Source organism: Martes martes, assembly GCF_963455335.1.
Source record: "Martes martes genome assembly, chromosome: 7".
NCBI classification, from domain to species: domain Eukaryota; kingdom Metazoa; phylum Chordata; class Mammalia; order Carnivora; family Mustelidae; genus Martes; species Martes martes.
This window is the reverse complement of record NC_137894.1, coordinates 52,876,696-53,968,947: the sequence shown is the minus strand read 5'-3', so window position 1 is coordinate 53,968,947 and position 1,092,252 is coordinate 52,876,696. Positions and strand designations below refer to the sequence as shown.

Sequence of the window (1,092,252 nt, the reverse complement as noted above, 5' to 3'; positions counted from 1 at the left end):
TCTTGATAGAATGAACAGAATGGATTATTTTGATGCTCGAAGGTTTCCCAGATACCATTTTTTGGAATTACTCTTTGATACCCTTTAGGGTTTGTTTTTTTTTTTTTATTTTAATTTTAATTTTTAATTTCTTTTCAGTGTTCCAAAATTCATTGTTTATGCACCACACCCAGTGCCCATGCATTATGTGCCCTCCACAATACCCACTACTGGTTTCACCCAACCTCCCACTCCCCTCCCCTCCAAAACCCTCAGTTAGTTCCTCAGAGTCCACAGTCTCTCATGGTTGTCTCCCCCTCCAATTTCCCCCAACCCCCTTCCCTCTCCATCTTCCCATGTTCTCCGTGTGATACCCTGTAGGTTTTTACACTTGAGGAAGGTACAACGAGATTTAGAATAGGTAACACTTAAAGCCTTTCCTTTAAAAATTGGGTGAAATAAATAAGTAAAATCTTTAAAAACTGGGTGAAAAGTACTCATTTAAGAGTACTCATGAAAGCTGAGAATCTGGAAAGTAATTTGCTCAAAATTACCTAACCCCCACTATACTCCTTAGAACATCCTTCTATGACCCCCAGTTTGAAGACTGCTGATCCAAACTGACTGGGTATCTTGTGAAAAAAGGCAGATTCATGGGGTACCAGATATCTGAATTAGTAGGTTCCCCAGACCATCCTCCCCACCCCACCCCCCCACACACTTAAGATGGAGGAAGAGTAAATTGGGGGACAAAACAAAACACATAAAATGTTAAACAATACTAAGATTTGAAAACTCAACAATAAAAGACCTATCATAAGCAGTACCTGGCGGCCAAGGAATTCAGAAAGGCTCCCAAGAGTGAGAGTCAAAGGCTTTCTGAAGGAAGCAACACTCACTGTGGGGGGTGGGGGGACCCACGGAGACATGACAGAGGTAGAATTTGAAAGACAAAAAGGTGGAGTTAAACAGTTTACCAATTTTGAAAGCTATGATAGCTGTGATATGGATTTTGTTGGCAAGGAAGGAGCAGTTGATGTTCTCAGAAGATAAGTGGCTAATTATAGAGACCCCGGTGGTATGGCAGTGGGTTATTTTGTCTGAGTGTTGCAATCATGACAATTGCTTACTGTTTAAAATAGAAATAGATTGTTGAGAATATTAATTTAGGTAAATTGGTTTTACGCAACTGAATTTACATGAGTTGGTTTCAGGCAAATTGACCTAGAGCTGAACATATTTTATCTACAAACTGGGTAATCTATAAATATAATAAAGATTACTATATGTCACTGTTAAGTCCCACATTCATTCAAGGCTGGAAAAAGATTTTAATTCAGATTATCTCATTTTATTCTTTAAGTAGCCCTGGAAATAAGTTTACAAGAGGTATAAGTCATCACTTAAAATGAAACCAAAGGGTCTACTGATTTTTATTAACTCTGATTCCTTATCACTATGTCACAAATAAAGATTTTTTTCAATGTATCCCTTCACAAGAAGATAGAAATCTATGATTGCCTTTATCATCCATTCTCTGGACCATTACAAGGAACTCCAAACTGGTCTTCCTACTTCCCCTTAGCAACCACTCACTTCCATCCCAGCTTCATAATTATCCTCACTACCTCTAGAGCAGTCTTACAGAACCCACATTTGGTCCTGTTTTTCCCCTGCCTAAAACCTTTCAGTGGCTCCTCCCATAATCAACAGACCAGGTTGCTACATAATTTCTCACCCCCAAAAATCTAGCCTCCAAGTCCATAGGCTTAACAATCCTGCATATCATTTCCTTTGTCTTATCTATCAGTCATAATAAACTACTTGCAATTCTTCAGACAAACCCTGCTCTACCTTTCCTTTGCATGTTTGGTCTACCTTGCCTGCACTGACTTATCCAACCTACTCTTCCAAATCTGCTCAGGAGGCCTGTCCTAATTACTCTAGGTAGGATTGATCATACTTTTCTATGTGGTCTACTATAAGCATTATAAATACATAATATATTGTACATACATAATGTATGTGTTTATATTCCTCAGTAAGAGCATAGAAGATTATAACAATCTTACAAATTGTTGTACTCATTTGTTTACATTTCCCCTCTCTACTACCCCGCTCTGTCACCTACCTTCTGCCCCTCCACCAGAAAAGGGAAAAAAAAAAAAAAAAAAAAAAAAAGAAGAACCATGAGTTGATTGAAAGCAAGGATCTTGTCTTATTCACCTTTGTATTCTAAACACTTATCATATTTACCAGTACATGGTAGATGCTCAGTAAACATTTGCTAAATGAATAAACATATTATTATTTGTACTTGTGCAATTAATAACACTGATGAATTCAACACTAATAATGTGCTCGATGTTGCTAAATATGAGTTAGATATAATCTAAGAGCATCAGTAACTCTGATGTCACTGCCATTTACCTGCACCTTCTAAGATTACAACACAAGATGGAATATGTGTTCTAACTAAGTCAAGAGAAATCCCCTAGGAGTCATCCTAGCCATGCCATGTACCTCAACACACAATAGCAGCTTTTTTCAAAGTTCCCTTCTACTTACCTTGATTGGTGGTACACTGAAGAAGAAATCCTAACATTTAGGAAAAGATAGCATCAGAATAAAACAAGGGGCAGGTCATCTGAAAATCATTTGGTTGTTATTTCTATTGTAACAAATCTAGAGCTTTGCTGCAGTCACCATATACTTTGTTGTTTAAAATGTAGGAAATGTCTCCAGAGTTCCCTTTAGTTTTCCTTATCACGATTTCACAGAATTCATTATTTTTGGTTATGACATTCTTATTTAAAAAAACCAGCAAACCAGCAAACCAAGTAACAAAACAGGATAATCTTAAGAATACTGAAATAGTTCCACACTAACAAATCTAAAATGTAATCACTAGATAAAGAAACTCACACAAATCAAATGTTCGTTTCAATAAATATGCCCCCGAATTTAAACAGCAAATTCAAATCACTGTTTGTGATATTAACTTAGAAACCCCAGTCTATAAAGAATGTTCCTTAACTTGATAAAGGTTATTGACCAAAAATCTGTGACAAACATAATGCTTAATTGTAAACATTAGAAGGAAGCCTATAAAATCAGGAATAATACAACAATGCCTACTATTCACTACTTATCCAGCTTTGTTTTGGAGGTCATAGACAGTAGAAAATGACCAGGAAAAAAGTTAGGTAACAACCTGTGTTTTATTTTCTACTGTTAAAACCTGATTGAAAATGGGCAGGGGATTTGAGTGGACATTTCCCCAAAGAAGAGACACAAGTGACTAGTTGATACAGGAAGACTCTGATCATTAGAGAAATGCAAATCAAAACTACAGTGAGATACTACTTCACACCAATCAGAGTGGCTACTATTAAAAAACAAGGAAAAAACCCAGATGATAGCAAGTGCTGGCAAGAATGTGGGGAAACCAGAACCCCTGTGTACTGTTGGAAGACATGCAGAGCAATGCAACAGTTGTGGAAAATAGTATGGAGGTTCCGCAAAAAATAACAGAATTACCATATCATCCAGCAATTCCACTTCTGGGTATATTCCCAAAAGAATTGAAACCAGGATCTCAAGAAGATATTTGTACACCCATGGTCATAACAGTATTATTCACAAGAGCCAAAAAGTGGAAGCAACCCAATTGCCCATCAATGTATGAATGATCAACAAAATGTGGTATGTACATACAAGGGACTATTATTCAGCCCTAAAAAGGAAACTCTGATACGTGTTACAACATAGATGAATCTTGAGAACATTATGCTAAGTTAAAAAAGCTAGTCACAAAAGACACATACTGTATGGTTGCACCTACGGGGTACTTAGTCAAATTCATAAAAACGGAAAGTAGAATGGTGGCTGCCAGAGTCTGAGGGAAGGGGGGAAATAGGGAGTGGTGTTGTGGGTATAGTTTCAGTTTTGCAGGGTGAAAAAGCTCTCGAGATCCACTGTGCAACATGAATATACTTAACACTATTGAACTCTACTTAAAAATGGTTAATGCCTATATATCTATTATGCAAACCATTATATGCTACAGATATAAAGTGTGAATAAATCCTTTTGAAGGAATAAAATGATAAGAAGTTTTTAGTGGATAAGATAGTAAATTTTATGTTATGTATGTTTTACAATTAAAAAAAACACAAATTGTCATGATTTGTCTATCAAAAAAAAAAAAATTTAAGGCTCTCAACCAAAAAACTAGGAGATCCAAGACAAGTATAAAGTTAGAATTAGAAACATGGAAATCACTTTGTTACACCAACAAAACCAATTTTAAAATGTAATGAAAAATAGAACCCGCTTATTACCAAATACACAGAAATTTCATGTGCACAAGCTATAAGAAAACTGTACGACTTTACTGATGAAAATAAAAGAAATCCTGAATAGGATCAAGAGATACAGTGTGTTCCTGGGTAGGAAGCCTATTATCAAGCGCCCTAATATTGATCTATACTGGAATATAATTAAACATAATAATGTAATATAAAATTCCAATTGGACCATTTCATAGATCTTGAGAAACTGACTTTCCAGGTCACATACAAGAGTGTATGTATACAAGTACCCAAACAAAATTTAGATGGAAAAAAAAAAAGAATTAAGGTGATTTGAAATTGCTAGTAATTAAATAACTTTAAAACTACGCCAACTGTAAAGACATAAAAATTGGCACAAGGACTAGATAAGCAAAATAACAAAAAATATTAAAGGATTAGAAATAGGTGACTATACAGAAAGGAATTTACATATGTGAGAGCGGGCACTCCACATCCGCAGAACAGTAACTATTTATTAAATGGTATTGGAGCAAGTAATTATCAATCTGGAAAAAACAAAACTAAAAGCAGCTTATATTTTGGCTTTACAATGTGCCAGGCATCGTGCTACGGTCTTTTTTTTTTTTTTAAGATTTTATTTATTTATTTATTTATTTATTTGATAGAGAGAGCACAAGTGCATAAGCAGGGGGAATAGCAGAGGAAGAGGGAAAAGCTGTCTCCCCGCCAAGCAGGGAGCCTGAAGCAGGGCTTGAACTCAGGACCCTGGGATCATGACCTGAGCCAAAGGCAGATATTTAACTGACTGAGCCACCCAGGTGCCCTGAAAAAAAATTTTTAAAGTGATCTCTACAACCCAATGTAGGGTTTAAACTCTTGACCTCGAGATCAAGAGTAGTGTGCTCCACTGACTCCACCCTTAGGGGTGGTCACACCTAAGGTCTTTAAATGCATTAGTTCACTGGGGCACCTGAGTAGCTCAGCTGGTTAAGCATCTGCCTTTGGCTTAGGTCATGACTCAGGGTCCTGGATGGAGCCCTTCCTCAGGCTCCCTGCTTGGCAGTGAATCTGCTTCTCCCTCTCCTTCTTCCTCTCTGATCTTTCTTGCTCTCTCTCAAATAAACAAATAAAATCTTAAAAAAACAAAAACAAAAACAAAAAAACCTTTCTCTAAATGCATTAGTTCATTGACTACTAAACAGTTTATAAAACACACACACAAACAAAGACACTAAGGCATAAATAGGTAATTGGCTTGCCCAGTTTGCCCAGTAAAGGTAATTAACTTGCTTCAATAATTGCTAAAGCCTAAAATTCAACCCCATGACACTAGATTCCACAGCCCAAGCTTCCTAATCATTACAGCACATGGCCAGGCTGGACACAAAAACAAATTCTAGGTTTAAATATATATATCAACATATATGTATGTTAGCTAAAGTATACATATTGTTACAGTTTAGGTTACTGAAGTCTTCCTTAAAACCATCACCAACAACAAATCCAGAAGAGAGATGACTGTAACTACATAAAACATAAAATTTCCATATAACAAAAGATGACACAAGGCAAACAATGTGGCATCCTGGAAACTGTGACTGCAATACATACAACAGTCAAGAGACTAATTCCTTTAATATATAAAAAGAGCTCCTACAAACCAGTAAGAATAAAGACCAATCACCCAATTTACAAGAGGGAAAAAAAGAGCAGAAAGTCACAAAAGATACAATGAAAAGATATCCAGCTATTCTAGTATTAGAGAAATACAAATTAAAAACAATACTATGCATTTTTTAAAGATTTTTACAATTTATTTGACAAAGAGAGAGAGAGAGAGAGAGAGAGAGAGAGACAGCGAGAGAGGGAACACTAGCAGTGGGAGTGGAGAGGGAGAAGCAGACTTCCGCTGTGCAGGGAGCCTGATGCGGGGCTCGATCCCAGGACCCTGAGATCATGCCCTAAGCCGAAGACAGATGTTTAACGACTGAGTCACCCAGGCGCCCCAATACTATGCATTTTTAACACCAGGTTGGCAAAAATTAAATGAATATTGGTAAAGTGTGAATAATGGACATTCTTATTTAATTATTTATTTAATTAATATTTATTTGATTATTTAAATATTATTAAATACATTAATATGTAAATACTTAAATTATTTAAGTATTTATATATAAATATATTAAATACTTACATTATTTAATTAGTATTTTATTAGTATTATGTTAATTAGTATTTAATTGGTATTTAATTTATTTAATTAGTATTAATTGGTTCAATATTTTATGAGGGCAATTGCATCCTACCTACCAATGTTCGAAAGGTGAGACTCTGACACAGCAATTCTACTTCTATCCTATCAAAGCACTCACGGGTGTGCACAACATAGATGCAAAGGAAGCCTTCATGAAATTGTTGTACAACAGTGAAAGATTCTAATAAAAAGATCAGGAGGAGAATAGTTCACTAAGTTACAATTTTACTGACTACTCTGTAGCCATTAAAAGAAAATGAGGTAGAATGAAAACGGCTCTGTATGTACTATCATGGAAAGATCTCTTTATTTTTCCAAAATAAAAACAGCCACGTGGTAGCAAGTTAGCAAGATACAAAGTTGAATACAAGGTCAATGAGTGAGAGAGTTTCTAACAAAAAAGTCAGAAAGTGGAATTTTTTAAAACATATACTCAACTGCATCAAAAAATTGAGAATACTTAGGAATAAATTTGAGTTTAAATGAAATTGTGTAAAACCCCTACAAGTAAAACTGTATCACTGAGAGAAATTAGAGAAGTCTGTATTCAAGTACATATTTTTATCATGGAAAGAGATTTATGGAATTAAAAACTCAGTATTGGAAAGAGGTCAATGTCATCAAAATCACATCAAATTTGATAACATTCTAAAATGCATATGGAAATACAAAGAGCTGAGAATGACCAAAGTAAGAGGACATACCAGCAGATCATCACTTATTACAAATTTATAGTCATTAACACAGTGTTCGACTGTTACAAGGTAAGATAAGCTTAGGGAATGGTGGAACAGAATAAAGAGTTGGTGTGGTCGGGCAAGGTGGGTTTTTCAGGAAAACCTTTAAGATAATTTGGGTATGGAAAAAACAGACTTGATGCCCCTCCTTCAACACATACACAAAAATTCATGCCCAGAATATTGTAGGTCTAAATGACAAATGGAGAGCACTACAGTCTTTCAAAGATTACTTAAGAGAATATTTTCGTGACAGAGTTAGGGAAAGATTACTTTAAGGTGGCTCAAAATGCCCTAACCGTAAGGACAAGACTGAACTAAAACTGAGAATCTCTATTTGAAAAAGGCTCCATTAAGAAAGGGAAAAGATTACCTACAAAGTGGAAGAAAACACTTCCAACACAATTAACCAAAGAACTCACATGCAGCATATAAAAAGAGCTTCTTTAAAACATAATAAAAGACGGACAATTTATTAGAGTCGGACATGTGATTGAACAGTGAATACCCAATGGGCCAAAAAGCATCTCAGAGAATGCTTGATCAGGAAACACAAATTAAAATCAGAATGGCTCAAATTAGAAAGACCAACCACACCAACTGTTGGCAAAGATATGGAGCAACCAGAACTGTGTTGTTCCGGTGGCTGGAGTGTGAATTGTTACCATGATGAAAACAAATACAAGAAAATAATCTTGGAAGCCTTAAAAAACGAACAATTCAATCAAAAAAGAAAATCACTGAGAATAAGGTGATGTCATTGTAGAACAGGATCCATAGTGAGTCAATAAGTATGACTATATGTAAATACAGCTTTGGGAATGATAGCAGACAGCATTTGATTAAAGAATATTTTTAAAATCAATTTATAAGGGTATAACATGATGCTCAACTTTAAGTGTGTAGTTCAACTCAAAGTTTGCAAGAATCTGCAAACCAGAGCATTGTTTTTTTTTTTTAAGCAGCATTTTTATTTGCTTGCAATAGCTTCACTAAGCCTTGGCAGCATTAAAAAAAAAAAAAAATTACAACTCCCCTTTTTAAATGTTTAGGAGTCAAAAAGCCAACATGAAATGACCTAGTCAAGTTTTGTGGCTGTGAGCTGGTATGGGACACCTATGATCTCCTTTATTATTTGGACTGACTCAGTCGGCCCCATCTTTTATTTTTTTGAATAGCCATCCTAATTCTTTTTTTTTTTTTTTAAAGATTTTATTTATTTACTTGACAGAGAGAGAGATCACAAGTAGGCAGAGAGTCAGGCAGAGAGAGAGGGGGAAGCAGGCTCTCTGCTCAACAGGGATGCTGAGGCAGTTGCGGGGGCTCCATCTCAGGACCCTGAGATCATGACCTGAGCCAAACGAAGGCAGCGGCTTAATCCACTGAGCCACCCAGGCGCCCCAATAGCCATCCTAATTCTTTTTTTTTTTTTTTTAAGATTTTATTTATTTATTTGGCAGACAGAGATCACAAGCAAGCAGAGCAGCAGGCAGAGAGAGAGAGGAGGAAGCAGGGTCCCTGCTGAGCAGAGAGCCCGATGTAGGACTCGATCCCAGGACCCTGGGATCATGACCTGAGCCGAAGGCAGTGGCTTTAACCCACTGAGCCACTCAGGTGCCCCTAGCCATCCTAATTCTTAAGTGCTGCTGCTCCCCATGTGTTTCTCTTACTGGATCTTTAAACCTCAGTGCATTGGCAGGAGAAAAAAAAAATCCATCATGCTCCAGCCCCTCCCTGATTTGAAGAGGCTATTCCTCTCTTACCCTTATAATTCCAGCTCTTATTATCTTTATCTTTCAGGAAGTCACAACCTCTCATATGTAAAATGAATACGATCAACTCAATGATTTCTAAAATGTTTGCAGCTGTCAGTTTTTAATGTAAAATTTCAGGTTCTATATTTTAATCTCTCCCTTTTACTCCTCCTGAGCCAAAGACCTTTACTCATATTTCCTGGAGCACAACATGAAATTCCCAAGACGCTGGCCCACATTTTGGGATTCCCTCTGCTTCATATCAAGCTTTAGCTCTTATTTGTGTTGGAAGAGTCCAGCTCCCTCCCCACAGCTCCCAGCTGTGAGCAAGTAGAAGCCTAACACACACACATTCCGATCCCCTCTCATTTCCCAGTACACCCTATTTCTATGGCAACAAAATTTAAGACTCTCCTGTTTTTTAGTCTGTACAGCTTCCAGTTTTCTGAATTATCACTGTAACTCCATGCAAGTGATGGTGACATGTCACAAAGCCCTAGAGAGTACACAATGAGCAAACCTATTGCCTATACCATGAAAGGAGACACTTGCAATCATTTATCCAGAAACAGGACATTAAAGGAAAAATCTAGTCATAGCTAATACAGCGTGCTAGCTATGAATGGAGAAGTTTTTTTTAAAGTACAGTAAGGCCAATAAAATATTCAATGATATTTATAGCTCTCCCTTGCTGATGAGGCAAGGATGTCTGACTCACCAGGAGGGACAGTGAGCAGCTCTATCCTTTATAACCAAGGGAACCCAAATAAGAAACAAACCAGAAAGTAGGCTGATTAAGTTGAGGGATGGGTTGTTTTCCTATCTGAACCAGAATATTCTAAGGAGGGATGTTCCCAAGCTCTGCTAAGGTTCTGAATGGTGTGAGTAAGCCCCAGGAAATGCCACATGTGGCAACAGCTTGCTCACTCCCAATAACCACGCTGCCATGCTGGGTTGGCTCTCTTTTCTACAAAAGCCATGGTGCTCACTCTCAGCAGGGCAGCCCATAGGCCTTCCCTCAGTCCCAGGCTGGGTCTGAGCTGCAGCCAGTGGAGGGAAGAGCTTTTCCAGATGAATATGGGAAGAGAAACCAAAACAGCATAGTTCATTTTATTTCAGAAAAAATAAGTGCTTTTCTTCTGTGTATTTTCTCCATGGGTAATTAAGTCACTGCCATTTCCCAAATAGTACCATTTTAATGTGCAATACCATTTGAATGTAAAACTCACAATTGTTAATTTCATTTCCTCTCAGGATGCTGAGGCACAAGCCATGATGATATGTTTCACATTTCTTAATAAATAATTAGGTGTTTCAGGTCCTCCTTCATAATGTAAAACAGGAGATGAGCAGGAAAACCCAGCTCTGGGCTGAGCTTCTGTATCCAAGGTTCATCTAGACCTGGGAACCTGAGGGGTGGGGGAGGACAGGAGAAGGAGGGAGGGCTAAGATGGCAGTGAGGTAGGGGGAGGAGAGTCTAAAATGTATGCAAAATTAACTGCAGTGTCTTCTTCCATAGCTTTCTATCTTCATTGGGTTTTTAAAGGAGCCTCAGAATGTTCAGAATCACTAACCAGAGTGAAAACAAAAGTAATTTTCCCCTGCTATTAGGCAGTCAGTCAGTCAGTCCAAAATATGACCTTCACTCAGTCCAGCCCTGGCCTCGGACCTGGTGTTATTTGAGCCACTAGATTTTTAGGAATGCGTCTGACTTTTAGAAAAAATGAATCATGAGATACAAATTCATATCATGCTTTTTTTTTTTTAAATAACATGCCTAGGAATATATTTAGAAAAAATTCAGACAATATTTTTACTGAGTCAAAAAAGAAAATTTGAATAGTTTTAGAAGAGGTGTTCTCAAATAGATACTAAGCATTTTCAAAATCTCAATTCTCATTTCTGCCTTTACATTAATTCACAAATTAATGCAATTTCAGTGAAAAACCCAAACAGATCCTTTGGAAACCAAGGTAAACTAAGGTTTTCTGGAAGAATAAACAAGCCAAAAACATTTTCTTTAATTGCATAAAAACTTGAACAGATCCTGACATGTATCTTAATGCTGAAATAATTAAGATAGCTATACAAAATGGAAACATAAAGACCACAGAAAGTCCTCAACAGTCCCACTCTTAGCATAGAGAGTAACTAAGCAAGAAGCCTGCTATAAGTTAGCACCTTGGTGGGGAAAGAGTGGTCTTAGAATTCTACCTCAAGCTATGCACCAAACTCAGTTTTTGATATAAAATGGAAGAAAAGAAGGAAAAGTTAGGAAAAAAAACCACTTAAGCAATTTGAAAATATAGGAAAAAAAACCACTTAAGCAATTTGAAAATATAGGAAAGTTCTTAAGCAGAAAAAAAAAAGTTATATATTAAAATGAAAATAGATTTGACTATATATAAATATTTAAAATGTTTTCACATTGGACAAGACAAGTAGAATTAAAGATGAATGATAAAGATGGAAAGTTTTCTCATTGTTTTAAAAGTACTGTTTTCAGGGTGTCTGGGTGGCTCAGTTGGTTAAGTGTCTGCCTTCAGCTCAGGTTGCAATCCCAGGGCCCAGGGATTGAGACCCATGTGAGGCTCCCTGTCCAGTGGGGAATCTGTTTCTCCCTCCTCCCACACAACCCCAACCCCCATTTGTGCTCTCTCTTGCTCTCTTTCTAATAAATAAAAATCTTTAAAAAAAAAAAAAAAGTACTGTTTCCATACTGAATATATTTACATAAAAATTAACTTTGGCAATAAATATATATTGAATACATTAAGGCTTATACCCTTTCATTTAGCAATTCCATCACAAGAAATTTATCCTAATTAAACATTTATGAACAAAAATATTTACAGAATTGTTATTTCCACTTTTATATTATAATACCTTGAAAAACTAAATCTCTATAAATATAATCATGGTTAAAATGTAGTCAATAAAAAATACAGTCACATTTTCAAGTGTGAAAAGCAGCTCTATACAAGATGATCAAAAAGCTTTTAAGTATTCAACTCACATAGGCCTTTCATAATTCAAAATGTTGGCAATGGTTTCCCTATGAAACAGAATTACAGGAAGTTTCTTTTGCTTTGTGGTATTTCTGGCTATTTCCAAAATTCATTATTTTATTTTATAAGATAAGGAAACATTTAAAACTTAGAGAAAAATTTCTGAGATCAGTAAACAAACTCTCTATATTAAGGTGATGAAGGTATTCACAGAGCAAGGCTCTGAATGATGGCCACTATATTTCCTATGAACCCATTAAAGCAGAAGACATAAAACTTCCACAGGATAAAGAACAGGCCTTTTTCTCATGCCATTGTGTTAAAGCCTGTGTGGTCAGGTGTGATGGAGTTAAATGTGCGCCAGTCCTCTGTGCAGACTAAGAGACATACGCCCCTCGTTGACATAGAGTCTGCTGCGAGTGTAACTGTGCTGGGTATCCTGGGTTTGCTAATCCAGATCTACCTTTTCCCTTTCGGGGCCCTATTCTGGGCCCTGTTGTCCTAACAGAATGGCAGAGAGTGGCTCCCAGTCCTTGGACTTGTCTTTGGATTTGGCCATGGGAGTGATGGTGGGAGACAAGACAAAGAAGAGAGTCAGACTATTTATTTCCTAGCTCTTTTCCTGTCGAGTCACTGGGGATCGGCTGCATCCCTCTACTGAGGGCCACAACTCCTGCTGGGCAGCCCTCACCATACAACTCAGCCTCCCTCTGAAATTTTGGGTTTCCCCAGTGGCTTCTCCTACCCTTGCCCCTTAAGTCTAGGGCTTTCAAAGTTTCTGTCCATAGAGCCAGATGCTGCTCCAGCTCTTAGCGCTTTCCCTAAACCCTCCCCACGCCTTCGGAAAGAGTTCTAAATAACTCTCAATCCAATCAGCCAGTTTGAGTCCTTCACCTGATTTCTGAAAGCACCCTGGTTGGTATATTAATATGTGTAATTTTTTTAAAAATAAGGCTAAGTGCAGTTATCCTTCACAAACCAAAAAGAAGACAAAAGTGACATAATGTGGCTTAGATAAATTTTTTCATGTTTGAGATAAAAAGAAGTTCAACCCTGTGTTAATGCTATGATTCAATGATTCTATGATACCAAGGTTCTTGTGCCTTATGGTTTTGTTTTGTTTTGTTTTGCAAGTTTCTAAACCTTGTATCACCTCGCCATGTACAGAACAGCATATTAGAAGAGAAACAGCAGAGGGAGACCACCGGTTATCTGTTTCTCACGAGACGAATTGCTTCGTCATCAATACAAAGGCAGACATTTTTCTTAGGTACCCCCTTGTATGTTTCATGACACACCATTTCACTTTGTTGTGATGGAGTTTTACTTTGCCCTAAGCTTCAAAAGCTAATCAAGTTTACTGCATCCAGATGATTCTGGTCTTGCAGCAGTAAAGGGACTGGACTCAACAGAAGTTGATTAGCCATTTAAGGATATGAGAAGCCCACTGAAAGAGATTCCTCCTTAAAAAAACAAGATCATCCTACAAGGTTGTTTCAAGACCAACTCCTACACCCAGGGAAGGAAAAGACAATTCTGAGAAGAATATGGGTTCTGTCAAACGGATTGTTCCAATCTCATTCCCCAGGACTGGGGAGAGGAGTAGTGCTCTTTTCCGTCCAAATTATCCTGAGGCATCCCAAACACAAAGCAGAACTGCACAGATAAGAGTGTAAGAAAGCAGAGCAAGAGGGACGCCTGGGTGGCTCAGTTGGTTAAGCAGCTGCCTTCGGCTCAGGTCATGATCCCAGCGTCCTGGGATCGAGTCCCACATCGGGCTCCTTGCTCAGCAGTGAGCCTGCTTCTCCCTCTGCCTCTGCCTGCCACTCTATCTGCCTGTGCTCTCTCTCTCTGACAAATAAATAAATAAAATCTTAAAAAAAAAAAAAAAAAAGAAAGCAGAGCAAGAGACGGGAGAGAGTAATGCACTCTCATTTGAGGAGAGAAGTTCAGGCTCAGTAAATTAACACTGGGGCCCTTTACTGAGGAGAAGAGGTCAACTTCAGCACCAACACCAAGTCCTGTGTGCGATGGCTCTGATGGGGGCTAGTGATTCACTTGGCTGACACATCACCAAAGTTCCAAGTGCTCCTATCTTCATGGTGAACACAGAGTGATCAGAATGGCACTGAAAGCTCTGGTGGGCCAAAGGATTTACCCGCCAAGGGAGGCTGTTACCATATCAGCAGCTACAGATGATGCTGATGCTTTGGAAGTGGCACAGAGAGCCTCCTTAACAGTGGGCACCAGCAGCGGCGGGCAGTTACCCTCAAATGACTAAGAGAACTTTGGAAGCCTTAGTTTAAAGGGACAGGTTCTCTGATATCAGTTTTCTTTTTATCTGTGAACAAAATGGTGAGTTTATAGTATTGGGTGATCTCCTAAGCCTGCAGGGAGGGCTGGGGGGGGGGGTGGACACTGAGTGACAAACTGTTTATAAAGGAAACTCCAAGCACTGGCAAGTCTGAAGTGGCTAAGGCCAGCATAAGGACACCGGGGAACTCCTGATGACAAAGACAATCTTGTTCCCTGCTCTGCCAAGGATTGAGCTTAAATGCCGATACAGAACTCCAACAACACACTTGAAATAGGAATGCTACATTCTTGTATACCCTAGGAAAAAATAAAGAGCATTGCAGATGTAAAAGCCCAAGACTTCAAACACCTTGAAATATGTCTCATCTAATTTCACTGTCTCTGTGATCTCTTCAGAATGACAAATTTCATATGTCTCCCTAAAGGCAGGGAAACCAAAGGAAATATCACAAAATGCTTGAAATAATAAACCAACAGTTTTCTCGACAAAAGCTTAAGGAAATCACAAAGAAAGTGTTAACTTCCTCAAAATCAGCAATAAATGATAAGGCAGCCCTACACTGGTATCAAGTGATGGGGTAAAAAGAAGTTTACTGCAGGCACAGTGGCATCTTATTCTTCTTTGATACTCACCAAGAGGAGAGCAGCTCCTAGAAGGTGCTCAGGAACTGAGCACTAGCCTGGGAGCATAATAAGGAAGCATTGCCACTGTGGGAACTGGCTGGGGACTTGGAGGTCTTCAGACCACCGTCAGCCCTCTCGGTCACTGTGCTATCACAGCTCACCCAGCAGCCCTATCATTATCTGTCCTCCCCTCCCCCATCTCATCCAAGGCCTTAGAAATCTCTGAGAATACAGATTATGACAAGCAAAGACTGGGAAAGCCACCGATGAGGTCAACCACAGTGTTCCTCTGAGCTTCTGGAAATGGACTAAGGAATGTCTGCAGAGATATAAATGCCCCCCAAACACTACTTGAAGTGGATTGAAAACCCATTTACGGTATTGAGTTAACTTCTCTACCTGGCAAATGCTCATCATGACAAGGAAGACTGCAGTGATCTACTGATAGGAACAGGACTTGGAGCACCAATATTAACTAGGAATAAGAAACACACAAGCATTGTGGTTTTTCATTAAAGTAAACTTCAGTACTTTTAAGTGTGCAAACTGTGCCAGATCATGACAAAGAATTTGGTGGCTGGTTCATTGACTGTAACCACAAGCACTACAATTTTGGAAAAATCAACTGTAGGTAAAAAGACTGGAACAGAAATATATATATCTCTCTATATATACATATATAGTTTTTTTCACTAAAGCCAAGATACTTTTCATTCTAGAAGTCAAACACTGCAGGAAAAAAAAAAAATGCTATGGAGTAGCTGATGTCTGGGGATAGTCAGAAATCTGCAGTTGGGTAAATGGAGGCTAAAAGCCATCGGGCTGTAAACTGAGGTTTCATTTGCCAACTCAAAATGCATCTGTGTTCTTAGTCACTGAAGTAACTTATGATACTGCAGAAAAACCACGAATTACTAGCCCACCCCTAATTTGATCCATTTCCGTCTATTAGTGAATAGGAACAGAAAGCGTTTTTCTCTCTGATGGAAAGACTGATCCTCATATACACACACACCCTAAGACAACCAGAAAAAATAGAAGCCTGCATAGGTAATCTTCCAAGGAAGAAGACAAAGACCCTTCACCAGAGATGCACAGACACATCTATTCATTTAAGATACACCGTCTTCTAAATCTTTTTTTTTTTTAATTTCATGTGAACTTTTCAGTTACAGTAAAAATATCTAAATGGCCCATTCCGTTTTAATATATTCAAGCAATGTTCCCGGGAAGGTTTCCAGAAAGTTAGGTTGCTTTAAAATTGGCCATGCATTAAGTAAAGCTTTGTCTCACCAAAGGGAAAAAGTAACTGATACAGTCTCTGTGCATTCACTCCACACGAGGTTCTTGGAGTTCCAAGGCGTTTTCAAAGGGAGACGAATCAGACTGCAGCTCTGGAGGCACAGACGAGGCCTCTTTGAGCAACCCTGCCAGCTCCCAACAATATGAGAGCCCACCACCTGCTTCCTGAGGAATGTGAAATCGACCTGCTCTGCTGGCTCCCCAAAGGTTCTCCTGCTTTCTGCACCGGCTGCCCTTCACTCATTCCCTGGTCTTCACCTTTCATCTCGAGGAGATGCAGTAATGATAACTGTGCAAATGTTCCCTTGAACAGCGCAACCAAAAAGAAAAGCCTTCAGCCTTACATTTTGCAGGGAAACAAAAACTCAAATTCTGGGAGGACCAAACTAGCACTAAAAGCCACGGCCGTGAAGGATTCATTCCACGGGTACCTGGCTTCTTTTCACATTACCTGCTTCGGTGTACTTCAATCCCACTTTTTCTTCTGTGTCTTTTGTCTTCGGGGGTGGCCAGACAGCTTGGAGTCTGCCCGGAGTCCTATCGTCCTGCTCGGTAGGGCTATGGTCAGGCTGTTGAAAAAGCAGGTAAAGAAAAGGACACGTTACATGAAATGTGGCCACGGTGAATTAACCCCTGAAGACATGCTGCCTCTAACTCCAAAATTAATTTTAATGGCCAGTTGCATGTTGTGCTCATTCACTATAATTGAAACATCTCCCTACAGAGTGACCCTTTTCCAGAAAGGTAGAATGATCAGTAAGGGTGGAAAAAACAACAAAAAACAAAACAAAAACAAACAAACAAAACCCTCAAGGCCAAGTATGATACAAACATTAATAGATGATATTCATCATATAACTTTTTTTTAAATCACCAAAATTGAGCTGAAGATACAGTTATAAATGCACTATACATAGGCACATATATAGGGGTGATTATACATGTATCCCAAACCACTCCAGGGTATTTTATAATATAAAGACTAGTTTTGCATTTTCCATAAACACCAGTTGTATATGGGTCAAGAAACATTTCTCTACGCCCTTGACATTGCTGATTTCCATTCCTTTTTCTCTCCTTTAAATAAATGTCAAGGCCTTCATATTGAAGCCATTTTTATAGGGGTTGATTTTTACTACTCAGAGAATGCCATATTGTGTTCAATTTTCAACTACATCCTAAGAATGTTTCCAGAATATTTTTAAATTTTTATTGCCTCAACTGATCAACTATAAAAGAGGGAATGATAATTAAAGGCTGAGAGATACTAAAATTCTATTGTTCTTACGAACATTTAAGATCTACTGGACAGGGGTTTGCTAGTCTTTATAGATTACCTGAATTAATCTCCTTAATAGTAATACTAGCTCACTAATTAGATGGTTACCATGGGCTAACTTCACTTACTCTTCACAACTACCGCATGAGGTAAGGGTTATTTTCTTCATCTTGCCGGATGAGGGGATGGAGGCTCTGGGTGATTGAGATCACCTGACCAGTAAATGGTGAGTTAGAATTAAATGATTAAACCCAGTGATCAGGATGCCTTGTAACGAACATGGAACATTTTAATCATATCATAAACACATACTTCGCCAAATGACAGACTTTCAAAGTTAAAACAGAGTTTTTGCAGAGGTCTAACTAAGAGGTGAGGAAATGTGGGCTCTCTCTACAGCATCACTTCCTCGTGCTGCTTTATTTTTTATAAGAACATCTACTATCGGGGTGCCTGGGTGGCTCAGTCAGTTAAACATCTGCCTTCAGCTCAGGTCCTGATTCCAGGGTCCTGGGATCGAGCCCCGGTTTGGGCTCCCTGATCAGCGGGCAGCCTGCTTCTCCCTCTCTACCGCTTGTGTTCTCTCATGTTCTCTCTCTCTCAAATAAATAAATAAAATCTTAAAAAAGAAAAGAACATCTATTAACGCTTAGAGTGACAGTTTCCCCTTTCTGCCCACACATCTTTATGTATATCCCTCTTAGGACCCTCCAGAAAAATAAAAGAAAGACAGAAATCCCTAGTTTAACTCCATACTCCTTGCAGGGGCGATTTGATCGTAATCCCCTTTCACCTAGAAAAGAGTCACTAACAATAGGTAACTGGGACTCACTTTGACAGGAAAGATGAAAAAGAAATACAGCAGCATTGCATCTTATGACAAAACCCCAAACCCAATTCTACATACGCTTTTGGACTCAGAGGGGCCATCGCCCGGCCTTGACCTCGATCTTTCAAACACAGCTCTTAGGGACTCCTTCTCATGCTTCATCTTGCGCTTGAGGGCTTCCAGCTCAGATGTGTCAGCTGTGGTCCCCCTTCTGGGGGGACGGACAAATATGGCTTTAAAGGCCTCAAGGGCTGTCTCTGGGGGCTTTGGCTTGACCTCTCCACCCTGGGTCTGGGCTCCGCTAGGGCCTCCCTGGCTCTCCTGGGCAGCACTGCAGCCCATCTCCTCCTTCCTGGGCTGCTCAGGATCTTCTGCCTTCACCTCTGCTTTGGGCATGTCAAGGACGAAGAGCTGAGAGAGCTGCTCCAGGAGAGTGGGAGTGGCCTTCGGGTCCGTCGTCTTCTCCCCAGCCTTCACGGTCTGAGGCCCTGCCTGCGCTAAGGACTTCTGAACGGGCTGTGTCAGTTTGAGCAAAGCCAGGTCGCCATCCTTTGGTTTAATTTCAGTGATGGTCTTCCCTCCCTCACCTGTGGCCCCCTTCTTCAGCACACGAAGCCCGCTGAAAAAGGCCGGAAGCTGGAACGACTTCTCTCCGGTGACTTCTTTGTTAGACGAGGCATCCTCGGTGACACCGACACTCACGTTCTGGTCTGTTACCACGGGGAGGACTGGGGAACTTTCTTCGGCAGCTTGTCCTTGCGTGGGGCCGTGCTCTGTCTGGAGGCCACCATTGTCAGGTTGCGGTTTGCTACTTATCTCAGGTGGAGTCCTTTGAGGCCCTTCTGTACAGAGCTCTGCATCATCCCTTTCCCCAGGGGTGCTATTTTCCCTACAATCACGTGGCTTTTCTTTAGGATCCTGAGATGGCTCAGATAAAACACTGGGGGACTGTGGGCGGCTGGCGTGGCTCCCCTCTTCTGGCTGCTGGCCACCGTCATCAGAGTCGGAATCGCTGGTGGTGTTCACAAGAGTCCCACGAACCAAAATGACATTGTCTCTCTTCACACTCTGAGCACTGAGGGGAAGTGGCTCTTGACCAGGAAGAGAAATCCCTGCCTCTTCTATTCCCTGATTTCCCTCTGACTCCGTCTCCACCCCTGCAGTCTTGCTATCATTTCCAAGGTCAGGTGGAACCTGAGCCTCTGCCTCCGGCGGCTGCTCCGAGCCCTTGCTGGGATCACCCAGCTGAGGTAAACTGTGGAATGCCTTCAGCACTGCGGCTTCCTCGTCGGGCTTCACAGAGTCCAACTTACTTGTAAACCCAAACAAAGTTTTCATAGAGAACTTGCTCAGGATCGACTGAGCCACTTCAAGTCTGGCTTCAGGTTTTTCTGGTTCTGAGACATCATCACTGCCATTCAGAGGGTCTCCAGCGTCCTCCATGTCTAGGCAATGCCCTCCGTGCACGTCCTGACTTTTGTCACGTTTCCCTGCTCCCTCAATTTATCCGCACCATCGGCTCTGAACTTACAGGACAGAGAGCAACAGGACCCGGCAGCCTCTCAGGCGCGGAGCAAGCACGCTTGGTCTCTTTCAGGTCACTTACTGGGCCCTCCTTCCGGGGTGTGTGCGAGGATGGAACGCCCAGGGCCAGCTGTGAGAAGCCCGTGGAGCTTTCTGCCCAGACGCAGCAGAGGCTGCACACCTTACTACACACGAACTGGGGAGGCTGCTCCTCTGGGACTTCCGTATTTATTTCCGCGGACAAAAGGGTTTTTGTCATAGGGAAAGTCAGCCTGCCCCCAGTCATCCCGGCCCAGGACTTCACTGTGAGCTCCGCCCCAGAGCCTCCCTGTAGCTTTCAACTTCCTCATTGGTGAGCAAGGGAGGCTCCAGAACGTGCTGAGCCGGCAAGCAGATCCTGACAGCCCTTGACCCCCCATCCCCCCGCCCCCCCCCCCAGCAGCCCAAGAAATTCAAAAGTGAATCAGCAGAAATTGACGGAAACGCTTTTGAGAGGCTCCCTCTTGCCATCTAAATTCTGGTCAGAAGCCTGTGCTCCATCCAGGCCAAAAAACCTAGCAGCACACACGGATCAACCGTCACTTACAAAACCCAAAGCAAAGAAATGCAAGTAAAGGAATAGATGATCTCAAAATGCCCAGAACTCCCCCAAAACAGTAAATTACTGCTCTTGAAATTTTTTTTGTTTTGTTTTGTTTTGTTTTTTGTTTTTGTTTTAATGCTTTCTTCTGTTTCCCTGCAGGTTTCATGTGGAATGCAGATTTCAGCTGCTGGGGCTGGGGGTGGGGGAGTGGGTGACCAACAGGACTGGTTTCAGATTACTGCTGTTTTAACTCTGCCCATGTGTCTCACTGTTCCACAAACAGGTACTTAGGCAAGCACGCCCACCACGCCCAGTGTCTACCAGCCTTAGGCGGGCAGAGTAAACAGCCCCAGCCCGCCCGGATGATTACGCTCTGTGCCAACCTCAGGCTTCTGCTCAGCAGCTCTAACTTCCTGGTTTCCTTAGGAATCCTGGTGGCCGAAGGGCACCCCTCTCTGCTTCAGAGATCCAACCAAGTGAAACCTGGCATGCTACAAGGTAACACACAACCTGCCTTGTTAGGCAAAGCGATTCAGCCAAGATCCCCAAGGAGCCACATTCCCCTAAAGGGCAAAACATCTGAAACGTCTCGGTCAGTCAAGTTTCTATCACAGACCCAATTTGCCTAAAACAAGAACAGGACGGATGAAATCACCACCAAACATCAGCTCAAGGTAGTTTCCAACACTCTGTATGCTGAGAACACAGCAACCAAGGACGTGGAAAAATTGCAGCTGTTTCCTAGCAGCATAGCTAGCTGCCTCTTGGGACAGCTTCCTGTCGTACCTTAAGGTCTCAGTGTTTTTCAAATCTGGTCCAGCCAGGAGGCATTTAGCAAGCACCTGTGATGGCCAAGTTCCTGCGCTGGATCAGGACAGTCAAACTGGCTGAAAACTAACCACCAGGTCTCTGACCAAAGCTGCAAGAAAACTGAGCCCAAGTGTTCAACGCAAACAGCAATTTATTCTGCAAAATAAAAGCTGTAGCCATAAGCAAAACAGCACTGTTATTGGATGTGCATCAGGGAGCAGCTGTGAATAGCACACCGAAGACTTGAATCATGTTCCCCCGAAAGCATTAAGACTGGGAAATTCTGATTGCAACACATTTCTAGCAATGCCTTCAATGTCTTCTTCACACAGAAGAGTGAATATTAGACTATCCCACCAACCCCTCTGGGAAAGTTAAGACATCACTTCCGGGTCTCTGATTTGGCCTTGAGTCCAAATGGAGACTTTCCCACTTGTTCCTGATGCTAGTAGGTTTGGGATGACTCATTACAGCATGCTTAATCAAAAGGCCACCACAACACACAGAAATTTATCAGCACCATTTACGTCTTAGAACAGCTTCCTGTGCAGAGGAAATGCCCCTCGATAAAAATCAGACTTCTGCTTCTTCAAGATGGAGGAGAAAAGGAATCCTCACACCACATCATAAGTCTGTCTTCTTCTTCTTTTTTTTTTTAATTTATTTGACAGACAGAGATCACAAGTAGGCAGAGAGGCAGGCAGAGAGAGAGAGAGAGGAGGAAGCAGGCTCCTCGCTGAGCAGAGAGCCAGATGCGGGCCTTGATCCCAGGACCCTGAGATCATGACCAGAGCCGAAGGCAGAGGCTTTAACCCACTGAGCCACCCAGGCGCCCCAGATCTGTCTTCTTAAGAACTACACAGACCATCCAACACAGGAGTGTGGGAAGAGACATGACATCTATTTTGTGTTGTCCTTTTTAACTGAAAGACTCCATTTTCTCGGACCTAACTAATTATTGATTTCCAGAATAAGTTTCTGAGCTGGCTTGTGTACTAGTCCCAGAAAAGACACAGGAGTCTGTGTCAGGATTCTGTGACACAGTAAGAGGCTCTCCCCATACAATTCCCCTCCATTTATGAAGCATAATTCTATTACAAAGATGTATTCATCCAACCACCGCTTTTAAGCACCAACTGTGTACAAGGCTCTGGGGGTATACAGACAAAGGAAACTCTAGCCCTCTACGTTCGTGAAACATGAAGTTTAATAGGGGAAATCCGCCAAGAAAAAGGTGACACTTTGTTCTTACACTGTAAGTACTTCGCACTCTAAATTCAGTCTGACTCACAAGAGGTGAACCTAAAACAACTCTGAATGAAAGCAAGCAGTGACCTCTAAATAGGAGGATAAGAAAGAAAGAGCAGCATGGTGATTCAAACACGTCTTCGACTACAGACTCTCTTGTACTATGAGAAACGTGACTATTGCTGGTCATTGAAGGAACTGAAAAATGCTGGCCCATGATGTTCAAATAAGAAGCCTGCAAATTTTTTTAAACCATTTTACTTTATTTTTCATCATGATAAGTGTGCTCTTTAATCCCCATCCACTGTATCCCCCCATCCTCTTACCCACCTCCCCAATAGTTTATTCTCTATAGTTAAGAGGCTGTTTCTTGGTTTATTTTGTCTGTCTGTGTCTCTTTTTCCTTTGTTGATTCGTTTTGTTTCTTAAATGCCATGAGTCAAATCATATGGTATTTGTCTTATTTTGCTTAGCATTATACTCTCTAGCTCAAACCATGTTGTTGCAAATGGCAGGATTTCATGCTTTTCTACAGCTGAGAAATACTGTTACATATAACAGAATATTTATGTTTATATGTTAGACCACATATATGTGGTGTATATATCACAAATATATATTTTACAGGTAAATATCTATACCACATATATATATGGTTAATTATATATATAATTACATATAGATATGTATCTATATATAGGTATATTATTATACATAATAATTATATATATGATTAATGGATAAAGTATATATATTTATAAATGAATATACATATATATATATATACACACACCACTTCTTTATCCATTAACCTATCAATGGACACTAGGACTTCTTTCATATTTTGGCTACTGTAAATAATGCTGTGATAAACATAGGAGTGCCTGTATACCTTTGAGTTAGTATTTTTGTGTTTGGGAAGGAATACCCTGTAGTGCAATTCTTAGATTATAAGGCAGTTCTATTTTTAACTTTTTGGGGAACCTCCATACTGTTTTCTGCAATGGTTACACCAATTTGCATGCCCACCAACAGTGCATGAGGGCTTCTTTTCTCCACATCCTCGCCAACACTTCTTGTTTCTTGTGTTGTTGATGTTAGCCATTCTGACAGGTGTGAGGTGATATCTCATTGTACTTTTGATTTGCATTTCCTGGCTGATGAGTGACGTTGAGCTTCTTTTGGTGTGTCCATTGGCCATCTGTATGTTTTCTTTGGAGAAATGCCTGTTCATGTGTTCTGCCCATTTTTAATCAGATTATTTGGTTCCCTTGGGTATTGAGTTGTAGCCGTGCTTTATATGTTTTGGATATCAACCCTTTATTGGATATGTAATTTGCAAGTATCTCCTCCCATTCAGTAGGTTGTCTCTTAGTTCTGTTGTTTCTTTCACTGTGCAGATGCATTTTATTTTAACATAGTCCCAATAGTCTATTTTTGCTTTTATTTCCCTTGCCTCAGGAGACATATCTAGAAATATACTGTTACAGCCAACATCAGAGACATTACTGCCTATGCTCTCTTCTAGGATTTTTAAGAAGCCTACAAATGTGATCTTAGTTGATTGGTTTTGAAAAACGAACCTACTTAATGCTTTAACATTTTCAGGGGGAAAAATAATCACTTCTGGACATCATTTATCTGTGTCTTATTCTGTGATGCACACTTTTTAAATGCCTACTACACAAAACCAGTACCAGCCAAGACTTTTTCCTTTACAACCTCCCCTGAATCTCTTTTGTTTTTTACTGGTCAACGGCAGGTCACCCCAAGATGGACCACTATGGCATGAAGGTTATTTTGTGTTGAAGGCAACTGAGACTTGGCAGGCTCAAGAGAAACTTTTGCTCCTCCCTTAACTACACACAGAAGAATCTAAATTGGAGGTCTTTCTCAGAATAATGGTTATTCCCAGAGATAAATTTTACCTGAGTGACCCATCTGTATGGCAGGACAAACATCTAGTTACCAAAAATCTGCTCTTGTTGCCCTGTAAATTGCCTGCCTTCCCTTTGGAGTCCCAGACCCCATCCCCCTTCTCCTTAGTTTAGGGCAACATATATACCTCATTTTGCCTACCTTTGGAATTATATCTTTCTGGCTTCCCTGTATGTACAAAATTAAATTTGATTTTCTCCTGTTAATCTGTCTCCTGTCCATCTGATTCTTAGTCCAGCTAGAAGGGACAGGAAACTCATGCTCCTTGACAGTTCTAACCTCAAGACCCTTAAACCCTATAATAGCTATTCATGTGCAAGAGGCCAGATAAAGTGGCCCAACTTAGACAGCTAAGTTAAAATAGCATTTGACCCTTGTGATGTTCTTTGTAACTATTTGTTAAAAACAGTAAGTACCGATTGTTAAAGCTCAGGATATCAGATATCGATTATAAATATATATACTTTATTCATTAACTGATTTGTTATAAATAATCAGGGGCACCGGGGCAGCTCAGTCAGTTAAGCATCTGCCTTTGGCTCTGGTCATGATCTCAGGGTCCTGGGATCAAGTCCCACATTGGGCTCCCTGGTTAGCAGGGAGCGTGCTTCTCCCTCTGTCTGCTGCTCCCCCTTGCTCATGCTCACTCTCTCTCAAATAAATAAATAAAATCTTAAAAAAAAAAAAAAAAAGAAAGAAAGAAAACCATTGGTACCCAGCTACTTGAAAACTGGACACATATTTGTGTGGAGAATTTACTAGAAGTGAGTTCTCCATGTTTCTCCCATCTCACCAACCTCTCAGACTGAGGCAAAAGGCAACTGTTCTTCATGATAAGAACATCAGTCCAACAAATTGATACCTGGTGAAATAAGTCTTCAAGAGTGATTGCAACGAAAAAGGCCTGTTGCTCCAGAGCCGTCAGTAGAACCCAGCTTCTTGGCTCTCGTAAGATTAGAGGAATCACCATTAACAAGTCTTGTTTAAGTCAATGTGCAGAAATTGGACATCGCCTAAAAGAAAAACCTCCTAAACTCCTCCCAACTTCTACTCTTTGCAGCCCTCCCCCACATCATTCTGTTTAGATAATTCCTCCCCCAAGTCTCATGAAACCCCAGAAAGGCCAGGGAAAAGTAAAGCAAGTGAGGTTAATTTCAGTGTTAGGTAGCCCGATTCTCCTCCTATTTCTCTTACTCAATTTACTTCAAGTTCTGGGCCTGTTTTTAATGACTACTTGCTTGCAGCTTCTAAATGGTTCAACTAACTTCATGTGATGATTGTTTGAGAAAAGTAGAAAGAAGTTAAAATTACTAAGGGTAAGTAAGGGTGTAGAAACTATTTCTGTGGAAGACATGTTTAGATCAGTGGACTGGGAAGAGTATGTAAACTATGGATAAAAATGTGTGTGGGATAATGGGTGGAAATGGGTTTTGGGGTTTCAGAAGGGTGTTTTACTTAGTACGTGAAGTCTGGTATAAATGGTGAGATCTGAGGAAATTAGGACATCACAAGCCCTCAAAAAAGACACTTGTTAAATGAACGACATCCTAAGAAAGGAGCTTAGGATTCTGGAAGAATGTGGGTAGAATTAAAGTGCTGGGAAGCTGAATGGGACTTCAGAAATATTAGTAATCAACTACTTCAACATTCTTGTTTTAAAAATGAACCCATTTGAAGTCAAGCAAAGCTAAAGAACTGGTACGAGTTCACACTACTTAAGTGCAGCAACAGGATAGGAAACAAGGTACCCTAACTCCTGTTCACCTCCCCCCTCCCCACTGCCCCTGGCCTGTGAGCTTACCTTCTTCCCAAACAGCACCCTCCTTATGTTTGTTCTCCACATCTTCGAAATGGGGTCATGAGACCAAATAAAAGACAAATCTAGAGACCTCCTGAAGCTTCCCTTTCTGTTTCGGGTTTGTAACATCTTCCCTCCCTTCATGGTGGAGCTCCTCCCTGCGTACTAGCACAACACTTACAACAGCCCCTCTAGGTCAGCCTAGGAGAAGCCAGCAACTACTCTTACTAATTGTTCTTAAAAAAGAACAACAGCAACAGGCTGCACCTGCCCCTCACTGACAGTGAGGGAAGGGAAGGTGTCAGTGATTAAGGCTTTTTTCCACTGAGCAGTCCTACTGTAAAATGTTTTTAAGACTGGTTCCATGGAGCAGCATCAAATCTTCACGGGAAATGGGCCGAATGCTGGTAACAAACTAAAAGACTGTGAAAGTTAAAAAGGAGAGGCCGGGGCATCCTTGTGAGGATGTAAGCAAATAAGATAGCAGTGTGTCTGTGGTCTTTCAGTGATCAGGAACCCCCGGGCAGTGTGCACTGTTAAGCTCCTGGCTGTGGGTCTTGGGCTCACATCCTACTCTGCTCCTTCAAGAAGCTTGACATTGGGCAAGCAGTCTCTGCTTCGCCTTCCTCACCAGGATCCCGGGAATAAGAAGAGTACCTACTTACTGGGTTGTTAAGAGCATTAAGTGAGCTAATATATTCGGTACTCTCATCAGTGCCTGTACATAGTAGGCACTATATGGGTATGAAACACTTTCTTAGCAAAGCAACAACCTTCTTAGAGCCATCAACCAGCATCTAAGAGATTTTTTTTTAACCTTATCAGTATGAAACAAGTATTTACTGATGATCTGATGGGCCAAGCAGGAAACCACCCCTCTCAATTCCTTCCACAAATGCACTTGGGTCCTTTGGTTTGAATGGGATTATTTGTTATGGAGAGGCCTACTGAATACAACACCTAACCATGCTGCAGCTGTGCCAAGAGTGAATGGAGCGTCGAAGGAAATCCTTTCAAGGGATCCCTTTGGGGGTGCCTGGGTAGCTTAGTCATTAAGCCTCTGCCTTCAGCCCAGGTCAGGATCCCACGGTCCTGGGATTGAGCCCTGCATTGGGTTCCCTGCTTGTTGAGAAGCCCGCTTCTCCCTCTCTCTTTCCCCCTGCCTGTGTTCCCTCTTTCCCTGTCTCTGTCAAATAAATAAATAATCTTAAAAAAAAAAATCCCTTTGGGTGTCTTTGGGCCAAGACTCTTTGGATTGTTTTGTCCATCTGTATCACCTAAAGGGAGTAAATTACTCTAAAATTCTCCCAGATGGCCACTGTAGGAGACAAAGTTCATCATGTTATTTATTACTTTTCCTGTACTCCAAGATGATCTTTTTTAGATTTTATTTATTTATTTATGAGAGACTATGAGAACACCAATGTGCACATTCAGTTTGTAGGAGGGGCAGAGGGAGAGAATCCCAAGCAGACTCCCCACTGAGCATGGAGCCCAACCTGGGACCCAGTATCTCACAACCCTAAGATCATGACCTAAGCTGAAACCAAGTCTGATGCCACTCAGGCGCTCCCTCCAAGAGGATTTTTTTTAATAAAGGTTTTATTTGTTTATGTGACAGAGAGTGAGACAACAAGAGAGGAAATACAAGCAGAGGGAGAGGGAGAAGCAGGCTTCCTGCCAATCAGGGAGCCCGATGTGGGCCTCCATTCCAGGACCCTGGGATCATGACCTGAGCCGAAGGCAGACGCTCAATGACTGAGCCCCCGAAGTGCCCCTCCAAGATGAGTTTTAAACCAACTCAATCATTTCAGGAAAAAAAAAAAATCCATGAATTTGGATTTTCTCAAGAAAATCCTTTTCTTAGGGCACCTTGGGTGGCTCAGTCAGTTAAGTGTCTGTCTGCCTTCGGCTCAGGTCATGATCCCAGGATTCTGGATTGAGTCCCACATCAGGCTCCTTGCTCATTGGGGAGCCTGCTTCTCTCTCTCCCTCTCCCAGCTTGGGCTCTGTCTCTCTCTCTCTGACACATAACTAACTAACTAACTAACTAACTAAATAAATAAATAAACAGACACATAAATAAATAAATAAGAAAATCCTTTTCTCAAGAGTCTACTGACACATGGGGCTGCTGAAACTCAGGGTGTGTATCCTTAGTGCTGTGACTTTCCCCACTGTGGGGAAGGGGTGCTCCCAGACAGTGGCTGGCCTGGAAAGTGCCCAGGTCAGCAACAGCAGAGTACTGACCATTCTCTTGTTTTGTTTTTAGGCCAACTCATTAGGCATCAAAGGTGTTAGTTCATTTAAAATTTCCTTACTCTTACAAATACAAAAATCAAGCCTGAAAATAGTTATTACATTAGTGGTTAGGGTCTTAGGATCAAATATTTCAGAGATTAATTCTAGCAAACAGTACCCAAAGTTCTCTGGAAATGGATTAAATGTCCATGGCAAAATAAAATAATGTAAGGGCAAGAAGGAAAGGCTGAGACTCAGTTGTGAAGCTGGAGGGGAATGGGGGTAGAAAAGGAGCATTCTTTAAGGTTCAGAATGTTTTGGAACATGTTTCTGAAGGTCTTTGAGCTTTTCTAAAATAAATAGTATTTATGCTCCATGTGGACAATCACTCCAGAAAGTATGGAGTCCATAACAAAAGCATTTCATTGTGGTTAAAGTTTTAGATAAAGATCTGGAATCTAATAAACCATAGATTCCTCTTGCTGCCTCTACTCTCCTTCTTCCAGAAGAATAAAACCAGACAGCCATTGGCTATGCTTTAACTGCATATCGTCTTTCCTTACTTCCTTAATTTCTTTTAGGTAAAAGTTATCTTGAGACTATCAGTTCCAACACCAAGGGTCCAGGTATTATTTTAAAGTATATATTTTATATACTTAAAAGAGACACTTGAAAAATTAGGGAAGGTATGGATTTACCTAAAACAAAATGGAGGTAGATGAGAAGAACATGCCTGAGGGAAGAAGGGGGAGAGAATGAGCATTTTGTAGGGAGTCACTGTTGTCCCAAGTGGGCACCATGCTAGGTTTTTGGTTTTTTTTTTTAAAGATTTTATTTTATTATTTATTTGACAGAGAGAGGCAGAGAGGCAGGCAGGGGCGGGGGGGAGGGTAGGAAGCAGGCTCCCTGCTGAGCAGAGAGCCCAATGTGGGGCTCGATCCCAGGACCCTGGGACCATGACCTGAGCTGAAGGCAGAGGCTTTAACCCACTGAGCCACCCAGGCGCCCCCACGCTAGGTTTTTTTATGGGAGTTTTCTCTTGCCTTCCCTAACCCCCCCATAACTCTATGAAAAGCCATCAATAACCCCATTTTGTAGATAAATGCTGCTCAATGCCAGTTTCCTCAGTGATGGAAACGATCTCTATCTGTGTCTCCAATACACTTGAAACTAGCTACGGGTGGCCTCTGCACACTCAAAATGTGGCTCATGTGACTGAGAAACTAATTTTTTTTTTTTTTTTAATTTGAGAGAGAGAGAGAGAGAGAGCGAGAGCGAACACGAGCAGGGGGAAGAATAGAGGGAGAAGCAAACCCTGCTGAGCAAGGAGCCTGATGCTGGCTGGATCCCAGGACCCTGGGGTCGTGACCTGAGCCAAAGGTAGATGCTTAACTGACTGAGCCACCCAGGTGCCCTGAGAAAGTAAATATTAAATTTTATTTAACTTTAATTAATAGCCACATATGTGGAGGCACCTGGTTGGCTCAGTCAGTACAGCATGAGTCTTGACCTTGGGGTTGTGAGTTCGAGCTCCATGTCAACTGTAGACATTACTTAAAAATAAAACCTTTAAAAATAAATAAAATCTTAAAAAGAAAATAGCCACATACGGCTAGTGACCGTACCGGGCACTGCTATAGATGTTAATACTGAGGTTCATAGAAATTAGTCCAGTTCTATGATTACACAACCAATGAGTGGCAAAGCCAGGATTTGAACTAAATCACTCTGATTCTAAATGTTCATTCTTTTCATTACCATAAAGTCAAATGAAGATGGCATTTTTTGTAACAGTTCTCCCTCACATTGCAAAACACATCACCTGACTACTGGAACCAAATGGCTACTGAAGCTAGAAGAAATTTGCTGAGGATAGAAAGGAAACAAAGATTAAGAGCCCAGATTTGATCAGCAATGATTCCTTTAAGTTAATACTCACAATTTAGTCAGATTAAGAGAAAAATATGGAGGGCACCTGGGTGGCTCAGTGGGTTAAAGCCTCTGCCTTCAGCTCAGGTCATGATCTCAGGGTCCTGGGATCGAGCCCCACATCGGGCTCTCTGCTCAGCGGGGAGCCTGCTTCCTCCTCTCTCTCTGCCTGCCTCTCTCCCTACTTGTGATCTTTTTCTGCGTGTCAAATAAATAAATAAATAAATAAAATCTTTTAAAAAAAAGAGAGAGAAAAAAATATGGAAACAAATGTAAATGCATTAAAATTCAAAGGAGAAAGGTAGGCATTGTCACAGCTCTGATCTTATTCTTGAACACAGTTAAAGGGAGGGCAAAGAGGGGCGCCTGGGTGGCTCAGTGGGTTAAGCCTCTGCCTTCCGCTCAGGTCATGATCTCAGGGTCCTGGGATCGAGCCCCAGGTCAGGCTCCCTGCTCAGTGGGGAGACTGCTTCCCCCTCTCTCTGCCTGCCTCTCTGCCTACTTGTGATCTCTCTCTCTGTCAAATAAACATATAAAATCTTTTAAAAAGAGAGAGAGAGAGAGGGCAAAGAGAGGAGCGGACAAGAGCTATGGTTTTGAAATGGGACATATTTAGGTTTAAAAGGAAATATTACTTATGGGTCACATACTAGCTGTGTCACTTAGGCAAGTTCCTTAACTTCTATGAACCAGTACATACATTTGTAAAATAGGGAAAATAACATTTAACTCATAGGACTGTTCTAAGAATTAAATGTGCTAATTTTCTTAACCCAGTGCTTCCTTGAGCACCAAAGACACTTAATAAATAGGGGCTCATCGTAGAGTGAGGTTAGTGGTAGAGATCAGTGGGTAAGAGAATCACATTTCCATAGTTTTGAAATATAGTCAATATTGCCTCCACTTTGTACATCCTTTTAATTGGGGATTTAAACAAAAGTATATATAGCACTACTGTCACTTTCAACACTTTAAAAAGTATCATGAAATATTCTAAAGGAATGTTTTAACAGTTCTTAGAATCAAGGTCATTTACTTTCGATAGGTGGAGAGGGAAGTTTTACGATATAGGTTATCACAGGACATTTATGGAATAGCTGCAATTCTTAAAGCAATTTAGAAATAACAATAATAATAAATCAACATGGCTTAATTGAAGTCTATAAAAATCTAAAGGCAAGAGAAAAATAACTAGGCCATTCAGCCAGAATATCATGTTAACGCTCCCTCAACATTCTCTAGCCAAAGACTACTGCATTTAAAATTCTAAATGGGTCATATGGGATTGTCTTTTTAACCACGAATGTCCATGTATATCCTGGAGAGATAAGGAAAACACTTTCCTGAAATACACACACAGAACATAGATGATACACGTAGAATCCAGAGACCAAGGTCTAAAGATACCAGGTGACGTTCCCAAAACACTCAGTCCAATGAGCATATACAGAGCTGTGGTTTTTAAGGCAGAAAAGGCAGGCTGAGAAAGTGAAACTTGTTCAAAGGGGGCAAAAAGCAATGATCTGAATTTTAGGGAAACCAAATAAAATACTTCAGCAGCAATGTACCAGTGCATTTAAATAAATTTCCTAGGCAAATTCCTCATTATTTTCATAAAACTCAGTTCTATTCTATGTTCTCACAGGCTTTAAAAGCGTAATACGTGGCTGGGGCGCCTGGGTGGCTCAGTGGGTTAAAGCCTCTGCCTTCGGCTCAGGTCATGATCCCGGGGTCCTGGGATCGAGTCCCGCATCGGGCTCTCTGCTCGGCATGGAGCGTGCTTCCTCCTCTCTCTCTGCCTGCCTCTCTGCCTACTTGTGATCTCTCTCTGTCAAATAAATAAATAAAATCCTTTTAAAAAAAATAAATAAATAAAAGCATAATACATGGGTGCCAGGGTGGCTCAGTTGGTTAAGCATCTGCCTTTGGCTCGGGTCATGATTCCAGAGTCCTGGCTGGAGCTCAAAGTCAGTCACCCTGCTCAGTGGGGTAGCTGCTTCTCCCTTGGCCCCTTCCCCCGACTCATATACTCTCTCTCAAATAAATAAAATCCTTTAAAAAAGCATAATACAAAGTTTTCTCTGTATACTCTCAAGAGTCCAAATTTTATATGCACAGCTATTATAGTGCATGTCGGAAGAGACAAAAAGGAAATAAAGACACTGTTATCAAGATCAAAGAAAAGCCAATTTCACAATTCCATTAACCATTAATGTGGTTCAATGGGTAAGCCAAGTTCTTTTCATTTTAAAAAGAAATGCGAGAGGTTACTAGATTTGTCATTATCTTGCAGTACATACAGAGGACAGGAGAATGTCAAGGGGGGTGTGGGAAATGGCATAAGAAATGAACTTGATGACTGACAGTAAGGAGGATTTCTATTTAAATATGATAACCTTCCACACCAATTTCAAAATTAGAACTAATTTGAGAGATAAACTGGTTAAATTTCACGGGGCTTAGGAGTAAAATCAAATAACCCTTTTTTTAGCTGCTTTATCATGATTTAAAGTGATATGGCATTTGTAAGAAAAAATAAAGGCAATTTTCCAATTCAACCCATAATGCGTCACTTTCACCTCTTCTCTTTACCTGGATCACTTTTTTTTTGGATCATTCGTCCTACAGCCAACAGGCACATGTTCTCTGTCTTGCTCTCTCTCTGTGTTTCTCACTCTTTCTTTCACACACACATATGCTCACATATAAAAATAAACATACTCCTCGGGTAACAAACTACCCTGATATATGCAAATAGAGGCCCACTGTCATGGAGATGCTACTGATTTGGGTGAGTCAACATGTTGCTTTTAGCTTTAAGTGGTAGGCTCTCATCGGCTACCCAGAAAACAAGACAAGGATGTGTGACCTTTTCCTGGGACTACAAAGGCACCCTGCATTCTTTGTTGTTGAATCTAAATTATGTTTTGGAGTCTGCCATTTAGGAGTGAGGTCCAGGGAATGGCATCATCTCAGGTTCCTCTCAGCACTTCCCCTTTAATTCTAGAAAACAAGGTGTTAAAGGCCAAGGCATCTGGTCTCCCCTGTTAGCAGCTGCAGAATCTTCACTAGATGAAATTCTGTGGGCTGGTTTTGACTGCGGTTCTAGCTTTGAATGCTGAGCCTCATTCTCATTCCTTCTCACTGATGATGGGAGCTAACTTATAGCCATTAAATGACTTCCTTTGTTTCTTAAGTTAAAAACAAAACAGAAAACAAACAAACAAAGAAGCAGCCAAAGTAGTGGAGAAGTAGAAGAGTTTAATGTTTAAGCACTTAGGTCTAGGGTCAGGCAGACCTGAGTTCCAATCCTTTCCCCTGACTCGGCTAAACCTCTCTCCTTATTGTACACTATTATTAATATACTTCAAAGGATGGTGCCTGCCATTTCAGAGGTGATCAATCCATGCAAGTTTTGTTATGGCTTAGATACTTAAAGTGGGGTATGGCCTTGGTAATTATATCTTTCCATTCTTAAGATGCTTCCATTCTTAAGATGCTGGGAGCTGATACTGGGTCCTCTCCCGCTAATGAAGCCAATTCAGTAGGGAGAATTCCAGGCCACACAGATGAGAAGGTGATTGAGATGATCCTTGGAGACTAAAATCACTAAGAAGAGTTCAGTTTGTATTTTCTTTCTCTTTTCCTTCCTTCCTTCCTTTCTTTCTTTCTTTCACAGATTTTATTTATTTATTTGTTTGACACAGAGAGAGAGAGCACAAGCAGGGGGCAGGGGCAGAGGGAAAAGGAGAAGCAGGCTCCCTGCTGAGCAGAGAGCCCAATGCAGGGCTTGATCCTGGACCCCAGCATTATGACCTGAGTGGAAGGCAGATGCTTAACCCAATGAGCCACCCAGGCATCCCCAGTTTGTATTTTCAAAGTGAGTGTGCAAAATCCTACTCTCAGAATTCATGCAACCAAGATATGACCCTGATGACTGCTTACATTTTTTTTTTTCATATCTCTTTTTCAATCTCAGGCCACACTTCTTTTAGTGTTTTTCTACCCCCACCTGGTCCCATGCTTACAGACATTTTATAAAACCATCCCCTGTGGTAAACATTCCTCTCAAAGGAAATCTTTAAGAAATTGTACTTATAAGAATTTAGGCCCCACTTGCTCCCTGGTTTGTCAATAATCAGTTGCCTTTGACACATCTCTTTCAAGGTCTACCAGAAACTAAGGAACATGGCTAATGATAGCTCCTACTTTGGTGGAATTAAGATACTGCCCTTTGAAGTTGACTCTGTAATGTTAATACTCTAAACGAGCACTCTGGGGAGACTGAGGGTTTATCATATATAGAGGCTACCTGAGGACAAGTCACACATTTGATGCCTTTGGATGCTGCCCCCAAATTGATACATAGACATGCTAGATTTCATAAATAAAATTGAGGAAAACCAGTTAAATTAGAATTTCAGACAAACAACAAATACTTTTTTCATTGGAAGTATGTCTTGTGCACTAGTTAGCAATCCCCTGACCCAGAAGTGGAACTGATGACACACTGAATTTAGTCTCTCAGGAGTTTTGTAGATCAACCAGAAGGGCCCACGGAATTTGTTTGAGGAGGATAAGAAGATAGTTACCCCAACAGTACCTCTCTGCACAGCAGTCTGGCTGACATTGAGCCAAGTGATGCTAAGAGAGCAGCACTGGTTGCTTAAACATTGAAATGCATACTGGTTGGAAAGTAGATGGTACCCGGAGCCTGCCTCCCATCTCCACTACACCAGCCTTATCTCCCGCCATTCTCCAAAGGAACCTCTGTATCTTCTCACAGTTCAGTAACTAACTAAAGATGAATATGTCTTGTGACAATATGGATGGACCTGGACAGCATTATGCTAAATGAGATAAGACAGAGAAAGACAAATACCTTATGTTCTCACTTATATGTGGAATCTAAAAAAAAACCCCGACCTCACAGAAACAGATTGGTGGTTGCCAGAGGCAGGGAACACGGAGTAGGGGAAATGGGTGGAAGTGGTCAAAAGGTACAGACTTCCAGTTAAAAGACTGATAAGGTCTGCTGATGGAATATGCAGCATGGTGATTAAAGTCGACAACACTATATTGCATATTTCAAAGTTGCAAAGAGAGTAGACCTTAAAGTTTTCGTCACAAGAAAAAAATGTGAACTATGTGAGGTGCTAGATGTTAACTAAACTTGTTACAGAAATCATCTCATTATATATGCATACATCAAATCATTATGTTGTACGCTGGAAACTTGTACAATATTATATGTCAGGGTACCTCAAGAAAACTGGGGGAGGAGGGAAGGATATCATTGGAGAGACAGAAAGTTGTATGAGCCTTCCAACAGTGTTAGGAGACAAATTTTGGCCTTGTGATCAGAGTTGTGACATGGTTCGTCACATTAGGATAAAGATTTCACGTTGTGATATTAAGTTCTATTTGTTTTCTTTAAATAATTCCCATTCCCCATATATTAACATTGCTTGGGCTGCCTTATGCTCTTATAATAGAACCAGGAAATTTGATATTATAGCACTTTGTTTCATCTGTTCCTGCTCCTCTCCATTCTGTCAAAACACAGTTGATAAAGAAACTGAAGGTAAGCAAGTGCCCACAGACCCATAGCTCATCAGCGGCTGAGCTGAGAAAATGAAGGAGATCTCATCTCTTGGTCTACAGCAGAGGTTGGCAAACTGCAAATCTGGCCCATGGCCTGTATTTGAATGACTCGTAAACTAAGAATGATCTTTACATTTTTACATGGTGGGGGAAAAAAATCAAAAGGTGACTATTTCTTGATATGTGAAAATGAGATGAAATTCAAATTTCAGTATGTATAAACTTTTACTGGAGCACAAGCTCATTCATTCATGTATGCATTCTCCATGGCTGTTTTCTTTTTTGTTTGTTGTTGTTTTAGATTTTATTTGATTATTGGAGAGAGAGACAGAGATAGCGAAAGAGAGAAAGCGAACAGGAGCAGGGAAGAAAGGGATAAGCAGGCTCCCCACTGAGCAGGGAGCCTGAACTAGGGCTCCATCCCAGGACCATGGAATCATGACCCAAGCCAAAGGCCAATGCCCAACCAACTGAGCCACCCATGTGCTCCTCTATGGCTGTTTTTATCACCAGAGTTGAGTAGTTACAACATAGACTAATGGGCCCCAAGGTCTAAAATATTTCTTTTTGGTTTTATTAAAAAACAAAAAAAACCCCAAAACTAAACTAAAATTAATGCACAGCTAAATTAGAGAACTTAATAGCAGCCCCAGCTGAATGCCAGTGACCATTCTGATTTCTGGGTGTCAAATTCCCACTAATTCTTAAATGTTTAAGCTATCACCCCTGCATACTAATGAGAAGCAGCATATCTATAGAAAATGGCTGAGGAAAGTACCTTCCTGATAATGATGCTGCAAATCAGGTCCAGAACTGAAAACACAGCAGTCCTGTCTAACATTTAAAACTAATCAAAATATCACACAGCAGTACATGCCTCCCTGACCTTACTATTCAAACCACAGTCCCTCCCCTCCCCACCCCCGTGGGTGTTGTGATCCAAACTTTTACTAAATGATTAGAACCCATTCAAATGGATATCTTACTTATAATATCAATATTTAAAACACAGGAGTTAAATTGTACTGTCCGAAGACAGCAAAGGACTTGGAGATGAGGATTCTCATGGCTCAAAGTGTAAAAACAACTGATGTAGAAAATAATCTAAAGAAACTATCCCAAGTCCCCTGGGTGGCTTAGTCAGTTAAGCATCTGCCTTTGGGATTGGGATCGAGGTGTCAGACTCCCTGCTCAGTGGAGGGGTCTGCTTGTCCCTCTCCCTCTGCCCCTCTTCCTGCTTGTTCTTTCTCTCTCTCAAATAAATATAATCTTTAAAAAGATAAACTATCCCAATTTTTAAAAATTATAATTAATGGAAAACTAAGAAACATAAATATTTATCTATTTTATTACATATTCACATAATTATTTTATATATAAATATAATTTATATAACATATATAATAAATAAGTATTATAAATATATAAATCTATAAACCAATAAGTGCTGATTCAGAAAACAGACCTTTTTAGTGATACGTATCAAAAGCCTAAATATATTTATAGACAGTAATCCCAAGTTTATCTTAAAGAAATAGTCCTAAATATTGGGGGTATGGGGGAGGGGCACAGGAAAAATTATATGCTTGGTAGTGCTATTTATTTCCAAATTGTGGACTATTCCAAAATTGAAAACAAAATCAACATCAAATAATAGAGAAATGATTTTAAAAATTTTTGAGATACAATTATACATCCACTTAGGTATATGCTATGGTGAGTGCTGTGAAGTGTGTAAACCTGGCGATACACAGACCTGTATCCCTTGGGGCTAATAATACATTATATATTAATAAAAAAATAAAAACATTAATTAAAAAAAAACACATCTAGAGGGGTTCCTGAGTGGCTCAGTCAGTTAAATGTCTGCCTTCGGCTTGGGCAATGATCTCAGGGTCTTGGAATGGAGACCCAAATCGGGCTCCCAGCTCAGCAGGGAGCTTGCTTCTCCCTCTGCCTCTTCTCCCTCGCTTGTGGTCTCTCTCTCAATCTCCCTCATAAGTAAATAAATCTTAAAAAAAAAAAAACAACACATCTAGAAAGAATGCATAACAACATGGATAAGCAATGTAAAAGTAATTGGTAAAGAAAAAAAGAAAAAAGAGGGAAACATATAAAATCTATGTTTATATGTTAAAACAATCCCTCATTTAAAAGAAGTCACATATGGTGAAAAATACAAAGGAAATTTATCAAATTAACAGTTGCCATTGGCTGCTGAAAGTTATTTCTTTTCTCTCAATTTTACTACATATTTCAAATTTTATAAAAGGATTGTTATGATTTTTATAATTGAAATAAATAAAAATAAGAGATAATTTCACTCACAGGGGAGAATGAAAACCAAAAATACATAGTTTAGCCAAAGTGTTTAAAAAAAACACACACACAATAAACACAATTTTTTAAAAACACAGAAGAAAAAGAAAGTACTCTTTCAAAATCCATTTCAGGGGCGCCTGGCTGGCTCAGTGGGAGGAGCATGTGACTCTTGGTCTCAGGATCATGAGTCTGAGCCTCATGTTGGTTATAGAGGTTATGTAAATAAATAAAAACTTAAAAAAAAAAAGTCAAAAGCAAGAAAAGGAAAACTCCCCTTCAACACTTTCAGACCCCAAGTCGCCTGTTGCAGCAAACAGAACTTAAAGTAATCTGACCAACAGATGTCACTGTTACACTTCTTTCACTGACCACATCTTAAGATGCACAGCCTAACTTTGGAGGTAGGGGGACAGAAACAAATATTACAAGTTTCCATTTCATCTCACAAAGGGCTTTAGATTTGGCATCTTTCAGCTTCATTCCAAACCTCCTTTTACAAGGGATGTCGAATGCTTTTCTAAAAGGACATCCCATGATGATGTCATGATGGTTACGAAAAGTGCAAGGTTCATTTGGTCTGGGTTGCTTGAGAAAATCTCTACTCACATAAACATTACATATCTAACCAAGTTCATCAAAGACATACCTCTGAGCCTGAAAGTGATGAATTGGAAGGTATCGGAAGGAATCAAGGACACAAGATTGTCAATGAACATTAAAGTTAATGGCAAAGAAGAGAAAGCGGTGTGGGGGGGGGGAGTGGGTTGGGGGAAGAAAAGAAAAAAGAGGAAGGAAGGAAGAAAGAAAAGGAGGAAAAAAGAAGGAAAGAAAGACAGAAAAAGCCTTCTTGGATTCCTAATGCTTACCCTCATCTCTGAAAAGAAACGGAGAGGTGGAGAGGGGTGGTGAAAATGACAACAGTCTGGTCAATCTATCAGGCCATCTACAATGTGGACGTATACAACTCAGCCCACCATTTTGTATAGTGGAGTTGACGGTTCTGTGTCAATGAATACTTGGATGAAAGAGGAGGGAGAAAGTTGTTTTCTAAACGGGTCATCTTGTATTTTCAGATTTCCTGCCAACCTGCTCACCTGTCATTTGAGCAGCTGGACAGACCGAAAGGTTTGGGGACATGTGAGGGAGACAGGCTATTTAGATGACTCTGGAGAATGCTCTCAAACGTATGTTTTCAAATTTTCAGAAAACTGATATTAAGAGGTGACAAGCAGCAAAGAGTCACTCCCACCCCAGGGTCTAGGCAGTAAAGCTGACGTGGGGAGAGCACCCTGAAAGCAGTCAGGCAAACCATAAACAGAGTCACGTCCCAGCACACACATTTCAGACCACTGAGGTGTCTCCTTACTCTGCCAGCCGACTGATTTTTAGATAATGACCCCCACACAAAATGCAGCTTTGACAGTTTTACGAATGCAATTTGCATAAAACGCATCTCTGTTGACTACAAAGAATTACAGCTCAAGCACAAACATTTCTACTTACATGGAGATCCAAGTACAGTTCACTTTTGTTTGGCTTCTCTCTCTCCTCGTGGAGCAGAAATGGACAGGCCGGTCCTGCTCGATAGCCCAGGAACCAGGCACCTCCATCCCTGGGGGGAAGGTCTTTAGTTGCTGTCTGCTCACTGACACAGTCCCGGGGGAGGCCCTCGGAGGAGATGCCTAGACAGAAGAAGAGAAGACCATCGGTGACACAGCAGCTAGAAAAACATCAAGCCAGCCATATCTGGGGACTCCTACGTGGGCCATGTCATACTACCGCTTCTCTTCCTTTCTAGATTGTATTTTTAGAGTTTGCTCTCTTCCAAAAGTGCTTGTCTAGATTATTCTTTCTGGATTGCACTAACAAAGAATTTAAAACATTTGCCCTCATACCCAGTTTAAAAAGAGAAGTCTATTAGCTATACTCTGTGTTCACTATCCTTGCTTACCAATGCAGGCTATACAGAACATTCTCTTTCAGGACAGAATCAGAGGAGGACCTGGAGGACAGAAGTCAGGAGGGCTGAGCTGTTGGATTCACTGCTAAAAGGTGTTGCCTGAGCCAAGTCACTAGTCACACGTGTGTGTGTCCTTCCAGAGCAGGAAATGCAGCATGGTCACCTTCATTTCTGGGGGCAGAATGATCACGTGTGGTCCATATTGGCACTGGGTCACTTGGTTGAACGAGTGACACTGCATGAGTGAAATGTGTGGGACTGCCTTTTCTCATTGCCGGAATGAGGGTATTATGTCCGTTTTTACCTAAACTAGGTTGGGATGGTAATAGTCAAGGATGTGCCAGGCGCTGTGCTCAGCCCTGTTCCTTAATTTGTAAGAGAGCTCTATGGGAAGGCCTCCTTAGTGCTCCCATTTTAGATGGGGAAGCTGAAGCCCAAAAAGCTTAGACAATTTGCTCCAGATCATAAAGTCAATACATGGGAAAGCCAGGAATTGAGGCCAGGCAGTTAAACACTAGAGGCCACGATCTTAATAACTAGATGAGGTGGCCTGTGCCTGGCATTCTTGAAATGGCAATACGTGTTGTACAGCAAAAGACTTCATGGTCAAATAAATGTGAGATAAGCTATAAAGGTGAGAAAAGCTGTGTGCTGTACCCCTTAGAGCCACGATTCACATTAGTGTAATTAAGACTTGGAAACCCCCTTTAGGAAAGCAGCTTAGCTCTGCATAATAGTGTTTTCCAAACTTGTTGAACCACAGAATCCATTTAAAGGATCCCTGTGAAACATGTTGGAAGCTATTAGTGTTCTACTGGAACAAAGCTTGGAAAATTCTAGATTAGATCACCTTTTTAAAGTCCCACATAACTTTCAAGTTCCTAGGCCTCTTTTCATTCCTGGTAAGCAGCCTTGGCAAAATATTAAGCAACCAGGCAGAAGGATTTAGGCTCAGTGCACTTTGCCATAGAGATCACTGTTGGATATACGATAGGGCATTTATTACACATAATCCTGTGATGGTGTCTCTTTGATAGTAGCCCAAAGCTAGCCAACAACTTTTGCCATACTGAAAACCTGATGTACCAAGTTACTTGAGCTGAGATAAGTCAGCTAGCAAAAGGACTGTGGGATAACATTCTTCTCCTTTAGATTAGAGTAGAATTAAAAAAAAAATAGATTAGAATAGAATTTTAGAAGAAAGAAAATTTGAAAACAGCCAAGGTTTTACTTTGTGCTTTCTTGTTTGGTTGGTTGGTTTCCAATTACACCTCAAAGTGAAAGGTGATACAGGTCACAGTGTCTCTACAGTTGGCCTCTGGGAGGCTGTCGACAAAACACTATTCTGTAGACATTGAGAAAATAAGGATCCAAGACCTCAGGTGTCTCCTCTGCAGAGACATAGGGTATCTGGAAAGTTATAACCAGGCTCTTCCTTCATTTAAGCCAGATGTCTTAGAATGAGGACCTTTTTATTCACCTGGTCTCACCCTTTCCTGCCCTTTTGCTACCTACTCTCTTGAAACAGACCATCCCCTGGGCTTTTGCTTAGGACTTCATGTGCTGCAGAGTGTGCCCAGTCCTGCTCTGAAGACACAGGAAAGGGCTAGTGCCTTAATAAACCTCAAAGAAATAAATAAAATCTTTTAAAAAAAATTCTTTAAAAAAAAAAAAAAAAGAACCTCAGAGAGGAACACTTTGCTAAGCCCCTCCCCTTTATTCTCATGGTGACCCTGAGATCACCGGTGACACCTTCACTACTGGAAGGTAGTGCCGGCTGGGCATGCTGTTAATAGATGGAGAGATTAAAGCTCAGGGTCGGTTTAACTTCCATTTATAAGGCTCATCTCCCTCCTAAAATACTTCTGTTTATATCTGGCAAGAAAGAGGAAATCAACCTGTTTAAATTTATGGCATCCCCTCCCTTTGCTACCTCATCTTCAGAAATGTGTGACTTACTAACCCCATGCCTCTTTTTAAATCCCTCCACTTTTTATTTTGATCTTGGGGGAGTGGCTGACTCTAGGTAAAGTTTACACAGAAAGAAAACAACATAAAACATAGTCTGTATATCACAAACAACATAATGTACAACACCTAAGGCAAGACATCTAGAGCATCATAGGGACATCGTCTGGTGACCGGAAGCTCATCATTCTGGTGGAAGAAAGTGAGAAATTCCCACAGTAACAAGGATCTGGCATCCTTGGATAAAACGCAGGTGCCCACGCCAACACACTCACACACCCTACAGTGGCTATCCAACACTTCACTGGTAAGGTGTACAGCATGATCCAATTTACTCTTTATGCAGAGGAAAGAGCACCAAGTTGAAGCACAACCAAAGAGAAGTAACTTCATTTTGGAGATCATTTTCATGTTAAAGAGCCAATTTCTAACATCTTACATTTAACCAGACAATATCCCTGTGAAGGAAATACACAAGGTATAATGGTGACACGTAGTCGTTTTGGTAAAGATCATCAGGACAGGAAAGGACCAAGGGTAGAAATAAGTAACAAAATGGTTATTCTCGAAAGTCTGACAAATAGGCGCAAATGACAAATTCACCATTAGAAAGGACATAACCAGCTTACAAAGTAAGTCTTTGAATGGAGAGTTTTAATAATACAAACACAAGCTTTTCGAACAGCCAAAAGTAAAGCACATGCCCATCTTGATTAGCCTAGATAGTGGCCACACTATTCTCTTCAACGGAATAAATTTTAATAAAGAGAAAAAAAAGTTACCTGAAATTAGGTAAGTATATTCTGTCAAATAGTCAGATATCATCTAATTTTATGACACAAAGAGATTTTGAGGTGTTATATTTTCATTGAACATTGTTGCAAAAAGCGGAGAACGGTCTCCTCAGTTTAATCATGTTTTTCCCTTCTTAGAAGTCCATTTTCTGCTCCATATTTATTGGTTATTTTGTTTCTCAAAGATGTGGCAAAGACATTTCAATAGCTTGATGAACCACACGTGCACACAGGTTAATGCTACAGCTGACCACTGTTAATACAACATATAGCACGGACACAGCACAGGAAGGGCCACTTACCTTGGGACCACTTTGAAAGTCTGTGCTTTTCCCAACCATTCAAATGATGAGCTGCACTTCCTGATGCTAACCTACAACATCAGACTGGGATTTTGCCGTCAATGATCAATACAAGAGAAGCAGACAGAAAGGAAAGGTAACATGCCGTTTAAAACCGGAAGCAATCTCCATAGCTTGTCTTTCTGAAACGGAATACCCGAGGATCACTGTTTCCACTTCTTTACTTCCTGCCTGCATTATGATTATGCACCCAAGGCCTTTCCAGTTGCATCTGGAGCTCTGCCCCTTGGCATAGATGCTGTGTATTTCCCCTGGTCCATGGATGTTGGACCTTGGCCTTGTGTCTTGCTGTAGCCTGCTGAATGTGGGCAATGTGACAGGATGCCAATTCTGAGTCCAGGCCTTAAGAGGCATTTTGTGGTTTTCCGCCTGCTTTGTGTTTCTGCCATCACCATGTGACAAGCATGTGCTAGGGAGCCCAAATGAGACACACAGAGAAGACCCCAGACATAGTCCCGCTGCCTGGAAGGAACCCAGATCACATCAAGTGAATGACAGCCAACCAACCCTTACGACGATGGATGAGAACAATAAATATTTGCTGCGAGCCACTGAGATTTGGGGTTTATTTGTCAAAATAGCTGCCTAATGGATCATCATCTGTCCCCATCAGAAGCACTGGGTCTATTAAAAACTTGAAACCATTTCAGCTGAGAATGACTACAATATATATATTTCTGTAATTCCTACTAAAAATAATTATTTGATATATCCGGTTTTGGAAAATCAAGCAAAAACTCATCACATACCCATTTCCTCACTCATACTAAGATTCACACACAAACTACATTTCATTAGAAAAATTAATCTTATTTAGCAGGCACGGTCTTTAATTATCTAAAGAATATCTATATACCTATATCTATGTACCTATTTATATAGATATAGATATAGAGAGAAATATATAGGTATATAGATATACACACATACAAAACATATGTATAAATCCATTTCCAAAGAAAAGTTTGCAAACACACCAAATAATCAGATCTAGACAAAAGTCCCCAAGGAACAAAATTACAGTGCCTTTCAGCTCTCCTCCTTCAATTTTCCTGTTACACTGAGCTTTCCCTTGACAGCAATGATGAAGTGCTTATGCTTCCAAAAGGAGAAGGGGGGGCGGAAACCTTAGCTTGAGACTCTCTTGAGTTTTTCCTCCTATCCTGTAGTTCCCAAGGCCATTCATCATATTGACTTAAAATAAATCCAAAGAGGTAAAGTTTTCTCAACCGTGAATATCAGAACTGATATGTAAAGGTAGACAGGTTGTCTTCCATTATGTTATTCAAACATCTACTTACAAGCAAGAGAGACAGCAATCTAGATGTGTAGCTAATGGAAAGTGACATTGTTAAGTACTTGTAAAGAGGGTATGTGCCTGTGTGTAATTATTCATGTCTTTATCCAGGGAGACAGAGCTTTGGTAAAAGTAGCCTCATGGCTCGTAACAGTCCATTTCAGATCTACACTTGCCAATCCCCTTGCTGCATTTCATTCCTTATGATGTTAAGTGATACAATGTCACTAAGCAGATAGGTAACTGTAATTCGGAGACTGCACCTTACCTATCCACCCCAGCTTCTAACTCCTTGAGAGAAGTACACCAAGGGAGAATTTATGAGCAAGGACAGACTGATGGCAGTGGAAGGTGTACAGAGGTAGGGGAAGGCTTTGGGGAGATCAGGAAGTAGGAAGGAATGGGGAGCAGAATATGTCAATTTCAGAATCTATGAATAAAGAATCCACATCCATCAAACAAATGCAATGCTCGAATTTCTAAAGTTATGCTTAAATTCAAATGAAATGAAATAAAATTTAGAATTAGAAGGGATCTTGTATATCTCCTATCTGCTCATTTTATATTTGATGAAACTGAACCCCAGGAAGGTTGTGATATCTCCAACATGTCCACCTAGTGGCAAAAGCAAACTAACATCCAGGTTCCAGGGAAATCTTTTATGTTATTTAGAGAAGGACATGACTGTCAATCCATACATGAGAGAACACTTAAGTCTGAGTAAGAAGTAGAAGTGAATGGGTTGACAGGTGGGATTCCTGTCAATTCCTGACTATGACCTTTACTAATTGTTTAAACTTAGTGGAATTACTAAACTTCTCTGAATCTTTATTTCCTCATTAATAAAATGAAAATAATATACCCCCCCCCCGGGGTGGCTCAGTCAGTTAAGCATCTGCCTTCAGCTCAGGTGATGATCTCAGGGTCCTGGGTTGGAGCCTGCTCAGCAGGGAGTCTGCTTGTCCCTCTGCCCCTCCCCCCTACTCATACTCACTCTCTCTCTTTCAAATAAACAAATAAAATCTTTTAAAAAAGAAAATAATAAAAATATGCCTGATAGTGAGCTGTGTTCAAAATTGTTTTTCTTCCAGGAAACTTTACCTGGGCTGGGGGTGACAGATTGGTGGGGGATGCAAACAAATCCCCATTTTAAATAAGAAACCTGTATACAATAAGGGCATACTAAACATCATACACGCATGTTAAGGACTACTTTTTGTCCAGGAAGATAAAGAGAAAAAAATTAAGCTCATAAGAATTCACAGTAGCCTTCCACTGCAGCAGATCCCAAATCTGCTTAAGTCCTAAAAATAGAATTCACGTCATCAAATGCAAGAGCTCCAAGTAAGTGGCTGATCATCTCCCAAAAGAGCAGCTCCTCAGGGCATTTCCTTAGAAATGACATTCAATGACACATCTTCCTTAAAGGTCAAACACTTGAGCCTCGGGCCATGAATAAAACTCTTTATAGGCCTAGCTTTAAGATGAAATAGCTTTTTAAGGAGGTACATAAATATATATTTCTATGATCATTATTATTATTACATTAACTGCTTCCCGTGTTCTTTTCCTGCAAAGAATACATATGTTAAATGAGAGACAAATATTGCTCAAGTCAGGAAACTTATTTGTGGCTAGAGTCATACTGAATATTTTAACACCTGAAAAACAGGGGCACGTATTTAGAGGAGCATAAGTGATGCTGAGTCACTCTGCTTTCGAATGGATGGAAGGTAGGAGCAGATGCTTCTAAGTAAGGTTTGTTGCAGAAAAGATCATGAAAAGATCGAGTTTGGAAGGTTGTAGGGTGCCCTGAGGTGTTAACAACCTCTATCCATTCTCAGACAGGCAATGATAAGGAAATCAGGTGTTGGTACTTCAAATGCCTATTATCAAAAAATGTTGGTATGTTTGATGATAAGCAATATACTTGCTTATTAACAAAAATATTATTGAAGTGAAGAACAAGAATACAGAAAACATTTCTTATCGTATTCACTCTAAATAAATTTGAATCACATTTTTCCGTTTTATGTCACATTGTTCCAGTTATCACGGGAATAGTTATACCCATGGGGAACCCAACTCTTGAAGAGATATGACATAATTACTAATGTCTTAATAGCTAAGGAGGTATAGTAAAGAAAAAAAAAAACTATAAGATATAAAGTCTTGGATTATAAGATATATAATAAATATTTTTAAAAAAATCTTTTTCCAAAAAGAAATGATCTTCAGAGAGTCACAAAATATAAATATGCATAACAAGATTGAGACAAAGGAAGAAAGAAGGCACATATGCCAATATTAAGGATAAATACTTAAAAGATTAAGAACACAATATGACTTTGAGTGTCTTGGCAAACAAAGCAAGAAGGAAAAAGCATTCAGTTAGTTCACTTCCATTACCAAAAGGAAGAGGGGCCCGTGGGTGGTGCAGTTGGTTAAGCATCTGACTCTTGGTTTCCTCTAAGGCTCTGATCTCAGGGTCCAAGGGGTAGAACCTGGTGTAGACCCCCACGCGGAGCCCCACGTCCTCAGGCATGTCCCTCTCCCTCTGCTCCTCTCCTCATGCTCTCCATCTTCCTTTCAAATAAACAAATAAAATCTTAAAAAAATAATAAAAAAGAGGAAACATACTGATCCTTCAAAGCTGATCAAGATTTTTCTGATGTTTAATTCTGAGAGACACAGCTACATAACACAGACAATTCCCACCCTAGCCTTAGTTCCATCTAGGCTGTTCTGACCAACAGCTGACCTCACAGAGCTAATGGTACTGACTTAGTTGTCTACCAATAGCCTTTGTCCCTTTAACCAGAGAGGTTTGGAAATTATCTTGACCACCCAGGGATTTGAAACTAAAGTGAGGAGTTCTCCAAGAGCGCTACTAACTAGTGGCTACCCAAATGGCACCCTTTTGCCAAGTGTCTTAGGCATTAGAGTTTTTCTACCTCCCTTCCTCCACCGGCCATAAGTACTAAGGAGCAGCCCTGCACTTGATCCCAACAACCTCAGCCAAGGCCTGATTTATCACCCTCTCTCCCCACAAACTGATTTTCTTAAGGGTGAGTAATGTCCTTCATGTGGGACATTTACTATGTGTCACACACTTTATATACATTAATTGTTATTGAGAATCTTCACAATAATCCTATAAGGTTGATATAAAGTAATCCTGTTTTTAAGATGACAAAAGTAATGAAATAGAGAATTTAACTTGACCCAGAGTCAGTATGTAGGTGAATGGGTCCTGAACCCAGAGCCTAGAATTAACCTCCTGCCATAAACAACTAGAAACTAAACAAAATATAGGAAACAACTATTTTTAGGTATTTGATAGTAGGCAGTGCCATAATATAATCCTCGATAGAGGTTCAACAAATAAAGTGGGCCTCGTAATTTCCTGACCTTACAGCAAAGATATACAGCAAAGAGATGATTTCTAGGCTAAAAATAATAGGGCCCAGTGACCAATGGGAAGATATCAAGCAATCTAACATATGTAAAATTAGAAGCAGGGCTTTGTCTAGGGGAGACAGAAAAATATCTAAAGAAATACTGGCTAAAATTTTCCCAATTTAATAAAAAGTATAAACCCACAGATCATAAGAAGCTCTATGAATCTTAAAGAGGATCAACATAAAGAAAATTATAAATGAAGTTATAGAAAACCAGTGATAAAAAAGAATATTATAAAAACAGCAAGAGACAAGAATATTATATAGGAAACCGAAGAAAAGAATAATAATTAAAGACTTCTTGTCTGGACATGCATGCTGGAAGGCATTGGAATGACAACTCAAAGTACTAAAAGGTAAGAGTCAATCTAGAGTGTGACTTACAGTAAAAATACCTTCCAAACTGAAAGGAAAACAAAGATTTCTTTGTTTTCTTTGTTTTAAAAGCCAGACAATTCATCTTCAGCTGACTTAGACCACAGGAAGTCATATTTTTTTTTTTTTTTCTTCTGGCAAAGGGGAAAAAAAATCAGAAGAGGGGCACCTGGGTGGCTCAGTCGGTTGAGTGTTAGACTCTTGGTTTCAGCTCAGGTCACGATCTCAGGGTCCTGAGATTGAGCCCCACATCTGGCTCTGTGCTCAGTGTGAAGTTGGCTTGAGTCTTTTTCTCCTTCTGCCCCTCCCCCTATGCACTCTAAAACAAATAAATAAATCTTTTTTGAAAATTTGGAAAATACCAAAAATTATAAAAATGTAAGCTAATACACAGGACATTTTTCTTATAATTGAAGTTATTAAAAATATAATTAACTGAAATAAAAATAATATATTGTGTGGTTTATAACACATGTGGTTAAGAGATGCTGATAACAATAGCAGCACATCCAAGAAGTAGAAATGAAAATATTCTGTGGGAAGAGTCAGACATTTATGTGAAGTAGTATAATTTAAAAGAGACTGTAATAAATTAAAGTTGCAAATTATAAACTATAGAGTTAACAGTTTTTAAAAATGGTATCTCCAATGGTGGATATAATATGGAGTCCTAGAAAGTAATTAATCTAAAAGAAGATAGAAAATTATGTAAAAGGGAACAAAAACAAAAGCAAGGTGGATAAAACTCAACTACATTAATAGTTACATTAAATATAAATCATCTAAAAACTCCAATTTAAAGTCAGAGTTTATCAGACTGGGTGAAAAAGCAAGACTCAACTATATGCTATCCACCAGAAACTCATTTTATACATACAATTATAAATAAGTGAACAGTAGAAGGATGGAAAAAGCTATATATAAAAACACTAATTATAGAAAGCTTGAGTGGCTATATTAATATCAGATAAAAATAAACTTTGAAATGAAATATGTTACCAGGGATAAAGAGAGAAGTTTCATAATGATAAGCAGTCAACTTATCAGAAAAAAATAGCAATCCTAAACTCATTTGTACCTGGTAACAGAACTTCAAAATACATAAGCAAAACTATCATAACTGGTCTGGATAAATATATGTATTCACAACTATATTTGGAGATTTCAATACTCCTGCCACAGTAGTTAATAGGACAGGTTGACAGGAAATCAGTAGGAATATAGAAGAACTAAACAACATTAGTATCAATTTTACCTAATTGATATTTATAAGATACATTATCCAATAACTACAGAATACATATTCTTTTCAAGTGCATATGGAATTTATTAAAATCATCAACATACTGTGTCATTAATAAATCTGAAAGGATCAACATCATAAAAAATATGTTCACTGACAGATGGAATTAAATTCAGATACCAATAACTGAAAACTAGAAAATTCCAAATATTTGGAAATTAACACCACACTTCAAAGGTAAATTCATAGGTTAAAAAAAAAATCATACGGGAAATTAGAAAATATTTGAGCTATAGCTAAAGTGGTAATCAGAGGAAAATTTATAGCCTTACTTAATTAACACTGAGCAATGGCCCCTGTTCCACAATGGTCAACATTTTAACATTTATTCCCTAGACTAGGGGATATCAGGCATGGTTGATGCATGGTAAACTCATAGAAAACGGAGGATTCAGTAACCATTTTCTTTTGAATCCTAAATGCTAAGGTCTTAGCTTTTGTTGCCCCACTAGGCTTCCAGACCACTTTTAGTCTCTAGGGTAGGCAGGTACTGGGATATTATTCTGGGAGAAACAGGACTAGCTCGAGACATTGACTCTGCCTCCAGATCCTCCATAAACTGCTGTTCCATCTCACCCTACAGTGAATCTCAAATCCAATACCCTTTCACAGGCACTCAGAGCTTCCACTCAGCTTTTTAGTCCCCAGACTATAAGCATGTACAACCAGTGATCACAAGTCAGCTGAGAACAATGTCTAACATAAAAAGCAAGAAAGAAGAAAGAGGTTTGTCACCCTATACCTACTGGATCAAGATTTTGGTGGTGGTTACTTTCTTCGGCAACCCTGTCTCTGGCTACCTAACCCTCTTCTGTGCTCCAGTTCTTACCAGCTTCCTGTAATACTGCTCCATCCCTCCCCTGCTTCAGGCTTAGGGCTCGGTAATGGCTTTTTGCTGTTGCTAGTTTCTGGGAAACTCACAAGCCCAAGCCAGTTTTCTTAATGGGTCTGGACATAATCTCTTCATTAAGTTATTTTCAGTTTAAAACCTTTTGAATGTACCATCTATTTTCAGGCAGGACTCCGACTGACAGAGTGATTGGGATCATGATGTTTATTTCTTACCCCGTAGCATGTTTGTATATTACTAAAGCATCTAGGGTGCTTTCTACCTGATGCTCTCCATACCCAGTCAGAATAATAGCAGCAATGTAAGGGGCCAGTGTAATCTTTTGAGAGAAATTAAAATGATCAAACTCCTTTCAGATTATATTATGATAGAGAAAAGGTAAATTGTCATAGCCCTAAAGGAAGACAATGATGGTATACTGCTGTCCCTTGCAGATGAAGATGAATTGATTGGCATGAAAATAAAGCATTTTCTAAATCAATAAATGCACACTAGCTCCCAGAGGCTATGTTGATATACTCAGTAAGTATACCATATCTGAAACAGCACTTGCAAATTGCATCCCATGTAATTAAATTTGTAAGAATCCAGTCATTCTCCAAAAGCCATCTGTTTTCTCACTAGCCAAAAGAGAATTTAAATGGTAGTATGGTATAAATCACCATCCCTACATCTTTCAAGTCTTCGATGGTGGGACGAATCTATGCAATCACCCCAAGAATGTAGTATATGCTTTCAATTAGTAGGAAAAATATGATGCCATTCCTCTCAGAACACACAAGCCTGAGAGCCAAAAGTAGAGTAGTCCTTCACAATACTATACTTAATAAATCACTTGCATAATTTTTGCCTCCTATCCTTGCAACCTTGGGCTTGGATCTTAGTGACCCAAGGAGGACTGTTTCTACTCGGGAATATAGTCTTGGTTTCATTAGACAGGAAGCTAAGAGTACAACTTGGTCGTTTCAAGTTCTCATACATTAGAGATACATGTATTTTATTTCAGTGCCTAACAAAATCAATGTCTTTCATAGAATATTTTGAATGGGACCTAGAGTATTAAACTCCTATAGTCCAAAAAAACCCACCCAGTAATAAATGTAAAGCTACATATTTTGGAAAAATAGTATAGAACAAATACTATAGAACAAATGTCCTCATATTAATATTAAAGCAATACAAGGAAGCTACTGTGAAACAGATTCTCTCCAAGATTCCCGGTAGAAGAGAAAATTGGAATATATCCTTGCAGAACTATTTGGGAATCTACACCTGACACAGGGGTTAATTGTTGTGGCCCAGTGGCCGAATACAACACACAGGCTATTTTTGTATAGCCTATGAGCTAAGAATGGGTTTTACATTTTTTCATTTTTAAAGGAGGGGAAGGAGAAAGGAAAGGAGGAGGGAGTGAGAATGGGAGAGGAGGGGGAAGAAAAGCAACGACAGGGCCCTTGGGGACTGCAAAGTCAAAAATATTTACTATTGGGCTCTTTACACCAAAAGTTTGCTGACTTCCATTCTAAAAAGTTACATGTGTTCCATCCTTTAACTAAAAAAAATTGGCTTTTGTGCCTCTGTCCTAGCAGAATAATCATTTCCTTATTCAAGATCAATTACAAAGAGATATTAGGGATGCCTGGGTGGATCAACTGGCTAAGCGTCCAACTCTTGATTTTGGCTCAGGTCGTGTCCTTGTGGTCGTGAGATCGAGCCCCATGTCAGGCTCCATTCTCAGCTTCTTTCAACTTATGAAAGAAAATGGTGAGAAACTAAATGCCATAAACACCATAGACACCCTTTACTGTTAAAAATTATTCCGCCTGCTTTGGTGATGAGTTAGACACTGTGGACAGCCAAAAGGAGGAAAGGCATAGAACATTTCTCCAAAGGGTTTGCTTTCAAGTTCAAATGAATGGTTTATATTCTACTGTGTTCATTTTTAAATAGTTTTGCTGTTTCTCATTCACCCTTCAAAATATAATATGCCCCAAATGACACAAAAAACAACAATAAAAAACCTAAACCACCAAAATGAGTTTCATGTTTTCACACAGAATATTAGAAGAATCAGGATCTTTTCAGAATGTTTGGTTTAGCTAAATTACAATATTTTATGTTCCTTTTTACTGTGAACCTATTTGGTCAAACATAAAATTTACCCTAATCATCTTCAATTTAGGAACTTGTTTTTCACATTTTATCACTATCTGGAAATTGCCTTTTATCATGAGGGGATTGCTATTATCTCGAATGTGATTTTACTATGTCCAGGGCTACTGTCCTACCAGAAAACACAGCTCTAATTTAAAATGCATGTCAGTAGAAAAATCAATTTACTAAAAAGAAAATTAACTTCATAGGCCAATCTTTCAGGAAAGCAACTGATCCATAAACTGAGCGAAATTTATACTAAGAACAGAAGTGAATTCATTATATACTTTTCAGTCAAGAAGAACTTATCACTATATTCAATTCATGATAAACTTTCTCTGGAATGATTCCACTAAACAAATAATAGAATAGAAACTTTTGAGTCCAGCATTTTGGGGAAATTATAAATAAGCACAAGATTGTCAATAAATGGCTTCTGAAGAGCAAAGAAGACTGACTGAATTGTATTGAACTAACAAGTATTTCAGGAGTAGGATTTTTACTGGGGGTTTACATAGAAGTGGACTTCCTTGCCAAATTTTCACATTCTGTCGTTTAAAATAAGAGTACGAGCCACTGCAGTGACTTGCTGCTAATGAATGGGAGCACCAAATAATTCATTTTCTGTTCCTTTATTTGAAATGACAGTCCTATCTATCAGTGAGAAGGATGTAGAAAATTCCTAGGGAAAGCCACAACCACGCTGGTACAAGGTTAGGGTCTGTCTCCTGTTTTAATTGTGCTGAATATTCTTTCAATAATACTATTTACTTCCTATTCTTCTTCTAGTCATTTAGTTTACATCAATGCTTCACAAACACGAAAAGACTAAGCAACAAGAGTACCAAAAATTTCATTTGGCAATGCTTCTGTGACTTAAACCAAAAAGTTGTGTGTTGGGGGGAGAGCTCTGTTTAACACGTACTTAATTTTAGAAAAATGTCCAAATCTCATTATCTGAATCTATTAGCCTTCAAAGGAGTCTTGAATGGTACGGAAGCATCCCCAGATTCTCTATCTTACCAATTCCAGGGGCTAAGTCTCAGCCATTGTCCCATGGAACCTCTCAGTAGCATCAGGCAGAGTAGAACACACTTTCATTTTCCTTGAAATTCCTTTCTAGAAACCACATCCTTAACACTCCTGAAGTGTTTCTCCTTGTTCACTGCTCACTCCTCAGTCACCTTAGGGGCTCCTCATCCTCCCTACATCTAAATCAGGGTTCTTAAACTCAGTACTGCTGACAGACCCTGGGGCTAGATAATTCTTCGTTGTGGAAGGATGTTCTGTGCACTGTAGGCTGTCAGTCAACATCTCTGGCCTCCACCCACTGCTCACCAGGAGCACCTCCTCCTCCTCCCCAATCAGCGATGACAACTAAAAATGTCTCCACACCTTGCTAAATGTTACCTAGCTGAGAACCAGGGTTCTAAATGCTTCCCTCAAATCTCCTGTGCCCCCTTCCCCTCTCCATCTTCACTCATTCCTTGGTCATCCCATTCAATCTCAAAGTTTTAAAGACCATCTGAATTCTAGTAACTTGCCCATTAATACATCTACCCCGACCTCTTTCCTGTCTCACACAGGCACTCACTGCTCACTACACGACTATTTTGTATCCCAAACCCCTGGTTTTCCTCTGGACCTTGCCCCTTCCTCAGTCTTTCATCAATATTCACTCTATTTCTAAGATTTAAAATGTGCTTCATCCTTGGGTCCTCTCTTACTCTAGCATTCCACACACATCTTATGAATAAGACCTGTTTGTTCTACCACCAAAGAGTATCCCAAACCTGACCATTTGGCACATTACTAGCACCCAGACTAAGCACTGTCTAATCTCATCTGACCAACCGAAGTAATCTCCCAGTTCTTCTCCCTTCTTCCATGCCTATCCCCTATAATGTTCTCCAAAAACATCTGTGGGATCTTGTAAAAATCCTACACTGACCCTCAGATCAAAATCCTGCTATGGCTTTCCATCCCAGTTAAAAGAAGAAAGAAAAAAGAAAGAAAAAGGTAATTCCTGGCCTTAAAGAAATTCCTTACCTAATCTGACCTCGTCTAACTCTTTCTCTCCATCTCCTACCCTCTCCCTTACTCCATGCATTCCTGCCACCTCAACTTTCTGGATGTTCCAGAGTAAGACAACTTTACTCCAGGCTCTGGTATCTACATGGGTATTTCCTCTGCTGGGATTCTGTCTCCTCAATCATCAACTGACTGATTTCTTCATATTGCTCAGGTTTCTGCTAAAACATCCTTCCAGCAAAGAAGGCTTCTCTCTTCACTGCCCTTCTTCCAACATTTTCTTTCTGAAGTATTTTATCTGTAATACCATTACCTGAAATTATGTATTTAATTAGTCTCAGATGAAACTAGGTTTAAATAGAAATAAATAGATTTCAGTTTGGATGCCATGTTACTGGGATTCCATGGCTTGAATACCACAGTGGCAAGAAATCTAAGGCCATGTTCAGGCTCAATGGAAGAGAGTTTTGTGATTGATTAGCAATGCCTCCCCTAACATAGGAGAGAAGAGTGGTAGGGTGTGTGCCATGTTTTTGTCATCCTTTAACAAAGTCCTCCAATTTTTCTTTTGTCTGCTCATTCTTTGGCAGCTCTTACTCACTGGTATCTTCATCAATGTAATAAGAAAACAGAAGAGGTATGAAACTCAATCAGATAACAACTAAATAGTTGCTGCTTTTGTAGAAATTTTGATGGAGGGGGAAAACCACATAAGGCTAAAAGATATGCTGAAATCATAAATAAGTGTGAATCATCTGTGTATCTCTTATCTCCCACAAGTAAAGAAAGGAGATAATTCTGTATAAGAGAGAAGGAAATGACCTCAAAGATCTGTTTATAAGAGAGTGAGATTATCCTTCTTTCTTTGCTCTTCAAGAAAAGAACCTGAATGATGAAATTAAGAGATTACCACTCAGAAGACACTTGAAGAGTCTTTGTCATTAATAAAACATTACTTTTATTTTTGAATTCCCCAACCCTGCTATGGAATGGTTAAGCAAGGACAGGCCTAGAGATACTAAAGATAGAGAGAAAAAGAAAATAAGGTGAAAGGATAAAAAAGGTCTCTATATAACAAAACCTTCCCAACCACCCAAATTCCTCTCCCACTCTTTAAGAAAGGTCAACTGATAGCCCTTGGCTCCTGACATGTAACTATATCCTGTTCCTCTTTTGATGTTCTCACTGAGAGGGATTTAACTGCCCTTTCCTTGATTCATTAGATGGTCACTTCAAAGAGACTCCAAAGAGGCAACATTTGCCCAAACAACTCCCTTGTCTTAGTAAATTCAAGCGAACCCAAAAAGCAATTCATCCTAAATTTCACACATTATTGTCTTTCGCCCCTGTCAGTGACCTCAGTCTACAATATTGATTACCACTCTGCCTCCCAATATGAGTCCTTCAGACAATCAATCCTTCCCCAGAAAAGGGAAAGAGTTATCCAGTCTAATGCCCTGAGACCTATGATTAAGCCTAAGCAGAAACCAAACAATCTAGCAAACTTGTCATAACTTTCAATCATCTACAACCCATTTCCTACCCCAAAGTCAGGGAGGAAAATATTCTACAGACAGTCTAGAGTATTCCTCAAGACTTCATTCAAGAAAAAGATGGGTACTCAGTTTAGTAACAAATGTCCTAACACATTTTATTAAATTATCAAATGTCTCTGAGTACTCTAACACGCAAATCAGATTTGTGAGATCCCCATGAAGTGCTGACATACACATCCATGACAGTTTCCATATTTTTCTAAGACTTTAGTAGATGAGTGGGCAAAAGGCAAGTAAGATAAATGACCAATGAGTATGAAGAAATGTTCAACATCACGAGTAAGGAGAGATATGCAAGTCAAAAGAGCAATAAGATACAACATTTTCTCATCAAATCAGAAAGATTAAACCTTGAAACTATGCAATGTTGGTAAAAGAGCAGGAAAATAGGCACTCCACTCTAAAAAAGCTGGACAGTACCTATTACTAAGATAGCCACAGCACTTCATATGGTACCTGGACATAGCAAGTTCCCACTAAATATTTGCTGAATAAATAAATGAATAAATAAATAAAATCAGTGCATGGATACCCTGCTGATGGGAGTATGCTGAATAAAATTTAAAGGAATAATTTCATAATACTAAAATACAGATAGTAGTCATACTTTTGACACTGTAATTCTTCTAGGAATCCACTATAAACAAATTCTTTACAACCACAAAATACTATGCAAAAACGTTTGTTACATTATTAAAACACTAAAAAATTATTAACAAGCCAAGTGTCCAAAATTAGGTAAATGATAGTAAATGGATGGATAGTTCTCCAGACAGAATATTTCATAGTAATTAAAATAATATTTATAAAATGTCATAAGATATGGGGAAAGGTTTATAACCTGTTAAGCCAAAAATTATGTATTTACATGGGTATAACATTTCAGTTAAGCATAGTAAAATGTATAATTTAATGGTAATTTTTCTATGGGTCGTGATAATAGAAAGTTTTCTGTTTTTTCTATCTTTCTAAATCTCTCCATATTTTTCTATAGTGATCATAGAATATTTTTATAATTAAAGAAAGGTAAAATTCTGTATTAATAAAATAGCAAGGTTACTTTTTGAGGAGGGTTATTCTGTCACACCCCCCAAATAACATCAGTAAGATATGAACATAGCCCTTTATGTAGGGTCTTCTCTCCTCTTTTTGATTTTCATGTTTAAATATATTCAGGGTAGATTTCCTTAAATGCAAATCAAGAGTCACAATAAAAGACTCTAACAAGTCTTTTATTTTAAAATTATTAAATCTTGGGCATCTGGGTGGCTCAGTTGTTAAACATCTGCCTTCGGCTCAGGTCATGATCCCAGGGTCATGGGATAGAGCCCCATATTGGGCTCCCTACTTGGCGGGAGGCCTGCTTCTCCCTCTCCCACTCCCCCTGCTTGTGTTCCCTCTCTCGCTGTGTGTCTCTCTCTGTCAAATAAATAAGTAAAATCTTTTTAAAAATAATATAAAATAAAATAATTAAATCTTAATTAAAATCCTTCTGCTACTCCTTTAGCCATTTTCTATTTGCTATCAGTGAAGACAGAAACAACTTGTCAGTATTTTCAGTCAGCTAAAATTTTCTACATTAAAAAAATTTTTTAATGCCTCACAGTATATTTTTATTAATCTTAATGAAGTTCTAGAAACAACTTTTTTATATTTTCTTGACGCTGTCTTTGTATAGCACCTAAAATAATAATTATTCAGAGTAAATGAGATAATACATGTGAATAAGTTCTAGGTAATTATAAACTGCTATTCAAATGTTAGTTTTAAATTTTTCATGGTATATCATTTCTTACCTTGTATTTATTTCTGATGGCATATTTCCCTCCTATTCTATGAACTGTTTCATTTCTGTGATTTCCATGGTGCTTTGCACATGCCCTCTATGAATTACAATGATTTTTTTAAATGTTTTTGTAAAATGTTTTCAATCCTATACAGGTAATTTAAAATATGAAAAAAATTTAAAGGGCCTGCAAAATGCAAACCAAAACCACAATGAAATACCACTTCGTATCTACTAAGATGGCTAAAATCAAAAAGGCAGAAAATAACAAATGTTGACAAAGAGGTGGAGAAATTAGAACTCTTATACATTGGGGTGCCTGGGTGGCTCAGTGGGTTAAAGCCTCTGCTTTCGGCTCGGGTCGTGATCCCGGGGTTCTGGGATAGAGCCCCGCATCGGGCTCTCTGCTCAGCGGGGAGCCTGCTTCCTCCTCTCTCTCTGCCTGCCTCTCCACCTACTTGTGATCTCTGCCTGTCAAATAAATGAATAAAATCTTCAAAAAAAAAAAAAAGAACTCTTATACATTGCTGGTGGGGGTGTAAAATGGTACAACAGCTTTGGAACACAATCAAGTGTTTCCTCAAAAGGTTAAATATAGAATTACAATATGACCCAGGCAGTTCCACTCCGAGGTATATATCCAAGAGAAATGAAACCATATGTCCACATCAAAACTTGTACACAAATGTACAAACCAGCATTATCCATAATAGCCAAAAGTAGCAACAACCCAGATGTCCATCTACTTATGACTAGATCAACAAAATGTGTTATATGTACACAATGGAATATTATTTGGCAACGAGAAGGATAAAACTTGAAAACACTATGCTAAGTGAAAGAAGCCAGTTACAAAAACCATCAATTGAATGACTACATTTTTATGGAAATGTCCAGACAGGCAAATCTACAGAGACAGAAAATAATGTAATGGTTACCTAGGGCTGGAGAGAATTAGGAAATGGTGAGTGATTGCTAATGAGAGTGGTGTTTTTAAGGAGGATAATGAAATATTCAAAAATTGATTGTGGAGATAGTTGAACATCTCAGAATATGGCAGGAACTGTTGGATTATACAATTTCTTTAAATTTTTTAAGAAATAATTTATTCATTTATTTGACAGAGTGAGAGAGAGCGCACAAAAGCAGGGGGAGTGGCAGACAGAGGGAGAGGGAGAGGGGGAAGCAAGCTTCCCGCTGAGCAGGAAGCCCTATGTGGGACTTGATCCCAGGACCCTGGGATCATGACCTGAGCCGAAGACAGAGGCTTAACTGACTGAGCCACCCAGGTGCCCCTGGATAGTACATTTTTAAATGGGTGAATTATATGGCATGTGTATTGCATTTCCATAAAGCTGTTTAGTTTGTTTGTTTGTTTGTTTGTTTTTTTAAAGACCCTGAGTGTTAACCATTTCATGTAAGTTGGTAGTATTACATACTGGTGTAATTTTTTGAAAAAAAAAAAAAACAGCACAGGCAAAATATTCACATCTTTTTACTTCTTGTATTTCTACACGTTTAGAGAAATTATTTAATAGGAACAAAAAGCTTTGTGAATAAAGACACCAACCACAGTATTTTTTATTAGTTTCAACTTGGAAACAATTTAAATGCTTAACAATGGACTTAATATTTTGATTCATCTACATTTCAGAAGATTATCACCCATTAAAATTATAAAACTGTGGTTAGTAAGGTCATATAGAAATATGAAAAGTAGGGGTGCCTGGGTGGCTCAGTGGGTTAAAGCCTCTGCCTTCGGCTCGGGTCATGATCTCAGGGTCCTGGAATCGAGCCCCACATGGGGCTTTCTGTTCAGCAGGGAGCCTGCTTCCCTTCCTCTCTCTCTGCCTGCCTCTCTCCTTACTTGTGATCTCTGTCTGTCAAATAAATAAATTAAAAAAAATATGAAAAGTTTTTTTTAAAGATTTTATTTATTTATTTGATAAAGAGAGATCACAGGTAGGCAGCGAGGCAGGCAGAGAGGGAGGAGGAAGCAGGCTCCCCGCTGAGCAGAGAGCCCAATGCGGGGCTCGATCCCAGGACCCTGAGATCATGACCCCAACCGAAGGCAGAGGCTTAACCCACTGAGCCCCCAGGCACCTCAGAAATAGAAAAAGTTTGAAAAAATGCTAGGTAGGTATGGAAGTATATAAAATCTAAGATAAATAACCTTAATCATTTAAAACACCTATATCTATGAAAAGATTATGCCTGGATTATGGATTATGGAAGATTTTTATTGCCATCTTTTTTATTTTCTGTAGTAGTTTTCTTATAAGATCCTTTTAACTTAAAAAAAATGTTATTTGTTATTGCTTCGTTAAACCAGTGGTAAGCACAGCAATCCAATAAAATAAAAAGGTTCCCTGGAGATGCCTAATGAAAGCATTGGGTACATGTGGTGAAGAATTTCAGGCACCAGTGTTGATGCAAACGCCATCACAAGAAGCACTCTGATGACAGCAGAGGCAACAAGGTGGTCACAAAAACTCCATTCGTTAAACGACAGGCAGGTGTTCTACCTGTACATCTGGTACTGCCCTCCCCAGTACTGATCAAGTCCATGGTAACTCACAGTCACTGCTGCTCCATCAATACAAGCTTAAGTTATTGTCCTATTCTCCTAGAGCTCCTACCCAAAAGTTAAGTAACACATAGTCTTTAATTAATACTTAAGTCATAGGCGTATCCAGACAGATGCAACTGATGTGGTTTGCTGGGAAGTGATGAGTGACGATGGCAAGAAATGAAAGGGCATTCAGGGCAGAGCTCTACAGAAGCTAAGGGCTCCAGCTACTGTGTTCACACTGTCAGAAAGATGTAGCCTCCACAATTCAGCTGCCCTCAGCAGGGCAGGGGGGCAAGAAATGCATTAAAGGCAGAGAGGTGCTAATAGGCACTTTGACAGGAGAGATTATGTCTTTATTTTTTCACAGTGCCTCAGCATGTACAGGGGATGAGGAAACAAAATCCTTACAGGTAAAGTAAAATCCAAATGTCTAACACCCCCAACATACATACCTCTAAATATATTATGCTTCAAATGCTCTGGTGTAACTTGGATGCCTCACTCCCAAAGCTTCACGTGTGTATTGTGTCCTCATTTGTTACTGGATTACTTACTTTCTGGCACAGGCTTCCCTGAGGGGACAGCTGGCTCCTTGACCTGGATTCAATCAGCTTCCATGTAGGAGATAAACAAAATGCATATCCCCGGGTATTTGTGGCTTCCGTCTGTTACAAAGTTTGAATCATCTGTTGTTTTGAACTATCCGAGCATCTTATCCTTTAGTTAGTAGTTAATAAAAATGAAGCAAAACTGTGAAGCTGGTGAAATTTATTTTAAGATCCCTCCAATCTACCCTTTTAAAAGTTTGTCATTTTACATTAATTCAAAAAGACATAGACACCTCTATGTTCACTGCAGTGTCATTTACAATAGCCAAGATATGAAAGCAACCTGTCTACCGATAGATGGATGAATAAAGAAGATGTGGTACATGTACACAGGAGAATATTACTCAGTCATGAAAAAGAGTGAAGTTTCGCCATCTATGACAACATGGATGCACCCAGAGGGTATCGTGCTAAGTGAAATAAGACAGACAGAGAAAGGTAAATACCATATGATTTCACATTTATGTGAAATCCAAAAAACAAACCAAATGAACAAACCAACCAACCAACAACCAAACAACAGCAAAAAAAAGAAAGAAACGGGCTCATAATACAGAGAACAAACATAACTGCCAGAGAAAAGTGGGGTGGGAGGACAGGTAGAACAGTGAAGGGGATTAAGAAGTAAAAATTTCTGCTTATAAAATAAATCACAGGGATAAAAAGTGCAGCATAGGGACTATAATCAATAATGTAATAACTTTGTATGGTGACATTTATTTATTTATTTACAGTGAGCACATAGTAATGTCTATAAATGTCAAATCACTATGTTGTACACCTGAAACTAACATAATACTATATGTCAACTATATTTCGATTAAAAATGAGTAAGTAAAAATATTCTCAAGTTAAAAAATTGTTTTATTATTCATTATTTCTTAAAATATCTTATTTATTTACTTTTCAGAGAGAGAGAGGGAGATGGAGAGCACAAGCAGGGGAGCGACAGACAGAGGGAGAAGCAGGCTCCCTGCTCTCTCGATGCAGCCCTTGATCCCAGGACCCTGGGGCCATGACCTGAGCTGGAGGCAGTTGCTTAACCAACTGAGCCACCCAGGTGCCCCTTATTCTTCACTATTAAGTTAGAATTTGCTTATATTGAAGATTTTGAAAATATTTATGAGTAGAAGAAAAAATAGTCAGCTATAGCCCCCCTATTCAGGGATGACTATTACACTGCTTTAGTGGATTTTGTTCTAGTCTTTCCTTCTTGACACAAATTTTGTTACCAGACCATACCTGGGCTCCTGCAGAAAATGGAAACAGCACCATGCATCAATACACTGAGGTATCTTCTTCTGCAACCCACCTTACACCCTAATTTAAATAGTGCCTCTCCCTACACTGTTATCATCCTTCCCCTTCTAGACAGGAGCCCTCGGGAAGATACTACCGGCAACAATCAAGCACAGATTTACCATAACACTCTGACCACTGTGTATGTGATTTTTGGCGCTCTCTCGCAAAGCCAGCTCCAAGGCCAGGTCGGTTCCTCCAGCCCTGATTTCTTCCGGACCATCCCGTTAGACTTCAGGTCCCTGAGGTACCACCATATGTCAAAGCAGAACTTGCTTTAACAATAAAACCCTAACTGTAAACTCCCTTTAATTATTCTCCTTACGCTTTTACCCACAAGCGTGGCTAACCAGATAAAACAGCCAACTGCCGGCTCCTTAGTTCAGCAATTGCTCCAGGTTTGGCAATTCCAAATCCGAGTCAAGCTCCTCCCTTGTCAGCTCTCCATGGATGGCATTCTAAACTGGTTTCCTGCCTCTTTCCTACCTTCCTGCTCTCTACATAGTCTTGCGCAGAAAGTCAACCCGGTTTCCCTCTGAAACTGCGCTGACTCGGAGATCCTACAGGACACCACTGCTCTTATCGGGCCTTCATCTGGATGCTCTACAGGTGAGGACAGGAGGCTCCGTACCCTCGGCCCAGTCCAGGCCTGGAGGGTGTTACCCCTGCGAGCCCCTTCTTGTCCAAAGAGCCAGAATCAAGCAGCCCAGGACCCTAAGCAAAGTATCCTAAGAAACTAACTTCGGGGCAGTGCGACAAGAAGAAATAATTAGACTTTCACTTCCTGAACTTAAATATAAATACACAGAAATAAAGATCTGAATGTTTGCCAAGACATTTTCACAAAAGCGTTGAATGTGTCACGTGCCGTCCGTGGATTCTCAGAAGCCCGTCTCTGTCACATCTGTTCCGTTTCTGGAACAAGTCAACTGTTGGTTCAACCGTTTGAATCACCCAGCAGCTTGTTCATGTACACCACAAGAATACTAGGCAAATGTGAATCTCTCCTTGCCTCATGACCAAAGCACTTAAGATTTCCTCCCCCTGCCACATGATCAACAATGCTCCTTTCTTGGGTACAGCCAGTAAATAAAAAGAAATGGTTGCTGGCGTGTCTCACTTGAACTAGAAAGGCCGTACTCATCACCTGAATGAATGAACGCACAGCCGAAATGCCCATAAAGTATTATAATTAAAAAGAAAGAAAACGATCCTACTTTACCTGATTAACGTTAAGATCTCTGACTTCAGGAAATTATCTTCTGTTTCTCCCTTACGTCACCTCTCCCATGTTTGGCTGCAAAGACGTAAAAATCTCTACAGTTAATTTTCAACCAGTCACTGAAGAGTTCAGGGTTCAGATCCCTGAACATACCTCAGGAGGTAGGTGACCTGTCATATTGTCATTGATTTAACCAGTCATATTTACATGGTCATCAAAATTTCATTTAGCCATTCAGTCAAAATACTGATTAAGCCCCTAATGCGCCAGGCACTGAATCATGTAATACAAAGGTAACCAAGACAAGTCCTTGCCTTGAAGGGGTCCAGCATCCCCTAGGGAAAATGAAGAAATAAATAAATTTCTTAGACTGTAAGTGTACAAAGGAGAGTAGTAAGGGAATAGAGCATGGCCACCTAAGGCAGTCCCGAGGGGAGGGTTTGGGGTGAGGGTCCGGGATGGGATACCCCGAGGATAAATAAGACTTGATACTAGAAGAATGGATAAGACTTAAGTCAGCAAATCAGAAGGGATGTGTACACATAAAAGAATGTGTGTGCTCAACAGATGGCACACATGTTTCGATAGGACTGGAATGTGGGCTGCTTATGGAAAAGATAGGGAGGGCCAGGTGGTTAAGGACGTGTAAACCGCCCTGCTAAGACTGGATTTCATCCTCAAGTCACAGAAATATTTTCATCAGGAAGAGACTTGAGGTCTTGCCAGCCCTCCCAACCTCCTCGCCCCTGCCTTTTCAATGCAAATGATTCTCCCACAAGCCAGCCTGCACCGAGCACCTGAGGCCCAGCTGTGGACAGCGCCCGCATCAGGTGTTTATCTGCCAGTGTTTGCCAGTTTTCTCTGCACCTGTTGTTCTTCCTTACTCTTGCCTCTCAAGTCCCTATATTATCCCCAGCTTCACGTGGCTGCTTCTGGTCATGTTTTTAGTTACCACTTAGGAGTTCCCTTTCTGTATTGCTGCTTGGTTCTTTACTCTTTGTGATCGGGTGATTTTATGTTTTTATGTATGTCTTTATGTATTTATGTATTTATTCATGTATTTATGTATATATTTAGTATGCCCAGCGTGGAGCCCAACTCGGGGCTTGAACTCATGACTCTGAGATTAAGGCCTAAGCTGAAATCAAGAGCCAGATGCTTAACCCACTGAGCCATCTAGGCACCCCAGATCTGGTGATTTTATAGACCTTTTTTGTAAAGATTTTATTTATTTATTTGACACAGAAAGAGAGACTGCGAGAGAAAGAGAACACAAACTGGGGGAGTGGGAGAGGGAGAAGCAGGCTTCCCTCGGAGCAGGGAGCTCGATGCGGGGCTTGATCCCAGGACCCTGGGATCATTACCTGAGCTGGGGCAGACGCTCAACCAACTGAGCGTCCCAGGCACCTCGGTCTTATAGACCTTAATTTCAGGTTACAATGACCTCTACCAGCAGACTCATTTGGATTGCTATTCATTTCAACTAGAGTCTCTCACAGAGGTGTTTGCAATAATAGTAACACTAAGTTTTTCTGGTGGTTCTGGGCTGTGTGTTCATTTTCTTAAACGCATATACAGGAAGACTATAGATCTAATCATAAAAAAGGGGATCCCAAATTTTAGGGATGTCCCTGGTGTTTCGTTAGACCTATGATCTTCCTTAGCCCTCGTCACTTGAATCCCCATTTTATGGAATAAAACCAATGGAGACCTAGATTAACTTTTTTACTGGAGTTTACCTACAGACTAGGAAGCCAAATTTTCTCTTTCCATCTGGTTGGAAAAACCCTCTAGCTATTTCAAAGTATCCTTGGCTCACATTAATTCTTGTTTCACCCAAGGACAAAACACAGAAAAAATCTACATCTGCATTCAACCTCCCACAATTAAATTACTTCTGCTCACTCTTTGGCACTCTATTCCAACCCCTCCCAGCAGAACTGCCTGTGATAAAGCAGTCGTAGGGGGGAGAATTCATACTGCAGCCCAAACATGGTTATAAGCTGCAAAGATAAATAATACCGGGTATGAATTTTTCTTTTTTCTCACAGAAGATATGCAACAGTGGGAAATGTATAAGCCTTGGAGATTCAGAATAGGTACTCAATATTCCTTTGAGCAGATTCTTGATCTATTAAATAGAGCTACTAGAGAGTCCCCAAGAGTTTTGTGATTAAAATACATGAAATACTTAAGGTACTTTACAGAGCACTCAACAAATGCTTATTAATACTTTTATTGCCACCAACACTACTGCTATTACTTTTACTATCACAATCAATGAAATACGGCACTGAAGTGAATGACCCACTTCTAAGCTGAGCTAATGAATGATCCTGCCGATATTCAAACATATTCTACTTGAAATTAGAGTTAGTCTCAGATCCAGGCATGTCACATACATATCAGGAGGAAGGGGGTAAGTATAGCGTACGAAGAAAATGAAAGATCTAATTAGGAGAAGATTCCAGTCGTCAAAGGGGACAGGTCTTTACCAGTAGAGTTTCCGGGTGATTACTACAGGAAAAACTGTTTTAACTACTAAGTGTTGGCAAAGAACATTCTCTTAATGCCCTCTACCAGCATCAAGCACCTTGCAGCCCCCACTCCGAAAGACAGAATGAAAACATACACAGGTGCCACCGCTAGAAGCTACCCGCCCTCAGATTCTGGCAATAACAACAAAAGCATTTGGAATTTCCTGCTCTAAAGAAGGCAATGCAGAAATCTTGCATTGATGTAAGAGTAACTTAAATCTGGAAGTTAGAGAAACCATAGCTGCATTTTGATAACTGGTATTTTGAGAAATACAGGAGCCAGGAGACTTACAAGTTACATTCATTGCTGGAAGTATTCTTACTTAACGAGGATATGCTACCGAACAGCTTCTCCTCCCCCACCAGAATTATTTAACCTTGACAGCTGTGGCTGGAAGATCTCAACTATGGATTCAACTCCATGTTTGTTCCTTGCACCTCGATAAATTTGTTGAGTCCACTTTGAAGATAAAAACTAACAGCTACAGAAAAATTAATAGATATGCAGAATGAGAAATTAAAGTTAATAATCTGCTGTGATGCCAATAAGTAAACAACATTAATTTCTCATCTGATTCACCTACATCTACTAAAGAGATGGTTCTCATAGGGCAAAGAGCATTTTTGTACCTTTTGGATGAGACAGAAAGGGCACACTTTTTCTCCTTAAAGGAAGAATTACTATAGCAAACAGTGGTGGTAAAATATACTCAGGGTCATATAACAAATGAGTATTAGAATTAGGAATAAAATTCAGATTTACCCTGTACTCAGATGCCTCTTTTTCACCTACACTAGGTTATCGGTGATGAGATGGGTAGTAGGGAAGGGGAAACACACCCGCCTCTATGTTCCTAGAAAGAAAATCTTTGTTTCCTCAAATCGAAATAATGATATGACGTGTTGTGAATTCAGACAGACTTTTTCCAAACTGATTCTGATTTTGTCATAAGATGAAATCATGAATTCTGAGCAAATGTGAATACATACACATGTGTCTCCTTAAGAAATGTTTTTCAATCTAAAAAAAATAGCTTACAAACTTAAAATTATTTGACTCGTTGCCTAATATCCTTCATGGGAAACTTTAGCATCTTCTGTTTTAATTACTAGTTCCCACTAAGCAATTATAACTTAAGGAATTCTCTCATTTGCTTTATTAATAACTTTCATCACACCGTAATATCCACTCTGTGTGGAACTATTGATGATACCCTCTCCAAACAAAGAGATTCTCAAGGGCATACTAAGAAGCCCATCTAAAAGATTAAAACAAAGTAGAAAAAGAGAGTATAGCTTCAAATGAGCACCAGCAAATACAAAGAAGTGGAAGAGTAAAAAAAGTCAATGTCTCCCTTACGGCTGTAATTAATTTATTTTATAGAACTTACTTTTTTAGGCAATTTATCTAATTTGAATATAAAGTTACAAGGTGTTTAACTCCTTGCCACAAAAACTTGCTTTTTAAAAAAAATAGATTTATTTATTTATTTATTTGAGAGAGAGAGAGAGAGAGAGAGAGCATACACAAAGGGGCAGAGGGAGAGATAGATGGGGGTGGGGTGGGGGAAGCAGACTCCCTGCTAAGTAGGGAGCCCAACACCAGGGGGCTCATCTCAGGACCCTGAGATCATGACCAGAGCTAAAACCAAGAGTCAGAGGCTTAACTGACTGAGCCACCCAGGTGCCCCACAAAAACTTGTTTAATAGGAATGAGGGACAATTCTTGTAGGGAAGAAGAAATCAGATAATCGTTTTTTCTTGCATCCCAGTAATGTCCATATTAGCTATTAAATCCAAAGAGTATTATTTAAATAATGTCCATACCAAAAATTAGATACAAAGTGTTTTCACCCACTTTGGCTAAATAATAAAGGTTAAATTTTTGTTGATATTGATATAGCATTTTATTACATCAACCTATCTTTAAAGAACTGCACCGAATCTGTATTTAGAAAATAGTTAGTCACACTCATACTCCAAAGTCCCTACAATGAAAATATCTCTTTAATGAAGATTATTCCTAAGACTTTCTTTACCAAAAAAACAAAGAAAACAAAAACAAAGAATAAATACACTAATCCTTCGGGGTTTTTCAACATAAGCGTATAAATACATTAATATTCAGACAGTGTGATTTTTAAAATTTGAGAGCACCAGACCTGCAACTTACAGTGGGAGGACACCTGAACAAACTTGTCATGTGCCAAAATAGGACCTTTCACCAAGAATTCTGCTTCCGTGGCTCAGCCCTTAGAAACCCAGCAAAAGGATGGGCTTTGGCTTTCAAGCTTACCTTCCTCGGGGACTACTGACCTCCTGTGTCGGCACTTCCAAATCTTGGGAACTGACACTGGTTGTCCATGTCTCAGCTTATAGTAGTAGCATGCACCCATGGTGCCAAAGGGTGGGGAGCCTGCGGCAAACATGATGGATTCTCAGGACAGCTTGAGAAGAAGGAACGTGTGGAGGACGTATTTCCCCGGCTCCATCACAGGAGCCAAGTGGTACAGTGCCACCTGGGAAGAGACTCCACCACGCATTAATGAGTCAACCTTCCGGAAGCACAGTGGGCCAGACAGGTTTCACCACTTTACAGTCCTATGAATGTCAACGCTTTGGAAAAAAAGACACAATATTCTGTAAGAGCTTCTTTCATTGTCTTCTTCTTTCAGGGAATGGGAAAAGTGATCACTTTGCTTCAAAAGATGTTATCCATTAAATATAGAAACGTAAACATTTTTTTTTGACTTTCATGTTTTGAATCATCTCTCAAAACCATGTCCTCCCATTCTAAAAACTAATGATTCTAGTATATCCGTCTTCAAAATGTGTTCAGGGAGTGGGGGTGGTGTGTGCCTGGGTGGCTCAGTTGTTAAGCATTAAGAGTCTGCCTTCCCAGGGTCCTGGGATCAAGCCCCACTTCAGGCTCCCACCTCAGCGGGGAGCCTTCTTCTGCCTCTCCCACTCCCCTTGTTTGTGTTCCCTCTCTCACTGTATCTCTCTGTGTTGAATAAATAAATCAAATATTTTAAAAAAATGTGTTAGGGTATTTTGTTTCCAGATTTTGAAAGCCAATTTTCTTCCTTACCCTTACAAGATGACCTCCATCACTATATTCATTCTTGGATATAAACTTGGACGATGAAAAAGCCACTGCATAATTATCTTAATGAGACTTTGTGTTTACATTACATCTTTTATCTAAAGAGCTTGAAGCATTTTGCTAACATGGTCTTATTAAGCTTCACAACACCCCACTCAAGAATGTGATGGTAAGGGTTATTACTATCAATTTTAATAGGTGGGGAAACTGAGAGATTAGCGATTAAATGACTCAATTTGAGGTCACAATGCTAGCTGAAGGCACATTTTGATTCAGGACTCTGACCTCTCTTTCCAAGGACATATCCAACTGATCAACAGAGAGGTGCATGCTGAAATGGGACTTTGTTTTCAACTTCTCAGAAAAAAAAAAAATCCATTCTTTGGCTCTAAGGCTTCAAAAATTAAAACCAGGGAAATAAAAATTATTTTATGTTCTCAAACTATGGCACATGTGCTGAGGACAGCAGATGTGTTCACTCAAGTCACATTAACCCCCTCCTTACTCTTTCCAAAGGCCACCACTATCTACCCATCAATGGATCAGGCCAGATGGTGTTCACGCTGTCCATATTAGAACGGCTAGCCAGTGCGATTTTTCCCATGCAACAGGAGGAAAGAGAGGTTTACTGCTGGTAATCTTACGCATGTTCGTTGTGAGATAGTCAAACAATATGGAAGTGTACAGTGCAAAAGTGAAAAAAAAAAACACCTCCTGTCACCACGCCTTGAGGTGACCACTGTTACATGTAGGGATGTATGAATGCACACATGTAGTGACATCAAACAATATTTTACAGCTTAATCTGATTGCCTTTTCCTTTTCCAATATTTTTTGGTCAGTACCCCTTGTCAGTTCATATACATCTATATCTACATCTATCTGTCTAACTATCTATCTATATACAGCATTCTTTTAACTGATTACATACCCATTTTTATGGATATGTGCATAAGAATATACAGAAATTTATTTTACCCAATCCCCTTTCAAGGCCATTTCCTTTCCCCCCCCCTTACGAACTGCAGTAAATATCCTTGTATGTTTAGCTTTATGTGTTTTTCTAATATTTCTTTTGGATCCACTTCTCATTTTTTACATACTCTAAGACACCTGCTTATGGAAATCTACCTGTTAATCTATGAACTGAGCCGCTGATTGAATTGTGAGCCAACAGCTCTGGATAGAAAATCAGTTCCCCTCTTTCTTCCTATCACTGCCTGGCAGAGGCTTTGGATTTACGCGCAGGATACTAGCCTGCCTTTATCCGTATGGCCCACAAATGTGAACTGGAAAGCACTCCGCATGGGACACAGGAAAGATGGCTGAATGATGTGATAAATCAATAGCCACCAATGACACATAGCCCAATTTCCCCAATGCCTTATTTCAACAGAAAAATTAAATCTTGGCCTTTTACCAATAGCCAGAATGATAAGTCCAAGTTTTGGAGCAAAAAGTGTTTTACGAGTAAGACTTTGACCATATGCCTAAGTCTGAGTTCGAGGATCGTCATGACTGACTACTTTGCACCTCTGCCTCCTGAGACCCCTTGGGAGACTCAGTGTCATAGTCAGTGCAACGGCATTATCCTTTACGGTTTTTTGGACCGCGTATAAATTGAGAGCCCCAAAGGAGTGCCTTCTTCTCTCACTTTTAGTGGGCTTTGCTCTCGTGTCACATTTATGTTCACATGGATGCCCTGTGTTGATTACCTTACTTCACACTAAAGTACGTGGTTGAAAAGCGTTGCTTTTCTACTTTAAAAACTAAAGAAGGGAAAGAAGGCCAGACTCGGAGCCACAACAGAAGGCTAGACATAACCAGCTCCCATTGCTGCTGTTTCTATTAATTCATCCATTTGCTCTCTTACCAGATATGTACTGCAAGCAAACAAGGTGAATACCGTACAGTTCTTGCTTCCAGGGGCTGACAGCACAGTCAGAGCCACAGACAAAAAAAAATAGGCAAATGAAGAATGATAATCTGGAAGTGTAGGAAAGGGTTCCTGGAGACTTTTATAGCTAATTATATAGAGAAACGAACAGAGGAAAGCAAACACCTTGCCAACAGAATGAAGTGCAATGCTTTTGGCCATGGGACACCTAAAAGACTTTGAAAACCTTCACCAAAAAAGCAAATAAGTTGAGAAGACTTATTCTTAATCGTTCTTGACACATCCCAATTCTCTTTGTTTCTATCCCATCTTAAAACATTATGTTTGCTAAGTTCAAGTAACCAAGTCCCTGTGTTCTTCCAGAGGAAAGTTTTTTTTTTTTTTAAGATTTTATTTATTTATTTGACAGACAGAGATCACAAGTAGGCAGAGAGGCAGGCAGAGAGAGAGGAGGAAGCAGGCTCCCTGTTGAGCAGAGAGCCCCATGCGGGGCTCAATCCCAGGTTCATGACCTGAGCCGAAGGCAGAGGCTTTAACCCACTGAGCCACCCAGGTGCCCCCAGAAGAAAGATTGTTTAAGTTCAGTTATTTGTTAACAATTTTCTTCCAAAAAAGTGCACACCATAGTGGGAAGGTAAGGTAGTTCAGAATAGGTTTTATATTCATTTTAGACTATGCACATTAGGTTCATTCTTTAAATGCTATCTCACAGCAAGTTTCATGTATGCCTTCTAGGCATTCTGAGAGTATAAAACACAGCAGGATAAACAGTAGGATATGTCCTGACATCACCTTCTAATATTAGAATCTAACAGTTACTGATGACATATACAATGTGAGAAAGAGAAACCTTAATGTCTATGTCAAATCCTTAAGTGCTAAACTGACCCACGCTGGCCTGTCCCACTCTAAGTATGCCCCTCTAAAGAGTGAAAAATTAAGGTCTTTGTTCTGATGGCTGCCATCATCTTGCTATGTAATCTAAAAGGAGGAGGAATTTATTATATCTTATTTCCTATGGGTGGGGATGATAGAAGGGTGGTATAGTATAGGTTATCCTTATGAAAGGAAACTAACATTTATTTAGCATATGCTATGTGCCAGACATGAACCAAAGCTTTACAGATGTTGCTCAAAACACCCTCTTGAATAGTTACTATTAATGTCACTTCCAAGTGATAAGATAGGCCAGGAGATGTTAAATAACCTTCTTGTGTTCATACAACTAAATGGATTTGTAGCATCTCCATCGGCTTTCAACTAAGACTCAAATTTTGGAATCATCTAGGATCCCTCTCTTTCTCTTAACGCCACATGGTTAAGCCTTGTGGATCTATGTGTACAATGTTTTCTATGTCCACCCTTTTCTTTCCAGCCCCAATTTGAGTTCTCACCAATTTCAGTCATTATCAATTGACCTTCCTTCTTCTAATCTCTCACCACCATTCATTCAACCATCTGGTTGGTCTTTCTGCAACATGGCTAGGATCATATCACTCCTCTGCTCAAAGGTCTTCCATGGCTTTTCATGGTCGATTAAATTAGGTAAACACTCCTTCACCTGGCATTCAAGGCACCCTACACTGTACAGCATACAGATTTGATTCAATCCAAGTTCCTTGAGTGAATACATGACATAAAACTAATGCTCACTCTATGTGGCAAGGGGTCCCCAAAGCAGTGTCATAGCATATTAAGTACTGAACATGTCTTCAAGAGATAAATAATAAGGTCTAGAATCTGTCTATCCCAGAAGTAAAAAAATTAGATCTAATATACCTGAGCTGGAGATATGGTGAGGGTAGTTGGTCAAACAAAGGTAGCTATTCGATGGGATGTGTGCTTTAACACAGACTTAGATATCCAAGACCAATATGGCCCTTCTATGGCTCTCTACCCCATTATCAACTTATTTCTTCCTCCAGTTGGCCTTTGGCCCCACTGAGTTGTAGTTAGAACTCCTTATGTGCAAGTGACAGAAATCCAGCCAAACTGGCTTAAGCAAAATGGAAATTATTAGCTCATATAACCAAAAAGTCCAAGGTGTAGGCATGGCTAGGTACTCAAATGATAGAAGGAATCCCTCCACATCTTTCAATTATGCTTTCCCCTTATAAAGTCAAGGTGGTCCAGTATAGCTTCAGAAATATGCCCTTTGACATTTGTAATCATAGTTACTAAGAAATTATCCCCACTGTTCTAGTAAAAGACCCAGGAACCACTCTCCATAGAATAATTTGGAAATGTGGCCCTCCCTGAACTGACCACAGCTGCCAGGTGCTCTGCAATCCTATTGCCCAGTCCTGGATCACATGACCACCTCTAGATCCAGGAGATCATCTATACCCTTACCATATAAAATGAGAAAGTGAGAAGTGGTTACTCAAAGGAAAAATGGGATACTATTACCAGACAAAGGGACAAATAATTCCATGTGGTTTGAAAAAGCACTGAAGCCCACCGTTAAAAAGTTCTGATACATAGAAATAAGATGGAGGTGTTCAGCGGGGTGCCTGGGTGGCTCAGTGGGTTAAGCCTCTGACTCTTGATTTCAGCTCAGGTCATGACCTCAGGGTTGTGAGATCGAATCCCTTGTCATTGGGCTCCGTGGGTTGGATGGAAAGGAAGAAGAAGGACCCCGTGAGCAGGGGGTCTGACAGAGGAGCGCAGGGTACTCAGAAATAATGCAGAGCCTTGAGACGCAGAGTTTATGCAGGGAACTAGAGGGTGAGATGAAGCTAGAAAGGAAGCTGGGTAGGGACAGTAGAGAATCAATGCCTTCCATGTCCGATATTTTTTCAAGACAGGCCAACTCTACATCTGTTCTCATCTGCTGGGTATTTATATGATTTGTATTCAATGTTATCCTTTATCAACCTCCAAAACCCATTGGGAAAGTCCCACAGATTTAGCTGAGGCTTCTTACACTTGTGCTCCTCCTACAGTAGGCCAGAGAGGGAAAGGAAAGAGGCCGGGCATAGGCTGAGGAGAGAGAGCTGAAAAGTTTGGCGGCATGCCCGGGAGTGGGAGGCAGCCTAGCAGACAGGAAGACAGGGCGGAAAAGCAGCTGTGTAGGCTGCAGGCAGGTTAGAGCAGAAACCAGAGAAAGAGAGGAAGACAAATTACTAGAAACGCCAATTTGCAGGGCCGTGAAACCTGAACCCTTCTGGATGCGCCATCCTGGTGACTCCCTGGCTCCGAAACTTTGGGAAGGAAAACTGATACCCATAAATAACTGCGGCCGTGTAACTGCAAGGTGGGATAAATGCTTCGTTTTGATTAAAGGCGAAGTGGTTTTCCTGACCAAGAAAAACTGTGGCCGGCTACTTCGCAGAGAGGTCTCACGCATGGTTACAGGCACGAGGCTGAGGAAAGGGCAAGATACAGGCTGCAGAAAGACACACGGAGCGTTAGGAGCTGGGTGGGGAGAGGCAGACAGTGCTGTCCACGAGCAGCAAGGAGGCAATTTCCCATCCTTCCTTCCCTCAAACACACAGGAGGTCGGGCTGGACCTGTTTTCCTTTATGCCTATGGTCTCAAAATGAACCAAATGGCTAGTGGATCATCCTTACCCAACCACAGACATCCACAGATTTTTGGGAATGCCATGGTTAGTGGTCCTCTGCGTTCAACCTTGACCCTAAGACCCTCAGACCCTCTTACAAACTCGATTTGTCTTCCCACGGACCATCCACTTAACAACAGTCTTAAGGAATGGATCGGAAGAACTAATGAGTTGGGTTAATAAATAGATCCAAATCTAACTGTAAACAAAACAACAAAAACAGATCACTATTGCTTATTAAATGAAATCCAAGGGTAACTGTCTTTATGAAACTGAATAAAGATTTTTTAAAACACTAGTGAGTCTTTTAAAATAGAAGCCAAGCGACGCCTGGATGGCTCAGTAGGTTAAGTGTCTGCCTTTGGCTCAGATCAGGATCTCAGGGTCCTGGGATTAAGCCGTATGCTTAAGCTCCATGATCAGCGGGAGTCTGCTTCTCCCCCACCCTCTGCCACTCCCCCGGCTTGTGCACATACTCTCTCTCAAATAAATTTTAAAAATCTTAAAAAAAAAAAAAGAAGAAGCAAGCGTGCAAGTGTCCTAAAGCTACTCAACCAGCATAAAAGTTGAAATGAAAATATTTTCCACCCAGCTCCACTCCAACCAAAGTTTCCTTCTCATATATTTGATCAAAAGAGCACTCTCTGCCACCCTCCACGTCACCCCCCCACCTCCACAGTGAAACTTCCTCCTCTGGTGGAGGCTCTCCAGAGCCCAGGCGATGACCTCAGAAAGGTTTTGTTGTAGTGATGCCTATGAGGTTACCAGTGCCACATCCACTAACCCTGTCTGTGGAGAAGTAGGTGCAACACATCCAGGACCCTATCCCCGGGTATCCCTGAAGGGTAGCAAGGACCAGACAGTGGCTGTGCCACAGAGGAATCCTGCCCCTCCGCTCATTCTAGAGGAGACCTGGAGACAGAACGGGGAGAGGCAGCAACAGGATAGGAGATAGACAGAGAAAATGGGAGACAGAGAAGCAGGTCATGGCAGGATGCCCAGACATGGAGGCGGGTCTGGAGACGGGAAGTAAAGACAATAAGTGAGATGTAGGCTATAGGCTTGTTAGAACAGAAACCCGGAATAAGGCAGGAGGAAGAAAGAAGAGGAGACCATGGGGATGGGACCAGAGGGGAGACCTAACTGAAGCACGATGGGGAAACAGAGAAAGCAAACAACTTGACCTGGAAAAAGAGAGTGAAAAGCCGATTTGTAAATGAACAAAGACCATAATTTTTAACATCCTTAGGGAGAGGCAATGAGAGGCTGATCACCTGAACACTGGGCCATGACCGGTGCTTAGGCAAGACCAGCAACGAGGGCTCTGATTCCTGAAGGACCCTAAAGATTCGCTGGCCTCTATCTGTGTTCCCACGGCTTGCCATGTGTTCGCCAAGTGAAAATATGTTTTCCAAATCCTAGCAGGAGAATTTATATTCATGTGACATTTCAAGGTCCAGGTATAAGACGCCTCACAGAAGTTATCATGGTCAATACCCTGAGACATCATATTTTATGCAAAGACATATTTTAAAGCTAATTTAACACAACTCCCAGTGAAAAGAGCAGTTAGGCAATACCCCAATGTGATTAGCTACCAGGACTTTGGAGGATGAAGTGAAATCACTCAGGGAAATCTGGAAATTGTAGGTTTTAAATAAATGCCTTAAATCTAAATAATCTGTCACTGGGGCACCTCGGTGGCTCAGTTGGTTAAGCATCCGCTTTTGGCTCAGGTCCTGATCCCAGGGTTCTAGGATCGAGCCCCGCATTGGACTCCTTGTTTGTAGGAAGCCTGCTTGTCCCTCTCCTCCCTGTTCATGCTCTTTCGCTCTTTCTCAAATAAATAAATAAAATCTTTAAAATAAATAATCTGTCCTTTTTTCCCCCCAAACAAACAAAAGATTAGTACACCGCTAATCTTAACTGAGCTGAAATAAATCTGAGGCTGAGTAGTAGTGTGTATAAAGAACCACGGGGAGATGTCCGAGCTTTGTCAGCACCTGTGCCCTCCCTCATCGCTAAAGTGAAATGTTTCTTATTTCCGACATACCTTCCAGCTGACAGGTTAAACCGGCATTTTCTGATGTCTGCTTCCTGGCACGCATTATGCCAGACACCCCCGTAGGCATGACCTCATCTAGTGTCACAACCATCGGCTGCAATAGGTGTTATTATCCCAATTTTACGGACAAGGAGACTGATGCCAGGGGTGATCACACAGCTGGGAACTGGCAGAGCCAGGATATAGACCCTGGGCTCCTGACTCCCAGTCTGGCGCACATTTTGTGAGATACTGGACTGCCTCTGCTGTTCAGATCTCTGACTGGAAAAGAGTGGGCTAGTATTCAAAAGGTAGGATGCCAGAATGTAAATGTTATTTTCTTATTCATCTACAAGCATGGCAAACACTTCACAATAAAAATATGTAGAGAGTCCGTGTGATGGACTGAATTATGTCGCTCCAAAATTCGTATGTTGAAGCCTTTAGCCCCATTCCCTCAGAATGTGACTGCATTTGGAGACTGGGCCTTTAAAGAAGTGATTAAGTTCATTTTTTTTTAAGTTTATCTATTTATAAACTTATTTTTATATATAAGCTGGTCTGAACAATTATATATTTATAAACTTATTTCTATATATAAACTGCCCTGAACAATATAAATATACATATTTATTTATAAATAAATAAACTTATTATTTAAGTCAACTCTAAGCCCAATGTGGGGCTCGAACTCACAATGCTGAGATGAAGAGTCACATGCTCCTCTGACTGAACCAGCCGGGCACCCCAAGAAGTGATTATGTTTAAATGAGGCCATTTGGATGGACCCTAATCCATCTGGCTGGTGTTCTTATAAAAAGAGATTAGGACACACCAGGAGTACACAAGTGTGCAAAGAGGTGGTCATATGAAGAGGCAACAAGAGGGCGGCCATCTGAGCCGAGAAGAGAAGCCTCGGAGGAAACCGATCCTGCCAGCACCTTGATCTTAAACTTCCAGCCTCTAGAACTCTGAGAAGAATAATGTCTGTTGGTTAAGCCACCCAATCTGCGGTATTTCCTTATGGTAACTCGAGCAGACTAAGGCAAGTCCCTACAACGTGCCAGGTACTGGGCTGAGGGCAAGAATGTTATAGTAAGTGAGACAGGGCCCCTTCTCTCAAGAGTTGGCAGTTTTGTAGGAGAGAGTTGGAAGAAACCAGGCAATTAGAATATGGCATTCGTAAGTGCTACAAAAAAGTAAGTGCAGAGCTCTGTGGGACACATGGGAAGAGAAGGCCGTGTAATCTGATATTTGCTAGGTGCCTGAGAGAGAACGTCTAGCAAAACCTTTAAGGGAGGACGCCTGGGTGGCTCAGTTGGTTGAGCAACCGCCTTCGGCTCAGGTCATGATCCCGGACTTCCAGGATCGAGTCCCACATCCGGCTCCCAGCTCCTTGGGAGTCTGCTTCTCCCTCTGACCTTCTCCTCTCTCATGCTCTCTCTCACTCATTCCCCCTCAAATAAATAAATGAAATCTTTAAAAGAAAAAAAAAATCAAACTTGCTGACTACAAACAGCACAGAATTTACCTTTAAAAAAAAAAAAAAAAAAAAAAACCTTTAAGGAAGTAATGTCTGGCCTGAGATCTAAAAAGATTCCTCCCATACCCTTGCAAGAACCTCCAGTTTCCACTGACCATGTATCTTTTATATTCTTGATCCCAGTTCACCCAAATTCAGAAAACTCCTCCTGGGCCAGCCAGCTACTACCCTGCCGGCATTTTGTTTCTCTTCAAAAACTGAACAGATAAACACTTTATTAAATGCTTAAGTCAAGGAATTGAAACTATGGCCTATGAAACTATTGAGAAATTAAAAAAAAAAAAAAACCTAGATGCCAAGTTCTGTGCTGCACCTGTTTCTCAGAGCAAGAAAGGACACAACCTAAGACTACCAGAAAGAAGTCACTTTAAAAAAATCACAGAGTATTTATTCAATGGGAGATGTGCAAATATAAATGCTGATTTAAGAATAGTTCATGGCACAGGAAAAATGCTGTCATAAAATATAAAGCAGTAATCATTCTGTTAATTATTTATTAATTATATTATAATAATACAGTTTCAAAAGCTCAAAATCTATTTCGTGATTATTTTAGGCTTGGAGGATTGGGTAGTTTTTACTTAGCAGTTTTTAAAACAAGTCATGTGCTTCCAGAGTTTTCTATAATGATATATACATGTAAAATTTTTATAAATGTATCTCTCTCTCTCTCTCTCTCTCTATATATATATATATATATATATATATATATATATATCTCAAGTGAATTTTTTTTAATAAGAGAAAAAATATTTGTTCCAGAAGGCTTGGGAAGTTATCTGTTTCTTCCCAGCACACTGCAGTTCTTTCAGTAGTTCCAACGCCGGTTGGTAGGAAGATCAAATAAGATGTCTATGAAGGTACTGCAAATTATAAGGAGCTGTAATTTGATGAAGATGAGGACGGTTATTGTTTTTATTGATTTACGTGGTGCTCTTTCTGAACAAATCAATGTTGCTGAAGTTGGAAATAGGTTTTGAAAAATCTCTGATCGTAACTGGCCATCAATATATTTGCTCCCTGGGGGTCATATGCGGGTCGGCTCCTGGGGGCAGGGATCACATCACTGTATATTGCACGTGATTTCTCAGAGATTGTGAACAGACTATGCGACCCCAAGGCCTGACCTCCAGAAATACCCTTCACAGAGCCAACTACCAGCATGAGTTTGATACGGGCAGGTGCTAATATCACTGTGGGCTACCGCCCCAAGGCAACCGCCTGAGCAGGCCCTTGGGGAGTAGAGGAGAGTGGCAGGGCAGAACATGGAAAAGGAGGGGAAACACAGTCATCACTTACTAGATTAAGGCCCTGTAGGGGTCCCCCGCTCCCCCCCGCCGAGTGACAGAAATGTCTCTTACCATCTACAAAACGTTACTTAAATAGATGTGAGAAAAGCGCTTTCAGATCCTGGGAGAAAGATACTGATCAGATGAAGCCTCTTATCAAGACTTTCCCACGCCTGTCTGTACCCTCTCTACAAAGAAAGAACAGAGATAAAGACATCCAGGTCCTAGGAAAGTGCCCTAAAATGACCTATGCCACCCAGAGCAATCGTTCAGACCAGTTAGGCAAGGGACCTGAAATAATCTTTTCCAGGAGAAAAAGTCAAGAATTTTATTTTTCTTCCTTTCTTCATCCCCACCACCAACTCTATCTCCTAAACTTGTCCCTCCTTTCTTACTTTGCTATCCTTCCCTCCTTTCCTGGTTATATATGCTTTTCTCAATTCCCATAGTCCAAAATATGACCAGCTGGATATTTTCAATAAAGCAGCACTTCTCCAAAATAATTCTATAGCTTCCACTTCTCTAGTTAAAACTATCACAAAATTTTCCTTCCTGTGCTTCCATTAACTGTACAGAAGAAATGGGCATTTCATTTTTTCTTGGGACTCTATTGTGATCCACTGTGGTCTAGGACATTAACTGAAAATGAAAGAGTCTCCTGCTCTTTCCCAGACCTCAGCATGTAGGCTTCGTGTAGGCAGAAGTCACCTGTGTGCAGTGGAGTGCCCAAAGGAGATGTTACATTTCTTCCTAATGTAGTCCACATTATGCCATTTGGAAAATGAGCCCTAGACTGGGGCTGGCATGACATTATGCTATATGACACCCAGGCTACTCATCAATACCTAACAGTAGAGGGTAAAATTGCAACAGGAACATCCAAACCTACAGCTTCCCAGACTATCATTCTCCTTGGTGTGGCATCAACTTAAACAGAGTTGCTGGGGCCCCAGTGATCTGTCTCCCAGGAATACCTTCAATTTCCTCTGCTGATTCCAAGCAGGCCAGCCACCTCAGCTCTTCCACCACCATCTCCAGCTCCTCCCACATGCCATCTTGCTCAGACTCACACCTCTTTCGCTACACCCTCTGTGGGTCTCTGCGATCATCCAACCTGGAGGAGGACCCAGGGGGCTGCTGGTCTGTGAGCACACAACCCCCTCTACTGGACAAAACACAAAGAAACATACCCGTCCGGGAAAGAACCAAGAATTCTCCATCAGGAACATCTAATACATAGCCCTCACTTTGTATATGAGAGAGCTGAGCTTGCGGATAGACCATGAGTCAACAGAATCATAAAGGAACTGGAGGCAGAACACTGTGTCCCTCTGCCTCCTGGGTTAGGTGCCATCATCATGCAGATCTACTTGCATCCTTCAGAAGTACAGATCATAAGAGGATTATGCAACTGAGTTCATGGAAGTCCTTAGGTTCCAAGTTAAAACACTCTCCAAGGCACAGCCATCATTGGAGAAGTAGGGTGTTAGTTGAAAAGCTTCAGGTGGGGAGTCACAGGACCTGGTCTCCAGTCCCAGTTCCAAGACCTAACAACCTGTGAGCGTGGGCAACATACTTAGAGTCTCCTGGCTTCCTGTGCTCACGTATGAAGTGAAAGACTTGGAAGATGATTTCTACGGGGGCCAACCTCTCACAGTATGGACCTATGAGGTCTAGAGTTCTAAACTAGTTGGTGAAAGAGTACACACAAGGTCACAGAGAGCAATATGAAGGAAAGTGCGTTGATAGGAATGCTGGAGACCTTGTCCTAATCCTGGCTCTGGTACCAACTAGCTACTTGACCTTAGAAAAGTCATTTGATCTCTCTGGAACTCTGTCCTAGGAATGCAGATGAAGCTAATGATCTTTTTGGTAGGAAGATTATACCTTCCCAATCCCTAATTTTCCACAATTATGAGTAATGATAACTGTGAGTATTGATGCCTTCTTCAAAGGATCTTAAAGCCACGGGGCGTGTTCACACATCTTTGAGACAAAGAAAGGAGGCATTAACCTTTCCACATATTTTCTAATAAATATAACTAAGGGTACATGCACCAGACAATTTCCTCGGTCCAGAAGAACACATGTAGATATGTTTACTCCCAACCTATGCAGTGGACAAGACATTAGTTCAAGGGACCACCATCAAACCACAAAGCTATTGTGAACTATACAACAAAACAGCCAGGAAAGCAGTGTTTTTTATGAAATAATAAGGAAACCTAAGAAATCTCCAAGTTTGATCATTAATTCCACTAATTTTAAATGGTTGCAGGAATTGACAAAAAGTTTAAAGGAGACAAACTGAACCATAGAAAGGTTGTTTCCTAAAGCTCAAGGATGGCTCTGGAAGCAGTGCAGGGGGGAATCACTGAATTAGTTAAGTCCAGCTCAGCTCACCCCAAACTACCCATTATATGACAATGTTTATCTAAAAAGTGTGCTTGCCATGAAAACACTGTTTCAAAACAAGTTCTCCAACTGCACTGCGACCCCACCTTGCACCTGGCTGTCTGGATCTGCTGTAGACATTAGGAAAGGAGCAGTGGATTGTGACACGTTCATAACCAACTGTTGGACTGTCAGCCACAAGATTAAATGGAAAGGCACCAAAAGGAAAAAGAAAACTATGACCCTGGAAGAGTTGCTTAACCTTCCTGACATTCGGTTATCTTGCCTTTTCTTAAAAAAAAAAAAAAAAAAAAAAAAAAAAAAGTCTTTAAACAAATGAATTTGAGTCACAGAGTTTTGCAGTGAAAAGAAAGCCTACATTTGAAATTTGAAATAATGTGTTTACTGGGTTTCTCCCTTCAAATTACCATCCAATGCCCCTCCTTCTTTTTTGGTTCCCCAGGGAAATTTTTTGAAAGTATTAAAATTCCAGTCATGTGCTGTTTGACCCGCACACGACAAGACAAATAAGCATTCAAGGCGTTAGACCACTGTTTGGGAGCCTTGTCCCAGAAGTCAGTCTACATATTTTTCTTCAAAAGGCCAGTGTAAAATGTTGAGAGTCTTTGGAATCTCACCCCCTCTTTTGTAAAGATGTGTCCCTGCAAGTAAAGAGAATACTGACTTTAAATGTTGGTACAAACTGAACAACAGTAGGAAGATCTCACAGTGAGATAAGCCAGGGCACAGAATAACCCAGTTAGAGAAGAGAATGTCTGCTCTGTCTGTCAGCCTTCCCTAGTGCTGCTTCTTGTTGGCATCAAGGAGGAAAGATCCCTTTCACACCTGACATAAGTATGCACTGTCCTTCTGAAATGTGAGATGAGCAACCCCTGAAGGACAAGGAGGCCTCTTGGCAGGAGTAAAGCTAGAGAAACCAGAAGCCTAGCTGGCAAGGGCTATGGTAAGAAGTGACTCTCCATGGAATGCTTTTGGAATCAGTTAGGTTACTTCCTCAGGGTTATGCAACATTATTAAAAATCTATTACTTAAGACTGGATAGAATTATCCTTGTACCTTATAGACAAATACGAAGATTTTCATTCTATGGACTATAAAACCATGGACCAGACTCTGGCTTTCCCCAGCCTGCTTTGTTTCTCCCCATATGCCCAGGTAACACAGTATAAAATTTACAGATTATTTTATATTTTGGTCCCCACCCCTCTAGAATGGATAAGAGTTCCGTGAGAACAATGATCAGCTTTTTTTTTTTTTTTTTTTTTTGGTTTGGCCCACTGCTGTGTCCACTATACCTTGAACAGTGCTGAATACACGACAGGTACTCGATAAATATTGCTGAAGGCATGAATGATTTCTGAGTGTCTTGCAGAGGTAAACACAAATGATCACAATGTCAGCTATGTTCACAGTCACAGGATAGAGAGGATGGTTCCACGGCCACAGGGGATGTGGCAATGTGGTAAAACGGGGAGGACAGGTAGTTCAACATCAAAGTCTTCTGTCTGCTATTTTCCTAGTGAGTCACCCTCCTGGCCTCCCAGCTCCGCCCTCAGTCACATGGAGATGGATGCCCTGCTTCAACGACAGGACTGTTAGGAATCACAGATGAAGCAAATGGTCTTGAAAAGGTTTATATCTTTTGGGAGAATATGAAAACTACACATTTACCCACATACACAGCAAACCCAGAGAGAGAGAAATACAAGCCTAAACACAGATGAACGGGTTTGGGAACAATTTCAAATAGGAACAATGTTGGAGGTCATCAAGAGGACGTGACCACAAGTTGTGGGGCAATCAGGGGCTCCTTATCCCTTCCCCCAACTCTACATCCCACTATTGCCACATTGGCAGCCATTTCAAGGACACAACCTTGGGAAAGCAATGTGTTGTTCAGAACATCTCAACGGTACACATGACTAAGCCCAGTTAAGGGCCCTATATAAACTTTTAAGATTCAGGTGGGCAGGCGTGCCAATCTGCCTGTCTTGAGGCTATGAAGACAAGTCTTGTACCTAAGTTCCTTTGCTTGTTAAACTTGCCATCTACCAACCTGCGGTGTCCTGACTCTTCACTCTCTCCCTCCCCTCCGTGTACGGGGTCCAGTTTCAGATTTCACCCAGGGAACTCCCAAGGTTTCAAACCGACAGACAGAAAGTACAAGATAGTTCTTAAACTCCTATTTCCTAATTTTTTAGAACAACGAGATTTCAGGATCAAAGTGTCTAAGCAAGTGATTTCCTTGTTGAACAATGTTATTAATAATGTCCTCCTGAAAACAGCAAGGATCATGTTGAAGGTTCCATAGTATTTTGGATCCAAAATTTGTTCAGATCAATTCAACCCTATCAAAAGAATGTTTTCTCTCAAATCCTTATCTTCTATTTTAATAATTGTATTTTATGTGCTATATTGAATGCCAAGTCCCTCAAATCCTTTCTGGAACAAGATAGGACAGAAACCAAATAAATTTTTTTTTTAAAGGGAGAATTTGCAATGACATGGATGGAACTAGAGGGTATTATGCTGAGCGAAATAAGTCAATCAGAAAAGACAATTATCATATGATCTCACTGATTTGAGGAATCTGAGATTCCTCAAAGGCAGAGGATCATAGGGGAAGGGAGGGAAAAATGAAACAAGACAAAACCAGAGAAGGAGACAAACCATAAGAGACTCTTAATCTCAGTAAACAAACTGAGGGTTGCTGGAGGGGAGGGGGATGGGAGAGATGAAGTGGCTGGCTGATGGACACTGGGGAGGGTATGTGCTATGGTGAGTGCTATGAATTGTGTAAGACTGACGAATCACAGACCTGTACCTCTGAAACAAATAATACATTATATGTTAATTTAAAAAATGAAAAAAAAAAAAGGCAGAGAGAAAATATATCCACCCACCTCATGGGGATTTTTGTCAGGATCTAATGATAATACACATGGAAGTTCTATATAAGCAACAATGTATATCCATAGATGTCATTGGAGTTGGTGGTTCTTTTTGGCACTATTTTTTAAATTAGGTATAATTGACATACAATATTATATTAGTTTCAGCTGAACAATAGAGTGAGTCAAATTTGTGTACGTTGCAAAATGGTCACCACAGTAAGCCTAGTTACCACTGTCACCACACAAAATTAATACAATATTAGTGACCATATTCCCTATGCTATCCATTATATCCCCATGACTTATTTTATAAGTTTGTATTACAAAAACCTGTATTATAAAAACTCTGAAGTTTGTACTTCTTGATCCCCTTTACCTATCGTACCCTCACCCAACCCCCTCTCCTCTGACAACCAACAATCTGTTCTCTGTGTCTATGAATCTGGGTTTTATTTTATTTTGTTTGTTCATTTTGTTATTTAGATTCCACATATAAGTGAGATCATGGGATATTTACCTTTCTCTGTCTGAATTATTTTACTTAACATAATACCCTGAAGGCTCATCAGTGTTGTTGCAAACACCAAGATTTCCTTCTTTATGGCTGAGTAATATTCCATTGTGTAGACATACCACATCTTCATCCATTTATCTATCAGTAGACATTTAGGTTGTTTCCATATCCTTGCTGTTGTAAATAATGCCGCAATAAACATAGGGGTGTATATATCTTTTCAAATTAGTGCTTTTTGTATTCTTTGGATATATACCTAGAAATGGAATTGCTAGATCATATGGTAGTTCTTTTTTGAAATTTTTGAGGTACCTCCACATTCCCACCAGTAGTGCCTGAGGGTTTTTTTTTTCTCTACATCCTGGACAACCCTTGTTTTTCCTATCTTTTTGATACTAGCCATTCTAACTGGTATGAGGTGATAGATCATTGTGGTTTTGATTTGCATGGCCTAGCTGATTAGTGATGTTGAACATCTTTTCATTGGCCTGTGTATGTCTTCTTTGGAAAAATTTCTATTCAGAGCTTCTGCCCATTTTCTAACCATTTTGGGTTAAATTTATTCCTCTTTTATTCTTTTTGATGTGATTGTAAATAGGATTTTTCTCTTAAGCTTATTTATTTAAGTACTCTCTATACCCATTTGTGGTTCAAACTCATGACCCCCAGATCAAGGGTCACATTCTCTTCGACTTAGCCAGGCAGGTGCTCCAAGATTATTTACTTGATTTCTCATTCTGATCATTTATTAGTGTATAGAAATGCAACAACCTATAACAACTTTATATCCTGCAACTTTACAGAATTCATTTATTAATTTTAACAGTTACTGGTAGAATCTTTAGGGTTTTCTATGTATAGTATCATGTCATCTTCAAATAGGGACAGTTTTACTTCTTCCTTTCCAATGTGGATGGTTTTATTTCTTTTATTTGTCTAATTGCTGTGGCTCGGACTACAAATACCATGTAGAATAGAAGTGGCGAGAGTGAAGATCCTTGTCTGGTTCCTGATCTTACAGGAAAAGCTTTTATCTCTTCATCACTGAGGATGATATTAACTGGGTTTGTCATATACGGCTTTTATTATATGGAAGTACATTCCTCCTATACTCACTTGATTGGGAGTTTTTATCATTGACAATATTGATTGATATGTGGGGCATATCATATTGATTGATTTGTGGATGTTGAAACACTCTTGCCTCTCTGGAATAAATCCCACTTAATCACGGTACTTGATCCTTCTAACATATTGTCAAATTTGGCTTACTATTATTTTGTTGAGGATTTTTGCATTATATGTTCATCATGGATATTGAACTGTAATTTCTTTTTTGTGATGTCCTTGTCTTTAAGGTTTTGTTGTCAGGTGATGTTAGCCTTGCAAAAGGTTTGCAAGCATTCCCTCCTCCTTAAATTTTGGAAAAGTTTGAGAAGGATAGGTATTAAATCTTCTTTAAACTGTTTGGTAGATAGGGCGGTTGGGTAGCTCGGTCAGTTGAGCCTCTGTTTCGGCTCAGGTCATGATCTCGGGGTCCCGAAATGGAGCCTGCATCAGGCTCCCTGCTCAGCGGGGAGTCTGCTTCTCCCTCTCCCTCTGCCCCTACCCCTTCCACCTGTGCCCACCCCTCTCTCTCTCAAATAAATACATAAATCTTAAAAAAAAAATAAATTAAATGTTTGGTAGAATTCACTGGGGATGCCATCTGGTTCTGGTCTTTTGTTTGTTGGGAAGTTCTTGATTACCGATTCAATCTTGCTGGTCACTGATCTATTCAGATTTTCTTTTCATGATTGTCTTTTTTTTTTTTTTTTTAGGGATAGAGAAAGTGAAAGAGAGAGCACATGATCAGGGCCAGAGGGAGAAGGAGAAGCAGGATTCTCCACTGAGAAGGGAGCCCAATGTAAAGCTCAATCCCAGGACCCTGGGTTCATGACCTGAGCTGAAGGCAGATCCTTAAATGACTGAGCCACTCAGGTTCCCCTCATGATTCAGTCTTGAAAGATTGTAAATTTCTAGGAATTTCTTCTAGGTTAGTCAATTTGTTCATGTATAATTGATCATAGTGGTCTCTTATGATTCCTTGTATTTCTGTAGTATTAGCTGTAACTTTTTTTTTCCACTTTCAATTTTATTTATTTAAGCCGTCTCTTTCTTGGTGAGTTTAGTTAAAGGTTTGTCTATTTATCTATCTTTTCAGAGAAATAGCTCTTAGTATCACTGATACTCTCTTTTGTCTTTTTAGACAAAACCCTCTTTTTCATTTATTTCATTTATTTCCACTTTAAACTCTCTATTTCATTTATTTCCTTTCTGACCTTCGTCATTCCCTTTCTTCTACTAACTTTAGCTTTCACTTGTTCTTTTTCCAGTTCCTTTAGGTGTAAATTGTTTGAGATTTCTCTTATTTCTTGAGGTAGGTCTGTAATCTTACGAACCTCCCTCTTAGAACCACTTTTCCTGTGTCTCACAGATTTAGGGATGCTGTATTTCTCTTTTCATTTATCTCCAGGTAGGGTTTTTTTTTTTTTTAATTTCTCCTTTGATTTGTTCTATGATACAGTAGTTGTCAGTAACATGTTGTTTAGTCTCCATATATTTGTAGTTTTTGGAGTGGTGTTCTTATAACTGATTTTTACTTTCATACCACTGTGATCAGAAAAGGTGCTTGATATGATTTCAGTTTTCTTGAATTTACTGAGACTTGTTTTGTGGTCCAACATATGATCATAAAACATATGATCTATCTTGGAGAATGTTGCACATACATTTGAGAAGAATGTGCATTCTACTGTTCGGGGATGGAATGTTCTGTATAAATATATTAAGCCCATCTAGTCTAATGTGTCATTTTAAGAGCAAAGTTTCCTTATCAGTTTTCTGTCTGGATAACCTATCCATTGATGTAAATGGTGCAGTTGGTGGTTCTTACCCACAGCTTCTTTAGCCTATGCCACCCTTGCCTCCCCCCGTTTCCTGTTACAGTGAGACCCTTCGCTATTGCTACACTACTCTGCACCTACACCACTCCACTACATTTGCCTCTGATAGCTGAGAGGTAGAGACATGCAAGGTAGGAGTTTTAGAAGCATCTGGAATTCTACCTTCTTTCTCTCTGCCTGCTTTGAATGAGAAGGGTAGCTATGTACTTCGAAGAAGAAAAAAGAAACCTATTTGACTCTGAACTCAGGTAGTCCCCAAAGAGCGAGTAGGACTTGAGTAATCAGGAAAAGCCCCATTTAATGAGCTTCAGGGGTGGTGTTTAATGGTATCACTAAGGAAGTATTCTGGAATCCATATTTCTTCCTAAGATTCTGATTTTTGTTCCTATTCCACTCAAGAAATTAACTTTCCTACTAAAAGTAAACAATATATTTCTTTTCAAAATGCTATGTGGAATGTTTGCATGTGTCTTTATACTGGGGAATGACCTCTCTCTGTGTATATGGGATTTGGGCAATGAGGGGAGCTCCACGTACTGCAGCCTCCTGGAGTGCTCTCGAACACGTGGCCCACTCTGGACAGATTGCCCTACCTCTCTCGTTCCATGAAAAGAAGGCACAATAATGAGGTGCAGAGACGAGAGACAATAGTTGAAGTTGGTCACACCTGGGTTTAACTCTAGGTTCTGCCACTCAGTTGATGAGTGACCTGGCAACTTCTCTTCTCTGACTTTCTGTTCTTCATCTGTAAAATGGGAGAATAACCATTGTATAATAGATTGTGGTTTGAATGAACACTATTTCTCAAGTGTTCAGTTCAGTGCCTGGTACTTGGTGCTCCATAAACAACTACTGTTACAGCTGTTGGTTTCTTCTTTGCACAGTGGCCAGAGGCATAACCTGTTTGCTGTGAGGCAGACGGGGCTGAAGTCAATACAGGAAAATGAAAGGAATGGGGGAACACAAGAAGAGAAAATCAGCAAGTGCCAACCCCAGGAAAAGGCCTCCAGGAACTGCTGTGTCGGTGGGAACATGATCACTGATTGTCTGTACTTTTGTGGGAATTAGATTTCTATCAGGTAATCAAAAGAGTTGGTTGAAGCGGCATCACCCCCTCCTGGCTGCTGGACTGGGCAGATATCGTTCCTTATCCTCACTAGCTTCCTCCTGTTTCCCTTTCCTTCCCTCTTGCCAATGCCATATGTCGCTTGTGCACACACCGTGTTCCCATGTTCCCATCATTTTCTCCTTGCACATCCCCTCCCCAGGAACAACTTGGTATGGTCCCCAAAGCCTTCCCCAGGGAGATCAGGGAGATACAGCCCTCCTCTTCTGTAGCCCCTCAACATGAACACACAGAAGCTTGAATTAGCCAAGTCATTCTGCATTTTCAGGGCTTCCTAGATAACCTAATTCCTCCCAACAGTGAGGCTACCACTGCTGTCTGTTAAACGTGGTACACAGCTTTGATTATCCTCATGAATGGGATTCTTGAAGTATGAGAGCTATGAAGTAGGGCTCCCAAACCCACTCAGAGTTTATACCATTACGCTGTCTCTCCGTTTGTGAGGAGGTGACGGCCATAGCAATGGTGGAGGCAAGAGAAAGGGCGCAGGGCAAATGCCAGGAGCAACAGGTCCTAAACTCTACTAAGGCTTTCAGTGTCTCTGACCTAACCTAAAGGTCGCCTTATATTTCAAGTCCCTGGAGATCTTCTTCAAGCTATTTCATACCTTATCTACTGTCAAAGGGGGATGTGCCTGGGCCTCAGTCGTCCCAGAGAAGGTTGCTGTTCTCTGAGGTGCAAAATAGATGTAGAGCCAAAGAGAGAAAAACAGAGACGGAAAGAGAATGAGAACGAGGGAGAGGAAGAGTGGGGGAGAGGGAGTGAGAAGGCAGGCATGCTGGAGAGAGCACTCCTCCACAAGTCATCCTCCAGACTTGAGAAATGTTGCTGAGGGGCCTGACCACTCACCTGAATGCTCATGGTACCGAGAACAGCAGGCTAGAAAGAACCTTCACAACAGACCACACACTGAAGCTCCTTTATCTCACAGGTAAGAACGACGAGGTTCCTGGGGAACTGACTTATCAGGAGTGCCCAGTAAAGTGATTATGGCAAAGCAAAGACTAAAACCCAGTTTGCTGGGCAAGATGGAAGCTTTTATAAAATTTAAAATCAAGTTTTTGCTTGTTTGTTTTCTCTGAGAAGGATGTCTCCTGTGTGTGTGTGTACGTGGTAAAGTTACCCCCCCAAATTTCTAAGGAATATTTCCAAATTACACAAAGAGAGAGAACCACATAAGGCAGCCACACAAATGCATTATTACCCCAGAAAAACAACTATCAAGATTTTGCCACACTTGCTTCATGAAATCCTTACTTTTATTTTTAAGTATCGTGAAAGCATTCCCACACCTTATATCATTTCTCCCCTATATACCCCAGTATGCACCTGTTTTAAAATATGGATATATTCTTACATCAGTGATTCTCATATTTTTGCTGGGTCCCACCCCCAGAGTTTCTTACTCAGTAGGTTCGGGGTGGGGCTGAGAATTTTCATTACCAGAATATTCTTAGGTGATGCTGGCAATGTTAGTCAAGGCCACACATCTAGAACCATGGCCTTACATACGATGCCATTTTCATATTGAACAAATTTCACAGCAATTCCTCAGTATTATCAAAATCTAGTTTGTATTCAATTTTCCTGATTTTCATAAAAATGTCCTTTTTATAGATGGTTTACTTTAGTTAATTTCAAAGTCCACCCATTGTATTTGGTTGCTAGGTCTGTTACATTTATTTTATATATTTGCCAGGCCAATCAGTCTTCTCTCCCCCCACCCCCAATCTGTCTCTTGTTTACTGCCTTATAAAACTTAAAGTTGCTAAGAGACCAGATTTTTTGTTTGTATGTGTGTATGTGTGTTTTAAGAATTTATTTATTCACTTGCCAGAGAGAGAGAGAGCACGAGCATGGAGGGAAGCAGGCAGAGTGAGAGGGAAAAGCAGGCTCCCCGCTGAGCAGGGAGCCCAAAACAGGACTTGTTCCCAGGACCCCGGGATTATGACCCGAGCCGAAGGCAGCCACCCAACCAACTGAGCCACCCAGGCATCCCGCTAGGAGACCAGATCTTAATTGTTCTCACCACAAAAAAGAAATGATAATTACATGATGTGATAAAGGCGCTAGGTAATGCTATAGTGGTAATCATACAGTAATATATAAATGTATCAAATCAACACCTTAAACTTACACAGTGTTATTTGCCAATTGTATTTCAATTAAAAAAACACACAGTACAGTTCCATGTACGGACTTATCTGTTTGCTTGCTCATGGTTTTGCTGAAGTTATCCCTCTGGCTTCTGTTTCCTATGAATGTAAGTTAGCCCTGGATGTCTCATTCCCCATAGATTCAGCACTTTGGCGAGAAGGTGGGGCTGCGTGGTAACACCAAGGTTTAAATATTAAACTCAGTTCTGGGACACATATTTTCATATGTTTGGAACATACATTTAAAAATATTACCTTACTGGGGCGCCTGGGTGGCTCAGTGGATTAAATCCCAGGGCCCTGGGATCAAATCCCGCATTGGGCTCTCTGCTCAGCAGGAAGCCTGCCCCCCGTCCCTCGCCTTTGCCTACCTCTCTGCCTACTTGTGATCTCTGTCTGTCAAATAAATAAATAAAATCTTTTAAAAAATATATTACTTACTTCTTTTAAACCATTTTAAATTAATCCATGTCCTTTATACTAAAACATACATTCCCCAATTGAAGCTTCATGGATCCCTCTATTTCCATAAGAAAAGAAAGCAGATTCTTCAGTAAGCCACACATAGGGGACCCAGTTCTTGCTCACACCAGTCAGTTCACACACTCAACCCACATATAATAAAAACACTGCATAAGCTAACATTTATATCAGGAAATGTCTGCAACCTCATGACGAAAATGGTTTCGTTTCTCAACAGCCAAGGCTGCTATTTGTAGCTACTGCTGTCTTGCAAACCACCTCTCAGCAGCTAGGATCCCAGCAGAAAAGTGCGCTAGCAAACACCACACAGGGGCCTGTCTCTCAAACGAGCTCTCCAACCATTCCCCAAGTGGGCAGGGTGCTGTTCACATGGTACCTGTGAGCTGAGGAGCAACAAAACAAGCTGTTCGGGGATGAATCGGGACCCAACAGATGAGAGTGACAAGAATGAGATAGCAAGGAGGATTCTCACCGAGAATAAACTCTAGTTCCTAAAATCAAAACATGCACAGATGGTATTTAAGTCATTTTGGGAGATTGGACTTTAATCAAAGTTGTTTACAATGGCAAAATGACCTTCTCGGTCATAACAGAGCACTTACCTAATTGAGGATTTTTTTTTTTTTAATTCAAAGGATAAATACCCAGAAGCCAGACTGCGCTGTGCCAGAGCCCTCCTTCAGCTAATCGCGTTTTCCTTCCTCCACCCTCACAGACGTGAGATGGTGAGAAAGGCATCAACTCCTCCGGGTGAAATGAAATCCCATGTACTTGGCCTAGCACAACTGGGGACGCTGTAACCAATGTTAAATCCCCATGTCTTATTCAGTCTCTGTTATGATCCTTATTATTGGCTGTTCTAGGAATCTATATGGCCAGGGAAGGGAGAAAGGGAGAGCTGGGTTCTGGCAGTCAGTGGGTTAATGATGAAGGGATTCCTCTAATCCCTTCTCCCCTTGAAATGGAGGAATAGGGGAGCATGAGAGGACACACTGTAAGCAGAGATCAGGTCAACTGTGTACAATGGAGAACATTTCCACAGTCATCAAAAGAAAAAAAACAACAACTTTGGGTTGAAATAATTGATGAGCAGCCATGGGGCATTGATCAAAAACTCAATTTTAGGTAAGGATTTTTACAGACAGGAATGAAATGCTTCAGGAATGCAAAGTCATATTTGTTGAACCGGTAGACACTACTGCTAGAGAAAAATTATTTTGTTATTAGCAGTTTTTAATATTCTTTTACTCATAAAAAAAGAATTGGTACCAGTGTAATGCCTAACACACCTAGTTAGAAATGATCCTTGCGAAAGCAGCATTCTGTAAATTACCTTGTCCTGGGCATCGGAATATTTACAATAATTAGGCAAGGTCTTTTAATCTGTTATAACATTACCTAGGGCAGGGGCTATTCTTTAAGTTGCGACTCTATGGTGAGAATAAAAGAATTAACACTGAAGAACTATGTGCAATTCAGTGCACATTAACCTAAGCATAAATACAGTCAATAAATTGTAAATGGTAAACAATACAGTGAGTTTTGATAAAAAGTGCTAGATCCATTTTATGAAAAGCCTATGGAAACCTCGTTGTCAGTATGTCTATGAGGACAGTGTCAGTTGAGGTCAAGCCTGGTATGGAATCTTCTTCATTCATTGCTCGGGTACTGGGAACATTCCTTGCTTGGTCCCATGCAGCCTTCACTGGTTTGGTGGCTCCTTTATGAGAAACGTTATGAATATGGGCAGAAAATTATTATTTTCTGCTTATGAAATTGATTAAAGTTCCTTTTAAGTACCAAATCTTTATCATGAGAATTTGGAAGGAGGTTTTCTCTCTCCCATAGGCTCTATAAACTGTTCACGGATGGATTTATTCATGCCAGTTAGGTGCTGGGGATGAAAAAGAAACTTCAACTAAAGAAATTCACCATCTACTGATTCCAGTTTCTCAGGAATATGCCTGTTGGTCTTTTCGAAACACTTTTGTAGAAATCCAGCAACCCTTTTTGTGATGCTGTTTCTACAGAGTAGAGTGATGGGGAAAGGAAGCGCAGGAATTTGTTGTGGAATCAGAAACATGTACTCCTATTTTCACTGGCAAATTATGACCTACTGTTTTGAACACATGATCAAAAAGCAAGTTTTTTTTTAACCCACACTATAGGACAAGAACAGCAAAGTATTTAAGACTTCTATGAGATCAAGAAGACAACTATATGTCAGCACCACAAAGGAAACTTCTACTGACAGTTGTGTTACCAAATGACCTGCCACAGCTCCTAACTCAGGAAACAAACAGGTGAGCCCTGGTGTGCTGCTGGGGCCAAGCGCTCTGTCCTGTGTACCCTGAGGGGACTGGACAAAGGTAGGGCATCACTCCTGACTGGGTATGCCAATACTGTTGCCACAGATAAAGCTGTCACAAAAGAACGGAATAACTCAAGAGATGAGGGTTTGGAAAAGAGAAAGGGAGACAGTCATTTCAGGTGTGGGCAGTCGTGGGAGGTGGCAGGCTCAAACCTTTACAACTGACCTCTTCACTTGCAAGACAGACGTCTAGAGTTTTTTTCTTTCTTTCTTTTTCTTCTAAAGATTTATTAACCCATTTGGTGGGGAGGAAAGGACAGGGGGAGAAGGAGAGAGAGAATCTCAAGCAGACTCCCTGCTGAGGATGGAGTCCAAGGCCAGGTTCTATCCCATGACTATGACCTGAGCCAAAATCAAGAGTTGGGTGTTCAATGGACTGAGCCACCCAGGCACCACTGTCTTGTCTATTTCTGGTCTTAACTGCTGGGGTCTATAAGTGGAGCCAGAGGTTTGCTGATAGCTGCAGCTGCATTTGGTACACAGTGTGCCCAACTCTGTGTTTGGGATCTTATTCACCCTTCTTAAGAACCCTAGGAAGAAAAAAAAAAAAAAAAAAAAGAACCCTAGGAAGTACATTGTGTTATTCACATTGGAGAGAGAGAAAACTGAGACTAAGAGAGGTACAGTGACTTGCATTAACCCATCGCAGCAGAATTCAGATTCAAACATTGGTATAACTACCTGTGTTTTCCCCTTTCAAACTTTACATCATCCAATCAACTACAGAGAAGCCACATGGTTGGAACACCTAAATAACTGATTTAGTTTCAATAAATCATAGTCTACCAAATAAATGAAGGACAAAAAACACATATATGGAGATGAATGAGTGAGATTCCAGGGAACCTTTCAGAAAAACAAGACAGCATTTTAGTCATAGATCACTTTTCAAAAAAAGAAGAAGAAGAAGAAGAAGAAGAAGAAAAAGAAGAAGAAAAACTTCTTTTGTTAAAAAAATACTTAAAGGATCAGTTAACATTGCAAGACAAGCAAAATCTGGGTGAATCCTGTTATTATAATCACAGAATCAAAATATTTAGAAGGACAAGATCCTCAAAGATTTATTGTCCTCAGATTTATTCTAAGTTACTCATTTCACCAAGGAGAAAATTGAAGTCCAAGGATATTACTAATTTTATTTCAATTATCACATAAAATTCTTATACTTAGAATCTTTATCATAATTTGCTTAATTAATGAGCAAGTAAATTTTTAATCTATTTTTCAAATCTTTACCTCTTACTCCATATTCATCATGTGCCCAAATAATTATACTGGTCTGGAATGCAGCTGTTCTATCCCCTAGATTTTAGGTGCTAATGAAAGCTAGTTATTAATGGTACAAAGGCCAACAGGCACTTGCTTATTGGGGAAATTTCAGTGGCTTCGAAGTAAATACCTAAGTACCTATTACTGTAACTCAAAGTCCCTGAAAATCCAAGTAAGTTTCTTGCTACCTTCAAATTGGTGGTGGGCACAGTATAAGGAGAAAAGGAAAGAACAAAAATTGAACGTAGGAGATCTGGACAATTCTGTCACTAAGTAGTTACGACATCATATCAACTGGAACCTTACTTTCATTACCTGTACCATGAAGGCACTGGGCCAAAGATCCCTCCTAGCTTTAACATTTTATAATCACAGTAGGAGATGAGAAGTCCCAACTAAATCATATGCTCCCATCTGGAGTTTGTAGAACTGCTGTTGGCTTTTTAAAAAGAGATTAGAAAGTTTTCAAATGCCTTGAGGGTGTAGGTTCCCAAAGACTTAGATTTCCTGAGGGAAATCTTTTATTTTTTTAAATATGTCAACATATTTTATCTCTCTAGGCAAAGTATACTTCTTTCATTTTGTCAGGATTAAAAATAAATCCTGAAGGTACCACCGAGCAGCAATAGGGCTGGAAGGGAAGAAAAACAAAGAATAACAAAGAGAAACAATGCTTACTTTGTCCCTCTGCAACTTTCCACCTATGTTAAGAAAAGCCAGCTTTCTGCATATCCTCTCTACTTTAATGGAGGGTGAAGACCACGTTTAACCACATGCTCCACTGGGGCGATAAGAAATTAAAAACACTTTTCAGGGGCACCTGGGTGGCTCAGTGGGTTAAAGCCTCTGCCTTCGGCCCAGGACCCTGGGATCAAGCCCCACATGGGGCTCTCTGCTCAGCAGGGAGCCTGCTTCCCCCTCCCTCTGCCTGCCTCTCTGCCTACTTGTGATCTCTGTCTGTCAAATAAATAAATAAAATCTTAAAAAAAAAACAACACACTTTTCAAAGGTGGAGTTTATCTTGAACAAATTTTAGAGGACGCCTCAAAAAAGTAAACAAAGTACAAGTGCAGAGCATTTGACTTTTCATCCCTCTGTTTCGAAGGGGTCTGATCTTACGGAGAAGCCACTGAGGCAGGGAACTGGTTCGTTCACCCATCCAATATATATTTCCTAGTTAATGCCAGGCGCCATGATGAATGCCAGAAGTGCACCGAGAGACGTGATTCCTGCCATCTAGACTCTCATTATCTAGTTAGTGTCAGCGACTCACGTGCAAGCAAAAATCACGACAACGTGTAATGTTCTAAAATGGAAGAAGCTCAACGTGTTATATGGAACATAGAAGGGGACAATCTTAACTCTGAAGAGGAAGGTGAGGAGAACTTCATGGAAAAGATGACTTTGCACCTGGTCTTGACAGACTGAAAAGGACACATGGAAATAGTGGGCACAGAGGCACAGAAGCAGAGAAAGGAAGGGAGAGGGAAGGAAGGAAAAAAAAGGAAAGTGTTATAAAAAAATTTTTTAATTCATTTCCCGAATCTGATGTGTATGACCTAGGATCTTATTTTCATTGTCATTTCCCTAATTGCTTGTGAGGCACATACTCATTCATCAGCCAGACTTTCTCTTAAGCAGAGTGACTATTATCCTCTTTGCCTATTCTTTTTTCCTCCTGGGCAGCTTTGCTTTCCTTTATGAATGTATATGAATTCTTTATCTCTTTTCAGTGCTTATTCTGTATTAGTCGTAAGTGCTACAAATATTCTTCCCAGCGTTTCCTACTTTTAAAAAAATAATATCATTTGTCATACTCAAGTGATTTTTATCTCAATTTAAATTTGATGTTATTTTAATATAGACAAACTCACCAATCTCCTTCATGGTTTGTATTTTTAAGAAACCCTCTCATAATCCTTGCCTTTCTACTAAATCCTTTCTCCAAAAAGCTGTAAAGTTTTGCTTTTCGTATTTCAGTTCTAAATCCACGTGAAATAGATTTTGCCCATGAGGTAGTTCTGACTTCATTTTCTCTTTCCACGTGGATAACCGATTGTCCCGGCATCATTTAACGAATACCGTAGCCTATCCCAGTCTTTGTAGTGTCAGCTGTTACAGATAGGATTCCCTGGAAAACAGCTGGAGCAGAGAATCCCATTGAGGAGGTTTAGTGGCGAGGGCTTTCCAGAACAACCCTGGGATAGTGAGGGAGACAGGACCCAGCAGGGAATGCAGGGGCAAACAGAGGCCTCAGCTGATCACACGCAGGTTCTGAAGCTGGGATGGTCCTTCAGAGTGGTCCTGCGACAGGTGACAGAACAGTGCCACGGTCACACACAGAGCAGGCACTGGGTGGGGCTGCTCCTGAAGAGTGGGCGGAAACTCTGGCAAGGCCGCTCCCTTGGAGAAAAGGTTGGGCTTCCGGAGCCCCTCAGCTGTAAGCCATCAGCCAGCAATGCTCCCAGCAGCTAAGAAAACCAAGGTCTTGACCCAAATAGGGGGATCTGGGTGGCCCACAAGACACCCACTACCGGGCCTCTGTCATGTGTCCTGTTTCTAATTTTATTGGCTACTATTCCTTTGGACTCTTTCTCCTACGATATAATTTCCAGACAGGTCTCCTTCCGGTGCCCTGCATATAATGCAATTGGTCAATGAGCCCCCTTCAGATACATAGCTGTAACTACACCAAAAACTCCAGATTTGTCAGACTCTATGCAGTACAGTGATGCATCTTCTCCCTTGATAGGAATACCTATTACTAAAGGAGCCTCGCTTTTTGTGTGAATCAGCCACATGACTCAACTAGCTCAGAATCAGTATGTCGTCAACTAAAGCTGAAACAGAAATCTCTTGGGTGCTTTACTTGTAGGTGGATATTTTAATCTAACTGCAGGATGTTTTCAGTATCCTCTTGACTTTAATCTTGTTACATTTTGCTTAGGAAGAACTTAAGAGGCTTTAATTCTGTCATCTAACACCTCTTTCCATGTCAGGTTTTCTCTGAAGTTGGTTGGGAATGCCAACAAGATACTGAAAAGAAAAGATCCGAAGAGGACAAGGGTCAGGGATGAGTCTTGGGACGTGCCAAGGACACCCTGCTACAGTTCCATCCAAGTCCCTTAATCAAATGGTCACCTGGATGCAGACCCAGCCTGTTTTAATACAGTGCTTGTCTTCCTAGTTGCCTGGGGCAGGAAACGTCCAGTAATCCGTGACCCTTTTCTCTATCAACTGAAAACCCAATCAGATTCGTCTAGCTTTGAGCCCACAGTGATTTGGAATCTATCCCTTGTTACCACTAACACCAACACCAAAACAGACCTGTTTGATTCTTAACCACCTTTTTCAACCCATCACATTCTCACCCTTGCCAAACCTACTTTTCTTGAAACACAAAGTTGATAAAGTTGCTGACCCTTTCCAGTTCCACACCTAGAAGAGGTGACAGTAAATAGTGCCTCTGGGGGATGAGAGCATCAGTGCAGCCTCCCAGTCGTCTGCAGAGAATGTCCACTTAGCCTTGGACCTCTGGCTTAGAGGCAATTAGGCTCAGTAAGGATAATTCACAAATGATCTTTTTAAGGCTGCCATTTGCAATCACTGAAAGAGTGTTGTTACTAACCTGTTGCTAAGTCTAAGAGTTGGAGAAGTGGTGCCTTACTCCTGGACACATAGCTAGTGACTGACAGTAGCAGGGTATGAATCTGGGTTTACTGATTTCAAGGCAGGGACTTCTTCCCCAATCCCACTCAACTAAACGGGTGTGTAAGGAATGGTCTGTTTCACATAAAAAGGGGGGAAAAAAACCACAATGAAAGGCATGTGAGTTCTCAAAGGGCATGCTCCACATCTCTGAAAGGAAAACACTTCCCAAAGGACACAAGGAAGTGATTTTGGGGGTTATCTAGGTAGCAGAGTCAATTGAGTGCTGGACTCTTGGTTTCAGCTCAGGTCGTGGGATCCAACCCTGTTCTGGGGTCCACAATAAGCATAGAGACTGCTTGGGTTTCTTTCTCTCCCTCGGCACCCCGCCCACCCTGCTCTCTCCCCCACCAAAATAAATAAATAAATAAATAAATAAATAAATAATCAAAAGTTATCTTTCTCCAATAACACAGAGGCTAACATTCGACTACTTCTGCAGCAAAGAGGCAAACACTTTCTTGACTCAGGCTCTTTGTGAGATTAGCCATACGTTATCGTATGATTTTCCAAGACATTTGCTCTTAAAGGAATTAGAAAGATAATAACAAAACAGTAGCACAGCTCTTTAGAATAAAGCTGCAGATGCATGATTGCAATATCTTAATTACTTCGCGGATGAAATCCTGTAACCCCACCAATATTTGCTGAGAACATAAAACTGGTTATAGAAGCTACATCCCAAAAGCTTAATGGAAGCTTAAATCCAATTTGGAGAAGTAGCTTCTTAGAGTATGTGGCTGCAGTAGGAGCTTGGCAGGCACTGACAGATATTTGAAGACATGTGTATTGAGGCCAGAAAGGTTAATACTACTATTAATGGTAAAAAAAAAAAAAAAAAAAAAAAAAGTTGTGATCACAGCAACAAATGTCAGACAGGAAAATAGTCAAGAATAGCACTCTCCTTTCCTGTATTAAAGCCGTGCATAAGGGGACACCTGGGTGGCTCAGTAGGTTAAGCTGCTGCCTTAAGCTCAGGTCATGATCCTAGGGTCCTGGGATCGAGTCCCACATCGGGCTCCTTGCTCAGCGGGGAGCCTGCTTCTTTCTCTGCCTCTGCCTGCCGCTCTACCTGCTTGTGTTCCTCTCTCTCTCTGTCTCTCTGACAAATACATAAATAAATAAAATCTTTAAAAAAAATAAATAAAGCGGTGCATAAGGAAACTTTAAAACGTGCTCATGTTTACAAGCATCTAGTTCCCTATATCTGATAAGTTCTATAATATTGAAAATCTTTACAAAAATGGCTAAGTGGAAATTCAAAGATTTCTTAAGAATAATTTATCTACATCATTTCCCTCTAATAAATATTTCAAAGTTTTGGTTTTAAAGACTCTGCATCCATTTAATATAGTTTTACATTCATATAATTATTTATGTTTTCAATCTTGGTTTCCACGAAAGTGATTAAGCACAGACAGCTTGTCCCCTTTCCCCAGAATTTCTGATTCCATAGATCCAGGGGATGGAGCTTGAGAAACAGCATTTTAGCAACTCTCCAGATGTGGCTAATAATGGTGCTTGTCTCAGGGTCACACTGTGAAAACCCCTGTTCGGTCCCACCCTGGCCCTCCCACTGCTTCCCATAATCACATATCATTTGGTCATTGGTGGATCTCTGTGCACAAAAAATAAAGTCATTCAACAATTAATTATTGAGCCAGCACTTACATAACATATGCTGTTACTACATCAGATGCAATGCCATATATCAAAGCTACAAAGATGAATAAAGCTTAGTATCTGCATCCATGGACTTTATATTCCAGACAGACATGTAAACAAATAGTCATGATGCAATGGGATAAGCCTCAGGTGTAATGGAAATGTTCATTCTACAATGAGGGGGAATCAAAAGCCTTTATGATGATGGAGATAACACTTTAAACTTTTTAAAAAACTGTTTATTTTGAAATAATTTTAGATTTACAGAAACGTTAAAAAATCGAGTTCCCCTATATACCCTAAAGTCAGCTCAACATTAAATAGATGCTGACATTTTGCACACGCAAGGTTAGGATGGATTTTGAAGGGGGTACAGGAATTTATCAGGGTATCCCATGTAGAGAAATAATACATGAATAAAACCACTGAGACAGGATATACTACTAATAATATCTAAGTATTTTTGGAGAATTGTGTGCTAGACATTGTGCCAAGCCCTTTAAGCATTTTTATCACTTATTCCTTACAAAAACTCCTAAGTAGTTAATATATTACCTACTACCTGGATACTACTATCACTCTCCTTTCAATGAGGACATTGAGGTAAGTGCCAATCTTCTTAGTAGGTAGCAGAACTGAGATTTGACAATAAAATGTTCAACTTTGTCACACACATTCTTTTTTTTTTTTTAAGATTTTATTTATTTATTTGACAGACAGAGATCACAAGTAGGCAGAGAAACAGGCAGAGAGAAGAGGACGCAGGCTCCCCGCTGAGCAGAGAGTCCGATGTGGGGCTCCATCCCACGACCCTGGGATCATGACCTGAGCCGAAGGCAGAGGCTTTAACCCACTGAGCCACCCAGGCGCCCCAAGGCACACACATTCTTAACCAGTACAGTATGACTCAGAAATGGAGATGTCCCCTGTGTATTCAGATTAAGTTACATTAGGGAAAGTTGTAGGGACAGAGTTCTGATAATGGAAGCAGAAGACCAGAAAAGGAATGGAAAATGGTAGACAATACTGTGGTAGGCAGAATTCTAAAATAGTCTCCTAGGATGGGTGGGGGGTGAGGGGTGGTGCAGGAATAAAATAAATTAAAATAAAATAAGTCTACTAGATTCCTGTCCCCTGGGGGCCATACCTAGAATAATCCCCTCTCCTTGGGTAAGGAGGGCAGACCCTGGTGACTATGATGGCATATCACTTCCAATGATTCAGTTACGTTATATGACAAAGGCAAAGGAATTTTACAGATGTAATTAAGGTCCCTTATGTAACCATACTGCTGCACTGGTTTGGGGTCTCAAATTCTCAGGTCATTTTCCATGTCTGCTTATTCCTTTTCTGACCCTGACTGCTGCTTTCACTCTTAGAACCCCGTCCCACGGCCCATTCTTTAAGGATCCTGCTCTGCTAGGTAATAACAGGAGCTTTATGAGCAAATTAACATGGCTTAGTTTGTGTGTAGCTTTTGGAAATCAATCACATAGCCTCAGCTTTTACTGGTATTATACACAACTGTTCCAGCAACAGTGCTTTCTTTCGCACAGGGAAACTTCAGTGGTGGGCATCAGGCACCCAGCAAATGGGCCATGTAGGAGCCTCTGAATCACAGCCTACAAGAGTAATAAGCACCTGCCAGGCCTTCTATTCCACCAGCATGTTGGGTCATAAAGTGTACATTGGCGCAAATAGGCTGGGCTTTGTCCATGCCTAATGCAACATGGTTAATCTGTGACCAACAGAACGCAGGAAACAGTAAGCTGCCTCTGGTTTCCATTTCAAGTTTGATCACTTGACTCCCCCTCAGTGACTGGCTTTGAGAATAAAGTTGAGTCTCATTTTAAGATTCAAAAAAGTTCTGTTCTGGTAAAATCAAGCATTTTGTAAAGTTATTCTAATTAAAAGAACACTTTCTTTGTTCACAAAAATACTTGGCTTTGAGGACCCATGTTCCATTTAACTTCATTCCCACCCTCTTGGTACCTTCAGATTCCTAAACCTATGCAGAGATTAATAGTTTTAAGGTTGCTTATAAATAAAACATCAACTACCAAAATAATATGATAGTAATCACACAATATGGCATGAAACCATTTTCATTCTGTTTAATATAAGACAAACAGGAAAAATTTGCCCATTACCAGTTTGCAAACCATGTTTTCTCATCATTCATCCACCCATTCATTCGTTCATTCATTCACAAAAACATTCACTGAATACATGCCATGTGTCAGTTACTAAACCAAATTCCAGGTAAATAAGATGAATATGACACCATTCCTGACTTTGGAGAGGCCTTTTTTTTTTTTTTTAATAAAAATAAGGGCACACCTGATTCAATTCAAATCACCAGCAGAAACAGGTTCCATATGAAGATGATGAGACACCAAGAACTCGGCCAGAACAAACCCTCTGCTCTCTGCTGAATGGCATACTATTTGAAGGTATATTCTGTTTAATACCATTCTGTTTGACTAACCCTGCGCCAGTCTGTCACTCCCAGTTACTGCCCTGTCACCTGTAAATTGGAGGGCTGTTTTTAATCAAAGTCAACAACCACAAAAATCTAATTAGGCCAATACAAATTGACTATTTTGTGACATACTACTCAAGAAATAGCAAATCATCCATCCAAAGTATAAGATAGGGATCTACATCTAAAAGCTTCATGGGAATTCAAGACTGACATACAAAACAACGAGAAATTATTATTAAAATATAAATAGAATAAAATGTATTAAAATACAAGGTTATTAAAATTGTAATAATTAGAAGTATTATTATGCATACTAACATAAGAAGATCCCAACAATAGAGATCCAAAAAGGACAAAAAAGGATATGGAAATCAGAAAAGACAAGATAACTTTTAGCTGTAGAAACTAAAAAAGCTTTGTAAAGGGAAGGTAGGATGTCAGGTGGTTCAGAAATAAGTGGTAGGAAGAAATGAGACCTTTGTTTTTCTTTTCTTTTGCTCTATCATTCTTTAATTCATGATTTCATATTAGAAAGGCATTAGTATTAGAAATACAATACTGATTTCTTTGTTAATTAATTTAAAATTCCCGTGGTTAAATTAAAAAACTATGGGGTGAACCAGTAGTAAGCTACACTCAGTGGAGAGTGCATCGAAGGTAGCATGTACGATCCAGTGACACCTTCAAAACAGTAAGAGACCACTGAAGATTTAAGTGACTTAAACAGAAGTGACTGAAAAAAAAAACAAGCAACTGAAAAAACAAGCAAATGTAGAAGCTCTGGTTGCGAGCAAATCAAGAAATCTACATAGGATAACTAGCTGTAAATTATTATTTGTAGCCTCATTCATCACTGGAAAACACCAAAAATAGTAGATTATTAAAACCATTTCTGCTGGGGTGCCTGGGTAGTTCAGTTGGTTAAGCATCTGCCTTCAGCTCAGGTCATGATCCCAGCTTCCTGGGATGAAGCCTCACTTCAGGCTCCCTGCTAGAGCCTGTTTCTCCCTCTCCCTCTACCCCCGGCTTGTTGTGCTCTCTTTTGCTATCTCTCTTAAATAAATATAATCTTAAAAAAAAAATCATTTCTGACTCTTTGAGCCAATGATGTGTAACTGTAATAAGCTAATATTTTCTAATGTTTTATGAAGTATCATTTCATTTGATGCTCAAAAGAACCCTATGGTTTGATATTATTCCTTCTAGTAAATGCAGTCATCAGAGTAACAACAGGGTGCAAAATCAGTATTTCTCTGGCTCTACCAATTTTGGGGCTCCCCTGCCCTCCTCACAATTTCTCCTAATCATTCTAGGAATCACACGTGTTCAGGCATGCAGTCCTCCCCGTCACCACTGTTGTCCCTTCTCTTCTGATGGCTTCAGGTGCTCTTGACACTGCTAGAATTGTCACCAGGGCTGCTGCAGCTAACGTGCCCGAGGTGCCGCCCAAGGCACTACTGCTGACGTCTCCCGCTTCTCCACTGCTCCTAAGGACGAGGTAAAATCTGGTTCATTCCAGTATGTTCCCTATCTCGCTGCGCTCCAAGATGACCTGGAGTTGGGACTCTTCGTCCACAAGTTTGTCACCCTCCATTAACGCAGGCTCTGCCTTCAATATATTCAGAAAATTTTAGTAAAATTTCTCTTTAAATTTTCACACGGCTTGTTTGGTGCAGTTCCCTCTCCCTCTGAGCCAGGTGGGAGTCCAGGGGGCTGTGTCAGCAGAGAATCTGGAGGCCATACATTACGCTATTTTCAGCGTTGTCCCTCCCCCGCGCTCTCCTGGGCCTCAAATCCCGCTTTCCTTGGGAGGAGCCCCGCCCTGTGGCCATCCTCTGAGCACTCGAGCAAAAACCTCTTGACAGCTCTAACCATCTAATTATCCAGACATGCCTAGACTTGTGTCTGAATCCTAGAGAGACTATGCTCACGCTCCAGTGGCGCGTTACTTGCTCCCTCCACCATTCCTCGGGGCTAACTTGGAAACCTACAGCTTTAATCAACCACAAGATTATTTTTGGGTTCTCCCTCCAAATGCAAAATTCAACCTCAAAACCTTAACATGGATTTGAAACAAAAAAGGAAAAACTCTACATCATAACATTTTAGGAAAAATACGTGACACCTAGATGATCCAACTGTCTTTCATGGATGAAATTGTGTTACGTTAAGTCACGGAAATCTGAATCTCAAGTTCTAAAGCCCCCACTCACTTGCTCAGCATGAAGTCTGGTTTTTTTCCTCAGGTCCTTCCTCCCCAGCTCTGTCCTCCAGGGGTCCCACCAGGTTTCCGTGCTCAGGGGCCAGGCTGCCGTTGACACCCTCTGTTCTGTTGCTCTATCCCTCTTTGCCCTTGGGTTTCTAACAACTCTATTCTCGACTACTGAAGCTGGCTTGGTAAGAAAGTTCCTGCTTCTCCACATGCACCCCAATGTTTATAGCAGCAATGTCCCCAGTAGCCAAACTATGGAGAGTCAAGATGTCTATTGACAGATGAATGGGTAAGGAAGATGTGGCAGATACATGCAATGGAATATTACTCAATCATTAGAAAGAATGAAATCTTACCATTTACATCGATGTGAATGGAACTGGAGGGTATTATGCTGGGTGACATAAGTCAATCAGAAAAGACAATTATCATACAGTTTTGCTCATATGTGGAGTATAAGAAACAGCACAGGGGTGCCTGGGTGGCTCATTGGGTTAAAGCCTCTGCTTTCGGCTCAGATCATGATCCCTGGGTCCTGGGATCGAACCCCGCATCGGGCTCTCTGCTTGGTGGGGAGCTTGTTTCCTCCTCTCTCTGCCTGCCTCTCTGCCTACTTGTGATCTCTGTCTGTCAAATAAATAAAATCTTAAAAAAAAAAAAAGAAATAGCACAGAAGATCATAGGGGAAGAGAGAGAAAACTGAATGGGAAGTCATCAGAGAGGGAGACAAACTATAAGACTCTTTACTATAGGAAAAAAACAGGGTTGCTACAGGGGAGGTGGGTAGGGGGATGGGGTAACAGGGTGATGGGCATTAAGGAAGGCACATGATGTGATGAGCACTGGGTGTGAAATACAACTGATGAATTACTGAAATCTACATCCTAAGATAATGATATACTACATGTTGGCTAATTAAATTTAAATTAAAAAAAGAAAGTTCCTTCCTCTCTTGAACAGCTCCTCTATACTGCAAGATTCCTGGGCTTCTGATGACAAAGTTACTCCTTCCCTTCATGCCAGAGCCCCTTCCCCCCAGTGTCTAGGGTCACTCGTAGGAAGATGAGGAAACATCTGTGAACAGACTTTTGGCCCAGACTTATTCCCTCATGATACTTCTCCTTCCACTGTCCATCATTCTTCCCTGTGGGTCAATATCCTTTAAGGACCCCACACTCCCTCTACATCCTATACATGTCTGAATCCTAATTCTAACCTAGTTTCAAGGTCTTTCCTATAAGGCTCTGGGCCATCTAGAAAGCATCTGATTCAATGTACTCAAACAATCCACGACTGTGGAAAAAACTCATAGGGCCTTCTGTTAAGAGTCCAGAAACTCTATAACATGCTCTGGCAGGGGGCTGAGGTACCTGGGCACACAGCAAAACTCTAGGGGGGGATGGTATGGCCTAATATCACAGCCCGGAGGCCCCCAAAATGTACGAAGTAATATGGGTTGATTTGCGTTTAAGAACTATCTAACAGGAGCTACTGTCCTTGTAAATGATCAGAAAGCAGATAAAATAAAATAGGCGGTAGCAATCATTTACCCAACAAGAGCTATCAAGAGGAAGAAAGTAGACCCAGGGGGTATCCACTGGTTTCAAAAGGCAACCTCTCCCAGAAGAGTCCATGAGGAATAAAACAAAACATGTACCTTCCAAATCAGTACTCCTTTGATACAATTACCACATTAAAAGCTTACTTTTTTATGCCTCAACCTGTAATGCTATGAGGCAGAAGGTGAAAAACTATGTGTCTATTTATTTAAAAAATTGTTTTCTCTTTGAGATTTTTCAGTGGCTATGACTTGGAATCACAGTGTTAATTCTGTCATTTCTGTATATCTTTAAAATTACTTTAGACAGATGTGTGAGACCTGGGATTGCAGACTGCACCCTTGCTTTAAATCTTGTGCCCTGAACCCATGAATAGAAAAGAAGCAAGGGAAAAACAATTCAACAGAAGGTGTGATCCTCAAAGCACAACTGGATATTGATCTGGGAAAAAAAATTCATATACATAGAGCTGGCTCTGGATTTTAAAACATCAGATTCTGGTCATGGTCCTACCTTTGGAAATGTATTATCTGTTGTAAACCAGATTTTGAATGAGAGAAACACCCATCATTTATTCTACATGGAAACTGACTTTAAAATACAAATCGTCCATTGGTAGAAAATCTCACTCATATTTCATGTGGTAATTTGCAGTGATTGAGAAAGGTATTTTAAAATTCTTTTTGTGATTTTTACGAAAAGCAACTGAACATAATGTGATAGCAATCATGGTTAAAAAGGAGAGCTTTGTTTTTAAAGACCAGCTAATTTTTTCTAAGTCCATGGAGAGAAAACTATCACAAGATCTTCCATTTCTTTTGCTGCCTCCATTTTTGAACTTTCAACAGTAAGAGACAGTCAATCTATTTAAATTTAAAGGCCTACAGGTCACATGACAAGAAATGAAATGGCACAACTATCATTTATTATCAAGATAACCGCTGTTCTGTAGCAAAACAGCCACCACACATTCTCCTTTACCTTGTTGTTCATTTAAAACACCATTCTGTCTTCCTCCATTTCTTGGTCTTGCCCCATCTGCATCATCTTGTCCTCCATTTGTCCCTCCAGATCCACTCTCCATCCTTTTCCACCCTACCCTTGGCCCTGGAAGACTGACCTTGAAGACCACATCTGCCTTACACCCTGCCCTGTAGTGGGTTCGGTTAGAGGTTTCTGGGCAGAAGATCAAAGGAGAGAGATGCCAGGATCTTCAGCCCAACAAGCTTGGCCACAGGCCACCGCTGCTGCCATGTGGCCCCTCTCAGTAAAGCTCCCCTGTCTGGGTTCCAGTGACCGCGGCTTCTCTTATTCCTTCAGGCCAAAGGGTGTCCATTTCCTGTCAGGACCTTGTCTATCGGGAGCCTATAATTTATAAAGCTGCTTCTTCTCTTGGTTTTTGGATAATGCTCTATCCCCATCCAATCCTCACTGTCTGACTAGTTCTCCACGGGCTCTGCTTTCCCAGCTTTCTAGCAAACGCATTTGCCCGAATAACAGTCTCAGAGCTGAGCTTCTCACCCCATTAAAGGACATGGGGAAAAACACAGGAAAGGGCAGTTTAGCTGTAATCCCAACACACACACTAACTGCTCTAGGTTCATTTGTTTTTTTACTTAAAAAGTCATTAAATCACTCATTAAAAGGAGGAAGGGATATGGATGAGGGATGCCTAAGTGGCTCAGTGGGTTAAGCTGCTGCCTTCGGCTCAGGTCATGATCCTAGGTCCTGGGATTGAGTCCCATATCAGGCTCCTTGCTTGGCGGGGAGCCTGCTTCTCTCTCTACCTCTGCCTGCCACTCTACCTGCTTGTGTGCACACTCTCTCTCTCTCTCTCAGTCTGATAAATAAATAAATAAAATCTTAAAAAAAAAAAAAAAAAGGAGGTAGGGATATAGATGAAATAGGTGAAGGGGATTAAGACACACAAACTTGGGCCCCTGGGTGGCTCAGTGTGTTAAGCCTCTGCCTTTGGCTCAGGTCATGATCCCAGGGTCCTGGGATCGAGCCCTGCATCGGGCTCTCTGCTCAGCAGGGAGCCTGCTTCCCCCTCTCTCTCTGCCTGCCTCTCTGCCTACTTGTGATCTCTCTCTGTCAAATAAATAAATAAAATCTTTAAAAAAAAGTGGAAAAAATATAAAAAAAAAGACACACAAACTTCCAGTGATAACATAAATAAGCATGGGGATAAAAAGTATCACATAGGGGATACAGTCAATAATACTGTAATAATGTTGTAGGGCAGCAGATGGTAACTATACTTATTCTGGCAAGTAGTGCATAATGTCTTGGATTCTCGAATTACTGTGTTATACACCTGAAACTAATATAACATTTATGTCAACTACACTTCAATAAACAAGGGATAACCATTAAGAAAAGGTAGTTAAATCACTCTTAAAAATCATAAAAGTGACACATATACTGCGACCAGTGACATACTATAAAAACATAGAGGGAAGAAGTTAATGCTCTTCCCTAATGTTTCTGGATTCTTCCCCTTCACCTCGTGCCCCATCTTTACCCTGCTTTGCATGCAGGTAAGGAATGTGAACAGGCTGGTTAGTCTTTTTCTACACCTGTCTCCATGATATTCAAGCCCATACCAAACAGACATACACTCATATATGAAGAGGAGTGATACCTGTCTTGCAAAAACTTCAAGGATGCTATACATCACCTTGCCACTTGCTAGGTACAGATCTAGTTCAATACTTTGAACAGCCTCATGGTATTATATAGTAGAAATGTACCATAACTTATTTAATCATTTCTCTACTGTAGGACCTTCAAATTTTCTCAGCTACTTTTGCCACTACAAACAATGCTAGAGTAAACACCCTTATGCATATATGTTTATTATTGCATCTATTTTTGTAAACTAAATTCCAAAAAGTAGGGTTGCTAGGTCAAAGTTCCATATAGTTTCAACTGCCACCCTCTTACTTTCTTCCAAGTGTATAGCAATGTATTCCTTAATTTAATTCTTATATTTGTTTTATATGGGTATGATATGGCTTAGGCAATTGCTGAAACTTATTTTCTCTCTTAACATGAATTACAGAGAACTTTCTATGTACTATGTACTTTCTGTAGTAATCTTAAATGGCTGCATATGTCCATTAATGTTATGAAGCTTCTTTAAATTTTTATTGGGCTTGTAGCAAACCTCAGTATTGTTGTGGGAAGAATTTCTATCTACTCTCTGCAATACATGCTTAGAGAAATAAGTTTTGACCATTGCATTGGATACTAAAAAATCTATTCAAAGTGTGCATCTCAACTCTTAATCAGTTGACATGAACTACATCTTTTGATGGCCCTTGCAACTGATCAAGTGACTCAAAATATCAAGAAGAACTACACCCAGGGCAACTGCTTCTACCACAGCCTCCGTGGCTTCAATCAGAGGACAAAGATCATGAGATTGCTGAGGAGCACACAGAAACTCTGGGCATTTTCCTAAGTGTGGTGAGCCAAATTCCATGTGATTCTTCTGGCATTAAGAGGGTCTATTTCAGATCAAAGGTAAAAAGAAAGCCATCAGAACAGGAAAGAATCTCAGCCCTCAGGACACCGCTGTGCAGGTTAGCACCACTAGAGTCCTTCAGGCTGAGAAAATACCACATTCCACAAAGGCTTGGGAACATTCTACAGTAGTTTCCATGCCAAAATAAAATATTATAAAACCAGTTCCAAAGGGAGAGGGCGGGAGAAGGTAGTGTGTACTGGGGGGAAGGCATGGGCATGAGATGACAAATCTGGCCACCATTCCCTGTTAGTATATTCTCTATTTGATCATATCACCACCAGACAAGAAATACCTGTGTGTAGTCCTTAGAATGAATACTCAAATAAGGAATTACGAAAATGTCAAAGCCAGCAGGAGGTGGACCAATAGCCTCTGTGCTGCCTTTATACTATTTCCTGTGTGGATAATCATATGGGCCTTAACTCTCAGTCCTGTGAGAAGGAGAAGGGGATTTCACTCTTTCCTGGGAATTACTACATGTCCATAACACTCCAGAGTCTTCCAACTGGAAACAGATCTGATTACTTTTGCCAGACTTAATCTCTTACTTGAGCAGTTAATGAGAGCTTTCAATAATCTTAATCACATCACTTCAATAAAATGCCTCGGTGTTATTTCCACAGGAAATAAATGTCCACAGACCATAAACTCAACCTGGTTAATAGCTAACATTGGAGATAGGTGGGAGTTGGATCCAGATAAAGGGCCACTGTGCAGTGATAGTCAATGAATTATGCCCCTCTATCCCCTCCACCCGCCATCAGGGCTGCTGGACATTCTCTGGGGCCTCTGCCGGGAAGGGGTGAGAAGGGAAATGAAGGGTAAGACAGGCAACTAGAAGCAGGAAAATTCTCCCATACATACGGACCCACCGGCGGCAGGAAGTCACTGAAGAATCCAGAATATGAAGAGAAATCAGACTATGGAAAAGGGGAATAAGCGGGGACAAGAACGCAGGAACACAGGATGTAAACCAAGACCCACTATTTGAAGAACACCCTCCCTTCATGCTTTTCAGAGGGACAGTGACAAGAGACCATGTTTGGATGTCCTGGAGGAAGGTCTCAGCAAAAGACAAGTCATCCACACCAGAAGAAAAATTCTCTCCCACTCCTTTTCTCCTTCTTTCCAATTCCTTCCTTTATCAGGTTAGAAGCACACGGTCATGATTCTAAGGACTGGCTCCCGAAAGTGATATGGAGGGCTGGGGCCAAAGGAAGGGAAATGGTTCTGAGCAATTGTGTCCTGAGTTCAAGGGAGAGCGTGACCACCCACTGAACTTACCACTCAGTGGGCTCATAGTCAGTCACCAAAGAAACTCAATGTCCTCTGTGTGCCTGCCTTGACTCAGATACAATGGAGCTTTTATAATATTTTTTACATCGAAAAAGGGCAACAAAATAAAAAGATAGTTCTAAATTAGGAAAAAATAAGACTTACTGAAGCTCAATATATTTAATGCCCAGTTTCTGAATGAGAGACACACACAATCCCAGAAATTGGTGTGGTTTCTAAAAAAGAAACTTTAGAGTTGAAGGAGCTAGTCCATGCCTGAGCTTCTAGAAGTCTCTCATCTCACAGCTGCACAGACCTCCCTTTTGAAGAATTTCAATGGCTCCAGCAGCATCCATAGGGAGTATTTTCATCACTAGGGTTCTATAACACATGACACAAAATCTGTAATTCTCTGACTTTCCTGGTGAAGCAAATGGGTTATGTGATGAAAGCAGCAAGTCTCCTCAAACTAAGATCAATATATTGCAAAAATAAGATCAAAAGCATTTACCACATTTTTAAAGAACCATGCCTGGATCAATGATTTAGAGAAATTCTGAAAATGGCAAGAGTCAAAATGAATAGAAAGCTGTTGAAATTCCTCTTTCCTAGATAGAGATTTTTATCACAGAAATTGTGTGTGATGTCTTCTCTAACCTTTAAGAGACCGTATATCATATTACGACCCATTCCCTAGATAAAGCGTTGACCACATGCTGTGGGAGTTACCCTGGAAAAGAACCCATCGCCTGCACAGCGGCATACGAAACCTTGAGCCCCTGGCCACATCAGCCTGGAAAACGTAAGGAATACCAGAGGGGCACCTTTTAGACACTGCCTTTCTGGCTCTTACTGAACCCACTTATAGGACCCCCAAAATTGTTTTCATGTAAAATTTTGTATCACATTAAACACATAAGCCAAATCAACTCTGGAGCACCCATAAGTAAAACAGTAACAGTAAAATAGACCATAAATAAAAACAGAATAAATGTTACTTCATGCTCGTCTGGGAAATAAAGAGTCCAAAAAGAGAAAGAAAGAAAAGCTGAACCGAGTTTCTTCTAGTGAGACTAAATTCATCCCTTTTCTAGTAAAAAAAAAAAAAAAAAAGGAACATTCTTGTTGTAAAGCAATGACACTTGGGAAAGTGATTATTAAAAAAACCAAAATGAAAACCCTCTTACAACAGACATATGAGCAAAGACACATGAGGCTTTTGCTCTTCTGCTTAGAGAACCCCAACGAACCCGAGCTACTCGGGCAGCATGAACAGCAGAATTTAGGTCAAGGGGCCAATTATCCAACGACAGAATCTAAGGCAGAGACAAGTTGCTACTTCTTTCTGCTCATTCCTGTTTCCTTTGAGAGTCCTGAGTTAAGGAAGCACGGAGGCAGCTTTAGGGTACGCTGAAGTAAAATATTTGTAAAAGACATTTGCAAAGAATTGCTTCTTGGAAGCAACTACACCCCGGAGCCTGGGAGTCAGTACCAGCTACTGACGAACTGACTGGTGAACTGACGAACAGGCCCAGGAGTTTGGGTTCATTGTTCAGTGGCGAGTTTCTGAACAGCGCAAGCAGATGACTGTTAGCTGCCCCGGAACAGATGTGAAGTATCTTACACAGGGACTTACCCGGAGGTGACTGGTACTGGGGCCGAGCCTCGGTCTTCCCGGGCCCCAGGCTCTTCTCCGAAGATACTCCAGGCACCAACCGAGGTTGGCCTGCTCTGAGGAAGGTCGAGCCGGCTCCTTTGGTCTCCGTGACCTTTGCAGAGGATGGTGGCTCCAAGGTGTCAGCAGAGGAGGACCCAGAGAAAGCACTACTCTTTTGGCCGACAGAGTCATCAGGAGCCACTTCCCACGCACCCGGCAGTGGAGGGAGCTGCAGGACCCCGTGATGCTGCTCAGGGCCGGGGAGCCTTGGAGAGAGAGGCAAGGGAACAGGTGCCATCCGTCTGTGCGTGCTGGACTGGGAGGATGAATTATTCAGTAGCATGCTGAGCACTGCCGGGGCTGGGGGGGACAGCTTCTTCTCATGGCCTCCGGGCTGTGGCCAGTCAGGGCCGCTGTGGTGGGGCAGATCCAGAAACGAGGTGTGATCCCTCAGAGGCAGCCCAGCCTTCCGCTTGCCTCTGGCTTCTGGGAGGGTGTGGGTGGCTGGTGTGCTTGGGGGGAAGCCCAGCCTTTTCCCCTCAGTGGCCTCATCTAACTTCTCACTCTCTATCACCTTCAGCAGGACCTTGTTCACCGCCCCCTCGGCGCTGGCTGGAATGCGTTCCCCATCCGACAGCTGCCATGGCCTGTCGCCCAGCTGCTCCTGGCCCTGCCACCTGGAACCAGGAGTCCCAGCTTCAGCCCCTGGGAGGGTGAGCCAGTCTGCTCTGGGTATAAACTCAGCTTGGGCCGCTGGGCAGACGGCAATGCTTTCCTCACCCTCCGGACCCGTTCTCACTACTCTTTGCACCTGAGTAGACAGATCCTGGACCTTGGCCACCACTTTGGAAATAGGCTTCTTCCTGCATGTATGCTCCGTAGACTTCTCCCTCTGGCCCTTCTTGGCCTCTGGATGCTTCTCAGAGTCCTCACGACTTTCAGACCAAGCTGTCTGCTGGTGCGGCAGCCTGAGAGGGCCCCTCTCCGGCTTTCCAGCACCATCGTCTCCTGGCTCTGTGGAGCTGCAGTCAGGGGGCAGCCCTCTGCGTCCAAGCCCCGTGTCCTCAGAAGCCTTCCTGAAGTTCCCAAAGCCACGGTTGGGATCCAGTGTCCTGGGGGTCTCTGGGGGGCAGCTCTCTCTCCACTGTGAGGAGGAAGTAAATGCCGCTCTTGAGAGAGAGCTGCCTCTCTCCTCTAGAAGCCAAAGATTAGGCCTTGTTCGAGAAAGAGAAAGAGATTTGCTGGAACAGATCTGGTCCTTCCCCATCTGAAGAGCCGACTGCCGGCCCCCACGCCCTTTCCTTCTCGTCCTCTTCTGTGGAAGCCCCTCAAAGCTTCCTCTCCTTCCACCAAACCTCCGCAGCTTGCGGTTCCCATGGGCACTCCTCTTATTGAGACAGCCCACAGGGGGCTCCCCTGGCCAGTCACCAGCACTCTGGAAAGAGTCGTCCTCGGGGGCCAGGCTCACGGACAGCTCCAGCAGCTTCCCCTCCTGGTTCCCCATCGTAATCCCCAGGATGTGGTCTGAGCTCAGCAGATTGGCCAGAAGTCTCTCCCTCTCAGCTGTAAGTTTGTACAGCTCAGTTAAAATGTCTTTTGTGGGAGTTTGCTTGAAAAATATGTCGCCTGGATGTTCATTTGGCTGCAGGCTGAGGCTGATGACGTCTGACCCCTCCCTGACTTGGTAGCAGTTATGAAACCCTTTATTGGCTCTGTCTAGAGTTACAGTGCCCTTGTATGAAAATCCTCTGACTTCCCCCCTTGGAAGATAGAAGCTGATGTAGCAGACTTCAGTAATGGGCTTACGCAATTGGAGGGTGCAGTGAGTGCCTTCCATTATGCCTACCTAATTATTCATGCCTTGGAGATGCTGGTCTGTGGTCAGGCTTCCCAGGCTCCGGTGGTGGGGCATGTGATGGTGGCTAGGCAGGGAAAGCAGCTGACAGTCATCTCCAGCAACAAGACTGTCTGGTAGAAGAAGAAGGAAAGAAAGCAGCTTATCTAACTGAGTGCATAAATCACACACCAACATAAATGAAAGCATAGCCATGATTTATCCTTCCTCTCTGGCTGATCTCAACCAAATCAACCCAGACCAACCAGAGGCTGACTGCAACCTCTTCCCAACTCTCATCCGTCCACTGGACCAGAGCTTTTCTACAGCTGAGAGATGGCAGAGTGCCCCAAGACAAAAGCTCCTTTCCCCACAAGGGAACTCACCTTATACCCTAGAGCAGGTCTGTCAACTTTTTCAGGCTTCAGTTTGTATTTTCCTATTAAACACAGCAATAAATCTCCCAGAAATCCCGAGGAAAGGGGACTTTGGGATCCTGAGAAAACATAGTCATTTTAATAACTCATTTTTGGAATATTACTGTGCCAAAAAAATGAGTGGAGTTCTTTTCCTCTCCAAAAAGCATCTTCTAGGCTTTGAGATTAATTTTCTATTTAACTTAAAGAAGTCTTGGGCAAAAGTATTGGGTCACCAATTTGGAACCTTTTCTGAATACAAGTTATGTATTTTGCCAAAAGAGCTAAAAGTGAAAATTTTTAAGTTTGAAATTTAAATAAGTAATTCAGGACTTTTAGTCAAGGTTGTTTGGGTTTTTCTGTCCCCTACTTCTTGCCTATTTAAGGCCAGAATGGCAGAGAAAAAGTAAACACCTGTAAGTCATTGCTGGCCCTGTGTGGATTCCCCATTTCTTTACCAATGAAGCAGCTGAAATGTCACATAAGCAGGGAGGGTAGCTGTGTTTCTCTCTTAAGTTTTGAGGAACCCCAGGAATATTTTTGTGGCTAACATCCCCACTCCCCACAGACCAAGCATGGAGCTTAGAATTCTATATTACAACACTTCATTTCTTAAGTTAAAGAAATTTCTTAAATTCCCAGTCTTCAAGACTTCCATGCCTAAAAGAAAATCCCCCAGGAAGGGTAACACAATAACCATTTACTAACCACTGAGATCTTATTTTCCTCAGGTATTTTATACTCATTCTATATAACAAAAAATTTACATAAAAATACATCTTGAGTGGCAGAAGAGAGAAAGGAGGAAAAGCTTAGTAATGGAAACTTCTTGAGGAAGACAGAAAAAGGTGATAAAAATGAAGGTTAAGAAAAAATACATACATCTGCTGGTCAACCCACAAGTGCCAGGAGAACTCAGAGTACTCAGAGAAAGGGAAAGTAGAACACCATTTTAAAGTGTTTAGAGAAAAGATGTGTTAACCCATAATTTTATATCCAGTGAAAATACTCTTCAAAAATGATGGTGAAATAAAGTCATTCTCAGATGAAGATAGAGAAAGAGTTGCCAGCAGACCTACTCTAAAGAAATTTGCTAAAGGAGGCTCTTCAGAGAAAATGAAAAAAATAAACTTGTAACATCAAGAATGAAGAAAAAGCAATAGAAATGGTAATGTCTCTGTAAACATGGTATTATTCCTCCCTTGAGTTCTTTAAAAGATGTTTGACAGTTGAAAACAAAACAAAACAAAACAAAATAATATTGTTTGGTGGGGTTGCAATGTATGTACATATAATATACATGATAGCTACAACATTAAGGGGGTGGGAAAGGGACCTCTATGATGGCAAAGTATAATAGCAATTTATTTCTGCCTACCCTGTAAAGAGTAAGGCATGCATAGTTACTCCCCAGAGCAAACACTAAAAGAGATATAATGAAAAATACAATTGATATATTAAAATGGAAGAATTAAAAAAAATTCAAATGACTCAAAAGAAAACAAGAAAGGGAAAATGAAAGAGAGGAACAAAAAAATAGAGGCAACAAACACAAGTAAATAATAAAATGGTAAATCTAAAGCTAAAGATATCAATACTTACATTAAATGTAAATGGTCTACACACAAAATTAAGAGACAAACATTGTCAGACATGTCTAATAGGCAGTTAAAGTCACTGACTTGGATGAGGTTAATCAAGAAGAATGCACAGACCAAAAAATTCAAACGTTGTAGAACAGAGTACTGGGAATACAGGTATTTAAGGGACAAATGGAGGGAAAAGAGGCTTTAAATGAGACTGAAAAAGAACGTGTATTAAGATAATTCTCAATATTTTGTAGCTAAAGACATTAGGATTCAGTGGTCTAACTTCTTACTGTGCTTTTAGTATAGGTCTGTAAACCCTAGCCCTAACATGCTTCAATCAGCACTGCCCAAATGAGACCAGAACCCATGTCTCAGAAACTAGTGTTAGATTAAATCAGAGGGCTTCCATAATATAAGCAAGTCTTTCTTCCTCCCGTGACAATAACAGGAGTCACACACCCAGTTATATCTTAAAATTCTTAGCTTTAGCCTCATCCATCATCTTTTCTTAAATACCTGTTGCATTTTCTCTCTATTGATACACTTTCTTTTGCAGAAGAATGTATAAAAATAGCGAAAGTGATAACCATGATGTTGTATGATGTCGAAGACCTTTCAACTAGGGATCGAGTGAAAGGCTGTAGAAGATAAAAGGAATGACCTTGGAGTTGTAGATCTCAACGTTGGCCACGTAGTTTGTGGCAGGATACATGTCAAAGATAAGTCCCTACTAATTGTAAAAGAAAAATATCCCATTCTTGGAATTCTAAAATTTAAAAAAATATTGCAAAGTTTTACCTTGCTTTCAAGATAAAATACTCTTCTTCCACATTTGGGAGGTCCAAATCCAGGTGTGAAATGGTTTCTTCATGCCATGTGTTCATAATTTCTGAGTTTCTAATGATCATGTAAGCAAGTAGGGAAGATATTCCTAGTGTCTCTCTCTCTCTAGGCCTTATCATTTAACAAAAAGTTCAAACAAAAGGCATTATCTGTAATGAAATATAGGGATTGAAAAGTGAATTTTTTTAAAGTGGAGTTGCTTGAAAACAACAAGTTTCCTCCTCTGAATGAACAAGACCACAGGTACTAACATATCAGTGGCACAAAGATAATCTACTTTGCCTGAATTAAGCATTTTAGAGGGCATTTTAGAGGAAATATATGGAAGAAAAAAATTATTTCATATTTTCTGGTCTCAGGATGAGTTTCAGAATTAGCTTTGCTATAATTTTGAACATCCAAAGTCCAAATAACTTAAGACAAAGAGCATGAACAAATCTTTTTCAAATACCCCATTCTCTTCCATAGTTTGACATTATAGTTTCTCTTCCATAGTTTGACATCAAACTTTTTATGTACATCCTCCACTATCATCAATGAATAGTTACAGGGCTGTCTCTGGAGGATAGAAGAACTATCCACACTTTTTCCCAATCTCTCTCAACCAAAGAAAATACTCTCAGGATTCAGCTATCAGCCTAGCATCCCTGCCAGTGCCTGGATAAATGCCCCTCATGTGTTTTCTTCTTTCCTTTGTGAAATGAGAAATTTAGTCTCTAAGTTTCTAATTCATTACCTCAAAATATTATTTGGTGACACCTACTAGCTAGAGAAAGAACTACAAAACTCTTCCTCCTTGAAGAAAAGCATATGCCCTGAGTAAAGGAACTTCAACCTCAGCACTCCAGTGGGTACCATGTCAAAGGCAGGCCTCTAGGCAGGGCGAACACTTCTCTGCAACAAGCCATGAGCAAGTCAGAGTCCAGTGTTGAATCATAACACATAGTTTCCATCTGAGAAACCAGAGGAAAAACACTATAAGTCTTGGGAGAAAAAAGGCAAAATAACAAGGAAAGCAACATGGAGTGGGGTTAAATACACCAGCACTATAATCCATGCTGAGTTCACAGGACTATTTCAAGCAGCATTGCCTCATTCTGCTTTGACTAAAATACAGCAGCTCTGCAGGCTCTACACACTAAATTATACATCTTAATTTGGCCTTCAAAGTAACCTTCTCTGGTTATGCTCAGTGTAAAACCACTTTGTTTCTTAAGGAGACTTCATGTCATCCATTTCCTCTGGCAAACTCCAGGCTGTCTCTCCAAGACAACACTGCTGCGGTGATTTCTTCCCTGACTCTTTTTCCAATAAGCAAGTACATGATTTCACTCCACCCAAAATGGAAATATCTGTTGTATCTCATCATAATAGAATATTATTGCCTTTTTAGCAGATGCTAGTCAATGCTCGTGGCATATTTCACCAATGCCTAAAATAAGATCCAAGAATTAGCCCCAGTCACGCTGTCTGCTTACTGTCCATTTCCTAATTGATTCTGGCCCTAAAAGACCAAGGCGAAGCTTTATTTGCTTAGCGATTGGCAGAGTAATGCTGCGTGACTCCATCTGAGCCCAATACTGATAAGACAGATTATCTGTAAGTTCCATTATTAAACTAGAAACTGTCCATTCAGATTCAGGATCTCTCCTCTACACACCTCTCTAAACACCAGGAGGCTCATTGAACAAGCTCCTTGGCACTCTGGCTTCTACTGGGTTTAGACATTGGGAATTATTAGCAGCAGATGGGAGAGCAGAATGGAAGAAGGTTCATATTTATTCCCTGGCTCCCTCCCTCCTACGTATGGTTTTGTAGTAGGTATATTCTCTAATGAAGACCACGGCTCCTTTTGGGCAGTCCTCCTCCAGGTATAGCTACATTCTCTGGGTACCAGTTGTGACTTCCTCGCATTGCTTATCCAGGCCTAGTTAGCTTTGAATTCTGCCACTTGTATGTGATTTTGGAAAAGTTAGTGTCTGCCTCTCTCCTTCCCTCCCATCCTTGGATGGAATGCAGTACTACTGATGTTCAAATAGAAGATACAAAAATAAAGGTAGGTCTGCAATAGCTTTCTAGCTCTTTTCCTTCCGAGGTATTTTTTCCCCAAAGAATCTACACACTGTAAAAATAGGAGAATAGAAGCAATACTTAACTTACCGCAATGCAAAGCAGAAAGAGACTTATTCGACAAGACATCAAAGAAAAGATTAGAGGAGGTTAAAGAAAGGAAAGACACATCATGTTTGTCAAATCAGAAAATCCTTCAAAAAGAAGAAAACATTTGGAATAGCTCCATACTAAAGGATACGATTTTGACAGATGTGATTTTAAAAAGAGAATTCTGGGAGGAGAGACATCACAGGAGACCAAGAAATTTGATAACATGTACAAAGGGAAGAAGTACTCTCTTTGTCTGTTTTTTTTTTTTTTTAAAACAAATGTTAGAAGAGATAAGTCAAGAAAGAGTGATAGCACATTGTAAAAAGATTTGAATACAGACTGGTGGGAAATTAATGCTAACTTCATAAACAAATGGGAAGCCATGGATAGGTTTTGATCAGAGTTGTTTGTTCAGTACTAAATTTAAGGAAGATGAGCTTAGCCGTAATGTCAAAATAGAACTGAGTAGAAAGAGATCAGACAGAGAGTCAAGAATGTGGAGCTCTGGTAAACATCAAATTTTGTCTAGAGGTTGAAAAAGAAACAAATTGGAAGGGGAAATTACAGGCCAAGTTTTAGATAGTGATTTTAGTAGAGTAAGAAGAAACCAAATTATATTGCAAAGAGCAAAAGAGAGAGGCTGATGGATAAGAGAAGAAAATAAGAAGAATAGCCCATGCCGGTATTGAGTGTTGTCTTTCTTGCTACTTTTAATTTGTTTTTGTTTTTGTTTTGTTTTGTTTTGTTTTGTTTTTTTCCAGTGGAGGACACATAGGAAGAGTAAGCCTTGACAAGAAGGAGGTTGTTTCATCGTTAAAGACTGGGGCTAAATAAAAGGGAGAAGATGATTATGAGATAGAAAACAGTGAAATTGAAAGAGTACATATTACCTCAGTGATTTTTGTTTTCCTCATAAAATTCTATAATTTTATGATTTTCTCTGCATTCTTACAATGTCACAAGAAAGCACTAAATCAGTCTATACTGCAAAAGCAAAATCTCTAGCTTTGAAACTCTGATTTGACTATGACACCACCAATACTCTGAGCTAGGCATTATTATAACATACTGGCAAATCTTTATGAAAATAATATAGAAGCCAAATAGAATTATCTTTGGTCAATAAATTTCTATCCATAGCCAGAGATGGTTCTCAAAGGATAAGAAAAAGGGCTTCTTCGTGATCCCAGGGTCCTGGGATGGAGCCCTGAATTGGGCTCTCTGCTCAGCAGGGAGCCTGCTTCCTCCTCTCTTTCTCTCTGCCTGCCTCTCTGCCTGCTTATGATCTCTGTCAAAACAAAAAACAAACAAACAAAAAAAAACCTTAAAAAAAAAAAGAAAAGAAAAAGGGCTTCTTTTTGTGTTTGTAAACCATAATCCATAAACCAACCCACTCGGATACCTAATTATGCCATAAGGTGTGAGTGTTGAAGATTCCCCCAAACACCAAGAGAATCCTTTCTTCACCTCTCCTGTACCTCTTCAAAGCTTCAGATATAAAGATAAACAAATATCAGCTGTCTGTGTGATCTTCATGAGAATATAAGATATTGAGATCTTCAAAACACCTCTGGCTCATGTCGTTATCTGGTTTATGTCATCATCTGTGGGAGACAGATGAGTGTACTGAGGAAATAAACCCCTTCCCCATGATTTAAAAAAGAATCTGAACATATGAAATTCTTACTCACTGAATGCTCAAGGTCCAATGGCCAATGTTTGACTGCACAGTATCTCACAAAAGTGAGATTTGGTACATTCTTTGTAAAACAAAGATAGATCCCTTTTTTTAAAATTAGGAGTATCTTTTTAAATATACAAACCCATTCTGTAGAGTTTGTTTTTCTGAGAACTTTACATGAGGATCATTGCATATATTGATTTGTATTTCCAAATTAAGGAAGCTGCTTTTAAACAATAACTTTTCAATTAGAATGAATAAGGGATTAAAATAGGCTTTTCTATTCAATGGACCATGTCTGCCCATTTTATAGAGGTGTAAGGACTCAGGCAGTGTGCTTTGAGGGCACTCTTGTTTAAAGGTCGGCCACATACACATTCTCCAGAATAGGTCACATATTAAGCCACAAAACAATTCTCAACAAAATCAAAAAGATCAAAGTCATACCATGTATCTTTTCTGACCAAGACACTATGAAATTAGAAATCGACCGCAAAGAAAAAAATCTGCAAAGAGCACAAATACATGGAGGTTAAATAACATGCTGCTCAATGAATAGGTCAACCAAGAAATCAAAGAAGTCAAAAATTACATGGAGAGAAATGAAAAATCAAAACACAATGGCCCCAAATCTTTGGGATGAAGCAAAAGTGGCTCTAAAAGGGATATTTATAGCCAGCCAGGCCTACCCTGAGAAGCAAGAAAAATCACAAATAAACAACCTAACCTTACACTTAAAGGAGCTAGAAAAACAACAAATAAAACCCAAACTAGCAGAAGGAAGGAAGTAATAAAGATTAGAGCAGAAATAAATGATATAGAAACTAAAAAACAACAGAAAAAGATCAATGAAGCCAGGAGCTGATTCTTTAAAAACATCAACAAAACTGATAAACCTTCAGCTAGACTCAACAAAAGAGAGAGAGAGAGAGAGAGAGAGAAGGGATGCTAACAAAATCACAAATGAAAGAGGAAAAATAATGAAGAACACAGAAATACAAATGACAAATTGGACAACCTAGAAGAAATGGATAAATTCCTAGAAACATATAACCTGTCAAAACTGAAGCAGGAAGAAATAGAAAATTTGAACAGACTGATTACCAGCAAGGAAATTGAATTAGTAACCAAAAAACTCCCAATGAAAGAAAGTCCAGGACCAGAAGGCTTCACAGGTAAATCCTACCAAACATTTAAAGAAGAGTTAATACCTATTCTTCTCAAACTACTCCAAAAAATAGAAGAGGAAGGAAAAATTCCAAATTCATTCTATAAAGCCAGCATTACCCAGGTACCAAAACCAGATAAAGACATCAATAAAAAAGAGAACAATAGGCCAATATCACTGATGAACACAAATGCAAAAATCTTCATTAAAACACAAGTAAACCAAATTTAAAAACACATAAAAAATCATTTACCGTAATCAAGTGGGATTTATTCCTGGGTTTCCAGGGTGGTTCAATATTCACCAATCAATCAACATGATACATCACATCAATAAATAAAAGACAAGAACAACATGATCATTTCAATTGATGCCGAAAAAGCATTTGACAAAGTACAATGTCCATTCACGATAAAAACTCTCAATGAAATAGGTGTAGCAGGAACATACCTCAACAGAATAAAGGTCACATATGAAAATCCATGGCTAACATCCTCAATTGGGAAAAAACTGAGAGCTTTCCCTCTAAGGTCAAGAATAAGGCAAGGATGGCCACTCTCACCACTTCTCTTCCACATAGCTCTGGAAGTCCTAGCCACAGCTACCAGGCAACGAAAAGAAATAAAAGGCATCCAAATTGGTAAGGAAGAAGTAAAACGTTTACTATCTCTAGATGGCACGATACTAGATAGAGAAAACCCAAACGAATCCACCAAAAAACTGCTAGAACTGATCAACAAATCCAGTAAAGTCACAGGATACAAAATCAGTGTACAGAAATGTGTTGTATTTCTACACACAAATAATGAAGCAGCTGAAATAGAAATTAAGGAAACAATCCCATTTATAATTATATCAAAAATTGTAAGATACCTAGGAATAAACCTAACGAAAGAGGTAAAAAACGTGTACTCTGAAAACTATAAAACACTGATGAAAGAAACTGAAGAGGATGCAAAGAAATGGAAAGACATTCCATGCTCGAGGGCTGAAAGAACAAATATTGTTAAAATGTCTATACTCTCCAAAGCAATCTACACATTTAAAGCAATGCCTATCAAAATACCAACAGCATTTTTCACAGAAGCAGAACAAACAATCCTAAAATTTGTATGGTACCATAAAAGATACCAAATACACAAAGCAATCTTGAAAAAGAAAAAAAAAACACCACCAACAACAAAAAAGATGCATCACAATTTCAGACTTCAAGTTATATTACAAAGCTATAGTAGTCAAAACAACATGGTACTGGCATAAAAATAGACACATAGATCAAGGGAACAGAATAGAAAGCCCAGAAATAGAAAGCCCAGAAATCTTTGAAATCTTCAACAAAGGTGGCTAAAATATGCAATGAAAAAAGGAGAGTCTCAATCAGTCAATCAATCAACAATCAATGTCTGCCAGGGAGCATAGTCCTCAAGGAGGAAGGGAGGAACTCAGGGACTCAGAAATAAAGCTACTCTGCCATCTCTCTCATTTCCCCTGCAGCCCTGATGTTGAAAGAAAACCCACTGTCTCATATTGTGTGTGTTCATTTTTATAAAATGGCCCAAATATTTTCATACATCATAATAATGGACATTTGTACAAAACTTTCATAAGACAAGTTGTGTGGACTGATAAATCACTGAGCTCTATCTCTGAAACTAATAATACACTATATGTTAATTAATTGCATTTAAGATAGATAGATGGATAGACGGAAGTTGTGTGGCATGAATTTCTATCTGAGCCCTACAATTACTCTGTGAAGCAGATGTGACAGATGCTGTCATTGTCAGAGCACACACAGGGAGGCTAAAGGAGGTTGGAAAGTTTAAAGTTACTTGCCCCTGATCCCATAACTAGGGAGAAGTATAAGTAGGACTCAAACCCAGGTTTCTGACTCTCAGTTCAGTGCTCTTCTACTACCTCACTATAGCTAAGTCATTGTTTAAATAAAGAAGAAAACTAAAGAAAAAAATGCCATAGCAACAATTACAGTTGGATAGAAATTTACATGCAATGTAGTACTATACGGAGTAAAGCGAGTGGGCTCAAAGTCATACCTTGGTAAAGGTCTCTCACTTAAATATGATTTTTAGAAGATTTCTATGTCTGATTAAATATTCAGGATCCTACATGGGACTATAATTTTTAGGCAGTGGTTCTGTACTGCTTCCTCTTTGCTTGGCTGTTCTTGCTGAGGGAGACCACATTGGTGTTAGATATTCACAAACTCACATTTACCATGGGGACCAAAGAAGGCCCTACTCATCTTAATTGAGGGTCAGTTCGTAAAATCTGCCATAAAAGTTAGTCATCTTGAGATGTTTTTTGCACAGTACTAGTAACTCCAAATACAGCGATGCTTGAACAAGGCTCTCCCAAGAAAAGGATAGAGTAGCTCAGCCCTGTGTTTCAATCCGGTGTTCATGTCTATTCCAGCACAGATAGCTGGGATCACCACTTTGTCTGGCACACTCCTTTTCCTTAGTTGACCAATGACAAGGCAGGAAGGTAAACAATTTGGGGACTGTCAAAATCCGTAAAAGTTAAAGACAGAGGTGTGCTAATAAAACAGGTGGATTCATACCTGATTAAGAAGGAGGAAGAGGAAGAATGGGAACAGGAGGTGGAAGTGGATGTTGGCCGACATCTTAATCAGTTCTTAATCAGTGCTAGGCTCTAGGCTGAGATGGGCACTAGTAATTTTCCCATTTTACCTGTAAGAACCATATAAGCTCAAAGAGGTTAAGTAGCTTGTCCAAAGTCACAAAGCTATCAAGTCACAGAACTGTATTTGAATCCAAGTCTGTCTTAAAAGTCCGCATGTCAAAGCTACAAAACACTGCATTTCCTAAAACTTTAGAGAGAGATCATGGATCCATTATGGGAGACCCTCAAGAGACCTCTAACATCTCGACATAAGGATTATATATCTTCCCTTCAGAAAAAAATGGTTAACAGATTATGGTTGTTAAGCAAGTAATATCATGATCTGGGTACCCTTTAGCCAGAATTTAAATTATCCATTTGGCAGCAAAGAAAAAGAAGATAAAATTCTTGGAAAATTCCCGCTAAGAGTTCTTCTTTGTCCTGAAAGAACACTAGTGCTCATGGCTTAGTATTTCTGTTAGGACCTAAAGAAAGACTTGTGCCACAAATACCCCAGAAGAGAGAAGAAAAGTTAAAATTGGACATTAGCATTAAATTTGCCTCAAGTTAAGTAAGAATTATGATTGAATGTCAGTAAGTTTCTACCTCAGGAGATGTAATAACAAGTGTCAATCCTCTCCGTCCCCCCACCCTGACTTGGAGGCAGTTCCCACTGTGATCAGGAGCTAGGCTGCGGGTATGGACCCTTTGAACCCTGTTTGCTCAGACATTTAAACTAGTCCCACCTTGGGAGGAAGGCTGGAAGCTATAAAGAGAAATTCTAAACAACATCTAACTAGTCTCTATCTTTTGACATCTGAATTTAAAAGAAAGTCTCAGCCACAGAGCATAATTATTTTATCCCTAATTTCAGCAGCTTTTAAGACACAGAGCCTTTATACCATAGTGGTTGCAGCCAGACCCAAAGCAAAGGAAACCTTGGGCTCAATACACAACTTTCTTTAATAAACTGAGCTGCCCTGAGAATCCCCCATAAGATTGCCACTTGCAGTTTCACTACTTTATGCAATGATATCACATCCATAATTTCCACAGCTTGATATGTCACACAGAGGATGTTTAACAGTTCTTTCATACCATTTACATAAGATTTTAAAAGCATTTCTGATGATTTCACAAGCTCATTCTCAACAATCTATTAATTGATCTCAACTAAAAGGCAAAAACATAAAAAAGGTTATTACTGTATCAGAAATAAAAAATCGCAGCTAGCCATATGGCAGGCTTGGAAAGAATAAAGGTGAAGGTAAGTATGTGCATTTATGAAACCAACGGAAAAGCCAAAGTTTTTAGTTGCAGATGGTTGCCCTGGATAACTTGTTATAGCAGCCTCATGTTGCTTCTTAAACTCTCTTATGTTCCCAGGATACAAAACATCTAAAAAAATTCCTTTGGAAAGCATAAACAATTAAAAAAAAAACACTTCAGAATTTGAGATTGCTAAAACTGCTAGGTAGACAGAAGGAAAATACGCACAATAAAAAATTGAAAATGAATTCGGAGGCAAATGGCTGTTGTTTTGATTCCTAAAGTAAAGAATGGTAGGTCTCTCCCTCTTGGAAGCACACAAGGGAACCTCTGGGAACTAAAGGACTCAGCACAGTTCTGACATTGGGAAAATTTTACATTGCCTGTGGCAAGTTTTGAGGATAGCTTGAGAGAGAAGAAAGTAAATATTAAATACAGCAAATAGATCCGTGATGGTAGAATGCAGAATGAGAAGGAAACTAAGGTCTGGGTTTCCATAACTTTTTATAGCCTTTTATGAAAAGTTGGAATTGGCACAAATTTGTGTCTCTCAAGTAGCAAAGTAAATCTGTGAGTCAGATGAGGCCACTAGGGAACACCCTGTCAGGCTCACCTGTCATCAGATTAAGTAACTATGTTCCCTAAAGTGAATTTGAACTGCATGATATATGGGAGGAATCTGAGTGATTAAGAGATTGGGATTCACCAAGAAAATCCTTTTTTTTTTTTTTTTGTTAAGAGAGGGAGGTGGAGGGCAGGGCAAGGGGGGAGAGGGAGAGAAAGAGTCATAAGCAGGCTTCACACCCAGTACGGAGCCCAGCAGAGGGCTCAATCTCACGACCCTGAGATCATGACCTGAGGCGAAATCAAGAGTTGGACACTTAACTGACTGAGCCACCTTGGATGCCCCACCAAGAAAATCCTTCTTAAAAGGCCCTGACGTCATCAGAAGAAACATTGTTTGGTTGTGTTGGGGGTCTATTCGAGCCAAAAAAATCTATAGCATTCAAATCACTCTTCTAAAAAGAATGTTTTGAAATATTAAATATTTGAGTAAATAACAATATTTCATAACATAAATAATTTCAAGGCATGCAAATTTAGTTCAACCAATGGTTCTTAGAATTTAATTATTCATGGAGGAAAAATGATCCATGGGGTTTTCTTAAATCTTGGTGTTGGGAAATAGGATACAACATTTCCCCATTACTTCTATTCAGTCTCAATTGCTTTGCCAGACCCAAAATATTACAAATATAGCCATATCCATAGCTAGTTACTATTCAATCCTAAAACATTTCAGTAAAAGGTACACAATGAATACTGAGTTAAATGTGGTTGTTCATACAAGTGTGTGTTAATATCACTAGATGCCATCATGATGCATTAGTGTGTAAAACATAATCATTCCGGGGCTCCTGGGTGGTTCCGTCAGTTAAGTATCTGCCTTCAGCTCAAGCCATGATCCCAGGGTGTTGGGATCAAGCCCCACATCAGGCTTCCTACTTGGTGGGGGTCTGCTTGTCTTTTTCTCCCTCAGCCCCTCCTCCAACTCAAGCTATTTCTCTCTTTCTCTCTCAAATAAATAAATTAAATCTTTAAAAAAACCCACACACACACAATGATTCAAATGGGAGACCTGTATTCTACATCTAAGATATTCACAGATTTTATAGTTCTTAGTGAAGATCTGACACCATTACAAAGAAGTACAAAGAGGTAGAACATGAGGATTTACTACTAAATGGCCAACCCTCATACAAACTCAAGGTTCCATGATGAACTTGATGCAAAGGCCACTGGTAATCTGCATGACCTGGAAGAAGGATGGGCAGATTAGCTAGAAGAAAGCCAGCAAATGATTTTCATAAGGCTGGAGAAAATATAAAGGATGGAGAATTAAAGAATGTGACCTTGAAGAGAAAGAAAATAGGATGGAGGTGGCGAGTCATATCAGTGAAATAATTCAGTAAGTGTGAGGAGGAGCCTGCCAGAGCTTTTCTGATAAAAGAGCAACATCACGTAACCCACAGAAAAATGATGGAGCAGCTGAAGTAACAGTAATCGAAAGCTGTTGTACAGCAGAGTGACCCACCTGATCCCAGCCTGGAATAGCCACTCCACCTCTATGTGAAACTGATGGACAAGAAGCTTATTATATGAGTAAGCATACAGGGGGTAGCTTCAGGGATTGGAGAGCCAATAAGAAGGAAGGGGACTTAGTTAGTTACGAAAATCTAGAGAGAGGAGGGAATCTGGGGGTAGGGGACAAGAGGAGAGAGAGAGATGGGGACAAGGGAGCAAAAGGGATAACATCTGACCCAGAGAGAGGAAAGAAGGTAGGAAATTTCTTTGTGTTCATAAAAGACTTTGTAAGATTATGAAACCAAGCAACCCTTGCTTCAGGACCCAGATGAGAAGGCATGACCAGGATTGGAAGAGAGGCTGTTCTTCTCCAGACCCCATTTCTTTCAGGGCCCTAAGAGCTCAAAAAGGTGCATGACAGAAGCCTGCTAGGCTCAGCAGAGTGTCATGTAAATGGTGGGGCGGGCACCAGCTGCAGAGGCCAGGACAAGGTACAGGGAAGCTGAGGCTGGAGGGTAGTAGGACTAGTCAGATTGTTGCGCAGATGCTACACTCTAGGAAATAACTGGAGTGGTGGGGTTCAGTGGTAGATGAAGTCCCATGTGAAAAGGAAAAAACTTAAGATTTACCCCAGTAAGGGGCTACTATCAATGTGGTTTCCCTGGAACGCATAAACAAGTGACTACTGGGTTATTAAATTCACGCAGGGTGAAGAAGAAGCAAGTGACACGGAAAAGGGTAAGGAAGAGAAGAAACTCAATGATAATAAATATGTCTCTCATTCCAAAGAAGGAAAAATCAGAGTGCTCCAGTGGAATGGACTTCTTTGGAAGGCTGGCTCCAGCTGGACATTTCCAAGTGCGTGTTGACTACTGCTCAATAGATTCTGAGAAAATCATTATCCATCCAGTTCCACAGACCTATCAGGTCTCCCTACAACCTCCTCACTCTCATTACCAGGTGCCCTTAACCTAGCCAGGTGTTTGAATGGACTGGCCTGGGAACTACTTCCATCCTGAGGTGGTGTTATTTTTTGTATATGTTTTGGTACCTATTCTTCTCGGAAAGGAAAAGGCTCTTTGCTCTTTTAAGTTCTTCTGCATAATATCCCACATTATTAAACTTTCATTTAAAAAAAAAACAGTAGATTCCAAAAATCACGAACATTTTTTGATTTGGTTACTTAGACCATTTAATTCCACAATACCCAGAATTTGGTCTACTGATACTTAAGAGATCAGACAAGGGTATCTAGGCCAACAGTAGCCCCTAGCTTCTTGGGAGCACAGGGTCAAATGAGCAAATATCATATAGTTTTTCACGTTCCCAACTCCCATATTGTGTGAATGTTACTAATGATGGGACTGCGAGTAGGACTGACTTTCCCTTATTTGGACTTATAGAATAGTTGGGCAATCAGATATATATATCAGATATATTCCACATTATACACTTTGGGGTTTCCAAAGGCAAAGAGTCATCATTCAATTGCATCATGATTTGTTTCAAAAGCAGAGTGCTGACCCACGGGGCTAAATGGGAAAACTGCGACACTGATGAGAACTTCCAGATGGAATTATTTCTACTATACATTTGCTTTAATTAATAAAACTAGATTCCTTTCAGAGAAAGGAATTATTCTTAAAGAGCTAGGATCTCCATCACAGGTAATTCCTGCAGAAGTTCTAGGGAGGGAAACTGACATTCTGGAAGAAAACACCCTCTGTCTCCTAAGTGTCTTTCTTACCATCTGTTTTCTCCTTTCATTACTTCTCTTTTATAAGAAATTCAGGAAGGCAGGAAGCCCCTATCTTTCCATATCCCTTCCCCTTTGTTTTGCTTTTAAACAAAGAAGTGAGTCCTCAAAAGCCTAGCTTGGGTCATTTCACACAATGCTGGCTATATATCTGCTGGTCTGGAAACCAAAAACCAAAAGCTAGTTATGGCCCCACTGAGGTCCAAATTTAGTACACATCAAAGCAGAGAAACCCTGAAAATACCGATCTCACCCTCTCCCCCACAGACACTTGGCACTCCCCTCTCAGGGATGCTGAAAGCATCAAGAAAGCCTCATCCATATATATCATCTGCCTCAAAGGAGAGGCTCAGTCCTGTTTGGAATATATACTACTGTCAAAATTGAGCTGAAGCTACAATGCCATGAAATTCCACAATGCCTTCTGCTTTCTGAAGGAATCTCATATGTGTAATTTTATTTAAACAAGCAGTTTATCTGAAGGTTGTAGAAGATCAGCATCTGAGACACAGTGGACTTTGCTGAAGGAGGCTTGAGAGAAATAAACCTGGTTGGGGTGCCAAAGCCACCGGCACATTTTCCATTTAAAAACCACTCCGTTTATGGGTGCCTAGGTGGCTCAGTTGATTAAGCATCCAACTCCTGATTTCAGCTCAGGCCGTGATCTTAGGGTCCTGAGATAGAGCCCCACGTCAGGCTCCACACTGGGTGTGGAGCCTGCTTAAGATCTTTTTCTCTCCCTCTCCCTCTGCACACTCCCAAATAAATAAATAAATAAATAAATCATTTTAAAAGATTTTTTAAATTTATTTATTTGACAGAGACATTGAGAGAGGGAACACAAGCGGGGGAATGGGAGAAGGAGAAGCCGGCTTCCCGCCCAGCAGGAAGCCCAATATGGGGCTCGATCCCAGGACCCTGGGATCAAGATCTGAGCCAAAGGCAGATGCTTAACCACTGAGCAACCCAGGCACCCCAATAAATAAATCTTTTTTTTTTTAAAGACTTTATTTATTTATTTGACAGAGAGAGAGAGATCACAAGCAGCCAGAGAGGCAGGCAGAGAGAGAGAGGAGGAAGCAGGCTCCCCGCAAGCAGAGAGCCCGATGCGGGGCTCGATCCCAGGACCCCGAGATCATGACCTGAGCCGCAGGCAGAGGTTTAACCCACTGAGCCACCCAGGCGCCCCCCAATAAATAAATCTTTTTAAAACACCATTCCATTTAAAAATCCAAATGTATGTTAGACATTTTTCTCCACACTCTACGTGGATCATTTCTCTCTGGCATTTCCAAAAGCTTCTTTGTGCTTCCCTTCCTCTTACTTGTAATGCATTCTCTTCCCTGTCCTTCAAAAAATTCACTTTTGAAATATGACCGGATAGAAGTCATTGAGCTTTTGACTACATATGTTAGTCATCCCAGGAGTATTTTCACTTTCAGGGTTACCCTGTTGAAGGGAATGAGCTGTGGAGTCAGTTTACTTTATGCCAGTTTCACTTAAATAGAAGAAGTATTGGTAGGGTCAGAGGTCTTCCTAGCACTGACAGAATCCTAATGCTTCTGCCTGCAGCTAACACATGACTCACGAGTAGCGAGAGTGTTTCTAAGTAGTCTGTCTTTAAATAGTTCAGGTAATTACTATTATTTAGTGATCACTCACTATATGCTGGGCGGTCTCCTCAAGGCTTTACCTGTTTCAACACATTCACTTTCACGTGCGCACATGCACACACATACACACACACACACACACACGTCTATGAGGTAGATACTATAATTATTCCCATTCTACCATAAGGAAACTGAGGTACAGAGAGGATAAAGTAATTTGCCTGGGTTCTCACAACTAGTAAGTGGCCAAGCCGGGATCTGAGCCCAGATGGTTTGCCCCCAGAGCCCAGACTCTGAAAATCCTCTAAAGGACTGACCAAAGACACTGAGTCTCATTCAGAAGACACGCCCATTCATTTACTAATTTCTCTACTTTAAGTCAAACAAGATGGAGCACTCACCCTCTGGTGTAACTGGTCCAGGTCCGGTCAGTCTTCACAGGAGAGGGCTTCCCCACCAGGCAGTACAGACCAAGGAAAACACAATGAATGCAGAGTGAGAAGGCTTGGACTCAAGCCCAGCTCTGCCAGTCACCAACAGGGATCTCTCGAAAGCCACTCAACCTCTCTGTACCTCTGTGTCCTCATCCATAAGACAGTTTTTGATTCTCCCTATTTACAGTGCAATTCCACAGTCCCTCCTGTGGAGAAATGGAGCCCACTTTCCAAATTCCTTTTCTAGGTAGACAGTGAATTCAGAGCACAACGTGGCATCAGAACTCAGACTCCTGAAGCCAAAAGACACCATGGGAAAGGGGTGGAAGCAGGCAAAGAAAATGGTATAAGAAACTCATAAATAGGGAGACAAAACCCAACTTTCATCAGTAATACAAGAACTAGAAGGAAAGCAAGTGAAGTGTTGAAGTAACACCGAATGTAAAATTAGCATGGGTGAAAAAGCAATGCATTAATCAGAGCTTATTATTTCCACCTCTATTGTAAAAGAAAATTCATGATTAGCTTGAGAGAGACCCAGGGCACAGTGGGGCAAAGCCTTTTCTCCCTTTGATCCAAACCAAACCCTTTATTTGGAACCTAACTTTGGTAGTTTAATCACTCCTTCCTGGCCCATGCTCAAAGGCAAACGTCTTCAACTCAAGGCTTTTCTCAGGCTCTTACCAGTCTAAACCAGTCTATGATGTCTCCACGCCCTGCTCTGGGTCTCAAATCTATTTAGCCTTGTCTGTCAGATATTCCACTCTGTCCTAATTGGGCCCATGATCTGTTTTCACATATGCTGGGGCTCCATGCCTCACAGTCTTGAGGGCCAAAGGGTCCCTCCCTCCTACCCCTTAGCACAGCTTTAAGAAATACACTGCCTAGGTTCAAATCCTAGCTCTTCCACTCAGCATGGTAACCTGAGATGACTATGTATCCTCAATGTGCCTCAATTTCTCACGCCTCAGATATAGGCAATAATGAGAGCTGACAGACCTATACATAGTACATATATACTTAGGGGTTCTATCAGTAATTAGCATTATGTGTTTCAGATCCATATCATCCAGGAATAGAATCTCCATACACCTATTTCCTACCACCAATTATCTTTCTGTGGTGTATTTTTCCTGCTGGATCAAAAGAGCCTACGCAAAAGGATTATCATCATCATCACCATCTCTGTATTCCCTACAGTACATGTCCTAAAGATGGAAGATATTCAGTATATAGTGTGCTGAAGTACCATTATCTGAAGCTCTAAATCGGACCTGTACCTCTGTCTGAAAATTCAAGCACATTATTATTTGTAGTCGGCAGTAAGGTTTAACGATGGCTTGAGTTTACTTTCTAACAAACACAACAACTAAAGCAGACAAAAACTTATTATCAGGAACAAAATTGGCTTTCCATCACTAAAACATGTATCAAGGACAGAAAAAGATGAAAAATACGAAAGTCAGTTTATGCCTAAACTGAATAGCAAAATTTCCATTAAAGATCAGATGAAAGTGACAGAAGGGAATGTGAAAAGTGAAGGAAAGAAAGGTTTTTAAATATTCCAAGATACTAAATAAGGGAAAAATGGATTTATAAAACTTTGAATAATGCCCGAGAGAAAAATTAAAGATGTGTTTCCAAGATTCCACCATCAGCCAAATACATAAATATATATATTTGCTTTTCCCTTTGCCTGAACCACTCTCAGAATCTTGATGACTTAGTCTCTGGCCACCTTCAGGTGTCTGCTCAAATGAGGCCTCATGAAAAGTCTTCCTTGGTGACTCAGTATGAAAGAGTGCCCACAGCAAATATCACTCTCCAGGCCTTAGCCTGAACTTGTCACCTGCCACTTTATATATATATATATATTTATCTTCTGGTTTCTTGGTCTCTCTCCAAACACTGAAGAACATAACCACCTTAAAAGAAGGAGCTTCGATCCAGGCTGTGTCCTGTACTTGAGAAATTAACTAGAAAACGATGGATGTTCCATAAAAGTCTGCTTATGTATAATTCATTTAATATAAATGTTAGTAAATATGCATGTACCGTGTTAGAAGTCGTGCCTGGCACAGAGGGGGCCCAGTGAGCTATTTCCAGGAAGAGGAGTGGTATTCCTCAATTCTTTTTTTTTTTTTTTAATATTTTATTTATTTATTTGACAGAGAGAGATCACAAGTAGGCAGAGAGGCAGGCAGAGAGAGAGAGAGAGGAGGAAGCAGGTGCCCTGCTGAGTAGAGAACTTGATGCGGGGCTTGATCCCAGGATCCTGAGATCATGACCTGAGCGGAAGGCAGAGGCTTTAACCCACTCAGCCACCCAGGCGCCCCTCCTCAATTCTTTTTGATGGTTTAGTAACAAAGGTCTTCTTTCTTGGGGGCTGGCTAAAGTGGGAAGAATTAGATAAGGGGGTACAGGACACAGTTCTGAAATCTAGGAGTGACAATGTTTACTTTATTGGGGGGGGCACTGAGAGCTCCTGAAGTGCCCTGTAATACAGCAGGGTCAAAAAGCAAGCTTTCGTGGCCCTGGGGGCAGTGGGGAGGCTAAAGGCATGGAAAGGAAAGCAAGGCTGGGACCAGGATAGTGGGGATAGAGAGACTGCATGGGAGCCCAGGCTCAGGGTGTGTCTCGACAGTGAGCAGAAGTACAAGGTACGGCAATGACTTAGTCCACCTTCTTACCTAAATCAACCTTCACTTTGGCAGGCTCCAGGATCTGAGATGTCAAAAACATGATGCCACCAGGCCTGTATAGAAAAAATAATCCAGGCTTACCTGAAGCAATTGCACATTAAGGTGTGTGTGTGTGCGTGTGTGTGTGCATTCCGTGTGGTCTGTATTATTTGGGGGAAGCCAATTCTAAGGGGCTTTTGTAGAAAAAGAATCATGATGTTGATCCTCTTACTTCTGATGGGAGTCGAGGGACGAGAAGATCCTGCGTCTTTCTTAAGACAACTATAACCTCTCACCTGAACGACTGCAGAGGACGGGACGACCAGCCGCGTGGGCATGCCCATGACTGAGGGGCTTCCAGGAGGCAGGCCTTTCAGTGTTAGCTAAAATCAGCACAGGTTAGCTGCCCTACCAGCTTGGCGCCCTCCAAATGGGTCTGTGTTCTTTCACCTGCCGTTCACACGGCCACCAGAGCAATCGTTTCAATATTTATTTATTTGACAGAGATCACAAGTAGGCAGAGAGGCAGGCAGAGAGAGAGAGGAGGAAGCAGGCTCCCCGCGGAGCAGAGAGCCCGATGTGGGACTCGATCCCAGGACCCTGAGATCATGACCTGAGCCGAAGACAGAGGCCCAACCCACTGAGCCACCCAGGCGCCCCCAGAGTAATCGTTTCAAAACAAAAACTTGACCTTATCACCCCTGACGCCCAGTCACATAGTCAAAACCACTCAGTGGCTCTCTTGCTCTTCAAGCAGATTTTAGCCCTCAGCTGGGCCTAAAAGGGTTGTGGGGTTGGGGTGGGGTTGGACCTCCACCTTTTCCCCCAGGGGTTATGGGGTTGGGCCTCCACCTTTTCCCCCAGCTTCATTTCAGACTCTTGCCACAGTGATCTGTCAGCGGCTCACATGCAGGCCCCTGTCCCCCTGCGGGGCTCCACACCTGCTACCCACCCCCCTTTAGGCATAGAAGTGACTCCCGCCCTCCTTTGCATGGTTCTCTCATGCCTTAGCTCCGTCATCATCCTTTTTCAGGGGAGTCTTTCCAAACTCCCCTCTTCTGAGCCTTCCCGGGGTCACAGCCACCACTGCCAGTGCCCACCCTGTCCTCTCAGTGGTGATCAGCACACCCCGAGAGCTATTCCCTGCAGACACCTGTGACTTTCTGTGCATTGGCTTTGGTTGATGCACGGGAGGCACTCCCCTACACACAGGCTGGGACTGGAGGAGGGGGGCAGCAGATGGGAGCCAGCTCAGGTAGGCTTTGGGTCCATGACCGAGAGTCCAGATGTGATTCTAAGCTCAAAGGGAACCTGGGGAGAGGCAGGAGCTGATTACATTTGTCAGAGGTTACTCGGGCTGCTATATGGAACCTAGACTGTGAAAGGGCAGGCGTGGAAGCAAAGAGAGACCGGGACCAGATGAGAAGTGAGGGCAGTAGGAAGGAACCACGGTGGAAGTGGCTGTTAGCACAATAGTTAGAGACTTCAAGTGTCGGTCCGCTCCAGAACAGCGGCTCACCTGAGAAGGCCCCCTGAAGCCTGCTTCATTCCAGATGGTTCTTAGGAGAGGATTAAAAATCTACTCTGTGTGTGTGTCTGTGTGTGTGTGTGTGTGTGTGTGTGTGTGAAGTAGGGATAAACATAGAGTACATAACAGATACACAGTTTATCTGTAGTACTAACATGTCACGATGGGGAGGCAATTAGGGAAAAGTCTAAAGGAGAGGGACAATGAGAAAAAGTTTGAGGAACACTGTTCTAGAATGTCAGACAGACTGCAGGCTCCTTCTTCAGACCATCAGGTGGCTCTTAAGCTGGCCTGGGATGGCCCCTGGCCTCTTGGACCAATAGTCCTAAAGCTGCCCTGTCCCCTTACATTTCCTTGGAGCCGTACAGACACTGACTAATTCACCTTCTCACTGGGAAGATGGTCTAGTAAGATACGATGGTCTATTTGCAAGTCGGCCTTTCTAAACACAGATCCTCCTGTTCGGACACTCCGGAGACAAGCAAGCAAAGGAAGGAAGGTTTGGGAGTTAATGAGGGGAATGCATATACGGTGCATCTCGGCGAGATCTTCGGTCTTATGATTCACATTCCTCTTTCGGCCAAGACTCCGTCTACCTCTCACCTGATGAATTCAAATGCGTCTAGCAGAGCCCAAGCACAAGTGTCCAGGGGACAAAGAACTCCTTCCTTTGAGCATTCGGAGCACCATGCAAAAACACGAGTCATGTCTACTCTTTCCTGAGCACTTGCGGCAGGCATTATGCTTACCTGAGTTTCTTTACTTAATCTTCCCTCTGTTAGTCCCATTTTATAGATAGAAAACTGAGGCTCAGAGAAGAGAAGGAGCTCACTGGATGTCAGAAAGCAGCAAAATCACAGAGTGGAGGCGCCACACCCAGCAACCCTCTAGCCTCAGACTATACATACACTTTTGTATTACTCACTCAAGTATTATAAGCAATAGTTCACGTGCCCCTTTCCTCCGTCACTCCCAGCATAAATTTATGACCCAGGCTGGGGGGCTCATGAAACAGGAATGAGCTTTACTGTGAAATCCTGTTGTATAACTTTGGGATATTCTTTACTGAGACTCAGTTTCTCAACTCTAAGCAGAGAAAATAAATGCCTACCTCATAGGTTTGTTGTCGAGATAAAATGAGATATAACTTTTAATGCACTTACCACGGTGTCTGGCACATAAGTGCCCTTAATTAAACAAGTATGGATCGAGGGTCTGTGAGATACCAGACCTTAGGATGGACACAGGATAAGGAAATAATAAAACAGCTCTCATGGAGCTAGCACACTAGGAATTTAATATATTTTGGTTGCTTTCACTTCTGGAGGGCAGGGATTCTAGGTTACTTAGCACCACTTTTTTAGAGTTCAACCATGGCTAGCACCAAATAGGCACTCAACAGTTTTTTCGTGATGAATGATGGTGGTTTACAGAGTTTTGTATTAGAGATCATGAATGACTGTGTCAAGTTAGTGGATTATCGTTTCTCAAATCACTGAAAGTAGAGCACAAGGATACCACACCCAGAGTTGTACGCATTCGATTCATTTAAGCATAGGGCTACCACTAAAGGACTCTGAAAATACATTTACATAGCAAAAAGGGACACTATAACCTGAACAATGCAATCGCGCTACTGGGTATTTACCCCCAAGATACAAATGTAGTGATCCGAAGGGGCACGTGCAACCGAATGTTTATAGCAACAATGTCCACAATAGCCAAACTATGGAAAGAGCCCAGATGTCCATCAACAGATGAATGGATAAAGAAGACATGGTATATGTGTGTGTGTGTGTGTGTGTGTGTGTGTGTGTGTGTGTATATTACGCAGCCATCAAAAGAAATGAAATCTTGCCATTTGCGACGAAGTGGATGGAACTAGAGGGTATTATGCTGAGGGAAATAAATCAATCAGAGAAAAACAATTATCATATGATCTCCCTGATACGACGAATTTGAGAGGCAGGGTGAGGGGTTTGCGGGATAGGGAAAGAAAAAAATGAAACAATATGGGATCGGGAGGGAGACAAACCATAACAGACTCAATCTCACAAAACAAACTGAGGACTGCTGGGGGGAGGGGAGATGGAGAAGGTGGTTGGGTTATGGGTTTTGGGAAGGGTATGAGCTATGGTGAGTGCTGTGAAGTGTGTAAGCCTGACGATTCACAGACCTGTACCCCTTGGGTAAATAATGTATTATATGTTAATAAAAATATTTTTTTAAAAAAGCAATAAAATATCTAATAATATTCAGGAAGTGGGAAAAGGAAACAGGGAAGAAGTTTCAAAGCTGTTAATCTTTCAGAAAAAGGAAGCCAATTGATGCTGTCTAAAGAAGAAAGTTCATAAAAATCGCACAATTAATGACAGTGACTCCAGCTTTCTAATACTTCTCATGATATTTTAGCCATAAAGAGACATTTTTAAAGAAACAATGTTTCTTGAAACAAGGTACATTTATTTGAAGTTTGGCTATTCTTTAGTTTCAGCTCAGTTTTTCAAATTGCCTAAAAAATTTAAGAAATTATTTTAGTTATAAATAGCATCTCTATTTATTTTTATAAAAGTATTTCTATCTAAATATCCACCCAGATAGACAGATACATAGGAAAAATGGATAGATGTCTGAAATTACGTTATCTAAGGTTAAAGGGAACTGTAGTATTTGAGATGATTTTTAAAAAATTCTCATCTTTGTAATTTTTTACCTTATTTGAATCTTGACAATCAACATACATGATTTTTTTTTTCAAAGATTATTTATTTATTTATTTTGGAGAGAGAGAGCACAGAGGGAGAGGAAGAGGGAGAAGCAGACTTGCCACTGAGTGGGGAGCCAGATGCGGAACTCAATCCCAGGACCCCGGGATCATGACCTGAGCCAAAGGCAGACAGTTAATGACTGAGCCACCTCGGTGCCCCAACATAGGTGATTTGTTTAAAGTCCATTTTCCAAAAGTAGAGAGAATATGGAATACAAAGTATGATGGGAATATGGATCATTGTTATTTTCTTCTTTGTACTTTTTTTATTTTTCACATTTCTAAAATGATTTTTAAAATGGCTTTACAGTCACAGATTCTACAGACCCTACATTCACGATTGTTTCTTTCCTTTTAAGCTAGACTCCAAAATAGATAGAAAATATGTTTTTTACTTATGTTGCTGATGGGGTCTTTAACATGACTTGAGAACCCAATTTGCAAAGCAGAAAAGACTGGATTCTTTTGAATGCTCTTTATAAAAGTAATAACAAACAGAGAACTAATAAATGGTTATATATATGCTTGCATTTTTTAAGGTTTTTACAAGAAGAGTGAGAGATTATGAAAGGGATTACAAAAATTGTCATGTTGGACTACGTCTGATGGAGTCTTTAAGGCCAGGATTTCAAACTAAGTGGTTTTCCTTGTCCATTCTTGTTTAAGACATGATTAATGAATGTCAACATCTGCTTGCTGTGATAAATGACAAACTAGAATAATCCAGTTCTTACCCTCTAATTAAGAATAATAATCTAAAATACACAAATGGTTACATAGCTATAAAAAGGGATGAACCGATGTGAGATGTTTTGGGGAGTGGTGAATAAAACATCTGAGCTACCTGTTCAGGTCTCACAATAGGTAACATGGTAACATCTTTTTCCTTTATAAAAGTTTGGGAAAAGAGTGGGATTCTGATTTCCTCCATAAAGTAACTCAAGAAGCCTATTTAATTTCATGTAGCCTTGAAATTTAGACAGTAGAATTCAGCGTCCCCTGGGTTTGCATGCTTATGTTAATATTACAGAAAGTTTTTTTCAATTCAGTGAACCACCTGGATGTGAAATGTTTAATCATTGTCAATAAGAGTTTAGAGAATAGAAAGTAAATTTTTGTTTCTCTCTGTGAAAATATCTTCTCTCAATGATAAGTTATAGCCTATGGGTGTGGTTTTTTCATATAAAGGAAGAAAAATATTATAAAATCATTATTTGTGAAGTGTTTTAACTTCTATTGCATTCTGTCAAGATGTGGGTTAGCATTTTTCTAGTCTAGGACTGGACAAAATTCATAGAGAAAATGATGGGATCTTAGATTTAAAGAAAACTTTGAAATTATCCATTCCATTCCAATTGTGGATTCTCTCTTTCACTAGAACTTTTGTGAATGACCATCCAGTCTCTACTCAAACTCTTAAATGGCAAACTGTTCTCTAGCCCACAAGGAAACCTCATGGCCTTCAGACAACTATAAATGTAAAAAGATAAATATAGAAAAATTCGCTTAATTCCAGGCAAAATTCATTTCCATTGATACCTTCCCACTGGTACTTGTCCTCACTTGCAGAACTTGTAAACCCCACTCCCCTCCTGTCCGAGGGTCCTTTAAACACTGGAGACATCGTCTCATCCTGACCCCAGTCTCTTCAGCAAGCCCTCAGATGGAAGCACTTCCATCACCTGACTATTCATTAGGGCATCAAAACCTTATTACAAAGCAATGCCTGCACTTAAAGAAGAGTTCCTCAAAAAAATGCCAGAAGTTGTTCCAGGATCACAAAACAATTCTTGCAATGGTCACTTTAAATCCTTAGATGAACACCTCTCAAATGGCTAGATTCTATCTTACTACCTCTTCGTCTATCTTTGAGTGTCAGTTTCCTCTTCACCGTGTTTTTCTGCCTTTGCAATTTTAAAGACCATTCTTTTATTACTTTTGGTGGCCAGCCCCTGAAACTGATTTGGGCTATCTCAACAAAAATAGAGGTATCTCCAATTTCATGAAATTCATGGATTTCTGATTTCATGAATCAGAGTAAGGGTGGAAAAGCCAAGAGCAGGAGGCGGAGCCTTCCAATGGCTTCTGGGGCAGGACACAAAGGCCCTTCCCTGGAGTACTTCCCTAACTGCCACTTAACTCTACTGACTCTTAGTTACTGCCATCCTTCAGTCCTAAACTCTCGTTCTTGGGGAGGGGAATCCAACTGGCCCAGCTTGGGTCAGATTGCTATCCTTAGTTAAGTAACCCTGACCAGGGACATGGTCTTTGGTATATGAAGCCCATACTTAAATATTGGGGTCATTTTCAGAGAAAGGAAAATGGATGTGAAGACAGATACCCAAAACCATTGTACTTCTAAAAAAGGAAAGTAATGTTCAAAGATAATTAATCTGCTTCTTTTTATTTCTCCCTGTGTTTTCCTCAGATATCAGAATTGGTGTTCATTGCATCAGAAAAGGTCAAAGGCAAGGGAGGGAAAAAGAGAAATAGCCTGAGAATATTTCTGGGTTTTATTTTCCAAAATCCCAAATGCTTAGAAGAACATAGAGAATTTCTCGAAGGCGGTAATAAAAAAGGAATGAAATGTATGGACATGCAGAGCCCTGGAGCGACATGAAGAATTATCTCCTTCCTGCTGTTGGAAAAGGAGGGAGGGAGGGAGGGAGGAGCAGGCCTTGTTTCCTGGCACTGTCCCCAGGGAGGCCATAACCTGTGTGGGTGGGGGGGACATCTAGGGTGAAGGAACCATAAGAAATGTCACCAAAATATTTTTGTGGCCCAAGGATGACCTGGACATCTGTAGCCCAGTGAGTTATGTGAGCAGAAATACAGCACCATAGTGTTAACCTGTGTGATCAGATACCTCAGTGACCAGAGGGTCCCCTCCACCAGGGCTGCTGCACTGTGCCAGCACCCTGGAACCTGAGACACCGTGGGGGGACGCTGGGACCTTACGCAGTGCTGAGGGTAAGTCTGCTACCTTTCCAGAAGGAAGAGCCTTGAGGCAAAAATGAATCTAATTTGAAAAAAAGTTAAGAGATGAGATACTTCTTATATACCTGCGTTCCTAGAGGGAAATTCTCACCTGCTATGCTTGCAGAGAAAAGATAGGAACAAAATAAGAATGAAGGCATTCTGCTTCCTCTCTCTCTGTAAATCTGTCCTCGTCCTTTTCAAGTAGCAGCATTTGTGCATCATACACTGCTTGTAGTACTGAAAGCCCTCTTCTATAAACATCAGCTTAATTTTTTCTAATCCTCTTATTTATGACCTTAATTTTCCTGATGTGATTCCCCCGGGTCCACACCATACCCCTCTATAAGTGTAGTCTCAGACTATCTACCCTTCTCCCCTCTCCTGTGTCTTCCGTTCTTGTTGGATGGGTTTGAGCACAAGATCCTCCCTATGCAACCAACTTGGAGCCTTCAGCCACCTTTCCCTTTCACTGTGTCATTTGCCCAGTTTGTGATCATGATATCGGCATCATGCTATCTGTTTTAAAATTATTTATTTTCTTATATTATTTACTTCGCATGAGATCTATCCTCTTAATAAATGAAGTGTACAATACAATACTATTGACCACAGATACAGAATGTTGTTCTTCTTAACAAATTCTGCTTCAGTTAAGGTCTTAAATCTAGCTAATAGTGAGCAATGTGGCAGCTATTAATATGTTTTAACCAAAAATGGGGGAAAAAAATGTAAGAAGACCAAGGCCCAAAAACCTGAGTCTGAGAGTGGTGTCCTGTCCTTTCATTTTTGTAGCTGGCAGGGCTGTTCCTTCCTGAAGAGAAGTTGAATGATGTCATAAACAAAGCCCAGGGAGTCGGGTGACCTGGATCTATTCTTGGCTCTGCCACTGATGGTGAGTGACCTTGGGCAAGCCACTTTCTTACTCCCCATCTCAGTTTTCTCCACTGTACAACTAAAAAATAATAATAATAATAATAATATATCTTGTCACCTACCTAGAGAATAATTAGGGTACAAGAAACTATAGAGTAAGAAATTGGGTAATGCTTGAGAAAACAGTAAGGTTTTGTCTTAGTTTTTCAATCTGCCACAGTTTCCCTTATGACACTAGGGTTATCAGAGAGTTTCAGTTCTTCAAATAATCATGAAAATTAGAATTGATCTATGTTTTCAGAGCTTAAAAGGAACCAGCTTAAAACAAAGCAGAAAGGGACTCTAACATAAGGACAATGCTCACCATTACGTGTGGCATGTTCTATTCACATTTACTTCAATGGGGATTAGGTGGGTCAGAAAGAAGGCAGTTGGGCTCCAGTAGGTAGAAAGCAGAGGATGCCATGGCAGAGACAGAGATAAAAGGAGATGAGGACATTGGTAAATGGGGACAGGACAGATGCCAATTCTGTAGATGAATTCCATTTTGTGCAGACCTGTGGGCTTTTAAAAAATTATTTGCAAAGCTTTCCAAATATGAGCTAGGCCTAGAAAATTTTCTAAAGTGGCTGTCTTTATCCAAAAAGAGAAAGAGTAATCATGGTAATGCCTAAAAAAAGCAACTCTTGCTTTTCACTAAATGCATACCCAGAATACTGCACTATATTTATGGTTTATACTGCTTTGAAAGTTTAACAAATTTCAAAGCCAGGAATGTTCTCTGTGGCTTACTAGGGCAGACAGAAGGTGGAATGCAATCCCAACAGGTAGCATAAATTTACCCAGATTCCATTTAGAGCCATACCTTTACGAAAACATATGAACCTCTCTGAGCCCTGAATTGCTCATCTATACCACAGATAAAACCCAACTCCCCCACTGCACAGAGGTACCTACCGACGGATTAGATAACTGAGGGAGGGAGCTCATTTCTCCTGCATTAAGCACAGGAGAGGAAATTTACCTGCCCTTTCGAATAGACTTGGAGGACACTTGTCTCTAACTAGAACACCACCAACTTACAGGGACTCCATGGCGTGACGATGAAAAATAGGCTTTAATAGTACTTGCAGGGCTAAGCCCCCAGGGAGGGGCTTCCAACCAGTGAACAGATCAAAGCAGCAACACATCCTTTGGAAAGGGCAATGAAGATTGTAGTCACTGCCTCCTGGGGACTGAACACATCTAACATGACAACGTTTGCCCAGTGGAATCTCACACAGGAGAAAGATCATTAATTGCTATGACAGCAACTGTCACTCCAAAATACTTTCCCCATCCTAGCTCAGCCATCTTTACAACACTGAAGAGCAGAAAAGCTGCTCTGGAGTACTAGAAGAAATGGGGACGCTGGAAAGAGCACTCGGGAAGCAGGAGACAGCACGGGGACCACCCACCTGCTTCTCAGGAGGGTCTGCTCCTAGCCACAGATGATGTGATTCCTCCAGAGAATTTCGTTGGAACTTCGTTTGTCCAAATGTCAAGGTTTGGGAAACTTTATGGTTTCCCCTAATGACCATGGTGGGCAGATCACCAGAGGGAGCCACTCTTCCTAAGTGGACAGGTTCCCCACCCTCCATGCCCCACCTCTCTGAAACATCTGTATTTTTCCTTCCACATTTCACAGGGGAAATCACACAGAAAGTCTCTGAGCTGGCATGAGTGTGGACATCTGGGCAAAAACAAGGCAAGCATACCTGAGAAGAGCAGCCACCCACTGCCGTGTTGGGCAGCTTACTAGAGACTGGGACTCAGGTCATCATCACCTGGTCTCTGCTGCTGCTTTCATAGAAACATGCTCTGGAACACTCCTCCTGGCATGATAGCACTAGTCCCTTCACGCTAGCCACATAGTGGTGCTTCCTGCCCTACCCTTTGGCCTTATCTATACTCCCCACTCCACTTCTGGGGGATCTGCTACTTGTCCGTGAATGCCCAGAGGCTGATGACCAACATGAATATGAAAGTCTTGCCTATCCAACCTTTGTTGCTGTATAAGGCCACTCAGAAGGTTTATTGCAACACCAATGCCATCACCAGGGACATTCAAACTGTGCCCCAGGAAATTCATCAGACTGCCACTATCTGTCCTAACACCACCATCTAGGACACTGTAAGCCCAACATTTGGAAACCTTATCAACCAACTGTTCTCTGGACTCAAAAACTGGGTGTATAGTTAGTTCTAATCATTAGAAATGGGTTCTGTCTCCATAGAAATCCCCCCCCCCAAATGCCTGATTGCTTACACCACAGAGAGGCCATGTAGATTGCTGAGCTAGGCGCCTTACTCCCACCTTTATCACTGTCTCCTGAAATAACTGTTTAACTAGACTGGCTGAGTCCCAGGACCAAGACACTGATTTAATGAGATGGGGCAATGTGTTTAAATTTGTCCTTTTCTGTTTTCTCATCCCTGTTCCTTTTCTCTCTCTTTCTCTTCCCACCTCCCCCTTTGTAGATCTCTTGCCTTGCAAACCTGAATCTCTCTAGAGCTATATATCAACTTGGCTTTTGATAAAAGAAACTTCTTGGGGAAAAACATGAAGTTTCAAAGGACAGAATGAGGCATATCAGACTATGCTACCCGCCCCCTCATGCTTCTTTGGCATATGTATTAGTATGAGCTAATGGCCATTGAGATCCAGGAAGATGCAGTAGAAGCTATAAAAGAAAAGTGCATAAGCTTTCCTTTTGTAAATGAAATGTACATTATAAAGGAAATTTCCACTTGTAAAAAGTGTCTCCTTCTCCCATGCCAAGAAGAGGAGCATTCTTAATAACTCTTATTAATAGAGAAGGCACAGACTTCAATCTGTATAGTAAACTTTACTAAGCAACTCTGGTTTAACCATACTTTTCTTGGGCACCTTCTCATAAGTTGCCTCCCCCACCCAGAAGCCCCAAACTCCCTTCCTTTGGCCTAAGATGATGTTTAAGCCCATATTCTCACCACCCTTTAGAGCTACTCACGTCTGGGTACATGTTAATAAACTCTGGTTTTTTTGTGTTAAAAAAGAAAGTCCTACCTACCTCCAAAATATCCCCCACCATAGCCTGGGACTCAGAAGACCAAGGTAAAAAAAGTGTTTAATTTGAAAGATGTTGGTCTTAGGATCTATGACACTGCAGAAAGGAGAAATAGGCAGAGCCCTAATAAGAGGGAACATAATACAGGTCCGTTTTGCTTAAGGTAAGGAAACAGATGAATTGCCTTTAAAAAAAGCAAAAACAAAAACAAGATTAAAAAAAAAAAAAAGCCTACCCAGTTACCTGCTTCCTGTAGAGCTGAATTACAGACGTCATTTCAAGGTAATGGTGAGGTGAGGTAAGGCCCAAAGGGAAGACCAGCTCCTTATCCCCTGCCCCCCAGACCCATATACTATGGCATCATATCACCAAAGCCTAAAGATATACAGAAATACACATTATACAGGGGCATGCTTTACATGTAGCCAGAGAACTTGAGAAATGTAAGTGGGAGGGAATGGCCCATTTCCTAAGAGCTTTGGTTTTATATGTTGACAAGGTAAGGGAGTTTGTAGCCTTCTTTCCATCTTTCTACTTTAGGTAATTATTATGTTACAAGCATACAGATGACTGCTTTGTCAGCACTTCCGCTCAGATGCTAAACACAGGGATGTTCCAATTCCCTCACAAGACCAGCCTGTTGGTGCAAGCTCTCATTTACTCCATGAGGATACAATTCCCATGGTTTAGCATCTCTACAAGATCAAGCAAATCAGATTAATGGCTGTAACTCTGTCAACACACAGGCTGAGACCTGCTGAGAATAAAGCTGATTTTTAACACAGAGACTATAAGCCTCTGAAAATAATGGCTCCTGTTAAGACAAAGTCCCAACAAGAGAGTATGAGTAACCCCTAGACATGATATACCAAGACTGGAATCACCATATATTATTAAGTATTGCTGGTGAATTTTCACAATTATACAAGTAAAGGTTGAATTAAAGAAACCATTAAAGGCAAAAACCATCTAAAACACACCGATGCTTGAGATCACATGCTCTGAGTCCCAAGCTTTAACAAAAAACTGTCTTAAGAAGACACTGAGAGGACAAGGTCTATGATAAGAAATAACAAGACTAAAAAAAAAAAAAAAAAAAAAAAAAAAAGAAATAACAAGACTAAGAAAGAGAAAGAGCAGATATTAAAAAATGGAAGGAGATAGAGACAAAGAGACAGAAATCAAGCTGGCAAACCAGAAAGTCTTCTGCATCTCAGGACCAGCTTCCTTGGGAAGATATTACAGTGTGGTCATGGCTCAGTTATGCCAGTCAAAAATGCTCATTTTTGCTTATGACTGTTTCTGCTGGGTTTCCATCCCATATGACCAAAAGGTTCCTAACTGATACAATTGACGGGATCCTCTAAGTTCCAAAGTATCCCCGGAGAGCTGATAAGACTGTTCACCTCTCTTTCTAAATGGGAAAACAGAATCACATCAATAATGCTTGCTGTTTTCTACACTGGCAAAGAGAAATATATTATTCTTAGAGAAGAAAAATATTGTAAAACACAAGTTCTTCCGTGCTGGCAAGTTAAATTTTCTTCAGTTCCCAGGGATATTTGAAGAAAAGCAGTTTTGCTTCTCCTGGGCAGAAGCCAGTGCATTCACTAGTGATTCTGGAAAAAGCACAATTTACCAAGTCAGAGCATTGAACAGCCAAGGAGAAAGGAGCAGCCTAGGACAGGCCCAGAGGCCCAGAAATCTTCTCTAAAGCTGCATTTTTAATGCATCTGAAAAGAGCTTGCTAAGCACTTGTGCAGCCTGGTGAGAGAAATGTCTATCCAAACACAGCTGGCTTCAATCAGTGCTACTCCTCCAAGATGGAGTCCTATGAGAACCTCAGGACTTGCCATCCCCCCGTGAGCACTTCCATGAACATCAGTTTTAAGACCTAAGAGGGAAGGAGAAAGACAACAGGAGGGCAGAATGCACATTTAGGGACAGAACACTAGCCTTCATTATCTTTGTTGGCAAGTATTATCAAGAACAATTACCATTCATTCCCCACTTACTATGTACCAGGAACTACTAATCACTTAACTATATTCTTTTAATCCTTCCAACTTCCCTCATGAGGCAGGTAATAGTATCCTTATTTTATAAATAAGAAACTAAAGTGCAAGAGAGTAAATGACATGCCAAAATCACTCAGCTAGTAAGGGGTTCATCCAGGATTTGAATTCATGTGATAGGTTTTGGGTTTAGCCATTATGACAGAGTGTCTCCCAATTATTATCCATTGTTTCCCTCCAGCGAGGCCACTCCTCCTTCATCCCTGCAGTATATCTAAAGGCATTGTATTCACTGGTCCACCATTGGGAAAAAGGAGACTAATGGTTAGGTATGTCTCGCCAAGACCTGAAACCTCTAAATACTTTTAAAGCAGTATCTTCCACAATGATAGTTAATCTGGTATGCAACTCTCCACTGTACTGTTTTCCCCTCCTGAAAAGAGGTTAATAAATCTGAAACTCAAGTGATCTTGTAGTAAGCCCTAGGAACAGCTAAGCAATGGCTGCTGAATTCCAGTCCTGTGCTCAACGCTACCCGCAATAAGACAACCCAACACAAGTCTCTCTCCCAGGGACTTGGATGCCCCAAGGTGACAGGGCCCACGATGCTCATGCAAACATGGATTGTGCTTTAGTACAGCTGGAGCTACTGTGGAAGAAAGTCAGATGCTAAGCTAGTTCACCTGGTCCTCTTAAAGGCTTGGGTCTGGACATTCCCCTCTCTGCAGGGCTGAATCACCCATACTGCACAGGCCTGGATCACAGGTCCTGGACTCTGCATTCAGCTCATCGGAGAGTGGGACTGGCTGCCAATGTCAAACTCTCTCTAGTCCGCCAACAGCAGTGTGAATGATGAAAGGAAAGGGGTTCCTGTGGCGAACACAACTGCAAATAGGGATAAGGAAACTCTCCCCATTCACACCCCACTCCCAGCTCCTTGGCCTTGAGTAACACGAGGAATTGGCTCTGTCCGCCTTAGGGGACAAGGGCACTGCGTGTTATTTGGGGGAGTCAGCACTTACATGCCTGAATAGAGTTTGCCTTTGCAGAACTTGAAGAGCTCTGATGGAAGAAGAGAAATGGTGATGGTGATGGTCGTGGTGAAGATGTTGATGAAAGAAGAAAACGGTGATGGTGAATGTCACCTACAAATATAAGCACAAAGCAGCAATAGATATCCTTCTAGTTATTGCCAATCCCCATCACGAAGCAGCTTCCGTTCCCAAAACAACCCCACTAAGGTACTTTCCCTGTGAACTAAACACGTCCAGCGTCAAAATGAAGCACTGCATCCCTCCCTTCCCCGCCCGCCCCTCCACCCTTCCTGTGCCAAGCTGGGAAGGAGACTGCACTGGCAGGTCACGGGCGCTGGGACCTGAGAGTTAACGACAGTTCTGTAGTGAGGAGCGTTAGGGTGACCCGGGAAGCCCCATTAACGCACTTCGGAACCGCTTGGTTGGGGAGCTTGAGGAACAGACGCCGAAGGGGAAGAAGGTAAGGTATAGCGGGGCAAAACAGATTTGGTGCCTCCTTCCGAGAGCCCCGAGGCCCCCAGAGGCGGAGCAGGCAGCCTGTGGTCGGAGGGAGAAGAGGCGGAGCAGACCGCCGGCAGGACAGACAAGGCTCGCTTTACCTGACCAAGTGCAGCAGCCAGCCGTAGCGGCTGCAGCGAGGATGCTGCGCTGGAGTCCAGAGCCAGAGCCCAAAGCCACCGCTGCGCCGGCTTCGCCGAGACCCCACCCCTTCCCCACCTCCTTCCCCGCCCCTTGCACCGAGACCCCGCCTCCCCAGCACGCGCCCGCCCGGCAGGCTGTTTGGGGGAGGTGAGCCGTGGATTGATCGGCAGGGCCAACGACCAATGGAAACGTGCAGCGGCTCCGGGGGCGGACAGATGGCAAGGAGGAGCGGGAAGGGACGGCGCCCAATCAGCAGCGGAGCCGCTGGGCCTGGCTAGGGCGCCGTGAGGTTATTGGGCAACTCTAGCCCCGGCTGCTGGGACTGAGGCTGCGTTCGTTAGGCTAGGTCGAAGGTGGACAGCCAGGGCAACAGCCAATCTCCAGTTCGGTGCCCCGAGCTCCCCGGGCCCCGGGCCCTCAGCGCATGCTCTGGAGTGGTTCGAAGCTGTGGTGGGGAAGGGAGCAGGTCTGTTCCCACGGTTCCCGAGGTTCCCACGCCTTGGAGACCCCGCAGGGCTATGCCGCTCCAGTGGTCGGGTCAGCGCCCCCTGCCCCTGCACCCCCAGTAGCCATTCTCGGTAATAAGTGCTTAAAGGAACAAAGCAGGAAAACTCAAGAAACAGAATCCTCTCGTAAATCCAAACCCTTCTGTTAGTTTCTCCCACGCCCCAACGTGGCCTCCAAATAACTCTTTAACCAGACTCACTGGCAGATAAATTACTTTCTTGTAGTTATGAGCTGAAACTTTGGGCAAAAGAAAATGAGGTCAGGGCCTCGGCGATTCGGGGAAAGGAGGACTCAGTCTGGCTGTCAGGAGAGTGGGCCTCACAATGAAGGCTACCTGCTCGCTGGAAAACCACAGCTCAAGATCATGTTGCCACTTTCTGTGACGGTGAGTCAGTGTACAGTTGTTGCCAAGGTAAACTATTTTGCCCCCAAATAAGCATCTAATCATTACTGGGAAGAACTGCCTCCAAACCTTTCATAAGAGGATTTGAGGTCTTAATGATGTGGTTATTTGGTCTGTGATTTGAGTGGCATTTCCATCTGTCCCAAGTAGGTAGGCAAGAAAGGGCATTGCCTCTAATCTGCTCCCTGCTAAGTGCAAATTTTGTCTATCCAGAAAAGAAATCTATCCTGAACAGATTCTGGTTTCAGATAATAAATAAGAAAAAAATAGGAAGCTATTTTAAAGTAATTTTTCCCTCACTTTTTTTTTTCTAGAAATAGTAGCTGATGGGAACTCTGATTTATTCCTACTTATAATATTACCAAAACATTGGTAGGCACTTTATATGTAATTATCTCATTCAATCCATGTATCTACCTTGTGTAAGTTACACCTTATTGATTAGAAAACAGAGGCTCAGAGAGGTCAAGTAGTTGTCCAGGGTCACATAATTGGGAGCAGAATCAGCACTCGGTCAATATTTCTGTTTAAAGCCCATCATTATCAATTAAAAGAAGAACAGGGGCGCCTGAGTGGCTCAGTGGGTTAAAGCCTCTGCCTTCAGCTCAGGTCATGATCTCAGGGTCCGGGGATCGAGCCCCGCTCTCTCTGCTTGGTTGGGAGCCTGCTTCCCCCTTTCTCTCTCTCTGCCTGCCTCTCTGCCTACTTGTGATCTCTGTCAAATAAATTTAAAAATCTTAAAAAGAAGAAGAAGAAGAAGAAGAACAACAACAACAACAACAACAACAACAAGCAGCAATAACACAACTCTGCTTTGAAGTTTTGTTCGTTTGTTTCTCACCTGAAAAACTATCCTAGAGGGACCCAGTTCCCACGATACTGACTACTTAAAACTGTGGTTTCAGAAAGCACTTCTAAGAGTGAAGCATCACTTCTGCAATGTGTTAAGAGCAATTGCAAGTCAGTTTTGTTCATGCAGAGGAGCTGTAATTTGATATTGATGGGAAGTAAGTACATTTTTTCCAGGGCATGAGTCTAACTAGTTTTTAATTGGTGTTGGAATCTTTTAAAGTAAATGAACAAAATAATACCATGGCCATAAGAGCTTAGTCCTAGCGAGAAAAAGAATAATAACTCGATTTGCACCGTTAAGAAAAAGTCTTCATCCCAAATCCTTCTGACTCCGAAGCCCCCATTTTTGCAGTCCACTGTGCTGCCTTCCCAAGGGGAGAAGCTATCTCTTGTAATCTAAACAGAAATGCACCCCTCTTAAAATATACAACACAGTGCCTGTGAATTTTAAAATACTGAATTCAGTCTACCTGTTTATCAAAGTACCCTACTTTGAAATGGAACCAAGAAAATACAAAAGATAGTTCTGGCCATCAACTATGGTTTACCTTTTCACCCTTGCACTTTCACTGCCTTGCATATGTAAGTGATCTGCTTTGGTTAATTGAAAATCTGTCCTTCCCTGAGGTGAGTGATTTCAACATGTGACCCAAAAATTCAGATGTATTTAAAAATGAAGGAGAGAAACCAGGCACAGAAGGAAACAAAAGAAAACAAAACAAAACACAAACATTTGGTAGTTCCATTTGGAAGAATTCCAATCCAGGCAGGGAAAAAAGATAGGATGTGGCAGGTGGCATCATCTGTGGCAGCAGAGTCCCACCTTCCCATTATGCGACCAGTCAGAAGCAAGGAGTTTCTTTGACCCAAGAGCTGATGCCAGGGAACAGCATTCTGGAGACATCCGGTATGGATATCAGGGAGATACCAGCTGGAGTTAAACATGGAGACTAGACACTCAAAGTGAATTCTGGGAGTGTCAAGGGAACACAGATAGGAAGAGCACCCCAGTGAGCATTCCCAGGGGAATGGACTTTGCTCTCCCACAGAGAAGGACTATGCTCTGACAGGATCTGACCACATAACAAATAATTCTAGAAAGGGCCCAAAAGTTCATCTCACTAACTAGTTCTGTCCCCAGCCCAAATCACCTTAACCAATCTGGACCTCAGTGTATTATCTATCACGGACACAGGATAACAAAGTTATCCCAGAATGCCTGCCACAGGACCACTACTGTTCATGTTGTTCTTTGTTCCCACTGAGCTAAATGTATACATGCAGCATTCTCCGGGATAGATTTTGTATTTATTTCAACCCCAAAACAAACAATCTGTGGGAGAGAAACGCTGTCCACAGGAGGCAATTCAACAGGAAACCAATGATCACATCCCTCTGAAATGTAGGACACTGGGAGCAAACCTAATCTCAAAGATGTTTCCACCTCATTTGCCCTCAGCTGTATAATCAGCTTTTCATCTCAATGACAGATGACTGCAACTTGCCTGCTGCCACATTTGTCCTAATATAGATGCTGTCCTATCAATCAATAGCTTCTCGTCACCCACAAATTTCCTGAAAATACTTAATGGCAAAATTCTGATCTCTTCAGCATATCCGGGGATCTAAGCCACAGAAAAACCAGGCTTTGTGCCGCGACTTTGTCACTTTGTCACTTATGTGGGCTCACCGCCTGAGAAGCGATAAATCAGGCCATGGAAAAGTCAGAGCTTGAGGAACAATAGGAAAATACCTAGTCAAGTCACCAGAACGAGACTTCTTCAGAGGGAGCGGGGCTCGGTCTCTTCTGAAGCACATCCTTATTTATTTATTCCCAACTCATTCCAAAAAGGTTTTTGAAATGACAGATTATCCTTGTAACACTGCAGTGTGTAGGTGAACATTGTGGAGGCTGGTAAAATGTTTGCAGACTGACAAGATTTTTTTTCAACTTGCCTACAGAAGTATTAAAAATATCTTAAAGGCCACCTGAAGCACCATATGGAGGAATTACTCTCACTTAGCTACAACCATAACCACATTTATGCCATCAGTTTATAGGAAGAAAGCAAGTACTTGAGTCTCAAGCTGAAACCCTTCAATCTCTCATTAATTCCTTGAAGGAGCTGAGGTCCAGCTCAACAGGAAAAGTCGTTAACGACTATAGTTCTCTTTATATAGGGGAGCGGAGGGGAATCATGTGTGAGAGTTCCAGGCCATGAAAGATCTCCTCAGACACTACAGCAGAACTCGCACTCAGGAAAATCCCACTGTCTTGTCACTAGCTGGCAAGGCAGGCTGGTATGCAGCTTTGTTAGAGGGTCTTTTGCTGAAGACCACCCCAGACTGAACCCCCCCTCCCCGAGGGCAGGAAGGAGATAATAGCAGGAGTCAAGCACCTGCTTTGTGGCCAGTAACCCAAATGTGATGGGCAGGGAAGTTATCCCATCTGGGGCAGAATTGCAGACAATGAAGCCTAATCACATTGCATGGTATAAGCTGGTCTCTGAAGGTAGCAGTCGGAAGGATCAGTGCCAAAGACAGCAGGCTCTGCAGAGAACAGCTGGAGCCTCAAAGGAAAGGAAAAGCTTTTTTTTTTTTTTATGATTTTCTTTTATTATAAGAGCATCACATGACTGTGGCAAAGTGAAAAAGACGAGGAGGCACAGAGGAGAAAATAAAAATTGACGGTAATCTCACCATTCATTTATTTAATCAGCAAGTATTTCTTGAGCCTCGCCTACATACCAGGCCCTTTTTTAGGCACTGGGGTTGGAAAGATGAACACAAATCTGCTCTCTTGGAGCTCCCAGTGCACAAAGGGGGACAGTTGAATATTAGAATCACACAAGGGAGAATATCATGACAGTCAGAGTGTCTTAGAGGAAGTATACATGCGTATATGTGTTGTCTGCAACTCACTGAAATGCGTAAAAATTAAAATGACTGATGGGTGATGGGTAGAGGGATCGATAGGTGGATAAATATAAGATAAAGCAAAGAAGCTAAATGTTTCCTGTAGGAACTAGCTGATGAATATATGAGCATTTGTTGTAGAAGTCTTTCTTCCTTTCTATACGTTTAAAATTTTTTAGGAATGCCTGGGTGCTTCAGTTGGTTAAGTCTCTGCCTTTGGCTCAAGTCATGATCCCAGGGTCTTGGGATCAAGTCCTGCTTCGGGCTTCTTGCTCAGTGGGAAGCCTGCTTCTCCCTCTGCATGCTGCGCCCCCTGATTTTAAAAAAAGATTTTTAAAAAATCTTTTAAAAATTTTAATAAAATGTTGTCAAGGGAAGTCTAGTCTGCTGAAAATCAGGAAGTGAATAAAATCCAGATTTTTGTCTTTTGGAAATCCGAATTCTGGTAATACTGAACCTACATGCCAACAAGTGGTTGGGGCTAAGTAGCAGGTGCCTTTTCAAGGGGCATGAGACCATTAGGTCTCCACATCCCTATCATCTCCCGTTCTATTGCCATAGGTGCCCCTTGAGTAACTCATTTAGGTTTCCTGCCTCACTCTCACAGACATTTGAGTTGCAAGCCCTGTTGTAAATATACATGTGTCAGTGGATTGATTATGGAATGATTCACTCTGTAAAAGTATTCTCAAATACCTTATCCAGAGAATTTCGACACGAGGCTTTTAAGGTTCTCCTTCAGATCTGTAAATCTCCTAAAATTATATGTACAGGAAAAATATTGTGCCTGTGTCCTTATGCTTATTTTTCTGGAAAGATAGGCCGTAGCTTATTTTTTTTTAAGTAGGCTTCACACCCAGCATGGAACCTAATGCGGGACTTGAACCCTGAGATAGAGACCCGAGCTGAGATCAAGAGTCAGATGCTTAACCTCTGAGCCACCCAGGCACCCCTAAAAAATTTTAAATGTATAGAAAGGAAGAAAGACTTCCTTTCTCAAAGATATCAGAGAGGTTCCTAAAGAGGTCAATGATTCAAAATAATTAAGAACATTAAGAACAAATATAAGTTAAGGAGCTATACTAATGTATTTTAAATTATTCAAATTTTTAAAAATTCCATATACATATAACCAATCAGGTACACTGTTACCTTGAAACTCACGTTATCCTAGAAGATAAGGGATCTGAGTACCTCTTCATGAACCAGAACCGCTCAGGGCTCTGTGTGTGTAAGTGAGCAAGTAAATGTGTGTCTAGAAGGTAATGCAAGATTCACTGGCCATGAGGGACCAGCACGTACAGAGTTCCCAAATGCTGTCTGTGATCCCAGCATTAGAAATTTACTTCATAAAAAAGAAAAAAGATATTTACTTCTTGTGTGTACATAATTGGATTGGATCTCCAGGAAGGTCCAATAGAACAAAGTGATTTGGTGAATTATATCTTGGGTGCTAACAGTTTCTTTCTTTTTTTAAAATTTTTTATTTTTTTAATTTCTTTTCAGTGTACCAGAATTCATTGTTTATGCACCACATCCAGTGCTCCGTGCAATACATGCCCTCCATAATACCCACCACCAGGCTCACACACCTTCCCACCTGCTGCCCCTTCAAAACCCTCAGATTGTTTTTTGGAGTCCATAGTCTCTCATGGTTCATCTCCCCCTCCAATTTCCCTCAACTCCCTTCTCCTCTCCATCTCCCCATGTCCTCCATGTTATTTCTTATGCCCCACAAATAAGGAAGATGTGGTCCATATACACTATGGAGTATTGTGCCTCCATCAGAAAGGACGAATACCCAACTTTTGTATCAACATGGACGGGACTGGAAGAGATTATGCTGAGTGAAATAAGTCAAGCAGAGAGAGTCAATTATCATATGGTCTCACTTATTTGTGGGTGCTAACAGTTTCAATACCATCTCCCTCTTCACTTAAGTCCTGTATCTAAGAATGGCCAGTAGTATCATGCTTCTTTCCAAACCTTGACCCTGGGATTTCCTAGACCTGTATAGATAGCGACAGCTTATTATTCTAAGGCAGTGCTTACTCACTTGACTTTCCCATCCTTCAAGAGTGTGAGAGGATAATGATTAAATATAGATAACCTTTCTTTTTTATAGGCAATAGTTTTGCCACCAGTTTGTCTGGTTTTCCATAATTTTGAGTGAACACAAAGTTAGAAATGGATTTAATTCAATAAATGTGTTCTGAGAGCCTACCTTGTTTTATGCAATGTGTTCATCTCTGGGGCTACAAAATATGACTCGGTCCCTACATTCAAGGAATATTTGTTACAGACACTGTTGACTTGCTATTGGTATAAGTGACCCAGAAACGCCCTTAAGATCATATAATTTTAGAAAGCAACGTTTTTCCTGGGAGTTCTCATATGGATTAGGAAAACTTAATTTACTGGCCCTGAGATTTTTGCCTTTCGGAACTCTTCCTAATCTCTTTTCTCCAAGGTTGACCACACTGAACTTGGTGTCAGGGATATCACTCTCAGGCAACAGGGTGTTCAGGCAGCTGTGACCATTAGAGTTTGTCTGAGCCTGGGCGTGGGGAGTGTGGGGATGTGGGGGAGACAAGGCACTGAACAAGGGCCATTTCCGGGGGAAAGCAAACATCAGAGCCAACTAGAGGTCTCTTCGGGGCTCCAGTCAAAGTCCTGGGCAAGAAGGTAGAAAGTGGTAAGAAATCAACAGCAGGATGTAAAGTAGAGGTACCTGGGTGGAGGGCTAAGTAGAGATCAAGAGAGATTCTGTTTGGTACTTCAGAAGCTTCTCATGAGGAAAAGGCAACTGTTAGGATTTGTGGCACATTTACATGTGGACCTCTTGTATAGACAATTCTCTAGACCTTCAGGTACCCACAATCACTTAATCATGAATATTTGCCATCTCTTCATTTCTGGGGGGTGAGTGCTTTAATATTACATCATTTAATCTTTATCAACTCTTTAAAACTCAGAGAGAAAAATCTGAGATAAGACCACAACAACTAAGACTAGAGCAGAAGTCTTTCATTCCAAGATCAGGGTTCTATCCGCCATACCCCAGCTACCCCCAAACAAGTACCAACATGCTGGACCAAGGTTCTTCGGATTTTTCTCTTCAGTTCTAATCCTGCTTTTTTAGGGACCAGAATACACATTAGAGTCCTTCCAGATTGCTCTCTTCTTGATTGTGCTTACTGCTTTAGGAACTCAGCTTCACCTCAGATAACCCCATTCACTCATCAACAGACACCACTCCTACTGACTGGATTTTTGGATGGATTTCACAACAGGCCTTCCTCAGGCCAAGCTGTTCAGCTGAGTTTTTCCCATCTACCACAGAAGCATCTAATGCCTGGCTACCGGAGTCATGTGAGGTGTGAGGATGCGCCTGGCCAGAGAGAAGACGATGCTAACTACTGAGCTGGAGCTTATGATTCCCTGTGGAAAAGGGAAAACAGGAGCAAGAGCAAGGCTCACCTAGTGGGAATCTGATTCTCCTGCCCGTGCACACTTGTCACAGGGCACTGCCACTTCAAAGCCAGCGGGTGGCTTCGCTTTCTCTTGCAGAGTGTGTTCCTCTCATACGGACAGGCCAGCTGTTTTACTAAATGTGATTATTAACAGAAATGCAATTATTTTGTGGCACCATCTCTTAAGTATTATGCCTCAAAGGATTAAAACAAAACCAAGTGAATTCACACCTGGAGTGGAGGTAGGAGGTAGTGACCAGATGTCTCTGCTAGTCACTGGATTTTTTAATCTTCTCTGGTCTGCCCATCTGACACCTGTGCTGGCAGAGAGACTCACTGGCTCCTGGCCAGGGGGCACATGAAGTGAATAACACTATCTTAAACAATTCTGGAGTATGAGAGGAGGAGAAGAGATTAATCCATAGGAAGATAGTCTTCACCCTTGGAATTTCCTTTCCTTTATCTTAGGGATTTTCATATCATTTTTAAGGTAGCTTTCTGCAATTCATTTTATATAAAACAAGGATAAGGACTTAAGACCCTATCTTGATATAAATATATTTACAATTAAAAAACAAAACAAAACAGGGGGCGCCTGGGTGGCTCAGTGGGTTAAAGCCTCTGCCTTCGGCTCAGGTCATGATCTCAGGGTCCTGGGATCGAGCCCCGCATCCGGCTCTCTGCTCCGCAGGGAGCCTGCTTCCTCCTCTCTCTCTGCCTGCCTCTCTGCCTAGTTGTGATTTCTCTCTGTCAAATACATAAAATAAAAAAAAATAAAAAAAAAAAAAACAAGAGAGGTGGAGAGGTTTATTTGTTTCTCAAAGGAAGCTCCTTGTTTTATTTTTGTTTTCAGCAATTTCCCTCAATAAGCTAATTAGCTTATCTTTGGCAAATTAAAGAGATTAAGCAAACATAAAAAGAGTTCTTATAATCTGAGTTCTTGGAAGAAATGACTGGGGAGGCTTATTAATTTTTAAAAAACCCACATCAACAAATGGTCTCTGAAAAACAATCTGAGGGTTTTGGAGGGGCAGAGGGTGGGAGATTGGGTGAGCCTAGTGGGGGGTATTATGGAGGGCAGGTATTGCATGGAGCACTGCATGTGGTGCATAAACAATGAATTCTGGAACACTGAAAAGAAATTTTAAAAATAAATAAAAATTTTTTATAAGTGGCCTTTATATAAAGTTAATAGCAGGCTGAAATTTCCTAAAAATAAGCCTCTCATATATGTCTAAGATACAAAGTCTCACCATTGAACTTTTACCAATAGGTAAAAGATTTCATTCTAATTTAAAATTTTTTAACTTATTTTTTTTAATTTTTTATTTAAATTCAATTTAGTTAATATATAAGATATTATTAGCTTCAGGGATAAAATTTAGTGATTCATCAGTTGCATATAACACCCAGTGTTCATTACATCAAGTGCCTTCCTTAATTGCCACAACCCAGTTACTCCATCCCCCCACTCACCTCCCCTCCAGCAACCCTCAGTTAACTTATTTTTTTAAGATCTTAGCTCGCACTTAGAATCCTAAGACCTAGAGTCACGTACTCTACCAACTGAGCCACCCAGGCACCCCTCAAAAGTTTTTATCTTGATAGTCAGGATCACTCCATCTTCCTCTCCCTTTGTCCTCATAATGATGTCTCTAGGAGAAGATGCTGCTTTGTTTTTTAACTCTCAGGAACCTGGGATCTGCCTGGAGATAAATCTGGTAAAATTGTCCCTCCAGCCCTAAAGCCTAGGGCACCTGACCACACCCTCAATCCATGTCCCAGCTGAGGTAGCAAATCCAGTTGAAATTTAAGTCAGGTGTCCCACATCCTTCACAGACCAGATTCTGGAGATGGCCCCAACTTGCTAATCTGAAATAAAGTCACTTAGGCCAGAATGAGAAACTTAAGGGAACAGTTGTGCCACAATTTGACTCAACTGAGTGGAGCTAGGCTCAAGTCTGTGTTGTTTTTGTGCTTTGTTTCTTTCTTTTTGAAAAATGGTCTTTCAATTGTAGTTAAAAAGAAAAACCCTGAGTAACTTTAGATCAGTAATTATGGACTGCACTAAGGTATAGACCCTGAATATTTGCTTGAGATGGAGGGAGGATTAGGGAGGGACAATTTTACAGTGTTAAAAAACCCATTTCCCAGTACCTCCAGAACCAATGTTCTCATCCAAAGAGCCTGAGAAAATGGCCCCTCAATTAAGATTAATATGGCGTGCCTAGGTGACTCAGTCGTTAAGCCTCTGCCTTTGGCTCAGTTCATGATCCCAGGGTCCTGGGATCAAGCCCCACATCAGGCTCCCTGCTCATCGGGAGGCCTGCTTCTCCCTCTCCCACTCCCCTGCTTGTGTTTCCTCTCTCGCTGTGTCTCTGTCAAATAAATAAATAAAATCTTTAAAAAAGATTAACATCAGAGCACATAAAAGATAATGGTTTCATTGAATATTTAACTGTAAGGAAGCTCTTCTCTGGTTGAGAACACCTTCTCAATCTCATAAGATACTGACCTTAGTAAGGGACAAGAAAAAGTACAAGGCCAATTTATAATAGCAGAGTAGAGAGGATCCTTACTATCTTGTGAAGCTGGAGAGGAAATCCAAGAAAAAGGAGCTACTGGTTGGGTTTAAAAGTGGTGTGTCTGTTTTTATAAAACCTTCAAATTAGATCATAGATCATAAAAGATCTTATTTTAGTTGTCCAGGGAAGTCATTTGTGTCCCTTCCCTTGACTTTGGAATCATTCTGGAAGATTTTTCTCTAGTTTTGCATATCCAGTTGTCTCCCTTTGACTTTTTAAGTAAGTGCTATATGATGATTTACCTTCTTAGCCACATTTGTAGATTTTTCTCTGCACCTCACACTCACTCATTCTGTTTTCAGAAATGGGACCATATTTTGGTTTCCTTGAGCCATTTCATCCTGTGTTCTACAGTTAGCAAGCCCTCTTGCTCAACTCTAGACATGAAAAATTAAAATCAGGAATAGATAAGGCTACCTAACTCATGCTCTAGCTAAAACCCGTTGTGCTCATTTCTTACTGCACTTTCTTGAGGCATTGACAAAGATGTTTTGCAATGATCAGAACATTCTGACCCCCAGACCAGAAAAGCCCTTTTGGCAACAGAATGCCTAGAACACCATCCCCACACGTCTCATTCCCTGCCCATGATCATGGCCTGAACACACACCGACCCCCCCTACCAGTGATCACGTGCTCCCTGCCTACTCACTTGTACGTGCTCCCTGAACCTCTCTTGTAAAACTCTGTGTGTCCATCTTGCCAGTGGAGATGTTGGTTGTGCCACCTCCCCCAGCTGCTGGCACTGGAAATAAATTTCTCCCTTTCTTTCTTCCAAACCGACATCTGTTGATTTATTGGCTGCTTTTGCAATGAGTTTACCCAAGTTCATTCGGTAACAGTGTTGGCACGCCCAACCAGTAGCTATGCTCTCAATTTGTCCAGCTCCCTCCAGGTTTCTGGGATGGAGCAGTTGGCCTTGGCATTGCCAGGGCTCACCCGCTCATTTCCTGAGTTAGCAGCTGTGATAGCTCATCCCATAACACCACTTCCATATTTCGTATTTAGGCAATATTAAAAAGAATAATTTTCTATAAAAATTTTATTCAAAGACTTCTAGTTCTTATTTTCTTTGCATCTTATCTATAAATAAGTCATACACTCCAGAGTTTTCATTTTGCTGGATATCAAGTCTCTTAGTGCTAGTGAGATACCTGTGTCCCTGACTGTAGATCTTTGACTCCACCATTTACCTTCCCAGAATTTCAACTAGGATTCAACTTAATCATGAATCATGATCATCAATTGTGGCTAATATTTGTTGAAAATCCACTATCTGCCAGACACTCTGCTTGTTGGAAGAGGCAATCTGCCAGTGTGCCAGGCAGTCTGCTCTGTCTGTACATGCCTGTGGGTTCTTGCGAAGAATGTAAGGTTCTGACCCCTCTTTAGACAGGCCATTTCAGAGTCGTGTTAGCAGCTAGTAACCTTGAGGTATGAGCAATGTCTTCCCCCTGGACAAACAGCAGGCTTGCTTCTGCTTACAAGAAAGTGATAAATCCCCACACTTAGTGTTCCTCTCCTGTAATTCAACCTCATGTGTATGTGGGTGTCTATCACAGGCCTTGTATTGCCCCCATGAGACTTGGGGGACGTAGAGAACCAGTGCAAATGAGCATGAGACTCTGGCTACTGCTTTTGCTGTGAGTCCTGAAGTTCTTTGTTTCTGGCCCGGGAGCCCATGTCTTCTGCCAGCATCCTGTGGCAGGCTAACTTGTTAGCTCATAAGTAGAGTACAGTTACAGACCCAGTGTGCAGAGTTCCTGACAAAGTTTTATATGTTGACTACCACCTTTAATCCTCACAAAGCCCCTATGAAATCCTTATCCTCTCCTTTTCTGGTTATCACACTATCCTTCATCACTAAATCTGGATCCCTCTGTCCATTCTCTTGTCAGTACCTCTACTCCTTATGCTTTCCCTGCAACCACCAGGTAAGACCCACAAAGCCAGATCAATCCCACCTTCCGTTCTATACCTGTTCTTCTCTACACCTGTTCTATAGAACGCAGCCCCTTCATTCGTGTTCACTTCGATTCACAACACACAGTCTTAGCTGAGCCATCTAAGACCTGTCTTTGCTTGTCCCTGGCAACTTCACCTCCCATTCACCTCAGAGGCCAAACTTCATTCTTTTTCCTCAAAGTGCCTCCTCTATCTCCTTGACTTTAGCATCCTCTTTCCTAGAAAGCATAGAAATTCCCAGGAATAACTCCATCAACTCCCCTACACACGGACACTTAATGGTGTTTTTATGAACATGGTCCCCATAACATCTTTCCTTAAAAACCCCAGATGTTCAAGTCAAAGGCATCCCTTCCCAACCCATGCCTTTGATAGTCTCTGTCTATCTACAAGCAGTCCAATTATGCTTGTATTCCCCTCAGCCATAAACATTCTCGAATCTGTAGCCAGAAAACCAAAACCTTTCCTCAAGACTCCCCCAGGATGTTGTACACCTGAAACTAATGTAACACTGTGTTTCAACTAGACTTCAATTCTGGGGGGGGGGGAGATTTCATTTATTTATTTGAGAGAGAGAGCACAAGCAGGGGGAGCAGCAGGCAGAGGGAGAGGGAGAAGCAGGCTCCCCGCGGGGCAGGAACCCCGATATGGGGCTTGATCCCAGGAAACTGGGATCACGACCAGAGCTGAAGGCGGATGTTTAACCAACTGAGCCACCCAGGTGCCCCAACTACACTTTAATTAAAAAAAAAAAAAAGACTCCCCTGGAATCTCTTCCTCTCTTTCCTTTCCATGGCCAACAGTGCCCCCCACTTCTACTCCTCCTCTGGGCTTCCCTTCCACTGCGTCACAGAAATGCTCTGGCAAAATTCAGCTAAGATCTGCTAACTGCTCAGTTCAGTGGATCACTTCCTTCTCCACACATCTAAGTCAGAGGCAGAAGTTGACCAGGACCAGGGAAGAGCAGGGCTGGGTGGTTCTGTCCTGGTTGAGGGACAGCTGGGTGAAGGTAACCTCTCAGAGAGCGGCCATGAGAATCACTACCCTGTTCTCACATTCCTCTCTCCTTATCTGGTGCAGGTGCTCCACATTGGCTGGTCCTGTCTGAAAACAGGGGAGCTCTACGGATGCACTTCCTACAAGCCCCGCTCCAGAGCAGGTAGGAATGAGTGATGGTTGGCTGAGAGGCCTGGGGGAGAGCAAACAGTACAATCTCGCACAGTGCACTGTTTGAGAAGATTGTCACAATAGTTTTTCAAATCTTTAGTAAACAACCTAAATTCTTGTCCTGGGGACAAGAAAAGAGAAGGCAGAAAATATGGCAATTAAAACACAGCACAGAACCTACAATTACAGATGAAATCAATTAGATTTTCTCCACGAACACGGGCAAAAGCACCACTTACATTTTCAGACATTTTCAAATCATGCAATAGTAGTGTTATTCTTAAATGATCGTAAGAAGCCAAGGTTAACCTGGTTGGAGGTGACATTTGAAGAGGCCAGTGAATTAATAGGTTATTTGTAATTTATGACTATCAGACAGGATTTGTTGGAGAATTTGCTATGTAGGGAAGAATAGAGCAAAATCTTCTTTTCGGTTTGAGGTTAACTCACTTGGGTCATTTGGGGATATTTTCATTGCGTGCTTGTGTATCCTGGGGTGCTGTATAGACAGCATTGAAATCACCATTTTAATTTTCTTAAAAACTTAGATATTTATCTTAAGTGTAAGAATCAGATATTCCTTGGCTCCATGACTTCCCTTGGCTGTACTCCGCACTCAGTCATTTGGCAACCCCTTTCCCCATGATGTCGGCCAAGGACAGACACCAAATATAAGAGTGGAAAGGACCTTGATGATCACTGAGTTTGACACCAAGATTTTACAGATGAAACTAAGATCCAGAGATGCCACAGGAATGACACAAGGCCAAGCAGCAATTGTTAAGAGAGATTAAACAAGAATTCAAGTCCCAGTAACACTTAATAATACATTTGCTGTCATTACTGTCTCCAGCTTTACATGAGGTCACTCAAAATACGGAGCAGATCTTCCCTGAAATGCTGATCCATTGCCCAGAGGCTCATTCAGCTAGAAGCATTAGAGAGGGGCACACTGTGCAGTGCTGAGCATTCAGGCACCTGTGTCAGAACTGGTCTCTGAACCAATAGCATGTGAACCCTTGGGCAAGCCCTTTATTCCATCTGGGCCTGAATTTTCCCTTCTCAGAAAAAAAGTGGTGGGGTGGGGAGGGAAAGAGGAAAGCTAGAACAAAAGATTCCCAAAATCTCATTCATATCTAATTTTGTATGCATGCATAAACTAAAACTTGGGTGACTGCTATGGAGATTTGCTTTATGAAAATAATGATGTGGTTGTGTTATACCTGGAGGACATTTTAAATCTCTCTGCAGATATTCAAGATTTCTAAGAATTACAATTTATATCTAGGTAGATTGCATTCTTATTTCTAAAAGAGGGACATGTACTAGACTTTAAAAACCTCAGATTGGGATCACCAAAGATACATCTACTTCCAAAATAAACATTTTCACTCAGATTTTAGTGACACCCCCCGCCCAGGTCTAAGAGAGAAGGAACTGGCTCTGAATTAATTATATCTGTCTTCCCATTTAAAATATTTGGAGGAGGAATATGGTAGAAAGAATTGTGTGTCCAAGTCCTCCAAGAAGCAGACACTAAGATGTGATTAAACATGCAAAAGTATTATTAGGTAAAATGCCTATGAGAGAAAATGAGGAGGTAGCCAGAAAAGTCTGGGAGAACAATCAGCCTATGATGCCAGTTTGACCACAGCTAAAGGAATAGGGAAGGAAAGTTGGGTGAAAGGATCCTAGACTGCCAGGCAGCCCAAGGGGGGGTCTGCAAGGACATCCGGAGTCCTTGAGCCAACCTTGGCTATCAGAATAGTCCTGTCTCCAGGAACATACTTGCTTTAGTATTCCTCTTATGAGCAGGAAAAGGGGATAGAGTATGGAAATCCGTTCAGAACTTGGGTCCTTGATTTATTACGTTCCCTTAATTAATGTCTTTGAGGCACATTCTCAAGGCCTCCACAGATTTTTATTCCTTTCACTTTACAGTATCTCAGGGAGTGTTGGCTTTGGGTCCCAGTCATTTTTCCTGGCCTTCTACAGGTGTGCCATGAAAAAAATATGAATTCTAATTCTATAATTTCCACTTAACCTTCTGGAATTAACTTTTTCCATGTGTAATATTGGCTTTCCTCATTGGTCTATTTTTTTTTTAATTACTGTAACACATGATTGAAAGAACTTTGTAGAAAAATTTTTAAGAATGGGTGATATTACAGAAATTGTCACAAATATATTCTTGTTTATTTGGTGAGTTAGAAGGGAGTGAGTATGAAGATAGTATTTTCCTTCATGTCTTGGAGAGCTGGGCCTGGTCTGATATTTGCTCACAGCCCCAAATTCTAGGAGCATAGACTCCTGGGAATGGTTGGAAAGAACACGGTCCATACTTCCGGAACTCTTCACAGGTCCACACTTCTGCCCATCCCTCCTAAGTGTTGGTTCCAGTTCTCTTCATAATAGAAGCCTTTTTGAAAGGGTGTTAGAGCCTCTTATCTAGACTTTTGTTCTCATGCCATATCCCTTTCCATTCTGGGATGGTCTTTCCCTCATACTGGAGAGCTTATTGCCAATTGCAGGAAATGTGCATATTCTCATGCAGTTAGCCATGTTCAAATTTGAAATCTAGAATCCTCATCTGTCTTTCGAGAAGGTTGATTTCACCCAATTGTTCTCTGTTAAATGCCTACTGTCAGTTTTTTGTCACTAGGGAAATGTGTTGCAAATGGATATAAGCCAATTTAGTCATGCAAACTCTCTTAGGTTCTTTTTCACAACAGCAACAGCAAAAATAGTAGTCACTAAAATGTTGGAGGTGGCCATGGATTAGCAATCCTCAGTGGCTATAAAAGGAATGAAGTCTTGAGTTCCATGCATAAGTTACAGCCTACATACCTCATTGAATTCTTAGACTCTCTGTTCATGCATGAATAGGGAGTAGATTAAAAATATTTTGGCCATTCTGCAAAATTGCATACTCTTAATTTCACCAGTAAGAGCCAGCTTCCTAATTTTCAAATATATTAATAACTAGCCATGAATTTTATAGATAAAACTCATTTTGAAGTTCATTTCATTAAAAAAATTCATTTCATTACCCAAACTTCTGGTATTGATTAATAGATAAGAGAAGTGCATGTAATTGTTGCCTTTAGAACATACGCTTTCTGATTCAATGCTACCTGACTCTCCAGGCCAGCTGCATTCATATTTTGGGCTGCAGCTTAACCTAATCTATACAGTCACCTATCACACTACCCGTGCTGAAGTGTCTCAAGGATATTTACAGACACGGTAATCCGATGATTTCTCTTTCTCTTTATGGGATCCTAGGGCTCTTCTTTCTGTTAGAGCCTCTGCGTGCTACAGGGATGTGAACTGGCCCTTAATACACTCCAGCTGTTGACCAGAAATGCTGCCCCTCCCTGGCCACCCCATCTACCCCCCTCTCTCTCTTCCTTCCAGTACCACTCTTCGCAAAGCCAGGGATTTCCACCTCAAGGCCTTTGCCCTTAATCTTCTCTCTTCTTGGAATGCTTTTCCCTTGGCTCCTTGCTTGCCTAGCTCTGTCTCATCCTTTAGTTCTCAATTTGAATGTCACCCCAGCAGAGCAACATTTCCAGTGTACCCCATCTAATTCAGCTGACCCTTCTACCCTGTTACATTTTATAACATCATGTGTAGTGTTTCCTGGGTATCACCCTTCGTATCTGTTTTAAATTTTTGGTTCTCCGTTGTATTGTTACTAGTTTGTTGTTCTGGTTTTTTATTCATTGTCTTGTTTTAAGGGTGAGCAGGTCAAGTACTGCCTGGTTTACCACTGTCTCCTTGGTGACTAGAGTAGTCCTTGCACATAGTAGATGATCATTAAACGTCTGTTGAAAGAACATATATGGCCTTACCCCTGGGCAGGGGAGATGGGCTGTATGATCTTTCTCCTATAACACTGTTAAACACTTTGGCCTACCAGAGCCAGAGTTCTCCTATTCGTTCATTTCAGGTCACAAAGGCACCTTTGGGGGTCTTCAAAAAAACAACCATTCCTTTACATATCACTGGATCCTTCAACCTTTAGTTCTAACAACCTCCTTCCCTCCCTGCGTGCGTGCGTAAGGTCGCTCAGCCTGGCGTGCGGTGGTTCGTGCAGGTCTTACTCCACCGTCCATTGGGTTTTTGTGCCACTTACAGGTGATTGACTCTGGGCTTCAAATTCATCCTTTCTGCCTGCTTTGTGAAAATAGATCATGGATCCTCAAATATTTTTTCTCTGCCAGTCCCAAGTGTTAATCTCTGTTAACTGAGGACACCGGAGAGACATTGCAGGAGGAAAGGATTTTGGTTTGGTATGCACAGATTCACTAGACCCAAGTAACCTTGTAGAATGTCTATTTATCCCAAGGCTGTAGGCAGGAGCCACTGGATAAATATTATAGCAGAATAGCACTGAGTTCCTAGTCTTAAATCCTATCACGGAACTGCAGCACCCCAGTAGGACTGTCTTGTCTGAGTGACCTTGTGCCAAATTATTTGCTAACAGTTACTTCTAACTTGTCAAAATCTATTGATTTTATGGCAGGGAATGTGTGCTCCTGGTTCTTCTAAAAATTGTCCAATTTGTAAATAGCTCAGAGAAGCACAATTCATTAAAAGGGATCTATTGAGAGCCCCTATGTCATAAGTCTTCCAATAGACACAACAAAAGAAAATGAGATAAATCAGAGCTAAAGCTCTTCATCAAAAGTAGAACAATTATAAGTAACACAGCAAGTGCAAAGTGGCATACTGCATCACTGAGCAGATAAATGGATAAACAGAATGAGGTTTAAACATAGGATGAAATATTATTCATCCTTAAAAAGGAATGAATGAACTCAAAGACATTGTGTTAAGTGAAATAAGTCAGACACATGTGTGATTCCACTTATATGAGATATCTAGAGTAGTCAAATTCATAGAGACAAAAAGTAGAAGGATGGTTATGAGCGGCTAGCAGGAGAGAGTGGGGAATTCTTTAATGGGTACAGCGTTTCAATTGGGGAAAATGAAGACGTTCTGGAAATGAATAGGGTTATGGTTGCACAACACTGTGGATACACGTGATACCACCGAATTATACACTTAAAAATGGTTAAAATAGTAAACTTTATGTTATATCCATTTTACCACAATAAAAAATTAAAAAGTGTCATACCTAAATGTGCATCTTGCCCTGACCCCTTCCTCTTCCAACAACACAAACACACGCATCCCCCCCTGCCTGAATCTTGTAGATTTTGTGCACAACATCCTTTCTGCTTTGAAAAAGCACAAAATAGCTCTGTAACTCCAGAAATGTACTGCTTTACCTAATAGGCAGATTACCCACATGCTTTAAGGCAATGCTGTCCAATAGCAATAGAATGTGAGTCACATAGGTAATTTTTAATCTTCAGAAATCACATTAAAAAGTAAAAAGAAGGGGCACCTACTAAAGCTTCACAGGAGAATGAAGCTTTAAGGTCCCCAAAGAGGAATTTTTTAAGGTAAAACAGGTTTTAAAGAATTTAACACTTGATTTTTTTACAAAACAATGTAGCAGTTATCACATGGAAGATCATATCTCATTTATTTTCTGATTTTTTTTAAATAGAACTAGAAATTGTGTGTGTTAATGACACATGGTTTAATGAACTTTTTTTTTCCTAGTGGAACCTAATATAATGATGCATCTAATAATTAGTGACCTTTTAGATTCTTCTTCCTTTTTTTTTTTTTTTTTTTTTAAGATTTGTGTATTTATTTTCGAGGGTGTGAGTGAGGGACAGAAGGAGAGGGAGAATCTTAAGCAGACTCCGGGCTGAGTGTGGAGGCCCAACTTGGAGCTCGATCTCACGCCCGTGAAATCATGACCTGAGCTGAAACCAAGAATCAGAGGCTTAACTGACTATGCCACTCAGGGGCCCCAGGACATTTTAGATTCTAAGAAATACCAGTCTTAACCCTCAGAGTCTTTGATTCTTCGTCCATAAAAGGGGCAACAAAAGACCTATAGAACACGGTTTGTTGGGAGGATTAAGTAGGATAATGTGTTTAAAAAAATGGGGCGCCCAGGTGGCTCAGTGGGCTAAAGCCTCTGCCTTCGGCTCAGGTCGGCTCAGGTCATGATCTCAGGGTCCTGGGATCGAGCCCCACATCGGGCTCTCTGCTCAGCAGGGACCCTGCTTCCCCCTCCTCCTCTCTGACTGCTTCTCTGCTTACTTGTGATCTGTCAAATAAATTAATAAAATCTTTTTAAAAAAAATATCCAGCAGTTTTTAGAGGCTGCATGCATTTCTTGGCTCATGGCCTCCTTCCATCTTCCGTTGCTTTGACCTCTGCCTCTGTCTTCATATCTCCTCCAGCTGACCCTCTTCCTTTCTTCCTTCGCTTGTAACAGTCCTGAGTGCTGGGCACACTCAGAAAATACAAGATAATCCTCCATCTCAAGATCCTTAATCACATCTGCAGAGTCTCCTGTGAAGTACATATTTACAGGCTCCAGAGGAGAGGATATGGATATCTTGGTGAGGCCATTATCCTTCCTCCCACATCTGGAAAGGGGCACGTTGCCGCTTTATCCTAATCGCTATCCTCTTTCCGTGGACGACAAAGGACCCAACATGTAAGAGAGTTTTCTTATCAAGGCAAGGGAGGTGAGAGCAAATGGAAACCCAACGATTTGGAAATTTGCCAAAGCAGCTATAAATATGAAGAAATAACGATCAGAATAGGTGCCTTCATACTGAAGTGAACTCTCTTCCTGCATAGAAATGTCTGTCTCCGTCTCTTCTCCCTTATTTTCCCAATTTGGAAATAAGCTCTCCCTGCCACTCTCTCACCTTTGCCCAAGGAGTCTGGAGGTTACTCTAAACACTTTCAGAGCAGCAATTCTCAGCCTAGGCTGTGTATTGGAATCACCTGCAATGGGGGGTTGGTGGGAACAGGGGCTTTTCAAAAATATCAGTGACCCTAAGTGAAATCAATCTGGCGTTGGGGCAGCAAGATCTTGAAATATCCTTAGGTGATTCTAATGTATTACTAAGGTTGAGACTCTCTGGGGTAAAGGAAATAAGTAGCTGCTTCTTCCTTAGGCGCACAAAATATTCTTTCTCTTTTTCTTTTCTTTACTGTGTTTCTTTCACTTTGGTCTCGGTATTTCTGGGAATCAGCGGCCTTGAAGTTTTAAGAATTTAGGAAGTTTCACCTGGGAGCGTGCTGGAAGAGGTCATTGAGAGAACATGACCACTAGATGACCCATGAGGTCCACTGGGTGATTGGTGGCTCCTCACACCCTGTCCTTGGAATGTGCTTTCCACCTGCTTTCCCTATACTAGAAGCTGCCTCAAGAAGAACATAGAGTTGAGAGCGTTATGTGTTGTTGAGATCATCCGGATGGAATACTTCACAGAACCTAGCTAAGTTCTCTAGCAGCTGAAGAGATCTACTCATTTTGCAACCACCCAAGACAAATGTCATACCTGAGTTCCCTTGCTTATTAAACTAGCCCCCTACCAACCTAGAGGGGCCTGACTCTTTCCTCCATCTTTCCTTGCCTTCTGTGTATGGCGGCCAGTTTGCAAACCAATAGACGGACCTCACCATTATCTGGTACATTCCTCTCGCCCTAATCCCATCAATATCCAATCCACTGGAGACGCAAGTTTATTGAATCCATTTTGAACTATTTCTTGCATGCCAAATATGAGTGAATAATTAATAATGTCTCTTGAACAATTAGTAATCAAGTAAACTGCTGTTAAGATTTCTCTCCTTGGAGAATTTTCTTTCAAAATTCAAAGGATAGTGTAGCTCTATGCTCTCCCTGGGAAGTTTAGATAGGTCTATTTAAAAGCTTGGGGGAGGGGCGCCTGGGTGGCTCAGTGGGTTAAGGCCTCTGCCTTCAGCTCCGGTCATGATGATCCCAGAGTCCTGGGATCTGGGATCGAGCCCCATATCGGGCTCTCTACTCAGCAGGGAGCCTGCTTCTCCCTTTCTCTCTCTGCCTGCCTCTCTGCCTACTGTGATCTCTATCTGTCAAATAAGTAAATAAAATCTTTAAAATAAATAAATAAATAAAAGCTTGGGGGAGTTTTTGGATTATCATTCCTCCCCTCCCCTCAGTTAGGAAGCTCTTCCTTCTCCATCTTCATGGATTGAAATACTACCTATCAACGTTTACATCAAATGACACGTTCCCCATTAGCTCTGTCCTGTTCTTGATGTAATCTTTTTCTTTCTTTCTTTTCCTTCCTTCCTTCCTTCCTTCCTCTCTTTCTCTCTTTTCCTTCCTTTCTTCCTTTTTTTTCTTTCTTTTCTTTCTCTTCTTGAGCCTCTCTGACACTCTGTATTCTCTTCCTGGTACTCCATTCTTCCTTGCATATACAGTTACTGAGTACTTTCTTTTTTCCTTGCCAATAGATTATAAACTATTTCAACTCTTTCAAGGTAGGCATTATATAATAAAATACACAGTCCTGTTGGGCGTGTTTTCCCCAGAACAGTAGTGCAGGTAGGAGGGACATTAAAATTCGGTGAACTGCATTTTTTTTCTTGTAAGGTTGTTCAATGGTAATCTTCTCAGTTGGACAAAACCTTGCAGAAAAGTAGGTTTCCTCTTTCCTAGGAAGTCACTGGTACATTAGGCTCCAGGCTTATGTTGACTCATCAGTTTCCTAGATAAGAGATACTCAACACCCTGCCTGGAGAGGCTGGCAGACCTTTCACCATTTAGTCTCAGATTTACCTCTTATTTCCAGAAGGCAGTACTGATGTGATTTTGTTTAAAGTTGAATGCAAATATAGTTCCAGGTTAACCTGGCCTCGAAGGTAAAGAATCTCATAACCACCTGTATTTGCAGCAGGAAAATCCGAGCGAAAGAAAGGATCTGTGGCCAGGAAATCCATTCCCTTTCCCATCAGACCCTCTTGGACTTTCTCCTTCTGCCATGCTGCCCTGTCGTCCTTCACTGCTATTTTTGATCCACTCATCTCACCACCCCCAAATTGTCATTCTCCTCATAACTGCCAAAAATCACTGCTTTTTCATTTTTCTGTGACTTAGCTCGGGGGGGCTGAGAAATTCAGGATCCAAAAAGCTTCCAGTTAGACCCAGGCTTCACCACCTGCCAACAAACCTCCCAGAAGAAAAAGAAACCCCAGCTCCAAGCAGGGGGTCAGGCTCCTACGGACTGCTGGCTGCACGTGAGGACAGCTTTGCCAGCTGAGAGCCAGGAGGAGAGCGGCAGGGAAAGCCTTCCTCCGGCTCAAGCAAGTGGAGGGAGCAGCGCCTGCCCATTCATGGGCTCTGCCACGGAGCCAGCAGCTCCTGAGCTCGGGGACCGTACGTAAAGCCTTTCAGGATTCAAACTCACCGAACTCCCAGAGGGACCAACTAATGCTGTTCTTTCAAACTGGCACCCCCACACAGCGAGTGCGGACCATGGCTCCGAGGCAGGGATTTCAGTACATGGAGTGTGGGGGGAAAGACCCACCATGAGCATTTCAACTGAGTTTTGCAAAAGAGCAGCCTGGCAGGGGACAGTGGCACCCTGGGATGGGTTGGATTCCCTCTAAGTCCAATTTTGTAATACTAACAGCTGTGACATGTCACTCTCATGTGTGAGAACCAAAGGTTTTTATATGGGCTCCTCAAGAGCCACTCCAGGCAAAGCTGCCCTTGGGGGAGTCACCCTCAATTCAACACCCTCACCCACCTGCAGGTGGCTGTGGCCTTAATACTGCTTTCAGCTCCCCCCAGTAAAATCCAGTTCTCCCACCTTGTATTCAGACTAAGGTATGGATGGGCCATGGTGTCTTAATAAAGCATTAACCAAGGCATTTTTAATTTTAATCATTAAACTAGAGCTATAATCGAGCTCCAAAGTGAAATTTAACACAGTGACTGGAATGATACTGGATCTCTGTAGTAACTTTAAACAAATCATAAAAGAGAGAGGGAAATAAGTACCTGATTCCAATGACGGATTCAGTAGTTCTACTAATTAGCGGACTGATAGTGGAGTTGAAGAGGACCTCGTGAAACATGAAAGGCAACTGTCCTGGGGGAGTCAGAGGTGGCCCATGATCCTGGTCCTGCCATTTGCTAACTGGATAATCTCAGGCAATTCACCAAACTATGAAATGGAGACCTTATGGTAGTATCCAGCACGATGTCTGCAGTACAGTAGATGATCAATAAATGTGCTTTTGATAGTTCTGAGCCCCCAATTAAGCCTACATTTATACACCAGAGACGCTTTGGAGTAACCTGTAACCTTGATATTGAGTGTTGGAATCTGTTACCAGTTCAAGAGTCTTTGAGAGCATGGTTTATTGCTTATTTCTTGAGCTAGTGCCCCTTTCTTCCCCTCTGCCTTCCAGTACATTCGCTGTGCAGTGAATGATCTTAGAAGTGCCCAGAAATCAACCTTGGGCCCCGAAAGTAAAATCAGAGAAGTAGCACAAAATCTGGAACCAGGGTCTAAGGCTTGACTCCTTATTCAGTGTTTTGGTGTTTTTTGTTTTTGAGATTTATTTGTTTATTTATTTGACAGAGAGAGAAAGATCACAAGCAGGCAGAGAGGCAGGCAGAGAGAGAGGGGGAAGCAGGCTCCCCACTAAGCAGAGAGCCCGATGCAGGGCTCAATCCCAGGACCCCGAGATCTCGCCCTGAGCCAAAGGCAGAGGCTTAACCCACTGAGCCACCCAGGCGCCCCTTCAGTGCTTTTTTTCAAGACAACACTGAGGCTGGCAAAAGGTATTATAAAATGCATTTTTTAAAAGAGGCATTTCCGGGGCGCCTGGGTGGCTCAGTTGGTTAAGTAACTGCCTTCAGCTCGGGTCATGATCCTGGAGTCCCGGGATCGAGTCCCACATCGGGCTCCCTGCTAAGCAGGAAGTCTGCTTCTCCCGCTGACCTCTCTTCTCTCATGCTCTCTCTCTTTCATTGTCTTTCTCTGCTTCTCAAATAAATAAATAAAATACTAAAAAAAACCCACAAAAAACAAATTCATCTAAAAGAGGCATTTCCAATGCTGTGTTTGGAACAGGAGAAATGAAAGAGACCACTCCGTGGAGCTTGGGGTATAATGTTCCTAGATAAGGGTCCTATTTCACCTCACCATTCCCTATCAAGGAAATTGATCTTTTGCATGATAAAAAAGATAGTCTGAAATAGTTAACAGGTAATTAAGTTTTAAGATAGGTGAGAAGATGTAAGGAGAGTACCTAATCCATTTAATTGAATTCAAGCCTCCAGACCCAAAGAAATTCCATTTCAGAGTACTGAAAGAATGCGCAGCTGTTGTAACAGGCTCCTGGGGGAGAGAATGATTAGTCACCTTAAAGGAAAGGTTAATCAGCTGCCTCGGGTCAACAATGATTGCAAGGCCAAAGGAGCTTGCACACCCAAGCCTCCGTGCTCCAGCAGTTTCTACCCTACCAGGAGTCTCTCTGTGAACAGACTAGTTCAGTCCTTCATAGAATTAGGGTTTTGCATGATTGCAATAGGCTAACGTGAAGCAAACAAACCAACAAAATGAAATTTAATGAGACACATAGTAAATCCTGTACTTAGTATTATCTTTTAATCTGCACAAATACAAAGCAGAGGAGATGTAGAATAAGATGATTCATGTTCTAAAAGGTTAAGGATCCTGATGGATTCCTGTCTCACGTTGAGGTCTTTTATCCATTTCGAGTTTATCTTTGTGTACGGTGTAAGAGAATGGTCAAGTTTCATTCTTCTACATATAGCTGTCCAGTTTTCCCAGCACCATTTATTGAAGAGACTGTCTTTTTTCCACTGGATATTTTTTCCTGTTTTGTCAAAGATTATTTGACCATAGAGTTGAGGGTCCATATCTGGGCTCTCTACTCTGTTCCACTGGTCCATGTGTCTGTTTTTATGCCAGTACCATGCTGTCTTGGTGATCACAGCTTTGTAGTAAAGCTTGAAATCAGGTAACGTGATGCCACCAGTTTTATTTTTGTTTTTCAACATTTCCTTAGCAATTCGGGGTCTCTTCTGATTCCATACAAATTTTAGTATTATTTGCTCCAGCTCTTTGAAAAATACTGGTGGAATTTTGATTGGAATGGCATTAACAGTATAGATTGCTCTGGGCAGTATAGACATTTTAACGATGTTTATTCTTCCCATCCAAGAGCATGGAATGGTCTTCCATCTTTTTGTGTCTTCTTCAATTTCTTTTAGGAGTGTTCTGTAGTTCCTCGAGTACAGATCTTTAACCTCTTTGGTTAGGTTTATTCCGAGGTATCTTATGGTTTTTGGTGCTATAGTAAATGGAATCGATTCTCTAATTTGCCTTTCTGTATTTTCATTGTTAGTGTATAAGAAAGCCACTGATTTCTGGACATTGACTTTGTATCCTGCTACATTACTGAATTGCTGTATGAGTTCTAGTAGTTTGGAGGTGGAGTCTTTCGGGTTTTCCATATAAAGAATCATGTCATCTGCGAAGAGAGAGAGTTTGACTTCTTCCTTGCCAATCTGGATACCTTTTATTTCTCTTTGTTGTCTGATTGCTGTTGCTAGGACTTCTAATACTATGTTGAACAAGAGTGGTGAGAGTGGGCATCCTTGTCGTGTTCCTGATCTCAATGGGAAGGCTGCAAGCTTTTTCCCATTGAGGATGATATTTGCTGTGGGTTTTTCATAGATAGAATCCTCGAGGAGAACATAGGGAGTAACCTCTTTGATATCAGCCACAGCAACTTCTTTCAAGATATGTCTCCAAAGGCGAAGGAAACAAAGGCAAAGATGAACTTCTGGGACTTCATCAAGATCAAAAGCTTCTGCACAGCAAAAGAAACAGTCATCAAAACAAAGAGGCAACCCACGGAATGGGAGAAGATATTTGCAAATGACAGTACAGATAAAAGGTTGATATCCAGGATCTATAAAGAACTCCTCAAACTCAACACACACAAAACAGATAATCATATTAAAAAATGGGCAGAAGATATGAACAGACACTTCTCCAAGGAAGACATACAAATGGCTACCAGACACATGAAAAAATGTTCATCATCACTAGCCATCAGGGAGATTCAAATCAAAACCACATTGAGATACCACCTTACACCAGTTAGAATGGCCAAAATTAGCAAGACAGGAAACAACGTGTGTTGGAGAGGATGTGGAGAAAGGGGAACCCTCTTACACTGTTGGTGGGAATGCAAACTGGTGCAGCCACTTTGGAGAACAGTGTGGAGATTCCTCAGGAAATTAAAAATAGATCTTCCCTATGACCCTGCAATTGCACTGCTGGGTATTTACCCCAAAGATACAGATGTAGTGAAAAGAAGGGCCATCTGTACCCCAATGTTTATAGCAGCAATGGCCACGGTCGCCAAACTGTGGAAAGAACCAAGATGCCCTTCAACGGATGAATGGATAAGGAAGATGTGGTCCATATACACTATGGAGTATTATGCCTCCATCAGAAAGGACGAATACCCAACTTTTGTAGCAACATGGACAGGACTGGAAGAGATTATGCTGAGTGAAATAAGTCAAACAGAGAAAGTCAAGTATCATATGGTTTCACTTATTGGTGGAGCATAACAAATAATATAGAGGACAAGGGTAGATGGAGAGGAGAAGGGAGTTGAGGGAAATTGGAAGGGGAGGTGAACCATGAGAGACTATGGACTCTGAAAAACAACCTGAGGGTTTTGAAGGGGCGGGGTGGGAGGGTAGGGGAACCAGGTGGTGGGTATTAGGGAGGGCACAGATTGCATGGAGCACTGGGTGTGGTGAAAAAACAATGAATACTGTTACGCTGAAAATAAATAAAAAATTAAAAAAAAATAAAAAAATAAAAGGTTAAGGATCTCGGCTGGGGGGCACCTGGGTCTTGAAGTCGGCTAAGCGACTGACTCTTGGGTTCAGTTCAGGTCATGGTCTCGGGGTCGTGGGAGTGAGCCCCATGTCGAGCTCCCAACACTCAGCACAGCACAGAATCTGCTTCAGGTTCGCACTCTCCCTCTCCTGCCCCCGCCACCCCCGAGCTCGGGAGAGAATGAGAAGAGAGCTACTGTACTTTGTCAGTCAGACCTCATCTGTCCTATTCTGTTCAGCTCGGTAGGAGTCCAGGGAAGGGTAAATAAGATAATACAATTCTAGAAACCATGTCATGTGAAAGCTTAAAGGCCTGCGGAATGTTCATTTGGAGAACAGAAGGCTGTTCAGTTTTAGTGACTAAAATGTGACAGAAGCTGTTATTTTACTGTGTGGCTTTATGAGACAGAACTAGATACTAGATAAAGGCAAACTTTTATCTCCTGTAAGGGAATGGAAACTCATGGCGGTTGAATACCCACCAAGGACCTGCGGTTGTGCTAGGTGCTTTGTATGAGTTTGTTCAAATCTTTCAGAAACTGATGGATTTGGGGTGGGGGGTGGTAAGCTCCCCATTGCTGGAACTCAGATGTCCAGCTTAGCCCTGCTCCCATAAGGCAACAGCGGCCCCTCTTCTGCTTCCCAGACTTGGGAGTGCCATCCAGGCCCCTTTGGAGGCAGGCTCTCTGGGTGGCAGAAAAGACCATGTGTGCTTCGTAACATGGATTTCCAACACATCTTCAAGCTTCCAAGTCTCTGCTGGATCACTGACTGCAAGCATGGGGCTACCGTATCCTTATTTTCCTGAGCTCGTATTTCTTAGCCAGTCTTGAATGTTGGGATGCTCCCATGTCTACCTGGGAAGGGCTGGGCAGAGGAGAACCTGGGAGTTCCAGGAACTTATGAGGGGTTACGTGACCGGAGATGGCACAGGAAGTAATACTCTGAGTATAAGCTTCTTGGCCGGTTGCAGCCATTTTCTTCTCATATACCTATAGCCTTAGAATCACTCCAGTGCTGAAACCCTCCAGCCTAAGGAATGCTTCTCCGGGTCAGGATCAGCCAAGGGCCTGGCGGGAACCAGAATTCAACTTGGAGGATTCCAGTAAAGAATTTAATGAAGAGACTGTTATACATGAGCATGGAATCCGCAGAGGAACTTCAAATGCATTAGGCACACTCCAAGGCCAAGGCTATGTACTTGCTGTCTCCCTATCAGCTGCACCACCACCTCCCCACCCCCAAAGCCCCGGCCATCCACATGGCTTTCTCATCTCATTCAGGTCTTGGCTATCATGTTACCTTTTCAAGTGAGCATTGTGGCTGCTGCTTCTCATTATTCCCTTCCTCCTCCCCCACCTAACTTTTTATACCACCCAATATCATCTGGTATTTCTATATGCCTCTACTCACTAGAATCTGGGCAGAGATTTTTGTGTGTTTTGTTCATTGCTGTAATCCCAGTGCCAAAATCCCTATATGGTCCAAGGAAGAGTCTCAGTTGTTGAATTGATGGAATATTATTTTACTTATTAAAAGTCACAAAGGGAATTGTCCAAAAATGACAATTGATACCTCTTTTTGCTTCAACTGACTGATCACTTTCCTGCCCTTTCGGGGGAAGCCCGCTGAAACGCAAGAGCTTTTGTATGGCCACAAGAGGGCGCTGTTGACCAGTTTTTGTTTTTGTTTTTGTTTAATTTTTAAGGCGTCATCCTGAGACCCTTCACCATCTCCTCCCCAGACCCCAAAAGAAAAGGTAGAGCAGGGTCATGTCTACAGCCAAAGCAAACATAGGGTGTGCCGCCGCCTTTCCGGCGTTACCGTGCAAATGAAGTGCAGTTAAAACCTGTGCCAAGGATGGTCTCGAAAGGACAAAAGGTCATCAGAAAGCGAGAGCCTAAGCAATGTGTAGGAGGAAGGAGATGCCAAAGGTGCAAGGGGCATTTGGAAGACGCAAGTGAAGCTACCTCAGGTCCGGAGGGGTCGGAGGAGACATTATGGGGGAGATGGCATTTGAGTTAGGATTTGAAGGATGGGAATGATAGTTAGGTGCAAAATCGTGTTTTGCTGATCTTATGCACTATATTTCATATGTCACTTGAATTTTAGGGTAATTTTCTTCTCCGTTGAGAATCGGTAACCATCTGTGTACATTAAAAAAAGGGTTAACTTTTTAGGACATACCCTCCTATAATACATAGTGAAATATAAAAATAAAAAACTTCAAGGAGGACAGTGGGTTGTTAAAATATTGACTGAAAGCAAGCCTTATATCCACCTCATGATTCTTCCACTGAATAACTTATATCTAGCCCAGAGGAAGTGGAGAATGTTACAAATGAAGACGGGATTTTTTCTCTACTCTTTCTTCAGTATGGAGCAAAGCATGGAAGTCCTGGGGGAAGTTGTCTCAAGGCAGGTAGAAACTGTGAATGTCTAATGAGGCCCCAGGACTCAGACCAAATTTATAGACCAACACAGTGAACACTGGTCAAACATAGTCTTTATTTAAAAGAGAGCCATTGCAAAGGGACAGCAAGGGACTAGAATGAAATGGAGAGGTCAGATGTCCAAGTCACGGCTCCCACTTCCTTCTTGGCCCATCCCCGACTCAGGGCTACAGCCATGTCTCCCTTCTTCACTGGGTGCCATGTGGAGCCCCCCACATTACTTCAGACTAATGTGGTAGAACTTCTTCCACCTCTAGAGTGAGGAGGGGAGATAAGACTTTCCTCAGCCTCTTCAAGGTGTCCCTGCTCATTACCATGGGTAGGGTATCCACAAGGAGGTCTGGATTTATGTACTGCAGGTGGAAAAGCACATAGCCCAGCAGCCTAATGAAGATCATGATCATGAAGACAAGACACCTGAAATGTCTGCAAAGAGACATTCTTGGTTAGCATGGGGGACAAGGACAGCCCAGGATCCAGCTGTAGGAGGGGAAGCTCGCACTCATAAATAACTGAATTGCTTTCTTCAGACAAAACTGATAGGGGGGTGGAGACCCAAAGGATGAGGGTAGGGGATAGGTGATAGCAGAAGAAGATCAATGTAGTGGTTAGGAATTGCACATGGCTCTCCTGACATATAAGCCCTCTGACAGAATAGATGTCCCTATAGAAAAAAGTTAGAGGTGCCAAAGGAGATTTTTCCAGGTACTACATAAGGGGCAGGACTTTTGGGGGCTGCCAGAAAATGTTTAGGACTGTCACACCTATGAGTCTCATGACCAGGGGTCCTCTTCTGGTCTAGTATAGCAAGGAGTTCTAGAATTTGAAATAATATTGGGACATCTCTGACATGAACATCCAGGCAAAATCATTAGGATAGGTTTTTTCTAAACATCAAGTGTCAAAAGAGACCAAGTTAAACAATAAAATGTGTGGGTGTGTGGGTGTGGGTGTGTTTTCTAGTGTGCTCCCAAGAAAATTTCACACTGAAATCTGGTCTAAGGCCTTCAGTCATTAATAATATTGAAATGTCATAAATTGAAGCTCTTCATTCAAGTGCCACATGGAGCATTTCAGAGTTAGTCCCCTTGTTGAAAAAATTAAGACAGAAAAGGCATAGAGAGTTTAGGTGATTTTTGTTTTCTAAAGTGTTACAGCCTACTATAAAAGAACTGAGAAAATGAATGAGCCCTGAACCATCTCCCCAGCAAAGAGTATAGCAGAGATGATTAGGTTCAGGATCTGAAAAATAGAAACGGGTCATACCAAGAACCATAAGAATGGAAATGCAAAGTACAATGCGACCTGCAGCCTTCATCTTGGAGAAAGAGCTACTTTTTCCAGCCACCAACTTCCACATAACTCCGGTGTTCAGGAAAGGAAGGAAAGAAGGGTTGGGAGAAATCTGGGGCTGCCTGATATTTTCTGGCTGGTGGGTGTATTCATCCTTATTCCTTGTGCCCTTACCAAGTCACTCGCTCCTACAGAGTGAACATGGTCCACACTGGGTAGAAACCAAGATTCTACCACTTACCTGTACCAAAAGATTCTCTTCTGTTTCTTAATGATGGTCTTCTCCTATGGGAAATGAGAAAAGCCACAGCTGTGCCTGTCCGTGTGATCAACGAGAGGCCATGTAGCAGGGGAGCCAGGAGCCACCCAGGAGTCAGGAGTCTGGCTACCTGGGTTTCAATCCTGACTCTGCCACTTCCTAGTGGCCATAGTGTGGAACAAGGTACTGAACTTCATTATGTCCTAATTCTAGGTTTATTACAATGGGGAGGGGGATGCGGAGAGAAGGAGAGAGAAGCCGGGGAGGAAGGAATAAAGGGAAACTCCAGTGTGGGACAAGGAAGACTTACCATGTTGCTTTGGATGGTTTCTACCAGAATTGATCCAGGTTTCACTATTTGCAAAGAGTTGTTCTGGGCTTTGAATCTGGGTGAAAAAATCAGATCCCAGAATATATAACATAATGGGGGGGGGTGCTGATGAAAGGTGCTTTTCTAAGTCATGCAACATCGATGATTTATTTTCCAGATTCTTGATAGCATTCACTGTTCAACATTCAAAACTCATAACTGTTCAACATACAGAGATACCAGGAAAATGTGGTCCATTCTCAAGGAAAAAGACAATCAATGAAGAAAAATCCTGACATCAACCTGATATTGGGTTGAAACTGCAGAAAGTCTCACACATGTATGGTCACCTGACTTATAAAACAAGGCACCACTGAAAAATGCACGTTCTCTTAAATAAACGGCACTGGGTCGATAGGCTCTCCACACAGAAAACCATGATCTTGATCTTTAACCTCACACCATAGATGAAACACATTCCAGATGAATGCAAATCTAAGTGTAGACAGTAACGTAATAAAAAAAAAATTGTAGGGGAAAGCATGAGAGAATAGTTTTATCACTTAAAGAAAGGACTACCAAAAAAAAAAAAAAATCAAAAACCCCAGAAAAAAACAAAAACCAGTCTGAGAAGCACTGCACCCTCCCAAGACGGCCAAGAGACTGTCATTGCCCTCTGTCAGGGACATCATTTGTCCAAACTTACACTTCTTTTTCAAGAAGCAGCACCTCTTTTTCTTTTTCCATCTTTCTCAGAATTCCCTGGTATTTCTTCCCATGGAAACAACAAAAAAAATTGTTATAATGAAGAATTTCCCCATATTTTCATTACAATATCATTGATGATTCTCCTTAAGACTAACCCTAATACTCCAAATGGTGCATGCATGATTGTGCACACATGAGTAGGGAAATGTTCTAATAAAATTGGGAGATATTGGACTAGACGGATATATATGCAAAGAAAAAAAAAAGACTTCTTGCTTTGGATTCTGCTTGTATTCAAATCCTAGCTCTGATGCTTACTGTTGCTTTCCCAGAGCAAATTCTCTAACTCCCCTAAACCCCAGTGTCCTCTTGATTTATAACAGTATCATCCCCATAGTTTTACTGGGCAAATTAATGTAGAAACATACTGCATGTGGAGAGCTTAAAAGCACCATACATGCCATCACCTGGCACAAGGTAAATCCTTAACATATATCTGTTTTGTTGTTGCTGCTATATAAAAGCCATTTTCCCCAATGGCAGATTTTAGCCTAATGAGAAACCAAGGAACCCATGGCTTTGGAGAAATTCTGCCTCTTCTCTGAATTGCCCCTACAGGTAAAATACCTTTATGTAGTGGGCCTGGTCCTTACAGAGCTGGTGCAAAGATTGGTAGTCACTTTCTATCTAAAAAGAAGAGAAAATTAACTAAGTCTCACCAGAACCAAGCCTGGGCTGCTCCTGGGGACCCTAACTGGTGCGTTGGACATTTGGCTGGTTACCTAGCAACTTCTGATTTTAAGGGGAAACAGTATATCACAAAGCAGTGATCTTGTCATTCATGGGCACGGTATAATTTTGAGGCAAACCAAAATTGTTTGCCCCGGTTGTCATTTGCTTGTCAGGTGAAACATCAGGAGAGGTTATCGGGGCACTTAGGTTTGGGATTCAGCAATAGTATTTTGAATATTAAGGGTAAAAGCGTGTTTAAGCAATGGTAAAACCAGTACTTGTAATGTAAGTTTTCGTACCCCCTTCACTTGCATGTGAATCAGAAACTCCTCTGCCAGATGTTCTGTTCCCCCCTCCCATGCCTTCAGTGGTCCTGTTTCTAAGACTTTGGGGTGCTCTCCCATTTACATCCTGGACAGACCCTCAGTGAGGAGACACTGCCTCTACCTGGAGCAGTTCCTTCTCTTCCTTTGTGCAGGATTCTATTGACTTTTGTAGTCTCCCCTGGAAGACAGCAGAAAGTTAATAGCATTCTTTTGTGGAAGGCAAATGGGTAATGATCACCCTCTCTCCAGACCAGTAAAGAACATGATAAAAATGGCTATCATGTATTGAGGGATTGAGGACACGTTTTCACCCTCGGGTGGGCACACTCATTAGCCCTACATGATAGATGAGGAGACAAAGGCAAGAAGTTAAGCATTTAACTTCTTTAAAGGTCACATGGTGGCAGAGCTGACATTTAAGCCTTGGTCATTTGACTGCCTTTTCTCTGAGCCTTACCATCTCCTCCTTCTAGCCCAGCTGACCAAAGCTCACAGGCCTCTTTCTCCTTCTTATCTCCCTGAGGGTGCACTCATGTAATTTTGCACAAAGTTTCCCAGCAGGGTTTCTGTCCTCTATGGGGCATCCAGTTCATTCATTGACTCAACAAATATTGAGCGTTCACTATTGCCAGGCACTGTTCCAGGCACTGGGGAAATAGGAGTGACCAACATAGACAAAATCTCTCATCCTCATTGGATCTATCTTCTCATAGAAGAAAAAGATAAACTGCATTTTAAAAAATAGAACTATTTTTGGACTAGAAGCCATGGGTTTGGAAAATGAGGTAAGCTTATTGACACATCTCTGTGTAATTATGGAAGTTCGTGTTCTCATCCTACCTGAATATCCGCATTGTGTCATTCAGACCCTAAGCTTCTTGGTGGGTCCTGATGTGCCTTCAGCATGTGTGTTCTAGTGACTGATGGGTGATGAGGTCTTGAGCAATCCCCTCTACTTTGATGACATTGAAGTGACCTCTGCGGTTACTCGACTTGTCATGTTATGAGTGCCCCACAGGCCATGAGGTAAAGGAGAGGCAACAAAAGACATTGGCTCTCCTCTGAGAAGCACACAGACATACCTCACCTGGGAGAGCCCTTGAAAGCAGTTCCCCCTGAACTTAGACTTGACACACATCTCATAGAAAATCTCTAGTTTTGCTCTTCCACTCACCTTCAGTTCTGCCAACATCAGCTTCAGGGTTTCTTTATTAAGGTCATCCTTCTTATGTCTCCTTGAAATCTGAAATCCCCAAAACCGTGAACTAAGTGAGGCACAGAGACATAAAAAGCTACGATCGTGGCAGAATTTGGGTTTGCAGGGCTGTGGAATGGTGGTGGTTAATGAACTTAGATCCCAGGTAGAAACTTGATAGAAAAGTGTCTTCTTCTTGCTCATGGGAGCTGCCTGGCTCTGGGCTGGTTGGATAGGTCTTTTTGCTCCTATAGGCCATGAAAACAACTGCCCAGGGAGCAAGGAGGAAGGCACAGAACGGCTGGGGCAGGAAGGGAAAAATCTTTTCTCCCATAGTCAGTCCCTTAGCTCTCCCAGTAGATCTGCAATCCCAGGAAACAAATGGGGTGTTCATCCTAATAGACGCAGTAGGTGGCAGAGGGGACAGAGTACATCTGGTTAGCCAGTTGCTCCTTCTTGGGTCTTTCTTTTTTTAAATATTTTTTTGGTTTTTAAAGATTTTATTTATTTATTTATTTATTTGAGAGAGAGAGAGAGAGAGAGAGAGAGAACAAGTAGGGGGAGAGGCAGACAGAAGGAGAGGGAGAAGCAGGTTCCCCACGCAGCAGGGGGCCTGATGTGGGGCTCGATCCCAGGACCCTAGAATCATGACCCGAGCTGAAGGCAAATGCCTAACCGACTGAGCCACCCAGGCACCCCCTTCTTGGGTCTTTCTGACTAGAGAGTTCAGGAGTTCAGATGACTTTGTCAAGAGTCCTAAGAAATGAGCCTTCAACAAAGATGGCCCCCTTACCTTCTTCTGAAGCTCTACCACATTCCTGCTCAGAATCTTGTTACTTTTTTCCTGTGGAAAAGAAGAAGTAAAGGGGATACAGCTGCTCTGCTTCTGTACTTTCCCTCTCCCTGGGTCTCTAAAATATGGTCTGTGGATAAGTGTGCTGAGGGGAAGAAGGACACTCTGGCCCCACACAGAGGAAATGGAAGGAAATGGAAATAGGCCCCCAGGCATGGGTCCCCCAGGACAAGAGCTTCTTTCTCAGAGCACTCTCATCTGATTTCTCCAGACATAGCAAGGACCATGGATGATGATCCCTAGGGAATGAGAAAGCAGCAGCAGACTGAAGCCAAATGCATCACACAGTCCTTTTCTAGACACCTTCTTACCAACTTTACTGTCTCTGATTCCAGGTTCCTCAAGGTCTCCTCCTCCTCAGATTCAATATGGTTCAACTCCTCCCTCTCGCTGGCTCGTCCTAGTGACAGGACAATCTCTCCTTCCAGACTGAAAAATACAGACACCCAGATGTGGATTAGTCATAAGGAAGCTGCCAGTGCCCCAGCTTAGGAAGCCAAGGTCTTGGGGGGCCAGACTGAGTCCCAAATGCATTGGCAATACAATGTCAGCCTCGTGGAAATTTAATGCCAAAATCTATACATAAAGCCTCTGGGGGCATCACAGTTCATGCTTCAGAATTTCATACACCAAGATTTATCAACAAAAAAGGAAACCTTCCTCCCACCTTCTCTTTATTCCAAAGGGCATTCTGTTGAGGAGAAGCCCTTCCCTCACCAACTGCAAAGGCTGACCTTTGAATAGCTTCTTCCTTCTCTTGAATTTTTCTGAGAAGAACTTGATTTGCCTCATCCAGTCTCTGCAGGTCCTTTTCAAGGTCTGAGTTCAGGTAGTCAAGGTTTTGTTTTGTGACTTCTAATTTCGGTATTTCCATCATCTCCTGCCTACAGGAAAATCATCTTTCTTACTGAGCTCAGGACAGGAAAGCAGGGGAGCCCTAAGAAGATTTCCACTGGTAATCTCATTCATTCCCCCATCTTCTGCTATTACTATGTCTAAGCAGCCCTATGTTATAATTTGCCATGATAAATTGATTTCTGTAGTGTTTTGCATGGAATAAATTCCTGGAGTCAAGTCACATTTTTAAAAAAAATTTTTAAAGATTTTATTACTTATTTATTTGAGATGTAGAGAGAGAGCAATCAAGAGAGCAGGAGCAGGGGAGCAGAGGGAGAGAAGCAGACTCCCTGCTGTGCAGGGAGCCTAATGAGGGACTTGATCCCAGAACCCTGGGATCACAACCTGAGCTGAAGGCAGCCGCTTGACTGATATTGAGCTAGCCAGGTGCCCCTCAAATCACACTTTAATTTTAAATATTATAAATGGAACCCATTAAAACACGAACCTTTTATAAAGCAGAAGAATTTTTTTTTCATAAGAACAATTATGCTCCAAGTTATTTATTTTTTTAAAAATATTTTAGGGAGTATATAGAATCCAAGCTACAGCTATGAAGCATTTAAAGATCTGCCAGGGTGAGGGGATATCTCTAGTCCCTTCTGTTACAGTCTCCTGAGGAGTTTATGCTGCGTGTTTTCTATGCTAGTCAAGTTTGTCTACCGGCTGGATGGGGACCAGGGGAGGGAGTGGATATTTTCTCCAAATAAGAGTGACTTGCTTTTTGAGGTCTTAGCTATTTCTGAAAACCCCACCATGCTTGGTATGAGGAAGTCCAAAGATCTGAAACTAGGGTCTTTTCTCTGCAGGAAGGGTACTGGGACATGGGGAGATAATGTCCTGCATCATGGAGGTTCTCTTCCTTATGGATTGGGGCAGAACTTTCACATAGCAGCTCCTCTACTGAACTTTATCATCCTCATTTCTTACACATTATCCAGTGGGTCCCGTCCAGCTCCTTCCATTGTGGGTTTCCTAAAATGTTAACACACACGTTTATTATGGAAACGTCGCCCCTAATGTCCAACGTAGTAACATTGCCCTACACTGGCCCAGGAGGGAGCAGGCAAAAGTTTGACCAGGAAAGACAGAGCCAAGATGAGACCCATGCCTCCTAAACCCTTCTGCTTTCCAGCATCAACTGCAGTGTTTTACTAAATTCCAGTAATCCAGATTGTGTTTTAACTTAAAATTGCATAAGTGAATCCCACTGGAGTACAAAAATCTTGTTTTCACAGTTTTTCACACTTTGGCTACCTTTCCCATTCCTGGGCTGCCATTTGTCTGGTCACAGGTGATACGCCAAGGGCACTCAAGCTTATGTCTATTGGCAAATGCACTGAGAGTTCATTTCTAACCCAGATCTCCAGGGAAACTTAGGGAAAAAAAATAATAGAGAAGAGCCAGAGGGTCCCATAAAGCTGGCTGCCTGATTTCTAGGTCTATTGCCATCAGTGTTCTAACAAGCTCTAGATGTCACAGGCTGAGTCGATTCTAAAATAGCAGCAAAAACAGCGGGGTGGAGAGCAGGATACAACTACCAGCAGGAAAAAACAAATGTTGGGCTCCCAGGGACGGTGTCTCCTAATCATTGCCCCAAAACTGAAGTTCAGAACCGAAACTAATCTAAGAAAAGTAGAGTTCCACACTCCCCTCTCCTTTCATGTTTCAGCTTCTCTCCTTTTTCTCTTTCCTCTAAAGCTTTTTGGCTTTCCCTTTTTAATTCCTTCTCATACCTCCTTCCCCTTTCATCGCTCCCCTGCATTTTTCCTATTCTGTTTACACACAAGGCATCCCAGCTTTTGATGATGGCCTCTGAACTCACCCTTCTCTTCCCAACTGAGATTTCTTCGGTTTCCACTGAGATTTCCAACCGATTGTCAGAACTTTCAGAAAACATTATCTCCTTGCTGACTGAGTTCTCCACATACCGCCAGACCTGTCCTCTCCGGCAGGGCGGGGCAGCATGTCACAGTGGGTAGGGGTGGGGGGTGGCAACAGCTCCACCTCATCCCTGTAGGCAGCATGGGAGCAGAGTTCAGAACTTCCGGGCAGTTTAAATCTCTTCCTACACAGCAGTAAGATCTGTGGGACCCATTTCCAGACACAGGGCAAGTCCCTTCTGAGATGGCAGTCAGCTCTGTGGAGCACGTTTCTTCATGTCCCCAAAGGCCCCAGGCCTAGTGGCAGTTGAGGTCACTCTCCTTTCTCTTCCTTCTTCGACTGTTTGTGGTACATGTGCAGGTTGTCGCACCCAAATCCAAATTATGCATTTCTCTTGAAGGCATCGGAGAGCTGTGGGGCATGGCGTAGAAATGCTCGAGAGCAGGCCAAAGGAGTCAGAGATGTCTTATCTATGGGCCAAGCACGCCCTCCTCCTCTCCAAGTTGGACTCTTGGAGCTACAAAACTAACTCGTTTATTTCCCCAAACTGGCACTGCCAAGACATTGGGAGGGAAAGGTCTGGTGTTTCAAAGATGGAGTGAATGGGAGGTGGAACCGGGAGGAGGAAAGAGGAGTGTTAGGTCCTGAAACCTGATTCCACTGCCTCCTCCTTCAAAATTCCTCCTAATTTTCTGAGGCCTTAAGTTACTGGAGCACTAGATGGGACTTCACACGTCAGTGTCACTCTGCCAAGCAGTTCTGGATTCCCTGATTAAGAAGATGAGGCAGACAAAGAACTGGAGAGATATCAGTCAAGGTGTGTACTTGGATTTCAGGTCTGTCCATTGCTGTCCCTTAAACTGAATTCATTCCTCCATGATGTCACTAGTGTGACCTTTTCCAGCAGAATTGTGCTAATCTCAAGTCCTTGGAAAGGCCTTACAGAACATCCCGCTGTCTCTCCAAGAAAGTATCTCTCCCACACCATAATATCTGTTGTAATTGTAGCCATCCTTCTGAGCTCAGTTCAAACGCTGATGCTTCTACACCTTCCCAGATGCCATGCCTTCAATCCCAACAGAATGAATCCCCCAACCTCTGTTCTCCTCTTTTGGTATTTTATATTGTTTTTAGGAAATGTGCACACACTTGTCTTTATTCTACAATCAGGCTAAAAACCCCTTGAGAGTGTGTGCTTTCATCAAAGCCATTTTGATTTCCCTCCCCAGTTGAGGTCCAGGAGAACCATTTACATAGAATTAAATGGGAATGTTGCACCCTGGAGTTGTTCAAGAGGGAGGGGGTTGTCTTTGAAAATGGAGAGTGGAAATAGGCTGGGTAGGGACAGACAGCACCTGACTGGCACTCCATCCTGGCATTTCAGAGTTGTGTTACCTTGGGCAAGTTACTTGATCTCTCTGAGCTCAAGTCTTCTGACCTGTGAGATGGGCATTATTCCTACTTCACAAACTTGTGGTGTAGATGAAATGAAATAACATATGCGAAGCTCTTAACACAGTGTGTGGCACACGGACACACTGAATTCTCATCCATTCTGCAACACAACACGTGCTCTACTTTTCTTTTATTACCTTCTCACATGGCGTTATGCTGAATGTTTTTAGAAGAAACGAATGAATAAATGACTCCTGCCACTCCCTTTATCTAGAACAGGTGTTATCCTCCCTTTCCTTCTTACACCTGAGAGGCTCTCCCTGTGCACCCAATTAGCAGCACAGCAGCCATAGCAGAATTCTTGACAGAGATCCACCATCCTCCAGAGGCGGGTCCACGGCCATCTGGGATACAGTGTGAAAGCTTCTGCCCAAAGTCCCAGAGCAGCAGCTGCCTCTGCTTGAGAATCACCAATGAAGAACATATCCTCTGCACCAAACTGCCTCTCTCTTTTCCATGAAGACATTGCACAAGTTCAACCTCTCCATGAACTCTTCTGAAATGAACCTTTCTTAGCTTATTGCCCCAGGTAGACAACGTGCACTTTGAAATGATCGTGTTTTCCTCTTTTCTTTGACGCTGAGAAGCAAAAACACCACATTTGAAGCTCCAGTCGTGACTGTACAGACACTGTGGCCTGTATATCTTTCCCTCAGTCCTATTCATTTTTCATGTGGTTCTGATTGTTTAGTTATTTTCCACTATTTTGTATTAAATAGATAGTTCCAGGTGACACAGCTATAGGTAAGTATAAATATGGACATAGAGTTATAAATAATAGCAAATAGATAAAGATCTGAGAGGGGTAGTGTGTTCAGGTGTCACGGATAAGAACATTGGCTATTGAAGCAGACCACACTGACTTTGAATACCTGCCCCAGCCCTTCCCAAAGGTGAGGTCTTGGACAAGTTCTTCCACCCCTTGGACTTGAGGTTTCTCATTAGTAAACTGTATTTGGATCATTCTATGGCATATAAGGTACTTTGAAAGTGTGCATCCCATAGATATAAACTTTTTTCTTTTCTCCCCCACTCCTTAATAAAAACTTGGGTGACTAGGGACCGTGTGTTCTTTTTCCTTGGTCTATCTCCGTGCAGTGTATAATCTGTGGATATGAAACCCTCACTGTGAGTACATACTGAAATACTTTCTTTCTTCATATAGTTCCATTCATGTCATCCTAGCAAATAGGAAGAATGATATCCGGGCACCAGGGTGGCTCTGTCCCTTAAGCGTCTGCCTTTGGCTCAGGTCATGATCCCAGCCCCACACTGGGCTCCTTGCTCAACAGGGAGCCTGCTTCTCCCTCTTCCTCTGTGACCCCCTCCCCCGCGCTGTGCTCCCTATCTCTCTCACTCTCACTGTCAAATAAATGAACAAAATCTCTCTCTAAAAAAAGAGAATGATATCATGTATATCAAGATGTCCAAGACTTTTTGACTCCTCTGTTTTTAAAAAATCAGTCTAAACAATAGCTGGTTAGATTTCCTGTGGTCCTTCCTGCACCTAGCACTTTCACTGGTGATGACTCACTGGGGAGCTCGGAGCTTCAGCAGCTTAGGAAAACAAAGATTTGATGGCTCCTATGTACTGTTTTGAGTTCTGATTTTTATTCTCAACAGCTTGGTTTTATTGAGAACAGCTCCTGTTTTGTTCCAGGACCCTGGGGCCACAGAGGAGGCCTGTGCTTATTTGCATGGTTGCAGAATTCAATTTTAACCTTTTTGTTAGAAATCCCCCAAGTCAGAAGGGTTTGTGTCATTATGCTATTTTAGTTCTCTACAAATATCACATCATGGCAAGACAAATTGTTGCAGTGTCAGGAATTAACTTTTCTGATTAAGGAGAATTACTTTTCAGATTGTATACCTGGAAGAAGATCAAAAATTTGATTTAATATGGTTTTGAAGACCTTAATATTCCCTGCTTTCCATACAAATATTTTTAAATGTTCATCTTTTGAGATTTAGAAAAGATACACTTATTTTGCATTTTGTATAACTTTTCATAACATGAATATTAAGTTGTCAATCAAAACTAAGAGAATAAAATAAAAATTTCCTATATCCATAAGAGGGAGTTGTTTAGAAGGTAACAATGGAACTGTACAGTTGGTTATCAAAGTTTATAATACCAGGATGGAAATAGAATGAATGGCATCAGCACCAAAAAAGAAAAAATATCCTGTCCAACTCATCATAATAAAAAAATTTCTCCTGATATTCTTAATATCTGAAAGGGATCTACCTGCTAAGATTTCCTGGATTATTTTTAGGACACTGGGTCACTTAAGATAAAAAATAATGACAACAGTAGATTCCTAAAAGCTCTAAAATTTGGCTTCTACTCTGTAATGCAACCTATAATAGAGTGTTTGGAAAATTTTGCTGGTGTCCTGCCTTTCCTATTAGGTGGATTCGTTGAAAGAATGAAAAATTCATTTAGACAATTTCTGGTAATATTTTATGTTCAGCAACAAGACTTTTTAACAACAAAATAATTTTTGTGTAAGCAATAACTTCTTTGCTGTCAGTGGGATGTAAATTGACACAATAACCATGGAAAACAATTTAGAGCAATCATCTCCTTTGGCCAAACCATTTTTGGAAAACTGTAAATGGCAAAACAGAACATGCACCTGCTCTATTCCAGAGGAAAGGCAGCCGGGCTTGGGTTCTTGATGTCTGAGGTCCCTGTTCCTCCAGAGGATGTACAGGAGGTAGAGTTCACAGTTCTCAGCTGAAAGAAAAAGGAAGAGCTCTTCCACAAAAGGCAATCTCCAAATAGACATTTTCCCATAGTCCCAATCTAGTGCAAGCCGGTTGGAACTCCAGATTTGCCATGATGGCTTTAAACAGAAGTAGGAAGGAGCCCATTTCCAGTGAGGGGGACTTGGTTCTGAAGCTTAAAATTTGCAGACTGCCAGTGTGGGGGCTCCTATTGGCCATGGACATGTTAGGTTTGACCCATAACGTGTTAGTAATTTTTAGTTGTCATCAACTTTAAAACAGGAGAATTTGGGTGAAAGTTTTGAATTTCAGTTCCTCTTGAAAGATCCAATATGATAGCATTGGATCCATATTTGGACAGAATATTCACTCCCCAGTCAGCGCTGTCCCCATCAGTCCCTATTGGCTTACACTCGGGTTGTTCATTAAATTCATCCAGCTCTGAAGGCATGTGCAACACCTGACTTGTGGATTCTGTGAGGGGTGTAAAAATATGGTCCTTCTGCTTCTAGTTTTCCTGCTAGAAGATGGGCGTGGCAGAGGTCAAAGTAATGCCCACGGAGGCGGGGCACTAAGTCACGTGGTTCCCGGAAGCAGCTGTGAAGGCCCTTGGGGCCAGCAGCAGGGATCTGGCAGGGAGGGGCTGGGGTCAGTAGGCGTGGCCAGTGGGAACCCCCGTGGCTGCTCCTCAGGCCTCACAGCAGCCTGTACGGAGAGACTATCAGTAGGGTAAGGACCAAAGGGGAATACTTCCTGCTTTTTTCTGGATGACAAGCTCAAGATCCTGGTATAACACGAAGAGGGATGAATGGCAAGGGGAGAAAGTCACAGAAATGAATGGATACTGGGCATCTCATTGCTCTTGAAGAGGAGAGCTCAGGAACAGATTTGACTTGATAAAGAAAAGGAAATATCTTTTTTGCATTTTGATTATGGCGAAACATTCATTCCTGCCTTTTATGTGGTGTTTTACAACTACCAATTTTGATGGGAGTGAAAAAAAAAATTAGCATGTAAGTAAGTCCAGCATCTTTCGTTCCTCCCATTCAAAACAGTGACTCTTGCGTTTGCTAATTTTTTTCCTTGCTGTTTCTCACCTCCCATTTCTTTCCCCATAACAGCCTCTGTCCTTGCCGGGGCCAGAGCAGAATCAGAAATGGGCTGGGGAAACAGCTCAAAGGTTGGGTAGCAGGAGGTGGGGGGGGGGGGAGAAAAAAAAACAAACTGAGCTACATAACAAACTGCTGGGAGAGGGAAGAACAGGAAAAGCGCCTGGGGGGAGGGGGTCGGCAGGGAGGCAGCAGAACAGGTGGAGTCAGTTCAGCCCAGGATGGAACCAAGGGTGAGCAAGAACATTGTGAAGGACAGAAGGGCAGAAAGGTAGCAAGCAGCAGGGGGTGCTTGTCATGAAAGAAGTAGGACGCCCATCATATTTAAATTTTTTAATGTTTATGACAGGATGAGATTGGAATTGTTATTGGGTAGATAAAGGAGGTACTGTTTGAAATCTTCTTTTCTGAACCTAATGCTGATACTGAGAGGAAAAAGGACAATGAGGATCTAGGACTCAGGGTTACTCGGTAGCAGGGACTCTAGAGGGAAGGGGGGACTTCATTTAGGAGGGAGAGCCTTGTCCAACTTTACACCTTGGCAGATGGAGGAGTGGGTTGTGATGAAACTGACAAGACTTGGCCCAAGGCCTGAATCCAAAAGGGGTCAGCAAGGATGCTCATTTCTATACTGTGGGCAGGGCTATGAGACTGACCTTGTTGGGAAGGCGGTCAGATGAAGACAGGGAAACCATGCACTTGGTTGCTGTTGAGATCACTAAAAGGTCCTCACTATTTTAGGGAGGTTATTTGGTTAAACATTTTCCATTTATTTTCCTAACCTGACCATGCCTCACTGCTGATTGGTGTGGATTTATTTATTTGAGATAAAAACAAATGTTGATTTTTATGATTGCCATAATGTTGATCAAGCCACTCTAAGTTTTGGAATTCAAATACATTCAAATTAAACTCATTTAAATTCAACACATATTTGCATAATGCCTGTTGTTTCTATAGTATTTGAATTTTGCCAATGTGCCAACAGTGTTCTCTATAGCATTTTTCCTAGACCCAGGATCCCATCCAGGATCACACACTGCATTTAATTGTCATAGTCCTCTTTTGCATGAAACAGTTCTGCCTTTTTTTGTCTTTCATAATATCAACATTCTAAAAAGTATAGACCAATTGTTGCATAGAATGTTCCTCACAGTACATAATATACACTCTATATATAATCTTGCTAAGGGTAAGAAAGATACAGAGAGAGAATCTTAGTGCTCAAGGGACCTGTGAAATTATTCCCATGATGCTTAATTATAAAGATAAGTAAACTAGTCTACAAGCTAATTTAAAATTAATTTTAAATGAGTACCTCAGACATTACATTTTTTTAGGCAGTTGGAACATACATAATGGTTTGGTGGGGGCTGAAGTGTATTCAAAAGGTTCCATGAAAGAATCAGGAGCCTGAAGTCTGGTACAACTTGGATAGAGAGAACACAGGATGTCGAGTACCTTATGAACAAGGTACCTCTGAGTGACAAATTAAATTTTCCAAAGATGACCATAACAATAGCTCTTTCTAGGATCTGGCCACCCCTTTGTCAAGTGAGGAGTCCAAGTCTCCCCTTCCTTGAATTTGGCTGAACTTGTGACTCTTTCCATAAATAGAATGCAGTGAAAGTGACACTGAGTATCTTCCCAGGCTAGGTTAGAAAAGTCCACATGGTTTCTGCCTGGTTCCTTGGAATTCAGCCACCATGCTTTGAGGAAGCCCAAGCAGCCTATGGAAACAAATCAAAACATTGGGCCCATATGCCTGGCTGAGCTCCTTGACAACAGCCGCTACCAACTTTCCAGCTACATGAGAAAGAAATCTTGAACGTGAGTCCTTTGGCCTCCAGTGGAATAGCCCCAGTTAACACTATATAAAACAGAATAGCTGTTCCCACTGGGCCCTACCCAAGTTGTAGATTTGTGTGAAAAAAAAAAAATGTATGTATTGTAACTGTTTGAAGCATCTAAGTTTGGGATGTAGTTTGTGGTTACATAGCTGTTGATAATCAGAATACTGTCTGTCAGTTGTCATATGAGAAAAAAGCAAGAAACTGGGAGTGAGGGGCTCAGAATCCTTTTAGATACAAATCAAAAACTGTGTTCCTGTTCATGGATACTACAACTGAAAGGACCCTATCAAAAGAGGTTGAATGGAGGTCTCTTTACATGTGCTGGATGGACCTCCTAAGCAAAGAAAGAACAATCACACCTGAAAGGTTCCAGCTTTAAAAAGTTCATTGAGGGCTCTAAGCATGGCCCCAAAAAGTTTTGCTGGATCATCCCTTCAACCTCCTGCACTCCATCTGTGTTCTTCCCAGTAAAGACCATATCCTATCTTTGTCCTGCTCTCTGCTTTACAGTAATAGTCTTCCAGCCCCTCCCTGCCTCACCTTAAGGGCTTAACTCCAGGTCATTAAAACCAGGACCTTTGAAAAGTGAAGCAGGTGCTTCAACACTATAGACCCAAAGTCAACCAAGGCAGTCATAGCCATTGTGCTTAAAACCAACCCAACTCCACAAGAGTCACTGAACCAGGAAACCAGATCCTGGATCTATCTCAGGAAAATAAGAGCTACTATATGATGAAGACTTCCCAAAGGTAGGTTAGGATTTTCTCCCATAGGTTAATAGTTGTCCCTTGACAGCCATAGAACGAGCCCTCAATCTTTTCTAAAATTTGTTAGCAACTCTTTTTCCTTTTCTCAAGTTCATCTAGGGTATAGTTGGAAGACTTAATTGCAATTGATAAGCTGTAATTAGGGTCTTACGGTTTCCCTAGAGTTTAGGGCCAACAGCAATAGAATCTTATTAGAAAATTTAACTAAATTATTTCCTTTACATTTTCATTTACTGGGGGAAACCAGAACAGTGATGAAAGGATTTATATAGAAGTGAAAAAAGTTAGGTAAATTACCATTTTTAAGCCTCATTACAATAGAAAAAACACTCTTTTAACAAAATCTTATTCAGTTGAATGAGTAAAAATGCTTCTCTGCACTTTTTCTAAAATTCCTTTTCCTGTTCCTAGGTTTAAAACAAATTAAGACTCAAAAAGATATTCCAGCTTCCAGTGAAATCAGTTCATCATGGACTGGGAAAAATATAATCTTGATTATAAAGGGCAAATGGAACAAAGATTACCACGGCCAAGAGACAACATTAATGTCTGATTACTCAAAGGAGGAAAAATATCTCCTACAATTGTGTCCATTATATTATAATAGACATTACTGTACTAAAATATATCTCCATCAATCTACCAAAAGAACTAAAATTCCACAAATAAAAATTCATTAATTTTCAATAAGCCTTTTTGCATTAGAATCAATCTGTTAAAATATTATTTCTGGAGAGAGTACTATATCACTTATGATCAGTTATTAAAGTTTTATCTTGGACTTTTTGAAATAAAGAATTGTTGCCTTGGAAAGCTATAACAAATGTCCTGGGTGAAAAATGATGGCAGGATAGATCTATTTTGATGTGAAAAGGAGTTTAATAGTTTTACAGGAGAGCCAGTCTTTATGGGAGGAAATGGATGCATTAAGTTGAAGTTGAAGTGCAGTCTTCCATTATTTTTCAGGGTTGACCTTTATCTTTGGTAATAGAAGTAGGTAGAGTAGACTGTTATGATTTCTTAATAATTGCTGAGTTTAACATAATGAAAATTCACCCCCTCCATGTCTTGCCTCTCTATCTGAAAGTCCTTCTATACCTCTTTGTCTGGCAAACATCTAGTCTTATCTTAAGTTTAGCTCCTATGTGAAGTAACCCTCCAACCTCTAGAGCAATCAGTTACCCCATCTTTTATCTCACAACATTTTGTATATACCTCCTTATAACTGTACATAAGCTCCTAGAATTTTGACAGTGCCTGAACAGAAGGGTGTGTAAAGGTTAAGAGATGAAAGATTTGTCGCAACTCTAATTTCTGTGCAATGGGAGAATTCTTTACCAATTCAAATGCAACCCATATGTTATTTTTCCTACCGAGGCTTCAGGAATATTCAGAATAGGGAGAGATAGAAAGCATCAGCAATATGCAAATCAAGAAACTATTCCTAGTTAATGAGTATATATTGGCAAGAATTTTGCTAAACTTAACAAAGCAAATCTAAGAAATAAAATTGGTGGGGACCCTATTACATAACATCTGACCTATATATTGGCAAATCAAAAGACAGAATCTCAGAAATTGGCGACAAGTGCCTTGATACAAGGAAATAGCTGGTTAAGGTCAGACTAGCATGGAGTAAGAATAGCTCTCACTAGAATCTGAGTGAGGAAAAAAGGACTCCAGACCTAAGGAGCAATAATTTACTAATTTACTAATTTGTAGTAAGTATAGATTGAAAATTAATCCCCAAACACCCTGATACAGCATTTTAACATTATCTATCTCTTTACCGATCAACTCTTAAGCCATACTTAACTGAATGGTGAAGTATTTTCTCGTTCATCAGTGTGAATTCAGGCAGTCTCAATACTTACTTTTACAAAATTAATTTTACAGAAAGTAGAAATAGGGGCGCCTGGGTGACTCACTCAGTAAGCATCTGACTCCTGATTTTGGCTCAGGTCATTATCTCAGAGCTGTGAGACCGAGCCCCTCCTAGGGCTCCGTGCTGGGTGTGGAGCCCGCTTAAGATTCTCTCTCTCCCCTTCCCTGTATCCCTCCCCCTACTCTCTCTCTCTATTAATAATCATCATCATCATCATCTTTTCTCAAATATAGCCATGGATAGCTGAGTCAATTCAACCTATTTAAAATTGCAAAGGTAATCAATATTCTGGTACTCAGAATAAGTCCACCAGGTAAATATTTTTCCTTACAGAATTTTTTCCTAACAAGGCATATTTTTGAGTGTGCTGTATACCTTCCAGGCATCCATTCTCCCTAATTTCATATTCTCAGTTACTAGTACCATGACTAACATACAGTAGGCATTCAGTAAATATTTGTCATATGAGTAAGTGGAAAAGGGGTGGCCATAGATCTGTTCAGTTAAATCCCTAAGGCAAAATATTTGAATTTTTTAATGGTGGGTACAAAATCTGTATTGCTGTTGATAATAAATGTTGTAAGTAAAACAAAAATGACTTCTCTTAAATGAAAGTGGGAGTACTTTTTGTGTTTCTTTTTGCCTTTTATTTTGCTTGTGTCTTCCCATTAGTATGCGAACCAACAATTAATGGGAGTACTGTTTTCTTTCTTTCTTTCTTTCTTTCTTTCTTTCTTTCTTTCTTTCTTTCTTTCTTTCTCCTTTAATAGTGATTGGATTTCTATAATTTTTTAAATGTTCTTTGAGATGGATCTGTCAGCTAAATTCTGAAATCTATTTCCTTACTTCCAAATTAGCTTGACATCCAGAAAATAGATGGTAATGAAGAGAAAGGACATGGATTTTCAGTTTGATCCAAAAGAACATTCTTCCCCAGAGATACATCAGGTCAAGTTGACACACCTTGTTTATAAAAATTACAATTCTGTATATCTAGACCCAAGTGAGCCATAAAAAAACCTTTTTCAAATCACATTCAGGTTGATTTGGGTCAACATCTCAAAACTAGAATCTGAATGGGGGTTCATAGTGTCAGAGTTTAGTTAGGCTGCTTCAAACTGTGAAATACCATCTTTCCTCATGTAGCCTTCCAAAAACAGAAAAGTAGGTATTTCCTTCTGATAAAGACATATGCCAAAGTCATAATTACTACGTGAAACAGGGAAGATGGTAGAAAATTTATTTTAATTAACGCTTGGCAGATATGTGTGGTTACACATATTTTTGATTAAAGTATTTCAAACTAGACTGAATATCCACAGTTAGTAGCTGTCACCATTTGTATTGACACATCAAGGTAAAATTGTGACCCTGGGATCAAGGAAAAGAAGTGAATAGGGACAGAAAAGAAAATAATTTTATTAATGGGTAAATTGAGTTGTGCACAGAAACCTCTCCTCAAATTAGAATAAGAGAAGCGGTTCATGCAAACATGATCACCTTGAAGGACTAAAATGCGAAATATCCCAGTTCTCTTCACCTTGATTAAAATAGCCTCTTCGGGGCACCTGTGTGGCTCAGTTGCTTAACATCTGCCTTCAGCTCAGGTTATGATCCTGGGGTCCTGGATTGAGCCCTGAATCAGGCTCCCTTCTCAGCAGGAAGACTGCTCCTCCCTCTCCCTCTGCCTTCTACTCCCTTACTGCTCACCTTGCTGTGCTCTCTTGCTCTTTCAAATAAATAGAGGAAATATTTTTTTAAAAATAGCCTCTTTCATTTTTTTAAAAAAAGGTCCCAGTCTCTACAACCATATTTGTCATTCTGATGCAATGCTTTTTGGCAGTGATGCCACTTAATAAAACATTTCTTTTTTTTAATAAATTTTTTTCAAGATTTTATTTATTTGATAGAGAGAGAGAGAGGTCACAAGTAGGCAGAGAGGCAGGCAGAGAGAGAAGGGGAAGCAGGCTCCCTGCTGAGCAGAGGGCCCAACGCGGGGCTTGATCCCAGGACCCTGAGATCATGACCTGAGCTGAAGGTAAAGGCTTTAACCCACTGAGCCACCCAGGCGCCCCTTAACAAAACATTTGAGCTAGAACCAGAAGCATGCTAGCTTGTGGGAAGCCTAATTGGATTCAGTCCAAAAGGCAGGAGGGCCCAGAATGGCCTGGTAGATGTAGATGGAACTCTTACCTATGCCATACTATCTGACCAGCAGAGAGAGGGCTGGGTTAGACTTGAATTATATCACTGGGTTAATTTAGACTCTTTTTATTACATGGAATGAAGGCTCCGATATGGAGTTAGGAAGACTAAGGCGAATCATAAGGATACACAGAGATAAACCCTTGAAGATCTTCAGAATCTCCTTGCTTTTTACTTTCAGCTAGTGAGGTCTGGCTTTACTGAGCATACCTGTTTCATCAGACTATTAGCCAATTTGTCGATGAAGAGACTGGTGCCATGGCACAGGGCTAGCATAGGGATTAATGGATTAATGCAAGCACTGAGAGAAAAGTTGCATTGCTTCCATCCGTCCATTCTTACTCTCTCCTCAGTGTGCTTCCCTTTCTAGAAACCTCCCACACTCCTGCCATCGTCACTGTCAGCTGACGACTTGCCTCATCATTCAGTGTGAATCCAAAAGCAATCAGGAGAGAGTATCCACACACACCTCCCACCACCTCAGCTCCAGTCATCAACACTGGTGCCTCCCCTTCTGGTACCATGGACATCTGTCTGCACCGTCCTCTCTCTTCTACACGAGGATACCACACCAGGATTGTTCCTCATCCTTTCCTGGGTCATCATTTCTCTAAAGCATCATGCCCCCTCAGCATACAAACTGAGATTACTCCTACCATGAAAAAGTAAAAAGGCCCTCTCTTGACTCCACATCGATCTTTGGCTACTACCCCATTCATCTCTTTACCTTTAGAGCAAAACTTGCAGAAATAATTATCTATTATGTTTTCCGTTCCTCTTCTCCCTTACTTTTTTTTTGAAGATTTTATTTATTTATTTGGCAGAGAATGAGGGAGGGGGGGAGAGAGAGAGAGAGAGAGCGCACATACAAGCAAGGGGAGCAGCAGGCGGAGGGAGAAGGAGAAAAAGGCTCCCCACCGAGCAGGACCCTGGGATCATGATCTGAGCCAAGTGCGGACACTTAACCACAGAGCCACTATGGCAACGCTCTCCCTTACTATCTTGAAACCATTCCCATCAAGCTTCCAGCCCCCCAGCTCCCCACCAAAGCAGCTGTCCACAATTTTCCTGGTGCCAAACCCTTTCCCGTGGCCTAGGTACTGTATCTGGCATGGTTGAGACCCCGTCTTCCTGATGAAGTTTTAGACTCTAAGTGAGGTTCGGTGGGGTGAAGTCTGGAGCCAATGACCAAGAAAGAATTCTTGAGACATCTTTGGTTCAAAATGGTGATTTATGAAAGCTCGGGGACAGAGCTGCTGCACTGGGGTTGTGAGGGGTGGCTGATTATACACTATGGGGTTGGGGGAGGTAAGGAAAAAAGGAGGGTTTGAAAGAAGAAGACACACAGGATAATGGAGGCTTTTCTATTTGTCAAGTTGAGGCTGTTTTTCCTTTTAATAAGGCATTAACAGTAAGATAGTTGAGAGCTTCCTGGAGGAATGTCACACTCCTATCCCAGGTTCTTATCAATGAGCTTTAGGTTTAGAAGAAATTTAACTTTATTTACATTTCCCTCTGCCTCAGCCTCCCTCAATTTTAGGGAGGGGAGGATGATGTTAGGGCTTTAGGGACTGAGTTATGGGTCTCTGGAAGTTAAGCTCTTGATAAGAAAGCTTCTTCCTTGTGAATCACTAGGACATTTGTAAACTGAGGGAGACTCAGGTCTCGCAGGATCGTGATCTCTACAAGTTCACTATTTGTTTTTCCTTTAGGGCAGCCAGGAGGGCCTGAGGAATGTCATACATGTTACAAGGGGTGGGGGGGGAGTAGTGTAGGGTGCCAGCTTCTGCTTTGTCCTCAGCTAGTTTTTTGTTCCCTCATCACTCCTTCAGCTTGGTGTTCCACTCCTGGATTTGCTCTGCCTCGATGGGTTCTCATGCCAGTTTCAAAGGCAGGATTTCCTTCATCTCCCAGATCTCGTAGCAAAGTGACCCAGGGGTAGAGCTTGGGCCTTTTTCCTGCTCTCTCCCCTTTCTCCCTAGGTGACCTCCTTCCATCCTACATGCTGGCCCTTGTCCCATGTATGCCGGCAGGACTGTTCTCTCCACTTCTGTAGCCAGTAGGCACCCCAGATTTAATACCTCCAAACTGAACCCCCATCTTCATTACCTGCTTCTCCCACAGTCTTCCTTGTCACAGGAAAGGGCGATTTTATCCTTCTGCTTGCTCTATCAGCCTTGACGCCTCTCTTTCTCTGAACCCCACTTCCAGTCTCTCAGCAAATCCTGACAGCTCTGTTTTTAAAACGCAGCTCAAACTTCCCAACCACGCTTCACAATTTCCATTACTACTGCCTTGGTCGGAACCGCCACTGTCTCTAACCTAGAGTCTGGCATTAGGTTCCCGTCTGCCAGGGGCCCCTACTGCCTGAGCCAGAGGCATCTTTTTGAAGGAAAATCAGAATATATCACTCTTTTACTTCCCATACCCAGTGGCTTCCCATTCACCACAGAATAAAAACTAAAGTCATCCACTGGCCTGTGAAAAAGGGTCCAACATGAACTGGCCCTACTCTCTACGCATTAACCTCCAACCTCATCTCCAGCCCTCGTCCTTACTTCCACACTCCACTCCAGTCATTGCGGCTGCTCAGGGCCTTGACACTTGCTATTTCCTCCGCCCAGAATGCTCCCTCCACAGGGCTCACTTCCTGACTTTCCTATGATATTTATTCAAATGTCCCCTTCAGCCAAGAGGCCTTCCTGGCCATTGTATGCATGTATGTGTGTATGTATGACCGTATGCATGTATGTTTGTACACATGTATTTATTTATTGGCATTTTTTTTCATTTTATTTTATTTTATTTCTTTTCAGTGTTCCAAAATTCATTGTTTATGCACCACACCCAGTGCTCCATGCAATACGTGCCCTCCATAATACCTACCACTAGGTTCACCCAACCCCCCCACTCCCCTCCCCTCCAAAACCCTCAGTTTATTTCTCAGAGTCCACAGTCTCTCATGGTTCATCTCCCCCTCCAATGTCCCCCAGTTCACTTTTCCTTTCCTTCTCCTTATGTCCTCCCTGTTATTCCTTATGCTCCACAAGTAAGTGAAACCACATGATAATTGACTCTCTCTGCTTGACTTATTTCATTCAGCATCATCTCCTCCAGTCCCGTCCATGTTGATACAAAAGTTGGGTATTCATCCTTTCTGATGGAGACATAATACTCCATAGTGTATATGGACCACATCTTCCTTATCTATTTGTCCATTGAAGGGCATCTTGGTTCTTTCCACAGTTGGGAGACTGTGGCTTATTGCTGCTATGAACATTGGGGTACAGATGGCCCTTCTTTTCACTACATCTGTATCTTTGGGGTCAATACCCAGTAGTGCAATTGCAGGGTCATAGGGTAGTTCTATTTTTAATTTTTTGAGGAATCTCCACACTGTTTTCCAAAGTGGCTGCACCAACTTGCATTCCCACCAACAGTGTAGGAGGGTTCCCCTTTCTCCACATTCTCTCCAACACATGTTGTTTACTGTCTTGTTAATTTTGGCCATTCTAACTGGTGTAAGGTGGTATCTCAATGTGCTTTTGATTCGAATCGCCCTGATAGCTAATGATGATGAGCATTTTTTATGTGTCTGTTAGCCATTTGTATGTCTTCTTTGGAGAAGTGTCTGTTCATGTCTTCTGCCTATTTTTTGACATGATTATCTGTTTTGTGTGTGTTGAGTTTGAGGTGTTCTTTATAGATCCTGGATATCAGCCCTTTGTATGTAGTGTCATTTTCAAATATTTTCTCCCATTCCGTGGGTTGCCTCTTTGTTTTGTTGACTGTTTCCTTTGCTGTGCTGATCTTGATGAAGTCCCAAAAGTTCACTTTTGCTTTTGTTTCCTTTGCCTTTAGAGCCATATCTTGAAAGAAGTTGCTGTGGCCAATGTTGAAGAGGTTACTGCCTATATTCTTTTCTATGATTCTGATGGATTCCTGCCTCACGTTGAGGTCTTTTATCCATTTCGAGTTTATCTTTGTGTGCAGTGTAAGAGAATGGTTGAGTTTCATTCTTCTACACACAGCTGTCCAATTTTCCCAGCACCATTTATTAAAGAGACTGGTTTTTCCTCTGAATATTTTTTCCTGCTTTGTCGAAGATTATTTGACCATAGAGTTGAGGGTCCATATCTGGGCTCTATACTCTGTTCCACTGGCCTATGTGTCTGTTTTTGTCCAGCCATTGTATTTAAAATCCTACTCCCCTCCAGCCTGGCCCCCTTTCCTACTTTGTTATTCTCCATAGTATGGATCACCACTTATATACTATTTATTTTACTAATTTAAAAAATTTGTTCATCTCCCCATGAGAATGGATGTTTCCTAAGAGCAGGTATTTTGTTTATTTGCTTCTATGTCTCCAGTGTATAGAAAAGTGCTTGGAAAGAAGTTGGCCCTCAGATATGCACACAGTGATTGATAAAGTTAAATGGTCCATAAACACGGACAGTAATTATCACCTTCCTCTTAACTCACCAGTTCTGCTTCCCTGAGCAGGGGGCAGTTGCTGATGAAATTCCCTTTGTAAGAGAACAGGGACTAAGCAAACTTGCCCAGTGTTCACTACTGCGTTCCCGTGGCTCGCACCTTCAGGCTCCTCAAACCGCAGCTTTGTACTGTTTAACACATTTACACTTCCTCCCGAGAAAGGACCGTGCTCTGTGCTCTGCTTTCCCTCTCAGCCCTGTCCCTCCAGTTCCCTGCCCAGAGACCTAACCCTGGTTGAGAATGAGGAGGAGGAGGAGGGCTGCTGTGCTCAGAAAAGATCAGACCAATTGAAGAGGACAGAAGAATCTGGAAGAATTGCCAGGATAGTAGTTGTCTCTATGAGGGTATTTTTAATTTTGTTTTTTGCTTATATGAGTTTTCTGTATTAAATGAACAGGAGGAAAAGGGTTGGAGCTTTGTTTTATATAAATGAGAAAGAAAAGTTAGATCCAAAGATTCTTATGTCAGCAGTGTGTCTCCAAAATGTGCAGCTTAGAAGGTACCCCCTCCCCCAAGCAGTGGGACCTGCTGAGCGCGGGGCGGGGTGGGGGACATCTGTGTCCCCAGAGAAGGGCTAAGATGAATCCATCAATGGGCATTAGGTTCCCTGGATTAGTTCCCCTTGCTGGAATGCTATGATTACCAAGCAATATTCTGATGATAATTCAGTATCCCAGGGAACCTGCCTGTAGGGAGACGGCGCACTCACCAAACATGAACATCCATCTTCCTGATACTTACATTTTCCTCATTAAAAATTAATATAGTAGTTTTCTGGGTTTGGTTTTTAGATGCTGGCTTCCCCCCCCCCCCCCGATCTTAGCTGAGAACAACCTACTCTTAAAGTCATCCCATTCAAAAATCCAATTTCAGTCTGGTTAATGCATTTGCCCTCTTGTGTCCTTGGGTGAGCGCCCATCCTGGGTCTCACCTGGTAGTGGGAAGTGGATCCAAATTTCCCTTAACAACTGTAACCAATTGCTGGGGTTCCTGCAGAAAATCCAATATTCTGTTGAAACGATGGCAGGAAATAGAAGTCTCCACTGAAAGAAGCCAGCGTGCCTTGTAATGACGGTGGAGTAACTAAACCTCACTTTGGTGGCTGGCTGCATGTTAAACATTTATTCCATGCCTGCAGCTGCAAATTTCCATCTTCTTCTTGGAGAATGAAGGACATGATTTATGCCTGGCAATGTCTGTGTAACTGCATTTGCATAAAACCCTCCAGAGGAGCTTATTTCCATTGGAATCCCAGGCCCCACTCTCACAGTCTCTGATCTTGAGCCTCCACGGAGAGAGGGGCCCTAAGTGGATCTCGTTTAGTACTCCGTCCTGCACTCACAAAAACAGCAAGCCTCAGCCCTGCCCCTGTTCTGCTTTTCCTCGTTTGTTTCTGTTCTTTTTACTTTGATCTCTGGTCCGTTTGTCCTGCAGTTTCCCCGAAGCTCCTAGAGGGTGTGCCTGGTAAGTCTTCTTCAGCACTAAGCTCAGGCTACCTTCTTTGGTCCAGCCTTCCTCCTCAGAGCCCCTGGTTTGCAATCATCCCAGCCCTTATCTGAGGGCCCGGCCAGAAGGAGAATGATGGTTGCGAGCCAATGACAAAGGCAACTATCTTGGCTTTCAGAGTCCAGGAAATAAATAATAGCCTCAGAATCTGCATTTTAGAAGAAGAACCCCAGAAGGTTATGATGTAGTGTTTGAGGAGAGAATGGGAGGTCTTTGGATCACATTCTGAGAAACATCTTTAAAGGTAGTATGTGCAGGGGCACCTGGGTGGCTCAGTCAGTTAAGCGACCAACTCTTGGTTTTAGCTCAGGCTGTGGGATTGGGCTCCCTGTCTTTCAGGCTCCGTGCTCAGCGGGGAGACTCCTTGAGATTCTCTCCCTCTCCTTCTGCCCCTCCTCCCACTCACACGTGCATGCTCTCTCTCTCTCTCTCTCTCTCTCAAATAAATCTTTAAAAAATTTGAAAACAAAAGGTTGTGTATGCATTTTTCAAACTACAGTCCACTCATGGACCATGACATCAATTTAATGGGTCACTACCAGCATTTAAAAAGAAGAAAAAAAGAAAAATAAATTTAAAATAAAAGAAAGAGGGGCACCTGGGTGGCTCAGTCGGTTAAGCATCCAACTCTGGATTTCAACTCAGGTCTTGACCTGAGGGTCAGATCAAGCCCTATGTCAGGCTCTGCGCTCAGTGTGACATCTGCTTGAGATTATCTCTCCCTCTCCCTATACCCCTCCCCCAACTCATGCTCGCACTCTCTAAATAAATAAATAAATCTTTAAAAAAATATTAAAGAAAGAATAGACTACAGCAAAATAGAATAGATTGAATACAATACAGGAAATTAAATGTATTTCTTATTATGAGTTGTAGTTTAAAAAATAAATAAATAAAAGGAAAGACCCTGGTTTAAAAGATAGATTCAGCAATCAGGATGGACATTCATCATTAAGTGCTGATTTTTGCCTTCCATACTGAAAAAGCAGGTGATTTTCCCTTCTTATGACCATACACTGTCTTGGCCCAATGATATCTCAAGTTCAGTGCATGGTTTGCTGTTGCTATGCTGATTTTGATATAGGGTCTATCCCATTGCAATTCCCCAACAAACATGGCCTTTTTATTTTCTAGGATTAATCTGAGATTTAATTAGACAAGGTAACAGACCCCCCCCTTCATTTAAATAGTACTTACTCAAAGATTATCTTGTAGCATTTTCAATGTAATTCCTTGATTATCACAGTGGGGAGAAATAAAAATCTGCAGGACTAACTTTAACTGTTCATTAAATCATTCAGAAAGGATTCAGAGGTGATCAAAAGGCCCAGATAACCTGCATTTCTTATGTTGGCAATGGCCCCTGAGTGTCCTCATTCATTCCCTACTATCAAGTATGGCTAATTATGTATAAATTATATATTATGTAATGATACATACTACATATATAGTTATATAACTTTTATCTAGACAAATAAATATAATTGATTTATTGTCATTTTTTTAAGTCCAGGACTTTGTGGTCTCTTGGCTTTAAGCAACCTTGGGACTCATTATACCACACAAGGAAAAGACTAATTCTGCTTAAAAAAATAAGCCATTTGAGGGGCACCTGGGTGGCTCAGTGGGTTAAAGCCTCTGCCTTCGGCTCAGGTCATGATCCCAGGGTCCTTGGATCAAGCCCCGCATTGGGCTCTCTACTCAGCAGTGAGCCTGCTTCCCCCTCCCTCTCTCTCTGCCTCCTCTCTGCCTACTTGTAATCTCTGTCTGTCTAATAAATAAATAAAACCTTAAAAAGAAAATAAGCCATTTGAATTTCAAATCTGGGGGATTTTCCTTAAGCAATTTGATAAATTCAAAAATCTTACAAGCAAAGTTTTATGGAGATAGAGAAGGGATATTTAAATTCCGTAGTGCCCTTCTTGAACAGATCAATAGTTGATGGTCCCCATCTTAGAGTCTTAGATGGGGAAGAGATAAGATAGAGAAATAATAAGCCTGAACTTTTCAACACCTTCAGTTTTGAGAAAGAAAGAAAGGAATCAAGTCCAGAGGCATTCTCTTCTCTTCTGGACCCCCAAACTTGATCTAGTGGGAGTGTAGGAACATTCATGTAGGTAGTGAGGTATCTACCATTCTGGGGCTTAGGGCAGCTTCCCAGGAAGAGGCCTAGAGGAGGCTGCTGGCTTCTTGGGGAGCCCTGGCCCCTGCTTAGCTCTTTGTCCAACATGGCAGCAGAGTGATGGAGCAGAGCAAGCTGACTGTTCAGGCGCGCATGGGGCAGTGCTCAGGGCTCCCTGCTGGCCCCATCTTGCCTGCAGAGGTGGCTGTATGCCTTGCTGAAGGGAAGGGGGAGAACTGACGAACCAGAGCACCAGCAGGATAAAGAGCCCTTATGCAAGGGGTCTTTGTAAAAGGTCTGGGACCACAGACTCCAGGGATGGGTACCATGGGTACCAAGACATGACTTGAGAGGGCCAAATGGGATGGGCCATGCCACAGTGATTATCAGTTAAGGATGCAGATCGACAAACCATAGTGTAGCAGAAACCAGCAAGTCTTTAGAGGACATCCACTGCATAAGCTGCCTCACACACCTCTTGGGAAGGGGAAGAGCGTAGAGAATCCCCCCGGTAGGCTGAGAATTTACTCAGAGAGACTGAGTCATCCAAAATGCACTATCTATGCCAGCCATGCTAGGAAACTGAACTTTGAATAATCTGATTGCTTAACTAAAAGGAGGGTGTTTAAAGCCCAAGAGACAGAAACTTTAATTAGCAAGTTAATTAGCAAGCATCTCTGGTACCTACTGAGGGTTGAGGCTTATAGAAAATTAACTACATCTTCTTCGTACATATGAGTATATAGTTTGTGTGGTTTGTAACCCTGCTACATTAGCTGAATAAACACACCTGAAATCCCAAGGAAAGTTCTTTCCTTCAGTTTTGCTCTGTTTGCAAAGTATGCTTAATCAGGGAGCAAAGGCTGGGTGGACCCAATCTACCTAAATCTCACCCCCTTCCCCATCCATGAGCTCAAACATTACCGTCCCCCCCAGCTGCATGGGGGGAATGTACCCCTCACTCCTCAGGGAATCCCTCCTCTGGACCTTTGTCTTTCCTAACTCCTAAGGATAAAACAATAAGGAGAGGTACCATCTTCCATAACTAGAAGTCCAGAGGCTTCAGGCTTGTTTGTCTCTGTGGTTCAACGATGCTCCTAGGGCCCGAGTTTTGTCCGATCCCTCTAGTCTGTTACCATTAGTGTTGTCTTTATTCTCAGACTGGTAGGGATGGCTGAGGCAGCTCCAAGAGTGCCATGCAGACAAAACAATGTCCTGAGGAAGTGAGATCATTTCTTCCTGTGTTTTCCCAAAAGCCTTCAGGAGACTCTCTGGAGTCTTATATGCAGATTTTGGTCACCAGGCTATTCCTGGTCAAATACTGGCAAGGGTAGGATGAACAATGAATATCCACTACTCCTTCCTCATTTTTTCTGGCTCCAGCAGTGGATGATTAATTTCTTCCCATCCCACGTTATCGTGGATATATTCTTGGAGGAGGGGTCCCCGAACCTCTTCTGAAACCTTCCGGGTGTTAGCATCATACCACTCGCCCCATTGAAGTTTCTAGTGCTGAGTAGAGAGAGGGAGAAGCAGTAGGTACTAAGGGTATGTTGGGGGAGAAACTCCACTGTGGAGATCAGACCACAGACAGCTGCCATGTTGTTGTTTGTTTGTTTGTTTTCTCTTTCAATATCATAGTCTTTTAAAAAGAGACAAAAAGGCATCCCTCAGTGTGGGAGCTATTCTTCCACCTAGATTTTGAAGCTTATTGAGCCAAAAGAGTGTCTGCCTCCTTGTCTAGATTCACATCACAAACGGCCTCCTCTTAACCTCCATTGGTCTGGCCCAATTTAGCTTCAAGTTGCAATTTTTCCTTACCAGTTTGACTGACACTGGTTGGTGATAGGATCAAACTGTTACACTATTAAATATTTACCTGGGTTAAAAAATGCCAAGGCTCAAACTATGGAAAGAGCCGGGATGTCCATCGACAAATGAATGGATCAGGAAGGTGTGGTGTGTATGTGTGCATATGTGTGTGTATACACACACACATGTATACACAATGGAATATTACTCAGCCATTATAAAGGATGAATATTTACTATTCACATTGACATGGATGGAACTGGAGGGTATTATGCTGAGCAATATAAGTCAATCAAAGAAAAAAAATGTATGGTTTCACTCATGGAAATATAAGAAATACATATATTTCTTATATAAGTATATAAGAAATAGCAGAGAGGATCAGCGAGGAAGGGAGGGAAACTGAAGGGGAAGTCCTCAGAGAGAGAGGCAAACCATGAGAGACTCTTAACTCTAAGAAACAAACAGCATTGCTGGAGGGGAGGTTTGTGGGGGGACCGGGTAACAGTGATGGGCATTAAGGAGGGCACGTGGTATGATAAACACTGGGTGTGATACGCAACTAATGAATAACTTTACATCTGAAACTAATATGTTGGCTAATTGAATTTCAATTAAAAGAAAATGCCAATTGACTTATTTCGCTAAGCATGATACCCTCTAGCGATTCACAGACCTGTACCCCTGGGGATAAAAATACATTATATGTTTATTAAAATAAAAAAATTAAAAAAAAAGAAAGAAAATGCCAAGGCTCAAACAATAGGCAGGAAAGAGATGGGAGCTGTGTGTGAGGACCGCAGGGCTCAGCTCTGGAGGGAGGAGACCCTGGAGTCACTGGGATTCCCACGTGCCAGTCGGGATGGGGCTTGCCTGAGTTCTCCCTGGTAGTTAAACTCCAGGAATCTGGAATAGAATAAGAAATGACTCGCATTTTATTTGCCCAGACTATATCTCACTTTATAGCTGTAAAGCTCCAATATAGTCATGAATGGTCAACTATCATTTTCATTCCAATGACACAGGTACAAATTATTAACCCTATTAGAAGGTACATGTATTAATGTAATGATCAGAAGAAAACATTCACAAAAATTATTTTTCCCAGTTAATAATGTAAAACCTGTACTTTACTGGAGAAGTGTAAAATACAAAAACACACCAAGAATGAAATAGCAGTAACTCCACTAACTCCAGCAGTAACACCACCAGTGCTAGTAATCTGCTTTGTCTTAGTATGATAGTTTTTCCTATACGTGTGAAATTTTCTTAAATACACACACACAGGGGCACCTGGGTGGCTCAGAGGGTTAAAGCCTCTGCCTTCGGCTCAGGTCACGGTCCCAGGGTCCTGGGATTGAGCCCTGCATCGGATTCTCTGCTCAGCAGGAAGCCTGCTTCCCCCTCTCTCTCTGCCTGCCTCTCTGCCTACTTGTGATCTCTGTCTGTCAAATAAATAAATAAAATCTTTAAAAAAAATACACACACACACACACACACAAACACGTGTGTTTGTTATATGCATTGGGAACACACTCCATACATTTTATAAATAAATATTTCTCACTTAAAAGTACATTATGAACTCTTTCCCATTTCATTATTTCTCTAAACATGTACTTTTTTTTTTTCTTAATAACTCTTAGTCACCATGATGAACACATTATGTTGGGGAGAACCACAGGGAGAGATGGAGGGAACAACACAGACCATCCTGCTCACCTCCTTTGCTTATCGATGAGGACACTGTGACCCAGGCAGAGTCTGTGGTTTGGGTTAAGTACACACAGAAATTAATGGCCGGGGGGGGGGGGGGCAGACTAGACCCTAGACTTGTAGGCTTTTAGTTTCCATTCTAACAAACCATTAGGCCCAACATCTCTCATCTTCTCAAATTTTCTGAACTTTTCTACAAAACTGGAACCACTCACCTGCAATCAACAATGGTTGTAAGCCATTTTGTTTGTCCAGAAAAACGTCCTTGGATTGGGGGTCTGAAAGAGGATCCTCTTCACAAGCTTTTCTTTGTAGGAGGCTTTGGCCCAGTTTTGTTTCCTAGTCCCCATGGGGGTCATTGTGATTCCTGTGTGCATACACGCCCCTTTCTGCCAGGCTGCACGCATTGTCTTCATCCCTCTTTCTTCCCCGGGCCTGGCTTCCTATCCACCACACTAGATGGGAAGTATAACCACATATACAAATAGTTCTGCTATGACCAGGAACATAAGTGAGAAAGACACCTTTAGAGAGCCCAAGATGAAGTCTCTAACCACACACACCAGAGTTTGGCCTAAAAACTTGACTTTACCTTTAAGAGATGCCAACCCTCTTACTTAAGGTAGCTCAGTATTCCTCCTCTCAGAATAATACATGATAAGTATTTTCATTTTGTTGTCAAGGTCGTAATACAGATTCCCTGCTCTGGATAGCTACCTGATGGGAGCATTATTCACTTAACAAATCCACGTGCCAGGCACAAAGGGACCCGTGGTGCGCCAGACAGACATGGCACCTGTCTTCAGGGAGCCCAAGCCAGTGAGTGAGGGAGCCGATATCAAAACAGACGGGTGCAAAACAGTGTCATTAAGGCCAGGCATGACAGGAATGGATCAAGAGTGCTGTGACAACACGAGGGGGGCAAAAAACTCAAATTGGGGAGGAGGAGGCGGTGAGGGAAAGTCTCCCAGAGGATGGTTTCTAGGCTGAGCATGGAAGGACGGGAAGGAGTTGGCCAAAGAAGAAAGCACAGGTTGGAGGTGTAGGGGAGGTGGGACAGTGGAGAAAATGGCACATGCAAACACATGGAGGTCGGTAATAAGCCCAAGTTTCCAGTACTTCATGAAACCACGAGTACTGCTTTTGTGTTTGCAAATTCTCATTGTAGCCCACTCCTGGCCTCACCCTTTTACACCCTGATGGGAAACATGGAGTTCTTGTCACATGATAGGCATTCAACTGAACAGAATTTCACTTTTGATATGTTTTACTGATAACATTCCTAATAAGCTTGGCTGTGCATTGACAATAAGACACCACCAACTTAAGAGCTTTTCTTTTTCTTTAAAGATTTTATTTATTTATTTGAGAGAGAGAGGGAGAGAGAGCGCACAGGAAGGAGAAGAGGGAGAGGGACAAGTGGACTCTGCGCTGAGCGCAGAGCCCAACACGGAGCTCAATCTCACGACCCGAAGATCATGACCTGAGCCGAGACCAAGAATCAGACACTCAACCGACTGAGCCACCCAGGCACCCCATTGAGAGCTTTTTAAAATCGAGGTATATTTGACATGTTAGTTTCAGGTGTACAACATAAGGATTCCATATTTGCACATATTGTGAAATGATCACCACAATGAGTCTAGTTAACATCCATCACCACACAGAGTTACAATTTTTTTTCTTCTGATGAGAACTTTCAAGATCTACTCTCTTAGCAACTTTCAATTGTGCAATATAGTGTTATCAACTATAGTTGCCTTGCTGTACGTCACATGCCCATGATTTATTTATCTTATAATTGGATGTTTGTACCTTTTACTCTCTTCACCCATTTCTTCCACCCCCAGACACCACCACTGGCAGGTACTCATCTGTTCTCTGTATTTATGAGCTAAGGTGTTTGTCTTTCTTTGTTTCTTTCTTTTTTAAAGATTTTATTTATTTATTTACTTATTTATTTTATTTAAGAGAGAGAGAAGGAGTGTGAGAGGGAAGCAGGAGTAGGGCAGAGGGAAATAATCTCATGCAGATTTCCCGTTAAACTCGGAGCCTGCTCTGGGCCTCGGTCTCAGGACCCTGAGATCGTAACTTGAGCTGAAATCAAGAGTCAGATGCTTAATAGACTGAACAAGCCAAGTGCCCCTCTTTCTTTTTTTTTTTTTTTTCCCTTAAAGATATTAAGTAATCTCTGCATCCCATGCGGGGCCCAAACTCACAACCCTGAGATCAAGAGTCACATGCTCTCCTTACTGAGCCAGCCAGTTGCCCCTGTTTTTGTTTCTTTTTAATTTCACATATAAGTGATATCATGTGGTATTTATCTTTCTTTCACTTACTTCATTTAGCATAATGCTCTTGAGGTCTGGCCATGTTGCTGCAAATGGCAAGATTTCCTTTTTTATGGCTGAGTAATTCTACTGCATGCATACCACATTTTTACCCATTCATGCTTTGATGCACACTTAGGCTGTTCCGTATCTTGGCTATCGTAAGCAATGCTGCAGTGAACATGGGGGTGCATATACCTTTTCAAGATAGTGCTTTCATTTCACTTACATAAATACTCAGAAGTGGAAATGCTGGATCATACGGTAATTCTATTTTTAATTTTTTGAGAAACCTCTATACTGTCTTTCATAGTGGCTGAACCAAATTACATTCCCACCAATAGTGCACAAGGGTTCCCTTTTCTCCACATCCTGGTCAACATTTGTTATCTCTAATCTTTTTGAAACTAGCCATTCTAAGAGGTGTAAGGTGGTATCTTGTGGTTTTTGGCTTGCATTTCCCTGATGATGAATGATGTTGAGCACTTTTTCATGTGTCTGTGAGAACTATTTTTTCATAAAACAGTTCTATTCAGAGGACCCCTGTGTGGCTCAGTCAGTTAAGCATCCAACTCTTGGTCTTGGCTCAGGTCACGATCTCGTGGTCATGGAATTGAGCCCCGCATCAGGATCTGTGCTCAGTGGGAGTCTGCTTCAGATTCTCTCTCCCTCTCTCTCTCCCACTTACTCTATCTCGCTAATAAATAAAATCTTTAAAAGAAAACAATTTTATTCAGATAGCTAAATGCAGATTTAAAGATTTTATTTATTAATTTATTTATTTGATAGAGAGAGAGAGCGCGCACGTGCACAAGTGGGGAGAGCGGCAGACCGAGGGAGAAGCAGGCTGCCTGCTGAGCAAAGAGCCTGATGTGGGGCTCGATCCCAGGACCCTGGGATTGTGAGCTGAGCTGAAGGCAGAGGCTTAACCGACAGAGCCACCCAGGTGCCCCTTAGTACAGATTTAAAAGAAAATTCCAGTAATTACTTTGATCTACTGTACTACAAAGATGTCCCATGGTCTATAGGGATACTTGCCACTGGGCTTTGTGTTTTTTCTTATACATTCTTTAATAGGCTTTTTTTCCTCCTCTCTTTCCATCAACATGTCAGCTGTTCCTTCTCACTGATGTTGGTGTCCCTGCCTTCAGCACTCCTGTTCTCCTCGAGTCAGGTGTGCTCTTGAAAACCATATATCCATATTTGTTAAAAGTGCATGCAATATAGCAGCATGTAGTTTTTAAGTGTGGAACTGCCCCCTGAGTAATACGTTTCTACTCTTGGGCATGGACTATGGGAACATTTATGATTTTCACTATTCCCAATCATATTTCACTCCTTTTTCAGTTGTGTTATAAAGAGGACAGCTTTCTAAATAGCAAAATTTCACATAGTAAGAACCTCTGTATTCTAAATACTGCCCACCTTGTGTCTGTTTCCTATTCTGTGGGCCTGTAAACACCAGTGGGGATGCAAGTATCAGGGTATTGCTAGTACGGGTCAGAGTTATGGGTAGGGTGCCCAGAAACCATATGCTCCATGGAGGAAAGGCAGTCTATAGGTGGAGTCCAGAGAGACCAGAAAAGCCAGAGTTCAGTTCTTTATTTTTTTTTTTTTAAGATTTTATTTTATTTGTTTGACAGAGAGAGAGAGCAAGAGAGGGAACACAAGCAGGGGGAGTGGGAGAGGGAGAAGCAGGCTTCCTGCCAAGCATGAAGCCTGACGTAGGACTCAATCCCAGGACCCTGGGATCATGACCTGAGCCGAAGGCAGACACTTAACAACCGAGCCACAGGGCCCCTCAGAGTTCAGTTTTGAAGAAGGCTTCATAACAGACGCAACAGGTGAATGAAAAGCTGCAAACCAAACAGACAAGAACCTGGTGATTATTCATCTCCTTTTATTGTGGTTGTGCTGTGTAACAAACAACCCCAAAACACAGCAGTTATAACAATAAACCTCTGTTTCTCTATCAGATGCCTATTGAGCCAACTGTGGCTCTGCTTGGTTTGGCAGGCTTGGTTGGGCTTGCCTTGACTGGGGTCCAGGGATTGGGTCACATGAAACAGGCTGAAAGAGCAGCCATTGTCTAAGACATGTGGTTCTAGCAGAGGAAGGGAGGACAAGAAGTGAAGCACATGGGTGATGCCTCTGCTTAGAACTGTGCATGTCAGGGCGCCTGGGTGGCTCAGGTGGTTAGGTGACCGCCTTCAGCTCAGGTCACAATCCTGGAGTCTGGAGGTCAAGTCCCGCATAGGGCTCCCCGCTCAGGAGGGAGCCTGCTTCTCCCTCTGACCCTCCCCTATCTCTTGCTCTCTCTCTCTCTCTCTCTCTCTCAAATAAGTGTGTAAAAATCTTTAAAAAAAAAAAAACTGTGCATGTCATTTCGTCCACACGGCCCAGTCCAGGGTCAGTGAGTGGGGTAGTCCACTTGGCAAACAAGAGTGGAAAAGAGGAATTGTAAACAAATAATACATTCTACCGTCATCATTGATAAGAGAAGAATCTTTCTGGGAAAAGCAAAGAGGATGGATACTTAAAATTTCAGGATATGGAAGTACGAACGAGAGGGCACCTGGAAGCTCCGGTCACACGCGTGACGCAGTAACGACACGGAGCGGAGCAGGACTCCAGGCTCAAGGAGGGGCCGGGCGTCCAGAGCGGGTGTGGCAGCCCAGCTCCCAGTCTGCACTCTTAAAGCAAATCTCACCACGATGGTGAGATTTTTACCTTTGCTCGCTTTTTACCTTTCAGCATGCAGCCCTCTTCATCGGGGACTAATGCCACTCTTTTCTGGCTGGTTGCACAAATAAAAATGTACCAGCTGGGCCACAATTAAATTTAATTAGATACTTCAACAACAACAAAAAATGTTCAGCTTACCTATTATGTGTTCAATGATTCTAGTCTCAGTCTATATTTTTCCATTCATGCTTCTTTCCTGAAATTAGAGTTTTTATTTTGAAATCTTAGAAGTAATTCTCTATCATGATCATGAAGCAGACATTTCTAGCTGTGTAGGTGATCCCATTCTCTCTGCCCCTTTGACTTGAAAACTCCAAGTAGTCTGAGCTCCTATATCCTATCTATTGAGTTGCCAAATACAGGCATCTTTACCTGTAGAATGCCTCTCACTTCCTTCTCCTGTCTCTTCCTGTCCCCACCTGGCACTTACCACCTCTGACCTGGACAGTTGCCCTAGCCCCTGGAGTGCCTCCCAAGCAGTTACTATACTAAACTCCATCACCACATTATGAATTTTCTTTTTTCTTTTAACTTTTATTTTGACATAATTTTAGATCTATGGAAAGGTTGGAAGAAAAGTACAAAGAATTCCAGAACAACCTTTCACCTGGTTCCCCAAATATTAATATTTAATCACATTTTCCTTTTCATTCTCTCTCTGTAAATAGATGGGAACATACATACATACGCACATACTATATGTATGTGTAACTATGTACACATTATGTACACATACATGTACATGTGTATACAGCTATATTTCTGAACCATTTGACAGTTCAGATATAGGTCCTTTTACTCCTAAATGCTTCAGTGTACATTTTCCCAAAAGAATATCATTCTCAAACATAATCATGATACAATTATCAAAATCTGAAATTACACTGACACAATGTAATTTTCTAGTGTATGGACCTTATTTGGATTTTTGCCAGTTATCCTAATAATGCCCTTAGAGGGGAAAAAAAAAAAAACTTCAAATCACCTATTACGTTCAGTTTTCATGTTTATTTTGTTTACTGGGAATAGTTTCTCAGTCTTGATCTTTCACGGCAGTCATACTTTGAAGCATACAGCCCCAATAATTTCATAGAATATCTCCCCCTTGGAGTCCGATACTTTCTCACTCTTCACATCGCTCTTTTTAAAGCTCCACTATGGCCAGGAAAATACTTTTAGTTGCTGCCCATTACATCCCCAGCTAAGTTCATATTCTTTGGCTTCAAATACCTGACTCCTCCTCTCTCCAATCTGTCTTTTTATACCCCAGCCAGACTGGGTTATGTGGTCTAACATCATCTCCGACTGTTCTTAAAATGGATCATTCTCTCCACTCCCATCCCACAGTTGATATTCACTCTTCGTTTTTTTCAAGAATGAATGCATGTATCACCTGAAATTGTTCATATATTCTCTCCAGTCATGGAACCACCCTCTCCCTTTATTGGATTTCGCTTGGCTTTGTTTGGAGTTTTATGTTATCCCCACCCAGCGAAATTAGTATGGATTATGAAACACAAGTCTGTGAGTGTTTAAAGGGAAAAAAAAAAAAAAAAAGGAAGCAGCAGTCACTGGACGTCGGCTTCCCACAGTGAGGGCAAGCTGTATCAGCATCATTTCATGGCCTTTTGTGATCAAGACGGGAGACTCAGGGGAATAACAGAGGCATCCCCCACTGAGCAAGGCCTGTGACCGAGTCTTACAGTGTGAACCAGGTGTAAAATATGAGCTGCTTATTACTATTGACATGCAGATTCCTGGCCTCTGGAGCTCTCCTCTCCCCAAGTGTCGGGCCACTGATCCCCCAACAGCAGGTTCAGCCTTACTCGGAGGCCATCAGGGGATCTAGTCCGAGTCACACTCGTGGCCTGTCCAGCTCTGTGCCTGCTGCATTGCTAGTCTGCTTTCTTGCTTCTGAAACCAAGTCCCCACGAGGTGTCCAAGTTCTGGTAACCAGACCCAGTTCGTTTTTTGCTGTTTGTTTGTTTTTTAATTAACATATGATGTATTCTTTGTCCCAGGGGTACAGGTCTGTGAATCATCAGGCCTACACATTTCATAGACCCAGTACTTAATTGCTTTCCGTGCTTTACTACTTATCTCTGTTACATTTGTGGTCCTTTTTTTAACTCCAGGACCTACGCATTGATCTTACTATATCTTCCCTGGGAGTTGAAGTCCTGCTCATGAGCTTGAGCAGAAGCTGGGGTTTCACCGCATCATATATTGTTTTCCTGCTGATAAATGTCCCCCTAGATTTCCAAATTCCTGCCTTATCACCCTGCCCCACTCACTTTTTGGAATAAGGCCATCACATTATTTAATTCTCATTTTCTGCCATTCCCACTTGATACCCTGCTTATTATCAGTTACCATAATTTCCAGATCCTGGCTGCTACCTGTTGGACTGGGTTCCCTCCAGCACTGACATGTGTATCGCCTTCTGGTGCCAGGTCTCCCCTTTGGCGGGTGTGCTTTTATATCTGGACCCCTTCCAAGTTATCCTAACCTACCATTCCTGGCCATAAACAGCCATACTAGCTCTCATTACTGCAGAGTGTTAGCTAATTAGACAACCATATGTGTGAGCTGTTGATTGCTGGATTAATGTCAATTTGGCAGGAGACCTCTAGAGAATACTGAAGGGCTTTGGACTTGGTGCTACACTATTCAGCTTTTTATTTTTCTGAGTCAAGGACTAGGAAGAAGGTAGAAATAGAATGTTCATCAAATTTTCCAGTAACCTGTACCCTGAGAAAACACTGAACACAAACCTCTGATACTAAAAAAATATTCTAAGACTACTATAAGTGGGCAAAACAATAATACAAAGATCAAAAGTTGATGAATGTAAAGACCCTTACTTAGTTTCTAACCCTAATGTCTCAAATACAGGAAAGGAAAAAATCTGACTTAATAGTGATTTACACTTGAAGGTCCAACAACACAGAACTACAAGTAGCTTCTTTTGACATGAGCTTCTTTTCATTCTCTGGGCCTTCACTTGACTTTTCTCTTCCATCTTAGAAAGTCCTTCCTCATTCTTTCCATCCACTCAACTCCTTGGCATCCTATAAGACAAATGCCTCCCCCCGATCTCTTGCTCCTCTCCCGTGGCCTCTGTGTGTTCTCCATCACTGTACTGACCACATCATGTAGGAGGTGGATGGCCTATGTCCAGCTCCCAAAGGAGGCTGTGAAAATTCTGAGATCTGGACATAGGTCTTCTTCATCTGTAATAGCTGGTGTTTAGCCCAGGGCGTGATACACAGTGAACGTTGATTAAGTGAAGATGCCGGAACAGGCTTTATCCTCTTAACAGCTTCCTCCTCTTCTCACCCTTGGAAGACCTAAAATTGCTTTGGGTTACCTTTCTGGATACCACCTCTGAAACCTGCTTTTTTATCTTTGTTCCTTATTGAAGCCATTTCACTGTGGATCTTGATTTTTATCTCAACTTCTTAGATGTTAGATTTCTAAATTCTAAAATTTCCTTGTGTTCTGGCCTGCCCTCATCCCGAACTCTCTTTCCAATTTTCTCCTTAGCCTTTTATTCCTCCGTCCACATGCCCAGATTCTGTCTAAAGACTCAGCACGTGTAAGAAGCATTTCCTTAACTAGTCCCCCCATCCCCCTCCCTCCCCACCAACCCAGACCAGACTTCCCCGGGCCAGGATGGTGGCCAGAGCAGCAAGACCTGGGGCTTTAATTCACTTCAAATATAGTACAAGCCCTCGGTGTGCCTTAGATGCTCCAAAAGCACATAATTTCGTGTAATTCTTTAAGAGTGTAACAAATATCATGAGATAAAATGGCCCCCTTAGACTCCTGAGTAGATCAGATCCAACTTGAACAGCACATGTAAGGATAATACAAATATAATCCAAAGAGGGCAAACCAGAATGCAGAAATATTTTCAGTTCCTCCCTGGAAAAACAGACAACCTAGGGTAAGAAACATAAGATATATATATAAATGTGTATACACACCTCCAGGGTCTTAACGCTCTTTACATATTATAATATATATGGTATATATAGAGAGTATACTGTATATAGTACAATATATATACTATTAAGAAAGGACCTTGGATACCAAATATTCTATTGAGTATTGATACACTCTGAGAGAAGTTGGACTGATTTTCAAGGTCTCTCCTTTCTGAAATTCCAATCCTATGAACTTCCAAAGCACCTATTTCAGCCTACTTTCTATATTTATACATGTAGTTGTATGATTGGTCCTACTATATTGCAAACTACTTGCATACAGGGATATCATGTCTTATTCACCTTTGCTACCCTTAGTTTCTTTTTAAGATTTTATTTATTTATTCATAAGAGACAGAGAGAGTCAGAGGGAGAAGCAGGCTCCCCACAGAGCACGGAGCCCAATGTGGGACTGGATCCCAGGACCCTGGGATCACGACCTGAGTCAAAGGCAGACACTTAACCGACTGAGCCACCAAGGGACCCCAGTTTGCTACCCTTATGAGGGCAGGTACAAAATATGCAGATTGGCTCAGTAAATATCTGATGAATAAGTGAATGGGTGGATGGTTGGATGGATGGATCAAACAAAAACCATGATGACTCTTTAAGGACTTTTTCTGTGATCTTGAGATATCCTTTGATTTTTTCCCCCTAATTAATAAAATAGACATTAATAATCCTACTGGTTTGCAATGCTAGAGGAAATAGCTAGTGTATGAATTTTAATATTAGGCAAAAACATAGTAAGAGTACTCCCATCAATGATCTTCGTTCTTGTCTCAAATCTTATTAAAATTTGACTTTTTCCCCAAATTATAGAGGTTTATAGAGGACATTTAAGGCTCAGATGCATTTTTATCTTAGAGATTAATTTTTTTTATTATGCCGTATCCCTTGTACGAAATCTTTTACAGGGCCATAAAACCTTTTTGTGGCATGGATTAGAATATATTAACTGAATAATATAGCTTTGGTTATATTACCTAAATTTAATGAGATAAATGATAAATATGTACTTCACTAATTATCAGCAACAATAGCGGCAGCATAAACACATCCTTATTAAGGGTCAAAGCAAGAGCTCATTCAATTTTTTAAGACTGATAATGTTTGTGTCTGCCATGGACATCTATTGAGTTTTCTGCCCCGTCCCATCCTAGTCACCCTATTCATACCTCCAGTTATTTAGGCCTGTGTGAGCCTCTGACCAAAGCTGGATTCATCACAGCCTCTTTCTCCAAAATCTGAGCTTGAAAATTAACTGCCAGGCTCTCTCTCATAGCTGTACCCATAACATGTCAACTTCAGTGCTTACTTCTGCCATATTTCCCAGTGTCTTCCACGTAATCAGAGGACAATTTCCTCATGCATTCACTATTTTTGTCATTGTCTTTATAATGTGTATGTACACATTATAGGGCTTGTGCTGATTACAGTCTCCTGGAGAGAATTAAATATTGAGTTATAATAATTTGGTTAATATTTGGGTCACAAGTGATATTGGAGGTAGTTTAAGAAAAATAGGAAATCTGGGGCGCCTGGGTGGCTCAGTGGGTTAAGCCTCTGCCTTCGGCTCGGGTCATGGTCTCAGGGTCCTGGGATCGAGCCCCGCGTCGGGCTCTCCGCTCAGCTTCCCTTCCTCTCTCTGCCTGCCTCTCTGCCCGCTTGTGATCTCTGCCTGTCAAATAAATAAATGAAATCTTTAAAAAAAAAAAAAAGAAAGAAAAATAGGAAATCTAATGGGATCTAATGAAATCCAAAAACACACAGCTAGATAATGACAGCATCAAGATTAGAATCATTAGTTGACTAATCTTGTTGCTTAGACAATTACATAAATTCAGTTATTAAATTTTTTCTTATCTCAGATATGTTCAATGGTTGTTGGCCTTTTTTTCCTTTGGAGGTTCAACGAGGTTTATGAAGGTTGTCTTGGCTGAGAATGTATCTGTATAAATCAGAATTTTTTATTTGCCATCAACAGGGAAAGCTTTTTTAGCAGATATTTGATTAATCTCAGTAACACAGTATCCCTATTAAAGACACCCCTTTTGATACAATAGTGCATTAAATATTCCTTCAGTTCTTCGGGATCTCAAATTGCTTTCTGAACTCTTTTCAAGAAATTCACAGGAACTGTAATTAGGTATTTATGGTTTCTTCGTATTTGCTCTTTGTAAAAGCGCTGTATACCAAATACTCAACTCCAATCCCAGACTCTACCAGAGGATACACGGGCTTTACGAGACGCTAGGTTAGCTCCTTGCCACCAGAGGGCGACCTAACCTAACTATGTAGAGGTGTGAACCTCCGGAAGGGAGATTTAGAATCTGGAGTGAACTCCAAATTGTTGAGAACATATACTTAACCAAGAACATATACTTAGAAAATTGAAATATGCGTGCCCACAATCTCCCACTTTTTCCTGTTCATTCTTCCTTGTTTCTAAAAATCCTGTTTCTTTCATCAGTGAATGAAACTTTTGTTTGCTACTTGATATTTTTATCTCGCCTTGGTTATTTTTCATCCCTGCTATTGCCTCATTGTTGTCAATTGTTGGAAGTGTTTCTTTACGTCAAAAGAGTATGTAGAAAATCATGCCCTTCCGTATTTGGAACTTGCTGTCTGGAATGGAAAGGTAGACTTGTGCCACTTCTAACAGAAGATGGCCACTCATATTTTATTATTTATTTATTTATTTATTTATTTGGATGGCTTATTTGTTTATTTTATTTTATTTTATTTTATTTTATTTTATCTTTTTATTATGTTATGTTAGTCACCATACAGTGCAACATTAGTTTTTGATGCTCGCTCATGTTTTAAAGGTTCACCAAACTGGGGCACCTGGTTGGCTCAGTCAGTGCACCATGTGACTCTAATCTCAGGGTTGTGAGTTCAAGCTCCACATTGGCTAGAGCTCACTTAAAAAACAAAGCAAAACAGAGGTGCCTGGGTGGCTCAGTGGGTTAAGCCACTGCCTTCGGCTCAGGTCATGATCTCAGGGTCCTGGGATTGAGCCCCGCATCGGGCTCTCTGCTCAGCGGGGAGCCTGCTTCCCTTCCTCTCTCTCTGCTGCCTCTCTGCCTACTTGTGATCTCTGTCAAATAAATAAATAAAATCTTTAAAAAACAAAACAAAAAGATTCATCAAGGCATGTGTTCCATTAACTTCCCTGTTTTCCTACCACGGTTAGTTCAGTGACAGAATCCTCATGGTGTTACCCAAATTCCTGACAGGCAAGTAGAAACCTATTTCCTCCTCCTTTGTCTGCTGCTAAGGGAAACAGCCTGTTAAACAAAAAGTTTTGTTATACCCTTTTCTTGGCCTTTCACTTTTCTGGTGAAATAACCTTCGTTTTTAAAATTTTATTTGATTGCTTCTTTGCAGGCATTACATGGCATTGCTACTCTCAACTTCTGTACTGTTTTGGCACCATCTTCTAGAACAAGTGGACTGGTCCAGCTCATTTCCAACACCCTGCTGTCCCAACCCCCTGCATTAGTTTGCGTCTCCTGGTGCCAAGTACATCACTGGTGAAGTGGCAGGTGTTTTCTTGTTTACCTTGGGTTTAATTCAAGCACAGACCAGAGGCAGCCTTTGGGTCTGAATTCCTGCTGCTCTCCCTTCCTTCTGCGGCACATAAAAGCTGCCTGAGCTCTTCACCAGACAAACAGCGTTATCACTGCCTGAAATCAGCCCTTTGATTCTCAAATGCAGCTACTGGGCAAGTCACAGTGCTCTCTCTCCTCGATGAAAGATCTTTTTTGGGCCTGTGGCTGACACAGCCCAGCTCGTGGGGGGCCGGAGAAGGGGGAGCCTTTGAAGTTTGGTGGCTGCTCTCCTGTCAGCTTTCGGAGCTCACAGCATTCATCCCTAATAATATCTCATGAAGACAGCCTTTCCTGGGAAACAAGTCAAGCGGCTGCTCTAGTCTATGGTGCTGGGGCTTCCAAGCCCTGTGTCACACTGCAAATATGTGCGCATTAAGGGGTGTGTTTTCCTGGCCCCAGACCTGAAAACCAACTCTGCCCTGAGACTTAGTCAGCAGCCCGAGGACCCACAGCAAACAGACACACTGCCCGGGCCAACCCGTGTCCTTTCTGCTCCAGCAAGAGAAGTTCCCATTCGGACACAGATAGGATCTGGCTGGAGTGAAGGGGATTGTTGCAAACTCACGCGCAGCAGGTCAGGGGAAAGCACATTTTCTTTAGTAAATGAATGGTTGTCCTCCTCTTCCTCCTTTTCCTCCACCTTTGGGCTTTTGCTGAGAATGAAAAAGGAGACAAGAGACAAGATCTGTTTTTCCCTTTTGCATTCTCAGCAAGGACTATGGGAAACGATAGGTCTCTCCAGTGCTTAGCATATTAAATATTAACTACCAAATAAGAACAGAAAGTCCATTTCCCAGCCCCGCTACTCTGCCGAACACAAAGGAGTATTAGATAGATAATAGTAGTACTTGACATTTTTTCCAGTTCTCTCACTGTGCCAGGCACCCAGGCTGACAGCTTGCTGTACAATTACATCATTTGATTTTCACCTCCAACAGTTCAAGGCATAATACTGTTGTTCCCATTAAACAGGCAGGGAAAGTAGGGCTGATAGAACATAAGAAATTTGCTCCAGATCTCACAGCCAGTAAGATGAGTTTTGGCTCAGCACTTATAGCCACAATCTAGTCTGGAATTAAAAACTGTACTCAAGGGACACGTGGGTGGCTCGGTTGGTTGGGTGTCTGCCTTCAGCTGGGGTTGTGATCCTGGGGTTCTGGGATGGAGCCTCACATCAGGCTCCTTGCTCAGCGGGGAGCCTGCTTCTCCCTCTGCCTGCCACTCCTCCTGCTTGTGCCGTCTCTCTCCCCTGATGCCCTCTCTCTGGCAAGTAAAAAAAAAAAAATTTTTTTTTTAAACTGTACTCGAATAGAGTATGTGTAAAAGTCATACACCGTAAGTTCTATATTGCCAGGCACTAATCAATAGTTCACCTAAGACCCCACGCTGTAAAACTGCTATCATATCCTGCCTATTTCTCTAACCAAAGGAAAACTTCAAAATCTCCTGGACATGGTGACTTCATGGGCTCGTAAGAAAAGGCTCCATTCTCTGGGCTGAGGAAAGGGGTCTCCCAAACTGCTTGAGTTTTAGCCTTTGAGACTGACATTATGCTTCTTAAGCTGTATGGTAGATATCTCCTTATTCTAAATGAATACATTTTGCAGGGTTGAAGATTAATGAAAATCAGTCCATATATTTAACAGAGTGTGTATTGTGTGCTCATGGTTCTGCTAGGCTCTGTAGAAGATAAGAAGGAATATGAAACATGACCTCTGATGTGGATTTGGCGGCAAGCAAATGGGACAGACTCGAGGTTCCATGTCACTCTAAACCGTTCCCAATTCCTGGGACCAACCAGTTACCCCTAGAGGCACATGGTGCTTCCTGGTCCAGCAGAAACATGATTAACGATTTTTAGCAGCAGCATCTCAAGCTTTTAGGTTTTAGGATTCCTTACACTCTTGAAAATTATGGAAGACACAAAGAGCTTTTTTAGTGTAGATTGTATCTAATAATATTTATCATATTAGAAATTAAAACAAAATTTTAAAAATAGTTCTTTATTACATTTATTGTTATTTTGAAATAACAAGAATACCTTCATTGCATGTGACATATTTTATGAAAAATAACTGCATTTCTCAACAAATTAGTCAGAAAAAAATGGCATTGTTCTGAGTTTTTTCAAATCTCATTAATGGATGACTTAATAAAGGAGAACATGATTTTCATCTCTGCTTCCTTATTTATCATCTGTTGTGATATGTTGTTTTGATGGAAGTCTATGAAGAAAATGCAGCCTTGCACAGATAAGTAGCTGGGAAAGGAGGACCTAGCAGCCCCCCTGAAAGTGTTTTAGGAACCTCTAGGCATCCTCAGACCACACTTGGAGATGGGTGATCTTCGTGCAGAGTTCGGGCACAGGCAGCGTGCATGGCTTAGTGTTTGTCTAAGACCACATTTTGGTACAGACCCAGAAATGTAGCATAACTATGGGTGGCCAATTAGGTAGCTACCCAAGTAGTTTATTCATAAATAGGATTTACAAATCAAGCAGAGGTGCTCTTGCCCTCAAGTATTTCCTTTTCACGGACCCTTTGTGGTGCATGAACCTGATCATTAGTCTTATCTCTGGGTGAAGACATTCAGTGTACACCTGAAACTAATTTAATGCTTTATGTCAACTGTACTGGAATTAAAATTTTTAAGAAATGAATAAAGTGAAAAAAAAGACATTGAATGCCCTTGTTTAAATTTAAATTCATCAATCATCTTTTAAATTAATCTATATTAAGGGGCATAAATATGAAAGACTCAGAGCTAGGAAGGTAAGTGTGAATGAAACAGTAGTAGAACAATTTGCTAGCAAGTGGTTCCCTTTGAGAATGGAAAACATGACAAAGAAGTTTGGATGGGACAGAGAAGAGTGGCTGAAAAAGCCTGAAGATGGTATCATCAAGGACTACTAATTCAGACCAACTTGGTAGCCAGCATGGCATAACTTGAGGGACGTCCATAGTTCTCATCTGGAAAAAAAATAGTAGCTCTGAAAATTCCTCTCTTTGAGTTATCCAATTCTTCTTTCATGCCTCCCTCTCCCACCTGCTATAAAGAACTATATCAGAACTATTGGACATTCCCACCTTTGTTGTTCAGGATCCCACCCAAGAAACAGAATTAGTAGGTTCTGTATTTCTTTACATACACCTAGATTTAGATAGAAATTTAAATGCACACATACATACACACATATGATGTATTTATATAAATAAACATACATAAATAAATATACATATATTTATATAAAATGATTGGAAGTGATTGGTTTATGCAGTTGCGGGGGCTAGGCAAGTCCCAGATCTGTAGGACACAGTGTCAGGACAAGAAAGGACAAGGAAGCTGGAAACTCTCAGACAAGAACTAAGTCCACAGGGAAGATTTCTTCTTCTGCTAAGAAGGAAATAGGTTTCCATGGATTGCATCGGTCCTGCTCAGATTATCCAGGATAATCTCCTTTACATAAAGTCAACTGATTGCAGATCTCAATCACATCTACAAAATGCCTTCACCCCAACAATACCTGGATTCGTGGATTTGTGTTTGATTAAGTAACTGAGCACTATCACCTAGTCAAGTTGACACATGAACCTGACCATCATACTGCCTTCTTGTGAGTTTGCTTGGCGGACTTGTTTCTTCCTAAAACCTTTTTCTAAATTAAAATTTAAAGCAACCTAGAGACTAAGAAGGATCAAGGATAAAGAAAAGTATGGAACAAAAAGAAGATAGGAAGAGAAAGCTGGTCAGGTGGGAGGGGAATTGAGGAGAGACATAGGATGAAAGTGGAGAAATTGCCACAGAGAGACGTATAAAATTATACAGGGAAAGATAAAGGACAAAAAAAGAGAGGAGGAGGAAAGAGTGATGTCCTGAGGTAAACCGCTCTCATCACTAACTTTATTTTTTTTATTTTTATTTTTCAAAGATTTTATTTATTTATTTATTTAGTTAGTTAGTTATTTGAGAGAGAGACAAAGAGAGCACAAGCAGGGAGAGCGGCAGGCAGAGGGAGAGGGAGAAGCAGGCTCGCTGATGAGTGGGGAGCCCAATGTGGGGCTCGATCCCAGGACCCTGGGATCATGGCCTAAGCTGAACATAGGTGCTTAGCCAACTGAGCAATCCAGGCACCCCATCACTAACTTCAAAATAGGAATTTAAAAAATAATCATTATTTACAACTCTCATTTTCCTCACACTTACAGTTAATGGCATAGCTAGGAAAGTTTTCAGGGAGGAAAATAGAACTCTAGAAGCTCAGGTGACTTGAACTAATTAACTCTAGATCTTGGCTAGAGTTGGCCTCTGGGCTAGAACTTCCCCAGCCCTACACTCTTACACTGTCTATTGAGATAGATTTGGTTCTTCTGAATTTAACCATAGAGGAAATCTGTGACTCCCTTTCCTCTCTTGGTCAAGGCCTTGGGCTCTGTGTCAGACTATGTGGGGAGGCATCCTTTAAGGTAGCCCCCAGTGATCTTACCTCTGTAGTCACAATTTCTGTATTATCCACTCTTGAGTGTGAGTTGGACCTAGTGAATCACTTTTAATGAATAGAATATGGCAGTGATGGGATGTCACTTGTGTGATTAGGTCACAAAAGACTGTGACTTCCATCTTGACAGCACTTTCGATTTCTTTCTCTCTCTCTTTCTGAAACTTCTTGTTTAGTTATTCTAAGGAAACAAACGATCACGTTGTAAGCTTCCTTGTGGAGAAGCCCATGTGCAAAGAACTGAGAGCAGCCTTTGTCCCCTAGTCAGAGAGGTGCTGCAGCCTCAGTCTGACAGCCCACAAAGAACTGAATCCTGTCAATAAACAGGAGGCCAACAGGATGTTGGCAGTAGATCCTTCCCTCGTACAGCCTCAGTATGAGCAGCCTTGCTTCTATCTTGAATGCAGCCCCGTGAGAGACCTGGAAGTCAGAAGACCCAGCGAAGCCAAGTTCAGATTCCCCATCCACAGAGGTGTGAGAGAGTAAGTATTGTGTTAAGTCACTAAGTTTGGGGGTAATTTGTTACACAGTGATAGACTCCCCAAATTTAAATCCCACCACTTATTAACTATGTGACCTTGGGCAAGAAACTAGAATTCTATGCCTCCGGTAACTTTGTAAAATGTAGACAGTAATCATAATACTGACTTCACAGGGCTACTCTCCAACTAAATGAGTTAATATACATGAACAACCAAACAGTGTGTAACACACAGTAAATGCACAGTAAATGTTAGCCTGCTGCTGCTCCTGCTACTCTGACTGTCATCATCACCATCATCATCATTAAAAATTTAGGTAAGGATCACTGTGCATATTCTTCCAGAGGAATACACAGTGGCACCAGTGGGCAATTAAGACTAATTGCTGTCCCTTTGGGAGTTGGTCTTAAATTTTCTATGCTAACTTCCCCAGCTCCTGCTAGCTTCATGCAGTTCTAAATTTGGAATGGCACATCCACATGCACAGGTGGTCCCAGAGAGCCCAGCGCCTCGCTGAGCCCAGAATATCCTAAAAGATCTCTGAAGTATTTGGGAAATGTCTTCCACCACCTTCTTTTTGTATTTGAACCCTTTCATCGTGGTGTAGTTTTACCCAAAGAATTTTCAGCACCTGGTCATGGAGTTATCCACAAAAAAATGGAGAAAAGACCTCTGGCTTCAGGGACTGGAGAGCCATCACTTACAAGGAGCCCTGAACGGAGGCTGTGTCTGTTGTCATCTACTCCAGAATCTTGAAGAGCCTTTTGTTCTGGGAAAATTGATTGGGGTGGGAGGAGCGGGCTGTCTGCAAAAGGAAAGACCAAATTAAAGGGTCACTATTGATCATCTCCTTTTTCATATATGTAGATGAAGGATAATATCTTACCCTCTCTACCTTTTTAAGCTGTCTTATTATGGATGAATGAATGAATGGCTCTTTAACACATCTGATATAGTAAAAGGAAGCTTCAAGTAATGAGTACCTTTGATTAAAGAAAAACAACAACTGCCAAAAGGTAACAGATGGAATGTTAAGTACTGAACAAACCTTACAGTTTTGCAGAAAGAGGGCTGAACTCAGATCTCAAGGAATTCTTCCACTCCTAGAGATCCAAGAATGCTACAAATGTACCATCTGTTGACCAAGGTAAGAAAGCTGTCACTCAAATGAATTTCAATCTCTTCCCTTTTGTCCCATTCCAGTTTGTTTTCCATAAGCTGGTAGCAGCTGCTGGGATAGATGTAGCCTTAGAAAAAGTTCCCATAGCTGTGTTGACACTAAGGGAGACTAAACAGCCTATAAACACAAGTGCTTCAGATCAATTTGCAAGATCTAATTTGATGATCCCAAATTTAAAGTAATTAAGGGATCTTCTTTGCTTGAACTTTGCTTTGAACTGCAGGCATCAAAGCACAGTGATTTAGTCTGGCTTTGAAAAAGATACACTAGGGTACCAGGGCAAGCTCAGTGGTGAGACGTTAGGGAGATTCCTTAACCCTTAATCTCAATTTCCTCCTCTATAAAATAGCAACCTGAATGCCTGCTTCACAAAGTTGTTGATAGCTATTATTATGGTATTAGAGACAATGTTTAAAATGGAAGGCCAGTGAAGCAGTCAAGAGAGAGAGATTGAAAGCTGTATCTGCCTGAGACTGGTGGTTTGGGGAGAAAGGCGTCACCACTAGCAAAAAAAAACACTTTACAATCACAGGATAACTGAGGGATTGTGTTAAACAGTTGTCCCAGCCCCCAGGCCTTCCATATTGACAGCAAGCAACTAGATCCGGGGAGTTCTTTGGTTCAATCAGTATATTGCTACCTCCTGGAAATCCTGGCGTGGCTGTGTTCCTCTAGTTGAAAACTAATCATTCTATAAGGTTTAGTTTAATCCTCTTTAATCAATGGAGCCCATTCTGCTTGCCCCAGCCAGCTGTAATCTCACTTCTCCAAACAGCTTCTGCTCCAACTCTTTGGACATTTAGTAAGTCCTAACTTCCTTTGCTGCTTATCTTCCTGTGTGATGCATATGGTTGGTCTCTAAAACTAAGCTGCCGTTTCTCGAGGAGAGAAGGGGATTTTTACCTTCTTCTGGTCATTCCTAGTAGGTCATGAGTGTGATCCACAAACTGCTTTGTGCATCTCTGACATTCTATAGGGGTTGACTTGGTACCTCACCTGGGATGAGAGAATTGGGCTCCCAGTGCCAAATCCTGGGCGCATAACCTCCTCTCCCTCCCATTAGCTTTACCTAGAAGAGCCCAGCTTTCTTTCGTTTTGCCTTTGGACTTCGGCGATGATGATGATGATGATGATGATAGCATATTTATTGAGCATAGACAATGTCCTCCTGTATCTCCTTGGGCTCTACCCTTGTAAGGTACTTGCCGGCCCAGTTTCCAACTGCCTGAGGGCTTTCTCTGGCAGCCGGAAGAGGTGGGCGTACCAGAGATTTGACACACTTGGCAGCAGCTTTCAACCACTGACTGACTAGAGATAGCATGTAAATACTCTGGTTTCCTTATCCTTTTGGGAGGGGGTGACTCTGAGGTGGGTGCTCCTCACTGACTCCCAGAGTTCCCTAATGAAATTAGGCTCTACTTTCTCACAGTGGTGAGTGGCTTGATAACTCACCCCTTGCTGACTTCCCTCCCTTCCCTGTCTCGCTTCCCCATTACAAGTATTTCCTGGGATCATGTCCCAAAGCCTTGATTCAGGGTCTGCTTCTGGGGAAACCAGACAGTAACTCAGCATCTGTTCATTACCAATCATTATTCTAAAAGTTTTGCAGATATCGACTATTTCAATTCTTCCACCACCCAATTGACTGTTTTTCATTTTATTTTCATTTTGCATAAAAGGGAATGGAGGCAAGGAAAGGTTAATAGTATTACTTGAGGTCACAAAGTTAATATGTGTTGATGGCAGGACTCAAAGCATGGGTTTCTCTGCTGAAGAGCCTGAAATTTATTGATCCGGGTAGACATGCTGCCCATTTTATAAGAATCACAGCTGCCTTCCTTGGCAAAGCTCATTTTCTTTCATTAACTCCTGAATCCTGTCTTTGCTTTTTAGAGGTGACTCTTTATTGGAGATATTACTTGTTTCTTATATCTCAAACTCAGGCTGGAGGCCAGAGCAGAGGTGGCATGACTGGGAGAAGCAGTGTTCCTCCTATTTTGACAGAGTGGTGCTCAGCATTTCTGCTGGTTCCCTTGCCCACATCCCTGGTTCCAGGCGTTTTTCCTCCATGGATGGTCATACTGATAACACAGAGAGAGAGAGAGACATTGGGAAGAAGAAGCAGCCAGTTGGTATCGAGAATGGGGTTAGTAGAGAAGGCTCTCACTTATGTAATGACTTCTGTTCTAGTCATGTTGTGTTTGAGGAAATGGTGACACACAGTTGGAAATATTCAGCCTAGAGTTAGAAAAGTGACTCTGGGACTTGGAAGAGCTGATAATAAAGATGCGGGCCTAGAAGTGGTGGTGGTTTGAGGTGGTGATCATAGGAGAGGAGAAAATTTGAGTTTATAGGGAGTGAAGGTTTAAGGATGGAATTTGGGGAATGTCCATTGTCTGATGTCAGAATGAGGAAGAGAAGTCACCAAAGGAAGAGAAGTAGAGAAGTAGAAGGAGAGCCAGGTTGGTGCTCCCCAAGTGTGGATCCCAAAGTTGGGGAGTGGTTCCAAGGGATAGTAACTCATAAACAGGGCCTAATACCCCAGGGTCAACTTGGAGAAGAAGGACCAAAATTAAAATGTAGTGCTTAGGATGTGTCTCTTAACCTTTGAGGCCAGAGACAAGAATGTGGATGTAGACACTAAGAAGAACAGTGTGGAAAATGGGAAGTGTGGTATGTAAGTTGTATAATTTAGTGACTCAGACTTTTGCTTTTGTGAAGGGGATTCTAGAACCACCCCAAACTGTGGACTCCATCAGCCCCCAAAGCTCCTCAACATACTGTTTAAATGTACCATAAATGTTTAATGACGAATCTTTATGAGTGACCTCAATTTTAACTTTCTGGGTTTATTTGTTTGTCGTCATTGGTTTTTAAAGACTAGTAGATAAACAAGTCCTTGAGCTGGTCACTAAAGAATCTTCTTACACGTATTGTGGTTTTTTAAAAGGTGAGACCACAGCACTTCACATCACCACTTTAGAGAAGATAGCATCATCGCATTTGGTGATTAAGAAGACACTCCAGGATCTTGCTGTACCTCTGGGCCATTACCCTGAATTCCATTACAAAGAAGGCAGAGCAAATAAATACTAGACAAGGAGCCAGGAGATCTGGGCTCTAGTCCCAGCTTTCATTAATACAGTTCACCTTAGAGAGCCTCGGTTTCCTCATCTTAAAATGAGGAGGTTCACTTATTGGTGATTCCCAAAGCGATGCTGATCTCTGACGATGTTTTCAACCCCTTTGCAGCAAAGGAAGGAAGCAAAAGGAAGGAGGAGGCGGATTATGTAGTGAGTTATTTAAAAAAGTCAAATTTGTTTATTTTAAATTGTAAGACTTGTGCTTTTTAGGGGCCCCTGGGTGGCTCAGTCAGTTAAACATCCAATTCTTGATTTCAGCTCTGGTCATCATCTCAGTGTGAGGATCGAGCCCCTTGACTTTGGGCCCTATGTTCTCTGGGGCGTCTGCTGGAAATTCTCCCTCTCCCTCTTCCTCTATATCTCCTCTCTTAAAAAAAAAAAAAAAAAAAAAAAAGACTTGTCCTTTCTACTGTTACAAATAGACATTATGTTGTAGATATTATATAGATTATTATATTATTATATATAATTAGAATTTTATAAAATTATTTTATAAAACAATGGTGATAGGCATCAGCAGTTTTGATTTTTAACATCCTTAAAACAGCAAGTAAAAAACTGGCAAATTCCTGGTACTGCTGAAACTTTTCTCTAAGTTTCTGCTGGTCCATGGCCTCACTGGACTCAAAGGCTTATTTCCTCTTCAATTCTAGATTGAACGTGGCGGGTAGAGTTTAAAATGTCTGACTTTTATTTGGATCTCAGATGAGAGTGACAGGTCACCCCGCAGCACCATTCTTGCTAGAGTCGGGGGGTAACCTGTCGTACTTGTCAGCTGCAGTGACATCATGCATAAAGATTTCAAAACCGGAGCTCACATCCCAGGACACTGGGGCTCTGAATGCCAACAGCAAATTGTGCATCCTTGCAGCGTAATGAGAAAGACGCTGTGCTTTGTTAAATTCCTTGACTCATTTGAAAGGATATTTCACCAGCTCAGAGATACTGGAAATGAGATCTGCTCAGAAGAGCCTGGAGAGAAACTGAACCCAGGGTTGGTCATAGAAACATACTCTAGCACCAGAAGAAACATCATTTATCTACATTTTACCTACTGCAAGGGGGGCCTCACCCTGGCACCTGAAATAAATGACACCGATCTCCCTTCATTTCCTTTCCCACTATACCCCCACCTATTTTGCAGGAACTATGAAAACGGTAGCGGGTCAGAGAAAATTGTGGCTGGCAGAGACTTCAATAAATCTGTGCTACTGAACTGCAGGACAAATTAAAATGCAGAAATTAGAAATCAAAGGCACTGAGTTTAGCGTGAGACTTATCTGATTAAGTGTAGTTTCATAAGCCACTAGATCTCAATCTCATAATGCCTTAGGGAAAACCTGAGGCAGGTGGGCACTGACAATTCCACCTTCCAGAGGAAGGCATGAATTTCAATATGCCATAGCAACAGAATACATTTCTCATTAAAGATGCAGACATAATAAAGCCCAGAATAAAACTTCCTGGGAGATAAACACCAAAAGGCGGTATTGGTGTTCACCATTAACTTGCAACTTGCAAGGCATGAGATATGCCTAGAATGTTTTTCTTATTGGGGCAGGAAATTGTTTCCTGAAATCAAAGGCATTGTGTCTTTTGGGGGGGGGGTGTTAGTAAAGGCCTCAGGAAAAGTCAAATGAAAATGGAGCTTTAAGAAGGCAGGAACACAAGCAGACCCAAAGGGCAGGCATTGGAAACCAATATGGAGGAGGAGGAAGGGGCGGGATCTTCAAGAGCTATCTGGGGATTTTATGCTGAGCCCTTTTACAAGCCACTCTGCTAAGCATTTCCTAATCGCGAAGTCATTTAATTCTTAAAATAACCTGGCGAAGTAGGTATTTCACCACCACTCTTCCCCCCCCCCCAACCCCACCTCATTTTCCAGAAGATGAAATAGGCTCTGAGAGTTGAAATCACTTGCTCAGGGGCATGCAATCCTTAAATTGCAGAGTCTTAATCCAGGACTCAAATCCTCAGCTATCTTCTGTCCAGGTTTGTGTGATACAGTGGCCAGAGTACCAGTGAGAGGTTAAACAGAGGTTGGCCTGGAGGTAAATGCAAATGAGCAATCGTACCATTGCCTATTGTTTTCACAAACTGTTCCAAAAGGAGATGCCCTGAAGATGAATCAGCTGGAGGATGGGTCAGGGAGAGGATCCGCCTCCCAGGCTCCTGCAGGCTGTGCCCCCTGGCCTCTACCTCTGCTAAGACTCAGAGGCTGCCCCCTTTGATTGGTTTTGTTTCAGGAGCCTTTCACCAGCATGGCATACTAACTTTGCCCTTCTTACCTAATCTTCCGATCTTCAGGTGTCAGGGAATAAAAAGGGACGTTTCCATGTGTTGGGCTGCAGGAAGTGTCCTTAACTGTGGATCCTTGCCTGTTGTGAAGTCTGTGGCTTTTCAGAAAGCGAAAACAGCTAACATCATGAAAAGAAAAATGTTTTTCTGCACCGGTCCCCTCCCTAATGAACAAAGGAATTCAAGTCAAGACTTTTTTTGGTATGGCTTCTATTTCTTTGGGCCAAAAAAATACATCAGTTTAGTAGTTTATTGCAGAGATCTTGGGAACTAATGATAACCATTTCTTTTTTTTTTTTAAATAAAGATTTTATTTATTTATTTGACACATAGAGAGAGAGACATAGAGAGAGGGAATACAAGCTGGGGGAGTGGGTTAGGGAGAAGCAAGCTTCCCACTGAGCAGGGAGCCTAATGCAGGGCTCCATCCCAGGACCCTGGGATCATGACCTGAATTGAATGCAGATGCTTAACGACTGAGCCACCCAGGTGCCCCTAATGATAATCATTTCTTAACATCAAAAGAAAAGACTTCTCTAAGTGTGTATGCCATCCTTCCTCTTAGCACCAAATCAAAAAGCAGGTGTCCTTTTAGGAATTATTTCTGTTCATGAGCTTAACTGGCTCTCCATATTACTGATAACAGAGCTTTACAATGGAAACACTTGAAAGAAAGGCACAGGAAGGTGGGGTTCTTTTTCTTGGCTTATGGAAAAATAAATAAATCTTCAGTCAATATATGGATAGTACTCATGGATATGATAATGTGTCGAAAAAGATGGCAGCTAGCAGAGGTCAGCTCCCTCGACTGAACACTTATTTCCCCATTGCCTTTTATACTTCACCTAAGTGGAACCCAAGTCAATGCAAATTAGTCAATGCCCAAAGCCGTGAGTGCAATTAGCTGAAGAAATGTATTTTCAGCAAATAGATGACTGCTGTCATTAGGAGGTGAGGCCGAAATGGACATTGAAGACAGATTCAGTGTTGTGTAGAGTTTCACATAACTCTGACAATATGCGTGAAGGTTCTCTTTTCAGCTGTGGACTCTTAGCCTGTGTGTCTCCAAGCATGGTAGATCTCAATGAGCTCCCAGGCTGGGGCCTGCATTCCCTGTGGAACAAAGATTTGAGGCTCTTGGCCAGAGTGAAGGGGCCAGGATTTTTGGTCTGCAAACAGAGTGATGCTAACTCGCTCTCCTGCAATGGAATCCACAGTCCTGGCCTCATTAACAGCACTTGGACGGTGGGCCACCGCGAGAAAGCACAGAAAATGACATATTGAGTTATGTGACTATGACCACATTAGTATTTTAAAGCTCTCTCCCTCTGGCTGATAAAGGACACATTGGAAGTCCTGTTAGGTGAGAAAATCCGTGGGACCAAATACTTCATTTGAGAACCTGTCAGAGAAGAAAATAAATATGAGAATTTCATTTCAATAATCAGGCTTCAGATTTTGTCAGGCCTTTAAGAATTATATATGTAAAAGGTACGGAAGGGCAGAAAAGACAAAAATGAAAAATTTCTCGCTTGGTCCTGCAGGCGGGGGTGGTTATGATGTGCTTTCCAGCCGCTGTGGATATTGGCTGCACAGCACCCCAACATTCAAATGCTGCTGGTTGGCAGGGCTGGCTTGGAATGACTCAAGCATCCCCGAAGTATTTTATTGCTTTGTGGGCACCTCACTGAAGGTGAGGGCTGATGGCTACCATGGCTGATGGCTTTCTCTATCAGATAAAGGGTTTAAAATCTGGGAGGCCTGTTTTTCCAAGTAGATTATAGTAGCTGCTGTATCCTCTAAGACCTACGTCCCAGTCCTTGGTTGTCTACAAAGAATACCCAGTTGAGGGGAGACTCAATTTAAAATATAGGCCACGGAGGAGCAAGCCCAATATGTGGGGGGCATGGGTAGGGGGTGGGGAGGGGTGTATGAATCTGACCTGCTGTCCTAGAAGCAAGTACTGAAAAGGATTAGTCTTGGAGTTTGGCAATCCAGGCCGGGATGCCAGCTCGGCCACATACCAGATGTTTAAATTTAAGCAAGAAACTTAATCTTAGTTGATTCTGTCCTAGACTTGATGGGAGACCTAATAACAAAACAAACATCAAAGCCTAGGGTCTGTAATCTACCTACCTACTTACCTACCTACCTATCTTACCTGTCCTACCTCCCTTTATTCCCACCCTTTCAGCTATCCCCTGAGGTCAAGGATGTTGGCTGTCATAGTCAATGTTACCTCTGCAGGCCTGGATGAATTGAGCTCTAATATGGTGATGTAATTTCATCACCATCATCAGCATCATTACTGCTGAATTTGGGGAAAATCTTAGAGAATGAAAGAGGATTTCACATAGAATGTCTGTGTCTGCCCCCCTCCCCTTAAGATGGAACCACACAGTGAGGAACTACAGGCTGAGCCCCAGAATAAATCCTAGAGTGGGTAATTCAACAGCTCATGTTTGAGCACACCTAAGAAATGCAAGGATCACCAGGAATCCAAGTAGATGTATAATGGTGTTATATGCTCCTTTTCCACTTCCTTTTTTGTGGTGGAGTTATTGGATAAAGCAAATAGTATCCCACCACATGGATCTTGATTTTGGTAAAGTATGTGAAAAAACCTTTTTAATCTCCTCATGAATGAGAAGAAATTTGGGCTGCAAAATAATATATTTAGGAAGCTTCTTTACTTATTAAGTAATCATAAACAAAAGTATAAAATTAACCCGAGAAGGGGTCCAGTGGTATGGCAAAGGTATGCCATCACATAGTTTAGTGATAATTCACACTTTGGATGGCACAATATAGATCCAAAAATATCTTAAAGGACCACATGTAGACAGAAACTAATGAAATGAATCATTATAAGAAGAACTATTTTTTAAAGTTGGTACGTAAGTACTTGGACATGGCCAAAATGGCAAAGACTTCACTTTGGCTCATGGAGGGAGAAAAGAAAAAAACAAGCCTAGAGATTCTAGTTAAATGTAAACCTCATAGGTACCACTGGTGCTGCTTTAACACCAATCCACTATTCGGCAGCAAGCACAGACTGTCCAAAACCAGGGAGGAGAACACTGCAATTTAGGAGGAGGAAAACAAACTGGAATGCTAATAACAAGGCCATTAAAGATGATGTAGGCTCTGAAAACCATGCAACCTGTAATGGTGAGAGGAAGAGGACCTTCAGCCAGAAGAAAGGAAGAGTGGATTGTGGGTCACAGAAGCGAGCATGACAGGTGCCCTCCAATATGTGAAGAGCCACAATGTGCAGAAGGTTTGACATATTCTAGGCAGGCTTCTAGGAGGAGGCACTAGCGCCAGCGGGCACTGGCGTTCGGTCCCGGTCCCCTCACTGCAGCTCTAGAAGGAAGCAGTTTGAGTACAATATAAGAAACACGTGATTTTTCTTAGCATTTTTATTTTCCTTAACATTTCTGATGTCCAGTAGAAAACGTGGGACTAGAGCTCAGCAAAGGTCTTTAAGGCAGAATCAAGAGAGAGCTCATCCACAAAGCAGCTATGAAATCAGTTGGGTTTCCCGTATCCTCTGCTACCATCAGCCCAGAATTGTCACCCATACATCTTTTGGATTACTCTTCATCCCAGTTTTACATCTCTTCCTAGTGTCCCCTCCCTGAATACTTCTCTTGCCCTGGAGCTTCCTGGCCAGCTGACAGATGGTGGCACCCTGTACCCTCACCTTCAGCAAGGAAGTCCCCAGCCTTGCTACAGGGCTACAGTCCCCAGCCCTGGAAAACCACCCAAGGCTGGATGGGATGTCAGCAGCCCAAGGACCCAGAAGGGGGTCTCACTGTATATACTCCTCTATCCCTTTTAGAGTCCACAGGGCTGCACCCTAAAGTTTAGACGGGGGGTTGGTCCTGCAAAAGAGAAGCGTTCTGATGCCACCTGGCCTCTGAATTTCGAATGGAATGGGGAGCCCCAGAAGCTTCCTGAGGTACAGGGAGCTCTTATTCTGTCCGGCAATAATAGAGTCGAAAGGGGTTAGTAAAACGTATTGATTAGATTTGAAGAGGGGAAGGGGCTCTTTTAAGGTGAGAAAAGGGCTATCCAGGGAGTTGCAAACTTTGTTAGGAAAGGACAGTCCCCCTCCATCCTCACTGCACGGGTTCTCCCAGCCGCTCTTTAGAACACAGGCACACCCCTCTCAGCCTTCCTCGGTTGTGGGTCCGAACAAGGCACTGGGGTCGGACGGAGCAAGGTATTCCGGTCCCAAACACAAACATACACGCACACACGGGCACGCACACACGCGCGCGCGCGTACACACACATACACACACACACATGACAGCAAAGTGGGCACAGCGAGAGGGCTCTGAAGCCCAATCTCAGCATGCTGAAGCTAAACCACTGGCCTTTGTTTGTGAATCGGAGCAGGGTAGGGGGCACCCTCTCGTCGCTGCGGAGCGCGCGCCTCGGCTGGGTGTGCGGCGCGGTGCGGTGGTGTGCGGGGGAGGCTCCACTGCACCCCACCCCCGGGTCCCGGCGCCGCCCCCGCCCGCTCGGCGCGCCGGGCGCTGCGCTCTCTGCCCGGCCCGCGGTCGCCGCCGCGCACTTGGCTGGGGCGAGAGGCGAGAGGGGTAGGCGGGCTGCTTGGTTGGCGTTGGCGCTCTGCAGTGCAGTGGAGTGTTAGCCCAGCTCCCTATATGGTCGGGGATTAGCTCGGCGCTGCTGAGGTTGAGCCAGGAGCCGGAGGAGGAGGAAGAGGAGGAGGAGGAGGAGAAAGAGCGCAGCAGCAGCAAGCGCACGCCGAGCGGCTGCCGGGGGAAGCAGAGGCGCCGGAGGCTGGGGCACCGCCGACGCCTCGGGAGCCATGGCCGAAGGGGGAGAAGGAGGCGAGGACGAGATCCAGTTCCTGCGGACTGTGAGTCTCCGCGGCGGGGGCGAGGCGGCGGGCAGGTGGGGAGGAGCGCGGAGCCGGGCGAGGAGGGGCTGCGCTGCGCCGGGTGCCCGCTGCCGGGTGCCGGTGCCCGGCGCGTTCTCCGCACCCGCCGGCTGCAGAGGAGGACCAGCCACCCACCCGCGGGGCCGCCAGGGGCTGCGTGGGAAGGGACACCTTCTCTAGCCTGTCCCTTCTTCCCCTAACGCCGCCCCCACCCCACACCTCCACCTCCACCTCCACGGCTCTCCGGGCAACTTGCTACTTGATCTGAAACCTTTGATGCCCAAACTTCCAGCCAGGGTTCGCTCGCGGTTGCCCTGACCTGGAGGATCCGAAGTGGAAGAGCTCGCCCCAGAGTCGGTCCGCGCTTTCACCCCCCAGCACTCCACCACAGGGAGGTGCCCCCGTGCGCTGGGGAACCGCCTGAAAGAACCAGCGGGACAGGGGCGAGCGTGGGGAGCCGAGTGCTAGAAGCGGGCGCGGGCGTTTGGTCCCGGTCCTGGGATCGCTCGGAAGGGACTTCACCCAACGCTGCCCCTCGCACGTTAAGCCCCAAGCCGGCAACTGCTGCTGGAGCGTTACTTGACTGCCCCGAGTGTAAGAGCCGTGGCTTCTGCCGCTTGCTCCCCCGAGCCCCGCAGGACGGGGGAAACCCCGGTCTGTGGCTCCGCGTCACTCAGGTCCCCTTCTTGGCACCGGAGGGCGCTGCTCCGCCCCAGATTTTAGGGCAAGTGGCTGGGGGGCGGGGATCTGTTGTAGTCACATCAACCTTGCCCCTTAGGAGTTAATGGAAAACCTTTCAAGGTGGAAGACAACCGGGAAGCGTGGGAGGGCATTGGGGGTGCGTTCCAGCTTCGATTTCAGCCAGGTGACCTTGAGCAAGTCGCATAATCCGCCCTTCCTAGCCTCAGTTTCCTCTTGTGTAAAATGGAGAAAATATAACCAGCATTTCAGGGTGATAAGTATTAAATGAGATAGTGAATGTCATAATGTTTTGTAAACTGTAAATTGCTCTCTAAGTGCTAGATCATTTTATATGCGCTGTTTAGCTCTCAGGAATTAGGATGAAATTCTTTCTCTCCCTGTCTCCTTCTCTTTAAGTGCCCCCTTCTGACCTGGTCTCTGAAGATCACAGTTTAGGTCTTGTGGCTCTTTTACACCATGCCCTCCCCTTCTCCAAAACCCTCGACTTTCTCTTCTAAACACTGTTCCTCTGTCAGGGCTGGGACTTGGGCCTCATTTGGGAGATACAGAGGGACGTGCCACCCTTCTGATATGACCTTCTGATATTACAGAATTATTTATTTCTTCATCCTGCACCCAGACCCCCCTCCTTATCTCTCACTCTGCACTCAAGAGCTCAGGATGGCTTCACCCTCGCCACTCCTTATAACCTTTCTGTTGTAAAGCTGCCTGTTCTAACCAAAGCCCTGTGGAATCCCTAAGCTTTCCTTCCAACAGGTGTCCTTGATATTGGATGGGTGACACCAGGTACTTCCTGCCTTGTGCCCTCCTTGATCAGTTGTTTCTTCTGCTTATTAGGAACAGTCTTCTAGGCATTACTGACTGATGAAATCCCCTTCTGACGGATTGGGTCAGTGTGGAATTGATGACTCAGGGTTGATGTGAAAGCCTGGTGGTTTTGTTTGTGTTTCTCTTGGCTTCTGTGGTCACCATGCCTGACTTCTTCTCTCCATCAGGCAGTGTAAGTGTTTTTTGGTACCCCTGTAACCAAAGCTTAGGGTAGAGCAGTGGTTCTTAAATTTTGTATGTTACGGGTGTCCTGTCCCAGAGATTAGAGTAACTGGGCTCTTTTTTAAAGCCCACCCATGGCCCATGAAGGGTTCAAGGACCCGGGCTAAGAACCTCTGTTGCAGAGATACTGCATATCAGTCATGGCTTCCAGGGAGAGCTGGAAGAGACCATGGGGGCAAGTGACTCCCCATGTGGCATTATTATTGCTCCTTGTCATCACCTGGAGTGTTTTCTAGATGTGTTCTTCAGTAACCCTACGGGCATCTTCATCTCTGGTTTCTTGGGGTGACGGATAGGTGATGAAACTGAGGCATAGGAAATCAAGTGACTTGGCCATGGTCGCCCAGCAAGTTGCTGATGATTGTCATTTACATAATGCTAACTTAGATGCCCACCACCGGCTGGCGTGGAGCGCTACTCCAGAGGCTCTGGTCTTCCCGATATACTGCCATGAGAACTGCTGCTTTCTGACCTGTGACACTCTCTCCATATCCATGAATTAGACACAACTATTTCTGCAAACCCAGTCACCATAAATTTTGATTTGCACAGAATTTTGACTTTATCCTGCTGCTTTTAGGGGAGTCAGGAATCACAGGACTGTGCTTGAAGTGGGGTTTTCTCACCTTTGAATATGCCTGGGTTGGAGAAGCTATTGCAGTTTGAACTCCCCCAACCACCTTTGCCTTAGGGTCTCTTGCTTTTCCCCAGAGAATATCTTTTAAGGCATTTTGGCCACGTGTCGGTCATGGAATGCCTCCTTGTCCTAACATTTAAGGTGTTTGGTATTTGATGATGGAAAAGAACCTTATCTTTGCGACCGAGAACTTTAGAAGGTTGCCATTCTGGAGAGCAGAGGCTTTTAAACCTACTTTTACAAAATAGACCAAAGAATAGCACTGCGTTGAGGATCCTTGTCAAGCTGTCGGTGGTTCTAGTATCCTGTTTATTATGAGAGCGACAAAAATAAAAGCAGCTGGGACGATCGGTACCATGAAATGGGCCAAGCTTACTGCAGTGATCGCCATAGGTGTGTGTACCGGGGCTGGAGACACTTGCTAGGAGGTGGTGTTCATGTTGGTTGCGTCCTCTGGTACATTTCAAGCCCATCCTCTCCTAAGTAGGGGCAGTGCCCACACAAGGGGCTTGGCAGTGTCAGCACATCGTGTCAACTAAATGCTTTTGTACCCCAGACCTTAAAATGGCAGCGTAAAACTACATATCCCCTCTGGCCTTCTCGAATCACCGGCAGTTATTTCAGTCAATGAGAGAGTCAGCCAGACAGATAGCCTAGGAATTTTCTTTAAGGCAAAAATTTTCCCTCCCACCGCTGCTGGCAGTGGCATCATCCTGCCTTCCGATTGCTCTTGCTGACGTCGTCAGTGTCACTGACGTGGTTCGAAGCTGCTCAGAAGCAGATAAACCTGCCAGCCACTCATCTGAAAGCAAGAAGTTACAGCGAGAGGAGTGACAATTACCCCGTCTCCAGACGGTTGGAGCGGCTGGCACCGCACCCCGCTCTGAGAGTGCCAGGGAGTAGCTGTTTTCTCCGCCCCCGATTTCTTTCCCTGTGGCTACAGCATCCATTGAAAAGGAAAGAAAGGAAGAAAGAGCTCCAAACCTCAGCTTACTGTTTTTAAAAATACCACAGCCTTCTCTTTGCCAACCCCATCTCCACCACAAAGTTAATTGAAACAGAACTCAAAGTGAGGTAGATGTTCGTTTCTATTAGTTTCAATTAAAGACAGGTCAGAGATGCCCACCCCAACCCTCCTTGTGGAAGGTATTCCCCCCATCTAAATTTGCAGCTCTCGAGGGACGAAAGAAAGCACTTGGGCTAAGAATCAAGACTGCCAGCCTGGTCTGGGGTCCTCCCTGGAGTCTGACCGGGACGAATTCCTGAATATGTGCTGTGGCACTAAGGTGAACCCAAGTCCCCAAGTCCCTCCAGGGCACGTTGTCGCAGGTTGGGAGGTCAGTGAACGTGCACTTGGTGGTTCCCTCCTTGCCTCTCCTCTCAGCAGAGTCCGTTTACGTGACATCTGCATAATGCCCCTCAAGGAGGGAGGCAGACATGAGTGACTTCTTCCTTCAAACACAGTGTTTCAGGATGACCACAGGTAGTAATGGAAGGAGTGCTAGAATGCAGACCCAGATACCCAGGCATATGTTGTTGATACCTGAGCTGTCCTACCGAATTAGGTTTGATGTTTAAATTTTTTTTTAAAGATTTTATTTATTTATTTGACAGACAGAGATCACAAGCAGGCAGAGAGGCAGGCAGAGAGAGAGGGAGAAGCAGGCTCCCTGCTGAGCAGAGAGCCCGATGCGGGGCTCGATTCCAGGACCCCGGGATCGTGACCTGAGCCGAAGGCAAAGGCTTTAACCACTGAGCCACCCAGGCGCCCCAGGTTTGATGTTTAAAGTGACGAAACTCAGGCTGTCCCAATGCTCTGGGCTTCCCAGTGTCACTTCCCATCTTCTCAGTCTCTTTTCCCTTGGCTCCAGAGAGCTGATCTCAGTAGGAGCTGTCTCAGAATAGCTGGACGCCCGACAGCCCCTCCTTTCCAGGGCAGTGCCCCGGGGGGCGGCTAGGTCCTTCTCCCGAAGACATGAACTTGCGTTTGAGAGGCTGTGTCGGTACTAGGGGATGGCTCCAACCTCTGAGACACTGATGACACACGAGCAGGTTTGTCCTGAGGGCTCTGAAGACTGCTGAGCTCCAGGGTTACAAGGTGGTGGTGACTGTGAACTTGGACATACCGGAATGTGTTGTAGCCCAGTGTAAGAGAAGTGAGACCAAGAAAGGTGCGCAGGTGAAGAAGGTGTAACTGATTGAAGGTAAAGGTATGTTTGATGTCTCTGCATATTTTTTCCTAGGCTGATTTGATTTTTAAGCAGGATGAGGACACTTCAGTGAAATAGGGTTTTTAAGCAATTCTTCTTTCCTTTCCTAATATTGATTTAGGAGAAAAACAAATCTATTTCTCAGATTCCTTAGGACAGATGTGAGGGGGAAAATGTTGAAAAAAGGGTACGAGGAGTTTATCTGGAGAGCAAAATACTCTGATAGTTATTTAGAAAGTGTTTGTATCAAAATAGATCGTATTATGTCTCTCTGTGTTTATTTGCTTCTTTTGCTTGTTTTGTGATAATTTGTTTCACTCCTTCCTGGGAAGGATTTTTTATTTCATAATTTGGGTTTTCCTTTACCTCACTGTTTGAAGAATTTTGAGTTTAAGAAGCTACTGGCTTCTAATTGACTTGGAATCCTTTTGAATGCTTCTTACCAATATCATGTATAGGCTGTGAAGGTCTCATGTCTTCAGAAACCAATATTTTAGCTCATTTTCCACAATCCCCCATCCATATAAACCCTTCTATATGAGCTTTAGCTTATACAGAAGAGGTCTTTAAGCTACCCTTGATGTAGGGTTTATCCAGTAGGAGTGAAATGTAATAAAAGATAAAAAATTAAACTCAGAAGCAGGAATTCTTAATTCCAGCCCTAGCTCACTGTGACCTTGAATGAGTCATTTAAGAAAATTGAGGTTTCCTCTCCCCCACTTCAGGGAGATAGAATCTGCTTTAATGGCTTCGCAGAAGTGTAATGAAAGACAACAATAATTCCAGCAACACCCCAAATGAGAGACAAGCTGTGTTTTGCGGGGTATTATCATTGTGTTTCTCTTACACAGGATGTCAGTTCTGCTTGTGACGGGATCTTGTTGTTGAAAAAAACACCACATTTTCCTTTTCTCTAATGTGCCCCCTGCCACAGGCCTGAACCTTCACCCCAGGGTTATGACCCTGCCTCCGTGTTGGTTCAGCCCCAGTGCTGAGAAGTTACTTGACTAAAGCAAACACCAGCTCATCTCAAGTTGTTTGACTGAAAGGCTTGATTGAGAAGGAAAGTCAGTTGGTGTCAGAGCCTTCAAAAGGCCAGGCAGGCCCCCAGGATTGCAGCCACCAAAGAGAACAGAGTTATTTTTTGTCTTCTCAGAAAATTACCGAAGCTTAACTATTTCCCGTAGGACCCCTTTCCTTATTAGATCCCGTTTCTCTTCCTTTCAAAGCCACCCTCCTGTTTCTTCCCTCCCACTTCTTTTATGAGCCCATTCTTCCTTTAACCCCCAGAGCACTGGGACCAGCTTTTCTATAAAGCCAGCCCTGCTTTTTCCTCCCAGGGATTTTGCTGCCTCAGTCACATCTGTCTGGGGACTCAGGGCTTTTGCAGAGCTCCTTCTGGTCACACCTGGAAGAAGCAGATGCTTCTGTGGTGGGATCTTCACAATGCTGAGGCTGCAGGCCCTCCTGTCTCCCCAGGGAACCACGTTGGGTCTTTCTGGCTTCGGGCTTCTGGCTGGTGTCCTCGCAGCCATCTTCTTGTTCAGAAGCCGGTGGGGTATTTTAGGGACAAAGACATTTCCAGCCACTGCAGTTCCCTGTGCTTCGGTGAGTTTTGCCATCATAGCACCTCTTCAGTTCAGGGAGAGGGAGGAAAAAGTGCTGGCACCTTGCTCCCGATCCGGCTACCGGGAGGAGCCTTGTGAGGCGCCAAGATTATTTTTTCCCCTAATCTTATGTCATTTCTGATTCCTGATTGTTAGAAAACAAAGTTCAGATTGGCTCCGAGACTGATGATGCAATATTCAGAAATGAAAGCTGGGCCTCCTCTCCTCACATGGACTTCTTCCGTCGTCTAGCCCAGGGCACATTACTGACTCCACAGGAGCTCACCCAGCTGTTGTCCCCTCCGGGGCTGTGTCCCACCGGAGAGGGGAAGCACTGAGACACAGGCCTGCCCGTGCTTCCTTTTCCCTTTTACCTCATTGAGCAATGGACTCCTTATTGATTTCAGGCCTCCCAACGCCCACACCAGCTTGTCCACTTGAGGAGGTTGAGACCTCCTTTATCGGACTCAGTGCCCAAGAAGAAGGAAAGCAAACATTCCCTCTTCAAATCAGACTGCAGAGAGATTCGGAAATGTCTCTCCCCCTGAGCCATCCCCTCTGGGGTGACAGCTCCTGGCTGCGGCTTACTTTAAGAGTGCAAAGGAGGCAGGAGAGAGCTCTAGAGACAGAACTGCTGTGCAGAATCTCGCAGGCCATCAACAGTTTTTCCACTGAGTTCATTGTCTGTGTGGTTTTTATGCTACAGGGGCCAACAAGGGTGATGAGCACGGCTTGAAAGAAAGCGTCTGGGTGACAATCTGGGTTGGTGTCAGTTTCGACAGGACCCATGCAAAGAAGGCCATCTTTCTTAGTCGTCTTTTGCAATAAGGCATTGACTCAAGGACTTTCCTCTGTCAAAATACGGATCTGTGAAATGGTTAGCTCAGTGAGTACCGTTCCTAATCAGCATCATTAATGGCTGAGTAGAGCCAGTTCCTGAAGGAACAGGAGTCGGACTGGTGAAGGATGAGGGCGTTTGGAAACATTATTGAGAGGGGCAAGCCTCAGTGAGCATTGCTGGGATCTTGGGGAGCCCTGAGCATACAGAGGAAGCATCGGGGCACAGAAGTCGGGCTCTGCGGCTGGTGACACAGAAACTCTCATCTCTATCTACTTACGACCTTTGATCAGAGAGAAAGCCTTGAACTACACGGGAGAAAGGGGCCAACCTCTTTTCAGGCGCTGGAAAGAGCACCACTTGCAGTCACGACTGATGCTAATACGTACTCTTGTTTTACATAGTTCAGAATCGGAGACAATGGTTAGAATAAGAAAGTCTCAGATTTTTAGAAGACGAGGTAACTCTTTGTCAAAGGGAGAGCTAAGGGTTGCCTTCCGGAAATAGAAGAGTGTTCAAGCAACAAACATCTGTTATCGGTTATCATGTTTGTCGATAGGTTACTCACTGTTATCCCAAGGAGATGCCCCAGAGTTCCTAAAGCCAACTTAGACCCATTCCTACCGAAAAGGGGGAGAATGCCCAGGAGAGCTTCCTGGCTCCCAGTAGAGCAAATAGGAAAGGCTCTTACTGGAAGCTACGTGCTTCTTAACAGACCAGTCGCAGGGCCCGGCATTCACTCTCTGATAATTTCACAGTTGAGTTCTCTAATGGGCCTGAGCCGAGAGAGCTAGTCAGTGGGACTATGGGAAGAAATGGAAAATTCTCCATCAGTGGCACATAAATGTCCACACTGTAAGGAGTATTTATTGGACAGCAGCACTCTATGCGTGGGCCAGATCCAGACTGTAAATAGTACTAGAGCAGCACAAGGGATCCAGCGGGCCACACTGTGCATTGAACCAAAAGCTGAATCCAGAAGGTCAAGTCAGAGTAGGGCAACCACACCTGGAGGAGGGTGAGCCCCTCGTGAAAGGTCATCTGTCTGTGATCCTCATCACCGATCATTCAGGACACATGGCTGTTGCTCTGACCGGTAGCAGTGATCCACCCCTAATTGACCTCTCTTCTGTCTAGGCTGGCCAGATAAGGGGAGTCCACGGATAAACTCTAGGAATTTCTTGAACAAACCTCCTTTCTTTCTAAGAGGGATTTTAAGATGAGAAACATAACAGAGAACATACTAGGCAAGTAGGTAAACTCAGAGCTAAAGCATTTTCTCTCTTCTGTAGCATTTCTGTCAGATGCCATTAGGCATTGTCTAGGCGGATTGTCTGCCCTTTCCTTGGTTTTAGTTCATCCATTTGTAAAGACAGAGTAGTAATGATTTTATCTCAGGGATGCCTTGAAAATAGGAGTGAAGGGATTCCAGGTGTCCTCCAGGAGAATTAGGTATGCGTATATGGAAGGACTAGCTTGGGGGAAAAAGTTGTTTCATTGCCCAGTCACCTAAAAAGGTTCCTATCAAACTAAAGCATGAACCATAGATTATAAACTCCAGGAATATGACAGCTTTCAATTCAGTCTACTCTGAATCCCCAGCTACCTGTATATCGCAGGGCTCACAAACTTAAATACTTTTGGGACCAGACAGGTAACTAAATGTGTGAATCAGGCTTTATTTGCAAAGAAAGGTGGGCCCGATGGACACCTTCAAACAAAAAATTCTTAAACCCTTCCAGCCGAGCCAAACACCTCTGCAGCAGCGCTGTGAGCTGCCTTCCCGTTTGCAGCCATGGGTGAACCCTCACATTTCAAGTGCATAAGCTGCCTAGAAGGCATGAATATTTTTATGAGTAGGATCAGGCTCACAATACACATCAAAGTCTTTGGATGAAAATGTCAACAAAGAAGACAGTGTATCATTTATCACAGTGTAGAAAAGACAGATTGGCATGATGACAAATTAATAGGCTTAATAAATGATAGACTTGATCATCAAAATGAATCCAGATCACCCTAGCCTTTTAAAAACCCTTTCAAATTGTCACATAGATACAGATATCACGAAAGTTAAAGAAAACAGGGTGTCCATTCAACATTTACTGACCAAGTACTCTGTCACTGGCCCTGGCCAAGTTGCTGGCGGTGACATAAATGAATTAAGACATTTTAACATCCAGTGCCCCCCAGTGGCTGAGGGTCAAGAGGGGGCTTAGTCTTGTTTTGAGATAGCAGGGATATCAGTCACTTCAGGCAAATTTATAACATTTAATTTAATTTTCCATACTTCCATGGTACAAAGGTACTTTTATTTATTTATTTGGGCAGGGGCATGAGTTGGGAGGGTGGGGAGCAGCAGTGGGAGAGGGAGAAGCAGGCTCCCCATGGAGCAGGGAGCCCGATGCAGGACTCCATCCCAGGAACTCAGGATCATGAACCAAGCCAAAGGTAGATGCCTAACCGGCTGAGTGACCCAGGCACTCCAATAAGTAATTCTTTTTTTTTTTTTAATAAGATTTTATTTATTTGAGTGAGCAAGAGAAAACACAGAGGGAGCGGGAGAGTGAGAAGCTGACTCCCCTCTGAGTAGGGAGCCTGATGCAGGGCTCAATCCCAGGACGCTGAGATCATGACCTGAGCCGAAGGCAGAGGCTTAATTGAATGAACCACCCAGGCACCTTGCAAAAAGTAATTCTTATTAAAATATATGCCCTTGGGGCAGTTTCTTCACTTCTGTGCCTGTTTCTTCATGTGTTAAATGTGAGTGATAATAGTGTCTGCCTCAGATGGTTGTAGCAAAGATTCAATGAGTTCATCTGTGTTAGGTGCTTGGAAGAGTGCCCAACATATAGTAAATCCCCAATAAACATTAGCTACAGATACTGTCTCAACAAACAGCATAAACATTGACGTGAGGTACACTAGCTATTCCAAATGTCATTGCACATTTATTTTATCTTTGAAAAGTACAAAAGGACAATGCCCTGTGATTATTCCATAGTTTTGATTCCTGGTGTTCTGCTTAGCTATAATGTGACCAGGCCTTGTGACTGGAAATGAATCTGGAATGGACATGGCCTCAGGAGCTCAGATTGATGGGTCATTTCATAAGTGTCTACTTTGCAAAGCCTCTTGATATAAATACTCATTGACTTTTCCTCCAGCAATTTTTGATTACCCCTGTCAATGGACAATGCCACACTATTTGGAGAATCCTAAACATAGACAACTTGTCCTTAATTTGGGGAGATTTCTTTCTCAACCTATGTTTTAAATATGGAAATTTGACTTTCTGGGAATTCACTGTATTTTTAGGAACACAAGGTCATCCAATGGTAAGGATCTTGTTATGCACTTTCTCGAATCATTCTCTTGACTAAGGATGCAAAGCATGTTCCTAAAGTAAAGCTTGTTTCTTGTTACATGCTTTAGTGCCCTTTCCTCTGGGGGTCCTGTTATGGGCCTCTGATTCTTACCCCACCTCTCGGTCCAATGTTATGCCCATCATTTCCCTTTCTGCTCTCCATGGAATTAAACTGGATAATGTTAGCCACGTAATGCCTATTAACAATTTTCCTGTCCCTGGATGAGAGTAAATATTTATTTAGTTAAAATGTTGTGCTCCTTGCCAAGTGACAGGTGTATAGGAAGTCTAGGCACATGGGATAGGTAATGGCGCCTTGGTTTTGAATAGGTTTTATCACCCTAGTTGGCTCTTTGTTTTCACTCAAAAAGCAGGTCCCAACAACTGAAAGCTTACATGGGCTAAGCAGTTGGGGAATTTAATTAAAAGAATTAAACCAGCATTTCCCCCAAATAATAGAGAATGGTTGGGCTTTTGATTTCCTTGAAGTAAGGAGGTGATTTCTCTTGGTGTTTAATCTCAGTATTTCAGTAGCAATACATTTCACTTTTTAAGTTTTCAATAAAAACTAACTATACGAATGATATATTTCATATATTCCAGCCTCAGTTTTTTAATCTGTGGAATGGTAAAAATCATAACTAATTCTCAGGGAGGGGTCAGGATGTAATGACCGGACTCCAACATTCTCCAGAGCAAGACCATAATCTATTAGTATTAGCTGCCTCCTTTCCCCTAACATCTGATACTATCTGGTACTTGGGGATGTCCTCAGAAAGCATATTTTTTTTTAAAGATTTTATTTATTTATTTGACAGACAGAGACCACAAGTAGGCAGAGAGGCAGGCAGAGAGAGAGGAGGAAGCAGGCTCCCTGCCAAGCAGAAAGCCCGATGTGGGGCTCCATCCCAGAACCCTGAGATCATGACCTGAGCCAAAGGCAGAGGCCCAACCCACTGAGCCACTCAGGCGCCCCCAGAAAGCATATTTTTAAAGTATAAAATGCTGTAAGGTGTCCCACGTGCATATTAGAACCTGGGCAACAGTGAAGTCTGATTATATATGCATAGAGCTCACTATTATAATCAAATAAATTTAAGATCAAAGTTAATCTGACTTATTTATTCTTGTACATAAATATTATTATACTGGCTCCTAATTAGGCATAATTGTACAAATCACAGAAATGACTATAATTAGTATAAATTTTGCCTAGCCAAACCAATCTTTTTTTTTAAAAAAAGATTTAAAATTAAAAAAAAAACTTGAATATCTTAGTTCTCTCTTCTTTTTACCTTGAATGTGATGGATTCTCTGGTACCACATGCCATTTCCAGACCACCATTATCACTGTCGCCATCACTGTCAACCCCGTAACCACATGCAGCGTCTCCTACGAGAGTGGTTAAGGCTCAGGGAAAGACCGCAGTGTGAATTCTAGATCTGTTATGTATAAGCTAGGAGACACTGACAGTTTCTTCCTATCTAAAATAGGGATATTAATAAATTTTAAAAAATAAATAAAATGGGGATATTAATAGCTTCTGATGTGGCTGTTGAGACAAATATGGTGGTATTTGTAGAACTGTAGTGAGCACAGTACCTACCTCAAACTGTGATATGACATAATACGTATTTTGATGGGAGGTCTTACTGCCCGGGGCTCCCTTCGCAGTGCTCCCAGCAAACGAGCCCAGCCCGGGCTTCTGTGAGCCACCTGGGACCCTGCAGCAGCTGATCTTTCATGATATTGGAACTGTTCGGGGCGCGGGGTGGGGGGGGTAGGAAATGTGCTTAAAACTCTTTATTTACTACAATTTCTAACTCAATTAATTGGGGGAAAATCTAAATAGCTCTTCCACCTGCTCCTTAGAAGCCTCAGCCAAATGAAAACCGGTGGGTGTGCATGTGTTTCTGCTTGATTTTCTGAACACGTGAAGGCTGCAGTCCCAGCTCATGCGTCTGACCAGCAACGGGAACCTGTGCCCGACCTCCAGCTGTTTGGTAGATGATGACGAATATGTTGACTGATTCCCCAGGCTTTGCTCTGGTCTCTGGCTGTGCTAAGTGCACGTCCTCATGTTCATGATGAGGCCCTTAGAACACACATAGGGAGGCAACTATCTCTCGAAGCCAGAGAGGCTTCCAGATCTGGTCTAAACTCCTGAAATCAAGTGACAATTAAAAAGCAGGTTTATTGGGGTTTTAGAGTAAAGGAGACTTAGGGTTAACCTCTCTCTAGCCCGTAGGTTAAGTATCATATGTCATTGGGGAGAATATGATCCCTTTGCTCCAGACAGCTCTCTCATGTGTGACAAGGTACACAGAATTCCTGACATTCAAGATACTCCTTTAGATTAAGTAAGGCATTATCTCCAAGAGAGATTTGTTTAAAAAGTTTGCTAAAAGTTGAGTGAGGAATATGACTGCCAAGTAATTGATAATTATTGTTGTCTGGACTAATTAGGCTGGCACTTGATCATAGTACAAACTTTGTTTTATGGTACATAAATCTCTCTTTCCCCTGCGAGACTGAATAGCTCTCTGGGGCAAGGGCTTCTGTATTTAGTTAGATTTCTTAGGATCCCAATCAGTGCTCATTCACGTACACAGTGGCTCAGTGATTTCTTGAGTGATTTTTTGATTCGGTGTTTCTGCAAGTCCTCATTACTTAGAGTAGGTATTCAGCACACCCAAATGGACTGTTCTTACCTAGTTACTTTTAACAAGGGACTTCAGATTCACAAATTGTAGGTTCCATTCTGAATTAGTCATTGAGAACTTCTTCTTTATATATGTATATATATTTTATTTATTTATTTGACACAGAGATCACAAGTAGGCAGAAAGTCAGGCAGAGAGAGAGGGGGAAGCAGGCTCCCCACCGAGCAGAGAGCCTGATGCGGGACTCAATCCCAGGACCCGGAGATCATGACTCGAGCCAAGGGCAGAGGCCCAACCCACTGAACCACCCAGGTGCCCCAGTCAGTGAGAACTTCTAATGAGACTGACTCTTTTTCCATAAAGTGTAAAAGGGGTGTGTTTGTGTGTGTGTGTGTGTGTGTGTGTGTGTGGTTAACTCAGAGGCTTTGGGGTTTTGTTGTTGTTTCCGGTGTATGCCCAATGGACTGCATACCAGAGCCTATGACATGTGCTGAATAAACATTTATAGAACAGCCTAATAAAGCAACATGGAGAAAACAGGAGGAAACATGCATTTATTTCAAATCTGATACCTCGTGTTTTAACTAAACCCTACCTCTAGTGTCCACCTATGTAGTGTCATCGGATTCCTCTGTGTGGAGTGTTGTCATGGCTCTGCCTGTGAACGCCCTTATCTTTCTAGAGCGTTCCATCTGTCTCTTTTCAGACTTACCGTTGTTCGCTTGTACATCTGTTTAATGAAGAGGGCCATGCATCAGAATGTCTTTCTTCCACCCAATCCTTAGTTATCTGCTCTTGGATTCCTCCCTTCAGGTCTCAGGTCCTGTGCTTCCCTTTCGAATGAGCCTTCTCTCTCCTTCATGTACACAGTGTCATTAAAGTGAATGCCCCAGGTAATACTCTCTTTGTTTTCATCAAGAGCTTCATTACAGTTTTGGGGACATTGCATGAATGCGGTTCTGAGTACATATATTTCCCATGTTTTAGTTAAGATGGATCTGCAGCTTTCTTCTCCAGATGTTACAGAGGTGTCATTGCTGTCTTGGACTTCGCTTCATGGATCTAACGTTGCCATTCCAATGCCTGAATCGCTTTACAGCTTTTTAATAAACCAAGATCTGGCATCCATTCAAATATATCTAAACCTGTAAGCCTGCTTTTTTCCCTCCTCCTTCCCATGCTTACTTATTCCGTCTTCCTTCATCCCTTGCTCACTAATCTTACATTTTTTTTTTTTTTTCCGCACTCACTTGTTTTCACCTTCTCCCTCTCCTCATTTCTAGCTTTCCTTTTCTGGTCTTTCTCTGGAAATATCTATAAGTACAGGTAAAGGTTACCCCTGGAATAAGCATGTAGGCCAGCAGGGCTCCAATGAAAGGAAACACAAGGTCAGGACAATAGAAGCTGTTCCATTAATTGGCTTTTGTAGTTGCCCACCAAATCTCGTCTACCAGCTCAGGGACTGTTTCCTGCCTCCTCTTCCTCCCCATGCCCATTCCCTCTCCCTGACTTAGAGACTTCTGGAGGAGTGTCAAGCTCCTGAACTGGTGGATATTTTTCTCTATGGGTAAGAGCTGATATTGCAGCTCTAGGCTAGATTTCCATGAGTGGATCAGCATCAACTATTTAAGTTCATTCCCCAAGAAGCTATAATTTTCATGTTCCCAGGGAAGTCACTTACTGAGGGACATGAGTGATGCTAATAAATATTCCAAGAGATTTATATAAAAACTAGAAAATGAGGGGCGCCTGGGTGGCTCACTGGGTTAAAGCCTCTGCCTTCGGCTCAGGTCATGGTCCCAGGGTCCTGGGATCGAGCCCCACATCGGGCTCTCTGCTCAGCAGGGAGCTTGCTTCCCTCTATCTCTCTGCCTGCCTCTCTGCCTACTTGTGATCTCTCTCTCTGTCAAATAAATAAATAAAATCTTAAAAAAAAAAACTAGAAAATGAGGTTTCAAAACTACCAGGAAAATATACTTGGCTCAAACTATTATATAGGGTTTTAAAATTCATTAAGGTGTTCGATAAGTGAAGAATTGATGGTAACGAAAGGAAATTGATGTTTCTGAAAGGACACTTGCATCAGACTCTCTCATTTTAGTGGTGGAGAAGTATTCCTCTTTGGTACATTTTGATCAGAAGTGGAACATGTATTGTGTATAAGAAGCTGGAGCCACACTAGCAAATGCTACTCTGGTTCTTAATATTCTCAATATTCCTTAACATCAAAATCTTTTGCCATCACAGCATGATCTCTTCTTACAATTTGACACATGGTAGTCTATTTTTTTATTCTGCTCTTCTGTCCATTTTTAAATCAGATTGGTTCTTTTTTTTTTAAGCTGTATGGGTTCTTTATATATTTTAGGTATTAACCTCTTATCAGATATGTAATTTACAAATATTTTCTTTCATTCTGTAGTTTGCCTTTTCATTTTGTTGTTGACTTCCTTTGCCGTGTGAGAGCTTTTTAGTTTGATGTAGTCCTGCTTGTTTATTTTTGCTCTTATTTCTTTTACTTTTGTGTCAGATTCAGAAAATCATTGCTAAGACCTACGTCAAGGAGCTTACTGTGTATGTTTTCTTCTAGGAGTTTTATGGCTTTAGGCATTATGTTCAAGTTTTTTAGCATTTTGAGTTAAGTTTTTGTGTATGGTGTAACAAAGTGGTCCAATTTCATTCCTTTGCATGTGGTTGTCCAGTTTCCTCAACACCATTTGTTGAAGAGACTGTCTTTCCCCACTATGTATTCTTGGCTCCTTTGTCGTAAATTAATTGACAGTGTATGTATGGGTTTAATTCTGGGCTCTCAATTCTGTTCCATTGATCTGTGTGTCTGTTTTTATGCCAATATCATACTCTTTTAATGACTATAGTTTTGTAATATAGTTTGAAATCAGAAAGCATGATGCCTCCAGTTTTGTTCTTCTTTCTCAAGATGAAAATTGGCTATTCAGGGTCTTTTATGGCATCACTTTGCTTTAATATGTCTGTTTGGATTTTGGCTTTATTTTAAGCAGAGGAGGTTACTTTTGAGGCTTTAAAGCATTCATATTCACCAGTCCTCTGTAAATGCAAGCACCTCACCTCCTTTCCAGGTAGCTGCTCTCCCTTTGAAGTTTTATGAGAAGAGTTGAGAAAACCTATTTTAAAGGTTTTTTAAGGTTGGTGTTCAAGGTTTTCAGCCTCTTTGCATTTTTTAAATATGTTAGAGTTAACAGCTTTTTTCTAGATACATATACTTTGGAACCTTTGGAAGAATAATCTTTTAAAATTGATTCACTCTCTTTCAAATATTGACTTTAAAATGTTCTTGAAACTAAAGTAACATTATGTGTCAGCTGTACTCAATAAAATAAAATAATGAAATATTTACTGAAAACACATACACACATGAAAATATTCTCAATATCTAGGATCTTAGGGTACATTCACATAGTTAAGGCAAAATAACCTGTCCTTAAATTCATCCCACCTATTATCTTATAGATGTTTTAATTTGCTGATGTTCTTATAAAGTAGATCACTTGCTAATTCCACATTTAGGAAGATGTACTGAAGCATAATCTGGTTTAATTAAGTAATTTTTGGTAGCAAATTAGAAATAGACTCTTAACTAGAAAATAAAATAGACTCTTAATAGTTAAACTCTTTGGTAGCAAATTAGAAAACAGACTCTTAGTTTCCTTGATTCACCTAGTGATGACAATGCTTCTAGTGATTTTGCTGTGACAAAAAATATACAACAATATATATTTATATACCAAATATAATAAAGATGTGATTTTTAAATACATGTATACTTAAATAATTCTGTTGTGATAAAAACATCCATATAGTCTATATTTATGTATTAAGTGCTAAAAATAAGATATCCAGTAAAATGATCTTTTAGGAGGGAAGACTAATTAGAAACCTTTACAGACAAAGAAATCTAAGGAAGTTTGCCACCCATAGGACTTAACTAAAGGGTACATATTATCAGGAATAAAAATGATCCCAGAAGGAGGGTCTGAGGAAGAGGAAGAAATGGTAAAGAAAAACAAAATGAAAGAAAAAAAAAGAGAAAATCAAAATGAAAATGAAAATGAAATTAAAACAAATAAAAATGGTAAACAGGTCTCGATGAAACAATAACATTAAGTTTTGGGGTTAAAAATTGATGTATATCCAAATAAATAAAATCTTTAAAAAAAAGGGGGGGGGGGCTTCTGGGTGGCTCAGTGGGTTAAAGCCTCTGCCTTCGGCTCAGGTCATGATCCTGGGGTCCTGGGATCGAGCCCCACCTCAGGCTCTCTGCTCGCAGGGAGCCTGCTTCCCTTCCTCTCTCTCCGCCTGTCTCTCTGCCTACTTGTGATCTCTGTCTGTCAAATAAATAAATAAAATCTTAAAAAAATTTGATGTATATCCAAAATTTTGAGCTATAATAGCATATAAATCAGGAAGGAGATGGCTGATGATAAAGAATTCATTTTTTTATTATAGGAGGGTAAAGATTAATTTTAGACTTTCAGTTAAATATGCAAGTTAAAATTTCTAAATTAGCTAGTAGATAAAGGAAAGAAAACCTCTATAAAAGAAGAAGAAAATGTAGTGGGGGAAATGTCAATCAATCTAAAAGAAGAAAAAATTAGAAATACAAACCAGAGGCTCAAAATAATCCAGATATAACAATTACAATAGACTAAATGGACTTACCATCCAGCTAAAGTCAGGATTCTCAGAGTGGATACATAAACAAAAACTCAATGACATACAGTTTATAAGAGATACACTTTAGACATAGAAAAAGTTTAAACAAAAATATTATCAGAAGTGAATTGCAACACTGCTCATCTTCATATGAGAAATTAGTTCACCTGGAAGTTATTAAAGGTTTAATTGATATATATCTGAAAAAATAAAGCAAAAATGACCAGTCTACAGGAGAAACTGATAAATCTACACTTTAGTGGAAGACTTTACCACAATTCTCAATAATTCATTGATGAAGCAATTAGTAAGGATCTGAAAGATTTGAAAGGTACAAGTAATGAGACACTACATCCAACAACTACAGAATACATATTATTTTCAAACACACATTTAAAAATTTAAAAGGTGATCCTGTACTAGGCTAGGAATAAAAATTTCTAAAAATTTTAGAAAGTATCATACAAATCTACTGTGTCATCACAGAAAATTTTAGATTAGAAATCAAGTACCAAAACATGACCTTGGAAAAAACTCATGGTTGGAAGTTTAAGGCACACACATTCTAAATAATCTGTGGGTCAAAGAAATCATACCAGATATGAGAAAACACTAAGTTCAGAAGAGTTATGAACATACCAATAGAAATGTTCATTTGCTATAACTCAAGCAATACTTGGAGAAAAAATCTCTATCCTTAACGTGGAGGTTAGCAACCTTTATTATAAAGGAACAGATAGTAAAATACCACTATTTACCATCACAACACTGGTGCAACGACTCAACTTTACTCTCATGGCACAAAAGCAGCCATGGACAATATGAAAATGAATGGGTATGACTGTGCTCTAATAAAATTTTATTTACAAAAACAGTTGGTGGGCCAGTTTTGGCCCACCAGTCTTGGTTTGTTTACCTCTGCCTTACTGACCCATGTTAGAAACAGAGGATGGTTGGAATAAATGGCTAATCATCTACTTAAGAACTTACAGAACCAAAAGGCAGAATAAACCTAGCAAAAGGAAGAGGAAGGACATGATAAAGATAAGAGCAGAAATAAATTAAAAGAAAGATTCTATAAAACAAAGCCGAAATCTGTTTTTTTCAAAGACTGCTTTAGTCCTGGTACTCCAGAAAGCAGAATGTCAGGTAGAAACTAAGGTTTTTTCTAATACTTTTTGATTTGGGAGGTACAAGCCCCAGACCAAGAGAATGAGATAAAAAGAGTAGCAAAAGCTCAGTGAAGTGTCAGAGAGCACAGCGTGTTTCCTGTCAGCACGTTCACTCAGCAGTCATCCAGGTTTGACAGTGGAAGGAGGCAGCGTAGGTGGGCTTTGTCCAAGAGCCAGAGAGAACCTGCTCAAGGGAATTTAAGAATGCACTAAAGTTTGTGTTACAGTACAGAAACTCATAAGGCTTCTCAAAATCTGGAAAGACTGTCGTACAAAAGAAGAGAAGGCATGAGTAAACAGTATGAGGAATATCATTATTGAATCTGATCCCACAGAGATTTAAGAGATAAGAGATTATGAATCACTTTGGGCAAATAATTTTGAAAACTTTAGGTACCAGGTCAAATTCTTAACAGTATAAATTAGCGAAATTGATTCAAGAAGAAGAAAAAGGAAAATGGGTCACTTCTGGAAACTATTAAATAAAATGAGTCAGTATATTTAAAAAAAAAAAGTTTCAGGACACCTGGGTGGCTCAGTCTGTTAAGTGTCGTTGACTCTTGGTTTCGGCTCAGATCATGATCTCGTGGGTCTTGGGATCAAGCTCAAGTTGGGCTCCACACTTAGTGGGGAGTGTGCTTGAAGATTCTCTCCTTCTGCTCCTCCCCACACTCACACTCGCTCTCTCCTTCTAAAATAAATAAATCATTCTTTAAAAAAAAAAAGTGACTTCCAAAACCCCAGGGTTTAGGTAATTTTCATAGGTAAATTCTACAACAACTACAAAGAATCAAATAACTGAATAATCTTGCAAAGTCTTTTAAAAGAGTATAGAGAGAAGAAACACTCTCAAGTTAATATGAGGTCAGTACAAATCAATCAAAGATTATTTAAGAGAGAAAAATTACCAAGTTTACTTTTGAATACAGGTGCTGAATCTTAAAAATATCTGGATTTATCAAAGGAAAATGTTGATACATCATGACTGTCCATTGGTACAGCCACTTTGGAGAACAACCCGGCATTGCCGGTTGACATGGTACAGTTGAATTTCCAGACACCCTGTGGAGCAGCAGTTCCTCTAGATATAACCTCGAAATTCGTGCATGAAACTCACGTGTTCAAGCATGTTCATAATACTGAGCAGCTTGAAACAGCCCATCGGCAACAGAACGGAAAAAGTGTGCTTGCCCTGTATCTTGATGTACCTTTATAGGTAACAGTGAGATGAATTAGCTACAGTTACCTACAACAATGTGGGTAAATGTTGTGAAGAGAATGGTGAAGAAAGCAAGTCCTGGAAAACTACAAACATTTGGTTTCTCGCAAAAACAAGCAAAACTAAACAATATATTATTTATGCGTAGTACATACGCAGGTAGTACAACTCTAAAGGAAAACAAGAGACTGAAAATCCTGCAGAGCAAGGATGGCCGCTACCTCTGCCAGTTGGAGGAAGGGAGGAGGGAGGAGATGGCTTCCTTCATAAGAGTAATAATATTCTGTTTTGGGGCACCTAGGTGGCTCAGTTGGTTAAGCGGGTGACTCTTGATTTCAGCTCGGGTCGTGATCTCAGGATCCTGGGATGGAGCCCTGAGTCATCCAGCTCTACACTCAGCAGGGAGTCTGCTTCACCATTCTCTCTCCCTCTCCCTGCCCCTCTGCCCAGCTCGATCTCTCTTTCTCTCAAATAAATAAATAAATGTTTTTAAAAAATAACATTCTGTTTCTATATTGGTAGGGGGAATGTGAGGGTTGTTGTTATCATCCATGACACTTCACACACACACACACACACACACACACACACACACGGCATTTTCCAGAAGGTGTTAGGATTTCTGCACACCAGGACCCAGAGGGCTGAAGGAGCAGGCTGGATCCAGGACTAGAGAGGCATGCTGCTGGTCGGGCGGTAGAGGTGCTGGGGTGTGTCCAAGGGCCAGACTGGAAGGGCAGATAAGCACAGAAGAGCCTTGTCTAAGATTAGTGTTTTGAAGGGAGGATTTATGACAGGTTTTGGAGAGGGTATTCCAAGAGTTAAGCCAGTGACCAGAGGTCCAGTTACAAGCTTTCGGGTTTAGTCCAGCTAAGAGATGATACAAGTGTCATTGAAAGTAGTGGCAGCCAGGTAGAAAAGAGACAGAAGATGAAAGTTACCTCAGAGGCAGAATGGACAGGACTGGGCTCTGCCTGATGGATATGGAAGATGAGGGAATAAAAGAAAGTCACAGGGGAAATTAGGGGTTCTAGGCAGCATAATCAGAGGGATGAAGGTGTCATTACCTGAACCGTGGGGCTCCTCATGAGGAGGAAGGATTTGTGGCCAGATGGAGAAGAGAAAGGAGGAGGACAGGCTGAGCTTGAGGTGTGTGTGTGAGGCCCTTTTCTCTGGAGTTGGCCTGTCCAAAGGACATTTGGTCACTCTCCTTCCTAGAGACCCATCCCAATATCACCGCCTGGTTCTTCTGGAAAGACAAACAGCACTTACCCTGTGTTACTCAGTCTTCCTTAGCTTCTCCTGACTTAGCAGCCCTTTTGAGCCTTATCACAAAGGGCCACAGCTCCCCCATCACCACAGCAAGACCACTACAGGGAGGACTTACCTTCTGGGCTGCCTCTGACTGTACACATACATAGCCCGGGGCTTGAGCTGACAGAACAGCCATCCTAGAGATTCCATTCTCTCTTTAAGTGTTGGAGGCTTGTTTCAGAATTCCAAAATTACTTAATTAAATTAAAATATTCCCGTCTGGAGAATCAGAAGATGTGATGTATTGGGTGGCTTAAATAGCAACCATTTATTTCTCACAGTTCTGGAAGCCAGAAGGCCAAGATCAGGGTGTTGACAGGTTTGGTTCCTGTGAGGTCTCTCTCCCTGGCTTGCAGATGGCCCTCTTCTTGCTGTGTCCTCACGTGACCTTCCCTTCCTGTGCACTCATTCCTGGTACCTCTTCCTCTTCTAATAAGGATGGTAGTCCTGTTGGATTAGGGTCTTACCCTTATGACCTTAAACTTAATTATCTCTTTAAGGCCCTGTCTCCAAATACAGTCACACTGGGGGTTTGGGCTTCAGCATATGAATTTGAGGGGAGGAAATCATTCAGTCCAGGACACCTGAGTTCTGATCAAGGCACTGGGGGTATGAGCTTAGGCAAGAGACTTTTCCACGCTCCTGTAGTCCTCTACTGAAAATGAAGGTATAAGGACTAGAATAGTGGTTTGCAAATCCCAGGATGTGTTAGTATCACCTGAGTGGGTTTTGAACCAGATGCTGAGCCCCATCCTTAGACTTTCTGATTCAGGGGACCAGGGGGAGTGAGACTTGGCATTCAAACAGGTTTCGAGATGCTGCTGCTGATCTGGGGACCACACCTTGAGAACCACTGGAAAAGCATGATCTACTCAGCCCTTTTAGTGTTAACATTCTCTAATAGCTCTGAGGTGATACCTTACAGCCTCTCTCAACTGAGGCTCCTCATCTAAACCGCACAACCCGGAAAGTGATCTGAGTGGCTGTTCGCTCAATTCTAAGGGTTGTACGTAACCAGTACCAATCTAGATACATAGGAGGGAATTCATTTATCACAGGGAGGAGATGTCATAGGTTATTAAAGCTCACTTCTTTTGTGGAACCCCCATTGAAAAGGCTGATATTAGAAGCCCAAGCATGCAGAAAGGACTCCAGTCATGAAATTTACTTCCTTAATGGGGTACCCAGAGTTTGTAGGAGGGCAGAAACTCTATCTTACTAGTCACTGCTTTGTATCCAAAAAGGATTTTAAAAAATAAAAAGACATTAGAGCTCTCTTAAAAAAAAAAAAAGATTTATTTATTTGAGAGAGAAAGTGAGAGCAAGAGCGCTGGGAGGCAGTGGGGGGCAGTGAGGAAGGGCAGAGGGAGAGAGGGAGAGACCGTTCTAAGCGGACTCTGTGCTGTGCCTGGAGCCCAACAAGGGGCTTGATCTCAAGATCCTGGGATCACAACCTGAGTTGAAACCAAGAGTCAGGTGCTTAACCAGTGGAGCCACCCAGGGACCCCTAGAGCTCTTAACTATAGAGAATAAACTAATGGTTACCAGGGAAGAGGTGGATGGTGGGATGGGTGAAGTAGATGATGGGGATGAAGGAGGACACTTGTCATGAGCACTGGGTGATGTACGGAAGTGTTGGACCACTATATTATACACCTGAAACTAATATTACACTGTATGTTAACTAACTAGAATTTAAATATAATCTTAAAAAAAAAAAAAAGATCTTGAGCACGAAGAGATTGTAAGTCATTTCTAGACCCGAGTCATACTTCTTCAGAGGAGGAAACTGAGGTCCCAGGATGACCTACCCAGAACCACGTAGCAAATTAGTGGCAGGGCTGGAAGCAGAATTTAGGTCTAATGAATCACCTGGCCTGTCCAGGTGCACCGTCCCTCCTTAGCATGATAAATAAATGATTCAGCAGGGGAAGTCAGAGAACCAGCTTGGGAATGGATGGGCAGGATCCTTGCTTTCCAGTGGAGCAGTAGGTCCTGCCCCCACAGCGGCCGGAAGTGGATTACTTCAGCATTTAGGAAGGGCGGCATATGCTACGGTCCTGCAGGGAGCTTTCGCTGATTCCTGGCCCCTCTGGCTGCAAGTTTCTCTAGTTTGAGGTTTAGAAATCTAACAATTTGTTGCATGGCCTCAAAACTCAGTTTTTCTGAATTGGGGGAAAAATACAAGGTAACGAACGTTGTACTCATAAAGGAAATTCTTCTGCCTATTTTAGAGTTGAGGCGTGTTCATTCTTCTCAGCTTAATTGGGGTTTAGTATTCATATCTTAATATTGAGATCTCAGCCCTCCGTGGCAATTTGCCTTTACGTATCTGTTTGAGGAGTTGATAGCCACTGACTAAAGATTGAAAATGTATTCACAGGTGGAAATTCCATAATGTGCAATAGTTTAACAAATCATTTTCAAGGAAAGCAGGTCTCTAGTTTCACGCACACCGTATCACCAGCGATCTTGTTGACTGTAGTTAAAGCCAATTTGTATCAGTTTCCTCTTTCAGAAGCTTCCTTTGCCAGAATTCAAAATCAGAAACAAAGATGTCTCTCTTCAGAACTGCATGATTTTTATTTATTTATTTTTTTAGCATTTGCTCCAGGTACCTGAGTTTATGCCTCAGATTTCTGGTTCACCTTGCAATAGCAACTATAAATTTCATGGCCATATTCTGAGACTTAACCTCAAAATCTAAAGGAAATGGGCATTTCTTGTTGATATTAACTGACGGCTCAGAAATTCTGTTCAAACTCTCTCCCCTAGGTCCCTCCTCATAGGCAATATTATAGGAGGACAAAATGCCATCTGGAACAATTTTTCTAGCTACAGTCCCTCATCTCGTAGGATCCTAAAGGGGGAGAGGTAAATATAAGGCTTTGAACAGAGTGGGTTGTTTTTAATTGCTCCAGTAAACTGAGACAGAAATGAACATCCAAAGCAAAGCTCTTTTTGATAATTGAAATGGGAAATTGGAATGAGGGAGCATGATTTTTTTATCTTCTCACCACCAAAAAAGCAGCCACCAGCTAATATATAGAGCTGTTTTTGATAAGAGTACAATATTTTGCAGCATCGTCATGGTGTAAGTAAAGAGAATCTGTTCCCACAGGCCCTCCGAAAGTTATGAGTTCCTTAAAAGCATGGGGGTGGCTCTTTGCTCCCCCCGCCCAAGGTCCCAGTTTCCCTAACCTGCCCTTTGCTGTCAAATGCAAAATAAAAACCTTTATCTCTTATTCATTTTCTCTTTTACAGTCTAAAAAACCCTGCCCCCCTTGTGTTTCTCTTTGTACTGTCTCCTTTGTGGAACCTCCTGCTGAATCACACAAGAGCATTTATTTTGGGTGTTTGTCACTATTTTGTGCTTCCCTCAACCCCTCATTTGACTTTCCAGATGCTCTCACTTCACCATCGTTTGAATCTTTTGAATTTTCCAGCCCTTTCCATCTTCAGAGTGATTTGTGATCAGGTGTGCCTATTTTTCACTGTCTCAGAGAAAGAGATTGTTCCTATCCGTGGAAAAACATTTCTTTTCCTTTAGTATTGTTTCCTATCTGCACATCTTGATATTTTCGAAATAATTTACCATGCATTATTATGCTCAGTCCCCATTGTTTTGATTCCATTTTTCAGATGAAATAAGGTAAGAATAAAGTGGGAAGTATCCATTCCAGGAATGGAAGTAGGCTTTTGCTTCAGTCTCTGATTATCTAGCCCAGTTCCAGATAGCTTGATTACTTAGTGATCCAGGAGGATGTCTTGGGTATTTGCATTTCTCCTCTGTAGTAGTAATTCTTTTCTTTTTTTTAAGACTTATTTATTTTTTCTTGAAGATAAAAGAAAAGCTTCTTTTTTTGTTTGTTTTAAAGATTTTATTTATTTATTTGACAGAAAGAGAGAGAGACACAGCTAGAGTGGGAACACAAGCAAGGGGAGTGGGGGAGGGAGAAGCAGGCTCCCCATGGAGCAGGGAGCCCAACCCGGGGTTGATCCCAGGACTCTGATCTGACCCAGGACTCTGATCTGAGCCGAAGGCAGATCCTTAATGACTGAGCTCCTACCAGGCACCCCAAGTTTTATTTATTTATTAGCGAGAGAGAGAGAGAGAGAGAGCAAGCAAGAAGAGAGGGGTGGAGGGAGAGAAGCAGACTCCCCTAAGCATGGAATTTGACGCAGGGCTCGATCCCATGACCCCGAGATCACGATCTGAGCTGAAATTAAGAGTCGGATGCTCAACCGACTGAGCTACCCACATACCCCTGTAGTAGGAATTCTTGATCTCTATGGCTTTGGAGAAATTACTAGTAGAATGGAGAAAGGTTAGGGTCTCCAAATAGGGCAGCTTCTGGCAATCTTATTTTATTTATTTATTTTTTCTTTAAAAAAGATTTTTATTTATTTATTTGACAGAGAGATCACAGAGAGATCAGGCAGAGAGAGAGGGGGAAGCAGGCTCCCTGCCGAGCAGAGAGCCTGATGCAGGGCTAGATCCCAGGACCCTGGGATCATGACCTGAGCCAAAGGCAGCGACTTAACCCCCTGAGCCACCCAGGCGCCCCTGGCAATCTTGTTTTAAAAAAGTCAGAAAGTTCTCTGCTAGAGGAGAAACCCTGAACTGCTGTTGCAAGCTTAATTTCAAAACTCTGCATTCACTTGCTGCAATTTTTGTTTTTGCTGTTTGCAAAGCAGTATTACCGCAGAGTAATAAGAAGTTAAGTGTCTGTAAGCCAGAGAATGAAACTCTTTGCTCTCCCTGAAGGTGAGGCTCCGGTCCATCATGTGACCCCACATTGAAAAAGAAAACTCCTCTGTTGGCTTCACAAAACAGCTTGTACCTGGGACCATAACCCACCCAAAGGTTGAACAAATGTGTTTTGGTAACATTGACTTGAGTAAGGAAAGTCTTTTCTTCCCAGAAAACATTCTCCCCGTATTAACCACTTGACAGTTTAAGGATAAAATTAGGAAAATAGACCCCCCCCAGTAGCTGTATTCACACAAGCCAGTGTTTCCCAATAAAGCTTTCAGTTCATTTGCATGTGTTACATATTAGTTCTTAGCAGGCAAAATACTTTTTTTTTTTCCCCCAAAAGAAGTTCTGGAATCAGCCAGTTCATATAGGAAAAAAAAAAAGTGTTTATTTTCTCAGGCAGAGTGTTTTTTCTGGGTGGTTCTTAAGACTACTGCCTTCAAAATGTTTCTTAAATATTTCTATTCCATTCTAAAGAGTGGTTCTAAGTGAAAAAACACTTTTTAAAAAAGATTTATTTATTTGAGAAAGAGAGAGCGCGCGTGCGCAGGGTCGGAGGGGTGGGGGGGAATCTCCAGCGGGCTCCCTGCTGAGTGCAGAGCAGTACTGGTACAATCCCAGGACCCTGAGATCAGTATCTGAGCCAAAATCAAGAGTCAGATGCTTTTTTTTATTTTTATTTTTTTTAAATTTATTTATTTGTTAGAGAGAGAGCAAGCGAGCATAGGCAGACAGAGGCAGAGGGAGAAGCAGGCTCCCCGCCGAGCAAGGAGCCCGATGTGGGACTCGATCCCAGGACGCTGGGATCATGACCTGAGCCGAAGGCAGCTGCTTAACCAACTGAGCCACCCAGGCGTCCCTCAAGAGTCAGATGCTTAACCGGCTGAGCCACCAGGCACCCCTGGGTGAAGAAAACTCTTCATGAATATAACAATGCAAACATTTTAAAGATTGCTTCTGTTGGACAAAAAATATCTACTTTCAGTTCATTCTGCTTTCAATTGCTTTATTAAATCTCCAGCCACTAGAAAGCTGAAGTGGTGGGGAGGAAGGAAGTGTGGCTTAATATATAAAATAAGAGACCAAAACATAAGAGTCCTATATAATAAGTAAAATGGAAAAGCCCTGGGCTTAGGCACGAATACTCATGGGATGGCAGAAGTCTTGCTGCCCTTGCTTATTTTCAGAATTTTATTGCTGCAATCTACCATCCTATTTTCCCCCACATTTTGCTGGTAGGAAAGAGGAGTTCAAAGTTGTGAAATGATTTTCCCAAATTTGCACAGCTAATAAAGAGCACAACCAGAAACAGGATTCATGTTTCTTGGTTTTGAGTCCATTGCTTTTTTAACGAGTTCAGTATGAAGTAACTGTGTGATGTCATGGCCAAAATAGGGGACACAAACTCAGGTAAAAGAAGAATAGAGCAGACTTGTCACCTCCCTACTCAGAGCAATCAATTCACACACTCAATGAAGATTAATTGAGTAGCCGCCATATGTCATGCACGGTGCTAGGCACAGCATTAGAATGGCTGTTTGGGATATCATTGAATGGCTATTCTATAATGTCAAGCAGCTTTTAGAATTTCTTTTGGATATGTCCAAAAACTCTGAGGAATATAATGGTTGTCATGAGGTAGTGTGTTCCTTTTGGATATATCCAAAAACTCTGAGGAATATAATGGTTGTCATGAGGTAGTGTGTTCTCTGTGTCTAACCAGGCCCTACATAACTGCCAGGGAGGATTTAGTACAGCATTTCTATGACGAGACGGTTGAGTGAGGTGCCTCGAAGGTTCTTCACAGCTTGAAAGTCCTCTGGTTCTTGGAAAAGTGTGTTTTCATGACACAGTATTAGGTACGGATTGAGCACAGGGGAAGGTAGCGTGTAACCTAAGTTGACCCGTGGGGCTATGGAGATAGTCTCAGACTCATTCTCTGTCGTGCATGGGCCCAGCCTGGGTCCTGGCAGCCCTCGAAGGGAGAAGGGACATAGCTCAGCCCTGAACTGCCAGCACCTCATTGCATCTGGCCACATGACAGTCAAGAGGAGATACACAAACATTTTTTAATATCAAAAAATGTTCAAATTACAAAATTAATCTGCTGTTTAAAAGAGTTTAAACATTACAGAAATCCATACATGAGAGTAAAAAATCCTTTATCACACCATGCCTCTCTAGAGCAATTTAGAGTGCATTTCTCCAGAGTTTCCTCTGAATATGTTAACGTATGACATTTCTTTTTTTTTTTTTTTAAGATTTTATTTATTTATTTGACAGACAGAGATCACAAGTAGGCAGAGAGACGGGGTGGGGGGGAGGTGGTGCGGGGAAGCAGGCTCCCCGCCAAGCAGGGAGCCCGATGCAGGGCTCGATCCTAGGACCCTGGGATCATGACCTGAGCTGAAGGCAGAGGCTTAACCCACTGAGCCACCCAGGCACCCCACGTATGACATTTCTTAATAAAAATCATATTATGTGATACTTTGCAATTTTTTTAAACTTAGATATTTTTCCATGTTAGTGTATTTGTTTCAAAAAGGCTATCTAGGGGCGCCTGGGTGGCTCAGTGGGTTAAGCCTCTGCCTTCAGCTCAGGTCATGATCCCAAGGTCTTGGGATCGAGCCCCGCATCAGGCTCTCTGCTCAGCGGGGAGCCTGCTTCCCCCACCTCTCTCTCTCTCTGCCTGCCTCTCTACCTACTTGCAATCTCTGTCTGTCAAATAAATACATTAAATCTTTAAAAAAAAAAAAAAAGGCTATCTAGCATTCCATTGAATGCGTGTGTCGTGATCTTAAACCATTACCTTTTTTCTATTTCTAAAATAATATTATACCAACTTCTGAAGGATGTTGACCTTTATGTTTAAGATAAAGGTGACAGGTGATTCTTGGAATATGAGAGAGATAAAAAACTGATTGTGTGTGTACATGTGTGTTTGTGTATGTTGGGGTGAGAGAGACATTGCTAATGGAGAATTGGTCATAAAAATGTACTGCAAAAAGGGAGATTAGGAGCATCTGTGTGGCTCAGTTAGTTGAATGTCAACTCTAGATTTTGGCTCAGATCATGATCTTGGGGTCTTGGGATCAAGCCCCATGTTGGGCTCAATGCTCCAGATTCTCTCTCTCCCTCCCCTCTGTCCCTACCCCCCTCCAAATTAATAAGTAAAATCTTTTTTAAAAAGGGACATTACAATTTCTCTACAGACAACACTATGATATTCTGTTATTCACATATATTGACTTCGGTGGTTTCAAAGCAGTGCTATTGAAACAAAGCGGGAATATCCTCTTCTAATTATTTACTTGAATCTCCATATGAAACTGGCACCAAAAGTATGGCAGTAACCCATGGACCATAGGACCAAGAACCCCAGACCATTTGCAAGGGAGTACGGTGGTTTGTACTTGGCTTTACCTGGTAATTTAAAGATTTTATTTATTTATTTATTTGACAGAGAGAGATCACAAGTAGACAGAGAGGCAGGCAGAGAGAGAGAGGGAAGCAGGCTCCCTGCTGAGCAGAGAGCCCGGTGCAGGACTCGATCCCAGGACCCCGAGATCATGACCAGAGCCGAAGGCAGCGGCTTAACCCACTGAGCCACCCAGGTGCCCTACCTGGTAATTTAAACAGCTGTAACCAGGGAAATATTTCTAATATCTATATCCACATATAAGAATCAACTTACAGGGGCTCCTGGGTGGCTCAGTGGGTTAAGTTTCTGCCTTCGGCTCAGGTCATGATCTCAGGGTCCTGGGATCGAGCCCTGCATTGGGCTCTCTGCTCAGCAGGGAGTCTGCTTCCCCCCTCTCTCTCTGCCTGCCTCTCTGCCTACCTGTGATCTCTCTCTCTGTCAAATAAATAAATAAAATCTAAAAAAAAAAAAAAAGAATCAACTTATAACCTCTATCTGCTTTAACAGTCCAAAATTCTTCATAATGCCCTGTTTGGGGTGGTATCTTGCTGTAATTAGAAATCTTGTTGACATCAGAAAAACTGGTGAGCAAGGTTCTCCCATGACCTTCTCTTTATAGGACACCAGAAGGAGCTTGAGGCAGCCAACAAAATCTTGCTGCTTTATTTGTAAAGGTGCTAAAAAATAATGCATTAGAACACAAATTAGTGTTGTTGATTTTTTTTCTTTTTATCAGTAAGCTTTATTTTTAAGAGGAGTTTTAGAATTATAAAACAAATTGAGCAGATAGTACAGGCTTCCCTTATGACTTCTCTCCCCATCACAGCTTTCCCTCTTATTCCCACTTTAGATAGTCTGGTCCATGTGTTACAATTAATGAACTGTATTGACACATTATTATTAACTAATTTCCATAGTTTATTCAAATTGTCTTGGGCTTAAACTAATGTCCTCTCTCTGTGCCAGGGTTCCATCTAGAATACCATGTTAAATTGGGTTGTCATGTCTCCTTTGGCTCCTCTAGGCTGTGACAGTTTCTCAGACTTACTTTGTGTTTGATGACCTTGACAATTTTGAGGAGTACTTGTCAGGTATGCTGTAGAATGCTCTATTAGAATTCGGTTGAAGTTTTTCTCATGATGAGGCTGGGGTTCTGGGTTTTGGGGAGGGAAATCCCAGAGACAAAGTACCATTTTCATCACATTATATCAAGAGTACGTACTACCAATGTGATTTATGACTCTTGGTGCTGACCTTGATTACCTGGCTTATGGAGTGTTTATCAGTTTCTTTCCACAGTAAGCTTGTTTTCTACCCCCCTTTCCACACCATTCTCTTTGAAGGGAAGCTAGTACACACAGCCTACACTGTATGTGGGGGGTTACATCCTACCTCCTTGAGGATAGAATAGCTATATAAATTATTTGGCAGTCTTCTGCATGAGAGATTTGTCTTTTCTCCCCAGTTATTAATTTATTCAGTCATTTATTTAATATGGTATGGACTCCTGGATATTCATTCTATACTTTAAATTACAATCTAATATCACTTTATTTTCTTGCTCATATAGTTCCAGCTTTGGCCACTGGGAGCTCTTTCTGTTGGCTCCTATATCCGTTTGACATGGCTCTATCATTTCTTTTCCTAGCACCCCCATATATCCTGGCACAAGCAGGTGCTCCAAACTCATCTCGTATATTCCCTGCCCTAGTCCTAGAATCCGCCATTTATTGGTATAAGAAACCCAAGTTCTAGGTGCTGGTTTGCTTGTTGCTACTGGCATTTTGCTCATTTCAGGTCCTTTATACAGACGGACAGAGCAAAAAAAAAAAAAAAAAGTGTGTGCGTTTACTAACCTTTAAATGTACATATGCCTATATTCTGTATATAATAATCTATGTTTATGTTAATATTTAAATCTAATAATATAATCTATAATATATTATATATAATATTATATCTACATAATAAATCTAATAATATAAATCTAATAATTTATGTTTATGTTAAGTTAAACATAAGTTCTTATTGGTGTCTACAAATGCATCACCACTTGGATCTTCCTAGGCTCTCCCCTTGCTTATCTGTACATGTCACTCCCACTGTGCAAAACCCGCCTCCACCACACACCATCCATTGACTTAATGGCTCACTTCCGGGTTACGTCTTCAGTCTTCAGTCAAGTTGTATATGGCAGAATCGGAATTGTTGACCCATACCTGAAGCGAATGAATCAGCTTAGTGTGGAGAAACCACTTAATGAACTGGAGCACAGTGCTATGTGCAGTTCATTCTGCTTTTAGTCTGACACTTCATTCATTTCCAAGTTATGTCGTTTAACATCTTTTCCTCACTCTCTTCAGTGAGGTCGTTTCATATGTTTGTAATACAATCAGATTCTCTTGTCATTGTTGTCAATCTCTGATCTCCTAAATGATTTTTTTAACATGTGTGTACTAAGGTTCTCTTTCAGTGGTGTGAATTTCAGTGGGTTTTGACAGACTCATAGGGTCCTATAGCCAGCATTATCGTACCATACAGAATAGGTTCACCACCCTAAACATGCCCTGTGCTTCATCCCTCTCCTCCTCCCTCTGAACCCCTGACAATCAGTGATCTTCTCACTGTGTCTATAGTTTTGCTTTTTCCAGAAGGTTATATAGTTAGAAGCGCACAGTAGATCGTGTTTTCATACTGGCTTCTCTCGAATGGCAGTATGTGCTCACGATTCCTCCATATCCTTTTGTGACTTGGTAGCTTGTTTCTCTTTTCAGTGAATAATATTCCATTGAGTGGATGTGTCACAGTTTGTCCATTCTCCTACTAAAGGACATCTTGGTTGCTTCCATTTGGGCAATGATGACTAAAGTAGCTCTAAGTAATACTCATGTGCATGTGTTTGTGGAGACAAAGTTTTGACTCAATTGGGTAAATACCCAAGAGTGTGAATACTGGATTGTATAGTAAGACCATGTTTACTTTGTAAGAAGCTGCCAACCTGATTCCAAAGTGGCCGTACCAGTTTGCATTCTCAGCAGCGATGAAGGAGAGTTCCTGTGGCTTGGCATCCTTGCCAGCATTTGGTGTGTCCGTTTTCTGGACTTAGCCATCCTAGCAGGTGTGTGGTGATGTCTTATTATTGTTTATTTTGCAACTCTTGGTGACAAATGATGTCGAGCATCTTTTTATATGCTTTTTGCCACCTGTATACATTCCTGAGATGACTATTCAGATCTTTCATCCATTTTTAACAACATTGTTTTTTTTTTTTTATTGTTGAGTTTTAAGAGTTCTTTTCATATTTTGGACACAAGTCTTTTTTACCAGATATGTGTTTTACAAATGTTCTGTCCCATCCTGTGGCTTGTTTTTTTCCTCCTAACAGTGTCTTTCATGTGTTGTTAATTTTATCACGATTTCCTTTACTCTCATTGAGTCGCTTTCGGGTTGAAGCCTTCTGGTGGTAGACAGGATCGCTGTTTTGATATAGTCAGTGCTTTCTTCTTCCCCTTCCTACTTTGATAACTGTTGTTCTAGATTCTCACTGGCAGGCACCACACTTTGGATCCTCCCCTTGTTGGCTTAACTAGACTGAAGCAGAGGGGAAGTCAGTGCATAAAAACCTTGGAGCTTTGGGGGTTAGGTCTGGCTCTGCTTCTTACCAGTGTGTGTGTGTAGCTTTAAAAATGAAGGGATACTGTGTTTTTCTGTGCCTCAGTTACTTTGGATCTAATATTCTTTTTTTTTTTTTTTTTTTTTTTGGATCTAATATTCTTTAAGCTAATAGTGCGTGGGATATTATTCACAAGCAAAACCTTTAGTGTCAAAGTATTTGATTACTCTCACTGAATTCAAAGTTGGCTGCTACAATGAGCTTTTGAAGCAGAAGACTATTCCCACTTCTGTTCACTCATGGTGGGGATTTAGAGAGTCACTGTGAAAGCTGTAACTGGACCATTTCTAGGAAATACGTATAAGCAATTCCAGAAGTCTCACTTAACGTATCAGGAATTTGTGGACCTGTTCGCTATTCTTTTAGGATCTTATATTTGCTATAAGCTTTGAAATCTTCCCTAGACCTAACATGAGCTCTTATTTTGAAAGTGCCTCCCCAAAATGGAGAACCTACCATACAACGTCCTCTTCCGAAATTTGTTATATCAAGTAGAAAGATTTAGAGCAGCAAATCCATTGTTGTTTCATCTTCGTTACTCCCCTAAGGTATGTGAATGTATTTTTTATTTCGTTTGGATTTTTCAGCGAGAACAGCCTAAGTTGGCTGTGGGGAAATAGCAACGAGGAGCCAAGTCTGATTTTTGCTTTGGTAAAATATATCTATGTTATGCCATTTGCATGAAATATTTTAAGGAAGATATCGGTGTGATTTGATTCCTTTATTGAAGAGATTATTCTTGATGGTGTGTACAGAAGAGATTTTAGGGGGACAGGCATGAAAGTAGGGAAACATTATTGGGGAGTTATTGATAGGCAAAGCTAGAAAATAGCTTGAACCAGGTGGTTGTAGTGGAGCTGGAGAGAAGGCATCAGATTCGAAGCACATTTATGAGGTTGAGCTAAGTAGACGTGCTGATAGATTGAAACTGATTGGGGGATAAGACAATGAACCGCATTGGTTTGCCCAAGACTGTCCCTGTGTTAGGATGGGTCAGGCTGAGGGGATTACCCACTCTTTAAAATCAGGGATTGGATCCACGTAACATGAAGGTCCTTCTTAGCTGTAAAGTTCTGTGTTGCTGTGATTCTGTGCAAAACTCTCATAGAGCAATTTCACCCCACTTAATGGAAGGTCCAGTGGCGATCTCGGGTGTTTTTTCTGACGGGACCAGAGCAGGCACCTCAGAAGAAGGCATCCTCTATAAGAATAACACATCCCATTCTTATGTCTTTGTGGAGGAGACTGCTTTCCCAGTAGGGGAGATTTAGCTTCTATAAAATAAATAATTTTCTAGCTCTAGACTTGGGAAATGGAAAACTGTAACTACCCCCCCCCCCCGGCCCCACACACACCCTTTTAAAGGTCCTTGAGAAGGAGATTGGGTATCCATTCATCTGAAGGCTTTTCAGAGTCAAAGGAATGGTTGATATGACCTTGTGGGGGTCACTTTGATGATGCTGGTAAACGGTTTGATTTCTATAACAAAAGGAATCAGTTAATGTAAAATTTAATGAGTGCTTATTTTCATTACCTAAGATAAATATTTAACATCCGGTTTTCTCAGATACAGGTGTCATTAAGGAGAGTGCCTTAGAGATGAATTTGACCTTGCAGCTGTTAAATTCAGCCTCTGCAGCACCTGCCGAGCGAGCACGTGCAAAGGATGCCCATTTGTTAGCGTTCCCATCCACTCAGTTCTAATTCTCTCTTTGGAATCAGGTCTTCCCTCCCCACTTCTCTGTAGCATTGCTTCCTATTTGCTTTTCTTTCTGCAAACTGCACACATTAAGTGCAAACATTTTGACGAATGCCACATATAAAGCCCTGAACCTACCCATGGGGAAATATATCAAGAGTCTTTTCAAATCCTATAAATGAGAGCATCTTTACAAAAAAGAAAAACCTGCTAAGTGTCAAGTAGCACTTCATAATGCAGCCCTTGACTTCTTATTATTCAAGAATGCCAAACCTTTCGTCTACTTTGCAAACTGCTCTGGAATTGATGCAATCAGCTTTCTGTGCATGGCGGGGACATTGTGGTACAGGAGTAAGGGTAGGGAGTAGATCCCCCTCGAACTCTCACACATATTCTATAAAATAAGGAGATCTTTCTTCTGGGGAATTGTTTATGAAGGCTTATCCGGAAGCATACCCTTTCCCAGATCCCCAAGTTCCTTAGCAACTTACAAGTCAGGCCGTTGGACTTCTTGGCCCGTCTGTGCCAGAACCATCTCTCAGCAGCATTCCCCATACACGCTGTCAGCCATGAGCATGTCATTAGCTGCTTTGGGCAGGCTTGTCATCCTTCGATCTTCCAAATGAAACATGGCATTAGGGAAGATTGCGTTGCCAATATTCAATTATGAAGGTTTCTAACTTGCAACCATTTCATGGCAAGAAGACTAAAGCTCATGATTATAATAATAGCTAATATTTATTTAGCATCCTGCAGGGCCTCACTTAGCAACATTCTACCAGGTCTCTGATGAGTATTTTATTATGCCCATTGAATAGGTGAGGAAACTGAGATTCAGGAAATTTAAGGTGTTTTGTCTAGAACTTTCAGGCGAGCAGGGTCACATTGCTGGTAAACATTCCTACTGCTTTGGGTACCACAGGACAATGAAAGCAATGTGTTTATGTTCAGGCTTCTCTTCCAGCATATGTTCTCATGGAATCTTAAGAACTAAGCTTTATTCCAGTTTTGGAGCCTCCAGAGTGTCTAGGCCTCTCAGGATGGTGCTTCTCCCCTTCCCTGCAGCTGGCCCCATGCGGGCCCTTTATCACGCAAGCTGCCTGGAGGACGTGGCTGACTCCCACCCCTGTTACCCTAGTCGGGGCAGCACTGACACCCACAATACTCATCTGGGAGCAGAGGAGGAGAGCTTGCTATCTCCCCGTACCTGTGCTCACCCGGTTCCCACGACATCGCTCTGCTCCGTTATTGTACCTTTTCTCCTTTTTTCTTTAAAATCTTTCTTTTATTCAAAACTTGTTACTCCGTGTCAACTTCATGCAGGAGCCTATTGTAGACATCGTGAAGAAAACAATGGAAGAAGGCCTTCAGCTAGGACATTCAGAGGAAGATGCCCTGTGCAGGGAAAGCTGTGTTGTAGTTGAATCTGGGAAATAGATAAGGGCTACGAGTATAGATTTCTGAGTCATGCATTTAATGAGCTTCCATGAAGCCAAGTGAAGCAGCACAGTTTATCAGGAAGAGCCTGGAATTTGAAGGGAGAAGGCCTGTGTTAGAGTCTCGTTTCTGCCTCCTACGAGGTGCCTGACCTCTGGCAATCTCCGTTACCTCAGCTAAACCCAAGAACCTGTGTCTCTTAGAGCAGAATAACCGTCCTTCCTCCTTCACACTATTATCACAAGGAGAGCCATGAAGTGTTCTGACATGCTTCTTCATGTGCTATCAAAATTTCAGTTACTATTGTGAGTGCTATAAACAAGACAGAAAAACCAAAAGTAGGGGGCGGTAGAATTGTGGGGACTTGACACCGTGGTTACCGGCTGCCACTTGAGAGATAGGCTTAGAAATCTGAACGGGACTTTGTGGACCTCACCTTGTGGACAAATGCAGTGGCACAGATGCAAGGGACAAACGATAGTTAAGAACATCTCAAGATTGGGGCACCTCAGTCAGTTAAATGGCCGAGTCTCGATTTAGGTTCATGTCATGATCTCAAGGTTGTGTGATTGAGGCCTGCATTGGGCTCAGTGCTTGTCAGGGAGTCTGCCGGAGATTCTCCTCTCTCTCCCTCTGCACGTCCTCCCCCCCATCTCTCTCTCAAATAATTTTTTTTAAAGGAACATATCATAATAAGTAAAACTATATATAAAGAAAGGTTAAGATGCTTATTCTGAATGTTGGTTTTTTCCTCAGTAAAATGGAAATGATCACATACACATCAAATTTTTATTCTGAGGATTAAATGAGATTTAAAAAATAGACACAAAGCTCCTCACCATAGTTTGTAGTGCAGAATACCCATACGAGAAGTTGGCCCAGTGACTACTGAGAAGCAGCCTAATTTTTTTTTTTGAAGATTTTATTTATTTATTTGACAGAGAGAGAGAGAGAGAGAGCATGTGCGCACAAGTAGGCAGAGCAGCAGGCAGTGGGAGAGGGGGAAGCACGCTCCCACTGAGCAGGGAGCCTGATGCGGGACTCGATCCCAAGATCCTGGGGATCATGACCTGTGTCAGACAGCTGCCCAACCGACTGAGCCACCCAGGTGCCCCGAGGAGCAGCCTAATGTTATGGCTACTCAAGTTTTCTACCCTCTTCCCCCTTCCCTGTAGGTAGACGGTTTATTCTGACAGTGGCTGGCACAGTTAACATCCAATACATGGTAGGCGTTATTAGCAGTGAGTTTGTGCAATGAGTTAGTAGTGGAGTTGAGACTCACAGAAGCCAAATATTTAGACCAATGAGACCAAATAAGAATATTCTATCTGCTTCTTTTTCCCATTAGCCAGGACCAGTTGTCTAGACTGGTGGGATGTTAGGGCCTCCTCCTAAGCATTCGGACACTCAGCAGAGCTGAAGATGAAGGACCTAGAAAAGGCACAAGGATCTGGAATTGCCATAGCTCAACTATTTATAGGCAATAGTGAGAAGCAGGAGGAAACATCAGATGAAATTACTGCCCAGCCTTGTGTAGGGAAAAGAAGAGATCAGTTCATTTCACTCACGTGAAAGAATAACAGGCTTACCTTAGAAATACAGGTTCTGTTTCAGTCTGCCACTGTAAAGCAAATATTGCCATAAGGCGAATATTGCAATAAAATGAGTCAAATGATTTTTTTTGGTTTTCCAGTGCATATAAAAGTTATATTTATACTATATTCTATTCATACTATTTATAATATATATAAATATATATAAGTATGTGTGTATATATATACTCTATAGTCTGTTAAGTATTCACTAGCATTATGTCTAAAATAACTATGTATGTAACTTAATTAAAAATACTTTTTGCTTACATTGCTAACCACCCTCTGAACTTTCAGCAAGTCATAATCTTTTTGCTGGGAGCAGGTCTTGTTTCGATGTCGATGGCTACGGATGGATTGGGAGGTGGTTACTGAAGGATGGGGTGGCTGTGGCAATTTCTTAAAGTTAGACAGTAAAATTTGCCTTTCGTGAAGGATTTCCTTTCATGAAGGATTGATTGACTCTTCCTTTCATGAAGGATTTCTCTGTTGCATGCAGATATTTGATATTGAAATGCTATTTGATAGCATTTTACCCATAGTAGAACTTCTTTCAAAACTGCATTCAGGGGCGCCTGGGTGGTTCAGTGGGTTAAAGCCTCTGCCTTCAGCTCGGGTCATGATCCCGGGATCCTGGGATCAAGCCCTGCATCAGGCTAACTGCTCAGCAGGGAGCCTACTTCCCCTGCTCTCCTGCCTGCCTCTCTGCCTACTTGTGATTTCTCTCTCTCTCTGTCAAATAATAAATACAATATTTAAAACAAACAAACAAACAACTGCATTCAATCCTCCCAAACCCACTGCTGCTTTTTTTCCCCCACTGCTGCCTTATCATCTAAGTTTATAGAATATTCTAAATCTTTCATTGTCATTTCAGTGATTTTCACAGCATCTTCACCAGGGGTAGATTCCATCTCAAGAAATCACCTTCTTTGCTCATCCATGGGAAGCAACTCCTTACCCATACAAGATTTATCATGAGATGACAGCAATTCGCTCCCATCTTCAGGCTCCACTTCTAATTCTAGGTGTCTTGCTATTTCCGCCTCATCTCCAGTTACTTCCTCCATTGAAGTCTCGAACCCTCTAAGTCACTCACGAGGGTTGAAATCAACTACTTCCAAACTGCTGTTAATGTTGGTATTTTGATCTCTTCCCATGGATCACACATGTTCCTAATGGATATAGAATGGTGAATCTTTTCCAGAAGGTTTTCAACTCACTTTGCCCAGATCCATCAGAGCAATCACTATCTATGGCAGCTATACCCTTATGAAATGTATTTGTTAAATAACCAGACTTGGAATTTGAAATTACATCTTAATTCCAGGCTACAGAGAGGATGTTGTGTCAGCAGGCATGAAAACGACATTCATCTCATTGTCCATCTCCATCAGAGCTCTTTGGGGAACGGGGGCATTGTCAACAAGCAGGAACGTTTTGAACGGAATTTTTGTTTCTGAGCAGTAGATCTCAACTCTGGGTTTAAAGTATTCAGTAAACCATGCTGTAAACAGATGTGTTATCATCAGGCTTTGTTGTTCCATGTACAGAGCACAGGTAGAGTGGATTTTGCATAATTTTTAAGGGTCCCAGGATTTTTCAGAATGGTAAATGAACATTGGCATCAACTTCAGGTCAACAGCTGCATTAGCCACTAGTAAGAAAATCTGCCTGTCCTTTGAAACTTCGAAGCGAGGACTCTCTAGCTATGAGAGTCCTAGATGGCACCTTTTTCCAATAGAAGACTTTTTTTTGTGGGTTAGGGTAGCCATCCTCATTATTGTAGCGAGCTCTTCTGGATAGCTTGCTGTGACTTCTACCTCAGCACTTGGTGCCTCACCTTGCACTTCGGTGTTGTGGAGATGGTTTCTTTCCCTAAACCTCATGAACCAGCCTCTGCCAGCTTCCAGCTTTTCTTCTGTGGTCCTCAACTCTCTTAGCCTTCACAGAATGGAAGAGAGTTAAGAGATTAGGTTTTGGCTAAAGGGAATGGCTTGATCTTCTATCCAGACCACTAAAATTCTCCTTTCATCAGCAGCGTTTTGCTTTCTTATCATTTGTGAGTTCACTGGAGGAGCACTTTTAATTTTCTTCAAGGACTTTTCTTGACGTTCACAACTTGGCTAACTGGCAGAAGAGGCCTAACTTTTGGCCTGTCTTGGCTTTCGACATGCCTTCCTCACTCAGCTTAATCTAGTTTTTGATATGAAGTGAGAGACATGTGACTTTCCCTTCACTTAGAGGTCATTGTAGAGTTATTACTTGTCCTAATTTAAATATTGTTGTGTTGCAGAGAATAGGGAGGCCCAAAGAGAGGGAGAGAGGTAGAGGAAGGGCCAATCAGAGGAGGAGTTAGAACACACACATTAAGTTTGCCGTCTTATATGGGTGCGGTTTGTGGTTGCCGAACAATTACAGTAGTAACATCAAAGAGCATTGATCACAGATCGTGTTAATAAATATAATAATAATGACAAACTTTGAAATATTGTGAGGGTTCCCAAAATGTGACCGAGACACAAAGTGAGCCAATGCTGCTGGGAAAGCGGTATTGATCGACTTGTTTGACACAGAATTGACACAGACCTTCAATTCGTAAAAACAAAACAAAACCCCACAAAATCTGCAAAGTGCAGTAAAGTGAAGCACAGAAAGCAAGCTATGCCTGCCTAACCAGATATATGATATTAAATTTATGGGCTTATGGATTCATTAACATTGGTAAGCATCATGCTTAGGTTGTTGAAGAAACGAAGCTGTTAATTCCAAAACAATAATTAGAATCACAGATTGTTCTAAGTCACAGTTCAGCCAAAATAATTTATGAAAGCTATTGTTTTAAGTTTATGTAAGGAGTCTTTTGTTGTATTCATTATATGAGAAGCACTAGGACCTTTTGTGGGAGCTTACTATTAGCAAATCTGAGAATGTTTTTGTTAAAATATGGTAATTGGTGATCTTTGAAATTTAAATATGCAGTCGGACCCTGGACTTAAGTGAATAAATGATTAAAAATACCAATAATCTGTAAACCTCATCTGTTTTTGTTTCTGTTTGTTTTTTTTTTTAAGATTCTATGTATTTATTTGACAGCAAGAGGGAGTGGCAGAGAGGGATGGAGAAGCAGGCTCCCTGCTGAGCAGAGAGCCCAATGTGGGGCATGATCTCAGAACCCTAAGATCATAACCTGAGCCAAAGGCAGACGCTTAACCAACTGAGCCATCCAGGAGCCCTTGTTTTTCTTTCAGGTGTTTTTTTTTTTTTTTTTTTTTTGAGAGGAAGAGGGGATGGGAAGAATCTAGTTCTCCCTAACCCATCCAAATTTCTGAACTTGCTGCATTCTTGTTTAGGTTATTTTATAGTATCTCTTTAAAATGAGCCATAATCTTATAAATATGCTAGAAAATGCAGAATTCACTTATATATTTTCACTAACTTTTATTTTTTTATTTTTATTTTTTTTAAAGATTTTATTTATTTATTTGACAGAGATCACAAGTAGGCAGAGAGGCAGGCAGAGAGAGAGGAGGAAGCAGGCTCCCTGCTGAGCAGAGAGCCCGATGCGGGGCTCGATCCCAGGGTCCTGGGATCATGACCTGAGCCAAAGGCAGAGGCTTTAACCCACTGAGCCACCCAGGCTCCCCTTCACTAACTTTTAATTACCATTTTAAAACAAACATGAAGTGTTCTCCCCACCCCGACTCTCACCACTGAACCAAGTCATGTTTTCCGTCTTTCAGAGAAGTGCTTCACATGAATGGCAAACTTGTGTTGGACCAGATGGGAAACTTCGCTAGAAAGAGGGCTGTGTCCAATATCTTTTTATGCCAATGCAGCCAGTAAGCCCTATTTGAAACTGCCGGAGACAAAAGACAGCCTTACTGCCATTTACCTTAGTAACAGCATCAGGGGACTCTTAGCCTCTGATTACTTCCTTTTATGCCGGCAGATGAAAGTAACGGAAAGAGGGCGAAGTCAGATTGGGTCCAGATCCTGGCTGAGGGACCACTGGCAACTTAGACATCTGCTCTGAGCTCTGCTTTCTTCCTCGGTACATTGCAGATAATAATGTCGACTTCATGGACTTGTCCAGACTCACCACAATGGGTTGAGCTACCAGGCCCCCAGAAGGTGCTGGCGGTGGGGGGGTTACACAGCCATTGCCCTGGCGCTGGCCACCCCAGTGGTTGGGATACCACTCCCTCCTGTGAGCTCCGTCTAGGGAAACATGCCAGGGTTTCTCCTCTGGCATATTCTCTCTGCCTCTATTTGGCTCCCTTAAAATTTCACAGCATCTCCAGCTGACCCATAAAGAGAGGCTTTAGACAAGGTTGAAATGCGTCAAATTCAGTCCTGTCTCCACAAATAAAACTCTTTGTTGTGCTCCTGTGAAAAAAGCCTGCAGGAACATGGTGACTTGGCTTGAGTCACTCTGGGATCCAGACGAAGCTGAAGTCCTTCATTCCTGCCCCAGAGAAACATTCACAAGAATTTTTACTTAGTCTCCTTGCTGTGACTGTTGAAATAAGGGCAATGGCATTGCTGGGGGAAAAGGACTTGTTTTAACACTTTGGTAAATTTTGCTTCTGTTACAGCCCCCCAGCCCCTTAGCAGTCATTAAACTTGTGGAGATGAGTCCCACTCACAGCCCTTTGGCCAAATAGAATGGAGCGCTTCCCTCTCCCAGGGGAGGACGACTGTTCTCTGACCACACGGGAATGATAGTCCTAGTTCACGGGGCTGACTACTTCCTTACGAGCCCAGTGCTTTTCTAAGCGCTTCTCAGGGCCTTAGCATATTCTAAGCACAGTTCTATTTTCCTTAGAATATTTTTTTTAAGATTTTATTTATTTATTTGACAGAGAGAGAGAGACAGCGAGAGGGGGCACCTAAGCAGGGGTAGTGGGAGAAGGAGAAGCAGGCTCCCCGCTGAGCAGGGAGCCCAGTGCAGGGCTCCGTCCCAGGACCCTGGTATCATGACCTGAGCCGAGGCAGATACTTAACGACTGAGCCACCCAGGCGTCCTCCTGAGAATATTCTATGACTATTTATTCTAAGCATTATTTCAGGTGCTTAGAGTATTCAGGGTGTTTTTTTCAGGTGTTTAGAACCTGCAAAGTACTTTTCAGTTTTTCCGCAGAGCCTAGGAAGTCTTTACTCCCCAAATTTACCCTGGCCACCTTCTTCTGCCTCCACCGCCACATCCTCGTCCAGGTCCCTGTCCCCTCTTGCTTGGTGCTGCAGGGCCTCCTAACATCCGCTTGCGTCTTTACCCACTCCTGTTTCTTCTACGCAGAGCAACCAGCTCAATGCTTTTGTTTGTTTATTTAATTTTATTTTTTAAAAGATTTCTTTATTTCAGAGAGAGAGAGAGAGACGGACAGAGAGTATGGTCAGGTGGGGAGAGGCAGGGGCAGAGGGAGAGAGAGAAACCTAGGCAGACTCCCCACGGAGCATGGAGCCAGTTGTGGTGCTCTGTCCTGAGACCCTGAGATCATGACCTGAGCCAAAACTACGAGTTGGATGCCCAACCGACTGCGCTACCCAGGTCCCCCCAGCTTGATGCTTTTAAGACATAAATCAGATCGTATCAAATCATTTTCCTTCTCACTAAAAGAAGACAAAATAACAACAGCAAACAAAAACCTCCACTCACTCTCCAAGACACTTTATTCTGAATTCCTGGCACAGTCTTCCAAGCCCCTGCAGGATTAGGTCTTCAGTCTTCCCCTTTCAACCTTGCTCACTTGGCTTTAGCTATAGAACCTCCCCCTGACACAGCTCTCAACCATCCCAACACCGCTCTGCCTCAGGGCCTTTGCACTTCCTGTTCAGGTACTTGGGTTACTCTTCCCCAGACGTCCTCCCCGCCCCCTCCTACTTTTCCTCCTTCTTCTCCTTCTCTCCTTCCTTCTCTCTCTTTATTTCACTTCATTAAAATCTCTGTTCATATGTCTCTCCAGAGAGATCTTCTCTGACCCTGTATCAAAAATAGCATCTCTATCTCTCTCTATCCCTTTACCCTGCTTTATTTTGTTTATGGGCTTCATCACAATGAAGTGCATCTATTTTTACACATTGATTAATTGTTGTTTCACTTTAGAAAGTAAGCTCACTGATGGCAGGGACTTTGTTTTGTCAGCCCCTAGAACAGTACCTGGCACAAGGCAGTGCCAGATGTAAATAAACTTCACTGAGATGTCATTTAAATGCAATAAAACACACCCATGTAAATGGACAGTTTGGTGTATTTTGACAGATGTAGAGCTGTGAGTGATGTAGAACATAGATTCCCCTGTCTTATTGTGTGTACCCGTAGTTTGTTCCTTCTTAGTACTGAGTAGCAGAGCATTGTGTGGAGGTACCAGAGGTTATCAAACTCCCCTGTTTATGGATGTGTGGGCCATTTAGAGTCATTGGCTCTGATGAATAAAGCTGTTATGAGCATTGATGTACAAGCCTTCTTTGAGGATATCTATTTTCATTTCTCTCTTGTAAACACGTAGGAGTGGCTTCACATATATTTGAATGAATGTCACAAATGGGAATTAGAGCCTTGGAGAAGACACATGACCTTCAGGGTTTGCCCTTGGTGGGGTTCACTCCAGAGTGCCTGGGTTTTGAGTCTTTCCTTGGAGGTTTCTATAGCCCACAGCAGTTAAGAAGCCTCATGCATGCCCCAGAGTGGCTAGCTCTCTGCCCTTGGGGCCAGAACAGTAGACTGGGGTTGATCCAGGGTTGGACACCTACTTTCCTCCTTGATCCCTTTCTCTTTCTACTCCCCTTCCTGCTTCCTTCTCCAACTTCCCCTCTGAGCATAGAGCAGCAGTGGCTATATCGGGAGAAAAGCTGTAGAGCACTTTTTTTTTTTTTAAAGATTTTATTTATTTATTTGACAGACAGAGATCACAAGTAGGCTGAGAGGCACAGAGAGAGAGGGGGAAGCAGGCTCCCTCCTGAGCAGAGAGCCCGGTGCAGGGCTCGATCCCAGGACCCTGGGATCATGACCTGAGCCGAAGGTAGATGCAAAAGACTGAGCCACCCAGGTGCCCCTGGTTTACTCTTAAGAAACACCCTTTGCCCTGAAAACAGCATCCAGGTTTTTTTGTTTTATTTATTTATTTATTTTATTATTTATTATTTATTTTATTTTATTTATTTATTTGACAGAGATCACAAGTAGGCAGAGAGGCAGGCACAGAGAGAGAGGGGGAAGCAGGCTCCCTGCTGAGCAGAGAGCCTGATGCAGGGCTCGATCCCAGGACCCTGGTATTATGACCTGAGCCAAAGGCAGAGGCTTTAACCCACTGAGCCACCCAGGCGTCCCAGAGCACATGTACTAATTGGAGGACGTGGCATGTTCCCCGCTAGCAGGAGGCCTCTTAGCCTGTACACACGTGGGGTCCACCTTGCTCCTGGACTTGGTTGCAAATTGTCGGCTGGGCTGCCATAGCTTTGCCTTCCATGTATGTGGTGAGAAACAGACACTAGATCTGCGTTCTCCTGTTTGGTAAGAAGCCTTCCTCTTCCTCGCCTGGGACTTTCCACCGAGTGCTTGGTAAACATGTAACATGGAAGTAGTACAGGGGATAGAATCCCTCAGCAAGCTACAGCCTGGCTGGAAGGGGGACAAGCAGATACACACCAATGCAGCTTTTGCGGAAACATGACAAGAATAAAACTATCTGCCCACGCGTGGCTCTCCACATTCTAGTAGCGTGGGAATTACTTGGGGTATCGATAGGCCAGACCTGAGAGAAGAAGGTGAGGAAGAACGAATAGCAGGCATATTTGGCATTACAGCTTCCGAAGAGTGGAGCCAGAATGGAGAAAGGTAAAAGAAACAGTGAGGAAGCAGGGGCCCAGGCCTCGGGCAGCACCATAAATGTGAAATATGGGTTCGCCACAGAGTGCAAAGGACTTGCTTCCCTGTGTAGTTAGTTAACAGCTGTCCAGCCTTGAGGAACCCCTTTGTTTTGTGCTTTTCCCTTCTGAGGTAGGAGTGGCCTGGCCAGTGTATGAGCCAGGGGTACCCAGTTCCTAGTAAATGAGGGATAACCCTGTGGTATATTAAAAACACAGATTTCTAAAACCTACCCCCAGTGATTTGGAGCTGATCAGTCTGGGAAGGGGCCCAGGAATATGCATTTTAGCCTTTCCCAGAGGATGCAAATGCTGAGAAGGAATAATGTTAAACCAGCCTCTTCCTTGTGAGGAGGGTTCCGTGGGAGCCATGAAGGGAAGCGACTGACTGGAGGGAGGCTGAGGCACGTTGGGTCTAGGGAGGAGCACCCCAGCCACCAGCTGTCTCTTCATAGCCACGCCTCGCCTTCTTGGGACCATCTTCATGGTACTCCAAGGGAGGTGAACCCAACAGGTGCATGCTGTGTTACTTATAACCGATTTCTCCCGCTTCTTGCTGGGTGTCACCTTTTATTTTTTGTACCTACCGAATGCTCTAGAACTCTTATAAATGTGTAAGAACTCCCTTTGGCTTGTGTTATTGGATTTATTGTTTGGTACTTCTGTCGTCTGTTCTCTTTTGTCTCCCCATGTTCCAAAATGAAGAGCTTGGTGTTTCCCTTCTCCTCTACATCATGGGGTTGTTGGAGGGATTAAATGAGATATTGCTCGTGAAGCATCGCCGACAGGGCCTGGCACACATAATTGCTCAATAAATGTTTGTTGTTGCCCTCATCATCATTATCATCATCATTTCGTCAGTATAAGCCTGTACATTTGCATAAATGCATACATATGTCTACATCCTGTGTTCAAAGGCCTTGATGGCTCGCAGAGTTCTTCGTGGAGCCTAACCCCCAGCCTGGCAGCCAAGGCTGACCCCAGCCTTCCTGTTCAATCTTAGTTCTCTCTTTCACTCATACGGTGTTTTATTTTATTTATTTATTTATTAAAGATTTTATTTATTTATTTGACAGACAGAGATCACAAGTAGGCAGAGAGGCAGCAGAGAGGGAGAGAGGAGGAAGCAGGCTTCCCGCCAAGCAGAGAGCCCGATGCGGGGCTCGATCCCAGGACCCTGAGATCATGACCTGAGCTGAAGGCAGAGGCTTTAAACCACTGAGCCACCCAGCGCCCCTCATACGGTGTTTTAATTGAGTTGAGTTTCTCAGTGTTCCCTCCCATGCTTTTCCACGTGTCTTCTTACACTGGACTTCATGCCCTCTCTGAAAATATCACTCACCATGACCATCCTTCAGTGTCCAGGACCAGACACTAAAATCATCCCCTCCCCCCACAGTCCCCCAGCTTTTCTGGTCAATATTCATATTTTCTTCCTGTGAAATATCAGGGTGTTTCCCGTATTATTTATCTCACTTCCCTTATGCTGCCTCTGCTTTCTACCTTGCGATGGAATCAGAGAAGAAAGGCAGTGGCTTTAGGACAAGGCGTGAACTGAGTACTTCTTCGTGTCCTCACCCTATCCTGAGGGCCCTTCCCCAACACAGTGATCCACATGTGGTGTGGTGACATCTCCATGCACACTGGTTGAGTGGATAAAAAAAAATATAATGAGCATTGCAAGGGTGCAGGGTTTATCAGTCTGCCCGAGGCAGCAGAGAGAAAGTGAGCAGCTAATGGGGTTACTGCTGTGCTCGTTCATGGCTTTGTCTGTTACAGACAGGCTTGGTTAGCCTGTGTGGCCCCTGCTCCCAGATTTCTCTCTTATTCCCCCTCCCTCATTCCAATGAAAATGCCTTGGTTCTGTGTTAGATTGTTGGCTAACTTGATAACTAATTGTTGTGAGAATGCTAAAGGTTGATAAAAGCTGGAGTTTTCTCTTGGATTTGAACCAGTATAGATTGTTAATGCCCATTTTCGGGGTGCAGGGGAGCCTTTGGCCAGTGGATTCTAGCTGGTAGCATGAGGTCTCCTGCGGTGTGGCTAGAGTGAGTACAGTGGGTTTTAAGATCCACATGTGTACTAAGGAGTATGTGCTTCTTTCATAAAAGCAAATACACTCTCTTGAGGTACTTGTATTGTTTCCCCCCCCCAAAATATGCAGACATTACTGTGATGAGTAAAATGAAATTGTTTAAAAGAATTGCTGAATCCATCACTTTTTGTCAATTTATGTTTTCTAAGTCATGAGATGTTGGCTTAAAAATTACTATCACTTGTTGAGTCTAAGAAACTCTTGCTAAAAGAGGCGTTATCACACATAAAATCTCTATACTGTGCTGTCCAGTTTGAGACCCACCAGCTACTTGTAACTATTGTGCACTTGAAATATGGCTGGTGCAATCAAGGAATGAAATTTTACATTTTCGTTAATTTTAAGTAATTTAAATTTGAAACCTAGTACTGGATCCAGCCATTAGAAAAATTCAAAAATATGTTTGGAACAACTTGGATCTAACAATCTTTTTTCAACTCTAAGTTTTATGAAATCTAAATACAAGTCACGTATTTCTGATGAAAATGTAGCATCTGAATTGAAGTATGTGGGAACGGTACACCAGATTTCAAAGAATTAGTATAAAAATGTATAATATCACACAGTAATTTCTCATATCAATTACATGCTGAAATGATAGTATTTTGATCTATTGAGTTAAATAAAATGTTATTGAAATTAATTTCACCTGTCTCTTTCTACCTTTGTTATTGTGGCTACTAGAAAATTTACATGTGTGGTTCCTGTTACATTTTGATTGGACAGTGCAAGACTAAACTATACCTCTCAGTGGCTAACTGATTTTTTTCAACATAAACCTGTTCCCTCTCCTCAGTCTCAGTATTTCATATAGAGCAAAGGGGATCTATGACTATGTGAAAACAGGTGATTAAGCAAAATTACTATCTTCCATGCATAACTCATGAGCACATCTTTGCAGGATCCCTGTGTTTCCCATCTGTACCTTTCCTCTAAATCCTCATTTTAACCAGATCATGGTTTTTATTAGCGCCTGGTGAAACTGTGGACATGGACTGGGAGAAATGTGAGACAGAGTAACACTGGAAGACTTCAAATATTTGGGCCTGTGTGGACAGACTCATTCGTCTGAAAAACAGATGCCAGACAATACACTGACATGCTTTGCTGTAAAAGTCATCTCTAAGATATAGAAGAAGTGATGAGGTGGACAGAATTCTGTCCAATAAGGAATACCCAGATTGATGAGCTAGACGAGAATGCATTCTAGAAGAAAGTGATTCTATTCTTAAAGTTCATCAGAACAAAATTGAAGAAGCCTAGGCAGAGGGTCCCTGGCCTTGAGCAAGGCAGGCTACAGAGAGGTCAGGAAAAGCAGTAGTTACTATACCATAGCATCCAATTTTAGCATGAAGAAGGGCTCAGAGATGTTAGGGAGGTCTCAAAAAGTAACTCAAAAGAACAAAGCTGGAGGTATCCTGCTTTCTGCTTTCAAATTATAATACTATACTATAAAACTACCCTGTACTACAAGCTGTAATAATCAAAACAGTATGGTATTTGCATAAAAACAGACACACAGATCAGTGGAACAGAACAGAGAGCCCAGAATTAAACTCACATACATATAGTCAATTAATTTATGACAAAGAAAGCCAGAATATACAATAGGGAATGGACAGTTTCTTCAATAAATGGTGTTAGGAAGACTGGACAGCCTCATGCAAAAGAATGAAACTTGACTACTGTCTTATGCCATATACAAAAAAATTAACTCAAAATGGATTAAAGACTTGAGTGACAGACCTGAAACCATAAACTCCTAGAAGAACACATGGGTGGTAAGCTTCTTGACATTTGTCTTAGTGATGTTTTTTTAATCTGACTCCAAAGGCAAGGAAAACAAAAGCAACTACATGAAACTAAAAAGTTTCTGCACAATAAAAGAAACCATCAACAAGAAGAAAAAACAACCTACTGGATGGGAGAAAATATTTGCAAATTATATATCCAATAAAGGATTAATATGCAAAATACATAAAAAGCTCATGCAATTCAACAACAAAACCCAGTCTGATTAAAAAAATGGGCAGGGGATCTGAATAAACATTTTTCCAAAGAAGATACAGAAATGGCCAATAAGCACATGAAAAGATGTTCATTATCACTAATCATCAAGGAAATGCAAATCAAAACCAGAATGAGATCACCCCCACACTAGTCAGAATGGCTATTATCAAAAGACAAGAAATAAAAAGTGTTGGCAAGGATATGAAGAAAAGGGAACCCTTGTACATTTTTGGTGGGAATGTCAGTTGGTACAACCATTATGGAAAACAGTATGGAGTTTCCTCAAAAAGTTAAAACTAGAACTACCATATGATCCAGGAATTCTACTTCCATGTATTTTTCTGAAGAAAATGAAAACATTAATTTGAAAAGATATAGGGGTGCCTGGGTGACATAGTCAGTTGAGTGTCCCTTTTGGTTTCAGCTCAGGTCATGGTCTCAGGGTCATGAGATTGAGCTCCACATCAGGGTCTGTGTTGAGCATGGAGCCTACTGGAGACTCTTTCCCTTTAGCCTGCCCCCCGCCTCAAAATAAATAAATATTTTTAAAAAAGAAGTTTACAACCCTGTGTTCATTGAGGAATTATTTATAGTAGCCCAGATATAGAAACAACCTGTGTCCATTGATATATGACTAGATCAAGAAATTGTGGTATATATATGCAATGAAATACTATTCAGCCATAAAAAGAGTGAAATCTTGCTATTTGCAAAAGATTGGATGGACTTTTAAGATGCTGTGCTAAGTAAAATAACTCAGAGAAAGACAAATACTGCATGATTTCAGTTATAAGCAGAATCTAAGAAACAAAACAAACACACAAAACAAAACTCAGACTCACAGATAGAAAGAACAGAGTAGTGCTGGCCAGAGGGGAGGAGCTTGGGAGAGGGTGAAATGGGTGAAAAGGGGTCAAAAGGTACAAGCATACAGTTATAAAATAAATAAGTCATGGGGATGTAAAGTACAGTTTGGGGAAATAGTAATATTGTACTAACTTTGTACTGTGATAGGTGGTAAGAAGACTCACTGCGGTGATTAGTTCACAATGTACACAGATGTTGAATTGCAATGTTGCACACATGAAACTAATACAATATTGTTTGTCAATTATACCTCAATTTTTTTAAAAAAAGTAGTTCAATCACTTGCAAATGAACTCAACAAGGAAGAAAAGATATTTTTAAGAACATTTAAAAGTGTCTCTTCTTTCTTTCATTATTGAGATCATTTGCAATTGAACTATGAATGCTCTGGGAGCTTCCTCAAGAACTCAGAGACAAAGAGAACATGACCTGAGCTGAAGGCAGCCGCTGTGGACCGAAGGACAGGGAAGCAATGAGAGTATGACAAAGTAGTAGCCATGTGTGGGAACCGCACCCAGAAGGCTGAGGGTTCAGATTAGCTAATCCTGGTGAAAACCAGTGGCATCACTAAAAGCCATTTTAGTTAGTCTGGGAAAGAAAGAATAATAAGGAGGGATGGTCTATATAGACCACCTCCTTGGGGCCACAGTGCTTATCTTTGTCTTAAGATTGGGAGAATGAACTTTAGTTAATAACAGGGAATTGAGAATTCATGGATTCTAACCTGGATGAGTTCATCTTGTGGGCTCCAGAACCAGGCAGTGCAATCACTGATTTTCTAAAGAATCTTTAAAAGACAGAAGGGCAAGAGAGGTGCCCAGGACTGGGGAAAGAAATATACAGAGTTCCATGTGTAAAAAGGAAGGAAGTAGATTGTAAAGATTCCATGGTACTGAGTTCTCTGTTCCATGCCTTACTTTAGCATAGATGAAAAGGTTGGTTTGTGAAAATTAGAAAAAGTTATCAGTGATAAGTCGGAGCCAGTTTATGTTTACTCAAAATAAGTCATCTCAGAGAGGTTGATTTTCCTTAATTTTTAAATATTGAAATATTTTTAAATATTTGGATAGTACTTTCCATATGTATCTATAGTTCTTGCGGCATTTACTAAGGTCTCGTAGCTAAGTGTCAGCAAGCGGACTGGGAGATGTAAGATGAGTGATACCAGAATTGTGCTTGTAACTAATGCCCATAAATAAAGGACATGGATCCTGGAGTGCAAACAGTTTGATCAGTGAAGTAGGTAAAGTCTTTAAAAGTGCACTTTTCAATTTGTAGGTATCATGAAACTTTTAGGAGCAGCTAATATACTGGATGGCAAAACAAACAAAAAACAATAAACAAAAACAAAACAAAAAACAAAGACAAGACCTTGACATTTGGGAGTAATGGACCTCATCTAAGAAGATAAATTTCAATAGGCACTATTGGGGGGTCCTGCCTTTAATCTTAAAAGACTTAAGAGAACCAGCAGCAGTAGTAGGGGTTTTAAACTGACAGTAAACTCAATACAAGTCAACGTCGTGGTGTGCCTGATGAAGAGCAAATGTGGTGAACTTGGACTACTTTGAGATAGACATAAACCGGGGAAGGGGTCTCCTAGGAAAATGACAGGATGTTGAACAGCTTGAACACTGTGAGCTACAAGAAACCACTGGACCCAGGGGAGCCTGGAACTTGGAGACACAGTAGATGCCATTAACAACTAAAAATATGGGGGAATTTTCTGATATGACAGACTTGCCATGCATGGTCCAAATGGGGAACAACGGGACCATTTGGTAGAAAATGAAGGAGATGGACTTGAGTCCCAAGAAAGGAAGCGTTTTTTCTATTAGCTGAGATGGAATAGAGTATCATCAGAGGAAATAAGCCACCGATCTCTAGAGAGATGCAAGAATGTCTGGATGACACCAGAGAGGTCTTTCTAGCACTGGGAGTGTAACATTTTATTCTTTCATTCATTTAAATGCTACTGACGACATTGCAGATGACTGAGGAACTGTGAGAAATAAGTAACAAACATGATTGTTATTTTTGTAAGTAAATTATTTTCAGCAGCTAGAGACTATAATACCTCCCAGTGGTGATCATCATCAAGTCGGAAAACGTGCAGTTTATGAGCAGATGTTAAATTCTGTCACATTGCATTTCTGAAAAAAGTTCAGAAAGTATAAAGAAAATAGATAACCATGAAAGAACTATGGAAACCTTGTCTTTATCCCCTTTGAATTCTCCCTTTTCCCATTGTACCTCCCTGCCCCTGCCTTTTTCCCTAGGATAATCTTCTTCTGACTCTGTTGTCACCTTCAGACCTTTTAGATATAGCTGATTTAATTTGTTCTTAAAAATTTATTTATTTTGACCTCAAAGATTAAAAAAAGTTTTTAAGTTTAAGTTGTACAACACGATTTTGATATATGTGTATATTGCAAAATGATTACCACAGTAGGGTTAATAAACACCTCCATTTCCTCACATAATTACCATTTCTTTGTATGTATGGTGATAACATTTCAGATGTACTCTGTTGACAGCTTTCAGGTATATAATACAGTGTTGTTAACCGTAGTTATGTGCTCTATACTAGACCCCAGAACCTAGTCATCTTACCGCTAAAGCTTTATACCTTTTGACAAGTATCTCCCCATTATCCCCACCTCCTAGCCCCTGGTAATCACTATTTTACTACCTATTTGTGTAAGTTCCTCTTTTTTACATTCCACATATAAGTGAATTTCATACACACACACACACACACACACACACCACATTTTGTTTTATCTACTCGTCCACTGATTGACATTTAGGTTGTTACCATATCTTGGCTATAGTAAATAATGCTGCAGTGAACATAGGGGTGCAGATACCTCTTTGAGATAGGATTTCATATTCTTTGGATATATACTCAGAAGTGGGATTGCTGGATCAGAAGGTAGTTCTAGTTTTAATTTTATGAGGAATCTCATACTGTTTTCTGTAGTGACTTAGTTTACATTCCGAAAAACAATCCGCAAGTGTTCCCTATTTTCCATATCCTTGTCAACATATGTTATCTTGTCTTTTTTTCATTCCAGTATAGGCATATTAGTTTCAGGTGTGCAATATAGTGATACAACCCTTCCATACATCACCTGGTGCTCATCATGACAAGGGCACTCCTTAATCCCCATCACCTATTTCCCCCATCCCCGCACCCACCTCCCATCTAGTAACTATCAGTTTGTTCTCTATAGTTAAGAATCTGTTTCTTGGTTTACCACTCTCTTTTTTTCCCCTTTGTTCACTTGTTTTATTTCCTAAATTCCCCATACGAGTGAGATCTTATCGTACCTGTCATTGTCTGACTTATTTTGCTTAGCATTACACTCTCTAACTCCATCCATGTCATTGCAAATGGAAAAATTTCATTCTTTTCTATGGCTGAATAGTATTCCATCCTGTGTATGTGTGTGTGTACATATATATACACATACACATGCCACTTCTTCTTTACCCATTCATCTGTCGTTGGACAACTTGGGCTGCTTCCATAGTTTGGCTGTTGTAAATAATGCTGCAGTCAACCTAGGGGTACGTGTATCCCTTTGAATTAGTGTTTTTGTTTGTTAGGTGTAAGTACGCCATAGTGTGATTTCTGGATTGTAGGGTAGTTCTAGCTTCAACTTTTTTAAAAAGATTTATTTATTTATTTATGTATTTGAGAGAGAGAGAGAGAGAGTGAGCGTGATCGGGGTTGGGAGGGAGAGAGAGAGAATCTCAAGCAGATTCCCTGCTGAGCGTGGAGTCTGATGCAGGACTTGGCCTCACCACCCTGAGATCATGACCTGAGCCAAAACCAACAGTCAGACGCTGAACTGACGGAGCCACCCAGGCGCCCCAGGTGTTCCTTTTTGGGGAACCTCCGTACTGTTTTCCACAGTGGCTGCACCGGTTTGTGTTCCCGTCGACAGTGCAAGAGGGTCCCTTTTTCTCCACAACCTTGCCAACACCTGTTGTTTCTTGTCTTTCGGTAATAGCCCAAACCTGGCGGGTGTGAAGTGATTCCTCATTGTGGTTTTGATTTGCATTTCCCTGATGATTAATGAGACCTGGTACCTTTCCATGTTCCTGTTGGTCATGTGTTTGTCTTTGGAAGAATGTCTATTCAGATCCTCTGCCCATTTCTAATCATGTTATTATTATTATTATTATTATTATTATTGTTACTACTTTGCTATTGAATTGCTTATGTATTTTGGATATTAATTCCTATCAGATAGATGCTTTATGAATATTTTCCGCAGTTCATAGGTTTCCTTTTTGTCAATTGTTTCTTTTGCTGTACAGAAGCTTTTTATTTGATACAGCTCCACGTGTAGAGTTTTGCTTTTGTTGCTTGCAATTTGGTGTCATATCCAAAAATCACTGCCAAGGCCAACATCAAGGAAACTTTTCCCTATGTTTTCCTCTAGTAGTTTTATAGGTTAGGGCCTTATATTTAAATATTTAATTCATTTCAAGTTAATTATTATTAGTGGTGTAAGTAAGATGGGGCCTAATTTCATTCTTTTGCATGTGGATATACAGTGTTCCCAGCACCAGTTTATTAGAGAGACTGTCCTTTCTCCCACGGACTGTTACCCTGGAGTTTGGGTCTGTGGGGCTAGCGTTGTGCAAGAGTAGATGGGGAGACGGTGTCCGTGGGGTCCGGTTGGAGTCTAGTTCTGTGGGGGCTAATTTGGCAGGGGCCTTGGGCCACGCTGGTCAGTCGGTGCTGGGCTTATCTGGGAGCCTGCGCTCATGGGTGCCCACTTGGAACCTGGGTTTACAGGAGCTGATCGAGGACCTGGAGCCGCAGGAGTCGCCCATGAAATCAGGCCAGTGCTGGGATGTATGGGGGCCTGTGTTCAAAGGGACACACTGGGAGCCAGTTGGGGTCTCTGGAGTCAGCCTGGCAGTGGGGTGGGCCAGTCCTGGGATCTGCAGTGAACACAGGCACCAACTTACTCTCCTTTTACAAAGAGGGTGTCCCTCTCAGAGCTGGGCGTCCCAGGCTTGGAGGAGGGGTGTTGAGTATAACGTGAGTCTGTGTTTTCTGCCTTCTTCAATGTGCTTTTTCTTCTTTCTGTGCTTCATCAAAGTGCTGTCATTCCTCACCTGGAATCCTTAGATCTCGTGAAAGTATTTTTGTGCACGGATAGTTATTCAAATTAGTGTTACAGGGATGGGAAAGGCATTCGAAATGCCTCTGCCACCATTTTGTTGGTATTACCTCAGTAGATTTAATTTAAATGGTGGGGAAGTCTGTTTGAATTACTAAGAAAAATCTGAACAACAGGGCATTCTGTGACAAACACAGCTCTCCCAGTCCCAAGAACATGAACGCAGAATAACCCTGTGGCGAGAAGAAAGAGAGAATGAGGCCCTACAATCCTACCCAAGCTTTGGCTGCATGGGGACAATCTCTAATGAGCGCAATTACCGGTTTGGTACTAAGGTCGTTGGTAAAGGGATTTGCTCTTAAGTCAAACAATGTCTGCCTATACGGTGATTTTCAAACAAAACAAAACAAAGCCCTTTTCTTATATGCAAGTCCAATATTATTAATTTCTGACTGCTTTGGTATCCCCGAAATTACACCAAGTGATGCTGTTGGTGGATCTGAGGACAACACGTTCTCCAAGTTCCTAGACTCTGTATGTTGCAAAGGCACCTGGGGATCTCCCAGTTCAGCCTCACCATTTTGCAGATGGGAAAATCGCGGCTGTCAGAAATGACTGGCTCCTACACGGTTGTGTGGCTTCTCTGAAGCGAATGATCCTCTACCTCAGAAGCTTTCCTTCACTCTGTTTATAGGACATGTTTTCCACAATAAATGTATCCGGCTATTGTTGCCAGTGTAGACGGGAAGCAGAAGGATGCATTGCTCCGTGCCAGAAATTACTTTACACACATGAGTTGTATGAAGTCATTTAATCCTTGAACTGAACTCTAGTCATATTCATATTTTGTGATTCTGCCAGTAAATTGCAAAAACCCCTTAACATCGCTCACGCTGCCTCGTCATCCGCTTTGGAGATCCAGCCTCGCCCCCAGTTCACAAAGGTAAATCACAAAAAGATGTGAGGATTCAGCCTGAGGAACAAACTCCCACTGCGTCAGAATTACCTCAGCTCATCCAAATATATAAGTCGGTTTAGATTCTGGGTCACAGTCTGGTTTTGCAGCTCGAGAATGGGAGTCTGGTCTCTCTGTGGCAACCTCTTCCTGTCTGTCTTTTTTCCACGCTGCTCCTTACATTGTAGCCAAACCCAGCTCTCTCCTTCTAGCGTCCCCAGGCCCTGTGGCCCAGAGGGAGCGGGCTTTTGCTCTCGGTGGTCCCCACGCTGGTCGGTGCAGCCCACGGCTGCTGCCGGGGTCTTCCTGAGGCCATCTAGCTATGACGACGGAAGTGGTGAGATGGATAGATGTGCTTCCTGGTCCCCTGTTAGTGGTGGTCCTGTCAGAGGTCATGTGTGTTATAACATGGCTGCCGCATCCCAGGGACGCATGTCACTCCGTGGAGAAATGCATTGTGTTTCCGGTGCCACCACACAGAATGTACGACATTCCTCCCACGGCAGTGGCTCAGCTCCTTCCACACTGAGAGCAGCTGCAGGAAGGCTTGGTCCGGTGGTGGGTCTAGTGCCTGGAGATCCGAAACACAGGCATCAATGTCCCAACTGGCAGCAAGGTCGAGAACAGAAGGTTTAATGTCCTAAACGTCTTTTTTTTTTTTTTTAAGATTTTATTTATTTATTTGACAGAGAGATCACAGGTAGGCCGAGAGGCAGCAGAGAGAGCAGGGGGAAGCAGGCCCCCCGCTGAGCAGAGAGCCCAATGTGGGGCTCGATCCCACGACCTGGAGATCATGACCTGAGTGGAAGGCAGAGGCTTAATCCACTGAGCCACCCAGGCGCCCCGGGCCCTGAAAGTCTTAACCTTCCTCCATCCACCTCCAAATAATAGGGCCTTTTAGTCATACCGGGGACATGTCCCCAAGGTTGTTTTTTTTTGGTTTTTTTTTGTTTTGTTTTGTTTTTGCCAGGGGGCCTGAGTGAGCACTTGCTTTCTGCCAGCACTGTGAGCTGGGCCCTTCCCAGAGCAGCCCCTTTCTGCTGAGTCTTCACACGCCTTGCTCAGTGCCGCTACTACTTTACACATTGAAATTGTAAAATCATTTAATCCTTAAAATAATTCTCGAATCCCCAGTTTGCACAGAAGGAAACTGAATCAATGAAAAAGTTAAGTCATTTGCCAAAGACTGGGTCCAAACCAGGCAGCCTGGGTGCAGAACAAGGTCCTAATCACTGTGCTCGGCTGTCCCAGCTTTGACCTCGGTCGCTTTCTCCTTCTAGCATGCTCCTTGTGCTGTAGCCGAACCCAGCCGCTCTGCCCTCCGGAAGTCCTACCGGCACCCTTCTACCCTTGGGCCGGTGCTCAGTTTCTTATCCTTGAATGCCCTTGATTCTCTCCCTGTTTGTTAAAATCAACTCGTCTTCCATGGCTGAGCTCCCGTGCTGCCTCCTCCATGAAGCCTACCCTTCTCCTTCCAGCTAGAATACCTTTCCTACCTCTTGCTCAAGAAGCACTGTTATCAAAGAATCCTATCTGTTACCTTCATGGCAAACACTGCTTTGTAATCCTCAATCTGTCTATTTATCTTTCTATTTATCATCCATCCATCTATCTTTTGATCATCTTTTGATTATCTGTTGATCTTTCATCATCATCATTTATCTCTAATCTATCATCTGTTGCTCAGGTCTCTCTCTGCCCTAGTCTGTAACGGAAGGCATCCTGTTTCTTATCACTGGATGCCCTACACCTATGAGAGAGCTTGGAGTCAAGTATTTTTTGAATAAATGAGTAAATAAATGTATAGATGTTTGTACCTTTCCTTCCATAACTCTCTTGTGAAGTGTTTCTATGCCAAACTGGATTATAAACCCATTGGGCTGTAAGGCTTAGAGCACAGACAGCTTCGTCTTCATGCCAGCATCCCTCCTGCACCTAGCATCAGGTGCTTAGCCCGTAGACAGGGCTCATCCATCTGTGCTTGTTCCCTTGAGTGGAAGGGGCCTCATGGCTCTTTCAGCCACCCCACTGCCATTTATTTGAATATTTCAAACAGTGCTTGAAAATGCATCTTTTTTCCCCCTTGTAGGAGCCTTGGTACCATGGCAACCAAATTGGTTTGACTTGGAAGTGTGTCTTAGGAGCTGAAGCCTTTTCCTTCTACCTGCTGCTATAAAAACCATGCACTGAGACACTTTCCAAAAATGGCTATTGTTTCCATCTGAGCAGATTTGAGTAGGTAGAACCCTTCACCCCGCACCCTCTGACATGGCTTCCAACTGGTCTCTCCACCTCCACCTCTCACCCTGTTCCTGACGAGCTATTCTGAGGCCTGCAATCATGATGTCAGAAAACCAACAGCGATCATTCCCTTGGTGCCGTCCTTGGCCCCAAACTCCGAAGTCCAGCCCTGTGGTGCCAGATGTGCTGAGAAGAACAGCAGACAGGGCACAGCTGGCCATCAAGAGTGCTCTCCGTTCTTGGCCGGGGCACTCATCTTTCACATAGGTAATCACTTTGATGGCCTGTGTGCAAAATAAACTTTTCGGAGTCATTCTCTGTGCCTAGTTTTCCATTTTCCAGCTGGGCATTTTATGGGAATCGTCGTGCCAAGATGTTGGCAGCTTTGCTGCAAGACAAGCAAGGCTGGGAGCCAGGATAGAGAGAGAATCAAATAAAGCATCCAGAGGGACCAGGAGGAAATCTGGAACCCAGGCGAAGTCTAGGTTTAAGGCAACTTTGGAAAGGCAGGGGAGCAGACATCTGACACTGGAAACGGAGATAACTCCTAACGAGAGTAGTCGCTGGGGACAGGGTGCTTTGCCACATGCTGTCTCTACCATCCACATCCTCGGGAGATGGAGGCCCAAGAATACAAGTGCTGTGAGGCAGGGATTTTGTTTTGTTTTGTCTCCTCTTCCATCCTTGGCTCCAAAGATAGCTCCTGACGCATGGAAGGGTGGATGTTTGATCAATAAATATTTATTTTTTGATGTTTAATCAATGAATACACAGATCTAGGATGGACAATTATCTTTTATTTAATATTATTTTGTAACTTATTTGAGCCCAAACAATCACACATCTTATCTCACGTGTGATCCTGTAGCAGCTCTTTTCGGGGCTGGGGGTGGTAGGTAAGGTTATACTATCCAGTTTGATGAATGGGGGGACTGGCAGCGAGTTCAAATGGCCAAGGCCCAGAGCTTCCTCAGCTGGAAATGGCCCTGCAGGGCCTCAGCCTGCAGTCCAGAGCTCCTTCTACTCCTTGGGGTCGGCTGCCTCTCTGCAGACAAGACACCAGGGGCGTGGAGAACTGGGTGCTGATATCTAGCAGGAGGACGCCTATCTTTGTTCTGAGAAGCAGTCACTGATTCTCCCGTGAGCCCAGAGCCGGACTCACGGCAACTCCTGATGCCTCCGGCTGTGACTAGCAGCTCCCTGGGGTTCTAGATGGCTGCCAGCAAGCCTGCGGCCCGCAGTGACCCGGGGGGAACTCGTAGAGGGCTCGTGAGCTGAGCCAGCGTGATGGCTGGTTCTCTGCAGCCCTCCTGCGCAGTAGTTTGTTGATTGGGCATTTCTGCCAAGAAGCAGACGCCCGGAGGGCTGCAGTCGAAGCAAGCAAACTCACCCTAGCCGGCTGGGCGTTGGCCTTCCCGAACCTGCTCTGCCCAGGACAGCTGACACTTGCTGACGCAGGCCGTGTGCGAGGCGCTGTGTTCACGGCTCCACGTGAGCCGGTCCGTTCTGTCCTCATGGCGATGCAGGGAAGTGGTCCCATTGCTCTTCCTTTACAGCATGTTAACAGCTTGAAGGGTCTCCCCTACCTTTCAGTGTGTCTGCTGCTTCTCCCCCGACACTGACAGACCCAGGCCGTACCCCAGACGCACCCTTTCACTCTCTTCTCTTCATCACGTGGCCTGAGCTCACCTCCCACCAGCAAGGCCCTCTGCTTTTTATCTCTAGTCATGACTTAGAGCTCTGCTCAAGTTTCAACTCCTCCTTGGCCCTCCTGAATCCTTCAGTCTTCTCCAAACCATAAGAATTTTAGCTTAGCACCTTAGCCACCCGTGCCTTAGTCACCGTCTCTGGGTTTACGTTGGCTCCTCGCCTGGATTATACATCCTTTGCAGGAGGGACACCGCCTTGGTCTGCTTGGGCTGCCAGAACGAAATGTCATGAACTGGGTGACTTTAAAAATGGATATATATTTTTTTCCTCTTCCAGTTCTGGAGTCTAGAAGTTTGAGATCAGGATGCCAGCATGGTTGGTTTCTAGTGAAAGCCCTCTTCCTGGCTTTCAGACAGCCATCTTCTGGCTGTGTCCTCCCATGACAGGCAGGGGACGGGGCGACAAGGGAGAAAGAGAGAGAGTCCTTGATTCTCTGCTCTGGGGGCACAGATCCCATCATGAGAGCCCTATCCTCACAACCCCACCAAAGCCCCGCCACCTAAGACCATCGCACGGGGGGTTAGGGCTTCAACATGGGTTTGGGGGAACAGAGCTCTCAGTAGCAGACCTTACCTCATACTTCTCAGGTGTCTGTGTGCCATTCTCCTACCCGAGAATTGGCTGAATGCCCGCTCGCATGCAGTTTCCCAGGGATGGTGGATTTATGCGAATCAGGTGGGTCCTCTCCTTCCTCTTGTCTTTTGAATTCACCAATCGGCATCTGCAGGTGGCTGGTTGACAGAGTCCTGTTCCTCCACTTCTGCCTTAGGAACACATTGCCATGTGGTGTTCTTAGATCCCTTCTTGTTTCACTTTCTACAATCTCGGTGGAAATGCCAGAGAAGGTCCAGACCATGGGATGTGTTTATTTTCGGCTCACCTACCAGATGACAGACTTTCAGCAAGTGATTTAACTTCTTTGAAACTTATTTCTGTGTCTGTAAAATGGACTTAGTACGTATTTCATAAGGTTGCTGCGAGAGCCAGCTGAAATAAAGCAAAGGGTCTCGCGTACGAAATGACCTTTTTTTTTTTTTTAAATAAGGAAAAATAACAGCATCAGTGATACACCGTGGAGTGGAGTCTCCGTTATGTGTTTCTGGGCATTTGTCAGATACAGATGCAACAGCTGCTCCGTGTTGCATTTTGTTTTGTCCAGAATAAATTTCCAGGAGCCGACTTGCTTTTTATATTCTCACATGTTTTATGTTACACAGAATGTTAGTAAAAGGCATCATAATGCTTACTTCTGTTGCAGACCCACTACAGTTAAATTGCATGCCCTTGAGTAGGTCCAAAATGATGAAATGGAGGGCTGTCAGAAGCAGTGAACGTGGGTGAGAAAAAGGCAGGGCACTGTCTGATTTGTCTCTTGGCTTCGTGAAGGTGTGGTTGGCCTCGGGATTGGCACAGAGACCGAGAGAGGGGGCTGTGTTCTCTAAGACGGTGTGGCCCAGCCCTGTGAGCTCTGGGGGCACTACCTTCTGCAGCGGGCCCTCGCTCCCGGAGCAGAGGACGTCCTGAGGTGCCCTAACGGCTTCATTCATAAGCAGCTTAAATGGTATGTGGGGCTGAAAACAACATATCCTTTAAAAATAGCCACGAGTTCTTACATTACAACCTTTAAAATACAATCTACATCTCAGGGGGATTGAGCAAAGAGCAAGGGATTGGGTCCTACTTGGTGTCTGTTTCTGACTCCCAGTACCAAGGGATTAAGACTTGACACAGGCTTTTTTGCCAACAGCTGCCAATATTTATGGTATTTTGTAAAAGTACGCAGCAGATAGAAGTTAATACCGTTTTTTAAAAATATATCGAGGTAGGAAAAGACAGAGACCAGACACTATAAAGGATAATTAAAATTTACATATAATTAAAGAGAAAAGTCTCATTTTAAATTGACGGTTCACACCACCCTCCTCACAATGCCTTGAATCAGAAATTCTGTCAGAAAACAAAATTGGCTGGTTTAATTTGTTATCTTTATATTTTCTCTGTTAAATCTCCAGTGAAGCTGCTGATCAGTAGTGAAATGTTGAAAAGATAGGTAGCTAGAGCGGAAAAGATAAGTAACAACAACAACAACAGCAACAAAAGAAATTAAAAGTGGAGAGAAAATTTGAATAATTCTGAATAATTGAGTATCAGCTGTGGCCACTTGCCCAGCAGAAATGTATCTAGATCTAAGCTCATCCCCCACTTAGCCACTGGCTTCCATAGCCTCTCCCTCTCCCCATATTTATATATATCATACATATCCTATATATGTTATATCACACACACAGAGCCACGTCCCATCCTTTATGAGTCATGGTCAATGCCATCTGTCTTCGTTGCTTAGAGCAGCCCCTAATAAAGAGAAGTGGAAAACATCCATATGTAATGGCATCAAGGAAGATTTCTCAACACACCAGATCAAACATGTCTCTTTGAGATGGTTTAAAGTTCTATCTGGTGGCCTGAATTGAATCTCATTGGGATTTAAAAAAATCAACAGCAAATCCGTGCTCTGAATGGTAATGAAATTATAATGGTGCAATTGAGAGCAAGTGAAGTATATTGCACTAAGGAGTCAATGAAGAGAAATGTGATTGTGATAGCATGTGTTTGGGGCATTTTGGAAGTCTCCCAGAGCCCTCCAGAACATTCAGCAGCTGCAGTCTGCTGTTCCATGGCCAAGACCCGAGGTGGGCTTTACCCAGCCTAAATCAAAGCTTGCAACTTGGTGTTACTTGTTTCTAAACCAAAAAATTGCTGCTGTTTATTTTTAAAAACTATCTCGAATATTTATTATAATTATCACATTATTAAAAGTACAGCTATCTTTTTGTTCAAGGAAGAAATATTTGATTAAATATGTGTCAAAAGCAAATAGTGCCTCTTGGAGAGGATCCAGCCTTTGGAATCAGAGTTGGGTTTGACTTAGGTTTTTCACTTATTGGCTCTATGAATATGGATAAGTCACAAAATTTCTGTTTCCTCATCTGTAAAATGTGGATAATAATACCTTTAAGGGGTTGTTCTGCTTTTAAATGAGATGATGTACATGCTACAGACTGAATATAAGTGTTTGCTCAGAATTCAGATGTTCATACTTTCAATGTTGATTAGGAGGCGGAGCCTTTGGGAGGTGATTAGGTCAGGAGGGTGGGGCGATCGCCAATGGGATTGGTGCTCTTATAAAAGAGATCCCAGAGTACTTCTGCTCTCCTCCCACCGTGTGAAGTTAGAGCGAGAAGGCTGTCTGTGAACCAGGCAGTGAGCTCTCACCGGACACTGAATCTGTCAGCACCTTGACCCTGGACTTCCTAACCTTCAGAACTGTAAGAAATAGATTTCTACTGTTTATTAGCCACCTAGTTGATGGTATTCGGTTGTAGAATCACAAACAAAGCATTTAGAACCCTGCTAGACCTCCAGAGCACTCAAGAAAAGAGCAATTGTTATTGCAGTCATTCGGGCTACGAAGTCCTCCATGGTCTGGAGATGGAAGAGAAGTTGATCTCTTAGCTGGCAAAATAGTGAGATGGAGAGCATAGGAGGAAGGAAGCTCTCAAAGAACCTTAAAACTCCGAAATGGAGGAAAATTCAGCCAGATAACATGCAGGAGAGAAAGAAGGGAGAGGGGCCGAGGTTCGGGGAAGCCAGATAGAGAAATTTCAGCGCTGGAGACTTAAACATGCGAGCTGTGTGAAGAACCACTCTTTAAATCCACTGCATCAGGATTGACTGTGATAGAGAGCCCTGCATGTGTGTTGGGGTGAGGGAACAAGCTGGTGCAAGACAAACGTGATTTTTCACTGAGATACAATCTTCATAACGTGAAAAGCACAGAGCTTTGGTGATAGTTTGATGAATTTTGATAATTAATGTAACAACCATTCCAATTAGGATCTAAAATGTTTCTGTCAACCCAGAAAATTCATTTTTGTTACTTTTTGGGAAGCTTCCACCTCCCCACCCCAGAGAAAACAACTTTCAAATTTCTAGCACCAGAGTTTTACCGGATCTGGTATTTTATAGAAATGAAATCCTACCGTGTGTCCTTTCACGTGTCTGGTTCCTTTGGCACAATCTAATGGTTTTAAGATCATCTGTGGCATGGGATAGGTCAGTAGTTTGTTGCTTTTAATTGCTGAGTGGTAATCTTTGTGTGATTATCTTCCAATTTGTTCATTCTCTTCTGATGGACCTTTAGGTTTCCGTTTTGGGGCTGTCAAGAATATGTCCACTATAGACATTTGTGACTAAGTCTTTTTGTGCACATGTATTTCATTTCTCATGGGATAACCTTTCACAGGTGTCCCAAATGGAGGCAAAGGGGCAGGTCCTCATATCCCTAGTCACTAGTCATTGGATAATGGCTGCCTCTAGGGACAGAATGTAACTGTGAGGCAGATCTTTTTCACTGAGGGAGACATTTGGGGAGAGCCTCGGCTGTGGGGCTGAGGGGAATGGAGGTCTTGGTCTGACGCAGGGAAACTGGGTGGTAAACCACAGCATTCACTAGCCCTAGCTAATAAATTCTCTCCTACTCCAGTGTCCTGTTGTCTCCTAGCAGTTTTGTGGTTCTTTTATATTTATGTCTATGATTCACCTCAGATTTATTTTTGTATACAGAGTGAGTTAGGACTCGAAGTTCTTTTTTTTTTTTTTTTTTTACCATATAAGCAGTTCTAGCAGCATTTGTTGAAAAGACTTTCCTTCCCCTATTGAATGTCTTGGTGCCTTTGTTGAAAATCAATTGACCACGTATGTGTGGGTCTATTTTTGGACTCTCTATTCTATTTCATTGATCTATTTATCCTTACATGAGGCAGTGTTTTGAAAGAAATCTGGCAGAAACAGCATTACCCTTTCGGATCAAGAAGGTAATTTGGTAGCCTGGAGAGGCAAGGAAGGGAGCATTTGAACGCACAGGTTGGTTTAGGCAGATGTAGGTAATAAGGGCCCTAGTAATTAAAACCTGAAGTAAATTGCAAGGTATGTGCTCAGAATTGGCTAGGCTACCCCACAGTTCAAAACCAATGAAGTTTATTTCTTCCTCGTGTGACCACCTGCTGTGAGTTGAGTGGCGCTTCTACGCATCTTCTCTGTAAGCAGCGATGGGGACACCTGAGCTCCTTCTGTCTTAACCACTGTGCTGTCTGGAACTTATGCCTTCCAAGGCTCCATGGATGGGGAAGAGGAAACTGGAAGGACTACATAAGACACTTAAGTGTATAGCCTGGATGCACTCACATCAGGGCCATACCTTGTCATGTGACCCAACCTAACAGCAAGGAATGCTGGGAAATGTAGTGTTTTGGTCAACATAGACCTTGTTTCTGCCACAGCTGAGCCTGGGTGGTGGTGTGGGACCAGGGTCAAGGTAGAGTCTGATAACTGTTGCTGTGGGAGGCTTTATAGCAGAGTTGTTAAATGCATGCTGTCTATCTAAATTCCCCTAGGTTCAAGGCCATCCCTGCCCCTGACCACATGAATGACCTTGAGCAGGTCCCATACATTCATTACCTGACACCTCGGGTTCTTTATCTGTAAAATACAAAAGACAGAATACTCAAGGGGTTGCCATGAGAATTTGAAGAATTAGTATATAGGTAACAGAGTGTATAGTATGGATGTAGCTTATTGTAGTGCTTGTCATAGAATACACATTTAGTAAATTGTGGCTGTTCTCATGGACATTCGTAGGGGCCTGTAGGTATTCCTTGGAAGGGTTTAGATTCAGGGGACCCAGTCTAGCTCAGCTTTTTCCTGCTGTATTCAGTACTCTGTTCCACAGATCCTGGGAACTCTTGGAAGGGCCAGAACATCAGCACTGAAACAGCTCTGTACACGCTCAGCCCGTCTCCAACACACTGCTTTATATTATAAGCATTGTTTCCTGGGAGAAATGTCAAGTAGTCAGAGGCCATACACAGAATTTTTAAAGGATTTCTAGCCACAAACATCTTGGATTGTAGGTATTTTGAGCCTTTCTCTTCCTCTTTGACAGAGGCTAATGTGGTTGGTGATCACTGGGTTGTGGGGCCAGCTGAGGAAACCCGTTGTGTAAATGAGAAGCAAATGAGAGAAGACCTAGTGTTTCCTAATAGAATAAACTAGAAAGGTGTGTAACTAAGTGTTTGGTCTGTCAGAGGTTAGTACTAGAACAGAAAGTAGATTGAAAATGTTTTCCTATTACATTTAGTCCAAGTGAAAGTCTTGTCCTGGTGACTATAAAGGTTCCCTTTTTCTTCTAACTGACTGAATAAAAGTACCCCCCAAGTGCCCGTCTTTCCTTCCATATAAGATGGAGATGGTAAAAGACGGCACATTCTGATAGTCTTCTGGTCAGGAAAAGAACGAGAACAAGCATTTCTACTGCTCCTTGGTAATCACATAAAGCTGAAGAAATTCCTGCCCATGTCCTTCTAAAACACTGTGGTTTCCAAGAATTTGAAAGATTGCTTATATAATATTCTGAAACAAAAATGGAGGTGACACTTGACTGTTGATGCCCACTCATGTGTCTGTTCCTTACTACAGTCTAGAAGGAATAGCACTGAAGGGCCATGCTGTGGTATTGGACTGAATGGACACTAAAATCTGGTTTGATGTGTTTTTTTTTTAAGAACAGACTTTTGTCTATTTGTTTAGCGAAGTCCACTTGACTTTGACTTGAACTTTCCCACTGTCCTAGCCTGCATCACGCTTCAGTTTGTTATTCACCTAACAGAATTTATAAGTCAAGAAGACTAAGATGGGGGTCATTGAATTCTGTTCCAATTTCCACATTGGTGACTTCTGCCCCCAAAGACCTTACATAAGGTGCTCCCAGCACCCCAGGCTTGGCTGGAGGACTGGCCTGAGAGTATGCTCTTGGAGGCAAGAGGTAGAACTTGAGCTGGGGTTACTTAAATGAGTGTCTATCACTTGCTCCAAGGAAATCCTCACACCATTCTATTTTTTAAGGCATCTTCTGGCAAAGAACATTTATCTTTGAGTGACTTCTAAAGTTCTTCTAGCCATGGGAAGGCTGAACTGGAGAAGGCTGAGTAATTAACTATGAGGGTGATAAGCACTCCAGCATTTTCGAGGGAGAGGTCTAAAGATAGGAAATTCCACATGTTGTACGTATTATCAGAATGCTGGGGAGAAAACTCCTGTTACCTGGGCTTCATTCATCTTACACGGTGGGCCAGCCACACTTGTATGCATTGTCAAGCCATACCCCACATAGTGGTTCACAGCTGGTACGGGTTGTATGGTATTCTGGCAAACACAACATTCCTTTGGACGAAGTACATGTACACTTAAGCCCAGTCTTACAGAGATCCCAAATCACCTTGAGCCTAAAGTTCCCTCCAGTTCTACTGATCTTTGCACCATGCCAATGAGAACTTCATAGCCAGCTACTTACTAGAGACGGTATTTTAGGAAGAAGTGGCTTATTTGTGGTTTATCAAATCTGTGCTATTCCCCATGATTTGGAATCTTAGGATTTATGTTTGAGCCTCATCACCTTGCAGGGATCAGTTATCTCCTAAACTGTTTCCAGCCTCAAGCTTTCTTTCTTCAGCCTTCAGTTGATCAGACCAATCTTACTACACCTCGTCAACCTTGAAAGTGTTCCCTGTAGACAGATCAACAAAGGTTCCCTATTGTCCAGATGGAGGCCACCTTCCTCAGCTCACTATCCTGTGGCTCCACCAACATTTCCAAACTTTTCCTATAAATCATAAAATATTGGAGAGCAAAGTAATCCAAGAAATACCCAAGGTCCCTGTGTTATGGATATAGGAGGCAGGTGTGCAGGAGTGAAGTGATTTCCTCGATGTTACACAGAAACTTAGCACCCTTAGTGCCCCTGGAATAGAAGCTTCATGAAGTCAGATTTTTGTTTTGTTTACTGCTCTGTCACCGGTGCCTAGAACAGCCAGAGATGCAATAAATAGTGATTGGGTTAATTTATGAAGGAGCCAGGCCTAGACCACCTGTCGCCAAAATCTCAGCCCAGCGCTCTTTCCCCTCTCTGTCCGTTCCTTGGCAAACCTCAGCTACCCCAGCCTAATTGTCCTCCAGATGTTAGCCGAGCATATTTTCTACTGACTCCCTTTCATTGTCCTTCCTCCTTCAAGGAGGAAGCCTCCTTCAAGGCTCAATGCGATCCTCCTAGTCCTTGAAATCATTCTTGACAGACTCTTGTTCTGTTGGCCTCCTGGCATGTCTGCGGTGTTCATGGCTCACTTGACCTGGGCTGCTGTGTATTGATGTTTGTCTCCCATGAGCACATTCTACTGCTCGCCCACTTCAGCACTTTCTGTCCTGCAGGAGTTCTGTTGGTTGGTGGCGAGCATGACCGTTCCATGGCCTGTCCTCCTTGATTTTCACTCAAGCCCTTAGAGGCCTTCTCTCTTTTTTTCACATCTCTATTAATTTTCCCTTGTTATAGGTCTGGCTTCATCCATCTCCTGTCTGGAGTGCTGGGGCTGTGGTAGGTGTAACGATTATTTCCAGAATGCTTGGAGCACAACATAGCACAGGAATCAACATGAGTTCAGAAGGGGAAGGAGGGGCAGCATAATTAGAATAAAATTTGAGTACCTTTGAAAGATTGGTGGAAGTTGGCCAGGCAAAGAAGAGCAGGGAGGATGTTGCAGGCAGATTAACCTAGCAGGATAGTGTTTTTTTGGAAACTGCAAGTAGCTTGGTATGGCCAGAAGGAAGGAAGAGGAAGTATGGGGAAGTGGAGGAGATGAAGCAAAGTATGGAGGCAGCAGCCAGTTCCTAAGGGACTTGTCTGCTCAAGTGTTTGAACTTGCTTTTGCACTCATTGCAGTTTTGAGAGTAAAAGACTAAAATACGACATAAATCTTAGGGGAAGGTACTAATTAAATAAATTATGGTTTAAATTTTCAACTGAATACCATGCAAAAGAATAAAGTAGGTCTATATATGTTTACAGGATCTAACCTTCAACATAAGTTAAAAAATGTAAAATTATACATCTCGGTGTGTGTATATATATATGCACACACATAGAAAAATCTTATGATACATAGACTATTAATAGTAGGAAGTCTCAGGGTCTAGGATGAGTAAAAAACTGACACTTCATTGTATATCTTTTGGTAATGTTTAAAAATTTCAACTTGCATCTGTATTACCTCGACTTAAAAAATCTTAATGAGAACATGTGCAGATCTTTATTTTTTACATTTTTTTAAAAAGATTGTATTTATTTGGCAGAGACTGCACAAGCAGGGGGAGTGGCAAGTAGAGGGAGAAGCAGGCTCCCCACTGAGCAAGGAGCCCAGTATGGGCTCGCTCCCAGGACCCTGGGATCATGACCTGAGCTGAAGGCAGCCGCTTACCTGACTGAGCCACGCAGGCACCCCATGAGCAGATCTTTAAGCCTAGAAGCACTTGTACCCCCAACCCCAAAGTTTTCAGTAAGGAGGTGATATCACACAGCAAAAAAAATCATAGGACCAGGACCATAGTGGGAAAAGGACATGGAAGAAGGACCTTATGGAGGTAGGGAGATCAAGTGTGGTTTGTTAAATATTGCAGGAATCCCAGGGAGAAGTGACAGGGATGCAGGAATGGGGTCAGATCAAGTGAGACAGAAAAGTGAAATATGAGCGTGTCAGAGACTCTAGGACATGGATATGAAGAGCAGGGAGGAGGAGCCAGGCTGCCAGATGTGTACTGTAGGAACTGGTTATCTGGTGTTAACTGTCACTAAAGGGGAGATTTAGCAAGAGGACTCCCCCGCCCCCCAATGGATGCATTTCAAGATTGGTCACAGTTGGGATAGATCCCATTCCAGGTACCTCTGTTAGGCAGCTAGTGTCCTTTGACTAGGAGGACTGCTGGTCCTTGCCGGTGTCTTCTAAAGATTGCCCACTGGAATTCACACCCAATCACTTGGGTTAACAGGCAGCATTTTCCTGGAGTCTACCGTGTCTAAGTCTTGCCTTTCAAACTATATGCATCTACGTAAGCCTCTAGATATGTAAGTGCATAGCAGAAAAACCAAAGCCACTTTTGCACCGTGACCCTGTTTGATGGAGAAGTTCCATGTCCTAGGTCTTAAATCTGGGTCTCCCTTGACAATCTTGCCTTTGTAAGTGTGTGAGGTACAATTTTTAGACCCAAACTAAAGAATGATGGGTTGGCTGCTTACATCCCTTTTTTAAGCCTTCAGAGAGCCCACCGACCCAGATCACTTGCCTTTCTAGACACTTGATAAAGTGAGGGAAAGAGCCATCAGTATACTAAATAATGCAGGCCGTGGGCATCAGGATGGATTTTGCCTGAAATATGTGAATAATTTCTTTGATCATCTGATTGTAATTCAGTTTTGTGGACACAAATTAAGAACTTTGCATTTGTCATTTTGACTAATGATTTTCTGGGGGTTGGCTGGGGGTAGTGTGTGTTTAAATTTCCAGTAAGCATTTAAAGGATAAGGAGAACTACGGAAGGAATAGTAAAATGTGACTGCAATACATTAGCCATGATGGCTTTTCTTCTCCATCCTTAGATGGTCCCCACCGGGATAGAAAGGAGAAAGCAACACTGTTTCCTGGGAAATCTGGTGTAAAACTAGTTGCTCAGCTATTCCCTTATTTCCCTTCCTTTTCCTCTGTATTAAAGGTTGTTTATTTTCTGGATCTGTACAACACTTGCCATTTTACTCACAGAAGTGGGATACTACATGATTAGTTAATAAGCATTTATTGATTACTTCTGGGCCTCTTGGCAGACTTGACTTCGAGCCAGGTGCTGCTATCCCTCTGTGTTCAATGGTAGTATTTTTTTTTGTTTGTTTCCTTGTAGAAGATGGAGGATTATGTTCCCTTTGCTAACAATAGCGACAATGGAAACATTCTTTTTTAATCCCTGTAAATGCCACCATACTTAAGCGTGGCTGATTATTTTTAGGTGAATATTGAACAGTAGGATCCAGGTCATTTTGTTCTGTAGCTGCCTCTACTACTACTTTTGCATGTTCAGTGAGGAGATCTTGAAGGTAAAAAAATGCTGACCTTTCTTCCTACATTCAAAAACAAAAGGAATAACTTGCCTTTAGATCAAGAATTGTCAAGAAATGTGATGATGGGGCACCTGAGTGGCTCAGTTGGTTAAGCATCCAACTCTTGGTTTTGGCTCAGGTCATGATCTCAGGGGTTGTGAGATCGAGTCCCACATGGGGCTCCATGCTAGGAGTGGAGCCTGCTTATGATTCTCTCCCTCTCCCACACCCCTCCCCACCTCTATTAAAAAAAAAAAAAAAAGTGACACCAAATGACTCCATGTTTTCTCATCTCTGATTATCTACTTTTGTAAAAACAAAACATTTTCTCCAGGAAAAGAGAATTTATGAATTTAAGACTAAAATCCTTAGAAGATTCTTTTTATCTTCTGTTAATTTTTCTAAATTGATAGCATTTCATTTTATTCATATAGACTGAAACTCCCTTGCTATACCAGCCCCCCCCCCATTTTGAGGCTCTATATCTTTCTAGAAGAAGGTATGAATGAAGAATATGAACACTTACGTTTTGAGCAGTTACTGCAACTTCTTGGACATTCATTCCTTGATGACTCCCTTATCTCATAATTAGAACCACTTCCAACTACAGAACACCTTGTAAAGTGTCAGGAACCCCATTCTCTTGGAGAGAAAGGTTTCTATGAATGCACGATACTAATATTGTCATATGCCAAACTGATAATATTGTTATGCCCTGGTACACCCAAGTCCAACTAGGGTCCTACCAGCATGGGCTGAGATGCTAATTACTGGAAAGGCGATAGGCTGGGTGGATCCCTGTGCTTCTGCTGCAGTTCCCCTGTCAGGTATTGGTTTTTCAAATGCTCGTAACCATTTAAAAAAATACAGCTCAATATTACGAGGCATATTCAGAGTTGTGCAACCATATAAGTTTTCATCAGGTGCAACTGAAACTCTATGCCCATTAAACAACAATCCTCCTTTCCCCTCCCCTCAGCCTCTGGGAGCCAACATTCTACTTTGTTTCTATGAATTTGACTCCTCTACTTACCTTATATAGTGGAATCCTACCGTGTATGTCTTTGGGACTGGCTTATTTCACTTGTGTATTGCATCAAGATTCATTCATGTTGTAGCATATGTCAGAATTTTCCTTTAAGACTGAATAATCTATTGTCTATATATATATCATATATATGCACACAATATATATACAATAAATATAATACACATATACAAGATATACAATACACACACCACATTTTGTTTATCCATTCATCCAGTGATGGACACTTGGGTTTCTTCTACCTTTTGTCTATTGTGCTATGAACATGCAAGTACAGACAACTCTTCCAGACCCTGCTTGTGGTTCTTTGGGGTATGTATTCAGAAGTGGAATAGTTGGACCATAAGATAAGTCTCGTTTTTGAGGACTCATAAGCCATTTTTCATGGCGGCCGCACCATTTTACATTCCCGCCAGTAACTCACAAGCATTTCGGTGTCTCCATATTTTTGCCAATACTTGTCATTTTCTACTTGTTGGTAGTAGCCATCCCGAATGATATGCAGTGACTGAGCTTTTTATTGCTTAATTCTTACATGGGTAAGCAAAGATAGCCAGATACTTGAAGAAAGTCCGGGGAGAAAAAATGAAGAGACGGGAAAATGTCTGTACAAAAAAAACAGGAATAAGTCAAAGAACAAGAGAGCAGGTGTTTTTTGTTTTTATTTTTTTTTTAAACTCAGAACAGTGTCAATGGATACTGCATCCATAAAAAAAGAAGCTCCAGAAACAAAACAACAAAACATTTCAAATGACTTGAAATTAAGGAAAAAATACTGAAAGCATTAAAGATCACATTAAGGTGATTTCTTACGAAGCTGAATAAACCAATACAGTGATGGAAAATAAGAGAGAAAGATAAGTCCTTAGAGGATAAGTCCAGGAGAATCAGAACAGAGAAAAGAGGAGAAAATGATCAAATATTTTAAGAAAATTTCCTAAAATTGGGGGCCCGAATAAAAGGAGTCACCAGATGTCCAGCACAAATGAATAAAACATGATCTGTGGAGAAAAATCCATGGTTTCTGAAAATTCTGGATACCTGAAACAGAGGGAAGTTTTTATGAGCCTCTTAAGGAAGAAAACAACATAGAGCAGGCCACCCACAATGGAACAAGAATCCTACCAACAAGGGATGTAGTGCTTTGAGTAAAATCTCAAGGTTTTGAGTACAAATTATTTTCAATTTAGATTTCTCTGCTCAGAAAAACTATCAGGCAAGTATAAATGTAGAATGCGGATCTTTTCAGATATATTCTAAGAGAAAGGAAAAAAAGAAATGTAGAGTCTTGGAAATAATTTCAACCCAAGAGTGTACTACAGAAGACTTCTAGGACGACCACTAGGCTGTACTGTCTGGTAGCAATTAGTCATTAGTGGAGCAGGAGAAAATACTGCTTTAGGAAGGAGGTATCCGAGTAGGGATGGTTCAGGGAAAGAAATTCCACAGACACATCACTCCTTTAGATTCTTTAGACAATAAGAGAATGTGACCTAGGAAAACACTGCAAGAGAGAAAACAAAGGCAACTAGAAAAACAAAAAGCCATACAGAACAGAAATGTAATCACACTGTATCATTTGGCTGTAAGAGTGAGCAATATTTATGGAGGCATTACCTACATACTATTACCTACATACTATTTATTGGTCTTAACTTTTAGAATTAAATGACACGGAAAGTATAGAGGACAGTCCTGGGTGCAGAACCTCATGTAAAAGGTCTGAGCAGAAGTTCAGAATCAGAAGTTGGGGAGAAGGGGAGGATAAAGGGACTATTACTCTTCTCAGTGTAGGAAATTAAGCAAGTATTATCTCTAGTAGGCAGACAAGAAATGGAGAGACAAGTAAGGTATCTATTTAGAGAAAAGAATCAAGACTCTAAAATACTTGGGGCGCCTGGGTGGCTCAGTTGGGAAGATCTGCCTTCAGCTCAGGTCATGATCCCAGGGTTCTGGGATCAAGTCCCAAGTTGGGCTCCCAGCTCTTGCCTCTCTGTCACTATCCCTCCCTCTGCCTGTCAACACTCCCCCCAACTTTTGCTCACTCTCTCTCAAATAGGTGAATAAAAATTTTTTTTAATCTAAATAGACAATATCCAAAATAAAATGAGAACAATATGTGTTATTTAGTGAAATGGGGATAATTAGTGGAAAAATTTAAAACAGGAACATTTAAATGAAAGTGGGTGGTACTGGGGAATAAAAATAGCCGGGATATGGTGGGACGGGGGCTGTAACATTTCATTGTAATTCCTTGACTATTTGATTTTAAACAATGTGCATAGACCATGTTTAAAATTAATAATTCTTAGGGGTGCCTGGGTGGCTCAGTTGGTTAAGCATCTGCCTTCGGCTCAGGTCATGATCTCAGAGTCCTGGGATGGAGCCCCACATTGGGCTTTCTGCTCAGCAGGGAGTCGCTACTCCCTCTATCCCTCCTCCTGCTTATGCTCTCTTGTTCATTCTCCCTGTCTCTCAAATAAGGAAATAAAATCTTTAAAAAATAAAAATTTTAATAATTTTTAAAAGAAATATTAAAACTATTCTAGAATAGCAAATAATTGAAATAACGACATCTATAAAGAAACATGGAAAATACTTGTCATTTGTTGGAAACCCGTTAAAATAGATATGCAATATGATTATATGATTATAGTTTCATAAAATATACACAGTCTAGAAGGTGATATGCAGGTAAAATAGGTGTTTTGTGTGAAACTGAATGATTCTTTGTAAAATTTTATTTAGTGTATTTACATTGCTTTTTCAAGGATATGGTTTGGTATTTATAGGTTATTTTATGCAGCTGTTTTACCTTTCAGGAATATTTATGAAAATGTAATGTGACAGCGAGTTATAGGAGAAAACAGCGTCCTATAAATATGCTGCCTTGGCACTGAGAAAGGTCACTTTGGCTATAAAAGAGTTACAATGAAGCGGGCCCTTTATTTAGGGTTTGCTGATCAGTTTCCAATTTCTCTCATTTCAGATATGTAAATTGCTGAAAACACAGTTTATGTTTGTGGTAAATGGATTTTATGTCACTGGATGAATTGGCTTTTTTGCTGGAAATCTGTACTTTTATTCCAAGCAGAAGCTCACTGTTAGGAGACCAAAGATGTAATCTCGGTTTCTAATGTGTTTTTCCAAAGAAAACCATCATTAAATATAGCCTCTTTGTATTGTCTGTTGGACTCTCAGAAAAGAAGTTTTTTGGTGGGCTTGTTTTCTGGCTGGGCCAGGACTGGCTTCCATACCTGCATAATTGGGGGTGCCCTAGGTTTTTTTTTTTTTTAATTTTTTTATTTTAATAAACATATAATGTATTTTTATCCCCAGGGGTACAGGTCTGTGAATCGTCTGGTTTACACATTTCACAGCACTCATCATAGCACATACCCTCCCCAATGTCCATTTCCCCACCACCCTCTCCCGTCCCCCTTCCCCCCCGCAACCCTCAGTCTGTTTCTTGAGATTGAGTCTTTTATGGTTTGTCTCCCTCCCAATCCCATCTTTTCATTTTTTCTTTTCCTACCTCCCCCCAAACCCCCCCACCTTGCATCTCCACTTCCTCATATCAAAGAGATCATACGATAGTTATATTTCTCCGATTGACTTATTTCGCTAAGCATGATAAGGGTGGTGCCCTAGGTTTATCTGAGCTGCTCAACACTGATTTCTCCAACCATTCAAGGGACCAAGGTTCTGCAGAAGAGAATTCCCATGAAACTCCCTACTAAGTTGCTTATCTCTTTATCTGTTGATCTTATGATAGTGAAAATAAAATTTAGTTTGTTCATCTCCACAACTTCTCATCTCCAGGGGGGTGGTAGGTGTTGAGAAAAGAATGAAATAACAGACCTTCAGACTTCTTTAGAAGGATCGACTTGCAAGCCTGGCCCATGGATGGCATTTGGAATTTGGGCTTATCCCATTCTCTGAGAGAGAAGGATGGTCCTAAGCTGTTTGCCCAGAGAGTGTGATTGTACCGAGCACATGCTTGCTTCTGGGAATGTAGACTAGTGGTAGACACTAGAAGAAGGTGCCCGTGTAACCTACCCCTGTAAAACCCTTGGGTCCTGAATCCCTGTTGGGGTCCCTGGGAAGCAAAGTTACTCATTACATTGTTCCTTGTTTGAGAAAGGAGCATGCTTGTGTGTATCTCCTCAGAAGAGGGAGAGGGTGAGGTAGCCTGGCATTGATTTTTCTGCCTGCATCTTTTTCCTTTATGATCCAACTGTGTATTTTTACTATGTGGCTGGAATAAATCCTGCACCAGAGTACAAATATATGTTTTACTCTGAGCCCCACACATCCTTCTAGTGAGTCTCCCAGTATTAGCGGCAAGGGGTTGGGGAGGGTTTGGGACCCGTGAAAGAGTAGGAAATAGATTAATCATGCCCCTTTTCTCTCATCCCTCCTTAACCACCTGTGTCTCTTCCCCACCACAAGATGAAAAATTTCAGAGCAGTTCTCACACACAGCTCTTCTAAGAAAGTTCTAGACGTGAAGTGTTCTGAACCGATTACAGCTCCACTGAGGGTTCACTTCTTGTGTAGCCAACTACTTTTACAAATAATGTGGAGATTTCCTATTTATAGGTGCAGTTGAAAAGTAACCAAATTTTTGGGATTCCTGTGTAGCTCAGTTGGGTGAACATCTACCTTCGGCTCGGGCCATGATCCCAGGGTCCTGGGATCGAATCCTGCCTCCTGCTCCTTGCTCAGGGGAGAGCCCGTTTTTCTCTCTGCCTGCTTGTGTGTGTGTGCACGCACGCTCTCTGACAAAATCTTAGAAGAAAAAAAATGGTAACCATATTTCTGAGGGCTGGACCAAGCAGGTAGGATTTGTCATTTGTTAGCGGTGTTAGGTAATAGTGTATGGAGTTAAACTTTTAACTTCCAAGTGAAATTAAATGGTCCTTTCCATTCCTTGGGGTCCTTGGTCCAATCGGTGGAGTTACAAGGGGTTGGCAGAGGGTACGAGGCCTCTGGATTGTGCTGCAGCCACACCTGCTTTCTGTCCGAAGCACTGTCTCTTTAAATCTCAAGGCTTTTTATAAGTGTCATCACCTCTGCCTGGGACACTGTTCCACCCACTCTTTACCTTGCTCCGCTCCTACCCACACTCTAGCCTTTGGCTAAAAGCTGCTTCCTAAGGGAGCTCTTCTCGCAGACACAGATAGGTCTCGTTCTACGCTCTGGCTGTGTTCTGTACTTTGTCTTCATAGCATCCCTCAATTAAAATCTAGCTTGTTTGGTGTCTATCTCCTCTGTTAGACAGTAAATTTAATGAGAAAAGGATGGTATCTTCCCTGTTAATTGTTGCAGCTCTAGAACCTAGCATGGGGCCAGGCTCAAACAAACCAAAAGCAAAGCCAAAAACCACCTCCCTATTGAACAAAGGAAGGAAGACGCTCCATCCGGTTGCAATGGTGAGCCTTTTTGGTCTCACTGCGTGTGTCATTGTCTCAGGTTGGACTGACCCATGAGCCTATCTTGAGATAAGGTTGGAGTGCAAGTCCTTTCTTTGGACGGTGATCCCTGGAAGTGTCGGTAGCGGGGAGGGGAAACCAGAGATGGCGAGGAAGTTAACCCAGGGAGGGCAAACCGCAGGTCGCCCCTGTGGGCACCTGGGACTCCATCCTGCTTAGGGCCTTGGGTAGGACTCAGGAGCTGTTCTGAGAGGTGAGGAATTGGCTATTTATTCACTTAGTTCCCTTGTCTTGTTTGAAGGCTATTCCCTCACTCTTCCAGTTGCTTCCACTTGAGGTCCTAGCAGGGTCCTGTGGCTAGAGGTGCTTCTTAGGCAAAGAGTAGGAAATAGTTGTTGTAGCAAGACCTCAGCCTCTACTGGAATGGTGTTGGGAGGTTATGAGTGGGCCGCCAGCAGCGTCTGCTATTGTCAGAAACCCAACTGGATGAAAGGGAAGCAATGAGAATTTATACTCAAGTCATATGTTGCAAATAAGAGGAAAAAAATAAGTGCACATATATGCAGCTCTTGTTACTCAAGCATGTTTTAGTACTGTGCAAGAGCCGTGAATTGCATGGTACATAGCTGTGCTAGTAGGAAAACTCCTGATGCCTGGAGTCGGAAACTGGAAACAGGTTTCTGGAAGGGCCTGGGTGAGTGGCTAGTACCACCTCTCACCTCCGTCACCGGAGTCAACTCCTTTGAGGGGGGATGTTGACGCTATTTGTCTTGGAGTGTGTGGTTTTGTCATTGCTTAGGTGTTTTCAAGAAGTGATTCTGCTAAGTGAATATTAACAGGTGGACTCTAATAGCCAACTTGACTTAAGAAACTGAAACACTCTAGTAATGTAAGAAAACGAATATTGCGTCATCATTACTTGTTTTCAGGAGTGTAGCGTGAATGGCCAAGTGAACTTTTTCCATACCCACTGACCTGGTGTCGGTAGTTTTATTTCCGTGGCAATGGTATTCTAAAGACCACGGGAACCATGATGAAAGCCTGTGTCACACACATCCAAATGGCAGCGTTCTTAAACCCATCTCTGGGAAGGAGGAAGCACATATTAAAACACAGAATCAATAGGAGAAGTTTGTTGCTTATAGGGAGGGAAGTGGTTACATATGCTGAGAACATAGTAATGCGCCCATTCAAACCCACTGAGGGACAGGACGAGAAATTGGACAACAGAGTGACTGGTCCGTAGGACTCAGGATTAGGAATTCCCCATTACGTAATTTAGGTATTGTACATTTCCAGTTTGGTCCTTCTCAGGGCCTCTGTTGGACACTGGCGCAAGATAATAAGCTTGAATTCCAAACCAGGAAACTCCCACTCTTGGATCCTTGGACATCACACCATATGGCTTTCCCTGTTGGGTTTCCTGATCTGTCCCAGGGAGGGAGAACAAGCAGCTACAGAGCCAGAACTGTGTGCCAGACACAACGCTGGGTGTTCAGCGTAGTATCTCCCAGATGACAGTGGTTGCGATGTCCTTTTCAGAAGGGGAAAAATGAGACCCAAAGAAACAAAAGAGTTTCCCCAAGATCAGCCAGCTACTAAATGGCAGGGGCAGACTCTAATCTGGTTCCGTAAGCTGTGCCTTTGTGCTCCTTCCTATGGCACAGTTTACCCCTCCACGTGCCTGTGACCTTGGGAAACTAGGTGAAGTGTTTTTATCCTCATTTTCCGCATTGGGGAATATGAAAGGCCACACATTTAATACCGCACATCAGCATCTCCTTCCCAGAGCAGAGTCGGCATTAGTGTGAGCATGGTGGCCGCCCTACTGACGGGCCAAGATGGTGGGCAAGGACGAAGGACTTACAGGATGCACAAATGTTTCACTGCTGGTCAACATTGCTTAAGATCTTTTCCACAGAGCCCAGAAAAGACGTGGGGGAATCAGCATGTCAGAGCATGTGGATATCTGGGTCCGGTGGTCAGAGAAAAAAAACCTTTTATTTTTACCTTCCAACTTGTCATGCAGTTTAGGAGGCCCAGATTACAAATCTTTTGTTTTTAGGCCTGGTGGCCTGGTGGGGGATGGGAGATACCTTGGGTTTTTTTCCATGGTGTTGAGTCACATGTTGTCACTTTGGCTGCTGAGCTGATTTTCTCCATAGTGTCTCTTTGGGGTGTTATCCCGTGAAGTGAATGTGATTTCAGTGGAAGAACTCTTTTCTTCATTGCATGAGATCCTTGGCGGATGCCACAAACTAATTTGATTCTGAAATGATGCTGTATAGAAAAGCTCATCTTTGAATCTCTGGGGCTTCCACCAACCAAAGATGTGCCTATTCTAGGATTTTGTTGTTGTCTTTGTTTTTGTTTTTATTTTGCAAGTCAAGCTAATTTCCAAATAACGTAGCAACCAGTTAGGGCAATAACAAGAGGGAGGGAAATTGGTTTTGAAAGCCAATTCTGAGAGATTAATGGAAATAAATTTCAAATTTGAAAGGGAGGGAGAGCCAGACTGGTGTATAGTAAGCCACTAGTCATGGGGAATTTTAAAAAATTCTGTTGTGTGGGTCTCAGAAGGTCTGGTAAAATTGGTCTGGTACAGGGTGCACTTTGGCATTGAGATTTTGCAAACTCCCCAGAGTTTGAGAACCACTGGACTAGAAAATGTGTGTACTCCAAGGATTGTGGTATCAAGGTATTTCTTAGAGGAAAAAAACAAGAAATTTTGCTCAAATGTGTAAGGCAGGTGGCTTGTAAATTCTGATTGTGAGAAACTAGCATTTACCTTCATAGCTGTGCCCACATCAAGGTGTGACTTTTCCTACTCCTGACGCACAAGGATGGGGCTGGAGTGGATATCTCAAGCAGTAGAGGGATTACGGGAAGGAAATTCTGCAGAGATATTTTTACTTTCTTCTTTCTCAGGTGTAGGTTTGTGATAGTTTCTTTAAAAGAGAGTCTTGAAAATGGAAGCCATCCATGGCGCTTTTATCTCCAACAACCCTGTATAATGCAATGCACAGGGGTAGTTCGACTGTGGCCATTTCTGAATGTCGGGCCAGGCTCTTGGTGACTGACAGGCAAACCCAGAGAGATGGGCAAAACATTTGAGCTGGTGCTAGAATCCAGGCCAGGCTCAGTGGCTGACGGGCTGCCAATGACATGGGCAAGAGCTCTGCTAAATCCTTCCTCTGAGCTAGAGCCCTGTGTTGGTCAGAGACCCTAGAAATCCAATCTGGCAACTCCAGGCAGTGCCCAACATGGACATGGTTCACTCCAAGGGTCCTGCCTACTGCATCTCCTCTGGTTAGCTGGGTGATTTATCTTGGGGGCCCGCTGGCCTTGAAATTGAGTTCTTAACTGTCCCACTGGGCCTGTCCCCCGAGGATGTCTGGCCTGAGGGAGTGAAATGGATCTCTGTCCCCTTGTGTTGTCCTGCAGGGACTCAGACACTGAGAATGTGTGACTTTCCACGGACCCGGAGGGGATGCAGGGGTGGTCTGAAGTGCTCTCCGAGTCCTTTGTTGACCCACTTGAGTAATTCTGAAAGCTGGACTTACTCTGGCCCAGAGCAGCACACGTCCCTTAGAATACCCTGCACGGGCCCTTTTTGGGATTGCCCTCAGTCAGATTAAAAGTCAGAAGAGAGTCAGCCAGATGGCTGGGGAGTGGAGCACGGTCCAACTCCTTCTGTTTCTGTGGCTGGCATCTTGAGTGGCATGTTCGATCCCTGCTCCATGGGGGATAGGCGTGCTTTTCACCTCTGGGACCTGCCTCCGCCTTCTGTAAACCTGAGAGCCATTTCACCTGCCCTTCAGTAAAGTGGTGGGACTTGATCACAAGCTCTGCAACTCAACCCCTCAACTCTTCTTCTTCGGGGTTAGAGGTCATGCAGCCAGGATGACACAGGACGGAGAAAGGTCAGTGTAAGAGATACTGGGTGTGCTGGGAACCATAGTAAACCGGAGGGCAGGTGACCCACTTGTGGGGAACCCCTGCTGCTCTGCTCCAAACAGTTGTTGCTGAAAGGCACTCAAGACCAAAGCATTTCAAGAGAGATTGTAAATACAGAATATTATATGAAATCTTGTGATTTGATATTTGTTGACCACAAACTCAGATTTTTAAAACTCTGAGACAGACGTAAATTTTGGTGTGTTGCATAGGGTCTGAGCTGCCTTTTCTGGTATGTCAGAAGTCACTTCTCTCTATACCTTGGGCTATCTCTGGTCTCCAACACCCACCTCTGCTCCTCCCTGCCCCCCAGTTCCATACATGAACATGTATGTGGGATTTAGCCCCAATATGGGGGCTCAGTGTTATCAGTGAGATCACAGATGACTTGGATCTAGAGTCCTAGGGAGGTTTTTGCCTTTCACCGATAGATAACTCATCCCACAGGAAACAACAGTTAAAGAGGAACCTTCCTCCTTTAGTCCCCTTTTATAGACTTTGAAACCCAGAAGAGTAATGCTTATGTGGCCAAAAACACAAACCAACCTCTTTATTTCCTTGGTCAAGAAACTAAGCCTGATATATTTTATTAATACTACTATAATAGGGTGAGGAATAATAGGGCAAGGAAAATTGGAGCTTCTCTGCCCAGGGAAGGGAACATAATACATTTGACTTTTGTGATATATAAAGAGCCTGCCTGGCATATCAAATTTGGTATCTATGTAATTATTCCAATTCATTCTCTAGTGTCCCTTCAAGACAAAATATTCAACTTGAGGCTTTTAAAAGAATGATCCTCTAAAAGATAAGATTAAAGTAACTTAAAGTAGCAAAGAAATTGAATCAATAATCAAAAAATTTCAACAAGTAAATTTCAGGACCAGATGGCTTCACAGGTAAAGTCTACCAAACCTTTAAAGAAGAGTTAATACCTTTTCTCAAACCATCCCCCCACCCAAAGAAAAGAGGAAGGAAAGCTACCAAATTCATTCTACGAAGCCCACAATACCCTGATACCAAGACCAGATAAAGATACTACAAGAGAAACAGAACTACAGGTCAGTATCTCTGATGAACATAAATGTAAAAAATCCTCAAAATTATTAGCAGACTGAATCCAATAATACATTAAAATCGTTCACCATGATCAGGTGCATTTATTCCACGGAGGCAAGGGTGGTTCAGTATTGGCAAATCAGTCAACGTGATCCATCACATCAATAAGAGAAAGGAAGAGAACTGTATGATCACCTCAATAGAAGCAAAGAAAACATTTGACAAAGTACAATATCCATTCATCATTAAAAAAAAAAAAAACTTTCAACAAAGTAGGTTTAAAAGAACATACCTCAAAAAATAGCTTTAAATTTGAGACAAATACAGTGTGCACAGAAACTATTGAGGAAGTACCTTTTTTAAAGTTCTTAGAGATGTATAGATCATCTAATAGTGGCCAAAGCAAAGTTGATAGGTTTTTTTCTATTAGAAACTGTCATTCATGCAGTGTTTGTGGATATCAAGTATACCACTGTACTTTGGTGTAATGGCGAAGAGAGGAACTTGTAATTTTGTTACAGCTTTACTCTCAAGAATATAAGTAGTGCGGGCACCTCGGTGGCTCAGTTAGGCATCTGCCTTTGGTTCAGTTCATGATCCCAGGGTCCTGGGATCGCGACCCACGTCAGACTCCGCAGGGAGTCTGCTTCTTCCTCTCCCTTGCCCCTCACCCCTGCTTGTGCTCTCTCTGATTCTCAATTTTTTTTTTTTTAAGATTTTATTTATTTGACACAGAGATCACAAGTAAGCAGAGAGGCAGGCAGAGAAAGAGGGGGAAGCAGGCTCCCTGCTGAGCAAAGAGCCTGATGAGGGCTCAATCCCAGGGCCCTGAGATCATGATCTGAGCTGAAGGCAGAGGCTTAACCCACTGAACCACCCAGGCGGTAGTTCTCAAAATCTTTCATTCTCAAAATCTTTAAGAAAAAAAATAATGTAAGTTGTGAACTGTGTGAATGGTGTTTGGCAACAGCACAGAAAATTGGGGATCAGGGTCACAGGGATTAACAATTAGGTCACTGAACATTTGATAGAAGGGCTTCAGATGGTCAATAGATCTACAGTAGTTTCACTTTGTGTAAAACAAGACATTTCTCGTGCACATGATTTTGGGGAGAGGGATCTGCCCATGCTGCTCTCGTCCAGGTGAACGGGGCTTTGGTTGGCTCCTGGGAGAATGTGGTTGGTGACAGCGTCAGGAGCCCTGGGAAGCTGCAGGAACCACAGAGCATTGTGGGGCAGGGACCACAGGCTGAGGGCGTGAGGGATGGTACAGGCTTGACTTGCATGCTTCGGTCCAAGGACAGTGAGACCCGGCCTCGAGGGGGGGTTCACTCACACACGATGGTATGGGTACCTCTGGTGGCCTGGGTACCTGGTGTCCATGGGACTGTCACCTGCCCACAGCATGCTAAGAGTAGACCTCTCAGGAGCTGACCTCACTCAGTTCTCTAGGTAGACGGTTGAGGTTCCCCAACCGCAGCATTAGGTATAAATCCAGAATCATAAGACCTCATGGTATAGAGCCCCGACTTAAAACCAACCTGTTACACCTGGCGCCCCTTTCTTTACCTGAGAAACAGTCACACTGTGGCGAGACTTATGTGACCCCATTCATATTTGCTTGTTAGTCAGTCTAAGGACAGTGCGTACAGTGCTGTTAAGAACTGCATCATTACAATTTAAAAAATGATCCAGAATGAAGCTCTTTCCCTGTGTTCAAAAGGTAGGTACCCTGAATTGCTTGTGGGCCACAGTTTGCTTTATCTGTCTCTTCCCAACCCCATAGGCAAGGAGAGATGTGACCTAACAGCGGATCCTAAAGAAAACCTGAGAGAAAACTGCATCTGTGGTTACCGTTGGTTACAGCTGTCGCTATAGAGATATGTATAAGGACGTGTGTCTGCATACACAACCCAAACCTAAGGCTTCCTTTTTATATAAACTTCTAGAATTGAAGTATGACGGAGACATGCTCATATAGTAACACTACAGCTCAGTGAAATCCCGAAGTCCAAATACCACCCAGGTCAAGAAACCAAATATTAGAATCCCCAAAGTCCCCCTGATTTCCCTCCTCTTCCCTTCCCTTCTTCTTAGGCCATCCCCGAAGGAAAACTCTAACCTACCTTGTAACCCCGTGGATAAGTTTTGCTTGTTTCTGAATTTTATTCAAATGGAACTGGGTCCATATTCTTTAGTGTCTGAATTCTTCCACTCAAGAGTTGTATCTGTGAGATGCCAAGACATTAATGCAGATCCTAACACTAAGATAACCATATGTAAACTGGGACCCCTCTAATTTGTGTTACTGTCTTGTAATTATTCATAGTTCATCTCTTCACTCTTGAAAATGTCCTGATATGGGGCTCAGGGTGGCTCAGTGGGTTAAGCATCTGCCTTTGGCAGTTCAGGTCATGATCTTGGGGTCCTGGGATCGAGCCCTGCCTTGGGTTCCCTGCTCAGCAGGGAGTCTGCTTTTGCCTCTCCCCTTGTGTGTGCACACACGGTCTCTCTCTCTCTCTCTCAAATAAAATATTTTTTTTAAAAAAGGAAGAAAGAAAAAGTGTCCTGATTTGTGTAGTTTATTGCATGAGCAACCCTACCTCCCACCGAGGCAAAGAGGTAGAATCCTTCCTCCCACACACCCTATGGCTTGCCCTTTTGCATCTTTTCCTCTGAAACTCATCCTCAGGGATAAAGGTAATTGATTGGACCTGACACCCTTGTGTTCAGGTGCTGGGAAAAGCAGGAAAACCTCTGAGTGATTGCTGGGGGTCTGTGACAGCTGTGGAGGGCTGAGTTCTGTCCCCAGTCTGAGTTTACTTCATGGAGATTGCCTTCCTTCCTGGGGAGCTGGGCACAACAAGGTAAGGGATTGGGACAAGTTTGTAAGGTGCTCGAGTAAGGATGCTTGATTTTCTTAATCTTAAAGGGAAATGGCTTTCATAGTAAGCTGCCTGAATTGGCCTCCACCAAGGAGTGGTACTGTTAAGTTACCACACTTTCCCGCCTTCCCCTCAACTCCTAATTCAGCCTATTAAAGCTTTGGCCCTAAGGAGAAAATACTCTATGAACCTTACTTGCTGAAATTTTACTACCCTTTCCTTCCTTCTGATCTCTGAACTGCTGTTGGGTCAATCATAGTCACCTAGAACGCAGGCAGCCTGGGCAGGGACATTTTGAATAAATGATTTGCAAGGCCAGTAGCATGCTTTCAAATCTAACCATCTGGTCACCCTGAAATAACTGTTGGTTCTTTAAGAGAGATTTTCTGGCTACCAGGACATGTTAGACGTATTAACAACGCCAGGCCAAATATGAATTAATGCTCTTATCTTCACCGTGTGAGAGGTGCCCTTAGACAATCTCAGTTACCAAGTCTGTTGCTGAGCTATTACAAGGTTTTAAATATAGTTCTACCTTGTTGGGGCAACTGTTCACCACCTGCCCCATCCACATCTCTAGCAAATGCCAATCTGTTCTCTCTCTCTCTCTCTTTTTTTTTTATTTGCTCAGATAAGAGAGATCATGCTGGATTTGTTTTGTTTTTCTGTTTTCTTAGCTCAATGCCCTCAAAGACCCATCACGTTGTTGCAAATGGCAAGATTTCATTCTTTTTTATGGTTAAATATTTGTGTGTGTGTATGTGTATAACACACATAGATATGTGTGTATATATGTTTATATATGTTTATATATGTTATATACATATATAACTTCTTTATCCATTTATCTATTGATGGACACTTTGCAAAGTGCACTCTAAAGAGGACTTTTAACTTCTAAAGTTCATTCAGAGAATTATCTTTGTAGTAATATCCTTGGTTAGGATGAGCATAACTTTCTGGTTGTCTCAGGTATCTGACTTTACAAGTACACTAAATATATTGCATGAATTTAAGCCATCTGATAAAGTCCTTTCAAAGATTATATTCTGTTCTGTCCATCAACCAGCTGAATGTTGTATAGACACTAAAATGATGCCGTAGAAATCCTGGAAATTCTAGAATTTTGGACATGTAGCATAATTTTTTACATGAAAAATTGTTCACAATATTCAATTCAGAAAATTAAGGAGAATAAATATTACAATAAATATTATAATAAATAAATTACAGAAGAGTTAGTGTGATGCCACATGGAAAATAAGATTGTCCTATTTAAGACAAGTTCTTTTCCATTGTTAACATTTTTGACATGAGGGTACATCTTATAATTTGTGTCCCACTCTGACAATTTACTATATGGATGGTAGATCTTATATTTGATAGTATCTTGTAGTTAATTATTGTGATCTCTCTTCCTCTTTCTCAAATCTGTCTAAATAATTTAAAGGATATTTACCAGGATGTTAATAATGATTATCTCTGGGTGGGGGAATATGGTGATTTTTTTTTCTATCCTTTGTTTTCCGATTTTTCTAAGTGAATATTAATTTTAACAATGCCATCTTAAAATGGAACTCAAGGCCCGAGTATATCCTGATAAAAATCAGAATCTTCCCCATGATTATTATAAAGTAGTGGATGGAGAAGCAAAACGTCTACAAAAATATTCTACAGAAATGGCTGAAGATATTTTGGGAGACGCTGATTTCAGGGAAAGGGAATAGAAATTAATTTTAGGGCATCTGGGTGGTTCAGTCCTTAAGCGTCTGCCTTTGACTCCAGTCATGGTCCCAGGGTCCTGGGATCAATCCCCACATCGGGCTCCCTGCTCAATGGGAAGCCTGCTTCCCCTCTCCTGCTTCCCCTGCTTGTGTTCCCTCTCTCGCTGTCTCTCTGCCAAATAAAATCTTAAAAAAAAAAAATTAGTTTTAATGTTGTTTTTCAAGAAAATTTTCCTGGTTGTAGATACTTGTGTACAGAATATCAGGAAAGAAATTAGAAGATACTAATAAATTCATACTTTGTGGTTGATTGGTTCACAAGTGTCATCCTAATGGAACACAGAGACTTTAAGTTTGCATTTTATAGATGAGTAAGGGCAATGAATAGCACCACTGAAATGGTATGATCAGTAAATGAAAATGGAATTTAGTTCCTAATTTGATTTTCATTTCCAAAATATTGAAGGTACATGGGCGGCGTTCATAAGCCGGTTGCATCAACTCTCTGGAAAGTGTTAACCCGCCGCGTGGTGTTTGTCATACTTGTCACGTAGCTTTATAGCCTGCCTTGGGTAAACATCCTTTATTCATTGGCTTAATCCAGATCTCTACTTTAGTGCCTGATTTATGTTGGAAATACAGACAGGCTGCTGTTTTTGTTAATACTAGGCTGAACTTTACATGTTAAACAGCTTTGCTAGACTTGAAGCTTTGAAGAGGATCTATTTGGTATAAACCCTGCACACAGGCGGAGTGGCCAGTCAGGACTGTCCTTAGGAAAGGGGCCCCCCAGGGACTACTCACTACTCAAGGACTCAGGAGACTCGCTGCTCATCTATCAAGTTTGTGTTTTGTCATGTCGTGGTAGGACTCGGTGCCGGTTGTTGCTATGAAATCCTATGCCCCATAGGGCTGAGACTCATTAGGCTGACCATGTGTCAGCTGCACAGATGCGCATGGATCTGGGTGGGCAGTGCTGGCCGCCGCCGCCCCCACACCATGAGTGACCAAGTCCACCAGCAATGACAAGAGGCAGAACTGTTTAATGGCCTTTTACCTCGGTGTTTGATTTTAAATTGTGTCCATCTTGTGCAGCGGTATAGAAATAAGAGGCCAGCCAGGACGGCTGTTTGGGACATGAGGAATCTTAAAGACTCCGTTTCTGCACCGGGACTCTATAAAGAGGTTTGAAACCTGTAACCGATGCAAGAGCTTTTTAGCATGTCTTAACTAGTGGTGATGTTGTTTATTTCATAACTGCGTAGGTAGCCAATTGAACGGATATGTGGTAATGCTTTCCTGTTTTTTTAAACTTGGAGCTAGTATCTTTAAATTAATATTTGGGTTTGTGAAAATAAGCAAATCTAGATTCTAAGATATGTGATTATAGCCATGAAGCTGACTCAAGACTACACTGGGAAATGCTGACTTTGTTTTGTTGTTGTTGTTTTTTTTTCTTTTTCTTTTTTTTTTTTTTTAACTATTGGTGAGTGTTGGATGGTTTGAACAATCAGATGAATTAATACTTTGTAAGTGTCAACAGTACATTTTATCCAGTAAATGTGTATGCCTGATACGTGTTAAATATAAACATCATTAGTATATGCATATATGTGTATATACATATTCATAAAAAATGAAGATCTGAGTCTTTCAATGTTGACAGGCTTGAAGAAATCTCTGAGGATTCTTCTAGGTCATGTTGTAAATTTCACTGCAGAATAATAAGTCTAACAATAGAACTCTGAACAATGAACACTGTATGATGCCTTGATCTAAATTAGTGTACTTTTAGAAACTATAAAATGAATCTTTTTCTTGGTGAAGTAAAGTTACACTATTGTGTCCCATCAGCTTCCTAGCTGATCATTAGATTCAAATATTTCTGTGCATCCATGACATAACGCTGAACTTATAGTTAAGTGGACACTATCTGTGCATAATCAAGTCTGTTGTTTTCTCTAATTTCTTCAAAATATCTTAACCTTTCATTGGATTTGGTTAAGTTTTTTCTTTAAATAAATCTTGGATGGTTTCCAGACTTAAAGCCAGAAGAAAGACTCTTAGTCAGCCATAATTTTAGAGAAGTTGTAAAAAATAAAAGCAATTGCCAAAAAGCATATGGGATATCTTGTCAACTCAGAGATAAACAGTTGTTTTGTGTGGCTATTTCTCCCTTATAATAGCAGACCACATGTTCCTGTTTTTTTCATGAGTGTTTTTGCCTTTCCTTTTCAGGGGTGATGTGGTAGTAAAATAACAGTTAGCGTGCATCTGGAGTGGTGCCTTTTATTAGTAAAAATGATGACAAGATGTAAAATCAGAATATTGCTTGCGCTGTTCTTCGTGTACTCTGTTGACTATAAATGATGAAACCTATTGGTGATCTTTAAAGGGAAGGAACTTGCTTACTAAACATTTCCATGTTCATGTGCTCATTTAATCTTCACAACAGTTCTAAATGATAAATATTTATCCTTTCTTAACCAATTAAAGAAATGGGCCTTAGAGCTGCTAAGGAACTTGGCCAAGGTCACACAGATGGGGGCGGCTGTTATCTGAAGCTATGAGTGTCTCTGATCTCAAAGCTCAGGTTCCTTGGGCTACGTCATTCCCTTTAGCCAGCTGGTTGTTCATAGCACAACTACTGTCATGGAAATCGTCCGTTAGCACGATCAACATACCAAGAAAATGGAAACCTGTTTATGATTTTAATGAAGAATGGCAACTTCCTACAGCTTGTGACTTTGAACTGCCAAAATTAGAAACTACTAGGCTTGAATCACTGTTAAAAGTGCACAAGTCAAATTATCAGAAAAACAAAAAGCATTAGCTACTAAACCAAAAACTTAATGCAAATGGAAAATAATTAAAAGTTTATTATAAATTCATAATAAATGTATAAACAGGACTGAGACTACAGTGATTTTTGAAAGCCGTAGACTAATTTTTGCTCTTTCCAGATAGAGTGTATACCTTTTATCTGTACTATAGAATCTTTGTTTAAAATCTAGTTTCCTGTGGGTTTGATTTTTTTTTTGTTGTTGTTGTTGTTGTTTTTTGGGTTTCTTGATAATAGACATTAAGTATCCTAGGAGCTCTATCCTGGGAAGACTTGGAAGCAGAACAAAAAGAGCATGAATCTTTAAGTCAAGTGACTTGAGTTTAAGTCCTGGGTTTGCCACTACAGCTCTTTGATCTTGGGCAAGTGGCAGCCTTTACACAGGCCTCGGTTGTCTCATCTGGAAGATAAGAACATTAATACTTCCAGGTTGCTTTAAAAGCTCCAACGATACCATGTTTATGGATATATTGTAAATATATAATGTAAATACATAACATAATGTTCTCTGAATCAAAGGTAGTTTTTCTTTTGCATGTTTGACCCCCCCCCAAAAAAAAAACCAAAAAAAACTTGTCTTGGGGCTGGGTATTTTTAGGCTCAGAGGTAGCTTAGCAAGCTGAGTAAGCAGGCAATGCTGGTTTTCATTCTTTTTTTTTATTTTATTTATTTGACAGATCACAAGTAGGCAGAGAGGCAGAGAAAGAGAGAGGAGGAAGCAGGCCCCCTGCTGAGCAGAGAGCCTGACTCGGGACTCGATCCCAAGACTCTTGGATCATGACCTGAGCTGAAGGCAGAGGCTTTAATCCACTGAGCCACCCAAGCACCCCTGGTTTTCATTCTTTAAGGCCACAATCCTGGCATTGGAGGCAGAGGCTCTAAACCACTCTGACACACTAAGTATGTGGCTCAGTTTAACTGGGTAAGATGTGACCTTATAAACTGTCTTGTGTCCACTCTCTAGGGATGTTCCCTAGGCCTTTTTGCTGAGTTATTTGGCTAAGTTTGTAGACCAAAGAGAAGATTCTGGGACCATGGGAGGTTTATCTTGGTTTTCATCATAAAAATCAATAGGATGGAACCAATCTGGAGAAACATGAAATCTCTCTGTTGTGCAGGTATATTTTAGCCTGCATATATCTACTATCGAATAGATAGGTGCTCTGGTAGAAAGCATAGCGGTCAGCTCCTTTGATAGACTGATGCTTCTCTGGTACTGACAAAGTGCGTAAGGCCTGGAGGTAGTAATGATGGATATTAACAATGTTGCCTCAGTTGCAAGTGCCAGAATCCCAGTTCAAAGAAACTTGCAAAGAGGGAAGCTTAATTTGCTAATAGAACGGAGTAGTCCAGTAGATGGAATTGGCCTCAGTTCCAGCTGATACGAGGGTTTAGCTGATGTTATCAGGGCCCTGCCTCCTGTGGTTGGCTCTGCTGTCCTCTGCTGCGTAGCTAGGCAGGTTCTTTCCTGCGCAGCAAAGAGGCCCGCAATTGACTCTAGGCCCATAACCTTCCTACTCCTACTCCTATATATGCTAGGGAAAAGAATGTCTCTCTCACTTCTCTAGTATTTATATTCTGAATACCAATTCCTGTTGGCCTTGCTTAGGCCATGTGCCCATCCACCCTTGAGCTAGGAGGATGTGTTACTCTGGCAAACCGGCCTGAGTTGCCTGCTCACCTCTGTGACTGGAAAGGTGGTCCAATGATAGTAGGGTGTTGGGATGGAAAGAATGTCACAGTGACTCATCAGAGCGTGTTCTGTGCTTTGTCATAGATACCTGGAAATAGTAATCCCATTGGTTGCCAAAGAAATGCTTTCTTAGTCCTACCTTTTCTGATTGGGTAGGTAGTAGGGGAGGAATGAACTTCAAAGAGTCGATCCATTGGTGACAGACAGGCTAGCTCCCCTTGGCCGGACAGTGGGAACTTTGGATGTTCCAGCTCCCTCTCAGGAATCCTCCAACTGTTTTTCTTACCTCTGGCCTCCCCTAACTTCCATAAAATCTCTGTGTGATCTCTTCATATCAGCCTGACAGTGAAAGTGTTGAGCAAATGAGATTTAATTGCCTCCCAAGAATATGGACACTGGAGATTTTTTTCCAAAGATAAGGTTTTAAGATTTTTTTCCAAAGATAAGGAATTAAAAAAATCACCATGAAACAGTGCACAATGGTTCTCTATGTGGGGGTCAAGCAGCCCTGCCCCTCACATCCTCAAATAATGCAGGGGAGGTAGCCACTTTCTCTGCTTTAGGCTACAGTCTCTGACTCTGAGTTTTGAAGAATGAGTTTGGACGTAGCTGAAAACTCCCTGTCGGATGAGGGCACTCTAGTTGGAGAACAACCATTGATGCCTTCAAGATGTTGACTGACTTGCAAATAGATGCCCGGTTTGAGTCTAGGTTCTGAGGTTACACCCATGAAAAAAAGCAAAGTTCTTGCCCTATTGTATATTTATTCTAGGACAGGAGGGAGAGTGATAATAAATAAGCCAGTAAATGCATAGATGTCAAAAGAAAAGTGGAACAGAGTAATGGGAATAGGTGATATATGATGTAAAGAAGAAGATTCACTGGAAGAAGAGAGGGAGTGAGCCTTAGAAATGCCTGCAAGAGAATTCGAGGCAGAAGGAACAGGAAGTGCGTGGTTCTGAGCTGGGTCGTGTGGGGTGTGACAGAGGAACCGCAGATATGGTCGTGGGCCTCAGAGGCCACCGTGGGGACCTTGGCTTGTGCCCTGAGGGAGCTGGGAAGACACCGAAGAGCTGACATGCATTTCACCTGGCACCAAGACCTGTGTTGAGTAACCTTGATGTTGGGTCATTCGATGGAGTCGGGTAGGACTCCCGTACTTCCTACTAGCTAAAGAAACCTTTGTCCACGGCAGTGGGAGACACTGAGTACAATAGAGATGGTGGAGTCCAGCGAGAACAGAAGCTTAACATCTAGAGAAAGACCTTCACTCCTCACGTGGCTGCTGGGCTGCGGATTAATGCTATGCTGTCATGTGGTCACCATCCAAGCAGTTCCTCTGCGGTGTGTCTTCACACACTCCTTTCTTCCACTCAGAAAAGTCCAGTCTCGTCGTGTTCTGTGTAGCACTGCTTGGGAGCGAAATTGCCAGATTTAGAAAACAGAGAAAAAAAAAAAAAGGGAGAACCAGTTAAGCTTAAATTTCAAATAAACAACCAATAACTTCTAAGTATATCCCAGATGCTCAGTACCATCCTGTATTTTAGCTGGCAAGCCTTCTGAGCAGAACATGAACTTCAGTATCTCAGGTATGGGCCTCAGTTCCTGCTTCTGTGGACTGGAAAATGGATGCTTAATGTGTATAGTCGTCTACTCAGAGTTATCTATGCCTGGAACAATGCTCCTCCCAAATGTGACAAAAATCGACTCCCCACATGTATATTCAGATGAGAGTTAAAGAAAAAAAAAAAAACAACAAAAACCTAAACATCGCTTTTTCTTTAAAGAGTTTCTTTTTAAAAGATTTTATTTATTTGAGAGAGAGAGTGCATGCTCGCACCAAACACAAGTTGGGAGGGGAGGAGCAGAAAAAGGGGAAGAAGCAGACTCCCCACTGATTAGGGAGCCCAATATGGAGCTTGATCCCAGGACCCCAGGATCATGACCTGAGCCGAAGGCAGACACTTAAACGACTGAGCCACTCAGGTTTCCCAACATCATTTTTATAATGCACTTGTGATTCACTTCTTGATTACTAACCAATGGCCTTTCTGTCTCCTAACACTGATAAGGAGAGAATTGCTAGAGACCCAGGTAATTGCATTCTGCTTAGAAACATGGGACAGGCCTTCCTGGTCTGAACACTGGGCAGCATCCCCTCCTCTCTGGCACTCTGTCCTGTGCACACTGCTGCCTTGGTTTTCCCAGATTCCCAGCTCCGTCTCCTGTACTCAGGCTTCCCTGGTTTCCTGCCCCATGCTGTAGGTAGAAAGCCGGGCCAGCTCTGTGACTCAGCTTCCTTCATTAACTGATATCCTATGTCTTGAAAACCTTTGTTTCGTACACAATAGTTTGTACTATTTTTTTTTCTGTTGCTGTTTCATGTGAAAGGGTAAATCTCATCCTTTTATGTCACCTGGGCCAGAGGTGAGTGGACAAATGATAGTACTGTAGGAGTTTCTCCCTCCTGGAATTTGATTTTATTTATTTATTTTTAAAGATTTTATTTATTTGACAGAGATCACCAGCAGGCAGAGAGAAGAGGAAGCAGGCTTCCTGCCGAGCAGAGAGCCCAACTCGGGGCTTGATCCCAGGACCCTGGGACCATGACCCGAGCTGAAGGCAGAGGCTTCAACCCATTGAGCCCCCAGGTGCCCCTCCCTCCTGGAATTTTAGCTATGACTGAAGAATAGCTAAATTAAGACCCACATCTGGGAGGGAGTTAAGAATTTATCTTATCGATTGAAAAAGCTTGGATTGGAGGATTATAACCTGAGAGATTGCTGAAAGAAGCAGGTGCCAGTGATCCTGGGATTCTGATCATGTCCCTGCTAGTTGAGACAGTCCAAAGTAGGTATAAACCCCCAAAATGGTGAGGTCAAGTTAAGAGATTCTCTTTCCTTGTGGTTTTTTAATTTCCATCATTTGACTTTGAACATGGGAAAATTCTATATCCCCCTGCATAAACACAATCTGGGGCTCCATGTACAGTGATAAATGATACAAGAGGGACAGGCTCATATAACGCAGTCACCTGGGGAATGTTCATCGTGTCACTGATGACGCAGATATTTGGGCCTCACCTGCTAGGTTCTCAGACTCAGTGGCATCATGACTCCTCGTGTGTCTTTAACTGACATGATGCTTTGCTTCTTCAGAACATGTGACTTGAGAGGCTCGATGCTCCCTGGTTTTGTGCGCACTTCGGCAGCACATACAGTAAAATTGATGCTCCCAGGTTTGGAATCCTCTGAGATGAATTGAAATGAACAGGCAGGTACCCTGCAGAGTGGAAATTCATTATTCCCTACATTGTCAGAATGTTGAAAATGATCTGTTACAGGTTTAGGCAAACTTCTTGTCACTAAAGTTCATCCTCATTATTCAGACTCCAGACCAGCCATCCCTCAGGTTCAAAGGGAAAGGTGAAGGTGAAGAAAGCCAAGTACTCAGAAAGCAATGAGTGGTCTGCATTCAGCTCCCTTTTTTCGTCTAATGGTCAGAGATGGTTGGAATTGAGATGCAGATATCTCTCAGAGAAGTTCTCCTCTGTGAATCCTTTAGCCTGTGAGGGAGAGGAGGGGTGTGGGTGCTGCACAACATGGCAGTGGGTAGAGGGCCTGGCGGGATGACATGGCCACTGTCTGTCCCTGGCTTACTGGCTGGCTTCCTGCGGGTGTCTTACTTCTCAGTACCCCACCCCCACCCCCTGCCAGACCGTGTTTTTCCTGCTCAGGCTGTTAGAAAGTCTGCTTCCCTGGGGCTGGAGTTGTCCAGCTGAGTCCCTGAGCAAAGTTAGGAGAGAAGCAAACTAAGCTTAATGTGTTGTTGTTGTGTCTATACAATGCTTAGCCATCACCATGGCATCTTTGAGGTATTAAGTGATGGAGGCAAATGTGCTTCCTGCCTTTAAGAATTACGAAAGCAGATATCTGTAATTGCAAGGACCCAAGCAAACAAATGTGTATATTCCATGGAAATGTACATAGAGAAGTTGATGTGACCACATGGGGACATGAGAAGAAATAAGGTAAAAGAGAAAAGATGGGTTTAGAAAGGATGATTCAAGCAGGGGGATTCCCTGGGCTGCTCTATCTTCAAAGTGATTCTTTTCTAGTTATGTACTAATTGGGCACAGCTGTCAAAATCAGAATCCCATCGACTTTACCTTGAGTTTGTTTCCCTTACTGCCCACATACATGAAGTCATGAGGGTGTCAGTGGTGTTGCGTTTTCTGAGCGGCTGTGTCTTCATTAGAAGATCTTGTTCTGTGCAGGTCTTGTCCCTTTGGTTGTTTGGCGGGGGTTTTTCCATCGCCTCGGCAATAAGCATTGAGAAGTAGGGAGAAAACTCTCAGAGGTTTTGCAGATGTCTGGTCTGTCCTATCTTTTGCCTGTTTTCTGTAGTAATCAGCTCCACGAAGACATCTGAGGGCCAAATGAACCCCCAAGAAAGAATTTGTCACAGTTGTCTGTCAAGAAATCTCCTATTACTGTGAATGTAATATCAAATTTATGTTTCCTGTGTGTCAGCTACACCTGCTGCTGCCATTCACTGGGCTCCTTAGTGACTCGTTTCTGAGTTACTTAGAATAGTCACTTAGGCAAATGGATTTAAATACGATCATTGACATGAAACAGACTCCCTTCCCTTTCAGACACAGTTATGGGCTGATAGTCGGTTGTTTCTGGTGACGGAATGCAGCTTTTCCATCTAACAGCCTCTTTGGCTGAGGTTGGGAAGGCCACGAGGCTGTTCTGGGCACTGACTTGCTGGTGACCTCTTCCCAGTGCCAGAGGTATGTTCCCAAGTTGGATCTGGTCTTTGATGCCACTCTTCCAAAGGGATTAAGCTGACCATGGAACCCCTGACTCTCTTTAAGGCTTTGGGAGAGGCAGCAGGTGGTGGTATGTGAGTTTTGATCAAATTACTTGGTCATCACCAGTGGAATCACTTTGCAACCACCCCAACCACGTGTCCATGTTTGTTGACACAGGTCTCCCTGCCCTTGGGGGAAAGGAGAGGAAAGCCTTCAGGGCCTAGTGTTTGTCACCAGGGCTCAAGGGGATGGGGCTCGAGGTTTTTCCTGCACTACCAGGGATGCATGGCTTTGGTAGTATCTCTGAAGCTGAGCAGTGTGGCTAAATCAAGCTCCCACTCCACAGATGCATTTCCAGAACTGTCCTCCGCCTTGCCTGTTTCACACCCTCCCACTTTGGCAGCTTCCTGTTTGCAAACAGATTTGCTTGTTAAATGGAGAAAACCAAGTTTGTATGCGTTTGTGTCAGGAAAAGGAGGAGGAAAGCCAGTCTTCCTGGAGGAAGGCAGCTGGGGTTGTCTTGATCGGGAGAATCAGATTCTGTTCAAGAAAAGAAGGTTCTATAGGTGGGTTGCTCCATCTTTTAATCACTGTTTTCCTTTGAGGATAGGAATGGTTTGCCCATCTCTGGGCCTGAAAGACAAGTGCATCATCTTGATAATGATATTTCAATACCAGTGCTTTTTTTTTTTTTTTTTTTTTTTTTTGGTATATAAGATGACTCTTCTGAAGAAAAAAATGAGGCGTTCTTGCAACATCTTGAATTCTGGCATTTGTGCTCCTAGGAGGGGTCTTGGGATGCCCTTTAAGAAAAATGAGGTAGCTCGCATTTCCCAGGAAACTTGGTTAGAACACATTTGTATTGTCCAAAACCTCTACTTGCCGATGTAGAGGATTCTCAAAAGATTGATGTCTTGGGCAAGAGTTCATCATATTTTAGTCACCTTCTCCAAGGATGAGCATTAGAAAGAGATGTTATAGCAAGTGTGATTTCCAAAAGGACATGAAAGAACTTTGAAACCGGAGTAGAGAACTGTTAATTCCTAGTGGAGGAGCCATGCTATTTGATAGATGAGATAGTGTCCTATTAAAAAAATCCTCATAGTGCAGTATGTTAAGTGCTGTAATAGAGGAGAGTACAGATGCTGTAGGAGCACAGAAGATGCAAGAGCGGCAATGAGCCCCTCAAGCCAGGGGGCGGGGAAGACTTCTGAACTAGACCTTGAAGGAAAAGTAAAAATAGAGCTTGTGGAGAAAATGGGAAGAGCACATTCCAGGTACTGAGAAAAGCATAAAGGAAGGCAGCAAGACATGAAAGAGCTGGACTGAGTGGGTTCCAGCAACAGTTGAGTGTGGCCAGAGGTGGGAGCAAGTACAAAAAGACAGTCCTGGAAAGGTAGTTGGGGAAACTGAACTTTATCCTATAGGATATGGCCCATGGAAGCTAGCCTAGAGGGATACTTCATGGAAGGTTTTTGAACCAGAAGGTGATGTCAGGTTTGTGTTTTAAAACAACTAGCTCTGGAAGCATTATAATTTGCCAGGAAACAGACCAAAGCCTCCAGGAAAACCAGGCCTAAGGCCATTGTCAAAGACACAAGGGCCTTAACTTCAAACACTGGGGGTAGGGATAAGATAAGGTGCCACATTCACCAAGTGTCTAGACAGTATAGAAAACAGAATTCGGAAGTTGAGTTGCTTGGCGGAATCAGGGCAATCTGTTTGCACAGTGAAGACAAGCCAGAAAGCTCTGAATTCGGAGGTAAAGAAGCAGCAGCTACAAGGATAGATGACAATTTATTTCCAGTGGCTTGAAAGCCCAGGAAAAGACAGAAAACTGAGTAGCCTTTCTGGTGGGAGGACATGGGGATGGGGCATAGCCATTCTGCTGTGTGTGGTTCATTGTGAGGGAAGCTCAAGCTGACGGTAGGCAGGAGGGTAGGACCAAATAGAGAACAAAAAGAGAGATAAGAGGGGCACCTGGGTGGCTCAGTGGGTTAAAGCCTCTGCCTTCGGCTCAGGTCATGATCCCAGGGTCCTGGGATCGAGCCCCACATCGGGCTCTCTGCTCAGCGGGGAGCCTGCTTCCCCCGCCCCCCTCTCTCCCTACTTGTGATCTCTGTCTGTCAAATAAATAAATCTTTAAAAAAAAGAGAGAGATAAGAGCAAGGGGATGATTAGTGGGAGCAGGTTCCTGAGGAGACATGGGGGGACCCCACAATAGGGTAAAGGAAAGAAGTCAAATTTGAAAAAGCCATTGTGGAAAAACTGAGGTTGCCCAAATTTTCTTTTCTAATCTCTTTTTGTAACAGAGGCCCAGCAGACTTTAAATTCGTCATCTTGCACCAGGGATCCGATGTGTCAATCCTGTGTCTGCTGGCCGGCAAATTTCTTAGCCTGGGTGGGGAAGCCATGTCAAGGAGGAAAGTTGGTATTGGCCACTGGAGGTAGGCTCTGTGCCATGAAGCAATCAGCTGGATGTTGGAATCCACTGTCTGTCATTATAAACATTGAGCTCCTGTACTCCCTATTTTTAAAAATCAATGTGCTTTCCTTTGGACTTTGGTTTGAAAATATGTAAGGAAATTAAACTATCCTGATGGTGAAGGACTCTATCAAACTTAATGGAAATAGTACCTTTCCCAGACAGCATGATCACGCAAAAATAAACTGGCAGGCTTGATTTTCTCAATCTCTAAAACTTAGGCATGAGAGTGGATAATTGCTAAGACTCCTTTTAATTTTAGAATTCTGGGGTGGTATGGTTCTAAGTTGAGTTGGTGCCCCTTCAGTCAACAAGATGTGAAACAAGGAACAAGCGATGCAGTGTGTGCCCATCGGTGAAGAAGCTGGTGTCGACGGACTACAGATGTAGTAAGTCCCCATGTCATTACGAGGCATCTGCAACACAAGGACATTTTGCCTGCATAAGCAGCGATGTTTTCGCTCAGAATGTATGCCAAGCACACTTGAGAACCTTCGTATTTCACAGCTGAAGTACAACACAGCTGGCCTCCTAAATGATTGAAAGTCTTCCTCTCCACCAGCAAAATTAAAACTAAAAGACTGTTATGGTGCCTCTAAGAGAACGGAGAAGCAACCTATAATTAGGAATTTATCAGACAATAGGTGACTTTCCGCAGCAATCCTTAATGTATTACCCTAATCACACTTTCTCCTTTGGAGATTCCTGCCCTGTTTTCAAGAATTTGAGTAGCATGGAGGATGGAAGAGGAGAAATGGATGTGTTGTTCATCTGTCAAGGCTGGAATAAGAAAATGTAATAGGTTTCCTCCTTGCCTGCATCTGAGAAACCAAGAGATAGAAGAACCAGAGTTAAGGGGATGGGTGTTCAGCAGGTGATCTGGGCATCTCAAGCTCAGGGCCCTGTGTATCTGTCCCTGCAGAGCTTAATTCATTCTGCCTGTACTTGTATTGGTGTTTACTTTGGGCTGATCTTTTTCTATTGACATAGAAGAGCAAGGCAGATTTCTTGTAGGTCGTTCTTTTTAGAGTCATGGTACCTTCACATCTCTTATTTGTTCTTGCAACATAGGATAAGGTGGACTTTATCATCCTCACTTTGCTTGTAAGGAAGTTAAAACACAAAGACATTTCAGCAAAGGAGGTCAGGGATGGGTGGAGTGCTGGGGTCAGGACTCTAAATGTGTACAGCATGTTCCTGTCCTTCTGTTCAGAAAGAAAAAGATTAAATTTAAAAATTAAACTGATGTTTGCCTAGTATTTGCCTACCTTATAAGACGGGAATCTCTTTGCTTCCGGTAAGGCCCCATGATGAGGTGTGTCCAGACAGAAGAAATTAAAAAACAAATATTCTGGGTCACTGTCCGCTAATGGTAAAACGAAATCCCACCATGCCCAATGGCCTGTATGTTGCAAATGGCAAGCTGTCATTCTAGGGTATTTCGAAGCACCCGTATTGTGCCAGGTGGTGTGCTGGAGATTGAGGGTATCAGTTGAATGTCATGGACAATGACCTATCACCCTATCATGGTGAACAACAGAATAGCCCCTGCCGTCACAGCTCACACTCGAGTGAGAGACAGAAGAAAGTAAACAGAAGATTCGAATTACATGAGAAGTGCTGTGATCACAGCAGTATGAGATGTTATGGGAGCAAAAAAAGAAGAGCCGCTAACCTTCTCTTGGGCATAGGGCTTGGTTAGGGAGAATTGCCTTGCAAAAGATGACTAGGTGACCCATCCCTATGGTTAGTAGGGGGCAAAAAGGGCAAATGGTTTGGGGAGGTCGAGAAGAGGCACTCAGGGGCTATTTATTCTGTGCAGAACAAAGGCCTTGTTGTAAGCAAGATCCTAGCAAGCTGGAGGAGACACACGTGAAAGCTGATGTCTGAGTGAGCGTGGCTCCTGGCGAGACTGGGGTGAGGCAGAGTCTGGATAGGGCCAGGCTGTGTCAGGATCGCAGAAGGGCCCACACCCAGGAGTGTGACTGAGCAGAGCTCTTCTCAGCTAGTCTCTGTGGGTCTAACAACAGGTTGAAAGGAGCCAGGACTAAGGGCAGGGAGACCAACTTGGAGTTAGTTCATGCTCCAGGTTAACACTCAAGGCCTGGACTAGGAGAATGGCACTGAGGGTAGAAGTAAACCGGAAGTGTTTGGGCAAACGTTAGCAGGGCTTGGTCATTATTGGATGTGGAGGAAAAGGCAAAGGAGGGAGGCTCCTAGGATGAGGTCTGTGTTTCTGGTCCTGAGAGCTGGGGAAGTATGAGAACAACTCTGGAGGAGGCGGCTTTGAGGGATGACAGGAGATGACATTTTTAATTTTAAATTCTCTAAGAAATTCAGAGAGATGCCAGGGAGCCATTAGATGCGGGGTCCAAAAGTCCAGCGCAGAGATCTAGGCTGGAGATCAAGGTCTGAGTCTTCAGCTGAGGATTCCAAGCCTTTGGGCTGAGGGGATGAGGTTCCCCAGGCACCCAGCGGAGAGCGGACTGAATGGAGGACCTAGGGGAGACTCCTAAGGTGTGCACAAGACAAGGGAAGGAGAGAGGGAGATGCGCACGGAGGGGAGATGGGGAACGAGCATCAGAACCAGTAACAAAAGGACAAATACTGTATGATTCCACTTCTATGAAACGGCCAGAATGGGCAAATGCCCAGAGATGGGACATAGGTTAGTGGGTGCCGGGGGCTGGGGAGAAGTGGCTGCTAATAGGTACGGCATTTCTTTCCTTTGAGCTGATGAAATGATTTTAAAAGTAGATGGTAGTCAAAGTTGCACAGTTTTTGTGAACATACTGAAAATTGCTGAGTTGTCCACTTTGAAAGGGTGACTTGTACGGCATATGAATTAAATCTCAATAAAGCTGTCCTATTAAAAAAAAAAAGTGTCGATAAATCCAACACCTTAATTACAGGAGGGCTAGGGCTCTAGGGGTGGGGGTGGTGTTATAATTTGGTGTCGACTTTCTCCTGCTTGTTTCTGAGGCCTCAGTGATCAGGCTGAACATATCTGCTTCACAGAATTGCTGGTTCCTAGAAGTTTATGCTTACAATTCAATAAATTAAAAATAACAGACTAACATGAGAAGGACATCTCATTTTGAAACCAGGAGATTGTGAAAAGTGTTTTCCTTGGTAGGAGAAGCACAAAGCAGCCACAGTGTAAAAGGACTTAGAGACATATGCATGAGGCTTTGAATTATCATTATTCGTATCAATCCTGAGAGAATCGTGTTATCTTTTCTATTTTTTATTTAACCACAGAATAAACAGAACCTATTCTGGCAAAAATGACAATTTAAAATCTTTTAAGTCTAGGGGGTTATTTTTTCCCCCATCACTGCTTCTGTGGGCCTGACCTTAGCTTTCAGTCCCTCTGGGACCCTGCTGAGATGAACACTCCTTGTTATTTTTGTTTGTTTTGTTTTGTTTTTCCAATTCTCCAGAGCTCCGCAGGGAGCTAACATGGTTAAGTTAAAATGGAAAGGATGCAGGGAGAATCCAGTCCACCCAGTAGGGAGAGCAAGGATATGGGAGGGCCAGGCCTGTGAATCAGTCTTAGTAACTAGCAAAAATGAATTTCTGGCCCTGATGTTTGTAAGAATTGGTTCTTAGTAGTACTGCTATGTTTTGTTTTTTGTGTTTTTTTGGCAAACTTTTTAAAATACAAAGGATTTATATGTGGGTATTAAAACTGGGGACACAGGCTCAGAAGAATGAACAGCAATCCCACTTTCACACGTGGGAGTAAGTCAGGGAGCCAGAGTTGAAACCTCTGGCTTGAATCCTGCTGGAGGCCTCACCGTCTTGCCTTTTCGAAGGGTCCAGCCTTCGGGTGTGAAAGATGGGGAGCATCTGAGGGAGGACTTACAAATGGGACTTGCTGAAGGGCAGATGTGAGTCTGAGGACCGGCCAAGCCACGTCCTTCTGAAATGAGCACATTAAAAGCCTCTTTGAGGTTCTGATGCAATGTGACATGACCTTTAGGTCAACTTCTCAGCTGGGCCGCTGGGGACTCAGTCATGGCCGAGTCCAGCTTGTTCCTTTCTGGAATGCTCCAAAGACCAGCAAGGTGGCTGCTGAGGTGTCAGGTGGTGCCTCCAGGAGAGAAGACCAAGAATGCCAGTCATGTCCAAGTGCGGGCCAGAGGCTGAGGCTGCCTTAATGAAGCAATGGCTTAGGCCCCATCATAGCTTATTGGTAATAAGACAGAAGGGCAAGATTTTGATATTCGTGTCGAATTCTCTGTCGGTTGGTGGACCCAGCATGCTGGGAAGAATAGAGTCTTGTTAAGAGGACCAGAGTAGCACGGGGTGGGGGGAGGCAGGGGTAGAAAGTCAGCAAATACATCCTCAGTGGTGATTCCTGGTTGATCAGGTCATGGGTACTAAGTGAGCTCTAATTTACAAGCGGTCAGAAGTTTACTGTAAAGGTGGCTGTTAGGGAAGTGGAATGAGTTTTCCCTAAGAAATAGTGATAGAAATGGGGATTGTAGATAATAAGAATTGGATAGGGCTGGAATGAGCTAAATGATGAAAGGGGAAATCTAGGGAGTACAACAACCAGACAGTTCTTTGGATGGGGTAGAAGGAAGGAAGTGCCTGGGAAGAGGTCTGTCTTCATATAACCCCCATTCTAGCCACAAGGAGGTAAGTCTGGACAGTACTATTCCTTTTTCTTTTTTTTTTTTTTTTTTTTGACAGAGATCACAAATAGGCAGAGAGTGAGGAAGAAGCAGGCTCCCTGCTGAGCAGAGAGCCCAATGTGGGGCTCGATCGCAGGACCCTGGGATCATGACCTGAGCCAAAGACGGAGGCTTTAACCCACTGAGCCACCCAGGTGCCCCAGGACAGTACTATTCCTAATGTTGGAATGCTGAGGACCTAATCATGCTGATCAAACTCAGGGGAGTTTAATAGTATTAGTTTGCAAACATTTTTTTCTTTAGAAACCAGTCTTTCTAGTGACTGGAAGACCCCATATTTATATCATATCCATTGGTTAGGTAGAGCTTTAGAGAACCCAATTATCATATGTATTCAGAAGTAGAACGAATAATTTGGTGGGTTTTATTTATTTATTTTTTAAAGATATGATTTAATTATTTGACAGAGAGCACAAGTAGGCAGAGCAGGAGGGAGAGGGTGAAGCAGGCTCTCTGCTGAGCAGGGAGCCTAATGTGGGGCTCTATCCCAGGACCCTGAGATCATGACCTGAGTGAAGGTAAGCACTTAACCCACTGAGCCACCGAGGAGCCCCAATTTGGTGGATTTTAAAGAAGTTATTTAGTCAAAAAAAAGTGGGAGGTTCTCTGCTTAGATGTTTTGTGACAAAAGTAATCAAATTACCCACTTGAGGTTAGTGGTGTTGGATGATTACTAACATTTTTCTTCACCTTTAGATTTTGTTTCTCTTTGTTGTACTACAACTTGAGTGCATCTTTATAATGGACAAATCAATTTCACATGAAGCACATTTTCAATAAATTGATTTTCAGTTAACTTCTCAGAAAATTTCCTCAGGTTCCAAATGGTGTGGATTTCTGTCCCACAGGTGTGGGTAGTGCTTTCCAGCTTTTCTGGCTCTGTTCTATGTTTTACATAATACATGGTATTCATACTGAAACTTGGTGTCCGTTGAAGGACATTGGAGAAGTACCAATGGTCGACTGCTCCTTAAAGTTTGGGGGATCAAGTCTACTCCCCAGCTAAGTGCTGGGCTCACTGTCTTGCCCATTTATTAAAACACCATTTATGGTGTTACGCTTCCTGTAGAGAGCAACGAAATGACGTATTTCTGTGTTCAACAGAATAATAGTCTAGAATATAGACATGCCAATAAGCAATTGGAATATTGTAATTGCCGTTGCAGAGGGATCAACAGTTAATGGACCAGGGGTAAAGGAGCCTCAGAAGTCTGAGGGAGGCTTCATGGAACAGAACTTTGTTGAGACTGATGAGACCTTTGCTAGATGATGAAAGGTGGGTTGGGGGAGTGAGCCCTTGTAAGCACATGGAACAGCATGGGAAAACAAAGGAGAGAGAGAACTTGGAATGCCATGGAGCTGAAGAATAAAAGTAGAAAGCAACGAGATGTGGACTATGAGCTTAGACTTGGACAGGTAGTAGGAACCAGATCAGGAAAGACCTTGCATCATCTGAACTAATTCAAATACCAGCCCGTAGGTGGTAGAAAGCCCCTGAATTATTTTGAATAGCACAGTTTGAAGGCCTCTAGTTCTAGGTTCATTTGTATATATTGTCATTCTGACCTTGGATGGGAGTTCAGTTTGACCTACGTCTATAATAAGGAAGTTTGCATTTATTCCCTCTGGCAGTAGTTAAGGCAACTCTGCACATCGCCGCCCTCCACCCACCCACCCACCCCAGCCTTTTGGGGGTAAATTGTTTATTGTGTTTTTATATGTGTAATATGTATGTATAATATAAATAAATATATATACACACATAAATATATATATAATATACATATACTTATAAATACATATATTTATATGCATAATATGTATTATAAAATAGATATGTATATCTATGATCTATATATATAGATCATAGAATTTACCATTTTAACTATCCTTAAGTGTGCAATTCCATGGCATGAAATGCCTTTATAATGTCGTATAACCATTCCCACTTTCTATTTTCAGAAAACTCTTCATTATCCCAAAGAGTGATTCTATGCCCATTAGGCAAAAACTTTCCCCTCTTCCCCATCCTCTGGTAAATTATTTCCTGTGTCTATGAATTTGCCCCTTCTAGCTACTTCACATAAGTGGAATCTAACAGTTTTTTCCTTTTGTGTATAGCTAATTTCTTTTTTTAAAGATTTTGAGAGGGCACCTGGGTGGCTCAGTGGATTAAGCCACTGCCTTTGGCTCAGGTCATGATCTCAGGGTCCTAAGATCGAGCCCCACATCGGGCTCTCTGCTCCGCAGGGAGCCTGCTTCCTCCTCTCTCTCTGCCTGACTCTCTGCCTACTTGTGATCTCTCTTTCTCTGTCAAATAAATAAATAAAATCTTAAAAAAAAAAAAAAGATTTTATTTGAAAGCACGAGAAAGAGCACAAGCAATGGGGAGGGGCGGGGACAGGGAGCAGCAGGCAGAGGGAGTGGGAGAAACAGACTCCCTGCTGAGCAGGGAGCCCAACATAGGGCTCGATTCCAGGACCCCAGGATCATGACCTCAGCTGAAGGCAGATGCTTAATGGACTGAGCCACCCAGGCACCCTTGCCTCTGGCTGATTTCACTCAGCAGAATCCTTCCAAGGTTCATTTGTGTTGTAGCATGTTTCTGAACTTGATCCCTTCTCATAACTGAGCAGTATTCCGTGGTATGCATATATTGCCTTATGTTCATCCATTCATCTGTTGACAGACACTTGGGTTGTTACTGCCTTTTTGGCTATTGTGAATAATGCTGAAGTGAACATTGGCCTACAAGCATTTGTCTGAATCTCTGCTCTCAGTTCTTCTGAGTATATACCCAGAAGTGGAATGCTGGGTCACGTGATAATCCATGTTTAACGTTTTGAGGAACGACCAAATGTTTCACGTAGTGGCTGCACGTTCTCATGAGCAGTATATAAGCATTCTAATTTCTTCCCATTCTTGCCAGCCCTTGTTATTTTCCTTTTGTTGTTCTTGTTTTATTGTTATAGCCATCCTAGTGGGTGTGTAGTAGAATTATGTTGTGGTTTTATGCATGCTACTTTTGGGAAATGCAAAGGTGTTTTTCTAGTGCATAATACCAAACTTAGAAGACCATTTGTTCAGGAGGCTTCTTGAAGGAAGAATTTCTGTGTTTGCCATAGAAAATGACGTTTGATTATAGACTTGCATTTCTAAGTTAAGGCTTGTAGTTGGAGCATTCTTTCCAGTTTTTTAAAGTAAGAGAATTCTTGTCACTGTAATACCGTTGAGTGCATTCAAGATCCATTTACTGAAACTGCAGTTCCTGGTTATCTCAGTGTGGCTCACTCAACAAGTCCCACTTTCCTTGCCCTTGTCTCTGGGCTGGGCTAGGACAGCAACTGTGATCTCCTCTCCTTCTAGTTTTCAGAGCACACACATCAGAATCAGACCCTGTTCTGAGTCTCAGCTTGCCCCTACCAGCCAGGACATCTCTGACCAGTCATTTCATCTCACTAAATCATGTTTCCATAGCCATAAAACAGCACCTCCTTGACCGCCTGTTGTAACACAATGCATGGTGAGCCTTTGGTACCTTGCCTGGTACATAGGGCATGCCCAGGCATTATGAATATGGACTCCTGTAACCCAGCCTGCAGACTTATTTTTTTGAAAACTGCGTTATGGAACTCCTCTGCTTGAACTACTTTGGATTTTTACTTTATCAAAACAAAGTTCAGGGGCGCCTGGGTGGCTCAGTGGGTTAAAGCTGCTGCCTTCGGCTCAGGTCATGATCCCAGCGTCCTGGAATCGAGCCCCGTATCGGGCTCTCTGCTCAGCAGCGAGCGTGCTTCCTCCCTTCTCTCTCTCTGCCTGCTTCTATGCCTACTTGTGATCTGTCAAATAAATAAAATCTTAAAAAAAAAACAAAGTTCAGCTGTCTGGCAGTCCATGCAAAGCCCTTTACAGTCTAGGTTACTAGCTTTATCTGCTGTCTCACCCCTTTCCTCAGCCCGTATAGACCAGACACGATCATGTGAACAGCTTCATGCCTGCTCTTTCCCTCTGCCCGATTGAGCCTCATATAAAGAACTTGTCCTTGCCTTACAAGCCTATAGAAGGATCCCTTTCCTGTGAAGCCCTGCCTTCCTTGCATGCCAGGCTGGGTCATGGTGTCTCATCTCTGTTGCAGAAATGAGACACACAAAGGGGGACAATCTGTTGTCACAAGGATGTTTTTGCATTCACTTCCTCTTGCTTATTTATCTCATTACCATATCCTGTTTATATCTTGCCTACTGTAGGTCTCGATTAAGATGTGAATAGGGAATTACTTCATCTATACAAGTCATTTACAGAAACCAGCCCCGTTGCCTGTTCTCTGGCTTGATGTGGTTGGTGGGTAGAATTTCTGCATCTTAAAGCTTCCCTGTCTTTTCATGTGGTCGTGGAGTCATCAGAAGAGACTCCTGAAATGTGAAGCATGGGTGAATCTTATTTGCTGCTGTTGATCTTGATAGTGTTTTATTTATTCAACAACTCTATTGAATTCCCAGTTTCTGTAAGTCACTTAAGAGTCCCCGTAAGGGAGATCGAGAATTGCCTAAGATGTTTCTGTTAATGAGGCTTCTCAAGATAAATGTTCTTGCTTATCCTGTGGCTTTGAGGAATGTAAAAATCTGGTAGGAGGAATTCTGGTCTCTATCCATTTTCTGGAAAGGCCTTGGGAAATTCTGATTCTTCACAGCATCATTTTATGTCCAAAATAACTCATCCTTCTCGGTTGGCAGATGGGGCCACTTGTAGTCCTGAGTCAGCTGCTGAATTTCTGGTGAAATCTGAAACTAGACAGACAAGAAAAGTTCTGCTGCTTGCAAAGAAGTCAAGAGGGAGATCACAATAGTATGCAGTTCAGAAGTAAACGCTCAACAAAGTAACCCTTTGTTGTCTGCAGTCTGCAAAGGGTTTTTCTGACTATTTGGTCTGAAGTTCTACTACCTTGCGATACAATGTTATTTTTTATGTTTAAAGAAAGTGTGTTGATATGTTCCTTCATTGTTTATAACCTGCCTCCCCATCTCTGATCCTATAATGAAAGCTACAAATCCAGTAGCATTCTTATGAAAGAGGGAGGAAGAGTGAGTCAGGAGAAAAGTTAAAAAGCTTTGGCTAAGCATTCTTTTTTAAATCAGGCATAAAACTTTGTTCTGAGCTTCTTGACCGTTAAAGCAAAAGAGGATAATAAAGGAGAATAGGAACTGAATTATCACTTGGGAATACTGTGATTTCAGACCTTTGAAATTACTTAGTTGAAATTTTGTTTTTTTGCATTTTGGGTTTTTTTGTTTTGAAAATGTGGCAATTGTAGACATCTTGTGTGGATGTGGACCCTAATATGCCTTGCTTCAAGATTTGAGATCATGTTGGATCTAGCCTTGGAAGTGAGGATCGGCTTTTTTTCCTGAGTTTGAAAGACAGCAGGCTACAGGCAGGCTGTTCCATGGTTTTTAGTCATTAAAAATGTTGCCCCTGGAGGTGGCACCTTGCCACCCTCTTAGTTGGAAGGGAGCAATTTTTGTTCTAAAGGCAGCTAAAGGTACAAAAACCATGCAAGAATTGCACAGTTTATTAAATGCTTTTACATGTACCTAATTGCATCTAGTCCTCCCAATAACCCTCTACTGTTTGCTTATCATCCACAATTAACAAGGATAAAAATGAGACTCCCAGAAGCTGAGTAAATTAGCAGCTGATAGGTGGCAGAACCAGGATTAGAAACAAAGTCCTGGGATTCTCAAGCGTCATTTTTTTTTTTTTTAATTCAATCATGTTCAACAGTTATTTGCTGTGTACCACAGTTGCTGGCTAGGTAGTGCCTCTGATGAATACAAGGGTCCAGAGGAGAATATGCAGTGAATTTCTGAACTGTGTTAAGTATATGGTTATATGAGTCAGTAGGTATTCATTATAAAACTACAGTAGTATCAAAATTTAATATTCTACTCTTTCTCAAATTTAGCCCCAATCTCCTTTTACAGAGCTGATGTCAAAAAATATTTCTGATTAAGGCTTTAAAAAGATTCAACTGTGATGATTAGTAGTTAGCTTTGGAGAACTCTGCACACAACTACAATTTTGTGTGTTTGAGCATTTTCTTCAGTGTATATTTATGACTAGTATTCTTTCTTTTATAAAATCATTTGGGGGGGGGGCGCCTGGGTGGCTCAGTGGGTTAAAGCCTCTGCTTTCGGCTCAGGTCATGGTCCCAGGGTCCTGGGATCGAGCCCCGCATCGGGCTCTCTGCTCAGCAGGGAGACTGCTTCCCTCTCTCTCTGCCTGCCTCTCTACCTACTTGTGATCTCTGGCTGTCAAATAAATAAAATCTTTGAAAAAAAATAATAAAATAAAATCATTTTGGGATAATGACTTAAAAACATTTGATTTTATTTTCCGAGACTGGATATAGCATGGCAGTGGGTCGCTGAAAGTTTATTCATGGCTCTCTGCAGTGGACACTTAGCCATCTGTGCAAAGCTCCCTTCACAGCTCCAAATGGGATGGGTCAGCACTCATTGACATCACAACGAAAGGCAGAGGTGGAAGAGGTAGGGTCTAGATTCACTAATCTCCAACATGAAACTGGAGTCTGACATTCAAGAAGAACCATGGCTCTATATCCCTTCCCCTTCTCCTGCTAGACAGTCATTCTGGATAGGGGCTCGGATCCAAAGGAAGTAGCAAAGGACACGTCTCCAACAGATGAGAAACACTCATGTAGGAAATGCTGTCTTGGGGAAACATTTCTGAAATCCCCTCTCTTTCTAGCCAAAGAGATCTCTTCCTCACCTCCTCCCCTTTGTCTGCCTCAGCCATCAGGTATCATTAGCCCCACATATCACCCATTAGCTTTGTATGGTTAGCTCCCTGAGGGAGATGTTCATGTCTTTGACTTACAGTAGGAGAAGGACATCTTGTTACTTCTGAATAATCTGGAATTTCTAGGTAAGCCTATTGTTCATCAACCATGAAGAATTTCCTTCTTTCCCTACATGTATCTCCATCTCTTCTGTTGCTTTAGAGTGAATAAGCCGATTGTATATCAAACGACACTTAACCTGTGAATACTAGGTAATTAACAATGTTGGGAACTATCTCAGGTTTAACAAGCTCTGCTCCAAGAAAGATCTTACTTTCTTTCCCTTATTTTCCTTTATGAAAATTGTCTTTGTGGGTTTAGATATTAAGATGTATACTTTGAAGATTTTCATAATCCTTACCCAAATATCTTAGACAAACAAATCTTCTGTGTTGTTGAATAAGCAACAAAAGCAAAATATCTCAAATCTATGTATCTAGTCTTCCTACATCCATTTTTTAACCTTTTTTTTTTTTTAAGATTTTTATTTATTTGACAGAGAGCAAGCACAAGCAAAGGGAGTAGCAAGCAGAGGGAGGGAGAGAAGCAGACTCTCCACTGAGTAAGGAGTCTGATGGTGGGAGTCGATCCCAGGACTCTGGGATCCTGACCTGAGCCAAAGGCGGACACTTAACGGACTGAGCCTCCCAGGTGCCCCTATTTTAAGGCAAAATAAAATGGCCACATGGAACCAAAACTTTATTTAAATTTATTCAGGGATTTTTCTCTCCGCTCTGAGAGGAGGATGAGCAGGAAAACTTCTTAGATCCATTCCAATTCTAAGATTATTTGATTTCTTATTCTTTTCTAGCATTCAAACAGACCAAATTAAGTCAGTTTTTCCTGTGACTTGATTTTTTAAACATGAATAATAAGGACTTGTAGTTTAGAGGAAATATTTTAATAAAAATGTCAAGAGTTTGTTAATATGATTCTGTAGCATATTATGTTAGGTTTCTCATTGAGGTTTTTTTTTTTAATATTTTATTTGACAGACAGAAATCACAACTAGGCAGAAAGGCAGGCAAAGAGAGAGGAGGAAGCAGGCTCCCCGCAGAGCAGAGAGCCCGATGCGGGGCTTGATCCCAGGACACTGGGATCACGACCCAAGCCGAAGGCAGAAGCTTTAACCCACTGAGCCACCCAGGCGCCCCATCTCATTGAGGTTTTTTTAAATTGAGATATAATCAACATATATTACTTTCAAGTGTACCATGAGTTACTATGTATACATGTGAAATGATCAGCACAGTAAATCTAGGTATTATCCACTGCCACATGTAGTTAAAATTTTTTTCTCTTGTGATAGCTTTTAAGAATTACTTCTAGCAATTTTCAGTTATACAATATAGTATCATTAACTGTAGTCACCATGATGTATATTACATCTCCATGACTTTTTTTTTTTTTAACTGTAAGTTTGTGCCTTTTGACCACCGTTACTCATTTTGCCCATGGATTTGTAACATCAGTCTGTTCTTTGTACCTATGAGTAGTTCTTTTTTTTTTTTTAAGATGCCACATTTAAGTGAGATCTTACAGTGTTTTTCTGACTTATTTCATTTAGCGTAATGCCCTAAGTTCCATCTGTTTTGTTGCACCTGGCAAGATTTCCTTCTTTTTTTTTTAAAGACTGAGTAGTCGTCCATGGTGTACACATGCCATTTTCTTTATCCCATGCTTAGGTTGCTTCCCTGTCTTGGTTATTATAGATAATACCGTGGTGAACATGGGCTTACAGATATCTTTTCAAATTAGCGTATTTGTTGCCTTCGGGTAGATACCTGGAAGTAGGATAGCTGGATCATATGGTAATTCTAGTTTAAGTTTTGAGGAACCTCCAAACGGCTTTCCGCAGCGGCTGTACCAATTTACATTCTCACCGACAGTGCACAAGGGTTCTCTTTTCTCTACATCCTCACCAACACGTGTTATCTCTTGCCTTTTTGATAATAGCCGTTCTAACAGGTGTGAGGTACTATCTCCTTGTGGTTTTGATTTGCATTTCCTGGATGATGAGTGATGTTGGCCACCTTCTCCTGAACCTGTTGACTATCTGTATGTCATCTTTGGAAAAATGTCTACCCAGGTCCTCTGCCCATATCATTAATCGGATTATTTGGGGGGTTTTGGTTTTGAGTTGTCTGAGTTTTTTATATATATTGAATATTGAATTCCATCTCAGATACATGATTTGCAAAAGTTTTCTCCCATTCAATAGGTTGTCTTTTCATTTTGTTCATGGTTTCTTTGCTGTGCAGAAAGAAGTCTTTTAGTTTGAGGTAGTTCCTCTTATTTTTTTTAATTTTTTTAAATTTTTTATTTATTTTCAGTGTAACAGTATTCATTGTTTTTTCACCACACCCAGTGCTCCATGCAATCTGTGCCCTCCCTAATACCCACCACCTGGTTCCCCCAACCTCCCACCCCCCCCACCGCCCCTTCAAAACCCTCAGGTTGTTTTTCAGAGTCCATAGTCTCTCATGGTTCACCTCCCCTTCCAATTTCCCTCAACTCCCTTCTCCTCTCCATCTACCCTTGTCCTCTATATTGTTATGCTCCACAAATAAGTGAAACCATATGATACTTGACTGTCTCTGCTTGACTTATTTCACTCAGCATAATCTCTTCCAGTCCTGTCCATGTTGCTACAAAAGTTGGGTATTCGTCCTTTCTGATGGAGGCATAATACTCCATAATGTATATGGACCACATCTTCCTTATCCATTCATTCGTTGAAGGGCATCTTGGTTCTTTCCACAGTTTGGCGACCGTGGCCATTGCTGCTATAAACATTGGGGTACAGATGGCCCTTCTTTTCACTTCATCTGTATCTTTGGGGTAAATACCCAGTTGTGCAATTGCAGGGTCATAGGGAAGCTCTATTTTTAACTTCTTGAGGAATCTCCACACTGTTCTCCAAAGTGGCTGCACCAGCTTGCAATCCCACCAACAGTGTAAGAGGGTTCCCCTTTCTCCACATCCTCTCCAACACACGTTGTTTCCTGTCTTGCTAATTTTGGCCATTCTAACTGGTGTAAGGTGGTATCTCAATGTGGTTTTGATTTGAATCTCCCTGATGGCTAGTGATGATGAACATTTTTTCATGTGTCTGATAGCCATTTGTATGTCTTCATTGGAGAAGTGTCTGTTCATATCTTCTGCCCATTTTTTAATATGATTCTGTTTTGTGTGTGTTGAGTTTGAGGAGTTCTTTATAGATCCTGGATATCAACCTTTTGTCTGTACTGTCATTTGCAAATATCTTCTCCCATTCCGTGGGTTGCCTCTTTGTTTTGTTGACTGTTTCTTTTGCTGTGCAGAAGCTTTTGATCTTGATGAAGTCCCAAAAGTTCATTTTCGCTTTTGTTTCCTTCGCCTTTGGAGACATATCTTGAAAGAAGTTGCTGTGGCTGATATCAAAGAGGTTACTGCCTATGTTCTCCTCAAGGATTCTGATGGATTCCTGTCTCAAGTTGAGGTCTTTTATCCATTTCGAGTTTATCTTTGTGTACGGTGTAAGAGAATGGTCGAGTTTCATTCTTCTACATATAGCTGTCCAGTTTTCCCAGCACCATTTATTGAAGAGACTGTCTTTTTTTCCACTGGATATTTTTTCCTGTTTTGTCGAAGATTATTTGACCATAGAGTTGAGGGTCCATATCTGGGCTCTCTACTCTGTTCCACTGGTCTATGTGTCTGTTTTTAGGCCAGTACCATGCTGTCTTGGTGATCACAGCTTTGTAGTAAAGCTTGAAATCAGGTAACGTGATGCCGCCAGTTTTATTTTTGTTTTTCAACATTGCCTTAGCCATTCAGGGTCTCTTCTGATTCCATGCAAATTTTAGGATTATTTGCTCCAGCTCTTTGAAAAATACTGGTGGAATTTTGATCGGAAAGGCATTAAAAGTATAGATTGCTCTAGGCAGTATAGACATTTTAACAATGTTTATTCTTCCGATCCAAGAGCATGGAATGGTCTTCCATCTTTTTGTGTCTTCTTCAATTTCTTTCATGAGTGTTCTGTAGTTAGGTTTATTCCGAGGTATCTTATGGTTCTTGGTGCTATAGTCAATGGAATCGATTCTCTAATTTCCCTTTCTGTGTTTTCATTGTTAGTGTGTAAGAAAGCCACTGATTTCTGTACATTGACTTTGTATCCTGTCACGTTACTGAATTGCTGTATGAGTTCTAGAATTTTGGGGGTGGAGTCTTTTGGGTTTTCCATATAAAGAATCATGTCATCTGCAAAGAGAGAGAGTTTGACTTCTTCCTTGCCAATTTGGATACCTTTTATTTCTCTTTGCTTTTGGTTTGAGAAAATCATTACCAAGACAGAGGGCAGGAAGCTTAGTACCTGGGCACCTGGGTGGCTCAGATGGTTAGGCATCTGCCTTTTCATCTGGGCTCAGGTTGTAATCTGAGTTGTGACATCGAGCCCGCATCAGGCTCCACACTAATTTGTGGAGTCTGCTTGTCCCTCTTCCTCTGCTCCCCCTCTAGCTCCTGTGCGCGCGCACGCGCGTGCTCTCTCTCTCTCATTCCCACTCTCTCTCTCACAAATAAATAAATAAACAAATACATATCTTTAAAAAAAAAAGATGCTTACCACCCAAGTTTTCTTCTAGGAGTTCAATTTTATGTCTTACACGCAAGTCTTCAGTTTATTTTGAGTTGGTTTTTGTGTATGGTAGAAGATAGAGGTCGGATTTCAACCATTTGCATGCGGCTGTCCGCTTTTCCCAGCACCATTTATTGAAGACACTATCCCTTCCCCCATTGTATATTCTTGGTTTTTAGTCATAAATTAATCGATCACATATGTATGAGTTTATTTCTGCAATTTCTGTTCTGATTATTGTAGCTTTATAATGTAGTTTGAAGTCAGGGAGCATGGTACTTCCACTTTTGTTCTAATTTCTCAGGATTGCTTTAGCTATTCAGTCTTTTGTGCTTCTGTATAAATTTTAGCATTATTTTATTTCTGTGAAAGATGCTACTGGAATTTTGATAGGGATTGCATTGAATCTATAGATTGCTTTGGTAGTATGGACATTTTATCAATATTCTAATCCATCGAGTAACATGTAACTTTTATTTTGTTGTCTTCAGTTCCTTTCATCAGTGTCTTAATAGTTTTCAGTGTTCAGGTCTTTTACTTCCTTGGTGAAATTTATTCATATTCTTTTTTTTAAAAGATTTTATTTATTTGACTCAGAGAGATAGAGTATAAGCAGAGGGAGAAGCAGGCTCCCTGCTGAGCAGAGAGCCCGATGTGGGACTCAATCCCAGGACCCTGAGATCATGATCTGAGCCGAAGGCACACACTTAACTAACTGAGCCACCCAGGGACCCTCTTCATATTCTTTTTGATGCAATTACAAATGTATTTTAATTTCTGATAGTTTATTATCAGTGTATAGAAATGTAACTGATTTTATGTTTTAATTTTGTATCCTGCAATTTTATTGAATCTGTTTATTCTGATAGTTTTTTGGTGAAGTCTTAAGGGTTTTCTATGTAGAATATCATGTCATCTGCAAATAGTAATAATTCCACTTCTTCCTTTCTGATCTGGACGCCTTTTATTTCTTTTTCTTACCTAATTCTCCTGGTTAGGACTTTCAGTACTGTGTTGAATAAAAGTAGCAAGAGTGGGCATCTTTGTCTTGTTCCTGATCTTAAACAAGAAGTTTTCAGCTTTTGACTATTCAGTATGATGTTGGTTATGGGTTATTCATATATGGCCTTTATTTTGTTGAGGTACCTTTCTTCACTACACACTTTTTTAGAGTTTTTTATCATAAGTCAGTGTTGAATCTTATCAAATGCTTTTTCTGCATCCATTGAGATGATTGTTTTTAGCTTTAATTTTGATGCTGTGTTATCCCATTGATTAATTTGCAGATATTAAATCATCCTTGCATTTCTAGAACAAATCATGACCTTTTTAACATATTATGTTATATAATATATATGCTATATGTAATATAGTATATATATTAACATTATATCATCAGGAATATTGGCTTGTAATTTTCTTGTATTGTCCTTGTCTGCTTTTGGTAGTAGGGTAATGCTGGCCTTATAAAATTAGCTTGGAAATGTCTTTCCTCTTCTCTTTTTTGAACAAGTTGAGGATTGGCATTAATTCCTCTTTAAACGAAAGAATTCACCAGTGAAGCCTTCTGGGCTAAAGTTAAAAAAAAAAAAAAACACCAAAAACTGAGATTATGGGGACTCATACTTGAGTGTGATCTGAACATCTGGTGATTTCTGGTCATTTAAGCTAGAATTAAGCTTGAAATTCTTTACTGTTGAAGCCTGAGAATTTCAAGAGCAGCACCTCTACAAGAATCTTGTCTTTCACTCATCAAACTGATCAGTGGCTTCAACATCTTGAGACAGAAATGATACTTTGTTAAGGGGTGGGACACTGAAAGAATGTCTCCTTTTCTCCTGCTCTGATCCTTCTTGTTTTCTAACATTCCCTTGAGATAATTACTGAAACAGGTGATGCAGGAGGCCTAGGAGCGTAATCTTTCAGTGTATCTAAGTGTTTCTAATTTTATTTATGCCCAGTTATCATAGGTTGGTGTGGAAATTTGCAAGGAAGCAAGAAAACATTTTTTTTTTCCAGTCCAGTGAGTATTACCACCTTACTGAAGTGGAGGAGGCACCAAGGTTGTCATTTAGCTCAAAGAGATTTAATTTTTTTTCATATAAACTACCTTCCTTACAATAATAAATCCAGCCTTTTCAGGGAGAGGTGTAAAAATTGGAGATATTAAATAACAAGATGTAGTGCCACCTGACACCTCTTTCTTCCTCTTACAGGAGGCCAACCCTGATGATCAGATTTGAGTTTTTAATGGTGATTTCTAATTTACTGGTTAAAATATACCGTTGATGTGGCTAATGTTTTCATGGTGCTTTAATGAAGCTCTTGGAAAAGAAGAAACACTCCTCAGAACTCTGAATGCTTTCTCAACACTCTTCTGCATCCCCTCTCAAAACACTATTTTAAGGGACTTCTTCCTTTGTACGTTTTGGTTAACTTGATTTACTGAGAACTTTTTGAGGATGCATTGGAAAAATCACAAAAATCCAATGAATAATTTAGAAAGCTGTTATTGACCGGGCTGCTCTGACGGCTTTTGGAAGGGCAGAACTGTGTTAAATATTGTATGACATACATAAGATTTCTTTGCAAAAGATGGTTCATTAGTAGGATTTCATTCAGGAAATAGAAATAATGGCAACGAGATGAAAGCATTTCTCTGGCTTTCTACAATACCTTCAGCCAGAAGTTCTCTGAAGCACACAGGGCTTTCTGGCTGGAGACACCTGGAGTTGGTATAAGGTGTGAGGGGTGTGTGGGCAAATGAATGAGTGAGATTTCCTGCCAGCACCAGGAAAAACAAGGAAAGAGGAGGCGTAGATTTGTTTTGAGAGCTGTGCCTGCTAGAAAGCTCATCAACGGTTGGCAGCCTAAGAAGACCATATAAATTACTTTCTTACCTCTTTATTTTCTTAGACCCACCTTCCCTACTGCTGCCTAGAAAAATGGTTAAACTCAGAAGCCAGAAAAAAGAGCAGGTCAAAGTGAACTGCCTTAGAATGTTGACAGTGCCACAAGTAGGTGGGAATGTGGGTTAACTGGGCCTCTCACACGTGCCTAGTAGGACTAATTGCTACACCCCTTTGGAAGGTGAGTTGGAAGTTTCTACCCCACCAAGCATTTCCACTTCAGTATACCTCACAGTAGGCATAAGAAGAGTGTTGATTACCAAATAACAGAGGTACTTTCATACCATGGGTGGCTAACGGAAGCAGTGAAAGGGCATGAGCTGATCTGTTCTAGTTCAACACAGAAGAATCTCCAAGGTGCACTGAGTCTTTGTGTGTGAGTTGGTGGGGGGAGGGGAGGGAGTCGACATGTTTAGGCCTTTTATGAGATACCACGTAATTTCTGTTGCTGCATTTACCTACAATCACACATAGATCTGAGTGTATGTATGTGTATAGGTATATCTGAAAGGAAGCAAGCTTTTTTTTTTTTTTTTTTTTAAACTTGTGGTAAGAGAGAGGAGACAGGAATGGAGAATGACTTAACCTTTTCTGAAATGCCAAAAAGTCTCAGTATGTGTTCATGTTTCACTGACTTAATTTGAAGCTTTAAACAAAAAACACTGCCCCTTTTGTGGTAGGACTGGGAAGTTTATGGAACGAGGGGAAGTTTCTTCATCATGGGTGGTCTGTGAGCGTATTTTAGATAACAAACAACTCAACTTATTGGACATAGGAATTCTTGGTATGGCTAAGTCACCGAGTTACCCTCACTCCATCCGCTTGCCCTTGCCTTCAGATTTGGCTCCTTGTAAAACACGAATGTCAAGCTGACTCTGGTTTAACTCCTAGATGCCTCACAAATATTAATTATGCAGTTTCAGATGAGAATAAGTTCATGTTCTCTTCATGGCTGAATGAGTTTTTCGAGAAAGCCGAGATGAGTGTCACAAGTAGGCCCTTGTGAGGATCATAAAATTCATAGGTGCTGATGTAAAAGGATGACTGGAACAGCAGGAAGAAAGCCAAGTGTCTGCTTTTAGTTCAAGGAAGAACAGCTTGATATCTTGGGAGCACAAGGTATTATTGAACTACATAAATGTAGTTTTCAAAACAATACACCTACATTTGACCTGCCAGCCCTCTTCCTGTAGCTGCATCATCTGTGGAGGAAAATTGCTGTTCTAAGATTTTTTTCTTCCCTCTGGGCTGTGAAAGCTCCCTGTCACTTAAGTTTCCAACTCCTGAGCTTTGCAACAATCCTTCAGTGTTAAGCTAGGTTTTCAAGCGACTGTGGAACCAGCCTTGGCATAGTCAACCATCTCACCTGGCAAATTTTCACCATACAAACCACTTAGATACTACTAGATGTGAAGCTTTATGTAGTCCTGATAATTCTACTTTGAACTGGTTTTTCAGTGTCTAGCTTATATCAGATGAGGGTAGAAAACTCAATAGAATCCCAGTTCTTTGGTCTAAATTAATCTTGCCTTATAACCCTGGAAATAATGTTCATCATGTGTTTGCTGCATCCAATTAGTTGATTGATCCAACCCTTTCATTTGGTTTGTCCATTGCCCCAAACCCATATTGGCCTTTTTCTTCATCAGTCTTGGACCTATGCAAACATCGTGGAGAAAAAAGAAAGGGGATTTTTTTTTTTAAGATTTTATTTATTTATTTGACAGAGATCACAAGTAGGCAGAGAGGCAGGCAGAGAGAGGAGGAAGCAGGCTCCCTGCTGAGCAGAGAGCCCGATGCAGGGCTCGATGCCAGGACTCTGGGATCATGACCTGAGCCGAAGGCAGAGGCTTTAACCCACTGAGCCACCCAGGCGTCCCAAAGGGGAACTTCTAAGACATTGCTATCTGCTGTATAGATACGTGTTTTATGTTGTATATACTCAGGTATGCGTTTTCTGTTAGTGTGAACAGAGCATAAAAATGCCACTGGGATTGGACCCAAGAGCCCCCCACCCCTACCCCCAGACAATGCCCATCTTGTTGTCTTCCACAGAACATCCATAGTTATGGAAGAAAATCTGTGTGTGAATTTTTTTTAAGGATATAAGTATCAAGGGTCAAAAATATCCTCCCAAACCCTTTATTCTATTATTAGACCACAAGTGCACATTTGGAGTTATCTAAAGCTCTTTTTATAATTTATCATTTCACTTAATATATATTAAGTGCCCAAAACTTGTCAGGTACTTTGGACATAAAAGATGAAGTAATTGTACTCATTAAGAGTTTAAAGGACGGTACAAGCAAAGGTAAGAAAAGGTAAAAAGTTATTTTCATGTATTTATTCGGTAGCATCTTTTGGAGTTATGAGTTTCATATGATTGCTCTCTATAAAAATTCTTCTTTTAAAAAATAAAATGCAGGGGCGCCTGGGTGGCTCATTGGGTTAAACCTCTGCCTTCAGCTCAGTTCATGATCTCAGGGTCCTGGGATTGAGCCCTGTATTGGGCTCTCTGCTCAGCAGGGAGTCTGCTTCCCCCTTCTCTCTCTCTCTCTGCCTTTCTGCCTACTTGTGATCTCTGTCAAATAATCAATCTGAGGGTTTTGGAGGGGAGGAGGGTGGGGATTGGGTGAGCCTGGTGGTGGGTATTATGGAAGGCACATATTGCATGGAGCACTGGGTGTGGTGCATAAACAATGAATTCTGGAACACTGAAAAGAAATTTTAAAAAAAACACAAGAAAAAGATCTTTAAAAAATAAAAATGAATAAAATAAAAAATAAAATGTGTATATATGGAAAAAGCACCAAACTTAGTCACTGAGTAAGGCTTTTGATATAGGTTGGTTTCCCCTTTCTTCTCTCAAGCTTTGAGATGTCTCATTCAAACCTCTGGAAAAGTCAATGTATTTCTGTTATATTCCTTTGGAAATCTCATCCTCCAGATGGGCAAACTCATATTTTATTGTGGACAGAACCTCCTGTTGAATCTTTTCCAGATGGGTTATATTTTTCTTCAAGTGCAACAATTTGAACTGTACACAGTGTACCAGATGCAGACACACCCTCTTCTCCAAGATCATTAGATGATACTTTGTGCCTTTTCTGATGATAGTTGACATTTTACTGGCCATTTTCTTAAGCAATAATACACTGGCTTAGTGTCTTTAAAAATAGTTTGTATTGTCATCAAGTCCTCTTTCCTTTTTTTTTTTTTTTTCCTAAGATTTTATTTATTTATTTGAGAAAGAGAGTATGAGCAAGAGAGAGCAGGAATGCAGGGGAAGGGACAAAGAGAAGGGGACCTGCCGACTCCCCGCTAAGCAGGAAGCCTGATGCAAGGCTCCATCCCAGGACCCAGGACCCAGGATTATGACCTGAGCCCAAGGCAGACACTTCACCAACTGAGCCACCCAGGTACCCCATCAGGTCCTTTTTTCTAAGTTGTGCTTGAGAGGAAGATCATCAGGCAGCTGGTAGAATATAGATTTTTTTTTTTTTTCAGTAAAAATACCATCTTTTGCTTGCCCGTGGTGAAATTCACACTTGTTTATTGTTCAGCAGTCACAGCTTCAGAAGTTTGTTCGGCACATCATCTCCTGTGTATTAGTAGTTGGTGGTGCTTAAAGCTCATTTCAGCTGTGGGAGATTTGTGTCATCTGCACAGTTAAAGATGTAAAAGTAATCCTTCAGAAGGTGTTAGGACTCGGGTGAATTCATTTATGCTTCCCATATTTCTATGTTTCTAAAACTATCTCCGCTAATAACAAGAGCACTGACCAATTTCATGGCAAGATTTTTGAAAATAGAACTTGATGTGGAACCTTGGCGATTTTATGAAACATTTTACTTGTATAAAAATATATAGTACCACTGGGTGTTATACTCAACTAATGAATCATTGAACATTATATCAAAAACTAATCATGTACTATACCTGACTAATTAAATTTAAATTTTATATCTATCTATCTATCTATATATATATGTATAACCTATCTGTAAGGTACAAAACAAAGATAAAAGATGAAATGAACACACATGGGGCACCTGGGTGGCTCAGTGGGTTAAGCCTCTGCCTTCGGCTCAGGTCATGATCTCAGGGTCCTGGGATCGAGCCCCGCATGGGCTCTCTGCTCAGCAGGGAGCCTGCTTCCCCCCCACCTCTCTGCCTGCCTCTCTGCCTACTTGTGATCTGTCTCTCTCTGTCAAATAAATAAATAAAATCTTTAAGGAAAAAAAATGAACACACATATTTACTATTCAGCCAAAGCAACAAGACCTTTTCTCTCTCTTCTCCCTAGTGATAACCTCTGACCAAAATACTCTTGTCATTCTCTTGCTTCTCTTTAGGGTTTGCTACATATATATTTCTCTAAATACTAAAAATTATTTTTTCTTTTTAAAAATTTATATATAAATGGCATCATACTCTCTACTTTTGGGTTTATTTTTGGTTAACATTGAGAGTTTATGTGTGTATGTGTGTGTGCGTATTATCAATTTTCAACTGTTCTATGGTATTCTAATGCATACTTTTATCACAATGCATTCTGTCAGTGGAGGGTGGGATTTTCATTTGTGCGTATGTGTGCTATTTCAAATTGAACTACTACGAACATGAACATTCTGGTACATGGGTGAGAATTTCTACAAGGTCTATACTTAGAAGTGAGATTGATAGGTGAGATGGCTGTGTGCATCTTTATCCATATCCTATAATGCCAATTTTTATTATAGAGTGGTGCTTATACCAATTTACATTTGACGCATCAGTGTCTAAGTCCTCCTGTTCTATGCCCTTGCTATACTGGTTTTTGTTAGGTGTTTTTTGCAAATCTGATACAGTAAAATGGTGTTGCATTGTGCCCTTAATGTTTATTACCACTGAGGTTAGGGATCTTTTTCCTATATATATAAAATATATATATATATTATCTATAGCATATATAAAGCACATATATGTATATCAGACATCTCTTCCCTTTTTCTTTGAAATGCCTGTTCATGGATTTTTCCTCTTTTTATATTGGGTTACTTTGTTTTTAAATAATTTATAAGAGTTCTACAGAGTATACTAATAGTCGTTAAGCTATTGGTTATATGTGACAAAGATGTCCCAACTTTTGGCTTACAGTTTTTTTATTTTATCTCTTAATGAAACCGTATTTTTAATTTTAATGCAATCTTATGTATTAGCCTTTCAAGATGTATGATTTTTGTTTGTTGTTTTTTATGTAAGTGATCCTTATCTACATTGTGGTATCTACGTTATGGGCTTGCAGTTAAAGCATGAATAAGTCTCAGGAATAGAAGGCAAGGCACAAAGAACACTGTCAGCGATATTGTAATAGCATTATATGATGACAGATGGAAGCTACGCTTGGGGTGAGGACAGCATAACATATAAACTTATGGAATCACTATGTTGTACACCTAAAGCTAACAGAACATTGTGTGTCAGCTATACTCACAATTTTTTTTAACTTTAAGAAAATATTTAATCCACTGGAATGCTATTGTTGAGTTGTGAAGTGGGGAATCTAGTTTTATTGTTTGTTCATGTGGCTAACCAGCTGGCTTAGTATCACTAATGCTCTGTCAATATCAAGATTGTATGCATGTGTGAGTTAAACTTCTAAGGAATAGAATATTTTACTACAGTGGCTTGTTGAACAAACGGGGTTTATTTATGTCATCTAGTGAGTAGTCTGGGGAAAAGTAGTTCAGGCCGACACAGCAGTTCAAAAGTATAACCAAGAGCCTGGACTGTCTTCACATTGCAACTCTGCCATCCTTAATATTTTCCTCATGGCCACAAGGAAGCTGCTGCACCTCCAGGCATCATATCTATGTTCAAGTCAGGAAGAAGAGGGGGAACTATAAAGGGCAAAGACCCAATCTTTGCAGTTCATTCCCTTTTAATTTTTCAGGAAGAGAAATTTCCCCCAATGATTTATGCCTAAATCTTATTATATAAAACTGTTAACATGTGCCACCCTGAGCTAGAAGGAGGTGAGGGCTTGGAGTGTTGAATTGAGTAGCCTCCACCACAGATAAAATCAAGAGGGAATGGGATTGAAGTAAATACTGAGTAAACCAGTTTACAGTACCTGCCACAATGGTCTACTCCTGAACTATACTTTTCCATTGATTCTAGATACTTACCTTGGCCCCAGAACCACATTATTTTACTAGTACTTGAAGAGTGTTTTTAATGTGGTAGGGCACATCTTTCTCCCTTACTCCCTATCATTCTTCTTCCATGTATATCAGCTATTCTTTTATCTTCCATACACATAATTTTTTAAATTAACTTATCAAGTTAAATACACACATGCTGCTTATTTTTATTGTGCTGGATTTATAGATTAATTTGAGGACATTGACATTTTTTACAGTCTTTTTTATCTTTGATCATGGTCCATTTATTCAGGTCATCTTTAATGACTGTAAAGGTTATGATTTTCTCCTGAAATTGATAGATTTAAAAACATAACTAAAAGAAAGAATGGAATCCATAGCACATTACACTTTATGTCAAGTAAGTGTAAACCCATGCACATAAAACTGTAGTCTGCACTTTACAAGGACTCCTACAAACAAAAGGATACAAATCAAGCACATTAGGTGGTCTTTCTGTGGGTGCTGTGGAATTGAAGTAGGAATGCAAGTGAACAGGCCAAGTATTGATTCATATAAGTCAAGAGGTAAAGCTCAAAGTTTAAAATTTAAAAAACGAAGGTCCTTTAATCTTTAGTTATTATCTTTTCTTTGTTTTCCCTCCGCCACTTGTTACGCTATTTTCTCTTATTTATTTCAATCTTATTTTTTTAAACTTTGTTTCGTAATCCTTTTCAGCTGGGTTATAGAAATGCTCTTACTTTTTTTGGATGTTGATCTTAGAAACTAGCCACCTCGTAAAATGCTTAATATTTCTCTTGGTCTTTGGATTCGTGTATTTTCTATACAAGAAATTAAACAGACTGCAAGTGATGACAGTTTTTTACAAGTTTGCGTTTGAATTCCAGTTGACATAAGGTGTAATATTAGCTTCAGGTGTACAATAGTGATTCAGCACTTCCATACATCACCCAGTGCTCATCACAAGTGCCCTCCTTCATCCCCGTCTATTTCACCCCTCCCCCACCTGTCCTCTGGTGACCATCAGTTTGTTCTCCTAGAGTTAAGAGTCTGTTTCTTGGTTTGCCTCTCCCGCCCCTCCACTCCCCTGACTCCTCCCACTCCTCCCACTCCCCGACCCTGGCCAGGAGCAGCCAGACTTTCACCAAAGTGTTCTTGTGGTGGTAACAATGATTTTTCAAGTCACTTGCCCTTGTGTGGTTGTGGTTACACGCACAGCACAGCTGAATGGTTTCAGTCATTACCAATCGCTCTTTGCTCAGCCAGCCACATCCTCAGGGTCCCTTCAGTGATGAGGCTCTGCCGTCATTCCAGACAGGCTGTGAACAAAGCTGAGTGCTATGGATTCAATTTCTCACACCCGTCACCAAACTTATTTATTGCAGCCCTGTTACAGTTGGGGTTAAGAATACCTAGAGGAAACTGCACACCATATTATTCTCTTGGCCAAATTGTTCATTCTGGCTTTCTGGCCATCCATTTCAGCAATAGCATTAATGAATGTCACTTTGACCAAAAACCCATTTGTAGAGATTATCTTTCTATAAAAGGTGTTTTAGCCAATACTTCAGTAGCACTTAAAAATTTCTAGGAATTGGCCTGAGTATTTTAAATATATCAGATGATTTAATTTGCACAATGATCTGATGAGTAGGTGCCGTTACTACCCACATTTTTTCGGTGAGTAAACTGAGGCAAAGGAAGATAAGCAGTTATCCCATGGTCACATAAGCCAGTACAAATGGAAACTCAGACCCCCATGTTTGGCTTCCTGAGCCCATGCTGTCAGCCACCTGCCAAACCAACTCTCATATATTCTTGAAACTCTGCAATCATAGAATTAAATGTTCATTAATATGCACTTGCAATGGAATTTCATTGTTTAGGGGCACCTGGGTGGCTCAGTGGGTTAAAGCCTCTGCCTTCAGCTCAGATCATGATCCCAGGGTCCTGGAATCGAACCCCGCATCGGGCTCTCTGCTCGCAGGGAGCCTGCTTCCCTTCCTCTCTCTCTGCCTGTCTCTCTGCCTACTTGTGATCTCTGTCTGTCAAATAAATAAATCTAAAATATCTTAAAAAAAAAAAAAAAAGAATTTCATTGTTTAAAGACTTCTGCTTTTAACTGAATGCTCTGCTTTATACATGTGGATTTTTAATTCTACTTTATTTCTGAAGGTGTCCTAAGGACCTTATTGGTCTTGGCCATGAAATATCTATTCTAGATCCTTACGTGGTCACCACACGGGATTACACACAGCCTCTTGCTAGAGACTAATTACTATTACCTTGAGAGTTGGAGAGAACAGAAGAAAAGAAATTAATTATACAGGAAGGAAGTAGTTTTCAGACCTATCACTGGAATACCATTCAGCAAATTAGTTTTTAGTTATCACTTCTTGGATTATACATAGGAATTCCCACGTTTCATTTTTTTCTCCTACTCGACAGCATCACAGGCTCCTGACAGGAGGATGGAACAAGAAAGAGGTCAAAGCCAGAGCCAGGGTTAGTGGCAGTGGGTTCCTCTAATTGTGTCCCAACCAAATAGAAAATTTTAAAATTTCAACTTGGCATTTCATGTCCCTTATGCTTATATTTGAAAGTGGAACATAAAGTAACCAATATAATAAGTCACCTTAGTTTTTGTGTTTTTTTTTTTTTAACTGAGGAGCAGAAAATGTAGCTAAAAGATGTTTGTGAAAGTAATATTCAGCCAAGCAGTGGGCCTTTTCCACCATGAATTAATTACATGGTTTCACATCATTTCATTTTTAAATTCTCCCGGAACCAAGTTAGCAGTGTTCATGCAACTTACCTTTGAACCTTTGTGTTCAATTTTGGGAGTTTATTTTGCTTAAGATATTTAAATGGATTTGATGTTTTCTTTGCTTCTAAAACTTCAAGTTTCAAAAAAGGATTAAATTTGAGGATTTCAGTATGAAATGGTTTTCTGTGATGCTTCTAGCCGAAGTAAAGAGGGGAGTTAGTTTGCAAAGAAGTGACATTCAGTAACAGCGATGCTGATAAGAAAAACAGTTAGCACAATACATTACACCCACCTGGTTCTGTCAGCAGATTGGACATGGCTTGGAAATGTCATATTTTGTTTATTTCCTCTCCTCAAGCCCAATAGGTTTTAGACGGAAGTTTCAACCGTAGCAGCACTTCATTTATGTGGAGGTCATGTATCCAGTGTCTGTGGACATCTAAAATACAGCAGTTGGTAATCTAATAATAAGCAAAGTTCTTTACACAGCCAAAATAGAGGGTACAGAGCCCAAAACACCAAGTTTGTGTATTAATTCACTGAAAAGGCCATAATCCAAGTGTATTTGTTCTTAAGTCAAAATTGTTCTGATTGTTTTGGTAATTAGGCTTTCCAGACTGCAGCACATGATTAGAAGGTGGGAGAGAGGCAGGAATTACAAACTGGGTAAATAAAAACAAAATATTTCTAGTTGACAGCTAGAAAATGAACCAAACCCTGGAAGTCAGAAAAATTGAAAGGGTGATGCCCTTGAGCTGTTAAAATAGGCCACCAGACACATTAAGGGCACAAGAAAAGAATTTAACTTGATTACAATGAGCCTACGTTATTAACAGTGGGCTAAATTATGTTCAGTATAGGCTGTTTAATAAGGCAAAAATTGATAATTCATTTAAAAAGATATTAACCCATTTTTTCCCTGAGAAATTAGAGACCAGCTCCTGATAATGTGACAATATCGCATTGGAAGTGTCGCTTACCTAAGGTGAGAAAGGAGGTTTTGATGTTGTTGAGAGTCCTTGCCTCTCTGTCAAGTCCTTTATTGTTTTATAAGACGTGGGGACCCCAAAGTCTGGAATTGATGGAGCAGACACAAAATAAACGTGCCCACCTCGCTCGTTCATTCAGGAATTTCCTGGACATGCCTTACCCATCTGCATGCAGCAGTGGGATTCTCTTTATTACATTTTCCTGAGGATTCCGTCTTTTTTTCTGCCTTCATTTAGCTCTGCCATCATCTTGGGTGATTTCAGCCTCTGTTGACAGTTCACCCAGGGTTCCATGTCAGACAGCTTGAAAATCTGTTCCGTTCTAACACGCCGCAGGTACTGGAAGAGGCAGCCCTTGCACGAAACCGAGTTATCTTCTACCTGCAGGTTCTCTTGGCGCGATCATTGCAAGGTGCCTTATGTGTCTGAAATGAATTTGAGGGCTTTGTGGTTTTCAGTTTTGGGAATTAAATTTTCAGTCTGGAGAACCACGTTGGGGCTTACCATAATAACAAAATTCTGGTGGGATTTTTGATGTTTCCTGGGCTATTATGGGGTTTGCGCTTAAAGCCGAGAGCAGGAGGCTATCACAGACAAAGTATAGACAGGTAAATAACACTAATTATTTGGCCATGGGAGCGGGAAGCTTGTTAGAACAAGAAATTTTCTTAGCAGCAGCCCCTCAAATTAAGCTGATCTGCATTTTAATTTGCTTTGTGAAAATCAGAAATTTTAGTTTTGCTAATTGCAATGTCAGAGCAATCGGAAAACGCCTCATTAGGCATTCAGTGTGAAAGAGCCACGGTCCCCACTCCGGGGTCATGTTTGTTCAGTGGCTGTTTACCGAGCACTGGCCATGTGCATAACACCGTGGTGGGAGGTGGAGGGATGAAAGAGAGAACCTTTGCCTGCCCTCACGGAGCTCCCGGGGCAATGGGGACGAGCCCAAGAAAAGTGCACATGAATGAATGCATACACGCAGGTGCTCTGATATTTACAAACGGTGGCGACAGAGAGAGAAAAAGGGCGAGGGATTCTCTGCACTTTCATTCCAGCCTTAGACCTGAGTGGTGAGGGAGCAGCCAATGCAGGAGCTAGCAAAAGAGCCTCTCAGGCAGAGGGAACGGTCTGTTCAGCAGCTCTGAGACGGGAAGGGCTTGTCACTCTCAGGGAACTGCTGAAAGGCCAGTGTGAGTCCCGGGGGGTGACTGCAGCTGCGGTGGACATGAAGTGGACGGCTCATGCTGGGCCTTGTAGGACACAACAGGGTGTTTGGTTTATCCTGAGAAAAACCGGACACTCGCGAAAGACATTTAGCAGAGGAAAGGGATGATCTGTTATGTCTTGAAAAGATTTCGTCTGAGTGCTGAGCTGTCAGCCAGGCTGGAGAGCAGGAGGGAGCAGGGGGGTGAGTCGAAGCAGCAGCCAGCTGCCGCCTGAGCAGCGGTGGGAGAGCCTGGGCGGGAGTCAGCAGGGAGGGCACAGGGTGTGTTTATAGGGGGCAGTGATGCGAGCTGCTGTGGGAGTGATAGTGTAGGGCTGAGGAAAGGTGGACTCAAGAATGAATCTTAGAGCGGCACCTGGGTGGCTTAGTCGGCCTTTGGCTCAGGTCATGATCCCACGGTCCTGGGATTGAGTCCCACCCAGCCTGTCTGCTTTGCAGGAAGCCTGCTTCTCCCTCTCTCTCTGCCTGCAGCTCCCACTGCTTATGCACTCTGTCAAATAAATAAATCTTTAAAAAAAATGAATCTTAGATGAAGGAATTTAGAGTATACTTAGGATGAGCGCTGAGTAATGTTAGAGAGCTGTGGGATCCTTCTACTGTATATCTGAAACTAGTGTGATGCTGTATGTTAATTATGCTCCAATAAAAAAAAATGAATCTTAAGTTTGAGGTTTGAGCACCTGGGCGAATGATGATATGTACAGTATTGAGGAAGACAGGAAGAAATTAAAAGATGAGTTTTCGGCCTATTCTTCACTCTGAAATGCCCATTAGCCATCTAAGAAGAGAAAAACATCTATTTTTCCTGATTGACGTCCCCTGTAGGGAAGGTAGCAGACATGGTAGGCTTAGGGTTTAGAAGACACTATTAAATTTCAGAGAACGTGCCTCTCAGTCTTTCAGTCTCAGATAATGAATGTCAATTTTGTTTTTCCTTATCTCATTTTGCCACAAGAATAAATACACTTACACACACACACACATACATACATACGTACAGGAATGCCCTTTGAGACTCAAAAGCAGAAATTCAAGGGAAGAATTCCATGAGTTTTGTTTTGTTTTAATGACAGTTAAGTCAACTTAATTGATCTTATTTTGTACTGGGATACTGGATCTGTACATTTTATAGCCAAAGTAGAATGTTGGTATAATTGTTTGTGTTGTCATAAATAACAGTAAAAAGTGTTTTTTTTTTTTTTAAGTTACATAATGAGGATAAGCCTTGAGGTTCTGAAAGTTCTGGAACCCTGAGGCACCTTAGGAGGTGTTGTAGACTTGCTTCTCTTAAGCTGGTATGTGTGCTCTCTGAAGTAGCTTCAGTGTTGTCCAGAGTGGAGTCTGCAAGATAGGGAAGCCAATTTCCCAATATTCCCACCCCTAATTATTTCCTCCATGAGAGCCTTTTCAGAACAGGAACTAAGAATCTATCTTTTTCCATGACCTGGAGGAAACAAACGCCTTTAATTTCTACTGGCCTCACTAACTTCTACTTTCTTGACTCTCTTGTTCAAATTAGTGTTCTCATGAGGACCAGGCAAAAGAGATTAGGGTAGAAGATTTTCTTTTTAAATTGTAGACATGAGGAAACTCGAGCATTTCTCTCCCAGTTATGGAAGTTTTACAATAACCACGACCATCAATTTATATGGGTGAAAATTGATGTAAAAGTAGACCTAATATGTTTGTATTCATTTGCTAGGGCTGCTTGTAACAAAGGACTACAGAACAAGTGGCTTAAAGAAAGTTAGTTTCTCATGGTTTGGAGGCTGAGATCAAAACGTCGGTGAGCTTAATTTCTTTTAAGGTCTCTCTCCCCTTGGCTTGTACATGACTGTCTTCATCCAGTGACTTCACATGGCCTTTGCTCTGTGCTTGTCTGTGCCCTAATCTCCTCTTATAAGGAGACCAGTCATCTTAGATTGGGGGTCAACCCAATGACCATATGTAACGTTAATCGCCACTTTACGGTTCTATCTCAAAATACAGTCACATTCTGAGGTACTGGGGGTCAGGACTCCAGCATACAAATTTTGGGGGACACAATCTCATACAGTATATCAATCTTATTAAAAGTTCTTCGTTATAAAACTCACTCTAATGTAGAAGCTTCCAGACTTTTTAAATACCTTAATGTCATTAACCATTGCTGAGTCCTCTCCGCCACCATCTCCTCTGCTCTGCCCCCCCCCACCCCACAACACACTGGTGCAGATGTCTCCTGGTCATCCCCCTGTCTTCCCCTCCCTCTTATCTCCCATACAAGAGCAGAGAGCTCAGACACCCAAATCTCAATGTTACTTTCCTACTTGACTTCCTTCAGGGGTTTACCTTTTTTCTAGGAGATAAAATCTGAACTCCCTGGGATGGTCTTTTATGTTCTAACTCCCACTTACTTTTCCATATTCCTCCCAGATTTGGCTCCTAAGTGCCAATCATGAAGCACTGATCCTTCTCAAAGGTGTCAGGCTCTGCCCATGTTTCTTCATCAGGAGTGCCCTTCCTTCCCTCACACACTTCAAGAAGACAAATTGTGCCATGTCTTCATGACTTTGCTTAGGTGCTTTTCTTTGTCTCTGACCAATTCGGTCCATTACGAACTCTTTAATGCACCTATTGTACTTCCCACCCTGTACCACAATTCTTTACTTGCATATCTACCTTTGACTAGAATGAGGAAAACGAAGTCAAGAAGTGGGTTTAACTTGGTGCTGTAGTGTTTACCTAGCATACAGTAAGTGCTTAATAAGGCAAAGTATACAGAGGTGTTAATATTGGCTTGGAGCCAGCTTACATTTCACATAGTGTCAAAAAAGGTAATCTGTTCATTGCTTGGAACTTGGTATTCGTTATTTTAAATTCCCATACTTTCATTAGCTTCACACAGAGCACCCCCTGACTTCATCTAACCACTAGCCATTAGGGTGACTGGGGATGAGTCCATGATGACTGGGTACAAATGACCAGTATTCTGCAGAACGACTGGAACTGAATAGCCTGTCAATCATAGGTCAGATGCACTCTCTTTTCCTGAAAGGCTTTCCTCTCTATCCCATGCCCATTTATAAAAGGCTTTCCTCTGAGCAATTTTGGGCTCTTGGGCTCCTTAAGAGGCCAGAGTTCTATTTTGTAGAGCTCTCTGGTCAGTGTGAACAATGCACATGTGCTCCTTCATGGATAAGACATTCTTGTGAAGCTCCATTGTCCGGTATGGCAGCTACTGGCCACATGTAACTATTTAAATTGAAATTAACTAAAATAAAAAAATTCAGCTCCTCAGGCTAATCTCACATTTCAAATACTCAGTAGCCAAATGTGGCTAATGGTTGTCATATTACACAGCACAGATTATAGAACACTACTATCATTAGGGAAAGTTCTGTTGTTCAGTGTGGCTCTAAAGCTTGGATCACAACTTTCTCTTCGTTATTTACTTCAGTAGTTAATAATCATAATAGGCCCCATTTAGTATGCTCTCACCGTGAGTTATACTCTCTATAAAATCTCACTTTGGATATGTGGAAGCAGAGGCTCTGGGAATTAAGTTATGTGCCCAAGATCCCCAAATTAGTATCAAAAGAAGGGATAAAAATGAAAAAATATGTATTTTTAGAAATTTCACTGATAGAAGATGGTCTGCTCTGTAGTTTCAACTTGGTTGTCTTGGACAGAACTAAATAAGGTAAAGCTAGTCCTATGAGGAGGTGTTCCTCCTGCTAAACTGGTTTCGGGTTCCTGCCGCCTGTCTTCTCTTGGTTCCCAGTGCCTGGAGATGGCTGAGCCTTCTACCTAGGGGCTCCCTAACTGAGGGCAGCTCCTCTCAGAGAAGCAGAAGTCTGCCCAGCTGCTAACCACAGGAGAATGTAGAGACCCTTTTCTATCCTAACATCTCCTTTAGAGGGAAAGGCTTGAATTTCAAAGGCTTGAATTGCTTTTTGTTCCCCCCTCCTCCTCCAGACCTAACTCATGTTATTTGGGACTAAGAATAGGTAAGACTCAAGCAGACCCTTCCCTCTGAGGCGACCTGATCTACCATTGAAAAGAAGCTCTGGTTAGGCCAGAAAAGAACCTTGGAAGACATCAGGAGTCTATTTTTTTTACTCCTATTTCTATGTGAGTTATAAAACCTCCTGACCAGGGGAGACTATTGTTGACTTCCTAGAGAAAGAGATGAATTTTCTGAAGAAGGGAACAAAGAAAAAACATAGCGAGTGAGATTCAAAGGTGGCTGAACATGAATGAAATAAGGAATTTACATTAAATTCTAATCCTGGATATGTGTTTCCACAGACAACTGCAAAGTAACGAAGGATCTTTTCCTGTTAGAGCAAAGGGGAAGTTATCCAGAAATCAATTTTTTTAATTTGTCTTCTTACTGCCTCAGTGTAGTTAGATTCCTAAAGAAAAGCAGAGCATGGGAAGAACCAAGGTCTTGGGCAGCTGATTCTGGGCCTCATTAGTTGACCGAGGTGACAGTACTTTTCTCATAGAACCAGAGCCTGAGGAAACATGGCTCTATCTCGGTTGTCCATCTCAGCTGACTGCAGGTGGCTGCCTCCAGTGTAGGGGGAGAGGGCAGTGACAGGGGAGCCCCACCTTCCACAGGTCAGCAAGGCAAATGGTGATACAGAGGTGACTCTAGGTCCTGTGAAGAACACCCCAAAGAGAGTTTTAGGGCTCAGAACTTCTGATTCAGAGTAGTTAGTTATCTGTTGATGTACAATCAAATATCCCAAACATAGTGGTTTCAAACAACATGTATGATCTCCCAGTTCCTATGGGTCAAGGATCTGGGTGCAGCCTTGCTAATTCCTCTGGTTTGGGGTCTCTCACAGCCTGAATCACAACATCATGAGGAGCAGTAGTCATTTCAGGGTTGGACTGAGGGAGGATCCACTTCCAAGCTGACTCACGTGGTTACTAGCAGCCTCTGGTCCTTGCTGGCTGTTGGCCACAGATCGCTGCTCCTGACCACAAGGATCTCCCTGTGGGGCAGCTGGAATCCACCAGAAAGAGCAAGACAGGATGTATAACATGGAGCCCAGGTTCTTTGTAACCTAAAATTGGAAGTGACATCATAACTGTTTTTTGCTGTATTTTTTTGTTAAAGATTTATTTATTTTCTTGATATATAATAGAGCATGTGTGCATGGGCACAAACAGGAAGAGGGGCAGAAAGAGAGGGAGAGAAATCCTCAAGCAGACTCCCCACTGATCAGGGAGCCTGTCGTGGGGCTTGATCCCAGGACCCTGAGATCACGACCTGAGCCGGAAACAAGAGTCAGGCACTTACCCAACTGAGCCATCGAGACGCCCCTGTTTCATGCTGTATTCTTTTCATCAGAAGGAGGTCACTCGGTCTAGCCACATTCAAGGGGCAGGCAGGGACGATACAAGGGTATCACTCACTGGAGGCCATTGAAGAGGTTGTCTGTAGCTTATTGTAGTGTGAGTGGGGGAAGGTTATAGAACACATTGCAGAAATACATTTGCTTTCTTGGTAATGCATTTGAAAATGCAGCAGTGCCGTGTGTAGTCCCTATGTATAAAAATAACTCCAGTGCCATAATGAAACCTGGAAGCGTCCTGACAGTTCCTGAAATTTAATCAGATTGCTTTTTGTGCTAACACTGAGAGCCTGGAAGATTTGACCATGTGTGCAGGACTAGGTCAGTAACTTGGGAGCTTACATCTCTTTGCTCCTAAGAGGGGTGCCCATGCTGGAATGAAGAGAAGGTATTTGGCCAGAGGGAAGCATAAAGACAATGAAATTCTGAGAGGAGAGAGACAAAAGGCTGTTGAGGAAATGGAACAGGTTCTAAATGATGTGGGAGAAGATCCAAAAGGAAGTTGAAACCTATTTTGAATTGTTGCTTTGGGCAGATCTACTAGAGAGCAAATTACCCATAAGTTGGTTATTTCCCTCCCCTCCATCCATTTCCACTACCCTTATGATGACTGAAGCTTTGAGACTTGGAGAGAAGATGAGGCTGCAGTAATGAGCTAGTTCTGTGGACCCTTAGCAGGAACGTTCTTCAAATGGAAGAATGTCAGGGGCATCCTTTGCCCTGCCCCCCACCCAAGCAGAGGTTAGTGAGTTTAGGCATCAGATCAAGAATCTGAGATTCTGAGCTGTCCTGCACGGAGAACACATCCTGCTAAATAATTAGTTCTTGAGTCTATTGGTTGCACTTTATTTGGGGAAACAAGAGCCTGTTCATGAGTTTATAATGCATAATTTGTTCCTAAGGCTAGGGGAGAGGCAGAAATGGACGGGACTGGATGCCACCAAGCCCGTGGTGGCTGGGCAGACAGCAAAAGCACCTGTCTCCTGTCCTCCTCTCAAGCTGCCCCAAGTCCAATGTTGCTGCCGAGAAGTTGACAGAGCCGGGAGGACTGGGATGCAACTGTTGGGAGCAGAGTGCCATTGTCTATTATGGGACAGAGCTCTCATGCTCCCTGGTCTTTGCTTGAACGCAATGTCCATTTGTGGACTATATATGTAGACTTGATTCAGACTGCTGAGCCTGCTGGATCCTTATCTCTGCAGCAGCACGCCGTCCTGGCTCCCTGATTTTCCAATCGAGCAGACTGTGGTCATGCCCAGTTCACATGTGTGTGTAGATTCAAGAAGGAGACGGATTCCAGAACACAAGCTCTGAGCCACAGGACACAGCAGTACTCTGTGTCTCCTCCAGTTGCTTCTTACAGCTCCAGGGTAGGCCTATTTAGTGACTTTCCAGCTTACAAGTGCCTCTTCCCACTCCCTCTGAACTTTACAAGTGATCTCCAAAAGCAGCAGAAATAAGGTGCCCTGTGGTCCTTTAAAAGCTGTCAGAATTGTCAGGAGAAAGGAGCCCAAATTAAAAAACCAAAAACACTAGAGAAAAATGCACTGCGTATCAGATGACTTGAGGTGGACAAGTAGGTTACATTGACTCTGGGCTTATTAATACACCTGTGGCACCTGCAGTGGCCTGCCAGGTTTTGACCAGATGGACAATAGTCCAGAAGGTATAAAAGCCAGAGGTGAGTCTGGAGAGGAGCTTGGGGGTGACACAGCAAGTATGATAGGGTCCCATGCACATAGGGAGGCTAAAAAATAAAGGCTGAGATTTGGGGTCACTGGTATTTGTTATGATTGTACTGTTTCTCAGTTTATAGAAAGTGTCTGCTTGCACGATTCTGTCACTTCTCACAGTCCTTTCTGACTAGGATGTTATTAACTTCATTTTGTTAATAAGGCTCACGAAAGTAAGGATTTACCCAAAGCCATGCTGCCAGTGAGGAATCTAATCAGCTCTCAAACTGGGGACTTTGGAATCTCATTTTGGCACTGCTCCTGTGAAATTACCATCATAGATTTAATCAAACTGTCTAGAGCCCTGGAAGTCTGGTTGAAGGACAGGAAAGGGCCTCCTTGTCACAGCAACCAACTAGAACTTGAGAGAGGGGCAGAACCCTGTGGGCCAGTGCACATTTGCCCATTTCCCAGTATTAGAACTGGTTTCAAAGAATGGAAAAGATCCAACCTTTATGTGGAGTGAAAAGGCAAGTTCGTTTGTGGGGATGGGTTGGGGCAGAAGGTTAAGTGAAACAAGTTGTTTGTCATTTGGGTCAGTCTTTGTGATCTCTCAGAGAGTTGAGTGATTTTGGTTTTTTTTTAGGATTTTATTTACTTATTTGAGAGAGAGCAGGAGAGTGGGGGAGAGCAGAGAGAGAGAAGCAGGCTCCCCACTGAGCAGGGAGCCCAACGTGAGGCTTGATCCCAGGACCCTGAAATCATGACCTAGGCCAAAGGCATTCGCTTAACCCACTGAGCCACCCAGGTGTCTGAGTGTTGACCATTCTTAGAAGGACAGAAACAAAGATATCTTTCCTTTAATCTACACCTTCCAAAAGTAGGACTGATAGTATGGGTTTAGATTAGTAATCTGTTGGGACTTTTTATTATTTAGGTTTAAAGTAACATCTCATTTGTCAAAAAAAAAAAAAAAGCAACTAACACCTCCCCATCCACCCCCCACTAAATCAGCTCAATTTCTTTCTAAATCATGCTCTAACTTTGGAGACATCAGTGATAGATCTGAGAAGATCAAACTATTCTATTGCGATAAGGAGACCTAGGCAACTGAATGTTGGTAATTCTTAAGGGGTTTCTTAAGATAATGGTATTTTGTTAATTACGGTTATCTAGTGAATGTTACTGCAGTATTGTTTCAGGGGTTTTATATTTACTATTCAATTAACCTCAAACAACGCAGAAAGAAGTCATACTGTTCCCATTTCACAAGCAAAAAAAAAACCAAAAAACTGAGGCAAGAAGGTAATAAAATTTGTCAAAGACCACATAGGTAGATTCAGAGAAAAGATTCCAATCCACCCCATCTGATTTCAGGGCCTGGGACTCTAGCCCCTCTCTGCTGCAATGGATTTATATGAAAATTGAAATAGCAAAATCAATCAAAGCACAAGACAGACTTAAAAAAAATCTTAATGCTTTAACCATAATTACAGAAAAACCTATAGCAATAAGTTAATTGCCAGTAGAGGTTTTCTCTCTCCAGATGTGTAACTTGTCAGATAAAATCTCCATTATAACAAAACCAAGAGTGCTCTGGCTCTCTCTGCTTCCCTCTTAAAAGACTCCAGTGAGGTTCGCTGCTATTGAAATTTTCTTAGGGACGATGACTTGAATTGTGGGTTATAGCTTCAAAGAGAATATAGTGAAGCAACAAGTTCCTTTTCTAAGCTCTAAATAAACTAAGACCTTTATTGAAACTTCCATTTGTCCACTTAAATTGGAGAAGTTTGAGAATGTTAAGTGTCCTCTTAAAGCAAGATTTACAGAAAAACAAACCTTAACTACTACTTAGATGGCTTTTAGGCATTCTTTATCCATTTATCTCTGATCCTTGCCCAAATGCAGCCAATTCCAAAAGCTTTTTCCCTCTTTGCTGGTGGTTACCTTAGCTATCTGGGGGCTTTTATACATTATTCCTCTAGAGCAATCTCACCATGAGAAGTCTGGCATTGCATGTGGTAGACAGAGACAACATCTGCCTCCACAGTGGCCTGGGTGAGAAAGTTCCCTGTAGCTCATGCTTGTCCATTAAAAAAAAAAAAAAAAAAAAAAAAAGGCTGAAATCTAAAGTGGGAGATAGGACAATTCTGTAGGTTTTATGCAAAAAGGACCACCTGGTATAGCATAATGAGTGACAATTTAGCTTTCCTAAAAATGGGTATCCATATACAGATGTTGACTATGCCATTATGCCCCAAACCCTATTATACTTGGGAAATGAGCAGGTGTCATTGCCTTGTCTTTGTGTTTCTGCAAGAGTCAACACACAGGTTTTAGTTTATGATCTTTTTAATCGGAAGAAAAAGAAATGAAGATGTTGTTTCTGAAGGAAGTATGAGCCTCAGAGGGCCAAACATATGGTGAACTTATGAACAAAGGAGCTCAGATTGCATGGCAAATGGTCAACCATTTGACTCAGTCGGAGAGAAACAGTGAGTCGCACACAGCCTTCCTTTTTTACCAGGTCCTTTCTGAGACTCCACAGGTAAACAGTGGACTCCTGTCGAATTAGGAGTTGCTGGGTTCTTTTCAGGCTGAGACTTGGGGTTGAAAACCCCTGAAAATTGGCAAGGGTACAAAATCTGAGCAGACAGAGTGGGATTCTGACTTACGGCTAGAGGACATCCCCCCGTTCTGTTCCTTCTTTCTGAGCGTGGGGTGGGTGGTACACTTGACCCAGTCCTGTGAAGATATGAGAGCACTGAGAAACATGGCTCTCACATCAAGGAGCTTCCGGTGAAGAGTAGACTTGAACGCTAAGAAACAAGGAGTTAGACTGTTGCTGAGAACTCTCAAATCAAATTATCCAGACAAGGCAGTTGAGGCACTTGCTCATAAGACTTTGTTTAAGCCAGCCTGTGACTTCATTGCTAGTAAAGTTGGCCTCTTCTTTCCTCCTGCTTTCCCACCTGTTGGTCTGCCCTAACAAATAAAAGCTAGGAAACCGACTAGTGTAACACGGCGGGTTTAAGTTAAGACTCTGGGCTAGCTAAGCTCAACCATCCACTTGTGAGGCATTTACTGGGTGCTGCCTCTGTACGAGGCTTTGTTCTAGACACATGGATGAATCAGATGTAGGCTTCACCTTCAGGAATCTTACAGCCAGCACAGGGAGGCAGACAAACTACAATTAGGGTACAAGCTAATCAACGCAGTGCCAGAGGGAGGCAGGGAGTATGGAAGCACAGTGGAGGGCAGGGGGGAGCTTTGCAGATGACACACATGATAAATGACACATATGATAAAACTTAGAGAATGAGGAGCATGATAGAAATGGACACTCTAAGCCAAGTAGAGGCTCAGGGGTGAGCATAAAGCATGGCCTCTCCGCAGATAGTTCCAGAGTTTTGAAGTTCCGTGTTTGGGGAGGGTTTGTGGGGGAGGGGTAGGAACAGAGGCTGTGGAGAAGACAGGAGCCAGATGAGGAGGGGAACCTTGAACTCCAGGAATCTGAAGGTTCTGGGGAAACCACCAGAGAACTTTAAACAATGGAGTGAACAGCTCAGAAGTCTTCTGGGAATATCACTCTGTCAGGAGCATGGAGGGTTGATGGGAAAGAGTGAAACAGAAGGCCAAGTGCAGTAAGGAGGCTACTGCAGTAATCCTAGGGGTATATACTAGGTGGAGCAGTGGAAATAGAGAAGAGGGAAGAAGAAAAGAAAATTCCGAGTGGGTATAGAAGGGCGAGGAGTTGTGGGTGGCCTCCAGGCTTCTGCCATGGGTGTGTGGGTAAATGATAACCCCTGTCTCCCATGCAAGGAGTGCAGAAGGAACAAGCCTAAGAAAGGAGGGATAGTGAGAGGGGTTTGGGATGGATTGCAGCGGGACAAGAACCTCCAAATGGAGATGACCAGCAGCCTTCATTTTAACATGGGGACTGGGCTCAGGAGAGACTGAGGGGTCACCAGTGAGAGAGGTGCAAGTTGAAACCAATGACTTGGGTGCCGCCCCTTGGTGAACACCTCAGCAGAGGCCTGAGGACAGAGTCTAAGCTCCCAAGGCAGAGGCGGGCTGAATGGCAGGTGAGATGACGGGACTTCAGCTGGAAGCACGGCGCCTTAGAAGCCGGAAGAGAGGATCATTTCCAGAAAACATGAGGAGATTCGCAGTATCCATTGCCACACAGGGAGGTCAAGAAAGATGGGCTCAGAAAATGTTCCCCAGATATGACAAATGGGAAGTAGCTGGTGACCTAAAGTGAGAGCACTTAGCTGCAGGAGCAGAGATAATATCACACATCATCGATCAAACGACGAGCCCGTGTGACATCATCATAGGGACAGACCCCAAGAATCCTGGATATTGGTTCTAGAGAAAAGTAATAGGCAAAGCTATTTACCTTGTTAAAGAGCAGCAGAAATCCTTTACTGCCTGCTTATTTGCACATAATGCCATGCTAAACAGAGTAGAGGGAAAATTAAACACCGTTTATGCGTTCATGGAGCTCAGGCTCTTTACTGGGCAACTATTGAGACTCAAACATTGGGTAAATTGACCAAAAATAATTTTTTGAAATGGTTATTTCCATAGAGTGTGTTCTTACAGAATTCTAGTCACAAGATAACTTTCAACAACCCAGAGAAGATAGTTCTGTATTCTGTGTGAAGAAGCTGTAATCCCATCTTGATAATTCACGGTTGTGGTTAACCCTTGCTTCTCATAAGTTCTTTCTCATAGCCCATTTCTGTCTCTTCTGTTTTATTTTTGGGGCTAGCCTGTCTCGTTCTGACCTCAGTGGGTAACAGAAGGTTGCCATCTTTCATATATCAGTTCTTCTCATATTTGCAGATGAATAATAAACTTCCTTTCTGCTTGGAACTCCCCGGGCTACATAAGTCTGATAAGGTCTAAAGAATTGATCTTACAGAATATGAGGATTTCCTCGTTAATGAACAGACTGTTGGTAGGCAGAGCAGCCAAGCACATGAGAGGAAATTTTTAATCAGAAAGAGAATCACACCTTGTAGTTGGTTTTCATGATATTTTTTCATGTATTTCATGGTTTTCATTTATTTCTTGGTGCTTTGCATGTGAATTTCTACCTTGATAAGAATAGAGGTTGGAATTTCTGTCTTGATGTTTGCGTGGATGAATTCCCAGCTTTGGATTCAATGACTCCTGAACCCTTTTTCTCTAAATTTTCTGTGATCCCATTTTTTCCTTTTCTTATCTTGGTTTGGAGATATATTTGCCTAGAAGAACCTGATCATGGCAATACAGGAAGATTGAGATCATGAACTCTTGGTTAGGGTTTTGCTGGTAGAGGTGTATACTGCTTTTGGCTGTGGCTAGTATGGTCTGCTCTGTATGGGGATCTTTTGGGGGGTTTTTAGGGGGGGTTGGGAGGGAAGCATGCTTGAGTGGGGTGGAGGGGTGCAGAGCGGGGGAAAGAATCCTAAGCAGGTTCCACACCCAGTGCAGGGCCCATGGGACCCAATCTCATGACCCTGAAATCACGACCTGAGCCAAAATCAAGAGTCAGATACTTAACCAACTGAGCTACCCAGGCCAGCTCAGCTCTGTACAGTTTTAGTCAAGGCTGACTCAAATCATCAGAGCCACCATTAGTTGCACCTGCAGGATAAAATAGAGGCCTTTCTGTATCCTTGATCTGCTTTATACGTAAGAAACAGATACTGATGCTTGCTTCTAAGTTGACTCAGGGTTTACAATCTGAAGTGATAAAAGGAAAGGATCTCAATCCCTGAAACAGTCAGTGTTGCATAGTGACTCAGATTTTGCTTGTGTGTGTTCATTCAACACATGGAGAGCTACCTACAGATGAGCTATGATTTCAGAATTTTTTTTGGAATACATTTGCTTGTAAGTCACATGAATTATTGAACATTGTGGGATACCAACCATACATATTCCCCCATATTTTGGAAGGAAGACTAAAATTGCTTTCCCTGTTTCCAGGGAGAAAATACATGTCAAAAGTAAAGACAGATGGATACATATTAGCTTTGGGACATTGTTTAGGTATTCTGACTCCTGCCACTGAGATGGAAATGTACTATTGTAGAGATAGAGAGACCTGATTCTCCTACCAAGATCTGCCACTCCACAACTATGAACCAATCCCTCCTATATTTGAGACCTCTTATTCTTGGCTGTAAAGCACTTCAGTTTCTTCAGGGAAAATGGAAGTGTCACTCATTCAAAATAGTTGTATGTGCCTTCCTCTGAAGTTACCAGAAAGTCATTTACCCTGGTCATGAGAAGGGTTTGAGAGTGGGCTGGAGAAGGGAAGGAAGGACCCACAAGTACCTATAACATAGAGAATGCCAAGTAGATTGAAAATATTCAATAATTACTTGCTAGTTGGTTGGCTGGTTTTCCATTTTAAACTTCTCAGATGCCCTAGTTTTGGAGAAGTGAGATATTTTTTCCTGGTGATTCTCTTGTAGCTGGAAGATTGTCTTAGTCCCTACACTCAGATGAAGAACTCCCATGAGGCAGTATGATAAATGCCTAGAGGAAAAAGGCATCCCACCATGTTCTAGAGAAATACACCTAGGGGAGGGCCCACAGATGGTCACCTTTGGTGACTGGAGGGTCTTGAATCGACAGTGACCTAGCCTTTGGATCGTTGATTAAAAGAAAATGAGAACCCCAATACCTGATCTTTCCCCCTTCCTTCTGTCCTATCCCAAACTCACTTATCTTCTCTTGTGATTCCGTCCCTGTGTCAGAGTATCTGCCAGCCTCCTCTGACTGCCCCCTGCTATCCACTCTGCCCGAGTCTGTGGAGCTGTTCTCCACCCCGGTGTTCATCAGTCACACACAGACCTTCAGTGCCCACGCCCAGCACCCTTCCCTAGAGTTTCCCAGCATTCGGAACAAGGTGGGACTCCGACATCAGGGTATTTTAAAAGTACTCCAGGTGATTCTTATGTTCCATGTGGATGAACCCCACTGCTTCACAGCAGAGTCAGAATTTTTTCCTACAGATGACTCAAAATGAGAGAAGTCCAGGAAAAAAAATCACATAAAAATGAATTAGTTATTTCCTCCTCCTCTTTCTCACCTAGTCAAGCAGAACTTTGAGTGTTGGAAATCAGGGCTTCCTTTTGCCCTGAGGTGGTCTGAGACTTATTTCCCAAATTCTTGTGGAGGTGAGAATCTGAATGGTCCTACTAGGGGATGGGCCCTGAAATTTGGACAGGGTGAGGCTGAGAGACAAAATCTAGGATAGTCTTGTGTGCCTGGGTGGCTCAGTCAGTTGAGTGTCTGCATTCGGCTCAAGTTATTAACCCCGGGATCCTGGGATCGAGTCCCACATCGGGCTCCCTACTCAGTGGAAAGCCTGCTTCTCCCTCTCCTACTCCCCCAACTTGTACTCTCTCTCTCTGTGTCAGACAAATAAATAAAATCTTAAAAAAAAAAAAAACCTAGGATAGTCTCACTTTGGAGGCTGCAGGGAAGGGGATGGGAAAGGGCTTCATGGGTAAATGGGCAGGGCTACAGGTCTCTTTGAGAGTTGGTAGGGTGATGAGGTCAAGATATTAGACCTGAAGTGCCAAGACTTTGGGGACCACAGTGTCCATGGCTAAGAAGGGTAAAACGTAGCGGATAACTGCCATCAAATAGACCACACAGGCTTGGAGAGTGAGCATGTTGGCAACTGTCTTGATGGACTGAAAACCAGTTGCTTTACTCCAAGTTTTTTGGACTATGTAAATCTCCTTGGATTATTATACAGACCTGTGAAGGGAAAAACTTTTTTAAAAAAGGACCAAGATAGAAATTATTGCAGGTAAGGATTCAGAGCTGGACATTTACTATATTCCGGGGTGGTGGGGGGGGCAATATGGATTTTTTTTTTTCATCTGAGGGATATGGAATAAACTCTAGTCTCTGTAACAGAAGGAATCAAGCAGTCAGTCTCAAATAAATTGAATAACCCCATCTTGCATGCTTTTAATTTTATTGGGTTTTCATTAGATTTTGTTTTGGCTGCGAACTCTGAGGACTTTGCTGCAGGACAACAGTGCATTTTCTAAGCCTGTTCATAGGATGTAGTAGAATTTTTATGGCAAGGCGTAGGGGCAGCACTGTGGTGGTACTGTTTGGGGGGTGGGCAGGGGAATTAGGGCGTGGTGGACGGAGAGTGGCCTTGGAGCTTGAAATGGTGTTTTCACTTGATAAAAGATCCAGAAACAGTTGGTTATTTGAGTCTTATCTAAGAGAGAGGAAACTGCCCCTTCAATTAAAGCCTTCCAGCTACAACACCTACCCCCCACAAGACCCTACAAGGTGAGACATTGAAAAAGCAGCAGCAGTAGGAATGGTGTCAATTATTAAAGCTACTGAAATGCTCTCCACAAAGGACGTTGGGTGCAGTGAGAAGAACTTGGGCTTTGGAGACCTACAGAACTGGATTTAAATCCCTACTTGCTAGCTGGGATGTATTTTTGTATTCCTGGGACCTAGCAGTGCATGGCATGTGTAATAGGCCATAACAACGAATACTTCACAAATGAGTGAATAATGGATGAACAAAAAGAATAGCCACAGATTCTGAGCAGTCGCTTAACGCCTCAGCCCGAGCCTCACTGTGTTTGCTTGTAGAACGGGCAGACTGATAACTAAAGATTTTTTTTTTTTAAGATTTTATTTATTTGGCAGAAAGAGAGACACAGTGAGAGAGGGAACACAAGCAGGGGGAGTGGGAGAGGGAGAAGCAGGCTTCCCGTTGAGCAGGGATCCTGATGCGGGGCCCGATCCCAGGACACTGGGATCATGACCTGAGCTGAAAGCAGACGCTTAACGACTGAGCCACCCAGGCACCCCTGAGGAGTAGAGATTTTTGAGGCTTGTATGAGCTGTGACGTGCTGACACCAGTGCCTGGTGGAGCTTCCTTATATTTGAGCTGCCTTCTAGCACAACATGCCTTCCCTGGGTGCCATATCTTCACAGATCTGGGGTAGGAAGATCGTTGCCAAACTGAAATCCTCAGGGGTGGGAAACTTTTGCACACAATAACCAACTTTTAACCCCAGATTTGACTCTGAGAGCTGAATACTGAGTCCTACCACCAGAACATTGTTAAGAGAAACCAGCTTTGCTTGGCTTTCATGAGTCCTCTGGGTGTTCATGAGGTGTGTCTTAGGATTTCTAATGGCGTCGTTTGTTTGTTTTTTTAATTGTGTAATTAACATACAGTGTAATATTAGTTTCAGGTGTACAACATGATTCAACACTTCTATACATTACTTAGTACTCATCGATATTACTGTATCACTGACTATACTCTCTATGCTGTACTTTCCATCCTCATGACTTCTAACTTAGAGTTCATACCTCTTAATCCCCTTTATTTCACCCAGCCAGCCCCTTGCCCTGCACCTGCCCTCTGACAATCACCCGTTTGTTCTCTATATTAAAAATGTCATTTTTTATTGGTTTCTTTGTTCATTTGTGGCTTTTTAGATTTTGCATATAAGTATAATCATATAGTATTTGTCTTTCTGTCTGACTTATTTCACTTTAGCATAGTATGTCGCAAATGACAAGGTATCATTTTTTTTGGCCAAATAATATTCCATTGTGTAGATATACCTCATCTTCTTTATTCCTCTACCAACGGACACTTGGGCTGCTTGCATATCTTGGCTATCATAAATGGTGCTGCAATACACATATGCATACATGTATTTTTCAAAGTTAATGTTTTTATTTTCTTTAGGTAAATACCCAGTAGTGGGATTACCAGATCATATGGTATTCTATTTTTAGTTTTTTGAGGAGCCTCCATTCTGTTTTCCACAGTGATTGTACCTGTTTACATTCCCATCAACAGTGCATGAGGGTTCCTTTTTCCTCCACATCCTCACCAACACTTGTTTATTTCTTGTCTTTTTCATTCTTGCCATTCTGACATGTATAAGGTGATCTCTCATTGTAGTTTGGATGTGAATTTCCCCAGTGATGAGTGCCGTTGAGCATCTTTTCATGTGTCTGTTGGCCATCTGGATGTCTTTGGAGAAATGTCTGTTCAGGTTATCTGCCTGTTTTTTAATTTGATTATTATTTTTTTTTTTTTGGTGTTGAATTGTAGAATTTCTTTACATACTTAGGATACTAACCTTTTAATGGCTCTATCTTCTGCAAATATCTTTTCCCACTCAGTAGGTTGCCTTTTTATTTTGTTGATGGCTTTCTTTGCTGTGCAAAACTTTATATTTTGGGGCGCCTGGGTGGCTCAGTGGGTTAAGCCTCTGCCTTCAGCTCAGGTCATGATCTCAGGGTCCTGGGATCGAGCCCTGCATCGGGCTCTCTGCTCTGCAGGAAGCCTGCTTCCACCTCTCTCTCTGCCCGCCTCTCTGCCTAGTTGTGATTTCTCTCTGTCAAATACATAAAATATTAAAAAAAAAAAAAAACTTTACATTTTGATGGAGTCCCAATTGTTTATTTTTGCCTTTGTTTCCCTTGCCTGAGGAGACATATCTAGAAAAATGTTGCTAAGGCTGATGTCAAATTACTGCCTATGTTTTCTTTTTCTTTTCTTTTAAGATTTTTACTTATCCACCTGACAGAGAGTAGCAGGCAGAAGGAGAGGGAGAAGCAGGCTCCCCAGTGAGCACAGAGCCTGCTGCAGGGCTCTATCCCAGGACCCCAGGACCATGATCCCAGCTGAAGGCAAATGCTTAAACAACCAAGTCACCCAGGTGCACCTGCTGCCTATGTTTTCTACCAGTTTTATGGTTTCAGAACTCACATTTAGGTCTTTAACCCACTTTGAGTTATTTTTGTATATGATGAAAGAAAATGGTCCAGTTTTCATTCTTTTGCATGTAGCTGTCCAGTTTTCCCAGCATCATTTATGGAAAAGACTGTCTTTTCCCCATTGTATATTCTTGCCTTTTTGACACAGATCAGTTGACCATGTAAGTGTGGATATATTTCTGATGGTATCTGGTTTTGAATGCTGTCAGTTACTCTAGGTCTACAGATTTTTATTTTCTTGAGATTTTTACTTATTAGAGAGCACATGTGCCCTGGGGAAAGGCAGAGGGGGTTGAAATCCCAAGAAGATTCCACACTAAAAGTGGAGCTAGATGCCTGGTTCAGTCCAACCACCCCGAGATCATGACCTCAGCCAAAACCAAGAGTCAGACGCCCAACCAAGTGAGTCACCCAGGTGCCCCTGGTCTACCGCTTTTTACTGAGATTTGACCCAACATTTTGATCCAATATTTGTCCCAGCCTTCATTATTTTCATTCAACAAATTTTTGACCTTGTTGCTTCATATGGTAGGTACTAGGGATATAACACAGATGAGATGAAGATGAGCAGGATGTAGTTCTTTCCCTCTAAGCAGAAAAAATTCTGGTAAGAGGGATTTAGATAAGAAATCCAAGAGTTACAACGCAGAGAAGTAAGGTTTCTGATAGAAACATACACAGGAGCTAGTTCTGGGGCAGAAAAAGTCTCAGAAAAGAAAAAAGTCACTCAAACATCCATGGGTTCTTATCTCTGTCCCACTCAGATTCTTCTGGTCCTAGATTATATCCTATCTAAACCACTGTCCCCCAAAACCCATTTGTGTCCATGTGTACTACAGGAGAGTCATCAACTTAGAATGGGACATCCAGGAGGGCACATGTGTGGCCTGACTTGTTCTCCTCTGCACCCCAGGCCATGAAACAGAGTCCAGCACACCAGTAGACACACAGATGTTTCTTAAACAAACGTATGACATAATTCTGCATGGAGCTTGGAGAAATGGATGGGTTCATTCATTCTTTCTTTCTCTTTTGTCTGTCTGTCCTTCCTTCCTTCCTTCCTTCCTTTCTGTTTTTTTCCCCCCTTTCTTTCTTTCCCTCTTCCTTCCTTCCTTAACTAGTCCTGGATAGTTCATTGGGCCTTATGTAAAATTAAATTATGAACACACTCCTTTTGCTTTTAAGTGACCTATTTTCAAAGACTTATCTAAATTTCAGCCCATAAATTTCATTACAATCTACTAACTTCATCAAGCATCCTTTCTGAAAAAGGCACAGTGTTCCCTCACTATTAGATTTTGTATGGAAATTGCTAGATACTTTGTCGTTGCTCTTGGATTCTACAACATCTGTCAGTAAATTGGATTGATTATGCATAGAGGCAGAGTATTTGGTTGTATCCTTCATGTTGGACATTTTAGTTTGTCTACTTTCTCTACAAATCTTAAAGGGAAAGATTCCAGAAAGTACCCTGTCTGAGGCACTCTGTTATGCTAGTAGAAGGAATCTCAATACTTAGTTTATTCCCAAGAAACAAAAGCAGGTGGTACTGTGGGCCTCTGCCCTCACTGGAGGTCCTGTTAGAACGTCTGCCTACAAGTGGATGGGCTGTCATGGGTGAACTGCAAGGCCCAGGGAAGGTGTCATATGTCACTTCAGAAGCCAAAGATCCCAGAATCAAAGATGAAGGAGATTGACTTAAAAATAAAGAATGGATGTAATAACATAAAAATGTGACTATCATTGCACAATTCGTCACGGTCTCAGTAGCACCGAAGTAGAATCAGAATTGGATGCTCTTTGTATGGTTCTCAGGTCACGGTGCTCAGACCGCATCAAGATGGGGACACAGAGCAAACTCATCAGCATTTATAATGTGAACATGGGAGGTTGAAGAGCCCTGGTTAGATCCCCTTCTTAAAATTAGGTTCAGATCAGTGTTTTATCCAGCGACCTAAATTTTCCTGCCATAACTGTTACTGACCCCTGCTATCCCTTTTAGGTTAGACACTGAACACCACGATTTGCTCTAGCGTTCCAGCTTTTTCCCATTTGTTCTTCAACCTGGCTGATGTGCCTAAGGAAGAAAGAAACCCAAGGGGTAAAGTGCATACACTGGGGTCTGGTCACTCACCTGGTTTGTTCTCATCAGGTGAGAGAGAAGGATTCAAAATATCAACATTACAAACAAAATTGTATAGAAAACCTTCCTGTGGAGCCAGAGATTCCCTTGGTACCAACTAGATCATTATTTCTCTGTCCTGTGAGTATAGGAAAAATTTTCGTAATTGACCATTATTTCTAGAAGAACATGTCACGGGTCACTGCATTCTTCCGTATCTAATAGCAACATGACCTATCTGAGAAGGAATTAAATGCGTGTGTAAACCCTAGTGCCTGCTTGTCCCCCTAATCAGTGGGGGGAAAGGCTTTCCCTTGGCCCTCTTCTCTACAGGTCTCTAGACCTTGGTCTAGAGACCAAGCTTCGGGTGGCACTGAATGGTTTTTATAATCACACCCCAAACTCGGCCTTCCCAGCAGTGAGGAAAGCTACAAAGAGGAAGCAGAACACACCTTCCAGTTGCTGGAACAGAAAGGGCCCTGGAGGCCGGAGGTGCCTCTTCTGCTGGTCAGTGTCCAACATAAGCAAGCAGTTCCGGCTGAGTCTGAGGACTGTTCGGTCACTTCCCGTAAAGCAATGGAAGAGTGTGATGAATACCTAGGTTTTTGTGGGCGCTGTATTTAGTAAGAAATAACATGACTGCTCCGCCATTCAGTGACCTTTGGAGTGCCTATCGTGCACGAGGTACAACTTCAGGCATTAGAGATGCAGTGTTGAGAAAAACCGTATCTAGGAGAGTTGTATTTTATTTATTTTTTATTTTATTTATTTATTTTGACAGAGATCACAAGTAGGCAGAGAGGCAGGCAGAGAGAGAGGGAGAAGCAGGCTCCCCACTGAGCAGAGAGCAAGATGTGGGGCCCGATCCCAGGACCCCAAGACCATGACCTGAGCTGAAGCAGAGGCTTTAACCCACTGAGCCACCCAGGTGCCCCTAGGAGAGTTATATTTTAATGAAGGAGGAGAGAACTAAGAGATACATATATTCTTAGGTGGTATGTACTGGTTGGAAAAGAAAGCTGATGAAGCAAGATGGGCAGCACAGAGTGAGGATGAGGGTGTAGTTATGTATTGGGTCATTGGAAAAGGCCCCTCTACTGAGGGGACATGGAGCAGACACCTAAAGGAAGTGAAGGTGGGAGCCCTGGATGCTTCTGGGAGGAGAGCATCCTGGTCAAAGGGAACAGTGAGCACAAAGGGGGTGAGGGAGGGTCTCGCTTCGAAAACTGGGGCTCTTAAGAGGAGGCCAGTGTGGCTGAAACTGAGCAAACGAGGTTGATATAAGAGAGGTCATTGGGACTTGGGCCTAATTTTAGGACTTCACAGGCCATGGTAAGAATTCTGCCTTTTTCCTGAGTGAGACAGAGAGCCCTTGGAGGGTTTTAAAGAGTGGGATGACCTATCTCAGGTTTTAAAAGTCTCTGTGGGGAGAGAGAAAAGGTAGGAGTGGAAAACATGCCAAGAGCTTATACCCAAGCCACACGGTGTAGACGGCTGCACGGTGGGCCGGCTGGATCCATTCTGAAGGCTGGATGGGTAGGATCTGTTGCTGGTGTGGATGTGAGGTGAGAGAAAGAAAGGAATCAGTAGGACTCCAGTTTTTATTTTAATTAATTACTTGTTTTCTTTATTTATTGCCTGAGAACCTAAAGAAGGGCTTACCATGTCCTGAGACAGAGAAGTCTCTGGGAAGATTCTCGGGGGAGACCATCAGGAGTTGGGTTTTGGAGATACTAAGCAGCTGGAGATAAAAGCTGGAGTGCAGAGGAGAAGCCTAAGCTTGTGATACAAACATGAGAGTCGTTCATGTACACGTGGTTTTTTAAAAGCCATGAAAGCAAATGAGATGATGAAGGAGGGGAGAGCCGGTAAAGAAAAGAACTCAAAGGAACAGGCTGGGAGTAGTCTTAGGGAGCAGCAGAGAGGGGAAGAGGAAGGCATGCCAGCCAAGGTGACCGAGCGGGATCTGCTAGTGAAGAGAGGGGACAACCAAAAGAAATTCCACCCTATGAGCCAAATGAAAGTTTTCAAAGAAGGAAGGGGCAATAAACTATATCAACTTTGTTGCTTAGGATCCCGAAAATTCCATTTTACTGCATTTTTGCAACTATCAGTGAGCAGTAAGGAAGGAGAGATGGGAACCATCCCTCATTTTTGAGAGATTAAAAAAACAATGAGTTCCAAAGGTGTAATCATACTACATCAAAAACAGACAACTGCAAGTGAGAAACTGTAGAAAGGTTGTCCCTAGGGACACAGTATAATGTCAGCTTCTACAAGTTGGACAGTGAACTAACTGGCTTCCTCCCTCAGTCGATAACCTTTAGCTTAAAAAATTTTTAAATGGGATAAAAAAGTATTTGTCCCATGGAGCCATTGTGGAAGCAGGGTATCCCGGTTTCTTCTGCATAATCTCCACTATTTCCGTGTTGGTATCCCAGACCCTACAAGTAAGAAAATGAAGATTTTTATATGCAAAATTTATGCATAAGCATTTTTGTTAATAGTTGTTTTCAAAGTATATAATTTGTTCAATAAACTCACAAATATTTTGACTTTTCTACTCTGTGCCAGGCACTATGCACAGCACTGAGGCTTTGCAGGGAAATGAGAGGCTCTTGCCTCCAAGGAGCTTAGAGTCTAAGCAAGCAAATAGTCCGAATGATTGATAATTAGAACGTAGAGTAGACCACTACCATTAATCCTTGTGAAATAATTGAGGGATAGGCTCGTTGTCTCAAGGGTCCACTTATTTTTCACTTAAGAGATGCTTTGGGGTAAAGCCTGACAATGAGCGCTCTCACCCGTGTCTGCATATATTAAGCTCAGTGCTCTAACTGTATCAGGTTCCTAACATAGTGTCTGATGTTCAAGATGAGTGGCTGGGACACATCTTCCTTTTTAAAGCAATAAATGGTTATGGATTTTCCTCTGCAGTAATGCCTGCGCTTAGATGTGGATGGTGAAATCTGCTGGCCTGCACTCTGTCCCACGCGCTCTCTGCTCACGAGCTTCTTGGTACCAGTGATGTGCAGATCTAACTATAGGGCTGTCATCAGCTGCCTAATGATCTCCCTTAAATAGGACCGTCAGCCATTTTGTTTCATCCCAAAGGGTTCTTTGCAAATGACCCAGGGAGAAGAGGGGGAGCCATGGTGCCCCCAGCCATCAAAAGAGCTCCAAACATGGTTGTTGTCACCCTTGGGCTGGGAGCCAGGGTGAGAGAGAAGCAGTAGGGATAGAATAGGCAAGCTCCATTGGTTTTCAAGTTCAAGGTCCTTCAGCTGGAGGAGAATATAAAGAACTTTACTTCGTCAGAGATGACCTGTGATAATATGAAATCTAAGCCAAGAGAGCCAAAGGCTGTGTATCCTTGTTCAGGGACAATCACTCAACACCACTGCAAGCTGAATCTTTGACAGGCATAGCTGGCGCTTATGAACCACATGGCTTGGAGGGATGCTGGCAGATGATAGACCTTGGATTTTGATCATTCCTCCCCCTCTCTTACAAGTTTGGGGACGATGTACACCCCTTCCTGTGTTAGAGTCATTGGGCACAGAAAAGTTTCTTTATTACTATATATTATTTTTGTTATTTTATTTATATATAAATATATATTATATATTTATATATTAAATAATATATATTTAAAATATTGTTTATTATTTTATCATTATAGTTTATTATTATTCAGCTCTTCAGTTCTCTCTGGCATTGTGCTCTGTGATTTGGTTACTTTTCAATGTTGTACGGCCATGTGAGGGGGCTGGGAGTTATCTACTTTTATCGACACTACCACCATGGGTCTTGAAGTCAGGGAGATGTGAATTCAGACCTATTACTAAGGTCAGTCTCTTGGGAGACTGTTGGGCATCATGGTGAAAAGGGCAGGCTCCTGATTCGGAGAGTCCCAAGGTTCAAGGTTAGAATCTATTTTTTACATGCTGTGTGGGCTAGGCAAAATAATTAGCTTCTCTGTGCACCAATCTCTTTATCTACAAATAGAAAGGATATTAGTATCTACAGGATGGTTTTAAGCACAAAACTGAGATGCTGTGATATGGTGGCACATAATGACTTCATTAAATATTCCCTGATTAACGTTGCCTGATTCCTAGGACCCTTGGTATCTTCATTCTTAAAGCGATTGTGTTGTCGTTAATGTTAAATAACCTGGGGGGAAATCTCAGCAGTGTGGTGTGGAATGAATAGTTGATAATGTTATCAATAATAACAACTGAGTAACAGAAGCGAAAAAAACTCCTGAAATGGACTTCAAAGACTCATTGTTTATTCTCTACTTTTTTATGTCAGCATCTGTTCTCATGAGATTATTCAGTTCTGACTCATCAGTGAAAAGTAACCTTTTCTGCAGTAATTATTGTTACATGGGTGAGAGTAGACAAATCTCTTTTTAAAATTCTGATTCTGGGGCACCTGGGTGGCTCAGTCAGTAGGCATCTGCCTTCAGCTCAGGTCATGATCCTGGAGTCCTGGGATCGAGCCCCGCATCTGGCTCCCTGCTCAGCGGGAAGTCTGCTTCTCCCTCTCCCACTCCCCCTGCTTGTGTTCGCTCTCTCGCTGTCTCTCTCTGTCAAATAAATAAAATATTTCTTAAAAAATCAAATAATAAAAATCTCAGTCAACATGCTTTTACCAAACACGTTATGTTCCCAGGTTAGATGGAGAAGCAGTTTTCTTCACTGGGTTTGTAATTAACTAGGCTTAAAAAGTCAGAAGCATACACATTCAATAAATTATAAACACGTGTATGTTGTGCATAGGGCATTATGCCAATGAGTATCCTGACAGGTATAAACATGAACCCGATATGGGTCCTGCCTTCAAGGGGTGCCAAGCCAGCTGAAAGGGCTGGGAGAAAGAGCATGGATGCAGACTCCCTGGATCGGGTTCAAGAATCTACCCCTCTCCACCGTGAGACTGGAGGCAGGTTACTGAACTGCTCTGTGCAGGAGCTCCTCCTTTGTCAAGTGCAGGTGACAATAGTACCAACACCATAGCGTTGGGGTGAAACTCACCTGGGTTATTATACATAGAGCACAGTGCCTGTCGTGTAGTCTGAGAACAGTAAACGTTAGCCATTTCAAAACACATAGCTGGGGATAAGGCTGGCATGTAAACGAACATAATGCAAGAGTATGGTGATATTGCTATGGAAATTTGGATAAAGGAGAGATTATGTAGGCTTCATAAAGGATTGTGGTATTCGAGCTAAGCTTGGGAGGATAGGTAATATATCCACATGAAAAAATAGGAGGTCATGGAAAGAAGTGTCCTCAACTCAAGCTGAGGAGAAAATTCTGTCTACTTTCACCCGTTCCTGAAAAGTCTGGTCTGTAACACACTCCTATGATTTCTAAATGCCTGGGTTTGGTTGTTGTTGTTGTTGTTTTCGCTGGTGAGTTGTGTGTAGGTGGGAGATACTTAAATATTCCTCAGTAGGGGGTCTTGACATTTTGGACAGAAAAATTATGTGTTTGAAGGACTGTCATTGCTGTTCAGACAACATAACTCCCATGACCCATTTGGCAGTGCACAGAGCGCCCCTCAGTCATTTTGACACCTGAGAGGACTCCCTTGTTGCCTGTGCCCTTTGGGAGGATGTGATTACCTCCGGTCACCACAGGAGCTGGGGGAGGCTCCACCTGAGGGAAAACTTCATTCTCTCCAGAGAATTCACTGAATCCACATTCTGAGAGCATAGTGCTAATCTGGAGTTTTGTTCCATCTCAACTCAAATGAAGACCATGAATGCTGACTTCACTATAAGCAGAGGTTTTGAATTTATTACTGACTCAATTTAACGATAAACAGTGATGTTTCTGTGCCAGTGAAAGTGTGGAGCTCCCCCCCCAATCTTTTCATATGTCTGTGATTTGTGGCTTCTCCCATTTTTTCCATAGCCCCTGACCAATCTCTTGGTACCAGCAGACATCTTCTCTGGGGATCTCTTACTATTGAATCTCTTATCTTCCCATCAGGTGGAAGGATTTTACTTTTCCATGTGACTCCATTTCTGTTTGGTCTGCCTGTCTGGTACTCCAGGATGTACACTAACACCAGGGGGCGTCGGGGTGAGATGGGGGAACAGGAGAGCCTTTGCTAGGGAGGAAGCCCCACCTGGCCCTCCTCTCATTGCTTTAACTCAACCACACCTGCAAATGTTTTTGGTGTTTGAAACGCAAAGGTAAAGTTAAGTGATGGGGAGAGTGGGGGCATAGACTGACAGATTAGAGGAATGGGTAAGGAAAATGCTTCCTCGGTCTCAGGGCTGTGCGGGAGGTAAGCACATAAGTGTAAATAGAGGTTGGCCTCATTTCTGGACCATCAGTGAGAGGATTGCTGTTCAAACAAGGTCTCTGAAGACTCAGGAGGGTTGCTTTCGAGAGGGATGGATGGGAGAGAGGTCCCCCTCCTTTGGAATTCAGAGTGGTTCCTCTCCTTGACCTTCAGCTCCTCCCAATGTGAATCCTCCAGGCTTGTCTCAGCCTTCCTTTCCCATATGTCTAGGACTCATTTTCCTATCACCATCCCCAGTTTCCTTCTGTCATCCCTGGCGAATGTGTTACCCACTACATGCACTCCCATCCCCGCCGCCCCCCAACATGGCTCTTGCCTCGTCCAAGCCTGATGCCAAATGGACCTTCCCTTCACGGATCCCTTCTCTGCCTGCTCTCTGCTGTTGTCTCTCTTCCCCTCAGTCACATCTCACTACCCCGTTTCTGTCATTTATCTGGAGATGGCTTCAACTTACTCTCGTGCACCCATGTGTGGAAATTGTCCGCTCACCTGGATTGCGTGCCTTTCCCGTGTTCCAGCAGTGAGGGTCCCGCTGCAGTGAGGGTCCCGTGTACATGGACCTGCTCCCACTGACCCCACCCCAGAGCTGAGAGTTCTGACTCGGGGGAGGAGCTCAGCATGGCCATGTGAATAGCAGACTCCCCTTTTCCAAATCACACGCAGAAGCCTGTACCTCCCGGTATACCTGATAACAATAGAGCCAGGTGACTTGGGGTCCTGGTTCCCCGTGGGGAGGTGGCCCCGCTCGCTCACACGCATGTCTCTGTTCTGCTGGCAGGAAGACGAGGTGGTTCTCCAGTGCATCGCAAACATTCACAAGGAGCAAAGGAAGTTCTGCCTGGCGGCCGAGGGCCTCGGGAACCGCCTGTGCTTCTTGGAGCCCACTTCTGAAGCCAAGGTAAGATCGATCGCCAGCCCTGCCCCTTCTCCCCTTGGCCTTGAGGCAGTCGTTCCAGGGAAGGAGCTGCAGGGAGAGAGGAGGAGGAGGGTGATGGGGAAGAAGTGAGAAAGAACACCTTTGTTTTTAAAAGGTGAAGTAGATTGGGTTTAAACCGTACGTCGGCCCAATCCTGCTGCAATCCCACTGCAGTAGGATCCCACAGCAGCGAAGAACGAGTGGTGCCTCATCTGCCGGACACCGGGAATGTCTTGCGGTCAGCCCTCACAGAAGAGGGTCTCCTCATCCTCCCAGAACACGGTTTCATGTGAATTCCTAGAAGTCCAGGCACCTGTTCTTTACTTTCAGGTAGCATTTATCGCTCCAAGGACTCTGCGGGGCTGGCCTGTGTTTTGCAGCAGGCACGCTGCTCTCCATCCTCACTGTGCTGAAGGCACCACCCCCGCCTGCCCGCTCTCACCTGGGGGTGGAGAGGAACGTCTGCTCTGGTCCCTGCCTGCGTCAGGTGACATGTGATGTCCCCTGTCTCTTCAGCCACACTTCCAGGCTGTCTCTGCTTTTCGTCATCTGTATGTCAGGTGGATTTGTGGGCTCTGCATGATCATAGTACTTCGCAATCCTGGCCAGACCTTTGGATCAGCCAAGGTTCTCCAGAGAAATCGCTCTGTCTCTCGATGGGCTGATGATGGGTGGATAGATAGAGAGGGATTGAAGATAACTGCCTCTTGCAGTTATCGGGGCTGGCAAGTCTGAAGTCTGTACATCAGATCAGCAGGTTAGAAACTCAGGCAGAAGATCATGCTGTCTTGAGGCAGAATATTTTTCCTCCGGGAAACCCCAGGTTATTTTTTTGAAGACCTTCAAAAGATGAGATGAGGCCCACCCACATTCTCAAGGGTGACTTACTTGAAGTCAACGGATTATAGATGTTAATCACATCTCTCAAATACCTTCACATCAAAACCTGGATTGGTGTTTGATTAAAAAATGGAGTACTATAGTCTAGCCATGTTGACATACAAGTGATCATCCTATCCTCCAAGCTCAGTTTTCTCACAGAACCACGTTTTTTTGTTTGTTTATTGTTTTTTAGTTTTTTTAAAGCAGAAAGTGGTTAGTGTATTTTTCAGTAGGCCCACATGATGGGCATGTCAGTTCTCCACAGGACTCTACACAATCCACAGACACACATGCGTAGTTCACCCGATAGAACACCAGATATGCACCATGTTGGCCATATCTCCCAGATGCCTCTGTCCTCTCCATCATGTTTTTGCCATCCCATGGGGGTCACCAATTCCCGAGTACAAATGTCTATCTGTGACAGTGGCCAGGGTTAGGACAGAGTCCCATTAAAATAAATGATACAGAGAGGGTCAGTGGGTGGCTCAGTTGGTTAAGCCTCTGACTCTTGATTTCAGCTCAGGTCATGATCTCAGAGTCCTAGGATCAAGCCCCATGTCAGGCTCTGAGCTCAGTGGGGACTCTGCTTGGGATTCTCTCTCTCCCTCTGCCCCCCCCCCATAATAAATAACTCTTTTTAAAAAGGCAAAAGAGAAGGAAGATTTTTTTTTCCTTTTAAAGGTTTTAGACTTGATTTCTCTGAGGTCTTCTTCATTCACTTTTGTCCTAAGCTAGATATTTTTCTTTTCATTCTCAGCAGTTGGGATAATAGGAAGATCACTGCAGTAAAAAATCAGGGATCACTGGAATAGAAATCAGGAATTTAGTTCTCAACCCCTAGCTAGTCATGTAACTATGGGTGAGCCACTCAAAACTTGTTTTCAGTTTTCTCATCTGCCAGATGAGGTATGGTCCAGTGCACTAGAAAGAACATTGGCCTGAGGCGGAAACCAGTGGTCTATTTTCTGGTCATCCCCTGCACAGGGCTTGGGGTGGTGGTTTAGGGCGCGGAATCTGGAGCCAAACTGTCAGAATTGGAGTCCTATCTCCTACCACTCACCAACTAAGTCAGGATCTTGGGATACTCCACTTTTCTGAGCTTAGTTTCCTCATCTGCTTCATGGGAATTTAATAGTAACTACCTAAAAAGGTTGTTGTGAGAATTGAGTTAATACACGCGAAGTGCCTAGCACATTGTAGAGTCTATGTAACCATGGACTACTATGATTTAATCTTACCTAAACCAGATGAAAAACAACTGTATATCCAAACCCAAGAATATTTTGTATCCCCTAGGAATAAAAATAACCCATAGCACACATAAATGCATTTGAGGATGAGAAAATATCCTTCCTAACACCCACCTGAATAAGTGTTCTTATTTTTTTGAGAGAGAGAAAACCGAGCACATGTGCACAGAGTGGGAGAGGGACAGTGGGAGAGGGAGAGAAAACCCAGGCAGACGCCCTGCTGAGCATTGAGCCTGATGCAAGGCTTGATCTCATGACCCTGAGATGACACCTGAGCCAAAATCAGGAGTCGGACAGTTAACTGAGCCCCCCAGGCTTCCCTAAGTGTTGTTGTTATTTTAATTTTTCATTTTAAATTTAGATTAAGGTAATAAGCCTAAAAAAGAGATGTAACATCATAATTTTATCATCTTGTCACAACTGTTTTCATTCGGTCTTTGTCCACACATACCTGCATGTCTTCAATGTTGTACTTGGAGTGGGTATATAGGCATTCTGCTTTCTTTTCTTTGACGCTTTAGCCCATTCCATAATGCCCTGTAGCCTTCATGGGTCTTAAGAAACATGCATGTGGCTTTGCTAGTTTACTTTTGCTTCCTAGAGTAAATGTTCAGGAGAGGAATGACTGGTGTTAGGAGCGTGAACAGTATTCAGCTGATTTTCCCCAAAGGATACAGCAGTTGTCACAGCTGACATGCCCACTATTGTTACGTGAGCAGTTGTCTCTTCTGTATATGGTATGAGGAAAGGCACCACGAGTGCTTCTCAAAAAAACAAAAACAAAAACCCAGGGTGAAATTCATGGAAAGGATAAAGTTCTCAAAACTTCTTGTCACCATTCCAGGGAGTCGCCTGCTAGCCACCATTTTCTGAGGCTTCAGTCTTTTCTGCAGTCCGCTACAACTATGGGGCCTGTCCTCTCCCTGCCCACGAAATATTTCCCTTAATTCCCTGCCATGAAATTTCTCAGCCACCTGTGCCATTCTTAGGTTCTCGGAAGCTAACGTAAGGCGTGCAGTGAAATAGGAAGGCGTTGCACTGAGGGTGAGGCACGCACCTCAAGCACCACTCTGAGCACCGGCTACAGAGCCGCCCCTGACCTTGGCGTTTCTAGTCAAGGGTATTTCAGGCTAGTTGAGACTCAGATAAAATTGAGATAAATTCTAGGGAGAAGACAGACCTCTGAGAAAGAAGAGATGAGATAAGGTTCTCAAAAGATATTCTTAGTGTACAAGCCCTAAGAGAAGGAGGTCACCCTGAAGCCAGGAGTGAGAAGGTAGTAGAACGAGAAGCAAAAGTATGCCAACATTTGCTGTAGACATAGAAACTATTTCACACTTTGGAGAGTTCTTGTGACTTTCTGTTTGCCGTGGCCCACTCTTCTCTGAAGGTCTTCTGAAACTGCAAATGTCAGCAGATGGGAGCACTGTTATTCGGCTTCCGTTTCAAAGATGCACAGCTCCAGGAATTAAAAGGGGTCTTGTTTTATAAGAAAGACTTCAGAATTACAACCAGAGACCAGGAAACATGGAAAGGAAATGTTGCTTCTTTTTTTAATCAATAACAGCAGATACTATCTCACTGTTATTTAAAAAAAAATTCTTTTAAGATTTTTTTTATTTGATAGAGTGTGCAGCAGAGGGAGAAGCAGACTCCCTACTGTGCGGGGAGCTGGATGCAGGGCTCCATCCCAGGACCCTGGGGTCATGATCTGAGCCGAAGGCAGGTGCTTAACCGGTGGAGCGACCCAGGCACCTTTTACGGTCATTTTTAAGGGAAAACTTGTTTGCAGGAATTTACTACTTTTCCTCTGGCCCATATTATCTCATCTGTTTTGTACTAATAGTACCAGCTGGGGAAAGGGGTGGTGGGTCTTACTTGGTTTAACTTAACATCCAAACTCCTGAGACTCTCCTTGACTGCTTGGCACTAGTCTGTGCAGTGGGACCAGAACCACTTGCCTGCTGGGACGTGTCAGGCACACCTGGGGGAATCCTTGCTTCTGAATCCCCACCCCAGGTGACAGCTGGAATACAAAGAGACAAGGTCCTGACATACAAGCAGGTACCATGACGTACAAGCCTCGTGTACCATGGGATCCAGGGTTTCTTGTAACAATTCTGCAGGCCTAACTTTTGGGGACCCCTCAAAGGACACCTCCCCCGAGCCAGGAGAGTCTTACGCTTGGGGAATCGCAAAAATAAGTCTTCTTCTGTGGGGTATTGCTGTCTTCCCGGTACCAACTCAGGCTGCCAGGCAAGGATTCTTTTCACTGTAAGCAGCGTTCCCGAGTAACATAATTCACATATCCCCAGCTTGTCCTGAGAACAAAACTGGACAGTTATCTGAAGGTCCTATTCTCATGCAGAGGGAGAGAAGAATTTTGTAAGCCTTATTCCCCCAGCAATCTTCATTGAGGACGATTATTTAACTACTCGGGCCTTGTCTGATGTGGGTGGAACCCCAGCACCTTTCCAAATCCTCACTTCCGCCTTCCCTAATTTCTCATCATCAAAAAGGAAGAAGCATTTGGGAACTTTCTGTTGAAGATCAGTTTCAACAGACCAAGGTTTGTTGTTTCACTGACTTTAATGAGGATGGAATGGAAACTGTGAAGTGAAACAACTTAACCCTTGTGCCTTTTTAAAAAAAAATTTTTAAGATTTTATTTATTTATTTGTCAGAAAGCACAAGCAGAGGGAGAGGCAGGCTCCCCACCGAGCAAGGAGCCCAATTCGGGACTCAATCCCAGGACCCTGGGGACCCCAGGACCATGACCTGAGCCAAAGGCGGATATTTAACCGACTGAGCCACCCCAGCGCCCACCCTTGTGCCCGTCAAAGCCAGTGGCATGTCTGGAATCTTCGGGCTCCCGGTGTCTCTGAACGAAGTTCTGCCTCTCGGTCAGGGAATATTTCCTGGTCATGGTGGATTCAAAATGAACAATCCGATTTCAAATCCAGTTTTCAAACTGAAGTCCTGTTCCCCTCCACCTCCTCGTTTGAAAAATAAAAAGAACAGTCTGCTGTGGTTTCTGAGAGGTTGGATAGGCTCTGAGGACCCAGGATTAAACATCTGCGATTGGGCAGACATCATTATGTAGATGGCATAAATTAGGAGAGAATTCCAGGCTAAAAATAATTTATTTTCTATTATTTTTATTATCTTCAGCTCAGAATAGATTTACTCTTGACCTCTACAAACCTAAGCCCGTACAGATTTGCAGAGAAGGCTCAGCCTGAGAGTGTGCGCTTTTCTTTGAACTTCTGATCACTGTTTTAGAGTGTAGTCGTCTCCCAGACTTACAGTCTTATGAAAAGCCAAACTATTATAAAACTTAGGTTTCAAAAAAAAATGAAAACTGCTTTGTCACATGAGAGAGAATGATAGGTGGAAAATGTGAGCCCTTTTGATCGTTTGGATTCCATTTATCAGGCATCATGTGCCGATTGCCACATACTGTGCAGGAGCTTTCATACTCTCATTTAATTTTTATTGCCCTATGGAGTGAATACTGATCTCATTTACAGAGAAGGATACAAGAATTCAGACAAAGTTAATAAATTCCTGAAGACGATTCATTCCAAACTTGTATGACTAATTCTATAGTACTCAGCAATTAAGAGTATCATGGATCCAACTTACTTAAAGATAGAGAAACCATATTTTTTCATGTGGTTAGCTTTTAAGATCACCTGGGCAGATCTCCAGACCCCCTCCCACAACCTTCCTGCATCTGTCCTGTGAATGCCTGACATTCCAAAGTTAGAAATAGGTACTTTGCTTAAATCAAGTAGAAACTATTAAAATGCAAATGTTCCAAGAGAGCTCATGAAGCAATGTTAAATTTTTATAGCTAATTTTTTTAGTATAAATGACAGTAGGTATTTTCTTGAAACTAAGTTTATATGGAAGCATAAGGCAGATTATTAAGTGCCTCTGTCTTAGGATATAAGGCACACAAACACTGGGAATGTGGGATCAAACATCTACTGCACTGAATTAGGATAGTTTACTTGTCTTGATGCCTCCCCCCCACCAGTCTGTGAGCACTGGAGTGAAGACCATGGTTAAGACAGTGGTTAAGAAGCATGACTGGACCATGGAGCAAGACTGCTTGAGCTGGTAATTCAGGCTCCACTGCTAAATGCCTCTCTGACCATGGCTCCAGTGACTTTACCTTTCTCTGCCTCAGTTTCCTTGACTTGAAAACTGTATCCACCTTATAGATTACTATGAAGATTCAGTTACATGAGTTCCTAATTATAAAACACTTTAAACAGTGCTTCACACACAGCAAAGTGTTTTTTACGTAGTAGCTCTTATTATCACAAGTATGGAGTCAGACACGTGTTAGGTCATCAGGAACAATTGCTGGGATGAGTGACCCACATGGTGAATTAGTTAAATGAGTTAAATATTTAAATTAGTTAAATATTTATTTTTTAATTTTCATTCTAGTATAGTTAACATACAGTGTTGTATTAGTTTCAGGTATACAGTATAGAGATTCAACAACTCGTTGCTCATCATCATAGTCTACTCTTAAACCCCTTCACCTGTTTCACCCCTCCCTCACCAAGTCCCCTCTGGTGACCATTGGTTTGTTCTCTGGAATTGAGTCTGCTTTTTTTTTTTTTTTAAAGATTTTATTCATTTATTTGACAGACAGAGATCACAAGTAGGCAGAGAGGCAGACAGAGAGGGGGGGCGGGAAGCAGGCTCCCTGCTGAGCAGAGAGCCTGACTCAGGGCTTGATTCCAGGACCCTGAGATCGTGACCTGAGCCGAAGGCAGAGGCTTTAACCCACTGAGCCACCCAGGCGCCCCCAGAGTCTGCTTTTTTGTTTCTTTTGTTTGTTTCTCAAATTCCACATATGAGTGAAGTCATAAGGTATTTGTCTTTCTCTGACTTATTTTACGTAGCAGAATAGCCTCTAGTTCCATACATGTGGTCACATATGGCAAGATTTGATTCTCTTTGATGGCTGAATAATATGCCATTGTGTAGATACACCACATCTTCTTTATCCTTCTATCAAAGGACACTTGGGCTGCTTGCGTGTCTTGACCGTTGTAAATGGTGCTGCAATACATGTAAGCGTACATGTATTTTTCAAAGCTAGTGTTCTTATTTTCTTTAGGTAAATATCCAGTGGTGGGATTACCAGATCATATGGTATTCTAAGTTTTTTGAGGAGTCTCCATTCTGTTTTCCACAGTGACTGTACCAATTTACATTCCCATCAACAGTGCATGAGGGTTCCTTTTTCCTCCATATTCTCACCAACACTTGTTTTTCTTGTCTTTTTCATTCTTGCCATGCTGACAGGTGTAAGGTGATCTCTCATTGTGGTTTTGATTTGCATTTCCCTGGTGATGAATGCTGTTGAGCATCTTTTCATGTGTCTGTTGGCCATCTGGATGTCTTTGGAGAAATGTCTGTTCATGTCTTCAGCCCATCTTTTTTAAGTAGGCTCCACACCTAGTGTGGAGCCCAAGGCAGGGCTTGAACTCATGACCCTTAGATCAAGACCTGAGCTGAGATCAAGAGTCAGATGCTTAACCAACTGAGCCACCCAGGTGCCCCTCTTCTGCCCATTTTTAAATTGGATTATTTGGGTTTTTTGGTGTTGAGTTGTAGAAGTTCTTTATTTTTAGATACTAATCCTTAATCAGAAATGTCATTTGCAAATATCTTCTCCCATTCAGTCGTTGTCTTTTAGTACTGTTGATTGTTTCCTTTGCTTTGCAGAAGCTTTTTATTTTTATATAGTTCCCATAGTATTTTGCTTTTGTTTCTCTAGCCACAGGAGGCATATCTAGAAAAATGCTGCTACAGCCAATGTCAGAGAAGTTACTGCCTGTGTTCTCTTTTAGGACTTCTTTGGTTTCAGGTCTCGCATTTAGGTCTCTAATCCATTTTGCGTTTATTTTTGTGTATAGTGTAAGAATAAGTATTTTATTTGGATTTGCTGGATTTGACCATCAGCAGGACATTTACGACATTTAAAGTGAAATATGAATGAGACAGTGAGTAAGTTAGATGAAAAGGATTAAGCAATGAGTGAATAGTTTTAAAAAATAAAGTGCATCAGTGGGATGTGCATTTTTATTATTACTGATTTCTAATTTAATTCTGATATGACCAAAACCATGCTCTGTAGATTTAAATTCTTGGCAGTTTATTGGGACTGTTTTATGGCCTAGCATGTGGTCAGTCTTGCTTAATATTCTGTGTGTGTGTTTTTTTTTTAAAGATTTTATTTATTTATTTGACACAGAGAGATCACAAGTAGGCAGAGCAGCAGGAAGAGAGAGAGGGGGAAGTAGGCTCCCCACAGAGAACAGAGAACCTGATGCGGGGCTCGATCCCAGGACCCCGAGATCATGACCTGAGCTGAAGGCAGAGGCTTTAACCCACTGAGCCACCCAGGTGCCCCCCCCCCGTGTGTTCTACTTTTAAAAGTGGATATTTTCGGTTATTAACTAGTGTTTTATGAACATTAAGATGGTTCAAATTGTGGTGTTCAAATCTTCTGTTCTTACTGTGTTGTATTTATGTGCTCTATCAATTACCAAGATGGAGGTATTAAAAACTATGAAGATTTGTGTATGTCTCCCTTGAGTTCTGTCAGTTTTGTTTCAAGTATTTAAAAGCTCTCTTCTTAGGGGTGTGTGTGTGTGTGTGTATATATATATATAGGATTTTTATTTTCCTGTTGGATTAATCTTTGTGTCATTATCAAATGCTCCTGTTTATCCTTGATCTTATTGTATACTTTGATATTAACATAGCTGTAAGCTTTCTTTTTCTTTTTTCTTTTTTTTTTTAATTTTAAAGGGGGAGGTTTTCTTTCTTTTTTTTTTTTTTTAAGAATTTATTTGTTTATTTGACAGAGAGAGATCACAAGTAGGCAGAGAGGCAGGCAGAGAGAGAGAGGAGGAAGCAGGCTCCCTGCAGAGCAGAGAGCCCGATGCGGGACTCGATCCCAGGACCCTGAGATCATGACCTGAGCCGAAGGCAGAGGCTCAACCCACTGAGCCACCCAGGCGCCCTGTAAGCTTTCTTATGCTTACTCTTTAGTGGTATATCTTTTTCTATTTTGTTTTCAAATCTTTATATTTAAGGCATGTCCCTCATAAACAACATGGAGTTACATGTTACTCCTCACCCTTTCACAATCTCTGCTGTGTTATTGGAGTATTCAGTCCACTTAAATTCATTGTAACTATTGATACCATTGGGGTTTAGTCTACCATGTTACTCTTCGTTTTCTTTTGTTTCCTCTGGTTTTTATTCTTCTGTTTCTCTCTCTCTCTCTCTCTTTTTTTTTTTTTTTACCTTCCTTAGGATAAATCAAATATATTTTAGTATTCTATTTTGTCTTCTCAGTTGACTTTTTAGCTCTATGTCTGTGTATTATTTTTTAGTCATTATTTTAGGGATTGCAGGATAAATCCTTAACTTATCAGAGTCTGTCTGGAATAGCATTACACCACTTTCCTTTAATCCTTTGTGCTAGTATTGTCACACGTTTTATTTTTATAAGTTACATAATATGCAGTACTTTGTTTTTGTTTCAAAGTCAGTTTCTCAAGGAAATTAAGAAAAGGAAAAAAAATCATCCTTTATAATATTGATATATTTACCATTATCAGTGCTCTGCAGTCTCTTCTCTAGATCCAGACTCCCATCTAGTAACATAAACCTGAAGAATGTCCTTTAGCATTTCTTGTAGCTCAGGTCTGCCAGTGACAAAAATCTCCCAGCTTTTCTTTCACTGACAATGTCTTTATTTTGTCTCCATTTTTGAAGGATATTTTCTCTGTAAATTCCTTGTTTGATTTTTTTCTTTTATCTCTTTAAATACGGTGTTTTACCATCTTTCTGTCTCCTTTTTTTTTTTTTTTAAATGAAAAGTGAGCTATCATTCTTATGATTCCTCTTCATGTAGTAAGTCTTTTTTTGCTGGCAAGTTTTAAGAATTTTCTTTATTTTTGATTTTAAGCATGTTGAATTCAAAAGTACTGTAAGACATCCAAGAAGACATTTTGATAGGCATCTGAATATATAAAACAGAAGTTCAGAAGAGAAGTTGGGATAATCTTTTCCAAGATTCAGAACATCTTTTTGCTTTTCAGTTTGAGTGATTACATTCGAGGATAGTTTTCTTTGCATTTATCCTGTCTGGGTTTGGCTGAGCTTCATGGATCTTTTGGTTGTTGTGGTTTAGTTTGTGTTTAATGAAGTTTGGAAACTTGGGGGCCATTACTTTTTTTTTTTTTTAAGATTTTATTTATTTATTTGACAGACAGATCACAAGTAGGCAGAGAGGCAGGCAGAGAGAGAAGTGTGGAAGCAGGCTCCCTGCTGAGCAGAGAGCCCGATGCGGGGCTCAATCCCAGGACCCTGGGATCATGACCTGAGCCGAAGGCAGCGGCTTTAACCCACTGAGCCACCCAGGTGCCCCAAGGGGGGGGGGGGCATTACTTCTTAACATATTTTTTCTGCCTCATTTGCTTTCTGAAATTCCAATTACTTATATATTAAACTGTTTAATAGTGTTCTGTAGGTCTCTAAAATGGTTTATTTTTTTCAACTATTTTTCTCTCTGTGCTTCAGTTTGAATATTTCCTTCTGGCTTGTCTTTATGTTAACTGATACTTTTACTTAATATAAATTTTCCATTTGGGGCGCCTGGGTGGCTCAGTGGGTTAAAGCCTCTGGCTTCAGCTCCGGTCATGATCTCAGGGTCCTGGGATCGAGCCCCGAGTTGGGCTCCCTGTTCAGCAGGGAGCCTGCTTCCTCCTCTCTCTGCCTGCCTCTCTCCCTACTTGTGATATCTGTCCGTCAAATAAATAAATAAATCTTAAAAAATAAACGTGCCAATAACTCCCAACAATGAATTTTTTTCCAGCTATGTATTTTTTAATTCTGAAATTTCCATCAGTTCACTTCTAAAGTTCTACATAGTAACCTTAAATTCTCTTTTGCCATTATTCCCATTTTTTCCTATAGATTTATTAACATAGTTATAATACTTATTTCAAATACTTGACTATTAATACCAGTATCCGGATTGTCTGTGGGTCTACTCTTACTGACTGAGCTTTCTCTTCATTATGAGTCACATTCTCCTATTTCTTTTGATATCTAGTAATGGTATACAGAAGATTGTAGGTGGCATTTTGTAGTTCTCATTTTTTGTCTTCCCTGAAGAGTATTGTATAATTGTATATTGTATAATATAGCAGGCCGTTAAATTATTGGTGGACCTCCTCAATCTTATGGCGGCTTAGTCTATTTTGGTTTGAGTTTTAGTCCTAGAATATAGTCCTTGTTCTTGGGATTCAAGCCCTTCTGAGTTTAGTTTTGTTTTGTTTTATAATTTTATTTTTTATAAACATATAATGTATTGTTAGCCCCAGGGGTACAGGTCTGCGAATCGCCAGGTTTACACACTTCACAGCACTCACCATAGCACATACCCTCCCCAGTGTCCATAACCCGACCACCGTCTCCCTACCCCCCGTCCCCCCTGGCAACCCCCAGTTTTGTGAGATTAAGAGTCTCTTATGGCTTGTCTCCCTCCTGATCCCATCTTGTTTCATTTATTCTTTTCCTACCCCCCCAAACTCCCCACATTGCATCTCCCCTTCCTCATATCAGGGAGATCAATATAGTTGTCTTTCTCTGATTGACTTATTTCGCTAAGCATAATACCCTCTAGTTCCATCCACGTGGTCGCAAATAAGCCCTTCTGAGTTTTAATGAAAATCTAGAGGTGTTTCCTAATCCCTTCTAAATAGCAAGACTTGAACATCAAATTCTGACACTCTAAAACTGGGTAGCTGCTGAAACCTTCACTCACTTTTAGTGTTCTAACTGTTGCCCTCCTTTGGATCCTTGAAATATTGCCCTGCATTTGAGTTGGCCAGACAATTTGAGGGACATTCGTGTGCTGATCTTTAAGTTTTCATCTGTGGTGGTTCTGTTTTTTCCAGCATTCTCCTTTTTAATTTCCCGACATTCTGACAGCCCAGAGTCAGGCCTCTGGCTCCATAGCAGCTTTTTCCTGAGGCTTATCCCCATGAAGCCCATGAACAGAGGAAGCCCCCTCAAGGGAAAATTTAGTCAAATGTAGCTATCGCTTACTGGGCTTCCCATCTTTCAAGAGTCCTATTCCTTCCAGCTTTAGGTTGCTCTCCAGTGCCTTCAAAGAGTTTTTTTAAATTTTTGTTCAGGGGCACCTGGGTGGCTCAGTGGGTTAAGGCCTCTGCCTTCGGCTCAGGTTATGGTCCCAGGGTACTGGGATCGAGCCCCACATCGGGCTCTCTGCTCAGCAGGGAGCCTGCTTCCTCCTCTCTCTCTGCTTGCCTCTCTGCCTACTTGTGATCTGTCAAATAAATAAATTTTAAAAAAAATTTTTTGTTCAGGATTTATAACAGTTGTCAAGAGAGTTATTCTGCTGGAAGCTTCTCTGTTGTTACCTGAATCAGATCTTCATCATTGAGTGTTCACCACTCTTTGAAGCAGTTTAATGTTAAAAGGAAGAATAGGGGTGCCTGGGTGGCTCAGTCAGTTAAGCCTTCTACTCTTGACTTTGGCTCAGGTCATGATCCCAGTGTCATGAGATCAAGCCCCACGTCAGGCTCTGTGCTGGGTGTGGAGCCTGCTTAAGATTCTCTCTCTCCCTCTCCTCCTGCCCCAAACCCCCCACAAAAGGAAGAAGCAAAAATAGTGTTGAAGCAGAATCCAGGTTATAGAGGGGTCTCCACAGTGACAAACACAATCACGTTTCCAGGCAGAGAAAGAGGCTCTAGAGGAGGAGAGATTGAGGTTGCAAAAGAGAGAACTAAGAGATGGCAATATTAGTGAGGGGATTAAACTGAGTGCAGCTTTGGCATATGCAAAAGGAAAGAGAGGAGGTGAGGGGATTTTGAAGTAGCAAGGATAAGAGCTGAATGTGAACAGGAATGTGTGGTCATAGGAGACATGAACTTACGAAAGCTATATGGATTACTCATATGAAAAAGGGAAGTGAATAGACAGGAATTAAATTGAATTCAGATATGACTAACAGAATGCATAGGATGGCTAAAGAATGAAGGTGGGAATAGTCAAGTGTGACCCCAGAGGTAATACTTCAGCTGCCTGAGGAGGGCATTTTATTTAGTGAAAGGAATTTATTTGGAAAGGCATAAATTAGGCCAGAGGGTGGTGGTGGAGCTTATGAATTAAGGTTTGGACATGTTGAATTCAAAACGCCGGTAAGAGACACAGGAAAAAATTTTGATAGACATCTGGACATACGGATCAGGAGTTCAGAAGAGAGGTTAGGACAGAGGTAATATTTAGGAGATAATGGCTTAAAGCTAGTAAATCAAGCTGTGAGAGTGAGTGGCAAATAATGGATTAAAAAACGAGACGGCCTGGAAAATGTCGATATTTAAAAATGAGTGGAGGAAGAGTGACATCAGAGAGAATGAGAAGGAGCATCCTGAGAGCTCAGGGAAAAAGAGTCGTGGGTGGTGTTCTAGAAGCCACAGGAAGCAAAGGCAAGACTGCAAAGGAAGGGGTATAGTCAGTAGGGTAGAACGCCACTTGGAAGTCAAGTAATTTAAGGATGGCATGTGTCCATTAGATGTAGTGACATGGAGACCAGCATGGTGGTGAGTCATCAGTGGGGTGATGAAGGCCCAGGTCAATTTATTTTTTCAGAAGCTGATTTAGAGGAAGTGAAGATTTAGAAATAAGAAAAAAGAAAGGCAACCCATGCAGATGATCTCTAAAAGAGCGCAATGGCTGGAGAGTGTTGGAGAATGGAGGGATTTTTGTAACGGGGAAGACTTCAGCATGTGTAAGTGTTCATGGGAAGGTGCACGTGGAGGAGGAGGAAGAGAAGATGCAGGAGAGGAAAGGGGTGGGCGAGTGTGGAAATCGCTGGTATAAACAGGAAGGGACTGGGGTTAGGAACAGAGGAGGAACTAACTTTCAAGTAAAGGAGGAAATTCTGGGACATTGAATAAGAAAAAGGAAGGCATGGATGTGAGTAGATGGGTAAGTTCTGTCTATTTGGAGAGAGAAGAGTGTAGGATTGCTGAGCAGTGTGTAGTCCCAGCATCGAGGGCCACTTGAGGTTAATGAGCATTAATTTTAGTGCTGTCAGTTTTCTGTGTTCTCCTCAGCAGTGCCTAGCCGTCCCAGCACATGAAGACAATGGATAGTTGATTCAGCCAGCGTCAAAGTGTTGCAGGTGACTGTGATCAATGATAAAGGGGCAGGAGAGTCTGGGACTCTGACCAATGAGTTCTTGGAATTTAAGCTGAGTGCAGGCAAAAAGGAATAGGGATAAAAACAGAAATGAGAGCAATTGAGTGTGTAAGCAAGCAGGAAGATGGGTGGATGGTGAGACAGTAGGCTTGCTGGAGTTTTCAGGGTGGAGCGGTTTGGTTGAAAACATGGTTCCAGAGTGTGACCGTGAGAGAGGGTGGCTGAGCTGGAGGACAGAAGATCGTTGGTAAGGAAGAAGCAAAGTCACTGAGAGGCCATAATATGTGATGGATTATTCATATAATACATTAGTTTCCTATGGCTGTGCAGCAAATTATCACCCATTAGGTGGCTTTAAAAATAACAGAACTTACTCCCTTGTAGTTCGGGAGGGTAGAATCTGAAATCAAGGTTTTGGCAGAGACATGCTCCCAACCTAAATCTCTGTGGGAGGATCCCTCCTTGCCCATTCCAATTTTAGGTAGCCCCATGTGTTCTGTGGTTTATAACTGCATAACCCCAATGTCTGCCTTCAACTTCACACGGCCCTCTTCTATGTGTGTTGTCTTCATGTGGGGTCTCCCTCTTATTATAAGAACATCAGTCACATTGGACTGGGTCTCACCCCACTGACCTCACCTTGACTGCATAATCTTCAAGGACCTTATTTCCAAATATGGTCATACTCACAGGTGCTGCGGGTCAGGTCTTCACATAGTTTGGGAGGACACAATTCAACCATTTTAGTGTTTAGTGTTTAGTGTTACAGATATTCAACAATACATGTAACAGTGTGAATGTTCAAATGACCAGGAGTAGGAATAAAAAGGAGTCTGAGATTTCAGTGAAGGGCAGGTCCAGGAAATACACAAAGAGCAGTGAGGGAGGGAATGGAGAATGAGGTTACCAAGAGTAGGAAGCTTAAAGAAGAGGAGTTAACTTGTGGAAGAGTAATGATCTGGAGATAGCCTTGATGGGAGAGGGAGACACAGAACCCACCTCCTAACCTTTGGTCACACGAGGTATGAGAGAATGAGCATCCTGTCATTGAGAGGTCCCCAAGGGAAGTAGGGTCCTTTGGGAGGAGTTGGGTTTCATCTGTTCAGCTGGTGTTCAGACAGAACATAGAGAGCAGATGATGGGGCGTGTTGATCATGGAGTAGGTGTTCTGGAAGGGAGAAGGGGCTAAGTGAGGAGATTGGAGGGAGAGAGCATTAAGGAAATGACCACACAGAAGAGGAAAAATAATGGGACAGAGAATTTACACAATGAAAGATTTCCAAGAGGAAAAATGTAATAGTCTTTGTGGACTTAGCCTACAGTCTTCTGGAGGATGGCAGCCATGCTGTGGCATGAGGAAATGGAGACTGGACGGTCATTCTGTTAGACAAGATGTTCTTTTTCTCTCAGCGGCTGGAGTTCCTGTTTGCATGTCCAAGGCTTGCTGTCCAACGTGTACAAGTGAACAGAAATGGCTAGGAGTGTTCTGTACAATCGTGCCAGCCTGGTAAGCTGGCCCTCTGGTTCAGTCCTGGGGAACCAGGTAGGCTCTCTGCACTGAGCAGCTACCCTGCCTCAAGTTACTATTCACAATGGGCCAGACACTAGTATTGTTTTGCACAGGGAGGGGGGAAAAAGGTTCATTTCCCGTTGGTCTGTTTGTGAATTCACTAAGTCAAAGGGCTTGAGTACAGTTCTAACTGTGCTCAGATTCTGAAAAACATGGTTTCGATTCTTCTCAATTAGCAGCTCAACTGTTTTCTGTAAGGAAGTTTTATTCTTATTTCTGCATCCACACGGAGCCTCATGCTTCGCTATTTCTGACTGTCAAGAGATGAGAAGGGAAACAGCTATCCAAAGAAATAACATAAAAGTCAAATTTAACACATGTCAGGGTTTTTTAAAGATTTTATTTATTTATTTGAGAGAGAAAGAGAACATGAGTGGGGAGCAGGGGGACCGAGGGAGAGGAAGAAGCAGCCTCCCAGGAGCCTGGGGGTGTCGGGGGAGGGGGACTCGATCCCAGGACCCAAAGATCACACCCTGAGCTGAAGGCAGGCGCTTATCTGACTGAACCAGCCAGGTGCCCCTCATGTGTCAGGTTTTTCAATGCATTTATCATTTGCTGTGTCTGAGGACCTAGCTTTCTTTAAAAAAGAAAAATCGAATCTTTTAACTCTGAGATCTTCCCTCTTCTATATTGTTCACCTTCCTACTTGAGTTATTAATACTGTTGTGATAACTTATCTGCTTAAGGCAACACCAGTCTCCTCTTTTTATTTAAAGACAGTCTGTACCTTAGTGGTGGGAATCTTTACAAAGAATTTATTCAGTGTGTAAAGTGGCACCATAGCTCTGCTGTTCATTTGTCATTTACTTGTTCACAGCAGGCAAATGGCCCCAGGTGAATTATGAGTAGGTATTGCTCATACCCGGGCTCCTCCGCAGTCCTGAGCACTTTGCTCTTCAGATCTAATAGCTGCTATTTTGATCTCGATTAGCAGGATTTTTTCTTCCTCCATCAACTGAACTTCCTGATTATATCACAAAGACTTGCCTTTTTTCCCTCCGTGATTACCTCTTTTTCATTTGTTGCTTTTATGTGGAAGAAACATGGTGTGCTGCATTTGTGTTAGAACTTGAATCTTAAGAACGCAATTCATGTCATATGTATCATTTGTATTCCTCATGGGTATTTTAAAACCTGGGGGTAAACTTAAGTCATGATTATGAACTTCTGTGTAATCCCTTGAAGTTACGTGCATATTCATAATTCACAGATCAAGCCGTTTCTAAAGAACACTGGACAGTGATGTGGGAAAGTTCTCCCTCCGGCTTGCTGTAAAATGTTACACAAGATAACCCCTCAGGTCTGATTGTGATTGTCCTGTGAGGAGAGTTTTGTAAAGGAAATGTTTAATATTGTTTTCGAAGTTATGATTTCCAGACATTTAAGTTGACAACTTCTCCTTTTCAGCAATTCATTCAATAGTTTTATTCTTGAAAATTTCCTACTTTTTAAAAAGATTTATATATTTATTCGAGACAGAGAGAGAGAGAGAGAATGACAGGAGGGACAGATTCTTCAAGCAGACTCCCCAGTGAGCCCAGAGCCCAACTCAGGACTTGATCTCATGACCCATGAGATCATGACCTGAGCCGAAACCAGGAGTCAGAGGCTTAACTGACTGAGCCACCCACATGCCCCTAAAGCTTCATTCTTTTTAAGAGTGACCTGAACAAACTACATGAACTGAAAAATTCTGTGAATCCTTTGCAAACAATATTTTGTTTGTTCATTTGCTGACATTCAGCAAATAGGTGATTTAAAATAATTCCAGCACATTGGAGAATTAATTTGTTTTTGCTCATGCACATTATATTTCAGGGAATGCTTACAAAGTGTTCCTAACGCAGTCATTCCAGAATTGAACTGCTTTCTCTATTAGGACATTCTCATATGATTTTCCTCTCAGTTCACTTAAACTCAACTGAGCCTTATCCAAAGCCTTTAGAAGATGCAAACAGCTGGTTGCAAGAGAGCTATCTGTAAGCCTCTCTCAGACAGTTGTTTCTTAACTGTAGAGTGGTTGACAAAATTAAAAACCCTTTGACCTAATGATCCATTTCTTCTTGGAGCACTTTCATCAAGGATTTTTGCCTCAAGCCCCGCTTGAGCACTTCTCTATACACCCCAGGATATTTCTACTTCCAGTCAGAACAGACTGTCCTCTCTTTGTGGTGGTTCACGTACACTGCTGCGTAGCAATGGAGGGAGGGTGGGATCATTGATCTCCAAGCCACCTCTTTCATCCCAGAAGCAGTCCCTCGAGACTTGAAATTTGAATTGTTACCCTGATTAGCTGTGGAATCGGGGTTCAGACAGTTTCACTTCTTTCATCTGAAGATGAGGAAGGTTTTTAGTAATTAATGCAATCTCTGAGACCGTGTCAACAAAGAAGCCATAGTGTTCTCATCGGCAGAGCCTCTAGTAAACAGCTAGAGAGTAGTTTGGGTGCAAAATACAGCCAAGAAAGAGGAGAACTTTTGGATGTTCATGAGAAAGTTTCTGCAGTCTTCTCTGATTTCCGTTCAAGTTGAAAAATAAGTAGTGTTTGCTCACTACCTGGTTTTCCAAGTAATTCATGTCAGAATGTTTTATCTTTAAAGATGATAAGCCTGGGCACCTGGGTGGCTCAGTCAGTTAAGTGTCTGCTTGCACTCAGGTCATGATCTTAGGGTTCTAGGACTGAGCCTGCATTGGGTTGCCTGCTCAATGGGGAGCCTGATTCTCCCTCTCCTTCTGCCGTTGCTCTCCACCGCCCACTGGTGCGCACACATGCACTTGCTCCTCCTCTCTCTCTGTATCTCTCTCTCTCAAATAAATAAATAAAATCTTTAAAAAACAAAAGAAGTCTGGCCAGCATCTAGGGGCTTTGGCCCAGAGCTCACACAGAAGGACAGTGCTCCTCAAACTTGAGTGAGTGTATTCTCTTATGTCTTGTCTTGGGTGGGGCCAGAAATCTGCTTTTTCTTTTTCTTTTTCTTTTTTTTTTTTTTTAAGATTTTATTTACTTATTTGTCAGAGATCACAAGCAGGGGGAGCAGCAGGCAGAGCAGGCAGAGGGAGAACCAGGCTCCCCACTGAGCAAGAAACCCAGTGTGGGACTTGATCCCAGGTGATGCTGAGTGATGCATTGGGTTCAAGTAGGAAGAGACTAACTCTCTTTATGGTTTCCTTGCGTTGCTCAAAGCTGGTTTATGCCCTGAGTGAAAAGACTTTGGAGAGAATGGGATCCAACCGATCTTTACAGATGATTGTCCAACTCCATACTGAGAATGTTTCCTGGTAAGAAAGACATTATTGAAGAGGATCTAACTGAAGTAGGTCATAGGTCTCTCTACTACCATCCCAATGAAGCAGTCTTTATTTTATTAGTAGCCCTGTGACTTATTCCATAACTAGACAGCTGTATCTCCCACTCCCCTTTTTGCCTATCCCTACCCCCCCACCCCCGCAACCATTGGTTCATTCTCAGTACTTCTGGGTCTGTTTAGTTGTCTGTTCTTTTGCTTTTAGATAATGAAATAATACCATTTTTGTCTTTTTCTGCCTTATTTCACTTAGTGTAATACCCCCCTGGTCCATCCATTTGTTGGCAAAGGCAAGGTCTCATTCTTTTTTTTTTTTTTTTTTAAAGATTTTATGTATTTATTTGACAGAGAGAGAGCACAAGCAGGCAGAGAGAGAGGGGGAAGCAGGCTCCCTGCCAAGCAGAGAGCCTAATGTGGGGCTCGATCCCAGGACCCTGAGATCATGACCTAAGCCAAAGGCAGAGGCTCAACCCACTGAGCCTCCCAGGCACCCTGGTCTCATTCTTTCTTATGGCTGAGTAATAGGGTGTGTTTGTGTATTGCATCTTCTTTATCCATCCATCTATGGATGGATGCTTAGGTTGCTTCCATATCTTAATTATTGTAAATCAGCTGCAGCAAACACAGGGGCACATATATCTTTTCAAATTAGTGGTCTTTGTTTTCTTTGGGTAAATACCCAGTACTGAAATTGCTGAATCATATGGTAGTTTTATTTTTTTTATCTTTTGAGGAACCTCCATACTATTTTCCACAGTGACTTCACCAATTTACATCCCCACCAACAGGGCACGAGGGTTCCTTATTCTCCACATCCTCACCAACACTTGTTACTTGTCTTTTTGGTTCTAGTAGCCTGACAAGTGTAAGGTGGTATCTCATTGTGGTTTTGGATTTGGATTTCCCTAATGATAAGTGCTGTTGAACATCGTTGCACGTGTCTTCTGGCGATCTGTATGTTGTCTTCGGAAGAATCTCTATTTCATGTTTTCTGCCCATCTTTTAGTCATATTACTTGGGGTTTTTTTGGTGTTGGGTTGTAGACTCCTTTTATATATTTTGGATATTAACCCCTCGTTGTATATATAATTTGCAAATATATTCTCCCTTCCAGTAGGTTGCCTTTTTGCTTTGTTTCATCTTTGCTGTGTAAGAGCTTTTTATTTTGGTATAGTTCCAGGAGTTTATTTTTCATTTTGTTTTTCAAGCAGTGCTTATTCTAAGTGAATGTCTCTAACTCCTGCAGCTACTGACGGACAGTGCTGACTCCCTGCTGTCTGTACGTGTTTTAAAATCTGTGTGATGAGTATTATACGCCCCCTTGTAAATGGGGTTGCTTAGTATTAACCCTTGCACGCGGTGCTAATCTTTGTAAATGTAAGCATCTAGTGGTAATAGTTTGGCTCAGAGACTATGAGGCAGTTAGAATGGATGAGGTCTAGTTCTCCATATGGGTGTAAAAGTACTTTTTCCATATTGGCGAAGAATATTTATGACTGTTACTTATCATCACAAAGGCTTTTTTATAACTGCAAATTTTATGAACATCTGTCCATATACTCCTGCCAAAATATTTTTTGATCCAGAACTTAGTTTATAGTGATACGCTTATTTCTGTCAAAGCAAAAACTTCATGGGGTGGGCAGAAATAAAAACTGCATTTCCACATTGGAATCTGGATGCCATTTGAGAGTGGGAAGGAGTCATTGTGGGGGAGGAGATCAGACCGTTTGGAAGCCAAGCTGTTGTCCTTACCCTTCATTGCCATGAGCTCTGTTGACCTGAGATCCCGAGTCCACGAGATCGTGGGGCTGGTGCTGCAGTCAAGGCAGGACCCCATACATTGGAGCTTTTCCCCTAAAGAGATGAGTGATGCCGATGACAAGTGCACCATAGAGAACAGCACTGCCTTTGAGCACCCAGCATCTCTGTTCTCTCTGGCAGCCTTCAGCTCTAGCTTGGCGTTTTCTCCACTCTCCTTGGTTCCCCATAATGCTTTCCTCAATCATCCCCTTCCTGGTGTGTAATGAAATGGCCAAGAGAAAAATTCTGTCCTACAGCCACTGAGTACCCCTGCTTTGGTGATAGAGAGCAACCTTACCGTGGTTTCCAAATTCTTTGACAACCATATCATCACTCAAAAGGGAGAAGAGAACACTTGGGCAGTACAGTGCTGGTCCATGTTCTTACACCAACACTCAAGTCAGTCAAGCTGGAAACTAACACATAAATGTTACGTTGAGCTAGACTGTACCAGCCCACCCCTCTCAGTTTTCACCTCATCCCTTGGTATATCTGCCCACCACACCTCGTTCTAACTTCATCGTCTTGGACCCTGTGCTCTTCTAGCTGGTGCTCATGCCCCTAACACTGTCATGGAATCCGGGACAGGCATGTAGGGTCCATCTCCCTGCTGACATGCTGCCTAGCCTCTTTCCTGAGCTCTACTCTTTTTCAGATACACAAGCTCTGCAAAGTAACAGTTGATGTTAGGATCTTATTATATATCCACAGAGCTTGGTGTATTACCTGTGCCCCTCGTTAAGCTAGGCTTTTATATGTGGCCATCTTTTTAAAGGACCATATAAAGAGTCGTTTTGGATATCTCTCTCCATAAATAGTAGGCACGTTTTTCTGCTTTGCCACTCAGCTTGTTTTCTCGAGATGCAAGTGTTCCAAGTTTAAGCCTTTTGGCACCTTCCTTACTTAACATGCTGACCATGCTGGGCAGGGCGGGGGGAAGGGGAGGATGGGTGGGGGGATCTTGGCTCAGTCAAGAACCAAACCAGCCATCTAGCCTGTCACTTCCACTTTCTCCCAGCAGGCAGTTTTAGCCACCAGCTGCCCAGCGTTTTGTCTCTGCTTCTTTGGCTGCCCTTTCTTCCTTATTTTAAAGAACACCAGCTTCGTAGCACTAATTTTTGCCAAGCCCTTGGTAACATTCTTCCCAACTGTGCCAGAAACACTGATGCTTGGCAGAAAACTAGGTGTGATGTTACTTTTGGATGGGATCATTTCAGGCAAAATTATTAAAAACAATGGTCATGTGGATTTCTCATTGGAGGGGGCTATTCATTTGAAAGAAAATTTTATATTTTGATGAACTCTTTAAGGAAGGATCTAGAGTGAGAACCCGCTACTTTCCAGGATCCTGAATTCACTTGTTTGGTCTAGTTGCTCTGCAGTGTCTCTCAAATTGGGTTCAGAGACTGTCTGCTTCAAAGTCATCTGGGATAGTCTTCGAAAGTAGCCACCTAGATTAGGGCCCCAGGAATCTGAAATATTAGCAGTCTTACCCAGGAGATTCTTGGCCCCGCTGTATTTCTCCATTCATTCTTCCAGAACGAGCTTATTTGTAGTAGCTCTTGTGAGAAATCCCCGAGGATCATCAAAAGGATCGCTGATGTTGCAGGTGTTGCTCTCACTTGAATTAACAACCTTCCCCCCACCCCAGGAGAAGCTGGACTCTGACAGGTCTGCCAGTCAGTGTCCGTTAAATAACCGGTATCTGGGCACTTCACAGATGAGGCATAGGAACTGTGACTGTGGGTGTTTCTAGTTCTTCCTCACTTTTGGCTGGCATTTCTCGACAAGACTTTTGTCAAAGGATGCTTGTCCTGCAGTTTGGACTTCCTGCTTCTTAGGTGGCCGTGGCACCTCCCTTGCATAGCAAATGTTTCATTGGGGCACCTGGGTGGTTCAGCTGGCTGAGCCTTTGACTCTTGGTTTAGGCTTAGGTCATGACCTCATCCACACGACTGATGGGGCTCTGCTTGTCTCCCTTGCTCTCTGCCCCTCCCCTGCTCATGCGGGCTCACTCTCTGTCTAAAATAAGTACATCTTTTGGGCGCCTGGGTGGCTCGGCGGGTTAAGCCGCTGCCTTTGGCTCGGGTCGTGATCTCAGGGTCCTGGGATCGAGTCCCGCATCGGGCTCTCTGCTCAGCGGGGAGCCTGCTTCCCTCTCTCTCTCTCTGCCTGCCTCTCTGTCTACTGTGATCTCTGTCAAATAAATAAATAAAATCTTTAAAAAAATAAAAAATAAAAATAAAAAAAAATAAAATAAGTACATCTTTTTTAAAAACTTTCAGCTAGTGTTGGGTAATTATTTAGTAATTATTTAGATTCCTGGTAGTAGTAGTAGTTTTTATTTTTTTTTCTAGTATCAACACCTTTTAATAACTTGATACCCTTCTCCCTTTTCCTTGTATGGGATCAGCTTATTCCATGCCTTTCCTCGCTCTTGTCTTGGAGTAAACCTCAGGCCAGCATGGCATCAGACGCTGCCCTCGCTTGCCCATGGTGGTGCATGCTTCTTCTTAGTAAGTCTCTTTGTGCTGCAGCAGTGATTTTCAACAGCTGTCAGTTTTTCCCCGAGCAACTCCCTCATCCTGCAATGGACATGCACCTAGGGGTGCCTGAGTGGTTCAGTCGGTTAGCACCCAACTCTTGATTTCAGCTCCAGTCATGATCTCAGGATCTTGGGATTGAGCTCCGTGCTGGGCGTGGAGCCTGCTTGAGATTCTCCCTCCTTCTCCCCCCTCACTTGCAGGCACCTACAGACTGCTGGATGCTGAGGGTGTCGTGTTCCTGTAACTGACTCCTCAGGCATCGATCAGAAGGGACCTTCTTCGCTTCCTTCTTTCAAAGATAATGACCTCTTCCTCCTTTTCTTCCCCAAAAGAATGTTTTCCAGCTACATGTTTAAATTTTGTGACGGGTGCCTGGCAGGCTCAGTCAGAAGAGCATGTAACTCTTGATCTCGGGGGTTGTGAGTTTAAGCCCAGTGTTGGGTGTAGAGATTACTTCAATAAATAAACCTTTAAAGTACATGTGTACCACACCACTTTCATATAGTGGCTTTTGTTGGCAACAGTGAAGCAAAAATTGGAACTCAACTGTTGTGAATAGTGACTGTCTATACTTTTAGAAAGACTCTCTATCCTTTATCATAGCAGAGTATTAAAACATAAAAAATTAAGCAAGTTTTTATACATCTTTGACCTTGTTTCATGATAACAGCTCTTAATACAGGTAAGCAAAGTCTCTTCCCTCAAAATGTTTACCATCTGGATAGGTACATGTTTCAAATCTACACATGTCTATCTTTGGTGGAAACCTGTCCCATCACGCCCAGAGTTGAATTGTCTCTTGGAAGAAAGCACTTATGTGGTACGTCCATCTCAGATGTGAGAACCTCATGTGACCTTGCCTGCCAGAAGGCTCAATTTTGTGAAGCTCTTCATCTCTCATTGTCTCACTCACTGCCGTGGTAGCCTTTATATTCACGGTGGCTCTTCCAAAATAGAGAACTCTGAGAGAGTCAGGAATCTAATATGAAACGCTTAACTTGTGATTAAAGGTTTCATATAAAACTTGAGAGGAGGCAGCCTAGTAGTTAGAATTCTGCAAGCTTGGGGTGAGGATGAAACCTTAAAAGAGTACTGACGCAGGGTCAATCAGAAAGAGCTGAGTTTGAAATTCAGGATTTAGGTGTCATTTCCAGCATGTGATTGTGGGGCAGCTTTTTCAGCCCTTGAATCTGTTTGCTCATCTGTAAAATGGGTTTAGTATCTCTTCCCTAAGGGTCGATATTAGTGTTACATGAGAGAATATTTATAAAGAATTCAGCACAATACCTGGTAAAATTATATAGGTCAGTAAATGGATGCATTTAAAATGTACATATGGGTTCTACTCTTGTTTCTCCACTTGCCCGTCTAAGTTTTACCTAATTCCTTTGTACCTCAGTTGAGTTGTCTCTCAACCAGTTGTAGAACCATCCTGTATCTTTACAGAAATCCAGAAGCTATCTTCAGATTTAAACATTCAGTGCATAACTTTATTATAAATTTATCAAAAACTTAGAGATGACAAAGGTAGGTTTAAAAAGTACTTAACTGCATAAATATTTACATAAAACCTGGTTGGGACAAGATGTGGGTGTTAGTTTGGTTAATGACTGGTTCTGCCTTTTTAGCATAAGCACAATACAAATAATTATGTATTATCAATAAGAAAGGAAGTCCACAAAATGAGCTCATGTCTGCTGTATGGAGGTGAATGAGATAATGTCTGTCAAGTGCTTAAAGCTCCTGAAATTCAAGTCACACATGCCATCTCCAGCCATCCTAATGCTATCCCATGGAAAATCGGTCTTACCCAATACCACCGTGTACCCAACTGGAATATCTTCTGGAGGAGAGATTAGGTTTCTGTGCCAGAAAGCTTGGGAGGCCTTCTTGTCCATAGTCTTTGAGTTAGGACTACATCAAGCCATCACAGGGTGATGGTTATGTCTTTTTTTGAGGTGGTATAGTGAAATAGAACAAACACGATGCATCTAGAAGCCAGGTCACTGGGGACTGAGTCCATCCTTGCTTGTTACTAGCACATGTAGTGCTTCTCCCCAGATGACGGGCATTAGAAATGACCTCACCTTGCAGGTTAGACTCTATAGCCTACCCCCTGGAGTAGGGCTGAGTCCGTGCAAACCCATCAGCACATAAATATAATACAGTGTCAGTCACATGCATGCACCTACTTGCTCAGACCTGGGGCTGGAGTGGGAGGTATAGGTAGAAAAATTAGTAAGCAGGAATTGTTCTCTACCTTCTCCTTCCTTTGCTTACTCCTTTACTGACTCATGACAAAGTGCTTGAACCTTTTTCTCAGGGGAGCTGGATGAAAAGGCAAAGGAAGGTAAGGACAGAGGTTCAGTGAAGCTCCTAACTTAAAAATGCTGCTTCAGGGCGCCTGGGTGGCTCAGTGTGTTAAAGCTTCTGCCTTTGGCTCAGGTCATGATCTCAGGGTCCTGGGATCGAGTCCTGCATCGGGTTCTCTGCTCCGCAGGGAGCCTGCTTCCTCCTCCCTCTCTCCGCCTGCCTCTCTGCCTACTTGTGATCTCTGTCTGTCAAATAAATAAATAAAAATCTTTAAAAAAAAATGCTGCTTCAACTAATGGAATTTTAAACAGAAGGGAAGAAGACACAAGAAAATGGAAAGAATAACTCCCCCGTCTTGTTCATTCATTCAACAAAAATTTGAGTTCTTTTATGTGCCAGGAACCTCTTGTTCACATAAACCTTCTTGGGGCCAGCCGCCAGCCTGGGCTATGCTTTCCTGATCACAACATTGCTGAGAGGGCCCTGTGTCCTGCAGGATGTAGAACTCTGACCCCTCCATTGAGGACTGAATATTCTCTTTTGTGTTGTTCTATAAAGTCTCTAATACAGTAGGTTTAAAATTTCTTAAAGGACAGAAGCCAGGCCTTTTCTTTTGTTCCCCACAGCAGCTAGGGCAGTACTGAACGTGCATTGTGGTACTCAGACACCGGCCGACCTGCTTAATGGACGTGGAAAAGGAAAGTGAGGTTAATTGGGCTGATTAGAGGCTGCGTCTCCAGGAATTCTCTTATTAAGGAGAATATGCGTCATCTTCTCAGATTCCCACTCTTTTCCCAGATGTGCCTACCTCTGCTGACATCTGAGGGGATACCCACACACAGTCCCAGAGATCTCCACTCTCTTGGCATCGTTCTGTTGGCCCAGATGCGAGGTTCTGGTGGACAGTTTGCCAAGTACAATTACCATCTCTGTGGTCCTTTTGATATATGGTGCGGCTTATTCTTACTGAACCCCAGCTTTTTTGTACTCTTTTCCATCCTGTAGGAATACTGGTCACCTTCTTCATTTCCTATATTCCATTAATTGCCAGGTCTCACCTCTCCTACTTTCTCAAGATATTTCAAATTAATTCTCGTATCTCCACATTCAACTCCATTACTTTAATTCATGCTATTGTCATCTAATAACAAGCGTATGGCAACAAACCCCTAGTTTGTTTCTCTGCCTTGGTCTAGCCTCCTTCAGACTGGACCTGCAGTGATCTTTCAAAAATACAAATTTGATTAGACTGATTCCTGAATAACTTTCTTTAATGATGTTCTCTTGCTCTGAAGATAAAGTCCAAACTCCTTGACAGGGGGATTCAAGACTCTCAGTCTAATGCCTACTTCTTCTTCAACCTTGCTTCTCTCCTCCCTTTACTTGCTTCCCTCTCTTTTCCCTCTCTTGCTCCCATCTTCCCCCCCAGCCACGTTCAATTCTGTATGCTTCCTCCTTTCTTACTCACTCTGAGCCTTTGGAAGCATACTTTGGAAATTGTCCATTTGCTTCCCTGACACTGCACTTGACCACACAACCTTGAAGGCTGGGGAATTTGCTTTATCCTTACACATAATAAGAACCTCAAAAATACTAGATCTGGGGCACCTGGGTGGCTCAGTGGGTTAAAGCCTCTGTCTTCAGCTCAGGTCATGATCCCAGAGTCCTGGGATCGAGTCCCACATCAGGCTCTCTGCTCAGCAGCGAGTCTGCTTCCCTTCCTCTCTCTCTGCCTGCCTTTCTGCCTACCTGTGATCTCTGTCAAATTAAATAAAATCTTTAAAAAAAATACTAGATCTGTAAATGAACATATAAGTGACTTATTGATGTTCTGATTTCAGTGCTCTGTGATGGGTAAGATCTGACATTGGTTTCTATGTACCAGACCCTATTTTTAAGTTCTTACACATAAGAACTGTCTATGCTGAGAAGTAGATACTATTGTATCTCTATTTTACAGATAAGGAAACTGAGACAGAGACTAAGTTACCTGCTTATCCTCGTTCAACTAATAAGCAGTTGAACAGATATCGGACCTCACGGAGTCCAATGTTAAGAGTATTCACACTTAACTAACATACCCTATATTGCTTTTAATTCAAAGCTATTGATACACTTAGGTGGTGTATCATTAAGGCTTGGCTGTGTGAGATCCAGATAGATTAATGGAGAGAGAAGTGGAAGGAGACCCATTACAGGACCTTTTGAATCGTAAACAAATTGGCAAAAGGGCCCAGCCAGCCAGGCAAGTGCTCGGTCCAATTTGCCTACAGCCCCAGCCACCACCAACCACATACTCTCAGACAGTCTTCTAGAACACAGAGTCCGTTCAAGAACGCTGGAGCTCAGCACTTGCTGTTCTTTGTACTGGGGATACCCAAAGTAGAATGACACAGATTTTTCAGGATACCCACACTCCAAAACAGACTGCACTGCATGAGAATTAGCAAGCCAGAACAGAGTGTGTTAACAGGGTAGTAGAGGGAGGACAGCCTCTCCCCCCCCTTGGAACTGACTCCCTCTTCCTTTCCCCCAAAGTCTGGCTAGTACAAGCCAGCACAGTGCTGAGAGCATATTGCGAGGTGCTAGGCAGAAGAATGCTATGTGAATTTGACACCAAGAGCATCAGATGCCCACCATCTTGCTTTTTTAGTAAGCCTGAAAAAAAAGCACTTTCGGTGCAGGAGGAAGCTGTTACATGGATTTACGGACCATGGGGAGTCCACAGGCCCTCCCTTCTACTTTCCACATCATGGAGCTAAATGAATACCTAGCTCCTGGCTTTTGCAGGGCCCTGGAATCTCAAGGTTTTCTGGAGGGCATTCGGAAATGTAGCACTTCTCTAGGCGGGGGACGGGGCCGGGGAGAGAAACAAAGAGCTGTGTCAGAACAGATGTCAACAGAGCCCTTCTCTCCATGCTGAGAATCGGTAAACATGTGCCCCATGCCTGCCGGGCGGAGTGACTGAGGCCCAGGCTCCAGAGCCCAGAGACGATGAGCCATCCTCCTGGGGGACTCTCGTGCTGCAAACAAATTAGCTTTGATGGACGAATGGCCTTTGCTCATTCTTGAAGAATGGGGAGGTGGGAGCTCAGGCCTGTGTGGAGTTTAATTAAGGCTGACAGCTGGTGTAGCAGGTCAGCTGGCTCTGGGCTCCTCTCCGTTTATGTCACAAGGTGCTACTTGCATTTTGTCCTTCTCCGAATACTCCTGTTGCCCTGCCTTTCCCTCGCCACCGTCCCTGTGTTGTTCTGTGTGCTCTTTGACTGGTGTGACCTTATGCCCAAGCACCGGCTCCAGGCGAGGACCATGCTCCAGAGGTAGAAAAATTGAACCGTAAGAAAACTGTGTAAACCAAGGAGAGGTACAGGGCTCTCATTTGAGGGGCTTTCTCCCACGGCCATTGTCTCCCACTTACGTGTGCCGTTTGTACCATTAATGATGTCATGACCACCTTGGGACTTACCTATCTGCAGGGAAAAGAAAAATATGATTGGAGCATGTCTTGTGTCTCTATTACTGGTGGTCCTCCATCAGGATGGATGATGGCGGTGCTGGGGAAATGCTCCTTTCTCCTGTCCAAGTAAACCAGACCCAGGAAAGAGAGAAAAGTGGCTTTGAATCACACAGTCTCATGCCACGGCAGGATATCTAGGCCTGGGGCCCATCTACAGGAGACTTATGTCTACGGGAGAATAGACTCTGTAGGGTTTTTGTAAAAGTGAGCATGAAGGCTGAAATCATTCAGTTGGTTAGCCAAAAACTACCCTTAGGGGCGCCTGGATAGCTCAGTGGGTTAAAGCCTCTGCCTTCGGCTCAGGTCATGATCCCAGGGGCCTGGGATCGAGCCCTGCATTGGGCTCTCTGCTCGGCGGGGAGCCTGCTTCCTCCTCTCTCTCTGCCTGCCTCTCTGCCTACTTGTGATCTCTGTCTGTCAAATAAATAAATCATAAAAAAAAAAAATGTACCCTTTAAAGTACCAACCATCACTGCAGACATTCCTGAATAAAAAAATCTCCAAAACACTTGCTTTCCTAAAGTAGAAGAGGAAGAAACACACAAACTCTGTCTCTTTGGCTTCCTCTTCTGGTGACATGAGATCCAGATAGACTAAGAAGTGGTGGGAAGGAATCTCTGTGACATTTTCTGTGAAGGCATTGTACTTGGGGAAATGGAGCTAGGTGATATATGTTTATGATGTAAGACCTTTAGGGAAGTGTTTTGTCATAGTGTATGCTACTTAGAATGATGCTGTATGTGCTCTAGAAACATTTTCTGGATGTGATGATTAGCCTGGCATTAACAGCTGTTTGCTCGTTCAAGTCCCATACAGATGAGTTAATTGCCTACAGCAAGAACAGACTTTGAAAACAAAGCAAGAAATATATAAGATAAAAGCTGTTGTCTCCTGTTATAGTTTCTCCTATAGTCATTTTCATAAAAAGAACCAGGCAATTGTATGTTATACCAGATTTCTAGGAAGATTGGGTTTTTAGGATTTTGGACTGTGGTGACCCTGAGTGGAAACATGCTTTGTAGAAAAGTCCTCAAAATTTAAGTGGCCCAGAGGTCCTTAACCCCTGGAATAGGATTACCCATCCTTGATTTGGCGGTCTAAGAACTTTAATAAAGGGAAATAGTAGGTCCGGCAAGTAAAACATCATTTTATTTGGTGGTGTTGAGGTAGGCGGGGGGATAAATAATGTAACACTTCAAAATTAAAGGAAACTTAGAGATTACCCATTTCATCGTTTTACAAGTGAAAATGTTGACATCAGAGGTTATCTGTGCCTTAGCAGTAGGTTTGCTTTGGCTTTTAAATTGGAGATCCATGGAAACCACTTTACCTGTCTCAGAGTGTTAGACATAGCTGTTGGTGACTTCTGGCCCTCATTCCTCAATCTTGTTTTTCTCCTAGTGACCATGTTCTCCAGTGCCCCATAGGAAACAAAGGCTTGGTATGTAAGTTGATTATAAGCTATATTCCCAAGGAAAATGGCATATCATGAAACTAGACTCCAAGCTCCTGTGAAACAATGATGTGTGTCTTCATATCTTTCTCACGACCAAGCGCTGTGTTTTCTATAAATGTAATATTTAAATATTTGTTGACTGAAAATATTCTAGTTGTGAAAAATAGCTTTAATATTTCCATCAGTGGTCAGAACAGTATAGATAGAATTAAGTAGATAGACTTTGGCTTTGAATCTGACTCAGCCAAATAGAAGCCATGACCTCAGGCAGCAGACCTAACTTCTCTCTGTCTTCTCTATGCCTGTTTCCTTGGCTGTAAACTGGATTGTTAATAATTCCTGTCTTACAGGGTGGTTATGAGGATTAAGGGAGTTAATATATTCAAAGCACTTAGAACAGTACTTGGCACAGAGAAAGTACTCAGTGAGCATTAGCTATTACTAGTCAGTGTGCACCAAAGGCTGTCTTTAACTGTTATTGACAAATATTCCAGAACAAGCATGATTATTATGTTACCTAAGCACATAATAAATTAGAGTGTTGTAGGGGTCTTCAGTTCTTATAATTCTGGACACTTCTTTGTTCAGAACTATATTTGTACAGCTCTTAATTCCCTCTATTGCCTCCAGGTTTTCTTAATAAGTAAATAGATTCCCCATCATGGTCACTATTGCCCAGAGCCACACTGTGGTCTGTCCATTGCCTTCTTACAGATTATTGTGGATGAGGTCTCAGTGGCTTTGTTCCTTTGGTCCTACCCAGGCATCAGTGTTGATCAACGTATATTTACTTTCCCTTCTTCAGCAATGCTGTGTGTGTGTCCTCTCCTGTATGTACCACCAACGGCACTCAAGTTGGTCCTAAGAGCTTAGTCACTGTTTCCTTGAGACTTAGGGATTTTCTTCTTCTCATCCTTTAGAATCCTGCCTGAAACCCACCTTAACTTGAATAAGAGAAATCTACCTTTTATGTTCCTAGTCATCCATCCATCCACCTGTCACTGGTTGATAAGCTCTTTGCCCTTGAGATTGTTACTGTGTGATCTATCCCCAACTGATATGAGAAGGTATCCTCATTCTTGTTTTATTTCCACAGTATGTTCCTCCAGATCTCTGCGTCTGCAATTTTGTGCTGGAACAGTCCCTCTCTGTGAGAGCCCTGCAGGAAATGCTTGCCAACACAGGTGAAAATGGCGGCGAAGGGGTGAGTACCTGATTTATGTCATAGGTGGGGATTGGGACACACTACAGCCCAGAAGTACATACTTCATTTTATTCCTCCAGTTTCGAACCATGAAACCTTAAGATCTTTGACTGATCCATATAGAGATACTAAAACTTTCTGTCTATGTTTAATTCTTATAACTGAACAACCTTAATCCTGCTTCCTTTAGATTAATCAACTTCCACCATAAAATGGAAGAGATCACCATTGATGCTGGATGAGCAGAATATAGGTCATTGAACCTACTCCCCTTCCCTAACCCATAATCCACTAGAATGTGAGGAGGGCTTTGAGATGGAGGGTGCCTATTAGACGTTCTTTTTCCTTGGAAAATTCTCATCAGAGATTTATGACTGTCCCAATAAAGTACAACTAGGTTATAGCATTTTCATGAGGATTTCCAGTAGAGTTCAATCTTTGGCTCCCAGAACTCCACATTTCACTCATGATGAGAAAATGTAGAGCAGTCTTGAGTTTCTATTGTTACTAGAATGGTCCTAAGTATTAAACTGAGGACTTATGCTCCTGGCTCCCAAGTCTTTAACCAGAGACTTTTAGAATAATTTTGACTTTCTTTCCCAAATGACATACATCTTTTTATATTCATTTATCATCAGGCATTTTGACTCTATGGCCTGAATATCTCAAATCCAAGCATCTCTCCCTGTCCCCCTTAGACACCGTACTAGACGACTATCCTGTCTTCTGAGTTACAGCAACAGCTTACTAACTGCTTTGATTCCTTCTATACTTATCGACCTCTGCCGCCATTTTTTTCTTTCAGCTATTATAATGTTCTTTCCAAAATGCAGATCTAATCTTTATACTTCCCTGTTTTAAAACCCTTTGTCTTCCCACTACCTTGAGAAAAGTTCCAGATTCTTAACTAGACATAAAGCCCTTCAGGATTTGTGAGCCCTGCTCAGCTTTCCTGTCCTATCTCTCACCACATTATCCCGGGCACTCAGTGTTCAGCTATATTGAATTCCTTTCAGTTCCTCAAACATGACAGTGCTCTTTTAGCCATGACCATGTATGTCAACTATTCCCTCCATTTAGAACAGCTTCCTCCTCTTCTCTATCATCCCCTGTGTAATTTCTACTTCTCCTTCAAGGAACCAGTTTAAATATCGGATCTACTGAGAAGACTTTGTTGACCCCACAGGTTTGGGGTAGGTGTTCTTGCTTGAGCAACAGTCAGTAAATAGTTCTCCTCATTCTGTACTATAATTGCAAGTCTAATTTTCTGCATCCTATACGGGGGAGTAAATCGCATAAGGGTAAGAACAATTTGTAGGACCTAGCACAATTTATTCTCACATGACTCAAATGAACTCATACATAAGAAAGAAATGGCTCATTTGTGGTAGAAGAGCTGATGACCATGGACTCAAGAGAACCAGTATTTACATGTAGGTCATCCTCCAGCTCATAGTGTGATCTTACATGAGGCTTATTTTCTCTTGGGGTGTTCTCACCTATAAAATTAGAATGTTTAATTAGTTTTCTAGGGTCCTTAACACCAGTGTTTGTGATTCTTCGCTCTTCTGGTTTAAAATAATACGCTTTTTCAGCCACCTGAGAATAGCTTTTTTGTTGTGCTGCACAGCATTAGCACAGGTGAGTTTTTTTTCTTTGGATGTTCATTGCAGTCTATGTCTGCTTCCCCCTTGCATTGACCTCAGTACCAGGACTTTCCTCCATAGGCATCTAGCCATCAGCTCCGTGGAACAAATCTATTTTTAATTCTTTATTCTTTTTCCAAAACCAACAACTCATCATTGATAGACCTCTTTGGTTGGGGGTAGCTAGTTGATTTGGAATATTAGCACTTTCAGTTTCAAACAAGATCAGCGAGATTCTGCCTACTTATGGCCCAAGGATAGAAATTGGGAAGATAGAAGCTATGTTAACTGGAGAACTATCTCTTGGGCATTCTCTTATCCTGTTTTGCTCAAAAAGTATATTTGAAAGGACTTCATTTTCATTTAGCTTGAGTGGTTCAGGAAGTTCTGTACATGACAAAGTAGATGCAGAAGTTCTGGTTATAATCCTTGCTCTTCTTAATTGCCATGCGCTTAAATCATAGCCTTAACTTGGTTTGTCTTAAGAATAAATAGCCATTACCCTGTTACCCCAGTTGAGCACTGGGTGTTATACACAGCTAATGAATCATTGAACACTATGTCAAAAACTAATGATGTACTATATGTTGGCTAATTGAACATTTAAAAAAAGCACAAGAATAAAAAAAGAATAATAGCAAGTCATTTTCCAAAGAGAATGTGAAGACCAACTTGTAAGAGTGAGTACTTAGTTTGGAACATATAAATAAGACCTACCTTAAATATCAGCCATGTTGGAGGAGAAGGTTACTCAATATAATTATATATTTCAGGGGCCATCTTTAATTTGCCATATTTAAAACCCAGTACATTAAATCTTATTGGGCAGTTCATTCTCTTTGAAAACTTGAGTCCAAAATAAATGATCTGTGACATTTTTATTAAGTATTTATTGGATAATAGTAATCATCATGTGGGTCAGACTCTGGAATTCCCCATGTGTCTTGTTGTCTTTTTGTGCTATTTTTACCAAAGATAAGAGCTCTCATCTTGACACATATCATCATCATCATCATTATCATCATTGACGAGTGATCTTAGAACTAAGAGGAAGGGACTTGGAAGGAGAGCTGGAGTCTTCTGAAATTATTAAGATGTTCCTTTTTGGTGGTTCTATTAACTATTAACTAACTATTAACCTGGCTAAGAGCTTCAGCTACTGTAACCCTCCTGCAATGCTCTCACAATTCCATCTGGGCTCTCGATCTTTACTATGAGAAATAATATTTTTATATAACCTCTTGAGTCTGACTGTTTTTGCTTTCCTGAAGTGATTTCTGTGCACATTTACCATTAGTATTTAATTTGATTTTAGACAATAATATTCAGCAGGGAAGAAAAAGAGGAGGGGGAGGAAGTGAGTTAACATGACAGACCATAATGATTCCCTGGGAAGCCTGGGGATGTTTGAGTGGGATGACGCTTCCTTTGTATGCCAGTCTATTCTGTTTGGAAATAGGCATTTACTGCTTTTAAATAGATATTACTTTCACTAATGATCATGACTGCCACCAAATGGGATGCTTTGAAGAGTGTAATTTTTCCTTCTAGCCATCAATTTGTCCTCATGTAGTGTGTCTGTTCACTGCTGTGCGGCAACTGAATATGTTTAAAAAATGACTTCGGTGGTTTGTTTATTCACGTGATCAGGGTACAGAAGTCTCTTTGCAAGGGTTTACAATTCTGCAGCAATTCCCCTTGCTAACGGAAAACAAAGGTGTCCAGGTTTGTTTAACAACAGAGTTTGTTCTTGAACTGTCCTTAGCTATAGCAAATAGCTTGTGGGACCCAGCTTTATGTTGAAAAGGAGAGAAAAATGAGGCCAAGAACCTGGGGTGCTCCCCAGAGTCTGCCCTAGCTGAGTTCATCTTAGGGTCAATTTGACTCTGATTAAATCCTATCTGATTTTATTCTGGAGAAAATTACCAAGAGATAGGTGTTTGGCACTGTGGCCAGTTAAATGACTGAAGTTTGAAGTAAAAGCCCTGCATACAAATATTAAAATATTTTCACATTTTTGATTGATTGGACCTACGATATGTGAAATACTCAGATGCTTTCAGCAGGACGTGGTGCGAAAAGAGAAGTTGGCATGTCCCTCCAAGCCCTCAATCCCACCATCCCTTAGAAATGACTTTGAAGAGAGAGCAGGCAGCATCTGGCGTGAGAAAAGCTCTGTCTTTAGAGCTGGGCAGATGTGTTTTCAGTCCGGGCTATATATGCATCGGGTGACCTCTGGGGCTTATTTTTCCTTTCTGTACCTTACTTTCCAAATCTTCAAAATGCAATCTACCTCATGGTGTTGGGTAGAAGAAATTAAATGATAGAAATCTCTACCAGTGCCGAAAAGATATATTGGTTTCTCTTCATCTCCTCTCCACTCCCTCCTTTCATATTCAAATGCCTCACAGGAAGGAGAAGTCCACGCTGTATGACCAGGTGCACAGAACTCCAAGTGGGTTTTGACGTGAATGGGCATAATGCTTCTAAAAATGAAAGGCCTTGATTAACACAATTACCAGCTGCACTCCTTCTGATAAGGGCTCCGGTTTTCTCTAAAACTTGACTTAATCATGGTTAGACTTCTACCACTTAAAAAAAAAAAAAGCTACACATATAAAATGCATTCATGTTATGATTGCCCTGTTAATGTTATACTTTATATAAGACGAAAGAACAGATAACATCATGAGCACCTAGATCATGCTTCGCTTTCGTTGCTAGAATGTCTAGAATGCTAATACACAATCAGCCTTTTAACCTTAATTGGGAGATGTGACCTGGAAAGCTATTACTTCTGCAAGCGCTCTTCTCATGGCTAACCTCACTGAGAGGTAGTCCTTTAATTTACCCTATTACTTATGCGATAGTCCCACTAACCCACAAAGGAGCATCAGACGCCTTTCATTTTCCCCTGTCTTTAGAGGGGGAGCACGACACGCAATAAAGCTGCAGGAGAAATGCGCCTGTGTGGTCTAGAACACAGTTGCCTGAGGAGGAAGAGCTGTGCCCCCTGAGAATCTAGGGATTGTTCCCTGGCACCATGTGACCTTCGAACTGGCAGCGAGACTTAATCTCACATTATGCTGTATTTGGGTAAAGGTCATTAAGGTACATGTCATGAGATACTTACCTTGTAGTCAAGGTCAGGACATTCATCCATTTATAAAGTCACAGGAAGGTGGCAACATCATTTAAAAAGAATCCTCAGAAGATATGTCTACCCTGAGCTTGACAGGTAATGAAGAAATCAAAACAGGTGATGAGGAGGAGGGTTAGAAGCCGCTTAACTAAAGTTTGGACTCGAGCTGTGCCCAGATGTAGAGATCTTGTATGAACTCATCCAGAACAAAGAAGGTTAGTAGGATCCTTACCTCTTTATTCCTTATCCCCGAGTTCCCACCATATCTATATTGTAGAAGAGATGGGATACTCCTCATCCAGAGTTAGCCTCTCAATCTGAGTTTTTTATCTTCCTTTCTCAGTTGTCAGCAAAGAGCCAGAGTGAGAATTGATTTTGGTATGTGTATGGAAAGGGAACATGACTGATGGAGGAACTATGTACCCAGTTCTAAATAAACCTCATCCCTACTGACATTCTTTTTAAGACTACATTTTTTTAAAAGAGAAATCATTTAATGAATCAAATCTAACAGTAGGCATTAACTACACCTTTAGAATTGTACATAAGATTTCCTTTGGAGAAAAACTACAAAGCCACTTCTGCATGAATTATGCTATAAGTCCTAGGACCTGCCCACATATGCCCTAAAGCCAGGGTAGCCAGGACACACCAAAATAGCCCCATTAGGTGTTCAAGTTCAAACTTTCCTTGCCCTCGTTGGTAAAAGCCACTATCTCAGGCTCTCCAAGTACCTCCTCAGTGCCCCCACTCGGGAGTCCCCCCGCCCCCAATATGGTACAGGTGCCTGTCTGGTGGTTCTACCTGAGGATAGTACCCCTGCCTCGCGCCTAATTAGAGCAGGATGCCACGGCATCCTTGACTTGACTTGGCCCTGCTTTTTCTTTTGAAGTGGAGAAAAATAACATTCCGATTTTGGATGCTTCCCTTCCTGTTTTAACTTACAGCTGGTTGTCTATACCTGCTAAGAAAATAGTATTTTTGTATTTAAAAATAATTAAAACTGTTGGTGAAATAGTTCTTACACGATAAAAGCTTGGGCGAGGTTGTGTCAAAAGGCACTTTTTACACTCTTTCCTGTGTTAGAGTTCACTCAGGTTGGCTCATGGGAGGCAGCCTGTTTGAGGGATGAACCTGGGAGGCCAGACGTTTAGGGTTAGTCCTGATGCTGCCCACTGGGGGTCTGATTGTGCCAAATCTCCTACTCCTCTGGGCTTTGGTTTCACTATCTCTAAAAACAGACACCACTTAGATGGAAAAGAACTTTCTCCTGTGTTTGAGGGTTCCCATGCACCCAGTTAAAAAAACGTCACTACTCTATCGTTCTTATGTGTAGCCCGTCAATGATTAGGTGTGGAAATGGTAGCCTGTTTGTGTTAGCCACTGGTCTCGAGATCCTGGCTCCCATAATTTTAGGTACAGTTGAATCAGTGTGTTTGTTCTCTTTCTACCTTGGTGTGGACAAAGAATTCCCCAAACTCAGTCTAAGATGGAGTGATGACTATATAATTTTAATTTTTTTTTGAGACCTGAATCCTCTATAAATTTTCTTGTAGGAGAATATGGGATGTATTGGATATGTTCTGTAGCTTTGACAGAAATTTCTTCAAGGAGCCAGATATCATTTTCAGAAATTAACTAATCATGAGAGGCTTCCAAATTAAGGTTTTTAGTGTTTTTTTCACAGACCAAATTCTCATTAAACATCTATCCCCTTTTGTCCTCCTTTCTTTCCCCCTTCTTATAGTTCTTTTACATGTTATGTTTTGATTTTAGGCATTTATGCTGGTAATAATGGATTTTAATGTTTCTGATAAGCTGACATTTATGAAAATGTATGCAGGTAACTCATAATCTGTTTTTGAGCTGGCCTTTTGATAACATATCCAATTAAAATATGCCATCTGGAAGACCTTAGTTCATGGTAAAAAAGTACCTCTTCGATTTAAAAAAAAAAATCGAAATGATTGTTTGCAGTAGTTCTAAGAAAAAAGAAATTCCAAATTTGCCTGATGTAGGTATGGACCATTTTCTTTGGGTGGATTTTCTTATATAAAGGTAATTATGAAAAGTGCTGCACACAAATTTAGGCGATAGCGTGCGGCTTGCTTGTTTCTTGATGATATCAGCACTGTACTGGGGGGAGAAAGTAGAAACAAACTTTTACATCTAATGCCACTGCTCACTTCTCACTAAAATAACCGCATGCTCACCAGGTGGGAAATCTACCCTCTTCATTCTCATTGGGATTTCCCCCCCTACAGTAAGCATCAGTAGATAATTCAAATTACTTGAAAGCTTTTGGCAAGACCTGCGTCCAATAAATATTCATTTACTGTCTTGTTTTTGATTTTGCTAGCTCAGTGACCTATCGGAATGGGTATGTTATTCACTCCTTTAATATACATGTACTTTGCATGGACAACTGACTTCAGCTTACTTGTAATGAGCTGGGCTTCTCATGTGTGAGTGTCCAGGGCAATTTCCATTCTTCGTGCCTCTGCAATGAAAAAAGCAAACAAACAAACAGCCCTGCACCACACTTCAACCTCATGGAACTAGACGGGGCTGCACACTTAAAAATTGGTTGCCAGGCAGCTTGTTAAAACCACTGCTCTGCAATTAGAAGAATGGCCCGCCTGGGGAGTCCTTTTTTTCCCCCGTGAAGACATTGAAAGTTTTTCCAAGTCTCTTTTTTTTTTTTTTTTTTAAATTTTTTATTTATTTTCAGCGTAACAGTATTCATTGTTTTTTCACCACACCCAGTGCTCCATGCAATCTGTGCCCTCCCTAATACCCACCACCTGGTTCCCCCACCCTCCCACCCCGCCCCTTCAAAACCCTCAGGTTGATTTTCAGAGTCCATAGTCTCTCATGGTTCACCTCCCCTTCCAATTTCCCTCAACTCCCTTCTCCTCTCCATCTCCCCTTGTCCTCTATATTATTTGTTATGCTCCAAGTCTCTTTTTTAATTCTGCATGTGGTCTGGATGGCCAGTGGCCCTAGAGTTGGCCTTGGTAAAACGACAGAAGTGTGCAGCCTCGCCTTCACCCCAGCTTCTCGGTGCTCCCACCCTCTCCTAGTGCCACTGTGGGATCCCAGCGCTGCTCTTCCATGGGGCTGTAATTCATCATCAAAATGGAAAAAGCTAGTTAGTCTCCCCTTCTCATCCAACATCCTTAAAATGAACCAGCAGAAGGAAATATTACATACAATCATTAAGAATAACCATTAAGGTTAACTAGCTTTTTACATTTCTTCATATCCCAAGTAGAAACATTTTCAAGTGAAAGAACCCATAGAATGAATTTTTAAAACTCCTGATGATCCAGTCCCCTCACCTCCTCCCTGAATATAGTGTTTCAGCTTTAGTGGAATTGCCTTTTCTTTGGGGAAATGTTTTCATTCTGAGTCGGGTGCCTCTTATTTAAAATCCATACGGCTTTCTGATTCTGGTGGTGTTTTGCAAATGTGGTAACATTTAGCCTTGCTAATGTTGCACAAACCCTGGAGTTCCTTTCTTGCTGTTGACCTTCAGTGCTCTGTTAGTCTAGTCTTGTCCTAACAACCTCAGCATCCTAGAAAGCTTGAGCTTCTTTCCTGTGGCTGGACTAAAGGCAGTTCCTTGTGCTGGTTTGGTTTTGACATTTTAATTGCAAACAATGTAAATATTTTTATTAAGGTTTCTTAGAGGAGTGAGGAGGGATTGGGGCCTCTAAGCTTTCTCGGTGGGGGGCATATTGATGAGAGATCTTTCTGAATTTAAAAAAATTAACTGTTTAGTTGGGGGGCACGGGGGCAGAGATGGGTTATAAAACTGGATTCCAGCAGCAGCATTTTTAGGAATGTGTTTTAATTCTACATTATAACCTATTTGAATTTAGGTGAAATCTTTTGTGTTAAAACCCTTGCTTACCTTTTAAAAACGGAGTACGTTTGGAATTCAAGAAATCCTGGGAGAATAGAAACCTTTCAGTTTATTAGACTTTTCCTTTGATCGTGTAATTTACTTTTTAACAGCTACTAGCGTTTAAATTATGTATTTGTAGGGAGAATTGAATGAACTATAAAAAAAAAACTCCCAACTTATTTCCATTTCATGAAAGTTTAATGAAGGCACCTATGTGGATATTCTGGTGAACAAAAATTAACTTGGTGTCAAAGAAATCCTGGTCTCAACTGACGTTTCAATCCTCATGGAGTAAAAAGCCTGTGGCTAGCACCCCAACCCTATGATTACTACTATCTGGTTTAAGAATGGAAGACCCTGGGGGCACCTGGGTGGCTCAGTGGGTTAAAGCCTCTGCCTTCAGCTCAGGTCATGATCCCAGGGTCCTGGAATCGAGCCCCGCACCCGGCTCTCCCCTCAGCGGGGATCCTGCTTCCCTCTCTCTCTCTCTGCCTGCCTCTCTGCCTACTTATGATCTCTGTCTGTCAAATAAGTAAATAAAATCTTTAAAAAAAAAAAAAAAAAAAAAGGAAGACCCTGGAATTTGGACCAGGTGGAATCAATGGAAAGGAAGCAAGAAAAAGAATAAGAAGATTCGGGGGACCTTCGGGCAAGAAGACCTCGTGTTCTGCAGAGGACTGGAAAGGCAGAACAATTCTGTTTTTACTTGTGTTTCCTGTGCCTATCCTTAAGGGGTTGCTGAGTGGGAAATGGGAAGGTACCTTTTGCTCTGGTGAGAGAAGGGATAGTGCCTGGCCAGGGGTTGGTGGGGGGTTGGGGATGAGTTCTCGCCTGTGTACTGCTACTCTCTGTCCCGTGTTGTGCCCATCTGTCAGCAAATGTGGCCTCTGACCTACATTAGTGGCTCCCAGACATCTTCAGACACTGTCCTGGGAGCCCTGTCTGCCTAGGAATAAGGATTTGCAAGTCATCAGGAAAATAATTACAATATAGGAATTGTATCATTAAGCTAACTTCATGAATGGAAAGATCTACCTTTTTTTTTTTTTTCTTAAAAGATTTACCTATTTGAGAGAGAGAGAGCAGAAGGATGGGGAGAGGGAGAAAGAGAATCTCAAGCAGATTCCCTGCTGAGCTCAGAGCCCATTGTAGGATGGCAGGGCTCAATCAGAGGACCCCAAGATCACGACCTGAGCTGAAACCCAGAGTCCAAGGCTCAGCTGACTGAGCCCCCCAGGTCCCCTGCCTTTTAAAATTTTCTACAGTTATGTTTTTTTATAATTTTTATAGTCTAGTGGTTATCAGGTTGGTTTATTTCTTGCTTGGTTTATGTATTTGTGGAAATTGTAGAGATAGTTTAGGTGACCGCTTTCTTCTTCTATTTTAAAAAATGCCCTTACTGGGCAAAACCTAAAACTGGCAACTCTGTTGAGGATCACTTTGCCCCTGATGTTGAAACTGCAGCAGCTTTTGAACTTTGTAGCCCCATCAGACCATTTCTGACAAACTCCTATGTTCTGAGGAGTTTTCCCTGACCACCAGACGTATATTGGCTTAAAAGCCATTGCTTTACAAAAGTTTTGTTCTGCTGAAACCCGGAGAGTTGGCGTCCTTGTTGATGACAGTTCTTCTCCTCTTCCTTGGTGGAGATATCCTGGTCTTAACCTCTGTTGCAAGGGGGATGCATTCGGCGTTTCCAGGCCCCAATTGTACATCGTTTTCCATTCCTGAGAGAAAAGGGGACTGGGCAGAATAACAGGAATGGCCTGCTACCCGTGTTAGTGACTACATGTGGCTGGAGACTGGGTTCCCTGCCCCCATTTCTCTGTTGCTTGTTTACCTTTATGAGGTGGAGGATGGTGGGCAGGAGAATGGAGACATTCTAAGAGACTCTTAATCTGGGGCGCCTGGGTGGCTCAGTTGGTTAAGCCTCTGCCTTCTGCTCAGGTCATGACCTCAGGGTCCTGGGATCGAGCCCCGAGTTGGGCTCCCTGCTCAGCAGGGAGCCTGCTTCCTCCTCTCTCTGCCTGCCTCTCTGCCTACTTGTGATCTCCGTCAAATAAGTAAAAAATTAAAAAAAAAAAAAAAAGGAGAGACTCTTAATCTCAGGAAACAAACTGAGGGTCACTGGAGGGGAAGGGGTGGGAGGGATGGGTGGCTGCGTGATAGACATCAGGGAGGGTATGTGCTATGGTGAGTGCTGTGATCTGTGTAAGACTCATGAATCACAGACCTGTACCCCTGAAACAGATAATACATTATGTGTTAATAAAAAAAATTTAAAAATAAAAGAATGCATGAAGGGCTATTCCCATGTCCATGGGGCCAGCACCGCACGAGTTTTAGCTGAAGAACAGCCTTTGGGAATTGGCTTGAGAAGGTGTTTCCTCTTCCCCTGCGTCCTGCCGACTGGGCCAGGTGGGACCAGTGATGGAAACTCATGGCAAAGACTGTTCCTGAAAGACCTCTTCTCCTGTCTTGGGTGAGATATTAGGTAAGTTGAATGCAGTACTTTTTAAAAAAATTAGAAAATAAATAACTATTTAGATATATACACATTAAATTTACATAACTTGGTCTTAGGGATTTCTAGAATTATTGCTGGGGTACTAAAGGCTTCAGGTTCTATCTTGTCAGTGGGTGAGGGTAACTGGGTTGGGATTGCTGAGGTGCCTTGAGTCAGTCCAGCGGAGAGTTGTGACACTGACTCTCTCAAAGTGAAGATAGCACTCCATGTTTGTATTCGGGCCCAGTTACATGCGAAAGAAGCAGGCATGTTGCCCCAGTAGTCTACAGAACTGTCTCCCCATGATAGGACCCTGGCAACTTTATGTCCTACCCCCGGGTTTTTGCTTGCCAGGTTGGGAAAGGGATATTGGGATATTGTCCTAAGCCCTTATCATTAGGATTCATATGAATTTTGGAAATAATGACCTGACATGGTAAAATATCTCCAACTCCTATTCCTTCTCTCAGCCTTGAATGGATCCAATAGCTTGTTTCTAGCGATTTCCAACAATAGGAGAAAGGGAGAGCAAATATTTAACAAGATGCATTTTAGGATCTCTTGCTCTGCTCAGAGTTGTGCATTTTGTGGTGGGATGGATTGCCTTTTCGCCTCCCACACCCGCCCCCCGGCAGGCCCTCCCACTATCTCCCTGCAGCACCCCAGGCCCCAGGGAGGTGCAGAGGGACCTGGGGGGCAAGTCTAAATGTCAGGAGCTACAATTCTCTGATCTCAGGCAGTGGAACTGGGTCACCTGGAGGATGAGCAACTGTGGTTTCCCTGTTCTGTGTTCCTTGTTGGCAGCCACTTGGATGTGTGAAGGGTGAAGCAACAGGGATAGACTGATCCCTGGTTTATGAGCTGCACTGATTTCTCTCAAAGTAAGTGAGGGAGGCACTAGGATGGCCATACTCCCGCATCCTCTAGAGAATGTGGTCTCCAGTTGGCCTGTTTATATGGAATTCCACTTCCTGGTCTTCTTACCTACAGCACACATCCCTCAGACACTCCTTGCCGTCTCTCTCCCCAGGTGGAGTTACCTAGGCTATGGTTGCTTCACCTCTAACATTATTTCATTTGCAATTTTTTATTCGATTTTGTTAGCTTGAGCTGTTCCCATGGCAACCAGGAGCGGCAAGTTCACTCTGCTGAATTCTGGTCCTGACGGGTCCAGTTCCAACTGCCCTCCTCTCACCAAGTGTTTTATGCTCACAGGAGATAGAAAATCCTCCTCAGATCTGCCAGTCTCTTTCCCTTCTACATCTGTCTGTCCCTAGACACTCACTGACTTGTGCACTTTTCAAAATGTATATTAACTTCCTTTTAATTTTGTTAATGGACCTTGGTGTTTTTCTTTCTTGTGGAGAACAGACATCACTCAGCATTTCCCCATACTTGCACTTGTCTCTCCAAATGCATCCCCTGTAAAAGAGGAATCTATCTGTCCTTTATTTTCCTCTATAGTGGTCTACTAATAAAACATTCCAACAGAATGAAAACAGTTTATTGTGATTTCTTGTATTAAACTGTGTTAAGAAGCTGCAAGTTCTTCTGAAGGGTGATGTCACAATTGTTGTATTTTGAGAAGTGTGTCAAAATAAGACATTTCCATATTTGACATTTACCTATGTCTCATCCCGTAAGAGCTACTTCCATTTGTCTTCAGATTCTGGCACAAAGCGTAGGTCCATCCAGCCCCAAATGATCCTGTTTTTAACAAACGTGAATGTGTCTAACCCTCCAAACAGCAAGACTTTTACATCTGTAAGATCTACTCTAAATACACTCACTTGATCTGGGAAAGGAAAGTTGGGCTGAATCCACCTTCTCCCCACACATCCTACTGGGTTCCAGAGCAGAGGCAGGTGAGACAACACCCTACCCCTTATGTCCCCAGCCTCCTTGAAGCCAGGGCCACCTGGCTCCAGAAAGCCCAGTTTGGAGCCCATGAGATCCTGCCCTGCATTCTGTCCCAGATAGAGTTCCTACAATTTTTCAGATTGGATTTTTTTTTTTTTTTTAACAGTAACCGCCATGATAGTTCACCAGTAAGGGTCAATGGGGGTCACCATGATAACAAATCAGTGACAAGAGCTGAACATATTATCCAGAATTCTTCCACCTGCTAAACAGCCTCTCTAATGTACATCCTTGTTTTATAATCTAGGGATTGAAAAATAACATCAATATAGGACAATCATAATCTGAACTGAGAAGACTTTAAGACTACTGGAAACTGGACTTCACATTACAGTGACCTTGCCCACACTGTGTCACCCCATTCCTTGCTTTAGTATTACTTAGACTCTCTTCTCTTTCCGAATACCCTGCACATTACAAAATACAGTCACCGTTTTCTCTGTGATGCCGAGATCCCTTGTGCTTGGTCAGAGGGAGTGCATGGGAGCCTCCTGAATGTCACTGCTGAGGTCTTTGAGAGCATCCTTGCTCCAGTGTGGCAACAAGGCAGCCCAGACCGATCGTAATTCTTCTGTCACAAACATGAAGTTGAACAACTCTGGTTCCATTTCATGGAGAACAAGTCAGAGGCGAACCTCTGCTGTTAGAGATGCATATCCCATCGCCTCCGCTATGGCTAGTGGAGGAGATATTAGCAGGATACAGAGGAGAGGTTACGTCATGCACCTTAGGGATTCTTTATTTTTATGAAGAACATAAAGATCCCAATGATATCTCCGATATAATTCCAGTTTCATTCAGTTTTTCCTATTTTTATATGAGCCCTTATTAAGCTTTTCTTTTCTCTTTGAGATAACAGATTTCCTGTGGTCTTTAGCTATATTGCACTATGCTGTGCGTTCTCCATTTACTTAAAAAGCACTTTTGGAGAACCTCCTGTATGCTGTTTCCATCTTCTGGCTTCATGGCACCGTTTTCTAGCATGTTAAGGAAGATCTTCCTTGATTCTTCAAGCTGCTTAAACAGCGATGGTTCAATATTGATTAGTAGGCATTAATAGGTTACCAGGAATTTTTATAGTGACCTTGGCTTAAGTCAGTCAGTCCGTCCCTCTGGCTTTCCCTCTCACTTTGGACTGACTCTGTTAGATAACCTGTTACCTTCTTCCAGTTCCTGGGGATCATTAGCAGCAGTCTCTTGCAGAGTAATAAGCAGAGATCAGCTACAGTGTTTTCTTTTTTTAAGCTCTGTTGAGATAAAATTGACATATAATACTTGTGTAAGTTTAAGGTATGCAGCGTAATGACTTGACATTCATATATTGTAACATTATTACCACAGCAAGTTTAGTTAATAACCACTATCTTATGTAGGTACAAAATTTTTTTTCTTTGTGATGAGAACTTTTAGTATGTACTCTTAGCAACTTTCAATTAGCAATAATCGCGCCTCGGATAAACCTCATTGGCTACGATACTGCCACTGCGCAAAGCTTCTTAGCAACTTTCAAATATACCATAGTTCAGTGTTATTTCTCGTCCTCAATCATGTTGTACATGACATCCTCAATACTGATTCATAACTAAAAGTTTGTCCCTTTTGACCACATTTACTTAATTACTACTTCTGGTAGCCACAGATATGATCTCTTTTTCTGTGGCTTTGCCTCTTTTTAGATTCCATACATAAGTGAGATTATACAGTTTTGTCTTTCTCTGTCTTATTTCCCTTAGCATAACACCCTCGAGGTTGTGACTGAATAGTATTCCATCGTGTGTGTGTATGTGTGTATACACAGACCTATAGTAATTCTTCTGTCACAAACATGAACTTGAACAACTCTGGTTCCATTTCATGGAGAACAAGTCACAGGCAACTTGTTCGTCTGTGTATACACACACACACACACACCACAAACTTCTTTATCCATTCATCTGTTGATGGACACTTAGATTGTTTTCATGTCTGGACTATTATAAATAATGTTGCATGAACATGGGGGTGCAGATCTCTCTTCCATATAGTAATTTCATTTATTTTGGATAGATACCCAGAGATGGCATTGTTGGATCATATGGTGGGTCTATTTGAATTTTTTGAGGCACCTACATACTGTTTTCCACAGTGGCTATATCAATTTACATTGCTAGCAACAGTGCATGAGGGTTCCTTTTTCTCTACATCCTCGCCAGCTTTGTTATCCCTTGGAGGTTTTTTTATTTTTTATTTTGTTTGGTTTTGTTTGGTTTTTTTTTTGTTTTTGTTTTTTTTTTTTTTTTTTGTGGGGTGTCAGGGGAATGATAGCCATTCTGACACATGTGAGATGACATCTTATTGTGGTTTTAATTTGCATTCCCTGATGATCAGTGATGTTGAACACCTTTTCATGTATCGCTTGGCCATTTTCATGTCTTTTTAAGAAAGACATCTATTTGGGTCTTTTGCTTATTTTTTAATTGGATTATTTAAGGCTTTTTTGCTATTGAGTTATCCAAGTTCTTTATACATTGGATATTAATTCCTTATCAGATACATGATTTGTTAATATTTTCTTCCATTCTGTAGGTTGCCTTTTTACTTTGTTTCTTTTGCCGTGCAAATTTTTGGTTTGACACAGTCCCACTTGTTTATATTTCATTTTGTAGTTTGTGCCTTAGATGTCATCTTAAAAAAAAAATCCATTGATAAGACCTATGTCAAGGAGTTTTCCCTATGTTCTCTTCTAGGAGTTTTATGGTTTCAGGTCTTACATTCAGGTCCTTAATCCATTTCAAGTTATTTTTTTTTGTGAGTGGTATAAGCCAGGAGTCAGTTTTGTTCTTTTACATTTAAATATCCACTTTCTCCAACATCGTTTATTGAACAGACTGTGTTTTCTCCATCAAGTATTCTTGGCTCCCTTGACAAATATTAGTTGACTGTGTATGTGTGGGTTTATTTCTGAGCTCTTGATTCTGTTCCATTGGTCTATGTACCTCTGTTTTTATGCCAGTACTATACTGTTTTGATCCCTTTATCTTTATAATAAGGCTTGAAATCATGAAGTGTGGTGCCTGCTGCTTCGTTCTTCTCTCCCTCTCCCAGTATTGCTTTAGCTTTGTGGGTCTTTGTGGTCCCATATACATTTTAGGTGGTTTTTCTACTTCTGTGAAAAATGTCATTGGACTCTCAACAGGGATTGCATTGAATCTATAGATGACTTGGGGTAGTATAGACATTTTAACAAAATTCTTCCAATCCATGAATACAAGATACCTTTACATTTATGTGTCTTCTTTGGTTTCTTGTATCAATGTCTTGTACTTCTCAGTATAAAGAACTTTCATCTTGGTTAAATTTATTCCTAAGTATTTTATTGTTTTTGGTGCTATGTAGACGAGATCCTTTTCCTTATTTTTTAGCTAATTCATTGTTTGCAATGTTATTTTCAGTACCAAGTCACCACATTACATGAATGGTAACTACCAACCCCACTGGGAAATGATGGATTGATTGATTTTTCTCCAGCCATCGAAGGAGGCAAACATCAGCACAACTGAAGTTTAGTTTTATTTTTGGGTTCGCATTGTGAACCATACTCCATGTTCCTGAGCTTCTCCCCTCCTCCTCTCACAGATCAGTGTTGCTAATTTTAGTATTTCCCTCACTCAACAAAGCTTCTCTTGCAGCTCAAGGGAAGTTGGGTTTTCCTGTCAGTCTTAGTAGGTTATCCTTCCAATGTCAGGGTGATGAATTTACTCTCTGCACAGTGGGGAGAAAAACAGATCCAGTGGTGCTTTGCCCTACCCGTTCCCTGGCTTCCATTCACAGATGAGCAGAAAAGACTTCTTTTTTAAAAACAAAGAAACAAAACACTGTTATTTTTCTCTTTGACAGAGAGCTGGGTGGTAGCTGGAACACTGAAACCTAAGCGAGGCCTCTGAAGGGTGGGCCTTTGAAAGCAGCCATGTGAATAGCCCAGATTACACGTTAGAGGATTCAGAACACCTCCAAGAGACACGAACCTTGCAGACACAGAAAAGTAGAAAAACATTGTCCATTTTAAATTGTGAAAATTGCAAATCATTACATTGGAAATTGTAAAAATTGTCAATAAAAATGCAGAGTGCTGAAGTGTAGCCTTCAAGGCAGGAGTCCTAAGAAAGCACAGAACCAGAGTGAAAACAGCGGGGATGACTGAGTAGGGAGAGGAGTGACCCAGTAGTAACAGAGAAAAGGAAAAGACCTTCCCCCTAACCTGCTCTGTTCTTTGCCATAAACTCTATCTGTCCCCAGGCCCAGTGGAGTCCAGGTTGGTGGGGAAGGAGGTCCAGAATATGGAAGAGGCAGCTCAGGAAGAGTCTAGCTTCCCTTCAACATGGTGAAGAGGAGTGGGTCTGGGGGTCGTCATGGTGGGACTCACCACACCTATGTGACAATAGAGATTTTGTCTTTCCATCTGTCACAAATTGCCAGGTGAGCTCAGGGACAGAGAAGCAGAGAAAGTCAATTTTTAGTTTGACAACAGCTGTCAAGTACAAGGGGAAGCAACCATATTTGTTCTTTGCATCATGGGGGTTCTAGAGAAATGCTAAAAGGTAAAATCAGTCACTGGTCCAGAAGGACAGCTCTGAGAACAGAGAAGTACTTGCTGGCTCTAAGTATCCTACAGATGACTTGGATGAGGTCTCCAGTGGGCTGAGGAGTCCCAGAGGAGTGATTCTCCAGACTGGCTGTACATCGGAACCACCTGAGAACCCGGGCCCCATCACGGACCTACAAATGAGAAGCTTAGAGAATTGGACCAGGATTTATTGCTATAGAAGATCTGTTTTGCTTGTTTTGTTTTTATTTTTAAGGCTCTACCAGTGATTCTGATAGATAGCCGAAGACGGCTTGTCTAGAATCAGTCCATGAGATGTTCAGAATGATTGTGCTATTGTATTGTAATGATTATCGCTATTGTATTGAGCAGAGTAGATAGAAAGTATTAGGGGCACCTAGCTTCCCGTCCTTACACGGGCCTATGGGTATACAGAATCAGCTTCTCCACCCAAGGCCACTTCGTGTACTTCAAGGAAAGATCAGGCTGTGTGTTTGTTTTGCTCAGATAAATGGCCCCGGGCTTGTTGTATGGATGTAGAGAGAACAGGATGAATTGATGTCTGTCCAGCAAGATCATAATTGGGACTGGTATGAGGAATGAAAGAACATCCAGGAGAGAGAAAAAATAGGTTAAGGAGTGCAGGAGAAAGGAAGGCGAGTCAAAGATCAAAATAGAATCAATATCATTTTCTGCCTCATAGCCCACATGGGTAAAAGTGTTTGCACACAGTAGGACTCAATGGCAGTTTTATGATAAAAACTTACTCCTATTTTATTATCCATAGAATTAACAGGGATTTTTTTTTTCTCCTAGAGAAATAGTAGATTAGAGACAGTGTTTGATTTTTTCATGTCGAGGTAATCTGACCTTTCAGATGTTAAACTCTTTGTAGAAAATATTCAGTGTATGTTAGCTTGGTTGAAAGGCCAGGACTGGGCAGAGTGCTTAGTCTTGACCCTATGAGGCTGCTGTCTACCATGTCATCAAAGGCCTGACGAATGATGAGTATGGGTGGTTCAAATCAAAACCAGAGCAGTAATTGGAAAACAAATCCGGCTGCTTGGGTTCTTTTATGTGATGAATGAAATGGGCAATGTCAGATTCTTAGAAGTCTGTTAGTTAGCTATGGGACAAAGGGGCAAACATTACATCGGAGAAAATAATTGTTTCACCTCTTTCTGAAGTATACTTGCCATCAATCTAATTGTCATTACTACCCTGACAAATATCTCCTGTCATTTTGTTCTCTTCAAAGATACCATAAAAAGAAACATGTGTTAGAGCTCCCATTCTGGCTGTCTGGTTTCTCTGGGACATCTATGTTAAAGGAAAGCACAGATGTTTCTAGAATGACCTTGTGCTGAGTTTGGAGGCATCCCAGGAGCCAGCTCTTTCCCCACCATGGAGAATGCGTATCTTCCTGTTTCAGAATCAGTGTTTGTGAGGGGCCTCTGTTGGCTCAGTAGCCCCACATCCGGAGAGGTGGGGAAGGGTGGGTGTCTCTGCTCAGCAGGGGGTTTGCTTCTCCCCCCTCCCTTCCCTCTGTGCTCTTGGTCTCAAATAAATAAATAAAATCTTGGAAAAGAAAAAATCAGTGTTTGTGAAATCCTGGCCCTAGTGGGAACCTCACAGAGTAATTTAATTTGTTCCCCAAACTCCATGGATTAGGAGAGGGGGGAAGGCAGATGCTTGCACCTGTCTACATAGATTCTCATGGACCAAAAACTTATTTTTAGAGACTTGAAAGGAGATTCCTCAGTTGCCTTCAGCTATGCATTCAGGGTTTAAGTCTGCACTGTGCAAGGACTCTTCTTTCTCATGGATTTAAGCATTTCCAAGAAAGAATGAATTCTGGGTCACCACTGAAGCTTCTTTTCAATCTCAGCTCATCTGAGCCATCTCTCAGATTTTACTTCCTAAAATCTATGTAAGATTTGGGCCAAATCAGTGTAGGAGGGGCTTCCTCCTGGAACAGAATACCTCTCTGCTATGCAACTTTTTGTTATAGTTGGTGCTCATGACCCAGAATTTAGTTTCTCAAATCAGGCTGTGGCCTTTCGTCCTTTTGTCCTGAAGTACTTCCATGTGACTGAGGAAGTTATGACCTGAACAAAAATGAGAGGGCCAGAGTCTTCTCACCCAGGGCAAATAATTCGAGGTGCTTCCAAGAGGGTGGGTTGGCTGAATTGAATGAATTATAAGCTGTGGGAGTGGTAAATTTGGCATTGGTGGTAGGTGGTTGGGGATGGAGTGCTGGCTTTGTTTGTGTCCTCAGTACTTAAAAAATGAACAGAGAATAGCCTGTTTTCAGGCATAGCTTTTGGGCCATTCCATTCTTCAGTCGTGTGATAGGAGGTAATGGGAGGGGGAAGCATTGAGGATGTGGGAGGTGGAGCTCCCTGGGGTCCCATCCCCCTGCTTACCTTGCTGCAAGAACATGTAGCAGAAGGAACAGTGACTGCCATAGGCCTTCAGCCAACCTGAGTCAGCCTTTTCTCTCGGGGGTCCTATTGTGCCTCACAGTCTCTGTCATGTGGGCCTGTGATATTGGAAAGGCAACTGGGGAGACTGCCATGATCACTGAACTTGCGGAAGTGGGGCTGTCAGATGGCACACCTTCCTCCTCTTTTCTGAACTTTAAAATTCTATTTTGTTTTTTCCATTTTTAATGATATCCCAAGAGGCCCATCAATGATGTCAAGAATGTGGCCTCCTTTCAGGTACATTTAGCTTAAAGTCCTGCACTGTCCTGGTTGAGTTGCCCCAGATTCTCTTGAAGGCTTTCTTACGGGAGAAACACCTTCAGGGGGATCTATCCTGAAGGTGTGGCTCTCTGTAGAGATTGGTTCAGGTTCCTCTAAGAGTTTTAGGTCCATAGTAATCATCCTATTACAAATAGAAAATCAAGGTGTCAAATTAGAAGAATGGCCCCTTGTGCTTCTACAGTGTTTTATATCCCAAGAAGGGGAGCCCAGGAAAAGTTGAATTTGGCAGTTACCTCGTTGAAGAGTAGAGTATCTGATTCAGAAAAAGCGATGAAGAAAAGTGTGTAGTGGTCTGCATTAGGCCCTTGGGGATGTCCCACAAAGTAAGGGAATTCACATGACTAGAATGTGCTTATTTTTGTCCTGTTCCCTGATTCTGACTTCAGAGCACAAGTCAAACTAATCTGGGCGTGTGCCCTCCCATCCCTGGTCTACACTTTCTAAATTTCAGTGGCCTATGCAATTCATCATTAAAGAAGAAAAATCATCCCTGCTAGCAGGAGTTTAATATCAAGACCTGTTTGGGAAATGCCCCATCAGTTCCTTTGTTGCCCTTGGAGCTTGGAAAGTACAGTCCCATCTTCGCACCCTCTGAAAAAGTGTGGACTTGGGTGTTTGACCACAGTGGGCTAATGGGCTGGCCTGTAGCAATAGGGGGAGGTGGACTTCTGGAGTCTAGCAGCTTGGGGAGGCAGCCTTGAAAGCATCGAATAGTGGAGAAACCAAGTCTCCAGGAACAAGGATGGGACCCATGGTGAAAGGTCTTCAAAAGACAGAAGAACGGTGTGTTTGGGATTCCAGCAGGAGCAAGTTTCTGTGGTAAGAGATTGTTTTCCTCTGGAGTGTGGAGCAGGGCCTGAGCGAACTTAGGAGGGGGTCAGAGTCGTCCTGGATAAAGACTGGCTCCCTGGGGTTTCCACTTATCACCAGGAAAGAGCCATACTCTGGATCAATGCCAAAACGAAGGCATACTGCTATGCCTTGCCATCAGCACTTCAGGCAGGGAAAGTCATTCACTGAGGATTCTGGCAAGCTAATGACATCCTTGAGCAAATGCAGTGTCAACAAATAGACAAAACGCTTTTAGAGCACTCCACTTCTTTAAACACATGCAACAGTTGTTGTCCCCAACACGCTTGCGTTTTTTTTTTGTTTTTTGTTTTTTGTTTTTTAATTGAAATGACGTGATGGTAGTGTTGAAAATTTGGAAAACTCTCCCTTGGTTCTGCAATCAACCAAATGTCTATTGCCTTTTTATAGGTTGCTTTATCATTCTTGCATATACATAACAGTTAAAGGCATTTTGCATTCTGCCTTTTCACAGTGACAAGTTGCAACACATTCCTCTGTTTCTGGTAGCCTCTGTAATTGACTTCTTTAATGGCTGCAGGATAGAACATCCTGAAGAAGCCCATGACTCCTAGACAGCATTTTTCTTTTGAACATTTAGGCTCCTTCCAGGTGTTTCGTTTGCCTCCATTATAATTCTCTCATCACAACAGTGTGCATACTTTTTTGCTTTTCTCGAATTACTTCCGGAAGTGGAATTACTAAAGCAAAGGTCATGGACATCTTTGTGGATCTTTAATATATCACCACATTGCCATGCCAAAGAGTTGCACTCAGTGTCACTGTGTGGGGGATCACACCAGCTAAATTGCAGCTCTGACAGCATTGGTTTTTTTTTTTCCTATTCTTTTGCAGATTTAGTTGATGTAAAATGATGTATAAAAATTGCTTTAGTTGCCATTCCTTTCATTACGAGAAGAGATAAAAATCCCCTCCATATGATTTAATTTCATTCCTGCTAGGAATCCTTTATTCATATCCTTCGCCTATTTCTTTACTTGAGGCTTAGTTTGTTTCTTACATTTCAACAAGATGGAAACCCCTGTGTCATAGTGATACAAAGTATTCTGTAATTTATTAAATGTTGTTTCCAGTGCTCTGAAGTTCAGTGATCTTGCTACAATCTGATCTGGTTATTGTTTCCTTGGAGTGCATCTGTTACTTCAAAGCATGGATAAATATTAGGTCTGTAAAGAATGTGGGACCATTCTATTACATGCTAGTTGTTCTAGAATTTAATTTTAAAATGAAATAGTTGATTCTGTTATCCATCCAGGATCTTTTATATTTCCTGTGGATCTTCCCAAATGCTTTTTGATTTGCTGTCCACCTATCCTAGCGACATTTGCTTAATAATCCTGCCTTCTCCCCACTATTGTACTAAAGATCTGCTTTATCACATGCTATATTTATATTTGTTTATGGGCTGACTATATCGTGCTACATTCTTCTTTTTGAACCAGTACCAGAATGAACAAATTAATTTTACTTCATAATATCCACTAAAACTTAGTTCCCTTTCTGAATAAAAATTTCCTAATGTTCATATTTCCGGGTGAATTTTACAGCAATTTTGTTGAATTCCAAAATACTCTATAGGAATTTTCATTAAAGCTGCCTTAAATCTGTAAGTTAAATTTGGAAGAACAAGCATTTACAAATATTGGTATTCTTATTCTGTAACAAAATCCACCTCTCTATTTCACAAATCAAATTGTATTTTATAGAATAAGGGTTTGTGGTTTCATTCTGAATGTTTAACTCATCGAAGTAAGTTCCTAAAAACTGAATATTTGTCAGTCGTGAATAGAATCTTTGATTCTGTCTTCTAAGTGAAAATAGTGAGTTACCTGCCTTTGTTTACACCATTAGGTATTACTGGGGTGTTTTGTTTTGCTCTATTTTGTTTTGGTTTTGGTTTTTGCTTATATGGCCTCCTTATCCGTTGTCACTTGTATCAGAAGAAATGCAGTCCTCCCGAGCAACATAAAAGGGCCTCTAGCATGTTGAGGAAATATTGCCTTGTGACCTTCTAGAAAGGCTTCTTTCTTTCTTTGATAGACTCAAAGAACAGAACAGAAGTGTGGTTGGGAAGGGAAGGAAAATGAAAGCGTGTGCTTACACGCCACATCCAGCCAATGATTTCATGCCCTCCAGGCTCTCCCAGGAAGGTGGCCTCTGAGGCATTTAATGGGGTGTGTTACATTCACTAAAGAGCCTTCTCAGAGCCTGGGACCCCCAAAGAGAAATTGGGGTTCCAGATTATAAAAGAAGGTAGCCTGGAGGTCTAACAGTCTTGAAATACTTATGTATGGCTGGAGAGAAACACTGTTACCCTTTGTCTGTTGCCACATCATCATGTTTCCCTTAAGGGGAGGCACTGTCTTCTGGTAACCACCAAAAGAAATGTCAGTGAAGGAATTCATTTTAAAATTACAGTCAATATGATGGAGTTAATGATCTGGTGGAACATGTTTCCTCTGAACCTGGCAGCAGGTGCTTTTACCAGTTTTGCCCTGCCCCTCCCCATCCTTTGAGGTGGTACCTAAGAATCTCCTCCTGCCAGGGGTGCCTGTGGAGGTCACTTGTGGAGGGACAGGACTGCCATCCCCATGAAGCCTCACAGTCTTGAGGTCTGGATTCCCTGTGAACAGGACTATGCAGTCCCCTGTATAGCATATCACATCTTTCCCAGAATGTTATTCCAGAATTAGGGTCAAACTGTGGAAAGAGTTAGTAGAATTTGTGGTACAGGTTCAGATCCAGGCTCACTGCTTACAAGCTGAGTATGGGACAGTTTTTCTTTTCCCATCTGTAAAAAGGAGACAAAAGGATCACTTTGTGTAATTATTATTTATTCATCCAGGAAATATGAATATGAGTGCCTCCTCTTTGCCAGACACTGATAAAAGTGATGTTGATATGGCAGAGAACACAACAGACACACGGACCTTATACCCTTGGGAGTGGCAGAAGAGAGATATCAAAAATAACATGAATTCATGTCAGTTAATACTAAATGCCTCAAGAAATAATACAGCAGCAAATTATGGCAGAGTAAGGGTGATTTTTCTTTCAGAAGGAGTGATCAGAGAAGGTTTCTGTAATGAGATATGTAAGCACAGAACTGAATGGAGGCCAGCCCTAAGCCATGAGGATATTGGAGGGAAGAGCATTCCAGGTGGAAGGGAGCACATGCACCAGGGTCCTGTTCTAGGAGGGAGCAGCCTAGTCTGAATAACAGAGGGAGGCCCTAGTGGCAGGAGCAGAGGTGGTGATGGGGCTCACGCTCATGGTAAGTGATGACATCAGAGTTGGAACTAGATCAGGGACAATAGAGATTAGCAAGCAATGCCTGGGGCCATATCCAGGCTGTGGCTTATTTATGGACAGCTCTCTAGGTAAGAATGGTTTTTAATTTTCGAAAAAGCTGGTTGAAATAAAAAAGACTATATGACAGAGACCATGTGTGCCCTGTAAAGTCTAAAATCTTTACTGTCTGGTCTTTTACAGAGAACATTTGCCAAGTCCTGATGCAGGGTCTTGGAGGCCATGGCGAGGACATTGCACTTCTAAGTGCAAAAGGGAGCCATGGTGGGTGGAAGGCGGGTAGGGGGAGAGCTGAACAAGAAAGTAACACGATGTAACTAACAGCCGTAAAATGATGGCTGTGGCTGCCATGTTGGCTCTGAATACAAGAGGGAGTGGGAAGTAGGGGTGCAGCAGGTAGCAGAGTTAGGAGGCCATTACTGCCATTCAGGTAAAACAGGCAGTAGGCCAAACCAGCCTGGCAGCAGCAGGGTACTGAACACTGGGTGTAGAATGCATTTTGAAGATGGCACCCAGGGGTGCTTTGGCTTGACTATAGATCCTGAGCGGGAGGAAGGAGTCAAGGATGACACCAAGGTTTTTGTCCACACTCTCCTGTTGTCGTGGAAACAAAATGAAAGAATGATCTTTTCTGTCCCTGGGGTTTGACGCCTCCAGTTCGTCCACCATTGTGCTGTCAGGGTTACCTCCAAAGGTGCATTTTGGATTGCGGCACTCTCCTTCTAAAAACCTGCACTGCTAAGAAAAACAAACAGACAAATAAAACCCTATACCAGTGTCCTGGTAGCTGTGGAACGGTCAGTCATCGTCCTCCATAATCTGACTGCCCCACGTCTGTGCCCTAACTTTTTTCCAGATGTTGCCTCTCCTTGCCCCTGTTCCCAGTGCTAGTCAGTGAATCATTGGCTAGTCCCCACATGGGCTTTGTACTCTCCACCTCCAGGCCTTTGCTCACGTGGGTTCCTCCTCCTAACTCTCACTGACGGTCAACACTCGGAGCCGTCATGGTCTACCTTATCAATAAAGCTATTTCTCAATGCCCTTTTTACCCTTCTGGTCTATTCCAGTGCTCCTTGTTTTCATCTGTGTTAATAGGCAGATTGTTTCCTACTTGTAACATTTTTTTTTTTTAAATACAAAAGTCTTTGTAGACTTTCTGGTAGACCAGATTACCAAGAAGGAGACAACGTAGCATATGGTTAAATCCCGACTCTGCCCTTAGAACCTGTATGAGATTGAGCAAGTTACGTGAAACCTTACGTGAAACAACGTAGCATATGGTTAAATCCCGACTCTGCCCTTAGAACCTGTATGAGATTGAGCAAGTTACGTGAAACCTCTTGAAACCTCAGTTTGCATTGCTATAAAATGGAGATAATTACTCTAGTTATATCACAGCGTTAATGGCAAATATAAAGTGAGATCATGCACATAGCACACTTGGCATGGTTCTGTGTCTGCTGGATGCTTAGTGTTCACTAAATCCCAGCCATATCAGTTCACCTTCATTTAGGAGCTGAGGAAATATGTCCCTCTCCTGCTTCCCTGGTTACTTCGTACACTGGTTTTGTACACAGTAGGCAAATGAAGATATTACAGAAACCAGAGCAAAATGAGCTCAAGTTCTGCAATGAACTGTGAGTTCACTCCCCACACCCCACCACATCCAGCCCTATGATAGACGGCAAGATACTTACCCTCTTTGAACTTCAAACTCCCAACCTTATAAATGGGAGAAATTATTCCTACTTAGGAGGACGAGCTACGATGTTACGTAAAGCGCCTACGTATAGCCTGTGCCCAGAGTAGCTCTCCCAGAATGATGAATATCAAAGCTTCTGCAGGAAAAGCTCCTCTCCTCTTCTAAGCACTGAAGCTTGATCATTCCTTAAGCAGTGGTTCTCAGGATGTCATCACAGGACCAGGAACATCAGTGTCATGTCCCCAGGAACTTGTTAGAAATGCTCATCCCCAGGCTCCACCCCAGGCCCTAGCGAAGCAAGTACTGCGGAGCAACGTCCAGAGGCTTAGGTTGTAACCAGCAGACATCCACCCACAGAGAGATTTGCTGCCTTAGCAGAGGGAGGAGTCGGGCTGGGAAGCCTCCTGGGTGCAGCACAGTGCTGTCATATTCAGTCCCAGTGGGGCACCTGGACTTCGTCTCTCTGCTTTTCTCTTGGCACTATAATAAAGGACACGAGGGCCAGGAGATGTTTCCAGCAGTTCCAGAGAAGAGGAGGAGCACGGACCTCTCCCGTGCCACTTTCTGTGGTCAGCGATGCTGGATTCTTTTTAAGATTACTCGCTGAGTTGATGGGAACAAAGACGGGGATGTGACCCATGGTTAACACCAGGACATATTACGTAATCAGTAGTTTAGCTGGAGACACGGGACCGGTTTGGGAGCACACACCCACGCCTAAGTCATCATGCGCTATCAATTAGCTTCTAATATTGCAGGTGTGCCGGGAAAATATCAGACTGACAGGATGTACAAATTATTTGGTGTGACTAATTTTAACATAGCTGTTGACACATTTGTTAATACAGCAACTGAGGTTAGTTCGAATGATTTCAAGAAACTCGGAAATAGCACAAAGAACATTTAATTCCTCCATCGTATTGAAGTCTGGGAAGCCCTTAAATCTCTCCAAGCTCTGAGGAGAGTACAGCCCCATTTATATATGGTTATCTGCTTTTCAAAAAACATGATACCACGTCTATCATTTTTCTTTTCTTTAGCCTCCTAGTATGACATGAAAAGATTATCTCTTTGACAGAGTGATTCTTTTAATCCAAATAGAGTTGAAATAAAATGACTCTAGACCTTATTATTCAGACCTGCACCTTCTCTCCATACCCCCAGCTTTCCCCTTTGTTGCTCATTGCTCTGAGGGAGGGTAGGCACGGGAGAGGAGCAGAACCTCAGACCACCTCTGGGGCTGCTGGTATGTGGGTCTAAATAAAATAAGGGCCATAAGAGGTGCCCTTGGCATATAGAAGGCAAGTGTTAGAATTTCTCTTTAGGATTCATTTTCATCTCAGCGTTTGGATGCTTTTTTGTGTGCTAAGGATGGGGTCCTCTGCTCAAATGTTTTTATGCATTAGGGATGGGGTCCTGTGTTCAAATATTTTTTTCCTAAAAGGCGTGTGTGATCAAAACCATTTGACTGCCTCTGAGGGGGTAGGAATAGGAATAGGATAGGAAAGATAGGATAGGAAGAGATTTTGGTAAAAGGTTGAAAAGGTTGATGCCCCCAAATTGTAGGATTTCTTCTAGATTTCAGCTTTTTCCATAATAACAGTTTCGTCTCTGATCACGTGCTATTCAGTTCAGATAGCGACGTGTGACTCAAACTCAGGGGCAGAGCAGCAGACACAGTGGCTTTCTGGTGGGCTGCCTCTCCTCTTGAGCATCTCTTGCTGGTTGGCTCCCACTGAGTGAACAGCCCAAGTGGGTTGCCCGGGGAGACAGAGAAGGAACCAGGTGGTACCTCAACCGATGGACCTATTTCTGCATTACTGGTTGCCCTTTGAAAGTCCTGGGTTTCAGAGCCAGCTGGAATGGTGAGATCTGGTGAATAGGACCCATTTAAGTGATTGGGTAGAAGGCCAAGTGCCTTGAAGGGGAAAGACCGCAGGGTACAGAATGTGACCATATGCCTGTCCCCCAAGCTGCTTTTCTGTCGCTAGGCTAGAGTGACATCACATTTGTTTCTCTCTCTCACTCTGAACGCTTCTGAGAAGTTTCAAAGGAAGGTAAGCAGTACATATCTCATTTATATGCTTCTCTGGCGGAACAGCTCGGGGTTTCTGCTGAGCCCAGGCAGGGGACATTTCCAAAAGGAGGTTTGGCCTCACACACCCTCTCCCAGGGATGTTGCATGGCTGTGGTCACGCGTCTCCCCCATGCCTGTAGGCTGGCCACTCACTTCTAGAATGAATTCTTTGGGAGCTTTGCCATGGCTCTTTTCTTTGTAGTCTGTCTTCCAGAATTCTTGTCCTGCGTTGCTCGCAGAGGGGCCACCAGCGGCCGGTGCTGACATTTTTCCTTGTCCTTCCCCACAGGCAGCACAAGGGGGTGGCCACAGGACCCTGCTATATGGCCACGCGATTCTCCTGCGGCACTCCTTCAGCGGAATGGTAAGCACATCGGGTGCCTGCTTTCACCATTCGAGGAGGAGGAAAAGGAAGGGATAAGGTAGAGGAAACCAACAAGCCTGTAGATTACATTAACAGCGGAAATAATTTGGAATGTAAATAATTAGAACACACTGTCTTTGCGTTTCCTTCATATAACTTTTCTTGCAGTTACGTATTTGCTTAATGTCTGACCACCCTCCTCCTCCCTCCATGAGGCAGAGGACCCTGTCTTTTTTTTTCTTTTATTTAATTTCACTAAACCTAACTCCACTAAGGACAGTGCCCTGACATACTAGATGCTCAATAAGTATTTGTTGACTTGATGAAGAAATAAATTGTGAAATGATGGAGTTCTTGAGCATATAAAGACAGCCAGGATAGAAGAAAAATCAATCAGATGAGGTTTTCGTGAAATTTCAACTTTTTGACTAGCTACAGGGAATGGGATTGTATCCATTGCCTTCAGTCCTGGAGTCATTTGAAGGTATTACATGAATCCAGAGGCAGTAGGAAGTCATGGAGCAGAACAGTCCCAGAAAGTTCATCGGGCTGTAACCAGTTAGGGCTCTAGAGCCAGAATCAACCAAAACGGGGATAACTCAATGTAAGCTGAGAAAAAATTGTTCAAGTTTTAAGTCAATGCAATTTGTAAAACAGATATAGGGCAGGGCATCTTAAGGAGGATAATCGTGATCCCAATCAAATGTGATACATGCCAGCTCTCATTGTGTTTGCTCCTGTCCCTGCATCTGTCATCGTCACTTGCTCTCAGTGTGAGGAAGGCTTGTCGTCTTTGGCCCTAGTGGAAAATGTTACATCAATTCCAGACTTCATTTTCACACGTGTACACCTGCAGTATGCTGCAAAGTTCATCTCGAAGCTTGAACTGTCACACTGGCAGTGGCGGCAGCAGCTGCCTCTTAAATAATTTATTTATTGCAGCATTTTTTTCCCCTGAGCACTGGTAAGAAGTTGACCTTTTCAGCCTCAGCATTCGTCTATTGTTGTCTTTCGTAGTAAAGGACAGAGAACAATAGTGACCAAATGGAAGGTTATTGGAGCGGGAGATGGGGGCATTTAGGGAGTGGGAAACTCTGTATCTTGATGATGTCTAGAATCGAGAAGTGAGCATGTATCTTTTGGAACCTGGTGCTTATCCATAGGGTAAATCAAACCTTCATATTTGTTTTTTCCTACATAAATAGACCCAACCCTCAAACAGCATATTTCTCATGGCTTTGAAAACTCAGGCCAACAGCATGGTAGAGATCTGAAGGATTGTGTTATTTATTATTAGATTTACTGTCCTGACCCTCCCCCCCCAAAAAATCCAACTTATGGTTAAGATAAACTCTATATTAGCTAGTTCTTTTTAAGAGCAGCTCTGATAATGAAGCTGGTGACATAGGACTGTGGGCAGTGGGCTGATTCTCCATTTTCCTTTTGCAGAGAAGTAGAAGAATAACTCAGAAAATACTTTCTAAGTGCATATCTGCCAACTGGTCTAATTCCAAGATCAGCCGCTGTGCCTGTAGTAAAGGAGGCGAGGAATGGGCTAGGGGTTTTTTTCCCCCGTTACTAAGTTATTTTAAATATTATTGTTAAGTTTTACAGGCACATGTATTTTTATAGTTGAAAAAAAAAAAAGCATAAACACTGAGAAGTTCCACAGCTCATAGAAGGTTTGAAAAACAAACTTGGTAGAAGTGGGGGAATCATCATGGTATCTCTCACTGTCCAAAGAGAACTTCAGTTATCAGTTTGGTGTAATTCCTTTTAGCCTAGTTGCCAGGTATTTAGATTTTGCATACCTGTTACCTGTGCAAGTGTACTACTATGTTGTATATGTTCCATGCTATTACACACTCATGATAAAAACTCTTAATGGTAACATATTTCATAAAATGAAGTACCAAACTTTATCAGCCTTTCCATTATTGTTACTTGTATATGTTTCATTTATATTGTCTCCAATATAAGAGTTCCTCAGTATTTTTGAACTCATAAAGCATATTTTGAATTCATAAAGCATATGATTAAATATGTTCAAGATACTAATTTCAAACATATTTCTGTAGCTTATGGTCCCAGAAGTTAAATCACTGGGTCATCACATAAGAACATATTTGAGATTTTAAATATACTACAAAAGTCTATTTTGGAAGTGTTATATACCATTGACTACAATAAACAAGCCCTTTCTACAGTAATTCAATGTCAGAATTGAAAAGTGGAAGCCAGCTAGTGGAGAGATGCCAAGACCCAGTAGAAGAGCATGACTTCACTAGCATCTGCTCTTGTTCCACAGTATCTAACATGTTTGACCACATCAAGATCCCAGACAGATAAACTTGCCTTTGATGTAGGTCTACGGGAAAATGCCACAGGTAAGTCAACATTCCCAGATCTCCTGCTCACTGGGGTCTTGTGCTAAGGGCTGAAGGATACTGAATATGTTCTTCATTTGGGATTCCAAACCAACCAACTGGTGGGGTCAAGAAATAGGTTTGATAAAATTTAGGCGAATAAGAAGGAAACAATATGTGATAGGGACATAGGAACTAAGAGTGAAGGAGAGCATAATGCCTTCACCACAGTCCTATACTTTGGGAGACACTGGCTTTTTTGTGTGTTTTGCTTTGAGCTCAGTCAAAAATATTGACAGGAGGTGGATCCTGAGAGAGGTGGCAACCAGGATGATGCAGGTTCTCCCTGGAAACCAGGAATGAAGAACAGAGAATCACTATAACTATACATACTCAGTTACAGTATCGAAGAAGGGTCTGGCTTGCTGTGGGTTATTTCATAAACCAAGGGAGCTGTAGTTAGAAGTTGAAAGGAAGCATACTTCACCTCAATAAAGAAAACCATTTTGCAATAGCTGCAGTTATCCGACATACCTAACAGCTGGCCTTGGGGTGTAAGGTGCTCTCTCTGGCTGGAAACATTCATAGGTAATCTGACCATCCATCAAGAGCAAGTGTATGGAATTTCTGCTCCATTTACAGGTTGGCCTATAAGTTGGGATTCTTGGTTGCAAAGGCAGAAACTAGTTCAGGTTCACTCAAGCAGTATGAGAGTTTACTGGGTGGACGATGGGTAGAACCTGCTCTAAAGCAGAAAACCCAGACTTGGAAAATGGACAGGAAAGAAGAGAGGCCAGAGAAAACATCCTAGGTCACACTATACGAAAATTCTAATTTGAATGCAATCTTTACTATCATGACATTTTCCCCAAATAAGACGGGAAATTCCATTGTTGGGTAGTCAAAGGACAAAAGTCCATGTTGTTCCAAAACTGTGTCAGTTCATAGGGGGATTATCTGATTTTACAGAGGATCTAGAGGAAAAAAAAAAAACCAAAACCAAAAACAAAACACAAGAGATTAAACCACGGGCACCGCCATCTCTGCATTATGCACGGGGATGTCTGGGAATTCCTGAGGAGAACCTCTGTCTCTCCACTTCTCGTTTTTGTACAAAGCAGGAGAGTGGGCTTGTCTCCACCCACTAAGTTTTTTCCCTTAAGATAAGATTATATATGCATTGGATTTGAGGTTGATGTGCTTTCAGCTGAAGTGTTATTCTTAAAATATAATTTCCTCTAAGGTGTTGACAACCTTGGCTGACAACTTACAAAATGTGTGAAGTGTCACACTCACCATTGTGAGTTGGCCTCGAGATGTAAACCAGGGGTCTGTCTTAGAGCACATAACCGGGAAAATCCCATATGTTCATTCTTTTCACACCGGTAAAATGACTTTAGACTTTTTGAGAGTTGGGGAAAAAAAATTGTTCACTGGATTTTCTGTGATCCAGTCATTCATTTATTTCAAACTGCCCTGTAGAACTGAAACTTTCCCCTGATCAGATTCATTCATATCACCTGTTCTGTTAGTGTCCTCTTCTTGAAACATCCACCATCATCCAGAAAATTTCCTTTGTCTCTCTTCTAGATTCCATGTTTCCCAGATCTCATGTTTGTTTGTTTTTTACCCCCACCCCTTCATTGGTTTACTACATCACTTTGGTGGAGCCCCATTATCTAGTAGCTTTTACAGAAAAGATCAAAAGGAGGTAAATTGTCGCCTAGAAGTTCCTTAATTCCAGCTTCACAAGTAATTCATGGTATTCTACATTGGAAATATATTTTGTCTTCTGCATCATGAAGGTTTTCTTCATTTTCTTCTAGCTTATGGCTGGCTCTTGAGACATCTACATTCAGATTCCCGATCTTTTATGTAAGGCATGCTTATATTTTCTCAGAACTACTTAGGTCTTCTCTTTTGCCCTTCTGTCTGAAATTCCACAGTGATACATCTGGGCATGGATCCTATTTGTTCCAAGGCTCATGAGAATGGACCCTGGTGTGGGTCTCTCTCCACTGTGCTAGGAAATTTGTGGGCCTTTTCAATCTGAATTCTTGTCTTCTAGCTTTGGCAAATGTTTAATACTATCTCTTTGTTAATTCCTAACTTTGTTTTCTCTGCTCATGCTTTCTGGAAATCCTCTAGATTGGTTTCCTATTTTTCTCTTCACTCGTATTTCTAGTCCATTTCTCTTCATTCTTTGGGGAGATTTTTTTCAACTTTATCCTATAACCCTTTTGTTTCTTTCTTTCTCTTTCAGGATTGAAGACTTTTTCTCCAAAGTGATCATTCATGGGTACTTTCATTGCTGCTTTATGAATGTAACTTTTTCTTGTCTCTCTGAGATTGTTAATTATATGACTTTTAAAAAGTTTTCTTTGGCTCTTCATAATCTTTGCTTTCTCCAAGTCTCTTTCCCCACTGTTTTGTTCTTGCCGTTCGTGTTAGTGACGTGGCTTGGATATCAGGTGATCCTTGGTCTTCCTTCATTTTTAAATCAAGTCAGTAGAAGTTGACCGGAAACCCTGAGTGTGTGGCTGTGGCTTGCCATCTGTTAAGTCTCACTTTTGGCTAACCTGGCAAGGACTAGGCATTTCACTGGAGGTACCTGGACAGAAGTATATTTTATCTTGGGTAGTTTGGCTTCCCTAAAGAGGAATCCTTAAATGTGTGGGAGGAGGAGATTTAACATCCCAGCTAGTGTATGAGGCATAGAGGCAGAGGGAAAGGAGATGGGGTTTTACTTACAAGGACATAAAATTTTAATGATTCTCTATTTTTTTTTTTTTGCAGTACTTTTCACTTCCTTGTTTGACAGTCATTGGTATTACAAAACCAGAACTTTTATGGTTGGTCATTCCATGGATGTAACTCCTAATCTTCTGTAGGATAGAGGAGAAGGAGTCATCTAGCCATGCAGGGTACAGGGAAGGATGCCAGGAGATAAAATTTCCTTAATAGCTTTTAGTCAGTTCTGTTTTCAACCTCATCTGCTGCTGCTACTTTTATAAGTAACTTACCTCCAATTCCAGAGACTTCCTGTGAAACATGCAGCAGGGATGGCCTTATTTCTTGAGAACTTCTCCTCCATTTTCTTACTTTCATAAAGACTTGGGTTTTAGCTTTCTCTTCACTGAAAGCATCTATCTGCTTTCCTTTTTCCAAATTGTCCATTTCTCTTCTTTGCTATCAACTTTCTACCTGCTGTCCTAGTCTTTGTAGATTTAGGCCTTTTGAAAATTGATTTTTTTTAGTAGAATTACTTATCTTTTAATAGAATTTCTTGGAGAGTGTGGCAAAGATAAAAGTGTGTAAGTAGTCAGTAGACGAGTGAAGTCAATTAAAGATTTGTAAGTGCCTTTGAAGAACAAATTTTTCTCTATGTCTTAAAAAATTCAAAGTCAGGGCGGCTGGGTGGCTCAGTGGGTTAAAGCCTCTGCTTTCGGCTCAGGTCGTGATCCCGGGGTCCTGGGATCGAGCCCCACGTCAGGCTCTCTGCTCGGCAGGGAGCCTGCTTCCCTTCCTCTCTCTCTCTGCCTGCCTCTCTGCCTGCTTGTGATCTCTGTCTGTCAAATAAATAAATAAAATCTTTTAAAAAAAATATTCAAAGGCTTCTATAGTTTCTGACCTCCAATACTCTCTCCCAAACACTGTCTTTCTGTTGCCAGAGAGGACAAAAGTGATGGACGTAGTCAAGTGGATATGGGGCTAAATAGAGACTGAGGTCTGGAGTGTGGGTATGCATGTGCCTGCGCACTGGAGGGATTGTTACCAGGAGAGGGAGAATGAGGGACAGAATTAGGGACACGGATTTCCATGAAGCAATGACTAACTCAAGGAGCATTTGTGTAGGAGAAGCCTGTTGGTGGACCATACATCCAGCTTCCAAACAGAGATCCGAGGGAGAGAAAGTTCGAATTGGTGATGACCTCATTCTCGTCAGCGTGTCCTCTGAAAGATACCTTGTAAGTACCTCCTAAGAAGCATCTTTTCGCTTTCAGAACATTTTCCTTTAGGAACTCATGGTTGAGGTGAACTGTGCCACAGTAGGTTGGGTAGGATAAGAATCCATTGCACAGTATAGGGGAGAGGTAGGTGGTTCAGTTCTCTCCCCTGCCCCATTACCATGGGGCCTGGAATTTAACTGTTAGTTGTCCTTTCAATGAAGGTACTGTGCCCAGCAACTCTGCTAAAATGCTCCAGGCCCTTCCTGAGAAAACCACTGCTATATTAGCTTCCACTACTGTGAATTTCCCACACCGTTTAGCTCTTGTTCGGCAAAGAACAAGCCAGAAAGAACGGGATATAGGGAAGTAAACTGATATGGGAGAAATGGAGAATTTAAAATGTTTCGGCAAATGGCATGTCACAGGGCTTGAGAGATGCAGGTAAGATCTTTGCACCTTGGGATGGGGTACTGGGCATCACTGACTATCAAGCCCTCAGGTGTCCAAACATCAGAGAAGTGTCAAAAGTTTTTAAGCTTCTCAGAACCAATCCTGCAGGCAATTTATTTTGCCTAGACCAAATGCCGGAGTCATTTTTGCCATTTGTGAATTCCCTTCTAACAGGATGAGACATTTTATGACTTCCTGTTGAATCAGGGATCCAGCTGAGGGGAAGGAGTCAACAGTCGTCTGCCACCTCTGTGGCTGGAAACTTCTTCCCTGAATAAAGTGTCCCACTTTGAAGCTGCTTCTAGAATGGGCGGAGCAGTCTCTCACGGGCTGTGTAGAAAGAGCCTGATGACAGGGAGACTCTTTAATTCAATCCTTGAGATTCTAGGTTGAGCTCCTTCTGTCAGGACTGGCCCGGTGATTTAAAGAATGTCTCGTTTCTGTTTCTGCTGCAGCATCTCTCAGTGTCAAACGGGAACATACAAGTGGACGCCTCTTTTATGCAGACACTCTGGAATGTACATCCTACGTGCTCGGGAAGTAGCGTTGAAGAAGGTGGGCTTTTTCGTGTGCATTCAGCCCTCAGCCGTCCAGTCTGTCTTGAGCTGTATATATTGACATTTGCTGCTGCTTCCCAGCTCCTGCTTCATGCAGCCAGCATGATTTTAGTTCCCCTGAATCTCATTCCCTGACGTGGGTATGGATTATTTTCTGTCTTGCTTTCTGATGACAGGGGCGTTCCTGACAATACCTTTTAATCCTTCAGAGCCCACTTTTAGGGTGCTGTAGACGTGCAGGATTTGGATATGCATTCTCCCTCTCCCACTGACTTTTCCTTTATATTTATGATTACTAGTTAGAAGTGTATAAGCCTCGGCAACTTCGGTCTTAGATTATTTTCTGAGAAGGTGATGCTGGTACTCTTTCTCCCCAGAGCATCTCTCCATACAGGTGGAAGAAAGACTTTATGATAAAAGTGTGTGTGGCCATTTGTTTTTACTTGTATTTATGGAGGGCCATTGAACAGTAATCAATTTTCTCAGTAGTTTATTTTTCCTGTGGAAGTAAGAGCATCAAAGTTGGTTCAACACACCCTAATTCTTGGAGCCAGGCAAAGTCAATACACCTTTCAAGTTAGAGAATAAAGATACGGGACTTACCGTACTCATGGGTAATGTTGCAGCTGAAAAGAGTAATCAAATGCCAGTGACTGCTATAGGTTATCATCTTACATTCTAGCACTTTACAGCAAGGTCATAATGTTTAAAAAGTTACTCATACCACAGCTTTAACCAGATTTTTTATCTTGGGCCCAGTAGTTTCAAACTGGAAATGCCCTTCTATGATAAGATGTTTGAAAATAGAGGGAAAAATGAGGGCATCAAGGTGTTGCCTTAGTTTCAGAAGATATCAGAACAAAGCTGAATTGTCAGAAAATGACAGTTTTTAACTCTGTCAGCAACGTGTGGAAGGCTTTAAAAAGGCAGGTGGTGTTTAGCTCTCTTCTATTATACCAGAACTAACCCACCACCTTGAGTCTGTTGTCATTCCCTTTCTGTCAGGAATCAAGAAGCTCTGGGTTTTAGTCTTCCCCAGGGAGGTTTGGACTGGATCTTCTCCATGTTAAATTTTTCATTTTCACAGTAGGAATAAAATGATTCCCCAGTCCCAACAGATGACTTGTGGAGATTAATTAAGAAGTGTTTGCAAATCACGTCAAAAAGGTCCTTATCGATGTGTTGAGTGTCCTTGTAATTCAGCCTGGATAGCTCATCTCTTGAGTCGTCTGCCCAGGCAGAAAATGCCCTCTCAGCATCCCCTCATGAGAGCCCACTTCAGCCCTGAGAGCATAAGCAATCCTCATAATGACCCTTTTTCCCCGAATATTGCCCAGCTAGAGTTCAGTTAGGAAGGGCTGTGATACACCAGCACTTGGCAGTTTTCTCTGCATGATTAGAATATTGATTGGAAGAGCCTGAGGACTGCAAACGATGGATCCAAGTGGGGCATGACCTCGCCATCATGAGATGACAGAGTCTAATCAAGAGCATGATTGGGGAAGGTTTTAATTTTTCTAAATAAATTGGCTGTTAAGAATTCCCCTACAGTATATCATGAATGTTTTTAATGCAAAGAAAGGTATACAACTGGAACTGTCAGTACAGTAAGGTAGAGGAAAATTGAGAAATGATTTCTGACTATTTGAGAGAAGTTTAAGAAGAATTTGCCTCACCTGGTTACAAAAAAAGGGGGGGGGACTATCACACTGTCCCTGTACAAGATGTAATGATAAACATCCCCTTTCTCCTTGGGCATGATTTCATTTCATCATTCTTATTGTTAATTCAACACCCAAAATAGTTTGGTAGCCCCTAAAGTGATTTAATTATGTGACTTTTTAAAAAAAAGTCCTGATGCAGACATGAGTGTATTAAGTCCGTATGTCTCCTGAGAATAGACTAGTCTAGAGAATTCTTTTTTATTCAAAGCGATACAAATCCCATTTCTTCGTACAAGATAAACCTCAGCCTGGAAACCCTCTCCCAGTATGTTCTTTGAATTAAGGCTCAGAACTTATTTGAAGACTGATGGGTCATCATGTCCTTGAAGCTCATTGTTTCCCATACATCTCGCAACTCCATGGCTATTGGGATTGCTTATGCTGAAAGCTAAGTCCTTATTGATAGTGGCTCATTGGCTATGGGATCCTGGAATGATATTTTGCCTCCCCTTGGTGCTGGAGGATGAGCATCCAGGTTTGATCTGTGTCTGTTAAACACATTCAAAAGCTAGCTTCCCCTAAGATAGCTCTTGGTAACACTTTGCTGACCTCCTTCCCAGCATCCTTGTTCTTCACCACGACTATGGTTTGGTTGGGATTTTGCCACAAAATGTACACATAGAGAATGTAAGAGCTTACCCAGGAATTTCATGCTGGATGTATTTTCATCCTAGGCAGCTGGAAAATCCTTAACTTCCTCACAGTAGCAATGTCATTTTCCTTTTAATGATAGAGCTGACACTATTTTCACCCTACATTTTGATGTTGGACTTGCTCATCTCTGAAATCCTATCTAACTTTCAATGTTAGAATTGTTTTGACTTTCTTGTCTGTTCTTCCTGAGTCCAGAATTCATGGAATCTGGCATTTTTCCAAATGCTCCTTTCTTGGTGTTTTCCATAACTGACTCAGACCTGCACAAATTTACCCTTTTCAAGCTCATTAAATTTCATCATTAAATTTCCCATAAGTTCATAGTAGAATATAATTCTCTCACTAGGATACCTACTTGGTGGGCACGTAGTACGTCTCTTCCATGGTCATGATGAGTGTTTGACGATACCATCTACAGACCAGAATGATGCCCAGCACAGGTAAGCCAATAACGTCGTCGTCCTCCCCGCTGTCTCCAGTCTCAGGTGCCTCGGGCTAAAGAATTTGCATTTGGACATGGCCACAGATGAATTCTGTGAACATTGGTCAATGGACAGCCATGGGATCTAGTTTGTGAGACAGGAATGGCAGTGCACTGGAACTTGCTCACAGGCGTACCTGGATGCACATGCTGTTCTTAGACAAGTTGTTCCATAATGCTTCCCAGTACCTTCCTTTTCTTTGATTTCTGCTCTGCATAAGGAGTTTCTGGTAGCATTTATTGTAGCTGGAAGCACCCATTCGGTGACAGAAATCAAGTGAGTCATTCTGGAGAGTTTGTTTACCTAAGATATTCACCATCAAAGGCAGAAGGGCAGATCTCTCCCCACCTCCGTGTGTGAAGTCATTTAGGTAGAGTTGGGTGATTTCATTTTGCTTATTACCAACTAGGCTTGGAGAAACCAAATACCAATATCCAATGGGAGCTGGATTTAGCAGGGATGGTGCCAAGGGCAACATTCTGAAGATACTTCAAAGGGCGGTGCTTTCTGTGGTCCTCTGCTTGGCTACTCAATGGGTGCTTTTCAAAAATTCAAAACCAAGAGATGGAAGATACTAATCCAGACCTTAAACTCACACTGAAGTGTCCCTCAGTAGTCTGTCTCACATCAAAGGAATGGAGTATAAAGAGCTTGGCCCCTATAACTATAGAAATCTGATAAATATTTTTTAAAAATAAAACTGGATCTGCATTAAGCTGAACTTGTAACAGCAATGGGCATGATCTCCCAGAGGTAATACATTCTTTGTTTTTCTATAATGCCTATGGGAACCTTGCTAACTACATTTCTTTTACTTCATTAGATACGTGGGATCATGTCCTCACAGCTAAGAGAGCATCTAGGTCAGGCTCCTGCCCAAGGTCAGATACTGGCTACTTTCAGATGGCAGCCTAGAAACCATGTGGCTAAGTCTCCAGCCATGGCTTGTTCCTTAACTGATGAACTAAAAGGACCTTAAGGAGCTGAGAAGTGCACTTGAATGTGTTAATGTGTGTCTTAGAAACCATGCCTTGGCAGTCTGTATTCCTGCTGTTCTGAGTCTCTTCCTACTTGTTCTGTCCTCTGAATCTCTCTCCATGGGAACCAGATGTGACCTAGTACACATAAATCACAGACCCATGGCAAGTGCCTAATTAATTCACTCCCTGACTCCATGACACTGGTCCAGTAAACTGACAGTTTTCTCTGAGGAAGGGCATTAGGCTGATCTTAGAATTAAGGATTCCACACCCTAAATAATGTCATGTGATCCTAGTCAATTGTGATTTTTCCCTTCCTTTTTCTTTGAAACAGTGAAATTATGCGAGAGTTCATGCACTGTCTCTTTAATATCTTGTTATGCATGAAAGGGAAGAGTTGCAGGTAAAGACCTGATGTTTTATGAGTTTTGCTGTTAGCTACATCTAAGATGGAACACATTGAACACGCTAGTTCTTTCTTCCCATTCCAGTTCTTCTTTGAAGGGCAGGAATTTGGAAAAAATGAAATGATAACCCTGTGCATGACCCTTGACCTGCCCTCCCCCATCCTACACGCACACATACCTGTCATTAAATTTAGAACCAAAATAGAAACATCCTGGGCAGAAACTCTGCCTGGAGAAACTTGTCATTTGGTCTCATTCCTGTCGAGTACTTGAACAAGAGCCTGAATAAAAGGAAAGACTGTGCAAGTATTTGAAAGGAGGTGCTAGGGAGAGTGAAACAGATGGACAGGAACTCCCCAAATGGGCACCCTGAAGCAGGCATTGCATGCCATCATTGAAATATGGCAAAAGTGACCTTCCCTTGGTGGAGGGTTCCGCAGGATCTAATTTGTATCTGGGAGGAAATAAATTCACATATGAAAAGCCTTATTCCTTTCATTTATAAGGAAGCATGAAGGGGTTTAGACTTTGTAAGGCAGCATGAAGGGGTGAGTAAGCAGCTGTTCATTATACTGGACCCTGCATTTCTGTATCAGCTGGTCTCTCAATCCCAGGAGGGTGCTTTGGCATTGGCCGTCTCTAGGTGAGGTGAGTGATAAGACCCCTCATTGTCTTGTGTCTTCAGATAGATCCTCAGAACTGGCCAGGATGGCCAGGAATACTGAAATCCAGGAGAACTCAAAAGAATAGAAAATCAGGAATGCACTAAAAGAGGCCATCAGCCCTTCAGGCACGCAAGTGATGCCACAGGGAGGGAGCTGACTTTCCAGAGGAAATCATTTCTATTCCTTCTAAAGCCTGAAAGCAAGCCAGGTGGAAAAGGCCAACTGTCCCAGGGTGCAAACCTGAAAGGAGCAATCTAGCAGCCTGAGCTCTGGTCTTTGGCTCTGCCTCTGGCTTGTCAAGCCCCCTGGGGTAAGACTCTTAACCTCTTGCAGCCGAGGGTGAGCTGTCAGCCCCACTTTCAAAGCACCTCAGCTCACCACCCACTCTACTCCTCTACTTGGGTAATTGTTTTAGAGAACGGGAACAGGTTGTTTCAACCTCTGTAACCTTACAAGATTAAATGGAGCTAGCTGCCCGCATTTCCCGGGTGGGAGGGACGAACCTTCGAGAATTCCTCAGATGTCAGAGGGAGAGAGTTCTCTACTCCTGTGACCTAGGGTGAGCTGTTCCACCCTCTTCACCTGAGAGGCCTTTCCTGTTCTCACTGAGTGGGGAGAAGCAGGGGTGAAAACCTCAGCAAGTCTGCGTGACCTGTGAGGTATCATTATTGTTCTAGACCCAGCATAGGGACACCTGCGCAGTTAGAGCTCTCGAGCTACACAGGATTTCTTTCTCAATATTTACTACGTGTTTCCTGATCACATGTATGTTTGAAAAAGGTTTATAATGTGTTCTATCATCCCACCACCAGGAGGTAACCACTATGAAGGCAATGTTTCGTTGTGTTTCTGTGTCACGTGTTTTTCTATGCATGATAGAAACATCTGTATTTAAACAAAGTTTGGATAAATTCATACCACACAGTGTTTTGTACATCTGTGAACATCATTGTTCAAAAAAATGCATTAACTTCTCACAACCATTCTGGGACTTATGTAACCGAATTAGGCTCATTTTACAGATGACGGAACCAAGTACACAGCTGTGAAGGGACCTGACAAGATCACACAGCTCACAGACTCACACTCGAGTCTGCCTGACTCCCAAGCTGGTATTTTCAACCAACTTCTAATTATGGAACTTCTTCAGATAAAAAATAAGAACTTCACATTTTCTCCTCACCTCTATTGATTACCTGTTGTCTCAAAATCTAGATCAAGATTCTTCTGGGACTTGAGTGATTCAGTTGTGATATACAAAAATCTTCTGTGGTGGGATTTTAAGTTAGTGAAATTGGTCAAATTAAATGCAGTTAAGTGATCAGTCTTGATCTAAGGTCACAAAATTCTCAAAAAGGATCTGGATTCCATATACCAGGTAATCTGGGACCACTCTTCATGAGATATACTCTTCAACAAGGTTCATTCACTTACATAGGTAGGTCTGTCCCTGTTGTATGGAATGAAAAACAGTTTACTAATTATCAGTTAAACATCAGGACAACCCAAATCAAGGGCCATTTTACAGAATATCTGACAACAACTCCTCAAAATTGTCAAAGTCATGGAAAACGAAGGAAGTCTAAGAACAGACCAGAGGAGACAAGGGAGACAGGAGAGTTAAATGCACCGTGGTATTCCTGGATTGGATCCTGGAATGGGAAGAAAAATGCTAATGGAAAGTTGCTGAAATCCAAGTAAAGCCTTGAGTTTAGCTAGTCATGACCTAACAATGTGCTGATTTCTTCATTTTGACAAGTGTGGCATGTACATCTTACATATAGTGCAAGATCCCATGAGGGGATACCGATTGAAAGTATGCAGCTCTTTGTACTGTCTTTGCAACTTCTTTGTAAACCTAAAATTATTCCAAGATAAACATTTTATTTAAAAGTATATTAAAAGATTAAAAGATTTTCCTTATGCAAGAACAGTACAGTGATAAAGAAAGTTATGAACACTACAACAGCTGAGCATAAAGCTTTGCTTCAGACTTCCTAGAATAATGGAAATGAATTCATACTTTTTTGCCTACATGTTTTAAAAGGACAGATACATTTTTGAAAGGTACAAATACATTTTTGAGAGATGTAAAACTACAAGGCTCTTAACCTAAAAGAATCAAGCTTTTAGTATCTGCTCTGATAGTATTTGATGAGGCTGTTTTGATTCCTGATGTGGAAATGGGGACAATCCTTTTGTTGTACACCTGATGGTCCACAAGTGTCCTCGGTCCGTATGTGGTGAGCACTTCCCTCCCCTCTAGCACTTTTTTTTCCCTCTTAAGAGTTTGAGCCTGGAAATTCCTGCTTCTCTTTGACTCATGCTCTCAGTTTTGCTGACTCGGGAAAGATTTGAACAGCCCCTGCAGGGAGCTGTTCCCTCCCCAGTGCTGATCAGTGTCCTGCTCAGTGGAGCTCATCTCCAACTCTGCTCACAGGAGGATATTCTATGAAGCTGGGGGAGCTGGGACACGAGCCCGATCTCTGTGGAGAGTGGAACCCCTTCGGATAAGGTAATGGAGGGTCAGGGTGCTGGTCTTCTCAAGATTATTTTATTTTCCTCTACTGTCCATTCTCTTAAAAGTTTCATTTATTCCACAACACCTGGCAAACTCTCAAAAGTTTCTTGGCCCAGAATGAAGTTTTGAAATTTTCCTGGCTTTGTTTTTAAACAACGGTGACACAGAACACACATATACACACGCAGAATATGAGAGAATGAGAATTTCCAAGACTTCTGTTTTGATTCCCAAGCCAGAGGGCTTTGTGGCCCTGCACCCAGCCCCTGACTCCTGCCCCCCTTCCTCCGGTGGTGACCAGGCTATAAAAGGCGAGCTTGGACATGTCTGCTGAAAGCCATCAGAGTACTTCTCCCATTTGTTTTCTTAAACATATTCTCTGCAACCCAGCTAGTGTTTCTTTTCTCAGTAATTGTGTTGGCTCCAGTGGAATGTTAGCTTTAAATGAGACTAGTGGTTTTGGCAGGGAAGATTAAACCACCACTGGAGAGGTAGCTGTGCGGGAAACTGTATTTACCGGACTTGTCAGAAACCATACTGTACCTGGGTGGAAGGAACAGGAGGCTGAGACTTGGACTGTGTGCTTGAGTAAAATCATGTGGCCTCCAAACGTCATGCTGCAAAGGGGGATCCAGAAGCTCTGGGCCATTATTTTGCCGAGAGGAATTGCAAGTCAGGCTAGAGCTAAACTAAATTCTTGGGAGAACAGAAGAGGGACAGTTGTTTACTTTTCCTTCTCTGCTCTTCCTGCCAGCTCTCTGAGCCTCCTTCTGAATGTATGTTCACAGTTCATGTCACTCTCATAAGGGTGTATGCCCCCAAGGTGGGCTCCACGATAACCCATTATAGATCAGAGGAAAATACTAGAACTTACACACATACACACGTAGGTACATATACGTTTTTTTACTGAGAAACTCTTTGGAGGTTACTGGTTTAAAGAATACTGCTTTTAAGGAGTACCCACTTGGTAGCTGGCTTGGGGCATTTATAGTCTCTTTCCAGCCCTGTTAAAATGCTTGCTCTGACATACTCCTGTTCTGAGGATATTAAACCTTGCTTAATGGACTTTTTAAAAAAGTCAAAATTGGTTTGTATGTATAGTTCCAGTTATGGTTGTTTATTTCCCCAGAGGCTTAACCATGAGATTTTATTCTAACTTAAAGATTTTATTCTAACTCAAAAGAGAATGAGTTTCAAGTTATTCAGTGAATAAATTCTCCTCTAGATAACTTCTGTTGAATGCCAACGGTTTGATGTAGCACCACTGAAAGGTTGCCACTCAACGGGAGGTCTCCCTTATCTAAATCACCTTATCTCGCTTCACTTTTTTTCCACAAAATGAATCACCCTCTAATACATACACACACACATACACACACGCGCGCACACGCACACTTCTTTATTATCTGCCTCTCCCTGGCGAGTGTAAGTTGTGCGAATATTTTTACCATTGCTCTTGAAGATAGCATTCTTTGTGGTAGCAAAATGTTTGGGTTGAGATAGTATATTAGGGATGGCTTTGCTTTTCCAGAAACAAGTTTCCCTTATAAGGCCTTCTTTTTTTGTGTTTATTTGTTTTATGTCAGGAAACTAAAGTGGGGTGAAGGGAAAATGGGATGCTCGGGACTTGCCGTTACATTAAATCTCTGACTTGTCCCAGGATCATCCTGCTTGTTGGTATTCCTTTTTTCCCCTTTTATTTAATTGAAGTATAATTAACACACAGTGTTATATTAGTTTCAGGTGTACAGTATGATTCAAGACTTGTATACATTTACTCAGTGTTCATTAAGATAAGTGTAACATCCCCTTTATTTTACCCATCCTCCCATCCAACTCGCTCTACCAGCCACCAGTTTGTTCTCTATATTTGAGTCCATTTTTCGTCTTTTTTTTTTGTTCAGTTTTCTTAAATTTCACATATGAGCAAAGTCATAAGGTATTTGTCTTTCTCTGAGTGACTTATTTCACTTAACATTATATTCTCTGGATCCATCCATGGCAAGATCTCATTCTTTTCTGATAGCTAAATAATAGTCTGTTGTGTATATGTATGTGCGTGCGCGCACACACACACACACCCACCCCATATCTTTTTAATCCATTCATCTATGGTTGGAGACTCGGGTTGCTTGCGTATCTTGGCTCTTATACGTAATGCTGCAGTAAACATAGGGGTGCATTTATCTCTTTGAATTGGTGTTGTCACATTCTTTGGGTAAATACCCAGAAGTGGAATTACTGGATCATGTGGTAATTCTTTTTAATCTTCTGAGGAACCTCCACACTGTTTTCCACAGTGGCTACACCAGTTTGCATTCCCACCCACAGCGCACGAGGGTGCCTCCTTGTTGGTGTTGAGAGGCCCCAAGAGAAGTACCACACTGAGTTGTCAGGAGACTATCACTTTGGGCCTTAAGAGGATAAACCGCAGAGGGGTTAGAATTCTGCTAGCATGTGGAAGAAAGCCCAGGATAGACACTGAAATAGACTGAGTTTCCCGGCTGTTTTCTCTGCGCAGTTGGAGTGGCAGTAACATCCGATGGGGCCAGGCTTTCCGGCTCCGGCATATCACCACAGGCCACTACCTGGCCCTGACGGAGGACCAAGGCCTTCTACTGCAGGACCGGGCGAAGTCAGACACCAAGTCCACAGCCTTCTCTTTCCGGGCTTCCAAGGTAAGGTATGAGGAAGTGAAATTTGCCCTCATTTCAGAAGTGAAATCCCTGAACCCTCCAGGCAGAACTGTGACGCGTGGACTGGAACAAGATGGGATTGGAAACTAGATTTATGATAAACACTTTATTCTTCTATCTTTTGAATTGAGTTTGTAGGGAAATGTGGACCTTCGAGGAGTGCTTAAATCTTGAGAGACTTCAAAGGAGAGTGGAAGGCCCCAGAAAGTACAAGGATCACAGAAATGGGTTGTGTAGAGATTAATGAAAGATGATGCTTTGCTTAATATATTCTGTGTAGCTTTTAATACCTTAAAGCCTGTGCTTCGGTCCTATAAAACAATGATAACATAGAGGCATGAGTTTCAGTGTTACATGGGTTTAAATCAGTCAAGCAATTTCTTTCAGAAAGATGCGGAGAAGGCATCATTCTGAACACGTCATCCTCTAGTGATTTGTATTATACAAAGTCACCAATACCTTCCTCTCCACTCCCTACTGGTCTCTTCCTTCCATTTCCCTTAGCTCTCACCCATCCATCTCCAGCCGTCATTCAAAGCAGACCGTGGGCTAGTTAGGTTAATCATAAACAAGTAGCTTTACCTTTTGATATGTATAGAGACAACAGATTCTTAAAGTCTCCTACCTTTAACATCCAGTCAGGCTTTAACTCTGCATCACTCCGAGCCGGATCTAGTTGGATGGTCCGCATTGCATGCTGAGCTGACTTCTGACAGAGTTGGATGCTCTGTCACTTTATGATTGTTCTGGAAAGATCACCCAAGCGTAGGAAAGTCTGTGCGCAGATGCAGGCCTGGTTATCGGGGAGTCTCTGCCTCCTAACAGGACAGTTCGACATCTCCTTTGGGGGCTTCATCTCTAGTTTCATTCTTCTTTGCTCTTTTCCAGAAATAGATCTTTCTTTGTGTTCTCAACACGATTTCAGGCAAGGGTTATTGATGATTCCATTCATGTGGGCCTCGGTGTGGAGCTGACGGCTGAATTTTCTGTGGGGCAGCTCTGCTTCCTAACGAATCAGAGAAGGACAGTCTTCCAGTATTGCCCTTTTTTTGAAGCAGGGGGCTCAGACTCCTTACTTTTCCTTCTTTTTATGGTCCCAGAGTTTTTCCTGGCAGGGAATCTCTGGCATATAAGTTCCCCCCCCCAAGATGGCTACATATCAGAGTTAAGCTATTTCCACACCTATATTTCAGACATTAAAATATATGAACTTCCTACCCTAAATTCTTCTCAAACATCACCTCCCATCTGCTTCTCTTTAGAAGGTATACTGACTCCTTGACTTCATTCTGGTTTTTTGAGCACATCTCCTTTATGTTCCCTTCACTTTTGTTTTTTAAGATTCCCGGAAAAAAGAAAGATTTTTAAATACAAACATGTATTTGTGTAGTAAAACATTTTGGCCTCCACAAAGTGGTTTACTGCAGTGTTATGTGGGAAAAAAAATCAGTGAAACAAAGTAACAAAAAAGTCCGAAGAACAGAGACAAGTGAGATCACATTCTTCCCTAAAAGACAACCTGGGCATGGGGCGCTGGGGGTGACAGCAAGTGTGGGAGGGTAAAAAGAGATGAGGAAAAAAAAAAAAAAAAGAAAGGAAATGATTCCTTATGGCTAATGACCAAGTAAATGCCTTTCTAAGAATGCCGGCTTGGCTTTTTCTTTCTTTGAGTGCTCCCCACAACCCATTCTGGATCTGCTGCCCTGGGATGGATCCATGACCTTGCGGTCTTTCCTAGTTCAAAAAGGGGCTTCTCTGATTACAGCAGGCACTCAGGTGGCCTACCAGGCAGCTGGCAGGATCCTGTTCCAAAGGGACTCTTCCATTCCATTCTTTTCTTGGCTCAGCCTTGTGGAGGATGGCTTAGTGTTCATGGTCTCTGGGGAAAGCCAGAAAAACTCAGAGCACCGTGGAGAGTACTTCCACTTGGCACCACTTCTGGCCTGTGAGCACACTTACCCTCCAAAGGCCCATTGCTTATCTCCCCAAGTCCCTTCATCTCCGTGCACATGGAGGCAAGCAGCCGATGGCTGAAAGTCATCGAGGTACCATGGGGACAGCCAGCATAGCAGAGCTGGATGTAAAAGTCACCCATGAGGCACATTGTCCTCTGCACTTGGCAATGATGTTACATTTCACTAGAATCACTACGTTAGAGGTTTGACATAACTCCCAGGGCCGCAGTATTCAGCCCAGCTATGTTCATTTCAGTGTGGAGGGAACTGATATTAAAATGACCTACGCTGCATGGCAGGCCAAGAGATGGCTGTGTTTCCCCCAGGAAATTGGGGCTTCCTTAGGACATTGTGTGGGCAGAGCATCTGGCATCTTAGAATGCGAAACTACACTGAAAGCAAGAATGTATGGAGAACGCATTGCTCTGACACACACAGTCCAAAGAGCTCTTGGGAGAAGAACGCTAGAAATGCCTTGAGAGTTCTGGGGCTCCAGATTCCTCCCTAGTAAATGTATGTTTACCTTACTAGGGGCAGGCTCTCCTCCATAAATGCACACTTCAGTGTGCCTGCCCTCACCGGGGAGTAGTGAGGTTCCCCAGCAGAAGGAGACTCTTGGCTCTGCTTTTCCACAGCAGGAGAGCGTTGAGTCATCTGGCCGGCTCTTGTCTGTTACAGGTGTTATGGGATAGAGCAGATGGCAGAGAGTAGTCAGTGGTACCATTTCGGGATCCAGGTGGCAGTGCAGGGGTTGGGGGAACTCAGTGGGGAGGCTGAGAGGTGGAGATAGTGTGTCTTTTGTGCCTTTGTGATTGGCGCTGGTGAGGGGGATGGTATTTTTCTTATTCTCTCTATATGTTGGAGGGACACTCTTAAGGCTCGTATATTCAGGACAGTACTGGGTTAGCTGGGCTGTGGGTCATCTGGCACTAATGGGCTTCCCACTCCGAGTTCCTGTCTGGCTGCATCAGTCTGTGACAGGCTGCCCTTACGAGGAAGCAGCAGGTACCCTGTGTGAATCTTGTACACATGGATTGGACAGGGGTGTGACTAAGCTTTCACGAAAGAGGGTCAGAACTCACCCCTGTCGCAGTTGTGGGCCTGGGCTGACTCAGATGAAATCAAACCAAGGTCTTTGAGCAAGTACGAGAAGCATGTGGAATAATGAGCAGGGAGTGATCTGGGTCAGTTTTTATTCCTTTCCTTCAGCAGTGTCATCCAAAACAAACTGGAGGTCTGGGATGCCTTGTTGCCTCTGAACTACAGCATCACACCTTATTCCTTTAATCTGGAAGTGGTATTTGATAGAACGTGGCTTCCCGGTCACCTAGATCTGGCCTTGACTCCCATCCGCTCTCTGTTAGACCTTGAACACAGCTCTTAATCTGGTCGCCCCTCATTTGAAATCTGTCATAAAAGGTTAAATCCGACCTCAGCCTGCCCTCCATCCTCTCTGTGTCACTTGCTCACAGTTGCCTTGAGCTCCGGCTTACTAAATATTTATCAGCCCTTGAACATGTTCTTTTTTTCCTCATTGCTAAACCTGTGCCTAGAATGCCTTTTACCCCTCCTACACAACTATATTCATGAACTCCTGCTCATCCTTCCAGACTAGTATCTGATGCCCTTTACAGGAGGAGGGCTCTTGCATGGGCCTCTAGCAGGCCTCTGTCCATGCTTCTGTAACAGCCATCACTCACTGGACCTGGAGACCCTAGATGACAAGGACCACACATGCCCCCCTTTTGGTACCCCGGCACCTGGCATAATGTGTGGCAGGCGATAAGTGTGGAAGTTGCTTAAGGGATGTAGGAATGTGATCATACATTAAAATAGCCTCAAATCCATTTAATTTTAACCCCCATCATCTTCATAGAAGTATCCTATTATCCTGTGTAATCATTTTGGATCCTAATACTTAGCTGCCTATCAGCATTCAAGGAGACAGATTCATTATTTTGAACATCAAAGTTAGATTTCTATGAACTTGATTTTGAATCATTTTCCTATTGTCTTGACATTGCAAGGCCATTCCCCGAGGATTGTCAGATAATGTGATTTAATATTGCTATGCCAGAGTAAATATTATCTGTTTAGATGTCATGTCTCCCTATCAGCTCCCGGTGTTGAATTCCTTTCAGGGAAGAGTGAATTAGTGATATTAAATCAAGCCTTATCTCATGTAGCCATTTATTTTATAGCTATTTCTCATGACTATACCATAAGTCTTGAATGGTCCAGATAGAATCTCAAGGTTTGCTTATTTTATTGCAGTAAGATGTAGAGCTATCATTGTTCACAATGAGAGGAAATTTTTCCTCAGTGTATAAAAACATTACGTTCAGTTGAGTCAACAATTATCAAATATCTAGTATGTGCTAAGCACTTGGTCAAACCTGACTTCCCTGCCTTTTAAAAGCTGTGCACTACTCTCTCTGCTGTGCATGGAAAGCATCTCTGTAGACTGGCCTCACGTGCCCTTTAACTGTAGCAGCTCCTGGCAGCCAGAATCAAGATGGCAGCTGGGCTCATGGGTCATCCCTTAGGAAAACATGGGCTCTGTGCCAGCCCCCTGACCTGCTCCACTTCCTCACGGAGTTCTCAGCTGGAGAAAGGTACAGAGGAAAGAGGGAAAAAGGAGAGGACAAAATATCTACCATGAGATTCAAGCATTTAGGGACACCAGTTTTATTTCATTTCAAATAAACTTTATATAATATTCTTTATTGTTTCACCTTCCAAATTTTTATTTAAATTCTAGTTAGTTAACATACAGTGTAATATTGGGTTCAGGAATAGACTTTAGTAATTTGTCACTTACAAATAACACCCAGTGCTCATCACAAGTGTCTCCTTCACATCCATCAGCCATCTAGCCCATCCCCCACACACCTTCCTCCATCAGCCCTCAGTTTGTTCCCTACTGTTAAGAGCCTCTAAGGTTTGCCTGGCCCTCCCTCTCTCTCTCTCTTTTTTTTTTTCCCTGCCCTTCCCACACATTCATCTGTTTTGTTTCCTAAATGCACATGTGAGTGAAATCATATGGTATTTGTCTTTCTCTGATTGACTTATTTCACTTAGCATGATGCCCTCTGGCTCCATCCATATCGCTGCAAATGGCAAGATTTCATTCTTTTTGGTGGCTGAATAATATCCCATAATATGTCCATTTGTTGATGGACACTTGGGCTCTTTCTATAGTTTGGCTACTGTAGACATTGCTGCTATAAACATCGGGGTGCATGTGCCTCTTCAAATCTGTATGTTTGTATCCTTTGGGTAAATACCTATTAGTGCAATTGCCAGGTCATAGGGTAGCTCTATTTTTAACTTTCTGAGGAACCTCCATACTATTCTCCAGGGTGGTTGTACCCGCTTGCATTCCCCCAACAGTGCAAGAGGATTCCCCTTTCTCTGCATCCTCACCGATACCTGTTGTTTCCTGTGTTGTTAATTTTAGCCATTCTGACAGTCTACACAGTATTTTTAAGTTTTAAATCAATGATTCTCAAGTCTTTATTGTTCAAAGTGGACCGAATAGAGAAGAAGTCAAGGAAAACCAAGGGCTTTGAAGTAGAGGAAACCTGAGTGAGAATCCTGGCTCCCCATTTGCTGGTCAGCCTTAATGTCTCTCTCTCTTTTTTTTTTTCTCCAAAAAATAGGGGTGAAGAAGTATGTCTTGAAGGGTGGATGTAAGGATTCAGTGAGACAGGAAGATGACCTGGGAGTGTGTCTCCTTATCCATGAAATGGCAGTAGCGCTGTCTACCTCACGCTGATGGTATAGGAATTAAAGGAGAAAGATGGAGAGAAGAGCCCACTAGAGAAGTACACCTTCCTTCATGTCTGGTCCCCCAACACACAGTGAACAGCAGGGGGCTTTCCTTGGCCTCCCATGCAGCCAGGATCCTAGCAATGTCTTGCAGTGCATGACTTCTTTAAGGCCATTCTAAGACCTCCTATTCTAGATTAGAAATTTGAGAAAGGACTATATTTGTGGGGAAGTGAACCTAAAGGCTGTTTCTCAAGGTTTCTCCAGAGACAGGAAGGTTTCTCCAGGAAGGGACAGGCTAACCAGGCCTTTCTTGATGGCCTACCCCAGCATCCATGAATGGTTCTCATCTTCCCATGAACATTTATCCCTGAAACATTTTTGGGTGCTTACAGTCTGTTAGAAAGGTACTTTGCTGTCCTCTGTGGACACAGGCAGTTTCAATGTGTCAAGTAACAAATTTTACTCTAATTAATAAATATGAATTAGGAGCTTCTCCGTTCCAGATACGCTAGGTACTGATGTCGTAGTTTAAAAACCACCTGTCTCTGGCCTTGTTTCTTTTCAATCTGTAATTCACACTGTTGCTGGAACAATTATTCTAAGACACAGCCCTGCGTTAGCCCTCTACTTAAAATTCTCTGTGGCTTTCCATTGCCAACACTAGCTTTTCCCAAGAGGTATTCCAAACAATAATTTTATGAATTTTTTTAAAGTAATTTGGCTGCACTTGCTGCATTATGCAGAGTTCAGCAGGTTTTATTTTCTTCTGTTATTTTGTTTTTTATTATAGGACTCCTAACAATCCATATTCTTTAAGCCCTAATGTTCCCTTTGACTCCTGGAAGAAGATAAAGAACTTGTCCAAAGTCCTCTTTTCCCAGACAAAGTCTGTTAACATTGTGAGTTGGAGAAACTTGTACAAAGTTTAGAGTCCTTGTCGTTCAAGTCCCTTCCTGGACATCAACCACTCTCCTTGCCACACAACATCCGTCTTACCAAAACCAACTCACCTTCCTTCTTTCCTTTCTCACTTCTCACTCCTAGCCAACCTCATATCGGGTGTCTGTCTTGTATAAAATCATCCCCAACTGTCAAACACAATAAGGTCTTCTCTCTCCCAAACCCTAGTTGCCCCTTGAATATAGATCATGTCACCTTGCTGTCATTATTGGTTTGTATGTATGACCCTAAAGTTTCTATGAGCCCAGAGCCATTTTTTCATAAAATAACTGCATATATTTTCAAACTTTTGGCCTTTTCTTCTTTGCAATAGCCTTAAAACAACTGAAACATTAATACAATTAATCCTTAACTATGCTAATGAAAACCATTCAGAAAATTATGTTCAAATGACAAATGGGCTTTGGAATTCTAGTTGATTTTGGATTCTGTTCTGTTACTTAGCTACAGGACTTTGAGCAAATTACTCAAATTCTGCAAACCTCAGTTTTATTACCTATAGAGTAAGAGAACTGAAGACAGAAGGACCATTAAAAGGTTGAGAGAAAATATTCTTAAAGTATCATGCATAATACATAGCACTTTGTAGGTCTCTGGTAAATTCACTGATGGTATTGCCATTGTAGAGTATTAAGCAAAATACTTTGCTCTGAGTAGGCACTAGACAAACCCTAGTTGCTGTTCCCTTCCTTGTCCTCCTAGAAATCTTAAATCACTCTGGAGAGCAGCAACTTAATCGTCTAAACCAGATATTTATTTGATGCTTGTGATATGGTCATGACCATTTCATAAATTCTCTCTGAAGACAGGAGATGATGATTTACCCTTCAACACCAAGAATCCTATTCCCCCTTAGAATCCGCTAATCATCTAACATAGGGAAGTCGATGGAGATTAAAAAAAAAAAAATTGATGCCCACAGAACAAAAAACAAAAGCAGATTATTTACAACCTATTTTAAGTGAAGACAAGCAAATTCAAGTTTTGTCCTTGGAGAGTTTTCAATCTGGTAGGGGACAGGAAGCATGCCAGCAAGGGACTCCTATCCCAGAAGATGGTATAGAGCTTGAGAGAGAAGGAAAGTGCCACAGGATCAGGGGAAATGTAAAGGTGGATCTGGGAAAGGCTCCGTGGATGACATGTAAAGATGCAAAGATGAAATAGGGGATTTCCATGCAGAAAGGGTAGTGTGGGTAAAGGCCCAGAGGAAGGGAACCTTGATATATCAAAGAAACATAGTCCAATTTGGTTAAAGCGTATTGTATATATGAACTTCAGAAATGAAAATTGTATCTTCTAGGAATTGGGGAGTTAATGGAAGGGAGTAATTGGATTAGCCCTACCATTTAGAAAGAGTCCATTTCTAGCAATAGAGTAAGTGCTTATGGGGTCATATTTGAGTGCACACAGAGGGGAGCATTCGTGCTCAGAAGTCAAGGTCACCAACCTGCCATCAGCCGAATCTGGCTTCGCTATCATGGACCACTCTCGTTTCCTTAGTGTATCCGTGGTGGTGTTTTAAGTTCGGGTTGAGTAGACTTTAGTATTGGTTTGTCTCCATGTCTTAGTTTCTTTTGCTGTTGCTCCTATTCTTTGAAATTAGAAGTGGCCACTGCAATGACCATCAGAGAGTTTTGGGAGTGCATACTGTTTTGTAAAAACAAAGACACTGAGAGATACCCCATTCTATAGACAGTCATGATCCATTGATTTCAGGCTCAAGAAAAATACATCCTAGCATTTCTCTTCTTCTGGCCAAGTCATATTTAAATAAACAAAATTGGGAAAATAAATGGAATGTAGTCATTGATAGTTTGGGAGCATGCACTATTTTAACTGTGAGCGCTTGGCAATCAATGTAATTATTCATATTTAACAGTTGCAGTATGTATCTTTTGCTGCTTTGTCTGTGGTTTAGAGAACAGGCTGGAGAGAAGAACTATGGCATATTTTAAGTCCTATTGCTGGCCTAAGTATCTTCAGGACTATGGGTATTTCTGGAATAAAAATCAAGTATCCATCGTCCCGGGTGAAATCAATGCAGTCTTGACCACCCACCTACAAAGAAGTCCTAGTAGATCAAATTCTATTTTCCATTGGCTTTTGTAATAAAATCAAAGATAAGTTCTTTTAGAAACATTCATTTTGAGAAATGTCATATTTAAAAATCCAGCCAATGTTTCAACATACATTTAAAATAAGAATTTTCTTGTGAAGTATTAACATTGCCCAAGAGGATCCTATAAATGTACACAAAACAATTAATTTTGCTGTTTTGAAGGTTTGAAGGAAATCAGAACGGAAATGAAAAAAAAAAGTATTCGAAAGAAAAAAATAGCTTAGCCAAATACATATGTTTATTAAGTAATTGAAAGGCACCTGATTCTCTGTATCAGGAATCCAAAATTAATTGAAGTCTGGCCAGTGCCCTTGATTATTTTTTTTAGTCTGGCACAGGGAAAGAGTCCTATAAACAAGCACATTTACACTATGATGTGCTAAGTGCTCAATGAAGGAATGAGAGTGTGCTGGGGAAATCCAGTGGGAGAGACTGCTCGGCCCTCATAGGGAAGGCAGCATCCGAACAGGGTGTTGAACGGTGAGTAGGAGTTCAGAGCAGGGGAAAGAACAGTCTCTGGAGCTGGACTTCCTCGTTGAAGTCTTAGCTCTTTGATGACCTCTAAGGGACCTCGGGCAAATTGCTCATCCTCTGTGTCTTCATTTTCTTCTCTGAAAAACTGGGGTCGTATTTGCGGCTGCACCCAAAGCTGTTATGAAGAGTCAACCCATGTAAGAAACTTAGAACACTGCCTCGCACACGGTGAGAGCTCAGGAGGTGTGCTGCTGCTGTTGCATCATCAGGAGGGAGTGTCAGATGGTCACAAGCAGAGGGAACAGCATGCTGCATTTTTTTATGCTGTAAAAAATTGAAAATGCTGTCCAGCTAATGGCTTTTACAAGTGAGCAATTTAATGCAAGATGTAGAGAAGGAACGGAAGTAGAGTCAAACCTTTCAGAGGCCCTGATTGATGAGAAAAGGACAGAGTTACTGTGCGCCCCGGGTCGGCCTCCCAACTCACTCCATCCCAGGTACATCAGCGTGTCCCCAAACGGACATCCCAGATGCACAGCCACTCCTTTTTCCATCCTGGAGAAAAGCTGTAGCAAAACAGTAGCAACTGAAGAATGAAAGCCATTGGCTGCAACACACAGGCGAGGAGGCCGTGAGTGACAGGGACACCGATGACTGCGTTTCGCTTCCCGCACTATGGCCCCTACCTGATCCACGGGTCTGCTCTCTCTGCTGATTTCTATTAAAGACGTTTATGTGTTGTTAACAGATACACTTAATGCCTCCAGTCAAGGAGTTTCTATCAGATAACCATTAAAATTACAGAAGATACAACTTGATGAAAATAAGTTAATTGGCTATTAAAGTGTTGATTATTATTAAGGGGGCTGAGTCAGGATGAGAAAACTAAGAAAGGCAATGGAGAACTACATACGATCAGAACCAAAAAGAGACCCTACCAGCTGCCTCCTTTCCTCATAGATTTAAGTAATTTTTAAAGTGGCTGAAACTTGGAATCCATTGATTTTTTACAGTTAATGGCAGATAAGGGAAGCAAGTCTTTCTGAAATCCTGGCTTGGACAGGCATATCATGAAGATTTGGGTAATGGGTTCCGGGGCTTACAAATTCTGCATAGGTGATTTGTTCTCTATATTGCATTTCTATTTAATCAGATGTGCCCATGTTTGTTTCATTTTCTGTGAAATAGGAAATCAAGGAGAAATTGGATTCCAGTCACAAGCGAGATATAGAAGGCATGGGTGTTCCAGAAATCAAGTACGGAGATTCCGTCTGCTTTGTGCAGCATATAGCCAGCGGTCTGTGGGTGACCTACAAAGCACAAGATGCCAAGACCTCCCGCCTTGGACCTCTGAAAAGAAAGGTGGGGTCAGAAAGGTTGTCTGGAATTGTTTTACCCCGAAGTAGAAGCAGCTAGGCAAGAAAAGTGATTATGAGAATAAGGCGGACATGATGTGTGTTGACTTCTTACTATTTTTGCTATTCTGAAGAGTTATCTTGTGATAGGTTATACTCTTTCATTCAGTTATTTTGACCCTATTTTCAGTGCAAAGAATAGAAAAGAAAAAAATACATGGCAAATCTGAGGAGGGGCTAGAATTTGTTCAGTGCACTCGAAAACCTGAAATAGTAACTCTTGGTGATATGCTGTTTGGGGATTATTCACACCATTGCTCTCTTCCATTAAGTGGATAATTGAGTTACTGTGTGGTTTTCATAATATAGAGACTAAATAGAATTGCTACAGAGAAAATGCAGATTGCATGATAACAAGCCCACAGGAACCAAAGTGCAGAAAGATGACATATAGTGTGTTGATGCTACGTCCACGGAACGCACACGATTTGAGTGGTCCATCCCAGCCGGCTGCAGTGGAAAACTGGCTTGGAGACACACCACATCTTTTTGCCAGAAAGTTCCTGTAATAGTGTTTCTTTTGATAAGAACCAGAAAATAGATGCCAGGGGCATGATTTCCCTTGGAAAAACCCTTACAAAACACCGGTTTGGGTAGTCAAGGAACCCTAGAAGAGGGTTCTGGGAGCCATTGTACCCTGTAGCTTGGGTTTAGCAGCCTAATATGGAGGTGATGGAAAGTTCAGAATGCTGATTTTTGTAAGAAAAGAGCATGGGAGCAAACCATAAGGTAATAGCTTGCTTTTGTGTAAGTAAAACATACCCAGGAAAGTATCCAGAAATGGGAAACTGAAATCATGAAGAGGAGAGGGAAAATAAAATAAATAACAACTACGCTGACTAAATTACAGCCTATTCCCTTCCTCTACAAACAGTTATCAAAGCTGGATAAAATACGAAACAAAAAGAAAGAAAGAAAAACCAAAACCACTCGATGGCTTCAACAACCAGGGTATGCCTCTAGGGCAGAAGTACTAAAGACCCCAGACAGAAGGCGAGTGCGCAGACTAAGTGAGCCACACCTTGGTCTCTACCTGCCGCTCAGCATATTGGCAGAGTTGCAGCACCAAGGAATGGGGTCTTGTGTTAGCTTCACTGGGCTGGAGAGACAGATGAGAGATAAGGTTGGCCAGGGTTTCTGGGACCTATGGGGCCATGGTTCTAGAGTGGAGGGAACTATAGAAACATGAACCTGAAATTCTATATGCAATTTCCCCTTAAGCTGACCGGGGGTGGGCTTTGAAGCCAGGATAGCAAACAGAAAGCACACAGTGCTTCTCTAGTGGAGAAGAGCAAAGTGGAGATGTCAACACCGTGACAATCCTAGGGATACTAAGGTTAGGGTTTAGGGTCCCTCAAGTTCGAATAGCCCTTGAAAATATAGTAGGCTTTCAGTTAAATCCCAAAAGGGCTCTACCCTAGGAGTATGAACTACCCCTGGAAATAAGGGCAACTTGAAGGTAGGCTGGTAGGATGGATGGATTTTTGGCATCCATCAGAAGAAAATTAAATCCTCTGTGGAGTGCAGTGGTATCATCTAGAGTCTCCACAATATTCCATACCTACTAAGATAATGATGGCATTTAAAGAGGTGGAATTTGTGGATCTTGGCTCTCCTCTTGGGAGGAGACACACTAAAATGACCCTGTCAACGAGGAGAAGTCCCACCTCGTGTTGCTGACTTCTGCCTGTCCCTGCCTTTCTCGTCCAGGACCATAGTCTACATATTCCTTTAACTGCAGCCGTGTGCGTATGAACCTGCAAGGTCCTTTCAGAAACTCTCTAAATGATGTCCTGATGTTCAGCCCCTGACAGGGCTGCCCTGCTCTATTTTGTGAGGAGCAGGTTAAGTTTCTTTCTAAAAATACAAAGGATGTTCAAATCTGTTTTAAGCATTTTATAAAACAAAACAGGGACCTAGAAAAAGCAATGGAAAATAGACACCATGAAAAACCTAATAGTAACTCCCTTTAAAGGAAGCGCTCTCTTTGCCATTCCCATCCCAGGCTTCTGCTGTCTTCTCTTGAATTATGGGAATCCTCCAAGAGAAAAAGTGGGCTGTGGTGATCAGTAGGGCCCATAATAACAGTGTCCTAACAGCTGCATTCCCCCTATTTCTCATTACTTTCCTGTTTGGCTGGCTGGTTTGAATGTGTTATCTGAACAAGCAAAAATGTCAGGAATTTGGTCTTTAGGGGCCCGAATACTGGGACTGGGGCCAGAACGAACCTAATGGCAATGCATTGCCAAATCTCAGTGCACCCTTGTTAAACAGTTGCTGGGCAGTTCTCACTGCCCACAGTGGTTCTGAAACAGTTGGTGAATCCAGCCCTAGGGATATCCTTGGCTAACCCTTACGCTACAGTATGCAGATGGGGTGCAAGGTCATTGTCAAAACTGAATATAAACTTTGGCAAGCCAGTGTTCTACGTCATGTGTGAACTCATTATGTTAGGACACAATTTCAGAAGAATAATCATAGATTTCTACATGGAAAGGAAAAGAAGTTTCTTTGAGCTAAGAACAAGAGAGTCTGGAACCCCTTTTCCTAAAGATATTTGCTGAAACCACTGGTTTTATGTAATTGACCCCACCCCAGACCCTGGCACCTATAAATGGTCTCTCTTCCCTTAACTCACCTCAAGAGGAACCATGTCAGGAACTTGAACGAGGGTTTAAGTCTGACTTGAACCAGAATCAAAACATCCTAGATAGTATCTGCATACACTTGACCCTTTCAAGGGAAGAAACCCACTGACCTCCATATTCAAAGCTGGTAACTGTGCCCAAAAATTGTACCTTGATGTCACTGGTGATCAATACATATACTTAGCTTTTAGATAAGTGATTTAAGATCAGTAATATACAGCCCCTTATAAGAAATATTCACTGAGTACTTCCTAGATTCTGGGAAACATGGTAAGTGATTGATATGTAGATCATTTAACCCTCAAAATGACTCTAGAAGTCCATTTGGTGGTGAATTTGAAGCAAAGAGAAGTTAAGTAACTTGCTTGAGGTCACACAGCTGGAAAGTAAGAGAGTAGGACTAGAACCCACGTCAGCTACTACCAGAGCCTGTGCCTTCAAACGTCCTTCTCAGCCTCCATGAGAAGAGTTGCTTCCCCAGTTGTATATTCAACAGTAGCTGTCCTTCAGGAGAGGAACCCAAGCCCAGTCCCAGTAGAGCATTTTTCTTTAACTTGCTTTTCTTGCTCAATTTATCTCTGGAGGAAAAGGCTCTTAACAAAGTGACTTTCTTCCATTTCCAAGGGTAAGGTTTTGTGTTCATTTCAAGAGAAAAATCTATTACAAAATATGTTTGCACCTTTTCAAATGAGCCGTCTAAGCCTAAGGAATTTACTGTAACTCATACCACAGTGGCACATGAAATTTTACTTTCATCAAAACACTGTGTCTCAGGAATGATTCATAGGTCAGTAATGGGGAGTGCGGGCAGAATAACTCCATTAATGGCCCATTTTCAAGGGGGCTCGGGGGAACTTGGTTGGGGAGAAGGAATATAAGGGATGGGGGGAATCTGGCAAGAAATGGTGACTGTCCAGCTATGAAGTAGCATGTAACTGGATCCGGTGTCCTTGGCTCTGTGGGTAGGTTATACTCCACCAGGAAGGCCACATGGACGACGGGTTAACACTGCAGAGATGCCAGCGCGAGGAGTCACAGGCTGCTCGAATCATCCGGAACACAACAGCCTTATTCAGCCAGTTTGTAAGGTACAGAAGCTCCTTCCTTTCTTCTGTTAGTTTCTACTCTGGGGCCATCCAATCCCACCTCCCCATCCCCTTTTGATACTACAAGTTTTCAGGAAATTATTAAACATCAGTAAAGAGTTTTACCAGAGAGCTTGGGACTAAATAGTCTTTCTCAGGAGATGACCTCCTAGCTTTACCCTTGGCCCCACACATGCTTATGCCCCCACTGGTGACTCGGGTTGGTGTCAGGAATACCCAGCGTCTCCTCCCGAAAATTAAGCGATGAGTGCCGGGAGCACTGCAGGTCCCTTTTGGAGTCGTATGTGAAGAGGGAAAAAATGGATCCACACCCTTTGTGCTGTTTTGCCCTATTTAGAAAAGCTTTCTCCATCATTCAGAATCGTTGCTATGGTTTGTTCCAAGTGGATTTGCATTGAAAGCCTTGGGTTACCCACCTGTGGCTGGGACTTAAATGGGAACAGTAACTGAGGTGCCTGCGTGGGTCATAATCCCCTCAATGCCTGAACAGTGCTGCCAGAGCAGGACGCTGTGGACTGTGTTCACCAGTTACCGGGAGAAATGGATTCTGTTGTAAACAGTGCAGTGTTCCAAGTCATCCTTCTTTTGTAGGAAAAGAGCTCTAATGCCAAGGGGCCTTAAATTGCATGCGTGAATTTGCATGAAATGAGAAAAATTTTGTTTACCTTGACTTTTCCAGTTGGAATACAGCAATCCAAGCAATGTGTGTTAGTTAGGATGTAGGCTAAGCTGCCGTTACAGTTCAAGATACATTTATTTCTCATCTAAGTAAGAATATAGGGTAGCCCAGGTTGGGCTCAGTGTCCTTTTATCTTGCTGGTTTCTTAAAGTGTACCTGGACCAGCACAGTAGCATCACCTGAGAATGTGTTAAAAATACACATTCTCAGGTGTCACCGAATCAGACACCTGGAAGGTGATACCCCAGGAAATCGTGTTTTGATAAGCCCTCCAGCTGATGCTGAAGCATGCTGAAGTTGACAAACCATTGCCCTGGAGGAGGGGTCTTACCCTTGGCCACACATGAGATTCGTCTGGAGAGTTGTTTTTTTTTTTTTTTTTTTTTAAGATTTTATTTATTTATTTGACAGAGATCACAGGTAGGCAGAGAGAGAGAGAGGAAGGGAAGCAGGCTCCCTGCTGAGCAGAGAGCCCCATGTGGGGCTCAATCCCAGGACCCTGGGATCATGACCTGAGCCGAAGGCAGAAGCTTTAATCCGCTGAGTCACCCAGGCGCCCCATGGAGAGTTTTTAATACCCTGATGCCTAGGTGGCATCTCATACCGATTGCATTAGAATTTCTGTGGTGGGCCAGCTGGGTGGCTCAGTTGGTTAAGCATCCAACTCTTGATTTCGGCTCAGGTCATGACCTCAGAGTCGTGAGATTTGAGCTCAGCCTGGAGTCTGCTTGAGATTCTTTCCCTCTGCCCCTCCCCCCGGCTTGCTTGCTCTCTCTCTCTCTCTCTCTCTCTGAAATAACTAAATGAATCTTAAAAAAACAATAACAACAACAACAAAAAAAACAAATAGTAAAAAACAGATCTCTAGAATTTCCGTGATGGGATTCAAACACCAGCTTTTGATTCAAGCTCCCCAGAAGATTCTAATATTCAACACCACTGAGACCAACCATCCTGGTATATTTTCCTCATATACATGATCAAAAATAACGTGCTAGCATCATTTCTCAGATCTGTACTGCAAGGAAAAAAAGGGGGTGCGGTGGGGTGAAGAAATTGGGAATGGTGGAGGATAAGTGATTTCTTTTGTTTAAAAATATGACCTAGAAGTAGATCGCTTTTCTTGTACTCAACCAGTTAAAATCAGTCAGATGACCACACCTAACTGCAGGGAAATTGAGAAGTATAATGTCTTGTTGGTAGACTGTGTTCCCAGTACCACTCAGGCATCCCATTACCAAAATAGAGAAGGGAAAGTAGACAATGAGGTATTCCTACCACAGAATGGAACTGGGGCCTACGCATCAGCCATTCCACTATCAGTGGTTTCCTGTGATCCCCAAACAAAGTGCTTCCTCCTTTCTATGCCCCGTTATGTCCAGACCGGCTCCCCTTCTTCAGAGGAAGGATATTAGAATGAATAGCTTGGTACAGGAATTAAAAGATGGCTGTGTGCAAAAATAAGCTGTTCGTGTAGTCTTGACTATCTCCAGAACCATCATCCTAGAGGTTGGATGGCTTTATTTTTTATTTGGTTCTCAGTTCTCTGAAACACTGCCCTTGTGCCTGTCTTAAAAGTCAGAGGCCCCTGCCTCATACCTATATAAAAACTAATTGAAAATCGATCAAAGACCTAATTATAAGACCTAAAACTATAAAAACTAGGGAAGAAAACATAGGCTTGAATTTTTATGACCTTGAATTAGGCAATGGTTTATTCAATATGATACCAGAAACAGAAGCAACAAAAGAATGTATATAAACTGGACTTGATCAAATTAAAAAGTTTTTTGCTGCAAAGGGCACCATCAAGAAAGTGAAAAAACAACCTAGGTGATGGGAAAGAATATTTCAAATCATGTATCTGACAAGAGACTTGTATCTAGAATAAAGAACTCTTACAGCTCAACCTTAAAAAGACAAATGGACCAATTTACAAAATGGGCAAAGATCTGAATAGACATTTCTCCAAAGAAAATACGCAAATGGCCAATAAGCATATGAAAAGACAGTCAATGCCATTAGCCATGAGGAAAAATGCAAATCAAAACCACAGTGAGAAAACTTTACTCCCACAGGGATGGCTATAATTAAAGAGACTTAATAAGAAACATGAGACAGGATGTGGAGAAGTTGGAACCTTCATATACTGTTGGTGGGAATGTAAAATGTTGGCAGCCATATTGGAATACCATCTGGAAATTCCTCAAAAAGTTAAACATATGACCGAACTGTTTCACTCCTAGGTTATATACCTAAGAGATATGAAATATGTCTACTCAAAAACCGGTACACAGATGTTCCAAACAGCATTATTCATAATAGCCAAAAAGTGATAACAACCCAAATGACCAATGATGGATGGATAAACAAAATGTGCCGTTTTCGCACAATGGACTATTACTTATCCGTAAAAAAGAATGAAGTACTGATACAGGCTGTTCATGGTAGGATTCTACTTATATGAAATATCCAGAATAGGCATTTCCATAGAGACAGAAAGTAGATCAGTGGTTGCCCAGAGGGGACAGGGGCAGTGACTGCTAATGGGTATGGGATTTGGACGGAAGCTGATGAAAAAGTTCTAAAATTTATTGAAGCAATGGTTGCCAAACTATAAATATACTAAAAACCATTAAACCACTGAATTGTACCCTTTAAATAGATGATTGTATAATATGTGAATTATATTTTAATAAAGCTATTACTTTAAAAAGTCAGTGGGAGTTACATACCTGACAGTGGGAAAATTATTTTTAAACAGCTTTATTGGGTTATAATTTACATATCATAAAATCTATCCTTTTAAGTGTGCAACTCAGTGAATTTTAATAACTTTACTGAGCTATGCAACTATCTCCATAATTTGCTTTTTAAGCATTTCTATCACCCCAAAAAGATCCCTTATGCCTATTGTAGTATGTATTATTTCCCGCCCCCAGCATTAGACAACCAGTCATCTAGCTTTGGTCTCTCTCGATTTAATACCTTTATAAGTTGATTTTTACATTATATTGTCTTTTGATCCTGGCCTTTTCCCTTAGTATTACATTTCTTGAGGTTCATCCCTATTGTACTACAATAGGGTTCTGTTGCTTTTTATTGCTGAAGAATGTTCCTTTGTATGTATATCTCATGTACATATACATATATAAGTGTGTGTGTGTATATATATATGTATGTATATATACACGCACACATATATACTTGATTGCGTGTGTGTGTGTGTGTGTGTGTGTACCCACGTGCATACATAGAGAGATCTAGAGAGAGACGGACGGGTATAGGTATACCTCACATTCTGTTTGTCAGTTGAAAATCAGTGGGTTTTTTCTGTTTTTGTTATCAGTACTGGTTCCATGGATATTTGTGTAAAAGTCTTTGGATATGTATTTTCATTTCTCTCGGGTAAATACAAGGAAGTGGAATTGCAAAGTCATATGTAATTTGTTTAACATTTATATGTATTTTTTAAAAAAAGGATTTTATTTGAGAGAGAGTGAGTGAGAGAAAAAGCATAAATTGGGGGAGGGGTAGAGGCAAAGGGAGAAGCAGACTCTCTGCTGAGTGGGGAGCCCAATGTGGGGCTCAGTCCTAGGACCCCAGGATCATGACCTGAGCCAAATGCAGACGCTTAACCAACTGAGCCACCCAGGTGCCCCTGCATGTTCATATTTTTATGATAATATATACAGAGCATAGCATTTACCATTTCAACCCGTTTTAAGTGTACCATTTGTGATATTAACCAAATTCAGATTTTTGTACAATCATCACCACTGTCCATCCCCAGAACTTCTACATCATTGCAAACAGAAATTTACACCCATTAAACAGTAGCTCTGCCTTCTTCTCCCCTCTCCACCAGGCCCTGGTAAACAGTATTCAACCTTTCTGTGAACTTCACTAATTTCACTAGAATCATACAAAATTTGTCTTTTTGTGCCTTGCTTATTTCACTTAACAAAGTCCACTGGATATTGGGGTATGTCTAATATTTTTAGGAAACTGGAAGCCCTCTTTCCAAAGCAAATGTGCCATTTTATGTTCCACTCAGATATACAAAGTTCCAATTTCTCCACAACCGTATTGTCTGTTTTTGATTGTAGACATTCTAGTGGCTTATGAAGTGGTATGCTGTTACGATTTTAATTTGCATTTCCAAAATGACTAATGATTTTGAATGTCTTTTCATGTACTTATTAGCTATTCATATATCTTCTTTAGGAAAATGTAATCAAGGCTTTGCCTGGTTTTTTTTTTTTTTTTTTGGTTGGGTGGTTTGTCTTCACACTGACATTTGATAATTCTTTGTTATCTTCTGGTTGCAAGTTTTCTGTTGCTTCTGATTTGAAGATATTTTCTCTCAGTCTGTGGCTTTTTTTCTCCTTTTCTTAATGATGTCTTTGAAGCACAAACATTTTAATATTGGCGAAGTCCAATTTAACATAACTTTTGTTTCTGGATTGTGCTTTTGAGTGTCCTAAGAGCTCTTGCCCAACCCGGAGTCACCAGGACTTCCTCCTGTGTTTCTTCTGAAAGTTTTGTAATTTAAGCTCTTACATTAGCTCTGTGATCCATGTTGAATCTGTTTTTGGATATGGCCTGAGGTAAGAATTGAAATTCTTTTTTTTTTTTTTTTTCTTTTAAAGTGGACCATTTTGACACCTCATTGTCCCTGCCTGATCCTTGGAAAGGCTCTTTCCTCCGTCACATTGCCTTGGCACCTTTGTCAAAAGCCAAGTGACCTTAAATTTAAGGGTATGTTTCTAGACCCTCAATTCTATTCCACTGGCTTATATATCTCTCAAAACAACACTGTCCTGATGAACATAGCTTTGTAGTAAGTATTGAAATCTTATAGAATCCTCTAGTTTTGTACTTTTTTTTTCAAAATTATTTTGACTTTCCTGGGTCCTTTGAATTCCCGTATAAATTTTAGGGCGAGTTTGTCAATTTTTGCTTGCCAAGACATTGATAGGAAATGCATTAAAACTTTAGATCAATTTGGTGGGAGAACTTTTATCTTAATTGTACTGATTCTTCTAATTCATGAATATAGAATGTCTCTCCCTTTATCTTTTCTTCTTGAAATCCTTTCAGCAAGATATTATAGTTTTCAGTGTTCAAGTCTTAGGTGTCTTCTATAAAATTTATCCCTAAGTATTTTTGATGCTACTACAGATGGGATTGTTCTCTTAATTTCTTTTCAAATTGTTCACTGCATACATAATATGGGAGGAATGGAAATTGAGGGGGTTTTTGTCTGTGTGTGTGTGTGTGTGTTTAATTTTTTATTTCTTTTCAGCGTAACAGTATTCATTGTTTTTGCACCACACCCAGTGCTCCATGCAGTCCATGCCCTCCTTAATACCCACCACCTGGTTTTTTAAATATTAGTCGTGCATCCTGTGACTTATTTGAAAAGTTTATTCTAGTGGATTTTTTTTTTTTTTTTGGTGTGCATTCTTTATCTACAAACAGGATCATGTCCTCTGATAATAAAGTTCTGTTTTTCTCCTTTACACTACGGATGCCCTTTCTTTCCTGCTCCTCGCCCCCCTTGATTGCATTGGTAGAACATCCATTACAATGTGAAATAAAAGTGGAAAAAACCGATATCCTTTTCTTATTCCTATCTTAGCAGGAAAACACTCAGTCTTTGTTTATTGAATATGATGTTAATTGTAGGTTTTTGTAGGTGCCTTTTATGGGGTTGAAGAAGTTCTCTTGAATTCCTTTGTTTGTTAAGAAGTTTCTTTTATCTTGAATGTGTTAGATTTTGGCAAATTCTTTCTCTTTGTCTATTTGGATGATCATATGGTTTTGCCCTTTATAAAGTAGTTACATTAGAAGGTGTTATGTTAACTGAGATTAGGGTGTTTAATCTCTCACTATTAGGCTGAATTGTCTGTTTCTCCCTCGGTTTTCTCAACTTTCGCTTTCATGTATTTTGGTGTCTGTTGTTGGGTGGTTGGTTATATGTTCATAACAGATATATCTCCCTGATAAATTGACTTTTTTATAATTAGAAAACATTTCCCTTTTTTTTCTCTATGAACATTTTTTATCTTAAAGTCTAATTTGTAGAGCCACTCCAGAGGTCTCACATACAGATCGTGGTTACTGTTGGCAAGGAATAAGTTCTTCACGCCTTTTACTTGCAACCTGTTTGTGTCTTTGAATCTATAAAGTGTGTCTTGTACAGAGCATACATTGAATCTTGTCTTCTAAATGTACTCTGACAGTCTCCTCCTTTTATTGGTGTGTGTAATCCATTTATAGATAATGTAATTATTTAAACTGTTGAATTTATGTCTGCCCTGTTACTATCTGATTTTTATATATCTCATGTTCTTTTTGTTTCTCTCTTCCTCCTTTATTGCCTTCTTTTGTGTTAAATATTTTCTAGTCTACCATTTTAATTCCTTTGCTGAGGCATTTGGGTTTTTTTGTTTGTTTGTTTTTTGTTTTTTTTTTTTTACTACTGTCTTGAGTTATATTCTTAGTGGTTGTTCTAGGCAACTTGGTAGGTTTTTAATTTGTAACACTCTACTCGAATTAATACTAAGTTAACACGTAAAACCAAGCAACTTTGCTCCAGCATTCCATTCTCCCCTTCCTCCTTGAAATAATAATGCTATGTATATTACATCCTCCTTTGGTATAAGCCCAGAAGTACAGTTTTACAATTATTTTCTTATCCATTCATTTTTAATTTTTTTATTATATTTTTAAAGATTTTATTTATTTGACAGAGAAAGACACAGCAAGAGAGGCAATACAAGCAGGGAGAATGGGAGAGAGAGAGGCAGGCGTCCTGCCGAGTGGGGAGCCCGATGCGGGGCTCGATCCCAGGATACTGGAATCACAACCTTAGCTGAAGGCAGACACTTAACCACTGAGCCACCCAGGCACCCCATCAGTTTGTTTTTTAAAAATATAAGAACAAAAGAGAAATGAACATATTTATATCATATTTTATATTTACCTACATAATTACCTTTACTAATGCTCTTTATTCCTACATATGGATTCTAGTTACAATCTGGTGTCATTTTCTTTCAACCTGAAGAACTTCCCTTAGTATTTCTTACAAGCTCAGCCTGGTTGCTTTGTATTTCTTACAGGTATTTGGTGATGGGCCTGCTTGCGGGTTAGATAACACATTCAGAGTTCACACAGTTTTAGGTCTATCCTGGATTTCGCTTTCTGCTTGCCCACAACCTCAGATTCAGCCAGAGATAAGTAGATAGCTGCATCCCTCTCCAGTTCTTCCTGAGTACGTGTGTGACCTTGCTCAGGGTCTGCCCCACCTTGTTAGAACTTCTTTGATCTGAAGCTAGAGGAGGGCCTGAGGACAGCCTCAGGCTGAAACACCATAGGTTCCTACATCTCTTACCAAGGCTCATTCTTTTTTTTAAATTTTTTTAAAGATTTTATTCATTTATTTGAGAAAGAGAGGGCACAAGCAGGGGAGCAGCAGGCAGAGAGTGAAGGAGAAGCAGGTTCCCCACTGAGCTGAAAGCCTAATGTGAGGCTCTATACCAGGACCCTGGGGTCATGACTGGAGATGAAGGTAGAAGCTTAACCAACTGAGCCATCCAGGTGCCTCATTATTTAAAACAAACAAACAAACAAAAACACACCAAAAAACTCAATTTGTTGTATGCCTTTGGTCAATTTCTAGAGTCCTTAAAAAAAAATTGTTTGGGATGATTTTGCCCCATTTTATCATTTTTGTGAGGGAGAGGATTTCCTGAGTTCCTCAGTCAGCTGATCTGGATGTTCCCCTGTCAGTTGGGGAAATTCTTGGTTCTCTGAGCCACAGGATGTTTTAGAAGAAAGGAGGACTGCTGAAAAATAAACCTGTGCAGCAGGGATGGGGGCTGCAAAAGCCATAGTACTTGAATTTTGCAAGAGCTGGGAAGTGAAAGACTAAAAAAAAAATGGTAAGGAGATTCTCCCCTCCTATCTTTTTTGAGAAACTGACAGAACATTCTGTGTACAATGGAAACCAGAAGGAGGGGGGTGGCCTTCTGAGAAAGCAAATTAAAGTTAAATGAATAGGGAAGGAAGAAGAAAGAACAATGAGGAAGAAAGGTTAAAGTTTGCTTGTGCTGTCTCATCGTCCTCTGGGCAGTTGCTGGGAGCTGTCCAGTAGGACACATGAACGATGTGAAAGGGGAGGGAGTCTCAGAAATCCTGCTGACGAGTAGATACTATCCAGCTGTCCTGAGTTTAACCTTAGGATGGAAACATTACATAAATAATTGTGTTATGGTAATAGTATGGTAAATATTCAGAATCCCCTGAGATCTTACTTGAATTAAACAATAGAAGTCCTTGCAAAGATCTGGGAACATAGTGGGGCAGTGGCTGAGTCAGCGAGCAGAAGAAAAAAAAAAGGCTGGGATGACCAAGGTACCATTGTAGTTCGTTCTGAATCGAGACACCATCTTGTCCTTATCCTGGGTACATCTTGGTCTCCCCCAAGGTTCTGGAGTAGAAGGTGATCACCATGAAGCCATTCACAGGTCATGTCTGTTTCCCCACTGTCCCTAGTGCCAGGCCTGGGGGTGGGATGTGTTCTGTTTTGAGGGAAGGAGGGATCTGCCTTTAGTCCAGTGGAATACTATCATATTGATGGGTTTCGAAGGGACAAGATGAAGCAATCTAGCAATAAGAACCCACAGAACAAAATTAGACCCAGGAGGACCCTGGCAATAATAAAGGTTGTACCTTTCCTATTTTCTAGGTGGAAAACCAAGCACAGGAGGCTTAGAGACACTCCAAATATCATAGGTTCATGGCAATGACTATAATTTGGGTTTTCTGGCCCTCTGTGTAGTTCTCTCTTCAAACTACAAAAATGCTAAAAATGTCTTTTATGTTTTCATCATATATACACACACACACACACACACACACACATACATACATACATACCCAAAGCAACACTCTTTACTTAACTCATGTCATTGTTTCTAATAAACTCAAAATTTTTTAAAAAAGGAGGGCAGGGGTTGGGAGAATCTGCATCTGGGCCAAACATACTGGAGATACTGTATTCATTTTTTCCTTGAATCTAGAATTGGGAAGTCATTCCTGACTGGGTTTTGTGTTCCCAAACCTTCACTTCATGTCCTCACAGCATTCTCTTTCCCACTCTCTATATCCTGTAGTATCTCGGATAGTCATAAGTGAGCATTTCCGTAGCTCTTCCCGTGGACCAGCGCCCACCCTGGTGAGAAGGCCCTCCGTGTCTGTAGTCCACTGGGGTTCTGTCCTCATCTCATGCACTTGGCCATTTGTATACAAAACTGGAATTGTCGCTTCATAATCTGAGTGTTCTTTGGGCTTCTTAAGCCTTTGCTTTAGGCCTGGTAAGTCTTTTCTTAGCATGTGTCCACACTGATAGGTAACCAAATATCCTGTCAATGCTGAGGAGAACTCCTTAGAAATTGACCCAAGGAAAAGTCCTGAGGTGATTTATACACTCAACCAGTTCCCAGTCCCCTGGGGCAGTGAGGCAGTTTCACAGGGGATGGGTCCATTTTCCCCTTCCTCCTCATAGCCTTTGCTCTCCAGAAGGCTCACCAATGTACCCATCAAGCAGATGGGAAATGGCTTCTTTTTCCCATCTGTGGAGATTTGTGGTCTCTCTGTATTAACAGGATTTAATTACAAGTCTTTTTTAAAAACTCTGACCAAGTTGGACAGAAACAGACATTCAGGACAAGAGGGCCACAACAGAGAGAGCAAGAGAGGTGGTGGGAGAGGGAACACTGAGGAGGGGACATGAAGACAGAGAGGAAGGACGCGGAGAGATGGGGTCGATTGCTGAGAAAGAGCAGGGAGGCCACACAGAGGAATCAGGAGGAGACCGCACAAAGGGGGAAGCAGGAGCTGGTGTGTACATGCACACACACAAATCCTTGATGAAAAAAACCCATGCGGAGACATGAGAACCATGAAGAGAGAAAGAGACAGAAGGGGAGAGAGAAGGCAAAAACACAGATGGAGTTGATAGAAACCCTTCCAACCTAATGTTTAACCTCTTCCAAGAGGAATCTGGGATCGTTTGAAAGAACTGAGTTAGTAAGTTATTTTTTAAAGTGTTCTTATGCAGAAAATGAGAAAGCGTGGCAGAAGGCATGGGTCATTTCCCTTTGTTGACATAAGGTCTTTAAAATCGAGTCAGATGTTTTCTTCTGTGGCTCTTTTGGTTGGCAGACGTGGATGTGTGGTAATCACTCGGTGACTGCTGTGGGAAGCAGGGCCTGGTGCCCACTGTGGGGCAATTAAGAACCAGGACCCAGCGGACGTGCGTCAGGGTCCCCACCCAAGGCCCAGACCTGAGCTGCGTCCATCTTGTGTTTTTAGCGGGAACAACCGTGCAGCGGTCCCTGTCACCCTGCCGATCCAAGAGGTCCTGCAAACCTTGCAGGACTTGATTGCCTACTTTCAGCCCCCGGAGGAGGAGATGCAGCACGAGGACAAACAGAACAAACTCCGCTCACTCAAGAACAGACAGAATCTTTTCAAGGAGGAAGTAAGTCCAAAAAATTAAAAGTTGAGATTCTCTTTGTGAGAGAATAAATACATAGATTCCTAGAGCTAGCCTATCCTTATGATGGCAGTTTAGCTTTGTCTCTGTGCATGCGGGTATGCACGGGTTATGGAAGAACAAGAGAGAGAGGGACGCCAGAAAGGAAAGGATGCATTGGCAGCCGACCTTCCCAGTCCGCCACCCGTGGTGACGCTCCCAGTACACATTGTAACCATGGATCTTGGCACACTCCCACTGAAGCTGGAAGACTCCAAGTCTTCAGAACTTCAGTGCCGCAGTGCACGTGCATATCCCAGTCTGTGCTTAGTCAGTCTCCGCTGTTAAAGCATGGCATTGGCCGTGATTCCCAAATTTTAGAAGCTGTCATAATTACCTAGGAAACCTGTTTGAAAAAATACAAATGTCCAGGTTCTACCATGTCTGCAATGACCGGGCACCTCAACTTGAAAGATAACAAGTAAATCCAGGTCTTACTAAGAACCCAAGTGTCTGGATCACGAGGGAGGAGACCTGGATGCAAGGAAAAACTAACTCGGGACCCAGGAGGCTCTGGCTCAAGTTCTCGCTCCATCCTAGGCTTCATCCCTGGCGAGGTGTGACCTTGGAAAAGTCACAGGCCTTCTTTGAACTTGAACTGATAATTCGACAGTAACAGGCCATGGTCCTACTCCTGCAGCCCCTCTGTTCCTGGGGACAGGGCTTGTTCCTTGGGTGTTTCCAAAGTTAGGGGCCTATAGACCCGTCCGTGCTCAGTCTCCTGATCCAAGCAGACTGGCTCTGGGGAGATGATGCCCGAAAGGCTACTGAGACTCTCTCTCTCTCTCTCTTTAAAAACAACCAGGCACAGATGTTTTCACTGGGCAGCATCATATTGTCATTTAGAAGAGAAGCAGTTAAAATCCACTTTTGGTTTTATTGTCTCTAAATCCTACCCTTTTGACAGGGGAGAGGGAGGAAGCAAGCGTGGTTGTCTTGTGCATCTGAATGGAATTTCTTGAGATTTAACAGGAAAATAGGAACTGTATCGAGGGCTGTTGCTGGGGGAGTCAGAGTCATTTCACGCCAGGCCCAGAGCAAGCTTTTGGGAGCCTCATTCATGCTCCCACTTTCGATATGTCCTTAGATGGAATTAAACACACGGGGGCAAACCTGTCATGAGGAAACTGCTGATTCCCACCTCCCCCCAACCCCCCCCCATATGGATCCTATTTCATGTCTCTGAGGCATAAGAATGTATATTTTGTTTTTAGGAAGAAAACAAAATCCAAACTGGCATGTGATGGTCTGTGTGCACATTAGCGTCATCAGCTATAAAACGTGAATGACCCGGGAGGGAAAAGAACAGAATCCTGCTTTCTTAATCGGGAGCTTTCATCTTTTCTCCACCTGTCCTTCACAGGGAATGTTGGCCCTTGTGTTAAACTGCATTGACCGCTTAAATATCTACAACAGTGTGGCACACTTTGCGGGGATCGCAAGGGAGGAGAGTGGCATGGCTTGGAAGGAAATCCTGAACCTCCTCTACAAACTGCTCGGTAAGCCTATGCAGCCTCTCTCTGGGAAGATTTCCAAGGGGGCGTCTCTACATGGCCAATGGTCATCTAGCCTCATTCTTGGAAGCTTTTTCTTTTTTTTTAAGATTTTGTTTATTTATTTGAGAGAGAGAGAACATGATCAGGGTGAGGGGCAGAGGGAGAAGCAGACTCCCCACTGAGCAAGGAGTCCCATGCAGGGCTTGATCCCAGGACCCAGGGATCACAACCTGAGCCAAAGACAGACGCTTAACCAGCTGAGCCACCCAGGCTCCACTTAGAAGCCTTTTCTAACCATTTGATTCTCACCCAGCCGTTCACTCTGTTAGCCGGCAGCTTATTGTATTTTCCACACGTAGAGCAAGAAGTCAGCAGCAAGTGAAAGGCAGGTGGAGATCAGTCTTGCCAAAACCACCCATAACACCCTTGACAGTCACTTTGTCTCTCTGCACCTCAGTCCCTCCTCTTTAAAATGAGGGAACAAGACTCAGACGTGTTTGCAGTGCCCTCCACATTTAGACTTGGACACCTGCACGTTAAGGACGGTTCCTCTTCTCAGCTCTCTGACCTCTCATTGGCTGCTTGTCGGGCAGTCCTGATTCCCGCTGCTTTGGCCTGTTCATTATCTCCTTTTGTTGGGGGAGTAAAGGTGGAGAGTGAAGAAGTTCCAGCACCCAGCCTTTCTTCTCACAGCATGGAGTGGGGGTGATGTCCCGGGGCCTGCGGTCACCAGCACCCCCACACGGGCCCAGACCACCACACTGGGGGAGGGAAGCGGTGGAAGACAGTGTGGGCTTGTGTGAGAAGGCCCACTGGTAGTTGCCCGGATGAGACAATGAGACAGCGTTTGGGGCTTTTGCTCTGAAGTATGTCTCCCATCAGAGGAAGTCCACAGAAAGGTGAGTGGGCCAGAGGGGAGCCAAAGACGTCAGTTTGGGTACATTCTCAGTGTCAAGGGTCAGACTGATTGGACCACCGCTGTTCTGCGGGACCTTGTAAAATCCCTTCCAATTATAATACTTTGTAACGGTATGGCTCTAACTCAGCAGTAATTTTTACAACAGGAGTAGTTAATAGTTACTGAGCTTTTTGAGCCAAGCAGTGGAATATCTCTTTTTGATCTGAGAAACAACACTTTGAGGTGTAGGTATTATTACCCGTTTAGTCATGAATCAGAAGAAACTGATGCTCAGAAATGTCATAACTTCCCTAAGGCCATACATGTCGTAAATTCTAAAACTGTGGTGTGAGGCCAACTGAGCCCCCAGCACCCTGTGCTTAACCCCTTTGTTGCAGCTGGCCTGGAAATCCAACTGAATTCTGCCGTCCTTTAACTGTGGAGATACAAAGCAGAGGTCCGGAGGAAGACCTTTCCTTATCCAAATATCTTTCAAGCATCTGTAAAACCCATCTTTGAAAACCAAAAGCATAAAGAGCAAGCGTATGGGCCCAGTTTATGTGGATTTGTGGCAGAGGCCAGGTCTATGGAGGGCTGTTAGCCGGGTCTAGCTTGGTAAAAATCTACTGGCAACATATTCTCTCCCTCCCTTAGCAATATCATCTACCAGTAGTTCTCAAACATGAGCAGACATCAGAATCAACTGGTGAGTTTGTTAAGACACCGATGCTGGGTCCCCTCCCCAGAGTTTCAGATTCAGTAAATCTGGGATAAGGCCAGAGAATTTGCATTTCCAACAATTTCTCAGGTGACACATTCCAGTCCTGGGACCACACTTTGGGAATCATTGTAATATGCTGATATGACTTAGATATTTTAGAGTTTCATGTTTCCTTATTATTCACCTATTAGTTTAACCAAACTTCCCAGCTGTTTTCACTGGGATGCCTCCCTTAGCATGGAAAATTGCAAATCTCTAGCTAGGGTTAAGAAAACACTGCAAAGAATGGAGTTCTTAAACCAGTAACCAAGCAGATATTTTTCTTGCTTGTTGCTATCCGAAGTAATTTTATGAATTTGTGTGTTCATTGTCTCTTTCACCTTCTTCATAAAGGCAGGGGATTTGCTGTTGTGTTCCTACTGCTCTGTTCCCAGCAAGTAGACAGGTGTTCAGTGCATAAATTCTCTGGAATATTTGAGTGAATGGTAGATTTTTACTCTTCCAAATATAGGAATAATTGTATCCAAGGGGTTGGAAGGGGAAGATTGTTACACTCAGTTCCTTTTAGTTGCTAAGCAGTTAAGTATTTGACAGCTTCCCAAATTCTTATGCTCATCCTCGTGTCCTTTAACCTACATGCTCAAACATTTCCTTCTTTGCAGCTGCTCTCATTCGTGGAAACAGAAACAATTGCGCTCAATTCTCTAATAACCTCGATTGGCTAATCAGCAAATTGGACAGACTAGAATCTTCCTCAGGTAAGAATTGACAAGAAACAACTGCAGAAGGTGGGGTTTTACCCCCTTTGCATAAATAAAAAAAGAAAAGAAAAAGTAAAAAGAGTTGAATCCTTAAATAATTCTTTCTTCCACTGAGTTAACAACAATCTGCAAATAATTACTCCCAACAAAAAGAAAGTCCTAAATCTTCCTGGCATCACTCTGGCTTTATTTAACAACAGTAAGCTAGACTTCAGTGATTTCCTTTTCTGTTTCATTTTTTACTTTGTGTGTTCATCTCCACCCCCTGGATCTTTTGATCGCCACCACCCCTCCCCATCTCCCACTCAGTTTCCTGGTCTCTTCCCTTGCTGCCTGCACTCTTGTTGTCTGGGTTTCTAAATCCTCTCTGGACGTGCTTCTCCTGACTGTTTGGTCAGAAGCAGACTGAACAATGACCATGGGAGAGGAGGAAATGATTGTCCCCCTTTCCCCCTGCTGCCAACCTCGATCACCCTTGACGCCCTATCTACAACCCTTCTTGATGACTCACAGAGAATCTGAGCCAGAGAGAGTTTATCATGGTTAAGTGGCTGCGGTGAGGCTCAGCAGTGGTCTTCCTCAGAGATGAGTGGACATGACAGATGTGGGCCCCTCTCTGGGATACTGAGAGGTTTGATGCTTTTTTCATTGTCTAGAGATGGCTGGAGCTTGAACAGACAAACCAAAGGAAAGCTCTCTTAAGGACTATCCATCAACCTACACCTGTGTCTTCCCAAGCCTCCGTCTTCTTCAGTGCTTCCTCCATGGGCCAGATTACATTTCATAGTAATTTATAAACGCCTCGAGAAACACAGACCAAGGGGAATTTTCTCAGTAAAACCAATAAGGACAAAGGCCAACCACTTCCCTTGTATTTCCATCATGGTGCTTTGCCCTTGTATGTGCCAGGCTCTGGGGGCACCAGCTAGCTTTTCTTCAGTTTTTGCTTAATACCAAAAACCACACAGCATCCCGAGAAAAGGGGCAAAGACAAGTAGTCTTTGTTTACTGCGTTTATAGTTTGCTTGATACAGCAGTGCATCACAAAATGAAAATAATTTCTGGGGTGGTTCTCAGAAAAATTCTCATTCAAGGAAAACTCCAGATACTTTCCAAATTACTTGAAGGATCTTGAGAATCTGTTGTCAACTGGACACTTGTTTTTTTAGATAGGTTTAAACTTAGGTGTTGCTTGGCTTGACCAAATTAAGAATTCCATTTTTATAGCCACTTCTCTATAATTTTTTCCTTTTTTAAATTGAAGTATGGCTGACGTAGTGTCATATCAGTTTCAGGTGTAGGACGTAGTCAGCAATTCCACGCTGTACTCCGGGCTCCTCAGGATGCGCTCTTCACCCTGTCTCCCCCATCCCCCACCCACCTTCCCTTTGGTAACCGCCAGTTCTTCATAGTCGAGTCTCTTTTTTCTTTGTTTTAGTTCTTAAGTTCCACGTGGGAGTGAAGTCATCTGGTATTTGTTTTTCTCTGACTTACTTCACTTGCTGCTTCTCTGCATTCTGACATAGAAGGATGCATATCTTTGTCCAGGACGAAGGGAGGTACAGCCAGTGCTAAACAAAACTCCCCTCTAAATAACAGACAAGGTAGGCCGCCGAGGCTCCTGAAATCTACCAGACACGGCCACAGTCTTTCTTCTGGCTGGAGATATTTAATAGAGTCAAGGAACAGATAATATCCTGTCCCCTCAGGATGGTCTTTTCTCATTATTTAGGTTTCTAGATGATGGTCATTTCATGTCTAGGTGATTTTTTTTGTGTGTGACATTCATGCAGGTATCCTGGAAGTTTTGCACTGCATCTTGATTGAAAGCCCAGAAGCCTTAAATCTGATAGCCGAGGGCCACATCAAGTCCATCATCTCCCTGTTGGATAAGCATGGGCGGAATCACAAGGTGGGTGTCAGAAAGAACCCAAACAATGATGGACTTGACCTGACTTTTCCCTCCCCAGTGCTTCATAAGCAGTATGTATTACTGAAAGCATGTGGAGGAATCTCTTTCTTGGCTTTGATTTGGGGGTGGGGGTAGGGGAGAAGAGTTGACCTTGGGAAACTGAGGCTCCAAAAGACCCCTCCTTGCCTAGGAGCACACTCCAAGCCAGACAGTCACACTGGATCTTGCATGTTCTCTCTGTGTTTCTGCTTTCCATGCCCGGCTCGCTGTCTTCGGCCCTGAGCTCACAGCCGATGAGGGGGAGGCACTGAGCTGGGAGGGTCTGGGCAAGGTCAGCTGCAGGACTGGCTCCCACCCTCAGCCCAGGAACTCAGTACTGGAACAGCTAATACCAAGCTGTATAAAGAAGATACACAAAAATCAGATAAGACTAGTATAGGACGTCTTGGCAACTGGCTTGTTCGTAAATGAAATCAGATTTACCCTGAGTCAAACCGTGTGATGTAAATGAATCTACATGAGCAGGCAAGAGAACTGAAGCTGCCAGCCCTTCCCTTTGATACGAAACAGCTGTGTGCTTTGGGGCCTCAGTGATACCCTCTGTGCAATGGAGAGAATGCCACTTCATTTACTAAGGTGGAAAGCTCTATCAATTTTTTGAGATGCCTTAAAATTCTACCTCTTTAGTTTTATGGAATTATATGTCTAAGACAGAACAATCTGCACAGAAGGTCTATTAAAATGTGTTTTTTCTTGGGCTTTCAATATCTACCCTGTAGCCGGGTGGGGGGGGGGGTTACTGCTCTGACTAATGAGTGAGCTGGGGGGTCCTCGGGCTGGGGGGGAGTATTTCAAGAGCCAGTGACATGAGGGGCAGCAGCTGTGCTCCTACACAGTGGAGAAAACTCAGCTTGGTTGCTGGGCCTCCTCACCTGGGGGCACTGCTCATGTGAGACACATCTCAGGGGGGTCTGGGAGAGCGAGCCTCTGCAGCTTCACCGAGGTGTGTCTCCCTTAGGAAGCAAGAAAGCCGTGGTCCTTAGTATCGGTGAAATTGCTTGGCAAAGAAGAGAAAGAAAAATGTGGTGCCTGTAATTGCTTTCCTGAATGTGGTAAATCAAAGGCAGGCATGAGGCTCCAGCATTAGACCCACATCTGTTCCCTCCTGTCTGCAAAGCATAATAAGAGTAATTGATAAGCACCCAAGTAACACACGGTCCGAGCCATGAGGTACATGCAGATGTCAGGGGGAGCCCACTGATGGGAGAAAAGCTGCTCTCTCATTTCATTGCTCCTGGGTCTTCTTTATGATCATACCACATAATGGGCTTAGTGAATAACCAGCTTTGTTATGGCTTCTGTGAGCCAGACGCCACAAAACATGTAATGGATGGCACTCGGTGACAAGTGGGTGACTATTCTGCCCATTCCGAAGTGGAGAAATGGGAGGCCAAGTGAGCCAAAGGACTTTGCTGCAAATCAATAACTGGTCTGATATGTGATCCCAGTGGACTAGCAGAGCAGCCCTTCATCTCCTAGAGCCAAGGCGCTGTTTGAGAAATTCCGGTGGTGTTGGGAAACGTCAGGCAGTATGTTCTAGGTACATAAAAGCCTCCTCAGAGATAGATCCCTTTTTTGTCTTTTGGTGGATTTTTGGATGAAGGTCAGCTTGCCATGAATTCAGACCTTCCCTTAGAAATGATTGGAGTGGATAAAATTTGTTTTCCAAGAGAAATCTGTCTCAGATCATCACCAGGGCTCCTTGTGTAGCTTTGTAAACAATGGAAAGGCCAGACTTCCGCTGTGACATTTTCTCTTTGCTTGGAAAATACCAAGGTGTAGTGTTTTGCTCTCCGGGTGGCTCCTTTTTCTCAAGTCCTGGGTTTTCACATGTGTCTGATCTCTTCACTTAGTTTTCCTTGAAGACAGGGACTGAGAATATAGAGAATTTTCAAACCACCAGGCACCTCCCAGCTCTTCCAATAACCGCAATAGTAATGATGACGATGATGATAGCGAACGTTGATTTTGCATTTGACAATTGCCAGGTACTGTCCTCCGTGTTCACAGGTGTTTTCCTTTGTCCTCAGGATGACCCCAGGAAGTAGCGTTCTTATTTCCACTTGACAGTGGCTAAAGCAGGGCTGGCACATGGGCCCTGAGATGTGAAGCCACCTGCCAGGGGGCCACCCAGCTAATTCATGACAGACTAGGACCAGACTTTGGGACTCCCACTCACAGTTTCACATTCTTCCCAGTGTTTCTCAAACTACATTTCTCTGAGCTTATTCTTTGGGGTCCACATGTTCTGCGGGAATATTTTTAATTTTGTGTTCTTATTTTTACAGCTCTCTAAATACAAAACCATGCAGGGAAGAATTTGTAAGTAGAAGGCATTTTTATACAAGCTAGCATTTCTGAGACTGGAATTTGAATGTCCCTGTGGGTCCATCCACGGTCTTCAGGGTCGTGACATTTTTCTTTTTTTATTAAAAAAAAAAAAAAAAAGATTGGACATCTCATGGGTTTGATGAACCCCTTTTTGTGCCACTCCAACTCCAACTGCAAGTTGAGAACAAAGAGCGTTTACAGTAGTGGCGTTAGTATGCTTCCTCACCTCTGAGATTTTTCACTTGTTGGCTCTTCTCCCTGCCACGGAAGATGTTGCCACTCATCTAAATCATGATCAAGCAAAGATCAGGAAGTTTGAAGAAAAGAACCCAATCTTTGGAGTGAAAAGGACAGGGAAGGGTGCACTGGGAACATGCCTTTCTCTCAGGGTCCTATGTCCCTCGACCTCTCCGTGATTTGGCTCTTGCACATTGCTCCCTATCTCCTCACTTCTTAGTTTTCCAGGACCCATCACAGTTCTGTCTGCCCTTCAATATTTTATTCAAATGCCACTGCCTCCATGAAGCTTTTTCTGGTTCCAGTTCAACATGGTCTCCCCATTTCAAATCTTATGCAGCTAGCACTCCATTACTTGGTGGCTCCCCTCTGCCCTTCCTACACATAGATGTCTCTCACAGACTCGAAGCTCCTTCAAGGCAGCGACCAACTTTGCATTCCTCCCAGTGCCAGGCTCTTACGTTATTCATGGCAGGCACTTGGTCCATGTTTGTTAAAGGTGTAATACATGAATAAAAGGAATGAATGAGTAAAACCAGAGTCCATTCCCATCTTACTTACTCTGTTAGTAGCACTGATTTTATTTTTTGGTAAAAAGAACAATTATCAAACCCTGTAAGTCACCTTCTGATTTTCCCATGGACTAAGCATTTGATAACAAAAATACAATATGCCCTTTTTATTTGCCCCCAAACCTACCTTACTCCAGATCTCCTCAACGTTGGCACAGGTAAAATTTTTTTAAAAGATTTTATTTATTTGACAGAAAGATGGAGAGCACAAGTAGGCAGAGAGGGAGAAGCAGGCTCTCTGCTGAGCAGGGAGCCCGATGCAGGGCTCTATCCCAGGACCCTGGGATCATGACCTGAGCTGAAGGCAGCTGCCTAACTGACTGAGCCACCCAGGCACCCCAGATAAATGTTTTTGTTTTTTTCCTGTAAGGATTTGGAGCCACTTGTGAAAAAAAAATATATATATATGGTAAAATAGGATCATCATGGGTCCTGAGAAAGTATAGAACAGAATTGAAGGTTTGGCCTGGGTTGGGGGGAGGATAGAACACAGGTAAGCAAAGCATCAACTCCCACAAAGTTGCTGAATCATCTTTGAGCTCCCAGGCAGCCAAGGCAATAAAGAAGTATTTCCAGCCACGCAGTCCACATCCACAACAAGAAAAAAAAAATATGTTCCTCAGAGGCTTCAAAATCCTCGTTTTCCAATCTAGGACTTGATTTTTTAAAAAATCACAGAATAAGTACAATTAACATCTTTATAGCATTTACACAGAATAAATACATTTTAGCATGGAGCTGTTTATAGACAGAAACTGAAGGGCAGATTGCAACAGCCAAATGAGGTTTCCATGGATATACAGTAGGTATTTTTTTTCTTCTTCTTTTTTTTAAATTTAATTTTTTTTTCAGTGATCCAAAATTCATTGTTTATGCACCACACCCAGTAGGTATTTATTTTTAAAGGAGAATTCCCACATAAGCCTGTGTTTGGGGTAGAGACTAGTGGAGCTAAAAAACAAATGGGGAGGATGTTGAATGAACTGAGGTGTCAGTAACAAAAAAGGATGACAAGCAGAAGCTGATGCCTCCACAGAATGGGCCAGGGAAGTTCTCACGTTGGGCCAGGGTATAGAGAGAAGCCTAACTCCTAAGATGAACAACGCCAAATTCTCCTAAGGAAGATTTCTTTTTCCACATCGCAGCCCTAGGCCACTCAGTGGGAGGGCTCCAGTCCTTTCATCCCCTAGAACAGGGCTTCTCAGAAGGTACTGTGCTTACCCATCATGTTAAGATGAAGGTTCTCAGCTGGTAAGTCTGGCGGAGGTGAGGGGGGCTCCTAAGCCCCTGCATTTTTGGGAAACTCCTAGGTAATGCTAGTGTTGCTGGATCACACTTGGAGTAAGACTTTTTTAATCTTTCCTAATCTCTACATCCAGCTGAAAAGAGAGTGTGAGTGCAAGGGGGACTGTGTAGACGTTTTAGGTGATGTCCACTCATTTTCCAGTGCCCACAACTCAGTCACATGACACCACACCCCCGCAAGGGTGCCTAGGAAGTGTAGCCCCTGTGGGCTCAGGACTAAAAGGAAATGGAGTGTGGTAACTGCTGAGTAGTACCTGCCACAGCTGGCCACACATCCCAGAGGTCACTAAGATGCTCCCTCTCCATCAGAAGTATATACGACCCCTAGGTTCAATGCTTGTGCATCCCCCTGTGGTACGCTCGTCTTGTCTACACTCCCTTCACCTTTAAAAGAACCCATTTAAGCTTTTTAAGAAAAGGAAATTTGGCACCATTCCCCTATTTTACCCTGAGAAATGCCTTCTAAAATAGGGCCTAGGAGTGTCTGGGTGACTCGGTCAGTTAAGTGTCTGCCTTCTGCTCAGGTCATCCCAGGGTCCTGGGATCGAGCCCCACACGGGGCTCCCTGCTCAGCAGGGAGTCTGCTTCTCCCTCTCCCTCTGCAGCTCCCCCTGCTTGTGCTCTCTCTCTCTTTCTCCTTCAAGTAAATAAAACCTTTTAAAAAAATTAAATTTAAAAATAAAGTTAAAAGAAAACAGGGATGCCTGGGTGGCTCAGTGGGTAAAAGCTTCTTGCCTTCGGCTCGGGTCATGAACTCAGAGTCTTGGGATCGAGCCCCGCTTAGTGGGGAGCCTGCTTCCCCCTCTCTGCCTGCCTCTCTGCCTACTTGTGATCTCTCTGTCAAATAAAATTTTTAAAAAAAGTTAAAACAAAGCCTGAACCATGTCAGCCCCATTGCTTTATGGCATCATTTATTTAGAGGTGAGATACTCTGTTCATCTAGTGCTTCTCACAGAGCCTTTTTCCTCCTGGCCTTTCCTATTGTGTGTGGATTAAGCTCGGCTCTCCCTCTGGCTCTGACAGCAAAGCTCCCGCAGCCTTCACTCTGAGGCAGGATGGATGACAATGTGTGATAGGCTGGATCATAAGTATTTAATTTCCTGACCATCTATGGCTCTTTTCTTAGAATGAGAAATTATCCTCTGGATTTCCAGTTCCACGGTCGATATGTTTCACAGGGCACCAGTGGTGAGGGTTCTCCATTAGACCGCCGTTGGGATTCTTTTCTACTTGTCCCATAAATGTGCTTTGTATTTCTCTGGAACGGAATTGACATTCAGGGAGTCAGGTAGAAAATTGGTTTGTGAGAATTATGGATACTAATGCCAACAACCTGGAGCCATCCAACCCCACTAAGCACTGAGTCTTAGCGGCCACTTTGAAAGACTGAGATGCGACTGGTGTTCATGCTGGTTATTTATGGACTGCTGTTTGCACATTCCTCCCGGTAGGAGAGAGAGGGAGGAGCCGGGCCTGGCCCGGCACAGTTTGCTCTGTCAATACAGGAACACAAAATCGGAACGCCAGAAGATACAGCCCAAGGAGACAGTGGGTAGGAGGCAGGGGGGCTCTTTCCACTTCTAGCATAGCTGGAAAACAAAGAGGAGCAGAAGTGGCTCCGTGACTGGTCTCATAGCTTCCAGGGCCACTTGGGCTCTTGAAAGTTCTGTTCTCCCTCTAGGGGTAGAAAGTTTTTGAATACCAGTTTGTGGGAGTAGAGGAGTATCTTAATGAATTTTGACGATATCATAGCCAGAGACCCAAGAACTGGAATCTGCCCTACTATCCACTCTACTGACCTACCGGAGGTTCCCAAGGCTACCACATGACCTTGGCCAAATGGGAGTCTAGTGCTATTAAATAACAAAAGTTCAACCAAGGAAATTTTAAAGATTGAATTGGCTTTATTAACTGATTCATGAACTGGGCAGCATCCCTCCTAGCAGTAGAGGGGAGCTCCAAAGGACTACAGAGAAGGAAAGGTTTTTCTTTAAGGTAGAGGGCAGCGGTGGTGGGGAGGAAATTATTAGCAAAGAATCCATTGTTTTACACAGTGTCACCCTCCTAAGGGGAACAGACAGGTGTATCAGGAAACTTCCTAGAGCTGACCAGGAAATTTCCATGTTGACTGGTTAAAGGTTACATTCCTAGGGGCTTGAAACTGTTGTTGGTTTAGGCAGTGAGTCTTGACTTACTGACATGGGACCCTAACCTAAGCAGTGCCATTTTGGGTCTGTGGTTTTCTTTTCAACGGTGCTTTTCATAAAAGAGCTGTATGAGTGCCTGCTGATGCTAGCACCGAGAGCTGCCAAGGCCGGATGGGAGCCCAAACTTGGGCTTAAAGCCAGTGAAGGCCCTTCTAGTGCTTGCCCTGCTCATGCACGACTCCAAGATTGTCATGCCTGGACTTTGCCCTCTCGATGCCTCATCTCAGCCTAGTCCTGCAATGGCTAGGATAGTAACCTAGACAGTCTGGCTTCAGAGCTCAGATTCCTGCCTGTTTGAGCAGAGTAGTGATCACAGGGAACACACCTAGTTTGGGGGGTGGGGGGTGGCTAAGATGAGGGCAGAGGGGTTAGAAGAAAGCCAGCTTCATTTCCTAAGAGGCAGCAGGTTCCCGAATGGCTCACTGATGCCTGGTGAGGAAGGTGGGGTGCCCTTGACTTGGAATAGGTCCTCCAGCTTGTCACTGATGGGTTTTGGAATAGAGGTGAGGTACGGTGGGGTGAAGTTGGGAGCCGAAGACCAAGAAAGAATTCTTGAGAGAATGGTGGTTTATTAAAGCCCAGGAGACAGGATCTGTGGGCAGAAAGCACTGCTGCACTGCGGTTGTGAAGTTGTGCACTGATTATATCCTATGGGGTTGGGGGAGGTAAGGAAAAAGGGAGGTTTCCAAAAGCACTTTCACATACTAAACACTCACAGGATACCAGAAGCCTTGCCATCGTCAAATTAAGGTTGTTGACCTCCCTAGTAAGGTATTAACATTTAGATAGTCGGGAACTTCCTGGAGAAATATTCTACACTCTGCCCACTTCAAGTATCTGCAAATGGGCTGCAGGATATAAAGACATTTAATTGTATTTGCATTCCCTTTTGGACGCTATTGCTAAGGCTTTTGGAAGTAAACTGTGGGAGACTCAGGATCTTGATCCCTACAGGTTAACTAATTGTTTTTCCTTTAGGGCAGCCAGGAGTGCCTGAGGAATGTCACATATATCCCATGGCGGGGGAGGGCGTGCAGGGTGTCAGCTTCTGCTTTGCCTCATCACCACCAGCCCCCTACTTCAGGAGGCCTGCTTCCTTCCTGCATCTTGGCAGTCAAGTCCTGCCCACGGTGCCCTCCTGGTGGTTCTGAGGTTTGGGGGGATGTATCCTGTTGCAGGTTCTGGACGTGCTGTGTTCCCTCTGTCTCTGCAATGGGGTTGCTGTCAGAGCCAACCAGAATCTGATTTGTGACAACTTGCTGCCCCGGAGAAACTTGCTCCTGCAGACACGGCTAATTAATGATGTGACCAGGTAAGGCCCCCACCATCGTCCCAAAGTGTCCATCTTGTTTCCAGACAGGAAAGGGAGAGGGCTAGCACTGCCTACCCATCATATTCCTTGTGAAGTCGGCTGGGAGAGGAGATAGGGACAGGTGTGTACTGTTTTAGGGCCTCATACTTCAACCCCCTTCACAGAGTTTCAAACTTCAGATCGTGGAGTGTATGTTCCACCTGAAGGCTGAGGAATTTGACTGGAAGTGGTCTGCCATGTTAAATGTTCTACTTTAATATAGACCTTGTACATTCTTTGTAACATATTCAATTTTATTTTAATAAACCACACTTTTTTTCTTAAAATCTTTTAATAGAATGGATGTCCCATGTTGATCCTGTGGTTTCTTGCATCCTCTGGCCCATGGCCATTGACCCAAGCATTATCTGTGAAGGCCAGGATGAAGAGTCTGGGCTCACACAGAATCCTAGCCTGCTGGTTCATAATGCAGCTGATGGAAGTCATGTGAACTCACTGGCCTTGTGTCAGGCAGGCCTAAGGTTCTTGAGCAATTTTCTGCCAGGCTCACTCCCCAATCTACATGGTGAGGAAAGAACTTCTCTGAAGTGCAGAGCAGACCTGAGCCATCCACATTGACTTTGTTTTGGTACTTGTCTGGTTTTCTGTTGCCCACCCAAAATGGGGCACGCCCCCAGTCCAGAAGAGTGGACATCTAAGAATAGCATTCCAGTTGGAGAGAAGCTCCAAATGCTTTGTCCTGAGCTTCTAACCATTTTGCTGGATATATGAAATCCTCCAGCCCGTAACAAGGTTGGCCAAGAGTGACTTCTGTTCCCCTCTCCCCTATTTTGCCTTTTTAGGTTGAATTTTTTTTTCAGCTTCATTTATTGAGGCATAATTAATGAACAAAATTATAAGTTATTTAGAGTGTAGAATGTGATGATTTAATATACATATACAGTGTGAAAGGCTTTGCCCCGTAGGTTCATTAACAAATCCTTGACCTCACATATTTACCTTTTCTGTGTGTGTGAAGACATTTAAGTTCTACTCTCTTGGCAAAGTTCAGTTGTGCAATACAGTGTTAGTTGATCAACTATAGTTACCATGTTATAATTCGATCCTCAGACTTTATGCATCTTATAACTGGAAGTCTGTTTGCTTTTACTAACTTCTCTTAATCCCACCCTCCTCCTCAACCCCCGGCAACCACTTGTCTACTCTCTGTTTCTAGGAGTTTGATTTTTTTTTTTTTTTTTTTTTGGTTTCACATATAAAAAGTTGCATGCAGTATTTGTCTTTCTCTGCTTGGCGTCTGTCTGTCTTTCCCTTTCTTTCTTTCTTTCCCTTTCTTTCTCTCTCTCTCTCTCTCTCTCTTGCTCTCTTTCCTTCTTTCTTTTTTGTCTGGCTTTCTTCTAATAGTGATTTCTTGTCTGGCTTACTTCTCATAGTGATTTCTTAATGCTTTCAAGAGGCCATTCTTATAAGTAATGCTTAGTTGAAAAGCTGCTACTGTGAGAATAGGGATGCTTGGACCAATTCCTCAGGAGATGGGACTTGAGTGAATTATTTCTTCCACTTACAGAAAGAAACAAGGGTCTGTAGTTACACAGCTCTGCAACATTTTCGCATCTTTTACCCAAGGTCGACACTCAGCAAATGTTGGTTGCCTTCAATGGAATAAGGAGACATTCTTTATATTTTTAAATAGAATTAATGTCCTGACACCTCCCACTAAGAACTTGATCAAGTGTTAGAGGCTCTAAGCACACTGGGGAGGGTATATGCTATGGTGAGTGCTGTGAAATGTGTAAGACTGATGATTCACAGACTGTACCCCTGGGGCAAATAATATATGTTAATTAAAAATTAATTAATTAAAAGAAGAATAATACAGAAACACAAATTGCTCTTGCCTTCAGTTCACAGTGTGCCCTGGGATCTTACTCAACTTGCTCTCTGTTTTTCTCGGTGCCTAAGAGTCCGTAGACGCCACTTGTCCCATGTTTCATTTCAGCATTCGGCCCAACATCTTCCTGGGAGTTGCCGAGGGCTCGGCGCAGTACAAGAAGTGGTACTTCGAGCTGATCATCGACCAGGTGGACCCCTTCCTAACAGCTGAGCCCACACACCTGCGGGTGGGCTGGGCCTCCTCCTCCGGCTATGCTCCGTACCCTGGTGGGGGAGAAGGATGGGGAGGCAACGGTGTCGGCGATGACCTCTACTCCTATGGCTTTGACGGACTTCACCTTTGGTCAGGTGAGCACCTTGCCAGAGCTTCTGCCCCTGGTCCCTTCCTGAGGATGAGTGAAGCTTGAATTGTTCAGGCTGCAATGATCGTTACCTGTTGAAATGATACAGAAGCAGGAGTCTCAATGAATTAGATGGTGGGAAGAGCATCAGACCTGACGTGAGACTGTCCTGCTTTAAAACCATGATTCTAGGGGCACCTGGGTGGCTCAGTGGGTTGAGCCTTCGGCTCAGGTCATGATCTCAGGGTCCTGAGATCGAGCCCCGCGTTGGGCTCTCTGCTCCGTGGGGAGCCTGCTTCCCTTCCTCTCTCTCTGCCTGCCTCTCTGCCTACTTGTGATCTCTCCCTGTCAAATAAATAAATAAAATCTTTAAAAAAACAAAACAAAACAAAAAACCCCCATGATTCTAGTACTTCCAGCTGCGTGACTCAGTGTGGATCCCACAACCGCTCTCAAGCTCAGTGTCTGTATCGTACAGACATTATTGCATAGGGTATTCAGGACTACATAGCCAAGCAGGGAAAGAGACTCACCATTTCTTTACTGGGCAGTGAGCTGCACACCTTTCATACATTGTTTTGCCTCACTTTATTTTGACAATGATCCCTTAATGGAGGTAATATTGACCTCATCTTGCATATGTGGAAACAACACAAAGATATGTCAGAAATGTGTCGTAGTCACACAGCGAAGGATCCAGATCTGACCAAGTCCGTTGTTATGTCAATGCAGCACGTTGCTTCATGATACACTTTATAAAATGTCTGGATCGGTGCCTGACATATCGTAAATGCCTGTCATTTAAAAAAAAATGCAAAGCTTCCTTTTTCAAAAGACACAGATGCTTTCCCCAAACATGTCCATGGCCTATGCCTGGGGGAATGGATGAGATGCTGCCTGGATGAAACTAGAGGACTGAGTTTGAGGCTTTCACCCAGACCCAGAGTTCTAGCTGTTCTGTCTGTCATCCACAGCATGTTGTATCTGTATCTTTCACACACCTGAGACTGGAGTCATTGTGTCCCTTATAAAAATCCCTTATGTAAGTGTGCCTCTTATGTAAGAAACCATGACACATATTCTTCCCCTAATCCGGTACAAGGGCAAAGTTTGTCTCTACAACACAAACCTATGTATTTTAGATGGGGAACTCCACAACCCATCACATTTTCCTTCCTCCCTCAGCCTTCAGGCTAAAACCATCAGCTTGGCTTCTGGTGATATTTCTTATGGTTGGTCTGTATTTTCAGTTAGTCCATATGGGTTTTTTTTTTTAAGTTTTTTGTGCTGTTGTACATTCAGTAGAAACATTAAAAATTTTTTAGAATTGCTGTCAACTTATTTACTTATTTATTTATCCTGGATCATTGGCAGGAAGAAAAAAATGCCTGTCCCCATTTTGTGTGTCCCAGGGGACAGATGGTGCAGACAAAAGCAGCTGCAAAGTGGCAGGATGATGGGTTAGAGTGAAGTGAAAGCCTTGTCTTGTTCTCTTATCCTCCCAACTTACCCTTTCTCGGTTCTATTTCATGGGCAGTCAGGGTGGATCTTCCCTTCTTGGATCGTGGAGCCCATGTCTGGCTGTACAGGAGTAGCCTTTAGTGTAGGTTATCAGCGGATGTCATAACATTCTCAGAAAGCTGTGTCAGAGGAAGTGATCTGAAAAGAAAGAGTTCTTATGCTGGTTCGCATCTACATCTGAATTTGGTAGGGTTGAATCTGTGAGAGAATGAGTGGAATTAACTTGAGAAAATCATCCCCCCCACCCCCCACTGGGTGTTGCTCATCTCCTGCCATCTTGTCACCATAACCCAAGTTGCCATCCCAGGCTACACCTGAAGAGAATGCCGGGGATTGGTTAAGGAAATATGAAGGACACCTAGACCATTAGGTGAGGCAGATTGGACTTTGTTTCAAAGAGAAACCATTCTCAAAGGAAAAATTTTCCTCAGTCCTTCCCAAATTTTTAGCACTGTGTGGTGCATTTGGTATGTCCCTTCACAAACTTTGCAGAATGAATACATCAGTGAGTCAGGAGACAGAGAACCCAGTGCACTCAGAAGAGACTACTATTGGCATTTCAGACTTTGAACATCCATCTAGTTGTGTATCATTCCAGGAGCGTGCAGCAGTCCTGTCACCCCTCTTGTCCTATCTCCTCAGAAGACTGGAAGCTGGATGTGCCGAGCCCACACCGGTCATCACTAGCAGTGGCCCTTCCGATTGGTGATAGAGGAAAGGGACTTGGGACTCAGTAATTCTAATGTTGATTGTGGCTCTCTGGACATTACCCACACTTAGTAATACAATGCCATATAGGTCGGCAACAGAGTGGCTCAGTAGGTTAAGCATCTGCCTTCAGCTCAGGTCATGATCCCAGGGTTCTGGGATCAAGTTCCACATCGGGCTCCCTGCTCAGTGGGGAGCTATATTCAAACAGCCTCATCCCCTCAGTCCTCAGCATCTCATGAGATGTGGAGAAAACAATGTCCACAAGACTTATGTCTTTCGTGCTCATTAAAACACAAAGCCTCCTTGGGTCTGGCATCATTCTGAATTCTCTACCCAGCACACAGGGAACGTATATCTGGCAGAAGACACGGCAGGTAAATATGCCAACGTGTGCCCCAGCAGAAGAAATAAGGTCTCTGTTAATGACTCCCACCAGGACAGCAGTGAATTTCAGACTATCTGATGAAAAGATAATTGTTGGATGAAGAAATGAAATGGAAATGATATTCCAGCTTACTGCAGGAAGGAGTGGAGGATGGCAAAGGAGAGATGCTGGGAACGCATCATGACAATTTTCCTCCTTTCCTTGAGATGTAAATACACAGATCCATTAACTTTAAACTTATCTGTATGCATAAATAAAGCTACTGCCTTGAACTGATCTTTAATGTATTTATTAAAGTCAATAGATATTGTCATTATTGGAAGGAATTATGGTGCCCCTAACACTTTGTCACCAGAAAGAGTCAAGAAGAAACAGCATGGCTTTGGATTTGTGCCTGGGTTTGAATCCCAGCTCTTCTGTTTACGGATTTTTTTTGACACAGAGTAAATTACTTAACCTCCAGAGTCTTGGTTTCCTCAGATAAAACGAAAATGATATAGGTTCTTAAGAAATTTAAATGAGGTGAGGCACCTGGATGGTTTGGTTGATTAAGTATCCAAACTCTCGATTTTGGCTCAGTAATGATCTAAGGGCTGTGAGGTTGAGCCCCACATCGGGGTCTACCTTGCAGAGTCTGCTAAAACTCTCTCACTCCCTCGCCCTCTGCCCCTCCCCCCACTCACACTCTCTCTCATTATGTTTCTAAAATAACTAAATTAAAAAAAAAACTTTTTAAAAATGAATAAGTAAATAAATAAGCATAAGGAACATGAAGTTCTTGACACATATTTCTTTTCCCTTGTTGTCTGTGGAGTCCACTTGTAATCATAAAGACAATATCCAGACAATATCCAGTACCTCACTCAAGACCATGAGAGCAGCCCCTTCCTAAGAGGATATCTGAGTCCCATGCTGAATGGGAAAGGAAGTTTCGAGTGACATTGTAATTATGAATAAGCTTTTTATCTATGTAAGGAGAAAGTCTTTTTCCTTTTTTTTTTTTTAAGATTTTATTTATTTATTTGACAGAGACAATGAGAGAGGGAACACAAGCAGAGGGAGTGGGAGAGGGAAAAGCGGGCTTCCCACTGAACAGGGAATCTGATGTGGGGCTCAATCCCAGGACCTGGGATCATGACCTGAGCCAAAGGCAGACACTTAACGACTGAGCCACCCAGACACCTGGGAAAAAGCAGTCTTTGTAGATCTTTATACCCGCTGAAGCCTGTGAAGTCATTTCCAAGCATCAGCTGCAGAAATACCTCCCATCTCAATCCTGCCAACCTGCCCTACAGGCTCCTCACTCAGCTGGGCCACTGGGAATTTCCTTTCAGAGGACCGGCTCTATTCTGGTCATGGCTTTACTTTCCCTCTCCTGAGGAAGCCTTCATGTAGCCTCTCAGGACTGCCATTGGGATGAGTTCAGCTCAGAACAGCCTGTAGTTGTTCCTGGCTGGGGCGGGGGATGGGGAGGGCAGTTTCATAGGAGGAAATTATCACCTACCTTTGCCTTTAATAACTTTTTTCCTTGCAAAATTGGAATAAGCAGAGGAACCTATCATCCCGAGTGATCAGTGATACAGGAAATGAATAGAGCAAAATTCCATTTCCTGATTTATTATGACTTCTGACTTTCTAAACTTGAAGATCCTTTAGCTCTACAGTCGATTTTACATGAGAGGGTCCTTATCTGTCTCCCTGCTGTGACTCAGACCTTTCCAGCAGCCCAGTGTTGTGTGGCTAGGAGCCCAAGAGTGGCTGTGTAGAGCACCAGCATTTTCACGTTTGGATCCGCTCTCCGTCCAAATGCCTAAGTGTTTGTGTTTTCCATTTAAGTGCCAAACTCTGCAGTGCCTGGGGCCATGGAAATGCTGAGCATCAGTGTTTCCAGTTGCCTTACATTACTCATCAGAAGAGGCTAAATCCTGCAGTAATCTGTCCTTGGATTAATTTGAAGATGTGCAGCATATGATAAAGTGGATTGGTCCTTTATCTTCAAATGCCGGTTTGGAATGGCCTTTCTGAGCTCCCTGCGCCCTTCAGGTTGGCCCAAGCCTCTGAGTGAGGGGCAGTTTCTTCAGGCAAGGAGAGGCCACATGACTCCCCAGCCTGTTTCAGTGGATGGTCGCTAGGATTATGGAGTTCCTAAATCTGAAAAAGCATTTAAGACAGCTTCAGCTCTGTAACTACTGTGCTTCCCTTCCTCAGAATTCCCTTCTATTGGTTGTTCTGAAGGGTCAGGTACATTAAACCTACTTGAAAGTGAGTACTTTTTAAAGCACTGTCTTCAATAGAGGGACTTACTGATTTTAATAACGCAATTCAATGACTTTTCAAATCACTTTCTAGACTCAGCCCTCAAAGCTATGATTCTCCATATTGCTAATTTTTCCTGATGTTACAAAAGACAGTACTACAATGTTTTGGCATTTTTATCTACTGTTACCCTGGTAACAGTAGGTTTAATTACCCCTAGTAATTAAAGTTTCTAAAGTTAGAGAAACAAAACTGATCATAATAGTATTTATTGTGGGTTACAATGTATCAAGCACTCTCCTAATCGCTCCGCAGAGAATAATTCATTCACAACCCAAAACAACCTCATGACATGATTTTCACTTGACAGATGAGGAAACTTGAGTCCACAAAAGTAAATGACTTGCCCAGGGTTACACAGTGAGTTACAGAGCCAGACTCAAACCCAGGGAGTCTGGTTCTAGAAATGTCCATTTATCACTACACGCGATACCTCTTGAGTGGTATATAGAACATCAGTCATTTGTTTCATTAAAATCGTAGGAATCATCATGGTACCTTATAAACAACTCTTAACAGCATCCATGTGGGCATTACTGTCCCCATTTCATAGATATGTGGAAACTGATTTTCTAGTAAAATCACCTGTAAAGACTTGGTATTTGAACTCAGCCCTCCGTGACTTCACTTCTGCTCCCCACCCGAAGACCACCTCACTATGGAGCAATTTGAAGGACAAGTATCTTATTTAAATGTGGGGTACAGGATCCTTCTCAATCATTTGGAGCTTCAAATGCCCTCATAGGGTTAGAGATTTCTTCCTTTAGATGAGAACAGATTTATAAAACAGTGTGCAGAAGCCATTGCACAAATTCCTTATTTTCTAGTTGGAAAATCTTCACACTACTCACATTTTAAAACTATATATACCTTATCAGATGATCTTTTACAACATGAATATTATATGAAATGGACTTTTTTCTTCAAATACACTTTCCAGACATTGCTCTAAGTACTAAGCATATGCTTCCTATCCAGTAATTATCAACAGTCTCCCTTTAGTTTCTAGATAATGTGGGTCCCAACTCTGTATTCTGCATACGTTTTAAACGTAGTCTCGAGCCCTGATTTCACTTTACCTGTTGATGATCTTTGTGTTTCAGCAGCAGCTTCTACTTGGTGCCCATTCTCTTAGAAAAAAAGGAATTTTGTAAAAGGCAGTGGCATTTACCACAGGGATATAATTGCTCATCCTGGTGGTGGTTTTCCACCAAGGGAGGAAGCCAGACAGGAGAAATTCTCCCAGCTGCCATTCCTCAGGAAGATGCTTGGCAACTATGGCATATTAAGGCTAAATAAAGCTTGGAATTCAGCTTCTGATGGCATCAAAGCATGAAGACTGTCCCTCCTGAAAGCTTTCTGGATCTTTACTGGCAGAGGCTCAGGCTGGCACAGAAGCCAACAGCATGCTCTGGGCCAGTGGCAAGAGCGGGCATTGGCATCGCCATGCAACACTGTCAGTGTGTCCTATTTTAAAGGAGTCTCAAAACAGTAAAGGACCTTCTAATTTGTATTTTTTTTTCTAATTTGTATTTTTCTCCAGCAAGAATTGGAATACCTTTAAAATTAATTGACCCACTGAGCATTTCAGTTAACTACTTCATGTTCCCAAGTTCACAGCAGTCTCTTGGAATTTTTTCAGATGACTACTGTGATACAGTCCAGAAGTTAAATAAAAGGAAAAAGAAACATTCCAAGCAGGAAAGATGGGTTTTTAATGGGAACATAGGAAAGACAGGATGAGACCATTGTAGCAGCATTTGCTGAGTTTTACTATCATCAATGCCTTTCATAGCAGACTTGATTATAATAAGGAGGAAAAGATTTGGGAACCTGGAATACTTAAACTTCAAAAAAGGAACCAAGAGTACTCAGGCTCCTCAAATAGAGAAACTGGAAATGTGTCGAACCTATGTGCTCTTCAAGATGGGCTTGGATTCCTTTGTTTTAAATGAACTTGTTCCTCATTCTCTGTAATGAAGCAAGGTATAAAGTTACAACAGCCAATTCCAAGGCCATCCCAGGCTAATGTGTGTGTCACTGCACATTGTGGCACAAATAGTCCAAGTTGTCTGTTAGGTCCAGCTTTGTTCCCCTACCACATCTCCTCCTCAAGCTTCCATCAATCCCTCCCTCCCTGCCTCATCAATGCCTCACTATTCGGGAGGTGTGTCCTACATTCCTTTTGCAGAAGTTATTACTTCCATCTGGAATACTCATATTTATCTAGTGGATCTTTGATCCTTTGAATTTTGACCCATGCTCCTAGGCCGACTTGGCACCTTCTTCTATCTTAGAAGACATTACCTTGTGTACATCTTCATTCCAGTAATAACACTGAACTGTAATTATTTAAGTGTTTATTTCCCACCAGAGTATGGGTTTCTTAGGGGCAGGAACTGGATTTTCTGTCCTGGACCCCCCAGCCCCATGCCCAGTATTGGTCATGAGCCTCATGAATGTTTGCAGAAGGGTGGGAGGAAACACAATGTGGTTTTGTCAGTTGCCATTAATAACCAGAAGGAAGTACCTAATACTTTTTATTAAGGAATCACTGTTTTATTATTTTTTTAAGATTTTATTTATGTATTTGACAGACAGTAAGAGAGGGAATATGAGCAGGGGGAGTGGGAGAAAGGAGGCTTCCCACTGAGCAGGGAGCACCATGCAGGGCTAAGTCCCAGGACCCTGGAATCATGACCTGAGACGAAGGCAGCTGCTTAACAACTAGACTTTCTATATAATGCTCCCAGCAGCTTCGCTATTTTAAAATCCACCACTTTGTTTAGAATCTACTACTAGAATAGCAGTAACCACTGGAAACATTACAAAGTTCTAAGCTAAGAAATGTTACATAGTATAGATACATGTACAAAATTTGTAAACAACTCATGTACCCATCATAAGAGGGTTTTTTATTATGGCATATTATGAAGCCATTAAAATGCAGTTCCTAATGAATATTCCATTATACAATCAAGTGTTTGTGATAAGTAGAAAAAACAAGTCACAAAACCTACAATATCCTAGTTTGGGTAAAGAGTTTGTATGTGTGTGTTCGAAAGTAAAAGCATTTTTTAATTGAGTTGCATTGTTTCCTTATTTATACTCTTCTATATGTATTATGAACATTTGTAATGAACATGTATTCTAAAGTTAATATATATATATATATATATATATATATATATATAGTAATTTCTTTTGCCTGAAAGTCCATTCTAATCCCTAACATGTGCTTCTTCACTGCTCTCTTGCTAATAGAATTGTAAACTTGGTGGGGTATGGGCAAATTCGTTATGATAATTTACTTTGAGAATTTCCAGAATGAGATGGTGTGACACAGAAATCCTGAGTGGTGATTTTCTCATGACGTTAGGTAAGGTCAGGAAATTACAGATCATCTTATGAAAGAGATTATGTGGTAATAGGAACAAAAATCACCCATACAGTATATAATGGGCAATGTGTTTCCCTGCTGGTACGAACTAATAGAATTCTTTTTTTCTTTTTTCTTTTTTTTTTTTAATCGTACTCAGTTTTAATTGTGATGCTATTTTTAATACAACTGTTAACACTTTGTCATCTAAGTATCAGGAACTTTGTTTTTTGTATTCTTTTTTAATTTTTATTTATTTTTTAAAATTTCTTTTCAGTGTTCCAGAATTCATTGTTTCTGCACCACACCCAGTGCTCCATGCAATACGTGCCCTCCTTAATACCCACCCCCAAACTAATGGAATTCTTTAAAAGAAACAAGCAAACTGTGCCACACAGTTTAAAGGCTGGATGACCTCGCTTTTATTCACCTTGATGGCTCCTACATCCCGGGCTAAAGTGGTCATACCTTTTAGGGGAACTGGAAGAGGGCAAGGTCTTTGGGCATCTGGGAATAAATGCACGCACGCACTCATGCACGCACGACATAGGACCCACACCTAGCAAAGCAATTTGCTCATTACTTCAGACACCGAGCCAGAATCTGAGCACATGTTCAGGGGGTTGAATTCATGTTCATTCTCATCGCTGGCCATTTGAGAGTTTCCTCTGAGACTCTCTCCGGTTGCCCTCTCACAAGCTCAGGAAATCCTTTCTCATTGCTCACCTCACAGCAGGAGAGCCAAGCTGTGTTTTAAATGCGGAGGCTTGTCCAGACATCCTGTGTGCCTCCATGCCGCCCCACCTCCCATGGGTGGCCTGTGAGTGCCTTCTCCAGAGTCCCACACACCTTGTTCTTTGCTCACCAGGCCGCATACCCAGAGCCGTAGCCTCCATCAACCAGCACCTCCTGAGATCAGACGACGTGGTGAGCTGTTGCCTCGACCTTGGAGTGCCCAGCATCTCCTTCCGCATCAACGGGCAGCCTGTGCAGGGGATGTTTGAGAACTTCAACACAGATGGGCTCTTCTTCCCTGTGGTGAGCTTCTCAGCAGGTGTCAAGTAAGTGAAGGCTGGGATTTCATGAAGAGTAGCTGTTAGCCCACCTCTCCACCACTCCTGTGAGCTGGGGAGTGTGGTAATCTCTTTGGACTTCCATGCCATGGGTGACTTCCCTGCATGCCTACCCGCCCCCCCCCCAATGATAGTGAAAGCAGGAGAATAATCCAGAATCACTGACTCAGTAGATACTTGTTGAATACATACCTACCGCCAAGAGTTTTATAATGTCCAAATATAGTAAGATAAATAAGATCTATGTAGAACCTTGATTTAATAATTATTTTGAAAATTACATGCTCATTGTTAAAAATTTGAAAGATACTGTTATAACTAAGACAATATCATCCATGATCTCACTATGTAATGTCTGCTAATATTTTGGTGTATTTTCAAGTCTTTTATGCATATATGAGGATTTTTTAATTGACATCACACTGTATATGAAGTTTTGTGTCTTGATTATTTTTCATTCAACAACATGCTAATGAGCCTTTTCCTGAGTCATTAAGTATCCTCCTAAAACAATTTTTATAGCCATATAATATCTTTTCATTGGCTGTCCCATAATATAGCTGTTACTTTGTTTTTAGACTTTTATGCCACTTCCATTTTTATCTTTATAAGTAAAATTATTATGGACGTCCTTGAGTATACCTCTGTCTGCATTTCTGTTAAGATCCTCTTAAAAGGAGGTCAAAAGGTATGAACTTTTTTTGAAGTCTAAATGTATAATCACATAGCCAAGTAGATTTTCAGGAAGATTGTATAGAACACTTCAGAAATCATGATCAAAAGTTTTGAAATCTTAAAAGCTCTGAAACCCATAAGTTGTTTTTTTTTTTTTTAATAACTCATTTTACTGCAGACTTTGACCTGAACTCATTTTGTGGTAAAATTGTTGTCAACAGAAACGAGGCTGCTTTTAGTCTTTCTTTTATTTTACTTCTTTTGAATATTTGCATGTTTAACTGCAGAAATACTAATGTGTTTGATTATGGGGCTCAGCCCCTCACCTGGCTGGTTGTTCTATTTAATACATACTATGTAGACTCTCTTTTTTAAAATCTAAAGAATTCTGAAGTCTGAAACACAACTCCAAAATTTTCAGATAAAGGCTAGTATAGTATCATTTAAAGCAACATATAAGAATATCCAACCAATTGGATCTTCATTAACTTTTACTGTCATTGGTTATTTTTTATCTTTGCTAATTTGAGAATAACTTAAAGTTTTCATTTTCTATTTATTTGATTACCAATGTATCAATGTGGCTAAGCATTTTTTATACTTACTGTTCTTACATATTATCTCAGCCCAATGTTTTTATTTTGTGTTCTCTGCCTTTCTGATATTAATTCTAGGGGCAATTTTTTCTACATTAAGACTAATACTGTGTATTAGTATTAGTAACACTAATACCGTGTTACTGGTTTCAAATATTTTCCCGGTTTATGATTTACATTTTCACACTTAGTTTTATTTTTCTGTTGTTTTTTGTTTTTCCCTTTTATAAAAACAATGCAAGTCAAGGAAATACCAAGAACCCAAATCATACCAGCCAGAGATAATCGTATCACCTTTTTATTTATCTATCTCAATATTTTGACATTAAATTGGATTTGTACTACACAAGCTGTTTTTCTACACACTGTTATGAACTATTGTGTTCATGGCTCTGCCTCTTCCTTTGTATCAGTTAGAAGTTGTATTTTTTATATTTCTTAAAGATTTTGTTTGTTTATTTGCCAGAAAGAGACAGCAAGAGAGGGAACACAAGCAGGGGGAGTGGGAGAGGGAGAAGCAGACTCCCCACTAAGCAGGGAGCCTGATGCTGGGTTATGATCCCAGGACCCTGGGATCATGACCTGAGCTAAAGGTAGATGCTTAACGTCTGAGCCACCCAGGCACCCCAGATGCTGTATTTTTTTAGTCTGACTATATGTTTTAATGTCTTTAACACAAAACCCCATTATGAGTCTTTTTCCCCCAAAATTTCTTGATCCCTGTTTGTTAAAGAGATCACAGTCAACTGAGTGGGAAACTAGAGTCAATATAGTTAGAATCACACTGGTTTCCATGGAAGCCGTTGGAAAGGGCCATGAGAGGAGGGGTGTGGAGAACAGATGGTTGGAGTTCAGACCACAGAGAAACCATTTCAGAGCTTGGGGGTGGATTTCCAAAGTGACAGCACCATGATAGGCCTCAGCACCTCAGGTAGACTGATAAACTAAGACATGTTCATACTATCTTCCAACAGAGGATGAAATTTTAGTTCTGTTTCAGTTAAATAATTTAGAAATAAAGATTTATCCTTTGGAAATTATATTCAGCCTTGGCATTTGACACAGGCAAATGCACATGGTATAAGCGAATGTATGTTTGCAAACATACAGAGTAACACAGAATACAGATACATACACCCACATATTTATAAACCTATTCATGTAGATGGATACAATATATTTAAATTAAATATCATTGTTTGAGATTCTTTTAATAAATGGATACCCACTATAGTAAAACCTCACTAGGGCTACAAATCTACTCATCAGTGTTTCAAGCCAGAGAATCTTCTATCAGCCCCAATGACTGTATTGTAGAGTTGCAAGATTTTTAACTGTGTTTCTCTCTGCTGAGGCTATTGCCATTAATAAAAAATAAAATAATTAATTTTTAAAAAAGAATTTATTCCTATTCTCCCATTTTAAATGTGATGTAACCTATCATTCCTCACCGATATCCATAAGAAGCATGTAGAAAACAAGGAGCATTATTGAAGGAGACACTGTAAGCACAAAGAGAACTGATTGGAACAGAGACCCTCTGGAAGTCAGGGGTAGGATGGTGAACAGCCTTGTATGTCCTCCCAACTTTATTCCCCAGGAAGAAAGAGAATGAGTAGAAGTCTAGATACGATGTAACAGTGTTTGGGTCATCCACCTCTTGGCTCAATACCTTCTTTTGAGAGACAAGGTCTCTCTGAGCAGTCTGTTCCCAGGACCATGCTTGCCTAGGTACTAATGGCCTTGTTCACCCAGCATCACCACCCTTCCCTTCTTTGTTTTGACCACATCCCACTCTCTGGGTTTTACTTGTTTTCAGAGCAAATACATCTGCTTCTCAAGCATCTCATCCAAGAGAAGTGCTTAGCCAGCAGTCAGATCTCTGGAGAAAAGGACCTATTTTGGTCTGCTGGCTAATGGACTTTCGCAAGACCATACAACAGTCTTGTATAATGATTTTTAATCATTAACTCATCCATCCAGTATCCCTCAGAGCAATGATATAGGATTTTTGAGTGTGTGAATTTATTTATTTATTTATTGGCGAGGACTTATTGAAATCTCTTGGCAAAGAACTGCAGCGAGAGGTGAAGAAATAGGTGATTCAAATGTATCCACACATAGAAGATTCTTCTAGCATCTCTCATCCAGGTTAGTAGAGCATGCAGCCCCCAGTACACAGGAAAAGGAACAGCAAAGTTCCAAGGTTAGACAACTCCTTTTTCTTATCCATTTATAAGGCACAACTGGTGAGAGTATTTAAGAAACTGTCCAAATATGTTGACTTGAAAAGTTTGTACTTCAGCTATGAGAGCTTCTTGCTTACAGCCCCTGAACAGTGGCAAGCTAGAACATGGTACCAGGGGGCTTGATGTCTCTCAAGCCTCCTTTCTGTCGGAAAACAGGAAAAGATCACCCCTGACATATTCCGGTCTTTGGTTCTCAGAACGTGATATGATCTGAGGAGAGATGGAATTGAGTGCACATTTGGGAAACACATTTTGATGAAGCACATCCAAGTCCCTCACATGATTTCCTCAGTCATTCTCGGTGCTACTCCTGTGTCGGAGAGTAGCCAATGAATTTATTTTTACTTGTGAGCAAACGGGATCAATATAAAAGTACTTACTCTCATATCATCCGGTAAACTATGACTTGGTGCTGAAACCCAGAAGTTTCTCTCTATACTACTTTAGTTCAGTTGTACAGAAAGCTAGAAAGAGAAACCAGGATATTAATTTCAAGTCAATGAAAATATCTTATTGAAAATAAATAATGATTAATAATGTGGTTGATCTAGGTGACTGAGTCCTCTGTGCCAAGTTCCACTGTGAGTAATCAAGATGAGGAAGGCAAACAGAAACCCTGAGGCCTGGGGCGCCTGGGTGGCTCAGTTGGTTAAGCATCCTACTCTTGATTTTGGCTCAGGTCAGGATCTCAGGGTTGTGAGCTCTAGCCTTGCATAGGGCTCTATGTTGCATGAAGCCCGCTTAGGATTCTCTTCCTCCCTCCCTTCCTCCCCCGCAACTCATCCTCGTGTGCACACACACATTCACACACACACTCTCTCTCTCTCTCTCAGAAAAAAATGTGGAATCCCCCTTAAAGCAGTGCTACACGTCAAGGATGACACTGCGCCCAAAAATGCAAATTTGAAAGCTGAAAGAATAAGATTTTATTTTTCATATACAAAATAATAATACAATTGAAAAGAAATTTTTGTTTTCACCCAATATAGTAGAATACTTGCCTGTTTTTATAGTGTGTCTCCCAGCAAGGTACAAGGTCATGCTTATCTAGGAAGAGAGCCTTCTCCCATCATAGAAGCATTCAGGATTGTTTCTCATATATATTTTCAACTTCTGCGTGGCTTCTAAACTAGATTTCTCTTGTATACCCCCATTTCCTCCTATTTAATGGTCTTTGCTGAGGTCACAGTCTTGAATTTGTGACCTCATAATTATTTTTATAACTACAAACTATGTTGTTAATTATACCTGATTAAGATGTCCCTGCCAGCCGTCATGGAAAAGCAAAAATCTTTTTCAATTAGATTTACCCACAGTAAAGTCAAAGGCAGCATGAGTAATTACTAACCAAATTCACAAATCAATATGTACTCTCTTTTCTAACTATTATGAATGTGCCTCCTTAGTTCTCTTCTCAGTGTGGTTTGTTTGTGGATACTATTCATGCCGTAGGCCCTCAGTGCAACAACCCTGATTGATTATAGGACAGAATTTGGGATGAGGCATGTGTACTTTGGAAACCACCCAAAAAGTTGAGTTACTTAAACACCAGCAAATCCCTTATGAAAATACAGCCTCACCCTGCACGATGGCATCTTGTCCTGAACCACACCAAGAACATGACACAGAAGTCACAGCATACAGTGAACTTGGGGTGATACTTTTTGATTTGCAGAAAATGGATGAGTGAATCGCTGTAGTAGAATGTATTTTATAGCCGTGGTTAAACCCCCCATAGATCTATTTAATTGTCTCACATAACTCTTTTACCAGTCCTTTTTGGTTTATAAAAACAATATCCAAAGGTGGTTGGTATTTGTGGTTGCTGTTTGTTTTCTGTTGGTATCTACCAGACTTGGCCAAAGTTCAGGTAACCAACAGCTTCGCTATTTCCAGCGTGCTGTGGTCAATGCTGTGGAAATTATTGCTGAGATAAATATACCTCTGTGGAGAACATGATGAGCACTGGCTGGATTGCCCTGGGCTTTCATCAAACCCTGGCCAGAAAGCAGTATGAATGTGGGAATGCATCACTTAGATCATTCTCCCATCTTTGCGATAGGAACTGAAGATGCAATTATGAATCATGCCTTCCGAGTTGAATTCGGGTCAGCCAAAGCTTGTTAATTCTTCTTCCTCTTAACCACAGCCTGTATCCTTTTCTTCTTTGGAATACCTTCCCCGCTGTCTGGGAGAGATTCAGTAGCAGATGAGAGCAGTGAGATGTCCAGTAAGACAGACTCAAGTGACGTCACATGTTTGCGAGTAAGCTGTGGATAAGGAACCCGAGTCATCCTTCTGGAGCATGACAAGCCTTGTCTTGATTTTTACTGTGATTTTTATTCATGGGTCAGTCTTTCAAATCCGAGAACTTGCACTAGGTAGTCATCTCTTCTGCAGATTGGCAAGCCGCAATGCCTAAGTCTCAAAAGATTAGGTTGCAAATGCTAGCATTAATTTTTCAATACAATTTGCTCTGTGTTCAAAATCAGTCAAGGAAATAAAAAATTCTTCTACATATCCCCAAAATTCCCTACTCTCAGGGGATGATTACTGAAGCTATTGGTCATCTCTGAGGTGGAGGGATCTAAGGACACAGTCACTTATAGTAATCACTTCAGGAAGAAAAAAAAAAAAAAAAGAAAGAAAGAAACCTTCTTTCAGAGCTGATGGAATGTCTTGAGTTATAGGAAGAACTCCAGAAGATGATAACAGGTACTTTAGTGCAGGAGATTAAATTGATTAATGAAATTGATTTTAAAATCCATTAATGTAGAGAAATATCCAAGGATCAAGAAGAACTAATTTTAATGAACTCAATTCTTTAATTATCTTTTTATTTTAAATTTAACATTTTCTGTGAAGCCAGGAGATTCTGAAAGGCCCAAGGAGCAGCAGAGAATGCACCTGGAGAAGAGAGATTTACATTCTCATTGGAAATTTCTCATTTATGAGTGGGGCAAAGGATTCAGATGGTAAACCTTAAGGGCCAGATACTGGATTTATTGAAAGAAGTAGACTATGTGTCTGTAACTTGGTTGTTTTTCTTGCTGTCCCTTCAAATCCGTGCTCTGGGCAAATTCTCGGGCAGACTCTGTAACATTTATTACTCCTTGTAAGAATGAGAACAGTCTTGTTAGTAACATAAAAGTGCCATCTATCTGGCTATAAAAACTCAGATTTGTATGCAACTGATGTGAGAGGTCTTCCCCATTGGGCTTGCAGTCAGAGGCCAGGAGACCGGGCTCCTCCAGCGCCGGCCAGCTCTGCCTCAGACCCTCTGTCGAGCCCAGGGGGAGCTTCGGGGGTGGGGTGAGGGGGTACAGGGCTGCCTCCGGCAGCCCACCTTTATGTAATGACTTGGAGTGTTTACACAATTGCTGCTGCTTTCTCTTCTGGGACCCTTTTGTAGTTTCCTTGGAGCCTTAGGCCGTGAGCATCTCCCCGCTGTCCTTTCTACACAGGCTTTACCACCTGTGCTGGCTGCTCCCTTCTGGCTGACCCAAAGCCCGGGCTTCCCACCTCCCCCAGTTCCTGGGTTTCTGATCTCTGTGCAGTCCTTTGCCTTTCTGGGCATAATTCTTTCAAGATAGCTGACAGTTGGCTCCCTCACAGAGTCTATCTGGCCTTCTAGGAGCATTGTCCTTGGTCCCACCCTGAACAGAAGGGCAGCTCTTTCCCTTGCGGTCCTCTCTGTCCCTCTGTCTCCTTCTCTCTCTCTGTTCTGTCACCAGGCAAACATGTCCCTCACTAAATTCCAGGGGACACTTGCAAGCTTCTCAGTGTTCTTAAACACTAAGCATTTGACTTCAGATAGGAGCGCATTCCCTTCCCCTTCTCCCTGACAGTTCTCTCCAAATGACTTCTTTCCCTTTCTTATCAGGGGGGAGGTATGTGACAGGCTAAAGCTGCATTGGCTCATCATTTTTGGACGGACCCTCATAGTGGATCCAGCATCTCAATCCAGGGTGTGCAAACATTGGCATCCTCTGAATTATCTGTCTGTGGGACCTCTGCTAAAACTCTAAGAGGGGGAATCCCTTTCTAATATCTTCAAATAATTAAAGTGAGTTTCAAGGATTTCTTTTGATTATTCCCTTGAAGCCTATCTTTTATCGCTAGTTATTTCCTTTGACTTGGTCAGTCTGGATCTCCCAGAGAGTTATGAGGAGGACCACCAATATTAGTGGTGGTTTCTTGGAGCCCTTCCAAGAGACTCTGGGCAGCGAGGGAAGGAGCCACAGACATAGGGGTGCCTGGCGCCTGCTCTTGTCCAATCCCATCTACTGAGCGGGCAGGGCTTCTGTCTGGCAGGTCTCTGGGAGCAACCCAGGACCGTTTCTTCCACCCACTGAAGCATAGCATAATGACATTTGGAGACAAATGCTTCAGTGAGCAGTAAACACTGATTTCTGGCCATGTAAATTTTTTATTTTACAGTTTTGTGGCCATTAGAGGAGAGAAAACATATAACCAAATTATCATTCTCTTTTTAATAACTGAATATAAAAACAGAAATCGTGATTTCCCCTGTGCGCTGCATGGCACTCCACCTTTTCTGATTCGCTCTCTATCCCAAAGATGACAGCAGATGTTAAAACGTAAGAGAAATTTTAAAACAAAACAGAACTGGCAAGACAGCTCATGAATAATTAAGTCCTGCTGGAAGACCTCATAGGAGATGATTTACTTGTTCTTGGAATATGTACACTAGTGAGTAACAAAGAATACACTTGCTGTATGAGCTCTCAGGCATTCAGCTTCTCACAGAAAGGATGTTTAAGGAGAAGACTGAGACAAAAAAAAAAAAAAAATCCCACAATCTTCTTTTGCTCAAAAAGATCTAGTTCTATCCCACGATTTCAGCATGTCAATAACACAGTCTGCTATGTTACTGGAACTGGGAAGTTCTCAACCAATAATTTCAAGGCTTAGTCATTATTTCCTGAAGGTTCACTAAATTAGTGACATTGAAGGCTAATGACTCAATTTTGTTTTAATGTCATTGTTCATATTCTTAAAACATGTATATCATGCCCCATTATGTAACATTTAATGTAGGAACATTCACAAGGGACTATTGTGGTTCTAATTCTATATCACTGTTTAGTACTTCAGAATGGGAAGTGGGGGGTTTCGTATGATTTCTATAATTAGTTTTAAAACAGCATTTTGTAAAATGCTGTTTGGATAAAGAATTTGTATTGGGAAGGAAAAAAAAAAAACCTAATGTCTCCCACTTGGAGAGCGAGTTTTATTTTCCGGTTTCATAATTAGGCCACTTCCACAATCACAATTACTCAGCCAACACTGAGACTCTCTTGTAAGGCTGCCCTACCAGAACATTCGAGTGAAAGGAAGTGAGGTCTGGTGGAGAGTCTTGCTGTGAGAGCTTCTCTGGGTCATAACGCTTCCTCCGCATACCTCATGTCCCCGCACACATGTACCCACTCCAGCCTCACAATCCTTACTCCAAAACAGAACTGGGACCCAGCTGCTGCTTTCCATCTTGTCCATCATCACATTGGTTCAGCCTATCCTCATCTCCCACTGTGACTAGTTTGGAGTCAGGTGCCTCTGAACACCTGCTAATTGGTCTGCTGATCTCTTAACATAGCGCAGCAAGAAGCAGCTTGTATTTCTTCTCTTTAAAGACTTCCCGAAGCTTCCCACCTAGAATACAATCTCCTCTTCTTGCCATGACTCACAGACTCTACCTGATCTCGCACTGCACCCTCCCACCTCTCTCCTGCCCCTTGGGCTCTTTCCTGCCTCAGGGCCTCGGCATTTACTGTTCCTCTGCCTGGAATGCTCAGTCTTCCAGATTTTAGACTCCTTAGCTCCTCTTTATCCCACGGGTTTAGCTCATGTCTCCTCCTCAGAGACGCCTTCCTGCATTCCAATCTAGGAGCCACCCTCTTTCAGGAGTTATTCCACATTGCCCTCTTTATTCCATCCTCAATATCTCCCCATCAGTAATTATAACTATTTTTCTAGTTGGATGCCTGCTCTGTGATGCCAGGGACACTGTAGTCTTTGTTCATTGCCGAGTCTTCCGTGCAGAGAACAGCACATCGTATGGGTTCAGTAACTTGTCGTTCTACAGAGGGAGGAGGAAGGCGAGAGGGTTAAAGCAGATGCTCTGTATGTATTGATTTTTCCTGTGGGACATGAGTGTTGACCATGCAGGGCTACATATCTTTTCGTGCTTTAATTACTTAAAACTGTGGTCATATTCCCTCCTCAGATTAATATGGTTGCTGTTGATTTGCAAAAGCTCTATTTCTTGTTACAAACCTTGGAGAATATGAAGTGTCATTTTGAAATGCTTCACTGTCGTCCTCTCTTCCTTGCAAGGGGAGCTTTGGGATGTAACTGTAACCCTAACCTAACCTAGATGTGAGGCTGAAATTCAGCCAGAATGCTGAATTAACATATTGAAAGACTTCAGTACACTGGAGATCAGTGCCTGCCATTCCTGTGAGCCCCCAGGTGTCTTTCCCCTTTCCTGGGAGGTCTCTGCAGGCACTGCTGGAGCGGACCGAGTGTCAGGCTTGGATGCCAGCAGGGTCATGGTACCCCTGAGAGAGGCACTGGTACCCCAGTGAGCAAACGCTTGATGGCGGTTGGTTTCCTATGGCTGTGGCCACGTGCCAATGCCTCTTCAGAGTCGCCCTCATATGGCTGCTTTGGGGAACTGCAGCGTCTGCCGGGTATCCCTTCAGGTAATAGCACCTGGCATATGTAACATTTGTGTTTCATAGTCTGGTATTACTTCATCTTTGGCCTGCTTCCGAAGGTTAGAATTTTCTATTTCCCCCAGATAGTTATGCCATGTTTTCTTTTCTTTAATTGATATGTGAGTAATGTCCCTCGAGTAAAAAGACTTGAAGTCCTCATGCTGTACTTTTAGTATGACCTCTTTGGAGGACAATATCATCATCACCATTACTCTTTTCAGTACTCTAGTAATAATATCTGCAATAATGACTTGTCTACTAGAGTAAGGGAAAACATGATTTGTAAAGTCTAGTGATATTTCTGTATAAATTAACTTTGAAGAACTTAGCTGACCCTTCTCTCCGCTGCCTTATTGCATACTTTCCATTGTTCGCTACACTAAACCCAAATTCAGGCACTTCCCAACAAATAATTTGGGGGTGGGGTGGCTGATCTTGAATTTTTACTTACTGGGGCTGGGATTTCTTTTTTTAACCTCTCTCTTCCTGGTCTCTCCAAATGCTACAGAGTACGTTTCCTGATGGGTGGACGTCATGGAGAATTTAAGTTCCTGCCTCCCTCCGGCTATGCCCCTTGCTATGAAGCCTTACTTCCAAAAGAAAAGATGAGATTGGAGCCTGTGAAAGAATATAAACGTGATGCGGAAGGCATTAGAGATCTGCTGGGTACCACCCAGTCCCTCTCCCAAGCCTCCTTCATCCCATGCCCCATCGACACCAGTCAGGTAGGTTCCAGCTGCCAGCAGGAGATAACCCACAGAAATGAAGTCGTAGGGCTAAATCCTTCTCTCTGTGTTGTCTTTGAGCCATTCCTGTCCATTGCATATCATTGTCATGTCATATGAACAGCTGTTCTTTGTGTTTCCACCATATGTATAGATTGAGCTCTTTAAGGATTTCTCAGAGAACAAGTTGATCACTTGCTACAGGCAGGGCTCTGTGAGGTATAGGCACAGACATGCAGTACTCTCTGGGAATTCGCAACCACGTCGAAGAGGTAAAAAGCAAATGTATTATTGTTTTCTAATTCTGAATGTAATAAACGCAAAATGAACTGTAGCACAAATATGTGCTAGGGACACCTGTTGGGCTGGAATATTTCTAGAAGTCCAGTTAGGATAGAATTCAACCAGGGCCTTTAATAAATTTAAATAGGGAGGGGCATCCAAGGGTGAGTTATAGAAATAGCTCCAGTGTCCATCAACTGATGAGTAAAGAAGAGGTGGTGTGTGTGTATGTGTGTGATGCAGTATTACTCACCCATAAAGAAGGGTGAAATCTTGCCCTTTCCAACAACGTGGATGGAGCTAGAGGGTATTACACTAAGCAAAATAAGTCAGAGGGCAACAAATACCATATGATCTCACTCATATGTAGAATTTAAGAAATAAAACAAACAAGCAAAGGGGGAAAAGAAAGGCAAACTGAGAAACAGACTCTCAACTATACAGAACACAGTGGTGGTGCCCAGAAGGGAGGTGGGAGGGTTGGTGCAGGTGAAGAGCACACTTACCATGATGAGCCCCAGGTGATGTACGGAGTCACTGAATCGCTGTATTGTACAACAGAAACTAATATAACATTGTATGCTAACTAGCTGGAATTTAAATAAAAACTTTAAAAAGAAAAAAAAGTAGGGACAGGTAGAAATAAACATTCTCCTGTGGCTGGATGCTTAGAGGAAGGAGAGTGCATAGGAGAAGAGTTGGAAATAAAACTCAAGGAAATGAGATAGTACATATGAGGGGAAAGTGCTAGTAAATGGACATTTTTTTCCCTTCCCAGGGTTTCTGTTTTGAGAGAGACATACTCACGTGCTCAAGATAAGGGGCATAAACAACAGCTTTGGGTATTTCCTCCACACCAGTGCTATTCAAGTCACTATTCTAAAATCAATGACAAGGGACCTTGTCTCTGAGGCTCACTGGGTTGATAGTTTGTAGGAATATAGATAGCTCTCTTGACCTGTAGAAGGTCTCCAGCATGTTACTTCCCCATAATATTCATGTGAACCTATTACATTTCTGCCATGTGTTCATGTTCCTGAATTTGCTTCATACCTTCCGCAGCTCATTATTGTGTATTCGCTTAGAGTGGAAAGAGCAACATTTCCCCGCCTGCCTCACTCAGCCCGGTGTAACACCTTGAAAGTAGTTGCCGTTAAGAAGGTTGATAGGAAACTGGGGAGGAGTTGGTGGGCCAGAGATGATCCTGGGAATTGGACCCTCTCGTTCCTGTGTTTCCTACATATGAAGCTTGAGGGCCAAAGTACTAAACTAGCTTTCACATGAACACAAGGCTACCGGACCCCAAGTGAGGGGAGAACGTGAGCACGATCCTTACTTCTCTGCACCACCCCCTCACTGAATCATCAGAAACGAGTGTGAGGAAAAGTCTCCTGGAAGGAGTGGGCCTCAAAAAAACGAGGGGAAGTTTTGATGAGGGAGGAAAGGAAGACTTGACCAAAGAGTGGGAGAAGCGTCCACACATGCAGAACTGAAGATCTGAAAAATCGAAGATCTCAGATAAATCAGCAAGCCAGAAGAACCTTTGAGGTCCAGACCCACAGTTGAATCTGCACGGACCCTGAAACTAGGGAGATGTTCCCAGGGAATCAAATAATAGGCAAGGTCTTGTAGGAAAGGTACAATTTATCATCTTGAATGAGGCCTTGTAATTTTTTAGGACCTAGCATTCTGGGAAATTATTGTCAGAGGAGAAGTTAAATATGTACGGAGTTGACTCCAACCTCCCTCAGGCACAGTAACCAGTTTGCAGGCGAAGTATTACTGACTGGAGCCATGTCCGAGGTACTACCTGCACCCGGGGCTTGAAGCCCCCAGCCTCTGGCTGAGCCCTAGGAAGAGGGAGCCCAGCTCCAGGCAGCCCAGTCCCAGATACCCCAAGACAGTTAGCAAGCCAGTGTTACTCTGTGCAAGGTAACCACCAATTGAGGTCACTAAAATGATGATTTGGGGTTCCCTTGGTGGCCTCTTTCCACATTTTCTCTTTTTATCGAAGGATGTGTTTCCGCCCTCGTGCAAATCTCCTTTAAGTCTGTGATCACCTAAGGAGCACTAAGTTTAAAAATTACCTTGGTTGACCAGTAAAACCCAGATACAGTTACAATTTGTTCGCTCATAGTTTCCCCCATTTTGCTCTTTATTGAAACGTCATTCCAGTTATTAACTTTGACTCTGTGATGATAAGTTGATTTTTTAAATGTCTTTCATTGAAAGGCAGATAGTGATTATAATGCATGAGTTAAATATGTTATTGCTGTTTTTCTCCATGATCTCTTTATATATGATATTTGATATACTTTTTTTACTAAAAAAAATAATTTTCTCCCAGAGTTGTCCCCCTCAAAAAAAAAAAAAAATCAAGATTTTTGTAATAGTGGGAACACTAATAACCTTACTGATAGAGTGAGGATTGCAAGGCCCTGGCAGATGATGCAGACATGAAGTAGGCCAAATGCACAGGCCCTCCAGCTGATAACTGCCAGGCAAAAGTGTGAGCCCAGTGTTAGTGATCTTTCAAGGGATCAAAACAAACTAGAAATCAGGACTTTTTTACAGAAATCTCCTATTTCTTAAAAGTTGCCGATGAATAAACATGAGAATAATTATTATTATCATTATTGCTGTCATAATAGTAGTAAATTTTTAAAAATAGGAGGAAGGAAAGGAGAACAACTTGGGCCCCCAGGGTGTGACCTCTATGGAGAGAGATGAGCAAAGTGCCAGGAACACACAGAGAAATTCTCCCTGAAGGTAATTGGGGAAGACTTCCCAAAGGGAAGTTGAGCTAAATTTAGAAGAATGGATATTGAAGGTGTTTGGATTAAAACCAGACTGGGACAACGGTTAATGCAGTAAAAACAGATCTTACTTAGGAGCTAAATAAAAAGGGGAAAGGAACTTTAGTGTAGAGCCGGGCTCAGTTCTGAGTACAGTAAGAACAAGTGGGATTTACAGCCAAGGAGAGCAAGTTGGGGAAGTGGGGCAAGTTAGTGGAAGGGAAATTACTAAGAGAAACCTTGGGGGTTGGGATGGATTCTTGCTAAACTGATCTCACAGAATTCTGTTTGAAGGCAGGACAGATAGAAGGCAATCTGATATCCCCTGGGGGGTGATGAGACAGGAGGAAGTTTGATCAGACACAGAGATGGGGGGTGATCAGATATCTAGGGTGGTGGATTCTCACCAAACTGATTTAGCGGGATCCTTTCTACAACTGGAGTCTGGAGAACAAGGCCCAGGGATAGAGCCTAGCTGGAAAGGGGCTCAGAGATTCCCATCTAGAGGCTGGTCTAGGAGAGTGTCCAGTTATCTGTTATATGGTGTAGAGAGATGTGTGTGTGTGTGTGTGTGTGTGTGTGTGTGTGTGTACACATGTTATGTGTGTTGTGGGGGGATTAATAAGGGTAAGTGTTGCAAGTACAAGGACACAGAACTGTGAAATACGGTGACCTTCTGTGAGAATTTCAAGAAGGTTGGAGGGGATGTGTTTGGGAGGGGATGTGTTTGGGAGGGGATGTGTTTGGGAGGTGGTGAAGGGGGACACTATATACTTGGTTAACACATCTAGTTTGTGTCTTAGGAGCTCAAGGAACACTTGGGAGACACCCAGGAGGAGAGTGCTTTGATGTGGTTTTGTTGTTGTAGACTCATCACTCTGGCCACACTGTGGAGGGTAGATTGGTGGGCAGTTGAGGAGACCACCTGTGAAGCTCTTGCAATGGTCCAAGGAGAAAATAATGAGGTTGAGTGATTAGAGGAGGGGCCCTTGAGAAAGATCCTTCAAAAATGAACACGATCAATTGTGTGACTGATTTGATGGTGTTGTGGGAGAGACCAAGTCATGTCGAGAGGGAAGACACTAGGATGACTTCCAGCTTTGAAGCAATGGCAGTTATTCAACAAAAAAAGAGGAGAAAAACAGGAAAGAGGTTTTGAGGGAAAGACATGAATTTGGTTTAGATAGCATGTTGGGTTTACTTTGGTGGGAAACTCCTGCGGACAATTGGAACTGTAGGTGTGATCTTCGGGAGACACCGTGGCTGGAGACATACAGACTTGAGAGTGACCGTCTATGGCTGGGTGAGATCTCCCAAGGAAAGAGCATGGACGGAGGGGAGGGGAGGCCCAGGGAAGCATTCGCATGGGAAGAACATAGGACACAAGTAGCTACAAGGAGGACTGAGAAGGCATAGCATAAGCAAAGGGTCAGGCAGGGCGGGCTGCAACAGTACTGTCCTTCCTGGGGAAAAGGAACCTCTGGGAGCAGCCCGTCCTGGGGAACGTGTAGTGAATTCAACTGTGGCACCTTATCCACATGCATTCTTATGATAGATTCCAATACGACTAGTTCTGGTACTGCTGACTTCACACTTGTTCCTTTTCCTTTTAGGTTGTTTTGCCCCCTCACCTAGAAAAGATCCGAGATAGACTGGCTGAAAACATCCACGAGCTTTGGGGAATGAATAAAATAGAGCTTGGCTGGACTTTTGGCAAGGTCTGTGTTCCTGTGGCCCGGCTGAGATGGAGAGTTGGATGGCCTTGTTACCGGGGAGGGCTCTTGAAAGACTCGAATGAGGGAGGAAAACACATGAGCCAAAACTTACTGCTTCTTACTACCCGCTGTGTAGCCTGTGCTGCAAGTCTTGCTCAGTCGTCTAAGTGCGGTCAAGGGCACTGGGGAGGCCGGCTCTGCACAGACAGAAGCGGGGGTTCGCCTCCCTTCTTACTTGGGAATGGTTTCCATTTTAGAGGAATATTGAGCACAGTTGTTCCCCAACACCTCCTTCAGAACTCTCATTATTCCTTTCCCCTTCAGAAAAAGCTGTCCGCTCTGCATGAGAGGCCCCCCCCCCAAAAAAAAGGCTGATTCATTGTTTTGGGTCAGAATTTGTTTGATACAGTTTTCAGATGATCACGAAGATTAATAGACACTCAGAGGAGGTTACAGAATCTCTTGCACTAGAACGCATTTTTCAAAGAGGATATAAATTGACTTTGTTCTGTGATTTGTGTAAGATCACGTCTGAAGGCACAAGGATAGGTGAGGTGTGGCATTTCCTATGACCCTGACACCCTCAAATTATGCACATTCCATTCCATCTTCATTACTGAAATTGCCCCTGTGCTCCAACACTTGGGTACTGACGGAGCTACCATAAAGGATTCCCCTTCTATGTGACTACCTCCCTGCTATATGCTTTTATAACACCACAGACCTCTGCTTGGGAGAACGACTCACAATTGCAATATTACATTTATTATTATGACTATTTTATTACTGCTCTCTACCCCATTACACTGTATTCTTTATGGGCCTGGGGCTATCCTGGCTCGCCACTGAACTCCTGCTGTCTAATTCAGTACCTACCATGTAGGAAACACTTAACAAATGTTTGTTGAGTGAATGCATTAATTAGTTAATGTCTGGATCTATAACCATCCGATACAAAAGTCATGAGCCACAAGGGACTATGGAGCCCTTGAAATGTGACTCGTCTGACTTGAAATGTGCTGTAATTCTCAAATGCACTGGATTTGGAAGACTTGCTATGAAAAGCTAATATAGAATGACTCAAAAATGATTTCTCAGACTTGAAATGATTTCTCGGGCTCGTTAAATGATAATATTTTTAGATATCTAGTTAAATGAAATATATTACTAAGATGAACTTCACCTGTTTATTTTTGCTCTTCTCATGTGGCTACTAGAAAATTTGAAATTATAAATGTGGTTCACATTGGTGGCTGACTTTGTATTTCTGTTGGACAGCTTCTGTGGTCCTTTATTTTCTGAAGAAGGCTACCAAGTGTGGGAGCATTTTGGTTCCATGAATTTTGGGACAGGCAGAAATATGGCTGCCACGTATAAAATTGTTTCTCTGCAAGAGTATATTTTGAATGCAGACGCTTGAATAGAAACAAATCCACAGAATCATATGGTTTCACTCATGTGTGGAATATGAGAAACAGCACCAAAGATCGTAGGAGAAGGGAGGGAAAACAGAATGGGAAGTCATCAGAGAGGGAGTCAAACCATAGAGAGACTCTTGACTCTGGGAAACAAACTGAGGGTTGCAGAAAGGGTGGGCGTGGGAGGATGGGGTACCTGGGTGATGGGTGTTAAGGAGGGCACACGATGTATTGGGCACTGGTGTCGTAACCAACTGTTGAATCATTGAACACTACACCTGAAAATAATGATGTACTATATGTTGGCTAATTGAATTTTTAAAAATTTAGAAAAATAAAGAAACAAATCCACAGAACACAAACCACTAGCAACTTGGACTGTGTATCATCGGCTAGAGAGGACATCATCTATTTGCCTATCTGCAAATAACTGTCTTTGTCTTGCCTGATATGGATTGCCTGGGTGATGTTTCCAAGCGTTTCCTTTTCTGTTTTCCAGGGCAGTGCCCATTGTCAAAACTCAAATTACATTTTTCCTTATGTTGTCATCTAGATACGGGATGACAATAAAAGACAACACCCCTGTCTTGTGGAGTTTTCAAAGCTGCCTGAAACCGAGAAGAATTATAACCTACAGATGTCAACTGAAACCTTAAAGTGAGTGTTTCATTGAATTGAATGTGGACTGAACAGGGAGCGGGTGATTTAATGCCTTATAACAATACTGTGAAGGTATGTCTCTTGCCTTGAAAACATGATGCATTCTGATGAGCGGCAGTGGTGATTATTCCTGCCACAGGAGGAGTTAGCATAGCAAGGAACACGTCCACCATTGTCACTGGTCAACCCAGATGCAGGGGACGGTTCTTGCTGTCCCGCACCCAGCGGACCCTTGTCCTCTCCCTCTGTTACGTTACAGGACCCTCCTGGCCCTGGGGTGCCATATTGCTCATGTGAATCCAGCTGCTGAGGAAGATCTCAAGAAGGTCAAATTGCCCAAAAAGTAAGTGATTTTTTTCAGTGATTGAAGACTTGCATGCTTCAGTCTGAGTTTTGTAACTGGGAGGATGGGAAGTCCGTGCACAAAAGCAGGTGATGGCCCCAGATGCTCGGTAGTGCCCGTTGAGGACGGCTTTTTTGGAAATTCCAGACAGAAGTTTGCCACAGTTCAGGTGTTTCCAGGCTTTCCCTCTTTCGCTCCTTCCGTGAGGACCTGCACTGCTATTGTTAGTTCTAAGCCTGGAGATGTGGCTTTCGGGGGGTGGGGGGAGGTATAGAGAGCCTTTGGCCTGCAAGAACACTAGCTGGCATGGAACTTGAAAATGGTTGGTAGCCACAGCGAAGATTCACTCCTCTGGCATTGGGCCAGCCAGATAAATCCTTTGTGGAAGTGGTTGTCTTGCCAAGATGGACTTGGGCCCCTAAATCTGCCTGTGCCCTGTTCTCCCTCTCACCTGGACAATCACAGAGAGACGCACGTTCTCACGCGCTCAGGTGTGCGTTCCCTGGCACGTCCCCTGGCTCACTCGCTCGCCCTCCATGCACCAGCCTTGGGGGCACATGCACTCACACCCAGGTGTCATGATTACCTCGGAGCCAAGGCAGTGTCAGCTTTAATCAAATGCTTGTCTTCCCCTTCTTCCCTGTGAAGCTCCTAAGCTGTCAAGCACCACTCATAGAGGCAACTCCAGATGCTGGGAGCCGCACGTCTGTGAGGCAGAGGCTGGAGGAGTGACCTGCTGGTCGGGCTGCTGGGGTCAGCGCTCAGCAGTCAGCCCATGCTGACTCTGCCCAGGATCGGGCATCCCACAAAGGTGGATAATGGGCAGTGTTTAAGGCCTATAGCAGACCCTGCGTCTTAGACTGCTCGGCAGTTCCTGTGTAGACAGAGCCCTGGTCTGCAAGTCAGCACATTGAGGTTCTGGCTGTGAGGTGGGCACGTGGTGGCTCTGGGACCATGAGTTCCTCCAGACTCCTGTTCTCACATAGCTACGATCAGCTCCTTGTGAGTCCCTCCGCAGTGTGTCCTGGCCCTCTCCATTCATGCAGTGTATCTACCCGGGCTCATACTCAGCCGTTTCCTGTCTTCACGTGAGCTATCAAATTATCTACCAAATTACAGACATTTGAGGCTGTGGCTCCTGGACTGAACAGCAAAACCATGAAGGTCACTTCCAGCTCACAAATTCTTGGAGGTCGTGATTTTCCTTCTTAATTCCCAAAGTAAGGGTTTAACTTTCTGAGGCTGAATGACCATTCTCCACTGATTTATAAGAAACCTTTTGGCTCAAGATCTTGCCCTTGCCAGTCTGGTTGTGACCTTTGCTGTTGTGGAAGTGGGTTGAAGGGGCTGTGCATAGCGACACAGCACACTGAACATGCCCCTCACTGGTCAGGCTCATGAGTAGTCTTCTTAGAAATGAGGCCAGATTGCATTAACCAGGCACTTTCTCCAACACTCTGGAATCTGTGACATGCATTGGCAAAAATGATTATTGGTAGGGACTTCATCTAAGGACTTGAAAGAGAGCTGAGTTCTCCATTCTGCCAAAGGGTAGAACCTGAGACTGAAGCCTTATTTTCCTGGTATTCTTACCATGTGCTCAGATCTGTAATGGGGGAGTCCTAGAGATCTGTCCAAAAAATATATATTTTTTCCTTGTAGCTATATGATGTCCAATGGCTATAAGCCAGCCCCTTTGGATCTGTCTGACGTGAAGCTATTACCTCCTCAAGAAGTTTTAGTGGATAAGCTTGCAGAAAATGCACATAACGTTTGGGCCAAAGACCGAATAAAACAAGGATGGACCTATGGCATCCAACAGGTGAGAAGTCCCGGGTCAAGCCTGCTGCAAACGCTAGGAGATGGGGTCATCCATCAAAATGCCATTTTACTTTGGTGGGTATTAGATTAGAATATAGAAGCTGCCCTTGCACTCTATCCCTCATGCCTCAGTGCACTCGTTATTTATAGAATCGGGACTGGATGGAATTTGTAATGGTCACATTGACATTAACTCTAGGCGGAATTCCAATTTTTGCAGAAAGGCTTACCTTTCCTTTGTTAGTCTGGTTCACTTATGATTGTGTTCCCTTGTATGTGCCCATTGGCTGCCTCTTCCCTCATTCCCTGTCTTGCTGTTTGCCTCATGGAGAGCTGAGCTTTCGTGCCACTCTCCAAGGCCAGAGTAAGCCTTCCGCAAATCAACACAGTAGGTCAGCAGTGTTTCTTCAGTTTCCTGCTGAAAGTGAACAGGAGGGGAAGGAGAGGGGCAAAACCAGTCTGCCAAGAAGCCTGTGCCCCTTACTTTAGCCCATCGGGCCAGGATTCCTGGGCACAGTTCTTGGCTTACACAGGAGACAGCCTAAGAACCAGGGCCCAGTAAAGAATTAGATAGAGTTAAGAGCCATACCATCTTTCCTTAAAGTAATCCCTCATCTCCTTAGGTACCTGGATTGCTATCAGGGAAGTTCAAGGGTAATGGTGTGTACACGTGTATATTCATGTCTTAGCCTCCAACTGTGCACATGTCTGGAAACCAAGAAGACCACAGCTATGGAAATCATGGCAGAAAGGGGGAAGGGGACTCAAAACACTGGCATATTTGTTTATGATGACTTAGGACCGCAATCATTGCCATCGTCGTCTTAGTCCTCCCTAAGGAACTGAGGAGGACTCTAATACAAATGTGTGCCTACTATAAGGAAATGGACCCCCTGTGGTTCTGCCACCTTTTCTGATGTTTCTGGGTACACAGGTGTTTCTCTGCATTGTTTCTCTGTGAAGAGACTGTTGTGAGGAGACTCGAACAGTTTAAATCACGTTGTGCTCCTCCACAGGGGAATAGTTTCATAAATCCCCATCTGCCTTGCCTTGGGAATAGAGATTTCTAACCAATTTCATGACACTTCACTTTTTTCATAGGCTGGCATTATTAAAATGTGTTTTTTAATGCTAGCTTTGAACATTAGCAAAACCTTTCCATTTATATTCATTTAATCCTGAAGAGAAGTAGTAAATGAGTATATTACTAAATATCTAGGCACAGGAGGAAGAAGAGCTGGTCAGCTGACAGGAGGGAACCAGGATTGTGTCTGACAGTATGTAAGTGGGACAAGCTCTTGGTAAAGACAAACTCAATTTTCTCAGAGCCTCTTTTCTCTGGCTTCACACAGGATTTAAAGAATAAAAGAAATCCCCGGCTGGTGCCATATGCTTTACTGGATGAGCGTACCAAGAAGTCCAATAGGGACAGCCTTCGTGAAGCTGTTCGCACATTTGTTGGTTATGGCTATAACATTGAGCCTTCGGACCAAGAACTGGGTAATGAGTTGAGATTGTTCATTCTGGTCCTGGTTGACTCAGCTGGTCCTCTTCTGCAGAAGTGCTGACTTCGAATAAGTCTAACATGTACTATTAGAAATGATACTTGTACCAAAGAGCACTGAAGTAAATGGTCTATTTTAACAAGTGAGCGGGGGAGGAAGGAGAACCATGTTTAATGGTGAGCACTTCTGTGACCCAATCCCACAAGGAATAAATGATCCTACAGTTTAGCTGAGATTTGGGGGATATTTGGTCACAAAACCAAGTTACCTTTATTTCTCTTATCTACCAGACACGTGAATGTCAGCTTACTTTGGGGCCAGGTTGTCTCATTTCGCAATTGAAACTGATTAAAATCACCAGCCCATAACTGATGGACATGTCATGTCATCCCATGCCCAAGGAGTGCTATAGGCAAATTAGGGTAACATTACAAGTGATTAAGAGGATACATTTGGCCTAAGACAGATCTGGGTTCAAATCTGCTCAGCTTATTGGCTCTGTGACCTTGAACAAGTAAACCTTTCTGAGCCTCAATTTTTTCATCTGTAAAGTGAAGACGGTGTTACCGACCTCATAGGATTGTTGCTATGTATAGTTTGTAAGGGATCTACACAAAGTAATCACTCGGTGTGTTAGCTTATATTCTGATTATGATATGATGATAATGGTGATTATTCTGTTAGGAACAAAATGTCATGTTGAGTAATGGGAGGTCTGTCATCTTTGTTGTTGTGAAATTCTTTTGAGGAATGCTACCTAATTATTAAAGGCCTGTGTTCTCTCTTTACCTCCTGCATCCTCTGCTGCTCTCCTCACAATAGCTGACCCAGCTGTGGAGAAAGTCAGCATCGACAAGATTCGATTTTTCCGGGTAGAGCGGTCTTATGCAGTGAGATCTGGAAAATGGTATTTTGAGTTTGAGGTGGTGACCGGAGGAGACATGCGCGTTGGCTGGGCCAGGCCAGGTTGTCGGCCTGACATTGAGCTGGGGGCTGATGACCAAGCCTTTGTGTTTGAAGGCAGCAGGGTAAGTTGGGATGGTGTCCTCATATCCCCAGTCCAAGTTTCTCTGCTCCAAACATTTCCCTGGAAATTGGAAGTACTGAGTGTCTGGATCTCTGGCTTCAAAGTGAGTCATCAGCACCACTGGCTAATTTAGGTCATTGAGTGACCAAGACCTAGCTATGGTCACTTTGCTCTTTGCTTTGATGAAGGGGAGGACTGTGTGCCCACATCCTTTCTGTAACTTCTATATCTGCCCTTGGACTTGAGCCCATTGCCTCTGTTCCAGAGGAAGGTCACAAAACACAGTGCAGCTAGTATGTGTGGAAATCTTACCACTTTGTCCCAGAGCGAGTTCTGCTTGCTGTCATGGCCAGCTAGGTGTTGGGGGACTCTGGCTACCTTTTCTGATGAGCCTGTGGAACTCGGTTTCATTTATTTGTAAGATAGATCATTCTTCCATGTGAGTTGTCCCTGGTAGAGGAGTGAGTACTTTGTAGAAACCAGGTACAACTACCAGTTAGGAGAAATTGCTCATGGAGTCATTTCTTCAGCTGGACTGGGGGTTTTTGAGACCTCCAGTCCTCTAACCTTGTGGTCTTATTTCCTAGGGCCAGCGGTGGCATCAAGGCAGTGGGTATTTTGGACGTACGTGGCAGCCAGGAGACGTGGTTGGATGTATGATTAACCTGGATGATGCTTCGATGATCTTCACACTGAATGGGGAGCTGCTGATCACCAACAAAGGCTCTGAACTTGCCTTTGCTGATTACGAAATTGAGAATGGTAAATTTCCCACCTTTCCCCACCACATTCCGGCTCTGAGTTGAGGGAAAATCCAGGGAGAGCTGGCTGAGCTCTTCTACCTCCTTACTCAAGATGAACCATCCTTTGCATATTTGAAACTCTGGTGGTATACTATCATTTTTGAAGAGTCCAGACAAATCATGGTGATATTTGGTATGGACAGCATAAATGCAACTTGTGAACTTCCAGATAACTTAAGAAGCTCTCCTCAGATTCCCAACCCTGCACGTTGGCGTATTAAGGTTTCCCAGTGTTACAGAGGAAATGCTAATTGCATATGGACAGGCCCTGGGAGAATAGAAAAGTCAATGAATTAAAGAATTATCCTTTTATTCTGATTTGAAATGTCATTCTGCTTGTTTGTGTAATTGAACTTAATGCTTTGGTGAGAACCACTCAGACACAAAAGTTTGACTTAGCTGTTCCTTGAATGAAATATAATTTATTTTGAATTCAGGCACGCTGGGAAAGCCAAGCACAGTTGCACTCATTAATGGCCCTGAATAGATGGCAGTCGGGCCATTGCCTCTGGCTACACTGAGGGGACGTTGGTACTTCTCATTTCCTGTCCACATAACTACATCACGTACCAACGTGGTTGGCCGCACATAGGAGTTAAGGAGCACTGCACTGTGAGTCAGCTGACTCACTCCTGACAAGCTCTGTGACTCCTAGAGACTCTTGGCTTGACCTCTCTGGGTTTCACTTTCTTCATCTATATCAGAAAATTAGAGGATGGACCATACAAGTTCCAACATCCTTCTCTGTTAGAAAGTTCTAGGCCAATGACTTAATACCCACTGTACGTACGCCTCTTTGCTTGGTGCTGGTCCACTCTCTCTTCCTTATAGACAAGGATGAGGTGGAGTCGTTGAGAAGGCAAGAGGGTGCTCCAGGTTGGGTGACCTGAGCTCTCCCCCTGCTTCTACCCCCTTCCACCTGTGACATCTTGGGTTGACTTTGCTTAACCTCATCTCTCCCTCTGTGAATGATCAGGGCTCCTGTTAGGTCTAAATTTCTGAAACTCCACAAAAAGAAACCATTTTCATTTAGAAAGCTAAAAAAGATAAAACTAATTAAGAGCAGCAGAAATATGTGTAACTGTATGTAGAATAATGTAAATATTCTTTATTTACAGAGTTTTAAACTTGATAAATCCCTTTCATGCCTTTTATGGGCACCTGTTATCCATACCTCACTGTACTCTAAGAGAACTTTAAAGCCACATATTTGGGGAAATAGAGAGGTTGCAAGTCAGTGTCTTTTCCTAGAAAGACAAGAGGACTGAAGCCAGATGGGGTCATATTTTCATGCCTTCTGCAAAGGTTTAAAAGCAAGGTTTTAAAGAAAGAATCCTGGTCTCAGAGACCTGTGGGAAAGACGTTGCCAGCAGAAAGAATGACCTCTGTGTCACTCAGAGGCACAGCAGAGGAAATGTGTAGGACAGAAGGGCAGTATAGAAGGCCCCCTCTGACACTGAGCTTAGGAAACCGCTGTCTTCCAAGTACCCACCACACGCAGCGCTCTCATCTTGAGGCCAAGAAGAGAAGGAAGAACTAGAAGATTGAGGCTCATCCCTAAGGAAAGTAGCTCCCTAAGGGAAAAGCAGTCTAAGGACCAGTGACCTTCTCCTGGCCCCGCTGTGTAGGAACCAGGGGAGGTTACTTCCCTAGGAGTCTTTGGCCTCACAGAAGGAAGGGCTAAGAATCTTGTATGTGGTGCAGAATTATAAGAACTTTGTAAAGTCCAAAGCCTTACTGCTCAAAGTGTGGCCCATGTGTAAGAAATGCAGGATCTCAGACCCCCATGCCACACCGCTGAACTCCAGTGGTTTGCACATTAAAGCGTGAGAAACAGTGATCCAAAGTATATATAAATGCAAGCAGTAACAGTGTGAAGGAGCTCGTTTTCTCATTGTAAAATTAAATGACTCACAAATATGAAAAGAGAACTCCTAATACAAAGTAGTAGATTAGAAATGGCAAATGAGGAAGACAGAAAGGAAATTCTAGAAATACAGGCTTGAAACTGAATGTGAAATAAAGACTCCGAGAAGTCCACCTCTAAGAAGCAGGGTATTCCCGTCTGAGCATATAACTACAGTAAGAATAATAGTGTCTGAGTAGCGTGAGTAATGGTGTAGAATCGGGAAATGGCAGGAAAGGGTGTGAGAGTCTGGGAGATTTGTGTATGGAATTTATGGAAGATAAGGCTGTGAAGATAGAGAAGGTGCAGGTGATAGCCTTGAATACCAAGACTCAGTCTTTTCATTCAATAAATTTGTGTTGTCAGACTTGGGCCATGCACCCTTGGCCTTGACTCTGGGACATGGGAGCTATTGTAGGGTTTGAGCAGAATGCCATAAAGAAGAAGGACGTTTTACGGTAACTTTGCTTTTCAGGATCGTCTGTGTTGTAATGAAAGAAATGCCTGCTAGACCTTTTGTGTATGGGGACACGATCTGACCTTCAGAATAACAAAGTCTATTATTAGTGAGCTGTTTTATAATAGGAGTGTACCGTGTGATGTTAACATATTATGCTGTAATATTGTATTGCACTTTAATAATACAGAGACAAGATAACTGAAAGGCTCTTTCCGTTCTGTGATGGCTCAGGAGTCTGCAGAAGGACAGTTGAAAGGAAGTCAGCTTGCCATTCTTTGGTAACAATAGCCTGGAGGCTTGGAATAGCCCTCTAGCTCTCGGCTCTCTGCATAAGGTGGGAAGACACAACAGTTCTTGCCTTGAGCTGTTATGAAAAGCAGCTTTTGACATAAAGCATTTTGTACACAGTACTCCCCACAAAGCAGAATCCCCCTTGGGCTTGTGTTCTGGTGGCCAGCATCTCAGCCTGGATTCAGGCCATTCCCTCAATGGGAGTGGTGCTAGTGGGAAGTTTCTAGTCCTTTGGGGGAAGAAGTAGGGACAAGCGTTCCAACGCAGGGCTGTTTGTATCTGGGTTATTTATAAATGGTTGTCTCTATCCTCTTCTGTATCATAGCTGATACCCCTTATCTGCCTCATTAGAATTGTCCTAATCATTGTTCCCTACTCATACTTCCAGCCTGGACCATCACAGTTCTCTGTGTTGTCATCTCATAGCTTCTGGAAGCTCAGAAGCTTCGCTGATGAAACCTTTGCTATTAGTCTTAGTTTTTATTCCACTTAAAGGAAAGGGAGATACAATTCTGAACACCCTGTTAGACCTCAGAACATGACGTGGGAGCACGGCTTTCTCCCGTGTGGCTTCTCTGCCAAGCACTCCCCCGGGAGACAAACTGCTCTGGCGTAGCTTTGGTGTCTGCAGGGACGGCCTCCCCCCCCCCCCGCTTCTTCTGGGGGCTCAGCAGGATTTCACAGATTCCCCCGGCCCTGCTGGCAGCACTCCCACAGGTGGCAGAGGAAACATACCTGCAGGAGCTGTCACTGCCACCTGCCAGCAAACCACACAGGTGCCGGGGGTCCCCCGCCAGTCTCAAAAGCGGCTGGAGCAGGGACACACCACCCCTGGTTTCTAGCATTGGCTACAAGGCTCGTGACCACCTACATGCTGCCTCTGAAAGCCACCTTCCTGAGGCTTACTGAGAGAAGGAAATGCATGGGGACAGCGCATGCTACTGGAGTGAGACTCCCAGAAACACCCAGGGAAAGTCCCAGGCACTTCTCTAATCACTGGTCTCCAAGATCACGGTTGTTCCTTTACTGGTATGAGCTGCTCTCGTGTCTTTCCGCAGCTTGAAATGGATTAACAAAAGGTCCCTGGTTTAGATCTTCTAGGGAACCAGTTTTTGTTTCTTTTTCCCCCTGAGCTCCTGAGTTATAAAAAGATGGCCCCCCTGGCTCTCCCTCTTCCTAATCGCAGAACTAGTCAAGGGGCCTTGTGAGACAAGATTGAGCAGAACCTGGAGTCCTCTGTGGGATTTAAATGCCTGTGCTCTTGCTGTGCTCTCTTGGAACACGAACTCTCTTTGCATCTTAGTTCAAGACAATGCTGTTTGCGAATTTCCTCCAGAAACCTCTTCAGAAATGTCAGCATACTGGGCCTTCTCGGTGGTGCAGTCATTTGAGCGTCTGACTCTTGGTTTGGGTCGGGTTGTGATCTCAGGATCACAGGATCAAGCCCTGCATCAGGCTCCGCGCTCAGCATGAAGTCGGCTTGGGATTCTCTCCTTTACCCTTTGCCCCTCCTGCTCATTTTCTCTCTCTCTCTCTCTCTTTCTCTCTCAGGTAAATAAATGAATCTTTAAAAATAATGTTAGCTGGGGCGCCTGGGTGGCTCAGTGGGTTAAAGCCGCTGCCTTCGGCTCGGGTCATGATCCCAGAGTCCTGGGATCGAGCCCCGCATCAGGCTCTCTGCTCAGCAGGGAGCCTGCTTCCTCCTCTCTCTCTCTGCCTGCCTCTCTGCCTACTTGTGATCTGTCTGTCAAATAAATAAATAAAATCTTAAAAAAAAAATAAAAAAATAAAAAAATAAAAAATAAAAATAATGTTAGCTTATTGTACCTCATAGGCTGCATATAGGGAGGGGCATTTCTCTTCCCCTTTATTTTTCTGTCCTCTTACTTTTCCAGTTTCATTTGAAGCCAGGGTTAACTGAGTTGTGTGCAAAGTGTGAACCCTTGTTTATGAGAGTCATTGCTCACTCTAATGCCGTGTGACCTTACCAAATGGATATTTTTACCCAGATTTACTCCAGGAAGCCATGTGGCCACTTGAGAAGTCGCCCTTTTCATCTAAGGGGCCGACAGAGCTTTGTGTTTGTGGGCCTCCCACTGCTTTATCTGGAGGCAGACTGGTCAAGGACATAACACTTAGGGAAAGTGAAGAAAAACTCACAAAGCAAGTCGTTGTAGGTAAGAATTAGAAAGCAAGCATCCTGGCCTTAGTCCCCATTGCTTGCTCTGGCCTGTTTCTCTGACAGCCTTCTTCACATGCTGGCTCTGCATGTTTACCAGGGGACAGACCTTGAGCAAATTCAGCTTGCTAAGCCTCAGTTTCCTGTTCTGTAACATGGGCATAACAATGAGCCAGATCTGTAGAGCACTAAGCCCAGTGCCCGACACCTAGAACGTACTTGATAAATGTTAGCGGATGTGGTTTATCATTATTGTCCCCCCCACCCCGCCCTTATCTATCGGTTAGAAAGTTACATGAAATTTTAATGCCTCAAAGAAAGGACTTATAGAGAGGGAAAGATCATGAGCTGCAGTCTCTCAACCAGCTGGAGGGAGCTGCTGATTCAATGTATGTGGGTATCAAGTGGTCTTCCCTGGGAGAAAGTGCAGGTACCTTAGGAGGATTTATCTTTGCTCTTGGTCCTTTCTTGGTTTTCTCTTTCCTGAAATAGGCTTTGGATCTAGCTTCTTTTCAGCTGTTTTACTGAGCTGTCCCATCTGTGCCCACTCGGTCCCAGGCAGTGTCCTGTAGTATTTCCCCCATGGCTGTCCCATCTGTGACTGGTGCATCTGTGCCTTCTCTCAGGCTCTGCTCCACTCTCCCCTGCAGCAAGGGCTGCTGTCCTGTAGGGAAAGTACTTGACTCTGATGAGTGCAGTCCTCTGCCCGGGACGTGACTGCTATTCAAAGCTGGGGCATTCATCCCCTGGAACATTCACCCCTTCTCTTGCACACTGACTGGCAGGGGGTCTGTGAGTCAGAGGACATGGGATCTTGTCCTATTTTGTTACTTGCCCTTCTCATGACCTTGGTCAGGTCCATTAGCTCCTCAAGTCTTCAGTTCTGTCCTAAGTGAAGTGCTGTTCGCTTTGGTGGTAGCTTAGGAATGAAGAGGAGCCCAAGTCCCTTAGAAAAAAGACATCCCCACACACATTACCTGTTTTTTTTTTTTGTCCACGTGTGTCTTACACCGCCCGGTGGTCTGTGACTAGGAAGTGATTGATGTGACCTGAGTTCTTCACAAGTCGAGCTTTTGTGTCCCCTGCTCATGCATTCCACCACCCAAGTCAATGAGAAGAAGACAGGAGAAGACCAGTATTCCTAAGATGTCCTTTCTCTGCTCACATCAGGGTGACCTGACCCTGCTTTGTGATCTTGGCTCCAAGTTACAGCTACTATGGTAGCAGTTTTCTGGGTTGTGTTAACCCGTTTAGCAGAGGCCAAAATGCGGTTCTGGGAGTAGCGATGACCTTCCAGCAGAACATTCATTCCTCACTATTCTGTTTTTGTCCCTTTTTGTAGAAGTTCCTTGGGATCAGGATAATTTTCTTCCTTGACGTCTTTTCCTAGTGCATATCCCTCTGTCCCAATGGGAACCCAAGAAATATTGCTAAGAGGCAATGCTCATTCCACACTGGAATCTGATTTCCAAGGTCCCTTACTTACAAAAAATCGACGTCTGCAGAAAGGAGATGGTTTCCTCTATCATGGTCCCTGGCACAAAACTGCCAGACGCATAGTGCCACTCTGGAGGTTGCATGATGGGGTGCTTATCTGAGCTGTCCATCTACCTGCCCTAGGGCCAGGCCACCCCCTACTCTCAGCCCTCAGCACCCCTGAGTGGAGGCTGTCTGCATGATCATCACCCTCATTGTGCTAGCATTGCATTAAAGCTCTACTACTTGAAATGACACCAAATGGTCTCAGATAGTGTCCTACATGAGTGGACAGTTTCCGAAAGCAACCAACTTAGCTTGTGAGCAATTTGCTTTTAACTTCTGTGATTCATCTACATTGAAACTTTGTGCCTCAGGCCATGGCATGTCAGCTCTGCCTCTAGGAAGAGTGGATTTTGTCCCTGGTTTCTACCGACAAAAGCTCTTACTGTTGAATGTAAATTCTCCTGAAGTTGGCCCTTACATTTCCGCTTAAATAAACACTCCTGTCTTAGGAGTGACACCAGTTTAGTTTGTGTGGGCTCCAGCCCCTGCTTTAGCCACTGGCCTCCGAGGCCCCCTCCCCTTCCAAGTACTCTCCCAATGCTGCTTCCCACACCGCCCCCCCGTAATTAGTGCTTTCCCAGCTCTGTCGACTTGTCGGTCCACAATTATGATTTATAAATATCCCACAGACAAGAACGGCAAGCAGTTTGAAGTTCTGCTCTGGAATATTCTGCATGGCAGATTGTTAATATGATGAGAATCGGGAGTAAGCTTGGAAAGAGACCGTTTAAGTGTAGGAGGGTAGGAGGAACTGCCCACGGCTCCTGCTGGGGAGTCTCGCCTCCTGCTTGGGTGGGGCCCACAACAGCAGGCTAGGGGCCTGGCAGTTTGTAAACAGTATTTTGTAAACCAGCAGAGTGCACATTCAGATTCAGCCTCAAGACGGGAAGAACCTTAGATCAACCATTTCACAGGGGAAGATGCCGAGACATTGGGCTGTTTGTACCAAGTCCTCTTTTAGGCTCCTTGTGTTGTTTTGTTCTTGGCAGTGTTTTAAAATTTCCCAGGGCCTAATGTCAATTTTAACGAAACATACATAAAGAACTTTACTTATCCTCTTACTTTTCCAGCTGATACGTATTTATACCCTAAGAATAATCTCGGTTAGATGATTGCTTCTCCCCCAAATCATGTTGAACCAAAGTCAGCTCTCTTCCCCAGACACCAATGGCAGCCTTAGATTCCGTGTGACCTCCTGCAGCATCTATGTGCCAGACAAAGGACTGTGTCCCCACTTTCCTCCTGGACCCAGAGCTGTGAAGAAAACCAGGGTCTGACTTGCTCACAGCTTCCTGGAATGGTCCTGGGGGCTGAAGCAGGCTCTCTTCACCCTTGTGCAGGCTTTGTGCCCGTCTGCTCTCTGGGACTGTCTCAGATCGGCCGCATGAATCTCGGGATGGATGCCAGTACCTTCAAGTTTTATACCATGTGTGGCCTCCAAGAGGGCTTTGAGCCTTTTGCTGTCAACATGAACCGTGACGTTGCGATGTGGTTCAGCAAGCGCCTCCCGACGTTTGTCAACGTGCCAAAGGATCATCCCCATATAGAGGTAATGTTACACATCGTGGATGGCCCTGGCAGGGCAGGTGGGCCAAGGTGCTAAGCTCCTGCTAATTCTCCTGTCAACAGGCAGCTGTATACCAGAGTCCGTGCCAGGGCTGTCTCCCAGCTGCCGCCTCGCTTGCCCTCCGAGCTGTCGTTGTGGGCATGTTTACTGTGGCAGCTCAGGGGCACCTTGCAGATGGCACCCACCGGGCTGAGACATCCTTGCAGATCAGTCCCGGGGCTTTTGGGCCACTGTATTTCCTCCAGATGTTTCTGTTCTGCTGTGGCCATACGAGTACAGTGTCCAAAGACCTTACGTGTTGTTTTCCTGAAAAATTTCGGTACTAGTACTCAAGATGATATGTCCCAGACCTAATTCTGTGCTCATTACACAACGTCTTTTAGGTCCTATATATTTCTGCGGGACCACTTCCAACGTTTTAAGCTGACATGTAGCAGTTGATTATGATACCCTCATCTTGTAGGAGGGAGCTAGAGGAAACTGTAAGGAGAAATTGTAAGGAGCCTGATATGGGTGCTGGTTCTACATCTGCTTACCACTATTCTCTAGTACCCACCATGGTTTTATTCATGGAGGGCGGGGGGGTGGTGCTAATGGAAAGTCAGGCAGATCCGCTCACTTAAAGCATGAGACCCAGTGGCTTGCTTCCACATGACCATAAGTTCCCTTAACTCACCTTCCAGTGCAAACCCAACAAGCACCAACTCTTAGTCCTCTCCTTTTTCCCACATTCTTAAGTAGTAGAGACTTCTATGTATGATTCTTACCTGGTCAGCACTTGAGAAAGCTGGCTCATAAACTTTTGAGGTCAGGAACCCCTTTGACAAATTGATGGAATCTGGAGACCCTGTTAGAAAAATATAAACACCACAAAAAAATAGGTAAGGACACTCAGAGACCCCAGGATAGGAACTGTTCTCTAGAATGTAGGGAGATACTTAGACCATAAGAAAATTCGTGTAAGTCTTACTTCACTTCCCCGCCCCTCTCCCCCGCCATACACACAGACATTTTAAAAAACCCAGCTTTGCTCTTTCCTCCTCCAGCCCCAGCCCTTGCAGTGCTATGCCCTGGCACTGGGAATTTCCTCAATATTTAGAGATCCCTCAACCCTCAGGCTGTGACTGGGGTGGGGCTGGGAAATGTGCCAGGTGGGAGATGACCTCTCCGAGGGTACCGTGATGTCTTTCCTAGAGCTTTGGGCTTTCTGTGGTCTTTTTCCTTAGTCTTTTGCCCACTGACAATGGAAGTCTTTGGAAACACCTTCTCCTTTAGCCACTCGCCCCCTGACCTGAAAGGTCATTGTCGGCAGATGACAGATGGTGTCATCCAAATACCACCCTCCCTGTTACACCTGTTCTCCACCCTTGATCTTGCAGAAAACCCAGTGGGCAGGTTCTGAAATCTCTAATTTCTTCAGCCAGAGGCAGATCTGTTATTTTCTGTGGAGCAGGATCCAAGTAATAGTGAGAGGAACGGTTTGGCTATCTTTGGTGACAACTTTTAGAGTTCACAGAAAGCCATGACACGTGGAATAGCAATGAGGGACGAAGGGTCAAGGTCAAGGCAGGCGCCCAGTGTATCAGGTAGGGACCCATGATGTTTCCAGGTCGTGAGGATCGATGGCACCATGGACAGTCCTCCATGCCTCAAGGTGACCCACAAGACGTTTGGCACACAGAATAGCAATGCCAGCATGATCTACTGCCGCCTGAGCATGCCCGTCGAGTGCCACTCCTCCTTCAGCCACAGCCCCTGCCTGGACAGTGAAGCTTTCCAGAAAAGGTGAGGGCAAGCCCCGCCCCCATCCCCGCACCACTCTCACAGGTGCTCCTCCTGTGTTCTGTGAAGTTGCCTTTCCCTCTCTGTTTCTTGCTTTGCCTGAGCACAAGTGGGTCAGGTTCTCTCTGCTTTCGGTCAGGTAAAGAAACGGGAGTGTGTGTGTGTGCATGTGTGTGTACTTCAGGCACAGGGTGGGTGTTGGTGCAATTCATAGTTAGCAGACAGGTCAAGCCAAACAGGGTCATGTCTAGTGGAAAACTTTCTGCTCTTCTTGAGCCCTCCGGGTCCTCAGGCTCCTTGCAGCCTACAAATCCTATGTTTCTGGAGGAAAAGGAATATAAGTGCATAAGAGGGTACAATTGTCGTTGCTTTTGTGGGAAATCAAAGCCTCTAGAGGCAAATACTGCCTTCTTTGTGTAACTGTGGCCAGTGTCCAACCCAGACTTCTTTCTTTCCTGATAAGGAATATGTTCCTTGCTGTCTTTCTTTAATGTCTATTTCTTTTTTTTTTTAAGATTTTATTTATTTATTTGACAGAGAGAGACAGTGAGAGAGGGAACACAAGCAGGGGGAGTGGGAGAGGGAGAAGCAGACTTCCCGCTGAGCAGGGATCCCGATGCAGGGCTTCATCCCAGGACTCTAGGATCATGACCTGAGCCAAAGGCAGATGCTTAATGACCACGCCACCCAGGCCCCTTTTCCTTTAATGTCTATTTCTAATCGCTGATCTATGTCTGCCCCTCTGGAGCTGTCTTATCCAGGTTTCCTCTAGACTTTCCCTTTCTACATGGTTTTAAGCAAGTGCAGCTGCTTGAAAGAATAGGACGGAGTATTCAGAGGTATCCCTGCCCACATGATTTCAATCTTCCCTCCCTCCCCCTAGCTCTGACTTACCAGCTGGGCTGAGAGACAGGAGTGGGAAGTCAGAACTTTGGCTTGTGGTAACAGATTACAAATGCCCAAGACCAGTTGGGATCGCTCATGTATAGGAAATCATTTTCTAAACTTGCCTACGTCATTAAAGGTAGATCAACTGCCTGTCAGAGTTGTGGAATTCTCTATACAGCTGAATAACTAAAACATGGGTTATCTTCCCCCCCAACCCCTGCCCCAGGAAACAGATGCAAGAGATACTCTCTCATACGACAACGGTAAGTAAATGTACTCAATTACGGTTTTAATTATTTGATTCTTTGTTGTGCCTGGTAATATGCCCCTTACAGCAAAGATCTGTCTAGAGAACCTGTTTAATTGCCAATTACTGTGTCTTTTAATATCCATCTTGATGCTTCCAGAACACATCTCCGACATTTCTCAAATGGGGAAAAGGAAGACAGTCATTCAGTACAAAGCAGAAGTTCCACCTGGCGCTCCTAATTGGGCACCATTGTGTACTTGTGCCCATTGGGCAACAGGGACCAGCTCTGCCTTTCTGATTGAAATGAACAGGGAGTGGGGGGGAGGCTCTTTCATCGAGTCCTTTTGTTTGTTCTTTTATGTAAACTTCTATGAATCAACTCTCCCATCTCTCTGAGCAATGCCAGGAATAATGTTGAAAGCAATCAAGTGAGAAGCAGGCACAGGGAAGAGTCCAGATGATGGAAGCTGATTTTTGTCCCTTTTCTCTAGCTAGACAATAGTCAGAAAGCAACACTTGGTAATTTCTTTCTTTCTCTCGTTCTTCTTTAATACCGCCCCCAAAAAAGGCTTTGGAAGAAATGCATGTCACCCCTTCTATAAAGTTATCCTGTAATCCCAAGGTGGTGGGTTAACCATGATCAGGAATAACATTGCTGCTACGAGATGGACAATATGATCCCCTCTGAAACACAGGACAAATGACCTGCCCAAGGTCACACAATTAATAGCTGCCAGGGGCAAGATTCAAGCCCCAGTTTGTCTGGCTGACTCTTATCTCCTAATCAGCAAAATACAACAGACTATACATAAAAGTAATTTCATTGAGAATAGATGTGCTCAATTTCATAAAGAAAACGGTGAAGTGGTCCCTTAGGTCAAGTGCTTTAGCTATTAGCATGGCATAGTGGGACACTGCATAGGTCATAACAACGCCCGCCAAGAACTCCTGTAGTTCTCAACACAGCCTGTCCCCAAGCCTGGCTGGGGCCACACAGAGCACCTTTGGCCACAATGTGGGCTTTTTCTTTTGCAGCGTCTTTTTCATGACTTTCAAAACAACAACACCACAAACACTTTGTACTTCCTTATAGAAGTGGAAAGTGTAGCAGGAGTCCCCCTGTCCTGTCTCTGAGGACAAGGGCCGTCTGTGCCCAGGAGAGGGTGAGGGTTCTGTCCCAACCATTCTGTACGGCAACTCCCCTGATTTCATCGGTAGCCTCTCTGGGCGCAAACGGTGATAGATTAAGTGCTCAATTGTCTCAGTGTTAATGCACCATAGAAAAGGGAAGAATAAGGAAGCCGGATTCTCTAGTCAGCCCATCCTAAGTCTGGGGTGCAGCACCGTTCAGCTCTAGAGCTGTGTGTACTTCTTGAGAAAAGAGAGCCAAGTGGGCTTCTGTACTGTTTCTGTCAATTTTGTGCCCCCCCCGAAGCTGGGGGCCATTCACTTCCTTCTGTGGTCTCTCCCCAGCAGTGCTACTATGCAATCCGCATCTTTGCTGGACAGGACCCCTCCTGCGTCTGGGTCGGATGGGTGACACCAGACTATCACTTATACAGTGAAAAGGTCGACCTGAATAAAAACTGCACAGTGACTGTCACTCTAGGGGATGAAAGAGGCCGGGTCCATGAAAGGTAAGGGGTCTCCCAGTGGGCGGGGTCAGCCACCAGGCTCCTCACTTCCCCCCCACCCCTCAGCTGTCTTTTTTCTCCTTCCGCCCAATATCCCAAAAGAAGGAAACATCCCCATGTCTATGAAAAAGTAAAAGTGAGGCACAGGTTTAAAAATCCTTCACCAAACAGGGAGTACTGTGGCAGAAGTGTTATTAGTGAAAATCTAGGCTAATTTCATCATGTGTGTAAAACATGACCCAGGGGTGGGAGAGGCTAATGGACAATTGGGACACTGTGCTCCCTCTCAGACACATCTCTCGGAGTTCTGGGTAAGCCCCAGTTTTGACAACATCAAAATGAGACAGAGAAATATCCCTGGGTGCCTGAAAGAAGTTAATTCAGAAGAAATGAAAAGATGAACCATATCCCATAGCCACTCATCGACTCCAAACTCCTCATCCTAAGGATATAAGGTGTCTGAAGGCATAAAGAAACATAAAAGAGAGACAGCAGACTCATGAATAATAACCACTGATAGAAATTAGGGATCTTGTGGGAAAGCATAATTTAGGTATACCCATGGCTTCCCACTGGTCCACTGAGTTGGGAAGAGGGGGAGGGGATTGCCACCAGAGAAAGAATCTCTGGCCGGCCGTGCCCTGAAGAGGCCCGGGAGACCAGGCTTTGTGTCCATCCAAGTGAGACTTAAGAGAGTGTTTCCCAAACAGACATGTTTTCTAGTGTAATAAGTTGTCTCCCAAGCTGGTCTTTATCCCTACAAATTCAGGAACGTTTTGCAGCCGATGTCCTTTCAATGTTCCTGGCTCATCAAAGACTGGTGGCCAGAGAGGTCCCCAAGCATCGCTGTGTCATGCGGGACCACTGTGGGCAGGTGGTGAAGAGCAGACTCTAGAAGCAAACTGCCTGGGTTTTAAACTGGGTTCCAGAACTTACAAAAGGTGGGACTTTGGACCACTTAACCTTCCTGGGCCTCAGTTTACTCATCTATAAAATGAGAATGCTAGATCCAGTCTCCTACAGTGATGTTAGGATTAAATGAGATAATGCATAGAAAAATGCCTGAAATAGTGCCTTGACCCAGGCACGGAATAAGCATTACTCTTACTACCACTCCTGAAAGTCTTATTGCAAGACCCAGAATAGATGCTATAAACAACATCCGTGTCTTGTTGGGTTAGAAAGGAAGCAGGCAAAAGCAGTCAAAGAGTTTGCTCTTTAACCAGAAGAACCAAAGGTAGCTGTGTCTATCCCAGCTGGGTTTATTGCTCAAGTTTGCTGGCTCTGCCACACCAGACAGATTACTTGACTTATCGGAGCATTTATTGGATCACGTTTATTTTGAAAACCGACAGGTTAGCATCTAGAACAAGACCCAGGAGGTAGGAGGTAATCAGTAATTCTTAGTTCTTTGTCTCACATAGTAAGAAATAAATACAGGATCAATTTTCAGATGTTTGGAGGCATTTCAAATTTGGATCTTTAAAACATGACCAAAGCATGGCACTTTCCATTCCCACAGCTTCGATTTTAGGAATTGAATTCGACAGTAGGCATCCATGGACTTAGTACTCTCATCACTGAAAGGCAGGAATAGTGTGGCTACAGTTTCACCTTTATGGCAATCTAGCAGTGGCTGTCACTCTTTGGAAGGGGCATTTTGCACCAGCCCGGCCTGAGGGGCATTCACACTGAGAAACTAGCCCAACTGGTACCGCAAAGGAGAGAGTGGGAAAGGAGGTGAACATAGGCTTTCAAAGCACATTTCTGGTCTCGGGGCAGGGAGGGGGCAGGTTTTATACATTGAGAGCTGGAAAGAACCTTGGAGAATTCTAATCAAACCTTTAACTTTCTGAGGTCAAATCTGATTGACTTTAGGATGTTGAAGCTGCATTAAAGCCTTAGGAGGGAACCAGATTGGCTCTCTCTTGCCCACAGTCATGGTGGCAAGCTCTGAGAATCACCTCTGTCCCCATGCCACTTCTCCAAAGTCCACCCGGGATTTGCAGTCTTTCAGTTGAGGAATCAGGCTTTGGAGCCTCCGTGGCTTTTTGGCTATTGCTCTTGGCTTTTAAATATGAATACCTATAATGGAGTTTATGCTGTGGGGAGAGGGAGACAGCCAGCTGAGAAATGCACCCTAGCTTTTACTAGTTACTAGTTACTAGTTACTGAAGAGTGCAGGGAGCAGAAATCCCAGGGCAGGGCCAGGTTGTGTGAGTCAAGGAGGTAGTTGGGCCTTAGAGACCACTTGTGACCTACTTTGCAAGTGTGCCTAAGCCTGCCATCCTCAGGATGGGGGCCTGAGTTTTCAAGGATATTACAGCCTTTTTCCCTGACGCAGATTTTTCTTCCTGCCTTTTATGCCGAATCCCTGTATAAAACAGCCTATGGTGGCTGCCCTCTCTGTACCTCCATCTCCTGTCTCTGAGGTGGGAATACAACCATGCCCATGATCTCTTTCCAAAAGGGGAACTGACACGGAGCCAGGAGACAGGTACCTGAACAGTATGTTCTTTGGATGAAAGTATCTTGCTAGATTGCCACATCCCTGAATTGAGTGGTCATGCCCGAGAAAATTGGGTTGAAGCTGGATGAATTTATTTAAGAAAAAAATTGTTGGGGGCTGACTGGAAAACTTCATTGGAAGGTTTCCAGGGCATTTCCTTGGGCCTTGACCGTATACCGTCCCAGTCCAGATTCTGTGCCTCTTCCTCTCTTTGGCTTCTAGTGTGAAACGTAGCAACTGCTACATGGTCTGGGGTGGGGATATTGTGGCCACTTCCCAAAGATCAAGTCGAAGCAACGTGGACCTGGAGATCGGCTGCCTCGTGGATCTGGCAATGGGCATGTTGTCTTTTTCCGCCAATGGGAGAGAACTCGGCACCTGCTACCAGGTAAGGGTGATTCTCGGTTCAAGCCAGCAGTGTCCCCAGCCTGTGTGTTTACGGCTGTGCTCCTCATTTTCCAGGTTCAGCATTCCCACCACAGCCTGGGGGGTTGATGAGCCCACGTGGTTCGTAAGCCATCTCGGAAAAGAAACAAGAACAAAAATGACTTCATTTTTACAAAGAGAAAATGGGGGAAAGTGTCATTATTTATTGGTTGATCAGATAAGAAGGCTTCTCTTTTTGTGATGGTCTCTGAAAAGTGATTGATTTATTCTGTGAACGTATCTTAGGCAGCTTTCATGTTACCTGTACCATACAGGATACAAGATCTAAAATGTGAGCAGAGATACTCCTTGCTTTAAGAAACTTCTGTGCTCAAAATAGAGACTCATAAAAAATGACTAATGTGCCAGGGTGTATTTCTTTGGCAAAAAGGTGATTCTCATTCCTTATGAATTCCTTACAGGATCTTTTAAAAATGCATTTATATAAATGATGTGTTTCTCTATTTCATTTACTGTGAGCTCTGATAGAACTACTTGGGAAAACCGTCAATTGCACACATGTACGTTCACCCATCATTAACCACAAGAAGGTTTACTCTTTGAGACAGGATTTTCAGGCTTGATGGCCAGGTAAACTTGGGAAATGCCACATATTATATCCTTTTTCTGATGCTAGCAATGAACATTAGCACAGGAGCACTTTAAAAAATACTTTAGAAAGAAACCAAGCATTTCTCATAATACTTAACCAAGAATAGTATTTTTTTAACTTTAACAATAGTAGTTTTCTGTAAGTCTTGAGTTCTACAAAGCACATCTGGAAAAGGCTAAATTAAAGAATTGAATTTCTATGTTAAACTTTCTTGACACTCCCAGGGTAGAATGGAGATACATGGAGAGTGTCATCCGAGTTCAGAGAGGAAAGAGCTCAGCTCCATCGAAAGTGGTCAGGGAAATGTTCATTACAGAGAGGGCTTGATTTTGAAGCAAAAAAAGAATTCTTCCATGAGAGCAAGAGGAAGTATACTAAGGTTGAAAGAATGGTGCAGGAGGTATCTTCATGGAAATAAAGAAGCATAGGGTATATTTGAGGAACAATGGCCAGCCTAGTAAGGGGCCTCTCTGGTTAGTGGTGAGAAATTCATCTGGAAAGATAAGGAGGTATTGATGGGAATTGAGGAGCGCTTGGAGGTTTCCAACCAGAACAGTAACTCGTAGCGTTTAAGGCAGCTTAGCTAACTCCAGCAGATAAAAAGCATCCCACTACTGTGTAAATGGATAAAACCCCAGGTTCTACAATTAGCCCCATGTCCAGCCTCCAGCCAAAAAGCCTCTTGGCAGCCCTTTGCCTGGCCTGTGGTTGGAGAGATGGCATCTAGAGGGGAGAAGTAAAGTAGCCGCCCCAAATTTGAATTGTTTGGTGACCAAGAACAGATGGACCAAACCCTTCCTGGGGCCTGGGGACAGCATGCCGGCATGGAGGCAGATGCCCCTCTCCAGCCCCTCCCCATCCCCCCAGGAAAGAGTGGCACCATCCACACCCCTCAGCAGGCTGGTCCAGCGGCGGGGGCCCAACTGGCCGCACCCAGCAGACCTTTGCGGAAACCAGGCTTCAAGGCCGAAAGTAAACTGTTGGTCTTTCGTACTTTCTCATGATTCCGCCCCCGAGCCCCTGAGAATATGCTTATATACATTACTGCCGTCCTTCAGAATCCATTAGCTTTTTCCCATTAACTTCTGAAATGAGTTTGACTGAAGGGTCCTCCCCGAGCTGCAGAGAGCTCTGAAGCATCTAATAACTCGGAGGGCCAGCCAGGCTTCGGAGGGCCCTGAATGAAGAAAGAAAGAAAGAAGCCAGGGCCTTGGCCGCTGCAGAGACTCGCTTGCCTCCAGGAAGAGTCCGTGCTGTTGAGGAAATGTCACAACAGGGAGCAGGACACTGTGGCTGTTTGCCTCCAGCTTTCAGGGCACCTCCTGGGTGACGTGGGGCTGGCCCACTGTAGTCTCTGAGCGGCACGCTGGCACTGACAGACCCGAGATGCCTCCCACCACTGTGCGCGTGTGAATCCTGCCGTCTCTGCTCAGGGGCACCATTGAGGGGGATTGGAGGGTGCCAGGGCTCAACATGGGAGCCCCCAGGAGGACGCTCACACCCGGCCAGCCCCCCCTTGCCATTCCAGGCGAGACCCTGCCCTGTCCAGCTGCGCAGCTGGTCCCCCGGCCGTGGGGTGATTGTTATTCTGCAGCTGTGGCCATTTTCATTTTTCAATTATCTCAAGAGGAGCAGGGCAGCAATATTGATATGCTGGCTTTCTATTCAGGAAGAGCAGTAACCAAAATAATGAGTGGAGGATTCTCTCAGATGGCGTTGCTAGAACATCCCCCCCCCCACCTGCCCTGTTAAATGACAGCCATACAATTTGAAAGCCTTTTTCTGTCGCACTTAATGTAATCATGGGAGAAATGAGAAATGAAATGTGTGTTGAGCTCCTCCTCGTTTCTTGGCCGCCCTGGCCACAGTGCTCTGAGGACAGAGCCTGCTACAAGGCTCCGATTGAGGAGAGAGGTTAGCTTTCAATTCAGGCCAGTTCCTGTGCCCTGACCTCCACACGTGATCAGAAAATAGAATGTCTATTATTGCCAAGACAAAAGAGATCAGCCAGTGAGAAAAAGGTACCTTAAATACCAAAGGGAAAAACCCCATGGCACTTCCCGGCAGACTCAGATCTAGGCCCCTGCTCACAGGACAACAGAAGTTCCCCATCCAGAGGCCAGCGCTCTGGTCAGTCACCATCCCTGTACCTGAACTGGAACCTGGCACCCAGGACATGCGTGTGAAGTATTTGTTGCCAAACTAGCCAGCCTGGCTGGGAGGCCACCATTTCCGTGTCTTACTTGCTGCTTAACAATTTACCACAAAATTAGCAGCTTAAAACCAATACAGTTGTTATTTCACAGGCCTGGAAGTTTGGGTTCTTCACTCAGGTTCTCACCAGGCCAAAATCAAGACATCCACGGAGCCAAACTGCCTCTCTCTGGAGGCTCTGGGAGGAATGTATTCCAAGCCCATTCAGGTTATTGTCAGGATCTGGTGTGGTTGTAGGCTGTGGCTTGAGATCTGTTTTTCTTTGCCTGCCTTTTTCCTTGCCTTATTTCTCTGATCCCAGAGGTGCCCACATTCCTTCTCAAGTGCTCCCTTCGATCTTCAAAGCCAGTAAGAGCAGGTGCTCTTCTCATTCTTTAATCAATCTGACTTCACCTTCTGCCCCCAACAAGAGAGAACACCTGCTTTGTAAGGGTTCCTGTGATTAGATTAGGCCCACAAGGATAATCTCTCCACTTTAAGGTCAACTGGTTAGGAGCCTGCCTTCTATCTACAGAATTCCTTTTACCACATACCACAGGCAATCCCGGGAATAACCCCGGAGGTCAAGAAGTCCACCTAGGATTCTGTTTTTACACCCCAGCTGCCATTTTTATCCTCCTCTACATCATTGTAAGCCCACACTTGTGTGTTGTTCTTTTTTAAGGGGTTGAAGATAAAGTTCCATTGTTCATCATGGTGGGAGTATACTGGGCAAGGTAGAAATAAACTTACCCTCGGGCATCTAATGCTTTCAAAGCCCCTCCGCTTTGCCAGGGAGTTTGCGGAAGGCCCTAGCATTTGGCTGAGTGGTCTATGAAGTTTGTAGGGACTAGTCCTGAGGGACCTGAAAACACACCACCCTCTTTAGCCTGTAGGTCCCAGTACTAGTGTGACTTCATTCAGCATAGAAAACCTCTGGGCTTTAATGCATTTTTTTGTCCCCGTGAGATCAGATTTGTGGACTTCTTGCTGGTCCATGTGAGACGTCCCAGCCACCAGAGCTGTGCTGCCTGAAGCTTACGGTGACTTGAGCATCGCTAGTTGTTCGGGATGTCACTTACCAGATTTCTGAGAAGTCGGGGCCAACGTAGGATGTATTGAATCAAAATTTCCTATTTCTGTCTCTCCCTGCTCCAAACTCAAGATCTGGCACAAAGGGGATAGATAGTAGGTACTAAATCACTATTCGTTAAATGTCCTTTACAAAGCTTATTTCAGACGTTGCCAGGCAGTTCTAAAAGCCCCATCACCACATTTTGGTTTCGTGGGCATCTATGCCTTCTTATGGTCCATGGATACCTGAAGCATTAGTCATAAACCGAGTGTTTATACTTATGAGCACACGAGCCCCTGTGTACTGGGAGAGTTCACTGTATGCTGAGCGCCAGTCTGCTTTAACCAGTCTGACGACCTGTTTCATCATGAGCGAGTGATAGCACTAGACCATGTAGTCTTGTAAGTCACTTACAGCCATGAAAGTGTGTGTTTTTATAAACCTTAGGTCTAAAGGCATTGAAGAAATGCATTATTAAAAGGAAGCCTTTAACCAAATACTCTGACCAAAAGAAACCTCTGTATTCATTTTCTATTACTATGTAAGGAATGACCAAGGTAGTGACTTAAAACAGCACACCCTGATGATCTTCAGTTTCCATGGGTCTGGAGTGAAGACACAGCCCAGCTGGGACCTTGACTCCGTTTCACAAGGCTATAAGCAAGGTGTCAACCAGGCTGCATTCTTTTCCAAAGCTCAAGGTCCTTTTCTGAGCTCATGTGGTTGTTAGCAGAATTCAGTTGCTTGCGTTAGTAGGTTTCAGGCTCCATTTTTTGATGGCTGCAGCCAGGGGCATCCTCAATCCCATGATACCCCCTGAAATTTCCCCTCAGGTGGCCTTTCACAGGCCCTGTTACAACAGGGTAGCTTCCCTCTCCAAAGCCATGTGGAGAACCTTCTCTGTAGTCTGCTGACATAGTCTTTTATACTGTAGCCAAACCAAGGGAGTAACAATTTCTATATCTTTGCTATATCCTATTTGCTAGAAACAAGATACAGGTTCTAGGGGAGGGGGCTGTACAAGAGAGTGGCTCCCTGGGGACCACCTTAGGGTATGTCCATGCTATCTACCGTCCCCTAACTGCAAGAGACTTGCAAGAATTTCCTAATGTCTGAATTGACTTAAAGGCAAAGGACTTTGGTTGGTAGAATTAAAATCCCTTTTCTTCTTCCATGGTCTTCCTAGTCTGAACCCCTACATCCCAGTGGGCAAGTGATAAATGGAGACCCCGCTATCATAAATAAATCCACACCCTTCATGTAAGTGACAGCTGCAAGACAGTCAGTGAATCCCACACTATTTAATGTAGGAGCTAGAATCAAGAGTGGGAAGGAGGGTGGAGAGAAGTCCAGAGGATCCAAGTAAAACGGAGAGGTTTTAAGAAAAGGAGACAGGCTCTGGAAGCAGAGCTGCCTTATGTTAGTCCAGGGAAACACCTGCCTGTAAACCAGCAGATCTCAACCAGGGGTGATTTTCCCTCTACGGGACATTTGGCAATCTTCAGAGACTTTGTTTTAGCTGTCTTGATGGTGGGGGTGGAAAGTACTACTGACTTCTTCTGGGTGTGGGCCAAGGATGGTACAAAACATCCTGCAATGCCCAGGACACCCCTTACAACAGGGAGTTATGCAGCCAAAAATGTCAACAGTGCTGAGGTTGAGAAGCCTGGTCATAAGACGTCCTTTGGGCTTGCTTGATCAACGTCTGTTTGCCTTCCAAAATGACACCGAAGTCCTTGCACGACCCTCCGTGATCACTTTCTGTGGGTAGGAGTGGTGAATGATGGGGTTTCCTGCATGCCAGGCGTCTCCATGCTCTGTGAAGAACCAGGACATCACATGGTTCCCTGACCACTAGCAGCCATTGCCTTTGGGGGCACACTGGTAGCTCCCCACATGTGACCTTCCCCCCAAGCCCTGGAGAAAGCTGTTGGCTGCAGTTAACAGAGGAAATGAAAGAATGTGAGATGATTCAGTCCCAAGTGAGAGAGTGACTAAGGTGGGGTGCAGTGACAGTCACTACCGGTATGCACCGGGTCTCAGAATTCCTGAGCAGCAGAGAAGGACCTACCAGACAGCTGTCCTCTTTCAGCTCAGGTTAGAAAGGGGGTGTTGATTAAAACCCTCAGTGACTTAGCCACCTGGGGTTTTTTTAATTCTGAGAGCAAACCTCTCAATCTGTTTTGGTTTCCAGGTGGAGCCCAATACCAAAGTGTTTCCAGCGGTTTTCCTACAGCCCACAAGCACTTCCTTGTTTCAGTTTGAACTTGGGAAGCTGAAGGTATTGATCTTCCCCCTTATCCAATGGCCATGATAACATAAGGCAGTGTTGACCATTAGGGGAAAAAAATCCTAGGCTTCATGAAACAGGGGAATGCCTTCTCAGACACCACCTCCCAACCCACCCCACTGACCAGGCCCTTGTACTTGCCTATGAAATTCTTGACAGAGGGTAGATTCCCATTTTCCTTTCTCACACTTCTACTGGGCACCCAAAGAATTAATTGATGCTAAAATAGCCTATGGTGCAAGGCCTGAATTGGACTGGTAAACCCTTAGAGGTCTCGGGGTTCATCTCTCTGTAGATTATACTAACCAGACTAGGGATCACGGGCCAGGTTGCATTATCCAGGAACTGAGCACCTCTGTAGTGCACAGGTGTTTCCCCCTCAACGCCTTTCTGCCTTGCCCCAGAACGCGATGCCCCTGTCGGCGGCCATATTTAAAAGCGAAGAGAAGAACCCAGTTCCGCAGTGTCCGCCTCGGCTGGACGTCCAGACCATCCAGCCCGTGCTCTGGAGCCGCATGCCCAGCAGCTTCCTGAAGGTGGAGACGGAGCGCGTGAGCGAGCGCCACGGCTGGGCGGTGCAGTGCCTGGAGCCCCTGCAGATGATGGCCCTCCACATCCCCGAGGAGAACAGGTAGCAGAGGGGCCCCAGAGGAGGCGGTGGGCCTGGCAGGCAGCGAGGGAAGGGAAGGAGCGCCGTCCTCATGGGCCACAGGCCCTGCTCAGTCCATGGACTTCCCAGAGGCTTCAGCTTCTCTCTCCCTTCCTCACTTGGATTCTTCACTTAGAAACAACAGGATATTCTCTACGATATGCCGGCTTCAGGTCTTCACCAGGGCTCCAAGGGCCTGCAGTCAGGAACATTTCCATCCCTTTAATTTAAAACTCCAGTGTGACCCTGAAATCTATGTTATTACCAACAAGAATGGGGAAAATGAGGCATGCCTCGCTTACTTAGAGAGCCAGGAATGGGCTCCTGGGATCCTTCTGCTAAGGGGTACTCTTGATTATGGTCTACGTTATACCCCAACACTCTCACTTTCTGGCCTTGTAGCCTTGGGTAAATTACTCACAGAACTTACCTCCGGTTCCTCATGATACGGTAAAATAAATGACCACCCAAAGGACTGCTGGGAGAAACTAATGAAATTGTGTAGCGTTGCTGTATGTAGTAAGAATTAAATGAATTTTATTGTTAACATATTATCATCCCGTGATCTGTTGGATGAAAAACAAAGTAACGGGAAGTGGAAGGATTTGACACCTGCTCACATCTCATTTAAGTATTCTACTGGGTCATGAACTGGCGAGACAGACTAGTGGAGGGCAGGAGCGGGAAAAGACAGTGGTGCGGCCAAGTAAGCCAATTGCAGGGGATCCTCAGACCCATGACGAGGAGAAAGACAAAACAGAAAACCTGAGCAGGGAGCAGAGACTATGGTCCCCACGATGAGGGAGCAACCCAAGGACTTCTAAACAGGCTTCTAAGGTCAGGAAGGAGAAAGTGAATTGATGCCACCTGAACTCAGGTGGGAGACTGTTTTCTGTCCAAACGAGAGTGCAGGTCTGTTTGTTTCCAGGGGAGGGAAAGCCCTGTGGATGAGGGTAGACTGGGGACGAGACAGATGGGGTAGGAGGCAGGTGGACAGAGGGCTTCAGCTCCGTCTTCTGAGGAGCTCTTCTGTCAGAAAACAGAAGTCCCCCTTACACCTACACATAAGAGGACAGGGGATGCCTGGGTGGCTCAGTGGGTTAAAGCCTCTGTTTTCGGCTCAGGTCATGATCCCAGGGTCCTGGAATCGAGCCCTGCATCAGACTATCTTCTCAGTGGGGAGCCTGCTTCCTCCTCTCTCTCTCTCTCTCTCTGTCTGCCTCTCTGCCTACTTGTAATCTCTGTCTGTCAAATAAATAAATAAAATCTTAAAAAAAAAAAAAAAGAAGACGACGACCGGGGCAACTCTATTACATACCTGAATGTTTCTCAGTCTTTCAGTGGGGAGATTTTCCTTAAGAAAGAGGACTTTCCTATTTGGAAAACCAGGTCTTTAAGTCTTTCAGACTTTTGAGATCCTTGTAGTTAGAGAAGGAGGATTATCAAGAACTGGGATATGGACCAGAACTGAGAGATGATAACCTGCAAGGGAAAGTGTGGTAGAGACTCCTCCATCCTTGTATCCCCACTGGCCCTGTTGAGTTGGCTGTGATCCCTGGGGATTCAAAGAGAAGCACTCTGCTGAAACCCTGCATGTTCTTCTCCCTAGTGAGTGGTTGACTGCTTGTCCCCACGCAGGTGTGTGGACATCCTGGAGCTGTGTGAGCAGGAGGACCTGATGCAGTTCCATTACCACACGCTCCGACTCTACAGCGCCGTGTGCGCCCTGGGAAACAGCCGGGTGGCCTATGCCCTGTGCGGCCACGTGGACCTCTCCCAGCTCTTCTACGCCATTGATAACAAGTATCTCCCTGGCCTCCTTCGCTCCGGGTTCTACGACCTCCTCATCAGCATCCACCTGGCCAACGCTAAGGAGAGGAAGCTAATGATGAAGAACGAGTACATCATTCCCATCACCAGCACCACCAGGAAAATCCGCCTGTACCCGGATGAGTCCAAGAGGCACGGGCTGCCGGGGGTGGGCCTGAGAACATGCCTTAAGCCCGGGTTCAGGTTCTCCACCCCTTGCTTTGTTGTGACCAGCGAGGAGCATCAGAAGCAGAGCCCTGAGATTCCCTTGGAGATTCTCAAGACGAAGGCACTGAGCATGCTGACAGAGGCGGTGCGGCACAGTGGGGCTCACATCCGCGACCCCGTGGGCGGGTCTGTGGAGTTCCAGTTTGTGCCTGTGCTGAAACTCATCGGGACCCTGCTGGTCATGGGGGTGTTTGATGACGATGACGTCCGGCAGATCCTCCTCCTGATCGATCCCTCTGTGTTCGGGGAGCACAGTGTGGAGACGGAGGACAGAGCAGAGAAGGAGGAAGTGACTCAGGTGGAGGAAAAGGCAGTGGAGGCTGGGGAAAAGGCTGGAAAGGAGGCTCCTGTCAAAGGCTTGCTGCAGACCCGACTGCCTGAATCCGTCAAGCTGCAGGTAACTCAGGGCACCCAAGTTCCCGTCCTTGAAAAGAGCTGGGGAGGGTGACAGTGCAGCTGGGGGGTCAGGCTGGGACTCAGGGCATCGGCCTAAACCTGGGGTGTAGCACAGATGCCGAAAGAAAGCATTCTCTGGTCATGCTTATTTCTGATTTTAGTGTATGTGCTGCCGAAGCGAGCACTCATGCTTATTTCTAACATGAAATGTCCTCCCTAGGTCAAAAGAAAAATACTAACCCTTACCCATAAGACATGTGCTTTATTTTTAAGATTTATTTATTTATTTGGGAGGGAGAGTGCAAGTGAGCATTTGGGGTGGAGAGCACAGGGAGAGGGAGAGAGAAACCCAAGCAGACTCCACGCTAAGCATGGAGCCTGACATGGGGCTCCGTCCCAGAGCCCTGAGATCAGGACCTGAGCCAAAATCAAGACTCAGACACCCAACCAGCTGTGCCACCCAGCGTCCCAAGGCTTGTGCTTTAGAATTGTTTTTATGGAACTAGTGATGGATTGGCCCTGATCTTACCTCTTACCTTTAGGACTAAATGGCTCCTTGGTGATATCTGTCTGGAAAGGAGGAGGAGCCTTTGGCTGTGGAACAGGCCAGAGGAACTGGCTCATAGGGTGGCCACACTCCCCACCTGCTCTCATGAGTTGCTATGTTCTGATCACCAAGTCTGTGTGGACCCATTACACTGGCATTAAAATCAACTTTCCTCTGAGCTAAGGAGAAGAGTCATGCCCACCTAGAACTGTGCCCTTGTCATCACCCAGGAAACCTCAACACTTCCTAAGCATAGTCTTACCAGATATAAGCTAGCGTCGGTGATGCATTGAAGATGATCACTTTTGTCTTCTGGGCACTGAGAAAAGAAAAATGAAAGTGAACAGAGCAGGACAGTCTCTTCCACAAAGTGAGTCTGGCTCAGGCATCCCTTGGCCACTTACTGGCTCTATATGCTTGCCAAGTCCATAGTTTACCAAAGCCTTAGATTTCCAATTTGTAAAATGTGGATGATAATATAATAAAACATAATATTCAGATTTGTCATTGTAAAATACAACATGAAATGTATCTTATCATAAAACATATAATGATCTCCAAATGCACTCCCTTACCCGGTGTGATGAGATTGGGAGATGGTCATTTGATGAAAACATTGCATCTAGAGGAGAAGCATAACAAATTTTACATATATACGTTCAACAATTTTATTAAAACATACAAATGTGCTCTTCTGATGTAGAGCCGAGCCCTGTTCTTTAATGTGAGTCCCTGACTGGTGTGGAGAATCCTCCCTTTTGCATCAGTGACAGATGTCACACTCAGTTTGATGTGCCTGATGGCCAGCTGGGGCATCTTTAGGATAGACTGTGGATTTAGAGGTAACTGGAAAGCAACCCAAGCACAGAATACTTCTAGATTCTAATGCTTTCCCCCCATTTTTTTTTTTGTTTTGGTATTTGTCTAATTCACATCCAACGTTTAGTCTTTTTTTTTTTTTAAATACAACTTGCCTTGGGGTGCCTGATCGATGCAGTCAGCTAAGCATCTGACCCTTGGTTTTAGCTCCGGTCATGATCTCAGGGTTGTGAGATTGAGCCCTGCATCAGGCTGTGCACTCAGCACAGTGTCTACTTGAGTTTCTCTTTCTCCCTCTGCCCCTTCTCGCCACCCCACTTCAAATAAATAAAGAAATCTTTTATATATGCATATTTTATTTATTTATTAGAGAGAGATCACAAGTAGGCCAAGAGGTAGACAGGGGAAAGCAGGCTCCCTGCTGAGCAGAGAGCCCAATGTGGGGCTCAATCCCAGAACCCTGAGATCATGACTGAGCCAAAGGCAGAGGCTTTAACCCACTGAGTCACCCAGGCGCCCCTAAATAAAGAAATCTTAAAAAAAAAAAAATCTTGCCTTTTATAGATGTTCCTTAGTCATTCAACTTGGTTGAAATTTTGTATTTCATTGGCACACATTCCTTCTAATTAAATGTTGTCACTGTAATCACAAGTGTGATGGGCATGTGCTCTGGCCTTGTTCACCTGGCCGAGGCAGAGCTGGGCGGATATGCCGTAGACTATCCTGCTGCACAAGAACACACCACCATCAGGGGCTTTGCTGTCTGTGCCCCAGACGGACTGGAGAGTGTCTGTTAGTCATGCAAAAGGTGAAGTGGAGATAGGTTAATAAATATTAAATATTTACTAATTAAATAATAAATATTGAAATATTAACTCAGTAAGTTATGGCTGTTGCTTAGTAGTAAAAGTTCAAATAATGATAAGATTAGTAATAGTAACTCTCTGAAAGAACTACTGACAGAAAAACAGTGCCAACAGAAAAAAAGAAAGAGAGGGGAACAGAAATCTTTAGTTCCCATCATTCAGAGCCAGAAGATGTCAGGAAGGATCCAGAACTCACTTGGGCAGTTCAGTGGTGGTCTCTACATGAAGAGGAGAGCCATGGAAGGACTCTTAGGAATGCCATTCTCCCTCGCCACAGGCAGATTTATTCTGTCTTTGGTGGCTCATTTTCCTCTTATTCAGCTAAAGAGCTATTGTCTGGATTCAGGCTGACTTGGATTCAAGTGATGGCTCTATGGTTACTGTGTGACCCTGGGCAAGCCACTTAGAGTGCCCGAGTCTCAGTGTTACCCTCTGTAAAATGGGGATGCCATCTGCTTCCCCAGTGTATACAAAATATTGTTAAATTAGCATAAATATATGCTTGTGTTGCAGATGTGTGAGCTCCTCAGCTATCTCTGTGACTGTGAGCTACAGCATCGAGTGGAGGCCATTGTGGCATTTGGCGACATTTATGTCTCAAAACTCCAGGCAAATCAGAAGTCCCGCTACAATGAGCTCATGCAGGCCTTGAACATGTCCGCAGCCCTGACTGCCCGGAAGACCAGGGAGTTCCGCTCCCCCCCACAGGAGCAGGTGAGAAACTCTTCCTGAGCGTCTATGCCCTTCTTATGGAAGAACGTGAACCTCACAGAGTAGGGCACATGAAACCTTTATATGTCTGGGGCAGCCATGAGAATTGTGGGTGATTAAATGACCCAGCACAATGCCAGGGGACAGGTCTAGTCTTATCCTAATGGCAACGAGGAGCATCTGCCACTTATCCTAGATGGGGAAGAAAACCCATCCCAAACTGCACGTGGCCATGGCTTCCTCCCCTCCCTGGCTCACTCGTACCCATTCCCCATCATGGAGTTGAAGACCACGTCACTGTCAGGATCCAGCTTTCACAGCAGCAAGGATCTGCCATTAAAAGAATGTCTGTCCAGTCCTTGCAGAAGTCACTGCTTTGTCAGAGATCAACAGAGCGTGGTCAACACTTCCCGACTGATGAGAGTGGATGCACGGTCTTCCTTGTCACCTTGGCCCCTGACCAAGACCCTCACAAAGCCTCCCAGCCCCCGGAAGCTGGGAGAACAGGACTGGGCATATGAGGTCATTTCTGTGAGGTACTGACTTCATTTTTTGCAGTACCCTGCCTTGTGGCCAGACTTGCCCAGAAGGGAAGCCTCCTTTGAAAGGATGGAGAGTCCTGTGAGCAACTTGCAGAGGAGGGCGGGACAGCTGGTGGAATAGTAGTTTGCGTTCGTCCCACGGCTCAGCTGTCGACGTACATCCTGCAGGCCGCTTGGCTCCAGCTCCCTCAGTGCTCCAAGCAGAAGATCTTTCAGTGAAGACATTTGTTTTCAGTCTCTCAAACCAAATCTTTGGATCTTATCTATATTTAATAAGCAGCTTATCCGTAAATTGTTGTCAGTATAATTATCACCATTTGATATTAATGGGACAACTTGGTCTAATTACTTTCCTAATCTATTTTGTAGAACATAGATATTTATATTGGCTTTAAAATGAACCACAGCTCTTGGCTTTTAAAAGATTCACTTGAATGATAGTGGCCTTGAAAAGAGTAGGTGAAGCTTGTCATCTCTTTGCTGGAGGCAAAATGAGAAAGCCCTTTCAATTGATGGGAGGAGGTAATTTGCACCCTGCTGAGGGAAGTGCGGGGAGCCTGAATTACTTTTGAAGGTTTTACAAATGTTGTCAGGCTGCCTTAAGACTGGCAACAGGTGCGTGTGAACGTTTCCCATTTCTTTTTTTTTTTTTTAAAGATTTTATTTATTTATTTGACAGATCACAAGTAGGCAGAGAGGCAGGCAGAGAGAGAGAGAGGAAGGGAAGCAGGCTCCCCGCTGAGCAGAGAGCCCGATGCGGGGCTTGATCCCAGGACGCTGGGATCATGACCTGAGCCGAAAGCAGAGGCTTTAACCCACTGAGCCACCCAGGCGCCCCACGTTTCCCATTTCGGTGGGCAGATGCTGACTCATTTTTCGTGAATAAAGGGACTGGAGAAGGATGTGGTGCCTGGCTCCCCCATCGCTCACTGTGTGGCCTTGGGCAATGGCCTTTCTATGTCTCAGTGTTTTCAGCTGCAAAATGAGGATGTTTGTATCTCCCTCCCTCCCTTCTTGTGAGGATCCCATGAGATAACACGTTTAGGTGATCGAGGAGGTTACGTGACAAACAGTAAATGTTCTGTAATTGCTGTCATTAGCTTCGTGTTGGAGGTGTTTGCTTTTGCCTCATACCATGCTCTGTGCCTTTCTGCCAGTGAGTAGAATTTATGTCTGTTTTCTGAGGCATCTGTTTAACTCAGCTAGGATGCGTTGTCCATCTAACACTGTCCTCATCAACCCAGCTTATGATCCTGGCTCCTGGGAGGAGCCTTCTCTTCCACTGTCCCTGGGGCCTGTCCCGCACATCTTGCTTTCGCCTTCCCAGTAACCCAATGGACGATCGTTTCAGATTTGTTTCAGGTATCTATAACTTGAGAAATTCTTCCCTAAGTGTGTTAAACCAGTGAATCTTGAGCAGACCTCGGAATCACAGAAGGGCTTAATAAAAACAGATTGCTGATCACGCCCCCCTCCCGGGGGCTTCTAATTCAGTAGCTCTAGTGTGAGGCCCAGGAATTTATACTTTTAGCAAGTTTCCAGATGATACTGATGCTGCTGGTCTAGGAATGAAATGAAAGAAGGGACACTAATTGCTCTCAAATTCAGCTGTCCAATCTACCGCCCCTCTCAGTGTTCATTTCTAGAAGGAACCTACCAACAGAGCTCTCTAAATAATTCAGACTTGAATATCAACAAAGGAGAATTTAGATCAATTTCAGGGGATAGCAATGCAAAATCACTTGGAAGATTGGCTGCATAAGAATTAGAATTTTAAAACAGTGATATGATTCTCTCATTGTTCTGTAACCTTTGAGGAGAAAATAAAGGTTTTCAGCTTTGCATCCATGTAGTAGAGAGAGATTGAAAAAATCCTGCTTGGGGGACGTTACCAAGTACAAAAGTAGGCAAAACTAAGATCAGTCCAACAGTTGTTGGCAAATTAGCCAGGCATAGTCAATAAACCGTTGACTTTAAAAAGGGCATCATTAAAGGGTATGCCCTGCGGAAGAGAAAATTCAGCTCAGTCCCCATTTGGTTTTCTGCCCTGCAGGCTTGGGGGCCCCTGCTTCCCCAGTGTTCTACCTAAGGAATAATCTTTCAGCAAAGAAATTAATTTTTGACTCCCAAGATCGATCTTCAAATTTTGTTTTTATTTAATAAACAACCTATCAATATATATTGATATAATTACCATGTTTTAACATTGCGGCACAACCACAAAAATTACTTTCCTAACCTGTTTTATGGATATTATTTTATTACAAGCAGTACTTCTGCCTACTTCCAAAAAGTTGTTTGCAGTAGTAGCTTTAAATAAGAAATAAGGATCTTCTGGGGCACCTGGGTGGCTCAATGGGTTAAGCCTCTGCCTTCAGCTCAGGTCATGATCCCAGGGTCCTGGGATTGAGCCCCACATTGGGCTCTCTGCTCAATGGGGAGCCTGCTTCCCCCTCTCTCTCTGCCTGCCTCTGCCTATTTGTGATATCTCTGTCAAATAAATAAATAGAAATAAAGATCTTCCTAAAAACATTAAATATGTTTTTTTATGCTTTAATAAAAGGAATTGTAAAGTTTTTTTAACCTAGAAATCCTAAACAGAAGGAGAAAATACCTTTGCCTGGGATGTGGGTTACCCTGCCCAAGGCAGCCAAATAGACAACATCACCTCTAACTTTGCTTCTATCCCTCTAGATATTCACTGACTTGGGGTCGTGGGTCTTTGGAAAGAATTGAGACATTCCTGAATCTGAGCAGGAAATGAATGACTTCATTTTCACCAACTTGTCATTAATCTCTGATAGCATTTTTTTTAATTATTCATGTAGACCACAAAGCAGATATGTGACTTTTCCGACAACAGAAATTGCCTGTTTTTTTTTTCATGTTGTATTACAGTGGTTGTCATCCCTTGACATATTATTTACATTCATCACAGCTTCAAGATCACAGTGGATATGAGACCTGCCACTAGATTTTTTTTTTTTGTCTAATGAGTTAATAAACAAGTACATATGTTCCTATACCACAGGTTTCTTTTCTATGGTCTTGATAACTAGATCTCAATATAAATTGTTTATGTAATTTTCTGTATTTGATGGTGCATATTCAGAATATTAATCTGAAAAGTAATCAGGGGGTTTCAACAGACTGTCAGAATGGTCCATGGCATAAAAACAGTTAAGAATCCCTGAGACAAAACTTTCAAGGAAAAGAGGATACATTAACTACATGTTAAAACCTACATGTCAGTAAAAAAAAAATCCTATAAAGTTAAAAGCTCACTAAAATCCAGGACCTCTTCTTGGAGTATGTGTTATAAAGAGTTAATAGTCTAGAGATGTGCAAAATACATGTTAATTTTTAAAAAGAAAATTACTGAACAGAAAAATGAAGGAAGAACATGAACAGGAAATTTATAAATATGAAATAGAGGCATCTGGGTGGCTTGATTGGTTAAGCATCTGACTCTTGATCTCAGCCCAGGTCATGATCTCTGGGTCATGAGTTCAAGCCCTGTGTTGGGCTCCACACTGGGTGTGGAGCCTTCTTACAAAAGAAAAGAAATAAAAATGGCCTTTAAATGTGGAAAAAAAAAATTCAACCTCACCAATTAAATGCAAATTAAAGCAACAGGAATATGACATTTTTCACCTATTAAATTGGAAAATATTTGAAAATGTGTTAACTCTCATTACTGCAATGGAGATACAAAGTAATACACACTCTTGTATAAAGTTGGTAATAATGCAGATTGTTGTGAGCTTTTTGGAGGGCAATTTGGCAATTCATATCAAAAGCCATTAAAATACACAAATCTTTTGATCCAGTCATTTCACTTCTAGAAGTTTGTCCTTAAAAAAAATGATCAGAGATGTGAATAAAAATTATGTAAAAGGAAATTCAAACAAACTTTATAAGGATAAAGAAATGGAAACAATTTAAATATATCTTAACAAATCATTAATTTTATGTACATTTCACATTAGTTGCTATTCATCCATATGATGAAATACAATGTACCTATTAAAAATCAGTAAAATCAAATGCTCAAGATAAATTGTTAAGTGGAAAATCGGACTTCAAAAATGTTTAGATTATGATCTCTATCTGCACACATAAAGATTTGGAGATACTAGCTAAATATGGTTTTCTTTGGGCAATGGGATCGCAGTAAACTTTCTTTAGGTATTTCCAAATTTTGTGCAATTAGTAAGTTACCGTTATAATCAGGAAAAAAATGAAAGCTACTTTTAAATGTTAGCCATTCTTTTTTTTAAGATTTTACTTATTTGAGAGAGGGAGAGAGTGCACACACACACACAAGCAGGGGGAGGGGCAGAGGGACAAGCAGACTCCCTGCTGACCAGGGAGCACAATGCAGGATTTGATCCCAGGACCCTAAGATTGTGACCTGAGCCAAAGACAGACGTTTAACTGACTGAGCCACCCAGATGACCCTGCTGGCCATCTTCATAAAAGAATTTGAGTTGGACAAAATTGGCAAAGGCTGTTAGGTGTTTAAGACAGGATCTGAGTCCTTTTGACCAACTACCCATTCTTCTTTGTTCCTCAAAGATCAACATGCTTCTTAACTTCCAACTGGGAGAAAATTGCCCCTGCCCAGAGGAGATCCGGGAGGAGCTATATGACTTCCATGAGGACCTTCTCATTCACTGTGGTGAGTTTCTGAGACGAAAGCTATATCAAAGACAAGTCTGTTCCTGATTCCTGCATTGAAAGCTAGTGGGGGTTGAGAAGAAAGTTTTCTATTTAAAGGTGCAGGGAACACTTGAACAACATGGGTTTGAGCTACGTGGGTCTGTCTATTCTGTTTCCCTAAGTAGAGTGCAGTACTATACGTGTATTTTTTCTTCCTTATGATTTCCTTAATAACATGTTCTTTTCTCTAGCTTACTTTATTATAAGTATACAGTACCTAAAATATATAACATTTTAAAAAATATTTAGCTGACTATTTATTATTGTCAGGAAGGCTTCCCATCAAGAGTATGCTATTTATAGTTCAGTTTGGGAGGGTCAGAGTTATATGTGGATTTTCCACCGTGCAGATGAGTGGCTCCTGTGACCCCTGCATTGTTCAGAGGTTAACAGTACGATACTAATTGCTCAAGAAATGATTCTGCCCAAATGACTTGGGTCAGAGAAGCTATAGGAAATAATTCTGGCATAACATAGGATGGAAACGTCTACTGAGAAGAAATTTTGTGAGCTACAGAAGAGAGTGAACAGGGTTTCTGAAGAAAGGAAATAACCGATACTTACATAAACTTCCCCCACTTTACTTAGAGAGTTGGACTCTGCTCCCAGCTGAACCAAGATTCCAATCCCCTTTGCTTCTTAGCTTTTGCAGTGACATAAGTATGATAACTTCTGCTATGAAGAATTCTAAGCCTGCAAAGCCTACTTTGATACATAACTGACGATTTTAAATGGTTCTCGGCATTTGTGCTGCTTCTGCAGGGGTGGATTCACTAATATATAAATAACAGGTGGTCCTTTCATTTGAAATGACTCAATGTTAACTTTTTCTTTCTAGAGACTCTAGAGCCCTTTTGGGGTATAGGTTAGAAAAAGTTAAGTGTGGGGTTTGAAATTACTTGATGTTCTTGTACATAAGAAATCATCTTTTTAAAAACTTGTCAGAAGACATTATAGAGTTAAATACTTATGGGGAGCAGCCTATGGTATCTTTAGAAGGTTCCAGAAGGGTGGGAAGCAGAGACTTTGTGTTCTTTCAATCATATGGTGGTTTCATTTACTGTTTGAGGTTTTTCACTCTGTTCTGTGCCTTTCTAGGCGTTCCGCTAGAGGAGGAGGAAGAGGAAGAGGAGGACACCTCCTGGGCTGGAAAACTCCGTGCCTTGGTGTATAAAATCAAAGGCCCTCCCAAGCCTGAGAAGGAACAGCCAACAGAAGAGGAAGAGAGATGCCCTAGTAAGTGATCATGCCTTTCAATCACAGTCCTTCCAACACAGTGCTCTTCTATGACGTAATGCAGGGAACTGGCTTCTGACAGATACTGTGAGATGGACTGCTATGTTTCAAAGGATGCATCTGGGTATTTTTTTATAATTGGTGGTGGTTATTGTGTATTTGGGGCTATGCTTCTTTTCTGATTTAAGGAACTTACTTTCAGAGTCTTCTGAAACCTGAAGGATCTATTACTCTGGGTCTGCTCTTGTCTGTCTGGTTAAAAACACCTGTAAACAGGTTTTTGTTCTTTGAGGTTTCCATTGTCTTCCCCCTTTAGTCATTGTTTCTGTCACCTCTGCATTGCAAGTTGCCTCAGTGAGAAAATAATGATGCAAGGGGAGTAAAGGAAATAGGATGTGGGCTTTGATGGGAGTCTTTTTTGGGTTTTGGCTATAATTTCCATAGCACAGCATCCTAGAGGACTTTGACCTTCAATTTTGCAACAACACCAGACCTTGTCCAAGTTCATTTCTCTAAGCCTTATGGTAGACGCTACTCTAACCGTTATGACTCATGTTGAAACAAGATCATAATTTGCTCTAAAGGGCAGTTTACATTAACATTTCAAGAGGAAAATTGTCTATGTATTATATACAATCAGGAGGCTCTTTAGTACCAAATTCTGCAAATATTTCATTTGGCTAAAGAAGGAACTTCCAAGATTTAACATAGTTGCCTTTTATCTTGTTCCTCATCCTGTTTTAGAACATGCTTTCAAATCATAGGCTAGATCAGTAGACTGCCAAGCTGTGATTGATTTATCTGAAAACACTACTTGGGGGTTCATACATCTTACTGCCCTTTATATTGACCTTCCATCCTTGTCAGTATCTCTGAGTGGAAGGAAGCCTCACCACTTCTCAGCACAAGTGTTGAAGCCTCTGGACAAGTGTACGGGGTTCTTGGTACTGGCACCCACCATGGGAGAGGTAGTCTTTGATGAGGATGTGCCAGCGAGATTCTAAGGGCACAAAGGTGAGTTTAGATTCCCTTTGTGGTTCCTGTCAAAGCAGAACTAAAAATAGACTGAGCTGACCCATATTACCTGCTGAGAGTCTATGTTCAAAGTAGATTCTTCTTTCTAACATATAGTATGTCACAACCCTGGGTCCCACAAGGTGACCATTTCATGGTATGTAAATGGAGTCAGATGAAATCACTTGGCTGTGTGAACTCTCCCTAACTCTAAGAACAGTGTCCAGGCTCCAGACATGGCAACCTTCAGCACTGCTACCCTGGGCCTTGGGCAGAAAGACCATGTTCAGTCCCTTCTGGTAGAACACGCAGACAAGGCCACTTCAGTGTTAAGACTCCACGTCTTCCCCTCATCCTGTTTCCCTTCCAGGACAGTTGTGAGAGATTCGAGCGTTGGGTTCTAAGCCTCCTACCCTGGATTTCCAGAAATAGAAAGGAGGTAGTCAAGCATGTCTGGTTGTCAGTAGATGGGTACCCTGGCCAAATGTTCCAGAGGCAGAAAGCTCCTCACTCAGGACTGACATATGAAGAGAAAATCTTGGGGATGGTTTAACTGTCACATCCCCAAAATTGTTTTTAACCCATGGATGGAGACAATGTTTCTGGATACATAGCCAGTTGTGATAAAAGGGTAAAAGGGCCAAAATGCTTTACATTATTAGTAACTTTGTCCACATTATTACTTACCTGATTTTTCTTCCCTTAAGTTTGATAAAATATTAAAAGTGCAGATAATAATATGGGTTAGTGAATTGAAAATTCACCAAATACTTCCCATGATCAGGTTACTCCTGGTGAGGTTTTTTCACTCCTCTGTTGTATAGCTGATGAAAATAGGACTCTGAAGAATTAAGGGATATTTGTTCATTTATTCTCTCCACCACTACCTGCTTCCAGAAAAATTTCCAGGTGATGAATGTCACCAGCCCAAGGTAACCAAGATGACTAAAGCTGTGACTTGCTTCACATTTTCTGACTCTGGTTCCACGCTCTTTCCATTGTCCTATAAAACCCCCAAATACAGCTATTACATACAGAGTGGCTTTTTAAAACCATCGTCTGTTTATCTGGCTTACTACACCTGTGAGGTGACTCACAACTGTGACTCATTATTACACATGGGAAATCTAAACCCAACAGAAGTCAGAATTCTAACATGCCAAAGGTTACCAAACCAAAGAGCCGCCCTCAAAGTTTTCAGGGTAGAGGGTACAGTCTCACCTCTATGCGTGGTTGGTATCGGCCAGATGACCTGCAGGCAAACGTCAGCTTTTCTAGGCAAGAGGACTCAACAGTGTCCTGAACCTCGTGAGAATCCCGCTAGCTGGCTCAGAGTTACGGGGATCTGCCTAAACTAACTCTAAGCCATATTGTCGATGAAAGCTGTTACAATCTTATCAAAACATCATATGATAATGAAGAGGTAAAAAAGATCCAACAATAGCAGCCCACCATACTATATCACATTTCTTTGGCATATCCCCATCCAGAAAACTCCTGAGAAAATCGTTTGCCTGTTAGTTCTAAGCCAGGGCTTCTCACACACTGCAGGGGAAGCAGGATTTCCTTGCATATAAATCTGTTGCCACTGAGTTATTCCTCCAGAAGAGACCAACCAGCTCTTCTTGCTAAATCCTAAAATTAACCAAATGAAGATCACCTGTCACTTTACAGCTCAAAGTTGGTGCCTTCCTGATCTCTGTCATTCCCTGAATGCTCTCCCCATGGAGGATTTCCCTGCCACTTGTGTCCACTCTTGCCCCACCACTGAGTGGACTAAGAACCCTAACCAAATTTCTCTCCTGCCTAAATGCGGCAGCCTGTTGAGTACCAAGGAGCGGGAAAAAGTCTACTGTTTGCTACAAAAATAGGTCTAGAGCCCAGCACAAATACTTACCACAGATGAGACAACTCAGTGGTAGGTCCATCTAGGCCACTCAGGCGATATTCGTAAACCTGCTTAGATTCTCTCCGAACAGCCTCTCCCTACGACGCACGTGCACGGACACCTTCTCCGTGAACTCTTTCTTCCCACCTCATCCTCCTTCCTTCTGCCCCCGCCATTTCATGGCATTTCTAAAAGGGCCCATATGACTTTCCACCTTACGTGCAGTATCTGTGTCCCTGTCTGTTTTCTTTACTGGGTGTTTGTGCTCAGACCATATCTTCCCTTTTTTCCATGTTTAACTCTGTCCGACCTCCAGTGTAGGTTAGTCACAGGAGGCTCACAAAGATGAAGAAAATAAGGACCTTGTGAACAATGGAGGAAAAAGGTGTGGACAGGAAACTGAATATAATCACGAGTTTAGATATGCTATAATAAAAGTGCAGGTGAAATACAGTAGGTGGCCAGAGGAGGAGCTGGGCAGATTCCATAAAGAGTGTAGATCAGTAGATAAAACAAGAAGGGAAAGACATTTTTGATGAGGAGAGCTGCTTTGACAAAGCCCCCCAAGCAGAAAAGTTCAGGTCCTGTGCCAGGAGTGGCAACCAGGTGAGATTGTTGAATTCTAAGAAGAATTGAATGGGCTAGAGTGGAGTACGGGTTGGATGGTGTTAGGACAGAGTGGCTTGGAAATCCAACCATTAAACTACATTTGGCCCTAGAGTGTGACATATCCGTCATCGCCATGTATTTTGTACTAGTGGCCTTACAGGTGCGGGGAAGGAGGCGTTAACATTTACCTGGTAACCACTGAGTCCTGAGCACCACCTTCTGTATTATCTCATGTAATTCTCGCAATATGCGGTAGATGAAGTTGGTGATTTTATTCCCATTTGATAATTGAAGAAACTGAAGTAAAAACAGATTAAGCACCTTTGCAGGGTCGCACAGTGGTGGCATGGATGTTCAAACCTTTGTCGACCTGAGTCTAGTTGCCGGTGCCCTGCCCCTGCCCCTGCCAGGCAGTGGATATGAAAGGTCCTTGAAGACCAAAGTATTCATTTACTCAACAATAATGAGGTAGTTATGGGCATAGGGCTCTAGACTTAGGCTACCTGGTGTTAAATTCTTGCTCTGCTACCTAATATCAGTGAGACTGAGCATGTGACAACTTCTCTGTGCCTCAGTTTCCTCATCTGTAAAACGGGCATAGCCCTAATACCTTCTTTGGTTCACATGAAGAATAAGAAACTCAAAGTGCTTATAAGTGTGCCTGGCCCAGAGTATGCACTTAATTTTAACTATTTTGGGCTATTAAAATGTTTTAATCACTCACCATATCTTAGGCCCTGCATTAGGCACCAGTCAACTCTGCTTTAGCAAGATGGCAATCCAGAGGATTGCTGTGCAGGATCATTGGAGGTACGGAGCCCACTGGGATGTCACAGCAGTGCTCTAGATGAGAGCTTCTGAGCACTCAAAGAAGTCTGGTGTAGTAGGCTGGATAATGGTCCCAAGGACATTCATATCCTAGTCCCTGGAAGCTTTAAATAGGTTAAATGGTAAAATGAAATTTAAGGTACAGATGCAATTAAGATTGTTCATCAGCTGGCCTTTGAATGGGGAAATCTAGGTTACTGGGGTAAGCCCGAAATGATCACCAGGCACTGTGCTAGGCATCACCTCATCTGATTAACTCCTCACAGCAAACAACTAGGTACAGTGGCAGCCATGTTCCCATTTTGCACAGCAGGCAGTGAAGAGAAAAGCAAAATAATTTGGACAAGTTTCCTGCAGGGAGTTAGAAAGAGGCCCAGACTGGTGTCCTGTTCATAGGCAGGATTCACGTTCTTTCAGGCACCGTGCAGGGGTGCCCCAGCCCAGTAGTGGGGCTGGCAGGACAGGAGTGGGGAGCAGGGACTGAAAGGAGGTGCAGCCTGTAGCCTTCCTCATCCTCAGTTTCTTCTTCAGACTGAACACACACAGGAACTCAAAAGTGATTCGATCACTTTCCCAGCAGAGTACGGACCGAGGCCTCAGCTCCCAAGCCCGGCCCTGTCCCTTCTCCACCCATATTCATGTCAGGAATTCCCCTCTAGAGTGCAAGAGCGGCTCTCCTCTGTGCTCTTTTCCCATCATCGTTATCATTGTTGTTCTCGTCGTCAATGGTCATTTAATCGTGGAAATATTTCAGAGAAAGTGATTATGAGGCTGCTTGACTGATTTCAAAAACACCAGGCTAATTATACCCCCGGGACAGAAGTGAGCCCAGCGGGCTGCGGAACTGGACTGGCAGAACCCGGCCATGCTGCTGCAGCGCAGTGAATGGGTGCCAGGTAAGACGGCCTCAGGGATGCAGGGGGCATCCAGCTGGCTGGGGAAGCGTCCCAGGGTGAAGCAGTTTGCCTTCCCACTTGTCTCCACCCTCACAGATGGGGAGCCTCCAGCCGAGGCAGAAAAGCACTGAGGAGGGACCTTTAGAAATGGATTTAGCAGAAAGCTACATCGGCCACGTGACTGTCCACACACAGCCTTTCCTGAGACCCACATGCAAGCCTGGCTGGCAGGGATCAATGGGTCCACACCAGTAGAGAGGCTCCGTCTCCAGTGTTCCTCCACTCGCTGCCAAGGCCACCTTAGCAGACCATCTGTTTACAGGAGTCTTGGCTTGTTTCTTAAATTGGAGTGGTTTTTTGTTTGTTTTTCATTTGTTTCTTTTGCCTAAATAAGAGAGAAAAGTGAGGATTGGGCTGACGCAGCCATGACCGTGGGGGAAACTCGGTCCCTGCCATACCTGTCTTTCCTTACGCAGTGCTCATGTGGATTAAACGATAATTCAGGTACAGCATTATGCCCAGGGTCTGACCCACAGGAAGCTCTTAGTGACCGTTGGCTACTCTCATTGTAATGAGAAGTAGAATATTTGAACAAGCAGCTTGACCTTTGACCCTATTCCCCTGCCAGGGAACCCCATAAAGGAGACACGTGTACAGGTCCAAAAATGAAATACAGAACTGGGATGAAGGTCAGCGGCTTGCAGCAGAGCCTGGGACGGGCCCTGTAGCATCACACGCTGCTGGGTCTCCAGGAAGCAGTGCCATTCACGGGCCCTGAGGACACAGAGTGAACTGAGCAGCTCCAGGAACATTGCTCCAGGCTGTCTTTACAGGCCGGTCCTTTCGGGTTCTCAGAGAGCCTTGTAACCTTGTTCTCGTGAAATTAAGCGTAAGTGGCACCTGCTGCTCCTCCTGGGCCAGAGAGGCATCAGGAAAGCACATGGAAATGAGCCTGACAAATTTTCTAGGGCTCCTCAGAGGTGATGGGTTTAACTTTCTCCCTGACCGTCTCTGCTAATAAATAGTAGGTATTTGGCCACTTTGTGAAGCAGACCAGACTTGGGGCCCAGAGGAAGCTCGGGGACAAAGAGCATAGAGGGCATGAGACATTCCCATTAAATCTTACCCACTAAATCAAGAGGGTATTATGGTGCCATCTGACCCCCGACAGGGGAAGCATCCTTTATCTGTCAGCAATCAAGACCATCATCAAAACGCCATCGAGCTACCACTGCTCATCTCCCCACCGTGGGTGATTAGTGGTGTGGGGTGGTGTCTTGAGAGGGCCACTCATTGTGGTCAGTGATCACTAGATTTTGAGATTTTGCTTTATTTCTTTGGTCTCCAGTTTTACTATTAGTAAAAACAAGCTGGGTAGACTCATGATGGTGGGCATTAAAAGGTAGGGGTAAAATTTCGTGGTGCTCATTACTTTAACCCAGTGAAGCCATACATATTCATTTTCCATTTGAATAAATTAGTACAACCCTTTCAAGACTCCACAGGTCAAGTAGACATGTAATTCTAGAGTACTCAGCTATCTGTGACTTGGTAGAAGTGGATAGAGACACAGAGAGGTAAAGTGACTTGACCAGGGTCACACAGCTGGAAAAAAGTAGCCCTCACTCTTGTCACTACATCATCCTTCATTCATCTCTTTCAACATGAATTTTATTTTGCTAACTTAATTTTATTGATGAAGAAATCTAGACTCCAGGTATGTGGATAATCCTCCTAACTCAGAGTCCTCTAGAAAATAAGCCAAAGCTTTCTGATTTTCAGGATTTTTTTCTGAATCCACTTCTTTATTTAAGAGAGCATTTAGACAGTATAATAGAAATTTAAAGCATTTTTAAGAATAACTATTTTTTCTGGATTTTGTGAAGCTATAGAAAGTAAGCAGCTCTCAGGGGCACCTGGGTGGCTCAGTCAGTTGAGTGTCTGCCTTCAGCTCAGGTCATGACCTCAGAGTCCTAGGATCGGCCCTACATCAGGCTCCCTGCTCAGAGGGGAGTCTGCTTCTCCCTCTCCCTCTGCCTGCCTCTCTGCCTACTTGTGATCTCTCTCTCTATCTCTCTCTGTCAAATGAAAAAGTAAAATCTTAAAGAAAAAAAAAAAGGCAGCTCTCAGCTGGAGAGGTAGATGAGTTTAGATTCCAGCAGCCAAGGTTCAGGACCCAACTCTGTCATTTACTAATTATCATGTTAGCCCAGTTTCTTATCCTCCATTCGTTTCAGTTTCCTTGTCTATAAAATGAGAATAATGCTCTTCCTACCCATGGGGGCAGGGAGTTAGGAGTCAATAAAATAGTGCTCAGTCTAATGTTCTAGTACTTAGAGTTTGGTATACCTTACAGCTTCTGAAGCAAATATACAAAGAGTAGGTGATAACTTTATCTCCACATTTACCATTTCAGATGCTTTCAGCAAAAACAAACAAACAAACAACAACAACAACAAAAAAAAAAAAAAACAAAAAAAAACAGAAAATTCAACTCAGGTAGAATAGCCGGTAAAAGACTTCATTGACTGGGGCACCTGGAAGTTAAAGATGGCACTGGACACTGGGTTGAGTTAATCCCATGGCTCCACTCATTGTCCCTACAGTCGTTCCACATTCTGACTTGGCCTTCAGGCTGGCAGAGGATGGTGGCTACAAGTCTAGGCCTCACGTCTGTGTGCTGCAGTGTCCAAGGGAAGAGCAAGAAAAGTTCTCCTGCCTGGGACTCAAAGCCAGGCTCCTGAGATCACCCTTGAAGAACTTGATCACAGGCCAACTCCATGAACCATTGAGCGTGACCTTGAAAATAAAATGTGCTGGTTGACTTCCATCAGCAGAGCCTACCTGTGGAGTGGGGTTGGGTCAGTTTTCATGGCCCATTAGATAGAGAGGCAGCTATCTGTACAAAATCAGTTCTGTTGAGAAGGAAGAAGGCACACGTGGCTTCTTGACATGTGGTTAGAAATAGTCATCATGTCCTGATGGCTATCATCTTTATGTTTCATTACACGGTGATTACTGTTGAAATGCAGGCAGTTCTAGCTCTTGATGTCAGAGGGAAGATACAGGCCAAAAAGCTGTGTCACGGGACCTGGGAAACATGCTCTCTGCACCCTGTGTACGTTATCTAATGGGCCAGAGAAGTTGTACAATGGATGGTTTTTGCATTTGATGTTGTTCTGGTTTGACGCAAGCTCGGGGCCAGGGCCAGGCAGACCTCAGGGTGTCAGCAGCCCTGTCACTCCAGTTGCCTCAGCAAAATCTTGGAATTGGACTCTCTCGGGACTCAGCTTCTATGAGCTACTCCCTAACAGCTTGCTCCCTGGGCCTCTCCAGTCTGATGTGCAGCCTCAAGTGTCCTCACCCAGGGCTTTCTACCAGTGGGAGCGTATTAGTAGTTTCCTTTTGCTGCCGCAACAAATTACCATAAACTTAGTGGCTTCAAACAATACGAATTCATTATCACCCAGTTCTCGAGGTCACAATCTAAAATGGGTTTAGTAGCCTTGCCTTTCTTCTGGAGGCACTAGGGGAGAGTCCATGTCCTGTGTTTGCCAGATTGCGAAGGCCCCCTGCATTCTTTGATTACTGGCCCCTTCCAGTCATGGTACCTGTACAGCCTCTGCTCCTGTTATTATCTCCTTCTTGGACTCTGACCCTCCTAATTCCCTTTTAGAAGAACCCTCGTGATTATCTTGAGCCCACCTGGATGGTTCAGGATAGTCTTCCTATTTCAAGATCCTTAATTTAATCACAAAGGCAAAGTGTCTTTTGCCTTATAAGGCAACATACTAACAAATTCTGAGAATTAAGAGGTGATTATTTTGGGGGGGAGGGGTCATTATTCAGCCCACCACAGAGAGGAAGAAAGCAGAGGCCAAAATAATTGGTTCTTGATACTTGGAAAGGATCTACCACCTGTTAAAGCCCCCAGAGCACCCGGACAGCATACTACCAGCTAACTTGTTAATCACCTAGAATTTAAAAATAAGCATACATAATTTAGATGCACATAATTATTTTTCTTTTCCCATTGTAAGCATGAGTATTATAAATTGCTTTCTAAGTTTAAACTAGGGACAGTGCAGTTTTGTTCACTCCCTCTTGTCAATGTCATTGGAAGACTTTTTTCTTCCCAACTGCCCCAGATTTAGGAGCACACTCACAGAACTCTAACACCAGCCTAGGATGGCATCTGTAAGCTTCAGGGATTTGCTTTGCCAGCAGCCAACATCTGCTCTTTGATAATAAGCTTGTATTTCAGCGTATGATGGCCACTTGGACTGTGATCTAAATTTGGAGATGAAAAGATTCTCTCCAGACCCCAGCAGGTTTAAAATTGTAAATGTGCATGATGAGAAGAGATGGTCTTTTTCTTATTGCAGTCACTATTGCAAAGCTGGTAATTTGACCATTTAGAAGAGGGTTTTACCCAGTATAGTGGGTAACTCTGGAGAACTTTCTTGGAAGAGTCACAGAATGTAGGCTTGGGGTCTGAGGGTCGATAGTAGGTTACAAAATGACAAGTGGAGGGAAGTAAACAACTTAGCAATAAACAATACCTGAGCCCCCCCCTAGACTGATATTCCAAGGCTAACTCTAAATTAAGGACATTTCTAATCCTCTTTTCTTGTCTCTAATGTCTGGCTAGTCCACAAATCAAGTAGTGAAGTAGCTATTCTTCTTTCAAAGTAAATTTCAGGAATCAAGTTTTCCTAAACAATACCATATCTTGGAAATATTTCATTTCTGGGTGCCTGGGTGGCTCAGTGGGTTAAAGCCTCTGCCTTCGGCTCCGGTCATGATCTCAGGGTCCTGGGATTGAGCCCTGCATCAGGCTCTCTGCTCAGCAGGGAGCCTGCTCCCCCCTCTCTGCCTGCCTCTCTGCCCACTTGTGATCTCTTTCTCTCTGTGTCAAATAAATAAATAAAATATTTTTAAAAAGAAATATTTCATTTCTGAGTTAGCCTAAACAATTATTTAAAATGCAGTTTCTAGATCATAGATTTGATATAATTGCCTAAATGTGACTATCCCTAATTACCCTAATTGCGAAAGTGGAGCAAGTTAGAATGTTAATAATTTCTTAAATGAAGTTATTTGTAATTATCAAGGGAACCACATATACATGACTCGTTTCCCTAAGACAGTCTGTTTTCTTCAATTTCTCTCATCACAAAACAAATGATGGGTTACACATCTCTTTGCTTTTTGGAAAGCACCCCATAGCTTTTTAAAAAACCTCATGGCTAAACCATCTAGTGCACTTGACAAGGCCTTCTTGAAACAGGTAAATCAGTGGATGAAAATCCTCGAGCTGTGGCAAAGAGTGTGGAAGCAACTTTATCACGTGTGGTGGGGGATCCGAGTGGGGTTATGGGACGTGTGTGTGTGTGTGTGTGTGAGAGTAAAACGAGGCCATATATTACAGCAAACAATAGAATTAACCTCCCCATCCCACCCCTTACCTTTATCCTGGAGTCTTTCTCCCTCAGGAGTCCTGTTTCTTATGCATAGTAAAGTGTCTTTTTAGTCATTAAAGGGTAGCATTTCCAAAGAGGATCTTAGAAAAGCAGCAGAAATGAAATCAGTATTTAGTGGTAACTGCTCTTAATATATCTGTGATTATGAAAGAGGTTCAAATATATCTCAAGAATTGACTCTCTTTGATGTTTGAAAATCCTACCAAATCTGTCAGTGTTACACCATTGATACCAGAAAAACGTAGAAGTATTTACTACAGGGACTGCTTGTGTGAATCAGCTCTTGAAAGAAAATGGCATTTCAAAGCAGCCATAGCGAAGGGAAGTGTTTCCTATCAGGTGGTTTCATCCATCCCTGGCAGGGCCTTCTTAACTTCCCGGTAGAGCTTTTTCTTCCCTACTTCTCTAGCCTCCATGGAGTGTGGACCTCTCTGAGAAATACAAAGAGCTTTAGAGGAAGGACACATTGGGAAGAAAGTAAGAGAGGAAGATCTGATCATTTCTCCAATTTCTTGGGAATTTTTGTATGACTGGAGAAGTTGTACCTTCTTTTGAATTGTCTTATTTCCTCAATGTACGTGGACAACAGAGTTTTACTCATTATCTTACACTTCTTCATTAAATGCCTTACATGTGTGTATCTAGTATCCAGTAAGCCACTGCGAGTAATCATTGTGTCTTGAAATAGTTTCATACAGATGAGTTACCTCAGAGTTATCCTCGACTGGTTGGCTCATTTAGGAGTTGACACAACTGGAGGTAACAGCTACTCCGATGAGGACGGCAGGCACTTGTGCATGAGATTTGTCCTGAGGCCTGGATACCCAGGGGCTCCAGAACAAAGCCTTCCGTAGGCGACAGCCCTGGTTTACAATATTAATGAGAGTACCCTCACTGCGGAAGGGTCAGCTAATGTGGGGCTAAGGCTTGAGTGCCTCCCTCCCTGTCCTGCAGCCCACTTCTCTGCGTGCCCGATTGCACTGGCTACAAGCAGGCTAAAAAAGGCCATGCAGCCTCAGTGTGAAGAGCTCCCACCTGCCTCCTGGTGCTGAAGATGACTGACCTTGTTCCCGATTTGATGTAGAGAGGGAAGCACCTAGAGCCCTTCAGGCTGGCAGGGAGCCCCCCTTGGAGATGCAGGAACAACGGCCAGAGTCCTTCCTGAATGCCAGGATTCAACTTTCAAAACAATGCTGCTTTAATCCTCATTTGATTTCTCAGGGTGAGGTGTCTTACTTATACTTACTTATACTCACATTTAACCTACCTTCCATCCAGAAGCAAACATAGAAAGCTTCCTAAGCTGTAACTTTCCAAGTTCACATGTCAGCTACCGGATGGGAATCACACAGCCAAACAGAATAGGGCCCTAGCTTAGCTGGAGGGAAGTCTTCGCTTCCCGATCACCGCTATCACCTCAGCATAGATGCTTCTGTATAAATCAGGGCTTCTTGAACTTTCTAGTCTTAGGAGCCCTTTTACACTCTTAAAAATTATCAAGGACCTCATAAAACTTTAGCTTCTGTGGAATGTATCTATCAATATTGCTGAATTAGAATTTAAAACTGAGAAAATTTTAAAGTATTTACTTCATTTAAAAATAACAAAAATCCTATTACGTATCATGTAAATAATATATTTCTGTGAGAAATGACAGTTTTTCAAAACAAAGCAAAGATAACGAGACGAGCCACATTGTTTTGCATTTTTATAAATCTCCGAATGTTTGACTGAATAGAAGATAGCTGGGTTCTTATACCTGGTTAAAGAATAGGAGTAACACTGGTCTCAAAGAGATACATAGATGGAAAGGGGAAGGGTATTTTAGTAGCCTTTTTCAGATAACTGGGCTTATTCGTCTTTGATACTACGTCAAAGCTTAACAAGGTTCTCAAAAGTTCATTGCCATGTAGAATCTGAAACCACATTAAGAAAATTTTTGTTCTTGGTTATATAAAAAACTCACTAGTCTATCTTTCATTTGACTGGGTCTTTTACCTGTGAATGTTTTTGTAACACAAGACCTTTGGTCATTTGGAAATTATTGATTCATGAAGTCATGAAGAACTTCCAAATGTTGACATATTTCATTATAAGATGTTTTAGAAATCACATTTGTTAACATCAACAATTTAATCAGAAGGTCTTTAAGTACTGAGAAGCTGTCAAACTCACGGTGGCACATAAACATTTTCTAAAATTCTAGTTTTCACTTGAGAGCCCAAATTATATTCTTGGCAACAGAAACTCTCCATTGTTTTCCTTGAAGTGACGAGCTTGCTTCTCTCATTTATCAGAATATGTCTGTCATTCACCCAACTCTAATGAACCAGCCTGGCTTGTCTGCATTCTTTTAATTAAAAGGAGCATTCCATGAGCCGAGCAGCCAGTTGGGCCCACAGCTCCAACAACCACACCAGCGCTTCTCCTCACAAAGGCCTCTGACCTCCCGTTTACAGCAGGGGTATTGTAGGCATACTTCCCTTTTTATCCCACAGGAGATTGGGAAAATGCATACTCAAGTGTTTATTAGTAATAAAATTAATAATTTTGTCTTTCATGTGGGACATTCTTATGTGAAACTGGGCATCTTTCTGGGGCTCTGTTGGTAAAGTTTGGTGTTTGGTGCTATTGCCTTGATTCCCGCTAAGGTACCCCCAGTTGCACCCACATTGCTTCTGCACCATCAGGCCCGCTGTCAACACAGTAAAAATGCAAATAACATTAGGATGATTATGAAAACACGTTTGGCCTCACAAACCACCTAGAGGGCCTGGGCTCCCTAAGGCTCTGTGGACCATACTTTTACAACTACTGGAATAGATAGTAGACTAGTTAACCTTTATTAACCTCATAATATGTGCCATACATGATTAGAGGCGCTGATTATTTTAATCCGCAGTTGTTCAGATATATGAAGAGCCTACCGCATTCTAGAAAACATATTCTTTTTAACCTCTGAACCCTGGTACATTTAAGCTGCTCTGCTGCCGGCGTGTGGGAGCTAATTAAAATCTGAGGAATCTTCAATAGCATTGCTGCCAGGGGTATGAAAACTCCATCTTCTTAGTCCCAGAGGTGTTCAGAGCGTTAGAAATTCATTGACTTAGCCTGGGTTTGCTTGGTGGGTGCTGGGTCTCTAGTGTATGTCAGGCCACAAAATATACCGTCCGTTCAGGGCTCTTGGGAATATTTGCTCCCCTGCCGTCCCTCCCCCATCTTCTTCCTTCTTGTAGTTATTCTTTCTCTCAGTTTCTGGACTTCCATCTCACAATTTAAAACCCTCCCCTACAAGAATGGCCTTAAATGTCGCGCATTCACTGAATTACATCTGTCCATCAATAACACACTGCAAGTCTTGCTTTTTCTGTCAGTCTTAGCGTCATGTTTTCATTTTAACTGAGCTTCCACTGGGTCACACGCGCATAATCATTTATCCCATTCTCTCACATTTGCTGGAAGGCTGGCCTGGACAGAGAACCCATGGGGTGCTTCCTGCTCTGCTCTTTCAGATAAAGGGCTGTTTCCTTTCTCGTTTGCCCTCTCAAGAGGTGTTTTACTGTAAATGCTCCATTCTCTATAAATGTTGATTTGGATTATCATATCAGTGGAGCTAAGAGCTCACCCAAATCCTGAACTAATCTGAAAGCCAGGTTAAGGGAAAACTAATTTACTTGGTATCCTTAGGACTCTGTAAAATTCCCTGTTGACAAGAGGATGGTCCTTGAGCTGACCAACAGTTCTGGTTGTTGCTTTTTCTTGTTTGACAGGGACTGTGATGTGTATGATCTTGGCAGAGAATTTGGTTGTTAGTGGAGAAAACCATAATTCTTTCAGGTCAGGAGGTAGGCCGAAGGGGGAATTGTACTTACAGAACTAGAAAAACTTTCGTTGGGTCCAAGACTGTGTGTTGTATGGCTTTGTCATGCTTTCATTCCTTACCGTGACTATTAACTGGGAGAAACAAGAACTCGTACATTCATTTGGCAAGTGAGGAAACGGGTTCCTGACAGGAGCCCAGTCTGTCCCATAAATAACTGATTTCCCCCCAGAGGATAGAGACATTACCTAACTTAACAGATATTAGTCAGCAATCCCTGCCTAGTGAGGTCTCTTAGGAACATCTTTTAACTTTGCTTCTCCCTGCTCTGGGGATCCTTTTTTAAGTTTTGCAGCCTGTCTCCCGTCTGAACCTCCAACACCCACAGGGTTGATAGACCCAGCAGTAAGTTAAATTCATCCTTTATATCTAGATCTCTCCTAAAGCTTTGGTAACAAAGTTCTATTTTTATATCCTCATGATGAGCCAAGACTGTATGTAGAGCAGACATCTGCCATATATAATGACATGGAGGTAGAAAACTAGATGATTAGAGGTGGCACAGGCTACCAAAAGCACCTATCTGAGCTTATTCCAAGTTTCTTCACTGATGGACTGAGTGACCTTTATTGTCCCCTGAGCTCTGCTTTTAACATCAGGTCTGAATTAAGGTCTTGGTGCCATCCATACCTTGTGGGAATGTGATAGGCAGAGCCAGATTGGAGACAATTGTGGTTAAGAGTAGCAATTGTGGGGGCGCCTGGGTGGCTCAGTGGGTTAAATCCTCTGCCTTCGGCTCAGGTCATGATCCCAGAGTCCTGGGATTGAGCCCCACATCGGGCTCTGGGAGCATGCTTCCTCCTCTCTCTCTGCCTGTCTCTCTGCCTACTTGTGATTTCTCTCTCTGTAAAATGAATAAATTAAAAAAAAAAAAGAGTAGCAATTGTGATTTCTCACCCCTGTGTGTGTGTTTGTGTGTGTGTGTGTGAGAGAGAAAGAGAGAGAGACATGGGGAGGGGGGTATGCAGTGCCCTCCCAGGCATTCTGGCAAGCCCTCTTTCACCCTGTCCTCCAACTCAGATCTGCCTCTCCCTTCTGACCAACCTCCCATACTAGTGCCACTCAGCACTTTTCAAGAGCCTCTCAATCCACCCTCTGCAGTTTCCATGGCTGCTCTGCTCCCACTTCAGTGACCTCTCCTTGACCTGTGCAGCCAGTGGTATTTCTGTGCAACCCGTATGAGCCCTGGTAACTTCTGAATTCCAAGCCATCCTGGCTTTTCTCTTGACACTTGTGAAAGTGGTGGTGAGGCAGTGTTTGCTGACCCCTGCCAAAGATCCAGGGCAACACAGTCTCTTCAAGGAACTGATGGTCAGTGGTCCAGCTGCAAAGTCTTCAGACCTTATAGGATGTTCTCCTTCTACTTCTCTCCATCTCCTAACAGAGTTTTATGTGTATGTCATCCAAAATACCTTCTGGAATTCTTGAGTTGATGGCACGGCTTACTCAGTTCATGGCATGTGGTATATTTAATGTACTTGGGGAATATTATCCATGGTAGAGAAAATCCAGGGCTTAATATCACTTGTCTCCAAAGAGCCAGTGACCGGTGTCACCTTCTCACACCTTTTCCAACCCCCACCACAGCCCACCCCAAAACTAATTACTCCCCACTCTGTCCCATGGCACTTGTACATTTTGGTATTTATTACACTGTGTTATAAAATAAAGACAAAATATCTTTTATTAAATCAAAATGAAAATGTAAAGAACTGGGCTGTGAGGCCCTGAAGACAAGGACAGTATCTTACTTAGTCTTCTATTTCCAGTATCAGTTCAAATGTCATTTACTCAAAATAAAATATTTAGTACTCTAATTAAAAAATGCAATATTCTTTTATTGTAGTATGGTTCACACACATGTCTTTCGATGATATATTTCACTTCTCTGCATGCCACAGTCCACCCTTAGGAAAAGAATGTTTTAACCTTGAGCACTGATGTTGTGTCCCTGTCAAATGGAGTGGCTGAGATACACGGCTCTCTCCCTGTGCCATGATAGGCTCCATAGCGGTCCTCCCTCTTGTCCTTCCAGCCACCTTGAAGGAGCTCATCTCACAGACCATGATCCGCTGGGCCCAGGAGGACCAGATCCAGGATGCAGAGTTGGTCCGAATGATGTTCAGCCTCCTTCAGAGACAGTATGACAGCATCGGGGAGCTGCTGCAGGCCCTGCGGAAGACCTACACCATCAGCCAGGCCTCCGTGAGCGACACCATCAACCTGCTGGCTGCGCTGGGCCAGATCCGCTGCCTGCTCAGTGTCAGGATGGGCAAGGAGGAGGAGCTACTCATGATCAACGGGCTGGGGTAGGTCGTTCTCCGTTGAGTGCAAGCTCCTCAGGAGAACTTTGGGAGGGAAAACTGGTCCACCTGGCCATATGGGTGTTCCAGAATTCAGTTGTAGAAAATCCCTGCGTGCTACTATCCTGATCTCATGCCTCATGGGATAACGTTCTTGATGAATCAGTCACCTTTGAGAACCGAGGAGACCAGACTGCAGGCTACAGAGGTGAAGGGACATTGCCAGAAACAGTGGGGAGGAATCTTAGAGAAAAGCAGTTATTTGGTGTGTGTCTGAAGAAAATAGCCCCAGGGAGGCAAGGAAAACAATTCAGAGAAGGAACAGTGTGTTCAGCTCAGCAAGAGAGACATGTTTTGAGCAGTTGAGCTTTTGCCTGGAATTCTTCTGAGACTTCCCTCTGAGAAACTGCCGGCTGATCCCTCCCTTTGCCCGGGACTAACCCAGAGAGTCATTTCTGTTAGTTCTGCAAGGTACCTTTCCCCATAACAATAGCTCACGGCTCTTCCTTGGAAGCCATGCTGTCAAAAAGACAGCGTTTTGGACATCCAAAAAGATTTCCTTTAATTAGGTGGTGACGTTCCATTGTGTGGATGAGAAAACCAAAGCCCAAAAAAGTTAACTGCCCAGCCCACAATGTTACTTGATGAAAATCAAGAACTAGGACCACGACCTTCCTGCTGCACCATGTTCCATCTCACCGTCCTGCAGCAGCACACTGAAGGAACCCCCGCCCCAAGCCCCAGAAGAGGGACTTCAAGGATCCCTGGGTCGGGCCGGGGAGATGCAATCATGCCTCAGATTCATTTGCATGGAAGAATCATGCATGTACTAGAAATGAAGAGTCTCTTATGGGAAAAGTAACCTGCAGAATTCGCTTGTCCCCTGGCCCTGGCAGTAGACATAGCAGCAGTAAAAACTGGTGCTATTTCCTCTTAACAGCAGCCTGCCCTGGGGGGACAGGGAACAGGCTGAGAGTAACCACCCAGAGAGGGATTACACAGCCCCCTCCCAGGCTGCTGCTGCATTTTGATTTGCCTTTATCGTGTGTGAATTTATACTGAATGATAGAAAAATACATTTTTTAATATTTCATTGTTAATTTCACTGGTTTTTTGAGGACTGCTGCCCCAGAATGTCATGGGTACCTAATACACAGTTGCCTTTAAGAAAGGGGTATAGCCTTATCATTAAGAAAACTGAAGTACACAGAGACTTAGATATAAGGATGAGAGAAGGAAAAAAAAAATGTAGAAGACCCTGCATACATGGAGGAAGAGAAATCCAGTAATTTGGGCTGTCTCAAAACCATTCCAAGCAAAAGAGCAAAGGGTTGGGGGGCATGCCTGGGTTGTTCTTTCAGTTAAGCGTCTGCCTTCAGCTCAGGTCATGATCCCAGGGTCCTGGGATCAAGTCCCACATCGGGCTCCTTGCTCAGCTGGGAGCCTGCTTCTCCCTCTGCCTGCCGCTCCCCCTGCTTGTGCTCGCTCACTCTCTCTCAAATAAAATCTTTAAAGAAGGGACGCCTGGGTGGCTCAGTTGGTTGAGCGGCTGCCTTCGGCTCGGGTCATGATCCCGGCGTCCTGGGATTGAGTCCCGCATCGGGCTCCTTGCTCCGCGGGGAGCCTGCTTCTCCCTCTGCCACTCTGTCTGCCTGTGCTCACTCTCTCTCTCTCTCTGGCAAATAAATAAATAAAAAAAAAATCTTTAAAAAAAAAAAAAAATCTTTAAAGAAAAAAAAGACAAAGGGACAACTGTGTAATATGTCATTAGAAGGAAATGTCTCAAAGAAAGTAGTTCATAGAAATAGGGCAAAATACTCCTGTGAGCTAAAAAAAAGGCACTCTACATATATTCTGACTGACCTAGTACCTTCTCAGTACCTTCCAGCCTGTCACATTTGCATTCCTTCACCCCTGTGTCTGCGAATCTGTGTCCTCACCCCTGAATATTCACAGAAGGAAGTGCTGAAGTCTGCCCTGTCTTTCCCATAGAGACATTATGAACAACAAGGTGTTTTACCAGCATCCCAACCTCATGCGAGTCCTTGGCATGCACGAGACGGTGATGGAGGTGATGGTGAACGTGCTGGGCGCAGAGAAGTCTCAGGTAAGGCTACAAGGAGAACTCAGCCAGAACTTGACCCCTAAGCAGGGCCTTGTGTGGCCTTGTTCACAGCCACGTGGCTGGCGTCTGTTGCCTCAGTGACCCCTCCCGGGGAACGGGAGCGATGTGCACAAAGATGGGAAATAGCCAAGGGCCGGGACAGTGCTGCTGAATGGACTCCAGCCAGTGTAAGAACGCTGACTCCTGAGGCTCAGAGCTTTACTCACTCATTCCACGAGGCTGGTCACCTGCTAAATTTACTTCCCATACCTTCAGCCCTGCTCCTTCCAAGACGGAATCCCTCTGGGTTCCACTTAGGAGCCTGGTATGTTTTGTGCTGGGTCAGGAGAATGCTGCTCGGAAGAAGAAGAAGGTCTTAATAACGAGCTGGGCAGCGTTCCCTCAGGAGTGAGCATTTGCTCTGCGCCCCAAGGTCCTGAGGATACGGACTTTCCTGGCCACGCCCCCATAACAAGCCTGCTGTAAGGGGGGAGCTCCCTGGGCATTCACCCCAACTGGTGTGGGGTGCTCCTCAGAGTTCGGTCTGAAGGCAGTAGAGTGGAGGATGTTTTCAGATGTTGGAAATTCCAGAGTGCCGGGTCCTAGGAACGAATGATTTGCAAAGCAGTTCCACCAGTATTGACAGATGGGGATGTGAAGGAAGACCAGAAGCCAAGCTCACATTCCTTCTCACTCGCTTTTTTCTGGTCCATCGGGAAAGTGGACCCTCTGCAGAGAGCCCTGAGCAAATGTCTGCTCACCTCAGCAAGCAGGTAGCGGGGAGGGTTCAGAACCTCATTTGGAGAGCACCCACCCCCATGATTCTAAAGGGGGAAATCAAGGACTTTCTAGGATCCAGAGCAAGGTTAACACAGACAGCACTTACTGAGCATTATTGGATCAAAATAAGACCCGGCCAGGCTCTAGAGATGCTAATTACTTTGTTAAGGAGAGAAGCCAAGTGCAATCAACAGTAACATAAGATGGCATCTCAGGGCTAAATTGTATGGATCAGATTACAGGTGCTGTGGGAGCCCACTGGAGAGCAGTCATCAAGGACAGAAGTAACCAGGGGAGAATAAAAAAGTAATTGGGGAAGGTTCAACAGCCTGAGAGGGCAGTGCTCATCAGGCTCCCACAACTCTAGGGGCCTGCCTTTACCCAGAGGACCCAGGTCTTATGCAATGCTCTCCATTATTTGATGATCACTCATCTCCCTTTCTGAACTTTCTCATCAGAAGTCTGTCCACTCCCTTCCCAGATGGAAACAGTAGTCTGATACGGGGTCACATAATTTCATGTGACATCAGAAGGTGTCTAGGATTCTTGTTTGGCCTCTTTTTCCTTTGCAAGAAGGATATTTCAGGAACTAAAATTAGCTCTCAATATTTTGGGACTTCTCTTCTCAGGTATTTACTCACTGTCTTGGAATAAGTGAGTAAGCCCTGGATAGCAGTGGAAGTAAGAAAGTTCATTTTCCAAACTGTTCATAGCTTACACCGGTGTTGACATGTGGAAGTCCATTGATTACACAACCTGAAACTCTTGGAAGTCAGACTTTTCAGGAAGGACTCATGATGGACTCTTTTCCTTGACACTTCTTCTCTCTACAGATTGCTTTTCCCAAGATGGTTGCTAGCTGTTGCCGCTTCCTCTGCTATTTCTGTCGAATTAGCCGGCAAAATCAGAAGGCCATGTTTGAGCATCTGAGTTACCTGCTGGAGAATAGCAGTGTTGGCCTAGGTATGTCACATTATTGCTTCCACATTTGGGCTTGGAGGTGACAGTCCCCCTGCTGACCCCTTAGAAGGTCAAGGAAAAGAAGCTACATTCCTGCTAAGGTATTTTTAAATAAAAGAAGGGACCTGCCTGATCTAAAAACAAATAAAATGACAATACGATGTCTCTGCTGTCCAACCTAAGGAGAGATGTTGCTACCCACCAGCACTGGTGACAGATTCGTGTTGGCGTAGTCACAGAGTTTTGCCTTGTCTCCCTTGGGACCAGTGGCTCATGGCTTATGAGATCCTGCCCGAGGTTGTAGATAGAATCTGGGGACACCCCCAGCCCACTCTGTTGACCAGGGAGCAGTGCTAATGAGACCAAGGTCAAAGATCCAACCCCTGCTTGGCAGGCTGGCTGTCAGCTGCATACCTGTCCCATCAGCCAACTAGCCAGTGCTCTCCTAAGCTGCAGGATGGACTGGCCAAGAGCAACTGCAGATAAACAGGGTAAATCCATCAGCACCATTAGGAAAGCAACACACTGCATTTGCCTTACTCACTGTCCTGGATGTAAACCAAGTGAATTTGTGAAAGACGCAAAACCACACCTACATCCATGTGAAATCTGATATCTCAAGTTTCTGATTTATCAAACGCAACCTTGGACTACCAACCTTTTATTTAAAAAAAAAAAAAAAAGTTTTTCTTAATTCTAGCCTAAGAATCAAAGGAAAATCAAAGATAACAGTGGTGACCTGATGTAACTATAATAAGAACTAATGCTGTTTGAAGCTATTTTAAAATTCTGGGTGGTGGCCCTAGAAATGGCCAAGTCATTTGAGCTTATTAGTTGATTAAGTGGCAACTCTCCCTTTTGAGTGATCACCGAAATGGGGCCCTCAAGAAGTATCATATTACAAAAGTACTTGAAAATACATGGTCCTGGCTAATTCTGTGAACTGATTTTCCAAGTGACTCCATATTTGCAATCAGTAATGAGTGTAGGGACAAGGATAACAAATAGAGCTGTTCTTAAATTGGACAGGCCGCCCCCTCAGGACAACGATGGGACCCAGGTTTAGTGTGTTTGCTGCCCTCTCCTGACCGTGAATTGGCACTGCAACCTCAGCTCAGCACTGGGTGGCCCTCATCCAGTTCTCTCTCCTCTCTTCCTTCCTCAGCCTCCCCTTCCATGAGGGGATCTACCCCACTGGACGTGGCAGCTTCCTCTGTGATGGACAACAATGAGTTAGCTCTGGGCTTAGAGGAACCGGACCTCGAGAAGGTAACTGGCCCCAGGGAGGCAGTGTGCTTGCTCTATCCTGTCTATAGTGCAGCCACACCAAGGAAATGCAGACCAGAGACTGGGTCTCCATCAGAAGCTCTTCAACAGGGACACCTGGGTGGTTCTGTCACTTGAGTGTTTGCCTTCAGCTCAGGTCATGATAGGGTCCTGGGATCAAGCCCCATGTTGGGCTCCCTGCTTAGCGTGGAGTTTGCTTCTCCTCCCTGTGCTGCTCTCTGTCAAATAAATAAAATATTTAAATTTAAAAAAAAAAAAGAAGCTATTCAACGCTACATGAAAATATGGTAGAAAGTGAGTAATTGGCAGCAGTGTGATAATAAGGACCAGAGCATCTCTTAGGGGCAGGGATAGCCATCTCCACCGACAAGGATATCTGGATATTTGTGTTCTCTGTATGTGGAGGCCCGGCCTCGCTGGTCTGCATGGAACACCACCAGAGACCTGGGGATCCTGATATAGTTCTGTGTCATCGAATTTTTAAGTCCAGACACTAAAAAAAGAAACATGACAGAAAACTGTATAATCAGTATATGGGTAAAGGAGGCCCACACGTCCTCTGCAGGAACAGATGATGTAAAACTGAGCTGCCCCACATGGGGATTGTGAAATGCACCCCCACTGGTGCTGATGACTGGAGGCTGATTCACCTACATCTTTTCCCCCTTCAATGTGAGGCGATTTCCTTGACTCTCTGAATGTGAAGGAGACTGATGTGGTGAGGGCAAGGGGGACAAGTAAGCGGTCATCCACCGAACAGTGGGTTTGGAAGTGCGTGGGAGAGGCACCACTCACCATGACCAGGGGATCAGGAAGGTCACTCGGGAGAGTGATGAGCTGAGGGAAGAGTAGAAACCAAGCAGACATACCATGGAGAGAAGTGTGCTGGGAATGTTTGTGAGGTTTAGTGAGGAGAGCATGGTGAGAATATTAGTGAGGTTTAGAACTGGGAGAGTGGTTGTGAGGAAACACGGGGTGTTTGGGGGGAGTGCTTGGGGAGTGAGGAGGGACAATAGGGAATTGGGCTTGAGGCTACCATAACTGTTTATGGTAGACTTTCATACTCTTACATGATCACTGTGGGCCTGGGCCCACTCTGAATTAACTCACATGACCATGACCCTCAGAACGTGCCTTTTTTGTTAGCACTCCCAGTTATAGGAGAGGAAACTGAGGCATAGAGAGGTTAGCTGACGTGCTCAGTGTCGTGGGGTTTGTTAAGTGTCAGAGTCAGGATCCGAAAGAGTCTGGCCCCAGAGGCCTTGCTCTACCTGTTCTAGGCTAAGACTTGTATGTAGGATCTCTCCAAGAAACCATCAGAGGGCTTTAAGCAGGGGGGCGATACACTGGGACTTGTATTTTAGAAAACACAGCCTGGTTTTAGCGAGAAGAACTGATTGGATCCAAAACAAGACACACACACACCCCCATACAAACACAGACTCAGGTGTTCTGCCCCCAGCAGTACTTCGTGTGGATGCTGTCCCACAAACGCCATGGATCTTCCTGGTCTCCTTCTAGTGAGACAGACTTCAGACTCTGCTCTGCAGACACTGAAACAGCCATCAAGAGCTCAGTGTTTTGGGGGTGCCTGGGTGGCTCTGCCTGTTAAGCATCTGACTCCTGATTTCAACTGAGGTCATGATCTCAAGGTGGTGAGATTGAGCCCTGTGTCGGGGAGCATGGAGCCTGCTGAAGATTCTCTCTCTCTCTCTCTCCCTCCTTCTTTGCCCACTGCTCCTTCACACACAGGCTCGCTCGCTCTCTCTCTCTCTCAAAAAACAAACACAGTGTTTTAGTTGGTGAGGTAACTGATGGCTATATAAAAAAGGGCTGATGGGTCTCCTAAAACAAGCAGGGCCACGAGGTTAATACTCAGTACCCCTCTTAAATGACCCTGCTTGACAATAACCCTAAGCCTCCCTTGAAGTGGCAGAATGGGATAAGGAGAGGCCGAGAGGCTGGGTAAGGGAAAAAAGAGAGACCTAGGGAGATCAGTGAATGGACAGGATGAGGTCTGCTGCCCCGTCTTCCAGTGGTCCTAGTGGCTCAGCATCTCAGCACGGGGCTACGGACTTTATTCAGACCCGTGTCAGGAAATCACCCAAGTGTGGTTCCTAGGAGAGAAGGGAGAGGAGAGGGAAATGCTGCCGTTCTCCCTTTCCGTTGATCACAGCAGAAATTAGGTCCCTTAAGATGGAATGACAGCCCCCACCCCGGCCCACACACATGCAGGTGCTTATTTCAGTGGCCAGTGAAATGTATTGTACCTGTAACCTTGAAAACACTGCCTAAATCCTGCCTTTATTGATGTTTCCCTGACATTAAAAAAATTTTTTTTATTTTTTAAAATTATTTTTATTAGCATATAGTGTATTATTTGCCCCAGGGGCATCAGGCTTACACATTTCACAGCACTCACCATAGCGCATACCCTCTCCCTGACATTTTAAAGGCCAAATCAAGTCCACGCTCCAAGCAGAATAGTATCGTTACTGGTTTAAGAAGAAAAACAATGTGATGATTATTTCTTATAAGTTGTGATGTAGATACATTATTCTTACAAAAGGACTTAGAGAATTTGGCATCAGCAAATACATGATTCATTTGAACAGCACTTATTGACCATCTGCTGTGTGCTGGGCTCTGGGGAATCAAAAATGAAGGATTTTTAGAGGATTTTGCAGCCCCATGGATTTTCCCCTTTTCCTTGTACACAGAAAATGTCAAAGGATAAATCAGAATAACAACTGCATTTCAAGCAAAGGCTGTTTGCCAGGCTTGCTTTTTTTTTTTTTTTTTTTGGCCTGACACTTTCTAAAAAGTAAGAAAGTTCCAAGTTATTCTACAAGATCACAGGGCTAAGATCCAGTGACCTGAAAGCAGAGAACACTACTAATCCCAGCCCTTACCTGGCCATGGCACCTTCACTCACCACCCCAACCTTAACATCTTGGCTTTGGACTTGAAACCATGATTGCTGTTAATGCAGAACTTAAGTAGGGATCCCGAATCTGTCAAGCGCCCACTCAGAGTCAACCAGTGACTGAATATTTTGGTCTTGAAATAACATGGCCAAATGAACATGGCCCGCCTGGACCCGTTATCTCCCCAGATGCCCCCTAGTTAGGCCTGTGGGGGGAGGGGCAGAGGGAGAGTGAGCTCATGTGAGTGGGGACAGGGGCAGAAGGAGAGAGAGAATCTCAAGCAGACTCCCTGCTGAGCACAGAACCTGATGTGGGGCTTGATCTCATGACGCTGAGATCGTGATCTGAGCCAAAATCAAGGGTCATATGCTTAACCTACTGAGCCATGCAGGCAGGCACCCCATTAAGGCTGTGTTTAAATGGCAACTCCCTCTTTCCAAAACTGGGAAAACCAAAGAACTGAGAGCTCATGGAGTATTCCTCCCTAACAGTGATAATCGGTCCTATTCGTTACTTGGAAACAATAATGAATTGGAAGTTCTGGTTTCAAACCTATGGAATTATTATTTTTTTGAAAGAGTTTATTTATTTGGCAGACAGATCACAACTAGGCAGAGAGGCAGGCAGAGAGAGAGAGAGGGAAACAGGCTTCCCACTGAGCAGGGAGACCAATGCAGGGCTCAATCCCAGGTCCTGGGATCATGACCTGTGCTGAAGGCAGAGGCTTAACCCACCGAGCCACCCAGGCACCCCCAAACCTACGGAATTATTAAGATAAAGGTTTGGGGCTCTCTCTAGCTTCTAAGAGAATGAAAGCCCTTCTGTTCCCAGAATTTTGTAGGCCTGGCAGCTATCTTATAAAAAACTTAGACACTTACTTTTGTACTGTTGTTGGCAGGTGGTGACCTACTTGGCAGGCTGTGGCCTGCAGAGCTGCCCCATGCTTCTAGCCAAAGGATACCCTGATGTCGGCTGGAACCCCATTGAAGGGGAACGTTACCTGTCCTTCCTGAGGTTTGCCGTCTTTGTGAACAGTGAGTCCCAGATTTCTCATGCCTTTCAGATCTAGGATAACATAAACTTGGGGACATATAAGGAAAGAGAGGTCCTTTGCATTTCTTCCTGTCTATAAGTGGCAGCTGGTAGAACAGTCTCAGGGAGAATGAGGCCAGAGAAGGATCAAGAATAGCGTCCGATGGATGGAGCACTGAGCTCGAGTGCCAGATGGGAAATCAAGGCAGAGGCTAGGGCTTTTCACTGCTTTGTACCTCTTCTCTCAGTAAAAGTGGGGATTATTAACATTTTCATCTCACTAATTTCACAAGGCTAAATGCAGATGGATGGATACATGCATGCATAAAAATTAAGAATAAATAACTATAAAAGGTAACAAAACTCCCAGGAGAGAAGTATTTCTGTGGCAACTCTAAAACTATTCTTCTTAATACAAATTACTTCCCATGTGTAATGAATTCCAAGTCTACAAAAATTATTTAGTTCCCCGACTCTAATATACTGAATATTGTGTAAAATTAAGTGACCTGCTTTCCTGAAAATGTACCTTGTCTCCTAAGATTTTGTTCTAATACTAATTTGCTTATATTCACATGAGAATTATGATCCTTCTCCGTTCTCCCAGTTTAGAGTTCCAGGCTAACAAATCCAGCTTGTCTCATTACATGATTGCAAAAAGGGATGGCGGCTCATGAGCAATCATACCAAATTTTCTAAGGAGAAGAGTTTGTCTCAAAGTATATTGCCGCGATGTGATCACTGTATTCGTGTGTACTTTTGTCTCCTTTCATGCCCACCCCACCTGCTTACTTTCCTATATGGTAATACACTCTACTCTTAATGTGTGAATGATTTCCATCGTCCTGGTTGCCCCCATCCCTTTTCTTTCTGGGTCTCATCCGGCCAGATTCTTGATCACCTATCTTCTTTGCTCTCTGTACCCTTCAGTGTCCCTATCTGTTCATCGCCAGAATTGCTGAATTCCATTTTCTTTGAGGCCAGGGTCAGTGAATCCTCTAATAGTCTGTTGCACTTTCAGTCCCAATGACCGCATGTGCAGAATTAATTCAGAGTTACTGTGGTGATAGGGAAAAATTTTTAAGTGGTTTTTAAGGATTCATAAATCTCACTAAATTATGTGAGTAGACTATATGACACAAACCAAATCAAGCCAGGACTAACGTCTTCATTCATCTTGGCCACCTTCACAAGTTCAAGAGCTTCATGAGTCATTTTAGTGGGACTGTCTATATAGGTTATGAAGGTAAAGGAATCCACTGGCTCTGTTCCTATGGAGATTGCCCAAATTCCAACACTTGCTTATGCTGGTTACAAATGACCATATTGAACTCAACTCTAGACCAAAATGTTTAGTCTACTCCCTTTGCTTTCAGGTTTTATTATGCCTTTTTTGCATATTCTCTGTAGTGCAATTTCGTAAAGCAACAAACTCTAGCAAATTAGCCCATCAGTAGGAAAATATACACAGTTTATTTTTTTTTAAGATGTATTTATTAGCAAGAGAGCATGAGTGGGAGGTGCAGAGGGAGAGAGACTCTCAAGCAGAATCGGTGCTGAGCTCAGAGCCTCTTGCAGGAGCTCAATCCCAAGACACTGAGATAAAAACCTGTGCTGAAACCAAGAGTTGGATGCTCAACCAACTGCACCATCAAGGCACCCCAATATGTACATTTTAATTTAATGTGTTATTGAGTCTCTATAATATAAAGTATAAATAATGTAATAAAAAGTATATATTATATATATATTTATATATAGAGAGAGAGAGTATAATATTAAAATATCTATAATATAGGGGCACCTGGGTGGCTCAGTGGGTTAAAGCCTCTGCCTTCAGCTCAGGTCATGATCCCAGGGTCCTGGGATCGAGCCCCACATGGGGCTCTCTGCTCGGCAGGGAGCCTCCATCCTCCTCTCTCTCTCTCTCTCTCTGCCTACTTGTGATCTCTGTCTGTCAAATAAATAAAATCTTTTTTAAAAAATTTTTTTTAAAATAAAAAATCTATAATATAAAGTATATATTATAAAAATATATAATATATAAATTCTCTATAATATAATATCAAAAGCACATTTGGTTTTGGCAAGAGATAAATAGCTTCTGCTTCCCAAAAATGTATAGTCTAATAAGGGGAGTAGACATGAACAGAGGTCACTGTGATAAGAGTAAGGAAGGGACAGAGTGCTGTAGGGCTTCATGAAGGGAAACTCACATTCTGTTGAGAAGATCAGAGCAGTCCTCATGGAGGAGGTGTATTAGAAATGAGCTTCAAAGGGTCAAGTTTCCCAGATGCATAGAGGCAGGAAAGGTGATCCAGCTGGGGAGCGGCATGAGCAGTGGCCTCAAGACTAAAGCATGCTGTGCTCAGGAAATAGAGGGATCTGTTGATCTGGAGGACAGATGGGTGGATGACAGTGGCGAGAGATGAGGTTTAAAAGGTAGGTAGGCAGCTGTAGCAGAACCTAAATGCTAAGCTGAGATTAGATTCAGTATGCGGAGCACTGGGAAACCTTTTTAACTGGAGAGAGATTGACAGTAACCACTGGGAACTTCTGTGCCCAGTTAGAATAATGAGTTTCTAAACTATAATGGTGGTGGTAGGAATGGAATGGGGGAGATACATTTGAAAGAAATTACAGAGAACGTGTTTCTACAACTAGGTTATGATGATGATTATGGTGGTTGGGCCTGGTTGCGTTGATAAAAATAAATAGAAGTCACACTGAAGCTTAGAGATTTAAGCATAGGGAGAAAAAAAATAAAGATGTAAGAGGTGCCTGGGTGGCTCAGCTGATTAAGGATCCAACTCTTGATTTTTGGTTCAGGTCATGATCAGTTGTGAGATTGAGCCCCACATAGGCCACCACACTGGGCATGGAGCCTGCTTGAGATTCTCTCTCCCTCTACCTCTGTTTTTCCCCTCTGCCTCTTAAAAAAGAAAGAGGGGGAGGGATGGAGAAAGAGAGATGTGAGAAGGAGAAAATGATTTATAATAGAAGATAATGACCTTGGTTTCATTCAGACCAGTGATTCACTGATTTTGCAGTGTGTGACCCCAAAATGGGGGTGCCCTGATTATGGGGTTATAGGATAGAGATCAATCAGTCAGCAGATTGGGACTGAAGAGACTTGCAGATCATCTGTAGTTGAGATAGTAGGAGTAGATGTCCCAGGGGAAACACAAAAGCGAGAGATGGAGAGTGTGAGAAAGAAATGTTAGAATCTTCTTAAACCCCTAAAGAAGAAGAAAGAGTGCTTTAAGCACAATGGAGTGTTATGGGAGACTTTGGGCTAGAGAGCGGACTGTCTGGGGTACAAATATAGCTCTGTCACTTACTAGTTTTGCAAAGTTAGGCAAGTTACTTAAACGTTCCTAGCCTCAGTTTGTGTGTGTATGTCTTTATGTTAAGTAGAGAAAACAATAGTATGCACTTCACAGAGTTGTTGTAAGGCTTAAATGGAATAATCCATGGGAAACTTAGATTAGCAGAGTGTCAGAAATGTAGTAAGCGTGCAGTCATGATAGTTGTCATTGTTATTCATGGCCTTTACAAGGTTATTAGGGCATTTGAAATGGAAAGATTCTAATAAGTAGATTCTTTAGTGATCTCAAAGCCCTTTATAAATTTTCATGTCTAAAAAATGATTAAGAAGGACTTTTTGTGGCTTCTTCTCAGCAGTGAAAGATAAAGGTATTGTAGGTGATCATGGTAGGTGGGGGGAGTGGTCATGATGGGTAATGATAGGTGGTGGCAGGTGGCAATGGTGGATGATGGTGGGGTGGTGATAGTAGGTCGTGATTGGTGATGATGTTGTTGGGGGTATATGATGGTTAAGTAGTGGTCGTAGCAGCTCTTTGGGGTGATTGAAGTGGGTGGTGGTTAGTGACGTGACGCGTGGTAATGGTTGTGGGTACTGATGAGTGACAATGGGGTGCTCATAATGGGTGATGGTGAGATGTAATGGTTGGGTAGTGGATTGACACAGTGGGGTGTGGGGGTGACTGTGGGGGGGTGGGTGAGTGATGACGGAGTTGGTGAGGATGGTGGTGGTGATGGTAGCAGCTAACCTTTATTGAGCACTTACCAAAGCGCTTTGGAATGTATTAACTCACATAATACAAAAAATCCAATGAGATAGGTACAGTTATCTTCTTCATCTTACAGAGAAAGACCCAGTTGCTTAGAGGGGTTAAGTACCTTGCCCAGAATCACACAGCTAGTAGGATGTAAAGTCAGGATTTGAACCAGAGCAGTTTGGCCCCAGAGGCCAAACATTACTCACACCATTGTGCAGTATTGTCTGGGTAGTACAGTCTTTCTAATGAATGAACAAAGAGAGCATTTTCTCCTTTGAGCTGTTCAAAAATGGCAGCATTGTTTAATTACTGTTGGGTACTAATGTTTTTTAAAAAAATTTTTAAAGCCAAATCAAAAACTCTTGCTATATCAAAATAATAAAATTGGAAAATTCTTTCTAACATTATTTTCCTAGTCTCTCTTAATGTTTGTATTAAATCTTCTTAAATAAGATTTGTCTTTAAAAGAAACTTCTTAAAACATATAATTTTCTCCACTTTTTTTATTAGCTTGCTCAGAAGCCTTGGGTTGTGTTTTACTCTGGGAGTAATGAAGCTGAGAAGCTTCTATTTACCCAGCAGTTGTAAACTTTATAACCAGTCTAGACACAGATGCATCTGAGTGTCTGATTAATTCTTTCCAAGGAGGAAAGATTTCCTACCAATCCACATGAAAAAGGGGAAAGTTATTCTGTGCTTCCTTTGAGTCCCTGGAGTATTTTAGTGATGTCTTCCCCCAGCTATAAACTTAGTTGTGAGGGACACAATATTCCTAGCTTTGCTGAGCCTGTTTTCCTAGGCAGATTTGTCATCAGTTGGCCATAATTTAGGTACCCATTAATTGACATGCAAAGTACATATGACAGGCTGAGAGACGTGATAAGAGACATGCTCAAACAACCCTGGAGGCATAAATCGAAGCCAGAAACAGATGGTAGCGTAACGGAATATGTTATGAGACACATACACGGAATAATTACTAAAAACTCTGTAACCAACCACACCTATCTACATAGTGACACATATGACTGCTGGCATGCCAGAAATGACAGTGTTCATTGGAATCTGGTAGAGTGGGAATACTGGGGGGGGAGGTGTGCAGGGAGGTTAAGTGTTGAATAACATCTTGAAAAAACAAAGGGACAGAGTTTAACAGAGTAGTGTGGTCAGAGCATACTCAGAGGCCCTTGATCTAGGAGACATGAATCTTTTAGGATATATCAATTTTATCTCAGTAAAGCTGGAAAAAAAATCAGGGTCAAAAGCACAAAATAGCATGGTATCCTTGAAGGGCACAGTAGATCTAGATGCTTGAAAGAATCAGCTGGGTGGTTTCCATCCATATATTTATGTTATCAGAGTCAGAAAGTGTGATCGATACTGAAGACTAGGGATGGTTAGGGGTAAATGTGTGAGACATTGTTCTTATTCTCACATTTACAATATAGTTGGAAAGATTTAGCAAACTTTTCAAAAACTGACCAGCAGTAAAAGATTTAAATAACAGTTTAAGACAATTGTAAACAACATCACAGTGTTATACTCAGGAGACACTTCAGGCTGTTGTGGTGAGAGAAGATAGAATATGAGATGCAATTGAGATATGGCTAATGGGGTTAGGTACTTAATGTCTGAGTTATGACATCTCACCAATTATAAGGCTTGAAAAATCTTTTCTACACCACCTTCCTCATTCTCCCAGCGGACCTGCTTGAGTCTCTATGCCTAAGGAGAAGGAAATCAGTTATTAGGGTCAAGATGGGCTTATAGTGACAGGAAAATGTGACTTCACCTGTAAAAACTTCAAGTGAAATTATAAAAGCCCAGAGATAGTCAAAACAACACAAGTAATAGAAAATTGTTGAACACTACATCTAAAACTAATGACGTACTATATGCTGGCTAACAGAATATAATAAAGGAAAGAAGGAAGGAAAGGAGGGAGAGAGAAAAGGAAAGAAAGGGAGAAAGAAACAAAAAAAGAAAGTTACTCAAAATAAAGAAACCAATGGCAAATGAATGCCCAGAGCATCAAAATGAGGAAATCTGGCTGGAGTGAAAAGCTGTGTGGCCCTGTTATTTTCATCCTAGTAAATTATTCAGCATTTCTCCTCCACTGCTGCCTGTGGGATCCCAGCAGTGGTGATGGCTGAGCATTTTGGCATGAGCATAAATATTCTGAATCCATATGTATGCGGGCTCTTTATCAATCATTTTATTGATAACCTACATAATACTGCAGATTTTAATTGAAATAGTAAAGCAGGGCAAAAGCTTGCTTCATCAACATTATTCCCCCAAAGTGACAGTATTATGATCCTGACATTCATCACAAATTGATTTTCATCAACTCGGTGAGAATGCCCTTATTTAACACGCAGGCTCTGTTCTGTTAGAGAACACCTCAACTCTGACTCCAGGTTTCAGTCTCACTCAAGTTTTATTTAACACATTTCATGAAAAGCCATGTGAATCCCCCAAACTCTATATACATGGGACACATTTTAGCATGATTCTGAAGCTAAATGCTAGCCTCCAGAATTTCTGGACTACTCTACCAGTCAGTCCATCCTGTAAGACTTTCATTCAGTCTCTTAGCTTTAAATTCCACATGCTTGCTAATGATCTCCCAAATAAGCATTGCCATCCTTTTTCTCTTCCATGAGCCCCAGACTTGTGTAACCTGCTGACTACTTGATATTCCTACTTGAACGTTGAATAGGCACTTCAAATTCTGTGGATGTTAGGGCTAAATTTGTATATCTACCCCAAACTTGTTATCTTAGCTTCCCCATCTCCCTAGCTAGCACTGCTAATTTTGCAGGTACTCAAAAGTCTTAGGTGACATCCTCCATTCTGACTTTTTCCTTATCCCCACATTCAGTCTACTTCAAATTCTATAGACTCGATGTCTAAAAGTTATCTGGAATCCATCAACTTGGACTTCTCTCCATCTCTACTGGCCACATCCTACTCCAAACCATCAGTACCTTCCACCTGGACCACTGCAGCTGCATAGAAACTATTTCCCTGTTTCTACTCTCAGCCTGTATTAACTGGCCTCTGCTACATAACAAAAAAACTTTATAGTCTCAATGGTATAGAATAATAAGCATTTATTTCTTGCTCACATATCTGCAAGACATTTGGGAACTCTACTGCTTGTATATAGACCTTCTGGGGCTTCTCTGTTCCACTCATCTCATTCTGGGGTCCAGGATTGCCTGTCTTCTACACTGCTTGTCCACTGGACTTAGATTAGTGACTAGTGAGTAATGTGAGCTTAATGAATAGTTGAATTAATGACCAAATGGGCAAACAGTTCTTCGTTTGCTGTCTGTGCTGCCATAGTAGTTTACAACATATGGCCAGCTCCTTCCACTGTATAAGTTAGAAAGCCCTAAGGAGGGGATCATTGTCTCAACTACTTGGAATGACTCAGTTCATGCAAGTTGCCAACCACATTTCAAAGTTGGCTTTTACCAAAAAAAGATTTTGGGTCCTGGCCATCACCCCTACACTGTGATTCTGTAAATATAAACATTCTATATGCCTTTTTGCTGGGCATTTGCTCCAGTATTCTTTCTTACCGCACCAAGACTTGACTGGGGATTATGTTCTTTTCCTTAAGACTGATTGAAATCTGAGGAAATGTGCAGCCCAGGCTCTTATAAACAGAGGCTGATAGCTGATCTGGTAATGATCTGGTAACGGATAGTCACCCTCAGCTCTCTATCTTGTCATTTCAGATATCTGCCTTGAGTCTATTCATTTATTCAATGGAGTCTATTCATTTATTCAAAGTTTTTTTGAATGCCTATGATGTGTCAGATGGTAATAAGATGCTTGAGCATACAGCGTTAGATAATGTGGACATAGGCTCTGTTCTTATTAAATAGACAGTCTGGTGAGAAAAACAGACAGATACAAACCATTCAGTGATTAAAGGAAGAGTGCAGGGTGTTTGAGAAGACCTTATCCTCTAGGGCTTCCAAGGGTGAAGTGGAGCTACCTAGGTCAAGGGTTTATGTGAAGGTAATGGGAAGAAAGGAAACATTCCAGGCAAGGAAACTTGAAACAGGGACTGTAGTTAGAACATTTAAAGTAAGAAAATTGATGGGCTGAAAGTAAAATCATTGCATCACGACTAATTGAGAATGACTGCTTCAGGGTAAAACAGGGAAAATCATTGCCACTTCCATCCAACTTGTCAGGAATGTTGAAAGAAGAGAGTAATGTGAAGACAGTGTTGAGAGCCTTTGAAGAAAGGCCCTGAGAACCCTCACACTCTTATTAAGCTCATTATTCATTTTGGAACTCAAGCAAAACATTGTTCTAAGCCCTTGGGCAAAACTAGTTTACCTCAGATCTCTTTCTCCCTTGAAAAATGCCCTCAAGGTCAGTATTCAGCTTCCCTATAGCAGGTTTGTTTGGCAGTCCGTCTTGCCAAGCTACAGGTAATTAGGAAAAGAATGTTCTCTCTCTCCCCTAATTATGCCATCTTCTCTACTTCTGTACCTTGTGCAGCCCTTGGAAATTCTCTTCCTTTGCCCTCTCTCCAATTAGCAGCAATGGTTGCACTCCAGGTCCCTCCTCTTGCAAGGTGCACTCTGCATCCCCCATAGATGTCCACAATTCAGTAATCAAAGGATGGCTCCCTGGGTCAGTTGTAACAGCTCACCCAATTAGCTCAGATCTGAAGATCTGAGATCTCAGGTAAAATAAGGTTAACTTAGCAAATGAATTTCAATAGCAAACTCAGTATAGAACTCAGTCTCAATTTTTCAAATTCTTTTGTATCTTGTGGTCCATGCCCCATCAAATTCATGATACCAATCATTGTGGGAAGAGCTAGGCTGATGGCAGCATCCTGGTAAAGACCATAGCTGACCCATAAGTGTTTCCATCCTGAGAACCGCAAGAATCACAGTATGGTTTTAAATAAGCTTGAAAAACAGGATTGGAGGGGGGGCGGGGTTTGTCCATTTTTGATACTTAAAATTTCCAAGTTTTAGCTTCATTATTATAATGAAAAGTGACAAATGGGAGCATGAATTAAAGTTTTAGAGGCCAACAACATTTGGAAGTAGTGAACTTTGAGTTATGTCCATAAATATTTGAGAGATTATTTACTCTCAAATACATAGATTCTCCTCGTGCTTTTCTTTAACTGTCCCTCCTGTGATTAAATTAAGTCAAGTATAAATGCTAGGTTTGACCAGTGGTTGACTGACATAAGAAAGCATGGCCCTAGGGCTTAACATCATCATTTTATCTTCCTCAAATTGCAGAACATTACTTGGTTTCTCTCTTTCATTGATTCTTTCCACCGTATTGTCACTGTGATTATTTTAGCCTTTTTGCATCTCCTGAGAATTTTCTTCATGTGGATTCTGGTTTCATAAAAACATTCTGTTTTATCTATTAGATGAAACTTGGAGAAGAGCTTCTTCATAAAAATTTTAGTCTTTTAAAGAATTGAGTTATAAGACAGTAAGTGCATGCCAGTGGGCTATTCAAATTCAGTTGAATGAAATATTTTCTGAATCTAGTTACACAGTGCTAAAACTTACATGGTATGTATTTATAATCTTGAATTTTACTTGAAATGCAGGCAGTTGGGTGACAAAAAAGGATGTCAGCAGGCCAAGCTCAAGGCCAGGACTATAGCTGTGATATAGGGTGGGCTTTCCAGAGCCATGAATCACGTCAAGTGTGTTCAAGTGTGAGTTCTTGTGAGAGCTGAGTGTAAGTTGATTTCAAACACCGGGGCAGCAGGCTCAGCCCTTCTGATTCTCTGGACATAATGGAAGAAATTTCTGCATGTGGGGTAGACTAATAGACTCCAAAAAACCAGAATGTGCATGAGTACCTCAGTAGGGCAAGCAAGACCCAGGGAGGCAGTGCACCACGTTTGTCTACACAGTGATTTGCTAAAAAGCTGGAAGAGAAGCCAAGGTTTCTGGGTTCCCATTCTACTGCTCTACTTACACCACTTCTAAGTTGATTTGTAGAAGTTTTCATTAAACAGAGCTTAACTCCTATGATGGTTTTAAAATATGTCTATAAATTCTTCAGTAGCATCTCCCTCCAAAAGATAGATTCATCTCCCTTGGAGTGTGAGCTGGACTCAGTGAGTCATTTCTAATGAATAGGGTATAGCAGAAGTGACAGAATGCAACAAGGTTGTAAAAGGCATCACAGCTTCTACCTCATTCTCTCGGATCATTTGCTCTGTGGGAAGCCAGCTGGTGTGTTGTGAGAACACTCTGGCAGCCCCATGGAGAGGTCACATGGTGAAGAACTGAAGCCTCCTGCCAACAGCTGTGTGTGTGTATGTGTGTGTGCACGTGCGCGCGTGTGTGTGCATGCGCACAAGCACAAGGAAGCTGCTACTTCATGCTGAGTCACGCCTTCCTAAGACTGCAGTACTAGCCGACACTTTGACGGTGTCCTCATGGGAGACCCCATGCCAGGACCACCTCACATAGTTACTCCCAAATTCCTGACCTACAGAAACGATGAGATAATACATGGTTATTGTGTTAGCCTGCTAAGATGTGAAGTCATTTTAGGCAAGAATAAATAATTACGACAGCAGTGCATAAAGATGCAACCTCTGTAAGTTCAGTCCTCCAAGGATATCTGATGATCTTGTAGAAAAAAATTTTCGTCAGCCTTCATCCAATACACATCAAAAAAGGCTTTTCTCAGAGTCTTAGCCCAGGGATAAATTCTCAACACAAATTAAGATTTCATCTGAGACAGAAAATGTGTTTCATGAAGTTGTTTGAACAAGCTGTAAAACTGCTTTCGGTGACAAGTATTTTCTCTGAGAGGCACTGGCTCCCCCTCCCTGACTGTTCCCAGTTCCATTGCTTCATCACCGCTTTGGGAAATGAGCCCTGTCTTAGTTGTCCACGTTCTTCCAAAGAGATAGACCAGCAGAATACAATTCTCCAACATTCAGCTTCCCAGAGATATACTTAGGAACAACCAAGACGTCTTTACCAAGTAAATTATCTGGATAAATAATGTCAGAAATGCCCTGATGTCCATTCACACAGACTTGGTTGTTTTGAGGTACATGTTTAGACTCTGAGAAGGCATCTGGGAGGCTGACATGTTGTTTCCTCAGATGTTAACTGAGGCACATCAGCTCAAATTACCATTTTACCTCTTCTCAGGGAAGGAAGGAGATATGTTTTAGCAGCCTCTCGTGGAGTTAACAAAGATGTCAAGTTCTCTGTCCTCTGAGTCACCCGTGACTGAATCAATAATCTGGGAAAGACTCGGTAGTGCATGTCTCACTTTCTGAGCATCTAAATTTGTGAAATAATCACAGCACAAAACCCTGAACTTAAAAGTAAGATTATGTTCTGTAATGGTTAATATTAATACTTCAAAAAGTAGGTCTGGACTTAATTTATCAAATCTCACCTTTCTCTCTATCAGTGTTACCTCCTAATTTAACAAATGAGTGACGACGAGCTCAAGCCAGTACTGTTCTCCCAACCTCGCCAATTAGAAATAAAGTCTGGGGTTGTCCATTCCAATAAAAAGGAAATAATGCCCCTTTTCACTTAGGTGAAAGTGTGGAAGAAAATGCTAGTGTCGTGGTCAAGCTGCTCATCAGACGCCCGGAGTGCTTCGGCCCAGCCCTGCGAGGTGAAGGAGGAAACGGTCTATTGGCGGCCATGCAGGGCGCCATTAAGATCTCTGAGAACCCAGCCCTCGACCTCCCCTCTCAGGGATACAAGAGAGAAGTGTAAGTGAATGGAATTGCCTTGTGGCACTGGTATAGCTGGTGAGCTCCCAAAGAAGGTCAGTACCTGGATTATTCAGGAAGTGTCATGTCAGTAACTTCCCCCCTGGTGGGGAAAGCACAGGTTCTTTATAGCTGTAGTTAAAACATTTTAAATCACTTTGTCAAGCGTATCGCTGTTTTGACTGTCCCCATAAGCCTAGTGATCGGGATCACCTTCACCCCTTTGCACTTCTCCTATTCAACTCCTGCACCAACAGGCAGATCAAGACATCTGCAAGCTCTTTCAGCCACCACCACACCTCCCTACGGCAACACTACAGAAGGAAGCTCCAGAAGCTAAAGGCTGGACTGACCAAGGTTAGGGCCACGGTCTCACTTCAGCCCATTCCCTTCAGAATTTAAACCTCAGTGCCTCCTCTCTTACCTTGCTTTTAAAAAGAGGTAATACCCTCTACTTTCTCTTCTGAAAGTGTTTTGCTTTAACTCCTTAGGTTAACAAGAGGGCTGCAGGATGTGAAAAACCACAGCATCAATAATCCCGGTATCTAAAGATTCAGGATATAGTTGGTGATTATGCCCAGATCCTTTGGCTTTATCACAGCCTCTAGATTAGACCCCAGAATCTAGAGAATGGATATGACCCAACTAGGGCAATTCTCTAGCCAGATGGGGTTTTTGTTTTGTTTTGTTTTTGGTTATTCATTCTGGTAGGTGATCTGGTAGAACTAGAAAGAACCCAAAACATAATCTTCCTCATGGTACATGAGAAAAAACTGAGGCTGGGTTCATATAGCTTGTTAGCAACAGAGCGAGGGCATGGACTTACCCCTCCTGACTTCTTGTCTCGTATGCTTTCCATGTACATTTGAGAAGGGAAACGGAATGAGTGGTTGGTAGGAGCTTTGGGGATTACTGTGCCACTCCCTGGGTACGTATGGCCTGCAAGCAGCTCATGGCAGTACTCGGGCCTTAAGGTTCAGAGGACCCTAGGAATACCACAGACAAATATCTGGGTCCTTTGAGCTTACTGATTAAAACCACCTTGTTGGGAGAGGAGGCGTTCCGGGGAGAGGCTGTGTGGTGCTCAGGATGAGCAGAGTGTTTCCATGTCAAGCCGCTCCTGTCTAATAACATAGCCTCACCTGCCAGACTACCTCACATCTCTACCATGTTGGTTCTCTCTCAGCAGCATGGAGGACAGTGAAGATGAAGAGATCGTGCACATGGGCAACGCCATTATGTCTTTTTATTCAGCTCTTATAGATCTCCTGGGCCGCTGTGCACCTGAAATGCACGTGAGTTCCCAGAGGGCAATTTTGAGGGGCTTGAGTGAAGAGCACTGGAGGTTCCCTGAATGTAATTTCTTCTTCAGTCTCTGGCACTTGCTAATGCGCCTTTCTCTCAGTTCCTTCCAGCTAACATCAAAAGTTGTTTCCCTCTCTTGTAGCTGATTCTGCAACCTTCTAAAAAAATGTCTCCTGAGCAAGTCCCTGTGTGTGTGATTTCTCTGTGGTGCTAGTTGGACACATCCCCCACATATTCTATCTCAGAAGCTCCTTAAAAATTATGTTTCCATATCCTTCAATAGAGAGTGTGACCAACTTGATTCTTGACTCCGGCCATTAGGACACTCCGCATGGAAAATCCTCTTTTCTCAATGCCTGTGGTATGAGACAGAAAGGTGGTCTCTCTCCATGGTTCATTTTGATTATTTTTCCAGAGATAAGCTTTGCAGGCATCTGGGAAAAGATGGTTCTGTTTTTATGGCATGCTTCTCGGGCCTCCAGTTTTAACCTAAAAATTTGTGTTGTTCCTCTTCCCTTTTCACCTCTGTTTGGGGCAGAAAGAAAGGGACTTTATTTCACGGAAGCCCTCAGGTCATAAGGGAGGAAATAATTGCTTTTTCTATCAAAATGGAAAATGTTTAAAAAGTTTTTAATTACAAAATATACTTGGTAATTCTGTTTGATTTGCTCATTTGAGTCTCTGACATCTGCCTGCCTCTCGGGCCTGCTCATTGCATTTGGATTATTCCAAGGTGTCTCCCCAAAAAGTGCTTGCGGTGCAGATTGGGTTGATAGAAACAGTGGTATCTGATATTGATGAGATTGTGTATTTGGTCACTGACAAGTAAGCAGTAGATATGTTGTATTTTTTAGAATATTAACAAAAGACAGGACACATTCAAGTAGTGGCTTTCAAACTTTTTGATGAAAAAATTGTTATAGCTATAGTAAGAAATAATACCTTCCATTACAACCTAGTGTACATATATTCCAGAAGCAAAATTTACCCTTACTGCAGACACTGTACTCTAATATTTGCCATTCTGTACTAATCTACTTCATGCTTTTGAATGCAAGTCACAACCCACCAATGTGATTTTACAACCACTACTTGGTTATGACCTGTAGGTTAGGACACTGCACGAAAGCATCCACTCTTATCTTTCTTCTAGTATGTCATGGGTTTGCCTAAAACACAATCTAGCCCGTTTGCAAATCCATGTACATGAGTTTAGGGAGACTCTTACGATATGGTAGCATCTAGATTAAAAGTACTGTGGATGGAAGAAAGTTTAAATCTTGATAGGGGAGCCTGATCAGAATTCCTAACTGAAGGTTCTGGTTCCTACTATGTGATAAACCAACCTTCTCCACGAGGCCTATCTTCATCTTCATAAAGGCATTGCTATGCCTTTAAACAAATAAAGGAAGCTTGAAAGGGAGCAAGGGAAATACTGGGGTGTTCTGCAGTCTGGGAGCAGGATGGGACAGGTGTCAGCTCCCTGATCACCTGTCATCACTTCCGAAAGCAACGGGCTTATTCTCAGGAAGACCCCCTCAGGGGACTGCTGAGCCTGTCAGAGAGCCCCATCTGGGAAGGACGTCCTTCCTTCCTTACTGCCCCTCCGCTGCAACACTTTACACATACCCCTTCTCAGCACCCGTCCCTTGGGCCCCTATTCTGTAAGTGGTAGTGGGACAGTAGGTGCCATCATCACTGGCAGCCTCCCCTTTACCCACAGGAATGGGAGGTGGCAGTAGGCTAAGTGCAGAGGCATTGTTCCCCTGGGGCCTCCAAGAGCCCTGTCCCAGCACACCTTCCAGCTGACGGGGGCATACTGCAGCCTGAGCTCATAGCTGTTCATTTCTCAGCTGAGAACGTGTGCCCAGGCGTGTACCCACTGCCCCCATGTCCCCCATGTTCCCCATGTTCGGGGGGTCAGGGTGCTCCTGTACATGCTCTTTGGCCCCTTCGTGGTTGAATGCATCAGGTTCTCCATCTCCAGGTAACTCCACTGAGATGCTCACATCCTCTGTGACATCCAAATCCCTCTTGCCCAGCTGCAGGCCAAGCATTAATCAGACTTTTAGGAAACGAAATTCATCAGTCATTTCTCTGTTTCACTGAATTCTGAAGTCGAGAATTGTGGCCACAGGGTCAACACTTCCGTCGTGGCCACGGAGGGCTCCCGGAATTGCAGTGGCACCGAGTGGCCCCAGCAGCCCCCCAGCACTTTACTGCAGAGACTTGATCCCATAACTGCCTGACCATTGTCATCACAGCAAAGGAGTCAGATGACCACCTTGGTCAGAGTTACTCCCTCATAGCATATTGTGGGAAGTCCAGAGAAAGCTCCCTTTTGCCCCATGACCATAAGCGTCCGTGGCAGGGAAGTACAGAAGTGCACCCGGCCTTAAGAACAATGTCGCTGCCGGAGGTTTGGATGTGGGGTGGGGAAGGGGTGTGGGAACCCCCTTAATCTCATTCTCCAACCCTGCATTGCAGCTTATACAGACAGGAAAGGGAGAAGCCATCCGGATCCGGTCAATCCTGCGCTCCCTGGTCCCCACTGAGGACCTGGTCGGCATCATCAGCATCCCCTTGAAGCTGCCGTCCCTAAACAAAGGTAAGAGAAACAGCTGAAGGCTGAGTCCTGCTGGCTCCCAGGGGGCCACTCGCTCAGGGGCAGGACTGTCTACCGGATCCGTGGTTCGTCTGTCCTTCCAGGCTCCTACTTGTGGGGCAGGCAGCACTGGGGAAGGTCTTGCTCTTTTTCTGGAAGCGAGGAGTTCTCTCCTCCTGGCTCCAGCTGGCTGCTCTCTCCTCTGCTTCCCTGTGTCCGAGGCTCCTGCACCCTACATCCTGTGGACAGGGCCATTATAGACCTCACAGTCATCTGAACGCACTAACCCTCTGGAAGGAGGCTGATGGAATGGGACAAATGAAAGCCCTCACCTCAGTCCTCCTCCTCCTTTGCCTCAGTGTTCCCAGACTGTGCAGCCAGGTAAGGCAGCAGATGGATAGGGCCTAACTTAGGCTCCCTTCTGCCACCGTCCCATGGACCTCCTGGCCATGGGTAGAAAGAGTTTTTCCTCAGTGCTACTTGGATGCAATCATCAGTGTTAGCTTTCCCAAACTTACACTTTCCAAAAAGCATTCCTTTCTCCAGTTCCCTCCATCTGCTCTCCAAGCAATTTCTTTCTGGCAGGTGGAGGAATTGAAAAGATAATATGACTCTGACAGTTATGGTGTTTCCCAAACTGGTGTTCCAAGGAACATTTTTTTGTAAAAAATACTAATTCGTGTATATGTTAAGAAGTTTGGAGTCAAATAAGTTTGGGGAATGCTTTGGAGTGTATCACATTTTTTCCAGCTTTATTGAGATACAATTAATACATAACATGTAAGTTTAAGGTGTACAATGTAATGATTTTATACATATATTTATGTATGTGTGTATATATATTTTGCAAATGTTTACTACAATAAATGTAGTTAACACATCCTTGACCTTACATAACTGTCTTTTCTGTTGTTGTTATATTGAGAACATTTAATCTCTTTCGCAGAAACTTTCAAGGATACGATACAGTACTGTTTACTGTGGTCACTATGTTGTACATTAGATCCCCGGAATTACTCATCTTTTAATCAAAAGCTTGTGCCCTTTGACCAGCATCTGCCCATTTTTCCCACCTCCCCTCACCCCTGGTAACTAGAAATCTACTCTATGTTTCTATATAATTTCCATGTTTTGAGATCATACATATGATTGAGACCATACAGTATTTGTCTTTCTCTGACTAACTTCATTCAGCATAATGTTCTCAAGGTCCATCCATATTATTGCAAACGGCAAGATTTCCTTCTCTCTTATGGCTGAATAATATTTCTCTGTGTGTGTCTGTGTGTGTGTTCATTCACAGTTTTTCATCCATTCACCCGTCAACGGACACTCAGACTGTTTCCGTGTCCACTACTGTGAATAGTATTGCAGTGAGCATATGGGTGCGGGTATCTCTTTGAGATGGTGATTTTGTTTCCTTTGAGTATATACTCAACATGGAATTGCTGGATCATGTGGCAGTTCTGTTTTGGTTTTTTTTTTTTTTTTGAGGAATTTTCATACCGTTTTCCATAGCACCTGCACTAATTTATGTTCCTACCAACAGTGCACGTGGGTTCCCTTTTCTCCACATCCTTGCCAGCATCTGCTCTTCCTTGTCTTTTTGATAATAGCCATTCTGACAGGTGTAAGGTGGTATCTCACTGTAGTTTTGACTTGTATTTCTTGAAGCTGAGTGATGTGAGCATCTCTTCCTGTGTCTGTTGGCCATCTGGATGTCTTCTTTGGGAAAATGTCTATTTATGTCTTCTGCACATTTTTAATTGGATTATTTGGCATCTTTTGCTTTTGAGTTGTATGAGTTCCTCATATATTTTGGACATTAACTCCTTGTCATATACATGGTTAGCAAATATTTTCTCCCATTCTGTAGGTTTGGGGATAACCTATTAGGCTGATGAACTTGGATGTCAAAGATCTCCTCAGTTTTGGGAACTTCTCAACTATACTTAAATAAGCTTTCTACTTTCCCTCTCTTCTCCTCGTGGGACTCCAGTGATGTGGATTGTTTCTCTTAATGCTGTCTCATAAATCGCATAGGCTTTCTTCATTCCTTTTCATTCTTTTTTTTCTTTTTGTTCCTCTTACTGGATAATGTCAGATGATCTTTCCTTGAGCTCCCTGATCCTTCTGCTTGGTCCACTGTGCTGCTGAAGTGCTCTGAACAATGAATTCTTTCATTCAGTCATTGTATTCTTCAGTTGCAAAATTTGTATCTGTTTTTTTTTTTATGTGTTCTACTTCATTTTCTTCTGGTATTTTCCTGATTTCATTTAATTGTTTTTCTATGTTGTAGCTCTCTGAGCATCTTGAGAATAATTATTTTGAATTCTTTGTCAAGTAGTTCATGTATCTCCATTTCTTTGGGATCAATTACTAGAAGGTTACTGTATTCTCTTTGTGGTGTCCTGTTTCCTTTCTTCTATGTGATACCTACAGCCTCACATAGCCACCTGCACACTGGAAGAAGCAGACACCTCTTCCAGACTTAAAGGACCCACTTTGGTAAGGAAAGACCTTCACCCTTGGGGCGGGGGGGCGCATATTAGAGCATGCTGTGAGCCCAGATACAGTGGGACAGGGCACCAAGTACAGGGCTGGGTATTGGCTTTGGGTATGGGGGCAGGCGTCTGATGTTTTAGCAACTCAGGCCACTGGGGTCCACCACACTGATAATTATGTGGTCCTTGGCAAGTGCTGCGGGAATCCTCAGTAGCTGCCAAGGCTCTTGGGGTCCTCAGCAGTAAGTCCACATCTCACAACTAGGAACGAGGTCAGGCAGTGGTGGTAGCTGGAGCTGGTGGTGTGTACCCACTTCACTGCAGGGACCAGCCGCAGGTGCCTGTGTAGTGGCGTTAGCCAAGTGCAGGCACACGTGGAGAGACAGGAGCCAGTGCCAGCAGCAAGGATCAGGGCAAACTCTATGGGTTCACTAGAACCTGTGTACACCCTGGCTATTGGCATGCATACCTGTAGCTGCAGGGTCTTACACGAGTGCACCGCAGTGGATGCCAATGACAAGACTCAGGCCAGTGGGAGGCAAGTTCATAGTTGCAGGTGCTAGTGACGAAATGAGCACAGCAGTGCAGGCCACTGACCCGAGGCAAGGCCAGGGCTGGGCCCACAAGCATCTGTGGTACCCTGCATGTCAGGGTGCACGCCCATGGCTGCAGGATCTCACCCTGGGTGTGTGCATGGCAACAGAAGCCAGTGATGAAGTCTTCCCAAGGGCGCATAGTGCTAGGTAGCGGCCACAAGGGTCTCGCTGACATCTTGAACTCACACAGCTGCAGAGCCCAGGACTCCTTGCCAGTGCAGATCCTGGGTTCTGGCAGGGAGGGAGATGGGAGTGGGAAGAGAACCAGGGGGCTGGGCATCTGCAAACACAAAACCTGAGAATCTGCCAGGGTTTCATGGTGGCTATGCTGGCTGTTGGTTTCTTCCATGGCGAGAGCTGCTGGGGTCCTCTGCAGAGCAGGTCACTGAAAGCCACAGTGGCTCCCCTGCGTAGCTGGAACAGATAGCCCTTGCCCCTCTTTCTTGTCCTGAGACATCTCCGCTTCACTGGTCTCTAGGCGGGGTGAACCTGAAGGGTGTCCTTTATGTGGTGCCCTGAAAGGCTAGAGGAGGTGACTGTTCACCCCATTCTCCTTTCCCAGTGAAGAGAACTCTTTCTAGCTGAGGAGTTCCTGCTTGGTTGGCACTGAACGGGGATGAGGCCAGCGAAAGGCATCCTTACCTTTTTGTGCAGTTTTCTCGGGGTTTGTGTTCTACTGTGTTGCTCAGGTTTCTCAGGTAGACTCCTGGCCTCTCCCAGGAGTGTTTTTGTTCTTGGATAGCTGTCTAATTATTGATCTTTGTGGGAGACAAAGGCTGAGATCTCCTACTCCTCAATCTTGGTGACATCAGTCTCAAAAATAACACGTTTATCATGAAGAACATTGAGACTATAGAACCTTTGAAAAATCATATGATAAAGCAAATGTTGAACTTAGTATTGCCCAAACTTCTGAGCACAAAACATCTTACAGAAATAATGTTTCTCAGGAGCATCTGGGTGGCTGAGTCAGTTGGGTGTCCCAACTCTTGATTCGTATCTCAAGTCTTAATTTTAGGCTTGTGAGTTCGAGCCCCGCATTGAGACCTACTGAAAATAAATGGATGAACAAACAAATGAATGAAAAAAAATAAATTAAACAAAAGTAATGTTCCCCAGAACACAAGGTGGGTGTGAGATGAATTCAGCTGTCGCTGTTCAGATCTGGCTCCCCCTGGTGTCCAGGAGAGAAGAGGCAAGCAGCTTCCTGTCAGGAGGATCCCTTCCCTTCAATGCTTTCTTCCTAGGCCAGAGCCCTCCCCTGCGTGATCCCTGGGCTAAATGGGGCTCCGGGCTGGAGAGCACTGAAACTTCATGGCTCTCAGGGTGACTTCTGAAGTACAGTATGTAAATATGCTCTTTCTTAGCTTGATCGCTTAGGGGCTCTTTTCCCTCATTTTTGATGTTAACGTAACATTAGGAGGTGGACTGTTTTTCTTTTGTGTCCTCTTTCAAACTCCTGTCTTTATTCTCCAAGTCAAGCAGTTTTTGTTTTCTTCATGGTATTCCTCACTTCATCTTTGAACTTTTTTTGATCAAAATAAGATTAGAATTACTGGATGAGCTGTTCTGGTTCACCTATATCAGGTAATAGTTTCCAAATACAAAGAGGGTAGTTCCTCAGTTTTGCACTATTTATGATGTGATGGCTACAGACAAGACACACTCTTAAATTTCACCTACCTTACATTTTCTCCCTTCCTTTCTTGTGTCTTCAGTCAACAAAGCAAAAACTCAAGCCCTGTTTCCCAGCATTTGCCCATTTCTGTGGCGTAAGTCCTCTCACCATGGTCCATTGCACGCTATCAATATGTGTCCCTGAGCCATGGAGTTGGAAAGTTGGTGTGCACATGGCACACCATTGAATTATATTTCCAACATGCAAATAAAATAGATGGAAATAACCTCAAGAGTATAGTTTATAGTAAGACCTTTAGGAGGTGAAAAGTTTTGAGTATTTGTCACCTTCCTAAATATAATTGACTTAATTGGAAATTTTAGTTTTTAATAGTGAGTATGTCTAACAGCTGGCTCAAAAAAATTCCGGAAATGTAAACAGCCAGCTTTCTCAAGGCAGTATCAGCTGGTTCCAGCACAATATCGTATTCCTATTGCTTGTTAGGATAACAAGGCATAGACAGACACGCTCCGTGTTGCCTTTGAGACTGTGGAGTTAGAAGAGGGGACGTGACGTTCTCTGTGTCTTTCAGATGGGTCCGTCAGCGAGCCGGATATGGCAGCTAACTTCTGCCCCGACCACAAGGCACCCATGGTGCTGTTCTTGGATCGTGTTTATGGCATCAAGGATCAAACATTTCTGCTCCACTTGCTAGAGGTTGGATTTTTACCCGACTTAAGAGCCTCTGCCTCTCTAGATACAGTAAGTGGCTAAAATAAGAAAAAACTATTTTTCCCGTCATTGTACATTGGTGACATTGGATTTCAAAATGAATGTTTTCTGTCTACTCATTGATTACATGTTAGCAGGCTGCTTTAAAGGGTGAGAAAAGAGAGGAACCAAGAAATGGAAGATCTTAATTTGTTGTGCCAGAGACTTAAATGTAGGTAAACTTGACCTCAAATGTTCAATCCAGGTTCCTCTGTTACAAGTTTAACAGCCTTGGCACTATCTGTTGTGGGGCACATCCTGGGCATTGCAAGATAGCACCATCCCTGGCCTCTGCCCACTAGATATCAGTAGCACCACCTATAAAACCAATTTTAGATCTTATCAAATGTCCCCTGAGGACAATATCTTCCTCAGTTGAGAACCAGGGCTTATTGCTTATGAAAAAGGCTGATTGGCAGAATTAGAGACTGGAAATACTTCTCCCACTCTCCTTCCTCAAGTTTTATGCACTGATCACCAGGAAAGATAGTCTCCAAGTCAAGCAGTTTGGGAGTGTTGGGCATGACAAGGTCAAGACCAGAGGTTAAGGGCAAACTCAAGTTTGAAAATCAAGGGTGAAGAATCCAGCATCCACAGACATCAAGACAGGAGGCCCCAAGAGTTATAAACGAACGATGCATGATGCCCCAAGTCAGGAACAGGGCACCAGGAGGGCTGGGTCCAAAGAGAAAAGAATAATTCAATCAGCATGAGTCTAAAAACATACTGCCAGTGTAAGGTTGCTTTTAGAGAGCCAGAAGAAGCAGGTCTTCTTAATCAGTAGTAAAGTCTCTCAAAGGCTCCCCCTAGCGTCTAACAGAGATAACAGTCTGAGCTCTGTGGTGGGTGATCCGCTAGATGGTACCTTAACTGGGATGGATTCCACCTGAATGGGTTACTCACAAATGTATGGGGTCACCCAGCAATGGGAAAGCTATACAAGCCCCAGTCTGAATGGGAGCGCCATTCCTATCTGTGGCACGGGGATAAGAAATGGCATATCCATGAAAGTGTCAGGGGCTTATGGTCCTTTTGGATAATTAAAACAATGCTTCCACAGCTACTTTTGTTTTGAGTTTTTCTATAAATTCCTTGATTTAAAAAACAGTAATTGTTTTAACTTGTGAGACATTCTCAAGGTTCCTGATCTGATCATTCGGTTGTTTCAATAGAGCAAATAAATGGCAAATGCTGTGCTACCATTTGGTGTTCCAATCACAAGCTTGTCTAAGCACCATCTGCAGCTCAAGAAGTTAAACATGCAGTTCCTCGGTACATGCATTCTCCTTGGAAAACTTTTAAACCACTGGAATCAAAGCTCTGTCCTTCCCCATTGTGACAACTCTATCAAAATGATAAATGTGAAAGATTTGCTATTTCTTTCAGTCTGATTACTGAATCTTCCCAAAGACAGACTTTTGATTATTAATAGGAATACCCAGAAATGTGTACAGCTCGAAACGGTTTATCACTTTATAGGTTATAGAAAATGTGTTATAGATCTAACAGCTGTGATCATCATAGGACATGATAGGAAAAGATTTCATCTTTGTGGATCTCAAGGTTTCTTTCGAAGTTCTTCAGTTTTCCAAGATGGTGGCTGAGAATGCTTTGACTAAGTGTCACTAAGTGAGCATTCCTTGTATCTAGCCTGTCTAAATGAATGAGAAAGGACACTGAGTGAAGATTACAGCAGAGTTTTAGAGCGGGTCCCAAGTTTCTATTCTGTATACCCTTTCCCCAAGTAAAGTTAGGTTGCCTTTAGTGACCTCTACCTCATGCCATTCATCAGCTCGTGAATGGCTCACAAAGCTTATAATTTAAGTAACGGGGGTCAGATCTCCACTTTCTGTCACTAAAACTGTCAGTGGTTTGATGGCTTGCTTGGCCAGTAACCACTTACTCATCTCAAAATCACAAGAGGACACTATTGAGTCTCCATAAGGTGAGAAAAGAGAGCTCAAACAGAATAATAATACAGTAGCTTGCAGCTGGCCTTTGCAAACATGGTAGGTTAGACTGGTCATCAGCTGATGTTAATAGGTTTTAGGATCTATCTTCAAGGGAAACAGGTGGTTGTGGAATGAGTTAGGGCCAGCCAGCCTTTGCATTCCTTCTGTTTGTTTTTACTTTTAACCTGACTTTGTATTTTCTCATTGAAAATGCCAAAGAGAAGTGGGTCTGCTGACAAGGTAGAAAGTTGTTCACCCTGTGGCTGTGAGACCCTGTTGTGAGTAAGCTGTCCCACCTGCTAGATGGGAGCTCCGAACTCGGGGTAAGCTTTGCTCTGTCTTTCCCAGGGAGATTAACCAGTGTCCCAATCCCCTTTCCCAGGTTTCCCTGAGCACCACAGAGGCTGCGCTTGCCCTAAATAGGTACTTATGTTCTGCCGTGCTCCCACTCCTCACAAGATGCGCCCCGCTCTTCGCCGGAACGGAGCACTACACATCTCTCATCGATTCTACGCTGCAGACCATATACCGGCTTTCCAAGGGACGTTCCCTCACCAAAGCTCAGAGGGACACCATAGAAGAATGTTTGCTCGCCATTTGCAAGTAAGTACCCCCACCCGCGTTTTTCACCTGCCTGGATGCTTCCCTGTCCACTACCTTTAATTGTGTAATTGAAAAACTGGCGAATCTAGTTTGAGGAAGCTTCCAGGCCTTAGCCATACACCCACCACTTTCTCAGTCATCTCCTCGAAGGATATGCTCTGTCCCTCCCCACCCTCTTGCCACAAGCTTTCTGATCCCCTCTCCCTTGAGTTCATCTCTCACTGTGGAGAAATGGGGGACACAGCTCAGGCTCTTGCCCTGAGGCTCCATGGACCAGAAGATGAGACTGTCTTTGAAGCAAGTATTCAGTGTTCAGATGAAGAACTCTTGTTTTGGTTCTTAAGATAGAGCCAGAAGCAAGTTTTTCCTCCGCAGCTTCTTCCTCACCCATCTGTGGATGGAATTCAGGCGGTCTTGAGCTGAACATACTTCTAAATTATGTGTGTGTACAGGCACTTTTCTGGGCAGAGAACTTGGAGGTGCTACTGGGTTTTTAAAAGGTTTGGCAGTCTACAACTAAAAGCTAAATCAATGTTGCTTATCTCGCCTTTCTCTTAGGGTTTACTTGCATCAACTACCAAGGCCGTGAGCTCTTTGATAATTTGAGAAATTGTTCTCTAATTAGCTACTGCGTTTGCCTGTTTAAGTCTTTTTGACAACAGAGCCTTATCCTAAAGACATGATTCCAATAGTGAGGATTTCAGGATAGTAGCTCAGAAGGCCTCCATTCCCTTCTGATCACACCAGTAGGTGGCCTCGGATTCCACCTGTGTACTGGTCAGGTCCAGCTTCATCCTTTGCAAAATTCAAGGGAAAACTGGCCCTTAGAGATGGCTATAAAATCCACTGCACCTTCTTTCTTTTATATTCTTTGTACATAATTATTACATTTTGAGTGTGCACAGGCCCTACAACCTCTTGTCACCCAGTGATGAGACTTTACCTTAGGTATCTCAATTCATTAACCACACATTTCCTCTTTCTATGTTTTAACTATACAGTTTACCCTTGAATAACACGGGTTTGAATGGTGCAGGTCCACTTGTATGTGGATTTTTTTCAATAAATACAGTACTCTAGCTGTATTTTCTTTTCCTTATGATTTTTGTCAATATTTTTCTCTAGCTTCCTTTATTTTAAGAACACAGTGTATGATACATGTAATAGAAAATGGGTGTTAATTGTTTACATTATTGGTGAGGCCTCCAGTCACCAGTGGGCTATTAGTAAAGTTTTAGAGGGAGTCAAAAGTTATACATGGATTTTTTTTTAAAGATTTATTTATTTGAGAGAGAGAGAGTTGGGGGGAGCACTAAGATAGAGAATCTCAAGCAGACTTCCACTGAGCACAGAGTCCGACAGGGAGCTCAATCTCATGACCCTGAGATCATGACCTGATCCAAAATTGAGTTGGATGCTTAACCAATGGCGCCACCCAGGCACCCTGGAAAGTTTTACATGGATTTTTGGCTGAGTGGGGGAGGGGTCAGCGCTCCTAACTGCCATGTTGTTCAAGGGTCAACTGTACTCACTTTTTTTTTTTTTAAGATTTTATTTATTTATTTGACAGAGATCACAAGTAGGCAGAGAGGCAGGCAGAGAGGTGGGGGGGAAGCAGGCTCCCTGCTGAGCAGAGAGCCCAATGCAGGGCTCGATCCCAGGACCCTGAGATCATGACCTGAGCTGAAGGCAGAGGCTTTAACCCACTGAGCCACCCAGGTGCCCCCTGTACTCCCTTTTTAAAGTGTGTTATCATTGCTGTGATTTACCTAAGATCTTACTTTAGGAGCTAAGTGTTCAGTGGCTTAGCTCTGGTGTATGGTTATGGATGAGTGTTTCTTTTTTCATTCTTCCTTCCTTCCTTCCTTTATTATTATTTTTTTAACTCAATCTCTCTGTTTTTATTTCACACTGCAGCCACTTGAGGCCTTCCATGTTACAGCAGCTCCTGCGACGTCTGGTTTTTGACGTGCCACAGCTCAACGAATACTGCAAAATGCCCCTTAAGGTGAACCTCCTCACTTTAACAGAAACACCGTCCATGGCATGGAGACTTGCCTTGCAAAACGTGAGGTCTTCACAACTGGGGGAGCAAAAGACACATTAAATGGGTGTGACTTTCTTAAGCTGAGGGCTAGCAAGATACAACCCACCTTATCAAACCCCTTCTTGAGTGTCTGGGTTGCAGAGAGTAAATCGTTAACTGCTTCAATTTTCTTTAATTGCTTTCCACTGACTAAGTGTTAGTTAGCAGAAGTTAATGAGGGGGACTTGGATTTTTGCACTTTGTACCTTAATTAGGTTTTCAGAATATCTTCAATCTCAGAGCTTTGAAGACTTGGTGATTATTCATTCAAGTATAGAACCTAAGAACTTATAGAACTCATCCATACTGTCTAGTGCCTTCTTTCTTCTTCTATAACAGTCCCTCTTTTTTGTTTTTTACTCTTATCCCTGTTTTCCTTTACTAATGGAAAGTACAGTCACAGAGCTATCTGTTATCTCCTTGATGATTTCTCATAAATTACAAAAGTTTTATCACCAGCACAGGGAGCATCTGGGTCTGAGTGGGAGTGCACCACAATCAGCTGCCCACCCAAGAGAACCATGTTTTTTATATTTTACCTAAGAGGCACCTGCTGTATTTGCATACTCATTGTGTCAGCAGTGGCCAGCCACATCTGAAAATTCTGCCTGGTGACTTAACAGAACTTTTCTTCTTCTCAGAAATAGTCCAAGCAAGGATTTCAAGATGCGCTTTACTGGGATAAACAGAATGCCCAGAATCCTTTAGTTCCATCCTCTGTCTCCATGCCCAGCAGAAAACAGCTTGTATATTGTCAGAGATTCCACTGCCCTCCAAGGGCTTGTTCTCTCGAATCTTAATCCCAATAAATGTTTTAGCTGAAAGCCGTGGTTTTCACAGTTCAACTTGGCATTGCTTCCTCGACAGTCCTGTACAGTCACCTGGATGCTGGCTCCTGAGGAAGCAGCATCAATAGCGTTCAGTGAGCTCACCTTTATGTCTTAGACCAACAGGACTTTTCTTAGAGGATGTGGATCCCACCTGCTGGGATGGGAACATCGGCGCTGTACTTCTGCCCTCTGCTGGCCACATGTGGAACTCTGGTAACATGGCCAAGCCGTCAGAAGGCTCAAGAGAAAAGCAAGGAAGGCCATGGGCAGAAATCAATGTAGAGAAAATATTCAGACCCACCACATGCTCTCATCATTCCCATAGCAGCATCACTGAGAATCTTCTAGATTTATAAACAAATGTCTCAGAAGGCGTTCTTCCCACCTTCAAGTGCCTGGAAGGTTTTTTCTCGTTGGAAGTAGAAACAGTTTCTCTTCACTTTCCAACTGCGAGGGGCACATTAGGAGGCACAGGAATTACAGGCGGATTCAGCTCAGGCTAGGGCTCATCAGGCAGGAAAGCGGCCCATTCCCAGTAGCTTCCAGGGGCCTCTCTGTAGCTCACGCAGCTGGTTCAGCAGCTGGTTTCACTCTCATGTTGGCTGTTTGCTCTTCTGTTCCCTGCATGGTGCGGACGCCTGCGGAACTTCTCTGCCCCACCCACTGGTGCAACCCTGTTCAACCTCCCAGCTTCTGACAAATCACTATGAACAGTGCTGGAAGTATTACTGTCTGCCTTCAGGATGGGGGAGCTACGGGCTAGCTGTGGAAGAAGAATTGCACCTGACGGAGAAGCTCTTCTGGGGGATTTTTGACTCCCTTTCCCATAAGGTAATGGCAGTACTTCCCAAACAAAGAGGGAGGGCCTTGATAACTGGGGAATAATCAATGCCTATGCATAACGATAGCTAATATTATCAGCCTTTGCCACCTGCGAGGGACAGTGCCAATTACTCCACAAGCATATTACACCATCCTTACCCCGAAATGTTCTGGAATAGGAACTCTGCTAATCGTCATTTCACAGGTGAGGAAAGTCTCAGAACAGCTGATCTTGCCAGACTCACAAGGCTGATACATGGGAGAAGGACTTGCAGAGAAATGAGAAAAATAAGTCCGAGGTTCAGTCTTGACTTACACGCCGCCCTGCTCCTCCCTTTCTGACATTGTGTGGCCCCTGTTAGTCAGCCTCTACCAAGTTCAGGTATAGAGGAGAAACCTGAACAGCTGCTGCGAGGTTGAGACATGGGATTTTTCGGAAGACCGCGTGCCGTTCTGGGGAAGGTTCTTCACAGCCACTCGTTTGAGGAGGAAGTTGAGTGAAAACGGCGGGCCTCTCAATCCCAAGCCTCTGCAGAGTCTGAGCGAAATAAGTTCAGACTCTCACACTTGCCTCCACTCCCCTTAAGTCGGGTTAATTAGATTTCTGACATCATCGACTTTAAAGGTGGAAAGGAGTCGGTCTGGTCTTCTCACTGAAGTCTGGAGCATGTGTATAGCTGCAGTTGGTGTTCACCTGCACTTAAACTTTCTTCATTCCAGTGTTCCTTTGGTCTAGTATGAGTAGATCAGAAGCTGCTCCTCACCCCATATTATTTGAAATTTCTTCTGGGTCCCACTCAAGAGAGAGTGGATGCGATATTGAGCTTCTGCTGGTGATACCAACGTAAGACCCATATCAGCTCGTGAGGGGACTTGCAGAGCTGCTTCTGCCCAATCCAGTCACAGGTTGGGTCAGTTTCTATAACCATCTATGGCAGACAAGTTTATAGACCACTCCAACCCTTAGATACACTTGCAATTAACTATTTGGGAGATAATGATTTAAACCTCGATTTAAGGTTTTTCAACTTAAAGCAACGATGACTTGAGGGCTTCGCAAGTTGTTGTTTCATCCTGCAAGGATCACTCGGTTTCCCCCAGAAAGTATCCAAGGATTTACACATTCCCCATTTTGGTTAACCTGGGCAAGTGCAAGCATGTTAATTTTTTTCTGCTGATTGTTGAGTGTTCTGCGTGGGTAGCTCTGGTTCTCATCTCTCTACTAACATGGCCTTTGTCTTTCTTCACAGAAGTATGACCCAGACCTTTTCCGAATGGCCCTTCCTTGCCTCAGTGCTATAGCGGGGGCCCTGCCACCAGATTATTTAGACACCAGAATCTCAGCCACGTTGGAGAAGCAGATCTCAGTGGATGCGGATGGCAACTTTGATCCCAAACCCATCAACACCATGAAGTGAGTCCAGAATCCTCTCTTAGCTGGTCCTATATCTTGTGCAGTGGCCAGTGTTTCTCTTTCAGAAGGTGGCAAGAAATGTACTTTCCTTCCTTCCCTCCAGCCAACACTGCTGATCATTTCCCTTAACACTACAAGTCATATCACACACTGGATTTTGTCCTAAACTCCTGAAGGTCTCATCCATCCATATCTGATTATATACTGTATTATTATATTCTGGGCTTTCTTTTGGGGGGGCTGGTTTATTTATTATAAGAGATGAATGTTCTCCACAACTAAATGTCGCCCAAGGCATTGCAAGACTCGCCCTGACAAATGATGCAATTAATTTATTAATGAGTTTTTTGACAAAATCTTCGTTCTTTGTGAATTAGGCCTCTATTGTTCTAATAGCATCGTACATCAAAACAACTCTATAAATAACACTCAGCTGAATTCCAGTAAGAACTCAGGGTATGAGGACAGAACAGCATGGGGTCCTTATTTGAAAGACTGGACCCACTCTTTGCCATGCTGGAATTTTGCTGGAATTTTGGAATAACCTTATAATAGCGTCTTTTCCTCCCTCCTTCTGGTTCTCCAGCATTCCTCCCTGGTATTGGCTAGGATACAGATAAAATATTGGGCAACATAGGCTCAATTTTGTCTTGTTACAGTTTTTTCCTAGTTGTGATGATGTCTTGCAGGTCATGCAGTCTTCATCTCTATTTTATTTTTTAAGATTTTATTTATTTGAGAGAGAGAGAGAGAGAGAATGAGAGAGATCACAAGAGCAGGGTGAGTCAGAAGGAGAAGGAGACTTCCCACTGAGCAGGGAGCCCAATGCGGGACTCAATTCCGGGACTCCAGGATCATGACCTGAGCCAAAGGCAGTCACTTAACCAACTGAGGCACGCAGGCACCCTCTAGGTGCATTTTAAATGAAGAACTCTAAAAATGCTTTAGATGGAGCAGGGGAAGCAAGACCTCCTGTATGAGCCCCTAGGACTTGTGTTTTGTGGCAACAGTTCTCATATGACAGGTGTCATAGGAGCCATTCCTAGGGGCTGTCAGCTTTGACAATGTATAAAATTCATCTTCGGGAAAATTAAGTACACATTCCATCAGCTGGAACCTTGAGCTGAGGGGATGGAGGGAAACAGAATTGAACCTACCGTAAAGAAGAGGTAAGGGGGTGGGACGCCTGGGTGGCACAGTTGGTTAAGCGGCTGCCTTCGGCTCAGGTCATGATCCCAGCATCCTGGGATTGAGTCCCATATCGGGCTCCTTGCTCAGCGGGGAGCCTGCTTCTCCCTCTGCCTCTGCCTACCACTCTGTCTGCCTGTGCTCGCTCGCTCTCTCTCTCTCTAACAAATAAATAAATTAAAAAAAAAAAAAAGAAGAGGTCAGGGGCATGGCAAATCACCAGGCTAGGGCCCAAGAGAAGGCAGACGTTGGCTTTGGAGAACTTCACCTTGTGCAAACATAAATGTGCTGGAGGATGACAGATGGTATTAGTAACCTGGATGCCTTCACAAACACTAGAGTAGCTGTTTGCTAATGATGTTCATGGTTCCACGTTATTTTGAGAGTTCCAATTTCTTCACATATACCTCTGGCACCAGTATGGTTCTTTGAGTAATATGAGTGACCAGAGCTATAAATTAAGCAGAGAATCACCTTATTGCAAGGATTCAGTGACTTAGTATCAAAACCTAGCAAAAAGCTGACTAACCAGGCCTCAGGAAGGACAGGAAACAAGGCAGAGTGACCAAATGAAGAACCTTCCAGTAGGATCTCCATTGGATGAATCAGCTGGAAGAGTTTGCTGCCTTAGTCTCAAACATCTCAAGATTCAGATTCCGATGCCAGGGACAGTGAGTCTGATTGGCCTAGTCGTATGCCCGTTCTTGGTGACTATTCACATAAGACTCTGTGCAATGTAAGACTTGTTTCTCAAAGGAACAGATGTCTGCCTTCCTAACCACATTCTAATATTTAAACATGAGTCACTGCATCCAAAAATGTTGACGACCACCACTATTTTGTAATATCTGCTCTTCTATCTACGCCTTTCTGGCATTCCCAGATTGGAGTGATGGGGTGACAGGTAGGGTCTTTGGATAAAGGGATTCTCCCTGTCTCACCTGAACTGGTGTGGCCCAGGAGCCAGGGTGGGTCTCTGGAAGCCAAGGGCATTTGGAGCAGCTGGAAAAAGGTAACCTGTGCAGCCGAGCTCCTGCAGGGATGTCCTCTGGTGAGATGGGGTGTGTATGTGTGTGCAGCATGCACACACATGGCGTGCCCAGCATGGACACGCCATCCCTCCACACAGAAGTTCACTGTTGGGAATCCAACTTCGGCTTTGGGGCAGCAATCCAACCTCTGACCGAGGATTGCTGGTGCTGGCCGTCTTCACCATACATCCAGCTCAATTGCTTGGGGAGGTCATAATGTGGTGTTTTGGGGTTTTTTCCTCATTTCACAGTTTCTCCTTGCCTGAAAAATGGGAATACATCGTCACCAAGTATGCGGAGCATTCACATGATAAATGGGCCTGTGACAAGGTAGGGATTATCATCCAACTGACAACTGTCGGGGGAGGGGGTTGGTGGTACAGCCCAACAACATTAAAGGGTCCAATCCTGGAAATCTGCCTGATTTGTCTCAGTGACGGACTGGCCGTGCCAAGAGCATTCATTATTACTGAGCAGCAATTTCCCAGGGTTGGTGGAGGTTAGAGAAATAGGCAGCAGCAAGGGCTAATATTGCTTTTTGTACTTCTCAAGAAAATGATTGATTCCGGGAGTGTTAACTCCTTTCTAAACATTGCATTTTCTGGGGTTTGCTCCAAGCACATGCTTGCGTGGTTTTGACGTCAACGCGTAATGCGGGGCAGGAAGCTTTCATTATTTTTTTTCTTGGAATGTACCCTTGGAAAAGCGGAAATAAAACTGAAAGCCTTGCCCTCGCATTTTGCCAGCAGACTGAATTTTATTCTAGGGATGACACACTATCTTCCCATGGTGGGCATCGATAGAATTTCTAGACACTCCCTTATTAATCAGCCTGTCCATCTGGTGTTTAAAATTCCTCACCACATGAGGTCAGGCTGCTTAATGAGTTTAATTGCTCTGTCAGCCCTTTAATGCTGGCAGGCGAAGTGGGAGGCCTATGCCAAAGCCATCCAGGATTCCTGTGAGCAGCCAGGGAAGAATTGGGGCCATTGCTCAGCTGCGGCTTCCGGTGCGGAACTAGGAAGCCAGGTCCTCTATGAAGCCACAGAAAACCACCTCGGAGCCATGTGCTCTGGAGTGGGGACACCTTGATCCGCTGGCTCAGCCTCTGTATTGATCTGGGGTCTGCCTTTATTCTTTGATCAGTTTCTGTTTGGGACTGATGATAACAACAAGCCTTGTTAACTGTAGAATGCGCTCATGCCTTGTGATTCTAGAACAGTGCTTGGCACACTTCTTCTGTAAAGGGCCAGATAGTAAACATTTTAGGCTTTGTGGGCTGGGCGGTCTCTGATACAACCACCCATCTCTGCTGTTGCCATGCAACAGTAGTCGGAGGGGACACACAAGAGTGTGCTTGTGTCCCAAAAAAAACTAATTCTACAACAGTGCTTGGCTGAAGGGCAAGCCAGTTTGCTCTAGTTTGCTGACCCCTGCTCTCGAAGGATCAGTACGCCCATTTGGCCAGCCCAGGGATCAGGGGAAAGGGACACCTCCACAAACTGATAGCAACAGCCAGTCTCTCACTAAGCCATGTGGATTTTACCTCCTTAGTCCCTCTCACATTTGTGTAGGTCTCTATCTCTGCCATGGCTCTAGTCCAGGCTACCGTCATCCTTGGCCCAGATGCTGGTGATAACGTCCTAACCAGTCTGCCCACGTGCATTTTGTCTGTTCTGTTCTTTACGCTGTTGGCAAGCACTAGTTTCAGTATGCAAATTGAGTCCTATTCTACCACTGTTTCCCAGCCCAGTCCTTCTCCTTGTTAAAATCCTTCAATAGCTTCTGACCATTTTTAATACAAAGGCCAAAATCTTAAATGTGGCTTGACAGCAGACGCTATCTCATCTTGCCATCTCCAGCCCCATCCCTCCCTCTGCCCTCTGCCCTATAGCCACATCCCTTTCTTTTAGTATCTCTGTCTGTTCCTTTCTGTCTCTGTCACACACACACACACACACACACACACACACACACACACTCCCCATGAGCCCCTTCTCACCCTGAGCCAGGTCCCCATCTGCATCCACACATGCCAACGCCAGTCACCAGTTCATCCTTCAACTACCCATCTCAGTGTGAATTCCTAACGTACCCCTTTCCCAGATTTCCCAGATGTAGGCCTTCTTAGCCTCCTACCCATTTTCTTCATAGTGTTTTTATAGCACTTTATTTTTTTTAAGATTTTATTTGTTTATTTGGCAGACAGAGATCACAAGTAGTAGGCAGAGAGGCAGAGAGAGGAGGAAGCAGGCTCCCCATGGAGCAGAGAGCCTGATGCAGGGCTCGATCCTAGGACCCTGGGATCATGACCTGAGCCGAAGGCAGAGGCTTTAACCCACTGAGCCACCCAGGTGCCCCTTTTTATAGCACTTTAATATATTTATAAGAATTACACAGTGATACCAGTTATCAACTGTGCCTCTCCTGATGTGGTATATGGTCAGTCTCTCTCCCTCTCCCACTAGACCGTAAGCTCCACGTTTATAAGGGAACACACTTGCTTACCATTGTCTAGTGGGCATTGATTATCTAGCAAAGGGAAGAGTATTCTCCCCTGCCCGCAAAAGCCTCACGGTCTGGTGGAGTGAACAGATGAAGCCAGTCATCATACAGGTTGTTTAGCTCAGCGGTGGGCTGGAGCACCTGGTTAGAGTACATAACCTGTAAGAGGAGTCCCTAAGTCAATAGTAAGAGTCCAGGAACGCTTCCGTGAGTTGGTGACATCTGTACTGTATGAGGAGGGATGGGTTGTTATCCAGGCCCAGGGAAACAAATGCGCTGCAGTCCGTGGGAGCAGCAGATGCAAGCAGAGACGAGAGAGAGAGAGAGAGAGAGAGATTTTGTGTGCCTGGTGGCCTTGGAGAACCATAGTTCAATGTGGTGGGATCACAGAGTAGAGCAGAGGAAGAAGGGTGAGAAATGAGTCTAGAAAGTCAGCAAGATCTCCTGATAGTTTTAGAGGCTGTGGAGTTTGGGTTTTACCATGATGACAGCTGGGAGTCAGAAAACCTTAACACAGCAGAGTGCCCTGATTTGGGTGATTTTATAAATCTCACCTGAGGGTCACATAGAAAATGGAGTCCACGGAGAGATGGCGAGACTGGAGGCAGGGAGACCGCGTGGAGGCTGTTACGGTAATCCAGGAGAGAGCTGATGGTGGCCAGAGCTGAAATACTGGCCCGGAAACTAGGGAGAGGCAGGCAAATGAACAGGTCTGGGAAGTTGAACACATGAGAGAGGGTGCAGAGAAGGGGGCGTCAAGGAAGATTGCCACACATCTGGCTTAGAAAGTGAGCGCACGCTGGTGCCATTTGCTGAAATGCAGGGAGACGAAGATGGGGGCCCCCAAAGAGGAGTGAAATGCCAGGTTCTGCTTCAGGCATGTGAGGAGGTAACTGTGGCATCCAAGCCGAGCTTAAATAAGTTTGGAAATTAGGGAAGACATCTGGGATGGAGTACTGATTTGAAATTAGTCCACCTGTGGACCATGGGCCTGGATTTCATCTACCAGGGAGAGTGTGCTCTGGAGAAGGAACAGAAGCTTGAGAAAGAGACACGTTAATAAGCGTGTAGAGGAGGAGATTGAGAAAAACCAGCCAGGAGACTTTGGGTGTGAGGTTATGGCCATCGGGGGCTCTAACTTACCTCTGTATCCACAGTGCCCGGGACAGAGTCCGGCACCTACTATAGCAGGCATTCCACCGATGTTTGTTGAATGAATTTTGAAATGCTTAAACTTCTGTGATTCCAAGGGACATGCATTGCTACAGTTCTGCTCTAGGGTGGGCGGGCACACAGTGCTAATCAAGTCGGCCCCCTCCAGGCAGTGGGCAACAGGACCAGTCCCCTTTGGCCTTTGGCCTTGACTTCCATCCTTGCCTGTAACCATGACATGCTGCTGACCTGAGAAGCATTGTTCTCAGGTCTTTTGAAACCTCCTCCTGACTGAAACACAAGCGAGTAAGCAGTGAGGACAGCCGCTGGAACAAGAAGAAATAAAGGAGCAGAGTTCACAATTCAGGGGGCAGAGAGCTTGATGGCCTGAAAGGATCAATTAGACACTTTGGGGGGGAATTTCCAAGCTCTTGTCACATCCCATTATTCCGTTTGTTCAGTGAAAATAGAAGCTGGGATTTGGGTCACACAGCAGGGCTCTTTGGATGCCAGGGATATTTGAACTGAGAACATTTCTACAGAGTCAGAATGGATGGAAATACGGAATTTCCCTGGACGAAAATGTGAAGACCCATCCACTGATCAGGCCTTTCAAGACGTTAACGGAAAAGGTAAGAAACTGGATTCTGGTAACACTGAGTGGCCATGCTGATTTTCCTTCCTTGGGAATTCCTTCAGATGGTCAGAGGAATTCCAGGCAAATTCACTCTCCAGTTGAAGTAAACTGCTCAGGAGCTCACCAGTGGGCAAGAGCCTACAACCAGTTTCCAAGAGCCCTACCTCATGTTCAGTTCTTTGACTCTGAGCGCCCATCGGATGGAGAAGCACTGTTCGGCACTTGGAGGCTGAGCCAAAGCACATTCATAGTTCATTTGCAACAGGACCAGGAAGGGCTTTTGTTAGACTACTGATGTGAGGGACTTAGGGCTAGGAGAGCACTGAACTGCTGGAGGAAATCCAGATAGAAAAGACTCCCGGTCACGACAGACAAAGGGAGTAGAGAGAAGGAGCTCTAGGGAAATATGGAGAGGTCTTTTGCGTTTTTTATTATTATTATTGAGAAATTTGGTTCAACGCAACTCCAAATTCCAATCTAGGGATCAGTAAGAGTTCTTTGTAAGCCGTCGGCTTTGTGCCGTGTGTAAAGCATGACTTATGTAACATTGTATGGATACTGGCCATCTGCAAAATTGTGTATAGCTCAAGAGAATTCTAAATCTAAAAAATTCTACTTTCAAAGTTCAGAGGAGAGCCTTGTGCCAATCATTTCCACAAGTCTTGTCTTAATCAGCTACTAGAACCTGAGGGGTCACTCTCCTATTCTTGTTCCTCGTTCTCCACAAACTAGGTAATGTCTGGTACATTCCCTCTAAAGGCAGGAAGTATAGGATTTTGTACTTGGAAACATCAGAAAGACTGACGATGACGTGTTTCAGGGGAGATTCTGCGGGGGGCGTCTTGACCTAGGGACAGGAGGCTGGAGTCCACTGCACCCCCGTCCACCATGGGGGCCAAGTTCACAGGGAGTCAGGCCAGTCAGAGTGCAGGGGTGTTCCTGCAAATCTCTTCTGCTCGGATTTTCTTCCAGGAGAAGGAAATTTACCGCTGGCCCGCCCGGGAGTCCCTGAAAACCATGCTGGCTGTGGGCTGGTCTGTGGAGAGGACCAAAGAGGGAGAGGCCCTGGTTCAACAGCGGGAAAACGAGAAACTTCGGAGCGTGTCCCAGGCCAGCCAGGTATGACCGCATGCCCAGGGCCAACACTGGGCCAGTCTTAGAACACCCAGAGAAATGGGGAAAGCTCTCCCTGGGGTGTCAGGGGCCAAGGACCACCAGGGATGAACCCTGAGGGAATACATCTTCAGCAGCCGAAGTCAGGATACTGATAAGAATGAGGAAAACCATGGCCAACCCAGCGATTCTGTCTTTGCTTCTCTAGGGCAACAGCTACAGCCCTGCTCCCCTGGACCTCTCCAACGTGGTGCTCTCCAGGGAGCTCCAGGTCAGTGTTGGTTCCTGCAGGACAGCATATCCTGCTTTCCAAAACCCCCGGAGTGCAGGGGCATATTATCTTTTGAAGAGTTTTTTTAAGAAGGGGGTGAGCGGGGGAAAAATGCCTTGAACAAAGCACCACTAAAGTATCAGCTGGGAAGGCAGCCACACTGGGCCAGGGCCACAGGGCAAGTCTCAGCAGAGTAAGGCAGTTCTCTAAGAAGGCCAGGCTTTGCACTTCTTCTAGGGACATCATAATAGGTAACGCCTCAGTAAAAGGAGGACACAGCAAATTACTGTATCAACACACAGAGCTAACAACTAGGAGAAAAATCTCATAAGGGCTGGGAGAAAAGCAGTGGAAAGGCCCATAGGTGGGGGCACTTTCCTTGTCCCAGCAGGTGCCACCAGCCGTAGGGACACTTGTGTGTCCCACAGTGGATTCACTCAGGGGCCCCTGATGGTGCAGGATTTAGGGGCAGATAACCCAGAGGATGAAACTGAAAGTCCTAAGGTGCCTCATCCCCCCACCCTCCCCTGCCGGGCGGTTGCCAAAACAGGCTCCAGCCTGGGCCAGTTACTCCTCAGCCCATGAGACCAACCCTTTGGACCTTAGAGAAGGTTTTCTTTCCAACATACTCCCTTCATCCCAGGTCGCTGTAAAGATGAGTTCTCTTTGAGAAATCTTTGCAGCCATTTTTCTCCAAGATGTGATTGTTTTTAGTCTGCTCAGCTCAAGGCTTTTGGGGAATCTAGACTGTCACTTGACTCCTGCTAGCATCTCGCTGTCTCGGGTCAGGAATAAAATCTTGAACTCCCCTGGGCAAAGGAAGTGCCACCAGAATGCAGTTTCAGATGGAAATGCGTGTTTCTCACAAATGCATCAAACTGCCGGGATAATAACTTACCAGGGAAGGACAGAATTAGAAACTGTTTTCTGTGTGTATGGAAAAATATGAAACTAATGAGATGTATAAGCACAGACTAATTAATGATGGGAGACACTCAGCAGTGTGCTGTGAGCATTTGGTGGTGCTCCGTTCCCAAGGTTGCTTGAAACAGGCTGGCCGATAGGAACACATTTTTCTTCTTTGCTGTCTCTCTGACCGTCGTCTCCTTGGTGGGACACAGGGAATGGTGGAGGTCGTGGCTGAAAACTATCACAACATCTGGGCCAAGAAGAAGAAGCTGGAACTGGAGAGCAAAGGTGAGCCAAATTCTCGAGTTCTCGGTGCCCCCTGCAGGAGGTGAGCTGGGGGCAGGATTGTTTTCAGGGGAGGGGGATGCAAAGGAAGAGCTAAATATGTTGTCCCCTCTCACTTTCCGGAGCCCAGGTGGCGGCAGTCACCCTTTGTTGGTACCGTATGATACCCTGACAGCCAAGGAGAAGTTCAGGGACCGAGAGAAGGCACAGGACCTGTTTAAATTCCTCCAAGTGAACGGGATCGTGGTTTCTAGGTAAGTCCTCTTCCGGGTGATGTGATGGAGGCGGGGGTGGGCTTGTGGGCGTGGTCTCTCCCTCTCTAGGTATTTACTCACCTGACGCAAAACCCACGAGAGGAAGGGTAGCGGTTAGTATTTTGAAATGAGAAAACTTTGATTTGGGAGCATGAAGCTGTCTTTTCTGGCCTAAGCAGGACCAGTCAATATCCATTTTTAAAAACTTGTTATAGCAAAGAATCATGACAAATGATACATATACACCTTAAACATTTAATTTTAAATTGAAACCTATAAATACACATTCATTCACAAATCTTGTGCTATAGGCCCTGAGACCTTCTCTTTGCTGTTTGATCGATTGGTGTTATAAGCCATATCCATAGTGCATCCTCAAAGCTCTGGGACTCGGGCTTTACAGAGCAGTGACAATTACAGCACATACACAACGAAGGAAGTATAGTATTCTTCTAGGGTTTTTCTTTTTTTTTTTTTTTTTCAATTTCCTCCCCCGTCTTTTACAGTTATCTCCTCAGAGCTAATTCAGAAACCATGTATTTGGAAGCACAGTTTCCAACCTTTGTAAAATATGCAACTTAGCTCTCACAGAACCAGTGGTCCTCTTCACACTCTTGTTTTATACGCTATTTAATTACATAATAACAACAGTATACCTAACTCACGTAAGCTGTGTTTGAACAAAGAGAACTGATTCTTTGGAAGGAGCAACTCCAGTCCATCAAGATTCCTGAGACCTTTTATCTCAGACTTCGGTCTGTCAGAATTATCTAGAGGAGGGTTGTCAGTGAGTGTGGCCTTAGCTGTTTAAGTCTTAAAGGTAGAACCTGTTTCCGTGCTGGTCTGACGACGGTAGTGGGCTGTGCTCCATGGGTCATGCTTGCCGAGTCACAAGGTTTGAAGGTGAAACACAAGCCAGTGTTCCTATTCTGGTAGAGCCATTCCCCCTAAAAGAAATATTTGCTGAGCCAGCTGCTGTTTCTTCTTTCAGTTTCCTACAGAATTTTATCACTGAATGGCAAAAAATAAATAAATTAAAAAATAAATAAAAACCTATTTTTCTATTGTAGTCCATATGAAAAAATAACAAACTTATTTGCCATATTGTCAAGCAGGAAAGGTCAGACAGCAGGAGACCGCCTCTGGGGAAGCATTTGAGAAATACTCCCTTGGTCATTTTAATCCTGGTCTTAACACCCAGGGGAATGCGTCCTGTGATTTGCTGATAAATAACTTGCTCACAGAAATGAAAAATTCCTCTTTCCCACAACTAAAAAAGAACTCAAGGAGGTAAGAGGGAAAGGAAAAAGATCGTTGAATTCAGCAAACGTATCCTAGCAGCTATAATTACCGTGTGCCAGACCCCACGGAGGGCACTTGGGTGTGCAGACGAGGAAGCGAGAGCCCGTCAGGGAGGAGAACTCATTTCCCACCACCCACCTCTTGAGCTGCTCCATCCTCCGCTTCCCCATCTCTCCATGGCAGCCCATTCTTCCTGGTGCTCAAGCCAAAACCTTTGCTCTTTTCCCCTGACCCATACCCAATCCTTCAGGAAATCCTGATGGTTCTGCCTTTATTTTTTTTTTTAATTTTTTTTAAGATTTTATTTATTTATTTGACAGACAGAGATCACAAGTAGGCAGAGAGGCAGGCAGAGACAGAGAGACGGGGAAGCAGGCCCCCTGCTGAGCAGAGAGCCCCATGCGGGACTCAATCCCAGGACCCTGAGATCATGACCTGAGCCGAAGGCAGAGGCTTTAACCCACTGAGCCACCCAGGCACCCGGTTCTGCCTTTAAAAGATATCCAGAATCTGACCCTTTCTCACCCGTTCCATGCCGTCACCATCTTTCCTGAAAGAGCCTCTACCCCGGGCGCCCTGCTTCAACCCTTATCCCCCACAGTCAGTTTTAAACCTAGCAACTAAAGTAATCCTTTTATAATGTAAGTCGTTCCCCTGGTCAGAACTTTCCGTAGCTTCCCATCTCAGAGCCAAAGCCAAAATCTGAGGATGGCCCATAGGCCCCTAATGATGTACTGACCACCTCATGCTTCTCACTTCCACTCCATCCACACTAGCATCTGCCATATCCCTTCAACTCAGCATGCATGCTTCTGCCTCAGGATCTTTGCACCACTGCTCCATATGCCTGGAAAGTTCTTTCCCCAGATGTCCCGATGGCTCACCTCTTCACCTTCTCCAAACCTTTACTGCAGTGTCCTCTCCCCATGAAACCAGCACCGACTGCCTCCCCCCTTCATCCTCTCTTGGGCCCTTTCATACTGCTTTGATTTTTCTTTTTTTCATAATGCTAATTAGTTTCTCGCATCCCACGTGATTTATACTTCAGTTTAAGTAGTATGTGCGTCTATTTACACCAGGCGTATAGGTTCCGCAGAGGCAGGGATGTTGTTTTCTTCTCTGATGGATCCCCTGCTTGATATTTGTTGAATGAATGATAAAGATATTTTGAAATATCTTTTCAGATCTTATTCTAGCGCAGGTGTTGAGTGCTCCCAGAGGCAGGTTCCAAGTACAAGGGGTTATCAGTGAGACGACTAATCAGGTCACTAAACCAGAATAGCCATTAACGTTTGGAAAGTAAAGAAAACACAGATAGGATTGCTGATGCTCCAAAGTCACATAGTCATCTCTGTTACTTCCTGGGGTTTACCCATTTCCAACCTAGAGGTGTGAAGGATATGGAGCTGGATGCCTCCTCCATGGAAAAGAGGTTTGCCTATAAATTTTTGAAGAAGATCCTGAAATATGTTGATTCCGCCCAAGAGTTTATTGCCCATTTGGGTAAGTATCATTGTGACATACCCCCCAAATGTGTGCTTCCCTTAATATTTTGTACTCTCAAAAACAATGTGGTATTCCTTTACCAAGCGATGATGCTTTCCTACTGTAGCTGTTTGTGATTCATTTAGACATCGTATGGTTTTGAGGGGGGAAATGGTGGCTGAGATTTTGTCCCCCTCTTTAAAAAAAAAAAAATCTGATTCATCCTTGGTTTCAGGGTTTGATTGAGCCATTTGTCATTTTTCATATAACTCATCCTATTGTAACTCTTCCATTGTTTTGCTTTGTGACTGTGGGCATATGACTCAACCTCTCTGAAGCTGCTTTCTCATCACTAAAGTGGAGGAAAGGGTAGGGAAACAGCTGAGAGAATTGACATGAGAAACAACTCACCAGCACAGTTGGAAAGTCCTTTGTAAAACAGAAGATACTTTGTGAAATCAAATGGCCCTTCCATGGCCCTCAGAAAAGCCGCTCTGTTTCTAAAATGCTATGACTGTTTTTGGTATTGTTTCCTTTAACTGTGGCCAACTTTGTGTTACCTTTGTCTTTGTAGAAGCCATTGTCAGCAGTGGAAAAACAGAAAAGTCGCCCCACGACCAGGAGATCAAATTCTTTGCCAAAGTAAGTGATTCCTTACATTTAACCAAACTACTTTCTTCTTAGAATCTGTACAATTTAGGGTGCAAGTTAAGTTCATCTCACAAAGATATCTGAAACTCCAGGGGCTTCGATGAGATGGGCCTGTGTTTCTCCGTTGTGGAACAGTCCACAGGGAGGTGGGTGGTCTGAGGAGGCAGGCAGCCCATTCTGCTCCACACCATCATCCCAGGGACCCAGAAACTTCCTCTTTCAGTGCTCCACCGGCTCCTAAGCTGTGCTGTCAGTGTGGTCCAGACGGGCTCACCTGTACCACATCTGTGGGAAAGAGGAAAAGGAGAGAGGAAGACAAGCTGCTTCTCGCTTGAAGTTCTTTCCCAGTGGCTAAAACTCCGTCATTTTTAGATCTACCTAGCTGCCAGGGAGTCTGGGTCATGCATTCTCTGGCTTGGTGACCCCATGCCCAAGTAAAACATGGGGGTTTCTGTTGCTAAGAGAAAAGGGAAGAATGATTTTGGGTACCAGTGAGCAGTCTTTGCTATAGAACCCTACTCAGAGGACTGAATGCATGTGAGGCCTTGGGGTAACTGTGCCTGAGAAGCAGAGACAGAAGGCTCAAGGCTGGCAGTGCTAGGCCAGGCCCCAAGTGATCCTATTGGACGCCGTGCCCAAGAAGGCATGACTAAACACAGATGTACCCCCTGGATTCTCCTGAAAATGCTGACTCAGCTGTATGCATATTTCTTGGGACCCTTCGTCAGTAGCCATCTCCATTCCCATATCCCTAAGGCCTCTGGTTTGAGGTGTGTATGAGAGGAAAATATGTTGGAAACTGCCATCCACCAGGTAGAGTTTCCTAGAAATTCCAGAACCTGTGTTCAGAGGCTCTTTGCTCACGAGAAATGAACCTTTCAAAGGAACCAAAGGAGGGGCTTTGGTTAGCGTCCTAGAAATTAATTTATGGTGGATTTTCCAGGTTCTCCTCCCACTGGTTGACCAGCACTTCACCAATCACCACCTCTACTTCCTGTCATCCCCTCTGAAGCCCCTTAGCAGCAGCGGCTATGCCTCTCATAAGGAGAAAGAAATGGTGGCCAGGTGAGTCTACAAAAGAGAAAGTCATGGTGGCAATGTGCGTTGTATAAAACCCCAGATTCCTGGAGACTGAATGGTGACTCTTTCAGAGAAATGAACTGTGGCCCAATGATTGGTAGCCCAGAGATTTTGGTTATGTTGGTTTTGAAAGTAATTATATTCATATTTATCTCTGTATTATTTTGGCAACCAAGAGAAGTGCGCTGGTTTGGAGGTATCAGTAGGGCTTGGGAAAAATTTATATACTCAGATCAACTTTTATCCTGAAATAACATTTAGAAAAAATGCAAAGTCAATCCTGAAGCTTGAACAAGCAAACACACAACATTGAGAAGAAACAGATTAATGCTGTTTTCAATCCCATTCTTTTCAGGCTTTTTCAGTTTAAATTTCTTTTAAAGAATCCGATCTTCAAAGTCCTGTTGTGGATGATCCGATATTTGAAATCCAGAGCAACACAATTCAATTTAAATTCCTAATAGGAAAAGAAAAATGTTCCTCAGGAACACCAGCCTCTGTTCTCATTGCAGTAGACATAACATGTCGATACCTCAAGACAGAGGAGAGCAAAGAGGTTGCTTTGTGATCAGACTAAAAGATGGGTTCCACCATGCCTCTGGTCTTCTCCGGATTGGATTGAGAATGACAGGGAATGAGGTAGATGTCTAAATGGCAAAAAGTAAAGAATTATGATGGAAGCAGTTAACTCTTTCCCTAGCAGCCATTGATGGCGGACAGTATACAGGATAATTTATAAAGGCCCACCCATTAAATACCACCATCCTTGTGATGATAGTTAGCCTCAGGATTTAGCTAACATTTATTAAGCCCAAAGCTAACAGTGAGCTGGTTTTTCGTCCCTACACCAGTGGGCAGTAACTCTTGCATATCATTGTAAAACATCACCATGCTCTAAGAACCACCCGTATATTCTCTCCATTTTGCAGATGAGGACACCGAGGTTGGTCAGGTGCATGTTGGTGCCCAAAGAGACCCAGGTAGTAGTAAGTTAGGGCAAGAATGAAAGTCCTCTCTATCCATGTGGAATGCCATTTTTTCTGCAGTTATTACCTCATCTCATTTATCAAGAAAGGAGGAGCCCATGCTATCAAAATGAGATACACTTAGCATCCGTTGCTGACCAAAGATTGCCTAAATATTTTCAGGACACACTGGTGTATTTTGTAAGAAGTTCAGGAAATGAGGGGCAAAGTGAGATATTCAGATAATCCAACAGAGGGCAGGTGTGTCTGTCTTCTTCATCTATTTTTGTGAGATTGTTAATTCATGGAAATGTAACATTTGTTCAGCCAGGCACCATTTGTCACGGCTGAAAGACAACCTGCATCTGATCAGCCTTGCAAATAGCTTCCAGATCCATCGGTGTGCTTGCTGCCCTCCCACAGAAGCAGTAGCGTCGCACCAAATGTGTTCACACCTCCAGACCCCTCTTGCCCACGCCCTTCTCCACCACCGCACCTCTTCTGATCTGCTGCCATTCACCAGGGCTACCATACTCTCTGTCCTGTGGTCCCTTTGATTTGTCACTTGCAAATTCTGAGATGGGGAGGCACCGGGGAACTCTGTAACACTGGGCTAAGAACAGTGCGTTTATTTGCTCCTTGGGGGGCAGGAAGGGGCCTTTGAAAACCTCAGGTCCTGGCTTTGGCATGCCTGGGCAAGCCCCGCTGACAGCAAGCAGAACCCTGTTAATATTAGGATCAAACAACTCCACCATCTGCTTTGGTTAGAAAAATGTTACTTTGTATTTATACAGAGCATGTGTCTGCTTTGAAGCATTTCACCAGAAATATCAGCATTGATCAGCCCCTAATTCTAAAAACTAAGAGGATCTTGTGATTACTTTCTACTTAGAGATGAGAAAACCAAGGCCCAGAGTGGTTATGCGGCTTCACCAGGACAGCCCAGCTAGCACGGCAGAGCTGTGGGTCTCCTGTTCCTCCAGGCTCTCCTCCTCCCCCAAGTCCGTGATTTTTTTTTTTTAAATCAAATACGTAGCTCTTAAAAAGGGGACACAAAGGGAAGAACAAAAAAGCAGTCCCTATTTAATTTCACACTAGCAGGCTGTCAAGTTTCTGTTAACTAACTCTGAGTTCTCTGAAGCTCTAGGCCAGGGTTTCCAGCTTATCTCACTGCAGAAATAAATGACTGCCCACAGGGGACTTCAGCTGTGATTGTCTAGTAGACAGCTCAGTAAAATCAGGGCGTTCACTGAAAAGCATTTAAAGGTGAGCAAGTTTGGGGTTTTGGTTGTGTTTTTTTTAAGTTTTTATTTAAATTCTAGTCCTTAAACAAAGTGTAGTGTATTATTAGCTTCGGGTGTACAGTAGAGTGATTCAACACTTCAGTACATATAGGTGAGCGAGTTTTGCTCTCTGCCAACACTCAAGATGTATTTCTTCTCCGTCTGAGCTGTTCCTGAAAAGACTTCTGCCCCGTGTGGGTCAGGAAGCCCACAAGTTACGAATGAGAGGCTGGGAAGGACTTCAGCTTAGTCTCAGCTTGGGAAGCCCTTGGCCCGTAGCTGGTATTTTTAGTGTCCCTTCCCCTCTGCGTTCCACCAGGAAGGACTGCTTGCTGAAGGCATCGCAAAGTTCTTGCCTAGCTGTACCAGCGTCAGATAGGGTCAGACTTCTGAGCGGTCTCCTCCCCAGAGCCATTGGCAGTACAGGTCACATCATGGCTGTAGTGGGTAAGGGCCCATCAGTGGCGTGTTCAGAGGCATTTACAGAGCTCTTTCCTAACAGCACAAGACTCTCTACCAGACACCACAGAAAGCAGAAGCTAAGGCACAGATGGACCTCCAAAGGGTTCCATGATAGAAAAGATGGCTGAAAGCAGGGGTAGGGTCGAAAAGCACTAAATGCATAGCAGATAGGTTTCCCAGCTTCCAGGGAGGGGCACGGCTAGGACAGCCCTTCAATCGGACCCTTAGACTAATAGGAAACAACAGAGAAAACCAATTTCCCAAAATGGTTTTGTCCAACACAGTGTCTCCCATCCCTGAACCGTTAATCTTCTTTTGTTCCCACCAACTTGCCCACCTCCCAACTAAATCTTCCCACCCCCGGCGAAGGCTGAAAATTGGTTTGCAGTCTGTTGCAAAGGTGGAAAAAGCACAATCCCTGTCAGAATCCTCATTTATTCCCGAACGTCAGGCAGACGAATATGTCAGCACATAGAACTCTGTATACGAGGAATGGTTTGCGATAACCTGGTCACTGCCGAATCCTGCCGTTGTCGTGGAAGGATTATTTCCTGCAAGGTCAGGGCTGCCTCCAAGGTGACTTCATGATTCTCCAACAAGACAGCAGAGAGCACACATTTTCCTAGTGTGGTCCAGGGGAGCCTTGCAGGGGAACACAGTGCATGTGCCTAGAGATCCATTCTGTGCTCCTTGTTATAAAGCGCGGGGGCCTGGGGGAGGGAGGGTACAAACCAGTCCTCGGATTTCTGTGCTTTTCCCACTCGCCTTCTTTTCTGCTTCAGCCTCTTCTGCAAACTCGCTGCTCTTGTTCGACACAGGATTTCCCTCTTTGGTAAGTGAAGAGAAATACTGCTGAAAGCCTCGCTCCTCCCTATAATTATCCGTAACTTGGCATTTTTGCCTTCGTGACGGGTGCCTTTGGACAACCTGAGCCTTAGGATGAAGGTGTCACCTAAATTTGCCATAGGAAAATTGGTCTGAAGTATGATAAATGACCTCTCTACCCCTTTAACAGCTCAAATTTTCCACACCAATGAATGTTTTAAGCTCTGCCTCTAACATCCATCAAACAGCAGACGTGTCAGGCCAGAGATAAATGCATTGTTCCCGCGCATAGGTCTGGCACTCTGTGTGTTGGTGGTTAATTGCGTTGGTCTGCGGATTGTGCATCTTAAGATCGCATTTAAAAGACAGGCTGAAGGGTTTGGGGAGTCACCGGTGATATTTTTGGTTCTAGGGAGTGATTCTACTACAATGGTGAGCTGTCTTCACATCTTAGCTCAGACACTTGACACAAGGTAAGTCTGCTCGGTGTTTTCCAGTATTTTCTTAAGACTCCCTCTCCGACCCTCTCTTCGCTGAGAAGACACATTGCTGCTCTGCAGGAGCTGGGGAGGGGAGGGGAGGGGAGGGGAAGGAAAGGCAGACAGGAAGGAGATGAATCTTCCCCTGACATTAGCACTCTCCATCTCTCTGCTCACATGATGGAGAGCCACTGTCATGACATGTACTGCACACTAAAAGCTGAGCATCTGATCAATTCTTGTCTTCCCTTCCTGAGAAATTCATCTTTTAGAAGATAAAATATGTAATAGCATAAAGTGCCACTTTGTCCCTCATTCTCCACACAAAAAAGGAAGAGCGAGCTGCCTGATGGGTGGCGGGGCCATAAGCATCCTGGGAGGGGGGACCATAATGCTCTGAATCCCAAGCAGCCAAGGAGGGAGGGGTAGCGATGTGTGATTACAAGATCAGAGACAAAGATGGGTTTGAACCCATGGCCTGAGGATCTTGCAGAAAAGATGGCTGAAAGGGAAGGAAGTCTTAACACATGTATGTGTAAGTCGTGGTAATATAAACATAACTGATCTGATGAGAGGAGGAAGAGAAGGAGTGACAAGGACAGACAGGGAGCTTTCTTGAACACACTCGTCAAGCAGAGCCCCTTGTCACAGTTGGGAGAAGGGCACGCTTCCCAAAATTGTATACAGAAGAGAGAAACCAACTGAAGGGCTGGCCACAAGATGAAAATCTACTACAAACGATGAATGGTTACCAAAAGCATGTTAAGAATAATTAAAGGGATTTGAGGGGCCTAAACCCATAAAACAAGAAACAAACATGGTGATATTAGGACAGCACAAATCTGTAGCATCAAGCCAAGGCACCCCAAGGGATTCAGATCCCCTGCAGCTGGGAAGAGGAATCTTTACTCCCAGGAGCATGTGGACGGTCTTGGGAGAGAGTCCCCTGCCTTTTTTCTTTTAAAAACACAGGTCAGCATGTTTGATAATCATTCCTGACAAAACCCAAGTCTAGAAAGTTACAAAGATAGTTCATGATTCCTTACAGACTAGGAGCAAGCCTCACTGACTTCATTTCTTTGTTTTTATTTTTCTGGTTGGTTGATTATCTTGAAAATGCTGTAGATACAAAGCATCTGTCCTTGAAGCAAGCCTGTCATAATCTTGTGAATAAGATGTCGAAATACGGAAAATAACAGTTGAGTTGTAAGCTTTGTTCCAATTTCAAGTTTTATAAAATAGTTTTAAGGGGAGGCTAATCTCCATCCCCACAGGGCACATTTCTATAGTTTTTGTTTTTATTTTCCAGCAGTCTGATGAAGCTGTCTGGTTTTCCTGTTTTGTTTAATTTGTTTTGAAATTTTTATATTTTTTTTAACTAACATATAATGTATTATACATATATACATATATATACATATAATGTATTATTTGTTTTAGGGGTACAGGTCTGTGAATCATCAGTGTTACACAATTGACAGCACTCACCATAGCACATACCCTCCCCCCAAAAACTCTCTGTTTTAAAGGGGGCTTTCTGTCCCTCTTCCCTTCCCTTCTCCAAGCTAAGACATCCCTGCAAGCTAATGGAAATCTAAACTTCATTTGACTTCTTTGTTCTCTCTAAGAGGTCCTGCATCATGGGAGAGCTCATATTTCTAGCTACTCCTTATAAAAGTAGCTTATCCCCTAATTAACTCTAAATCTCACCTCTCTTTCCTTTTAGTTAGATATTTACGGAAGAATATAGCCAGCTGAGACACTGTGTTGATAACGGATGACTAAAATCATTCATCCTAAACCCTCCCCTGTATTTCCCAAAGAGTGGAGGGCTAATGCCATCCAACAGAGAACACCACCCCGCTCTCTGACCCCCTTGGGATTGTGTGATCCAGGTGATTCCCTAGATGCTAACTGTTCTCTCCGCTTCTGACTCGGTGTTTTCAGTTGACTGGAGTGCCGAATGTCTGCCTGGATTAAACTGCAAGTCACCAGCTTCAAGAAGGGGGTTGCCCAAAGGTTTAGATTATGATTATGCTTCTGGTCTTGAACATCATTTGCTTACAGGACTGTCATGAAGTCAGGCTCAGAGCTGGTCAAGGCCGGGTTACGAGCATTCTTTGAAAATGCTGCAGAAGACTTAGAGAAGACTTCGGAAAACCTGAAGCTGGGGAAGTTTACACATTCCAGAACGCAGATTAAAGGCGTGTCTCAGAATATTAACTATACCACGGTGGCTCTGCTCCCCATCCTGACGTCCATCTTTGAGCACATTGCTCAGCATCAGTTCGGGGTGGATTTACTCTGTGAGTCCTATTACTGTCTACCGTGGACTTCTGTGCACAGAGGGCCCCAGATCAGAAGCATGTGACTCATTCACTTGAGTTGACCTTGAAAATAGAACAGAGAGATAATTATTCCGTACTTCTTAGGTTTAAAAATGTAGTAATAAATACTTAGAGGAGCAGAAATCCTCCAATTTGAGTATATAATATTTCATCTTTCCCCCACTATTATTCAAGACCAGAATTTTCCACCCACCGGCTTAGCTGTCAGCCATTGTGTTCCCACTTAATTTGAAAAGGTTATCTGAGTAATCCAGCAGGGGATATAGGTTCGCTCCCAGGGTTTTTCAGATACCACTTCCCCTGTTAAGAAGCCCTAATTTATTCATTGGATACCAGGAGCAAATGAAAGCCACGAACGTTTCATTATCTGAGCCTTCAGAAGAAGACCGTAGTTAGTTGGTTTTATTTCAGTTTCCATTTAGTACCACATACAGCCCCCTAGTGCAAGTATTTTGCCACCGAGCTCAATTTCACACTTTAAATGTTGACATGTGATTTAATTCAGTTTAACCAACGGTTGATAGTTGATGCTGTGACTTCTATATCCCTGAACAACTGAAAATCAGTTATTTCCTTAGAGGTGGTCAAAGGGATGGGGAACATTCGAACTCATTATTTCACATCATAGAAAGAATGCCCTTCCTTGTTGAAAACGTAAAAATTAAATTAGTTCTCATTATGTTCAATTAGTCCCTGCCTTATTCTGAGTTCCAGACATTGAAGGGACATGTAGCCAATATTCAACTCTGTAGATCCCCAAGTGGAACATCCCCTTCCCTCAGGAAACCTGACACAATCATGATATAATTTGTTTCTTGAAAAATGTCCATCAGAGAACTTGGAACATGTGGACATGAGAAATTTTGGTCTATCTCTAAAGAGGTAGGGACATTCAACATATCTTCCTAGGAAATTAACAAAAGACTCATTCAAACCTCAGATTTCTTGCATTCTTCCTTTCAGAAAAAGGAAGTACTACTATGCATAAAACTTAACCTTCGTGGCTCCCTCTATTGAGGGAAAAAAAAATCCCATATGGATCTCATTGGTCAAATGATTTCTTAAACGATGAGATTCACATCAAAAGCCGGCAAAGCAGCAGAGATGTCTCAGTGGAGGCTGTTCTCCTGTCAGTGGGTTGTCCCCCAGTTCAGTAAGCAGCATCTGGGGAGAAGGGGACTGTATCGTGGGGGGGCCAATGCAGGATGCATGCGCACGCACTCTCTGTAGCTCCTAGGTGATGCCAGTGCTTGTTTTCTGTGAGCGGACCCTCTCCTTGTGCCCGAGGTGAAGCGTTGGGATTGAAGCATGATAATGACTGCTCTTCTTTGTTCTTTCCAGTAGGCGATGTGCAGATTTCATGCTACCACATACTGTGCAGCCTCTACTCCCTTGGGACTGGAAAGAATATTTACGTTGAAAGGTAATTAGTGAACAAAAGAGGCTTACATGTGCAAGGCTTAGAAAAATGTTGCTTACCATCCTTCAGCACTTAACAACATCTTTTCAGTACAGCAAAGTCAAACTGCTCACTGAAATGGGGGTGGTGATTTTGAGCATAGGTTATTAAATGTTTATGGCAATATTAAAATGTAGTGAAGCTAGTGCGATTTATGACATCTGTGGAACTATGTTGAAAAGAAAACCACAGGCCCTAACTGGCATTACTTGGGCCAGGCCAAGTCACCAAAAGCAGGGCTTAATACCTAAACTCATGACAGTTTCATTTAGTTTTGTTTTTTTAAGATTTTACTTATATATTTGAAAGAGAGCATGAGAGTACAAGAGAGAGCATGAGCAAGCGGGAGGGGCAGAGACAGAAAGAGAAGCAGACTCCCTGCTCAGCAGGGAGCCCCATGTGGGACTCGAACCCCGGGACCATGATCCCAGGATTATGAGCTGAGCCAAAAGCAGACACTTAACCCAGGTGCCCCCCTAATTGCAGTTTCAACCTCCTGCAGAAATCTAAATCTTAACTGGTAAGTCAGGAGTTTTCTAATAGGTGCCAATGATGTAATCTGTCACAAGGGCCCTCTCCATCCCCTAAAGGAAGATGAGGTCATCTGCAGGATAAGACCTCCAGCCCTTCCCCTTAAGGGAAAGCCTCCTAGCCTGGAAAAACCTTTTCTTTTTTTTCTTGGCTTATAACTTTGTTGCCCGCCTCTTCTTCCTATAAAAACTTTCCATTTTGTACCATCTCCTCCAAGCACCCCGGTACTCGCTAGATGGGATGTTGCCAGATTCATGAATCCCCTAAAGACCGTGAGATCTTCAGACTGACTCAGTTGAATTTTATTTTTTAACACATAGCTGGTAAATGTATGCGATTCGAGAAGGAATACTGTATAGCCAAGCTAAATCATGTGCTAGTGACAAAAAAACGCTGACAAAACGTCTGTTTCTTCAAAATCCCAGCTTCCAGATAGCTTCCAGGGTTCCTGTGGTTAAAGCTTGCCGAAAAGCTCAAGGGACATGAGGCTGTTACTTTAGTGTTTAATGAGTTTCTATGTGAAGTCCTGGACCTTTGCCATTCTCAGCTGTCAGATTAGCTATAGTTTGTTTTGTTTTGTTTTTTTTCTAAACTTAGTTTATTTTTTCAGTGTTCCAAGATTCATTGTTTATGCACCACACCCAGTGCTCCACACAATACGTGCCCTCCATAATACCCACCATCAGGCTCACCTAACGCCCCACCCCCGCCCCTCCAAAACCCTCAGTTTGTTTCTCAGAGTCCACAGTCTCTCATGGTTCGTCTCCCCCTCTGATTTCCCCCAACTCACTTCTCCCCTCCTTCTCCCAATATCTTCCATGTTATTCGTTATGCTCCACAAGTAAGTGAAACCATATGATAATTGATTCTCTCTGCTTGACTTATTCCACTCTGCATCATCTCCTCCAGTCCCAACCATGTTGATACAAAAGTTGGGTATTCATCCTTTCTGATGGAGGCATAATACTCCATTGTATATATGGACCATATCTTCTGATCCATTCGTCCATTAAAGGGCATCTTGGCTCTTTCCACAGTTTGGTGACTGTAGCCATTGCTGCTATGAACATTGGGTTACAGATGGCCCTTCTTTTCACTACATCTGTATCTTTGGGGTAAATACCCAGTAGTGCAATTGCAGGGTCATAGGGTAGCTCTATTTTTAATTTTTTAAGGAATCTCCACACTGTTTTCCAAACTGGCTGCACCAACTTGCATTCCCACCAACAGTGTAAGAGGGTTCCCCTTTCTCCACATCCTCTCCAACTGTCAGATTAGCTACAGTTTTAAACAAGTGCACATTTTGGTAGCAGAAATGCAATTCAGAAATCTTGAATCTGAACAAGCTGATCCAATTCCCAAAGGAAATCACTATTAACAATTCGGTATATGTCATCCAGATATTTTCTACACATGTACATTTGTATACATGTAGGATCATAATATCCATATTGCTTTGCAAATTTGTCCTGTTGGATGAAGTTAAAAACTGAATTCCTTTACCATTCTACTACAATTTTTATATTTGTTATTTAGATAAAATAATCATTACCTTTCTACTTTAATAAGGTAAGCAACTTTAGTACACTTTTATTACTTTCTACATCTCCTTTTTTGCTATGTAGTTTCTTAAAATGGGGGCACCTGAGTGGTTCAGTTGGTTGAGCATCCAACTACCGATTTTGTCTCAGGTCATGATCTCAGAGTTGTGGGATTGAGCCCTGCATTGGACTTTGCACTGGGTGTGGAGCCTGCTTAAGATTCTCTCTCCCTCGTGCTTGCTTCAGCAGCACATATACTAAAAAAAAAAAAAAAAGATTCTCTCTCTCTCTCTCTCTGCCCTTTCCCCCCAGTCCTCCCCCATTCACACACATACACACATGTGCATGCGCTTGCTCTCTCTTTCTCTCTCTCTAAGATAATAATAATTTCTGGGGTGCCTGGGTGGCTCAGTGGGTTAAAGCCTCTGCCTTCAGCTCAGGTCATGATCTCAGGGTCCTGGGATCGAGCCCCACATTGGGGTCTCTGCTCAGCGGGGAGTCCGCTTCCCTTCCTCTCTCTCTGCCTCCCTCTCTGCCTACTTGTGATCTCTGTCTGTCAAATAAATAAATAAAATCTTTAAAAAATAATAATAATAATAATTTCTTATAACATTTACATTCTATTCTAGGACCAACATTTTTTGAGTTGTTTGCCTTAGTTTGTATTGTAAGGATTCACCAAATAGCCAATCCTTTTAAACCATGACTTTCCCATTCCAAATTTTTTATTTTGATTTGTGTCTTGGTTGACCAGATTCATCATTAAGTACTTGTTTCTGTAAGAGTTCTTAGATACTCTTGAATCCTTGCATATTTTGGAATATTCCCCCTCGACTTTTGAACGATTTCTGTGGTATAAAATCCTAGGGTCATAATTTCTTTTCCCACAGAAGCATATATAGACTTTGCTTCTTTGTGTTCTGACAATGCCCCAGGCCAGGTGATTTACTGACTTATACATGACTTTGCGGTGGGTGGGGAGAAACTGGCTGTTCATTGGATTCCTTCTTCTTCAGTCTTGAAGCTCATTAAGTTCTATAATATGTTCTAGGATGTGCTTATTCTGTATCAGCCCCCTCTGCTTCTCCTCAGAACTTAATATGCCCCCTCAGTGTTCAGAATTGGGTCTTCCATTTTTTACAAATCTTTCACTTTATTATGTTATTGTGGAGTTTTTTCCCCTAGCTGTTATTTAGGGAGAGGTTGTATTTGTTGGCTTTTCCTTAACCTTCCACATTTCTCCCTTTCTCCCAAGTACCTTTTAGCTACTTGATCTTTCCTGTTTTGGGTTTATAAGGTATTTCTCAAACTTTTTCCATGTTCCTGACTCTCTTTAGTTTCTTTATTTTCTGTGAATGTATTGAAACAAATTTTTCTGTATTTTTCCCTGGATAATTCTCCCTCAGAACCATGTTTCTCAACTATTTCTTGTTCATTAACTACATTGCTAGTTCTCAAGAATGGAAAGGAGCAGTGTGTGTGTGTGTGTGTGTGTGTGTGTGTGTGTGTGTGTTGAAGGAGTGTATGAGGAAGAAACATCATCCAGCTACATATCTGACAAGCTGGCTCAGGACTCCCTCACTCTACCCACAGTGCCTTTAGTTCTAGGGTGCATCCACCTCTAGCCTTTGGTGTCTCCCCCAACAAAAGTAAGCAAGTGGCTCAGGTGAGAGGTCACAGGTAAAAATTTTAGCACATCCTAAAGATATAGGGCTTTTATATAGCCAATTAAAGTAGGTTTATCCCAGGTACCTGGGTGGTGGCTCAGTCAGTTAAGCACCTCCCTACCGTTCAGGTCATGATCTCAGGGTCCTGGGATCCAGTCCCACATTGGGCTCCCTGCTTGGCGGGAGTCTACTTCTCCCTTTCTCTCTCTCTCTCTCTCTCTCTCTCTCTCTCTGTCTCCCTGCTGCTCCCCCTGCTTGTGTGCTCACTCTCTGTCAAATGAATAAATTAATAAAATGTTAAATAATAAAATTGTTTAAAAATAATAAGTAGGTTTATTCCATCCAGTAGAGGACTTGGGTCAGCAGCTACAGGACAGGTCACTTCTCACTCTTCTACTCTACCTCCCCTCCAGGGGCTTCTCCAGGCTCGGAGTCCAGGACACTGGAATGGCAGGAGGCATGTACACTTCTTCCCTACTCTGTCCTGCCTGCCTTTCCGCAATATGAACCTGATCCTGCATCCCCAGCTGGTCTCCTAGCCCCACCTCCACCCTTCATTGTTTCAAGCACAAGTTCGTATTCTGGGCTCCTCAGAATCCCCTCATTTACTTCCAGAGATGACTACACTCTGCTGTTAGCCCAGAAAGTATGTTTCAGTTTCAGTGTCCCCACTTGGTTAGGTCCATACTTTGTGGCTTGATGTTATCACACATTTTCTCATTTCAGCAAAGATCCCCGTATGTTCCCAATTTTTCCCCCATTTCTTGTGCACATTAGGGAGGAAACTTCAAATGCACCATTTCTCTGCCACCTTTTGCTAAAGTTTCCTTGGCTAATGAATGTCAGGATTGTAAGGGAACCGCTAAATATTTGGTTTCTAGCTACGTCTTGTGTGTGCACCATGGGTGGGAGAGATTCCAAACACCTCAGTGATAGGGTTGACGGTAAAGAGAAGGAAGTCACTGAAACAAAACAGAGACTTTTCTTTTGGAATATATTCCAATTGAGACAACACTGAGGTCACTGACAGAGTTTTCAACAAATTTTCAGCAAAGGGTAAAGGCTCTTATGCATTTAACCACTGAGAATACTTGCCTCCTTTGATGTAGATATACTTTAATCATAGCATTTGAGGTTGGTCAAGAAGTGAAACTTGGAAAATGATTTAAGCTTCAGTGCTTCATTTTATTTCAAATGAAAACTGTTTCTCCCCTTCACACCGTAGAGATATTTATTCCTTCCTACCCTGCCACCTTTGACCGATCGTTTCTGACCAAACATTGCACACCTTCCCTAAACCTCTGAGGTGACTTGTACTGCTGGTCTAGAGCTGTGGCCTGCCTCCCCTTTCTGCCCCTCTGCTACATAGTACTTCCTCTCCTTGGCATCCTTTGGAACATACGTGAAGGAACTCTCAAAATTGCAAAGCACCAGATACATACAAGACATACTTCTTACTACTGTGATGCCTTTCTCTGTCTGGATCCCTAACAATAGACATTTGAGAAGCTAGATCTGGATCCATGAAATAAAATCGAGAGATGGGCAAGGAGAGCCTGCCACTTATCAAATTAGAAAGTAACAAAAATTGAAGTACAAATCGCACCCTCTTTAATCTGTCGCTGTTGACCAAGTTTTACCATGTGAAAAATACTGTATATGCCAGGCAGTAAGAACTGAAGGGGGAAAGAGTTCCACATCCAGGGAACAACTCTTCAAGCAGACCGTTGCTTGAGCTGTTTGAGTGGCCCTCGTTCTGCTCAGTGCATACCCACACTGCCCCCTGGGGGGCGCTAATGACCAGAGAAGCATCCTAACTGCAGGCCTTTGCTCAGTCCCTCTAGGAGCCTGGGGGCCAAGGTCATTGGCAGACTTCTGGGTTTCACTTTTACAGAACTTTTCTCAGCGAAACCAGGAGAACTGTTGCTTATCCCTGTTGGCCAAATGGCTAATTAACATCACTGTGCGCCCTGGACTAGAAAACGCCCTGCTGTGAGCTGGTTGAGACTCAGATTTGTCAGTAATTAATATCAGAGAACACGGGAAGTGCATGTCCCCAGGGCAGCACAACACTGCAAAACTGGCTTTTGCCCCCACAGGTTTCCTTTGCGTCAGACTAACTTTCTAGAAATTCACCTCTATGAGATCAGGACTTTAATTTGATGAGAGAAAGAGAAAAGAGAAGAAGAATGGGTCAAGTTATCACCAAGGCCACTCAGGCCCAGCTGTTTCCAAGGTTCATCTTGCTGGGCCAAGTTGAGTTTGCCTCAGATTTGACCTTATCCCCTTGTCATCCTGATTTTCACCCAGATTTTCTTTCATCTGTGCTCTCCCTATGGCATTTCCTTCACCCTCACGGCTTAACTCCTTCTTTCCTCCTCCCAGAAAGGCAAGACTGAGGAAATAAAATCTCTCCTCAATGGCCACTGTGGTTGGTTGACACAGGCTTGCTCAGAAGGGAGGCCGTGATGCCGAAGGTCCCCACAGAGAAGCCCACACCTCACTCCCTCGCCGTCCAGCGGCAGCGCAGCCTACAGCTGGACACACAGGACACAGAGGACCCGTTCTGTCTAAGGGCTGCTGCTCACCCCAGAGCAGACCCGGTTGGGGAATCTCGGTCCCACCTCCAGTGCAAGGATAAGGCTGTGCCATCACCTAAGAAGTGATTGCTTGCTTGCTGGAGGCTGATTTTAAAGTTCTCTGCTCAAACAGTTTACAGCTAAGCAAACTGTCAGCTAGTCCCTTAAAAAGTTGAGCCTAAGAAGATAGAAGATGATGATTAAAACCACATATATTAATTGTCCTTTAAATAAATCAAAAGGGGACTTTTTTCATAGGTTTGGTGACAGAAGATGGGGGAGGAGGATGGATTCCAAGATAGTTTTCCACTCATTCACTCACCCTCCTCCCTCCAGTCCAGCAAACTCCTCTTGCCTCTCAGCAGTTCTTAGACCCTTGGAGCTTCTGATTCTTCCCCAGATAGTCATACCAAGTTATTTTCTCAGGACCAATTAAGATCACATTTTTAAGCCAATTCAAGTGTGTCTCTTTCTCTGCTATAATGAAGTTGCCCATTGATCCTACTTCTTGTAATTAGACCATAAATATGTTATTTTATCGCATTGCTTCAGTGTTCTAAGGAGAAAGCTTTTTACTTTCTGGAAGACAAAGGCTAACGGTCAGAGTCTGGCTTATTTCTCAGGAGGCAGTGGGTCCCCTAGCCACCCCCCTCCCCACCGCATACTAAATACTTGTTATACACATCCAGAGACCCTACACTTTTGACATGCTGCCTTCTTGGTGCTGTTGGAATTGTTGGCTGTTATCACAGTGAAGGGCAATTAACACAGCTTTCAGTTCAAGTTTTGGTTGGGGGCAATTAACACAGCTTTCAGTTCAAGTTTTGGTTGGGGTAGCTGAGGGAACCCTGAGGGCTGAATGCCTTTCTGTTTCCATAGAACAGCAGTAGGCATGTAAGCATTTGCTCCTAGCTCCAAATGTGCCCTCTCTAGCTGGCAGTTTTCCCCATGATGGTTCCATAACATCCCCCAAGATGCAGCCTGACACCCTCAGCTCCCAAGGACTGTGTAGTGCGCTTCATGCACACAACATCAGCACTCATTCTGATTGGTCAGACACAAAAGGAAGGTGAACAAGATGTTTGAACACTGTAAGCCCCATCCACTTCTTAATTATAGACCTATCGTCAGCATTTTCCACTATCTTTGTATCATGGTCTCACAAAGGACTCGTGGTATTAGTTTAAAGACATTTTCCTCCTTATTTGGGAACCGACATCACCTGTGTAACTCACCTAACAGGTGTGTAGTCTGACGTTGATCAAATGCCAGTAATTGACAGAACAAAGATATGATGACAGAAAAACAGATGGCTCTGGTCTCTCATTCATCAGAAAGCAATAGATGTCAGCACCCATACAGGGCCCTTCCAGCCCACACTGTCACTGTGTGACTCACTAGCAGGAAGGATCTGCTGAAATAGCCAGTACAACTCCAAGGCTAAACCCAGGTCCGGGAGGGGGAGGCGCTGTCTCAGTACCAGCTCTGCTTTGACCAACCCGTGGCTGGTTCCATTACTTATGTTTGCTGACTTGGCTAGCAGGCAAGCAAGCAGAAGTTCTTCCAGTTGGAGAATTAGAAATCTGAACAAGAAATCCTAAGCACATTTTTCTTGTTTGGTTGCTCATTTCCCAGAAAGACCAAGACCCAGAACTTTATACATGATGGACACTCAAATATTTGTGTGGAATATTTGTGAGAAGTAAGAGGTACTAGAGGTCTTTCCTCTAAATCAAGCAATGTGCTTCAGGATGTGTTGTTTCTCTTGCAAGGCAGGTCTTTTATTTTGTGCCTTCTTGGTGCTTTGGGCCTCTTATCTCCTGTTCCCACTGGCTGACACCAGCTCCATCCAAAGCAGGAAATAGACACAGATTTAAAAACATTTTGAGAACAGAGAAGGAGTCAAATTCAATTTGGATGACAGTAAAACTTCTCAGAAATGCCGCAAGAGAAGAACAGAGCTATAAAGTGTATTATTATATTGCCTTAACCAGGTTTAAGAACCAGGGTCCCTGTGGGGAGACCATTGTACACCACTGGTCAATGTTCAGGGAAAGATGGGGAAGGGAGAAGTGTTTGTAATCTTGCTGAGCCCAGGATCCCAGGATGTCCAGTAGAGTAATCCGTGGGGAGATGGCCTGAGACATTTTAGGAAAGAGGCCTGGCCTACCATGCATGGGGCCAGCATGCAGTGACACCACTTCTAAATGGACTTCTTTGTTTCTAGGCAACGTCCTGCCCTTGGAGAATGTCTGGCCTCACTGGCAGCTGCCATCCCAGTGGCGTTCCTGGAGCCCACGCTTAATCGCTACAATCCACTCTCGGTCTTCAACACCAAAACCCCCAGGGAGAGGTCTAGTAAGTATCTTCCCTCAGAGGTCACCAACCCATGTGTTGAGAGGAGAGCAGCAAGGAAGGAAGGTCACCCAGGCAGGGAAGAGAGCCTTGCAGCACTTTTGGTTTGTATACCCTGAGAGGGGCCAGCAGGTTAAGTCTAGGGTCCATGTTGTATGTCTCCATTTTACTGGAAAAATGGACACAGGCAAGTTCTTTGTTATCACTAGACTTTGGGACTTTGGGACTCTTCTGTACAATGAGACAGTGTGGTTGATTTCTAAATCCCTTCTATCCTAAAGACTTAGGCTCGCTAGTCTGTCCTGGGCCTTAAGTCCCCTTCTGCACGTGGGGACTTCTTTATTAGTCCTCTCCAGAGTGTCATCATAAGGGGCACATGTGCACTAGTAACCTAATTGTACTTTCCAAGTCCAGGGAGTGACTGTGTTTCCAAGTATGATAACCATATGCAGTCTATCATTTTAAAAAATAAAACATAGAAAAACACCAACTTCTTATACTGTTGGTGGGAATGCAAGTTGGTGCAGCTACTCTGGAAAACAGTATGGAGATTCCTCAAGACATTAAAAATAGAGCTACCCTATGACCCAGCAATTGCACTACTAGGTATTTACCCCAAAGATACAGATGTAGTGAAGAGAAGGGCACATGCACCCCAATGTTCACAGCAGCAATGTCCATAATAGCCAAACTGTGGAAGGGTCCAGATGCCCTTAAACAGACAAATAGATTAAGAAGGTGTGGTTCATATATACAATGGAATATTACTCACCCATCAGAAAGACTGAATACCCACCATTTACATCGACATAGGTGGAACTGGAGGTTATTGGGCTAAGTGAACTAAGTCAATCAGAGAAAGACAATTGTCATGTGATTTCACTCATATTTGGAGTATAAGAAATAGTGCAGAGGATCATAGGGGAAGAGAGGGATAACTGAATGGGAAGAAATCAGAGAGAGAGACAAACCATGAAAGATTCTGGACTCTGGGGAACAAATTGAGGTTTACAGAAGGGAGTGGGGTGGGGGGATGTGGTAACTAGGGGTGATGGACATTAAGGAGGGCATGTGATGCAATGAGCACTGGGTGTTATACACAACTAATGAGTCACTGAACACTATATCAGAAATTAATGATGTACTATATGTTGACTAATTGAATTTAAATTTAAAAAGGTAGAAAAAAACAGCACCAGAAAGGATTGAAATTACATAAGAAAGAGAAGTTAACAGGAGTTTTAACACACTAAATTCTAGAACAGCAGTAGGCAGACTATGGTTATGGGCCTAATCTGGGCTGCTGCCTATTTTTGTAAATAGTGTTTTATTGGAATATGGTCTCACTTACTCATTTACATGTTGTCTGTGACTGCTTCAGCACTACATAGGAGAGGAAAAGTAATTTTCTCTCTACTCTTCATTGTTGTTGGCTGAGACCCCCCCACACACACCCAATGAAACAGATTAATAGGAGAAAAAAATATATAATTATATACACTTGAGTACTTATAGGAGCTCACAAAGATACGAGACTCAAGGGTGAGTCCCTCCTATGTGGATAAATTGTGATTCTACTGGAAGTCAATGGAATAGAACAGAGGAGCTTCAAACAAGGGAGCTTGAATCATGCTTGGACTCCAACTAAAAAGAACTGTAATGATTTGATGTAACATGAAGCAGAAATTACCACACCATGGGACTAATCAATATTAAGGAAGAAAAAACTACACTAAATCATTTCAAACCAGAACCTGTTCTATTCAGAACCAATATTCTCTGAAAATATTGATAGACACTAATAATAGATGTTACTGTCTATCAGTATTTTCAGAGAATATTGGTTCTTAATATTGATTAGTCCCATGTTGTGGTAATTTCTGGCACACTCCTCTGTCACCTTCTTTTCTCCATGTAAGAATGTAGAGCACTAAGCCACAGTGGCTTTATTCCCACCTGCTTCTCGTTATTTCAGATAAAGAAGCACATTGCCCCCAGAAATGCTGACCAGGACAATTTAGACAAGGCCACTTAATGAAGTTCTGGTACCAATGGTGAATAAATAGAGTGGAGACTAGTGTTCTCAAAGTTAGTCAGGAAAGAGACATTGCCCAGCTGCTTCAGCTTGCCAGAGTCTCCTGTGACTTCTCTAAGTTAATTTCCCACCCCCTCTCAGCTGCCCCTTACCCTTTCTCCCCTAGCAGAAATATATCTCTAACCTTGTTTTTCTCTGACCTTTCCTGATACTGAATGAGTCACATCTTGCAGCTCGTACGGGAGCTGAGCAACTGAGCAGGCTCTAGTTGAGAAAGAACTGTGACATCCTTAGACATAGGCCAGCCCAAGTGTTGCTTCACAGCTCCAAAGGGACATGGGCCCAATCATGACAGTGCTAGGTATTTATCCATTTATTCTGCTCTGGCTGTGATTGAGGAGATCGTATGTCTCTATCTGACCAGTGTGTAGAGCTGTGCCTTGGGAAATGGACCTCCTCTGCTCTTGAACTCATAGATGTACAATAGCAGGCAGAATGAGGACTTGAGAAAGATGGGGGAAGCCCTAGATGAGCTTTGGGAAGGAAGGGCACAACACTGTCCCAGTTCTTCTCTAGGGCTATTGGAAATATGTTCCTTCTTACTTTATGTACTTTACCTTTATTTAACAAGATATATCCATAAATGAAAAATAAGTATCAATCACTGCATACTCCACAGGGAAGAAGAGAGAGAAGAATGTGATTAGAGACGACATAGTTTTTCATCCATCAGTGACACACTGTGGGGTGTGCCCAAGTCCCCTGAGCCCATGGTTTCCATCATTCAGTTAATCAACAGAGGGAGCGCTGACCATGTATGTGGCTCTTGAAAAGTAGAGTGTACATGAATATGTATTCTGGCATAATCGGGTTTGCCTGGAGCCAGAGGATGACTGATGGCTTAATGGACTCTAAGAAGGTAGACTTCATTCATTAAACAAAGTGAGTAGCCTGAGGGACCAAGATGGAGGAGGGGTGTGTAAGGTGACAAATGATGTGAGCCTTTGGTTTAGAAATATAATATGAGCTGACTTATCAAGGGTTCAGTCAATTGGACATTTTTATTAATTGACAGTTGGTGTTTTGCCAGCAGTTACTCATATTAGTAACTCTTCTCTAAGACCCTGGAGCATTTTCTGATTCATCCGGAAATTATGAAGATATGCCTAGAAAAGGCTTAATACTGGGTATCTTCCAGGTATTCAAAATTAGTTAACCCTCTGGTTACGCATGGCAGTGGTCTGTTAATCAGATTATTAAATAAGATAACCTAGTCACCAGCCAGTTTATTTCCAGACCCTTATTGAATAGCCCTCCAGAGAGAGCAGGAGGTCCAGTTCCCATGTCAGCTGGCTGCCTACACAAAGAGGTGGTACTCTCTGATGCCTCCTTCTTGGGGAAGGGCTGCTTGGTGAAGAAAATTGGACTTGAGAACCTTACACAGTGGTTCTCAAACTCTAGCATACATCCGAATCATGCAGAAGGCTTATTAAGACAAAGATTGCTGAGTCCCTACCCCTAGAGCTTCTAACTTAGCAAAGCTGGATTCCGGTCCTAATGAGTTTCCCAGGTGATACTGCTGCTACTGGTGGGAGGACCGCAGTTTGGGAACCACTGATGTAGAAGGTGAAAGGGCAGTGTGTTCAAATGATAACCCCAACAGTCTTGTGTTGGATTCTAACAGGACTCAGCTGAGGCTGTATTTCAGGTACATAACTCAGCAGCCTTCATCCTATGGGTTTATTATGTGGCATTTGAAGCATAAAACACCATCTGAATCACAAATGTTTCTTTCACTCAAGGACCAATTACCTATAAATAACTTTTAAAGGTCATTACAATGACTCCAGGGCAGCACCCTGAAGCAACTCTTTTCTTAGGTAGGGGAGAAAAGTGTCCACGGTGATGTATTGTCTGTGTGACATGTAAAACACACACACACACCTGAACTGCCTTATTGATTATCTGAGAGCAAACAGTTGTGAACTTCAGCTGCATCCATGGCCATTGGCACTCGTCCGTGTGCTGGGTTTCAAGACAGAAGTCTTGACTTCTCTGTCTACAACTCGTTGTATGTGTAAAATGGTTTTGTTTGGGAGGCTCCTGCAGACCCCCATGTCGATGTCCCCCCCAATCATGGTTCTGCTATAAGGTACAGGCCAGACTGTCTCTGCCTGGGATCCGCATCGGGAGTAGACCATGTCTGACCCACAGAATTCCCTTCCCCTGTAAATCACAGGAGCGTCCCATTCGTTGGCTTTCATGCTACTAATCCTTTGAATTGTCTGGATTTTAAAGGACATTGGTCCCCTCATGCCTTCCACTTTAGTGACAGCAGCAGGAGGTCATGGCTAGCCAAAGAACGTTCGGGCCACATGGGGCCTGCCCCATAGCAGGGAGGCTCCTGCGTGTCCTTTGCTTGCAACTGCACGTGCCATCCAGCACACCTGCTGGTTTCAGCCGCAGACCCGTCATCTCCAAGCCAGCCAGCCAGCCTTGCTCCACATCTCTGCTCCAGGAAGTACGATCAAGGGAGAAACCAAAACCGTTCCTTTCAACTGACCAGTGTTCCTAAAGGCCACAGAACTTGCTGTGACCTCTCTTACTCATTAACCCTTCAATGCCCACGTACCTAAAATCTTGAGGAGGGAGACTTTTAGCCTGCAGTGACCCCAGTGGCACAGGGCCTACAGATATAACCCAGTTCACAAAAGATAACATTTTATCTGAGGTCTTCTGCTTTGTCCTTAGAAATCCATGAGAACTTTGCATTTTTCTCTAAATATCAGAAATATTTTCCTCAAGTCATCTAGTGAAACTGATGTTCCAGGAAAGTGTTCCACATTTGCTTATGGCTTCTCAGATTCCCTGGCCCCCTGCTTTGGCCCCATGTGACAAGTTTGGCCTGCCGGTAGAGTTTGCCTATGATCCCTGTCCAGGTCCGGGTTGACCCAACCCAGGCAAATGGGAGCAGGGGAGAGGGGGTTATAGGAGACAGAACTCTGGGCCCGTGCTTCTTTCAGAATCCTTGTTATCTTCTTACCCATCAGGAAACTTGGGATGCTGCTGGTGTCTCCTCCTATCTTGTCCTGTCCTTTCACTTAAGTAGAACAGGACATTTAGCCCCGGCTGCTGTTTGCGATTCTTATATCTGACAGCCTTCCTTGGTTTCATGTTGAACTTCAACTGTCACTGCATTGACCTGTCTGTCCATGGCCTGTGAAATAACCACAGTCTTCAGTGTGAGGAAAAGATGGGGTTTACTCACTCTTCCTTGCACAGAAGCCTTCGCAAACAAAAAGGTTTAGGTGCATGACAGGTGGCCTTAGCACCTGTCACCTCATGAGTAACTTCTGTGGTAAATGCAGACATTAACACAAGTGTAATTGTTTTTTCCCCCCAAATCTCAATCAGATGGAAAGTAATGCTGTCTCTGGTCCAGCTGAAGGAATATTTGATGAGAGGGGTTTCTTTTCTTTTTCCAAACAGTATAGAGATCCAGGTGACTGAACTACAAGGTTTCACCTAAACACAGAGTAGGTGCTTTTCTCCATCTAGTATCACAGAGAGGGAAAAGCCAAGACATAGGCTGCATCTCAGGGAAGTCTTAGGAGGTGTCCCTTGGCTGTCTCTGTTATGCTCCTTTGGCCTTAAGTTGAAACGCTTTAATCAAGTGTGGCTCCCAGGAAGCCACCCAGCCTCTAGAAGCTGTCATCTTTACGCAGACACCTGGAGGACAGAAGCTCCCCCACATCCAGTGCTCACTCAACTGAGGCTCGAGGGTGACTGCTTAATGTCTAAAAGACCAGAGGAAGGGTGGGATGGGTAGAATGGGTTGCATTATTTGTGCTTTTGAATTCCTGTGCCTGTGTTCTCCCTGTACCCCCTCGGTCAGTTCTGGGCATGCCGGACACAGTGGAAGAGATGTGTCCTGACATCCCGCAGCTGGAAGGCCTGATGAAGGAGATCAGCGACCTGGCTGAGTCAGGGGCCCGGTACACAGAGATGCCCCACGTCATCGAGGTGATCTTGCCCATGCTCTGCAACTACCTGTCCTACTGGTGGGAGCGGGGGCCTGAGCACCTGCCCCCCAGCACAGGGCCCTGGTGCACCAAGGTCACATCTGAACACCTCAGTGTCATCCTGGGAAACATTCTGAAAATCATTAACAACAACCTGGGCATCGACGAGGCGTCCTGGATGAAACGTATCGCAGGTACCACAAATGCCTCTTCTCCGCGCCCCACCTGTTCCCCCAGGGCCGGGGGCCTGCATTCTCTTTTCGTCTCTCAGTCCATCTCTAAACTAGTCTCCCTCCCCCTCTTAGTTAGTTCCCAGGAAAAAGTTACCCCCCTGGAGAGCTTCTTGGAGCAAATGCTCTCATCTACTCCCAGCTTAGCCAGGTCCCTCCCATCTCCAGGAAGCCCTTCTCCATACTCTGCCTGGCTCAGCTGTTCATTGCTTTATTCGCTTTTGGTACTTAAGCGTCTTGTTTGCTCTTTGGGTAATAACTGTCCATAGCTTCCCTATAAGTGCTCCTGTGTGTTCCGTACACATATTAGACTCACTCCATTCTGGGCTGTACTGGAAGTCGCCACCATTCATATTTCATGTTATGCTTTCTAAGACACTCCCTAAGTTAGGTTCCCAACAGCATCATTTTGGGTTTTTTGGGTTTTCATTTCATTATTCTCTAGAACTCCTTGCATGCAGTAGGCTCTTAATAAATTTTGTTACCTGATTTTCTATTCGTGAAGCAACCCTTAAAAAAAAAAAAAAAAGAAAAAGGAGAGACTTCAAAAAGGAATGACCACACTTCCCACAGCGAGGAAATCATGAATATTTAGTGTCTTCTGTGTCAAAGCAGAGTCCGAGGGGACAAAAGCCAAGGCAAGGTCATTGCATTTGATGGAACCACAGCATGTAGACAACTCTGTGGTAGCCATTCACCCATGCCACCCCCTGGACCAGGAAACACAGGGGCTGCACCAAAGGGAGCTATTAGCCCAACCCTAGATATTTACCTTCCTGAATAAAGGAGGAGGTATTCCTCTGCAAGACCAGGGAAGAAAAGTTTCCACCCGGTTCCTGTCTCTGCAATGAACTGAGCTCAGAATGATAAATATTCTAGGTGCTCATAGCTACTAGATAGCACAGGCCTCTGCGAACGTACGAGTAAATAAAATTGACGTTCCTTTCTTACCTATTAGCCCAAGCATATTGCCAAGACAATAGCCCAAGAAAAAACCCAAGACACTTTGTTGAGAAGCTCTACTTTGTAGTTCATAAGGGATTCAGGGAAGGAAAGAGCTGGAAGGACAGGCTCCCTCAGCTCCCTAGAGGGGCAGAGAAGGGCGATGGCCTAGCACGAGAGGCACAGGGGGCAAGTGGACTCGCCCTGTTATTCCACAGGGTATCCCGGTCTCAGGGGCCACCTAATTAAGGGTACTGAAACAAATCGATTTTAAGTTGTAAACCCAACTCACCCACATCTGGAATAGCCTTTCTGATTCTGGAGCGGGAGCAGAAGCATGCCTCAGGGCTGGGCGGGTGGGAACCCTGAGCTGTCCTACCTGAGTTTCAGCTTCTTGGACAGTGCCCCTCAGCAGGTAGCTGCCTCCACCTCCTCCTTCTACAACAGGCATTGCTGTGAAGGGAAAAAAATAAGGCAGTGAGATTAAAAAACAAAACAAACAAACAAAAAAAAACAAAAAAAAAAACCAGTGCCAGATGTAGGCTATTTCCAACTGAAATGCCCCCCAGCTAAAGAAACTTTGAAAGGCACAAAACACAGAGCATGTTGGCAGTAGTTCGTGGCTCTTACCAATTTTATTTCACTTAATTTTTTTATAATTACTCTGATTCTGATCTTTATGATCAAGTAGACCAAGAGGATACTCCGTTTAAGAAACAAGGGGAGGTGTATAGGTATTCTCTCAAAGAGGGCCGGGATCCCAGTCCCAAGCCCCACTGATTGCTGTGTCTGCTCTTTGACTTCCGGTGGCCACCCCAGCCTCTCCGTCTCGGTTCGTTATGCCGATGATAGTTTGTTTGTGCTCTTCAGGGCCCAGAGGAGCCCCCAGGCAGTGAGGTGGCAGTTCTCAAGCGTTGGGGGACTGAGAACTGTGGTTGGATTAGTGTATTTTTAACAGCAGATTGTTCTGTACAGTAACCAGGAACCATAGTACTAAGTGCCTATTCTTGGCTCAGCCCAGTGCTGCTTATTAGGAGGGAAAAAGACTCCATTCAAGGAATTTATAATCTAGCTAGTGAGCCCAAACTAGACGTACATCCTGAAACTAGGCGACGAGGAGCTAGGAAGTATGGCCAACGCCAGGCATGCATGAGGAGTTCTGGGGCGGCTGGACTCCCTGCAGCGCAGACAAGCAGAACAGGAGTAGGGAACCTGCCCCTGACTTGCGGCTTTGTGAGAGGGAAATAAGTGCCTAGGGGACAATTAAGGAAGGGAACAGGGCAGGGCTGTCCTGAGTCCACGGAATGTCACAGCCTTGCCTTTCAGTCTCCCTAATTTCCTTTTTATCCATTGCCCTAATGTGTGAAATGAGGGGGAGGCCTTTTGTTTGCCGACGCAGTGTATGCCCAGCCGATCATCAGCAAAGCCCGGCCAGACCTGCTGAAAAGCCACTTCATCCCAACTCTGGAGAAGCTGAAGAAAAAGACGGTAAAGACTGTGCAGGAGGAGGAGCAGCTGAAAGCCGACACCAAGGGAGACACTCAGGAGGCGGAGCTCCTCATCCTGGACGAGTTTGCGGTCCTCTGCAGAGACCTCTACGCCTTCTACCCCATGCTGATCCGCTATGTGGACAACAACAGGTACTCAGGAGAGCTGGGGCCGCCTGTCCACAGGATGGAAACGTGGTGTTGGGTTGGGTTATAGGCGAAGTGGGGAGGTCACAGCGGCCACCATCAGTCACCCCTCCCCCTCCGAACAAAGTCGTTGGGGAAGGACCTCTGGACAGTGCTTTGCTTGGCCAGTTATTCTGTATGGTCAGTGCCGAGGCCACACCTTCATCCTCACATGCTACCGTGGGTCAGAGGGAGTTGGTCAAACGGGGCCTTCAGTGACACACTTCTTCCTCTCTCAGCAGAGCTCTGTCACATATTCACTCAACAGAGGTTACCATGTGTCAGGCACTGTTCTAGGTATTGGGGGAGGGAGGCATGAACACAGCAAACATGTTTAGCCTAAGGGCTTTTATCATGGCAGGGAAGTGGGGCACACAGACAAAAAACAAAATAAGAACTTGAATACTTACTGATATACTTTCCTCATGTAAGTAAATTATGCAAAGCAGGGTAAGAAGAATTAGGAGTGCCAGAGTGGGGTGGAGTCACAGGCTTAAATAGAACATTAACTGAGAAACAGTATTTGAGCAAAGACCTGAAAGACATGAGGTAGGGAGCCATGCAGGGTTATATTCCAAGGAAGAGGGGACATGTGGGGTCAGCCCTGTGGAAGGAAATTGTTAGGGTGTTCAGAGGATCATAGGAGGCCAGTGTAGCTGGAGGAGATTGAGGAGTAGGGAGAGTGGTAGGAGATGTCAGAAAAGCAGCATGGGGCCAAGAGTGTAGGACCTCGGAGGCCACTGGGAAGATTCTGGCTTTTATTCTGAATGGGATGAGAAGTTGTCAGAGGTTTTGAGCTACTCTGTAATATGATCTGGTTCACTTTTTTTGTTGATATTTTATTTATTTATTTGAGAGAGAGAGAGAGAACACGAGTAGGGGGAGGGGCAACGGGAGAGGGAGAAGCGGACTTCCCGCTGAGCAGGGATCTGACCCCCACCCCTCACCGCAGTCTCAGTCCCAGGACCCTGGGGTGATGATCTGAGTTACCAAGGAACCCTGATCTGATTCACTTTTTTGAGTACTGTGGCAAGATACGGGGGCAAATAAGAGGGTGAGGAGACCAGTTGGGTGGTTCATGGTGATCCCATCATAGAGCTAATGGGGAATCTTAGAGACAGTGCCAGCTGGTGATTCCCAGGATCTGGGAGGAGGCGGGGTTACTAGGAAGCAACTGCTTAATGGAACAGGGGTTTCTTTTGGAGCCCTGAAAGTGTTTCAGAAACTAGACAGTGACAGTGGCTGCCCAAGCTTGTGAATGTACTAAGTGTCACTAATGGCAAATTTTATATGTATTTTTCCACAATAAAAAAGAAAAAAAGGTTTGATGGCTGAGTCCAGGGTGGTTGCAATGAAGGTTGACACAAGATGTCAGATTCCAGGTCTGTTTTGAAGGCAGAGCCTTTTGGAGTTCCAGATTGGGAATGAGAGAAGAAAGGAGAGTCAAAGATGATTCTGCACAAATGGAAAGATGGAGTTTCCAGCCATTGAGTTGAGGAAGATTGTGGGTACAGACATTTTTTACGGGAAGATCTGGAAATCACTTTTGAACATGTTAAACCTGGGTTGCCTATTCAATATAAAAATGAAAATGTTGAGTGGGCAGTTGAATATATGAGTCCAGAGTTCGGGAGAGGGTTCTGATGTAGACATGGGAATTTGGGACTCAGTAACATATTGGAGAACCGTGAGACTAGATGAGAGAAAGGATTGAGGGGAAGAGACAGGTGTTCCAAGGACCAAGCGCTTTTGCTCTCCAACATCAAGGGATCAGGCAGGAGAGGAGGAACCAGTGACTGAGGCTGAGAAGGAACAAGCAGTGAGATGGGAGGAAACTGACAGAATGTTGTGTCCTGGGTGCCAACTTCACAAAGTGTTGCCAGGAGGAAAGAATGATGAGTAAATATTATTGGTAATCTTGACAGGAGCAGTTTCGATGGAGCAATGAGAGGGGGGCCTCTTTGCAGTGAGCTGGAAGAGAATGAGAGAAAAGGACTTGGAGACAGCAGTACAGTCCATTTGTGCAAGGAATTTTACCACAAGGGGGAACAGAAATAGGATGCTGGCTAGAGGCAGAAGTAAGCTCAGGAGAAGAGTTTTGAGGATGTGGGAGACTTGTTAGCTCGTTTCTTTGTTATTGGGAATGATCTAGTTAGAGAAGGGGAAATTTATCATGTAAGAATGAGAGCGATCATCTCTAAAGCAATGTTCTCTGAGCAGGCAAAGGGTCAGCATTAGAGAGTTTATCCACAAAAACAAGCAGGAGGGCAGGGAGTTTGGGTGCTGATGCTGGTGTACGCACACACACACACACACACAGACACACACTTTCTCTCTCTCTCTCTCTATAGATATGTGTGTGTGTGTATACATATATATACATATATACATATATACACATATATATACATATATACATATATATACATATATACATATATACACATATATATATGTATACACACACACACACACACACACACACACACACATATATATATATATATATATATATATATATATATATATCTGGGGGTCTCCAGGAGTCCTTTTCTGATTGCTTCCATTTTCTCAGTGCTGTAGGAAGCAAGATGATCAGCTGAGAATGAGGATGGGGAGACGGGGAGAGTGGCTGGGCCAGGACAGTGTCGTGTGATGATTGGGCATCAGTAAAGGCCCCACTTGAGATCTGTGGTCATGAATTGAAGGTGAAACCCATCACCAGGTTGTCTTTTTCTCCAGCCAGTTCACCACCAGGTCCAGGCCCCAAATAGGGAAAGAGTTGAATTTAACCAAAGTTGGGGTTTTTGCAAAGTGAGTATGACAAAGGAAAATGGGTGAGAGAGTTAATGGTGTGTGTCAGAGGGTAATTGTAAAGACTGACCACAGAACTGAAGCTGGATGTTGAGGAAAGTGAGGGCATGGGGGGTGAGGAGGCTAATGTCTATGAACAGGCAGAAGAATAGGATTGTTGGTCCCAGTGGGGAGCATGGAACAAATAGGTATTTTTACTATACCATACCCTCTTAAGATTTAAAAGCCTAACATAAATTTGAAAAGGCTCAATTTTAAAATACATCTTGAAAGGACCTAGAAATATTTGGGAGAGCCTTGCTAACTTTTGAGTATGCCATTCTGTCATGGGCAGGAAATGGGTCTGAAGAAGCCCATTTTAGCATTTATTTTATTTTATAAGGCAAATTGTGTTTCCTATTTAAGACAATTGATTACTTATATTATTTAGCATTTGAAAATAAATACCTTACACATACTATATAATATAATCTCTTACCTGTCTGTGGGAGACTTCCTTCTCTCAAAAGAAACCCTGTTTTAAGGAGCATGGTTGGCGTCATTTCTGATAACATAATGACATTTGTGGCTAGAGAGGGAATTTGTCAGAGTTTTAGGTAAAAACAAAAATGAAAGCAGAGTAAGGTTGCTCCTAGAATAGCTCTTTAATTGCATTTGTCATTATTGATGATCAAGACTCAAGATAGAGTGTGTTCTACTTCCACAGTGTTTGACAGTTGCTAAAAATGGCAATGTCAGAGAGTCTTTGAGATCATCATTAATTCATTCATCCCCACGTTTCAACCCGCTCTTCCCTGAACACCAGAGAATGATATGGCCACCCGAACACAGCTTAGAAATACTTCCTTCTTTTTTTTTTTTTTTTAATTTCCATCTTGATGTCTGACCAAAGAAAGACCATCAGAATTTAGGTTCTCTATTTATTTAATTTTTTTTTCTTTTAAAGATTCTATTTTTTTTTATTTATTTATTTGACAGACAGAAATCACAAGTAGGCAGAGAGGCAGGCAGAGAGAGAGGAGGAAGCAGGCTCCCCACCGAGCAGAGAGCCCAATGCAGGGCTCGATCCCAGGCCCCTGGGATCATGACCTGAGCCGAAGGCAGAAGCTTTAACCCACTGAGCTATCCAGGCGCCCCTAAGGGTACTTTTTGGCTAACCAACTGAATGATTTCAGCCTTCATGCTCACTTTTACAAAAACCATACCAAATAGGTATTTTTACTATACTATACTCGGATCATGACCCGAGCCGAAGGCAGAGGCTTTAACCCGCTGAGCCACCCAGGCGCCCCAGAAATACTTCCTTCTTATATGTCTGCCTTTACCATTTCGGGGTACTTTCTTCACCAAAAGAATCACTGGCTTGGAAGTATGGGACTGTGGAGTTGTCAGGAAATATAGGAGTCACCTCATCTTACCTGTAACTGGATGAATAAATAGCCCCTTCCTTTTTCCTGGCAGCGCATTTCTTACCTCTGATTATCTACCGCGCTTCTAGATGACAGAGACTTGTAGGAGTGACCTCTGCTCTAGTTTCAGACCGTTCAAACGGTTCTGTCAGGAGTCAGCTCTGTGATTCCTGCCCATCAGCTCTGACTTTGCTCTTCAGAGCCTCATGAAACTGTTCTAGTCTCTCCTGTGGCAGCTCTTTAAATATGGAAGAGAGCCTTCTTGTCCTGTCCTCCCCCCTGTTCTTCCTCATCCTGGTAAACCTTTCTACGTCCTTCAGCCCAGTCATGGCACCGTTTCAAGTTTCTTCACCCTCTGGAACACTCTTCTGAACAGAAGCACCCGTTGGTCAGTGGTTAGCCCGGAGCTGACCCCGAATGAGAAGAACTCTGGCTATAGTGTGGTCAGAGCTGGGCAAATCCACTATCTCCTTGTGCAGGAGCTGTGTGAGCGCAGGTTAAACAGATGTCTCTGCATGAGGCAACGGCTTCTCAGCTTCCTTTCTGGCAGTCAGGAACACTCAGAACACAGAAATGAATGACTAAACTGTGATTTGGGGTGAAAACCCATCTCTCAGGCTGCTGAAGGGAATTGGAGTGAATCCTCTGCAGTGACCACTTTCAGCTGTGTCCTCGGCAGGAGGCTTAGGAACGAGGTTGAGATAAGCTCTTAGCTCTAACTCAGACAACCTGACCATGAATGTCATAGGAATACAGCTTTCCTTTCTTTCAAAGTCTCATCACTGGCTTTCCTTTCTTTGAAAGCCTGCTAACTTGCCATTTTGAAAATGAAATCTAACTCTCTTTACTCTTGTGATCATCCAAGGTTTTATTCTTGCATTTCTTGTTTTCTGTTAATATGCTCAGTGATTTCATTCACTTGTGTTGCTTCAAGCATCACCCTCTGCAGATCACTGTCTCTAAACCCAACCTTCTTCTCCACCTACAGCCTTGCATTTTCCAATTGCCTTTTGGCAGCATGCAGGGCAGATGACAAAAGAGACCCAGATATCCATTTAGTACCTCCAAAAGGATCAAGTGGCTGGATATGGAGAGAGATCTGGATTCTGGGAGACCGGGAGCAGGCAAGAGACGAGCCTAGTTGTATCGTGGTGACAGACAGGAAAAGATAGGGGCAAATAAGAGAGGTGAGGTCAGGATCTTCTTTTCACCTGCAAATACCAGAGAGGTGCAGAGTTTGTGTGCCTGGGGAAACCTATAATGAGATATTCTTCATTCACATGACCACTCTGAACCTGAAGAAGGAACCTCACTAGAAATAAAGGATGAAAATATACCTCCTAGAAGAAGAAGGTATGAAAAAAAAATTCATTCATTGGAAACTGCCTTCCTATGGAAGGCAAAGGGATCAGAATCCTCATCGGTCTTCTGTGAGGGAACATTGACCTCACCTGTTGTTTTCAGGGCTCCGGCTCCTCATGCACCTTGTGGCAGTACTTTGCCTTGGCTGGAGAGGACGGGAATCTTCATCTCTTCCTGCTTACTTACAAAGCTCATTGAAACCAAAACACTAAGGAATGAACATCTGGCTCTTCTGGCAAAACTTGACACTTGATCCTGAAAAATCAATATGAATGAAATAAAAAAGCATTACCAATCTCAAGCCTCAAGTTTGGATTGTATTTGGCTTCTAATAATGGATACCTGATTATAGTGGCTGAGAGAATTTGGAATTAAACCTCACAAAAAAGTCCAAAGATACCCATTCCAGGGCCAGTACAGTTGTCCTTCATTAGAGAGACTCATTCTTATGTCTTCCCATCCTAAACACTGGCTGCCATCTTTGAAGTTACTTTATGGTGCAGTGTATAGTGCAATTAGAGTTTGAGCCATCGTATTTTCATTCCAGGCAGGAAGCATGAAAGCAACAGGGGGAAGGCAAAGGACATCTTCAGCTATCTGATCCCTTTTTAGAGAGCTTTTCCAGAAGGTCCATCCAACAATATCCATTTCCATCTCATTGATCAGAACTTAGTTACATGGCTATTCCATGCTCTTCAGCAGGCATAATGGCACCCTGAATAAAATGGGCTTCTTCCTAAGGAAGAAGAGGAGAATGAGTATGGGGTAGACAGCCTGTTGTGTCTGCCATGCAAAGGGGAGGCTAGTTGAGGTAGAACTCAAGAAAGATTAGATAAGAATGTCTGTAAGGCTGGAACTTGGGGCAATAAGAAAGTGAGGAGATGAGCGAAGGGTCCAAAGATGGTCTTGGCCTTATGAGTGTTCCCCTTTCCTCCTTAATCTGGTGCTCTCCATGAATGGGCAGAAGGTATAGGCTGCTCAGGGAAGTTCAGTCTGGTGTCCCAAGGCTTAGGGACCTGGCTTTTGATAGCTGTTACCCTGCATGAACCAAGGGACAAGAGGTTTTTCGGAGCGTTCATGAGAACCAGAGTTTTCTTTAACCTAAGAATGATGGTAGATGATTTAACCTCTGCCGTGTTACTCTACACAGCTCTTTGAAAATGGCAACTCACCCAGCCCTTCCAAAATATAATTTGATTCCAATATGTAAGATACTTAGAAGCAAGACAACTTTCAGGAAATGACTGAATTCTACCGCAATTTAGCCTTCTTGCTGCCATTGTTGAATTCTTTTTTTTTTTTTAAGATTTTATTTATTTATTTGACAGAGAGAGATCACAGTAGACAGAGAGGCAGGCAGAGAGAGAGAGAGGGAAGCAGGCTGCCTGCTGAGCAGAGAGCCCAATGCTGGACTCAATCCCAGGACCCTAAGATCATGACCTGAGCCGAAGGCAGCGGCTTAACCCACTGAGCCACCCAGGCGCCCCCATTGTTGAATTCTTAACCTGGTCTGATTTTTAATTAAAAAAAAAAAGAGAGAAAGAAAAAAAGAAAAAAGAAATGAGTAATGCTATTTATAGGGAATTTCTAAACCATTAAAACACTAAAAACAACAGTGAAAAACATATTGTCTTCCAAATTTCATTCACAAAACTGGCTTTGAGAGGAAAAGGTATGTGGCCTGAAGTGTTTTTAGGGCACTCCATATTTCAGAGGCTTGACAATGGCAGTGTCAATGACAAGATTAGAAGTCATACTGACGGAGACTCTTCTAGTCTTGCAAGCCTCCTGGACTAAAGGAGGCCTATCCCAAAACACAGTGTGACCTTAATCACCTCATCTGTTTAAAAAAGAAGAAAAAAAAAAACCTTTGACAAATTTGAAATGTTTTCCGACATCTGTCTGCAAGGATAATTCTTGAATCCTTTGGTAAAATGGGAACAATTATTGTAAGTCCTTCAAAAATATGTACAAACACATGCCTGCACACATGTAAGGCATGCACTGATATTTAGTCTCCCCAAAGACTGCCTTCCTGTGGGAATGTAGTTTTATTTGGATAAGTGTGTGTAGCCAATATTGGTATAATTTTTAGTGTAACTGTTTTCCTCATTACTGAATTTCATATGCATATTCATTTGCTTTTCACCTCAGATCTAACTGGCTTAAAAGTCCCAATGCTGACTCTGACCAGCTCTTCCGCATGGTGGCAGAGGTCTTCATCCTGTGGTGTAAATCTCACGTAAGGAACCTGTGGGCCCCGAACTTAGAGATGGCTGTGAAAGGTACAGACCTCCAAAAACGTTCTTATAATGTTGGCTTTTTTATCCCCCCCCCCCCACTTAGAACTTCAAGAGGGAAGAGCAGAATTTTGTGATTCAGAATGAAATTAATAATTTGGCATTTTTAACTGGAGACAGCAAAAGCAAGATGTCGAAAGTAAGTCCATTGAAATGAATTCCAAAGACTCTTTGATCTTGACCTAAGTTATGTATCTTGGATGTGTGAAGGGATTAGCTCCGTCCTGCATTTAGGTCAAACCACGAGAACCAGCAGTCTCTACGGCTGTTTCTTTGAGAATGAGCCAGAAGAAACTGCTCTCCAATAAGCATGGTCATCACATTTTCTGAATAAATAGCTGCTTGTATGTCAAAAAGTTAAAATTTCAAGACTTGTCTAAGGCATTTGAGAGGTCTCCCAAACCAAAGCAGCTGTTCATTGTTTTTAAATAGAACTTCTTCTGGCGTAGTGAGCTGCCAAGCTACACACGCCTGGAGCCACCTTTCGATTAGCTATGAGGAAACTACCTTGCTTTGATGACTTCCTTAGCACATGTTCTTACAGTAAGCTTGTTTTCCTCCTATCTGGAACATCCAGTAGCTGTTTTATTTCAGTTGTGCTGACCTCTTAATGCCTTCTGTTTATTTTCCATGTGGGTTGCTTTCAGAAACCCAAACGTCTGTCCATTCACTGCAGGAATGTTTAAAAAGAGAACATACGGGATATCTGTCTGAGAAAGAGAGTAGCTTACAGGGAGGAGCGTAGCAGGAATACAGGAGGGGGCCTGTCCCCCACCCCCCAGCTCCTTTTCAGTCGGCTCTGCACAGGGAGGCTTTGCTATTTGGATTGTAAAGAATTCTCAGACACACTCTCTCAGGTGCACATACGTACATATAAGACTTACTTAAATGTGATGTTTTGTTACCAGCTGTTATGGCTTACTCTCAACTCTGTTCCCTTGAGAAGCGTGCCTCAATGAGGGTAGGCTGTATATGTCAAGTGTAAGTGACATGTAACACCTGAGATGTGCGTCTCTCTCGTTGCTGGTACAGTGCTGCCTTTGAGGAACATGAAGGTGGAGTGTGCATGGGGACCCCTCAGAAGTGAAAAACAGTTTTGGAAAGATGACAGTCAATGATTTGTAGCAAAGTCTTTGGAGCATCTTTCCAAATAACCATTCGGGATGAAGACCTGTGTATAGGAAGCCGCAGACAAGGGGCTGTTATAACAACCAAAAATGCAAACTTCAGCACCCAAAACTTCACGTATGCCTAGCTCTGGTCAGCTGCCATCACTCTGGACTTTCCAGCTCTTCCTTTAGCTCTGTTGACACTAACACTTCTTCCAGCATCCAAAAACTGACTCTTAGAGTTTAGAATCTGCTATACACTGCCTAATAAGGTTTGACATATAAAATTGTGCACATACAAAGAGAGATCAGAAGTATATATTCATATTCAAAGGAGTCTTTGCTGCAAAGCAATTTACCTTAAGGTGGACCCTTTTGTGCTTTGGATAATTTTTATCTGGTTTTCCAAAATTCATTTTGCATTCAACTTCTGGCAAACACATCTGCTGCTCATGTGAGTTACATGAAGATAGGATCTTTTAGATTCCTGATCCTTGGACATTTATCTTAAATTCCCTCTGAAGGGACTTCTTGCAGCCATCGTTGGCTCTCCTCTCACTCCATCCACCTACAGAAAGTCAGTAAATCCCAGATAGATTTTATGCTACCTTCACCTTGCAGTAGAGCTGCCGCATCCATTGTTACTGTCAGTGGATGGCAGCAAAGCAGTGGAAATGACTCTGATAAGGATTTGGATCCCAGATGAGCAGAAATGGCAAAGACATCTCAATGTCTCAATGCACCAGTGATGAATGGTTACTTAGGGTCCTTAGGTTTACACTTGGAAAGAGATAAGGTGACAGAGGATGACATTTCAAAACTAACCTACTAACAAACTAACTGGAAATTCTGTTCATGCACGTTGCTGAATGAGGAAAAGAGTATGTTTGCTTTGTCAGAGGAAGGTCATATTCAGAATGTGGGCATCTTCCCTATTGGTAAGGTACGTCTGGGCAAACACTTTCATTTCCTTCCCATTGACTTTGTATGCCAGTTTTTCCTGAGCTACATAGTAAATGGGAGGACGGGCCCCAGATGTTAAATAACATCTACCATGGTTGAATAACATTACCATTTAGCATGTTACCCCCTCAGGGTAACAGACACTCCTTTGATCCTGTTGCCTCAGTTGAGACACAAAACGTGATAGTAAACAGAACTAGAGATGGAAAGGAAGCTAAGTCCCACCCTTGGCCCAGCCATTGACTAAAGGTATGGCCTTGCATTAACTCCGCCAGGCCCCAATTTACCAATCTGTAGAATGGGCTTGAGCTTACTACCTGACCCCTCCCAGCTCTAGCGGGACGCTATGTTTAAAAGTCAGTTTCAAATTGCATTGCTAAGATAGAGATAAATGCAGAACATTCTTTCAGATGGAGGCCCCTTTACCCTGCCTCCAGTAAACCACAGCTCATAGCCATTTCTGGTATTCTTTGAAGACAGAACTACCTATGAGAGAATGGGGAGGAGGTATTCTTACTCTCAGTTGAATCCCCATCGCCTTTTCCTCCCTGAAATTAGATGCTTTCTCTACTCCCTAATCTGAATGGTCAGCTGTGCTTGCTTTTATCTCCGCTCTGAACTGAATTCTGGTGTTGTATAAATGAAGTTGGCCTCTGTGCATATGGCAGCTGTTGCAAAGACCTGTGTTCTGGAATGCTGCATGCTTACACATGCTGCACACGCCATTGCAGGTGGAAAGGAGGCAGAAACAAAATATACGGTGGGCCACAGTATTTATACTTGGTTAACTGAAGGTCAGTGCAAAGATGCATTACTTTCCAGGCAATGAAAGCAGGGTTTTTTGGAGAGCTCATTGTATATTTTCTTTATAGAACACCGGTTTGCAAATATATGTTAAGCTAAATGTAACCAAGCTGAGCAAGTGTTTGTTTTGTTTTGTTTTGAAACTTGTTTTGTTTTCTGGAAAAATGTCAGCAGCTTCCTGGGAGGGGAATGGTAAGTTAGAACGTGTTTAGCCCAAGAAATGCCAGTCTTTTGACCAAGATTATGAGTTAAAAACAGAATTATAAGGCAGGAAGTATTAGAGTGCCTCGTGGAAAGCCTCTCTCTCCCGAGTGTGATTTCAGTGTATTGAAAAAGGATAGGGAAGAGTTTAGAGGCTATCTTTGAGATTTTCCAGGATATTCATACTTACATGTGGGAGTTTGCTTCTTACACCCATCTCCCCTGGTGCTCACTCTCCTCTGTCTCATCCCCTCCACCACTCATCATCTCCACTTTGTGTTCCTTTTGCACTTGTGCAGCTCCCCTCCTTTCCCCTCCTCCCCTCCCTACCTTTCCCCTTCTCCATCTCTCTCCACACCTCAGTCTCCCTCTCAGCCCCCTCCCTGCCCCCCTTTACTCCTCTCTATCCTTCCCTCCCCCATCCTTCCCCCCTTTGCTTCCTCTCTCTCTGTTGCTTTCTCATTCTCAGACTGGCTTCTGGAAATTCAACTTTCCCCTAATATCTAGTGTTGGGTTGACTTGTCTTTACTTCACTTACCCTGTTAGTGGGGATAAGAACTTCACATGATGGCTTGCCTGTTTTCAGAAGCCTCTCCCTGTGCTGTCTCAGTGCAACACACCACCACCCACCATGTGTCCTCCTCAAATTTCCTTTCCCTGAAGAGTCCATGTTTCATCCTTACATTCACACATAAAATCCTCTGTTTGATCATAAACAACCAGTGATAATGTGTAGGGAAACGGAAGGATTTTGAAGATCTAGGAATTTGTAAATTTCTCTCTGAAAAGTAAAAAAATTTTTAGGGGGAAAAAAAAAAGCACTTCCAGCATTATCAGCATTAGGGAAATGCATTGAGTTAACCAATCTTAGTGGTAAAGAAAAGAACAAAATAGAACCTCTGGCATGAAAGAGGCTGTGACTAAAGATATATTTGAAGGTCACAGCACAGAAAGGGAGATGCTGCATCCTTTGGGCTGTGGGGGCAATCCTGAATTACCCTGGATATTCCTAAAGCACTTCTGTTTAGCAAACCTCTTTTTTGTGGAAGCACACTCATTGCCCCTTCACTCAATAATTCTTTCTCTTCTCACAACCACAGATCTGCTGGCAGTGATAATGTGGGAGGTGGAAAGAAGAAAGCAAATAGGGGTCTTTGGTTACATGACAGATTATTTACAGCCCACCCAGGTGAAAAATGGGAGGTGGGAGGGGAAAGGCTTTGGATCTAAAGGGCTCGTGTATCAGGAAAGCTGGTCTTTGAGATGACCTTGCCTTGGGGGGTAGATTGCTTGGCTTGGATGTAAGTCCTTTTGACCAAATTAACTTCCATCCTAACCTCCCACTCACGCTTCATGCCATGCTCAACCGGCTTCTAGAAGTGTTGAGTTTCTGTTGTATTGGCTGAGAAATGGGGGCTAAGAAGCTATGACTAACATGTGCTACCTTACACCTTGGACCCCTGCTTTTACTGACTGACTCTTCTCCTTGTTTCTTTTCTTTTGTCTTCCCACACAGGCCATGCAAGTAAAGGTACAGGTCAAATGCATGACGTGTCTTTTCTGTCCTAGTATTAGAGGTGCCAGGCTCTGGTCACCCTCTGCACTGTGATCACCATGGGGGTGGTACAGAATGGATCTTCCCACCTGGAGGTCCCCCAGGCCTGCTCCAGGGAAGACACCCGCCCGTCAAAGAGTGAATGTAGGCCTACCCACCCTTGGAATGGGGAAGCCGGGGAAGCCAGCCAAGCCTCACCCAAACCGAGGTCTCCTTGCTATCTCTGTTCCCTTCCCCAGCTGCCCACTCTGCAGCCAGCACACTGACAGAGATAGGGACGCCGACAGGGTGTGAGAGCCCACGAGGCTCACTCCTGTGCTGTGCCATGCAGGGTCTGAATCCCATGTGCCATCAGTGGGCCCAGTCCTTTCACACCATACATCTCCGCCTCTTGTGCGAGGCTCCTGCAATTCAAAGTTTTTCAAGGACTCACCTTCAAGATTGGAAATCAGATAACCATGTGTTTTTACACAAAATGTGCATATGGTGGGAAAAAACCCTAGGGCAGTTTTCCAGTGACCCATACAGATTATAACTTGGAAATATATCTCTCTATTCAGTGATGTATGTCTGCTGCCACTGTCACAAGCTCCCTGCCCTAAGCTCTATGGCACAGAAAGGGAGATGGGCAGGAAACAGGTCATTTGCAGCTCTTAGAAAAGGGAAATGAAGCCATGCCCAGGTAGGCTTGGGTCTGGGTGTTGACTCAGATGCTTACGTGCTGCATGACCTTGGAAAAATCACTTACCTTCCCTGAGCATCATATTCTCAATTATGCAACTGCCTTATTTGTGGATCAGAGTTATTGGGAGGATTAGAAATGTTTTGTTTTAGTAGGAGGCACATTGGAGTCACAGTACACATGCAGCATTTGTAATAAGAACAATTTGAGATTGGCCCAACAGAATAGAATGAGCGAGAAATTATTTGAATTGTGTATCAAATCTACATAGTTACATTTTGCATAGTTACTTGATTGTGTAGGGCATGTTACTAGTCACCTTTTACATTTATATAGAGAGGACACCTCATAGTTTATATACACAAAATCAGGTTCTATCCTTTATGGATGATTTTCAAGGGTACTGGAGACTGCAAATGAGTTTCGCCTTAGGCACAACCTTTAGAACTGTATGCCTGATGGTAGAACATGTGAAGAACCCAGCTTGCACTCAGTAAATGAGAGAACTCTGCGGCATTTGTGTGAACCAGCTTTCACTTTCTGCTGTGTTCTAGAACACAAGAAGCGGCCTTCTGTTAGCTTCATTTCTTACCACTCCCCACCCCCCCACCCCCGCCCGCCATACTTCTCCCCACCCCCTCTCCCTGCTGTCCCCGGCATGACCTGCTGTTTGGGAGCACCGGGCACAAGGGGTCCCGCAACCAGGAGAACTGTCTGGCGGCGTCTGGCCAGCCTGGGTTTTGCTGGCCGGGAGCTTCGCTGTGGTTGCTGTGATGTATCCTCCTGAAGTCACCGCAAGCCGGGTGAAAGACATCGCATCCATTTTAAGAGTGTCCATTAATAATTATGAACCTCTTTCACACTTCAAAGTAACAAAGCGATCAGTCCCAAGGCAGTGTTAATTCTTACCCTCCTCTCTTGGAAACCAGTGCCTCCCAAGACGAATGCTGCTCCAGCTCAGGGTCCCGGCTCTTACGTGTGGGGTCCAGGAGAGGCGTCTGGCCTCCCCGCTGCTCCCAGAGCCCTGGGTCTGTGTGTCGGCTGAAGCAGCAGCACTGCCCACTCCTCCCGCAGACATTCCAGGGACACCTCATAGAGGAAAGCCTCAGTGAGCGCCATTTCTCTTTCTGTCACAGCCCCCGACTTCATCCTCTGCTGCTGGCTCTCCAGCACGCCCACACTTCCAGCAAGTGTCCCCAAGGGAGGCACAGCCCTGCAAGTGAGGTACCTGGTGGGCAGCGTGCTCTTTCAGAGGCCGACCTCACAAAAACCCGTTCACAGCGGGACTGTCTCCTGGAGCCTACCCGCATGGCCGGCTGTGGTGGGGGGATGGGGGGAATGACACCGCGAGGGCTCGCTGATGGGTGGCTCAGCCCTGTGCCTCAAACTCTCTCAGAAACCTGCTCCACGGCGTGGACCTTGTTGGGTAGTCTCTCCCTGTGAGGGGTGAGGTGATGTAAACAGAAAAAGAGTGAACTCTTGAAGACTTGGGGAGTTCTGCTTTCCTCAGGGTTCCTCCCAACTCTCCCCAGCCAGATCCCAAAGCAGCCCTACTCTGGCACTTGCCCTTCCCTGTGAAAATTTCCACTGCCTCGAGATGGAGGTTGAGTGGGACGAGGTGCTCCAAAACACTAGCTTCAGCCCTGACCGCAGAGCAGTTCTATGAGAGACGCTCTCCCGCATATTTCCTGACACCTCAGCATCAGGCTTCTCCATTCTTTTCTTGGGCCATATTATCAGTTATCGAATCATTCCTTTTGAAAAACACCGGTTTATCTGTTCACTCGGCCAGGGGACAAGTGAGCCAAGAGCACAGGCATCCGCGGTGTGTCTGCCCACGCGGTTCTGTGAGCATGCACACAAGGAGAGGGCTCAGGAGCCGGGCGGGACTCTCGACAGCCCCCGGGACGGCTTTAGCACACTCCTTTCATTGCTCTCTGAAGTGTAGGAAGGCCCACCTGTACGGACAGGGCCACGAGGAGGCAGGCTGCCTCTAAGGTGAGGCCATTCCTTTCAGAATCACTGAGCCCCTCTGTTTATCCCAACCTCATTTCCTAGTCTGGAGGACAGGACCAGGAACGGAAGAAGACAAAGCGGAGGGGAGACTTGTATTCCATCCAGACCTCTCTCATCGTGGCCGCGCTCAAGAAAATGCTGCCCATTGGTTTGAATATGTGCACGCCAGGTGATCAGGAGCTCATCTCCTTGGCCAAATCTCGATACAGCTATGTAAGTCAGGCATCCACTCTGGCTGAGCAGTAATACAGGGGGTGGGGGTGGGGGTGGTTGCTCGGGGTCTGAAGGGTTCATCCTTCCCCGGGATCGGGGGTAGGGGGGGCCGCTGAGTAGAAACCTAGGTGCCCCCCAACAAAACAGCCCCATCTGTAAAGCTGGTTGGAGAGCTCTTTAGACAAGTCTGTCATTTTTCTTCTTTTGTTCTTGTAATAAAGATCCCAGCAGAACCGTTCCACTTGCTGTCCATCCCTCCCTGCGCCCTACTTTACATCTCCCTAGTGACCTCAAGGAATAAAATCTAACATGTCTTTCCACAGAGGGACACAGATGAAGAGGTGAAAGAACATCTGCGGAATAACTTGCACCTGCAGGAGAAGGTGATGTATCGGGAAGGGAGAATGCATGCAGGCTTCCCTGTGGCTGTGGGGTGCCATCCCTCCATTTAATTCACTAATGCTCTCTTTAGTGTGTTCTAAAAACAGTCTCCGAGCACTGGTGTTTAATCGGTAGGACTAGCTCTCTGCCTTCAATTTTCACTTTTGTTTGGGTGTGTGGGGAAGAGTTTTTGCCCTTAATTTTTGTTCTTTCCTTTGCTGTTACAAAGAGGATGCAAAGTAGCATTTAATGAAGCTGTGCCTTCCCACCTACCAGTGTGAACATCCCGCCAGAGGAGGGGGTTAGATTAGGTCTCAAATTTACTGACTGTGAGCCTTGTTAAACAGTGAAATGGACACTGGGGGGAGTTTCGGCACATCCTGATCTAGAGATTTGGAAACAAAGTAACTCTGTTAGAGTTGGTATCAACCAAAACAAACAAGCAAACAAACTTTGATTTTAAAGGCTATTTGAGATTTTTTTTCCAGGCCTGTGAATCTGAACGACTCTTTTCTCAGATACATTATGCCTTAAGATAGAAGATTAAGCTAACACAAGCAGCCACTTCTTTCCATCCCAGATATATTGGGAAAATGGGGAAAATATACCACCAAAAAAAAAAAAAAGGCAGTCAAAAGAAATCCCAGTGCCAGAATAAAGAAGACACTTTAAATCACAGGAATGAAGAGAAGTTGATGCAGTTGGGAAAACTCACAGAGCTTTCTGAGCCAGATATGTATGTCAGAGGCTGGGGTTTTTAATAACCTTAAAGGAAGAAGAGTGTAGGACCTAATTACCCATGCTGTGCACAGATGCGGAGCCAGAAACGTACATAAAATTAGCCTTAAACCAGTTAAACCTATAAATCTCCTGCAAAGACAACCATAAAACCACTTGGAGATTCTCCACCTCTTAGAATATGGTCTGACATGCCAATAAATAAAACTCCCCCTGAAGCCAAAGTCATGCTTAAGGGGAAAAAAAGACATGAAAGAAAGTCCACCACCATTAGAGAGACAGAAAATGCAACAAAGGGAAGAACGTGAGCCTAAGGAACTGCAGAAAGCAATTTAAACATAAGTGGTTGAAATACTTAAAGAGCTACACATAGCAGTAATATCCATAAAGCAAGACTTGGACATTATTTTTTTAAGATTTTATTTTTTTAAATAATCTCTATACCTAGCATGGGGCTCAAACTCACAACCCCAAGATCGAAAGTTGCATGCTCCACCAACTGAGCCATCCCAGGTGTGCCTGAACATTTTTTTTTAAAGGAGAATGAATATGATATTGAAAAAGCCACATAGTGATTACAAAAATTGAAAGTATTCACTAAAATTAAAAATCCAATTTATAGGTTAAAAAAAACAGTCTAGGCACAGCTGAAAAGAGAATTTATGAATTGGAAGATTGCTTTCAGGAAATTAGAAGTTAGTAAAGAGAGAAAGGTTTGGAAATATGGCATGAGTTAAGAGATACAGACTAGAATGAGAGGTTCCTATATAGATGTGCAATGTGTCAGTGAAGGTAATAGAGAAAACGAGAAAGAAGCAATAATACAAGAGTCTCAATTCCTCTGGCACCATGTGAGGAATAAAGGCTTTTTCGATACAAGATTGCTGACCTGGTGTGTGCTTTCATTTTCAGTCTGATGACCCAGCAGTAAAGTGGCAACTGAACCTCTACAAAGATGTTTTAAAGAGTGAAGAACCTTTCAATGCAGAAAAGACCATAGAGCGTGTACAGAGAATTTCAGCAGCGGTCTTCCACCTGGAGCAGGTAAGAAGCACCTACCCTGAGGACTAAGGAAGCAAAATCACCCTGGTTTTTGAATACTAAAGCTCCTTTCCACACTCTGCTTTTAGGTAGATTGTTCTCATAAGACCCAAAACTAGGAACAAGAAACATCCCAGCTCACTCCCAAATGTCATCTTGTGCCCCATGGTAGCAGACTCCTCAATTCTTTCCCTTCCAAGATTTTTTACAAATTTTTGCCATTAGATCAAATGTCTCATTCAAATCCTCTACCCAGCTGTAAAGCTGCTCTTAGGCAGTAAACCTCCAAAAGCAGATATCTGGGACAAGGAGGAAAATGTCAGATCTCCATAAACCCAATAATTTGGTGCTATGTACCTTTTGCTGCCTATAGTTGAGAAATAAGAATTCTTCCAGGATTGAGAAATCTGGGTTGCAGGCGACTACCATCTGCCACACAGTTAGCCTAGTGCACACCTACCCCTGTGTTTTCTTCTCAGGTGGAACAGCCTTTGAGGTCCAAGAAGGCGGTCTGGCACAAACTGTTGTCAAAGCAGCGGAAACGGGCAGTGGTGGCCTGTTTCAGGATGGCCCCTCTCTACAACTTGCCCAGGCAAGTATTCTGTCCTTTTCTTCTGGCATGGGAGCCAGCGATGGGTATTAAGGTATCCTCCCACAGCTGGGCTGTCTTCTGGCACTGATACTCATGATCCAAGGGTTAGAAATTGGAGTCCTCCATCCATGACGCCATTATAGTCTACATATAGTATAACAACCTACTAAGGAAATCCAGGTAAGCAGAAGAACTGAAAACAGATGTGATTCCCTAGTGTCCTGTACCTGTCTTAGCTCCCCATTTTACACCTTAAAGTCAGCCGGGTGAGCATAGGGAAGCTCTTAGTTTTCCTGAGGTGGGGTACTTTGTGAGGCTGTAAAGGAACCATAGAAAAAGAACTCCTTCCAAAATGCTTTACCCCAAATTCCATCAACAGATCAAACCATATTTCTATGCTGAGGTACTTTGATGGTCCCCCAGTTACTTTGTTTCCTCAGCAGGTACAGAAATGTAACTTGAGAATCCTTGAGCATAGTGTATTTGCCTTCAAGATGAAGAAAGGGCACTGGCTAAAGATGTCTCAAGAGGTCAATCATGGACATGTTGCCTTATCTGCATGGTTAATCTATACTCTGAAGTCAGAAATATGGAAAGGCTTTTCTGGAATGTGCTGTATCAATACATTGCAGAGTATCCATGCAGACTGGGCAGACATTGACCACTGAGACTTGACTCATTATCACTGGTGATGTGGCAACACTCCTATCCTCAGACTGATGGCGGAGTCCAGAAGGTCCGGCCTGGGATCAGTAAACAAAGCTGCAAATTGAGTCTCAGCCTCTGCCTCTTCAACTTGCAAATCAGTATGAACCATCCTTACCCAGTTAGGAAAAATAAACTGACTCAGAAAGGTATTTTCTGAATCCCACGTAAATAAAGGTTTCCTTGAATATGCAATAAAAGTTTCTTCCTGTGCTGGACACTTGCTTTCATCAGGTCATACTTCCTGGCCATCAGTTGTCCAGAGTGCCCTGTCATCCTGTCCTGAGCCAGCTGGCCAACTAAGCTTTCCCGTTAGGGTTTTTGAAGATAGTGAAGAACCATGACCTCTGAGACACACAGCTGCTCCTCCAGGTCTCCTGAGAGTACAGATTGGTATCTTTGGAGGAGGATGAGGGGCCACAAAATCAAATAGAACTCATGAATAAAAAGCAGGAAAAAAATCAGACAGAGAGTTATGGCTATGAAGGCCACTGATATCCTGGCAACAAGGAGAATTTCAAATAGCTCAGTAGAGAAAGCAAAAATGGACGGGACTTTTGTCTCTTTCCTAGAAGGGATGAGGCATCAAAAGGCATTCACTTTCCTCCCTGGCAGAGGTTCCGGCCCTGTGTTGTAATGGGACCTCAGGAAGGGCTTAGTCCTAAGTACGTCTCCAGGGCCAGCAAGCAAGGCAAAGTGACATCCCACAAAACAAGCATTGTTTTCTAAATCCACTGAATATGTTAGTACCATTCTCTCATACATCAGTTGCTCCTTCAGCAATTCTGCCTTTGTATGGGCAAGAGTACATCGAGGGATTTACTAGGTCTTTGACAGAACGTGGCCAGCCCCACCACTAACCCATGCCTGGATTTCTCCCAAGCATGGAGGAGCTTGGGCAGAGTTTTCTAACAACAATAATAAAAACTAAGACTGATGATGAAGATCACTCCCTTCTCCATCTTGTCATGATCTAAACTGCATGGAGTCCTCCATATTAAAGGGCTAAAGGGATTTATTTTATTATGTGCAAACTGTTTCTCTGATGTTAGTTTTTAAAAGACAACCTGTGTGCTTTTCTCCAGACACAAAATTAACAATTTCTTCCTGAGCACCTTTCAACGGGTTTGGCTGGAAAAGGTTAATGAAAAAACTCAGTATGACAGGCTTATACCCATTTTAATGGTAATGTAACCTGTGGAGAGACCTGCTCATTTTCTGCACACTCCTCCTTTCTTGACCATGATTTAACATTACCATAAAAACCCAAATTTGTACAATTTTTTAAAAAGCTCTGATTGGTCAGAATTTGAAGAACGATGGCAAGGTTGTGTTCTGTCGGAAAACATGGCCAGGGCTGGACGACTCTGGTGTTGACCTACATCTTACTTTTCTCTCCTTCCCTCCTCACCAGTATCCTCACATTTGGTAATCAGCTAACTTCTGTTCAGTGCAACATTCCCAGGAGTTAGTCCTGGCTTATAGAGGGTGAGTGGCTCTTGCTGGTTTTTCAGTGTTCCCAGGTATGGAGGTCACCCCCCGGAATCCGTGAGGTGCACCAAAGTTAGGCTGTCAGTGCAGCACACCCAAGTCTTGCCTTCCTAAGTAAAAGCTGGAGAGCCTTGGAGGTGTAGTTCCTTGGAAACTCTATAAAGGACTCAAGCTTTGGGGCTTTCAGTAGATCTGAGACCAAACCACTCACCATCAGCATAACTTAGATGCGATTACCTGGGCAGGCTATCAGCCAAAAGCGATAACCACCTTGCCATATTAAGCAAATCCTTCAGGACCATTTCTTGGCCCAATGAATTCTTTCTCTTTGAGGACAAATGTGATAAAGACCCATTGTGGCCAGGGTAGGATTACAGTTACCACATGGTCTCCCACTAGCCATCGTTAATTCATTCAGAAGGTGTTCTAGACATTTCGCGAACTGCCATGTTAGAGGGTTCTGGTTTCTTTGAAAAAATGCTTCTGGTGTACCGCTGGCTACCCTGACCAATCAGAGGAAAGAATTGTACAAAAGTCTGTCCTGCTTACTAACCGTTAACACCCAAACTAAAACAAGGTGTCCCACGGATCCCTCTTGACCTCACTCTCAACCCTTCCGCTCAGGCACCGCTCCATTAACCTCTTCCTCCATGGCTATCAGAGATTTTGGATAGAAACAGAGGAGTATTCCTTTGAAGAGAAACTAGTACAGGATTTGGCTGTAAGTACTGACCCAGCTGGAAGCAGATACGGGTGTGAATGAATCTGACCTCTGTATTCGCGTGTGTGTTCTAACAGTTAAACATTCGCAAAGAATCGGGCGTATCAATTTGGAAAGAACTAACTGTATAAACTCTCAGAGAAGGCCCTGCTAATGGCCATAAGAGCCAGAGGATGAATTTTGCTTGGAGGTGCTAGTACTGTTACCATCCTCATCATCATTATTAACAACTAATATTTCTTGGGATGCACAGCCATGCGATGGGAAGTTCATGCTAAGTTAAGTTTTGAGCACTATCGGTTGCAGGAGGCCACCCCGCCCTAGCCCAGGCTCTGCATTTCCGGTCAGCTCTGCTTTAGGGAAGGCCCATCCGAAGCCCCTTCCTGTACCTCACGTTTCTCTATCCGGCCCCTTCAGAAAATGTGCCGTGCCCTGTCTCTAACAGACTTCATGCCCCCAGAATTACTTAAAGCAACATGCAAGGGGAGAAAGCTTATTGCAGAAGCACCATAGAACCTTGTCGTGGTACAGACAGAAAATAAACTTTCCTCTCCTTTGGCCAACCCACAGTTTTTTTTTTTGTTTTTTTGTTTTTGTTTTTGTTTTGATCCTTCTTATTTCTCCCATTTATTTTTTCTCTTATCCCTTACTCTTTCTGTTAATCTCACTCTGTGTGTCTCATACTTGGCCTTTCTCCTATTTCTTTCTCCTTCCCTAACTCCCTCTCTTTTTTTTCCTTCTCCCTCTTTTTTTTTTTTTTTGCATTTAATCCTTTCTCTCCCATTTTTCCCATTTGTCTTTGTGCCCTTTGACCTTTTCCTATATCCCATCAGTGAGAATGACAGTTCCTCGGTTTTCCCAGTTCCTTGATGAGTGTGAGGTTGACAACGAGCATCACTTTGGCCCTCCACTTCTCAGTCATTCACGCAGCCTGTGTAGTTCTCACCATTTTACTGAATATGGTACACCCTGCAGGCTGTGCTGTTGCTAGAAACTCACTTTTACCCCCTGCATCAGACGCGATTTCCTTTTCTGTAAAAGGAGATTGAGAAAAGACTTAATGAGGGGAGAAACTACGAGGCTTGCAGCTCCAGGCTGGGATATCTCTGGAACAATAAGATTTTTAGAATCAGCCGTGAAGTTAGGTTTGAGTCTAGGACAGTATCAGACCCCAAATGGCCCCAGTGCTTAATAACCCTTGTCCCACCCTATTTCCAGCCCAGCTCTCCAAGAGAAATTTCAGGTGTTGACTGAGAGATCCAGCCTCTCAGGGGACTCTCCAGAGCTTCCCTCCTGAATTCGGGTGCCCAGGGCTTGCATGAGAGTTCTGCTGACGGAGGGCTCCTCCCCTGTGGTCAGGCTTTTGCTTTTCCTTTCATCTCGTTTGAACCTAAAATTGCTATGTTTCTTTGATTGGCTGAAATATATATATATACACATTTATGTCCCAAACCTTGCATCCTTGGGGCTTCTTGTCCTGAAATAAACATATGACATAGTGGTTTCTCTTCGTGCTTTTATCGGACGCACTCTGTGCTTTGCGCTTCGCCGTCTTTTTGTTCGCATGCATTTATGTGGCGCGTGCTGAAATCCATGCCTAAAACCTGTCTGCAATTGGTTTGTGTAGAAATCCCCCAAGGTGGAAGAGGAGGAGGAGGAGGAGACGCAAAAGCAACCAGACCCACTTCATCAGATCATTCTCCATTTTAGCCGCAATGCTCTCACGGAGAGGAGGTCAGCACCACCAGAGCTCCCTGCTTCTCCCAGGCACGGTGCTGCCAGCCCCACACCTTCGTCTCACAGAAGGCAGTGCCCAGAAAGGGGATACCAGATTTGAGCAGCCCTCCTTGCTGCCCTAGTGGCCATCAAGAAACATCTAGGCAAACTCTTATGAGCACAGCCCTCTCGTCGTAATGCCAGTTGTGGAGGCTGAAGATTAGCATGAAACGGTAGCCTTCCAACCTGAATTCCATCAGCCAGTGCTTTTTCACCTTTTCAGAGTAGTTTCTAAGAATCTGGGTGAGGGGAGGGGTTTTCTGTTTAATTCACTGGTACCTATAACATAAGATCTCTGTGGCTCTTAGTCTTTTCTGCTGGGTCCAAAATGTAGCCTGCTGAATATTTCCTCCATTCTTTCCAGCAAACTGGAAGACGACCCCTTGTACACGTCCTATTCCAGCATGATGGCCAAGGTACACCTGCGTTTCTGCCCATTGTCTCAGCCTTTCTGTCTTCCCTTTTACCTCTGTGGACACAGGGAAACTGTCATTTTGAACAGCAGGGTGTAGGACTCGGTCATGACCTGGGTTCCAGGCACTGCACAGTTCATGTGCAGTGGTGACATTAGCAAACTATTCCACTGTCCTCATAAGGAAACTCTGAAGCTTCGCAGAAACGGTGGATGCCAGCATGTCGTACACATGGCGGCTCCAGGCTTGTTATGGGGAGTTCAGGCATATAGACTATCCTTACATTTCCAGTCAACGTTGAGCACGCACCCAAAAGTTCCAACATACCTGTAGGTGAAGGAAGTTCAGTACATTTGGAAATAGGCTTTAGAATCTGGAACGAGATCCTAGTGCTCTGGCAAAGGCGAGTGACATTATTCCTATCACGTAGGGGGACAGCGGCCACCGGGATGCTGAGTAGTAAGGGACTGCTCCTTCTCAAACAGGAAACCCTCCCATCTGGCAGAAAGAGGGGTTTGTGGGCTTGACTTCTTGCCAAGCCCCTGGCTCTTGTGTAGAAAGGGCATTCCCGGCTTCATGTACACCAGAACTTCACTAAGTAGGAGAGTTCAGGTCTGTGGTTAAACTGGATGGGTCGCCATTGACTGTATGAGCTCAGGGTTCCCACTTCTCCTTTTGGAACCCCTTGGTAACTGCAAAGAAGACATTTTGAATAGAATGTTGCCCCACAGTGGTCAAAATGTTCTTGGTTTTCACAAGTGCTGAGATCCTGAGGTGCCTATGAATTACATCCCGTCCCATGCCCTTGCTCTGTAGAATAGTCTCGTCTGTTAGACTCACTTTCATTTGTCTCCTCCTTTCCCTGCTCTGTGGAATCCAGAGTTGTCAGAGTGGGGAGGATGAAGAAGAAGAGGAAGACAAGGAGAAAACATTTGAAGTAAGTTTTTATGAAGATTGAAGACAGGGCCATCCGCCAAAGCCAAAGCCAACTGGCAGGCCCTCAGAGACGGGTGCTGACATGAACCATGTGCCTCACCCACCACATGTATCTGGTGGCAAAAACAAGAGTCTGTGCGCACAAGGCACACCCATTAGCCACAGTTCTCTTGTCAGTCTTCTGGCCTAATGAAAGGTCACAGGCAGCCAGTCTGTCAGCAAACCCCCCACAGGTTGGGTCTTCTGGGAAATTTTGCACTCCTCCCCAAATATGGTAGTAAAAGGGGCCAGAGAAAGACAAATTCAAAGATCCAAAAATGTAAACTCAAAGCAACGGAAACACTGAGATGGTTTTCACCCCTATTCTGTAAATGTCATTAGTTGCAATTTTGATTTTGAGGCAGTGTGGGACATGGAATTTCCCAAGACAAAACCATATTAATTTACTGGTAACGCTCTTCATAGACAAAGTATGTAACAGTAAGAGCAAATTAATAAAGTTACAGTTCTGGAAGGCCTTGGCATTCTAGTGTTCCATATCCAGAAGAATCTTTGTTAACGGCGATCTGAGCATTCTAGATAAATGGGTATTTTCTACATTCGGGCAGATAGGCTTCAGCTGAGCCCTCAGCAGCCTTCCCTGTATGATGGAACATGGAAAACAAACCCATTTTAATCTGGGGTCACTTCCTAGAATGAGAGTATTACAGGAGAATGGGCTATGTTTCCAACCAGTGCGAAAAGTAGAACTATGAGCGGTTTGTGGATGGACAGTTTTGGAACGCAGACGTAGTGTCTGGAAATCAAATTCAGAAGACTTCCTTATCCAAAATTATGTGTTCAAGTAAAGATTCTCTCGGTTTACCTTAGCATGGCAAATGGCCTAAGGATAAACAAATTTTTGCCTGCTTTATTTTCTTTTTTTTTCCAGGAGAAAGAGATGGAAAAGCAGAAAACCCTCTACCAGCAAGCACGGCTGCATGAGCGGGGAGCTGCAGAGATGGTCCTTCAGATGATAAGTGCCAGCAAAGGTGATTCCGTGACTTTGTGGCTAGGCCCCTGTCGCTCCCACAGAGACAGCATGCTGTGACATGAAGTCATTATTAAAGAGTCCTGATAAAGCCCTGTAGATGTGATTTACCCTCCGTTTGTTTGGTGATTCAATCGAATCTTCACCATGGCAGGTGAGATGAGCCCCATGGTGGTTGAGACTCTGAAGCTGGGCATCGCCATTCTGAATGGGGGCAACGCCGGCGTGCAGCAGGTACAGGGGACTCCCGCCGGGTCGTGCATTCTTCTCAGGGTATGCCCACTGCACAACTGTCGTGCTCTGGGGAAGAGTGTTAGCTCTGCTGAGCGGGGGGACCCCCCAGAAGCACCCCTGCTGGTGTTTGTCCTTAGTGGCCAATTACATCAGAGTAGCCGGGAACACAGATAAAGCCAGACCTGGCAGTTTATAGACAAATGTGTACTCAACAGAGAGGGTTTACCCAGGGTTCAAAGCAAAAAAACATTTAGTTTTTTTTCATCATTGGATGATTTTTTGCATAGAGAGGCTCTAGAGTACATTTACTAAGCCTTAGGTTTGTATTTTAACCACTTGACGTGTTAGCTGTCATACCATGAGCAAGGAGCCCAACCAGTTAAGTGGAGTTCATAGCCCCAAACACCTGTTGTCTGTTCATTGGTTCATTTGTTCATTCGTTCATTCACGGTGTTGGGATTGCTGGCTCTGCACTGAGGGCGGGCTCTGTTCTGGGATGTTCTGTTCTGGGATAATGCAGCAAAACGCCCCTGCCTGCAGGCGTTCACTGAGGCAACACACAGAAGCCTAGTGTGGAGCTCCGGGCACAGGGAATCCATGCAGCAGTCTGAGTTAAAGCTGGCTGCAGGAGCCAGGAATATTCTGGCTCCAGGGCACTCCAGGCTCTGGCTGAAAGCCTCTGTGTGCACAGGAAACTGACATTTGAAAGACTCATGGCATTCGTGAGGGTTATAGCACAGGGCCCATGAGAACCTCCAAATTCATAGCTACCACTGCGATATATAACTTGTCCCAGCCTTTAATGCATCCCAAACAAATTTGTCGTGAAAGAACTACCATTTTCTGAAACACCCTTCACCTTCTGTTCTCTTCCATCACTACCCCATCAGTTGATTTTCTTGCAGAACATTTTTTTAAAAATATTTTTAGGGTGTCAGACAAAGTTCCTGCCTTTCCAGTAACAGAGAACAGAGAAAACAAGTCTGATTGTAAGATACTGAGCTCTCAACTAGGGTTTTTACTGGCTAAGCTCCTTTGCTCCAATGCATCAAACTCAGCTCATGAGTTTTTCAGATGATACTCCAGGAACATTTTACTAGATGACAGTCCTGGTGCTTATTCCCAAATGCAAGAGGTTACAAAGAGTAAATCTATGAATGTCAATGATCTACTGTACTACCCTGAGCAGAAATACCAGTGGATCTTTACAAAATAAAATGTTGACCCAAAGAGATTCTGGTTCCATAGGAAGAGGGTGGGTGGGGCTCAGGCACATGGAAGGTTGAAAGCCACCGGTGGTTCTAATGCTTACCCAACTTTACAAACCACCGCCCTGGATGTGACACCATGTGACTGGGACTTGACATTTCTCCATTGCAGTTGGGAGGGTCAGTACTCGCGGTGTAATTTACATCACTTTTCCTTTTGAAATATGTCTCCCTTGTAGAAAATGCTAGATTACCTAAAGGAGAAAAAGGATGCTGGATTCTTTCAAAGCCTTTCTGGTCTTATGCAGTCTTGCAGGTAAATATGGGAAAACCACCTATAGCATTTTTTTCTGTTCAGAAGGAAGAGGAATGGGGTAGGGGTGGGACCACAAAATAAACTAGCTTATCATGGAATTGTTGAAGAAGGACTTACCTGCTTTAGAAAGCTAAGAAAGCTAAGAAGGTCGGTATTGTTCCTCCAGCTTCAGGATTATATTCAAATAGCATACAGAAGGGGAAATGTAATCTCCATTAGACACACACACACACACACACACACACACACACACACACACCCCAGTTTGGTTTTTTGATCACCTTAACCTCCTTTTCTTTGGTATGTCATTTTCCTCAGACCTGAGTGTTTCTCCTAACACATATGCTCATAAAAGCCAAACCAGGAAAGAATGGAAAAGTGGAGGAATGCCTCAGTATGACTCAAGGCTATGTTTTCGTTAGACCCATTAGGCCCTCTGTTAATCTTCATCCTTAACAGTTCTTTGAGCCTGATTAAGTATTTGGTGGGTACATATTTTGACACATGCATTTCAGCAGAGGTACATCCTAACATGGGAACATTTTGCCATAGCCTAAAAAACAAAGCATTGAACTTTTACTTTTATTACCACGTATGTAAGCCTCCTCTCATGGCTGACCCCCTGACGAATGAACGATGCAGAGCCAAAAGTTGTTTAAGGTTACCATGCCTACTCATTTTGGAAACAAGCCAGCAGTCTTTCTAAGCGTCAGCTTACTCTCTAAGAGTCATATGTATTTTGAATAGTCTGTAACTCGTTCTAAAAGAAATCAGAGTTATAATTATCTAGCTAATTTGCCTCTAATTAATATTCTTAAAAATAGAGTTATTACGTTTTCCACTTAAAAATTTGCAGGATGGACATACTTCCCTTTGGTGGATTTCATAATTTTGCTAACCTTGTTTGATGGAGTAAATATTGTATGTACCCTGGGGTAAGAGGGAACATATTTGAGCTGCAGTACAATCCCTTTTTCTGAGCTCCATTTTTTTCCCGCACCAACAACCAACTCGTTTATTACCTCTCTCAAAAAAAGAAAATGTAATATTGCCAGGCCTGACTTCACTGAAGGTAAGATAGCACATGTGGACTCAGAATGACAAAACTCAAGGCAGTTCAGTTCCATGTTGCCCATGAAATTCTCAATTAAATTTCTAAGTGTTCTCTTAGTAGTCTCTAATACTTCATATTATTAAACCCATTCGTAATTATGGCTTAGAGGGACAGGTGACATGCCCTTAGAGGCCAAGTGAGTACTAACAGAAGTTTTAAGATATTTCATGATTTTTGTTAATTATAAAAATAATACATATTGGTAAAATACCAAAACATTAGAGAAATTAAAACATTTGAAATGGGTGTTTTGGAATGGAGTAAGGATCAGAAACATCTGTTCCCCCAGATAGTCTCCTGAATTAGAACTGCTCCTCTTTGTCCAAAGGTCCTACTTCCCTGCTCTCTTCCCTTAACAGCAAAGCTAAAATAGAAAGATGGTTTTGTGTTATTGAGAAGAACTTTTCTACACCAGGATCTGGGAAAAATCAACAATATGGCAATAGGAATTTTTACTGTTTTCTCTTTAAAATTCATCTAACTTGCAGAAGATATGTGGCTCCCTAAAAGGCGTAAAGAAATGCTGTGGTTTTTTCCCTGACATCTTTCCAATCCAATGGCCATTTCCTTTGCCCAGTGGTACAGGGAGGGCCAAGTTTTACAGAATCTTAATGGATTCAGCCATAAGGTGCCTTAGGAGCTATATTTTTGTGAGACTTCATGTTATAGTCTATTAAAGCCTTTCAGATTGGGGAAGGAAAATCTGTTAGAGAAACAGAATGAGCCCCAGTTGGAAATAATATGGTCATACATTGTCCTCCTTATCAAACTCTGTGATTGTATTAGGTAGGATTTGGGGGTGGCTGTGATTGGGAAGTTCACAGAAAGTGGAGACCAAAAAAAAAAAAAAAGGCTAGCTTGTTACAGGTTCAGGGACACCATTACCTCCAGAAAGCTTAACCTCTGCTACTGTTGGCTTCTGAATGACACAAGAATTCTAAAAGGGTGTGGCCCTTTGAACTCTGAACTCTGCAGCACTGTCCATGAGTATTCCTCCCAAGCCCTAAAACCACAGTTCCTTATGATTCAAGGAGAAAATAGGTAAATGTGGGAGGGGAGCATTAATTTGTGCAGTTTAAAGTAGACTTCCTTTAGGGAAATCGCAGAAACAGATTATTCCTTCTTTATTTGGGAAAACTTTCTAAATCTTCATGCATAAGAAAGAACTCAAACTGGACAAATAAGGACAGTCGTAAGTTCTTCTCACCCCTCTCAGTGCATGCTGAGAGCTATAGGCATCCTTGGGCAACGCTCTTGACGCCAACCCAGGGAACTGCTAGGCTTTGAGCCACACGGCACTATGTTAGACCATTTATGATAACCCAAGGACAAGATACTCTTAGTCAATAGATGCACTGACATTAGAAATCCATCTTCCCAGCGTGCATAGCCCTGAACCTTGTTTCCTCTCGTCTCTTACAAGTGTCCTTGATTTGAATGCATTTGAAAGGCAGAATAAAGCGGAAGGCCTGGGGATGGTTACTGAGGAAGGAACACGTAAGTAACTAATAAATGTGGAGGCTGTTCTCTTCCTGATTACCATAATTAACTATTTCTGGTTAGAGTCCCTGCTCAGTGCTTCTTAATCTGCAAGGACTTGCCCAATTTCAGCAAACTCTTCCCATCGGTAGCTTTTTTTTTTTTTTTTTTTTTTTTTTTTTTTTATTTTTTTTTTTAAAGATTTTATTTATTTATTTGACAGACAGATCACAAGTAGGCAGAGAGGCAGGCAGAGAGAGAAGGGAGGAAGCAGGCTCCCTGCTGAGCAGAGAGCCCGATGCGGGGCTCGATCCCAGGACGCTGGGATCATGACCCGAGCCGAAGGCAGCGGCTTCAACCACTGAGCCACCCAGGCGCCCCGATCGGTAGCTTTGATAAAAGCTGGATGTGATCACAGAGCCAGCCTTAACTAAACACAGTTTATCATGGTGTTTATGGTTTTTCTTACTTTGCATTCTTCTGTTTTTCTCTTATCACCAGTCATTGTTCGTGAGCGTGGTAAGTCTGAGAGTCTGGCCCCAGTTGTCTACTATGCATGTGAGTCCTGAGGGACCTTATTTAATTGCTGCGGTGTAGACACATTTTTTAGGCTTGGTATTTGCATGGGAAGCTTAACTCAGCATTTTGATGCTTAATTAAAGAAGCATTTTCCATCTGTAAAGCATGGGTTCTGGACCGTGAGCCATTACTGCCAGCAGCCTAGCTGTTTTCCTGACAAATGCATCCCAGGGCTCACTACTTTGGCTTGTTGGTCATTGTGTTCTGTAGCCTCGGTTCCAGGTTACTGGGGTTTTTCCCCCTTCATTTAAAGTTCCCTTTCCGAACTGTTCTGACGCAGGCCCTTTGTCACTTTTGCAGTCGTTTGCCTTGGAAAGTGTTCTGGGTTGAGAAGCCAAACAAATGCTCACCAGTATTCTGTTTTCAAGGTGAAAAAGTACTCCAGAATGACGAGTTTACACGCGATCTCTTTCGGTTCCTGCAGTTACTTTGTGAAGGACATAACAGTGGTAAGTAGAACAGATTGATTTGTCAAAGGAAAACAACATTCAGGTGCCAAATTATGATTCAGCTCAGGATGCCACATTTCATACAACCAGCTGCTGACTCAAGGACAACAGTTAATCCATTCCTCAATTAAAAAAAAAAAATTGGAAAACTCACTTGAACTTCAGGACTGGTGTTATTTAGTGCCACCCAGGCTGAGTGGCTTCCAGAATCTTCAGATGGTGACTCTAAACACCCACCCCTCTCCGTCAGGTCCCTGGGGCTCGTTAAGTCCTCTTTCTGGCCTCACAAGGATGGGAGGGCTCAGGGCAGGACCCTGTCCTGCAGGACCCGCCAGGACCCAAACGGGGTGATCTCATAAGGCTTTTTACACAGTATGTCTCTTCTGAGTTTAACCAAGAGGGCTTGCCCAGCGTCCTGGGCATGACGAGAGAGGCTCTAACACAGCCCTGGTGTTCTTAGACTTTCAGAACTTCCTGCGGACTCAGATGGGCAATACCACCACCGTAAATGTCATCATCAGTACCGTGGACTACCTCCTGCGTCTGCAGGTCAGTGGGTCTTGGACGGTGGCATGGCTCATGCACATTTCCAGAAGCTAAAAACTATTGCACAGGATCAGGGAAGGCCCAGGGTCTGGTCCAGCCCCAATAAGAACAGTGTTATAGCCTATGTCCACACACTTATGGGAAGTCAAATACCTAAAAACCTGTACTTGAAAACTGAAATAGGGGGAGTGGTTAAGTATCCAATCATCTCAGATGAAATGCCAGTTTACCTCAGTTTTGCCAGTGAAAACTTCACCACAGTGCCCGAGAGCCACAATACGTGAATGGAAACAGATTTTCACTAGCAAAGAGAGGTACAGGAGGTAGTGGGAATAGGATGAGTGTACAAGTTCTTAGTGCCTGAGAAGTCACTCCGTTTAACTGTTTGAATGAAATCCAAATAATGACAGGAAAATCTACACAAACATTAAAAAAAAAAAGATTCTCTCTCCTCTCTGCTAAGTCTTCCTCCTGGTTCTGCCACTTACTGGAGTAATCTCTTTAACCTCCCTGTGTTCTGATGTTCTCATCTGTAGAATGGGTAGCACCTGTCTCATAGGGTAGTTGCAAAGATGGAGAGATGTCCTATACAGCCGTGGGTCAGAATAACCTCTGGCACTCCCCAGTGTTAGCTCTTGTGTCCCTGCTCTTGTGCCAGTTAGTTGGATGATAATCATGATTACCTTTAATGTACATTTTTTCATTGCGAGTGAGTTGTTCTGCCTCATGGTCACCCGTGTCCTGCTGAACACCATCCTCTCTCCTATCTGGTCTTTCTTAGAGGAGTATATGCTCTTCAGAGATGCTAGGGATTAGGTATCTCTGTGCTTTTTCCTAGGTTTCTGTCCTAAGGAGGAGGTCATAGAAATGTGGGTTTCTCCTCTACTCCTTCTGAACCTTGGGTTTTTAGCTTCACTGACTGTTAGTTTAAGAAACACTAAACTCTCCTTGTTTGTTCTTAGGAGTCAATCAGTGATTTCTACTGGTATTATTCAGGGAAGGACATCATTGACGAATCTGGACAGCACAATTTTTCCAAAGCTCTGGCAGTCACAAAGCAGATTTTCAATTCTCTTACGGAATACATCCAGGTATGTACTGCAGAGTGCAGGCTTGAGAACAGAGCATTTTTAATGCCCCCATATTCCGTATTCCCTATGGAATAATAGGATGCCTTTATGAACTGTGCCTCCAGACCTGGTGCTGACAATGTGGAGCCACGAATAGGAACCACGTATAGAAGAGTATTTCAAGAGTACTACTCTCTAGGAGAAGCTACAGTTCATGGTCCTTCACTGTGACCTGTTCCTAGCATTGGCACACTCTCTTTGCATTTATCTAGTTACATTTTCCTTTCCCTCTTAGATTGAAAATTTTTGTGGGCAGAAAATTTCTTATTTGATCTAAAATTCTTCATTTCTAGCATGTGTGGCACACCCTAGCTACTCATTAAGCGTGAGGGGTAGAGTGCACAATTGATAGAATGAAGGAATAAAGAGATAAATGATGTTGAGTCTTGGGATGAAGAACCTATAAGATCCTAAGAATTTGTCAGAAAATAAACTCTTTGGAAAAGAGTTTAGCAGCACATGAACTATATCCAATGGCAGTCAAATTTAAAATGAATTTCCAGTTGAATATTTGGATCTCGCAGCATTCTTTCCATTTATAACAGTCTCTGGTCATTGCCTGCAGTGGTCTAATGACTGTGGAAAGGATGTACTCGGGCCTAATTTCCTATGAAGTCAGTAGCCCTATCACAGTCCTCTGGGGTGTAGTAGTAGATTTTTTAAAAAACTATCTAATGAGTGCGCCAGCACACTCCAATCATATTTGTTTATTAAAATAAACACAAAACTAATACTCAACTTGGAAGATTTTAAGGGAGAAAGCGATCCTTATTTTACTCAAGGATTATAAGAACATGGAGACAGAACTGTAGAAACAGGTGACTGATCTGAAGTGTCCCAGAATGTGAAATATCTGGGGAGGTCATTGAACAGATTTGACGAACATTTGATTTGCTCTCTGGGGAAGCCATCCTAATCTTCAGAATTTCCCTTGGAGCACTTAACCCAAAGTAAAAAAAAGAAGCTTTTTTTTGGTGAACGTGAGTTTCTTACAACAACTTTTTTGTTCCAAAAAGAATCTAGAGTTTTCTAGGGACTAGACATCAAATGTACACAAACAGTGATTTTTTTAAAAGATTTTATCTGTTTATTTGAGAGAGAGAGCACACAAGCAGGGGGTGGGGGCAGAGTGAGCCTGGTGTTGGGCTTGATCCCAGGACCCTGGGATCATGACCTGGGCCGAAGGCAGATGCTTAACCCACTGAGCCACCCAGATGCCCCTCAAACAGTGATTTTTAAACAAGCTTACATGATTTAGGAAGTCAGGCACTACCTCTCATGCTGCCCTCTTCCTTGGGAATTCTGCCAACCCTTTTCTGAACTTGAGGTGGTACCTGTGTTCTTTTTGGAAATTTATTATAGAAGATTGATTTGAGGATGAAACAAAATCTAAGGAAAAGTTAAGGATGAGAAGCATAGACAGAACATGACAGAAGAATCTAAGGGTATAAGAAATATACAAAATGATCTCACTGAGGGGGTGGGGAATAAGGTGCTGACCTAAGAAACTTTGGGAATGAATACCAACTGTAAGACCAAAGGCAAAAGGAACTGTACACAAGCACTTTAGTTGCTAAAGCTTTTCCCCTAGGGAATATGTGTTAATAATTCTGCAACCATTTTACACATATAATGGAAGTGAGCAGTTACTAAATGGCAGGAGCCACGCTTCTCACTGTTGAATGGTTACAGATAAGCAAGAAGCTAGATGGCCCACATGGAAATGTGTTAGAGTTGGATACATAGGTCAGTATGCTAAATTCATGTTGGACTTGGTATTGATACAGATACTTACCTATGGAAACATTTCTAGATACTTCGCATACACATGGGTTAGTATAACCCACACATATCTGTGGTCGTGTCAGCTGAGAGAGCCTTAAAATAATGATGTCACAGTAGCAGCAGGCACAACTAGCACCCAGATCAGTTTCTAATACCATTTTCCAATGAGAGAAACCAGACTTCTTAGAGAAAGGGCTTGTCCTAGTGCTGGGGCAGGAAATATGCAAGAAGACATGGAGAATCTCATATATAGTGCAAGGAAATGTGGAGGGTGGGACAGGGAAGAGAGAGAGAAAGACGGGCCTATGTCCAAGGGACACGGGCCAGCTGAAAGAGTGCCCAGGGACCGAAACTGGAACAATTTGAGTGACAAAATAGAGTAGTATTGGGTAATAACCCAGAGCATAAAATGAATATGCAGAGTCCCTATTAATTTAAATAAATGATTAAATAGGTAAGAATGAATAGACGAATCTCCCGTGTGGAAGAATTCCAGATGATTTATTTTTTTAAATGTTGATTCAATGTATAAAAATAGGAAGTTATCAAGATGAAAAATGGAAATGGGTAATGAAGTCGTCCCTCTAAGTTTAGCTTTCTGAAAAAGGTAGAGATGATATTATACCTAAAGTTTAGGTTAATGATAAGAAAGTCCTAAAGATGATTGAACATTAGAATATATTTTTTAAAGACTTTATTTATTTATTTATTTATTTGTCAGAGAGAGAACAAGGAAACACAAGCAGAGGGAGCAGCAGGCAGAGGGAGAGGGAGAAGCAGGCTCCCTTGCTGAGCTGAGAGCCTGATGTGGGGCTTGATTCCAGGACCCTGGGATCATGACCTGAGCTGACGGCAGAGGCTTAACTGACTGAGCCACCCAGGCACCCCTGAACATTAGGAATATTATTCACATTTTTTTACTTGAGTAGATAGCCATGGGACATAGCATTTTATGCATAGCTTTACCTGAAAACAATAGGGCCTGCTTTTCAAATTGTGGAAGCCTGGAGTTCCTCGGAACCCCTCTGAGGCTGAGGTGGAGGTGAGAGTGGGCTGGAGTATCCTTCAGTCCCATTCCAACCAGAGCATTTCACTCTTAAATAACATTCTTCTTTGTAGTATTTTATTTGAAGAACACATTCTCAAGCTAAAAGAAAATCTCTGAAAAATCACTGCACTGTGACATTCCTGGTGGTTTTTCCTAGACCAGGTCCCTATGTTGGGGGGCAAAAAGTAACACCCTGGGAAAACAGTGAGCCACAAAATACATGACTTTTGGAAGGAGATATCTGCTAGTAGAAGCAGGTGTCCTGTGCACTGACTAGGGCAAGAGTCAGAGCAGCTCGTGCTGAAGTAAGTCTCCATGAAATAAGAATGCCCTCCTCTCCATAGGGCCCTTGCATTGGGAACCAGCAGAGCCTGGCTCACAGCAGGCTGTGGGATGCAGTGGTCGGCTTCCTCCATGTGTTTGCTAACATGCAGATGAAACTCTCTCAGGTACTGTGGCCCTTCCCTGCTGTGTCATTGGTGTGAAATGCAAAATCACTCCCCACCCCCTGGTATTCCCCTGTGTCCACGTGGCTGCTTGATCAAATGGCCGGACCAGCCATGCAGATGTACTTTTAAACCTGAGGGCTTCACTGGGTGACAGGAACAAATGCCTCCAGGGGTGTCCCAGACAGGCTTTTGCATGGATGCAGCTTCCTTCCTTGTATCCCACCAACCTATCCTTTACATAATTGCCTCAACATTCGCTTTTTATGATGCTCATCCTTTTTGCTTCCTTGTCACTGTTGTGTCAGTTTCTGACAATCTACCAGCCCCTTCTGGGTCTGTCAAATGTCTGCATGTCTCTGTAATTCATATATCCCTTCTCTCTCACCTTGGCTTCCCCTCCCTCCCCATTGCTGCCTTTCCTCCTCACTCCCCATCTCTCTGGCAAGATGAATCAGAATCGCTCCGAGCATTTATTATGAACAAACAAATGGAGTGTATATAGTTGTCGATCGCCTCTCTCCATGGCAACACATGAGGGAGAATTTCAGGATGTGTTTCAGGCTGATTAGAGTAACATTTGCAGCATTAATTTAAGTAACGTGTATCTAAAATTTTCAAGGCTGTCACATCTGTCCCCTCTCTTCTGGAATGTGCTATTTAACCCTTTCATTTTTCCCCTTTTGACTCTGGCCTTATGGGAGGAGAGAGTTCTTGGGAGCGCTGCTCATTTGGCGGTAACACGTCCACTCCTGTGTCAGCCCAGCCAGGCCGGTGCGGTGCGGAGGCTCTGGAGACAGGAGCCTGGCCCTGCTTCCTTCTTCGCTGGTGACTTTCAGGAGTCACTCCCCCTTCCTGGTTTTTGGGTCCATCGTCTGTGAACTATCGGGAATTAGGATAGACAATTTGAGGTCTCTTCCAGCTCTTCATATTCTCTCCCCTGTGATATTCCATGTGTAGCTCTGACCCACGCCGGGGGGCAGTCCCCCTGAAAGCTGAGAGACCTGACAAAACTGTATTTGTGAGAGTGTCTGTACAAGAAGTGTGGCCCAGAATGCACTTCTAAATCTCACCCTCAGATTGCCCACCTCAGATCATCCAAGGGTTGTTTTTCCTTCTGTGACACTGAGTTTAAAACAGAGAGCTAACTTGGCAATGCCCTGTCTGCAAGGCTGAAGTGAAAACCAGACAGACTAGCAGCAAAAGCAGAGGAATAGCCTCAATTCTATAAAATATTAAGGGACAGTGGCACCCAGATCACCACCAGCTAGAATCAGGAGACCCTAACCCAGAAAGAAAGGAGAACCCACTTGATGATTATAACCTTGATACCTTAATTGGATTGCAGTAGTATTCCCCAAAAGCTCACCTGGTCATTCTCAGTATAAAAAAACAACATGAACTAGTAGAAATACCTAATGGTTCTTTGGTGGATTGGGTTGTTCAGTAGCTTTGGACAACAAGTGGTATGTCTGCCATATTGTACTAATAAAAGGGAAACTAAAGGAGCTCTCTTGGATAAGTCTGGCCACAGCAAGTCTCCCCGATGCTACGAACAGTGGATGATACGATGTCCACAGGCACAATGGACACGACCTTCACCTAACCTTTCCAGAGCAGGCTCTTCTTGCTCACTGCCCTATACTTTGCTGAGGGATCAGATAGCTCAGGGGTATCTCCTGTTTCTGTTCTAGGATTCCAGTCAGATCGAGCTGCTGAAGGAACTCTTGGATCTCCTTCAGGACATGGTGGTGATGCTTCTGTCCCTCCTGGAAGGTTGGGCTGTTTGGTATAACTAGGCATTCACACAACTGTAATTGGTCTGAGCACTAACCATACTAATCATGCAGATTATCCTTCTGGCAGGTCATTGATGCCATATGACTTTGCTTAGAAAGCCAAATTTTCAGAAGCAAAAAAATGAGTGAGGGGCACATGGTCTGATGGACAAAGCCTGAAACCAACTCATTTTATGTTAATAGGAAAGCCAGAATGAACTGGGGAAAACCTCCAAGCTTTGCTCTTCCCTATCCTCTCCCTCTCCCCATTGCTTTTCAGTACACCTGGCTGCCAGTGTGTATGCCAGCCATCTAGTTGGGCACCCTCCTAGGTCTAAGGGGATAAGAGGGGCACCACTTATCCCTATGTGTCCCCAGTAATCTGGTAATGAAACCACTTCCCAGGCCCCAGTCCAGATAAAAGGCACTGGCGTGGCCATCTCCTTCTTCCCTTTGTTTCTTTCCCCCTTGGCTCCTAGTGGTGTAGTCTTTATGGCTTGCTGCTCCCTCCTACCCATTTTCAAACCATCATGGTCAGAAAAGAGCCACCTGATTGGGCATACAAATTTTCTAAAAAATAGCTACCTGACCAGTTACATGATGACTTGGGTTTATTTATATATTTGTATGTCTTTTTGAACCTGCCTCACAGGGAATGTGGTAAATGGAACTATTGGCAAGCAGATGGTTGACACACTGGTAGAGTCATCTACCAATGTAGAAATGATCTTGAAATTCTTTGACATGTTCTTGAAACTTAAAGACCTAACCAGCTCAGACACCTTCAAAGAATATGACCCAGATGGTAAAGGGATTATCTCTAAAAAAGAGTTCCAAAAGGCCATGGAAGGGCAGAAACAGTACACACAGTCAGAGATTGACTTTCTCCTTTCGTGCGCAGAAGCTGATGAGAATGATATGTTTAATTACATTGATTTTGTAGACCGGTTCCATGAGCCGGCCAAGGACATAGGGTTTAATGTGGCAGTGTTACTGACCAATCTCTCCGAACATATGCCAAATGATTCTCGCCTTAAGTGTCTGTTGGACCCAGCAGGAAGTGTACTAAATTACTTTGAACCCTACCTGGGACGAATTGAGATCATGGGCGGGGCCAAGAAAATTGAGCGTGTTTATTTCGAGATCAGTGAATCCAGTCGAACTCAGTGGGAGAAGCCCCAAGTGAAGGAATCGAAGCGGCAGTTCATCTTTGATGTGGTCAATGAAGGGGGAGAGCAAGAAAAGATGGAACTGTTTGTGAACTTCTGTGAGGATACCATCTTTGAAATGCAGTTAGCCTCTCAGATCTCCGAATCTGACTCAGCTGAGAGGCCCGATGAGGAGGAGGAAGAAGATGAAGATTCATCTTACGTGTTAGAAATTGAGGGTGAAGAGGAGGATGACAAGTCTTTTGAGTCAGCCTCTGCGTTTGCCATGGCCTGTGCCTCAGTGAAGACAAACGTTGCCAACTTTCTGAAGAAGGCAACCCTGAAGAACCTCCGGAAGCAGTACAGGAAGGTGAAAAAGATGAGTGTGAAGGAGCTGGTGAAGGTGTTCTTCTCTTTCTTCTGGATGTTGTTTGTGGGGCTCTTCCGGTTGTTCTTCACCATATTGGGAGGAATCTTCCAGATCCTCTGGAACACAGTGTTTGGAGGGGGCCTTGTGGAAGGGGCAAAGAACATCAGAGTGACCAAGATCCTGGGTGACATGCCTGACCCCACCCAGTTTGGTATCCATGACGACGCTCTGGATGCTGAGCGGGCAGAGGTGACTGAGCCAGGGGTTCCACCCGAACTAATTCACTTCGTGAAGGGTGAGAAGGGAGATGCAGATATTATGTCAGATCTCTTTGGATTCCACCCAAAGAAAGAAGGCGGCTTAAAGCATGGGCCTGAAGGGGGTTTGGGTGACCTCTCTGAGATTATTGGCAAGGATGAACCCCCTACACTAGAGAGTACTGTCCAGAAGAAAAGGAAAGCACAGGTAAGCACAAGTCGTTTCTGTCATCTTTTCTCTATGTCCAGAAATAGACTTGCAGTCACTTCTGATGCTGGCTCCCTAGGCGCCAACACTGTATTAGTTACCAGCTCTTCTATCCCCGATCTTGCAATTCTCTGCCATGTCTGAGAAAGAGCAACACTCAGATGGTTGTCACGGAGTCTAGCTGCTGAGCGATCTTCGGGTTACATTGTGGAGGCCAAATCTGATGGTCTTCCAAGACTTCATCAGAAGGTTAGTTCTCGTGATGCGTGGGTTCCATGAGTGAACAGAAAGCACAGAACACCAGGGAGAGGTTTCCTTCACTATCCAAATGAGAGTGTTCCTATCAAACCTTCCGTCAGCCAAAAGGGCATAAAGCAAAGAAGCATCTATCATTTCATAAAGGTAAAAATCCTCTCTGGATTTCTTGCAGTTAGCATGGACAGGTCCTGATGGGCGGCTTTCATAAGAAAAGTGAAGTGGCATGAAGCAGACTTTCAGAGAGTGGGAGAAACCTAGAAAGCATATGGGGAGACCTTTCCTTTGAGACTCTACTTCTCCAGTGTCCCAAGTGGTCCAGATGATATCATTTGGCCCAGCATCGTGCTTGGAACATTTCCTTCTTGAGATGTACTCACTATCCAATTTGGGCTTTGAGTCAGTTGACTAGATTAAGGGAATAACAGTAATCCAGAACCCCTTGGTCATGGAAAGTTCTGGGTGTTCCCCTCCATGGAAGCATCTAACTCACAGCATCATTCTAGCATCAAAGAGAATATGGAGAGGATTATAAAGACATCAGAGGCCAAAGACAAATTTTATTCATTCATGTCATTAATATTTATTGAATAGTTAATATGTGCTTCCCACTGCTTGGGGATCTGAGAAGATAGTGGTGAGTGAGAAGTGCATTGTCCCTATAATTTAGTGGAAGAAAAATAGACGTTGCGGAAGTCCATACAAGCATGAAGAATGTTAAGAAGGAAGAATGCCAGGTAAAGGAAATGCAGAGGAGAGAACACTCACCTAATTTTGAGAGTCTGGGATGGAAGCATCAGAACCATAGGCCTTCTTGCGTTACAAATTTATTTACTCTGTTTTGCTTCCTGATGTAGCTCCAGGTGCCGACAGAGTTTGATACATAATAGGGACTCATTCAAGGCCTATTACATACCTGGCTGTGTTCCTAGGATCCACGGAAATACATTGGTTAACAAGAGAGACATGCTTTTGCTTTACTAGATCTCAGCTTCTAGTGGAAGAAGAGAACAAATTAATAAGATAATTACCATTTGTGACACGTGCTGAAAGAAATGAACAAGGCCACATGTTACAAAGTGAGTATGGGCCCTACTATGAATAGGATAGTTCAGGAGACTTCCAAAAAGGTGTCACCTGAACGAAGTCCTGAAGTATGTCAGGCACAGGAAAGACCAGGGCAGTCGTACTCCAGGGAGAAGAGTGGCTTGTGCAAAGATCTTGGTGCAGGGAAGGATTTGGAATATGCCAGGAAAGAAAATGAGGTCTGGCTGTTTAGGTGTAGGAGGTAACAAGTCAAGTGGTACAAGACAAGGATGGAGAAAAAGGCCATGATCACATAGGCCTTGTAGACCTCACTGAGGACCTTGAATTTTATTCTAATTGTAGTGGTCATCAGTCAGAGGGATTGGGGTAGTAGGTAAGAAAATTGAAGACAAGGCAGGAATTCTGTCTCGTGGAAGCAGGTTGTGGATTGGACCTGGTGTGATCTGTGACCCATCCCTCCCTGACCCCGTGGGCTGTTGGGACAGTGCCGTGGGGTCCTAGCCAAAGTTTTCTCTGGGAGTTAAATAATAGCAGGGCAACTGAGTTTTTAAGTTTGCAATCTTTGCATTGGCATTTCTCTGGAGAAATGGATTGCAAACCATTTTCATGGCTAATCCACTTACATCCCATGATCCTGAGGAAAGCAGAGGCATTCTGAAGAGAGAAAGCCACGGGGACGTGTGACAAGGAGATGAAAACGGCCAGTGCTGTATATGAAGACACCGTGATCTCTTCCAGTTGAGGAAAATTTGACTGTTATTTTTGTCCAGGCAGCTGAGATGAAAGCAGCACATGAAGCAGAAGGGAAGGTGGAGCCCGAGAAGACAGAGTAAGTTCTTGGTAGCTTCGGCTACTTCCAACCCTACGGCAGGTCGTTCTAGATGACATCTCCTGTTGTATTGCTGTGCTTACTAGAAATCTTGATCTCTGTTACAAGAAACAGGTACTGTGCAGGCCCCGGACACACTTCTTTTTACCCCAGCTATCCAATAAGCATACTCCATTACTCATGTTAACTTTGTCATGGCACTAGAAGAGCAGAACTTCCCAATCTGGCTGAACAAATGATTGAACACCCACACTTAGCAACTTCATATAATGGTGGTGGTGGTGTTTTCTAGTATAGTGAATGCGTATTACATGCTGCAGTCTGTGCTAAGGTCTTTTTTGGTTTGTTTTTAGAGAGCACAAATCGGGGGGGAGGGGCAAAGGGAGAGGGAAAGAATCTCAAGCAGACTCCCCACTGAGCTTGGAGCATGACGTGCGGCCCCATCTCACAAGCCTGAGATCACGACCTGAGCTGAAATCAAGAGTCGGCCGCTTAACAGACTGAGCCACCTGGGTGGCTCACTTAAGTCTGACCACAAGCTTAGAAGAATAGGTACTATTACTAATTCCAGCAATCTCTAAAAATCAAGGACAACTTTTCTGAAGGGAAAAAAAAATTTTGTTTATCCCCCTATCAGAAGAGGACTACAAGCACATTTACAACGGACGGCCCCCAATGACCGCAGCTCCTCAGAGCGGCACCGCTCATTAAAGACAGAGCTGGCGTCCAGCCACGGGGGGGTGATACAGACCCTCCAGGAATAATGACAAGATTTCTTTTTAATTTAGTCTCCCTCTCTGGGCCAGGCCTCCCGCTGCCCTTCTGTGCTGATGGGGCTCTTGTTCCTGCAGCCTGGAAGACGGGGAGAAAGAGGATACGGCCAAAGAGGAAGAGCAGGCCGAGGCCCTGTGGGCAGATGTGACAAAGAAGAAGAAGCGACGGCGGGGCCAGAAAGTCGAGAAGCCTGAAGCCTTCATGGCTAATTTCTTCAAAGGGCTGGAAATCTATCAGACCAAGTTACTGGTAGGCGCTCCCGCCCTGCCCTGCTCCTGGCTCAGACCTCAGCCAAGTAGCCGCATTCCATTTCACTGTTCGGGGCCTTACACTTCTTCCTCTTTCTCATTGCTCTTCCTTCCTCTTCTCCTTCATCTGTCTGGTCCTTGTGTGGGGGAAGAAAAGGAGAAGAGGGTAACTTGGGCAAAGCCAGGTGCTCTAGCCCCTCCACCCAGCCTGGAACGCCCTGTGCTATCCACAGCAGGGTGCAGATACCTCCTTCTAGAAGATTCTTCCTGTGTCATGTGCAGACGTGGAGGATCGTAGTCCAAATTTCAGAAGTAGTTGGGTCATCCGGGATGCACAAAGAATATGGTTATGTTAGGTTCTCCTATTACTCCTCAAAAGTTATTCCACATGTAGTCAGCTCTCAGCATAGCTCGTGATGTCCTTTCTCTGACACGTTGCCCAGTGAGGGATAGTTGCTGATGGCCAGGACACCACCAAAGGGAGCACCCCCTCCACAGAGAGCTTGAGCTTTCTACCATTCCCATCCACAAGGGCTGGATTTTCTGGGGAAGATGGCAGTGGGAATACTGCCCCTTGAGAGGACAAAGGCAGAGGCTCTGTGACTTACAAAGGGACAAGGACTCTAGGCCACAGACTGGTCACCTCCTGGATGGGAGCTACAGGGCTCTACAGTGGGCCTTGAATACTCATAATTTCTGCATGGAATGCACACACACACACACACACACACACACACACACCCCTTCACAGCAGCATTTTAATCCTTTGGGGTGGCATGTTCATGCATTTGGTTCCCTGAGGGGTAACCCAGAGCAGGATTCCCTTGAGCATCATTCTCAGCAATTTTTTAAAATCGATGTCCCTGGTTCCTCCCCAAATACATCATAAGTCCAGGGTTACCAATGAGTAGGACTTATTCTGTCTACATTTCTAACCAGGAAAGGTCTTCTGTTTGAGGGAAGAAAGGTCTCTTTCCCTTCTAAAACTCTTCTACTCCTGCCTGTCCTTTCCTTTTCAGCATTACCTGGCCAGGAATTTCTACAACCTGAGGTTCCTCGCTCTGTTCGTAGCCTTCGCGATCAACTTCATCCTACTCTTTTATAAGGTGATACCACGTACAGGGATGATTTGCTAAATAGACGGTATTCTTTTTTAAAATCCTAATAGAATGTGTGCTCTTAATTAGAGCAAAAATGCTAATATCTAAGGAAATTTCTAAGACACGGGCTTCTAAAGGAATATGGTTTTTAGCAGCACAGAGAATGGAGACACCACTTGCCTGGGAAACCAGGTCCGGCACGTTTCCAGAGTTCAGGCTTATTCTAGTCATTATGTCATAAGATCTCCAAATGTGTGTTGGGTACTTCATGTGTGCTGGACCCTACAATGTGATGTATCTCAAAATGAGTAAGAAATATAGTTCTTTCCTTAAAGGATAAGGTAACAGAAAGCCATTATTGTTGGCCTATAGGTTGGCCTATAGAACCATTATGAGGGAAGAATTAACCACAGATGGTTTTTGGATATGAGAAAAGAGGAACTAATCAGGATAAATAAAGATTTTGAACATTGGTAAGTGGGTCTCATAGACCATAGGCACATAATAAATGTCAGTGGAATGAATTAATGAATGATAGGTCCTGGATTCTCGAAATTGTCTTTTACTGGCTGTCCTAACTTTTCCCTCTCTCCCTTTCTATCTAAAACCACCAATCTAACTTTTTTAAAGCCAACTTTTACCTACACCAGCCTGCCCCTAGGTTGAACAATAATGGCCTTCTGTTGCCTGGAGAGGAGAACTAGAAGTCCACAGGAGGTGTGGCAGAGCTTGGCTTTCCCCTTGCTGAGGTTGAAGGGACAGTGATCCAGGCACAGAGAGCCCGTGGGAGGTGGAACCACAGGGCAAGAGCCTCGCAGGGGGAGAGCCTCATAGGCATAGATCCGGTCGTCACCTGGGTCCAGATGGCCGATGAAACCATGAATGTCAAAGGTGTCTAAAAAAGAACGGGAGATGTCAAGTGTGTGTGTGTGTGTGTGTGTGTGTGTGTGTGCATGTGTGCACATGTGCGTGCACGTGCACATGTGTGTGTTGGTGTCTCAGCCCCTCCCCAGGCCATGGTATTTCAGAAATTACCTCCCATGGCCTGGGGATCCTAGCATAGGTAGTACAGTGTTCCTTACTTTGATTTTTTTTTTTTCTTTTTTTGGAGAGATCGTTTTTGTCTCTTAAAAATTTTGTTCGTAGTTAAGAGAAATACTGGAGATTCCTAGGAGGACGTTCCATAAAAGCTCATTCTGTCAGCAGGTAATGCTGCGTCCCTAGTCTGTGCAGCAGGTGCTAGCATGCTAAACGATGGGGGAGAGCCAGTGGCAGAGGCCCTCTCTGATGTTGATAAGAGTGTGTGTGTCTTGGGCCAGGTCACCGAAGAACCTTTAGAAGAAGAGACAGAAGACGTTGCAAACCTGTGGAATTCCTTTACCGATGAGGAAGAGGAAGAAGCGATGGTGTTCTTTGTCCTGCAGGAGAGTACTGGGTACATGGCACCCGCGTTGCGGGCCTTGGCCATTATCCACACCGTCATCTCTTTGGTCTGTGTGGTGGGCTATTACTGCCTGAAGGTGAGTCATGGGCCGTTCTGAATCTAGCCAGACTCCTTGGGGGAAAACACATCATTTCGAACCCAGCCAGGCCTTTGTTCTCCAGGGCTGTGCTGGTGGGCTGGGGCTCATGGAGTGGCTGAGAACCGCAGACTCTGGCCACACCCGGAGCCTTTTAAATCCGAATCTGCAACTCAGCATGCCTCCTGGGGGATCTGTGTTCACACCCACTTGAGAAGCCTTGCTCTGGGAGTCCCTTTTCAGGCACTTCCTATTGAGTTTTGTGGGACTAGAATCACCAGGCTAAGTCACACGTGGAGCTAACAATGAGAGCTGCTTCCGATCTGTGAACTTCGGTTAGAATTTTTACAGAAATGCTTTTCACCTTTCAAAGTGTGTTAGGTTTCAACTACTCAAGATAGCAGATGAAAACTTACTGATGAATTACCATTTCAGTTACCTAGCGCTCTGTAACAGATTGCCCCCCAAAACTTAGTGGCTTAAAACGACAATCATTTTCATTCTCTGGCTTGACTGGTCACATCTGAGCAATCCCTCTGCTCTGTGTGAAGGCAGCTGTGTCAGCCACCATCTGTCAGCTCAGCTGGGCTGGACTGTCCAGGATGGCACGCTCTTGCGCCTGGAACGTTGGCAAGGGAACAAACAGCTGGAAGGCTGGGCTCAGCCAGGGCTCTCTGTGAAGACTCAGGGCATCTCTGAGTCACAGGGCAGCCCAGACTCATTGCTGCAAAGAAGGCTTGGGGGGGGGGCGGCCCACAAGGGCATGAATATCAGGAGACTTAGTTCACTGGGGCCATCTTCACAAACTACTACAGTTTTTAGGAATCTTCGTATATTCGTACAAAGCCCTCTGTTCTATTTTTGGTGTTCTAAGTCCAGTTCTGCTGCTGCTAGACCACATCTTTTTTCTCATTACATTTCTTTCCTTCTCTTGATTGGAAGTCTCCTTGGCCATACACCGTGCCATTTTCTCCCTGGGAAGAGTCCACAACATGTATTCCTATCCTTGTGGCCGTCACTTCCCCTGGTGAACTAGAGTATCCTGTGGGAAGTCTAGCTACCCCACTGGGGAGACCACGGGTCCTGACCCACGCTAAGGACTCCTTTGTAATGATAAAAGCACAGACTCCGGAGCGAGGCTGCCTGGGTGGGACTCCCAGCTCGCCACTAACCTCCCCGTTCCTATGATTTCATCTGTAAAAATGAGTGTTCTAATCGTAACACCAACTCCTAAAAGTTGCTGGAAGTGTTAAATGAATTACTGTGTGTAACGGGACTCAGAACCCCAAACATAGTAACCACGAGAGCATGTTGGTGGTTTTCCTTAGTCTGGTATCCTGGACTCATTGGCTTATTGGCCTATTGGCTTCAGCACAGACACACCGGCTGCCTAGAAAAGACAGAAGGTAAACACTACCTTTGGAATAAAGACATGGAGGTCCTCCTTACAAGAGTATATAAACCCTTAGAAGATTGAAGGGGGAATGCTTCGAATCCCAGAGATGAGTACTGCTCCAGTCCTTGGTAGTATTAGTAGTAGTAGTAGTATTCAGAATCTTCTCCGAATACAGCCAACGTGAGTCAGAGTGGCTTTACCTTTGCTTTCCCTCCTACATCATCCATTAGCGAGTAGCAATCGTTGATTCCTCACAGTGTGCAATGCCTATTATTAGCCTTTGCCATCTTCCTGTCATTAGTCTTTTATCTTCTTGGTGGTGTTTTGTCATTTTAAAGAAAAAAAGGGCAAGAAGTAACTTCACAAATGATTATCCAAATTTTGTCCTTTTTTTTCTTGGAAATTAAGAAATAGTGTGGGGCATATGGATATCATGAGCTTTGAGAAAGAGTTACTGGAAGAAACTGTTTGGAGACCCAGGCCTGAGGGATGTTGCTATGTACCCAGTGGATTTCCGGCCGCGTGACAGGCCCCGGCTCTGTCTGCCATTAAGCTCTCCTGGCTAGAGGAGTGCTGGCTACTCACTTCCTGGGATTTCAGTAGTCTCCTCTGACCTCACTAACTCTGTCCCTTGTTTGAAGCATGTGTGTTTGGTGCTGGTTGGAGCAAGGAGATTACTTTCCCCTCCTTCTCTGTGTACCTTTATGGTGTTAGGTCATCAGAGCCATGCCACCATCTCTAGGCTAAAATGACAGTGACAACTGGAAGAGAATGGAGATTGATAGTCAGGAACCAGTAAATGTGCTGCTTCAATACCGAAAAAAACTTCAATACCGAAAACTTCAATACCGAAAGAGCATACAGAGCCCAGTGAATCCTCTCCTCCTAGCTAGCAAACCATGTTTCATCAACCAAACATCAGTACCATGACATGAATATGACCATAGCCATTGAAGGGGGCTGGAATATGCCATGGTATTTCTGTGGCTGACCAATCCACTCTAGAACAGTTCATTGTCTTTCTAAATCTTGGTTCAACTCCAGTCTAGGAATCCTAGGGGACCTAACTCATTTGGCCTAGGGACTGGTCTAAATATGGCCTTCTCCCCAGGATGGGTCAAGGAGTCTGGTTTGTATTACTGTCAGCTATTTAATACAAACCTTGAAGGGTGGCCCAAATGAAACAGCTTTTTGGAGACGGAGGCATATTAGCCAAAGGAGTGAGAAGAGATTTATGTGACTTTAGATCTACAGCAAGGCACCCAAAGAATCCTACTGCGAAGAAATTACTGGGTCAGGCGCACCTGGCTGGCTCAGTCAGGGGAGCATGTGACTCCTTGATCTCAGAGTCATGAGTTCAAGCTCCAGGTTGGGCATAAAGATTACTCACTAAAAAATATAAACTTAAGAGAGAGAGGGTGAGAGAAAGAGAGATCACCGCCCTGAAGTTGGAAAGGCTAATTTGTGGGGAATTCTTAGGAGAGGGTGCTGTCATCTGAAAGCCTTCTCTAGTAACCAGTGTCTTCCCACTCTTAGGTCCCTCTGGTGGTATTCAAAAGGGAAAAAGAAATCGCCAGGAAGCTGGAGTTTGATGGCCTATATATCACTGAGCAGCCATCTGAAGATGACATCAAGGGGCAGTGGGACCGCCTGGTAATCAACACACCGTAAGTGTCTCCCTCCCCTCCAACCGGAAAAGGAAAAGGATCTGTACTGTAAGTAGAATGACATGTTCTTAACCAGCCTTGGAGACTGATTAATAGAAAGCTTTTTGGGGGGCGGGGGTTCTAGGACTTATTTCCTCCACTGCCTTCCGAGTAAAATAGCCTGTTCCCCCTCAGACCCTTGTGCATGTCTCTGTGCATTTAATGGGGGACAGAGGATGTGATCAGGGAGTGCTGAGCATATTTAATTAAGACCAGATGGTCCAGGACAGTATGATTTAGTTTTTCATGTTCAAGTCATATAGAATATTTCCCTGGCCCGGGGGTTCTGAGATCATCTGCTCGGCTTCTCCAGAGCTCCCATATGGCACAGCAGTTCGAGGACAGCACCACCACTGAAGTCTTCTCAGACAAGTGGCCTGGTTGGTAATAGAACTCCTGCCATTATCACTTGGTAGGCAGTCCCTTGGGCACTTAAAATAGGGCCATCAGAGTGGGGCGGGGTGGGGAGGGATGCTACCACCTGTGGCACGAAGCCTGCTTTGTTGTAATTAGTACTGTGGTGGGAAAGAGCACTGACTCCCCAGATAGAGGTCAGCTCTGTCACTTAGTTGTCTGTGAAAGGGGCAAGGTAATGAAGCCTACTGAGCCTTGAGTTCCTTCTCATTAATCGAGGCATGAGAACACCACCTCCTGAAGTCCAGGAGGACCAATGAATGTATGTTATATGCCTGGTACGGTGCCTGGTGCGTGGTAGGCACCCAGCTGTTTGTCATTCCCTTTGTCTACGTGTTCAGAAAATGGCCATCATCATTAGTGAAGGGAACACTAGTGTGTTCACACCTAGGAGAGTGAGAGTTTCGAGGTAGATCAGTGTGCTGAAAAAAAGAGATACGGGGCTAGATATGTAAACAGAGGTGACTGTTGAAACTCTTAGCTGCGCCAATTAAACTGTGCACATCTGCAAACAACCACCCTGACCCCTGGGGGAAGAAAATTGCTCCTGATCCAGAGATGGTCAGGCAGGTCAGGAGGGAGGCAGCTCTATAAAGTCACAACAGAGCTCTTTAAAATAGTCTCTAGAACAGGAAGATGCGGGGTGGGGTGGTGAGCTTGCAGATCAAAAGCCTGTCCCCCGCTGCAGGTCCTCACCAATCCCCTCAAATAAGGAAAACTACTAAGCAGGGTTTCTGATACTTTGTCATCATATCACAGAAATTTTGGATACTATTAAATAATATGATTCTTTGATCAGCTTTCTGCAATTATCAGTAATGCTTATATATGTGATACAGGTGATATGGCCTAAAAGTCCCAGTAAAAAGGCAGTTTAGTATCTAGAAATAAAAGTATCTAAGGAGTTAATGAGATAAGTACACTAAAACGTTCCAACAAGGATATTTACTGTTTTTTTATTTGAAGTGGTTTAAATGTCTATGAGTAGAGAAATGCATAAATAGGTTTTAAAATTTTTAGATAGATGGATCTTTTTTTCCCCACAATAATGGCATCATAGCACATGTAGTCCTTCCCAGTAACCTACTTTTTATAGCTAACTACATATCAAAAAGAGCTGTCTTTTCTTTTTATATTGTTAAATACACATATTAAGAAAATATAAAATATATATCTTAAAGTACAATAATGAACTACAAAGTTTTAAAAACGGAACCTTGCTCACAGCTTCCAGGTCCCAAACGTTCTCCCTGATCTCTCACTGATCATAACCGACCTAACCCCCACTTAACTACTCTCCTGGCTTTAGTGATATTCATTCTTTTCCTTTAGTATATAGTTTACCGCTTAGGTATGTGTCCCTAGAAGCGTTCTTTCACTTTGACTATTTTTGAACTTTGTGTAAATGGAATTATGTTATATGCATTACTTCTGTTCAACACTGCATCTGGGAACTCACCCATGTTGATGTGTACGGCCATAGTTTGGTCATTCTCAAAACTGTGGCATTTTTCATTATATGAGTATTTATCATATATATGTCCTGTATTTATTCATTTTCCTGACAATGGATATCTCAACTGTTTCTACTTTCTGGCTCTTAGAAACAGTGGGACAATGAACACTTTTATACCTAAGGCTCCAGTAAAAGAGTTTCTCTAGAATAGAGACCAGGAAAGGAATGTGTTTAATAGTAGGAGATACAAATGTTTGTCTTGATTTACATTCCAGCCATCCCTCTGTGAGAGCTCCTGCTCCTTTGCCTCTTTGCCACACTTGTTAAGATACTCAGATAATTGTGCTCATTTGATAGGTATGTAATAGCATCTCCCTGTGCCTCTCCTTCATTTTTAAAGAGGTTGAGCTTCGATATATAGAAGTATTGCTTATTGATACATTCCCCTTCTGGAGGTTCTGTTGTCTACCTCACACTTTCAGGATTATTATCAAGTAAAATTATGTTTTCTACCTGCAAGGAGCTTACATACCTAGTCAGGGGACAAGAATACTCAGACCAAGGTGAGATCATGCCTGTGAAATGATCTTGCCTGGAACCTTCAGTAAGTGGCCCTGTGGCATCACTTATGGAATTTTCCACTTAGGACAAAATGTGACCAAGGCTGAGTTGTACGTTATAGACCATTTGTATGAGGGATTTAAGAGAAAGGAGATTTTAGTGTGGACAGAGGAAGCCTGGATTGATTTTTTTTTATTTGCTTTGTTTATTTTAGGTTCTAACTGTAATACATGAAAAAAAAATCAAGTAGAAAAATGTACAAAGAAGAAAATCAAAACAATCCTTTCCATGCCTCTAGAGATAAAATCTATTACCACTTTACTCTGTAAACTCAGCACTTGTTTTTGCTTTGAAGTGACATTTGGATGTTTGAAACAAAGAAATTGCTTTAGCTTACCCCCTCCCCCGTCCCTGCAAGAAAATTTTTTAAAGATTGTCAGCGTGTTGGTGGGGAGGAGGGGAGTGACATTTGCTGACGGTTATTCTTCTGAGGGGTCCATGAGCAGAGGGAGGTCCTCACTTCCTTATCACCAGCTTGGGTGGTCTTTATAGAATAGGAAACTACTGTGTTCCAGAGTCAGGAAGAATGGACTCAAATTAAGGAAAACAGAACTAAGAATGCATGCACCGATGGCCAGAGGCTCCTTGGTTACAGTCTGAACTCACAAGGATCTCTCCCAGAGAAGATCAATCATTGTGGAATGGAGAAAAAAAAATTTTTTTTAATTAGAAAGGAAGTTGGGGTGCCTGGATGGCTCAGTGGTTTAAGCCTCTGCCTTTGGCTCAGGTCATGATCTCAGGGTCCTGAGATTGAGTCCCACATCGGGCTCTCTGCTCAGCAGGGAGCCTGCTTCCCCCCATCTCTCTCTGCCTGCCTCTCTGCCTACTTGTGATCTCTGTCAGTCAAATAAATAAAATCTTAAAAAAAAAAAGAAGGAAGGAAGCATGCGAGGTGGGGAGCGGCAGAGGGAGAGAGAGAATCCCAAGCAGGCTCCCCGCTGAGCATAGAGCCCCATTTGGGCCTCCATCTCATGACCCTGGGATCATGACCTGATCTGAAATCAAGAGTCAGATGCTTACCCGACTGAGCCACCCAGGTGCCCCAGGAAAAAAATATCTTAAATGGGTTTTGCCAACATACTTGAAAGTGATAGTTCCTCCTGGACTTTAACAATTACAAACCCTTTGCAGTGAGCTGGTAGAAGTTACTAGGCTGAAGAAAGACATTCCTCTGGGGGGTTAGGGATGGTATGGTAAATGGAACCACCTCTGAAAGACAGAGGGATCTAATTCCCTGAGAAAAGCAGACCCCACAGGTATTATATGGGGATGGAGAATAGAGTGGAAGAGCACTGTGGTTAAGAAAAACCCCACATACATGAACTAAAGGGATTCCCATACCAGAAACATCAAGTTAGGAACCTTGTCTGTACTTCCCACCACTGTATCCCTATCACCTACCCCAGGGACCAACATCAAGTTAAGTACTCCATGAATGAAGCCCGAATGCATGTGTTTCCCTATAGGGTTTTGTTTCTAGTTATACTGGGATCAAGAAACATCTCCTTGCTTCTGTCTAGTCTGCCATCACAAATCCTGGCTCTTTACCATATTTCTTTCTTTTTTTTTTTTTTAAGATTTTATTTATTTATTTGACAGACAGAGATCACAAATAGGCAGAGAGGCAGGCAGAGAGAGAGAGGGAAGCAGGCTCCCCGCTGAGCAGAGAGCCCGATGCGGGGCTCGATCCCAGGACCCCGAGACCATGACCCGAGCTGAAGGCAGAGGCTCAACCCACTGAGCCACCCAGGCGCCCCTCTTTACCATATTTCTGAGGCAGAAAATGCAGAGTGGCTCTCCAGGTGTTTCAGAAGTCAACACAAAGAAGCAAAACCATAGATCAGTTAGATCTGTGGTGACTCTGAGCTTCAATCAGTCTGAATTCTTGAATGAGCAGGACAAAACCCAAGGAGATCCTAGATCCAGACACAGATCTCACAGCTCCTTGATATGTTTGCCTTGATGTTAAGAACCTCCCCTTTTCATTTTCTTTTTCAGATCTTTTCCTAATAACTACTGGGACAAGTTTGTTAAGAGAAAGGTATGCCTTGTCAGTTGGTGGGGGCTGGTTTCTATGACCACCAAAAAAATGGGAGATTTTTTTTTTTTTAAGTTCTACATACACAAACATGAATAAATTTGCTGTTGCTTTTAGGATGGTATTTTGAACAGAGTAAGTCACAGAAGGTTTTTTGTATGAACATATGTAGGTTTTGGCTCCATTCTTATACTCCCTGCCCTAAACGGCTTAACACAATCACTACTTTCTGCGTACTAGTTTTCTTCTCCCCTCCCAATAGATATCAGCTTGAAGAGTGGTTTTCACTTGGTCTTTCATTCCTGTTTTCTCCCGGGGTTATTTTTTTCCTCCTCATTTTCCTGTTGCATTTTGAGTCCTGTCTTCATCAACCCCCTGAAAGAGCCCGGAGCATGGGAAGCTCTGAAGAACTCGGGGCTGGCGACCGCGTAGTGATGTGCAGCCCGGGCTGCCCTGTCGCCCTCTCTCTCCAGGTGATCAACAAGTACGGCGACCTCTACGGAGCAGAACGCATTGCAGAACTCCTGGGTTTGGACAAAAATGCCCTGGATTTCAGCCCAGTCGAAGAGAGCAAAGCAGAGGCGGCTTCTCTTGTGTCATGGTACAGAGCTTAGGAGTTCAAATCCCAAGTCTGGCCCAAGGGGATCCTTTGTTTTTCCAGTTCTCCTCTGTGTGCCAGAGGGAGGGACTACAGCACGCCCGTGGGTGCTCAGGCTCTTCTCTGGCTTAGGTGTTTTCTTCTAGGTTCTGACATCCTGGGAGAACGTGGCCTCAAAAACCTTAAAGACCTCCCAGCTCTTATGCCTGTTCAAGCTGAAAGAGAAAGACTAATTAAAACTTCAAGATGTGTGATTCAGCCATTCTCGGTCTCCTGGGGAACACCACACACAACTTGATAAAGCTCAGAGCTGTGTTTAGATTATTAAACCCGAGAGAAAAAAAACTTAATTTTTCCCCTTATTAAACACTTAACTAAAGTCTGACATTTATACGTTTTAAAAGGCTTTTGTTCCCCTCCAGGCTGAGTTCCATCGACATGAAGTACCATGTCTGGAAGCTGGGAGTTGTCTTTACTGACAACGTGAGTACGGCTCCCGGAAAAACAAGATCCTGAGCCGCGGGGTCAGGGGTGTCACGGGATGCCGTAGGGCCACACGCTAGGGTGGGTGCCAGGAAGACTCCGCTCTTGCTTGTCAGAGATGGATGCCCTTCCCGGTGCTGGGAGAACAGTAGTGCGGAAGGCAGGTGGGCTTTCACTGGGCAGTTCTCTGGCCAGTCACAGCACGTCAGCTCCTCAGTATTTAAGAACAAAAATGGTTTCATGGGCCCCTCAGGAGGCACGAATGCTTGAAAGGTTGCTCAACTGCCTCTCTGTCCTTTCTGCACAGTCCTTTCTCTACCTGGCCTGGTATACCACCATGTCAGTCCTGGGCCATTACAACAACTTCTTCTTTGCTGCTCATTTGCTGGACATCGCGATGGGCTTCAAGACACTGAGGACTATTCTGTCATCTGTAACTCACAACGGCAAGCAGGTACTGGGGTCTATACCATACAGAACAGGAGAGGCCTAGATGTGGGTTGGGGGAAAGAAAGTCGACAGCGGGTGGTACACTGGTGTATGCCAGGAAGGTGTGTGTCATGGTGTGTGGTCCACGCTTCTTGGCCAAACACGTGAACTAGTAGATTGTTACTGCAGAACTGCAGCCACCACTGAAGAGATGTAAGACCTTGGTGTAAAACCCTCAGCACTTAGATCAGCCGGAAGAAGGGGGGAGAGAAGGAGGTGATGGACATATCAGAATCACTCTGGAGACTTTTTCTGGTTTACTCTTTCCTCCACAAATCTGATACATTCCCTGGGGGTTGGTAAGCAGGCTATGCAATTTAGAAGCTCCCCGGGTGCTCTGATACATGGTTCTGATTAAGAAGCAATCACTTAGACATACACACACACACACACACACACACGTCTGTACCTCTATCTGTCTACGTAGACATGGCTCTGTCCAGCCTCATCAATATCCGGTCTGTTTTCTGCAGTGTTGTCAGGGGCAATCCCTTGATTAAAATCCTCTGATGGCTCCTTTTGTCAACAAATTCAAACTCCTTAGCATTTCATTCCTCATTAAGCGTAACTTCGTAAATAATACATGAGTTTCCTTCCATCTGTAAACCTTCTTGTAGGAGAGGGGGAAAATAAAGAAGTTAATATGGGCCTAGCTGTGTACAGCCATTATGGAAAACCGTATGGAGGTTCCTCAAAAAATTAAATCTAGGACTGCCACATGATCTAGCAGTCCCATTTATGTGTATATGTCCAAAGCCAATGAGATCACTATATCAAAGAGATACCTGCGTTCCCATGTTCAGTGAAGCATTATTCATAGTAGTCAAGATATGGAGAAAACCTAAGTGTCCATCAATGGATGAATGGAAGAAAATGTCATATACACAGACAATGGAATATTAATTAGCCATTAAAAAAAAGGAAATCCTGGGATTCACAGCAACATAGAGGAACCATTAATGTTAAGGGAGATAAGCTAGACAGAGAAATACAAATACTGTATGATCTCACTTATATGTGGAATCTAGAAAAATTGAACTAGAACCAAAGAATAAAATGATGGTTGCCAGGGGATAGGGGAAAGGGGGCACGTCAGTCAGAGAATACAAATTTTTAGCTATGAGATGAATAAATTCTGGTGATCAAATGTAAAGCAGGGTACTTTAGTTAAAAATACTGTTTCATGTACTTGAAATTTGCTAAGACAGTAGATCTGGTGTTCTCACAGCAACCCCCCCCCATAACTGTGTGAGGTGACAGATATGTTAATTACCTTGATTGTGGCACCATTTGACAATGTATACATATATTAAATCATTACTTTGTACACCTTAAAAAATAGGGATTCCAACTAGAAAAAAAGTCAAAATTGACCTTTAATTGTTCTGAAATGAAATGTGTCAGAATCAGATCTGTAAATACAGAGAACCGATGGTTGCCAGAGGGAAGAGGGTTGATGGATTGGGCAAAATGGGTGAAGGGAGTGGGAGGCACAGGCTGCCAGTGAGGGGATGAATAAGCCGTGTTAATACAAGGCTCAGCGCAGGGAAGATAGTCCTTGTACTGTGGTAGCGTGTGTGGTGACAGACGGGAACTGCACCTCTGCTGAGCACAGTGTAACATACAGAGATGCTGAATCACCACGTTGAGCACCTGGAACTAACGTAACATTGTCCAGTATACTCAGATTTCTAAAAGATAAAAGGTTCTGGATCATCGGGCGTTAGGGTGGTTTATTTCCTCTAGGTTTCTGGTAGTAGCCACAGTCATTGTTTCTTGTTTGGTTGATGATAAAAAGAATGGAGAAAAGCCGGAAATACAGATTTGCTGCCACATACAAGGCGCTCAAGTCTAGGGAGGTAATAACAGAACCCGTGATCTGGATGTTTGCCTAGAGTGTTAAATGCTTCCTTACAGGTTCCTGGGAGAAAGACCCTTGTGTATTTTTACATGTGTGTCTTGGGAACTTTCATCCTATAAAGGCAGTGTTTCCCAAAGTGTGATCTGTGGAACACCAGTTCTACAGTTCAGTCTTTTGGAATTATTTCCTTTCCCTTTACTCAGATATTGAAACTTCAGTTTTTATTGATTTGGCTTAATGGCATTACACAAAACTGTACCTTAAATGGAAAGCTTAAACAATGAATTTCTTATACGGGCTTGCTAAATAAACTCTGGCAAGATTGTGAAAAACAAAACAATACTAGCAACTGTGCCCAGTTTGTGCCATGGGCCAGGTACTGTGACAGGCACAACTTACTTTGTAAGGTAGACGTTATGCTCACTTGACAGAGAAGAGAACTGAAGCTCAGAGAGGCTAAGTGTCTCACCCAAGACCACACAGTTGCTAAGTGACAGAACTAGCCCATTTCTTCCTTGGTGCAAAGCCCAGGTTCTTGGTTTCTAAAACCAACTGCATTCTGTTGAGGTCCACTATCTGAGGTTTGGTAAGTTATTATTCATCAAAGAAGCCTTTGAATATTTTTCTTCTGGTATTTATCTCAGTACTCATGCCTACCCTTTTTGTGTAGCAACTCAAAACTCAAGAGCAAAGCTCTTATCTCCGTAATGACTGCAATCTGCACCTCTCCAGCTCAGCCCCAATCCCTCCAATGGGCCATTGAGCAGATCCTGCATCATGCTATTTAGAGTACTTCCTCCAGCCAAGAAACAAGCTTGCCCTATGACCCCTGCAAAGGTTCTAGGCAGATTTCTTGATTATGAAAAATGTCACTTCACTGAACCATCATAAATAATTCTTATGGCAGTTTCGAAGCTGTGACAATTATCCATTCATGGTTATTTATGAAAACATGTAGGGACACCCACCAGTCCAAAGAAACTTTCTTTAGAAGTGGCGTTAGAGTGGAAGCCATATTATGAAGCCTCCACTCGCGGCCATCTCTGTAGAAAAGCAAGGGCACCCTCCTCCTAGCTCTGTCACTGCTCAGTCCTTAAATCCCTCTTTACATTGCTGAGGCCCAGCCCATGCCCCTGGCATGTGTCTGCTAGGGCTGCTGTCACAGAATACCAGGCTGGTGGTGTAAACAACAGACATTTATTTCCTCTCAGTTCTGAAGGCTGGGAGTCTAAGATCAGGGTGGAGGTAGACCTGGTTTCCTTCAGAGGCCTCTCTCCTTGGTTTAGACCTGGCCACCCTCTTGCTTTTTCACTTGATCTTCCCTCAGTGCCTGCAGCTCCTGGCATCTCTTTGTGTCCTAATCTCTTGGAAGAACTCCAGGTAGACTAGAGCAGGGCCCATTCTAAAGCCATCATTCCAATTTACCTCCTTAAAGGCCCCATCTCCAAATCCAGTCACATTCTGAGATGCTAGAGCTTATGAATTTGGGGGAGATAGAATTTAGTCCACAATTACAATCTTCTCCCCAGAGCCCATTTCGTCCACCTGCAGTAGGACAGCCTTCGCTGCCACTCCCTCCTCTGTCCCCTTTCCACCTCACCTTTCTTGTTGCCTTGGAGTCTCCTGAGACGCTCTGGAGAAGACCCACCTCCTTTCTCCTGTCTCCCTCCTGCCCCCAGCTGGTTCTGACTGTCGGTCTCCTGGCCGTGGTGGTTTACCTCTACACCGTGGTGGCCTTCAACTTCTTCCGCAAGTTCTACAACAAAAGTGAAGACGACGATGAGCCCGATATGAAGTGTGATGATATGATGACGGTGAGAGCCCATCACTGACAGAGATTAGAGCAGAATACAGGTCTCCTCTAAAAGGGGGAAGTGTCCCTGAGAGGGGGAAGGAGACAGGTTGCAGAAGCCCAGGTGGAAAGACCACATTGTAGGGGGGCGGGGGCTGTTCTCATCCGTCTGTGCTTGTGTTAAAGATGCCAGTTACCTTTATCTGAACGTGAATGGACCTGAAGCTAAATTTCTTGGAAGTCCAACTTTGGTTCTTTGAGATCTGAGAGGGATCTATTCCCAGGAAACTGGTGCTCAGTTTATTCCAACAGGTCTGATGGGGTTCTTTTAGAAGAACTACTATCATCTGAAAAAAAACATCAGAGCAGCAGGCTGGAGGGGAGGGGAGGAGGTCTTGCTATCCAACCAGCCACTCGCTTGTGGGCAAAAAGGGCAGAGCTCCGGGTGAGCTGGCAGAGGGAGAGGACCAGTGTGACCAGCATGCACTCCACACTACCCCTGGCTTTCCACGATCACTGCCTTTCCCTTTGCACCTCGCCCCTCGAAGTAGGATGCCCCTCCAAGTAGGACGGCGCCCTGCTCTGGGAGCCAGCTCCTGGATGCCTGTACTGGTTCACACAGATAGCCCTGGAGGAGAAAATGTCTCCTCACGGACACGGCAGGAATCCCTGCCCTCCCGGGTGCATAGAGGATGCAGAAGTAGAGGAGGCCTTTTCCGGAGGTGGCACTTTAAATGAAGGCAAACTACTGTCTGGCGAACGCATGTTCCTCAGGGCCCAGAGTTGGTTTAACTTATACATGCCTACCTGAATTCTCTCTTTTAAAGACTAAGTGTAACAAGTCTTGCCACCTTCCGAGACCCCACTCTGACCATTGGGCGTTGAGGCCAGCAGCTAGCAGCATGAGGACGGACATCACCGGGGAGCGCTGTCATGCTGGGACCCGGCTGTGTGAAAGAGCTAACAACTATCGTGCTCAAAACAAAACTCTGTGATTTTGACCTGAACTGCCATTATTTTTCTTCTCTAGTGTTACCTGTTCCACATGTATGTGGGAGTGAGAGCTGGAGGGGGCATTGGGGACGAAATTGAAGACCCTGCTGGTGACCCTTATGAGATGTACCGCATTGTCTTTGACATTACCTTCTTCTTCTTCGTCATTGTCATCTTGCTGGCCATCATTCAAGGTACTGTGGCCAGTTATGTTAAGTATGAGTGGGCCTTATACCTAGTTCTTTATCTTTCTCTATGACATTATATAGAGAGGTTTATACATTCACTTACTAGTTAACTCAACAATTTATTGAGCATCTACTATGCATGCCGATGGCTAGGCTAAAGCCAGAGATACACCCAGACACTGACACAAGAACCCTGAGAATTGGAATGGAGGACCACCCCTCACCTCGTTTTATCCCCCACTCTGAGCTGGTTACCTCCTTCTCACTCTGCTTCCTAGTTTTTTGTTTGTTTTTACAAAACAATATAGCCTCTACCATTGAACCTCTGCCCTGAGCCCCTGAACAGATTACTTTAAACCCTATATCTGTCTTTGTATTTAAAATACCAGGTCTTATTATTGATGCTTTTGGAGAGCTAAGAGACCAGCAGGAACAAGTGCGAGAAGATATGGAGGTAATGTTTGACTAGCTCCAATGCTTATTTCTGTATCTTATGGAAAATGGGTTTAAGTAATCGGGTCTGCTATTATGTAGGGCCAGTCTTAGGCAAATGCCGGACAAAGTTTGCTTGCCATGCCTGTCCTCTGTGCCTGTCTGCCAGCTCCGGGAACTTCGTCTGCCTCACCCTCCCTGCTCTGCACCAGCCTGCTTCCCCGTCTGCCATCCTGCTGCTAGCTAGGAGTTGACGATGGGACACTGTGGGGAGGACCAATAGCCAAAAGCATTAGAGAGAGACATCTTTTTCATCATCTGTCCATTCAGAGATCAGCAGCCCTTTCCCTCCTGCCTATAATGTCATGTGTACTAATGCCTTTACTGCTCCTCTTATTCATCTTAGACTAAATGTTTCATCTGTGGGATTGGCAATGACTATTTTGACACGACTCCTCATGGCTTTGAAACACATACCTTACAGGAGCACAACTTAGCCAACTATTTGTGAGTATCCGTGGTCAACAGAGGTGACAGTGGCTGGGGGAAGGAGCTGCAGAGTAAAATATGTCACAGGGTTATGTCATAGGGTTCCCCCTGTGCATGCCATTTCTGCCTGTTTCTCTGAAAAAGTAGAGGCAGTTAGGAAAAAACTTCAAGGAGTCTTGATGAGCTTGCCTCTTTGTCCATGTTCCCTGCCTTTCTGGGCTTTGACAGACGTGTGCTATGGGCTTTCCCTGCACCTCTCAAAGGTCAGCCCGTGCACCTGCGATGAGACCCCATGCCTTCCTCATGTCCCATATCTACAGCAATTTCTTTCTCTACCCGATTTATCCTGTCACCATGCAAGTGTTATTTTTTTTTTTATCCTAAACAAAGAACAAAGCCTGCCGCCCCACTTCTACTTCCAGCTCTTGCCCTGCTTTCTTTCCCTTCCAGTAAAACTTAAAGGGTCTGCACTTACTGTCTTCGATTCTTCTCTTCCCGTTCTCCTTTGAACCTACCCCAGTCAGGCCCCTCCACACCACATCACACTTGCTCCTATTGAGGTGGTCCATGAGCTGCCTGTTGCTGGGTGCTGTGGTCACTTTGCAGGCCTCACCCCACCTGTCCTCTCCTGGGAACATACAAGCTCCAGGAGAGCGGGATAGTTGTGGGACACGGGTGTTTCATACCGCTGTATCCTAGCACATGGGGTAGAAGTCCTTGGTCCCCAGAAGGTGCTAATAAGCATTTCACTTGTTCTGAGGTCAAGCTGTCGCTCAGAAACAAGTTATTCAGAACCCATTATGTACCCTGTGAAGCTTCTATCTTAAAGAGACTCTGAATGGGCAGGTAATCTATATTCTCTGTAAGTGATCATTTTTCAAGAAAAGGGAAAAAGCTGCCCCCGGCCCATGTCTTCCTTTCTGGGTCTACATTTTCAGGAAAAACCAATCTTTAGGATGGAACAGGCCTAGCCTTTGGGAAAGTTATTATTGTCAAAAAGAAGTACCAAAGACCTATCTTTTTGCTAGAATACTTTATATACTAGAAGACAAAAACACAAAATAAAAAAAAAAACTTTAATATATCCTTCCTCAAGTCATGAGTATTCATCACTGTTAACTCTCATGAGGAGAGTTTCCATCTTAATGGAGGCGATCAGAATGGATGTCCTTCTAGAGGTGAGCACCTGGCCCTTTGTCAGGACCCGTGAGTAGAGAAATGTGAAAGGGTGTTGTGATGCTGTCCCCCTTCAGCATCCTCCCTTAGCACTACGTATTATAATAATCTCCCTTCTGGCTCTCTGCACTGCTAGCAGCATGCTGGAGGAGAGAAAACCCATCTTGTTCATATTTGAAACCCCCCCCTAAAAATGGTGCTTTGCCAAATAAATGTGCTGGGAACTAATGTCTTCCATCCCCGAGTCTCGAACATGATAAAGCTATTGGCCGTGTGGCCTTCTTAGTCTGCTAAAAGGACAAGGAATGAAATCTTTTTATCGCTGCTGAAGCTGCAGATCTAAGGAGACCCTGAGAGAATTTGAAGTCTGGAGCTCAGGCTCTCCCCGTCCCCAGTCCTGTCCTTGAGGGCACAAGACGGGCTCCTTTGAAAGCGGCCTCTGAGATCCTGCAGTGTGAGCTGAAAGACCAGCCCCAGCTTCCGTGGATACTCGGGTGAACCAGATGAACAGACTTGAACCCTAGCCACACCACCGTTAGCACAAGTGACAACTACACTGACATTTCTCAGAGGTCTATAATAAAAAACTCTTTCTAGAGGAGAACAGCTTAATGAGGTTACATGCTTTCTACCTTTTCCATGACCTATCCTTGAGCAGCACACAATTTTAGTTCTACGTTCAGCCATTAAAAATCATATGGTAAGAGTTCTGGTTACCCTTTCATTGTTTAGGATTTTTATTTTTTTGGAGAAAGAAAGAGCACATGGTGGTGGGGGATGGGGGGGGGCAGGGGGTGTTAAACTGGCTCCATGTCCAGTGCCGAGCCCCACACGAGGTTTGATCCCAGGTCCCTGAGATCATGACTTGAACCCAAACCAAGTCAGACATTCAACTGACTGAGCCACCCAGGTGCCCCCAGTTAGGATGTTTAAAAAAGGCAGCCAAAATTCTTCTCACAAGTAATGGTAAAATTTCTCCTCACAAAAAGACTAACCAAAGTAATATAATATTGTCTTTTTCTCACTTATATCTTTTTCCTCTTGTTCCAGGTTCTTCTTGATGTACCTGATTAATAAAGATGAGACAGAACACACGGGTCAGGTGAGAAAATGTCTTAAAACTTGTACCCCTTTTATGGGCACCTGGGTGGCTCAGTTGGTTGGGCGACTGCCTTCAGCTCAGGTCATGATCCCGGAGTCCTGGGATCGAGTCCCACATCAGGCTCCCAGCTCCATGGGAAGTCTGCTTCTCCCTCTGACCTCCCCTCTCATGCTCTCTCACTCTGTCTCTCTCTCAAATAAATAAAATTAAAAAAAAAAAACTCGTACCCCTTTTAGAAGTCTTCAGACTCAACACAACATAGGACGTCTGAAGTAGATAGATGACTTCATTCATTTCCAGTGTACATTCTTCCTCTGCATAATTCTGCCATCCCTTTGTGACCTAAGAAGTCAATATCCTCGGGCCACTCTAGTCTCTTCCTAAAGACTTTGCTTATCCGTCCCAACCAACACTGACATTTTCTAAACCCTTACGGTTACTGCTTCAGAGTAGTGTAGCTGGAGGTGGGGAGAACATTACAGACAAAAAGACAAGGAGGAGCTGAGTGGGTGGCTCTAACAAAGAGAGTAAAATGGCGGAGAGACAGCCAGAGAAAGATAACCACCTCATGTGTGGGTGACACAGTGAATGTGGAGGTGTGGGTAGTATGAGTGAAAGTATGTGTCAAAAGGGATTTTGTGACTAAGTATGAGAAATCCCAAGACAAGAGAACAAAGGGAAGAAAAGGTAGGTTATCTAATACTCAAACATTATCAGATTTGTAAGAAAACTTCACAGCTCAGACACTTGAGAGGCAACTGGTTCTAGATCTCCCTTCAGTGCTCCAAGCATCTGCCCCCACTAGCACTATCCCTTCATTGTGTGTTCTTCTGCATTCTACCAATTACAAATGGCATAGAATCAGCCTCCTGCTAGATTTTTCAGCATTTTTACTCGCAATCATTGCATTGTGTTCAGTGTTTTGAGTTTTGGGGAGAGGGAAATGGAGTGGGGTGGGGAATGACTTTTTGCTCCTAAATTAACTTGGGCTGGGAGCAGAGCAAGGAAGAAGGTACGAGGTTGGGCCCTGCCACCATTCTCCAAGGGAGACCTATTAAGTAAACACCACCTGGGTTTTAGCTTACTGTGGTTTAAAAAGAAGTACCCTTTGTTTCCTTTATTTCAGGAATCTTACGTCTGGAAGATGTACCAAGAAAGGTGTTGGGATTTCTTCCCGGCTGGTGACTGCTTTCGGAAACAATATGAAGATCAGCTTGGGTAAATCAGAATGAAAGAAACTCCACAATTCTAGATGGTCTACTTCCAGTGAAATAAACCCTTTTTACAGTTCTGAAAAATATTTGAAATGTGACATATTCTAAATGCCTCCCTTACGAGAAAGTGTTACAAATACGTGATATTTTGGAATTGATTTGGCTTTTTGTGCCTAACGGATGTAGTCCTAGGGGAGACAGCCTATCAAAATGTTAAAAGATGGCAAAGAATCAAGGAAACTGTAGTTGAGAATACCTTCAAGTTTTCAGCTGTAATGGAAAATGGTGGCATTGAGGAAAGGACTAGAAGTATGAAGTCGTCAACGCACAATACCTGAAATTTTACACACTTGAATGTCACATGACAGTATCCACTAGTGACTCATGGTCTGAACTACAAAAAAAAAAAAAATTTAACTGCAAATTTCTCCCATGGTACTTGCTAGTGAATGTATTCAGAATCAGTTTGAAAAGCTTTAAGCAGTTAAAAGAAATAGAAAAAAAAAAACCCCAACCAACACTTTGTCGACACTGAACTATTAAGTGCCTTAAAATCTCTTTAGACATAGCTATGCAAATTTTTTATGTTTCTGTTTCAGACAGACAGTTCCATTAATGGTTGTGTTGATCTTCTGTCTTTATGAAACTGCACTTGAAGGTTATTCCTATTGTTTTTTTTCCAGTAACAGCTTGTCAACTGCTGTTATTAGAAGTACTGTATTGAAAATTCAGAAAAATGTCATTCTTATGCCAAATTGAGTACCGCTTTATGGTTCCCTTGTAAGTAGTGGAGCTGCTGTGTTTAGGTGAATCTCCTTACGTCAAAGGAAGTGCCCACTGCAATAAAGTACCACGTACCAATCTGGGGTGTCAGCTTCTGGTGATGTACCTCTTCTGGATGATTCCACGGCCATCCTGTAATTACTGGAAAAGGGGCATGGGACAAAGAGCCTTACCCACCCCCCCACCAAGAAAGAAAGGAATGCCGTAGAGCAGCGTTCGTTTATTTTGGCCAAATGCATGCCTTGTTGCTATCTATCAGCAGCACCTGCTCTGCTGTAAACACTGAAAGGAAGGAGGCTGGAAAAAAGAGCTGTAACATCCCCTGCCCTCAAGGACTCTGGGAGATTGCTAAGCCAGAGAGGAGATGCAGCAAGCCTCGTGGATGGGTAGTCTCAGGTGCCGTGGAACCTAGAGGTAGGCGTTCCCTGCGGCAAGCCTGATGGAACACACTGGCTCGGGCGTGCTCAGCAAGCAGCTGTTCTGGAAGGACAGCCGGGGGCCCACCCTTACTGACAAGGCAACCAAAATTTGCGTCAGGCACTTTTTTTTTCTTTTTCTTTTTCTTTTTTTTTTCTATTCCTTTTAGGTTAGGAAATCATGCTGTCCAGCCAGTCTTCAAGCTCCTCCTCAGTCACAGTTTTCGATGTATTTGGTTGCTCAGACTGCACATTCTTGTCTCCCATCACAGATAGCTCGGCAGGACCTGGGGAGATAAAAACAGTGTTAGCGACTTCACGTTAGTCCCAAAACTGAGGGTTAAGGCTTCCTTGGGGTTTGTTCCGTGATAGAATTCAGCTCTGATTACATAACAGGAAACATTCTATTACAGCTTCGACTCTTCAAGAAGATACATTAAAGCTAAACAAATTAATAATTGGGGGGGGAGACTTGCTCCTCTGTTTATTCTGAAGTTGAATGTCCCAGTTCACTAAGTTTTCTAAAAAGACCAACAGATTAGTTTTCTTTCTACTATTGTAGCACTCCTGGAAAGTCTTCACAGGTTCTCAAATGCAGGTGTGGATGGGGCACACGTCCGCCCTGGCCTTGTTCTCTCCATAGCAGCTGGCCCATGGTCTCACAGAGCACGCACAAAGGGCGAAGTGCTCTTTTGTACAAAAATAAGACGGAAATAGCAAGCCAGAAGTCTGGAGAGCTAGGTAACGGTCCTGCTCAGACAGTCGATTAAAAGGTCTGCCGCAGCACAGCTGAGGGCAACGAGGATCTGCACGCCTCTCTCCAACGCCGGGTCCATCTGCCGCCCTGGGTTTAATATCACAGTCGGGCAGGGAGCACCCTGCCAGCCTGCTGTATTGAGTGAGGAATGTTGTCAGAAAGGTCAGCTCAGGGGGAAGCGGCGATGTGAGCCCAGAAATAGATGTCGGCGGACAACACCAGATCGATGGCAGAAGCTGCTGGAGAGGGGTAGGGACGGGATGCCAGTGGGGCTGTTGGCACAAAAGGTGAGAAGATGGATAGGGAATAAAATGAAAGCCATACCTTGTTCTTCTTGGGCCACCTCCCCATCTTTCTCAGATTCTCGGGCCTGCATGGTCTGGACTGGTGCAGTGTTCTCTCCCTCTCTTACAGGTGCATCTAAACTAAGCAGCAGATCTAATTCTTCCTCCAAGTGGTCTGCTGCTGCCTGCAGGGGGGCGGTGGGTTTCTGAGGTCCTGTGGAGGGAGCCAGGCTGGGGCCATCTTTACCCAGGTACATGGGGCAGCCAGCAGCGGCAGATTTCAGCTCGGAGGTGGAGCCCTTTCCTCCGGGCCCCAAGGGCCCTTTTAACTGCATCCCCAGTCCCTTGCCTTCATCATTTCTCTTTGGTTTCACCTGAGGAAGCTCTAAAGGAAGGGTGGTCTGAAAGAGAAGCATTATAATGCAGGTAAAAATCTGAGTCCTGCCGTATTTGCTTACACAGAAACAAAAACAACGGAAGGCAAACTTGGTTGAAGAGGAAATTCAGTTCAGACAGGAAGGTCACAAAGGGTCCGCCAGTTCAGGCCCTGCCCTAGAACCCTTCCTTACTGAGCTGGAGTAAATGGGGGAGACCTCACTGAAACACCACAGGGCTGTGCCTCCCCCTCTGCCCACCCCCGCCTCTCTGCGCGATGGCGGAGTTGACACCACAAGGGCATGTCTTTCTGTAACTGCCCTGAGAACTGGCAGTACCCCAGGTCTATTTGAATGTACACAGGTGTATATCTGTGAGGAGATAAACATCTGTAAAAGGCACCCAGAAGTAATTAGCCAATCAGATCATTCACTGTACTTAAATGCACTGATAATAAAGGTCATCTAGAATGACCCGTAGTAACATTTGAGTAAAATGAGGGGAAGGAGGTGGTTTAAAACTAGCCAGGTATTCAAAGTTACTAAAATTAATCTGTACTTTTATTCCCAGGCCTGCCATTGACAGGACATCCTCACTTTTCTCCCTGAGGCCCCATCACCTTCATTGTGCTGTACTGGGCTAACCCAGCCCCATTCTGCGGGGAATGCACCCCAGCCGCATGTGTCCTGGCCACCCAGCAGGGACTCTCCCAATCACTAATAAAACCCCAAACAGCCCAAACATGCCTGGAGCTCCATGGTGACTCAGTCAGAGACAAATGCCATCCTCTCTACTTCCCTGCCCTGCCATTAACCCCAGCCCTGAATTCTGCTTGCTGCCGTAAACTGGGGGTCAGTCAGGGCGACAGAAACAAGAGCTGGGTAGGTAACCAATTCATGTGGCTGCTCAAGTGTTGTGACACATTCAGTTGCAGAACAAAGCTGACCGCTTCAGTTGCTGGGATTCTCTTTACAATTAGTACTGCTCAGGGTTTCACTTTTTTAAAAATGCAATCGAGCCACAACTACATTGTGAGGTGCCTGTCATATGGTCTGTTGGGCCTCCCCCTCTCTGCTCATTCATCAGTTGCTATCTTACACTGGGGTCTCCTACATTTATGCTTCTAGCCCTTCCTTCTCATCTAGAGATTTCCGTATCCAACTCATACTTCCACTTCGATATCTCAGAGGCACAGACCCATCACGTCCAAACCTCTCCTTTCCTGATACCCCCCCATCGCTGAGTTGCACAAGCTGCAAGACCGAGAGCAATTCTTTACTTGCTCGCTCTCCATTTCCAGTATTTCCCAAGCCCTGCTTATTTTCCTTTTGAAGTACATCTTGGTCAAGTCCAATTCTCTGCCATCTCCACCCCAGTCCCACCTACACCATCACCCTGGCCTGCAGCAGCAGCCTCCTGGTTTGCTCGCCCTGACCCACTCTCCACTGGCGTGTATACGCCTGTGTACATTTGCCAACACACATTCTGCCAACTCCATTCTGCAACCAGAATGGTCCTGGGTGTCACCATCATGAGCAGTAGTGTTAAGGCAGAGCTGATTGGGTCCCTCTTCTCTAAATTCTCATTCACGTGCTTTTATACTCTGGATCTCGGCTCATCTGACAGTCCTTCAGGGAAGCCATTCCTAATCACACCGGAATAGATCAGGTTCATTATTATAGATTCTCATAGCACAGTACACTCCTTCATGGGACTTGCCACAATTGGAGAACTTGATCAATACTCCTATTTCCCAATGGATTAAGCTCTGGGAGATCAAGAACAATGTCTGTCTGATCACCACTGACTACTTAGTGCTAACGCAGAGCCTGGCACATCAATTTTTGAGCAAAAAACCAGCCAGACTTTATACTTTCACATTTCATTCAATCCTTCAAAATGTTTCACATATAAAATGTAAAAAAAAAAAAAAAGACTAAAAATTATTTCATTTCCCCCTTAAAACTCTGAAAATGCTACCCTAATACAAAAGCCTCAGCTTTGGGGAAGGAAGAAGTATTGTGAGCCATCCTGCACAGTGACAGTTTTTACTCTTCTTCGTATGCTCTAACCCGCACCCACGGGCAGATGCTGTTGGGGTTTTTACCTGGACCAATTCGGCAGCAACATTGAGTCGGAGTGAGAGAGGCAGCTCTTGAAGGGCTCGAACCAGTGACTCACAGTCCACATAAAATGCTGAATTCTATTAACAAAAAATTATATGCATTGTCAGGTGACAAGTACAAAGGACCACTCAGAGATAAAAGAGCAGAAGATGACGGAAGTAAATAAACCATCCACTGACATTACATTCAGTGGAGAGTAAGTCCTATCATAGGTCCCACTTGATATGGTTGCTATTTTCTTTTTTTTTTTTTAAGATTTTATTTATTTATTTGACAGATCACAAGTAGACAGAGAGGTAGGCAGAGAGAAAGAGGAGGAAGCAGGCTCCCCACTGAGCAGAGAGCCTGATGCAGGGCCCGATCCCAGGACCCTGGGATCATGACTGAACTGAAGGGAGAGGCCCTAACCCACTGAGCCACCCAGGCACTCCTGGTTGCTATTTTCTGTCATCGAATTAAGATGAGCAAAACCGAAGCCACGTTCTGGAGCGACAGTTCACACTGTGAGAGCAGGAACAGGGCAGCGATAACCCCCACACTGAGACTGCACAATAACCTGGAAACTATAGATGCTTCTAGAATTACTGGCAAATTGAAAAATAAGCATTTAAGGGGATCAAAGTGGACCCCTCCCTCTAATTCAGACAGCCCAGGAGAGGAGAGAAGGGCCGTCTAAGCAGGGAGACGGGGCTAATTGCTCAGCGGAAGGAGCCCGTGAGGTCTAGGCTTCTGTTCTAACCAGAAAGCAAGAGGCAGACTTGCCTGCTAGCTAGCGCCACTCTGTGGGGACAACACTAAAAGCTTCCCTTGACTCCTCTCCCATTCACGGAACTTGAGTCCTATCCTGGCAATGACCTCCCAAATTGACAGTAGCTGAGGAAACATTCCCGATTATTTCATGGCTTGACAACAGTCTGATGGCTACTTTCCGGGGCCCAGGCCACCCAAGAGAACAAATAACCCAAAGAGGCAGATACTGCTAACCACCTCGTCTACCAGAGCCCTCCCAGGCCCAGCTGGAAACACAGCTCACTGCACCATCCCTGGCTTCAAGTTAGAAGAGAAGTCAAGGGGGCGCCTGGATGGCTCAGTGGGTTAAAGCCTCTGCCTTTGGTTCAGATCATGATTCCAGGGTCCTGGGATCGAGCCCCAAATTGGGCTCTCTGCTCGGCGGGGAGCCTGCTTCCTCCTCTCTCTCTCTGCCTGCCTCTCTGCCTACTTGTGATTTCTGTCTGTCAAATAAATAAATAAAATCTTAAAAAAAAAAAAAAAAAAGAGAAGTCAGGGCCCACCTAGTTGGTCTGGATTCCACCGCAGCAGTGTCTAGGACATCCTGGGTAATGGGTTCACTGTGGGTGGGGACAGTGAGCTCAAGAAGAGCCTGACCCCCAATCCAGACCCACGGTAACCCCTGATGCCCACAGCAGCCACTGCTGTATCCTCGCACGGGCTGCGAGAGATGGTGTGGCTGTTCACCTGCCCTTCAGAAACAGTTCCAAGATGGCTGGCTCTTAGCTACGCCATGTTGGCAGCACCAGATAGGCCCTGGTTCTGGAAAAAAGGAACTCTCTTCTAAAACACACAGTGTATTTAGGGAGCAGGGTGGAGGCTGGTAAAGCCCTGACAAGAAAACCAGAAATTCAGTGTGCATTCCAGGCCTTTCCTCAGCCCTGCACTTATTAGCACCTTAAGGGCTGTGGTCAGACCAGTATGGCCAAGTCTTCATTTTCAAGTTCGGAGAAACTCTCCAGCCGGTAGAAGGGGTGATCCCAAATGCTTAACCCATGGGTATGTCGTCACATCACACACTGGAAATCTCACCCTCCCCAATGTCCATAGAGTTGCACATAAGCAGACCCCCTCCTTTCAGCCAATGAAAGAGGAGGAACTTCACCCCTGCCATGTCTGCCCACCATTCACCGGCCACTCTCTTAGCGCCCCAGACAGGAGGACCGTGGAGGCGTGCAGGGGGTCTGGCTAAAAGTGGCCACACTTCCTCTGCCCTCTTTAGCACCATGTGCAACATGACTACATGGTATAGCCACAACAATGAAAAGTAAGGGTGCTGGGAGGGGTCAGTTGGTTAAGTGTCTGCCTTCAGCTCAGGTCGTGATCCCGGGGTCCTGGGATCGAAGCCCCTACCAGGCTCTCTGCTTGGCGGGGAGCCTGCTTCTCCCTCTCCCTCTGCCTGCCGCTCTGCTTACTCGTGCGTGCACGCTCTCTCTCGCTCTGTGTCAAATAAAAAGGGACTGGCCACGCTGTGCTTCTGAGCCACGTGCCGGATGATGGACATCTAGCGGTGTCTGCTCCTGGAAGGTTTCCTTCCCTCACCTTTCTAATTCCCGCCCACCATCCAAGGCCCTGCAGACACTGCAAGGCCTCCACGATGCTGCAGAGACACTTCAAACCAGCAGGGGAGGTGCAGGAGTCCTGGAGCCTAGAACCTGCCACCAAATGCCACTTTGGAAGAGGACTCCTTTTCTCAGCACCAGTTTTTACCACAAAGGGCTAAAGCTAAGGTCTAACATAAAAGGAGTGGAGGTGAAATGCTTGTAATAGTAAAGTGTGAATTTAAAAATAGGCTTCATTGGAATAATAACCACAAATTAGCTTTTTGCTGTGTCTTAAAATAATAGAGAGGTTATTTTGTGTTTTTTTGCCTGGAGAGGCTAGTCCCCATATCCACCAGGCCAACTCTGATGGTCACTCACAGTTGGAGCTCACAGCCTGACCCTGATGCCTTCCCCCTGCATACTCACGCCGGCTGCAGGAAGCCAGCCTTGACTGTTAGAACAAAGTCCCACCCCATTCTCTGAGGTCAGTGTGCACAGAACTTTGGGCAGTGAAAACCTGTCCCCTCTGTCCAGGAACCTTACTACTTATTAGACTCTGAGTCTCAGTGTCTGTGTCAGACAAAGAACCTGCTAGAAAGTCCACTCTGCAGCAGAAGAAAAAAGAGCCTTTGATCAGACCATTATACTTTCCAAAAAAAATTTTTTAATAAAGATTTTATTTATTTTATTTGACAGAGAGAGAGATCACAAGTAGGCAGAGAAGCAGGCAGAGAGAAGGGGGAAGCAGGCTCCCTGCTGAGCAGAGAGCCCGATGCGGGGCTCGATCCCAGGACTCTGAGATCATGACCTGAGCCGAAGGCAGAGGCTTAACCCACCGAGCCACCCAGGCGCCCCAGCTTTCCAAAATTTTTATCACCTTTCTCTCTCTCAAGTAAGCAAAACCAGAACCTAGTGAGGAGTTAAGTGGGACATGAACACGTTTTGATGGGCAAGTGATGAATTTTAGTTTTGGATGGGTCCTACCCACACATCAACTCAAAATATTCAGAGTAAACTTGCCCTCTCTGTAGCCCATCAATGGCATCACCACCCACCTAATCAGCAAGCTAGAAAGCTTTGCGCCACCACATACCTTTCTTGTCCACATGTCTCACTTTGTGACACAGCCTAGTTCGTCCTCTGCTGAAATCCACCATCTACCAATGAACCATCCTCCACTCCCACTTCTCCATGCTCCCAGGCCCTCATCCCTTCGTGTTCACCCAAAATTATATCCTCCTAACTGGTTTCCCTGCCTCCTGCCTCTTCCCTCTTCAATCCCTCTTTCCCAGTACTGCTCAGGTCAAATCTAGCCATTTCCATTTTCTGGTCAAACAAAACTTTAATGAAAAAATAAGAGTAGGAATAAGAGCTAATTCTGAGTGTTTCATATGTGTCAGGAACTGCACAAAAGAGCTTTTATTTATAATTTAATGTAATCCTCATTATAACCCCAGGTTATATCTTATTATTAGTTCCATTTTACAGATGAGAACAAAAGAAAAGGAAAGAAGTTCACCCAAGTCACAGAACTCAGATTCACAGTCAGGCTTGTCTCTCCAAGATCTATGCTCTCACCCACATGCTAAACATCCCCCTAGAAGAAGATAAGACTGCTGGTATTATCCGGCCCAGACTTACCCCTGAAGCCTCCTTCTCTGGGAACACTGCACTCCAACTATATCCTGACTCCGAGCATGCCTGGTCTTTCAGCTCTCCTCACTTAACAGTACCTCCAGCATCACACTGACCCACCAAGGCCCATTCAGACTCTCTTTCCCGTGGTACTGATCTCAATCCCTTCCAGCCCAAAGTGGCCCCCACAGTAGTATCTTAATTCATTTATGACACCACTTATTTTATGTCACACTCTTTTTCATTTATTACGTAAATATTTACTGGTCACCTACTGTATGTCAGTGACCATGCTAAGGGCAATGAACAAGCACAGTCTCTGTCTTATTCACCTTTGAATAAGTTCCAACTAATAAAATACCTAGTAAATAAGTTCTCCGTATTCTGATGTGTGAAGAACTTTAGAATTATCTGAAACTCTCAGGATAACCGAAATATTCTCTAATAGTCAATGTGGTTCAAAAGGAGTTGAAATGTGAGTTGTCTGGCTTTTGCTGTATTCCTTGATGACTTCTGTTTGCTTGCAATTTGTCTTAGAATTCTAAACTGTACCTCAGGCAATATGGCCACACAGACTGAAGCAAAGACGAGTATTTTTAATGCCCTATTTTTTCCATGTTGTAATACACACTCTACACAAAGTGACAGGTAGTCATTTCACAAGTAATTTCCCACCCCCTTGGTCTGTATGGTAAGCCAATGTCCATCCCAAACGAGTACATAGAAGACCACCCCAGAGAGAAAATGACCCACTTACGGTGTGTGTGTACTGAGCAGGTAGCAGAACGGGGAAGAGGATGCCCTACCTTTGGGCTTCAGGTCTGCTACTCGGTCATGTGTCTGAAACTGCGGACAGATTGTCAGATTATTGTATGAGACAGCAGGCACTAGCCATGGAGTTGGGGAGCAGATGACAAGCCACCACTGATTCTCAGTGCTTTTTAAAAGGGTTAGAATACCTGTCATCTCTCTTATGGAAAGAATCCATCAAATCACAGTTGGAAAATAATCGAAACCCCTTGGGAAAAAAAATATGGCATGAACACAAAGCAAATGAGGTAGCTGGGCTTTATGGCGTCACTGAAAGACTTCTGTGGTATTTGTTCTTACTTTATTGCTTTATTCTCCTAACTATAGAGGAAGAGTTATTTAAAGGTATAAAATTAAGGATTTTTTTCACCTAATACCAAAAACAGTGTGAGGGAGGAAAATTAATTTTCAACCCTAAGGGAAACTCTTCACAGAAAGGAAAAAGGCAGGCAGGCCAAATGGCAAAGTAATCCACTCAAAATCATGACTATACACTATGAGTAATTCACACAGGCGGCCAGTTACACAGGTGAATTCTAGCTCCAAGGACCTGTATAACTTAAGCTCCCTGAAAATGGTCTTAACAAGTGAGGTGACTGAGACTAAACTGTACATGAATCACTACTCTTTTCTATCCCAAGACTTTATCTCAACAGCAACGTAAAGGCATTTGTCTTCAGCCTTGAGAAGAGCCAATCCACAGTCAAGACAAACCATCTTACCTGTTTTGGACATGAAGCTTCACCATCCCACTCTTTCTCCTCAACAAACCGGAACTGTGAGAAGGAGTCCCCTAGGGATAGAAAAAAAACATAATTTTACACAAAAGCCAAAGAAAAACACTCAGTTCTCTAAATTTCCGCTTGGGAATAAAAGTGCCATTTCTGAGGAGCAAAGCCCCAAATTCAGTGGTAGCATTTAATAGAAGTTCCTGGCTTCCACTTCTTTACACAGCAATCGGGGCCTGGTGGGCACCTGAAAATTCTGTTGGCTTCACACGATTCTCTGTAAGCCACCATCTACATGCTTTTGGAGAGATGACTCAAGAGGCTTGTAGACATGGCCATCTACTCATATTTAGTACATTTTCATCTCATCTGCTTAGTGTATGCAAGGAAACAGATATTTATGATGTGGGGAGTGGGCACAGCTGAAAAGGCAGAAGAACAGAACTGAAGGAAAGAAGGTCTAGGCTGACCCGCATTAGAACAGGCTTAAACTGTGTCTTTGAAGTGAGATCATCAACCTCAAACGTCACCCCCAAAGTCGCCTGGTTAGAATGTCAAATGCAAAACAAAACTCAAAGAATGTGCATGAGATTAGTTCATGTGAATCACGGTGCACTGTTCTGAGCTCTTGGAATAAAGGAAAACGAACCTGTAAGATCAGCATAAACAATCATGAAAGATGACCCTGGACAGCAAGCTTCGATCCACGGCTCCTTTAGTAAATGCACACTTATTTGGTTATTTGTCTTAAGAACACCTAATTGATAAAGAATTATTTCTCTGCCTAGCTTCAGGATTCCCCAGATGTGGTCCCTATAACTTCAATAACCCCAGCTTACTTCCTACTTCTTCCTACCTTCTGCCTGAGCCAGCCTCCTATCACACTCCAAACATACTTCCTGTTCTATCCTAGCCTCTTCACTTTCTCAGTCCTTCCCGCTTGTCCGGAAGACCCACACTCATCTACCCATTCTTATTGTAGTTAGGCTCCAAGACTCGATTCAGGGACGCTCCCTCCTTTGTGATATCTCTCAGGTGATTTAACCATAGAATCCATTCTTCTAAATTAAGAGAGGGACAAAGAAGTGAAGAATTCAAATTTAAAGAGACAAAATAAAATTAGAGTCTATACCACCCCCCTCATTTCCAAAACACATGCATCACAATATGAACACTTGGCAAGATCAAATTCAAGGCAAAAGGGACCAAGAACAGTACTATCAGGAAAAGGGGTAAAATTAACACTCTTAGTCATTGGTGAATCAATTTGATCCCTCAAAAATTATGACATAAAGGATCTGAATAATTAAAAAGGCCTTATATGTGCACAGGATACAGAAGTATATACGTGCATGTATGTATTGTGATTATAACTGTATTTCTTTATAATATTTCTTTATAAATATCTGTGCAATATTCGTTTTTCCTTTTCTTGTCAGATTTTATTTATTTATTTGACAGAGCAAGAGAGCACAAGCAGGGAGAGCAGCAGGCAGAGGGAGAGAGAAAAGCAGGCTCCTCTCCAGGGAGCCTGATGCAGGGTTCGATCCCAGGACAGTGGGATCATGACCTGAGCTGAAGGCAGAAACTTAACCACCTGAGCCTCCCAGGTGCCCCACAATATTTGTTTTTTAAAAGAGATATAAAAAGGCCACAGAAAAAAAACTCAATAAATCCTAAAATGTAGCAGTCATACAAACCATATTTGCTGGTGATAAATAAACATTTACACCACTAATAAGCAAAGGGTTAATATCTCCTACGTACAAAAGGCTTCTGCAAATCAACCAGAATAAAACCACCCAATAGAAAAAGAGGAAAAGGACTGAAAATAAGAAATACCATTTGCTAATATCTATATACGAAATAAGTAATAAATGAATAAGTTAGAAATCAATCTGGTAGATTTTTAAAACTTGGCCAAATACCTGAACACCTTATTCAGTGTTATTTTTAGCATCCCTGAACTTTCTTTTGGCCCCAACACGGGACTTGAACTCATGACCCCGAGAACAAGATCTGAGTTGAGATCAAGAGTTGGATGCTTACCCTATTGAGCCACACAGGCACCCCATGGCATTCCTGAACTTCTAGATTATAAATGGTGCTATGACTGCATAGGCCACTATAATATATAATCAGCACAAGATTAACAGTAATGCAAACAAGGGATGCTACATGTATTTATTTTTAATATTTGAATATTCACTTTCAAATATAGGTAAGATTCCAACAATGGCTAAATAGCTTGTTGCCAACCAATCCTCTTGCTGAGGAACAACTTAGGGACACTAGGCTGAAAAGAGTTACCAGGTGAGAACACAAGTGAGAAAGGTCCCAGAAAGAAGAGATGCTAACAATATTTAAAACTGCTTTTTCCCTCCAAGGCATTTGTTCATTCCCAAAGGCGCTATTGAGAAATTGAAAATCTGAGCACAAAGTAAGAACCGAGGAGGTTGTGAAGATACAGAAGCTTCTGCTAGTCTTATGGCACAGAGCAGACAAAAATTGCTGGTCAGGGCCCAAGGACGAGGAAGAGTCGTGGAAAATCGAGGCTTTCAGATGGGACCCCCTTTTGACTCTGTCTTTGAAGTGGGGACCAAGTAGGACTAAGCCAGCCCCCACACTGCCTGAGGCAAAGCTGTAAATCATTTTAACCTCTGATTCTGCCAATGAGAAGCAAAAGTACACCCTCTTTGGAGGGAAAGGACATTATCAGTAGCCTAAAATTATCTCTACTATTTTTTATAACCAGTGTCCAAAATTCATTAAAAACCATGAGGAGATGAGACCAAGGTAACAGAAAACTAAGGGAAGGGGAGGAAAAAAAAAAAAAAAACTATAAAAAGATCCACAGAGATTAAGAAAGAGTTATCAGACATGGCTTTTGTAATTGAGCAATGTAAAAATTTCAAGAATAGGAAAATCTATAAAATCACAATGACATCCATGAAGTTCTCTTTGATTCATACAAAATATATACATAAACAATACAAAGAAGAAAATGAGATACCGAAAACACATTTTGTTTACAGTAACCAAACTTTAAAATACAGTTTTAAAATTCTAATAAATAGGGGCGCCTGGGTGGCTCAGTGGGTTAAAGCCTCTGCCTTCGGCTCAGGTCATGATCCCAGGGTCCTGGGATCGAGCCCCGCATCAGGCTCTCTGCTCAGCAGCAAGCCTGCTTCCTCCTCTCTCTCTGCCTGCCTCTCTGCCTACTTGTGATCTCTGTCTGTCAAATAAATAAATAAAATCTTAAAAAAAATAAAATTCTAATAAATAAATCATATAGAGGCTAACTTGGAAAAATAAGCTTGTTAAAATTTTAGACGGCTACAGAATGCCAATGTCTGTAATCCTGTTACCGAAGATGAAAGAGTATTCAGACTTGTCCAAATGATGAGTCCTGGCATCAAGAGTGCTTCTGGGAAACAAGTTACCAGAATTCTTCCTGAATTATACTGAAACATGCACAAAAACAATGGTGCTCTCCTCTATCCTGTGTGTCAGACATTTGAACATGCAGACCTCCTTTAAATACAACAGCACAGTACATTAACAGTGCATGCAATCCTGCTCCTGCTTTACTCTCTTGCTCAAAGAGCTCCCAGTCTCTCACACGAACATGGTGAGTCCATATGAAGAAGTACAGAATGGAAACCAGGGAACAGTGACTGCCGACTGTGGTAGACAATGGAACAAACATGGGAAGGGTGTCTTAGGAGTCACACTCACCAGCTCTGTGTTCACAAGGTAATTATGGGGCAGTGTAACAAACAGAATGAGAAACCATAAAAGGAGTACTGTACTTTCTTCCTTCTTCAAAGACTAATTTCATGAGTTACGAGACATTGTGGAACTGACTTGTATATTCACACAATACCCTCAAACAAGATGGACGAAGAGCTAGTTCCTGCTATACAGGCTGCTTGAACAGCAACAGCAACAAAAATCCCAGGATAGTCTACTTTGCAGATAAATATACCAAAATAGCAGACCAGCTAAATCCAATGATTGCTTACTAAGAATGTCATTTATTCACTAAAATTTGCTAAATAAGGGGAAGCAAATTTAAACAAAGCGGGTAAGACTTGGAGCATTCACATTTTTCTTACCTATAAAAAGTCTCCTATCCTTCTATTCCGGAAACAATGCTGAAGTTGGTGTGCACGAATGAAAGCGAAGACACAAGTGGTACTGAAACAATTCTGTTACATCTTGAAAGTCAATGACATGGCTTCCACAGTTTTAGACCCAAAAGTAGTGACAGAATTTTTTTCAATCGACTAATTGTGTGAGGCAGCAAAAATATTAGAAAGTTAGATATATGCATTGGCAGCAATCTTCAGCATGCTTCTGAAAATATTTAGAAAGGATGTTTCAAGCAGCACCCAATGCTTCCATTTCTGGGATTCCTTCAGTCAAACTCATGATCATCACGCAAATCTCCAAGGCCAGTGGTTAATGAGGAGAGAGGTCTTTACCCATTCTTAACCTAGACTTTACCTAGTTATTATTGGAGAGGGCAAGGTTAACGGCCAAGGGACAGCTTACTATTAGCAGTACCAGACTCTGCAGTAGAGTACAGTGAGTGCAGGATCAATCTAACAGCAGGCAGGGGGGTGAAAGGAAAATGCCTATATGTTGTCAAAATCAAAGCTGACTGCTAACAGCTTTTGTTAAAAAATTTCAAGTTCTATTGAAATTTCAAAAATTTTTTTGTATTCTAGACATCCATTCTATGACACTGATACTTTTAGTTTCAGCTAAATATGACTAAACGCTTGACCATTTGGCCAAAATGTATACTTAGTATGCCTCCAATATTCAATCAGTGACGTTCTATGAGGCATTTAGAAATAAGGTAGCTTATGTAATGTATAGCATGGTGACTATAATTTCTAATACCATATTGCACAATTCAAAGTTGCTAAGAGATCTTAAAAGTTCTCATCACGGGGCGCCTGGGTAGCTCAGTGGGTTAAAGCCTCTGCCTTCGGATCAGGTTATGATCCTAGGGTCCTGGGATCGAGCCCCGCATCAGGCTCTCTGCTCAGCGGGGAGCCTGCTTCCCTTCCTCTCTCTCTGCCTGCCTCTCTGTCTACTTGTAATCTCTGTCTGTCAAATAAATAAATAAAATTTTTTAAAAAAAGTTCTCATCACAAGAAAAAAAATGTGTAACTATGTATGATAACAGATGTTAAGTAGACTTGTGGGGATCATTTTACAATATTTACAAATACTGAGTCATTATGTTATATACCTGAAATTAATATGGTGTTATATATCAATTATCTCGATTAAAAAAAATAAGGTAGCTTTAGACGTACTGACATGGAAAGATTATCTCAACTGTTACATGTTGGAAATACCAAGTTTTAGTGCAGTATAAATAAGACATATAGATATATGCATACACATAAATACATATACTATATATACACATACATATATGTGTTTATCTGTCACAAGAATACTAATATATGCATAGAAATAAACCAAGACCATTATATACCTATTTTAAGAATGATTTTCTCTCAGAGGGTGGGATTGGAGGAGACTTCCTTTCTGCATAATACATTTTCTAGTTGAATTTTCCTTCATAAACAACAAGTGCATGTTACTTTTGGAGCCAAGCCAAAAAGAAGTAAGGAAATCCAGAAAAAAAAGCTGAAATTTCTTGAGGGCAAGGACCTTCTCAAAGTGCATTTAAGACAAAACATGCATAGATCTCATAGGCTGGAACTGGAGGTATCATTCATTCTAACCCTCACTTGATAGAACATAGAAACTCCTAGGTCTAGAGAGGCTCAGTGGCCTGACCAAGGCCACATGGCCAGTGAATGGCTGGACACCAAGACCTCTTGGCTCCTATCATTTACTATTATACCTGTAATTAATGAAATTATTTCCACTAGGCTTCTTGGCTATCTGAGTTCCCTAAGACAAAGACAAATAACAAATATTGTTGACATCTGATATACTAATGTTTGATACACTGACATGTTTGAAGACATGAAAGTCCAAACTCAAAGAATTCTTCATTTTAGGAAAGCAATTACTTCAGGGGTTCCTTTGAATAACTACTATATGGCTTCTTAAACAACAACAACAACAACAACAACAACAACTGAGTTTTATAGACCTAAGTACTCTGTTAATGAAGGCGTTGGAGAAATAAAGGTGACACACCAACTCTGTCACTGTATTTATAATACCCAGGATTCTCACTATGCCTGACTCCTCAGATTGGGCTCACGCAGGTCCTGGAATCTAACACGACACTTGTTAGGATTCTACAGTACCAATATGCTTTCAAAAACTTAACATCTACTCCTAGGTAACACAGCTTTGAATTTGAAGCTTACCCTTCTAGCCCACCAGCAAAAGAGTGAACAATATGCATCATGTGTACATGAAGAGTGAGTGAGAGAGACAGAAAATGTGCCCAAGCCTAATAATACCCCTTCTAATAATTCAGTAGTGGCAATTCCCATCAGTGACATCTGTCCTAGGTTTTTGGAGCTTTTTCTCTTAAAAACTGGCCCAGACCTCTGTGGTGCATCCTTTCAAGAAACCAACTCTAGAAAGCAAGAGGAGTGGATCACTAGTTCTGGATGAATACTTCATTTTAAGCTCAATTTTCCTGGATCTTCTTTATTTGTCCCACAGCACTTAGACTATGCCCTCAACCAGGACACATGTCTCTGGGAAATCACAAATGAACTTCATAGGCTGACAAGTTCACAATCTTCACAGAAACAGAGTACGTCCCAACAGTCACCACGACGGCTGCTATAGAAAATGAAATGTACCTTTTTTTCTCCCTGAATTTCTCTGTTCTCATCTATGAGAGAGGACATATTTGGAAGGTCAAGGTGGATCCTAGGCCCATAGGCTGACACATATCAAACCAAAGACGACCCGTAGTTCAGCTTATAGGACATAAAAAATCTTTGTTACCCAATTTCTAGCTTCCATGGATGAACATTTCTAGATGTTGATATCAAGCACTTTGATATTTACCCTAAAACAAAGCAACAGCCAACACTTTGTCTTTGGGAGGAAGGTTATACAAGCCACTACAGTGATTAATAAAAAAGTCAGTTCGAGCCAAAAGAACAAGAGATGAGAAAAATCTCTCCTCCTGCTCAACAGTGACCTATAATTAGCTTTCTCACCAGATGTGGGGCCCCAAGAGCCCCTGAGCATCAAATATCCACATTGAGCACTACATAATAAGATGTGCCTATCTTTCCAATGCCCCTAAAAATTGGCTTCCCCATCTGCATGGGTTGTGCTGAAGGAAAAGCCAAATACACTCAAGTACCACAAGAGGGTTCTACGCTTTATGAGAGAAGGACGATGCTGCTGTTCTAGAATTTAGAATCTAGCTGCTTTCCCCCCAGATGGGTAGTGAAAATTCTGTTAACCCTGTACCACTGTAGACTATCTAGTAAAACTGCTCAGATCAATTATTTTCTGAAACAATGCCAACATCGAAATCCCAGCACAGAATTCCATGATGAGAGTAAATGATTAGACACGGCAAAATAAACAAGAGAATAGAAAGACCCATCCTCTGGTGGGCCATGGAATCATGAGATGTTAGAACTGACCTGTAGTAAAATAGTGTGCCCGTTATGATTAGGTCTGGTTGCCTGTAACGAAGACCTGAGAATTTATGACTTAAACAAGAGAAGAGATTATATCTCCATCAACCAAATGAAGTTGAGACTTGGGGGGTCAAAGGCTGGTCTGGGGGCTCTTTGCAGTTCCTTGCTCTGCCATTCCTATGAAGACCCTTCTTGTCATGCTTCAGGGTGATGACCAGAGCAAAATCCCAGACAGCAAGATGGAAGAAGACTTGAAGGAGCAAAAGGCATGCATCCTCTTTCTGCTACGTTTTCCCAGAAACCACCACAGGACTTTTCCACTTCTTTCTCTTTGGCCCATAACAGTATCATTTTGCTTTATCAAGCTACAAGGACTGTGGTAGAATTAATTTCCTCCCAGGTGGCCATGTGCCTAGATAAGAATCAGGGGTCTGAAAGGAAAGAGAATATGGGGTGGGGAAGCAAGGACCGTTGAACCCCGAAAAGCATAGTTTTGAACAGTACAGGTTCACTTATATGCAGATTGTTTTCGATAAATATAATACCATAACTGTATTTTCTCTTAGGATTTTCTTAACATTTTCTTTTCTCTAGCTTACTGTACTGTTAGTATACAGTATATAATACACAGAACATACAAAATATGTATTAATCACCACTTTATGTCATCAGTAAGGTTTCCAGTCAACAGTAACCTATTAGTAGTTTAACTTGGGGGGAAATGGAAAGTTACACAGGGATCGTCAACTGCGTGGGGGTTGGCACTCCTAACCCTGAGTTGCTCAAAGGTCAACGGTACTCTCCCTGACAAATTACCAGAAGATTCTGCTCAAGGGGTAGTTAGTTAATAAAGGGTCAGTTTCTAGTGTAGTGACTGTGCTCACTGAGGTGTAAGTTGTCTCCAATCGTTTCAATGCAATATGTGTAATATCCAAACTTCTCTAATTGTAGTTAAAATTAACTTTAGAAGATACCTGCCTTTCAATTTGTTTCTCCAATCCTGAGAGGAGGCAAGTGTGGGATAAATTTCTAGTTTCCAGCAGAATGCAAGAACTTTTCAAAACAAATACTGTTAATAAATACATACATACTTACTGTCTACTACCTTTCTCAGGGAAGATGGGCATATGTGAAGTTAAACAATAACTTCAAGAGTAACAATTCATTTATTTAGTGATTTTTTTCATTCTTTCATACATTTTTCAGCACAACTATGTGCCAAACACTACTGAGTGCTAATACTATAAAGAGATAAGACACGCTCCCTGTTGTCCTTGCTCTCAGATTCCGAGTTGAACAAATCAAGAGGGGACTCCAGGAAACAGAAAAAAATAAAATGTAAAGGAAATTTAAATTCCCTCCCCAAACCTTTAGAAGGGTTTGCTCTCTCCCTTTCTTGTTTTGTGCGTATATACATGTGTGGTATGCTCATGGTGTTGATTTACTTAAAAAAGAGTCAGTTCGGGTGCCTGGGTGGCTCAGTGGGTTAAGTCTCTGCCTTCAGCTCGGGTCATGATCCCGGGGGTCCTGGGATAGAGCCCCGCATCAGGCTCTCTGCTCAGCAGGGAGCCTGCTTTCCCCCTCCTTACCCCCACCCCCGCCTGTCTCTCTGCCTACTTGTCATTTCTCTATCAAATAAATAAATACAATTTTTTTTAAAAAAGAGTTCACCTAACAGCTTATTTGTATTTTATTTATAGCCTGAAAGCCAAATGCTGGTGAAAACCATCACAAAAACCACCAAAGTTTCCAGGTCTAATACCTGAGTAGACTGTCCTCTAACGCCATCAGCAATCTCACAATGACATGCAATTCACTTCCAGAGGGAGGAGATGAGGCAGGAAAGCTAGACCAATGCCAAACTGTCACGATCTAGAAAACACCCTGACATCTGTAGAATGATGCTCAGATTGACACACACACGTGCACACACCCACACTAGTACAGTAATACAGAGATGCACAATCCCACTAGAACAATGATACTCTCCTTTGAAAGATCACTTTGAAACTCAGTAATGTGGTCTCATGGCAGGGCCAGACTTTGCCTCAATTTCACGGCCTGTTATCCATTGCACATTATTTCATTTTCTTGTCTACAATGAGGACTTTATTTTTTTGAAAGTCAATCTACCTTATTATTACAAATGTCTCTCAAACCTGGTATTTTCTACCTTAATCTGCCCAAGTTTTCTTCTTGCAATTAAAAGTTCTCCGTCAAGGTTAATGTTAAATAATTAACATCTCCAAACACTGCCATCATCCCCCAATGAAACAGAAGGCCCAACGCATACCCCCTCAGAGGCTATTATGGGGTTTGCTGGAGAAAATGTCTGAACCCCTTTCTATCAAGAATAAGAGGTTGCTTTCAATTTGTTGTTTGTCTGCTAAATGTATTCCAGAGTCCCATAAGGTAAGAGTTAAAAGGTCTGACCTTTGACTTGTCTGATTATTTTCTCACTGCACCTTAGTTCAGTGAGGCTGTCGGTAGTGAGGGTGTTGATTCCCATTATTTACAGCTGCCTTACAGTGTACTTGGCTTTCTCACACCATCTCTCTGGAACTAATCCATATCTCTGTATAAAATCTAAATTCATACCTTTAACTGCTGACAGTTGTCCTTCTAGCTTCTTACTCTCATTCACAAGATTCTATAGAGCCTCTTACACAAGGATTTTCCTAACAGAATTCATTTCTCATAAACGTAATATTCTCCATAAAAATCTCCAACTAAGCAGCTCTTGCAAGCACTAGTAATACCCAAGCTCAAGAGAAGAAATCTGGAGCCAACCACTTTTATTGAGGTGAACTCATGCAGGCAACACAGAATCTGTGAATGTTAGTTTTCACTTCACCTTCCTTTTGGTTTTCTTTTTTAAACTTTCTTAATTCTGGTTTTGGGGAACATCTAGAATGAGTCTTGTAGGGCAACATGTCCCCAGAGAAGCAACACGAGCAGAGGCCTCAATACAGAAGGGAGTTTGGTCATTCAAAGAGCAGAAGGCAGGCCAGTATGGCCGACGTGTGGTGAGCGGTGAAGAGGCAAGACATGACTGAAGTGAAGTTGGGTCATATTCTTCATGTGACTCAACATTTTCAACCAGTTACCAAGTTCCACTGCTCAACACTGTATTCCACAATAATAACCAGGCTTAGTGGAACTCAATTAATCCTACTTACCTTTAAAACACATTTTACATGAGTATGCAAACACTGACTCTCAAGTGATGGATAGCCTTAAACTTTTTACAGATTATGACAACATGAAAGAGTAAAAAGTATTTTTAAAAATAACAGGGCCAAATTGTCACCTTCCAAACACAGAGGGTAGAAGGTACAAAAGTTCTCTCTGTCCACACATGGTAATAGCTCATTCTAATTTACACTGTCATGGCTACAGGGCATCTCTCCAAGCCATTCTTGAGAACCTAGAACCCAAACATGAAGTTGAGGAATTGGGAAAGCTACCCTGACTAGTAATTAGCTCAGAGAAAAATTCTGTGGGGCCTTTACAAAATGTCTGAACACGGACAAATCCCCATACCTATGAACGTGCCACTTGTTTCTAATTAATACCCCAAGTCTCCAATCTGGAGAGTGACAGAACTTCAAACAGTCAGTGACAGAAGGAGAAGAAACAGAGTGAGATAGAATGAACCTGGGGTGAAGTAATAAGAAAAATAATAATTCTAAGCAAAACAAAACAACAACAAAAGTATACCCTTCACCGAGTAACAGGGAATCCGTTCTAGGTTTGCAGGGGATTACTGTTCAGCCTCTTGGTTCTCTGTTATAACTCAGCTGCCCACAGATTCTAACACTGGTAGCTGGCACTGTAATGAACCCTGCCACCCAGATTTTAGCTATTTAAGACCACAGTTATTTTGAACAGCACCTTTCTGGAAGTAATCCCTAAATATGAACCCTGGCCTATGTTTGGACCACATTTAACTTCCGGCACTTCCAGGCCTGTCATTTTATTTTGGTATCTTTTTCATGACTTTTTTTCTTCATGGAGATGTTAGTATTTATTTTCTTTTTTTACAGATTTATTTATTTGAGAGAGAGAGAGAGAGAGAGAGAGCATGTGTGAGTGGGGGGGAGGAACAGAAGGAGAGGGAGAGAACCTCAAGCAGACTCCACACTGAGCATAGAGCCTGACCCAGGGCTTGAACCCAGGATGCTGAGAGTCGGATGCTTCACCAACTGAGCGACCCAGCCGCCCCCATTCATATGTATTTTGATGATAGTTTAGGAGCATTCAACACTTAAATGCAGCACAACAAAGCAGAAATATGCAAACACTACATACTTAACATTTGCTATTACTGAACACGTCTTGATGGGCACTTTTTGGGCCCTCACATTATTTGTATAAACAATACATACTACTTTTATTGGAAAGCCATAAGTTGTCTTGTATTTGGTAGATCTGTTTTAAGGCTGTCGGTAGTGAGGATGTTGATTCTCATTATTTACAGCTGTCTTACAGTATACTTGGATTTTTTAAAGTTTTCATTCTACATCAAGATGACAGAGTGTTGAGTTAAAAAAAAAAATCTGGGGGCGCCTTGGTGGCTCAGTCAGTTAAGCATCTGCCTTGGGCTCAGGTCATGATTCAAGGGTCCTGGGATGGAGCCCCGCATCGGGCTCCCTGCTCAGTGGGGAGTCTACCCCTCCCTCTCCATCTGCTCCTACCCACTCCCCAGACTTCCCCATGCTAATGCTCTTTCTCTGTACCCTCTCAAATAAATAAAATCTTTAAAAATCTGATGTACCAAAACACAAAATCATAAGACATGGTAACTCACTAAGTTGAATAATTTCTGGATTATAGCAATGGATTCATGAGCTCACATAAATACAGGTATTCTCCACTTCCCAAAAGTTCACACTATGCCACTGCACATTTACAAAAGACCTAGGTTAGTATGGCAACAGCCTTTTTTTTTTTTTTTTTTTTTTGGTAAAGGCAAAAATCCTCTTCTGATTTCTTTCAGTTAAGGAAAACAGGTACAAATGTAGGTCATTCAAAGAAGTGAAATGGCATAAAGCAAACCTCAAGAAAGCAGAGATACTCTTCACTTTAAGTCATTTTGGCTTGAGAGAACTTTCATAGGAACAGTCCATGTTTGGATAGCAGGGGAAACCTGTACTGACATCCCCTGACATACTTAAAATGTGACTGAATTTCCAAAAGCTTGACTTAAGGCTTTTCAGAATCTATTGTTAAACGGTAGGAACATCAGGAGGTTATCTATAAAGAAACATCTGTGGTTTGGATGCTGACTCTCCAGAATTTCCAGTCTGAGGACAGTTTGTGTTGTACTGTATACTCAAACACTTTGCTTTTCACGGGTATTAGCAAACGTAGCAACAGATTTTCAAAGTTTCAAAGCTCAGGGTAGAATTTATACAAGTGAACAATCAGAAGAGTATCTCTAAATCATCGGTATCTCTCTCGTGTTTTAGGAGGAGAAAGAGGGTAATAAACATTGGGTATGTTTTTGCTTTCTTAAAGGAAGAATTATCTTCTACATTTTTCTACTATATGAGAAACTTTGGCCAAGCAAGGAAGGTACCAACGGAATCTGTTTGCCAGATTCCATATCGATAAATTTTAGCAATCATTTTAACATAATTAAGCAGCTTTATTCCATATCATGTTTACTATGTTTCCAGGAGATGCCACTGGGCAGAATTCAGCAAGTTAAGGACCTAATTTATTTTAAACACTCACATATGCAAATTTAGCCCCATCTGGAGTTTTCCTGGTATTAACCAGATAACACGCCTTTTTCTTTCTTTGTATCTACCTCTAAAGTATAAGGTCTCTTGTTAATAATAATAGCATTGCCATATGTAAAATGGCAGTAAATAAATAATAAATTAAATAAATAAATAATAAATAATAAATAATAAATTAAATAATAAATAATAAATAGATAATAAATAATAAATAAAAAATAATAAATGCAGATAATGTTTAAATATCTCCATAAAATGGTTGGGTTTCTCTGGTGGTGTGAAACAGCGGGGAAGCAGCAAGATTATTTTTTATAGTTGATGTACCGGTGTATTCAAATCATGATCTAAATAAATTCCCCACAATGTCTCTTAAAGATCTTTCGCATTCCTAATTTATTTGTTGAGGAAACCAGATCATTTGACCTGTCAGGTTGTTTTTTTTTTTTTTTTTAAACTTCCTGGAGTTTACTGATTTGTACTCTCATGTTATCTAATCTGTTCTTTTATTCCTTATATTTCCTATAAATTGGCAGTTAGAACTAGAGGCTTGACCAGATTGAAATCCATTTATTTGGGAGGATGCTTTAACACCAGAAAATCGAAATTTATTTTAAAAAAATTTTTTAAGATTTTAGTAATTTTAGAGTGTGTGCATGTGTGTGCAGAGCAGGGGAGGGGCAGATGGAGATGGGTAAGCAGACTCCCCAGTGAGCAGGGGCCTGATGCAGGGCTTTTAACATCAGGAACTTAATTGAAATTTATTTAAAAATTTTTAAATATTTTCTTTATTTATTTGAGAGAGAGCAGAGCCAGGTTCGGGGGGCAGAGGAAGAGGGATAAGAAGATTCCCCACTAAGCAGGGAGCCCAGTGCATGGGCTCAATCCCAGGATGCCGGGATCATGACTTGAGCTGAAGGCGGATGTTTAATTGACTGAGCCACTCAGGGCCCCAGAAAAATCAATTGAAATTTAAAAGGACAGAATCCAATTTTGGATAAATGTGTAATGTTGGCTTTTCTGGTAATCTGGACAGGAGGAAAGTATCCCAGACCCATCAAAAATTATATCATATAAAATCCAAGATATTAACTGACAAATTTTATTTGATGAGAACAGGTTACATCATGATCACTGAAGGAAATGATTGTATACTTGTATCCAGTTTTGTTTTTTTTTTTTTAAGATTTTATTTATTTTTTGAGAGAGAGAGGGAGAAGCAGGCTCCCCACTGACCAGGGAGCCTGACCTAGGGTTCCATCCCAGGATCCTGGGATCATGACCTGAGCTAAAGGCAGACGCTTAACCAACTGAACCACCCAGGCGTCCCTACTTATGCCCAGTTTTGAACCCATTTTGTTTTCTGAGGAAAAGGAGTAGCAAGTAAAAGAAGTCACTTCCCATGCCACTTTCCCATCTCTGTAATTTTGAGATGGAACACAGAGAAGCAGATTTATGCCCAAGGTAAATCCAGAATTCTGTTCTAGGCAATTTCAAAAAGCAGTGCATAATTAGAGATTTCTAAAGGGGGAATTACAATGCTCTGGGCTGGCTGCTTTGTGGGGCTTATGGAATGACTCTTGTCCCTGCAGAGTTCACACACTGAAGGAAAAGAAAGGGTTCATGCATCTACCACACGTGGGTCCCAACCCCAGTACAAACATCAGCCCAAAGTCTACAGCCTTGGTCCTTTCATTTCCTCTGCTGACTGTGGCAAATGGACAGCCTTCTTTTCTCTCACTAATGCTGGGCATCTAGCACTAAGGGAAGGGAACCTAAACTCTCTTCTGCAGCCCCACATGCCCATGTCCAGTGAACTGTACTTGTGTTCTCAAGTTAAATTTTGGTGACCGATATATGTTAGGCTCATTTTTTATACCTATCACCGTGAAGATGTAATATTGTTAAAATGGTCTTTATGTCAGAATTGTAATTGAATTGTGAGGTGGTATTTTGTTACAAAATAAAATTTCAATTTTTATCACCCCTTTTCAGGAGAAGATGCTAAGATTTTCTCTTTTCTAGTGGTGAATGAGAAAAAAAATAGCTATTTGAAATGTCAATGTTTCTAAGCCCATTATATATTTAAAGCTGTTCAAATGTAATAAATGCTGGCATTGCTTTCCTTTGGTTTCTTTTGGGAGAAGTCCATCCTGCTGCCAAATGAGAAGTAGATTTTTTTTAAACAGTTATATGTGACATTTAAAAGCTGATAATCCTATTTATAGATGTAGTCTTTCAAGGTCTCTAGAGAAAGCTTGGATTATATAGTTTATATTATTTTTTGAAACTTTAAAATTTTTTTTAACATTTTTTTTTTTATTTATTTGACAGAGATCACAAGTAGGCAGAGAGGCAGGCAGAGAGAGAGAGAGGAAGGGAAGCAGGCTCCCTGCTGCGCAGAGAGCCCGATGCGGGGCTCGATCCCAGGACCCTGGGATCATGACCTGAGCCGAAGGCAGAGGCTTTAACCCACTGAGCCACCCAGGTGCCCCTAAAATTTTTTTGATAACTTGTATAGTACATGGTTAACTTTTCCCTCTTCTTGGTTTGGTTGCAGGGGCTCTGATCCCCTAAAGGCACAAAGACCATAAAAGATGGGCTTCACAGTGTGACACTTAAGCAACGAACAATCAGGGGCACCTGGGTGGCTCAGTAGGTTAAAGCCTCTGCCTCTGGCTCAGGTCATGATCCCAGGGTCATGGGATCAAGCCTGGGATCAAGCCCTGCATCAGGCTCTCTGCTCAGGGGGAGCCTGCCTCCTCTTCTCTTTCTGCCTGCCTCTCTGCCTACTTGTCTGTCAAATAAATAAATAAATAATCTCAAAAAAAAAAAAAAGGCAACAAATAATCATGAACTACACCAAAAGATATACTCATCACCTACGTGGAGGAAATGGATTCCTGAATAAAATGTCAGAGATCAGCATTATGCGGAGGGTCATCAATGTAAAGGGAGAGCACTCCCATTTAGATTTTCTAAAGTTCTCAGAGCAGCTCCACTTCTCAAGAACTGTGAAACGCAACAGGTGTGTAGCACAAAAAGCCACATGATCATAGTAAGACCCAAGATGATGAACCAAAGCCCAGAACTCACTCTCAACCGCTCCTACCACCCAGTGCCCAAGCAAGACTCCCCAGGGGTCAGAGCAGACAGTCAGCCCGGGAAAGTGCTTTCATTATCTAGCCATTAGCTAGCACCAGCTAACTGGTTACATGTAGAAAACTCTATCTGGCTCAAGAATGTCAGATCCAATGATCATATGATGCCCAATGCCCACCCTGGTGACAAGGGTAAAGGTAACTAGCCATCACGGTGATAAAAGAAAATTCATCAAGTATACATTTGAGACTTCAAGATCCATTTTTTATTTTACAAAGTTTTAAGGAAACAACGAAGGACTGCCCGACAGAGTCAAGGACATGATTCTAGGTAAGTGAATAGTCAATGGCACTTTTAAAGGTGAACAAGGGGTTTTCTCAAATGCAACTGAAGGTGTCAAGGGAAAATTGAGATCAGCCTGGAGGATACGCCAGGTCAGATCCTCAGACCCAACTTTCAGAGAGAGAGAGAGAGAGAGAGGAAAGAAGTATAGTGAGCCACTGGAACAAAACTGGGGGGTTTAATTTGAGAGATTTATTTTGGTAAATCTAAGTATAACACACTGTGCTTAAATGATCAGGCTCTGAAGTCAGACTATCTGTGTTTGAATCCTGGCCCCACTATTTAGAGGCTGTCGGTCTTTAAGAAAGTGGCTTGAACTTTCTATGCCTCCATTTCCTTTCTGTCAAATGGGGAGAATAATAATTACTAGCTTTGCAGGGTTGTAAGGTGTAAACAAGCTGTGCACATACATTGTTTTAACATAGTCACTGGCAGGTAGCAAATGCTTAGTGATATTTATTGTAAATCTATTCACCAAATAGTAAATAGAAGCTATGATGCTACTCCACCCATATTCTGTGCCCCCAAAAGATACAACATGCCAAGGCTCTCCCAAAAATGTCACTTAATTCATCTAGAATGCAGGCTGAGCTCCCTGAACCAATTTGGGGAAGATAATTTGCCATAGGACCACAGGAGTTAAATGAAACTGAAAAGGTGATTGCCAAGTATTGTGACTGACTGTTTGAAAGCTCACATTTGCTTTCTACTGTAATAAATTTTAACTATAATGTTGAGTGAACAAAAAAATTAACATTAGAGATTCTACCTGATTAATTAACTGCCTCTAAAAACCAATCATCTATTGCCAATCATCAAATATTGAGCCTAAATTACAAGGACTATAGAAAGAACTGAAGCCTTTAGAGTACTTTTCATGGGCCCTGGGTGGGTCAGTTGATTAACTGTCTGCCTTCGGCTCAGGTCATGATCCTGGGGTCCTGAAATCAAGCCCCACATCAGGCTCCTTGCTCAGCAAGCAGCCTGCTTTTCCCTCTCCCTCTGCTGCTCCCCCTGCTTATACTCTTTCTCTCTCTGTGTCAAATAACTAAATATTTTTTTAAAAAGTACTTTTCAGAGTTTGATGTTAAAAAAATCACATTATAGGGGCGCCTGGGTGGCTCAGTGGGTTAAAGCCTCTGCCTTTGGCTCAGGTCATGATCTCAGGGTCCTGGGATCGAGCCCCGCATCGGACTCTCTCCTCAGCAGGGAGCCTGCTTCCCTTCCTCTCTCTCTCTGCCTGCCTCTCTGCCTATTTGTGATCTCTATCTGATAAATAAAATCTTAAAAAAAATCACATTATAAATTGTTCTTTTATCATAAAAACTTAAATACTAAATATTAAATTAAAAATATTTCTATACCAAATATCCATATATAATTTATCATCATCACAAATAATTATTTGGAGTAAGAGGTAAAATACTAATCTCAAAATTCACCCATTAATGTATCAGGATGGTTCCAATGACCAAATCAACCTCATGTTCACCTTGTTCACCTCTATAACTCATTAATATAACCAAATTTGCCTCACAACTGTGTATTTTTTCATGGTACTTAATCATTTTGCTCTGATTTGCTGGAAGGGAAAATCCACATAGTAAAAGGTAACTAAATCTGAGCTTAGTTTACTTCTTACTTAGATAATAGTTCATTGATTTGATACATAAGAAAACTAAAATATCTTCTGAAATAACATCTAATCTTCCTTCAATAAGAAAGCATTTTTTAAAGTAGAGAATAATTCGGAATGGGAGAAGATACTTGCAAATGACATTACAGACAAAGGGCTGCTATCCAAGATCTATAAAGAACTCCTCAAACTCAACACCCAAAAAACAGATAATCCAGTCAATAAATGGGCAGAAGATACAAACAGACACTTCTCCAAAGATGACATAAAAATGGCTAACAGACATTTAAAAAAAATGTTCAACATCACTCGGCATCAGGGAAATAAAAATCAAAGCCACATTGAGATACAACCTCACACCAGTCAGAATGGAAAAAAAATTTTTTTGACCAAAAAAAAGTTGACAAAACAGGAAACAGTAAGTGTTGGAGAGGATGTGGGAAAAGAGGAACCCTCTTATACAGTTGGTGGGGACGAAAGTTGGTGCAGTCATTCTGGAAAATAGTCTGGAGGTTCCTCAAGTCATTAAAAATAGAGCTACCCTACTCAGCAATTGCATTACTAGGTATTTACCCCAAAGATACAGATGTAGTGAAAAGAAGGGGCACTTGTACCCCAGTGTTCATAGCAGCAACATCCACAATAGCCAAACTGTGGAAAGAGCTGAGATGCCCTTCAACAGATGAATGGATAAAGAAGATGTGGTTCATATATACAATGGAATATCAATCAACCATCAGAAAGCATGAATACCCAACATTTATATCAACATAGATGGAACTGAAGGGAATTATGCTAAGTGAAATAAGTCAAGGAGAGAAAGACAATTATATGGTTTCACTTATATGTGGACCATAAGGAATAGTGCAGAGGACCACAGGGAAGAGAGGGAAAACCGAATGGGAAGAAATCAGAGAGGGAGACAAACCGTGAGGGACTCTGGACTCTGGGAACCAAACTGAGAGTTACAGAAGGGAGGGGGTAGCAGGGCAATGGGTATAAAGGAGGGCATGTGTGGTGATGAGCACTGGTTGTTACACACAACTAATGAATCATTGAACACTACAATAGGAGTTAATGATGTACTATATGCTGGCTAATTGAACTAACTAAATAAATAAATAACAGAATAATTTTGTAAAAATTTATTTCTGTTCATTTCTAGCAACCACTTTCCAAGTTATAATGTCAAGAAATTTAAATCAGCTAAGGGAATCTACCTGAAAAACTAGAGAAATTCAGTAGAAGACTAATGACGAGATAAATGAGGGGGGGGAAAAATCAGTAACTTTCCCCACAAATGTCAATACCTACATGAAGAAAATTGTGAAACTCTAAAGAAGGATTCTTGTTTATTCATTTAACAAAAACATACTAAGAACCAGATTGTATTAAGCGCCAAAAGTATAACAGAGGACAGTGGTGCCCCCGATGAGTTCGCAGTTATTTAAATAAGCAATTACGGAACACACAATGATGGACACGATGTCTTAGGGGAGCACAGTGTATATGAGTTTGGGGGGTGTCATTAATTCAGGCTGGGCCGTGTCAGGTGAAGGATCCTAGAAAAGGTGATGCCTGACCTGAAGGATGACAAAGAGCTGGCCAGGCAAAACGGCAGGAGACTGTCATTCAAATCAGAGCCCAAATCTGAAAGTGAGAAAATGCCGGTCTTGTGGGTACCTGCATGCAGTTTCCTGTTACTAGAGCATACAGTTTGAGAACGGAGTCATGAAAGATAGGAAAAGGCATAAATGGAAAAACAGAACAGTCCTGGATGAAATCTTACATCTGTAGCGATGTCAATTCTCCCTAAGCGAATATTTGTATTCAAAGCAATTCAAATCAAAATCCCAACTGTGGGTAGGGGGAGGATCTGTCAGCTCTTTATTCATCTGCACGACTCAACATGTTGCTGCACTTGTGGCTATGATTTATGACAGCAAAAAAGCACAGAGCAAAATCAGGCTAGGGAAAAGGTGCATAGAGCAAAATCCAGAGCCATAAGTTCCCAAGCGTCCTTTCCCAGTAGAGCCCCACCGGATGTGCTCAGTTCCTCCAGCAATGAGATACAACAATGCATGTAAAATATCATCCAGCAGGGAAGGCTCACTAAAGACTCGATACCAGGGTTCTTACTGGGGACTGACCACATAAGCACGCTCCACCTACCCCGTTCTGAAGTTCCAGATAGCCAGAAGGAAAGCAGGTGTCCAACCTAAACGGTACTGTCCATGAAACAGTCGAGGCTCTGGAAATGGTGAGAACTCTTCTAAATTCCAAGTTCCCAGACACCAGCCAAGGGCCAACCTTGCAAGCAGGCCTTTCTTCAGATAAGCAGTCTCAAGTCTGCTGTGTTAATTCATTTTCTTTATAACCATGAAGAGTAAAAACAAACCATATAATGGGAAGTAGATATATTTAAAGTTGGGACAACTAATCTTAGATAGCTCCATTTTCTCAGCTATCAAATTCATTCATTCTCTCAACATTTATTGGCTCAACATTTATTGGCCACCTATTCTGGAGTCCGAGATGCAGGTGACAGAGTGGTGAATAACAGAAGTCCCTGCCCTCTTGGAGCTCCCGTTCTACCCACACAAGATGTATATGTCAGGTGTCAAGTCGTGGTCGGTGAAGAACAAAGCAGGTGAGAACAGCTGCTGGGGCCGGGAAGGAAGGGGCAGGACTGGTGTTTACTCTAGTGAGGTCAGGGAGGAAGGGAGGATAAAAGGATGGAAGGGAGGAAGGAGAGAAGTAAGGAAAGAAGGAAAAAAGGAGAGAAATATAGAAAGAAACTGGCCCCTTATCTTATACCACTCACAAAATAAGATTGAAATGTAAGACCAGAAACCATAAAATTCCTAGAAGAAAACAAAGGGAAAAGGCTCTTTGACATTGGTCTCGGCAAAGATTTTTTTTTGATAAGACACTCAAAACACAGGCAATAAAAGCAAGTGGGACTACATTAAAAAAAAAAAAAAAAAAAAAAAAAAAAAAAAAAAACCTTCCGCACAGCAAAGGAAACAATCAACAAATTGAAAAGGCAACTTTTCAATTGTGAGAATATATTTGTAAACTGTATATTTGATAAGGGGTTAATATCTAAAATTATTTTTAAAAACCCTATACAACTCAATAGCTAAAAAGCAAATAATTCAATTTAAAATGGGCAAAGAACCTAAATACACATTTTCCAAAGAAGACAGACAAGTGATCATTAGGCATACAAAAGTGTTCAACATCACTAATCAGCAGGGAAATGCAAATCAAAACCACAGTGAGCCATCACCTCACACCTGTCACAATGACTACCATCAAAAGACAGATAACAAATGTTGGTGGGATGCAGAGAAAAGGGAACACTTATCTACTGTTGGTGGGAGTATAAATTGGTTCAGCCACTATGGAAAATAGTATCGTGCTTCCTCAGAAAATTAAAAATAGAGCTACCATTTGATCCAGCAATCCCATTGCTGGATATAGAGCCAAAGGAAATGAAATCAGGATTTCAAAGACATCTGCACACCCACATCCACTACAGCTTTATTCACAATAGTCAAGCTACAGAAACAACCCAAAAGTCCTTAAATGGATGAATGTATAAAGATGTGGTGTGTGTATGTATATACATATATAAATACATATATATGTGTATGTGTGTGTGTGTGTGTGTGTGTGTATTTGTGTGTGTGTGTGTAGTGGAATATTTAGCCATGAAAAAGAAGAAAATCCTGCTATTTGCAACAATATGGATGAATGTGTAGGGCATTATGCTAAGTGAAATAAGCCAGACAGAGAAATAGAAATACTTCACAATCTCACTTATATGTGGAATCTAAAACAGGAAACTCAATAGAAGCAGAAAGTAGAATGGGTTCAGAGGCTGGGGAAAGAAGAAATGGGGAGATGAAGGTCAAAAGATACAAACTTTCAATATACAAAAGAATAAATTTTTAGGATCTAATGCACAGCACGGTAGCTATCGTTAATAACATGGTACTGTATCTAGAAGTCAGCCATTCTGTGAGGTGAAGGAAATTGCCACGGTCATGTGGTCATTCACCGGACATACTGAAGTTCACCTCAGTTTCCTGACATGGGCACTTAGTCCTCGTTGCACTTAGAACAATGCTGAGAACACAGTTAATAAATGCACATTTCAATAAAACAAGACATTCTCCCACAGACTACCAACAAGATAAAACTTTGAGGCTATTATAAAAAATTGTAAGACAACTGGGAAAAGTTGAGCTTTGACTAAATATTCGAGAATAAGAAATTATTGTTACTATTTTTTAGGTGTGATAATGGTATTGTGTTTATGCTTTGCTTTCTTTTTTAAAGTCCTCGTGTTCTGAATAGTGTTTCCCTTCCCCAACATCCATATATTGAAACCCTAACTTCCATAAGATGGTATTTGGAGAGAAGGACCTTAAGGAGAAAATTAAGATTAAATGAGGTCATAAGGGTGGGGTCCTAATAAGACTGCTGTGTCTAGAAGAAGAGGGACAGAGGGGCACCTGTCTGGCTCAGTCGGTGGAGCATGGGACTCTTGAGCTCACCCCACAGTGCAGGCAGGGGGAGAGGCACCAGGAGCACAAGAAAGGAAAGGCTGTGTGAGGACACCGTGAGAAGGCCAGCAGCTACCCGCAAGTCACAAAGGTCTCGCCAGATACCAACCCTGGCAGCATCTTGACCTTGGACTTTAAGCCTCCAGAACGATGAGGAAATACATTTTTGTTGTATACTTGAAAGTTGCTGAGAGCAGATCTTAAGCGTTTTCACAATAAACAAATCATTCCACAATGTATATGTGTATCAAATCATTGCATTCTATACTTTACATATATATATATGTGTATATATATATGTTAATTATTTCTCAGTAAACTGGGGAAAAAATAATACAAAATAAAAAGGAAAAGTATCCTAAAAGATTCACTAAAAAACATGGCTTTAAAATACTCCTCTTGTTATGAGTGAGCAAGTTTTAGAAATTGATCCCCAGGGTAAATCTAATATACTGGAAGGGATTGCTACAAAGCAGCCTTGCCTGTATTAGAAAGCAGTATTTCCCTGAGAAATTTTCTGCTTTTAAACTATTTTTCCAACATATGAAGACTTAATATAAGTTCTTTAGAAATTTTTGTTCTTTTTGTGTTTGACCTTTCCTGAATAGGAATTCTGGCCACTACTACTAAGAAAACAGAAATGGCCTGGGAGGTCTTGGAACAGCAGGAAGAAGTGTGTTTAAATCCACTTACAATGTGTTCGCCCACTCTTACACACGTGTTTATTAAGTACCTACTATTGTGCCAGACAAGAAGCTGAAGATTACAGAAGGTTAAACAAAGTCCCTGCTCTCTTGGAGTTTATATTCTACTGCTGATAGGTCTACTAAAGGGAAAAAGACATTAAATTCACTTATTTCCCAAAGTCCTACCAATAACTGTTACACTTATGTTCACAATCGTAATAAGTATAAGGTTTCTTATTAAGCATATTTATTAAGTATATGAAGGTATGAGTTTTCTTGCTTACTAAAACAGCATAGTGGTATTTAATTTACATTTAGTTGATTATAAAGCTATCCATTTTTCCACATAATTTTTCCTACCTGATATTTCCTTAGATGCCAATTGTTATGCCAATCGATGTGATTAAAAGGTGGTATCCAGGAACTAACCTTCAGGTCACATTTTGGATACCCCAGCTCTACAGCACAGGACAGCTGCGAGTGTTCCTATCTTTTTTTTTTTTTTTTTAAGATTTTATTTATTTATCTGACAGAGAGAGAAGTCACAAGCAGGCAGAGAGGCAGGCAGAGACAGAGAGGGGAAGTACGCTCCCTGCTGAGCAGAGAGCCCGATGCGGGGCTCAATCCCAAGACCCTGAGATCACGACCCAAGCCGAAGGCAGAGGCTTAACCCACTGAGCCACCCAGGTGCCCGACAATGTTCCTATCTTGAAAGCATTTTTTCTTCTACCTTTCCCCAAGGGCTCAGTGTCACTGCTCTTTCAGATCCATACGTAGTGTTCAGATTCAACCTCTGGTGGGCAATCCCCTTTGAATTCAGTCCTTTCCTGCCTCTGTTGTGTGGCAATACCTTTTATTAATCAGACCTCGGTTTTAATAGATTTGTTGTCTTTGAACCTGAAGCTACTGGTTTTCCATTGTTATGGTTCCTCTTTGGTTCCTATTCACTACATCAGAGGCATCTCTGACATGTACACATTGTTTTCAACCCATATCGGAGATCCCCTGGAATCAGTTACCACGATCTCTTAACTGCGTTAACTGCAGTACCGCTGTAGCAGTAGGTCTGCTGGTTTACCGAACTCCAAAATGGTTTTCTCGGGTCCCCAGCAACTCCACCAGGGAAACAGAACAATCCATTTCTATATTACATTCAAACTGATCTTTTGAAAATGAAAACCTGATCCTGGAAGCCCCCATCTAAACCTCTCTTCAATTGCCTTCCGCTGATATTAGATGAAGTTTAATGTTGATATCCAGCCAAGATGAAGTAGCAGGAACCCAACTTTTCCTCTCCCGGAAACAACCAGAAAATCTGGTGGGGATTGTCAGGGAGGAACTCATCAGAGTCCAGCAGCCTCCCTAAGATGGGACAAGGAACTAAGAATCCAGGGAAATAAGGTAAACAGAGTCTTCAGGAGAGAATTCCAGGGAGGAGGGTGCTTACATTGGGGGCATCTGTCTTTGGCTTGGGTTGTGGTCCTAGGGTTCTGGGTTCGAGCCCCACATTGGGCTCCCTGCTCAGCGGGAAGCCTGCTTCTCCCTCTCCCACTCCCCCTGTTAGTGTTCCCTCACTCACTGTGTCTCTCTCTGTCAAATAAATAAAATCTTAAAAATAAAAATGAAAAGAACAATGATCACTGCAAAAGTGTGAGGAACTACTGCTCAAGGCCAAGAAAAGAATGAGCCAAAAGAATGAGAGGTACTAGCCGGTACTCAAACAGGGCCAAGGAATAGCGCCTTGTTCCCACCAGTCAGGCGGGAAAATTTAATAATTCATGGCGCATCTGGTAGAGAATTCAAAGGGTCTTGGCTCCAACAGGAGTAATTAATTCCACACTAAGCATTGCTCTGGTCCCATGTAAAGAATCTTAAATGCATCACCAAAATGATCCAACTGTTTTCAGGTAAAACTCACCTGTATCCCAGAACAAAAATACCTAAGATTTATAGGAATACAAAATTATGAAACACCCAACAAGGCAAAACTTGCAGTTTCTGACAGGTAATCAAGAACTATCTTGCATGCAAAGCAGCAGGAAGATAATTCTCCCTAATGAGGAGAATAATCAATCAACTGAAACCAAGTCAGAACTGACATACATATTAAAATAAGAAAATAACATCACAGCCTATTAACACGGCTTATGTCCCCAATACAATCTGGCCTCCAACTAACTCTCCAGCCCTCGAGTCTCCCCTCAACAATCCACACCTCTGCCTCACTGAATTTATTTCAGTTCTTCAGAAACACCTGCTCTTGCTTGCTTTCACTGTTAACTATCTCCCCTGGCTGTAAGACTGGTCCATCCAGTGCAGTGTGCAAGGAAACTGTCTAAAGAAAAAAAATTCCCAATTTGATGTGTTTAGCAGTATCAGCGGTGTACATACTCCCACCATGACCAATTTCAAGCTATCAATGGTTCCACAACCAGCTTGCAAAGTTCCTGAATTTTTAACTATCAACTCTCATGAGCTGGTACAAGTGTGCATTCATCCCTTCCATCACCTGCTTGCAGCCTAATCACTCATCCTCAGCTCTCAAGTTCAGCATCAGTTCCCCCGGGAAGCTTCCATGATCCTTCAAATGTAAGTTAAATATTCCTTCTCTGTGTTCCCGTGATACACTGCACTTTCACCATTAAGGCACCAAAGATATTCTCTTTTTGTACTTGTCTGATCCCTAAACCCTAAAAGGATGGCTATGGCGCCCACCTTATTCATTACCGTATCTGCAAAGCACTGGCACAATAGCTAGCGCATAAGAACACTCAATAAAAATTAGCTGAATGAGCGGTAAAAAGGAGCATACTGATACATTCAAGAGCACAGATGAATCTCAAATGCATTATGCACTGTGAAACACACAAAAGGCTGCATGCTATAAGTTTCCATTTATGTGACTTCCTGAAAATGACAAAACCCACAGATCAATGGTTGTCAGGGGCTGGGAGGAGAGAGAGGGGACTGCGGTGGGACACAAAGGAACTCTTTGGGTTGGTGGCAGTGTTCTGTATCTTGATATTGTGGTCGTGGCCACAGACTGTACACATTTGTAAAAACTGTATGAAACAATGAACCTTGGAACACTAAAAAAATAAAAGTTAAAAAAGAAAAACAGTTTAAAAAAAACTATGACTGAAAAGGTTGAATTTTACTGTACATAAATTGTATCTCAAAAACAAGAATTTATTTTTTTAAAAAACATAATGGAATGAATCTATCAGTGTTGAGGAGATAATGAAGAGCAAATTACATCCCAAACTTTTCACCAATTTACAGCCTAATGGGCCAGGGAGGTTTGGGGGAGGGGCGAGAGCTGCTGCAGAGGTACAGGTTAGATAAACTCATTGGATCAGTTTCCAAGAGCTGCCTTACTGTGCTCGCTTCGGCAGCACATATATACCAAGAGCTGCCTTACAAAGTAACAAACCCTGGGTGGTTTAAAACAATAGCAATCTACTCTCACAATTTCCGTGCTGACGAGTTCAATATGATGGTGTTGCCGGGCCACACTGTCTCTGAAGGCTCCAGGAGAGGATCCTTCCTTGCCTCTTCCTAGCTTCTGGTATCCCTGACAATCCTGGGTGTTCCTTACTTGATAGCTGCATCACTTCCATCTCTGCCCCTGTCACATGGACTTCTCCCTCCTCTGTCTCCTCTGGGTCTCTATGCAAATTTCCCTCTTCTTTTAAGGACACCCCTTCACTGAATTAGGGCCCACCCTAATCCAGTAGGATCTCATCTTAATTTAATTATATTTGCAAAGACCTAATTTTGAAACAAAGTCCTATTCACAAGTAGTGGTGGTTAAGAACTTGAATCTTTTGAGGGAACATATTCAATCATGTAACACACACAAACGGCTGTGAAACAAAGCAAAAATATGACAGCACAAAAAGAAGCAGAAAGTGCTGTGGTTCTGAAGCTCTAGGGGACTTAAGAGAGGGACTTCATGCAATTTAAAAAATAGTATTTGAAATGGTCCTGGATTGAAGGGTATGATTTAGGTCAGGAGACATGAAGGAGAAGATTAGGGCGTCCTAAGCCAAGGGAAGCAATGCTACAGGGTTATAAGACAGGAAAGGATAATCAGGAAGGAGTCCAATTTGGTGAAAGTGTTAGCTCCATGTGGATACACTGGAAATGCAGGTGGGAACCAGGGAGCAGGTGGTCAAATGCCTAAATAAGGAAACTGTACTTCATTCAGTAGGTGGCTTAGGGCCAGGGGAGGGGTGGGGGTGGGGGTGGCAAAAACAGCCCTCTTTTGTCAACCCTGTTCAGATAACACAGTGAAGAGGTTCACACGCTCCGGGGTAAGAAAAGGGTTAAGGTATAGGCAGGGAGAGGTAGGGGGCCCCTGACTAGGCTCTGAAACTATTCCCATCAGGTAAAAGGCTAAGCCAGAGAGATCAAGAGATAAGGGAACAGATCAAACCACTTGGTCCCAGACGTTAGGGAGTATTTTTCTTTGGCGGTTGTGTTGTAATCACAGAAAATGACCAAACCTCAAAGAAGTAAGTCATTAAGTGTGTTATCAATAGACCTCACTCAAACCAAGACAGTGCAAAAATCTCAAGGCCATAAGCTCCCTGGTCAACTTTTCAATAGAAGACTGCCGCCAAAAGCCCTCCGGGGCAACCCGTTCGGGACCCCTCTCACTCTAGAGAGCTTCTTCTTTCCTTTCTGCTCTCGCCGCCACTTAATAAATTTTCCCTTCACCCTTTCAAGTCCACAAGATTCATTCTTGGACTCTTTGAGACAAGAGCCCTGCGATCCTGCAACAATATGGCAAGGGGCTTTTTCTTTTCTCTTTTTTTAAAAGATTTATTTGAGAGAGGGTGGAGGAGAGAAAGAGAGTGGGTGGGGGGGCAGAGGGAGAGAATCTCAAGCAGACGCCCCACTGAGCACAGAGCCCCACACAGTGCTCCATTTCATGACTCTGAGATGGCGACCTGACCTGAAATCAAGGGTTGGATGCTTAAACCGATCAATGGACTGAGCCACCCAGGTGCCCCAATGCGGGGGGGGGGCGGGGCGCAGGGGGGGTGCTTTTCAAATGTGATTCCTGTTCACATCACCTGGGTAGCGATTACTGATGCCCAAACTGACTTTTCCCTACTGATCCGGAAACATATAATATCAAAACTAGAAACAGCTGGAGGGGCCCAAACACTTTGCTCCTGTGTTTAATCTATTTCATTCATGTGCTGAAACGTAGTTCCCTCTGGAAAATGCAACATTAATTCAAATTGTTCATATTTATTTGCTTTAGTAAAAGCCTATTCTATTGTTAACTTGCAAGCTGGCATACAAAATTTAGTAAGATTCCTAATTTGTAGAGAAACTATTCTTTCAGGCAATTCCTCTTTCCAAAAAAAGTATGCCCAGAATGCAAACCAACTCATTTCTTTTAGGTTACAACGCCAAAGGTCCTCAAACTACACTTCACATACAAGAAGAAAGTCATGTGCAAACAAGTACACAGAATAGAGAATGTAACTGACAGCAACTCCTCTGAAATTCACAGCAAGAATGCCAAGGTCACAGTTATTGCATGGATTCTTGCCTACCATCTGCATCTGTATTTAAGAACATTTCCCCCCACCCCCAACCCCTTTTTCTTCTAAGCTCTTTTCTAGGACTATGCAATTTTAATTGCTCTATGGAAATGAGTCCTTGAAACCCTTTGGGATCCAGAAGGTCACCTCTCCCACAAAGCTACATTGTGTCTAAATGGTCTCAACCGTCTGAAATTACAGCAATTCTAGTGTGGAAAAGTGGATAGAATTTCTGGAAAACATTTTTTTTTTTTAATTTTAAATACAAGAAAAATCTGACTGCATAGACAGATAAGTTAATTAAAATATCATTTTGGTGTCCTATTTCTTTCAATCATAGTATAATTTCCTCAAGGTCTAAAACTTGACATTCAGCTAGAGTTAACAACTTTATTTTTTTTAAGATTTTTTTTTTTTTTATTTGACAGACAGAAAGAGAGATCACAAGTATACAGAGAGGCAGGCAGAGGGGGAGGGGGAAGCAGGCTTCCTGCTGAGCAGAGAGCCTGACTCAGGGCTGGATCCCAGGACCCTGGGATCATGACCTGAGCCGAAGGCAGAGGCTTAACCCACTGAGCCACCCAGGTGCCCCTATAGTTAACAACTTTAAATCAAACTCTAACTCCTAATTGTTTGGTTTCATAAATGGCAATACTAGCTAACTATTAATTACAGGTGACAAGCCTATCGTTTCCCAATCAGCAGGAATCATTAGACGTCCCTCCTCCCTTCCCCACACAGATTCCCAGGGTTGGGGCTAGAAGGAATCTGATCTGAATCGAACTGTATTTCAAAATTAAATAGAGATCATATAAGGTAAGCCATGATTTATATTTTTGATGCCCCTCCTGACCTCAATTGAGAGGCTTGGTCCCTAAATTTTCTTTTTTTCTTTTTTTTTAGGGTTTTTTTAAGTCCCTAAATTTTCTTGCTTCACTTTATTTCTTTAATGACAGCTTTATTGAGATATAATTCAAGTGCTATGCAATTCACTCACTTCAACTGTACATCTCAATGGTTTTTAGTACACTCACACAGTTGTGCAACCCATCGCCATGATCAATTCTGGAACATTTCACCATCCCAGAAGAAAACCTGCACTCATCAGCAGTCTATTTCCTCCCTAACACTGAGCCCTACACAACCACTAATCTACTTTTTTTGTCCTTTTGGATTTACCTCGTCTGGAGATTTCCTATAAATAAACTTAAACAATGTAGCACAATGTTTTCAAGGTTCATACATGTTGTAATACGTATCAGTACTTCACTTTTTATTGCCAGATATTCCATTGTATGGATATATTAATAACATTTTATTTGTCCATTCATCAGTTAATATCATTTTACTAAAGATTTTTGAGAGAGAGGGAGAGCATAAACAAACACACAAGCAGGGGTAGGGTCAGAGGCTCCCCACTGAGCACACAGCCCAACCTCGGACTCCATCCCAGAGCTCTGAGATCATGACCTGAGCCAAAATCAATGAGTCCGTGGCAGGCATCCCCATTTTACTTTCCTTAAACCCAAATTGTGCTTGCTTTTATACTTTAGGTAAAATAATTTCTGCCTTTGCCCTATATGTTTACCTTTAGCATTCTCTCCTACGGTTTGATGATCACGTTGCCCCCTACATCCCTCCAGAACTGCTAAAGCAGCTGTCACCTACTGGAGTCATTTATCATGCTCTTGGCCACCAGATCTGAATTCCCTTATGAAACAGAGTCTTCTTCCTACTACCAAAGAGAAAAATGCCAGATATCCCCTTCTCCATTCTCTGGCTCTAGGACATAGGGGAGGGGAGTCCGGGGGGGGGGGGTGCCTGGGTGGCTCAGTGGGTTAAGCCTCTGCCTTTGGCTCAGGTCATGATCTCAGGGTCCTGGGATTGAGTCCTGCATTGGGCTCTCTGCTCAGCAAGGAGCCTGCTTCCTCCTCTTTCTCTCTGCCTGCCTCTCTGCCTACTTGTGGTCTCTGTCAAGTAAATAAATAAAATCTTAAAAAAAAAAAAAAAGCCATATTGATCATAAATACTCTTCCCTAGTGTTTAGGTCAAAAACTAATGACAAGAATAAGGAAGCATGCAGATTCCACTGTTAGCGTTGGGTAGTAGCAACTACAGCCAACCTCTACAAGGACAGGAGCCGTGTCCACGGTTGGTAACACTGTGTGGACAGTACAAAATGCCGTGCTCTGTGCACAGCACTAGCAGCAAGCCCTCCCTGGGTCAGCTCTGCAACATAACTGAGGGCCTTCTACCGGCCCTCTAGCCTGAACCTGGTTCTCAGGCACTTCCGGAGAGGCTGTGAGCAACCCAAATGTTCCTCATACATTCCTTTTCTGCTTAAATTAGCTTAAGTCTTGGGGCACCTGGGTGGCTCAGTGGGTTAAGCCTCTGCCTTCAGCTCAGGTCATGGTCTCAGGGTCCTGGGATCGAGCCCCGCATCGGGCTCTCTGCTCAGCGGGGAGCCTGCCTCCCCCTCCCCCTCTGCCTGCCTCTCTGCCTACTTGTGATCTATCTCTCTCTCTCTCTGTGTCAAATACATAAATAAAAAAAATTTTTTTAAATTAGCTTAAGTCAGTTTCTGTTGTTTATAACTAACACCCTGATTGATACAATATCTTGATCCACTTAACTGCACATATTTGGGGCATTGTATAATCTCATTAAATATAAATTTCCTCTGGGGCACCTGGGTGGCTCAGTTGGTTAAGTGCCTGCCTTCGCTCAGGTCATGATTGTGGGGTCATGAGGTTGAGCCCCACATCAGGCTCCCTGATGTAAAGCCTCTCCCCCAACTGGTGCTCTCCTTCTCCTTTTCTCTCTCTCAAATAAATAAAATTCTTAAATATAGATGGGATCCTATGTGAGACATTTGAGAAATATATATATATAATATTAAGACTGTATATTTTCAGGGGCACTTGGATGGCTCAGTTGGTTAAGTATCTGCCTTCAGCTCAGGTCATGATCCTGGGGTGCTAGGGTCATGCCTCAAGCCCTGCATCCGGTTCCCTGCTCAGTGGGGAGTCTGCTTCTCCTTCCACCTCGCCCCCCACCCATGTTCTCCTGCTCTCTCTCAAATAAATTAAAAAAAAAATTTTTTTTAAGATTTTAGTTATTTATTTATTTGACAGAGAGAGACAGAGCACAAGCAGGGTTAGCGGTACAGGGCGAAGCAGACTCCCCACTGAGCAGGGAACCGGATGCAGGGCTTGATCCCAATTCGGCATAATTTTTTTTGAAGATTTTAATTTATTGATCTGAGAGTGTGAGCGAGCATGCATGAGCAAGGGGAAGGAGCAGAGGGAAAAGGAGAGGAGGGGAGAGAATCTCAAGCAGACTCCCTGCTGAGCATGGAGCCCAACTCCAGGCTCAGTCTCACGACACCATAAGACCTGAGCTAAGACCTGAGCCAGAACCAGGAATCAGATGCTTAACCAATGGAGCCACCCAGGTGCCCCATGAATTCGGTTTTTGAAATAAGATTTTTTTAAAAAAATTTTATTTATTTATTTGACAGAGAGAGAGAGAGAGACAGCAAGAGAGGAACACAAGCAGGGGGAGTGGGAGAGGGAGAAGCAGGCTTCCCGCTGAGCAGGGAGCCTGAGGCGGGCTGGATCCCAGGACCCCAGGACCCTGGAATCATGACCTGAGCCAAAGGCAGACACTTAACAACTGAGCCGCCCAGGCGCCCTGAAATAAGATGTTTTTTTAAGGGACTTTGTCAACCCTCTCTCTGCTCCATGTTTTTCACATTAGAAAACAAAACAAACAAACAAAAAATTGCTAAGTCAGTAAGGAAGGAAATGGGACCTTGCATTACGCCCGCATGTTGTAAAAGTCCTCATAATTCAGTAAGCAGCACAGATTTCATGTCTTTCATCCCCTCACTTCTCCATTCCAACAACTGTCCACAAGTTAAAATCCAGCAGTTCATAATACTCAGAGAGCAAAGGTTGCTTTCCCAAACCTAATAATCCTTAAAAATAATAAAACCCAGTAATACCCCTGCTGTGCTGTCCTAAACCACAAAACTCCCAACACCAAAATAAACTCCATATGTAGCAAAGACTTAAACATTAAGGAAAAAAAGTGAAAATGCTAGAAGAAAACATGGGTCAATCTTCTTATATATTATAACCATGGAGGTATGGAAGAACTTCCTAAAGTTCCACAAAATGCCATATGACTCCATAAAATATAAAATATGTCATGTCAAAAACTGTGGAGTCAAAAGACAAATGACAGTGTGGGAGAAATATGTGCAACACAGCAGATAAAAGACTCCTCCACCTACTACAATGTACACTTTACAAATAGATTTTAAATTTTTCTGCAATAAAATATACGGAAAATGTAACTTTTCAATCATTTTTAAGTGTACAGTTCAATGGTATGAAGTATATTCACCGTGTTATGCAACCATCAACCCATCTCCAGAACTTTTCACCTTCCCACACCAAGACCCTGAACCCATTAAACAGAAGCCCCCTTTCTACTTTCTGCCTTCCGGAGTCTAACGACTCAATGGACCTCATAATGTGGAATTATACGATATTTGTCCTTTTTGTGACTGGCTTACATCATGTACCATAATGCCTTTCAAGCTTCATCCTTATTGTTGCAGAGGTCAGGATTTCCTTCCTTTTTAAGGCTGAATAATATTCCATTGTATTAGTCTATACCACATGCTGTTTAACCATTCATCCATGGATGAATCGTTTTTAGGGAGTCTCCATCCTTTGTCTATTATGTACAAATCGTTTTCTTTAAAAAGACAAATAATCCAGTTAGTGGCCAAACCCAGGAGGTCCACGTCTTGGTTCACCCAGGGGGCTGCCAGCAGGGAGAAGAGAAGCCGGCACAGACTGAAGCGGGCTGTGGGTCTGGGGTGACAAGGCTGGAGATCTGAAGCACCGCCAGCTTCCCTCACATAATTCTTGCTGAATTCTGCAGCTGCTTCAGAGACCAAAGTGTTCTGGACATTTTTAATATCACTTTAGCACCCTTCTGCCGCTCTGAGGACCTGCTTGGGCTGTCCCCCGGAGTATCTCCCCAAGTACTAGTTTTTTCCTTGGTGCTTGAGTTTGTGAGGGATCTGGTTACAAAGCTGCATCGGTTCTGGATGGCTGCTCCCACCCCTATTTTTTTCCCCTGCTATTTTAGTGTGCAGTTTTACAGAATCCCAGGTTCCTCGGGAAGGCATACAGCAGAAACATCTTTACTTCCAACACCCGAGAACAGAAGAAGGCATTTTGTGCCTACTGCCATAGAGAGATGAAGAAAGCTAGGTAATAAGCTGGCAATTCAAGGAGAAAGACGAAAGCAGAATGTGCAGGGGAAAACAAAACCACACACAATGCTCTTCTGTGAAACTTGCCCCTTTGTGATTACAAAATGATTTTATACCACTCATGCTTCTAATGCACTAGCAGTAGCGTGGATAAACACTGGTATGTTACGAGTTCAAGGTCTGTATGAGAAAGCAGGAATCTTTTCTTCTCGCTAACAATAATGCTCGCTCTAAGATACAAAATTGTCATATACAAACATGAGAGCTTTTTAATTGCAGGCACTGCCAGCACGCTGTTCCTTGAAATTAGCAATTTAGCTTTAGAAATAAAAGAAGTTGGGTTAGAGGATAAAAGTGTCAGCTATATTCCCACCCCCATCAATCCACAAAAAGATCACCTAGGTATTTCATCTTTCAACTGAAAACAATTTTAGAATGATTAAAATTACTACAATCTTATCAGCTATGCAAAATTATAAATTTAATAAATTTATAAATAATTTATAATAAATTTATAAACCACATTCATCTAGGATTTTCTTTAAAGCATTAAAAATGTCTGCTGTTAAAAGGGGTCTCTTTGAGGGGTCCCCTTGGCATCTGAGGAAGGCCCAGATTCCTCTCTCTAAGATCTGTCAGTAGAGAGCTAGAGCAGGTGTTAAAACAGACAAGGAGGGGAGCTGTGAGGTGGCTCTGCACTTTGCTGGACCACTATTAAAGTGTCTATCTAGAAATTACCAGCAGGAAAGAACAAAAGAGAAATCAAAATAGTACAGAGCAAACACCTTCACTCCATACCCACTATCTGTGCTGTAAGAACACTGGCCACAGAGGCAGAAAGGGGGCCGAAGTAACAGGGAACTGAAGATAATTCCATCACTCGTGCATGTTCATTTATCCCACAGCCAACGTGATGCTGAGCACAGCATTCCTCTCTCAGGGAGCACAGGCAGGAACTTCTGTCCTAGGACTTTACAAAGTGACAGTGGAGAGAGAATGCACCTTTGAAAATGCCCAGCTAACTGAAGGAGCCTTACCCACCGTGCCACACGGGGGACGCTGGGAGAACAAGAACATTCTGCAGAGGGGCCAAGGCCTTACTTCCTCAAAGGACAGATCTGGAAAGACCTAGTTCTCTGATGTCTAGCCGACAGTAACAGCAGCCCTAACCAAGCGGGAGGAGAACCACTACTTCCACTGCCCTACCTGCTGGTCATCACCTCAGCTCTCCACTGGCCCACCTCTGGGCAGATACTGAGAGCAGACATCCCCTGTTAAAGAGTTTGGAGCTTTGGGGGAAGAAAAGCAGTTTTAAACCAATGAATCATTATGACTCAACCCTGAGCTCAGGGAGAAGCTCAAACAGTGAGAACAGTTCCAAAACCTAAACCGCTCTGAATCGGATTCATGATGATCTTCCCTCAAAGATACCTGGAGACATGAAAATAAAGGTTCCTTATTCTTCTCGGGACAAACTCCAGTCCCAGCCTCAAAACCACCCCTGTACCCCTGCCATGTTAGGGGGAGGCACAACACGTGGTTAAAGCGTGCACTGTGGACCAAAGCCAGAGCCGATGCCCCTTGAGAAACGAGGGAGGATAGCGCAACCTGCACAACAGAACCAACAGCGTCCCTCGCTATTTTTGTCTGTGCTTGAGGCTTTCTTTTTGAGGAGATACATTTAAATGGGCAAATATTTTACATAGCCTTTCACACAGCACATTACACCATTCATTCAGAGTGACTTAGAAATCATGCAACGCCTGGGGAAGAGATATACATTTTATTCAGTACACCAAGACCCCATGGGACAGTAACAGCTTTGTTAAAAGCATAAATTGCATATGAGATCTAAGGCACTCTCAGGGCAAGAGTTTTAAAAGAAGAATTTCTGAGCCATAAATTGAGACAGTTAAAGAGCTAAACACAATAGTTGATAATATAGAGCTCTGAAAATAAAGGCATGTATTATTTAAACATTGGAAAGTCATTATGTATTCATCTAATTGGCAAGATGTAAAGATGGAAATCTAATCTGTCATAAATCACACAGAAGATTGGAGGAGCAATTAAGAATCATCTTAATCAACTTAAAGGTTGACAACTAGCTAGTGACTTACAGGATTCCTTTACTTCTGAGTTATGTATACAGAGAGACAGACAGACAGACACAAGAGAAAGATGAGAGATGAAATGGGACTTAGTTCACTATTCTTATGTTGGATCTTCCAATAACTGGATTTGATGAGGGGGAGGGGAAGAAACCAAGCTTCCAGAAAGATTTTTGCCACCTGTACATTCCCTGAATTATGTCAGTTGTCTGTGGATCTTCGAAAGGGCACGTGCACCCAAATGTTGATAGCAGTAATGTCCACAATAGCCAAACTATGGAAAGAGCCCAGATGTCCATCAACAGATGAATGTGTGGTATATATATATACAATGAATACTATGCAGCCATCAAAAGAAATGAAATCTTGCCATTTGCAATGATGTGGATGGAACTAGGGGGTATTATGCTGAGCGAAATAAGTCAATCAGGGAAAGACAATTATCATATGATCTCTCTGATATGAGGAATTTGAGAAGCAGGGTGGGGGTCTTGGGGGATAGGGAAGGAAAAAATGAAACAAGATGGGATCGGGAGGGAGACAAACCATAAGAGACTCTTAATCTCATGAAACAAACTGAGGGTTGCTGGGGGAGGGGGGAGGAGAGTATGGTTGGGTTACGGACATTAGGGAGGGCACGTGCTATGGTGAGTGCTGTGAAGTGTGTAAGCCTGACGATTCACAGACCTGTACCCCTGGGGTAAATAATACATTATATGTTAATAAAAATAATTAAAAAATTTTGTCTGTGGATCTTTGGAAGAAGCATGAGGTAACAGAAATCAAAGAAACGTAGGTTTCAAACTCAGCTCCACAGCCAGATGCTCTGTGACCTTAGAAAAGTTAATTAGCCCCTCTTAACTTCCTCATTTGTAAAACAAATTCTATTTCACTATCTATTTCACAGACTTATTGTTAAGTTTGAGTGAAGGAACACGTGGACATCTTTTATGAGAGACAATCAATGTCAGCGCTCCCCACACACACTCCCTGTTCACCACTTACAAAGATAAGTGGCCACAGTTAGATGGTGTCCTATGTAACACAGTAATTCTTGCTTGATACTAAAAAATTATCAGTTATGGAACAGTAATTACTAAAATTAGGTTTACAAAAAGTTTTTAAAAACTGGAGAAATGTGAAATATTCACAGAACAAGTTAAGTATGGGCATCTCAATGAGATTCTTCACTAAATTATTACCTATAACACTAAGGGCACTTCTTGGCAAAAGGGCAAAAGTACAATACAAAACATTGTCAAGCATGTAGTTCCATCAACACGTAACCTAATCTCTCTCCGAGAGGGCACCTTAGTTGAAGTTCTGCCCATTTGAAATGTGTAGCTGTTCTAATCTTAGCTCTCTCATGGTCTCTTTCAAGGGATAAGCTTGTCTTTCACTGCTAATTGAACAAATCAATCCTCAAAACCAGACTGGTGACATATGACACTCATGAGTACCACACTCCACTGATGGCGAAAGGAAAAAAACGAGTCCCTATAGGCCGATGACTAAAGTCCGTATTTGGCAAGAACTTTCTACAATTCAGTAGTAAAAATTCATCTAGCACCTAGTTATAAGCTGACTGAATCTATTGTTTAGAGACTATCATATAAATGACATAAGAGAAAATAATAAAGAGGTTTTAACTTAAACACTGCAGCCATGCCCATTTTAAAGGTTGAAAACAAATGTTAAACTTTTAAACAGATTGGCTTTAAAAAGAGTAGAAATATACATACAGGCCCCAAATAATACTAATTCTCAAGGAGTCAACACTACAATTTTCTATTAATGAATAAGATAATAGAGACAACCAAAACATCATTAATTGGGGACTTAACAGCACGTTACCAAACATAAGGGGCTTTGAGCAGATTTACATTCCTAATTATGTTTTGCTTAATCTAACATTAAAATTATCTTGCAGTATCTCAGAAGCTTTGTGGTGGGGTGACTAGCAATACACTAAGTGGCAAGCACGGTGATCCTGTGCTGCGATTTAATTCAGTAACTCCCTCATATACAAATTACCTTACGTCATTGAAGTTTACACCCTTTTTGTGGGCTTGAAAATTGAAAATCAGCCCACTGAGTCGTAAGAACATGACCCCAAATAAAAGGAGTCTCAGTGTCTTGAGTGCTTTCTCCCTAAGATCAGAAACAAGCCAAGAATGTCCTCTCCCACCACTTCTAAAACACAAGAGCAGACTTGAGGGGATAAAAAGATAGCCCTTGCTCTCGGTAAAGGCATGTCAAAATCATCCCAGGGTACAAGACAGAGACTCCGATCTACAAAAATCAGTGAAGAGCACTGGAAATGGTGAAGATACGAGTAGCTATAATCTTCCTCTCTTCTTTCCTGAAAAGACAACTGATATTTAAGGCAAAATTAATAACATTGGAATTAGTGTAGGTAGAAATAAACTAAACATTAACACAAAGAGTGGGAAGGAAGGGAAGAGAATTACACTGACATTTGAGGAGCAGGAAGAGTGAAGTGTCTGACCTCCTGAAGTTAACGTACATATTTAACAAAATCCCCACCCCCAAGATGGGATTGAGCTCTTTAATAATCATAGAGTCACTCTTTAAAAAGTTTAAATGTAAAAATAAACACAAAAGAATAGCTGAGATCACACTGAAAAGAGCCATGAGAAGTTCTAAAACACATTTAAATGACTCTTTGACTGAAACAACGCATAGCACATGCATACAGAGATGCCAGCAGAATGCGGAGTCCAGGAATAGGCCCCTATCTAGCATGTGAGAGCGATATACCTCAAACCACTGAGGCAAAGACAGCTTTCTTAATAAATAAGGTTGGTACTACTGGATAGTTATTTGGAAAAAGATTAGATCCATTCCGCAAACTTTATCAGAGAATAAATTCCAAAGCATCAGATACCTAAATATAAAACATGAAATGAGTACTAGGGGAAAATGTAGGTGAATTCCTCTTTAGCAAGAGTACAGAGAAAGCCTTCTTAGCTATGATTTAAAATCTAGATGCTAAAAAAAAAAAAAAAGGATTGATAATCTGGCTACATAAAAATAAAAACTTTTTTGGGAAACATTTTTCTAGGTATGTCTCCTAAGGCAAGTGAAACAACAGCAAAATTAAACTTTTGGGACTACCAAAATAAGCTTTTACACAGTGAAGGAAACCATTAACAAAATGAAAAGGCAATCTACTGAATGGGGAGAAGATATTTGCAAATGATACATATGGTAAGAGGTTAATATCCAAAATATACAAAGAACTTACACAACTCAATACCAAAAACCTTCCCAAATAATCTAATTAAAAAATGGGCAGACAACCTGAATAGACATTTTTCCAAAGAAGACATACACATAGCCAACAGACATGAAAAGATGCTCAATATCACTCATCATCAGAGGACTGCAAATCAAAACTACAATGAGATGCCACCTCACACCAGTCAGAATGGCTAAAATAAAAAACACAAGAAATAAAAAGTTTTCATGAGGATGTGGAGAAAAAGGAACCCTCATGCACTGATGGTGGGAATGCAAACTGGTGTGGCCACTGTGAAGAACAGTATGGAGGTTCCTCAAAAAGTTAAAAATAGAAATACTATATGATACAGTAATTACACTACTGGGTATTTGTCCAAAGAAAATGAAAAAACTATTTCAAAAGATACATGTTTCCCAATGTTCCCTGCAGCATTACTTACAACAGCCAACATATTGAAGAAGCCCAAGTGTCCATCGATAGAAGAATAGACAAAGAAGATGTAGTATATCTACACAATGGAATATTATTCAGCCATGAAAAAGGAAGGAGATCTTGCCTTTGCAACAACATGGATGGACCTAGAGGGTATAATGCCAAGTGAAGTAAGTCAGACAGAGAAAGACAAATACCATATGATCTCACTCATATGTGGAACTTAAGAAACAGAACAAATGAGAATGAAAAAAAAAAAAAGATACAAACAAAAACACAGTCTTAAACAGAGAATGAACTGATAGTTGCCAAAGAAGAGATGGGTGGGAAGATGGGTAGGAAGACAGGTGAAATAAACAAAGGGGATTTAGATGGATAAATAGATAAATTTAAGACTTCTATATATACAAAGTCAAAAAACCAAAAATAAAGGGTTATACCTCTGAATATGCAAAGAGGTTTTTAAAATGAAGAATAAGATGGGGCGCCTGGGTGGCTCAGTGGGTTAAGCCTCTGCCTTCAGCTCAGGTCATGATCTCGGGGTCCTGGGATCAAGCCCCCGCATTGGGCTCTCTGCTCAGCGGGGAGCTTGCTTCCCCCGCCTCTCTCTCTGTGCCTCTCTGCCTACTTGTGATCTCTGTCAAATAAATAAAATCTTTAAAAAATAAATAAAATGAAGAATAAATAAAAATGCCAGAGAAAAAGAGGCAAAAAAAAAAAAAACACGAAAAGACAATTCACAAAAAGATATAAAGACGGCCCTGAAAATATGGAAAGGTATTCAACTTGACCTATGAGAGAAATGCAAATTTGAACCACAATGAGATACTAGCCATCATCTAGCCAATTTTCCAGCCATCATATTGGTAAAAATTGAAAGGCTTGATAATCAACTCTTCACAGGGTTCTGGAGAGACACACTCATTCACTGCTGGTGGGCATGCAAAAGGGAACAGGCTCAGTGGAGAACTGGCATTATTTAGTAACCATTCCCTTTGATCCCACTTCTAGGGGTGTGCTCTGAATATGCATGTATGGTTATTCATTGCAGTACCATTTATAATTGAAAAAGACCAAAAGCCACCTAACTGTCCAAAAAGAGGATAATAGCTGAATAAACTACTTTTTGAACACACAACGGAGTATTAAGTAGCTATTAAAAAGAGCAAACATTTCTTTTTTTCTTTCAGGTTTTATTTATTTGAGAGAGTGAGAATGAAAGAGAGAGCATGAAAGGGAGGAGGGTCAGAGGGAGAAGCAGGCTCCCCCCTGAGTTGGGAGCCCCATGTGGGACTCGATCCTCGGACTCCAGGATCATGACCCAAGCCAAAGGCAGTCACTCAACCAACTGAGCCACCCAGGCGCCAAAAAGAGCAAACATTTCTATAAACTGATGTGAGGTGATTTCCAAGAGATACGGTTGAGGATAAAATAAGCAAAGTGCAAAAAAGACTACATATAACATGCACCTTAAAAAAAAATAACATCTTTATTGAGATAGAATTCACATGCCCTACACATCCATGTAAAGTTCACAATTCAATGGCTTTTAGTACCTTTAGAGTTTGCCACATTACCACAGTTTTAGAACACTTTCATCACCCCAGAAAGAACCCCTGTATCCATCAGCAGCCACTGCTCATTTGCCCCCAATCTCCCTGCCCCAGGCAACCACATATGCACCTTCTGTCTCTACAGATTTGCCTGTTTTGGATACAGTCTGTGAGAAGGAAGGGAAAATAAGAAAGCATATATATGCCCACTGTGACAACATGAAATGTACAAAGGATAAGTCAGGAAGCTGTCAGTGGGTTACCTACAAGGGGTGGGATAGGATGGGCGGGAGAGATCTAGGACGGACTGACACTTCTCTGGGCGCCTCTTACATAGCTTTAACCTTGGGAGATGGCAATGTTACACACACAGTTAAATCAGGAAGGGTGGGAAGGGGAGGAAGTACCTAAAACTGAAAAACAAATACGGTCCTCTGTCTTTCAAGTGAACACAATCATCACACTAAAGGTGGGTGGGAGGGAGGAAGAACTAAGTGAAGAAATTTATAAATGCCATATGTGACTGTATACTCTGAATTGTGGGGGAAAACAGCAAACAAATCCTCAACTCTTTCTAGGAGGTTTGTTTTTTGCAGTGGTAAATGGGAGAAGCAGTTTGGAAACTACACTAGATGAATTACACTGCTGAGCTCTAGGGCTCTTGCTGGGAAAGAAGGAACATGGAAATAAGGATGGAAGAGGGGAAGGCAAGAAAGAAACCTGGGGGGATAGACTGGAATTGGAAGTACTGATGTGAACGCTGTAGTAATCATGTGTTCACACCAGTACTTCCAATTCCAGTCTATCCGGCCTGTGTGTGTGTACGTGTGGTATGTAGAGATACATGCAGGCAACTGTGTGTAAGCTTATAGATGTATGTATATACATGTATTCCCTAGCTTTGACCATCTAGCAAACACAGCCCAGGAGCAATGCACATGCCCACTACTCAAATCTTAGTTTGTAAAACCACTCACTTTAAAAGGGACCGGTGGGGCGGGGGGGGGCACCTGGATGGCTCAGTGGGTTAAAGCCTTTGCCTTCAGCTCAGGTCATGATTCCAGGATCCTGGGATCAAGCCCCACATCGCATCGGGCTCTCTGCTTGGCAGGGAGCCTGCTTCCTCCTCTCTCTCTGCCTGTCTCTCTGCCTACTTGTGATCTCTGTCAAATAAATAAATAAAATCTTAAAAAAGAAAATAAAATAAAAGGGTCCAGGGCTCCTGAGGAAAAATGGCCCATTCCAACATTGGGACAGGTCAGGTACAAGAGGAGTCTGGAAGATCCTGAAAGTAAGGAAGTATCCAAAAAACGAAAAGAAAAAAAAAAAAAAAAAAAGGTGGCACGTGTCACAGGTATCCAGGACCTAGTTTAAAGGGGCTTCCAACCATCCAAATCCAGGATACTTTGAGATATGAGCTGAGTATAAAATACACGCCAGATTTCAAACATTTAGTACCCCTCCCAAAAATCAGAATGTAAACTATCTCAACAATTTTTATATGGATTACATGTTGAAATGATAATATTTTTGATATATTTAGTTAAATAAAATATTTATTTGCACTTGTTTCTTTCTATAATATAGCTACTAGGAAATTTGGAATTGCATATGTGGCTCCCATTATTGAACAGTGCTGCTATAGATTAAAAGATTTTAAAAACAGATCAACTCTTTTTTTAATGAGCTAACCTATAGTGTCTAGAGCTACATTTCATGATAAAACTATTTTTTAAAACATAGGAAGTAATTACTATAAGCTCAGGACAGTGATTAACAGGGATGGTACAAAGAAGGACCTGGGGGTATATAACATTTTATTTCTTGACCCAGGTGGTGATTTCAAGGGCATTTGTTTTCCTTGTGCTATAAATTTTGTGTGTGTGGTTTTCTGTAACTGTATTTTATTTGACAATAAAATCATGCAACAAAAAAAGAGAAAGGTATTTTAAGCTTTCTGACATAAAAGCAGATTCCTACACACATTTAAAAAAATAAAAGCAAATGCTATTGGCAGGACTGGAAAACATTAATCAACTTTTAAAAACTTCTTGAAGTCTATTTTAAAGGACCATAAAATTTAATTGAAGCTCATTTGGCTCCTACTCTGTACTTTCAAAATCAAAATGATTATATAAATCTAGAAACCTTTTTCTACATCTTGTTTATTAAATAATTTAGATGGCACAAGCTGAGCATTGCTACAATTCGTGTAAAAGAAAAACAGCATTTTACAAAATTTAATGAAGCATGTTATGTCTTTGCAGTCTTTTAAATTACAGCCTCCTTTTTATAATTAAACTTTTTCTTATAAATTATATGGTTTCAAATGACTAAGAATTTCTTCAGCGTGGTGGAAATTAATCTACCTTCTTAAAGGGAGATTGATGCTGTTGACTTCTCATTTAACTAACACACGAAATAGCACATAACCTCCGCTTTTGTTTGTGCTTTTAAGAAAATGATCCATGTCAGTATCCTGCGGACATAAATTTTCCTGGCAAAAGAGGAAAACAAATTCTAGCCTTTAGACTCTCCTCCAAACTTTAATAATATCTAGCAAAACTGGGTAATGGTACCATTACATAGCAAAGGCAAATACAGTAAGGTAATTCTAACCTCAGAAAGACAAAACTGGTATTTCTCAAGTCATAGGTGTGCAACTTTGGTGTAGATCAGAAATCACCCTGGGAGCCTGCTTAAAATAGAACCCCCTCCCAGTCCTACCCAAAAGCAATTAATTAATTCAGTTGGAATCTACAGGTGCTGTCAACATCTATAATATTTTCCCTAAACCTCAGTGGAATACCAATTCCTCCGAGACAGAAAACAAGAAGGGATGGGAACGGACCTTATGAATTCTGAGCCTACTTGGCAAACACTTCGGCAATCTGTGGCTCAGAGTAAGAGCACAGAAGGAAATGATGGGCAAGCAAAAAGCATTTTCGATGTGTGGGATGCAACTTCCAAATATGTGAGACTCAATATACACACATTCTTCAGCTGATAGGGAATTTTACTGGGCATATTTAGGTATTTAGTCTCATTGCCTGCACTATTACAAAGTACAAATAAGAATAATTCCAACCAGCTCTGAAGAGCTTCCTTTCTGACATGGAAGTTGGAGCTACAATGAATGTAGCTAAGTATCATTCCCACAGAACACATGTAAACTTCCATTTCCTAATCTCTGATTACAATCTCCTGTCTCTTCAGCCTCTTCCCAACATACCTGCTCCTCCGGAGCCCTTTCTAACCTCTTATTCTTTCCCCATCTAGTCCCTACCCCAGAACTAATGGACCATGTAAATTACTCTTACAAGCATCCCCCGCTACCTTCTACACTAGCCAGCAAAACCCTGACCCTGGATTCATGATCTCTGCCTCTATATGCAACAGGGTTCCAGAGATAACCATGAAATGCACATCTGTTGCACATTTTTAAAATTATGGTAAAATACACATAATATAAATTAACCATCTTTTTTGTTGTTTGAGGAGAGAGAGAAAGAGATGGGTGGGGAGGGGCAGAGGGAGAGAGAGAATCTTAAGCAGCCTCCATGCCCAGCTCGGAGACCCTCCAAAGGCTGGATTCCCTGAGATCATGCCCTGGACTGAAATCAGGAGTCAGACGCTTAACCAAATGAGCCACCCGGGCATCCCCATCTTAACCATTTTTAAAAGTACAGTTCAGTTGCCAAACTGTGGAAAGAATTGAGATGCCCTTCAACAGATGAATGGATAAAGAAGATGTAGTCCGTATATACGGTGGGGTATTATGCCTCCATCAGAAAGGATGAATACCCAACTTTTGTATCAACATAGACGGGACTGGAGGAGATTATGCTGAGTGAAATAAGTCAAGCAGAGAGTCAATTATCATACGGTTTCACTTACTTGTGGAACATAAGGAATAACATGGAGGACGTTACTCTCGAGAAGCAAAGGAGAAGTGAACTGGGGGAAATTGGAGGGGGAGACAAAAGATGAGAGACTGTGGACTCTGAGAAACAAACTGAGGGTTTTGGAGGGGAGGGGAGTGGGGAGATGGGTGAGCCTGGTGGTGCGTATTAAGGAGGGCACGTATTGCATGGAGCACTGGGTGTGGTGCATAAACAATGAATCTTGGAACGTGAAAAAAATTAAATTAAGATGTTAAAAAAAAACAGTTCAGAAGCATTAAGTATATTCCTATTATTGTGCAACCAGAACTTTTCCATTTTATAAAACTGAAACTCTGTATGCATTAAACAGCTCCCCACCTGCCCCAGCCCCCAGCCCTGGTAAGCACCATCTTACGACTGTGTGAGTTTGGTTACTCTCGATACCTTGTATGAGTGGAATCATAGCATTGGTTTCTGTGATCACCTTATTTCACTTGGTCCTATTACCTTTTATCAATACTTTCTGGTATTCCTTGTTATAGCATTCTCCTCCCTAACCCTGACTTATCTTAACCCCGGTACTTTTATCTTTCTCTTACTGTTCTTAAAGGGACATGCTCTTTTTCTGATTGTAAAAGTAATCCACGTTCAAAGCACAATACTCTTAAAAACATGAAGAAAAAAAAAGCATTGGTTCCTGAATTCCTACTACCTAAAAAGAACCACTATTAACATTAATGATGCTGGAGTCTTCACAAGGTCCCTACCGTCATTATGTTCTATGTACCTGTATCTGACGCAGGAAAAAAAAAATTCCTTTCAACATGGTATTAAAACATACCGCATTTTCTTTCCTACTTTTATCAGTCCTACTACCGGTCTTTGTCCTTCTCCCTGTCCTGTTCCCCTCATCTTTTAGGTCAGCTCCTGCAAGAGCCATTAACTGGCTGCTCATATTGCCTTTATACAGGGATGCCTGGCTGGCCCAGTTAGTAGTGCATGCAATTTCTTGCTCCCAGGGTTGTGAGTTCAACCCCACATTGGGGGTAGAGTTTACTTAAAACATTTTTTTAATAATTGAGAAAAATTAACAATCATCTCTTCATCATCCCCTTCCAGAAAGAGTTTCTTTTGCCCACTCTAGCCTCAGTTAGTATCCCTCTTCTGATCAACATGACAGCCTGGGCACTCCTCTGCTACTGAACTTACCACATGGTCTCCTAAGGACGCACTTGCGTCTCTCCTACCACTAGCCTGTCAGCTTGAGGGCACGGGCCACATCAGACTCCTCTTCGGATCTCTAGCACAGTGGCAAGTCCATAAAAGACACTCAAAAAATGTTTGATGATTAATTTTCTAAATACACTTCCTTGTTTTAAAATCTTCACCAGCTAAATTCATATTTGCCCTTGATCATTTTTTAATGCTTTCTACAGAGTCTGGCTTCAGCCACTTATCGTGACCATAACTCCTCCCACTGAATTTTAGTTTAAGAAAAAAAAAAAAAAAGTGACACTCTCTACATTACAAATTCTTTTTTTCTTTTAATTTTTTATTTCTTTTCAGCGTAACAGTATTCATTGTTTTTGCACCACACCCAGTGCTCCATGCAATCCGTGCCCTCCCTAATACCCACCATCTGGTTCCCCCAACCTCCCACCCCCCGCCCTTCAAAACCCTCAGGTTGTTTTTCAGAGTCCATAGTCTCTCATGGTTCACCTCCCCTTCCAATTTCCCTCAGCTCCCTTCTCCTCTCCATCTCCCCTTATCCTCCATGTTATTTGTTATGCGCCACAAATAAGTGAAACCATATGATACTTGACTCTCTCTGCTTGACTTATTTCACTCAGCATAATCTCTTCCAGTCCCGTCCATGTTGCTACAAAAGTTGGGTATTCGTCCTTTCTGATGGAGGCGTAATACTCCATAGTGTATATGGACCACATCTTCCTTATCCATTCGTCCGTTGAAGGGCATCTTGGTTCTTTCCATAGTTTGGCGACTGTGGCCATTGCTGCTATAAACATTGGGGTACAGATGGCCCTTCTTTTCACTCCATCTGTATCTTTGGGGTAAATATCCAGTAGTGCAAATGCAGGGTCATAGGGAAGATCTATTTTTAATTTCTTGAGGAATCTCCACACTGTTTTCCAAAGTGGCTGCACCAACTTGCATTCCCACCAACAGTGTAAGAGGGTTCCCCTTTCTCCACATCCTCTCCAACACATGTTGTTTCCTGTCTTGCTAATTTTGGCCATTCTAACTGGTGTACGGTGGTATCTCAATGTGGTTTTAATTTGAATCTCCCTGATGGCTACATTACAAATTCTTATTCTGTTTTGGTTGCTGACAAAGAGGGGCAAAGTAATTAGGGCCAACCTTCCTAGAGATTAATTTCAAATCAAGGAACATTTATAGAACATCTAGCTCATGCTAGGCTAGACTTAGGGCTGGCATTGCCTTTGTCACATTACATCGGCATTGAGCCATTAGAGAGCCCTACGATGGGAGGCTCACGGGACAGGAGAAAACAGCTGTTCATTTTCTAATAACTTTTTTTCTACTTACAAAAGTAAAACAGTTTTTAAAAATTCAATAATGTATATATATAGAAACCTAAAATTACCCATTATTCAACCATATTGAAGTAACCTTCATTGTATTTTCACCTGGTCATGGTCTATGCTTACGATTTTATATGAACTATAAATACATTGTAAGTATACCATTTAAAAATCAATGTTAGGGGTGCCTGGGTGGCTCAGTGGGTTAAGCCTCTGACTTCGGCTCAGGTCATGATCTCAGGGTCCTGAGATCAAGCCCTGCATTGGGCTCTCTGCTCAGAGGGGAGACTACTTCCTCCTCTCTCTCTCTGCCTACTTGTGATCTCTGTCAAATAAATAAAATCTTTAAATAAATAAATAAAAATCAATATTAAATCACCCACGTGTCCAAACTTACTTGACAACCCAAATTTAATAGCTGTATAATAGTCCCTTTTATGGTCATCATACAATTTAATTATTCTAATATTGGTAGAAATTTAGATGGCTTCCCATTTTTTCATTATAAATGATTCAATGAACTTTCTTGTGCATAAATCTTTATCCAATCCTTTCTTTTTTTAAATTTTATTAAGTTTTTTATATTAACTCCAGTATAGTAAATATAGTGTTATATTAGTTTTAGGTCCACAATATAGTGATTCAACAATTCTGAACATTACTCAGTGCTCATCATAACTGCATTCTTTAACCCCCTTCATCTTTTTCACCCATCCCCCACCCACCTCCCCTCTGGTAACCATCAGTTTGTCCTCTACAGTTAAAAGTCTATTTCTGAGTTTATCTTTCTTTTACTTTGCTTGCTTGTTTTGTTTCTTACATTCTACACATGAGTGACATCATATGGTATTTTTCTTCTCTGACTTATTTCACTTAGCATTATACTCTTTAGCTCACTGCAAATGGAAAGATTTTGTTCTTTTTATGTCTCAGTAATATTCCATTGTGTGTGTGTGTGTGTGTGTATATATATATATATATACACACACACACACACACACAATGGAATATTATGTATATATATATACACCACAGCTTCTTTATCCATTCACCAATCGATGGACACATGGACTACTTCTAGAGTTTGGCTATTGTAAATAGTGCTGCAATAAACATAGGGGTGCATACAGCCTTTCAAATTAGCGTTTTGTATTCTTTGGGTAAATATACAGTAATGTGATTACTGAATCATAGGGTGGTTCTACTTTGAGTTTTTTTGAGGAAACTCCACGCTGTTTCCCATGGTGGCTGGATCAGGCTGGATTCCCACCAACAGTAAATGAGCATTCCTTTTCTCCACACCCTAAACAACACTTGCAGTATCTTGTGTTTTTTATTGTAGCCATTCTGACAGGTGTGATGATCCTCTATTTCTTTGGTAGATTCAGAATGGTAAATTTGTTAGAAGGCAGAACAATTTTTTATATGGAGAAACATACTGCTAAATTCTTTCACTAAAGGTTCTCTCAATTTACATCACCATTAACCACTTCAGAGTGCCCCTCACACTGTACCTCCTTCAATATTGATCATTATCTTCTCATCTCTATTTGTTGATTTAATAGGAAAATGGTATTTTACTTCTAACCGTTTTAATCTGTGTTCCTTTGATAAGTACACGAAAATAACATTCAGTCTCACTAGTTAATAGGTATTTCTATTCCTAACAATCAGTTTCAAAATCTGGCTCTTAAAGAACTAATCAGAAAAATCTCATTGAATTAATTGACCTGGTAGCACCTATCCTTGTCTCTCATTCTCCTTACCATGTTCCACATTTAAGAAGTGATGGACATTGAGTTCTGAGAAGTTTACAGAAGGATAACTACATTTTATCAGCTCTGAGACAGTCACTTCCCTTACCAAATCTCCTTACCTAAGTGAATATGGATCCATTATCTACATGTCTCTTTCCTTCCTTTGTTTATCACTCTCTACACCAGGTCTTTTTACAGATTAAAAAAAGAGAAAAAGTCCAGAGCATCTCACTTTGTACTTATACTTCTTCTTTTGATGTTCCTCATTATTTCAAGAGCTATTCTAGCATCAGCAATTTCCTTCATTACCACCTCTCGGCTGATAGCTTGACAGGGGGGAAAACTTGTCCTAGGCAGACAGGCTCTCTGTTAGAGAAAATGTGGCTGATTTGGAAATCAGTGTACCCTAAGATTTCCCATTTTTAGGGAGCACAAGTTCCTCTGACATCAGAATTTATCCGCAAATAGTCAACATCTCTTGAGGACATAGCTAACTTCCCCAAGCAACTTAATGACCTCTTTCAGATCAACTTTTACTTCAGGACATTTAAAGGAAAACCACTGGCTTTTACTTTTCATGCCTCAACAATGGCAATAACAGCAAAAAGCAGCAGCAGCTCTACGATGTGCCAGACACTGTTCTACATATTTCACCACACGCAGTAAACATGATTATTACTCCACTTTAGAGATGAGGAAACTGAGGAACAGATCACATGACTTGCTGAAGGTCAGATACGTCTGAGCCTGGTAAACAAGAATCTCACCAACCTGAAAAATATGGCCCTGCCATCACTACTATTATTATTATTAAGTATTCGAGTACACTCTCAACACAGGGATCAACTCCCGACAGAGGCAGACCCAACCAACAGTACCATACCTCAGACAGTGCCCATCCTTTAGAAGCTCACAGTCTACTGGAGAGAGAGACAAGCAAGTTCCAGATGACAGACACAAACACTAACCACTAGTAATTCAGAAAAGAGTCTGCTAGGCTTCCAGTTATGGAATAAATAAGTCACAGGGATGAAAAGGTACAGCACAGAGAATGTAGTCAACGATCTTGTAATAGCATAGCACAATGACAGATGGGAGCCACGCTCAGGGTGAGCAGAGCATAACAAAGCTGTCGAATCACTATGTCGTACATCTGAAACTAACGTAACACTGGGTGTCAATTATACACAGAAATATTTTTAAAAGAACCTGCTACGGACGGAGGGTGGCAGAACAGGTGAGATTTCATTTGGAGTTGAGAGAGGAGTTGCACTCAGGTAGGTTGGGTGAGAAGAACAAGCAAGAAGGAGGTCACCAAAAGGTACAGGAATGAGAGACCGGTCGGACGCAGACATGGTTCCGCCTGGTTGGCAAGAAGGATTCTTTCGGAAAACGGCAACCAAGGGAGGGGGAAAGATAAGTTGGGGCCAAATTGTGCATTGCCTTGAAATGAAGAAATTAGATATTGAAACTGCGTCCCGTGAAATGGCAACAGGAATACTGACAAAGCAGCGACAGGCTGAGGACCGGAAGTCCAACCCACTTGGACACTCCTCTCCTTTTTCCGAAATGGAAGTACAAGACTCCCACTCAGTTTAAGCACATCCACAGATCTCAATAAACGGCAGGGAAAAAGAACAAAAGAAAAACTTGGGGCACATGCCAACTGACATAGTTGTATTCTGTCTCTCTCTCTCTCTCTCTCAATCTCAGGTCTCTTGTGCCTTCCACAGCAGAAGAGTTTATATGGGGAGATGCTCCTGGGAAAGAAAAAGGTCAATTAAGCTGGTCAAGCTCCTTGTAAACAACCAATATCAAATCTCTTGACCAAAAAACCTGAAGGTATTTATTAGCAGGAGACTCCTTATCTATGGAATCATTTTAGCAGGATGTACCATATCTGTCTCAAATTACTGATGGTTAACAAATCTGGAATCTTTGACTTTATGGAGTATAGCACCTTGGAAAATAGGTCACATTAATTGTGTTTAGCCCTCAGGATAAAAAATGGAAATAGCTTCCGGATGGAAAAAGTATCCTAATATCCCACAGGCACTGCTTAGAGACCTTGTGCCTTAGCCTGGGCCAGAGCGTCCTAATGCAACTAGAGACAACCTGGGGAGCGGGACCACCGTCCTGTCCTCACCATGTTTTGTTTTGTTTTTTTAAGCTTTTATTTATTTGGGTGCCTGGGTGGCTCAGTGGGTTAAAGCCTCTGCCTTTGGCTCAGGTCATGATCCCCGGGGTCCTGGGATCGAGTCCTGCATCGGCCTCTCTGCTCAGTGGGGAGCCTGCTTCCCTTCCTCTCTCTCTGCCTGCCTCTCTGCCTACTTGTGATCTCTGTCTGTCAAATAAATAAATAGAATCTTTAAGAAAAAAAAAGATTTTATTTATTTATTTGACAGATAGAGATCACAAGCAGGCAGAGAGAGAGGAGGGAGCAGGCTCCTTGCTGAGCAGAGAGCCCAATGTGGGGCTCAATCCCAGGACCCTGGGATCACAATCCGAGCCGAAGGCAGAGGCTTTAACCCACTGAGACACCCAGGTGCCCCCTCACCACGTTCTGTGGTGTCTCAGAACCATTTGTGTCCTTGAACATTACTGTAAAGGCTGATGTGGCATAAGACTGGATTCTTGCGAATCTGATTTAACAGTCTTACCCTCTGTTATCTCAGAGACCTCTTCTGAATCGCTTATTTCATGAAATGTCTTTTCTGCTTTACTTCCAATACTTTAATTAGTTTTTGTTGTTTCGTGACTAGATCCTTTAAGACACAATTCTCTGTTAAAAAAAAAAACCTCAAAGTTTTGTTAGGAATGAATGAATGTTGAATTTATATCTGCTTTCAAGGTATGCTAATCAGTATCGTATATGTTTAATAAATATTAATTTAAATAAATCTGATGCTTTCTGAGTTAACCTAAGAACACATAAGGAGGCGAACTTTATAATATAATTAGAATGTTTCTACAAGATTAAGGCAAATACATTAAAGAGAGATAAGCTAAAAAGAAAGGAATGTAAGCTTGGTAATTACCATGCTTTGTTCCATTTCAATGAAACAACCTTATTAGGCAGAAAAAAAGAATTAGTTATGGAAAATTTAGTCAAACACTGTTTTACCAATTGAAGGAATGAGTACTTGGAAATTTATTCTAGCCCTGAAACATGTGTTTAAGTTCCATAATGTTAATGATAATTATATGTAACCTTACAATAATAGTCAAGCAGATGCATTAATGAAAAGTAATCACAGTTACTTCACCTAGGCATATTAATTGATTTTTTTTCTGTGACTTCCAAATTCTAAGATATGCAATTGTGAGAGCCTGCAATGTTACAAACGTAGAGCAGAGATAGGCAAATCTTTTCTGGTAAAGGGCTGACCAGTAAATATTTTAGGCTTTGTGGGTTATCTGGTCTCTGCTGCCGCTTCTCAACTCACTATTATAGTGCAAAAGCACTCATAGGCAATAAGTAAATAAATGGGTGTGGCTGTGTTCCAATAAAACTTTATTTACAAAAGCAGGCAATGGGCCAGGTTTGGCCCTCAAGTGGTAATCTGTCCACGTTTGAAGCAGACCATGCCCATGTCCACTAACCACTTACTGAACACCTAAAGTGTATTTAGGGAACCAGAGATCCATCTGGCCCTGTTCTCCAGGAAATAACAAAAAGCTGCTTGATAACATAAAGCAGCAAATACTTAGCATAAATATGTTGTAATGAAGAACAATTTAGACAGGTGGAAAGAGGGTTCACAGGGAGGTGCTTCCAAGTAGGGGAAAAGAGCCGAGTGAAAATACTGAGAAGTTTTAAAGTGATCATGAACATACAACACCAAGTTTGCAAGGAATGCAAGACTAGTGTGGGAATTTGGGTTGGAAAGCCAGCTCCACAGTCAGGAACAGGGTAATTTTCAAACCCTAGAGACCTGCATGTGATCATTAAGTAGTCAGGAGGAGGCTGTCAGATGTGATGTAACTCCTAAGAGCAGCATGTTCCTATAGAACCTTCTGCATGTTGGAAATGCCTCACATCTCACTCTCTAGGATTAAGTCTGCAGAGTTTAGGGAATTCCTTGAGTCTTTCAATACCCAAACAAAGGGTATTTGTACATGTCCACTTACATTCAATTGTATCTCAAATTATGCTTTTCATAGTACATCATTGTAAATGCTTTGCTCTGTCTTGTATGCTCATGGAATTTCTCAGAGCATTTTGAAACACTGAAGTTGTACAGGTGTCAAGAACACACTCCTACTTCTCTTATAGAATATTCCACTGTTATGGATCCATGATTATTGGCATTATTTGAAGAAGGAAGTAGGGAAAAATTGAAAAAATTTGGTTCCTACTCCGAATTAAATAGAAAAAGCATATAAGTCTATTTTTTAAACCAATATTATATTTGCAGCATACCTTATGTAACTGATTGTAGTTAAATGTATTCTTAAAATTCCTTTTGCCTTACCTACAAACACCCTTATATGGTTAAAAACTTTGTTTTAAAAAATAATTATTCAAGTCAAAATTAGAATTGAAAATCATTCTTCCTTAAATTCTGTGTCAACTATGTTAACTTTTACTTATCTTCTCATTTATAAAGCAACTCAATGATGTCTTCACACACACATCCTAGACCTTCCTCCTGGTGTTCCCCTCAATCAATTACTAGAAAAAAATACCACTCTATCTCATCCTAGCAATGTCATTTCTGCAAAGTCTTGGAAGGACAAATGATTCATCGGTACTGGCAGTGTCTGCCCCAAATGGCCCATCTGATCTCTTGTTTTCTTTAAGACAAACCCAGGGCTGCTCACCCAATCCCAACACGATGAAGTCTTTGATGCCCACATAGGACACTGTCGTAGAAGAACGGGGCTGTTCCCCTGTTGTTAATTTGCCCAGTGTTCTAGTCATTGCGGGGACAGTCCTGTACCAGTTCTGGGGCCATGATATCAGAAGGCAGTGCTTTGAACATAGACGTGGAGGTTAACTTGGGTTAATTGCTCAAGATACTTAAAAGTGCTGTCCACGCATATGCACTGGGTGAGGGCTGAATGGCAGGAACTAGTAAGACCGCAGTGAAATGAGGTACAGAATTAAGGAGTTTTATCCAACAAGGTACTACAGCGAAGTTCATTTATATGCTGGGTCTTTCTTAAGTGAAAGGAAGAATTCCAAACCATGGCTAGAATTCAATTCCTAACTTATTTGAAATGAAAATCTCTTAATCATATTTTATACAGCTTCAGAGACTGAAGTTCTACACCTTCTTTTGGTGCACTGTTCTAATACGATTGTTAAGAAAGCATTCTTCAGGTCTCAAACTCCCCTGTACTATCTAACCCACTTTCTCTTAATTATTCCTTTCTTAGGAAATGAAGATAGTGAGCAATAGCCTTCTTGTAGTCTTAGGGTGCCAGACACCATTTTCATCTGTATCATTCATTTTTTTAAGATTTATCTATTTAGGGGCGCCTGGATGGCTCAGTGGGTTAAAGCCTCTGCCTTCGGCTCAGGTCATGATCCCAGGGTCCTGGGATCGAGCCCCGCATAGGGCTCTCTGCTCAGCGGGGAGCCTGCTTCCCTTCCTCTCTCTCTCTGCCTGCCTCTCTGCCTGCTTGTGATCTCTGTCAAATAAATAAATAAAGTCTTTAAGAAAAAAAAAAAAAAAGATTTATCTATTTAGAAAGAGTCCCAGTGCCCAGGGGAGGGGCAGAGGGAGACGCCTCAAGCAGGACTCCCCACAGATCACAGAGCCTGACTCAGGGCTCAAACTTATGACCCTGAGCCCGTGGCCTGAGCTGACATCAAGTCAGACCCTCGACCGACTGAGCCACACAGGGGCCTGGTATCAACAGTTTTTTAAAACAAAACAAAAAAATCAACTTTTCAGATGGGAGTAAGGGAAACACTACAACATCACTTATATACACCTGTGAGGTACATATTGGCCAAAAATGTTTCAGATGTGAAAAGCACTTCCTGGAATCTAGAAAACCCAGTAAAATTAAGTAGTTTTCAATACCTGTTCTCTCCCTGGCCAACCAGTCTGAACTGTGTTTTCTTCGGACCCTATTTATCACCCCTTTCATTTTAGCTTCACTTCTATGAATCTTTTTCTTTTTCACAGCTTTCCTCCAACAGGAAAAACAAAAGACATCCATACTGAGTGTACTGGAAAGGTTCCTTTCAGGCACTTCTCCTAACCATATTCAGATAGGACGCAGAGATCTTTTTCTACCACGGAAGGTAAGAAATAATCTGAGATGGTTTATGAAGCAAATGAAGCTTACACTCAGGTCTCCATTTTTTTTTTGTTTGTTGTTTTTTTTTTTAAAGATTTATTTATTTGACAGAGAGAGATCACAAGTAGGCAGAGAGGCAGGCAGAGAGAGAGAGGAGGAAGCAGGTTCCCCAGCGAGCAGAGAGCCCAATGTGGGGTTTAATCCCAGGATCCGGGGATCATGACCCAAGCCGAAGGCAGAGGCTTTAACCCACTGAGCCACCCAAGCGCCCCTCAGGTCTCCTCTCTTGCCCAAGCTTCTTGCAAGGTCCTGGGAGACCTAGTGATATATTCACACAGCATATGGTTTTGTAGAACTTGCAAAAGATATTTGAACTGCAATCAGTTAAGCACAATCTTTCCACTTGCACTTTACACTTTCCCTTCAATGAGATAGCTCTGGTGGGTCCCAGGTTTACAATCACTTCCGTCACGCCAGCCGTTACGGTATAGGAAGAACTTTCGGGAATACTATTGCGCCAACTCACTCAGTATCAGGACACAAACCCACAGGGCTGCAGCTCTCATCATGTGTCCTGCCAGACCTGGTGATGACGTTTGTGGGTAGTGGAGAAGAAACAAGGTCTAAAATGTAGAAAGGCAGAAGCGAATCCATGCAAAACGCTTCCAACCATCAAACAAGTAAAACTGCAGGCCCCAGATTCTGTTCTCTCCAACACATAGTCAAAATAAAAGTTCTGTTTGATAATGCCGCAGTACCACTATAAAAGAATATTCCAACTCACGATAAGCCACTACCACTACAACAAGAACAAACTGGTTTGTATTGCTGTGAATTCAAAGATGAGCCTCTACAGAAGAAAATGTGAAAGCCCTTAAGTCTCATGGCTCCTATTATGAAAGTAACTTGAGCGATGTTCCTAAGTTTGACAAGAGAAGCACAGAGGGCAAGGGTCAAGGGGGAGACCAAGCTGAGGAAGGCAGGGCTGTCCGGCGGCCGGCAGGGAAGGCAGGCCTGAGAGACTCCGAGGCACAGACTACTCTGGCCAGCAGATCTAGGCTGAAGAGTGCCTGTCGTGAACAGTCCAGGAGTTCAAGGCCAAATGATGGGGAACGGTAAAGCAGGCAGAGTGCTCTCCAGGAAGCATCTGGCTGGGGAAGAGAGAAACCTTGCTCTCGCCAGAGCTTTTGAACCTTGGAGGTGGAGAACCGGATGCCTGACCCAGAATAATCACTTATGATCAGCATATAAATGTGCATGTTTTATCAGCTTAGCACCCTGAGTCTAACTTGTCCTTTGATGCAGTTCAAGTGCACAGCCCAAACCTCAGAGCTACAGACACTCTGTCTACTGATAGGACTGAGGCTGACCTCTGGGTCAAAGGGAAAATAGAAACGCACCATCTAGGACTGGAGCTGGGGCCAGCCTTGGGAGCTACCAATGGAAAGGAGGCTAGTTTTCAAGGCTGCTAAATTTCCAAATGCTTCAAGGATTCATCAGATTCTTAATTGTTAAACAAACCATGAAACTAAAGAAGGAATTCTCTACCACCATTACAAAATTAGAATCTGTTTCAGCAACCTAAATTTGCACACAAAATGGGGGGGAAAAGCCTCCATTACTGTGACTAATTACTCTTTACCACCCTTTTCAAAGATAGATCAAAACACCCTTTAACAAATGTCAATTCAATTTTACTGCTAAAGATTAGCAGCAGGTGATAAATGGGAAACACAGTGTCCCTAAATACAGAGTGAAGCAGATCAGTTTAATCTTCACATATCTAAGAAGGGAAATTTATTCAGAACAAATAGGAACATAAGGCATTAAACCATTAGGGAAGTGAATAAAAAGTATATGATAACAGACTGATGAATACAAATATGCTCCATTACGACTGACAGAACTGCTGCTAAAGAAACAACCATCCATCCAGTCCCTTCCCCCAAGTGTGTGCAAATGAATTGTCTGCTTGAGACCCACCAAAGGAGCCCTATATATGCACCAGCATTTTGAGGCACAGGTTAGAAAATTGTCTTAATAGGACAGGAAGTCCTCAAGACAATAGAAGAAAATGAACGAACACCTTCCACCATTTTACAAATACGCTTCTGCTAGCTTTCTCAATCCTTCTGTCTGTGGTTTCCTCATCTTTTCAGATTGAGCAGACCCAAGCTCCAAAGTCGAGAAGATTTTATTAGGGGAATAAAGATCTGAGTCAGGATCGCATCTTGACACTCAGCCATTCGAGACAAGGAAGTACAGCAGGACAATAGTACTATTTTGGGTCCATCCAACAAAGAACCACTTGAGGAGTTCTTTTTTTAACATTTTTATTTATTTATTTGTCAAAGAGAGAGAGAGCACGAGCACGAGCAGGGGGAGTAGCAGGTTCTCCACTGAGTAAGGAGCCCCACGAGGGACTCAATCCCAGGACCCCAGGATCACAACCTGAACTGAAGGCAGATGCTTAACTGATTGAGCCACCCAGGCACCACCCCCCCACCTCTACTAATTCTTAAAGACAGCCGATCAAATGAAAACTAATTTGAAGCCCAGTTTAATTAAGCCAAAGTAAATGTTGGGTCCTAACATAAAGAGACTTTCTGCAAGAGAATGTTAGCATGAATAAAACATGCCTAAATTGCAATCTATAAATCTTTACTCAAAGACTATGAGCAAAATATTCCCTCTTCCTTTCACATGAAATAGCCTATAAATATTTTCTTGCTAACTGTAATGTGCTATAGAATAGTCATTTATGGACACAAAATTAAGATTATCACATTAAATATGAAATTCCTAATGAAAAGTAATCTGTTAAAATTTAAGAAATACTGAGGACTGATTTCATGATAATCATGAGAGCCGTTGTTTCATGATTTTTAAACATCCTCTTTTCTTCTCTGGCAAATCCTGTGGGTTAGGTGCGTACATCACCTACTTAGGAATAAAAAGAAGTTACAACTTCCCATATGTGCTTTTCTTTCAGAATGACTACCAGTGACAGGTATGGTGTAAACAATGAGTACATTATCTATAGTCTGAATCATAAATCATTATCCCTCTTCACTTAAAGAAAGGCATTTTCTAAAACTTTCAAAAATTTAAATATGAATTCCATATATAAGATCATCTGTGTGGGCTTATTTTGAAGTTATTTCAGTCAGCACATAGCCATCAAATTTTATTTATTTGCGAAAATGAACTATGCTGAGCATTTTCACTAAATTCATTAAAATAAACAGTGTTACAGCCAAACTAAGTATTTCATTTCAAATATGTTCAATTTCATCTTCCTTTTCTTAATAAGGTGCTTGACTGGGACACCTGGGTGACTCACTTGGTTAAGCAGCAGACCCTTGGTTTCAGCTCAGGTCCTGATCTCAGAGTCCTGAGATGGAGCCCTGCTTTGGGCTCTGCAAGCAGTGGGGAGTCTGCTTCTTTCCCTCTCCCTTTGCCCCTCCCCCCACCCCAGATTGTACTCTTTCTCTCTAAAATAAACAAATCTTTAAAAAGAGAGAGAGAGGGCACCTGGGTGGCTCAGTGGTTTAAAGCCTCTGCCTTCCACTCAGGCCATGATCCCAGGGACCTGGGATCAAACCCCGCATCAGGCTCTCTTTTCAGCAGGGAGCCTGCTTCCTCCTCCTCTCTCTCTCTGCCTGCCTCTCTGCCTACTTGTGATCTCTGTCAAATAAATAAATACATAAATAATCTTTAAATAAATAAATAAATAAATGAAAAGAGAGCGCTTGGTTACTGGAATTCATGTAGTAAGTAAATTACAAAATCCAATGGGTTAGAAGATCCCTTTCTCACAGTTAGAAGTATAGCTAATTTGCAACAGAGAAAAGAGCTCATCATAGATAAAATAATCCCTCTAACAGAAGAGAGTCTTCATATTCACTTGGATAGGATTGATTCTGAGGTAGCATTGATCTCCAAGGAAATTAATCACAGTGAGAAGCATTATCCAGCCCTATAAAGTTAATTTAAACATAATCCCAGCATGTAAAAACTAGAAAATTGCCCAGTGGGTTAAGCACATCTTCCCAGGTCAAGATGCAGACCATTTAGAGCAGCATTAGAGTGCTAAAAATACTAATTTTTAGTATATATGCTGTACTAATTTTTAGTATATGTGCTGTTAGATGTTACAAAATCAGATGTTACAAACAAGCTACATCTACTGATGCTATGAGTGGAAATCGGAGGAGTAAAAACAAGTTTTGAGACCTTTTTGTCCTTTCGGTAATATACACTACTTAGTAAGATATACACAATTTGGCAAGCTTTTAATTGTATTTCCAAATCAACAAGATAGTTTGGGAGTCTCCATTTCTACCAGTGGATACACATGTTAAGAAGTCACAAAGTAATCTGGTCAGTTGCATGTGTGGGCACAGAAGACAAACATAGTTCCTGGACCAGCTTGATACATACTGACATTACAATGTACACATTTCTAGAAGATTTCTTCTATGAGGAAGTTAAACTGTAAAAGGAATAATATACAATTATGAAGAAAAATAATAGTCCCCTTGATCCAGAATTATTTTTAAATTGCAGCTCCTGACACATTAGTGGCATGTTAAATCAGTTTAATGGATATCAGTGTTTTCAAATGAAATAAATAATAAGATATATCAAAGACGCCGCATATAGTGAGCACAAGGTTTTTATTTCATGAATGTTTTACTTCTGGTGTATGTGGGAAAGGGTAGCTAAATAAACTATTTTTTACTTGGATCCTGTTATGAAAATTTGAAAGCCACCACCTCAAACGTTACCTTTTGAAGACGGAACATGAGTAATCAGCACTTGAGATGAAAGAAAGTATGTACATGATTCTTAATCATGTTCCTTCTCATAGCCTGGCAGCTCCAGAATCACAGAGGCTACTCCTAAGCAAGTTCCAACCTATTATTCTGACATCCAGTTTTAACATGTGGGGTTTTTTTCTCACAGCACCAAGCAATTTTCTGATGCCAGCTGGGAGTCCTACAATTCAACTGACCTCTGACACTATCTACCCAGAGATGGCATCAGATTCCGTAGGTTAAGGGCTCAGTCCCACAACACTGTCCTCCACTTCAGATGTCAATCACAAGTCTGCTTGTCACCTGTGTTTCTGGCTGACTGGCTATAAATTTGAGGTCCCAGGACACACTCTCACTCCTGCCACTCAGGTTAGATTAATTCGCTAGAACAGCTCACAGAACTCAGTAAACCATTTTCTCTAGGTCACCAGCTTATTGCAAAGCATATAACACAGGAATAGCAAGATAAAAGAGATGCATAGGGCAAGGTATGGAAAGGGCACAGAACTTTTGTGCTCTCTGAACACACATCTTTCCCCCAATCTTCACATGTTCACCAACCAAGAAGCCCTCCAAACCCTGTCCTTTCGAGTTTTTATGAAGGCTTCACTATATAGGCATGATTGATTAAATGACTGGCCGTTGGCAATCAATTCAACCTTCAGGCCTTCCCCCCTCCCCAGAGGTCAGTCCGAAACCTCTCATCACGTAGGTTCTGCTGACAACCAGCCCCTATCCTGAAGTGTGGACCAAAAGTCATCTATCTTATTAACATAATAAAAGATACTTTTACAGTTCTTAGCACTTAGAAAATTTCAAGGCTTTTAGGAGCTCTATACTAGAAATGGGTACAAAGATCAAATACATACATTTCTTATTATGAATCACAATATCATACAACCACTCCATGTCTTTGGGGAGTTGTGGAACATATTCCGAAGACAGCCCTTGTCTCTCTCTGTTCTACACACTGTTGGAGTATAATGGTCTTTCAGAAGCAGCAACAAGGTTGGAAAGCTCTGAAAGAACATGGTTAGACCCGAGTGATGTGTCCAGCTTTGTGTGGGGATGCAGAGAAACATTGGCCCATCACATGACAACTCTATAGTGGCCAATGACAAAGCCTTCCATACTTGAATAATCATGACAAGGTGGAAAGCTACAATAGAGGAAGTCAGTTATCACCAGAACAGAAAAGAACATCCTGTCCATATTCTATCAGATGGCTGTAAACCTGGCAAGTCTAAAATGTAGAATTAAAAAAAAAAAAATCAATCTTTCTTCTCAACTGTAAGGTTATCTGTTAAAATAACTGCTCCCTCCCCCACCCCCCACACAATTCGTCTCATTCTCCAGTTATCAACACTGATGAGACGTGGACTCCAATCTAATCCCTTTCTAGCATGACTATGTCCTGCATGGACACTGGCTGCGATGAAGGTCTCCACAAGAAACTGTCCTTTGTGAAAAGCTAAAAGAAATAAAAAAAGAAGTTCACTGCAACTAAATTATGTAGTCAAAACACTGTATCTTTTAGAGTTAAGGCATCTAAGAAACAGGAAATCTTTACTCTTGGGGAATCAAATAGCTCCATCTCCAAAATAACCTCAAAGATCAAAACTTGCTAAGATACTTAGTTGATTTTTCTTTTCTTAAAAAAAAAAAAAAAAAACGTAGAACAAATACAGTAAGTGTACAATCCTATGAGATGTATATTGCCAACACACTTTTATGGCCACACAGAACTTTAAATCTAACTCTTAACTTTAAATTCCCTCACAATGCCAGAAAAGAGTCTAAAAGTATTCAAAAGAGAAAGCAGTGAAATCTCATTGAAAATGCTCTTTGAGTAAAAGAAAAGAAAAGAAAAAGCAAACACCACCAAGTCAGCTAATAAGCGATTCCCACTTTCAATGAAGACTTGGATTACAAATTATTAAGACAGATCAACCAGCTTAGATCCCAGTTATGAAACATGTTTATACTTAAAAATCAGTCTCAGCAAAAAAAAAGAGAAGACAAATCCATAATGATAAAAGATGGATTTAAGAAAAGGAATTTTCATTACTAAAGAAATCCCTCTTTTCTCATGGCTGCAGCTCAATCTATTACTAAGCAAAAACACCTAGTGACATTAACATAACACATTAAAAAGATCTCCAGGAGCTATATTTCAAGAATTCTTTTAGAAACCTAAAGAATGGAAAAGAACTTGCAGGGGGTATGGTGGGAGGTGGGGGGTGTCACTGTTTCCAGATTCGTTTGGTTTTAGTTTTTTTGGATTGATCAGTCTCAAAGTAACTTTGGACAGCCATTCAGAGCAACACTACGTGTCAGCTGGTTCCCTTCACTGCAACCTCTTTGGTAAGTAGACTCACGGCAGCATATTAACGTCCACAGTAACGAGGAAGACCAACTGGTAAATGATGGCTATATTTAACTCTTGCACTGTGAAATCAATACACTAGAGAAACGATCTGAATATGATATATTTACCTAGCATCTTGGTTACACAGCTCAGAAAGGAAGTAACTCTGTGAAAAGGACATGGGCTGTGGTATCAGAAAGATGAGGTTCCAAACTCTAGTTCTACCACTTTCTGGTTATGGAACTCTGGACATTACCCACGTAAACCCTAAACCTCAGTTTCCTTAGCTGTAAAGGGTAAATGGGAATACCTACTTAATAGGGCTAGGTAAGAAATAAAATCACATATGTAAAGCAGATAGCACGCTACCTGGCCCACTACAGGTCTCAAATATTATTTACTTTGGAAATAATCATGCTTATCTCAAATCCCAGGAGTTCTGATTTCAACTTGTTCACCAGAAGAGAGGGAACTGAAGCAGAGGTCACTAAGGCCACTTTCAGAAGCAATGTGACCCACTGAAGTGCTAGGATTCCATGGTAATGATGTACAGACCTGACTATTACATTCTGATGGTTACATTTTCTATTTTGAACCACATATTTACAAACTGAAAGTTCTGAAACACTTAACATGAAAAAAGCACTTTGTCATAAGTTGCCATAAAATAATTTTCGAGAGGAATGCCTGGATGGCTCAGTCGGTTTAGCATTCAACTCTTGATTTCGGCTCAGGTCATGATCCCAGGGTCATGAGACTAAGCCCCACATAGAGCTCAACGCCCAGGGCTGCTGAGTCTATTTAAGATTTTTCCCCTCCTGTTGCCCCTCCCCGCCCCTGGCTCTCCTGCTCTTTCTCTAAATAATAATAATAATAATAATTTTCAATACAAAGAAAGCCTAAGGTATAGCAGTCCTTTCCTAGGAATTTATTACACAAAAATGCTCACGTAAGTAGGTGAGCATGTATGCACACATGCTCACAGTTGATACTGTGATAGTCAAAAACTGGAAAGAACCTCCGTCATAGGGGAATGCTTGAATTATGGTATCATTCATATAAGGGCATTCTAAGCAGTCCTATCCTAAGATCTAGGAAGATTTTTATTAAATATTGCTGCATTAGCAAAGCTCCATTCTTTGAAGGCTGTATATGTGCCTATATAAATGACTGGTCTACTTTCTGTCTGCTGAGAAAAAAAAGATAGGAACGATATATTCAAATCAGTTTGGTAGTTACCAAGCAGGAAGCACAGATAGAGGAATGCCTGCTTACTTCATAAAATATGAACAAAAGAAAAGTTTTTAAATAGAATATGCGAATGACTAATTTTTATTTCCTTTAATGTATTTGAGTATTTCCCAAATTTTCTATAATGTACCATAACTGTTTAAGACTATGACTCCTTTATTATTTCATTACTCCTTTATTATTTCATTTTTTAAAATATATTTTTTTGAAGATTTTATTTATTTATTTGACAGACAGAGATCACAAGCAGGCAGAGAGGCAGGCAGAGAGAGAAGAGAAAGCAGGCTCTCCACGGAACAGAGAGCCCGATGTGGGGCTTGATCCCAGGACCCTGGGATCATGACCTGAGCCGAAGGCAGAGGCTTTAACCCACTGAGCCACCCAGGCGCCCCCATTTTTAAAAATATTTATTTATTTGACAGAGAGAGAGAGACAGCAAGAGAGGGAACACAAGCAGGGGGAGTCGGAGAGGGAGAAGCAGGCTCCCACAGAACAGGGAGCCCAATGTGGGGCTCGATCCCAGCACCCTGGAACCATGACCTGAGCCAAAGGCAGATGCTTAATGACTGAGCCACCCAGGCACCCCCATTATTTCACTTATTTTTAAAAAGCTATTCTCACTGAATCACATGTTCACACATTTAATTTTGTAATACTATGAGCTAGAAATGTGTTAAAGAGTAACTAGAAATGTGTTGAAGAGTAAAAAGTAAAGTTAAAAGATCATTTAATTCCCTGAAAATAGAATCAAAAAATGAAGCACCTGCACAGTTTAAAAAAATTAGGAATAGAACTTTCTTAAATGAGTACGTTCTCAAAAATCTACAGGAAACATTATACATAATGGAGAAATTTTAGAATCATTCCCACTAATGTAAAAAACAAACAAGGATGCCTTCCAGCCCTACTCTATTCAAAATTGTGCAAAAGCCAGTCTGGTAAGAAAAAGAAGCCAATAGTTCAAGAAGTAGATAGCAAGAAGTAAGATTGGCCTTGTATACAGACAGCATGGCTGACTACATGGAAAATGCAAAAGTATCTGTGAACTGTAAGAATTAATGAGAGTTCACTGAGGTTCCTGAATCCAACGTGTTCCACTGATAACCAGAAAATATAATTGACAAAAAATCCTATGCACCATATCAACAGAACTATAAATCAGTTAAGATTAAGATATGTCAAAGCCTCTTGTGAGGAAAAAAACAAACAAACAAACTTAAGACGTCTTATTCAAGAATACAAAAAAGCGGGGCGCCTGGGTGGTTCAGTGGGTTAAGCCTCTGCCTTCGGCTCGGGTCACGATCCCGGAGTCCTGGGATCGAGCCCCACATCGGGCTCTCTGCTCAGCGGGGAGCCTACTTCCCCTTATCTTTCTGCCTGCCTCTCTGCCTACTTGTGATCTGTCAAATAAAGAAACAAAATCTTTAAAAAAAAAAAAAAAAGAATACAAAAAAGCTGAATAAATGGAGTGATGTACCATCACCATGGACAGAAAAACTTAGTATCATATAGAAGTCAGTTCTCCCCACATCATTTGTAAATTTAATTCAAATCCAAATGAAATCCTTAAGTTTAGAGTTATTTTTTAGGGTGCGTATTACTTAACAAACTATTCCTAAAATTCACATGATAGAAAAACAGCCAACATTAGCCAAGACAGCCAAGACAGCCTCCAGAACTGGGAGAAACAAAGTGCTGTTGCTCCAACCTGCCCACCTGCTTTACTATAGCAGCCGGACTAGACTACGGCCGATGAGGATGGATTTCTTTTTCTTTTTCCTTTTATCATTTTTTCTTTTTGAGTCCCATCCATGAAACAATTCAGGATCTCAAAGATTTTCTCTATTGTTACCCAGAAATGTTATAGCTGTAGCTCTTAATTTCAAGTCTATGATCCATTTTTGCTGGATTTTATTACATCGCACGAGGTTTTAAAAAATGTCTTTTAAATAGGTCATTGTAAGGGAGAAGATATTTTCACACATGTAACCAACAAAAAATTAACAGTTCTGGGGGTGCCTGGCTGGCTCAGTCAGGGGGCATACAACTCAATCTCAAGGCTGTGAGTTCAAGCCCCACATTGGGCCTAGAGCATATATTAAAAAAAAAAAAAAGTAACATGTAGTTCTAGAATTCTACAAAGAACTCTAACAAAATTACTTGAAAGATATTTATACTGAACCTCTATGCAACAGTTTACAAATCAACATGCCATACTGTTCAGTCTTTTACAATTGAGAATGTGTGAATTACATCATCAGAATAAGCGATAAAGTTGTAACTTAAAACAAGCTCTGATGTCTAACCACAAACATCATGTTTTCCATCAAACCCACAGCACTACATATAGCTGCTTCTTGTAACCACACCGTCACTGGTCAGCCACTGAACCCTCAAACATCTCAGCAGTCTTCCACTCTTCCTTCTTCTCCACTGAAGTATCACTGGATTTACAATGTGATCACCAGAATTTGGTCAAATTTTAACAATTATTATTCATGTATTGCCAGAGTTTAAAATGCCATCATTTTAGGGGGCGTGATCACAGGCTAGAATCAAAATCAGTGTCATCTATGGAGTAACATGTACAGCTGAATAAACTATGCTAAAGACAAAATCTCCTAGAGAGGTAAACTCTAAAGCCCCAATACAGAGAGAAACAGATCATGGCCACACGGGAAAGGCACATGCTGCATTGGAAAGAATATTTAAATAGCAATCAGGGAACCTGAATTCCAATGTAAACCCTGCCATTAACTAGCTGTTCACTGAATAACATAATATCCCAATCTTTAGCTTTCTCATCCTTAAAAATAGGATGAAATGATTGTTCAAAGTTCTGGAAGCTCTAAGGGCACCTGGGTGGCTCAGCTGGTTAAGCATCTGCCCAGCCCGGCATCAGGCTCCCTGCTAGGCGGAGAGCCTGCTTCTCCCTCTGCTTCTGCCTGTCACTCCCCCTGCTTGTGCTCTCTCTCACTCTGTCAAATAAATAAATAAAATCTTATTTAAAAAAAAAAGTTCTGGAAGCTTTAAAATTCAATGTATAAACCCTCTTCTACAGATGGGGAAAATGTGGTACTGAACTGGAAATAATTTGGACTAAACAGGTAATACAAACAGCACCTTGGTTTCCTTTTAACAAGCTCAAAAAAAAAAAAAATAAGGCACTTATGACCTCTTCAAAATCAAGTAATACTGAGTATTTCAACGAAACAACTTCATCTCATTTTTCCTCTTATCAATCAGCCTTTCAGTTCCTATGTTCTGACCTGCAAATATAATGCTATAAGTCAGAGATTAATAGGACAGCTCATCCCCAGCACTCAGCGTCTCCAGGGTAAACTTCAGTCTGGGAGGGATGCACAAGGAGCAGTGAGGGAGGAAGGGGACACCCAGCCAGCCAGCCAGCCAGATCAGCCAATCAACCCTGGCGATCAGTGGGGTGACAGATGTCACAGCCAGATGGCCCTTACATTCTTTCTACAATTTGTTCTATAGAATATTAGCCCTGCAAGGTGCTCTCTAAGAAAAAAGAATACCACAAATGTTTCAGAAATGCTGCCTGTTGTACCTCATTCCTCAGCAATTCACAATGAACGTGCAAATAATTTTTTCTGTGATTTTAGGAAGTGTCTATTTTTTTATTATGTTCAGTTAGCCAACATGTAGTACATCATTAAGTTTTTGATGTAGTGTTCAACGATTCATTAGTTGTGTCTATAAATATTAAAGGCTCTGAGAAACCCTACAGAAATCTGATTTATATTGTTTATTCTAGGGTTTCTCATCCCAAGAAGCTACAAAACTCACTCTTCACGGAATATGTACTAACACTCTATAAAACTCACGCTCCAAGGAAGCCACTCTGGAATGTGCTCCCTTAAACATAATATTTAATTCACATACTACTGAACTGAAACCGAGTTTTGTTGTTTGCTTTGTTTTTTGCCTCTGACATTCTTGATCGCTCAGAGAATCATTTACTAAGTTCTAAATACTAAACTAATTTTCGAATATCCAATTGTTCAAAATTAAACAAACAGTAAGGCTTTCCCTCTGATACAGGCATCTGAAACCTAGCAATCAAATAATATGGTCCAGTGAAACAGAAACCATCACTAGCTCTCTGCTCCAAGTACATAAATCACTATTACCCTGTCAGAATGTAGCTTGCATCCATTCCTGTCTGGTTGTTTTAGTTTTAGTTTCGATCACTGCACAGTTTACGTTGAAAACAAAAAACTTTCAAGCAAAAGGTAATTAAAGTACAGCCAAAATGAGAATAATTTAAACCACCAGAAGGTAGATTTAAAAACTGAAAATGGACAAGTCCTAAGATACTCCATACAAGTAAGAATCCAAACCCATTAAAAACAACAACAACAACATAAAACTTTCCTGGGCATTCTTATTGAAAATATAAATCATCCTTTGAATTAGGATTGACTTAGATTCACACAAAATGGGGCAATACTTGAAAAAAGTAAACAATTTTGTTAACCATCTATACTCTTCAGTTTTTCAACATTTGCTTTCTGGACATTAAGTGTTCTTTCTTGCTTCTAGCCGTGTCATAAGAGAACAGCCTATCCTAAATCAGCACCATCGAAAATACTTGGTCCTAGGAGACTGGCTAAAAAAACAATATATATATATATATTTTTTAAGATAGATAGATAGATAGATAGATTGATTTATTATTTATTTATTTATTTATTTATTTATTTATTTGACAGACAGATGGAGATCACAAGTAGGCAGAGAGACAGGCAGAGCGAGAGAGTAGGAAGCAGGCTCCCTGCTGAGCAGAGAGCCCGATGCGGGGCTTGATCTCAGGACTCTGGGATCACGACCTGAGCCGAAGGCAGAGGCTTTAACCCACTGAGCCACCCAGGCGCCCCAAAAAACAGTATTTTTTCAAGGAATCTTTCAAACCCATTCTAGCAATTCTGAGACACAAATGATAACGGCATTTGAAGACTTACTGTCACATCATGAAAAAAATCACAATAAAAATACTGAACCTGCCCTCATTAAATAAACTCAGTTACTACATCCACTTACAGCAATCGCTAGATACTGGGGAATGCGGGGGTGCACTCTTTATTAGCTCCCAAAATCAAGTTCCATGATTAATTATGAGATCACATTTTTCTTTACATTAATGCATATTCTTCGTGTCGTCAAATTCACATTTACCATTCTCCTTCAAGCTCCCATTCAAAATGTATCACTTTCTTTTTTTTCAAGATTTTATTTATTTATTTGACAGAGATCACAAGTAGGCAGAGAGGCAGGTAGAGAGAGAGGAGGAAGCAGGCTCCCCGCTGAGCAGAGAGCCCAATGTGGGGCTTGATCCCAGGACCCTGGGATCATGACCTGAGCCAAAGGCAGAAGCTTTAACCCACTGAGCCACCCAGGTGCCCCCAAAACGTATCACTTTCAAGAAGTCTTCACTCCCCTACTAAATGCCTATGGTACTAAGTGTCTCAAGATCAAATTGCAGGGAGGCCTGGGTGGCTTAGTCCATTAAACATCCGCCTTCAGTTCAGGTCACAATTCCAGGACCCTGGGATGAAGCCACCTCCCTCCCGCCCCAATCAGGCTCCCCGCTCAGCAGGAAGCCTGCTTCTCCTTCTCCCCCTGTACGCACTCCCACTTGTGCTCTCTCTCTCTCTCTCTCACACACACACTCACTCTCAAATAAACAAAGTTGTACACTTTGTAACATGCTGCTTTGGGAAGATGGTCTTCATCCTCCTGTATATGCATGAATTCTTCTCAACTACATCATCCTGAGGACTCCTTTTATAATTCAGGGCTTCTCAAATGCTTCCACCAAAGTACTCCCTTTGTCAGAGGCTCTACCACAAAATCAAAATTTACTTGAAGTCTTCTGTTTGCCCTTTAAAATTCACTCAAGATGTAAGATTAAACATGGCAGTGCATTCGTTTTTAACATAAAAACATTTAGTGTTGGCGAGGATGTGGAAAAATTGGAACCCCTGTGCTCTGTTGGTGGGATTGTAAAATATTTTGACTGCTATGGAAAACGGTATAGAGGTTCCCCAAAAAATTAAAAATAGAACCACCATCTGATCCAGCAATCCCACTTCTGGGTGTATATCCAAAAGAATTGAAAGAAGAATCTTGAAGAAGTATTTGCATGCCCATGTTCATGAGAGATGAATGGATATATAAAATGTGAGGAATACACATAGTGGAATATTAGTTCTTCTTAAGAAGGAAGGAAATCTGTCACATGCTGTGTGGATGAACTGTGAGGAAGGGAAATAAGCCAGCCCCCAAAAGACAAATACTGTATGATCCTTCTTATACGAGGTATCAAAGTAGTCAAGTCCATAGAAACAGAAGGAAGAGGGGCGCCTGGGTGGCTCAGTAGATTAAGCCTCTGCCTTCAGCTCAGGTCATGATCTCAGGGTCCTGGGATCGAGCCCCGCATGGGGCTCTCTGCTCAGCGGGGAGCCTACTTCCCCTTATCTCTCTGCCTGCCTCTCTGCCTACTTGTGATCTCTCTCTCCATCAAATAAATAAAGAAAATCTTAAGGGGAAAAAAAAAAAAAAGAAACAGAAGGAAGAATTGTGGTTGCCAGGGGCTGGAGAAAGGGGGGAAGGACAGTGTTTTTAACAAGTATAAAGGTTCAGATGGGCAAGATGAAAAAGTTCTAGAGATCTATTTCATCACAATATAAATACTTAACACTACTCGACTATACACTTAAAAATGATTAAGATGGTAACTTTTTAAAAAATTTATTTATTCATTTGAGAGCAGGAGAGACAGAGAGAGAGCACAAGCAGGGGAAGAGGCAGAGGAAGAGAGAGAGAAGCAGGCTCCCCACTGAGGTGTGAGTCCAATGGGGAGCTCAAACCCTGGACCCCGAGATCATGACCTGAGCCGAAAGCAGACATCCAAATTATCTGAGCCACCCAGGCGCCCCTCAGATGGTAACTTCTATGTTATGTGTTTTCAGCGCATTTTTAAAAAATATTTGTAATCACTTGATTTGTCTCAAATGTGCAAGTAAAAATTGGTGTTACTGTATTTACTCCACACACACAGGCACAGTGAAGTTGCCTCAAAGTCCCATGCAGCTCTGAATGCGGCTCCCAGAACAAAACCTACTTCTCACACGTCCCCTGCTCAGTTCAACAGTTAACCGAGCAACTACACTGTGGTAACTGCAAGGGAGTATCAGGATTAATCAAGCCATGATCCCTGCCCCGAGCAGATCAGAGGAACTGCTGCACTTAGCTCAGTGCTGGGAACCCATTATCTATGCAGTGAACGGACCCTTTTTGCAGTTCTCCTCAGTTACCTGATAAGGTGTAGGAAGAAAGTGGGGATTTCTCTAGACTGCAGTTTCTCTGAACAGAGTTCCCACAAGAGTAAGCACAGAGAACAATACCCACACGAGAGACAGAAGTCCATATAAATTTTAAAACATTCAATTAGCCAAAGGTCCTTTTGTTAAAAGAGAAAAAAACTTGAAGTAAAAATGGTAGAAATATGCTTCCCCTAAAGCAAATATATAGATAATCTTTAAGGTGCTTATTAACATAGCAGGAATAGACTCTCCATGGCAACAGAGCAAGTCAAAGCTGTCCAGTGAAATAAAAATGGGCAACCCAATAAGATAGGAAATTTATGGCTGAGGTAACGATAAAGAAATTTATTAGTACGAATTCTAACACTTAATCCTCTAGACCAGTTGCGTTCCGTTCTGCGCAATGTCTCAGAATGAGAGCACACGGAGTGGCCCCCTAACAGTAATAATTCGTGTTAGTTTCTGGTAGGTCTTTTTGTGTACTGCAGCGTCAATTTTGTCATAAATCCTAGTATTTTGCCTCTGGGTGCGACCACAAGAGACACTTAGCCTACAAGAACAAGCTTACTTTCCTTAATAATGGCATATTGGTGGATACGTTGCCACAGAAACAGCTTTAACTCCAAGGGAAACTGATAAAGTGGGAATTATGGGAAAAGCTGCTTTTCTCCACCCTCGGTGTGTCTTCCCAGGCCTTCATCATTTCTGGATTACCGCAAAGCCTCCGGCCCGCGCTCCCTTCCTCCAGTCTTGCCCGCCTCACGCCCTTCCATCCTAGTTGGCACTCAGAATTAATCTTTCTAAATTCCAAAACTTACCACAGCACTCCCCTGCACAAAACCTTCTGTGGCTCCCAAAGCCTTCGGGATCTCTGATATGGCATTGGAGGCTCTTTACAATTTAGTCCCTGGAGGACACATTTTCCAAAAATCTTTATTTTCAAATAATTTCAAACTTTTAGAAATGTTACAAGAACAGTAAAAAGAACTCCTTACCCTTTTCATCCACATTCTCCACTTCCTAGCCCTAGGACACAACCTCATTCGAGCAGGAACTGGATACTTTATTCATCTATGCCTGGCACAGAGGTGATACTCAATAAACTTGTGGAAGAAATTAACCTGTAAGTGAATTTGTAGGAATTAATGAAGGGCCCACTTCCTGGTTAAACAGAGTGGGTTGGATGCAAATGTTGCCTCTGCTCCCTCCTGAACTCTCACTAAAATAACTGTTGAAGACATTTTTAAAGCATAAATCCATACGGACAAAGAGAAGAGATAACAGCAGCCAAACTGGCAGGGGGTGACTGACCCAGCAGCCCCAGGATTATGAACCTTAGAGGGGCAGCCAAGAAAGGCACAGGAATGAGGAACAGGAATCTCTGAGGAGCGGGTACAGGGACAGCTGCAAAAAGGAAGGATGCTAAACAAACCTCAGACCCTCCAGATCTGTGGCCCAACGCGATACTCTCACGTAATGGACCCTCCCTCCAACACCAGCAAAAAGACTTCGCCAGAGAAATTAATTCAACTCCATGCCAGGCTCAGTCCCTAGAGTCCCAAAAATCTGGGGGAAAAAAGCTAAGGCCTGCCCCCATGGAGCCGTCATTCTAATAGGGGCAGGGGGACAGGATAAGCAAGCGACTGGTGACAGATCAGATGTGATTACTGGTATGGAGCAAGGGCAGAGGACAGGAATGCAGTGTGGTTCTTGCTACAGAGCAGAAATCTGAGAGGGAGGGAGGGAGAAAGGGAGGGAGGGAAGAGAGGGAAGAAGGAAGGAAGGAAGGAAGGAAGGAAGCCATGCGGACATCCAGGGAAAGAACATTCCAGACTGACAAAGGCCTTCGGGTGGAAGCAAACTCCAAGCATGAACAGCACAGTAGCTGAGGTAGTGAGGCAGATGAAGGGGGCGGGGGAGTCCAAGATGCAGCAAGGAAACAGACTAATAGAAGGAACCATCAAAGCAACAATTCCCCTACCTACTGACCACGCACTGTAATTACCTGGAGAGCTTTTAAAAAAACAAACCAAACTCCTAGGAGTCCCCCCTGAGTTTCTGATCTGAATTTTCACTGGGATGGGGTGTGGTTGGCTGTGATCAGTTTTGAAATCTCCAAAGATGGTCCTCATGGGCAGATAAGGTTACAACCTATGGAACTGGAAGAACTCTGGAGCCAGGGGTGCTAGGCATAGCCTGGGAACGAAGTGGAGGGGCTCCACTGAAAACAGAAAGAGTAAGTAAACAGTGACAAACTCAAGATCCAGACACCCAAACCATCCCGTATCTCTTTCCATCAAACACCAAGAAACCACAGACCAGAAATACTGGCAGTCAGATGCACATGCATCCGCTGGAGACTGGAATGGGCAAAAAGCAAACACTAAATGCCCCCAGTGTGAGGGGGGGAAAGCCTAGCAGCTGGGGTGCTCCAAGAGCTTTAATTTCTTGAAAACTGAGAGGTATACCCCAACTAAGCGATAGGAAAAGTAAAAAACCATTATGAAAGGTTGAGAGAAAAAGACAAGGAAAACAGAAATATTTGGAATATGTAGATCCATTTGGGGACTGTGAAATTAAGTAAGTAATTTAACCATTAAGTATAATCACTTAGACTCCCTTGGAAATAATCATTCGGAACAAAAATGAGAGCTATGTTAGGTCTGTGATAGATGGCAAATATTGCAATTAGTTTCTACTAGGTAGAAAATCCATGAATAATTCCATCCATTTTTAAATGTTTTTCATTTTCAAGAATGACAAAAAAATCTTTTGCAACTTTATGTGTAAATATACTCAAGTATATACGCAATTGGATATTACCATAAAAGACCACATGCTAATTCTGAACATATCCAGTATGCTTATGAGAATATCAAATAATGTCTCCTAATTGTATCTATCAGCTGTCTTAGTCGTGCAAACTGATATAAAGAATCAAGCACTGCGGGCGCCTGGGTGGCTCAGTGGATTAAGCCTCTGCCTTTGGCTCAGGTCATGATCTCAGGGTCCTGGAATCTAGACCCGCATCAGGGTCTCTCCTCAGCAGGCAGCCTGCTTTCCCCTCTCTCTCTCTGTCTGCCTCTCTGCCTACTTGTGATCTCTCTCTCTGCCAAATAAATAAATAAAATCTTTAAAAAAAAAAAAAGAATCAAGCACTAATATTTTATAAATTATTATAAAGAAAAAAACAATACTTTCAAGTAACACTTTCCCAACTCTTAATAAACATCTAAAGATATTAAAAATGCAAGGGAAAAAAGACCATCACTGTACTCATGGACACAATGGTAGGAGTCTGAGACCCCAAGAACGCATCTAAAACGAAGGTACAGTTTTTGGGAGATTGTTTAAATATGACAATTCAACTCAATTCATTTCAACAAACATTTTTGATATCCTACTATGTGCCAACTCTCCTGCGAGGTACTGGACCTCAAAGAGGCTCTGCTTCTGCCCTCAAGGAACTCTAAAGTTGCGAGGGAGACAGACACCCAAACCACCCATGACAACCATTGTGAGAACACAGGCCCAAGGTAGAGAGACAGTACAAAGGAAGGACCAACCACACTGGGGCATCTGGGAAAGTTTCAGAAAAGGATTAGTGAGCTTTTAAGGAAAAGAGAAAGTTGATGAGGGGAATGATAAGATAAAACAACTGGTGAAAGGGTAGAGAACATGGTATGTTCCAAAAAGTTTAAGTAGTTTGCTATCATTAAAAGCAGGGTAAAGGGTGCCTGAGTGGCTCAGTCGGTTAAGCGTTTGCCTTTGTCTCAGGTCATGATCCCAGAATCCTGGGATGGAGCTCAGCAACCGGCTCCCTGCTCAGTGGAGAGCCTGCTTCTCCCTCTCCCTCTGCCTGCCGCTCTGCCTACTTGTGCTCTTTCTCTCTCTCTCAGATAAATAAATAAATAAATAAATCTTTAATAAATAAGTGAGTTTTAAAAAGTGGGTGAACTTGGGACAGAGGAGGCAGGAGACTTTGGCCAAGGCCAGATCTGGACAAGTCCTGTGTGGCATTCCTGTCTTCAGCTCCCAAAACTTTCTGAAGGCCTCCAGGCTGGAGGGAGACAAATACCATTTAGCCTCTCGGGTTCCGCTTGTTCCACAGCATACCAAAAACAATTTAACAATTAATATTTTGACCATGTCAATTTAATACTTCACAGCCATTATTCTCTGAAACAAAAATTAAATAAAGTCTAAGCAAGCCTTCAAATCCCTTCATTAGTTCCCCTTTCCCCCTTAAAGGGTCTCTCATCTCACTATTCAGGAGCCTGCCCTCTTCCATTCTAGCACACCTGTCTCCTTGAAGGCAGTCGCCATTTTGCCCAAATGGCTACACCTCTAGGAAACAAATTTCCCGCCCAATCTACCGGAATAAACACAGTCTCCAGTTTGTGGTGAGCATAACATTGTTCTCTAGGGTTCCAGAAAAACAAAGAGTGGAGATACAAACAAAACACAGCGACCCACAGCATTATTTATCTTCTATATCCTCTACTACTTCTACTCAGACTCAGACCTACATACTATTACAACCCTTTTCTTCTTTCATTTCAATCTTGTGTTTTATAATTCCTTCTCAACCCACCAAGCTCAAGTCTCCTCCACTTTAATAAATAAAATCTTTTTAAAAAATAAAACTTATTTGAGGTAGAGAAAGAGAGAGAACACACGAGAGGGGGGCAGAGGGAGAGGGAGAAGCAGACTCCCGGTGAGCAGAGAGCCCAATGCGGGGCTCGATCCCATGTCCTGGGATCATGACCTGAACCAAAGGCAGACGCTTAACTGCCTGAGCCACCCAGGCGCTCCTTAAGGAGTTTTAAACATCCTAACATCCCACAATCCATGCACAACCTTTCCATGGACTTGCTCCTCCCTCAAACTCTGCCTCTTCTTCAACAAAAAAAAAAATTTTTTTTAAGATTTTATTTATTTGAGAGAAAGAGAAAGAGCAGGGCGGGAAGCAGAAGGAGAGGGTGTGCTGAGCACAGAGCCCAACACAGGGCTCAATCCCACAATCCCAATGTCACCACCTGAGTTGAAACCAAGAGTCAGATGCTCAACCAACAGAGCCCCACCTTGGTACCCCTCTCCAACAAACTTCTTAAAACAAGCTGCCTTACACTCCCTCCATTTTCTCCTTGCTCATTCTTCAAATCCCCGCCCATGGATTCCGCACTCTTGGCTCCACTGGAACCGCCCTCACCACCCAGTGGCTCCTGTGCCAAAACCACTGGTACTTCACAATCTTCCTTCTACTCGCTGATCACTTCCTCCTTTAAACCTTTGCCTCTTCCCCTTCCACTGCAAACTCTTTTCTAGTCTCCACCCCTCCCACCCCCCAACAACCTCTCTGCACATCCTTTAAATACTGACTCTTAGGAGTACCTCTCTGGACAGGTTTCCCTGAGCAGAATACTCACTACTTTCTACCTCTATCAGGTGTTGGTCACGTGAGTGCATATCCATCCACTCCACTTAGCCCAAAAGCTCCTCAAAGGCAGGAACTAAGTCTTGTTCCTCTTTGCACCTCCACCAACCACCCCTCGCTCTTAGTACAGCACCCCAACACCCAGTGTTGTCCAACAGATGTTTCTAGAATGAACAAATCAGTAACCAAAAGTTACTATAAATTATCTGTATTACAAATATATACACATGTGATATTAATTCTGTGTATATTTCCTACAAATGAAATTTAGTTTACATATTTGACCAAATAATAAAAATTATAGTTTCCTTAGTTTATCACAGTTACCCTTACAGCATCCAGTTCAACCAGTCCCTAAAGCTATAAAAAAATCACAAGGTGCTCCTTTAGCTAAAGGAGCCAGGGTGACCTTAAAAGCTAAATCCACTTCATGCTGTATGACAAGCATCTCTAACCTCCATAATGGGAATAAAGAAAATTTTGTTATTTGGCTGCTCCCAGGTAAGAGGGAAAAGGTACCTATCTACCTATCTACCCAGTTAGGGTCACCCCAGGAAAAAACCAAGCAAGCAAATAAGGTAGAAAAGAAATGAAGATGAGGGTTACTTCCTGAGTCTTAGGACCATGTCTGTTAGCAAAGGATCACATATTCAATGAATATAAGATCATTATGAGAAGAAATTATTTAGGAAAGATCATGATAGCAGGAGGATAGTTTGATAGACTCCAAAGTGTTAAAAAAAAAAAAGATGCATTTTTAAAAATTTTTTTTAATTTTTAAATTTTTATTAACATATAATGTATTATTAGCCCCAGGGGTACAGGTCTGTGAATCGCCAGGAAGACGCATCTTTAAAAAAAAAAAAAAAAATCTTCACTGAAGGATGCTTCTATCCTTCAGCAAAATCTCTCTCAACTCAGTCTATAAAGCTGGATAAAATCAATGCCAAATGGTAATTTCCTGAATACCTGCCACACATAATTCATTATCCTTCATTCAAGTAAGCACAGCTCTGGAGCTCAAAAACCCATTCAATTTCAACTGCAAGATCCATAGACTACCCAGGGTTTATGTGTCCATAGTAACAAAAGATGTATGTTAGAACCAAATTCTCTCCATCTCACACAGCTTTTGAAGTAAGAGTCTGTATCAAGGTGGTTACAGAGATGATAGTAGTGGCTCATGAAGGGGGTGGGGGGGGCAGAAAGATCAATATTATCTTCATTGTGAAAAATAAGTCAGCTGTTCTCCACATCAAAAAAATGAAAAATTTCAGGCACCTGGGTGGCTCAGTAGGTTAAGCCTCTGACTCTTGGTTTTGGCTCAGGTCATGATCTCAGGGTCTGAGATGGAGCCTGGCGTTGGGCTGCACTTGACGAAGAGTGAGCTTGGGATTGTCCCCCTCCCCTTCTGCCCCTCCCCTCATTCATGCTTGTGCTGGCTTGCTGGCTTACTGGCTTATTTGCTCTCTCGTTCTCTCGCTCTCAAATAAGTAAATAAATAAAATATTAAAAAAAAGTTTGCTCCAGGTTTTAGGAAATACAGGGAGTTGGAAAAAGGCAAAGCATGAAGAAGACACAATATATCTTGCAACCTATTTCTGACCTATTAGAGGAAGACTCCTAAATGTATCCTACATCTCCTCTCTATAGATGCTTACCTGTAATTGGCAGCCCCTGCAGTACTTGCTGGTTAGAGAGAAATTTGAAATTAAGTCCCATTCACTGCAATATCAGTGTTCTCTGAGTCAGACACATTCAATGGCAAAAAAATTATAATGAACCTCTGAAGAGATATGAAATTGCATAAACGATGAAACAGTATTAACTCTTCTCAAAAAAAAAGGAGGGGGCTCCAAAACAGCATAAATGGAAAAATTGAGATTAAACATGCATTAGGTTTTGGTAGAACAATTGAACCTTATCTAATTTTCTGAGATGGTTGAACTAAATGTGGAAATGACACTGTCCCAACAATGAAAAGAGCACAGACAAAAATCTGTCAGTCACCCAATAACTACATCTGAGTGCCTAACATGGCACTTTAGGAAGAAAGCTGCACACAAAAGAACACCAAGCTTGACATGACCCTTGTCCACATGGAGCTAAAAAAAGGAAACAAAGCACTTCAAGGACACACATCGATTCCCACTTATTAGTAAGCAAGACTTCTCCATGTACTTTCAGCCTTAGCCACTCAACTATGGAGATGAAGGACACCTGAATTATCAGCGACAGCATTTCTCTGTCATTGGATTTTCTACTGGACAGTGACTACCTGTCCAAGAATCTAATATAAAATGATATCCTTAATTTTCAGATACCAGAGAAGATACTTATTTCAGTATTTTTTAAAAGATTTTATTTATTTGAGAGAGAAAGAGCGAGAGAGAGGCAGAAGGAGAAGCAGATCCCCCGCTGAGAGCCTGATGCAGGACTTGATCCCAGGACTCTAAGACTCTTCTTTTTGAGAAGAGTTAATACTGTTTCTAAGACTGAACCAAAAGCAGACACTCAACCACGCTCTGCCGACTGAGCAACCCAGGTGCCCCCGAAGGAAATTTTATTTTTAAACAGCACCTTCAGTCTCGCCTGTCAGAAAATCCTCTAGGATCTATGCTGATCAGCATTAGAACTACTCTGTTAGTTTACCTTTTTGCTTTGTTAGTGTGCCTTAGTGACTGAAAGGGACTATTGAAGTAGAATTTGGCATAGGATTAGTTTTTTTTTTAAATTCTAGATAGCAATCAAATTGTGAAAAGGAAAATGTAAATGAAGGTAACTTTTTTGTTTGAGCATATAATGACATTCTTTATCAGGAATGTAAGCAGACAAGAATCTCATTAAATATTTGGTGCCCTATTTGCCCCTAATACTTATCAAATCCGAAGGCATAATCCACAATGTATGATGCTTAAAACCGTGGAGTGCTGCAGAGAATGATAACACCCCAGACCGGAAGGTATCTCCAATAGCTATCTGAGCTAACCTTCTGCCTCCAATGCTAAAGTCGTCATGAGAAGTGATAGCAACATCATTTTAAAGAGCATCATGAATTCTAGTTTTCTGAGAGTCAAGTGAGCAGGAGTGATAAAAGAAGGATAAGAAATATGAGGGGAGGGAAGAGAATAGAAATTTAAAATAAAAGCACCATTCTATTCAATTACACACATTACCTGCTTTTTCAAAGTCAAGCACTAGTAGTTCATGTCTCCCAAACAGGGACTATGTTAGTTACTCCTTGGCATCCAAAGAAAGACAGAGGGGTCACCGGCCACTACCGTCCTAAACGCTCAAGGAAGATGTAAAGTTCAAGGACGTAACAGAACTCACAAGAGAATCAAAGAATGGCAACTAAAATAGTAAGAGATGTACTTCATTTACTCAGCATCTTCAAATACAAAGTATTCTCTAAAAATTAAATTTGAGGGGTGCCTGGGTGGCTCAGTTGGTTAAGCTTCTGCCTTCTGCTCTGATGATCTTGGGGTGGTGGGCTCAAGCCCCCTGTCGGGCTCCCCACTCAGCAGGGGATCTGCTTCTCCCTCTCCCTCTGCCGCTCCCCCGACTCATGCTTGTGCTCTAACAAAATCTTTAAGAAATTAAAATTAAAATTAAATTTGAGATAACTGAAGAATAACCTATCTTGAAATTATCATTTATTGAGTATGCCACATTTAATTTAAAATGCTACTTTCGGGGTACCTGGGTGGCTCAGTGGGTTAAAGCCTCTGCCTTCAGCTCAGGTCATGATCCCAGGGTCCTGGGATCGAGCCTGGGATCCAGCCTCGCATCGGGCTCTCTGCTCACCAGGGAGCCTGCTTCCTCCTCTCTCTCTCTGCCTGCCTCTCTGCCTACTTGTGATCTCTGTCTGTCAAATAAATAAATAAAATCTTTTAAAAAAATAAATAAAATTTAAAAAATAAAATGCTATTTTCACAATGCAACTTTTTGTGGGGACCCTGGTCAATTGTTATAAAGTGGCATTCTAGGGGACGGATACCTCGGGGGGCTGCTTGCCTCCACAGTAATGCGCATTTCCACTTATTGCGTCAATGTGTCTAGTTCCCAGACACTGGTTTGCTGCTATCGCCCCTCACTATCCTCTACAGACTTGCTGGCCCCTGCTTTTTCCCTGCCCTCTTCGAACTCGCCAACCTTTTCAGGCTCCCTTTCCAGCTCCTGCTATCCCGTCCACTCAAAAACCCTTCTCCGATGCCACGAAGTCTCCCTTTGCCAACACGGTTATCTCACCGAACTTTCTGATCTGTCAGGCTGATAGCTGAAAATAACGCCTTTCGGTTTCATTTGCATTTTCTTATCATGAGTGGGTTGAGCATCTTCTCACAAGCTTAGGAGCCATTTGCATTTCGTTTTCTGTGAACAGTCTGCTCCTAGCCTTGGCCCATTTTCAATAAGGTTGTTAAAACTCATTATACATACTGGCAATTAGTTCTCTATAATAGGAGTTCTAGTCCTCTCCACCAACCCCCACTCCATGTGCACAGTCATTTGTCTTTTGTCTTTGGTTACAGTGTCTGCCAGGTAAAAATTCTTAATTTTTATGTAATCAAGTTTAACAGTCTTTTCTTTTATGGTTCCTGGGTTTTGTGAAATATTTAGAAAGATCTTCCCCCTTCTGATGTTAGAAAACAATCTGGAGTGATGTGTCCTAATACTTTTATGGGTTTTTTAATTTTACACTAAAATTTGACTCATTTAGACTCTATTCTGTTACACAGTATGAGGTTTGAATCCCACTTTTTTCCCAGATAGTGACTCCACTTGTGCTAACATCACTGATGAGCAAATCTATCTTTCTCCCAATGATCTGAAATGCTTTAGAGCTTTCTGCTTATGTCATGATGCTTAGGATTTGTAGTATGACAACAGATAAACTAGAGTTAGAGTGGTTGAGACTTAAGGCTTTGCTTTACATCTTCTGAAAGGACCAAAATTTACTTTCTCTGTAAGCTCCTCGGGGCCAGTATTGGACTTCTGTGACTAGCCAACAATAAGTGCTTAATGAATGTTCTTTGAATGAATACTAACCCACATTGTTAAAAACCAAGCATAGATTAAAGTTCACTTAGAACTTCGAAAAGAGTTGCATCACTGTCGATTAACTCTGTGTATGTCCCAAGACTTCCCTGTTCACCCAAGCCCTTTCTTCAACACAAGTCCTTCAGTCTAGTCAATGGCGAGCAACCTCACGAGAGTCGATGAACATTTAATCACAATTCACCCAGTTACATTACAACCAGTACGGAAAAGACTTGGCAGTTTCTTAGAAACTGAACACACATCTACCCTATGACCCAGCATTTCTATTCCTAGGTATTTACCCAAGAGAAATGAAAACACATGGCCACAAAAAGACTTGTACTTAAGTGTCCATAGAGGTTTTATTCATAATAGCCCCAAATAAGAACTGAACTAGTATCTCTGGACCAGAGACCTGAGGAACAAATTGTGCTATATTCGTATGATAAAAAACAAAACAAAACAAACTCGTCAGCAGTAAAAAGGAATAAGCTACCTGCAACAACATGGGTAAATCTAAAATCATTACACTGTGTGGGGAAAGTCAGACATAAGAGAATACATACCGCATAATCCCATTTGTAGGCCTTTTAAGAACAGGCAAACTAATCATGATGACAGAAATCAAACCATGGTTCCCTGGGGAAGGGGGGAAAGATGAGAAAAGGCCTTTCTGGAGCCACAGGAATGTTTTACAGCCACTCTCTTCCAGGTGTTGCCCTGAACCAGCAGCATCTGGGCACTGTTACGAACGTCAATTTGCAAGTTCCAGCCCCAGACCCACTGAACCCGAAATTCTGGGGGCGGGAACAACTTCCTATGTGTCCTGAGCCAGCCTGCTGTTCCTGACCCGTGCTCCACTGTTCTGTTTGTTTGTGGTGGGGGCCACAAAGGTACATACACCTGTCAAAGCTCATCAACATGTTGGCTCAGGAGCTAAGCATTTTGGAAGTCAATTATACCTCCATTTTTTTTCAGTTCATATATAATCCAATATTATCTTTAACTACCCCAAAATAAAATAGATTAATAATAAATATTACCCTTAACCCTAAGGAGTCTCCTCCTCCTGATTTCCCAACCTTGATAAATGGCAAAATAATCCAGTGAGGAGCTTGAATGGGAAACTCCCTCTTCCACTCCTTCCCCTCTTTTGCTCCATGCAGTTCAATCCCCTCCTTGTCCAACTCTATTTCTATCAGCTCCATGTCTTCTTGCTGCCTCTTTTTTTAAAGATTTATTTGACACAGACAGAGAGACAGCGAGAGAGGGAACACGAGCAGGGGGAGTGGGAGAGGGAGAAGCAGGCCTCCTGCTGAGCAGGGAGCCCAATGCAGGGCTCCATTCCAGGACCCTGGGATCATGACCAGAGCCGAAGGCAGACACAGAACAGCTGGGCCACTCAGGCACCCCTTCCTGCTGCTTTTTAAAAGACCACAGCTCCCTTATATCTGTCTCAAGCATAAAGTCTACACTCCCTAGCAGGGCATCAAAAACCTTTGGCAACCTCCTCTCAGCCCAACATGTCCAATCTGGTCTCAAGCCCCTTGGACCTTACACTGCCCCAACATCGGCAGGGGCAGTCAGGATACCGCAAACACGCCAAGTGTGTTCTTGCCCCCAGGCCTTTGTTCAAGCTGCTTCTCACCTCTCAGATGCCAGTTCTCCCACTTCCCCTCCCAGCGTAATCCTAGCCACCCACTAAAATCCAGCTGCAATATCACCTCTTTTGTGGAAGTTCCCTGTCATCACATCCAGGCAGAAATAATTGCTCCCTTCTCTGTGCTTACCTTTTTCCTACTTCGGAGAATGTATATCTACATATGCCTCTGTTTTTTTTTTTTCACATGAAATTCGTAAGCCTCTACATTTTTAGGTAATCTCTTCATATCACTCCCCACTTACCACCTTTTAATAGGTCCTTATTACCTACCAGATGAAGTTCAAATTCCTTAGCAGGAAGTTCAGTACATGCCTATCTTCAGCACCCTGGATAGCTCTGACCTCTCTCTCACTTCTCCCTGAATTTAAGTCAAAGCTGACAATCCTCAAAGCACCAGGCTCTCCTGAGTTCCCAGAGTCTCCCTGTGTTTCTCCCTCTGCCTAGACCATCCTCCCCTCACTCCCTGTCACCACTTCCCCTTTCCTCATCGCCTCCTCTTAGGCTTTCCCGTGAAATTGAGTGCTAGAGTCAGAGTACAATAGTCAGTAACCAGTCATTAGGTGGAAGAAATAGGAGTAGACAACAAAGAGCTCAGAAGCCAGGTAAAGTGGCATCAGAGCAAGAAGAAGAAGTGGGGCCGGTCCTTCTCAGCAAATGCTAGGGCAGTGTCTGACCCTGAGCCTCTCAGTTTAGTGGAGCCTGGACAGACATACACACCAGTTTCTACAACTCAGCATGTGACAAAGGGTGCTACTAGACAAGACAGGACACACGTCGAATCCACAGAGACACAGATTAGCAGGAGTTGTGAACTTTAACCAAAGCTCAGGGAGATCACTCAGAACAAGATGTTGCTGAACTCCAGCTCCATCAGAGCTAGAGAGTACCAACTGCTAAATTCCTGTTGAATTAGGTGTCCTTAGGGAAGTCTTTTAACCCTTCAGAGCCTCAATTTCCTAATTATAGGATGAGAGAACTTGGTCAGATAGGGAGGTTTCCTTTAGCAATAAAATATTCCCAGACAAAAGCAGAATCCCATGGGCAGAACAAATACATGGACTTTTTCAACATGACCAGCGAGGAGAGTGACTTATTCAATGACAAGGGTAAGCAAAATCAATCAGTAGACGGAATTTTGTATGTCACGATAGTGAATATGACGTTGAGTTTTCAAGTCCTGAAAACAGCAGCTCATAATGGAACCGTTGACACAACCTCCACTATAGCAAATGCACAACCATAATCAGGTTGTTATGGCAACTAGAATACTTGGGTTAAAAAGAGGAAGAGAGAGGCTGTGTGTGCATGGCAGATTTTCTTACCACTTCCATTAGAAATATTTTTAATGTTTTACATATTATCTCAAACTATGTTCTTCACTTAGCACACAACAAGCTTCTGGTTAATGTTTCGGGATAAACAAGAAAAATAAAAGGAGCTTTGTAAGATTCGCTCAGGGGGAGGATGGAGGTCAAAGAGCACCTAGCCAATGTCTACCCCCAGCTCAGCTTAACATATCTCCTCTAAGAAAGCCATCCTGATCTCTCCCAGTGAAATTAGTGACTTCCTCCCACATGGAAGCCCCATTTTACCTCTTCTTCTATAACAGTTTCAATACCTATCACACTAAGGGCAACACTGTTCATTTATATGCTTGTCTCCCTCACTCCATGTCAGCTGCTTGGGAACAGAGTTTATCCTTAGTTATCTTTATACACCCAGTGCCTAGAACAATGTGGATATTTTAGGTGTTAAATTGTTCAGCTGAAGACCAAACAGTCAACCCTATCAAATTATAGAGAGGAAATCTCTCTGCAGGAATGATATAATTATTTTTAACTTTAGCAAACATATTTCTTGTAAAACATATTTCATTTTTCTTATTATTCGTAAGAATTTCTCCTAGGAGAGAAACTGAGAATTCAATGGCATGCGTCATGGAAAGAAACAGAGGCTGGGATTCAGATTCCAGGGGCTCTACTGTTCAGCACACTTCCTGCTAACCAGTCACAAGATCTGCATCATTGGGTAAATACCATCATCTTCGATGCTCAGCATCTAGGGGATGAGGGGCAGGACCATCCAAGAGCCCCTCCTGCCTCTGAACCAGCATAATATATTTTTTAAAGCTTTAAAGAAATTTGAACACGTCAAAACCCATTCATGGAAGCTTTTAAGAAAATAATGCTCAACCAGGTTTGGGGAAGAGGTGGAGGAGTACACGATATTCATTCCTAGAGAGGCTTTTTCCAACCATACCACAAACAGGGAGATCAATGTATCAGTTTCTCTCCTACCTCCCTAGAATATCTGCAAGGAGAGTATTTATTTTTAAGATTTTATTTATTTGTTTATTTGTCAGAGAGAGAGAGCACAAGCAGGGAAGCAGCAGGCAGAGGCAGAGGGAGAAACAGGCTCCCCACTAACCAAGGAGCCCAATGTGGGACTCGATCCCAGGACTCTGGGATCATGACCCAAGACAAAGGCAGGCGCCCAACCTACTGAGACACCTAAGCATCCCGAGAATTTATAACGAATATGTGTTGCACGTAAGTAGCAGAGACAAAATAAATAAATAAATAAACAACAAAGTGAGGTTAAAAACCATCATGTGAAACACAGAAAAAGATCTTTTAACAAAGATAACACTTAAGAGTATATTGAGTCTCATATATAAAGACTATTCTCTCAAGTTTTTGAGAGGGTAAGAATTACCAGATCTACAGCTTACCACCTTCAACACCCTCGCTCTCAAACTTCCCCTTCCCAAAGCTGCTCCTTAACCAGCTTCCCCAATTTCAGCAAATGGCATCTCAATCCACTTACTCAACCAGACTAGTACAATCTCCTACCCAAACCAGACTTTTGAGAGTCATTTCAACCCTTCACTTTCCGTTATACCCAGATACCCAATTCATCGGCAAGTTCTACCTTTTATACCTCCAAAATACTCCTCTCCTCTGTCCACTACTCTCCTTTTCTACTGTTAGTACCTTAGTCTAAGGTTAGGGACTGAATGTGGGCCGCCAAAATTCTTACGTTGAATCTCTAACCCCCAGTGTGATGACATTGGAAGGTAAGGCCTGGTGGTAATTAGGTTCAGATGAGGTCAGAGCAGTGGAGCCCCCAGAAGACACGTGAGCATCCTCTCTGCTATGTGAGGACACAAAAAGAAGGCAGCTGTCTGCAAGCCAGGAAGACAGTCCTCACCAGACCCTGGTCATGCTGGCACCCCGATCTCAGACTTCCCAGCCTCCAGGACTAGGAGGAACAAAGGCCACTGATTAAGCCATACAGTCTATGGTATTACAGGCTAAGATAGGAACCATCACATTTTGCCCATTACAATAATCTCCTTACTGCTCTATGAATTTCTTCATTTCTTACCAGGCGACACAGGACTCAAGACAGATCTTCTAAAAATACAGCAAATCGTGGCATGCTCCTGCTTTTTAAAACCTTTAAGTTTTTCCTTATCTTTCTGCATGTCATCATAGTTCTGATTGAGATTACTGACACTGATTCATGTCCCCACAAGAATGCATCTACCATTTCTTACTCATAGTGCTCTACCCTAGAATTTATCCCAAGAAGCTTCATATATTACTACCCAATCCTGGGGCCCTTCTTTTACACCTCTGTCCTTCAAATAATTTACAAAAACATTAAATGAAAACGGTCTCAACTCCTGGAGTATGCCCAAGGTTCCTCCATTCTAAGAACTGCCGTCTATTCCCATCATTATCTTGCTGGCTCAAACAAAAGACCTTCTCACATAAATGTCCCCAAGATTATTTACATATTTAGCTATTTATTAAGGCTTTTAAACTAGAATTTCAGGAATAAACCTTGTCAAAATATATTTTAAAATCTAAAATACAACCTCCAGGGACGCCTGGGTGGCTCAGTGGGTTAGGTCTCTGCCTTCAGCTCAGGTCATGATCTCGGGGTCTTGGGATCGAGCCCCACATCGGGCTCTCTGCTCAGCGGGGAGCCTGCTTGCCCCTCTCTCTCTCTCTCTCTCTCTCTGCCTGTCTCTATGCCTACTTGTGATCTGTCAGATAAATAAATAAAATCTTCTAAAAAATAAAATAAAATAAAATGCAACCTCCACTTGTTTCTAGTCACACATATAGTTATTTATTTCTAAAACCATGCTACCTTTTCTTCAGTAGTTGTTCACCTAAGTATCCAAGTATTCCACACTTTTAGAAAATAGATCTGCCATCCAGATCTGCCATCACTAATCTCAAATGTTCAGAATTCCCTCTGGAACTTTCCTTACACATAAAAGGCTAACAAATTGCTTTTATTTTACTTAGTTCTTCTCCAATTTCACCCTTAACTTTTTTTAAAAGTCACAATTGCTATTTAGTTCAAACCACCCACATGAAAATTCTTATGAAATAGCTTAACCATGAAGCTGATAATGACTGAATCAAAATTTGGGTCTCCGTAACAGGGAACAAAGAGCACTAAAGAGAGAACCACCCCATTTCTTGATTGGATTATTTGTTCTTTGGGTGTTGAGTTTGCTAAGTTCTTTCTAGATTTTGATTACTAGCCCTTTATCTGATATGTCATTTGCGAATATCTTCTCCCATTCTGTGAGTTGTCTTTTGGTTTTGTTGACTGTTTCCTTTGCAACAGTTGACTCTTTCCTTTGGTTTTATTGACTGTTTCCTTACCTTTATCCTGTGCAAAAGATTTTGATCTTGAAGAGGTCCCAATGACAAACCATAAGAGACTCTTAATCTCACGAAACAAACTGAGGGTTGCTGGGGGGTGGGGGGATAGGGTGGCTGGGTTATGGACACTGGGGAGGGTATGTGCTATGGTGAGTGCTGTGAAATGTGTAAGCCTGATGATTCACAGACCTGTACCCCTGGGGCAAATAATACATTATATGTTAATTAAAACAAGAGAGAGAAAGAGGGGACCACCCCAAACAGTTATACAGTTTTTGTTTTTGTTTTTGTTTTGAAAAGTTAAAAATTCCTTTATTTTTTATTCCTGTTACCACTACCACATCTTACAGGGCAATATACCTGATGTAATGAAAAGAAAAAGAAAAAGACAAAGCTACAACGGATAAAAGACCTGAGGAATGTACATCTAATTGACACTACATTGCATTAATCAACAGCTGCACTTTTTGCAAACTGTGGCTATGACAGTCCTGAACAAGAGGCTTTCCTGTTTAAGCTGCAGTAACTTTTCTGACTATGGATCATCGTTCCTTCTGTGGCAGATTTTTACAGTTCCTCTAATGCATTTGGGACAATGGTCTCAAAGTAACCTGCAGCTTTCCTGACAACTCCTCGCTCTCTCTCCTGCTAAGAATTGTAGCCCTTTTCTTCTGAAAATTTTTTAGAACCTGCTGCTACCATATCCACCACTTCCACCACCAGATCCATAACCACCACCATAGGGACTGCCCGAGCTTCTTCCACCAAAACTGTCTCCCTTTATGGGTCCATAATTTGATTGCTGTTATCCTCTATAATTTCCAAAATCATTATAGTTCCCACCACCACCATAGTTACTTCCAAAATTTCCTCCTTCATTGTGACCATCATATCCTCCACCACCACCTCCATATCCACCTCCTTGGTTTCCATATCCTGGTCCACCACCACCATAGCCTCCTCTACTACCGCAACCAGGACCACCACCATAGTTGCCACCATTACCTCCAAGTCCATTATATCCACCATCACCTCCCCCGTAACTACCTCTGCTGCCACCACCTCCACCACCATAGCTTTCACCATGGCCAAAGTTACCACCACCTCCAAAGTTTCCTCCATGACCCATGAAGTTGCCAGACCCACCTCCACGACATCTTTGTGATCCAGCAGACTGCATTTCTTGTTTAGAAAGGGCCTTTTTCACTTCACAATTATGCCCATTAATAGTGTGGTATTTCTGAACAACAACTTTATCAACTGTATCATGGTCATCAAAAGTTAAAAAGGCAAATCCTCTCTTTTTTTCCACTCTGCCTGTCTTCCATAACTTCTATGGTTTTAATCTTGCCATACTTTTCAAAGTAGTCTCTCAAATTATATTCTTCTGTATCTTCTTTAATACCACCAACAAAAACTTTCTTCACTGTTAGATGGGCACCAGGCTTTACAGAAGCCTCTCTAGAAACAGCTCTCTCTGGTTCCACTACACGCCCATCAACCTTGTGTGGTCGGGCACACATTGCTGCATCCACCTCTTCAACACAAGAGTTAAGTCACAAAACCAAAACCCCTGGAACGTTTTGTTTGGGGGTCCCTCATCACCACACAATCTGTAAGTGTACCCTATTTTTCAAAATGTTCTCTTAAACTATCATCTGTAGCTTCAAAGCCCAAACCACCAATAAACAGTTATCTCAACTCCTCTGGTTCCTTTGGATCGTGGCCCTCCTTCCCCCCACAGCAGCAGCGATGGCCGGAGTTGGGCTGGGGGTAACCAGGCAGCAGTTTTACCTCCATTCGGAGACCAGACTCACCTCTTCCAACTCGAGTTCAATACGGGCAATTTTGCATGAAAAAGAAAAATAGCACTAAAACTTGTGTAAAATAGGTGGTTGGACTACATTATCTCTGAAGTCCCTTCCAGCACTAAAATTAAGTTCCATAACAATAATGACAACTGCTGACATTTGTTAAGCACTGGCCCTCAGTGTTCCAGGCGCTGTGCTAGGAGCTTTCCATAGATCATGAACAGTAGGTCTAGAAGCATGTTACCATGAGACACTCCTCTATTTTAACTCCCCTGATATACAAGGGACATAAATGGGACACAGACCCTTCCTAGAAAATGTCTCTGGTATAAAGGAAAACAGATATGGAAGGCCCTAAGTTATGGGGCTTGCTTTGTTCCCTGAGATTGGGAGAAGCTGGCTCCTATATGAAGTTGTTCCCTAAAGACCAGATGCCTAGAGCTGCTGAGAAGGGCATCAAAACAAAAACTAGAGCCCACGCAACTAGTCCTGCTGGCCCAGGGAATGGCTCCTTGCCAGACTGATGAAGACACAGCATCAGACCCCATCAAGAAAGCAGGCATGATCTCCGCAGAAATGAACAGTGACAGAAAGTTCAAGAGCACTAGCAGCACTCTGATAGACCTGGAAATCTCAAGGGCCCTGGTAAGAGGGATCTAAAAGTACAGAATGTGGCCATGCCTAATGTGTAGTCTTGTGGCCACGCGGTCACACTTCAGTGTCCCCACTAGACTACAGGGACTTTACCATCTTTTTTAATCTACCCTCAGGCCATAGCATAGTCTAGGACCCGAGGCACAAGAAGCACTTCATAAATATTTAAGGGGAACTATCAGTAACTCATCTTCCCGGAACGTATTTATTCCACTTACTGGGGTGTAACTGTGAAGTCAGAGCTTTCTAAAGTGAGGTCTGGAGACCTCTAGTGGTTGTCTACTGTTCACCAGGAGAAGTCAAACTGGAGGGCAGAGCGAAAAGGGCCAAACTCCAAGACACAGGGTAAGTCCTGAGCTGAGTGAGAAAAGGGTGTACGGCCTGTGATAGAGTAAAAAGCTAAAGAAGTTTAAAAAGGAGACATTTTTAAAAGTCCGAATAAGATAAAAATGCCATCGGTTTGTCTGGAGGAGATACATCTGAAGAAAGCAATGGTTTCCTAATCATCCATTTTATCCTAGACTACCAGTAAACCTGGTTTGTATCTCCTCAGTATCCCACGAAGTTTTCGGTTTTAGTTAAATATAAATGACTAGTATTCTAAAGCATATTTGCTGTTTGACAGACTATGAGAGAATAAATTGGAACAATTTTGGAGAGAAAAAAATCACCCCTTTATAAACTCTTTGCATGAAAGAGAAGAAGGAAGCATTCATTCTATTCTATATGCAGTATCTTTTCCTCAAAGACAGGCAACTCAGAGGGTCGTCCTCGTCATCTGCTATCTCTGAAACTGCAGATCTCATTTCGGTAGAATGTTGGTGATGCCAGAGAGGTACCACTCGCTCAAACTTCTCCTGGGAGTCTCACACTGGAAGGGAAAATCTCCAACACCTTTTTTCTCAGTAAGGACTCTCTCTGGATTCTGGGCTCTGGAACCACATTCCCTGGATTCCTATCACAGGTTAATGCTTTACTAATTAAGTAAGCCTAAGTTACTTAAGCTCTCCACATCTGTTCCCTCCTTTATAAAACAGAATAGTCTCATCAAAGCTGTGAAAGTAGATGAACCGTACATTCCAAGAACCTAGTAATGCCACATACCTAGTAAGGAATCAGGATGTATTTGTTAGATATCCCAATTAAAAGGCTAAAAAATGATCTAGAATGACCCAAGTAAAGCCAACAAAGATTTGAGGTCGTTAACAAAGGCAACAAGAAAATAGATTTTAGAAAGAGCTTGCATGATTCTACAATACTTTCTTCAAGTGCAACTTTTTTTCTTGTCTTATTAACTGAAAATCATCACACTCAGTTGAGGTTATGAATATTTAATCTGCCCTAGAGATAGGTAGTTCCTACAGAAGAAATCTTTAACCACAAATCCTACTCACTTAAGACCTGGAGAACATAAATAGAGGACTGTTTTCTATTTTTCTTTATAAAAGCTGTTATAATTTTTGCAAACCCTCAAAAACAACTGTGAGCATACTTCTAGGTGTGGACCAAACATTCGTGCAAGGATGAACTTTGGGGGGGGCGGTAATCATTCATCTTATTATACATAAAGTCCTTTAAAAATCTATGAGGCCTACGAAACTTCTAAGTTGTTTGGTCAACTTATAATGGAAATGGGAGTTCAGATCAAATATAAAAATAAAGGCAGTTGTAAAAATGGGAGATGAGAGTTGAGACATCTCAACAAAGGCAAACTGCTTTATTATACGCATCAGAGAAAAAAAAGTCCATTTCCCTGAGACACTCACTCCTTTCCCTCATATGGCAGAGGCCGGGGGGTGGAGGGGCAAGCCATCTGCCCACCCGGCTATTTGATCAATTAGATATTATTCACAGGGACGACTCCACGCTTTGGGAGAAAAATAATTCACACAATGGCTGAAGTGCACCTATCTTTCTGGTTTGGCACTCTACAGGGTCACTGCTTGAGTCAATGTTTTTCTGTTAATTCAGTTTATAGTTAGTGCTGGGAGATAATAATTGGAAATAAAGTCAGGGCTTATACCCAAAATACACTTATAACCTATTAGTCTAGTTCCTTCTATAATCACTCTGTCACCAACTATATGATGTTCTATAATAGAAATTGCACATTTGCAAAATGCCCACCCAATGTTGACGTTGCATTACAAAATATCAAGGGGAAAAAATCACAGAGATAACTAACAAAGGAAAAAAGAAGCCTTTTTCCATTCAGTGTACCTGTATGTAATGGTCATAGTCAGGAACTCTTTACCAAACTTTGAGTAAAGCACATCTGTAGGTAACAAAACCCATATAACTTTGTTCAGCAAGATTTAAGAAAGGACAGGTATTTAAAGGGATGACTGAGGGACGCCTGGGTGGCTCTGTCAGTTAAGCGTCTGCCTTAGGCTCAGGTCATTATCCCGGAGTCCCAGGATCGAACCCAGCGACTGGCTCTCCGGCTTGGTGGAGAGCCTGCTTCTCCCTCTGCCCCTCACCCCGCTCAGTGCGCGCGCGCTCTCTCTCTCTCTAATAAATAAAATCTTTACAAAAGTAAAAATAAAGGGATAATTTGAGAACATAAGAAAGTGCTACACAAAGCTACCAAACAATCATGTGATAACATGACATACAGTAGGAGACAGAGCCAAGGGTGTATCTTCTACAAACACCTTTGGAGAGCAGTATTCTAAAGCCCTCCATAGAACTGGGAGCAGGGTTCTCAGCAGTGCCCTTGAACCTAGGTATAATTTCCATCTACACCTTTTCAATGGTTCCCCATACTCCACCTTCCCCATTGGCATTCATCTAGACAACTTAAAAGATGGAGAGGGAAAAAGAAGGGGTAGGATCAGAGAGAAACAAGAATCTGAATGACAATCCGTTTCAGTGGGGGACAGCGCAGCAGTTATTCCAGTCCCTTCTATTACTACATTCCTGGAAAAGTCAAGTAGATAGCCAAATGCTCTGCTTTTTCAGGAAGGAACTGAGAGTTCCGGTCTTATAGGAAAATAAAAATTCACAGGAAAGGAAAAACCTGGTATTAATGGAAAAATTATAAAATGATTTCTATAATTGCATGTAATTATATAATATTGCAGTCCCTGGCCCCATTTGGTTTTTACTTCTCTTTCCTTCGATCTTCACAGAACTCTAAGTCACAGTCACATGTCGAAGCATGGCTTAGTCATCAATGCTTTGAAACTTGGAGTATTTATTTTAATAATGCTCTATTGTTTTTGAAAAGATAAATAAGCAAGAGCGTCTTTTTCAGCAATAAAGTAGAACGGACCCTGGAATGTATTTGAATGTGCCCAGCCCAAAATGTAGCCCCAATAGCCTGGGGACAAAATTTTGAACTACAAAGTCCAGGACGAGTCATGAAAAACCTGCACAGGGCAATGAACCTAGCCAATCATAACCACATAAACTTACATTCTTTTTCAGTTATTATCATGCATAATGTTAAGTGGGGAAAAGTTCAAGAAAATATTCTAGAGATATGTTCTCTTATGTAGATATTCATATAATAAGTGTGTGTAGACGACTACTCTAAACTGAATTTTACTTTATCACCTGTGATCATCTAAGTTAGTGTTTGAAATTTTAATGCCTAATAACTAAATAATACACGGACTTTGCCTAGATTCTAATTCAAAAAAAACCTAGGTCAAGAGACTATTTCTGAAGGATGAGAAGTCTGAAACAGGCTGGATAACATAGGACCCCAAAGAATAATTAACAACCCCCAAATTAACTACTGTTCATTATAATTATCATTAGGTGTGATCATGGCACCATGGTCATGGGAGAAGGCATCCACACATGCTAACATATGCAGGGGTGGAATGAGAATTACTCTAAATATCTCAGCTAAGAAAAAAAAGTTGAATGAAACAAATGTGGCAAGAGTCTTGATAATTATCAAAACTGGGTAACAGGTTTATGGAAGTTCATGCATTATTTTTTCACAGTTTTGTATAAGTTTGAATCTTTTCATAATTTTTAAGAACATTTAAAAAGGATTTATTGTCCAGAAATACCCCTAAAAGGATTCTGTGAAAAGACAGGAAAAGGAAAAAAAAAAAAATCTTGCATTACTTAAAAAATTAAGTACAAAAATTATAAAATTGACATTTTTAGATTTTATACAGCTACACAAAATTCCATCTAATATTTTTAATAAAGACTCTGCTCAAATTTTATACTAAATGATGACTCATAATGTTCTCTTCCAAAGCAACAAAATGTTATGTGCCCCAAAGACATGTAAAAACAGGTGTGCCTTTCACAAAAAGCAGTCTTTTCCCTGCTACAAATTTTTAATAAAAACTCACAATATATTTTTCTATCTCAAAGGCTTTTTAAAAATTGTCCCTTCTTCAGAGAAAGCTATGAGAAACCAGCTCAGCAGAATTTCTGCAAATAATGCAAAGGTAAAATACAGAGCGCTTTCTCCCAGCCAAAAGGACGAACGAGGGGTGGAAAAATGAACATTTTCAAGAGCGTTTTGGAAGCTTATTCCAGCTTCCTCTTTGCTCAGCTCTTTTTCTTCCCCCCAAAATCGTCACTTGACTGTCAAAACAACTCTTGCCCATTCTACCTGATCACATTCCAAAGCGGCAGCTTTTCCTGGATTCTCTTCACAATCACAAGCTGCTCAGAGAGTACCTATCCAGCTGAATGTGATCATCTGCTCCTTCCTTTTTTCCTTTCAGGGCATACTGCTGTCCATCAGGAGAAGTAATTAATGGGCTGATTATGTATGAAAGCGTCATCCCATCAGTTTGCTGTCTGGTTTGAATAGCTCATATCAGCTCTTCATTCATACCAAGGATGCTCCCTGTCCGGAGAGACGCTAAAGCCGTACCTCCTTCGGGCTTTTCTCTCACTAATCACAACCCGATGTACCAGGACTATGTGTTGCAGACACACAGGGAAGACAGAAGAAACCCCCTTGTCCTCTACGAAAAGGAATCCAAAGGACTGAAAAGTTGGTAAAGGGGAGTACCAGGAAAGCAAGAGAGTGCAAGAGAAGAGTCGGGCTCCAGGTCGGAATAATTCTTTAAAGCAACTTGATTCGGGGGCATGTGTCATTCTGAAATATGGACAGCAGAACTTTTCCGGAAGATAAAACCATCTATGCACAGGGTGCGGATTCCTCATTGCTGAAACATTCAATGAATTTTTAATAAGTTCTGAACACTCAAGTTGTCTGTGGTCAGATCAACTGCTGTGATCGGATAAAGACAGGCACAATTCATCCTCTGTCTCCAGAATTCTATCCAAAGGGAATCTTCGTCTATAGCGTGCTGTCTTAACTAATGCTACCGGATTACCAGGAATACAGATAGAGAGACGCTGCAAGAAATCCAGCACAGTGGTGAACGAACACACGCGAGCGAAGTAGAGAAGGCATTTCAGGTACCGGAGCTTACTATTTCCAGCCAGAATTAGATTACTGAGCTTCAAACACCCCACTGCCAGGTAAGATTTAATTTTATAACATTACTTTATACCCTGACTACCGAAACTAAACCTGGTGCTGCTGTGAACGAGCCAGTAGATTTGAATTTCACTCGCGCCTCCCTTAAGCTCTATGCAGATTTCAGCCTTCTGAGGTAAACACTTGTTTTTACTTATGCTGCATAAACCACTCATTCATAACTAGATAAAAACAGCCCCAGAGTCTCACTCATTTTTCACTGGGTATGTCCCATCTTTGTCTTCATTCTTCGGATCCCAATTTTTTTTACTGAATAGCTTGGGTAAAAAAAAATAAATGCGTGAAGAGAGCCCTGAGCGGGGCACAAGAGCCATTCACAGATGTTATATACCAAACATTCACACGCGATTTGTTTCCCGGGGCACTTGGTAAAACAAAGAAATATTAATGCATTTTTAATATTTCTATCAATGCAAGAGAATAAAGCTCAGTAACTGATTTTTATCATTACCAAACAAGAAAAGTGGTGATGTCACTCTCATTCACACTAAAGAAAAACAATCTCTGGCAAACTAAGGTCTGGTATAACAGTAGAACGGGGTTAATTTACCCTAATGGTACTGGGCACATTGTTGTACCAAACTAAATAAGGACATTTTTCTGATTTAACAACAGAACAAAAAGATGTCTGGTATCTTAATACCTCAAAAGCTTTAACTCAGATGAATGGTCCAAAGAGCAAAATGGAAAGAACCACTGAGGGCATCAAAGAATTTTAAAGAGTACAAGTGCCTTTTAGAAATTCCCTAGAAATCACCCCATAATGAGACTTCTAGAGAGACTGTCTTACATATTAAAAAGAAAAAGCAGAAAAGATTGAATTTGCATTCCCTACATAGATTTCTATCCAAAATTCAACTATATTAGTTTGCATATAAATTCAATAGGAAAAGTTCAAAGCTTAATCTGTTCACAAAGAAGCCCTAAAATAAATAATACATTTCTAATATCTTAAAAGACAAGAGATAAAGGAAACAATAAAAGCAAATCACACTTAACAATAGAGATCATCTGATAATACAAGGAAAGTTATCAGAAGTAATTATTCAGTACCTATCTAAAAAAAAGTTTCAAATTCTTCTCTTCCATTTCACTAAATTCTTTCCTTTTTTCAAAGCCTAATTAATAAAATGAATTACATGATCCCTTGACTTTTCAAAGCAGTCCATAAAGAACCTTAAGTATCATCTTTTGCCTCTGAATTCATTACAGACGTTTACTTATTATTTTCCTGTACCAAAGCAGCAACTTACATACAAGCAGTGATGGTATAATGTACCCATTTGTTTCAGAGAAAAATCTTTATCTCAAAATTTCAAAATACTTTCTTTGTATACCAGCCCTAAGTAAGAAGTATTGTTTTTTTACCTACATCTGGACTTACCTGAACCCTTAAGGATTCTTTTCATCTTTTTTTTCTCCTTATTATGATATCATATTTGATAAACAGACATGCTTTGAAAATAGGCTTATATTTATAAGTGAAAATGTCACTGTTTCAACTCAATAATGAAGGAGTCTTTTTTTTTTTTAATTAACTTGGGCAAAAAATGAGATTCACAATAGTATGCTCAAACAATTTGCTTCCAATAAGTAGAACTGAAGGGGGCATAAAATTATACTCATGAAGTCTTCCAGATTTTATTTACTCACTGGAATGTACACCAGTTTCAGGACTCTGCTTCTATGACTTCTGATGACAATGATGGACAGACACTACGCCTCCTCCCCTGAGGCCTGTGTCAGCATCAGTCCCAGTTTTTCTTTTCTATTAAATCAAGATTTTTTTCTCCATAATAATGCATTTGGAATAATAATTACTGAGGTTTAAGTAACAGCTTTTTAAAAAAAAATAAATCACACACACACATTCTATAGCAATCTGGAATAACCTACATTTTCCTCTTCATTTTAGTGAAAAAAAAAAAACATTAACTACTTTTAAACACATCATTTGTTAATGATGTGCTGAAATGCTGAAAATTGCTTCAAAATCAGCATCTCATGAGTACACATGGATAAGGAATTTTATGCTTATACCTGAGGATTTGATTTATTTATAGGAGTTCTTTCCTTGTGTTGATAGACTGAACAATTAAAGAGATTTTGAACATTCTTGGGAAGTATTCAGTGATTGCCTAATTGCTTCTGTAATTCAGAATGTATTTCATGTCCACATATTTTATGAAAATATACCTTAAAGTAACATAATTGTGTAATATTGGATTCTTGTCAGAGATGGAGCAAGTATCATAGCTACAATGGTCTTACAATGATATCTGTGACTCTATCCATAGATTCTGCTCACTTCAAATCATCCACAAGTTACAAACTTTTGGCTTAAACCATGAGAAAATAAAAGTAGCTACACGGGTCAAAATGAAGTATATTCATTTAGTGTCTTTGTTGACCTTTTTCAGACCAGCATGTCATCTTTGTCTGAAATAACAAGCAACATAATTTTGCATATGAAGTTAGAAATAGTCCTAAAATTCATTCTTTCAGTGTTACCATTTAACTTAAAGAGACTGGCACGACATAATATTTTTAACTCAATTTTTAAAAAAAGTACTGATACTTGCATTATTATAACTCTCAAATTTTGACTTAGAATTTTTGAAAGAATTTCTCTTGTTCCAGTATAATGGTAAAGTTTTTCAAGCTAAGTCAAAAGGGTATTTCAACTAGCCAGTACATTTGTTCCTCATCATGGTTAATTTTCTTTATGAAATGATCAAATTTGAATACGGATGATGGTTCATCATGGAGATTCATCTCCTCTCCAGCTTCTTCCTGCTGAGAGAGAATAATCTTTGGTTTGTGACATCACAGTCTGTAGCTGGGGAAGTGGCTGTGATATCAAACAGATGATTATATCCTTTCAGTGTGAACCAGCTACAAAAGAGACACGAGCACTGTCATTTCAAGTCATGTCACAGAGACACTAAAAAGATGCACGACAGGAGCCGAATTAGAGAAGGATGCTCTCATTGCATTTGTCACTTTCACAGCATCAACTATTAAAGATAAAAGTGCCATTTCACAGCTTACTACATTAATAATTTAAAAGAGGGAGTAAACACCATGTTAATAAAACTCACAGATGATAAAATGGAAGGAAGGAAAGTACCAGTAAGCAACCAGACAATAATGGAAAAGGAACGTAAGAGAACAGAGGAATCTATGCAAAATTTCACCCTGGTCTCCAGAGAAATACTGCTACTACTCTTAAAATGGAAATGAAGTGCTCCAAATGAGAAGGGACTCCTAAGTTATACAGTGATCCCATGACATAAATTAATTAGTGTATAGCATATAAACTAGTATGATAACATGGGGGCAGGGAGGGGTTGGTGAGCATCCTTTTAAGAAAAACAACTCATAAAATAAAAGGAGTATCTCTTTAATAAGTTGAATCACTGTGTTCTATCAAACTCTTCAAAAATTTGCAAAAATAAAAAGAAGTTGGGACCTAGGGCTCAACAAAGAAGACAGTATGAGAGCTCCTCTTACCACCGCACATACATAGACAGACCATCTCTCCTCTACTTCTTAGGCTGCTCTGGCTGCAAAGGACAAAGCAAAACCACCAGTCCCTCTGCATTGAATACATGTAGTTTATTCCTTGATGAGGTGCAGTAGCCCTGATACAAAACAGCAGTCATTTGTCTTAGCCTCCTAGACTCAGAGCCCATGTAAAGATATTTTTTACATAACTCCATGAATAACTACAAGCCAAACGGACATTTGTTGTCTACAGTTGCAGTCTGCTTCAAAAATGGTGTATTTGAGAATTACTAGAGCATTTCCCCAGTCCTGTGTACTGGTTAATGACTCCCAGTTGATTGTCAACAGTTGTTTGAAGATCCTGCCAACCCCCATGTTTCACATGGCATTGGAGGCATTCGTGAAATAACGCAAGAATCCAGATCAGTCAGAAAACATTACCACTTTTATAGACCTAAGGCTTGAGGTTACACTGCTGTCGTCAGAATACATACACCTTCCGATTTACTGCTTATCAGTATATTGATGTTGCACTGAATCACGACTTTGAGTAGCAAAATCTATTCCCAGTTCAATTATCCCAATAAAAATGTTTAGCTCTTTCTAGAACTTTCTTGGTACAATAGCTTAAATCTGCTGGTTGGTGCATAACCTAAATCTATCAGGCTTAGTACATCACATGGTTCCACTCTAATTCTTCACCAACTGCATGCCTTCCTATGTGTTGCAGGGACGCAGTCCTCTGCATGCAGTAATTGGGGGTAACCTGTGGTGATATGTATAGAAGAGCTGTCTAGGAACTTTCACGGCACTTCTGGTCCCACTTTTGTTTTAAGGGGAGGAGGGGCAGAAAGAAAGGGAGAAATTTAAGCAGTCTCTATGCCCAGCACGGAGCCAACCTCATGACCCTGAGATCATGACCTGATCTTAAATCAAAAGTCGGACGTTTAACCGACTGAGCCACCCAGGTGCCCCTAATAATACCTCTTTTTTAACATTCTGTTCAATTGTATTCAAAACCCATTTATGTACCTATCTTACCTACTAAAGTCTTCATCCTCGTGGGCAAGAGCCTCAAAAATGAGGACCACGTCTCGCTCATGCTTTATTTCCAAGCACAGGACTAGTTAATCCATAGCTGTGTTAAAATGAATGTGAAGATGTCTCTTAAGACATTCTCAAGTACAAGCTCATCAAAAAGGTAGAAGAATGGGGATTCTAGAATATACCCCAGCTTCATTGGTAATGAGAAAATGGGACAAATACAGGAAAGTCTCAAGGAGAGGAACTTTTTGGAGGAGTAATGCTGAACTAACAGCTATAAACAGACCAGCCCTGTCAAGTATACCATAGGATATCATGAGGTTACAAATATGGGATAGGAAATTTGCCTCCTTAGACTTTTGCTGCATTTGATACATTGAAGTCACATTTGCCAAACCATCTTGTGATGCAGAACTTCAGTTGTCCAAAGGGATCTAAATAGGCCTTGCTTTTGAAAAGTGATTACAGAAGGATGTGGACAAGCATTTTGCAAGAGAAATTGAAAGGATACTAACTACAGCCAGCTTTCTGATTCATTCAAAGATAAGAGTGGGGGAAGTGCCATACTTAAATATTTTACATTTATTCTGTTTTCTCTCTATGTGAGGAATAAATCTATGCAAGTATCTAAGTCAAATTTCCTTTGAGTTTGAAAGCCACGGTATCATCAGACTTACCTGTTAAATCTGTGTCAACAATGGTGATCTCTTTCAAAGCAGAATGAAGGCTAAAGCCTATGCTGCACATTTTCCTTTATGATAGAATTCAAGGTAAGAAGGTATTCAAGCAGGCCAGCATTGCTCTAGAATTCATCAACATGTGTATTGGGGGTAGAGTCAGCTACACTCTTTAGAAATGCTCAGGACGCATGGACGAATGCCTTTATTGAGGCTGTTTTGATGTACACAGCTCAAAATTTTTTGAGCTTCGAAATCCTATTTTTTTTAGCAGTATTACATTGTTTCAGACAAGATCTTAGATAAAATGTCAAAACATAAAATACATAAAAGCAAGACAAAGAGCACATAAAACCTTGTTGGGTCCAGATAGAAAGCATAGAACCCCACTAGCTAGAAGACCCCTTCTCATGCCATCTCTCCTATACTCACCCCTCTCTATACTTCTTGGAACAGCTCCTAAGCATATTTGTTGTAATTGTTCTGCCACCTAGAGGATCTACAAAGGTATTCTCTATTTTAACACATGTATTTGATTCTATGCAGACATTGCCAAATAGTCTAAAACTGGTTTGAGTTATGTCAAACAATAGCTTTTTCTAGCCCAAGTGGGCACAGGCTGCCAAACACGGCTGCTCAGACATGCAGAATGCTACTCCATTATTCTGTTGTCTCAACAATGACCAAGCAACCAAGACCTAGAATTCAAATAAATTACAAGTACATAAACAAGGATTAAACATCTGTAATCTGGGGCGCCTGGCTGGCTCAGTCAGTAGAGCATGTGACTCTTGAACTTAGGGTCGTGAGTTTGAAGCCCCCACTGCACGTAGAGTTTATTTAAAAAATAAATAAATAAAATAAATTCATTCTCCTATTCCTTAAAATAATAAAGAATAAACATCTATAGTTTGGGTTAGACTATTAAAGAAACAGTTAAATCATAACATATGCAGTCAAGAAGTAAGGCATGGAAATGAAACACAAATTTGTCAAAATAGAAGTCACGACTCAGTGTGAGAAATCAACAGAATTTAACTGCTGGAAATACCAAGAGGGACCCCCCCCCCCATAATATTCTTTCACCTATAATGTTATGCCAAACATTTTAGCTGCCTTTAGTTGATTACAAATTTGTGGACTCTTTTTTTATTTTCCCCCTGAGACTTTATTTATTTATTTGACAGACAGAGATCACAAGTAGGCAGAGAGAGAGGGGGAAGCAGGCTCCCCACCGAGCAGAGAGCCCGATGTGGGACTCGATCCCAGGACCCTGGGATCATGACCTGAGCTGAAGGCAGAGGCTTTAACCCACTGAGCCACCCAGGCGCCCCAGATTTGTGGATTCTTATCATTTACTTGACTTTGAGAGTGAGACAGAGCTCAAGTATTAGGAACTATACACTACTAAATGTTATATCTAACAGGATATATTGGATAAAGCAACTTTTTTCTTTTTTAAGAGGAAATATTTTCTATACCCCCAACACATGCAATTACGAGGACCCACTGATTATGTAATTTGTTTCTACTCATTGAGCATCTCCAGCACATTCCTTATTTACTAAGGAATTTTTACTAGGAATTTTTTCAAACAAATGACCAACATCCATGTACTTACCACCTAGTTTTAACAAGGATCAATTTTTGCCACTTTTTCATCTAATTTTTTTTAATGACCCCTACATAAACAGGTCTGGGAAGAAAAACAACTTTACAACTTTATTCCTTGAGATTACTAGGTCAGAAGCCAATTATAATGTACATATCTTTACTAAGATTTGTAAGTCAGGAGAAGGAAATTTTGTAGTTATAATTATACAACTATCTTCATTACAAATATTTTATGTTAGCATAAATACCAAGACAGAGACAAAGACATTTTCTTAAAATATTTACCCTTCCTATCTCAGCCAGCCAGCCAAACTTTTGAAACAAATGTCCTAGACAATAGAATGACAGGCTAATTTCTTTTCCCACATCATCTCTACTCCCTCTCTGTGCCAACTTCCTGTGGTGAACTGACATCCTACATGGAAGTAAAATAATCAATATTACAAGGTCCCTTGAGAAGAAAACCAATTCTCACCAGTGATTTCTTATGTAGCAAAGACATACTAAACTCATGGTTACAAAGGTACAAACTTTACAGCAAGGTTAACATCTTGTAAAATAAATAAATAAAAATGTATTTTGGGCTCAAGTTGGTACCCAAGAGCTAGGAAAGTTGAAAATGTGCATCACGTCACCGTGAGGGCAGCCAGAAAAAATCACCCACTCTCCTTTTTAGAAACAAAATCAACAAAAATCACAACAATAACTATATATAAAGGGAACCCAGAGGCTGGACTCCTTACAGTGAGACAGGAAAGTGTGCCTTCAGGGTAACGTGGAGAAGGAGCTCTAGTATGGTCACCTTAAAAGATAGGGTTTCTCAGATACCCCATCACAGAAAGGTCATCTGATGGACAGCCAACAAATGCCAAAGACAGATTCCAATAAACCTCCCCTCATCTTCATTCATAAGCACATAAACCACTGCATATTATGGTAGTTTCCAATTTTATAGGTTTACATTCTTTCAGAAGGAGGCTATGACCGCATACCCAGAGTCTGGCTGGTGTAGCCCAACCTAGTGGCCTCAAGGAGCATAATTGCCATGTTCGTTCTCCCTCAAGGATAGTATGAAGGAGAAGGAAACTCTTCCACAGGCAGAGACCCAGCACAAACTGGCATTCCAGACAGATTGGACTAGTAGTATTTCCTGAGCACCCCTGAACGTGTTGTGGTACCAGACTATTTAAAAATTGGAAGCAAATACTGAAATAAAAATTAAATTATACAGACTGGTCTCTAAAGAGTCTGAGAAAAACAGACATCAGCCTGTCTACTCCTTTCCTGTGGTTCCTACACCCAAGGAACATTAGAAGGCTAGAACTCACAAACATGAAGACCAGTGGAGTAATACTTTCACCCTGAAGCCCCCATTCTAACGAGAGCAAATGTAAAAAAAAGAAGAAAGAGATAAGTGTCCATGTCGGGCCGGAGCAGGGAGTAGGAGTAGCAGAACAAGGTGGACCAAAGAGCACATGATAGGGCGGACCTTTTGGCTTATACAGCCCTCCAGGTTGCTTTTTCATCCTACATGAGCCTGTTTAGGAAGGTCTATATACTTGAGAATATCCACATTTTTTTTTTTTACTCTGAAAAAGTGATCTCTACTTCCTCTCTGCATAACAATCTGACTATAGTTTACCCAAAAGGACACAACACTAAGGGAACTGACTCTCAAATTCTCCTCCAAAATAAAAATTGAATTCACTGGGGGCGTCTACTGCTATGACCCAAAAACACCACATGTGTCCATGAACATATGGAAAAGAGACTGATCTGAGACACTCACCTCCAAGGAGCTACAGCTTTGTTAAAACCCAACCTATAGGAGTTTTACTGTTCCCATCTGAAAAGTGAAAGACTTGGACCAAATGCTATCTAAGATTGTTTTCAGAGAGTGCATTCTATGCTGCCTTTTGAGGACTGAGGAGAAAAAGACACCCAAGATTCAGAACTCACCAACTTCACTCAACTAACAGCAGTTAATTTGGCATGCTAGGGAATCTTGAAAGGCACACACAGAGAGGCAACAGGGACCTTAGTGATCAGGGAAAAAAGCAATTTACATGTGGCTATATATTTTCCTTATGAAAACTGCTGGTCAGTAGAACAGCAGGACAAGCCAAGAAATGTTAAATTGGAATTAGAAGAAACCATTCAGATGAACACTAACTTGCTCTAGCTAGGAATTCATTATGTGATGATAGTTTATTCTCTTTTTTTTTTTTTTTTAATTCTCTGGCTTTCAAAACAAGAAACAACTCACTTTTTCACTATGATTTTGGGTATTGGGGGGAAAAAAGCTTAAAGATAAAGGGAAGAAAATACAAGATATTCTAGCTGAATTAGTGCTTTTTTAAACAACACTGTAGTAAACTAGCATGGCTCACAGCAACCAGGCATAGGGGAGAGGAGGTACCAGGATATCAAACACGTAGAGCTAAAGATACAGGATTTTATAGTTACATCAGGAGCAGCAAATTCTTATTTGGAAATTATACTGCATGGTTAACAGACAATGCACACTCCTACATGGAGCGGATTTAATAATATCTTTCTGTTAGCAGCATACCCTTCAAGTACCCATGCACTGGGAATGCTGTAACTTGAGAAGACCTTACCAAGCAGCCTGTTCTAAAAATGATTTCACTTTGCCTGTTGCTTTACTTCTATAAGGGTGCCCTAGTATACAGTCCCACACACGAACACCCCAACAGACTCCCTCCCAAACAACATTCCCGCCAAGCTCTCCCACTGTGGCCTCGTGGCCATACACGACATGAGCACAAGGTAAGAATACTAAAGGTACAAGAATAGGTTTCCTGGGAGCAGTACCAGGAGAGCAGGCAAAGCAGAAATGAGTACATAAAAGCCTCGGGCATTACAGTACTTAGTCAAGGGGCGCCTGGGTGGCTCAGTGGGTTAAAGCTTCTGCCTTCGGCTCAGGTCATGATCTCAGGGTCCTGGGATCGAGCCCCACATCAGGCTCTCTGCTCAGCAGCGAGCCTGCTTCCCTTCCTCTCTCTCTCTCTCTGCCTGCCTGTCTGCCTACTTGTGATCTCTATCTGGTAAAAAAAAAAAAAAAAAAAAAAAAAAAAAAATCTACAGTACTTAGTCAAGTACCTAAATGGGAAAGAAAAGAGAATAAAGAAGCAGAAGTCTAAAGATAAAACTTGCTCCACAACCTGGCCCATTTCTCATCACCTTTGTACAGAGAGAGTGCCCCAAACTACTTCCTGCTCTAAGTCAAGGAATGGGTAATTTCCTTAGCTAGTTCCCAGATCACATTTATACCAAAAGCTAATTAAATCTTCAAGGATAGTATGAAAATTACTAACTTGCAATACCATTGATACATTTATCTCCTACAGAGATATCTCTAGCCAACCCTAAAAAATTAGTTATCACTAGAGCCTCCAATCAAAACTCATAAAATAAAAAGACTAACCTGGGATTCAGAAACAATTTGCAAGTTAAGTACTCTCTACATTACTATCAGAATCATCAAATCGCAAAAATGCTCAGTGGGCTACTGAGGTTCAACTGGGTTTATGTATGCCTATATATCACAGCTTCTGTGGCATCTCCAAGCCCTGGCAACAATCCCTCTTGGTTTTTTTTTCCCTCAGAATTATGGGGAGAAGATATCTAAATAAGAAATCCAATAGGTAATGTGAAAAATATTAACACTAGTGATGCCTTGTCATGTTTCCGCATATAAAGCAGATGAATTTCATTTACACATACACAGCATATAGAGTTTAACACAAAGTATCTTTTTTGCTTGAGCTAATAATTACCAGCAGTCAAGGAAAACTCACTTCTATCTTAGAGCCCCTGAGTACCTCTGTCAAAATACAGGTCAGAGATGAAATGAATCCATATTTTGTTTTCCAGATTTTTCAGTTTAAATGACACACGCAGCTAGTAACAAGGGTAATGTTTCCATTCTCATGACCAGACCAAAAGGTGTCAAACTATCCAATAAAGATAATTTTTTTAAAAATAGCCAAAGGGGTGTGTGTGTGTGTGTGTGTGTTGTGTGTTGTGTGTTTTGTTCTTTGTTCTTTGTTTTACTACAAAGTGAGGGCAGGGGGAAATAATTATTCCCAAACTATGAAACAACTCATTTTCTCTCTCTTTTTTTTTTTTTTTTGAAACAACTCATTTTCTACACAATCTATCAGTAGAGCACAGCCAACTGTGGGCAGGAAGCAAGAGTTCAGCATAAAGAGTAATAATGGGTTTTGGAATCAGACTGATAGAAATTCATAGTACAGTTCCATCATATACTAATTATGTGACATCAGGCAAGATATCTAACTTCCTTGAGTTTAATTTGCCTCCTCTATAAAATTGTCTAATACTGACCTTGCAAGGTTACTTTGAAATTAAAATGTTATACTTAAAGAACCAAATACCCAGTTGGGGGCTCTATAAATAAGAACAACTGTAACACATTTGTTTGTGCCTATACCTCATCAACCCCCTACTCCCCAAATTAAGATAGTTACTGTTATTCAACCTAATCCAAAAGTTGGCCCTGATTTATTTCTCAACAATGTTGCCTTCTCCATTGCAAACTACTATAATATCACTCCCTATCCATTTGGGCCCCACCCAACCCCCTCTACTTTGATGACCCCAAGAATTAGAAATTCTGTCCCTGGGGGAGGGAGGCAGGAGAAAAAGGAGGAAATTAAAATATTTCTGAGAATAGCTCATTATTAAATCTGTTCTGGAGCAACACAATAACATAGTTAAAAACCCAAATCTCAGTTCCAAAGGTGAAATGCAATTTGACTATTAAATCACTGCCATAGAAGTCATTTGGAATGTAGCTAATCATACACACACACACACACACACACACACACACCACACAGGCACCTTCTTACTCAGTAGCCAACAAACACTATAAGATAAAATAAGCATTTTGTAACTGATTAAAGAGGAAGAAATTAAAGTCAATAACTGATGTTTTACCTTGTTTCACAAATGTAACTTCATTAACCCTATTTGTTTAATATAAATACATCTACTCTTCAAAAAAAATGAACAGAAGGGTCAGTGACACAGAAATAACATCATTTATCATTTACACTTATATACACATTTATAGCTCTGCAAGAAACCATAAATGAAAAAGGTCAAGTAAGTATATGGTCATTACAGCTTGACCTCTTGTCTCAGGCAATTCTTGGCCTTATTCTTAGAGAGCTGGTTCCTCCAAACCTTTAGAGAGAAACAAGGTATTTGCATAGCCTCAAAATATTTCCCCCAAGATATTTATTATTTACTGCCATTGCCTCAATTTATGCCCCAAATTCCTTGACATTCCTCCCTCTAGTAGGTGAAGCTTAATCCCCACTCCCTTGCATATGAGTAGGATCAAGTCGCTCCCTTCTAGTGAAGAGAATGGCAACTAACTACACTGGAGAAACTCGACAGATATCATCTTAATCAAATGGTCAAAATTAATATTGTTAGTAAGAAGTCATGTTGATACCATGCGTCCACTGATATGACCCAACAAGAAAGGCACATCATCATCAGCCCCCAAAATCTGTAACTTCTACCACCAAACCATGAGACAATATCAGAAGGACCCAAATTGAGGGACATCCTGCAAAATACCTAAGCACTATTCCTCAAAGTGTCAAGTCCAGAAAAGACTGAGAAACTTACAAATTAGCAGAAACTAATCAGTTAAATAAATGCAGTGTGGTATCCAAAGTTGGAACAGAAAAAGAACACCAGTTGGGGAGGGGATAACTGGAAAAAATCAAAGTCCATAATATAACAATGTTAATTTCTTATCTTTGATAGATGTACTATGGTTACATAACATAATAACATTAAGAGAAGCTAGATGAAGAGTATATGGAACACTTTGCACTATCTTTGCAATTCTTCTGTAAAATCTAAGAAGTATTAGAAAATAAAATGTTCAGGGCGCCTGGGTGGTTCAGTCGGTTAAGCAACTGCCTTCAGCTCAGGTCATGATCCCAGGCTCCTGGGATCGAGCCCCACATCGGGCTCCTTGCTCAGCGGGGAGCCTGCTTCTTCCCCTCCCTCTGCTGCTCTGCCTGCTTGTGTCTCTCGCTCTCTCTGTCAAATAAATAAATAGAATCTTAAAAAAAAGAAGAAGAAGAAAGAAAGAAAAGAAAATGTTCAAAAAATAAATAATTGGTCCTTAATGTCACTTAGTAGTAAATGAATCCATTTACAAGATATTCTGCAACTTGACAACCTTTCTCACTTGTTGAAACAGATTCAGGCTACAAAACAAGGTGCTTTTCACTGAGGACCATCTTCTTAAGACTTCAGGTCTTAAAAAGGAGACAACTCTAAGAGCAGATGCACCACATCACACCCAAAAACCGCACACAACACCTTACTCATCCATTCTGCAAGATTTATAGCTGCGAACTGTGTGCTGTGCCATATGCTAAGGATAAAAAGATCTACCCTCAACAGACATACCATTCTCCAAACAGCAGAATCCCCGACGTCTGACAGATGTGACTCACGTTTCTGCTACCGTGGAGGCAGAAATTCATGATAACAAACTTAGCATTCTATTAATTTTAGTTATTTACAGTTATTCATGATAACCTCAAATAGCACTATAAATTTTTATAAAGATTAAACTCTTTATAAATAGAAGGCAATGGGGCACCTGGGTGGCTCAGGAAATTAAGCATCTGGATTCGGCTTAGGTCACAGGGTCCTGGGATTGAGACCCATGCTGGGTCACCCACTGAGCAGGGAGTCTGCTTGCCCCTCTGTCCCTCCACTCACTGACGCTCTCTCACTCTAACAAATCTTAAAAAAAAAAAAAAAAACCAGAAGGCAGAAAAACCACAGAATTTGAAAGGTAGATACTAAAACCACATAAGTTATCTACCTAGCTAGCGAGTAGTGGATGAAGAGATGAAGAAAACAATTAAGCTTTCTAAAACTTTGTGATTTTAAAAGACCAGAGGCAACATTCAAGGGACAGTAGTGACCCAGAGGCTCTCTACCAAATTCTTTTTGGAAGTGCCAAGTAAACCTCTGAGAGGCAGGTTTAATCCCCAGAAGAACGCTCACCACAGAGCAGTATGTGGACGCTCTCACTGTTCCGTCAGAAACATACGGCACACTCAGTCACAACGTCAGCAGGACATACTGATATCTCATTTACATAAATTCTACTCTTAGACAGCTGAGAATTTGGAGACCAACAGAGTGTCTTCATAACAAGTCCTGCGGAGGCATCCTTTCCATTCCGTTTCGGGTACGACGACACACTGGGAACACAGGATGGAGTATCCTACAGGTGTTTTAATCTTTTGAGGATACTACCTTTTGCTCAGAAAAGGTACATTTAAAGGGTTTTTTTTTTTTCATCTAAAATATCCAATTAGTTTATGACATTGGCTTTTCTCTTGCTTTGACAATGTTAGGTGGAACAGGCTCTAGGATGATCAGCTTTTCTCCCCCGTCACACTTACATAGCATATTCTACCCCAACAGTTTGCCTTTATTTGCCCGTAAAATAATTTTGACTTTGGTATAGCACTTTATAATTTTTCAAATAATTCTCCATGACCCTCACAACTACCCTGTACTAAAGCAAGGCAGGTATTATTTCTAATTCACAGCTTTTAAATGAAAAAAAATTTTTAAAGGTTTCAAGAGTTTCACTCCTTTAAGAACATGTACCTAATAAGTGACAGCCAGAACCGAGACCCAGATCAGCTGACAGCCGTCAGTCAAGTGCTCCTTCCATTCTACTACCAGAATACATTTTCCACACTGCAGTTACACTACACTGACTTTACTTTCACAATCTTTTTTTTTTTAAGACTTTATTTATTTGTCAGAGAGAAAGAGACAGCAAAAGAGAGAGCACAAGCAGAGGGAGTGGAAGAGGGAGAAGCAGGCTTCCCGCTGAGCAGGGAGCCCAATGCGGGCCTCGATCCCAGCACCCTGGGACCATGACCTGAGCTGAAGGCAGACGCTTAAGGACTGAGCCACCCAGGCAATCCTTTACTTTTACAATCTTAAGGATTATTAATCTTAATCCCAATTCAGAGCCTCTGAATTCATCTGTTTCACGCTTTTTATATTACAAGAGGCTCTACACTGACCTCATTAAAGGCTTTGCCAAAATAACTTTTATTATTATTAAAGATGTATTTATGTTAGAGAGTTAGAGAAAAAGAGAGAGAACATGCAAGCAGGGGTAGGGGCAGAGGGGCAGAATCTCAAGCAGACAACCCCTTCGTGCAGAACTTGATGCGGGGCTCAATCCCAGGACCCATAAGATCACTACCTGACCTGAAACCAAGAGTCAGATACTCAACCAACTGAGCCACTCAGATGCCCCTCTTTTTTTTATTACTATTATTACAGTAGCCTTTATTATAAAACTTGGACTTTCCCCATTCTACTTTTCAGTACTTTACACAAAGTATTCCATTAACAATCAGGCTTACTCTTGACATGATGAAACCTTACATGCCAGTTTTAGATCAAATTTCACCATCAAGTAATCTCAGTGTAGTATTACTATAATATCAATTATAGTCAGGAGAATGAGGAAGATGTTCGCTCTCTCGAGACCCTTATCAACTTCCACCTAAATAGGACGTTGGTCATGAGCCTTTATCTGCTCTGCTTCCCCAAACCCCCCTTTAAAGGATGGTGTTGCTTTTTTACAAGGAAACCTGGGTCTGTTAGGATAATCAGGGAGGAGACAGCAGCAATGGAGAGGAACACGCTAGATACTGTTAGACGTGGGAGCACATTGCTTTGAGGATACAGCTAGTTAGACGATTCACACCCAAAACAGTATCAGGAACACAAGTCTAATCCAGAAAGATTCACTAGTATCCTCTCTATATTTCTAGTAAGAATAACCTAAATTACCTAATAACCTAAACATTCAGTTCTTAAAAATGAGCAGGAGACCCTGTAGTCACTGCTAGTGATCCACTGGCCCAGCTCGGCAGCAGGAGGACCAGAAAGGTGGCCGCAACAGCCGAAAGTGGGGACTGTGACAAAATGGCTTCTCTGGAACCAAAATCTGTCATCAAATCAAGTATTATTTCAGTGACTTCAATTTGCCATGAAACAAGTTTTTAAAGGGGACCAGTCACACTGGGTAAAAGGCAGGTTCCCCTGGAGATACTAAAATCCAACAGGGGAACTCCCTGACAACAGATTTTCATATAATGGAAGCACTGAGCAAATGAAAGACAAAACCTGTGGAAATAAAAATAGAGCTAACACCAGCAGCTCTCTACACAAACCGCTCTCTAATGAGTATGAAACGTCTCTCCAGTGACTGATGAGTATTCAAAATGATGTAAAAACAGATCCTTGTATATGAAAGGCTTGCCAGCTGATGCAATCCGTGGTGACATAAAGGATTAGAAGATAAAGGTCAAGCACAAAATATTCAAATGAAAACAGCATTACACAAAGCATGAAGGGATCAATATTTGCAGGGTCTGATAGCACTGAATTTGCTAAAAAGTTTATAGAGACACCAGCCAAAAGCATAAAGACCTTCTAAGACTTTTCAAGGAGGAAACTGTATAAAAAAGAAAGAAAGAGAATGAAGAAAGAAAATACGGTGTGAGCTAAATTAAGAAACTCAACAAGAAGACAGACAGAAGTGCTACAGACACTAAAATGAAATCTCTGGACAATTGAATGCTGAAACTTTGGGAGGACTTGGATGATCAGACCTGGCTGAAAAGACCCACACTTCCGTTTCTCAAATCGTGGAGATGTAAAATGGATAGGAGTAATTCTATTTAAAGAAAAAGCTAAGAAGCACTAGACTGGCCAAGTAAGCCAAGACTGGTAACTTTCAATTACGGAACAAAGAAGTGAGGTGGGGGGCGGGGGGGGGGGTACAAGGAGAAGTAAGGGGGAAAAAAAACCAGCACCAAAAGAAATCATGGAGGATCAACAAGAATCCCTAAACAAATGGAACTGGAAAGGTCACAGATGTGAAGGAAGAGGGAAAGGAATAAAAGTCATCCGGGAAGGTACAGTTTCATGGCAAGAAAGTGAACGTGCATGGGGGAGAGGCACAGGATGAAAAGGACGATGCTGGACCAGTAAGAGCAGACAAAGGAGAACCTGCAAGGAAACCACCAGAAACACGCAGTGGCACAGAGACCAGGAATCTGGCAAACCCATTTCCAGGTATTCAGTTGCTTTTTCTCTTTAGAGGTTTAAAAAAAGAAAATCAAATTAAACCCACTTCAATGTCTGCCTATAAGAAAGGAAAGATTTTTTTTTGTGGTTTTACATTTTTCTTGAATTTTTTTTTTTTAGTGCATACATAGTTCTGTTTCTGTTAATGATTCAAATACCAAAGGGAAGGTTCGTCTACTAAACTGTCCTTGTGATGAGAATATATTAGTAAAAGCTGATAAAATGCATACCACAGAAACAGAAAAAAAATGAACTGAGTCCACAGGGACAAATTCAGCCATTCTGCTGCTTTATGGGCTGCTAGAGCAAGAGGTTTTCTTTTCCTGTTCAGCCTGAAGGGGGGGGGTGGGGGGGAGATCAAATATCATTATAATTAAAATCTACCCCCACCAAAATTAACTTTTCATAAAATAACACTGTAGAAAATATATAATAACTTGAAATGAAAATATGCATGGACAACTATGCTGACCAAACTGGAGGCTCATCGTTTTGTTTGTATTTGTTCCACTGAAAATAAACAGAGCTTACAGACTTGCACATAAAAGTTTTTTTTCACATGTTTATCTTCAATATTGCTCCAGTGCATTCTGCTCACACTGTAAACATTTTTTCTAACTCTGGTTGTCTGTGACTTCTTGAAAGAAATACATAGAGCATATGGCATGAATTCAATGACTCACCACTTGGGGGAGAAAACAAGTGGGTGGGGAGGGGCAGAAAACTGGCTTAAAGAGCTAACATCTCATGCCTGAACTTAAGTGAGAGTACAGTACCATTCTCAAAGCTGGTGAAACATAAGTTAGAACTGCAACAACACTGTTCAAAAAGAAAAGCTGTGGGCGCAACTGCTTCAGAGCCTTACAGAAAAAGTCCCAAAAAGATCTCGTCTGAGGACTCCCAATCCTACCAGCAAAAGTATGACTTCAAACAAACTAGTCCCCTCTTCCTTTATCCTCCACTTAGAAAAATAAGATGCCACTACCCACGACCAGAGACCAAAACAACACAGGCAGCGCCTACATGATGAAGGCCTCAGGGTGCCAAAAAGGACTGCCTCTTCCAAAATGTTCCCCATGGTCTATAAGTGTAACTGAAATCCTATCATGAGAAATCCATTTTCAGGCTTTCCTTGTCTAGAGCGACACATAAAAGAATAGGTAAGATACAATTTAAGTTAATTTTTTTTATTTTATTTTAGTTATTTGTCAAAGGTGGGGGTAGCAAAAGCAGGGGGAGACTCAGGCAGAGGGAGAAGCAGGCTCCCTGCCAAGCAAGGAGCCTGATGCGGGACTCAATCCCATGACCCCGAGATCATGACCCAAGCCAAAGGCAGATGCCCAACCAACAGAGCCAGCTAGGCGTCCAAAGAATATTCAACAAACATAAATAAACATCATCCAGGTCAAGAAATAGATAGCTGTTAACATCACAGAAGTCCTCCAACCCTGACACCTGCTACACGCCCCTCCCCAATCATTAGCCCTCACCTCTCCCCTAGAGGGGACAACAATCCTGAATTTTACCATAATTATTTCCTTGGTTTCCATTTTACCATTGCAAATACGGCTGCCTAAATAACACAGCTTACTATTTTCTTGCGTGTGAGCTTCAAGTAGAATCATACAGAGGTATTTTGTGGCTATGTAATGCTCCTTTTATTTTACAGTATGTTTGAGAGACTCAACCACGTATTAATGTACTCATTCCACTATGAATGGACATCTCAGTGGCTTTCACACGTGGTTCTTCTGACCAGCATCACTACACACACTCACACCTGTCTCCTGGCATAGATGTGCTAGAGCTTTCTAGAGTGTCTCCCAAGGGTCCAAGAGATGGACCTACGAATTTACTAAAAAATGACAGTACGATCTTCCTAAGTGAATACATACACATATGTACATATATGCCAACATACATACACACCAGCTGTGTGTGCAGTAGAAATTCCCTTTCAATTAATTACAATGTAAATCCTATGAGGAAAGTAACAAAATATTAAGCTAGATGTATTCTTACCAAAAGGTCCGTCCTCGTAATGGCATTTGAGAATTGGACCAGAGGTATACGTACCACACAGCTGATCCTAGGATATAAAATAATGCTTAAAGTCCAATCACCCTCTATCGTCTGTCTCCCTTCAGTACATTTGTTTAGCTAAGCTGTAATCATGATTAAATCCTACTCTCTACGCCTCTTTACTTGCACACAAAACAGCAGAGTGAAAGAGGGAACAACACCCTTCTTCTTACCTTGTGTCCATGAACACCAACTCTAGCAGGCCTCTAGTACCACCCAGCAACCCAGCCACAGTTTCCTATTTCATTCACTCTCCCACCATGTAGTCAACCATTCTTACCTTCTACTCTCTCACACTTCGAGTACCTCCTTGGTGACCCTCACTCACAGCATTCTTCTTTCACTAAGAAAACAGAAGCAATTAGAAGGGAACTCCCCCAAGGCCCTGTCGCATCAACCCCCTACCTGTATCCATGCCTCTATGTTCTGGCCTTTCCTCTGATTACAGTTCAACAACTGTCTGAGCCCCGAGCAATGGGCACTCCCATAGAGTGGGAACTCCAATAGAGTTTCCATCACCACATGTGGACCAAAGAACATAAATCCAGTCATTCTCACCTCTTCCCACATTATTTTTTGCCCTCTCTTCCAGACTGTTCTATCAACAAATAAACATGCAGTTATTTCCCATCTTTAAAAAACAGGTCTTGAAAAAAATTAATTAATTAAAATAAAAATAAAAAACAGGTCTTGACCCACTTCCCCCACCAGGCCATTGCTCTCCTTCTGATAATAACAAAACTCCTTAAAATTAGGAGGTATTATTCTTGCTGTCTCCAATGTCTCTCCTCCCATATTCTTTTTTAATTCAAGAATGAATTTAACCCACCACTAACAAAACTACCCTTGCTGGGGCACCTGGGTGGCTCGGTGGGTTAAAGCCTCTGCCTTCGGCTCAGGTCATGATCCCGGGGTCCTGGGATTGAGTCCCTCGTTGGGCTCTCTGCTCAGCAGGGAGCCTGCTTCCCTTCCTCTCTCTGCCTGCCTCCCTGTCTACTCAAATAAATAAATAAAATCTTAAAAAAAAAAAAAAAACTACTCTTGCCAAAATCACTGGTAACCCCAAGTTGTTAAAGTCAAGTGTCAATTTCTAGATGTCATCAAGTGCATTTGACACAGATCCCTCCTTTCAGGAAATACTTAAAGATACCAGTTTCCTGGTTTTTCCTCCAGCCGCTCACACTCAGTCTCCTTTTGCTGGTTCCTTCTCATCTCCCTAAGCTCTATATACACTGTGCTGCCCAGTGCTCAGAACTTTTCTACTAAAAACTCCCCGGTCATCTCACACAGTCTCGTGACTCTAAGTATCACCTACAGGCTGCCAGCCCCCAGATGTGTATCTCCAGGCCAGACCTGGATCCCGCACCCCAGAGGTCTTCATCCGGCAACCTGCGGGCTATTTCCTATTGGATGCTATGCTGGGGCTCTTGCATTTGCCCCTCCAGATTCACCCTCCTCCTTCCTCCTCCCTATTCTGCCCTAAGAGGCTGATCTATATGGATGACAGCAACAGGCTCTGTTTGCCTTCTGGCTGCTAGTAGGTTAGGATTCTGGGAAGCCCTGGCAGGAGAACAAAGGGGGGAAAAATATAAGACCACAGTATTTATTCACCTGTCTCCCTCCCTGGAGAGTCACCTTCACTGGCTAGATCTCTGGAGCAAAGATGATTGATTCATCCTCTCAAGGTCAACTGCCCTATAAGAATCTCTCCCCCAGAGTTTCAGTGATGAGGGATAATATCTCTGCTGTTGCCTTTCCTCCCAATGTTCTACGATCTATGCGCACGCCCCACATCCCTCCCATACTTGTGTAAATGATGCCTTTGTTAAAAGTTCCTTCTAAATATATTGAGGGTGCCATCTAGGTCCTACAGGAACTCTGACTGACACAGATGTCCAACTGGCATCTCAATGATAACACATGCAAAACTGAGCACCTCCCATGGTCTTACCTATCTCAATCAATGGCAGCTCCCTTTCTGTAGTTCTCAGGCCAAGAACCTGGCATCGTCCTCATACATCTTTTTTACCTCATACCCCACATCCTCAAGCCCTGTATGCTCTTCCCTCAAAATAGATCCAGAACCCAGCCATATCTCACCAGCTCCATGGCCACCACCCTGGCCACAGCCACCATCCCTACTTGTTTGGGTTGTTGCAATAGCCTTCCAGCTGGTTTACCAACACAGCAGCCAGAGAGGTCCTGTTAAGTATAAGCCATATCACACTTCTCTTCAAAACCCTCTCATAGCTGCTCATCTCAGAGTAAAAGCCAACATCTTTAATAATGATCTACAAGCCTCCCCGTGATCTGACCCCATATGCCTCTCTGACCTCATCACCTACTTGTTTACTTTGTTCCAGTCATGCTGGCCTCCCTTGCTATTCTCTATACTCCTGTCACCAAGCCTTTGAACTTGGCCTATAACACTCCTCCCACAGATATCTTCAATGCTTCCTCACTCACCTTCCTCAGGCCTTTATTCAAATGTCATCTCAATAAGACTTTCTCTGGCCACTCTTTCTAAAATTATAATAGCCTCTCCTCATTTCATCTCGATCTCAAGCAATTATCACCATTTAGCATCTTACATACTTGCTTTTCTTTAATGTGTCTCCACCCTTTAGAATGTCCACTCAAGGAGGTGCATGTTTTGGTCGTCTCTGTTTTTTGCCATATGCTCAATCTCTAAAAAATGGTATCTGGAAGTAGCGGATACTCAAATAATTGTTTAATGAACCACAACTAGACACCATTCAGTCAGACGGCAACAGTTAAAAAGTCTAACAGTACTACATATCACCAAAGATAGCGAACACTAAGAATCCTAGCTCATCTCCACTTTGGAGAGCCATCCGGCTAGATCTAGAAAATTTTATGATGTGCACATCTAACAAACTAGCAATGTACTTTTCTGGACTATGTATTTATTTATACAGATGAATATGGTATACTAGAAGTCCGTGACTCCAAGAGGTATAGTCAGACTAGCTGGAGAATATTAATATTTTAGGATCAGAGAAGGAAGTCCATCCCTCAAAAGCAAACTAATACAGTCCTGCTCCTACAATGAAGAGAGCATGGTAGCTCTTCTCGGGCATAGGACATGGTGAAAAGAAAATGATCAATCACCAGCAGAATGGGGGGGGGGGGGAACAAAGCACATATCAGAAGATGTGACAATTGTGATCACCCAAAAAACCAATCACAGATAAGTCACCTGGGAAGAAATCAGTAAGCAAAAACAGACTACAGCAAAGACATATGAGACCCGAATCATGTTGGGTTTTAAATTGTAAATAAAATGCTAACATAAATAACCAGAATAGTACGCCACTGGGCATAAATGCTATGTCAGACTCAAATTTTGCATTGCCTTCAAACATTCATGCAGGATCTCTGACAGGCCAGACACGGTCCTAGTATGGACTATACATTTGGTTCAACTAAAACCAGGTAGTTCATGAGTTAACCTTATTGCACCTACTTCAAGTTTTCCCCACGTCCTTTCACAGAACAGCCAAGAGAAAGAGAAAATAAGCAGCTTACCTCTTACCTTTCTCCCACCTTGAAAGAAGCGCTAATAAGCCTGTAATTGGCCAAAATTCGGGTCACCAGAGGGTAGTACTCATCTGACCAGCAAGAAGATGAGTCATCAGTCCCTGAACAGTCCGTGAGTTCGATGCCCTCAGCAAACACCTCTTCTAAGAGGGTTACCGTGGGGGGTGGGGAAGGTGGGGGTGGCACAGAACGTAATGACACCAGGCTGACCTTGCTCTCCTGACTCACACTCACACACTCTCTCCACTTACAATTCTCTTTCTCCTCAAAGGGTTTAATTAAGTCGGAAGATAATTCATCACTTTAGGATTCTTAGTCTGGTACAGGCATTCAAAAATATAGGCAGAGGAGAAAAAAGACAGGTTGAACACAACAGCAACATAAAAGTCGGGAGGAAGAGGGAATTTAAAGCAAACTGTCTGAAAATCTTCATTTTATTTCTCTGCTTCTTACCTCCTCATCCTTTAAGTTTTTTTTTGACCTGGTAATATTTTGTTGTTGAGGTCATTGTGGACTCTCATAACACTTGTAGTAACAATACAGAGAGCTCTCCCGCACTTGACCCAGTTTCCCTAATGATAACACTGTGCAAAACTATAGTACAATATCACAACCAGAATATCGACATACTGATACTGATATAACCCAATGTTGTTCAGATTTTCCCAGTCTTATTTGTACTTACTTGTGTGTATGTCTTAAGTTCTAGACAATTTTATCACTTGTGTAGGTTTGTGTATCTACCACCACAATCGAGAAAATGATCAGTATCAGCACTAGAAGGACACCTCATGATACCTTCTTATAACCACATCCACCAAACCCATCCCTAACCCCTGAAAACCACTAATCCATCCGCCATTCATTCTTTCAACCCTCATGCCATACCCTAGTAGAGAGCAGTCGTCTGTACAACCAGCCCTGTTCCATTCTCCTCTCACTATACTCCTACTCTCCAGCCTCACACAGCTGCCCACTCAGGGTGGATTCTGTCTTCAAAAAGAGCTGGCCAGAGGAGGAAAGGGTGTGGCACCTTACTGATAGAGAAAACCGTCTAAAAGCACAACAGAAGGGTTTTCACATTCTGGTACACAGGTCTCTTCTATGTGCATATCCACTAATATGCATATTCCTGGTTATAAAAGAGGAAAGAACACATATTCTAGAAGCTTCGTAAAGCTTTGTATAAACATAAGTATTGATTCCTATGAAATCAAGGAAAAGACTTCTATTTTCAGACTACCCAATTTAGAGGGGCATAGTGCAACATTTTTCACTTCCGTAAAGACTTTCATCCATTTCAACCAGGACTTAAGTCCTTCTACATCGGTACGTGGAATCCCTAGCTTCCACTTAAAGAAATATCTTTCTTCCTTACAAGCCATTAGATACGCTGTCCTTTACTCAAATTTAAAATCCAAAGGACAAAATGAACTGCTAGTTATTACAACGCAGTTTTAAAAGGAACATAAATAAAAGGTCTGTGGGACTTTCAGAGCACTAAAGCATGTGCCTGCGAATGGAATTCATACCTGCTGAGCTGAGGAGAACACTGAAGTCCGTCCCCCTCTGTGATTCTCCGCTTTCATTATTGACCTCTTTTTCAATATCTTGATATCGATCCCAGTTAGAGACTATCTTTCTTTTAGAATAATTTCCCTGTTCCTCATTCTCTTCTCCATAGGTCTCTGCATCACTGTCATCTTCAACCTGCAATCATTAGAGACAAATCAATACGCAAGCAGTGGAAATTTCGACCTCAGCAGCCTTAGCAGTAAAGTAAAACCAAACAAAAAAAAATAGTACACCAGTATCACGATGAAGAGCACATTGGTAGACCAAGCTCTCTGAGGATACTAAATAGTATTTCAAAAGGACCCCATTATATCAGAATGTACTTTCAGAGGAAGATTTTCCCTTAGCTTTGCAAAGGAAATCTGGCAAGTTCCTGCCAAAAATCTGTGTAACTGATAGGGCTAACATCTACCCCCGTGTATGCTTTTTCAGTAGCTGTTTCAGCTCAAACAATCAAGGCTATACGAGTCTTAAACTTAGAAGACTTTAGGATAGAAATCAGCCATTTTCAGGGGCACTCGGGTGGCCCAGTCAGTTGAGCGTCTGCCTTCAGCTCAGGTCACGATCTCAGGGTTCTGGGATCGAGTCCCACATCGGGCTCTCTGCTCAGCGGGGAATCTGCTTCTGTCTCTCCCTCTGTCCCTCCCCACCATTCATGCTCTCTCTAATAAAATCTTGAAAAAAAGAAAAAAAAAAAATCAACCATTTCAAAGCCAACCTACTTCCAGAAATCGGCACCACATAAATACCTCAGAAACAACCTGCACTCCCATAAATGAAGGGAAGGCAGGAATGAAATCTGACCTATATAAGTTTACATGTAAAATGACCAAGTTTGCTTGGAATTGGTAATGATTAAGGTTTTTGCCCGCTGGTGCAATGGGCTTTTTTAGTTACGGAAACGAAGTTAATCCTTTTTTTTTTTAAGATTTTATTTTTTATTTGACAGACAGAAATCACAAGTAGGCAGAGAGGCAGGCAGAGAGAGAGGAGGAAGCAGGCTCCCTGCTGAGCAGAGAGCCCGATGTGGGGCTCAATCCCAGGACCCTGAGATCATGACCTGAGCTGAAGGAAGAGGCTTTAATCCACTGAGCCACCCAGGCACCCCTGAAGTTAACCCTTTTTATGCCCAAGAATGTGGCTTGAGAAAACTGAACTGCTACATAACAAACTGAGGCATAAGTATATTATTTAAAGCAATTAAAGATAAATAAGCAAATAAAAATACATAAAATATTATAAGGAGGAAGAGGTGGGAGAGAACAGTTACGGAAGTTAACTAAATCCTCATCTTTCATTTCTGGAAGACAACAGGCTAAATATTGATTTGATACATTCAAAAAAATAAATTCACTGGAAATAAATCATTTCTAGATGTTGCACAAAAATTTGTTATACAGCTAATTTTTTCAATTTTAGGGATTAGTTTTTAAAAGTAAGTATTTTAAAAGTTTAAAAAAAGAAATCAACCATTTCAATTTACAGATTTTACAAACATGGTAAGTTTTATAAGTTTTTTTTTAAGTTTTATAAGTTTTAAATGGAACTCTGCTCAGATGCATTCAAGAGAACAGCTTCCAGTCTTGTGTATTAAAAGAGAACATGCAGAAAAATGCAGAAGGAAAAAAAAGATAAAGGGTCTAGTTTCTTCAACAAATCATTTGCAAGAGAAAAACTGCTGGGGGAGGAGAGAGAAACCTATAGATTGAAAGACCTTACTGGTCACATAACCATTTGTAATGTCAGGAACTTGCCTGAAATCGGATTCAGACAATATAACTACAGATAAAAATCACTTATGAGACAATCAGAGAAAGGTGAATGACTGGAGTCATTGACATTCAATACTGGAGTACTGAAGAAATACTATTATTTCACATATTTATTGTTTGGTGTGATACTATATCACGATTTTTTTAAATGTTCTTATTTTTTTGGAATAAATATTGAACCACTTATGAATGAAAAGATAGAACATGTGGGATTTCCTTCAAAATAGTGGGTGGAGAGGAAATAAACCAAGCATAATTGATAATCATATTATTCTACCTACTTTTCTATGTATTTGAAATTTTCCATAATAAAAAATTAAATCTCAAAAAGGAAGATGCATGTAGAATCTAAAGAAATATTTCAAAGAAGTATCCTAAAGGTTATAAAATCTTTATCAAGAGAAAAACTTGTGAAATATACTACAACAACCCATCTATAAAAGGACATGTTAGTCTAGACTTTACCAAAAAAAAAAAAAAAAAAAAAGTTTCTATTACCACAAAAATGGGACATGTGCATTTGAGAAATTGAGAGGACAAGACAGTAAAGAAATAAATAAAAACCTCACATTCCCATCACTTGAGAGTAGGAGCACCACTATTAACACCTTAGAAAGAGATCTGCTAGTATATGCACTATCTATATATTTACATAGACTTTTTTTTGTAACAAAAATTTTTTTCATCAAAATTCTGCATCTCTCCATCTCAGTTAATGGCATTTCATATAACTATCTGGACTATTTCCAAATTTGCCTGGCCCCAAAAATTTCCTTTAGGGCTGGTTTTATCCAAGCCAGTATTCTATTCAAGGCCATGCCCTTTAGTTCACTATTTGTCCCTAAGTCCCTTTGAATCTAGCACATTCTCTATTTTTATGACATTGATTTACTGAAGAGATCAGTACAGGTCGAGTGCAGAAGGACCCATCTTCTGTCTGGCTGCTTCCTGGTGGTACTTGTTCACAGGAAATAGTGGATTAAAAAAATATTTATCTAAAAATCTGAATGCCCAATGGAGTCAAGTTAAATATTTTTTGGCTAAAAAATATTTTCTCAACCAATATTTTTGGCTAAAATATATAAAAATATAAAAATATAAAAAATATTGGTTGAGAAGGTGAAAAATTATAAAAGATAAATTTTTCTATCTTTGTGACTGCGTACCTGATCTGTTGTTTAAATAATAAATACCAGCAACATTCTGAAGAAAATAGCTTCCTAACTGATGTGGACCTGGGGGGACAGAAGTAGAGCTGAAAATCCTAGCAGTGTTCAATCTGAGAAAATCCAATATTCCTTTGTTGGCCCACTGGGTAAACATAGTTCAGAGACTTCTCCAGTTAGTATAAAATTTCTTAACATTGTTGTAACACACGGTAAAAATGTAGCCTGGGCAGAGTGATTAGCTTGATGTGAAAAAGGATGATGGTCTGAAACACCTGAGCAGCTACTAACAGTGAAACAAGCACCAACATAGGAAGCAGGAGACCCGGGAAGAATGAATGGCCCTGCCCTCTCCATCATGTAATATTTACTAAGTGTTCATGATGGGCTGGGCCTCACACCACTGAATGACCCACTAATCCCCAACCTAGAAGAATCACTGAAAGACAATCTCATTACTCCCACCCAACTGCAGAGATGAGAAAAGCTGCCATTAGCCTCTCTCACAAGAGGATAGTAAAAAGTAATCAAGTGTAGAAGACATTTGATGTAAATTAGAGAAAGGGGTATCTTAAAAACTCCTAGTGATTTTACATGTGGTTCATTTTGCAAAGATCTGGGAAAAAATACGCAAAGTCCCAAAATAGAAAGAATAGAACAAATAAGGAAAATACTCAAGAAAGCTATGTGAAAACCACAAAGGCATCACTATTATGTTAACAACATCATTAAATATTAGTATGCTAATTTACATACTGAAAAATATAATATACTGATGGAAAAAGTTAAAGAAGATACAAACTTAAAGACAGCTGCACTCACAGATTAAAAGAATATTGTTAAAGGGCGCCTGCGTGGCTCAGTCAATTAAGCAACTGACTCTTGATTTCAGCTCAGGTCATGACCTCAGGGTCATGAGATCAATCCCTGCATCAGGTTCTGTTCTGAGCTGGAACGTGCTTAAGATGCCCTCTCCCGGGACGCCTGGGTGGCTCAGTTGGTTAAGCGGCTGCCTTCGGCTCGGGTCATGATCCCAGCATCCTGGGATCGAGTCCCACATCGGGCTCCTTGCTCGGCGGAGGGGAGCCTGCTTCTCTGTCTGCCTCTGCCTACCACTCTCTGCCTGTGCTCACTCGCTCTCTCTAACAACAAATAAATAAAATTAAATTAAAAGAGAGGTTAAAAAAAAAATGCCCTCTCCCTCCCATTCATGTTTTCTCTCCCTCTCACTCTATCTCTCTCCAAAAAAATATATATTGTTAAAATATCTACAACTAGGGGCTCAGTTGGTTAAGTGTCTGCCTTGGTACAGGTCATGATCCTGGGGCCAAGCCCCACACCGAGCCTGCTTCTCCATCTCCCTCTGTGCCTCCCCCTCTCCCCACTCATGCAAATGCTCATGTGTGTACTCTCTCATAAATAAGTAAAATATTTTTAAAAAACTTATAACCTCAAAGCAATCTACAGATTCAATGCAATCCCTACCAAAATTCCAATGGCATTTTCCACAGAAAAAAAAACCAACCTAAAAATTTGTATGGAGCCACAAAAGACCCTGCAAAGCCAAAGCAAGCTTAAGAAAGAAAAACAAAGCTAGAGGCATCATGCTTCCTGATAGCAAACTATATTACAAAGCTATAGTAATCAAAACTGTATGGCAATGGCATAAAAATAGACACATCAATGGAACAGAACAGACAGCCCTGAAATAAACCCACACATTTAGGTTCATTTAGGACAAAGGGTACACCATGGGGAGAGGACAGTCTCTTCAATAAGTGGCACTAGAAAACTGGATAGCCACTTGGAAAAGAATGAAACTGGACCACTATCTCACAGCATACACAAAAGTTAACTCAAAATGGATTAAATACTTGAGTGTAAGACCTGAAACCATAAAAATTCTAGTGGAAGAACGTAGGGGGTAAGCTCCTTGACATCAGCCTTGGCAATTTTTTGGATTTGACAGCAAAGCAAAGGCAACTAAAAAATAATAAACCAGTGAGACTACATCAGACTAGGAAGCCTCCTTACAGCAAAGGAAACCATCAACAAAATGAAAAGGTATCTTCATCACTCATCATCATAGAAATGCAAATCAAAACCACAATGAGATGTCACCTCACACTTGTCAAAATGGCTAAAATCAAAAACACAAGAAGCAGCGACTATTGGTGAGGATGCAGAGAAGGAGGAGCCCTTGCGCACTGTTGGTGGGGATGCAAACTGGTACAGCGACTCTGAGAAACAGCAGAGGTTCCTCAAAAAAATAAAAATAGTTACTCTACTATCCAGCAATCGCACTATTGGGTATTTACCCAAAAAATATAAGAACACTAATTCAAAGGGATACACACACCCTTACCTTTACTGCAGCATAATTTGCAACAGCCAAATTATGAAAGCAGCGTAAGTGTCGATTAGTAGCTGAATGGATAAAGAAGATGTGAAGTAGATAAAATGGTTTTTTTTAAGATTTTATTTATTTATTTGACAGATCACAAGTATGCAGAGAGGCAGGCAGAGAGAGAGGAGGAAGCAGGCTCCCCGCTGAGCAGAAAGCCCGATGCGGGGCTCAATCCCAGGACCCTGGGACCATGACCTGAGCCGAAGGCAGAGGTTTTAACCCACTGAGCCACCCAGGCGCCCCAATAAAATGGATTATTACTCAGCCATAAAAAAGCATGAAATCTTGCCATTTGTGGCAATACAGATGGAGAGTATTATGCTAAATAAGTCAGTAAGAGCAAGACAATTCCCGTATGATTTCACTCATGTGGAATTTAAGATACAAAATAAATGAACAAAGGAGAAAGATGAGAGAGAGGAAAACCAAGAAACAGACTCTTCACTAGAGAGAACAGAATGATGGCTACCAGAGGGGAGGTGGGTGGGGGATGGGGGAAATGGATGATGGGGATTAAGAATACATTTGTCCTGATGAGCACTGAGTCATGTACAGAATTGTTGAATCACTGTACTGCACACCTGAAACTAATATAACAGTATGTTAACCATACTGGAATTAAGATAAAAAACTTAATTTTAAAAAATGAAAAGGCAGGGGTGCCTGGGTGGCTCAGTGGGTTGAGCCTCTGCCTTCGGCTCGGGTCATGATCTCAGGGTCCTGGGATCGAGCCCCGCATCGGGCTCTCTGCTCAGCTGAGGGCCTGCTTCCCTTCCTCTCTCTCTGCCTGCCTCTCTGCCTATTTGTGATCTCTGTCAAATAAATAAAATCTTTAAAAAAAAAATGAAAAGGCAACTTCTAGGAGAAAATATTAGCAAATCATATCTGATACGGCCCCTTCTCCCATAATGGATTTTAAAAAGCAATTTAAAACAATATGTGCATAATTCTATTTCCATATGTTATGGGCCCAACAAAACATTTGCCAATAACAGCACAAAGGAGGTGGGTGGGCACTGAACTGCCCTGCACTAAGGGAAGGACTCAGTACAGGAACTCAAACACATAAACACACAAACAAAACTAGGAATAGGAAATAAGAAGGCTAGTATAACAAAAGCAATAAACACATGCTTATTCTTCTTTCCTCTCTTATTCTTTGAAAGATAAGATTATATAAGGTAATAATGGTAACCCTGTATTATTGGCTTTTGTAACCTCTAGCTGGAATCTGTGTAACGATAATACCACAAAGAGGGGCATGGGGACTAGAGCTATGAGTAATGTCCCTGTACCTCACTAAGCTAGCCCAGATCTGAAGCAGATTCTGATAAGTTAAAATGTATATAGTAGGACCCCAGAGCAAGCACTAAGGAAATGACTAAAAAAACAAAACCAAAACAATTAAAGGGAATTTAAATGTTACATTAAAAATATGTATGCAAAAGAAACCGCAAAGGAGAAACAGAAGAACAAAATCTACGTGAGACATACGGGAAACAAAAAATAAGGCCCAGACATAAATATCCGACCATGTCAATGGCGACATTATATGTGAATAGATTCAACAATCCAGTCAAAAGGCAGGGACTAGCGAAATGGAGGTTTTTAGATCCAACTATATGCAGTCTACAGGAGACACATTCAAAGACAAATATTATAATAAAGTCCTGAAAGGCAAAAGACACTGTATGCAAATAGTTCGTAAAAAAGAGCCAGAGTGCCTAGGCAAGTATCAGAAAAAATGACCTTCAAAGCAAAAATTATTATGAAACAAAGAAGAACATTACGCAATAATAAAGGGGTCGGTTTAGCACAAAGATGTGACGACGTAACATACGCTTCCAATAACCGAGCCCCACAATATATGCAGCAAACACTGACAGAACTGAAGGGGAGATTGTTCAACAGTAGTAGATGGTGTGTCAGCACCCCGCCTTCAGTGATGGAGACCAACTAGACCAACTAGACACAGGCACCACAGAACCAATAAAAAGATTTGCCCACCACAGGCATACTGCTATTTAATCTACAATAGTAGTTTACATGAAATTACAAACTGCTTAATTTAACTGGCCAGTCTATGAACAGTATGTTTGGGCAACACTGTTTTTTAAATCTCCTCTTACCTTTTCTTTCAAAAGAGCAACCATCTGCCAAGAGTATTTAAAGATTATCTTTATCCTGAAGAGCCCTCAGATAAGCCAATAAAACTTGGGAAGTTACTAGTAGCACCTAACAACTAAATAAGAGCCTATGTAAAGCCTTTAAAACTCAAAAACCTAACTTTTCAAGGTCCTTGGTTAATTTCTGTTGGAGTAGAGGGGCATGGAAATGGGTTTTCCTGCTTTGAACCTAACTAAAAGGAGGTCAGAAAACAGTCAATCTCACATTTTTCAACAGCCTCCTGTGTTCCTCACAAAATGTAATTGCACCATAAATGGGGACAGGTGGGATAGAAAGAAAGGCAAGAGGACACATTTAAGGAAACCTTCCAACAGAAAGTCACTGGGAACTAATTTCAATAATCAGGTAATAATGTCAAATATATCCAACCCAAAGTGTTACAACATGTGAAATTGGAAAATTACATTAATTCACCTTACCCTTAATATTTTTTAACTTTTTTATTTTTATTTGTTAACAAGCTTTAAAATAGATCATTACTTAACAGTCTAATTGCCAACTTTTATATTTGTAACCCTAATTGGGTTTTTTATCGGTAGCAGCTGACACTGCACTACTTTAAAAAATTCTTTTTAATTACAGAAAAAATTATAAACCATCATAATTAAAGAGTTCAATGACAGTTTTTGGTATTAGAAAAGTGTGCTAGCCCTGCACCCCAATGTTTCTAGCAGCAAGGCCAACAATAGCCAAACTATGGAAAGAGTCCAGATGTCCATCAACAGATGACAAGTGAATGGATAAAGAAGATGTGGTATATATATAAAATGGAGTATTTTACAGCCATCCAAAAAATGAAATCTTGGCGTTTGCAATGACATGGATAGAACTAGAGGGTATTATGCTAAGCGAAATAAGTCAGTCAAAGAAAGACAATTATCGTATGATCTCGCTGATATGTGGAATTTAAGAAACAAGGCAGAGGATCAGAGAAAAAGAGGAAAAAATAAAACAAGATGAAACCTGAGAGGGAAACAAACCGTAAGAGACTCTTAATCATAGGAAACAAACTGAGAGTTGTTCAACAGGAGACGGTGGAGGGATGGGGTAACTGAGTGATGGACACTAAGGAGGGCACGTGATGTAATGAGCACTAGGGCTTATATAAGACTGATGAATCACAGACCTATACCTCTGAAACCAGTAATACACCATATGTTAATTTAAAAAAATAAGTATGCTAGCAAAAATAATTGTTATGCAGCATTTCAAGAAGCTAAATTTCTATTAAAAATTGAATGAAAATATTTACATATACACTATATACCTAATATACAGATAAACTAATAAGGAGGTTTCCATTTGCCATTGTGTATTAAGTAAAATATACATTAGAACATGAGCACATTTGAAATGCAATACACGGCATATATAGCTACATTATCTACTGAGCCCAGAACAATGTACACAGTATTTGAGCTGCAAAATACTCTAGCCAGCAGGAATGGGAAGAAAGTGGTCCAAATCATCCTCAAATTCAGATGTTTCTCTAGAAGAGAATTATCTACATCTTCTTTTCTTGTCCCTCCTTGTGATCGGTATATGGGAAAGAAGAGGGGGCAGAGAAAATGGTACCCCAGTCCTCAAAATAGCTGCCCAATGATACTTCTGCCAGACCTCTTCACTCATCCCCCCATCCTCATCTTGCTTTTTTTTTTTTTAAGTTTATTTAAGTAATACTCTACATCAAACATGAGGCTTGAACTCAGGACCCAAGATCAAGAGTCACATGCTCTCAATTGAACCAGCCAGGAGCCCCTCCAGTCCTTATCTTTCTTTCTCCAAGTCCTTTTATCTTTCTCATCTGTGTTATTTTGTTTCTGAGAGTTGGCTAAATAGAGAAGGCACTGAAAGGTAATTACCATTGGCTGGCAGTCCATACAGGAACTAGCATATGAGATATCTTATTGTGAAGACCTTAAGAGTTATTACATCTTAAGAGTTTATGCTTCCAGGGCGCCTGGGTGGCTCAGTGGGTTAAGCCTCTGCCTTCAGCTCAGGTCATGATCCCAGGGTCCTGGGATCAAGCCACACATCGGGCTCCCTGCTCAGCAGGGAGCCTGCTTCCCTTCCTCTCTCTCTGCCTGCCTCTCTCCCTACTTGTGATCTCTGTCTGTCAAATAAATAAATAAAATCTTTAAAAAAAAAAAAGAGTTTATACTTCCATAATTCCATAAAGGTAGTTTGGAAATCAGACTGCAATAATTTTCATAGGACTAAATGGTGATTTCACACTACACTTTGTGGAACTCCTTTTAGGAGGTCCTTGTGCAAAAGAGGGGTAAGTGGCAATAGAATCAGCCTCATTTTATCTGCTTTACAACGTGAACTTCTTGTAAGAATTCAGGCTAAACAAGGTTTTGTTTGTGTGTGTGTGTGTGTGTGTGTGTGTGTGTGTGTGTGTGTGTTTTAAGATTTATTTATTTATTTATTTATATGAGGGGTGGAGTGGCAGAAGGAGACCGAGAAAATCCCAGCAGACTCCCCACTGAGCCCAACACAGGGTTGATCAGACAACCCTGAGATCATGACCTAAGCTGAAACCAAGAGTCCAAGAGCCACCTAGGCACCCCCAGACTAAAAAAAAGGTTTTAAAAACTACTAAATTAGGGCTGCCTGGGTGGCTCAGTCAGTTAAGCCTCTGCTTTCAGCTCAGGTCATGATCTCAGGGTCCTGGGATCCAATCAAGCCCGGCACTGGGCTCCCTGCTCAGCAGTGAGCCTGCTTCTCCCTCTTCTGCTGCTCCCTCTGCCTGTGCACTTGCTCTCTCTCCTTCCCTACCTCCCTCTCTCTGTCAAATAAATAAATAAAATATTTTTTAAAAACTACCAAATTAATCAAACTTGCAAGTCCCGACCTCCAGGGAAAATTCTATGAATTAGGTTAACGTCAACAACTTTTCGAGTAAAGAAGGCACTAAGTGGAACTATAAAGACCATCTGCTTCTTGGTGTGGTTCTGATGTAGAAAAAAGTCAGCATTTTGCTTGGTGAGTCCACTGACACACACAATAGAGACACACACCATAAGGACTGCAAGCAAAAACTTTTCTTAGCTCATCATTTAAAGATTTTATATATTCAAAAATATCAACCTTGATAGGAGGGCTGCACCTAGACACTGAGCATATTCCTGGGCGAGCTCAGTGTACACCCCTCACTCACCTTGAGCACAGCTGTCGACAGGTCGCTTTCTCCTAAGGGGGCAGGTGATGGGTCATGTGCTCGTGCCTTTACTTCCTCTTCCCCAGGGTTGCCATGCATGGACTTAGTGGCCAGATTTCCTTTCACGGTCACAGTTAAATTTCCACTCCTTTTATCCACCAGCACAGGACTGGTTTCCTTGGTTACTGAGGTTTTAATATCATCACCTTCCACTTTCCAGAAAACTCACAGACCATGAAATAGCTGGTTTTTTTTTTTTTTAATCTAGCCAACTTTAAGACACTCCCCAAACTCTCAAGTCAACAGCAGGAGAGAGGTTAATTAACAGGGAAACAATTACTGAACTAGAAGGAACCCTCTGCCCTCAGGTGAGGTCATGTGGAAATACAGGGGGCCAGTTGACCCTATGCCTGAACCCAGGATGAGGTCTCCCACCCAAATTAACCATATCGCATCCTTCCTAAGCACAGACTTCCAATTCCTTAAACATTACTCTCTGTTCTACATTTCTTAAATGCCCCACAACCTCTTTGAGTTGTTATAATCAAAATGAACTCACTAGGAGTGACAAGGCCATTGCCGCTGCCTCTGCACCACAAATTCTGAAAATAAAATTAAGATTAAAAAGCACCTGTATTTTTAGTTCCTTCTCCGGACACATTTCTTTCTTTAAATATAACTTTAAATGGCACTTATCTTCCATCTGTCTGTCCTACAGTATATCTGAAGAGGGCTGCTTTTGTTCCTTGCAAACATTCCAACACTACTGCCAACATTCCTCCAACAACTAATTTTTTTGAAGATTTTTTTCATTTATGTATTTGACACAGAGAGAAAGAGAGAGAGTGTGTAAGCAGGGGGAGTGGCAGGCAAAAGGAAAAGCAGACTCCCCGCTGAGCAGGGAGCCTAACTTGGGACTCCATCCCAGGACCCTGAGATCATGACCTGAACTGAAGGCAGATGCTTAACCAGCTGAGCCACCCAGGCATCCGTCAACAACTATTTAAGTAGTTAAGGAGTGACAGTCACCAGTTCAGGCACTGAGAGTAGAAAAACAAATCAGACAAGGTCTTGCACCTTAAGAACCCAGAGTCCTATGAAGAAATCAGAGAAGCAAACATATACTTAAAGAAGCGCCATATGTGTGCATGTGCATTCCTAAGATGTTACAGGAGCACCGAAATAGCACCAGCAATGGAGGAGACAGAGATGGACGAGAGCTTCAGGACTAGCCTTGTGAGCCAGGGAGAAGGAGGAGGAAGGCATTTCAGGTTGAGGGAACCATATAATTCAGCTCCAGCTGAATTTAGCTGTGGGCATGTGGCCTGAGAGGAATCCAATGAAATCAGCACCTGCTATCTCCCGCTGGAAAGCAGTTCCCAGGTTCCAAGAGATTTAGCAAAGAAGATGCTTGTAACCAAGGGATAACAGCTGTTAAAACAAAACCCAGGGAGGTCAATGGGAAGATGTAATGGTAGCGGCACGGTTTTTTAGCCAAATGCCCCACAGAAACCACACAGAGCCAGTAGGATAGCATGATCAAAACTCCATGGAACACTTCCATTCGAACCTGGTAGTAAGCTCTCTCCGCAAAGCCCCAAGCATGGGCAGGTAGGAGCAAGTCAACAGCCACAAGTCCTGCATGGTACCCATGCCTGAGAGAGGAAGCAGAGGGAGTCATGGGGACTCAGGGGGACGTCTGACAGACCTGAGCACCCCTAAACAAACAACGGGCACTCATGAGGAAGTGTGCAGGCCCACTGAGAACAGCAGCCGGGAATGTCGGGTCTTAGGCACACTGATAGCTATGGGGTACAAGGAGTTCACAGAAAAGCCTGAAGGGGCCAAGTCACTCTGGGCCCCATGAGCTCTCGGCAGCAACTGGCAAAGCTTCTCGCAGGACCCAGCTCCACTCTGAAGAGAAATCACCACGGGTAGAATCCAAAGCTAGTGGAACAGAGTCTGGTATTGTTTTTCAGTAACAACCCACAGGGCTCCTCGCTTCGTCCTTCTCCTTCTCTGGGTTCCTATCTCGTCCTCATCGATGTGATTTTGTTTCAGAGAGTTTGATAAAAACAAGAGGCGTGAGAAAGTCATTCCCATTTGTTAGCAGAATCACGAATCTGGGCCAGAACCACTCTTCTGTCCATTCCCAGCTCCTCAGATGCCTCCACGCTCAGCATGGAGTTTGCTTGGAAGATTCCCGCTCTCTGCCCCTCCCCCCACTCAACAACTTGCTTTCTCTCTCTCTCAAATAAATAAATAAATCCAAAAAAAAAAAAAAAGTCCCTTCTCACCAGCTATTTTGGGACATTTTTCGCTTAAGATTTTTCCTGCAATGTTCCTGTTGCCATGTAGTTACCAATTTTAATAAGAGGTCATCATCAAGATAAGTGATTTCAGTAAGCCTTATTCAGAAATTCTAAAAGGACTGTTCATCAGACTGAACCAGCCAGTGTCCCTAGGGTCTCGTTTTTTTTAATGAGATCATCTAGCCTTCTCCAAGTCTCAAAATAGGCTTTGCCAGTAGACAATGTGCCCTCCTACCTTTAGAACAGAACTTCTTACTGACACCTTTGCAAGCTTGCTCTACGATACCAACCCATGGAGGCAAATTGAAAATTTGGTTAAAACAATCATTTGGTTTAAGCCCCAAGGCTTTAGAGATGAGATGAGGTTCAGAAAAGGACTTGCCCAAGGTCTCACTTCACAGCAGAAGCAGAATGACAACCTGCCTAGAATGCAACCCGGGGCTTTTGCCAACATGTCTCTTGACGGAGCAAAATCTTAGTAAAACAAGTCATTCTCTCTAATGTTAAGGCTCTTCATTTCTAAAGTCTTTATGAAGGTTCTATTCAAAACTCCTGACCACCAGCAGAAAAAAATGACAGTTTAAACGGTAAAGGAAGTATAGCAAGTCAGACGAGGATTCAAAAATCATCCTTTGATGTGTGAAGCCACTTTCCTTACATCAATGACACTATCTTGATCTTTCAAAACTCATTCTTGTTCAAAGACCTTATTTAATTTCAAGGAAGTCCTGGAAGATAGGTTAGGATCTTACACATAATTATATATACAAAGATGAAATACTGTTGAAATAGGTCACACACCCAGTCCAAACACTTAGCATCTACACAAGAGAGCAAATCTGACACAAAAGCTTATTCAACTTCAAACCATTCGGTCATTTAAAACAGCAAGGTTCACAGTGTGAAGAAATGGCTTGATAGTAAGAAGTCACTTATGTTAAAAGTAATAAATATGACCAAAGATGGGGAGTTGAGGGCCACACATAATCAGTAACAATAAAGAAAAGATACACAATTTGAAAAGACTTAAGCTTTTCCAAAAAGTACAGAAAGTACTTCAGAGCAAGACAAAAACAGAAGATGATGTCAATGGGTGACAAACTGGTAAAATGTAAAAGAAAAAAAAGGAACTGTACAAAACAGGTGTGATCTAAATCTACGCTTAATTAAAAGATTAATGTCACCATCTGGCAGAAAACCCTTCTCCCACCACCTCACAATTCAGTCAAATGGACTGCCAACCTCACTGCGCCTTCATTCCTGACAGATCGAAGCTACAGACATGCAGCTCGAAATCTGCGTGCCTTCAGGAAAGCTCCACATGTGCATCATTCGGGTCCCTTGGCTGAATGTCGGTCTTCTCTCTCCTTGTGAGGAAAAGCTCCAAGACTTACTAACCAGGTCAAATTTCAGGAGATACAAGACCCACTCTCCACACAACTTTTTTGTTGTCCTGTGTTTAGTCAGGGGCCAGACTCAAGGCCCGACGAGTACAAGCTGTTTGATTTGCCAGTTCACACTAGAGAACAATGGACCTACCAGAACTTTCTCCCTTCTAAGCACCTACCTCATGGGAGGCAGCCCACGGACACGGACCACGACAAGGAAGGACCCTGCTAGACCAACCATCTGTCAAGTCTTTCTCTGTGCACGTGGTTTACCGGACACCCCTGAAACAGGTCCTGTGCTTCCCCCTTCCCTAGCCTTCTACCAGCCGACACACCTCTTTTGAATGTATCCTCCTCTTCAGCTCCTCCCTGGTGAATAGAGTTGTATGCAATGCCTAACATTTCTCTTCTGTGGGCTGGCTGAATTTTTCTGGGTGTTGAAATCTTTGCTTTATCTTCAAGAGCACCTGCACATGACAACATGAACACGAAGAGAAAAGGACGGACGTGCAGCGCTCGTGCCACCAACCCCCTTCAACTAGAAGCCAATAGCAATCAAATGACAGCTCCTGCAAAAATTGTATTTAGAGACTTTGTGTGCAAATATTTTGTAGAAGGAATAAGGTGGCACTGTTTACGATGAAGAGAAGTGCATGTATGACACTTAAAACCTACTTCTGCCACACCACGCCTGACATTTGAAAGGCACTCGGCTGGCGTGCACTTCTTTCCTGGCTAAACTGTGTTCTCTCATTCCTCAGGCATCGGCTGAATGACATCCTTAGCTACGCACTAGCAAAAACTCCTTCCTTCTGATCCCCACTACTTTAGCCGCCAATATGGAGAAACAAGAAAAAGAAAATGCACTTTTCAGAGCAGACAGATTCGACAGACAATTTCCCCTATGAAAGGACAGAATACTATAATCTGCATTTTCCTTCTGCAGCTCTTTTCAAGTGTGACCTTTAGGAAGCTCTTCCAACATTGGGGAGGCCAAAACTTTAATTAAAAGAAAGGGCAGCAAAGACGCCTAAGCAAGGGAGAAAGCTTTTTACCTTGCATTAGAGAAAGGTGGATTTTCTCAAAGCTCCCATTCGCGAGGACAAAATGCAAATCCCAGGATCAGGATTATATCGAACACACAAGCTAAGGGCCTTGAAGCTGGACCACAATGAAGTGTACCTAAATAACCACAGGTTGGTAGAATTCCCTTGGGGTTGGCAATACTAACATCACCCGTGCCTTATCTTTTGTCCAAGTGTGAAACCATTTACCGCTCTTCATAGAAACTTAAAGCAACACTTCATTCCACCTTCTCAAGATCCCCAACAACAATGTCTAAGTACTCTTTTATGAAAGAGGTACAAATTAAACTCGGATATTGCTTTCTTCCAACAAGGAGGCCTGCGGATTGGAAATCATAATCAAAACCCTCAACAGGAATAAACGTGAAAAAGCTAAAGCCTATTAGGACACAAGCTCTAGCTGTGGCAGAATAAAAATGCTGTATATTCCTGTGACACACTTAGCACATCTGCCTCCAAAGAGCACCCCCAGTGGGATTTCTGCGGAGGCAACATTGACTAGAGTGAAGTAATTTGAAATTCAGAGTCCTTCCCTGAGAGTAAGACACTGTCATTACCACAATTTTGACAAGGAGAGAAGAAAAGAAACTGTCTGGAGCGTGAGAGATCATTAAGATAGTTCTGAGGGGGCGAGGTCTCAGAGACAGTCCCAGAGAATAAAAGGGACAGGAAGAGGGCCTTGGGAAACAGAGGGTCTGTCCTGAAGAAAATGTCACAGTCACCAGCCAGATAAACCTTGCTTCCTTCTACACAACCCCAAGGCCAGACTTCAGGCTTTAGCCCAGCAACTCGGTATATTAAGGAGTTAAAAAAAAAAAAAAAAAGAGGAAGGGAAATTCATTTTATTCTTCTATCTAATGGTCCCAAAGCCACTCACAAAGCAAAAGCAAGATTCTACAAAAACAGAGTCCTGAGCCACAGCAGTAGATTCAGTGAGCTCAAGGGCACATCTTTCTTGAAAAAAAGCACTCACAGATTTACAACTGACTAACAGACAAGTTTCTTCTCTTTCACCACCAAGGAGGACTGAGAACCTAACTTCCTCACTAACAAAGTATTTCAGGTAATAAATGATAGTCCTCTCGGCCTGGAAAACATGCCCTTTCAGGATCTGATGAAAATTATAACTAGATGGCTCTCCAATAATTATTCCCTTTTTTCCCCATTTACACAGGGTAAAATACAAAGTCCTAGGAGTTTAGACAAATGTAATCATGTAAGCACCACCATTGTCAAGATACAGAACAGTCCCATCAGCTGCAAATTTTCCATCGTGCTACCTCTCCAAGGCTTCTTTCACTTAAAGTCCATTCATTGTAAATCCATCTTTGCTGTTGTGAATAACAGTGGTGCGTGCCTTTTTGTTGCTACATTGTGGTGCCTTGTATGGACAGACCATAGGAGTATCCCATAAGAGCCTCCATTCACCATTCACCAATTACAGAATTGGGGCTGTTGCTTTTAGCAAGGGTTTAAAAAAAGAAGAAAAAAAAAAAAAACCCACAGTAAGTACTGACAAATGTTAAGTTTTCTTTTTTTTTTTTTTAATATATTTTATTTATTTATTTGTCAGAGAGAGATAGAGGGAGAGCGAGCGAGCAAAGGCAGACAGAGTGGCAGGCAGAGGCAGAGGGAGAAGCAGGCTCCCTGCTGAGCAAGGAGCCCGATGTGGGACTCGGTCCCAGGATGCTGGGATCATGACCCGAGCCGAAGGCAGCCGCTTAACCAACTGAGCCACCCAGGCGTCCCAAACGTTAAGTTTTCATTTCGTTTGAGTAAATAATACCCAAGAGTGGGATTGCCACATCACATAAGGGTATGTTTAAGTTGACAAAAAGCTGTTGGGATTTGGTACTGTCATTTTTGTACACCATTCTACTCGTCAGACAGCAATTTTTCTTGCGGTTTTAGTTTGCATTTCCCTAAGAACAAACGTTGCTGAGCATGTTGGTGCATTTGCCATCAATTTATCTTCTAGGTGAATTGTCTGTTTAAATCTTCTCCCCATTTTTTTAATGGATTGTTTCTTACTGGATTTCGAGAGTATTACATATTTTCTGGAGACAGGTCCTTTGTTGGATATGTGACTTGAAAATATTTCTCCCGGTCTGTGATTTTTATTTAGTAGAATTTATTCCTTAGAGTAGTTTGAGGTTCACAGCAAAACTGAGCGGAAAGTCCAGAGATCACCTATACACCCTCTGTGGCTTATCGTTTCATGGAAAAAAAATTTTTAATATTTTGGACTTTTCTTTTTGAGATCATGCTTTTGGTGCTATATCTAATAAGAGTTTTGCCTAACCCAAGATCACAAATACTTTCTCCCATGTTGTCTCCTAAAAGAACAGCTACCCTTCCATTCATTTCAAGACAGTTTAGCTGATGGAGCAGTTATCATAACAGCTTTAAAGTCTCTGATAATCTCACTGTCTAGATCATCCTGGAGTTGGCATTTGTTGACTGTGCTGTCTCAAGAACTGGTCACATTTTCCTGTAATATTGTGAAATGTTAAACGCAGAATAACATCCTAAATAGTGAAGCTGTGTCGACTCTGGGTCCTGTTACAAACCCTCTCGAGGGCATTAGGATTTTGTTTGTTCCTTTTTATCAGGCAATCAATCTGGTGAGGTTCAGACAGCAAGTTCTCCCTCCTCTGTGGGCCATGGTTCCATGGGCACTCCAGTCCTCAAGGCTTTTGCTACACTGCTTTGGGTCCATCTCCCTCCATGTGCAGCTTGGGGCGAATCCTAGCCTCAGGCCAATGCATACACACAGGACCCCATTCCAGCTCTTTCCTCTCTAGGAGTCTCCCAATCTACTGGCCCAAAGGTGGGATTTCTCTTGGAGTTCCAGCTGTCACGTGGCTAGCTGTCACGTGCCCCTCATGGGGCAAAGCAGAGATAGAAGAAACAGGGAAGTTGAAAGAGGCATCCTCTCATACTTCTTGGCCGGCAGGGGCCCCTTTGCCTGTTCCCCTAGCCAGAAAAACAGGATTTCGAAGGGCATTTGAGTTGCCAGCACCACCGGCCACTTAGCTCTCCAAGGGGTCTGCCTCCATGATTCAAAAGGAGGGGAAACCCCCTACACACTTTCCAGCCTACGTTTTCCCATTCTTCTGGCCAGAAAGATGGTATTTTTCTTGGATTTTAGCTCCCTCTGCACCACAGCTACAGCTCTGAGAGCCTGCGTTGGCTCACAGCCAGAGAAAAAAAAAAAAAGAAAAACAAGGAGAAATACACCCCATGGGTCCCCAACACAGGTGGCTTCTCCAGACTTGCACTCCCTTCCCAAATGCCATCTTGACTTTTCTGAGTCCTTGGGTCATCCATCTGCCCAGTCTGTCATTGCAGTCCCCGGGAGAAACAGGCTGTGGGGGGCTGACTTCACCTTGGTCACGTCCTCCGATGATTTTCCTGTTACGTGCTGAGGCAGCACCCCTCTTCCCACTTCACCTTCCAGCAGCTTCCATGGCTGAGCTGAGGCACTAGGCCACCTCTCTCACCTTCCACTTGAGGGTATTGCCAGCTCAGAGAAAACCCATCCTGGCTTCTCCTAAAGCCGGGATATTGAGTGCACATATTTTAAGCTCATCTTAGCTGTCACTATTGATGGCACACCCTTAAGAAAGACCGAGGGAAAGAAAAAAAAAATTACCCAACCTCTGGCACACCATCCTCTTCTAGTCCCCACGCTCCAAAAGCCCCAGTCTCCTGCCTTCCCTCCCTGTCGCACCAGGCTTACGAGGCCGGGTGGGTGGTTAACTGTTCACTGCAAGCAGTTGCTCGTTAGGCATGTTGCGAGTGACTAAGCAAAACGAACCTACACGTGTGCGGGCTGTTAAGGGCATCAAAGGAAGCAAGAGTGTGTTAGAGGCTTCTTTCTTTAGCAGACATTTAAACCCATTCTGGCTCTTCTCATTGATGACAAAAGAGAGGACTGCATCCAGAGAGGAGCCCAGAGCATGGATTTAGTTTCAGATGTATGGCCAAACCTGCCCTCCCTTCACTGCCTCGAGTTGTAATAGGAAAAGCATAAACCTGCTAACAGAAAAGGAATGTGAAGATTTCCAGAAAATTGGAAATGAGGCCATCTTAAACACAAAATCCATTATTCAGTTCCATAACATATCTACAAAGAGCCTCTACTCTGCCAGGCACTGTTTCATGCTCGTGGAATACAGGAGTAGACAAGACAGAATCCTGCCCTCATGGAGTCGTCAAACAACAATCGAATGAACGAATATATAATGTTTTATAGATACATAAAAACAGTTGTTTCAGGTTGTAACTAATACTATAAAGGTAAAGTAGGATAGGAGCTGGAGGATGGTGAGGGCACAATTTGGTATAGAATAGTCAGGAATATCTCTTCAGAGAGAACATTTAAGCAGAGAACCTGATAGGATAAGGGAATAAACCATGCAAAGACTTGGGGATAGAAAGGCAGAATGTTCCAGGCTGCTGGTGCATAGGCCCTCAGGAGAGAACAATCCTGCCACATTCAAGGGTCAGAAACAATGGCCAGCGCCATTATACTGGCTACACTGGATTGAACTTGGAAGAGAGAGAATAATGAAGCCGAAGAAGCAACAGGCATCAGACCATGAAGGGCTATACATGGCATAATAAGAAATGTGGATCTTATCCTAGATGGGATGGGAAAGAGACCTGTAGAGACATGAAAAACGCAAGGTTTGGTCTAACCATCTTTCTCATTCTCCATCTCAACCACAAAAATTACTTTCAGATTCAGAGCTAAACATAAATGTTCCAATCCACTTCGTACTCAGTCTTAACAGCTCATGAAGTCAATACAAAGTCAAATAACGACTTTGAAGATGAATGAGGGGGTGCTTGGGTGGCTCAGTTGGTTGAGCAACTGCTTTTGACTCAGGTCATAATCCCAGGGTCCTGGGATGGAGCCCCAGGTCAGGCTTCTTGCTCGGCGGGGAGCCTGCTTCTTCCTCTCCCTCTACCTGCTATTCTGCCTGCTTGTGCTCTCTCTCAGTGTCAAAGTTAAAAAAAAAGAAAGAAAGAAATGAAAATGAATCAAGCATTCATTAAGCATTCATTCATTCATCAATCCACCCCCAAAACAATACTTATACATATCATAAATACCCTCAAATGCCAAATTATTCCTTTCTACTAGAGAAAAAAAAATTGAAAGATTACATTTAGCTTTTGAACTTATATTTTTAATATAAAAATCTCCCAACACAGTACAATGAATCCCCAGGTACCATTACCCAGCTTCCACAATTATGAATAATTTTCCAGTCTTGTTTTTATCTATCACCCTCTGCTTCCTCAAACACTCAAACACACACACACACACACACACACACACACACACTTTTTAGTGTATTTTTTTCCTGGAATATTTTTAAACAGATCTCGCACATCTATCATTTCACCCATAATATTTCATTAGGTTTCTCATATTAACCTTAAATATAAACACACGCCTTTGCCATACCTAACAAAAGAAATAATCCCTTAACATGACCTGGTCCATGCTCAAATTTCCTCCTAACAACTCAAATCTTTCCTTTTGTATTTGGTTTGTAAGAACAAGGATCCAAACAAGGCCAACATACTGTAAATGGCTAGTATGCCTCTGTAAGTCTCCTTTAACCTAGATTTGTCCTGCAGAATTTCCCACGTTTTGGATTTGATAGTTGCTTTTTTATGTTGTCCTTTAACTTGTTCTTCTATCCCACTTATTTCTACAAACTAGCAACTCTATCTAGTGACCTGGTTACAGGCCATTTAACACCCATTAGTGGTTACTGTTTAGATTAGTTCACTAAGAGCTGAAAAGTGGCAATTTTCTATCATTTCTTTAGCATTAGTGCAATATGTGTTTTTTCAAAAAAAAAAAAAACAACAAAACTTTCATCATCAACTATTTGGTTATCCTAAAGTATACAGTTCATTCAGGAAAAGATAATTGCTAAATCTTTTCCCTTCCTTTATCAATGTTCAGAATTGTGCACTGTTACCTAGCAGGCTCCAAAGATAACCAATGAGGGGGGTGGTTAATGTCATTAAAAAGTCCTATTTGCTGTCTTTCAATCTACTGCATTTCTTATTCATATTGATCTTCAAACAGTCCCATTCAGTGGAAGCTCTCAGGATGGGGCGGTTGCAGGGGATGACGGTTTGGTTATGGGAATATCTTAGGGGGAAAAAGACTAATGTTTATTATTGACCATAGGATATACAAGATTTTGGTTTTTCAGAAGATGGCATGGGTTTAAACAGTTGAGAAACACAGAGCAGGATTCCTCCAGAAAAAGATGAAGGATAAGAACTCCAAAAACCTTTAAAACAAAGTTTTCTTATCGTCGTAAGTAGATCACACTGCCTGCCTGTGATAGGCAGAATGGCTTCCTCCAACCCTATCCATGTCCTGATCCTCTGAAACCATGAATACACCGGGTTCACAGAAAAGGGGAATTAAGGTTGCAGATGGGAATTAAAGTGGCGAATCAGCTGATCTTAAAATAGGGAGATTACCATGGATATCCAGGTGGGCCCAATGTAATCACAGGTGTCCTTAAAAGTGGAAGAGGGGGCACCTGGGTGGCTCACTGGTTTAAGGCCTTTGCCTTCGGCTCAGGTCATGATCCCAGGGTCCTGGAATCGAGCCCCACATCGGGCTCTCTGCTCGGCAGGGAGCCTGCTTCCTCCTCTCACTCTGCCTGCCTCTCTGCCTGTCAAATAAATAAATAAAATCTTAAAAAAAAAAAGAGAGAGAGAGAGAAAAGGGAAAGAGGTGTGACTACGCAAGTCAGAGAGAGGCTAGGTTGCTGACTTTCAATTTAAAGAAGCTCGATGGTAAGGAATGTGGGCAGCTTCTAGAAGCCGGGAAGGAAAGGAAAAGGAAACACATTCCGCCTCAAGCCTCCAGAAGAAAACCACAGTCCTACCAACAACTTGAGTTTAGCCCAGTGAAACAGACCCAGATAGGGACTCCAGAACTAGAAGATATTAAGTTTGTATTGCTTTAAGCCACTAAGTATGCAACAATACACTACAGCAACAGTAAAAACAAACACACTGCCTGCAGAAAGAACTCTCCTGCTTTGAGCAGGACAGCGCTTTTAACCCAGCATCAGGTGGCGGTTCCACCGCATGCTAATTAAAGGAAAAGGGGAAAAAAATCTCATTTATATTTGTGAAATAAACAATCACAAATAAGAAGAGAGTCAAAAGATCAGGAATCAAAGAACTGATACATCAAAAACCAGGCCAGTCTATTCATTTCAATAGGTGGCCTTTACATTACAATTCGTCAGTTTATTTTACTTCATCTGAAATCCTCACATTCACCACTGTAAAACGAAACAAAACTACTTATTTGTGGTTACAGAGTTAGCTCTCTGTATTAGTCACCTCAAGCTGCCTCGACAAAATACCACAGACAGGGAGCTTAAGCAACAGCAATTTATTGCTTACAATTCTGGAGGCTGGAAACTCCAAGACCAAGGTGCAGGCAGATTCGGTGTGTAGGGAGGACTGCTTCTGGCCTGTACACAGCCACCTTCCCACTGTGCCCCTCACACGGCTGAGGAGAAAGAGAGCTCCAGTCTCTCGTCCTCTTATAAGGGCACCAACTCCATTAGCAAAAGGCCCCACCCTCATGACTTCATTTAACCTTTATCACCTCCCAAATACCGGCACCTGGGGGGTTAGGGCTTCCACATATGAATTTGGTGAGGACACAAACATGCAGTCCATGACACCATGAGTGATCATTATTTAGGTTAAAAAACAAAAGAAGGAAAGCTATCTTGCCCAGAGAATATTCATTAAAGAAAACTATCGAGTCATATAAATTATCATAAGCAAGAAGGAAAAGCTGGGACCATAAAGAGCTTCCAAATAGCATATCTATATACAACTTACGTGTTCATTAATATATTAGTATACATATAGATAGAGAGGGACGTGGGCCAACTGTCTGTGTTTATACAATGTATTCAGTCAGCTCCTGCACTAAAAAAAGATGCCTTCTCAATTTGTTCTCTTAAAATAAATGTGCATTTAAAAACCTACTAGCTTCAGAAGAGGGGAGATACAGACGGCTATGGTACCAACACGTCTCTATATACACGTCTCTATATACATAAATTGCAACTATAAACTCAGATTCTACAATCCAAAAAATTAAGAAAATAGTGTAAACAAAAGTCAATACACAAAGAGGCTAATAACCCGAAAGAGAAAAGAACTCCCAAAGTTTGTTATTTATTCCACAAAATTTATTCCACAGATACAGTTTTCCCTACACTCTAAGCCATTAATGCTCAGCAAAAAATGAAACTATGTTGAAATTTCACAAATACGGTCATACATAACCAGATCTGGAGTTTACACAAGTCAGTTTCTGTCACCAGTTTTATCTAGAAATACTGTATCAGGGATAAAATATTGAAGAGCATATTAAACTCACGGGTTTGCTAATTATCCCTGTCTGAATTACACTTGCCCATGACAGACACAGTGATGGTCAGTCAAGGATAATGACCACACATTTAAATGGTAAGAAACTTCATCATTAAAAAGTGTCCTTCTGTAACTCGTTTCTCTGATTCCCACTCCTTTTCCCTCTGTGGGTAAGCCTGTACTATTCCAACAGAATGAGGGGAAGAGGGGCATGAGAGAGAATGAGGAGTGTGTCTCAGAGTTCCAGGCTGGTTTGAAGTAAATGAACAATTTAGAAGGCCGTCAAAATTGAGGAGTAAAGAATTATCATCAGTACCAAGATTTTGCTGCTGTTGCTGTGGATTTTTTTTTTTTAAGATTTTATTTATTTATTTGACAGAGAGCCAGCAAGAGAGGGAACACAAGCAGGGGGAGTGGGAGAGGGAGAAGCAGGCTCCCCACGGAGCAGGGAGCCCGATGCGGGGCTCGATTCCAGGACCCTAGGATCATGACCCAAGCCGAAGGCAGGCGCTTAAGGACTGGGCCACCCAGGTGCCCCTGTTGCTGTGGTTTCGATCAGCTTAGCAAAGGCTTAGCAAACGTGGTCATTTGAGTAATGACTAAAGCAGGGAATGAGTGTTACTCCCGCTGGAAAAATGTTGGACTGCTTACCCCACCTGCTGTTCACTGGTAAAACTGTGATTTGCTCGCTGGTTTCATTTCATGGTTTCATTTCAGTGGCAAGCGAACACAGGCTCTGTGCTGCACCTGAGGCCTCAGAATGGCCAGAAATTTTCTCTTCATTGTTTGGAACCTGGACAAGGGCCTTGGAGTTAATACGTCTAGTTCAACCTTCATCTGATGGCTTGATTGTCCTTTATTGGATTAAGCCAAAAAGCACTTACACGTTTGCTATTATTCACTTCTTACGGCTAAAAATCCTTTAATCACAACTGTTTGCAAAGAGGAATGAGGCATCAGCATTTCGGTCACTTCTAAGCAATCTGCACTTCCAGAAGGGGTCCTTACAGAGCACTGGGAAGCTAATGCTTATTTTTGTTTCCTCTACAGGATGATTTAATTAATTACAATCTAGAATGATGGCACTCCAAAATCTAGCGTTCTCTTAAAGACTTTTCATTAAATGTTTTATAAGTGAGAGAAGGGGGAATGAGAATGAATTAATACTTGCTTGCTACAGACGTCCCAAATTTAGAAAAGAGAAAAAGAAACTGAAAAATTGAGAAGGCAAATGGGTGCAAAACTTTCCCAGTTGTTTTTTTTTTTTTAAAGATTTTATTCATTTATTTGACAGACAGAGATCACAAGTAGGCAGAGAGCAGGCAGAGAGAGAGGAAGGGAAGCAGGCTCCCCACCGAGCAGAAAGCCTGATGCAGGGCTCGATCCCAGGACCCTGGGACCATGACCCAAGCCGAAGGCAGAGGCTTAACCCACTGAGCCACCCAGGCGCCCACCCCCTTTCCCAGTTTTTTAATATCACATATCACAGCAGCCCACTAGGAACCTCTTAGGTTTAAGGAACTAGAATTTGGGAATGGGAGTATGGTTATAACTGTTTGGGGAGTACAGTGTGTTGAAGTCACATGCCTAGAATTTGGGGTACTGGGCAAAAACCTCAATTTCCTTTTTTTTTTTTTTTTAAGATTTTATTCATTTATTTGACAGAGAGAGAGCACAAGCAGGGGGAGCAGCAAGGAGAGGGAGGAGAGGGAGAAGCAGGCTCCCTACTGAGCAGGGAGCCCAGTATGGAGCTCAGTCCCAGGACCCTGGGATCATGACCTCAGCCGAAGGCAGATGCCTAACCCACTGAGCCACCCAGGCACCCCAGTTTCTTTGTTTTTTTTTTTAATTGAGGTATAGGGGCACCTGGGTGGCTCAGTGGGTTAAGCCTCTGCCTTCGGCTCAGGTCATGATCTCAGGGTCCTGGGATCAAGCCCTGCATCGGGCTCTCTGCTCAGCGGGGAGGCTGCTTTTCCCTCTCTCTCTGCCTGCCTCTCTGCCTTCTTGTGATCTCTCTCTCTCGGTCAAATAAATCAATAAAATCTTAAAAAAAAAAAAAAGAAAATTTAAAATAAAAAAATAAATTGAGGTATAGTTGACACCCAGCGTTACAATAATTTCAGGTGTACAACATAGTAATTCAATAAGTCTATATGTTAGGCTGTGCTCTCCCCAAGTGTAGCTACCATCTGTCACCATATAACATTATTACAGTATCATTGGCCATACTACCTATTTAGCACCTTTCATCCCCATAACTTATTCATTTCATAACTGGAAGCCTGCAACTCCCACTCTCCTTCCCCATTTTGCCCATTCCCCATGCCCCTCTCCTCAGCCAGCTACCAATCTGTTCTCTGTGAAAATCTCAATTTCTAAGTCATTTGGTGGAAAACCTTAAATTTCCACCTCCATATTTTACTATTCCACCTTTTGGTATCTCAAAGAGTAATGAGATATATATTAAATAAACTAGAAAGGGTTATTAAGTCAGTAGATCAAAAGGATGAACTATAATTCAATATAGCCTATTTGCTATATTAAAAATAAAAGACATTTATGTTTAATGGGAAAACATGAAAAGTATTTAATTGTTCTAGGAGGGAAAAATTCACAATTCATTGTTTTGATCACTCATAACAAAATATTAAATCTCCTCCTAGAAGTCAGAAGCCTCAAGTTCAAATATTAATCTCACCATCAACTCCTTGGCTGTATCCTTAAAAAGGCCTAACTCTACCCAATTACTGTTTCTTCACCTATAAAACTACATTTAATACTGCCTACCTCTTTCACAGGGAAATTCTGACAATTATTTAAATCTAAGGATTTCTTTTAGGGCCTATTCTGAAGAAGCAGTTTTGGTTCGTTTAAATTTTATTTTTTTATTTCCTTATTCCTATTAGTAATGCATGCTCATGGTAACAAAATAAAAATTAAAATAGTTCAGAAAGATACAAAGAAAAAAGGAAAAGTTCCCTCATCCTCCTTATCTCCTAGTCTCATTCCCTACAGCTAACCACTACAGGTTTCCCATACAGCCTTCCAGAAATATTCTCTGCATACGGATGAATATCTTCTTTTTACACAAATGGAAAGACACTCCACTGACTTTCCTCAAGTAACTGCTTCCCTCAGTAGAGGGCATTTTACATATCCACCCCAGTCTTTAGCAGGCACATGGCATTCCTCCACAGACACACCATGATTTATTTAACTAGTCCTTCTACATCAAGATTTGGAAGTTGTTTCTAGCCTTTCCTTAATTTAAAAAAGTTGCGATGATAATCAGCCACTTATATTTGCTAACTTGTTCAGACACACCTGCAAAATAAATTGCTAAATACAAAACTTCGGGACCACAGGCTAAATTTTGATGTCAAACTGCCTCATCTATAGATTGTATCAATTTCCATCAAATGAAGAGTATCAGTCAATACTGAATACGGTCAACACTTTTTTTTTTTTTTTTTAGTTACTGTAGATTTTTTTATTTTCAAAGAATAGTAAGGAGAATGTATATAACATTTTTTAAGTTTGTGTTTAGCTTTTTCACTGTGGGAAATACAAATATAATAAAATAATTTTATTGAGGGCCAGGCACTCTACTTGTCTCATTACATATATTTTCTATTTCAGTGAGGAAATACATTGCAAATAGGTATGTTCATTTTACTCATGAATAAAGGGAGGATTTTAGAGCATAAGTGACTTGGTGGAATCCAATGTTAGTGAATCTGAGGTGACAGGAGAGCTTATCCTGTGAGTACCTCATCTAGAAGACTGTAGAATCACAAAATCTGAATGATTTCCTTGATCAATGTGTACGATGTGTACGGTCAACACTTTTTTTAAAAAACAGTTTTAGGGGCGCTTGGGTAATACCTTCAGTTAGGTGTCCAACTCTTGGTTTCAGTTCAGTTGATGATCTCAGGACCCCGCATCAGGCTCCTCACTCAGTGGGGAGTCTGCTTGAGATTCTCTCTCTCCTTATTCCTTTCCCAACCACCCCCGCCCCCAGCCCACATACTCTCTGTCTCTAAAATAAATGAATCTTAAAAAACAACAATAACAACAACAGCAAAAAACAACCTACATAGTTTTAAAGACTCATTCTATAATGTAGTTTCATTAGGAAGTTTATCTACAAGGAAATTAACATGGATTTTTAAATATTTGTAAGCAATCTAACTTATGTGTCTACCATCTCTTTGAAGCAAATAAAAAACCCACAATTTCCATTTATCAAAATAAACAAAATTAATAATAATTTTTAAATTCAGGCACAAATTTTCTAGAAAAGAGAGTACTGGTTGCCACAATACAGTCAGCCATCATCAAAATGAAGGGCCATTGTATCATTACAGTTATTACCCTAAAATTGTACCATTATGCTAAAAATGTAAATGTCTCTAAATACTGGATACCAGTCTATGTTCCCCCAGGGTTTTAAAAGTGTTGCTATAATGCTAGTATCTTTTACCTAGAATGATGTGTGTAACAATTTTAAAATTATGCATAAGAAAACAAAAATTAGCCACAAGAATGCCCAGGCCTGGGTTAGGTCTTGACCTAACTTTACAGCATAAAGAAACATGAACAAAATGCTGGTGTGCTTTCATTCTTCCCTCCTAGGTTAAAAAAAAGATTTCTCTAATCCCAATATTTTCTACATAAAATAAACACAGCACAGTTTCGCAAATAAATTCTAGTTTAAATTTAACAAATATGTTCTCTTTCCAAGTCATTGCTAGCAGTTTAATAAATAGTTAAGGAAAACAACATAAACCCTAAAATTTCTTATGGAATCTAACATTTCAAATATCATAATAAAAAATACAGAATTATATAATCAGCTTTAAAAAAATCCTTTTTATTTAATAATTGACCCCCCAAAATGGCAAAAGATAGAAGTGGCAAGGAATCCAAAGTATAGATAAGATAAGAATAAAGCTTGATTGTCATATATTGAGTTTAACCAGATAAAAAGAGAACAAAATAGTGAAAAGGGGTTTTCTAGATAAAAGATCTCTCAAAGTGCCTGGCTGGCTCTTGAACTCTTGAACTCAAGGCCGTGAGTTCAAGCCCCACAGTGGGTGTAGAGATTACGTTAAAAAAAAAAAAAAAAAAATCTCTGGATGCTATAATTCCTGTTTTAGTCTCACAGTTTAAAATACCTGTTGTTTGCATTGAATTATCAAGCTTAATAGACTTAGAACTAGGAGAATATAAAATCCAATGTGAATTAGTGTTCATGTATAAATCTGGCCCTTGGGAGAGCAATCTCTTTTTAGATACCGAGCTTTCAACCACCAAAAGAAGAGTACTTCAATTAGTGTGACAAATGCAAATGAAACATAAAGGGTTCTCCTGACTTGAACTCCCAAAATGACACTACCTAAAAACACACTCTCTCTAGCTTGCACCATTTACCTTCTAAATTATCTTCTCAGTGCTATTAGTCATTCAACAAATATTTATGGAACTCTTTCTGAAAATCACAGTGTTGTGTCATGTACAGACCCTCAGGTGGCTTATAATTACTGAAACAGACATATAAGAAGTAAATCATTAATTGTAATAAAATGAGGGATGAAAGTAAGTACTACGTTTCCAAAGTACAACAATACTAATTGAGGAAAACCAGAAGCTTCACAGAGAAAAGTGGCATTTGAACTGAGCATTCAATAGAGGAGGAATATGATTTTGAAAAATACAACAGCAGAATGTGGGTTATAAACTATGGAATTCTGGCTAATTTAGGCTGAAAAGGAATTTACTAAAAGAATTTCCTAATTCTAAAGTAGCTCCTAAAATTGATGAGAAATCTAGAGGCTGAAGGAAGTAAAAGTCAGGAAATGGACTGTTGAGAACTCAAATACAGTAACGTAACAGAAACAGACCAGATAGGATGCCACGGTAACTGCCATAGTAAATAATCTCCAGTTGCCCCACATCTATGTGTTATTGCCTCAAGACTCAAAGCCTGGGGGCGGGGAGTGGGGGGAAGGATTCAAATCCTGATAAAAGACATTAATAAGTGAACTGACAAAATCTCACTAAGGTTAGATAATAGTATTCTCTCAATGTTAATTTCCTGACTGCAACCATTGTGCTGTGACTATGAAATTTCCTTGCTTTTAGGAAATATGCACTGGAATGTTTAGGGGTAAAAGGGCATTATGTCTGCCATTTACTCTTAAAGACTAAAAAAATCTTTAAGGGGGCCCTGGGTGGCTCAGTAGGTTAAGAATCTGACACTCCTTTTCAAAGTAGAAAATATTTATGTTTCTGATCATACACACATTTAAAAATTTGAATTTAAAAAAGGCAAAGTTCCACATAATCCCTGTATTTTCCCCATTCCAAACACAGTTAATAGTTTGGCATATACTTTTATTCTTTTAGGATTGTAATGCAAGCATGTATCTTATAAGTTTTACATAAGCACAATATTATTTTTTTTTTACCTTAAAAGTCTTATCATGATATCTTTCCAGTTTTGTATAGAAAAAAATGTACATGAAAATGTGAACAGTGATTATTTCTGGGTGGTAATTTTATCGGTAATTTTATTTTCTTCTTGGTATTTTTCTGTCATTTAATACACTACTTATCCATTCGTCTGCAAACTTATACTAGTTCCTTGAAAAAATAATTACTATCTGTCTGTAATTCTTCAACTCTAATACTTCAGCTTTCCGAGGTCCCATTCTGCATGAAATCACTGGGGTGCCATCTACCAGAGACACTAAGCCTCAAGCTTTAGCAGCACTTTCCTCTCCCCTCCCTGCCTGTCAGGAAGTCCACCGGAGAACAGATGGGGAACAAACCTGAGCCCTCCTCCCCACCAACTCTGTATAAAAACCATCTCTTTTTAGTCCACTTCCATCTTGTAAAATGAAAAATCGACTTGTCTACTTAATTTCTCCTTCCAGTGAATGTAAAATACATGCTCTTAAAAGAACATTTTCTAGTCAACTCTTAATTCAATGATTCTCTCAGCTGTGAAGAGGAGAAAACAATTTTTTTTAATTAACAGGAATTGTTTCTACAAATTCATACCAGCATAAAAAAGAAGCAGCAAACCAAAACACAACTTGGAAGTGATGTGAAGATTAGTAAGGGAAAATTGGAAGCCAAGCTTTGTCTTTTGAGAAATATTTATTTGTCATCAAGCTTTGCTTCCAGAAAACTCATAGCTTCTTTGGAAGGACTTATATATCTGTAAGGGATTAAGCCTTTTTCAGTAAGACCAGACTTTAATTAGCCCAAATATCCAACAAAGACATGTTATTTTATTATCAGTCTTGTAGTAAAAGGAAAAAATGAGGGTGAAGTATCTCGGTCCTCAATATCATGAAGCCAGCTCCTGAGACATGACCTTTCGATTAACAATAGAACCACAGATTACAAATCCACTATTTAAATGAAACCCACACTGCATTAGACTTTGAGAATGAATACTCACTAAATACTTTAAATTTTCCCAGAATGTAGCTGTTAATGATCTTTTCAAGCCAGAGATTATAGAAACCTAAACAGGATGACTAATTATTTCACAGAATACGCATGCATTAACAAAATCTTCCCACAGCTAAATACAGATAGGGAGGAATCACAGTACTGATAACCCAAGAATACACATGAATTTTTGATAACAGTCCTGCCATTTCAATTATGCTTTGCTTACGTTAATAATAAAATATGCTTGCTATCCCTCAACACAAGTTTGACTTGGTACTAAAAAAGTATTGAGGGACACCTGGGTGGCTCAGTTGGTTAAAGCATCTGCCTGCAGCTCGGGTCACGATCCCAGGATCCTGGGATAGCGCCCTGCATGCCTGTCCTCCCTGCTCAGGAGGGTCTCTGCTCCTCTGCCTGCTCATGCTCTCTCTCTTTCTCTCTCTCTCTCACTCAAATAAATAAAATCTTAAAAAAAAAAAAAAAAGAAGAAGCACTGATCAGACATATTTGTATCAGTCCTTAATAGTAACAGGACACTAAGGGAGGATTAGGTATATACAACAGGGAATTCATTCTATTACGCTCCTACGTATTTTTTTAATTTCCCTGCTATTTGCACATATCAAAGACATGACTGTAGGGAACAGTATCCCTGAGAGGCTGTTTTTACAGAAATTGTCTTTTAATAATTTAAGGCTGGACAAATTGGTTGGTCAAATTCTAAAACAACATCCTAGCAACATCAAGATAAAATTAAGCACATCGATTTTGTATCTTGTCGTCATTTGGCACCTATTCAAAAGTGAAATATCATCTTTTCTTTTAATTTTTTATTTAAATTCAATTAGCCAACATATAGGACATCATTAGTTTCAGATATAGTGTTCAATGATTTATCACTTGCATATAACACCCAGTGCTCATCAGATCATGTACCTTCCTTACTGCCCATCACCCAGTTACCCTATCCCCCCACCTCCCCTCCAGCAACCCTCACTTTGTTTCAAAAGTGAAATATCATCTATATCAATTACCCATGCACTGCTCCATGACACCTTTATAGAAAATTTTCAAACTTACAAAATTGTTGAGATTTCCATCCAAAAGAGAAAAAAATTAACAGTATTAAACCATTTGCTCTTGGTTCCGCAACACACCCACATGCGCACGCACACACACTTGCACACACACATACACAAAGGCTTCTAATGAAAGAAAATGAAATTTCAAAAAGAATGAATCCAATGTCCCAATAAGCTCATCAGTAGTATCTATAAAAAAGAAATAATTATGTGTCAGTATGGTCTTTATTTCTCCCTTCGATATTTCAAAGTGCATCAGGAAATAGTGATATCTTGAAAAGAAAACACATTTTCAACCACTTAATTTCTTTTTTATAAAAGTCTAAAGGGGGGCGCGCGGTGGCTCAGTCAGTTTAAGTGTCCAACTCTTGATCTCGGCTCAGGTCTTGATCTCAGTCATGAGTTTGAGCCCCGAACTGGGCTCTACGCTGGGCATGGCACTTACTTTTTTAAAAAGTCTAAAGGGGTGCCTGGCTGGCTCAGCTGGCAGAGCGCTCAACTCTTGATTTTGGGGTTGTGAGTTCAAGCCACATGTTGTAGGTAGAATTTACTTTAAAATAAAAAAAAACTAAAACAAAACAAAAACATCTAGAAAGTCATGCGGTGTTGTGGGTAGGACCAAATGATCTATACGGCCTCTCTAAAGCTCACTTGCCCAGTACTCTGGAAAACAATTACTACTGTTCCTACAGAAAACAGAAGCCCAATGGCAGAGTAACTAATTCCCCCAGAAAACAGACCTGGTGGTCTCGAATTATGAGCTTGCCATTTCTCATTTTAGCATCAGTTAAAACAACAATGGTGACACTGTTAAGAACAATTGGAAACCATATTCTGCAAAGGGTGCATAGCCCCCACACCAAAAATTAATAAATAAATAGAACAAAGCCAATTCTCTGGGTAAATACATGTAATAAACTATCTTCCTTTAAAAAAATAAAAGAAAAAAAAAAAAGAAAGTAATGTGATCTTAGTCAATAGCCCCCAAAATGGAGTATACATGTACCTGGGGATTCATGAACATTTCTCAAAAACATATGGAAAGGATTTTTAAGTTTCAGATACTCAATCAGTGTCCAAACTCTTTCCCAAAACCTGTCCTAGAAAGTACTTGAGGACCGTGGCAACCCCTTCTCAGCCATTCTCACTCTGACTGTGGTGAATTCCCTGAGCAAGAAAAGGGATAATTTTAAATATAGATGTGGATTTTGAGAAAGTATAACTCAAAGACCGAGTAACAAGTTCTTTTGCAAGTCATGAAGTTTCCAAATCTTTACTTTCAACAGAATTTAAGGAAGACCTAATCCAGTTGTCAGCTGATAGATCATTAAAAAAAATTTATAATAATTATTTTGGTATATAATTAGAAAGGTATTCCAAGAGTTGAGTGACACATATGATGAAACTCCAGCCATTACCATCTACTAATGTTTCTCAGTCCTTATACACTTATAAAAATAAAAATTAGGAAGAGAATTTATTCTGAATCCTATCTCATTCAGGAATAAGCAATATTCATCCATGGATACCTGCATAAATTCATTAGGGAAAATGAGATCCATTTACAATAAAATTTTACCTTTATGTATAACAATTGCTAATCAAAATAAATTGTATATTAATCAATATAATCTTAATTTTATTAAGAAAAAAATTTTACATCCAAGCCCTAAGGTTACAAGGTTTTATTAAAAAATCAAAATTTGGGGCGCTTGGGTGGCTCAGTGGGTTAAAGCCTCTGCCTTCAGCTCAGATCATGATCCCAGAGTCCTGGGATTGAGCCCCGCATCGGGCTCTCTGCTCCGCGGAGAGCCTGCTTCCTCCTCTCTCTCTGCCTGCCTCCCTGCCTACTTGTGATCTCTGCCTGTCAAATAAATAAATAAAATCTTAAAAAATAAAATAAAATAAAATAAAAAATAAAAATTTGTTATAGGGAAGCAAGTGATTGCTAAAAAGTTTTCAGGTTTGAAAATATGTTACATTGGATAAAATTCTACAGAAGATGTGGAATTAAAACATGAAATAAAAAGAAGAAATAATATAAATCTTCTCGCTGCTGAAGAGCTTATTAATGCGATTCTTTAATGGATGATGATGAATATCAAATCACTATCGTAATTAGACTCCATTCAGGTTTAAGAATGATATGACAGTTATATTTAAAATGTCAAATATAGGGGCACCTAGGTGGCTCAGTTGGTTAAGTGTCTGACTTCAGCTCAGGTCATGATCCCAGTGTCCTGGGACTGAGCCCCACATCGAGCTCCCAGCTCAGCAGGGAGTCTGCTTCTCCCTCTCCTCCCTACTTATATTCTCTTTCTCTCTGAAATAAATAAATAACATCTTTTTTTTTTTAAGGCACATATACACTTAATTAATTAATTAAAATGTCAAGTATACAATATGGCTGGAAATTTTATGTTCTGAAACCATCTGAACCATTGATCAAAAAAGTTAGCTGTAGGGGCGCCTGGGTGGCTCAGTGGGCTAAAGCCTCTGCCTTCGGCTCAGGTCATGATCTCAGGGTCCTGGGATAGAGCCCTGCATCAGGCTCTCTGCTCAGCGGGGAGCCTGCTTCCCTTCCTCTCTCTCTCTGCCTGCCTCTCTGCCTACTTGTGATCTCTGTCAAATAAATAAAAAATCTTTAAAAAAAAATTAGCTGTAATATTAAAGTACAAGTACATAATTTATTAAAAAATTTTAAGCAGAAAACTAGCAAAAAGCATCAATAATGAAAATATGTAAGTGATATAATGGTCAGTGAGAAAAGCAGACCTCAAAACAGTAAACATTAGCAAGGATAAAGATGCCAAAATAATGTTTGAGGAGTGGTCTGCAGCAGCAGGGAAAAGGGCCAATTCCAATACCAAGAATTAATCTTTTTTTTTTCTTTTAAAGACTTTATTTTTAAATAATCTCTACACCCAACGTGGGACTCGGGACTCAAATTTACAACCCTGAGATCAAGAGCTGCACACTCTGTTGACTGAGCCCGCCAGGTGCCCCTTACCAAGAGTCAATCTTAAAGCAATTTTCTTTTAGGACACTTAAGCACGTTCTGTTTCTAACCAAATTTACTTCAGGCTTTCTGAAAAGGGGGAAATATAGCCCAGAGGCTGTCAGGTGTGAACTTTAATAGGCCCTCAATCTCTGTCTGGCTGACACAATGAAGATGACCCCTTTCAGTGACCAGGAGGGAGCAAGTGCTTTAGAAATCTACCAGCAACTTGGATTTGACATATTTTCTTCTTCCAGGTCCATGGTAAACTTGACCATCAAAGTCAGAGAGTTCCCTTTTACTGAAATAGTAGCAATGAAAATGCCAAGGGCATCTAGGATTAATTATTATTCAAGCAATGGACTTACACTATTGTTTGCAAAGCAAAAGTTTGGTCGGAAAAAAAAATCACCTCCAAGTTCTTACTCTCCTTAATGCAGCTATAAACGGCTGCCTTATTTTTTACTAGACATAAATAATTCAGAAATGATTAAAAGCAGCTGCCATATGAATGTGGCCCAAGAAAGCAAAGATCTGCTGTCACCCACAATAAGTGAATACGATATCAGTATTAACTTCATTACCATTTTGGGACACGAGGAAAACAAAAGTGTGTGAAAGGATCATAAAACAGTCCACCATACGTCCCTTTCCAAAGCTCAGGTCACTCCAGGGCAGTTTAGGGAAGCAGCTGAAAAAACAGTTCTGGAATCAAAAAGCCTGGGTTGAATCCCGGCTCTGCGATTTTCTGATTGTGTGATAATGTATGTTACTTAACCTCTCCTAAGTGTGAGTTTTCTGACTGTGCCTCAGTTTTCTCACCTCACACTAAGTGCTCAATAAATGTGAGGTACTAGGATTACTACAAGGAGGAAAAAAGGAAAGGAAATTCCAAGGACTGCCAATAGGCCTTGAACTCCCTCTCTGCTAGTAGCTCATCAAAAAGAAAAGTCTAATACTAATAAATCCAGTATTTTTTTTAAGTTAATGACTATATCCAGGGCAATACCAGGCTTCTAGTGGATAGTCAATGAAGATAATTAGCCTTATGATATGCTTACCCAAACTCCACAAACTTAGGGTTCATGCCACCTACAGAGGGAATGATGTAAGGGCAAGAGACTAGCAGACACAAAGTGCTCAGCAAAGTTCCCTTGATGTATGACTTGTCTCGAAAGTTGTTCTGTTTTATTTTGTCTTGATTTCCATTTACCAGTCATGTGTGTGTAGTGGTCCAAAGTAGAAAGCAAAAGGCGTAAATAGTATTAAATTCTGGAGTTACATAACTAGCTGGTCCTTACATGGCTAAACCTCTGTTACGAATTTTTTTCTTTCTGATCATTTCAATTACTCTCCGTTTGGGGCACAAATGCAACATAGAACATGAGAACAAGGAGGCCTCAGGCAGGGCCATCAATTAAGTCCCACTTAATCGTTAGGCACCAAGAACAGTACTCTTAGCAAGCCTAACGATGACTGATACTTCAGAATCTAAGAAGTGGAAGGAACTAAGAGGTCACAAACCAAATCAAAATGAAGGAGTAATCCCTTCCAACGTCTCTTAGTACAGCTTTGACAAGATGAGGGTGGGGGTAACAGAGGTGGAAGCAGTGGTGGCCAAGGCTCTCAGTGATGACCCAAGGGCCGGGCCACACGTTCATACCCACTGACATACCAAACCACGAAACTAAGCAGTGAAAAAATCCCAGAAGAAAATATAAAATAGGGTTCTTTTTAAGGCTACCCCAAAATGAGATAGAAGCCTAAAAGGTTAACAGAATTGGTTACAATATTGGCATAAATAAAAAAACATATTATTTCCTCTCTACACAATATACCACCATTTTACTCAATTTAGTTCCACAGAGATGAGTAAGATAGAAGCACCTTCATTCACTCAACTCAAGAAGTTAATGACACTTGCTATTAAAGGCCTATGTGCCAGACATTTCAGTCAGTACCAAAGATACTGTTACTACAGTTACTGTGAAGATGTGACCCCGGCAGCCAGAGTGTGTACCTTGTTCTCAATAAAGTGGTGAGTGGTTCATAGAAATGCAAGAGATAGGAAAAGAGTTGAGTCAAAAGTAGCTTGGTATAAACCCCAGCTCTGACACCAGCTATAAAAACTGAGGCAAGGGGCGCCTGGGTGGCTCAGTGGGTTAAGCCTCTGCCTTCGGCTCAGGTCATGATCTCAGGGTCCTGGGATCGAGCCCCACATCGGGCTCTCTGCTCCACAGGGGGCTTGCTTCCACCTTCTCTCTGCCTGCTTCTCTGCCTACTTGTGATCTCTCTCTGTGTCAAATAAATAAATAAAATCTTTAAAAAAAAAAAAAAAACTGAGGCAAGTCAATTAACTGAGATAAACCACAAGAGACCCTGGACTCCAGGAACCAAACTGAGAGTTACAGAAGGGAGGGGTTGGGAGAATGGAGTAACCAGGTGATGAGTATTAAGGAGGGCACGTGTTGTGATGAGCACCGGGTGTTATATGCAACTACTGAATCCTTGAACACTACATCAAAAACTAATGATGTACTGTAATTTGGCTAATTAAACAATTTTTTAAAAATGAAGATTTTATATATAAAATAGATATAAAATGACATTATTATAAAGTTTAAACAACCTTACGTAGTTTAAGAAGTAAATTTGTAATCAAGTTATATATACATATATATGCAACATATACAATTGAGCCTTGCGTACCTCCTGGGATAGCGGTGTCATGGAAAAACCTATATATAACTTTGATTCCCTAAAAACTTAACTATTTATAACCTACTGCTGACCAGAAACCTTACCAATAACATAAACAGTTGATTAAGACATATTTCGTATGTTGTATGTATTAGAGACTATATTTATAATAAAGTAAGCTAGATTATAGGAAACATTAAGAAAATCATGAAGAGAAAATACATTAACAGGATCCAAAAAAAATCCCCGTGTAAGTGGACCTGCAAACCCATCTTGTTCAAGAATCAACTGTATAAAGTTGTTATAAGGACAAAATGTGTTATATAGTGTGCACTAAATTGATCTGAGTTTCCATCATGCTGCTAACCTGAACCTAAGAATTTATCAAATTTTACTTATTACTTACCTTGATCCTAACCAGGTTAAATGTTACAATTAATTTTAAGTTTTCTAATTTTTTTCAAGCTCTGTATTTCTGTATACAAGTACTATTTTTAGGGACATCTTACCTACTGTGAGCATAAGACACTCCAAACATTTCAGTAGCAGGAAATTTTGCCTTCACGAAAAATTTTTTTAATCTATGCACATGAGAATTCAAATATACGACAGTTTGGTAGTAGACATGTTAAAATAACAGAACAGCTCATAAAGAGATTGTACTGAAACCCCTTTGGCCAATATCAGTGGAATAAGAGTTTGCCTATCATTCCCTACTCAAGCTATACGAAGTGTCATGAATGTGTGAATAAGGTCGATCACACTGCTTTTAAAATTCAGACCTGGCTGCTGAAACATCTATTTTCGGGTTGAAAATTTTTTAAAAACACGAAGGCCAGAGACCCCTTATTCCTACACGTATGTAGTAAAAAAAAAGAACTATGCCATTAGAAGAGAGAACTGTGCATCTGATCCCGCCCCAAAATACTATGGAGTCCAGTCCGCCGGGGGCATTCTTTCATTCAGAAACCCTTTATTACCTTACCATGTGCTAGGCCTTGACAGTGAACACAACACCCCCCCCCAAAAAAAAACAAAAAAAAACAATAAAAAACCTTCCCTCCTAATAACAGGAATGTCTGCCGGTACTGTAAAGCTGCCCAAATAGCTCTTCCAGACCAAGCCCTGGCCGCACCCCCACCCCATGAGGGTCAATCACACGGACACCCCACCGGAATCCAACGGGCACGCTAGCCTTGCAGCCCTAACACACCCTGGGTTCTTAGCTCTTCTGGGTCTGGACCCCTCCGGCATCTGGGGACTCCCCGAGAGCCGCCTCTCCCGCCCCAGCCCCGGGTGGAGGTAGCCCGGGGGCTCGCCCCTAGAGGCGCCACGTGCACACCCGGCGCGCGCTCCCGCCGACCTCCGCCCGTCCCGCGCAGGCGCAAGCGCAGGCGCCGCGGCCGCCCGGCTGGCGCGCGCCCCGCAAGCCGGTAGCGGCTCCTGCCTCGCGGCCAGTCCCTATCAGCCCATATCCCACCATCCGAAGCCTCTTACCGGCGGTCTGGCCCCGGCGCCCCGGCCTCCTGGCTGCCGGCGGCCGCCTCGCGGGGCGCCTCCTCCTCGGCCACCGCGGCCGCCTCGGAAGCCACGGCCGCGACCCCGGCGGCCGCCACTGTCCCCGCCGCCGCCGCCTCTTGCCACTGCCGCTGCGGCTCCTGCCCGGTCTCGGTCCCCGCCTGGCCGGTCACGGCCGGGCCGGCGGCCGCGGCCCCCCCGAGCTCCTCGCTCCGCCTGCATCTGGCCGCCGCCGGCGGTGCTAAGCGCGCGGGAGCGGGACCGCGGCGGAGACGCCCTGGCCGCACCGGAAACGGGTTGCTCGAAAGAGCCGGGAGCGACGGGCCCCCGGTGGCGGCGAGCGCGGGGTGCGGGGCCGGGGATGGAAACCGGCCGCGGCGGGGGCGGGGCGGCCCGAGGCCTGGCAGGTGGGGCCAGAACCCCGGCCCGGGGAAGGCTGGGGATTCAGAGGAAAAGGCCCGACGTGGGAGCGGGAAGTGGGGAGACGGTCGGGCTGGAGGAACGCCCGTGGCTTAAGGATGGGTTATAAATGGATGGATTAAGCCGTTTGTATAATAGGAACTCGTTTTTGTTAAAAGGAAGGAAAATACGAATATGAATGTATTTGCATTTTTTTAAAAATCTGAAACGTATAGTACCAAAATGTAATCAGAGGTTAACCGTATGATGAGACTCCCATTGAATTATTTTTTCCTTTTTTCCCCGTTTAATCTCCGGATTTTCAAGAATGAATGTGTGTAATTATTAAAATAATTCTGAATTCAGGGATCAGGAGGAGGTGTGGAGGAAAAGGTGGGTGGGTCTCAAGTGAGAGGTGTGGCCTACAGCAAGCAACTGGGATAGCACAGTGCAAAACTGGTAATGGATGGAAGGGTTCCCAAGTCCTTGGGAGAACTTGTAGAAATGTCTTCTTTAGCTCACATTATTGAGCACATGAGTGTTTAATTCTGTCATCCTTACTTTGCAAATGAGAAGCAGCCCTAGAAGTTAAACAACTTGCCTTAAGTGGTGGAACTGGCATTTTAACTCAAGCGGGCTCACTCCAGTCTATTCTTGTGTGTGTGTGTGTGTGTGTGTGTGTGTGTGTGTGTCACTTATTTAGTAGAAATTTTTGAGATTCATCCATGATTTAATAATTATATTCTTTTTTATTACTACATAGTAATCCTTTTTTTTTTTTCTGTCTAGTCTATTTTTTTAACCAGGGGGAAGAAGGGCAATTGGTTATATGGGTACATGGGAGCCATTTTTAAGTTTGTATTACAGAAACCACCTAAAATAAAAAGGGCTAAAACTCCCCTCAATCAGCACAGCAAAACAAGTGGCTTTTTTACCCCCTTCCCAGTCTTTTCTTATATCCATATATACTTAACACTATTCATTGCTTCTAATTGTCTACTCTAGGCCAGGCACACTGCTTGGTCCTGGAGATTTAAAAAAAGAAGAAGAAGAAGAAGAAAGAACGTGAAAAAGTAGCCGCTGTCCCTGCCTTTACGTAGCTCACTTTCCATTTTCCCTAAGGAGGATAATCTTGTAAACAGATGACTGCACTAGTGTGCTGAGTGCAGTGAAAAGTTCAGGTGAAGGCCCAAAGGAAGAAAAAAAAAAAAACAAAACCATGCCTAAATGAGTAGCTTAAGGCCTCAAGAGAAACAGACCCTTGAGCCAAGGCCTAATGGTTAAGCAGGAATTTGCCTGGTTGATAAGTGGGATATGGGAGCTTTCTAGATGAAGGGAACCGATGAAGGATTATGAACTAGAGAGAAACAACCTTAAACATAGTGACACAGTGTGGTTCTGAGTCCTTCCTACATAACACTTCATTTAAACCTCTCAGAAGTCTATGAGGTTATACTAGTGTCCGTCCTATTTTACAGATGACGGATCTAACAAAGGAACTTCCACGATCACACAGCTTACATTGGAACTTTGGGCAGTCTGGCTTCCGAGTCTATGCTGTTAACCACCAAGAAAATCATTCTGTAGAGGAAAGTTAGAATCCTAGGCAGAGCCATTAGGAATCTACTGGAATAGTTCCCACCACAAATGATCAGAGCCTAAATGAAGTTGAAAGCCAAGGAGGCAAATAATGGGAGAATGGATAGGGCCTCATCACCAGTTAGTTGTAACTGGGGTGGGAAGGGGGTGAGAAGTTAGAGGTCACGCCCAGGTTTCTTGCTTGGTGGTAGTTAATGACGCCACTTAGTCAACAGAGGGAATACAGTGATGGAGATGTGTCAGGGAAAGTTGTCAGATTAACAGTATTTTTTTTTAAAGATTTTATTTATTTGACAGAGACACAGCAAGAGAGGGAACACAAGCAGGGGGGGTGGGGGAGGGAGAAGCAGGCTTCCTGCTGAGCAGGGAGCCTGACATGGGGCTCGATCCCAGAACCCTGGGATCATGACCTGAACCGAAGGCAGATGCTTAACGACTGAGTCACCCAGGTGCCCCTTAACAATATTTTTCAACATTGTATATTGTTCTGTGTTATTTCATTGTCTTAATAATGAACATATTTGTCAGTGGACACTATTAATTCTCACACAGTACATCAAATTTTTCTTTTCCATCTCCACTGATCCCCAGCCTTTCCCTTTGTTTTATTCCTCCACACTCTATCTTCCTCATTTTTTTCCATATCTCTACTTGTCAAATTAAGACTGTCAGTGGCACCCAGGATTAAGTTATTCATCCCCATGCTTAACTCTCAAAGTCAACAATCCTACCTCTAGATAAACACTAAACAGGAAGACGAAAATGGTACCAACAAAGGTATCCTTTTCCCTGTGCACCATAAAGGGGCTAAGAGGAGATATAGAAAGATAGGAAAGGCGCGCGCGCGTGTGTGTGTGTGTATATATATATATATATATATATATATATTTTTTTTTTTTTTTTTTTTTTAAGGAAAGGCATTTTTAAGAATGCACTGGGCAGGGATGCTGGGGTGGCTTAGTCAATTAAGCTGCTGCCTTCTGCTCAGGTCATGATCCCAGGGTCTTGGGATAGAGTCCCTTATTGGGCTCCTTGCTCAGTGGGAAGCCTGCTTCTCTCTTTGCCTCTGCCTGCCACTCTGCTTGCTTGTGCGCACGCGCTCTCTCTCTCTCTCTCTCTCTCGTTCTCTCTCTCTGACAAATAAAGCCTTAAAAAAAAAAAATGCGCTGGACAGGACAAGTGCATGGCTCAGTCAGTTAAGCCTCTGCCTTTAGCTCAGGTCACAATCCCAGGGTCCTAGGATGGAGTCCTGAGCTCCCTACTCATTGGGGAATCTGCTTCTCCCTCTACCCCTCCGCCCTGCTTGTGCACATTGCCCCTCCCCATCTCGCACTGTCTCAAATAAAATCTTAAAAAAAAAAAAAAAAAAGACTGCACTGGACAAGCTGGACCACCAACCCCCGTGTGGCCAGGAACTATAATGTTTTGGTACATTATCTCTTCCTAATTCTACATGCGGTGATATAAAGTTGGTACTTGTAATGGGTTACAGTAAGAATTTTTACACCACAGAAATTGTCAGATATTTGCAAATCAGGGCTTTGCTAGAGGTGGGAGTGGAACCAGTTGTTAAATATTACCAGCACAGGGACGACTGGATGGCTCAGTTGTTAAGTGTCTGCCTTCGGCTCACGTCAAGATCCCAGGGTCCTGTGATCAAGCCCTGCATCAGACTCCCTGCTCAGTGAGGAGCCTGCTTCTCCCTCTCCCCCTGCTTGTGTTCCTGCTCTTGCTGTCTCTCTCTCTGTCAAATAAATCTTAAAAAAAAAAAAAAAATATTTACCAACACACCACCAGTTTGGGCTCTCACCATGATGACGAATCCACATATTAATCTCAAACCAGACAGCATAAATCAAGGTTTCAACCTTGGCCCATTTAGGGCTGGATGATCTTTGTGGTGGTGACTTTTCTTGTGTATTATAGAATGTTTAACCACATCTCTGGCCTCTACCCATTAGTTGCTACCCTCCAGCAATAACTCTTCCCTCCAGTCGTACAACCGAAGATGTCTCCAGTTTTTGCCAAATGTCTCCTGATGGGCAAAATCATCCTAGGTGAGAACCACCAGCAAAGATTGATTTAACTGTATAACTATCCCACAAAAAGGCTCCAAAATTACGATTGAAAAGATGGACTTTTTTGTGGACAGGAAGAGCTAACATTTATTTAACACTTATTTGTGCCTCTCACCTTTCCAAGCACTTTAAATGTACTAACTTCGAATCTTCAGAATATTCCAATCAGGTAAATACTATTATTATTCCTATTTCTACAGATAAGAAAACTGAGTCACAAAGGGGTTAAAGAATTTGCTCCAACTAATAAGTGACAGAGTGGGATTCATACCCACTCAGTCTGGTTTCATAGTCTGTGTGTGTGTGTGCGCGTGCGTGGGTTTTTAAGATTTTCTTTATTTATTTGACAGAGATCACAAGTAGGCTGAGAGGCAGGCAGAGAGAGAGAGAGGGAAGCAGGCTCCCTGCTGAGCAGAGAGCCTGATGCGGGGCTCGATCCCAGGACCCCACGGGGATCATGACCTGAGCAGCAGGCAGAGGCTTTAACCCACTGAGCCACCCACGCACCCTTCAGAGTCTGTGTTCTTAAGTCTATGCTGCAGATGCCACCAGATGTCCAAAGACTATATTCCTCTCCCCTTCACCGCCTGTCCATCTAAGATTTTTTTCAATTCAGTCAGCAGAGTTTAGATATGGTGAATTTTGAGATCCCCCTGCTAACCTTCCTAACTAGAGGAACACCTCTAGCTGAAGTTCTTTAAATCGAGATGTTGAGTATGCTTTCCTCTTTGATTTTGATTCACATGAAAAGTGATCTATCATCAAGGATAAAAATGGCATTCTTGCACTGCAAGGAACCAGAGGCCTTTGATTTTATAAATAACAAAGGAGGGGCGCCTGGGTGGCTCAGTGGGTTAAGGCCTCTGCCTTCGGCTCAGGTCATGATCTCAGGGTCCTGGGATCGAGCCCCGCATTGGGTTCTCTGCTTGGCAGGGAGCCTGCTTCCCCCTCTCTCTCTGCCTGCCTCACCACCTACTTGTGATCTCTCTCTCTGTCAAATAAATAAATAAAATCTTATAAATAACAAAGGGAAGGAAGATTTTCCGCTATCGCTTTGACTTGATGGGCCTAATTTTAAACATATGCCATTGCATGAATAAAAAATTCAGTTTCCCGGGGCACCTGGGTGGCTCAGTGGGTTAAGCCTCTGCCTTCGGCTCAGGTCATGATCTCAGGGTCCTGGGATCGAGCCCCGCATCACACTCTCTGCTCAGCAGGGAGCTGCTTCCCCCCCTCTCTCTGCCTGCCTCTCTGCCTACTTGTGATCTTTCTCTCTGTCAAATAAATGGATAAAATCTTTAAAAAAAAAAATCAGTTTCCCTTAGGTAGAATTCCTGAGATATCAAAAAGAAAGTGCTCGATTACATAGGTGGCTCCTTTCAAAAATAAACTGCACTTTTTGCATATTTTTAAAGATATGTGATTTGATTTATTTAAAAAAGAAAAACAAGAGACAGATAATTCCTTAAGGCAATAGTTCGCAAAATGTGGACCAGCAGCATAGCATCACCTGGGAACTTGTTAGCAATGCACATTCTCAGGCCTCACCCCAAATCAGAAACTGGGGAAGAGACCCAGCAATCACTGCCCCCATCACATGGTTCGGATGCACGCTCAAATTTGAGAACCACTGAATCAAGGTGATATTTGAGCCTGCAAACGTCATAATTGCAGGAAACCACATAATTCCTGGCCTGACACCATAGCGCTCAGAAGCTCTTATTGTTTCATGAAGGTGGATGTTATGATAGGACAAAAAATTGTCCTATCATAACATCCATATCATCTTTAATTAAATTAAAGATTTAATTTAAAATAATTAAAATGCATCTTCCCTTTGCAAATAAATTTTCATGGAACAAATACATCTTCCTGATTCTTCTCTTCATCTTCTAGGGGCAGATCTTCTACAGTTTTGATGATTTCTGATGCTTAGTAATAAACTGTGCAAATTGGAAAACATCGGTAGGGTCTCTCAAAAGAGATCTTTGTATTTCATAGGTGTTTTTGAACAGCTGCAGCCACTGAGGAGGGGTGCTCAGGGTTGCAGGGGGAGGGCCTTTGGAAGGAGCTCTCCTTTCAGGCCAGAATCCCCGGCCTCTAACTGGTGAGGAGGACAGGGCAGTGAACTGCCTGCCAGGTCACAATAGGGCCCTGGGCCCTAGAACGAGAGTCAGGAAACCACCGAAAATGAATGCGTCAAACTCCAGACATGGAGAATTCATGACTCGGCCGCCCCATCTCTCTCCCTCCATCCCCACTCTCAGCTGCTGACCTTGCTTTCTATTTCACAGAGAAAGGGAAGCAATTGGAATAGAATCTCCACCATGGCCATTACTCACAGCCTCTCTATGTCAGTGCCCCTCTGCCCTGCTGTGCCCTCTCCTGCTACTAGAAAGGTCTCTTTTATACACCCCATGAAATCTAGCACAGTAGTGAACACAGAATATGTTTTTAAAAACTTGTGTTATCGGGGCACCTGGGGGGCTCAGTGGGTTAAAGCCTCTGCCTTTGGCTCCGGTCATGATCCCAGGGGCCTGGGATTGAGCGCCGCATCGGGCTCTCTGCCAAGCAGGGAGCCTGCTTCCTCTCTCTCTCTGCCTGCCTCTCTGCCTACTTGTGAGCTCTGTCAAATAAATAAATAAAATATTTTTTAAAATAAATAAAAACTTGTGTTATCAATAATATTGTAATAGCTTTATATGGTGATAGATGGGAAATACGCTTATCATGGTGAGCATTTCAGAAAGTATAGAACTGTCAGATCACTATGTTGTGTCCTCAAAACCAGTATAATATTGTATGTCCCCTATACTTCAGTAAAAAATAATAAATACATGTTAGAAATTTAAAAAGAGCACGCATTACCTTAAAATTCTGATCCAGATATTATTGCTTCAGTGACATTAAGAAGTCATTTCTCAATAACCATGTATCTTTGGACAGCATTCTAGCAATCAAAAGAAGTTAAACCTACTTTAAAACACAAACAAAAAGGCAAATTCAAAGCCTCTTTTACTCACACATTCTGTCACTGGAAGTTCTTCCTGATATCTAACCCAATGCCACCATTGTGTTTAAGTTTACTTTCTCCTGATTTATCCTTGAAAAGGAAGGGGGAGGAGGAAGAGCAGCTCATGAATACTCTATTCACAACTATGAATAACTCATGTTATTCATAACAACAGCTGGTTATGATGATGTCCTGGTATCACTGGACTGTAGACACTATTAAAGTTTCCATTATGGTTGCTATAGAAACAGTGAAGCCTGGTTCAAGCATAAAGCCTCTCAGAGAAAAGGTAATTCAGAAATTCAAGATCTAAGCTCATCTCATGCAAAACCTCAGAAGTCATCAAGGCCACTCCACAGGAAAAGAATTAATTTGATACAGAATGTTACCTTTTTTTGGTTTTTGCATTGGTTTGTTTCCTTTGTATAATTTATTGACAACAAAGAAACAAGAAGCAATCTGCCAGAGCTGGGAACAAGGACAATTTTACTGTTCTGGGATTCTTTGTCTTCTGTTTGGTGGTGGAAAATAAACCAGGGGTGATTATTTCCTCTCTGCTGATGTTGGTGCCCTAGAAATAAATGTACTCTCTGCCAAGTGTGGAAAATGGAAACTTTTGTTTTTAAAGATTTTATTTATTTATTTGAGAGAGAAAGAGAGAGCATGCACAAGTGGGGAGGGGAAGAGGGAGACAAAATCTCAAGCAAACTCTTCACCAAGTGGGGAGCCCAATGCAGGGCTCCCTCTCACGACTAGGAGATCATGACCTGAGTTGAAATCGAGTCAGACGCTCATCTCACTGAGCCACCAAAGTGTCCCAAGGAGTAACACTTACTGGTTTTTTGGGTTGTGGGGGAAACGAAATATAAATGGTTGCCTGGGGAGTGAGAATTCATGAGTTCTTGTTTGGTTACTCAAACTTTAAAAGTTCCCATTTTCCAGGGGCGCCTGTGTGGCTTGGTTGGTAAAGTGTCTGCCTTTGGCTCAGTTCATGATCCCAGAGTCCTGGATTGAGCCCTGTATGGCACTCCCTGCTCAGTGTGGAGCCTGCTTCTACCTCTCCCTCCTCCCCTCCCCACCGTTCATGCTCTCTCTCCCCTCTCTCGCTCTCTTAAATAAATAAATAAAATATTTTTTTAAATAGAATAAAATGAATCCCAAAAAAAGTCACTCCTCCATAAACATAATCTTTTACTCAAAAACCTTTTAGTGGTTCAAAGGTTTATTTTGGAAGACTATTACACCTGAAACTCAGTTTTCACACTTAACTATCATCCACACACAAAAAAATCAAAACTTCAGTCATAGAATCTACCTCATGTCCCATATGCCATTTTGTCTGTGACAAGATTGGTCCATTCCCACCAGCTTAAGAATCAGGAAAAATCACCCTCTCAAACATGAGGCAGGGGGAAAAAAAATGGAACAAATAGAGAGAAGCAAACCTAGAAAGGAATTATGTATTAAGTTTGAACAGGAGAAATAAAAATAACTCAAAAGTCCTTGGAGGCAGAGGGGAATCCAAATGTTATCGCATATTTCAGTCAGAGAATTCCAATTTTAACAGCACCATTTATAAGCTACTGGGAATTCAGAATATCCTCAGTCTTGCTATTTAAATACAGTTCCTGGGTCAGCAGAGTCCTCAGGAGTTTTTGAGAAATGTGGGATTGCAAACTCCACCCTTCCGTAGCTTCACTAAGTCTGCCAGGTAATTCATACTAAGCATGTTACATTTTGAGAAGCACCAATTCTAGTTCCGGGGATTTCTTCATTTCCAACGTGCTCCCAGGCGATGCCAATACCGGCCATCTATCGACTACACCTTGAGTTTCGAGGATCTAGAGAGGTCACTGTTTTCCAATCCTGGCTGCAGGGGAGAATCACCTCAGGAGCTTCAAAACCCGGTGATGCCCAAGTCTCTCCCACACAGACTCTTGTTAACACCCAGGGTGGGGGGACCCGGACAACAGTATCTTTCAAAAGCTCCCGGATAGTTCTAATGAGCTGCCTGTGACAAGACCCACTTACCAAGACTAACCCTTCATTTTATTTTATTTTTTTAAGATTATTTATTTATTTGACAGAGAGAGAAATCACAAGTGGGCAGAAGTGGGCAGAGAGGCAGGCAGAGAGAAAGGGAGAAGCAGGCTCCCTGCTGAGAAGAGAGCCTGATGTGGGGCTCGATCCCCGACCTGGGATCATGACATTAGCCGAAGGCAGAGGCTTAACCCACTGAGCCACCCAGGTGCCCCTAACCTTTCATTTTATGATAATTAAAACTCCAAACTGACACCAGAATAGGACTTGGTGGTTTCCCTACATTACCTCACCTGGAAGTCCTCAAAACATATCTGTAAGGTGGGGAGAGCAGATATTGTTATATTTGCTTAACAGCTGAGGAAACCAAGAGTTCAAAATTGGCTGAGAGCTGCTTCCATTACATGAACCGCCTGAGCAAACCAACTCATGGCTATTTCTCTGGTTGAGGATAGAGGGAAATTGAGGTCTGAAATTCAGACAACGTCCAGTATTTGCCGTTGCGAGTCTATAGGTAAAGCTCAAAAGCATTTTGTAGGGTAAATCATTGGTTGCTGAAGGGTCTGTGGACAAAAGCGCAAGACCGATACAAAGCGAAGGTAAAGCAAAGCTTTATTTCCAGCCAAGCATCGAGAACCAAACCAACAGGCCGGGGCCACCTCTTACAGAGAAGGCTACCCCTCCCTGCCTCACAGACTAACTTTTATAGAGCAAAGGTCATGTGGCTGAGCCTGGCCACACACAGGTGGCCAATGAGATTGTAACACACAGAGAAAGCTACACAGTCATGCTAGGTCACACACGGGTGGCCAATTGAATTACAATTCACCCTATAGTAGCTATTTGAACTAGCCTATCACCTTGGTCAGAATTGGCGACCAATTTGGCCCCCCCAAAAGGCGGGGCCCACATTCTTCGGTAGTCAGGGTGATAGTATGTGTGCTTTACTGATTGGATGTCTCCACCTGGCCTGACTCATCCTTGCATTCTGGGCTCTGTTATCTCTCCCTGACCTGACACGTCCTGGTATATGGGCTCTTTTATCAGGGCCTGGTCGGCCATATTTTACCAGTTTCCCAGACCCGTTTCTAAGTGGGTTCCTCTGGGGGGCAGGGTCAATCTAAGTTCACTGCATAAACAACAAAATGGCTGTTCTACTAAGGTGGGGCTGCTCTGGCTAAGTAGGCCCTTACAGTTGCAATCTCTTAATTTTGTATGTGGGGAAACTGAGACCCAGATTTGTGTCAAATCACAAGATTTTAGCTGAAATGTGAACTCAGATCTCCATACTCCTAGTTCAGTGTGTTTCCCACGAAACTGCATTTCCCAAGCATGACCAACAGATGCCACAGGATACCAGCAGACATTCCCCTGAAAAAGCTTATGTGCTAAGCCTCCGCTGTGCTAAACCAAATTAAATAGTGTCCTTGACCTCGGGGCCTCTCAGCCTTCCCTGGGCTCATGTGCCTTCTGGATCTCTGAGAGCTTTCGATAATAGATGGTATCTTCTCAACTTCTTTGGCTGTGGGGCCATGTTATTTTTTAATCAAGTATCTTGAGGTAGTCCTATTCTAATGAGCAGACTTTGGGGAAGACTGTTAACCTTGGCTCTCATCACGGTTATTCTGCTTTAGAAGTTTGGAACAATTTGTTATGCCCCTGAAGGTGAGCATAAACTACTAGAACTAAAGGGGAAAGTATCACTAAAACAGCCAGTTCAAGGCTGTGAGAGTATTGCCTCATCATTATATTCCTCCTTGTCCCTTTATAGACCACACCTCAGACCCCATCCCGCCACAGGAAGTCATTCTCACGTCCTTCAGCCCAGTGGCTACTTTGTAATGAACGTTCCCCTGGGACAGACACTGTGTGAAACACTGAATGAGGATTATCCCGTTTAATCCCGAAAACAACCAAATGAGGTAGACTTTCCGTGTCCCCACTTTTAAGCTTAAACATCCAAGGCTTAAAAGAGGTTGGGTGACATGTCCAAAGTCAGACAGTAAACAACATAACTAAGAGGTTTTTGGCTTTTGGTTTTTAAAGATTTTTTAAAAGTAATCTCTATGCTCAACGTGGGGCTCAAACTCACAACCCTGAGATCAGGAGTTGCGCACGGCACCAACTGAGCCAGCCAGGCGGCCCTGGGGCTAGGTGTTCAAACTGACAGCTGCCCAGTGCCAGATTCAGTTGTACGATTTAGAGACCCCGTTGTCACTATAGATGACATTTTCCATTTATCAAAGTGTTTAATCCTTTTATCACAGAGAAAGAGTTTTTTTTTTTTTTAATTTTTAGGAATTGTGGGGTTTAGCAAATCTGAAATGTGCAGGGCAGGCTAAAAGACTGGAAATTCCAGCAGGAATCAGTGTTGTAGTCTTATATCCACAGGTAGTCTGGCGACAGAAGGAATTCTGCCTTTTCCTCTAAAGCCTTTAGCCGATTAGCTGAGCCCCACCCACATAATGGAGGATAATCGTCTTTACTCAATGTCTACTGACTTAAGTATTAATCCCATCTAAAAAAATACCCTCATAGCCATATCTAGACCAGGGGGGTTAACCAAATACCTGGCAACTGTAGAGGACACATAAAATCAACCATCACCACACTGTGTGATATACAAAATCATTAAAATGTATGTATCTGCATCCCATAGTCCAATTTCCTGATTTCTACAAATGAGGAAACAAGTCAGAGAGGGTAAGCCCCTGGCTATACACATGTGCTCACAGGCCAGAACCCTTCAGGAGTTGCTTGCTACCTTCTAATAAAATTAAGTGGGAAAATTAAATCCTTCCGAAACACCATTTATTTCTAGTTTGAAGACCTGATTAGAAAAAATCAGCAGTCAGTTCATTTTATTACTTCTCTCCCGACTATTGCCCCCAATGCCCTCAGTGTTAGGATGACCTTCAGAGCAGAGGCAGAGTCTAGAAATAGCTGACACAGTCCTCCCAGAAGGTGGACTTCTTTTATCTCAAGTCCACTCCTGTCCTGCCTACCGCACCCCCTCAACCTCTCTAGTGTCACCTCTCCTCCGTGTCTCAGTATCTCCAACCTGATGCCTCTTTTTAAAAAATTTTTATTTAAATTCCAGTTAGTTAACACACAGGGTCATATTAGTTTCGAGTGTGCAATATAGGCTTTGACACTTCCATACATCACCCGGTGCTCACAAAATCACAGAAAGTGCCCTCCTTAACCCCCATCACCTATTTATAACCCCGCACCCACCTCCCCTCTGGTAACCATCAGCTGGTTCTCTATAGTTAAGAGTCTGTTTCTTGGTTTGCCTCTCTCTCTTTCTCCCCTTTGCTCATTTGTTTTGTTTCTTAAATTCCACACATAAGTGAAATCATATGATATTTGTTTTTCTCCAACTGACTTATTTCACCTAGAATCACACTCTTTAGCTCTATCCATGTCATTGCAAATGGCAAGATTTCATTCTCTTTTATGGCTGATTAATTCCATCGTATATATGTATGTATATTACACCTTCTTTATCCACTCATCAATCGATGGACCCTTGGACTGCTTCCATAATTTGGCTATTGTAGATAATGCTGCTGTAAACATCAGGGTAAGTGTATCCCTTTGAATTAGGATTTTTGTATTGGTAGGGCAAATACTTGGTAGTGCAATTGCTGGACTGTAAGGTAGCTCTATTTTTAACTTTCTGAGGAATCTCCATACTGTTTTCCAGAGCCGCTATACCAGTTTGCATTCCTACCAACAGGGCAAGAGGATTTCCCTTTCTCTACATCCTTACCAACACCTGTTGTTTCTTGTGTTGTTGATTTTAATCATTCAGACAGGTGTGAGGTGATATCTCCTTCTAGTTCTGATTTGCATTTTCCTGATGATCAGTGATGTTGACCTGATGCCTCCTTTTGCCTCTGGGCTTGCAAATAAGTTCTTCCCCTCTGAGGCTGCAACACGCTTTTCCCCAGCCTACCCATACACACCCTCTTTGCCTAGATAAAACCCATGCATGTTTCAAGCCTCAGCTTAGATAACCTTTTCCTCAAGGAGTTCTTCCCCCTTCCTTGGGTCTGGCTTACACGTCCTTCCATGTGCCCTAGGACTTACAGTGCCAGACCAGACCCCTGCAACTTATTACCTGCTTCTTTATCTATACCCCCACCAATGTTTTGTTCCCTGGTCTCCCTGCCATGAGAGTCTGTTACATAAAAAACATCCAATATATATTGATTGGGAGAAGAAAGAAAGAAGGAATGAAGGAAAAAGGAAGGAATTTCTGTGGGATTTTTCTTGCACTGTGAGACTTAGACTTGTCACGTAGAGACAGTCTGGGATGGAAAACGCCCAGAGAATTGTAGGGTGCAGAGCAGCTCTGGCTTTCCAGGTGCTTACGAGTCGGGCTAGTGACCTGGCCTCCGGCGTGCTTTGAACGTTGATAACACCAAGGGGTAATCAGTATACGGCAGCACAAGGCTAAACAAGGTGATAGATGCAGGAAAGGAAAGGGACCATTAAGAGGGATATTTCATGGGTAAATTGTACTGTCTTGGGATCAGAAGGAAGAGAGGGCAAGATCAGAAAGTCAGAAGAATCTGTTTCCTAGTATAAGACAATATCATCAATTCAATTCCATATTGAATTTGAGGCATTAGAAAAACATCTAACAGTGTAGTTGGAAATACAAAACAAGCAAAGAAAATCCATAGCCCTTCACAAATTTGTCATCTTTATATCAATACTGTTATCAGAGACATGTCAGGACCCGTCAGTAGGCAGAGCAGTGATTGCTCACATGGCAAGCTTTGAAGGTCATTAAGAAGATTCTCCCTTCCCTACCTATCATCATATCATGGGGCCTGGAATTTTGTAATTAAAATAGTATTTCTCAGGGGTGCGTGGCTGACTCAGTTGGTGGAGCGTGCAACTCTCAATCTCAGAGTCATGAGTTCAAGCCTCACGTTAGGTGTAGAGATTACTAAGTAAAAATTTTTTAACAGATCACCAAATACACATTGCATGCATATGTTATATCTCTGAAAGGAAAAATAAGAAATGGTGGTAATGGTGGTTACCTGCAGAAAAGGGAGATTGAGCTTGGAGGTCAGAGGTGGGAGGGAGACCTCTCTTTTACCATTTACACTTTTATAGCCACTGAAGCTTTTTATCGTGTACCTAGATGTTTAATCTAGAAAAGGAAAATTTATTTTTAAAAGTTGGAATTTGTCAGTGGTATTAACTAAATTATATTATACCCATTAAGTGGGATAATGTACAGTCATTAAAATGAAAAAGGAGCTCTGATCCAAAAGACATGCCGACACGAAAGATGCCCACTGGGGCGCCTGGCTGGCTCAGTGCATGGAGCATGCAACTCTTGATCTTGGGATCCCGAGTTTGAACACCACGTTGTGTGTAGACATTACTTAAAAAAAATTTTTTTAAAAGAAAGAAAAAGAATGTCCATGATAATTTGTTAAATGAAAAACAAAATTCAGTGTGTAAACATTAAAAAGTCACCCATTTAAAAATAATTGTATTTTCGTATTTGTTAGTATGTGCATAGGGGAAAGCGCTGATTACCCCTGCAAGACTGAGTCAGAGGAAGCTTGTTTTAAGATATACATTTTGACATTGCTTGAATTTTTACAAGGAAATATTACTTTATAATGACAGAAAATAAAATAATCAAAATAAAAATAAAAATCTAAAAATAATCTAAAACATTTTTATTACCTCACACATGGCTCAAAAACGGGGGAAGGTCATCGTCTTCAGCAGCTGGGGAAAATTTCAACCCCTCTGTGCACGTGGGGAGTTCGTATATAAGCCGGGGGAAGTGTCGTAAGACAGTTTTGCCTCAAAACAGTGCCTCACAAATGCTTTATAACTGAATCTATAATTAAACTCGGTAATGATTAGAAATGGGATTATAGAATAGATACAACTCGTCTCTTTCCCCAGTGCATGATAGACTAGGTACTTATCACTGGGAACTTAAAAAACAGAATTTCTGCCCCTAAGGCCATTGCAATCAAAAGTAACTTCACATCATGGCTTTCTTCTCTTTATCGCTCCCCAGTTATCCAATTGCCTTTTCCTTCCCCTTCGTCTTCACAGTCCCCTTTGATTGCCTATTGGAACCACAAGAGGGCAGCAGCCTCAAGGACAAGAAAGGCTCTCAGGCACTGGGACTTCCAAAAAGCGAGGGGATGAGGCTGCTAAAAAATGTCATCAAAACTTTCAGAGATTTCAGGGGCGCCTGGGTGGCTCAATGGGTTAAAGCCTCTGCCTTCGGCTCAGGTCATGATCTCAGGGTCCTGGGATCGAGCCCCTCGTCGGGTTCTCTGCTCAGCAGGGAGCCTGCTTCCTCCTCTCTCTGCCTGGCTCTCTGCCTACTTGTGATCTGTCTGTCAAATAAATAAATAAAATCTTTAAAAAAAAAAAAAAACTTTCAGCGATTTCAGCATCTCACTCTGAATATGTATGTGACCACATTTACTATTCTCTTGTTAATTATATACAATGAATGGAAAAAAGATCCACGCTGGTGAGTGGAGCTAATGTGTTTCCCTCTCTTCCAGATGCTGACCGAGAAGAGGTGAGATAGAAAAGAGATGGTTTAAAACCCAAGACTTAATTCTAATTAAGGATGGAAGGGGAATCTTACCACAATACAACCACTGTCAATGGCACCCCGGTAAGTCACCAGCCTTTGGAACGCCATAGGTTGTGGGAAGTCATCACCATTGCAGCTGTGACTGCTGTGGTAAGCCTGATCACCATTGTGGGCAACGTCTTAGTCATGATCTCCTTCAAAGTCAATAGTCAGCTGAAGACTGTGAACAACTATTACCTGCTCAGCTTAGCCTGTGCAGATCTCATCATTGGGATCTTCTCCATGAACCTCTACACCACCTACATCCTCATGGGACGCTGGGCGCTTGGCAGTCTGGCTTGTGACCTCTGGCTCGCCCTGGACTACGTGGCTAGCAACGCTTCCGTCATGAACCTTCTGGTGATCAGTTTTGACCGTTACTTTTCTATCACCAGACCTCTGACGTATCGGGCCAAACGTACCCCAAAGAGGGCTGGCATCATGATTGGCTTGGCTTGGCTGATCTCCTTCATCCTTTGGGCCCCAGCGATCATCTGCTGGCAGTACCTGGTTGGGGAGCGGACAGTACCACCAGATGAGTGCCAGATCCAGTTTCTTTCAGAGCCCACCATCACTTTCGGCACTGCCATTGCTGCCTTCTACATCCCCGTTTCTGTCATGACGATCCTCTACTGCCGAATCTACCGGGAGACAGAGAAGCGGACCAAGGACCTGGCTGACCTCCAGGGCTCTGACTCCATGGCAGAAGCGGAGCCAAGAAAGCCAGTTCAGAAGTCTCTGCTGACGTCCTGCTTTAGCTGCCCTCGACCCACCCTGGCCCAGAGGGAAAGGAACCAAGCCTCCTGGTCGTCCTCCCGCAGGAGCACCTCCACCCCTGGGAAGCCGTCCCAAGCCACTGGCCCAAGCACCGAGTGGGCCCAAGCCGAGCAGCTCACTACCTGTAGCAGCTACCCTTCCTCGGAGGATGAGGACAAGCCTGCCACAGACCCTGTCTTCCAAGTAGTCTACAAGAGTCAGGCCAAGGAAAGCCCGAGGGAAGAATTCAGTGCCGAAGAGACCAAGGAGACGTTTGTGAAAGCTCAAGCTGAAAAAAATGACTATGACACCCCAAAATACTTCTTGTCCCCCGGTGCTGCTCATAGACCCAAGAGTCAGAAATGTGTGGCCTATAAGTTCCGGCTGGTGGTGAAAGCTGATGGGACCCAGGAGACCAACAACGGCTGTCGCAAAGTGAAAATCATGCCCTGCTCCTTCCCAGTGTCCAAGGATCCTTCAACGAAAGGCCTGGATCCCAGCCTCAGCCATCAAATGACCAAACGAAAGAGAATGGTCCTCGTCAAGGAGAGGAAAGCAGCCCAGACCTTGAGTGCCATTCTCCTGGCCTTCATCATCACCTGGACCCCTTACAACATCATGGTCCTGGTTTCCACCTTCTGTGACAAGTGTGTCCCAGTCACCCTGTGGCACTTGGGCTACTGGTTGTGCTATGTCAACAGTACCGTCAACCCCATTTGCTATGCCCTCTGCAACAGAACCTTCAGGAAGACCTTTAAGATGCTGCTCCTCTGCCGGTGGAAAAAGAAAAAAGCAGAGGAGAAGTTGTACTGGCAAGGGAATAGCAAGTTCCCCTGAAGAGTTAATGACTCCCCTCGAAAGAGTAACCGCAGCCAATTTCTTCTGAGGATGGGTGAGCTCATTCGGGTGTATTTATTTTCAAAAAAAGACATCTGTCATTTTGGGCGCCCGAGGATTTTGTAAAGACTTGAGATCTGTCACCAAAAGGAAGGAGTCAGAGCTGCCACAAGTGCGGCCATATTAAATGATTCTTGCCTATGACCAAGGTCACCTGATGCTACCGGAGTTTGCCGCTGAAGTGAAGAGACAGACGTGTGTCCCTTCACAGGAGGAGGAACGCCGGGTCACAATGAACAGTGACGTTGGGAACTTTTGCTCCCTGTCCTTTGGGGAGCAGCAGGGACTGGGTAGAAATCTTCCCTGTGGTAACGTGTATTGAGGTTTTGTGCAATATATATGTGTCTATGAAGTTGTCTTAATTTAATCACAATTCCTTTGCTTTCAGAGGACTTACTTTCTAATCTCTACCCAAGGCCAGCCCGAGTCAAAATGCGGAAAACAAATTTGGTTTCACTCCATGCTTCCGAAATTCTTCCAAAACTCTTTTGCCTGCCTCCTATTTCCCTCATCCAGACATAGGTCACAACCAGGCACAATCAGGTCACCATGCTGTCTCCAGCCAGAAATGCTGTTTGGAGGGACAGCAGGGGAAAGGCTTTCTTTCTTTTTTTTTTTTTTTTCTTTTTCTTCTTCTTTTTTTTTAAAATAGGTCCTTCAAATCATGGCTCAGAAATGACTTAGTCATTCCTCTCCAAATTCACTGGCAAAGATGAGAAGCTCAGAAAAGTACAGCTGAGGTCCAGTAAAGCTGGCTATAGTCATTAAAAACGAAAGCCTCATCTTGGAAAACAAAACAGAGATCACAGTAATATATCAAAATAAAAGATATCAATATAACATGCATTAGAGTATCAACATGATAAAAAACTATATTTAAGTGAAATTTCTGTGTATATAAATAAACTGAATCCAAGGTGGGTTTTCTTTTTTAAATTCTGAGAATACACCCATATGCAAGAAACAAACTGTAAAAGCACACACAAAGAATAAAAGACCCACAAAGAAAGCAAGCAGTACGGTACACATGAGGGTTTTAAAGACCAGGCCCTCCTGTCAGACAGAACCTTGGCAATCTGCGATTGCATTTTATCATCTCCAGACTTCAGTTCACTTGATGTAGGCCAGTTGTCTGCAGCCTCGTTTGTGGTGGGGATATGACAGAGTCGTGTGAGTGGTCCTGGGAATGACACATGTCCTTGAGCCTCCACCGACCACTGAAGAGGGAGTCAGCCTATTACATCAAGTCCCAAGAAGGCTTGAAGGCAGGATAGAACAGGTGTACCCCAGTCTCTCCCCAAGCCTTGTGGGGACTTGATGATGTGGAGCTGGAACATTCTAGAAGCAGTGTAGCTATTGAGCCTTTGTGAAGGGCAGGCTGACACCCGCCAAGAATTTCGTAGAGCATATTACTTAATTGGCTCAGTTGTCCGGGAGAGATGCTATGAGGCCTGGGTGATGCCAACAGGGTGTGACTTCATAAGCAAACCTGCTCTACCAGCTCTAGATAAACAGTTGCTTTTTTTTAGGTTAAGACTTTGATTTCTGACAGAAATGAAAATCCCTCCAAGAGCACTCTGAGCCTACATTGGGCATTCACTGTTCACAGGAGAGAGACACAAGCTAATTCAGACAAAAGAATGCAGAACTGGTGGGGAGGGAGGGGGGGCAGCGGGGGCACATTTTTCATACCCCACAATTGCCTAGGACTTAGCCTTCTCTGTTTATCTTTTGTGGAATTAACTGAGAGGCCTATGCTTCCTTTTTTATCACCGGCTTTGGGAGGCAGCCTGTTTTATGTGCTACCTATGCCCCTTGGCATAGATTAAAAAAAAAAAAAAAATCTAGGAGAAACTAGACTTCTTTAGAATAGGGCCTGTGGTGGGGTCCTCAGCATGAACAGATCCAACTGTAAACTACAGGGACCTGGCGGGTGGGTGGGTGGGTTGGTGGGGCATGGGCTGACTTCAGATCTTAGGCCTTCTATGCCCCCAGTCTCCCAGGCTCCGTGTATGGTAACCTACATACAGCCTTGACTCATTGCCTACTGGGTGCTGCTGTGTTGCTAATGTTGTGGTTTGTTTCTCCTTGACTGTGAATTTGATGGCTTGTCGAGGAATCTGTTTTCCATACAATTTTTGTTATATATTCCCGGGCTCTGCTGTGCTCCTTTAGGAGAATGTCCTTTAAGAGCAATGCTGATGTTCGCCTCTTTGTAATTGTGAAATCTGTACCTAATCTCTGGATTGGAATATCCAGCTGTCTACTGTAAATACTGGAATTACAACAAAGGATGTGGGACGAGGCTGCTTTTCTGTATTGTAATAGTATTATTCTGGCTATTAAAGAAATTTAACCACACAGTAGTCCAATCCAAAGCATTTAAGTAAGAAAATGTGTGGTGCCTGGCTGGCTTAGTCAGAAGAGCATGCAGCTCTTGATCTTGGCGTCGTGGGTTCAAGCCCCACCTTGGGTGTAGAGATTATTAAAAAAATTTAAAAATACACACACACATATACTCAGACATGCACACACATTCATAAGAAAATGGCCGAGGTCCCTGGCTGGCTCAGTTGGAAGAGCATGCAACCCTTCATCTTAGGGTCTTCATTTGGATGCCCATGTTGAGTGTAGAGATTTCTAAAATAAACAGATAAAAATGAAAAGGTTTTTTTTTTTTTTTTTTAAAGAAAATGTCTCTTGTTCACTTGATAGAGCCACCTATATGAGAGATCCTACACACATTTTTGCATATTCTGGTCTTTTAAGAAGGGAGGTATTGATACACAGTGTGGATTCAGGACCCTCTCACTACCTGTGTGATTTCTCCTTTTCAGTTACCAATAACCAGATTAAGATGAAATAATGATGACAAGATTCTTGTGACTAAAAGACTTCCCTCTCCCTCCAGGACTGCTCTGAGCTGGAGCCCCAGTCATTGTTTCCCATTGTAAATGGTACTAATCTCCACCTCCCCGACACCATTTCACAGGGAAGTCTCAGATTATGTGCCCTCCTGCCCAATAAGGAATCCAGATTGAGAGTGGGAGTGGGAAGGGAAATAAGTTTAAGTATCAGAAAAGGAGCCAGAAGGAAAACATACACACACACAGAACTTTTTTTAAAAATAATTTTAAACAAAGAAAAGCTGCAAGAATAGTATAAAAAAATTCCTTATCCTTCATCCACATTTCCCAGTTGTTAACACGTTGCCACATTTGTGCTGTGTGTGTGTGTGTGTGTGTGTGTGCGTACACATATATTTTTTCCCTCAGTCCATCGTGTCCACTGACCTCTAAATACTTCAGAGGGTATTTCTTAAGAACAAGAAGCTTATTTTACATAACCACAATATAAATATTTGAAAAATCAGAAAATGTATCATTGCTACAATATTATGTAATACATAATTACATAACTGTGATACATTCCATACTCAAATTTTGCCTGTTGTCCAAAATAATGTCCTTTATAAGAATTTCTTTTCCAGTTCAAGATCACACATTACATTTAGTTCTCATGTCTCTTTAAAATGGTCCTCAGCTTTCTGTTGTCTTTCATGACATGGTCATTTTTAAAAGTATATTCCATCCAATTTCTAAAAAAATAATTTCCATCTGTTTGGGGTTGTCTGGTGTTTCCTTATTAGATTCAGTTTCATTTATTTGCTTGCTTTGGTTTGGGCAAGAACGTTACAAATGTGCTATTGTCTCCTCAGAGCATTAGAGCAGGAGGATGTGACGTTTTATCCCATTAGCGGCAACTTTAACATTGATTATTTGATTACAGTGTTCCCCCACATAGCCACACCCAGTTTTCTCCACTATAAATTTCCTATTTCCCCCCTGTAATTAATAATTTTAAGGAAGAGACTTCAATTCTTTTTTTTTTTTAAGATTTTATTTATTTATTTGACAGAGCAAGATCACAAGTAGGCAGAGAGGCAGGCAGAGAGAGGAGGAAGCAGGCCCAAGGCCAAGCAGAGAGCCCGATGGGGGACTCAATCCCAGGACCCTGAGACCATGACCCCAGCCGAAGGCAGAGGCCCAACCCACTGAGCCACCCAGGCGCCTGAGGCTTTGATTCTATGTAAATTTTCTGTGGGTCATCAAGTTTTCACCCAGTAATTGCAGCATCTATTTATTTATCCTTACCCAAAGAAGTTATTACTATAATAATAGCCAAATGGTTGGCATTCTACTGTCAGGAAAAAATCTTTCTTTCTCCCTTCCTCCCTTCCTCCCTCTCTATTTCCTTCCTTCCTTCCTTCTTTCCTTCCTTCCTTCCTTATTATCATTACAGACTCCAGAACTCTTCTTTTTTTTTAAAAGATTTATTTATTTACCTGAGAGAGAGTGGGGCAGGGGTGGCTGGGGGAAGAGGCAGAGGCAGAGCAAGAGAGAATCTCAAGTCACTCTCCCTGCTGAGTGCAGAGCCTGACCCAGGGCAGGGCTCAAGCTCAGGACCCTGAGATCATGACCTGAGCTGAAATGAAGAGGTGGATGCTTAACTGACTGAGCCTCCCAGGTGCCCCAGACTCCTGAGCTCTTATATTAGTATTGGTTAAAATCCATTACTACCATTATTTTGATGCTCAAATTGTCACAAAGTTAAGCAGTGAGAGCCCCTTCAAGATGACCTGTGATCCCTTTGACATATCCTGAATATTTCTGACAACTCCTTTACTTTTTGGTACAACAAGATGTTTTCAATCTTTTCAATCCCTATCCCAGACCAGGAATCAGCTATTTCCCAAGGAGTGCTTGTTTTAGGGAGACCTGGCTGGCTCAGTTGGTAGAGCATGTAACTCTTGATCTCAGGGTCATGAGTTCAAGCCCCACACTGGGTATGGAGCCTACTTAAATTTAAAAAAAGAAAAAAGGAGTGCTGTTTTATTAAGTAGACAATAGTACCTGACTCAGGTCTGGACTTAAGATATATTCATTGCTATTGAGCTCTTTCAGAACTTAGAAAAATGTACACTTACTAAAAATGAGTTCATATGGACATCTGCAATTCCAATCAGATAGCACAGGATTCCTCCTGCTCCATATTTGTATCTTCTGTCTCCAACAGTTAATGAAGTTCTAGAATCTAGGTGAGGTTCAGTGGGGTGAGGTCCAGAGCCAATGACCAAGAAAGAATTCTTGAGACATCTTTGGTGTAAAAGGGTGGTTTATTAAAGCACAGGGACAGGACCCATGGGCAAGAAGAGCTGCTGCCCTGATATCCCGGGGAGTGGCTGATTATATACACAGGAGTTGGGTAGGTGAGGACAAAGGGGTTGTTCAGAAGGCTGTTCACAGTAAAGAAGACTGTCAGGATACTGGAGGCTTGGTTATTATCAAGCCAAGGCTGTTTTTCCCTCTAATGAGGCACTAACATGAAGACAGTTGGGAGTTTCCTGGTGCAATGTCACATTCCTCCTATCACACATCCTTGTCAATGATCTTTAGGTTTAGAAGAAATTTAACTTTATTTACATTTCCTTCCACCTCAGCCTCCTTCAGTTTTATGGAGGGGAGGGCGATGTTAGGGCTTTAGGAACTGAGTTATGTGCCTCTGGAAATTGGGCTATCGATAAGATAGTTTCTTTGTTGTAAATCACTAGGACATTTGTAAACCAAGGGAGACTCCTGTCCTGCAGGATTGTGATCTCTGCAAGTTAACTATTTGTTTTTCTTTTTAGGGTAGTCAGAAGTGCCTGAGGGATGTCACACATGTCACCAAGGTTGGGGGAGAGGGGAGGTAAGGTGCCAGCTTTTGCTTAGTCCTCAGCCAGCCTTCTGCTCCCTCATCACAGTGAGAATCATCGTTTATTCATTTGCTCAATTTGCTCCATCCTTCAATAGCTTCAGAATTGTAGCACCCATATCACTGTGAAAAAACAATCTTTTAGCAAAATTCCAAGATTTGTTTACAGTTCTTCCACCTAAAGGTGGAAGGTAGATAGTCAAGTTACTACGGTTCAATAATTGCTTGTGTTAATCTTTTTTTTTTTTTTTCATTTGAAATCAATTGGATTTGATTCTGTTTGTATTCAGCTTAAGAGTTTTACATTCTTATTTATTTTTCTGGACAAGTAAAATGTTAACATTGTTGTAAAAGTCAATACTATACAAAGAGATGTACTCAGAGAAATGTCACTCCATTCCCTACTCTTTTCATCCCATCCCCACCCCCTCCCATAGGTAACAAGTTCTCTGAATTATTGCTTCACTTTTTAAAAAACAAACTCTTTTAGCCATTTTAGCATTTGCATCCCTATTTTAAAATATCATACATATACTTTTTTTTTTTTAAAGATTTTATTTATTTATTTGACAGACAGATCACAAGTAGGCAGAGAGGCAGGCAGAGAGAGAGAAGGGAGGAAGCAGGCTCCCTGCTGAGCAGAGAGCCCGATGCGGGGTTCGATCCCAGGATGCTGGGATCATGACCTGAGCTGAAGGCAGCGGCCTTAACCCACTGAGCCACCCAGGCGCCCCTCATACATATACTTTTATTTTGATATTTTTCGTTTAAGAAAATATCTACTGACTTACTTGCAAATGTTTTATCAGATAAAGGGCTAGTATCCAAAATGTATAAAGAACTTATCAAACTCAACTCCCATAAAAGAAAAAATCCAGTCAAGAAATGCTCAGAAGACATACAAAGGGGGAACAGACACATTAAAAAAATGTTCAACATCACTTAGCATCAGGGAAATACAAATAAATACAAATACAAATATAAATCAAAACCACAATGAGATACCACCTCACACCAGTCAGAATGGCTAAAATTAACAAGTCAGGACATGACAGATGCTGGTGAAGATGTGGAGAAAGGGGAACCCTCCTACACTGTTGGTGGGAATGCAAGCTGGTGCAACCACTCTGGAAAACAGCATGGAGGTTCCTCAAAAAGTTAAAAATAGAGCTACCCTAGGACCCAGCAATTGCACTACTGGTTATTTACCCTAAAGATACAAATGTAGTGATCCGAAGGGGCACCTGCACCTGAATGTTTATTGCAGCAATGTCCACAATAGCTAAACTATGGAAAGAGCCCTGATGTCCACAGACAGATGAATGGATAAAGAAGATGTTGTACACACACACACACCACACACACACTGAAATATTACTCAGCCATCAAAAATAACGAAATCTTGACATTTGCAACAATGTGGATGGAACTAGAGGGTATTACGCTAAAAGAAACAGGTCAGTCAGAGAAAGACAAATACCAGATGATTTCACTCACATGTGGAATTTAAGAAACAAAACAGATAAATATAAGGGAAGGGAAAAAAATAAAATAATATGAAAATTGAGAGGAAGGCAAACCATAAAAGATGCTGAATTCTAGGAAGCAAACTGAGGGTTGCTGGAGGGGAAGCAGGTGGGGGGATAGGGTAACTGGGTGATGGGCACTAAGGAGGGCACATGATGTAATGGGCACTGGGTATTATATAAGACTGATGTATCACTAAATTTTACCACTGAAACTAAAAAAAAAAAAGAAAAGAAGAAAAAAGAAGAAATAGTGTACCACACTATACATATGATTATATAAATAAATTTCCCCAGGTTTTTATAATGAAAGAAAAAAGAAAATATCTGCTGACTTTCTTCCTTGAAAAATTAAGATTGGACTCTTCATCCTATTGGCTAATTCCCAAACATCAATCTCTCCAGCATTCTCTTTACAAAGCTGTGCATATATGGGTACAGGGCGGAATTGATCGCTTTTTGAGTACTGGGTAATAGCGATCTATCAAGCCAAGGACGTAGATCCTAGAGAAGAATATACATTGTTGGAGTATCTGCAGGCAAAGAGCTGAGGAGACCAAGTAGAACAAGTTCAACAACTCTGGAGACATTAAGTAATCACAGGCAAGGACTGACACCTAAATATTCAAACTAAAACCAAAGAGGGTAAATTATCCTCCCAATGAGCTGTATTGTCCCCATCTCCTTTGATGATTTAATGGGGGAGGGGAACAGGAAGGGATTACAACCTTAAGTTTATTGTGATTAGGCAAAGCAAGCCAAGGCCTACGTCTGCTCACTGGGCTTGACCATCATCCAGAATTGTCTACATTAGTGTGCTTTACGGCAATCTATTTCTCCCAAAAGTCCTAATCTTATTTTATATGGCCTCTGAACAAGCCTCTACCACCAGATGCCCCTAGGATGTCCTTCTGCTCCTATCAAGAGCAGTTCTCCAAAGTTTTATTCCCAGTCCTTGGCAATGATTTTTCTAGAGGGAGTTATTGTGCATAAGCACATCTGCAGTGGTTTCCTAGTAAAGGAATGGGCACACTTACCTTCAACAATGGGAAACTCATACTCAACCCACTTAAACCCCGTATCAGTAGCTGGGAGTTGGTGCTTAATTTTAGCAGTCCTACATATACCCAAAGATAGGTTTGTAGTCCAGCCACTTTCAATCAAAATCCATGAAGCTACTGATCATGATATGCTAACTACAGCCAAGTCCTCCTAGTGTAGGCTACAATAGACTGCAGTGGAAAACAAACCTAAAAAACATCTTTGGATAGGTCCTTTACACCCAGAAGTAGGGCCCAGGCAGGAGAATCTGAAACAAAAAATGATACAAAGTTTTGTTTTATAGTCACTATATTTAATAATATAGTGATGAATAAAATAACACATATTTGCTTGGGAAATAAGCAAATCACAAAAAATTACCAGTAATTCTAAAACCTCTGCTAAATTTCTCAGCATTTATCTGGTAGTCTTCTTTTCTATGTACAGACATACAGGTTTTGAAACTCACGAACTTCCAGAGAGGTTATGCTAGGAGAACAGAGGCAAAAATGTATTTAAAAAATAACAGGTGTTGGGGTGGCTCAGTCAATTAAGCATCTGACTCTAGGTTTCCATTCAGATCAGGATCTCAAGTTTGTGAGATCAGAGCCCCTCATCAGGCTCTGCACTCAGTGAGGAGTCTACCTCTCCCTCTCCCTTTGCCCCTACTCTCTCTCAAATAAAATAAGTCTTTATATATAATAATATATACATAAATATATGTTTGCCTCTGCTCTCCTGGCCTGAAAAAATATGAAACTAAAGAAATGAAACTGGATTTTTAAAGCTCTTTTTCTGTGTGCAAGGACCCCCTCGGAGGCTTAAGCCCTCACATCTTGAGCCTAGCTAAGGATATACTCTCTGAAACTCCAACTTAAAAATTATTCAAAGGAAAGCTTCCTTTCTAAATTCCTAGCATAACCTCTCTGGAAGACCAGAGGATTTAAGTCTCAGAATAGGACAAAATAAAGACCTTGGGCTACTTATTGCCTATAATCAGGATGAATGCCACTAAGTCAATCCTGATCAATTTCTTTCAAGTGTCCCTGAAAGCACTTGGGGTTTTATCTCTAGAGTGAATAGGTTCTATTCAAAATCAGGAACCCTTGTTTCATTTTTACTCATAATCACTTTTTTTTGTTACTCTACTTTTCACTGTAGGCACCTTCTCCAAATGCCCCAAACCTTTGTACCCTCTTTACTTTACCATCTTCTTAGATCCAAGAACCAGGATGTAGGCAATTTGATTTCTCCTTTGTTTGATTACTCATTTGTTCAGCAAATAATTACTAACCTACATGGGAACCTTGGGACACAGATGAGAATAAGATACTGTCCCTTCTCCCCAAGAACACAGATTAACAGAATGAGGGACAGAACAACTCTAATACAGAGAATCAGTCCAGAGATGGCTGAAGGCTCTTCTCCCCAAGCATGAAAAGTTTCCTTTCTCCAGGCTTCTTTGTTCTTATTCTGTGGCGCAAAAGGCGAAACTAGCACCTGAACTGCACAGGGTAGCCCTTTATATGACTTAAAGGAGAAGGTAAGTGAAGAATGACAAGATGAATGTGGATTACATCCCACATTCCACTTAGAAGCTCGCAGGAGGATGGTCCTTCTCGTCTTTTTCTTCCAATTTGATTCCCAGTTCCTGGGGTACATGTCAAGATTATATTCCTTCTAGAAAGGAGTCTTTCCTGGCCTAGATAGAGCCTAATCCCCCTATTCCATAATCCAACCCCAACTGAAGGGTAGAGGTCAGGTAGGAATGAAGAAATTAGAGTTGTCAGCAGGATCCTACAAGGACAATTTCAAAATCAAATACGTATAATCACATACATATCTACAAACATACAACTTGTAGTGAGGACAAAAAAGTGCCTCAATTTCAAGGTGGGGTCAGTTAATTCAGAACGAGAGGGTTGAGAACCTACCAGGAGCTAAGAGCCCTCTGGGAGACCTTGAAAAGAGCAGGAACCTCCTTCCTTACCAATCCCTTATCAGCTCTAAAAAGATGAAGGGCAAGAGAAGCCATCTTTAACAGACCTCAGCTGGATCGCATCACTTAAAGATTTGCGATAGGGCCAAAGAGGGGTGGGGAGTAAGGCAGGAGAGAAGGCAAGGCTTGTTTTTTCCCAATTAACATTAGCTCAATATTCTGGGGACTCCGACATTTTTACTAAAGATTCTGGGTTTTGGGGCGATGATTTTCATAGACCACAGTTTGCTCAGAGACTGATTGTCAGTGTAGTAAGTCACAGCCAGGTCCCCATGGAACTCTGCACACAGGACTCTCCCTTATGATTTGTCCTGAAAGGTGCAAATGTGTCTGTGGGAAAATAAGGCAAATTCGGGCCTGCAACACCTCCAGGCAGCCTTTGTCTATCCCTCCAGGTGCTTGGCCCTTTTCTGGAAGTGCTTTACTACACTGTTCTTTCAGTGCCTTCATAAGCTGACCTCCCTCCCATGTCAGCTCAGGCTGGGAAGCTCCTCACTCATACCCCACTTCTCAGCCTCAGCCTCGTTAATTCCCATATAGTCTTTCATCTTACCTCACAGGTCACTTTCTCAAGGAAGTGGCCCGACCTTTGCCCTCTACTCTCCCATCTAGGTGCCCATGATATAAGCCTTTATAGCACCTTGGATTTTCCTTGGAGCACTTATGCTCCAAGGTGTGTAATGAAAACACACCTGGGTTTTGATTGATACCTATTTCTCCCGCTAAACTCTAAGCTCTGAAACCAGAGTTCATGCTATTTTGCTCATGATCGTGCCCCCTAATAATCCCGATGAAATAGTATAGATGCTTCACATGCATTCTTTACCAAATAAGTATGTGCACACCCTGACATGGGAAACAGCTGCAAGGCAAGGTTCCTGGGTTTTGTGGGGAGTTTCTTCTGGCAGGACTAGTATCTTTGTGGTTCCTGAGGAGGAGATTCATTAACCATGGGTCTCTGATCTCTATCTTCATCTAACGATTTGCCCTGGGATCCAAGCAGTATTTGCTGAAGCTATATGTGGCAGCCACCGCAGAACTACTGTAGAAGATTCCTTCTACCCTTCCTTGAGGATAGGACTGTTGTGTGACTAATGTCTTAGAGTCTAAGCACTTAGGATCCAGAGAGGGAATTCAGAGAAGTAAAAAGTAATCCAATAAAATGAAGTGCCTGCTTAAGCACAGGCAGGAAAAGGAGGACAGAAGAGAGGCTCTCATCTAAGCCCTGGGGACATCTGGAAGATTTCTGTCAAAGGCGATTTCCACACTAAGTCCTGAAGAAGGTGTGAGAGAGGTAGACAAAGGAAAGAGATAGAGGTGGGACAGAGTTGAGAGGAAGAAATCATTAAAACCCACAATGGGGCCACCTGGCTGGCTCAGTCAGTAAAGCATGCAACTCTCTATCTTAGGGTTGAGTTCAAGCCCTAGGATGGGCCTGGAGCCTACTAACAACAACAACAACAAAAAAGTGAAAAAAAGAAAAGGCCCAGACAGACATGAGCGTGCATAAAAAAACATCCAGAGAACTGTGGAAAAACTCAAGATCTATGCTGGGAAGGAATTACAAGAGGTGAGTCTGGAGGGAATGTGGCCAGGGGGTTTACCTGAAGTCATACTCTCAACAGAGCCACCCAGCGCCCCAATAATTACAAACTTTATTGAGGACTTATGCATAGGGTTAATGTGAATATTAAATGAGATAATACATGGAAAAGTGCTACTCATGAAGTAGATATCTCCCCCCACTTTACAGTTGAAGCTTTTGGTCTATTTTACACACAATAAACTGAAGTTCAGAAAGGTTAAGTAACTGTTCCAGAGAGGACTGTTCCAGCTAGTTAATTAGATCCATTCACTCAAGATAGATGTGGAGGCAACATAGCCAATTTTGTATTGACTATGGGAAAAGGAGGGGCTTTCAGCAAGATGGAGATCATTTTGGTCACTTCTGGAAAAGTGTATAAATTAGGTACATCTTTTTTGGGGGGGGGGAAGAGAAAGTATGTGCAAGCAGGGACAGGTGATGGGGGGGAAAAGGGGCAGAGGGAGGGAGAGATTCTCAAGCAGGCTCCATGCCCAGTGCAGAGCCGGACTCAGGGCTCTGTCTCATGACCCTGAGATCATGACCTAAGCCAAAATCAACCGTCAGACACTTAACCAACGGAGCCACCCAGACACCTCAAAAGTGTGTAAATGAGGACGCTTGGGTTCAAGTGACAGAAACCTACTAGAATTAGCTTCAGTAGAACACAAACACTACATTTTAAGACAGAACAGTGCTCTATGGAACCCGAGGGCAAGAATGCAGGCATCCCAGCAAAGGGTTTGAACAAAGGTACCGTTCTCAAAATTCATCTTCCATTTCAGCTCCTCTCTGTGTATCTGCTCCTTCCCAGATTTTCTCTTTGGAACTTGTTTCCTCTTCTTTTGTGGTTTGCATGATAGAATACATAGCCATGAATACCTTGCAAGTTTGTACGTTGCCATTTCTCCTCTAGTCCCTCAGTTTAAATTTCTAACTTCCAAGGAACAGCCGTCAGCCTAATCTGGGTGAGATGCCCTTCCTAGAAAAATCAGCCGTGCCCATAAGACCAGGGCCACCTGCCATGAACACTGGGAGAACACTCCTGTGGGGTATACCCACTCCGCAGGGGAGAACCAGTCACAAGGGGCAAACTGGATGACAATTCAACAGATAAGATGCACATTAAAGAAACAGCTTATTGTCAGAGTTTAGTTTTTCCTCTCCCTTCCCCACAGCCCAGTATTATTGATGTCTCATTTCCTCCTCCATAAAATATTGATCTTTTTCTTTCCTTTTTTTTTTTTTAAAGATTTATTTATTTGTTTGACACAGAGAGAGAGCAAGCGAGCACGAGCACACAAAAGCAGGGAGAGAGGCAGAGGGAGAGGAAGAAGCAGGCTCCCCGCTGAGCAGGAAGCTGAAGGAGAGGCTCAGATCCCAGGACCTGGGATCATAAGCTGAGCTGGAGGCAGATGCTTAACTGACTGAGCCACCCAGATGCCCCTGAAAATATTGATCTTACCGTTCTTCACATTCTGGGAATAATATAATTCACTTTTTGGGATAGGAGACTAGCAGATAGGTGTAGATATAGCCATTCTCAGAGGTGACTTTTTGCCCAATTTTTTAAGAACTCCAAGAAAAGTAAACTTCATAGTTACTAGCATTCCACAATTTTGTTTACTATGCCAAGAAATTCTTCGCAAATGAATTCCTTCTACTGCAATTTAAGTCCATCTCCTTTTTCAGACTTCCTGGAGGCATACAAAGCTGATGAGAATTGGCTTTAAAGGGATTAACAGGCATTTGAAAACTCCTCAGCATTCTCTTTACCAAACTGCAAAAATTACAGACCCTTCAATCCTTCCTTAATTAGATCTAATTAATATAAGCATGAGGTTAGTAGAACCATTTGGATAGACAAACATGAGTATTACTCACTGGCAGCTTTTCTCTCAAACTTCTCTGAGTGTCCTAGGATAAAACTGGACGCAGGGCTCACCTAGTCAGGATAGATGATAAGTAAGAGGTTAGGTGCAGACAGTGAGGGAAGGGATTCAAGAGGCCTTCACAGAATCCACTGCAAGAAGAGCAAGAGAGCCTCCATGGACCTGAAAGGTTATCTGGCAGCCACTCTATCCATCACTCTCTGGGGTCACCACGGTCTCTAACCAGGGCATTTGCTATATTTTTGGGGGCTGGACTCCTTAGGTTTGTAGATTCCACCGTTGATTCTGCTTGCCTGTGGCTCAGGGTTGACATACTGCCTTCTCTGATCCGGTAGCACCCGGGCACCCCTGGATGATTCCATTTCTTACTCTGCATGCCAAATTCTCATAATTAATTCTAAATATTTTCTAACTTTCTAAATATAGTTATTTAGAAATATGTCTTAAAATACTCAGATATAGGGGCACCTTGGTGACTGGATTAAGTGGCTGACACTTGATTACAGCTCAGGTCATGATCTCAGTGTCCTAGGACCGATCCCTACGTTGGGCTCACTCAGCTAGGGGTCTGCTTAAGGAGGTTTTCTCCCTCTTCCTCTGTCCTTCTCCACAGCTTGCACATACTCTCTATCTTGAATAAATAAATCTTTGAAAAAATAAAATAAATTATTCAAATATATGTAGTAGGAGCTCATTAAAAGTGAGTGGAATAAATTGCTTACATTCATATATATGGTAAACTTGGTATCTAAGGAGGTATACATATGAATCTTCAATTACTAGTTTATTAAATCTTAGTGGAATTAAATGCCCTGTCAAAAGTTTTCTATTGGAAATGCTGTGCACAGCTAGTTTTTTATGGCTCTACCCATTCTTCTTCTTTACTACTTGACTCTCTTAATTTACTCTTCCTTGTTCTCGGGCTTGCTTGCCTGGCTGGCTCAATCCCAGAAGACCGTAGCCATTAAGAATGGCATCAGTTCCGGGGCACCTGGGTGGCTCAGTGGGTTAAAGCCTCTGCCTTCGGCTCGGGTCATGATCCCAGGGTCCTGGGATCCCAAGCCCTGCATCGGGCTCTCTGCTCAGCAGGGAGCCTGATTCCTCCTCTCTCTGCCTGCCTCTCTGCCTACTTGTGATCTGTGTGTGTCAAATGAATAAATAAAATCTTAAAAAAAAAAAAAGAATGGCATCAGTTCCCCTACACTCCCATAATAAAGTCATATTACAAAGGGAAAAGAGATAAGCTAATGTTTGGTGCTATTGGAGGGGGAATCTTTTTTTTCTAAAATAGCTCTTTTAATATTCCATCTTTGTCTCAAGAATATTAAGATTGTTAATAACTTATAGGCAACATCTGAATTTTGCGAAATCCACCTTCAAATTCTCCTGAATAATTCAAATTTTTACTAACTGAAACATTCTCACATACCTTACAAATTAAAAAATAACTGACTCTAAATGATGACAATAATCACACCTAAATGCTAAAAGAGCACAATACAACTAGCTCCTATCTCAACATATTCCTTGAACTGAGCTAAAGTTCAATTCAAAACTAGTTCAATTCAAACTAGTTCAGTAGTTTCTAATATATTTCTTGAGGTTACTACTTAGCATTATTTTTGTTGGGTTTAAATTTTAAAAAGGCACATAAATAACTGTAAACATGCAAAAATAAGGCAATATGTAACCTGGACAGCAATAAACAGATGAAAATACTTGGTTTAATTTTTTAAGGTATTAAATAAAAATGTTTTCAAAAGATTTTTTTTCTTTTTAATTTGAGCACTTCCTGACAGTTTAAGCAACTATTTAAATGAAAAAGCTCTCCTGTATCATTATTGACATTCCTCGTGGGGACCTTGAAACCCTTCTAATACCGAGAAGTGTGTTGAATGATTGCCTCTTGCCTCCTGCCAGAGGAAACATAAAAGGAAAAATAAGATACTTTAGTACTCTGGGGAGGCTAGGTAAAATCCTGAATCTTTTCAAAATGTTAACCAGACTCAGGGTGAGTCCAGAAGTTTTCGCTCCTAAAAAAGTGCTTGAAAACTTTGGAGCTATGGACCCTTCCAGGAAGCCACTCAGGACTTGCTGGCAAACAAAGATTTAGTTTGCACAAAATCACTACTCAGGTTTAAATTAGTAGATGTGAAAAATTTTAAAACACAAGGCTTATATTAAGAAGGAGATATATATATATGTATATACATATACATATATATGAATCTAAGAAAGGCCCTAAAGAGCAAAACAACACTTTGCCTCCAAATGCGGAACACCAGAAAGAATCCAAAGAAGTAGAAAAGAAAGAAAAACTTGGCAGTGATATATCGTTCCTACAGGCAGGAAATAATAGAACTGGATTAAAATTCTGGTGGAATAATTTTAGATCTGAAAAAGAATTTATAGGTCTAATCCAAATCCCTCAATTTACAGATGAGGCAACTTGAGGCCCATTTATTCATTCATTTAACAGACATTTATTGTGTGCCTACATGCTCAACGCTAGAAATACAACAATGAAGAAGACAAGACATGATTCAAAGAGGGAAAGTGACTTGCCCAAAGTCACAAAGCAAGTTAGCAGCTAAATGGGCTCTTTGCACTAAACCCAACATTGCCTAATAAAATACAATCATTTCTGCATCTGTAAGCACACTAAGCCTTTGATGAAGGTTCTATGCAAAGATAAGATTTTCATATACAACTGATATAGTAACATTCTGTAATATAAGAGATGTCTAGATTTTATATTCAGATGGTTTTAGAATCTATATAAAATAACCACAAAGTTTCTTTATTAGCACATGAAATGATAACTTCCTTGGAAGAGCTTTCTAATTTTTTTGGTCATTAGGTATTATATGTGCAAATTTTGACAATCCAAATTTTGACATTTTTCAAGATGATTTCCAGTCATACAACTACGACTCTCACTATATTCTGTTTCTTTTAAATTGCAACTTTCATTCAACTAGTATTTTAATATTTTATTTTCAATAAATGACTCTATTTTCAAAGACCTACCTAGTTCTACCATTAACTAATTTACCTATCTTAGTCATTCATAGCTCAACCAGTTTGGTAACCTCAGCATATAATTAACAAACAGAGATATAGTTAATAAAATGTCCTGTATCAGAACTTATATCTTTAAAAGAAAACTTACAAGCTCCACTTCAAAATGGACAATGGTACTTACCCAAAAGAGAAAATAAGAATCTGGAATCAACTTCTTTTGTTATTTTTGGCTGGTTTAATGCCCTTAAGAAAGCAGTAGGGGAGTTCTTTAACATAGAAGAGGGTAAGAGACCTTTACTAGAGAAGTAATAGTATAGTTTCAGAGTTCATTTTTAATTAAAATAAACCAAAATAAAAGGTATGAAATTTTTATAACTTATTGAAATAAAAAGTTTTTTAGATAATCCGGACTGTAAAGTAATGTAACCTATATTCCAACAAGTCTGAGAATGATGGGAAAGATGAGGAGATTCAAAAGCTCCCCGTGCTATACTACCAACATTACAGCATGGAGCTCTAAGGTTGATTTTCCATCCTTAGTCTCCAGAAGGCTCTCCTATGCTGCACTTCCTTCCCCTGACCATTCATTCCCTCTTATTATTGTGCTTCCTCCCTACATAATAAGCTCTATGAAGGACAGCCACTGGACATTATCCATCTCTGAATCCTACATTGAAGCACAGCACATTACTGGCACTCAGTAATGAATCCCATAGATGGTAACCAAAATTTAAGAACTGGTAACAACTACTCTCATTCATATATTCATACTCTAATAAAACTAACTGTACTAACAAAAATTAAAACTACATAGGAACATAGGCTTCCATCTCAAACATCGGGGAATGTTAAGTGCAGGGCAGGGCTGACCATTGTGAAAGGTCTGGCTACACAAAAAACCATGGTGCATGCAGCTCTAAAAATATCAGCCACTTTTTTTTAATAGGAAAGGTCAATTGCAAGCCTCATATAATGAAAGAAGAAAACTGTCTGGAATAAAAGAAACATTAAGTGAAGAAGAAATGACAAGGTCATTTTATCTCTGGATTAAGACATTTTAATATACATAATGTATAGTACTTCGTATAATTTATTAACGTCATTTTCTATAGGACACTGTAATTAATTCAGTGACATCAATATTGACCTCATACAGACAAAAGATGAAAGCTGGATTTTCTTGTGTACCAAGTACAAAACATGTGCTAAAGAGTTACCACACACGACAGGTGTAAGAGATCAACTTTAAAGATGACTCAAGTTTACAGTAGTTGCTTCACACGGTTTCCCCTCAAGACTTGGATGTCACCCAGTGATCCATATTTGTGCAAATGCTATCTCCAACTGTCCAACTACCTCCTTTTGCCAGCCCCACTTTTGCCTGTTTTACTGCTGCCGCTGCTAGACTTGCCAGAAGATTTTGAAGAGAAGAGTCTTGTCATGAACTCAGAAACATCAGGCAATTCGTGGTTGGAATTCAGCATATTCATCGACTGTTCCATCTCCTGCAAGAGGACAAAGCACAGTAAAAGGGAAGGCATTGGGATCCTTCAAGTCATCTAACAACTAACACTTCCATTAAAGGAGAGGAATAGAATAAAGAGCAGCTACTGGTCCTCAGCAATGTTCTACCCACAGCCCTTCAGAAACCATGTTTCATACCTCCTTTATACTACTAAGCATTGTGGTCCTTAATTAATGTCCAATAAATCTTACGTTGGTGTGATTCAGCTTATGTTTTCCTAAAGAGTATTTTCTATGATTATATGTGATCATATTCTTGCCATCTTATTTTGTTTTCTGGTTAAAATGCTCTTACTGTTTTAATGTTTTTCTAAATTCATGCTTTCTTTAGATGCATATAAAAAAGAATATCAGTCTTTAACTATATACAAGGTTATCAGAAATGTTTGGACAATAACTACATATTTCCAACACTTCATTCATAAGGCCCTTAGTAATAATTCTGTGAATGCTATTAAGGCCTGAGTGACCTCAATCACAGCAACTAAAGCAAGCAACAGAAATGCTACAAACAAATCACTGGCAGGACCTCATAAGGATCTGGCACTTTTATTTTGAGGTTTTGTCCTCTCTCTAATAAGCCAACAATCTATAAAGTATTGCTCTACCTTCAACAATATTTATGTAATATATGTCACATCTGAATTTTACATTAAATTCCAAAGTGAACTTAAAATTGTATTAGTTTACACATGAAAAAAAAAACAGCAAAAACTGTATTACCTATCATTTAAAGTTGAACACCACTTGGATATTAGCTTAGGCTTTCTCCCCAAAGGTAGAATTTATACATGGGTTTTCAAGGAGAAAGTGCATTTACAGATACACCCAGGAAAAGAAACATTATAAGCATAAATCAGAAATGTTAACAAGTTCTAATCATCAAAAATTAAATGCATATGGTAAGAGGTCTTGAGACCCTGCAAAAATGTATCATCAACTCTATTTCTGAATCTCCTCAGTTCTGAAGCTCTTGAATAAAGACCTTTTTACACTGCTTACTTTGTGCAAAGCACTCTGCAAGGAATGAACTTTTGATCCAATGTGACCTCCAACGTTTCCTTCTATTGATACCACAGGGTTAAGTGGTTAACAGATACAAAGATGACATAGGATGTACTTTCTGACCAACACTGAAGCAAAAATGTCGAATTTGGCAATAAGACATTCTGAAGTATCATAAAGCATTCTTTGATCATGAAGCTTTTTCTGCTATTCCAGCTTGGGATAAATGCCTTGCCTTCTACAGAACTTAATCATCTACTACCTCAGCAAACATTTTAATTTATTTGATGTGTATCTTATTTTCCCATTTAAAACTCTCTCACACATACACCCACAATCCTCTGATGGCAAGAAGAGTGTTTATAAATTCATTCTATTTCCTACATTTAACTGGATTCTGAGTCTGTTGACAACAGGGATGATATACAACTCATTTTTGTATCCCTAGTATCTATAACACAGATATCAATTAAAAAATGTTCATTCAGGGGCGCCTGGGTGGCTCAGTGGGTTAAGCCTCTGCCTTCGGCTCGGGTCGTGATCTCAGGGTCCTGGGATCGAGCCCCGCATCGGGCTCTCTGCTCAGCAGGGAGCCTGCTTCCTCCTCTCTCTCTCTCTGCCTGCCTCTCTGCCTGTTTGTGATCTCTGTCAAATAAATAAACAAAATCTTTAAAAAAAAATGTTCATTCAGCAATGAATAAGGTGTCAATACATTAATATATTACATACAATGGAAAAACCTGGAACTGAGGAAACAGGCTTGTTGATGGTTTCCAGGTAGAAGAAAAATAAGGGTTTAAAAAAAATTCTGGGGGGCGCCTGGGTGGCTCAGTGGGTTAAACCCTCTGCCTTCGACTCAGGTCATGATCCCAGGGTCCTGGGATCAAGCCCTGCATCGGGCTCTCTGCTCAGCGGGGAGCCTGCTTCCCTTCCTCTCTCTCTGCCTGCCTCTCTGCCTACTTGCAATCTCTGTCTGTCAATAAAATGAATAAAATCTTTAAAAAGAATTCTGAAGATTTCATGGAAGCCAATATTTAAGAGACAAAGCAGTGGCACTAAATTTGAAGCACCTTACTTGGCAACTCCCTGCCCATTGCAAAACCAGTATGATTTTGTGGTGAAAAGTCTAGAAGCCACTATTCTATTTTTCTCCCTTAGTTAACTGAATTTGTGTGTGTGTGTGTATCTGAACACAAAAACTAAATATATACTCTGAAGAGTTTTATAAAATAAAGGTAAATTATAAAAAGCTATCATTTTGCAAACTATATGGATTGGGGTACCATTTGAACTATTTAACAAGAGAGGCACAAAGACAGTCGTACTAAGAAGAGTGTTTAAGCTATATGAAGAGACCCAGGCTTTTATCAGGCAGAACCAACTGAATGTATCTGGTCCAGTGGAAACAAGTAATTAAATGAGAGGAACATGATACTGTGTTAACACAGCCTCAATGAATTCGGCTTGGGAATTAGGATAAAGCTGAAAAAACCCAAGCCATTCAGCCACAACCGCTGGTTCAGGCATCAGAATATGGTTCAAAAATCCACAGAGGGGACAAACATCTTACCCGTCTCATGTCAGGATCACTTGTATTGACCACTTTGGGCAGAAGCACAAATATCAATAACGGAAGAACCATCATCATAACCTGTGGAGGAAAAAAAATCCAGAAAGTGTTTTCCCCACTTAACAGAAGAATAAAATCTACACTTAACATATACTTCGTATATGAGCCACCTATCATTTTGCAGAGTTTACAATTTTATTTAACACAAACAGTATGTTTCTGTTACTCACTTTCCTTAATCTGCAGTCTGGCATTAGGAACAATGATCCTGATGGCCAACTGGGATCTTTCCAGATGACTGTGTGGTTCTTGCAGAAAATATTATATTGACCCTCTAATTAATATACATCTTCTCAAGACTGGAACATAGTACCAGGTGACTACTACAACAGATCAGTTTTAAAAAATGCCTGCCAAGCTTCTAGCCCTAGGTACGTTTCCACGGAATTTCAGAAATGAGAATATGCAGATATTTCTTAATAAGGTTTGGAGTTTCATTGCTGATTTCTCCTATGCACTCTACCCTCCTGGTTCTTTACGCCTGAGAGGAGATTTAGGTACTATTTATTCCTCTCAAAAAATGTACCTTCTCCAAATATTCCTGTTTGTGATTTAAATAGCTATCAGCAAGGAATATGATCACCATTTAGAATATTTCAAGATAATAATTCAACTTTCAGAAGCAGAAAAAAAAAGTTAATTTGTTTCTAAAGAATGTATCCTATTAGTGCTTTATTATTAGTGGACACCATAACATCAGTTTCACACCAAGTATTTAAATTATCACAGAATAATTTCTCTGTTTACTACACATGTGAAAAAAGGAGAAAAATGCTTACTCAAGCCACCAACAGTGGCTGTTCAATAAATGATGGCACATCCATCAGTGAACTAATAGGCAGGAAGAACGAAGGATGAGACTGCTAACTCTACATGTGACTTACCACATACTCTTATTCCATTTGCATTTTAAAACATTTCATCATAAGTATTTACCCCATTTCTGTTGCACATTTCAATGTCAAAGCAACCATGCAATTCTCACTACATTATTTCCATTATTTCCGAAGCTACTATTTTCCTGAAATCAATAAATCAATAAACCATTCACAATTAACCTTTCATCTAACAATCTGACGTCTTTTCTTCCTCACCAGGATTAGACATTTTTGACTACCTAGAATCAAATTAGAGAGTAGTTAAGATACTTAATTGTAGCATGATACATACCATCGGGTTCATTAGAAAGTCTGTCCAGCCCCATGATTCCCTTTTAATAAAGTAAGAAGGTGGGCCTGAAGATTTCATTTGGAGAGGATAGGGCAGTCTGACCACTTCTGATGTTTTGATGTAATTCACATATCTTGCTCTGATAAAGCCATATGAGAAAAGCATCAGTAGTTTTATCAAAAACATTACTAGTTAAAAGAACTACTCATAATTTTTAGCAATACCTTTCGCTTTTTCCAAAATGCTTTGGCATCTAAACTCTTGATCTTAAAAATCTTATCTGTATTTCTAAAGTATTTAGCAAAATGTAGAGAAAGAACACTAGACTTGAAATCGGGAGACCTAATTTTGAGCTGTAGCTCTGTCATTACACAGGCCTGTGGGATTAGCTCTTTTAGAAATTCTTCTAGCTTTAATGCTCTTTGATTATATTTAATAATAAATTAATTTTGCTATAAATATACAAAATGCTGCGTATCTCTTTGGCTGTCTGAGATATGAATTAATAAACATACCTAATTTTCAAGTCTATTTTGCAGGAAAAATTTATGATTCAAGAAAGTCCTGCAACAGTGCTATAGGTAACACTACATTTTCACCTGAGATGCACTAACTTTAATCAAAACTCTCACCCAGGGACGCCTGGGTGGCTCAGTGGGTTAAAGCCTCTTCCCTCGGCTCAGGTCATGATCCCAGCATCCTGGGATCGAGCCCCACATCGGGCTCTCTGCTCAACAGGCAGCCTGCTTCCTCCTCTCTCTCTGCCTGCCTCTCTGCCTACTTGTGATCTCTGTCTGTCAAATAAATAAAATCTTAAAAAAAAAAAAAAAAAAACTCTCACCCACTTTCACACATGTTCCAGGCTTACTCTTTGAAAACTGCCTCCCCGCTGCTCACTCGCTTGCTTTCAGAACTTCTATTTGACACCCGTTCAATCTTTTCATTCTCTACTCGGCGTCTTGTTAACTAAATTCTTTCACAGTGTCCATTCCTTTATGTGTACTAGATTCTGGGTAAGTTTCTTCTGATCCATCTTGTAGTTCATCAAACCTCTGTTCAGTTGCTTAACACATGCATTGAGTTTTGTATTCCAAAGCTTATATTTATTGGAGAAGTTCTATTTTGTTTTTTTTTTTTTCAAATATCTATGATCTATTTTTGTAGTATCTTACTCTTATGGCAATAAATCTTTTATTTGTTTTAGCATTTTAAATATAAACTATTTCATAGTTTATATCCAATAATTCTATTATCTAAGGTTCTCAGAGGTCTAATTCATCTGCTGACTCAATATACATTGTTTTCTTGGGTATTTGATAAGTTATGTACTTTTTTTACGTATGGGCCTGGACAGAGAGTATCTCCTTGCAGAGAGATTATGCATTTGTCTCCACCACGAGAGCAGGATTGTGACCAGGAGCGATCTTGTTAATTGAATGGCTTGAAAGTTTCTGGATTATGCGGGAGGTAATAAATTCACACACTAAATTTCAATGAGAGTAGGATGGTGACTATTAAATTTCAGGAGACATTTTTCCCTCCAAAAGGCCAGGCCCAGATTGGGAGCCTGGTCTTTTGGATTTTAGTGCCAAGGGTCAAAGAGAAAATCAAGTCCTAGATCTAATTCTGGCTCAAAGAAAGCCTAAGACTTACCTCTTACCTACATACTGCTAATAAAATCTAAGCTTCTTTTTCTTTTCTTTTTTTTTTTTTTTTAAGTAGGCTCCACGAGCTGAGATGAAGAACTGAGCTAAGATTAAGAGTTGGATGCTTAGCCAACTGAGCCACCCAGATGCCCCAAATCTGAGTGTTTTGGTTAGAATATCAAAACCCCCAGGAATGAAAGTGGCTTATAGTTTGTCCCCCAAGGACTTCCCTTACTCTTCTAGGAGCTATACATTTAAAAGGAAATGTTTATCATATACCAAGCATGCTTACAAAATACTGGCCAAGAATATTAGGATCTTATTTAAATCCCCCTCTTTCTCTATTCTGTCCCATCCACAATTATTAAAATGTTAAGGGCCTTGTTTTTAACCTATGCTTCAGGCATCCTATCATCAGGAATGGAACTGAGAATATGAATCCCACTGCAACCAGTCCTTAAACGCTAAAGCAGGAAGTACTCTTTACCCAAAGCAAAAACCTTTATATATAGAAAAATATTTCTACTTGCTTACTTTATTCAAAATTCAGAGCAAAAGTACATAAATATAAATCATAGTTTCTAATAGACAAGCATTCCCCCCCCTTTTTTTTAAAGATTTTATTTATTTATCAAAGAGAGAGAGCGTGTATGCACAAGCAGGCAGAGTGGCAGGCAGAGGCGGAAAGAAAAGCAGGCTCCCGGCTGAGCAAGGAGCCGGATACAGGACTCAATCCCAGGAATCTGGGATCACGACCTGAGCCGAAGACAGCAGCTTAACTGACTGAGCCACCTAGGCATCCCCAAGCATCCCCTTTTAACAACTCTCATTTCCCCCAGTATTCAGTGTTTTTGCTATTTCTTTAAAAACCTGTGAAATGTGTACATAATGTACAGTGTAATCTACACACCCACCCATCTCCAAACTTACAATTCTAAAATATATAAAAAGTCATGATAAGTCCCTTGTTTTTTTTAAAGTTTTTTTTTTTTAAAGATTTTATTTATTTGACAGAAAGAGAGACAGCAAGAGAGGGAACACAAGCAGGGGGAGTGGGAGAAGGAGAAGCAGGCTTCCCGCTGAGCAGGGAGCCCAATGCGGGACTCGATCCCAGGACTCTGGGATCATGACCTGAGCTGAAGGCAGACACTTAATGACTGAGCCACCCAGGCGTCCCAATGTAAGTCCTTTAAAGTTTAAATTTAACATACTAGGATTTTACCTATATATTTTCTTACAAGTCTTCATGCCTCTAAAACAAGATGTGAGAAATCTGATACCTAATGTGCTTCAACTACTTTGAAAAAATCCACTTATTCTAATCAAATATTTATAAACATATTTACAAGAGATTACCTTCAATTCACGCTTTACCCTTGCTCTAAATAGCCAACAGCAAGAAATATGATTAGAATTTGGACAAACTAGACTATTCTAAGACAACAATTTTAACTTCAAAAATCGGGGGAGGGGGTAATTTGTTTCTAAGTGGCATCATTTTTAGTGGCATCATTATATTAGTTTCATGATAATATCAAGAATGTAAGTTATAATTGTCTCTGTTCATTACACATGTTAAAAAAGGAGAAAGAATGGGCACCTGGGTGGCTCAGTCATTGGGCATCTGCCCTCAGCTCAGGTCATGATCCCAGGATCCTGGGATCCACTGGGCTCCCTGCTCAGTGGGGAGCCTGCTTCTCCCTCTCCAGCTCTCCGGTGCTTGTGCTCCCTCTCTTGTTATCTCTCTGTCATAAATAAATAAAATCTTTAAAAAAAAAAAAAAGGAGGAGAAAGAAAACCCTACCTGTCCATCAGTAGGCACTGGCATCAATGGACTAATCTGTAGCTGATATAAAGGATGAGACAGCTCTATGTGAGACTCACTCTATGTGAATTATAATATTATACTTTTATGACATTCAGTGTCCAAAAACAAAACAAAGCAAAACATAAGGTGAAGAAAGAAGAAAAACATTTTAGGTGTAAACACTATCTCAAATGTAAATATTATGGTACCAACTAAACATATCTCTATCATGTCAGCTCAATTTGGGGTCGCTACAAATCAATCTAAATATTCTCGGCACATAACAAAAAGGTCAGTAATAAAACAGAACCCCAAAATTATTTTTGCCTTTCCAAGACCTATGCTTTATTACTGTAACATGGAGTTATTTTGTGATAGCTCAAAGAGACATTACCACTCAAAATTCTTTCATATTTGTCACCATACCTCAATAAAGCTAGAAAAAAATAAACAAATAAATAAAATTCACTTATTTATTTATTTATTTATTTATTTATTTATTGGTCAGTTTAGACCAAAGAGAATACTACTAGTATGGGACAATAATAGGTAAATAAATAAATAAATAAATAAACTGCTGATAACAGAAGGAATAACTGTGGACATCTACACAACAGATTCTAACTTCAAATGGATTTGTGGTATTCTATACTCACAGCCTGAATTATTCCCACATCTTTTCACCTCAACTTCAAAGCATATGCTCATCTACTTAGAAATTATACTGTGCTTTTTTCTCTTCTTATCATGATTCTCACTTTGAGATAAACTACACAATGTAATCCATCGTTTGCCCCCAAAATACTAAATTTCTACTGTACACTAAATATTTCAGAAAGGAAGAACTGAAGAAATTTCCAGATAAATGCAACTATTAAGTAGATATTAAGAGGTATTGTCAAAATATCCCAGTGAAAAACAGGTGGCATATAATATTTCTAATTTAGAAAAGTTAATTATTTCCCACTTTAAATAATCATATTTCCTTTTTTTTTTTTTAAGATTTATTTATTTGTCAGAGAGAAAGAGAGAGAGTGCACAAGCAGGGGGAGCAGCAGGCAGAGGGAGAAGCAGCCTCCCCGCTGAGTAAGGATGAGATGTGGGACTCTCAGGGTCCTGGGACCATACCTTAGTCAAAGACAGAAGCTTAACCAACTGACAATCATTATTTCAATTATAACTTTCACAGGGCTTTTGCTCTCATGGTAGGTAATCGTGCCCCTTCTCTATTATAATCATATCAGGAGCTTTAAAATAAATTTAAGCCAGAGCAGGAGGAAGTTCAACTTTGTAGTATTACCAATGCTTAAATTAAAACAATGTAAGGATATTGGGAGATGGGGGCAGAGAGGAAAAAATTTTTTAAATTAAAGACAATATAAGGATATTTTTATGGAATACCTACTTTAAATGAGAAACTTTTCAACCCTAACTATAAATTCTAAAAGGAATATAGGAGGTACTCAGCAGCCTTGCCTTTTGTAAAAACTAAATCAGGTGCCCTTACCTCATTTTTCCTTTTGAAGTGATATCTACTCGGACAGGATCAAACCTGTAAGCTGGAGATATAACTTCCACTACATAAGATCCAGAAGGTATATCATGAACCACAAAACTCCCATCTGTCCTAGAAAAATGAAAATCATATTTAGATACTTCTGATCAACAGCTTGCTTTTTTCTTATGTTCTAAATCATCTGTTAACTCCCAAATCAACCCCCCCATCAAATGACACAGAAATTAACAACAAAAAAAGTCCCCAAACTGGCAAGAATTGTCCCCATGCTTTAGCTTCCATAATCACACAGAAGGGGTTCTGGAAAATACACCACAGCACTCCACAGGAGCAGAGAATCCTGACATAGAAAGTAGTTCTAGTTCCTTCTGGGGGATAGTTGATAACAGGGGCACAGTTTCAATTCTGAAGCCATGTCTTCATTCAAGAGAAATTATCAAAATGCATCATAACTACATTAAGGTTCCAATTTTGCCTGCAACAACTCCTTAATTAAAAATAAATGGCTTTTTTCCCCCTAGTTTTTGTTTGCATTTTGTTGTCTTTCTTTCTAAGAAGAATGCCATCAAGTACAATTTGTTCCACTTGTTACAAATAGTTCCCATTTACTCTGGTTACTTTTGTTTGGATATACATAAGTTTAACAGATTTATGTAGTTAAAACTATCTGCCTTTTCCATACTGACTTTTTAAAAACCTTCTATACTTAGAAAACCATCCCATCCAAGAGCTGATAATTTCAGATTCGCAGATCAAAATCAATTTGTTTTTTAATATTGGGAAACTGACACGCTGAGGAAAACGAAGTTTATGTTTCAGGAAAAAACAAATGATCCTAAAAGGAACTGCTTTATCAGAGAAGTCCCTGGATCATAATACATTAAATAATGCTTCTTAAATCACTGGGCTCTTTCGGGGCAACTGGGTGGCTCAGTCGGTTAAGTGTTTCCCTTCAGCTCAGGTCATGATCTCAGGGTCCTGCATGGAGTCCCAGATCAGGCTCTCTGCTCAGTGCGGAGTCTGCTTGTCCCTCTCACTCTCCCTCTGTGCTCACTCGCACTCTCTCTCTCTCTCCCTAATAAATAAATAAATAAAATCTTTAAAAAAAAAAAATCCTTAGGCTTCACAGCTGAAGGAATAATTTATTCTGCCATACCCACAATATTTACTGAAGGTAAAAGGAAAAGACATTTCTTGCTATTTCAAAGTACAGACTGAACTAAAACAGAACTGAAATGTAAACATCAAGTTAACTTATTCCTGGGCTGGATATCATCACTGGGCCTTCGCACCCACTCACCACCCTTCAACTCTTTGTAGACTGGAAGAAGGAAAGAAAATGAGCTTAGCATAATTTTCCCCATCTCTCCCCTGAGAGGCCACCTCTGACTTGCTGTGTCAAGGGACAGTGCTCCTCTGAAGGCAGTCCTTTCTTCCCCTCTAGGTCCCAGTAAACTTTACCTCTCCTAATTCCTTCAGGCTTAGAGGTAATAGTAGCCTTGAGGTTGTAAACTCTAGAGTACTGCACAATCTGGTTGTTTCCCTATACCATGACTACAGTGTTTAATCCCTTCATTAGACTTTCCTTGAATTTTTCTAATTTGGGTGTCTTCTGCTTCTTGATGGGAACCTCAATAAACAAACTTCAAAATATTTTTCTAGATCCAGAAAAAGAATTAAACGAATGATTGTGAAACACAGCAGCAGATCTAACTACCCAAAGGAAAATGCAAATCTATTTTTCACCGTAAGACAAATATTTGAGAAAGATAACATATAAATTTTATAGTGAAATTTTAAAACTTGGTTTTAAAAATGTACTCTGCAAGTGCTGTGAAATGTGTAAACCTGGCAATTCACAGACCTGTACCCCTGGGGATAAAAATACACTATATGATTATTAAAATAAATAAATAAATTTTAAAAAAATGTACTCTGCAATATGTAAGCTTTGTTGGATCCTGACTTGAAAGAATTACATGGAGCATTTTTTAGATAAATGAACTGGGTATTAGATGAAGCTGTGGCATTATTACTTATTTTATTAAGTCAATAATGGTATTGTGGGTTTTTTTTAAGCCCTTACCTTTTAGAGACACATGCTTTTTCAAGGGAGATTATATTTAGGGTGATATTTAAATATTCCAGAAAAAAAATAAATGTGGTACAGAGGAGACATGAAACGGAACAGTAGATTGTGATGGGTACCTATGCATTCATGAAACTGTCGTTTATTTTAGTGTATGTCTGCAATTTTCCATAACAAAAAGTTCCCCAAAAAAGCATAGTGCATAAAATCTACTACATCAAAAGAACTGAAAAGTACCTAAATGTCCCCAAACAGAAGACTACTGAAATAAGTTATGCTTTATATACACAGTGATGAGGGCAATAAGTGGCATGAAGCACCCACAGTCAAAACTCCCCTCATTTCTATCAGCCAACAAGCCTAACTGTTAAGTCAAAACTCCAAGCTAATTATGCATAACAAGTACAAGACAATTACTATCCCTCTTACAAGTTTCCCAACATAAGCTCCTCATATTAATTCTTAGCTAATTCTTTCTACAAACAGAAGAACATGAAATGGTGTAAGTAACTGCTCCCAAAATATTAACTGGGGGATAAAAAAAAAACAGATGACAAAGTACTACATATTGTATTTTACTATTAAAAACTCATCGGAAAACATACAATAAAATGTTAAGTCTTGTTATCCCTAACTTGTTTACATTTTCTTCAATAAACATATTGCTTATACATTACTTTAAAATAAAAATATTAGGGGCGGCTGGGTGGCTCAGTCGTTAAACGTCTGCCTTCAGCTCAGGTTATGATCCCAGGGTCCTAGGATCGAGACCCACATCGGTTTCCCTGCGGGGAGCCCACTTCTCCCTCACTCACTCCCTCTGCTTGTGTTCCCTCTCTCGGTGTATGTCTGTTAAATAAATAAATAAAATAAAATCTTCAAAAAACGAAACTAATAAATGCTTTTTAAAAGAATTGAATACTGCAGAAAAGAGAAGCCAAAACGTCAATTTACACTAATGTCCCAAGGTTTAATTAAGAGTTTTTTCATTAGGGACGCCTGGGTGGCTCAGTTGGTTGAGCCGCTGCCTTCGGCACAGGTCATGATCCCAGGGTCCTGGGATCAAGTCCCGCATCGGGCTCCTTGCTCGACAGGGAGCCTGCTTCTCTCACTGCCTCTGCCTGCCCCTCTGCCTGCTTGTGTGTACTCTCGCTCTCTCTGGCAAATAAAAAAAATCTTAAAAAAAAAAAAAAGTTTTTTCATTAAAACATCATTACTTGGGGCAAACCCTCAAGAATGCCCTACGCCAGATTTGTAAATACAAATAGTATTAAAAGACTAACTTCTCGGGCGCCTGGGTGGCTCAGTGGGTTGAGCCTCTGCCTTCGGCTCAGGTCATGGTCTCGGGATCCTGGGATCGAGTCCCGCATCGGGCTCTCTGCTCAGCGGGGAGCCTGCTTCCTCCTCTCTCTCTCTCTCTGCCTCTCTGCCTACTTCTGATCTCTCTCTGTCAAATAAATAAATGAAATCTTAAAAAAAAAAAAAAAAAAAAAAAAAAAAGACTAACTTCTCATCATTATCTATTAATCTGAGATTCAAACCTCATTCAACAGCACCTGGATGATCTGAATATTTGCAAATCAGATTTAGAAGTAAACGTCCAAATTTAAGATGTCTGGGTTGCAAATACCACTTGCTGGTATACAAACCTATCAGAGAAACACTTCCTTTCCTAAATATTTTCTTTCAGTTCACAGTTTCACCTCCCAAGCAGTGACTGAAAGACTTAAAACATCACATTTGTGCCTAAACATCTGAAAAGCAGGCGACTGCAAAACTGGAATGCTAATAAATTCACCACGTTCTTTAATATAGGCTGAAATCCCATTTTTGCTAATAACTAGAAAAGAAAGAAGCATATAAGCAAATGTGGAGAAACCCCAGTCTCACATAAATGCCACCAAGTGTGATGTTGCAAATCCCTCGATGAATTCAACTGTAAAAAAGAACAACAATCCCACCACCAGGCATAAAAAAAAAAAAAGGTGCTTTGATTAGGGACTTCAGGGCCCATTAATTTGAGAAGCAGCAACATTAGCCTCCCAGTCTATGCCATCATAGAAGTCCTTTGGGTTTTGAGAATTCCCACTTGTTTAGCATCCTTCTACACAACATCAAACTGCCAAAAGACTGAAATGAACGCAAAAAGTGGCCAGATTCTAGAGAGACCAAATGAGATGCAAAGGAAAGAATTCAGCAAAAAACAAATAAGGGGTCCACCTGTCCCGAGGGCCCAAGAGGGGTCAAAAATGGAGTTGAAGATAACGGATCCCACTGCTTCGGCCCTGGGGCAAGCACCTGCCACCCTCATTTCGGGGACACACGGAATGGGGTGATGGGGAATATAGGGGAAAGCGTCGGGTTGCTTCCCAAGGTCTCCCGGCACGGACTGCTTTGACGCCCACCCTTTCACCCTCCGACAGCGACGTCGTCAGTTCTTGACACTTGGCTCTCCTAGGGGGAATTCCCTTCTGGCTTCCACGCCAACCGCTTTCCCGCTGCCCATAGGATGCTCACTTAAGGAATCCGACATGCTCTTCTCCGTCTACTAGCACTCGGGCGGCCGAGATCCAGTCCTGGGGCTTCACTCCTGGAACAACCGCACGTCCCTCAATCTTGAAGCGATCTCCTATGCCGACCCCAGTCCCGCCTGACCCATCGGCAGTAGCCCCAGGCAGCTCCGAGCTCTGGGCATCCCCTGAGAGCAACAGAAGAAGGACGGAAAAGAAGCCCCAAACAGCGGCCGCCATGACAGCAGCTCTCAGCGGCCAGGCCGGCAGCCCCGGAAGCCCTCCCAGCCTCCCAGGTGTCGTCGGCGCCGCCGCCGGCCGATGTCGTCATCACAGTGCGCCGGGTCCTGGCGCGAGCTGAGGGCTCAAACCCGAAGGAAGGAGTCTTGAGCCAATCGCCTTGCGAGACGGAAATGAGGCAAAGCACCGCCGCGAACTCCCGGCGCTCGGGATTGGAAGGCGGTCTGAGGAAAGTGTCAGCTGCCTCTGAGGGGGGCCGCCCACAAAGCGAAAGTGGGGAGGTGTGTGTTGCTGTGGCAGCCGGCCCCGCCCCAGAGTAAAAGACCGTGAGACAGAGCGGCGACGCTCTGAAGTTGTGTCTGCAAATGAGGCTCCGGCTTTAGGGGAAACGGGTTCAGAAGAGAGCTTTCAAAAAAGGTTCTAGAGGTTCTCCAAGGCGTGTGAGATGAAAATGTTCCCATTTGAGTGTTTAAAGGAGATCATGTATCTGCATAGAAAATAGCTGGAAAAGATACATAACTATTTACTAAGGGTTGCCTCTGGCGAAAAAGGAAAGAGTTGAGGGAGATTTAGTCTGGTACTACACCATTCGTTCTATTTTGAACGCTTTACCGTAAACACAACGTTAGGGATGGGGGGACCTGCCAGTATTGATCCCGGGGACTGAGTCAAGATTTCAGAGATCATCTTCAATCTTTTCATTTTCTTGATAATAGAAAGGGAAGTAACGTGCCCAAGGTTTCTGTTAGCTATCAACGTTGTCCTTTTGAACACAAATCTCTGAGTACAAACCTATATTGAAGATTATCGAGGGAAATGCATTTTTTTTTTTTTTTTTTTTTTTTTTTGCCTTGTGAACTCTTAGACTTAGCCTTCCAAAGAACAATAACAAAAATTGGGGAAAAGGATATGACCAAGTCCTCTGAGCCGCTGGCAAGGGGTAGAGATGCAGCCCCTGGGGCCATACCATACTCTATATTCTCCTGAGCATCAGCGACAGTGGGTTAGGGGTACTTTCCCTCTGAAGGTAGCCATTGCTTCACAGTTGGTCTTTGGAAGATGCAAAGCTACGGTAAAAAGATTATCAGGTGCTACAACCCTACACTAAACTACACTACACAAGTGTAGTACAACTACACTAAACTTTGAAAGAAAATTTCACTTTTCTAAAATGTTACAAAATTTACCAACATGCTGAAATAAAAATAGCTTCATCCGTAAATTTTCTGATATTCTTTTACATATTCTTGGTGACCCTGCTTTGTTGGTGTCTTAGACACATGTTCAATTTGATTAGTAGGTAATCAGTGTTGATCTTAATACTGTATGTAGGAGCTGGAGAGTTAACTTTTTAATAGAGGGCCCGAGTGGAAGAAGACCATCAGCAAACAGCAACTGAGCTCTGCATCCCCATTTCTGCCTTTCTCTTTGTTCCCCTACCTTATTGTCACTCTAATACAAAAAAGTCTAATTATCTGAACCCCTCAAATGCCAGCTTATATATCTGCAGGCATAGATGGAGTAGAGAAGTCCCAGTAATGTTTTCTAGTAGTGTGAAATACTATTATCTCTGGTGTTTTCTAGGAACTGCATAGGTATTCAACTTTAAATTATGCAAGAATTATTCCATAATGTATCTCTTGGACTCACGCCTTATAAAAGAAACTATAATTATAATGAAATATTTTAGAAAGACTGTATACTAGACTTGCTCTGTTTGCCCAGCCAGATTCATTCTCTACCCTTCACTCTGCTTTGTGTCTTAGAAGACTGGATCTTGAAGGATTGCAAAAACTTGGTTCCTTTGACCTCTGGGTGGTTGTAATTGGGTTCAGCCGTTAGGAGGTATATGCAGGACACCTCATTCAGTTTCTCTTACTTCAGCCCATAATTACAAGAAAGTTTAATGAAGGGATAACTTACAATAACCCCCTCAAGGCTTCCATCTATTTCCTGCCAAGATTTTGACCCGTATAGATTTCAAGTAGACCTACTTACCTTAATTATGGGAAATACTGTTAAAATGAGAGATGATCAGTTTATTATCCAAGCCCTTTAATTTTTCTCTTTCTTTTTTGCCGCCAGGCTCTTGGCTTCTCATATCATGGCCACAAGGGGGTGAACAAGGATAGGGACAGAGACAACATTCAAAAACCACACAAGGCATTTTTATAAATGTTGGATTGTACCAACAGAGGTTCAGTCTGGATTTTATAGGTAGTATTTATTTTATGTTTTAAAAAGGTGTTAACGTTTCTGATTTTTTGCAATTTTTTATAATATAAATGTTTTATCAATATAAATTGCAAAAATATAAAGCTATTTTAAAAAATAAAAACGGAGGCTAACATTACTAAAAATATATAATAGAATTTACCCTGACATCTTATAATTTGAATAAGCCAAAAAACGGTTGTCATCCTTATCTAAATTTTTCCATGATCACTTAAAGTGGCATCTTTGATGATGATTTTGGTCTTTTCCTCCCTGTCAGTAATTTGCTTGTCAGCATCTTTCAGCATTAAGGAGCTTTTCAAACAATTCTTCATACATTGGCTGTTACAGAAGGGGTAGCAGGTTTTAAGGTGTGACTACAAAGTAATGAGGATTATACCCTTCTCTCCTTCTCTTATATTTAAATCGGTGGGTTTGTTTTTTAAAAATAGAATAATATTAGCAGAACGCTTTGGAAACTTCAGCTGAGCCAATACCCAAACACCCTGCTATTTGCTTTTTTAATTTTATTTGATTTTTGCACTCTGAGTTCTCAAACCTCATTTACTTCAAGTAGATTAGCTAATCTCTTTCACTCAAATAAACTGGAGCCAATTTCCTTAATATTTCAAAATGCCCATCATCCACTAGTACTCCAAGTTTGGCTTTCTGAAGTTCCCTGTGGAGTCCTCTGAAATGGGATGTGTCACCCACCATTCTCAGAGAGAGCTGAAAAGGCATCTAACTTGACTTAATGTCCTGCAAAAATAAATTAGATTTCACTTTTCATTTTACTCTTAAGTCTCATCCCTTCCACCAGATTATCCGAAAATCTTAAGTAAAATGAATTGGGATAGTGTGAAGATACACTAAACAATTTAAACATGAGGAGGAAACAATTATTTTTAATATTAAGCAAAAAGGCAAAATTTTCAATATCCCGGGAAATTCTAGAGAAAGTGCTTTGTAAACGCTGATATAAATATTGTTAGTTATTGTGTTTGAACACTAGTGAATAAGAAATTGAAGTGTTGAAATGAAGAGTTACGTAATACTACCCTCTGTGCATTTGGGCTCTTTCCTCCTGAGGAAGCCAGCTTCTCACTGGCCTGTGGCTGCAGGATAGCAACGTTCCATGCACCACAGGGACCCAGGCTAAGGGACTGGCTCCAAAGCCAGTCACACAATCCGTGAAGTACAATCATTGAACTCCAGTTTCACACAAGGCATCTCTAAGTCCTCTTTGCAACATCCCTGTTTTGTCTGCCTTATATGCCAGCCTTCATAAAGCATTAACCCTCTGTTTACATCTGTGCATAACATGTGTAAAAACTTCTTGGCTTTTCTTCTTGGTTTGTGTCTTTTCATGTTTTTTAAAAAATTGTAGCACGATATACATAATATGAAATATACCATTAAGTGCCCACTTAAGTAGTGTTAAGTCTTGTCCATCCAATTTCCAGAACTTTTTCATCCTGCAAAACAGAGGTCTATATTCATTAAACCAATCCCTACTTTCCTCTACCTCAGTCCCTGGGAACCACCATTCTACTTTCAGCTTCTATGCATTTGTTTAGATAGCTCATGTAAGTGGAATCGTACAGTATATATCCTGTAGCTGGCTTATTTTACTTAGTATAAGGTCCTCAAGGTTTACCCCTGTTGTACCATGTGTTACCATATCACAATTTTCTTCCTTTTTAAGACTGAATAATATCCCATTATATGTTTATACTACTTTTTAAATCCATTCACCCGTTGATGGGCATGTGGGTTGCTTCTACCTTTTGGTTATTGTGACTAGTGCTGCTAATAGTGCATGGGTGTACAAATACCTGTTCAAATCTCTACTTTCATTTCTTTTGAGTATGTACCCAGAAGTGGGATTGCTGGGTCATATGGTATTTCTTTTCTTTCTTTTTTTTTTTTTTAAAGATTTTATTTATTTATTTGACAGAGATCACAAGTAGGCAGAGAGGCAGCAGAGAGAGAGGAGGAAGCAGGCTCCCTGCTGAGCAGAGAGCCCAATGTGGGGCTTGATCCCAGGACCCTGGGATCATGATCTGAGTCGAAGGCAGAGTCTTTAACCCACTGAGCCACCCAGGCGCCCCTCATATGGTATTTCTATGTTTAATTTTTTTGAGCAGTCTCCATACTGTCTTCCACAGCAGCTGCACCATTTTACATTACCTCTAGCAATGCACAAGGGTTCCAGTTTCTCTACATCTTCACAGTTGTCAATTTGTTGTTGTTGTTGTTTTTTATAATAGCCATCCTAATAGATGAGAAGCTGTATCTCATTGTGATTTTGATTTGCATTTCCCTAATAACTAGTGCTATGGTCAAATATTTGTGTTCCCTCAAAATTCAGAGGTTGAAATCCTAACTCTTAAGGGTGGTGGTATTAAGATTGGGAAGTGGTTAGGTCATAAGGGGACAGCCTTCATGAATGAGTTTAGTGTACTTATAAGAGACCCCACAGAGATCTCTAGTGCCTTCTACTATGCCAGGACACAACAAGGAGATGGCCATCTATGAATCAGGAAGCGATGAGACCATGCTGGTGCCTTCATCTTGGACTTCCTAGTCTCCAGAATTGTAAGAAACCTCTGTTGAGTATAGGCTATCCAGGCTGTGGCATTTTGTTAATAGCAGCCCAAATGGACCAGGACTATTGATGTTGAGCATCTTTCCATGTGCTTATCAGCCATTTGCATTTCTTCTTTGGAGAAATGTCTATTCAAGTTCTTTGCCCATTTTTTAAAGATAGTTGTTTTGTGTTTTGGTGGTGGTGGCTGTTGTTGAGTTATAGGACTTTTCATACATTCTGAATATTAACTCCTTTTTTGGACACATGATTTACAAATATTTTCTCCTACTGTGTGGGTTGTCTTTTTCACTCTGTTGATAATGTCCTTTGATGTATAAAAGTTTTTTTTTATGTAGTACAGACATATATACATGGAATAGAATTGAGAGTACAGAAGCAAACCCTGACATTTACATTCAAATTATTTTTGATAAGGGTACCAAGATAATTCAATGGGGGAAAGAATAGCCCTTTAAACAAATGGTCCTGGGACAACTGGATATCCACATACCAAAGAATGAAATTGGACCCCTATCATATGCCATGTAGGAAAATTAACTCAAAATGGATCAAAGACTTAAAGATAAGAACTAAAACTATAAAAATCTTAGAAGAAAACATAGACATAAATCTTTAAGACCTTGGGTTAGGCAATGGCTTCTTAGATATGACACAAAAAGCACAAACAGCCAAAGAAAAAAGTAGATTACTTGGATATCATAAAAATTAAAAATTTTTGTGTTTCAAAGGACACCAACAAGAAAATAGAAAGACAATCCAAATAATGGGAGAAACATTTTGAAATTACATATCTGATAAGGGACTTGTAGCTAGAATATATTAAAAAGTCTTACAATTAACAATAAAAAGACAAATAATCCAATTTAAAAATGGTCAAACGCTCTAAACAAACATTTCTCCAAAGAAGAAATACACATAGTCAATAAGTACATGAAAAGATGCTGAGCGTCAGTACCCATCAGGGAAATGCAAATCAAAATCTCAATGTGATATACACAAACACCAGGACAACTATAATCAAAAAGTCAGATAATAACAAGCATTGCTAAGAATGTAGAGAAGTTGAAATCTTTATATATTGCTGATAGGAATGTAGAGTGGCCACTTTGAAAATAGCCTGCCAGTTCCTTGAAATGTTAAACAGAGTTGCCATATGACCAAGCAATTCTACCCTAAGTATGTACCCAAAATGTACAAGAACATATGTCTACACAAAAACCAGTGCATGAGTATTCATAGCACCATAATTTATAATAGTCAAAAAGTGGGAATAACCCAAAGTCCATCTACTGACAAGTAGCTAAACAAATGTGGTATATCCATACAATGAAATATTATTTGGCTATAAAAAGGAATGAAGTACTGATACATGCTCTAATAATAAGATTGAACTTTGAGGGGCACTTGGGTGGCTCAGTGGGTTAAAGCCTCTGCCTTCAGCTCAGGTCATGATCTCAGGGTCCTGGGATCGAATCCTGCATCGGGCTCTCTGCTCAGCAGGGAGCCTGCTTCCCCCTCTCTCCCTGCTTCCCCCTCTCTCTCTGCTTCCCCCTTTCTCCCTGCCCACCTCTCTGCCTACTTGTGATCTCTGTCTGTCAAATAAATAAATAAAATCTTTTAAAAAATTCTTGATGTGGGGCGCCTGGGTGGCTCAGTGGGTTAAGCCTCTGCCTTCGGCTCAGGTCATGGTCTCAGAGTCCTGGGATCGAGCCCCGCATCGGGCTCTCTGCTCAGTGGGGAGCCTGCTTCCTCCTCTCTCTCTCTGTCTACCTGCCTCTCTGCCTGCTTGTGATCTCTGTCAAATAAATAAATGAAATCTTTAAAAAAAAAAAAATTCTTGATGTAGTATAATTTGTCTATTTTTACTTGTGTTGCCTCTGCTTTTGGTGTCATATCTAAGCAATTATTGCCTAATCTAATGTTACGAGGCTTTTCTCCTGCATTTTCTTCTAAGTTTTATAGTTTCTTTATTGTCTTTTTACGACCACCTCTTCCACATTTGTTGGAAGATTCCTCTGCTTCTTAAGATCTGAACTACTCATTTTTTGATGGCTAGAGGTGGTGTTGACCAAGGATTTCTCTCTCTCTCTCTCTCTCTTTTTTCCCCCTCAGTCATGTCACTTTTGGAGAATTCTTCCCTATTAGAATGCAGAATAGTTCCTAGGTATAGATTCTTCTAAAACTGACAGTGCCTTTCAATTTTCTCATGCATGCATATCACCTGAGGATTTTGTAAAAACCAAACCAAACCAAACCAAACCAAAACAAAACAAAAAACAAACCCGAAAACACATTCTGATTAGGAAGCTCTGGATAGGGCCTATGGTTCTGCATTTCTGATAAACTCCTTTATGCTGCTAGACTATGGACTATATTTTGAGTAGGGATGTTGTTAGGAGAGCTGTAATCAATAAAAATGGTCCTCCATTCATAGGTAGGCTATGAGTATCCTCCAGTCCAGATGCTAAAATTCAAGTTCTTCCTTATGATCACATGACAAACAGTTCCACAGAACTTCATATAACACTAAACGATATGTTTTGTAAGTTATTAAGAGTGATTGCAGTTTGGCATCCATGGACTACATTAGCAGAGTATTACAGTTTACCACAGAGCCTTATGATTTGGGGAGGTTCTAGGCACTTTTGCCTTTGTTGACCTCTTCTTCCATTAAAAAAAATTAAAATTCTATTTTGTTACTGCACTGGTATAAAGACAAATATAATTCAGGCAGATTCATTATTGTTTTATTTTCTTCTTATTTTAAAAGAAATTAAGATATTTTTGTGGGCTCCCTAAAAGTCTCCTGGGCCCTAGGCATTGTGTCAACAGTGCTTAATACATAAGTCGGCATTAGTTTGCCAAAGCTAAATCAGAGTTCCATGAGGAATCCTGGCAGTCATACAATACTTGGCAGGCTGCTGCGCTCCCACAATTAATGAGCAGTCAGATAGTTAGAATTCCTACAATTTTCAGACAGGATGCTGTCGAAACACTGCATCAGCAGTGTTGTGAGTTGGTCACAATTTTTAATTGCTGCTCTTCTTGCTTTTTAATTATAAATCACAGTTAATGTGCCTTATCTGTTAGTTTGCGTGGAATTTAACCCTAGAAAGTTTAGTGATAAAAATCAATGTATTTTTCCAAAAATTAGACTTGAAGATATACATGTATTATTGTAGTTCTAAATGTCAATCATTCAGTCCCTTTTGCTAAAGCAGATATAGAATTTCCCATGGTGTAATTTTCAGTTGTCAGAGCATGTCTATATGTTCATATTATTCTCTTATAAAGTAAATACAAATGACTCATAAATGGGGTTTTATTACTATTGTTCTTTGTTTTACATCTGAAGAATCAACTTGAGGACCTCCTGGGTGGCTCAGTCAATTAAGCATCCAACTCTTTTTTTTTAAAGATTATTTATTTATTTATTTATTTGACACAGGGAGGATGAGAAAGGGAGAAGCAGGTTTCCTGCTGAGTAGGGAGCCTGATGTGGGTCTCCATCCCAGGACCCTGGGATCATGACCTGAGCTGAAGGCAGACGCTTAACGATTGAGCCACTCAGGAGCCCTAAGTGTCCAACTCTTGATTTTGGCACAGATCATGAGATGGAGCTCGGTGTTGGGCTCTGCGCTGGGTGTGGAGCCTGCTTAAGATTCTCTCTCTCTCTCTCTCCCTCCGCTTATCCTCCCTTCTCCCTCCCTAAAATAAATAAATACATAAATACATAAATAAATTTAAAAAATTATTTTTAAAAATGAAGAATCAACTTGACTGTTGAAGAGGTCATCAGTGATGGTAGGTGTCCAGCTACAAAAGAAGAGGTGGAAAAATATCGTGAATCAGTTGGCTATGAGCAGCAAAGAGAGATCAGAGTAATTTCAGGAAAGAAGATCCATGATACAAGGACAACCGGCTGCAAGTATCAGAGGAGACAGAGGAGAGTGATGGCTTCTCATTCTGGCCCCAGGAAAAGGATACTGGGAAAGGGACTGTGTCATATTCTGGTCCGTAGAAAGAATAGTGAAAAGGAAATGGGTCCCTGGAAGAAGGAGTGTTAGAGTCAGAAGTTCTTGGACAGTGAAGACATAAATGTGCTTTTTCCTTTGAGCTTCAAAGTAGCAAATCAATCACAGGAAGCCGGTGTGCACTATATTTCTCATTTAGAAGAGACTTACTGACAACCGCCAGGTCTTTAGAAGGTTCTGAACATCTCACAGAGAAAGTAAACAACATCTTCAACCTTCAATCTGGTGGCAACATCTAACACAGCATGCTAATGATATTAACATAAAATGGAACACTCAGAATGCTTTGAGAAAATGTAAGATCACATTTCTTTTTCTGCCATTTGGACCTCTCTATTTAAATATCCCCAAATAAGTCTCTCTATATAGAATTGTTAAAATGTATTTTTTTTAAAATATGAATCATGAATTTAGTCGAAGTCCTGTCATTCTAAGTGCCTCTGTCAGAAAGTAGCCTGGCGGATGCCCTGGTCATGGGACAAACAGCTTCTGTCAAATAGTAAGGCATCCTGCGAACTTCCCAGAAAACAGCAATCAGGGAGTGACTTTCTTGAGTCGAGGTTTTGGCTGATGTGGGTAAGACATTCTGATAGAAGAGTCAGAACTAGGACCAGTGTACAAAAGCTCTAGAGAAATAGGTTTCACCTTGTTAAAGGGGCGAATTTCTAAATCAGACGGAATAGACTGTTTCCAGGAAGTGGCTGCCATCTCACAGGAACCGGCCACTTCATCACTTGGTAGAGATGCTGTGAAAGAGAATCCAGTAACATACAGCTACACATGATGACTTTAGTCTTGGGATTTTGTGATTCTTTATTTGGAGTCTGAATAGTTGTTGTGTTAAACTGCTTGAGATTTTTATTAATAGTGGTTACAAGAAATATAACTACCATTGCTCACATGCCAAATCAGAAAGACTTGAACACAAACAAAATGGAGTGCTAGCTATTATCATTAACTATCTTTTAACAGGGAAAAGGAAAAATGAGGTGACAATCAGTTCCATTAGGAGAGATCATACCACAGATGTTGCCAATTGATAATTATTCTATAAATTTAGACAGGATGATGGTTTGAAATTCATGAGTTATAATTTAGCCATCCCTAAGCTTCCTATGAGGCCCTCAGTAAATCTACAAACCTGAGGATTATCATTCCTGAAAAGAGCCCTCCTACTATTCACAGACCTCAGTGATTCAAAACCTTCTATGTATCAGAATCACCTGGGAAGCTTATTAAACACCAGGTGCCCTGTCTCCACCCACGGAGATCCTGACTCAGTGGGTCTGGGATGGGGCCCTGGGCATTTCCAGGTTTATAATCTCCCCAGGTGACTCTGATGCACTCCAAATTTGACAGCTGCTGACCAAGCGCAATAGAAAACATTTGCATTAAACAAGCAGTCTAGTAAACTCTTAGAAAACAAAGTATAATATAAATGCTGACCTTTTTTTTTTTTTAACAGAATGCTTCCTGCATGGCTATTGTTAGCAAATTCCCAGAAGCAAAAATTATTATGTTCATATACTAGTTTACTAATGAATTTCTCTTTAGCTCCAACTCAACTCTTAAAAGTGTAGGGGTTAAGTATGCATAAACCAGCTGTGGGGTTGAAGCAGCAATTGGCTGCTTCAATTACTAACAGGGAGACCTTGGCCAAGTGGCTTCACTTTGTCATGCCTCAATTTCCTCAAGTAGAAAAAACAGGAATTAGAGTACTTATTCCACAGGGTTATGAAAATTAAATGAGCTAATATAAGTGGGGAAACTAGCACAGCTACAGGTATGTGGAAAGCACTCAATAAATGGAAGTACTATCATTATGATGACCAGTCACTAGATGATTTCAGTGTGACCTTGCTGTGATTAATGCAGGATTTGAAATAGGATCGATTTAATGAGCTTTCTGTGACCATATATTTGTTCCAGGGGAGGGTGAAACATATGTGTGTATCCATTATACACACTTAAATCAATATTTTATCTATTTTAAAAATCATTTTATCTAGTCCTTTCCATTCCTCTTTTGTTTATATCACTTAGAAATAAACTTTCCTATTATCACAGCGATACGATTTTACAGAAAAAATTTAATGTCCTGAACAGGATGCCTGTGTCATATTCCAAACCACACAGCAGACATAAGCTATGGAAACCTGAGATTTGGAAGTTCTCCCTCCAAGCTGGAATGTGTTTTCTAAAACAAAAAAAGAAATTAGTCTTTCAGTGGTGACAAGCATTTGTCCTGACACCAGACAGAAAAGTGATAAGAGTAATCAGCAAACATTAACCACTGCTCTTTTTGCTGGAGTGCTCTGACCCATTAAATTAAAATGAATATGAACAGGGATGCCCGGGTGGCTCAGTGGGTTAAGCGTGCCTCAGGTCATGATCCCAGAGCCCTGGAACCAAGCCCTGTGACAGGCTCCCTGCTCAGCAGGGAGCCTGCTTCTCCTCTCCCGCTCCCCCAGCTTGTGCTCTCTCCCTCTGCCAAATAAATAAAATCTTGAAAAAATAAAATGAATATGAACAGTTATTAGATAAATAATCAACAACTGTATTGCCAATAAAGCAGTTCAATCCCCCTATCCCAGATTTACCCAACTCTGGTTCTCAAAGATCCCTAATCTTTTTCTATAAGAATAACTTTTCATGGGGCACCTGAGTGGCTCAGTGGGTTAAGCCTCTGCCTTCAGCTCAGGTCATGATCTCAGGGTCCTGGGATCCAGCCCTGCATTGGGCTCCCTGCTTGGTGGGGAGCCTGCTTCCACCCCTCTCTCGATGTCTGCCTCTCTGTCTACTTGTGATCTCTGTCAAATAAATAAATAAAATCTTAAAAAAAAAAAAAAGAACAACTTTTCATTTCCCAGATACTAGGATTTTGTATGAGGAGGGGCAAAGGAGAGGTAAGGCCAGAAAAAGGCTCACGGTGAGGTCCCTGAACAGAGGCGGAGAGTGCTGACAACAGAGTTGCTGAGCGCCCTATTTACACTCCTCTCGGGAACAGGTCAGAAGATCGACCAATGTGGTGAGCAAAAACCTTCAAGCCTGATCCTGATGAGCTGCTCCCAGTCCTCTGGGTTTTATCATAAGGATCTGCACAGATCTATCAAACAATGAAACCCTAAAAGGTACTGTGTTGGGTACCTTATTGAGCAAGCACCTGACATTAAATCTGCAACAAAATAGGCAAGTCTCACAATCAATAATCCAAGTGTAAGGCAGCAAATCCCAATGGTAATAACAGAGGGTTTGCAGATGTGCTCACAGACAGCACAGCGGGGTCCTGTTACAGGAGTTCTCTCACTGAGTGAATCGTCCCTTGACAGAAAAACAGGTGCTCGCTGGTGGCTACAGCCAAGAATGGATGACTGATAAGTACAGGCACCTGGGCCTTATCTGAATATTCTAGTTGAGTAAAAACACCCAGCAGCCCTTGGCTCCTCTGTTTACTCATTTATTCGACAAATTTGTACAGATTATTTCTTCTTTAGGACGCACCAAGCTGGGAGGTGGGGATAAAATGGTGAGTTAAACAGACTGATCCTACCTGAGAAGCTGCTGACAAGTAGATAAAAATGCGGTAACTCAATTATACCATGTCCCACGAGAGGGGAAGTGCAGCGTCCCCTCAGAACACAAACACCTGGCGTACACCAAGAAGCGCAGAAGAAACTAAGACTCACAGGTTCATGGGAAAATTAAGAGAAGGTGGGGAGGATGGTTGGAGGGAAGAGGCGGAGAGGGAGGGAGGCGAGTTCTTGGCAGAGGGAAGAGAAAGTTTGAAAGCTTGGAATTGGGAAATTGCGGGGCGGGTCAGACCTACCGGCTGAAGCACATGCTAGCTCCCAGCGGTGTGCGCGCATGCGTGTGACGTCAAGATGAGACGAGGCTGGAGAGGAAAGCAAAACCAGGAACCCGAAGGGTCCAAGGGTCGAGGAAGCCAAAGCACTTCAGCCTGAAACAACAAACAACCCACTGAGGAATTTCAAATCAGGAAACGAATGGTTCCAAGTTGGAGAGATCCATCTGTTGTCCCAAAAGAGAAGAGAGAAGACTTCGTCATTTTCTCAACTCCTACGACAAAGACAACCTGCCAAATAGGTTCATGAAGTTTTACCATCCCAAACAGGAGCCTGTGGTATTTTCTAAATTTACGAAAACCCATATTAAGGTTGCCAGGAAGGTCCAGCTGGGTCACCAGCAGCCATGAGGTAAAGTGATGAACGCCAAGCAGATTCTGAGCCAAATTAAAGAGGGCTCGGCCAAACTGTGGAAGGAGCCAAGATGCCCTTCAACAGATGAATGGATAAAGAAGATGTGGTTCATATATATAATGGAATATTACTCAGCCATCAGAAAGGATGAATACCCGCCATTTGCATGGACAAGGATGGAACTGGTGGGGACCATGTTAAGTGAAATAAGTCAAGCAGAGAAAGACAATTATGATATGGTTTCACTCGTATGTGGGATATAAGGAATAGCACAGAGGACCATAGGAGAAGGGAGGGAAAACTGAACGGGGGAAATCAGAAAGGAAGATGAACCATGACAGACTCTGGACTCCAGGAGCCAGACTGAGGGTTACAGAAGGGGGGGTGGGGGGATGGGGTAACCAGGTGATGGGCATTAAGGAGGGCTTGTGTTATGATGGGCACTGGGTGTTATATGCAACTAATGAATTGTTGAACACTACATCAAAAACTTATGATGTACTATGTGCTGGCTAACTGAACATAATAAAAAAAATAAAGGGAATGTGGTCTGCAGCAGAATTGGATCTACCATTTAACATTGAGTCAGTGACTAGCTTATTGTAACATTAACTCATATGTGATAGACATTATGCATGAGTAAATAATCATAGCTAGACATATTTAAAAAAATAAGATAAAGAGGGCTCGGCTTTTTTTTTTGTATCTGCTGTATGTGTTGGTGCTTTCTCTCCTTATCTTTCCAAAACCTATCTAATTCCAACTAACCACAAAATTGAAGAACATGTTACTTTGGTTTATATCAGTAATAAAACTATTCTGATTAGAAGACAAAGGTGAAGAAATTCTATCTACCATAAGCTTATATGGTGTTTGAACAAATTAGGTATTTGATATATACTGCCTGAAATTGCTAATTTGAGGGCAGAGACCATGTTTTCCAGAAGCCCTTAGGCTAATTGATCTCCAGCCAACCACAGCCACCAAAAAGGAAAATATAAACAAAACTAATAACACAACCATGCTCCTCCTTCTACATGCTTTATGCTATTTATTTCCATTTTACTCTAGCGTGTTTCCTTATAGAGCCTATAAAACCTTGTACACAGCAGGTACATATAACAGGGTCTTTTTGCAATGACAATATGTTTTTAAATCTGTGTGTTTATTTGTATAGCAATCTGTTGGTCACAACACACTTGAAAACTTAATTCAGAGCTCATGCTCTCCCAACCTTTGGTGTTGAATCGGACGGGAAAAGCAAAGTAAAAAAATAAAGTAGTGGAGACTTCTACACAGATCAGCCCAAAAGATTCCCAACATGGGCAAGAGGGTTGCCAAAGGGACCTCAGCTGTGCTGATTTCATATGTCCCTCCCACTGCAAAAACTCTACATTTAAAATATTTGAAATTATGATTGTTATCCTTAAATGGTGCTCTGTGGTATTCCCAACCTCTACGTTTCTGAACTAGTGGGTTGATATGGGCTGGCTGGGCCCAAGGACCTAGAGGGGTCCTGCAGGACCAGCCAAGAGCATTCTTGGCTTCACAAAGGATAGAAATCAAATGCAAGTGGCAAGGAAGTGAGAGCAGAGTTTAGTGAAGACCTGGAGGGAGTGCAGATATAGCCAGGAGATTTGGAAAGGAAATGAGAGTGATTCTCCCCTTTCTTGGGATCTGGGATTTTTATTGAGGACTGTGGTCTGGTGTACATGTCTTCTCAAGGCATCCAGGAACTTGTTAGTACCAAGACAAGTGTTGAGATGTCCTCCATGAGTTAATTATGCCCTGGAACCAGGAGGTCTTGGTGAGTCAGTGGTCTGGAAAACCTGCATGATTACCTTGCCAGGTCGCTCCTTAGAGGACATCTATTGGATTGGAAGACCCCAAAGAAATCATTAACTTCTTGACCTTTACATGAAGGACATACATTATCTGAAATACAAGGCGTGTGGAAGGTGAGGGTGTAGGTCCTAGCCAGAATAGAGGCAGCAAGAAAAGCAGTCTTTCCTGGTCTCCCTTCAGTTTCCCTTAGAGTCATATGGTGATGGTCACATGGAAAACCTATGACCCATATTCTACGGTATCTCTGTTTAACTGTTTGAACAACTACCACGCTGTGTTCCAAAGTGGCTGCAGCACTTTACATTCCCATGAGCAGTGTACAAAGGCTTCAGATTCCTTCATCTTCACCAGCTCTTGCTGTAATCTGTGTTTTCTATTGTAGCTGTCACGGTGGATATGAGGTGATATCCCATCGTGAATTCGATTTGCATTCCCCTGGTGGCTAATGATTTGAGCAACTTTTCTTGTGCTGGTTTGCCATCTATATCTTCTTTGGAGAACTGTCTATTCAGATCCTTTACCCATATTTTAATTGGATAGTATTTTTATTATTGAGTTGTAATAGTTCTTTACATATTCTAGATACGAGTCCCCTACAAATATCTGATTTGTAAAAAATTTCTCTCATTTGGTGGGTTGTTTTCTCACTCTTTTACTAGTGTTCCTTGAAGCACAAGTTTTGGGTTTGATAAAGCCTAATTTATCTGATTTTTAAATTTTGTTGCTTGTGCTAATAGCTAAGAAACGGTTTACTAATCCAAGGCCAACGATTTATGCCTATGTTTTCTTTCAAGAGTTTCATAGGTTTTGGTCTGATATTTAGGTCTTTGATCCATTTTAAGTTAATTTTTTGTGGGTGATATGAAGGGTCCAAATTCATTCCTTTGCGTGTAGTATCTGATTGTCCCAGTGACATTAATTGAAAAGATCGTTCTTTGCCCATTTGTTTTGGTACCCTTGGGAAAAATCAACTGACTGTGAATGTGAGGGTGTTCTTCCTATCTCCACTCCATTTCATTGATCCATATGTCTATCTATTCTTATGCCAGCACTACCTGTCTTGATTATTGTAGCTTTGAGCTAAGTTCTGAAATCACACAGTGTGAGTCCTCTAATTTTATTCTTCCTTCGCAAGATTGTTTTGGCTCTTCTTTTTTTTTTTAAGATTTTGTTTATTTATTTGACAGACAGATCACAAGTAGGCAGAGAGGCAGGAAGAGAGAAGGGGGGAAGCAGGCTCCCCGCTAGGCAGAGAGCCAGATGTGGGGCTCGATCCCAGGACTCTGAGATCATGACCCGGGCCGAAGGCAGAGGCTTAACCCACTGAGCCACCCAGGTGCCCCTGTTTTGGCTCTTCTAGTTCCCTTGCAATTCTTTTTTTTTTTCATTTTTTTATTTTTTATTAACATATAATGTATATTAGCCCCAGAGGTACAAGTCTGTGAATATCCAGGTTTACGCACTTCACAGCACTCACGGTAGCAACATACCCTCCCCAATGTCCATAACCCAACCACTCTCTCCCTACCCCACTCCTCCCTCCCAGCAACCCTGTTTGTTTTGTGAGATTAAGAGTCTCTTATGATTTGTCTCCCTCCCGATTCCATCTTGTTTCATTTTTTCCTTCCCTATCCCCCAAACCCTCCACAGTTCCCTTGCAATCCTATATGAATTTTAGGATCCTCTTATCAATTTCTGCAAAGTCAGCTGGGAATCTGATAGTGATTGCATTGAGTCTGTAGATCAAGTTCAGGAGTATGGCTGTCTTAACAATATGTATTCCAAACCATTAACATCTTTACATTTCTGTAGGTCTTCTTTAATTTCTTTCTACAATGTTTCGTAAGTTTTCAGAGTATAAAATTTCTTAAGTTATACTTATTTCTAAGTATTTTATTCTTTTGTGCTACGGAAGAGTTTTCTTAATTTCATTTTATTTTTTTTTAAAGATTTTACTTATTTATTTTGAGAGAGAGTGTGTGTATGTGTGTGAGTAGGGGAGAGGCAGAGTGAGAGAGAGAAGATCTCAAGTAGACTTCCTGCTGAGCATAGAGCCTGAAGTGGGGCTCAGTGTTGCGACCCTGAGATCATGACCTAAGCCGAAATCAAAAGTTGGTCACTTAACAGACTGAGCCACCTAGGTGCCCCCAGTAGGTTGCCTTTTAAAACAAACTACTTTTGATATAATAGCAGCATAATTGTTTCTTTTCTCTGCCATAACTTAAGGCACAGGCTTATTAGCTATTTTAGCATCAAGTTTTTCTTTCTTTTTTCTTGTTCATAAACACCATACATTTTTTTTACTTTAATTGTGGTAAAAAACACATAACAAAATTTACCATCTTAACCAGTTTTTTTTTTTTTTTTTTAAGGAGGCCACACACCCAGCACGGAGCCCAACATGGGGCTTGAACTCACAACATTGAGATCAAGACCTGAACTAAAATCAAGAGTCTAATGCTTAAACAACTGAGCAACCCGGGTGCTCCCCATCTTAAGCACTTAAGTGTACAGTTCGGTAGTGTTATGTGTATTCACATTATAGTGCAACAAATTTCCAGAATGTTTGCATCTTGCAAAATTAAAAATTGAAGCTCTACACCTATTAACCAACTCCCTATTTCTCCCTCCCTATCCAGCTCCAGGAAACTGCCATTTTACTTTCTGTTTCTATGAATTTGACTTATCCAGAGAAGTATCTTGATAGGTAGTAGACTTATCTAGGGTAGTCTACTTGTTTGAGTGGAATCATACAATATGTCTTTTTTTGACTGGCTTATTTCACTTAGCATAATGTCCTCAAGTTTCACACATGTTGTGGCATGTGTCAGAATTTTCTCCCCCTCTTTATTTTTTAAGATTTTATTTATTTGACAGACAGAGATCACAAGTAGGCAGAGAGGCAGAAAGAGAAGAGGGGGAAGCAGGCTTCCCGCTGAGCAGAGAGCCCGATGCGGGCCTCGATTCCAGGACCCTGGGATCATGACCTGAGCCGAAGGCAGAGGCTTTAACCCACAGAGCCACCCAGGCGCCCCAGAATTTTTTCCCTTTTTAAGACTGAATAATGTTTCATTTTATACATGTCACATTTTGTTTTGTTTCCATCTCTTGGATATAACGAATAATGTTGTATGAACATGGGTATGCAATTATCTCTTTGAAACAGAACCATGTTTAAAAAACAATGAATACTGTTACACTGAAAATAAATAAAAAATTTAATTTAAAAAAAAATGACAAAAAAATTAAAAAAATAAAAAAAAATCTTAGCTGCATTCTGCTCTGTTAACTTGGCTTATTTTAACCATTAGGAAATCAATAACTCGACATACAAGACCACCCTCTTTTTGCAGTATTTGTTCACGTTGTATCATACAATTGTAATCATGAGGAATGCAGCCTTAGTGTAGCTGAGTGATAGGGTTGGAAGGTCCTGGCCTCATACCTGGGCAGGTTTGTCTGCAACAGACCACATCCCTGCCACAAGGGAAGCTAGAAGAATGAGCATCAACCATTTTCAGCTTTAGGTACATAAGATGAAACTTCTCTACACAAGGTGGTAAGGAGTCATTGCTGTGCAGGGAGACAGAAGAATAATTTAGCATCAATTTTCTTAAATAGTTTTGCCTGTCTTTAATAGGGTATTGATGGATTATAATATAGTCACAGATTAAACCTGATCTTGCCAATTTTGATGCAAAGAAGGTTTTGATATCTACTAAAAATATCCACAGTTAAGGAAAAATAAAAGCAGAAACACCTTTGATTTCTTTTTTTTTTTAAGATTTTATTTATTTATTTGACAGATAGAGAGATCACAAGTAGGCAGAGAAGCAGGCAGAGAGAGAGGGGAAAACAGGCTCCCTACCGAGCAGAGAGCCCGATGCGGGGCTTGATCCCAGGACCCTGGGATCATGACCTGAGCCGAAGGCAGAGGCTTTAACCCACTGAGCCACCCAGGCGCCCCACACCTTTGATTTCTTACTCTATTTAGCAAAATAAATTTTTTAAAGTTTTTATTTAACTTCCAGTGAACAATGTAATACTATTTTCAGGTGTACAATATAGTGATTCAATACTTCCATACATCACCCAATGCTCATCACAATTGCCCTCCTTAATCCCTATCACCTATTTATCCCATTCCCCTCACCCCACCTTCCATCTGGGAACCATCAATTTGTTCCCTATAGTTGAGTCTGTTTCTTGGTTATATTTAGTACAATAAATTTTAGACAGAAATTTTACTTTCTTGCTCTACCTTTAACTGAAAAGGCACAGTACCATGGGATTATTTTATGTGGTGCTGTGGTAACAAAGATACATGGTTAAAAGTATGTACCTAACAGGTATGAACACACAAGATATATTCTAGACCTTATTATAGAGAAATGATTACTACTGAGAATAACTGAGACTTAGTAGAAACTAATCAAAACATCCATTAAGATTTATTATGTTCTCTATAATTGAGACTGTTTCTTGGTTTGCCTTTTTCCCCCTTTGTTAATTTCTTAAATTCCACGAGTGAAATCATATGGTATTTGTCTTTCTATGACTTATTTCACTTATTATAATACTCTCTAGATCCATTCATGTCATTGCAAATGGCAGGACTTCATTCTTTTTTATGGCTAATATTCCATTATATACATATATACATATATATATGTATATATACACATATATATATACACCACATCTTCCTTATTCATTCATCAGTCAATAGACCTTGGGCTGTTTCCATAATTTGGCTAATTTCCCTTATAGGGAGTGCTGCTATAAACATCGGGGAGCATGTACCCCTTTGAAACAGGATTTTTGTATTCTTTAGGTAAATACTTAGTAGTGCAATTGCTGGATACCAGGGTAGTTCTATTTTGAACTTTTTGAGAAACTCCCATACTGTTTTCCAAATTGGCTATACCAGTTTGCATTCCTACCAACAGTGCAAGAGGGTTTCCCTTTCTTCACATTCTTCCCGTCTTATATTGTTGATTTTAGCCATTCTGACAGGTGTGACATAGTATCTCATTGTAGTTTTGATTCGTATTTCTCTGATGATGAATGATGCTGAGCATCTTTTCATGTGTCTGTTAGCCATCTGTATGTCTTCTTTGGAAAAATGTCTATTCGTATCTTCTGACCATTTTTAAATTGAATTATTCATTTTTGGGGTGCTGAGTTTTGTAAGTTCTTTATATATTATGGATAACTCTTTACCAGATATGTCAGTTGCAAATATCTTCTTCCATTGCATAGGTTGACTTTTAGTTTTATTGATTATTTACTTTTCTGTGCAGATCCTAACAAGAAACAATCTTTTTGTTTTTAAAGATTTTATTAATTTATTTGAGAGAGCAAGAGAAAGCATGAGCAAGGAGAGGGACAGAGAGGGGGGCAGAGGGAGGGATAGAGGGAGTGAGAGAAGCAGACTCCCTGCTGATTCGGGAGACCTTGATTCTCAGGACCCTGGGATTATGACCTGAGCGGATGGCAGATACTTAATGCACTGAGCCACCCAGGTGCCCCAAGGAACAGACTCTAGAGTATAGGGAACAAACTGATGATTACCACAGGGGAGGTGGGTGAGGGGATGGGTGAAACAGGTGATGGCGTTTGAGGAGTGCACTTGTGATAAGCACTGGGTGTTGTATGAAAGAGTTGAATCACTATATTGTACACCTGAAACTAATATTACACTGTATATTAAGTAACTGGAATTTGAATAAAAACCTTAAAAAGAAAAAAAATTTGTCATCCTTTTTCATTTTTGGAAAAAATTCTGGCTTGCCAGAAGTGAATTTTGCTTTTTTTCCTCATTTCTCATTCACTTAATCTTTATTCACCAACAAAGCCTACTAAATGCCTTGGTAATTATCTTTGGAGTTTCTGCATTTGATATACAGCACAGAAAAAGTATTCTCTATTACTCAGGTTATGTTTAGTGCTAATTTTAAATGCTTTTAAATATACAGTTGTGACATTTTTTAGTCTTCAATACTCACTGGTAAGATGATGTTTAAATGTCCTATCAATCAACCCTCACTTAGTTTTTTCATTACTAACACTTGGGAAAATAATAAATTAGTATCTCACCAAAAAAAGATTTAATATGTATCATACAAAAGAAAAAATATCAGATGCATATCTCAAGAGAGTGAAATATTCTTTGGAGAATCACAAAATTCACATATTTTCATGGAGGGTAGTAGTACCAATTTAATTTAATGCCATATTTAAAGGTCAAATTTTACTCAAACCTCCCTACCTTTACCCTTCCTTCCCACCTCCTTTCTTTTACTGTTCTGGGAGAGGAATATAGCTTAAAGGTTAAAAGCACAGATAGAGTCAGGGTGCCCGCTTTGCCACTTAATGAACTGTGTATCCTTGGGCAAGTCGGTTAAATTCTTTGTACTTCCATTTCCTCATAAGAACCGTGATAGTACCTACCATGCCACTGAGAACAAAATGAATTAATACATGTGTTGCACCCAGATCACTGCTTAGTGCAGAATTAGTATTCAGTGTTAGTTATCATCATGATCTTTAGAAACTGTTTCTTCTGAGGATCTTCAAAGACAGCAAGGGCTTCTAAAGAGTGAAATACTTGTGTTAACATTATCTTTGATCTTCAGTAACATGCAGATATGTTCAATGTCAACAAGAAGTCAAATGATCAGAAACATGTTTATTAGCAAAGTCTACAACAACTCTTGAGAGAAAAATGTAGGGAGCAGGGAGGAGAAAAAAGAATCACCTGCTTTTCATAAAGCTCTCACTTGGACAAATAGTCTTGGGTAAATTGGTATGACATTTTGGAAGAGCTCATGAGTAGGTATCAAGATTTGAATGTAGGAATCAAAAATGTGCTGGTGGGATATGATTACAGCTTCGCTGGTGCTTCATAGAAATGTTTAGTTCCCTAAAGATACTGCAGAAATCACGAACTGAATCAAGTGACTCAGCAAATGCTGTTAGAAGGCGATGAATTTACTGAATACTTTTCAAATAAAGTATAATGTTTCTATGATTACAGAAACTCAAAGCTTATAACCAGCTAGTTGTTGTATGTTCATAGAGCTCTTTAATATCCTAAGTATACAAAAAAATGGGCAGGTCAGACTATGGAGAAGGAGGTAAGCTTATTAAGGATTAAGGATTTAGCTCAGCTCCTGGCCTAGCCTTCATAAATATAAAAATGTCTCAGCTGATGTAACATATCTTTCTTTCCATGCCAAACTTGACATGGCTTTATCATGATGCTCCTCCCCTGTGGGGTCCAAGCACAGGTGAGATAGTATGCTGAGGAGTTATTATTATGGACTGAAGTTAATCATGATTGTGGGGTATTGAGCTGAAGTCAGACTCAGTTCTCCTAATCCACATAAATAAAACCTACTTCACCCAATAACGTCCCTGAGCTTGTTTTGAGGCGTTTCGGACTCAGGGTGCTCTGGTTCTAGTCCCGTGCTCTTCCCCGTCACACTGCTTGTGACTCAGCATGTGCTCGGGAACAGCTTCCTTTTGAATTCTTGAAAGAAAAAACTCAGATGACCAGAACATAAGCCACGTTGGAATTAGAAGTTCAGCAATTTTGGGACGCCTGGGTGGCTCAGTTGGTTGGGCAGCTGCCTTCGGCTCGGGTTATGATCCCAGCATCCTGGGATGAGTCCCGCATCGGGCTCCTTGCTCAGCGGGGAGCCTGCTTCTCCCTCTGCCTCTGCCTGCCATTCTGCCTGCCTGTGCTCGCTCTCTCTGACAAATAAATAAATAAAATATTAAAAAAAAAAAAAGAAGTTCAGCAATTTCATTTGAGAAAGTTTAGGAACTGTATTTATTTTAGGCTAACCACACCCCTTCAGAGGGCATGTTTTTGGCATGTGGTTTTCTTTCTGTGTTAGGAATGTAATCTGCAGTCATTGCATAACCGCCATACAATGCCAGTTCCATAGACCGTGGTATTTTAGCTAAAAATGGTATCTCGGGGAGGAGGAATATTTAAAGGCTATGATTTTACATAATTTATAACTTTTTTTCTATAAAAGATAATGGCATTACAAACCCAAAGGAGATCTTCCATTTTGCTTTTGCATAGAATTTATAGTTAAACTGAGACCTTTCCCTGAGAAGCTAAAATAGCAATTTAGAATGTTGCTGTAACAATTTAAGAAAGAAAAAGTGAAAAATGGACACTTAGAATTTACCAGCCATTTATTCAGTATAGGGCAGGACACAAGTCCTGAGGGCACATGCCGTCTAGCAGACTTAATATCTAAATTCAATACAAACAAGGGTATACCTGGCACATAGTGGCATATAGAAGAAAATACAGAGGCATCATAAAGGAAGGTGAAAAACAATTTCACTATTAGTAAAAATTTAAATTGGTTTCTTTAATGGAGCATTCACCTCTGCTTCCAAAGGGATTAATGGCTAAACAAGATCGTCATTAAATACAGGCACTATGTTGTACAGCAGGTCTCTAGAACTCACTCATCTTGCACAAATCTAACTTGATATTCATTGAACCCCAATTTCTCTCTCCTCAAATCCCCTGACAACCACCATTCTATTACCTGCTTCTATATATTAATTTGAGATACCTCATGTAAGTGGAATCATGTAGTATCTGTCCTTCTGTGATTTATTTCACTTAGCATGTCTCCCAAGTCCATCCATGTTGGCACAAATGGCAAGATTTCTCCGCGCCCCCACCCCCACGACTAATAACACTTAAAAAAAAAAAATCCACTCGTCTGTCAGTGGACATTTGGGGTTGCTTTGTCTTGGTTATTGTGAATAATGATGTATTAAACTACAACTTTGATGAGTGTAGATCTTGTGGTAAGTTCTTACCACATACACAAAAAAGGATACAAGGAAACTTTGGAGATGATGGATCTGTTTATTGCTTTGATTGTGGTCATGGTATCACAGGTAATTATCTGTGTATATGTTCAAACCCATCAAATTGTGTGCATTAAAGATGTACAGTTTTTATCATTTATACCTCAGTAAAGCTGTAAAAAAAAATTTAAAGCAAGCTTAAGATGATCTAGAAATGGTGTAATCAGAATTCTTTTGGGCCAAGTTCTTGTAAGGAAAACTTCCCAGCAGCTACCTGTTATACAAGTCATAATATGCAGGGAAAAGGTGGAAAGACAAAATGTCCTTGAAAGTTGTACCTTAACCCCCTGATGCTACCATTCTAAAAAAACAGTGGTGTGGATGATAAGCTAATATAGAAGTGTGAATCTCATGTATCTAAATTAAAAATAAACAGGGTATACAAAACTCCCTATTAAACTTATTACTTGTTTTGATTATAAAGGTTGGAGGGACTTACCAACAGCAGGACAAAATAGCTTCCCTCTTCCGCAGTCAGTCATCTAGTAAATAGTAACATGGACTACATAAAGAAAAAATTTTTAAATGTTTAGTATAGTACCTTGGGCACTTGTGAAACTGCTTAAATCTCAATCTTCCTAGAAGTATAAATTAAGAACTAAAGTTTTCAAAGTCTTTCCCAATAGCGTGGTTTTAGAATTGTAGTACATTTAGTAGTTTATAACAACTCTCTGACAGCAACTGTACCTAACCTTTGTGCTTAAGATCAATAAGCATATAACAAGTAATCTGTTGATTATGGACAGCTTCGCTACCTCAACCAGTTGACATATTATTACCTACTGGGTATCTGGTAGTTTAATGCCTCTGTTTTGCAGGAAACATTGACCTGCAGCAAATAGAGAACTTTAGGCATTGCCTCAATCATACCTGTTAGCGTTCATTGGGACTTAAACCACCTCCTTAACTTTCCAATAACTTGAAATGTAACTTTTAGAGAGCTGCATAAGACTAACAGGAGAAATTTCGATTAGTCTAACTTGAAAAAGGAAAAAAAAATCCATAGATTAAACTTTAATTTTGAGGCTGTTTTTTAAATGAAACTCATATTAATGACTTAATTGTTAAATGTTAAACCTAGTGTTTCTTTGGTATCTGTAAACACTTGGCTGTACACATATATTTCTAAACTATCAGTGTTAGAATTTACTCAAATCGCTGCTAATAAATTCTACTAGGATGTTCTCAAGGAAGTTTTTCCTTGTATATAGTCAGCCGTCACTTTTTCTCTGAAAAGGCTGATCAAGAGATAAAAGTAGCAGACATGAAACTCACACCACAATACGACAAATGGAGTGTACCAGCTGCTACAAGCAGCTCATGGAGGCAGTGTATATTTTATAAATATCTTTTAATTGAAGTATTTGATTTCAAGGATATAATGCAGTTCCTCAAATATCACACTAGTCAACAGCTGAATTAACATTTAGAAGCACTAAGTTTTGTCATTTAAACACAAAACTTGTAACTGAGTCCTTCCATGTCAACTTATATTTTCAAAGAATTATTAGGCCCCACTACCTAATAAAGATAACAGAAAAAAAAAAGCCAAGTTTTTTTCATTTAGTTCAAGTTACAAAAGTTTATCAAGGAAACTTAGTCCAAGAAATCCTTAAAAAGATAAACAGTGTAATACGATCCTAAAACATCAGCTATGGTTTTGAAGACTACACCAAACACACATCAATTATCAGAATCACTATAGCTTTCATTATTTAATTCCAAACTTAGGTCAGCATTTAAATAATTATAGAAAATTACTTCAGATGAATAATTTTACCAAAGTAGTAATTAATTATCATCAAAAACTTTTAAAGCAAACTTTTGCTATTTCATATTTTGAAGATTTGTAGAACGAAGTCATTATATATATTAGCTATATAAGTTCTGATGAAGCAAAAATGATTAAATTATTAGACTAAGGTAACAATAACATGGCCCTGGATCAATACCATCAGACATTCTTAAAAGCCTAAAATGTTAGGTCTGTTTTGTTTCAATTGCTATATAATTATCTTTAATTAATTTATCTTTAAAGTTTATGAGTAACAAAACAAAAAAAATCACAAAATATTTGAATATTTTAAAATTATTAATAGAAGGGTACTAACAATTTTCTGTTGATCTGTTTTACTGTTAATTGTCTTAATAAGTTCAAAGGAAACAAAACTATACCTGGCTAGATCACCAATAACTTCACAAATAATATGGAAAATGAAGTTTTATTGCTCTTCTTTAAAACAAACCTTTAAATAGATGTGAAAGCAAGCCAATGTAAAGTGTGACCTTAGAGTTGACAAAGACTAAGGAATTTTACCTAGTCGGTGGTATAAAAACACTAAGAAGCTATAGGAGAATTCAGTAAAAGTCATTAGTGCATCCATTTATAAGAAAATCCTCTTCCCTGGGGTTCCTGGGTGGTTCAGTCAGTTGAGTTGTTGGACTCTTGGTTTTAGTTCAGGTCATGATCTCACGGAGACTGAGCTCTCGTGTTGGGCTCCAGCAGCCAGCCAGGAGTCCGCTTGAGATTCTCTCTCTCTCTCTGCCCCTCCCCGCTGCTGACAAGCGCGCGCGTGCACACACACACACACACTCACTCTCTCTCTCTCAAATAAATAAATCTAAAAAAAAAAAAAAAAAGGAAATCCTCCTCCCTTTATTTCATATGAAGATATAACAATCTTTATGGTTGATTACAGCATAATCCTATTCTAGGATTGAATAGGTTGATTCTAGGTATAAGAGAATATTCACATTTTTTATACACCTGAATGTGTGTGTATATAATTACTTGTTTTACCTATCTCTGTTCCTCTTATTCACCATTAATTAATTTTTCTCCATTTCTAGCATTACATGACTTTCCTTCAGGACAGAATGCAATGATTACTTTTTAGTTAAGAATACAGAATCTGGGTCACCGGGTGGCTCAGTCGGTTAAGCATCTACCTTTGGCTGGGATCATGATCCTGGGGTCCTGGGATAGAGCTGAGTCAGGCTCTCTGCTCCGCAGGAAGTCTGCTTGTCCCTCTCCCTCCGCTTTCCCCATCACTTGTTCTCTATCTCTTCCTCAAATAAATAAAATCTTAAAAAAAAAAAAAGACTCTAAGGAAATTTATATAGGCAGAAGAGAAAATTACTCAATTAGAAGCACTTCATTAGATAGAGTTTCTGGTGCTCGCTTCAGCAGCACATATACTAGATAGAGTTTCTGTAGAAAATATACTGACAGGTTATTAGGAATTGATTTATTCAGATAGGGCTGAACCCTAAAAATCAAATCTTAGTTTTATACTGACTTGATATTCAGAGTATTGCTTAACATTATCAGTTTCAGAAATAAAGGCTGAACTAATTAGAAAATTAGGTTTGATGGCTAGAATACACCAGAACATAAGTTGAAATTTTGTTCCTAATTACTTAATATCATTTAAACACACCTACATGTTTCTTTTTCAAAATAGAAAAATTGCTTTTCCTCATAAGCCCTCTTGCTAGCATTTTTAAAAAATTAGGTAATAAGTAGCAATTGCCAAAGAAAACAGAATCCTATAGTAAAAATGCTTCAAAAGTAATTCTCACATTTTTTTTTTGGCTACTTCCAATTTCACCCCAGAAATTAACAACTGCTCAGAATACATAGCTTTAATAGGCAAAAAGTTTTTCAGTCACCTTCAAGCTTTTCCAGTATATGGAAAGTAGGAAACAATATACCCAATATCAATATTAGAGTTTGAATCCACTTACATTAAAAATATACATAGACCTGGAAGAAAATCTGGAAGGAGACACATTGGCTCTTCCAGGTAGATAAGATAATGGATAATTTTCTTTTTATTATTCTATTTTCAAAAATAAGTATGAACTACTTTTGTAATTTGAAAAAGAAACTTACAGAGGGGGAAAAATCCCACTGTACCTCATATGATTCTCAATTATTTTAAGATAAAAGAAGAGGAGAAACACAACACATCAAAGAGCTGCTCTAAATTTCAAGCAAATGTATGTTTTACACATTACATGAAAATATCTTCACTTTGCACTTTATAGATGGTCCTCTCTTACATGGATCTTGTGTGAAATGTAGAAACTATACAATAGAAAAACAAATGTAACAACCTTTAAGAATCAAACAGGTTTTATCTGTTGTAAGCTAAGGTTTTATCCTGTTGTAGCATTAACATTTATAAACCAACTTCCTAAAACAAAAAAGTGAGATAAGAAAACTGGGTATTTTTATTCTAAAATTACACATTTTAGCTGCTATCACAAACAGCTTTGGATTATTCAATTACTTCCTTGATGTATGCCCAAAGATGTCACATCCTTGCATTACTTTGTAAGAATCAATGCCTACTGCCTGCCAGGCTTTGTGCTTGGTACTGGAGATGTGACAGAGAACATAGTCTCTGGCCCCATGAAGTTACCAATCTAGCTGGAAAGACAGATGAACAATTAGAAAACACTGATATATCGGTAGTGTTAGGAGAACAGGGTTAAGATAAGAGTGTGCAGCAAACACCTCTAACAATTTTAAGAGATGTTTAAACTGTGTTTAAGCTGAGACCTGAACATTAAGAAAATGATAAATGAGAACTTGGGGAAGAATGTTCAGGCAAACAAAACCATTTGCAAAGAATGTTTTCAGCATTTGCACTTTTCCCAGAAACTGAAACAAGTTCATTCTAGCTGAAGTATTGGAAGAAGGGAAGAAGTGTGGTCAAAACACAGTATGATTGTAAATTGTACTGTTCACTCTAAGAGGCTTTAAGAGAAAATTTGTGCTTTATAGACCATTCTGGGGCAGCATGTATGAAGGATAGCATATAGAGATGCAGGACCAGTGCGAGACCAGTCTGGGGGCTGCTGAAATTAATGCAGACTAAGATAATGGCAGGAGAGGTGGAGAGATACAGAAAGATGAGAGAAATTGAGGAAGTCGCACCAAGGATTTGATGATTCAAAGGATGATGATTCAAAGTTCTGCAACTTGATAATTGCTGATATTAGGGCTATTCAGTGAGAATGGAAGCCCAGGACCTAAGCAGAATACCTTCTGTCCCTGGGGGGATGGGGTGGGGGTAAGAGTGAGTGGTGAGTAGTGTTGATGGAGGGGAGTGGAGGTGGATAATGAAGTCAATTCTGGATATACCTAATTTAGTATGTCTACAAGATGTCCCATTGGACGTTCCCATAGGCAATTGCATGTATAATTTATGAGCTAAGAGATTTAGGGCAAGATCTCTATTTCAGAATGATAAACGTACAGTTCAGTGTTTTCACAACCTTTAAAAAAAATCCACGTCCATTTGATCTGCCAAAAAGTGGCCTCCTGTCCATCCCCAAAATAGAACAATTAATGTAGATAGTAAAGAAAGTCACAGGAATAAACTTTTTTCAGGGAACTAGTAGTGAGAAGAGACCTTAAAATAAAACCTTGAACGCCAACATCTAAGGGACAGGCAGAGAAGCCTTCAAAAGAAGAGACTGAAAAGTGAGTTGGGTATCCCCTTTACTGATTTCCAATCTATTCGTAGTAGAGGAAATGGAATCTGGATGGGTAAAGGGAAAGACAGGGCTCTTCTAAAGCTTTTTGAAGCTTTAAAATCTGCCTAAAAGTATCAACCTTCATTTTTCCTGCTGTTGTTGAGGCTAAACTACAGTTTTACAGAAAGGAACTGGTGAGTGGACTGCAGGGCAAGTGAGGGGTGAATTAGGCCCTCATTCACCTATTTAACTAAATTTATACAAAGGGCAAATGATGTTTTTTTCCTCTTTCTTTTTAAATCAAAGTAGAAAAGTAAATGAATGCTAAAAACTTTCCTCCTGACTTCAGGAAGGTGACATCTAATTCTAATCCACTCCATGTTGCAGATTTGGTTGATAAATGCAACACAGTTAATTCTAGAAGCAAGTAATTCTTGCAATTCACTGTATTCCAGGACTACCACAACTTCTTCTTACCCTAGAAAATACTTAGATCAACTCTTCTTGGCTTTGGTATAAATTCATAGTGTCACAACAGTCTTGGCCAGGTCCAAGACATTGTAAAAAAAAAATAAAAAATCCTGGTTTAAATCCAAATGAAAATACAGAATACTATAAAGGATAAGAATCAAAAGTAGTTCAAATACTTAGATGTCCATCACCAACAAAATGGACAAATATATGAGGGTATATTTTCACAACAGAATATCATATCATCCTGGAAGCAAATGAACTAGAGCCATGTGTATTGACAGACATGAATCTTAAAAATATAATATTAAGCAAAACCCAGGAAATTACAGAAGGATGTGTAGTGGGACCCTATTTATATGAATATTGTAAAACACATAGGGGCATGACAATAGGTGTATTTAGAAAAGCAAGTCACCTTGGAGGAAGGAAATAATGGGCCAGGGGAAAGTACACAAGGGGCTTCAATTGTATCTGTGGTACTTTACTTAAGGTGGGTGATATTTGTTATATTATAAACAATACTTTAAAATTTTTGACCTATGTTATACTTTTTTTGAGGTATACCTTTTGTAATAATGGGTGTATATGTGAAAAAAAATCAATACTAGTTCAAGTGTATTTGGGAGCTGAATCCTCATCTAGACTCCTGACATCTCTTATCTGAAAACTTTGTAGCTCAGATAATAGTAATTCTGTTTATTAAAGCAATAACATATAACAAGCTTTGTTATGAAGAATACTGGCAGCTCTAGGGCTGTCCTTTCACAGAACTGGTACACAGTCACTGTCTTTTGTGTTTTATTATAGTCTATAAGAGAAAATACTGTGGGGTGTGTGGGTGTGTATACGTACATATACATATGTGTATATATATGTATATATACATATGTGTATGTATATATATATACACACAATGTTTTATATGTACTTAATTTTTACTGATGCTTGATTTTAGCAGATGCTGTTAAGTCAATGATCTGACCCATAGAACATTACACTGACTACAACATTTTAAATGTTATTTTAAGTACAATACTGGAAAATATACTTGTTATACTAGGTATATAATATGCAGTATTCTTACTGTTATACTTGATGCTGTTACTGAATTAATCAAGCTATCTTACAAATTAGAAGCATATAGTGTTTAGGGATGAATATTTTATTCTATATTCTTGTTACAGAATAAAAAAGGAACAGGAATAGTTGGGAAAGTTTTATGACAATTTTCATAGTTAGAGTTAGAAATTAAGGGAGAATGAATAGGAGTAAATAAATACCTACCAACAATGTCCAGCAATATTATTTCCATTTGAAGTAAATCCAGAAAATAAAAGTTCATATTGAAAGATAAGTAGTGCTTCCAAATGGATCACTCCAGTTAAGTCAGTTGCTTGTGATTCTTTTTTTTTTTTTTTTCCTTCTTTAAATCAACAAAGGTAACTGACATTACCATCTTGCTCTTAAATAAGAAGAAAGATAACTGGGAATGATTCCTAAAATACTAACTTAACTTTTGCTTTTTCAAGTTCCTTGATTAATTTAAGTAATTTAAGTAACTATCTAAATGTTATTCCTATTATCAGCATTTAATAGCTAATAACCATTTCTCAAATCATCCATTAATGTTAATTATATCCACAACTTGCCAAATACAGAAATGTTCTAAGTTGGCCTATTTCAAAGGCCACAAATGTAGCTCTGAATCTACATGACCATTTTTAAGATTAGGACATAACATGTATCAAGAATGTTCAAGGTCGGGACGCCTGGGTGGCTCAGTTGGTTGAGCGGCTGCCTTCGGCTCAGGTCATGATCCCAGCGTCCTGGGATCGAGTCCCATATCGGGCTCCTTGCTCAGCGGGGAGCCTGCTTCTCCCTCTGCCTCTGCCTGCCACTCTGTCTGCCTGTGCTCGCTCACTCTCTCTCTAACAAATAAATAAATTAAAAAAAAAAAAAAAAAAAAGAATGTTCAAGGTCATTTAGATTTAATTCCTCAGTAGCCCTTAGAGTTTAGTCCTGATATTAATGATTCCCCGAAGTGGATACAGGATTTAAATCCAAATCCTCACATCTCAGGATTCAAGTAAATAATCTGTGTCAATTACTTTTGAAATTACTGCCAAAAGATTAATTTTAAAAACCATATGATAATGCTTGCTTCCTTTTAACCTTTATTCTGATCATGACCACTCATTACAAAACCCATTCACTTTACCTCTAGCAGAAGCAAATTACTTGATTGCTTGATTATAACCCTCCATTACCTCAATAAACTTCCCATCCCTAGACCTGCAAAGTTAGCAAAGTCAAGTACAGAATACCTAAGACAGTAGAAGAGGTAAAAAGGCATAGAGATGTTGGGTAGTCCCTCAGTTCTGGATATTGCTTAGCAGCGCAATATCAAATGAGCAATGACAGACAGCAACTGTCCTAATCTAGGTCAGTACAACAGCCAAAATACTTTGTAAACTCTTTCTTTGGCTCTTTCTGGAGATCAAATCAACACTGTTCTGATTAAACAGCATGCGAGGAACTTAATAGCAACCAAAGTGTTCAACAATATTTACTTATCTAATATCTTTTATCAAAAAATCGTACTAAAAATAATACTAATCATAACTCATAACTGAGAAAAGTAGGTACTAACGTAAACTGCAAAGGCCAAGAACAGAAATTAGGAGTTGTGTGATACTGAATAGTATATGTGAGCTAAAGACTCTGCTGCCTTGTATAGCACCAAGTATACTTTCCTTTAATAAACCCAAACTTAGGCACAAGAACTCAGTGTTAATAGGATTTCACCTTTTCTTACTATGTTTTATTTGTATTTGTACCTAATTTTTACTGAAACTTAATTTTTGGAAATTTAATTTTTAAAAGATACTATTTAGAAAATGGTCTTACCCAGAGAAAATTATAGTGACACATATTTTAGATATTACATTGTTTAATTTAAATATTAGATTAAAAGTCTATAGTATCACATATACCAATTATTTAAGCTGTCTTTCCATTTGAGATGAAAGGCTTATGCTAAGCTATACTCATCACCTTCCCTGTGACTAAGAGCTGAACTGTGAGATATATACCTACGAGAAGTGGCAATCTGTAGCTATGAAGAGTTCTGTGTATGTGTGTAAAGTTAATGGACCTATAAAAGGATTGAACTCCTATCCTTAGCCGCATTAGCACCATGCTCCAACTGAGTTAACTGGTTCAAAGTGATAGATAAGACAGTGATAACTAAAGAAATAGGAACAAAGAAAGGTTCTATTTCGTCATCTTAAGGTTTCACAGAGATGATGCAGGTTTACTATTCAAATTCCCACCTCCTGAAAAACAACTTCTTAAATAACTCAACTCTCAAATCACAGAAATGCAGTAATCTTAAATTATTCTAAAGACTGAAGAAAAGAACCAATTATAAAAATTGATGTTCGCTGTGAGGAATACATAGCTATATAAAATATAGCTACACAAAAAATAGAACTCAGTGAAAGATAACATTTTTAAAGCAAAAAAGTTGCTTGGGATTCACATCAGTAGTGGCTAACTGGATAAATGCTAAAGATTTACATTCAAGTGCTTGTAGGATTACTGGAGACAAATTCAATTACTAAAAATCTTTACTCAGATGCCTCTCAGGGTTATAAAGATGAGATGATGCACAAACCATCAACAGTGGTATTTTGAATCCCTATCACTTTCAAGATAAGATATGCAGCTGTTAAGACATTCCAGAAGTGGGTTCATTGACACTAAAAATGGTATTAAAAAAAAAAGACCTCAGACAGTCTGCTGGCATTTCATACCAACCATTGGAGGAGGTAGTAATGTAAAGTGTTGGAATTTAGAACACAAGGTCAGCACTAACTGTAAACAGTTCTAAAGCACTGTATGTAATTCTTTAAAACATAAGTAGTGAAAAAGAATTAGAACTGATATAAAAGCAGAATTTAAAAAAGCAAAAAATAGAAATATTTAGTGAATTTACTCAAATGAAGAAAGCTTAAATGATACAGAACTGAAAATATTAGGATTCTATATACAATAAAAAGTGAATATAAATTAGCCAACTCCATGGACATTTCTAGTTAAGCATTCATAGAAATACATATTCACCTTTTTCTTTTATATAGTAATAACACATACATACATGACACAATGATTCTGGCAAAAAGAAAAATCAGAGATAGTAAAAATATTCTCAAGTTTTAAAAATGGTATGGAATAGTTTTAACAAGAACATTTTACATGAGTGGAAACCCCTGATTTAATTCCATGATCTTATCATGCCAGAAGCATGGTTGCTTTTAATTTTTTTAAACAGATATTGGTATCATATGCATTGGCTTATTAATAATTAAGGCATTTTGTATACACAGTATCTCAGTGTGGACAAATTTTTAGTATTGATTATTTGCTATGACATTTTAAACTTGCAAAGTCTTTTCAAAATAAGAAAATAGCTGCACACGTTTAAGTGTTTTCTTATAAAACACAATCTTCACAAAAGTCACGATGATTGGTTTTTGTGATTCCTAGTAATAAGTCCTGTCTTCTTTCTGACATAGTATAAATTATATTCTTATGCAGGACTGCATTAAGACCCAGTAGTTCTTAAACAATGTTACCAAATAACCATATAAATCCCAAATGCAGCAAAGGCGAACAATCTTCATAGTGCATTTTCACCTCTTTGAAGTTGAAGCTGCTCCTTTTGGATATTTTTCCACTTCAATGTGAAGTAGATTGCTAGGGTTTCATTAGTGGTTTCATATGTGGCTTTTTAAAGTAAAAAAAAAAAAAAAAAAGGGTTTTGATCTCTTCCACAGTTCACAGTTCTCAGGTGAGACTTTCTTTTTTTTTTTTGGAAATCTAGTCTGGGGACTTTTTGAATAATCAAATGCTCTTTAGTAGATGAAGTCTCTCAATGCAACTGTAATAAATAAGCATCTACATCCTTAGAAAACAAAACAAAAAACATTTCATTAGCTGGTACAATAAATACACACATGCACACACCATTTTCTTCTCCCTTTTTATCATTTAATTTGCTTTAGCTTCCTTGTGATCTTCTGAGAGTAAAAAATGTATCGTACTAAACTTTTTTAGCTGCGTTTAGCACGGTGTCTAGCAGATGGCACATGCTCAATAAATGTTTGTTAGGTGCTGAGTGAATGTTCTGGTTCCTATGATCAAACAACTCTGCTTTTATAGCTAAGCAAAATCATTAAATCATTCCCATCAATTCCTTTAGTGCTGTATACACTCTAGCCCAGCCTGAGGACAGCCTTTCTGATTTCTACCCTGGAAAAATTGCAATTGAGGGCTTAACCCTGTAAACGAGGTTTAATCACAATTTAAGAAACTTCACAGAACTTTTGAAATCACTCAATACCGTCTTCAATAATAAATACGGTATCTAGAGTCATAATCAAAATAAAGTTTCCCTCTTTATAAAATATTGTAATTGAAAGCAAATTTCTAAGGAGACAATATATTTTCAGTACCACTAACAAGAATGCATGGTACCTCCAGAACAAGGTGATATATCATACATACTCTATATTCATTTTCTATCAATTTTTACTTCATTTCCCCCTCACTATTGAAAGAACAACTAAAACGACAACAAAAAACTGGGAAATTGATAATTGTTCATAAGATTTTAATCATTAAGAATTCTACAGAGTAAAATTATGTAAGTGGTCACATACTTGTTTGATACATCATTTTTGCTTCTTTTCTTGAAGGTATCCAAGGAGAATTTCACAACTAAGTCCACAATACAATACCTCTTACTTAGAATACTGTATATTTTAAACTAAAGAATGCTTGTATATTTCTGATTAATGACCAATTATGATAGCAGTATGCCCAGTAAAAAGGTGCAAATATTTTTTAATAGTGATTTTTTCCCTCTGCAATTATATTTAAACTACCAATGTTTTCTGGAGTTTAAATATTAAAATCCAAACTAGCAATATATCTTTTAAGAGCTAAGAAAATAAAGAACAATGTCAAATTCATACTGTGATCTGAACATTTACTGTCCCAAAAGCATGACATTAGCAAAAGCCAAGTGAAAAATAATATCCTGAAAGTATTTGTTACGTTCCTCACCCCTTGCTTTCCGAGTGTCACTCTTTTTGGATGCCTTCTTAACCTTTTCTCTAACTGGAGCTAGTTCATTAAATTCCCTCTAGCACATCACTTCCACAGTTGCACCTGAAACACATTCAATGGCTAATTCCTGTGTTCCTTGCCAAAATCATATTCATATCCAGAGGACCTTAAACATTTGTAAATATGAAACTGATTTTAGGTTTTATTAGAATAGTACTGTATTGGACATTTGAAAGACTTCATGTATAAATGCATAATACTAATATATTATTTCTAATATTCAATTAAGCTTAAATAGATATTTTAAGCATTACTTTTTAAGTTAACTTTTTTACCTTGGCTATATTACCAGTATATCCTGGAACCAAAGTAAGATGGTTTTCTTGTTCCCATAATCCACTTAATTGTTGTTTTAAAATCCGAATATTTCTATGAGAAAAGAAAAAAGAATGCAAATATAAGAACACGGACTTTGTAAATAGCACTTAATGAACACAGTTTTAAATTTTCAAGTATTTATCAAGAGAAATTGTACCATTTGAAATGAAGCAACTCTTTAAAATACTATTTGTCAATCACAGAAATTAAAGATGACTTATTTGTTAAAGTAGGAAAGAAAACTAGGCATTTGGAGCAGCATTTGGACAACCTGGTCTTGGGTGTGAAGTGGGAAATTTTTGAGAGCCTAGAGAGAAAATTTTTAAGACTGTTGGGAGATATTTTTTTGCAGCTTCATGATAATCTGATTCATCTGGTAGAATACCCACATATTTTTACATCAAGGCAATATTCAAATTATGATGATTATAGTATAATTTTTAGAATTATGATCATCCACATTGGATTCTCAGGTTAATGTTTACGTAGTCAAAAGACCTATAGGATACAGGATGCTTCCATCCCTGTTCCTCAATACTTAACCCACCAAAAGCCATCTCTTTTTTCCTCCCTTACTCATTGTAACAGGTATGAAGGTTAAACCACTGTTGTGCTTTTTCTTCCTAAAACGAAGTATAAGATTCTGCCAGAAAAAGAGATAGAGGGGGTTACTGGACTCTGGAATTAAACTTCCATATATAATTTTCACACGTGAACACTATTTCAATTAAATATTTCTCTGAAAATGAAGAAAATAAATTTTTATTTAATGATGATCATGGAATAGAATTATAACCTAGCTTAGTCAAACCACTTTCCTGAAAAAAATATTTTATTAGACTGAATTTATTTTTAAAAATACACTCACCCATCATTTATAATTTCTGTTTTGGATGACAGTTCAGACCACCACCTTTTTATGACTGCTTGAAGCCAGTTTAAACCAACTATTATATATCTGAAATGACATTTTGTTATTCAAGTGTTTTCACCCAAAAGCCTTTACACAAAAGACACACTCTGCCCCCACCTCAAAAAGCAAATATTCACATTGATTTTTCCCATTTTGGTACTTTAAAAAGCTGTAGTTTATTTAAGTTGTTTATAGATGCTTTGGTAATTACTCTTTAATCAGTTCATATTCTTTTCTTAATTGGGCTATATGCTCCTTGGAAACAGAAACCATGCATGTCTCATGACAGGCACTCACAAGCAACAAAATCAAGGATGTTGAAAGAGAAAAATGAATTGAGAGCCACATTAGTTAGCACTTACTCTTCAAACTTGCTTTTAAGTAAGGACTTTACTAGAGGCAACAAATCTACACAGCAGCCAAGTGAGATGTATTGTTTTTCTTCCTGTAAACTAAAATAAAAACTAAGTTGTAAAAATAAGAACAAGTCATTTGTCCTTCTTTAAACTTACTTTTTTTCTGAAAAATATTTTTACCTATTGGTGAGCACAGGAAGGCAATCCACAACAACTCCAAGGTCTTCTATCCTGTGGGTACAAAACTGCTTAAAGTGCTGATTTCCTTATTTATAACCTTCACACTGCTTTTGAGAAATTTACTCATTCAGCAAATAATCTGAGTCTCTACGATGAGCCAGGTGCTGGGGATGCAGCAGTAAACAAAGAGACAGTACTTGTATTTCAGAGTGTATGTGGGGATCTGGTGTGGAAGAAGGCAGAGACAGATAACAAGCAAAATATACAGAGCAAGTTGACGGTAGTAAGTGGTATGGAAAAAAATATAACAGGAGAGACAGGGAGTGAAGAAATATGTATTTTTAAACAAGGTGGTCAGGGAAAGCCTCATTAAGATAATATTAGAGAACTGGGATGCCTGGTTGGCTCAGAAGGTTAAGCATCTGACTCTAGATTTTGATTTTGATTTCAGGAACATGAGATCTAGCCGTGTGTGGGGCTCTGAGCAAAGAGCGTGCTCGAAGACTCTTTCCCTCCCCCTCTGCCTGCTTGCCACCCCCATTCCCCACGCTCCCCACCTGCCCTCTCTCTCAAGGGGGGAAAAGAAAAAGATGATGTTTGAGAAGAGACTTGAATATACTGAGGAAAGCCATGCTTAAAATTTTGACTCAAAGGGGATTTTTAAAAGGTTATTTCTCCCAAACTGGTATCTCTTAGTTTTACATATAAGGATCCTAGAGAAGGTAATAGCTTTGTTCAATATGATGAAACAGACAGTTTTCTGTATTTTGGCTACTCTTAGACTGATGATAAATGTAATTTAAACTATATTGTTGCAAAAAAAAAAAAAAACAACTATATTGTTGCTACTGAAGCTAAATATAGGGAGTCTAGAATTTTAGCCGGTATAACACATAAAAAAAGAGGCACTTCAAGACAAAACATGGAAATTACTTAACTGAACAAAAGCATAAAAGGTCACACTTACCTCACCAAATAAGCTACAAGTTCACTTATACTTCTCTTTCTCCAGAATGTTAAAGCTACGTTCAATCTCAAATTCCTGCTGAACAAAACCTGTGCCATTGTTTCATGGTCCTGAGAAACCTGAAAGGCAGTAATCTACTTTGTTAAAAAACACACTGAAACATGACATGAAACCATTTTTTTCCAATTAAATTATTCTGGTAGACATGTTTTAAAATTATGCAGAGGTGACTCCTTTTACTGACCCCAAAAAAGGAATGTTGCAGTTGAACATAGTAAACAAATGATCTGAATACATTTAGGACATGTTTATTTACTTATTTTTAAAAATATTTTATTTATTTATTTGACAGAGAGAAATAGCAAGAGCAGGAACACAAACAGGAGGAATGGGAGAGGGAGAAACAGGCTTCCCGATGAGCAGGGAGCCTCATGTAGGGCTCAATCCCACAACCCTGGGATCATGACCTGAGCCGAAGGCAGACGTTTAAAGACTGAGCCACCCAGGCACCCAGGACTTGTTTACTTTGTTTGTTTGTTTAAAGATTATTTATTTATTTATCTGACAGGGAGAGAGAGACAACGAGAGCAGGAATACAAGCAGGGGGAGTGGGAGAGAGAGCAGGTTTCCCACTGAGCAGAGAGCCCAATGTGGGACTCTATCCCAAGACCTTGGGATCATGACCTTAGCAGAAGGCAGACGCTTAACCAACGGAGCCACCCAGGTCCCCAGCACTTGTTTATTTTTTTATCAGTACTTTTTATTTGTTACCATTTTCTTTTAAAATCTCAATAATTTGTAAAATAAATTATTTGTAACTCACCTACAAACCTAGGATTTAATTTATTTTGTGGATTAAAGGCAAAGGTAAATATATACTGAATAACATGGGAAGGGAACCACAAAAATTCAGTTCTATGACCAGTATTTAAATTCATTCAGTCATTTTTTAATATAATAAGGTAAAATGTTCCTATTGTAAAAAGCTCAAATAGCACAGAACTGTATCAAAGAAAAAGTGAATAATCTCTATCTGCCCAGATAAAACCTAGTAATACTTCTCAGAAGTAATCAAAGTTAACAGACTGGTATGCATCTTTCCAAATCATTTCTAGACAGACAAATTATAGAATCAAAATTAAAATATTATAATAGCTGTGTTTTTTAAAACCTTATTTTTTACTTATATATTATAAAGATTTTAATGTCAAAGCATAGATCAACCTCATAATCAAAAAATAATTATATAGTCTCCAGTTGTTATATACTAAATTTATATACTAAAAATTTATTTAGATTGATTCTGGTTTTTCCCTATTAAAACTATTCATCAGTGAACATCCTTATGTATGTAAATATGTACACTTATACATACATTTTGGTAAGATTAATTTTAGCACAACTAAATTTTAGAACAACTACATCCATTTTTTAAAATAACAGACTAAGGTTTAATTCACATACCATAAAACTTTACCACTTAAAATGTATAATTTGGTAGTTTTTAGTGTATCTGTGGATTGTACAACCATCACCACAATCAATTTTAAAATCAACATTTTCATCACCCCTAAGAGAAACCCTGAATTCCATTCTCCCTTCTTTCCAGCCCCTGGCAACCATTAATCTACTTTTTGTCTCTATGACTTTACCTAGTCTAGACAGTTCATATAAACTTAATGATCCGATATGTGGCTTTTTTGATGTGTCTTCTTTCATACAGCATAATGTTTTCAAGGTTTATACATAATGTAGCATATACTGGTATTGCACCCCTTTATAATGGCCAAATAATATTCCACTATATGAATATATGACATTTTATTTATCCATACATCAGGTGAAGGACATTTGGAATGTTTCCACTTTGGGCTATTATGAATGTTATGAACATCTATTTATAAGTGTTTGTGTGGACATATGTTTTCACTTCTCTTGGGTATATATATACATAGGCATAGAACTGCTGGGTCAAAAGGTGATGTGTATTTGAATTTTGACAAGATAATGTTACCACTTTTAGATTTAGGTTTTTAGAGCAGAAACTAGTGAGTCAGTAAAAAAAGGTATGAAATAATAAAAGATAAGGAGCTCCTGGGTGGCACAGTTGGTTAAGTGACCAACTCTTGGTTTTGGTACAGGTTATGATATCGGGATCGTGAGATCAAGCTCTGTGTTGGGCTACACAGCGCAGAGTCTGCTTAAGACTCTCTCTCCCTCTGTTCTTCCCCACTGCATGCACATGAGCACTCTCTCTCAAAATACATAAATCTTAAAAAAAAAAGAAAAATCAATAAACTTATTGTCTTGTTAGGGAAGGTTTGTGCAAGTGCAAAGTAATCAAAATGAGAGCAAGTAAAAGGGGGACCTTGAAAAAAATGACTCACCATGGCACTAATTCAAATGTACAACTGAAGCTTTTTTTGGTTGTTTTAAAGGTATTTGCACTCAGAATGTTTGTTCCCTCAATTCAACTGACAAACCAACCTAGGTCCCAATCTAGGCCAGATTTCTGGGTTATATAATTGTATGTTCTTTTTCTTCAGGGTATGTAGTTTCTTTGATTATTTGATTAGTGTTGGGCCTCGTCACTTCTCTAACTACATTAAAGTAGGAGCAGTGCCTGTTTTTCATCTACCAATGTAATTCCTCAGAGCCTGCAGAATGCATTACAGAGTTGGGAGCCCTCAAAAAGTATCTGTGAATGAATTAGCATGACAGTGATTCTCTTTAACACTAAGTCTGGTTACCATCCTATTCTCTAGGATCCATGTTAATTCACTATTAAGTCAAATAGTCCCTGATTCCTTTTTTTTTTTTTTTAAGATTTTATTTATTTACTTTAGAGAGAGAGAGCAAGCATACACATATGCATAGGGAAGGGAAGAAGGGAAGGGAGAGGAAACGGGGAAAGAATCCCAAGCGGACTCCTCCCTGAGCCTGGAGCCCTACCCATGACTCAATCTTATGACCCTGAGATCACGACCTGAGTGGTAACAAAAAATCAGACACTTAAGTGACTGAGCCACCCAGTGCCCCCCTACTTCCTTTCTTCTCACAGATTCTATATGCACTTCCTTCACTTCACCTGGAATTACTTTCTATTACTCCAGGATCTTATTTTTACAAGAAAGAACATATTCACTGGCAAATACAATTTTCTTTTGCATCATTTTATTATGGTTTTACTTAATAACATTTAAATTTCCATCTTTCTTTCATCTTACTCATAATTATTATCCTAAACATGATGCTCATTTTCATTCACCTATGCACTATGACCATTTTAATTAAAACAAATTTTGGCGGGGGGTGGGGTGCCTGGGTGGCTCAGTTGTTAAGCTTCTGCCTTCAGCTCAGGTCATGATCCCAGCGTCCTGGGATCAAGTGCCACATGAGGCTCCCTGCTTGGCGGGAAGCCTGCTTCTCCTTCTCCCACTCCCCCTGCTTGAGTTCCCTCTCTCACTGTGTCTCTTTCTGGCAAATAAATAAATAAAATCTTTAAAAAAAATTTTTTTTTTCTGGGGTGCCTGGGTGGCTCAAGTTGATTAAGCTTCAGACTCTTGGTTTCTGCTCAGGTCATGATCTCAGTTCGTGACATGGAGCTCGGCTCCATGTGGGGCTCGGCACTCAGCCAGGAATCCACCTGAGAGTCTCTCTTCCTCTCCCTTCGCCTCTCCCTCGTTTGTACATGTGCACTCTCTTAATAAATAAATCTTTAAAAAAAAATTTTCTGTTTGTATGCCATAGAAAATGTTTTTCAAGCTGTCATGCCAGATAGAAACAATACTAGGTTTAGCAAATCATAGTAAAAGAAATTAACATTATGTATCCATCAAAAAATTGTAGAAGGATTATTTAATTACATGGAAAAAACCCCAAGTTTATTAAACATAAAAATCAAGTAATCAAGCAACATGTACAATATGAAGAGAAAAGATATGTCAAAAATTTAAACTGTTATTTCCAAATGTTGAGATTATGAATAATTTTTTCCTTTAGGTTCATTTTCTACAACATATATAATATGTAATAATAATGATTATAAACTCATGTTTCTAAACTATTTCTTCAAATGATCATTTTTTTTTAATTTTTGAGGTGTTATATCATAAAACTCTCCAACCGAAAGTATGTAATACGATTTCTAATAAATTTACAGAATTATACAACCATCATTACAATCCAGTTTTAGAATATTTCTTTCAAACCTGCCCCCCCCAATTCCCTTGAGCCTGTTCAAACAACTAATTTCACCTGAGCTAGAAGAACAGCAAACCTCAGCAGGTTTGCCTGAACAAAGTTTCCAATGGCAATTCCGAAAGTCAAGAAAAACATTTGTTCCTGGATAACTGGCTTTGGTGGTCTACTTTTTAGTGCAGATTTCTTCTTTTCCTTTCCTTTAAATTTCTGCTGGCCAACTTGCCATTCTGAATATTTATAGCAGTTTGTCAACCATTTCATTCCATCTCAGATATCACTAACTCAGTGAAATGGAGTAACTATTGATTCAAATTTGGTTAATCTAGAAAACTGTCTCAGGGAATTAGAATCACTCAGTCTGAATTCAACAGGCAATGAATGACTCTGCTAGCAGAATATGACAAAAGAGCGAGTAGTATAACAGGATTAAAATTAAGTTCATTTAAATGACTCACCTCAGAAAAAAACCCACTATATTTTGATGATGGGCTTTCTGTTTGTGAAGAACCAGAATCACTGGAGTTAATCAAATATGTTCGACTATCATGGCGTAATTTTTCAGGCAGGTGACCTGCACAAGCCAGTTCATTTTCTTTATTTGCCATGTCACAGCCCCCACTTCTAGGGGACTGTTTTTTTCTGTAACAAGGATTTGGAAAAGGATGATGCACTTTTTTTCTGCGATAGATCACCTTACGTAGTTTATCTGGGCTTTTCACAGCTTGTCCAACTGTTCTGTAAGAAGAATTGATTTGCTTAAATGAAAAAGAACTACATGAAAACCTTTACAACTTTTTAAGCAGAAAGATTTAATAGGCCACATTTTGTGATCACAATCCATTAAAATTAGAAGTAAATTAAATTTTAAAAATGTTAACTCTTAGGGGCACCTGGGTGGCTCAGTGGGTTAAAGCCTCTGCCTTCGGCTCGGGTCATGATCCCAGGGTCTTGGGATTGAGCCCCACATCGGGCTTTCTGCTTGGCGGGGAGCCTGCTTCCTCCTCTCTCTCTCTGCCTGCCTCTCTGCCTACTTGTAATCTCTGTCAAATAAATTAAAAAAAAAAAATCTTAAAAATGTTAACTCTTAGATCATAGAGGAAAACAAAAAGGAAAAAATTACAAATCATCTGGATACTTTATACTAAATTAAACCAAGAAGCATAACTAGATTTTTTAAAAAATGAAATATATTTGAATTGCGCAAATATGAGTATACACTATATATTTTAGAGATTTTTTTATTTTTTCATTTGAAAGAGACAAAGAAAGGGAGCAAGAGCATGAGTAGGGAGAGGGTTTGAGGGAGAGGAAGCAGCAGATTCCCCACTAAGCAGGGTGCTTGCTGCAGGGCTTGATCCCAGGACCCCAGGATCATGCCTGAGCCCAAGGCAAATGCTTGACCAAGCCACCCAGGTGTCCCAAGAATACTTATTTTTAAACTTAAGTATATTTAATTTGTTTACAGAAGATAAAACACAACAGAGCAAACCTCACAGTTTCATATGGTGATTCTCAAATGTTTTGGCCTCAGAATACCTTGTAACTCTTAAAAATTGAGGTTTCAAAATAATTTTTTTATGTGGGCATTATCTACTGATATTTACTGTATCACTCAGGAAACTTACTGATTCTTTTAAGAAAAAATAACCTTATTACATAATAACATCGAATATTTTGCCCAAAAAACCCCGTTTTCCAAAATAAAATATAGTAAGAAGAATGGCACCATTTTTTACATTTGCACAAAATCTCTAATATTTAGTTAAGACAGCTGGATTCTCATATCTGTTTCTGCATTCAATCCACTATCAAATATCATGTAGCCCCTGGAAAACTCTATTTGTAAGAGTGAAAATGAGGAAGGTGAATTAATGTTATTGTTATGAATATTGTCTTGACCTCATAAACTACCCCACTGTCTCAGATCCATTTTAAGAACCAGTAGTTTAGTAGAAAATGCTTTTAGAGTTTTAAAAGATCTGGGAATGAATGCCATTTTTACCACTTTCTAGCTGTATGACCCTGAACAAATCACAAATCTTTAGTTTTTCTCATCAACTATTAGGGGCAATGATACCTTTCTACTAGGATTATTGTAAGGATTAGAGAAATACTGATGTGTTTTCCACTGTGACTGGCACAGTGGAGTTATTTGACAATAAGTTACTTATTATAATAAAAGAGAAGACTTATTTTTTCCCCCTCTTTTTCATTCTTACCTAACTTTCAATACTTTGTTTCCCACAAACTTTAAAGAAGCCTTACCTACTTATGTAAGCAGCCAACTGTTTTGGAGATTTCTTAACCTGAAAAATAAAACTAGATAGTTAACAGCATATTTAGGTTCTTCTGTGAAGCTATGTAAATTCTGTGACTGATATCAAAAAATCTGAAATTCCATAGTTAAATTTTTCAGATTAAAGCAGCAGTTTCGGTCTGTAGCGAAACACCACTGTGTGTAGGTATATTTGACAAACCAACATAACCATCTCCCTATTTTCCATGCCACTAGTCATATATTTTACTTACATGGTAGTTGATAAGTGTATTGACCTTTAATATCGTTTAAAAGAAATATCAGCATGAATGAGCCTTGCAAAGGTGAACAAAAAGCACCTCAGAGTCCTCTTCAGAATTAAACTACAATATTCAGATGGTATCATATTAAAACAGCATACTGTCCATAAAGTTTTTAGAGTTTTTGGAATATAAAGTTTTCAATATTTTGTTAATTCCACTTAATTCTGGGAGATTAAGCAAATTATCATCTTCCTACTGTTTAAATAATTTAACCAAAACTATCTACAGACTTAACAGTTTGAACTATCTGTGATGTACTGAATGACCATGTCTCCTCAAAATTCACATTGAAATCCTAACCCAAAATGAATGATATTAGGAGATGATTAGGTCATGAGGATGATGCCCTCATGAATGGGATTAGTGACCTTATAAATGAGGCCCCAGGGAGCTCTTTGCCCATTCTACCATGTGAGGACACAGCATACAAGACAGCCAACTATAAGCCAGGAAAGAGGCTCTAACCAGATACCAAACTGGTTAGGGCTTTTATCTTGTACTTCTGCTCAGCCTTCAGAACTGTGAGAAACAAATTTCCTTTGTTTGTAAGTCACCCAGTCTATCGTATTCTGCTATAGTAGCAAGAAAAGATTAAGATACTGTCTTATCCATTACCTAGAAACCATGCACTTACCTCCTTCATGTTCTTATTAGTAAAATTAGAGATCCTTTTTCTAGGAAGATCAGTGGAATGATCCTCAATATTATTACAAAAGCCTCGTTTTTTAACATTGTGGGCTTCAGATGCCATAATCTCTTAAATACCTAAACAGCAAAACAAAAATAAGAAATGGAAAATAAAAAATGCATAAGAGCCTGATCATTAACAGACAAAAATACAACACTATGTAAAAGAGGTTTATGAGTAAAGCAGAGAACATAGTTCTAATTTATACACGTTTTAAAACCTTAAACAGAGGAAACACAAGGCCGGGCATTGCAGAAAATTAGGCTCCTGTTCTCATTCCTTATTTGCAATCAGTTAAAAATAATATGAGGTATTTTTTGCCAATGCAACATGTCAATCTCCCCATTTTCTATGTCACTGGCTATATATTAAATTTAAATTTAGAGGTTATGAAGTCAGGTATAAATAGTATATATCAATGACATCCAAATGTATAGAAGCCTAGTTTTAGAATCAAATCACTGGTTCAAATACAACTATAAGGGGGCGCCTGGGTGGCTCAGTGGGTTAAGCCTCTGCCTTCAGCTCAGGTCATGATCCCAGGGTCCTGGATCAAGTCCCGCATCGCATCGGGCTCTCTGCTCGGCAGGAAGCCTGCTTCCTCCCCCCCCGCCGCCTCTCTCTGCCTGCCTCTCTGCCTACTTGTGATCTCTGTCTGTTAAATAAATAAATAAAATCTTTAAAAAAAAAATACAACTATAAGCAGCAGGGAAACAAAAATCAAACTATATATATCTGACTAGTTTTATGCCTGATCCTTAAATTTTTCTTTCATTCTTGTAGTAAGGTCTCCAGAGCTTTCCTCTACCTTTGCTAAAACAATTCACCATTTCCCATTTGTTCAATTATCTCAAAGAAGGGAAAATAGATACTATTACTTCCTTTATATAACAATAAATTAGTGATTCCCCCACTTGCATTCAAGTTTCACACAGGAAATTTATTTCAGGCCATGACCTGAACACAAGTTTCTCCTTCGTTCCTTTTTAAAATGTTTACTGAGCATTCACTATATGCCAAGCCCCAGAATTAATGAAGATGACAGACCAGAGATGCTTTTCTAAAGAATCGCTTGGGAAGCTTTTAGAAAATATATCCTCTGGCCCCTAACTTCAGATTATACCTCAGCAGGTCTCTGGAGTGAAGCCCAAAGCAATTATATTTTTAAAAAGCTCCACAGCATTTCTGATGTACACTCTTAGAAGAAAATCTGCCTTAGAGAATTTTCCAAAAATATGCACAAACATGAAAATCTGCAAATAATTTCAGGGTATTCTGAGATTTCCTGCCATTAATCCATGGGCATCCCTTCCAGCTGCACCCCCAGATTAAAAAACCTTTAGGATGAGACTTTTTAAGAAATAAATAATTGCAGTAATACAATAAACACTCCAATAGAGGGGCAGTCATGTGAGCCAGCAAAGCTTCACTGAGCAGAGACTTAAAGGACAAATAGCACATTGAAAAAATAGCATGTGCAGAACTGAAAGGCATGAAGCAACATGGCTTGTTTGGCAATCTCTTAAGAAGATGCATGTGACTGGAGCTTAGGCTGGAGGTGGACTGTAGCAGAATAAAAAGTGAAGCTGGAAAGACAGAAGCTGGATCATAAAGGATCTTTTGCACAAGGTAAGCTTTTCTTTCTTAAAGAAAGGGGGACTTTTATTAAAGATAATGGACTAAACTTAAGCAATTACTTCTACCCTTCCCTGAAACCTCATTACAATGATAGTAAAGGGTTTTTAAAGGCATAAAACCCATAAGGACAAAGAAGAAAAGATGAGTTGATGGCAGTAACATTTTGGAAACGGCAAAGCAAAAGTGATAAATGACAGCAGATCTGAGAAAGCCAAGTCCTAAATCAGCAATGAGGAAAGGTAAAAAGCAGAATCCCCAAAGGTTCAGGACTTGGCAATATTGAAGACCTCAAGAAGTGGGGGAAAATGTGGGCTTAAGAAGAGGGAGAATGACTGAATATCCATTTAAGACAAAATTAGCTCCAAGATCACTTTCCCCATTCCAATAAATGTTGTATGGAAAATTTAAAACAAGAGTCCTTGAGATAGGAAACACCAGGCACAAATGAAGGAGAAGAATATTGCCTAAAAGGGCATCAAGTGAAAGTTTACATGATCTAAGCTTCTGTCTACCATTTGTCTCATGGAAGCTTGCAGCCAGCCTTATACACTCCAGGAAGAGAACAGAAGATCCTTTGGAACTCTGATCAGTCCCAGAGAAAAACACACATATATACACACACATCTAAAAATGCTGACATCAGTGATGGTTCAAGTCTCCCAAAGAACTGTTTTCCGGGGCGCCTGGGTGGCTCAGTGGGTTAAAGCCTCTGCCTTCAGCTCAGGTCATGATCCCAGCGTCCTGGGATTGAGCCCCGCGTCGGGCTCCCTGCTCAGCAGGGAGCTTGCTTCCTCCTCTCTGCCTGCCTCTCTGCCTACTTGTGATCTCTGTCTGTTAAATAAATAAAATCTTTAAAAAAAAAAAAAAAAGAACTGTTTTCCATCTTGATTATGGTGGTAGTTACCTGTCAAAACTAATGTAACTGCACACCAAAAAGAGTGAATTTTTATCATATGTAAATTATATCTCAATAAATCTGACTTTCAGAAATCCTTGAGATAAGAGCAAATTGTATATGTGAAACACAAATGAGACAAAAAACAAAGATTTAGAAATTAAAAACAGGATGTAATAAGATAGCAAAAAAAAAAAATCAGTAGAAAGCTGGAAGAGAAACTTGAGGATATCTCCTGAAATATAAGAGGGGAAAAAAAAAGGTAAGATTGGCTTAGAGGAACCAATATCCAAATAAATGGAAATTCAGAAAGAGTACAGGGAAAATAAGGAAAAAAATCAAATAAATAACTGAAAACTGTACAGGACTGAAGGACATGAATTTCCAATGGGGGCACCTCGGTGTCTCAGTCCATCAAGCACCTGCGTTTGGCTCAGGTCATGATCCCAGGGTTCTGGAATCAAGCCCTACATCAGGCTCCTTGCTCATGGGAACCTGCTTCTCCCTCTCCTCCCCACTCATTTTCTCTCTCTCATTATCTCTCTCTCTCTCTCAAATAAAGAAACAAAATCTTAAAAAAAATAAAATTGAAAAGAGTACAATTAGGGTCAGCATTGTAGATGAAAATAGACCTACAACACACATAACTGTCAAATTTCAGAGCACCAAAGAATCTGAAAACGTATGAAACAAACAATATCCCTTCCCAATGACTGATGGAACAGACAGACAAATTCAACAAGGCTATGAGACAATACCACCAATCGACAGGATAAAATCAACATTAACAGAAAACTCCAACAACAGCAGAACATGGATATACCATGATAGTGATGAAAGTTAAAACAACAATGGCATGCTATTTCACAACCACTAGAATGGCTATAATAAAAATGACATACAGTAACAAATGCTGAGAAGGATGTGGAGAAACTGGAATCCTCACACATTACCATATAAATATAAAATGACATAATGACTCTGGAAAACAGTTTGGCAGTTTCTTGAAATGTTAAATACTGATTTACCACATGACTCAGCAATTCCACCCCCACATATTTATTCATAAGAAATGAAAGTTTAGGGGTGCCTGGGTGGCTCAGTGGGTTAAAGCCTCTGCCTCCGGCTCGGGTCATGATCCCAGGGTCCTGGGATCGAGCCCCATGTCAGGCTCTCTGCTCAGTGGGGAGCCTGCTTCCCTTCCTCTCTCTGCCTGCCTTTCTGCCTACTTCTGATCTCTGTCTGCCAAATAAATAAATAAAATCTTAAAAAAAAAAAAAAAGAAATGAAAGTTTATGTTACACAAAGACCAGTATGCAAATGTTGATTTAAAAAATTATTCAGAATAGCCAAAAAGTAGAAACAACCCAAATGTGTATCAGTTGGTGAATGGAAAAACAAAAGGTGATATATCTGTTGGGAATACTTACTCAACAACAAAAATATTAATACATGCAACAATATGTACAAACATCACACCAAGTGAAAGAAGCCAAACACAAAAGACAAGAGATTATGTTATTTCATTTATATGAAATGGCCATAAAAGTAAACAGCATAGAGAGGCTCCTGGGTGGCTTAGCTGGTTAAGCATGACTTCAGCGTGGGTCATGATCTCAGGGTCCTGGGATGGAGCTCCAAGTCAGGCTTTCCACTCAGGGAGTCTGCTTGTCTCTCTCCCACTGCCCCTCCCCCTGCTTGTGTTCTCACTCTCAAGTAAATAAATAAAATCTTTAAAAAAAAGTAAGGAGCATAGAGAGAGAAAGTAGATTAATGGTTGCCTATGGCTGAGGTGGGAGTGAGAATAATTGCAAATGGATACAAGGCGTCTCTGGGGGTGATGTGGTGATGGAATGTTCTAAAATTAGATTATGGTTGATGACTGTACAATTCTATATATTTTTAAAATCAGTAAACTGTACATTTAGAACAGGTGAATTTATGGTATGTAAATTACACTTCAATAAAGCTTTTAAAAAGTAAATTATCAAATTACAATTGGTAAAGTGCCATTACAAAGGATTTTACACTACAAATTCCATTTTGCTTTATATCTTATACATTTGGTAGCACCTTTCTTGGGCAATAAGATTATCCTTTCCCCCCCAGAGCATCTGACAGTGCTACTAAAATAGTTTAAAGTAACTGCTGGGGCTCCTAGGTGTTTCCACAGTGCTGCCTGAAAAGATACAAAAAGAGAATAATCTGAAATGGGACTGAGTATTTGAAGACAACGATTAGAAAGGATAGAAACTAGAAAGGATAACCTTTTAATGCAAAAATTTAAAAAAAAAAAAGCCTAAAGAGAATAAAAAACAAGGGCTGAACTGTTCTGAACATTGACTATAACACGTATTTTCTTAAATAAAGATAAGACAAAAAAAAAAAGATAAGAAAGTGATTGCTATGGATATCTTCTTGAGAAGGCAGGAAAAAACTGGCACATAGAAGGAGTTGGAAGGTTGAATTCCCCTTATATATAGCTATCTCTTATCAGAAAGATGAAAAGGGATCTATTCATATAATCTACTACAATGGCTGCCAAATGAGGAGATTAAACAGCTCTAAATGTTCACATACTCCCTACCTATTCACAGTGATGATTAAAACTCATCATACAGGTATGAAACATGTCCAGACTTTTTTCTCTAGTAACTTGCTACAGTTTAAGATCAAATTAATTTAAGCTTTCTTTTTATACTAATATACTAAAGCACATCAATTATTTACATTGCATTTAACTCTGCAATTTCACTAGGCAATTTCATTCCTTTTCTTAAAAAGCAAAGCATGGTTGGGGCGCCTGGGTGGCTAGTGGGTTAAAGCCTCTGCCTTCGGTTCAGGACATGATCCCAGGGTCCTGGATGAGTCCCACATCGGCTCTCTGCTCAGCAGGGGAGCCTGCTTGCCTTCCTCTCTGTCTCTCTGCCTGTCTTCTCTGCCTACTTGTGATCTCCGTCTGTCAAATAAATAAATAAAATATTAAAAAAAAAAGATCAAACCATGGTTGTATACAAAGAATTATAATAATTAATATTCCTGGTATAAAGTATTCTCCAATTACTATCACAGACTTTCACAAAGGGCTTGAATGATACTCCCCAAGAGTCTTGAGGTTGAAAATTGAACCTAAACATTATTATATAATAATAAAATACATAAAAATAAGAACTAAAGAGGCTTTAGAATTTAAAGCTTTAGCCTAACTTTCTTTTTTAAGCCCAGGAGATGAAGTAACTTGCCCAAAGACACTAGGCTTCGTTAGTGGCAGAGTGTAGGGCATAAAATCCATGCTATTCTACCACAACTTTGTTTTCATTAATCAAATGCCAACTCATGCCTAACCACAGTAGAGTCAACCTACAACCCAGAATAGTTGAATTAAGATGAGAGTACTAATTCTTCTTAGATGACAGGAGAGAGACAAACGAACATAAACTATAAGGGAGTCCTACCTCCTATCCTTCCCTTACCCTATAAGGGTAACCTTTTCTTCTCTCTTCTAAGTCCCACTAGTGGATTTTTAAGGCTTAAAGACAAACCACAGGTTTCCCCCATAACGCAGCTGTGACACAAAAAAATGAATGGAAAGGATGAACATGGCCTTTTTTCTTCAAGAATTTCAATGAGGGGGAGAGGAACAGAAGGTAAAGATGAGATTTTTCTGGTACAATCTTTAGAGCCTGTGGATATGGATTCCCTCCTTCTATATTCAGCTACCAGACACTTATGAACTGCTTTGGTATCTGCAACACTTATTTAAACGTTTAACAGTGAAATTTGGATCAGGTTAAAAAACAAGGTGATAAAAAAGGGAACTGAGGGGGCACCTGGATGGCTCAGTGGGTTAAAGCCTCTGCATTCAGCTCAGGTCATGATCTCAGGGTCCTGAAATCGAGCCCCACATCGGGTTCTCTGCTCTGCAGGGAGACTGCTTCCTCCCCCTCTCTCTGTCTGCCTCTCTGCCTACTTGTGATCTCTGCCTGTCAAATAAATAAATAAAATCTTAAAAAAAAAAAAAAAAACGGAACTGAGAATGCTAAGGTTGATCCAAATGGGAGCAGTGCTTACAATGAAATATTACAAACACTATTTTCAAAGAATGTTTTGTGAGTGGAAGATTCAAAAAACAGGAGTGCCTGGATGGGTCAGCTGGTTAAGCGTCTGCCTTCGGCTCAGATCATGATCTCAGGTCCTGGGATTGAGTCCTGCATGGGGCTCCCTGCTCCGCAGGAAGCCTGCTTCTCCCTCTGCCTGCTGCTCCCTGATTGTGCTCTCTCTCACTCTCTCCCACTCTGTCAAATAAATAAAAAAAAATTTTTTTAAATGGCATTATAAAGAGGATAAAAAAATGGTTATTCAAAAGCTATCTAAACTATATATATGTGTGTATGTGTGTGTGTATAATATATAAATGATTAATGCATTCAAAAGAGCTGTACCAAAACATCAACATAAGATATTTATTGCTAGTGAAATTACAGGTGATTTTTCCCTTCATTTATAGGTTTCTCTATTTTCTACAATGAACATGAATTATTTTCATAATCTGAATACTTTAACTTAATGAGGCCACTGTCTTATAAAATACAGTTTAATTATACAATACCCTTATAGTAAAAAAGTGAAAAAGGTGTAAATGCCAACACATAAAGGTAACATTTCATAGGAAGGCTCTATTTTACCTTTTCCAAAATTAGGACAGCTCTATCTAATTTTCTCAGTTGTTGCCTTCTCACCTCTTTTAGAACTTAGCTCCCTGCCCCACCCCACTTCTCTATCTTCAATTTCTCCCTTTGAACTGATTCCTCCCCTTCTGCTTTCAAACATGCTCAGGTTTCCTCTATCAACTCCTATACTCTTTCTCTACTTTTCTTTCCTGCCAAACTTCTACAATGAGTGCTTTTTAGTTTCCATTTTCTCTTTAACCCTTTACAACCTTGATTTTATTTTGTCCTCTCATCTGAAAAAAAAAAATCCACCTTCAAGGTCACTTACTGCTGTAAGGAAACATTTTATAACACCGATGATGCTCATATCAAGGTCAGTCAAGCCAACTCTAAAGACTTTGCTCATTCTTAATCACCATTCAGCTTTTTCACCATTTCACTGGATGCCAACACACACACACACACACACACACACACACACACACACACGCTCGCATGCGCAAGCAGAGTTATCTATTCACAGAACACAGCACTACAGTATCTTGAGTCTCCTTGCTCCCTTACTCCCTTTTGGTTCCTTTTCTTTCAACAACTCTTATCTCTACACTAAAATCAGAAAAACATGCTTTCAAGGCTTCAGCTATTTCTCTAGACCCAGTCTCTCCTCCAACTTCTATTTGGCCTCCTGACCTGGCACTGGTAGTCCAAGTCAACACATCTAAAACAAACTTCTTCAATCTCTTCCAATGTCAAACCATCTAACTGCCCTTCCTAGCTACCACATTTTAAATTGCTGGTATCAAACTTCTCTCAACTAAAAATATAGGAGTTGTTTGACTTCTCTCTTCTTCCTTCCAACTGATCACTAAGTCTTCTTGAATCTTTCTTCAAAATATTTGATGGATCCATTCTGACCTTTTTTTTTTTCTTCACTGAATTATGCTGGGTCAACAGGCATAAACCAGGTTTGTCCCAAGCAAACTGGGATGTATGGTCACCTCACCTTGGTTAAAAGATTAATTTTCCGAGACTGATTTTTCAATATTTTTTCTATAAAAATTACCAACTACTCAGCAATAAAAAGGAAGGAGTTACTAATCCACATGACAACATGAATGTCTCAATCTCATTTTGCTAAATGAGAAGTGAGATTCCTAATGCTATATACTATACAACTTCACTTTTATGACACTCTAGAAAAGGCAAAACTGTAGGGAAAGAAAAACAGCAGTGGTTGCCAGAGTCTTGAGGATGGAGGGACATGTTCTATTTCTTGATTGTGTTAGTGACTATACACATACAACTCTGTGTATGTCAAAACTCATGTCAGGGGCACCTGGGTGGCTCAGCCGTTAAGCGTCTGCCTTAGGCTGAGGTCATGATTCCAAGGTCCTGGGATCGAGCCCCTCATTGGGCTCTCTGCTCGGTGGGAGGCCTGCTTCCCCCTGCTTGTATTCGATCTCTCGCTGTGTCTCTGTCAAATAAATAGATAAAATCTTTAAGGAAAAAAAAAACCTCATGTCCGTGACGAAGACTCAGTAACCTGACTTTAAAAAACTGGGGTGTAAAACACACATCATTCATGGCTTTTCATTAGGCTCCTTGGACACTCAACACTCACTTGACAAAGTAAAAAATATGGTTCCATTGGGCCCACATCCATTCTTCTCCAGGAAATGGCCCAGATTTCAGTGCCGGAGGTTCCAGAAACATTCCTCAAAGCATCTGAAATATATGTATATGCTCTGAGTTATGATTACCAAGGCCTGCCCTTCTGGTTCTATGTTCTACTCATCTATGTGGGCTGTCTGGCCCTGAAGACAGGAGATGCCCTCAGTGCCCTGTGTGTGCAATGATGGGGGGTGAGTGCTCTCACTTGGAGGCTAGTGGGAGTTAAAAGTTTAACCTGCAAAGGCTTCCAGGCTCCTCCTGCTTCTCCCAAGCTCTCTGGAAAGCTTTTTGCTCACTATGTAGTAGGTATCAAACCTCACAACCTGGGTGAAAAATTAAAGATTCATCCAACCTTAAAGTTTAGCGTAGCTAAAAGATTAGGTCAAATTGTCCCATGTTCAAATCCCCAGCTTTCCAGCTTAACTAGCTATGTGACCTTGGAAACAGCTGAGCCTCATTTCCTCAGCTGTAAAAGTGAAAATGTCTGCGTATTTACCCTGCCTCCAAAAGTAAAAGAAAACCTGCAGACAATAAAACACATCTTTTTGGTTTTGGTTTTGTCTTTTTAATAAAGGAAAAATGGAGGACAAAGAGAATGGAGGTAAATAAGTTAATTACCAGGCTGTTAAAACTGAAGAGAATACTTTAACTGATTAAAGAGATTTCAAAGCAGTAGGCAAACTTCAGAGAGGGACAGCACTAACACTGGAAGTTCACAGAGGGATCAAGAGTGTCAAAGATTTGTTTTTAAGATTTTACTTGTTTGTCAGAGAGAAAGAGAAAGATGGAGAGAGAAAGAGAGAGAGCACAAACAGAGGGAGCAGCAGGCAGAGGGAGAAGCAGGCTCTCCACTAAGGAGCCCGATGTGGGGCTCAATCCAAGGACCCTGGGATCACGACCTAGGCCGAAAGCAGGCCCCTTAATCTACTGAGGCCCCCAAGCATCCCAGAAGATGGCAAAGATTTAAGAAGTGAACCACATTAACACTTTCACAAAAAGAAACAGAGAAAAGGGTGAAGACTCATTGTAACCACTCAAACAGAGAAAGCATACTTTATAACAATAAGTCTCATTTGTTTTGCTATTAATACTTCCTGCCCTTCCTGATGTTTCATTTTTTTGGGAAACAGAATGTTTCTTCTTTTATGAAACAGAAGTGTCTCTTTCAATTCCATCATAGCCTATCAGACCATGACTGAGTTAAAATCTTCCTCTCTCAATCATTTCTTGATTCCTATCTTCAATGATCTCTTCCTTCACCACCTTTTTATGGTACATAGTAAATTAACGTCACATAGTTTAGGACTCTAACAATCAACAAATAACTGAGGGCCTAAATGAAGACATGACTGAGCACTGACTGTTCCAGGTGTGTCTCCTCTTGCCAATTAGACTTCAAAACTACTCATGAGCAGGAGCTGCATCTCACACCTTCAGATACACAGTCTAAAAGGTAATTAAATAATTCTTAATTTAAATATATACAAAGACACAAAAATATATCCTTATATAGTGTATATCCTGTAGTGAGCAACTGAATATCATCACAATCAAAGTACTAGCATTTTAAAGTTCATTTTTTAAATGATTAAAGAAAGCACATGTATTTAACATTCATTTACTGAGCACCTACTATGTATCAAGAGATGAGTAAGAAGTACTTGTCTTATTTCTCAAGAAGCTCATGGCCTGAGGTGGAGGGAGAGTGACAAGAAAGTAATAAAGTCAATAAATATAAAATAGTAAGTGCTACAGAAGACAGATAGTACAGGTTGTTAAAAAAGCAGCAGCAGTGAATCTAATTTGAGAGGCAATCAAGTATCTAGAAATAAATCTTATGTCACACCAGATCTGAGTCCTGAAGACAAACAGAAATTGTAAAAATGAAATAAAGGAAAGCTCTCTATTTAAGCAACCACAGTAAAAACTCTTAGGTACTCAAAAATCATAATCTACTAGAGCTTTCTTTATTTCCATATTTTCGGTTTTTCTCCAGAAATAATTGTTCAATTTGAGCATGAATACAAAACCAAAACAGATACGGAAGCTGACAGGGAACTGTATAATGGATGTATCAAGCCGATAACATCCAAACCACTCATCAACTTCAGCATCACAAACAAGGAGACAGACATTATATGTCTCCTCATGTGATACAATAGGAAATACACTTCACAACACTTAAATATTCTTGCCAAAAAAAATCTAGCCTGAACATAAGCTTCAACTGCTTTTTACCAACTACCAGTTTAAAGGAAATAGAAGTCAGAGAGGAACCTGTTTAACACTACCACGAAGATATAATTAGAAAAATCAGAAAACAGAAATCTTTCGGACACAAAACTCAGTTTCCTCAACAAATATTTTGTAAGAAAAAAAATAAAGAGGAGGCTATATATTAAAAGACATTGCATCAACTGAATACAATGTGTGGACATTGCTTAAGATCCTATTTTTTAAAAGCCGTTAAAATGTATAATAATTAGGGAAATTTGAATATTAAGTGGATATGTGATATTAAGGAACTACTTGTTTATAACCCTAAAGTTTAACAAATAATAAACTGTACATATTTAATATTTAGTGTGTGTGTGTGTGTGTGTGTGTGTGTGTGTGTGTATATATATATCCATTAAACCACTACCACAATCAATACATGGAACCTATTCATCATCCTTTTTTAAGATTTTATTTATCTGATAGAGAAGCAGGGGGAGCAGCAAGCAGAGGGAGAGGGAGAAGCGGACTTTCCACTGAGCAGGGAGCCCAATACAGGGCTCAATCCCAGGACCATGGGATCATTACCTGAGCAGACGCTTACCCACAAAGTAACCCAGGTGCCCCTTTATTCATCATCTTCAAAAATTTCCTGTGTCCCTTTATACTTCTTCCCCAAACACTTGATCTGTTTTCTGTCACTACAGATTAGTTTGCATTTTCTAATACTTTATACAGAAAGAATCACATAGTATATACTCTTCTTTGAAGGGGGGGTATGGTTTTTCTCACTCAACATAATTATTTTGGGAATCATTCATGCTGTTATATGTATCAATAGTCCATTCCTTTTTACTGCAGAGCAGTACTCTATTGTGTGAGTATATCAAAATTTGTTTTCCATTCATCTGCTGATAGACATTTGGGTTGTTTCCAGTTTTGGCTATTACTAATAAAGCTGCTATGAAGAGTCTTGTACGAGTCTCAGCGTGAACAGATACTTTCATTTCTCTTGGGTAAATACCTAGGAGTGGGACGGTGGTAGGTATATGTTTAACTATTTAAAAAAACTGCCAAACTTTGAAAAGTTGTATCATTTTACATTTCCATTAGCAGTGTATGACAGTAAGGAAACGCCATTAGTTATTTCTAGTTGAATGGTATTATTATTATCACATCTTTTGTTTGTTTTTTTAAAGAGTCTTTTAGAGATATATATATACATACATCATACGGAAGAAAAGATGATGTTTGGGATTTACAGAGTAGGGGAAAATCAGTGAAACAAGAAACACTGATAATGGCTGAAGCTGGGTAATTCGGATGGATATTCATTATACCACCCTCTCCACAGGATTAAAAATTTTCATAAAAGAAACAGATCAGACAGCAAAGCTTATGTGTGGGCTATATAAATATATATATATATATATATAGCAATGTTCTGCAATGATACAGTTTAAATGGCGTGTCATGTCCTTGCTCTTTGGGTTAGAGGTAGTATTCCCTTTAACGACTGTAGACGAAGTCAACTTTGTCTCAAGAAGAGTAATGTGGAAGTGGGGGCGGGGGGAGAGAGAGAAACAAAAACATGTGGGCAGGAAGTCTATGGTCCTGTCCCTCCCTTTGTAACTCCACATCCCTAGATCTGGAGGCAGAAAGAAGTATGCTGCATAAAAGGAAAAAAAAATCAGAAATAAACATGGATTAGGACGCCTGGGTACCTCAGTCGGTTAAGGGCCTGCCTTCAGCTCAGGCCATGCATTATCTCAAGGTCCTGGGATAGAGTCTCTCATCAGGGCTCCTTGCTTAGTGAGAACCCTGCTTCTCCCTCTGCATGCCGCTCTTCCCTGCTTGTGCTCTGACAAATAAAATCTTTAAAAAATAATAAAAAGTAAAATAAACATGGATAACAATAACCTCTCTCACATTAGAATATCCTAACAAACACTGAATGCTTCCACAGAGGTGAACCACACAGCTGGGGAACAGTAGAGAAATTTTTTTACTTTATGCTCCCTTTATACAAAATTTTGCCTTTCATACAAGTATTACCTGCTATAAAAACAAGTCAAATTAAAATAAAAAAATCACTAATAATTCAACCACCAATACTATTCTGGTGCTTCTCCTCTCACACAGTTTAGTTTTTTGTTTGCTTGTTTTTTAAGATTTTATGTATGTATTTGACAGAGAGAGACAGAGAGTGAAAGCATAAGCAGGGGAACCGCAGAGAGAGAAGGAGAAGCAGTCTTCCCACTGAGTAGGAAGCTGGATGTGGGGTTCAATCCGAGGATGCTGGGATCATGACCTGAGCCAAAGGCAGATGCTTAACCAACTGAGCCACTCAGGTGCCCCACCATGCAGTTTAGTTTTATAGGGTGCATTTTGTCATTAACATGGTTTTCCTACATATTAGAAAGCTTTTTTGAAAATGATTTAAATGACTATACTATTTTATCATAAGAATATTTTTATTTTTGCTATATCAGAAAATACTTTTTTTTTTTAAAGATTTTATTTATTTGAGAGAGAGCGAGAGGTCACAAGTAGGCAGAGAGGCAGGCAGAAAGAGAGGGGGAAGCAGGCTCCCCGCTGAGCAGAGAACCCGGCGTGGGGCTCAATCCCAGGACCCTGAGATCATGACCTGAGCCAAAGGCAGAGGCTTAACCCACTGAGCCACCCAGGGGCCCATCAGAAAATACTTTAATAGACATATATATTTGTACAAAATTGATTATTTCCTCTAGATAAGTTCATTATTGGGTCAAAAATATGATTATATTCATATTCAAATGTATGATAGAGGCCCTTTCATATAATGTGACTGGGAGTGGTAATTTTTTTATTATTAGTCAAAAAATCATTTAAAGTTGAAGATTCATTTAAAACAGAGATGTACACATGTACCTTAAAATAATGCATATGCATCATCTATGATTTCTACATTGGATTTCTTTCCAGTGGCCCAAGAACTAATGCCACTCACAAAGCACTATCAGTACAAAATTCTTTTTTTTTTTTTTAAGATTTTATTTATTTGACAGAGAGAAAGATCATAAGTAGGAAGAGAAGCAGGCAGAAAGAGGTGGAGGGAAGCATGCTCCCTGCTGAGCAGAGAGCCTGATGTGGGGCTCGATCCCAGGACCCTGGAATCATGACCTGAGCCAAAAGCAGAGGCTTATTAACCCACTGAGCCACCCAGGCGCCCCAGTACAAAATTCTAAATGACTATGGTTTTACTTCACATATCTTTAGCTTTGTAAGCTACACCTAAACTGATACGAAGTTTCTGAATCACACTTCCCTTCATCTAGTCTATCTAAACCATTCCAATTAGTTTTCATAGAAACAATGCTTTTATTATTTTTTTAAAGATTTTATGTATTTGACAGAGAGCAAGAGTATAAGCATGGGGAGTAGCACAGGGAGATGTAGGCTACCCAATGAGCAGGGAGCCCGATAAATATGGGTTTTGACCCCAGAACTCTGGGACCACAACCTGAGCTGAAGGCAGTCACTTAACCAACCCCAAAACAATGCTTTTAAACTTCTATTTTAAACTGCTGCATTTACTGAACTGGGCAACTATGTAAGCCTGGCAAATGGGCAGATGGACAGCTGCCCTCCAATCCACACTCCTGCAGACAGAGGTGGGCAATGACCACTATCGGCACCCTTGATGATAGAAGATTCTGTATTATGAATTTTTACCCCTGAGAATTTGACAGACAATAAATAAGATTATGTTTTAGTTTGCATCTGAAAGAAGTAATATGAAGCTGTACTTTTCTTAGGTGATTAAACTGAAAGGACAAAGCCGTATGTTGTAACCAGGTGACACAAGTCCTAGAGTCAGATTCCCTGGGCTTGAGTCCCACTTTAACCATTTAATAGTTATGTGACTAAAGGCAAATTACTTAACCTATTTCCAGGGTAGTGTTGTGAGGTTTAAATAAAATAATCCATTTGCCACAATGTCTGGCACATGGTTAATCACTCTGTAAATGTTGGCTATCATTAAGTTACACATAAATATCACTGATGAAGCAGAAGGTGCAGAAAAGTATGTTACAACTTACGTAAAAACAAAATGTGTATGGGAGTGACTGTCTGTATATTCACTGAATATCTCTGAAAGGTTAAACAAGAAGAGAGGGTAAGTATGGCTTGGGGATGAGATGAGAGGGACTTTTCCCTTTTGGACTTGAATTTTGTATCAAATGCAAGTATTATCTTTTAACTAAACTAAATGTACTGATAGTGGGGCGCCTGGCTGGCTCAGTTGGTAGAGTGTGATTCTTGATCCTGAGGTTGTGAGTTCAAGCCCCAAGCTGAGTGTAGACATTACTTTAAAAGAAAATCTTTCCCCCTCCCCATCCCCATAACAGACTCTTAACTACAGAGAACAAGCTAAGGGTTACTGGAGAGGAGGTGGGTGGGGGAATGGGTTAAATGAGTGATGGGTATTAACGAAGACACTTGTGATGAGCACTGGGGGTTGTATATAAGTGATGAATCACTAAATTCTACACCTGAAACTAATATTAAATTGTATGTTAACTGGAAGTCAAATAAAAATATGATAAAAATATATTTTTTTAAAAGATTTTACTTATTCATTCGACAGAGATTACAAGTAGGCAGAGAGGCAGGCAGAGAGAGAGGAGGAAGCAGGCCTCCCGCTGAGCAGAGAGCCCGATGCGGGGCTTGACCCCAGGACCCTGGGATCATGACCTGAGCCGAAGGCAGAGGCTTAACCCACTGAGCCACCCAGGTGCCCCGATAAAAATATTTTTTAAAAAGTTATAAAATGGGGGCGCCTGGGTGGCTCAGTGGGTTAAAGCCTCTGCCTTCGGCTCAGGTCATGATCTCAGGGTCCTGGGATCGAGCCCCACATTGGGGTCTCTGCTCAGTGGGGAGCCTGCTTCCTCCTCTCTCTCTGCCTACTTATGATCTCTGTCTGTCAAATAAATAAATAAAATCTTAAAAAAAAAGTTATAAAATGTCTTGATAGTATAATATACTTCTCTTTTTAAATGGCTACACACCTGAATCTTTAGGAAGACTTAGGGCTTCTAAAGCCAAGTAGATGATTATCTTATGTTTTGCTGAATATCTTATTCTCTCTGTTAAAATATTACAGTATTTTTCTGGAAACATTTATAGGGAGGAAAAATACTCTAATCCTTTCTTACAGTCTTCTTAAACTCAGAAATGTACATAAATATATACATATGTAAGACAACATCACCTTAAGGATCCCTTCTGACCCCCTGTTCAGCTACTTCTGATGCTTTCAAGATAGATAGATAAGACACTATGTATGAAAGGATATTCCAATAAGATATATAACTCCAAAAAAGACAAGCTAATATAAACTAATTTTAATGTGCTATCTTCATGATTTGGACTAAGGTTACCAATCAAAACACTTGTGCCTAATTTTGAAGTCGGTGGGGGGGACAACAACAAAGGGGAGTATACCCTAACACCTTAAAAGAAAGGGTAGTCTACCCTTTGAGAATTAAATCAAAAGAAGATGATGCTAGGGTCCTTTTATAACAATAGTTTTTAATCCTTCTTATACTCCAACACTTGCAAGGATTACCACATATCCCTATCCATTACAGTGGTTTGTTACCACCATGTCCCCTGGGCTGAAATCAGAATATATGTTGAAATTTGAAAATGTCCTCTTCTCTTAGGGAACACCCTTTTCCAGCATATGAATCACACACTGCCTTAATGAGGTATAATGAAACCCGGTCTAAAACTTAACTGTAACCAAATTAAACATATTGACCTCATTAAAAAAAAATGCCCCTCTCAATGTTTCCCCTCAACTCTGAACTCGTATCACCAACTGCCTGTGAGTAGCTCCATGTGGATGTCAGTTCCACAGTCAATAATTCTTGAACTTAAGATACTGAAAATAGAACCCTTAATATCCACCCTCTCAAATCTGATCCTTTCAACTGTTCCTAATTCAGTAAATAGAACCACCATCCTCCCAGTTGCTGAAAGCTCCAAAGGATTCATTCTTATTTTCTCTTTTCATAAATTCCCTATCTCCAACCCACTGATTCTGCCTTTTTAATGTATTCCCAAACTATTCATTTCTCTCCATTTCTGTTACCACCATCCTAGACCAAACTACCATCATTTCTCTTTTGGACTATATCGGTTTCCTCCTAAATCCTCTAGCCACACTGGACTTCTATCCTTCAACATGCCAAGTTCATTTCCATTTTGTGGCCAAACCATTCCATCTGCTTAAACATTCCTCCTATATACTCCCAGGGCTTCTACCTCTCAGCTCAGATGTTACCCACCCAAGAGCATTTCCCTGACCACCCAATCAAGAATAACCCCAACCTTAACTCCATTCTCTATACCAGTACCTTGTATTTCCCCCCCCCCCCAATAGCAAAGATCAGTATCTGAAATTAGCTTGCTTATTTGCTAATTGTTCATGTCCTCCCATAGACTGTGAGCTCCAATGACAGCAGAAATCATGTTCACTGCATCTAAAAAAGTGCTTGGCACATAACAGATGCTTAATAAACAGCTGATGAATGAAGGAACCTATCTAAAGAAAGACAAAGTCAACCCTGAAAGATAATGGTCAGCTGGGAGTGAGAATTCACAAAATAGTTAAAAATGTCAGTGGGATGCCTGGGTGGCTCAGTGGGTTAAAGCCTCTGCCCTCGGCTCGGGTCATGGTCCCAGGGTCCTGGGATCAAGCCCAGCGTCAGGCTCTCTGCTCAGCAGGGAGCCTGCTTCACCCTTCCTCTCTCTGCCTGCCTCTCTGCCTACCTGTGATCTCTATCTGTCAAATAAATAAATAAAATATTTTTTAAAAAAATGTCAGTGGGAGAGTATCTAACTGTGGTAAAAATTAAAACTGTGCCATATTTCAATTCTCCTTTCACACATATGGTAAGTTTATACTTGCCCATCATCTTGAAGTTAGGTATGGTCATATGACTTGCTCTTGCCACTGAAATATAAACAGAAGCCTTTGAGAGCCACTTTGTGTGATTCACTACTATCACCATCCCTCTATTGTGGCAACTAGCAACAGGACAGAGATTAAGGTTCCATCTGTCCACATTCCTTAGCAAGGATAACATAGAGCAGAGCCTCCAGAGAACTCACATGTAAGATGAATCAAGGAGAAATAAACTTTGTTATTTGAAGCCACTGAGATTTGGGGATTGTTATTGCAAAATAACACAGGCCATCCAGACTGAGAAACCATCCAAACAATGTTGTGGGCTACAGAATAATGGAGTCAGTCTCACTAAGTAGTCAACTGATGCCACTGAATATACATAAGTAATTTCCTTCTGATTATTACTCAGTTTCCAAATAGATCTGCCAACAAGAAGAGAAAAAATTGTTTACATGGAGGTTATGAGTTATTGTCCCTTATGCTATTTTTCAGTAAATATTCCCCAAATAATGAATGCCACCCTATAAAGGCATACTTACCAGTCTTTCCTTACCCGGAAACAGGTGAGAATAACTGCACTTTTTGTTTACTATCTACAGCAACTATTCAATAATTAAATAGTTACTGAGTTCAGATCATTGTGGAGGAAACAAACTAGGAAAGTAGATTGGATAAAATGCAAAAGTCCCTGGATACTGGGTCAGGAACCTGAACTTTAATTTTATAGACAAAATACACTTACTGAGCAGCTTTTTTTTTTTTTTTAACTGAGCAGCTTTTTATAGAAATTATATGATTAAAAACTATTCTTGGGGCACCTGACTGGCTCAGTCAGTCAAGTAGGAGGATCTTCATCTCAGGGTTGTGAGTTTGAGCCCCACATTAGGTGTAGAGATTACTTAAGTAAACTTGTTTTAATTTAAAAAAAACTATTCTTGAAGATTATTTTATATGGCAGTTATAGAAATAGGATGACTGGAACAGGAATCCCAAGAGTACTAGTTTCCAACAGCTGTGCCATGAATCCTCCATAGACCAAAGGCCAAATTTTAATCAATCTCTATGATTTATTTTGGCTACAACACTAAACATATTGTTAATGATGGTACTAAGTGGTATAGGAAATAAGCAAGGCCTAAGTTTTTTTTTTTTTTAAGATTTTATTTATTTTGGGGCACCTGGGTGGCTTAGTTGGGTTCAAGCCTCTGCCTTTGGCTCAGGTCATGATCCCAGGGTCCTGGGATTGAGCCCCGCATCAGGCTCTCTGCTCAGCAGAGGCTGAGGCTCTCTGCTGGCCTCTCTGCCTACTTGTGATCTCCATCAAATAAATAAATAAAATCTTAGAAAAAGATTTTATTTATTTGAGAGAGGGTGTGTGTGTGTGTGTGTGTGTGTGTAGAGGGAGAGGCAGTAGCTGATGCCCCGCTGAACAGAGAGCTAGATGAGGCTGAAGGCAGATGCTTAATGATCTGAGCCATTCAAAAGGCCCAGTAAGGCCCAGATTTTTGCAAATAAGAGTAAAAGGCACACTCAAAAGTCAAGGTAGCACTAAAGTAAGACCTGGTAATGGACAAAACTGTATTCTAAGTATGAGGGGCAATCAGGGCAGTAATTACTACAGAGTTCTGAAAGGCAACCAAGTGAGCAACGGATGCTTTACTATCACTTGGGAGGTATTTTTATATTATAGAAATGACTGGGTTATCAAGTAGGGTTGTATTCGGACTTCTTTCAAACTACTCAGAGCATCTGTGCAGTACTCCAACAAGCTTGTCTTTCCTCAACAACAATCCATTCCTTTCATTCAACAAATATTAAGTACATGTTACAGGCTAATTACCATTCTTGGCACTGAGAAAACATGAGTGAACAAAACAATGATCCCTGCCCTACTGCAACTTATATGCTAGTGGCAGTTAAATTCCATTCTAAAATTTCTCCCCCAATCCTATTACATGGGAGTAGTTTTTACAAATGCCATTGGAAGATATCATCTGATTAAATGCATGCTAAGATGTGAAAGACTAATAGTCTCACCAGAGATAATTACCCTTGAAAAGTAAATACTTCACAGATTCACAGACTCTTAGAGCTGGGAAGGACCTTGAAGATAATCTCAATTTACAAATGAGATTAAGAGATCTGCCCAAGAACACTCAGTTACCAGTAGGAGAGCAAAACCTGGAACTGCGAGTTCCAGTGTTAGTGTCTTTTCCATGTAATACCACACGCCTGTTTTAAGATTATACCAGTGAGAAGAAGAGATGCTAGAATGGGGATTCATGATTCATACATAGGTGATACGTTTCTGGATGACTGTTCAAGGCAAAAAGAATTTCAGGCAGTGTATAAACTTGAAAGAGAGGTGGTTATAGGGGAAGCAAACTGGGGGTACATTTCAGAAGACTCTTTCCCCCATCTCTATCCTTATAATGTCCCCAAAACAAAGAGAGGAAATACAAAATTTCTCCAAAGTTAATACATACTAGAGAAGATACCTGGACATGAGCACGAAGTAGTAAACACAGCATTTGAATCTAGCAAAGTCAAACTGTAACTTATCCAAGTTGAAAGTGTACGTTCCCAGTAAAGGTACCATTTGTATTCAGTTTAAGGTGTTTTTTTTCTTTTTAAAATTACTTTCCTAAATACATTTTTCAGAAAGTACCAAATTAACTGATACGGGTCATGAGTATAATGACTGATAAAACAGTAAAGATTGATAAAACCAGGGTGATGTTATTATGAGGGACTAGGCAAGCATTTTTAAAGATAATTCCTCTTCCTCCAGAATGGTTACACTCACCTCTTGCTTATAAACTGTACCAATTTATACATTTGAAAACCCAAACTCTCCCTTTAATCTCTCAAAGATTCATGAACAACCAACATGAGCCTTATTCAGTATTCTAATAGAAACTTATTTTATTTTTATTTTTTTAAGATTTTATTTATTTATTGGACAGAGATCACAAGTAGGCAGAGAGACAGGCAGAGAGAGAGAGAGAGAGGAGGAAACAGGCTCCCTGCTGAGCAGAGAGCCCTTTGCGGGGCTCGATCCCAGGACCCCGGGATCATGACCTGAGCAGAAGGCAGAGGCTTTAACCCACTGAGCCACCCAGGCGCCCCTAGAAACTGTATTTTAAAAAAACTTTCAAGACAAGAGAAAAATAAGACATGCTAAGAATTGAAAAAATCCAAATAAATAAATAAATAAATAAAATTTAAAAATAAAAAAATAAAAAAAGAATTGAGAAATCAGCTTTGTACCACCCCCCCCCCAAAAAAGAAGACCAAAGAAAGATTATTGATTTTAAGAATTTTATGAAAAGGGGTGCCTGGGTGGCTCAGTGGGTTAAGCCTCTACCTTCAGCTCAGGTCATGATCTCAGGGTCCTGGGATGGAGCCCCGCAACAGGCTCTCTGGTCAGCAGGGAGCCTGCTTCCCCTCCTCTCTCTCTGCCCGCCTCTCTGCCTACTTGTGATCTCTATCAAATAAATAAATAAAATCTCAAAAAAAAAAAAAGTTTTATGAAGAAGAAAAAGTTTTAGGAAGAATATAAACTGGCAGGAACAAGGATCCTCATTAAAATCTTATTATGGGTGTCTGTAATGGCAGTTTCCATACGTAAGATGGAAATTACTATGAGAAACCCACCTCAAAAAATTATTATGAGACTTCCAATTTATTTCTGTAGCTCCGCCATTCTTTCAGCTTCTGAGGCTTAAAACCTTGAAGATACCATAGACTTTTGCCCCTATTGTTTTCTATAGTTAGTCAGTCACCATATTCTGTATCTTGCTCAAAATGTCTCTTTTGAATAAAGCAAAATTTCCAATTTCAAAAGTTCACACACAAAACAAGGCCTGCGACCATTAAAAAGAGCATTTTTCAAGCAATGGGAAATAATCATAGGACATTCTGATTTAAAAAAAAAAAAAGGAGGGGCGCCTGGGTGGCTCAGTGGGTTAAAGCCTCTGCCTTCAGCTCAGGTCATGATCTCAGGGTCCTGGGATCTAGGCCAGCTTTGAGCTCTCTGCTCAGCAGGGAGCCTACGGAGCCTACTTCCTCCTCCGTCTCTGCCTGCCTCTCTGCCTACTTGTGATCTCTGTCTGTCAAATAAATAAATAACATCTTTAAAAAAAAAAAAAGGCAAAACAATACAAACCCATAGGGGGAAAATGTATAATCCTAGTTTTACAGAAAGGAAAATAATTATCAGCATAAAAATTTTTTGAAAAAAACCACCACATGAAAATGTTAAAACAGTTGTTTTTTTTCTGCTCGGGGTGGGGGTGGGAGGTTATAAGTACTTTTAAATTTTTTCACACTCTACATTTCCAAAATTTCCTACAATAAACATGCATTATTTTCAAATTCAGAAAAAAATGTTATTTAAATAATTGTCTCCTTTTACCATTACATGTCATTCTCACTGCCCTCATCCTATTTCCTTAGTCTCCCCTCCTCCCAGGACTCCAACAACAGCCACCTTCTTGAGGTTTCTGAGCCAGCTTCCCCCAGCTTTAACATTACTTGTACTCATGCTCCTAACATTCATCATTCATACTTAAATAAAACACATGGAAGCAGAGGCTGGCCATAGAAACAATCAACTCACAACAGGATTTCTCAACCTTACTACCACGGACATTTGAGGTAATTATTTCTCAAGGAGCGGCTGTCTCATCGCAAGATGTTTAGCAGCAGCTTTCCTGGCCTCTATCCGCTAGATGCTAGAAGCACCTCCCCCAATTCTAGTCATGACACCGCCACATGTCCCTTGAGGGACAAAAACTGTCGTCCCCAGTTGAGAGCCACTGATTTAAAAGTTTTAAACTTGCAAAACCATCTGTGTATATACACATATGTCAAACCTAAACTTCTTTCCCATATGTGTCATATACAATTATACTTATTCTCAGTCCTACCCACATAATCTCATTTTTCTCAAAAGGAACTTTCCAAATAGATCAGGTACACTGTTCCCTAGAAAAATCATTTCATTTCACTTCCAAGTCTCTGAACACACTGTTTCCTCACTAAAATTCCTCGTTCATGCTTCTATTCAATGCCCTACATCCATCCTTTAGTTGTTCTTTGCAGAAGCATTACTGTTCAGCCCATATACCCTCTGCACTAAACAACAGTATTTTATATTGCTGTTGTTAATCTCATATCCCAAACTAAGGTCTGTTGCCCTAGCACATTTCTTTTGCATAAACAATTGCACCTAACACTGCTGGGCATAGAGACAATCAAAAGCTTGATAACTGATGAATGAAATTTAAATTCTCTGCTGTAAATCACTGTAAACTCCTGATTTCTTATGATATGATTTTGCTTTGAACCTTTATTTCTTGTCATGGAGCTAGAAGTATAATTATTCCAAGTACAGAGTAATCACTCAATAGTTTGAGTGAAACAGACTTAGAACAAAAACAATATATAATGGTATATTTTAAGGAATATATAGGTTTCAAACTGTTCTCTACACTTTGAAGAAATGATACAAAGGAATTAAAACTACAACACAAACATGAACTTTATGAACTCCATTTATCTTAAAATATCTAGCAGAATTTCTGCTCAGTGCACAAAACTTAAGTATGGTCAACAAGAGCAGAGAACTGAATTTAATAGTGTGTGAATGTATATATACACAAACACACTTCACATATATTATATCCCCAGTTGAAGAAGTAAATAAAGAGCTCTGTAAACTAAAAAGACACACATGTAAAGAATGCAGTTAAAGAAGCATAGTTAAGGGGCACCTGGGTGGCTCTGTAGGTTAAAGCCTCTGCCTTCCGCTCAGGTCATGATCTCAGGGTCCTGGGATGGAGCCCCACATCCGGCTCTCTGAGCCTGCTTCCTCCCTCTCTCTGTCTGCCTCTCTGCCTACTTGTGATCTCTGTCTGTCAAATAAATAAATAAATAAATAATCTTTAAAAAAAAAAAAAAGCATAGTTAAAAGCATGAAGCCAGCCTGCTTGGGTCCCAAATATATTAGCTGTGTATCCTTGTACGAGTTACTCAACTTCTCTGTGTCTCAGTTTCCTCCTTGTCGAAAAGGGGATAATTGTATCAGTCCCAAAGTAAAGCTCTCAAACAGTGCTTAGCATATAGAAGTCCCAAAAGAAATATTTACCATTGTTATTATTACAATGGTAGCTATTAGCCAAGTAAAAGCCTCAATGTGTAACGTTCTGATTCAAGTATGAAGCAGGTTCAAACAAAACAGAATAAACCACTGACACAAGCTTAAGCTATTAGGTCGTCTAAGTTCTCAGAATTTTTGCTAGTGCTAAACTGATTACTACACAACTAATATTTGTTCCAGTTTTTTTTTTCTTTTAATCTGTAAAGAAACTGACATAGACACCTCTGTTTTCAAGGAACTTTACAAGCCACAAAAAAACAACTGAACTCTTTGTTATCTCCATATTTAAGCCAATTTAAAAGCGTGGTAAAATCCGAGGTACTGTTACAGAACAACTTTTCAGAAAATACAATGAGGTTTTTAAAGTTGCAGTCAGCAATTCTTATGCAGTTATGTCAAGTTTTTGTCCTGCTAAACAAAAGGTTATCTGTCAGGGAACTAACGACCCGGCAGAAAATAAGGAAATACCAACAAGGCCCGGCCTAGGCGGCTCGGGAAAACAGGTCCTCAAACAGATCGCCGCAGACGCGTACCGTCCTTCCCCTCCCCGGCGTGCAGAAGTCGGCCCCACCCGCAGATAAATTAAGTGACAGCTGGCCGCGTCCCCGCCTCTCCCGACCCGGACCCCAGCCGCCCGGATGCTCCACGCCGCAGCCGGGCAGGGGCTCCAGCTCCAAGGCCGCGGCCTGGCCGCCCCGCCCCCGCCCCCGGCTGCCGGGCTCGGACGAGCGGAGGCCGCCGTGGGGCCTCAGGTGGGCCCAGGGCGCGTCCGGGCGCGACGAGACGCACGGCCTCCGCAGGGCAGCTGCGGGAGCCGGGCTTGCAGAAGCCCGGCCGTCACTTACCGGCGCCTCATGGTAGCGCGGCGCCTCAGCCCAGCCCCGGCACTAACCAACTGCGCCCGGTAGCCCAGGAGGTCCCTCGGCTCCCAGGCCGAGCCCCACTCTGAGCCATTCAAACGCAGCCGCGCGCGCAGCCCGCCGGGATACCTTCCCGGGGGGGAGGGGGGAAGTGGGGGAGGTCTGGCCGACCCCGCCCAACGTTGGCTCCGCCTAACGCTGGCTCCGCCCTCCTCGGATCTCGCAGGATCAGAGGGAGGGGGAACAGGACGCGTGGCCGTCGTGCCCCCTGGTGGCCACAGGCGCGCGCGGTAGTCTTGCAATGGGGCGGCAAGTAGTGACACTCCAGGAACTGACGGTGGACAAGGGGCAAAGAATGACCCTGAGCTATTAACAGTCTGGTGAGGGAGACCATGCTTTAAGTGTTGTCCCAGGAGATGAAACAATCTGCTTTAAAAGTATGGTGCGGAGGGAGTTGTATTCATTCAGTCCCATTTAAATGTACTAAGGCAAAGTATTTAAAGTCATGGACCCTAGAGCTATGTGACCTTGGGCAAGTCACATAAATTCCTGTGTGCCTTGGTTTGCCCATCTGTAAAATGGAGATTATAATAGTATCTGCCTCACAGGTATGAGGATTAAATGAATTCATACATATAAAATGCTTAGAGGAATGTGTCTGGTATATGGCAAGCACTATATCTTTTGTTAGCTATTATGCTTCAGTTCCTATATGCGTCAGACTCTATGTTAGACTCTGAAGAACACAAGAAATATGTATGATGCAAACCCTATCCTCAGGAAGCAAGCTCAAGCTCTTTGGTGTGGGAAACACTGGAATATGAGGTGAGGGTTGAGTCTGTCCCTCACCTACTTTGAGTCACTGAGGAAAATTCTCTTCATCATAGTAGAGGCAGAGCGTACCCATCTTCAAAGGTAAACCACTGGTCAAGGTTAACCAAATTGTGACAGGAGCAAGATTGTCTCTGCTAGGCCTCTCGCCCCTTGCAGAAGCCAATCAAGTGGTTCATTTTTTTTTTTAAAGTGGTTCATTTTTGATGAAACATTTCCTTTCTGCAATTACTACATTCCTTGACTCGCTTTTTTTAGCCTCTTTTTTTCTGAACTCTGCAGGGCTTGCCTAAGCAATGGGTTGCTTATGTTTGGTTCAACAGTATCTTTGAGGGCCTACCATGTGCCAGGCTGACACTGTACCAGTTGCCATGGATAGCCTGGAGGAGCTCCTGGTGGCTTGGACAAACAGGAAAAGAGATCATTCCAATACACTGTGGTGAGTGCGATGATATACTAAATGTTGTATATACTAAATTAGTATGTATATTAGTATATAAATACTAAATTAGTATATAATAAATGTTGTGGGAGTTAAGGGCAATGGGAGGCGTGGTAGACAAACTAATCAGAACTAAGATGTCATTAGATGATAACAAACAATAGATTTTTCTTCTCTGGTAACTTAATGCAAAAAATTAAGTAAAGATGAAGATTTGGGTCACTACTTGAGGTTGGTGGGAGAAATCTTTTAAGATATATTTTGCGTAAGCGATGCCTTTGAGAGCCAAGCACAAGCAGGCACATGCCTATGTGTGGGGCCACACCTGTAATAGGTGGGACTATTGAGAGACTCCAGCAGGGTGCATGAAGGAAGGGAGCAGGAACCCTAGGTTCTAGGGCTGTGCAACACAGAACATTCCTTGAGTATGACTTCTACTAAGTAGGTGTGCTCTGTTAAAGAAAATAAAAATTCAACACACATGGGTGAAGTCACTTTTTATCAAGCTATTTCTTCATCAGTCTCATCATAAACAGGAATTTCCTGATGACCCACAAAAGGCATCGTGTGGGGCCCTCATCAGAAGAGGACGAAGAGTGTAAGACACAGTACTTTACCTCAAGGGAGGCTGGTTGATGAGAGAAGAAAATAACGGAGTCCTAGAACTCCAAAGAATCTGCTGTGTTAACATAGAAGGATCTCAGCTAAAACAAGACCTCAGGTGGTTTGAGGCCAGAGGAGTATCCCGATATTCGCCTTTCTAGAGCTTCTCAGGGCACAGTCTCACAGGCAGTTCATCCCTAGACTCTGGATTTAAGGTTATACCAGCGATGAGCAGCCCTGACCCATAGATCTCATGTGGCTGCCAAGTGTCAACATAACTTAAGGTGAAAATAAAGAAATTTACCTTTGTATTGCTATGTTTGAAATATATAACATTTTAGGGGCGCCTGGGTGGCTCAGTGGGTTAAGCCTCTGCCTTCTGCTCAGGTCATGATCTCAGGGTCCTGGGATCCAGCTCCGCATCGGGCTCTCTGCTCAGCGGGGAGCCTGCTTCTCCCTCTCTCTCTCTCTGCCTGCCTCTCTGCCTACTTCTGATCTCTCTCTGTCAAATAAATAAATAAAATCTTAAAAAAAATATATATATATACTATTTTAGTGATGAGAATTCAGGTCAGTTTCCTTCATTGACACTTTTTAGTCGATCAAAATTGAATTTTTTTCCCTTGGAGCCCAATCAATTTTTTTTTCTCTTATAGATAAAAAAATGATTTAAGAAAAAAAAAAGAGGGGCACCTGTCTGGTTCAGTTGGTAGAGCATGCAACTCTTGATCTCACGTTTGTGAGTTCAATTCCCACACTGAGTGTAGAGATTACTTTAAAAAAATTATATATATATATATATATATATACATATATATATATATATATATAAAGTGCAGCCCATACATATTTTTATTATCCCTCCACCCATCCTTGTCCCTGCTTGCCCTCACCTTGAGCGGTCTTCAAGGGAATTTACTCCCTTGACTATTCCCTCATTCCTTCATTCTGAATACCTTCTCTTCCTTGCATGTAAATGAACTGAAGGCTCAGGCAGCCTTTCTGCCCCCACCCCATCTGCCTTTCTTAGGGGTATGAACGTCATTCAGGGTGTATAGAGTGACACTGACCATAAACACCCATATGAAAAAAGAACTCTCATGCAAAGTCTTATGCCTCCTTCTAACCCATTGGGGAGGATCGTGGGGGAAGATTTAAACCAGGTCTGAGAGGCTGGACAGGATTTTGACAAGCAGGGTGCTCTGGACATTTTGGGGGCAGGGGAGGGAGTGCAAAGTAAATTCTAGGACCACTGTCTCTCCCTATCTGAGTGAGGGAGGTGGCTCTGCAGAGTATTGAGAGCAACGACTGAAAAGGTACGCAGTCACTTGACAGGTTGTGAAGATCTGGAATGATCAAGTAAAGGTTTTTGGGAAAGAAAAAAATCACTAGAAACCCTTAAAAGTCTATTACACATGCATAAGCACTATTTCCATTTGAATATGGGCTTTTTTCTGGTATTTTACTATGCAAATGTAGCTGTATCTAAGAACAGAAATGAGATTATATCCTACTTACAACTTTGTAAACTGCTTTTTTATGAGAAATATCATATTACATAAGCCAAACTATGCCAATTAATATAAAAGTACATAGTAAAAATGGCAGTTAAGGGGCGCCTGGGTGGCCCAGTGGGTTAAGCCTCTGCCTTGGGCTCAGGTCATGATCTCAGGGTCCTGGCTTTCTGCTCAGTGGGGAGCCTGCTTCCCCCTCTCTTTTCCTGCCTCTCTGCCTATTTGTGATCTCTCCCTTTGTCAAATAAGTAAATAAAAATCTTTAAAAAAAATGGCAGTTAAAAAAAGGCATAGGCATTGAGGGAGAAAGTGATGAAGTTAAATCAGTACTTTAGAAGGATTGATCTGTCACCGAGTTGCAAGATGGCTAGTGGGATGGAGGGAAGACTGATGGCAAAAATGTTAGGTATGAAAGTGTTGTAGTTCAGAGGCTCAGGAAGCTACAGCTTTTACTGTGGTGTGTGTCATTCTCATCAATGCAGACTGATGCCAGGTCTGATAAAGGACAGTGCTTGAAAAGACCTAAAAAAAAAAAAAAAAAAAAAAGACCTAAATAAAAGACAGCAACAGCTCATCCATTCCTTAAGGAACTGCATCCACTGCTCAGCCTCAGAGTCTTTGGAAAAATTCCAGGCACTTGACTTTGGTAGTCAAAGTGGGGAAGTGGGGAAGTCAGTCCTTTTTTTTCTGCTCCTCCCTTGCCCACCTTCCTGTGTAGACTGTAGAAGGAAGGAATGGTATTAGGGAACATTTCAGGTAAGGCCGTGGCAGTGGAATTTAGCAAATCTTACTTGTAGTTTACCAGATTCAGGATTATTTCAATCACCACCACAGTACTGATGCCCTTGATGGTGTAGAAGCAGCCTGGTTTTTTGTGGGGGAAGGGGAGTTGGAGGGTGGGAGTGGTGGAGATGGTTGATTGGGAGGGGATCCTCCTGTTAAGACAGTTTCTGAGGCAGCTCTCTGTTACACCTCTACAGATGGAAAGCAGGTGACGATATTCACTATTTATAGATTTTCAAATCTGCATCCCAGGAGACCATTCCCCCCCTTCTCCCAGCAGATTTCCTGCAATCAGGGTACACTCATCAAGTAGAAGACGGTAGGGAGCAGCGTGTTAGAGTGGAAAGAACACTAGTTTTGGAGCCAAGCTCATCTCTTTCAGAAGCCTGGATCACTGCTTTTGGGCCCTTTCTACTTCATTTTTACCTGAGCTGCGCAGTGGGGATAATAACATTCTCCTTCTAAGGGTTGTTTGGGAAGTAGGGTAACCTTGGTAAAACACGTCAATAGACTCTAGTGCAGTGATCTCTCTACAACCCTCCCCCCCCCTTTACCTGTTCAGTGATTTTTCTGAGAGAATGCAGTATGTATGGTTGGGTGCTGCCTTGGAAAGCAGAGCCCTGGAATGATACCAGCTTTAGGAGGGGGGCCAGTGGTGGGAAGACAGACTCACTGTGGTGCTGACGGCCTGGTACGCAGTACATGGCATCTGAACCCTATGACCGTACGCAACACAAACCCAGCCGTGCTGTTGCTTAGGGGATTCACGACTACTGGGGCCTCATAACAAACAGGCCTCATGGAGAGGAGTTCAAGGGCTGGGGGCAGGCAGGAAAGCAATGAAATGGGCAGGACAGCAATTATAAGAATAAAGAAAATGTCTATGGAAAAGAGACTTGGAAGAGCAAAGCAGATCCCAGCCTCAAGAGATGGGCTCAAGTTCCTACTCCAAATTAGCTATGTTCTTCACAACACCGGTTCTGTAAGATGTTGATAGATTGAAAAAAAGGAGGAAAAAAGAAAAAGGAAAAAAAAAGGCTTCCTTGGCCACAAAGTTTGGTAACTTTGGATTAAACAAATATTAAGCAAATACTTATTTACTGTAGTACTTCTCAGTCTTTAAAATACCAACATCATTTGTAAATCTCTAAAAGAAAGGTGTATACAGTGTTGCCCAAACATACCCAAACTGTGAATCCTTTAAAGGGGAGAAAACAAATATTGTAAAGAATGACTCCCATCTAAAAAGAGTAGCAGGACTAGCATGGGCCCTGGGGGATGGGGTGTGGCTCCACCTGTGGGCTGGGTAGAGAGGAGTGTGGAAGTTGGGTGGGTGCCTCATGACTGGTCAGGGCTGGATGACAGCTATAGAGCCTGAACATCTGGCTAGAGCTATAGAAGACGAATTAAAAAAAAAAAAAAAAACTGAAATAAAGAATAAGCCATAGCTTTTTTTCTTTGCCTTTTTAAAAAGTGAAAACATGGCAGGGTACCTGGGTGGCTCCGTCAGTTGTTAAGCGCCTGACTTCGACTGGGGTCACTTGGGGTGGTCTCTTGGTTACTTTGGCTTGGTCTCTTGGGGTTTTGGGGTGGAATCCTGCGTGGGGCTCCATGCTCAGCGGGGAGTCTGTTTGAGAATCTCTCCCTCTGCCCCTCCACCCCACTCGTGCTTGCTCTTTCTCTCTCAAATAAATAAATAAAAATCTTAAAAAAAAATAACAAAACTATGGCTCTTCATGAAACAGCATGTTATAAAACAGTATGCTAAGTAAGCCTAAATATAAATCAAGAAAGTCTGGAAGAGTCTAAATCAAAATGTCCATGGGGAAAATTTTTTTTTTTTTTGCATGCTACAGTTTGTCATCTTTTTTTTACTGAACTGTATTTTCCATTTTATATAATAAATGTCCTTCTTTCGTAATTACTTTGTAAAAATCACTTTACTAAATGAACCAATCATAAGCAATTAGGATATTGAACAAAAATTTTGTGCAAATTTTTGAAAATTTAGAGTTTAATTTGTAGTTTTGGTGATATTATTCTATTACTTGTTTTTTGTGTGTGTGTTTTTTTTTCCACTTAAGCTAACCCTGGTTAGCTTGAGTCATTTGAATGGACCCCTTTCAGAAAGAAACATCCTTTTCCTACAGCTGTTGTAATGAAGTATCAGAATCTTGGTGGCTTAAAACAACAGAAATATAGTCATTCTCAGTTCTGGAGGCCAGAAGACCAAAATCAAGGCATTGCAGGGACATGGTCTCTCTGCTGGCTCTAGGAACGCTTCCTGCCCTCTTCCTAGCTTCTTATGACTCTGGAAGTCATTGGCTTATAGCTGCATCACTCCCATCTCTGTCTCCATTACCACATGGACTTATTCCCTGTGCATCTGTGCATCTACCTCTTTTCTTATGAGGACACCGGTCATTGGATTTAGGGCCCACAATCATCCAAAATGACCTCACCTTTCTAACTATATCTGCAAAGACCCTATTTTCAAATAAAGTCACATTCTGGGTTTCTATCTAGATGGATGTCAATTTTGAGGGACATTATTCAATTTACTACAGAAATAATTTAGTCCACAAACCCTTCAAAGTATAAATTGCACATTTTGCCTCTTTGAATTTATCAATGTTTTAACCGTATAACCTCTCTGGTAAGCAATCCTAATTACAGGACTCTCCTATAGAACCGTGTTCACAAGTTCCCTAGGGATGTTCACAGCAACATTTTTTGTAATGGTGACAAATGGAAACAACCTAAATGTCCATCGAGTAGGGACTGGTTAGCTAAATTATCATACATCCATGCCATATATACTGTATAGCCTTTAAAGGGAGGGAAAACTGAAGGGGAAGAAATCAGAGAGGGAGACAAACCATAAGAGACTCTGGACTCCAGGAACCAAACTGAGGGTTATAGAAGGGAGGGGTTGGAGGGATGGGGTAACAGGGTGATGGGTATTAAGGAGGGCACGTGTTGTCATGAGCACTGGCTGTTATACGCAACTAATGAATTGTTGAAAACTACATCAAAAATTAATGATGTACTATATACTGGCTAATTGAACATAATAATAAAAAAAAGGAAAAAAACCAGACAGATATAGAAGGCATCCAAGATAGAGTAAAAAAAAATTAAGTGAACAGGGTTTAGTGTGTTTCTATTTATACTATAAGTTCCTACAAATTAAACAACCCTACATTTATGTTTATGTTTTAAGGGATAACTTTGTCTTTCAAATACCAAAAGGTACTTACCGTTCTTCAATTTTTCTGAATCCCACTTCACCCTTGTTATTAGTCTGCTCAGACTGCCATAACAAAATACCATAGATTGGTGGCTTAAACAACAGAAATTTATTTTCTCACTGTTTTGGAGGCTTACAAAGTCTGAGATCAAGGTGCTTGCTGATTCAGTTGCTCATGAGAGCTCTCTTCAGTCCATGTGGTCCGCACAGGTGAACAGCCACCTTCTCATTGTATCCTCACGTCAGTAGAGTGAGATAGTGAGCACTCCGGAGTCTTCTTTAAGACAGTATTCCTATTAAGCAAGCCCCACCTTCATGACCTCATCTAACCCTAATCATCTCCCAAGGCCCAAGCTCCGAATGTTATCACACTGGGGGTTAGGACTTCAACATCTATGATTTGGAGGAACACAATCAGTCCACAACAATCTTCCTTCCAAAAAAATCGGGCCATAAAGCAATGCTTATACCTGAACCAATAGAGACTTTTAAATATTAGCACATAGGGGGCACCTGGGTGGCTCAGTCATTTGGGCGTCTTACTCTTGGTTTCGGCTCAGGTGGTGATCTCAATGTCCTGAGATGGAGCCCAGTGCTCAGTGTTGTCTGCTTGTCTCTCTCTCCTCTCCCTCCGCTCCTCCCCTGCCCCACTCGCTTGCTTGCTCATGCTCTCTCTCTGGAATAAATAAAATCTTTTTAAAAAATTAGCACACAAGAAAAGTTACCATAAAAGACCTGAATTGGTCATTCAGACACCTGATGTGGAGACAGTTTAGCTCACTTCCAAGATAGCTGAAATTAATCATCAAAATGAATCCAGAGTAACCAAGCTTGAAGAAACATGCTAGGCCATCAGCAATGTATCATTATGACTCATGCCATGGTTGTCATTCTTATCCTTTAATAAGATCTGTGGGAATGGCAGTCCTCCCAGTTTCCTAAGCAAGTGCTGGAGGGATGTGCTATAATGGGAACTTGTTAAAATGGGAATTGCACAACAGCTCTCCTGAAATGAAAAAAAGGTAATTGCTAAGGGAAGAATGGTATTACTAACCAACGTTTTCTTCCAGCACTGTCTAGTTCATGTCACTGCTGACAGGGGCATTTCATGACACTGCAGAGCCGTAAACCAGAAATTAAAAAAAAAAAAAAAAAAGTAATCCGCATAGAAATGATGCAGAAACCCAGCAATAACTAGGAAGGTAATATTACAAAAAAAAAAAAAATCCCAAACTTGTTTTTTCACTGAAGGGGTTTTAAATTTCAAACAGACAAAATGGAGGGGAAATGTTTCCTCTCATTAAGACTCTTACTGACAAAAAATAAATTGCATCTTGAATAAAGTAGTTTAAGGTGGTCCTTTGCAGAAGGCAGTAATAATACTAGAGTCAAATAACACAAATAACTGGGGATTTGCAATGGAAACCCATTTTATGGAAGCTGCCATAAGTCTTAGGACCCTTTAGAGCATACTGGAGGAACTGGTTGGACCATGGAGGAGAACAGAACAGAACTATTATAGAGACATTATTAAATGGCATAGACCAAAATACAAGATACTATGTATAGAAGCTTTTTTTTTCTCCCCCCCTCTTTAGAGAGATCCATTCTTGCAAATCTGGCTGTTTGAATAGGAAGTTTCTTTTTTTAGGGCACCTGGCTGGCTGGCTCAGTCAGAAGAGCATATGACTTTCAATCTCTGGTTAGAGAGTTTGAGCCCCATGTTGGGCGTGGAGCCTACTTAAATATTTTAAAAAATAAATAAATAAAAAGAAAATTTCCTTTTTCAAGTTTCAATCCAAATGCAACTGCTCAGAAAATGGCATGCGGTATTAGAAATAGTCAGCTTCTTAGACCCCTAAAGTGGTGGTGGGGGGTGAGATTCAAAAACAAATACAAAAAGTGTGTAGATGGCCCAAATATAAGTCAGATGAGGCAACTCACATGACCTATGGAATCCTGGTGTGCCTTCTCAATTTCTTTAATTAAAATCATATTTGCTCAAAGACACAAAGGGGAGTTTGACATTTATTTTTACAAGTTGAGTATTTCCATTACTGTGTAATTCAAATTTAGTCCAGTGGGAGGTATGCCAGGAGGATGCCCAAACTGATGATTGTTCGCTTAGATTATTTTGCGTTAAGTTCAAACCTTTTAAAGCAGCAAAATGCTCTGGGTCGGTGGTTCTTAGTTCTTGCTGCACAGTAGATGCCCATGTTCTACCCTGAGCGAATGAATTAGAATCTCTGGAGTGTGACCCAGGTATCAATCAGTATTTTTAAAGAGCTTGCAAGGTGATTCTCCTGTGAATCCAGAACAGAGAACCATTATGCTTTGAGGTTTGGAAACATATCATGTTATATTACTAACATTTATACTTCTTCTAAATCCCAAAATGGTACTTGCACAATGCAGAGAATTAGGAAATATATGGTCAAGCACAATTTAAAAATTATCTGAAATCCCATTACTCCTTTATGTGTTTATCATTTTTTCTATAAATATATATGAAAGAATAATGTGCAAAATGTTTTTAAAAATATATTTTAGAAATAAAAGGTAACTTTAGAAGTCACTTAGTAGAAGTCTCTCATTTTATTGATGAAGAAATTAAGGCCGAGTTCCTAACTCACAGTGATACAGTTAGTCCTTTTGGAGTCAGGATTACAATCCAGGTTTCCCTTGATTTTTCTTGCAAAACATAATTTATAAAAACAAAAAAAAAAAACCCCAAAACAGAACTTGAATCCTCGAGGTTTTTTTTTTAAAGATTTTATTTATTTGACAGAGATCACAAGTAGGCAGAGAGGCAGGCAGAGAAAGGGGGAAGCAGGCTCCCTGCTGAGCAGAGAGCCCTATGTGGGGTTGGTTGATCAGGACCCTGAGATTATGATCTGAGCTGAAGGCAGAAGCTTAACCCACTGAGCCACCCAGGAGCCCCTGAATCTTTGACTTTAACTTTTAAACTTGAAACTCCATTTTTATGAAGGTTCTATTATTTCTTATATTCTAATAATATTAGAAAAACAAACAAACAAACAAACAAGCAGAGCTTTTCAAGAAGTACCTTCATCTTGGGTGCCTGGGTGGATCAGATGGTTAAGCGTCTACCTTCGGCTCAGGTCATGATCCCAGGGTCCTGCGATCGAGTCCCACATCGGGCTCCCTGCTCTGCGGGAAGCCTGCTTCTCCCTCTCCCTCTACCGCTCCCCCTGCTTGTGCTCTTTCACTCCCTCTCCCAAATAAATACATAAAATCTTTAAAAAAGGGCGCCTGGGTGGCTCAGGTCATGATCCCAGGGTCCTGGGAACGAGCCCCTGCATCAGGCTCTCTGCTCAGCGGGGAGCCTGCTTCCTCCTCTCTCTCTCTGCCTGCCTCTCTGCCTACGTGTGATCTCTGTCCATCAAATAAATAAAGAAAATCTTAAAAAAAAAAAAGTACCTTTGTCTTTCTGAAAAATTCTAGCCAAGCTTAAAGGAAGTTGCCTTCTTTGTATTCTATGGAACACTGACTCCATAGGAAGTTAATAGATGTGATAAGGGGAAAAAGGCGGGGTGGGGGGGTGGGGGTGGGGAGCTTCTCATTTAGGTGAATGGGAAGCAGAATTAAAGGAGATTCTTTATTGAATCATTTCTCATGGTTTTAATGTTCTCTCACTGAGAATCTCTATGGTGTGTGCGCAGAATAGCATCTGTAGTTTTTCTTAGATGTGTTTGACCTTGGAATCCTTCTTCAGTTCAGTTCCAATATTCACCTCAGTCTTCATGTTCTTTGGAACATGTTTTAGCAAACAACACTATGAGGGTTCCTAGGATAAAGGAATAAATGACATGTACTGACCTGAGGCCAAAGCAACCTTGATTTGGGTTATAGTTGAAACATTTTTATAGTACATGGGGAGTACTTTTAAAGGGAAGGAATACATGATTTGAATGACTGACAATGTTTTTAAAAGTGTTCCTTTATAATTTATTTAAGAAGCAGAACAACAGCTTGAATATAAAAAAAAATCACATGAAAACCATTAATTAGATATGACATATAATATTCTAAAATGTATTCCCTTCTAGTTTTTACATTTTTTTCACATAAATGTAATTATAGTATATTGAGTTCTGTATTGTATTTACTTTCAATTAATTTACTCACATTCACTAAACATTCAATACATTATGTTCTAGGCAGTGGAATCAAATATAATTACCATGTATTCTAACATCAAGGAATTTAAGACAGAGTGCAGTAAGAGGAGGTAGATACGTGCTCAGAGGATGTCAACAAACACAAATGCAATGTGGTAAGTGCTATTACGCAGATTTCGCTGGGACAAAGAAGATTGGCCAGTAGGGTCAAGACCCTTCTGAAATCTGAAATCAGTCTCAAAGTTTCATCAGAGACAACAGATAAAGGCAGAAAATAGAAAGAAACAGGAAAGCAATCCACAATTTCCGTCCTCCTATGATCAGATAAACATTTTAGAATGTACTGGAAGGGGAAAAGCCTTTTCCATTACTTCCTTATTCAAGCAGTCTGCTATGAACACAAATCTTTTTAAAGTCAGAAAAAAAAAAGAGGGGGTGGAAACTTCAGCATCTCCAGTTCACCATCACTTTCAAGGGGGCAAACTCATTAACTGGCCCTTTACAACCTTACCTCCCAACCACACTCTCACAGCACTCCTCTTCCCTCACTCCCACACAATCATATCAAATAACTTGGAGCCAAAGGAATTAGGGTTTGAAAATACAGTACCATTTTCAAACCGCCAATTTAAAAATATTATAAAGCTGATGAAATGCAAATAGGTGCGATTTTGCTAGTAGGCATTTTAAAATTCCTTTGAAATGTGCATAGTCTTTGATCTGGCAACTGCACTTCTAGTAATTTAACTTAAGGAAATAAGAAAAGACATACTGTTTACAAACACTTTATAAAAGGAGGGAAAAAACGGGAAACAAATATTCAATAACAGGTTGTATTATTATATAGGTATACAACTCAATACGAAATCCTATCATCAGTGTGCCTTAAAAAAAAAAAAAGATTTTATTTATTTATTTATTTGAGAGAGAGTGAAAGAGAGTGCGTGAGCGACAGAACACGAACAGGAGATGGGAGGGGGAGGGCAGACAAAGAGGGAGAAGCAGACTCCCCACTGAGCAGGAAGCCCAGCAGAGGGCTCTGTCCAGGACCCTGAGATCAAGACCTGAGGGGAAAGGAGAGGCTTAACTGAGCCATCCAGGCACCCCACTAGGGTGCATTTTTTAATTAAAAAAAAAAAAAAATCATGCATAGGTGGCGGGCACTTCCTTTAACCTCACAAGCCTCGAAAATAAATAATCTAACTTTTACATATGAAGAGGTTGAAGCGCTAAATATTTAACGTGTCCAAAGTCACACAATCGAGTAAAGAAGCCAGGATTCAAAAGGAGTCCATTTGATTCTCAAACCCATGAGCCTTCCCACGTCCACACTGCTTCCTAGCTTTGGGCCAGAATGGGCATAGAACTATTTACCTCGCAGGGTTAATGTGACTTAAATAATAAACACAAAGCTCTTAGGACATGGCAGATTCAGTACTCGGAAGCTACTAAATTACTTGCTCAAGATCACACAAAACCCATGGTGAAACCAGGTTGAAAGATCTGAATCAGGTGTTCAGGGGAGCGCGAAGGCAACTCAAGAAGGTGTCCTTGGCTTCAATTCCTAACCCAGGGTGAGTATGGACTTTCCCTCTGTCCCGCAAGCGCACCTCACAGATCAGGGAACACACAACAGGAATCCTCAGAAAAGAGGAGGGTAAATACGGTCAGATTCTCTCTCCACCCAGCTTCTCCGGCTCCAAGTACTTTCTAGTTCGTCCTCCGCCCGCCAATTTCCGGGGTGGAAGTGACGTCTATGCTGCGCGCCGGAAGCGGGCTTGCAGAGTAAGACCAAGATATAGCGGGTGTCAGTGTACCTGGGCCTGGGACCCGCTTTAGAGTAAGGAGCTTCAAAGCTTTGGTGGGAGGCCGTTGCCATGACGGCCCAGGGGTGCCTGGTGGCCAACCGAGGCCGGCGCTTCAAGTGGGCCATTGAGCTGAGCGGGCCTGGAGGAGGCAGCAGGTGAGGAGCCCGGGCGAAGCTCGGTAACAGAGCCTTTACCCCAGAACTGCCGCAGAGGAATAAAACCTGACCCCTCAAGTACAACTCTCTGAAAATGATGGGTGGCACAAAGACGGCTCCCGGGGAGCCAGCGGCTTCTCCGTGGAGGTTTTTGTTGTTCAAAAGATGCTTATTTCATTATCACAATAGACAAAGATCTGACGAACCCACGAGAGGGCTTTCTCTAATCTGGGCAGGTGTATCTGAGGGTCTTTATGCCTATGATTAGAACAGGAATGTGGGATATGAAGTGTGGGAGCCTGCAGCTTTAGTTTCTTGGTTTGGTTCTTTAGGAGCCGAAGTGACCGGGGCGGTGGCCAGGGAGACTCGCTGTACCCTGTGGGTTACTTGGACAAGCAAGTGCCTGATACCAGCGTGCAAGAGACAGACCGGATCCTGGTGGAGAAGGTACAGAGGTATAGATATCACAATAGTTTTTAGGCCAGTCCTGACCTACGTATCCACCCTCCTCTCCCAGGCAGCATGTGAACCCTACTGTGGGACTCTTGCCCCTAATATTGGTAAACTGCTTGAGATTGATTTACAGTAGTAAAAGTGCTTAATAGTTGGAAAAATAAAAGATGTTTGAACATAGAAGAAAGTAGCTTGAAAATTATCTCTTGGTGCCAGTGCCTAACAGTTGAAGTCATCCTTTTTTTTTTTTTTTCTTTTTTAAGATTTTGTTTATTAACCATCTGAGCCACCCAGGAGCCCCTGAAGTCATCCTTTTACTCTAGTTCCCTTACCAGTGTGTCAGGATATTCTTTTGGCTTTATCTTCAAAACAGACTAAAATTTGTGCTGCTTATCACTACTTCTTAGCTATTGGCTCTAGTCTGACACTAGTCCTCTCTTGCCACTTTCCCCTTTGTTCTTCATTCCACTCTAGTCAGAATGGTCTCCTTGCTGCTCCTTGAAAATAGTAGGCAGGCTTCCATCTTATACTTTTTGTACATGTTCTTTCCCTCTTCCTGAAATACTCTTCCCCCAGATATCTGTGTGACTTGCTCTCTTATCTCCCTTAGGTCTCTCAAATATTATCTTCTTAGAGAAGCCTACTCATGGCACTCTCTATCCTGTTTTCCTACTTATCCTTTCCTACTTACTGCGTTTCTCTATGTCATTCATACATATGATATAGTTATTACCTTCTTACACTTGTAAAGTCCCAGAAAGCAGATTTTGTCTCCCAAGTGCCCAGAATAGTGCCTGGCACTTTCTTTCCTCTTAGCCTTAATATTGTTAAATACTAAGTGATCTTCATTTCATGAAATGCAGTGATTTTTACATGAAAATGACAGCTGGTATCAGTTCTTTTCTTGAACAGTTTTATCATTTTTCATTGTGGTACAGCAAATTGTAATATGAACAATAACATGAAAGTATGATTAAAATGGCCTGATTTTGAAGGTAGGTTATTATACTTACTTTAGAACAGTTTTGTTTTATGGCGGGTTTGATCTTTAAATTCCCAGATAAATGATCTTTTATATAAGTGACACACCAGGGAACTGCTTACAAATACCATTTTTTCTTTTAACATGAATAAGCTGAAATGGATAGTGATATATTCTTCTAATATTGCTAGATTTACTTTGTTAATATTTTGTTTAGTGGGATTTTTGCATTTAGATTCAGGAGTGGTATCAATCTATAAACTTCACTCATAATGTCCTTGTCAGGTTTTTGGTATTTATGGGGCCCCCTGTAATGAGTTGTAGAATGTTCATTTTTTATATAAGACTGGGTTTATTTTTTCCTTAAATGTTCAGAATTTGCCAAGAGAAACCATCTGGGCTTAAGTACAGATTGAGTTTCTTAAACAGTTTTATGACTATTTAAATATTCAATTTACTATGCCATTAGGTATTTCTTTTAGGAATTTATCCGTTTCCCCAAATTTATAATATGATCACTCTAAGATTTTATTTATTTGAGAGAGAGAGAGAGATGATGAGCAGGGGGAGGGGCAGAGGGAGAAGCAGGCTCCCCGCTGAGCATGGAACCTAAGGTGGGACTGGATCCCAGGACCTTGGGATCATGACTTGAGCCAAAGGCAGATGCTTAACCAACTGAACCACCCAGGTGCTCATATGATCACTTTAATACACTGCAAGAACTATAGAATTTTCCCTCTTTCATTCCCAGTGTTGCACAGTTCTCTTCTTTTTCCTTCATCTGGTTCACCAGTATTGATGTTATTAATCTTTAAAAGAAAACACCTTTAGCCTTGTGATTTAAAGAAAAATTAATTTATTTTCTCGTTTTTCCTTTTCATTTCCTTGAATTTAATCTGTTCCTTTTTCTAACTTGAAATAGATGCTGAGAATGACATGGATGGAGCTAATGGGTGTAAAGCTAAGTAAATTAAGCCAGTCAGAGAAAGACAAATACCGTATGATTTCATTCACATATGAAATTTAAGAAACAAATGAGCAAAGAGGGAAGAAAAAGAGAGAGAGGGCCTAACCAAGAAACAGACTGTTAACTATAGAGAACAAACTGATGGTTACCAGAGGGGAGGTGGGTGGGGGGATGGGTGAAAGAGGTGATGGGGATTAAGGAGGGCACTTGTGATGAGCACTAAGCATTGTATGGAAGTGCTGAGTCATTATATTGTACACATGAAACTAATATTACACTGTATGTTAACTGGAACTTTAAACTTACAAAAATTGCAAAAAGGAAGAAATAGACACTTTTAGTCTTCTAAATATGTATTTATTATAAAATTTTCAGTGCTCTGTGTCCCACAAATGTTAATATTTGGCTTTTTGTTATCAGTTAACAGTATTTCTGGTTTCCATTGTAATTTATTCTTTTATTTATGGATTATTTAGAATACATTTGTTAATTCCAATGTGTAGGGAATTTTCAGTTTTCTTTTTGTTACTGATTTTAGCTTAATTGCATAAGAAAAGAACATGCTTTGTATAATTTGGGTTCTTTGAGTTGACACTTTCTTCAAGGGTCAGCAAGTGGTCAGCTTTTGTAAATGTCCCATGTGTGTTTGAAAAGAATGTGAATTCTCCAAATGCAATGTTCTGTATGTGTCAGTTAAGTTTGTTAATAATGTCATTTAGATCTTAGATCTTAATATCTTGATTTGTTAGCTTGTTCTTTCTTTTTTTTTTTTTTTAAGATTTTATTACTTGACAGAGAGAGATCACAAGTAGGCAGAGAGGCAGGCAGAGAGTGAGGGGGAAGCAGGCTCCCTGCTGAGTAGAGAGCCTGATACGGGGCTTGAGCCCAGGACCCTGAGATCATGACCTGAGGTAGAGGCAGAGGCTCAACCCACTGAGCCACCCAGGTGCCCCTCAGCTTGTTCTTTTATTGATTGAGGGGTGCTAATCTCCCACCCTATGGATTTAACTATTTCAGTTTTAGATGGGGCAAGGAGAGATGCAGAAGCATAAGAACAAAAGTAGGGAAGTCTTTTTTATTTTTATTTTTTAGCTAGATCATGGGGAAAAAATGGCTTCTGAAAAACCAGTAGGAAAAAATATAACAAATGGTGAGGATGCCTTTTTTTTAGAAGAAGCTTCCTGTGACAACATGGAGAAGGGCAGACAGGTGGTGGAACTGAGGAGTCAGCTCAGTCTGGAGCACAGAATTGGGAATTGTGTTCATTTGACTTTAACATCAGTAAATGTGGGACTGAACAATGAGAGAAAGACAATTATCTTATTATCTCTCTGATATGAGGAATTTGAGAGGCAGGGTGGGGGACTGATGGGGGGCAGGGAAGGAAAAAATTAAACAAGACGGGATCGGGAGGGAGACAAACCATAAAAGACTCTTAATCTCATGAAACAAACTGAGGGTTGTTTGGGGAGTGGGGGTTAGGGATAGGGTGACTGGGTTATGGACACTGGGGAGGGCATGTGTTATGATGAGTGCTGTGAAATGTGTAAGCCTGATGATTCACACACGTGTACTCTTGGGGCAAATAATACATTATATGTTAATAAAAAATTTTTTTTTAAATGCGGGACTGAAGATAGAGATGATAGGTTAAAACTGTGTTTTGTTTTAGCGCTGCTGGGACATCGCCTTGGGTCCCCTCAAGCAGATTCCCATGAACCTCTTCATCATGTACATGGCAGGCAATACTATCTCCATCTTCCCTACTATGATGGTGTGTATGATGGCTTGGCGGCCCATTCAGGCACTTATGGCCATTTCAGCCAGTAAGTATTCTTGATACAACAACCCTTTCTTAAATTTTAAGAATTAAAGACAAATTTTAGTGAAACCCATGAAAATCTTTCGTATTGCTTTTGGCTAGTTGCCAGGAGGACGGTGTGCAGGGTGGTGACGGTAGAGGTGGTGGCATGGTGGAGGGAAATGGAGCTTATCATGGCTTTTTGTTCACTTTTAATGGTCCTATTTGCTATCTTACTTTGGATCTCTATTATTTTAATTTTAATCTCTATTATTTTAACATACGTCCTGTTAAAAAAAAGTTGTTTTGGTTTTGACACTTTTTATTACCCCAACAGCTTTCAAGATGCTAGAAAGTTCAAGCCAGAAGTTTCTTCAGGGTTTGGTGTATCTCATTGGAAACCTCATGGGTTTGGCATTGGCTGTTTATAAGTGCCAGTCAATGGGACTATTGCCTACACATGCGTCAGACTGGTTAGCCTTCATTGAGCCCCCTGAGGTAAGGCAAAGGAGAAGTTAAATTTTGGGCAGTTGTAATGTAAATAGCAGACCCATCTGATTATGGGGGGTTTGAGTTGGTACTAGAGCTTATTTCTTAAGAAATAAGATCCCTTGGGAGTTTGGAAGTTGTTAATATTTTAAGGATAAGGCTAAATAGAGCCTGTGATTAAATAAAGTACTTGGTTCCATAAGTTAGTTCAACACCAATTCACCAATCACCTGTTTACCTTTTCTTGTTTCAGAGGATGGAGTTCAGCGGTGGAGGACTGCTTCTGTGAAGAGGAGAAGGAAGCCCTGGTGCCTGTGTATCGGGATCTCATTTACAACCTTCTTTTTGTGCCCAGTGGCTCCTTCTCAGCATACTAACTCTTAACGTTATCACTCGTGCTGAAAGGAGCCCAAAGCTCTCTTTACTCCATGGTGAGGAGACGAATCCCAGAAAGAATGTATGTATCACTCCAAACACAAAGAAACTATACCACAGCCCTTGACTGAAAATAATGTAGAAAACTTTATTTATGTTTCCAGTACAGAGCAAAACAACAAAACTGTAACTCTATGTAAACAAAAGAATGGTTGCTGCTAAATCAAGAACCACAGCAGCATCTCCTTTCAATAAATTAAATGGTTGAGAACAATGCTTTAAAAAAAAGTTGCACAGGTTTCCCTTAAATCTATTTTCCTTAATATTTCACTTCTATTTAACACAAGCTGGGACATAGAAATTCTGTTGGAGACACTTGTGGAAGATGTGAGAAACTAATGCTGGATTCAGATTATACATGATGAAAAGAAAAACCAGACAAAAAGAGCACATAAATATGCTTACAGTGTAATTGCTACTTTAATATCCACAATAAGGGTTTTTTTTTTTTTTAACACATTTAGGGGGTGTGAGGATTGGTGGGCTAGTTGGGGCCACAGAATCTGAGGCAAAGGAAGAGACAAGGTAATGATCTTTCCCCTGCCAAGAGGAACCGGGCACCTGTTGAGCAGATGCTGCAATTCAAACTTCAGCTTTTAAGGTAGCTTCAGAAGGCAGAGGGCCAGCAACTGGAGGATGGATAGCTATAACCTGCCCTGGTAAATTTTAGCTAAGACTTAAAAGCTGGATCTTATTCAAAAGGCAGGAAGAGGTCTTTCCTTTCTCTTCCTTCTTGAAACACAAAAGCCCCTTCCCCTAAGGTGCATTCTCTCTTATCAAGTTTTCAGTATTGCTTTATTTGCAGTGATTAGAAGAGACAAGACACTTTGCAGACAAACAACATAAGCAACACACGGACATGAAATGCTCTAGACAGAGATGAGTTTAAATCTGGCCTAATAACAATTTTCCTATGTAATGGTGACTTTATGTTTTAGGGGCTGAAGTAGTGGCTGTATTAATAGCCACTAACTTTAAAAGATTCTTAGAGAGCTCCAACCACAAAAAGCTCTTCTAAAACTAACCTTGTTTTCTGCTCATGTTTTTTCTATCTGGAAAAAAAAAGTACGTATCAACGACTTTGGCCAGAGGACGTGTGTAAATGTAGAGGAATTCCTGGGCAGGCTTACCTTTAAAGCATGGGGGCTTCAATATCTTGGATCCTAGAGAACCTGTTCCACTACTGTGGACTCAACTAAGCTATAGAGTATTACAGTGGAAACTGTAAACAACGCTTCTACCCTCTGCAGGAAGGAGCAGGAAAAAATACTTAAAAGATTGTGTTTGCTTTGCTACCCCAACTGAGTCTTGAGGTTGAAAAAAGAGCAAAGGGAACAAAATACTCAATTTCTTAAGCCATACTGAAGAGTTTTATCTGTCCATTAGAGTCAAATGAATAATCTGCTGGTACCTAGGTTTGCTTGCTCCATATTCTATTGGGTGATAAAAAAAGAGTGGCACTATTTACCATTAATAAAAGTGATTCAAAAGCAGTCATGAATACAGGCCAAATAGTTTTTCTAAATACTTATCCTATAAAAGAAAGGAACATTTCACACATATTTGCAATTACCACTCAAGGCAGTTTCCCTATGCTTGAAAGCTAGGTGTTTTATGACCAGTAAATTAAAATGACCAATAAATGTTTTATGAAGAGCAAATAAAAAGCTAAGCTTGTACAAGTGCTTCCTTGACACACAGAGCTTTCTGAAAACAAATGGAATAGAAGAGGACTGTTGGCTTGGATCATCTTAGTTCAGAGCCAAGTTCCTGCAGTCACAATGAAGAATGAAATGGATAAAAGAAAATGCTCACACTCTGGGCGTTTAGGTGAGTTGAGTGCCTCAAGTCTTTGCTATGGCTTTGGAAATGAGTCCATAGGTTTCTGAGTTAAAAGTAAGTCTCTTGAACCAGGTCAATGCCAATCGTATGCCACTTTATGAAGCAGGTAGGGAGAGTAGCAGCAGCTCAATCTTTGGCACTATGGAAGGAGTATGGCTCTAGAACTTTGAATTCCACTGCTGGGTTCCCCCTTTAAAAGACAGTCCAAAGCTTTTAGAGAAGGATTTTAGCCAGTCTTCCTAGTTTATTCCTATGATTTTGGACCTGTGTCTACTAACCTGGAGGGCATAAAAGAAAGAGGAGAAACTACTGGTCAATGTGTATCATCATCTAGATTTTTTAGATAACAGTTTGTTTGTTTTGACCATGTCACACAGGTAACCACAGATTGTTACAGCAGATCTTAATTTGGAGTTATCTTAATTTAGCCATTTGAAAAGAACCTGAAAGAAATTATTTTTCCTCCACCTTTAAAAAAACAACTTCCAGGATAACAATGCCAGTATTACCATCTTAACCATAGAATGGATTTTGAGAACCAGATGACGTATAAACCGACACAATATGTATACTTAAACCTGATGTTCTGGGGGAATCTTGTTTTGGAGGAAGCAGCAGAGGCTGTAGCCATGTTTTAGTTTTTGTATAGTACCATAATATAAAAGAGAGTCCTGGAGGGCAGTGGATACATTAAAGAAAATCAGCTAAAAAAGGTTTTCATCTTGGTTTGCAACAGGTTATCTCCACAAGGATGTTAGGTCCCCACATACTTGGTCATGAATTCTTTTGTATGATGAAGCTGTGTCTCTGGCTGTTACCCCCATGGTATCATCACTGAACCATGACTTCTGAGATTCCCCTTCCATGTTGGACATGTACTTTCCTTTTTGTCTTCCTGAATTTCTAGCATCCCTTTTGCCAATTCATTTTAATGGTTTAGCTTGTTAATTCTAATTTGCCTTCAACTAGTACAGACATGGCTTTTAGGACTTGACCAGTGTTCTGATATTGAGGAAGTATCTGCTTCTTCTGTAAGGACAGCAGATCATATGATAGCGAAGAGCAGAACTATGTGTACTTCTTTGCACAAGTACTTGAGGCTCAGCTTGTCAAGAGTTCAGTGTGATGTGTACGGAACCCGGACCTCTACTTGATGGGAGCACTAGTAAAGAGCTGGCACTTCCATTGGAGAATGGAAGCCTTTTAGGAAAGGTGAGGGCAAGCAGAGTCTTCAGGAATAGATTATGAATAAATGGTAATCACTTCACTGCCACCACCTCGGACCAGGAGGACTCGCTCTAGTCCCTCGGTGAGCACTTCCAGGAACTCCATGTCTTCCGAATCGGTCAAGGAGACAAACAGGTGGGAGAAGATCACACCTTTATAACCTGACATTATGATAATCAGGGTTCATCTGACTGCAAAACTGCAAAATTAACATGCTTGTTTTAACAATTATATACTCAGAGTTGGAGATGTCTGAACTCTGGGTTCAATTTAACACTGTGACATAACCTAGGGATCTAATTCCTTTGCATATATAATCTAAGACCTTCATTTGTTAGATTTTTTTCTAAATGTTATTTTACAAATGGGGAAACTCATAAGTAATGTATTTGTACCACATTAAAATAAGCCAAAAAAGAGGGAAAAGCCACAACAGGAAAGCTTATAAGGGTGCTAGAGAGAGCCCAAGTAATTTATAAGTGAAGCAGCTCAAATCAGATTTTTCTGCCAGTGCTTTTTTTTTTTCTTAATCTCTTTTTCTTAAAGGTACTGATGGGAATGGGCCAGTCTATACCATTGCATTTCTGAAGGGGTCCCATTAAAAAAAATCCTGCCATCAGGGTATGAGGAAAAACCCTTATCTTTTTTTCTCCCTCAGAGGAGATTTCACTGAAACTGCTTCTCTCCTAACTACATCCATAAGAAAGGGGCTTTGCAAAATGGATGGAGCCTGAAAAGAAGAAAGGACGTGGGTATTGCATCTCTAGGATGGTTTCAGAAAGGGTTCTACACTGTGAATATCAGAAGTCATTTTGCAAATTTACCACCTAAAAACTCTCTTTAGGGTTCAGAGAGAACATATATACCCAACTCCCCCAAAGAAGATCAATCTCACTGCTGTGTAAGAACCCTTACCTAAGACTTAACAGCCTTCCCTCCTTGAGACAGAAACACAGGCACAGACAATGACTTAAGGTTACCTAGTGGTCTCATCTAAGAAACAGGTTAAGGCTTTCCCTACTGGTAGCTCCACTCTTGGAAAGGATACAGTTTTCATCACCTTCAGGGTTTCGGGGTGGCCCAGGCATATTCAACAAAACCAGCTTCGCTTCATGGGACTTGTTAACTATAACCTCATTGAGTTTCACTGCTGTATGCATCCGTCTCACGTTGGAATGGTCCCTGGGCGGGTGAAAGGGAGAAACAGGTGGTTAAGGCAAAGAGAAAGCTAGGCTATAGCCAATTTTAAAAACCTTGAGATACAGAGCTTTTTTACTTTGACTATGAATAATGTAATGAACAAATGATTTCCTTATACCCTGGGTTTTCTCATTCTACATTTGCTTGTTTTATGCCAGGAACACAATATGGTGAGAAAGAAGGGTGGTTAGTTTATGTACAATGTTAACTCGTAGCTGATATGCACAGGCAAATAACAGAGAGATGGCTAGATTTGGGGTGAAATGAAGAAGAGACTTCATCCTCTGTATCCAGGCAAAGTCACATGTGTGCCACTGACTAGGATACTGTGTTATGTGATAAGATTGTGAGTTGGAAAACTTACGGACGCATGTTAAGCAGGTCCTGGAATCCTTCCATCGACTTAGCCTTTTGTCCTCGGGATGCCATATACTTGTCTTTTGTCCAAGTCATGTGCACCTTCTCCTGGTAGGTTTCTGTCTCTTCATCCTCATCAGAGCCAATGCTGGTCAATCGCAGCATTGAGTTCCGGTCCTTCACCAACTGTGCCTGAGGAGGGGCAAACACAGCTATGACCTCTATACCCAATTTCCTCTCATGCTTCAGCTTCAATTATTTTCAAACAATAATGTGGTTATAGTGGAAGAACTGATAAAGTGAGATGGAAAGAATGTGTCATTCTATGAGAATAATACAGTATCATCCCTCTCAGTGACAGACTAGGATTCAGTGAATTCAGGAAGGTCTCACCTCTCTGTCCCGCTCTGTTTTGGACAGTCGCATGTGCCGGAGCATCTGGGACCTTTGCTCCATCATCAGAGTGCGCTCATAAGTGTAAGCGGATATGTCACTGTCATGCTGCCATAGACAACGCAGAGAGTGGGCAACAAGCACAAAGGAGAAAGAACTGAACCACTCACTTTCATTTCCATTTGCTAAATTAAGCCAGAGAAACTACCACAATATCAACCTAAGTTTCACCCCTACTTTGTTAAGTTACTAAGCATTATAATATTATGGACTATCAAACCTAGAAGTGCTGACATTCCATAATCTAACTATTACATATATATTTCCTTGAAACAAATTACAAACTCTAGTCTTTTTTTTTTTTTAATACTGCCAGGTTATTTTAAAAAAGCTACGTGTGATTTTAACATGCATAAATGAATTAAAACTTAATAAAACCATATTAAGCAGACAAGAATCTGGGAGAAATATAAAGGCTGTACAATAAACAAGAAAGCAAAAATTAAAAAAACAGCACCAAATACACAAAACATACATATTCTACTTATCTAGATCAATGTATTAGGGTTCTGTCAGAACTAAGGGATTAATCCACATTTGCAGCTGAACAATTTCCCAAACCAGAAAAAGTTCTAGGAAGACAGGGTAGGAAATGGGGCAAGGGTGGTCTGTTTGATCTCAAACTCAGCTTTCTCACCATCTCCACCACTTCCACCTCTGCCTCAATGCGTAAGTGGTAGAGGAAGGTAGCCAGGTCCTTCTTCATCTGAATACTGTTGTCTTCTAGTTGGGCTACTGTGAAGATCCGTATGCTACATTTTCGCCACACCTGAGAAATTACCATACATACATGGCAAGTTAGATGCAAGAAGGCCAAAAAAAAGGAGTTATTCCTAAAACACAAGACATTTTTTGCTTTGGACAACCTTGCTATAGTATCAGGATATTTGTTTTTAGCTTCTAACTGGATATACTGTTGTATGAGAGCAAAAGCTTGACTAAGAAACACATTAAAAACAACTTTAAGAAGTTCTTAATTTCCTAACAAGAAGAAAACCGGCAAAAGGGGATATAGAATACATTAGGAGGGTGCTGTATTCGGATAGCATATTGATGGCCCCATGCAGACTCTAATAGTTATTATTTTAAAGTTCAGCTTAACTAGTCTTACCAAAGGATGAGCATACATATGTATAAGATACACAAACATCCGTACAGAGGTTTCCAGTATTTGAGAGACTTTGGTCCTTTTTTCTTTTAAATGGATGTGTTTTCACTTGTCTATGTTTTTCTAAGAGCTCATATGGAACTTTATTAATTTGCTGAATTTCACTTGGAGACAGGTACCAAATAGAAAAAAAACTACTTCTCATACAGTTGGAACTAGGATCATGGGAATGCTAAGAAAAATCCCCAACTCCTCTGATCCTAAGCCCCAACACAATAATCAAAGAGAAAGGGTCTGCCTAGTGAACCAGGACAGATATAAAGGGAGAAAGACTTTTTTTCCAAAGGTATCTAACGTACCTTGTGCTGTTTGAGTAGGAAAGGTAATAACATGAGCATCCCCCCATCATGCACAATCCACCACACATCAATGTTGCCCTCAGAAAACTGCTCCACATTGCTGGGAAAGAAGGAGATGTTTTTAGCCACCAGCAGGGCCAGATGGGCAGCAGTTGTCACTCGAACTGTGCCTAGGGAGAAAACAGAATCAGGACAAACAGAGAAGACTCCTGACGCTTGCCTTACTTCCTACCATGTCAGGAAAGCAAGGATAATGGTTTTTGGGTTGGTTGCATTTTTTTTGTTTGTTTTTTTACCTTTCTTTAAGCAAGGTGTTCTGTTTACATAGTGGGTTATACCTCATCGGGTAACAACAATCGTTAAGAAAAATCTGAATAACTAACAGAATTAGATTCAGAACCATGATTCACATTACTAGATAAATTATGATCACTACATTTCGAAGGGGGGGTTATGTGAATTCTGGAGATTTTGATGAAAGACAATCCTTTCAATTCCTGTGAGAATGTCAATGTGGCAGATCATAAATGAAAACTGGGCAATTTCAGAGAAAATTCCTAGCATGATACTTGACAGAGATAACAATTCATGAACATAATATAAAGCTGGAGGGGGTGAGGAGAATAAGGTTATTACTGTTAGTAGCTATTTAGGTGCCCTTATAGGACTATGCTTCAGCAATGGCATAGTCTCTACTTTGGAGGTTATGGGGGGGGGATTAAGGCAACAGAGATTTGACTGTATCCCCTATTTGGGCCCTTTGGATAAAATGAAAAGTGTTCTGTACCAATAAAAGTCTTCCATGCTCGGGCATCTTCACTCTGGCGCCAACCATTAGGCCATCCCATCACCACCGTGTTGTGTTTCATGCCTCCAAGGCCACATGACTGGATGAGGTGGGAAATGCCCTCCCTCAGCTTGGCGGCCACCACCAGCTGGCAGAACCCTTTCACCTTCTCTGCCTCCATTAGATGCTTTATAGTCTGAAAAAGAGAACCTCAATGCTGAATTGCTTCACCCTTTTTCACTCTCTAACTGCTTACTACATATAGTGCTGGTTGACTACATAGAGTTCCTCCATCTTTTCCTCTGTAACATACCAAACAAATCAAGAACAGGGATCTTCATAAAACAAATATTCAATATTTTTTCTTAACTGACCAGGCGGAGTGTGAACATGATCTGCTTCCTTCCTCAATCACCCCGATGCCCTGACTCATACTATTAGAAACTCAATATGATGATTCAGTTTCACTTAAGAATTTTCTCAGGTATGTTTTTTCATTTCTTCTATTTCCATCTGTTTTGATATTTTAATGGTGATAACTGATGACAATTGTCTTTGCTTTGCTATTATTTATTCAAGCCAATTTGAGATAATATTTCATTTATTCTTACTCCACTCTCTTAGTGGAAAGATGAAAGGAACAATGGCATAGAAGTAAGACAGGATTTTCCTGAAGGCAGAGATTAAGTCAGTGGTGTAGCAAGGGTAATAAGCAAGGTTTATTGATTTCCAACCCTGTGCTTTTTATTTATTTTTACCATCATTCCAGACTAATGTTTCTTCAAGCATTTCTAGTTTTTAGGGTTTCAAAGTATTCCAAAATGAAATCCAGCATAATTTTTGAAAGGTAACTGTACATTTCTCTGAACAGCAGGGTTGGTTTTATCATTAAAATAAGTATTAGAGTCAAAACTGCTTTCTTCTTTAGGGAGAACTTACACTTGGCAAGTTTATCAAAAGTAAAGCAACCTTGGTCATGACACCAATGTAGGCTGGTAAGGAGAAAGGAAAGGAAAGGAAAGTTGTTCATGGCCCCTTGTCATCAGAATGAGCAGAACCATCTCCACAGTTCAAAGGATAGATTTATTTACATGACTTCTCTGAGGCCTGAGTCAACATTTAGAGTCTATTTGGAAACAGTGCTTAGCCTTGACAATCTTGAAAGTTTAGTAATGCTTTTTAAATGGAAAACATAAATTATTATTTTCTGGTTCATCTTATTATTTGGGAGACGCTGATTGTTCAAAAGTTAGCACTAAAAAAGGAAACCTCCTAGATCATGCAGGAAAGCGATTAACTTAGAAATATGACGTCTGACAACTTAACATCACAAAATGATAAGCTAAATTCCACTAAGTCAATAAGCCTTGACTCTTACCTGCTCAGCAGCTAAAGCTTCCCCGTAGTTCTCCAGGAAGTTCCCCACAATGACAGAGCCCACAATAGTGAGACCCTTTCCTGCTTTAAGTTGTGAGGCAAAGGTGAGGAGGCGAGGATGCTTGACATGTAAGTCTTCATCTAATTTCAGCAATACAAGTAACTGAGGCCTGTAAAGAGGTTGGGGGGAGAGTGGGAGGGAAAAAACACTTTGGGTTTGGGGAACAGAATGATAAATTCTACCCTTTAATTCAGGAGATCTAAACAAAACATGGAAATGGGAAGAAGGACGAGATTAGAGGAAACAACAGGATGAGGTTGTAGTTTATTTGAATCCTCCCAGTATTACCACAGATTGATCATTCTGCAAGGAACAAAAAATGGCAGAAGTCTAGATCAGATACCCCATGAAGCAAAGAGAATAAAGTATGAAGGATTTGGAATCATTCAAAACAGGTCCTTTATACAAATTCTTTGAGCCACCTGAATTCCTTATCCTATAATCACTGAAGCACACAGTTCTGTGTGTTAACCATGTGCCAAACACCATACCACTAAGCTCTATTGATTTCCTTACCTCCAGTTTTTAGTGTGTGGTGGTCCTTCTTCCAGCCGGAGCAAAGCAAACCGGGCTGCACTGAGGGACAGCCCACGGATTCCATCACCCCACTCTTTCTCCGCTCTGGGAGAAAAAAGAGAAAAAAGCAGAGACAAGTATCAATTATAGCAAGTACAATTTCAAAACAAGTTTTTTTTTTTCCCCCTAAAACTAACATATGCATACAGTAGAAAATTAAAACTCATATTAATTATTTATATAATGCTCTTAACATAATGAACCCACGAAAAGCAGATCCATATTGCCCTTCAGCAATGGACCACATTGTTTTGAAATTGTTTTCAAATTGTTTTGAAACAATTCAAAACAAAGGCTGGAAGGATCATTTGCTCATCCTTCTATGTAACTGTTCAAAAGCAATGATGTAAAATAGCAATTTGGAGAAGGAAATTACAACAGACCCAAAGATTAATTTAACTTTGAAAATAATGGGGAGAAAGCAAAATTCAATGTAATCTTCTGAACCAGTGTTATTTATTCCTAATTTTTGTAAGTTTTTCTGTAGTCTTAGTTGTTATGAAGTTACTCAGTATTAATTTCTTTTTCATTTCAGAGATTATACCTTAACTGAAGAGAGAAGCAAATATACTTATATTTGTGTTAGACTTTAATATCATTATTTTGACATGTCCTTTTAAGCAACTTTTTTTTACTGATCTGTTCATACTTTCTCAATGGGTTCCCCTTATTGATTCTGTAGTTTGTGTCTGTAAGATGGCTAAAAGAATTGGGGTTATAGAGTTTAGTTGCAGTTGAATGAGGCTGTCTGGATCCTTAATGTAATTTTCACTGAGCTGGCTCTACCAAACTAGTCCATTTTGATACCTGTAGCAGTAATCAAGGTCAAATCCACAGACTCACCCTTGGTACTCGATGTACTTGTAGATCATACCAGCTATTACCATAGCTACAATGGCATAATACCAGGAAGAAATGAACATCAGAGCCAGACAGATACTCATTCCCATGAAAGAGAGGGCCCTAGAAAATTAAAAACCAAAACACAAACAAGAAAGTGTTTTTCTAAGCAGCTAAAAAAGAAGCCTGTGCTAGAGGTGCTTCTCAAACTGGTGAAGGATTGTTATTATCTTTTTAATTCCAATATACTACAGACTGAACTTTTATAAAATGCAATAAAAATGAATTATTAGAAAAATTACTATGTGCCCGGATGCTGTGAGAATGTCAAATTGCTATAAAAGTTTCAAAATGATTTTTCTCAATTTTCATAGTTATCTTATCATGGACTGCGATAGTCAGCAAATCTGCACCAAGGCCTGAACCATCCTTTGTGCTGATGTTTCCCATGCTGGAAAAACATATAAATGAACAGTTTGTAACGAAAGTTATCTGTGAGGATAATAAATACCTACTTAGCAAAGCAAGAATGGGGCACATAGTCAAGAGTTATTAACATGACCTCTTTTTTTTTTTTTAAGATTTTATTAATTTATTTGACAGACAGAGATCACAAGCAGGCAGAGAGGCAGGCAGAGATAGAGGAAGGGAAGCAGGCTCCTTGCTATGCAAAGAGCCCAATGCGGGGCTCAATCCCAGGACCCCGGGATCATGACCTGAGCCACGAAGGCAGAGGCTTTAACCCACTGAGCCACCCAGGCACCCCTGAACATGGTCTTTTAAAAAGAGGTATTTCATGTAAATATTGCTTAAAACCTTATGAACATTCCTTAGCATCATGCAGAACCCACCGAAGGAAATTTGCCATTAGTTTTCTTACTTTACATAAGAGAAACTTGGCAGAGGGGTGCCCGAGTAGGTTGTGGGTTAAGTGTCCAACTCTTGATTTTGGCTCAAGTCATGCACTCAGGGTCCTGGGATCGAGCTATGCATTGGGCTCAGCGCTGAGTGTGGTGTTTGCTTAAGATTCTCTTTCTCGGGGTCCCCAGGTGGCTCAATCGGTTAAGTGTCTGCCTTTAGCTCAGGTCCTGATCTCAGGGTCCTAGGATTGAGCCCCACATCGGGTTCCCTGCTCACCGGGAAGCCTGTTTCTCCCTCTCTCTCTCCCAATCCCCCTGCTTGTGCTCTCTTGCTCTGTCAAATCAATAAATAAAAAGTCTCTCTCTCCCTTTGCCCCCCCACATGTGGTGGCACTCTCTCTCTCACTGTCTCCCTCTAAAAAAAAAGGGAGAGAGAAACTTGGCAGAGAATGATGAAATGCCTGTTTTGATCAAATAGATTAAGTAGACAACCATGCTTACTGAAGTTCTTCTGTGTACAGAATGAACTTCTTAGCTCTATGATGAATGAAAGAGTGAACAGGAGAGTTGTTAATATGGAGAAAATTATCTCTAATAAAAACATAGGAGAAGGATAAAGGGAAAAGCTAACAAAGCAAAACAGTAACACAACAAAGTTCATAGTGAACATTTAATTAAGGTTAAAGCTAGAAAGAGGATTAGAGGTGATAATATCAGTGAGGATTTAAATTTTTGCCACATAAAGGTCACACTAGTGCCTACCACTGGTGAGTGAAGTCAGGAAAGGGTCAAGGAGGAAGGTAGCACAGAGGAATGTAGCAACAGGTGCACACAGGACATATTAAAGAACCTTTAGCTATGACAGGAAGGAAATGAGGAGGAGATGGGATGGCAGCTAAAAGCGTGATGACTCCCTTAGTGGTGGAGATGTGAAGGCAGCAGCTGTAGCAACGTTTCACTGTGAGTTTTACTATGTAGCAGGATGATAAAATTAAATTTGATATAGTTATGTGTTTTGTTAAAAGCTACAGAGCTAGGGAATAGTAGAGCTGACACTGAGCTAAGGTCATCTGACTCCACAGCTCATACTCTTACCTGCTAAATGAACCTCATAAGGAAGAGAGTTCGAGAATGAAAACTGATGAGAAAATGAGAATAAATACAGAAAGGGGTGAAGTCCAATGCTTAGCTAAGAGGGAAATGTTAAAACAAATAATGCAAAGGGTAGGCTGGTTTAACCTGAAGAATGCAGCAGGCTGGAAATACATATTTCATAGTTTCGGTCTTTATTCTCAAGTAGTAGGTGTTATAAATTATAAAGTGACCTATGAAAAAACATGGTAATATGGTAGAAATTCAGGTGATCACTGAAGCTGAAACAGGCAGTACAGGATGGCTGGTCAAGAAAAATTTTATTAACCAACCCAGAATCTCCTATTTTTCTAGTTCATGACAAGTTCTCTCCAAACGTGGGGAAGAAAAAGAAAAAGAACAGATTTACCAGTGGTAGTAGCGGAACCGGGGTCTCCAGTTAGGTGTTCGAAGTAATGTTTGCAATGCACATGCCAAATTCACAAAGAGGTAACACATAAGGAAAAACCTGGCAGAATAAAAATAGTAAAAGGCATGATTATTATTGTAAAATGATTCTCCAAGTGTTATTGTAAATAGAGACTTTTGTTGTATTTAAGCCTCTGTTCTAGCCCACTATAGCCTTTGATTAAGACTAGGATGTAGAGAAATTTAACTTCTCCCCACGAACTTGCTCATTTTTCTGTGTTCTCTCACAGTGAAAGACACAACCACTCTTTACCCAGTTGTTCTTGGGATAATCCAAGTTTCCTCTTTGTTACTCATCCTTGTTCCAAATTAACTTATCAAGTCCTATGGATTCTACCTACTTACACATTTTAAAACCTTTCCCCTCCCTTCCATCTCTACTGCTATCACCTTAGTTCAGGATCTCATTTCTTCCTTGCTGGATTAAATAAGCTTACGGGTGGCATTCCCAGCTCAATTTCAGCCTCCTTCTCACTTGTCTTTTATACCAAACTGATCATTCTAAAACATAAACATGATCTCAAAGGATCACTCACAACCTCCAGGTAAAAGTTCCAGGTCCTTTGTGACCTGGCTCTACCTGCTTCTCTGCTCAGCTACCCTGAACAGTCACACTCCATTCTATCCAAGCCAAACTACTTTGAATTCTCAGATGTGCTACGCGGTTTCATTCCCAATTCCTTTACACACATTCCTCGTCTGGAACATCTCACTCTTCTGTTGCTTAGTAAATAACCAGTCCTCTTTCAAGATGCAAGTATCTCCTTCCCTAGCTTGAGTCTCAGTCCCTTTTGAGCTCTTGCAGCAGTGTTCACCCTTACCATAGTTCTCATCCCACTACACAGGATTACTGGTCTCTCTTTCTCTCATCAGTTCCTTAGGTTTCTGTCATTCATCTTTGTATTCCTAGCATGCTGCCCAGTGCCAGGCAGGTATTAAGTCATTACTAAGTTGCAGCTGAAGGATCAAAGCTAACAGCAGCAGTAAAAGCTACAACCAGCTGATAATGAATAAGAAATGAAGGCAAAGAACTTTTGAAGTTATACAGGTAGGAAGAAACCATGATGATTTATAAAAGTTAGCCTTGAAACATCTTAGGAATATATATTATTTAGGTGAAGTTACACCTGTACTTGGCTCACTCTTTTATCACTACTGTTATATGCCTGATGGAAATCAATATGTACTACACATCATACAAGCAAGAAAAAACGAAGCTCTTACATAGAAAGAATTGGGGCCACAAGATCCAGGGAGGCGATAAGAATCCCCAGCTCTGCAATGGCAGCAGTTAGAAGTAAAGCCCAGGTAGGTTCCCCGTTGGCTTTGCTGTGACCAAACACCTGTATAGAGAAGGGAAATATCAGACACAGGTGTGTGGGGAATGTCTGAGTCAATGTTCCCTGATTCCTCTATGCTACAGTTTCAGATATATGAAGGATAATATTGTCAACAACTGTGGTATCTTTTAAACACTTTACCCTACTCCCACACAAACTCATCCCCCATAGCGACTTAGAAGGTTTTGTACTAAAAACCCACGTCTTCACATTGTATGATCTAGTAATTCCTAAGCCTATGAAGACCCACACAGTTTCTCATAAAATCTGACAAAAAGGAAATAGGGTATGGGAAAGGGATACTCACCCTCAAAAAGGGTATGATGTTATCCTTGGCTATTGCCTGTAGCAACCTTGGTGCACCTGTGAGACTCTGAAGTCCAGCCCCACATGTGGAGAAGAAGGAGCCAATAACAATCACCCATGGGGAAGGCCAAGATAAGGTACCCACCACGAGATTACCTTTCACAGCATCCCCAAACCTGCGTAAGAAATGAGAGTATGGAAATTTATACTGAAAGACTAGAGAGACATTCACCTAATTTTTTCTATTTACAATTTTTTAGAGAATTAAAATTGAGACAGACATAAGTATTAAGAAATGTAAAGGTAGGCAGATTTGATTATATTAAGAAAAAATAACCTGTAGACCCAGAAAATAAAGCTAAACTTCAATTATAGCTTCCCCCCCAAAATATCAAAATATCTGTGCTCTTTGCAAAAAAATTGGAAAAATACAAAAATATAAAAACCAGGAAGAAATCCATAATCATAACATAACTGGTAATATTTAGTATACTTTCACATTTGAATCTGTTTACTGTTTTTTAAAAATACAGATGAGATCACAGTATACCTGTAATTCCATATTTTTACTTACATTTTTCCTATGTCATGAAAAACTTTTCAGGAATAAAAATTTTAGTGGTTTTAATAATATTGCATCATAATTTACATAATCCATTTCTCTAGTGTTGATTTTACACTATGGGAAATACTGTGATTAACGTCTTCATGCACATATCTACATTCACACATCCCAGATTTGTTCCCTTATGGTAGATTCCTAAGAGGGAATAACTGCAGTAAAAGGGATCAATATTTAAAATATTTCAAAATCACTACCAAAATGGTAGTGATTTCCAGAGAGGTTATAATACATTTTATTTCCACTGGGAGTATATGAAGGTTTAAGTCTTACAGTATATACCCATTTCACACCAGCCTTGAGTATTAAAATTTTAAGAGTCAGTGCTAATTTGATGGGTTCATGTGATCTCATTGTTTAATTATTTATGGTTTTAACCATCTTTTATTAAGTATGACACACAAAAAGTAATGTACAAAAAAATGTACACTTCAATACATTTTCACAAAACATCCATGCAGCTACTATCTAGTCAAGGAACAGAACACTGCCAGCACCCAAAAGTTGCTCTTATGCCTACTGGCCAACACTAGCCCTTTTGTAGCCCCCACCACTGTCCTTTTAATACTGTGTCATTTTACCTGTTTTTAAATTTTTAATAAATGAAATAAGGTATACGTCTTTTGTTTCTTTCACTCAACATTGTGAAATTCATCCTATTTTCTTTGTATATAGCTGTGGTTCATTTATTTTTCATTGCTCTATGGTTTTCCACTCCATTTCCATTATGAATACATAATTTATCCATTCTACTACTGATGAACATTTTAACTATTTCCAGATTTTGACTATTAATGATAATAGTGCTGCGAGAATTCTCATCCATGATTCTTAATACACGTGTGCATGCATTTCTTCTCGGTCATAAGGTATGTGTATGTTCAACTTTAGAAGATAACGACCAACAGTTTTTCTTTCCTTTAAGATTTTATTTATTTATTTAACAGAGAGACACAGCGAGAAAGGGAACACAAGCAGAGGGAGTGACAGAGGGAGAAACAGGCTTCCTGCTAAGCAAGGAGCCCCACGTGGGGCTCGATGCCAGGACCCTGGGATCATGACCTGAGCTGAAGGCAGTGGCTTAACCAACCGAGCCACCCAGGCACCCCGATAATGACTAACAGTTTTTCAAAGGGATATTCCAGCTTACACTTCCAGTACTTTTTATATTATGGAATAATTTACCAAAGCTCATACACCCATATATTTTCAGTGACAATAGTACAGTAATAGTAAACTGTGCTACTTATTCTTTTTTGTCAACAATATGCATATACAGCATCTACTGGGATTTCTGTCCTAAAAGAACTCGATTGAGTCAGAAAGAGTGATATGAAAAGCTACAATGTATATGATATGTGCAATACTGTAGTGGCTGAATAAGAAGGGGTGTATGGTTATCTCTGCTCGGTGAGTGTGAGAAAGCTTCACGGGACAGACAACACTCAGTCTAATCTTAGAGGATCGATGTGTCTGCTAGGAGGGAATTAACTGTTCTAAGCAAAGGAAACTGCGCAAACAAATGTGTGGCTTAGTATTTAGCATCAGGTTATGGCTGGAGCCCAGGGAGTTTACAAGGGAATGCTGGGAGAGGACATCAGAAAATGGTACACAGGGCCAGATCGAAATGATGGGTTTCAAGGGGCTTTTGGCAGGCTGTAAAGCAGGAAGGTTTGTATGATCTCATTTTGCGTTGTAGAAAAATCTAGTGGCAACAGGAAAGAAGGACTGAAGATGGTAATATTTAAAGGGAGATAATTACAATAATCTAGACAGAAGATCCCAGAGGCCCAGGAAAGGGGACGGGAATAAAGAAGAGTGGAAAGGAAGAAATCTACTGAGATGAAAGGTGGACTTCACAGGACTTAGAAACTAACTGGATGAGGGAACTGGTGGGAAAAGTCTAGGATGGCACCCATGTTTCTGTTTTAAGAAGGTGAATTGTGAGGCTAGTTAACTCCCCCAGATAGGGAAAATGGGAAGAGCTGTAGCAGGGTTAGGGGAAAGATTTTTCTAGGAATCTCTTACAAAAAAATACTTTTTGCTCATAAAGGAAAGGAAAAACACCCAGCAACCTTCATGAATGAAATGAAGAAATTTTCAAGACTCTATTTAGAATGCAACACAGATACATACTTATATGTCTCATAGAGGAGATGCTAGAGACACTTAGAAGTTTTTGTTTTGTTTGTTTTAACTTGTTCTCCTTCACTTTTGGTTTTAGTTTTCCAACAGCTCTTCATGTGCAGGGAAGCCCTTGTGATGCAGACAAATTCACTACTTTATTGAAATGCTAAATTCATTGCATCTCGCATATTTATAACAATATAACTGGTACTTATTATTAACTAACATTTTGGGAACTATATACATATATTTCCTAATTGTTAGTCATGATCTATACCTCAGGTTGGGTTTCGAGTTTATGATTGTCATGGGGCAAAGTGGAATGATCAGATTAAATGGAAGACAGACACATAAATGTTACAAAGAGATCAACTACTTACTTGTCTCTAAGAACAACACCTTCAATACAGGCACCAAAAAGGACAACATTGCTTAAATCTACCATACTGAGAGTCAAGGAAGCTGACCTCCAACGCTCTGAGATAAAAAGTAAACACTCAGGATATTTCTTCTATCAGTAAAAGGAGGTACTAAATTCACTAATGTTGTCAATTCTTCCTTGAATTTTAGAGCTGAGGTGGGTAGATTATCCAGTGAGAAGCGAGCTGGTAAGATAAAAGTATTGATCAGCCTCATTCCACAGATGTGCCTATGACTAAAACTCAGGCTAGATCCATGAAAAGGATACAGACAAAGGAGGTGGTCAGGATGGCAAGGATAGTGCCAATGGGAATAGACTTTTGAGCATCCTTCAGATCTCCAGATCTGTTTGATCCAGCCATGATACCTTTAGAGGAGGAAAAAAGAACAAGTTAACTTCTTAGTTCCTGGACACTTTGATATTCGTGCTGATACCAAAGACTGGAAGCAAATCTAAGAAGCCAGAGAATATAATTCTGTCTCCTAAGAAAAATCACTCCCTGGGGCTCCTAACTTCTAAAATAGACAATAGCTCTTCAGCTTACCTGTGACAGAGGGAAAGAAGATCCCCACCAGAAGAGTAAAAGATGTGGTGATATCAACAAGGACATATTCATGGTTTAAACTGCCTAGGACATCAGAAGATTTGGCTGAGGGCTTTTCAATTATCTCTCCCTTTGGTAGGTAATTACTCCAAAGATTCTCTGCAGTGGTAAGAAAAAGGTATATAAGCAACAGAAGTATGGAAAGAAGATAATTAGGTAATTTTCTACCTAAACAATATTCTAAATCAGATTCCTCATTTATACAGTTTTTCAAGGTATGTTTGCTTCTACATGAGCACATATATATCATATAATAAAGAACACATAAATAAAAACCTACTGTTCTTTCTCATCTGATTCAAATGTAATTTGGCAAAGTGCTTTGTTACATACAAATGCAATATACAAATGCAAATTAGTAAAAGTTAAGTGGACTAAAGATGAATGGTCAGCAGCTTATTTTTTTAAAATTAGTAATCAATGCTATTTTTAACACCTTAGTGTAAAGTTGCTTACATGCAAAGATATTTGTGGACCAAACATTTAAGACAAAAGTCACTTAAGGCAAGAGTTTCAGAAATTGGGCTGAATGAGGAAAACAGCACATGTGGCTGTGGTGACTCTGAAAGCTCCATCTGGTTGTCACTGTGGGAAGAACACTGGCAATTTTACAGTAACACACAGGGTATTGTATTATTTTAACCTACTCTGAAAAGGGATTTGCTTAGCTCTGTTCTCAAAAGGAGGGAAATTTTGTTTTATTTTTTTTAAAATATTTTATTTATTTGTTTGAGAGAGAGAGAGAGAGAACAAGCAGGGAGAGCAGCAGAGGGAGGAGAAGCAGACTCCTTGCTGAGCAGGGAACCCAACAAGGGACTCGATCCCAGGACTCTGGGATCATGAGCTGAACTAAAGGCCAATGCTCAACCAACTGAGCCACCCAGGTGCCCCCAAAAGAGGGATATTTTAGCAGAAAGTGCCACAAGGGAGTCTGAAAAAGGGTAAGTTCACTAAAAGAAAAGCAGAAAGATGTTGAATTAAGAGTGGTGTGCTGAGCTTGAGGAGGGAAGCGATGGTGTGGCAGTGAGACATGGACAACAGAAGAGTCTATGATGGAAAAGCCTGCTTTCCTGAGCAAATTAAAAACTTGTTCAAAACCTCCTAACTTACCTGTAATGACACCACTAGCCAATCCAGGAATGCCCTGGATTGAAGTGACATTATTGTGAATAAAGTATTCGTCACAGGTGGCATTGAAAAACTGACTTGAGTTACAGAAGAAGCCCCATAACTTTGACGGTACAGTCATGTTGTTAATTTCCTTGGTCTTAGAGCAAACATCAATGTGTCTTGATGAAAGGGTGCGGTTACCCAGCATGCAGACCCTAGTGAAAACAAACACAGAGAAAGAGGAAGTAAGGGTAAAAAAATAAAATAAAACAAAAGAAAATAGGTTAGAAATAGGTTAGTAATGGAAAAAAAAAAACCAAACCCTCATCTCTAAGAGGATGTGAAAGGACCTAATATTTATTGACTTGCTCTGTAGATGGAGATTAATTTACACTTTTTGCAATTTAATCCTGACAGCCACCTCACAAAATATGCATTAGTATTTCTATGTTGTGGATGGAGGAACTGAAGTTTAAGGCAATAAAATAGTCTGCCTGAGTCATACCGGTAGCAGTAGTGATAGAGTTCAAACAGAAGAACTGTCTGAAGACACTATGCTTACTCATCTTCCAAATTTTCTAGGTTATTAACCAATTGTTAGGTCTAAAAGAATCCCAGAGTCCTTTTGTTCTTTCTATAAAAAAAAGAATACCAAACAAAAACCCTCCCTTAATTTTTTTTTTTTTTTTTGGCCTAGAAAAGCCTATGTTCATAATGACCCATTTGAAAATGTTACACTAAAGGTCAAACCTTCTGGCTACTGTTACAAGAAAGACAGCTTGGCTGGAATAAAAAGCACATCCCACTATGGCCTAAGAGAAAACTATTTTTGAACATAAGCCTAGACCCAGTGGGAGTGAGGGTATTTAAGGACATTACAAATAATAACTGCTGATTTTATTTTTTCCTTTAACCCAGGGCTATAAATATGAACAAAAGAATAATACACCCAAAGTTAAAGTAACTCTCAAGAGGAACAAAGCAACTTTTTAAACCTGCAAAAATGATAGCATACATACATAATTAACCATATACCCATTACTCAGCTTCAACAACTCATTTCCCAGGCTTGTTTCATGCATTCCTCTAGGGAATTTGGTCTTCTTCTGGTCAATATTTTAAAGAAAATACCACACATCATGAGCTTTTTCCTACCAAAAAGGAGAAGCATCAAAGGAGAACTTGAGGGAAAATGGAATTTCTCAAGTTAAGATATCCAGAATATAACTTACAAAACTTCCGGCTAATTTGCAATCCCTAAATGAGCAGACTAAAAATTGATGATGGAATCTATCACTGACATCATTGAGTACAGGAGAAGAAATACTGGACCAGGAATTAGGAAATCAAAGAGTTCATATTCTTTCTCTGCCATGAATTAACTTTGGGGCAAATCATTTAATCTCTAAAGATGTTTTTTATCTCAAAAAAACCTACTTTTCTGTAATCAGGTTAAATCAACACAGGAGCGAGGAGTCTGATACCTAGATAATCCAGATGACTTTTCAAAGGGAATCTCTGTAACAAGATTACAAACACAATTCAGTGCTAACCAATCTCTATGCCACTAGTCAAATAGAGAACAGGTGACCGGAGAGTTACCTAGCTGTACAAATCCATTACAATGCTTCAAAAAATACACTTTAATGTACCTGCACTACTTATGCACTATGTATATCGTATCATATAATTATATAGAGATACATATGCAAACAACGTGACATTTATTTCTCTTTATGACTAGAAAGTCTGCTATGGTATTCACAGCAGGCTAAAAAGTTTAATTCACTACAAATATTAAGGCAGGAGTTTAGGTTTCTTTGATTCTCTTGATATTAATAACAGGAGTCCAACATTTAAGTACTTTACAAAGCTTGCTGGTAATAACTATACTATCATAAAGCTCTTCATGAATAGTTGTCCAAATATGCACAATCATTATAAGGAGGTTTTGAGAAAAACCTAGTATCTATATCATATCTATATCCAAATGATGTTCAGAGTTGCCAGTTCTATGCTTAGGACATTAGGAAGAGGATCAACATGAGAAGTTTGTTGGGAGGCTTCCTGCCTAGACACTAACTGAGCTGACCCACGAGCAAAATCTCCAGGAGACTGAAATTGTACTCGAAGTGATCGCATCACCAGATATCGTCAATGACTACCCAGTAAATGATGGTTGGCCAGAGAGACAGACACGTACGGGAAGTGTGGAGGGGCAAAAGAAGACTTGATAGCTCCAGCATAGATGGCCAAGATGGACACAATGACACAGGCCAGGAAAAGTGAGGCAAACTTGTTCACGTAGCGTACACCGATGAACACCACCAATACCATGAGGACCAAGAAGGCTGTGCCATAGACACGCATGTTGTTGAGCATGGCTGCTGATTCCTTGAGTGCATCATCACTACGAAAGATGGCCGCTCGGGGGACAATGTATACCTGTTAAGCAAAAGAAGTAGAAAATGAGGTCATTTCAAAGTCATCAAGTAAAAGGGCTGTTGTAGTTTTGCTTTCACACAAGAAAGCAAAGCTAAGACAGAAAATGACTGGAGAATTAACCTAATTCCTACAGAAACTGGATATCATTTATCTTTTTCTTTTTTAAAGGTTTATTTATTTATTTGACAGACAAGAGATCACAAGTAGGCAGAGAGGCAGGCAGAGAGAGAGGGGGAAGCAGGCTCCCCACTGAGCAGAGAGCCCAATGCGGGGCTCGATCCCAGAATCTGGGACCATGACCTGAGCCAAAGGCAGAGGCTTAACCCACAGAGCCACCCAGGTGCCCCTCATTTATCTTTTTTTTAAGTCTACATGCTATTCTGAATACCTACATTTCCAAATGGAAACAGTAAAAAAAGCACTAGTAATCTATTCAAAGGGTTATATAAAATAATTATGATTATCTTGAGTCCTACCTCACTATTCCTACTTACCTATGATTATTTTAAATAGTAAAAAAAAAAATTCCAGTGAATAAAGAAATGAAAAACATTTTATTTAATTGGGATGAAGATATCCAAAAAGATAAAAACTTTTACTTTTTCCCTATTAGTGCAAGTCTTGCCTTAAGACTTTAACTTGATGGATGAAATGGTAGGGTGTTGGTAAATGGGTGGAAGGGAAGCAGTAGGCAGGCAAATGATACTCTCAACCTTTCTGACTTATGTTCACAAGAGGAAGTCAGTAACAGGTCAACAGTCAATCACTTGATTGATTCTAAAAGTGGATCTCTCAGACGTTTTGCTACCAAACAACAAAATAAATCCAAATCTATATCTTTCCTACACTGCAGACCATAATTAAGTCATTACTCACCAGAAAAATTTCAATGGCACCAAGGATATACATGGCAGCTGCAAATGTGGTACCAAGATAAAAGCAGAGGCCAACAGCCCCACCAAACTCTGGGCCCAGTGCCCGGGAAATCATAAAGTATGAGCCCCCAGCTAAAAGACAAAACAGAATGTAAGCAGGATAAAGAAAGTACATCAGTAGGAAGAACGCAAATAGGTCCTAAATAAGAAGGATAAATGCTTCAAGTTTTTTTTTTAACTCTGTAATAAAAAGTAGATTTGCTAATGGGAAGTTAAAAACAAAACCTTTATGGTAGAATATGCTGCACACCTAATGCTCCACATGAAGTAGCACCATTTGTCAGTATTGCTTAGGTAAGCATCAGAGATTATTTACTACAGGCAGGAGACAGCCCAATAAAATATATTCTAACTAAGAAAAGCTAGGAAGACTATACGAATTAAGGACTCTAGCTTAGAACAGAGATTTTTCCTTTCTCTTTTCATTCAAGTATAGTTGACATAAATGGTATATTAGTTTCAAGTGTACAACACAGTGATCTGACGATTTTGTACGTTACGCACACCACACAATGTTATTACAATACTACTGAATGTATTCCCTGTGCTATCCTTTTCATCCCTGTGACTTATTTTATTACTGGAAGTTTGTACCTCTTATTCCCTCTCACATATTTTGCCCATTCTTCCATTCCCCTCCTCTTTGACAACCACCAGTTTGTTATTCATGAGTCTGGTTTTCATTCATTTTTTTGGATTCCATATGTAAGTAAAATCATATAATATTTGTCTTTCTCTGTCTTATTTCACTTGTGTAAAGTGAAATAAGGTCCACCTGTGTTTGGCAAGATTTTGTTCTTTTTTATGGTTGAATAATATTCTGGTGAGAGAGAGAGAGAGACAGAGAGAGAGAGAGAGACTGTCTCCACATCTTCATCTACTGATGGGCACTTAGGTTGCTTCCATATTTAGATTATTACAAATAATGCAGCAAAAACAAGAGGGGTACATCTATCTTTTTGAATTACTATTTTTGTTTTCTTCAGATAAATACCCAGCAATGAAATTACTGGACTGTATGGATTTCTATCTTTCATTTTTTGAGGAACCTCCATGCTCTTTTCCAAAGCAGCTATACCAGTTTATATTCCCCTTTACAACATAAAGAGATTTTTAAAGAATGTATTCTAAAGTCAAAGTGTGAATGTCTATGACCAAGAGACTAAATAGTGTTCTAGTCCTTGGAAGTTTGCACCTCTGACTTTATAGCATAAACATATAGTAGTCATTGACAATCCCTGAAATCCAATCTTAGCCTACTGACCTGGCACCACTCCATTAGTGGCAATGGCACTCATGGAGATAGCAGTCAACATTGTCTGTAAAGGAAGTGAAAGGAGATTTTTAAAAAATTAACACATAATGTATTATTTGTTTCAGGGGTACAGGTCTGTGATTCATCAGTCTTACACAATTCACAGTGCTCACCATAGCACATACTCTCCCCAATGTCCATCGCCCAGTCACACCATCCCTCTTAGTCCCCTACCCTCCAGCGACCCTCAGTTTGTTTCCTGAGATTAAGAGTCTCTTATGGTTTATCTTCCTCTCTGGTTTCGTCTTGTTTCATTTTTCCTTCCCTTCCCCTATGGTCCACTATCTTGTTTCTCAAATTCCTCATATCAGTGAGATGTGTAATACTTGTCTTTCTCTGATTCACTTATTTCGCTTAGCATAATACCCTCTAATTCCATCCATGTCATGGCAAATGGCAAGATTTTAGGTTTTTCGATGGCTGCATGATATGCCATTGTATATATATAACACATCTTCTTTATCCATTCATCTGTCAATGGACATCTGGGCTCTTTCCATAGTTTGGCTATTGTGGACATTGCTGCTATAAACCTTGGATGCACGTGCCCCTTCGGATCACTACATTTGTATCTTTAGGGTAAATTACCCAGTAGTGTGATTGCTGGGTTGTAGGGTGAAAGGAGAAGATTGTTACTGTATTTCTCTACTATTTTCCTGCCTGTGGGCCTCAGAGCACTTTCTGAAAAATTAACTCTACTTACCTTTATGAAGGGAGTTGGCTGCCATTCCTAATAGTATGGAAATGAGATGATGTGGTTCAACTCATTGCCCTAGTCACATTACTGTTATCGTGAATATCCTCTTAAAATGCTTCTGTATTGTAAGCAATAGGTTAGGTGCTAATAGGAGCCACTGATCTCACCCTGGTTTCCTAGTTAACTTGGAAAACAGATCAGAAACTAACTAAGGACTAGCTACAATTACAAGAACAATATTCAGTAAGGAGGGGAACCACTGAAGACTTCTGAACTAATAAAAACTGTATTTTGAAAACATCACCTGGTAGCAGCAGAGTATAAAATGGACTGCAGATAGGGAGCAGATGAAGGTGTAGTGACTTGTTACTAGGCTATTATAGTTCAGTGAAAATTAAGGACTGTAGTGCTAGTAACAGGAATATAAAGGAAGGGTTGTATGTAAGAGATTCCAGAGGGAGACTTGATTGATCTTGGTAGCTGAATAGATGTGAGAGGTAATCAAGGCGCCAAACATGGCCCTGAAGTTTTAAGACTAAGAAAGAGTAAAAAAAAAAAAAAAAAAAAAAAAGATGGTACTATTAATTTTGAGTTATTAATGATACAAACTATGTCTTCTCATCCCGCTTTATATAGCACCCAGCTGAGCATAATGCACGAGGAGGATATAATAATGATGGTAATTAAAGAGGCCAACAGTCGAATAAAAAATAATTTTTTATAATAACCAACTTATATTAAAATTGACAGATGTGGCTGGGATATGTGGATAAGAGGAGTTTAAATTCAAGATCAGAATATTCTCAGTACAGTGGGGAAGAAGACCTGGAAACCACATCTGAATTTCTGAGGAAGGGGTAACAGATGAGACTTCAAACAAAAGAAATACTCCTCACCTCAAACAACAATCAGTGTTGTTCCTTAATACTATGCTGGAGTAGTACATCATTTTCTAACTTTGATGCTATCAAACTCAAATGGTTTGTATTCTGAATCCTTTGAATCAAGGACTGTATCTTCTACCTTCTCTACAATTCTTCCTTTGTAATTTCCAGTACATCATACTATGCATATAAGCAGCAAAGAGTAGACACTAAATAAATGAAAATCCTTCAGACTTTAATATCAAAATAATCTCTCCTGTTGAGATCATGAGTCTTTCCCTATTAGTCTTTGTGTTATTCTCAAAGAGGTCAAGTGCATTTAATCTTGAGCTTCTGTAAGATCACTCTAAGAGTGATCTCTAAGATTCAGGTGATCTCTAAGAGCCAACTAGGGACTTACACAGCAGCAGCAGATAAGGACAATTGCAAAGGCCTGAAGAACTCCAGCCGTGCCCACGACCCATGTAAGGCGTAGAAACAAGATCACTCCAAAAATATTTTGTAGGCACGGGAGGTAGACACCCATGAAAGTACCCATTTGAGGGGTCTGAAAAGAAAGATGTTGACAAAAGAAAAATTATATTGTCATCTAGAAAAGATGTTTTATCCTCTTATTTGTATATAAAAACTTATTCCCTAACTACTATATTACTTACAGAAGAGATTATTAGCATAATCAATATCTTAAAAGAGGCACATATAAAATCTCCATCTTACAAATGATTACCAACTTTTTTAATATTCCTAGAGCTATACATTTTTACTTTACACAGGTCCCCATATGCTTTTACATGGGCATTTGACCACAAACTTTTTAAGTGTACTCCCCCAAATTTAAAATGTTCTGTTCTTTGAAACTATTGGTTTCTCTTTTCTTTTCTTTTTTTTTAAAGATTTTATTTTTAAGTAATCTCTACAGCCAACGTGGGGCTCATACTCACAACACTGAGATCAAGAGTTGCACACTCCACTGACTGAGTCAGCCAGGTGCCTCTAGCTTTCCTTTTTCATTTAAAAATTGAATAATGATTTGATGGACTTCTTTCAGAATTTGGCAAAAGTCCTTCATGGTAGCTGGTAAATGCAGTTGGTAAAATGAAGATCTGAGAGTCATTTTATCCCTGAACAACCAGAGAGCTAACTTGTAATATTGTTCCATATTTTCCTTTTGAGAAATCCTGAAACTTAGTTTTTGAAAAACCCAATCACTTGACAAAAGAGAGATGGCATCAGCAGGTGGGTGTGAACCCTCTTCTTCTGAAAGTGCTATTCCCTCTCCCTGGAATGCTCTTCTCCCAACTGTGGGGCTCACTGCCTCACATTGGTTAGGCCTCTGCACAAACATCACCCTGTCAGAAAGGGCTTTCCCCGACCAAACTCTCTACAGCAGTAACAACTACTGCCCTGGCTCTCTTTGCTGGCCAGTTTCAGTATCTTTACCTTGACTTAAAAAAAAAAAAAAAAAAAAAAATCAATTAATTCCTGAATTTAACACAAGATGTTACATTAGTTCCAGGTGTACTACAAAGTGATTTGACAAGTCTTTGCATATGTTATGCTATGCTCATCACAAGTGTAGCTACCATCTGTCCTTGCCTTTATTTTTGTTAGACCATCGTCAACACATAATATACAGTTTAATAACTATCTCCTTGTATTAGAATTTAGATTGCATGAGAATAGGACATTATATGTTCTGTTTCTCTATGACCCCACTGCTCAGAACAGTGCCCGTCATATATCAAGTATTCAATAGTTTTTGAGCATGGAGTGATGACCTGGATATTTCCTCCGTTCTTGTATGTGGGACTCTTTTTATTTATCCTTGTTTTTTGAAGGTCTCACCTTGGTGGGCTTCTTTTTCCCTTCAGTGATGTTCTCTGCCTCTTCATGTTCCTTTGCTCCTTGTGTCAGATTAGTATAATTGGCCATACGGTTGAGAAGAGAAGATACCTTTGGTCTGGTATCCATTTCTTCCTATAAAGACAGAAACATGGAAGAAATAAGTAATAAAGAACACTGGAAATAAGCATCAAAGTGGACCTCTACCAAAAAGTTGCAAATTAAATGAGAAAATATTTCACAGGTAAATATTTTAAGAAAATTTATAAATAAGGCTTTATTCTCCTCCCACATTAAAATATCACTTAATCAGGACTATACAAATCTTTACAAAATTCTTAAGTGAAAAGCTTTATCACTCTTTCTAATGACTTAACTTTACAGTAAAAACAAAATCACATTGGCCCCTACAGATAGCTGTAACCTTGAAAAAAACATTGATAATACTACCTTTACCTACAGTGCCCCTTTCTTTAGGCTATTAACTTTTTTTTTTTTTAAGGAGGCTCCACACCCAGCCTGGAGCCCAATGTGGGGCTTGAAATCATGACCCTGAGATCAAGACCTGAGCTGAGGGCAAGAGCTGGATGTTTAACCAACTGAGCCACGCTGGCACCCCTTGGCTACTAACATTCTAATAACGTTTATGACTATTACTTATTGCATCAAGCACAGACAGCTCAATAAAAAATTTTTGTGACTGAACTAAATATTCACCTCAGATCTTTTCTTGAACAAAGCTGAAAGAGGATATCATTTAAAAAACAGGTACACTGAGAGAACTGGAAGCCATATCATTGTCCAAAGCTAGACACAAAGGCAGTGCTGGACTAAAGCAGGCTCCTTTCAACAACCCGAATGCTGAGCCCATCAGAGTCCCTATGGTCTTAAGGAAGACATATAGGCCCTCTTAATCGAGCAACCTATTTCCTACATTGATTTTTGATCAGTAGTTCTAAGGTAAATGATGGGCTTCCCAAACACAGAGTTGAAAAATACTCTACTCTATACTTCATAAATAATTCCAATGCAAGTATTTAAATCCTAGCTGAATTAGACAGCAAGGTTCTCCATATGCCTGTGATGTCAAAATCCTACCTCAATTCACAGAAATCTGATTTAATGGCTACTTAGTAGTTAGTAATTAGATTATACAGAGTAAATCAACTATAATGACAAGTTATAGTAAGTATTATATTTTAACAATTAGTTCTTAAAATTATCCAGCCTGTATTGTTTTAAAATTAAATGGGACAGAAAACAGTTATCTTGAAATCTCTGTTCCTGAAATTTCTGCCGTAGTTTTCTCTCAAATATTACCTCAAAGAGGGCCAAATTTTTATCAAAATATTCATCTCCTTCTTCATAGTTGGAATTATTGAGATAAGCATTTCGAGCTTTCTTATGCCCATCATCTGGGAAAAAAAAGAAATTAAGTTAGTTTCGCATTGGTATTAAAGAAGTATCAGCACCAAATAACCTCATATTGCCTCTGTAATGACAGAATCCATTTTCATGTTCAAATTTTAGGGAGAACTCAATTAGCCAGGCTTAGAGAATGTGGCCCCCTCTAAAACAGGAGCAAAATTAAATCTCTAAGAGGCAAATGTTAGGAAGGCTTAACAGCATGAAGACCTCTGGAAACACTATTCTCTCAGGATTCTAATCTATATAGGGCCCTACTCTCAAAGTCACTCAAATCTAGAATAAAATTTTTTAACAAGTGCTTCTTGAGTTCTTTCTTACTCAGTGTATTACTATACACTTTATACACTGCTGCTATTAATAATGATAGAAAAGCCCCTCTACCTCCAGGGCTGTCCAGCCTTTTATAAGCCAACATTAGGTTAAAAAAAAAAGACATTAGGTCACATAACCAAGCATTATTTTTGTACAAACCCTTGGCACATGTTTTTTTGTTGTTGTTGTTTTACGTTACAAGAGGTACCCCAGAAGAATCTGGTGAACCAGCTACAAAGAAAAAAAAAAAAGAGACTGGGTTCCCTCAGACAATAGAGTCTGCATGAGTACTTCCTTAGCTTTGGGATTTTGTTGTGTAAGAGTTATATATAATTATAATTGCCTTATAGAGGGAAATAGAAAATAAAAAATTATGTAAATGTCATTAAGAACTAACACTTTAAGTATTCAGGAAATAAACACAAATATAAAAGTTAAAGAAATTTAAGTCTTATAATCTTAAATACAAGTTTGGGAAATAGCCAACAAGCTATCAAAATAATTGGATCATGTCATCTGTTTTGTTTCTTAAATTCCACACATGAGTGAAGTCATATGGTACTCGTCTTTCTCTGACTTATTTCATTTAGTACAATGCAATCTAGCTCTAGCCATTTCATAGCAAATGGCAAGGTTTCTTTTTTATGGTTGAGTAATATTCCATTTTATATCATCAGTGGGTAGACATTTGGGCTCTTTCCATGATTTGACCATTGTGGACAATTGCTGCTATCAACATTGGAGTGCATGTGCCCTTTCGGTTCAGTATTTTTGCATCCTTTGGGTATATACCTAGTAGTGCAATTGCTGGGTCGTAGGGTAGCTCTATTTTTAACTTTTGAGGAACCTCCATACTGTTTTCCTGAATGGCTGCACCAGTCTGGATTCCCACTAACTGTGTAAGGAGGTTCCCCTTTCTCTACATCCTCACTAATACCTGTTGTTTCCTATGTTGTTAAATTTAGCCATTCTGACAGGAGTAATATCTCATTGTAGTTTTTAAATTTGTTTTTCATTTGTCTATTGATTCACTTAAAAAATATTTACTGAGTACCAGAGAGAGACAAAGCAGTCAAACAGGATGCTTAAGCCAGTTTTCAAGGACCAGACCAGCCCCTTTAACTTCACTTCTACAGAAATTTCTGGCTTAACTCTATACATAGATTGTTTTTTTAAACAGCTTTATTAAAATACAATTTAGACATCATATAATTCATTGATTTAAAGTATACAATATTAGAATTTTGGGTATATTACATTATTAATTTTTAAATTGTGGTAAAATTTTAAAACAAAACTTGCAATTTTAACCATTTTAAAATGTGCAAATCAGAGGCATTACAGTCACAATGTTGTGCAACCATCACCACTAGAAACCAATTTTTTTTTTTTTTTAAGTAGGCTTCACACCCAGCATAGAGTCCAACTTGGGGAACAAACTCACGACTATGAGATCAAGACCTGAGCTAAGACAGAGAGTTGGAATCTCAACCAACTGAGCCATCGGGCATCCCCATACCCTACATAAACTGATTTTTAAAAATATTTCTTTTAAACTGATGGAAAAGTCTTACTCTTCTTAGTTCTACCACTGGACACAATGCGCCTATGTGTCTTAAGCATCCCAATGTGTTCTTCATCCTAACTTTCACTGGAACTTGTATCAGTCCTAACACTTGCTATCCCTAAATCAATTCCTCGATTTCTTCAACACTTATGAACTACAACTTTTAGAACAGAGATGCACCCCAGAGAGCTATGCTTTATCTTCTAAGCTTAACTTTGCTGGCTCATTATAGTTTTGGTTTGTATTTCCCTGATGATGAGTGATGATGATCTTTTCACGTGTCTGTTAGCCATCTGTATGTCTCTTAACTATAGAGAACAAACTGATGGTTGTCAGGGGAAGGGGGTTAGGGGGATGGGTGTAAATGGTGATGGGGATTAGAGCACACTATCATGATGAGCACTGAGTAATGTAGAGAATTGTTGAATCACTATATTCTATACTTGAAACTAATATAATACTGTATGTTAACTGAAATTTAGACGCAAAAAAATTTTAATGCATATGGAATAATGTATCTAGGAAAGAAATCAACAATTTTTAACCCCTAATTAAAAAAATGGATCTAGGCAATCATCACTAATAGTTGCTAAAACCATTAGATGAAAAGCTGAGACATAATTTTATAATGGATGGATCAGGGTGATCAGGAACTCAAAGATCTCAACATCGCTAAAAGTGGACAACAACCTAATACAATGAAAAGTACACTGCACAACCTGTGATGTATTCCTACCAAAAGAATAGAAGTTGAATCTAACCAAGCCTCTAAATCTAACTACCAGTTCACAAAAAACAGAGGAGGAGCATGTTAAGCATCACCATAAAGATGGTGCAATCATCAAATTCACAATGTGAGAAATTCTATATGACAAATAATCTGACTCATTCAACAAATAAGTGGCATAAACTAAAAAAGGTAATGATGCATCAACCAAGTGCAAGGTGTGAAACATGTTAGAATCCTGACTCAAATCAAATGTATAAAGACAATTCTTAAAGAGAGAAATTTAAATATAAACTTTAAAAAAAAGGTAAATAAAATCATGTGATGGAATTTTCTTAAAGACGTCCCAGGAAAAAATTACATAGGGCTTGAAAACAGATTCTCAGTACTGTTAAAACTAAGTGATGGCTTCATGGAGATTCATTATGCTATTCTATCTGCTTTTCTATACCTTTGGAAATTTCCACAATAAAAAGTTATTTAAAAAAAAAGGAAAATGTAATTCTTTTCCTCTAATTGTTTCAGAATATTCCAGAAAGAATGGCACAGCTTAAAATTATCACCACTTCAGAGTAATTCATCTATTCAATTAATTCACCACACATTTATTAAGTTCTTATGATGTATAGGGCACTCTAGGTCCTGGGGATATAGCAGTAGACAATGCATTTAAAGATGTCACTTTCATTGTGTGTATAGTGAAGTCACAAAAGACAGTTAAAACACACACCACACATACAAAACCAATTTACAGTGCTAGCCAATTTTAAACTACTAACAACAAAATCCAGGCATATACTGTTTATAAGTGACATATAATGACACACAAAAGCTGAAAGTAAAGAGATCAGGCACATACTAACCAAAAAAAAAAAAAAAAAGCCGATACGGTTTTATTAGCACCAGATAAATTTTTCTTTAAGGGGAGAACTTTATTCTGAATGAGAAGGTAACCACATAACAAAAGGTTGAATTCACCAAGAAAGCAGTTTATAATTTCTTTTTTTTTTTTTTTGAGAGAGAGAAAACAGCGAGCAAGTGTGTGAGACAGGGAGAGGGGCAGAGGGAGAGGAAGAGGGAGAATCCAAAGTAGGGCTCCATCTCACGACCCTGGGATCACGACCTGAGCAGAAATCAAGAGTCAGATGCTTAACCTACTGAGCCACCCAGGTCCCCTAAGAAAGTATTTTAAATATACATCTATGGTTTACAGTTATCTTTCTGTACAATAAATTACTCCCAAATTTAGTGGCTTTAAACGCACACATTTTATCACCCAGTTTATGTGAGCTAGCAATATAGGCATGGCTCAGGTGAGCCCTCTGCTTCAGTTTCCTATGAAGCTCCAGTCAAAGCTCAGCCAGGACTGTGGTCTCATCTGAAGGCCTGGGGAAGACCCACCTCCAAGCTCATTGACACAGTTGTTGGCAGGACTCACTTTCTTTCAGGTTGTTGACCAAGGGCCTCTCCTGGTTCCCTGCCACATGGGCCTATCCACAGTTTACAGTTTACAGCATGGCAGCTGGATTCCCTCAAAGCAAGTCATCAAAGAGAGCCAAAGAGAGAGTACAAGACAGATGTCACAGTCTTTTTGTAATCTCATTCTGAAAGTGACTTTGCTTTTGCCATTTTCTATTAATTAGAAAGTGTCGTTAAGTCCAGCCCTCACTCAAAGGGCAGGGGCTATAATTTTGATCTTTAACAAGAGTTGTTAAAATTGTGAAAAGATAAACTTTTAAATCCTTCCAAATCTGGAAATTAGAGAAAATACACTGTAAAACAACACAAGGATCCAAGATTAAAATACTTTAAAAAATAAAATGACAACAAAGACATTAGCTACTGAAACTTGTAGGATCCACCAAAAGTAGCACTTCAACGAGAAGCTATTGTCCTAGTTTTCCATTAGCAAAGTAAAAATAAAAATTATTTGAGATAAATACCTATTTTAGCAAGCTAGAGAGAGAGCAGAATAAACTCTAAGACAATAGAAAGTATGACAATAACTATACAGCTGTCTTTTGGTTCAATGTCCTTCTCTTTCAACTGTCCATTTTTTCTGGGTCCTTATGTTTTGGGTACATCTCTTGTAAATAGCAGATAGTTGTATTTTTAAAAAATCTGATGATCTGTCTTTTTAATTGTCGAGTTCAGTCCATCAACATAGCAATTTATATGTTTAGATTCTACCATTTTAAAATTTCTATTTGGTCTTTTTTCTTTAGGATTCATTCTCATTTCTTCTCTCTGGATTTTTGGTTTGTTTTTCTCTTATTCCATATGTTCTCTTTCCTCTTTTGGAGTTTCCACATTCTATCTATTCTTTTAGTAATTATCTTTGAAATTTCCCACATATTTTACTTAAACTATAAAGGGGCGCCTGGGTGGCTCAGTTGGTTAAGTGTCTGCCTTTGGCCCAGGTCATGATTCCAGAGTCCTGGGGTCGAGTCCCACATGCGGCTTGCTGCTCAGCGAGGGTAGGCTGCTTCTTCCTCCATCCCCACCCCCTCCCATGATCTCTCTCTCTCTCTCCCCCTTTCTCAAATAAATAAATAAAATCTTAAAAACCAAAAAATCCCAAACTGTTAAGTGAGTTTAAAAAACAGTCATCCTCCCAAACAATAACAAAGACTTTCAAACACTTTGTTCTCTCCTCTGATTTACATATTACTGTTCCGTCCAGTATTTCTAGCAGCTTATATTAATACACAAGTAAGATACTAAAAATATTTCATAGAGACAACACTGACTTGGGTGAAGGTCCACGCTTATAGTTCTATTTTTTCAATATTTTTGTTGCATTTCAGAGCACTAGTCTTCTGGGATCATTTTGCCTTTACTTGAGGTATCTTCTTGAGAATTCCATTAGAGGAGTTTCTCAAACTCAGCACATAATTATTTGTTGTGGAGGATATCCAGTGCACTGTAGGCTGTTTAAGAGCATCCCTAGCTGCGAGTAACTAGCTGCCAGTAGCATCTCCAGTAGTGACAATCAAAAAAAGTCTTCAAACATTTCTAAATATCCCCTGGGGGACAAAACTGTCCTCAGTTGTAAACCACTAGCTTAGAGCAAGTTTCGTGGTGTAAGATGTTCTTGGCTTTTATTTAGCAACAGCCGTCTGTATTTTGTCCTTATTACTGAGTCTTGCTAATAAGCAATAAACAATTATCTAGGATAATAACAGCTGTGCAAACACTTTAAGACATTATCTGTTTTGCCATTGAGAAGTCTGTCATTCTACTGTTCCTTTGATGACCTGCACTTCCTCTCTGGCTGATTTCAAGATCTTTTCTTAGGTGTTCTGCAGCTTCATTAAGATATGTCTAGGTGTAGTTTTTCCTTTTGTTCGGTTCACAAACCCCTTTTACCTGTTTCTAATCTGTTAACTTTACATTTTATATCAATAACTAGCTTTTCTTTTCTACAAGTTCCATTTGTTCTCTCTATAAACAGTCTTTCATTCCTGAGTAGTATGCTCATCTTCCTAACTGCACCCGTTATTGATTTGAACATTTAATAGTTTTGTATCACAGACTCAGGACCACTTCAACCCTCTTGAGGGTTATATGAGAAGTCCCAGACCCAACATACTACTTCCCTGCTGGTTCAATAGCCTTATAATATTGTTGGTTAAAAAAAAAAAAAAATCTGGCTTCAGAACTATCCTGCCCCATTCTGCTGCCTGCTGGTCCAAGCCTTGTCCTGACAGCTTCCCCCCAACCCCGGCACCCTACCCCGCTGCAGCCCTGCCACCTCTACATTTGCAGCTCTGGAGTCTCAAGTTTCAAACGCAACCACCGTAACTTCCTGACACTTTAATCCTAGATGTTTCTGGCCCAACTCTGCTTCCTTGCTTAATTTGGGGGGGGGGGTGTTGAAGAATATTCCTGGAGACTTTGCCTACATTTATGAGACCAATGATGCCTCTAAGATAGTCTTATCAGGGTCTACATGTGGTGGTGTTGGGAATGTGAGGGTCCCACAGGGCTCCTGGTCAATCATGAAAGAGCAAAGTTTTCCAGGCAAGAAACAAAGTTCTCATCAGGAGTGGTTAACTGAAAGGCATGGATCCATTGTCAATCTCAGTTTCTTGGTGGGACATCACACTGCTTCAAAGTACAGCCTTAAAAAAAAGGGGGCGGGAGGGATACCTACCTGGGTAGCTCAGTTGGTTAAGTGTTTGACTCTTGATTTCGGCTCAGATCATGATCTCAGGGTTGTGAGATCAAGCCCTTGGTTGGGCTCTGTGCTGAGCATGGAGCCTGCTTAAGATTCTCCCTCTCCCTCTACCCTTCCACTCACATGCTCTTTCTCTCTAAAAAAAATTAAAATAGATAAATAGACAAGCAGATAGATAAATAGATAGATAGATAGTAGAACCTTTCAGAAGTCTGGGTCACTACTGTGACCTCAGGAAATCTCAAATGGAATGGAAGTTCTAGTGTTTCTGAATAGTAAGTAAGTTTTACTGTGCAGGAACTAAGAACCAAATCCATGTCCTAGGGCTGTTTTAGGATTATGCAGAATCCTGAGAGAATTCCATTGGAAGGCATCTTCTGAGACTGCTCTCAATAATGCTATGAATTAAACAGTCCATCAGATCATCATGTTGGTTTTTTACCCTGATTTTACTATCCAGACAATGCTAACACTACTGGGAATTTACCAGTGTTTCATTGCACAATTCAAACAAAAACTGATACAAGTGCCATTGATTCTATTACAGATTTCAAATTTCCATCCTTTTTGGCACACAATTTTTTTTGCAGAGGAAAAATAGTGTATCAAATGTCTTGTTCTTTATAAAAACTTTATTGTTGCGGTGATATTATCTCCACATTGTGCTTTTTGTAATTTGCCACTTATACTACAATTTGGGGCTAAGGTAAATCAGTCTCAGATTCTTCCCTTAGTCTTCTGATTTTGTCAACCAGTCTTTGCTGGTCTGAGCTAGGCAGAACAAGAGCAGTAAATGTACTTAATTTCCCTTGGCACAGGTCTGGGTCTGAACTATGTGACTGTGTGAACATGAAAGGTTGTCTCAAATGTTATAAATTATGTTTTTGATTTTACAGTGTTTGAATAAGTAGTCAAGAGTCATACATTATAACTGGTTGCTATATCTCTTAAGTCAATAGCTTATTCTCTTTTTCTCTACAATTTATTTGAAAAAAACAGGTCATATGTTCAGCAGAGTTTCTAATTTTTTTTTTAAGATTTTATTTATTGGAGAGAGAGAGAGAGAGAGAACATGAGCAGGGGAAAGGACGTAGAGGGAGGGAAAAGCAGGGTGCCCAACACGGGGCTTGATCTCAGGACCCTGAGATTAAGACCTGAGCCAAAGGCAGATGCTTAACTGACTTGAGCCACCCTTGCACCCCTAGAGTTTCTGATTTTGATGATGACATCCACGTAATACTGTTTATTGTTGTTACTGTTTTTTGTATTTCCTATCTATTGCTACTTAGGTCTAGAGGCTTATCAACATTCAGTATTTTTAGGGGAGAGGTAGGAAAACTCCTTCACAGTGGAATTTTGATCTTCTGCTAAGAGATACACGTCATTTGCAGG

General features: G+C 41.9%; 9 protein-coding genes and 1 pseudogene across 16 annotated transcripts in view; 3 read left to right on the top strand and 7 right to left on the bottom strand.

The window, feature by feature from the left end:
* The window catches only part of FMN1 (formin 1), a gene marked incomplete at its 5' end in the record, with an annotated part of 364,844 nt that extends 248,764 nt beyond the window's left edge, over positions 1–116,080 (bottom strand). The window contains 3 exons of one of the 2 annotated variants that reach the window (XM_080809905.1): positions 16,745–16,862; positions 39,902–40,080; positions 114,223–116,080. In XM_080809905.1, the coding sequence (XP_080666031.1) occupies positions 16,745–16,862; positions 39,902–40,080; positions 114,223–116,080 (2,155 nt within the window). Of the gene's footprint in view, positions 1–16,744; positions 16,863–18,479; positions 19,845–39,901; positions 40,081–114,222 lie in introns of those variants that run through there. The other variant, XM_080809906.1, reaches the window with a different exon arrangement.
* Positions 116,081–181,727: 65,647 nt separating this feature from the next.
* Positions 181,728–188,053, bottom strand: LOC308346101 (transmembrane and coiled-coil domain-containing protein 5B-like; the record flags this gene model as incomplete). Its single annotated transcript, XM_080808707.1, has 10 exons — positions 181,728–181,926; positions 183,035–183,078; positions 183,363–183,438; positions 184,069–184,133; positions 184,698–184,757; positions 185,250–185,306; positions 186,303–186,371; positions 187,117–187,167; positions 187,488–187,605; positions 187,911–188,053. 10 exons carry the CDS (start codon positions 188,051–188,053, stop codon positions 181,728–181,730), a joined length of 882 nt encoding a protein of 293 aa, XP_080664833.1.
* A 54,679-nt stretch (positions 188,054–242,732) lies between these two features.
* On the top strand, positions 242,733–745,780 carry RYR3 (ryanodine receptor 3; the record flags this gene model as incomplete). 2 transcript variants are annotated; one of them, XM_080809904.1, is made up of 103 exons in its annotated part: positions 242,733–242,783; positions 399,980–400,099; positions 432,135–432,242; positions 460,964–461,038; positions 463,347–463,425; positions 467,260–467,372; positions 468,260–468,359; positions 471,086–471,179; positions 475,714–475,788; positions 478,319–478,475; positions 488,964–489,137; positions 492,805–492,926; positions 504,010–504,178; positions 505,596–505,731; positions 508,010–508,105; positions 509,902–510,020; positions 517,911–518,044; positions 520,044–520,285; positions 529,459–529,651; positions 540,432–540,648; positions 545,339–545,443; positions 547,412–547,515; positions 547,778–547,861; positions 549,524–549,683; positions 551,035–551,182; positions 552,010–552,215; positions 552,802–552,976; positions 560,736–560,944; positions 562,572–562,747; positions 563,859–563,895; positions 565,356–565,519; positions 568,248–568,413; positions 574,527–574,613; positions 575,027–575,253; positions 576,910–577,705; positions 580,450–580,650; positions 585,768–585,870; positions 587,010–587,147; positions 603,781–604,054; positions 606,041–606,155; positions 607,766–607,895; positions 609,058–609,161; positions 613,005–613,140; positions 624,808–624,988; positions 626,175–626,283; positions 628,781–628,901; positions 634,209–634,378; positions 636,722–636,942; positions 638,860–638,950; positions 640,549–640,689; positions 641,931–642,094; positions 644,565–644,643; positions 648,513–648,602; positions 649,580–649,726; positions 649,929–649,991; positions 651,113–651,188; positions 651,316–651,439; positions 654,129–654,244; positions 654,801–654,868; positions 655,821–655,942; positions 659,450–659,499; positions 659,905–659,965; positions 662,039–662,277; positions 663,661–663,742; positions 672,324–672,454; positions 678,382–678,702; positions 681,080–681,320; positions 689,093–689,180; positions 689,285–689,377; positions 693,832–693,846; positions 696,611–696,781; positions 697,105–697,164; positions 698,813–698,944; positions 699,421–699,533; positions 702,354–702,450; positions 704,078–704,184; positions 704,591–704,642; positions 705,520–705,576; positions 706,507–706,606; positions 706,760–706,839; positions 708,287–708,363; positions 710,901–710,974; positions 711,889–711,984; positions 712,445–712,533; positions 713,493–713,621; positions 716,838–716,942; positions 718,634–718,715; positions 719,370–720,700; positions 722,773–722,831; positions 723,683–723,854; positions 724,873–724,959; positions 726,273–726,473; positions 729,406–729,536; positions 734,065–734,107; positions 734,578–734,705; positions 735,125–735,185; positions 735,493–735,639; positions 739,215–739,349; positions 740,358–740,514; positions 740,898–740,962; positions 741,347–741,447; positions 743,656–743,707; positions 744,834–745,780. In XM_080809904.1, the coding sequence occupies 103 exons, from the start codon at positions 242,733–242,735 to the stop codon at positions 744,927–744,929; spliced, it is 14,610 nt and encodes a 4,869-aa protein (XP_080666030.1). In that variant the 3' UTR covers positions 744,930–745,780. The 2 variants fall into 2 exon arrangements, with proteins under 2 accessions (XP_080666030.1, XP_080666029.1); XM_080809903.1 differs by lacking the exon at positions 693,832–693,846.
* A 125-nt stretch (positions 745,781–745,905) lies between these two features.
* Positions 745,906–916,435, bottom strand: AVEN (apoptosis and caspase activation inhibitor). Its single transcript, XM_080809902.1, has 6 exons — positions 916,075–916,435; positions 876,354–876,531; positions 755,163–755,233; positions 749,644–749,739; positions 747,202–747,562; positions 745,906–746,407 (listed from the first exon to the last, which is right to left on the bottom strand). The coding sequence occupies exons 1-6, from the start codon at positions 916,315–916,317 to the stop codon at positions 746,292–746,294; spliced, it is 1,065 nt and encodes a 354-aa protein (XP_080666028.1). The 5' UTR covers positions 916,318–916,435; the 3' UTR covers positions 745,906–746,291.
* Positions 844,845–845,962, bottom strand: LOC308346370 (heterogeneous nuclear ribonucleoprotein A3-like; annotated as a pseudogene). Its single transcript has one exon. The product of its transcript is annotated as a heterogeneous nuclear ribonucleoprotein A3-like (transcript).
* A 15,426-nt stretch (positions 916,436–931,861) lies between the features above and the next one.
* CHRM5 (cholinergic receptor muscarinic 5) lies at positions 931,862–933,460 on the top strand (the record flags this gene model as incomplete). Its single annotated transcript, XM_080808443.1, has 1 exon — positions 931,862–933,460. One exon carries the CDS (start codon positions 931,862–931,864, stop codon positions 933,458–933,460), a length of 1,599 nt encoding a protein of 532 aa, XP_080664569.1.
* A 16,319-nt stretch (positions 933,461–949,779) lies between these two features.
* On the bottom strand, positions 949,780–965,574 carry EMC7 (ER membrane protein complex subunit 7). Its single transcript, XM_080807983.1, has 5 exons — positions 965,243–965,574; positions 960,628–960,747; positions 955,668–955,806; positions 954,438–954,518; positions 949,780–951,843 (listed from the first exon to the last, which is right to left on the bottom strand). The coding sequence occupies exons 1-5, from the start codon at positions 965,473–965,475 to the stop codon at positions 951,691–951,693; spliced, it is 726 nt and encodes a 241-aa protein (XP_080664109.1). The 5' UTR covers positions 965,476–965,574; the 3' UTR covers positions 949,780–951,690.
* Positions 965,575–999,244: 33,670 nt separating this feature from the next.
* Positions 999,245–1,036,863, bottom strand: KATNBL1 (katanin regulatory subunit B1 like 1). Of its 3 annotated transcripts, XM_080809009.1 has the most exons (11): positions 1,036,722–1,036,855; positions 1,029,917–1,030,135; positions 1,011,611–1,011,741; positions 1,010,662–1,010,702; positions 1,008,852–1,009,131; positions 1,004,194–1,004,312; positions 1,003,227–1,003,277; positions 1,003,053–1,003,142; positions 1,002,646–1,002,735; positions 1,001,735–1,001,828; positions 999,245–1,000,233 (listed from the first exon to the last, which is right to left on the bottom strand). In XM_080809009.1, exons 3-11 carry the CDS (start codon positions 1,011,725–1,011,727, stop codon positions 1,000,201–1,000,203), a joined length of 915 nt encoding a protein of 304 aa, XP_080665135.1. In that variant the 5' UTR covers positions 1,011,728–1,011,741; positions 1,029,917–1,030,135; positions 1,036,722–1,036,855; the 3' UTR covers positions 999,245–1,000,200. The 3 variants fall into 3 exon arrangements, with proteins under 3 accessions (XP_080665135.1, XP_080665134.1, XP_080665136.1); XM_080809008.1 differs by lacking the exon at positions 1,029,917–1,030,135 and having other exon boundaries at positions 1,036,722–1,036,863; XM_080809010.1 differs by lacking the exons at positions 1,003,227–1,003,277; positions 1,029,917–1,030,135 and having other exon boundaries at positions 1,036,722–1,036,861.
* A 13,174-nt stretch (positions 1,036,864–1,050,037) lies between these two features.
* EMC4 (ER membrane protein complex subunit 4) lies at positions 1,050,038–1,056,881 on the top strand. Of its 2 annotated transcripts, XR_013967158.1 has the most exons (6): positions 1,050,076–1,050,264; positions 1,050,597–1,050,711; positions 1,054,339–1,054,492; positions 1,054,805–1,054,965; positions 1,055,210–1,055,303; positions 1,055,362–1,055,612. XR_013967158.1 is itself a non-coding variant. In XM_080809011.1 (5 exons), the coding sequence occupies exons 1-5, from the start codon at positions 1,050,179–1,050,181 to the stop codon at positions 1,055,243–1,055,245; spliced, it is 552 nt and encodes a 183-aa protein (XP_080665137.1). In that variant the 5' UTR covers positions 1,050,038–1,050,178; the 3' UTR covers positions 1,055,246–1,056,881. The 2 variants fall into 2 exon arrangements, 1 of the variants encoding a protein (XP_080665137.1); XM_080809011.1 differs by having other exon boundaries at positions 1,050,038–1,050,264; positions 1,055,210–1,056,881.
* SLC12A6 (solute carrier family 12 member 6) overlaps positions 1,055,457–1,092,252 on the bottom strand; it is an 84,969-nt gene continuing 48,173 nt past the window's right edge. For both annotated transcript variants that reach the window (XM_080809006.1, XM_080809007.1), the window contains exons 3-25: positions 1,083,967–1,084,061; positions 1,082,650–1,082,781; positions 1,081,205–1,081,351; positions 1,079,173–1,079,227; positions 1,077,850–1,077,980; positions 1,076,732–1,076,973; positions 1,074,529–1,074,743; positions 1,073,359–1,073,517; positions 1,073,082–1,073,180; positions 1,072,774–1,072,831; positions 1,069,646–1,069,820; positions 1,069,223–1,069,341; positions 1,067,940–1,068,038; positions 1,065,582–1,065,701; positions 1,064,679–1,064,783; positions 1,064,103–1,064,271; positions 1,062,725–1,062,920; positions 1,061,938–1,062,107; positions 1,061,108–1,061,239; positions 1,060,411–1,060,518; positions 1,060,025–1,060,209; positions 1,059,509–1,059,642; positions 1,055,457–1,058,567 (exon numbers count right to left, since the gene is read on the bottom strand). In XM_080809006.1, the coding sequence (XP_080665132.1) occupies positions 1,058,476–1,058,567; positions 1,059,509–1,059,642; positions 1,060,025–1,060,209; positions 1,060,411–1,060,518; positions 1,061,108–1,061,239; positions 1,061,938–1,062,107; positions 1,062,725–1,062,920; positions 1,064,103–1,064,271; positions 1,064,679–1,064,783; positions 1,065,582–1,065,701; positions 1,067,940–1,068,038; positions 1,069,223–1,069,341; positions 1,069,646–1,069,820; positions 1,072,774–1,072,831; positions 1,073,082–1,073,180; positions 1,073,359–1,073,517; positions 1,074,529–1,074,743; positions 1,076,732–1,076,973; positions 1,077,850–1,077,980; positions 1,079,173–1,079,227; positions 1,081,205–1,081,351; positions 1,082,650–1,082,781; positions 1,083,967–1,084,061 (3,137 nt within the window). In that variant the 3' untranslated portion in view covers positions 1,055,457–1,058,475. The remainder of the gene's footprint in view (positions 1,058,568–1,059,508; positions 1,059,643–1,060,024; positions 1,060,210–1,060,410; positions 1,060,519–1,061,107; positions 1,061,240–1,061,937; positions 1,062,108–1,062,724; positions 1,062,921–1,064,102; positions 1,064,272–1,064,678; positions 1,064,784–1,065,581; positions 1,065,702–1,067,939; positions 1,068,039–1,069,222; positions 1,069,342–1,069,645; positions 1,069,821–1,072,773; positions 1,072,832–1,073,081; positions 1,073,181–1,073,358; positions 1,073,518–1,074,528; positions 1,074,744–1,076,731; positions 1,076,974–1,077,849; positions 1,077,981–1,079,172; positions 1,079,228–1,081,204; positions 1,081,352–1,082,649; positions 1,082,782–1,083,966; positions 1,084,062–1,092,252) is intronic.

What these genes read in the sequence shown, in the direction of transcription:
- AVEN (XM_080809902.1), bottom strand. Translation starts at nt 916,317, where the DNA reads ATGCAGGCGGAGCGAGGAGCTCGGGGGGGCCGCGGCCGCCGGCCCGGC. An exon ending in AAGCTTCATGTCCAAAACAG is followed by an intron (nt 749,740 to 755,162) that starts GTAAGATGGTTT and finishes TTTTGTTAATAG; the next exon opens with AATTCAGCATTTTATGTGGA. An exon ending in GGTGGCCCAAGAAGAACAAG is followed by an intron (nt 746,408 to 747,201) that starts GTATGGCTTTCA and finishes TTATCTCCCCAG; the next exon opens with GTCCTGCCGAGCTATCTGTG.
- EMC7 (XM_080807983.1), bottom strand. Translation starts at nt 965,475, where the DNA reads ATGGCGGCCGCTGTTTGGGGCTTCTTTTCCGTCCTTCTTCTGTTGCTC. An exon ending in ACTTCAAAAGGAAAAATGAG is followed by an intron (nt 955,807 to 960,627) that starts GTAAGGGCACCT and finishes TGGCTTTATCAG; the next exon opens with AGCAAGATATGTGAATTACA. An exon ending in ACTTTCTAATGAACCCGATG is followed by an intron (nt 954,519 to 955,667) that starts GTATGTATCATG and finishes TTTCCTCCACAG; the next exon opens with GTTATGATGATGGTTCTTCC.
- KATNBL1 (XM_080809008.1), bottom strand. Translation starts at nt 1,011,727, where the DNA reads ATGGCATCTGAAGCCCACAATGTTAAAAAACGAGGCTTTTGTAATAAT. An exon ending in TTGGCTGCTTACATAAGTAG is followed by an intron (nt 1,009,132 to 1,010,661) that starts GTAAGGCTTCTT and finishes TTCTTCTTACAG; the next exon opens with AACAGTTGGACAAGCTGTGA. An exon ending in CTTAAAAGCAAGTTTGAAGA is followed by an intron (nt 1,002,736 to 1,003,052) that starts GTAAGTGCTAAC and finishes ATGTCATTTCAG; the next exon opens with ATATATAATAGTTGGTTTAA.
- EMC4 (XM_080809011.1), top strand. Translation starts at nt 1,050,179, where the DNA reads ATGACGGCCCAGGGGTGCCTGGTGGCCAACCGAGGCCGGCGCTTCAAG. An exon ending in ACCGGATCCTGGTGGAGAAG is followed by an intron (nt 1,050,712 to 1,054,338) that starts GTACAGAGGTAT and finishes GTTTTGTTTTAG; the next exon opens with CGCTGCTGGGACATCGCCTT. An exon ending in ACTTATGGCCATTTCAGCCA is followed by an intron (nt 1,054,493 to 1,054,804) that starts GTAAGTATTCTT and finishes TTACCCCAACAG; the next exon opens with CTTTCAAGATGCTAGAAAGT.